The 960,000-nt window shown below is 40.4% G+C and overlaps 7 protein-coding genes, 3 non-coding genes and 2 pseudogenes across 15 annotated transcripts in view; 7 read left to right on the top strand and 5 right to left on the bottom strand.

The window, feature by feature from the left end:
* LOC110164226 (disks large homolog 1-like) overlaps positions 1-97,940 on the top strand; it is a 406,356-nt gene extending 308,416 nt beyond the window's left edge. For 2 of the 3 annotated variants that reach the window (XM_055165342.1, XM_055165340.1), the window contains 17 exons: positions 2,815-2,984; positions 5,373-5,509; positions 6,697-6,841; positions 10,678-10,813; positions 12,655-12,811; positions 14,681-14,783; positions 55,750-55,864; positions 68,003-68,185; positions 76,564-76,627; positions 80,276-80,291; positions 81,776-81,817; positions 87,269-87,316; positions 88,926-89,027; positions 89,737-89,909; positions 90,618-90,727; positions 93,655-93,746; positions 95,056-97,940. In XM_055165342.1, the coding sequence (XP_055021317.1) occupies positions 2,815-2,984; positions 5,373-5,509; positions 6,697-6,841; positions 10,678-10,813; positions 12,655-12,811; positions 14,681-14,783; positions 55,750-55,864; positions 68,003-68,185; positions 76,564-76,627; positions 80,276-80,291; positions 81,776-81,817; positions 87,269-87,316; positions 88,926-89,027; positions 89,737-89,909; positions 90,618-90,727; positions 93,655-93,746; positions 95,056-95,162 (1,900 nt within the window). In that variant the 3' untranslated portion in view covers positions 95,163-97,940. The remainder of the gene's footprint in view (positions 1-2,814; positions 2,985-5,372; positions 5,510-6,696; positions 6,842-10,677; positions 10,814-12,654; positions 12,812-14,680; positions 14,784-55,749; positions 55,865-68,002; positions 68,186-76,563; positions 76,628-80,275; positions 80,292-81,775; positions 81,818-87,268; positions 87,317-88,925; positions 89,028-89,736; positions 89,910-90,617; positions 90,728-93,654; positions 93,747-95,055) is intronic. The other variant, XM_055165341.1, reaches the window with a different exon arrangement.
* Positions 97,941-112,824: 14,884 nt separating this feature from the next.
* Positions 112,825-142,551, top strand: meltf (melanotransferrin). Its single transcript, XM_055164864.1, is given in 17 exon segments — positions 112,825-112,873; positions 113,646-113,800; positions 116,716-116,815; positions 118,075-118,260; positions 118,665-118,821; positions 120,577-120,644; positions 122,152-122,336; positions 124,134-124,299; positions 125,616-125,767; positions 127,894-127,990; positions 129,463-129,522; positions 129,525-129,656; positions 130,845-130,998; positions 133,276-133,343; positions 134,096-134,283; positions 136,728-136,920; positions 140,026-142,551. Coding segments are annotated over 17 exon segments (2,175 nt in total). The 3' UTR covers positions 140,091-142,551.
* A 653-nt stretch (positions 142,552-143,204) lies between these two features.
* ncbp2as2 (NCBP2 antisense 2 (head to head)) lies at positions 143,205-145,289 on the bottom strand. Of its 2 annotated transcripts, none has more exons than XM_020929263.2 (3): positions 145,183-145,289; positions 144,948-145,080; positions 143,205-143,612 (listed from the first exon to the last, which is right to left on the bottom strand). In XM_020929263.2, the coding sequence occupies exons 2-3, from the start codon at positions 144,987-144,989 to the stop codon at positions 143,349-143,351; spliced, it is 306 nt and encodes a 101-aa protein (XP_020784922.1). In that variant the 5' UTR covers positions 144,990-145,080; positions 145,183-145,289; the 3' UTR covers positions 143,205-143,348. The 2 variants fall into 2 exon arrangements, with proteins under 2 accessions (XP_020784922.1, XP_055020640.1); XM_055164665.1 differs by having other exon boundaries at positions 145,210-145,241.
* Positions 145,290-146,807: 1,518 nt separating this feature from the next.
* On the top strand, positions 146,808-190,566 carry LOC110164222 (complement factor H-like). Its single transcript, XM_055164757.1, has 23 exons — positions 146,808-146,953; positions 148,679-148,861; positions 151,400-151,505; positions 154,315-154,391; positions 154,744-154,926; positions 161,304-161,486; positions 162,557-162,760; positions 163,307-163,501; positions 163,955-164,128; positions 165,301-165,471; positions 166,017-166,187; positions 167,350-167,511; positions 169,205-169,402; positions 170,391-170,576; positions 175,297-175,434; positions 178,739-178,915; positions 179,619-179,724; positions 180,961-181,037; positions 182,847-183,038; positions 186,912-187,082; positions 187,325-187,504; positions 188,891-189,067; positions 189,989-190,566. The coding sequence occupies exons 1-23, from the start codon at positions 146,884-146,886 to the stop codon at positions 190,180-190,182; spliced, it is 3,675 nt and encodes a 1,224-aa protein (XP_055020732.1). The 5' UTR covers positions 146,808-146,883; the 3' UTR covers positions 190,183-190,566.
* Positions 190,567-196,886: 6,320 nt separating this feature from the next.
* LOC129412214 (5S ribosomal RNA) lies at positions 196,887-196,989 on the top strand (annotated as a pseudogene).
* A 3,920-nt stretch (positions 196,990-200,909) lies between these two features.
* On the top strand, positions 200,910-212,583 carry LOC110160238 (complement factor H-related protein 3-like). Of its 3 annotated transcripts, none has more exons than XM_055164572.1 (8): positions 200,910-201,008; positions 201,097-201,276; positions 202,302-202,496; positions 207,468-207,671; positions 208,219-208,419; positions 211,348-211,524; positions 212,040-212,244; positions 212,355-212,583. In XM_055164572.1, exons 1-7 carry the CDS (start codon positions 200,942-200,944, stop codon positions 212,231-212,233), a joined length of 1,218 nt encoding a protein of 405 aa, XP_055020547.1. In that variant the 5' UTR covers positions 200,910-200,941; the 3' UTR covers positions 212,234-212,244; positions 212,355-212,583. The 3 variants fall into 3 exon arrangements, with proteins under 3 accessions (XP_055020547.1, XP_055020548.1, XP_055020546.1); XM_055164573.1 differs by having other exon boundaries at positions 212,040-212,259; XM_055164571.1 differs by having other exon boundaries at positions 212,040-212,583.
* An 80-nt stretch (positions 212,584-212,663) lies between these two features.
* On the bottom strand, positions 212,664-251,422 carry LOC110160239 (assembly factor for spindle microtubules). Its single transcript, XM_055164570.1, is given in 28 exon segments — positions 212,664-212,883; positions 214,836-215,008; positions 216,406-216,582; positions 220,372-220,526; positions 221,328-221,520; positions 223,499-223,690; positions 224,250-224,399; positions 225,188-225,820; positions 225,822-229,811; positions 230,724-230,918; positions 232,392-232,520; positions 233,620-233,753; positions 234,447-234,651; positions 235,800-236,012; positions 236,411-236,496; positions 237,322-237,467; positions 238,136-238,311; positions 238,704-238,834; positions 239,354-239,495; positions 240,003-240,070; positions 241,120-241,353; positions 243,094-243,240; positions 243,583-243,672; positions 244,745-244,834; positions 246,713-248,117; positions 249,579-249,722; positions 251,023-251,079; positions 251,082-251,422. Coding segments are annotated over 28 exon segments (9,771 nt in total). The 5' UTR covers positions 251,295-251,422; the 3' UTR covers positions 212,664-212,780.
* Positions 251,423-252,317: 895 nt separating this feature from the next.
* trnah-gug (transfer RNA histidin (anticodon GUG)) lies at positions 252,318-252,389 on the top strand. Its single transcript has one exon. It is a non-coding gene; the product is annotated as a tRNA-His (tRNA).
* A 46,542-nt stretch (positions 252,390-298,931) lies between these two features.
* Positions 298,932-299,003, bottom strand: trnaa-ugc (transfer RNA alanine (anticodon UGC)). Its single transcript has one exon. It is a non-coding gene; the product is annotated as a tRNA-Ala (tRNA).
* Positions 299,004-299,408: 405 nt separating this feature from the next.
* Positions 299,409-299,490, bottom strand: trnas-uga (transfer RNA serine (anticodon UGA)). The gene has a single exon. It is a non-coding gene; the product is annotated as a tRNA-Ser (tRNA).
* A 12,014-nt stretch (positions 299,491-311,504) lies between these two features.
* Positions 311,505-360,023, bottom strand: LOC129412039 (uncharacterized). Its single transcript, XM_055164756.1, has 4 exons — positions 359,593-360,023; positions 358,885-359,141; positions 317,469-317,773; positions 311,505-311,621 (listed from the first exon to the last, which is right to left on the bottom strand). The coding sequence occupies exons 1-4, from the start codon at positions 359,889-359,891 to the stop codon at positions 311,505-311,507; spliced, it is 978 nt and encodes a 325-aa protein (XP_055020731.1). The 5' UTR covers positions 359,892-360,023.
* Positions 360,024-412,649: 52,626 nt separating this feature from the next.
* On the top strand, positions 412,650-925,682 carry LOC110160237 (contactin-associated protein-like 4; annotated as a pseudogene).
* Positions 925,683-960,000: the final 34,318 nt, after the last annotated feature.

The following is a 960,000-nucleotide window of genomic DNA, read 5'->3' as shown; positions in this document are numbered from 1 at the left end:
TCTTAATGTTATTTGGTAGGTGCCCATAGGGTCTTTGCCGGTCAGGGCCCCAGGTTCCCCTTTGCCTAGGGCCCCCAAATACCTTGAAACGGGCCTGCATGTTATAATGTACAGACAAGACGCTAGTGTCTCCACAGCTCAGAGGAGAATCTGACAGAGCTCCTCAAAGACACACTAGAGCAGGGGTGTCAAACATACGGCCCGGGGGCCAAATCTGGCCCTCCAAGACTTTTAATATGGCCCTCAGCTGATTTTCTACTAAAATATTTGAATTATATTTTCTATTAAAATATTGGTAATTTTCTGCGCCGCTTAGCATAGCAGTGTCTCCAACGCCTCTGTACGTGGCCCCTCCCACCAGAGCAGCATAAATGAAGTCTTGTCTCTTTCCAAACGCTCTTAAAGGACGATCGTTTTGACTGTTGACTGTGACACCCTCATCAACAAAATGTCCAACATGAGAAAAGTGGAGCCGAGTGCAGGATTTTACAACAAAAATGGACTTATTCCTATTTACAAACAAGTTCATGTTAAAACATTGTGTTGAAATTTTATTTTTCTTAAAGTTTCAGGTTGTTTTGTTTTGTAAAAAAAAAAAAAAAAGAGTTCATCAATTAAAAAAGATTTCTGTAATAGATTTGCGTTTCTCTGCACAAATATTTGAACTTATTGTTATTTTTGGGGTTTATATGCCAAGAGTTTTCTGATCCCCTGGACCAAAATGAGTTGGACACCTCTACACTAGAGCTTCAATGGTTCGATTGCTCAGATTCATGGCTCTACGCATAAATTAATAAATACAACATCTGATTGTGACAACAAAGGGTCTCACACCACAATTTACAAACATTTCACTGGCGCTACAGAACCTCAGCACTTTCAGTAATATTATCAAACAGTCATTATAGACCACTGTCAAACGTTTAAAAAGTGCATTTTTGACATCACTGGAGTGTAGCACTTATACAATGCCACCATAGGAGGTATAGTAGTAGTAGTAGTAATTATGGTAATAGTAATGGTAATAGGCTAGATTAGAAGACAGGGTTTGGCTCGGAGGGAAGTGAGGTGTTTAATGAAGACACTTACACACGATTGTAGTGCTTAGTTGTGGTGTTATTATATACAGTGTACCAACAGACAGTATTTACAATATTTACAGATGTGCACATTTATCTGATTAAGTTCAGAGTCTATGAGGGATTAAATGAGCTACAGTCCTTAGTCCAAGTGCTAATGAGCAGCAGCAAAAGTTAATATAATCCACACGAAGGTCATGTGAAAGGCAAAAAAAGAGAGAGTTCCGGAGATGGTTAGGGCAGTGGGTGTGCTAGTGTGTGTGTGTGTGTGGGGTTGAGCGGCTGCTACGCCTCCTACCACACCGGCAGATGCTTGCACTCTTAGTTTGATTCGGTCTCTAGGCCTTAGCTCGTCATCCAGTGTCTGAGAGTCCAGTTTCTGTAGAGTTCAGTTTCGGGAAAGTCCAGTTTCGGAACCTGGCCTGTGCAAAACAGGACCAGCAGTGAGTAATACAATTATTTAAGTAGGAACAAGTCACTATAAAACATTTTTCCAAACATCATAACAATTTTGTCATAATAAATCAGAACCATTATTCCATCCATTCATGTACATGTACCAGTATTAGTCAATATCAAGAGTACTCCATTGTAAAATATTTCCAACAACAGGTAATATGTCATTTTAAATTATTTAAGTTAACAATTTAACAGGGTCATATCAATCATTATTTGTTGTCAATATAAGCACAAAAAAGAAAGAGGCATCTAGGGAAGTTGATGGCATAAGTGTTACTTTAATATACTTTTAGAACGAAACAGTGAGTTTTTAGAGCAATAATCTTCTACCTGCAGCAGCTCAGTCACACCCAGCCCCGACACAACACATGAGTGAATGGTAGCAGGCGCGCAGCCATGTTGAAAGAGCTTGGTGCAATTAGTCTCACGATACGTGTGCGAAGTCTCGCGATATTTGAGAACAACGGCGCCCAAACTATTAGGTAGAGAGGCCCAGGAACAGAAAATACCTGGGTTACAGGAGCACATGGAGAACGTACAGACAAGCCATAAAGCCATGTCACTGGTGACATAATATTACATAGAAATGTCTCAACAGGCCATTTTCCGACTAAACTTATGAGTCTCAGAAAGAGATCGTGTATATCGAGAGTCACGGGTCTGTGTACGCGCACATTTGATTAAAGCCGATGTAAAGCCAAAAATGATTCTTAAGTATTTAAAAGTGAATATCTTTGTCATTCCTGGGTCTATCAATGTAAAGTAAAAAGTGACTGAAAGATAAAACCCTCCTCTGTTAGAATATTTCAACTGTAAGTCTCTGTGGAGCTGTTTCCTGCTGCATCTGAGGAGAACACCAAGAGAATTGTTTTCCTGTTGGACCAAAATACAAATAACACAGCGCACATGGAGACACGTGCATATCGACACGTGTATCAAATGAACACGTGTATCGAATATTGTTGCATCCCTAATTGATACTGCAAAAAAATCAGGACAGACATCTTCCCTGTCCACAAAACTCTCATAAAGCTCTTACCTTCTGCACATTTTCACAAACTAAATCGTCTGTATTGATGCTAAAATAAACTCAAGTACATATTGTCAGCGTCTCAATGTTTGTTTTGCTTCATTTGGGTGATTCATCTTTGGCTCGGTGCTGCTCTGTGATTGGCCAAGATGGATTCTCATGAGTTTGTGAACTTGCTGTGGAAAGTTATCAGTACATCTGTTTGTAAACCCTGCTCTGACGTTCACACTGTGTCACCCCCTGCAGGGTGAACGACTGTATCGTGCGAGTGAATGACACAGACGTGCGTGAGGTGACCCACAGTGGAGCGGTGGAGGCGCTGAAGGACGCGGGGGGCCTGGTCAGACTCTGTGTGAGACGCAGACGCAGCCTCAGCGACAGAGTCCTGGACATCAAACTGGTCAAGGGCCCTAAAGGTCAGAGAGTTTTCTGTTTGTTTAAGACAATATCAGACTGTGCAGACTTTTTTTACTCATCCAAACATATCTGTAGTTGTGTTTCTTTTAATTTGTGTTAAAAACTGGACAAACTAACACTCACTAGTTGTTTATAGTAAGGTGTAAGTTATTATTCATGTTCCACTGAACTACCCTAAGGTGTGAACACGGAGAACATCACTGACATCCTCCACCATCAGACCCAAACCAAAACAAGCAAAACAAAAGGGAACATTAACAGTTGCTAGATCAGGGGTCTTCAACGTTTTTCAGGCCAGGGACCCCTAAACTGATGGAGAGCTGGAGCAGGGGCCCCCTACTGTATATATGATATTCAGAGCCTAGAGTCATGTATAAACAGCTACTCTGTTATTAATCTGTGTATCATTCGTTCTTTCGTTTTTCAGTATAAATCCAAAAATAAGAAAATGAAAAAAACTACGGTTTTCTTCATTATTTGTCTCCAAAACCAAAATGAAAAAAATAGATAACGATTCTTCTTTTCAGTTTTCGATTTTGTGTTTAAATGAATAATGGAAAAAACTGATAACGGCCGTTTCTCTTTTACGTGACTTCTGTGACTGCGATGCCAGACTTTTGCACCGCATACGGACTGAACCAGGACTGATCCAGGTCCGAGACCAGAGTGGGACCAGAGCGGAGTCCGAGCTTTGACTCCAAGCCTCCGCGGGGTCCAAGCCTCAGCTTTGAGCTCTGGCCCTGCCGTGGGCTCTAAGAGCCTCCAGTCTGGTCCCGGTCTGGTCCCGGTCTCATTCTCGGTCTGGTTCCCGTATAGTCCCAGATAGGGATGGGCATGATTAGTTGATTAATCGATAATTGATCATTAAGAATTTCATCGATTACGTTAATTTTAATCAACAAACCGAATGTAGGTTGCTGTGCGTAGCGTGACCAAACAGGTCTGTACATGTGTCTCTGCACTCAGAAGGAGCGAGACACAAACATTCGGTCAGTCTGCAACGTACCGAAGCACAAATGCATATTTAACGATGACTTGTACAAGAAATTCCATGCTTTCCGTTGCGTTCGGGACAAGTGGGAGGCCATGTGCACAGTGAACAAAGCAGCACATATGTTTTGGTGTCCAGAGGGAACAAGCTTTGCCAGGTGAGAGTCGCTCAATGTCGATGACGAGTCTGACGAGACCTTTGCAGTGCAAAAGTCCGTCATCGCAGTCACGGGAGTCACATAAACGGGAAACGGGCTTTATCCTGTTTTTTCCATTCTTCAGCATTAGAACATGACCTAAAGCTCATAAGAGTCAATTTTGCGTAATATAAGAATTTAAGGGAAATATTTAGCTATGTAGATGTTTTGGATCGCAAAGGAAAGTGGAATTCTGTGAAATGAACAATAATAATGTCAACTAATATAAGCTAATTCAGTGTTAATGTAAGCTCTTGTGGCAGATGGCTCACATGTGTTCATTAAGTCAGTTAGAACTTGCTCCAAACACATATACTTTACATATTCATTTCACTGTACACTATCTGAAGATGGAATCCGTCGAATCGTTTACTTTTGCTTTAGTTTACACATTACGCATTTAGTTTATGCATATGACTTTTAAGACTACACATTTCATTAAAACAAAGTTGGCAGAATTATATTTAGGATGTTACAGATTTTTTTCTAGTGTTTCATTTAATTAAGTAATAGTATTTAAAGTAATTCCTAAACTGTTACTTAACAACTATAATTTTCCACTGGGGCAGGGATCTCCAACCTTTTTTTGGGGCAAATTTAAAATGCCAGAGAGTGACAAATTTTAGCGGTCGCAAGAAACTGAGTAAATATAAGAGCCACGACCTTAGATGAGGTACAGTCAGATGCCAATAAAACATAAACCTTTATCTTGCATGTATCATTTTGAGTTAGGCTTCAAAATGATACATGCACAATGGTAATAGGCATTTAATTAAACAAATTAAACTTACGCAGCATAATACGTGTAATTCAGAAATCCCTGGGCGAGCTATTTGGAAGGGGGTGGAGAGCTACCAGTGGCTCGGTTGGAGACCCCTGGACTCGGGTGACCGGATTTTCAATATCAAAAACTGGAACACCAACATTTGTGGCGGCTGATAATAATAAAACGACTTATTTACGACCAACATGTGAGTCAGTATAGTCACATTTTCTTTGTTTTGGTCGTTTTTAAGCAGCTTTTCTGTATTTGACATAAATGACTTAAATGAATGACTATTTTTACTGTTGGCAGGGGTACAATCTCACCAAACCAAGTCAGAATTAGAATTATTAAACTGTAACTTTGTCTCATTTATTTGTATTAGTAGTTATGGTACAGTTTTGTTTCTTTATAATAGTGTTTGTGTATGTTTGTAGGTCTGGGCTTCAGTATCGCAGGTGGAGTGGGAAACCAGCACGTTCCCGGTGACAACAGCATCTACGTGACCAAAGTGATCGAGGGAGGAGCAGCGCACAAAGACGGACGGCTACAGATAGGGGACAAACTTATTGCTGTGAGAAACTTACACTCACTCACACGACACTGACATGATTTTTAAATCAGCTACTCAAACAAATAAGAGCTTTAATGCGTCCATATTACACTGTTTTCTAACCTATGTGATAATGTTTCCTCATCACAAACAGACCTGGAGTTTTGCACTTGTGTTTTGTTTCATTCACACAAATCCTGATCCTATATTTAGGCTGAGTTTTTTGCTGAAAACACTCTTTTCCACCTTGTGATGTCATGTGGTATATAGCATATGATATAAGAAGTGCTCCACTGTGTTTTTTAACTCCATACACCTTGTTTTTTTAACTCCATACACCTTCACTAGAATCATTAGAATATTTTCAGCTCTGGAATTGCCAATCTCTACTGAACAAAAGGTAAAAGAAGCTGTGAAACTAACACTCCATGACATCACAAAGTGGAACAGAGCATTTTGAGTTTAAGATGTAGACAGATAATAATAAAGGTTTACTCAAACGTGTGAATGAAACAAAACAATACTCCAGATCTGTTTTTGAGGAGACAACAACATGTATAAGAAGGCTTAAAGCTCACAAGACATTTTGCGTAATATAGGAACATTTAAGTTATTATATTATAATTATACGTTTCATATTTAATTCAAAAAAATAACATTATACATGAGTATGTTGAGTATTGTGATAATGCAACTTTATGATAATGATACTTTAATAAATAATTTTATACATATAATATATGACATATTTAATTAAAGGGGACTTTTCTGGAGGAGGGCTCATTACCTGCTTGTCTCCATGACGATGTTTTTTAATTTAACAACTTTATTCATGGAGACACAAGCAGAAGGAAACACATTCATTTTAGACAATTTGAGGAAAAAAACTAAACAACAAAGTTTATTCTCTTTGGATGAACTCACACAAAATTGGTTCTAAACTGAGACTAAACCCAAGACTAAACCTGAACCTGATCACGAATAAACCAGGACAAAACCACTTTACCTTCTCTTTGTTTATGTTTGTCTCCTGATCTAAAGCGTCTTTGGATATCTTGAAAAGATGATTTATAGCAGTTTATACCACGGCCAAAACCTACATCAGAACAAAACTGGATTAAAAGCAGGACAAATGTAAACACACCCATAAACACAGGTTGTACTGTTATTGTGACCAAAGTCTGTATTGTATTGTGAACACTGTGCAGGTGAATGGGACGTGTCTGGAGGAGGTGAGCCATGAGGAGGCAGTAGCAGCTCTCAAGTCCACTCCAGACGTGGTTTATCTCAGAGTCTCCAAACACACTTCACTTTTCATCAACGACAACTTCCCCCCACCGGACGTCACCAACTGTAAGAAAACTACTGCACTTAAAACTTACTGTGTATTACTGTGTTTATGCATCTGAACTTCTCTTGTTTTGCTGGCCAATTGTTATATTACACAAACTTAGACTTAGACAAACTTTTCTGATCCACAAGGGAAATTATGTGGACACAGTAGCTCACACATCACAATATATTAACAAGGATAAAAATATAACAGAAAAGCAGAAATACCAGAATGAAACAATGTAGGGAGAGGTAAAGGGCATCTTAAAAGGGCCCATATGATGCTATTTTCTTATCTATTCTTCTTTTGTCAAACAGAAAACACAGTATTCCACATTGTAATGTCATGTGGTAATACAGGAAGTGCTCCAATGTGTACACCTTCACTCTATTCACCAGACTTGGGCATTGTACAGCCATGGATCTATTAAAATAACTGGAGGGTTTTGCTGCTTGTAGCTGCTTGCCTCCAATTGATGTAGTGACACTCACTGGTCATTCAGCGGGGAAAAAAGCCCTGGGCTGAGACAGGATTATTCTTAGTGATGGGCGAATGGAGCCTCGTGTTACGACCCAGCTCTGCTAGGGACAGGGGGAAGTAACAAAATAACCAAGATTGTAAAATGGTAAAACTAAAGTTGTGATTTATTTAACAGAATTGTAAGGTAAAACTAACAAAACAATGATTTTTTTCAAGAATTAACAAAAAGAGGCTCTAAACAGAGTGGCTAACAGTATAAGGAAAAGTAGGCTAACCAAACAGGGTACACTAAATGAAACAGAAAAACCAAAAAACATGTACCAACAACAACAATAATGATGATGATTTAAAATAATATGTAAATAAGAAAATAGGTGTTACCTTGTTAGGTGGAATTAGATCAAAGTGATCCCAAACCATGGATCGCTTTTTTCCACTTGTAGATGCCATCGAAAATGAAACAAATGCCAAAAGTCCCCAAAAGTCACCACTAACATCACACAATACTCCTCACTACCCAACATTTTTAACAAATATTGGTGCATCTTTTATACTGTAGCAGTTTAGCGCTTGTCAAACCACAGAAGTACACTGAACACTCTGAAACACTCTGAACCAATCACAGAGCAGAACATTCTCTGAGCCAATGAAACGCTTCGATACACTGAAGCGATTGACACGCAGAGTGAAGCAGTAGGAGGAGGGACCGACACTTCCACACTTTGGTCACGTGAGCGGCTGCTGTGAGACGAGCTCCGAGGCAGTGCTTCAGAGCAATTTGTTTCAGAAAGAACGAGACGTGCTCCAGAGCTCCGACTCATTTGCCCGTCACAAATTTTTCTCATAGAGCATAATGTAATCACAAACTGCTCGTGTTCGGCTGACAGGGACCTACAACTTTCAAAAATGTCAGATTTTGTGGCGATTTTCACCTATTTTTAGAGCATAAACTATTTCTCAGCTCAAAACCCTTCAGTTGTCTTAAAAAACGCTTTATAATCATTAGCCCCGGCTCCGCTCTGATTGGTCAAAGCGATCACATGATACACAAGACCGCGTTCTGTGCATGCACTCGTGTGCATTTGTGTGCACCAGTGGGAGCAAAGAGCACTACTGCACATGCTCAATCAGCCCACAGCCACTGGAAGTACCTCGCTGGGCTAAAGGCGAATCTGGAGTCATGCACCACTGAGCTTGGCCCACTGACTTGAATGGTCGGCCATTTTGAAAACCCAGGGCTTGTGTACAGCTCCAGGGCCACAAACGCCCTTTGGTTGACTCTAACTGGCTCAATTAGATAATTTGGAATTACAAAATAAACAGATTTTATCATGTGACCTCATGCATGGACTAAAGCTGCATTGCTTTTATTTTAGAAATGTTTTTTTAATGACATTTTTTGTAAGACAGCCTCACTTTTTCATTGCGTCGTCATAACAAACTCTTACCAGTCTGAGCAGCGAAAAGGAGCTGTTAACATGAAAACTACCGCTTCATGACATCACAAGGTGCAATAGAGTGTTTTGAGCTTTGGAGATGTACACAGCCCAATAATGCAGGGTTACTCAAACATGTGTGAATGTTGCAACCCAGTGCAATGAAAAAATAAAATAACAAAACAGACTAAAATATATATACAGAAAATAACCTAAACTAAGAAGTAAAACAACAGAATTACAGTTTTGTGCCATAAAATGGGTGACGCAGGCTTATACAAAAACGAGGTTAAACTGAGGGACACATAAAACTAAAACACAAGTTCCCCAAAGTAAAACCACATAAACCCACAAACAGAGTCAAGTGACAAAATTAAAAAAAGGCACCAAACAGAATTGAACTATTGTCTCAACAAAACCAACAAAGTCAGACACGTACTAGTACAACACAAGTGACTGACATGAACGAGAAAGACACAAACACAAAACAGCAGACTGGCCACCAAGACCAGCAACCCCCAACAGGTGCTGTAATCTTCTTAAACAGGGGGAGGAGGCTGGAGGTGAGGCAGGATTGGCCAGGTGAAGAAGTACTCCACCAGGGCTCCCACAGCAGGAATCCAGGCATGCCAGCAAAATCAATTAAAGCACACAAAACAAATTAGAACTGAAGGTCTGGGGCCGTAACAGTGAATGAAACAAAACACAGATCAGAGTATGTGTTTGAGGAGGTAACAGCAAGTTTTGAGCAATTTTATAATTTTGTCAAATTTGAGCTGCAACATCAACGCCGGACCTAACGAAAAATCTAATTTTTGGCTCTGTCATGTTTTGGGCCCAAACTGTCTTCAAATGATAAACTATCTATCTAATATTAACACGTCTTAAAGCTCACAAGAGTCTATTTTGTGTAATATACAACCTTTAAAGGGAATGCATTTGTTAACATTATGGCTTTAATTTATAAGGTCATACACTCCCTCGCACCACCACCACCATTAAAGGAGTACATCAAACCCAAAAGCATTTGAGAAAGAACCACTCGAGCCACCACCAGGGGAGACCTGGTCATACCCCACAGACGGACCACCTTTGGTCAGAATGTTTCATCTGTCCAAGTGTTAGTGGAACAGTCTTCCACTAACACTGATAAGAATGTCCTGCATACAGCTCATTTAAAGCTCAAATGAAAAACTGGTTATGGTCAAACCAAACATGTAGTCATGTAGAGCTGCATTATGATTTTAATTGATCTTCTATGGACACATATTTGCATTTACTGAATGTATCACCAAATTGGCTGCAAAATCATGAGAATTGTGCAATAACTGGACTGTGTAATGTTTTGGACTGTGCAATATTTTATAGTTTGACCCCCTGTGATCCCAGCCCCTTGGGACAACGGATGGAAATTAGCCTTAGTCTACAATCCGATCCATTAACATGCTCTGTCCCAATCAAATAAATAAATAAATAAATAAATGAACAGTTGGAAAAAGTATCTAATGCAATATAGATATAGAGAGAGAACTTTTCTGGAGTGCCCGTCACCTGCTTGTTTTCACAAAGATGCTGCTTTGCCTGGCATGTTTCACAGAACAGCATTAAATATTTCTTTAAACATTTCCATGGAAACAAGCAAGTAACACTGCCAAGTTGCAGGTCAGATCTGTGGAACGGCGACCCTTCTCACAGTGAAAATGCATGGTTCCTGTGGTACTTTTGAGCAATTATAACACTTGAAATTGAATAAATGCTAATTAGATGTGTTTAATGCCGAACTGCGGAACATTTAAAGCAACATAATCTCCACAAAGACAAAACAGAACAGACCCCGTACCAGAAAAGCTACACAGTGAACCTTTAAACACATGCGTGGAGTCATAGTAGTAGTATTTTTGTTACTGAACCTGTTTGTAATTTTGTGTTTTGTATTACAGCGTACTCTCCGCACCAGGACAATCACGTGCACAGTCCGTACATGAGCGGCAGTCAGTCCGTAAGCCCCGCCCCCCTGACCACGCCCAGATACTCCCCTCTGCCTCGCTCCGTGACCGCCGACGAAGACATCTCCAGGTAACAACACTCACTCTGGATGCTTTATTAATCCAAAACCCATGGATATTGGTATTGTTTATATTTTAATAGGAGATAAAACCACTTCTTTTTTGAGAACACTTGATTCCATGATTCCCTGATTCCCTGGTTTTCATGGTATTCCCTGGTCTTTCCTGGTTTGTGTTCGTGACCCTGGCCCTGAACATATTTTGCTCCCTTCTGGTTTGGTCGGAGAGGAGCAGAGGGACAGTGGATCGCAGATGGCCTCATGAATGTTCTGTACCGTGTAAACTGGGGTCACCATCGCGAGCGGCTCCTCCATCTGTAATCTACTTTAATGGAGGGATTACACAGACTTCCACGCCACTCGCAGCTCGCGTGGCGTCACCGCGTGTAACAGAGCGTGGTTAGCGTGCGCTGTCATGCGAGCTTTGTCCAATCCCTGCTCGACGATTATGAAAAGTCTCACGTAAATCCCGGTGTTTCCTTTGACGTTTGCTGTTCATTTCTCTCAATGAAACCAATCCACTGTCCCTCCCATGAGACTGTAATTTAATGTTGAAAATTACATTCTATTGTCTAAATAGAGAGTGTTTTTATTATCATTATGGCATCAGAATCAGCATCAAGTCTATTCCTTAATTGAATTTGACATTAACTGTGACAGATTTTGGGCAATCTTCCACCAGCATTGCGTTAATACTAAACTACAATGTCATATACCGTATTTTTTGGACTATATGTCGCTCCAGAGTATAAGTTACACCAGCCAAAAAATGCGTAATGAAGAAGAAAAAAACATATATAAGTCGCACTTTTTAGGGGAAATTTCTTTTATAAAATCAGAGACCAGGAACAGACATTTCTTCTTAAAAGTCAAGTTCTAGTAATAACAACAGAACAGAGAAGAACAGACTGTTAACGTCACATATGAACAGTTCTTCAGATAAACTATAACAGAAACAACAGAACAGAACAAGTTTACCAAACTGTGTCGCTGTCGTCAGACTCAGCATCAGTTCCAGTTAGAATTATTCCAGTCTTTCTAGATCCCGACAGGATGGTTTCGGTGTCACTGAAGTTCAGGCTTTGTCGATTCATCCAGTGACTTCCAGGAAAGTTGCATGGTGCACCCTCCCGGCTGCCGTGAAGCTGTGTTTTCCATCCCCACTTTCGTCAGTCCCTCACAAGTTTTTCACTCACTCCAAACTTTCTTTCTGCTGCTTGATTACCATTTTTGGCTGCAGATTTCACGACTTGCAGCAGGACAGCCATGTTTTCTGCAGAAGACATGCGCAGTAAAGGGTGGAATGACAGAGGTACAGGAGGAACAAGAGCAGCAGATACTGACACACACACAAATCTAGAGCCTCTCACAGCTGTCAGTGTGAACATTTTTATATATAAGTCGCAGGAAACACCCAAACCATGAAAACAAGTGCCACTTATAGTCTGAAAAACACTATATATATATATTAAAAAAAAAAAAAAAAAATGTGTTTCTCACCTTCCACGGTGGTTGGTCTCTCACCCTCATTGAGCTCGGGTCGTCTACCAGAGGCCTGGGAGCTTGAGAGTTCTGCGCAGTATCTTTGCTGTTCCCAGTACTGCACTTTTCTGGACTGAGATGTCCGTTGTTTTTCCCGGTATCTGTTGAAGCCACTCTTCCAGTGTATATATATTATATATATATATATATATATATATATATATATATATATATATATATATAATATATATTCAATGCACCTTTAAAGATATTACTTTCTGTTTGATTTGTATCTATATAATCCATGTATTCCAAAAGCAGTGAGTAAACCTGCTTGTATGTTGTCTGTGTGTCCTTGTGTCCCTCGCAGAGACCCTCGGCGTGTGGTTCTTCAGCGTGGCTCAACTGGTCTGGGCTTTAACATCGTGGGAGGAGAGGACGGGGAGGGCATCTTCATCTCCTTCATTCTGGCGGGAGGACCAGCCGACCTCTGTGGAGAACTGCGCAAAGGAGATCGCATCCTCTCAGTACGTCCACAACACAACCAGGACTGTGACCATGGACAAAAATTTAAGATCTTTCTATAACTATTGCAAGTTAAAGTGCCTATGACAGGTTGAACTACTCATTTACAGTTTAAAACACACTTAAAGTCATCAGACTGTCAATGTAAATGTCTGTGTTGATAGAATAATGTTTGAAATAAAACTAACCCTGCAACGCATGAATCATCGCATGTTGAGGGACTATTTTCTCAGCAGTTTGTTCTCTGTAAACAACAATACTGATAAAATAAATAAATAGATAAATGTACAAAACAGTTTAGAGAAGGCTGAAAGATCACATATGTTTGTTTCTCTCCATGTAGTGCATAATCGGAGATTTAATCTCATAAGATTCTCCTAGTGTGTGTGGTGTGCACTTTTTAAAATATTCCATCCAGTCCTTGTATTTGCAGAGGTCGCTGGTGCAAGGCTAGTGCATGTCAATGGCCATAGTTATCCTGCTACTAAAAACAGTCTTACACACTCCACAAAACACCCGAAGCAAATCTATTATTACACCAGACTGTCCATGTGAATGTCTGTGTCAAGAAAATAATTGTAGAAGTAAAACCAACCTTGCATTTGAAGGATTCATGTCTGAGCAGCCGCCAAGACCCAGGGTTTCAAAATGGCCGCGAGGTGCATCGAGTGGCTCTGGGCCGACTGAGTATGTGCAGTAATGATCTTTTCTCCCGTGGGCACACATCAAATCACACAAAGGCATGCACAGAGTTTCATGTATCACATGATCACTTTGACCAATCAGAGCGAGAGGAGCTAGAGTGGAGCAAAGCAGAGCCAGAACTAACGATTATAAATCGTTTAAGACAACTGAAGGATTTTGAGCTGGGAATAAGTTTATTATTTGAAAATAACTAAAAACCGCCACAAAATCTGACATTATTGAAAGTCATAGGTCCCTGTCAGCCGAACACAAGCAGTTTGTGATTACATTGTGCTCTATGAGAAAAATTCTGTCTCAGCCCAGGGCATTTTTTCACTGAAGTTCCAGTGAGTGTCACTGCATCAACTGGAGGCACAAGCAGCAACACCCCCCATTTATTTTAATAGATCCATGCAAATTTTACCAGCAAAGTAAAATTACGCTGCTGCTGAGAAAATAGTCCCTCAACATGCGACAATTCATACGACGCAAGGTTAGTTTTATTTCAAACATGATTCTATCAACACAGACATTCACATGGACAGTCTGGTGTAATAATAGATTTGTTTTGGGTGTTTTGTGGAGTGGGTAAGACTGTTTTTAGTAGCAGGATAACTATGGCCATTGACATGCACTAGCCTAGCACCAGTGACCTCTGCAAATACAAGGACTGGATGGAATATTTTAAAAAGTGTCTCCACACGTCTCCGACACTCTGGCTCACTAGGAAATGAGGTCCTATGTCCAAAATTCTGTCCCTTTAAAATTCATTTAATCACAGGTTTAAATTTACAAAATCAAAATCTTGTATCTATTTTCACTATTGAACCCTGATAATCCTGAATGAATCCTGTGAGCCTATATTCAATTTGGTGAACGTTAAAGGTGCAAAGGTGCAAAGCTTTTCTGAGGGATGCTTGGATGGGTCACGTGCTTGTCATGGAGATGTTATTAATTTGTCTGGAATGTTCCACAGTATGACATTAAACAGCTCTACCTTTCATTTATTCAATTACAGGTGGTTTTATAGCTCAAAATACCTCGAAAAAACTGGAATTCCGAAGATAGAAAGGTTTAATGCCATACTTTGAAACATTCCAGACAAAGCAATAACTGTGTTTCCATACCCTCTACCAGAAAAGTTACACAATGCACCTTTAAATGATACGCTGCCATTGTGTTTCCAGGTGAACGGCGTGGATCTGTCCAGTGCCACTCATGAACAGGCAGCTGCAGCTCTGAAGAACGCTGGGCACACGGTCACTATAGTGGCCCAGTACAAACCGGAGGGTAAGTACTCATATGCAGTACTACTATTTTTATGTATGTGTCTATGGATATGTGAGTCATTTTATAGGAAAGGGCAGAATTACGTGTTTCTTGGCTGGATTTGCAAGTTTTTGTGGCGAATTGAACTGAATGTAGAGGCTTGGATATCATTGTTTTTTTGGCGTCCAGTGGATTATTTGTTTAAACATTCTTGTATATATTTTTAGCAAATGGTTGTCTATTTTCTTCCCACATATAATTTGGGATTTTCATTTGATGATTGAGGCATTTTCAAGAGATCATTCAAGACATTGCTAGTATGAGATTTTTGTTTAATGACGATTCGCGATTATATACTGGGTCAGTCTGAAATCAGCTGTTTTCAAGGAATCTCCCCTATGAGCTGTCTCAGATTTCACTGAAAAAATTCTAAAAAATTTCTAAAACCACCAAATGAAAGAATCTCAAATTTTAGCTCAATCCCTTCAGTCGTTCCTGAGTTATGGCCTGTGGAAATTTTGGGACCATGCTCACTTTTTCAGAAGCCCTAATTTATAAGCATGTTTGAGAGACCAGAATTTTATAAAAAATACAGCTAGGAAGCTGAAAATTATTATTGTACTGTATTATTGTAGATTCTTGGTCATAGATTCTGAATCTGTCGTCAAATATTGGATATCTTTATTAAGAGGGGTGCTGTGTGCCCCCAAAATCTCACGTTTGGTTGCCGCAGAATTTTTTATTTTTTTGAGTCCAAGATCTATTTACCTGAATATTTGAGAGAATGACAATTTCTGACACAGATCTCACACTTTTCTGAGCTTTCGTGTGGATGGTGTAGCGTCCCAAATATGACCACAGACCAAATGTGATCTTTTTGGCCCCTTCTTTGGACCCTGGGTTCCCCATGTGGGCACAGTTAGATTTTTTTTTACCAGAGAAACTTTGGCATATTCTGATTAGTTTAAAGCAGGGGTGTCAAACTCATTTTGGTCCAGGGACCGTATCCAAACTACTTTGATCCCAAAGGGGCCGGATCAGAAAACTCATGGCATATAAACCCCAAAAATAACAATAAGTTCAAATATTTGTGCAGAGAAACACAAATCTGTTGCAGAAATCTTTTTTAATTGATGAACTCTTTCTTTTACAAAATATTATAATATTATGAACAACCTGAAACTTTAAGAAAAATACAATTTCAACACAATGTTTTAACATGAACTTGTTTACAAATAGGAAAAAGTCAATTTTTCTTGTAAAATCCTGCACTCGGCTCCACTTTTCTCATGTTGGACATTTTGTTGATGAGGGTGTCACGGTCAACAGTCAAAACGATCGTCCTTTAAGAGCGTTTGAAAAGAGGCAAGTCTTTATTTGTGCTGCTCTGGTGGGAGGGGCCACGTACAGAGACGCTGGAGACGCTGCTGTGATAAGCACTGCAGAAAATTACCAATATTTTAATAGAAAATATAATTAAAACATTTTAGTAGAAAATCTGCCGAGGGCCAGATTAAAAGTCTTGGAGGGCTGTATGTTTGACACCCGTGGTTTAAAGTAATAAAAACATCTACTATTAACATTAACAATATCATTTCAAACTGAATTTTTGAAAATGAGCTCTCATGGGTCATTTTTGGTGAAGCTTAGGTATTTTTCCACCTGCTAGAAAGGTTCAGTTACCTTTAACAGCCTTAAAAACTATTTGCTTGTTATAAGGGAAGACAGTTGGAAGTTATTCATCTTCCTAGCTCTATTTTTTATGAAGTTATGGTCTCTCAAACATGCTTATAAATTAAGGCTTCAGAAAAAGTGAGCATGGCCCCAAAATTTTCACTCAGGAACGACTTAAGGGATTGAGCTAAAATTTGAGATTATTTCATTTGGTCATTTTTGAATTTTTTTGAAAAATTTTCAGCCAAATCTGAGATGGCTCATAGGGGAGGGCGGCTGATTTCATATGGACTGACCCTACTAGTACAATTTCTTACCATATTTTCTTCACAGTTTGAAACTCTGCTTGGTACAAAGATATTCTATGTACATTGCTGCCACCTACTGTTGCAGACTCGTCATTGCAATTGAAAAGTGATTTTTTAAAATTTATTTATTTCTTACAGCATAGAAGTGGTTGTAGTTGCAGGGACAGTATCAGCTACACAGAAAAATTACTACCAACATTGATTCACAAATGTTTAAAGGTGCATTGTGTAACTTTTCTGGTGGAGGGTCCGTCAAATGCTTTTCTCCATGGTGACATTAAACCTTTCTATCTTCATGGAGACCAAACCAAACCAAGTAACAAGTTAGATCTGTAGTGAGGCGACCCCACTCACAGTCAGAATGTGTTTTTTTTGTTTGTATTGTTAAGTTTTTGTTTTAAGCTGTTTAACCACATGTAATTTAATAAATGTAAGGTAGAGAAGTTTAATGTCATACTGTGGAACATTTAAGACAGAGCAATGATGTAATGATGTAGAAAAACATTTGACGGACCCTGCACCAGAAAAGTTACATAATCCATCTTTAAAGCTGTCTGTAGTAGTAACAGTAATAGTTATAATCAAGCAGTTAAAGTTTTTGATGTATACGTGTTCATGTTTTGCACTCTCAAACTCTTAATGCCTCCGGGGTTAAATGAGCCAGAAAAAGCCTCATTAACAGGAACTTAAGTAATTGTGGTTTCAAAATGATTGTTATTGCAAATTTGTCCAGAAGAGGGCAGTGTCAGTGGCTCAGAAATCGACTTTAATCACTTCTGGGGTCTACCAACTCCTTGTCTCCATGGAGATAGTATTGTTTTTGTCTTTCCTGTGGGTGTGAAGCGAACTTAGATTTAGACTTAGATTTAGACAAACTTTATTGATCCATAAGGGAAATTACATGGACACAGGAGCTCACACATCACAATATATTATAATATCAAAGAGTAAAAAATAAAAATGTAATAATACATCCTAAGTAAGTGGGGGAAAAAAAGAAATAGCAAGAGGCAGGTGTGAAATAACACATAATTATATAAATGTACGTGTACAATTCTAAATAAAATAGAAAAACAAGTAATAAAAATCTCAGGGTCAGGGTGACTTGTTGTACAGTTGTAGGGAGTATTATCTGTTACATAAGGGTGAGTTGTTGTACAGTTGTAGGGAGTATTATCTGTTACATAAGGGTGAGTTGTTGTACAGTTGTAGGGAGTATTATCTGTGACATAAGGGTGAGTTGGTTGTTGTACAGTTGTAGGGAGTATTATCTGTTACATAAGGGTGAGTTGTTGTACAGTTGTAGGGAGTATTATCTGTTACATAAAGGTGAGTTGTTGTACAGTTGTAGGGAGTATTATCTGTTACATAAAGGTGAGTTGTTGTACAGTTGTAGGGAGTATTATCTGTGACATCAGGGTGAATGTTGTACAGTTGTAGGGAGTATTATCTGTGACATAAGGGTGAGTTGGTTGTTGTACAGTTGTAGGGAGTATTATCTGTTACATAAAGGTGAGTTGTTGTACAGTTGTAGGGAGTATTATCTGTGACATAAGGGTGAGTTGGTTGTTGTACAGTTGTAGGGAGTATTATCTGTTACATAAAGGTGAGTTGTTGTACAGTTGTAGGGAGTATTATATTTCATAAAGCTGAAGTGTTGTACAGTTGTAGGGAGTATTATCTGGTTTGTGCTGTTAAAAGGTCTCATGCGTAAAATGACAAGTGTATGCATCGTGTCGCTATGGTAACAGCTGAATATTCCAACAATAGAGATGGTATACTGCGTGTTTCTCCGATTCAGCACCATTTTCAGTACATCTCTCTCCACTCTCGCTGCCATATGTGTGTAGTGTTGCGTTTTGTGGTGAGTTTGTGGTGAGTTTGTGGACCTTCTGCCTTCTCAGCGCTCTGTCCTCCTCCTGCAGAGACCGGGGACTGTCCTGTCTGTTTACACAAAGCTTTTCCTGCCAAATAATATCACACCTCCAAAAATACACCCAACTCTCCTGGAGGCAACACGGAGGAGGACTTTAAGACTCATATGCAGATTTTTGGTTTAGTTTTGCATTCTTCTTTTAATAAGTTATTTAGTACGGATGTAGTAAATTGGTATTTCACAGTTTGTTCTCTGTAAACAACAATACAGATAAAATAAATAAATAAATAAATAAATGTACAAAACAGTTTAGAGAAGGCTGAAAGATCACATGTGTCTGTTTCTATCCATGTAGCACATAATTGAAGATTTAAAATCTCATAAGATTCTCCCAGTGTGTGTGGTGTGCACTTTTTGAAATATTCCATCCAGTCCTTGTATTTGCAGAGGTCGCTGGTGCTAGGCTAGTGCATGTCAATGGCCATAGTTATCCTGCCACTAAAAACAGTCTTACCCACTCCACAAAACATCTGAAGAAAATCTATTATTACACCAGACTGTCCATGTGAATGTCTGTATCAAGAGAATAATTGTAGAAGTAAAACCAACCTTGCATTTGAAGAATGCAAAGTTGCATGCAAGGGAAGACCCGGGGTTTCAAAATGACCGTGAGGTGCTTCGAGTGGCTCTGGGCCGATTGAGCACGTGCAGTATTGCTCTTTTCTCCCATGGGCACACATCAAAGCACACAAACGCACGCACAGAGCGCGGCCTCATGTATCACATGATCACTTTGACCAATCAGAGCGAGACGAGCTACAGCGGAGCAAAGCAGAGCCAGAACTAACGATTATAAAGTGTTTTTTAAGACAACTGAAGGGTTTTGAGCTGAGAATATGTTTATTATTTAAAAATAACAAAAAATCGCCACAAAATCCGACATTATTGAAAGTTGTAGGTCCCTGTCAGCTGAACACAAGCAGTTTGTGATTACATTACACTGTGAGAAAAATCCTGTCTCAGCCCAGAGGATTTTTTCACTGAAGTTCCAGTGAGTGTCACTACATCAACTGGAGGCGGAAGCAGCAACACCCTCCAGTTATTTTTAATAGATCCATGATGAGCAGCAGCAATGAGTTGTACTTCCTGATAGAAAGCTCGGCAGTGGCGGACTGATCTCACCTAACACCTGTCTTAACCAGCAAAGTAAAATTACACTGCTGCTGAGAAAATAGAAAAGGTTAGTTTCATTTCAAACATTATTCTATCAACACAGACATTCACATGGACAGTCTGGTGTAATAATAGATTTGTTTTGGGTGTTTTGTGGAGTGGGTAAGACTGTTTTTAGTGGCAGGATAACTATGGCCATTGACATGCACTAGTCTAGCACCAGTGACCTCTGCAAATACAAGGACTGGATGGAATATTTCAAAAAATGTCTCCACACGTCTCCAACACTCTGACTCACTAGGAAATGAGGCCCTATGTCCAAAACTCCAAACTACCCTGTAGTGTGTGGTGGCCTTAAAACAAACTTTTTGACCTACAAGGGAAATGACTTGGACACAGTAGCAGTAACACATTACAATATATTATAATACCAAAGAGCAACAATATAAACGGTAATAATACATTCAAAATAAGTAGGAAAAATAGCAAGAGGCTGGTGTCAAATAAGGTGTAATTATGTAAATCTAAATGTACAAAAAAAAACCAGACATAAATATAGTAATACAAATATGTGTCAGCAAATCCCATTTTAGCAATCCAAGTGATACACCTACGTATAATCCTGAGAAATAACAGAATCGTGTTGTTATTTCCCCCCAAACAAAAGTCAAAAGCCAGTCTAAAATAGAAGAGTAAAATAAAAGCGGGCTTCCTCTGTGAGTGTACAGTGTGAGTCAGCAGCACTTATAGATCCTATGGGCCACAGTGAGTTTGTGCAGATTATTTAAAGCGACAGGAGCAGATGGAGAGAGGGGACTTTTATCCACGGTGCCTGCTCCGTTCACTCGGCTCCAAACCTGAAAATATTAAACCGAGGTTGGAGCGTCTCCCAAATGTCCATATGGGAGAGAGGGAACCACATGGTAAAGGGATTAAAGACGGAAAACTCAACAAAACAAAGAGGAATTTTAGTAAACGGATTTGATTGTCAGGAGAAAGTTTTAGGTTTTTTTTTTGTTTGTTTGTTTGCTTTTTCACTTTTTTTTTTTTTCACTTTCTTTTTTTTTCACTGAGGGACACATGAAACAGACAAAACAGGTGACGCTACCAGGCCATGTTACTGGTCAGATCTCTGGAGAGTCGAGCCCATTTACAATAAAAAATGCATCTTTTACTGGGTACTTTTGGACAAACTGCAAGATATTCATGGGACCACTGCCATAGCAATTAATAATTCAAAACGAAATATTATGTTTTGAAGCATCAGAGGAACCTAAAATACGTGAATCTGTTTAATGCATCGATGCAAGAGTAAAAATATCTCCATGGACATAAGCAGGTGGCATTTTAAGTTGTTTCGGACTTGAATGGAAATAGAAAAAGGTAAAAAGTAACAGTGATCTGAATTTGTTATCTGTTGAGCAATTAATATCCCATAAAACACAAATCTGGAGTTGTGTTTTGTTTTATTCACACATGTTTAACACACAAATCCTGCATATTCAGGTTCTTTTTGACTGGTTTGTGAGTTCTTGTCTCAAACTGAAAACTGATTATTTCAGCCTTGGAATTTCTACTAAACTAAAGGTAAAAGGAGCTGTTAATTTGAAAATAGCCACGTTTACATGATGTATATGGAGAGTGGGTCATAATATTAGAACAATACTGCCTCTGTAGCGCTGGTTTATGTTTGTTGTTTTCTTACCATTGCTGGTTTGTGCTGTCAGTTACTTGTATTTGTTGTTTCTTACCATTGTCTGTATCCTTAACTTTACCATTGTTGGTACATTTATGTTACTACTATCAAATTATAACAGTGACTCTTTGTCTGCACTTGTAAATAGTTCATATAGTTTAATTCAAAATGTCTGAAACACGCAAAAAGAAGCTCATTGTGTTAGATTATGAAGAGTAGGGGTGGGATTAAATACATTTTCTTCTTCCCACTCCTTTTTGGGCAAAATAATAATAATAGTAGTAATTTTTTGTTGTTATTTTCATTTCTATTATGATTTTACATATGTCATATGTTCCATTGTATATGAATGGAAATCTTTACTTGCCCAAAATAAATGCATAAATAATAATAATAATAATACATTTTTTTAAATTCTGAATTAATTGTTCTGAATTAAAAAGTTCAGAATTAAAATTACATTTTTAATTAAAATTAAGAATGGCCAAGATGCATTCATCCAACCTACATGTTCAACAAATGAGAAATGTACACAAACATTCTTCTCATCATGCGAAAATTGTTAATGATCTCTGTGTTACTGTCGCTATCCCACCACTCTTGGCTACGTCTCCTCATCCACATGTTCCTTTCAACGGACTGTCGCACAAAACACCACGGCCAAAAACCTCGTCCTTCTCCTTCTCAATCTCCTCCTTAAAACAAGTAAGTTGTTCATGTTGTGGCTCCGGTACGAGAGGAACTTTAAAATCTCCAGGTGCTCAATGCTGCGTCCATGTTTGGACAACTTCTGTAAACACAGAGCACGCTCGCTGTGGTTGACATCATCGTGTCTCCAGTGTTCATGCTGGAAACTTTTGGGCCGTTTAAAGTTCACACTGGAGATCACATACAAGTCACATTTAATTGGATATGTGAATGACCTTGCAAAAACTTCGGATTTCACCAAAAAAATCCGAATTGAGCGTGAAGCCCTGCAGTCTGAACGTAGCCTCAGTTGTTCAGTTGTGTCTAGAAGTGGCACATTGCGCTCGCTTTTTCGGTTCGTTCCTCCGTTCCTCGTCGGTGTGGAGTGATGAGTGTGTCTGTGGGTTTTTTTCGCTGTGCGGTCGCTGTCTGCTCTGTGTGTGTTCTGCGGCTTTGTAGTTTACTGAAGTCGTGCTGGGACACCCGAGTGGATTTGTGTATAGGGTGCTCTGGATTGTGGGGCGTGCGGTCGTTTTTTGATGGGGTTGGAGGCTTAAGAGCGCGACCTATAGCCCAGAAAATACGGTACATGTATGAAATAACCGTAGTGGCTTCCCCGTTCTGTTGTCTGGTGTTTTTGTTGTAGTGAATTTCCCAAAGGAGAGGGGCAGATTTGTGGAGACGAAAAGCAGCAGTTGTGACCTTTCTCTGATTTGCTTGACTGCATTGGCTCCTGATTCATGAGGAGCCTGAGGTCTACTGTAGGATTAGTCACTGAAATACACTGTCACTCTCCCATACGGACCGGCCATATACTGTATACTGTTTGTATTCTGTCCACTGGAAGGGCACGCAAATTTAAAGACGCATTGTGTAACTTTTCTGGTGCAGTGTCCGTCAAATGCCTTTCTCCGTTTGTCTGGAATGTTTCACAGTATGGTATTAAACCTTTCTATCTTCACGGAGACCAAACCAGACCAAGGTACAGGTCAGATCTGTGGAGAGCTGTTTAAAGTCATACTGTGGAACATTCCAGACACATGACATCTCCATAGAAACAAGCAGGGGACGAATCTTACACCAGAAAAGTTCCACGATGCACCTTTAAATGTGATTCCACGTGACAAAAACGGGATTGAGTTCACAGTGCGCAATTTACCAGCCAGCTTCCCGTCTCCATGGTAACGTTATTGCTTTACCAAGAATGTTCCTCAGTACAGCATTTCATTTTAATCTATCTAGCCTTTTAAAAAAAATATTTAAACATGTTTTCATTGCCTTGAAAAACCTCTTCACAGATTTCACTTATGACTTTCACCACGCTTGTTTCCATGAAGATAAAGATGTTTAATGCCATATTGTGGAACCTTCCAGGCAAAGCAATGCTTTTTTTTTTTTGCAACAAGCCTGTGACATACTCTCCACCAGAAAAATTACTAGCACAGCTTTCAATTTGAATACATATAACTAAAAATGAAACCACTTCATGGAATTTTGGACAAATTCATTGAGAGCCAGCTGGGTGTAGAACAGCGCTCACCAGCCTTTTTGAAACTGAGAGCCACTTCATGAGTACTGAGTCATACGAAGGGCTACCAGTTTGATCCATTCTTCTAAAATAACAAATTTGCTCAGTTTGCCTTTAGTTATACATTATTAATAATGATTAATGATAGTCATCTATGTGAAGACTCTGATCATGTTCATGATTTCTCACAAGAATTATCAACAATGACAGCGAGGTGGGAAACCTTACCGGGGGTGGGAGGTGGGGTCTCGACATTGAGCTACAGTCATCCCTCTCTATATCGCGGTTCACCTTTCACGGGCTCGCTGTTTCGTGGATTTTTCTTTTTAAATTTTTTTGTGCCAATTTTGCATGTTTTTTGTGGCAATTTTGCATGTCCTGACCCACCCGTGTGTAAACCAGGTCTAAAACAGGACTAATCTTGGACTTAAGAGAGGGAACGCCGAGCAGTTTGTCTGCAAAGCGCAATCGGGCAATTGCCGCTTTTACCTCCATGAAGTGCGAAGCTCTCCGTTGGTCCTTTCTCCTGTGGTCACCTCCGAGCCCGTCCCAACAGTGAGTCCTGTTTCAGTTCTGGTGTAGTCCTGGTTTAGTCTTGGTTTAGTCCGTGGTGTATGCAGCGCAAAAGTTTGATATAATCTCTTGTGTCTGCTTACTCCTTCTGAGTCACAGAGAGCTACGAGAGACGCTCAGTTTAATGCTCCCAATGAAAACCCAGATATTTGCATCACTTAAAAAAAAACCCGGTCACCCAGGACAGGACGCAAAATATGGACATGTCCAGGGAAAAACGGACATTTGGTCACCCTATAAATGCACTATCCCGCTTTCTTGACATAATCTTACTAATGCAAGTGCTAAAATTATATATTTATTAAACCAGGAAAAATACAAACAACCATGAGCTTCTTTAGCAGAGGAAGCTCGGGAGGTTCCACAATCCACTGCACATATCCACGTTTCCAAACACTATTGTACAAGTTCTACACTGCAGCAGATTCTTCATTAAAATCTTCTGCATAAATAAACTCAACTTTACAACCTATAAACCAAAACCACTATACAGCCACATCAGCCCGTTTGAGATTATAATGTGTTTAATGCAGTTTTGCACACATTTGTTTACATTTTACAGAAACAAAACTTAAAACCACATGACTCATTTGCATAAAATGTAAGCACTAAAAAAAGAAAAGGCTCATTCATCTAAATGGCTTATCTAAACTTCATGTATAATGATCGTATTTTTAAGATATTGTCATTTAAATCTATATGAATGCAAAAGTGATTAAAAAGAATAGCAACAGAATATAATTTAATTTTAGATGCAGCGCACTAACGACTTGTGCTATTTTTAGAGCCAGCCTGCAGGCGACTCTTGTTGTCCTTGGGGGCTCCGTGTTGATGACCCCTGTTGTAGAAGGATGTAAATTGGTTTTCATACTGTACATACTAGTACTCTGCCACCTAACTGTCTCCATGGAGATGCTACAGCTTTGCCTGGAATGTTCCCCAGTATAGCATTAAACGTGTCTACTTTACGTTAAGTGAATTACAGATATTTGTATTGCTCAAAAACGCCTTAAAAACCTGCGTTCTCATCATCTGCGTCGTCGCCTCTCCGCAGATCTGACCTGCAACTTGGCCTTGTCACGTCATTCGCTTGCTTCTTTGGAAATAGATACGCTTAATACGCCGTGCTGTTAAACTCCACGCAAAACAAAGACATTTCCATAGAAACGAGCAGCCAGCTGACACTATATAAATATATTTCATTCGATTAAACCAGTGTTATCGTTTTCAGCTCCTTTCATTTCATTTCTTGTTATGAATGAATTGAAAGTGTTCCGACAAAAAGTTGATCTTGTTTTTTACTGCAGAAAAGTTACAACTCTTCATTTTCACAGATTGTCGCAGTGTTCACTTTGACTGTAGCGCCTCTCAGTGTTCTGGACTGGTTTTGTCATCACATCTCCTCGTTTGTGACAGTCTCCCCCCGGTGTCCCCTCTCTCTCGGTGACTCACTCCTCTGTGCGCTGTGTGCTTTCCACCGCTGCACGTTACCCAGACTCTTCCCTACCTGCAGCCCGGTGCCTCTTCACTGTCACCAGCCCAGCCTCATTAGCCTCCATAAAACACTGCATTTTTGACTCCTTAAAGCATCTACGACAGGTTTGACGTGATCATATGTAAGAATTTAAGAATGTTTATACTTTTATTTGATTTAAATTCTGGTGTTTTAGTTTATAATCTTACTTCCTGATTGGACATTGGCAGCAGATATGGCATACATAGAGGTAATTGCATCTGTTTCCTAGCAACCATAATGTTAAAGTGCATAAAAGATTAAAATACCCATTTCACTAAAACATTAACATAATCGTATTTTAAATTTGACAAAAAATCTTGCCTATTTTATGTTATTCCCTTAAAACACTGCATTTTTTACTCCTTAAAGCACCAAAGACAGGTTATTTAAGGTTTTACAAATGGTTAATTATACTTAAATAGACTTTTATTTTATTTATTTATTTTTTTGTTTTGATGAAGTTTATCATTTTATTTCCATTCCACTAGTATATAACTAGAGGTAAATCTGTTACCTAGCAACCATAATGTTAAAATGCTCATGAAAGTTTAGACTACTCGTTTCACTGAAACATTAACATATTTACATTTTTACAAAAAATCTTGCCTATTTTATTCATTTTATTGTTTTATTTTATTCTATTCCCATATAATATATAATTTAGCATTTTTTTCCCTTAAAGATCCAATGGCAGGTTAAATATTATGACAAATTTTACAAGATTTCACAAATGGTTAATTGTACTTATATAGACTTTTATTCATTTATTTATTTATTTTCACAAAGTTTATAATTTTACTTCCAGGTTGAACATGGGCAGTAGATATGACTGCTCTACTAGTATATATCGAGAGGTAATACTGTTACCTAGCAACCATAATGTTAAAGTGCTCACAAAAGGTTAGGCTACTCATTTCACTAAAACATTAACATAATCCTATCAGATTTTTTACAAAAAATCTTGACTGTTTTATTTAATTATTTATTTTTTAATTCTATTTAATTCCCATAAAATACATTTTTATTTTTTATTTTTTTTTATTCCTTAAAGATCCAATGACCAGTTAGCTATTATCATATTTAAGATTTTACAAATGGTTAATTATACTTATATAGACTTTTATTTTATTTATTTTATTATTATTTTTTTTGTTTTGTTGTTGTTTTGGTGAAGTTTATCATTTTACTTCCAGGTTGGACATGGGCAGTAGATATGACTACTCTACTAGTATATATCTAGATGTAATTCTGTTACCTAGCAACCATAATGTTAAAGTGATCACTAAAGGTTAGACTACTTGTTTCACAAAAAACATGAACATAATCATATTTTAAATTCTTAAAAAAAAATATTATATTATATTATATTTATTTTATTTTATTTACATATAATATAGCATTTTTTTTCTCCTTAAAGATCCAGTGACAGGTTAGATATTATCATATTTAAGATTTTACAAATACTTATATAGACATTTATTTATTTATTTATTTTTGTTTTGGTGAAGTTTATAATCTTTCTTCCATATTGGACATGGGCAGTAGATATGACAGCTATATTAGAATATATCTAGAGGTAATTCTGTTACCTAGCAACCATAATGTTAAAGTGCTCATGAAAGGTTAGACTACTCTTTTCACATTAACATAATCACATTTAAAGTTTCACAAAAACATTCTTGCCTGTTTTTTTGTCCAACTTTGTTATTTTATTAAATTTATTTTTATTAACTTTATCATTTGACTTCCTGGTTGGAACTAGACAAGGATGCCCTATTTCCCCAAACTTATTACCCCACAACTTCCACTTCTACAACATCCATGGCCATACTAGCAGCGTTAGTTTTTCCCAGTCAGTTTACATTTGGAGTTGGGATTAGGATTAGGATTAGAACAGTTAATTTGTTTGAGATTGGAACGTATAAAGACGGTTTAACTAACTGGTTGGAAAAACGACGCAGGCAGCAGATGTGGCATATATAGAGTTAACTCCACAACTGTTTCCTAGCAACCATAATGTTAACAAGGGCCAAACCGTGTCTAAATTACACAATAGTTATGTTTAGACTAATTAAAAATAGATGGCACACCTTTATTTTGTAAAATGAAGATTAAACTGCTAGAAAATTGGGTTGTTTGTGCATAAATTAGCCTTATATTTCTGTGTTGACATGCCTGTATTTTTGGCCTTTTCTTCTGAACCGATGTAAAACTATGATAAATATTGACCGAAGGAACTATCCACGAAACCAAATCATAATTATAAAAACATTAAAACCTGCCGTGCACTTTAACAGACCACAAAGTTGTGTTAAAAGCAGCCCTCCCCGCTGGTGCTGTGAAACCCGATCAGTGGGTCGATACAGAAATAGACATCTGTGGGCCTTTTATCAATTATAAATGAGTTCTTTTCTGCTGGAGTTATTTTTAGCTCTGCGTGATATTGACTACACCTACACGGAGGGAGCACCATTCACCAGGGGACTCCAGGAAAGAGCAGGAAAGGGTATAGCACAGGCTCTCAGGTAATGCAGGGTCAGACCGCTTGTTTCTGTCGATATGTCATTACTCTGCCTGGAATGTTCCACAGTGTGACATTAAACAGCTCTACCTTACATTTATTCAACTACAGATGGTTTTGTAGCTCAAAAATACCTACAAAAACAGGATTCTGACTGTGAGCGGTGTTGATTCTCCACAGATCTGACATGTAGCTTGGTCTGGTTTGGTCTCCATGAAGATAGAAATGTTTAACTTTCCCCCTGGACGCCCACTAGGAACAACCCATACATACATGACTAGAGCTGCCCTTAGAGCATAACTGCATAAAAGAAAACAGACTTCCACGAGTGATTATAAATGATTTTCACACTCATGAACTTTATTGAAACACAGACATATTTAGTCTCTCTGGAAACCTTAGACTCTGAACTCTTCATTTCTGGATGTTTAAATGTGATTCAACTCATTTACAGGTTTATAACAGCTCACTGCAAAATGAGAGTTTACCTGGTCAGGTGCAAAAATGAAAACAAAAAACCTACATTCAGCTTCTGATATCTGCATGTTCTGAGTACTATATTCATTAAAAAAAATATAATATATATATATATATATATATAATATATACTTTGTCAAAGTATTTAAACAGATTTCATATCACCAGATACCTGTTTTTACCTGTTGTACACCTGTGTGCACCTAATTCTTTTTTTCCATTTAACTTATTCAACTTATTTAATTAATTCAACTAATTTATCTTATTATAATATAATAATGTAATAATAAAACTCTTCCCCGTCAGTGGGTGTTCAGTATTTGTCATCTTGGTTACTTTCTCGTGTGCAGAGCTCCACATAAGCGTTTGTTTCTGTAGTGATTCTGTCATATATTGCATCTTGGAAAAAAAGACTGAAATATTTTAAAGGACTCGCCTGAGCAACATCCAGATTTCAGGGCAGTTTTGGTTCATAATCGAGTATAAAGTCCAGATAGTTTGTTTGGATATCGCAGGACTCCACACAGACGCATCAGCAGCATTCTCACCTTCGTAAGATTCACTCTCCGAAAGTGCTTCGCTATCACTGTTTTCCACTTTATAATCAACTTCATCATCACTTTGAAATCTATAAAAGTCACTTTCTCTAAACTTATCCATAAAATACATCCGCTCCTCATTATTTCTAAAACTGTGCGCCGCAGCGCCACGATCTTTCCATTGCTCGTGTTTCGTGTTGTGTTTTTTCCGGAAGCTACCATTGTCACTACTTCGATTAACTTCGGAAAAAATCAGCGAAAACATATCCTGGAATCCTATTGGTCAGTCTAGTGTGGGTTGTAGTGGCCCCCAACTATCACAGTCTGTTTACATGTGAAAAACCGAGCCGTTTCTAATGGTCGTCAAATCATGTCTTTAGTGAAACAGCGGAGGTGTTAAAAGACGTCATTAAGGAAACAAGGAGGTCGTCAAATGTCGTCTTCATGGGGGAAAGAGTTAATACCATACTGTGAAACATTCTAGATAAAGCAATAACATCTCCATGGAGACAAACATTTGACAGACCTAAGGGCGTAGGTTTGGTCTCAGCTTTGGTGATGCACACTGCAACAAACAAGCAAAAAACTGCACATGTTTATAAGAAAGGGTAAAATGGGATAAGAAGTTGTGTTTATGTTTTATGAATTCTTTCTGAGTCTGGGCAGGTCCAAAATAAGTGAGAGCTGGTTTCATTTTTCACTTCAAAATATACAGTTTGTGTGTTTCCCTTCTAAGATGATTGTTTAGTGGATAACAGTGATGTAGAAGTTTGTAGCAGATTTCCCTTTGTTTGTTGGTGGTGAGATATTTGTGAGGCCATGTCCAAACATTTTTCCATGGAATATTGTCAGTAGAGTCGGGGTCTCACAGTGCACGAGTAGGGCTCTGTTTGGGAGGTGCACTTGTGCTGATAGTCGCTCTTTTTCCACAGCGACTCATTATAAGACAAGTTTAAGTGAAGATGAAGCCAAGTAAGTTCCTTTTGAAAAGTTTGGCGTCTTCACATCTTCACATCTTTAGGTGTGGCCCTGTCCTGCCGCATCCCCAGTTCAGGCTCCTGGCTCCACTAATGACATCACTCTGTTGCAGCCAATGAAATAGCAGCAGGAGTAACCCTGTCGTCATATCACTGAATACATCTCAGAACATCTAATAAACAAAATGTGAACTAAAACCTGTTCAATTAATACTACTGAGTTTGGAAAAATACCAGAATAAATGTATATTTGTGTCTATTAAAATAGAATGACAAATATTTGTAGGGACTAATGTGTCTTCCCCAAATATTGGTTGTGACATGTCCCCACCTTCCCTATGCAAACCTACACCCATGGACAGACCGTCCAACAGAAAACCGAGTGTAGATATCTGGAGATTGTTTAAATTGCAAAAAAAGCATTATGAATAGCTCACTTAGTCGGATATAGGGAACATACAAATGCACTTTTTTACCACTCTAAGACTGCATTCAGACTGCAGCCTGAAGTGACCCAAATCCGACTTTTTGGCCTCTATGTGACCTGTATCTGATCTTTTAATGACAGTCTGAACCACACAGATCCGATTTTTTCAAATGTGACCAAGGCCACTTGGATCTGTGCTCCTGAAACCGATATTTATCTGATCGTTTGACATGTAACTTCAGTCTGAACGGCCAAAGTGCATTCATCCACCTACACGTTATCAACAAGCCACAAACGTCACTATTCTGCGCTGAAGTAGGTGAAAATAGTTAATGAACTCTGTGTCACTGAAGTGAAGCACATCACCACTCACCACTCTTGGCTCCGTCTCCACATCCACACGTTCCTTTCAACAGACATCGCTGCCGCTGCCCCACAAAACACCACGACCAAAAACCTCATCCTTCTCCTTCTCAATCTCCTCCTTAAAACAAGTAAGTTGTTCATGTTCTGGCTCCGGTACGAGAGGAACTTTAAAATCTCCAGGTGCTCAATGCTGCGTCCATGTTTGGACAACTTCTGTAAACACAGAGCACGCTCGCTGTGGTTGACGTCGTCGTGTCTCCAGTGTTCATGCGGGACACTTTTGTCCTGTTTACTGTTCAAACTGGAGTCACGTACAAGTAGCATTTAATTGGAAATGTGAACGACCTCACAAAAACATCAGATTTCACACAAAAATCGGAATTGAGCATTAAGCCCTGCAGTCTGAACGTAGCCAAAGATACTGAAATCTGAGGACCTGGTCAAATTTAAAACATGCCAAATCTTATTCAAAGCAAAACTCAACCTGCTCCCAGAAAACATTCAAAAACTGTTTTGCACAAATGAATTCAAAAACAACCTGACAGGTCAATGAAAATGAATTTTAAAAACATTTCTCTTGAACTACTCTCAAAAGCATGTGTGTTACAGACGTGGAGCAGACTTCTTGAAGAGTTTAGATGTCCATATCAAAGCTTGTACTAACTTGGTGCACTTCAAACAACAAGACAAAAAACAAATCTTACAGAAATACCTAGAAGACTTGATCCTCTGTCTTCACAAGTAAACCACAACAATTAACTAAACACATGCTCTTATTTAACATTTTCTTTAACAGTATCTTTTATTTTGATACAGTCATAAATGATACATTTTGTGCCTTCTTTATCATTATTATTAGTTTGTACGACCATAAACGAAAACAAAACTGGCATCTTTAAAAAATGAAGATGACTAGATGGTTTGCAAAACCCACCGGCCAATCAGCGAAGAGCTGTGAAGCCATAACGTCAAACTCAAGCTCCTGTCTGGGTCCCATTTGTGGAACAGCACAACAGTAAACAAAGCGTCGAGATGGATGTGGACGAAGACAGACATTCTGTGTTGGCAATGATTCCAGAAATCGAGGATTTAAAAGCTGAAACAAAGAGAATGTTTGGTGAATTTTATCAAGGGGAAAGACGTTATTGCACTTCTTCCTACAGGATTTGGTGCATGAATCAGGCTAATAGGCGCCTTTCTCGTTTACTTTCTCAGTTGTATTAGGAGTGATTTGTGCATATTTGAGTAATCTTTAACTATTTTTTAACTTATTTCAAGACGTCATCATGCCATGTCACCGCTGCACCTCCACTGAATCTGTGTATCATTCGTTTATTCATTTTTCAAAATAAAACCAAAATAAGAAAACGAAAAAACAACTGTTTTCTTCATTATTTGTCTCCAAAACCAAAATGAAAAAACATAACGATTCTGTTTTTCAGTTTTCAATTTTGTGTTTAAATGAATAATGGAAAAAAACTGATAATGGACTTTTGCACCACCTACGGACTGAACCAGGACTGAATCAGGACTAAAACAAGAGTAAACCAGGTCCAGGACCAGACCGGAACCAGGCCAGGACTGAAACCCTGACCAGACCAGAACTGAGACCAAGACTGAGACTGGGAACAGGACCAGGACTGGGACCGGGACTAGACTGGGACCAGACTGCGACTGATACTGGGACCAGACCAGAACTGGAACCGGTTTAGTCCTGATTCAGTCTTGTTTTAGTCCTGTTTTAGTTGTGGTTCAGTCCGGCAGTTTAAGTCACGGAAACAGGAAGCGACCGTTATCCGTTTTTTTCCATTCTTCATTTAAACACAAAATCCAAAACTGAAAAAAACAAATCGTTATCTGTTTTTTCATTTTGGTTTTGGAGACAAATAATGAAGAAAATAGTAGTTTTTAAAATTTTCTTATTTTTGGTTTTATTTTGAAAAACAAATGAGCGATTAATACATGGATTCCACTGCTTACTTCATTTTCCAATTTTATTTTATCAATCAGTGATACGTGTAGGATTTGGCAGCATTGTGCAGTCATTTTGGTACAATTATTTTTTTAATCCACTGCTCGTTGGTGTGATGTGCAGGTGTCCATAGGAGGCGCCGACAGCTGCACGGCTCTTTGTTGTGATGACGTTTACGGCGATGTCGGCTTCCATTGTGCTTGTTTCTTTTCTTAAGTTGGTTTAGATGAATATTGCGATTTAAAATGTGTAAATTATAACATGATGATTCACGGGTGTCATAGATCATAACTTCATAGCAGAAAGGAGCACAGTAGGTCTTCTTTAATCCCTTGAAAAGTGCATTGTGGGAGGAAGAAGTCTCCTTATGTTGCCTCTGCTTTGCGAAACATAAATATTGGTTGATTTCTCTGCGTCTAAAGCCGGTGAGGGCTCGAAAACAATACGTCTCCAGAGACCTCACCAACAGCTCCAGTCTGTAGTTCTACAATATTTATCTCTGTCAAACCTCACCCTCGGCCTGCTCTTCCTCCCCGTACCATCCTCCTCTTCCTCCTCCTACTCTTTTCCTCCTTTCCTCATTTTCCTCCCTCTCCTCCTCTCTTCCTCCTTTTTTGCAACTCACCTTCCTCTCCTCCCCCCTCCTCTAATCCTCCTCCTTTAATCCTTCTCCACCTCCTCCTTTTCTTTTCCTTCTCCTCCTCCTCTCCTCCTTTTCATTTCCTCCCCCTTCTCTCCTCGTCCTCTCCTCCTCCTCTTCCTTCTCTCCGTCTCCTTCTCCTCCATATCTTATCCATAGCTTATCCTCCCCCTCTTATTTCCTCCTCTATTCCTTCTCCTCCTCCTTCTCTCCTACTTTCCTCATCTCCTTCTCCTCCTAATCATCCTCCTCCTCACCTCCTCTCCTCCTCCCCCTCCTCATCTCTCCTCCTCTCCTCCTCTTTCTCTCCTTCTCTTTCTCTCCTCCTCTTTCTTTCTCCTCCTCTTCCTCCTTTGCTCCTTTTTAGCTCCTCTCATCCTCCAAGTCTCCCCCATTCTTCTCCTCTTCCTTCTCTCCTCCTCCTCCTTACCTCCTTTTATCCTCTCCTTCTCCTCCTTAGCTCCTCTCATCCTCCACCTCTCTACTTCTCATTCCTTCCTCCTCCAATTCTCCTTCCCCTACCTTCTTCTCTCCTGCTCCTCCTCTTCCTTCTCGTACTTCCTCCTCCTTACCTCCCCTCATTCTCTTCTTCTTAGCTCCTCTCATCCTCCATCTCTCCCTCTCATCTCCTTCTCCTCCTCCTCATCTTCCTCTCCCCCTTCTCTCCTACTCCCCTGCTCTCCTCCTCACCTCCTTACCTCTTCTCATCCTCTCCTTCTCCTCTTTAGCTCCTCTCATCCTCTTCTTCTCCTCAATACATCCTCTCGTCCTGCACCTCTTCCTCTCTCCTCTCCTCCTCCTCCTTCTTTCCTTCGCCTCTCCTCCTCTCTTTCTATTCCACTCCCCTTCCTCTCCTACTCTTTTCCTCCACTCCCCTCCCCTTTCTCTCCTCTTTCTCTCCTCCTCTTACTTCTTTCCTCCTCCTTAGTTCCTCTCATCCTCCACCTCTCACCCTCTCATCTCCTTCTCCTCCTCCTCTCATCCTCTCCTTCTTAGCTCCTCTCATCCCCCCCCTCTCATCTCCTCCTCCCCTCCTCTCCTCCTCCTTCTCCTCTTCCTTCTCTCCTTCTCCTCCTCCTTAGCTCCTCATCCTCTCCTTCTCCTCCATAGGTCCTCTCATCCTCTACCTCTTCCTCTCTCATCTCCTCCCTCTCCTCCTCTCTCCCTCCTTTTTTGCAACTCATCTTCCTCTCCTCCCCCCTCCTCTAATCCTCCTCCTTTAATCCTTCTCCACCTCCTCCTTTTCTTTTCCTTCTCCTCCTCCTCTCCTCCTTTTCATTTCCTCCTCCTTCTCTCCTCATCCTCTCCTCCTCCTTTTCCTCCTCTTTCTTCTCTTCTCCTCCTTAGTTCCTCTCATCTTCCACCTCTCACTCTCTCATTTCCTTCTCTGCCTCGTCCACCTCCTCGCCTCCTTCTCTCCTACTCCCTTCCTCTCCTTCTCCTCTTCCTTCTCTCCTTCTCCTTACCTCCTCTCATCTTCTTCTTCTCCTCCATAGGTCCTTTTATCATCCACCTCTCCCTCTCCCCATCCTCCTTCTTTCCTCCTCCTCTTTTCCTATTCCTCTTCCCTTCCTCTCCTCCTCTTTTCCTCCTCTCCTCCCACTATTTATCTCTGTCAACCTTCGCCCTCAGCCCGCTCTTCCTCCCTGTACATCCTCCTCCTCCTCCTCCTCTCCTCCTCCTCTCCACAGCTGATCCAATAAGGCGTGGCGTTAGGATGATTTGCGGCGACAGTGACACGGGCCTCTCCCTGTTTGTCCGTGGCTCACGTCAGAGCTCGCTCACCCTTTTAGCCCCGAGCCCTGATATATATTTTCATTAGCGCGGCCCATAAGCTGTCGCGCGGAGCTGTTGTCGCACTTAGCGGGAAGTGAAAAATGGCCGGCCTCCGTCTCATTACCGACCACAGCTCAGGTTTTATTGCAAATGTAGCTTTAACCAAATACTACGAGAAGGATGAAGCATGTGCGGGTCAATACAGGATCTGCTGAAAACGCACAAAGTACAGAAAATACACTATATGTACACGGAGGTTATACACGATGAAGGTTGGACTTGATAAGATGGGAGTTTGTAGTTTAAAGGTGTACTATGGAACTTATTCTGCCTTCTTGTATCCGTGGAGATGTTATTGTTTTACGTGGTCTTTTATTATGAGTGTGTTTACTTGCACATCAGTGTCCCGGTTATGATCAGGTTTTTGGTAACACTTTATAATAACTGCACCTTATTTAGCCTTAATAAAGCATGAACAAAGACTTAATTAATAATGATTCACACTTAGTAACTACTTAATTACTACCTGAATTAGCACTTAACTTGCACTTACACCTGTGCTGTAAATAGTTAGTATTTCTTACTTAATTACTCATGAACTAACCGTTTGCGTGTGCATTTGTAAATGTATATTTAAGTATAAATTTGAGCATTTATTAATGATTATTAAGCCATGAGAGAATGATTTACTAGTAATGCATTATTGTTTCTCTGGAATTTGACCAACCTTAACAAATGCTTAATAAACATAATTAGTCTTCACTTTAGAAAAGCTCTCAGAAAGACTTAACTAACAGATAACAGCTGCCTGAATGATCATTGTATTGTATCATTAGTAAATCATTCTCTTATAGCTTATTAATCATTAATAAATGCTCAAATGTGTACTTAAATTTGCATTTGTAAATATGCAAATGGTTAGTTCAAGAGTAATTAAGAAGTATTGAGTAACTATTTACAGCACAGGCCAATTAAGTGCAAGTTAAGTGCTAATTCAGGTAGTAGTTAAGTAGTTACTAAGCGTAAATCATTATTAATTAAGTCTTTGTTCATGCTTTATTAAGGCTAAATAAGGTGTAGTTATTATAAAGTGTTACTGGGTTTTTTTATATCCCGGTTTCGTCATAGTGCATGTAAACACAGTATCCCGGTTTCAGTATCCCGGATAAGGCAGTATCCTAGTCATGAGAAACCGGGATACTGTAGCTGGGATATTCCAGTAGTATCAGGATACTGTGGTAGGGCTGTCGCAATAACCGCAAAAATGAATCACCGCAGTACTAAGAGGCCCACTGCAGTGGATGTTGGGCCGCCATGATCACCACACATGACCACGTGACCCGACCCAGAGTCCTGCACGGGTCCATTTTTAGAGACCTGCACCCGCCCGGACCTGTTAACATTCCACCCTTTACTGCCTGTGCACGTGATAACCCAGGACTAAACCAGGACTAACCCAGGACTAACCCAGGACTAAACCAAGACTAACCCAGGACTAACCCAGGACTAAACCAAGACTAACCCAGGACTAACCCAGGACTGAACCAGGACTAACCCAGTACTAACCCAGGACTGAACCAAGACTAACCCAGGACTAACCCAGGACTAAACCAAGACTAAACCAAGACTAACCCAGGACTAACCCAGGACTAAACCAGGACTAACCCAGGACTAACCCAGGACTAAACCAAGACTAACCCAGGACTAACCCAGGACTAAACCAAGACTAACCCAGGACTAACCCAGGACTAAACCAAGACTAAACCAAGACTAACCCAGGACTAAACCAAGACTAACCCAGGATTAAACCAAGAGTAACCCAGGACTAAACCAAGACTAACGCAGGACTAACCCAGGACTAAACCAAGACTAAACCAGGACTAACCCAGAACTAACCCAGAACTAACCCAGGACTAACCCAGAACGAACCCAGGACTAACCCAGAACTAACCCAGGACTAACCCAGAACTAACCCAGGACTAACCCAGAAGTAAGGTGCGCCCACGGAGACCGTCTGGTGACCGCAGGCTACAGGACCGGCACAGAGCTCTGCGCCGCACGGAGTTAAGTGTGGCCGTTGCCCGATCACGCTTTGCGGACACCTGCTCCGCGTGCTCGTGCTAGGGGCTCTTTCTCTTGAGTCCACTAGTACCCAAGCCGGTCCAGGACTCTGACCCGAGCTGAAAGCTGGAGAAATGCAGCGGTCAAATGTTACTTCTCCCGCACTACACATGCTATATCCACACGACAACCAAGGTACATGTGCATCTGCAACAAGCACATCATCAGAGAGAGTTTTCAGAGCTGCTGGAAATATTATAACTCCGGGGGATGTGGGGTGGAGGAGGGGGTGTGATATCACTGCATATCGCGCTGTGGAGCCACTATACCGCACCACAGGAGAAATTTCCTAACTGCGACAGCCCTATACTGTGGTATGTATACACAGTATCCCGAAAACTGCAATATAAAGTTGAGTGCGGATGCGTCCAAAAGACAAACACTTCTCACTCTTTTCATCACAACAGTGGCCAATATAAATAAAGTGACCAACATAAATACAGTGACCATACATGAGTGACATGACTGTAAAATAAAGAGCTGCATTAAACCTGCACACGTACAATCTGCACTTGTATGACCTGCACACGTATGATCTCTGAAAAGTTTAACATGAATCATCTCAAAATTCTTGACATTCTTCACAGTCTTCATTTTACCTCTGATCGTATTTACTTCAGTGGGTTTGATCACAGTCGGTCGGCGAGTCCAGTGTCATGAACTACACCGGAAGTTGTCATCACATGTTTCCAAACGTCTTCCTGGTTTGTGTTGTAAGAATGAACAGAGTTTGTTGTATGTGCATCGCTCCACAGATGTGACCTTTTCTCGTGGAGAACCTGCCACTGTTTTGTCTTATTGCTTGATCTTGAGCTTATAGTTTTGCCTGGAATATTCCTCATTGTGGCATTAAACGTATTAAGCTGCATGGAGACAAGAAGCTGACACCATCAGTCCAAGCTACTTTTACAACCTGTGGAGAGGCAATTTCACTCAAAGAAATAATTCATGTTTTTCAATGTTTGTGGCAAGAAAAACAGAAGTTAAGTCTTTCCCCCTTGGATGCCTACATGGAACAACCCATACATATATGACATGGGCTCTACCCATAGAGCAGGGGTGGGCAAACTACGGCCCGGGGGCCCTCACGTGACCGAGGTTGAGTGAGGGATCGGGATTTTGCTTTGTTGGCGCTCCACATACAAAATGTTCACTGCAAACTCAGGATGATTTAGGCAGTCAAAGGTTTCCTTTATGGTCCTTTCTGTGGATCAGTTCTGCCCATCGCCTTCACCTTTCACTATTTTTCAATTCCGTTGGGAAGGGAAACAGTTTGAACAGAGGTTTGCAGTTACACACATCTGATTCTCTTTTGCATTTATGGAGCTCGCAAACAAATTTCTTCGAGCCTGTTTTCCGCTGTTAGGATCCAACAACCACACAATTACGATGTCCGAATCCCAAAACTAAAATATGACAATATCAGAACCAGAAACAAAAGCAATATGATTTAAAAGACTTGAAAAGATCGACTTTGTCAATAGACGCATCCCACTGGGAAAACAAACATGGCGGTTTGATGCTCACTTTTTTGGAAAATCCTTCCCAGTATGCATTGCGCAATGACCGGAAGTCCAAAATTCTTGATGTGTCTATTGGTCAGCCTAATATTGGTTGTAATGGCCCCCACCTATCGCAGTCTCTGTTTACATGTGAAAAACTGGAACTGTTTCTAATGGTCGTCAAATCACGTCTTTAGTGATACAGCGGAGGTGTCAAAAGACGTCATTAATGATTAACGTCATTAAGGAAACGAGGGGGGGGTCGTCAAATGTCCTCTTCATGGGGGAAAGAGTTAATGCAATAATCACCATGGACAGAATGACTAAAGAATGTGGTTTTCACTTTGCATTTATTTAAGTATGTGTGCTTTAATTAAATATCCAGACAATGCCGTAACATCTTTTTAGTTTACAAAAAGACACCCGAGCGTCAAACCTAAACCCAGCTAACCTTTCCGAACAGACTCCAGCGTGCAGGCCTGTGCGTGACAGATGGAGACTTTCCATTTTGATTTTAGTGCTTTGTAAAATATTAAATGAGCCCCTTAAATAAAACAAAATAAGGGGTTTGGTGTAAATGCTGCTTCTATTTTTAATGCTCTGTTTGCTTTGGCTGACATGCAGCACTTACTGACCTATTTTTTCAACAAAAAAATATAACGTCCATATAGCAAACTTTGAACAGAAATAATTGTCATATTGCTGAGCGTTATATTTTTGCTACTCTTTTATTTGCTGACACCATCATTTAAAACAAAAACTTTCATACAACTAGTCAAACTGTGTCAAAATAAAAGCGATAGATGAGTCGAGGTGAGTTTTATGCCATAATGTGGAAAATTATATCAAATGAAAAACGTGTCCATGGTAACAAGTCAAATAAGAGTCAGGTTTGTGGAGAGGCAAGCCCACTCACAGTAAAGATGCATGGTTTTTACTGCAATAAAAACAAACGGAGGGGGAAAAAAAACTGTACTGTACCTTAAAGCTACTCTGTGTAACTTTTTCGTTGAGTGTCCGTCACCTGCTTGTTTCTATTGAATATGTCATTGCTCTGCCTGGAATATTCCACAGTGTGACTTTAAACAGCTCTATCTTACATTTATTCAATTACAGGTAGTGTTGGGAAGGTGACTTTTAAAATGTATTCCCCTACAGATTACAGATTACATACCTCAAAATGTAGTTTCTAATGTAATCCATTAAATTACTTAAAGTGAGTAACGTAATCTGAATACTTTGGATTACTTGATATTGTCATGCTTTTTAAAACTACATGAATGTAGCAACCGCACCCTGAAAATTCTTGTTTGTTCTCTTCAAATTAAGCTCAAGTCTCCATGAACAGGCTTTTGTTTACTGTAGAGAAGCAAAGACTAGAATATGTTAACAGAAGATAGTTTGTCTATGTATGTATGTCAACAGGTGTAGTCAGGTCAGGTCCAGAGGTGTGGAAGCTCCATTATGGCCATGAATTGTTATACTAATTAGACCCCACACCCTGTAAAGGTCAATAGGCTGAACTAACTAACAGAAACTCTAAACAGGTAGATGTGTTAGTTTCAGAGTAGTTTCAGTGTAGTTAGCTCCTCCCTGCAGACAGATATAAGGAAGTGTCCACCAGCGTCTGACCAGAACTGAAGAAGCAGCTTGGATGAGCTGCAAAACATCTTCAACCAAAGTAACTTTTGTTCAGTCGACAAACTGACTTTTCTAATCGTCATAAGAACATGAATCTATAATAACAACTTTGTATTTTATTATAGTTCTACGCGCAACCTAACAGTAGATAAATAACAAGGTACTCTCGTTATTTATTGGTTAATGTTTAGCTGGCCCCACCTCATCCACAGTGGATGGATTTTCATTCTTTTTTTGTTTGGTTATCATAATTACGACAAGATCGCGGATCCAAGCACTCGAAATGAGTTTCCTCCGCAGGGTGGCTGGGCGCTCCCTTAGAGACAGGGTGAGGAGCTCAGTCACACGGGAGGAGCTCGGAGTAGAGCCGCTGCTCCTCCACATCGAGAGGAGCCAGCTGAGGTGGCTCGGGCATCTGTTCCGGATGCCTCCTGGGCGCCTCCCTCGGGAGGTGTTCTGGGCATGTCCCACCGGGAGGAGGCCCCGGGGAAGACCCAGGACACACTGGAGGGACTATGTCTCTGGGCTGGCCTGGGAACGCCTCGGGGTCCACCCGGAGGAGCTGGAGGACATGTCTGGGGTGAAGGAAGTCTGGGAGTCCCTGCTTAGACTGCTGCCCCCCGCGACCCGGCCCCGGATAAGCGGAAGAAAATGGATGGATGGATCATAATTACGAGGCCGGTGCATCTCTATAATGCTATTTTGAACAAACCAAAATCCTCAATACAACCTTTAAACTTTTATCTATTCATCTATCGAGTAAAACACACTTTCTTTTATAGATGCTTGAATTTATCCATGTTTCCTCTTCATCTTTCGTGTCATCTTTCATAGCATTTCTTTGTGTAGACGTTGACGTGTATAGGTTAAAATAGGGCAGGGAATCCACTGTATTCTCGCTCGACTGACCGTGAGGAGAGAGAGAGAGTGAGAGAGAGTGTGAGGGGGGCGGAGCTTGCAACGCAGCATCTCCCTGCTCCAGAGCTGAGCGAGCATCTGTCGTCCACACTCCATCTCCGCGCCGCATCTCATCTCTCTTATCCATCTAGCTCTCTGTCCATTCATTCACATTCTCCCGGCTGTGTTTGTGATTTTGGATAGTGATTTTCCCCCCCGTCGGAGCAGGTGAGTGCACAAAGACTCCACTGTTTTCAGACCTCTGCAGAGTGGAAGCAGTTTGGCTTGAGTGAGTATTTGTAAGTGAGTGGTTTGGGAGCTGAATTGCATGAATGGTGTCTCTATGTTGTTGTATACAGACGGTAGTTGGTTGGAAAGCAGCGTGAATTTACATTGGAGAAAAAAGCTTGGATTTATTAAGTGATCTGTGGAAGTTCAAACGGAACTCACTCGCAATAATGAACCGAAAACATTTGTGCAACCTGTTACAATATGTTTTACTATTATTATTATTATTTGCACATCTTTATTTAAAAGTTTTACATTGTGCAAAATTAGATACTTATAGAATAGACATGAATATTTTTAGAATGATCTTGAGCTGTATTAGAACAAGTATAAGAGAACATAGACTTGTATACGCCCATGGACTTGGTTTAGACCTGGTTTAGTCCTGGATTAGACCTGGTTTAGACCTGGTTTAGTCCTGGATTAGACCTGGATTAGACCTGGTTTAGACCTGGTTTAGTCCTGGTTTAGTCCTGGTTTAGTCCTGGTTTAGACCTGGTTTAGACCTGGACCACCATGGAATTGACCTGGACCACTGAGGGATTACACAGATACAAGACCACATCAGAAAAGAAAAGAAAGCACTATGATTTATTTATTTATTTATTTGAATAATCGTGGTTTCAGATTTAGTATTGAGTATTGAGTTTATTCCTTTGAGTTTGAAATGTTATTACCATGACAACCCTAGATGTGACTTTATTTTCTGAAAACGTAGATATTAAAGAATCCGTGTATCATTCGTTCATTCGTTTTTCAATATAAAACCAAAAATAAAAAAAACAAAAAAAACAACTGTTTTCTTCATTATTCTGTCTCCAAACCCAAAATGAAAAAACGGATTACGATTTGTTTTTTCAGTTTTCAATTTTGTGTTTAAATGAATAATGGAAAAAATGGATAATGGCCGTTTTCCATTTCTGTGACTTAAACCGTGATGCCGGACTTTTGCACCGCATATGGACTGAACCAGGACTGAACCAGGACTAAACTATTTTCTGTCCTGGTCTGGTTCCAGTCTCAGTCCTCGTCTCAGTCCCGGTCTAGTCCTGATCTGGTCCCAGTCTCAATCATAGTCTGGTCCTGGCCTAAATCCCGGTCTGGTTCCAGTCTGGTCCTGGACCTGGTTCAGTCCATATGCGGTGCAAAAGTCCGGCATCACGGTTTAAGTCACAGAAACGGGAAACACTCTTTATCCGTTTTTTCCATTCTTCATTTAAACACAAAATCGAAAACTGAAAAAACACATCGTTATCTGTTTTTTTCATTTTGGTTTTGGAGACAAATAATGAAGAAAACAGTTGTTCTTTTTGTTTTCTTATTTTTGGTTTTATATTGAGAAATGAATGATACATGGATTTTAAAGGTGTACTGTGTAACTTTTCTGGAGAGAGTTCGCAACCTTTTTGAAGAAGAAGGAGATGTAAATTTTTTGGTTTAAATTGTCCACAGTATTCAACTACAGCTGTTATTTATTGCTCAAAAATATCTTAAAAAACGTTAATTCTTACTGTGAGTGGATCTCCTCTCCATAAACCTAACCTGTAATTTGGCTTGCAAGTCTCCATGGAGATTCCTAAATTTATGGCTGTAATGTGGAACATTCTAGGCACATCTCCATGGAGACAAGCAGGCGACGGACCGTTTAGCAAAGTTGCACAGTGCACATTTAAGTGGGAAATGTGGGGAAATGTATTCAAAAGACAAGAGTTTGACCTCGTGTACCTTGTGTGTAGTTGCATTGTTTTGTGTTCATGTGTTGTGAAAGTGTTTCCATCGGCGTAACGTGGGTTTGATGTTCTCCATTTTGATCTTCAGTGATGCAGCAGTAACGCTCTGCTTGTTTGGCTGAAGCTGTGGAAACAGGAGCGCTGAGGGACACAGATCATGGCCAGGATTTCAGCGTGAGCTCAAGTCCTCTTAAAGAGAGTTATTCACGTTTTAAATTATTACTTTTTCACCCGCCGAGTCCCACTGAGACGAAAGATCTCACTGAAGTCCTGGTTTTGAAGAGGACCGGTTTTACATATTGTTGTGGTATGGGAAAGCAGAGCAAATGGAGGAAATGGAGACACAGGGAGAACATGCAAGCTCAAACAGAAATTCTCTCACTGCCTGGGAATTGAACCCAGAACCTTCTTGCTGTGAGACACCACAGCTAGAGAAATAGTATACCTGTATTCTCTTATTAAAATGAAAGCAGTATTAAGTGATTCAGTGATTAGAGCATTTTTTTTTTGCCACCTTTCTTACATATTCATGCAGACTTCACATCAAAATATAATAATAACAGAGAAAAAAATATATAAATGGTCATTGTAAATAAGGTATGATTATATAAATGTAAATGTTCAAGTAAAAATAAAATAGACAACAATAAAAATAAGACAAATAGCAGCAATATGTAAGAGGTCATAAATCTGCAGGGTGTGAGCGTGAGATGTTGGTGGTGGAGGGGCCTCATTTCCATCAGTCTGTCCCAGGGCAGCTGTGGCGACAGGTCTATTTTGGGAAATAAATAAGGAAATAACACATATACCGTATTTTCCGGACTCTGGAGTATAAGTCGCACCAGCCAAAAAATGCGCAATAAAGAAGAAAAAAACATATATAAGTCGCACAGGACTGTATGTCACACTTTTTGGGGAAATGTATTTTATAAAATCAGAGACCAGGAACCGACATTTCATCTTGAAAGGCAAGTTATAGTAATACCAATAGAATAGAGAACAACAGACTGAATAGGCGTTAATAGGTTAATGTCACATATTAACAGTTATTCAGATAATAATAGAATTAATAACAGAACGTAAGTTTAAAAAACTCACGATCTCACTCCAAATCACTAAATCCATTGAATTCTTGATCCTCAGTGTCACTTCTGAGCAACCTCCAGAGATAAACCATAGATCCATGATGTAAACAGAGCGCCGCTTCCTCTTCTGTGTAGCTGTCGTCAAACTCAGCATCAGTTCCAGTTAGAATTATTCGGGCCTTTCTGAATCCTGACAGGAGGATTTCGATTGTCATTGAAGTTCAGGCTTTGTTGATTCATCCAGTGATTTCAGGAAAGTGGCATGGTGCATCCTCCCAGTTACCATGAAGCTGTGTTCTCCCTCCTCGCCTTTCGTCAGTCCCTCACAAGTTTCTCGCTCACTCCAAACTTTCTTTCTGCTGCTCGATTACCATTTCCGGCTGCAGATTTCACTATTTGCAGCAGGACAGCGGCTTTTTCTACAGGAGACATGCGCAGTAGATTGCGAAGTGACAGTGGTACAGGAGTAATAGTAGCAGATACTGACACACAAGACTAGAACCTCTTACGGCTGTCAGTCTGAAAATTTTAATATATAAGTCACACCGGCGTATAAGTCACAGGAAACACCCAAACCATGAAGAAAAGTGCGACTTATAGACCGAAAAATACGTGATCAAAATACGTTATATCAAAGTAGTATCTTGTTGTGAGAAAAATGACGTGTCTCTTGATGATAAATAATTAATCCCTTTGCGAAGACTGATGAGTTTTTGGAATACAGACAAAGGTTTATTCTTGTGACAGCAGATATGGACTCCTCTCCCCAGCAGTATGTCCCTACTCCATTTGACCCGAGTCTCTGCCCCAAAGCGTCTGAGCTCTGAGTATTTATACAAAAATACAAGTTACATACATATCAAAGCAGAGTGACTTTTGTTTCACAGGCTGCTAACCAATTTAACACACATTTGAGGACAGCTAAGGCAGCACACAGTTTCAAATCACATTCATTTACACAAAAACAAACTGAGAGAAAACTTTCCACAATAAAAATTTCCATCACAGTCTCATTAAGTTGTGACAGAGATGATGAAAATGAATGTATAAGAGAAAAACCGATTGAGATTCTGTTTTAAATTTCACACTGCAAGAAAACTTTAACTACACAAAAAACTTCAGCTATCTTAGAAAACTGGGCCTAACCTGGACTCAACCTAGACTAAACTTGAAGTAAACCTGGATTAAACCTGGACTAAAATGAACTAAACCTGGATTTAACCTTGATTAAACCAGGACTAAACCTGAACCGAACCTGGACTAAACCTAGACTAAAGATGAATTAAACCTGGACTAAAATGAACTAAACCTGGATTTAACCTTGATTAAACCAGGACTAAACCTGTACTGAACCTGGACTAAACCTGAAGTAAACCTGGATTAAACCTGGACTAAAATAAACTAAACCTGGATTTAAACTTGATTAAACCAGGACTAAACGTGAACTGAACCTGGACTCAACCTAGACTAAATCTGAAGTAAACCTGGACTAAAATGAACTAAACCTGGATTTAACCTTGATTAAACCAGGACTAAACCTGAACCGAACCTGGATTAAACCTAGACTAAAGATGAATTAAACCTGGACTAAAATGAACTAAACCTGGATTTAACCTTGATTAAACCTGGACTAAACCTGTACTGAACCTGGAAAAAAAACTGAATTAAACCTGGATTAAACCTGGACTAAAATGAACTAAACCTGGATTTAACCTTCATTAAACCAGGACGAAACTTGTACTGAACCTGGACTAAACCTAGACTAAATCTGAGGTAAACCAGGATTAAACTTGGACTAAAATGATCTAATCCTGGATATAACCTTGATTAAACCAGGACTAAACTTGTAACCCCTCTCACAGTCAGAATGTTTGATTTGTAGGTATTTTTGAGCTCTAAAACCACCTGTAATTGAAAAAAAATACAAGGTAGAGCTATTTAATGTCATACTGTGGAACATTCCAGGCAGAGCAATGACATATATCCATAAATAAGCAGGTTTTCTTACTTACTTACTACAGGACCCCCAACAGAACGTTACATCATGCATATTGTCTGTGGAATAATAAAGAAAAGACTTATTTTTGTTAATATCGCCCGTCTCTTGTAGCCTCTATAAATTGCAAAAAATGATCTAAACATCTATTAGAAAATGAAGGTTAGAAGCAAAGAGGTGATGTTTTTCCCTGTGGAATCTATAGCGCCCTGGCCGTACCCTTGAGCTGTGAACATATCAGGTTTAAAAATGTCCATTCTGGGCCTTGGCTGGTCCTTGAACCGAGGAGAGGGTCAGTTCTATCAACCGCCCGCAATGTCAATGAAAAAAACACACTACTGCACTTCAACACAGAAAGCCTAACATTTGCAGTGGAAAGTACGCCACCTGCTTGTCTCCATAGAAATGTTATTGCTTTGTCTAGAATCTTCCACTGTATTAATTAAACCTATCACAAGCAATTCAGATCTGTGGAGAGGCGCCTCTATTCACTGAAGGAATGATTGTATTTTTGAGCAATAGAAACAGCTGTAAGGAATAAATGCTCTATGGAAAATGTTGTATCGCCAAGAGTATATTTTGACATATTTTACTGAAATATTTTGTTACAGCGCTACAGTTTTGTTGCTTATTTAGTGGAAGGAAAATTGTTTATGCGACAGATTTGACATTTTCACTGTTTTCATGATTAAAATGGGTGTGTTTTATTTGAACTTTGCACAAGAAGTGGTTTAACAAGGACTTTTAGTGTCACAGCCATGATTTAACCTTTATTTTTATTGAACCGTATCAAATTTGATTGATTTGAAATATATCGCATTGAATCGAAAGCTCACTGTATCGAGATATGTATTGTATCGTGGCCTATGTATCGAGGAATGTTTCGTATCGTAGCCTATATATTGAGGTATGTATCGTATCATGGCCTATGTATTGAGGGATGTATCGTATCGTGGCCTGCGTATTGAGGGATGTATCGTATCGTGGCCTCTGTATTGAGGGATGTATCGTATCGTGGCCTGCGTATTGAGGGATGTATCGTATCTATCGTGGTCTATGTATTGAGGAATGTATCGTATTGTGACCTGCGTATTGAGAGATGCATCGTATCGTGGCCTCTGTATCGAGGTATGTATAGTATCGTGGCCTATGTATCGAGGGATGTATCGTATCGTGGCCTATGTATTGAGGTATGTCTCATATCGTGGCCTATGTATCGAGGTATGTATCGTATCTTGGCCTATGTATTGAGGTATGTATCATATCGTGGCCTATGTATCGAGATATGTATCGTATCTTGGCCTATGTATTGAGGTATGTATCATATCGTGGCCTATGTATCGAGGTATGTATCGTATCATGACCTATGTATCGAGGTATGTATCGTATCATGACCTATGTATCGAGGTATGTATCGTATCGTGACCTATGTATCGAGGTATGTATCGTATCATGACCTATGTATCGAGGTATGTATCGTATGACCTATGTATCGAGGTATGTATCGTATCATGACCTATGTATCGAGGTATGTATCGTATGACCTATGTATCGAGGTATGTATCGTATCATGGACTATGTATCGAGGTATGTATCGTATTGTGGCCTACGTATCGAGGTATGTATTGTATCGACAACTTCTTAATGGCACCCAGCTAAGCAATAATATCTCCTATATTTTTATTTGTATTAAGCCAGTGCATCTGTATACAATTTAAGATACTTTCAGTTGCCTTTTTCTACATATTCCATGTTGTATTATTCTGAACATTTTCTTATATGAAAATAAACTCACTATTGCTGGTAGGAAGTGAAAGGACATGCTTATTTTTGGTGCTCAAGGGTGGAATGAATGAAACAAGCTCTCGCAAAGACGGGCTTTGGTTTGCTTTGTCTGGGTAAAGTGCTGAAATAAATGAAGATTATGTAGACTCTAAAAACATGGAGGAGCTCTGGATTACCATCAGATGACATCATGCAGTGGAACCAAGTATTATGAATTCTTTGGGGATAGTTACAGTACTGTACATTTCATTCACATGGTTAAAGGCCCTGGACCAGATTTTTTTTTCTCCATGTATTTGAGCAGAATGTGTCCTGCCCCAGTACAGATATTTTGTATAAGCAGCTCTTGAGGTCAGAAAAAGTCTGCTGCGTACTGCCTGAAACAAATGATAAAGCGTCCGATAATCAAAAAGTGTATGTTAGCATGCTAGTTGATGGTAAACTTCACTCTGGTCTCTTGACAGTTGTGTAAAGCTCTTATAAACTCATCACAGTGAATCATTAGCCCTGAAATGCCTTTGTATCATATTTGATACTCAACATTCTGAGACCTCTGCCCCACCCACATAATCAACATTTTTCCTGAAAAACAGTTATATACAATTAAATGCTTGTCAGCTGCCTCCTAGTGGGCTTTCGTGGTTTTCAGTAAATAACAGGCTCAGAGTAGACATTTTCAAAATGGTGGGGCCGGTGGCATTGGTGGGTTGACTCTCTGTTTTTGGAGGAACAATTTTGTAAATTTTGGAAAGGTTAGTGTAAGAATTGCCTAAATATTGTTAGTGATTCTTCAATATGAAAATTTACTTTCTTAGATTAATCTATGAAGTCGTCATATTTTTACATTATTATGTAGAAACAATTGATTATGTTTCAAATATATTTTATGATATCAAATTTGCAATACATGCAATTTTTAGTAACTAAGATGTACCTTAAGAAATACGTTTTGATTATTATTATTATTATTATTGTTGTTGTTATTGTTATTGTTATTATTATTGCATAATGGTGGAATTTGGATCTTTACATGACTTGTATATAAATGAAAGGTGCAATGGTCTATTTGGTAAAACTGTCCTGCCTCTTCAAATTTTACAGACAAAATAACTAATAATCTACATTTGACTGATTCAGAGGATACAGAGGATTCACTCATTTATTTATTACATATATTTATAATAATTTCACACATGTGTGCGGTGGTAAATATAATGTACATCTGTGCTTGAACAAGGACCCAAACTGTTTTCTTGCCATGTGGTAACATGGCAAAATTAAAAGCATCCTGTTCAAACATTTAACTGTTTCAAATGAAATAGTGCTGTTTTTCACATTTTAAGACTGTAAAAATCAGGTACAGTACCTTTTAAATACTTATATACAGTGAAGAAACTGGCCTTCACATGGACTTTTTCAATTCTCCTCTGTAACTGAATAACATGTCAGATTAGAGTTGTTTTCTCTGCACACAAACATCTGCTCTTGTATAAACCCGATTAAAGGAGCAGAGCTGGACCACTGCCTGAAAATCATTGGACTCCGAAGCACCAGGAGGAAGATACAATACAGATTTATCGTCAAGGAAACACAGCTTGCTTTCAAATGACTTGAGGAATTTTTTTAATTTTTTCACAGACAGGTATTACAACAAAGTATTTTTAGAATTGAATAAGCCTTTCACTTGAGGACATATTTTGCCAAATGGACTTTTCAGAGCTTTGAACCATGTTTCAGTTGTCTTCCCTTTTTATTTACCTATCGAAGTTGTATTTAGAACGATTCATGCATGTCTGAGTAATCTTTATTCTCCTGTATTCAAGACGTCATTACTCTGATCAACCTCCATTTTCATCATTTCCCTGAAACACAACTTCTGTGATGTACTTACTTCATTCTCCAATTTTATTTGCTTAATCAGTGACTGGACTTGACAGAGTTACATACCCATTTTAGCACCAATGAAAAAAGTTGTTCTAGATCAATATTAATAAAATAAATAAAATATAACATAAGAAGTAAGAGATTAGACAGGCGGAGACTGTCCTAAAAACACATCTTTTTTGTGCTTGTCTATCCTGTTTGTGTACAACACTTTGGCCAGCTGTAAAGTTTTTAAAGTGCTTTATAAATAAAGTTTGTATGATATGGTAAGTAATGTAGATAGCATCTAGTGGTGTTATGTGAGAATGCAACCGGGCCAGGACGGTCATTCCAATTACAGATGGTGACCTTCTAATCTTCATGTAAGTTTGATTGAGTTTTATTATATGTTTTTTGCTTTTTTGCATGCGTTCTTACTGCAAGTCAGCCTACATTTACACTGAAACGAATCACCATATCGGAAACTATTTGCATCCACACACGTTGTTTCTGTGTCTGCTAGTCTTCCCTATCCACACAGCTTTGAGCATATTTGTTTACGTTTTACAGAAACAAAACTTAAAACCACATGGCTCATTTGTTCTTTCTGTGACACAGGGGTGTTCTGCTGATGGTGAGCCTGTTCTGTGCTTCTATCACATTGGACATGGTTCATGTTAAGCTTTTTAGAGATTATACGTCTGCAGGTCATACACATAGACCGTATATATGAATGGATATATATTTTAGCCTCATAGCATTTTGGTGGTGAATTACTTTGCGCCGCATAGACCTATGCCAGCATATCAGTGTTTTCAGTCGCCCACACAGTGCCGGATCAGATTCGTACTCAAATGAATTCGTGGGAGCTGGCGGCACCACATCGTTCCATCTCTGGAGCTGTTTTCCATTGGATTAGTGTGGATGAACACTGCATCCACAACGAAAACAACTCTAATACGTACTAGTGTGGACAGGGCCTCAGATGTCATACTGTGGAACATTTCAAGACATAGCAATAACATCTCCAATTTAAGAGCCATATCCTCTACAGATCTGACCTAAACCTTGGCCTGGTGCTGTCATCTTTTTGTCTCCATGATGATAGATAAATTAAATGCCATACTGTGGAACATTCTAGGCAGCCCTCCGGCAGAAAAGTTACGTCATGCACCTTTATGTACAACAGTGAGGACTTCCCTTGTAGCCTGCTGTCCTTGGTGCATTTCCGTAAACTGTTCTCATTCATAATTAAAGAGGAGCTCTGACATTTTCACAGCCTCTTGTGAAATGGGTTTGAAGTGAACGCTGCACCAGAGGCAGACAAGAGCTCTCTACATCATCAGCTCGTACGCTTTATACTGTTGTCACTGACACCAACGAACAGCAGCACATCCTGTCTGCGGTTTACACTTTACACAACATACTTGTACTTTCTAATAGCAGCAGGAGGTTTAATTAAGTTGAAATTTTGTTAAAGGTGCATTGCATAACTTTTCAGGTGGAGGATCCATGACCTGCTTTTCTTCATGGTGATGTTATTGCTTTGTCTAGAATGTTCCACGGTAGAGATTAAAGCTATCTATCTCAAAGTTTACAATGGTGGAAGATGATTATACAGCACATATGTCAAATCCAGTGGATCTCAACAGGGTCAAATGTAAAAACCTAATGAGATCTTTTATTACACCAGTACAAAAGAGATACCAAGGAATAGGTGATACCTGCTGGAGATGTGGTAATGACGGTGCTAATCATTTCCATATTTTTAGGGAATGTGGGCTCATCCAAGAATACTGCTCAGAGATTCATCAACATCTGCTAAATGTTTTTTCATTTGTTTTCCCCCTATCATTTGAAACTTTAATTACTTTAAACTTAATATTAGACATACTTAAAAATACAAACAAGAGATTACTCCATATTCTAATGGCAGCGAGTAAAAAGGCAATAACAAGGAAGTGGCTTAAACCTGAGCGGCCAACAATTGAGAACTGGATTGACATTGTGCAAGAGATCTACACAATGGAAAAGGTTTCATTTTTACTGAAAGTGCAGCTGGACGTATTTTACAAGCTGTGGTCTAAATGGACAGAGCATATAAAGCCGGTGAGATCAGACTTCATATAAAACTACTTCATAGTTGCAATATTCTTTTAAATTGTGAAAGAGGTTCCCTGGTTCCCCAACCTGTTCTGAGTTTGTACATGTTTTAAAAATGTAAAAGCAGGAATGTGTGATTTCATTTTACACATTGCAAGGTGTAATCTGCTTTTTCAATAAAAAGTAAATCTGAAAAAAAAACAAAAAAAAACAAACTAAACTATAGGCTACATTACAGGTCAGATCTGTGGAGAGGCAATCCAATTCACAGGGAGAATTATCGTATTTTTGAGCAATAGAAACACCCATAATGAATAAATGTTAGATTGTAGGGATGTAACGATCACCGAAATATTGAGATATTGTATTGTCAGAAGTCTCACGTCTGAATTGCATGGTTTTACAGTGGCAACAGCTTCTGAACATCGGAAACTACATATCACATGATTCATTTCAGTGCAGACAACATGAAGAAATATGGTTTTTACTTGAATTCTTGGGATTATGACAGAAATAACTCCCACCAAAATCTTGTCAAGGTATTTTAAAAGCAGAAACGTCCTAGCCTCTTCAAAATATCACAATAAATATCGTACCGTGAAATGCATATCGTGATAATATTGTACAGAGAGATTTGGATATCGTTACATCCCTATTAGATAGATGTGTTTAATGTCATACCATGGAACATTCTAGGAAAAAACAAAAAGACAAGCCCTAATAGATGGCCCTGCTCAATGCACCTTTAAGTTCTGATTGTGTTTGGGCTTCGACTAATGGGTACTTTAAGAACATGGTGATGAGTTACACATTAAAAAGTTCTCAAATTTAACTTTCATTTTACCAGCGAACACATTAAAGGAGACATGTTGTGCAAAATTACTCTTCAGAGCTTTTAGCCATCTTATAATTGTTTCCGTTCTCATTTAGTCACTCAAAGTTGTGTTTCGAGTGATTCATGCATGTTTGAGGAGTCTGTATTGTCCTGCATTAAAGACGTCATCGCTCAGTTTGACCTCCATTTGTACCACTACCTGTACACGCCCACTGCTCTGTGCTTATTTCGTTCTCCCATTTTATTTTCTTAATCGGCGAAACGCGTAGGATTTCAGCAGAGTAGCGTGACCAATTTGGCACAGATGAAAAATGATCCGCTGCCTGTTAGATCTGCAGCTATCCATGAGTTTCAGAATGATGATAAATTGTGACCGTTGTCGTAGCGATGAGCAATTTAAAATGAAATATTATATCTTTTGAACGGGGGGAAAAAGACTTCAAAATGTTGTACCTGACAGGAAGCTGATCTGAACGTTGGCGGTTCCAATCTCGCTCTCGACGTAAATTGGTCAGATTAACTAGCCCACAGGTTGACAGTGCGATTCCAGCTCCCACAGATGAATGCTGTTGTTGTGTCCTTGGGCAAGACACTTAACCCACATCGCCCGCTAGGCTACGTTTACACTGAAACCAATCGCCGTATCAGAAATGATTTGCGTCCATACATGTCGTTTCTGTGTCCGCAAGCCTTCCCTATCCACACAGCTTTGCACATATTTGTTTATGTTTTACAGAAATTAAACTTAAAACCGTATGGCTAATTTGCATAAACTAAGTGCTCAAAAAACAGCTCGCTATTGTGCGCTGATGTGGTTCAGCTTCTGTTGGAATAAAGGACACGACTCAGTGGAATATGAGTGTTCTTTCTGTGACAGAGGGGTGTTCTGCTGATGGTGAGTCTGTTCTGTGCTTCTGTCACGTTGGAGATGGTTCATATTAAACTTTTCAGAGATTATACATCTGCAGGTCGTACACACAGACCGTATATATATGAATGGACATATATTCTAGCCTCTTAGCATTTTGGCGGTGAATTACTTTGCGGCACATTGACCTACACCAGTGTATGGACGTTTTCAGGCGTCCACACAGTGCCGGATCAGATCTGTACTCAGATGAATTCGTGGGAGCTTGCGGCACCAGGTCGTTCCGTCTTTGGAGCCGTTTTCAGTCGGATTAGTGTGGACGGACACTGCATCCACAACGAAAACGACTCAAATATGCACTAGTGTCTGTGTACACTTGTGTGTGAGTGCGCGTGTGAATGGGTGAATGGTTCTGTGATGTAAAGAGCTTTGAGTGCCGTGAATTGGAAAAGCGGCGTATAAAAGTATGACCATTTACCAACAACTTTGTTTTGGGTTTGGGTTGTATAGCAAAATATCTGAGTATTTCGGATTGGGATTAGAATACACTGCTTTACCCCCAGATGTTGTACAAGTAATTTTGACTCATGTAGCAAGAACCAATTACAGTTTAATATGTTTGTGTGACTTATCTCTCTTGTGGATTCTGTTTCTTCTGTTTATCTGTTGACAAATGAATAATTAAGTTCTAATAACTGTTTCAAATCAATTATGAATGAAAACAGCATGAAAACACCACAGCGCAGGTTATGGCTACAGAATAGTGTTCAAAAGTCACCCCTGCATTTGAGTGTCTTGTTTTGCGTGTAAATGCCTGTTGTAATAGTGTAAGTCTGATGTAAGGGTAGTTAGTATTCACATCAAACAGACTGCAGAACTATGGCTCAAAGCAGAGTGTTTGAACGGGGCTGTTTCTCAATTAAAAACATCAAATGAAAAACACAGCATTCAGATTTTTAACAGCTTTTGGAGTTGTGTGAATTGTCTTAATTGCCTCTTGTCTATAATTTTCCAACACAATCAACATTTTGGTACAATATTCATTCACTTCTCTGACTGCCACACTGAGGTGCCGAGCTATATTCTACTGCCACACTCGTCCTGGGGAAGTCAGTTTAAGGCGTGGGTGCCATTCTGTGCCTCTGGTCCACCACTAATTATACAGTAATGTTACATTTTCAAAGTAGGTTAAGTGTCTTGCCTAAGGACACAAAAACAGTGTGACAAAGAAGACCCGGGCTTACACTGCTATATACATTTTTACTGTTACCATGTAATACTTTATATGCTGTAAATATATGTATTTGTAGTGTGTTTTCATTGCATGTACAGCTGTGTAATACTACCAAAATACTACCTGACAAGTGAATTTCTCAGTGATATTTACCTGAATTTGGAACATAACATTCCAGTGACTTTCATGTGGGATGGTTTGTTATTGAAAAAAGACTGTACAAAATGTTTGTGTATTGAATAACTGGTATTGATTATTTTTTATAAAATATTAAAATAACATTTCTTATGTTGTTTTGTGTTCTGTGTTTTAGAGTACAGCCGGTTCGAGGCAAAGATCCATGACCTGAGGGAGCAGATGATGACGAGCAGCATCAGCTCCAGCTCCACGTCTCTGCGCTCCACTCAGAAACGCACTCTCTATGTCAGGTAACCACTGTTTATTTTACATCATCACTGTTTATTTTTACATTCTCATTCAGAAATGCACACTCTATGTCAGGTAACTACTGTTTATTTTACATCATCACTGTTTATTTTCACATTATCATTCAGAAACGCACACCCTGTGTCAGGTAACCACTCTTTATTTTACATTATAACTCAATAAACATATGCTCTGTGTCAGGTAACCGCTGTTTATTTTACATTATCACAGTTTATTTTATATTGTCACTCAATAAACACACCGTCTATGCCAGGTACGGCTCTCTCTATGGCAGATTAAGATCACTATTTTACATAGTCACAAATTATTTTTACATTAGCACTCAAATGCACCCTTTATTTATTTTACCACTCAGAAACACACCCTCTTTGTCAGGTAGTATCTGTTTATTTTACATTATCACTGTTTATGATTATGATTATTATTATTGTTATTATTATTATTATACATTATCATTGTCAGGTAATGCTCCCTCTATGGCAGATAAAGACACTATTTTACATTATCACAGATTGTTTTACATTATCATGAACAAACACACACTATGACAGGTAATATATATATATATATATAAAAAAATGTGTTTCTCACCTTCCATGGTGGTTGGTCTCTCTCACCCTCATTGAGCTCGGGTCCTCTACCAGAGGCCTGGGAGCTTGAGAGTTCTGCGCAGTATCTTTGCTGTTCCCAGTACTGCACTTTTCTGGACTGAGATGTCCGTTGTTTTTCCCGGTATCTGTTGTAGCCACTCTTCCAGTTTGGGGGTTACAGCCCCGAGTGTCCGATCACCACAGGCACCACTGATGCCTTTACTTTCCAGGCTCTCTCCAGCTCTTCCTTGAGCCCCTGGTATTTCTCTAGCTTCTCGTGTTCCTTTTTCCTGATATTACCATCGCTTGGTATTGCGATGTCCACCACCACGGCTCTGCTCTGTTTCTTATCCACCACCACTATGTCTGGTTGGTTCGCCATCACCATTCTGTCAGTCTGTATCTGGAAGTCCCACAGGATCTTGGCTCGGTCATTCTCCACAACCTTTGGAGGTGTTTCCCACCTTGATCCTGGGGTCTCCAGCCCGTACTCTGCACAGATGTTTCTGTACACTATGCCCGCCACTTGGTTATGTCGCTCCATGTATGCTTTCCCTGCCAGCATCTTACACCCCGCAGTTATGTGCTGGACTGTCTCAGGAGCCTCTTTGCACAGTCTACACCGTGGGTCTTGTCTGGTGTGGTAGCTCTGGGCCTCTATTGCTCGAGTGCCCAGGACCTGCTCCTGAGCAGCCAGGATCAGTGCCTCTGTGCTGTCCTTCAGACCAGCCCTCTCAAGCCATTGGTAGGATTTCTTGATATCAGCCACTTCAGTTATGTTCCGGTGGTACGCCCCATGTAGGGGTTTGTCCTGCCATGATGGTCCCTCCAGCACCTCTTCCTCTGGACCCCACTGTCTGAGACATTCTCTGAGCACCTCATCTGCCGGGGCCTTGTCCTTGATGTACTCAAGGAGCTTGGATGTTTCATCCTGGACAGTGGTTCCCACACTCACTAGTCCTCGGCCCCCTTCCTTCCGGCCTGCGTACAGTCTCAGGGTGCTGGATTTGGGATGGAACCCTCCATGCATGGTCAGGAGCTTTCGTGTCTTAACATCTGTGGTCTGTATCTCCTCCTTTGGCCAGCTTACAATCCCTGCAGGGTATCTGATCACTGGCAGGGCGTAGCTGTTGATTGCCTGCACCTTGTTCTTGCCATTGAGCTGGCTTCTAAGGACTTGACTTGCCTCACTCTTTGCAGGTATTTGGCCGTAGCCGCTTTCCTTGTTGCCTCTTCGAGGTTGCCACTTGCTTGTGGGATACCAAGGTACTTGTAACTGTCCTCAACATCTGCTATTGTTCCCTCTGGGAGTGACACCCCCTCTGTGTGGACTACCTTCCCTCTCTTTGTCACCATCCTGCTACATTTCTCAAGCCCAAATGACATCCCAATGTCTGTACTGTAGATCCTTGTGGTGTGGATCAGTGAGTCAATGTCTCGCTCACTCTTAGCGTACAGCTTGATGTCATCCATGTAGACTAGGTGACTGATGGTGGCCCCGTTTCTGAGTCGGTATCCATAGCCAGTGCGGTCGATTATTTGGCTGAGAGGGTTCAGGCCTATGCAGAACAGTAGTGGGGACAGTGAGTCTCCTTGGTATATGCCACATTTGATGGACACATGTGCAAGTGGCTTCCCCTTGGCTTCAAGGGTGGTTTTCCACAACCGCATCGAGTTCGCAATGAACGCCCTTAGAGTCCTGTTGATATTGTACAGCTTCAAGCACTCAGTGATCCATGTGTGTGGCATTGAATCGTAGGCTTTCTTGTAATCAATCCAGGTTGCACAGGTTGGTCTTACGGGTTCTGCAGTCGCGGGCGACTGTTCGGTCAACCAGGAGTTGGTGTTTGGCTCCCCTGGTGTTTTTGCCGATACCCTTCTGTTGCTGCACTCATGTATTGATTCATGTGCCCACTTATCTTAGCCGCAATGATGCCTGACATGAGCTTCCATGTTGTGGAGAGACAGGTTATTGGCCGATAGTTGGATGGGACTGCACCCTTTGAAGGATCCTTTAGGATCAGGATCGTACGCCCTTGGGTTAACCATTCAGGGTGAGTCCCATCCCTTAGCAGCTGGTTCTGGCAGTGAGCTTCTTTAGCCAGTACGCATGGATCATGTCCGGGCCCGGTGCGGTCCAGTTTTTCATACCTGAGACTCTTCCCTGGATGTCTGCCACTGTGATGGTGACTGGATTCTGTTCAGGGAGGTTGCTGTGGTCTTCTCTCAGATCCACCAGCCACTGTGCATCGGTGTTATGTGATGCCTCCCTTTCCCATATGCCTTTCCAGTACCTCTCAGTCTCCAGCCTTGGTGGGTATGCTCTGCTGTTATTACCCTGCCACTGAGCGTACACTTTCGCCGGTTGTGTTGCGAACAGCCGGTTTATTCGTCTGGCCTCGTTATCTCGTGTGTACCTCTTTAGGCGGCTGGCCAAGGCTTGGAGCCTTTGTTTGGCAGTTTCGAGTGCTTCAGGTATGGGCAACTGGTTGTACCTCTTGGGCACTTGCTTTTTCATTGCACCTTTCTGGGCCTCTGACAGTTGGCTCACTTCTCTCCGCACCTCCTTGATTTTAGCCTCTAACCGTCTTTGCCATGGTGGGTATTGTATCGCATGGCTCCCATGGTTGCTCTTATAGCCCAACACATGTAGGATCACTGCTGCTGAAGTGTATATCAGCTCATTGGTTTCAGTGATTGTTGTGGTAGGGATCACTGTCAGTGCTGCATTCACATCGTCTAGGAGACTTTCAGATGGTACTTCACATAGCCTCTGTAACCGGCATCGGGGTTGCCTTGTGTTCATTCGGGCCATGATCTTATCTTTCAGGTCAGTTGCTGCCTCGCTCAGCGTGATACTTATTGGGGTTTCGTACCCAATCTCTGGTTGGGGAGTTGGTGTCAACTCCCCTCTGACCTGGCACACTGGTTCCCCCTTGCCGTGGCATTTGTGTTGTACCTCATCAATCTCTAGTTGTGATAGCAGTTGCCGTTTGTGGATGTTGGAACACTGAGCTACTAGTTGTTTGGCCGTTAGCTTGGACTGTGGGTATCGTAATAACCATTTCTCCCACATCCTGTTCATGTAACCCCTCTGCCTAGGGTTACTGTAGTAGTAGCATTCCAACAGAGCCTTGTTCTCGCATCTCGCCCATTTCCGCCGTGTTTCAGTAGCCCATTTTTCATCAAGGTGCCCTGGTTCCCCAGCACCTGATGCAGACCTTGTTTGGCCGGGCGACATCTGAGCCGGCATGTCATACGTTTCTTTCTCTCTCATCATTGTATGAGGTGGGCAGTAGCACGAAGGGTCTTGCCCAAGGACCCACACTGGTTAGCTCATTGTCCCCCCTGCCCCGTCAGAGGGGGGATTTGAACCCGGGTCTCCCATGTGAAAGTCCAGTGACTTCCCAATTGAGCTAACCAGCTGCTCAATTTTTTATTATATATATATTATATATTTATATATATATATATATATATATATATATATATATATATATATATATATATATAATATATATAATATATATATATATATATATATATATATATATATATATATATATATATATTTATATTTATTTATATTTATTTATTTATTTATATATATATATATATATATTATTTATTTATTTATTTATTTATTTACATTATCACAGTTATTTTTATTTTTTTTATTTTTTTACATTATCACTCAAATGTACCCTTTATTTATGTTATTGCTCAGGATTGCACTCTCTATGTCAGGTAGCCTCTGTTTATTTTACATTAACATTCAGATATGCACCCTCTATGTCAGGTAATCACTTTTTTGCATTATCACTGAGAAACATGACATATTTTCATAATCAGAAACACAGACTTTATGTCACTAAAAGAGTTAACCAACATTATTTTACATTTACACTTTGAAACGCACCCTGGATGTTAGTTGCCTAGCTTTGTTACATTATCACTGACAAATATGGTATATGTATAATTTGTGTACATTCTCAATCAGGTTAGGTGACCACAGATTTTTTTATTTACATTATCACTTAAAGCAGCACACTCTGTCAGGTAATATGTTTTATTTTACATTATCAATCAGAAATGCACGCTTTATGTTAGGTAACCAGCTTTGTTACATTATTACTGAGAAACATGGCTTGCATATTTTTTTACATTATCAATCAGAAACTTGTGCTTTATGTCAGGTAACCACTGTTTATTCACATTTTCACTAGATATCAAATTCAATCCGTTTGCTTCCCTCGGCATATTTTTCTTTAACTAAATGTTTTGTGCATCTGTCAGCGTCGCCGTGTTTGCGAACGTGTGAAGTCAGCACGGCTCTGTTAGCGCCTCGTCTTTTTTATTGTGTTTCACGTGTCAGCCCTTTACCAAACATGCCCCTCTTATTGTAAAACTAACAAATATATTTTAAATCAGTGCTTGGCAGATGATGTATTTCATATAAGACGCTATAACTTGGGGTGTTGCATTAGAATAAGCAGAGCACGTGATCGCCCTGGGCCCCGTGCAGTAATGAGGCCTCTTAAGATTTATCTCAGACAGTATGTTTCATTAGTGTCTATGATTCATATGAGCGCATTAGCAGCATACACTGTACATACATATATCATTCTGAAGCCGTCCAGTCAAACAGCTGTGTTTTGTTACCTGTGTGTTTAATTGTTTATTTCTATTTTTTGTTCTGTTATATCTTGTGCGTTTTACAAGTTAATTTTAATACACACCCTCTGTATCAGGTAGCCTCTGTTTATTTTACATTATCACAGTTTACTTTTGCATTACCATTCAGAAATGCACACTCTTTGTCAGGTAATGACCCCTCAATGGCAGGTAAATATCACTATTTTACATGATTTTACGTTATCATTAAGAAACATACTTTATGTCAGGTTATACACTCTCTTAGGTCACATAAATACAGATTTTTAAAAATCATTATCATGGTTTATTTTACATTATCGCTCAAATGTACCCTTTATCTTGTGCTAAGTTAATTTTAAGTACCATATTTTTTGGACTATAAGAACACATAAAAGAAGAGCCTAAATATTCAAGGTTTGTGCGTTAGACATGTCTGAATAAAACAAAACACAACTCCAGATATGTTTTTGTAAATACAGTTTTTTTCGGACTATAAGGCGCACCGGATTATAAGGGGCAATATCAATAATGTTGAATTCTTTCGTCTATTTTCATACATAAGGCGCACTGGATTATAAGGCGCATTAAGTGAAACAAACAGATGACACTTAGCCCACGATCCATTGGCAGACCGTGGCATAACTCGCCCAGCGTTGCCTCCCTGTCTTGGTGAATGTGGATTATGAATGTGAATGTGGGGGGATAATTTATAGAAAGAAGTTTGTTGTTTTATTTCTTATGAGGACCACTCAAATATACATTGAGTAATAATGTGTTTACTGCAGCTTTGTGCACATTTGTTTACATTTTACAGAAACAAAACTTAAAACCACATGGCTCATTTGCATAAACTGTAAGCGCAGAAAAAAACTGCTTGCTCCTTGTGCGCTGATGTGGTTCAGCTTCTGTAGGACTAAAGGACACAACTCGGTGGAATATGTGCGTTCTTTTTGTGACAGAGGATGTGCAGCTGATGGTGAGTCTGTTCTGCACTTCTATCGTGTTGGAGATGGTTCACGTGAAACTTTTCAGAGATTATATAACTCCGTGAGATTTAAGCGATGAGGCTTCATAGTTTTGAAAAGTCGTACTAAAACATTTTGACAGATTTTTGAGCCGTGTACCACATAAAATCAGTTCGGAGTCAGTAAGCACAACCAGAATTAATACATAAAGCGCACCAGATTATAAGGCGCACTGTTGATTTTTGTGAAAATTAAAGGATTTTAAGTATAAAAAATATAGTAATGAATGAGCCTGAAAACAATAGCCTTAAAATCAACAGAATGAGGCTCTTGAATGGGGTGAGAATTTCAAAAACAATGAGCTGCACTTACTGGATTATCACTTAATGACATTACACAGCCTCACCATCCCTGGTGAGGGAGACAGACTAAATATAATGCAAGAAATATAAAACATGTGTGAATAGCTATAGGTTCTTATAAATAAAAACATTGTTAAAACATCAAAAATGGCTTAGCGTTGTGCTTAGTATTCTTGTTTTTCAATTTCTTATTATAGACGCCATTTTGAGAACACATTTTACTCAAACGATGTCTTGAATTGTTTACAGCTATGTCCACAGTGTTTTATTTTTAATCACTCTGAACCCTAGATAGGCCATTGAATGAATTATTAAAAATATTACACCCAAACCCCATCTCCAAAGCATACTAATTGCTAACATATACACAATCATACATAAATAAATCATTTTTGACCCTAAATGCTGTCCCAGATTTATCATATAGGCCTTATTATGTCTTGTATTGCAATGATAAAAGCCCTTTTGTGAGATTCATGTAAAACACTATGAGAAAAACACAGCTGTTCCCAAAGTACAGTGGATCATGTGTCACCTTGTTCGTGGACATCCCCACCGAGAGTACATCTCTTAATGCTTCAATGCTCTCCTCACCGACCAATCACACGCCTCCTCCTCTTCCATCGCGCGCTCTGATTGGTCACCCGGCGTGACAGCAGACCAGGGGACCTTCTCACACCACAGCGATTTATCATGTTTCTGTCATATAACCTTGAAATGGTGGATATGTGATTTTAACTAGGAGTGTCCCTCATTGAATGTAAAAGAGGAGGGGTGGGTCATGTATTTGTGGTATTTTGTTAAGAATGTTAAGTATAATAGGGCAACAAAATTTGAAAGAAAAAAAAAATTGGGATTTTAGTGATTAGTTTTGCTATTTGATGTGTTTAAATCAGGATTCAGTTCACAGTACACTTTTGAAATTCTTCACTTAAAACCCTTTAATTTTCTCAGAAATCGACAGTGCGCCTTATGCACCTTTTGCATTAATTCTGGTTGTGATTACTGATCTAGAACCGATTTTATGTGGTACACTGCGCTCAAAGATCTGTCAAAATGTTTTAGTACAATTTTGGTAAGCTACGAAGCCGCACTGCTTGATGGCTTATTGGAATATTACAGCTACTACAGTCAGGAGCCTCGCAGAGTTAGTCCAGCAAAAGTCCAACAGAAACTGACCACATCAGCGCACAAGGAACAAGCTGTTTTTTTTTCAGCACATAAAGTTTATGCAAATGAGCCATGTGGTTTTAAATTTCATTTCTGTAAAATGTAAACAAATGTGTTAAAGCTGCATTAAACACATTATTACTCAATGTATATTTGAGTCCTTCTCATAGGAAATAACAAAACAAACTTAAATTATTCACCCACATTCACATTCATAATCCACAATCACCAAGACAGGGAGGCAACGCCAGGCGAGCTACGCCACGATCTGCCAGTGGATCATGGACTCCTGAGCTAAGGATCAATCTCAAGTGTCGTCTGTTTCGCTAAATTACAAATGATTAGAGTTTTTAAGTTAACAACTACCTTTTATCTTTAGTTCATAAGACACAGGCAATTCCAAGACTAAAATCATGCAGGGTTTGTGCGTCAAACATGAAACAAAACACAGCTCCAGGTCTGTTCTTGATGAGGAAACTACATTATAACATTGATTAGAAAACAGTGTAATATGGACCCTTTATTTTTAATTTACCTGCGTGTGGTTGATTGAGTTTCATAAGAGGGCATACACTGTGTACACATACGCTCCTGTGCTGGACTAATTCCTGGGAGAAATGTAAGCGTTGTCAGGTAATATACGGGGGGTTGGGGGAGAGAGCCCAAGGGAAGACCAGATATAGATTCTACATTGTGTGAAATGCTGATCACACAGTCACTGCATCAAGTACAAGGAAATGAAATTAGCGCTTTCTAAGGTTATTTAATCAAACTGAGATTGGATAATTTGATTTCCCAGTATTTTGGAACATCTCACATTTTTACTTTCAAAAAACATTGGCAGAAAATGGATGTCAAATTCAGGTTAGTTAACGCTGGTAGAAACCCAACTTATAAAGATAATAAGTTGGCAACTGCAGGTTTCATGTTATTCTCTGTTAATGGTTAAATATGCACTACATATTTTTTTGGAGATGTTATTGCTTTTCCTAGAATATTCCACAGATTTATCGTATCTAAATAAATGACCAATCTGTGGAGACGAGACCACACTCAGCAGTAAGACCTCATCATTCACTGTATTCCTTTAACACAGACCTGGGCATTGTCCAGTTCCCGGGCCATATATGTCCCTTTGGTTGACTCTGACCAGCCAGTTTAAAGGGACAGTCCGGAATTTTGGACATAGCATCTCATTTCCTAGTGAGCCAGAGTGTTGGAGACGTGTGGAGACACTTTTTGAAATATTCCATCCAGTCCCTGTATTTGCAGAGGTCGCTGGTGCTAGGCTAGTGCATGTCAATGGCCATAGTTAGCCTGCTACTAATACAGGGTATCTGCGAGGTCTTAAAAGTCTTACAAAAGTCTTAAATTTCATGTTCCTAAATTAAGGCCTTAAAAAGTCTTAAATTATGTTGTCAAGTGTTATTTTTTCACAAAGGTTTTAAATTTCATTCGCCTCTTTTTTGTTTACTCAACCGGTCTGCAGTGCAATGTTAAATGGAAGGAGGGTAAAAAAAAACAACAACGTGAAATAACGTAACATGAATCAACATCTAATTATGGAGTATGTGCAAACAATACTTTGGTTATGGCATTGGCAGCAATGAGTAAACAATGTCTATGTCCAAAATTCCAGACTGTCCCTTTAAGCTCATTTGGAATTACAAATTAAATTAAGGTCTAAATCTGCATTACTTTTATTTTAAAGGTGATGACATTTTTCATTGCTTAGTCCTAACAGAAACTCTTACCAGTCTTACCAGCTCGTCAAAATGATGCTGTTTACTGCTTTTTATAATTAATTATTATAACAATGAATATTATGTTGAATTGAGATAACCATTTTGGCCCGGCCCTCCACAATATTTGCTGTTCCTCATGTTCCATGTGGGGAAAAAAAAACAAACAAACAAAAAAAAAACTGCCCACCCCTGCTTTAGCAATAAAACACCTATAACTGAATAAATGGAGAACAGAACAGAACATTTTAATGCTACACTGTGGAACATCTCCATGGAGACAAGCCGTAAGAGTCAGTCAAGAGCAGTGGGTCATCTCCAGAAGCTGAGCTCAGATCTTGGAGGATTATTATATTTTGAAGGGTGATGGAGGAAAAACAGGAGAAAAAAGGGAGAACCTGCAAAGTCAGTCCATTGGTTTCAGAATGAGGAAAAGTTAGGACAGTTACCATAGCAATTAACAATTCAAAACAAAATCTTTTGAATGGTCAGGCCTCAAAATGGCACCATATAACAGGAAGCTGAACAATGTTTAATGTTTATTTAACGAAAGTGAACCTATATTGAAAGTGCACTGTGTAACTTTTTGTTTGGGGGTCCATCACCTTCTTGTTTCCATGGATACGTCATTACTCTGCCTGGAATGTTCCACAATGTGACATTAAACAGCTCTACTTATTCAATTACAAATGGTTTTATAGCTCAGAAACACCTAGAAAAACAGACATTCTGACTGCCTCTCCACAGATCTGACCTGTAACTTGGTCTGGTTTGGCCTCCATGAAGATAAACGAGTTACACAATTGGGTTGGGTATGAGTCTGGACTTTTGATCTTGTTTTATAAATGAGAAGGTTTTAGCGTCGCGTTCACGTTTCTGTTTGTTTTATTGATGAAATGATGCGTTCAGGGACTTCAGGGAAATCATTACTTCAGCTCTATTTCCCCCACACACTCACCCAGGCTTGAATCGCTCTGAGGACCACATCCAATATTTAAACTAGTCTAGACCGTGATATTGTGATTTGTTTACATAATTTAACTCTCCTTAAAAGATATTTCGAACTCTTTACAGTTGTTTTATTTTTATGGCTTTGGAAAATGTTATTTGTAATTACATTTTACATTTATTTCAAACACACACTACAACTCCAATCACATTTGAACAATTCTAGTTCAGATTTAACATAGACAACATTATGGGAAAATTTTACTATATAAACCATGACAAGGCATTTGCTTTGTTACACTATTATGTTACTCTAAACTGACAACAAAAACACTCAAATGATTCCACTGAATGATGTCATTAGGTGTTAATCCAGAAAGTGCTCCTCCTTCCCATTGTGATCAAAATTCTATTCAGTTGTTTTAGCTTCCTGTTATAAACGCCATTATCCAACTTTTCTCTTGTAAATGAGTCATAGTGTGATTTAACATATAAAGTATACCATATTTTTCAGACTATAAGGCTAAATATCAAGAATGTTGAATTCTCTTGTCTATTTTCATACATAAATTGCACCGGATTATAAGACGCATAAAGAGAAACAAACGGACGGCACTTGAAACTGATCCTTAGCCCAGGTGTCCACGATCCATTTGCAGATCATGGCGTAACTCCGCCGGCGTTGCCTCCCTGTCTTGGTGAATGTGGATTATGAATGTGAATGTGGATGGATTTTTTTTTTTATTTCCTACGAGAAGGGCTCAAATATACACAGAGTAATAATGGGCCGTATCTTGCCCCAGTCTTAGTGCTTAGCGCAAGTGGGCGTGTCCAGGTGGGGCTGCACTTCGCTGCTGAAGCCTGGAGTAGGACAGTACAAGTACATGTCTGTGACGGCATCTGAGCCAGTCTGTGACCCGTGGTGTTTAAAAGTACTGCCCGTGTGGGTAAAGTCTGCAATCTTAACCTCATTACAGGCAGCAAAGAGGAGTGTGGGAAGAAGTTATGTATGTGACCATAAAACAGCTCCAGAACCCCGCGATGCAAGTACACACCAGCAGAGGCACCAGGAATATAGAATTTTGTATGTGCCATGACAGAACTGACTGGGTCTGTGCCCGTCTCATGCACACGCACCACTGTAATGTTCATTAGTATGTGCTGTCCCTTTACAAAGAAATACATACATTTAAGTTGTGTTTTGTTTCATTCACACTTGTTTAACACACACATCTTGCATATTTAGGCTGAGTTCTTTTCTCAAACTGAAAACACTCTGTTCCACCTTGTGTGGTAATACAGAAAGTGCTCCACTTTGTTTTTAAACTCCACACACCTTCACGAGAATCATTTGGATGATTTCAGTCCTGGAATTGCCCGTCTCTGTTGAATAAAAGGCCAGAGTTGGCTGTTACCTTGAAAACTACAACTTCATGACATCACAAGGGGGAACAGAACAGTTTTGGAGTTTTGGAGATATAGACAGACTAATAATAATAATAAAGGGTTACTCAAACATGAATGAAAACACAACTCCAGGTATGTTTTATGAGGTAAAAACATTCTCACATGGTTTAAAACTCAAAAGAGTCAATATGCTTAATACAGGAACTTTGAAGTGTAAAATGTGTAGTTTTGAATTGTTAATCGATGGTAATTTCTCACAGAGTCGTTGTTGTTCCACAGAGCGCTGTTTGATTTCGATGGTGCCGAGGGGGACTCCAGCGCCCCGGGCCAGGTTTTGGGCTTCCGATTCGGGGACATCCTCCACGTGAGCAGCGCCGGAGAGGAGGAGTGGTGGTCCGCACGGCACCTCAACCCCCCTCCCCCCAACTGCCCCGAGGTGGGGGTCATTCCCAGCCGCAGGAGGTCAGTACGCCGACATGTATACCAACAGGACTACAGTACTCATGTTACACTTAATGGTTGTGTCCGAGTGGCCGCTCTTGCCTGTATACCCTCAAACACTACACAGACCTGCACTCATTGTCACGCTGCAGGGAGGGGTTCTACATGTATGTCTATGTAGTGGAATGTTCAGCAGTTACCATGGAGACAGAGTGCACACATTATCAAACACACTCAATAACCACAGTAGCTCAGGTAGTAGAGAGTTTGTCCACTGATCTGAAGGTTGGCTGGTGTGATTCCAGCTCCTACAGATGAATGCTGCCGTTATGTCTTTAGGCAAGACACTTAACCTACCTCGCCCCTAGCGTGTGTGTACACTGGTGTGTGAATGTGTGAGTGGTTCCTTGTTGTAAAGTGCTTTGAGTGCCTTGAAGGTAGAAACGTGTTATATAAAAATTTGACCATTTACCAATACATTTTTTAGACTCTCTGAAAACTCAACAAAAATACAAAATGGATTTAAGCAACACATTTTCAGGAGCCTGAGATCAATATGAGCATCCATGAAAACCATGTTTAGATGTTTGATTTTCAACAAAAATGTGAGAGTGAGTAACTGAAAAACTACTGGTTAATGCTATCTAGCATGTGACTGTCATGTTATTTGAGAGGGACTTGTTTTACAGCACAAATCAGCTCACTTGTTGTACTTCCATCTAAGTCAATTCTGTCATGTCAGATTCATGTTTCATGTCGTAAAACTCAGATTTAATGCTGCATTCTATTAAATGTCGGTAGTGGATAAATCTGAGTCAGTTCTCCCGACATCTGTTGTAAATGTGTTTCATTCCAATTATCAGGAAAAATATGGAGGTCCAAGAAAGGTTAATGTAACGTCGCTAGCTCCTGCTAATAAATACAGTCTGTTAACTAATGTTAGCTGTTGGCAACTCAGTTATGGCACTTTGACTATTACATAGGGTGACCAAACGTCCGTTTTTCTCCGGACATGTCAGTTTTTTGTGTCCTGTCCTGGGCGTCCGGGTTGTTTTTTTTTAAGTGATGCAAATGTCCGGGTTTTCATTACCGTTCATTGAGGCCATTAAACTGAGTGTCTCTCGTAGCTCTGTGCAACTCAGAAGGAGCGAGCAGACACAAACAGTCGGTCAGTCTGCAACATGCCGAAATGCAAATGTGCATTTAACAATGACTTGTACAAGAAATTCTCTGTTTTTTGTTAGGGTCAGGACAAGTGGGAGGTCATGTGCACAGGTTGCAAAGTGAGAGTAGCTCAATGTCAAGGCTCCACCTCCCCATGGTCACCCTACTATTACATGTTCAGAAAAAAAAAACAACAACAACTTCTGTCTGCTGTCAAATGATGTGAAAGCACTTTCTCTCCACATAACCAACTTAACACATTAAAATGACTAAAAGACAAGTTGTGCTTTGTAACCCCGATTTGATCGAGGTGGAGGTTTTCCCTGAGTCCCGAGCAGAATAGAATGCAGCAAAAGTCTTCACTTGAGTAACAGAGCTCCAGACAGAGCAGTGTCTACAGTTAGCTTCACAGGTGAGCTGATTTGTGCTCTTAAACAAGTCTGTGTCAATCTCTCAGCTTTCTGTTGAAAATCAAATACCAAAACAGGACCATGAAATCTCGTATCGATCAGAGTCAGGTAAATGTACTGTTTGAATCCATTTTGTATTTTTTTCAGTATCTGCGATGAAATATAATACCAGTTTCAGATCGGCACACCCCTAGTGGAAACAGGGCTCGTACTTCACAATAAAAACATCCTACATTTCTCAATCTTCATTACTCCAACTTGTCCTGATATCAGTCTGTGAAGCCTGGGGTGTTTGGGAATCACTTTAAACCACTTCTGTCACTGCTGCGCTCAGACTGTGGCTCTGTCTACACTTATGTGGCAAATTTTACAGTCCATTTACGTTTCATGTGAGCTTTGAAACCCAACTGGCTCCTCTCAGTGTGGAGTAACAGCAACCCAACTCTGAGCTCTGAACTATGGAGCTGAAACATTATCTTCATAAAAGTAGAAGGCCCTAAAAACACAAGAAATGGACTGAGACACAAATGTTCATCAAAATCCAATTACACCAATGGTCTTAAAGGTTCTCATGTGGCCCTCCCTCTCTACTGATGGACACAGGAGATTAGACTATCGCCCCCTGGTGGTAACAACTTGTTTTTTAGTCCTACACTTACATATATAGTCTGTATAGTATTGTATAAAGTCTCACAAAATAACTCCCTTCCTTTTGTAACCTGCTTTTTTTCATCCGTCTAATCTTTATTTTGAATTCTTTACTCAATATTGTAATTCAAAACAGCAACTGCACTCTGTGATGTAAGATATAAACACTTAAATCTATCAGAAAATGACTTAGAAGTAGTGAAATTATCTGTCCATGCAGCAAGATCATTTGACTTGACAAGTTCTCTTAAAATAAATGACCTCTAGACTAGAATGAAGCAGACTGTGGTAAATGTTCATGGGCTGGAAAGTTTATGGAGGCTAAGTTTGAGATAAACATACCATATTTTCCAGACTATAAGTCGCTCCGGAGTATAAGTCACACCAGCCAAAAAATGCGCAATGAAGAAGAAAAAAACATATATAAATCGCACTTTTGGGGAAATGTATTTTTTTTAAATCAGAGACCAGGAAGCAACATTTCATCTTGAAAGACAAGTATAGTAATAACAACAGAACAGAGAACAACAGACTGAACAGGCGTTAATATGTTACTGTAACATATGAACAGTTCTTCAGATAATTATAGCATAAACAACATAACATAAGTTTACCAAACTCACGATCTCACTCCAAATCACTAAATCTATTGAATTCTTCATCCTCGGTGTCACTTCTGCGCGACCTCTGGAGATAAACCATAGATCCATGAGGTAAACAGAGCACCGCTTCCTCTTCTGTGTGGTTGTCGTCAGACTCAGCATCAGTTCCAGTTAGAATTATTCTGGCCTTTCTGAATCCCGACAGGATGGTTTCGGTTGTCAGTGAGGTTCAGGCTTTGTAAATTCATCCAGTGACTTCCAGGAAAGTTTCATGGTGCATCCTCCTGGTTGCCGTGAAGCTGTGTTCTCCATCCTCACTTTCTGTTGTTTCTTGCTCACTCCAAACTTTCTTTCTGCTGCTCCATTACCATTTTCGGCTGAATATTTCACTATTTGCAGCAAGACAGTGGCTTTTTCTGCAGGAGACATGCAGTAGAGTGTGAAGTGACAGTGGTACAGGAGTAATAGTAGTACTAGATACTGACACACAAGACTAGAGCCTCTCACGGCTGTCAGTGTGAAAATTTTAATATATAAATCGCACCGGAGTATAAGTTGCAGGAAACACCCAAACTATCAAAAAAAGTGCCACTTATAGTCTGAAAAATACGTTACTTGAGTATCGAGAAAATCTGTGTCACTGAATCTAAAAACTAACAGTTAAGTGTTATGGGGAAAACGGTCATAATTGTAAATGGATTGTAGTTTATTTTAAACATTTATTGCCTAAGTGTAAGATTTTTGACTAGTTCAGTCATTGAAGAAATATATATGACAATTTTTAAGATTATACAACCAATTCAGAACTAGTGAGTAGATCATAAATCTGAAAACAAGATGAATAACCTGATAAGTTTTAAAATCTTGGCCAGATCAGAGAAATTTGCAGTGTTATGTCTCCTACCTCTGGGTCCGGTCAAGCGGTAATGGAGGGAAACAGGGGCAGATTTTTGACATTCAAATGTCTCTTATTCAGAAACTAGAGGGACTATTGAAATAAGTAAAGTATCAGAATGTAGGAAAGATTTAACACTCCAACAGGGTCAAGTTAAACCTGTGATATTCTTTCAAGTTGTTGACAAAAAATTAAAAAACTCATGTCGGTAACGGAGGGAATGAAATATGCAGCACTTTTTGGGCAATAAACACAAACAGTGATAACTCTTGGTTCTCACTTACATATCCTTAACAAACTGGTTTGAATATTTGCTTCATATAGTTTTCTACCATATGGTACAAGATTAGGTTGAAAAACCTCTTACTTTTTGAGTCATGAGATTTTTTATTAAGAAAGGTCATGGTAACGGAGGAAAAGTAACGGAGGGAAAATTGTGCAAACAAGTAGAAGGTGCATGATTTTGCATAATTTGTCGCTTTTTTCTTCCAAAAACTTTAATATTACTTCAAAATGAAAGGAAACTATTTCTATAAAATATGTCAGTCCTTCCAAGCAAATTGTTATCATTTTAAATACATTTTTTTTTTAAATCATGTACCTTCATCAACAGTTCAAAGATGGAATAACACAAGATATGATGAAATACATCCATTTATTGACATGATTTGCAGGTCTTTGAAATTTGGGAAATAATTTTTGTTCCATGTTTCATACATGGTCTGTTTAAAACATATGGAACTTTAGAACCAAAAATGGTACAGAAAAAAGGTCAACAGTTTCATAAACTAGAGTACATATGTATCTGTTCAATACATTTTTATATCAGATGCATTAACTTGAAATTTTGGCCTTGTTGTTTACTTCTGCTCGACCGGGCCCCTCTACCATCTCAAACAAAAAATAAATAAATAAATAAATAAATAAATCTCATTATTTCATATTAGAGGGTTTCAGACGACCTTATTGTAATCAATACTTTACAGTTGATGTTACAAACTTTCCACTGCTCTGTCTGTGGCTCTGTTGCTCAAGTTAGACATTAAGCTTTGTTTTAATGCAGTCTGACCATAAAGAACTGATTTATCTGGAACTACAATAATAATGAGGTGGTGTTAAACAAGTCTCTCTCATTAATAACATTACAGTCATAATCTAGCTGATATTAAGCAGCAGTTTTTCAGTTAGTCACTAGCATTTACAGGAGCGAGTTTGGAGCCAAGTCCATATTAGGAACAGGGATTTATACACGTAAAAATTGCAAAAGAAAAACACCAGGATTGTGTTGATCGGGTCATACGGACATTTTAAGACCAAAATTACGATTGGCAACAATTTTACAATATAAAATGAAGTGGAGTCGATGGAGCCGGAACTGTGCCCAAGGTCACTTCCTATTTGGTGGGTTGGGTTTGGGTTACCTATGTCCGTTATATATATAAAGAGTCTATGATTGGTTCGAAATCACTTAAATCACTCAAAACCCTGCACAGTTGACCACTTAACACCCGTCTGTGTGGAAATCCCTGTTGTGTGGATTACGGTGAGTGGAGTTGTCAGAGCGGATTAGACTCCTCTGCTCCTGTTTAAGCTTCAGGCCTGGGTAGATTTGCATTTTTCTGTGTTACATTTGCATAGGGTTTAGTGGGTGGCTTCTTGTGGCATTAGCAAACTGAGAGCTATTGTTACAGCTAAATCTGAGTTTTCGACAATATTTTGGGCGATGCAAAATGTAAGGTTTGAAACGGAGATGGTTCCTAAGTCAGTACGCGCTCAGTATTTGGTATTTTTGATGACCTAAAAAAGTAATGGACGATGGACAAAAGGACAAATGTGTGATCCAGTTATAACAACATTAACTCTTTCCCCCTTGGACGCCCACTAGGAACAACCCGTACATATATGACTAGGGCTGCCCATAGAGCATAACTGCATAAAAGAAAACGGATGTGTGTTTTCACACTCATGAACTTTATTGTAACACAGACATATTTGGTCTCTCTGGAAACCTTAGACTCTGAACTCTTCATTTATGAATGTTTAAATATGATTCAACTCATTTACAGGTTTATAACAGCTCACTGAAAATGAGAGTTTACCTGGTCAGGTGCAAAATCAAAAACAAAACCTACATTCAGCATCTGATATCTGCATGTTCTGAGTACTATATTTATACAAAAAATTTAAAAATATATTTGTCAAAGTATTTAAACAGATTTCATATCACCAGATACAGTACAGCCAAGTGTTTTTACCTGTTGTACACCTGTGTGCACCTAATTTGTTTTTTTTTTTCATTTAATTTATTCAACTCATTTAGCTTATTATAATATAATAATATAATAATAAAACTCTTCCCTGTCAGTGGGTGTTCAGTATTTGTCATCTTTGTGACTTTCTCGTGCACAGAGCTCCTCTTAAGTGTTTGTTTCTGTAGTGATTCTGTCATACATCACATCTTGGAAAAAAAAACTGAAATATTTCAAAAGGACTCGCCTGAGCAACATCCAGATTTCAGTTTCAATTTTGGTTCATAATCGAGTATAAAGTCCTCGATAGTTTGTTTGGATATCGCAGGACTCCACACAGACGCATCAGCAGCATTCTCATCTTCGTAAGTTTCACTCTCTGAAAGTTCGTCACTATCGCTGTTTTCCACTTTATAATCAACTTCATCATCACTTTGAAATCTATAAAAGTCACTTTCTCTAAACTTATCCATAAAATACAACCGCTCCTCATTATTTTCTAAAACTGTGCGCACACAGCGCCGCGATCTTTCCATTGCACATGTTTTGTGTTGTGTTTTTTCTGGAAGCTACAATCGTCACTACTTTGATTAATTTTGGAAAAAACATATCCTTGAATTCTATTGGTCAGTCTAGTGTGGGTTGTAGTGGTCCCACCTATCACAGTCTCTGTTTACATGTGAAAAACAGGAACTGTTTCTAAATGGTCGTCAAATCACGTCTTTAGTGATATAACTGAGGAGTCAAAACACGTCATTAAGGAAACACGGGGGATCGTCAAATGTCGTCTTCATGGGGGAAAGAGTTAAATATAAACTTAAAAGGCTTATACTATGCAGTTTTCTGATCTGTTATAATGTTGTTTCCTCTGCAAAAACATACTTGGCTTTGTGTTTCATTTAATTTGTTCATGTTTAACAAATTATGTGTATGTATGAGTTCTTCTCTCAAACGGAAAGCACTGTATTCCACCTTGTGATGTCATGTGGTAATACAGGAAGTGCTACACTGTGTTTTTAAACTTCACACACCTTCAGTAGAGTCATTTGCATGATTTCAGCCTTGGAATTGCCAATCTCTACTGAACAAAACGTAAAAGATAGCTGTAACTTGAAAGCTACCACTTCAGGATATCACAAGGTGGAACAGAGCTTTGGAGATGTAGACTTGAGTGTGGATCGGGACAAATTTTTCTGTCCGAGCCCGATCTAGTGTATGACAGAGCAGTGATTGAAGCCAGCCCGAGCCGGATATCATGTTTTTGAGAAGGAAACAACATTATAACATGGTTAAAATCTCACAAGAATCAATTTTGCATAATATATGACCTTTAAATTTAAAATGTTCCTAGTTTGGTCCTGGTTTTGGCTGAGTTTACATACTAAAGTAGATTTGGTTTTGTCCCATTCTAGTCCTGATTGAGTCCCGGTTTAGTCTTGGTTTAGTCCTGGTTTAGACTTAGTTTAGTCCTGGTTTAGTTCTAGTTTAGTCCTGGTTTAGTCCTGGTTCAATCCTGGTTTAGTCCTGGTTCAGTCCTTGTTTAGTCCTCATTTAGTCCTAGTTTAGTCATAGTTTAGTCCTGGTTTAGTCCTGGTTTAGTCCTAGTTTAGTCCTGGTTTAGTCCTGGTTTAGTCCTTGTTTAGTCCTGGTATAGTCCTAGTTTAGTCCTGATTTAGTCCTGGTGTAGTCCTGATGCAGTCCTGGTGTAGTCCTAGTTTAGTCTTGGTTTAGTCCTGGTATTGTCCTTGTTTAGTCCTTGTTTAGTCCTAGTTTAGTCCTACTTTAGTCCTGGTTTAGTCCTGGTATATTTCTGGTTTAGTCCTGGTTTAGTCCTAGTTTAGTCCTGGTTTAGTCTTGGTTTAGTCCTGGTATTGTCCTTCTTTAGTCCTTGTTTAGTCCTAGTTTAGTCCTGGTCTAGTCCTAGTTTAGTCTTGGTTTAGTCCTGGTATTGTCCTTGTTTAGTCCTAGTTTAGTCCTACTTTAGTCCTGGTTTAGTCCTTATAGTCTATCTGGTTTAGTCCTGTCTAGTTTAGTCCTACTTTAGTCCTGGTTTAGTCCTGGTATAGTTCTGGTTTAGTCCTGGTTTAGTCCTGGTCTAGTCCTATTTTAGTCCTGGTTCAGTCCTTGTTTAGTCCTGGTATAATACTAGTTTAGTCCTGGGTTAGTCCTGGTTTATTCCAGGTTTAGTCCTTGTTTAGTCCTGGTTTAGTCCTGGTTTAGTGCCGTGTTTAGACCCAGTTTAGTCCCAGGTCTGATGTGGTGATTGTACAAGTGGAAATGAATTCAAGTGTGTGATTTTTTTTGTCATCTGAAAAACCCCTGGGTACCGTAGCAACAGCAACACCATAGTTCAATTATTGTCACTGTGTTTTATTCTTATAAAAGTTTTGTAATGCGTTTAAAACTTTAATTTTTTATATATTTTTTTCAGAGCTGAGAAGAAAGAGAGGTCGCGACTCAAGACGGTCAGAGTGAACAAGACTCAGGACAGATCTGTGAGTATCTCTAATTAGCATTTTACATGAATTAGAATCTGTAGAATTATGTTTAAACTGTGAAATCGTTTCTATCTACCTGTTTATCTTATGGAGAAGTTATTGTTTTACCTGGAATGTTCCGCTATATGGCATTAAACTTATATATGTGGCATTCGTTCAATTATAGGCAGTGTTGGGAAGGTTACTTTTAAAATGTAATCCCCTACAGATTACAGATTACACACCCCAAAATGTAGTTTGTAATGTAATCTATTAAATTACTTAAAATGAGTAACGTAATCTGAATACTTTGGATTACTTGATTTGCTGGTTTTGTCCTGGTTTAGACCTGGTTTTAGACCTGGTTTAGTCGTGGTTTAGTCCTGGTTTAGTCCTGGTTTAGTCCTGGTTTTAGACCTGGTGTTAGACCTGGCTCATACCTGGTTTTAGTCCTGGGTTATACCTGGTTTTAATCCTGTTTTAGTCCTGGTTTTAGTCCTGGTTTTAGTCCTGGTTTAGTCCTGGTTTAGTCCTGGTTTTAGTCCTGGTTTTAGTCCTGGTTTTAGTCCTGGTTTAGTCCTGGTTTAGTCCTGGTTTATACCTGGTTTTAGTCCTGGTTTAGTCCTGGTTTAGTCCTGGTTTTAGTCCTGGTTTTAGTCCTGGATTTAGACCTGGTTTTAGTCCTGGTTTTAGTCCTGGATTTAGACCTGGTTTCGACCTGGTTTATACCTGGTTTTAGTCCTGGTTTAGTCCTGGTTTTAGACCTGGTTTATACCTGGTTTTAGTTCTGGTTTAGTCCTGGTTTTAGACCTGGTTTTAGACCTGGTTTTAGACCTGGTTTTAGTCCTGGTTTAGTCTTGGTTTAGTCCTGGTTTAGTCGTGGTTTTAGACCTGGTTTATACCTGGTTTTAGTCTTGGTTTAGTCCTGGTTTAGTCCTGGTTTAGTCCTGGTTTTAGACCTGGTTTATACCTGGTTTTAGTCTTGGTTTAGTCCTGGTTTAGTCCTGGTTTTAGACCTGGTTTTAGACCTGGTTTAGTGTCCGGCAATGAGTGGAATTACGGGGAAAAAATATATAAAAGGGGGATATAGCCCAAAATGTGAAAACAGGAAAATCCCGCCGTGTAATCCATTTATTTCAACAAAGTAAGTGTAATCCAATTACCACTCACTGAAACAGTAACTGTAACTGAAAACAGTTACTCATAATTTGTACTCTGATTACATAACTCCGGTACATGTAATCTGTTACTCCCCAACACTGATTATAGGTGCATTGTGTAACTTTTCTAGTGGAGGTTCGTCAAATGCTTTTCTCCATGGAGATGTTTTTGCTTTTAAACCTTTCTATCTTCATGGAGATCAAACCAGGACAAGTTACAGGTCAGATCTGTGGAGAGGCGACCCCGCTCACAGTCTGAACGTCTGTTTTCCTAGGCATTTTTGAGCTATAAATCCACCTGGAATTGAATACATCGCAAAAATCCAAATCTACTCAAGTTAAGATGACTCGAATTAAGAAAGTTTTATCATGATTTGAGTAAACTTTCACTCGTCAGGTAAAATGATCTGCCAGTGGAATAAGACTTTTTGTAGTTAAAATATGAAAATACATCTTGCTACACTTAAAATAAGAAAAAACAACAAGTCTTTGCACTTATGATAAGAAATAAAATCAAATGTTGCTTGAATTAAGAAAAACACACTCCACTGGTAGATCATTTTACTTGTCAAGTTGAATCCACTCAAATAAAGTAAAAATATTCTTAATTTAAGTAGAAATTTTAACTTGAGCTGTTAAGTGTCATACTGTGGAACATTCCAGGCAGACCAATGACATCCACAGAAACAAGCAGGTGACGGACGCACAAGCAAAAAGTTACACAATGCACCTTTAAAACAAGCAGGTGACACCACTAATCATGTAGATGTATATCATTCGTTCATTTGTTTTTCAAAATAAAACCAAAAATAAGAAAATGAAAAAAGCAACTAACTTTAACAATTCATTTTTTCAGTTTTTTTATTTTATGTTTAAATGGATAATGGAAAAAACATAACGGCCGTTTCCAGTTTATGTGACTTAAACTGCGTTGCCGGACTTTTGCACCGCATACGGACTGAACCAGGACTGAACCAAGACTAAAACAGGACTAAACCAGGACTAAACCAGGACTAAACCAGGACTAAACCAGGGCTAAACCAGGGCTAAACCAGGACTGAGTGTTGGGTGGGCCCAGAGGTGCGCCCGCATAGACTGTCGGGGGATTGGGACTGAGACCAGGACTGAGACCGGTTTCGTCCTGGTTTAGTCCTGGTTCAGTCCTGGTTCAGTCCTGGTTCATTTCTGGTTTAGGCCTGGTTTAGTCCTGATTCAGTCCTGGTTTAGTTCTAGTTCATTCCTGGTTCAGTTCTGTTTTAGCAGTGTTTTAGTCCTGGTTTAGTTCTGTTTTAGTACTGGTTTAATCCTGTTTTAGTACAGTTTTATTCCTGGTTTAGACCTGGTTTAGTCTTGGTTCAGTCCTGGTTTAGTCCTGTTTTAGTCCTGGTTCAGTCCTAGTTTAGTCCTGGATTAGTCCTGGTTCAGTCCTGTTTTAGTATTGTTTAAGTCCTGGTTTAGACCTGGTTTAGTCTTGGTTCAGTCCTGGTTTAGTCCTGTTTTAGTCCTGGTTCAGTCCTAGTTTAGTCCTGGATTAGTCCTGGTTCAGTCCTGTTTTAGTATTGTTTAAGTCCTGGTTTAGACCTGGTTTAGTCTTGGTTCAGTCCTGGTTTAGTCCTGTTTTAGTCCTGGTTCAGTCCTAGTTTAGTCCTGGATTAGTCCTGGTTCAGTCCTGTTTTAGTATTGTTTAAGTCCTGGTTTAGACCTGGTTTAGTCTTGGTTCAGGCCTGGTTTAATCCTGTTTTCGTCCTGGTTCATCCTGGTTTAGTCCTGGTTTAGTCCTGGTTCAGTCCTGGTTTAGTTCTGGTTTAGTCCTGGTTTAGTCCTGGTTTAGTTCTGGTTTAGTCCTGGTTCAGTTTTTTCCATTATCCATTTAAACACAAAATTGAAAACTGGAAAAAAAAACACGAATTGTTATCTGTTTTTTTCATTTTGGTTTTGGAGATAAATAATGAAGAAAATAGTTGTTTTTTCATTTTCTTGAATGTTTCCATACTTTGAAAACATTCAAGGCGAAACAATACCAGCTCTATGAAGACAAAATCTTTAACAAAAACAATTGAAAACTAAACTTTCTATTTTATTTACATAATAGTGTGAGTGCAGAGCGGTGCAGCTGATCTCATGACTCCAGTCGCTCTTTGGGCTGCTGTTTGTTCACACGTCTGACTAAGTGACAAAACGCTCCCATAATAGAACATTACAAGCACCTTCTGAGATCACCTAAAGCTCTCAACTCCACGTTATAATAAAGTTTAGACCTGGCGTGTGAAGAACGGGGCGTGGTGGTATGTGGAGTAGAGTAGTAGAGTAGTTAGCACCATGCCTCACAACAAGAAGGTTCCAGGTTTCATTCAAGGAAAGGGGCTTATACCTGAAGGGACCAAAACATCTTATCAAGAAAACCAGGAGTGAGACAGTGTGCAGGAGTTTTTCTTGAAAACAGCTATTTTGTTGAATTAAAAACATTAATTCTGGGTCTAATGAGTATTTCCTTTTTGTTTTTCAGGACGGAGATGATAAAGGTATGTATCTCTACTGTCAGTGCCATCTGCTGGTCACTGCGTGTAACTACAGCGCTCACAAGTATTCACCATGTTGTGTATCATCAGTGTTGTGTAGACTGAAAGTGTCCATAGAAAATAACATGTTGTGTGTTGTTTGTCTATAAATGTGTGTATGTAATTTTATGTGTAGTTAAAGTTGCACTGCGTAACTTTTCTGGTTGCACGACACCACCTTGTTTGTTCATAAGGAGACGTTTTTGCCTTGCCGAGGGATGTTCCACTGTATAGCATGTTTCAATGAAAAGTAGCTGTCACCATGAGGCCAAGTTACAGGTCAGATCTGTGGTGAGGTGAGCCCACTTATAGAAAGACTGCGGATATTTTCTGACCAATAAAAACACCTACATTTAAATAAATGCTGACTAGAAATCAATCAATCAAACTTTATTTATAAAGCACTTTTCATACAAAAATGTAACACAAAGTGCTTTACAGAGATTAAAAACAATCCCACATTTCCACCCACCCACCAACCCCCACAGCTACAAACACACACACACGCACACACACACACACACACACACACACACACACACACACACACACACACACACGCGCTAACATAAAAATACATTAAACGACACATAGTAAAATGTGAGGCTGAATACAGGTGAACCAGTTGAGAAAGCACCATCAGAGGAGCCGTCTACATCAGGAGCAGAGAGACGTCCACCACCACCAGGAACCACCACAGGAGCCAGGGGAGAGATGAAGCCCAAAGCACCAACCCTCCACCAGGAGCCCACGGGACAGACCCGACAGCTACAGCCGACCTCTGCTCCTGATGCAGAGGCTCCTACAGAGGAAACACTGGATATCCTAAAAAATATGCCTAAAATAAATAAATATAATCAAATGTGTACAGTAGAAACAAGTAAAAAATATGATATTTCATTCAAAAGCTAAGCTAGAAAGGTGGGTCTTGAGCCTACTCTTAAAAACACAAACGTTCTCTTTGGCCCTGAGCTCCTCCGGCTGCAGGTCCATAAACAAGGGGCCGTAGAACTGGACAGACGCCTCCTCTCCGTGAGTGTGTGTCCTGACTTTGGGAATGACCAGGAGCTGCTGCTGGAGGAGCGCAGGGTCCACGAGGGTTCGTAGGGTAAAAGCAGTTCTGCAAGATAAGAAGGCCCAAGACCATTAAGACATTTAAAAACAGTAAAAGATCTTTAAAATTGATCCTGAAACTCACAGGAGCCAATGCAGTGATTTTAAAACCAGTGTAATGTGGTCCCGCCCTCTGGTCCTCGTCAGGACACGTGCTGCTGAATTTTGTAGTAATTGCAAACCTGATGTAATGAGGTTTGCAATGACAATGCAATGATGTACTGTGGAACCTTCCAGACAAAACGATAAGCAGAAAAGTTGCGTAGTGGATCTTTATGTTTGTGTACGTGATTGTCTGTGCAGTCTGTGTCTCACTCCTCTGTCTGTGCCTCCAGAGCTGGTCACCTCAGGGACCAGTGATAGTGAAAGTAGCTGCTGTAAGTCTCTCCCTGTCTTTGGACGACCTCTGACCTCATTACACAAGGTTTATGTTTAAAGTGCGCATGACAGGTTTTTCACAATCCTCTCTTTTCTACTTAAAGGTGCACTGGGTAACTTTTTGTTTGAGGGTCTGTCACCTGCTTGTTTCCATGGATATATCACATATAATATCATATAACATTAACAGCTCTATCTTACATTTATTCAATTACAGGTGGTTTTAGCGGGGTCGCCTCTCCACAGCTCTGACCTGTAACTTGAACTGGTTTGGTTTCCATGAAGATAGAAAGAAAGATTTAATGCCCTACTGTGAAACATTCCAGACAAAGCAATAGTATTTCCATAAAGAAAAGCATTTGATAGACTCTCAATGCAAAGCTGCAACCCAAGACCAAACCAGACCAAGTCACAGGTCAGATCTGTGGAGAGGCGACCTCGCTCACAGTCAGAATGTCTGTTTTTTTCCCGTAGAGCTGTTTAATGTCCCCGGCAATGACATATCCATAGAAACAATCAGGTGACAGACCCTCCACCAGAAAAACCTGTTGTAAATATAAATTATAGTTTTACACAAATCAAGAAGCAATTTGCGAAGAAAAGTTGCAAAATATGTTGATTATTACAGGAAGTAGAGAGTTCTATTTCCCACAGAAAGTCCTACCTCAGGGGACTCCTACCTTTTGTCTCCAGTGAGCTACCTTTACGAAACAAAAATGCCAGAGAGCTGCATATTCCAGCAATCGCAAAGAAACTGAGTAAATATAAGAGCTACAGCAAGCCTTAGATGAGGAACAGCTTGATGCTTATAAAACACAAACCATTATCCATTTATTGGTGCGCCGAGTTGGGAATCACAGTGAAACATTTACAATGCTAATTAATCAAATTTACTTATTATGCATAATACATAGAATTCCGAAACACCTTGGCGAGCTACTTGGAAGGAGGTGGAGAGCTGCTGGTAGCTCCTGAGCAGTGATGCCACTAATGCACTACTTAGTAACTCGTTACTGTAGTCTGATTACTTTTTTCAGTAACGAGTCGTCTAACGCAGTGCTATTTCCAAACCAGTAGTCAGATTTAATTTACTTATCTAATACACTGTGCGTTACTATTTTTGCGTTTTAGGGCGACATAGGTGATTTATTTTTATTTCTTTTCGACGTGGGTTATGTGACCCCAATGATCGTATAAATCGTGACACGTTTGCTATGATGTTACGTCATCTCAGCTCCTCCTCGAGTCAGATGTAAACAATGGAAGGAGAGAGGTTATGACTTTTGCAGCTGGAAATACAAACATTATTTAGATTTTATTTCAGCTAAGGATAAGCTGGCAACATAAAAGTTCGTTGTACCGTCTGTGCTGGCCACGAAGTGTTGTCTGCCTTCAAGAATGGGGTGGGGGATCAGACGCCTCTGAAAGTAACTAATTAAGTAACTTGTATTCTTACTTTTAAAAACAAGTAGTCAGTAACTTAACTAAGTTACTTTTTAAAGAAGTAATCAGTAGTCAGTAGTCAGATTACTATTTCAAAATAACTATGGCAACACTGCTTCTGAGCTACAGGTTGGAGACCCCTGTCCTACATTATAGACATCACACTGGGGAGAATTCTGTCCAAAAGTTTGGCATAATTTACACGAAATAAACACATTTTTTCTCATGCTTTAAACATTAATTTGTTAATTAATTAAAGGTGTTTTCTTATAGTTTTATTAGTCAAATAATAATTTCTGTGTACATTAGAGGAGTTTTGGCCCAGGAAGTAAAACTTGAAACCTAATAAATGGTCAAACTGGTGAAGAAAATGTCAAATTTGTGTTAAAATCTTAGTGTAACCTGTCACTTTAAATGGCCTAGAGACTCTACTCCTCACATGCACTTCTACAAGAATTCTAAATCTTTGCCTTGCCACAGTACACATACATTTTATAGCAGCTCTTGAGGTCAAAATAAGTCTGCTGTGTAAAGTCTGCATCTAATTATGAAGCATTATATTGTCAGAGAATCAGCAAGTGCACGGTTAACATGCTAGTTGTCGTTAACATTACCTTGGTGGCAAAATTTCTCCTCTGAAAGTAGTGAAAAGCTCTTATAAACTTATTACAGTGAGTAATTAGAATCTCAGAATGAATAAGGTAAATGAGGAATAACTTTGGACATCTGCAATCTGTTTTTCATTTTTTAAGACAGTAAATTATTTTAAAGCCACAGTAAAGTGTAATATCTCAGATCAACATCAGCCTGAAATGAGCTTTTGTGTTTTATTTTAAACTTTTCCTCCAGCTCGTGTTCTCACCTCAGGCAGAAGTGTAGAGCAGCTGGTAATGCGCCCATAACACCGTGTCGTCAGGAGGATATATTTAAATCAATGTGTAAAAACTTGAACAGTTTGACACAAGAAAGACATTTTATGACGTGTAAAGCAGTAAAGAAATGTCAATGACCAGAAAGTTTCCAGTTTGAATCTCACCTCAGCAAATACAGTAGGTCTCAGTTAGTGTCGTAGTAGTCGAGATGGGTCTTGGTCTTGAGACTGGCCTTGAGACAGCTTTTTTACAGTCTCGGACTCGAGCACATTTGGACTCAGTCTTATCTCAGTCTTGGTGGAGATTGGTCTCGGTCTTGTCTTGAACTTGAGCACATTTGGACTCAGTCTTATCTCAGTCTTAATGGTGCTTGGTGTTGGTCTTGTCTTGGACTCGAGCACATTTGGACTCGATCTTGTCTTGGACTTGAACACATTTGGACTCGATCTTGTCTGAGTCTTGATGGAGCTTGGTCTTGGTCTTTGTCTCGGACTCGAACGCATTTGGACTCGGTCTTGTCTCAGTCTTGATGGTGCTTGGTCTTGGTCTTGTCTTGGACTCGAGCACATTTGGACTCGATCTTGTCTCAGTTTTGATGGAGCTTGGTCTCAATCTTTTCTTGGACTCAAGCTTATTTGGACTCGGTCTTGTCTGAGTCTTGATGGAGCTTGGTCTCATTCTTGTCTCGGACTGGAGCACATTTGGACTTGGTCTTGTCTGAGTCTTGATGGAGCTTGGTCTCGGTCTTGTCTTGGACTCAAGCTTATTTGGACTCGGTCTTGTCTCAGTCTTGATGGTGCTTGGTCTCTGTCTTGTCTCAGATTCGAGCGCATTTGGACTCGATCTTGTCTCAGTCTTAATGGTGCTTGGTCTTGATCTTGTCTCGGATTAAAGCACATTTGGACTCAGTCTTGTCTCGAACTTGAGCTCATTTGGACTCGGTCTTGTCTGAGTCTTGATGGAGCTTGGTCTCGGTCTTGTCTTGGACTCAAGCTTATTTGGACTCGGTCTTGTCTCAGACTCGAGCGCATTTGGACTCGATCTTGTCTGAGTCTTGATGGTGCTTGGTCTCGGTCTTGTCTTGGACTCAAGCTTATTTGGACTCGGTCTTGTCTGAGTCTTGATGGAGCTTGGTCTCTGTCTTGTCTCAGACTCGAGCGCATTTGGACTCGATCTTGTCTGAGTCTTGATGGAGCTTGGTCTCGGTCTTGTCTTGGACTCAAGCTTATTTGGTCTCGGTCTTGTCTCAGACTCGAGCGCATTTGGACTCGATCTTGTCTGAGTCTTGATGGTGCTTGGTCTCGGTCTTGTCTTGGACTCAAGCTTATTTGGACTCGGTCTTGTCTGAGTCTTGATGGAGCTTGGTCTCTGTCTTGTCTCAGACTCGAGCGCATTTGGACTCGATCTTGTCTGAGTCTTGATGGAGCTTGGTCTTGGTCTTGTCTCAGACTCGAGCGCATTTGGACTCGATCTTGTCTCAGTCTTGATGGAGCTTGGTCTCGGTCTTGTCTCAGACTCGAGCGCATTTGGACTCGATCTTGTCTCAGTCTTGATGGAGCTTGGTCTCGGTCTTGTCTCAGACTCGAGCGCATTTGGACTCGATCTTGTCTCAGTCTTGATGGTGCTTGGTCTCGGCCTTGTCTCGCACTTGAGGTCTGACAGTTGATGAGTGTGATCATATTTCATTACAGACGTAAATGTGCAGAGACTAAATCACTACAAAACCAGTAAGAGAATGTAACTGTAAATGTTATGAACTTGAAAAACAAAACACTTGATTAACTTTGAAGTTGTTTTCTGTAAAGTACCAGTGGAGGCGGGATTAAAGAAAGGATTCTCAAGATGTGGATAAGGGGTGCAGAGTGTTTAAGTTCAGTGGAGTTTGCTTGGTTTATTTTAAGTCTACATAAACATTAACCAGATCAAATGGATAGACTTAAATAAAAAAAATATATATAAACAGTATATATGAGCCAAATTAACTGTAAAATACAAATAAATGTAGGAAATGACAAAGATGGTCTTGATTTGGTCTCAATGGGCTGTGGTCTCGGTCTTGTCTCGATCTCGACCTTTAAGGTCTTCGTCACGTCTTGGTCTCGACTCTCGGAGGTCTTGGTCTTGGGACTCTGTGGTCTCGGAATGGATTTGGTCTCGACCTTTAAAGTCTTGATCTCAACTCTCAGACGTCTTGGTCTTGGGACCCTGTGGTCTCGGACTGGTCTTGGTCTCAAATAGTGCGCTCTTGACTACAACACTAGTCTCAGTAATGTGTGTTGTTGATTACACTGCACTTTACAATGGAATACTGGAAAAGTAAATTCCCAAATATGACGCCTGATCATTTCTATTATTGACTCGACCCAAGACCTGCTGTATGACAACAAAAATCTGCAGTTGAACAATATTAATTTTACCTGCCCCCATCTGTATTCTGGCCTTTAGAACGTTCTGTTATCTGAAACCCAGCAATTGTTTCTGATTTTTTAGCTTTCTATGGAGTTATAACATTCCACTTTCACCAAAAACATGCCTGAAGACTTTCTAGATGTCATCCATGCATGTATGGGTCATTTAGTGATCTCTCCCGGGCCCTATTTAAACCCTTTTTACAGTTAACTTGAATATCTTGTCCAGTGCTCACAACAATTCTCCATAAATATACAAAAGCATGATACAAAACTGTACACAATAACTTCACAAACCTGATGCGATGTGCAGTTTTCTCATTAGCGGTGCTCTGAAGGGGGAGTGTTTTAGTGCAGGGAGTAAAGGGAAGGGAGACTCACAATAAATCCTAAATCTACAATAAAATATAGCATTTTCAAAAACATAAAAGGTAACAGTGATCTGAATTTGTTATGTGTTAGCAGTTAAAAAATAAGAAAACACATCATTTTGAGTTGTGTGTTATATATTTGTATACAAAATTAAATACCTTTTCAATTCAAACCTTGTGTAACATGGTCTCACTTACTTTTATATAGTTATAGCCAAACTTGTGTGTCTCTAGTGTTGCGTTTGTGTCTTTTGGCCATCCTCTTTGTGTAACCTTTGCCGTGGTGATGTGGTGCTTTGATTCATAAACACATAAACAGACCATTGAGTTAACTGTGTGTTTTTAATATTTTTCAGGCCAAGAAGAGTCGTACCTCACATACCAGCCCGTTATGCAACAAGAAGGTGAGAGACTAGTTTGGTTTTCTGATAAATAAACATGCAGTATTGTTATTGCTTTGTCTGGAATGGCATTAAACCAGACCAAGTTACAGGTCAGATCTGTGGAGAGGTGACCCCACTCACAGTCAGAATTTCTGTTTTTTTCGTTATAAAACCACCTGTAATGTAATAAATGTAAAGTTGAGCTGTTTAATGTCATACTGTGGAACATTCCAGGCAGAACAGTGACATAGTGCAGCTTTAAATAGTTGGTCTGTCATCAGTGTTGGGAAGGTTACTTTTAAAATGTAATCCCCTACAGATTACAGATTACATACCCCAAAATGTAGTTTGGAACATAATCCATTCAATTACTTAAAGTGAGCAATGTAATCTGAATACTTTGGATTACTTGATTTGCTGTAGAGAAGCAAAGATTTTGGTTTAGACCTGGTTTAGTCCTGGTTTAGACCTAGTTTAATCCTGGTTTAGTCCTGATTTAGACCTGGTTTTAGTCCTGGTTTAGTCCTGGTTTAGACCTGGTTGTAGTCCTAGTTTAATCCTGGTTTAGTCTTGGTTTAGTCTTGGTTTAGTCCTGGTTTAGACCTGGTTTTAGTCCTAGTTTAATCCTGGTTTAGTCTTGGTTTAGACCTAGTTTAGTCCTGATTTAGTCCTGGTTTAGTCCTGGTTTAGTCTTGGTTTAGTCCTGGTTTAGACCTGGTTTTAGTCCTAGTTTAATCCTGGTTTAGTCTTGGTTTAGTCCTGGTTTAGACCTGGTTTTAGTCCTGGTTTTGTCCTGTTTTAGTCTTGGTTTAGTCCTGGTTTAGACCTGGTTTGGACCTGGTTTTAGTCCTAGTTTAGTCCTGGTTTAGTCCTGGTGTGAAAACAGGAAAATACCACCATGTAATCCATTTATTTCAACAAAGTAACTGTAATCCAATTACCACTCACTGAAACAGTAACTGTAACTGAATACAGTTACTCATAATTTGTACTCTCATTACGCAACTCCGGTACATGTAATCTGTTACTCCCCAACACTGTCAGTCATAATAATTAATTTGAAGTGTGATATATTGGTACCAATGATAAATATAGATAATACTGAAACTAAATCAACCAAATATCTCCAGAAATATATTCTAAAAGTAGAAACCTTTTAAAAGAAACAGCTACAGTAAATACTCTTTTGTTGTCTTCAAATCCACTTCATTTATATTATGCATTTTACAAAGCAGTTTCCAAAGTGCTTCCCAGAGATCATAAAATGAAGACAACAAAAGTTAAATTGCAAAAAAATGCAATCATACCAGTTCTAAAACAATAAAACCAGCTCAAATTGTATCTTAGTGCAGTATCTTACTATTATGTTTCTCACTAGTGCAAAAATAAATATTGACTCCCCCCAAAAATATTGTTCCTTCTATATTTTTTTTGAAAGATTAATTGATAAAGTTGATATAGTTGTGCCCTAACAGCCAAAACTGTTCTAATATTAAAGAAAATGTGTCATTTCTTTGGGTAAAGTCAGAGATGTCACATTTGGATTCTGATATTGAAAGAAGCATTTATCATTTTTATTAGCGTGTATTTTTAAATGGTTGTTTTGTTAAATGTTGATTGTGTGTTGCAGTGAGCTACACGCGTCCTGTGATCATTCTGGGGCTGATGAAGGACCAAGTCAACGATGACCTCATCTCTGAGTTTCCAGACAAGTTTGGCTCCTGCGTCCCACGTGAGTCTCACCTTTTTACACACACCAGCACTGAGGTACAGGGCCCGGTTTAGTCCTGGTTTAGTCCTGGTTTAGTCCTGGTTTAGACCCGGTTTAGACCTGGTTTAGACCTGGTTCAGATTTGGTTTAGACCCAGTTTGGACGTGGTTTAGACATGGTTTAGACCTTGTATGGATCCGGTTTAGACCTGGTTTAGACTCAGTTTAGACCCAATTTAGACCCGGTTTAGGCCTGGTTTAGTTAGTTAGTGGTTTCAATCTGGTTTCAATCTGGTTTAGTCCTTAACTTCTTGAGTTCTTTTTAAAGAGAATAAAGTAGGAGATTGTTGTTGACATGTTATGGCATGACATGGCTGCAGCTGCATGAACAAAAGAAGACAAAATAAAAAAATATGGACTGTTTTAGTCCTGGTTTAGGTGTAGCGTAGACCTGGTTTTGTTCTGGTTTATTCCTGGACCCGGTTTACTTTTTTTTTTTTTTTATCTTGGTTTATAAATTGATTACTCCATAGTCCTTCACAAAAGGTGAAAATTCTTTTATATTTGTGGTTGTAAATAAGCCATACATGGGAGACACCAGACATTAAAAACATATTCAATTTCATATTTTAATAACATTAAATAATAGTGACAATTCATGCAGATGTTTTAAAATAACCAAATTTAGCTTAAACACAATTTCATTCATATATTGTACCCCCTCTCCGCAGACACGACCCGGCCGCGGCGGGACTATGAGGTGGACGGCCGGGACTATCACTTCATGGCGTCTCGGGAGCTGATGGAGCGAGAGATCCAGGAGCACAAGTTCATCGAGGCCGGACAGTACAACAACCACCTGTACGGCACCAGCATCCAGTCTGTGCGCCAGGTCGCAGAGAAGGTACGCACAGACAGGGGGCGCTACACTATCTATATGTGAATGTGTGTAATTCACAAAGACTAGCAAGAAGGTTCCGGGATTCTGTGTGGAGTTTGCATGTTCTCCCTGTGTCTGGGTGGGTTTCTTTCAGAATCTCTGGTTTCCTCCATCAACCCAAAACATGAACACTGGGTCAAATCATCCAGCAAAGGAAGTTCTGACCAACACTAGCTCAAGATGTGTTTCTCCAGCGACATAGAAAGATGGGTCAAATGCAGAGGATATATGAGAGGATGTAACAGTATTCTAACCACTATCTAATCACGATATTTTCACCATATGAATCTCACGGTGCGAAATGTATTAATCTATACATTTGGTGGAAGCTAACACAATTGTGAATATGCTGTTTTTCTGTCATAATCCAAATAAGATTTAAAAGTGCTCAATAAGAGTTATTTCAGCATGAAGATTGGACTGAAACAGAGCAAAGGATCATGATCTATGTAGTTCTTTCTGGTTCTGCACCATAACAATGAATTTAAGATAAGAAATTTAAACAGTATTTCAGTATATTGTGATGGCCCACGGTATTATCGTGAGACTTTTGACGATACGATATCATGATATTTCGGTTATTGTTACATCTCTACACGTTTCCCTACAGCGGCTTTATTAGTGTACTTTGGTCGTGTTTAGCTGTGTACTAAAGGCCCTTGTCTGTTCCAGGGTAAGCACTGTATCCTGGACGTGTCAGGGAACGCCATCAAGCGTCTGCAGCTGGCAGGACTCCACCCCATCGCCATCCTCATCAAACCCCGCAACATCGAAAACATCATGTGAGTCTGAAAACACAAAGCACTAGACTTGGGACTGAAATTTGGAATCACAACTATGAAATTTAACATTATGAATAAAGGTGCACTATGAAACTTTCCTAATAGAGGGTCCGCCACCTGCTTGACTCCATTAGATATTCTTGTTTATTTCCTGTAGTATGGTATTTAATTTCATCTCCATGGAGACCAGACCAAGTTATACGCCAAATCTGTGGACAGACAAGCCCGCTCACAGTTAGAATACCTGTTTTCATTTGTATTATTGTGCAAAGCATAAATGTGGACACAACAATCACTGACCACATCACCAGACCACGTTACAGGTCAGATCTGTGGAAGAAGTGGGCACACAGCGCGCAGGAATAATGCAAGTTGTTGTGGTAGTTTTGAGAAATAAAAACACCTGGAACTGAATAAATACAGAGCGCATTCACAAAACAATCTGTGTGCGTTTCATTAATAAAACTACTGCACATCGCATCAGGTTTGTGAAGTTGTAGTGTATTGTTTTGTATCATGCTTTTGTATATTTATGGAGAATTGTCGCATGGGAAAATGGATGATAACTGTAAGGTGGGTTCGAATAGGGCCCGGGAGAGATCACTAAAGCTGCGTTCAGACTGCAGCCTGAAGTGAACCAAATCCGATTTTTTGGCCTCTATGTGACCTGTATCTGATCTTTTAATGACTGAACGACACAGATCCGATTTTTTCAAATGCGACCCAGGTCACTTTGAAATGTGGTCCTGAAACCGATACATATCCGATCTTTTGACATGCGACTTCAGTGTGAACGGCCAAAGCGCATGAATCTAACCTACACGTTATCAACAAGCCACAAACGTCACTATTCTGCGCTGAAGTAGGTAAAAATTGTTAATGAACTCCATGTCACTGAAGTGAAGCACATCACCACTCACCACTCTTGGCTCCGTCTCCACATCCACACGTTCCTTTCAACAGACGTCGCTGCCGCTGCCCCACAAAACACCACGGCCAAAAACCTCGTCCTTCTCCTTCTCAATCTCCTCCTTAAAACAAGTAAGTTGTTCATGTTCTGGCTGCGGTACGAGAGGAACTTTAAAATCTCCAGGTGCTCAATGTTCGCCTCCATGTTTGGACAACTTCCGTAAACACAGAGACGCTCGCTGCGGTTGACGTCATCGTGTCTCCAGTGCACATGCGGGACACTTTCAAACCGTTTACCGTTCACACTGGAGTCACATACAAGTCACATTTAATTGGAAATGTGAACGACCTCGGAAAAACATCGGATTTCACACAAAAAATCGGAATTGAGCATTAAGCCCTGCAGTCTGAACGTAGCCTAAAATACTCACGATACGATGAATGACTAAAAAAAACTCTGCAGAGATGTTTTCGGGGCGGCAGTAGCTCAGTTGGTAGAGCATTCGCCCACTGATCTGAAGGTTGGTGGTTTGAATCCTGCTCTCAACATAAACATCATGGGTTGAGCGGTCAGATCCACTGACTCACAGGTTGGCCGGTGTGATTCCAGCTCCCACGGATGAATGCTGCCGTTGTGCCCTTGGGCAAGACACTTAACCCACCACCCATTTGCCATTTTGATGAGGGAACAACGTTATAACATGTTAGAAAGCTCTTTCAAATGTAAGAGAAATGATACTAAAGCTCCACAACATCCTGAGCCTGCACACACGAAGGTCCTGCTGAATTATGCTTTACACAATAATTAATATATCAACTTATCATTCAATAGCTGAAAAACTCCTAGGAAAACGGGTATTTTGACTGTGAATACCTATGTGCGTGGTTTAGAGTGTGGATCGGGATGCATTCAGTGACTAATTTCGACCCGAGTAAGATAAACATGAAGATATTTGTGTCTGAACCCTACACAATTAAAATCACATTATTTTCATAGGCCTACTAATGAAACACGTAGGATATTGTTTCTGTGGGCTCTAACGGACACAAAGATGCAAAATACAAACTCAGGATAGAGCAAAAATAATGAAAAGACTTTACATTTAAACTGCAGCGTCCCATACACATTATCCATAGAAACTGTCCTCTGTAAATAATGACATCCAGTCCACAAAACAGCACTGTTAATCCAGTTTGAAGTGTTCCTTAAAAGTAAAAAGGCGAAAGTAGTTCACGTGTGTCTGTTTACATCCACACAGCGCACGGATCAAGGTAAAGCTGCAGATTAGAGATAGTGACTCTACTTCCTGTGAACTTTATTGTCAATCTTTTATGCTTTAAAAATCACATATCTGAAGTTTTGCACATTTCACAAATAATAATAACACGGTTTTGACTTGTATCTGAACTAGAAGTGCAGAGCTTTGATCTTTTGAACACTTCAGAGTCTCAGAGGGAGTGGTTTTACTGTAGACAGGAAACAGCTGACGTGCTTATGTGTTTGAGTCCGAGCCAAGCCTTAACATAAGTTCTAAATATTTGTCTGAACCTGAACCCGTCTTTGGTCCATGCTCTAGTGTGGTTGTCTCTCCACAGATCTGACCTTGAACTTGATTTGGTCTCCATGAAGATAGAAAGTTTTAATACCATACTGTGAACCATTCCTGGCAAAGCAATAACATCTCCATGGAGAAAAGCGTTTGACGGACCCTCCACCAGAAAAGTGCACCTTTAATTATAATTTTGCGCTTAAGTACGTCCATTATTATCATCCTATATAAACTAGGGTGACAATCAACAAACAAATAAAACTGTGACCAAGTGTTACCGAGTTCAAACATTATGCGCTGTTTATTGAACGTTACACAAACTGCTTATATTACCTTATTCTTTATCACAAACAGCCGACTAACCATGTCATCTAGGTTCATCTGTAATAAAAGTCAGAAGTTTAGAATCAGGTGATGCTGTAAAAGTTATATTTTACTGTATGTTTACTCTGTTTCTTTCGTTCACAGGGAGATGAACAAGCGCCTAACGGAGGAGCAGGCCCGCAAGACCTTTGACCGAGCCATCAAACTAGAGCTGGAGTTTACAGAGTTTTTCACTGGTATGACTCCCATGTGTTCACATTAGAAATCATAGGCCAGATGAATGAAGAGCTGTGAATGCTTATATTTGTGATGACATCACAACAATAATATTTAATACAGATAAGGGACAGCAAAAATTAATATTGTGCAGTTTTTTTTGTAAAAACAAGGGTTCCTTGCCTGAGCAAACAGTTCCTTCTACATTCTGGGGTCTGGAACTGGAACCATAAGAGCCTCAAATCTCCATCCTAACTTGGAACAGTCGTGATCTCTCAAAAATTCTTGTATCATTTGGAACTATGTATAACTAGTTTTACCTGAGATGCATTATTCACTAGGGATGGACATGATTAGCCAACTAATCGATAATTGATCATTAAGAATTTCATTGATCATATTCATTTTTAGCTGACAAACTGAATGTATGTTGCTGTGCGTAGCGTAGTTTAAGAAGATGAGACTGCGTCTAACAGCACAAACACCGGAGTTGTGCCTCACAGTCCCACATTTCAGCTCTGGCTCTTGGAGATCACTGTAACACTCAGTGAGTGTGTTTACATGCACGTCAGTGTTCTCCCGACGATCGATTAAGAACATTTTATCGAATGCCCATCCCAATTACTCATTGTTCATCTCCACAGACTAGTAATGGGACTTTCAGCATCTTTGTGGAATCCATATCTTTTAAATCAGCTCTGAGTAGAATGTAAGGAATACCTTTATTTAAAACACTGCAATAACTGATATTTTGGACATGGCTTTTCAGATTCACAGATGAGACGTTTCAGTTTGTAGCTGTGGTATAAGTGTATTAAACAACTTGGAGCCATGCTTTATGCCGTTTTAAGGTTTTTCATGCTATGGTCTGATACCAGTCTCTTCTGGATTCTAAGGGTGCACTCCCACTAGCCCAAGTACGGACTGCCCCTAAAGTGCGGTACGTTAGCCCAGTGTGAGTGCTATTGAGCCGTGCGCAGAACGGATGGGACTTTGGCCTGATTGGACGAGGTGGGCCAAAGCACGGTGCAGTTGCTCATGTACGCACACGCAGGACTTTACTATACGAGCCCTGTGTGTGCGCTGATGTTACTCATAGGAGGAAAACAGTGAATAAAATCTCCAAAACACACGGCAAACCCGCGCTCACTTTCAATAATGACAGACAAAAATTTTGCTGCCTCTCGTCTCCAGCTGTTTTTATATCCATAAACTCACAGAGGAGCGTGTATCATAAAACAACGCACATGAGCCTCACGATTTAATAGATATTTCTGCCGCTAATAGATATTTTTTCCTCTAAAAAAAAAAACTGTTTGTCTGTTCCAGGGATCGTGCAGGGGTCCAGTCTGGAGGAGATCTACTCGCAGGTTAAACACATAATCGAGGAGCAGTCGGGACCGTACATCTGGATTCCCACAAAAGAACGTCTGTGAACGCAGCACCGCCTCCACAACCACCGCCCATTGTAATCTTATCAGCCTGCTTCCTCTGCTCCTCACTTCAACACAAATCTATATATTCATCTATCAAGCACATACTAGTACATGGACCTGGCTGGGACTATCTGGGAGGGGCTTAAGCATCCCAGCAGCCAACGGGAGGACCCCCTTTGCTCGGTTCCTTAATGTTTAAGGAAGTGGTGACCGCAACGAAGCATTGATATAATTATTGTTAAAACCTTTTTTTTTTCTTGCGTCAATTCTTGTGTTTTTTTTTTCATATTATCGAATGCATAACTCATGTGTATGGGGTTGACGAAGAGGAGCTGGACTTTTGCACGCCGTAGCTTTAAGAGCATGTTTATAATGGGGTATATGTTGACCTATGATCCCTGTCTCTCTCTCTCCTCAAAGCCATTGTTTCCCATTGGCCCATCCATCTATTATTATTAGTATTGTAGGAACTAAATACGAAATTGAACCCCCCTGACTGTGGCGTAGACTGCAGGATTAAACTCAACGAAACCAGGAATCCGTAGGTTGTGTTAATATGATGTTTACATATTTAAATTGGAAGGAAATGTGGTAGTTTTTGCTTTGTGTCTGAAATTTTGAGGCTTATCTACATACAACAATAAAAATTAAAATCCATGTATCCTCTTAAACTACTTTTTTTTTTTTTTTTTTTTGCTTTTGAAATCAGTGATATTCAGAATAGATCAACAGAGGTGGGTAAAAGCCAAACATTATACTTATTACTTAAAGCTTCACTCTGTAACTTTTCTGGTGGAGGATCTGCTACCTACATTTGTCCATGGAGATGTTATTGCTTTGTTTGGAATGTCCCATGGTATGACATTAAACATCCTTATAGCATATATTCATTACAGGTGTTTTTATTGCTCAAAAATACAGTAATTCCTTCTGTGAATAGGGGCGACTCTCCACAGATCTGAACTGTAATGTAGCACAGTGCTGTAACGGTCCAGTGGTCCCCAACCTTTTTTTTTTTTTTGTGCTCTTAGGGACAGTATTTTCACGGAAGGTGGCATGGGAGGAAGCGCGGTGCACAGTTCACACAGCATGATTTAGTCCTGGTTTGGACCTGGTTTAGTCCTGGATAAATCTTGTTTTAGTCCTAGTTTAGTCCTGGTTAAATATTGTTTTAGTCCTAGTTTAGTCCTGGTTTAGTCCTGGTTAAGACTAGTCAGGCTGGTAACACCTAGTGCTTCCACTTAATTTAATTTCTCTCCAGTGACTACATCAGGAATCAGAATACACTTGACAGTTCGCAAAACAGTCATGAGTTCGGGCACCAGCCAATCAGCGAAGAGCCATATATTCTGTATTGGCATCGATTCCTGAGATCAAGGATTTTGGAATGTTTGGTGAATTTTATCAAGGGGAAAGATGTTATTGCCCTCTTCCTACGGAATTTGGGAAAAGCTTAATATATCAGTTACATACACCACAACCAAATAGCAGCGATTGGTTAAATACAAAAGTACCCGCCTACTGTTGAGTGAACGAATCCTAACGCTGCGAGGTCAGACGGTTTCCACAAAGTGAAACCGGCTGATGAATCAGGCTAGGTTTAGTCCTGATTTAGACCTGGTTTAGACCTGGTTTAGACCTGGTTTAGACCTGGTTTAGACCTGGGGCGGTCTACATGGCGTACATGAAAAGACACGGCCCACGCGGCGTATAGGGGGGTTAGCACTTTTGCAGCCTGATACCAAAGGACTCACGGCCTGGTACTGGTTCATGGCCTGGGTGTTGGGGACCCCCTGCTGTAACCTGTTTGTTTTACTGTAGTCTACACTAGTTGTACTCTATATTGTGAAACATTCTGGACAAAGCACTAACATTTCCATGGAGACAAGCAGGTGGCACTAGAAACTAGAAAACGTGGTGCCCTTTTAAAGCTTCATTATGTAACTTTTCTGGTGGAAGGTCCTAGTCCCAGTTGGTTGTCTCAGTTAAGATGTTGCTTTCTCTGGAATGTTCCATAGTATGGCATTAAATCTATCTGGCATTCAGTCAGTTAAAGGTGTTTTTATTCCTGAAATGATTCCTGAAAAAAATGCTTTCTGACTGTCAGCAGGGTCAATGAGTCTCCACAGATCTGACCTGTAACTTGGTCTGGTGGCTTCACCTGCTTGTCTCCATGGAAACAGATAATGCCATATTAAATTATTCACTACCCACCTCTGTAACTTGACACAAAATCACTTCTATTTAAATAAAAAAGTATGCTATGAAAATGTATTATCTTTGAATGGAGAATGAATTTAACTGTATCAAAACTTTTTCATTTAAAGCTGCATTGTGTAACTTTTCTGGTGGGGGGTCCGTCACACGCTTTTCTCCATGGAGATGCTATTGTTATTTATCCAAAATGTTCCACAGTATTGAGCAAAACTATCAATCACGAGGGAGGCAAACAGGTTACAGCTCCTCCCCACTTACTCCCAGTGTCTCTTTCTACATTTCTATCACCATAGAAACCAAACCAGACCAAGTTACAGGTCAGATCTGCGAAGAGGCGACCCCGCTCAGTTAGAATGCCTGTTTTTCTAGGTATTTTTGAGCAATAAAACCATCTGTAATTGAAAAAAGCAGTGGCATATCCACAGAAACACGCAGGTGACTAACCTCCAACCAAAAAGTTACACAGTGCACCTTTAGGTTGATTCATATTGGCTCAAATCTAAGGGCTTTTCTCTGTAATGCCTTGGTCCCCCGTTTATCCCCCCACACGTATATTACTGTTGTATCATATTATATTATATTATATTATAAAGTCTTTTTTCACTTTTTAAATCATCCACATCTTTGACTCTTGGGTAACACTTTATAATAACTACACGTTATTTAGGCTTAATAAAACATGAACAAAGACTTAATTAATAATGATTCACGCTTAGTAACTACTTAATTACTACCTGAATTAGCACTTAACTTGCACTTAATTCATCTGTGCTGTAAATAGTTACTCAATACTTCTTAATTACTCATGAACTAACCATTTGCATATTTACAAATGTATATTTAAGTTCACATTTGAGCATTTATTAATGATTAATAAGCTATGAGAGAATGATTTACTAATAATACAATGTAATGATCATTCAGGCAGTTGTTATCTGTTAGTTAAGTCTTTCTGAGAGCTTTTCTAAAGTGAAGCTAATTATGTTTATTAAGCATTTGTTAAGGTTGGTCAAATTCCAGAGAAACAATAATGCATTACTAGTAAATCATTCTCTCATGGCTTATTAATCATTAATAAATGCACAAATTTATACTTAAATATACATTTACAAATGCACACACAAATGGTTAGTTCATGAGTAATTAAGTAAGAAATACTTATGAGTAACTATTTACAGCACAGGCAAATTAAGTGCAAGTTAAGTTCTAATTCAGGTAGTAATTAAGTAGTTACTAAGCATGAATCATTATTAATTAAGTCTTTGTTCATGCTTTATTAAGGCTAAATAAGGTGTAGTTATTATAAAGTGTTACTGACTCTTGCACTAAAGCAGGACCCACTTCCAAAAAGCTCTTCCACTCCAGCCAAATTCAGAATAAAAAGAAACCATCAAAAACAACCAGACTTAGATTTAAACACACTTTATTGATCCACAAGGGAAATGATTTGGACACAGTGGCTCATGCATCACTAGAGATGCACTGATACGACACTGGGATCTGATACCAGCGCCGATACTGAACATTTTGATGGACCGGATATCGGCTCCTTTCATATCCAATGGTGGAATGCAACAAAAGTACAAAAGTAAAAGTACAATACTCAATTACAAGTTTTAGGTATCTATACTTTACTCAAAATTGCATTGTGTAACTTTACCAATGGAGAGTTTGTTAAATGCTTTTTTTCATGGAGATGTTATTGCTTTGTCCGGAATGTCCCACAGTATGGCGTTAAACCTTTCTATCATCATGGAAACTAAACCAGACCAGCTACAGGTCAGATCTGCGGAGAGGCGATCCCGCTCACAGTCAGAATCAGTTTTTCTAGGTATTTTTGAGCTATAAAACCACCTGTAATTGAATAAATGTAAAGTAGAGCTGTTTAATGTCACACTGCGGAACATTCCAGGCAGAGCGACGACATCTCCATAGAAACAAGCAGGTGACGGACCGACGACCAAGTCACACAATGCACCTTTAAAGCCAAAATATCAACAACGGAAACAGAAAAAAGTTGGATCCATGTATCTCTACACATCACAATATAATATAACAGCAATGAGCAAAAATATAAATGGTGATTAAAAACAAATAAAAAAAACTCTAAACATGAATTAGAGTTGCTTTCTTCTCAAAAACATACCTCAAGATTTCTTTTGTTTCATTAAAAATTGTAAGTAATCCTTTCTAGTCTGATAAAATTGAATCAGTTTGGACTAAAGGTGAGAGATAGTGACAGAAATATACATCTTTCTTTGATTTCTTTTCTGTTTTTCATGCACAGTTGGTCAAATGCTTCCATCCCAGCTAAGTTAGTCCTGACCAAGACCAGCTCAGGATCTGAAGGTGGGTCACTGGGTCCTCTGCTCCTGACAGGTTTAACCCAGTGACACTGAAGGACGGGTCAAATGCAGAGGATGACTTTATCTTATGGGGACAATGTTATTATAATTTTTGCGATGCTAAAAGATGCTTGTGACAATATTGGATTCATTTTAACTATGACCTAAAAAGTGAACAGATTGTAAAATGAAGTGCTTTTTGTCATTTGCAACATTTTGAAGATTTTTTCCCATTTAGAAGTTGAATAATTGTTCATAATAATAATAATAATAATAATAATAATGCAACGGTTTTATATGGCGCTTCTTTGGACAATCAAAGACGCTTTACAGTTTATTATCCATTCACTCCGACCACCACCGTCACTCGCGCTTTCTTACTAGGCAATGTGGGTGAAGTGTCTTGCCCAAGGACACAACAACAGTTTTTGTGTCTGGTGCCCCCCCCGTGGTACCCGATTTTCCCATCCAAGAACTAGACGGGATCAGGCTTTGGCAAACTGGTATGGCCACGAATTGTTAATCACCATGGCAACAGTATTAACACCTCACCATAGCCTTATTTGGAAGATTACACCAAAACTGTGAGATTTCTTTTACGTTTTTGTCAACTTTTGGGTACATTTCTTCTCATTATTGTTAAAGGTGCACTGTGTACCTTTCAGGGCAGAGGGTTCATCGCTATGGAGATGTGGTTTTGCCTGGATTTTTTCACAGTGTGATATTAAACTTGTCTATTTCCGTGGAGACAAGCACCAAGCCAGTTTACAGGTCTGATCTGTGGAGAGGTGGGCCTTGCATATTATTCATGATATTATTTTATTGTATAGGCAAAAGCAATCTTCTTAGCATATCTCCATGGATACAACCAGGTCTTGGACTCTTAGCAGAAAAGTTACATAGTGAACGTTTAACATACTTAATATTCTTGAGCATCTAGCAAGTACATTATTTTAAATTAGCAAACCTTCATAGTTTAGTGAAGTTGAAAATGGCCGTGCTGTAAATCTTTCTTTACAAGTGACCAGCAGAGGGCGTCAGACGTAATTCATTCAAATGGAAAGCGAAGGAGCAAAGTTAGAAAATGCACCTCACAAATGTAAAATGTAGAACACAATTGCAAAAGTGTCCAAAACATTTTAAAAAGTCATTATAACACATAAAACGTACACTTTCTTAAACATAATTGTATCTGTGCATGACTATTATTTGAACAATGTTTATCTACAAATTTCATTGCAATTCAATATTTTAATTTGCCAGACTTAAATTGAAAAATGTATCACAAATGAATCACAATTGCAAAGGTGCCCAAAATTATTTTAAAAGTCACTACAATGGTTAAAGTGTCCCCTTTTTAATAAAAAAAATCTGTATTATTTGAACAATTTTACCTACAACCTGCAAATTAAATTCTTTTTCTTGACTTAGACTTAAAAAATAAAATAAAATGTCATAAAAGTCATAATTGCAAAGGTGCCCAAAACTATTTTAAAAAGTCACTATAATGCTTAAAATGTTTCCTTTCTTAATTCAATTTTTTTTCTGTATCTGGATATTATTTGAGCAATATTTATCTACAAATTTTATTGCAATTCAATATTTTAATTTGCCAGACTTTAGTTGTAGGTTTAAATTGAAAAAACTGATCCCAAATGAATCACAACTGCAAAGGTGTAAAGGTGCCCAAAACTATTTTAAAAGTCACTACAATGCTTAAAGTGTCCCCTTTTTTAATCAAAATTTTCCGTATTATTTGAACAATTTTACCTGCAACCTGCAAATTAAATTATTTTTCTTGACTTAGACTTTAAAAATAAAATAAAATGTAAAACATAATTGCAAAAGTGCCCAAAACTATTTTAAAAAAGTCATTATAAAACTTAAAATGTCTTCTTTCTTAATTCTATTTTTTTCTGTATATGGATTTTATTTGAACAATATTTATCTACACATTTTATTGCAAATTAAAACTTTTTTTTGACTTATAGTTATATTTTTTTAAATGTAAAACACAATTAAAAAGGTGCCCAAAACCACTACAATCCCTTTTTAAAATCTCAACTTTGTTCACATATGATAATTATTTAATAATTTAATAATTTTGATAATATTTCTGTAAAATTTCATTGCAAATCTAAATTTTAGTTTTCCTAGAATTCGGTGGAGCTGTTTTGCTTTATGGAGAAGAGCACCTGTTAATTTTGAACCTTACCAGCCACCTTACCTCCCATGAGTCTCCGAACGCGCGACTCGAAACAGAACAAAATAAAAAAAATACTCAGATTTGATCAAAATACAATTGAAATATTAAAAAAAGAGTTTATTTTTAGAAACAGTGAAGATTCTACAATTGAAATCACAGTTGTATTTCCTGCATTATTTTTGTCTGTTTCTTGTCGTGAGAAAATGGGGCGTCACTTCACTGTCTGTAAAAAGTTCTGATGCAAAGAGTGTGTTCAGATGAGTTTATATCACACATATTCTCATATTTATCCCAGTTCTAACACAGATAATAACTGCCTATTTTGGTACCAGATGAATACTACTAAGTCTGTGGAGAATTACTGAACCCTGTTTGCTCCACAGATCCTCCCTTTGAGTTGTGAATGATTGTGAATATTATAAATACTATGATATCTGTAAATACACGTCCTTTACTTTGACCTGGGCTTCGTCTCTCTCTTTCTTTCAGATTCAGCACGATACGTTGAGTTCACGTAACGTCATGAAATGATAGCGTCTCTTTAGTGTTCACTGACCTATACTACACTAAGAGGCATTAAAAACGCAACAGTCTAATTTTTCAATATTATTTCTCAATTTGAATGATATTGAACATGAAAAGACAAAACTAACAGTAGAAAAGGTAATTGAAAAAGAAAAAGAAAAATTCAGCCACAGATAACAAATGTCAATATCTTGTGTGTCCGCCGTTTGCACCCAATAACGCGGTAACACTTTATAATACACCTACACCTTATTTAGCCTTAATAAAGCATGAACAAAGACTTAATTAATAATGATTCACGCTTAGTAACTACTTAATTACTACCTGAATTAGCACTTAACTTAATTCGTCTGTGCTGTAAATAGTTACTCAATACTTCTTAATTACTCATGAACTACTCATTTGCATGTTTACAAATGCATATTTAAGTACAAATTTGAGCATTTATTAATGATTAATAAGCTATGAGAGAATGATTTACTAATAATACAATGCAATGATGATTCAGGCAGCTGTTATCTGTTAGTTAAGTCTTTCTGAGAGTTTTTCTAAAGTGAAGACTAATTATGTTTATTAAACATTTGTTAAGGTTGGTCAAATTCCAGAGAAACAATAATGCATTACTAGTAAATCATTCTTTCATGGCTTATTAATCATTAATAAATGCTCAAATTTGTACTTAAATATGCATTTGTAAATATGCAAATGGTTAGTTCATGAGTAATTAAGAAGTATTGAGTAACTATTTACAGCACAGGCGAATTAAGTGCAAGTTAAATTCTAATTCAGGTAGTAATTAAGTAGTTACTAAGCGTGAATCATTATTAATTAAGTCTTTGTTCATGCTTTATTAAGGCTAAATAAGGCGCAGTTGTTATAAAGTGTTACCAATAACGCTTGCTCTTGTCGTGGCATAGAAGTGATAGGCGCGTTGATTTCAGCCACCGGAATCGCGTCCCACTCTTCCAAGAGAGCAGTACGAAGATCCGCGACAGTTGCTGGAAGTGGGATACAACGGCGCACACGGCGATCCAGATTGTCCCAGAGGTGTTCTATTGGATTCATATCCAGAGAATAAGGCGGCCAGTCCATAACCTGCACGTTGCTTTCGACCAGACACTCCTGACAGATGCGTGCGATATGCGGACGCACATTCTCATTAGGGCTGGGTATCATTAAGAAGGTGCCGATACGATACATACCTCAACACAAGGCCACGATACGATACATACCTCGAAACACAGGCCACGATACGATACATACCTTGATACACAGGTCACGATACGATACATATCTCGATACACAGGCCACGATACGATACATATCTCGATACAGTGCACTTTTGATTTGATATGATATATTTCAAATCGTTTCAATACGGTTCAATAAAAAATAAAGGCTAAATCGTGGCTGTGATATCAAAAGTCTTTGTTAAACCACTTCTTGTGCAAAGTTCATATGAAACACAAACATTTTAATCCTCAAAACAGTGTCAAAATGTCAAATGTGTCGCATAAATGAGTTTCCTTTCACTCCACAAGCAACAAAACTGTAGCTGTAACAAAATAATTTAGTAAAACACACCTAAAAATATTCTTGGTGATATATCGATACAGTAGCCCACGATATCAATACTGTATCATCACATTAAACAATACAATATATCGATATTCCGATATTTTTGCACACCCCTAATTGTCATGCATGAAGGTCACTCCAGGATTTGCTGCTAAGAGTGGCATGATGACCGTGTGACGTCTTTCATTTTTCCTCTGGGTTTTTAAAGCCTTCACCAGCTGAGCTCAAATCATCAAAAGAACTCATCAAACAATGTCCTTACGACTCACACATTGAAAAGTAGGGATTGGCACCGTCATTTTGTTCTTTGGACTGAAAGGTGTGGCTCCATTGTTTCATAACCCACGACTGATCGTAAACAAAACAGCTTTCGTGTACGAAGTTTTTGTATTCAAAATAATTTGGCATTTAACTTTGTTGCGTTTTTAATGCCTCTTAGTGTATTTGTGCTTTCACTGTCAGATTGCAGATTTGTTGACCTGGTTTATGGTTAATATCTCTGTTGTGCATGGATGTCTATGGAAGAATGTTCAGCGGTTTCCCTGGTCACACACGCACACAAGTAAACCATAGAGAGTATATATAAATGGACATATTTCTACACGCTCTGGCCAGCTCTAACTCCAAACAGGAAGTGAACACGGAGGCGCTTCCAGTGTTCTGTCGAAATGAGCTCCCAGCAGTTTAAATCAATTCACGCTGCCCCGTTGAAATAAGATACCTCACGTTTTTCTGTTTACAGTTGTATAGATCCAGTAAATCCAAACCCGAACCTCCTCAGTTTGACAACATATTTCTTTGGATTAGAGACGCAGGTTTGATGCTGTTTGCACACTGTGATCACACTTTATACCTTAGATATTATGTACAATTTCAACTCATTTATATGAAAATGAATAGTTCATTTGGACAGTCGTATTCTGTTCCCTGACTAAAGGGAGCACATATCGACAGGACAATTTAACCATCGAATAATGCTCCCACTGTAGAATCATCTTTATTTACTCATTTATATGAATTTGGATAGAGCTCATTTTGACAGGCCGATATCTTCTATCAAATAAGACTCCATCGTATTTTATTTTGTTTCCATGTGTAGAAAACGTTGTAACTTTGTTTAGAAAGACGCAGTATAAATAAAATATCACTATATTATAATAGAAAATTCACACTGTAATCTATGATCTATAAAGATTTCAGTCCATCCATCCATCCATTTTCTTCCACTTACCTGCTTTCTGTGTCTGGGGTGAAGGAAGCCTGGGAGTCCCTGCTTTAGACTGCTGCTTCTGCAACCCATTCCCGGATAAGCGGAAGAAAATGGATGGATGGACTGAAATCTTTATATTTAACGCTAAATATCATAGATTACAGTATGAATTTCCTATTATAATATAGTGATATTTTATTGATACAGCACATTTCTAAACAAAGTTACAACATTTTCTACGCATGGAAACAAAACGAAATATGATGTAATGAAAATGATAATGATAAAATCAAATTATATTATATATATATTATATTAAATCCAAACTATTCAATCACCTAACGTAGGTATTCTGCTGCAAATCTAACACACACATGTCGATGCTTATACACTTGACTGGTCCAAACATACAATAAAACCAATACACTTTTAAAATGTGACTTGTTACTCCACTTCTTCCTCGAGAGTCATTTAAACTGGTACAGCGCTTGGGGGTCGTGGCCATGTGCAGTGGCTCTAGGTGGCTCAAATCAACAGAACCCTGGCTCCCATTGTCTTACACTGGAATATTGTGGCCCCTTTCTCTGTAACTGCTGCAGTGATGTACGTTTGGTCTTAAAATGTTCATATTGACCCATTATATATGATCCTGGGGTTTTTATTTCACTATTTTGTCTGTTTAAAAAATCCTATTCCTATTATAGAGCCTGGCTTCAACAATATCTGCAAGCCTCCATGAGCTTTATTTGACTGGAGCCAAATGCTATGGGTGACGTCACACTCACTTAGTCCACTTCCTTATACAGTCTACTACACCTTCGGGTGAATAAATGGTGAGGAATAATGATTAAAATGATTAAAAGCTCTGATATTGACATAAAAGCTCTGAAAGTTGAGTTGAGTTACAGAGCTTTAGACAGAACAGTGCTTCTAGTAAACTTTTCAGGCAAAACAACAACATATCCATGGAGAAAAGGTTTCAGATGCTCCACCTGAAAAACGTAAATAGTGCCCCTTCAAAAAAAACAACACAATATTAGCACAATCATTTTAAAGGTGCATTGCGCAACTTTTCTGGTGGAGGGTCCGTCAAATGCTTTTCTCCATGGACACGTTATTAATTCGTCTGGAATGTGTCACAGTATGGAATTAAACCTTTCTATCTTCATGGAGACCAAACCAGAGCTAGTTACAGGTCAGATCTGTGGAGAGGCGACCCCGCTCACAGTCAGAATGTCTGTTTTTCTAGGCATTTTTGAGCAATAAAACCACCTATAACTTAACAAATGTAAAGTAGAGCTGTTTAATGTCACACTGTGGAACATTCCAGGCAGAGCAATGACATTTTCACAGAAACAAGACGGTGACAGACCCCCCTCTTATTGTTCACAGGTAATCATGTGCCTCTAATTCACTTTATAATGTGAGTAAATCTTATCAGTGTGTGTTTATGGCCGGATCGTGCCCAGTGCATGTAAAGCAGGAGGGAGATAGTGCTGATTCTGTACAGTCCTGACACCGCGACCCAGCTTTATGAGCACACAGGAAGTCTTATAACCAGATTTCACTTACATTTCAAATCTGACACTGTTCGTTTATTGGTTCAGCTTCCTGTACTTTATTGATTAAACGTTCTGTATTCTGCAAAATAGACTCTTGTGAGCTTCAAGTCATGTTATAATGTTACTGAGAGTGTAACGATATCCAAGTCTCACAGTACGATATCTTCACGGTATGAACCTCACAGTACGATATTTATTGCGATATCGTGGGAAAGCTCATGATACGGTGGAGAGGCTCACGATTAGGGATGTAACAATATTCAAATCTCTGTATGATATAACAAAACAAAACTATGAATATGCGACTTTTTCCTCTTAAAATATCTTGACAAGACTTAAAAATGCGTAGAACTGTTATTTCTTCATGTAGTCTGCACTGAAATGGAGCAAAGGATCATGGTCTATGTAGTTCCCTTTGTCTTTTTTAGGTATTGCTGCACCATAACTCTTCATTTAAGCAGAAACTTGTAATTCAATATATTGTGACGGTCTATGATATCATTGTGAGAACTCTGACAATACGATATCACGAAATTTTGGTTACTGTTGCATCCCTAGTTGTTACCTCATCAGAAACCATACTGTATGTGGAGCTATGTTTTGTTTCATTCACACATGTTTGAGTAACTTTGCATTATTAGTTTGTCTACATCTCCAAAGCTCAAAATGTTCTGTTTCAACTTGTGATGTCATGAAGCGGTAGTTTTCATGTTAACAGTTTGTTTGAGCTTTAATTTAGTAGAGATTGGCAATTCCAGATCTGAAATCAGCCAAATAATTCTATTGAAAGGTGTGTGGAATTGAAAAACACGGTGGTGGACTTCCTGTATTACCACATGACATCACAAGGTGGAAGTGTTTTCTGTTTGAGAGAAGCATTCAGTCTAAATGTGCAGGGTTTGTGTGTTAAACATGTGTGAATGAAACAAAACACAACTCCAGGTCTGTTTGTGATGAAGAAATAACTTTATACAACTTTTCTGGTGGAGGGTCTGTCACCTGCTTAGGTTAGGTTGCTTTATTCGTATCTGTAGGTAAATTTGCTTTGCAGATTTGAGAGGCAGGTTCCACATTTCACATTTCATTTATCCACAAAACACGTATAAAAACACAGTTACAAAACAGAGTGTGACAGAGCTCCAGTGCAGAATGGTTTGTTCCATAAGCAGTTAGTTAAATTCATCCATCACGCTTGGCCAAAATCACAATAACTATTAAATATGTTAAAAACACACAATCTTAGATAAATAGATTACAATTGATTCATAAGTACGATAGCAGCCGGAACGAAGCTCCTTTTAAAACGATTTGTTCTAGATCTTGGGACTAAAAGTCTCTGACCAGAGGGAAGCAACTGAAACTCTGAGTTTAGTGGATGTTGCACGTCTTTTAAAATACTCTGGGACATCCTCTGTAAGTGTCTCGAGTACAGAGAGTCCAGCAGCTCTGAGGAAAGCCAGTCACCAAACTCGCCCATTTAACCGACTGATTCAGGGAGTTCTTGTTTTTAGCAGAAATGCTCCCAAACCATGAGACCAATATGCTTGTCTCCATGGAGATGTTAAGCATTGCCTGGAATGTTTCATGGTATGAAACACATCTATGAGTGTGTATACATGCACATCAGTATCCTGGTTCTTAGCCATATCTTGGTTCTGTGAGTATTCAGAATACCGTGTTTACATGCACGCTGAGAAACCAAGACACTCATACCCCTGTGTACATGATCAAATGGAGTATCCCGGTTTCTTGACATGATTTTATAAATGCACAAGCTCAAAATTTAACTATATTCAATATAATAAAGCAGGAAAAATACAAACAACCATGAGTTTCTTTAGCATAGGAAGTTCAGGAGGTTCTAACCAGTAGTAAGGAGCTCTGAGGTATCCCACAATCCACTGCACAGATCAAACCAAACACTGCAGCAGATTCTTCATTAAAATATTCTGCATAAATAAACTCAACTTTAAAACATAAAACCATAACCACTATAGAGCCACATCAGCCCATTTGATAAATATATAATAATAGCAGTTTTGCCACATTTGTTTACATTTTACAGAAACAAGACTTAAAACCTCATGGCTCATTTGCATAAACTATAAGTGCTGGAAAAAAACAGCTCGCTTCTTGTGCACTGATGTGATTCAGCTTCTGTTGGACTAAATGGACACGACTCAATGGAATATGTGCGTTCTTTTTGTGACAGAGGAGGTGCTCATGATGGTAAGTCTGTTCTGTGCGTATATCATAAAGGAGATGTTTAACTTTTCAGAGATCATATGTGCGCAGGTCGTACGAGTGCAGACTGTACATGCACACCTCTTTATTTTACAATCATCATTTCATTTTATTTATGTTTGTCACTTTATTTATGTTGGTCACTTTACTGTTGTGATGAAAAGACTGGAAAGTGTTTGTCTTTTGGACACATGTGCACTCAACTTTATGTTGCAGTAACCTGGATACTGTCTATACATGCCACAGTATCCCGCTTACTATCAGAATATACCAGCTACAGTATCCTGGTTTCTCATAACCAGGATACTACCTTATTTGGGATACTGAAAACGAGATACTGTGTATATATGTACCATGAAGAAACTGGGATATAACCTGATCATAACCTGGATACTGATGTGCATGTAAACACACTCTGTGTGGCATTTGTTCGTTCTATTGCTCAAAAATAGAATAATTCCTTCTATGAATAGGGATGTCTTTCCTCAGATCTGACCTGTAATTTTGTCTTTATTTTTTTATTTTTGCACTTTTTTTCTTCCATCTCGGCTCGGCAAAACTGTGACATCTGTGAGTTTGTTACCTGCAAGTTGTTCGTATATGTATATATTTGATCATTTGAAAAGAATAAAAGCAGTTTGATTAAAAAAAGCAAAACAAAAAAAAAAAAGCATTTGATGGACCCTCCACTAGAAAAGTTATACAATGCATAAATGAAACAAAACACAACTCCAGGTCTGTTTGTGATAAGAAATCAGCATTACAACATACAAGCAGATGTAGAAAATAGTGTAATATTGGCCCTTTACTTCATCCAGGTCACTCTGCAAAACAACATGACAAGTTATATTCCTGGAAACTTGAACGTGTGATTCCGGGTGGAGTTTTGGCCGCGTGCCGCGAGTGGAAAAGACCAGAGAGAAAGGGCCCTCTGTGCTTCCCTTACCTCTCATACCCTCATCAGCACTCTGCCTTTACAGCTCCCGCGCCATAAAACCCTTTATAAGGACTTTAGACCACGGAGATACTGCATTCTGGGCCCGTCTGGTACTTTTGTGAAGAAGTACCAGGGACGAGCAGCTGTGGTTATAATGGAGAAGGTAGTTGTGTTACTACTACTACCAATACTTCTACTGCAAAATGGTGAGTAATCTGTTTTAATTGTAATCGCTCAGTAATTGGTTAATGTAAAATACTTATAGACAGAAATCTATGGTGTAGTGGATCTAGTAGTAGTACTACTACTACTACTACTAATAGTAGTAGTAGTAGTAGTAGTAATTGTAGTAGTAGTGGTAGTAGTAGAGAATGATTGAATCTAAGTAGTAGTATAACAAGAGGTGGATACTATAGTCTAGTAGTTCAACTGGTAGTAGTAGTAGTAATCTAGTTAGTACTAGTAATAGCAGTAGTAGTAGTAGTAGTAGTAATGGGGAATGATTGAACTGAAGTAATGGTATAAGAATAGTGGGTACTATAGTCTAGAAGTAGTGGTAGTAGTAGTAGTAGTAGTAGTAGTAGTAGTAGTAGTAGTAGTAGTAGTAGTAGTAAGGAATGATAGGAGCCGTAGTATAGGGAGTAGTGGATACTGTAGTCTAGTAGTAGTACAGGTAGTGGTAGTAATAGTAGTAGTAGTAGTGGTAGTAGTAGCCTAGTTGTAATAGTAGTAGTTGTATTAGTAATCGGGAATCTTGGGAATATAGTATAGGGAGTAGTGAATGTTGTAGTCTAGTAGTAGTTATGGTAGTAGTAGTAGCAGCACTAGCTCTTTGTCCTGAGTAACCTAGGTATTACTTGGTATTAGAAGTAGTTCTTGTCATAATAGTGGAAGACCCAGCATTAGTAATAAAAGAATAGAGTAGAATTGTAGTGGTAGTATTAGTAGCCTCGTTTAGTAGTAGTAGTAGTAGTAGTAGTAGTAGTAGTAGTAGTAGTAATGGTAAAGAGGGGAATAGTAGTATAGGGAGTAGATGTTGTCATAGCAGTAGCCTAGTTGTAACAGTAGTAAATAAATAGTTGTAATAGTATTAGTTAGTAGTATTAATAATATAGAATGATGAGAGTAGTAGTATAGGGAATAGTAGTTGTAGTAGTAGTACTAGTAGTAGTAGTAGTAGTAGTAGTTGTGAGCGGAGGAAAAGTAAAAGAAATGTACTCAAATACAATTTTAGGTATTTAACCATTTTTTCAGTGGATTCATTATACTGCATTACATTTGAAAAGCTGTATTTTGTACTTTCTACCACTCCACTACATTTTCGAATCGGACTTCAAAGTAAAAAGTACTTTGCATTTGGTTTAACACTGCCTGGACCCAGCTTTGAGCAAATTATAAAATTCACTAGGAAAAAAAACAAAACAAATTGTTGCAGTAGTGATTGCAGTAGTACTAGTTTTTGTTGTATCAGTCATAGTAATAGTAGTAGTGTTAGTAGTACAGTAGTTCAGTAGTAATAGACATTTATTGTAGATGAGTATTACTGGTAAACATAGATTTAAATAGGACTTTCTTTATTTAAAATGGTGTAACTGAAATGTGTTTTATTAAAAGACTTTGTGAAAAATAAAGTTGTGTAAGTGACTCCAGTGGCCTTGGCTCGACCTTACCTGAACAATTTGTGCGTCTAATGAGCTGGACTTTGATCTGACGTTTGTAAAGGAGGCTCTTAAGGTGGAATTTAACCTGAAGTGTGTGAGGGAGGTTCTTAAGGTGGACTTTAATTTAGATTTTCATAGACGGAGAAATATTACAATTAGTTTCGAAGTTGAGACTCGTATTATTATTTTTAGTGGCGGCCATTTGAGCATTAGAATAAAACAAATGAATGTACCACCTGATGACATCATAAAGTGAAATAATTTAAGAGCAGGAGAGAAACACTGTGCCAGACTAACTGAGCATGAATGAATGAAAGTAGCCAAAAACTGCACTCAAGTAGTACTGTTACTTTAAAATAAGTATAAGTACAAAGTAGTGGTTCAAGAAATTACTCAAGTATAAGTATCCAGGGAAACTATACTCAAGTTAGAGTAATTGTACAGATATGACATTACTTTTATTTAATTTAAAGCTATTGTAACTGGAAGAACACATAAAATAATCCAACAAAATCTGGCGTTTTTAAAAGATAGACAAAAAAAAAATGACACGTTCAAATCATTTCACATTGTCAACATAAAACTTTTGTCACTTCTAGGTTTATTCACTTGTAGAGTTACCACAACTTTTACTTGAGTAAGAGTATTATTACAGTGTAAAATATATCACTCACGGAGGAGTATGGTGTCTGAAAAGTACCACAAGAAGTACAATTTCTTTAAAAAGTTATAAGTTAAGTAAAGGGTGATCAGATATTCTAAATTCAAAACTGGGACACACTTGGATTGGAATGGTTGGTATAAATAAAATTGTGAAAAGAGCGTGTAAGACTGTACATTCTCGTGTCAGTCATAATCTGAGTGACTTCTTACACTGCATTTATTTTGCTTTATGGTCATTTGCAAACATGGTTTTCTGTATTTTGGCTAAACAAATGACAATTTACGCTCCTCTTTACTGTTGGTGGAGATCAGATTAGTCAAAAATTGTGATAGTCCTGTTTTAGTCTTGGTTTAGATCTGATGTAGTTCTGGTTTAGTATTAGTTTAGTCCTGGTTTAGATCTGATGTAGTCCTGGTTTAATCTTAGTTTAGTCCTGGTTTAATCTTAGTTAAATCCTGGTTTAGATCTGATGTAGTCCTGGTTTAATCTTAGTTTAGTCCTGGTTTAGATTTGATGTAGTCCTGGTTTAATCTTAGTTTAGTCTTGGTTTAATCTTAGTTTAGTCCTGGTTTAGATCTGATGTAGTCCTTGTTTAATCTTAGTTTAGTCCTGGTTTAGACCTTTATAAAGTAAGCTTAGACACATATACATATAAGACTAATACAAATCCAATCTTTACTTTGCAAAAAAAGGCAATAAGAGCAATCGCATTATCAATTTATAATGAACTAACCAATGCATTATTTATAAACCTTCAAACTCTGAAATGTTATGATTTATTTGACCTTTACATTTGAAAATCTCTTGTCAAAATCATTACAGAATATGTTCAAAATCCGAAATAGCTCAGAGGTACAGCCATATTTATCAAAACACTTCAGCCTACACCTTTTCGGTCAGTGTATGTTAAATATGACTGTCTGTGGAATAAGGTCAGAATATACTGTACCTGTGACCCAAATAAATTAATCAGTCAGTCAATAGTTTAGACCTGGTTTAGATCAAACTGGTCAAAAACAGGGACACATGGGACATTTCTTGTATAAAACTGGGACAAATCTGTTGAAACAGAGGGACATAGGGTTCAAAACTGGGACTGTCCCAGGTAAATAGGGACGTCTGGTCACCCTGACACTATTCAAGAAGACTACCCATATATGGAAAATATAATATGGCTGAATGCTCAAAAGGTTGATTTGAATTGCATAAAATGAGCTCTTTGTTTTCATCAGAGAAGCAATGGAATTGGAGTAAAAACGGTTTAAAAACGTATTAGAACATATCAATGTAATAAGTGTCATGGGTGTAAAGTGCGCCCCCTGTCTGTGCTGCAGTGACCTGTCAGAGTACCATCTCCTGGTGCACGGTGTCGGAGCAGGAGCAGAGTAAATGTAACGCCATGTCTCAGAAGTTCTCCGAGGCGTCCATCCGCCCCACGCTCAAGTGCGTCTCCGGACAAAAGACGGACGTCTGCGTGAGCAAACTACAGGTACTGCGCACACACTTTACACAGTACAAAGGATGAGAAAGTATCTTTACCCTTACGAACATGAGGTTTAAAGGGCCCATACTAGGCTCTTCTTTGATTTATGTTATAATGTTTCCACATCACAAACAGACCCAAAGTTTTAACACAATAGGCACTCCAAATAAGAAAAAAAGAAAAAAGAAAAAGAAAAAATCGCATCGAGTAAAAGGCCTATATTTAAATGGCCAAAGCCAACATGTTTCGACCTTAACTGCTCTTCATCAGGTCTTAATTAAAAACCCAGAGCATGGGCGTGGACTTTAAGTAAAACACACCAACCAAGAGTAGACTGGAGTTGACTGGAGGCAGACAAAACAGGTGCAAGATCAGCAGCACAGGACATGGCACAGGCAAAAAACATATATATATATACACAATACCCATCTATAAATGTACAGAGGCATTCAGACAACAACAACAACATTATTATCATCATTACAATTAAAGTTTCTATTATTATTGTTATCATAAAATTATTATTTTTATAGTTATCATTTTTATAATTATTTGTAATACTATTGTATTAACAGCAACAACAACTACTATGATATTATTATGATTATTTATTTATTTGAGACAGGGACAGTGCACAGTTTTTACATTAACCTTTTTTACAGGAGAGAAGGATTGTACATTAGGTTGTAGCAACAGTGCTAATATTATTATTTTTATTATTATCACCATTATTATTTTTTATCATTATCACTATTATTTGTATCATCACCATCATCACCACCACCATCACCATCACCAGGCCTTTTACTATATTTTTCCTTCTTTGGGGTGCCTGGAGACCTGTTGTGTTTTAGTTTTGATCCTTTTTCCAAGAGCTCTACCTGCTCCCACTGATTGGAACACCTGCAAACAGCCAGACCCAAAGTTTTGTTTTGTTTCATTCACATGTTAAACACACAAACCTGACATATTTAAGCTGAGTTCTTCTGTTAAACACCTTCTGATATCATGTGGTGATACAAGAAGTGCTCCACCGTGTGCATAATCTCAAAAAACTTTCACTAGAATCATTTAGATTCTTTCAGGCTGTGTATTGCCGAAACTTGAGCTTCATGACATCACAAGGTGCAAGAGAGCATTTTGAGCTTTAGAGATGTAGCCAGACAGAAACACAACTCCAGGTACATTTTTGAGGCGGTAACTGCATTATAACACGGCTGACAGATGAAGGACCCTCTCTCTCTGCGTATTCCTTGGAAATATTCCACAGAATGGCATTATAGTCATACCATATTACTTTATGGGTGCTGTTTACGGGCTTTTGACCTGTAACTTGTCCTGGTCGCGCCAACTACTCGTTTCCATGGAGATAGATAGGCCTAAGTTTAATGCCATACTGTGAAACATTCCAGGCAAAGCAATAACACGTTCATAGAGATCAGCAGAGCAACATATAAAAATCTATATATTTCAGGATTTGGCCTATTAGATCAGGGGTGCTCAATACATCAATTGCGATCTACCAGTCGATCGCCAAGGTCGTGTGGGTAGATCGCCGTGTCTTGTCTCGGACTCTATCACGTTTGGACTTGGTCTTGTCTCTCACTCGAGGTCTAACACTCAACAACTGCGATCATATTATGGCCGCTGCTGTTGGCAATAAACTTGTACCGGGGTGCGGGAGCGTGCGGAGCGTCTCACTATAGCCTGTGCGCCATTTGGAACCCGCGGATACTGTGTGGCACATCACAATCACACACGCTCCCTGCGCGCGGCTTGTCCGCAACAGCGTTAGTCCTCGTGTACCAGCGTGTATCACAGGGCAGGTTAAACTTTTTTAAAACATCCTACCTGTCCATCTGCTCACGTCAGCGCACCGCTCCTCGCCTTTTCACGCTCTCGCTCTTTCCCGGGTAAAGCGCACAGGCTCCTGCCACAATGCGCACAGATTAGAAGGACAAGACAAAACGCGTAGCAAAAACTGATCTAAATGTATGTTAGAGTGTTGGCACAGAGGAGCCAACAGCACAGAGCAGACCTACCGCGACATGTGGCTAAAGTTTGCCTAATAAACGTGCACAAATACATCTGGGTTTGGTTTGGTAAATGTGCAGAGGCTAAATCCCACTGTAAAACTCGTACTAACCATGTAACTCCAGTTAGGAACTTGAAAAAACAGGTTTAAAAATCCTAATCACTGTCTTCACTTTTTTCAGTTTTCTGTTAAGTGCTATTGAATGTTCTCTTAAGTCCAGTACAGTTTACTTGACTTTGTAGTCGGTTGATCATTTTTGACTTGGACATTTTATAAGTAGCTCGCGTACTGAAAAAGTGTGGGCACCTCTGTTTGCCTGACAGTGCCTCCCTATATAATATATAAGGAACTGAAGGGCTGAGTGTGTCAGGAGAAGAGGAAGGTGAGGCATGGACTGATTTGCACTTGCTTAGTCAGTACAGGTCTGCGTAATTTCCAGGTAATCCTATCTTTTACAAAGCAGAAATAGTCCTTAGCATTGGGGTCAGCAGACACAGCCTTCAGATAAGACACACACAAGTCTGCACATGTTATCACAGAGCATTCTGGGTAAAGTGGGTTTATGGCTACCAGTGAACTGAAACTGAGGTTACCCACTGCTCACTAAAGTTCATATAGGACTGCACTTAATGGGATTTTAATGAGATAAAGATGGAGTAACTGCTTATAGTCCATGATCATCTTGGAGTTTTTGATGGAGCGAGCTACACTCAATCCTGTCAGTGAAAGCATGTGGACTGGAGCAACGTTCAGGGTTTGGAGGAAGAAATTGAACTTTGAGGTTGAAATGTTGTTGTTTATGCTCAGGAAAATAATCTAGTACCTTTTCTTGTTTTTCATTATTGATCATGTACTATATTTCTGAGTGAATGTTGTTTGTGAACAGAGTAAACAGGTGGATGCCCTGTCCATGGACGCAGCGGACATCTACAGACTGGGAAAGATCGCCTCCTTCAAGATGGCTGCCAGTGAGACCAAACAAGATGGTGAGGCTCATGTTCACAGCAGCAGCTCATCTGCTCATGTGCTTTAATCCAAAGGTTGGAAGTTTGAATCCTGCTCCCTGTATAAACATTGTTGATAGACTGGTCAGATCCCTTGGCCCATTGGTTGACAGTGAAATTCCATGATCACACAGAAGAATGTTGTTGAACTGTTGTTGTGTTCTTAGGCAAGACACTTAACCCTCCTGAGCTCCGATGTCTGTGTACACCACTGCACAATCTCATTTGTCTTATAACATTTTTTTGGGCATCACACAACATGAAGAATGAAGAATAATCATAATTCAATAATGGTACACACCACGTGGCTTCAGAAAAAGTTTGTCTGACAGAATACCAGGCTCCAGCTCCATGTAGTAATGTCTCTGTAGTTCCACAGGTTAGCTGAGGCCAGCACCACATGCCAGTGGTGTTTTTGCATTTGAAAAAGTGAAAAGTGTAAATAAAAGGGAATCAGTGAGAGGTGGTCGTGTTCACAGTGGAGCTCTTCTGAGGAGGCTTGTGTTTACTGTTGGTCATAAAGACTGATTGCAGACGCAGCAAGAGGAGGTCTCACTCTGCACTAAGACCCCAAAATATCAGACAGACCTGATCAGTTACAGCTTGTCTTTGATTGGATCACTGTCCTGGTCTCACTCTGACACCTACAACTCACAATTGTTACGACCCAGCTCAATGGGTTCAGGGAAGTAACAAAAATAACCATAGTGTAAAAATGGAATAAATGAAGTAATGTTTAATTAACAGGAATGTAAAGGTGAATTAACAAAACAGACTAAAATATACAGAACATACTCTAAACTAAGAAAAAAAACAACAATGAGTTTTGTGCCACAAAACGGGTCACACAGGCATACACAAAACGAGTGGTAAAACTAAGGGACGCACAAAACTAAAACACAAGTTCCCCAAATTAAACCACATAAGCCCATAAACAGAATCGAGTGACCAAATAAAAGAAGGCACAAAACAGAACTAAACTACAAAACTACACACACAAACACAAAATGGCAGACTGGCCACCAAGGCCAACAGCCCGGTGCAGCCAATCTTCTTAAACGGGGGGCGGTGGCTGCAGGTGAGGTGGGCGTAGACATGCCCCACCAATCACGAGCCAGGGCTCCCACAGCAGCAATCAAGCAACATTTTCTACCAAAATAATTTGAAATACACAAAACAAAATTACAATTTAAGGCCTGGGGCTGTAACACGATTGTAAAAGTTTACTGTGATGCGTTCAGGTACCGGTGCGGTGTATTACGCAGTAGCTGTGGTGAAGCGCTCTAACCCGGGGCTGACAGTGAACTCGCTGAAGGGGAAGAAGAGCTGTCACACGGGGAAGGGTCGGACCGCCGGTTGGACCATGCCCCTGGGCTTCCTCACAGACACAGGGCGCATGTCTGTCATGGGCTGCAACTTCGCAAATGGTGAGCACTCAAACACAAATGCACAACTGATACTCTGGGGGGGTTCTGCATGTATGTCTATGACAAAATGATCACAGTTACCATGATGACAGTGCACTACATTGGACAACACAGCCTGATAATCTTTTAGACTGTCTGAAAAATATAAAATGGATTTAAACACATTTGGGTCAGATCTGTGGAGAGGCAAAAGAAGTGTCTGTTCTGTTTTTTGAGCTATAAAAAACTGTAATTGAATAAATGTAAAGTAGAGCTACTGTGGAACATTCAGGCAGAGCAATGACATGTCCATAGAATCAAGCAGGCAACAAATATCCAACCAAAAAGTTACATAGTGCACCTTTTATGATTGTAATTATATCTGATATTATCTAATCTTATACCCGCTTCTGTGAATGTTCCAGGTTTGTCGGACTTCTTCAGTGCCAGTTGTGTCCCTGGAGCCAATGCACAGGGTGACCCTGAGTCTCTGTGCACACTGTGCCGCGGAAACGCTGATGGACTGTACAAGTGTGACCTGAGTGAACAAGAACGCTACTTCAGCTACAGCGGCGCCTTCAGGTCAGCTCCGGAACTGCAGCTGTCACACTGTTAGATTTAGACTAACCCCCAATTTACACCAAAGCGTAACAATGCGTAAGATCAGCAGCACAGCGTAAGAGTATGGCAAGCCAAACTGTTCACATTTACGCCTATTTTTAACAAATTGTCTATTTGGCGAATTTATATACATTATGATAATGATCTTCTCCCACTGATTTTCCCAGTCAATCAATTGAAAGTGCTTTCAGCCAATCACTGGCCAAGACAAAGAGTCCAGAACAGTCCAACACTTATCTCCCTATGCAAGACGAGGAATGGACAGTGATTCTTTTACATGTTGAGCTATTAGATTTTAATAAACCTGTTTATTTAAAGGATGTCACAATTGAGCATATTAGCATTTTTTTAAGGATTTTCATTGAAGGCCACATTACTGTATCACATGTTCACTGCTGGAGTTCTCTCTGGTGCTGTGGATAGGCCATCACAGATCAGCCTAACTGCTGTAGTGGAACAATGAAACTCTCAATAGAATGCAGTGCAGTGAGACAGCACAGATATGGTCCTTTCCACAAACCACTGATAACAATCATTACCAAAGGATGCCTTTGTAAAATCATGAGTGCAACTTCTAGTTTGATCTTCTCCCAGTCTGTGGCCAGCACCCTGTACTTGGCTGTGGTCTGCCGAGGGAGCACCACCAGTAAAAGGGACATTAATTTGAATTTGAATTTATTTGTTTGGAGGATAAGCCCCTTGAGATGTGTCACCATCTCATTTTCAAGGGGGTCCTCATTAGAGTAAAGAATGTGTATTAGGAGGTCGGTGTTGGATTGTTCTGGACTCTTTTCACGGACTAGGAAAACCAGTGTGAGGAGTTCATTATCACATCCATAACACATCAAATAAGAACTCAGATAAGCTTATAATACGTGTCAAAATAAGGTGTTAATGCTTTCAAAATAGGCGTAAATGTGAACAGTTTGGCTTGCCATATTCAAGGAGCATACGCGCAGGTATCGCTTTCCATTTTAACCTGTCTGACAATTTACACCAGCAAGGGAAAGACAGGAATAAGCATGTGGTGTCAAAATGAACTTCTGTTGCCCTTTCAAAATAGGTTCTCTAAAACCACTACAGTCCCGTAAACACCACGCGTCGCATCAGGAGCTCAGTGAATGACTCGTGATGGACTACAGAAAGTTTACAGCCGCGAAGGATAAAGATAAAACACTTTACGATATCAGACAAAAACTTTACAAGAACAACGTGAAAACCAAAGTGAAACAGTGAGTAGCTTCATTAACACAGCACCGCAGATATGGCTCGTTATCGGTGCAAAGCATCGTCTCTCTTGTTGCCAACTTTTGTTTTGTGATTTAAAACATAATTTATCCAAACAACAATGAATACGTAAGCAATGCAAAACGTGTTTAAAAGTGAGAATCCACAGAGGCTGAAGTCACAGGAGCTGCTCTGTGTCTCTGGTGTAAATTGAAGCTTTTAAAAGTACGTGCGTTTGCAGCTCTGCCTATGTTGATGCTCCTGGTGTAAATTCAGGGTTAGACAAACTTTATTGATCCACAAGAGAAATAACTTGGACAAAGTAGCTCACACATCAAAATATATTATAATAACAAAAGAGAACTGGTAATAATACATTCTAAATAAGTAGCGGGTGATGTCAAATAAGGTGTAATTACATAAATGTCTATGTATGTTAGCGGTGCGTTCAGGGGACTCACAGGATTTTGCTTCTCTGGTTTTGTGCAGGTGTCTGGTGGAGGATGCAGGAGAAGTAGCTTTTGTTACACATACTACAGTTACGGACAACACAGACAGTAAGATTTAATTTTAATTTTAATTTACATAACGTACCTTTAAAGGTTCTATATTACAAAAATGTGACTCTTGTGAGCTTTAAGTCATGTTAGAATTGTTGTTACCATACCTTGAGTTGTGTTTTGTTTCATTCACACAAAGGGTTGCCAACTCCCTGAAAAATATATAAGGGACACTTCAGTGGCAGGGCTGGTGTCCAGTTGATTTGAGCTACAGAGTTCCAGTTGAAATGCTGTTGATTTGAGCTGCAGAAGTGGAGTAACAAGTCACATTTACAAGTGTATTGGTTTTATTGTATGTTTTGACCAGTTAAGCATGTAAGCATGTGCGTGTTAGATTTGCAGCAGAATACCTACATTAGGCTGCTGGTAGCTCATATTGAAAGGATCGGCGCCACTGTCGTCCATGCTGCTTTGTTACAGAGGTGAACCCTCAGAGCCTTCAAGGTATTCAGTGAAGGCCCAAGAAAAATACTGAATACATTTTTGTACTTCTAATATATTTTTTCAATATTTTTTATACAGTGAGTAATAAACACAACACTAGTAATAATTTCTAGATCATTGTTGTAAACTTGGACTAATATTTCTTGGGAAACAAAGGGTTAATATAATCAAAATGTTTCTTCCAATGATATCTGGGTAAATCAGTGACTCCCCCTGCAGGCACGGACAGTTGTATCTTCCAGGCCATACTCTTGTGATAGCATAAATAAGCGAGACCGTAGCTTTACAAAACGCACTGGATGCATCTATTTGGACACCTTGGAGGCATCTGAAAGAAGAAGAAGGAGAAAGACCCGAGAACCTGAGCTCGGACCCCGCAGCTGAGCCGGAGCTCGGAGCCAAGGCTCGGAGCCCACGGTCGGGACGGAGCTCCGGGCTAAGCAGCCTCGACCAATGAGATCATGAGCAGGATGTCCGTGCACTGTCAGCTCATTGGTCACAAAGCAGGAGAGGCTGAGAATATGTTTACTGTAAATTTTCTTAAAAAGAGTCTTTCCAGTGACTACACACTATTTTTGATTCTCACAGTAATACTACATGGGACTCAATATGGAACGTGCGCTTTTGTTTCTGAATAAGGGACGATTCTGTTTTTCAAGGGACGGTTGGCAACCCTATTCACACATGTTTGAGTAAGCCTTTATTAGTCTGTCTACATCTCCAAAGCTCAAAATGCTCTGGTCTACCTTGTGATGTCATCAAGTGGCAGTTTTCAAGTTACATCTACCTTTTACCTTTTGTTCAGGGCTGTATTTATCCAAATGATCCTAGTGAAGGTGTGTGGAGTTTAAAAACACAGTGAAGTACCTCCTGTATTACCACATGACATCACAAGATGGAACATAGTATTTTCTGTTTGAGAGAAAAACGCAAACCCAAAACACAACTCCAGGTCTGTTTATGCTGAGGAAACCACATTATAACACAGATCAGAAAATAGTGTAATATGGGCCCTTTAAACATTGAGTATATTCCTAAAGCTGATCCTGCGGTTCTCCAGACAAAGGTCCAGAGTGGGCGGCAGGGCTGAAGTCTTCAGATTATCAGCTGCTGTGCCCGGATGGTCGCAGAGCTCTTGTGTCCGAGTGGAAGAGCTGTCACCTGGTCCGGGTTCCCTTCAGAGGTGTGGTGGTCCGTGATGATCTCGACCCCTCTATGGTCTACAACATGCTCCGTGAGGGGCTGGTACGTTCACATATCCTGGGCTAGACTGTAGGACACAGGGCAATATAGCAAAAAAAATAATAATAAAATAAAATAAAAAAATACCATCATTATCATTTTTTTCCCCTTATATCAGTGATGATTACAAACAGCCCAGACCTACTTTCTAATACTACATTTTACACCTCTTCTTCAGTGTTGGGGAGTAACAGATTACATGTACCGGAGTTACGTAATCAGAGTACAAATTATGAGTATCTGCATTCAGTTACAGTTACTGTTTCAGTGAGTGGTAATTGGATTACAGTTACTTTGTTGAATAAATGGATTACACGGTGATATTTTCCTGTTTTCACATTTCAGGCTATATCCCTTTTTTTTTTTTTTTTTTTTTTCGGTAATTCCACTCATTGCACTAAACCAGGTCTAAACCAGGTCTAAACCAGGTCTAAACCCAGGTCTAAACCAGGTTTAAACCAGATCTAAACCAGGTCTAAACCAGATCTAAACCAGGTCTAAACCAGATCTAAACCAGGACTAAACCAGGTCTAAACCAGGTCTAAACCATATCTAAACCAGGACTAAACTAGGTCTAAACCAGGACTTAACCAGGTCTAAACCAGATCTAAACCAGGTCTAAACCAGATCTCAACCAGGACTAAACCAGGTCTAAACCAGGGCTAAACCAGGTCTAAATCAGGTCTAAACCAGATCTAAACCAGGACTAAACCAGGTATAAAACAGGACTAGAACCAGGTCTAAACCAGGTCTAAAACAGGATTTAATTTTAATTTAACAGGACTAAATCATGCTGCATGGACTGTGTTTCCTCCTCTTCTATCGATAATATTTTTAATTTGGTTAAGTAAAGTCTGGGCTTTTTTATTGCTTTTACCAGACAAAACATCTTATGTGAAGATTTCCTAGTATTTGCTACTCTAGAGCAAACCAAGTAATCCAAAGTATTCAGATTACGTTGCTCACCTAAAATAACTTAAAGGGTTCCGTTACAAATTACATTTTGGGGTATGTAATCTGTAATCTGTAGGGGAATACATTTTAAAAGTCACCTTCCCAACACTGTTCTTAGTACATTCTTTTAAAGGGACAGTTTGGAATTTTGGACATAGGGCCTCATTTCCTAGTGAGCCAGAGTGTTGGAGACGTGTGGAGACACTTTTAAAATATTCCATCCAGTCCTTGTATTTACAGAGGTCGCTGGTGCTAGACTAGTGCATGTCAATGGCCATAGTTATCCTGCCACTAAAAACAGTCTTACCCACTCCACAAAACACCCAAAACAAATCTATTAATACACCAGACTGTCCATGTGAATGTCTGTGTCAAGAGAATAATTTTAGAAGTAAAACCATCCTTGCATTTGAAGGATTTCTGTCTGAGCAGCAGCAGCGAGTTGTACATCCTAATAGAAAGCTTGGCAACGGCGGACTGATATATGAGAAAATAGTGCCTCAACATGCGATAATTCATGCAATGCAGGGTTAGTTTTACTTCAAACATTATTCTATCAACACAGACATTTACATCGACAGTTTGTTGTAATAACAGATGTGCTTCGGGTGTTTTGTGGAGTGGGTAAGACTGTTTTTAGTGGCAGGATAACTATGGCCATTGACATGCACTAGCCTAGCACCAGTGACCTCTGCAAATACAAGGACTGGATGGAATATTTCAAAAAGTGTCTCCACACATTTCCAACACTCTGGCTCACTAGGAAATGAGGACCTATGTCCAAAATTCTGGACTGTCCCTTTAAAACTTTGAGAATGTGACTATAATTCCTGATTTTCTGTTTAGGAGAAGTCTGGTTTTGACTTGTTCTCCTCATCTGCATACGGAGGAGGGACTGTGCTGTTTTCTGACCAGACCACAGACCTGCTCCCTGCTCAGACTGAAGTGCCTGTGGCCTGGATGGGACTCTCGTACTACAACGCCATGAAGGCCATGGACTGCTCTTCCCCCGGTGAGTTATCCACGTCTATACACACACTTTGTTTACACGTTTGTATTGAGAAAATATTACGTATCTAATATTAAGAGTGACATACATAGTCCAATGAGGTTCATTCGGTCTTCCGATAGTTTATGTTGGTAGGTTCTTTTTTCAAACCAAGAGTTTGTTTTCATACCAGACAGATTGGACTGCTTACTAGCGGGCTTCCTCAGAGTGGTCACGTGATGCTGCTGTTACGTGTCCAAATTTGGCAAACAATATCAACACACCAGTGAACCTGTACAGAAAACTCAGGCATTCTACTCATCCATCCAAAAGATAAAATAGAACCGGAGCACAAATGTAACGTCATATATGAAATACCCTGCATGTTCTGCAATAAAACACACATCATGGAAACAGGGACAGCGTTCAAAACACAACAAAAGGAACATAGGACAGAATACGAGAAGGAAACAGCGAAGGTGAAACACAAGCAACAAAACAGAAAGCAGAACAGGAACTCAAATCGGCCATTTCTGTCCACTGTGAGAAGCACATTATGGACTGGGACTGGGAGGAAAATAAACATTGTTGATGGATTAAAGAGGACAACTGAAATACGGAAACAGCCCACGGGACTATGAACCGGGATGTGGGGGCTTTTTTACTCTCACACACCTGGGATACTGTCCAGAGGAAGTGGGACTGCAGATGGCGCTGTTTTCTTACCTCCCCCGGTAGGTAGACAGTGCCAAAACCTGTTTAAATCAGTTGACCGGACACGGCACAGCAACATCACGTGACCACTCTGAGGAAGAACGCTAGGAGGCAGTCCAAACTGTCAGGTATGAAAACAAACTCTTGGTCTGAAAAAAGAACCTGATAACATATAACATAGACATACAGTTTTATTTCAAGTTTTATAAGTAAAGAGGGGGTATTTTTTAACTGTAACACACAACATGTTTAGATCATCATTTTATTTTATTATAGCTTTAACATATTTTATAAGTTTCTCTTTTGTCACTCCTCCTTCAGAACGCTATCACAACACAATAACCGTGTATCCCGCGAATGAAACTACTGCACATCACATCAGGGTTGTCAAGTTGCTGTATTCAGTTTTATATTGTGCTTTTATTTATTTGTGGAGAACATGAGTGTTTCAATAGGATTCTACTGCAAACTGTAAGGAGAGTTTGGGATCCGAAATTTAGGGAGAGATCATTAAATTACTCAAACATGCTTGGTCCTTAGTGGAACTGCAAGGGGGGCCCAAAGTTTGTCCACAATACAAGAATAAAAGAAAATTGAGTTTGAAATGAGATAACATCATTTCCCGTATATTCCAGACCAGCTGAGGTGGTGTGTGCTTTCCGGCTCCGAGCAGCAGAAGTGTGCGGATATGGGAGCGGCTTTCATCGGGAAAAAACTGACCCCTCGTCTCACCTGTTTACATGGAAACTCACTCGACGACTGCATGAACAAGATCAAGGTCAGCCGCCTGTATTTCACATTAAAGGTCCTATGAAATTGACTCTTGTGAGGTTTAAAGCCATGTTATAATGTTACTTCCTCAAAAACGTACCTGGAGTTGTGTTTTATTCACACATGTTAGAGTAATCCTGTATTATTACTGTCTACGTTAGCCTGATTCATCAGCCGATTTCACTTCGTAAAAACCGTCTGACCTCGCAGCATTAGGATTCGTTCGCTCGACAGTAGGCGGGTAACTTTTTTTATTTAACCAATCACTGCTCATGACGTATGAAATGTGCCGTTAACGGGGTTAACTGGTATATTAAGCTTTTCCTAACTCCTGTAGGAAGAAGGACAATAAATTTATCCCCTTCATAAATTTCACTAAACATTCTCTTTGTTCCGGCTTTAAATTCTCGATCTCGGGAATCATTGCCAACACAGAATGTATGGCTCTTTACTGATTGGCTGGTGCCCCAACTCGCACTTCCGGGGTTCTTGCCGTCTAGTGTATTCTGATTCATGACCTAGTCGCTGGAGAGAAATTAAATTGAGTGGAGACACTAGGTGGTGCAAGCCTGGCTATGTCTACATCCCCAAAGCTCAAAATGCTGCGTTCCACCTTGTGATCATCAAGTTTTCAAGTTAACAGCTCCTTTTACGTTTAGTTCACTAGAGAGTAGCAATTCCAAGGCTGAAATTATCCATATGATTCTACTGAAAGTGTATGGAGTTTAAAATCACAGTGGAGCAATTCCTGTATTACCACTTAATGACATCACAAGTTGGAACAACAAAAACAACTAGGTGACTGTTTAGCTAAGACATATGCCCCTGTATTTCAACACCCTCCTTGCCTGGGATCCAGAATACACAAATTTGGCTGCTTACAAGGAAAATAAGAAATAAAAACATTGTAAGCCTGATGATGTGGGATGGCAGTAGTTCAGTTGGTAGAGCGTTTGTCCACTGATCTGAAGTTTGGTTTGAATTTTGCTCTTGACATAAAAACACTATTGGTTGAGTGGTCAGATCCATTGACTCACAGGTTGGCGGTGTGATTCCAGCTCCCACAGATGAATACTGTTGTTGTGTCAAGACACTTAACCCACCTCGCCCACAGTGTCTGCATACACTGGAGTATGAGTGTGTGTGTGTGAATGTGTGAGTGGTTCCTTGTTGTAAAAAGCCTCAAAGGTGGAAAAGTTCTGTATAAAAATGTGACCGTGATCAGATGTCATTTTGTTCAATATCATCAATAACAATGAGGTTCAATGCAAGGATCAGTCTGGATTCCAGACAACAGAACTACTGCGACTGTCATCTATTTTTATATTTTACATAACACTACACCAATATCAGAAAAGTAAATAAGACTAGGGTTGTAAATCAGATACTTAGGCAAGGCAAGATTATTTATATAGCACAATTTCGTACAAAAAGTAATTCAAAGTTCTTTATAGAATAAGAAGTACATTAAAGTCACAATAAAAACAAATCAAAACATAAATAATCATCATAAAATTAAAAAGAGAAAGAGATATTAAATTAGAGAGAAGACTGCAGAATGAAAAATGAAAACCTTTCAGTCATATGCACTGAAACAGAACTGTTTTGAACCAGGATTTAAATAGCATCCAAGTAGAGGTCTGTCTCACATCTTCAAGAAGACAGTTCCAGGTTTTAGCTTCATGAAACTGAAACACTGACTGCCCGTGTTTAGTCCTGACTCTGGACTCTCTAAACCAGGACTACAGCAGGAGGCCAGTCCCTAAGATCCACGGAGTGCGAGATGATTCACATTCATACAACACTATCGTTACTTATGGCGCTATCGTTTCTAAAAGATGATGATGTTGAGCTGTACCAGAATAAGTATAAGAGCACATAGACTAGTATACACCCATGGACCTACCAGGACTATGGAACCTACTGAGGGATAAGACCACATGGGAATAAAAGAAAGCACTATGATTTAATGTTGAAAATCACATTCTATTGTCTAAAGAAAGTTTATTGTCATCATGGTATCAGAGTCAGTACTTAGTATCGAGTCTATTACTTAGTATCGAAATCAAATTAGAAATGTTAGTATTGTGACGATACCATACCAGAGTATTCACGTTGTGTCTGTACTTGCAGAATAAAGAGGCAGATGCCATCACACTGGACGGAGGGCACGTCTACACTGCAGGAAAAGACTATGGACTGGTGCCTGCTACTGGAGAGACCTACTCAGGTAACACAGAGTTAACAGGGAGAGGACATGTTTTGTTCGGCTACATTCACACATGATATGCCATGGGCAGAGGGAGCTCCAGTGCTTAAAGGTGCACTATGTAATTTTTTGGGTGGGGTCCGTCACCTGCTTGTTTCTATAGATATGTCATAGCGCTGCCTGGAATGTTCCTCAGTATGACCTTACATTTATTCAATTACAGGTGGTTTTATAGCTTAAAAATACCTAAAAAAAAACTGAGTGGGGTCGCCTCTCCACAGATCTGACCTGTAACTGGGTCTGGTTTGGTCTCCATGAAGATAGAAAGGTGCAATAACATCTCCATGGAGAAAAACTTTTGATGGACCCTCCACCAGAAAAGTGACACAATGCACCTTTAAATACCTCATTGGTAGAGGTGTAGTCTATAAAGTGTGTTTCCACATGTGAAGGTGACAAAACACATGTTTAAAAAAAGTTTGATGGTTCTATATTACGCACAATTGACTCTTGTGAGCTCATAGGTGAGGATAGGAAGGTAGATTCACCAGTAAATCAGCCTATGGTCATGAGATTTGGGTAATGACTGAAAGAACAAGATCGCTGATACAAACGGTCAAAATGAGTTTCCTCCTTAGGGTGGCTGGGCGCTCCCTTAAAGATAGCGTAAAGAGCTCAGTCACACGAGGGGAGCTCAGAGTAGAGCCACTGCTCCTTCACCTCAAGAGGAGCAGCTGAGGTGGCTTGAGCATCTGTACCAGATGCCTCCTGGACGCCTCCCTCGGGAAGTGTTCCAGACATGTCCCACCGGAAGGAGGCCCCGGGGAAGACCCAGGACACACTGGAGGGACTATGTCTCTGGGCTGGCCTCGGGGTCCCCCTGGAGGAAGTGTGCGGGGTGAAGGAAGTCTGGGACTCCCTGCTTAGAGTGTTGCTCTGTGACCTGGCCCCAGATAAGCAGAAGAAAATGAATGGATGGACTCTTGTGAACTTTAAGCCATGTTATGTTGTTACCTCCTTAAAAACATCTGGAGGTGTGTTTTGTTTCATTCACACATGTTTGAGTAACTATTTATTACTGGTCTGTCTACATGTGATGTAGACATGTGATGTCATGAAGCAGTAGTTTTCAAGTTACCAGCTACCTTTTACATTTTGTTCAGTAGAGTTTGGCAATTCCAGGGCTGAAATTATCCAAATGAGTCTAGTGAAGGTGTGTGGAGTTTAAAAACACAGTGGAGCACTTCTTGTATTACCATGACATCTTAAGGTGTTTTCTTTTTGAGAGAAGAACTTAACCTAAATATGCAGCGTTTGTGTGTTAAACATGTGTGAATGAAACAAAACACAACTCAAGAAACAACATTATAACACAGAGCAGGAAATAACCTAAGTAGGACCTTTAAAAAAACACGTGAAATACTAATGGCAAGTTGAGCAAATGCATGTTTACAAGAGGACAGGAGTTTAATATATAAAATCTCTCTCTTCAGATGACACTGATGGGTCCATCTACTACGCCGTTGCCGTGGTGAAGAAGAGCAGCACTGACATTGTAACCTTGACGACCTGCGAAACCGGCGCTCCTGTCACACGGGATATGGACGTACGGCCGGCTGGAACATCCCTGTGTCTGCTCTGATAGAGAGAGGCCTCATCTCCGCTCAGCAGTGCCACATACCCCAAGGTAATGACAGGCAAAAAACAAGTGCAAAAAACTTTACATAACTTGGCCTGGTGGCTCCACCTGCCTGTCTCCAGGGAGATAGACACGCTTAAAGGGCCCATAATGCACTGTTTTCTGATCTGTGATAAAATGTTGTTTCCTTGTCACAAACATACCTGGAGGGGGTCTGCTGCATATTCTGACATTCCTTCAATATGACATGCCTCTATTTACATATGCCAGTATTACAACATGCATCTATTTAGACCCGGTTTAAACCGGCCGGTTTTCCAACACTTTTTAGTACTGCTATTCCGACACTTTTTAGTATCACTATTTCAACACATGCATATTCAAGCTGCTGTCCATGGTGCTGAATGCAGCAGCTCGATCGATAGACTTAAATTTTATTGATCTACAAGGGAAATTATTTGTACACAGTAGCTCATACATCATAATATAATATAATAACTGAGTAAAAAAATTATAAGTGGTAATAATAAACTCTAAATAAGTAGCAAAAAAGAGCAAGAGACAGGTTTGAAGTAAGTAAATATACAAGTCAAAATAAAAATTAAGATAAATAATAAAGTATAATAGATAGGTACTCGATAGATAGATGATAGATAGATGATAGATTTAATGTAACTGCTCCATCAGTTAGGTGTAAATGGAGATTTAGGCTGAGTTTTCAGAAAGAAAACACTCCACTTTGTGATGTCATGCAGTAATACAGGAAGTGCACTACTGAGTTTTTAAACTCCCTACACCTTCACTAGAATCATTTAGATAATTTCAGCCCTGAAATTGCCAATCTCTACTAAATAAAAGATAAAATGTAGCTGTTAACTTGAAAACTACCACTACATGACAACACAAGGTGGAGCAGAGCATTCTGACCTTTGGAGATGTAGACAGACTAATAAAGCAGGATTACTCAAAGATGTGAGAATGAAACAAAACACAACTCCAGGTCTGTTTTTGATGAGGAAACAATATTATAAGATGACTTAAAGCTCACAAGAGTCAATTTTGTGTAATATAGGACCTTAAGGCCACACTCTGGACCTTTACTTTTACCTTTTGGATATTTCTTGACCAAAGCACAGTGCAGTCAATAGGGAAAACCATCTCATCACAGAATAGAATCTAGAATCTGAAGACTGAACTATGATTACTTCAGCTCATGTGTTGTGTGTTCTTCTGTAGCGGTGAGTGATTTCTTCTCTAAGAGCTGTGTCCCAGGGGCCAATCAGAAGGGCCTCCCCAGCAGCCTGTGTGATCTGTGTGTGGGAGACCAGAGCGGCCACAACAAGTGTGAGAAGGGGAAAGACCTTTACGACGGATACGGCGGGGCGTTCAGGTACACACAAGAAAACCAGATCAATGAAAAAACAAACGTTAAACACGTGTTAATGGGATACTGTGGGATTTTGGCTTTAAATTTGATAAACATGACCTATCTGTGCCTCCAGCGAATGTATGGACGGATTCTCTGTTTGGCACATTGTCCATTCATATATATGGTCTATTGTTTGGCAACACAGCGGATACTGTGCGGTTACACATGGATCTAGAGTGAACATGAAGTTAATACACTAGCTAGTGATATTGTCAGCGCATTCAAATAGTTTATTGCCATGTGATAAACTAAGTTATGCTGCTAAATGAACATTAGTGAGGGGGGGTGTCTTACCCGTATGCGTAAATGACAAGAAACATCTCAAACTTCAGTATCCGAACATGCACTCATACCTGATTCATACACCTATCCCCGCCCCCGAGATAATCTGAAATCTGCTGAAATCATACAAGACACTGATATGATACAAACAGGACAGAGGCTCTTTCTGCAGGAGACATGTGCATTAGAGCACAGGCAGAGACAGGGGTCATGCGCTGAGGAAGATGCAGTTTGATTGTGTTTTGAACAGATATTTTGCACTTCATACTTTCTCCTCATGGAAAACACACGAAGAAATGCAGATGATGCAGCTTTTAAGTTAACGGCAATTGATCTGGTTGTCAAAGGAGGAAATCGAGCTGCTACACATGAACTCAGCATCAGTGAGTCGATGGTGAAATTTTGGCGATGGCAGCGTGATGAACTGACTCAACGCAAAAACACGACAAAAACTTTGCCCGAACTTGAAAACGTTCTTGAAGACTTGGACACCTGCGGCTTATATTCATGTTCAGCCTATTGTGGCGACACGAAGGGTTAACACTTGGGGAATGTTAAATTTTACAATAAATTGTTACAACAACGCCACCCCATATGTATAGAATAGAATCTAAATGTAAGGCACACAGGTAAGCATATCAATGAGGGAGAGAGCCAGGTTCCATCATTTGCACAATCTTTATTTTATTTTTTCCTATTTTAAAAGACAGTTTTAAGTTGTTTAAAAGTAGCTACATCCATAAAAATAGGCAAAACAGTAAAACCCGACAGTGGGAGAAATCGGTACAAAATGTTGAAAAAGAACAGAGCAAAACAGCAAAACCAGACACAAAACAGCACTGAAACAAAACAAAAGCAAAACAAAAGTAAAGCAAAAGTAACGCAAAGCAAAACTGGAGTAAAACAAAACAAAGCAAAAGTAAAACAAAACAGTGGAGCAAAACGGCAGAGGCGGTGTGTTCACGCCGCTGCAGGCCCCCGCCGACACCTAGAAAGTTAATTGCTGGAATTAAAATCTGAGCCTGCAGTACAAGATTCTGGCCTAAACACATACCCTGGTTGGAAGTGACAGTGCGCAATCCCAGGCTGAATCAAAGGCAACTTTAGGCAGAATTACTGCGTCCAGACGTGGTCCAAACAACGTGGACCGGCACACGCTATAAACATACCACAATTTAGAAAGGCTGGTTGGCACAGGTAGCACTTTGTAGCAGGGCTTTGTTACCTGCCGCTGTGGTTTAGGGGACACAGCGGCGCCCAGCCAAGCGCAATAGAACAAGGGACTCGCTGGGCTCACCTGTGGAACTAAGGAGACACACCGGTAAGAATTTGGGCGTGGATGAATGAGTGGAGGAGTATCGGGCATGCATTACCTTATTGGCAGAGATGAAAGCGCACACTAGATGCTCCGTGATTTGGCGGAGCGAGGGACTGATGCGGTGCAGAACAGCGGCCAAACAGCGGCACTAAAAGGAGACGTGATTGTAAATTTGGATATAACGTGCATGGGAGCGTACGAATGGAAGTTACCTGAGCTGAAGGACAGAGTGGCCACAAGGAGAGGCCCGGAAGAGCGTGTGAGCCAAAGGGGGAACAACTGAGAAGGGAGCGCTTAAATAGTCCACCAGCGCAGCGCCACGGAACGACAGGTAAGAGCACCTGCAGCCTAGACCTTCAAAGCCGGTCGTGTCACACTATATATGTACAGTTTTAAAATTTGGTTAAAATTTAGTTGACGGGGATTATATTCAGGTGCGCTCAATAGTCTGGATTTTACAGTAAACAGGTGATGGACCCCCAACCAAAAAAATTACACAGTGCACCTTTAAATATTACAAAAAAAGAAGAAGAAAAAGAAGGTAAAACAAGCCTCACATGAGTCTCTTTGGGTTGTCGGTTTTAAATGCAGAAAAAATAATGAAAATAATGATAATATTAATTTGTGTGCTTTCTCAGGTGTCTGGCGAAGGGAGACGGAGAAGTAGCTTTTGTTAAACACACAACAGTTTTCCAGTACACAGATGGTGGGTATTTTTCTAAATCAAAAATAATAATAAACCACAAATGTACTTTATGTCTCAGGTAATACAAATGATCTCTTTATTTTGTAATACAACCTGTAAAATAGATGTCTGTAACTTTCTGTAGTGCAAAAAAAAAAAAAAAAAGTAATCCAGTAAATTAGTGAATAATTCTTTAGTTTATTGCAATTTTTGTCTTTTTACATCAAACATACTCCACTTAAAACATGAACTTTAGCTTTTAGAGACTTGGCTAATTTCATTTATTAGCACCAGTGGTGGAAGAAGTACTCACCTTTGTTACTTAACTAAATGTACAGACACCAGAGCAAAGAAATACTCAAGTAAAAGTAAAAGTCACATGAAAAAATCTACTGAAGTACTGAAGTGTTAAAGTACCTGTTTAAAAATGTACTTAAAGAGAGTGTTTGGTCAAATTGTAAATGCTAAATATAACCCCTCAGCAGGTTTAAAACTGAAATAGAAAATACTTTAACTTTTCAGTCTTGCTCTAAAATGTAGTGCAGTAGAAAGTGCAGATACCTGCTCTCAAATGTAGTGAAGTAAAAGTTAAAAGTATCCAGTTTAAGGATAGATACCTAAAATGTATACTTACATGTACTTTACTACTTTTACTTAGTCCTTCCATCACTGTTAGTAACTCAGTTTTGGACGTTTTCATGGACAGGTATTCTTCACAGTCTGCTCTGAATATTCCCAGGCTAAATCCATATTTCTGTTCCTCTTTTCTTCAGGTAACTCCAATGAGTCTTGGGCCTCAGACCTGCGCTCCTCGGACTTCCAGCTGCTCTGCACTCAAAACACCAAAGCAGAAGTGACTCAGTTTAAATACTGCAACCTGGCCCGAGTCCCCTCCCACTCCGTGATGGTCCGACCTGACACCAGCGTGCACAGTGTTTATGGGCTGTTGGACTACGCTCAGGTACCAGCCTCTGCACACACACAACAGGCTCATGTGAGGAGATAGTTACCTAACCATCAAGGCCCTGTTTACACGAGAACATCAAAACGTCAGAATATTTTATCAGAAGTGCCTTTCGTTTAGATGGTGACGGCGTTTTAGGGGCTTAAAAACATAAAAATCTGAAAACACCCTCCAGAGTGGAAAAGTTGAATACGCTCTGCTGTAATGTTTCCGTCTACACTGCCCAAGATGTGACACTCTGGTCAGATCTGCTCACGTCATATACGCGTTCATGTCATATACATACAGTACACAGAAACAAACATGTCAGATCATTTTCAACTTACAAGAGGCTCCCAACAAATGTACAGAATCCGCAGAGATACTATTAGTGAACAGAGAAGGATCTGTAGTCACATCTGTCAAATTCCGGATGCACCAGGTCGTCACAGGCGAGTCAGACGGATATGGACGAGACCTGGAGAACCAGACGATGGGACAACTTTGTGGAAGGAGTAGCTGATGAAAATGCCTGGCGTGAAAACTTCCGTATGTCCAGAGACGCCCTTGTTGCTTTAAGTACAAACATACTCAGCTTTCCTCCCGAAAACTTGTCTAAACGCGGAATAAAAAGTGAAGACGCGACGCCACTTTTGCGTCTTCTGTTCAGACCGTCATATACCCAAACGTAGCCTCAGAACCACAGCCTTTGACAAAACTTTACAAATACGAGTGGCTCTGGAGCCGTGTCTCCCTGATTTCAGACCGTGTGATTGACAGACAAATTTACTAATCAGAGAGACGTATGCTTCTGTTCAAACATGGTTGACTCATTAAAAAGAAAAATCTTCATATTTAAAAAAGCGTTATATATTTTGCTCTGAATGTTATAAGAATTTTTGAGAGGAGATGTGCATTTGACAGACACGTGTTGTGGTTGGATCATCAAAAATTTGGATGAAGACTTTTTATTTTCTATGGTCTGGTCCCTTCTTGATTTGATCAGAATGTAGAAGGGACTGGCTGCTCAGGCAAAGGAGCTCAGTATATATAGCTCAGTTGGTAAAGGGTTCGGAGAGCATCCACTGCGCACAGGTTGGCGCTGCGATTTCAGCTCTCACAGATGAATGTTGTCGTTGTGTCCTTGGGCAAAACACTGAAACCACATTACCCCCAGTGTCTGCGTACATTGGTGTATGAATGTGTGTGTGAATGGGTGAGTGGCTCCTTGTTGTAAAGCGCTTTGAGACCCGTGAAGGAGGAAAAGCGCTGTATGAAATTGTGACCAGGAGCACTGCGCAACTTTTCCGTTACCTGCGTGTCTCCATGGAGATGTTATTGCTTTGCCTGGGATGTTCCATAGTATGACTTTAAACATACACAGCTTGCATTTATTCATCACGGGAGTTTCTGTTGCTTAAAAGTACCATAATTCCGTCTATGAATAGGGGCGACTCTCCACAGATCTGAAGTGTAATGTAGCGTAGTGCTGTAACCTGCATCCCTGAATAGGTGGAACATTCTAGACAAAGCAATAACCTTTCCATGGATACAAGCAAGTAACTAGAAATGTTACGCAGTGGACATTTAAGCTTCACAAAACATAAAGTGAGAAAATAAAATAATCATTGATCACTGTTGATTAAAGGAAAAATATAACTAAATAACTAAAGATATTTATTTATATTTCTTTAACTGGGACAGAGCATGTTCATGGACAGACGGGATACAATATGGATGTAAACAGACCAGATTATCGCCAAAGACTCATTTCCATCTGTTGTCCCGAAGGGTTGAGGTCACAAAAGGGGGAAAAATAAAACACTGCACACTCCACTCTTTGCACAGTTCTCATTTTTTCTTCATTTGGCCACACATTTAAGAAACTCTATACTCATCCCTTCATTATCAGCTCACACGTGCAAATATGTCTCCATAGAAAATGAGCAACATTTCTGGTGGAGGGTTCGTCACCCACCTGCTTGTCTTCGTGGAGATGTTATTACTTTGTTTAGAATGTTCCATGGTATAGGCTACATTACAGGGCAGATCTGTGGAGATGCAACGCAACTTCTTGAGCAATAGAAACGCCCATAATGAATAAACACTAGACAGATGTGTTTAATGTCATACCATGGAACATTCCAGGCAAAGCAATAACATCTCCATAAAAGTTGAGCGATGCACCTTTAAAATCGCAATACCACTATAAATGAGGGCATGTTTGGTTTGGCAAGTTTTTCATTTGAGTTTTAAAAGCACTTTACTGAAATAAACTAGTCCACAGATTCCACCTTGGACAGATGCATTCTGACCAAAGTCTGTGTGGTATGTCCAGGTGATAATTACAAATAGTAGCTTTAAATGAGTTTGGAAAGATACTGATGGAACTGAACTATTATATTTATAAGTAAGTTACTGCATCCCTGTACCCTGATGTGATCTTGCTTTGCTTTTCCTAGAAATACTTTGGCAGCGATACGAACCCCGATTTTAAGATGTTCGACTCAAAAGCCTACGGCTCCTCAGACCTGATGTTCAAAGACTCCACGGTACGTTTAGTGGCAGTGGGAGAAAGGAAAACCTACCAGGATTGGCTGGGACAGGAATATATGGACTCACTCCAAGACATGGAATGCAACTCCTCCAGTGCAGGTAACTAATGTACACAAATACAGCTTACACTTTTGCAAATATTCACATTATAGCGCCTGAAAATGTCAGGTTAGCCCAATATAGGACATTTAAAGGGCATATTTTATGCTATTTTCTGATCTACGTTGTGATGTTGTTTCCTCATCACAAACGTACGGAAGCCGAGAGGGGTCACAACAAACGCAAACGCTGCAACAAATACAAATGCGACAACACAACAAAAAGCCACAACACACCAAAAAAAGTCACAACGGAAATGACCGCGGGACTTTATTTTAATGCAAACACTGCAACAAATACAAATGCCACAACACAAATGCAAATGCCGCAACACATTAAAAAGCCACAACAGAAGTGACCGTTGACGTGAAGAACTACAATGTGAAAAGTAAAGGAGCGGAGAAGTTGGAAACGTAAGTAAAAGTAATTTATTGTTTTATCATTATTTGTTTCACGTTGTAATTCGTCTTCTTCACTTGCCGCTTGATCGGTCCGTTGGAAAATAGAGTCTCGCGGTCACTTCCGTTGTGGCTTTTTGATGTGTTGTGGCTTTTTAATATGTTGCAGCATTTGCGTTTGTGTTGTGGTGTTTGTATTTGTTGCATTAAAATAGAGTCCCAAGGTCATTTCCGTTGTGGCTTTTTTTGGTATGTTGTGGTTTTTTTTGGTTTGTTGTGGCTTTTTGTTGTGTTGTTGAATTTGTATTTTTTGTGGCATTTGCATTTGTTGTGACCCCTCTCGGCTTCCGTACAAACGTACACTACTAGTCCAAAGTTTTAAAACACCCTAATTATTCCAGTTATTTATTGCATGAAGAGCTTGAAATGGTACAAAGGTAAGAACGGAACAGCCAGAGGTAAAAGTTAAAAGTTAAAAGAACAAAACAAAAGTCCAAACTTTGCCAAAACTACCTCAGGAAAAAAGAACAAGATGGTAAAGCTTGAAAACATGGAGTGTCCAGCAGCACAGTGTCCAGACTTAAACCTCATCGAGCTGGTTTGGGATGAACTGGACAGAAGAGTGAAGCAACCTACAAGTGCCACACATTTATGGAAACTTCTGCAACAGACTTGGGAAGAACTTTCTGAACAATATTTGATTTCAGTTGTAAAAAGAACGAGCCACGAGTGTGTTCAGCTGTTATATCTACCAAAAGTGGACACTTTCATGAAAGTTTAGAATATGTTTTGGTCAACCAGAAAACAGTAAAAAACTGGAAAAAGTGTGGTGTTCTAAAACTTTTGACCAGGAGTGTATCCTTCCCTAATACATGATAGCTTATTTTGAAGTTTACCTTTTTGTCATATCTTCAAAACAATCTGTCCACCCACAGAATTAAAAGTTTTGGTCATTTTATAAATCAAAATCCAGTCATCCAATCACATATTACTATTAAAAAGTAAAAACATTACCAACACATTCTTGGGTGATCCATTTGCTGTTCTCACACGAGGCTACGTCTGAACAATATTTGATTTTAGTTGTAAAAAGAATGAGCCACGAGTGTGTTCAGCTGTTATATCTGGGGTTGTAACAATATCCAAGTCTCACAGTACGATATCGTCATGGTATGAACCTCACGGTACGATATTTATTGCGATATTGTGGGAAAGCTCATGATATGGTGGGGAGGCTCATGATTAGGGATCTAACAATATCCAAATCTCTTGGTACAATATTTTCACAATATACATCTCACGGCATGATATTTATTGAGATATTTTGAGGAGACTAACAAAACTGCCTCTGTCAATATTGTACTTTTTCCTCTTAAAATGCCTTGACAAGATTTAATCCAAAGAAATAAGACTTAAAATTGTTAGAACTGTTATTTCTTCTTGTAGTCTGCACTGATATGGAGCAAAGGATCATGGTCTATGTAGTTCCCTCTGTCTTTTGTTTAGCTATTGCTGCAACATAACTCTTCATTTAACCAAAGAGACTTGTCATTCAATATATTAAGATGGTCCACGGTATTATTCTAAGAACTTTGACAATACAATATCATGATATTTCGGTTAGTATTACATCCCGGCATACACATATCTGCAAAGGTGGACACTTTAATGAATCAAAAGTTTATAATACATTTTGGTCAACAGTAAATAGTAAAAAAATGTGTGCTGTTCTAAAACTTTTGTCCGGTAGTGTACCTGGAGTCGTGTATTGTTTCATTCACACATGTTTAACACACAAACCCTGCAGATTTAGACTCTTCTACTTAGACATCACAGTGTTTTTAAACTTCGTCCACCTTCACTAGAATCATTTGGATGATTTCAACCTTGGAATTATCGATCTCTACTTAACAAATGAACCTGAAAACTACCGCTTCATGACATCACATTGTGGAACAGAGTATTTTGAGCAGATTAACAATAAAATATTACTCAAACATGTGTGAATGAAACAAAACACACCTCTGGGTATGTTTTAAGGAGGTAACAATGATCTAACCTGACTTAAAGCTCACAAGAGTCAATTTTGTGTAATAAAGGACCTTTAAATGTCAAATCACATAAAAGGTAGATTCTCTGTAGTAAGTAAGCAGATTTACTAGAATTTAAACAAAGTGCTGGAGTCAAGGCGCAGTGCTGCACAGTGACCACTAGGGAGCACACTACTACAACTTAAAAACGTATTTAGCTACAGAATACTGCATTCCTGCTTTAAAATGTCAGAGTCAGAGTACAGCGTTCTTAAAGATGCATTGTGTAACTTTTCTGGCGGTGGGTCTGTCAAATGCTTTTCTCCATGGAGATGTTATTGCTTTGTCTGGAATGATTCATAGTATGGCATTAAACCTTTCTATCTTCATGGAAACCAAACCAGACCATGTTACAACACTGGTTCCATTAAATTAAATTTGTCTATCTTTCCTTTATTGAAACACCTTGAAAAACATGCATTCTTCTCTCTCTTCTGATCTGCACTGTTACATGGCCTTGTCGTGTCACCTTTTTGTCTTTGTCAAAATAGAGGTTTAATGCCATACTGTGGAACATTCCAGGCAAAGCAATTACATTTCCATGGAGACGAGAAAGTGGCTGACGTAAGAAAAGTCACATACAGCATCTTAAATATTTGTCTTTGTCTTTTTTGAAGCTATGTCGTCCGTGTGGCTGCTGCTGCTGGCTCTGCTCGTCACTGGAATCTGCAACAAGATGTAACCTTCGGAGATCCTCCTCAAATCTGCAACCACCGACATCTGTACCTCACCTCATCTTTAACTTCAAAATCATCAGAACACACAATAATTTTAATGATTCACAACGTTATCTGGCGTAATTTATTCTGATAAACAATGCAGTGTTTCCCTTTAATACAGGAGACTACGGTGGTCCTCCCATAGTCTAAAACGACAAATCTAAAAATGACAAATTATACTTTTTACTTGTTATATTATCAAAATCATACAAAAGTAACTTGAATTTATCTTATTATTATGTAGTATTTAACGTGACAGACCCAATTTTGTACTGTTTCCACAGAGCTGATTTGAGGTGAGCAAGCTTTCAAGCTTTTAAATTTGTTTTTCCGAAAGTCTATGGGAAAAACAAATGGGAATGAAGAGGTGGGCGATGACTGTTGAGCTTCACATTATTCAAATAACGGTTGTTTGTGCCACCATAATCTCAGTCCCTGGGAAACACTGCATTGTAAATAATTCCTGGTCGGTTTGGGTGAATTTGAAGTGGAGAGTTGTGGATTTTTTTTTGTTTACAGACAGCGGGCAGCCATATCAGTGCGTATGCTCCCGCTTGTTACATTTTCCTCACGTCCGCTTCAACTTAAACTGACTTCATAACCGGAATTAGTTTTATCCTACAGGTGCATTATGTAACTTCAAAGGTGGAGGGTCCGCTTCTTGCTTGTCTGGAATGTTCTCTCCAATTACAGGCGTTTTATAGCTCAAAATCCCCTTAAAAAACATGAATTCTTAACATGCATAGGCTTGCTTCTCCATAGATCTGACCGTTAACCTGTCTCCATTGAGATTACCAAGTTTATTTCCACACTATAGAATAATCATGGCAAAATGGTGGACCCTCCACCAGAAACGTTACACAGTCACCTTTAAAAATGCATCATAAAAAAATCCGTTTATGTAATACTAAGCTGCGTGCACAATGGCAGAGTGGTTAACCCTCCTCTACATTACTACGTTAGACCCCATCCACATTTTAAAGATCGCTTCTGATACTTTGCACCTCATGCCGTCAACATTCCTCGAGGGTGTGATGCTAACTGGTGGCACTGCTCTGTCTGAGGCTCTGTTACTCAAGTTAGACTTTAATCTGAGCTTTGTTTTGACACAGTCTGACCATAAAGAGCTGACTTGACTAGAACTACAGCAGGCGAGCTTATTTTGTGCTGTAAAACAAGTCCCTCTCAAATAACATCACAGTCGCAATCTAGCTTGCGTTTGCCAACAGTTTTTCAGTTAGTCACTCTTATCTTTTTGTTGAAAATCAAACTCCATGAACGCTCGTAGTGATCACAGGCTCCTGAAAATGTGCTCTTTAAATCCATTTGTTTTGTTGTTTTTTTCTTGAGTTTTCAGACTATCTTAAAACTTACAGCTCATAACTAATGTGAGCATTGTGTCACCATGGTAACAGATGAACATTCCACCATAGACATACATGCACTCCCCCTCAGTGTGATATCACTGCAAAGTATCAGTAATGCAGTTCTAGTAAAGCAATACCCTATCTTCTAACCTATTTTTCCACATTTGCCAAAAAACTTTAAAATCCAACCATTATTTCCTTCATAGAAAGTTGAGGTTCCAAGTATTACAGTTTCATAGTTTCTAATACAGTAGTGATTACAGTGTGGTGCTGGCTGGCCGACCACATTGGACATTACTACTCTTTAGAAACCATTTAAACCAAATTAACACATTTAAAACACAGCTTGTGCCAGAATTGTTCAGCGCGGAAGCCTACACATTTTCCAACCAGACATTCAGCTGAGATTTGAGGCGAATTCTTGTCATTTCTTTCAAAGAATCAATACGACGTTAATGTATTGTAATGCAGTTTTCTTATGATTTAAAGGTGCACTGTGTAACTTTTCTGGTGGAGGGTCTGCCACCTGCTTGTTTCTATGGAGCGGTCATTGCTCTGCCTGGAACGTTCCACAGTATGACATTAAACAACTCTACTTTACATTTATACAATAACAGAAAAACAGACATTCTGACTGTGAGTGGGTTCCCCTCTCCACAGATCTGATCTGTAACTTGGTCTAGTTTGATCTCCATGAAGATAGAAAGGTTTAATATTACACTGTGAAACATTATAAACAAAGCAATAACATTTTCATGGAGAAAAGCAGGTGACATTCCCTCCATCAGAAAAGATATTCAACGCATCTTTAAGTAACGTGAGTGATTTGACTTTAAAACTTGATTATGTGCATCTTTTCCATGTTAAGAGATACTATATTTTTATATGAAGTTCAGCTGCCATATCAGTGTATATGTACTGACTCATTCTGTCAGAGATCAATGCCTTCTCTGTTTCTTTTTTGAAATGATTTGATCTGACTAATATTTAGTTGCCAGGCCAGTGCGTCTGCAAAAGTATTATGGAAACTACTGTGAGCTCTTTGAAATAAATATATTGCAACTCATGTCTTGAGTCACTTGTTAGTTTCAAAAGTGATAAACAGTATGATACAATACATTAGTACATTAGTATCTCCCTTGGTTAATTTAACCTGATTAACTTCACATCAATATTCAACAGGTGAACAGGTGTAAGTGAACAAATAGTTTCAATGCTAATGTGCCATTTGATAGACAATCTAGATTTTAGTAAATGAATAATTTGGGCAAAAAGTATGAATAACCTAATACTTAAATTATACCAGCACATATTTTGATGGTATTGGTAGACCTAGTCTTGAACAACATAAAAAGATGCTTTCATATTTTTGAATTAAACAACAAATATAAAATGTATAGATCGGAAAAGGTAATTTACATGCTTGAGACCCTAGAGATTATGATCAGATACCAGGATAAGAATTATTTTTAGTTATTCCTCTCTCTTTGGACCATCAGAAATAGTAAAAAAAAAAAAAAAAACTAACACTAACCCTAACCCTAAAAAAAAAGGTTAAGACAACTTCATATCAGTATCACAGTAAAAATATAAAATAAGTCTATTTTATCAGCTAAACCCCATGTGAAAATACAATAGTTACATTTGAAATTAAGTTATAAAAATATAGTACCCTAATCTTACATGCAAAGAACAACAAGTACCATGAGACATGATTCCACCTTCCTTTATTAAAATTATAAATCTTTTATATAAATTAGTATCCCCCAAACAGTGAAACATAGATTTTGTTGTGTCCAGTCACACTGCCACAGGACAGCATGTAATCACAGTCACTTGTCCATATAGATCTCCTTATTTCTTGATGTGCCTGGAACCATCCTTTAGCCCCTCTTTCACCTCGTTTATGAACGTGTCTCCCACTCTCTTGAGACGGGAGCCCACCTGCCCAATGTCCCGTGGCACCTGACCGGCCTCCTGTCGCACCTGCTTCAGCGTCTCGGACCGGAGCACCCGCCTGGTCGCATCCTGCCCCGCGATCTGGGCTTTGGTGATGGCATAGGCCGTGATCTGAGCAGCTCTGCGAATGGGACGAGACTCTGCCAACTTTTCCACCACCTGCAGGTGTCACAATAACAAATGTAAGCTTTGCAGTTATTGTGAGGAAAAAAAATCACCACAATTCAATGATGATTCATGACCAAACAACAGTAAAATCCTTCATTTTCTTCATTTACATTATTGAATATGTTAAAGTATGCAGATGTGGATAATACTCAGTTATATTTACTATTTATTGAAGTAATAGTACTCTTACTTGAGTAAACAGTTGCCTTTTCTTTCTACTGTGAGTAAGTCTACAAGAGACAACATTTTTATGTTGACAATCTGAACATCTGTATTTCTTGCACAGCTCCTACCAGAAAATACCAGATTTTGCATGTTTTGTTGTTTGTCTTTCAAACTACATTAACTTCAAATTATAAATCATCAGATGTTACATCCCGACAGTTACTCTGAAAGTTATTCTTACTTGAGTAGTCATTTTTCTCAGTTTTTACTCTTTCTTGGACCACTACTGTGTACTTATACTTGAGTAATATGATTTTGAAGTGGCAAAGGAGAAATTCAGTTTGTCAACTGGGCAAAATTGATTTTGGTTGAATGTGTTTCGCAGCTCATCCAAGCTGCTTCCCAGAACTGAAGAAGCACTTTGGATGAGCTGCGAAACACATTCAAACAAAAAAAAACATTTGTCCAGTTGACAAACTGAATTTCTCCTTTGTCATGGATTCTACCTGGACGACTGAGGGATTTTACACATATTATTTTGAAGTAACATTACTCTTACTTCAGTACAATTTTTGGCTACTCTACCACCTCTTACAATATGAGCCCTGGTTTATGAAATCAAACTTTCTGAGCGATAAAGTTACATGACATAAACAACCAGATAAACAGCACTTTAAATGTGAAAAAAGTGTGTAATTAAGTACAATTTTATGCACTGGGTCCACTCATGACTAATACATGACTAAAATGTGAGTCAGTCTGTATATATATATATATATATATATATGTATATATGTATATATATAATATTGAAGTCAGTGCAACAGAGCACATTTTGTTTGTGTTCTGGTCATTTTCAAGCACATTTTCCTGGATTTAATCAAATGACAATGTATGCCCTCTTTACTATTGGCGGGGATCAAATTGGTCAATAGTAGGGACATCTGGGACAGTTTTTGGATAAATCTGCTGGGACGGGGAACACAGGAACACAGAGCTCACAACCAGGAGTGTCTGGAAATGTATTGAATGGAAAAGACTTCTGCAGTTTGTTTTGCCTCTATAACAGTCACGATCATTATTATTTTTTTGCTCTTACTATAATATTGTAGCCTGAAAAACAAGTATTCTCGATTAACCTACTAATCGTGACATTCCTACCTGGAGGTTGTTCAAGAGCGAGTAGAGCATACGACCCAGCATTGTTTACAGTCAAACTTAGCTCTGTTAGCTTGCGTGCTAGCTTAGTGGTTAGCTTTGCCAGTCAAACGTGAAGTCCTACAATGTTTTCCCGCTGAAAACACAAAGACAGACAAGACAACAAATTAATCAGTGATAGAACCGTTAATCAGACCACACTTGAATAATACAATAAGTTAAAATATCTCTTTTTTACCTCGGACAGGTCACTGTTAACTATTACCTAATGACATGAGCCTACTTCCGCTTGTTTCCTGAAGCATAGCGCCCCCTGCTTCCTTTTTGTATATTTACTATTTGGAAATGTAATGGCGCCATCTTCTGATGTACAACCCCAAAACATACAAACATTTTTAAAGTTTAGTTTAGTCATTGCTGGCTAATATTTGAGATGACAGAGATTCAAGTGAAACGAGAGGCTAGCCTGACATTTTTGTATCAAGTAAGTAAAGTGGGCTTTTGTGTACCTTTTAAGTCGAGTTCTAGCCAAATAAATCTGTTTAGCAAATGGAGTAATATATTCTCAATAATTACATATAGATATTATTATTTTCTTGATTTAATTATAGTGATGATGACAAAAAATTAATAAATAGATAAATAAATAAATAAAATCAATAATAATAATAACAATAATAATAATAATAATAATAATAATAATTTGCATGTTTTCCCAACCACTGCGGACATCAGGAATCAGGATCTTACATTTTAGTCTGGCAGACATTCCTCTGTAATTGGCTCTGTTTTTGTTTATTTTAGACTGGGGCATGTTTTTACACATTGCTTCATCGGATGTTATCTAACTGAGAATAACATGTACTGGAAATTAAGAGACTAGTGCATTTTGTGCTTTCAATATTGCATTATCTCCAGAGTTTTTTTTCTATATGTTTAAATGTGCACAAAGTATCTTTTCAGATGGAGAAGTGGGCCCACATGTAGTGAGAATGCATGTTTTTGAGATACTGTTTAGAAATAAAAACACTATGACTAGGCTAGGTGAATAAGTATAAGGTAAGTATGTTTGATGCTGCCACAGGTAGATAGTACTCAATTACTTTTACATGAGTAACTTTTTCAAGAAATTGCACTTTTCAAAGTACTTTTCTAGCAGCGTAGTTTTACTCCTACTTCAGTAATATATATTTTTAAGTATCACAGTTTTGGTTCCTCTTCCCACTGTGAGTAACTCTACAAGTAACAAAACCGTTATGTTGACATGAAGTTTGAACATTTGTGTTTCTTGCACTGCTCCTTCAGATATGATTTAGTTTTTCTCATTTTTATTTATCTTTGAAAATACCAAACTTTAATTAAATTAGCTTATAATAATTATAAATCAGATGTTACAGTAACTCTTTAAATTACTTACTTGAATATAAGTTTCCCTCAAATGCTTTTTTTTACTCCTATTTAGACCACTACTTGAGTAATATTAGTTTGAGTACTTGAGTACAATTTTGGCTACTCTACCCATCACTTTATCTCTGCGCAGATTTTAAAGTTCTGCAGTTTATTTATCTAATGGATTTTTGACAATCATTACTCGAACACAAACAAACCCTTACTGGAATAGTCGTCTGACTGTAGCTATTTCAAAACTATGCAAATATAGTTTTACATTTACGGTAATGCCTATCAAAATGCATTTAAGAAGCTACATTTTATTGAAAAAAAAAACTAAACCAAAATAAACCAAAAAATGAAGTTCTGCACTAACATCTCTGCTAATTCTGCTTTGGTCCACTTCTCTGCTTCCTGTCTATTTGAATGAGTGGAGCATTGCGTAAAAAAAAAAAATTGAGCAATTACCCATCCCTCGGTTTATTTTTGCAGAGTCCAGTCGAGGCGTCTGCTTTGAGACATTTCAGTCCTTGTTTTTGATGACGAGAAAATGCATGTGTTAAACCACGTCTGGGGGCTCCTGTTATGGATGTATTTACTGACCATTGTGTATGCTCAAGGTAAGACAAAAATAACTAATATTTGCTCTTTTTTATATGTCAGTAATATTTGAATAAGCCGATAACGGAGTGGGTAACACTTTATAATAACTACACCATCTATATACTTATTTATACTATTTATATACTTACAATGAAGAAAGACGACCGCCACTAAATACATATACAAAAGGCTCACCTGAAAAAAAAAGTGGCTCTCAAACTTTTCACACTAAGAAAATATTTAGTTTTCTGAGTGCCATGAGATCTAAACCAGGTCTAAAAGTGGACTGCATAATTTCCGCTGTAGTTCTAAACACACAAAGGACAGAAAAGTGGATAATATGAGCTGTAAATTAGGAAAACCCACAAACAGCAAACAGAAGAGCTGCCCAAGAACCACCTAAGGCTGCTCACTAGACGAAACACAGTTCTAAATAAACAATTAGTTCATTAAGATTTAAATCATTCTTCATGCTTTTTACCATGTAGTTGTTACAAAGTGTTACAGAGTAAACAAAATATTATTATTAAATATTGCCATAATTGTTAATGTTGGAATATTGCGTGTATAGTTTATAAATTTTCTCAAAATGCGTATGCTGTAAACTTCCAAATAAGGGTATAACTTGGCACATCACAGTATTGAATCATAAAAGTTATTTATTCAACTCTTTTCAGCTCAAATCTATCATAGTACAAAGAAAAAGTACCCAAGATGACCCCCAAAATTATGAATTATGATGAAGATGCTTTAAAATCTCCTGTTATCAGAATGTTCAAAACTTTAGAAAAGAGGCAACTGGAGGCAAAGTGAAGCAGACATAATGTATTTTCAAGGATTAACTGATTAACAGATGTAAATGTTAATGGTTTTGTAACATTAGAATAAAAAATAAACAACACTTTTGAATTTCCAAGCTACCCATATTTATGAATTTACTTCTCTTCATGGTGGTTTAACAGTGGTTTAAGCGTGGAGACAACTACAAATGTGTTTTTCCTTATGTTTTTAAATGGTACTTTAGTTTATTGTAGTATTTTTACACAATTCTACTTCTCTGAATCCTTTTCCAACACCATACTTTTACTACTTCTATGCACCATATTAATTAATTTACTTCTCTGTTAAGAAGGATGGAAAAATACTATTCTCTAACCTCAAAATGCTATTTGAGCTTCACAAAAACTGTAATTTAAGATGAAATGCATAAACTGTAGTGGGCTCAATTTTTCTGTGAGAATTTGTCCAGTAAAACCTATAAATCTGGAGTTTTCCAAATAACGTAAAACACAATTGACTGTAAAATGTTTTTAAACCAGGCTCTGACATTTTTATTCTCCAAATTTTCATTGACTTTTCATATTTTGCGATATTCTAAGGTTAATCCAGGTTTTCCCATCGAAATCCCATTACATTCCAGTTCACTTTTGCCTCCAGCTGCCTCCATTTCGTAAACTCTGAACAGAATCCTATTACTAAAACATACATTGCAAATCGTAATGTTTGGTAGAAAAATTACAAATCGAGCCAAGTCAAGCAAAATCTAAAGCAATCATTTGATTTTCGCACTCTTCTCTCTTCTCTTTTAATATGAATTTCATGATTATTTATGTTTTGATTTGTTTGTATTGTGATTTCAGTATTTTTCTTATTCTGTAAAACACTTTGAATTACTTTATGTTTGAATTGTTCTGTACAAATTTTCTAACCTTCCTTGCTTCGTCTTTGCCATTTACCTCTAGACTGTACAGTGGAGAATTTTAAACGACGTGATTATTTTGATGACAATTTTGACTTAAGTCGTTTGAAGCAGCGTTATGCCAAGGGAGACACCGTGAGAGTGCACTGTAAAGTTGGCTTCAGGGGCTTCTTCAAACTCATCTGCACCGAAGACGGGTGGCATAAGCATGGAGACAACTGCAGTCGTGAGTAGAAACATGTTGTGAAATCTATACTAGTATTTTATATGATTCCCTTTTCCTTAAGGGTCTATTGCAGTATTTTACTTTATTGCAGTATTTTACTCAAATACCCTATTCTACTTCTCTGAGTAATTTTCCAACACCATACTTTTACTACTTCTATACAACACCAGTCAGTTTGGACACAACCACTTTGTCAATGTATTTTTTTCTTCAAGCTTAGTGTTGGAGCCTTATTACATGTCTGTACCTCCTGCCACTGTGAGGCGCTATTTGTCATTTATGCAAGTACTTGCCCTATAAAAGGGGAGGAAAATGTGCACACAAGTGTTGCACCGTGAAGGTATACAGTCTTTTGAGCGTGATCTATTGAGTGCTGAATCTGTGTATTTTTGGATGGCTAGAAGGTACGCCAATAAATATTGAGGAACACAGTATTTGGACTCTTTTTATGGAAGACACGTCCGAGACACCACACACGCTGCAGCCATAGCAGACCTTGCACAGGGCAAGTTTTGGCTGCTACTCTTACCTCTCTCTATATTTTAGAAAGTGGTAAGCTTTTATAGAAAGTCGATTATAAGGTTACTATTTTTCTCCTTATAGTCCAAAAAAAGTAGTATTTTTCAGACTATAAGGTGCACTGGATTATAATGTGCAGTATCAATAATGTTGAATTCTCTTGTCTATTTTCATACATAAAGTGCACCAGATTATAAGGCACATTAAGTGAAACAAACAGACAACACTTGAGATTGATCCTTAGCCCAGGCGTCCGTGATCCATTGGCAGATTGTGGCGTAACTCGCCCGGCGTTGCCTCCCTGTCTTGGTGAACGTGTTATGAATGTGAATGTGGGTGGATCATATAAGTTTGTTTTTTATTTCCAACCAGGATGACTTAAATATACATTGAATAATAATGTGTTTAATGCAGCTTTGCCACATTTGTTTACGTTTTACAGAAACAAAACTTAAAAGCTAGCTGTGCTGTTCGACAATCCATCACTTCGTAGTTTACCAAAGAAGTACTAAAATATTTTGACAGATTTTTGAGCGCTGTGTACCACATAAAATCCGTTCGAGGTCAGTAAGCACAACCAGAATTAAGACATAAGGCGCACTGTCGATTTTTTAAGGATTTTAATTGTGACTTATAGTTCGAAAAATACAGTACATACAGAAAAAGAATACAGAGGAAGATTAAATATGATACAAGTTATATGGAATTATGTAGTGAAGAACAAAAGTTAAATGACTAAATGTTTTATTCAGTTTTATATTCAGACCCTCACAGTATCCACCCTTTGCTTTGTTGACAGCACTACAAACTCTTGACCTTCTCTCAGGGAATTTCTTGATGCCTGAAATGGTTTTCACTTCACAGCTGTGCCATGTCAGGGTCAAGAAATGCCGACAATAAACTGCACCCCGTGGTCAAAGCAAAGGGTGGCACTTGTAAAAATTGGGTTATTTTGAGTTTATTTTTTGTTTTACTACATTCCATCATAGCCTGTATAAAAAAGTGGACTAAGAGAGTGTGGAATCACCCATAGCGTTCAGCTCCAGTCAAATGAAGCTCACAGAGGCTAGCAGTTCCATATCAGGAGTAGGTATTTATTTACTGACAAAATAGTGAAATAAAAACACCAGGATCATGTAGAGTGTGACGTTTTTCACTGTAAAGTCAACTGGAGCCGATGGAGCCAGAAGCGTGCTCATTTCCTATTTGGAACTATGTCCATTTTAAAGTCACAAGTGACAAAAATAGTACGTTGGGAATATTTAATGATATGAACACTTGAGTTTCTTGCACTGCTCCATCAGATATTATTAACTTCATTCTTGTCCTGGTTTAATATAGATTTGGTTTGATCCCATTCTAGCCCTAGTTTAGTCCTACTTTGGTCCTGGTTTAATCCTGTTTTAGTCCTGGTTTAGTCCTACTTTAGTCCTACTTTAGTCCTGGTTTAGTCCTGGTTTAGTCATGGTTTAGTCCTGGTTTAGTCCTGGTTTAGTTCTGCTTTAGTTCTGCTTTGTCCTGCTTTAGTCCTACTTTAGTCCTGTTTTATTCCTGTTTTAGTCCTGGTTTAGTCCTACTTAGTTCTGGTTTATTCCTGTTTTAGTCCTGGTTTAGTCCTACTTTAGTTCTGGTTTAGTCCTACTTTAGTCCTGGCTTAGTTCTGGTTTAGTCCTGCTTTAGTCCTGGTTTAGTTCTGCTTTAGTCCTGGTTTAGTCCTGGTTTAGTTCTGCTTTAGTCCTGCTTTAGTCCTGATTTAGTCCTGCTTTAGTCCCAGTGCAGTCCCAGTTTTGATGTGGTCTTTGTTAAGTGAAACCACAGCCTTAGTTTTTCACATTTTTGAGCTTTATCCTTTTAGAAAATGTCAGATCTTGTCCATTAATGAATGTTCTGTGCTTTTAATTACATTTACCTCAAATCATAAATCATAAAGTGTGTCTACAAAGTCACTCTTTCTTTCTTTTACTTGAGTTTTACTAATTTTTGAAACCTTTAATGTGTTTTGTCTTTGTGTGTTTGAAGCGGTTTCCTGTGGCCATCCTGGTGACGTCCAGTTTGCCGATTTCTCACTGGTCTCAGGAGATGACTATGTTTTTGGATCCCAAGTTCAGTACACTTGCCACAGGGGGTAAGAACAAACTTTAGTGCACTTTTGGTCCAAGTCTAGAATGATATGGCCATTTTATCTATTTTTAATAGATTATTTTTTAGACCAAGGTTTAGGTCGTTTTCATCACAAACCAGGACCATTTAAACTCGCGGTCTTCCTCTGAGTCCTCACATGATATTATTATGATTTAAACTGGTTTTGGCACTGTCTTCCTACCGCTGCACTTCGATTGCTTCAGGACAGTATCCCAGGACTAAACCTGGACTAAACCAGGACTGAACCTGGACTAAACCAGGACTAAACCAGGACTGAACCTGGACTAAACCAGGACTAAACCAGGACTAAACCATGACTAAACCAAGACTAAACCACAACTGAATGGAGGACTAAACCAGGACTAACCTAGGACTAAACCAGGACTAACCCAGGACTAACCCAGGACTGAACCTGGACTAAACCAGGACTAAACCAGGACTGAACCAAGACTAAACCAAGACTAAACTACGACTGAACCAAGGACTAAACCAGGACTAAACCAAGACTAACCAAGACTAAACCAGGACTGAACCGAGGACTAAATCAGGACTAAACCAAGACTAACCAAGACTAAACCAGGACTGAACCGAGGACTAAATCAGGACTAAACCAGGACTGAACCAGGACTAACTCAGGACTAAACCAAGACTAAACCAGGACTAACATTATAATCATACCATACCAAACCAGAACTAAACCAGAACTAAAACAGGACTAAACCTGAATTGAACCAAGACTAAGCTAGGACTAAAATTAAAATCATACCATACCAAACCAGAACTGAACCAGGACTAAAACAGAATTAAACAAGGACATAATCAGGACTAAACCAGGACTAAATCACCACTGAACCAGGACTCAACCAGGTCTAAACCCAGGTGTGACAGAGTAAACCAGGACGATGGGACAGTTGCACTGACACACACCTGGGACACTGTCCTGAAGAATCACACGGTGGACACGTCACAATAACATCACGTGACCACTCTGATGGAGACCACTATGACCAGTCCAAACTGTCAGCTATGAGAACAAATGAAACGTTGGTCTAAATAAAGAATCTATGTAAATTAATTATCAGAATGTCAGATGAACCTCATTGGACAACCAGAGGGATCTTTCCGTCTGGTCCCCACGCCCTCCATCACGCATTGAGACAGATTTAAACAAATTTGTCCCTCCTCAGATAGTTTTATAGAGATAGTTAGTGATAATAAGCAATACTTTTCAGTCTCCTGAGATATTTTTATCCTTTTTTTTGTAAGTAGCCGTATTTGTTTGGATACAGACAGACAATGTATGCCTCTGATTGGCTAATCCACCTGTCAATCATGCCCACAGGTAGATTCACCACTGACCAGACTGAAAACCTTTTCAAGAAGACTCCCGCACACTGTCTCACTCTTGGTTTTCTTTTATTAACACAACATCTAGGTCCCTCTGACTTTCCTCAGGTATGAGGCCAGCCCCTTTCGCTCCCCTTATATAAGTTAAGGAACTGCCCCCTTGAGAATAATCATTCAATCACAGCAGTGGAAAACAATACACTAACAAAGAGACCCCAATATTATACATGATTAACTTTTCACCAATCTTATGAATTAAAATACATGGATCATAATTAGAAAAATACTAACATTATTATCAACATTAAAAAGTTAATAATTACATTTTATTATAGGCTACTAACAAATTTGAACCAAATACATTGCACATCACAGAGTTTACATTAACCTCCCTCATGGCTCAGAGGAATGGCAGGTATATGCACTCTTCATTACCACTGACTCACATCTGTGTGAAGTATTGGAGAAGTGTCTATTCTGGATCTTTTCTGGGCACTTATATATTATTATACTTATATATTTGATCGATTTTCACAGTACAGAATAACCTCATTCAGTACAGAATAACCTCATTCAGATAATATTTAATTCAGTGTATTTTTAGGCACCAAGATCATTGATTTAACCAACAGAAAGTTGGAAAATCAAACAGTGAAACAGACATTGGTCAATAACAAGACAAGCGGATTAACCAACATTCACAGGAAACAAGCAGCTAAACCAGGACTGGACCAGGATTCAAACAGGACTGAACCAGGATTCAAACGGGACTGAACCAGGACTGAACCAGGACTGAAACAGAACTGAACCAGGACTGAACCAGGACTGAACCAGGACTCAAACAGGACTCAAACAGGACTGAACCAGGACTGAACCAGGACTGAACAAGGACTGAAACAGGAATGAAACAGAACTGAACCAGGACTGAACCAGGACTGAACCAGGACTGAAACAGGACTCAAACAGGACTCAAACAGGACTCAAACAGGACTGAACCAGGACTGAACCAAATCTAAACTGGACAGGTTGTACCTGAACCATGAACCTGAACTAAGCCATAATTAAACCAGGACTAAAAATAAAATCATACCATACCAAACCAGGACTAACCTGGACTAAAACCAGGACTTAACCAAATCTAAACTGGACAGGTTGTAGATGTGTCCAGGACTGAACCAGGTTTGAACCAGGACTAAACCAGGACTTAATCAGGATTAAACAAGACTAAACCATGACTAAACCAGGACTAAAAATAAAATCATACCATACTGAACCAGGACAAAACAAGTACTAACAAAGGACTAAACCAGGGCAGATTTTTTTGTCAGTATTACCCACCCCTACTTTACAGGCTGCTGTTTTTTGTAACATTTGATTCCCATGAAGTTACACTGGTTGTGGGGTTGAAGTCCTTTACAGTTAAATTATGTGCTTGTCTTTCACAGTTACCAAATGACCAGTATAACAAGCACTCGTGACTGTCTTCAAGGAGGTTGGGACGGCCATCTACCAGTGTGTGAACGTAAGAGAAAAAACTAAAATACACAGTGCAAGGACAAAGTCTGGTAAAGTCTGGTAAACAAATGTACTTTAAATATTATGACTATTGGTAATGATTATGCTAAATCACAGGTGGTTTCATAAGCTCAAAAATACCTAGAAAAAGATCTGACCTGCAACTTGGTCTGGCTTTATTTCCCTGAAGATAGAAAGATTTAATACCACACTGTGAAACATTCCAGACAAAATATTAATATCTCCATGGAGAAAAGCATTTGACAGACCCTCCACCAGAAAAGTTACACATTGCACCTTTCAAAATGTATACTCAAATATAACCAGTAACCAAATTAAAGCACTTTTTTTTCTCTTAGCGATTTCGTGCCAGCCGTTGACTGTGTCTGACAATGTCATGGTTAATGGGGACATAGACCAGCCGACCACTGGCAGTGTGCTCCAGTTCAGCTGCAGAGACCGTTCATATATACTAGACGGTCCAGCTCAGATCTTCTGTGATGAAAGTGGACAATGGAGCGATAAAGAACCATCATGTAAAAGTGAGATATCAAAGGTCCTACATTACACAAAAAGTTGTGTTTTGTTTCATTCACACGTGTTTAATTAACACTGCATTTTTGCTATCCACATCTCACAATGTTCTGTTCCACCTTGAGACGTCATGTATTGGTAGTTTTCAAGTTAAAAGGACATTTGGAATTTTGGGCATAGGACCTCATTTCCTAGTGAGCCAGAGTGTTGGAGATTTGTGAAGACACTTTTTAAAATATTCCATCCAGTCCTTTGTATTGAGGTCGCTGGGGCTAGGCTAGTGCATGTCAATGGTCATAGTTATCCTGCCACTAAAACTACCCACTCCACAAAACACCCCAAGAAAAATTCTATTATTACACCAGACTGTCCATGTAAATGTCTTTGTTGATAGAATAATGTTTGAAATAAAACTAACCTTGCGTCACATGTTGAGGGACTATTTTCTCATATATCAGTCCGCCGCTGCCAAGCTTTCTAACAGGAAGTAAAACTTGGTGCTGCTCAGCATGGATCTATTAAAATAACTGGAAGGTGTTGCTGCTTGTAGGTGCATCCAGTTGGCGTAGTGACACTCACTGGTACTTCAGCGGAAAAAATGCTCTGGGCTGAGACAGGATTTTTCTCATAGAGCGCAATGTAATCACAAACTGCTCGTGTTCGGCTGACATGTCGGATTTTGTGGCAATGTTTAGTTATTTAAATCATAAACTTATTCTCAGCTCAAAACCCTTCAGTTGTCTTAAAAAACGCTTTAATCGTTAGTTCTGGCTTTGCTTTGCTTCACTCTGCTCCTCTTGCTCTGACTGGTCAAAGTGATAACGTGATACATGAGACCTCGCTCTGTGCATGCGCTCACGTGCATTCATGTGTGCCAGCAGGAGAAAAGAGCACTACTGCACATGCTCAATTGGCCGAGAGCCGCCGGAAGTACCTAGATGGGCTAAAGGCCAGTCTGGAATCTGGCGCCATTGAGCTCAGCCCATTGACTTGAATGCATGGCCATTTTGAAAGTCCAGGGCTTGCTGCTCAGACAAAAATCCTTCAAATGCAAGGTTTGTTTTACTTCTACAATTATTCTCTTGACATAAACATTTAGATGGACAGTCTGGTGTAATAATAGATTTGCTTTGGGTGTTTTGTGGAGTGGGTAAGACTGTTTTTAGTGGCAGGATAACTATGGCCATTGACACTAGCCTAGCACCAGCGACCTCTGCAAATACAAGGACTGGATAGGATATTTCAAAAAGTGTCTCCACATATCTCCAACACTGGCTCACTAGGAAATGAGATCCTATGTCCAAAAATCTGACAGTCCCTTTAACAACTCCTTTTTACTTTTAGTTCAGTAGTAATACCAGGGCTGAAATCATCCAAATGATTCTAGTGAAGGTGTATGGAGCACTTCCTGTGTCATGTGACATCACAATCAGAAATGATCAGAAAATATTGGCCCTTTAACACAGTATCCATAATCATTATTATATTGTTTATTCTGTAGTTTGTGTGTGTGTGTGTGTGTGTGTGTGTGTGTGTGTGTGTGTGTGTGTGTGTGTGTGTGTGTGTGTGTGTGTGTGTGTGCACGTGTGTGTGTAATTACTTTGCATATAACTTTTGGGGGTTTTCATATCTGTCTAATTTTGACCTGGTTTGGTACCCGTGGTAAATATTCATCATAGTTTTACATCAAATAGTAGGCGTTTGTGTACTAAAAAATACAGACAAATACAGGGGATAATTTAAAGCAGCTTTTGTCTCAAATAGCTGTGGAAATGAATAAGCTAAAAATATATATTATTTTATTATTATTTATTTTATTATTATCTGGAAATTGTAAAAGTCCCATACCAGTCCAAATAACCATAGCTAATACATATATTGATAGAGTTGAACAAAATGTGTTTTTGGGAGTTATAATAGATGAGTAAATGTAGTGGAAACCTAAATGCTAAATACTCGGCAGTGACAGTGAGGTACAGATTTGAGCCAGACAAAAGAATAGTTTTGAGGGGGGAGTTTAAAGAAGATATTTTGTTAAGAACGAGAATCCTTCTCAGACACTGTCTATCTCCTATTTACAGCTCCATCCTCCAACCTAAATCAAAACAAACAAGAGAACAATAGCCAGCCAGGTCAGGTCCAGAGGTGTGAAAACTCCATTAGGGCCCTGAATGATTCTGCTAATATGACCCCACACTCAGTGTATTTCAATAGGCCTAACTAACTAACAGAAACTCTAAACAAGTAGGTGTGTTCATTTCAGAGTAGTTTCACTGTAGTTAGCGCCTCCCTGCTGGCAGATATAATGAAGTACCCACCAGCATTCTGACCAGAAATGAAGAAGCAGCTTGGATGAACTGTGAAATGTATTCGACCAAATAAATTTTGTCCTGACAAATTGAATTTCTCCTTCGCTATTTAAAAGAGAAATAATGGAAAAAATACCTGGAGGAGAGACAGTGATGCCCTGAGTATTGTTACGTTGTTATGTGAATTGCATTTACATGTGCAGGTTTGAACTAACTAACTAACTAACAGAAAGTACCTCTACTCATACTCATTAACATTAACATTCCATCAACAAAGAAGACATTTTTCTGGAAGTCTAAACTTTGATTTATTTTTATTCTTATCATAACTATTGTGCAATTTTAAAAACAACAAAGCTAGGTAACACTTACTGAATTACCGCATGTCATATACGCTGACTGCTGCAGTGTCCAAACAGCAAGCAAAAAAATTAGCTTCATAAAAAAAAAAAAAGGAAGGTTTTTTTTTTTACTCCTCCTTGAACCGTCACCTTATCGTGGTGGAGGGGTTTGAGTGCCCGAATGATCCCGGGAGCTATGTTGTCGGGGGCTTCATGCCCCTGGTAGGGTCACCCAAGGCAAACAGGTCCGGGGGGACGGGTCAGACGAAGAACGGTTCAGAAGCCCTGTATGACAAGTGACGTGGGGCCGTCCTCACGTGGGCCCACCACCCGCGGGAGGATCCATATGGGGCCGGTGCAGAGAGATCTGGGCGGCAGTCGGCGACCGGATCTCCGGACATGGAGACTAGCTCTGGGGACATGTAATGTCACCTCGCTGGGGGGGAAGGAGCCTGAGCTTGTGCGGGAGGTTGAGCGTTACCGACTAGATATAGTCGGCCTCACCTCCACGCACAGTTTGGGCTCTGGAACCCAACTCCTTGAGAGGGGCTGGACTCTCCATTTCTCTGGCGTTGGCCGCGGGGAGCGGCGGCGGGCTGGTGTGGGCCTGCTCATTGCCCCACAGCTCAGTCGCTGTGTGTTGGAGTTCACCCCGGTGAACGAGAGGGTCGCGTCCCTGCGCCTTCGGGTCGGGGACAGGTCTCTCACTGTGGTGGCCTACGGGCCGAACAGCAGTGCAGAGTACCCGGCCTTCTTGGAGTCCTTGGAAGGGGTACTAGACAGTGCACCGACCGGGGACTCCGTTGTTCTCCTGGGGGACTTCAACGCTCACGTGGGCAACGACAGTGACAGTTGGAGAGGGGTGATTGGGAGGAACAGCCTCCCCGATCTGAACCCGAGCAGTGTTTTGTTATTGGACTTCTGTGCTAGTCACAGTTTGTCCATAACAAACACCATGTTCGAGCACAAGGGTGTCCATAAGTGCACGTGGCACCAGGACACTCTAGGTTGGAGGTCAATGATCGACTTTGTAGTCGTGTCATCTGATCTCCGGCCGCGTGTCTTGGACACTCGGGTGAAGAGAGGGGCTGAGCTGTCAACTGATCACCACCTGGTTGTGAGTTGGGTTCGCTGGCGGAGGAGGAAGCCGGAAAGACCTGGCAGGCCCAAGCGTGTAGTGAGGGTCTGTTGGGAACGTCTGGCGGAGCCCTCTGTCAGAGGGACTTTCAACTCGCACCTCCAGGAGGACTACTCCCGGATTCCGGGGGAGGCTGGAAATATGGAGTCCGAGTGGGCTTCATTCTCTGCCTCTATTGTTGATGCGGCTGCTCGGAGCTGTGGGCGTAAGGTCTGTGGTGCCTGTCGTGGCAGCAATCCCCGAACCCGCTGGTGGACACCGGAAGTAAGGGATGCTGTCAAGCTGAAGAAGGAGTCCTATCGGGCCTTTGCTGGCTCGGGGGACTCCTGAGGCAGCTGACGGGTACCGGCTGGCCAACCCTGCTGCAGCCCGTGCGGTTGCGGAGGCAAAAACTCGGAGCTGGGAGGAGTTCGGGGAGGCCATGGAGGAGGACTATCGGACGGCCTCGAAGAGATTCTGGCAAACCGTCCGGCGCCTCAGGAGGGGGAAGCAGTTCTTCACCAACACTGTTTACAGTGCGAGGGGAGAGCTGTTGACCTCAACTGGGGATGTTGTCCGGCGGTGGAAGGAATACTTTGAGGATCTCCTCAATCCCACCGTCATGTCTTCCGAGGAGGAAGCCGAGGATGGGGACTTGGAGACGGACTCATCCATCACCCTGGCTGAAGTCACTGAGGTGGTTGGCAAGCTCCTTGGTGGCAAGGCTCCGGGGTTGGATGAGATCCGTCCTGAGTACCTGAAGTCTCTGGATGTTGTGGGGCTGTCTTGGCTGACACGCCTCTTCAACATCGCGTGGCGGTCGGGGACAGTACCTCTGGACTGGCAAACCGGGGTGGTGGTCCCTCTGTATAAGAAGGAGGACCGGAGGGTGTGCTCCAACTATAGGGGGATCACACTCCTCAGCCTTCCCGGTAAGGTCTATGCCAGGGTACTCGAGAGGAGAATCCGGCCGAGAGTCGAACCTTGGATCCAGGAGGAGCAGTGTGGTTTTCGTCCTGGCCGTGGAACACTGGACCAGCTCTACACTCTCCATCGGGTGCTCGAGGGTTCATGGGAGTTTGCCCAACCGGTCCACATGTGCTTTGTGGATCTGGAGAAGGCATTCGACCGTGTCCCTCGTGGTGTCCTGTGGGGGGTGCTCTGGGAGTATGGGGTCCGGGGCCCTTTGCTAAGGGCTGTCCGGTCCCTGTATGACCGGAGCAGGAGCTGTGTTCAGCATTGCCGGCAGTAAGTCAGACCTGTTCCTGGTGCACGTTGGACTCCGCCAGGGCTGCCCTTTGTCACCGGTTCTGTTCATTATATTTATGGACAGAATTTCTAGGCGCAGTCAGGGGCCGGAGGGGGTCCGGTTTGGGGACCACAGGATTTCATCTCTGCTGTTTGCGGACGATGTTGTCCTGTTGGCTTCATCGATCCAGGACCTGCAACGTGCACTGGGGCGGTTTGCAGCCGAGTGTGAAGCGGTTGGGATGAGGATCAGCTCTTCTAAGTCCGAGGCCATGGTTCTCGAACGGAAAAAGGTGGCTTGCCCTCTCCGGGTGGGTGGGGAGTCTTTGCCTCAAGTGGAGGAGTTCAAGTATCTCAGGTTCTTGTTCACGAGTGAGGGGAGGACGGAACATGAGATTGACAGGCGGATTGGTGCAGCTTCGGCTGTGATGCGGTCGCTGTATCGGACCATTGTGGTGAAGCTCTCGATTTACCGGTCAGTCTTCGTTCCTACTCTCACCTATGGTCATGAGTTCTGGGTAGTGACCGAAAGGATGAGATCACGGATACAAGCGCTCGAAATGAGTTTCCTCCGCAGGGTGGCTGGGCGCTCCCTTAGAGATAGGGTGAGGAGCTCAGTCACACGGGAGGAGCTCGGAGTAGAGCCGCTGCTCCTCCACGTCGAGAGGAGCCAGTTGAGGTGGCTCGGGCATCTGTTCCGGAAGCCTCCTGGGCGCCTCCCTCGGGAGGTGTTCCGGGCATGTCCCGCCGGGAGGAGGCCCCGGGGAAGACCCAGGAGACGCTGGAGGGACTATGTCTCTCGGCTGGCCTGGGAACGTCTCGGGATTCCCCCGGAGGAGCTGGAGGATGTGTCTGGGGTGAGGGAAGTCTGGGAGTCCCTGCTTAGACTGCTGCCCCCGCAACCTGGCGGACGAAAATGGATGGATGGAGGTTTTTAGTAAAATCTTAAATAGTCCATATTTGCACTTTTTAACCTGATATTGGCTTTAAATCTCCAGCAGATCTTTTGTTTTGACCAACTTGCTGAGTAAAGAATGCACATAAAGCTCTATTTGAAGACTAGTCTAAAAAAATAACTACCCAAAACATGACTATATATTTCTCTTATAGGTTTGTGGTAAAAAAAAAAAAAAAGGTTTGTAGTGAATTGAAATCACAGAATTTAGGGGAAATAATCCAAACTGGGCTCAAATAGCGACCCCGGTTGCTTTTGATTCAAATAATTAGTATCGGCATGAAAAAAAACAAAAAACATCTGTAATTAGTCATTGTTTGGTGAAATGAGTGGCATATTAAGCATTTTCGTTTCCATTGTACTAAATACCTCTCTATAAATAACCTAAACATGTTGCTTTGGATTTGTTTTACAGTAATATCGTGTTCTGAGCCTCCGCTGAACCACTTCAGAATTACTAATAAGAAGGATGTGTACAGAGAAGGGGATGTGTTGAACTACATATGTGATGAAAACTATACAAAGAGGGACGGGAGACCTGCAAGGTGTGAGAAAACGGGCCAGTCAGCTCAGTGGGTCCCCACGCCTCAGTGTGAACGTGAGTCAACAAATTCAAAGGTTAATGCTAGAATGTAGGGTTGGGAGGGACGCCTGGCTGTGACTGGTTCTCTGAAGTGACCAAATTTATTTTTAAAGTTAGGAAACGAGTTATGGTTAAGGTTAGGAAAATGGTTAAGATTTGGGTTTGGTTAAGTTTAGGAACATGATTAGAAGCCTTATCTCAACTTAGACATAAAATAAAACATTAAAAACTTGACATTTTAGGCCTGATCACAGCAACAGAAGCTGACATATTACCATGACAACTGCCACTGCTCGATTTGGAAATGCAGATCATGGAAGTATAATAAGATCTGGAAGATGAACCCAACATGAACATAAGAATCCTACAAAATGTGACCTTTGTTAAAGCTGTCGTTGCCCTGTCAGTCGAACACAGGCAGTTTGATTTCACAAAATTGTATTGTGCTCTATGGTCAGATACACTAATCCTCTCATTGTGTTTTATGGGAGGATTCTTTCTGGGCCGGAGCTCCTGGGAGCTGCAGTACCTGGAGCGACCACTAGTCGATCTCACTTGGGGACAGAGGGGGAGTGTCGTATCTGGATTTTTTTTTAGATCCATACTGCACATGCTCAGATACAGATAATTTTTTTTTAGATTTGTTCAATCAAATTTACTCAGAATAACACTCACTAGTGTCTGAATATACTGGTGTATGAATGTGTGTGTGAATGGGTGAATGGTTCTTTGAAGCACATTTAGTGCCTTGAAAGTGGAAAAGAGCTTATAAAATGTGACTCACATTTACCATGTGACCATTTAAATCAGCTATTATGGTCAAATACAATTGTTTTTGTTTCTATTTCTAAGAATATATGCCATGAAATTTTTAATATTAATATATTGAAGCTTAGTAATACTTAACAGTGACAGAACAACTAATTACATAAAATTAAATTATAAAAGGTGCCAGATTGAGCAATGACAGCAACCAGAGCTACATTTTAATGTCCGTCCCTCCGGACCTGAATCTAGCACAAACCAAATAACTCATGTGTTAAACCAGATATCTTCAGTAATAACAGATTTCTGATTTCTTGTAGCTATAACATGTAAAGTCAGTGCTGACCCACCATCAGGCACTACTTACAATCCTCGGGACAGGATCATTTTCACCCCTGGAGAAAGTTTGACCGTCACGTGTGGAGAAAATAAGTGGGTGAAGAGCACCGAGCTTCAGACAGCTCAACTCGTTTGTAAAAACACAGGACGCACAGGAAGCTGGGACTTTAACCCTGTGTGCCAACGTATGCAACAACACACACTACACACACAAATATGTATTTAGAAATTGATACTTTGCAGTGACATCACGCTGGGGGTACTGCATGTATGTCTGTGGTGGAATGTTCAGCCGTTACCATGGTAACACAACGCACACATTAGCAAACAGATCCTGATAAGTTTTTACATACTAAACGGATTCAAACACATTTAAACAACACATTTTCAGGAGCCTGTGATGCTCCCATTTAGGTGTTTGATTTTCAACAAAAAGGGACAGAGACGAAGTGAAAAACTGTCGGCTAATGTATACTTCACACTTGTCTGACAGCACAAATCAGATCCCCCTTTGTAGTTCCAACTCAGTCAGGTTTTTCTGGTTAGTTTGTGTTAAAACAAAGCTCAAAGTTTAAAGATTAAAGTCTAAGTTAAGTAACACAGCTTCAGACAGATCAATGCCTCCAGTTAGCTTCACACTCCAGTGAATGTTGATGTCATCAGCTGCAAAGTATCAGTGTTAATCTTTAAATCTCTTTAATGTCCTTGTGTTGTTCTTGTGTTTACTTCAGCGGTCAAATGTCTCAAAGATGATTCACTTGTCTCCCGGTGGGAAGGAGGTAGTTATTATTCGTACCATTATCGGACCTCAGCCGACATTGATGAAATATTATGGTATGAGTGTCGTGGAGGTTTTGAGGCTGTGGACAGGGACAGCAGAGCCAGGTGCACCAGACGAGGCTGGGAGCCAAAACCTCTTTGTAAAGGTACTGTGGACTATTTTATATGTTATATTTACACACACATTTTTAGGATTCATCACTGTCACATTTACAGAGAATATACTGACAAATATGTATAAAACCATTACTCACTGTTACAAGTAAACATAACATAAATAAAAGCAATAAGTAAACGTTAAAGGCCCTGTACCTGAGAATTTCTAAGCATTTTTTACAACTTTCAGAGACCAGAGCGGAGTTTTGCATCAGCAATGCAAACAACTAGCATTCTAATACACTTCCTGATTACCACTTAATAAAAAGCTGTAAAGTTTAGATGCAGTACACAGTAGACTTATTCATGAGCTGCTCATACTGTATCTGTACTGGGGCAAGACAAAGTTTGCTCAAATACAAGTCAGGTGTAGGGCTTTTAAAGTTAGTTTTTCATTCAAAATGCTGTTCTTTGCTCTAATTTTCTAATTTCATGTTTTCCAGAAAGAGGCTGCACAAAACCTTCTTATAAAAATGCTGAGATTACTGATTATTATCAGTATGACAAATACAACACCAATGACAGAGTTTATTTTAAATGCACCTATGAACCCACCCGAACCTTTTCCGTTTACTGTCAAAGTGGAACTTGGAAAGGCTCAGTTGCAGAGTGTAAAGGTAAGCAGCATTTACAAACTGTAAATGACAGGTGTTCATGTTTTTGTAATGATGACTTGGTTTGGTGTATGTTATTTGTGGTAAATATTTATCATAGTTTTACATCAGTTAAGTGGCAGTTTGTGTAAAAAGACACAAGGACACAACTACACTACCAGTCAAAAGTTTGCACACACCATCGCAATCAGTGCTTGGTTTTCAAGTTTCAAAATTTTAGATACATACTGAAGACGTCAAACATGAAGCAATGATGTCCGTCAAATACTTTGTCTTGAATGTTTCACAGTATGATATTAAACCTTCCTATCTTCATGCGCATCAAACCAAACAAAGTTGCAGGTCAGGGTGTACAGAGGCATTTATAAAGCCTCTGTACGCATAAAATGAGGTCAGAAATGTGCGTACACACGTCAAAGTTGGTATTTATAAAGGAGGACGTTGTGTTTAGTGGAAGTTTAAACCTGTTTTAACTTTATTTTTCCAGAAAAAGACACAGAATGTAATTGAAGCGTTTGGGAAACATGCACAATATATTTGTGTATTGTAATTTTACAAAGCGTTGCAATTGTTAGAGGGAATAAAGATGTGTGCACATGGACGTTCATCTACGTGCACCAGAGCGCATTGGCACTTGCTGACACTGATGTTGGATGATCCCTGTAGCGTCACTGTGTCCATTTATGAGACAATCTCTGGACACACGTCTGACCATCTCTTACAGCTGACCCACAGAGGAAGCACGCTGCCAAAAGACAGTCAAAGTCACTGTGGTCATGCGCACGGCACCGCGATTCCACGAGGGAGTGCTGTGGAAGGTTTTACAAATCCCAGTATTTTTTCTGGTACATGAAATCTGCGTTTTGTCCGTACAAACTCTTTCATGTAGATTTTGAAGCAATCTTTTATAAGTAAGGCTCCAGATATGTGGAGAGGTGACCCCGCTCACAGTTATAATGCCTGTTTTCCTAAGTATTTTTGAGCTATAAAACCACCAGTAATTTAATACATGTAATGTATTAAATTGTAATGTAATGGAGATATTTAATATCATACTGTGGAACATTCCAGACAGAGCAAAGACATAACCATAGAAACAAGCAGGTGATGGACTCTCCACGAGAAAAGTTACACTATGCACCTTTAAATGAACTGTGTGTATTGTATTTCTGTAGGGCAGCGCTGTGAGACACCACCCATGGTTAAAAATGGAGAGATGCTTGACAGGTCCAGAAGAAACCCATATGAAGATGGTTCTTCTGTTTGGTTCAGATGCAATGGTGACACTGATCATTTCAAAGTGACCTGTGACTCTGGGCAGTGGAAGAAAGACAAATCATGTGAAAGTAAATATCTGAGTAGTATTTTTCATGTGTACTTTTACTTTTACTTAAGTACAATTTAGTACTGAGCAAAAGTAAAACTTATTTGAATACATGTTAATATGTGGGGACACCAGATTTATTTAATATTTAATTTTTAATTTTATATTTTATATTTAAGTTGTCCAGCACAGCCATTTCGACCCCTGTTCCCCGTGTCATTTATTCATTTATTTATTTATTTAAATATACAGATATTTTGTATAAGCAGCTGTTGAGCTCAAAATAAGTCCATTTTATTGTCCGAGAATCATCAGTGTGTGGTCAGCATGCTAGTTGTTAACATTACTATGACTACAAACACCACTCTGGCCTCTGAAAGCTGTGAAAAGCATGTACGAAGTAATTGTGGTGAATAATTAGGATGGTCTAAATGCATAAGGTAAGGAAAGAATTACTTTGGACCACTGCAAACAGTTAAACATGATCTAGCTGCTAGGTTTTTGTTTTGTTAATTTTTTTTAAATCTGACACAGCAACTTTAAATGTATGACTTTGTGCTGGTGTAGATGTCCCGTGCAGTCAACCACCAAATATCAGAAATGCAGAGATGGATACCCCCCCTGAGCAGCAGTATGCACATGGCCAGGAGGTCACTCTCAGCTGCAGCACTGGTCTAAAAGAAACGTTCCAAGTGAGCTGTCAGTCTGGAGAGTGGATCAACAACCACCAGTGTGAAGGTATGTACTAGTATGTATATAAATATATTTGATTCTGTTCGTGATTTTCAGATTCTAGAATGTGATGATTACAGCCATGTGTTTCTGATTCAAACACCTGCTGCAGGGGCGGAGTGTGAAGTGTGGATCCCTGTTAGACCAATGACGCTGTTCCTTATACCTCCCGACTCCGCCCCTCCTCCCCCTTCACTCTATCTTTTAGTGGGCGGAGTTTAAGTGTTTAGTCCTACTTTAATTCAGGGGGCAGCTGAAATAGGTATGAAAGTACAGTAATCACTAGAATGAACTGGCTCTTGCCTCCCCTCACACTGAACAAATCTGCCAGTATATAAAATAAAATAAGGGGTAACACTCTGTAATTATTGAAATAGCCTAAATAAAGATAGTTATTATTAATAGTTTATTAAGCGTGATTAGTTTTAGTAACTACTTAAGAAATACCCTAACTCCTTAATTAATAGTTACTAAGTGTGAATAATTTTTAATAAACTATTTGTTCATTATCAGTTAAGTTTTTCTTCATGCTCCTATGAGGCTATTTAAGATGTAGTTATTATTAAATGGTACCAAATAGATTTTATTAGGATATGCCTGAAGAATGAGAACTTCGCACATCAATTTCTTGAGATGGGTGCGTTGGAGGAGAGGGAGCAGCCCAAGAACATAAGAGAAAAAACAAAACACACATAGAAAGAAAAAAAAAAGAAAAATAAGAAAAATAATAACAAATCATTGAATAATAATAGAAAAATAAGAATATAAGAATATTTTTCTATTATTATTCAATGATTTTTCTGCAATGATTAATATTTAATTATTATTATGATTATACTGTATGTTGATTGTCTTTGTTTTATGAATGATGGTGTTTTGGGTACACTGTTTCTTTACGACCTGTCACCCTTGGGTGCTTGCCACATCCTATTTAAGATGGCCACCTGAGCTCTCGTTCTCAAAGGTCTAGTGCTGAAACATTGCAGGGTTTGTCCTAATAAATTTCACAATTTGCAAGTAAGATGGTGTGCAGGATTTTTCTCTATGTTATTAGAATGTGCTTAAAAAAGATAAGTGACAATTTGAAATAGTTTGATCCCATTGTCTTAACGTTTGTGTGTTTTTATTTCTGTCTTCAGCCATCACATTTAACATTGTCTTTTTCTAGTACCAACTGCATGTAGTGGATCTGATATCCCCAATGGGTATTCACATGAATACAATAACACGCTGTACTACACCTGTTTGCCTGAATATAAACTGCTCGGTAAAGGGTGGTGGGACGTAGCCTCGTGTGAGAACGGCAAATGGAACACCCAAGAATGTGTTGGTAATGTTTTTACTTTTTAATAGTAATATGTGATTGGATGACTGGATTTTGATTTATAAAATGACCAAAACTTTTAATTCTGTGGGTGGACAGATTGTTTTGAAGATATGACAAAAAGGTAAACTTCAAAATAAGCTATCATGTATTAGGGAAGGATACACTCCTGGTCAAAAGTTTTAGAACACCACACTTTTTCCAGTTTTTTACCATTTGCTGTTGACCAAAATGTATTCTAAACTTTCATGAAAGTGTCCACTTTTGGTAGATATAACAGCTGAACACACTCGTGGCTCGTTCTTTTTACAACAGAAATCAAATATTGTTGAGAAAGTTCTTCCCAAGTCTCTTGCAGAAGTTTCCATAAATGTGTGGCACTTGTTGGTCACTTCACTCTTCTGTCCAGTTCATCCCAAACCAGCTCCATGGGGTTTAAGTCTGGACACTGTGCTGCTGGACACTCCATGTTTTCAAGCTTTATCATCTTGTTCTTTTTTCCTGAGGTAGTTTTGGCAGAGCTTGGACTTTTGTTTTGTTCTTTTACCTTTATTTTTTAACCTCTGTCTGTTCAGTTCTTACCTTTGTACCATTTCAAGTTCTTCATTGGACTTGCACGACTTGAATTGCAATAAATAACTGGAAAAATTAGGGTGTTCTAAAACTTTGGACTGGTAGTGTATATTAAGTAGCACTTTAGTCCCTCCCTTCATCAGCTCAGTTACATATATTTTCCCACTAACTAAAAGGTTGGTGGTTTGCTCCTCACTACCAGTAGTGCATATTACTTTTATGTCATGATAACCACGTTACAGCAATGATCCAGGGTCTGCATGGAGTTTTAAATGGGTGGAGATGGTGAAGTACACATCATAGCCATTTGTCTAGAAAGACAGTCCACCTCTGAACAGAAATTAGGGTCTAAAGCACAACAACAGGGGGAATCAGAGTATGTTAATAGGATTTAGATCATCTGCTCGGGGCATGGAAAATATGTAAAATATGGTTCAGGTGACAGTTCACACCTCAGGGGATTTCAGTGGACTTAAGTAATAACAGATATCCATACTTGAAACAACTAGGGTGTGTTTGATTCAGTGTAGTCAGCTCATCTCTTTAGACAGATTATTTGATTTTTGATTGCTTTCTGATTGTTGGCACCTGTAGTGCGCTGTAGTAGCATTTGGTAACACAACCCACACATTAGCAAACACTGCCAGAAAGTTTTAAAACTGAAGAAAAAAAATACAAAATTAATTTAAGCAACACATTTTCAGGATCCTGTGATCAATACGAGCGTCCATTGTCCTAATTAGGTGCTTGATTTTCCACAAAAATGTGAGAGTGACTGAAAAACTGCTGGCTAATGTTTGCTGGCTTGTGACTTGTTTAACAGCAAAAACCATGTTACTGGTTGTAGTTTCAACTCTTTCTTCTTAGATTGTGATAAAATAAAGCTCTGATTAAAGTCTAACTTGAGTAACAGCGCTTCAGACAGAGCAGTGCATTAGTTAGCATTACACCCCCAGGGAATAGCTGCAAAGTAGCAATAAAAGAGAATTGGTCAAGAAGGATGAAATGAGATGGTGTCGGGTTATCTGATTGTTCTCGTTGTTTGGTTTTTACTGTCCATGCACATGTCCCCAGTGTCCCTCTCTTCTCAAATACTGTATTGTTTCTGTTTCATTTTGACCTGCAGCCAAAACAGACTGTGGCCCAGTTCCTGATATCCCAAATGTGAGTGTGATGTCTGAGAATCAGAGATTCCCAAATGGATTCAGAATCCAGATTGGGTGTGAGGCTGGATACAGACCACTCCTACAGGAGCTGACCTGCAGAGAAGGGAAATGGAGCGACAAAACAGAGGAAAAAGTGGACTTTAAGAGCATCTGTACACGTGAGTCACTCTGTGTTACATCATGTCTCAGAATCAGAAAAATATACGAACTCGGAACTTGCTTCGTTGGTATGGTGTGGCATTATTTTTTTCTGCTATACATACTAGTCCATCTCTAGACCATAAAATGTTGTGAAAACGTTCAATATTCTTTGTTATGAATTTCAGAAAGTCAAAACCATATATTATAAAGACTCACACAGCGAAGCTTTCACTTTATTTCTTGAAATTTGAATGATTATTGTTTACAGATAATGAAAACCCAAAATTCAGTGTGTCAGAAAGTTAGAATAGTGTGAAAAAGTTCAATACTGGACAGCTGTGGTGTCACACCTTAATTAGCTAATTAGCTCAAAACCCCTGCAAAGGTTTCCTGAGTCTCTCAGTCCAGGTCAGTGTCAGTGTCTCAGTCTGGGTTAGTCTCAATCCGGGTCACAGTCATCTTTTAGTTCTCATTGTGTATACTGTGACCTGTATAATGTAGATTATCGATTAACCTAAGTATATAAGTACGAGCACATGAGTCCTGTGCTCAGGTCTCTGCACTGCCCCCTGTGGCTCAGAGAATAGATTTTAAAGCGGCTCTGCTTGTGTACAAGTCTCTCCAGGGCCGAGCACCGTATCTCTGATATGTTTGTGCCATATGAACCATCTGCACTCTGAGGACCTCAGGGACCGGCCTCCTGTTAGTCCTGGTTTTACTCCCTGTTTAGTCCCAGTTTATTCCAGGTTCAGTCCTGGCCTTCTGTTGCCCAGAGTCAGAAAAGAGTCAGTGTTTCAGTTTTCAGCAGCTAAAACCTGCAGAAAAGACGTGTAGCCTTCCTGAAGATGTGGGACAGGTTCTGTTTAGCTGTGCATATGACTGAAAGTTTTCATTCTGCACTTTTCTCTTTTTATGTTAATTTTATGATGTTTTGGTTTGCTTATGTTGTATACAAATAAACTTGCCTGCCTGTCTAATCTTGACATGTCTACTTCTTTGTTTTAGCCATTGCTAAGTTGTGCCGCCCACCCACTAAAGTGAAGGATGCTTTAATTTTTGCTCCATTTGAGAAAGAGTACTTATCAGACACTGTGCTTGAATACAAGTGTCGGGATAATTACATCATGCAAGGAAATGGCACCATTGTGTGCAAAAATGGGAAGTGGCAACAGGAGAGCATCCGTTGTAATGGTTTGTATTTTCAAAGCTTATATTCTAAAGTTTTTTTTTTTGTTTTGTTTTACATATCCTGAAATGCAAATTGAATTGTCTGTTAAATTACATAATTATTTGTCTTTCAGAGCCAGAAGTAATAGAGACTGAAGTTGATTAATAAAGCATTTGTGATGTTGGTACAGTTTATTACAGATAAGCACAATTTTGTAAAGGAGTTACATTAAAGAACATACTACAGGTTTTCATGTGGTTCTAATTTCTATTGCTTCGTTTGGTGGGAATGTTCATATGAGAGACACTTCTTATAATAATAATAATAATACTATAATATTTATTATAATAATCTATCTATCTAAAATCAAGCTGTTTTCATATATTTTTATTTCTCAATTAATAAATGTTGAGTAGACCAGCTTTGGCCCTTGTTTAAAAAATGGTTGCTAGGCAACAGTTATGGAATTACCTCTACATATGTTGTATCTACTGCCCGTGTCCAACCAGGAAGTAAGATTATAAACATTGTTTTAAATAACACATTATGGTATTTCACTTTTTTAAGTTTAAGTTTTTAACTATGTTATATTGTTGTCCCCTCATCAAAAACACACCTGGAGAAGTATTTTGCTATATTCACCATTGTGACATTAATTCACTAATCCAAAGTTGTTGTCTTTGAGAGCTGAAAAATGCTCTGTTTGCATTTTGCCAGTTTTGTTGCATTGCACGTAAAAACCCAAATACCTAAAAGGGAGGCATTCTAACTGTGAGCGGGGGTCTCCACAGATGTTAGTTTGGAAGATAATAAGGTTCAATACATACACTGCAACAACAATCTCCACGGAGAAAAGCATTTGACAGACCCTCCACCAGAAAAGTTACAAAATGCATTTTTAAGCCCAAATGGTAAATGGTCACTTTTTCTATAGAACTTTTCCACCTTTAAGGCACCACTCACCTATTCACACTCCAGTGTACGCAGACACTGAGGGCAAGGTGGGTTAAGTGTTTTGCCCAAGGACACAATTACAGCATTTATCTGTAGGAGCTGGAATCACACCAGCCAACCTGTGGGTCAGTGGATCTGAGCGCTCAACCAATGATGTTTATGTCAAGAGCAGGATTTGAACCATCAACCTTCAAATGAGTGGACGAACACTCTTACCAACTGAGCTGCAAGATCTTACCCGCACCATTCTAAAATGTTACATGTTGATTAAAGACAAAAGTATTTGGATGATTTATGGCTTCTTTTTCTTTTTGTGACATACTCCAGTCTGCGCTCTGTACATCACATAAAATCTCATAATGACACATACTGTTGTCATAGTGATTAACAATGTAATAGGTACAAACATCACTAGAATGTTTCCTTTATACAAGTTATATCTCAGATGAGTCATTCCACGCCAAATCACTGAATGTCCCCGCTCAACCATCTCAGATTTGACTGAAAAAATTCTAGAAGGTTCACACACTTTCCAATATTAAAAGTCTCCTTATAGTTTTGTCATTACAAATATTTTGTCAACTCTGCCCTGAACTGTTTGGAGCAGGGTTTTCTGAGGAGCCACTTTCAGACTGCTGTATCTAAAAAAAACTATTTAAGGTTGGTCCCTCAATTTTTCAGGGGTTAAAATTTGTCAAATGTACTTGTAGAATCTGGACTTTTACACATGTGCTTTTGATTTATCACAGATTTCTAGGGCTTGAACTTGCTCGAAAATTCTACTAATCAAATATGACGGCATCTTTGAAGGACTGTGGAAAGTGCAATTTCAAAGACAGAGGTTTGATATTGAACATACACCTTTCCACACACATGCTGTGGACTTTGTATTTTAAAACTGAGCCTCTGTGATGAACGCTCTACAACAGGGGTGCTCACACTTTTTGAGCATGCGAACTACTTACAAAATGACCAAGTCATAAAGATCTACCTAATACAAAGCCAAACAAACTGCACTGAAACACTCTGTGCCCCTTTTTTGGACCCTCACCCACAGTTTGAGAACCTCTTCTTTAAGAGAACTTCCTCTGGCACTTTACACAAAACTGTGAAAAAAGTGAAGGAAGATTTTTAAACCTGTTTTTTTAAAGTTCCAAACTGGAGTTACATTCTTTTCTGGTTTTGCAGTGATATTTACCAGCCTCTGCACATTTACCAAACCAAACGCACATCGTGACAAACACAGATGCATTTGTGCACTTTTGTTAGACAAACTTCAGCCAAATGTGGCAGTAGGTCTGTTCTGTAGATCTGCTCTATGCTGTAGACCTGCTTTGTGCCAACACTGGAACACAAATTTAGACTCGTTTTTGCTTGACATTTGGTCTTGTTCTTCTAATCAGCCGCACTGTGGGAGGGGCTTGTGTTGGCTGTACGCAGGAAGGAGCGAGAGCGTGAAAAGGCGAGGGGCGGCGTGCTGACGTGAGGCAGATGGACAGGTAGGATGTTTAGGAAGTTGAACCTGCCCTGTGATGCACGCTGGTACACGAGGGCACACGCTGTTGCAGACGAGCCGTGCATAGGGAGCGTGTGTGTTTGTGATGTGCCGTAGAGTCTCCGCGGGTTTCAAATGAGCGCACAGGCTGCACTGAGACGCCCCACACGCTCCTGCACCCGCTACAAGTTTATTACCAACAGCAGCGGCCGTAATGAAATATGATCGCACTTGTTGAGTGTCAGACCTCGAGTGAGAGAAAAGACCGAGTCCAAACGCGAGTCCGAGATGAGACACGCCGATCTACCCACACGACCTTGGCGATCGACTGGTAGATCGCGATCGACGTATTGAGCACTCCTGATCTACAAGATATTAACTGTTAAAAATGGAAAAAATTTATTTGGTGCCACCTTTACCATGTTATACCAAAAAAATGACAGCAGTCATGAAATCATTGTTTTCTAAGCTTCTGAAAGTCCCTGCATAGTCCATGAATGCTCTGCATGTATGTGGACACCACATTTTCAAAAATTCATTTTGAGAAAATAAGGCAGAACACCATCACAAATTTTGGCTATGTTAAAAACAAACATCTAGTCTTTCTAAAACAGTCTGTTTTATGTTGGTGGGTGCTGTAATTTTTTATGGTATAACATGGTAAAGGTGGCACCAAATTATTTTTTTTAACACTTAATATCTTGTAGAGTATTCATCACAGAGGTTCAGTTTTAAAATACAAAGTCCACAGCATGTGTGTGGAAAGGTGTATGTTCAATATCAAACCTCTGTCTTTGAAATTGCACTTTCCACAGTCCTTCAAAGATGCCGTCATATTTGAATAGTAGAAATTTTTAGCAAATTCAAGCCCCAGAAATCTGTGATAAATCAAAAGCACATGTGTAAAAGTCCAGATTCTACAAGTACATTTGACAAATTTTAACCCCTGAAAATTTGAAGGATCTACCTTAAATAGTTTTTTAGATACAGCAGTCTGAAATTGGCTCCTCAGCAAACTCTGCTCCAAACAGTTCAGGGCAGAGTTGACAAAATATTTTTTAATGACAAAACTGTAAGGAGTTGGGAGCTAAAATTTGGGACTTTTCTTATTCCTTTTCCTAATCTGAGATGTTTGAGCCGGGGCATTCGGAGATTTGGCGTGAAATGACCCAGACGTTAAAATGCAATGCTGAGGTATATATTGTGAACCATTTTATTCTAAGCTGAGGTCCTATATATCATCTGTTTGAGTCATATTTTCCTGACTGAATGGGGCCAAGAATATCCCAAAAATAAGACAACGTATGATGGATCCAAATGCAGCTCAAAATAAAACTAAATGAAATTAAATAAATCCATTAGATGCAAGTTCATATAGTCAAACTTTATGAACCACCTTTGAGGACAGACTTTGGCATTCTTGACTCCTAACTTTAAGGAGAGGTTATTTCATTATAATTTCAATCAGATAAAATAGAAAAGTACAATTAGGCAATGTATGTTGTTTAGAATTTCCATCATGGCTTCCAGCTACCCACACAGCAGGTAGGTTTGTAACTTACAGGAACAGCCAGCCCTGAATTTTGTGCAAACACTACAATCAATTATTTTATTTACTTTATTTATTGGTTGTTTTGAGGAGTGATAACAGCTTTGGACTTTTCAAGGACGGTCCACATTTGACACACATTAGAAAAAAGCTTAAGTTGGTAAAAAAATGTTGTCACTTTTGTTTAACTGATGCCTAAATCTCAAATTCAGCCTCGGCCTATGTCATCAACACCAAAAATTCCATGGACAATTTACACACGTGTATATATGTCTATGGAGGAATGTTTAGCAGTTACTATGGTGACACGATGACCACATTAGCAAACACAGCCTGATAAGTTTTTAGATTATCTGACTAAACAAAATTGATTTAAACAACACTAACTCTAACTCAACACAAATCAGTTCACCTGTTGAAGTTCCAGCTAAATCAGGTTATAGTCAGATTGTGTTAAAACAAAACTCAGATTAAAGTCTAACTTGAGCAGCAGAGCTTCAGACAGAGCAGTGCCTCTAGTTAGATTCAAGAGTAAATCTGATTGAATAAATGTCAAACATGAGATTTGTCCTAAGCTGGTTACTATAGCAACTTCAACGCTGGGGCTGTATCTGAAGCACAGTTTGAAAACCAGCCCCAAATCAGGCAATGGCACCTTTGCTAGGAAAGTTACATAGTGCACCTTTAAATGACTTTAGACTGTGCTGTCTGCCCCTTTAAGAGCATTGAGACCTGGAGCTAATGTAAACCGCTCTCAGCTCAAACTTGTGTAAACTGGAGGGAGACGGTCGGACTGAGCTACAGTCCACCATTGGGTTCAACATGCACCTCTCTGTGTCCTTACTGCTGCTGCTGACGGGGAACGCCATCGTTTCAGCACAAAGTAAGAGCTTTTTAATCGATTAGTAAGAGCAACATCATTATTCCGCATTTATTTACTTAGAAATAACATTTATTCAGTTTTTTCTTGGCAAAGTAATGACCATCTCCACAAGAACTCTCCACCAAATTGTGCAGCTTTAAATAAACCCATTGTTTATTTTGTGACAGTAGTTGAACATTATGGCATTTGATCATATTTTTCGTTGCAGCATGCTAGCATAATTTCTACATTTTTGTCTGTAGGTATTCATTAATAATGCATGTTTATAGAATCAGCTTATTTGAAAAGCTTCTGTAACAGATCGAGTGGGTCCACTTGGCAGGAGGGCCTAAGCCAGTTTCCAAACAACAGAGACATGTTGTGTAACTTGCCAGGAACAGACTGGTTTTCTGTATCCAATCAAACAAGTCATTTCAATAAAGGGTCAGATTGAAAATACCTGTGATATTCAAAGACAAAACAATAACAAGTAGTAAAAGAGTTCAAGAGAGAATAGTGACAAAATGTTCTCACGTGATATTTTGAAAAGCTGTGGTTACCATGGTGATTGTCAGAGTCATAATTGATCTGACAAATCTTAAATGAAAGACGAGGCTGTTCTCTTTAAAATGAACCAAATACAAAAGTTTAAATCATTATCAAAAAATAGCTTAGATATAGAATTTTTCAAAAACTGATATGTCAAATTTTTGGGTCTGGTCCATGGATTAATAGACTAGATATTGCATTATTTTTGATCTATGTCATAAATAGTGCTGTGCATGTTACTCTGAAAAAGTCCATCCATCCATTTTCTTTGGCTTATCCGAGGCCAGGTCGCGGGGGCAGCAGTCTAAGCAGGGACTCCCAGACTTCCTCACCCCGGACACTTCCTCCAGCTCCTCCAGGGGGACCCTGAGGTGTTCTCAGTCCAGCCCTGAGACATAGTCCCTCCAGTGTGTCCTGGGTCTTCCCTGAGGCCTCCTCCTGGTGGGACATGCCTGGAACACCTCCTGAAGAAGGCACAAAGAAGGCATCCAGAACAGATGCCCGAGCCACCTCAGCTGGCTCCTCTCAACATAGAGGAGTGGTGGCTCTACTCCGAGCTCCTCTCGTGTGACTGAGCTCCTCACCCTATCTCGAAGAGAGCACCCAGCCACTCTGTGGCAGAAACTCATTTTGGCCGCTTGTATCCTCGATCTTGTCCTTTCGGTCATTACCCAGAACTCATGACCATTGGTGAGGGGAGGAACGTAGATTGATGGTAAATTGAGAGCTTTGCCTTTCAGCTCAGCTCCCTCTTCACCACAGCGGTCCGATACAGAGACTGCATCACTGCAGACGCTGCTCCGATCCACCTGTCAATCACCCACTTCATCCTCCCCTCACTCGTGAACAAGACCCCGAGATACTTGAACTCCTCCACTTGAGGCAGGAACTCTCCACCCACCCGGAGAGGGCAAGACGCCTTTTTCCAGTCGAGAACCATGGCCTTGGATTTGGAGGAATTGATCTTGATCCCAGCCGCTTCACACTTGTCTGCAAACCTCTCCAGTGCACTTTGAAAAAGTAATTAGTTATAGTTACTAGTTACTTCTCCCAAAAAGTAACTGAATTAGAGTTACTCCACTATTACTATTACTATTACTATTATAACTAACTATTGAGTAATTTTTAAAAGTTTTTTTTAAGGGTGCACTCACACTAGGACTTTTGAACTGGGCCTTGCTCAAGCACGATTGCTGTGGGTTTTATGGCTGCACTCACACCTGCATAAACAAACCGCGCTACGGCCCAATGACGTCATCACACAGCGTTGTTTGTTTACATGCAGCAGCAGAGCTAGAGCTTTAGTGGAGAAATAAGTCCAGCTGCAGAAATATCTATTAAATAGTGAGGCAGATACGAGTCCTGCTGCTATAGGCACTCCTCTGTAAGTTTATGTATAGAAAAGCAGCAGGAGGAGTGAGGACAGCCAGAGACGAGGCTGCTAAATTTTGTCTCTCTTTCCCTTTTACAGTCCTTATTGAAGGTAACCAAGGATTCACTGTGTGTTTTATTTACTGTTTTTATCATATAAGTGACATCAACACTCCTGAGAGGGTTCGTATAGTAAAGTCGTCCGTGTGCGTGTACATGAGCTCTGTGCCGTGCTTTGGCCCACCTCTTCTAACCAGGCCAAAGTCCCAATCAGTGGTGCCTGGTATCTGGTGTCTGTCATGATGCCTGGCACGGGTTAATTGCACTCACACTGGACAAACGTACAGCACTTTAGGGGCTATGGTTCTAAAGTCTAAGTGTGAGTGCACCCTCACACTACCTTAGCCAATCATCATTACTTAGACAGTTATCTCGCCCCTCCTCCCTCACCAAAGGGAAAAAAAACACACACACACATTCGCAGCTCCTGTGTCTGTGTGTGCCAAGTCAGATGACAACTTCAATGAGTAGCTTCAGCAGCGTGCAGTAACGGCGTGTTGGTAATGATAACAGCGTTGTAATGATAAGAAAAGTAATTAGTTAGAATACCCGTTAGTGACAAAAGTTATTTTAATGCCATTATTCCATGACTGGTCATGATGTTTTTTCCTCATCACAAACAGTTGTGTTTTGTTTCATTCAAACATATTTACACTGTGTTCCTTTCTCAACTGAAAACACAAAGGCTAAAACCAACATATTCAAAAATTAATTATGGTTATTCTAGAGTACTGTAGAGTAAAACAGTTCAACTGAGACTTAAAGTAAGTGTTAACTTTAAAAGTACCCATAAATGACATCACACGGTGGAATGAAGCATTGAGTTTTGGTGATACAGACAGCCTAATAATCCTTGATTATACATGTGTGAATGAAACAAAACACAGCTCCAGGTCTGTCTTTGATGAGATCACATTATAACACTTACAAAGCTCACAAGAGTCAGTTGTGTGTACTGTAGGACCTTTAATGTATATTGTGCACTGTCCCTGTCTAATTAATTAAACTCCTTTGTGTAAGCAGATAGGAGTTTCCCGTCTGCTCAGCCAAGCCTATTCTAAAACCTACTCTATGGAGATGTTTTTGCTTTGCCAGGATTGTTCCACTGTATGGCATTAAACCCATATTTCAATAGCATTCAATTTTAACACTTACTGTTTTTGCTTAAAACCTTATCACCTAGAGATAGTTTATTTCTTTACTATGGAACATTGTGGGCAAAGCAATGGACATCTCCACCAGCAACCTCCACCAAAAGTTACATAGTGAAGCTTTAAATAAATACTTAGCAATCCATTGTTGATTCTGTGATGCTAGTTTAACCGTGTTGCTGTGTTGCCGTCAGATTGCTTGGAGCAACCTCCCGAAGTTCCTCATGCCCAGTTGGTGAACCGTAAAGATGTGTACGAGAAGGGAGAAACTGTCATTTTCAACTGTGACACGGGCTACAGTTCTGGACGTCAGATCAAATACTTCTGCACTGATAATGGCTGGAAACCTGAACACCGAGGAATCTGCAGACGTGAGTTCAATCACTGTTATGTGGTTATGTTTACATGCACGGCAGAAATCTCATCATTATCAGATTTCTCGATTTACCAGATTATTCAAATATCTGTGACACTTAATAATAACTGCACTTATTCAGGCCTTTATAAAGCATGAACTAAAGACTTTTAGTTTATTGAGATTCAGGCTTTGTGAGAAAAATATGTGAAAAAATATAATTAATAATATGAATATAATTATTATATTATTTATATTATCATTAATATGTGAAGAGGAGTAGCTGAGAGGAGGACAGTAGTTCCAGATGCCTCCTGGATGTCTCCCTGTGGAGGTGTTCATGTTCCACTGGGAGAAGGCCCTGGGGAAGACCCAGGAGGGTGTGTGTGTGTGTGTGTGTGTGTGTGTGTGTGTGTGTGTGTGTGTGTGTGTGTGTGTGTGTGTGTGTGTGCGTGTGCGTGTGCGTGCGTGTGTGTGTGTGTGTGCGTGCGTGTGTTTGATCATCATTCATTTTTGTTCAGGCTTTATTAAGGGACAAACAAGTGTATGACGTGAATATAAAAAAAATGTAAAAATACAGCAAAGTACTGGGACAAAAAGTGAAAATGTTTAAAACTAAAACAGTTCTTACAGTTCATTTGTTTTTCAAATACAACAGTTATTCTGATTTTTACTGGCCATGTAAATTTACTCAGTGTTTAAACCTTTGGTCTTTTCAGTAAAACCGTGCATACTTCCGGACGACATTCTCAATGGATACTATCAGATCATCACTGGAGAGGATTTTGTATTTGGGACGACTATAAAGTATTCCTGTAATGAAGGGTACGTTAGACCAAGGAACTTCATGTTGGTTTTCTCTACATTAGTAGACAGGGTCATTTAAAGGGGGCATATTACGCAGATGTTTGATCTATGTTATAATGTTCTTTCCTCGTCACAAATAGACCTCACTTCACTACTGGCATTGGAATTGGCAAAAAAAAGTAGCTGTTCACTTGAAAACCACTGCTTTATGACATCATGAGGTGGAAGAGAGATTTGTTCATTTTGACTATTCAAATTGGGTAATTGATTTTGATTCGATTGTGGAATATGTTGGAGCCCTATCCTCTAGCTCAGACATGTCAGACTCTGGCTCGGGGCCAAATTTGGCCCACAATATAATTATATTTGGACCGCAAGATCATATCAAATATGTCTTAGAGCTGCCCGCCAGGTACAGACAGAGAGTTATTATTTTATATTATGCTTTCTTTGGATTCAATGTTTAAGCAAAACTATTATTTAACATTTATTTTAATAAGAAAAGGTTTAACATTACAAGAAAGAAGAGAAAATAGATGTTGTCACTATCAGCCTATGTATGTATGCCAGCATTGCTTGGGTTCGTTACCATGTGTGTTTGGATTCTTTGCCTTGTCATTGGTCATATCATTGATAAACAACAAGGTCTCAATGTCCATGGGGTCTGCCCACTGGTCCGACAGCCCATTAGTTCGAAAATCGACCGTCGAGTAGAGATCCCATTAGCCCGACATTATATTCATCAGAAAAAAAAGAGGATCATTGGTCCTACAGGCCATTAGTTCGACCATCACCATACACAGTGGAGATGGACATTCAGCACTACCTGCCCCGGTGTGGCTCTTTCCTCATTCTGGTGGCTCCCTGCCCCAGTGTGGCTCTTTCTTCGTGCTGGTGGCTTCCCACTCGGTGAGGCTCTTTTCTCGTTCTGGTGTTTGTAACTCCCGCCCCTCTAAACAAATGAGAATTCCACCCACACTCTAAATTTACAGTTCATCCTCAGCACATTATAAGTTATCCACGCATCTCTACTGTGTATAGTGATGGTCGAATTAATGGGCTGTCGGACCAATGACATGGAACCATTGTTGCTTGGATCGATCATTTTAGCACTTTATTATCGTACCATCTTTGTCAAATGTTTCACTCCCCTCAAAGCATTCAGAAGAAGTTAGAAAAATATGACATGTTTACTAACAAAAGTATTAGCAAAGCAATCTCCATTCTAATTATTGTTTTTACTCATTATTGCAGGTATCAAATGATCAGCAAAGAAGACACCCGGACCTGCTTACTCAATGGGTGGTCGAACCATTTACCCGTATGTGAACGTAAGTACAAGAAATGAGAGGTGAGTTTTCATCTTACAGCACAAAGCTAATGTAAACTTACAAGAGTCATGAGCCCAAAACATACAGAGATACATATAACAACAAACTTATTTGTAAGCACTGCTCTATCTGTTAGACTTTAATCTGATCTTTAATTTGACACCAGAAAGTGCTGGTGTAGGTGGAACTTCAACATGTGAGATGATGTGTGATCTTAAAAAATTCTCCCACACGTAAAATTAGCTGACAGTTTTTCAGTTAGTCACTCTAATCGTTCTGTTGAAAATCATACACCTCATGAGTTTTCAGACTGTTTGCTAATGTGTGTATTGTGTCTAACTGATGAACATTCTACCGTAGGGATACATACGGAAGCCGAGAGGAGTCACAACAAACGCAAACGGAGCAACAAATACAAATGTGACAACACAACAAAAAGCTACAACAAACCAAAAAAAGCCACAACGGAAATGACTGCGGGACTCTATTTTAATGCAAACGCCGCAACAAATACAAACGCCACAACACAAACGCAAACGCCGCAACACATTAAAAAGCCACAACACATTAAAAAGCTATAACGGAAGTGATCGCGGGACTCTATTTTCCAATGGATCGATCAAGCAGCAAGTGAAGAAGAAGAACTACAAAGTGAAACGAATAATGATAAAACAATAAATTACTTTTACTTACATTTCCAACTTCTGCGTTCTTTTACTTTTCATGTTGTAGTTCTTCTTCTTCACTTGCCGCTTGATCGGTCCGTCGGAAAATAGAGTCCCACGGTCACTTCCGCTGTGGTTTTTTGATGTGTTGTGGCTTTTTAATGTGTTGCAGCATTTGCATTTGTGTTGTGTTTTTTAAGACGGCCTAGGTTACATGGTGTGGACACCAATGTAATGCTAATGTTTTACAAAGCATGCATGGGATCTATTTTACGTTATGGCATGTCAGCGTGGTTTGGTAACCTGTCAGTCAAACTTAAATCACCGATTTTTACCTTGACTAAAAGAGCGGGTAAAATAATGGGTGTGGCCCAGAGCTCACTTCAGCAAATTTTTGAGGAGACTGTTAGGAAGCTCGGCAGGAAGGTAATCAATGACCCAACCCATGTTCTTCACAGTCAGTTTGAGTAAACTGTAAACTGAACAGATTCAAACATTCTTTTGTGCCACTAGTTGTTAATCTGCTAAACTCAGATAGTGCAGTTAAAAAATAATTATAAAAGGCTTAGGGAATGTGCAATCAAAACTGCACATAGGCTTAGGGAATGTGCAATTACTAATAGAATACAAGAATGCAAAGGGCTCGTATGTTAAGAATAATTTAAAGGTCCTGTTGGTGCATCACTCGTGGTCAGACTTAGTCTCATATTTATTTTGTTCTATGGTGTTTATGTGCTGCTTTGTGTTGTGTTGTCCTGTTTTTTGATAAAGCATGTTACCCCCTGTCCCAAGACAAATTTCACCCATGGGAGACAATAAAGGATTATCTTATCTTATCTTATCTTGTGGTGTTTGTATTTGTTGCGGCATTTGCATTAAAATAGAGTCCTGCGGTCATTTCCGTTGTGGCTTTTTTTGGTTTGTTGTGGCTTTTTGTTGTGTTGTCGTGTTTGTATTTGTTGCAGCATTTGTTGTGACCCCTAGATACATGAAGAACACCTCCAGCTTTATGTCACTGTAAAGTATCAATATTACCACTATGGGTGTCAACATTATTAGCAGGACACAAGCTCACTCACACTAGATATTCTACAGGTTTTCCAAAACAAGACCAGACCCTTCTCTAACCATTTACTTTTTTCAGCACTGAGTTGTGACGTCCCACCTCACATACCAGGGGTCACTGTCGAAGATTTACCCATTGAAGAGGGGCCCATCCTGCCAGACCGCTTCATCACCTTCAGCTGTAGTTCTCTGGGCTCCACTCTGAACGGCTCTGCTACTTTGGTCTGTGGCAGGGACGGACAGTGGGACAAACCTTTCCCCAACTGTGTGGGTAAATATCAGTGAGTCCGATGCACATACGTAAGTCCATTTTCTCTGTAGACTTCTTAAGTGATGACGTCACTTCTGGGTCCAACAAGAAAGTTCACAGTTAATTTGCAGCTTTGTTTTTGGGCGTATTCCATGAAGTAAGCTAAAGTGAAAGCCTGGCTTATGTGGGCTATCCAGGCTTGTCTAATCCTCAGTTCCACCAAAGTGATTAACCAGAGTTGGTGCAGTAACAAGCACCTGGGCAGAAACCTTGTTGGGACCAGGCTAACTGTCAAGATGATTTTATCAATGTCTCCAAGAAACAGTCAAAAGTTTCAGCACATGCATTCACACACCTGTGTCAGCGCACTTGTCTCTGTCTGATCCAGTTTAAAAAGTGACTTTTATAGTCAAGTGCCACTTGAGACTTTTACCAGCCGTATGCTCCTATGCACACGTGTCTGTGGACGCTGCATGTATTAAAAAGGCACATACTACAGTATGTAAAAGCCTAAAGCCATTATTACATTAAAATTACCTGCATGTGGCTGTTTTGAGGGGAAATGCAGCTTTTACACACACGCACAATGGTTTGAACTCTGAGGATGAACTGGTTTTCAGTGAGTTCTTTCTATGCACTCATCACATCTGTGTCTCTCTCCTCATTCCCCCGTCTCTCGCTCCCTGTCAAACTGAAAACACATTGGTGTGGATTTTTTGTTTCTTGTTCAGGTACATGTGAAGAGTTCTGCTCCAACTTTACTTTTACGTAGAGTGGAACTTAAGCTCCACATGAACTACCAAGCACCTGGAAGAGTCTGAGGCATTAACCAGGCTCCAGACTGGAGGGCGAGAGGAGAAGGGGAGAGTTGTGTCTTTCCTCTCACTCCTCAGATCAGAATGAGGAAAAGTTCCTTGTCAGCTTTAAATGACTGCTGTCTCTTTTAACGTGAGATGGTCATTTCAATTAACTGATGGACCAGGAAGTGTAGAGCTCGAGAGGGAACGTCAATAAACGACATGTTACCATCATGGATCTATTAAAATAACTGTCCAGAAAGGATTTTTCCTGTAGAGCGCAATGTAATCACAAACTGTTCGAGTTCGGCTGACAGGCCACTTAGTTTTTAAAAAGATTGCATTTTGTGGCGATTTTTACTTACTTTTAGATCATAAAATCTTCCTCAGCTTAAAATTCTTCAAATGACAATTTAAAACATTTTTAAAGTTCATATTGTAAAAATAAAAAATTTCCCTCTTTAAAATTACAAAATCTGACATTTGTGAAAGTTGTTGATGCCCTATCAGCCACGGGCAGTTTCAGTTCCCCAAATCATGCATGTGTGTCAAATGAGACAATTCTTTCTAGGCCGGAGCTCCCGGAGCTGCAGCACCAATGGAACAGCCACTAATCGATGATCAAATATTTTTATTTTGTAATTCTAAATGGGCCGATCAGAGTCATGCAAAGGGCTGTATGTGGCTCTGGAGCTGGACAGTGCCCTGGGGCCTCATTTATAAAGCTTGCTTATGCAAAAATCCGTGCGTGCACGCTTCCTACGCCAACCGCGGCATTTATAAAATTCGACTAAGGTGTGGCTCTTTGCTTAAATCTACGCCAACTCAGGATCTCCTGTAAGCTCTACGCAAAGTCTGGAGACACGGGGAAAAAGCGACACTCGTGGAGAGAAGCAGAAGTGAACAGAGTTTGAGAAAGAGTTTGATCAGAAAATCCACGTATACAGAAGAATTACCTTCAGATTTGCGCATTTAAGTGTTATTAAGTATTCCACTCATTATTCTCCACAATATTATACATTTGACACTCGTGCACGAGCGCGGCTACGTTCCTGGACACAGTGTCCACAGTCCACACCGTGACCATAGACTTCTATAGAACACAGTCTGTGACCAACACAGAGGACGAAATAATGACCCGACCTGAGAGAAAACTCTTCCCTTGGACGCAGCAGGAGCCAGGCTTTGATTTAATGAACGCAACTTTAACACTTTTACTTTAGTCTTTACGCACCGAGCGGCAGAGTGACCCGAGTCTGTGCACGACACGAAGACTACTGTCTGAACCTGACCCCAACCAAAATCTTCCCTACATTTTTGTGTAATGGGGAACTTTGCACACTGTATGAAGAACAGAATAATGCCCCTGCCCGTCCCGACCCAGACCCACACTCACAGAGGTCAGACCCAGACCCACACTCACAGAGGTCAGACCCAGACCCACACTCACAGGTGAGCAGTTTGGATGTTTCGTGTGGACTTTCATTGGCAGAATAACATCTGTATCTGATGTGTTTCATGCCAAATCTGTGTCCTCGTGTCCCTCCCTCGCTCCTTTCCCTCTCCAGGGGAGGGCATCTGAATCTCTCGCACGCGCTCATAATTTGACCATTCAGATCAGCGTGTGCACATATCTACGTGTATATGCATAAATATACAGGGCCAGTCCTCACACACTTCATAGACAGACTTAAAAATATAGTGATAAAATTCTTGAAACAGCGAAAAAACACGTGGGCTTTACTGCAAAGATGTGCTGCCTAAATATTATGAAATATGATTAAATGAACAGATGAGTCATTGTTGTCACTTTTAGTTTTGTATTTATTTATTAAACAAGGTTTAATAAAGTCTTTAATAAAGTCTTTGTCGTGATCACGTGGTGCTGCGTGGAGCGTCCTCCTCCCTCTGTCCCTCTGTGGCAGAGAGCCACCGGAAGTACCTAGCCAGGCTAGGCTAATCTGGATGGCTCAATGTGTCATTGACTTAAAGGTGTCCATGTTTAGACCCCGGGGCTCGGGTACCATGGACATGTTTGAAGTAAGTGTATAAAATGCCCCTAAAGATGTTTTACCAAATCTACTGCAATAAAAGAAAAAAGGACACAACCCCATAGAAGACTGTTGAATGAACGCTCAGTTTAATCAGTTTAGCATCTTAAAATCTTCATTACTTTGACATGAATGCTTCTGTCAGTGTGCCCCAGGGCAGCTGTGGCTACAACAGTAGCTTGCCATCACCAGGTATAGCATGAATGAATAATGCTGAATAATGCTCTGTAAAGCATCTTTGTGACAAAAAATGTCAGTGAAAAGCGCTATATAAATAAAGACTTACTTACTTACTCAGAATTCACAACTTTTATGGTGCAATGTTTGAATATTCAAAGCTAATCTAATCCTCCATCACGATGTGGTATGCCAGGCTCACAGCCATGTGAGTGGTGCAGAGCATTGTGGGTCTGCTGCTGAGAAGGTGACCATCTCTTCAGGAGGTGTATGAGCAGGTTGATTCACAGAGGACCCTTCTCACCCTGCACACGGAGTATTTGAACCACTCCCTCAGGCAGGAGGCTACGGTCTGTTTGGACAGAACTGGACTAGAACAGCTTCTTCCCCTCTGATGTTGGACTCATGAACACTTAAGAATACTTAAACATGCACTATGTAACTTTTTGGTTGGGGTTTGTCACTTGCTTGTTTTTATGGATATGTCACTGCTGTGCGTGGAATGTCCCACAGTATGACATTAAACAGCTCTACCTCACATTAATTCATTTATTTTATGGCTCAAAAATACCTAGAAAAACAGGAATCTTGACCTCTCCACAAATCTGTCCTGTAACTTGGTCTGGTTTGATCTCCATGAAGATAGAAATGTTTAAACATTCCAGACAAAGCAATAATATGTCCATAGAGAAAAGATTTTGACGGACCTTCCACCGGATTAGTTACACAATGCACCTTTAAGAGAGGGATAGGTGTCAGGGACTCTTGTTTTTCTTCTAAAGCGTCCAAAAGGTGGAGGATCAATGTTCTTTCTGAAAAAGAAACATAAATGTACAATTATTTCTATTATTATGATCTTTTGTTTTCAGGGGTGACGTGTCCCCTTCCTGAGCCTAACCCTAAGTGGCGCGTGATTGGAGTGCAGGGTGTGGTGACTGCTGGGGGCTCAGTTACAGTGCAGTGTGTGAGTGGAGGCTACTCCAAACAGCTGCAGTGTCTCCAGACCGGACGGTGGAGCTCCACTTTCCCCACCTGCCGCGGTCAGTCATACGATTCACACCTTTCACACTTGTCCTGGTTTAGTTCTGGTTTGACTCCAGTTTAGTCCTGGTGTCGACATGTTTTGGTCCTGGATTAGTCCTAGTCTAGTTCAGGTTTAGTCTCAGGTTTTGTCTCATGGTATTGATTAGATTGCTTTTTTTCACACCTTTTTTGTATATTTGTATTATTTGAGCTCATGTAATATTGTAGTTAAAACAGTTGTTTACTGTTTGTGTTGCAGACCACTGTGATGTGGTGGGTGTACCAGACAGTGTTTATTATAATCCCATACAGAGACAGCTCCCAATAAGAGGGAGTTTGACTTTTTACTGCAAAACAAGAGGACACATGCTCCGAGGACAGGCTCGGGTCACATGTTCAGAGGGCGGAGAGTGGACCCACCCTTTTCCTTCTTGTACTGGTGAGACTGTTACATTAAACACTATGTATACATTATCCATCTGTTTTCTACAGGGTGAGGGTAAGAATGTAGGTTGAGTGGTGAATCGAGAGCTCTGCTCAACTTCTTCTTTACCACACCAGACTGCTAGCCAGGCTGACACCACCTAGTGCCTCCGCTCAGTTTCATTTGTGACTAGGTCAGGAATCGGAATACACTAGATGGTTTGCAAGAACCCCGGAAGTGCGAGTCCTGGCACCAGCGAAGAGCCATACATTCTGTGTTGGTAAAGATTCAACAGGTCAAGGATTTAAAGCTGGAACAAAGAGAATGTTTGATGAATTTCATTAAGGGGAAAGATGTTATTGTCCTTCTTCCTATGAGATTTAGGAAAAGCTTAATTTACCATTTAGCCCCGTTAGCGGTGCATTACATATGTCATGACCAAATAGCAATGATTGGTTAAATAAAAAAGTATCCACCTACTGTCGAGCAAATGAATCCTAATGCTGCGAGGTCAGACGGTTTCCACGAAGTGAAAGTGGCTGATGAATCACTGCAGACACATGTTACATACATGTTATTTATAGGCTGTAAACACGCCAAATTGTAACCAGACAAACTTTCAGTCATTGTCCCACATTTCCTCTAAATGAGCATACATGGAAACTGGATTTAATTTAAGTTAACTTAAGTGTTGTTTGGGGACCCAGCAACAATGTGCTCTACATCCACTCCACTGTGGCGCCTGGTATTTTCAGAGGTCTCCTCTTCCAGCCAATCAACGCTTAGCTTCTGTGATCTGATGAATACACATTTGAGGGACACTTGTGCGTTGTTCTGTGGGTTGCTGGTGGAGGGTTGTGACTTGGCCTCATCTCTGCCCTTGGTAAATGTGCTGGTGTCCTGGTGCAGGAGGCTCTGTGCTCCTGGTGCAGGCGGCTCATCTGATGCTGTTTTCTCAGATAGTTTCTCTGTTTGTATAAATGGACATAGCTGGCCTGCTAGTCTCCATGTTCCAAATAGGAAATGAGCATGGGTGTGATTTGGCTCTGGCTCCATTTCACTTTCTATTAAAAAACGTTGGCCCCCTCTCTGTACCTGCCGCTGTGAGTCTCATCATTTTGGCCTTAAAATGTTCATATTAACCCTCTCTACGTGATCCTGATGTGTTTATTTCACTATTTTGTCTATAAATTAATATATTAATATTAATAACCGACCAATAAGGCACTTTCTTTGTCCCGATGATGCTCTTGTTAACGTTAGCAACAGGTTTGATTGACAGCCTGCTAAGTGTAGGCAGGACACCCTCACTTCTGATTGGCTTTTTTTGTTTGTTGATTGATTATTTGAGATCTGGACTTTTTCCAGTTGCTCCTTTAAGCAGGTCTGTTTCTCTTTCAGATCCTTACAGTTGTGGACCTCCACCTTCTTTGGATAATGGAGACTTCTTTGCCTCTGGTCAAACATTTAGCCATAATTCACGGGTTCAATACCAATGTCAAGACAAGTACGTAATGGAAGGAGGGCCACGCAAAACCTGTTTAAATGGAGTTTGGACCGGGGACATCAAATGTCTCAGTAAGACTCACATATTCACACTCCAACATCTACATTGTCATTTATAAGAGCTGTGATCTTTTTCTGTCTCTAATTGTCAATGGTGCATGGGTCACCAAAAATATGACTTCTGCATTTACTTTCTCATAAACATTTTAAAAAGTTTATGTTGTGAAAATAGAAAAGAATCCCTACAAAATCCGACCTTTGTGAAAATTGTGGATGTCCTGTTGTTTCTGGGCCCAAGCTCCTGAGAGCTGCAGTACCTGGAATAATAATAATCGTCAAAGCACCTTAAAGTGAGTTTTGTAAGAGTTAGCCTAGCCCCGCTCTGAGCCTGCGCTAGCTCTAGCAGTTCTCACCCTGATTTCTTTAGAACTGCACGTTTCTGATATCACACGTTTTGCAGCGCAAGACCAGTATTCAGGAAGTGATGCAGAAGTAAACATATTTCTTGGCGTGATGCACTAATGAGCACAGGCCACTGAAAACAATACGACGCCATCTTGGATTTATCTTCCAGTTTTGATTATAGTTCGATGGTTAAACCACTAATACTTTATTCCTCACAAGTTAACTTATTCTTGTAGATTTTCATTAAAAATAGCCTTTTAGAAGATTTATTTTTTGCTGTTGTATTGTAACAAGATTGAGTAAAACTGAGTAGCCATACACTATGGGACTGGTATCGGTTTCAGCGAGTACACCAGAGCCAAGTATCAATACTGGATCGGATCTCAAAAAAAAATGGTATCAGAACAACATTCATTTAAACCACATTTTTTATTTTTATAATTTAAAGAGAAAAAAAAAATTAACTGAAAATCTTTTATGATTATTAGGATGACAAAAATGATTGATTAAAATGTCTGATAAAGCATGAGTTGAACAATCACTTTATGATGGCAAAAAGATGATGGCTGTTTGTGTTCTCCCCAACAGAACCCTGCACAGTGAACCCAGACCTGATGCTACCAAATAAAATTAAATTCAGATATGGACGGAAACAAAAGCTGTATGCCCCCCATAATGATCACATCACATTTGACTGCATCAAAGGAGCTCACCCTATCGGCACACAGGAGATGAGAGTGATCTGTACCGATGGAGTGATGCTCCTCCCCACATGTGTTTAAGAAAGATCATGGTATATGTACAAAATGTATACATCCCTGTTAAATACAGTTTACAATACAGATTGATGCTGTTGAATAATTCAGGAAAATCACTGACAATTGAAATTTATTCTGTTTCCTTTAAAGATGCACTATGTAACATTTCTATTGACGGTTCCACCACCATGGAGATGTCTTTGCTTTGCCTAGCATGTTCACAAGTATAACATTCTCCATTTTGCATGTATTCAGTTAAAAATGTTTCATGCCCTCCCAAGAAAGCATGCATTCATATAATGGAGTCACCTCTCCACAGATCTGACCTGTAAACTGTTACTGTAAATTCCGGTCTATAACCTGCTACTTTTTTTCTCACACTTTGAACCCTGCAGCTAATAAAACATTGTGGCTAATATATGGAATGATTCTTTGTTTGGCAGATTGTCTGTTCATATAAACGGTGTGTGGTTTGGAAACACAGTGGATACACACAGCCTGAGTGCAGAAAACACCACTGTCTGTGCGATTACACATGGAACATGGGTTAACATGAAGGTGCAGCATTTGTTAGTGATGTTATCAGTGCACTAAAACAGTACGATAATATACGTTATGATGCCAAATGAACATTAGTGAGGGGGATACGTCTTACGTCCAATTCAGGTTGGGGTGCAAAAGACAAGAAGAAACAGGTCAGTAGCCACACATCCACTCATACCTGATCAACACAACTAGCCCCACCCCCGGGAGAATCTGAAATCTGCTGAAATCCTCCAAGACACTGACATGATACAAACAGGACAGAGACTCTTTCTGTAGGAGACATGTGAGTAGAGCACAGGGAGAGACGGGGATGATGAGCCGAGGAAGATGTTGTTTGATTGTGTTTTGAACAGTTATTTTGCACTTCCTGGGCTCGACATTAACGGTTGTCCGCTGGCCCGGGGCAACTAAAACTTTTGTCCGGGCAAGTACTCTCCTCTGCCTAGTTGCCCGAGCGGGCAAGTGAAAATAAAGCGAAACAAATCTAGTCCCCCAATAATAATAACTATTTATTTGGTTGATAAACAAAGCGACGGGTTGTCTGTTCATAACGCATTTTTTTCATTTCCGTGAAAGGAACAGATAAGTCCAACCTTTTGAACTGCCACGAAATACGGCCGCGGTGACAAGTGCTCACTTCATGCGCGCTGCTGTGCGCGTCACAGTCAATGTTTTGTCTTTCCCCCTGACTGTAGGCATCTTAAATAAAACAGACGTAGTATTACGCTGCCTCCTGCACCACAATCTTCGCCCAGTCAATCAAAAATGTCCCTTAGTGCGAACCGCGCCACTCCACCCCTTTTTTCTGTCTCTCATTCTACCGTCACATCTCACATATCTAGGAAACTTCATGACGTCGGAATGAAAAGCGAACTCAGGGTTAAACCAAACTCCAAAAATTTGCCATATATTTATCAAGCCTACTCACTAATCTCAGTAATTAGTTCAAATGCATAGGTTATTATCAGTGTTGGGAGTAACGCGTTATAAAAGTAACGATTTACAGGAAGGTAGAAGATACTCGCTGTAGCAGAGTCTTACACGGGTCGGGTACCCGCAAATAGTTGCTGAAATCAGGACCGTGAGCCCGCGGAGCACGGTGACCATAAAGCGCGATCGGGCGACAGCCGCTCTTACCTCCGTGAGGTGCGGAGCAGAGCCGCTCCTTTCTCCTGCGGTCACCTTCGAGCCCGTCCGGATATTGAGTCCTGTTTTAGTCCTAGTTCAGTTCTGGTTTAGTCTTGGTTTTGTTCTGGTTTTGTTCTGGTTTAGTCCTGTTTTAGTCCTAGTTCAGTTCTGGTTTAGTCCTCCTCTTCAGTCCTGGAATCAGTCCGAGGTTAGTCCTGTTATAGTCCTGGTTCAGTCTTGGTTCTGCTCTGGTTTAGTCTTGGTTTAGACCTGCTTTAGACCTGGTTCAGTCCATGTACGGCGCAAAAGTTCAGCATCTTCGCAGTTATTTTGGTGAGAGTAACTTAAAGTAATGCAATAGTAATGTAATGCCTTACATTTTAAATGCAGTAATATTGTAATGTAATGAATTACTTTGAAATGACAGTAATAAGTAATAAATAACGCATTACAGTTTTAAAGTAACTTGCCCAACAGTGGTTATTATTATAGCCCGTGCTTTTGGGAATAACATTCACTGGGGCGGTACCGGGGCGTCTCCATGCGATCCGTGCGCTCTGTGAGCGGGGCGTGTGTCACCGGAGGACCACGCGGCGTGACATTAAACCCGCTTCTCTACTTCAGTCCTCATGGAGCCCTGTACGTGCACACTCCCACATCGTACTGAGATCCATTCATAGAGAACAGTCCTGCCTGTGCGCCTCCAGTGCGTCGCTCCAGTGCCACGCGTGTAAATCCCGTGTTTTCTTAACCACTGTTGGGCAAGTTACTTTAAAACTGTAATGCGTTATTTATTACTTATTACTGTCATTTCAAAGTAATTCATTACATTACAATATTACTGCATTTAAAATGTAAGGCATTACATTACTATTGCATTACTTTAAGTTACTCCCTCCAAAATAACTGCGAAGATGCTGAACTTTTGCGCCGTACATGGACTGAACCAGGTCTAAACCAGGTCTAAACCAGGTCTAAACCAGGACTAAACCAGAGCAGAACCAGGACTGAACCAGGACTATAACAGGACTAACCTCGGACTGATTCCAGGACTGAAGAGGAGGACTAAACCAGGACTGAACTAGGACTAAAACAGGACTCAATATCCGGACGGGCTCGAAGGTGACCGCAGGAGAAAGGAGCGGCTCTGCTCCGCACCTCACGGAGGTAAGAGCGGCTGTCGCCCGATCGCGCTTTATGGTCACCGTGCTCCGCGGGCTCACGGTCCTGATTTCAGCAACTATTTGCGGGTACCCGACCCGTGTAAGACTCTGCTACAGCGAGTATCTTCTACCTTCCTTCAGCGTGTTCAGAAGTCCAACTTTTTGTGTGATGGTTGCATCTTCCTCTGCCTTTTGGGTGCGAGTGCAGGAGCCTTTGTCGGTGCAAAACATTTCATCGACATTGTGGATTTTGTCGGGGAGAAAACTTGCAAACATACAGCACTTCGGAGGACTGTAAACCAGGTCTAAACCAGAACTGACCCAGGTCTAAACCAGGTCTAAGCAGCGTATACTTCTGCGTCGGTCCTTTCCCCGCGGTTACCAAGGGTCTACACGGCCGCGTCTCTGGCGTTTCCCCGCTGCTGATATCGAGGTGATTTTAGCGAATTTGTATGAAGAAAAACCCACCACTTCAATCCAGGTTAAAAAAACCATTGTAACGCGCGTTACTCACATTTGTACCGAGTAAAATATTAATATTTTTTCCCCTGTAATGCCTTACATCACTGCGTTACAGCAAAAAAGCAATACATTACTGTAATTCGTTACTTTTATAACGTGTTACTCCCAACACTGTTCTTAACCCATTACGCAGCGACGAGAAGCGCGAACAAGGACCTAAATTTAAGCAGTCCAAACTAACTCCACAGTAGAGGGCCGAGATATGTAGTAGTTTTCTTCATAAGTGCGCAAAGGGTATAGTTACAATTTATGTTTTTATGCAAATTAATGGCCAATATTATTAAGAAAATACTTTTCAGTCATTGAATAACTTTATATATATGTTAATTCATATTTTAAAACAGAGTAGGCTACTATACACGGTTCAGGTATAACTCCAAATGCGCACGCAAATAAACGCACAGCTGATTGTCACGAAGACTGACCTACGCTTAAGTTTCTCTTTTGTTTCTTGTTTTCTGCACTTTATATAAAAGGCAGCGCATGGAGCATGCGCTCTTATTTTGATGAATAACTTTACGCTGTTACTACGCGGAGGAGGACGGAGGAGAATTATGGAGAAATTTACGCAGATTCATTTGGATACATCTTTACTTACTTACATCTTATATATTTACCAATGAGGAGCAGGGTTTTTGCGGAGTTTTGGTTCATATTATGTTTGGCTTAAATTTGACGCGGACACTGCAGGCAGTGACTGGATGTGGATTTATTATTACGCACTTTGGCTTTGAGACACTATAAACGCCCCGCACTGGAGACTGGGTGTTTTCGGGTGGATACAAGTTTCACGCTGCACCTTGTTTTTTCAGCTCTTCTGTTTTACCGGTAAAAGACACACTGCACTTAGTTTGGACACATGTAGGACATGCTCAACATGTTAAACATGAGCGCTGTTTGTGCAGTACATTTGCGCAGAGCGCAGTACTGACGCGTGAACACCTGCACTACTGATACATTGAAGTGAAATTAAAGTGTGTGTTGGCTTATTGACGCGGGCATTTAATGAAAGGGACCGAAAGTGGGCACCGAGCGAACTTTTTTTTGTTTTGTTTTTTTTATTACCAGTTTTTTAGTACTTACCAGTACTTACCGAAACAGAGTTTCGATACCCAACGCTATCTGCGCAGACTATAGGCTCGTGCATTTCCAGTTCTATGGTGTACTGGCACTAAAATATTTGAAATGTGCAAGTGAAAGTCGGTTTCTTAACCTGTGGGCGAGGGTCCAAGGGAAGGACTTATAAGGCTATATATTTGTGAAGCTCATGGAGCCAAAATTTACTTTAAACATACAGAAAGTAAATCAGATGTAATGCAAAGTAGTGTAACTCCATTACATATGTGGGGCAATACTGCATTACAAAATGTTACACTGCAAAAGGCAATATGTATCACAGTTTCAGATTAACTTGCTCATTGGTCCCAGCATTGGTCCCAGATGACAGCAACCAGGACTATAGATGTTCTGTCATATTTATCTATAATCACATTAGTTCTAGTTGTCACCAGCCCATATGGGTCTGACAACCTGAGACACGTTGAGGCACTCTTAGATCTCTGAGTGGATACAAGAGAGAACAATTTAATGAGAAGACCAATGATAATCGTTTTCATCTCGTATACATACAAATTTGGACACACTTTTTCATGTATGCTTCTTTTTTTCCCTCCATATTTACACTGTGGAGTGTAGTGTGAAATGATTTAAACTTGTTTTATAGATTTAAGATTCTGCCCCACTCTCTCAAACCATTTAGTCACTGTGGTCATGTTATGTTGGTATTCATATGAATAAAACGTTTTTATATGCCTGTGCTAGAGTTCTAGTCACGACTGCATTAATTGAGGCCAAGACCTTTTTGAGACCTCAGGGTCCTGAGACCAGGACAAGACCAAGACCTCTGAGGGTCGAGACCAAGACCACAGCCCATTGAGACCAAATCATCTTTGTAATTTTTGACATTTATTTGTATTTTACAGTTATTTTGGCACATATATATCAATATTTTTAGAAATCTATCTCCATTTTATCTGATAAATGTTAATTTAAGATTAAATTAAGACAAGCAAACTGTACTGCACTGAACACTGCCCTTTTTTGGACTCTCACTCACAGTTTGAGAACCCTCTCTTTAAGAAAACTTCCATTGGTATTTTACACAAAACTGCTTCAAAGTGAATAAAGTGGGTAGGATTTTTAAACCCGTTTTGTTTCTAACTGGCGTTACATTCACTTACTGGTTTTGCAGTGGGATTTACCACATTTACCAAACGCATGTCGTGACACAAACATTAGTATTATTTTTCTAATCTGTGGGCATTGAAGAGGGAGCCCGTTTGTGCTATATACAGGGAGGAGCGAGAGCGCGAAAAGAAGGAGCAGATGACGTGAGGCAGATGGGCAGGTAGAATGTTTTAAAAAGTTTATCCTGCCCTGTGATACATTCTGGTACGAGAGGGTACACGCTGTTGCGGACAAGGCACGGGCGCTGGGGGCGCTCCACACAAACGCACAGGCTGCAGCGAGACACCCCGCACGCCCCCGCACACCGGTACAACTTTATTGCCGAGAGCAGTGGCCGTAATGAAATATGATTGCACCTGTCTAAACTCAGACCTCGAGTCCGAGACAAGACCGAGTCCAAACGCCTTCAAGACCGAGTCCAAACGTGGTCGAGTCCTAGACGAGACCAATAACTCGCGTAACCTCGCGAAATCACAGCCGTGCGTCAACTCAAAGGCCGTACACGCACAGCTCTGGCTCTGTGTTTCTCAATGAGAAAGACGATCAAACTTGACTGGGCGCGTTTAGCCGCTTGTATCAGGTCTACAGTTAAACTAACAGCTGAACACACTTGTATTTACCTTCTGTACAGGCTGACCATGGCAAAAGCCACGATTTTAAAAAGTAAATTTTAAAGCTCTTATTAAGAGTCTTTCTGGACCTGGGCTCTTTTACATGATCTGCCCCAGGAGCACGTTGTCCTGACGGTAAAGGCACAAATACAACCAAAGATTCATGCTCTGTGTATTTTGATGGGGATACGCGTAGAGTGTCAAAAAATAGGATGGATCCTATTTTCTGAAATCTACGCGTGCAGGATGCGTTGCTCCATACGTGCGTCTAGCACCTGCAGTGAAGCCGTCCTCATTCACTTTCCATGCATTCTAAAAGTTAAATGTCAAAAAGTTGCAGTTTTTACACTCGCATAGAGCGAAATGTACGTGCAGTCAAGTCAGGCCCTAACAGCTGAACAGACTTGTATTCACCTTCTGTACAGGCTGACCAGGGCAAACGCGAGGATTTCAAAAGCAAATTTTAAAGCACTAATTAACAGTATTTCTGGACATGGGCTCTTTCACAGGACACTGTGGCCATACCGGCCTGTAAAAGCCTGATCCCGTCAGATCTCAGAAGTTAAGCAGGCTGGGCCTGGGTAGTACTTGGATGATTCCAGGTGCCACAGTGGGGCGCCAGTGGCAAAAAACTGTCATTGTGTCCTTAGGCAAGACACTTCACCCACATTGCCTAGTATGAAAGAGGTGTGTGTGTGAGTGATGGTGGTGGTCTGAGGGGCCGATGGCTCAGATTGGCAGCCTCGCTTCCGTCAGTCTGCCCCAGGGCAGCTGTGGCTACAGTAGTAGCTTACCACCACTGAGTGTGGAGTGACTGAATAATGAACTGTAAAGCACTTTGAGTATCTTGAAAGGCGCTATATAAATTCAATCAATCGACACAGATCTGCCCCAGGAGCATGTTGTGCTGAGCCAGGCCCTAAAAAATGGTCTAGAGTACTACGACACTAGCCTGTGCACATATTTAAAAATATATAATTAAGTGAGCACCATTTTGTTTTTCCCGGCAATTAAGTCTGGGTGTCGGGCAAGTAGAAAATTATAGCCACTTGCCCGGTCAAGTACTTGTAATTGCTTAATGTCAACCCCTGACTTCATACACACACCCTCCTTATGGAAAACACATGAAGAAATGCAGATGATGCAGCTTTTAAATTAAAGGCAAATGATCTGGCTTTGGAAGAAGGAAATCGAGCTACAGCACGTGAGCTCAACATCAGTGAGAGTTGAGAGGTGAGATTTTGACGATGGCAGCGTGACGAACTGACTCAATGCAAAAAGACGACAAAAACTTTCAGAGGAGATAAAAACAGACAGGCCCAACTTGAAAACGTTCTTGAAGATGTGGACACTTGCGGCTTATATTCAAGTGTGGCCTATATATGTACAATTTTAAAATGTTATTAAAATTAAATTCAGGTGTACTCAATAGTCTGGAAATGACAGTACATACTACATACTTGCTGTAGAACATTCAAGGCAAAGCAGTAACATCTCTATGGAGACCTTTCACCAGAGAAGTTACACGATGCATCCTTAAAAATCCCTTTTTATTTATTATATGCTTTATTTTTAACTGCTAAAGATCAGTTAAAAGAAAATCTTTATTTGTCTGGCTATGTGAAAATTTAATTGTTGCAACAATAAAGTACAAGAACAGATTTTTTTTCTCATTTTAATTCAGTTTCTTAATGTGCAGTGTTGTGTAGCGTTGAACAATGTTAATAATATAAAAAAAACTGATTTAGACCATTTCATTTTTCAGAGGTGTCCAAACTTTTTCACCGAGGGTCACATCTTTAAACATCTGAAGTGGAGGGCCACAGACTGGTGGCCAACACAGTGGATCATTCACATGGTGCATTTTACATAGTTTTGACAGTGTCACCATAGCTTTAATAAGGCTTGAAACATTCATTTTAGGTCTAAATCAAATTACAATTTGATATTATAGAGAATATAGTGGCAGAATGAATTACCTTTACTGTACATATGTCTCTCTATGATAAACTGGGCTAGTTTAGACACCCCTGCATTACATGTTCCATTGCCTTCATTATTTGTGGTATACAATATAAGTGTGTACAGTGAACACTGACCAAAACGAAAGATGCTACCAGATTATAGCAGGTACAATACTTTCCACCTGCCCGCCTTGGATAAATTGATGTAAAAATCTAAAAGTAGATGAAGACACATAAATGATAACACAGATGCACTCTTCATGGGAATGATACACTTGAAAATTGCCTCATGTTCTAATGAGGATGATTTGTTGAAATCTGTGATTTTGTTGTGATTTGAATGTTCTGGACGTCATTGCCACGATGAAGGTTAAAATAGTTAAAGATAAAGGTCTATCTATCTATAAACAGAAAACTCCGTGAAGGAATGATGACTCGGTCAGGGCACAGGAGGAGTGCTGGAGGATTGAGCACAAATGGCATCAAACGTCCAGGTTTGTCATGAGATTTACAAAGAAAAGAAAAACAACAGTATGAGTAGAAGAGAGAGGTACTTTTTAGACATAAGTGGAAACTGCAGTAACAGCTCCTGTCACGTATCCTGTTTGCAGCAAATGTAGTTAATATGATTAAGTGAGATTCAGGAGCAGGACCAGGCCTCAGCCGCCCTCTCCTCTCACCAGTGAACCACAACTCACCTCCACCACGCCTCGAATTTCCCAGAAGCCTATATGTAGCAGCCTTTCCCATCACCCCAGTTTGTGTCGGCGAACTCGACCCCACCCTCCCATTCTCTATTTTGTCTTTCAGTCATAAGACCCCTACAAGGGGGGTCCCGTTCCGGCTGGGCCAATTGCTGATTGAGACAGAGCCCCCACCCAGAGTCTCAACCCAGCCATCTCTGCCTCGCTTCGTACATTATCAATAAACTTCTTCGCACTATGTTGTTGTTGGTGTGGTCCTAGCTAGTGAATGAACAGATGAACAAACCCTCCAGCTCCACTGCAGTTACAACTAATTTCCACTTCTAAGTGAAATTAATTTGCAGTTTTCTTTCATGACAAGGTTCAGGGCATCAAAAATGCCATCAATTCTACTACGTAGAAAACAAATCCTGCAGCCACAGAGACACTAAGAGCTGAGTCACTTTGTACCTGTAACAAAACTGTCTGAGAGATCATCACGAGTTCATCTACATGCTGCCTCCATGTGTTACCCATTAGATTTCTAAAGTGCTGGAGATTGAGCAGGTTGCTCTCGCCACTCGCTCATATAGTTTAATTTCACTTCAATCTAGAATATTCTCAAGAGTTTAAAAACTGGTGTCATTAAGCCGTTCCTAAAGAAGAACAGTATTGATGCCACAGCAGTAAACAATTAGACACTCATTTCAAATTTGCTGTTTTAAGGCAAAGTCCTTGAAAAAGCTGCTTACCAACAGTCTAAAACCTGACTCCTGACATCAGGTTTTAGACTCCACCACAGCACTGAGACTGCTCTTCTCAAGGTGACAAATGACATCCACCTGAACACTGATGCAGGCAAAGTCTCAATGTTGATCTTGTTAGATCTGAGTGCTGCTTTGACACTGTCCATCATGACCGAGACTGGAGGACTGGATGGGCATCTCTGTTAGAAGGATGACAAGAAGTATTTAGCTGAAATTGGAAACTGTGACTCAGATCACATGGCCTTGACCTGTGGGGTGCCCCAGGGGTCGATCCTGGGACCTCTTTTGTTCACTCTCTGCATACCTCTATTAAAATGCAGCAGTAATGTCCTACCACAACTGGACTCACTCTGCCACTGCATCCAACAGATCAGTGTGTGGAGGCAAAACAACTTTCTCCAGCTAAACTCAAACAAGACACAAGTCATTGTTTTTGGCCCACAAACAAAGAGACAATGTCAGCAGTCACCTCCAGTCTCTCTCTCTCTGAAACCTTTAAATCAGGCTGGAAATATATGAGTAATAATGGATTTTAACTTCAACCACCACATCAAATAACATCTGCAGCTTTTTAACATATAAAAAACATAGCAAAAAACAGCAAAGCATCTTAAAACAACAAAAATCGAATATAATCTTCTAATATGAACCGTCTGCACTCTGGGCACCAGCAGGACGCCAGTCCCTGAGGTCCTCAGAGTCAGGAATCAACATGGGGAATCAGAGTTTCAGCATTTAAAGGGCCCATATTATACTATTATGTGATCTATGTGATAATGTTGTTTCCTCATCACAAACAGACCTTCAGTTGTGTTTTGTTTTATTCACGTATGTTTAACACACAAACCTTTCATATTTAGGCATGTCTGATCAGTCTGGACCCCACATAACAGCCCCTAGTGATTTTTTTTTTCTTAATATTCTCTAGACCATGTGTGCCCCTGATTGGCTAATCCACCTGTCAATCACACCCATCTGAAAAGTGGATATTCACATTTGTAAAGTATTGAAAAAGTGTGTATTCTGGATCGGACAAGCCATGAGGTTAGAATAAAGGTGCAATGGCCTTTACCAAGTATTGATTGGCTGGGTATTACACAAATACTGAACAGGACACGTAAACCTCTCCACAGTTTTCAGTCCAAAGCAGCAATGAAGCCCACAGTGATTTTTATGCTGTTTCTATGGAGACTTGTGGAGTTTACTTTAACACTAAATGGTACGGAGCATTTTAATCTGTCCACTTTTAAAACCAGATGTCTTTTTGAACATTCCTCACTCTCACTGTGGCTGGTATTGTCTCTTAGAGTGTTCAAAGCTGCCTTCAGTTCAACATGCATTTGTTTTGGATGAATACAAAAAGGCAGAGTACCAAAGGGGAGATGTGATTTACTTCTGCTGTGATCCTGGTTTCACGACTGGTCTGAACACCACCTACATCTGCACTGAGGACGGCTGGACAGCTGCCGCCATCGGCCAGTGTGTTGGTGAGATGTCATAATTAGAGATACTCTGATATATCGAGCTGATATTTGGACTTTTTAGCACATTGCCTCTCGGTCTTAAACCTTCAGCACATGCCGATACTTAGGTCGATCTGTTCCCACACAAAGCTACTGAACTGCTGATAATTGCTGAAAACACGGCTACACTGCTCTCATGACGGTTTGGTAAAAAAGGGCTGTGGGTGAGTTTGTAGTAAACTTAAATTGCATAATTTGGGGATGATAATCAAAGTCTGCCCTACATATCAAGCCAAAAATATTGGCAGAATTTTTTGAACATCAGTTTCTCTGAATCCTAAACAGTCAGTATCAGCATCAGCCATGAAAAAGGCATCTAGGTTGATCTCTAGTTATGGCACAACTGTTTCCCAAACAGGGGTACACAAACCCTTACCAAGGGTACTGGAAATGTAAAATTAGATTATAAAGAAGCTGGAAATGGAATAGAATTTCAGTATAAATGTTCACTGTAGTAACTTCTACAAGCTTAAAGGTCCTATATGGTCCTCTTGAGAGCTTTAAGCCATGTTAAAATATCGTTACCTCATCAAAAGCATTCCTGGAGTTGTGATTTGCTTCATTCACACATATTTAACAAACGCACTCTGCACGGTTCTTCTTTCAAACAGAAAACACCCTGTTCCACCTTGTGATATCATCTGGTAACACAGTAAGCACCCCAGAGTTTTTATACTGCATGCACATTCATAGATTCATTTGGATATTTGCAGATCTGGAACTGACAATCTCTAAACAAAAGGTAAAGGATAGATGTTAACTTGAAAACTACCACTCCATGACATCACAAGGTGGAACAGAGCAGTTAAGCTTTGGAGATGGAGACAGACTAATAATAAAGGATTACTCAAACATGTGTGAATGAAACAAATACAACTCCAGGTCTGTTTTTGAGGAGGTTCTAACATGGCTTGAAGCTCACAAGAGTCAACAGTGTGTAATATAGGACCTTTAAAGCACAGGCCTGATCTGTTGTTTTCTTGTCACAGAGAACTCGTTTCCTGTGCTTCTGGGCTGCACTCCCCCTCCACCGCTCACAAATGGATATTTGCTGGATAATACAACGTTAATCTATGGAAATGGTCAGATTGTCAGATTCGGATGTGATGATCACCACACTATGACTGGAGCATTGTTTAAAACCTGCACCAATGGACAATGGACAGGTGACATCCAGTGCATTCGTAAGTCAAACCTTAATGATGAAGCCTTAATGTATACATGAACAAATACCAGTACATACTTCTGATTTCTTGTAGCTGTAACATGTACTCAGTCTTCATATTTTTGGCCAGAAAAAACAACTTGTCCACGTTGTCTGCAAAAAAATGTCCCCATTGGCTGAAAATACACTTTCACTAGAGACAGAGGTCGTGGGTATGGAGAGGTATGGAAAGGTATGGAGGGGGGCGGAGATTGCATGCCAGCGAAAAGCGAAAGTGAGGACAACCGTAGTTTTGGGAGGATTCACGTGGTTCGGAGGGATGTAGTTATGGCAGGGGGTAATTGTTGTCAAGGCGGCCACCCTAACTATAAAGCACTGCGGAAACACTGCCCCAGTCACGGATGAGTTTCCTCTGAATATTAAAGAGCCAAGCCTCCGTGTAGCTGCACATGTAGTGGTGGAATGTAAACACACAAAATTGCGTGAATTCAATCGTGCCCAAACCGAACGTCGTGTACCAAAACTCTTCAGCACGAATATATATGTGCCGTTACACCCCTAATATTTACACACAAGTTTTTATGATTAATCACTATCACATTTACAGAGAATATACTGACAAATGGGCCCAGTCAAGCAGAACTAAACAGCAGGGCCAAAAATTCAAGTTAATGCATCTGATATAAAAATGTATTGAACAGATACATATGTACTCTAGTTTATGAAACTGTTGACCTTTTTTCTGTACCATTTTTGGTTCTAAAGTTCCATATGTTTTAAACAGACCATGTATGAAACATGGAACAAAAATTATTTCCCAAATTTCAAAGACCTGCAAATCATGTCAATAAATGGATGTATTTCATCATATCTTGTGTTATTCCATCTTTGAACTGTTGATGAAGGTACATGATTTAAAAAAAAAAAAAATTAAATGATAAAATTTGCTTGGAAGGACTGACATATTTTATAGTAATAGTTTCCTTTCATTTTGAAGTTATATTAAAGTATTCAGAAGAAAAAAGTTGACAAATGATGTAAAATCCTGCACCTTCTACTTGTTTACATAATTTTCCCTCCGTTACTTTTCCCTCCGTTACCATGACCTTTCTTAATAAAAAATCTCATGACTCAAAAAGTAAGAGGTTTTTCAACCTAATCTTGTACCATATGGTAGAAAACTATATGAAGCAAATATTCAAACCAGTTTGTTAAGGATATGTAAGTGAGAACCAAGAGTTATCACTGTTTGTGTTTATTGCCCAAAAAGTGCAGCATATTTCATTCCCTCCGTTACTGACATGAGTTTTTTAAATTTTTTGTCAACAACTTGAAAGAATATCACAGGTTTAACTTGACCCTGTTGGAGTGTTAAAGGTTGTATAGAGGATTTTCCAAGGAACGAGAAATCCAGTGACTGTTTGTCCTTTTTCAAATGTTGCGCATGCGTGAAACCACCCCCCCTCCCCTACAGCTCCTACGTAGAAACGCCTCCTCCCGCCTCCTCTTTACGCCAGAAACAGGTTTGTTTACAGCCAGTGCGCTGCACATGACTTGTAAACAACTAACTACAGTGTTGGTTAGGCAAGACGGAGAAGTGAGGAGCGGGGGGAGCGGGTGTGCGGACATTTCGTTCGCGGACGAGAAGTGAGGAGCAGGGAGAGAGGAGAGAGGAGAGAGGAGAGAGGAGAGAGAGGAGCGGTGCGCGGAGATTCCGTGCCCGGAGAAGTGAGGAGCAGGGGGAAGAGCGGATCGGGCAGCGGGGACAGGAGTAGGAAAGGGGTGCAGAGAAGAGTGCGCGGAGATTCAGTGCGAATGAACTAGCTACAACACGCAGCAGCAAGCGGACTCTTTCTTTGCCTTGAAAATTACGTTTTCAGACATAGGATATCGCTTTCGTGTCCTGAAAAACGTTTGACTAGCTCTTGGAAATAAAGTACGTTTTCATAATAAGCAGAAGTTTCCTGCCCAGGAGTAATTTGTGGACCAGTGCGTCAGTCTTTAGACCCTGCGTCTGCTTCAGTCGCGCCATCGCTGGAATGAATCTTCAAGAATCACCTTAGTTTGGCTTCGCTGCTTTTCCCCTTGTCTTCTTCTTTCAGCGACCTCAAAAACGGACTTTCTTTTGCGGCGAACTGCTCCTGGATTCTTGTCGCCATTGCAACAAACTTTGTGCTAACTGCGAGGAAGATATAGGTCAAAAAAAGCCGCTAAGAACTGTTGCGTTGGTGGAGTAAACAGCGTCTGTGCGGCTTGCGTCTGTGGACTGCGTGACAGACGTACGTAAACCACGTACCGGCGGCGCAGACAAGTCAGTTACACTAGAAACGTAGGGAGATTGATTGACAGCCTGTCAGCTAACAGATAACGAGGCAGTGTCGTTATCTATTGGCAAATGTTTAGCCCCACCACGTCCAGAGTTGATGAATTTTTGTTCTCTTTTTTTTGGTCATCATAATTACAAGGCTACTGCACCTCTATAATGCTATCATTGACAATTTGAAACAAAAAAAATCCTCCATACAACCTTTAACTCTTTCCTACATTCTGATACTTTACTTATTTCAATAGTCCCTCTAGTTTCTGAATAAGAGACATTTGAATGTAAAAAATCTGTCCATTTCCCTCCGTTACCGCTTGACCGGACCCATATATGATTCAAACCATTACTCATTGTTACAAGTAAACATAACATAAATAAAATAAAAGTTAAAGGCCCTGTACCTGATTTTTCTTAATGTGAAAAAGTTCATTTTAAAACGTTTGTGGTGCTCCAGAGTTATTCCTCACTTATGCAGTCAGAGCATTTCTAATTATTCACTGCACTGAGTTTATAAGCGTTTTTTAAGCGAAACCAGAGCAAATTATGCGAAGGTGAATATCTGAGTAGTATTTTTCATGTATACTTTTACTTTTATTTAAGCATAATTTTGGAAGCTGTGCTTGTAATTGCCATGTAACTACTTTTACTACAAATATGCAGTACTGTAATCTTTCCACCACTGAGCAAAAGTAAAACCTTATTTGAATATGTTTACTTAATATGTAATGACAACATGTAAGGGACAGTTATTTTGTTTTTGGCCCGAGCCAATAACAAAGTAACTGGTGAGGACTACTGACCCCCTGAACCTCAACGAAAAGTCTAACATGGAGATGTAGAATCGACCGGCCTGGTAAAAATTTTGATAACATGGGCATTGTGACAATGCCCGAAGTGACCCGACTCAACAGTGTCATCTAGAAGTGGACCGGTGATTGTGCCCATGGAAGTGTAATAAGATCTTATTGTAGACCCATGGTTGTATCTGATCAGATGATGAATATTGGCAGACCTTATCAGTTGCTCTTGAATCTAAATAATTGGTATCAACATTAAAAGTGAAAAAAAAAAAAAAAAAAACATCTGTAATTAGTCATTGTTTGGTGAAATAAGTGGTCTAACCTGTATTAAGCATTTTCGTTTCCATTGTACTAAATACCTCTCTATAAATAACCTAAACATGTTGCTTTGGATTTGTTTTACAGTAATATTGTGTCTCGAGCCTCCGCTGAACCACTTCAGAATTACTAATAAGAAGGATGTGTACACAGAAGGGGATGTGTTGAACTACATATGTGACGAAAACTATATAAAGAGGGACGGGAGACCTGCAACGTGTCAGAAAATAGGCCAGTCAGCTCAGTGGGTCCCCACGCCTCAGTGTGAACATGAGTCAACAAATTCAAAGGTTAATGCTAGAATGTAGGGTTGGGAGGGACGCCTGGCTGTGACTGGTTCTCTGAAGTGACCAAATTTAGGAACAGGGTTATTTTTAAATTTAGGAAATGAGTTATGGTTAAGGTTAGGAAAATGGTTAAAGTTTGGGTTTGGTTAAGTTTAGGAACAAGATTAGAAGCCTTATCTCAACTTAGACATAAAATAAAACATTAAAAACTTGACATTTTAGGCCTGATCACAGCAACAGAAGCTGACATATTACCATGACAACTGCCACTGCTCGATTTGGAAATGCAGATCATGGAAGTATAATAAGATCTGGAAGATGAACCCAACATGAACATAAGAATCCTACAAAAAAGCTGTCGTTGCCCTGTCAGTCGAACACAGGCAGTTTGATTTCACAAAATTGTATTGTGCTCTATGGTCAGATACACTAATCCTCTCATTGTGTTTTATGGGAGGATTCTTTCTGGGCCGGAGCTCCTGGGAGCTGCAGTACCTGGAGCGACCACTAGTCGATGTTTTTTAGATCCATACTGCACATGCTCAGATACTTCAGCGCAAGCACTGGAGTTGCTATAGTAACTGTACTTTAAACAAAAAACAAAAAAAAAAAGGATTTGTTCAATCAAATTTACTCTCAGAATAACACTCACTAGTGTCTGAATATACTGGTGTATGAATGTGTGTGTGAATGGGGGAATGGTTCCTTGAAGCACATTTAGTGCCTTGAAAATGGAAAAGAGCTGATAAAATGTGACCATTTAAATCAGATATTATGCTTATTATTAACTCACCTGAGTGCGAAACTGGGAAAAATGACTTCAGAGTTTCAAACCCATGGTTTCACGTATAGTTTTGGATGTTATGGTTGTCATATTTTCTCACGATATTTATTCACATGATAAAGGAGGTCACAAATTCCCCCAAAATGACATTAACTCGTTTTTGACCAGATATGATGTTATGGTGTTCTGCCTTTGTAGGGCAGTTTGGTCAAATACAATTATTTTTGTTTCTATTTCTAAGAATACACTCCATGAAATTGATTTTTAATATTAATATATTGAAGCTTAGTAATACTTAACAGTGACAGAACAACTAATTACATAAAATTAAATTATAAAAGGTGCCAGATTGAGCAATGACAGCAACCAGAGCTACATTTTAATGTCCGTCCCTCCGTCCCTGAATCTAGCACAAACCAAATAACTCATGTGTTAAACCAGATATCTTCAGTAATAACAGATTTCTGATTTCTTGTAGCTATAACATGTAAAGTCAGTGCTGACCCACCATCAGGCACTACTTACAATCCTCGGGACAGGATCATTTTCACCCCTGGAGAAAGTTTGACCGTCACGTGTGGAGAAAATAAGTGGGTGAAGAGCACCGAGCTTCAGACAGCTCAACTCGTTTGTAAAAACACAGGACGCACAGGAAGCTGGGACTTTAACCCTGTGTGCCAACGTATGCAACAACACACACTACACACACAAATATGTATTTAGAAATTGATACTTTGCAGTGACATCACGCTGGGGGTACTGCATGTATGTCTGTGGTGGAATGTTCAGCCGTTACCATGGTAACACAACGCACACATTAGCAAACAGATCCTGATAAGTTTTTTAGATACTAAACGGATTCAAACACATTTAAACAACACATTTTCAGGAGCCTGTGATGCTCCCATTTAGGTGTTTGATTTTCAACAAAAAGGGACAGAGACGAAGTGAAAAACTGTCGGCTAATGTATACTTCACACTTGTCTGACAGCACAAATCAGATCCCCCTTTGTAGTTCCAACTCAGTCAGGTTTTTCTGGTTAGTTTGTGTTAAAACAAAGCTCAAAGTTTAAAGATTAAAGTCTAAGTTAAGTAACAGAGCTTCAGACAGATCAATGCCTCCAGTTAGCTTCACACTCCAGTGAATGTTGATGTCATCAGCTGCAAAGTATCAGTGTTAATCTTTAAATCTCTTTAATGTCCTTGTGTTGTTCTTGTGTTTACTTCAGCGGTCAAATGTCTCAAAGATGATCCACTTGTCTACCAGTGGGAAAGCACTAGAGATCCTTATTATCCGTACTCTTATCGGACCTCAGCCGACATTGATGAAATATTATGGTATCAGTGTCGTGGAGGTTTTGAGGCTGTGGACAGGGACAGCAGAGCCAGGTGCACCAGACGAGGCTGGGAGCCAAAACCTCTTTGTAAAGGTACTGTGGACTACTTTTTATGTTATATTTACACACACATTTTTAGGATTCATCACTGTCACATTTACAGAGAATATACTGACAAATATGTATAAAACCATTACTCACTGTTACAAGTAAACATAACATAAATCAAAGAAATAAATAAACGTTAAAGGCCCTGTACCTGAGAATTTCTAAGCATTTTTTACAACTTTCAGAGACCAGAGCGGAGTTTTGCATCACAGCAATGCAAACAACTAGCATTCTAATACACTTCCTGATTACCACTTAATAAAAAGCTGTAAAGTTTAGATGCAGTACACAGTAGACTTATTCATGAGCTGCTCATATTGTATCTGTACTGGGGCAAGACAAAGTTTGCTCAAATACAAGTCAGGTGTAGGGCTTTTAAAGTTAGTTTTTCATTCAAAAGGTTGCAAATGCTGTTCTTTGCTCTAATTTTCTAATTTCAAGTTTTCCAGAACAAAGCTGCACAAAACCTTCTTATAAAAATGCTGAGATTACTGATTATTATCAGCATGACAAATACGAGACCAATGACAGAGTTTATTTTAAATGCACCTATGAACCCACCCGAACCTTTTCCGTTTACTGTCTAATTGGAGCTTGGAAAGGCTCAGTTGCAGAGTGTAAAGGTAAGCAGCATTTACAAACTGTAAATGACAGGTGTTCATGTTTTTGTAATGATGACTTGGTTTGGTGTATGTTATTTGTGGTAAATATTTATCATAGTTTTACATCAGTTAAGTGTCAGTTTGTGTAAAAAGACACAAGGACACAACTACACTACCAGTCAAAAGTTTGCACACACCATCGCAATCAGTGCTTGGTTTTTCTTTATTTTTACAATTTTCAAAATTTTTGATACATACTGAAGACGTCAAACATGAAGCAATGATGTCCGTCAAATACTTTGTCTGGAATGTTTCACAGTATGATATTAAACCTTCCTATCTTCGTGCGCATCAAACCAAACAAAGTTGCAGGTCAGGGTGTACAGAGGCATTTATAAAGCCTCTGTACGCATAAAATGAGGTCAGAAATGTGCGTACACACGTCAAAGTTGGTATTTATAAAGGAGGTCATTGTGTTTAGTGGAAGTTTAAACCTGTTTTAACTTTATTTTTCCAGAAAAAGACACAGAATGTAATTGAAGCGTTTGGGAAACATGCACAATATATTTGTGTATTGTAATTTTACAAAGCGTTGCAATTGTTAGAGGGAATAAAGATGTGTGCACATGGACGTTCATCTACGTGCACCAGAGCGCATTGGCACTTGCTGACACTGATGTTGGATGATCCCTGTAGCGTCACTGTGTCCATTTATGAGACAATCTCTGGACACACGTCTGACCGTCTCTTACAGCTGACCCACAGAGGAAGCACGCTGCCAAAAGACAGTCAAAGTCACTGTGGTCATGCACACGGCACCGCGATTCCACGAGGGAGTGCTGTGGAAGGTTTTACAAATCCCAGTATTTTTTCTTGTACATGAAATCTGCGTTTTGTCCGTACAAACTCTTTCATGTAGATTTTGAAGCAATCTTTTATAAGTAAGGCTCCAGATATGTGGAGAGGCGACTGCCTGTTTTCCTAAGTATTTTTGAGCTATAAAACCACCAGTAATTTAATACATGTAAGGTAATGTAATGGAGAAAACCTGGAGGAACCTGGGATTTTACCCCTTTCTGCCAACGTATGCAACAACACACACTACACACACAAATATGTATTTAGAAGTTACCATGGTGACACAACGCACACAGCAGCGAACACCTACGATACCTTTTTACATTGTCTGACTGAAGGAAAGATAATTAAGGGCTTTAAAGATTACACAGAGATTACATGTTAGTTCATCAGCGTAGTTTTCAAGTTAACAGCAAACTCTTACCTTTAGTTCAGTAAAAATCGACTGAGATTATCCAAATGATTGGTATTCCATCAAAATGGTTTATCAAATCCAGGTTTATCCTGAAATCCTGAGCTGAATCTAGCTCCATCTACAGCTGAAGTCTCAAGTCATTCCATGACAGAAATAGTTGGTTGAACCAAAGGTAATTCAGGCCTGAAGTTTAGAGCTCCGGTCATTCTGATCAGAGGAGCAAGAAGAAAGACAGTACTCCTCCCTCCTCTCCCGGTTAATACACCTGGGGAATGAATTTGCCTAACAAGAAACAATAAAATCTGTGCCGACGTGTTTGCAGTTTGACAGGGAGTGAGAGACGAGGGAATGAAGAGAGAGAGACAGACGTGATGAAGGAGTGAGACAGACAGAACCCACTGTCATCCTCAGAGTCCAAACCAGCATCTGTCTGTGTGGAAAAGTTGCTCTGCTCCTCACAACAGACACATGTGCAAGATCATGTGAATGAAATAATGACCATAGGCTTTTATATGGTTTGTGCCTTTTTGATGAGTGCAGCGTCCACACACATGTGGAGTGTATGGACTGTGAAAGTCTCAAGCAACACGCCACTATAAAAGTCACTTTTTCAACTGCTAAGAGATTGTGTTCTAACACCTGTTACACCTGTAACTGCACATGGTAAAACTTTTGACTAAACTGTTTTAGACATTCTTGGAGGTAGAGGTAAAATAATCTTGACAGTTTGTATCTGGGTGCTTGTTACTGCGGCAAATCAGCATCATCTCTGGTTATTCACTTTGGTGGAAGTGAACTGAAGTTTTGACAAACCTGGATAGGCCAAATAAGCTAGGCTTTTGCTTTAACTTGCTTCGTGGAATACAACCTGTAGTGAAGTTGTATGGATTTTAAAAATCAAATCAATATAACATTTTGAAATGCACCCATATGAAGTGCAGGTTACACAGCACAGGCATGATAAGCGCTCATCTCTTTTTGTCAGCGGACGAGCTGCAGTGTTCTGGACAAAACCAATGATGTCTGTTTCTTTTTCAGTTCCTCGGGGTTGTGGATCTCCACCATCCTTGGATAATGGAGACTTCTTGGCCCCCAGTGGAACATTTAGCCATAATTCACAGGTTGAATACCAATGTCAAGTCATGCACATAATGGAAGGAGGCCCATACAAAACCTGCCTCAACGGACTTTGGACCGGGGACATCAAATGTCTCAGTAAGACTCACATATTCACACTCCAACATCTACATTGTCATTTATAAGAGCTGTGATCTTTTCCTAACTGTCTCAACATTTTTATTATTTTGATTTAATGAGTCAAAATAAAATTGAACAGAAAATCTTGAGTGATCAATATGACGACAAAAATGATTGATTCCTTTACATTTTGCCTAGCCATATAATTATGAACATGCTTGAAAAAGCTTGGATCATGGAACAATCACTTAGATGGTAAAAAGATCTAGAGGGACATAAGTGATCATGTAGCTCTGGCTACCATGGTAACTAATTAGCTTCTGTTGTTATGAACAGGCCTAAAATGTTATAGTTTTGACTGTATGGTTTTTTTTTTAAACCATTTCCTTAATCCTAAACTTAACACCTTTCCTAAGTCCTAACTCTGTTCCTACACTTCATTTCTTCAAATGACCAATAATCACAGCAGACCGTCCCCCCCGACCCGACATTCTAGAATTAACTAAAGATGATCTCTGTTTTTTCCCCAACAGAACCCTGCACGGTGACCGACGACCTGATGCGATCAAATAAAATAAAATCCAGATATGGACGGGGACAAAAGCTGTATGCCCCCCATAATGATCACATCACATTTGACTGCATCGAAGGAGCTCATCCTATCGGCACACAGGAGATGAGAGTGATCTGTACCGATGGAGTGATGCTCCTCCCCACATGTGTTTAAGAAAGATCATGGTATATGTACAAAATGTATACATCCCTGTTAAATACAGTTTACAATACAGATTGATGCTGTTGAATAATTCAGGAAAATCACTGACAGATTTATTTTGTTTCCTTTAAAGATGCACTATGTAACATTTCTATTGACGGTTCCACCACCATGGAGATGTCTTTGCTTTGCCTAGCATGTTCACAAGTATAACATTCTCCATTTTGCATGTTTTCCATTCTGTATGGAATGTATTACAGTATTTTCTGTTTGAGAGAAGAAGTCAGCCTCAATGTGCAGGATTTGTGTGTTAAACATGTGTGAATGAAACAAAACACAACTCTGGGTATGTGTTTGATGAGGAAACAATAACAGATCTTATTAGTAGCAGACGTATTTATAAGTCTATAACACTTCTAGTTGCAATAAATCACACATGGAATTAAAAAACGGAACTGGTTTTATTCTGTACATGTAAAACATTCTATATACACAGTTAAACAACAGTACACACGTTTCTCTCTTAAAAAGGAGACGATTTGCGTCTAAAAATGTATATTTACAAAACAATGGACAATGTCTCTGCCACCATCTGAATGGCCCTCAGAGGATCCACCACGTCTTTGAGTTTGTCTTTTCTGAGAACCCACTCCGGTGCAAACCTAAAAACAACAACAGACAAGTTTAAACATGCAGACTCCAAAAATAATCATCTATTGATACTTTGCAGTTGATGTCATCAACATTCTCTGGGGGTGTGATGATAACCGTAGGCACTGCTCTGTCTTTAACTTTGTAACTCAAGTTAGATGTTCATTTTAGGTTTGTTTTATGATAATCTGAACTACAACAATTGGAACTATAACAGGTGAGCTCATTTGTGCAAGTTCCTCTCAAGTAACATCACAGTCATAAGCTTGATTATACATACGGCATTGGTAGATCAGAGCAACAAGGTCTTGAAAAGAGAAGGTTGAATATTATTCAAACTAGGGCCCGACCTGGATTTTGTTGTGGCCGATATGAAACTGATATAATGGGAGTTGGAGCTGCCGATATAATCGCTGATATATTTAGTGATGTAAAAAGTCACTGTAAATCTTGAATTGTTTAAAAAAACGTAGGTTTGGCTCTAGTGGATTCTAAATTGGGTTTATTTAGGCAACATTTATTGTTATTCTGACTCTTTACATCATATTTACAGACAGTAGGTCAGACTAATGGCATTTTTGCATCACATTCTAGCTAATAGTGATGGGTGTTCCAGTTCTTTTTAGAGAACCGGCTCTTTTGGCTCAGCTCACTAAAGCAACTGTCTCTTTCGGCTCCCAAGCGACTCTTCAGATTGTTTTGTTGCAAGCGGGTCTAAAGCAGAACTGAACCAGGACTGAAAAAGGACTAAACCAGGACTGAAACAGATCTAAACCATGTGTAAAACAGGACTAAACCACAACTGAACCAGGACTGAGTGTCGCCGTCTTTATCTCTCTCCATCTCTCGAGCCCAAGATTAGTCCTTGTTTATTTATTTTATGCTGAACAACAGACAAACATGCACATTTTTTCTATCCTATGCACACGCAGATTTCTGAAAGTTTCGTTTTCAGCCGCTGCCACTGTCAAACTACCAAGAGTCTGCACGCGGCGTGAAGAGAAAAAACGAGAGAGAAAGAGAAAACACGGCTCTTGCTGTTCGCTTCAAAGAGCCGTTCGCTTTTGTTCGCGACCGACCCATCACTACTAGCTAGTAAAGAAACTACCGCTATTAGCCTTTAGCCGTAAATGCTGCGCGCCGCAGTAATTCATTATATGCATAAATATGGATCATTCACATCTATTCACAGCTCATTTATATATCAGTGCAGGTCCTGTAACAAATATACAGCCAATGTAGTCAATCGACCAATAGAAAACAGCCTGTTTATGTGCGGGAGCTACAGCAGCTAATCGCTAACCAATAACAAATAACCAAAACTAGCTTCAAAGTCGACATATTTCCAACATTCACCGCTCATACAGGCTCCTCACATCACAAGTCTGCACTAATAAATGTCCTTTTAATCCAGACTCAAACCGATTGTCCGTAAAAAGAAAATAATCTCAGTGCTTGGATCTATGTCTGCGAGTGTAAACAAACACACTTGAGTGACGTGTGTTCAGGGACAGTACGGAAACACACACAGACAAATGACTCTGCAGATAAATACTGATGTGGAGCCACATATTAGGACATTTATCTGTCTGTAAATTGGATTAAATGAACATAATGTAGAGAGTCTAAGATTTATAACGAGGTATAACATGCCCACGTGAAATATCGGCCCCTATCAGCAAGCATATCGGCCGATAATATCCGTCAACTGATATATCGGTCGGGCTCTAATTGAAACATGCACAAATCACTCCAAATACAACTTCGAGATGGTAAATGAGAATGGAAAACAACCATGACATGACAGGAAGAATAGGTCCACTTGAAATGATCTGAACTTACTGTGCATATCAAAATACTGCAGTATCATCATCGTAATACAAAACAGTTAGAAAACGCCGAGGCTTTGGGGCATCAGATCTATTTGGACAACATTGTTTCTTACGGTTTCTTAAACACTTACTTTGGTGCGGGCCGAGTCTTGCGTGGCGTGGCTTGAATGAAAAAGCTTCCGTTTATGGATGCGTTCATCTTTTGCTTCGTGACGGTTCTTTCGGCGTCCATCTTGTGTTTGCGAGCTGTGAGTCTGTAGATGCTCTGAAGCCTGTCAACGGCTTTGGGCATTTTCATCACCTCCTGGAAACAACAGTCAATCATTACTATAGAGTGCTGAGAAAATGTCCGAAAGCCCAAAGCGGAGTTCATACGTCACATCACAACAACTGGCCAATGTTACTTCCTGGTTTGAGGTAAGAAGCTCTTGCAGCACATTTTTCTAATAAAAATGTGGTAAACATCAACTCTTTTGGCTGCCTGTTATTTAGACCAGATGCCCGTCTTGACACAACGGGTCACAAAATGCTGCACAAACTCTGGAGCAAGGCAATAAATCTAACTCAAAATGCAATGCTGACAGACAATGATCATCTTGAGGCTTTTTAACAGTGAGGTCTACAGCCAATTCTCTGTCAGTTAAAGCTGGTGGTTTGGAGCACAGTTCAGGAACAAATTTCACTAAACAGCTCTTGTTTTGAAAAGGAAAAAAAAAAAAAGAAAAAAATTGAGATCAATATGGAGGGTAAAAAAACTAATGAGTCAGAATACCTGTTTATCGAAGGTATTTTTTAATCAATAAAATCACTGGTAGAGCTGTTAATGGCCACAGTTACATGATGATTTTAATTAAATGTTCTGAATGACATACTTACTGAATTACATAGATAGAAACTATAATTTTACATTGAAAACATGTTAAATCGCCTTTAATTCCGCTCAATGTCTGGGAGTTGGGAAGAGTTCTGATTGGACAGGGACACGAATGTATTTACGTCAACCAGAAAAAAAACACACACTTCAGCTGCTACCGGGTTTTCTGTGATTTCGGTTTGTTGTTACGCCACGGACACAAACATGATCCAAATTTTTTCCGCAGTTGTCCCGATGATAATTGTGCAGCAGCTGAAGAATTCTATCAACAAGTTTTATGTCTGTCAGCTGAGGAGGAGAAGGGAAGAGTGTCGGAGAAGGGAGGAAGAAGACAAAGTGAGTGTGAGGCTGCTCTACCTCAGCCCACTCCCACATCTCGCTCACAAATCCAAAGAGACGTGGATGAAAGTCCGAAGCCAGGACTGGTGGAGCCGGATCGTGTCAGAAGGGCGACACAACGAGCATGTGCTTGAACAACCGGAAGATTTTTATGAAGAATAAACGTTTACATGATCGAGGAATAAATGAATTCAGCTTTAAAATTGGAATAAACTAACCACTTACTTTGGAATTAATTCTGTAGTAAGTGGGAATTAGGAATTACGTGCCTAATTTACATTTTTATTCAACATTAAATGATTTTTATTCAGAATTAAAGCTCCTATGTAAACCTGCCAGCAGTTACACAAACTGTTACACTTTTAACTCAATAGTCAGCAGAATTATATTCCGGAGAAAAGGAACTAATAACAATAGATGAAAAAAAGGGGTAGTGAAAAGAATAACATTTGTTTTATTCTTCTATTTGTGAGTGAAGTTCTCCATACCAGAGCGCGGTGTTTGTCCTGTAGGAGCAGAGCCAGGAGGAAACAGGCTTTGGTGAAGATGCTGCCTCCTTTTTCAGCCACTTTGTCCCCGGCCTTCTCTCTGTATCTTTGCAGCAGGTCGAGCAGAGTCTCCACCGAGCTCTCCACACTGTACACCGCCTCTATGGTCTTATGGTACTACGGGGAAAAAACACAAGGATTTAAAAAGGACCCGTATTCCTCTATTTTCTGATCAAATCATCACAAACATATCTGGAGTTGTGTTTTATTTCATTTCATTTAGGCTCAGAAAACACTCAGTTACTTGAACATGTGTGAATGAAACAAATCACGAGTCCAGGTTTGTTTTTAAGGAAGTAACAACTTTAACATTAGGGCTGGGTATCATTAATCAGTTGCCGATACGATACCTTGATACATAGGCTGCGATACGATACATATCTCCATACAGTGAGCTTTCTATTCTATACAATACATTTCTAATCGATTCGAGGCCCCTAACTCATGGCTGCGATACTAAAAATCTTTGTTAAACCACCTCTTGTGTAAAGTTAACATGAAACACAAACATTTTAAATCATCAAAAAAGTGAAAATGTCAAATGTGTTGAATAAAAAAAGTTTCCTTCCTTGAAACAAGCAACAAAACTTTATTGCTGTAACAAAATAATTTAGGCAAATATACCAAAAAAATACTTGTGGCGATATATCGATACAGCAGCATATCAATACTGTATCATCACATTAAAGAATACGATATATCAATATTTCAATATTTTTGCACACCCCTATTTAACATGCTCCCATTTTGCTTAATATTTAATAAATAAATGTTATAATAGTACCGTATTTTCTGCACTATTAGGCGCTGTGGATTATAAGGCGCACATTGCACTCGCTTTTTTGGTTCGTTCTTCCATTCCGTTGCTCGTCCGTGTGGAGTGATGAGTGTGATGCGGGTGGTGCGGCTTTGTAGTTTACTGAAGTCGTGCTGGGACACCCGAGTGGATCCGTGTATAGGGCGCTCTGGATTGTGGGTGCGCAGTCGTTTTTTTGATGGGGTTGGAGGCTTAAGAGTGCACCCTATAGCCCGGAAAATAAGGTAAATTACAAAGCCGCACCACCCACAGCCACACTCATCACTCCACGCTGACGAGGAACGGAGGAACGAACCAAAAAAGCGAGTGCAATGTGCCACTTCTAGACACAACTCAACAACTGAGTCACTGCGAACACGCCGACAATCCAGCGGTCCCAGACAGCACCCTCCCTACACGCCACAACTGAACAAAGCCCAAAGTCACCGTGAACGCACCAAACAAAGTCCCACTGACCCATCCAACTGTTGTGTTTCGTTTAAAGTCCAGTGCGGTTTATTTGTGAAAAAAGTTTGAAAATAGACCATTTAATGACAGTGCGCCTTATAATCCAGAGCACCCAATAGTGCAGAACATACGGTACTGAAGTCGTGCTGGGACACCCAAGTGGATTTGTGTATAGGATTGTCATTTTTTGATGGGGTTGGAGGCTGAAGAGCGCGCCCTATAGCCCGGAAAATACGGTAATATTAGCAAGGCAAATAATCAAGCTCAAAACTTAAATCATGCTCATATTTTGCCTCATTACCTCTTTTTTTAATATATACTCTTTTTAATTGTATTCTTTCTACAGTGACTTTGAGTGTTTAGAAAATATATAAATAAAATGCATTATAATTAAAATTCAGTGATGAGCTTGGCCATGTCTGCAGATTTGAGCTGACTGTGCACAGACACTTTTCTTATAAGGGGTCATGTTCTCCACACTTTCTCTTCCTCTTTTTTTTTTTTTTTTTTTTAAATCCTGTTTCAAAAGCGAACAGTGTTACAACATTCCAGGATTTTATTCATGAATAGACAAATTAAAAAGGGAAGTCACTGAACTACATCTAACATTTAAAGTAGACAAAGACAAAACAACTTCAGAGCTTCAATCCATTTTATAACTCTTTACCTTTGTCTTAAACGTTTAATTTGAGGTTTGTGTTTTCATGTACCTACAATTTCCACCCACATTAAAGGGTCCATATAATGCTATTTTATAATGCTATTTCTCATCAAATCATAGAGTTATATTTTGTTTCGTTCACACAAATCCTGCATATTTAGATGTTTTTTTTCTCTCTCAAACGGAAAACACCGGTCCACCTTGTAATGTCATGTGGTAATACAAGTGAATCTGTGTATCATTTGTTCATTTGTTTTTCAATATAAAACCAAAAATAAGAAAACGAAAAAAAAAAAAAAAACTGTTTTCTTCATTATTTTTCTCCAAATCAAAATGAAAAAACGGATGATGATACGCTTTTTCAGTTTTCAATTTTGTGTTTAAATGAATAAGGGAAAAAACGGATAACGGTTCCGTTTCTGTGACTTAAACTGTGATGCTGGACTTTTGTGCGACATACGGACTGAACCAGGACTGAACCAGGACTGAACCAGGACTGAACCAGGACTGAACCAGGACTGAACCAGGTCCGGGACCAGACAAGAACCAGACCAGAACCAGACAGGGACTAAGACCAGGACTGAGGCAAGGACCAGACTTAGACCGGGACTGACAGTGGGATCAGAGCAGGACTAAGACCGGGACTGAGACCCGGACCAGACCAGAAGTGAAAACGGTTTAGTCCTGGGTCAGTCCTGGTTCAGTCCTGGGTCAGTCTGTATGCGGCGCAAAAGTCCAGCATCGCAGTTTAAGTCAGAGAAACGGTCATTATCCGTTTTTTCCATTATTCATTTAAACACTAAATTGAAAACTGAAAAAACGAATCGTTATCTGTTTTTTTCATTTTGGTTTTGGAGACAAATAATAAAGAAAACTGTTGTTTTTTCATTTTCTTATTTTTGGTTTTATATTGAAAAACGAATGAACAAATGATACACAGATTCACTTGTATTACCACATGACATTACAAGGTGGACCAGTGTTTTCCGTTTGAGAGAGAAAAAAACAGTCTAAATATGCAGGATTTGTGTTCCACTGTGTTTTTCAACTCCATGCATCTTTACTAGAATTATTTGGATCGTTTCAGCACTGGATTTGCCAACCTCTACTATACAAAAGGTAAAAGGAGCTGTTCACTTGGAAACCTGACCTAATAATAATAATAATAATAATAATAAAGAGTTATTCAAACATGTGTGAATAAAACAACAACTTTGGGTATGATGAGGTAAGAACAGTAAATTTTTGCATAATAACAAACAACAATCAGTACAAAACAGGAAGTAGCACTGGATTTTATAAATTTTTGGAAAGGTGAATTCTAAAAAAAAACAGAATCCTTCTACCTATGTCATCAAAACTGAAAACACTTTTTTTTCTTTCTAATTGTAATTAATTTGTAATTAATTAATTTTTTATATAAGTTTTGGCCCTTGTCTACACTGTGCTTGCTAGGTAAAAGATATGGAAAAATAGAAAAAAATTTATTACATTCTTAAATATTATAGATGCATTTTAAGGCTAAGGCATATTATATATTATGATCTTAGACTCCAGATCATAATATAGTAAGACTGTCAAATAGAGGTCTCGGGCAAAGAATTGTAATTTTCAGTCCTGCTCCCACCCGCATCTGCGATACTTTGTCCCGTGTGCGCCCGCAAGTCCCGCAGGATGGGAAGCTTTGCTCTCTTAAGCTCTATCAAACACGGAGAAGTGAAAGGAATTGGGCTGCGTATGGGAGGAGGCGCGGTGGGCGGTCCGACGGCACGGTTAAGTCCTGGCTAAATCCTGTTTTAGTCCTGGTTTAGTGGTGTGTGGCGTACGGGACGGGGACGAGGCGAAGGTCTGCTGCTTCAAATGTTTTTATTAATGCCAAATAAAATATCCAGCACAAATTATGCATTGCACACTCATTTAGTTTGAGGGACTGCAGTTTATCATTATTGAAGTCACGTTTGCAGGATTAGTCTGGAGTTACCTTGGATAAATTGAGCAGGATCTGGATGGAGTAAGTGATGACTTCCATACAGGGGACGCTCCTGTTGCAGCAGCGAATCAGAGTGAAGATGACGTTTGTGGCTCCGCTCTCCACCAGGCGCTCACAGCACTCGGGGGACAGCCTGGTGGCTGTCTCTGGAATTGCACCGAGGGAAAGAGCCATGTAGTTGAAGACAGGACATAAAACGGTGCACTATGTAAATGGTCACATTTTTCTATAGCGCTTTTCCACCTTCAAGGCACTCAAAGCGCTTTACAACAAGGAACCACTCACCCATTCACACACACATTCACACACCAGTGTACGCAGACACTGGCAAGGTGGGTTAAGTGTCTTGCCCAAGGACACAATGGCAGCATTCATCTGTGGGAGCTGGAATCACACCAGCAAACCTGTGGGTCAGTGGATCTGACCACTCAACCTGTGATGTTTTTTTTATGTCGAGAGCTGGATTTGAACCACCAACCTTCAGATTAGTGGGCAAATGCTCTACAAACTGAGCTACAAACTCAGTACTGTCTCTCTCACTCCACATCTCTCACCCCACGTTTCTCTCTCTCTCTTTCTCTCACTCCCCGTCATCCCCATAACCCCACCCCTATGGCAAAAATCGGTTGGAAAATGTCAGATATCTGTTTAAAAGAAAAAAAAAAAAAGTATCTCCCCATGTGTCCATTCCAAATTCTACAGCAGTGTGAGTCAGTGTGAGTCAGTGTGAGTCAGTGTGAGCCAGTGTGAGCCAGTGTGAGCCAGTGTGAGCCAGTGTGAGCCAGTGTGAGCCAGTGTGAGCCAGTGTGAGCCAGTGTGAGTCAGTGTGAGTCAGTGTGAGCCAGTGTGAGCCAGTGTGAGCCAGTGTGAGTCAGTGTGAGTCAGTGTGAGCCAGTGTGAGCCAGTGTGAGCCAGTGTGAGCCAGTGTGAGCCAGTGTGAGCCTTACCCAGATTCTTCAGGGCCTCCAGTATGTAGGAGAAGTGCTTGTATCGTAGCAGGTAGTCCAGGGCGGTGGAGGTTTTATTGCAGAGCTTGTCCTCTTCTCTGGCATCTGCAGTCACTTTTCTTAGACGCTGCCTCAGCTTCACCACTTTGGCGTTATCGTTCAGACAGCGGGAGCGGTATCCTCTCCAAAGAGCCTGTACACACACACACACACACGGGTTAAGTTACACTCAGAAGAACGGGTCAAATGCACAGGATGAACTAGTGTCATGAGGGCAACCTTGGTCAGTGAAGATGTATGGAGTTTAAAAACACAGTGGAGCCAGTGTTTTCCTCAGCGCTTTATAGTTAGGGTGGCCGCCTTGACAACAAGTGGCCCTCCCCCCCTTGACGACGTCCCTCCGAAACACGTGAATCCTCGTAAAACCACCTGCTCTACCTGCTCCTCACTTTTTTGACAGAACAGACTTGCCTAACCAATTTTCTGTGGGAAACACTGGTGGAGCACTTCCTGTATCACCACATGACATCACAAGGTGGAACAGAGTGTTTTCAGTTAGAGAGAAGAACTCAGCCTAAATATGCAGGGTTTGTGTGCTAAAGTCCAATGAGGTTCGTTTGGTTTTCCGATAATTTAAGTTATTAGGTTTTTTTCTCCAACCAAGAGTTTGTTTTCATACCTGACAGTTTGGGCTGCTCTCTAGCGGTCTTCCTCAGAGTGATCACGTGATATTGCTGTGACGTGTCTGGTCAGCTGATTTATACATGTTTTTGGAGTGTCTTCCTACTAGTGGAGGCAGGATGACAGTGCATCTGCAGTCTGACTTCCTCAGGACAGTATCCCAGGCGCAGATGGCACTGTCATCCTGCCTCCACCACAACATCACGTGATCACTCTGAGGTAGAGCGCTAGTGAGCAGCTGAAACTGTCAGGTATGAAAACAAACTCTTGGTCTGAAACAAGAACCTAATAACATAAATTGTGTCAGAGAATTTAAGTAATTTATCTTCCACGTACATCTCTCAGTTTAACATTAACTCACAAAAGCTATATTTATACCAGGATCCTCTCTTGGCACACCATTGGTATATCATTATCTAAATTGTGGCATATTGCTGTTTAACCGGTGTCTACTGGCCTTCATAGTCTCACCACACTTGCTTTATAAACCTCCTCCTTTGGAAGCAGAGTCAAGGGGCAACACTCAAAGATCATACCATGTTCACTTTTGAAATCAGACTATGTTCACTCCTCAAGTCTCACCGGTCCCTATTCTTGATGGTAAATACTTTTCCTGCTTAAGATGTCCATTTGGTCTTTTACTTTCACCCTTTCTTGAACAAGGTGAAAACTTCAACAATACATTGTGTGTTGAAAGTGTGAATGAAGCAAAACACAACTCCAGGTATGTTTTTGATGAGGAAACGAAATTAAAACAAATCAGAAAATAACGTAATATAGGTCCTTTAATCATATCGCGAAGCCCTACCTCTCTACGTCAAAGTGCTGTTATCCTTTGTACAATTCAGCCTGAACTGATAAATTTCTGCAAAGTTTCATTCGTATTCACCTTATTCTGCCTCACCCACTTTTGTCTCTCTGTGCTCCAAAACTGCTTTCATATGGTGGCACTTCAGGTTAAATGGGAATCCCATTCATGCTAATGGCAAATTTGAGAAGTTCTGCTGATTAAATCTGACAATGTTGGTTTATTTATGTACAATATTCATTGTTCATGTGCATCAACAAATCACACTGTTGATTCTCTGGGGGGCTTAAAAATGGCTTTATAGTCAGTAATGAACTTATTTGCAGGTAGGATCAACCCATACAAAATAATACAACCGGAATAAGGTGAATAAGTTGCCTGAACAACCATTCTTTCTGAATCCAGAAGGGACTGGAACTGGACAAAAGAATGTGAAAATCCTCCTGCATTTGAGAGACACGTGATACAAATGAGCTGCGGTTGGATTGTCTCAAGTTTGGATGCAGACATCTCTTGAAACTAAGCATATGTCACGCTGATTGGTTAAGCCACCTGTCAATCACGACCTCTGAAATCGAGAAGACCAGATGTCACGATGTAAAGTTTAGTCAAAGCGTGTGGTTCTGGCTGGGTGAGTTCAGGTAAGTGAATAAGCCTCATGGTACAGAGCGGTGCGACGTACCTGAGCTTTGACGATGCCTTGGTGAACCCTCTTTTGGCGTCTGAGGAAGAGGAGCTTACGAGCGGCCTGCTGGAGGACACAGGCAGCTTTTTGACGCCGATCGAACCAGCGCTTCACCACTCTCTGAACTAGGACCACCTTCCTCCTGTCGTCATGGTAACGTCTCCTCTGAATCCAGACTCTTACCCAACGCTAGACAGAGAGAAAGATAATTCCATAGTTACAATGTGTTATGATTGCTACTGAAACTATAGGATAAAATTGATTAAATGGAAGATTATTTTTAAATTCCAATAATAGTAATACATTTTTTTACTCCATTATGAAAGTTTGGTGATTTTTTTTTTTTTTTTTTTTTTTAAACATATTCCCTATTTAGACAGTTTGTAAAATTTTAAACTGTAATAAATTCTGTGGTTGGAAACATCACTAGGGAATTCATAACTTACCTAGAAAAACTCCTTTAAAGTACACAGAAAGTATTATCTGACAATACAAATATAAGGAAACACCTTTATTTTGTTGAAATCATGTTTAAAGTATCAGAAAAATGTGTTTCTTAAGTGTAAAATGTTACATTTTGTACAGAATTATCCCTAGTGTGATGTCATCAGTGTGGACTTCCTGTAATTATCAACATATTATTCGACTTCTCTTCAAATTGCTTTTAAAACTGTAATTACTTTTAGCAGAGAATTCACAATCCGCAGTGTCCTCTATATCACCTGATTTACAGTTTGTGCAAGCTTACCTGGATGGTGATGACAGAGTAGATCTGTTTCTTAGCAGAGACCAGGGCCCAGTGGACTCTCAGAGCTCTCTGGATCTTTATGGCCTGGAGATGGTGGAAAACCGCAGCAGTAAAACGCAGTCTCCTCTCAGCCTGTGCAGCCTCCAGCTCCTGAAAGAGTAAAACATCACATCAATATGAGCTGCTGGGTTGAGATTATCCAGCAATGGTTGCCTAATAATAACTTGTAAGGGCAAAGCAAATTTTCTAATCCATGGTCCAAAGGAAATACCATTTAAAGGGATGTCTAAATCTCATGGTACAATATTAAAAGGTGCATTATGTATCTTTTCGGATGGAGGGTTGATTGTCTTTCCTTTGAAAATACTCTGACATTGCTACAGTCAGTGGGTTTAGTTCTGATAACGCTTCATATCTCCAATTTAATTTTGATAATGTACTTGCATGGAAATATTTTTATACACCATACACCATGACGACACACTGGCCTGCTTAAAATATTGAGAAACTTTTTTTTCTTTTTTTGGTAAAAAGTGGTTAAATGGCTCATATTTCTCTATATCTGATCTTTGTTTTAATGCAGTTTCCTTATCAAAAACATACCCAGAGCTGTGTTTTGATTCATTTGCACATGTTTAAACACACAAATCCTGCATATTTTGAGTTCTTCTCTCAAACAGGAAACACTCTGTTCCACCTAGTGATGTCATGTGGTAATACAGGATGTGCTTCCCTGGGTTTTTATAATCTCACTGGAATAATTTGGATAATTAATGTCTACCAAACGCAAGGTAAAAAACATTACCAATTTAAATTTTATATGGAGCATAAGTTGACATTTCTTTTGCGTCTAAAATTCTCAAAATGTTCTTATATTATGACCAGAATAATCACAATCAGAAATTAAGTAATCTGGGCATCCTTAACTGACACACTACCTGTTTTCTTATGATCCAGCTCCTCCAGTGCTTCTGAAGTGCGACGGCCGCCCGCTTCCATCTGCTGTAGTCATCGCGTTGTCTTCTGCCCATCTGCACTGCCCGAAGTCGGCTCTGCAGCTTCAAGACTGCCTCTTTTGTCTTCTGGAAGCGTTTTCTCTGGACGTAGCACCTCCACTGAGACTGGATGGCAACTGCAGCTTCATTTTTGCGAGCAAGATTTTTTCTGATTCTCCAACCTCTGTACGCAGCCTGAATGACAACTGTGGCGTGTTTGATTTTGAGAAACGAGCTTCGATCTTTTCTTTGTAGGACCCAGGAGCGGTAGTATCTTTGGATGATGATAGCTGACAGACGCACAGCTTTGTACGAAACTTCATTTTTGTGTCTTCTAAAAGCTGATTGGATAACTATAGCTGCTTTGTGCCAATTGGACACTTCCTTCCTGACTTGATATCCTCTGTATGTGGCCTGAATGCTCATTGCAGCTTTTCGCATTCTCTGAAATTGTTCCTTTTGCTTGTTGGCTGCTACTGTTGCGCGGTATTTTTTCTGAATAGTTATTACAGCAGATTTCAGAGCCAAATACTGCTTTCTTTGACAGTAAGCTTTGTATGCTTGCTGTACAACTCCTAGCAGCTTGGTGCATTTTCTTGACCCTTTGCCTTGCTTTCATCGCTCGATATCCGGCTTGCAGCACGACAACTGCTTCTTTTTGCTTCTGATAGTTTTGCATTTCAAATTTCATACGTCTCTGAGCTCTAAACTTCTGCTGAATCAAGCAAGCTGCCCGTCGCTGTTTTCTGAAGATTGACTGTTCCTTGTGCTTTCTGAAATTTGCTTGAATGACAGTTGCCGCTCTGTGCATTCTGGAGAGTCTCTTTCGGGCTTGGTGGCTTCTGAACGCTGCTTGGAGGACGATGGCACTTCGTTTGTACTGGATGAACTTTGACCTTTGCCGCTGCTGCAAAACCAAAGCTCGATAATGCCTTTGGATAATTACAGCTGCCAAACGTAACGCCTGGAATTTCATTTCTTCTCTGTACCTTCGGAAATTTGACTGGATCACGGTAGCAGCTTTATTCCGATTTGCGAGCTCTTTTCTCACTTGATGTCCTCGGAAAACTGCTTGCAGTAACATAACTGCTCTCCGTGTCTGTTGGTAGCATTGGATTTGTCTCTTTGCTGCTTTGGTCGCTCTGTACCTTCTCTGGATTGTCAATGTGGAGTTTTTCAGAGCTTGGTACCGCTTGCGTTCACAATGTGTTCTGTAACTTCTTTGGATTACACAAGCGGCACGATGCATTTGCTTGATGTGTTGCCTCGATCTCATTCCACGGTACGCTGCTTGTATGACGACCGAAGCCTTCTTTTGTTGTTGATAACACTGTAGCTCACGTTTCATTTGTTTTCGCGCTCTATACCTCTGCTGAAGAACACGCGCTGCCCATTGCCGTCTCTTAAAATCTGCTCTCCGCTTGTGCATTCTGAAGTTTGCTTGGATGACAGTAGCAGCTTTGCGCATTTTAGCAATGTTTTTCCGTGCGCAGTGGCCCCTAAACATCGCCTGAATCTTGACCACTGAACGCCTCAACTTCAAAAACTGGTTTCGCTTTTGTTTTTGAAGAACCCAGGAGCGGTAATGTCTTTGGATGATGATGGCTGAGAGACGCATCGCTTGGTATTTAACCTCCTCTTTATGTTTCCTGAAAGCTGACTGGATAACAGTAGCAGCCTGGTGCAAGTGAGCGACCTCCTTTCTAACTTTAAGACCTCTGTACGCAGATTGGATGACCACTGCAGCCTTTCGCATTTTCTGAAACTCATGCTTTTGCTTCCTGGCTTCTGCTGTTGCGCGATACCTTTTCTGAATTGTTAGTGCTGCGTTTTTAAGAGCCAAATACTGCTTTCGTTGACAGTAAGCTTTGTAGGCTTGCTGTACAACTCCAGCAGCTTGGTGCATGTGTTTGATACTTTGCCTTACTTTCAATCCTCTGTACGCAGCCTGCAGCACAATGACGGCTTTCTTTTGCTGCTGATAGCTCTGCACATCCAATCTCATTTGCTTTTGAGCTCTAAATCTTTTCTGCAAGACACAAGCTGCCCGTCGCTGCAGTTTGAAGCTTGACTGTTGCTTGTATCTCTTGAAATTAGCCTGAATGAGAGTTGCTGCTCGGTGCATTTTGGCGACGTTTTTTCGGACTTGAAAACCCCTGAAGTAACTCTGAATGACGATAGCTGACTGTCGTGTTTTCATAAAATGTGCTCTGTCTTGTTTTTTCAGAAGCCAGGAGCGGTAACGTCTCTGGATGATGACGGCCGACAAACGCATGGCTTGAAATTTTGCTTCTTCTCTGTGTTTCCTGAAAGCTGATTGGATAACAGTGGCAGCGTGGTTCCAACTGGCTACCTCCTTTCGAACTTGACACCCTCGGTACACTGCCTGAACAACCACGGCTGCATTTCTCATTTGCAGATATCGCGCACGTTCTTTTTTGGCTACAACTGAAGCCCTGTACCTCTCTTGGATTATAATCGCAGCCAGTTTCATCGCGAGAAAACGTCTACGCTGACTGTAGGTTTGGAAAGCTCTCTGAACCACAACTGCAGCCTCATCTCGTTTTTTCATTAACCTTCTTGCGAGCATTCCCCGAAAAGCAGCTTGTATGACGACAACGGCGTTTCTTTTGACTTTCAGAGCTAGCCTTTCCTGGTTCATTTTTTGATTGGCCCTAAAATGGTCTTGCAACACCTTGGCGGCCCATCTGAGCTTGCTGTAGCGGGCTTGTTGCTTGTATTTTCTGAAATGAGATTGGATAATAGTTGCGGCTGTGTGCTTTCTACGCAAATCCTTTCTGATCAAATGCCCTCGCCATGCGGACTGCAAGCAAACGGCAGATTTTCTCATCGTCAAATAGTCACAGCGCTGGTTTCTGGCCATTTTTACAGCTCTAAACCATCTTTGGCAAACTATAGCCGCTTTCTTCAAGGCCACAAATTGGCTCCTAGTGTGATACGCGCGAAATGCTCTCTGTATAACGACAGCAGCTTTTCGCATTTCACAAATGTGCTTCCTTGTTTTGTACCCACGATATGCTGCTTGGAGAGTTACTGCGGCGGATTTCATTGACCTGTACTTTTCAACTTGTTGGTCCCTCAGTCTTTTGGCTCTGTATCGTTCTTGAATGATAATCGCCGCGCATTTCGTTGCAAGAAACGCCATTCGAATTTGGTACATTCTGAAATGAGCTTGTATCACGGTAGCAGCGTCATGTTGTCGTTTTAAATCTCTCCTCACCAAATTTCCTCTAAAAACAGCCTGGACTTTTAGCGTAGCTTCCTTGAGCCGTCTATATTCGCTCTGTTTTTTTCTGCTGATAATCAAGGCCCTGTATCGGCTTTGGATGACGATGGCTGCGCTTTGGAGCAAATTGTATCTCTTTTGTTGCAAGAACATTTTAACGTAAGACTGTATGACGGTGGCTGCTCCGTGCATTTTCTTCATCTCCTTTCGGACCACCATGCCTCTGTATGCGGCTTGCAAAGAAATGGTGGCTGTGCGCGTATCTAAAAATGCTTTCCTTGCAATTTTCTGAGCCATATATGCTCTGAAATGTTGCTGGATTACGAGCGCTGATGTTTTGGTTGACTTGTATTGTTTTTGCGCAACATGTCTGCGAAACCAAGCTTGTATGATGGTAGCAGAGCGTGTCTGCTCATCCAGTTTCTTCCTAACCATTCTCCCTCTCCATGTTGCTTGAATTTTCAGTGTTGCGTTTCTGAGCGCGAGGTAAGAATCCTCCGTCTTCTTCGCCGTACGTGTGGCTCTGTATTTTCGCTGGATCAAAATGGCCGATGTCTTCATGAGACCATAGCGTTTCTGGACAGTATACCTTCTAAATGCAGCTTGAATTACCGTTGCAGAGTCGTGCTGTTTTCTCAAAGAGTCACGGACCAGTTTTCCACGGTACGCTGCTTGTAATGTAATTGCTGCACTTTTCATCATCAGAAACTCTTGTTGAACGGCATTTCTTTTGAGTAAAGATCTGAAGTGTTGCTGGATTACAACAGCTGCCATGGTCATTTTTGAGATTTCTTTTCGTACACGGTAGCCCCTGAATGCGCTTTGAATGACGGTAGCCGAGTAGTGTTCACGTTTTAGCATCTGGAAGCATTGCCGCTGTAGATAACCTCTGTACTGGGCTTGTATCAGCACAGCGCTAACTTTGATCTTTCTGTATTGGTGCAGACAGACTTGCATCCTGTACCAAGCTTGAATCTTCACAGCTGCCGCCACTTTTTGAGATGTTTTTTTCTCAAACCACTTCCTGAAGATGGTTTGTATGACTCTGGCAGCGTGGTTCTCCCTCTCCATTTTCCGAGTTTTCCAGAGTCTATAGGCTCTTTGGATCTTTACTGTCGCAGCCCGGAGACGCAAAAATGACTCCCGTTCCATCTTTGCCGTAGACCAAGCTCTGGTGTAGGTTTGGATCACAGACACTGCCCAGAGAGTGGTTCTATACGCAGACGCTGCCCTTTGCATCCTCCACTGTGCCTGGAGGACAATGGTGTGGTACCTGAGGCGTTGGTAGGACCTCATGGCATAAAACATTCTCCAGTTAGCCTGTAGGACAAAAAAGATATTTAGTTTATGCTTCTGCCACAATATGGAGGTTAACTTCTCATAAAATATTATTAAAGGTGCATTGTGCAACCTCACTGGTAGAGGGTCCACCACTTATTTGTCTTCATGGAGATGTTAATGCTTTGCGTGGAATGTTCCATGGTATGACATTAAACATATCTATCAAGCATTAATTGATTATGAGTGTTTCTATTGCTCAAAAATACAATAATTCTCTCTGTGAATAGTGTTCACACAGATCTGACCTGTTAAGTTGCCTATACTCGTTTTACTTCAGATAGAGATTAATATCTAACGTGTAACATTCTAGACAATGCAATAACAATTCCATGAAGACAAACACGTGACGGACCCTGCGCCAAAAACATTATGCAATTTTAACATTTAATATTAACACCAAAAAACACAACAAACTCATGTGTGTTTTACTGATCATTGACGTTCTAGAATACAGTGTCAATATTTCAGACAAGCACCATGAAACAGTGCAGCTCTTTGGATTTCATGGGCGTACCATCAGAATATTGACATTTCGTGGTACTTAATTTGGTGATACAGCTGTAGTGGAACATCTGTTTACCAAATACATTTTATATATTCACTTTGTTGATGGTCAAATTGGGTGTATTATTTCATAACAAAGAAATATTGATGTTAAAATGTATTGGTTTATATAAAAAAAAAGAAAACATTATACAATTGTGACCTGGTCGTATCATGAGCCGTATAATGTATCAACATGTAAGAAACGCTGTGATTCTTAGTCCCATCCCTGAACTGATCAGACATATTTAGCACTAGGACAAAATGATGTGATTATCTGTTAAATCTGGAGGAATTCATATCAACTATCTCAGGCATTGACACTTCAGTACATTTGAAGGTACACACCTGGATAACAGTTGCTGCTCTTGTTTGCAGAAGCCTGAGCTGGGCCTGTTTTAGTCTCCTGAGCTCTCGGCGGGCCACATACCCCCTCCACGCAGCCTGGAGGACTGCGGCCGCGTGGCTCTGTCTCACAGCTCTGCGACGCTGGAGGAACTTTCGGACCAAACACTGAATCTTTAAGGCAGCTGCGTTTCTCTCCTGTAAAATCAAGTTTATAAACATTTAGTCAGTTAATCAGTAGTGGTCCTTAGCTGAAAAGCAAAACAAAACCACAATCTCGAATTCTTTAAAGAGGCACTGTGTTTAACTTTTCTGATTGGATCTCTTTAGACAGAGCAATAACGTTTCCATGACAAGCAATAACGTTTAAACCAATTCCAACAAGCAAATCCTGTAGAGACAAGAGACAGCCGTAATCACACCGAGTTACAACTTTTTCAAGGTATTCAGCATAACAAATGACTTTTAATTATATAAATGAGAGGTCGGAGCGTTTAATTCCATACAGTAGGAAGGCAGCAGATGAAGAGTTACGTAGTGCATCTTTTTATCTATAAAGTGTAATTTCCTCATAGTGTGACAAATAATATATTATACACAATGTAACTTTTTGGTCGGGGTCGGTCACCTGCTTGTTTCTATGGATATACCATTGCTCTGCCTGGAATGTTCCACAGTATGACATTTATTGAATTACAGGTGGTTTTATAGCTCCAAAATAACAAAACAGGCTCTGGCTGTGAGCAAGATTAAGTTTCCACGGCTCTGACCTGTAACTTAAGCTACGTTCAGACTGCAGGGCTTAATGCTTAATTTGGATTTTTTTGCCAAATCCAATTTTTTTGCGAGGTCGTTCACATTTCCATTTAAATGCGACTTGTATGTGATCTCCAGTGTGAACTTTAAACGCCCCAAAAGTGTCCCAAATGCACACTGGAGACACGACGACGTCACTTGCAGCGAGCGTGCTCTGTGTTTACAGAAGTCGCCTAAACATGGACGCAGCACTGAGCACCTGGAGATTTTAAAGTTGCTGTCGTAGTGGACCCAGAACATGTACAGTTTATTTGTTTTAAAGGAGGAGATTGAGAAGGAGAAGGATGAAGTTTTTAGTCACAGTGTTTTGTGGAGCAGTGGCAGAAACGTCTGTTGAAAGGAACGTGTGTGTGCAGAGTCGCAGCCAAGAGTGGTGGGACTGCAATGTGCTTCTCTGCTTCACTCACAATTTCATACACAATTTTTGCATGACTAGAAGAACGTTTGTGTACATTTGTGAGCGACTACTTGTAGCATGCGAAGGTGGGATGAATGTGACCTGGCTGTTGAGACTGAAGTCACATGTCATAAGATAAGATATGTATCGGTTTTAGGAGCACAAGTGGTCTGAGTTGCAATTGAAAAAATCTGACCTGTGTCATTCAGACTGTCATTAAAAGATTAGATAAAGGTTAGGCTGCAGTCTGAACGTTGCCTTAGTCTGGTTTGATCTCCATGAAGATAGAAAGGTTTAATGCCACACTGTGAAACATTCCAGACAAAGCAATTTCATCTTCATAGAGAAAAGTGTTTGACAGACAATCACTTTTTTTTGCTCAACTATAACCTTTAAATGGACCATATTTACAGCGTACCTCTGGCTGGACATAGTGAGATGTTTATTCATATACACACCTGGTACAGTTGTAGATCTTTTGTCAGTCTGTATTTCCTCCACGCGGCCTGTATGACTCGAGCTGCTCTGGTCTCATTCCTCAGGTCCAAAAGTCGAGTGCACAGGAAAGACAGGTACGACATCACCACCTAAAAATACACATGGTTTATAGGTACTGAATACACTGTAACATCATCAATACGAAAAATGTCATTATTCTACCATTAGTGGGCAGAGCATGCATTTTGTATTCACTTACTAAGGCTGCACAAGTTTGGTAAAGAAATCTAACTTTCAGATTTTCTTTTGAAACATATGCTTTTATATTATTAGAATTCAGATCATTGTACACATTTTAAATATATCCAGGTGCATTAAGATTTTAAAGGTGTGTTATGTAACATTTCTGATGGAGGGTCTGTCAAGTGCTTTAGATCAGGGGAGGGCAATCATTTTTTCCATAGGACCACATGAAAAACAGAAAATACTGTGGAGGGCCAAAATGCATAACATTAATTGTATTTCTTTATTTAAAAAAAATAAAAAAATCAGTAAATATCATTTTGACGAGCTGGTCAGACTGGTAAGAGTAAATGTTATCACTAAGCAATGAAAAAGTGAGGCTGCCGAACAAAAAATGTCAATTAAAACTCACATCTAAAACAAAAGCAATGCAGCTTTAGTCCATGCATCAGGTAAAACTATAAAATATGTTTATTTTGTAATTCCAAATGAACCTAAACGGGCCAGTCAGAATCAACCAAATAAGAAAAAAATATCCTAAGTACCTTAAATTACCAAAATAATTGTGACCATGGAAGTTGTTATTAGATTGTGATAAGGTGCACATTATAAAAAATAAAAGCTCTCACATTTGAAACAGAAGAGTTTCACATCGTCAAACATTTCTGGTGGAGGGTCCGTCACCTGCTTGTTTCTATGGAGATGTCATTGCTCTATCTGGAATGTTCCACAGTATGACTTTAAACAGCTCTGCTTTATATTTATTCAATTACAGGGGGTTTTATAGCTGAAAAATACCTAGAAATACAGACATTCTCACTGTGAGCAGAGTTGCCTCTCCACAGTTCTGACCTGTAACTTGGTCTGATTTGGTTTCCATGAAGATAGACAAGTTTAATACCACACTGTGAAACATTCCAGACAAAGTATAAAACATTTCCATGGAGAAAATCTTTTGACGGACCCTCCACCAGAAAAATTACCCAGTGCACCTTTAAACCTCACCTTCTCATTGGGGATGGTGTTGGACATGTCAGCGACGTTGATCATAGCGGGAACTCCGCCCAGAAAAGACACAGCACTGTTGACCAGTCGGAAATTGTTTTTCTCATTTTCCAGCAGTTCTTTGAATGGGGAGTCTGAGGATAGGGAACAATATGACAAACATGGTTAAAATAGGCCATTACTGGACTTCGTTATTGAAGTCAAACTGCACCTGTATGTTGAGATAATGATTAAAGATCCTATATAAAATATAAAATTGACTCTTGTGAGCACTAAGACATGTTAGAATGTTGTTGCCTCCTCAAAAACATACCTGGAGCGGTTTTGTTTCATTTACATGTGTTTCAATAGTTCAATGTCTACATCTCCAAAGCTCAAAATGCTTTGTTCTACCCTGTGTCACGTCATGAAGTGGTAGATTTCAGATTAACAGCTACCCTTTACCTTTAGTTCAATAAACTGGCAATTGCAGGGCTGAAATGATCCCAATGATTCTAGTGAAGGTGTATGTTTAAAAACACAGTGGAGTATCATAAAGTGGAAAAGAGTTTTCAGTTTGAGAGAAGAACTTAGCCTAAATATGCATGGTTTATGTTAAACATGTGTGAATGAAACAAAACAAAACAACTCCAGGTCCATTTGTGATGAGAAAACAACATGAACCAGAGAATAGCGTAGTATGGGATCTTTAATTAAAAAAGGAACTGACACATTCTAAATCTTAAACAGCTGCATACCGAACTAGAAAGTGCTGAGAATTAATAAACACGATATGTGATAAATGTATGAACTCCTACAGATCAGTTCAGAGAGAGTGCAGTAAGTACCATTGGCTGCTGATGGGGAGGAGTCGAAGGAGCAGTCTGAGTCAGAGTTGGAGCAGTCCAGCTGGAGGCGTCCTCTGGGTGAGCTCTCCACTGTCTGGGTGGTGTTCTGGCTGATGGAGGTCACTGGCAACAGGCTCGGGTGGTAGTGGTGGATGAGGTAACACAGCACACGACCGTCCGAAAAAGAGACGGTAAAGTTCTCCACCTGTACAGACATGTCAATTGCTTAATTAAAGAGGACCTACTGTACTTGTATCTGCTACATGTTATAAACTATGACACCCATGGATGTTATAATTTAAACATTTTAAGTCACAATATTCAGTTTAAATGATTTAAAAGGTGCACTACGTAAACTTCTAAGATGGAGATGTCATTTCTTTGCATGGAAAATTCAAGATTATGGCATTAAACTTGGATGTCCTGTATGTATTCAGTTACACGGGGTTCCCATGATTTTTACTGACCATATTTCTAAACTTTTCCATGATTTTTCTTAACCTAAAGTGAATTTTCCATGACTTTACGACACCTATATGTGTAGAATTGATCAGACCTTTAGAGCTAAATATGAACTGTTAACCCTTTCCACTCACCTTATGGTTTGGTAATATAGTTTAACATTCAAAATCCTCTCAGTGCATTTATTGTCGTGTCTTTTAAACAAAAGGCGCAGACGTTCAGAAATAATCATAAAAGCCTAATGAGAACTTAACAGAACGCTGTAGTTGCGTGAGAGAGATACTAAAATTCCATGACTCTGAGAACCCTGGTTATAGGTGCTGTATAAGTGAAAAATACCTTGAAAAACTTGCACTGCAGCCTTGCTTCTCCATAGATCTGACCAGTAACTTATCTCCAATGTGATAATCAAGTTTATTTCCATACTGTTTAACATTCAAGGCAAAACTATTACATCTCTATACAGGCAAGCAGGTGGTGGACCCTCCACTAGAAAAGTTATGCAGTTCACATTTAATAAAAGAAAAAAGACCGTTGATTTCTGTGATGCCGGTGGGAGGTGATGTCGCTATAAACGGCATCACAACAAAGAGCCATGCAGCTGTCGGGACCACCCTTGGACAGCAAGAAAATATTTTTGGCTGAAAATGACTTGTTTCTTTAGAATGTATATATTTATATTTATATTATTGTGAAGTTGAGTATCAAGTCTATATGTAGTATCGAAATAGATTAGAGAAGTTTTAGCATTGTTAGAAACAGTACTAATGACCATTCTTGGCAAGCTCATTAGACTTGGAGATTGTATTTAAATGTACAAAATATTTAAAATAAAACAGGGTTTAAGATTGAAACTACAAAAGGGGAGTTTGAAACCTGATTCTGTCTCACCTTCACAGTGTAGAAGTCACACACAGCTCGCACCCAGTCCATGAGCAGTCTGATTTTGGAGCTGTTGTGTTCAAACAGAGTCCGGTCTTTAGCAGGACTTGGTTTGAGTCCACGGTCTGTTCTCAGGTACGCCAGGCGCCGCTTGGTCTTCAGAGTTTTCCTCAAGAAGCCGATCTCCTCCATCAGCTGGTCCTCATTCAAAATCACCTCCACCTTTAGGAGACACCAAAGCATTGAAATAAAAAAGTAATAAAATGTAAACCTTAAAATTTAAAAGGTACACTGCATAACATTTCTAGTGGAGGGTAGAAATGGAAATGTTATTGCTTTGTCTAAAATGTTCCACAGTATAAATTAAACCTCTAATCCATCATAAGGGAGACAAGCAGGTAGCAGCACTACACTCCCTTACAATTCAGCTCTGTGGAGAGTCGCCCCTTTTCACACAAGGACAGCGTAATGAATAAATGCTAGATAGATATGTTTAGTGTCATACCATGGAACATTCCAGGCAAAACAATAACATCTCCATGAAGACAAGCAGGTAGCGGGCCACCAGAAAAATTACACAGTGCACCTTTAAAGTCTTAAATTATCATCAGAAAACATACGTGAAAAGCAAACATGATTTTCCACAGGAGAGCAAGAGTCTTCTCTCTGTGGCCGTCCACAATGTCCCGGGAGTCGATCACAGATCCTGCAAACACACAAGACAAGAACAATTTTATTCACTTCATAGTTGTTGATGAGGACAACTGAAATCTGGATGGGGACTAATTCACTATATTGTAAAAAAAATAAAATCACCAAAAAAAGAACTAAAAATGTATCCAAAACTAATTTCTGAAAGTAAATAAAACTGTTAAGTTCTAGGCTTTCACTATTTAAATGTTTTATATAACAGCATTATGCTCAACTTCCACTGCGCCGGTTTTAAAAGCTTTTAGATGCTCGCGAAAAACACGTTATTCACAGAGCTACAACTAATAATTATTTTGTTACCCATTAGTGACTTTGTAGTAAATTATTAACCAAATAAAGGGTTGAAAGATGGAGACTGAAGGTTTCTAGAATATTTACATATAAGTTGTATTATTGATGAAAATGATGAATTGTTTATTCCTTGACATTTTGATTTAATAATTCCATCATCTTTGTTGTTGTAAAAAAGTTGTATGTGAGCGTGTATGTGTTTCAAAGTCTGTATTTTCCAGATAAGAGTTACAATTATCAAAATGAATGGAGAGATACTTTATTGATCCTGAAGGAAATTCATTTTCAAGCAGGAATAATGGAAGAAAATAATACAGCAGTAAATGATCATTTAAACATAAGTCTATGATTAAGAAATTTCACTGTGTTTAATAATTTTGAGGTTTAATACCTAGTTCTGATTAGCCTCCAATGTCCCTTTAAACTGTTTTGTTTCTTCCCATAGAAAATCTATCATCTAAAACTTCAACTCTAAAGGCCTTTGGTACCATTGAGCTCATTGTCATGTGCTTGTGACAGTTTGCATTACCGTGCTCGTCCTTGAGGTCCACACCCTTCTTCTTGAGTAGCTGCAGAGCCAGGTCCACGTTGTGCACCTTCTGAAGGCGGCTGATGGCCGGGAGGCGGAGCTTCAGAGACAGACTCCAGTCCTGCACCAGCAGCTCCATCACACGACTGGAACAAAACAGTGTAAAAGCAAGAATTACAAACTAAAGCATTAAATCCAGCTGCATGCATTGGTTTGTGACAGTAAACTAATACACACGTTTCTTTTAAAGAGCAAAAATTAGGAAAGAAATAAAGATGATTGTTAAAACTACAAACAAATGATAATCGTTTACCAGGAATTATGGGGCAACCACCAGTTTTTCCCAATGATTACATTGTACTCTGTGCATTTTTCTTTTGGATATTTTATAGCAAATGTTGGACCTGATCATTGCTACTAAAACCAAGAACTGCTTGCCTGACCAGCCAGTCCCTTCAATATTTTGTTAGAATCCAGGAGGGTCTGGACCATAGACCATGAAAAACCTCCAAATTTGACCACAGTCGCTAATTTGTATCACGTGTCTCCAAATGCAGAAGTCATCTCCTCTTGAAAATTCAGAACATTCAGAACAAAATATATTATTTTTTTCTACCTGAGATAAATAACTTTGGTGCTTCATTTGTTGATTCTGTGAAAATCCACACTGTTTGTCAGTCATTTATGTTATTTGTTCCCATTTGTCCCACGTGTAAGCACTCAGTTTGTTTTTGACAAAAATGGACCACCCGTCTATTGGTTATTCCGCCTCTCAGTCTGTGAAATCAGGGAGACAGGATACAGATTCACTCACACTAGACGGATGCCACACTTCAGGTCCACAGCCAAGTTCTTCACTGCGAAGTTGAACTCATCCAGAGGTTTCTGCTCGTGGGACACAGGGAGGCCCAGGTAGCCCAGATGTCTGGGGAGGATGCCCTCTCCACTCAGGAAGTCCCGAGAGAAGGCCAGCAGCAGGTCTTTACTCGTCTGACAGGACAGAAAAAACACTAATTTAATTAACTCCAACATTTTTTATTTAGTCAAGTTTGCATTTTCATTTTGTATGTGTCCACAATAGGGCTATATCCAACAACCTTTAATTTAATTTACCATTAATAAGTTGTAAAAGACCATTTCTGTTCTTTTTTTTTTCTTCCAGTTTGTGTTCAATATGTTTTTAAAAATGTAATATTTTGAGTTTTGGGGATAATATTGTCATGCCAAATTTTATTTTAAGAGCACCTTGAAAGAGAATTAAAAATTAGATCTATACATTTAGAATCAACACTGAAATGCATCTATATTAAAACATAAACGCTAAACCCACTGGTTTGGTTTTCTCATTAAAAATAAACACAATTCTGACAGTTTAACTGTACCTTGAACTCAGCGTCCATACAAAACAAACAGGGGTCATGTTCGATGAGGCGAGACTCTTTGGCTTTATCCAAGAAACAGACGAGCAGCAGCAGCTTCTTCAGAGTGAAGCGAGACAGCGCCTCCTCGTGGCCTGATCAGGAACATTACATAAGATCACATTCAAAAGCACAGGGAATGTGGCTGAGTAATTTAGTGTTAAATTCTTAAATTAAATCATGAACTGGGGCTAAGAAAATTGTGATATGAATAATTTAACAAATCTCACACTCCTAACTGGGAATTGATGTATCTATTAAAAATAAATGGAAGGCATTGTAATTTTGCATTGCTGCAAAGCATCGTCTCTCTTTTTGTCAACTCTTGTTTTGTGGTTTAAAACGTAATTCATCCAATCAACAATGAATATGTAGCAATACAAAAGAGTTCACTGTTTAAATGTGAGTTTCTAAAGAGGCTGGTGTCTCTGGGGCAGCTCTGTTGCCTTTGGTGTAAATTAATGCTTTTAAAAATACGCACAAATGCAGCTTTGCCTGCGTTATTCTGGGTAAAATGCAAATGGAACACAGGGGACTTATATTGATCTCACGAGCTGCTTATACAATATATTTGTTCTGAGGTAAGATCATTTTTGCTCATTGTACACACTCACCATCTCTGTACAGATGGGGCACTTTGGGATGCCTGAACTCAGCAGCAATGTCTGGGTTCCAAAGCAGCCGCTGCAGGATGAACATGGCCAGGCCTAAAGTGTCTCCATTGTTTTCCAATGAAATCAGCTCTCCAAAGATCGTCTAAAGAAGAAAGGAGTTTAAATTAGACCACACTCTACTGATACTTTACAGCTGATGTCAACAACATTCCCTGGCGGTGTGATGCTAACTGAAGGTACCACTCTGTCTGAAGCTCTGTTACTTAAGTTAGACTTTAGTCTGAGCTTGATTTTATCACAATCTGACCATAAAGAAGTGATATAGTTGGAGCTACAGCAGGTGAGCTGATTTTTGCTGTTTGTGCAAGTCTCTCACACATAAACATACAATCACAAGGTAGCCAACATTAGCCAACTGTCTTTCCAGTTAGTCACTCTCACCTTCTTGTATAAAACACTCATATGGATCACAGGCTCCTGAAAATGTGCATGTGTGTTCAAATCGTATTTTCGTAAATTGTATTTTCTGGTGAGTTTTCACCCTATCTTTGCTGAACATTCAACCATAGAGATACACACAGAACACCCCCAGCGTGATGTTACTGCACAATTCATAGTGAAGATTAAAAAGGTGGCCGTGTTCTTTTACCTCCAGCCCGATCCGTAACCACAGAGGGTTGTAAGACAGAAGCCAGTTGAGGACTTTTTGTCGTTCACCTAAAAACAAGCAAAGTGAAGATGTGGAGGCTCAGTCAGTTTCCCAAAATCGAATATGAAAAATTATACTTTCTCTTTTTAAATAATTAGCTGAGAAAACGTAATACCTGCTCATACTGGCTTTTTAAAATATAGACATAGAACGATAATGATTTCATGACATTAATGAGGCAAAAGCAGCCCAATTATTATCCAACTAAAAGGTCCACTATGTAAACTTTCTTTTTGGTCTCTATAATGCTTTGCTCTGAAATGTTCCACAGTATGGCATTAGGCTTATCCACATTCACACATCTGAAAAGGCTCCGAGGCTTTGGAATGCTCTCCCCGACCACCTGAGAGCCCCACAGTCTACTTCTGTTTTTAAACAAAATCTTAAAACATATCTTTTTACTAAAGCCTTTTGCTAATTGTTCTATTTTATTTTATTGGTTCTATGTTGTGCACTGTAATAGTTTTAGCTTGATGCTCTGTTATGCTGATGCACTTTTATTCACTGTTTTTACCTGTAGCACTTTGAGATTTATGTAAAGTGCATTATAAATAAAATGTATTACTGTTATTACTATTACTATTATTATTGTCATCATCATTATCATTATTAATAAAGGGTTATTCAAACATGTACTAAATGAAAGGAAACTCAATTCTTCCATAAGTTTTTGATGAGTTCACAGCATTATAACATGGCTAAAAGATGTTTTTGCTTTGTCTGGAATGTTCCTCAGTATGGCATTAAACAAATATTCATTAAGTTATAGAAGTTTTTATCTCTCAAAACTACCACAAACACATGTATTATTACTGTAAGTGAGCCCTCTTCTCCACAGATCTGACCTGTAACTTCGCCTGGTGATGTGGCTGCTTGTCTGAGATAGTTAAATTAAACGCCATAATGCAGAACATCGAAGGAAAAAAAAACAAAAAACATCTACATGGAGTTAAGCAGGTAGCGGAGCCTCTACCAGAAAAGTTACACAGTGCACCTTTAAAGCACAAAGAATCTATTTTGCGTAACACAGGATTGTTACTGTTACTCCGTGCATTACCTATGTCCTTCCACAGGTGGCGGTCTTTGCGCACCAGCAGCCTCTTGGCCTCCACCTCCAGCTCCAGCCTCTGAATGGCTTTGACCACAGGCTCAGAGGAGAACAGGAGGCAGGCTGAACGGCGAAGGCGGTTCAGTTTCCTCCTCGCCGTGTACGTGCTGAAAGACATCTCCTCTTTGGTCGGGGCTTTGGGGACGCTCACCTCGCTGCCCATCGCCACAGATAAAGCGCTCACTGTAAAAACAAGAGACGGTTTCACGGGAAAATGCATAGTAGTTTGTATTTATGCGGGCCAAGCAGTAGTTTACAGTTGGAATCTAGATCCTACTGAAATATTTACAAATTGATACTACAAAATCTCAAACTGAAAACAGGGCTGTAGAGGTATAAAGTCTACTAGTGTGGTACTGAATATCTAAATCACTATCAAAAAAACAATTATTAGTCTGTATCTTGTAGTATTTTTTTTTAGCTGTTGTAAATAACACGTATAATCTTTCAATTGTTGTGCAGGAGATACGCAAAATTTGAATACTGGGTACTTTGTGTAGGCGCACTTAAAAATCAAGTTTATTTCCCTTGATGTGCCTTATAATCCGATGTGCCTTATAGTCTGATAAATATGCTAATTAAAGCTATTAAAAATTACAAGAAAATGGTCTGATCAAGAAGAAAATTATAAAATAAACACACTTTTGTGTTTTTATTAAAAACACAATACATTTTTTGTAGGACACATTTACAAACATGTTTTAGTGAATTCTTGGTGCAAAATATCATCTTCATCATTAGTATTGTTTGAGTTGTAGACAAAAATGTATATATTTATATTATTTATATTTTTCCTCTATTGCCCACCCCTATATACCAAAGCAACAAAACTGTTTTATAAGACCTAGACCAGGGGTGTCAAACATATGGCCCGGGGGTCAGAGCCGGTCCTCCAAGACCTTTAATCTGGCCCTCGGCTGATTTTCTACAAAAAATTTTAATTATATTTTCTATTAAAATATTAGTAATTTTCTGCGCCGTTTAGCATAGCAGTATCTCCAGCGCCTCTGTGCGTGGCCCCTCCCACCAGAGCAGCACAAATGAAGACTTGTCTCTTTCCGCTTTTCGCCCTTAAAGGACGATTGTTTTGACTGTTGACCGTGACACCCTCATCAGCAAAATGTCAAAAATGAGAAAAGTGGAGCCAAGTGCAGGATTTTCCAAGAAAAACTGACTTATTCCTATTTGCAAACAAGTTCATGTTAAAACATTGTGTTGAAAATGCATTTTTCTTAAAGTTTCAGGTTGTTCATAATATAATATTTTGTAAAAGAAAGAGTTCATCAATTTAAAAAAAAAAGATTTCTGTAATAGATTTGTGTTTCTCTGCACAAATATTTGAATTTATTCCTATTTTTGGGGTTTATATGACATGAGTTTTCTGATCCGGCCCCTTGGGGATCAAAGTAGGTTGGATACGGCCCCCGGACCAAAATGAGTTTGACACCCCTGACCTTGAGCATAGTTTTGAGTGCTTTTTTGATTCTTGTTAACTTTAAGCCATGTTAAAATGCTGATACCTCAACTAAAACAGACCTGAAGTTGTGTTTTATTCCATTCACACATGTTTATCAATAGTCTTCCTACAACACTCAAAATGCTCTGTTCCACCTTGTGATGTCATGAAGCGGTAGTTTTCATATTAACTAATTAATAGTAGAGATTGGCAATTCTAGGGCTGAAATCATTCAAATGACTCTAGTGAAGTTGAGTGAGTTTACAAACACAGTGGAGCACTTCCTATATTACCACATGACATCACAAGGTGGAACAGCGTTTTATGTTTGAAAGAACTACTCTAAATATGTGTGTTAAATATGTGTGAAACAAAACACAACTCCAGTTTGTGATGAGGAAACAACATTATAACATAGATCAGAAAACGGTGGAATACGGGCCCTTTAAAAAAAAAACATAATGTACCTTTAGTGGATTCTGTGTTGACTTTAAAATCATCTGGAGTGAGGATGTAGTTTATCCACCAGGTGAAGCCTCGTTCCTGTTTTTCAATCCACCTCTCGTCAAAAAACATGTTCTTTGCAGCAAACGGCATTGGGTGTCTGGGTATGGCTGTACAAATGAAAAACAAAGCACTCTCAATGAAAAGACTCGTTAAAAGGTGCACTGTGTAACTTTTCTGGTAGAGGGTCAGCCAGTCGTTTGTTTCCATGGAGATGTTATTGCTTTGCCTGCAGTGTTCCAATCACAGTAAGAATGCAAGTTTTTAGGAATTTTTGAGCAATAAAAAGCAGTCATAATTGATAAATGCATCTTATACAAGTTTAATATCATACTGTGGAACATTACAGGCAAAGCAATAGTATCTCCATGGTGACGGACCTGCAATCTGAAAAATTACACAGAGCACCATTAAGAGAAAATTGAATTTCGAAATGTTGAATCATCTTTTACCTGTTTGAGCAGGTTTGATAAACGTGAGCTTTGACTGAGCAACTGCAACTATTTTTGATTTCTGTGCAGACGACTTCACAGATGGAGCACCTTTGAAAGAAAACGGAAATGAGATTTGCAAAGAATAAATTATAGATGGTAGCACAATGAAATCAATAACAATTTTATTAAAGATTGAATATTATTATTTATTATTATATTCTGGGGGCTGAGGACTGGAGAAGCTCTCAAAACTTTTATGCATCTGTATGTACCTGACATAAACAGCATTCAAAAGACTACTGTGAGAAAAAGGTATAGGAAACAATGTATTTATATAAAGACAAATTAAACGTCTTGGGTTTAATTTGCCTTTTTGCATATAAATACCAAAAATATTGGTTTGAAGGCTTATATGTAGTGATGGCGAGACAAAGCCTATTAAGAACTAAAGCGTTTCATCTATTTGCTCAACTCTTGAGCCGATGCTTAAGCTCAAGGTGCTTCATTTGCTCCACTGCGCCATCAAGTGGCCAAAAAATGTATAACAGTTAATGTATAACATACATTTTTGTACATTTGGATACATCGTTGTATCCAAGATGCTTGAAACACACCAAACACTTCACCTGATTTTTTTTTTTTTTTAAAGAAATATATTAGACCAGGGGAAAAATTTGAATATTTAGTAATATTGTTTATTTAATGATGTCATTATTACTATATACCTTATTAGGAAATATCAGCTCAAAATGTTCCCACACAGAGGAAAATATTCTTTTTCTTGCTGGCTCCATCGCAAAAAAAATAAAAATAAATAAAAAATAGAAGAATATACCAAACTCACAATAACCCAAAACCATAAAATGTGAGGAGGAATCCATTGAGTTTCATTGGCCCTTATGTTTTGAATCATGCGCCAAATCCACAAACCACTTCCTGAACCAGTCACGTGGTACGGGCAGTTCACGAGGCTTCGAACGTCACCCCACACATCACCGATACAAACCTTGATGCGTGCTTCACCAAAGCATTCCTGGATTACTCGGCACACGCTTCAAAGCCTCGACACGGAGCACACATCACTAATGATATGCGTTACTTGTCTGTTTATTTTAACCAATACTGAAAATCAGTGATGAGGAAGAAAAAGTACATTGTCAAAATATAAATCTGTACTCACGGCGTGCGGTGGATTTGGTGCTTTGAGTCTTTTGCTGAAGTGGAGCGGTTGACTTGACTGTTTTCAAAGAGGAAACTGAGTGAACAGAACCTGAAATTAGAATAACAAAGATATGCATTTGTTACAAGTATTCTCAAAATACATTAAGTAGGCTATCACGGAGTATATGTCATTCAACGTTACACAAAAAATTACAAAGGAATATTCAAAATGTATGCTTTGGTCATGTCATTTTCAACAGATTAATACGTTAGGGATGTAACAATAACCAGAATATTGTGATATTGTATTGCCAGATGTCTCACAATAATATCTTGGGCCATCACAGTATATTGAATCTCAAGTCTCTTTGCTTAAATTCTTTGTTTTGGTGCAGCAACAGCTAAAAAACTGACAACTACATGGACCATGATCCTTTGCTCTGTTTCAGTTCAATTTACATGCTGAAATAACTTGTAAGATCTTTTAAATCTTAATTATTTGGACTATGATGAGAGAAAAGTAGCGTATTCACAATTTTGTATTATTATTTTGTGGAGGCAAAAAATAATATCAATAAATATCGTACTGTGAGATGGATATCTTGAGAAATCGTATCGAGAGGGTTGGATATTGTTACATCCCTAACAGATATTATTCTGATTTAAATGTTGATATAAAAGTTGCGATTAATTATTTTCAATTTAATTCAATTTAAGGGTCCATATTACGCTATTTTCTGATATCTTGTAATGTTGTTTCCTCATCAAAAAAATACTCGAGTCGTGTTTAGTTTCATTCACACATTTTTAACGCATAAACCCTGCAGATTTTAGGCTCTTCTCTCAAAGTTCTCCTCTCAAACTGATAAGAGTGTAAAGACTAATAATAAAGGATTACTCAAACATGTATGAATGAAGCTAAACACAACTCCAGATATGTTTTTGATGAGGTAAAACATAACACGGCCTAAAGCTCACAAGAACAACTTTCCTGATTTACATATACCGTATTTTTCAGACTAAGTTGCACTTTTTTTTTTTCATGGTTTAGGTGTTTGCTGTGACTTATACTCCAGTGAGACTTACATATTAAAATGTTCAGACTGACAGCCACGAGAGGGCGCTCTAGGCTTGCGTGCTAGTATCTGCTACTCCTGTACCACTGTCACTTCACTCTACTGCGCATGCCTCCTGTAGAAAAAGCCACTGTTCTGCTGCAAGTAGTGAAATCTGCAGCCAAAAACGGAAATCGAGCAGAAAGAAAGTTTGGAGTGAGCGAGAAACTTGTGAGGGGGAAAGCGGGGATGGAGAACACGGCTTCACAGCAACTGGGCAGGTGCACCATGCAACTTTCCTGGAAGCCACTGGATAAATCGACAAAGCCTGAACTTCAGTGACACCGAAACCATCCTGTCGGGATTCAGAAAGACCGGAATAATTCTAACTGGAACTGATGCCGAGTCTGACGACAGCGACACAGAAGAGGAAGTGGCGCTCTGTTTACATCATGGATCTATGATTTATCTCCGGAGGTCACGCAGAAGTGACATAGAGAATGAAGAATTCAATGGATTTTACTGATTTAGAGTGAGATGGAGAGTCTATGTTGTTTATGCTATAATTATCTGAATAACTGTTATTAATATGTTTACATACTAGACTCCTATTCAGCCTGTTGTTATTACTAAAACTTGCCTTTCAACTTGCCGATGAAATGTCAGTTTCTGGTGTCTGATTTTATAATATACATTTCCCCAAAAAAGTGTGGCTTATGTTTTTTTCCTCTTAATTACGCATTTTTTCACTGGCGCGACTCATACTCCGGAGCGACTTATAGTCCAGAAAACACGGTAAGAGAATTTTAGAATAAAAATCAGTTAAGATTTTAATATAGGGCTGCGGTTTGGAGCACAGATCAGATTTCGGTGGTGGAAATTTGACACGCAACAATTAAAAGCCTGTCTTGTTTACCGTACATGTTCCATACCTGCTGGTTTGGCCTGTTGTCTCTGCACAGCTGGTCTCCTCTCTTTACTCGGTTCACATTTTACAGTTAGGACTCTGCTTCTTTTGACCCGCTCTGATTTCACAACATCCTTCGCGTTGGCCTTGACCGTTAGAAACTCTTCACTCTTCCTTTTCTTGCCTTTGCCCGGCACGTGGATTGGAAACAGCTCAGGAGAAGACGCTATAAACACGGGAGGCTGCACGGACATAATTGGAATCGTATCGCGTGTCGACTGAAGCACTTGTCTTGCCGTTAATGCCGTTTCTTTGGGAGGAGTAGTTACTGTAAATGCAGAAATTGGTTGCTCGTGTAAGGAATTTTTTGTAGACGAAATATGTTGATCTTCAGATTGGGGCGAAGTTATTAGAAAGGTCAGAGGACTTGGCGAAGCAGTTGGACTGGTACAGACTGGATGCTTGCTTGTCATTTCCTCATCGTCAACTCCTTCGCTCAGTTGTACGTTGACATTTTCATTGGAGTTCCCGTTTGCGGTATCGGCATCAATGACAGGAAGAGACGGTGTTCCAGAGCGAGATTCCCCCTGACTGCTGGAATCGCTCAGCTCCAAAGTCTTCTGCAAAAGTCTACGTCTTGATTTCTTTATTTTCCTTCCGCTCACAGGATTCTCCTCAACTGGCGCCTTGGATTTGGTCACCGTTGTGGAAGTGAACATTTTCAGATCTTGCACGACTACCTTTTTGCTAACAAAGAAAGTCAGCCTGGGTTCGTTGATTTCCGGAGTTTGTGGGTTTATTTTAGTCTCAAATTTTCCGCTTTTCAACTCCAGTGAATCTGAGAATTCGCAGCTGCTTTGGGGTGAGCTGTTGATAGGGCTTAAATCTGAGTCTATAAGGGCAAGTGCTTCCTTTATGGACAGAGTCGGTGTATTATTCAGTGCTTTTTCCGTAACAGGTGCTCTCAACAGTGGACTTTCTACTGGGTCTATTCGTGGCATCAGTTTTTTCAACCTGTCTGGCGTGCCGATGGGTGAAAGCGTTTTGTTTAGTATTTTCGTGAGGTCCTTATTTTGAGGCAAGTTCAAAAAATCCTGGCTGTTCCTTTTTTTAATTGGCATTTCCGGTACCATACAAACAAAAGGTGAATTTTCTTGCATGTTATAGACGTCATCCTGGGCAGTTCCAACCAAAAAGTGCGTTTTTTTTTCATTTGGGCTTTTTTGAGATAGGGAGCGCTCTCTTTTGGGCTTCTCCTGGTTGAGAGACGCCAGCGGGCTGCGAGGTTTGTCCCTTTTGTACTGCTGCTTCCTGGACACTTGGAAGGTCTTGTTAGCAGACATCTTTAAGGCTGGCTCCGCCCTCTTCATCCTGGGACCAGACACTTTCCCCATCGCGGGTTTGTTCTTGATAGAATCCCAAAGAGTTTTCTGGAAACAAAGAAAAGGTAGATCAATACTTGACTGACAAAATACCGTCCACAACTGCCCTAGTTATTTCAAAAACTCAAAGCTGGCTAGAACCATATAATAGAAGTCATTTAATTTTTAAATGTAATGCAATGTAAATTTAACTGTCCCCATTATCTACATCAATAATTAGTCCCAGTAAGACCGTCATATTCACACAGAAGCACCCAATGCCTCACTTTTTTTGTTCCCCAAATCTACAAAGTTGGGGCACAGATCATTTCAGTACAAGGCCTCTTCAGACTGGAATAGACACCCACACCCTTAAGAACTTACATATACATACATGCAACTAACATATTTCAATTCATTTTAGTCATCTTTGTTTTCATACCTCAAAACTCCTTGTTTATATTTTTAGTTTGTATTTTTAATTTTCAGTTTGTTCTATTATTATTTTTCTATTTGTTTATATCATTGTTATATAATGTGTATTTAAATTTTTTGAATTCAGGTACTGTTGCCGGGAAGAGGCCCTGGGAAAGACCCAGGACACTCTGGAGGGACTATGTCCTGTATGGTTGGCCTGGTAACGCCTTGGGGTTCCTTTCCTTTGGAGGAGCTGGAGCAAATGTCCAGGGTGAAGGAAGTCTGGGAGTCCCTGTTTAGACTGCTGCCCCTTTGACCCAACCCCGGATAAGCGGAAGAAAATGGATGGATGTACTGCTGCAAGAGTTGGGAGGAGGGCATGAGTCTGTCTGGGTCTGTCTGCGTGGGTCTGTCTGCGTGGGTCTGTCTGCGTGGGTCTGTCTGCGTGGGTCTGTCTGCGTGGGTCTGTCTGCGTGGGTCGTGGTCTGCGTGGGTCTGGCTGCGTGGGTCTGGCTGCGTGGGTCTGGCTGCGTGGGTCTGGTCTGCGTGGGTCTGTCTGCGTGGGTCTGTCTGCGTGGGTCTGTCTGCGTGGGTCTGTCTGCGTGGGTCTGTCTGCGTGGGTCTGTCTGCGTGGGTCTGGCTGCGTGGGTCTGTGCATGTTTTATAATCTAAACCTGTAAGCTTTGTATTCTGTTTATTGTATTATGCATTACTAATGCTCTGTGTTGTTGGACCCTCTTGAAAACAAGATGGCACATCTCAGGGGGTATTCCAGTAAAATAAATAAATGATAAAAATTAAAGAAAGAAATTCTTGGTCGACTAAAGACATGTCTAAAAAGGGGGTGAGGTAAAAGCTCTCAGGACAATGACGTTACCAATGTATCTGACCTAGATACTGCAAACTGTGCTCAAAAGTCAAAAGACATCAATTTATGCAGAAAAAAAACCCCAGCAAACAACGCATTTATACACAGAGTGTACATGTTAAGCTGCAATTTTTTTGATTCATTGGTTAAAATGAAAAGTAAGAAAATGTTTATCAAACTAAAATATAATAAACAGGTTATGATATTTGAAACAGCTTCTATGGAAATTTCATCGTTTGTTCTACCTTTTTCTTCTTGGGTGCCTCTGCTCGCCCCAGCAGCACCGCCTGATGTTTGACGACTCCATTGGCATTGAATATAATGAGCTCCCGAACGCCACCCTCTTCAACTGGAGTCCATGTTATAGTCAAAGTGAACGATCCGTCACCCTGAAAAATAAACAGAATGTATTATTTATTTAGTACAGTGTTTCTCATTTAAAGAGGGGATTATGGTACATTCCTATATTCTATACTCAGTCATTAAGCTCATTTTTATCCAACACCTTATTGTTGCAAGCCTTCATTTTATTTTACAATAGATTATATTTACTGGTGTTGTCATGATGCTAAACTTGATTTGAAATAAAGTGATTTTCAACATTAAATCATCGTACTGTCTTTTATATTCCCATCTGAATTTATATCTCTGTAATCCCTCAGTGGTCCAGGTACTTTCCATAGTGGTCCATGGGCGTATACTAGTCTATGTGCACTTATAATTGTTCTGATACAGCTCAATATCATCCTAAAGCTATTCAAGAAAATAATAAATTTCTGTCCTATGCTTTTTAGTATCGATACCTGCTCAAAGGAGTATTTAGTTTAAGAGTTTTAGTATCGATTAGTATCTGATTTTTGATACTTGTTACAGCCCTAATACTTATTATTAGCATTTGTTACACCATATCACCAAAGCAAATTCCTAAATTGTGTTTGCTGACAATAGAAATAGAACTTACTGACTCTGAAAAACAAGCTTTACTATGAACACACTTTGCTGCCCATGGTATCATCACAAGCATTTAAAAGTAAGTAGAAAAAGACTTTTTAAAGATTAAATATAGGCAATAAGCAGCATTTAAACTGCACAATTTATGAGATTCAGTTATTCACATGAAAATCATTTGTGCAAAGTCTGTGGGGAAATGGTAACGCCCAGTATTCAGTCATCAGATTACAAATAACAGAATTTTTATTGTGCATTGGATCTCTCATCACATTTGAACTGCAAATTTAGGAAGAACTTACAGTGGTGTAAACAACAATATATATTATTATGTGAAAGACTAAAAAGGTGCATTAATAGTGAGACAATAAAGGCGTGTGTATAAGGACAGCAGCAACATTATAACTTGATTTTTAATTGTGTAACTTTTTGGTTGAGGGTCCTTCACCTGCTTGTTTCTATGGATATGTCATTGCTCTGCTAGGAAAGTTCCACAGTATGACATTAAACAGCTCTATGTTCCATTTATTCAGTTACAGGTGGTTTAATAGCTCAAAAATACCCACAAGTTGTCAGATCCTTCACTAGAAAAGTTACACAATGCACATCTAAAAGTTCTGCAAGGAATAACATTAAAACAACGAGGATTAACACTAAGCAGGACAACTTTACACATTATTTGAATAGAATTTTAGCCGTAGGTAACGATCCTGGTAAACTACTGAGCTTCTTGCAACTTACCTCTATAGTAAACCTGTTATGATCCACAGAAAACCCTTTACTTGATGCTATTTTTTCTCAACTACCACCTCCGCTTCGACATCTTCATTTGGGTTTTCAATGCGTAAAACTGCAGATTTGGACGTCCCGAGCTTCACTGCCCCAAAACTCACAAAAGGAGCCTTGGAAAATTGTATCAGGTTCAAAACAGGAGTATCGTTTTCTTTATCCGCTTCGTCTTTTCGTATCGGGCTAATGTCCCAAAATCCTTTCCCGGTCGTGGTGGTCATCATGAACGGCTAGGATAAACGCAAGATCATTTCGATGAGATAAAAAACGTTAAAATCCGTAAAGTCCGTAGCTAGCGTGCAGGAGAAAGCATGATTTCCTTCATCACGATGTTGTATGAGTGTGAAGCCAGTTTGAAATTGAACCGAGGTGAACAGACAGCCAATCAGAAGAGACGTTAGACACGCGCTGACCAATCACAGAGCAGTATGAGCACAATCCGTATGAATACAGCGAAAACAGCCAATCGCAGGCTGAATCCGGTTTAAACTGCCTCACAAGCCCCTCCCTGAATATGATCGTTACAAGACAGGTGACGCTCGCTTTATTTATATTTTCTAAAAGGGGAAACAACATTAAATTGTCTTCTTTTGGATCCATGAACCATTCGTACTTTTGAATTTCAATTAAGAACGAAAAAAAATAAAATGGGTAAAATGTTATTGCATTATTCCGTTTTAGTGTCAAAAAACAAATAAGTAAAAATTTAAAAAACAGTTATCGTGCCACACATCATATTTCAGTTTTGATATTTTATTCTCTTCTAGCAGCATAACTTCCGAGGCATATAAACCAAAGAGATTTTTTTTAAATTTTGTATTTATTTATTTATTTTTATTTATTTTTTTTTGCTTTTATTATTATTATTTATTTATTTATTTTTTTTGGACACTAAAGCGGCATAATGAAATCACAAACTATTTTCCCATTTTACTTTTTGTTCTTCATTGAAATTCAACAGAACGAATGGTACTCGGACCTCTCTTACCCCCAAATTCGCAATTATAATATGAATAGTTAAACTTACAGCAGCCCACTAAATAAGTGCGTCCACATTTATTCCCAAAAATGTTCAGTTAGAACCTCGTCTCGATACGCTTTCCACGCTGTCTGGATTCCTGCGCCGCACCATTCTGTATGATCTGTTTGTCAGACCTCATCAGTCCATGCCAGAGACCGTATTTATATGACTTTAGCGTACATTTGTGTCATTTGATCTCACGCACATTCACGCCCCAGGGTAGCTCGCCGTGATCGTATAGTGGTTAGTACTCTGCGTTGTGGCCGCAGCAACCCCGGTTCGAATCCGGGTCACGGCAGAATTTTGACACACAATTTATGGACATATTTCCGTGAAAGTGAAGCTACTTTCCGAAATCTATTCTGAACGACGGAATATACATCAGAAAACAGGGCCATAATTGGGTGAAGGTGGATGCAAATCTACTGATCTTCAAATACTACTATATCGGGTTTGTAACTATAACTATATAAGAAACCGATAAAATGCTGATGTTAAAATTCTATTAACATTTTTACACCTAGTATCACCCATTCATTCATTCATTCATTTAAGATTTTATTGTCACTGTTATAGAAAAACAACTGGACTTAGACTTAAACAAACGTTATTGATCTACAAGGGAGATTATTTGGACACAGTTGCTCACACATCACATAATATGGTATGATATAATATGATATAATATAATAACAAAGAGTAAAAAATATATAAGTGGTAATAATAACTTATAAATAAGTAGCAAAAAGATAGCAAGAGACAGGTTTGAAATAAAACATAATTATATAAAAGTAAATGTACAAGTCAAAATAAATAGAAAAATGATTAATAAAATATAAAATCCCAGCTATATAAAAGAGGTTGTTAAGGAAGAGAGTGCAACAATGATATGATGATTGACAGGACATAATGTTATCTGTTACATAAGGGTGTGTTGTTGTACAATTGTAGGGAGTATTATCTGTTACATAAGGGTGAGTTGTACAGTTGTATGGAGTATTATTTGTTACACCGTTACATAAAGGTGAGTTGTTGTACAATTGTAGGGAGTATTATCTGTTACATAAGGGTGAGTTGTGGTACAGTTGTAGGGAGTATTATTTATTACACTGTTACATAAAGGTGAGTTGTTGTACAGTTGTAGGGAGTATTATCTGTTACATAAGGGTGAGTTGTACAGTTGTAGGGAGTATTATCTGTTACATAAGGGTGAGTTGTGGTACAGTTGTAGGGAGTATTATCTGTTACATAAGGGTGAGTTGTACAGTTGTATGGAGTATTATTTGTTACACTGTTACATAAAGGTGAGTTGTTGTACAGTTGTAGGGAGTATTATCTGTTACATAAGGGTGAGTTGTGGTACAGTTGTAGGGAGTATTATCTGTTACATAAGGGTGAGTTGTGGTACAGTTGTAGGGAGTATTATCTGTTACATAAGGGTGAGTTGTGGTACAGTTGTAGGGAGTATTATCTGTTACATAAGGGTGAGTTGTGGTACAGTTGTAGGGAGTATTATCTGTTACATAAGGGTGAGTTGTGGTACAGTTGTAGGGAGTATGGTATGAATGTAGTACTGTATTTTTCACAAAATTGTGTTTAGAGGGTCAAACACTACATAGTTCTTAAGTAATGTGTAATATCCTACCAAAGGTGCAAGTGTCCATGACTCATGAAAATGTGTTTTTTTAAAAGTCCCATTTGCTCGACATAAGATTGACCCTGGGCCTGTCCTGGATCTGAGACGACAATCATCACAACCTCTAGAAGAAGATCAGTGAGTCTGTGTGACCTGCTGCAGCAACCATGTAGTAAAACAACCTTTTCCTCTCGTGTTCGTTTCTGCTTAGATTAAAAAAAACAAACAAAAAACACTTGAAACAGAAATAATAAAGTCCAGATGATTTACTTATTCTACTATTAGAAAGCCATACTTGTACAAGGAGTCTGTGCCGACATTCCTGTGCAGAGACTCAGTGTTTATGCCTATACAATGACTTTTATACACAAACTACAGAGGGAGGCGACCGTGGTTTAGACTTATTGCCTCTTCGTTGGTGCATGGGTCAGCCAGGCCTCTTGGCACGTCGCACAGTCCAATCAGACTCCATCTGGGGTGTTATCTGTCTAACAAGTCCTGACATCATCCCTATCAGCAGTTCTTGTCATATTTAATCAGTTTGCTATTAGATACATTGGAATATCATGCATTTGTCTTGACATGTATGTATGAGTCTCATGGCTGTTATCTTCAAATGACCTCGGTACAATAATGAACTATACAAGCGATTATACAAAATAGCTAAGCCTAGTTATTTATCCTAACAGTATGACTATATCATGTGGATAGGCCACTTAAACATCTGATAATATGATCGGCCTATTCCATTAGATCTATAAATGCTTATGGCGTGTTTGTCCTTTATTTGAATTTACAGGCCAGAGACTGTATGTATACAATAATGAAAAGAACAAAAAGCCCACTGCTGCGCACACTGCAGAAAGTCTTTGATAGAGGTCAGAAAAGGGATTTAGACAAACCACCTAGTGTAGAGGTGGGCAAACCTTTTGACTCGTGGGCCACAAAGGGTTCTAAAATTTGACAGAAGGGTCGGACCAGGTAGCCGGGCTGGCGCCACATAGTGCCTCCACTCAATTTCATTTCTCTCCAGCGGCTAGGTCAGGAATCAGAATACAGTAGATGTTTCGCAAAAACCCCGGAAGTGAGAGTCCAGACACCAGCCAGTCAACGAAGAGCCATACTTTCAGTGTTGGTAACGATTCCGGAGATCGAGGATTTAAAGCCGGAACAAGATCAATGATATAAAGCTGGAACAAAGAGAATGTTACGGTGAATATCAAGGGGAAAGATGTTATTGTTACTTCTTCCTACGGGATTTGGCGCATTACATATGACACGACCAAATAGCAGCGATTGGTTAAATGATAAAAAGTACCCACCTACCGTCGAGCGATCGAATCCTAACGCTGCTAGGTCAGAGGGTTTCTACGAAGTGAAACCGGTTGATGAATCAGGCTACGGACCAGGAGCAGGTGGATGGAGTTTTTTGGTAATCCACCTCACAAGAGAGAAAAAAATATCCGATGTTATTGAAATGTCCCATAATTGTAAATCATTACAAAGCATTAGAACAAAAATCATTTTTTCATGTCCCACAGTATTTACTATTTATTGAAATGACTTTTAAAACACTGAAAATTATCATCGTTATTATTATTCAAGTGCGGAGGGCCGGATTAAAAAGATTAAAAGGCCGTATATGGCTCCTGGGCCTTAGTTTGCCCACCCCTGACCTAGTGTACTCTTTTTTGTTCACCTGTATAAGCAAACATTTTATTTTTTGTTTGTGTCTTGTCTTGAAGCAAACAGATTCTAAGTTTATAATAGAGGAACAAAATGTCCACAAGATGGCAGCAGCTTATTAAGAATGGCGACACAAACCAGCTCACTTCAAGAAATATAAAAGAACATCAGCTCATTAACACTCAAACAAGAAAGACTCGACTAATAGAAAAAAGCAAAACTTATTTCCATTCATAAATAACACGAGCGAAGTGAAGGAGGGCGAATGAATAATGCAGTGCAATCGGATTTTACAACCTACTATTAAAAGAAACACATCTGGTGCATTAGTTCGGGTGTATTTTAATAACATTAACACTCAGATCTGAATAAATACACAAACTGTGAGAGACTAACTGTTATATTGTTTTGTTGCAAGATGTTTCTGCAGATAAACTGGACACGTACCACCGCGGGCACTTTGACACAATAGAAAAAAATATAATGGGGGATGTCAAAAGTCTTGCGGGAGGATGGAGATTCTGAATATTTGTGGAGCTGTCGATACGAGCCCGTCTGCGGTGAAATGCAAAACAAAAGGTCATTATGTAAATCCGAAAAACAACACATTTGCTAATACAATTTTGAAGAACATGCAAATCTGCCTCTAGCTGTTTATGATCCTAATGGTGTTGTCTAAATATTTTAAAAGAGCAGACTGATTGACATCTCTCGGGAAATAGAAGGTAAAAACATCCGATTTTTGTTTTAAATGTGCATTGTGTAACTTTTCTGGTGGAGGGTTCGTCACTTGCTTGTTTCTGTAGATATACTGTATCATTACTCTGCTTGGAATGTTCCAGAGTGTGACATTAAACAGCTCTAACCTACATTTATTCAGTTACAGGTGGTTTTATAGTTCAAAAATATCTAGAAAAGCAGGCATTCTGAGTGTAAGTGGAGTCGCCTATCCACAGATCTGACCTGTAACTGGGTCTGGCTTGGTCTCCATGTAGATAAAAAGCTGTGAAACATTACAAACAACCTTTCATTTTTACAACCATTACAGAACTGCGTTAATTCCCACAATCTAATAGATCAGTGTTGATGTGTCTGTCCATCTTAAAGGTCGTATATTGGCTCTTGTGAGCTTTAAGTCATGTTATAAAGCTGTTACCTCCTCAAAAATACAGTATACCTGGAGTTTTCTTTCATTCACACATGTTTAAGTAATCCTTTATTATTAGTTTCTCTCTATTTCCAAAGGTCAAAATGCTCCGTTGCACTAATTTTGACCTTTTGTTAAGAAGAGATTCTAGTGAAGGTGTGTGGAGTTTAAAAACACAGTGGAGCACTTCCTGTATTACAGCACATGACATCACAAGGTGGAACAGGGTGTTTTCTGTTTGAGAGAAGAATTCAGCCTAAATCTGCAGGTTTGTGTGTTAAACATGTCCAAGTCTGTTTGTGATGAGGAAACAATATTACAGCACAGATCAGAAAATAGTGTCATATGGGCCTTTTAAAAATGTCTTTTATTAAGCTTAGTTTGGAATCAAGTAGGAAATTGAGACTGTTCAATATAAGGGCCTGTTTTCATGAGAACGTTCGTGGGCAAAAACGACAAAATATTTTATCTGAATTGCCTTTTGTTTAGATGGTGACGGTGTTTTTGGGGCTTAAAAATGCAAAAATTTGAACCCGCCCTCCTCCCTCTGGTCAGAGCTGCTCAGGTCGCGTACACATTTAGGTCACATACATCACCACCGAGCTGCCTGACATGCATACACAATCCAATTCCACACACTTTTGCATTACCGTATGCATGCAGATTTCCTCCCGAAAATACTCGTCTAAAGGCGGAATAAAAAGTGAAGATGTGACGCCACTTTTGCGTCTTCTGTCAAAGAGTGAAAAAAGATATACTGTAAGCAAAAAGGGGCCTTATGTTTATGTTGACAGGTAAAAAGGAGAACATACAGAATAAACCTATAATGAACATGTAAACTCAACATAAAAGATCCAAAACTCACCAAAAAACCTCACTTTGAGTACAGTCTTAAAATGGACTTTGATGGCAGCTTAGTGCAGTCTCATGCGTTTACACTTGCACATATAGAGCACACTGAAACTGGGACAAAACCCAGAACTAAACCTGGACTAGACCGGAACTAAACCAAAACTAGAACAGGACCAAGCTCAGTCTACATCTGGACTAAACTGGGCTTAAACCAATAAGTCAAGACCAGTGTGATCTAGGCTGCACAATTTATAGTGAAAATATCAGGATCACAATAATGGCTAACAACACAATAACCAACATTACAAGAAAATAAATATACACATCAAAACAAACTTCTCCATTTTGCAGAAGGCTTGAGTTGGTCATTTACAGTTTCTTAGAAGCCCTATTGTGCTTCAATCTGATCCATCGTTTTAGGCTATGTTCAGACTGGAGGGCTTAATGCTCAATTCAGATTTTCTTGTGAAATACGATTTTTTTGCGAGGTCGTTCACATTTCCAATTAAATGCGACTTATATTTGATCTCCAGTGTGAACTATAAATGCCCCAAAAGTGTCCAGCATGTGCATTGGACGACAGAACGACGTCACGGAAACAGTCTAAATGCTGAGCTTGTCTCCAAAAATATGATCCAGGTCTTGGTAAAATGGACAGGTTACACATCCAAGGCTGTTTAGTTTCTTTGAGTCTTTAGCCTCCTTGTATTTAGCTCTTTATTTTTTGTTGACATTGGAGCCAGGACCAACTGTTCTTTGGCAATCAATTCAAAAACTTGACTTGACACCGAGTCTGACGTGTAGGTGGGATGAATGTGACCTGGCCGTTCAGACTAAAGTCGCATGTCAAAAGATCACATATGTATCAGTTTTAGGAGCACATATCCAAGTGGCCTGGGTCACATTTGAAAAAAATCTAATCTGTATCGTTCAGACTGTCATTAAAAGATCAGATACAGGAACATAGGTGTGAAAAAATCAGATTTGGTCACTTCAAGCTGCAGTCTGAACGTAGCCATAATCTATCAGTGGGTCATTATGTTATCATTTGCATATTTTAAATCACAATATTCATCTAAACCATCTTAATAAAAGAAACTGTTGACTTCCACACTGTAAAACTGTGGGAGCTGACGTCGCAGTTAACAGCATCACAACAAAGTGCGGTGAAGTTATTGGCACCTCCGATGGATATCTGCAAACCCCACTGGCCGGCAGCAATTTTTTTTTTTTTCATTTGTTCCAAAATGATTATGTGCCGAATCTTACACGTATCACCGCTTAAGAAAATGAAATTGAATGAAGTAAGTACAGAGTGGTGGTGGTGTACTGGCAGCGGTAAAAACGGGAGTCAATCGCCGAAATGGCATTTTGAAAATAAGTGATTTCTCAAACATGCACAAATCACGCCAAATACAACTGCGGGTGAGTAAATGGTGAAGAGGGAGCAAATATGACATGGTTTAAAGCTCTGAAACGTAAATTTAGGTTTGTATTTTGACCCAGTTTGACTAGTAAGTGAAGGCGTTTGCATTTTCTGCTTTACAGTTAACAGATCTTATTGTGCCAAATTGTGTATTATAATATCATAATTATGTTGTCATCCGAATAGAAAACATTGAAATTGAATCTTGTGTTTTCTTCTCATTTTGTGCGGCTCTAGTGTGAAGGCACCCTTAGTGTCTGGATGGCGTGTCTTTCAGTCTCTACATGATGTGTCTGTCATGGAGAATGGGTGAAATGCCCGGGATAATCTCACGGCTCAGTGCCCCCGGAGGCTGCGGCATGGAGGGGGGGGGCGGGTACACGTGTTCTCTCGGCTCCATCAGCAGATCAGTGTCAGACCGCCACACTCTCTGCTCACACCAGGCATTTCAAACTGATCTTATAATGATGCATGAACAAAACGCTGTCAGAACATGCAACGGCTACAGAGCTGTCCAACACGCAGGATAATTGAGACGTTGATAGTCTGCAGTTGATGTCTTCAACATTCCACGAGGGTTTAAAGTTCCTAAATTACTGTATTTTTAAGACTTTGGAGTATAAGCTGCACCAGCCAAAAAATGCATAATGAAGAAGAAAAAAATATATAAGTCACTCTTTTTCTGGGAAATATATTTTATAAAATCAGAGACCAGGAACCAACATTTCATCTTGAAAGTCAAGTTCTAGTAATAACAATAGAAGAGAGAACAACAGACTGTTAACCTCACATATGAACAGTTCTTCAGATAATTATAACATAAACAACAGAACAGAACAAGTTTACCAAACTCTCCATCTCACTCCAAATCACTAAATCCATTCAATTCTTCATCCTCGGAGTCACTTCTGAGCAACTCCGTGACCTCCGGAGGTAAACAGAGCGCCGCTTCCTCTTCTGTGTCGCTGTCGTCAGACTCAGCATCAGTTCCAGTTAGAAGTGAATGGTTTTGGTGTCACTGAAGTTCAGACTTTGTCCATCCATCCAGTGACTTCAGGAAAGTTTCATGGTGCATCCTCCCGGTGTCACAAGTTTCTCGCTCACTCCAAACTTTCTTTCTGCTGCTCGATTAGTGTTTTCAGCAGCAGATTTCATGACTTGCAGCTTGTAATCTGCAAAATATGATTTTCTACTGACAGGCGAATGGAGCCTCATGAAGCATTGACACCTCAGTCGCAATATTGTCTCAAATGGTTGGACGTGTCTGAGGCCTTGGAGAAACACTGACCTCTAGTGGACAAATTTAACCATTGGCACACAGGTGTCTCAGTATCGATGAAGTATTGTTAGTGTAAGACAATACTTGTGTGCAGAGCGACACCGTACCAACAACAACAATAATAATGATGATTTAAAATATTATGTAAAGAGCAACAAAATAATATGAAAAGAGCAGCGTAAATAAAAAAATAGGTGTTACCTTGTTAGGTGGAATTAGATCAAAGTGATCCCAAACCATGGATCACTTTTTTCCACTTGTAGATGCCATCGAAAATGAAACAAAAGTCACCAAAATCACCACTAACGTCACACAATACTCCTCACTACCCAACATTTATGAAATATTGGTGCATCTTTTATACTGTAGCAGTTTAGTGCTCGTCAAACCACAGAAGTGCGCTTAACACTCTGAACACTCTGAACCAATCGCAGAGCGGAACATTCACTGAGCCAATGAAACGCTTCGATACACTGAAGCGATTGACACGCAGAGCGAAGCAGTAGATCCATGGAAGGGACCGACACTTCCACACTTTGGTCACGTGTGCGGCTGCTGCGAGACGAGCTCCGAGGCAGTGCTTCAGAGCAATTTGTTTCAGAAAGAACGAGACGTGCTCCAGAGCTCCGACTCATTTGACCATGACTATGATTTTCATTTTGAGGACATTTGTGTTCAGTCTTCTCAGTCGTCTTTATAAGTTTGTTTTTATGTTAAATTTTCAGTGATACAGAAGTAATGGTGCAAACGACTGACATGATACAGACAGGACAGAGGCTCTTTCTGCAGGAGACATGTGCAGTAGAGTGAAGTGACAGTGGTACAGGAGGAACAGGAGCAGCAGATACTCACACACAAGACTAGCGGCTCTCTCATGGCTTCAGTGTGAAAATTTTAATATATAAGTCACACCGGAGTATAAGTTGCAGGAAACACCCAAACTTATATAGCAACTTATAGCCCAAAAAATACAATACGCAAAATTGACTCTTCTGAGTGTTATAACGTCGTTACCTCCTCAAAAATATACCTGGACTTGTTTTCTATTTGTTTCACACATGTTTGAGTAGTCCCATTATTACTCTATCGACATCTCAAAAGTTCAAAATGCTCTGTTCCACCTTGTGATGTCATGTAGTTGTAGTTTTTAGTTTACAACATCTACCTTTTACCTTTATTTCAGTAAAGATTGAACATTTAAGCGCTGAAATTGTCCAAATGATTCTAGTGAAGATGTACAGACATAAAAAACACAGTGGAGCACTTCCTGTATTACCACATGACCTGTGATGTCATGTGGTAATACATTTAGTCAAAATACTGTAATCTGCATATATGAAGTCAGTTGAGTTGAATATTGGCACCACTTTTTGAAGCTACTGTGAAAAGAAAAAAATTATACTGACAGAGAAGACCTTAAACTTTGTGCCAGTTTTTGTTTGATGTGGATAGGCCCAGTAATTACAGATATGAACCATAAACCAGCTCAACAAACCTGCATCTGACAGTCAAACAGCAAATTCTACATAGAAAACTGACCCGTCATTCACCTCAGTTCTAAACTACAGGGATTCAAAACGCAGAAGGCATCTCCTCTTGAATATTCCCACATCATTGAATATAACTTTTGTGCTTTGACGTTTGGTGCTTTGATTGTTGATTCTGCAGAAATGTGTGCTGTTTCTCACTCTTCTGCGTTATATCTTTCTTCTTTAAAGGTGCACTGTGTAACATTTCTGGAGGACGATCTGTCTCCTGCTTGTCTTCATGAAAATATGTTATTGCTTCTATTAAATATATCTATCTAGCGTTTAACATTGCCCAAAAATACAATAATTCTCTCTGTGAACAGAGTTGCCACTCCATAGATCTGACCTGTAATGTAGCCTATACTTGACTTCCTTTCTTAAATGTAGAGTCCATCACCTGCTTTAGCTAGACACTGCCTAGAATGTTCCATAATATGGCATTACTTATTAATCTCAACAGAAACAGCAGCCACAAGACCAAGTTACATGCCACATTTGTGGAGAGGCGAGCCCACTCACAGTAAAGGCCACCACACACTACAGGATTTTTCGATCTTTAACGATTTTTAAACGTGCGACAAAAAGCGGACACCACACACACGAGGAGAATCTTATGAGATTTTAAATCTCCGATCGCAAAGAAAACAGTGAGATCTGTCTGCGGATCACAGGATATAAAGTTGTGAGCGCAATCGCATCAGCTGTTTCCTGTCTACAGTAAAACCACTCACTTTGAGACTCTTAAGTGTTCAAAAGATCAGAGCTCTGCACTTTAGATACAAGTCAAAACTGTGTTATTATTATTTGTGAAATGTGCAAAACTTCAGACACATGATTTTTAAAGCATAAAAGATTGGAGATAAAGTCCACAGGAAGTAGAGTCACTATCTCTAACCTGCAGCTTCAGCTCGATGCGTGCGCTGTGTGGATGTAAACAGACACACATGAGGAACTACTCTTGCCTTTTTACCTTTAAATAACACTTCAAACTGGATAAACAGCCTGGTTTTTGTGGACTGGGGGTCATTAATTGCGGAGGACAATTTCTCTGAGTAATGTAGATGAGATGACTTTAAATTTAACATTTTACGAGAGGTGAGGAATAAAGTCTTCCTTATTTTTGTAATTTCCCAAGTTTGTATCTTGAGCCTGAGTGTCCGTCACTCCTCTGCCCCTGACGCTCTGTTTTATTGGCTTTTGCCATAGCGTTACTGATGTTTGGTGGTTATGATCTGATGGAGCAATATTGTTAAGAAATTAATATCGTGCACATAGCATCGTTTTCAGAAAAGTTTTTGTTTACATCGACCCACATAAATACGCCATTGTGCATCGTCATAACTACACCAAGCCTCTGGGCGGCACCTGTGTTAGATTCAAACCTGTAGCATTTATTTCTTTACAGATGTAAGTTTTACTCACAAATACCTTGAAACATGCATTACTGAGCGGGCTCGCCTCTCCACAGATCTGTTAAAGAAGTGTCAAAATTGCTGACCTCTGAGCTCATTCGTCTCTTCTCATGGATATGATCCATCAGCTGTGTGTGCAAATGCAAACACATGAAAAGTGTTTGCATCAGAAGAAATGCAACTGCTGCTCTGATGCTTCGTCATCATCATCATCATCATCAGAGCAAAAGGGAAACACTGGTTGCAAATTTGCAGTTTGCATGTAAAAGATGTGTACAAACAAAGGGTCTGTTTTAAAAAATACCCATGCACGTGTAAACAGGGCCTCAGAGTCACACTGACACCAAACAACTTCATAATCACACACAAACACACAAAGTCAGGTCACACCTCCTCGACCTCGGGGAGAAGCAAATTGCAGTCAAAATCAGGTAAATTCTCTTGCAGTGTGTGGTGACCTTAAGAATGTTTTTAGGCCAATAAAACTCATATTATTGTGTAAATGCAAAATGGCCAGACATTCCAGACAAGGCAATAACATCTCCATGGAGTTAAGCAGAAAAGTTACTCGATGCACCTTTAAACTGTTTGTTTTGACGCAAACAGACCATGTGTATCTCTGATTGGTCAATCGGCCTGGAAATTCGGGGAGACACATTTCCAGACTGCTACTTCTTTTTTAGTAAAGAGAAAGTAAAAATGTGTAATCTTGGTCACTAGTCATATTTTCTGCATAACGTTTGAAGCCTTTTGTGTGTAAATCTGACCTGGCCTTTATGTTTGGTTCACAGTACAACAAAAGGGGGAAAAAAATCTCTCATGACCTATTGCTCTTGTGCTCTTTCTGAATAAAAAGGAAACTAAATCATTAAAGTGTCCATCTGCGGAGACAGAGCTGGAACAGAGCTCTGTCTGTGAAAGGAACTGTCTTAAAGCTGCATTATGTATGCCATGGAGATGTTATTGCTTTGTCTGAGATGTTTCACAGTACGGCATTAAACCTTTCAATCTTCATGGAAATCAAACAAGACAAAGCTACAAGTCAAATCTGTGGAGAGGCGACCCCCGCTCACAGTCAGAATGCCTGTTTTTGATAGGTATTTTTGAGATAAAACCACCTGTAATTGATGTTATTATACATCCATGACACACACACTCTCTCTCTCATCGTGCAGTGACACACACACACACACACACACATAAGCACACACACACACCCCCGCACACTCTCTCATGGTGCAGTGACACACACTCCCATACACACTCTCTCATGGTGCAGTGACACACACACACACATACACACACACACACACACAACACACACACACACCCCCGCACACACTCTCTCATGGTGCAGTGACACACACATAAGCACACATAAGCACACACACACACACACACTCTCATGATGCAGTGACAAACACATACACACACAAACACATGCACACACACACTCTCTCATGGTGCAGTGACACACACACACAAGCGCATACACACCCTCACACACTCATAAGCACACACATAAGCACACACACACACACACACACACTCTCTCTCATGGTGCAGTGACACACACACACCCTCATGATGTACTGACACACACACACGCACACACATCTCTCTCTCTCTCTCTCTCTCTCTCTCATGATGTAGTGACACACACACATACACATTAGCACACACACACTCTCTCATTGTGCAGTGACACACACACAAGCACACACATAAGCACACACACACATAAGCACATGCATACACTCTTTCATGGTGCAGTAACACACACGCACACAGACACACTCAAGATCCAGTGACAAAAACGCACACACAAACACACACACGCACACTCACTCTCACGGTGCGGTGGCAGATACACACGCGTGCAGACACAGACACACACAGAAACACAAACACACACACAAGCACACACACACAAAGGCAAACACAGGGGAAAATTTGGGAATAAATGGGTTAATGTCATACTGTGGAATATTCCGGGCAGAGCAGTGACGTCTCCATGGAAACAAGCAGGTGACAAACCCAAAGCCCCAACCCTAAAGTTACACAGTGCACCTTTCCCAGTGGAGAGAAAGAAAACTTTTCAAAGTGTCAAGGTAGATTCCACACTTCTCGATGGAGCCAGTATTTTTCTGGGGAAATTGCCTTTGTGGTTTGGCCATTTGTGTTTCTGAAATTCTGGCCTTCAAGAACAAAAACATGTGTTCCTATTCAGTTATTCACCAAAATGTCAAGTTTTAGGCAAGAAATAAGGGTAGGAAAATTGAAAAGAGAAGTAAAAAGGGGCTTCAAGATGAAATTTATTCAATAGACGATTTCGAAAATGTCAGCAATTTGGACATGAATGAGAAAATGATTTGAAAGAGAGGAGATTTGCAGCGTACGTACTTCTTCACCAATCCAACCATTTCAGAGCCTATGAATTAATACCAATATCGATTTGGGTTTTGAGAATCTGCAGATACAAAATGCAGAGACTTTCTTAAAAATAAATGGTAAAACTGATGGAAATACGGTACAATATTTTTTCAGTAAGTCAGCAACAGCATTAGAAAGAAGTAAGGCTACGCTGAATCTATTTGAATCCAGATGTGGACTTGGTTTGGTACTGTCCTAGATGTCGTTGAGTTCTGATCTAATCTAGGTTTAGTTCTGGTTTAGTCCCAGTTTTGAGAAAGTGAATGTTCAAGTGTGAATGCACCCAGTTATGAAACATTCAGCATCTACTGTACAGTGATCAGTTATCAGTCTTTTTTAACTTACACATATACAGATCTGTACATATGTACCATGTTTGACAGAAGCTTTTTGCTATTTGAATTATCCTATTTTTTGGACTATAAATCACACTTTTTTTCATGGTTTGGGTGTTTTCTGCGACTTATACTCCAGTGTGACCTTTATATTAAAATGTTCACACAGAAGCCATGGGAGGCTCTAGTCTTGTGTGTCAGTATCTGCTGCTCCTACTACTCCTGTACCACTGTCATTTCACTCATATATATATATATATATATATATATATATATATATATATGTATGTATGTATGTATATATATATATAAATGACAGTATGTTTTTTTAAATCAATCTCAATTTGATCTGGTCAATGTTCATTTAGGCCTAAAATAAGCCAAGCAAACTGCTGCACTTAAACACTCTGTGCCCCTTTTCTGGACCCTCGCTGAGAGTTTGAGAACCTTTTCTTTAAGAGAACTTCTACTGGCACTTTACACAAAACTGTGAAGAAAGTGAAGAAAGTGGGTAGGATTTATAAACCTGTTCCATTCTCTTATTGGTTTTGCAGTGGGATTTACCTCTGCACATTTACCAAATGCAAGTTATGACAAATAAATACAGATGCATTTGTGCACTTTTGTTTGACAAACTTCAACCAAATGTCAGGTAAGAAGTTTATTGCTGACAGCACCGGACGCAATGAAACATGATCTCTCTGGTCGAGTGTCAGAGTCCAAGACAAGACTGAGTCCAAGAGCCTTCAAGTCCGAGACAAGACCGAGTCCAAGTGCCTTCAAGTCCGAGACAAGACCGAGTCCAAACATGCTCAAGGCCGATCTCGAGACCAAGACCTGTCTCGACTACCACGACACTACTGGACAGTATGCAATTAAACAGCTCTACTTTACATTTATTCAATTAGGTGGTTTTATAGCTCAAAAATACTTAGAAAAACAGACATTCTGACTGTGAGCGGGGTCGCCTCTCCATAGATCTGACCTATAACTTGGTCTGGTTTGGTCTCAGTGAAGATAGAAAGGTTTAATACCATACTGTGGAACAATCCAGATAAAGCAATAACATCTCCATGAAGAAAAGCATTTGATGAAACTTCCACCAGAAAAGCTACACAGTGCACCATTAAGTAAGCTATAATTTATAATGACATGAAATAAAACGATAAAATAAAATGATAAAATGAATAGAACTTGGACAAAAAAGGAGCAGATCTTTATATACGCACGTTCAAAGCTCCAGATTTTGAGCAGTGTAAAATCTCGGGCTCACCCAGTCACCAGTGAGCTCTTAATTACAGGTCTATCAGAGGAGAGGCTGCTGACAGTGCTGCCTCTGCCGGGGTCAGGGGTCGTCTCTCCTCCTGTAGCACCTCAGGGAGATGTCGGGGCCACTCTCCCTTTGACAAATGAGCCTTGTTAGGTGGCACTGTGTCACCCATGGGTGCCCCCCGCGCTGTCAGCCTCCATCTGTGCTGTATTCACCTGCAGCAGAGGAGCAGTGGAGGAGCATCAGTCTGGGTGACACTGTGGGGGAGAGCTGTTATTGGCTTTGTGCAGCTCCAGTCACACTCAGGCCCATTCGTCCTCTGCTCTGTGTGGACAGTTTGAAGATAGAGGAAGACAGAGACAGAGGCTTTTTAAAGTTGGGCTGATTTCAAAGTTTGCTAATGTGGAATTGACTTTAGTGATTAAACTCTGGGCAGCCGGAACAATCCTGGAACCATGAAACAGACGGTTAGAGCGTCCCCTGGAGACCCACGCACATGTAGCTTATTGCAGCGTCTACTCCAGGTCAAAAAGGCAAGGCAAGTTTATTTGTACAGCACAATTTGTACCCAAAGTAATTCAAAGTGCTTTACAGAATAAGAAATACATTAAAATCACAATAAAAACAAATCAAAACATAAACATTCATCACAAAATTAACCCATTTTGACATTCAAGAGTAGTAAAAATACTCTAAGCATCATTTTTTGATCCTGAAATTTGATGACTTTTCCTAAATTTTGTCAAAATACACAAAAATTTTAATATTTTGACATTTTTGGACACTGAGGCTGGTTCAGGTCTAACCCAATTGAGATGGATTTTAGATCTATCAGTGTGGCTCAAATGAAAGAAAATTGAAGTTTTAGGGAATCTTGAAAGTGTGAAACTGCACCGTGACCATGTTTGTGTGGATTTGTTTATGGGACAGTGGTGTCAGAGTTCAAGAGTTCACTGTGTTGAGATTCCCCCATGTGCCAGGTCCCCAGAGTCAGACACTTGTTTTTTTTTGAAGAGTCAAAGGGGAATCTTCAAACAGTGAAAGGAGTGATCATCCTGTTTATTTTATTTATTTATTTTCAATATTTGACCAGGCAAGTCAGTTGAGAACACCTTCTCATTAGCAATGACGACCTGGCCAAGAGGCAATATAAAACAAAAGCACAAACAGAAAACACTCACACAGCAACTATAACATGAAACAGTGAATAGAAATATAAGACAGTAAAACATTTGCAGATTAAAGATATGAAAGTGTTAAAAACGTGCAATTATCCTGTAAAATACTCTGGATGGAGTGTTTAAAAGTCGACAAAGGTAAAAACAAACTAAGGCTACGTTCAGACTGCAGGGCTTAACGCTCAATTTGGATTTTTTTGTGAAATCCGATGTTTTTGTGAGGTCGTTCACATTTCCAATTAAATGCGACTTCTATGTGATCTGCAGTGTGAACGTTAAATGGCCTGAAAGTGTCCCGCATGTGCACTGGAGACACGACGACGTCAACCACAGTGAGCGTGCTCTGTGTTTACGGAAGTTGTCCAAACATGGATGTGAGCATTGAGCACCTGGAGATTTTAAAGTTTCTCTTGTACCAGAGCCAGAACATGAACAACATATTTATTTTAAGGAGGAGATTGAGAAGAAGAAGGACGAGGTTTTTGGCCGTGGTGTTTTGTGGGACAGTGGCAGCGACGTCTGTTGAAAGGAACGTGTGGATGTGGAGACGGAGCCAAGAGTGGTGAGTGGTGATGTGCTTCACTTCAGTGACACAGAGTTCATTAACAATTTTCACCTACTTCAGCGCAGAATAGTGACGTTTGTGTCTTGTTGATAACGTGTAGGTCGAATGAATGCACTTTGACCGTTCAGACTGAAGTCGCATGTCAAAAGATCAGATATGTATCAGTTTTAGGAGCACATATGCAAGTGTCCTGGGTCTCATTTGAAAAAATCTGATCTGTGTCGTTCAGTCTGTCATTAAAAGATCAGATACAGGAACATAGGGGCCAAAAAATCAGATTTAGGTCACTTTAGGCTGCAGTCTGAACGCAGCCTTAGTTTTAAAGTGCATATAAGGAGTAAGTCAATCAATATATATATATATATATATATATATATATATATATATATATATATATATATATATATATATATATATATATATATATACACACACACATACATACATTACACATATTTATTAATGTGGGATAGTCTCTTTAGACATTTTAAATAAATCTCTAGATCAAAATTTTGTATAGACACTTACTATGAGGGAATTCTTGGTCTGGGTAAAATTTAACTTGAACTATACCGTGAAGGCTTCAGAAAAGAACAATTTGTAAAGGTTAAAAAGAAAGAGAGACATTAAATTAGAGAGAAGAGTGCGGAATGTAAACCTTTCATTCAGACGCAGCTTAACAGGACTGTTTTGAGAGAGTCAAAGTAGAGTCTGTCTCACATCTTCAGGACTGTTCCAGGTTTTAGCTGCATGAATCTGAAACTCTTACTCCCTGTGTTTAGTCCCTGAGGTCCACAGAGTGCCCAAAACATACTACATAGGTCTCCTGGAAGAACAGTTGATAGCTAAGGTCAAGTAAACACAATCAATCAATGAACCTGCCCAGAGACGACAGCTGGAAATGAACACTGGTACTACAACTTGGTACAACCATCTCTCTTGTTAAGGTTAATGTAGATTGTGCACTGTCCCTGTCTCATTAAATAAATAAATAAATAAATAAATAAATAAATAAATGGTTCACATGGCACACATCTCCTACAGGATCAGAGGCTACAGAGTCTGATTTTAAAATCATTATAAGGTATAAGGTATAAGGCTGGGGTCTTTTATTGGCCTTCAGTTCTTCTACTAAACCTGCCCAAATTATCATAAGAAGTATTATTTTCGGTAAATGTAAGTAACTCTACCATTAGGTCCGGTCAAGTGGTAACAGAGGAAACAGGGGCAGATTTTTTACATTCAAATGTCTCTTATTCAGAAACTAGAGGGACTATTGAAATAAGTAAAGTATCAGAATGTAGGAAAGAGTTACACTCCAACAGGGTCAAGTTAAACCTGTGATATTCTTTCAACTTGTTGACAAAAACTTTAAAAACTCATGTCGGTAACGGAGGGAATGAAATATGCAGCACTTTTTGGTCAATAAATCCAAACAGTGATAACTCTTGGTTCTCACTTACATATCCTTAACAAACTGGTTTGAATATTTGCTTCATATAGTTTTCTACCATATGGTACAAGATTAGGTTGAAAAACCTCTTTTTTATTAAGAAAGATCATGGTAACAGAAGGAAAAGTAACAGAGGGAAAATTGTGCAAACAAGTAGAAGGTGCAGGATTTTTCATAATTTGTTGCTTTTTTCTTCCGAATACTTTAATATTACTTCAAAATTAAACTTAACTATTTCTATAAAATATGTCAGTCCTTCCAAGCTAATTTTTATCATTTTAAATATATTTTAAAAAAGATAAAAATCATGTCCCTTCATCAACAGTTCAAAGATGGAATAACACAAGATATGATGAAATACATCCATTTATTGACATGATTTTTGGGTCTTTGAAATATGGGAAATAATTTTTGTTCCATGTTTCATACATGGTCTGTTTAAAACGTATGGAACTTTAGAACCAAAAATGGTACAGAAAAAAGGTCAACAGTTTCATAAACTAGAGTACATATGTATCTGTTCAATACATTTTTATATCAGATGCATTAACTTGAATTTTTGGCCCTGCTGTTTACTTCTGCTTGACCGGGCCCTATTACAACCTCACGTTGCACTGTGATAGACCTTATATGTTCTTAGTCTTATTAAAGCTCTGGTGGCTCTGTTAGAACTGTGTGAAATTCACCTCTCTGTATTGATCACTGGTCTGTGGTCCTCTGCTTCAAATACGTTTCAGTACTTGGCCTTGTGTAAAAAGTTTGGACCCCCTGGCATAAGGTATAAGATATAAAGTATAAGGTATATACTGTTTCCTCCAGTCCCCTGAGAGGGAGATTCACTCTCCATATTTTGCCCATCCAAACATGTGCCACTGGGGCAGACTGTCAGGAGCAGCTACAGCGCTCAGGGACCCATGTCCAGGACTGGAGCAGGGCTCGGTCAGGACTACCAATGATGCATGTTTTGGTATTCTAATACGATTTTGCAAATGTGCCTTCTTGAGGCTTTAATTGACATGTGAACAGGCTTTTGGTCACCATAGTGTTTCATGTGTGAGTCTGTATCATGTAAAAACACGTAAACTTCCATTTACAGCACTGTAATGTTGGAGCATCCTCTGCCGACTGCTAAGAGAAATGTTCAGAACAAGACTTAAAAATGTAAGAGACGTCTGGATTTCTAACTGTGACGCAACAATCTGGGAAACATTGCATAAGTTTTGAGGCTCAGAGCAAAACAACCTCGCAAACATGATTTTTGACGAGGGAACAACATTAAAACACGGTTAAAATTTCAATGATGTGCCTCTTCACAGATCTGACCTGTAACTTTTTGTGCTGTCATCTTTGGTCTCCATGGAGATGCACTCCAGGCAAAACAATAACATCCTCCTGGAGACGAGCAGTTGGCAAACTCTGCACTGGAAAAGTTTCATAGTTTACACCAAGAAAACATTTTCAAAAGAGGGCTGTACTTTCTGCATTATCATCTGCTCCCATTCATCACTGCCATTTTATACGTATTTTTGGTATAATCTCTCCTCCTCACCTTTGTTTTCTGTGACTTTTTGAACTTGGACACTACTTTCATGGAGGAGATACTAAAGAATACCGGTAAACAAAATAGAGTAGTCTTCTTCAAACTTCGTCAGGACCTTGTAGTTACATTACTTTTAAAGACACAAGAGAGACAATCTTTGAAATGAATAAATAAAATGCATTATTAAATCTGCTTTTGGAGGAACTTCAGGCTCCGGTCACATTGTGGGCTCATACCTCTGCGGCCGTGAGAAGTGTAAGTAGCTCAGGAGACATGAATGCATAATGAAACTAAGGCATGTTTCTGATTCTTTTTTGGTGCATATTTCTGCAGTGGAATGACCTGTCGACGCGCAGAGAATCCACCAGCAGATGTGCAGAGCAGAGACGAGCTGGGCGCATTGATCACTCAGCTCTCTCCATTTGGTTTGCAAACTAACACAGAGAGGAGGGGAGAGAGAGAGGATGAGAGAGTGGAGAGAGGAGGGGAGAGAAAATGGGAGACGAGAAGGGAGAGGGGGAATGAGAGAGGATGGGAAAGAGGATTGGTGAGACCCTGGAGCTCAGGCCTCGCTGCAGACCACAGCAGGTCAGGTCTGTGTATCAGAGTTCATGGTTAATTCTATTCCCTATGATTTGGTTGAAATGAGACGCTCCTGCGACTGCTGCAAAAGGCTGTGATCATATTCTCATGGTTTTAGCACAAAATGTGCTTAAACATTTTATCAGACAATGTGATGCAACTTTTAGAGATTCTTACCACATCAAAACCTGCGTAAACTGAGTTTTTTTAAATACTGTGAAAGCTGCAGTTTGTGCCAGAATCAGACCTCTGTTTCCACCTGCATGAAGGAAAGATTCTTTGCCATGTTAATATGCACACTGGCGTCAGTGTTAACAGTGATAACTCCAGACTGACACGTGCTGCTGTCTGATCTGAGTTCAACAAAAGAGTTTGTGAAATCACAAATATTGTGAGAATTCATCTTGCTGCACAAGGTTATTACAGGTCCCCTGGTTCACTTTGCTGTTTAGAGCTGTGTGTGAGGCCAAGAATGTGAATGGAAGCTGTGCGCTGAAGGCTTGTGTAGTAATGCTGAGTTAAAGTCAGTAAAAGTCATCTTAAATACTTCCTCCTTTCACAGTTTGGTAGAACGTGCGCCTGTTACTTGTCTGCACTGAGATGTTATTGCTTTACCTGCAATATTCTTCTTTTATTGCTAAGTATGTCATGAATCTGTTCAGTCTCCATAGAAACAAGCAGGAGACACAACCAGACCAATTTACAGGTGAGATCTGTGAAGCAATGAACCCCCCTCATAGTAAGAACGCACGTTTCGTAAAAGGTATGTATGTTTTGCAATAAAAACATAGTCTGTTTCATCAGCCAGTTTCACTTCATAGAAACCGTCTGACCTCGCAGTGTTATGATTTGTTCGCTCGACGGTAGGTTGGTACTTTTTATCATTTAACCAATCGCTGCTATTTGGTCGTGCCCTATGTAATGCACCTCTAACAGGGATAATTGGTATATTAAGCTTTTCCCAAATCCCATAGGAAGAAGGACAATAACGTCTTTCCCTTTGATAAAATTCACCATTCTCTTTGTTCCTACTTTAAATCCTCGATCTGGGGAATCGCTGCCAACACAGAATATATGGCTCTTCACTGATTGGCTGGTGCCTGAACTTGCACTTCCAGGGTTTTTGTGAACCGTCGAGTGTCTTCTGATTCCTGACCTAGTTGATGGAGAAAAATGAAATTGAGTGGAGGCACTTGGTGCCACCGGTCTGGCTAATAAATACACCCATAATCAAATAAATGCACCGTATAGAAGTTTAATACCATATTGTGGAACATTACAGGCAGTGTAGGGAAGGTTACTTTTAAACTGTATTCCCCTACAGATTACAGATTACATACCCCAAAATGTAGTTTGTAACAGAATCCATTAAATTACTTAAAGTGAGTAATGTAATCTGAATACTTTGGATTACTTGATTTGCTGTAGAGAAGCAAAGACGAGGATATCGTAACATAAGATGTTTTATCTGCTAAAAGAAAATAAAAAGTCCAGACATTACTGAACCAAATTAAAAATATTATTGATAGAAGACGAGGAGACACGTCCACACAGCAGGATTTAGTCCTGTTAAATCCTGTTTTAGACCTGGTTTAGATCTAGTTTAGATCTAGTTTAGGCCTGGTTTTAGTCCTGGTTCAGTCCTGGTTTAGATCTAGTTTAGACCTGGTTTTAGTCCTTGTTTTTTAGACCTGGTTTAGATCTAGTTTAGATCTAGTTTAGACCTGGTTTTAGTCCTGGTTTAGTCCTGGTTTTAGGCCTGGTTTAGACCTGGTTTAGATCTAGTTTAGATCTAGTTTAGCTAGTTTAGACCTGGTTTTAGTCCTGGTTCAGTCTTGGTTTAGATCTAGTTTAGACCTGGTTTTAGTCCTTGTTTAGACCTGGTTTAGACCTGGTTTAGATCTAGTTTAGATCTAGTTTAGACCTGGTTTTAGTCCTTGTTTAGACCTGGTTTAGACCTGGTTTAGATCTAGTTTAGTCCTGGTTTTAGTCTTGGTTTAGACCTAGTTTAGACCTGGTTTCAGTCCTGGTTTAGACCTGGTTTCAGTCCAGGTTTAGATCTAGTTTAGACCTGGTTTTAGTCCTGGTTTAGACCTGGTTTAGATCTACTTTATACCTGGTTTAGATCTAGTTTAGACCTGGTTTAGATCTAGTTTGGACCTGGTTAAGTTTCCAGCAATGAGTGGAATTACCGAAAAAAAAATGGGGTGGGGATATAGCCCAAAATGAGAAAACAGAAAAATACTTCTGTGTAATCCATTTATTTCAACAAAGTAACTGTAATCCAATTACCACTTACTCAAACAGTAACTGTAACTGAATACAGTTACTCATAATTTGTATTCTGATTACGTTACTCCGGTACATGTAATCTATTACTCCCCAACACTGATTACAGGCAAAGCATCTCCATGGAAGCGGACTGCAACGTGAAAAGTTACACAGTGCACATTTCACTGCAAACGTCTGTTTAATAAGTAAGTTCTGCTTTTACAGCCCTTTTGAAAAACACACATTGTATCACATCCAAAACTAATCCACATTCCCTTCTAACAGACAGAGCAAGAATACTTTTTAAAGTTATGGAGCATTCCTTTCTTCTCCTGTACCTTCAGAAGAACATTATTATGCCTGAAAACGCTCCAAACTGCTGAGAACAACTTTTAATTTTATCAGCGAAACATGCTTTTCCACACAGTTTGCAGTATTTTTCCTCACATTTGATTTGGATGAGTAATAATCGTCTCCATTTATTATCTGAACTCTACGCACAGGCGCTCTCCCCGCTATCTCTGCAGCTTCGTCGCAGGCTCTTCCCCAGCTTTAGCATGTGCACATTACGATATAATCATTGAATTAAGATAAGGTTACTTAAACACACAGTGGACTTATTACACCTAAGAGAAGCACGTTTAACTGTCCTTCCTCTATTTGCACTGGGAACGTCCAATTATGGCCCACGTCTGGTCACTCTCATGATATGAAATTACATCAGCGCTATCAGCCAAGGTCAGCCGTAAAAGAGACTCAGGTGGAATAAGCTCCGTTCTGCGCCAATATTTACCCAGAATGCCTCTGTATCCAGGAAGTGTTCTCTGTAGTGTTTCAGAGCGGTGGAGTCCTTATTCTTAACTTAGGAGGTGACTGGTGTGCAGTGGTGGAAGAACTTCATTTTGTTGGTTAAAGGAGCATTGTGTAACATTTCTAGTGGAAGGTCGGCCACCTGATGTCTCCATGGAAATGTTAAACGCTTTGTCTAGAATGTTCCACAGCATAGATTAAACCTCCCAATGAGGGTCCATCAGAGCATGGTAAAAATAAAGTTTCAGATGACCTCGATTAGAACCTTGCATTAGGCATTTGGTGCCTAAATGATGATTTAGGAAGAAATCTGAAGAAAAAGGAGATGTTTTAGAGGTCGCTCAAGCTCCATGAAGTTTCTGCATGAAGTTTTGGTTGAATGATTTGTTTTTCCTTAAGAAGCTGTCACAGTCTGAACATTCAGTTGTGAAGAAAGCACCTTAACAGCTTTGGGCTGACATTTTTGGTACTTGAGTGAAGAAATAGTTGGCCTGGAATTCTTTGACTCCAGTGTGACAGAAGAACAGAAGACGCTGATGGTTCACAACATTATGGAAAAGAAACGTTCAGAGGTTCCACCAAAGTGACATGATGCCCTTAATCAAGCAGATTATGAAGGGAAACCACCAGCACGCTGTGTTTCTTCGAAACTCTTGATCTGCCAAAAACATTTTGAACAATTCCCCAGCAGCAGACTGGGCCAATGATGCAGACTTTCAGAAGCTGCTGAAATTATGTATTCCAGGGAAATTGTCAATGATGTCGCTGAAAGGAGGTGAAGTTTATTCATGATTTTAACTGTAGCCGAACAAAGAATGAAAATCAGAAACAGGATCTACTGCAGGTGTCACAGACACAGACACATCTTTAGTGACGCCAACAAAGACACAGTGGAGCTGGACTTTCTAAATAACTTTTTTGGACTTTCTAAGTCATTTTTATACAAGTTTCAGTTTGTGTTTGCAGAAGTAAAGTAAAAGTATTCAAATATGCCTTATTTATTTAGTTTGATGTTATAGTATCGGCCCTATATAAATATTAATTAATTTACATAAAATTTAAACATATTTTAGCCAGATATGGAACCAAATATAGGATTCTTATCTAGAGAATCTAAACACATGCAATGAAAAAAATGCTAGATGGATGTGTTTAAAGTCATACCATGGAACATTCCAGGCAAAGCAATAACATCTCCATGGAGATGAGCAGGTGGCGGACCCTTCACCAAACAAGTTGCGCAATGCTTCTTAAAGCAAAAGCACAGATACAACAGCAGAAAAATGGTCAAGTAAAAGTATCACATGAAAAAGTATTTTAGATAGATTTTGAAATCTAATAAAGCTTCAAATGTGGTGATTTTGATACAGATTTGTGCTGAATTTTGTTCAACAGAAACAATTTAATCATTTTTTTTCTTTCTGACTTTAGCCTGCCTTTATAGCTGCCTTTATATAATAAACTTTTCTCTTCCATTTTCCTCTTTTTTTTCATTTCATATTCATTTAATATTATTCACAAATGTAATACAATGTGGAGTAGAAAGTACAGATACATGTTCTCAAATGTAGTGAAGTAAAAGTATCCACTGTAAAATGTGCTCAAGTAAAGTACAGATACCTTTCATTTTTGACTTAGGTACAGTACTTTTACTTTGTTACATTCCACTACTGCTGGTGTAAAATGCAAATAAGGCTAAGACTATCTGTGATTCAACGGGAGAAAAAGCGATAATTAAAATGGACTCCGCCTCTGCCTCTCTGTCCATTATGGAAGCAGATTTTATACAAAAGCGCTGGTCGGCCTTGTGCACAAAAATACACGTGTTTTGTTATTATTCTGTCTGGCAAAACATTTTATTAACTGACAATTGTTACACAGATTTCAATGTTTTTGTGTCTGTACCAAAATTCACAGCTTATGCCCTGTCCTTCAACTGGTCTCTTTGGGTAGAGTCATGAGATGAAAAAAGGTTGATAACAATACCACAATGATAATTAAAAAACTTAATAATAATCACAAAATAATCGTGATTTCTAAAAAATGTGGTGTTGTCATTACATTATACATTGTGGCCGCGCTCTTTGCTGTGAGCCTTGTCATTTTGGTCTTAAATGTTCATATTAACTCAATCTATTTGATACCGGTGTTTTTATTTCTCTATTTTGTCTGTAAATATTTCCTATTCCCAGTATGAACCAGGCTTCAAACCAGGCTCTTATATCTGCAGCCTCAGTGAGCTTCATTTGACTGGAGCTGAACGCTGTGGGTGACGTCCACTTCTCTGTACACTCTGTGGGTGTTCTAGTTCTCACATTGCCTGGGATCCAGAATACACACTTCTTCAATATTTTATGAAGATGTGACTCTGCGACTCTGTGACTCTCTCCCTGAGTTCATCTGTGATTGACAGGTGCATTAGCCAGTCAGGGACAAGCACGGTCCGGCCGTACTGAAAAGAAATAAAGGAAAGAAATAACACAGGGGGCTGGAAAAACATGTCCGAGTTCTGCAGAATTAATGAGTGAAGCACTAAACTCTGTTGATCTGAGGTGAGAGAAATAAACCAGTGGGTTCATTTGTTTCACAAACATCATTGAAAAAACTAATCTGATTGGACAATCACTTTTGGCGTGAGACTGAGCAGAGGGCGTGTGGACCACACTGATAATGATCTGCCTAAAAATTTACAGAGAGATTATTCTGGATTTCCAGGCAAGTTCTCATCAAGACCTTATATTAAAACTATGCTGGAACTGTTCCAGTTCTGGATATTGATACTTGGCAAAAGGAGAAATTCAATTTATCAACTGGACAAAAGTTTATTTTGGTGGAATATGTTTCACAGCTCATCCAACTTTTGTCCAATTGACAAATTTAATTTTTCCTTTTGTCATGGATTCTACTTGGACGACTCAGGGATTTTACACGCAGTATTGATACTTGTTAAAGTGAGTTTTGACTCTGGTTTTAGTATTGAATAGTGTGTGTGTGATTGATTAGTGTGTGTGTGTGTGATTGATTAGTGTGTTTGATTAGCTGATGCATGGCCATACTGGCTTGTCAAAGCCTGATCCCGTCTCAGGAGCTCATCAGGACTGGGCCTAGTCAGTACTTGGAAGGGAGATACTGGGAAAATCAGGTGCCACAGTGGTGGTCGGAGGGGCTGATGACACAGACTGGCAGCCTCCCTTCCGTCAATCTGCCCCAGGGCAGCTGTGGTTACAATAGTATCTTACCACCACCAAGTGTGGAGTGAATGAATAATGATCTGTAGATTGTCTTTGAGTGACCAAAAAAGTGCTTTATAAACTGATGCATTATTATTATTTAGTCTTTTTGTATTGATTTTGAAACTGCTACACCAGGAGCAATTATCCAAACATAAAACAGAATGACTCTCATTTGTGTTGCCACTTTCACTGCTTAATTCCAATTGGTTCAAACCTAAAATGTCTTTCTGATCTGATGGTCTCTACCTAAACCCCGGCCCCTGCAGCAGATCCTGAGTCAGTGCTAGTGCAGCCACTGCAGCTCAGGGAGGGAATTCTGGAGGTTCTGAGCTTTAACATGAGACCTGTCCATAAACTGAGAATGAGACACACTTGTATCCTCTATCTTCAGGTTAAGGCACATGTTTATTAATTAAATAACTGAAACTCTCCTGCCTCAAAAAGAATTCTGAAAAATAAGAGCGATTCGCTCTTATTTTTCAGAATTCTTTCACACTTGAAAGTGCTTGTTTTGATGGCTGTATTTTTTCGACTTTTCTGCACAAAACAAGGCCTTCCAGTCTCGTGCTTGTTTATCCGCGTGTTAGCCGTGGTTAGCCTTCGTTAGCATACAGCTCCCACCGGTCTCAGCGGAGGCTCCAGAAATAATTGCCTCATTTATCCAGGCTTCGTCTTCATTTAAAATCAGTCCCTCGCATTAGCATGTAAACAGATGTGTGCTAACCTCTCCGTGCCATCGCACACATGCACGCGCACGCACGCGCGCACACGCACGTACACACACACGTACACACACGTACACACACACGTACACACACACGTACACACACATAAACACACGTGGTTTGCATGCTTCTGGGGGTATTCCATTGACTTCCATTCATTTCCTTGAGATTGATCCTAACATTATTCACAGTCTCTACTTGCTTTGTCTTAAAAAACCCTAACCCCCCGTAAGTGAGACAGGTTCATGATGTGAGTGTCTATACAGATCTTAGAACCATTAATGTGCTCCCTTTTTATTCAATCTCCACATACTGCTGCTAGGCCTGTCAATACTCAGCAGTGATGTGTCCTACCACAACTACACACACGACGTCTCACTGCAGCAGGAGAACGTGCAGCAGTGGACTCACTCTGCCACTGCGTCCAACAGATCAGTGTGTGGACGCAAAACAACTTTCTCCAGCTAAACTCAGACAAGACACAAGTCATCCTCTTTGGTCCACAAACAAAATATCAGCATTTTGAGTCACCTTGTCACGATCTGCATGTCGGTCTGCAATAGAGGCTTTGCACCGTCACGTGTCCCCCATGGCAACGGTACCTACACCGCCATGACACCGGGCACACTATACCATTGACTTCAGCAGCATCTCAGAAACATGGGCAGGTTTTGTTGTGTATTTGGTTGTTCTAGACCAGGGGTCTCAGACTCATGGCCCGGGGGCCAACTGCGGCCCGCGGAAGGATTTTTTGCGGCCCTTCACTTAATTCCAAAGAATAATGTCAGTGCGGCCCGCGGTAGATGTACGCACAATCCCACCCCTCTACCGCGAGCCGCACTGACAGATGAAGCTGGAATCGGTGCCCATGCAGATTCACAACAACAGATTATTAACACAGTTTACATCCCAAAACTCAGTTTACAGCAGTTGTGAAACAATGAGTCTATGTGGATCTGTTAATACGAGTACACGTGCACATACACGTGCACATACGGCGTCACCGAAGAACCAAAACAAACCACACATGGTGGTACACGTGTGCGCACTTCACTTTATGCTCCCACAACCACAGTATCAAAGCAGAGGAGGCGTTGACAGAATTCCCCTGTTCATAAGTATGGGACCTTTATCGGAGGGGCTAATAAGAAATAAAAAGACATTGTCAGTCTGTTTACCTGCTCAACACTCCGTGCGTAACTTGCTGGCAACTCGATGACCAAGCTCCACATATGTGTCGCCGAAATCCATGCGCACTCAGTGGCAAACACAGCTGTCCCATCAATATGCAAGCACCACAAAACTGCAGTGATCTATTCCAGAGGCTTGGCGACATGTTAGCAAAAAGTACGAGGCAAAAACAAGCGTCTTCCATCCATGTTTGACATACGAGAAGCAGATACACTCCAGTGTGGCGCTTTCACACCGGCAAACAAACTAAAACTGGTCCGATTAACGAGCCTCTATATCCCGGTAGAACAGTGATATCTCCAGTAACCAATACTGATGTTCCCTGTTAATACCGCGAGCCGTCCTCATCTTATCACCATGAACTCATAAAACAGCAACATAGAACTTTGTACAAACTCACCGCATCAGCCCAGAGTTCGGGAAACAGCAGCAGCCAACAGCGTTCACCGTAGCGCGCGGCTCCTCATGATAGCGCTGGGGTCTGGTCCTTGGTCTTCTGTCGTCCTACAAGCGCGTTGGTCAGATGGTCCGGAGGCTCCATCCTCCATGTGCTGGTTCCAGACGGTGGCGAGCAAGACCAGTGCGCAATGACTGGGTCTGAGCGGGTATGTTCCGCCGTTTGCGCGCTGGTTCTGTGCGGGGAAAGTGAGAATGTTCTGTGGACTATACCTACAGGTCTGTGCTGCTCCTGTCCTCCGCGCTCAAGAACCGCGGCTGGTTCCGAGGTGGTGCAAAGCATCCGGACAGAACGTGAATCCAGTTTAGTTGGTGTCCGCATTTGGTTCTTCCCGGGAAAAGCGCTTTTCACTCCCCGCTCCACGTCATCTGAGCCCGGACAGAACCGGAGCTGCTCCTGCTGGTTCGGGACTCCGGTTTGGATCTAGTCCGACTGTATTTCTCACACTAGACTAAAAGCAGGACATTTTTTAAAGGTGAATCAATTGAATGGGCGATTGCCTATTGCCATAAAATTATTTGGTTAATTAGCCTAAAATAACAAATGCTGGTTCCTACATGATCACGGGGAACACCGGGACCTCTGTGCAGGTCCTGAACAGAAGTACACACCCCCATTTTTGACTCACTCTGGAGTCACACGTTCGCACGTTCTTGCTCTGATCTTTGTGTGTTACATTCTCTTTATTGGCCATTGTTGGTAAAATAATTCGAAAATGAATCGCGGCTGCGTCTGGACAACAATCTGTTACTGCGCTGGAGTCGTACAGCGTCATTTCAGGCAAAGGAGATGCGTTTCTCCCATGATGCATCTAGAATAGTTCGTTTGGACCTGCTGTCTATGGTCTATCTTTTCATGTTCTGAACTGTTATTAAAGATTAAGAAAGTGTTGCATGTTGTTCTTTCTCTCTCTTTTTTCCCCGTGCAACCACTATTTATCAAATACTCAATGCAGCCCAGCCTCACTCAGACTTTATCTAATGTGGCCCCCAGGTAATTTGAGTTTGAGACCCCTGTTCTAGACGCTCTGAAAAAACTGATAAAACGATTCGTTTCTTCACTGTTCCTCTGGGAATTACTCATGAGGGAGCTCAAACAAGGGAATTATCGAAAATTTCCTATGGTACCATCAAGACACACTCACGTCACTTTCATCAAGGTATTTGCTATTTAAATTGTTTCATAGCTTATTTAATGAGAGAAGCACATTTACTGAACTAAAATGTAAAAAGAAAACATTTGCAGTGTGAGTGGCAGTAGAAACTGTATCTTCCAACGCACATATAAATTAAATTTATTGTCTTGTTTATCCACAACTATGTCTTCTAGAATTAATCTCTTTTTGTGAGTGGATCTTTCTAACGTTCGTGAGGATCTTTTCATGGCCGATTCTTTCGAGGTTCGGCTCACAGACTCTTCAACTCGTGCACCATGTTGATCATAGGAGCCCAGTGTGGGTTCATTGAATCGTAAACTAGTGCGGGTTTTCCTGGATAAATTAATGAAATTTTAGTTCAGTAAATGTGCTTCTTTCATTAAATAAGCTATGAAACGATTTAAATAGCAAATACCTTGATGAAACTTCGGGTGTCTTGATGGTACAATAGGAAATCTCTTTGCGGTTTATGTTCTCTAGCCATAATCTGTGTCTTTTTTTTGGATAATTCCCTTGTTTGAGCTCCTAATGAGTCATTTCCAGAGGAACAGTGAAGAAACGATTAATTTTATCCCTTTCAGAGCGTCTAGAACAACCAAATACACAACAAAACCTGCCCATGTTTCTCCGATGCTGCTGAAGTCAATGACATAGTGTGCCCGGTGTCATGGCAGCGTAGTTACCGTTGCCATGGGGGATATGTGACGGTGCAAAGCCTCTATATACAGTTCTGCCTATACGTCTGATATACATGTTGCGCTCTTCTCCTTCACCTCGGACTTGAACGTGCTACAAAACACAGACAGGCCCACCTATTACATTAGAAATGTTGAAATGTTAAGACATGTTTTGTATCATTTCTAATCTTTTTGTAATTATTTATTGACTATTTTGCTCCAGTATTCCTGGTTCAATTGAATGTTGAAAAGAAAAAGAAATGGGCTACATTTAATGTCCAAATAGGCGACTTATGGATATTATTGCTTAATAATTGTATTACTTTTACAGTAATTCACTGTAATTATTTTCACAGCAGTTTACTGTATTTATTTCACAGTTTACAGTAAGTCCCCAGCTAATTACGACTACATCATGGTAATTCCTTGGGCATGGCAACCATGAATTTACAGTAAAGTATTGTTGTTTTATTGTAAATTACTGTGAAATAATTACAGTAAAATGCTGTGAATGAATTACAGTAAATTTACAGCAATTTGCTGTTAAAGTAATGCAATTATTAACCAATCATTTACCATAATTTCACAGTAAATATTCTTACAGTGTACCTTTTATTGCTGGTTCAGTGACTGTTCATTGAGTAATACTTATTGGTCAGAGATCACTTACTCAGTGATAAAATATCCTCATTATTGTTGTAATAATGGTCACATCCACCTTTATTTTATGATTTATGAATAATGCGAGGCGGGTGGTGTATATGCGGGTGAGGCGGGTGGTGTATATGCGGGTGAGGCGGGTGGTGTATATGCGGGTGAGGCGGGTGGTGTATATGTGGGTGAGGCGGGTGGTGTATATGCGGGTGAGGCGGGTGGTGTATATGGTGGGTGAGGCGGGTGGTGTATATGCGGGTGAGGCGGGTGGTGTATATGGGTGAGGCGGGTGGGTATATGAGGCGGGTGTGTATATGCGGGTGAGGCGGGTGGTGTATATGGGTGAGGCGGGTGGTGTATATGGGTGAGGCGGGTGGTGTATATGCGGGTGAGGCGGGTGGTGTATATGCGGGTGAGGCGGGTGGTGTATATGCGGGTGAGGCGGGTGGTGTATATCGGGTGAGGCGGGTGGTGTATATGTGGGTGAGGCGGGTGTGTATATGGGTTAGGCGGGTGGTGTATATGCGAGTGTGGTACATACGGGTGGTGTATACGCGGGCGAGGCGGTCGGTGTATGTGCCGTTGAGGCAGTTGGTGTATATGGGGGTGAGGCGGGTGGTGTATATGCGAGTGGTGTACATACGGGTGGTGTATATGAGGGTGAGGTGGGTGAAGTATATGTGGGTGAGGTGGGTGGTGTATATGTGGGTGGTGTATATGAGGGTGAGGTGGGTTGGTGGTATGTGGGTAGGTGGTTGTGTATGTGGGTGGTGTATATGTGGGTGGTGTATATGAGGGTGAGGTGGGTGAAGTATATGTGGGTGAGGTGGTGTGTATATGTGGGTGGTGTATATGTGGGTGGTGTATATGTGGGTGGTGTATATGAGGGTGAGGTGGGTGGATGTTCTCAGTGGTTCCTTTGTAGAATGTGTCATGATGGTGGTGAGACACTTGCCGCTTGAGTTTCAGCAGGAAGTCGAGGTTCTGCTGGTCTTTCTTCATCAGTGGTGCCGTGTTGGTCCAGGAGACGTCCTCACTGATGCACCTCCAGGAGTTTACTGCTACTCGCTCTCTCCACAGCAGCACTGTCGACGGTCAGTGGCGGGTGTTGGGTGTAGCGTCTCTGGAAGTCGACAACAATCTCCTTAGTCTTGCTTGAAGCTCACAAGAGTCAATTTTGCGAATATAGCACCTTTGCATGATCAAACACTCCAACACACACACACACACACACAGCTTCTATACTTTTCATTCACGCTTACACGAACAGGCAGTTTTCCAAGCAGACATAATTAGCAGCAGATTCGTTAGCTTCACTCCCATTTTGACCTTCACTTTAATAAAAAGAAAATTTGAAATAAATGAGTGCGTTAGATAATCTGATTTAATGCCATGGCAACATCAGTGGAGCGTTCAGAAGAGCATGGGATGGTTTTGGTTCCAAGATTCAAAACATGTCAGTGCGTATGACAGGTTAGACTATATACTCCACTAAAGAGAGTTAAAGGTCTTATACTGTATTACACTACACTGTCTCATGTGAGATTTAAGTTATGCTATAATGTTTCCTTATCACAAACAGACCTAGAGTTGTGTTTTGTTTCATTCACACATGTTTAATCTGCAGTGATGCTGTCTCTGTATCGGACCGTTGTGATGAAGAGGGAGATGAGCCCAAAGGTAAAGCTTTTGATTTACCATCAATCTACATTCCTACCCTCACCCATGAGCTCTGGGTAATGACCGAAAGGACGAGATCGCAGATACAAGCGGGTGAAATGAGTTTCCTCCGCAGGGTGGCTGGGCGCTCCCTTAGAGATAGGGTGAGGAGCTCAGTCACACGGGAGGAGATCGGAGATCGGAGTGGGGCTGCTGCTCCTCCATGTCAAGAGGAGCAGCTGAGGTGTCTTGGGAATCTGTTCTGGATGCCTCCTGGACGCCTCCCTCAGGAGGTGTTTGGGCACGTCCCACAGGGAGGAGGCCCTGGGGAAGACCCAGGACCCTTTAGGGACTATGTCTCTGGGCTGGCCTGGGAACACCTCGGGCTCCCCCCAGAGGAGCTGAAGGAAGTGTCTGGGGTGAAGGAAGCCTGGGAGTCCCTGCTTAGACTGATGCCCCTGCAGCCCGGCCCTGGATAAGCAGAAGAAAATGGATGGATGTTCAACACAAAAAAACTACATATTTAGGCTGAGTTCTTCTTGGAACAGCAAGCACTCCTTGTGATGTCATGTGGCAATACAGGAAGAGCTCTACTGTGTTTTTGAACTCCATATAACTTTACTAGAATCATTTCCATACTTTCAGCCCTGGATTTGCCAATCTGTTAACTGGAAAACTACCGCTTCATGACATTCATGACATCACAAGGTGGAACAGAGCATTTTGAAGTCAAATTATCTTTGCAAATAAATAGAACTAAAAGCTAAATAATTCATTCTATACTATTAGTTCATTATGAATTGAGTTCATGCTTTACTAAATCCTCATTGTGTAACTTTTATCCAAAAAAGACAAAAAAAACACGTTTCTTTTCTTTTTTTCATTTCCATTTAGATGTGTTCATTGCAGTTGAATAAAAACTAAATTTGAAATAAATGAGTGCGTTGAATAATTTGATTTATTACTACGGCAACATCAATGGAGCGAGGTGGAAGAGTGAAGAGTGAAGTTGTCTTCGCTGGAAGTGACTTGTCTGGCTTTATTGTAGAATGGGTTTATTTTCCAATGTTACGTCCATTTTGTGATAAGGCCACAAATCAAGTCGAGCAATAGCGGTGATGGAGCCCAGTGTTGTGGTGTTAGCGGAGGAGCCAGTGGTGGTGATGGGAGGCTGTGTTCTGTGCCGCGTCCTCCAGCACAAGTGTGGCGGTGCAGATAAAGTGGAAATTGAAGTGACAATAGACGAGAGATAGAGCCATTGCAAAGGTGTAAGGTGCGTTCGCTGGCCGCAGATGAGACGAGCGCTGGCTCATGTCGAGTAAACAAGCGCTCGGACAGACTGGGGGCTATAAGCTGATGTGATAGGAGGCGAGATAAACGGAGGCCGAGAGCGCTGTGAAGGACCGGGCAAAAAAGTCAACGTGAAAATGTTTTACTTAAAGGTGCATTGTGTAACCTTTTTGCTGGAGGGTCCGTCAAACACTTTTCTCTGTGAAGATGTTATTACTTTGGCTGGAATGTTTCACAGTATGGTATTAAATGTTTCTATTTTCAGCAAGATCAAACCAGGCCAAGTTACAGGTCAGATCAGTGGAGATGCGATAAAACCACCTGTAATTGAATAAATGTAAAGTAGAGCTGTTCAATGTGAAAATGACTAACATTCCAGACAGAGCAATGGCATATTCATAGAAACAATCAGGTGACCGACCCCCAACCAGAAAAGTGCGCCTTTAAAGTGTAACTGGATGTTTAGCAGGGACTAGATTTTTTTCCTATCCGCCTGTGCCTCGCTGTGCATGACTCCTGGCATCACTGAGTACCAATTAGAGAAGGGTGCACATGCCGTAGGGTGGCAGGCGGGGTTTTGGTGGCTAGTGAAGGCGGCGCATGTAAGTAGCAGGAGTTGTTTCTCTCTCACTGTTTTTAGAACTTGCCTGATGTTGGTGACTGTGTTTAAAGGTGTTGTCTGGAGTAGGTGGTGGTGACACTCCAGGCTTCATGTAGGGTGCACGTATTTGAGTTGTTTTCGTAGTGGATGCAGTGTTTGTCCACACTAATCCGATGGAAAATGGCTCCAGAGACAGAACGATCTGGTGCCACCAGCTCCAACAAATTCATCTGAGTAGACATCTGAGATCTGATCCGGCACTGTGTGGACGCCTGAAAACGTTGATACGCTGATGTAGGAGCTCTAGTTTTGTCCTTATTGGACCACATCACTGTGACTTGTGCCTTCCTGATTCACTGGGTTTGTGACATTGGTCATGTAACACTATTGCGGAAAACAGTTTAAACAAACCAGAGACAAACGGGAAACAGTGTAGCTAGAACTACTTACTAGTACACAGAAAGACTGTTTTCACACTCGGTCTATGTGTATGACCTGCAGACTTTAACATGAACCATCTCTAACATGATAGAAGCAAAGAACAGACTCACCATCAGCAGAACACCTCTCATGTCCTTTAGTCCGACAAAAGCTGACCACATCAGTGACACAAGGAGAGAGCTGTTTTTGATCGTTCAGTTTATATAAATTAGTTGTCATGGTCAAATGAGTCGGAGCTCTGGAGCACAGCTCGTTCTTTCTGAAACAAATTGCTCTGAAGCACTGCCTCGGAGCTCGTCTCGCAGCAGCCGCTCACATGACCAAAGTGTGGAAGTGTCGGTCCCTCCCCCTACTGCTTCACTCTGCGTGTCAATCGCTTCAGTGTATCGAAGCGTTTCATTGGCTCAGCAAATGTTCTGCTCTGTGATTGGTTCAGAGTGTTTCAGAGTGTTCAGTGTACTTCTGTGGTTTGACAAGCGCTAAACTGCTACAGTATAAAAGATGCACCAATATTTGTTAAAAATGTTGGGTAGTGAGGAGTATTGTGTGACGTTAGTGGTGACTTTTGGCGACTTTTGGCATTTGTTTCATTTTCGATGGCATCTACAAGTGGAAAAAAGTGATCCATGATTTGGGATCACTTTGATCTAATTCCACCTAACAAGGTAACACCTATTTTCTTATTTACAGCAGCTATTTATGTTGCTCTTTAAATATTATTTAAATCATCATTATTATTGTTGTTAGGTACGGTGTCGCTCTGCACACAAGTATTGTCTTACACTAACAATACTTCATCGATGCTGAGACACCTGTGTGCCAATGGTTAAATTTGTCCACTAGAGGTCAGTGTTTCTCCGAGGCCTCAGACACGTCGAACCATTTGAGACAATATTAAGACTGAGGTGTCGATGCTTCACGAGGCTCCATTCGCTCATCACTACAAATTAGCCATGTGGTTTTAAGTTTCTGTAAAACGTAAACAAATATGCTCAAAGCTGTGTGGATAGGGAAGGCTTGCGGACACAGAAAGGACGTGTCTGGACGCAAATCATTTCTGATACGGTGACCCGTTGATTTGTTTCAGTGTAAACATAACCTAGGTGTTGTATATTTGGGATGGCGGCGTCTGATGGCGTTTGATGGCGTTAGATGGCGGTAACCTGTGTATTTTTATGTGGCAGATTACGCTGCTGCTGTTTTTTTCTGCTCTCAAATTCTCTCAGATCCTCTTAAATCCTCTTGAATTCTTTCTCATAGTCCGATCTCAAAGTTCGCCCATACGTTCCTTTATCTGTGTAGTTAGTGAAGTTGTTACAGTGTGTATATATGTAATGGTGGGGTAGTTTGTGCAATAGAGGACAGTGCAGTGCCACTTTGCACTTTAAATATCTAATATCTCAGAGCACTTTAAGACCACACACTTTACATCTAAAAAGAAAAAAACAAAAACTACTATAGCACCTTTTTATATTTGCATTCAACTGGTTGTTTGGGTTAGATTAATCTTTGATGTTTGCATTATTAATTTAGTTTTAATTTGCGTGTTTTAGTTTAGTTGAAAGAACACCAAACTGAATATTTTAATTCCAGATTGTTGTGTTGAATTTGTACTTTCAAATGCGTAAAATGAACTACAAAAGGTTACGATCCTTCTTGATTTAGATGTTCCTTTTAATATTTCAGTTGGTGTTCTTTAAAAAATACATAGCCATTTTGTAGGATATAAACTGACAACATGAATATTAAATGTAGCTTTGCTTTACAACCATAATTTGTATTTGTGGAGCCTGAGCACACCCTGTTGTATTCTGACTTGCCCCCTGCCCCCGTGTCAACACAAACACTGGAGACATTCTGCTGAATTCAAATGATCTTAGCAAATAAATAGAACTAAAAGCATAATCATTCATAACCAACACTCTAACCATTTCCCCATAGTTAAGGATTAAATCTAAATCATTCTTAATTAACTATTAGTTCATTATCAATGGAGTTCATGCTTTATTAAAACACTTTGTTTTTTTCATTTTTAGATGTGTTTATTGCTCTGAAAAATATTTGTCCTTATGTTGAGAAAAATATTCTTCTCCTTTCGTGTTCGTTAGTTTCTGCTTAGATAAAATAAATAAATAAATAAATAAAAAACACTTGAAACAGAAATAAAGTCCAGATGATTTACTTATTCCACTATTAGAAAGCCATACTTGTACAAGGAGTCTGTGCCGACATTCCTGTGCAGAGACTCAGTGTTTACGCCTATACAGTGACTTTTATACACAAACTACAGAGGGAGATGACTTTGGTTTAGACTTATTGCCTCTTCATTGGTGCACGGGTCAGCAAGGCCTCTTGACACGTTGCACAGTCCAATCAGACTCCATCCGGGGTGTTACTTGGCTAACAAGTCCTGACATCCTCGCTATCAGCAGTTCTTGTACTGTTTAGTCAGTTTGCTAGATACATTGGAATATTCTGCATTTGTCTTGATATATATGTATGACCCCCAATTCACATCGAAGTGTAACAGCGTGTAAGTGCAGCAGCACAGCACACGAGCAGCAGACGCGCAGGTTTAGCTTTCTATTTATCCACTTTGACAATCCACACCGGCAGTGTCATACGCGCGTCCAACTACCGTCTGATGCTGACGCGCTGCTCAAGATAAAGGTTGGAGTCCTAATTTTACAGATTTTTAGCATAGGAAAGACAGGAAATAAATATGCAGTGTCAAAATAAACTTCCGATGCCCTTTCAAAACAAGTTAACTAAAGTCGAGACAATGACATAAACAACACGCACTGCATCCAAGGCAGAGTCCTGCACCGGGTCAGGTACCCGCGGGTCACCCGACAGTCTACACAGACCTCCGAGCCCATCCCAACAGTGAGTCCTGGTATTAGTCCTGGTATTAGTCCTGGTTCAGTCCATGGCGTGTTTCTTCTGCTAATGCCTGTGAAGTGATGACAGTCGAGTCGCATCTGTGAATTCATATTTGCAATGAAGAAAGTGTAAATTCTTGAAGTCGTAACTTTTCAATACTTATCCTGATGGATCCTTCAATTAGAATGCTTTTAATCTGTGTGTGATTTACCACGGGCACAGGGTGAGGGTGTGGGTTTAACTTTGATTCCATCTCGGGTCAGTGGGTGGGTGGTTGCTGTACTGTGCGGGTGTGGGCAAGTGCAGGTCTCCAAAATTGGACCCATGCAGGACTCTGGTACTCACACATGTTGAGAACAAAAAGCAAGTACAGAATGCAGGAGCGTCTCTGATGCTGTGGTGTGAATTCAGGTGAGTCTTACAGCTGTGATCAGAGCCTTTCTCTTCAAATGACCTCACTACAATAACGAACTACACAAGTGATTATAATAAGATAATATCATAATATAATAATATTCCTCAATTTGGCATAAAACTCTTGTATCTCCATGGGGAATGTTCCAAAGTATAGTTTATTTTCTATTGAATCATGCAGGTGATTCAATAGAAGGTGTAGTTATGATAAATGTGGTAATAATGTTAATCATGTTTTCAGATGATGTCACTGCTGCACTCCACAGTCCCATGATTCCTGTTGTGTACAAGATAATCCAGGCCCCCCTGTCTCCCCCCTGTCTCCCCCCTGTCTCCCCCTGTCCCCCCCTCTGTCCTCCCCTCTGTCTCCCCTCTGTCTCCCCCCTGTCTGTCTCCCCTCTGTCTCCCCCTGTCTCCCCCCTGTCTCCCCCTGTCTCCCCCTGTCTCCCCTCTGTCTCCCCTCTGTCTCCCCCTCTGTCTGTCTCCCCCTGTCTCCCCCCTGTCTCCCCCTGTCTCCCCTGTCTCCCCTCTGTCTCCCCCTGTCTCCCCTCTGTCTCCCCTCTGTCTCCCCCTGTCTCCCCTCTGTCTCTCCCTCTGTCCCTCTGTCTCCCCCTGTCTCCCCCTGTCTCCCCCTGTCTCCCCCTGTCTCCCCTCTGTCTCCCCCCTGTCTCCCCTCTGTCTCCCCTCTGTCTCCCTCTGTCTCCCTCTGTCTCCCCCTCTGCCCCTCTCGCCCCCTCTGTCCCCCCTCTCGTCCCCCTCTGTCTCCCCACACTCGGGTCACTGTTCCTGGGGACATTTCCAGCCCGTGCCCCTGTGCCAGGACGAGCCACGACTCCAGAAAAGAGTGACCGGGTTTCATGAGGCGAGCAGTTGGCAGATCAGCGGGGAAATGGAAACCAACGCTTGTTATAGTTCATCTGGAGGATACAGCGAAGAGAGAGAGAGAGAAAGGGGGATAAAGAAGAGAGAGAGAGGGGGATAGAGAAGGGGAGTGAGGGGGAAAGGGAGAGAGAGGGTAATAGAGTGAGAAAGAGGAGTCAAAAGAGGAAGAGATGGATGTAGAAAAGAGAGAGAGGGAGAGATGGAGAAAAAGAGGGATGGAGATAGGAAAGAGAGAGAGAGATGGAGAAAAAAAAGGGGTCAGTGTAGGAGAGAGAGAGAGGAAGAGATGGAGAAAAAGAGGAGTCAAGAAGTCAAGAGAGAAGAAGAGACAGAGAAAGAGGAAGAAGAAGAGATGGAGAAAAAGTGGAGTCGAGAGAGAGGAAGAGATGGAGAAAAAGGGGATGATGTAGAGGAGAGAGAGATGAAGAGATGGAGAAAAGAGGGGTTGAAAAAGAGGAGGAGATGGAGAAAAAGAGGAGTCAAGAGAGAGGAAGAGATGAAGACAGAAGGGTCGATGTAGGAGAGAGAGAGAGAAAGGAAGAGACAGAGAAAGAGGAGTCAAGATGGAGAAAAAGAGGAGTAAAGAGAGGAAGAGATAGAGAAAGACGAGTCAATATGGAGGAAAAGAGGAGTCGATTTAAGAGAGAGAGAGAGAGAGAGAGGGGAAGAGATGAAGAAAAAGAGGAGTCGATGTAGGAGAGAGAGAGGAAGAGATGGAGAAAAAGAGGAGTCAAGAGAGAGGAAGAGATGAAGAAAACGAGGAGTCAAGAGAGAGGAAGAGATGAAGAAAGAAGGGTCGATGTAGGAGAGAGAGAGAGAAAGGAAGAGACAGAGAAAGAGGAGTCAAGATGGAGAAAAAGAGGAGTCGATTTAAGAGAGAGAGAGAGAGAGGGGAAGAGATGAAGAAAAAGAGGAGTCGATGTAGGAGAGAGAGAGGAAGAGATGGAGAAAAAGAGGAGTCAAGAGAGAGGAAGAGATGGAGAAAAAGAGGAGTCAAGAGAGAGGAAGAGATGAAGAAAAAGAGGAGTCAAGAGAGAGGAAGAGATGAAGAAAAAGAGGAGTCAAAAGAGAGGAAGAGATGGAGAAAACGAGGAGTCAAGAGAGAGGAAGAGATGAAGAAAGAAGGGTCGATGTGAGAAAGAGGAGTCAAGATGGAGAAAAAGAGGAGTCGATTTAAGAGAGAGAGAGGGGAAGAGATGAAGAAAAAGAGGAGTCGATGTAGGAGAGAGAGAGGAAGAGATGGAGAAAAAGAGGGGTGGATGTAGAGGAGAGAGAGAGGAAGAGTGCTGGATGTCTCCAAACACGTCTCTTTGCACCTGTGACTTTGTGCATATGTAAATCACCCGGAAAATCTCCTTCATTTCTCAGGTTGGAGCAGGACTTCCATTTTCCCAACGCTCCGAGCCCTCCACACAACACACACACACACACACACACACACACACACACATCCATACACATATCCATACACAAACACACACGTCCGTACACATCGACGTGAAATGATTGGGCCTGGTGTCAGACAGGACCTCTCCCTCTTCTGGGTCACCACCGAAAATTGCACCAGCGCCGAGTGTGTGATTTGAATATTGATTTGAGGGACGTTTTAAACTTTCTTTCTTGGCGCAACTTCCTCTGTTTATGCAGCTTTTGGGTTGACGTGCATTATACCGCCGCCCCGCCGAGACGAGCAGGTGCCAATAGCGGGTCGTCACAGGTCAGGTCTGTGGAGAGGTGACCCCGCTCTCGGGAAAAAAAAAAAAAAAAGCAGGTAAGAAAGTATTTTGGAGAAACCGAAACACCTGTAGTGGGATAAAACCAAGATGAAAACGTGTAAAGGTCCTGGACTTCTTAGCCTGATTCATCAGCCAGTTTCTAACCTCGCAGCGTTAGGATCTGTACTTTTTTTAATTTAACCAATCACTGATATTTGACCGTGGTGTATGTAATTCGCCAAATCTCGTAGGAAGAAGGACAATAACGTTTAAAATTCACCAAACATTCTCTTTGTTCCGGCTTTAAATCCTTGATCTCGGGAATCGTTGCCGAAGAAAGTATGGCTTCATCTACATCCATCTCGACGCTTTGTTTACTGCTGTGCTGTTCCACAAAAGGGACACAGACAGGTGCTACGAGTTTCACGTCATGGCTTCACAACCAATTGGCCGTTGTGTGGTCTACAACTTCCGAAAATCTTCCGAACTTCCGAAATATCAATGCCATTTGTGTTGAGCAAGTAGGGCCGGTGGACCTGGACAAAATACACTTGGAATCTTGGTTCTATCAGGTTTGTTTCATCATTTCAAGCATTTTCATTTTTTATGTATTTATTATGATTATGATTATTATCAGTGTTGGGAAGGTGACTTTTAAAATGTAATCCCCTACAGATTACAGATTACACACCCCAAAATGTAGTTTGTAACATAATCCATTAAATTACTTAAAGTGAGTAACGTAATCTGATTACTTTGGATTACTTGATATTGTCATGTTTTTTTAAACGACATGAATGTAACAACCACATCCTGAAAATTCTTGTTTGTTTTCTTCAAATTGTCTGAGTCCAAGTCTCCATGAATAAGCAACTGTTTACTGTAGAGAAACAAAGACCACGACATCTTAATATAAGAGGTTTTGTCTGTTAAAAGACAGAAACAAGATCAGCCTTTCCTTCACCAGATTAAAAAATATTATTGATAGAGAAATTATTTTTTTATATGAGATCACCTTAAATTATGTCAACCTACTGTTAGGTGTCATGTTGTTTAGACCTGGTTTAGTCCTGGTTTAGTCCTGATTTTTAGACCTGGTTTAGACCAGGTCTAGACCAGGTCTAGATCAGTCTTTAGTCTGGTTTAGTCCTGGTTTAGTCCTGGTTTAGTCTACTGGTTTAGTCCTGGTTTAGTCCTGGTTTAGTCCTGGTTTAGTCCTGGTTTAGTCCTGGTGTTAGTCCTGTTTAGTCCTGGTTTAGTCCTGGTTTAGTCCTGGTTAGTCCTGGTTAGTCCTGGTTTAGTCCTGGTTTAGTCCTGGTTTATCTGGTTTAGTCCTGGGTTAGTCCTGGTTTAGTCCTGGTGTTAGTTCTGGTTTAGAGGTGCACAGGAGGAACGAGGTTTACGCGAGAAAACACGGTCCACACGCGGCGCACGAGACGTCGGTGTCCACGCAGTAACTACGGAAGGAGACGTGGTCCGCGGGTTCTCAGGTTGATGACGATGATGAAGGTGTGTGTGTTTGTGTGTTTGTGTGTGTTTGTGTGTTGTGTGTGTGTGTGTTTGTGTATATGACAGTAGTGCAGATATTATGAGTCTATGCAGGTTGTTTTCACCAGTGCCAGTAGCTCCTGTTTCACATTTAAGTTGTAGGCGATTTTATATTTGTTTTTTTTGTTTTTTTTTTATATATCTCACATCGGCGTTTGATGACGTTTTCATCGCTCTTACTGTCGCGTTCTGTTTGGGTTTCCAGCAATGAGTGGAATTACCGAAATAAAAAAATAAATAAATGGGATGTAGCACAAAATGTGAAAACAGGAAAATATCGCCTTGTAATCCACTTATTTCAGCAACGTAACTGTAATCCAATTACCACTCATTGAAACAGTAACTGTAACGGAATACAGTTACTCATAATTTGTACTCTGATTACGTAACGGCGGTACATGTAATCTGTTACTCCCCAACACTGATTATTATATTCTACTCCGCTTGTAGTCAGCTGTGTCCTGTCTGAATCTAATTATATTGTATTGTCCCAGAATCAGAAAGTGTGTGGTTAGCATGCTATTTGTTGTTCGCATTAGTCTCTGAGAGTAGAGAAAAGCGCTTATAAACTCAGCGCAGTGAATCATTTGGTGCTCAGGATGCACAAGGTAAATGAGGAATAACTGCAGACTAGTTCTGTTTTTCACATTTATAACACAATCAAAATCAGCTACAGTGCATTTAATGCCATACTGTGAACATTTCAGACAAGGAAATATCATCTTAATACCTTTAACACGTTCTCTGGTTCTAGTATTATTATTATTATTTTCTATTCCAAAATGACCAGGAGGGGGCAGTGTTCAATTCTGCTTGGATTTTTCAAATATGTATATATAAAAAAAAACATAAATGAAGACTATAATAACTACAAACGGTGGAATTATGTGCCAAATTGAGGAATAATTCAAATGTGTAATCTTCAGAGTGTATTAAAACAATAGCGAATCATCAAATTACGGGCCTTTATCTGGTTCAAATGACGAGCTAATTAAAAAAAGCTATAATGAATTCCTCAGATATTTCCCGCGTTTCATCGTTAGTGTTTAAGTGTTCCTCGTGAGCTTTTGGCTGAATCTGTAGTTTCAGTTCAGAGATGATGCTTCACAGTGTGGCATTAAACCTTTCTATCTTCATGGAGACCAAACCAGATCAAGTTACAGGTCAGATCGGTGGAGAGGCGACCCCGCTCACAGTCAGAATGTTGTTTTTCTTGATATTTTTGAGCTATAAAACCACATGTAATTGAATAAATGTAAAGTAGAGATGTTTAATGTCACACTGTGGAACATTCCCGGCAGAGCAAAGACGTATCCATAGAAACAAGCAGGTGATGAAGCCTCAAACCAAAAAGTGCAGCTTTAATGTGTGACTGCGAGTGTATTATAATGTCAGATTAAAGATGAAATATTCTTGTGAGTTTTAAGTCACCTTAGAATGTTGTTACCTTATCCAAAACAGACCTGGAGTTGGGTTTTCTTTGGAAGACTGAGACAAACTTTATTGATCCACAAGGGAAAGTATTTGGACACTGTATTTCACGCGTCACAATATACATATAGGATGTCCTAAAAAAAATCTGACATCATTTTGCAGTCCAATCATTTCGGGAATTCCTTTTGAAATAACCTCACATTTTCACTGAATGTATAGAAACAGATCAAGATTTTATATGTAATTAATGTTTAACTTTTGTTCTGTTTTCAGGTTGAGCCGTTCACTCCTAAGGAGAGATCATTTTCTGTCTTGGAATCTGCTGCGCACACTCACCCATGACTGTGCAGTGTGTCTTCAACGCAACATTTGGAAGGATCTTGTCAACCATCATCAACATCAGAAGAGAAGGTTGAGGAAGTTCATGAAAAACTCTTTTCAAACCCCAAGAAGTCCAAAAGGAGAACAAGATTGGAAACCCAGATTCCTCAAATGATGGTTTGGCGTAACTAGATCCTTTAACCCTGCATAGACAGCCAAACTCTTTACATTTTTGGTACCAAGTCCAAATTTTCTGTTTGTCCCCTGAGGAAAGCCATAGGCTGAAACGCGTTGGGACTTTGTGACTAAGTTGTCCATTAAGATATGCCATAAATTAATAAAGGCATTTTATTTTAACGAGTGAGTGCCTTGGGTTTTTTGCATCTTCAAATTGACTTCCTTCCCCAAAGAGCACCACTGTGTTCTGTCCGCTGTGTATTATCCTCTGGAGGTAGCGCTCTCCTTTTGAAACTTTTTATACCAAGGCCAGATTTGTTTGCCAGGTGGTGAAGTTTTTCCAAATTTTACATTGAAGGCTGCACAGTCTTGGGTGAGTTTGTGCAGCAGATTTCAAGACAACATGACATGGGAGTGAACGGCTCAACCTGAAAACCAAACCAAACCAAAACATTAAATATAACATATCCTCTGTTTCTATACATTCTGTGAAAATTGTAGGTTATATCAACAAGAATTGGGGAAATTATTGGCCTGTGAAATGATGTCAAATTTTTTGGAACACCCTTTATTATAATAACAAACAGCAACAATATAAACGGTAATAATACATTCAAAGTAAGAAGCAAAAATAGCAAGAGACTGGTGTCAAATAAGGTATAATTATGTAAATGTAAATGTACAAATAAAAAGAAAATATAGAAATATAGTAAAGCAAATATATCTCAGCTAAGTGTAAACAAGAATAACTTCTGCCTCTCTCAGGTGCTCAGGTCAGTGTTTCATTCACACACTTTTGAGTAACTCTTTATTATTAGTCTGTCTGCGTCTCCAAAGCTGAAAATGCACAGTTCCACTCAAGTTAACAGTTATATTTTACCTTTAGTTCAGTAGAGATCAGCAGTCAGGGCTGAAATGATCCAAATGATTCTAGTGAAGGCATATGGAAGTTGTATTACCACATGACATCACAAGGTGGAACAGAGTGTTTTCAGTTTGAGAGAAGAACTCAGCCGAAATAACACATACACATGTAAAAAGTTGAAGTTAACCCAGTGACAAATTGAGCCCACATGGCTGACTGTGGTTGATTGTTTGAAAGTCAATATTTCTCTATGCACTTCTAGTTAGTGACGGGCAAATGAGTCGGAGCTCCAGAGCACGTCTCGTTCTTTCTGAAACAAATCGCTCTGAAGCACTGCCTCGGAGCTCGTCTCGCAGCAGCCGCTCACGTGACCAAAGTGTCCAAGTGTCGGTCCCTTCCATGGATCTGCTGCTTCGCTCTGCGTGTCAATCGCTTCAGTGTATCGAAACGTTTCATTGGCTCAGCGAATGTTCCGCTCTGCGATTGGTTCAGAGTGTTTCAGAGTGTTCAGCGCACTTCTGTGGTTTGACGAGCGCTAAACTGCTACAGTATAAAAGATGCACCAATATTTGTTAAAAATGTTGGGTAGTGAGGAGTATTGTGTGACGTTAGTGGTGATTTTGGCATTTGTTTTATTTTCGATGGCATCTACAATTGGAAAAAAGTAATCCATGGTTTAGGATCACTTTGATCTAATTCCACCTAACAAGATCACCTATTTTCTTATTTACAGCAGCTATTTATGTTGCTCTTTACATATTATTTTAAATCATCATTATTATTGTTGTTGTTGGTATGGTGTCGCTCTGCATACAAGTATTGTCTTACACTAACAATACTTCATCGATGCTGAGACACCTGTGTGCCAATGGTTAAATTTGTCCACTAGAGGTCAGTGTTTCTCCGAGGCCTCAGACACGTCCAACCATTTGAGACAATATTGCGACTGAGGTGTCAATGCTTCACGAGGCTCCATTCGCCCATGGCTACTTCTAGTCTGTCGCCTCAACCACATGCCCATTACAAGATGACGTCTTTGGACAAATGCAGTGAAAATGTGAGACTGACAATGGCAGGCAATGCAGAACAGTTTATGATTCTATAAAGACAATCTGGAGATGCTGGGGATTGAACCCAGGACATCTTACATGCAAAGCAAGCGCTCTACCACTGAGCTACATCCCCTGTCTCTCCACACTTGTACACTAGGTTCAAGCAATGTCAATATTCAAAGGGTGCTGTTTATAAAATGATACATGGAGATAGAACAGTGAACTTAATACCTGCTAATCATATGCTGCAGCGCTGATCTTCATACCCTAAACCTGCACTGAACGAACTTACCAAGGAATGCAACTTTTGCTTCTCCAGATTATGCGCTGGTAAATGTGCCCTAAAAGCTCTGCTGAGTGGAGATGCTGAGGATTTGAGCCAGGACCTCGTACATGTGAAGCATGCGCCCGACCACTGAGCTACAACCTCTATGATCTACAGTGATTATTACAGCAAATACTTTTCTGGTTAACTGATTGAAAAGACAGCCAAGAAGACCAGAGTGCAATCAACAAAACCTTACTTCTCTTAAACAGACGTTGCTGGCAGGATTCGAACCTGCGCGGGAACATCCCAATGGATTTCAAGTCCATCGCCTTAACCTCTCGGCCACAGCAACAACAAAGCAAGCAGCCAGTTTCGCAGTAACCTCCCAGACCAAACCAATGGAAGCACCACATCTGTATTTTCTTTAGGATAAACCCTCAGAGGAGCACAGTCAAATTAGGGCCTCTGCCTTCCTCCTCTGTCCTGATCCCCCCCTCCTGTCACTCACTGGTACAGCACGTCTCTCTCTCCCCATTCAAAAGCATTCGGTGTAAATAAACTTTCAAAATGGCCAAATCCATTCACCCCTGTAAATGTTTAGAAAGGCTATTCAGTCTGTGCAAAATCTGAAATGAAATATAGAGTGAAAGAGAGATCTGAACGGGCCTACAAAAACACCAACACCACCAACATACAGACAGGAAATATGAGGTGTGTTTGGCCAGCAGAGATAAGAGTAACGTTACTTCAAATTACATGTAATATGACTCAAGAAGAAGTACAAAGCAGTAAACTAGCCCAAACAGTTCAAAAATAGTATTTACAGTGAGCAAAATATCTAAAATGTATTTACAACAAAAAATAACAGCTTGAGATCCATGGCGAGGAGAAAATTCAGTTTGTCGACTGGACAAAAGTTAGTTTAGTTGAAGACGTTTCGCAGCTCATCCAAGCTGCTTCTTCAGTTCTGGTCAGACACTGGTGGACACTTCCTTATATCTGTCTGCAGGGAATACACTGAAACTAACACACACACACTGAAACTAACACACACACTTGTTTAGAGTTTCTGTTTGTTAGTTCGGCCTATTGACCTGTACTGGATGTTGGGTGTAATTAGCATAACAATTCATAGCCAAAATGGAGCTTCCACAAAAACACGAACGCCAAATCCTATCTTACCCCCCTCCCCAGTGCTGTGGCATTGAAGTACTTAGCAGCATATAGACTTCAACGCAGGTCTATCAATCAAAAATGATGGCGACAAGGCGACGCCAGCAGTGTGCACTGACTCCATGCAGAACTATAAATTCACAAAAAGGCATATGTGATAGTGCATATGGTGCATATGGATGAAACAGCGGGAGTGAACTGGTGTGTGTGAGATGAATGAGCGTGTGTGCGCAGACGTAGACGTCGCACTTACATTTAACGGGAAAACTCCGCCTAGAACCATAATGGACTGGCTCTGTAAATGTAACTGGGTACTGCACGCCTCTGTTGGCTAGTTTGATAAAAATACACTTATCCGTTGGAATAAGAATTTAATTTGATGTATTTTTGGAGGGGGCAATAAAATACCCATAAGGGAATAAATGCTTGATAGAAGTGTTTAATGCCACAGTGTGGGACATAGGCACTAACATCTACATGTATAAACACGCATGGGACCTTCTCCAGAAAGGTTATCAATAGATATGCATACTTAAAGTACCCCATTCAGTTTTTCAGGCTCCATGGATACAAGCAGATGATTCCACCAGGGCAAGTAATGTGTCAGATCTGTGGAGAGGTGAATAAATGCACTGTAACAAAACAGTTTTTTGAAGTATGTTGGAACAATGGAAACATCACCTATTGAATAAATGCCAAACACATCCATTTAATGAGATACTGTTTAACATTTCAAGCAAAGCAATAACATCTCCACAGAGACAAGCACATGACGGACTCCCAACTGGAAAAGTTGCGTCATGTATCTTTAACACAATTGATACTGTGACTGTAAAGCTCACTTTACGACTGAACCATATGTGAGACCTTAAAGGTTGTATAGAGGATTTACCAAGGAAAGAGAAATACAGCGACTGTTTGTCCTTTTTCAACCCCTGCTCCCGCCTCCTTCTTACTCTAGAAATCATGCTTGTTTACAGCCGCTGCGTGTTCAGAATTGCTGAACGAATTGCTGTTGAAGTTTCCTGTCCAGAAGTAATTTAGCGAACAACGCGTCAGTCTTTAGACTCTTCGTCTGCTTCAGTGCACGCCATCGCTGGAAGGAATCTCCAAGAATCACCTTAGTTTGATTTTACTCCTTTTCTCCTTCTCTTCTTCTTTTAGCGACCTCAAAAACTGACTTTCTTTCGCGGCTAATGCCACATACACTGCGATATTTTCAATTGTTTCACTCAGCTCTAGTTCAAACTGTACGACCAAATCGCAGGGTTTAAAAGTTCACAGCTCTTATAACTATTTCAACAGTGCGAAACCCTCACAAGAGGCGACTGGATTTCAGACAGCTTTGATATTCTTGCGACTCACTGTATGGCTGCGTTCAGACTGCAAGCTGAAGTGACCCAAATCCGATTTTTTGGCCCCTATGTGACCTGTATCTGATCTTTTAATGACAGTCTGAACAACACAGATCAGATTTTTTCAAATGCGACCGAGGCCACTTCGATATGTGCTCCTGAAACCGATACATATCTGAATCTTTTGACATGCGACTTCAGTGTGAACGACCAAAGCGCATTCATGCGACCTACACGTTATCAACAAGCCACAAACATCACTATTCTGCGCTGAAGTAGGTGAAAATTGTTAATGAACTCCGTGTCACTGAAGTGAAGCACATCACCACTCACCACTCTTGGCTCCGTCTCCACATCCACACGTTCCTTTCAACTGATATTGCTGCCACTGCCCCACAAAACACCATGGCCAAAAACCTCATCCTTCTCCTTCTCAATCTCCTCCTTAAAACAAATAAGTTGTTCATGTTCTGGCTCCGGTACGAGAGGAACTTTAAAATCTCCAGGTGCTCAATGCTCGGGTCCAAGTTTGGACAACTTCTGTAAACACAGAGCACGCTCACTGCGGTTGACGTCATCGTGTCTCCAGTGCACATGCTGGACACTTTTGGGCCATTTAATGTTCACACTGGAGTCACATACAACTTGCATTTAATTGGAAATGTGAACGACCTTGCAAAAACATCGAATTTTACAAAAAAATCTGAATTGAGCATTAAGCCCTGCAGTCTGAATGTAGCCTTTAATTGCCGATTGGGAGCTGGTCGTGAAGTATTAACCGGGTCCCATTTCCCCATGTTTGCTACACGAAGCATGACACGATTAAGCCAAAACCCGGCCCGATGCCAAAAAATGTTGCACAAGTGAAATCTCAGCCATAGAGGGGCCAAAAATCGCACAGTGTACAACCGACTTAACTGATTTTTTTTTTTTTTTCTTCACGGATTCTTGTCTGCAGCAAACTTTGTGCTAACTGCGAGGAAGCTACAGTTGGAAAAAGCCACTAAGAACCGCTGCGTTGGTTGAGTCAAGTCAAGTCAATTATGCTAGAAACGTAGGGAGTTTGATTAACAGCCAATAGATAATGAGGTATAGATAATGAGGCCCCACCACGTTCACAGTTGATGGATTTTCATTATGATTATTTTTTTGGTTATCGTAATTACAAGGCTGCTGCATCTCTGTAATGCTATTTTGAACTTTTATTGACAACGTGAAACAAAAAAAAATGTCCTCCATACAACCTTTAAAGCCTAGAATAATTCTCTGTTTCCCATCATATGCAATGTAGGTCCAAATTGAAGCATGTGAGACATATACACAATCAATATTCTACTGGGATATTGATTTGTGTTGTATGGGGCTTATCACAGCAGGAGTGGTCTACACAACACGATTCGCCCTACACTGAAATAAACATTATCTTTGAAAGAGCTCAGAGGTGAACATCTGCCTTCATAATCCACCTCCATCAAACTAATATAGAAGTGTTATTGACCATTCCCATGCTTCATATGATATACTCTATATATTCATTCATTGTTTCGATCCACTATGAGGTTGATGTTAAAGGTTCTGTATTAAATAAAATTGTCTCTTGTGAGCTTTAAAGGTGCATTGTGTAACTTTTCTGGTGGAGGGTCTGTCAAATGCTTTTCACTGTGAAGATATTATTGATTTGTCTTGAAGGTTTCACAGAGACCACGTTTACATGATATTTTTCAGTTCCAAATTAACTGTTCTGAATTAAAGGGAAATAGGGCCTCATTTCCTAGTGAGCCAGAGTGTTGCAAATGTGTGGAAAAACTTTTTGAAATAATCCATCCAGTGCTTGTATTTGCAGAGGTCACAGGTGCTAGGCTAGTGCATGTCAATGGCCATAGTTATCCTGCCACTAAAAACAGTCTTACCCACTCCACAAAACACCCGAAGCAAATCTATTATTACACCAGACTGTCCATGTGAATATTTGTGTTGATACAATAATTTTAGAAGTAAAACCAACCTTGCATTTGAAGGATTTATGTCTGAGCAGCAGCAGTGAGTTGTACTTCCTGATAGAAAGTTCGGCAGCGGCGGACTGATATCACCGAGCGCCAACTGGCTCTGTAATAGTTTGTTTACCTGCAGCTGCCATAGCGACACATAAAGCACATGAAGAAGCCTGTTCCCATTTTAGCCACGTTCATATCATCACAACTAACTAGAGCAGAGTAAAATTCCGCTGCTGCTGAGAAAATAGTCCCTCAATGCACGACTATTCATGCAATACAAGGTTAGTTTTACTTCTAAAATTATTCCATTGACACAGACATTCACATGGACAATCTGGTGTAATAATAGATTTGCTTCGGGTGTTTTGTGGAGTGGGTAAGACTGTTTTTAGTGGCAGGAGAACTATGGCCATTGACATGCACTAGCCTAGCACCAGCGACCTCTGCAAATACAAGGACTGGAGGGATTATTTCAAAAAGTGTCTCCACATATCTACAGTAGTCTGGCTCATTAGGAAATGAGACCCAATGTCAAAAATTCTGAACTGTCCCTTTAAATAGTTTGGAATTAAAATATTCTCCTTCGAGTTTACATGAAAACAATAATTCCAAATTGAGGTTTACATGGAAAACATGTTAAATCGCCTTTATTTAATTCCGCTCAACATCTACGGGTGGGGAAGAGTTCTGATTGCACAGGGACATGAACGTATTTACGTCAACCGGAAGAAAACACACACTTCTGCTGCTACCGGCTTTTCTGTCATCTCAGTTTGTCGTTACGCCACGGACACAAACATGATCCAAACTTTTTCGCAGTTATTCCGATGATACGACTGGAATTATTCTTTAAAAGAATAAACATTTACATGTTCAAGGAATAAATTAGTTTGGCTTTAAAATCAGGATAGACCACCTGCTTACTTCGGAATTAAGTTTAATCATATTCATTAGGAAGTGTTTACATGGTCTTTTTAAAGGAGAATTCATTTTTATTCAGAATTAAATCATTTTTATCCGAAATTAAGCCCTGTTATAATGTTGTTACCTTGTCAAAAACAGACCAAGAGAAACAAAACTAAACTCCAGGTATATTTCTGATGACATAACATGGATAAAAGCTCACAAGGATCAATTTTGCATAATGTAAAACCTTTAAAGACATGAAGGAAACCAAGCACAGTATCAAAGCCTATATAATCTCACAGGCCACTGCAGTACACCAAAGTCCTTGACAAGCTCCATTGAATTTCCCCTTTTCTCACAATCCTTATAATTGACTTATTTTGGCACTTTGAAATTATCTAAGCACACACTTGTGAGAGGCAGACCTTCACAGCATGTGCCCTCTCAAAAGACCAACACGATGTCCAATACTGAGACCCAAACTGGACATAACCTTGTATTCAAAGCAGCAATGGCCACTATCTACCTGTGCTGGACAAAAGGCTATTGATACTCTGCAGTGACATCATGCTGGGGGTGTTCTTCTTGTATGTGTATGGTGAAATGTTACCATAGTGACATACTGCACACGTTAGCAAACACAGACAAAACAGAATTTCAGAAGTCTGTGATTGAAACAAACGTACAGGGTTGTGTCATAGTACTCAAGATCAGTCTTGGTCTTGAGAAAGGCTTCAAGAACATTTTTTTGCAGTTTTGGTCTTGTCTCGGTCTTGAAGGAGCTTGGACTCGGTCTTGTCTCGGTCTTGAAGGAGCTTGGTCTTGCTCTTGTCTCCGTCTTGAAGGTGCTTGGACTCGGTCTTGTCTCGGTCTTGAAGGTGCTTGATCTCGGTCTTGTCTCAGTTGAAGGTGCTTGGACTAGTTCTTATCTCAGTTGAAGGCACTTGAACTAGGTCTTAGTCTTGAAGGTGCTTAGACTCGGTCTTGTCTCAGTTAAAGGCGCTTGGACTCGGTCTTGTCTTGGTCTTGGAGGTGCTTTGTCTCGGTCTTTTTTCAGTTGAAGGTGCTTGGACTCGGTCTTATCTCAGTTGAAAGCACTTAAACTAGGTCTCGTCTTAGTCCTGAAGGTGCTTGGTCTTGGTCTTGTCTCAGTTGAATGCATTAGACTCAGTCTTGTCTCAGTTGAATGCATTGGACTCGGTCTTATCTCAGTTGAAGGCACTTGAACTAGGTCTTGTCTCAGCCTGGAAGGTGCTTGGACTCGGTCTTCTCTCGGTCTTTAAGGCGCTTGGACTTGGTCTTGTCTTGGTCTCGAGGTCTGAAACTCGACGAGTGATTAAATGGAGAGAGATTTATAAAAACACTGATGTTTAGTATGTGCCAAAATAATTGTAAAATACAAATAAATGTTGAAAATGACAAAGATGGTCTCAATTTGGTCTCAGTGGGCCATGATATTGTTTTTTTCTCTGTCTCAACCTTCAAAAGTCTTAGTCTTGTCTTGGTCTAGGGACTGTGGGACTCCCTGTGGTCTCGGACAGGTCTTGGTCTCGATTAGTCCACTCTTGATCACAACATTAGTTCATGATCTTGTTTAGGTGGTTGTTAGTCTTTAATTTGAACTTTATTTTAACACAATGGAACCATAAAGAGCAGATTGGACAGTTACAAGCCAACGAGCACCTAAACAGTACCGTTAACGCTCGTATTGATCACAAGCTCCTGAAAATGTGGTGACTTTCCACCGTAGAAACACATGTAGTACACCCGCACTGGAGTATCAGTTATGTCATTTGAATTTACAACATCATGAAAAAAACATTTGCACATTTGCACTAAAATAGAAACAGTGTAAATCAATGTTTGCTGGCAATGACATTAAAGCTGATTCAAATTCTTGTTTACCTGCTTTATTGATAAAAATCTGCATTATAATGAACCCGAAACATTTCAGTTCATTCTCTGGGTCCTGGAAAGATAAGTGAAATGCAAACTTACGTCAGGTATTTTGTTTCATTAATTAAAGCTGTATTACTCCAGGTCTTGAGTCAGGATTTTGGGCTATGTTCACACTGCAGCCTGAAGTGACCCAAATCTGATTTTTTGGCTTCTATGTGACTTGTATCTGATCTTTTAATGACAGTCTGAACGACACATATCCGATTTTTTCAAATGCGACCCAGGACACTTGGATATGTGCTCCTCAATCTGATACATATTCGATCTTTTGACATGCGACTTCAGTCTGAACGGCCAAGGCGCATTCATCCGACCTACACGTTATCAACAAGTGACAAATGTACACAAATGTTCTTCCCATCATACATTTTGAACTCCATGTCACTGAAGAGAAGCACATCGCTATCCCACCACTCTTGGCTACGTCTCCGCATCCACACGTTCCTTTCAACGGACTGTCCCTCAAAACGCCACAGCCAAAAACCTCGTCCTTCTCCTTCTCAATCTCCTCCTTAAAACAAGTAAGTTGTTCATGTTCGGGCTCCGGTACGAGAGGAACTTTAAAATCTCCAGGTGCTCAATGCTCGCATCCATGTTTGGACAACTTCCGCTGCGGTTGACGTCGTCGTGTCTCCAGTGCACATGCGGGACACTTTTGGGCCGTTTAATGTTCACACTGGAGTCACATACAAGTCGCATTTAATTGGAAATGTGAACGACCTCGCAAAAACATCGGATTTCACAAAAAACAAAAAAAAATTGAGCATTAAGCCCTGCAGTCTGAACATAGCCTTGGTCTGGACTCAGGAGAACCACAGCTGGAGGACAGAGCTTGTGAAGTCAGTCCAAAAACTGAACACACGTTGATTTGGTTCAAAATAGTGTCAGCCAATGACCAAACCTGACCGGGCCAATCCAGCCTGAAATCTCTCGGTAGATTTTATACACATTGACATCAGTCTGGTCTCCATATAAATAAAAAAAGTGCTCAAAAAGTGCCTGTTGGGTGAACTGTGCACGAACCACTGACACCATTTTGGAGCAAATCCGACTCTTCATCGGTCTCCTCTTCACACAGATGAATGAAAGAACGTCCAGCTGTGTCGACACACCGTCTATTTGTGAGATTCCAGCGAAGTGCTCCATTTAAGATGATTTTCTCTGGGCTCTTCTCTCCCTCCCTCTTTTCTTCTCTATCACGCTTCACCTCTCTCCCTGTCCTCCCATCCTCCATCACTTTACCTCTGTCTCTCCCTCTCTACATTTCTCAGTCTCTATCCCTCTCTCCCTCCCCCTTTTTAACTCTCTCCCCTCCTTTTTCCCTCCCTCTCCTCCTCTCTCTCCCTTTCTCTGTCTCTACCTCTCTTTCCCTTTCTTTCCCCCTCTCCTCCCGTCTCCCCCTCTCTTTCCCTCGCTCTCTCCCTTCCTCCCTTTCTCACTCTCTGTCTCTTTCCCTCTCTACCTCTTTTTCCCTCTCTACCTACCCCTCTTTCACTCTCTCTCCCCTCCTTTTCCCCTCCCTCTCCTCCCCTCTCTCCCTTTCTCTACCTCTGTCCCTCTACCTTTCTTCCCCTCTTTCCCTCTCTCTCCTCCCTTCCCTCCCTCTCTCTCCTCCCCTCTCTCCGTCTCTTTCCCTCTGTCTCTCCCTCTCTACGTTTCTCAATCTCCGTCTCTTTCCCTCTCTACCTCTCTTCCCCTCTCCCTCCCTCTCTTTCACTCTCTCTCCCCTCTTTTTTCCCTCCCTCTCCTCCCCTCTGTCCCTTTCTCTACCTCTGTCCCTCTACCTTTCTTCCCCTCTTTCCCTCTCTCTCCTCCCTCCCTTCCTCTCCTCCTTTCCTCTCCTCCCTTCTCCCCCTCTCTTTCCCTCTGTCTCTCCCTCTCACCGTCTCTGTCTCTTTCCCTCTCTCCCCCTCCCTCCCTTTTTCTCCCTCTGTCTCTCTCTCTCTGTCTCTCTCTTTCTCTCTCTCTGTCTTTTGAGAAAGAGTAAGTGAGTTTTTATTTATATAGCACTTTTTCACAGACATTTGTCACAGAGTCTGTCACGCCAATCGATGCCAACGGTCCCTCTGACCACCACTCACGCACCCTCCAATTTCATACCAGGCAATGTGGGTGAAGTGTCTTGCCTAAGGACACAACAACAGTGTTTGTGACTGGCGCCCCCCAGTGGCACATGATTTTCCCAGTGGCCTCCAGTCCAAGTACTAACCAGACCCGGCCCTGCTGAGCTTCTGACATCAGGCTTTGACAAACTGGTGTGACCACAAGGTTCAGAGAGCTACAGTTGTGTTGCTTGTTTGGAGAAAGTTCACTTGTTTATGTGATACGCTTGATATTTTACTGTTTTGAGTAAAATAGGTATTTTTCATATTCATTTAGTGGTTTAATAAAGACTTTTAGTATCAGAGCCATGATTTAGCCTTTGTTTTTTACTGAACTGTATTGAACTGTTTTAAAATATTTATCGTATTAAATATTATTATATAATACATAACATTATATTGATATTAAATATCTATAAATTCAAGTTGTTATATAAACATATGGTCTGGTCACAGTATGTGGAGAGTGGGTCATAATATTAGAACAATACTGCCTCTGTAGCGCTGGTTTATGTTTGTTGTTTTCTTACCATTGCTGGTTTGTGCTGTCAGTTACTTGTATTTGTTGTTTCTTACCATTGTCTGTATCCTTAACTTTACCATTGTTGGTACATTTATGTTACTACTATCAAACTATAACAGTGACTCTTTGTCTGCACTTGTAAATAGTTCATATAGTTTAATTCAAAATGTCTGCAACATGCAAAAAGAAGCTCATTGTGTTAGATTATAAAGAGTAGGGGTGGGATTAAATACATTTTCGTCTTCCCACTCCTTTTTTGGCAAAATAATAATAATAATAGTACATTTTTTGTTGTTATTTTCATTTCTATTATGATTTCAGTTATGTTATATGTTCCATTGTATATGAATGGAAATCTTTACTTGCCCAAAATAAATGCATAAATAATAAATAGTATTGAATCGAAAGTGCACTGTATCGCAGAAATGAGACCAAGTCATGGTTTTACAAGTCTCAAGTAAGTCTCGAGTCTTTGACCTCAAGTCCAAGTCAAGTTCCAAGTCAAATACAGACAAGTCCAAGTCAAGTCCTGAGTCACTGGCCCATAAGTCCAAGTCAAGTCCAAGTCGTCTGCTTTGAGCTTCAAGTCATTTCAAGTCTTTAAACCAAAGTACCAAATATAGCTTAGATTTTAGCAGCACTTATAAACTAAATTGTACTTAAAAAGTTATGGTATATTTATATATGAGTATTTATATAAGGGTTGTAGAAATGCAAATTTTTCCTTTTTAAACGTCTTGACAAAAGAGCAAATTATTATGGTCAGAATATAAAGAATTCAGATTTAAAAGTGCTTAATAACAGTTATTTTGTCATGTAGTTTGCACTGAAATCGAAGACTCATGTTCTAATACAGTTCCCTTGGTTTTACTGTATTGTACTGTATATTACTATAGTATATTTGAGGATACCACATCACACTACTTCAGTTACATCCAAAGTACCACAGAAGTGGGAGCGACATGTTCCAGTTTGTTCCTGTAAAAGTAAACGCCACATTTATCAACTGTAAAGAGAAAAGCATTTTATAAAAACTTATATTTTTTTAGGAGAAGCATCAAGTCTTCTCAAGTCACAGGCCTCAAGTCTGAGTCAAGTTCCAAGTCACTGACCTTCAAGTCCAAGTCAAGTCTTAGGCTACGTTCAGATCGCAGGGCTTAATGCTCAGTTCCGATTTTTTGGTGAAATCCGATGTTGTTCACATTTCCAATTAAATGTGACTTGTATGTGACTCCAGTGTGAACGGTGAACGGCCCGAAAGTGTCCCGCATGTGCACTGGAGACACGATGACGTCAACCGCATGCGTCAACCGCAGTGAGCGTGCTCTGTGTTTACGGAAATTGTCCAAACATGGATGTGAGCATTGAGCACCTGGAGATTTTAAAGTTCCTCTCGTACCGGAGCCAGAACATGAACAACTTACTTGTTTTAAGGAGGAGATTGAGAAGGAGAAGGACGAGGTTTTTAGTCGTGGCGTTTTGTGGGACAGTCCGTTGAAAGGAACGTGTGGATGTGGAGACGGAGCCAAGAGTGGTGAGTGGTGATGTGCTTCGCTTCAGTGACATGGAGTTCATTAATTAATTTTCGCCTACTTCAGGCCAGAATAATGACGTTTGTGGCTTGTTGATAACGTGTAGGTGGATGAATGCACTTTGACCGTTCAGACTGAAGTCGCGTGTGAAAAGATCGGATATGTATCGGTTTCAGGACCACATATTGAAGTGGCCTCGGTCACATTTGAAAAAATCGGATCTGTGTTGTTCAGACTGTCATTAAAAGATCAGATACAGGTCACATAGGGGCCAAAAAATCGGATTTGGGTCACTTCAGGCTGCAGTCTGAACGTAGCCTTAGTCTATTTTATCAAGTCAAGTCTCAAATCCTAAAAATAGTAATTCAAGTCTCACTCGAGTCCATATCACGACTTCCATTTGATACGTCCCCACCTCTGCTGTATCGTATCGTAGCTTATGTATCGAGGTATGTATCATATCAGCAACTTTTTAAAAATACCCAGCCCTAGTGACCACTCTGGGGAAGACCGCCAGTGATCAGTCAAAACTGTCAGTTCTGAAAAACAAACTCTTGGTCTCAAAAAAGAAGCTAATAACACAGTATAGGTATTTATTTAAAAAAAAAAAAAACAGTCAGACATTATTTTTTCCGACAGTAATTCATCATCTCACTTACTCCCATTGTGTTCGGGTGCTGAAGAATGGCTATAGTAATGCCGGGCTTTGATTAGGTACAGTCTGGACCGCAGAGGATACAAAAGATTTAAAAAGGTATTAAACCGTTTTTGCAGCTTATTTTCATTTCACATCAGTCCACGGATCAGAAACACAAATGCTCTTTATGTGGTTACCATGACGGCGGTTCTGGTTTCTGGTTCAGAGCTGTCACTTTCAAAGCCGCACTCGCAGGCATAAACAAAGTCCACGCTGAACATGTCCGTGACTCGTTTGCAGGACTGGAAAGTAAAAGTAAATGTGTTGAAAATACATATACAAATGTTAAAGGTGCATGGTGTAACTTTTCTGGTGGAGGCTCCGTGTTGTTGCTTTGTCTGGAATGTTTCACAGTATGGCGTTAAACCTTTCTATCTTTATGGAGACCAAACTGGACCGAATTACAAATCAGATCTGTGGAGAGGCGACCCCGCTCACAGTCACAATGTCTTTGTTTTTCTAGGCATTTTTGAACTATAAAATGACTTGTAATTTGAATAAAAGTAAAGTAGAACTGTCTAAAGTCATACTGTGGAACATCCCAGGCAGAGCAATGACATCTCCATAGAAACAAGTAACCAAAAAGCTCCATAGGCGGACTAAAGACATGTCCTTTCAATCGATTAGTCGACTAAAAAGACTAAAAGCTCCCAAAACTATGACTTATCTTTGTGTATCTGACCCAAACTGCACTCACAAGACTTACACCAGCAGGGGGAGTTCATGCAAAAATTACTACTGTATTTTTCGGACTATAAGGCTGAGTTCAGACTGCAGCCCGAAGTGACCCAAATCCGATTTTTTGGCCTCTATGTGACCTGTATCTGATCTTTTAATGACAGTCTGAACGACACAGATCCGATTTTTTCAAATGCGACCGAGGCCACTTCAATATGTGGTCCTGAAACTGATACATATCTGATCTTTTGACATGTGACTTCAGTCTGAACGGCCAAAGTGCATTCATCCAACCTACACGTTATCAACAAGCCACAAACGTCACTATTCTGGCCTGAAGTAGGTGAAAATTGTTAATGAACTCCGTGTCACTGAAGCGAAGCACATCACCACTCACCACTCTTGGCTCCGTCTCCACATCCACACGTTCCTTTCAACAGACGTCGCTGCCGCTGTCCCACAAAACACCAAGGCCAAAAACCTCGTCCTTCTCCTTCTCAATCTCCTCCTTAAAACAAGTAAGTTGTTCATGTTCTGGCTCCGGTACGAGAGGAACTTTAAAATCTCCAGGTGCTCGATGCTGCGTCCATGTTTGGACAACTTCCGTAAACACAGAGCACGCTCACTGCGGTTGACGTCATCATGTCTCCAGTGCACATGCGGGACACTTTCAGGCCGTTTAACGTTCACACAGGAGATCACATACAAGTCGCATTTAATTGGAAATGTGAACGACCTCGCAAAAACATCGGATTTCACAAAAAAATCGGAATTGAGCGTTAAGCCCTGCAGTCTGAACGTAGTTTTCATGATTTGGGTGTTTCCTGCAACTTATACTCCGGTGCGACTTATATATTACAATGAGAGGCTCTAGTCTTGTGTGTCAGTATCTGCTGCTCCTGTTCGTCCTGTGCCACTGTCACTTCACTCTACTGCACATGTCTCCTGCAGAAAGAGCCTCTGTCCTGTCAGTATCATGTTAGTCGACCGCACCATTACTTCTGTACCACTGAAAATGTTAAATTTAACCAAAAACTGTAATCGAGCAGCAGAAAGAAAGTTTGGAGTGAGTGAGAAACTTGTGACACCAGGAGGATGCACCATGAAACATTCCTGAAGTCACTGGATGGATGGACAAAGCCTGGACTTCAGTGACAGTGCCCTGCCCCTAGCCCTACGTGAGGCAGACTCGATAGACTCTTTTAAAAAGCAGCTCAAGACACTGCTATTTACACAGGCTTTTAGCTGACTGTGTCCCTAATTCCTCTGTTCTTGTTTATGTTGTTTTTTGCTCTGTAAAGCAGTTTGTGATTTTTTATCTGTGAAAGGTGCTATTTAAATAAAGATTTACTTACTTACTTACTTTACACCGAAACCATCCTGTCAGGATTCAGAAAGGCCAGAATAATTCTAACTGGAACTGATGCTGAGTCTGACGACAGCGACACAGAAGAGGAAGCGTCGCTCTGTTTACCTCCGGAGGTCGTGGAGTTGTTCAGAAGTGACACGAGGATGAAGAATTGAATGGATTTAGTGATTTGGAGTGAGATGGAGAGTTTGGTAAACTTGTTCTGTTCTGTTGTTTATGTTATAGTTTATCTGAAGAACTGTTCATATGTGACGTTAACAGTCTGTTGTTCTCTGTTCTAGTGTTATTTCCAGTGTTGGGGAGTAACAGATTACATGTACTGGAGTTACGTAATCAGAGTACAAATTATGAGCAACTGTATTCAGTTACAGTTACTGTTTCAGTGAGTGGTAATTGGATTACAGTTACTTGGTTGAAATAAGTGGATTACACAGCGGTATTTTCCTGTTCTTTAAATTTTGGGCTATACCCCCCCCCTTTTTTTTGGTCTGTAATTCCACTCATTGCCAGACACTAAACCAGGTTTAAACCAGGTCTAAACCAGGTCTAAACCAGGTCTAAACCAGGTCTAAACAGGTCTAAACCAGGTCTAAAACCAGGTCTAAACCAGGTCTAAAACCAGGTCTAAAACCAGGTCTAGGTCTAAACCAGGTCTAAACCAGGTCTAAACCAGGTCTAAACCAGGTCTAAACCAGGTCTAAACCAGGTCTAAACCAGGTCTAAACCATGCCACGCGGACCGTGTCTCCTCTTCTTCTATCAATAATATTTTTAATATGGTTCAGTAAAATCTGGGCTTTTTATTTTCTTTTAGCAGACAAAACATCTTATGTGAAGATTTCCTCGTCTTTGCTTCTCTACAGCAAATCAAGTAATCCAAAGTATTCAGATTACATTACTCACTTTAAGTAATTTAATGGATTATGTTACAAACTACATTTTGGGATATGTAATCTGTAATCGGTAGGGGACATTTTAAAAGTCACCTTCCCAACACTGGTTATTACTAGAACTTGACTTTCAAGATGAAATGTCTGTTCCTGGTCTCTGATTTTATAAAATAAATTTCCCCCAAAAACTGCGACTTAAATATGTTTTTCTTCTTCATTACGCATTCGTTGACTGGTGCGATTTATACTCCAGAGTGACTTATAGTGTGAAAAATACTGTATTTATGCAGAAAAAGTACTAGGAAACAATGCATTTATATAAAGATTAAACTTGTGAATCACAAATATGAGAATTATAAGTATAGTAAATGCTCCAGACACAGTAGGCCCTGTGCTGTCTGATTGTGATTTCCATGCTTTTTAATGTACCCACCTTTTTACTGATTGATTCAAGGCACTGTATCTGATTTTTATTGTTTTAAAAATGTAAAAAACAGAACTATTTCATTTGTAACAGTTTGCAGTGATCCAGAGTTACTCCTCACTTATTTTATGCACTCAGAACATCCTAATTATTCACCACGATGAGTTTATAAGTGCTTTTCACAACTCTCAGAGACAAGAGCGGAGTTTTGTCATGAAAGTAAAGTAGCAACAACTAGCATGCTAATGTGCACTTCTTGATTGTCTGAAAATAAAAAATGTTTCTGAAACACGTGGGTGATAATAAAATCAGGCACAGGACTTTACAGATGCATTGCACAACTTTTGCTATTGTTATTTCTTTGTCTAGAATGTTCCACAGTATAAATGAAACTTATCTATCACAAGGTTACAGCACTACGCTACATTACAGGTCAGATCTGTGGAGAGTCGCCCCTATTCACTGAGGGAATTCCTGTATTTCGTGTATTAAATATGAAATATGAAAATGAAATGTATGTGTTTAATGTCATACACGGAACATTCAGGCAAAGCAGTAACATCTCCATGGAGACAAGTAGGTAAGGGACCCTTCACCAGAAAAGTTGTGCAGTGCACCTTTAAAATGATATATGAATTATGTGATTAAATAAATACAAACAATAAAATAAAGAAATAATACAGTGAAATATAATCCATTCTGCATAATATTAACAGAATTTCTTTATTAAAAGCAGGAAATGTCTTTGTTTGTTGTTTTGATGAGCTGGTCAGACTGGTGAGAGTTTCTGTTATGACTAAGCAATGAAAAAGTGAAGCTGCCGAACAAAAAATGCATTTAAAAAACACCTCTAAAATAAAAGTAATGCAGCTTTAGTCCCTGCATGAGGTCAAATGATAAAATCAGTTTACTTTGTTATTCAAATGAACTTAAACGGGTCGGTCAGAGTCAAACAAAGGGTCATACGTGGCCGGGGAGCTGCATAATGCCCAGGTCTGATTTATACTCATCTTTTGTGTATTTTATGAAACTAGTGAAATTGGCTGCTAAATGTTCCACTGAGACAACAAACTTGTTAGAATTTCATACCAGATTGCAGCCTGATTCATCAGATGGTTTCACTTCGTAGAAACCGTCTGACCTCGCAGCATTAGGATTCGTTCGCTCGACAGTAGGGGGTACTTTTTTTTCATTTAACCAATCTCTGCCATTTGATCATGACATATGAAATGCACCAAATCATGGAGGAAGAAGGACAATAACGTCTTTCCCCTTGAAATATCACCAAACATTCTCTTTGTTCCAGCTTTAAATCCTCGATCTCGGGAATCGTTGCAAACACAGTATATATGGTTCTTCGCTGATTGGCTGGTGCCCGAACTCTCACTTCCGGGGTTTTTACAAACCGTCTAGTGTATTCTGATTCCTGAACTAGTCGCTGGAGAGAAATGAAATTGAGCAGATGTAACCGCGCTGAACTTAGCTGTGCAAAAGCCCAGCTTGGTTGCAGGAATAACCCGTCTGTTCGTCTTTTATTCGTTGTTCATCTTTTATTTGTCGTATAGTTTATCTGCGTTGTGTTGTGAACAAATGGCCAGGACATGGTGCTGTCTTTTGTGGTTTTAATCTGCATGAAACAAAATATGTACTGGTCAGGATACCTCGACTCAACACGGTGAGCAGCTCTACAAGGATAGTACATTAGCTTCTAAAAGTTTGCTTCTGTCACGACATGTGCAAAAGTAAATTACTGTGTAATAACTCATACACTGTACAAAATATTAGCTCGCAAATGTTCCGAAGGACATAAATAAGTTGTACAATTAGACTAAAATCAGTGACCCACCTCGTGCCCGTCTCTCATGAACTGACAACGTGCTCTCGGCGCCACGGGCACTTACCACTACTGGTCACCACAAGAGGGCGTTACTCAAACAAACTATATAAGTATATATATAATAGTATAAGTATAAGTCCAATAAATATAATGACAAGTGGAATAAAATACTATGTAACCACCTTTACACAGAGGCACTAGGTGGCACCAGCCTGGCTACTAGATCGTGGCCACACCAGCTTGTCAAAGCCTGAACCCTGTCAGATTTCAGGAGTTGAGCAGGGTCCAGTCTGGTCAGGACTTGGATGGGAGACACTGGGAAACACAGGAGCCACAGGGGGGCACCAGTCACAAAAACTGTTGCTGTTGTGTCCTTAAGGCAAGGCACTTCACCCATATTGCCTAGTGTCAAAGTGGAGTGTGTGTGAGAGACGGTGGTCGGAGGAGCCGGTGGCGCAGATTGGCAGCACTGCTTCCGTCAGTCTGCCTCAGGGCAACTTGGCTACACTAGTACTTTACCACCACAGAATAATGATCTGTAAAACGTCTTTAAGTGTAGAGAAAAGCTCTATATAAAACTGATGCATTATTATTATTATTATTATTTTCCAGAGTCCACTCCGTTGAAAAGTTTCAGCGCTTTAAATGAAGGTGACAGTCTAATTTAATTTACTGGACAGTGGACCACGCGTCCCCTCCCCGTGTACAATGGGGGGGGGGGGGGGGGGGGTCCCAGCGGTGGAAAGGGGGCGTGGCTCCTCTAAGACAGTCCCTCCTCTCCTCTCGCTCTCCTCGCCACTTCACCGTAGCTCAGCGTAGCGCGAGCATCTCTTCTCCTCTCCTCTTCCTCTCCTCTCCGCACGCACTCCTTCTCCTCTCCACGGGACCTTACCGTACGATCCACCACGCGCACGGAGCACAGGATAGGCACGTGGATATTTCCCTTCTTTTCTGTTTTTTTCGGACGCCCTCCTCCCCGTGCATCATGTCCGCGCTCTGGACCCGCCGGACTACCACGGGGGCTCGGTTTGGATCCGTGCGTAATTGGACTGGCCGTGTGTTCCTCCGGCTGCCGCTGGTGCCACTTCTCCTGACGCTCTCCGCCGGCGCGCGTGCACACTCCGGAGCAGGTGAGTGAGCTCGTGCACGGGGGGCAGGGGTGCAGGGGGTCGCGGAGGGTGCGGTGGGGAGGTTTGCCTCGAGTGGTCCCCGGAGCGTTGTAGAGTCAAGTTTAGGGCAAGCGGAATATTCAATTAAAAGTGGTTCACGGAGGAAGACGGTGCGTTTCCAGTGACTGAAAACGAACAAAACCCGAGTTATAACAGTCATATAAACACGAGAATATAATTAATTCCAGCAGTTTACATTTTAATACATCTCAACTATGAACAAGGACTTTAACATCTATTTACTCCAACCTATATTTACATTATAGCCCGTAAATTAAAAAAAACAAAACAAAAAACTTTGCTTTTTGTGGAGTAATGGTCATATCTCCAAAACCATACTACCTTCTAATATTTTGTGTGTTGTGTACTTTTCTGTAGGCTACACTAGATGATATTAGTATAGTACTGCAGCTGGATCAGCTTGTAGTAAATATCTGGGTGGGTAGAAAAAGAAAAAAGTACTGAAGTAATCACTACAACATAATTATTTGAGTAATTACATACAAAGTAGTAGTACTGTAACTGTTTGAAGAGTGGACTAGACCAGGACTGAACCAGGATTAGAGTGGGACTAAAGCAGGACTGAACCAGGACTGAACAAGGACTGAACCGGGACTTAACCAGGACTAAACCAGGACTGAACCAGGACTGAACTGTGACTAGACCAGGACTAAATCAGGACTGGACCAGAATTAGACCAGGACTAAACCAGGACTAAACCAGGACTAAACAAGGACTGAACCGGGACTAGACCAGGACTGAACCTAAATCTAAACTGTATGGTAAAGGCGGACTTTACTTTACAAGCGATGACGAACAAAAAAATATTGCATGGAAGAAAAATTGTAAACTGTGGGAAGCATTAAAATAAGATACTTTTAACTTTAAATGTTTTTTTTTTTCTTTCTTTTTTTCATTAAATGTATGTTTTGAATGACAGATATAGCGCCTATATGTTGTCCTTTTTACATTTTAAAACATTCAAATAAAGTAACTGTAACTCTAAGGTATTTGAGGAAACTACTCTTCATGTCAGAGTAATTGTTTAAAGTATTTAGGCGCATTATCTAATTTCTAATTTAAAGTTAATATTACTGGAAGATCAAAATATTAAAGGTCCTATATTACGCAAATTTGACTCTTGTGAGCTTTTAGTCGTGTTAAAATGTTGTTGCCTCATGGAAAACAGACCTGGAGTTGAGTTTTATTTCATTCACATGTTTAAGTAACTCTGCATTATTAGTTTGTCTACTTCTCCAAAGCTCAAAACGCCCAGTTCCACCTTGTGATGTCATGAAGTGGTAGTTTTCAAGCTATTTTTTACCCTTTATTCAGAAGAGATGAGCAATTCGAGGACTAAAATGTTCCAAATGATTCTCAACAATACAATGTTTTTGGCGAATATAACATTTTCAGAACAATAAAAGGTAACACGGTGATCTAAATATGACATCTTAGCAGTTAATACCCCGTAAAAGTAAAACACCCTCTCTTTAAATACAGCAAATTGTGTCAGAAAATAAATTATAACACAACGCAACTCACAGTACGTTGTCAGTTCAGACTAAAAAAAAAAAAAAAAAAAGCAAGTTTCGTAATTGTATACATTTCATTTCAGTGCTGTCTTTCAAGATACTAAAAGTGCGTTAAATTACTTTATTGATTCAGTTCTCAGTCACACTTGCCGTACTGGTTCTGGTTTTAATTATCAGTAAACTCCAGTTGGAAATCGCACCGATGAAGAGAGAAAAAGTGATGTTAAAGCGCTCATATTTTCTGATCCACACTATAATATTTCCTCGTCACAAACAGACCTGGAGTTGTGTTTTGGTTCATTCACACATTTAACGCACAAACCCTGCACATTTAGGTCACCTTCCACCTTGTGATGTCAATTTTAGTACATTTGTTCTCGCCTGCATTTTGTTCTTAATGTTGCTATTAAAACTCCCCCTTCTACCCCAATGAAGTGTTTTTTTTTTTTTTTTTCAGTTATTTCCCAATCTGCTGCTGTAGTTGTGTCATATGGCTGTAATAAAATCTACAGGACCAGAAATACACATGAAAAAAAGGAAAATAAAATTCACTTTTTCGTACAAAACACACAGTAAACATGTATAAACAACTTTTTGGAAATAAAAAAATGTTTAACTTAGGCTCTTGGCTAAGGATGGGTATGATTAGTCGATTAATCGATAATTGATCATTAAGAATTTCATCAATTACGTTAGTTTTAATTGACAAACCGAATGTAGGTTGCTGTGAGTAGCGTGACCAAACGGAGGTCCGTACATGTGTCTCTGCACTCAGAAGGAGCGAGACACAAACAGTCAGTCAGTCTGCAACATGCCGAAGTACAAATGTATATTTAACGATGACTTGTACAAGAAATTCCACACTTTCCGTTGCGTTCGGGACAAGTGTGAGTCCATGTGCACAGTGTACAAAGCAGCACATATGTTTCAGTGTCCAGTGGGAAAAAGCTTTACCAGGTGAGAGTCGCTCAATGTCGATGTCGAGTCCCCACCTCCCTCCCCCCGTACGGTGTCCTGGTTTTGACAAACACAAATCTGGTCACACTAACCTGTATTCACCTGAGTCGTGTCTTTTAATCCGACAGAAATTGAACCGCATCAGCGACACAAGAGCTGTAGTTTTATCTTCGCTTAGTTTATGCAAATTAGTGATGCGGTTTTAAGTTTCGTTGCGTTTTCATGCGCAAAACTGAATTAAACACATTATAATAAATGGGCTGATGTGGCTCTAGAGTGGTTACGGTTTATTTGTCGTAAAGTTGAATTTACTTATGCAGATTAGTAGTGCAGATAGTAATAATAATGATGATCATTTTAATATAAAAACGTTAATGATTAATCGATAATCGATTGTTTATTCTTCCGACGATCGATTAAGAAAATTTCATCGAATGCCCATCCCTAGTCTTGGCTGTAAAAGTGCAAAATATCAAGCATGTAAGTAAACTAAAAATATACTTATTGCCGCAAAACAAAACAAAAAAAGTGCAATGGCCTCATGACTTTCCTGGTGTCAGTCATGGAAACAGCTGGTGTCAGGTCCAGGACACAGAACCACAGCACTTCCTGCATTTCCATGGGCGTTATTACATTTGGATTTGGACATTTGGACTGAAATAAACCTGAAAATAAAAATAGCAAGGGATGTGCAATTACACAGACCAAGCTGTGTAATTTTCCATTTATTTGAGAAATAAGTGCACTTAGAGCGGCTTTTTCAATTGTTACAAACACAGACACTCAGAGCAGCGACCATTTTGACTCACTACACTCTTTGGCAAAGTTTGGCCCAATCAAAATGGACGGAGCGCATGAGTTTGGCAGAAAACAAAGTTCCTATTGGACACTTGTTTACGTCTACGTCATTAAGCAGCATGTGTGTGACATAGGATAATGCTGGAATATGCTCAGAAAGCCACAACTGTCGCTTTTCAAGGGGAAAAAAAGTAAGTTTCTATCTATTATGGTTGGAAAGTTATGCACGGTTATATAAAACATGTCCGACGTTTGGAAAGGGTTAACACAAGGTAGCCGTTAACTTGAAAACTACTGCTTCATGACATCACAAGGTGGAACCAAGCATTCTGAGCTTTGAAGATAGGCCTGTAACGATAATCAATACATCAGTAAAACGCATGATAACTTTTAACCAGCTCGATAACTTTGCCGGTCCTGATCATTTCTGCTTGTTTCTTTTCCTCGTTTCTCTCTGAATGACTGAATGTTAAAAGGTTCTGTCGCTCTCTACTGACTCCTCCAGTTTCCTTAACGTAATGACGCTTGAACGAACATGGTAATTAGGGGACTTGCCTGCATAGACTGTATAAAAAGTGGACTAAGCAATTGTGATGTCACCTATTGTGTTCAGCTCCACTCAATTGAAGCTCTCAACTTAATAATACTAATTTTATTTATCGTTTTGATTGTGTTTGGTTCAGCAATGGTTTATTCAAGTGCATTTTTTGTTAACAAGTCAATTTTATTTAGGCCTATTGTTTTTGGTTGTCTTGCAGTTCCTGTGTTAAATGTTCTTTAGAAAGTAAAGTTGATTGTTCTTTGAAAGGGTGTATTTGCATTTTTATTCCATGGCCATTATATTAATTGAAAATGGTCTCGGGCGCCTCCCTCAGGAGATTATTCTGAGCATGTCCCACCGGGAGGAGGCCCCAGGAAAGAACCAGGACACGCTGGAGGGACTATGTCTCTCGGCTGGTCTGGGGACGCCTCGGGGTCCCCCCCGGAGGAGCTGGAGGAAGTGTCCCTGCTTAGACTGCTGCCCCCGCGACCCGGTCCTGGATAACTGGAAGAAAATGGATGGATGGTCTCAAAATGTCAGTATTATCATTTATCGCAATAATTTCTTGGTCAATTAATTGTCCAGCAAAATCTGTTCGTTACAAACCTAGTTGAAGAGACAGACTAATAATAGAGGGTTCTTCAAACGTTCAAATGTAAAAATGAAACAAAACACAACTCTAGGTCTGTTTTTGAGGAGGATCAAAAGAGACAGAAAACACACACCAACATTCTTGTAGAGGTGCAAATGCAAGGAGTAGCCAGACAGAAGTGAACAGCACAGTGCTGTGGTCCAAAGCAAGAAAAATATCTGATGAAGGCTTTTTTTTGCCGAAACGTTATTTTGAAAATAAAAAAAAAGCTTTTGGACATCGGCCGTCTGAGTGTGCTATGCATTTTTTCACTTTTGTCTGTTTTTGAGGAGGAACATTATAACATGGCTCACAACAGTAAATTCTGCATAATATAGGACTTTAAAAACGACTTTAGTTGGTTCTTATACTGGGTTGTGTTGGTTTTAAGCTCCAAAGTGTGTATGGAATCTTAAATGTAGTTCTGAGGTCAGATGGAGCGAGGTGGGGAACACTGCTATGAGTTGGTGGGTAATTTTATACATCAGAACAAGTTGTTGTTCCTTGAGAATTTTCCGTTCTAAATTCTAAGATATTGAAGCATAGTTGTTACGCTGCTTTTTGCATTATAGTCAGAAATTAGTTTTTATAATATATTGTGGATCAATAAAGTTTGTGTAAGTCTAAGTCAAGTTACAAAATACACTGTCTAGTGTGGTTCATCAAAGTGTGGTCAAAAAGAAAGTTTCAGATAACCGATTAGAACCCTGCATTAGGTTTTAGCACCAAAAGATGATTTAGGATGAAATTTGGAAGAAAAAGGAGATGTGTAGAGGTTGCTCAAGCTCCATGAAGTTTCTGCATGAAGTTTTGAAGTTCCTGCAGATGATTTGTTTTTCCTTAAGAAGTTGTCACAGTCTGAAAATCCAGTTGTGAAGAAAGCACCTTAACAGCTTCGGACTGACATTTTTGGTACTTGAGTGAAGAAATATTTGGCCTGGCGTTCTTTCACTCCAGTGTGACAGAAGAACACAAGAAGCTGATGGTTCACAACATTATGGAAAAGGAAGGTTCAGAGGTTCCACCAAAGTGACATGACGCCCTTAATCAAGCAGATTTTGAAGGGAAACCACCATCGCATTTCTTCGAAGTTCTTAATCTACCAAAAACAATTCCCCAGCAGCAGACTGGGCTGATGATGTGACTTTCAGAAGGTGATAAAACTGTGCATTCCAGGGAAGTTGTCAATGATGTTACTGAAAGGGGGTGAAGCTTATTCAAGATTTTAACTGAAGCCAAACAAAGAATGAAGATCAGAAACAGGATCTACTGCAGGTGTCAAAGAGCACAGGAGCATCTTTAGTGAAAGACACAGTGGAGCTGGATTTTAGTCACATTTTAAGGACTTATTAGTGTTTTTATTATGTAAATTAGAGTTTGTGTTTGCAGAATAAAATGACAAATTATTCAAATATGCCTTATTTATTTGGTTCTATGTTGTAGTTTAGGCTCTAGGGCAATTTTGAAGTGTCTTGAGCAGCCTCTAAATATTAACTAATTTCCTTAAAATTTGGAACCAATTTGGCCAGATATGGAACCAAATGCAGGGTTATGATCTAGAGAAGTGGTGCACAATACGTTGATCCCGATCTACCTGTCGATCGCCAAGGTCCTGTGGGTAGATCGCCATGTCTTAGCACTCGTCTCTGATTCGATCGCATTTGGACTTGGTCTTGTCTCTCACTCGAGGTCTGACACTCAACAAGTGCGATCATATTTCATTACGGCCACTATTGTCAGCAATAAAATTGTACAGGTGTGCGAGAGCGTGTGGGGCGTCTCAGTGCAGCCTGTGCGCTCATTTGAAACCCGCGGAGACTCTACGGCACATCACAAACACACACGCTCCCTATGCACGGCTCGTCTGCAACAGCGTGTGCCCTCGTGTACCAGCGTGCATCACAGGGCAGGTTCAACTTCCTAATCATCCTACCTGTCCATCTGCCTCACGTCAGCACGCCGCCCCTCGCCTTTTCACGCTCTCGCTCCTTCCTGCGTACAGCCAACACAAGCCCCTCCCACAGTGCGGCTGATTAGAAGAACAAGACCAAACGTGAAGCAAAAACAAGTCTAAATTTGTGTTACAGTGTTGGCACAAAGCAGGTCTACAGCATAGAGCAGATCTACAGAACAGACCTACTGCCACATTTGGCTGAAGTTTGTCTAACAAAAGTGCACAAATGCATCTGTGTTTGTCACGATGTGTATTTGGTTTGGTAAATGTGCAGAGGCTGGTAAATATCACTGCAAAACCAGAAAAGAATGAAACTCCAGTTTGGAACAGGTTTAAAAATCTTAAAAACCTACTTCCTTCACATTTGTCACTTTTGTGTAAAGTGCCAGAGGAAGTTTTCTTAAAGAAGGGGTTCTCAAACTGTAGGTGAGGGTCCGAAAAAGGGCACAGAGTGTTTCAGTGCAGTTTGCTTGGCTTTGTATTAGGAAGATCATTTTGACTCGGTCATTTTATAAGTAGCTCACATGCTGAAAAAGTGTGACCACCCCTGATGTAGAGTCTAAAAAAATATTTTGGACCACCCTAACGCTGCCCTTCTTCGAACTGTTTTAGTTTTACACTTGTATCGTGATCTCAGGTAGTAGCGTAATATTAAAAGTGTAGTAATCATAGCTGTCCTGGGGCTGAGTGATATAAAAAGTGTCTGCCAATTTGTGCCAAGGAACTCAGCTTTTTCAGTTTAAACTCCTGTATAGACGTGAGAGATAAATTTCAAAAGTGTTATCTCTGCACTTCTCATTTTACACTCCGATCATTTTTTTGTATGATATTTGAACCTTACTCAAGAGATTGTATGAATTTTGTAATAGGAATAAAAAGAAATCAAGCTTTTCCTTTTTGCAGATATTGGCCTTCTTCACTCCTGCTTTCCAATGTTTTAATGCTGATTTAATTACGATTCTGTTCAAAGTTCACGTTTTGAACAGACCCAGAAGAACTGACAAAAAGACCGAAATATGAACTGACAAACTAATACAAGAATCACATTTCAGAGCATGTTTGTGCAGATCTGAACTACAGGGTGAGAGATTTTTATGCAGGAAAAGACTTTTGTTATGTTTTGATGTTTGTGGAGGAGATGATGGTACTTCAAAATTCTCAGGCTTTGCGATTTTCCACTTGCGTTCATTGAAATTGCTTTGATTCATCTCGCTGCCTGTGTAGATGTGACGAGCTTTAAGTCTCCAGAGGGTTTAATCATCATGGTCCACACTGAGGACTCTTATGAGGACACACTGAAAAGTCTGTATGTTGTGATGGAAACAAGCTCCTCTCTAATGTGGAGGATGGAGACTGATCCAACGTACACACTTTGTACACTACTTCTATTGATTTTTTCATGTTGGCTGCGAACATAAGATATGGATGTTGTAGATTTACTAGTAGATGACGGCTGTAAGAGGCAAGGGCACTTTTAAGTGTTGTACTTTCCAAATATTATGACTAAAGTCAGATGTTAAAGGAAGGCGATAAAACTCCTCTCACAAAGTTGTCAAAAAGTTACAGGGAGACCTTTCCAACCGTGTTAAATGAGCTGGGACAGCAGCTCGGGGTCCAACCACTGCACACTGTTATTGTGTCCTTGGGCAAGACATTTCACCCTTTGCCTTGTGTGTGCAGGAACCTGCAGATAACAGTTTTAACCATGTCAGGCCAGAGTAATCTATTTACATGTTTATTTTGTATGAAAAATAAAATGAAATGATGATGGTGGTGTGATCCATGGCGCAGATGGGCAGCCTCACTTCGGTCAGTTGCCCTGAGGCAGCTGTGGCTGTTTACCTCCACTGAATGATAGAAAAATGCATGAAACTGCAACAGGACTGAGTCTCTGGAGTGCAATATAAGACAAATACATTATTCATAATATTATTATTCTTTGCTTCTTTATTTTGGTTTAACTCTGTTTGTGAATTTGTTCCTTAAAGCTGCAGGGCACTAGCCAGGCTGGTGCCACCAAGTGCCTCCACTCAGTTTCATTTCTCTCCAGTGACTAGGTCAGGAATCAGAATACACTAGACAGTTTGCAAGAATGCCGGAAGTGCCAGTTCAGGCACCAGCCAATCAGCGAAGAGTCATACATTCTGTGTTGGCAACAATTCCCGAGATCGAGGATTTAAAGCTGAATTTTATCAAGAAGAAAGATGTTATTGTCCTTCTTTCTACGGGTTTTGAGAAAAGCTTAATATACCAATTAGCCCTGTTAACAGAGCCTTACATACGACACGACCAAATAGAGGTGAATAAATAATATAATATGGTTAAATAAAAAAAGTACCTGTCTACCGTCGAGTGAACAAATCCTAATGCTGCAAGGTCAGACAGTTTCTACGAAGTGAAACTGGCTGATGAATCAGGCTAGCAGGGCATACATGATTTTCAAACTGTGAAAAGACCCATTAGATTTAAACTCTAACTTAACTCTCACAAACCCTTTTGCCGTTTGTTAGTGTTCACTTTAGTGAACGCGAGTGTAACCTGGCAGTCAGACAGCTCTATGAGGGAATTAATGCCGAGGGCGGGTGCGTTTGATTAAATAGCTTTCCATGTGTGTTTTTTAAACCATTTGTAAAATTATCTGAATCATTGATCATTTATACAGTTACACCCGATCTTTATATCTATGTGGATAGAGTTTCAAAACACTTCAATACATTTCTTTCTGTCGTTCTGTCGATTTGGGTGTATTATAAACGGTGCTTTCATCCTCTCATCTGTGGACATCTGTACATGATTAAAAAAGCATCACTTTACAGGAGATAGGCCTAGCGGGTGCACACGCATTATGACGGATTTGATGTGAGATAAAATAAAAATGGGTGAAGCTAAAATTGTGAAGAAAGAAAGAAACAAAGCAAAGTATGGGACAAGGTTGGACAAGTTCATTGACATCGACAGTAAAAGGACAAAGGAGAAGGCCAAACAAGAAAAGCAGCTCTCTGTGATGTTATTAACAAAGTACTTAAAAACAGGACAGATGGGCAGATGTATTTAAGGTTACTTTTACACTGAAATGTACCACCGCATCACAGTATCGGAAATGATTTGCTTCCAGACACGCCATTTCTGTGTCCGCAAACCTTCCCTATCCACACAGCTTTGCACATATTTGTTTATGTTTTACAGAAATGAAACTTTAAACCACATGGCTGATTTGCATAAACTAAGCACTCAAAAAACAGCTCACTCCTGATGCAGTTCAGCTTCTGTCGGACTAAAGGACAGGACTCAGTGGAATATCTGTGTTCTTTCTGTGACAGAGGGGTGTTCTGTTAACCACGTCTAAAGTTGTAGCAGTCGATTTCGAGCTGAGGAAGATGGCAAGCGTGAAAACAGTCTTTTCGCGGACCATGTACGAGCATAGTAGTTCTATCTATGCTGTTTCCCGTTTATCTATTTTTTGTTTTACCTTTTTCCGCAGTAGCATCACATGACCGATGTCACAAACCCAGTGAATCAGGAAGGCACAGGCCTTTTTTTTTTTTTTTTAATTAAACACAGCTCAGTGCATAAACTTGATACAACAAACATGGTTGTGAGTCGTCAGCAGTTACAGGTCAGAATGAGGGAGCATATTGAACGGTAACAATATAATACAACAGTAATAAAACAACAGTTCTCAAAAAAAAATTAGGAAGAGAAAAGGATAATAGCAAGGGGAGTACAATTCAGTCAGCCTGAGTTTATAAAGTCCAGGGGAATTTCACACATGTAGGAATTAGAGATGCGTGGTTGGGCTATTTTTTCATCCGCAACCGCGACACAAAACTCATCATCCGCCCGCTGTCCATTTTGCACCGAAGGTTTTCAAAACCGCACCCGCCCGCCATCCGCTGATTGATTTTAGATTTTAGAACAATCATACAGCAAACAAACTAAGGAGCCTCGATAAAAATGCAAACTCTATAGCTCATTCATTCCAAAATTCGCTCAGCGTGTATGTTCGCATTCTTAATTGTCCGTAACAACCCCAGACTTACCTGGTTTTCTTGCGCAGCTAATTAATTGACAATGTTTTCCGACAAGTTTTTCTTCTTGCCTTCGTGTTGGATGTTGTTACATTCTGAACATTCTGCCATTGCCCAATGTTATTTCAAAGTCATAGCCTCACTCCATCGGTCTTTCTTTAAGTTTTAAATCCCCCGAGTGGCAGTTTACACTATAATGTCTGCGTGTTTTAAAATATAACTGATATCGAAAGAAAATAGACAGATCATCTCATCCAGATGAACCTTTATTGAAATCAGGCAATGCCCTCTTTATATTCCAATTGAAATAGGCAAGAAAAAATATGCATAACTAAATAAATATGGCCCTATAGCCACTTATGTGTTGGTAAACAGCTGAAATAAATTAGAAATAATAATATAAACTGCATATAATATGTGCCTCGTAAACCTTAGGCATCAATAACCCTGACACAACCTTGAACCTTCAGAACATAAAAACGAGGTCAAATGGGCTAATTAAGGACATGACGTACACTTCATACTACAAGCATAAACAATGACACTCGTCATTTCAGATGTACATAACAATAACAAACAATATTTTTTTTTTTTTTTTTTGTAGTTAAACCGCCACCTGCCCGAATTTAATTAAAATATAATTTTTCGTCACGTCATCCGCCTGACCCGCGGATTAACCGCGGATACCGCGGTTGTAACCGCAATCCGCGCATCTCTAGTAGGAATACACTTCTTGAGCTTTAGGTCCATTCATTTATTTCAGAGCTTTTATATATCATTTGAGTTCATTTTTAAAACAAGCAAAATTAGGGGGACACTTCTGAATTTTACATTTGTGGATGTAAAATTTTGCAAGACATAGTATTAAGTTTACACAGAGTTCTTCTTTTTTATTTTGTAGTACTACACCAAAAATGAAAACATCTCTGTAGGAAGGCACAAGTCACAGTGACGTGGTCCAGTAAGGACGCAACTAGAGCTCCTACATCAACGTTTTCAGGCGTCCACACGGTGCCGGATCAGATCCATACACAGATGAATTCGTGGAAGCTGGCAGCACCAGATCGTTTTGTTTCTGGAGCCGTTTTCTATCAGATTAGTGTGAACACTGCATCCACAACGAAAACTCAAATACATACTAGTGTGGACGGGGCCTAAGATGCACCTTTATTCAAGCATAAAGGTACACTGTGTAACTTTTCTAGTGGAGGGTCTGCTCGTTCCCATGGTGATATTATTGCTATTGGATTCCTGGGATGTTCCTTAGTATGACATTAAACAAATCTATCTTACATTTATTCAATTATAGGTGCTTTTATGTATCTCAAAACTACCACAAAATCATGCGTTCTTACCGTGAGTGGGCCCACTTCTCTACAGATCTGACCTGTAACTTGACCCCGTGATGCGGCTGCTCGTCTCCGTGGAGACAGCTCAATTAAATGTCACATTGTAGAAAGTTCCAGGTGTCAAGCAGGTGGCAGATCCTCTACCAGGGAGCCGCGTTATCTCGACACCGGAGTTTGACGGCGATGAGAAAATAACGGGCGCAAACAAAAACATGCACGATCAGATAAGTAAGGAATTAACTGATATTTTCTCCTCTAATCAGCTTCTTTCAAGAGTTGTTTTTGTCACAGACCAAGGTCCCAACATCTTAAAATGCATTTGAGGACAGAAATGCGTCAGTTTTCATGGTCTTGGCATATAGCTAAATTTAGAAAAGCAAAGTCTTAGTAACCTATCGTAAGAAGTTTGGCAGCACACTCACACTTCTGCACGCTGTTCTGCAAGAGTGTGAGAAGCTGGAGTGATAACAAGAACAGCGTACGGAGGAGATCCAGGTGGAGAGTTTCTGTTGATCTTCAAAGATGCATTTAACGAGCTACCGACTATCTACAACTGCAACTGTGTGTTCCTTTGGTTTAACACGCTCAAAGCCACCAAGTACAAACTCAACACTTTTCTCACATGAAGGTTCACTGCAAAAACTAGAATCAAGTTGGGATGATTTGAATTAAGACAATTTGACCATGATTTGAGTGAATTTCACGTGACAAATAAAATGATCTACCAATGGAACAAGACGTTTTGTAGTTAAAATATGAAAATACATCTTGCTACTCCTAAAGGTGCATTGTTTAAATTTACTGGTGGAGGGTCCGTCAAATGCTTTTCTCCATGGTATTAAACCTTTCTATCTTCATGGAGACCAAGTTACAGGTCAGATCTATGGAGAGGTGACCCTGTCAGAATGTTTTTCTAGGTATTTTTGAGCTATAAAACTAATTTGTAATTGAATAAATGTAATGTTGTTTAATGTAATAACTGTCATGTTACATGAGAGCTTTAATTCAGAATAACAATAATTTAATTCTGAATAAAAGTGAAGTGTTTACATGGTCTTTCTAAAGTGTAATTAATTTGTAATGAAAATGATTATTTGGAATTAAAGTTAATTCTGAAGTAAGTGGGTGGTTTATTTCGATTTTAAAGTTGAATTGATTTATTCCTCGATCATGTAAACCAGGGCTGTCCAAACTTTTTTGATCAAGGGCCACATCTCTAAACACAGATGAAGCAGAGGGCTGATCGAGGGCCGTATACTCAGTACAGTGAATAATTGAAATATGTGCACGTTTAACATGTTAGAATGAGCCATCAGTCTTTATTCATGCAAAGATCCTTAAAACCAGACAGTAAATATTAAATATTCACTTTATCAAGGTAGATTTAAAAACAAAAAAATTGCAATAAAACATTAATTTTTAAATGATGCAAGGTAATTTGGACCAATTCACCTGGAAGCCTGAGGGCCAAGAAAAAATTGTCTGAGGGCCGCATTTGGGCCACGGGCCATAATTTGGACATTCCTGATGTAAACATTTATTCTTCTTAAAATAATTCTGACCAGAGTTTTGCATCTTTGGCTACGGTGGAGTGTATTAAACTTTTCCACTCTGGAGGATGGTTTCAGATGTTTGCATTTCTAAGCCCCCAAAATGCCGTCACTGTCTAAAGCCTTAGTCACAATAACCCAGAGGGGCAGTTCACCGGTGATTTTTGGCCATGTCCGTACGGGGCTCGCAAGTGGCTCGTACAAGATTCCAAGCTGGTAGATCGCCCGGTGAGCCCGTAGGGAGGAAATATTCATGCTAATTTTTTCCTGCGAGCAGCTTGTAGCAAGCACATATCTCACACTTACGGGAGAAGTATGGGTCAAATACGCGTCACGCCGGGGTGTCGTACAGGTTTTTCCATTTTCTCAAGCCCCGAATTCCTGCGGCCCACTCACGGGTCCTGGACGGGCCAATTGCGTCGTTCCTACAGGTCACGTGCATGCCTCGTACGAGCTACCAGGGTCATGCAACCTGTATAAAAGCTGATGCGGTGCCTGTGCGGGCACACACGAGTCATAGCAGCCGTACTGTACACACCAAGTTTTCGCTGACGAGATGCCACCCAAAGGGAAGGCAAAGGGCAAGAGGACGGGGAAGGGCCGTGACACTGAGGGCCCGGAGACTACATCAGGAGCAGGGGCAGCCACAGCAGCCACAGCAGGTCCCCAGGCAGAGGAGCAGGCAGTCAGAGAGCAAGGCACTAGTGGGGAAGTGTTGTAAGAGCCATCGTGGCATCGCCATGGTCGAATGATGGATGAGTACGATGTGATGAAGTGGTGATGACGAGCTCAGTATTATACAGCACAGACCGAGTTACAGGTCAGATCTATGGAGAGGCGACCCTGTTCACCGTCAGAATTCTGTTTTGATAGGTATTTTTGAGCAGTAAAAGCACCTGTAATTGTAGAAAGGTAAAGTAGACGTGCTTAAGGTCATGCTGTGGAACATTCCAAGCAGAGCAATAACCAAAAAGTTACATTGTGCACTTTTAAACAATGAAATAAAACAAACTGTGCAGATATATGAAAAACTAAAGTGAAGCAGGGACCACAAAGTGCAGCTCTCGTCCCAAAGAGAGTTGTGCATCGATACACGCTGTACAAACAAACCTGGACAGTGTGGAACAGTCTGAGTCGGTCAGGAAGTGCTTCTTTTACAGTACACTTTATGGGGAAAACAGAATGTGCTCATTTAAAGAGAAAAGTTGGGTGAGGCGTCTTAAATGTGCAAGTGAACTGTTTTTGTTGGTTCATTAGTTGTAAGAGCCTGTAACTGTAGTCTGCAGCTTACACCACAAAAAGCTTTTCTTTCACTCCTTTTGTCATTTGTGCTTTTGTGCTTCACATTTTGTTTGCGTGGTGGCTGCTCGTGACTTTTGTAGATAAATAGTTTGATAGACAGTTGCTTTATTAATCCATAAAAGGTGAAATTCAGGTGTAAGTCTTCTTGTCTAATTTGATTCTAAAGGTGCATTGCGTAACCTTTCTGGTGGAAGGTTCGTCAAACGTTTTTCTCCATGGCTTTGTCGGGAATCTTTGCGGTAAGGTATAAGCTGTATTCACGTTTACGTCACAAACCAGGAAGACGTTTGGAAAGATGTGATGACTTTCATTGTACCGACCCACCGATCAAACCCACTGAAGTAAATGTGATCAGCGGTAAAATGAAGACTGCAGATGTATGTGCGGTTTGGAATCAACTTGAATTTGGCGCCTCATCACTTCTAATCGCATGTACTCAGTGCACTCAGAGTAGTGTGTCAGTGTGGAAATGATGAAAACTGAGGTGTGGTTGTAATTATTGATTAGTCGAACATAACGGAACGCTACGATGACGTGGAGATGAAGAAAACTGGGACATTTTCTCATTTTTCCTAAATTTTGTCAGGTGTTCAGACAGAGCCTGCCGGAAGTTGTCATCGCAGGTTTCCAAATGTCTTCCTGGTGAATAGAGCCTATAAACATTTCTATCTTCATGGAGACCAAACCAGACCAAGTTACAGTCAGATCTCAGTCAGAATGCCTGTTTTTCGAGGTATTTTTCAGCTATTAAACCACCTGTAATTTAATAAATGTAAGGTAGAGCTGCTTAATGTCATACTGTGGAACATTCCAGACAGAGCGATCACAATCATGATGGATCCCAAACCGAACAATTACATAGTGCACCTTTTAAAGAGGGGGGATTTTACATTACTAACACATTACATATTTAGATCACCTGTTACCTTTTTGATGCTCTGAGTCCTCCCGCCATTTACTCTCCACTTTAAGTCACTCCCCCTACAGAGCACTAGCACAATACAATCAACTCACATCAAACCTGGGCACTGGGCAACACAGAGCCCTTTGTTTGACTCTGACCGGCCCGTTTAAGATAATTTGGAATCACGAAATAAACATATTTTATCATTTTACCTCATGCATGTACTAAAGCTGACATTTTTTGTAAGGTTGGTGCCACCTAGTGCCTCTACTCTACTTAATTTCTTTCCAGCGACTAGGTCAGGAATCGGAAAACACTAGATGGTTTGCAAGAGTCCCGGAAGTTGTAGACTACGCACCGACCAATCAGTGAAGAGCTGTGAAGCCATGACGTCAAACTCGTCGCGTCTGTCTGGTCCCTTTTATGGAACAACACAACAGTAGTGACGGGCAAATGAGTCGGAGCTCCGGAGCACGTCTCCTTCTTTCTGAAACAAGCACTGCCTCGGAGCTCGTCTCGCAGCAGCCGCTCACGTGACCAAAGTGTGGAAGTGTCGGTCCCTCCCCCGACTGCTTCACTCTGCGTGTCAGTCGCTTCAGTGTATCGAAGCGTTTCATTGGCTCAGTGAATGTTCCGCTCTGCGATTGGTTCAGAGTGTTTCAGAGTGTTCAGAGCACTTCTGTGGTTTGAAGCGCTAAACTGCTACAGTATAAAAGATGCACCAATATTTCTTAAAAATGTTGGGTAGTGAGGAGTATTGTGTGACGTTAGTGGTGACTTTTGGCGACTTTTGGCATTTGTTTCATTTTCGATGGCATCTACAAGTGGAAAAAAGCGACCCATGGTTTAGGATCACTTTGATCTAATTCCACCTAACAAGGTAACACCTATTTTCTTATTTACAGCATGTTATTTATGTTGCTCTTTACATATTATTTTTAATCATCATTATTATTGTTGTTGTTAGGTACGGTGTCGCTCTGCACACAACTATTGTCTTATTGTTAAATTTTGTCCACTAGAGGTCAGTGTTTCTCCAAGGCGTCAGACACGTTGAACCATTTGAGACAATATTGCGACTCCATTTGCCCATCACCACATAACAGTAAACAAAGCGGTCGAGACGAATGTAGATGAAGACAGACATATTGTGTTGGCAACGATTCCCGAGATCGAGGATTTAAAGCCGGAACAAAGAGAATGTTTGGTGAATTTTATCAAGGGGAAAGACGTTATTGCCCTTCTTCCTACTGGATTTGGCGCATTACATACATCACAACCAAATAGCAGCGATTGGTGAAATAAAAAGAAGTACCCATCTACTGTCGAGCGAATGAATCTTAATGCTGTGAGGTCAGACGGTTTCCACGAAGTAAAACCGGTTGATGAATCTAGACTAACTTTTTCATCGCTTAGTCATAACATAAACTCTTACCAGTCTGAGCAGCTCATCAAAAACAATGATATTTACTGCTTTTTATAATGAAATACAATTAGTATTACGCAGAACTGAGTTAAGCATTTTGGCCCTCCAGAATATTTTCTGTTTCTCATGTGGAAAAAATAATTACCCACTCGACTCCTGCACTAATGAAACTACTGCAAATCCCATCAGGTTTGTCAAGTAGCTGTGTAGTTTTGTATCATGTTTTTTGTATATTTACGGAGAATTGGGTGACATAGGCTTGTGCGCAGAATCTTACAGCTAATAGTCAGGAGGGTTCGAATAAGGCCTCGTAAGAGATCGCTAAATTACTCAAACATGCATGGGTGGCATCTAAAACCTCGTCCTGCATGTTTTTAATGATGGAACAACATTAAAACATGGCAGAAAGCTCAGGGAGAGTGTGGTGTAGCCTTGTTAACATATTTTTATTTGTGCATTCATACCTTGTCTTGTTTGTGTGTGAGCTCAGTCTATGCTTTTCTATAAATTGCTTTGGAAAAATGGTACAACAAATATAAAAATGTGCTCTTTCCACATGGTAGTTTTAGTGCATTGTCTTTTCTTCCCCTGCCTGATGCCACACTGACATAACACAAACTGAAGAGCTCTTGTCAGCGCCTCGATTGGAGCCTGTTATTACGCCCCTACACCAAACCGAGCTCCACGCCGCCTTCAAGGACCTTCCCTCGGCGTGACCTCAGAGCGGCGGCGGTGGTGCGTTCGAGTGCCTGCTCATCCTGTGACTTCTGAGTGACTTTTGGGGCTGTGATGAGTTCACAGTCGGGGGCGAGTGTGGGAGATTTGACTTGTCCTCTGGGGGATAAGGGCCTGTCCTGCTCCGAAGCTCAATCCCACGAGCTGCTGTCTCCAATTTTAGCTCGTGCCCCTCACAAACAGGCTCAGCGAGGAGAGATGGAGGGACACGAAAACAAGAGAGGAGTTAGAAGGGAAGTGGAGGACAGTGTCTGCAAACTTTTGGAATACAAAGAAGACCATGTGCTACATTCAAGTACTGTCAAAAGTAACCAAGAACAGAAACTAATCGATACGAAAACTAGCATCCAAACTACTGTAGATAATCTGTGTATCATTCGTTCATTCGTTTTTCAATACAAAACCAAAAATAAGAAAATTATAAAATAATTGTTTTTTCATTATTTGGCTCCAAAACCAAAATGAAAAAAACAGTAACAATTCATTTTTTTAGTTTTCGATTTTGTGTTTCAATGAATAATGGAAACGGACTGAACCAGGACTGAATCAGGACTAAACTGTTTTCAGTCCTGGTCTAGTCCCAGACTGGTCCCGGTCTCAGCCCCGGACTGGTCCCAATCTCAATTACTGTCTGAATCACGGCCTGGACCTGGTCTGGTCCCGGCCTTAGTCCTGGTCTCAGTCCTAGATAGTCCCGGTCTAGTCCTAGTCTAAGTCCTGGTGTTGTTCCTGGTCTCAGTCCTGGTCCTGGTCCAGGCCTCAGTCCTGATCTCAGTCCCGGTCTCAGTTCTGGTCTCAGTCCTGGTCTGGTCCCGGTCTCAGTTTTGGCCTCAATCCCGGTCTGGTTCCGGTCTGGTCGGACCTGATTTAGTCCCGGTTCAGTCCGTACGCAGCGTAAAAGTCCGGCATCGCAGTTTAAGTCACATAAACGGGAAGGTCCTTTCTCCTGCGGTCACCTCCGTGCCTGTCCTGACAGTGAGTCCTGTTTCAATTCTGGTTTAGTCTTGGTTTAGTCCTCCTCTTCAGTCCTGGAATCAGTCCTAGGTTAGTCCTGGGTTAGTCCTGGTTTAGTCTTAGTTCAGTCCATGGCGCAGGCAGCGCAAAAGTTGATATAATCTCGGGTTAATGGGCAGGTGCTGTGTTGTACTTTGCAGGTGCGGCACTGTAAAATATAAAGTTGACTACTTCGCGGATTTCACCTATTGCGGGTTATTTTTAGAACGTGACCCCCACGATGAACGACGGAGCACTGTAATCACTTTGAGAACCAAAACACCAAATTATAACATAAACAACTTAAGCATCATGCCCAGTGTTTTTATGACTAAGGATAAATCAATACAATTACAGTGTCAGACAATATTTGATTTGAACACATCTACCTTTTACCTGGAGACACAGTTAGGTCAGTTGGCGCGGTGGCTGAGTGGTTAGCACTCATGCCTCACAGGTTTTGCGATCGATGTCCGGGCCTTACTGTGTGGAGTTTGCATGTTTCTCCTCGTGTCTGGATGGGTTTCCTCCGGGTGCTCCGGTTTCCCTCATCAACCCAAAACGTGCACAACAGCTCTCCAGGAAGAACAGTTGAGAGCTAAGGTCAATTAAATACAATCAATCAAGTAACCTGCCCAGGGACGACAGGTGGAAATTAACACTGGTGCTACAACCTGGTAGAAACATCTCTCCTGTTAAGGTTCGTGTAGATCAGGGGTGGGCAAACTACGGCCCGGGGGCTGTATGCGGCCCTTTAATCTGGCCCGCCGAACTTAAATAAATTTACAATAATAAACCTTGTTGATGTTTAATTTTTCCTTCTTTTCCGGCGTTTCCCAGTAGATGGCTCACTATATATACATTGAGGTGCGGCGTATTATGTTGGCCGCAGTGACAGGAGTCATTTTCGGGGGGTGTATTCGGACCATGAGTGAGGTAGAAGTGTTCAAGACATAAGGCTGCACTGTTTCCATTTTGAGTGGATTTAAAGCAAAGTCGAAACACTTACAGATGCTGTGTTACAACTTTTAACACATGGAATCTCTTACGGGTCTGGTTGTGCTGCACTGTAAGTGTTTACACTAGGGGTGTGCAAAAATATCAAAATATCAATATATCATATCATTTAAAGTGATGATACAGTATCGATATCGTGGGCTGCTGTATCGATATATCACCAAGAGTATTTTTTGGTATATTTTACTAAATTATTTTGTTAAAGCTACAGTTTTGTTGCTTGTTTAGAGGAAGAAAACTTGTTTATGTGACACATTTGCAGTGTTGGGGAGTAACAGATTACATGTATCAGAGTTACGTAATCAGAGTACAAATTATGAGTAACTGTATTCAGTTACAGTTACTGTTTCAGTGAGTGGTAATTGGATTACAGTTACTTGTTTTCACATTTTGGGCTATATCCCCCCCCCACTCATTGCCGGAAACTAAACCAGGTCTAAACTAGATCTAAACCAGGTCTAAACCAGGACTAAAACCAGGACTAAAACCAGGTCTAAACTAGATCTAAACTAGACCTAAACCAGGATTAAAACAGGACTAAAACAGGACTAAAACTGGATTTTACAGGATTTAACAGGACTAAACCAGGTCTAAACCAGGATTTAACAGGACTAAATCCTGCTGTGTGGACGTGTCTCTTTGTTTTCTATCAATAATATTTTTAATTTGGTTCAGTAAAGTCTGGACTTTTTATTTTCTTTTATCAGACAAAACATCTTATGTTACGATATCCTGGTCTTTGCTTCTCTACAGCAAATCAAGTAATCCAAAGTATTCAGATTACGTTACTCACCTTCAGTAATTTAATGGATTACATTACAAACTACTTTTTGGTGTATGTAATCTGTAATCTGTAGGGGAATACATTTTAAAAGTAACCTTCCCAACACTGCACATTTGACATTTTCACTGTTTTGATGATTAAAATATTTGTGTTTCATATGAACTTTGCACAAGAAGTGGTTTAGCAAAGACTTTTAGTATCACAGTCAAGATTTAGCCTTTATTTTTTATTCAACCGTATGGAATTGATTTGAAACATATCGTATCGAATCAAAAGTGCACTGTATCGGGATATGTATCTTATTGTGGCCTATGTATCGAGGTATGTATCGTATCAGCAGCTACTTAATGATACCCAGCCCTAGTTTACACACGTATCCTCGTGGCTTGGGCTCTGCTTCTCGACGTGATCTAAGCGCTCATTCACGCTTGCCTGTGGTGTGTGGTGTAGCGGACCTCATTCACTTTACATTTATTCTGAAACTTGCGCGTCCAAAAGTTGCAGTGCGTAGTGCAGAACACGTTCTACATGAGCGCAAACAGGAGTGCTTACATGTCATGTCCTGTCTCCTGGTCCGGCCCTTCAGTCAAATTTTAGAACCCTATGTGGCCCCCGAGCCAAAAAGTTTGCCAAACCTTCATGTAGATTGTGCACTGTCCCTGTCTCATTAAATAAACAAACTGTTATAAATGTTTATGGAATTTTAAATCAGAATCTTACATTTACATTTGAGGTTAAAATATGAAATATGATCTGTTGACTTACACAAGAATCCGATGCATTTCAGAACATGTTTGTAGAGATCTAAAGAAAGTGAGCTATTTATTCCCATAGAAGACGATCGTATACTGTATAGTGTACTGTATACTGAAGTCTTTTGATTTTATTGTGCAGCCAGCAACTCAAGAATATTCCATCTGTAAGTGACTCCCAGAAAATGTTAATTACTCGCTTTGTTCAAGTTCAGAGTTCAAAGACGACTTATTTGTGTTTGTGGATGTGTTTTGAAGTGAGATAGATGCAATACGATGCCTCACACGTCCAGATATTACACACACTCACTACATTTATGACCAAGGCTGGGTATAATTAAGAAGCTGCTGATACGATACATACCTCGATACATAGGCCATGATACGATACATATCTCAATACAGTGAGCTTTGGATTCGATACAATATATTTCAAATCAATTTAAAATGGTGCAATAAAAATAAAGGCTAAATTACGGCTGTGATACTAAAAGTCTTTGTTAAACCACTTCTGGTGCAAAGTTCATATGAAACACAAACAGTGAAAATTTAGTTTCCTTCCATTAAACAAGCAACAAAACTGTAGCTCTGTAACAAAATAATTGATTAAAACATACCAAAAAATACTCTTAGTGATATATCGATACAGCAGCCCACGATATCGATACTGTATCATCACATTAAATGTTACGATACAGCGATATTTCAATATTTTTGCACACCCCTATTTGTGAAGCGCTCAAAAAGTGCTCTGGAAAAGTGGACTCACACCAGTACAATGAGAGAACATGTAAGAGAAAGCACTTTTGGTCCCCGAACCACCGTTTGAGAACCACTTGACTGATATTTTATTTTAAGGAGTATAGTGTTTGTGACTATAGAACTTACTGTAAAGGCCCTGTCAACATTTTTTTCTATATGGTTGAACAGAATTTGTCTTGCCTCAGTGCAGATGTATTGTAGAAGCAGCTCTTGAGGTCAACATACGTCTGCTGAGTAATGAACACTGTTGGACTTGTTACTGTCATTTCAGAGTAATTTGTTACATTACAATATTACTGCATTTAAAATGGAAGGTATTGCATTACTATTGCATTATTTTTAAGTTACTTTCACTCTAACGGTGAAGATGCTGAACTTTTGCGTCGTATATGGACTGAACCAGGACTAAACAAGGACAAAAACAAAGCTGAACCAGGATTGAACCAGGATTAAACCAGGTCTAAACTAGGTCTGAACCGAGGACCGAACCAGGACTGAACCAGGACTAAACCAGGATTGAACCAGGATTAAACCAGGTCTAAACTAGGTCTGAACCGAGGACCGAACCAGGACTGAACCAGGACTAAACCAGGATTAAACCAGGATTAAACCAGGTCTAAACCAGGACTGAACCAGGACTAAATCAGGATTAAATTAGGTCTAAACCAGGATTAAACCAGGACTAAACCAGAGCTGAACCAGGACTGAACCAGGTCAGAGTGGAGTTCTGCGTCGGTCTTTATCTCGCAGTCACCCGATAAGTCTACACAGGTGCTTCTCCAGCGTTTGTGGTGATTTTAGCAAATTTGTATGAAGAAAAAGCCACCACTTCAGTCCAGGTTAAAAAAGCATTGTAACACGCGTTACTGACATTTGTACCGAGTAAAATATTACAATTTTTTCCCTGTCATGCCGAACATTACTGTGTTACAGCAAAAAGCAACGCATTACAGTAATTGGTTACTTTTATAATGCATTACTCCCAACACTGGTGATCAAGAGTGCGTTTTTGCATGCTATTCGGTTTTAGTTTGTATGTTTGGTTGTTTTTGCTCCGCTCTGACTTTTGAAAGTTGTGGAAAGCACTTATAAACTCATCGTGGTGAATAATTCGGATGCTCTGAACGCATAAAGGAAGTGAGGAGTAACTTTGGACCACTGCAATCAGTTTTTTTTACATTTTTAAGACAGCAAAAATCAGGTAACTTTAACCTTCAGAACTTTTTAAACTTTTATAGTTTTCGTTTTTATTTACTTTTATCTTACTCTAAAAATGGTCTTTGTCTTCCTCACCATTAAAACCCCTCACTCTCTTTCCTGAATATATTTCTAGTATTTGACTTTTTATTGAAAAGCTGATGTCCAAGGGCATACGCTCTGCAGACAGTTGTGAATATTGGATTTTATTCATTAAAGACTTTCTATGTATTGAATCTCTTTAATCCAAACCAATCCTGGATGGTGCCCGGACAGCTTTTTAGTCGAACTTTTACAGTCGCATTTTAAACCACCTTTGAAACAGGTGAAGACCAGAAAGTACAGAAGCATGAGACTGTGTCCTTTTGAACAAGACAAAAGCAGCAGGATACTTTAAAGGGCCCATATTACTCGATTTTATAGTTTTCTCATCAAAAACAGACCTGGAGTTGTGTTTTTTTGTTTCATTCACACATATTTAACACACAAACCCTGCAGATTTAGGCTGAGTTTTTCTCTCAAACAGAAAACTTGTGATTGTCATGTGGAAATACAAGGACGTACTGTGTTTTTAAACTCCATACACCTTCACTAGAATCACTTGGATAATTTCAGCCTTGGAACTGTCAATCTCTACTGAACTAAAGACGAAAAAGTAGCTGTTAATTTGAAAGAGCTTTGGAGATGTAGACAGACTAAAATGAAGTGTTACCCAAACATGTGAATTTAATTGAAACTTTTATCTGTCTTAACTTAAATTATTATTATTATTATATTTATTTATTCTAAATTAAATTATCATTACTGTTTTACTTTGTCTCCATTTTGATTTTTATAATAACCTTTAGGAGTTTTATGTTTTTGTTTTTATGTTTATGTTTAAATTGTTGTATATATGGATGAAACAAAGGGATGGGATGGGGGGTTGCTCTTGATTTTAATTATTGTATTGTAATTTTTCTGTTGCATGTGAAGCACTTTGTGCTACATTTTAAATGTATGAAAAGTGCTATACAAATAAAGTTTGATTGATTGATTGATTGATTGATTAAACAAAACACAACTCCAGGTCTGTTTTTGAGGAGGTAACAACATTAAAACATCATTAAAAGCTCACGAGAGTCAATTTTGCACAATATAGGACTTTTAAGTGCGCTGGTTTGGTGCCTGTATTTTTTTCATAGTTTTACTTCATAAGAAAAGATCAAGTGGTCAATTATTTTTTAATAGTCAAATCATAACCAGTGAGTAATTTATACATGTTTGTTCCTTGTTAATATTCTGGTTGTTAGGTAACAGTCAGGGCATTACCTCTACACCTCACCTGCTGCTGCCCATGTCCATCCAGGAAGTAAAAGTATGAGTTTGTAGTTTTTCAAGATGGAAGAACTAGAAATAAAATCTAGGCAAGATTCTTGTAAAAATGTTTTATAACTTATATAGTGGTGTTACCCTTCCAGACACACAGGATCGTAAACGATACTGTTTATATAACTGCGCATAACTTTCCAACCATAAATGATATAAACCTTTTTTTTTTTCCTTAAAAAGCTGAGACGCCACTTATTGCCTCCGCTCAATTTAATTTCTCTCCAGCGACTAGGTCAGGAATCAGAATACTCTAGACGGCTTGCAGGAACCCAGGAAGTGCAAGTTCGAGCACCAGCCAATCAGTGAAGAGACAGACATTCTGTGTTGGCAACGATTCCCGAGATCGAGGATTTAAAGCCGCAACAAAGAGAATGTTTGTTGAATTTCATCAAGGGGAAAGACGTTATTGTCCTTCTTCCTATGAGATTTGGGAAAAGCTTAATATACCAGTTACCCCCGTTAGCGACGCATTACATACGTCATGACCAAATACCAGCGATTGGTTAAATAAAAAAAGTACACGCCTACCATCAAACAAACGAATCCTATTGCTGTGAGGTCAGACGATTTCCATGAAGTGAAACCAGCTGATGAATCAGGCTAGAGACTTGTTGCTTTCCGAGCATATTTCTGGCATTATCCTCTGTCACACACACGCTGTGAGATGACGTAATGAAAATGAGTGTTCAATAGGAACTTTGTTTTCTGCCAAACACATGCTCTCCGTCCATTTTGATTGGGCCAAACTTCGCCAAAGAGTGTAGTGAGTCAAAATGGTCGATGCTCCGAGCGTCCGTGTTTGTAACAATTGAAAAAGCCGCTCTAAGTGCACTTATTTCTCAAATAAGCGGCAAATTACGCATCTTCATCTGCGTAATTGCGCATCCTTTGATATTTTTATTTGAAAGGTTTAGTTCAGTCCAAGTGTACAAATAAAAATGTAATAAACACCATGGAAATGCAAGAAGAGATGTGGCTCTGTGTCCTGGACCTGACACCAGCTGTTTCCACAACTGACACCAGGAAAGTCATGAGGCCAGTGCACTTTTTTGTTTGGTTTTGATTCAATAAGTTTATTTTTAGTGTAGGTCCTAAGCATTTTTTATGTCCAAAAAGTTGTTTATCCATGTTTGCTGTGTGTTTTGTTTGAAAGAGTATGAATTTATTTTATTTTTTATTTTTTCATTTGTGTTTCTGGTCTTGTAGTTTTTCTTACAGCCATATGACACAACTTCAGCAGCAGATTGTGAAATAATAGGTAGAGGTCTGCCCGCCCGTTCATGCAAAGAATTGTAATTTTCAATCCCGCTCCCGCCCGCATCTGCGATATTTTGTCCCGCACACACCCGCAAGTCCCGCAGGATGGGAACCTTTGCTTTCTTAAACTATCAAACACGGAGAAGCGAAAGGAATTGGGCTGTGTATGAGAGGAGGTGCAGTGGGCGATCCAGCGGCATGGTTATGTCCTGGCTAAATCCTGTTTTAGTCCTGGTTTTAGACCCGTTTTTAGACCTGGTTTAGTTCTGGTTTCGTTGCGCAGGCCACACGACGTAAGGAAGGAGGGACTGTTCGCGTGGCATACAGGACGGGTGGGTCAGTCTGCGCGGCGTACGGGAAGGGGGACGGTCTGCTGCTTAAAATGTTTTTATTAACGCTAAATAAAATCTCCAGCACAAATTATGCATGCTATGTTTACATTTATCTTTTGTATATTTTACTTTACACTCATATTTAGTTTGCGGGACTGCAGTTTATCATCCCTCCCGCCAGCTCCCGCGTTGTTTAGCCCCACTCCCGCCCGCGACCGCAGCGAGCTTTCAAAATGTGTCACGCGTCGCAATGGTTTGCGTTGGGTCCCGCAGGTTGTAATGAAAAAAAAAGGATGTGTAACTCTTCATTAAGGGGTAAAAGTGGGAGTTTTAATAGCAAAATTAAGAACAAAATCCAGGCGAGGACAAATGTACTACAATTTCCCTTAGGTCTTAACTTTGATTTAGTGAAATTAACCGAGCACTTTCATGCTTGGGAATACTTATTTTTGCTTGTCTGACCAGCCAGTCCATTGCTTCAAAACTGACGTCCTTCAAAATTGAGATAATCCAACCGCAGCTGCTAATTTATGCCAAGTGTCCCTCAAATGTGGAAAACATCTCTTGAAAATTCTCAGAAGACTCAAAACAATATATAACTTCTTTTACCGGAGATAAGTCATAGTTTGGTGCTTCTATTGTCGATTCTGAGAAAAAATTTGCGCTGTTGGTTAATCCACCTGTCAATCACATTCCCTGAAATCAAGGCGACAGGACACGGCTCCACATCCACTCGTGTTTGTAAAGTTTTGTCAAAGCGTGCGGTTCCGGCTCTTCAGGTAATATACTCTCAAATTGCCGTAATATAAACTGCAAAATTCCTTTATAAACACGACCACTCTACCACCTGTCGCCCAAAACTAAATTACAGTTTTATCTGATCTCCACTGTTGTCCGTGTTTATTTTTGCCTTCACGTCTCATTGGCCGCGTGTCTGCTGCTGCTGCTGCCCCACGACGCGTACAATCCGATGAGCTCCGGGGTTAATTAAAGGATCCCTATAACGTGTTTCTTTAAATAGCCCCTGTCTGCGTCCTGAGTCCAGAGCGCATCACTAACCGGGCTGTAACGAGGCGCTCTCATGCAGCGGAGACTCGCGCGATCAATGTCAGGGCACATGGACACATGGACAGATGGACGGGCGGATGGAGCAGAGAGGAGCGAGGTTTAAGGGCTACGCTGCGGTTTAGGATTGTAATGATGTGTAAGACCGATTCACTAATGACAGAGCTGAAGTTAAGATATAAAAAAAAATGGTTAAAAACATTAAAACCGAACTGGAGTTGTGTTTTGTTTCATTCACACAAACCCTGCAGATTTAGGCTGAGTTCTTCTCTTGAACTGAAAACACTCTTGTTCCAACTTGTGATGTCATGTGGTAAAAGCAAAGTGCTCCACTGTGTTTTTAAACTCCATATGCCTTCACTGGAATTGCCAATCTCTACTGAACTAAAGGTAAAAGGAGCTTCATGACATCACAAGGTGGAAAAGAGCAGTTTGAGGTTTGGAGGTGTAGACAGACTTATATATAATAATATATAATAAAGAGTTACTCAAACATATGTGTCTGAAAGAAAACACAACTCCAGGTTAGGGTCGTCCCGATCCGATCACGTGATTGGAAATCAGCGCCGATCAAGTGACTCCGGACTCGGTCTGGTATTGGATAAATTATATATATAAAAAAAATAAAATGTGTTTCTCACCTTCCACGGTGGTTGGTCTCTCACCCTCATTGAGCTCGGGTCGTCTACCAGAGGCCTGGGAGCTTGAGAGTTCTGCGCAGTATCTTTGCTGTTCCCAGTACTGCACTTTTCTGGACTGAGATGTCCATTGTTTTTCCCGGTATCTGTTGTAGCCACTCTTCCAGTTTGGGGGTTACAGCCCCGAGTGTCCGATCACCACAGGCACCACTGATGCCTTTACTTTCCAGGCTCTCTCCAGCTCTTCCTTGAGCCCCTGGTATTTCTCTAGCTTCTCGTGTTCCTTCTTCCTGATATTACCATCACTTGGTATTGCGATGTCAACCACCACGGCTCTGCTCTATATATATATATATATATATATATGTATGTATATATATACATATATATACACACAGCACACAAATTTTTTTTTTTTTTAACTGAGGTGCAGGATTTGCTCAGTGACGTCCAGTTAGTGTGGTTATCTGTCCCAGTGCCTGTTGTACTAGAGGTGCACTTACGCTGGGACTTTTGGGCTGTGTCGTGCTCGGGCGCTGTTACCTGTGGCCCGTGTTCACATCTGTGATGTTTCCGATGGCGATCGTCGCACAGCGCTGTTTGTTTGCATGTTGCGCAACGAAGTTGGTGCTTTTGAAGTGTCTATTGAGCGGTGGGACCGATGTTGCGGTGCGTGCTCCTCTGTGGGTTTGTGGATGTGGTGGTGCAGGGGAGTGGGGGCAGCCAGGGGACAGAGGCTGTGGGGCTTCTCTCATCTAGTTTTTATTTGGTAAGATTTTGTATTATTTGGATTTCATAGACGAGCCTAAATGTTTCAAATATAATGCACATGCAAACATATAATATCAAATCTACAAAGTGTAGATTGTACAGAGTCGAGTCTCAGGTCTGATCTGATTCTGGTCTGGTTCTTGTTTTGTTCAGTTCATTAAGTTTACTAAGTTACATATTCCAAGACCAGACTGTGAAAAATCTAGATTTTTAACAATGATGGTTCATGGTTAGAAAAGTTAATAAAATTTAAGTTTTGGACATCTGATTTTTCACACTAAGTTCAGCCCAAATACTACCCATGAAATCAACACAATCTGATCTCTGCACACATCCTGGATCTTATTCTTTGCTCTTAGTTCATTTCATAATGTTTTATAGAAGTATCGGATCAGGACTCGGTATCGACAGATACTTAAAATCAAATGACTCAGACTCAGGGGCAAAAAAATGTGATCGGGACGTCCCTACTTCAGGTCTGTTTTTGATGAAAGAACAACATTATGTCCTTTTTTACCAATGAAGCAGAGGTTTTTAAGTTAACAGCTCTGTTGTGGAATGAGACTCGGTTTGTAGACACTGATGAATGTTGAAGCAAAGACAAAGAGTTTATTTCGAGCGAGAAATAGGTCCAACAGAACAATCAGCAGCATGTCTACCGAATGTCAGACCCCGAATGATACAAAGCACCAAGTTTATATCCACTGAGAAGACCAGAGGACATATTGTATTTTTCTGACTACAAATTAACTTTTTTCATAGTTTGGGTGTTTCCTGCGATTTATACTCTGGTGTGACTTATATATTAAAATGTTCACACTGAAGCGGTGAGAGGCTCTAGTCTTATGTGTCAGTATCTGCTGCTCCTGTTCCTCCTGTACCACTGTCACTTCACTCTACTGCACATGTCTCCTGCAGAAAGAGCCTCTGTCCTGTCTGTATCATGTCAGTCGATCACACCATTACTTCTGCACCACTGAACAATTTAACATTTAAACAAACTTATAAAAACGACTGAGAAGACTGAACACAAAAGAAAATCATATTTTGCAGATTACAAGCTGCAAGTCATGAAATCTGCAGCTGAAAACGGTAATCAAACAGCAGAAAGAAAGTTTGGCGTGACGAGAAACTTGTGACACCAGAAGGATGAAACATGAAACTTTCCTGAAGTCACTGGATGGATGGACAAAGTCTGGACTTCAGTGACACTGAAACCATCCTGTCGGGATTCAGGAAGACCAGAATAATTCTAACTGGAACTGATGCTGAGTCTGACGACAGCGACACAGAAGAGGAAGCGTCGCTCTGTTTACCTCCGGAGGTCGTGGAGTTGCTCAGAAGTGACACCGAGGATGAAGAATTGAATGGATTTAGTGATTTGGAGTGAGATGGAGAGTTTGGTAAACTTGTTCTGTTCTGTTGTTTATGTTATAGTTTATCTGAAGAACTGTTCATATGTGACGTTAACAGTCTGTTGTTCTCTCTTCTATTGTTTTTACTAGAACTTGACTTACAAGATGAAATGTCGGTTCCTGGTCTCTGATTTAATAAAATAAATTTGCCCCAAAAAGTGTCACTTAGGCTGCGTTCAGACTGCAGCCTGAAGTGACCCAAATCCGATTTTTTGGCCTCTGTGTGACTTGTATCTGATCTTTTAATGACAGTCTGAACAACACAGATCTGATTTTTCAAATGTGACCGAGGCCACTTGCATATGTGTTCCTAAAACTGATACATATCTGATCTTTTGACATGCAACTTCAGTCTGAACGGTCAAAGTACATTCATCCAACCTACACGTTATCAACAAGCCACAAACGTCACTATTCTGCGTTGAAGTAGGTGATAATTGTTAATGAACTCCGTGTCATTGTAGTGAAGCACATCACCACTCACCACTCTTGGCTCCGTCTCCACATCCACACGTTCCTTTCAACGGACGTCGCTGCCGCTGTCCCACAAAACACCACGGCCAAAAACCTCGTCCTTCTCCTTCTCAATCTCCTCCTTAAAACAAGTAAGTTGTTCATGTTCTGGCTCCGGTACGAGAGGAACTTTAAAATCTCCAGGTGCTCAATGCCCACATCCATGTTTGGACAACTTCCGTAAACACAGAGCACGCTCGCTGAGGTTGACGTCGTCGTGTCTCCAGTGCACATGCGGGACACTTTCGGGCCATTTTCTGTTCACACTGTAGTTCACATACAAGTCGCATTTAATTGGAAATGTGAACGACCTCGGAAAAACATCGGATTTCACAAAAAAACTGGAATTGAGCGTTAAGCCCTGCAGTCTGAACGTAGCCTTATAGTCTGGAGCGACTTATAGCTGGTTCACCTCAGAATGTGGAGTTAAAACAAAAAAAGGTGTGGTGTATTTCAAAGAAGAGAGACCTGAAAACCAACTTCCCTTCCTGACAAGAGGAGCGAACAAAAGTGTTTACATTGAAGAGTCTTTCTAACTCTGTGTTTAACCAAATGAGTTGTAATTACAAGACCAAATGTGTTTCTCAAAGATAAAATAATCGCACGATATTTACATTTCCTTAACAGCTCCTTTTTACATTTAGTTCGGTAGAGATCGGCAATTTCAGAGCAGAAAAGATCCAAATGATTCTAGTCAAGGTGCGTGGAGTTCAAAAACACAGCGGGGCACTTCCTAAAAAATGAAGCCTTTAAGTCAAAATCATTTATAACACCTCTAATTTCCATCGCGGTAGTGAAAAAACGACCCGTGAGCGTTTTTTTTTTTTACCTGAGCCGGAGCAGGTTTTTCAGCTTTATTTCACTCCGGCCCTGTCTCGCATCGGGCGGTCCTTTTAAAACTCCGCCCTCCTCCTATGCGAAGCCGGAGGGCGAGACTGTAGCTTAAAAATGTTCCTCCGCCGGAATGAGGTGATTTAAATTTTGGCCCCGGCTCCCTGCTTCATATGCGAACGCCTCTTCTCTCATCACAATTTATTACTTTCCGATGGGCTGCTGGTTTGCGCTGAAAGAACATAAAACTCGGGAATAAAAAATCAATTTGGTCGGTATGTGTCTCGCGAACGTCCGCCGTGCTCCCCCCCCCGCCGCACGAACCGTCTCGGGCCGCCGAACGGGAAGTAGATGGATCGCGATGTCTTTTTTAGTGCGTTATGAAAACGCGTTTAGTCAAAGCGGAGGCCATGAAGAGCTCCTGATTAAGTCAAGGTTGCATAAAAGAGGCGTTTAAAGGAGGAGCAGGCGGCGGGCGCGATTTATGGAGGAGGGGATAAGTGGCCGGATGATAAAAGAGAGACAGTCTGCCGGCTTTGTGACCCGAGAGGTGTAGTGTTTGCCCAAGGCTGATGGAAGAGGAGAGGAGAGGGGGAGAGGAGAGGGGAGAGAGGGGGGAGAAAGAGGGGAAAGGGGAGAGGGAGATAGAGAGGAGAGGAAAGAGAAGAGGAGAGACCAGACAGGTGCAGTGTTTGTCCAAGGCTGATAGAAGAGGAGAGGAAAGGACAGAGAGGGAGAGAAGGGGAGAAAGCGAGAAGAGGGAGAGGAGAAAGAGGGAGGGGGGAGAGAGGGAAAGAGGAGAGGAGAGAGAAGAGGAGAGACCATAGAGGGAAAGAGAAGAGGGAGAGAGAGAGAGGAGAAGGGGAAAGGAGATATGGAGAGAGGGAGATAGAGAGGAGAGGAGAAAGAAGAGAGGTGTGGTGTTTGCCCAGGGCTGATGGAAGAGGAGAGGAGAGAGGGAGAGGAGAGGGAGAGGGGAGAGAGAGGAGAAAGAGGGGACAGGGGACAGGGGAGAGGGAGAGGAAAGAGAAGAGGAGAGACCAGACAGGTGCAGTGTTTGTCCAAGGCTGATAGAAGAGGAGAGGAGGAGAGAAGGAAAGAAAAGAGGAGAGCAGAGGGGGGAGAGGGAAAGAGGAGAGAAAGAGAGAGAGAGAGGGGGAGAGGAGAGAGAAGGGGAGGGGAGAGGGAGATAGCGATAGACAGGGGAGGGAGGAGAGGAAAGTGAAGAGGAGAGACCAGACAGGTGTAGCACTTGCCCAAGGCTGATAGAAGAGGAGAGGAGAGAGGGAAAGAGAGGGAGAGAAGAGGGAGAGAGAGAAGAGAGGAGAAAGGGAGAGAGGGAGAGGAGAGAAGAGAAGGGAGAAGAGGAGAGACCAGAGAGGTGTAGTGTTTGTCCAAGGCTGATAGAAGAGGAGAGGAGAGAGGGAGAAGGAAAGAGAAGAGGGAGAAAGTGGAGAGATGGAGAGAAGGAGATAGAGAGAGAGGGGGAGAGAGGGAAAGACATGAGGAGAGAGAAGAGGAGAGACCAGACAGGTGCAGTGTTTGCCCAAGGCTGATAGAAGAGGAGAGGAGGAGAGGAGAGAGGGATAGAGAAGAGAGAGAGAGGGAGAGAAGGGGAGGGAGCGAGAAGAGGGGGAGGAGAAAGAGGGAGAAAGAGAGTAGAGGGGGGAAGAAAAGAGGGAGAGGGGGAGAGAGGGATAGAAAAGAGAGAGAGGATAGAGGAGAGGGGGAGAGAGGGAAAGAGAAGAGGGAGAGAGAGAGAGGAGAAGGGGAAAGGAGAGATGGAGAGAGAAGAGAGGTGTGGTGTTTGCCCAAGACTGATAAAAGAGGAGAGAAGAGAGGGGAAGAGGAGAGGGAGTGAAAGAGAGGAGAGGGGGAAAGGGAGAGAGGGAGAGGAGAGAAGAGAGGAGAGGAGAGACCAGAGAGGTGTAGTGTTTGGCCAAAACTGACGGAAGAGAAGAGAAGAGAGGGAAAGAGGAGAGGGGGAGAGAAGAAGGAGAGGAGAGGGGGAGAGAGGGAAAGAGAAGAGGAAGAGAGAGGAGAGATGGAGAGAGGGAGATAGCGATAGAGAGGGGAGAGGGAGAGGAGAGGAGAGGAGAGACAGGTGCAGTGTTTGGCCAAGGCTGATAGAAGAGGAGAGGAAAGGGGGAGAAGGAAAGAAAAGAGAGAGAGGAGAGGGGGAGAGAGGGAAAGACATGAGGAGAGAGAAGAAGAGAGACCAGACAGGTGCAGTGTTTGTCCAAGGCTGATGGAAGACAAGAGGAGGAGAGGAGAGAGGGATAGAGAAGGGGAGAAAGCGAGAAGAGGGGGAGGAGAGAGAAAAGAGGGGAAGAGGAGAGCAGAGGGGGAGAGAGAGAAGGGGAGAAACCAGACAGCTGCAGTGTTTGTCCAAGGGTGATAGAAGAGGAGAGGAGAGAGGGAGAGGGGAGAGGGAGAGAGAGAAGAAGGGGAGAGACGGAGAGAAATGAGGGAGAGGAGAGAGAAAAGGAAAGACCAGAGGGGTGCAGTGTTTGCCCAACGTTGACAGAAGAGAAGAGAAGAGGGGTAGAGAGGGACAGAGAGAGGAGAGGGGGAGAGAGGGAGAGGAGAGAGAAGAGGAGAGACCAGAGAGATGTAGAGTTTGTCCAAGGTTGATAGAAGAGGGGAGGAGAGAGGGGGAGGGAAGGAAGGAGGGAGAGCGAAGATGGGGGGAGATGGAGAGAAGAGAGAGAGAGGACAGGGAGGAGGAGATGAGAGAGGAGAAAGGGGGAAGAGAGAAGAGGGGGGAGGAGAGAGATGAGGAGAGAGAAGAAGAGAGACACGAGAGGCTGATAGAAGAGGAGAGAGAGGAAGAGAGAAGAGGGTCGAGAAGGAGAGAGGAGAGGAGAGACAGGAGAGGTGTCGTGCACTTCGCTCACAGAATAGGACCGCGGGAGGGAGAGAGAGAGTACGGGAGAGAGAGAGAGCAGAGGGTTGCAAGAGGAGAGGAGAGAGACGGAGAGATAGAGAGTAAAGGAGAGCGGAAGAGCGAGAGAGTGAGTGTCATTATTTTCGATCAGACGTTTTTGTGCCAAGAACGACGGTGGTTTGTGCTGAGGCGGTGACTCTGCCGCTCCACAAGTCTCAGTCTGAGGCCAAAGCTCTGATCACGCTGTTACTTAGACCTGAAGAGAGAAGGAGAGAAGAAGAGAGAAGAAGAGAGAGAGATGTGTGTTTATCTACTGTCAGGAAACATCCACCTTTTATCTTCTTTCTGGTTGTCTTTATATATACTTTTTCTTCGTGCACAATAGAATTAATAGTTTGACTAGAGGACGACCTGCAGCTGCACACACACAGACCGATGTGTGTATGGAGTTGGACACGTCGGCTGTAATGACTCTCTGAAACTGATCGGGGAAAGCCGGAGCGGTCAAACAAATACTCCGTGCTGATTGGTCGAAACTAGGGACGGGCATTCGATGGAATTTTCTTAATCGATCGTCAGAAGAATTAACGATCGATTATCGATTAATCGTTAACGTTTTTATATTAAAATTATCATCATTATTATTACTATCTGCATTACTAATCTGCATAAATAAATTCAACTTTACGACATATAAACCGTAACGACTCTAGAGCCACATCAGCCCGTTTGACATTATAATGTGTTTAATTCAGTTTTGTTGCAACTCTCACAGAAACAAAACTTAAAACCACATCACTAATTTGCATAAACTAAGTGAAGATAAAACTACAGCTCTTGTGTCGCTGATGTGGTTCAACTTCTGTCGGATTAAAAGACATGACTCAGGTGAATACAGGTTAGTGTGACCAGATTTGTGTTTGTCAAAACCAGGACACCGTACGGGGGGAGGGAGGTTGGGACTCGTCATCCACATTGAGCGACTCTCACCTGGTAAAACTTTTTCCCACTGGACACTGAAACATATGTGCTGCTTTGTACACTGTAAACATGGACTCACACTTGTCCTGAACGCAACGGAAAGTGTGGAATGTCTTGTACAAATCATCGTTAAATACACATTTGTGCTTCGGTACGTTGCAGACTGACCCACTGTTTGTGTCTCGCTCCTTCTGAGTGCAGAGACACATGTACACACCTGTTTAGTCACGTTACACACAGCAACCTACATTCTGTTTGTCGATTAAAATTAACGTAATCGATGAAATTCTTAATGATCAATTATCGATTAATCGATTAATCATGCCCATCCCTACATCATCACATCACAACAGCAGAACGAGACGAGACAAAAAGCACAAAGCTCTTCCCTCTGCACGTTTCTCACAGACTGAATACTCCGTGTTTCTGCTAAAACACACTCAAGTACGTCTATGGTTCGTTCAGACGCTTCACTTTTGGCTTCTGCCCAAATGCTGCGCCGTGATTGGTCGATTGTTTAATCACTGCGTTTATACAGCGCCTTTCAGGACACTCAGAGACTCTTTATAGATCATTATTCATTCACTCCACACTCAGCGGTGTAAGCTACTGTTGTGGCCACAGATGCCCTGGGGCAGACTGACAAAAGTGAGGCTGTCAGTCTGCACCATCGGCACCTCCAACAACTACCAACACTCACACACACTCCACGTTCATACTAGGCAATGTAAGTGTCTTGTTTAAGGACACATTGACAGTTTATTGTGACAGGTGCCCCCCTGCTGCACCTGATTTTCCCAGTGTCTCCCATCCAAGTTCTGAACAGACCCAGTCTTCTGAGCGTCTGACATCTGACAGGATCAGACTCTGACAAACAGGTGTGGTCATGTTTGAACCTCGACAGCGAGGGCTGGTCCAGATGCATTCATGTGAGTTTGTGAACTCAGAAATATTGCGAGAACTCATCTTTCTGTGTAAGGTTCAAAGGTCCATTACATGAAATTGACTCTTGTAAGTTTTAAATCATGTTATAATCAGTGTTGGAGAGTAACAGATTACCAGAGTTACGTAATCAGAGTACAAATTATGAGTAATTGTATTCAGTTACAGTTACAATTTCAATGAGTGGTAATTGGATTACAGTTACTTTGTTGAAATAAATAGATTACATGGCGGTATTTTCCTGTTTTTTTTCTCAGTAATTCCACTCATTGCCGGACACTAAACCAAGTCTAAACCAGGTCTAAAACCAGGTCTAAACCAGGTCTAAACCAGGACTAAACCAGGACTAAAACCAGGTTTAAACTAGGTCTAAACCAGGTCTAAAACCAGGACTAAATCAAGACTAAACCAGGATTAAAACCAGGTCTAAACCAGGTCTAAAACAGGACTTAACAGGACTAAATCATGCTGCGTGGACTGTGTCTCCTCCTCTTCTATCAATAATATTTTTAATCTGGTTAAGAAAAGTCTGGGCTTGTCTTTTAGCAAACAAAAATTCATATGTTACGATATACTGGTCTCTCAGCAAATCAAGTAATCTAAAGTATTCAGATTACATTACTCACCTTAAGCAATTTAATAGATTATGTTACAAACTACATTTTGGGGTATGTAATCTGTAATCTGTAGGGGAATACATTTTAAAGTAACCTTCCCAACACTGTTCATAATGTTGTTACCTCCTCTAGAACAGACCTGGAGCTGTATTTTGTTTCACACATTTGAATAATCCTTTATTATTAGTCTGTCTACATCTCCAAAGGTCAACCTGCTCTGTTCCAATTTGTGATGTCATGAAGTGGTTGTTTTTATGTTACCAGATACCTTTTACAGTTAGTTCAGTAGAGATTGGCGAAAATCAAAAAGTTTATTTTCAATTTTCATATGAAACATGAACATCTGAAACTGTGTTCCTCACTCCCAATCTTCTAAATAAATAAATAATAATAATAATAATAATAATAATAATAATAATAATAATAATAATAATAATAATAATAATAAATGGAAAAGTGTAGGAGAAAATTCAGTTTGTCGACTGGACAAAAGTTAATTTAGTTGAAGACGTTTCGCAGCTCATCCAAGCTGCTTCTTCAGTTCTGCTTCAGCTTGGATGAGCTGCGAAACGCCTTCAACCAAAGTAATTTTTGTCCAGTCGACAAACTGAATTTTCTCCTACATGGATTCTACCTGGACGACTGAGGGATTCTTCACAAATAAATGGAAAAGTGCAAGTGTTCTTTGGGGAGACACAGATTCCTGCTTCCTGTCCGCCTGTTGGGTAGAGAGGGGACAGAGTTCAGCATCCTAACAGCCTGGTGGATGAAGTTAGTGTTGTGTTGTTGTGTTGTTGTACTGTTAGTGAGTCTGGCGGTGCAGGGACAGAGGCTCCTGTAGCTCCTCCTGGAGGGCAGGAGGCTGAACAGGTTGTATGTGGGGTGACTTGCATCACTCACAGTACCAGAGTTGAAATGATCAAAATTATTCTAGTGAATTTCTATGGTGTTTAAAGACACACTTGCTGTATTACCACATGACATCACAAGGTGGAACAGAATATATATGTTTTTTTTATTTTGAGAGAAGAACTCAGCCTAAATATGCATATGGTTTGTGTGTTAAACGTGTGTGAGTGAAACAAAACACAACTCCAGGTCTGTTTGTGCTGAGGAAACTACATTAGAACATAGATCAGAAATACCCCGGGCTGTCACAGTTGACGTCACCAGAGCAGTCGTGGTGACAGTAGGTTTCCTCACTCACTGTGAGGCTGGATGAATCGTGGCCACTGTACTGCTGAGACTCTTGTCAGTGTCTGTACAGACCAACACAATCCAGGGTCATTATTTTTATTATGAAGCTTTTTTTCTTACTGTAAACATTTGAAGAGTCAGAGTGCGTGACCCTCGTCTTTTTAGAACACTTCTGTGGACTGTGGGGCCGTGTAGGGCGTCACGTTTCACAGCTCTTATTGTGACGTTCAGTCCGCAGACAGGTCCAGTGAAAGCCCAGCGCACACTGTCCGCTTTATACTGCGGCCTTCAGACCATCAGAGACAAAGAGACTCTCACAAAGACTCAGACGGGAGACTGAGGAGGAAACTCTACTCCAGCTTCATTGTGTCCCACAGACCAGAGACGAGCAGAGAGAGGAGGAGAGGAGGAGGGAGAGTAAAGAAGAGAGGAGGAGAGGAGGGAGAGAGGAGCGAGGAGACGGGAGAGCGAGGAGGAAACTCTACTCCAGTTTCTTTGTGATGAGCAGAGAGAGGAGGAGAGGAAGAGGGAGAAAAGAGAGGAAGAGAGGAGAAGGGAGAGAGGAGAGGAGACAGGGAGCAGAAGAGGAAACTGTACTCTAGCTTCATTGTGTCCCAGAGACGAGCGAAGAGAGGAGGAGAGGAGGAGGGAGAGTAAAGAAGAGAGAGGAGGAGAGGAGCAGAGGAAGAGGGGGAGAGGGGTGGAGAGGGAGAGGAAATGAGAGGAGGAGAGGAGGGAGAGAGGAGACAGGAGGCCGAGGAGGAAACTCTACTCCAGCTTCATTGTGTCCCAGAGACACGAGTCGAGCAGAATGAGGGGAAGAGAGGAGGTGCGAGAGGAAAGGAGAGAGGAGGAGAGGAAAGAGGAGAGAGGAAACCAGAGAGGAGAGAGCAAGGGAGAGAGGAGACAGGAGGCCGAGGAAGAAACTCTACTCCAGCTTTATTGTGTCCCAGAGACAAGAGACGAGCAGAGAGAGAAGGAGGGAGAGCAAAGAAGAGAGGAGGAGAGGAGGGAGGAAGAGGGGGAGAGGGAGAGGAAACAAGAGAGGAGGAGGGGGAGGGAGAGAGGAGGAGAGGAGAGAACAAGGTAGAGAGGAGACAGGAGGCCGAGGAGGAAACTACTCCAGCTTCATTGTGTCCCAGAGACAAGAGACGAGCAGAATGAGGGGAAGAGAGGAGGAGGGAGAGGAAAGGAGAGAGGAGGAGAGGAAAGAAGAGAGAGGAAGCAGAAAGGAGAGAGAGAGAGTAAATGAGAGAGAAAGAGAGAGGAGAGACAGGAGGCTGAAAAGGAAACGTTTCCAGCTTCACTGTGTCCCAGAGACAAGAGACGAGCAGAGAGAGGGGAAGAGAGAAGGAGGGAGAGGAAAGGAGAGTGGAGGTAAGGAGGGGGAGAGGAGAGAGGAGAGGAAAGGGGAAAGGAGAGAGGAGAGGAGACAAGAGGCCGAGAAGGAAACTGTGCTGCAGTGACAAGAGACGAGCAGAGAGAGGAGAAGAGATAAGGGGAGGGGACAGAGAGGAGGAGGAGGAGGAAGAGGTGGAGAGAAGCAAGGAGAGGAGAGGAGGAGGGAGGAGAGGAGAAGGGATAGTGTAGCAGTGGAAGAGGGAGAGGACCAGAGCTGCACCGAGGAAAGGTGAGGAGAGGAGTTAATGAACTTCTCTCGGTGTGAGCTGAGTCTCCATGTGGAACAGTGAGAAGATGCTCACCACAGTTTGAAAAGTTTCAGTATTTTCATGCATGGACTCTTCTATTATTCTCCCTGGGTCTCACATAAAGGCATAAAAACAGTGCGCCGTGCTCCACTTATTCCTCTTTTACCTGATGCATTTCCAGCCGTCCAATTATTCACTGCAATGAGTTTATGCTGTTACGCTTTTCAGAACTCTCGGCGGCCAGAGGGGAGTTTTGATCATGTACAAATGTGGGGCAAATCACTCTTAAATGTGTTTATTTTGGGCAAGTAATAAGTGTACATTCTTTTACAATGGGAAATATAACATGAGTGAAATTGTAAGAGAAATAACAACAACACATTTGCCCAAAAAGGAGTGGGAAGAGAAGAAAAAAACTTATTTAATCTCACCCCCCTCTTCTAATCTAACACAATGAGCTTTCCTTTGCATTTTTCACTTTTTACATTAAAGGGACAGTGCAGGATTTTGGACATAGGACCTAATCTCCTAGTGAGCCAGAGTGCCGGAGACGTGTGGAGACACTTTTTGAAATATTCCATCCAGTTCTTGTATTTACAGAGGTCGCTGGTGCTAGGCTAGTGCATGTCAATGGCCATAGTTAGCCTGCCACTAAAAACAGTTTTATCCACTCCACAAAACACCCGAAACAAATCTATTATTACACCAGACTGTCCATGTGAATGTCTGTGTTGATAGAATAATTTTAGAAGTAAAACCAACCTTGCATTTGAAGGATTTCCCTGTGTTCGATTATCTTCCGACTCCCACTTAAATCATTGTAATATGGTGCATGATTATGCTAAATGACCGAAGAAAATTAACTAACTAACTAACTTGGACCTGGGATTTGACTAGGGCTGGGTATCATTAACCCTTCCAGACCTAAGGGCATTTTTGGTACATTTGTCCTCGCCTGGATTTTTTTCCTAATTTTGCTTTTAAAACTCCCCCTTTTATCCCCTAATGAAGTGCTATACATCCTTTTTTTCAGTACAACCTGTTCTTTCACAATCTGAATGCTGTAGTTGTGTCATATGGCTGTAATAAAAGCTATAGAACTAGAAATACAAAGGAAAAAAAAAAAAAGGAAAATAATATTCACACTCCTTTATTCAAAACACACAGCAAACATGTATAAACAACTTTTTAGACATAATAAATACTTAGTTTAGGGTCTTAGCTACAAAAGTGCAAAATATGAAGTTTGTAGGTATTCTAAAAATGTCATTTTTGCCCTCAAAACAAAAAAAAAGTGCACTCGTCCAAGTCCTTCACTAGTGCCAATCATGGAAGCAGTTCCTATCAGGCACCAGGCATAGTGCCACATCACAGGCCTTGCATTTCCATGCAGTACACTGCCTCTTCCCCTGTGTTTGTCAGCAGTGCACACATGACAGCCTCCCATATGATCCTTGCCTGCTGCGGTCTTCCTGGTGTGTGTGGTTAGTAAGTGTGGTGATGGAGATGAAGTACTGAGGAGTGGAGATCTGGATCTTCCATGTCCTCCATCCCTGCCCCTCCTCCTGCTCTCAGAGGAGATCGTAGGTGTTGAAGGTGTTGATGGTTCTGGACGGGTGGCTGGGGTTGTAGACACTGATGAAGCTGGGGAGACACCTGAAGTGAATGGCACAGGGGAATCTGGAGGAGCCTGAGGAACATCCTCTGACTCAGCACTAAACAAAAGAAAAGGAAAAAATGTTAGTTTGTGCTTGTGTAAAACTTGTGTATTACATATGGACTACAACAAGTCTAAGTCTAGTGCAGCAGGGGCAAACACAAAGCACAACCCCATCCCCCACCCAAATGGTGTCAACAGATTATGACCTCACTAATTAGGACATCCACACATCCCAAACCACTTCATCCACTTTACACATGTAGTTTGTAGCTCGTTATTTAAAACAACATACATGTCATAAGTCTAGTGCAACACAGGTAAACAGTTGTCTGAAGTTCACAATCTCATCCCCCACCTAAATGATTATACCCCTCACGCATCAAATAAAACTGTATCCAAACTACGTAAATAGGCATTACGCATGCTACTATTATGTATTTACGCCCGTTTACTACAAGTGTTGCATGATGTTTGCTCCAAATAACTATGAAATATTTGCTACTTACTCTTCAATAGGGTCCAGATCCTCCAGGTAATCCAACTCTTCATCTGTATAAAAAGTGTCCACATCGGACTCGGCGTCACTGCCAGGCTCCGTTACCATTGCCACTGCTTCCAGCAAGGAAAGTGACGCTTTGCGTGCCATTTCTGTTCGTTCTTTCTTTCTTTCTTTCTTTCTTCTGATAGACTTCCCGGAGCTCTTTATCCTCTGTGCGCAAAACAACAAATGCCTTGGCACACAAATGTGTGTACGCCAAGCGCGCATCTGCGCGCACCTGCTCACACCCGCGCGCATCCGATTCATTGCTCGGCACTAGGCTGTTTACGTCCTGTTGGGTGTATTATGTATCATTTGCAAGTAAAAAAAAACTTTTCAAATAAAAATAGTAAGGGATGCGCAATTACGCACACCGAGATGCGTAATTTGCCATTTACTTGAGAAATAATGGTACTTAGGCCTGCTGTATCAAATGCTATGAGCACAGACGCTCAGAGGAGTAACTATCTTGACTTAAAACAATCTTTGGCAAAGTTTGGGCCAATGAAAATGGATGGAGCGCGTCACGCGCCGAAGAGCGAAGTTCCTATTGGACACCTGTTTTCACTACGTCACCACGCAGCGTGCGTGTGACGTAGGATGATGCCGGAAAGATGCTGGCAAAGCCACGGGTCTTATCTATACAAGGGGGAAAAAAATTAAGTCTCTATCTTTTATGGTTAAAAAGTTATGCATGGTTATGTAAAACATGTCCGCCGGTATCGTATACGATACCGTTGGTCTGGAAGGGTTAAGAAGTTGCCGATACAGTACATACCTCGATACACAGGCCACGTTACGATACATATCTCGATACAGTGCACTTTTGATTCGATATGATAATTTCAAATTGATTCGATATGGTTCAATAAAAAATAAAGGCTAAATTGTGGCTGTGATATTAAAAGTCTTTGTTAAACCACTTCTTGTGCAAAGTTCATATGAAACACAAACATTTTAATCATCAAAACCGTAAAAATGTCAAATGTGTCGCATAAATGAGTTTCCTTTCACTCAACAAGCAACAAAACTGTAGCTCTGTAACAAAATAATTTAGTAAAACACACCTAAAAATACTCTTGGTGATATATCGATACAGTAACCCACGATATCGATATTGTATCATCACATTAAATGATACGATATATCGATATTCCGATATTTTTGCACACCCCTAGATTTGACGTCACGTGCGAGCTTGAAGCATATTATTGTGTTTGGCGTGTCAGACTACGTGGATTATGATTATGACTGTTCTCTCATCTTATGAAAACACTGCCACTTTAATTTATTAGATTTTTGAAATTTGCACTTCATTTTATATTATGATTTTCTCTTCTGTCACAACCTTAGGAACGTTAACACCCGTTAAATGAAGTATTTGTTCAGTATTGACAGGGTTTATGTGTGAGCAGCTGAAGTTGTACTTCCTGATTGAAAGCTCGGCAGAGGCGGACTGATATCACCGAGCACCTGTCTTACCAGCAAAGTAAAATTCCGCTGCTGCTGAGAAAACAATAAATTATTAAAATATACTGAAAAAGCAGAAGTTTGTGACACAGTTTATAACACTACAGTCTGTCTTCATCTAAATATAAAACACATCATCTTAAGAAAGAGCCCTTTGAGTCACTATATGACTCTTTGGGGTGAGTGGCTGTTCTTTGTGATCCCTGTTTCTCTAAAGCTGCACATACACTCTACTGTAGTGTCCTGTCACAGGTTATTGATCCCACTTTTAAAAGCCCTATACTCATTTTTCCATCTATTTGAACAAAATCTATTTTACCCCAGTACAGATATATTGTATAAGCAGCTCTTGAGGACAAAATATCTCTGCTGTTTTATTTTCTGACAATCAGGAAGTGCATGTTGGCATGCTGGTTATTCTTAGCTTTACTTTGATGGCAAAACTACCCTCTGGTTTCTGAGAGTTGTGTCATAAAGCCCTAGTTTTGAAGTGAACAGCTCCTTTTACCTTTAGTTCAATAGAGATCGGCAATTCCAGGGCTGAAATGATCCAAATGATTCTAGTGAAGGAGTGTGGAGTTATGGAGCACTTCTTGTATGACATCATAAGGTGAATCAAGGTGGAGTGTGTACCATTTGGGAGAAGAACTACACCTAATTACGCAGGGTTTGTGTGATAAATGTGTGAATGAGGAAACATGAGAACACGGAGCAGAAAACAGATTAACATGGACCCTTTAAATCAGAGGTCTCCAACCTGTTGCTCTGGAGCATTCATGTAGCTCGCCAAAGGATTTCTGAAGTATACATATTGCACTGAATGGCTCAAATTTGATGAACTACTATTGTAAATGTATAATTTTGATGCCTGACTTTGTATAGAGTGACCAGACTTTGATATTTACCCGGGACAGTCCCAGTTTTGTGCTCATTGTCCCCTGTCCCAGCACATTTATCCCAGATTTATACAGAAAGTGTCCCAGGTGTCCCTATTTTTGACCAATCTTATCCCTGCCAACAATAAATAGAAGGATACTGTAAGGTCCAAACATTTGTGAAGCCATAGTTTAGTTGAAGCTTTGCGCACCTTTTTTCCACCTTTTAAAAATGCCTCAAAAATTAAAGAATCCAAAAAAGGGGAACATTAACGTATAGGTGACAGGAGGTCAAAAAACTCCACTCCACCCTCTCCTGGCGCACCTGCACACGTCTTAAATAAGGAGCCATAGACCACAAAATAATACATGAAATTAAACGTTACTTAAGTAAACTTATGATTAACATTAGCAATAATTATTTGAAAGAAAAATGTAAATAGATCAAATAATTTTGTAACAAATAATCAACAAATGTTAACCATAAAGAATTACCAAAATGCCAAAAATTATACATTTTAAGTAAATATTAAATCAAACAAAATGAGAATAATTATCTCAATAATGAAAAAACTACCAAACTGGGTTTGTCATTTGTTCAGGTAAAATACAGTAAAGCTGCTTAAAAACTACCAAAACACAAAGAAAATGTGACTATAGGCGAGTTTCATTGTTGACAAAAGCGCGCGTTGCATGCTGGGAATTATTTTGGTCAGCGGCAAGAAATACTAATTCAACATGACGGACGGAGCGAGAAAGCACGTAAAGGGTATTGATCCCGGTTATTTATCCACTCTAACGGCAGAGGACCCAAGACCATTTGACCAGAAATTAGTCATAAGCATCGATGGAGCCAAATCACCCTTTTCAACCTCTACAAAGCCTGGAACAAACCAAATTTCTGGTCTGAATCACCAACTACCTGGACAAATATTCACTTGGGCGATATCCACAATGACTTGGTGGAAACTCCTGGGCCATTCACAGCAGAAAAGATGAAAACCTCCAAGAGTCTCGATGTGTTGTTGAACTTGTTGGGGTCCACGGTTTGTTAGGATCTTCTACGTTTGCTCTGCGAATGTTTGAAAGCCGTTTAATTCACCGTTAGTGGTTCTTTTCACTCGGAATACAAAAAAGACATTTTCCTTCTTCCGTGCTTCTATTTGTGCATCCGATAATGCAGCAGGAATTGACCATTATCGGGGATAAATACGCGAGGTTACGCACTGTGTTTGACGCTACTGTGTTTCTTGCCTCCGACCAAAATATCCCAGCATGCAACGCGGGCTTTTAATAACAATGACGTCAGCTGAAACTCGCCTAAACTGACTCACATGTGAGTCATGAATTAGCCGGGCTGGCGCCACCTAGTGCCTCTTCTCCATTTCCTTTCTCTCCAGTGACTAGGTCAGGAATCGGAATACACTAGACCAGGGGTTTCAGACTCGCGGCCCGGAGGCCAACTGCGGCCCTCGAAAGGATTTTTTGCAGCCCGCCACTTAATTCCAAAGAATAATGTCAGTGCGGCCCGCGGTAGATGTACCCTCTACCGCGGGCCGCACTGACAGATGAAGCTGCAATCGGTGCCCATGCAGATTCACAACAACAGATTATTAACACAGTTTACATCCCAAAACTCAGTTTACAGCAGTTGTGAAGCAACGAGTCTAAGTGGATCTGGTAATACAAGTACACGTGCACATACGGCGTCTCCGAAGAACCAAAACAAACCACACATGGTGGTACACGTGTGCGCACTTCACTTTACGCTCCCACAACCACAGCATCAGAGCAGAGGAGGCGCTGACAGAATTCCCCTGTTCATAAGTATGGGACCTTTATCGGAGGGGCTAATAAGAAATAAAAAGACATTGATAGTCTGTTTACCTGCTCAACACTCGGTGCGTAATTTGCTGGCAACTCGATGACCAAGCTCCACCTGTGCGTCGCCGAAATCCACGCGCACTCAGTGGCAAACACAGCTGTCCCATCAATATGCAAGCACCACAAAACTGCAGCGATCTATTCCAGAGGCTTGGCGACATGTTAGCAAAAAGTACGAGGCAAAAACAAACGTGTTCCATCCATGTTTGACATAAGAGAAGCGTGAGGGAAAGACGACGTAATTGAAAGAATCCGGTCATTTTTCAAAATAAAACATTGTTCATTCCCTAATAAAAATAAATAAAATATAATGTATAACACAAGTTATTTAATATATTTCATATGGACCTATTATCAAATGTCGGAAGCAGGGCAACGTTGATTTATTTATTTATATATTTTTTCCTTAAATCAGCTCCCTCGGGCTCGTAACTGCTTCCGGTGGTATTTGCAGAGAAATTAGCCAAACTAAAACTGTGAATTAACAGCGTTAGCTGAATGAAAAGTGACTTCGAAGTGAAATCTAGTCTAGTGGAAAGAAAATAAATTCTGTCATCCAGTGAAAGGTACAAAAGAAGTAGGAATATTATATTCTTATGTTTTAATACATGTAACTAAATATGTAATGTTGCTTTTTTCCACCCAGACCGAGTCATGTCTTTCTCAAAACCTGCTGTGAAAAGAAAGATTAGCGATGAGCACAGGCAATTTCAAGAAAAGTGGGAGATGGAATATTTTTTTGTTGAGCACAGGGGCAATGCAACGTGTCTTATATGCACAGAGAAAGTTGCAGTGTACAAAGAATATAATATCAAACGTCATTACTCAACTAGACACGCTGAAGTGTATGCAAAATACCTGGGAAAGGAAAGGGAGGACCGAGTTGCCAATCTTAAAACATGTACATGTTACAGAAGCAACAATTTTTTTCAAGAAAGCTTGCAAAGACAATGATGCAGCAGTTGAAGTCAGCTACGTAGTGAGTGAGATGACTGCAAAGGCAGAAAAGCCATTCACAGAAGGCGAGTTTATAAAAAAATGCATGTTGCAGGCTGCAGATAGAGTCTGTCCAGAAAAGAAGGGCCAGTTTGGCAACATCAGTCTTTCAGCAAAAACAGTGGCAGAACGCATTACTGAAATGTCAGGTGACATATACAATCAACTATGTGAGAAAGCCAAACATTTCCGTGCATACTCAGTCGCTCTTGATGAGAGCACAGACATCACTGACACTGCACAGCTTGCAGTGTACATTCGTGGTGTGTTTTTTGATTTGAGGGTGGAAGTGAAAACCTTCATGGAAAGTGATGGAAAGGCTGTTCCTGAGCTCAGTGATCCAAAATGGCTCATGGATTTAGCTTTTCTTGTTGATATTACAAAGGAACTCAATGTACTTAACAAGAAGTTACAAGGCCAAGGGCAGCTTGTGAATGCTGCTTATGACAATGTTGATGTGCAAGATGCCCCCCCGTGCTTCAAATGGAGCTAATTGACTTACAATGCAATTCTGAACTTAAGGCTAAATGTAGAGAGGTCTGTGGAAAAGCAGAGGGGCTTGGACAATTTTTGAGGGAATTACCACCCAACTTCCCTGAGCTTTCAAGGATGTTCAGGCGGACCATGTGCCTTTTTGGAAGCACATATCTGTGTGAAAAGCTCTTCTTCGCCATAAAATTGAATAAGTCAAAATACAGGTCAAGGCTCACTGATGAGCATCTTCAGTCTATCCTGAGGATCTCTTGTGCTTCCTCCTGCAAGCCAAATATCTCTCAGCTGTGCAAGCTGAAGCGTAGCCTGGTTTCAACCAGCAAGGACTAGGCACAAGAAGTACAGTAGACGTATTATTTTCAACTTACATTTTGAATACATTTTGATGTTCTGAACTGTTATTAAAGATTAAGAAAGTGTGTTGCATGTTGTTCTTTCTCTCTTTTTTTCGTGCAACCGCTATTTATCGAATACTCAATGCGGCCCAGCCTCACTCAGACTTTAATCTAATGTGGCCCCCAGGTAATTTGAGTTAGAGACCCCTGCACTAGACGGTTTGCGAGAACCTCAGAAGTGCGAGTTCGGACTTCAGTCAATCAAAGAAGAGCCATACATTCTGTGTTGTCAACGATTCCCAAGATCAAGGATTTAAAGCCGGAACAAAGAGAATGTTTGGTGAATTTTATCAAGGGGAAAGACGTTATTGCCCTTCTTCCAACGGGATTTTCAAAAAGCGTAATATACCAGTTAGCCCTGTCATAACCAAATTGAAGCGATTGGTTAAATAAAAAAAGTACCCGCCTACCGTGGAGTAAACAAATCCTAATGCTGTGAGGTCAGACGAAGTGAAACCGGCTGATGAATCAGGCTACACGTTAATGGTCTCTGCAAAACAACTGCACTCGTTTCAAGATTTTATTTTGAAAATCTGGTCACCCTAAACTTTGTGCACTAATAAATGGACAAAGGTTTATGTTTTATAGGGATCTAAGGCTTTATATGCTCAATTTATTGCGACCGCTAAAATAAGTAGCTCTTTTCTTTGTGTAAAAAAAACAAAAAAACTAACTTTCAGACCCCTGCTTTAAATATAGTCCTGTTAGAATGTTATGGCATCACATATACACATAACAATGGTGCACTTTCTCCTCTAAACTGTGTGGCTGTAGGACCCAGGAGCAGGGGAGGGTCCCGGTGCCTTGGCCAGAGCGAGGGGAGGCACTGAGGGGTGAAATGAGAGAAGAGGGAGCTCTGGACCGAAGCCCCACTCCTCCTGATGTAGCGTCTTATTTATCCTGTCTCCTCCTCACGCCAGTCAATAAACTCACCTCATCACGAGCATAAGGGCTTTTCACTTTGGGTTTGTTTGTCATTTTACTTTTATTAGTTTTGGAAAACAGTTAAAGGGTTCATATTAGGCTATTTTCAGATCTCTGTTATAATGTTGTTCCCTCATCACATCACTTCACAAACTAGGAGCTGGGCCCGGTCAAACAGAAGTAAACAGCAAGGCCAAAAATTCAAGTTAATGCATCTGATATAAAAATGTATTCAACAGATACATATGTACTCTAGTTTATGAAACTGTTGACCTTTTTTCTGTACCATTTTTGGTTCTAAAGTTACATACGTTTTAAACAGACCATGTATGAAACATGGAACAAAAATTATTTCCCAAATTTTTCCCAACGGACAGATTTTTGACATTCAAATAGTTCTTATTCAGAAACTAGAGGGACTATTGAAATAAGTAAAGTATCAGAATGTAGGAAAGAGTTACACTCCAACAGGGTCAAGTTAAACCTGTGATATTCTTTCAAGTTGTTGACAAAAAATTTAAAAACTCATGTCGGTAACAGAGGGAATGAAATATGCAGCACTTTTTGGGCAATAAATCCAAACAGTGATAACTCTTGGTTCTCACTTCCATATCCTTAACAAACTGGTTTGAATATTTGCTTCATATAGTTTTCTACCATATGGTACAAGATTAGGTTGAAAAACCTCTTACTTTTTGAGTAATGAGATTTTTTTATTAAGAAAGGTCATGGTAAGGGGAAAGTAACGGAGGGAAAATTGTACAATCAAGTAGAAGCTGCAGGATTTTACATAATTTGTCGCTTTTTTCTTCCGAATATTTTAATATTACTTCAAAATGAAAGGAAACTATTTCTATAAAATATATCAGTCCTTCCAAGCTAATTTTTTATCATTTTAAATACGTTTTTTTTTTTTTTTTTCTGTACCTTCATCAACAGTTCAAAGATGGAATAACACAAGATATGATGAAATACATCCATTTATTGACATGATTTGCAGGTCTTTGAAATTTGGGAAATAATTTTTGTTCCATGTTTCATACATGGTCTGTTTAAAACATATGGAACTTTAGAACCAAAAATGGTACAGAAAAAAGGTCAACAGTTTCATAAACTAGAGTACATATGTATCTGTTCAATACATTTTTATATCAGATGCATTAACTTGAATTTTTGGCCTTGTTGTTTACTTCTGCTTGACCGGGCATATATATAATAATAATAATAATAATAATATAATAATATAATAATAATAATAATAATAATAATAATAATAAAATCTAAAACATTTTAAATCCATAATGGCCCATGTCTCACCATCACTTCATTAACTTCATTCAGTTTGACCACATCGATCTATTTTTTTACATTCCGAGTATTTTTGGTGGACTTTTTCTCAGCGTGTCCGTGCGGTGCCGTCATTAAAACCCGAAGTGAAAAGAACACTGAGACCTTGAGTTCATTATTCACTTCAGCGCAAGACACGGTCCACTCACAGAAGTCAACGCTCATGAATACAATACAATACATTATAAAGGTTTCATTTGGTTCTCAAGGTTATCCGTCCGAGGAGGCTTCTGATCGGTCAGTAATGATACACGGATATTATAAATGAAAAGAAACCGATTTGAAGTGTTGATACAGACCTTTCTTGAATAGTTTTAGAATGGCCATCAGATTTATCACAGGCACGAATGCAGAAAGGACTGTTAGATGAGGACAGTGTGAGTGTTTCTAATATTCAAAATCTCTATTTAGCTATTTTGTTTTTGGTTGAAGTGTCTTGCCCAAGGACAGAATGAGAGAACTTCGTCCGAGGGTCCGTGTTATGCGGTTTTCTGATGAATGTTATATTGTTTCCTCGTCACGAACAGACCTGGAGTTGTGTTAGGTTTCGTTCACATGTTTAACACACAAACCCTGCACATTTAGGCTGAGTTCTTCTCTCAAACACACTCTGGTTCACCTTGTGATGTCATGTGGTAATGCAGTTTTTAAACTCCATACATCTTCACTAGAATCACTGGAATTGCCAATCTCTTCTGAACTAAAGGTAAACAGTAGCTGATAGCTTGTAAACTACTGCTTCATGACATCACAAGGTGCAACAGGGCATTTTGAGCTTTGGGGATATGTGTGAATGAAACTAAAAGCTCAAAGCTCACACATATTTTTCTAAATATAAGTCGCTCCGGAGTATAAGTCGCACCATCCAAAAAATGCAAAATGCATAGAAAAAAAAAACATATATAAGTCGCAGTCGCAGTTTGGGGGAAATTTATTTTGTTAAATCAGAGAACAGGAAGTGACATTTAACCTCGAAAGTCATGTTCTAGTAATAACAATAGAAGAGAGAACAAAACACTGTTAACGTCACATATGAACAGTTCTTCAGATAAACTATAACATAAACAACAGAACAGAACAAGTTTACCAAACTCTCCATCTCACTCCAAATCACTAAATCCATTCAATTCTTCATCCTCGGTGTCACTTCTGAACAACTCCACGACCTCCGGAGGTAAACAGAGCGACGCTTCCTCTTCTGTGTCGCTGTCGTCAGACTCAGCATCAGTTCCAGTTAGAATTATTCGGGTCTTTCTGAATCCCGACAGGATGGTTTCAGTGTCTTTGTCCATCCATCCAGTGACTTCAGGAAAGTTTCATGGTGCATCCTCCTGGTGTCACAAGTTTCTCTCTCACTCCAAACTTTCTTTCTGTTGCTCGATTACCGTTTTCAGCTGCAGATTTCACGACTTGCAGTTTAAAATCTGCAAAATATGATTTTCTTTTTGGGGACATTTGTGTTCAGTCTTCTCAGTCGTCTTTATAAGTTTGTTTAAATGTTAAATAGTTCAGTGGTACAAAGACAGGACAGAGGCTCTTTCTGCAGGAGACATGTGCAGTAGAGTGAAGTGACAGTGGTACAGGAGGAACAGGAGCAGCAGATACTGACACACAAGCTCTCACTGTGTGAAAATTTTAATAAATAAGTTGCACCTGAGTATAAGTCACAGGAAACACCCAAACCATGAATAAAGTGCCACTTATAATCCGAAAAATACAGTGATATAGGATTGTTCACCTGGCGCCCCCTGGAGGCTGCTGTGACGCTGCAGGACACAGAGCAGGGAAACTTTTGGCTCTTCTTCTCCTCAGACTGCCCTGACACAGATCTACTGACCCACCCTGACCAGTCCTCCTTAAACTGACCTGAGAGCTTTGATTGAGACACAAAGCTCACGCAACTGCAACACTCTGCTGCAGCAAAACTTGAATGTTATGATGTAAATGGCAGCGTGTGCAGACGTAGATGCCTCTCGCTCTCAAAGTCGTTGTCTACGCATGGGATAGAGAGAAACATCATTTCAATTCCTCTGTATGTCTAGTACATGTGAAGAAATTGACAATAAGGCTAACTCTGAACTTTAAAAACTATTGTAGCCACAGCTGGAATTGGGTTTCCCAATCTGCCCCCAATGACTCAGGCAAACTCCACATTCATACTAAGCAATGTGGGTGAAGGACACAACAGGAGAACTTGGTCCGAGCGAGAATCGAGGAAAAACTTGGGAAGTGCAGTTTCAAGAAAAGGTTAGGTAGTGGAAAAAAAAGTGAAAAGATGCACAGATGGCACGTTATATTGGGCCTACTTGATAAATGATGTGGTATTTTTAAAGGTGCACTGTACAACGTTTCTGGTGGAGGGTCTGCTCACTTCCTGTCTCCGTGGAGATGTTAATGCTTTGGTTTAAAGGTTCAGTATGTAGCTTTCTGGTTGGGGGTCCGTCACCTGCTTGTTTCTATGGAGATGTCATCGCTTGGAATCGTCCACCATGTGACAATAAACACATTTACCTCACCTTTATTAAATTACTAATAAAACTATATTCTGACTGAGTGGGGTCACCTCTCCACAGATCTGACGTATAACTTGGGTCTGGTTTTGTAGATAGATAGATGATAGACATGGATCGACAACCCACGGCTCCAGAGCTCTTACATCCTTATGTTGTGGCTCCCTGTGACTTTGGAAAATAAATAATGAATATTTAATTACAGCGTATTTTTATTTTAGTTTGTTCATTTTTAAATGTAATGTTTTTAATATTTTTGTCGTTCAAAATATGTGTCAGAGCCGCTGATGTGCGACACTCGGCACAAATCTGCAGCCTGGACATTCCGGCACCCACACCAGCAGCATGATTTATTGAGCTTTTCGACCCCTGGTAGGTAAATGATGGATAAATCCAAGGAAGAAAAAAAAAAGTTTCTGAAAAAACAGAACGTTTAATGCTGTGTGGGCAGATTCATTTGCTTTCACAGCTGATGAGACTGAGGCACTCGATAAAATTATGCTGGAGCACAGAAGCAGACTCATTTTTGGTTTGCTGCAGGTGGATAATTTAAGTTTAGATTTTTATTTCCTGTGAGGAGGTCTCAAAATATACATTGAGTAATAATGTGTGTTTAATGCAGCTTTGAGCACATTTGTTTACATTTTACAGAAACGAAACTTAAAACAACACTCATTTGCATAAACTATAAGTGCTGGGAAAAAAACAGCTCACTCCTTGTGCTGCTGATGCGGTTCAGCTTCTGTCGGACTAAAGGACACGACTCAGTGGAATATGAGTGTTCTTTCTGTGACAGAGGATGTGCTGCTGATGGTGAGTCTGTTCGGTGCTGCTATCACGTTGGAGATGGTTCACGTTAAACTTCAGAGATTATAAATCTGCAGGTCATACGTATAAACCATGTACATGAATGGACATATACAGTATTCTCTGTAGCATTTCATTGATTTTGTAATTGCAGTACACTATAGTCTTTTATACAGAGCACACAGGTAAAAAAAAAAAAAAAAAAGATGCAGTGTTCTCCTTATTTTTGATGTTTTGTGGCTCTGGCTGTTTTCTTTTCTGTGGGAGACAGTCCAAATGGCTCTTTGAGTATTTAAGGTTGCCGACCCCTGTTCTAGACAAACAACAACAACAACAACTCCATGGCGAAAAGCTTTTGATGGACCCACCATCAGAAAAGGTACACAATGAACCTTAAATTGCCCAGAGTATGTTCTTAACTCTTTCCCCCCTGGACGCCCACTAGGAACAACCCTTGCATATATTCCTAGAGCTGCCCTTAGAGCATAATTGCATAAAAGAAAACAGACTTCCACGAGTGATTATAAATTATTTTCACACTCATGAACTTAATTGTAACACAGACATATTTAGTGATTCAACTCATTTACAGGTTTATAACAGCTCACTGAAAATGAGAGTTTACCTGGTCAGGTGCAAAATCGAAAACAAAAAAACTACATTCAGCATCTGATATCTGCATGTTCTGAGTACTATACTCATAAAAAAAATGTAAAAAATATATTTGGCAAAGTATTTAAACAGATTTCATATCACCAGATACAGTATAGCCAAGTGTTTTGTGTTTTTACCTGTTGTACACCTGTGTGCACCTAATTAGTTTTTTCCATTTAATTTATTCAACTCATTTAGCTTATTATAATATAATAATGTAATAATAAAACTATTCTCCATCAGTGGGTGTCCAGTATTTGTCATCTTGATTACTTTCTCGTGCACAGAGCTCCACATAAGGACTCGCATGAGCAACATCCAGATTTCGGGGCAATTTTGGTTCATAATCGAGTATAAAGTCCAGATAGTTTGTTTGGATGTCGCAGGACTCCACACAGACGCATCAGCAGCATTCTCATCTTTGTAAGATTCACTCTCTGAAAGTTCGTCACTGTGGCTGTTTTCCACTTTATAATCAACTTCATCATCACTTTGAAATCTATAAAAGTCACTTTCTCTAAACTTATCCATAAAATACGTCCGCTTCTCACTATTTCTAAAACTCTGCGCCGCAATCTTTCCATTGCTCGTGTTTCGTGTTGTGTTTTTTCCCGAAGCTACAATCGTCACCACTTCGATTAACTTTGGAAAAAATCAGCGAAAACATATCCTGGAATTCTATTGGTCAGTCTAGTGTGGGCTGTAGTGGCCCCCACCGATCACAGTCTCTGTTTACATGTGAAAAACCGAGCCATTTCTAATGGTCGTCAAATCACGTCTTTAGTGAAACAGCGGAGGGGTCAAAACACGTCATTAAGGGTACGGGGGGGGTCGTCAAATGTCGTCTTCATGGGGGAAAGAGTTAAACTAATCTGACTTTATTTTATTTTATTTAACTACAGGTGTTAAAGTGCTCAAAAATATTGTACAAAAATATTCATTCTTACCATGAGTGGGGTCACCTCTCCACAAATCTAACCTGTAATTTGGTTTGCAAGTCTCCATCGAGATTCATAAGTTTATGGCCATACTGTGGAACATTCTCGGCACCTCTCCATGGACACAGGCAAGGTGACGGACACTCTAGCAGACAAGTTACACAGCGCAACTTTAACAGAAAAGAATCAGAGAAAAACATGCTACCTTTTTTTTGTTTTAAATCCTTTTGAAATCATATTCTCAGCGCCGTTCTATACAGAAATACTCAGAGTGGAAACAAAAGCAAGCTGCATGGCGCTGTATGAAACAATTATAAGATCAACCATAAGTGACACATGAAAGCGTTTGGGATTTGAATGCGTCTGTTTCACATCACATTATAAAAAGAGAGAGCTGAGGACACGGCCACAAATCTATAAGAGGATTAATTATACTTTGACGTTCATAATATCCCATTGCTTTGTTTTTCTGTCACTGCCAAAACTCCCTTTGTGCCGAAGGGAAAGCGTACAGAATTGTATACAATAATAACAGCTCTTTAATAACAATAATAATAAGGATAATGTATTCAGAGCTGTTGTCTGATGATTATAAAACTATACTTATTTAACTCAAAGGATGAAGTGCAGCTGTATTGTGCTTCCTTTATCAAACTTTTTGTAGGATGCCATGAGAAGTGATACAAACTCCACTTCTTTATAGACTACTAGAGACATTAACTTTTTCACTTACTGGAAGACGTTTGGAGACATGTGTAGTTACCGACACTGGGCATGTGATAAAACCATGCAGCAGCGGTCTACACAACCAGCCAAAGACAGCTGGTTATAACAGCTGAACTCTACAATGACATCTTTTAGAGAGTTCCAATAAATGAATAGGCAATTTATAAAAGGAAAAAAAGAAAGAATTCAATAACATCTACAACCCCCCAGAAGTCATCATTCGCATGTTTCCAAACGTCTTCCAGCTTTGTGACGTAAGCGTGACGAGAACCCATAAACTCGTGAATCAGTGTTTACAGTTCACACTGCAGCATTTGGGCCCCCAGTGGGTTTTAGCTACTGACCAATCGTGTTTTGAGTGAGAACCAAAGGGAAAGCTCCTCAACACACCGAAACAAACATCCCAACACTGATGAAATTTTGCGTTTTGTGTAATGAGCTTTTGGATGGGGAAGATATCATTTCTTTTGTCTGAAAAGGTTTGAGCGAACAGAGTGACCTGACAAAATAATACAAGAATCACATTTCTGAACATGTTTGTACAAAAGTAAACTACAGGGGTGGCAGTTTATATGCAAAATAAGACAGGATATTTTTGTTTGTGGAGGAAATGATGGTACTTCAAAAATGGCAGTTTTTGCCATTTGCAGATAATGTCCATATACTACAGGATCTTGTGTTACAAGATCTCGAGACAAAAGATTGTGCAGACATACTAAAAATGATCTTGTGAATTTTTTTCCTCATGTTTTTACATTTGGATTGAAAAAAATAGAGTACTTGCAAGTAGCATTTTTTGAGAATACATAGTCTAAAAAAGCAGAGCTACAATGACAGCAGAAATATTAATGGCGAGGAGAAAATTCAGTTTGTCAACTGGACAAAAGTTACTTTGGTTGAAGACGTTTCGCAGATCATCCAAGCTGCTTCTTCAGTTCAGGTCAGACGCTGGTGGACACTTCCTTATATCTGCAGGGAGGAGCTAACTACACTGAAACTTGAGGATGGAGTTGTAAATAGGATAGAAATGGAAGCCTCAGACACCATCTATCTCCTATTCACAACTCCATCCTCCTAAACCTAAATCAAAACAAAGAAGAGAACAACAGGTGGAGCCAGGTCAGGTCCAGAGATGAGGAAGCTCCATTATGACCATGAATTGTTATGCTAATTAGAGCCCACACCCCGTACAGGTCAATAGGCCGAACTAACAAACAGAAACTGTAAACAAGTAGTTGTGTTAGTTTCAGAGTAGTTTCAGTGTAGTTAGCTCTTCCCTGCAGACAGATATAAGGAAGTGTCCACCAGCGTCTGACCAGAACCGAAGCAGCAGCTTGGATGAGCTGCGAAACGTCTTCAACCAAACTAACTTTTGTCCAGTCGACAAACTGAATTTTCTCCTCGCCATGGATTTTACCTGGACGACTGAGGGATTCTTCACAGCATAAATATTAAATAAATTAAATCAAAAATGGTGAGACTACAACTGGGAACAGAATTGCACAGTGTATTTATTATTGCCTAAATGTCAAAATCTCGTGTCTCGTCTTGTGAAAATTGTATGTCATCCCAAACCCTAATTCGCCTAATTCATCAGTTGGTTTCACTACGTGGAAACCGTCTGATCTCGCAGCATTAGGATTCGTTCGCTCGAAGGAAGGCGGGTACTTTTTTAATTTAACCAATCGCTGCTGTTTGGTCGTGAGGTATGTAATGCACCACTAATGGGGCTAACTGGTATATTAAGATTTTCCCAAATCCCGTAGGAAGAAGGACAATAACGTCTTTACCCTTGATAAAATTCAGCAAACATTCTCTTTGTTCTGGCTTTAAATCCTCGATCTCAGGAATCGTTGCCAACACAGAAGATATAACTCTTCACTGATTGGCTGCACTTCTGGGATTCTTGCAAACCGTCTAGTGTATTCTGATTCCTGACCTAGTTGCTGGAGAAAAATGAAATTGAGTGGAGGCACTAGGTGGCGCCAGCCTAATGTCCATGGTACAGAATCTCACAAGACAAAATTGCCACAAGCTCGTGCACACATGACAAAAATGATCTCATGAGATTTTTTCCCTGAGTGTTTCCATTTGGATTGGACAAAAAAGGGTTATGACAGGCTTGTCCAAACTGTGGACCGTGGGCCAAATGCGGCCCTCAGACAAATTCTTCTTGGCCCTCAGGCTTTCAGGTGAATTGGTCCAAATTACCTTGCATCAATTAAAAATTGAACATTTTACTGCAAGTTTTTTTAAAATCTCCCTTGGTAAAGTTAATATTTTATATTTAGTGTGTGGTTTTAAGGATCTTAGCATGAATAAAGACTGATGGTTCATTCTAACATGTTTAAACATGCACATATTTCAGTTATTCACTGTATTGAGCACCAGTCTACGGCTCTTGATCAGCCCTCTGCTTCATCTGTGTTTAGATATGTGGCCCTTGATGAAAAAAGTTTGGACACCCCTGGGTTATGAGATGGTGAGTTACATCTCTTACAGTTCCAAAAAGCAGTCCTAGAATGGAAACAAAAATATGAAATCAGATAAATAAGAAATTGTGAGGAAAGTGAATCGTGAAATTTATATATTAGGAATTATGTTAAAATCTTGTCTTGTCTCGTTCTCGTGGACTCGTATCTCGTCTCCTCTTGGAAACTGTGCCTATGATCCACTCTTCGCCCAATCATCTTCAGCGTCATCAGTATTTGTCTGAACTTTCCACCTTTTATCAACCTGGCTTCTCCTCGCAACTTTAAACATTATAACTTTGTGGAAACTCTTGTTGAAAATGCGTAATCCATCGTCTTTAAATCCACGGAGTTGCTTTAATCTTATCTTTCATCCAAGGCTGTGGATAAATTAAACCATAAATAAATCAGAAGGTCTTAAGGATAATCTAGTCTTTACCCCATCCGTCTAACTCCAGGTCTCGTCACCTTGGTGTCTTTTCAGATAACCATAAAACGCATTTGCATGTGTTTTGTAAGTCAACAAGGCTGTATTAAAAGTTTGTGGGGACGACCTTTGACCTCCGGCTTCCTCCTAATGCTGAGGCGCCGTGTTTTGTCTTGACCTTGGTGGGGGTTTGTAGTTTTTAATGGCGCTCTCCTCTCTCCGTGCGCTCTACGGGAGAGAGGGATGAATTGTTTTAGCCTTCAGAACTTTATCTGGCTCTAAATCTGGTGTGAAATCTGTCCTCCGCTCCTGTAACGGCCCTCAGCGCAGGGCTAAGGCTTTTGAGATAGCAGAGGAGAGGATAGCGAGGAGTTGTGGGGAAGTTTTGGAGGAAGTTTTATTACTTGTAATTTTGCTAATCGTTAAAGGTGCACTGCATAAATTTTCTAGTACAGGGTCTGCTACCTGCTTGTCTCCATGGAGATTGGCGTTGTTTCGATTCAACTGTTTTGGGATCCGATACCGATACTTGTCATTGTTGTACTCGCCGATACCAGTCCGAGTGTGAAGAAGTACACAAAGGCTACTCAGGTTTGTTACAGTACAGAAGCAAAAAATAAAATCTTCAGAATAATACAAGAATCACATTTCTGAACATGTTTGTACAAAACTAAACTACAGGGGCAGCAGTTTATATGCAAAATAAGCAGTGTTGGGCAGTAACAGATTACATGTACCAGAGTTACGTAATCAGAGTACAAATTATGAGTGGATTACAGTTACTTTGTTGAAATAAATGGATTACATGGCGTTTTTTTCCTGTTTTCACATTTTGGGCTATTTCCTTTTTTTTTTTTTTTTTTTTTTATTATTCCACTCATTTGCCAGAGCAGCTACAATGACAGCAGTAATATTAAATAAAGTAAATCAAAAATGGTGAGGCTAAAACTGGGAACAGAATTGCACAATGTATTTATTATTGCCTAAATGTCAAAATCTCGCGTGTCTCGTCTTGTGGAAACTGTATGTCATCCCAAACCCTAATTCACCTAATTCATCAGTTGGTTTCACTACGTGGAAACCGTCTGATCTCGCAGCATTAGGATTCGTTCGCTCGATGGCAGGCGGGTACTTTTTTAATTTAACCAATCGCTGCTGTTTGGTCGTGATGTATGTAATGCGCCGCTAATGGGCGAACTGGTATTTTAATCTTTTCCCAAATCCTGTAGGAAGAAGAGCAATTGTCTTTCTCCTTGATAAAAATCACCAAACATTCTCTTTGTTCTGGCTTTAAATCCTCGATCTCGGGATCAGATACTGATACTTGACATTGTTGTACTCGCCGATACCAGTCCCAGTGTGAAGAAGTACACTAAGACTACTCAGTTTTGTTACAGTACAGAAGCAAAAAATAAAATCTTCAAGAATAAATGAGATTTTGAGGGCTATAAGTGTTAGTCAGATGTATAATGAGCTTCCTAATGAGTTGAGCTAATTTCGGCACTTTTACTTTTCTACCACAGTGAGGATAAAAACAACACTTGTCACATTTACATGAGAGCTTTAATTCCAAATAAAAAAATAATTTAATTCTGAATAAAAATGAATTCCGCTTTAAAAAAGACCAAGTAAACACATTAGATTATTAATGAAAATGATTATTCGGAATTAAACTTCATTCCAAAGCAAGTGGGTGGTTTATTCTGATTTTAAAGCCGAATTCATTTATTCCTTGATCATGTAAACATTTATTCTTCTCACAGTTCATGCTCGTTGTGTCGCCCTTCTGACGCGATCTGGTTGATCCGGCTCCACCGGTCCTGGCTTTGGACTTTCATCCACGTCTCTTTGGATTTGTGAGTGGGCTGAGGTAGAGCAGCCTCAGACTCAGTTTGTCTTCTTCCTCCTTCTCCGACAATCTTCCCTTCTCCTCCTCACCTGACAGACGTAAAGTGTGATGAGAGAATTCTCCAGCTGCTGCGCAATTATCATCGGAACCACTGCGGAAAAAGTTTGGATCATGTTTGTGTCTGTGGCGTAACGACAAACTGAGATGACAGAAAAGCCGGTAGCAGCTGAAGTGTGTGTTTTCTTCCGGTCAACGTAAATACATTGGTGTCTTTGTCCAATCAGAACCTTCCCCCACCCCAGACGTTGAGCGGAATTAAACAAAGGCGATTTAACATGTTTTAAACTCAAAGGAGAATATTTTAATACAAAACTATTTAATTCAGAACAATTAATTTGGAACTAAAAAACATTATGTAAACGTGGCCAGTGAGGCCAGTAAAAAGGCACTCATCCTCGTTGCACATGGCTAATTATGCAGAGTAAACAAAGTCTGTGTTAGTGCTGTTGTTGGCCTCACACTTCATAACGTGTCTTAGTCATTCTACCAAGTTCAGCGTTCAGCATTCAAACCAAAACCTAAATGAAGGTATCAAAGAGGTAACACAAGTGTCTTTTGTTATTATCAGCGTGTTTTAAGTGTCGGTCTGCATACTCATCTATAAATTACCTGAAAAATGTGTCGTATTGGAGCTTTTGCAGATACCAGTATTTGTATCGGAACAACCCCAATGGAGATGTTATTACTTTCTCTGGAATGTTCCATAGTATGACATTATACATATACATCTAGCATTATTCATTACGAGTGTTTTTATTGCTCAAAAATACAATAATCGCTTCTGTGAGTAGGGGCGAATGCTTTAATCTTTAATCGCTTATTTTCAAAATGCCATTTTGCCGATTAACTCTTGTTTTCACTGCCACTGGTGCACGCCGACTGCTCATTTTCCAGTTTCAATTTTCTAAATCAATGATATGCATAGGATTCAGCTGCTTTACATAGTTACTTTGGTACAAATGAAAAAAACTGGAGCTTACACTGTTCTTTGTAGTGATGATGTTTACGGTGACGTCATCTTCTGTTGGACACCACAGTTTTCTAACGCAGAAGTCAATGCAAAGGTTTCAGACTCATGTAGGTGATGTGCAGGATTAAGTTGCATAGCGTAGGCACTTTGGTACAAATGAAAATGAAAAAAAATACGGTACGTACCTCGGGTTTGAGGTCAAGCTTCAGTTCATTTTCGGTGCAGTATGGGAACAAAATGTAAAACCATTTACTTGTTTATTTGTGTGTTTATTAAACCTACCTATTTTAACATTATACAAATGGGAAAATAAAATAAATGCAAAGTTCTGCTTGGTAATACTAAGTTAAATAAAATATTCTCAAATAGAAAACAAATGTATGAAATACTTAAAAAAATGTATTCCTTGTAAACAGTAAACCAAACATTTCAAAAAGTAAAGCGCAGCATGGACACTTCCAGCATGAAGTTTTACTCAATCTTCAGATTTTTGATAAAAAACAACTTGTCCACATTGTCTGCAGTAAGTGCAGATCTGCTGCAGCTACAACGTCCCCAGACAGAGGTTGTGGGTGGGGGGTGGCGAAAGGCGAAAGTGAAGACGGTGTGACGATCATAGTTTTGCGAGGATTCTCGTGTTCAGAGGGACGTCGCCAAGGCATTTGTTGTCAAGGTGGCCACCCTAACTATAAAGTGCTGCAGAAACTCTACCACCCCCCAGTCACAAGTTCCCCTTGTGAATATTAAAGAGCTGAGCCTCTGTGTATCTGCACATGTAGTGGCTGGATATAAAACACACACAAATTGCATGAATTCACTGGTGCACAGCCCTACACCGAACCAAACGCCCCGTACCGAAACAGTTCAGCACGAATACACGTACCGTTACATTGGAGCTGCACATTTCTTTTTAGTGAGGATGTTTACGGTGATGTTATCTCCCACTGGGCACCAAAGTTTTCTAATGCAGGAGTCAGCGCACTTGTTTCAGCATCATGTGGGTAATACAGGATTCAGCAGATTCAGCGCAGTAGTCATTTTGGTACAAACTCTCAAAAACATTTATGGTGACATCAGTTTCCGTTGAGCACCACAGTTTTCTATCGCAGAAGTCAGCGCGTGGTTTCGGAGTCCTGTAGGCGATACGTAGGATTCAGTAGCATTGCGTTGTCATTCTGGTACAAAGTTTGAAAAAACATTTATGGCGACGTCAGCTCCCATTGGCACCACAGTTTTGTAACGCAGGAGTCAGCGGGCCGGGTTCACAGTGGTGGGGCTGTGATGGGTTTGGGTCTCTGTAGACTCAGTGTAGCACAGATGTAATTACTGCTGGATTAGTGCAGGTCGTGCACATTACGAGCTCCTGGTCTGTTTGTGTTTTCAGACCTGCACTCGTTTTATGAGCCTTAAAGCTGCACGGTGGAACTTTTTGGTTGGGGCCCATCACCTGCTTGTTTCTATGGATTTGTCATTGCTCTGCCTAGAATGTTCCAGAGTATGACATTAATTAATGCCATGGTATGTTGTCAACATACTTGGATTCAACATGCTAATGTTTTGGGAGATTTTGTTTGTGTTTTTTAACTATCACGTGTCTTGGGCAGTGTTGGGGAGTAACAGATTACATGTACCGGAGTTATGTAATCAGAGTACAAATGATGAGTAACTGTATTCAGTTACAGTTACTGTTTCAGTGAGCGGTAATTAGATTACAGTTACTTTGTAAAAATAAATGGATTACAGGGCGGTATTTTCCTGTTTTACATTTTGGGCTAAACCAGGACTAAAACCAGGACTAAAACCAGGACTAAAACCAGAACTAAAACCAGGACTAAACCAGGACTAAACCAGGACTAAACCAGGACTAAACCAGGACTAAACCAGGACTACAACCACGACTAAACCAGGACTACAACCAGGACTAAACCAGGACTAAACCAGGACTAAAACCAGGACTACAACCAGGACTACAACCAGGACTAAACCAGGATTAAACCAGGACTAAACTAGGACTAAAACCAGGACTAAAACACAACTAAACTAGGACTAAACGAAGACTAAAACCAGGACTAAAACCAGGACTAAATCAGGACTAAAGCCAGGACTAAACCAGGACTAAACCAGAACTAAAACCAGGACTAAACTAATACAATATGACACTAACAGTAGGATGGACATAATTTAAGGCAGCAGTGACCTCATATCAAAATAATTTCTCTATCAGTAATATTTTTAATATGGTCAAGTAAAGACTGAACAAACGAGAATTTTCAGGATGTCGTTGCTTCATTCATGAAGTTTTAAAAAGCATGACAATATCAAGTAATCCAAAGTACTCAGATTACGTTACTCACTTTAAGTAATCCAAAGTAATGGATTACGTTACAAACTACATTTTGAGGTGTGTAATCTGTAATCTGTAGGGGATTACATTTTAAAAGTCACCTTCCCAACACTGGTCTTGGGTCACAGCCCCTATAAATGGTCACACCTGCTGCTTACTCAGTCAGCCCTGATGAAGACTAAGTAGTCGAAACACGTTGGCGTGACTATTAATAAATTCACCGCAAATCAGAGTGCCTCTTCCATCCTTTTTCTACTTTACGAGAGTCTAAACCCTCCGGTTTGATGAGCACCTGTATGTGTACGTTTTTGATCCAGTGTAGCGCTCCAATTTTGTTATTTTTATTTTTTAGGTTTAATGCCATATTGTGAAACATTCAAGACAAAGCAACTACGTCTCCATGGAGAAAAGCATTTGACAGATCCACCACCAGAAAAGTTACACAATGCACCTTTAGCTTCACACAGAGAAGTGCGTGCTGCAGCGTTTGTGTTTAACTCAAATGTGATGTCTCTCTCAGGAAGCAGTTCTGCTATTTGTAAGCGTTTTTCACCGTTATAAAAGTTTTAGAGGAACACTTTGTAACTCCCCTGAGTGTCCTGTCTCCATGGAGATGTTATTGCCTTGCTTGGAATGTTCTACAGAATAACGTTAAAGGTGCATTGTGTAACTTTTCTGGTGGAGGGTCCAGCAAATGCTTTTCTCCATAGAGCTCGTATTGCTTCGTTTAGAACGTTTCACAGTATGGTATTAAGGCTTTCTATAGTCATGGAGACCAAAGCAGATCAAGTTACAGGTCAGATCTGTGGAGAGGCAACCCCGCCCACAGTCAGAATGTCTGTTTTTCTAGATATGTTTGAGCTATAAAACCACCTGTAATTAAATAAATGCAAAGTAGAGCCATTTAATGTCATACTGTAGAACATTCCTAGCTTGATTCATCAGCCAGTTTCACTTCGTAGAAACCGTCTGACCTTGCAGCATTAGAATTCGTTCACTCGAATTTAACCAATCGCTGCTATTTGGTCGTAATGTATGTAATGCACCTCTAATGGGGCTAACTGATATTTTAAGCTTTTCCCAAATCCTGTAGGTAGAAGGGCAATAACGTCTTTCCCCTTGATAAAATTAATCAAACATTCTCTTTCTTACGGCTTTAAATCCTCAATTTCAGGAATCGTTGCTAACACTGAATGTATGGCTCTTCACTGATTGGCTGGTGCCCGAGCTCGCACTTCTGGGGGTTTTTGCGAACCGTCTAGTGTATTCTAATTCCTGACCTAGTTGCTGGAGAGAAATGAAATCGAGCGGAGGCACTAGGTGACGCCAGCCTGACTAGAACATTCCAGGCAGAGCATTGACATCTCCATAGAAACAAACAGATGATGGAGTACACCTTTAAGTGGGATCACTTCTCCAAAGATATACGGAACTTTGAATGTTTTTGAATTTTTATTTGTTTGGAGGATAAGCCCCTTGAGATGTCTCACTATCTCATTTTCGAGGGGGGCTACTTTGCCTGGTAGCTTCACCTGCTTGTCTCCATGGAGATCGACAAGTTTAATGCCAGACTGTGGAGCATTCTGGACAAAGCAGTTACATCTCTATTATGACAAACATGCAGCAGAGCCTCAATTAGAAAAGTTAAGTATCTTGCATCTTTAAATAACAAAGTAAAAGTAATTTAAAAAAAAAAAATGCAATTGCGCTGGTGAGTTCAACACAATGCTGATTTTGGTTTCTCTGATAAAACGTTTTAACTTTGTGATCACTTCTTTACATAATTACATGTGAAAGTGAAAGTGAAAGTTTGGTCGTGCATTATGAATGTTACTTAACTTGAACTTTATTTGATTTTTTGGTTAACTCAAATGTATTCATCTGTCTATTTGAATAAAAGCTATATTTCTGACTCTAAGTGGTAGAAAGTCACGGACGCCTTCAGGAATATATTACTTGAATTTGCTTCTGACTTGACTAAAATGTTTTGTATTTCAACTTCTCCATTTTGCTTGATTAGTTAAAAGTCTTGGAAATTAAAATGGAGGAGGCACTGCGGGGGTCTAAAAGCGCTCCGGGGAACGCAGAGAGGAGCGGAATAATTTCTCGAAGATAAATCTTTTTTGTTTCTTAAAAGTGGGAGAGTGGGAGAGAGCTGGAAAGTGCTGGGTCCATTTTCCTCGTGATGATTTTCGAAATGCAAATCAGAACGCTCGTAATGAGGACTGACTGTACGTTCGTATGTTTCCTCCGGTGTCCATTAAAGAGAAATGATGCAACCTCCAGCGAGACAAGACCCAACCAACTTTCCCTCAGAGACATAGGAACTTTGTCCAATCTAAAACAGTGCAGCTAATATATAGACGGATTCTTTGTTTGGCACATTGTCCGTTCATATATGTGGTCTGTGGTTTGGCAACACAGCGGATACACAGTGTTGGGAAGGTGACTTTTCAAATGTATTCCCCTACAGATTACAGATGACATACCCCAAAATGTAGTTTGTAATGTAATCTATTAAATTACTTACTAGTGAGTAACGTAATCTGAATACTTTAGATTACTTGCTTTGATGTAGAGTAGCAAAGACAAGGAAATCTTCACATAAGTCTGCTAAAAGACGATAAAAAAGCTCAGTCCTTACTTAACTGTATTCAAAATATTATTGATAGAAGAGGAGGAGACATGGTCCACGCAGCATGGTTTAGTCCTGTTAAATCCTGTTTTAGTCCTGGTTTAGTCTTGGTTTAGTCCTGGTTTAGTCCTGTTAAATCCTGGTTTAGTCCTGGTTTAGTCCTGTTAAATCCTGTTTTAGACCTGGTTTAGTCTTGGTTTAGTCCTGGTTAGACCTAGTTTAGTCTTGGTTTAGTCCTGGTTTAGTCCTGGTTTAGTCTTGGTTTAGTCCTGGTTTAGTCCTGTTAAATCCTGTTTTAGACCTGGTTTAGTCTTGGTTTAGACCTAGTTTAGTCTTGGTTTAGTCCTGGTTTAGTCCTGGTTTAGTCTTGGTTTAGTCCTGGTTTAGTCCTGTTAAATCCTGTTTTAGACCTGGTTTAGTCTTGGTTTAGACCTAGTTTAGTCCTGGTTTAGTCCTGTTAAATCCTGTTTTAGTCCTGGTTTAGTCCTGTTAAATCCTGTTTTAGTCCTGGTTTAGTCTTGGTTTAGACCTGGTTTAGTCTTGGTTTAGTCCTGGTTTAGTCCTAGTTTAGTCTTGGTTTAGTCCTGGTTTAGTCCTGTTTAAATCCTGTTTTAGACCTGGTTTAGTCTTGGTTTAGTCCTGGTTTAGTCCTGGTTTAGTCTTGGTTTAGTCCTGGTTTAGTCCTGGTTTAGACCTAGTTTAGTCTTGGTTTAGTCTTGGTTTAGTCCTGGTTTAGACCTGGTTTAGTCTTGGTTTAGTCCTGGTTTAGTCCGGGCTTAGACCTAGTTTAGACCTGGTTTAGACTTGGTTTAGAGGAAAATACCACTGTGTAATCCATTTATTTCAACAAAGTAACTGTAATCTAATTACCACTCATTCAAACAGTAACTGTAACTGAATACAGTTACTCATAATTAGTACTCTGATTACGTAACTCCAGTACATGTAATCTGTTACTCCCCAACACTGTATTTAACACGTTTAACATCTTATTTGATGCGTATTACAAGCTTATTTGATGCATCAATTTGTTATTTGACGCGTCACATTATTCTTATTTAATGGTTCAAATTATTGTACATATGATAATGATCCTCCCACTGTTTTTCCCAGTCAATGAATTTAAAGTGCTTTCAGCCAATCACTGACCAAGACAAAGAGTCCAGAACAGTCCAACACCAGCAGGCTGAGTTTGTGTGTTTCATATTGTCCTCCTTTGACAATTGTAGACAGACAATTAAATAACCAGTTGCTTAATGAGCGACATACTGAAAAGATAAGTACGCTGAGGTGCACGACAACTGTTTTAAATTTGATAGATGACAACTGACACAGTGTAAGGTTTATTTTGTAAGAGTAAAGATTGTGTATAGGGACATCGGTGTTGGACTGTTCTGGACTCTTTGTCTTGGTCAGTGATTGGCTGAAAGCACTTTAAATTCATTGACTGGGAAAAACAGTGGAAGGATCATTATCATATGTAGAATAATTTGACGTGTTAAATAAGAATAATCCGACACGTCAAATAACAACAATTTTTAAAACCCCGATCGTAACCGGGATAGTGGATAGTGATGTGCATGTAAACGTACTCATTATGAACAATGCACACCAGATCAAATATAACACGTTGCTCGCAGACTGGCACGCTGACACTGTTCTGTCCTTGTGTTGGTCGTTGTTGAGTTTTAGCACTGGGGACGCACATTGAACAGAAGTACATCTGCATCTTCTATTGTTTTTGAAATAAAGACAGTCAGGAGGAGAGTGATGATGATAATATCCTGAAGGAGAACAGAACTTTCAGTGCTTTTAAATAGTAACTGTTAGTAATTTAAAAAAAAATATTTGATTAATTTAACTTTCAGTGTTTTAGAGAGACAGATATTTTGTTGTGATGCTTTGTAGTGACTTTCAATTGAAATTCAAGCTCAGGTTTTCTACATATCTCATGTTATTTTTTTTTTTGTCTCCACTCCATCCATCTGCTCCTGGTCCGGCCCTTCCCTCAAATTTTAGAACCCTGTGTGGCCCCCGAGCCAAAAAGTTTGCTCACCCCTGGGTTAAAAAGATCTGGTTATATTTTGAGGAGCCCCCAACTTCTTATAATCCCAACACAAACCAATTCAAATTACTTGAAAGATATAGAAAAAATGCAATTATTTCATTTTTTTTTTTCATGCACATAATTTGATACTTTTACTGTCAAAAATGGCATTTAAGGGGTTTAAATTCCTAAATATAATATATATTTTTTTGTGTGTATGATTAAAGCAGAAGTAAATGAAGACACTGATATAAAAAAGTTGAGCAAAAATCCATATTGCATAAAAATATTGTGGTATTGTACATTTTTGTCATGAAGAAACACAAGGGTTAAATGTTAAATACTGGCCCTGTCAACACAACATAAAAACTGTAGTGATCCTGACACCGTTTTTTTTTTTTTTTTTTTTTTATGCCTGAAGTCCACATGTCATATGTCTTTAATAAGATAGAAGAAAAAAATTGTCATCCTTTTTTTCTCCATATCGCCCAGTCCCAGTGGAGAAACAAACGCTCACGGTCAGAATGCCTGAGGTATTCTGGAGCAATAAAACCACCTGTAATTGAATAACTGTAAGGCAGACCTGTTTAATGACATACCGTGGAACATTTCAGCCAGAGCAATGACATCTCCATAGAAACAAACAGGTGACGGACCCCCAACCAAAAAGCTATAGTGCATCTTTAATCAGAAATATTCAACTTCAAAATTTGTAACCATGACAGGTCTATTTATTTACCACGTGCGCTTTTTAGTCGACCAATCATTCGGCGGGTCTTTTGTCGACCGAGAGTTCCTTTAGTCGACTACAGCGCTGGTCTGTAAGAGTTCATTATGTTGTATTACCTCCGTGGTTCACTGATTGCGTCATCTCAGCGGAGGTCGTTATCTGTGTTTGCTGCAGGCTGAACCGGGCGCCTTCTCGTTCAGTGGTACAGTAGTTTCCCTCTGCACACTGCAAAAACACAAATCCAGCCAAGTGAAAAATGACTTGAATTAAGAAAGTTTCATCATGAATTGAGTAAATGTATCTACCATTAGAATAAGACTTTTTGATCTTAAAAGGTGCCCTGTGCGGCTTTTTGGTTGGGGGTCTGTCACCACCCACGTTTCTATGGAGATGTCATTGTTGTGCCCGGAATGTTCCGCAGAAATACGCTAAACAGTTCTACTTTACATTTATTCAATTACAGGTGGTTTTATAGCTCAAAAATACAGAGAAAAACAGACATCTGATCTACAAATAGTCATTGGTTAGTACATTTGTTTTGATATCCACAAATGCAAATTTAATATTTGTAACTTGTATTTTGGTCTTTACAAATAGATGTGTATTTGTAAATGTATCTTTTTTCATTTGCAAAAAATAATTTCATTTGTAAAAGTGAACATTTTGTTTGTAAAATGTAATTTGCATTTGTGGATCACGAATTTACTGATTTCCGGTATAATGTAATTTTGAGACACTCATTTTGAGAAATCCACAAACTCAGACAGATCCACAAACTCAGTCAGATCCACAAACTCAGACAGATCCACAAACTCAGACAGATCCACAAACTCAGTCAGATCCACAAACTCAGACAGATCCACAAAACTCGGGCAGATCCACAAACTCAGTCAGACAAACTCAGTCAGATCCACAAACTCAGTCAGATCCACAAACTCAGACAGACAAACTCAGGCAGATCCACAAACTCAGATCCACAAACCCAGATCCACAAACTCAGACAGATCCACAAACTCGGGCAGATCCACAAACTCGGGCAGATCCACAAACTCAGACAGATCCACAAACTCAGACAGATCCACAAACTCAGACAGATCCACAAACTCAGACAGATCCACAAACTCAGTCAGATCCACAAACTCAGACAGATCCACAAACTCAGACAGATCCACAAACTCAGTCAGATCCACAAACTCAGGCAGATCCACAAACTCAGACAGATCCACAAACTCAGACAGATCCACAAACTCAGACAGATCCACAAACTCAGACAGATCCACAAACTCACAGATCCACAAACTCAGACAGATCCACAAACTCAGACAGATCCACAAACTCAGATCCACAAACTCAGACAGATCCACAAACTCAACAGATCCACAAACTCAGACAGATCCACAAACTCAGACAGATCCACAAACTCAGACAGATCCACAAACTCAGACAGATCCACAAACTCAGACAGATCCACAAACTCGGGCAGATCCACAAACTCAGACAGATCCACAAACTCAGACAGATCCACAAACTCAGACAGATCCACAAACTCAGACAGATCCACAAACTCAGACAGATCCACAAACTCGGACAGATCCACAAACTCGACACGTACTTGACCAGCAGGGGGCAGCACTTGGCACACGAAACATTTGACACTGCCGAAATGGAAGCGTCTGTTGGATGGTCTGTAACGTGAATGAATTGTCTACAATCCTGATTCCTTACTGATTATTAATTATGATCAGTATTGTTACTAAATGATTATATTTGTTCGCAAACCTCATAGTCTCTTGCCAACTTAACGTCTGGTAACGTCACTTAGGTTAATGTTTACCACATTATCAAATGCCTCAACAGCTGAGGACTAAACCAGAACTGAACCAGGACTGACCTAGGACTAAAACAGGACTAAACCAAGACTGATCCAGGACTGAACTAGGACTAAACCAGGACTGAACTAGGACTGAACGAGGACTGAACTAGGACTAAAACAGGACTAAACCAAGACTGAACTAGGACTAAAACAGGACTAAACCAGGACTGAACTAGGACTAGGACTGAACTAGGACTAAAACAGGACTAAACCAAGACTGAACTAGGACTAGGACTAAAACTAGGACTAAAACAGGACTAAACCAAGACTGATCCAGGACTGAACTAGGACTAAAACAGGACTAAACCAAGACTGAATCCAGGACTGAACGAGGACTAAACCAAGACTGAACTAGGACTGAACGAGGACTGAACTAGGACTAAAACAGGACTAAACCAAGACTGAACTAGGACTAAAACAGGACTAAACCAAGACTGATCCAGGACTGAACTAGGACTAAACAGGACTGAACTAGGACTAAAACAGGACTAAACCAGGACTGAACTAGGACTAAAACAGGACTAAACCAGGACTGAACTAGGACTAAAACAGGACTAAACTAGAAAAGCAGTCAGAGAGCGCAGACCTCCGCCAAGGACTACCCCCATTTTTTATATAAATTGCGATAAAATCAGTCTTCTGGATCAGATCCGGATCAGCCTTTGGAATATGAAAGAGGATCCCATTGTCCATCCCTGAGTCAAATTTCATGGGGTTTGGTCAATAATTAACCGAGATATTGAGAAACAAAATATTTGGCCCCATTTACCACAATGTTAACTAAAATTTCAAAGTGATCCAGAATCCAGGATTTCTTCTGGATCACCCCCAAAATGAAATCAGTTCTTCCTTTTCACATTTCCAACAAATCCTGAAAATTTCATCAAAATCGGTCCATAACTTTTTGAGTTATGTTGCTAACAGACAAACAAAGACAAACAGACAAAAACATAACCTCCTTGGTGGAGGTAACTAGGACTAAACCAGGACTGAACAAGGACTAAAATAGAACTAAACCATAAATGAACCAGGACTGAGTGTCTGAATGACTGAAACATACAAAACATTCTAGACATGTCAATAACTCTCTGTCTCCTTGGAGAAAAGCATTCGCTGGATTCTCCACCAGAAAAGTTACACCATGCCCCTTTAAAATGTGAAAATACATCTTTCTACACTTAAGATAAGAAAAAAAAAACAACTCTTTGCAAGAAACTAAATGGAATATTGCTTGAATTAAGAAAAACACACTTATCCCATTGGTAGATCATTTTACTTGTCAACTTGAATCTACTCAAATCAAGTCAAATGCTCTTAATTTCAGTCTTTTTTAACGTACCTAGCTGTTGCTTTTTGCAGTGCACCAGGAGCTCATTATGGAGTGTGTGTACAGGACTGTCCCTCTCTCAGATGGATGCCTCCTCTCTGTATTCTCAGCCCCACTCAGACCTGTCAACACCAGGCTAAATGTCCTGGCAGATGGATGGGCTGCTGGGGCTGTGTCCTAGGGTTTGCTGTAAGAAAATAAAAAGACTGTATCAAATTGAAGCAATGGTTAAAGGCCATGCACCTGATTTTCTCCCGTGTTTTTCAGCAGAATGTGTCTTGCCTCAGTACAGATATACAGTATGAGCCGCTCTTTGAGGTTCTGTATTACTCAAAATTGACTCATGAGCTTTAAATCATGTTGCTGGATGATTAATTGACCAAAATATTATTGAGATAAATGATACTATTGACATTTTGAGACCATTTTCAACTAATATAATGACAATGGAATAAAAATGCAAATACACCTCTTCAAAGATAAATCAACTTGACTTTCTAAAGAACATTTAACACAAAAAATGCAAGACAACCAAAAACAATAGGCCTAAATAAAATAGACTTGTTAACATAAGAATATTGTAATGTAAGTCTGCCTTGTTAACAAAAAATGCAGTTGAATAAACCATTGTTGAACCAAACACAACCAAATCAATAAATAAAATGGATTATTAAGTCTCAACTATCTTGTGACTTTCTACTCCTTGTGATGTTCTCTGCTAAGTGGTTGTATGAGATCATGTGAGCGGGAAGCATAGACTGTATACAATCGTCTCTCTAAACCAGGTCTAAACCAGGACTAAACCAGGTCTAAACCAGGTCTAAACCAGGTCTAAACCAGGACTAAACCCAAAACCAGGTCTAAACCAGGACTAAACTAGGTCTAAACCAGGTCTAAACCAGGACTAAACCAGGACTAAACCAGGTCTAAACCAGGTCTAAACCAGGACTAAAACCTGATTAAAACAGGACTAAAACAGGACTAAACCAGGATTTAACAGGACTAAATCCTGCTGTGTGGACCGTGTCTCCTCCTCTTCTATCAATAATATTTTTAATTTGGTTCAGTAAAGTCTGGACCTTTTATTTTTCTTTTAGCAGATAAAACATCTTATGTTATGATTTCCTCGTCTTTGCTTCTCTACAACAAATCAAGTAATCCAAAGTATTCAGATTACACTACTCACTTTAAGTAACTTAATGGATTCTGTTACAAACTACATTTTGGGGTCGGTAATCTGTAATTTGTAGGGGAATACATTTTAAAAGTCACCTTCCCAACACTGACTGTAGACCATTGTCAATCAATCTCCTCCGTGCCGTGTCTCCTGTACAGTACAGACTATGTTCAGATTGCAATATTTACATAAATGTTGTATCTCTAGCAGTGTGATTCTGAAGTGCTGTATGTTGGCAAGTTTTCTCGCCGACTAAACCCAAAATGTTGACGAAACGTTCTGCACCGACAAAGGCTCCTGCGCTCGCACCCAAAAGACAGAGGACGATCTAACCATCGCAAAAAAAGTTGGACTTCTGGACATACTGAAGGAAGGTAGAAGTTAAGCGCCTGTAGCAGAGTCCTGCACAAAAGGACGACAGCAGAAATATGTTTTTAGAATTGTAATAGAAAGGGTTGTGTATAAAGTTTGTGGTAAGGAGTTTTACAGCTTTAAAACAGATATAACTGAGGGACCACTGTATATATAATGTCTTTGATGTGACACTTAGTTAAACCATTGAAGAAGAACCACAGAAGAAGTTTTGAAGTTTAATTTTCCTCTTCAGATGGTGAAAACTGTAACATACAACAACGTTGCTCATAGAATCTGAGCTGAATGTAACACAAAAACAAAGTGCATTCATCTTATCTAAGACACCATATATTCACTCAATAATACAAAAAATATAAATGTTTAGGGACTTATAAACGCTTAAAGTAACTCATAAAGCATAAAGTAACTCACGGCATTACCTGCTTTGAGCTCCAAGGTGGATTAACATTGATGAGACCAGCCTGGCAGACTCCACATGCAGCCTGTCTATCATGGAAACCAAAAAATTGCAAACCGGAAGTGCCCCATTCTGCTTATTTTTTCTTAATTTAAATCATAAATACAATGAAATACCTCTTAAAAATACTTCTAAACGATCATGTAACCCATCTGAGATGTTTGATAAATGTTTAAACATGAAATGAATTAACTTATTTATTGATTGGAACACTATGGAAGGACCTTAAGGGCAACACAGTATATATAAATGGACACAGCTAACATGCCAGCCACCATGTTCCAAATAGAAAGTTCACATGAGGCTCTTCCAGCTTCTTCTGACTCTGGCTCCCGTTGACTTACATTGGAATATTGTGGTCCCTCTCTCTGTGACTTCTCTTGTGAGCCTCGTCATTTTGGACTGAAAATGTTCATACTAGCCCCCTCCACATGATGCTGTTTTACTATTTTGTCTGTCAAAAATACTATTCATAATATAGAGAATGGCTCCAAACTGGCTCCTGTAACCGGGCTTCATTTGAGTGGCGCTCAGTGCTTTTGGTTACTTCATACTCACTTAGTCCACTGTTTTATTCAGTCTCTCAGGCAAGTAGCCTAACTGACAGGTTCGTTCAAGCGTCATTACTCTAAGGCAGTGCTTCTCAATTATTTTCTGTCACGCCCCCCTTAGGAAGAGGAAAACATTTCATGCCCCTCCACTCCACAGAACCACGACCAAATGTGGGCTAATCGCACCCTCGCCTTCAGTCGCCGACATACGAGAGCAAATGTTTTAGTCGTGTCTCCAAAGCGACTCCTGGGACACACGCAGCATGTGTCCATCTGGATTCCACGCTGCACTCACCTGTGTCATGAGGCAGTTCGCTCCTGTGTCCTTTAAAGATCATGTCCATGTTATAGTTCAGTGCACTTGCATCGTCCAGCGTGACAGAAACCATGTCTAATGCTGCAGCAGTATCAACTCCTCTGCTGTTTGGTACACACCTTATATGATACTAACAGAACTCACTAATTTACATTCATAAAGCAGGATGATTGTTGGTGATATTTGGTGCATTTTCAATGAAAAAACTCAAGCACCTTATCAGCATTATTGGGGTTTAATGTCTTTAAGTGACACCTTAATTTGTTTGGCTTTATGGTGTCTGCTGTAACATTTTTAGACACAGTAAACACATCAGTCTTTCCTCATTTCCCATCATAGTCAAAGTGAATCCGAGTGCTACATACACTTTATATACAGTTTGTTCACTGCACTTCATATCTCCTGCTCTGTGTTGTGTGTTTTTGCTCAGTGCAAAAAAACATAATAATTATAGTGCTAATACTCCCTGTGCACACTCTGACAATGAGAGCGCCACTGCCAACTACTGTAGTGGATGTGCAATTACACTTTATTCTAGTACGGCAAAAAACACCCCACTATTTGAGAAGGACTACTCTAAGGCAGAGTCCAGCACAGGTCCATTTATGGAGACCCGCACCTGCCTGCACCGGCACAGTACAGCACCACACCCGCCCGTTAACCCATGATATTATCAAAGTTGAACCCCCACCCACGCGGACCTGTTAACATTCCACCTGTTACCCACTCGTGCCTGTGATGAATCACACACACATTAAAAGCATTTTAACTGAAGAATCCATCAGGATAAGAATTGAAAATATATGACTTCAAGAATTACAATCACGAAATGAAATGAAACGGTTACGCTTTCTTTAGTATGAATATGAATTCACAGATGCGACTCGACTGTCATGAGCAGAACAAACATTGATCATTGACCACTGATGCCGGACTTTTGCACCGCACACGCCATGGACTGAGCCAGGACTAAACCAGAATTGAACCAGGACTCACTGTCAGGGCGGGCTTGAAGGTGTGCCTGTGTAGACTGTTGGGTGACCTCAGGCAAAAGGACTGGCGTAGATCTCTGCGCCGCACGGAAGGAAGTGCAGCTGTCGCCCAATCGCGCTTTACAGACACCTGCTCCATGGATCGGGGTTTTCCCTCTCTCTCTCAAGTCCAAAATTAGTCCTGGTTTAGTCCCGATTTAGTCCTGACCCGCCCCTGTGTAATCACTACCCGCCCATAAAATTCTAAAACGTTAAAACTTGCCTGTTTCAGCAGCTATTTGCCCTTACCCGTCAGGTATCCAACCCAGTGCAGGACTCTGCTCTAAGGAAACGACAGGAGTCAGTAGAGAGCAATAGAAGCCTTCTGACATTGTCGAGAGACGAGGAAAACAAACAAGCATATAAATAGAAATTATTGCGTCTGGAAAAGTTATCGAGCTCATTAAAAGTTATCATGCGATTATTAGATTTATTGATTATCATTACAGGCCAACGCCAGGTCTGTTTGTGATGAGGAAACAACACTATAACAGATCCGAAAATAGCGTCATATTGGCCCTTTGAGGTCAAAATAAGTTCACTGTGTTCTGTCTGCATCTAATTAGAAAGCATTTTATTATCTGATAGACAGGAGGTGAGCAGTTAGCTTGCTAGTTATTGTTAGCTTTACTGTTCTGGTCTCTGAGGGTTGTGAAAAGCGTTTATAAAGTCATCGTGGTGAATAATTCGGATGCTCTGAATGGATAAGGTAAGTGATAAAGAACACTGCAAACTGTTTACAATGAACTAATTCTATTTTTCTCGTTTTTAAGACAGTAAAAATCAGATACAGCACCTCCAAATCCACATATTGGCTTGTATCCTGCAGTTTTAGTCTCTCTTGTGCTCAAATCTCTCTATTTCTTCACACATCATTTGGGAGGCAGTGGCTCGGTGGGTAGAATCCTACGATCTGAAGGTTGGTCGGTGGTTCAAATCGTGCTAATGATATAATTGTAGATGATAAAGTGAATTCTGTGGTGGAATTTTCTGTTCAACTGTCAGACTGCAGATTTATTGACCTGGCGGAAAGTTCAACGTCTTCTCCGTCGTATAAATAAAGAAGTGAAACTCCTTTTCCATGATAGCTTCAGCGTGGTGTCATTATTCAACCCCAAACAAGTTTTTATGAGAATTTTGTGGACTCCTGACAAATCATAGGTCAACTTTTGTAGATCTTAAAGGTGCACTGCGTAACTTGGTAGGCTGGGGTCCGGCACCATGGAGATGTTGTTGCTTTGCCTGTAATGTTCCACAGTATGGTATTAAACTGTTTTTATTGCTCAAAAATGCTTTTAAAAACATGCATTCTGACTGACACTATTTCCACTCTGTTCCACCTTGTGATGTCATGTGGTAATACAGGAAGTGCTCCATTGTGTTTTTAAACTCCATGCACCTTAATCCGTATTTGATTCATTTGTTTTTCAATATAAAACCAAAAATAAGAAAACGAAAAAACAAAACAAAACGAAAAAACAGATAAACAGAAAACAGATAAAGGACTAAAACAGGACTAAACCGTTTTCGGTCCTGGTCTGGTCCCGGTCTCAGTCCTAGTCTCAGTTCTGGTATAGTCATAGTCTCAGGCCTGGTCTCAGTCCTGGTCCACTTCCCGGTGTCAGTCCCGGTCTCAGTCCTGGTCCTGTTCCCAGTGTTAGTCCCGATCTCAGTCCTGGTCCTGTTCCCAATCTCAGTCCTAGTCTCAGTTCTGGTATGGTCCTGGTCTCAGGCCTGGTCTCAGTCTCGATCTAAGTCCTGGTTTCAGTCCCGGTCTGGTTCCGGACCTGGTTTAGTCCTGGTTCAGTCCTGGTTCAGTCTGGCATTGCAGTTGAGCTCACGTAAACGGGAAACGGCCGTTATCTGTTTTTTCCATTATCAATTTAAACACAAAATTGAAAACTGAAAAAAAATAAAAAAAACTAATAATCATCTGATTAATGAAGAAGACAGTTGTTTTTTTTCTTTTTTTTTTTTTTTTTTTTTTTTTTACATTAAAAAACGAATGAACGAATGATACACGGATTCACCTTCACTAGAATCATTTGGATAATTTCAACCCTGGAAATACCAACTTCTACTGATCTAAAGGTAAAATGTAGCTTTTATGTAACTTGATAACTACCACTACATGACATCACAAGGTGCAACAGAGCATTTTGAGCTTTGGAGATGTAGACAGTAATAATAAATGATGACTCAAACATGTGAATGAAACAAAACACAACTCCAGCTATGTTTTTGAGGAGGTAACAACATTATAACATGACTTAAAGCTCACAAGAGTTAATTTTGCGTAACATTGGACCTTTAAAAAACTGCAACCTTCACCATTTCCTGACTACGTCCATTCAAAAAGTCTGTTGCGATGAATACTGCAGCCATGATGCCTTGATGTGACTGGGCTTTGATTTCAGTATCAGACAGACTCATTACTTATGATCAGAGCCCCCACTGTGATCACACCACACCAGCGGCCCTCAAAGCAGGCTCCGGGCACTTTATATTACACCTATGACTTCATGGTTTTATAACTCAATAAGCAGTGATTGGGTTTGGAGGAAAACTTCACAAAGCTGATAATGGTTCAAGGTGGAATTGGAATTATGTTTTGAGTAAATTCAGAGATCTACAGTTATTTCCAGACTATAAGCTGCTACTTTTTTCTCACTCTTTGAACTGTGTGGCTTATACAACGATGCGGCTAATGTATGGACGCCCTTGGACGGATTATTATTAGTTTATCAACACAGAGGATGAGCACAGCCTGAGTGCAGAAAGCGCCGCTGTCTGTGCACTTAACATCAAATAGTAACACTAGATAGAGATGTTGTCAGCACTAAAACAGTTTATCAGTGTGTGATATAAAATAGAATATATTAGAATAGAATAGAATATAAAGCCTTTATTGTCATTATACAAAAGTGTAATGAACTTCAGAGCCGCTCCGTCAAAGTGCAAGAATTAATAATAAATAAAACAAATTAACTGTTCTCATCCAGTACAGTGACAGCCTGGGGAAGAAGCTGTTCCTGATTCTGTTGGTCTTAGCTGGAATTGACCTGAAGCACCTGCCAGAAAACCACAGGTTGAAGAGGTGGAATCCAGGCTGTGTATTGTCATTAATTATTTTCCTCACTCACTGAGACAGAGGGAGTTGTATATAAAATAAGTTATAATGCTAAATGAACATTAGTGAGTGGAATACGTCTGAATGACCCGTATGTGTTAAATGCAGGTGAGTGTGTAAATGACGAGAAGAAATGTCTCAAATTTCAGTAGCTGGACATCCCCTCTTACCTGATCAGTACACCTATCTCCGCCCCAAGGAGAGTCTGAAATCTGCGGAAATCCTCCAAGACATTGTTATAATACCAGACAGGACAGAGACTCTTTCTGCAGGAGACATACACAGTAGAGCGCCAAGTGACATAGTCTGATAACCCCTCTATAGATTTTTATGGGCTAAGGTCTCCGGGGGGCAGTGCAAGAGTGAGACAGACAGGTAAAAGAGATGATGAGCCGAGGAAGATGCTCGTTTGATTGTGTTTTGAACAGTTATTTTGCGCTTCATGCACTCACCCTCCTCAAGGAAAACACACGAAGAAATGCAGACGATGCAGCTTTTATGTTAAAAAGTAACTGATGTGACTGTAGAAGAAGGAAATCGAGCTGCTGCACGTGAGCTCGGCACCGGTGAGTCGATGGTGAGATGTTGGTGAGATGTTGGTGATGACACGGGGCGGAAGGAGCTCAGCTGGTAGAGAGTTGGTCCACTGATCTGAAGGTTGGTGGTTTGAATCCCACTCTCGACATTAAAAACATGGGTTGAGTGGTCAAATCCACTGACCCACAGGTTGGCTTCAGCTCCCACAGATGAATGCTGTTGGTGTGTCCTTGTGCCATTGGGCAAGACACTTAACCCACCTAATCCCCAGTGTCTGTGTACACTGGTGTGTGTGTGTGTGTGTGTGCGTGCGTGCGTGTGTGTGAATGGGTGAGTGGTTACTTGTTGTAAAGTGCTTTGAGTGCCTTGAAAGTGGAAAAATGTTGTTTGACCATTTACAGCTCATTGCAAAAAGACGACAAAATCTTTGAGGCAATAAAAGCAGACGTTGAAAACATTCTTGAAGACGTGGACATCTACATCTTATAGACAAGTGTAGCCTACGTATGTATGTATGTATGTATGTTTATATGTAAAAAAAAAAAATCTTTTAAAATGTAGTTGATTATATTCAGGTGCACTCAATAGTTAAATAAATAAATTGAGGTACTTGAATTTAGCCTCCAAGACAAACTAGGGAAAAGACAGACAGGTTATAATCAATGGGAAGTACAATGGGTTTATGAAATGGTCAGTTTTTTTCCTTCTCAAATAAGAGAATATCATAAAATGTTTTCAGTTTCTTTGCTGATTATGGTGTGATGCCATGACTTTTCAGTATTCAGCTTTTTGAGAGTATGCTCAAGCCCATCGCACACTACAGGAGAATTTGCTCGACTTTGGCTGCGATCTGCTTCTCCCTGAGTTTGAGGAGGCATGAACCGACTTTGGCTACGTTCAGACTGCAGCCTGAAGTGACCCAAATCCAATTTTTTGGCCCCTATGTGACCTGTATCTGATCTTTTAATGACAGTCTGAACGACACAGATCCAATCCAGGCCACTTCGATATGTGCTCCTAAAACTGATACATATCTGATCTTTTGACACGCAACTTCAGTCTGAACGGCCAAAGTGCATTCATCCACCTACACGTTATCAACAAGACACAAATGTCACTATTCTGCGCTGAAGTAGACGAAAATTGTTAATGAACTCCGTGTCACTGAAGTGAAGCACATCACCACTCACCACTCTTGGCTCCGTCTCCACATCCACACGTTCCTTTCAACGGACGTCGCTGCCACTGCCCCACAAAACACCACGGCCAAAAACCTCGTCCTTCTCCTTCTCAATCTCCTCCTTAAAACAAGTAAGTTTTTCATGTTCTGGCTCTGGTACGAGAGGAACTTTAAAATCTCCAGGTGCTCGATGTTCGCCTCCATGTTTGTACAACTTCCGTAAACACAGAGCACGCTCGTCATGTCCTCCATTGCGCTTGCGGGACACTTTCGGGCCGTTTAATGTTCACACTGGAGTCACATACAAGTCGCATTTAATTGGAAATGTGGACGACCTCGCAAAAACATCAGATTTCACAAAAACATCGGAATTGAGCGTTAAGCCCTGCAGTCTGAACGTAGTCTTTGTGTCTTCATGTGTGATTTTGTAGTGTCAGCGTGACTCTGAGCTGCTCTTTCAGATCATAACCACCAAACATCAGCAACGCTACGGTAACATCCAATAAAAAAGAGCGTGAGGGGCAGAGGAGTGACGGACACAGAGACGCAACATACAAACTCAGGAAATAGCGACAATAATTATTACTCACCTCTCGTTAAGTTGTAAATTTAAATTGCCGCATCTCATCCACATTGTTCGTAAAATTTGTCAATCACGCCCAGATCCAGTCGTCTTTGTAAAGTTTTGGCAAATCGTGTATTTCTGGCTGGATAGGTAATGTCTGCTGAGGACTTTCATCATCTGATTCTAAAGCTTTTTCTTGTCCGAGGATCAGGAAGTGTGCAGTACTAGTAGCATGCTAGTTGCCATTAAAACTCACTCTGGTCTCTGAAAGTTGTGAAAAGCTCTTTTAAACTCATCACGGTGAAGAATTAGGACGCTCTGAATGCATAAGATAAGTGAGGAATAACTTTGGACATCTGCAAACAGTTTTAAACGAACTACCTCTGTTTTTCACGTTTTTTAAGACAGTCAAAATCAGGTCCAGCTCCTTTAAGATTTGTCGTTACAGTGAGATACGGGTTTTGAAGATTGATTCAGCATTTACAGTCACTGCTTTGCAAAAGGCATTATGCAGTTTATTTATCGCCGCAATAAAGCACGGCCAACGGTCTGAGCCTGTACTCAGACGTGATCAATGAAGCTAAGAGAAAAACGCTCTTTTAAAAACATGGATCTTTTGTCTTTTGCTTAAGAACCATAAAATAATTTCATTTGCATAAAATATACATACGGAGACATGGTGAAATAATAATAATAATAAGTCTGTGCCGTGTTGTAATCCCTTAATAATTCACATGAACAAAACATTCATATATTTGAAGAAAGTTTTTTACAATCTCTCAATTTCTTTCTCTTTTTTATTATTTTCTTTTTATATATAAGTAAACCACTGCACTTTCATATGGATAGTTCTAGTGGCTCAAACCTAATACTACTACTACTCCTACTAGTACTACTCCTACTACTACTATTACTATTACTACTACAACTCCTACTATTCCTCCTGCTACTGCAACTACTACTGCTACTAATACTCCTTCTACTACTACTGCTACTGCTACTCCTACTACTACTATTATTACTACCACTACTACTGCTACTGCAACTGCTACTACTACTACTCCTTTTACTACTACTGCTACTACTACTACTACTACTACTACTGCTACTACTCCTTCTACTACTGCTACTACTACTACTACTTCTACTGTTACTGCTACTATTACTGCACTTACTCCTACTATTCCTTCTCCTCCTCCTACCCAAACTACTACTACTGCTACTACTACTACTCTTTCTACTACTCTTACTACTACTCGTCGTCCTACCACTACTACTATTACTACTACTCCTATTACTATTACGACTACCACTACTACTACTCCTACTACTACTCTACTACTACTACTGCTGCTACTACGACTACTCTGCTCCTCCTACTACTACTTCTCCTCCTACCAGTACTACTACCGCTACTACTACTACTGCTCTTCCTACTACTACTACTACTACTACTTCTACTACTATTACTACTACTATATTCCTCTTCCTACTACTCCTGCTTCTACTCCTACTACTACTACTACTATTCCTCCTACTACTACTACTACTACTCCTACTACTTCTACTCCTACTCCTACTACTACTGCTAATGCTACTACTACTTTTATCACTACTACTACTATTACTTTACCACTATCACTACTACTACTACAGCTACTACTATTTGGGTCATGATATAACGGTGTTCCCTCATCTTTATCTTGCTTGATTGGGGTCAGGAGTTAGAGGTTGGAGTTGAGGATTGGGGTTAGGGTTAGAGTTAATTGTTAGTAATTGTATTGTGATCTATTTATTTGACTTTGTGTAATCTCGTATTGTGCTGCATTTGAGCCTTGAGTACTCAGATAAAATATCAGTTTTCACCTACCCCCTATCTCCACCTGCTTCTCTGTATTTACTAAGACAAACTTTGCTGATCCACAAGGGAAATTACATGGACACAGTGGCTCACAGTGGCACTTGTTTCCACATGGTACTCCTTCAGTAACATTTCAGATTGGATAAAATTGCCTGTCCTTGGCAGCTGCTTCCTTATTAAAAAAATACCTTCAGAATTGCACGGGAAGTCATTTTTTCCCCAAACTTGGCTGTAATCATGGCCGTCCTGTGTGATTTCAGGCAGTACTCGAAATTGTAGAGGCCGTTGGAGGCAGCAGACACGCAAATTTACCTAGTTTACACAAAAATTTGAGAAAAAAATGACAAGGAAAAGTTGATAAAAGCTATCTATCTATCTATCTACTGAGTGGTTCGAATCCCGCTCTCGACATAAACGCCATTGGTTGAGCGGTCAGATCCACTGATTCACAGGTTGACGGCACGATTCCAGCTCCCACAGATGAATGCCGTCGTTGTGTCCTTGGGCAAGACACTTAACCTACCTCACCCCCAGTGTGTGTATTGAAGAGTACTATCACTCAGGCTTAAGAACTGTACAGGTGTTGGCTCGGATTGTGATATTCGCCCTGGAGCGCCGGTCAGGACACAAGAGACACGATGCAGATGGCGAATTTAGGAGGTTTAATGAAGCTCGGGCATCATCACAGAACATTATTGGTAGTGTGGTCTATAAAGAAAAAGAATAAACAAATAAAGTTACTGTACTACAGTGATAAAGTAAAAGGTGTACTGCTAAACATATAACAAACATAAATAGTAAACATGGAGGTTTTATACGTCCTTTATTGTTTTACTCATGTCAGGATGTGATGTTCATGTTCCTATAACACGTGTATAGAGGCTTTGCACCGTCACGTGACCCCTATAGCAACGGTACCTACGCCTGCCATGACACTGGGCACACTATGTCATTGACTTCAGCAGCATCGGAGAAACATGGGCAGGTTTTGTTGTGTATTTGGTTGTTCTAGACGCTCTGATCGGGATAAAACTAATTGTTTCTTCACTGTTCCTCTGGAAATGACTCATCAGGAGCTCAAACAAGGGAATTATCAAAAAAAAAGACACGGATTATAGCTAGCAAAAATAAACCGCAAAGAGATTTCCTATTGTACCATCAAGACACCCGAAGTTTCATCAAGGTATTTGCTATTTAAATTGTTTCATAGCTTATTTAATGAAAGAAGCACATTTACTGAACTAAAATTTCATTAATTTATCTAGGAAAACCTGCACTAGTTTATGGTTCAACAAACCCACACTGGGCTCCTATGATCAACATGGTGCACGAGTCAAAGAGTCTGTGAGCCGAACCTCGAAAGAATCGGCCATGAAAAAATCCTCGCAAACGTTAGAAAGATCCACTCACAAAAACTGATTAATTCTAGAAGACATAGTTGTGGATAAGCAAGACAATAAAGAAAACATTGGTCCTACGACGAGTGACATGTTTATATGTGCGCTGGAAGATACAGTTTCTACTGCCACTCACACTGCAAATGTTTTCTTTTTAAATTTTAGTTCAGTAAATGTGCTTCTCTCATTAAATAAGATATGAAACAATTTAAAAAGCAAATACCTTGATGAAAGTGACGTGAGTGTGTCTTGATGGTACCATAGGAAATCTCTTCACGGTTTATGTTCTCTAGCCATAATTCCTTTTTTTTCTGATAATTCCCTTGTTTGAGCTCCTGATGAGTAATTTCCAGAGGAACAGTGAAGAAACAAATCGTTTTATCCCTTTCAGAGCATCTAGAACAACCATATACACAACAAAACCTGCCCATGTTTCTCTGATGCTGCTGAAGTCAATGACATAGCGTGTCCGGTGTCATGGCGGCGTAGGTACCGTTGCTATAGGGGTCACGTGACGGTGCAAAGCCTCTATACACGTATTATAGGAACATGAACGTCACATCCTGACATGAGTAAAACAATAACAAAGGACTTATAAACGTCCATACAGCCCCGAATGCCATAAACTTACTTTTTGTCAACAACACACAACTTGAGCTGACGATAGGTGTCTGCACGCCCGAGCCTCATGAACTAATTAAGACAGCGGTGCCGTGCGCTCTGAACTAAAGCATGCATTAACTCACAGCACCTCTAATGGGCGCTCCTTACAAACCTACTGCCTTTCTAACAGTGTGCGTACACTGGTGTGTGAATGGGTGAGTGGTTCATTGTTGTAAAGCGCGTTGAGTTCCTTGAAACTGGAAAAGCGCTGTATAAAAATGTGGCCATTTACCATTTTACCATAATAATCTCTACTCACGCTTACGTCACAAACCAGGAAGATGTTTGGAAATGTGATAGTGTAGTTCCCGACACTGGACTCACCGACCGACTGTGATCAAACCCACTGACATAAATGTGATCAGTGGTAAAATGAAGACTGCAGACGTACATGCTGCTTGGAATCATCTGGAATGCAACGCTCTCATCTCTTCTAATCGCATGTACCCAGTGTGCTCGGAACTGTGTGAGTGGAGAAATGATGAAAGCTGAGGTATGGTTGGAACTGCTGATTATCTGACCATAACGGAACACTACAGTGACATGGAGATGAAGAAAACTGGGACATTTTCAAAATTTTCCTCGATTTTTTCATAGATTTTTCTCTGGTTTTTGATGTAAGCGTGAAAAGAGCCTATTCCGTGGGTAGATAATTTTAGTTGTCAAGTGAAATGTACTCAAATCATGATAAAACTTTTTTAATTCAAATAATCCTAACTTAGCAAAATTTGAGTGTTTGCAGTGTGTGGGCTTCCTTTCATTCCCTAACACTCGTTTCAGCGCAAAATGAAATCAGAATAGATGTTTCTTTAAATCTTTGGGCGTCCCTGCTATGTACTGTACATTAGTCTTACTTTTCTTATTTTTCTAGAACAGTCCGGACTTTGAGAACTCAGTGTGAAATGAACCTTTTGAACGACTTCGTGGATGTGACTCGTTGTAATTGCTCAAATCTTCTCTCTAATTGTCTGTCATCACATAGTCATTTCTGAGTGACACATAATTTACTTCAGACACAATCATTTACTTGAGTCTCTGTGTGATCACCGGCGTAAATGTCAAAGATTCTCCTCTCTCTGTGGATCCCAAATCTGATGAATTTTGCATTTCATTTCTCTTTGTCTTTAAAGGTCCTATATTACACAATATTGAGTCTTATGAGCTTTAAGCCATGTTATAATCAAAAACATAATCAGAGTTGCATTTTGTTTCAATCATACATGTTTAAGTTGCGCCTGAATCCATGTATCGTTCGTTCATTAGTTTTTCAATATAAAACCAAAAATAAGAGAATGAAAAAACAACAGTTTTCTTCATTATTTGTCTCCAAAACCAAAATGAAAAAACAGACAATGATTCATTTTTTTAGTTTTCGATTTTGTGTTTAAATGAAGAATGGAAAAAACGGATTACGTGACTTCCGTGACTGCGATGCTGGACTTTTGCCCCGAATACAAACTGAAAACCAGGACTGAACCAGAGCTGGTCCCGCTCTGGTTCAGTCCTGGTCTGGTCTCGGTCTCAGTCCCGCTCTGGTCCCCTGGTCTGGTCCCGGACCTGGATCAGTCCTGGTTCAGTCCGTATGCAGCGCAAAGTCCGACATCGCAGTCACGGGAGTCACGTAAACGGGGAACGGTCGTTATCCGTTTTTCCATTCTTCATTTAAACACAAAATCGAAAACTGAAAAAACTAATTTTTTTTCTGTTTTTTCATTTTGGTTTTGGAGACAAATAATGAAGAAAACTGTTGTTTTTTCATTTTCTTATTTTTGGTTTTATATTGAAAAAATGAATGAACGAATGATACACGGATTTGCTAACATTATAAGTCTGTCTACATCTCCAAAACTCAAAATGCTCTGTTCCACCTTGTGATGTCATGAAGCAGAGGTTTTGGTAAATGGTCACATTTTTATACGGCGCTTTTCCACCTTCAAGACACTCAAAGCTTTTAACAACAAGGAACCACTCACACACACAATCATACACCAGTGTATATGGACACGAGGGGCGAGGTGGGTTAAGTGTGTTGCCAAAGGACACAACAACAACATTCATCTGTGGGAGCCGCTCAACCAATGATGTTTATTAATTCAAGTTGAGAGTGCGAGTTGAACCTCCATCCTTTGGATCAGTGGACAAAAGCTCTGAGCTACTGTCACCCAACTGAGCTTCTGCCAGACCTTGCTAGTTAACAGTTAGCTTATACCTTTAGTTCGGTAGAGATTGTCAGTTTCAGGGCTAAAATGATGCAGATGATTCTAGTGAAGTATGGGGTTTAAAAACACAGTGGAGCATGCTGCACAAGTTTTCAGCTTATCCAAGAAAGGGTGGAAGTAAAAGGCTGGAGACCAACTGGACGTCTTAAGCAGGAGAAGTTTATTTACCATCAATAATACTGGGCCAGGGGGAACTGAGAAGTCAACATAGTCTGATTTCAAAAGTGATCATAGTGTGATCTTTGAGTGTCCAAGCCCCTTGACTCTGCTTCCACAGGAGGAGGTTTATAAAGCAAATGTGGTGAGACTATGAAGGTAAATAGACACCGGTTAAACAGAAATATGCCACAATTTAGATAATGGTGCCAGTGGTGTGCCAAAGGAAGATGATGGTGTTACTATAGCTCCTGTGAGTCAATGTTAAACCGAGAGATGTACATGGAGGATAAATTACTTACATTCTCTTACAGAGCACTTCCTGTTTTCTGTTTGAGAAAATAACTCAGCCTAAACGCAGGGTTTGTGTGTTAAACATGTGTGAATGAAACAGAACACAACTGCAGGTGTGTTTGTGATGAAGAAACATTTTATAAAACTCACGAGTCAATGTCGTGTAATATAAGACTTACAAAGACCTGCAGAATCCTCTAAACTCAGAGTTTCAGACGCTTCCTTCTGGTCAGAGATTTTCACTCCCATAATCTGAAACAAATCATTTTAAGAAAAGACGTTCCAACTATTTTATTAATGAATAAATTGTAATCTAAGTATTTATTGGTTTTATATCCTTGCAAAGCCCCTTTAATGTGTTTATCTAATACTTATCGTGACCCTTTGCCTGCCAGGATTAATATTTTGTGGAACTTAAACCATCTCACACTGTAGCACTCTGTAACACTATATTCTAATGTTTTTATATATTTGTCTATAATGGCAGAAATAAATAAAGCAACCAAAGCGTAGGCAATAAGGCAAGTTTATTTGTATAGCACACTTCAAACACAAAGTAATTCAAAGTGTTTTACAGAATAAGAAAAACGCGACAGTACTTGGAGCTGGTACATAGGATGTAATCATAGATGTCCTGGTTTGGTCCTGGTTTGAACTCAGTTTAGGCCTGGTGTAGACTTGGTTTGGTTCTGATCTAGTCCTGGTTTAGTTCTGGTCTAGTCCAGATAAGGCTGTAGTGCTTTACTTGTGGGTTGATTGTGTCTTAGTCGACCAAAATGTATTATAGTCAACTCCATCCATCCATTTTCTTCCGCTTATTCGGGGCCTGATCACGGGGGCAGCAGTCTAAGCAGGGACCCCCAGACTTCCTTCACCCCAGACATTTCCTCGAGCTCCTCTGCGGGGACCTCACGGCGTTCCCAGACCAGCCGAGAGACGTTGTCCCTCTTCCCTAGGGCCTCCTTAGTCAACTAATCATTGTATTTAGATTATAAGGATTTATATGGGACCACGACAGTGAGTGAGTGAATGTTCTATTCACACTTATGTCACAAAACCGGAAGACATTTGGACACATGCGGATGATGACTTCCGGTGGGCTCTGTTGGCGATAGAATCTCTGACAAGATCTGGGAAAACTGAGACAATGGCTCGGTTTTCTTCATCTAGGCGTCACTGTATTCTTTCTTTTTTCCTTTTATAAATTGCCTGTTAATTTATTATAATTTGTCTAACTTAATAAAAAAAAAAAAAAAAAGCTGCCTGTAAATGACATCGAAAATGCGATTAGTGTCCTGTCCCACATGGAAACCTTTGGCAGGTTGTGAAAACGCTGCTCCTGAATCCACGGTTTTATCACTTGCCCAGTGTCAGGAACTACACCAGAAGTCGTCATCCATGTGTTTCCAAAAATCTTCCTGTAAGTGTAAATAGAGTCTATTAGATGAAGATTTGATATTTTTTTATATTTCTATGTAAAATTTCAGCTTAAATTTATGATTCACAAACTTGATCTGTCTTTATAGACTGTAAGTAAATTGTTTTCTAGTACTCTTTCTGCATAAATATTATCTTTTGCATGAACTTCCCCTGCAGGTGTAGTCTTTTGAGTGCAGTTTGGGTCAGATACACAGAGATACAGTACATCATAGTTTTTAGACCTTTTTCGTTCCTTACTTTATTTCTTTAAAGGGCCCATCTCATGCAAAATAACTCTTTTCACATTGTATCTTCTGCACATTTACAAGCACAATTTGGGTTTTGGAACATCCATTACACAATAGTTCTGAAATCTTACTGATTTCTTGGAGACAGTCACAGACAAGGAACTATGAAAGGTCGACTATTGCTCCTCCCCCACCCGTCCTGAGAAAGCACAGGCTCCGCCCTCCAAACGTGACGTAGGCTCTGAGTGAGCCGCCCTTCCTCCGCCCATCTCAGGGAGGGAGGGGGAGACAGACGTGCTCCCTGATAGTGGCAGGAATAAACTTTTATTCATCATGGAGATACAGCGCGTTCAGCCACATGTGTTGGACCCAGAATCAGAGGAGGACTTTGAGGAGCACGAAGCTCAAGCACCGTATCGACATCAGCTGAACATTACTGATTGGTAAAATATTAATAAACACTAGTAGATCAACTTATTATATCGTGTTCACCGCAGTGTAGAACAATGAGCTTATGCGGTCGCTTTTGTTTACGTGTTCATGTGGGAATTGTCAGACAATGCGCGGTGGAGGCGGGGCGGAGGCGCTGGAGCGGGGCAGGGGGGGCGGGTGCGAAGGGCTTTCTGCTCCGTCAAATGTGTCATAGGTGTAGCTGCTACGTCATCGTTGTAGCAGCTTTAGTTCATTGTCATGTGGGAGGGTGGCAGAAATACGCTTGTTTAAAAAAACACCAATTCAATCTAAAAACCACTTCGGTGACAAATACAAGGCCCACACATCACTCTTAGAAGATAGAAAGCTCTGAAAAGTTGATTTTGCATGAGATGGTCCCTTTAAAGGTGCATTGTTTAACTTTTCACAGTATGTTATTAAACCTTTCTATCTTCATGTAGAACAAATCAGACCAAGTTACAGGTCAGATCTGTGGAGAAGCAACCTCGCTCACAGTCAGAATGTCTGTTTTTCTAGATATTTTTGAGCTATAAAACCATCCGTAACTGAAACATTTAAGGTTTGTTTAAGGTCTGTTTAATGCCACTGTGGGATATTCCAGGCAGAGCAATGACATCTCCATAGAAACAAGCCGGTTACATAGTGCACCTTTAAGTCCAGGTTAAGTTCTGTGTTCAGTTTCAGTTTAAGACTTTTAGATTCCAAGATTTTAAGACAGATGAAATGAGGCGATAAAATATAAGCAGTGGTTTATGACAAAGTACTGAGCTGGTGCAATTTTGTGATTCTGTTTACACTGCACATTTTAATCATATCCACAAACATTTGAGAGAAGACTGAAATATGAACTGACAAACTAATCCAAGAGTCCCATGTATTTCAGAAAATGTTGGTAGAGCTGTATTCTGCAGGGCTAGCAGTAAGCATGTAGTTGTTTATTTGTCCTTTGTAGCCTTTATGATTTCAGAATTTTGACTTTTCAAATCTTTTCTTCCAGTAAGATTAGCAATTCTGCAGTTTAAACGCAAAAGAATAGATGAAAATACTGAAATATGAACTGACAAACTAATACAAGAAACACATTTCAGAACATATTTGTTAATAGTAAATGAGGGGGCTGGGCAAAAATTAAAACAATTTCAATCGCATTAATTGCATGAGTTTGAGTGTGATTAATCACGATGTTTGCATGTTATACGCAAAACCAATTAATGAATTAAAAAGTAGAGTATAGTGCACTTTTATTGGAAATGTAAATGAAAGAGCCATACATTTGTTGTGCAAACAGCATTTCTTTAAGAGGGAAACCCTCAGAGTCTTCAAGGTGTTCAGTGAAGGCTCAAGAAAAAATATTGGTAACACTTTATAATAACTACACCTTACTTAGCCTTAATAAATGCTTCATGCTTAGTAAATGCTTAATAAAGCATAATTTGTCTTCACTTTAGAAAAGCTCTCAAAAAGACTTAACTAACAGATAACAGCTGCCTGAATTATTACTGCATTGTATTATTAGTAAATCATTCTCTCATAGTTTACTAATGATTAATAAATGCTCAAATGGTTAGTTCATGAGTAATTAAGTATGAAATAATTGAGAGTAACTATTTACAGCACAGGCAAATTAAGTGCAAGTTAAGTGCTAATTCAGGTAGTAATTAAGTAGTTACTAAGCGTGAATCATTATTAATTAAGTCTTTGTTCATGCTTTATTAAGGCTAAATAAGGTGTAGTTATGTACTACTAATGTATTTTTTCAATATTTTTTATTCAGTGAGTAATAAACACGACACTAGTAATAATTTCTAGATCACTGTTATAAACTTGGACTGATATTTCTTGGGAAACAAAGGGTTAATATAAATGAATGGAAATGGACCCATCACAATTTTTCTTCCAATGGTATCTGGGTAAATCAGTGACTCCTCCTGCAGTGCTGAACTAAAGAAACACCTGGTGGCTGGGATGAAGTTTGAGATTGACAGTTGTCTGAGCCAATCATATTTCATTGAGTTATGGGCGGGATCATATCACAAAATCTTCGGAGCCTTCGTGAATATCCTGTAATAGCATAATGTAAGTGAGACCACAGCGACGAAAACACTTCTATTTGCACGGAGAAGAACGAGAAAGATCCTTGAACCGGAGCCCGCGGAAGCTCAGAGCCCGTGGCCGAGCCCACAGCCCACGGAGCCTCAGACACGTTGCATCTCACGTGGTTAGAAAAAAGTGAAAAAAGTGTAAAGAAAAGACATCAGACTTAAAGAAACTCTGGACTAGACTGGTGGAGCCAGTGAGAAACAGATGTTTACAATAAAAAAATAAAAGAAATTATAAAAACTGCGTTAAAATAATGATAATTAATTAATTAGTTAACGCAAAATTAACGTGTTTACGTACCCAGCCCTAAATTTTGTATAATGCTTTTCCACATTCACGGCTCTCAAAGGGCTTTACAACAAGGAACCACTCACACATTCACAGACACATTCATACACCAGTATACACAGACACTGGGGATGAGGCGGGTGTCTTGCCCAAGGACACAACGACAACATTCATTTGTGGGAGCTGGAATGGCACAGCCAACATTCAGATCAGTGGACAAACGCTGTACAGATCTAAACTACAGGGTCAGAAGTTTTTATGCAGGATAAAACTGAATATTTTTTTGTTTGTGGAGGAAATTCCTGTACTCCAAAAATTGCAGCCTTTGTTATTTGAAAATTGCGCTCATACAAATGGCTATAAACCACTTTGAAGGTTTTATATTACGCAAAATTTACTCTTGTGAGCTTTAAGTCTTGTTATAATGTTATCTTTTCAAAAACAGACCTGGAGTTGTGTTTTGTTCCATTCACACGTTTGAGTAATTATTAGTCTGTCTGCATCTCCAAAAGTCAAAATGAAGTGGTAGTTTTGAAGTTAGCTACTTTAACCTTTTTTTTTAAAGTAAAGATTGGCAATTCCAGAGTTGAAATCATCCAAATGATTCTAGTGAAGTTGTATGGATACCAGTTTATCAAACCTTGATCTCGTCAGATCTCAGAAGCTCAGCAGGGTCGGGTCTGGTTTGTACTTGGATGGGAGACTGCTGGGAAAATCAGGTACCACAGGGGGGCGCCAGTCGCTAAAACTGTTGTTATGTCCTTAGGCAAGGCACTTCACACATTGCCTAGTATGAAAGTGCTGCTTGCAGAGCTGTTTTAAGCCAGTGTGGTGCCTCTGAACATTATACCTCACAGGTGCCCCCCCCTCCCACACACACAAACACACACACACATACACACACCTTACCCGTCTGACCCCTGACACATAAACAAAGACATTTCTCATATATAATGGGGAATGAATGGTCATGTAATCTTAACTTGTTCAGTATTATCGTTATTATTATTGTTGTTATTATGAAATTAGTGTTAATGATGAGCTATGTATGGCCATTTAACATCTTCAAGAGAATAACATACAAATTTACGAAAAACATTTTTAAAGTTGTGTGATGTGGTAGCCAGACTCCACTCAATTTAAGTTCTCTTCAGGGACTAGGTCAGGAATCAGAATACACTAGACGGTTTGCAAGAGCCCCGGAGGTTGTAGACCGCGCACCGGCCAATCAGAGAAGAGCTGTGAAACCATGACGTCAAACTCAATGGTTAACAAAGTGGTCGAGATGGATGTAGACGAAGACAGACATTCTGTGTTGGCAATGATTCCCGAGATCGAGGATTTAAAGCCGGAACAAAGAGTTTGGTGAATTTTATCAAGAGGAAAGATGTTATTGTTCTTCTTCATGAGATTTGGCGCATATGTCACGACCAAATAGCAGCGACTGGTTAAATAAAAAACTACCTGCCTACTGTCGAGCGAACGAATCCTAATGCTGTGAGGTCACACGGTTTCTACGAAGTGAAACCAGCTGATGAATCAGGCTAGTCATGTGGTGCCCTCCCCACTGGTTGTGAATGGTTGGTACCACTGGCCCATATGGATAATCCGACCTTGGGTGTGAGTGCCGATGGTGGTCAGAGAGGCCAATGGTGCAGATTGACAATTGACAGCCTCGCTTCTGTCAGTCTGCCCCAGGACAGCTGTGACTACAATAGTAGTTTACCACCGAGTGCGGAGTGAATGAATAATGCTCTGTAAAGCATCTCTGAGTGTCCAGAAAAGCACTATATGAAACTGATGCATTGTTATGGAGTTTGAAACACAGGTCCTTGTTGAACCTTATATATTTTTTTGTTTGTGTTTACAGAGGTGTGTGACAGCCCCCTAGTGGCCGCTCTGCCCGCCGCGTCCTTCAGAAGCTCCTCTCAGCTAAGCCCCAGCCATGGACCGGTGTATGCCAAGGTCAACCGCAGAGAAGGTCAGACCCCGCTGCAAACCTTTCACTTTCTGACCTCTGCACCTGTGACTGTTGCTTTTCAGGTTCCTTCTTTCTCACCACACCAACTGTTCAAGCTGTAAATCTCACTTCTGATTTCTCTCATTTTGAAAACATGCCAAAAAAGTGTCAAATATTTACACATAGCAAAAGCTGTGAGTGTTGCCAAGCTGTTAGGTGTTGTTAGGTGAGTGTTAAATGTAAAAATAAACAGCTCTTTTACGTGAAATAACAGGAGCACTCTGTAACTTTTCTGTTTGAGGTTCTTGCGCACACTTGTCTCCATGGAGATGACACTGCTTTGCCTGGAATGTTTCACAGTATGGCATTAAATGTATCTATCTTGTATTCACTCACGTACAGGTATTTCTACTGTTAAAAGTGTTTTCAAGACACATCGTCAGCAGGGTTGCCTTTCCGCAGATCTGGCCTGATATAGAGAGTATAGAGAGCCATACTGTGCAGTTCCATAGGCAATGCAATTCCAACTCCTTGGAAACAAGTTGCTGACAGATCTTCTACCATAAAAGTTACGTAATTCACCTTTAAAATAGATCTTCTTGATCCATGTATCCCTGATCCCAATTTTCCCGTTGTTTTCCTGAATTTGATTATAAAGTGATTTTAAGGGTGTAAAAGTTTTTATGTCACAATTTATGGCATCTCCTGTTCAGTTGTGATTGTAGTTTAATGAGGTTCATTTGGTCTGACAATTTGGACTGATCACTAGCGGTCTACCTCACAGTGGTCATGTGATGTTGCTGTGACGTGTTGCTCAGTTGATTTAAACAGCTTTTAGCACTGTCTTCTTACCAGTGGAGGCAGGACGACAGCGCCATCTGCAGTCTGACTTCCTCAGGACAGTATCCCAGGTGTGTGAAAGTAAAAAAGCCCCTCGTCCCGGTTTATAGTCCCGTGGGCACGCTGGTGTTTCCAGTGAAGGCGTACACACGAGGACACTGTCGATATGAGGAACTCGGACTGCAGATGGCGCTGTCCTGCCTCCACCAGTAGGAAGACAGCGCCAAAACTTGTTTAAATCAGCTGAACAAACACGTCACAGCAACATCATGTGACCACTGTGAGGAAGAGCGCAGGGAGCAGTCCAAACTGTCAGGCAGTTGTGACTGTACTTGCCTAAGGACACAAACTGTCATTGTGTCCTTAGGCATGTCCACATTGCCTAGTATGAAAGTGATGTGTGCATGGGTGATGGTGATGGTGGTCTGAGGGGCCAATGGCGCATATTGGCAGCTGTGATTCCATCAGTCTGCCCCAGGGCAGCTGTAGCTACAATAGTATCTTACCAGCACTGAGTGTGGAGTGAATGAATAGTGATTTGTCAAGCGTCTTTGTGACATATGTCTGTGAAAAAGCGATAAATAAATAAAAAACTTACTTACTTAGTGCTGTTTTGAAATCAGTTGAAGCTTTTAGAGATATTTAGGCCTATCACAGTCATTTCTGTAGTGACTTATCCTTCAGTACATGACAAATGGAACAATTTTTGGGAGTCAATATTTAGTCACTTTTTCCCTTTTCTTTTGCGCTAGTGGGGAACTTTTTGGTATTTTTCTGTACTATGAAAAGATTAGAGGTGTGGGGTGATGGATACATAACACCTATGACTCATTATAATGACTAATTATTAGTCATTATTGATTAAAATAACTACTTAAGTGTTTACTGAAAGGTGCATTGTGTTGCTTTTCTCCGTGGACATGTTATTGCTTTGTCTGAAATGTTTCACAGTATCTATGACATTAAAGCTTTCTATTTTCATGGAGACCAAACCAGACCAAGTTACAGGTCAGATCTGTGGCAAGGCGACAGTCAGAATGCCTGTTTTTGAAGTATGTTTGAGCTATAAATCCACCTGTAATTGAATAAATGTAAAGTAGAGCTGTTTAACCCATTGACGCCGGATGCTGCGCAGCGCAGCGCTGAGTCCCCTGTCCGGATTGTCTGGTGATCAGCATAACTGGTAAAGGCGGAGCCACATCTGGAAGCATGGGGGGCGTGTCCTCTCGCTTCCATTCACTCCCATAGAGAGACACAACTGTATTGTCGCGTTAAACCTTTATTGTGGCATATTGTTTCCTCATTGAAAAATAATCCAAATGTATCCCGCACATTTTCCCATCAAGACCTGGTTTGAAGTAACAAACGTTGCTCTTTACTGCCAGCGCATGAACACGTTCAACCACTTGATCTGTTCGCTGTTCCAGACGCTCCTATAACAGGTGCCATATTGCTATGTCGTGTAACAAATGAACATGGTCAAACACAAATGTTGTCCGTGTCTTCACTGTCATTGTCACTGTCAGCATTTTTGTGTTTGACCATGTTTATTTGTTACACGACATAGCGATATGGCACCTGTTATAGGAGCGTCTGGAACAGCGAACAGATCAAGTGTCCTTTTACCAGTTACGCTGATCACCAGACAATCCGGACAGGGGACTCAGCGCTGCGCTGCGCAGCATCCGGCGTCAATGGGTTAATGTCATACTGTGGAACATTCCAGGCAGAGCACTGACATATCCATAGAAAGGTGAAGGTGACGGACCCCCAACCAAAAAGTTACATAGTGCACCTTTAATTCTGATATTTATTTAGTGCAGTTAGTTTTTTCTTTGAAGATATACTGTACATATAGAATCATTTTTGAGGATAATCCTGCTTCATGGTTATTGTTGTTTATGTATATTAGTTATTAACAATAACCGAAATATCATGATATTGTATCGTCAGAGTTCTCACAATAATATCATGGACCATCACAATATATCGAATCACAAGCCTCTTTGCTTAAATTAAGAGTTATGGTGCAGTAATAGCTAAAAAAAGACAGAGGGAACTACATAGACCATGATCCTTTGCTCCATTTCAGAGTCGAGAATAAGAAGAAATAACTGTTCTAAGCACTTTTAAGTTTTAGTTCTTTGGGTTAAGTCTTGTCAAGGCATTTTAAGAGAAAAAAAGTTGCATATGCACAGTTTTATTTACAAGCCTCCACAAAATATCGCAATAAATATCGTACCGTGAAATGAATATCGTACCGAGAGATTTGGATATTGTTACATCCTTAATCGTGAGCTTTCCCACAATTTCGAGAGAGAGAGATATGCCTTTATTAGTCCCACAGTGGGGAAATTCCAGTGTTGCAACGCGCAATTCAAGAACAGCAGGAAAATGGTAACATGCAGCAAAACAGATAATAGATAAAAGCTTAAAAATAATTTTAAAATAGACTTAAAAATAGACTCTAGACTCTTAAAAATAACTCTTTCGTGAGCTTTCCCACGATATCGCCAAAAAAGATCATACTATGAGGTTCATACCGTGAAGATATCGTATCGTGAGACTTGAATATCGTTACATCATTAATGTATATACTGTATTTTCTTCAACAATATATTGTACTTCAACTGTAATTATTAGAAACCATTACAAAAAGTGAGACAAAGTAAATTCTTAAAGAGTCCATATTATACTAATACATTTTCTGATCTATGTTCTAATGTAGTTTCCAGACCTGGAGTTGTGTTTTGTTTCATTCACACATGTTTAACACACAGACCCTGCACATTTACGCTGAGATCTTCTCTGAAACTGAAAACACTGTGTTCCACCTTGTGATGTCATGTGGTAATACAGAAAGTTCTCCACTGTGTTCTTAAACTCCACACTTCTTGACTTGAATCATGTGGATGATTTCAGACCTCTCTACTGAGCAAAAGATAAAAGGAGCTGAGAACCAGAACGCTTTGAGGTTTGGAGATGTAGAGACAGGTCACTCAGCATGTGTGAATGAAACAAAACACAACTCTGGGTCTGTTTTTGAGGAGGAAACAGCATTCTAACAAAGCTCACAAGAGTCAATTTTGTGTAATATTGGACCTTTAACTGAATTACCAGACAAGACTCCAAAAAACTAGAAAAAGTGAAATCTTAACATGAGCAGGTTTCGTCTCCTCTGCGGCTGGTGGGACTTGGCACAGCGGACGTGAGGCCCAAACACATTTGAATATGAATATGGACCATTCACAACTATACAAAACACCCCCCCGCTGTGTAATGTATTCAGCCCGAGAATGCAAAAAACTTCTACTATGACCACCGCCACTCTGAGCCTCTGTGGTAAATAAAACGTGTGCATTTAATCCGCATTACCTTATTTCCACACTTAAATAGGAGGAAGTAGGTATTTAAATCTATATAGCTTATCTTTGGTTGTCACTGGTTTCAAGCTGAGTTCAGACTCTGAGGAGGAAATTTGACTATTTTTTGTGTGGTGCTGATTAAAAGTTTGGTTTGTTTATATTCATGAAATCAAAACTGAAATCCATTTGTGTTTTGCTTTTGAAACGTAAAAAAATCAAACTGAAAATGAAGACCAAAGATTCATTTCTTTTACTATAATTTCGCCCAGTTTTATTACACAGAATTTACACCAGGAGCGTCAGCAGCATGTAATGTCGGCAAAGCTGCAAACGCGCATACTTTTAAAAGCTTCAATTTACACCAGAGACACAGATCTGCTCCTGTGACTCCAGCCTCTGTGCATTCTCACGTTTAAACACTAACCTTTTTACATTGCTCATGTATTCGTTGTTGTTTGGATGAATTATGTTTTAAATCACAAAACAAACATTGACAACAACATAGATGATGTTTTGCAGTGATAACGAATCATATCTGCAGTGCTGTGTTAATGAAACTACTCACTGTTTCAGTTTGGTCCTCTGCACCACGCTGGCCAGGCTGCCACCACCTAGTGCCTCTGCTGTTTCATTTCTCTCCAGCATCTACGTCAGGAATCAGAATACACTAGATGGTTTGTACAAAAACCTCAAAAGTTGAAGACCACGCACCGGACAATTCTGTGTTGTCAACGATTCCCGATATCAAGGATTTAAAGCCGGAACAAAGAGAATGTTTGGAGAATTTTATTAAGGGGAAAAGCTTAATATACCAGTTAGCCCCGATAGAGGTGCATTACATATATCATGACCAAATACCATATTTTCCGGGCTATTAGGCATTCTGGATTATAAGACGCCATTAAATGGTCTATTTTCAAACTTTTTTCACAAATAAACCGCACCAGACTTTAAACGAAACACAACAGTGTGATGGGTCAGTGGTTTTGTTTGTTTGGTGCGTTCACGGTGACTCTGGGCTTTGTTCAGTTGTGGTGTGTAGGGAGGGTGCTGTCTGGGACCAACGGATTGTCAGCGTGTTCACAGTGACTCAGTTGTTCAGTTGTGGCTCAGAGTGGCACATTCGCTTTTTCGGTTTGTTGATCCGTTCCGTTCCTCGTCGGTGTGGAGTGATGAGTTTGGCTGTGGGTGTTTTTCTTTGTGTGGTCGCTGTCTGCTCCATGTGTGTTTGTGTGCGCTGTGGGTGGTGTGGCTTTGTAGTTTACTGAAGTCGTGCTGGGACACCTGAGTGGATTCGTGTATGAGGCACTCTGCATTGCGGGGGGCACAGTCGTTTTTTGATGCGGTTAGAGGCTTAAGAGCGTGCCCAATAGCCCGGAAAATACGGTAGCAGAGATTGGTTAAATAAAAAAGTACCCACCTACCATCGAGCGAATGAATTCTAATGCTGCGAGGTCAGACAATTTCCACGGAAGTGAAACCAGCTAATGAATGCACCTTTTTCTTCAGAAGTTGTTCTTGTAAAGTTTCTGTCTGATGTCGTTAAGTGTATATTCATCCTCGGCAGCTATAAACTTTCTGTAGTTCATCACGAGTCATTCCCTGAGCTCCTGATGCGACACACGGTGTTTACACAACTGTAGTGGTTTTAGAGAACAGATTTTGAAAGAGCATCGGAAGTTTATTTTGACACCACATGCTTATTTCCCCTGCTAAAAATCCTGGAGACGCTCCGTTGATGCTGCAAAATCAGAACTCCAACTTAATTTGAGCAGCGTGTAGCGTAATGAAAGCCTCTGTAAATTGTCCGACCGGTTAAAATGGAAAGCGATACCTGCGCGTCTGATTTTGTATGCTGTGCTGCTGCTCTTACACGCTGTTACTGCTTTGGTGTAAATTGGAGGTTAGAGACGACAGTCCGAGCCACCTGGTGAAAACTTTGTAGTAACTTTTTACACCTTACTTACTTACTAAGACTTTTTCTTCAGACTTGACTTGTGAGCTTTAAGTCATGTTATAATGTTGTTACCTCCTCAAAAACAAACCTGGAGTTGTGTTTTGTTTCATTCACACATTTTTTTAAATTATTAGTCTGTCTAAACATCTCCAAAGCTCAAAATGTTCTGATCTACCTTACTTTTCAAATTAACAGCTCCTTTTACCTTTTGTTCAGTAGAGATTGGCAAAAGCTGGGTTTCACGTGACGTCATCAGATGGAGGGCAGGAAGTGAACTGACCGGAGGAAGCTAGTGAAAAACTATTGCGTCTTTGTCTGGAAAATGCCAATGTGTTGTGTAGTTTACGGCTGTGCCAATCGTTCTAACCGAGACAAGGAAAAGCGATTTTTTAGAGTACTGAAGATAGTCGTCCACAAAGGTCAGAAAAGGGGAAAAGCTGACAGAACAACACCGTAAAAAGTGGATTACAAGCCTACGTCTGCGGTTGGGAGGAGCAGAATCCACAAATACTCGTGTCTGCAGTGACCACTTTGTCAAAGGTTTGTTACAAAGCTAAATAGTTTTTTTTTGGTTTACCTAAACATAAACGAATCATTAACGACAAACCACTAACATACTTGCCGACACTGCAGTATTTAGCGACCATATTACATTTGTGAAAACCCGGACACCTTACCGGGGGTGGGAAGTGGGGCCTCGACATTGAGCTACAGTCATCCCTCGATATATCATGGTTCACCTTTCACAGTCTCGCCGTTTCTTGGATTTTTAAATTTTTTTTTACGGGTGGGTCAGGACTAAACCAGGTCTAAACCAGGAGTAATCTTGGACTTAAGAGAGAGAACGCCGAGCAGTTTGTCCACAAAGTGCGATCGGGCAATTGCTTTGGGACAGAGGACAGAGCTCCGCACCTCACCTCTGTCCTTTCTTCTGCGGTCACCTCCGAGCCCGTCCCGACAGTGAGTCCTGTTTGGTTTAGTCCTGGTTTAGTCCTGGTTTAGTACTGGATTAGTCCTCCTCTTCAGTCCTGGAAACAGTCCTAGATTAGTCCTGGGTTAGTCCTGGGTTAGTCTTAGTTCAGTTCGTGGCATAGGCAGCTCAAATGTTTGATATAATTTCACGAGTGCGGTGTTGTACTGCGAGTCTCCAAAAATTGAGCCGTGCAGGACTCTGTGCTGCAGGCTCCATTACGTAATAAATGAATCTTCAGGTCGTTACATAAAGAAGGAGGAAAATGACATAAGGACAACAGCAGCAATAAGTTTTAAGAAGGATGCAAAAAGGATTGCACCTCTCCTGTGTGAAAAAAGTGTATAAAGTGTGTGGTGAGGGGTTTTACAGACTTAAAACAGATATATCATTGTAAAATATAAAGTTGACTACTTTATGGATTTCACCTATTGCGGGTTATTTTTAGAACGTAACACCTGCGATAAACGAGGGAACACTGCACTCTCACTTCGCAACCTGTGCACGTGGCCTCCCACTTGTCCCGACCGGGATGGAAAACGGAGAATTTCTTGTACAAGTCATTGTTAAATGCACATTTGCACTTCAAGCATGTTGCAGACTGACTGACTGTGTCTGCTTGCTCCTTCTGAGTCACAGACGCTACGAGAGACGCTCAGTTTCATGCCCCCAATGAACGGTACTGAAAACCTGGACATTTGCATCACTTAAAAAAAAACAAAAAAAAACGGATCCCCAATACAGGACGCAAAAAACTGACATGTCCAGGAAAAATAGATGTTTGGTCACCCCGCATATACACATAAAATAAGAGAAACCCTCACTCTGGCGAAGACCAAACGATAATGATCACGTAGGTGTTTTGCACCAAGGTTGAGGACCCATCCACTGACAAATAAAGTTCTATGCCTCCAAACGTTTGTACGCCTTCATCTGTTGTCTGGTGTAGAATGATGTCTGGAGAACTAGGTAGTTTGGGATATCCACTGCCTCGATTGTCAGCAAATCTTTAACTTCGGTTGAAAATTCACTCATTTTCATAAGATAGGGGTCACGTCCAATATATTTGTCGACTAACTGCTCATACTTTTGCCTCTAAATCCTGACAATAAGAACTCTTCTCTGTATCTGTGTTCTCCAGAGCCGTGTTTGTCGTGTTTGTCTTCACTTCCTGCCTTCCACCTGAAATTCGTGCGTCATCGTGATCACGTGACTGAAACCCTCCTATTCCAGGGCTGAAATCATCCCAGTGATTCTAGTGAAGATGTATGTAGTTTAGATATGCGGGCTTTGTGTGTTAAACATGTGTAAATGAAACAAAACACGACTCCAGGTCTGTGATGTGACGTGATGAGGAAACAGCGTAGATCAGGGAATAGCGTTATAATGGGCCTTTTAACTCCGTGTACTTTCTTTGCTTCTGTGCGTAATAAAGAATGATTGAACACTTTCACAGAGCGCAGTCAAACCAGCTTCGTGCCATTTCCTCGTAGTAATTTAGGGCTGTGAGTATCTGCTTTAATTGAATTGCTCTGAGAGACTTTGTTAGATTTCCGTCTTATTTGAAGGTTGACTGCCCATATTACCCCGGACTCATCAGACGCCGTAACATTAGCGCTGAAAGGGCTCATTTTAAAGGCGTTGAGGAGACGAGTTGTACAAAGTTATGACATCTGATTATTTCTGCTGGTTTGGGCTCAACGTCGCGCGCACGAATCGACTCATTGGAGCTGTTTGATTGGCCTATTAAAGAGCAGGGTCCATTAACAATATGCATTCTTTTTTGGCTAATAATGTTCTATACTTCTTGAACTTCTACTGCTACTACTATTCTATAACTACTTCTACTACTTACACTAGTAATTCTGCCACTCCTCATACTGATAGTACTGATAGTAATAGTCCATAATACGGTATTTTCTGATCTGTGTTATAATGTTGTTTCCTTATCACAAACAGACCTGGAGTTGTGTTTTGTTTCATTCTCACATGTGTAACACACAAACCTGCACATTTAGTTCTTCTCTTAAACTGAAAACACTCTGTTCCACCTCGTGATGTCATGTGGTGATAAAGGAAGTGCTCCACTGTGTTTTAAAACTCCATACACCTTCACTAGAATCGTTTAGTTGATTTCAGCTCTGGAATAACCAATCTCTTCTGAACAAAAGGTTAAAAAAAAAAAAAAAAAGCTTCGTGGCATCAGAAAGTGGGACAGAGCATTTTGAGATATTAATGCAGGTGTTTTGAGGAAGTGACAACATTCTAACAAAGCTTAAAGCTCACAAGAGTCAAATTTGTGTAATAAACTACTTCTACTACTTACACTAGTACTTCTGCCACTCCTGATACTGATAGTACTGATAGTAACATTATTAAAGGTTCCATATTAGGGCTTGACCGATATGGATTTTTTTGTGGCCGATATCATACTGATAAAATAAGAGTTGGCGGTTCCATAGCCGAGAGAAAAACCGATATATTTAGTGATGTAAATGTTCAACTGATTATAAAACTTAGGTTTAACTGTAATGGATTTTAAATAGGGTTTATTTAGGTTACATTTACTGTTATTCTGCCTCTTTACAGTCATATTTAAAGACAGTATTCTTAGTCAACCTAATGGCATTTTTGCATGACATTCTAGTCAGTAAAGAAAGTAAGTAAACTACTGCTGTCAGCCTCTAGCGCTAAATGTGTGTGCGCCACAGTAATTAATCATGTGTAAATGCCAATCATTCACACCACTATTCACAGCTCGTTTACATATCAATGCACGTCCAGTAACATGTGCAGACACTATAGACACTTTACACTGGGCCAGTGTCAGAGAAAACAGGCTGTTTATGTGTGGGAGCTACAGCAGCTAAGAGCTAACCAATAACAAAGAACGAAAAGTAACTTCAAAACCCACACATTTACAAAACTCACCGCTCACACAGACATCTCTCAGATCATAAGTCTTCACAAATAAGTGTCCTTTTAATCCTGACTCAAAACGATAGACTGTCGACATGCTGGATTATAATTCTTTTTACAGACAATGTCCTCCGTCTGTGGGACAGTCTCTTCTCTGCATTCGCACTTTGATAAAAACAACAGTAGTTTTGTTTCTGTCCTAAACTGTGCTGAAGTTCACTTTTATTTATCATTAATATCGTGGATCAGACACAAGAGCATTTAAAACAGCACCTCAATGTTGTGCACGTGGATCTATGGCTGTGCACGGGTGTAAACAAGCGCACGAGTGTCGTGACTCTGAGGGTGCATTCAGGGACAGTACACTGTCACAGACACAGACAAATTACTCCTCTGATAAATATTGATGCTGCATCACATGTTAGGACATTCATCTATAGTAAATTGGATTAAATGGACATAATAAAGAGAGTCTAAGCTTTATAACGAGTTGTAACATGCCGACATGGACTATTGGCCCATATCGGCAAGATTTAGGCCGATATGTCTCCAGGTGCGCATATCAGCCAATAATATTGGCCATATATCGGTCACGCCCTTGTTCATAATACGGTATTTTCTGATCTATGTCATAATGTTGTTTCCTCATCACAAACTGACCTGGAGTTGTGTTTTGTTTCATTCTCACACGTTTAACACACAAACCTGCACATTTAGTTGTTCTCTTAACCTGAAAACACTCTGTTCCACCTCGTGATATAATACAGGAAGTGTCCACTGGGTTTTAAAACTCCATACACCTTCACTTGAATCATTTAGTTGATTTCAGCCCTGGAATTACCAATCTCTTCTGAACAAAAGGTTAGAAAAATAAGTTAACTTGAAAACTACAGCTTCATGGCATCAGAAAGTGGAACAGAGCATTTTGAGATAATAAAGCAGGTGTTTTTGAGGAAGTGACAACATTCTAACATGGCTTAAAGCTCACAAGAGTCAAATTTGTGTAATATAGGACATTTTTTATTCAAATAGACGTTAAATAGATGGATTTAAGAGCGTTTCCTAGAGACATGTGTGGAGGTTTTGTGTGTGGATGAGCCTGCGGCGAGAGGAGTCCTGAGTCTGGTTTGGGGAGTGAAGCGTAGTAAAGAAGTTTCATCTGAGAACAAAAGACTGCAGTATTTTCTCCAGTCACATTGTGAGCGGGAGAATATGGAGGATCATTTATAACAAGCTGCGAGAAACTGCCACTGACTGCGCTTCAGGTGGGGTCATTAGGCACTGTGCAAACGGGGAGAAGCAAAGGGTTTATACAATGTGTTTCTCCATTAGAAGGTTTAGTCGTGAAAATAACACATTTCACACTTGTTTTTAAAGGGTGGGTATTGTGCAAATCTTTTTTTTTTTTTTTTTTGCTTTCTACTATGTTTTAATGTTGTTTCCTCATCAAAACATGTCTGACCAGGTTTTAGATGTTATCCATAGGGGTGTCAAATTATCGCGTTAATTGCGATTAATTAATTACAGTCATATTTAGCGCGTTATGTTTTTTAATCGCGTTAATCTCATTTTTATTCTCTAACTTTACTGTTTCTGTATGCGAGTTGCTTTATTATAAAACCTGTTTTTATGTGTTGTTGGGACAACAACACACACACACACACACACAAAAAACACATTTATAATTTTTTTATATTTCGGTAATTCCACTCATTGCCGGAAACCCACACAAAACGCGCGCAGTAAGAGCGATGTAAACATTATGTTCACGCTGGCGGCGTCAGTCGCACAATGGACGAAGCAGTGCACAGGTAAAAACACATTCGTGCCTTGGAAATTATTCTCCCGAAGTGAAATATAAAATTGCCTACAACTTAAATGTCACTGGTGAAAACAACCTGCATAGACTCACGTCCTATAGTGACCTGCCACATGAGGGGACACGCACACAAACACACACAAACACACACAAACACACACCTTCATCATCGTCATTAACCTGAGAACGCGCGGACCACGTTTCCTTCCGTAGACACTGCGCGGACACCGACGTGCTCCCGTGAGCCGCGTGTGGATCGTGTTTTCTCGCGTACGCGGCGTAAACCGCGCTTCCTCCTGTGAGCCTCTAAACCAGAACTAACACCAAGACTAAAACCAGGACTTATCCAGTCCAGGACTAAACCAGGTCTAAACCAGGACTAAACCAGTCCAGGACTAAACCAGAACTAAAACCAGAACTAAAACCAGAACTAAAACCAGGTCTAAACCAGGTCTAAACCAGAACTAAAACCAGGTCTAAACCAGAACTAAAACCAGAACTAAAACCAGGTCTAAACCAGGTCTAAACCAGGACTAAACCAGAACTAACACCAGGACTAAAACAGGATTAATCCATTCCAGGACTAAACTAGGACTAAAGCAGGTCTAAACCAGGTCTAAACCAGGACTAAAACCAGTGATTTCATATATAAAGCATTTCTCTATCAATAATATTTTTCATATGGTTAAGGAAAGACTGGACTTTTTATTGTCTTTAAGTCGACAAAAGTTATTATGTTCAGATTTCCTCGTCTTTGCTACTTTACAGCAAACAGTTTCTTATTCATGGAGACTTGGGCTCAACAGACAATTTGGAGAGATTTGTTAAACAATAAATGACTTTATAAAGTCACTTTTTTTAATCTATATCAGTCTTTTGATCTGCCACAATAATGTAATAATGAATTTAAATGAAAATACCTCAAATTGAAGGCTTTTCTCAGCAATTTTTAGGTGAGATTAAAATGAGATTAATTAGATTAATTAATTACAGATCATAATTAATTAATCTCTCAATTTTTTTAATCGCATGACAGCACTAGTTATCCATGCACATTGCTCCACCCACAAGAATACGTCACATGTCACACGTCACTCATGCTCCCACACGACAATTCTGCATTAATGCACAAAAACATGATACAAAACTGTACACAGCAACTTGACAAACCTGATGCCACGTGCAGTAGTTTCATTCGCTGGAAGTACGCTGATTGTGTTCTGATAGTGCTCTGAAGGGGGAGGGATTTAGCATGGAGAGCAAAGGTAGGGGAGACTCAGAGCAACAAAAACGAAAATGAAACTTTAAGTATGTTTGATTTGATGCCTTTTTTTTTTTCTTTGTCCAAATGTTATCAATTCAGCATTAGCATTACATACAGACGGATTATTTGTTTTATCGAGCAGATGCATGTTAAACAGAATCAGCGCACTAAACAGTTTATTGTTTTTATGTGTGATAAAATAAGTTATGAGGCTAAATGAACATTAGTGGTGGGATGTGTTAAATGCAGGTGAGAGCGTAAATGACAAGAAGAAACGTCTCAAACTTCAGCAGTCGGAAGAGGTGTAATGATACATGTATTTGTGCTGAAATGTTTCGGTACGGGACGTTTGGGTTGGTGCAGAGCTGTGCATGAGTGAATTCACACAATTTGTGTGTTTACGGCCACTACATGTGCAGCTACACATAGGCTCAGCTCTTTAATATACACAATTGAACTCGTCCATGATTGGGACTGTGTTTCCTGCAGTGCTTTATAGTTAGGATGGCCACCTTGACAACAGTTGCCCCCCGCCTTGACGACGTCCCTTCGAACCATGTGAATCCTCCCAAAACTATGGTTGTCATGCCCCGGTCCTCACTTTCATCCTTCAACTGCTGGGGACATTGTAACTGCAGCAGATCTGCATTTACTGCAGACAGTGTGGACTGTGAACTATACAAATCTGAAGATTAAGGAAAACTTGATGCTGGAACTGTTAGTGCTGCTCTTTACTTTTTGAAAAGTTTGGTTTACTGTTTACAAGGAATTTATTTTTTTAAATACTATTTCATACATTTGTTGCTTATATGAGAATATTTTATTAAACTTATTTGTATTACCAAGCAGCACTTTGCATTTATTTTATATTCCAATTTGTATAATGTTGAACAAACTGATGGTTTAATAAACACACAAATAAACAATCTGCAAATGATTTTGCCTTTTGTTTCCATACTGCACAATGAACTGAATCATGACCTCAAAACTGAGGTACGTACAGGACCGTGATTTTTGTACCGTTATACCCCAGTAGCCAGACATCCACTCATACCTGATTGATACACCTATCCCCGCCCCCTGAAATCTGCTGAAATCCTATAAGACACTGACGTGATGCAGACAGGATAGCGGCTCTATTTGCAGGACACATGCACAGTAGAGTGACGTAGTCTGATAATCCCTCTATAGATACTTTGCAGTGACACAACTCTAAGGCAGAGCTTCTCAATTATTTTCTGTCGCCCCCCCCCCCCTAGGAAGAAGAAAACATTTCGCGCCTCTCCACTCTCCGCTGCGTCTATAAATAGTATGATTTGTATTCACAAAGTGGGATGATTGTTGGTAATATTCAGCACGTTTTCACTGAAAAAAACTCAAGCGGCTTATCTATGTGATTAGGGTGTTATGTCTTTAGGCAATGCATTAATGTATTTGGCTTCGTGCTGTCCGCTGCCAACATTTTTAAACACTGTAAACACACCGGTCTTTACTTGTTTCCCACCGTAGTCACAGTGAAGCCGAGCACTACATACGCTTTGTCATATTTCCTCGTCATTTGTTCACTATCTCCGCCTTTCTTTTCATAAATATTTTTCCATGGTGTCTCTTGTTTGTTCACTGCACTTCATATCTCCTGCTCTGTGTTGTGTGTGTTGTGTATGTTGTGTGTGTGCATATGCTTGGTGCAAAAAAAACAACACTATACTGCCAACTACTGTAGTAGATGTGCAATTACACTTTATTCTAGTACAGCAAAACTATTTTAGAAGGACTGTGCTAAAGGGTGTCCTACCTGTATCTGCATTGGTGGAATATTAATGAGTTACCATGGCGACACAATGTGCACTTTAAACATTGTCAAAAAAAAGTTTTAAGATTGTCTGAAAACTCAAGTAAAAATACAAAATGCTCTTTGTGATTGTCTAATTATTGGAATTAAAGACTAATTTGAGCTTCAAACAGATAATAACAGAGACTTCATTGACACTGACAGAGTATTGAAAAGTGGAGTGTTCGTGGAGTCTTTTCTCACGTTCTTTTTTACATTAGCATACACGGCGTAGGTTTGTAGTCAGGATCGGGTTTTGGTGGCTTTGCCTGAGGCGAGGGAAGGACAAATGGGAGCGTGTCTCTTTTGGAGATAGTTTGGGAGCAGAGCGTTTTTTATCTGCGCGCGATGCAAAACTGAACCTGCTCCACGGAATCACACAAAACATCAAACCAAAGCTCACACAGGCCTCCACCAAAATAGACACACGAGAGGAGAATCTGACTACTTTATATTTGGTTTTGTTAAGTTGAAAGAAATATTGTAGGCGTTAGCAGTGAGTGGTTTGAATATGAACTTCCAAGAGTGTACTGTGCTTTTTGAGAAGGTTGTCCCTTGAAATGTCTCTCATTACGGGTTTGGCAAAGTTTTAACTGTATGTGTCTTCATGGATGGTAGCTCCTGAAAGCAGACTACACGTGTAACTTTTCAGGTGGGAGTTCTGCTACCTGTTGTCTCCAACTCCAAGAAGTTATTGCTTTGCTTAGAATATTCCACTGTGGCCACGTTTACATGATGTTTTTTTAATTCTGAATTAATTGTTCGGAATTAAATTGTTCGAAATTAAAATATTCTCCTTCAAGTTTACATGGAAAACACTTTATTTTTATTTGCGTTTTTATTAAACCAACAATTTGTTTGAACATTACACAAACAGGGAAATAAAATAAATGCAAAGTGCTGCTTGATAAAACTAATAAGTTAAATCAAATATTCTCAAATAAGCAACAAATGTATGAAATATAAAAACAAAAAATAAATTAAGTACAAACACTAAATGAAACTTTTCAAAAAGTGAAGTGCAGCACTAACAGTTCCGATATGAAGTTTTACTCAATCTTCAGATTTTTGGCCAGAAAAAACAACTTGTCCACATTATCTCCAGTAAGAGCAGATCTGCTGCGATGACCATAGTTTTGTGAGGATTTTCAAAACTAAAACACTTTAAATCACCTTTATTTAAGTGTCTGGGGGTTAGGAAGGTTCTGTTTGGACAGAGACACAAACATATTTACATCGACCGGAAGAAAACACACACTTCAGCTGCTACCGGCTTTTCTGTCATCTCGGTTTGTCGTTACTCCACGGACACAAACATGATCCAAACTTTTTTTGCAGTCATTCCAATGATAATTGCTAGTGATGGGCGAATGGAGCCTCGTGAAGCATTGACACCTCAGTTGCAATATTGTCTCAAATGGTTGGACGTGTCTGAGGCCTTGGAGAAACACTGACCTCTAGTGGACAAATTTAACCATTGACACACAGGTGTCTCAGCATCGATGAAATATTGTTAGTGTAAGACAAAACTTGTGTGCAGAGCGACACCGTACCAACAACAACAATAATAATGATGATTTAAAATAATATTTAAAGAGCAACATAAATAACATGCTGTAAATAAGAAAATAGGTGTTACCTTGTTAGGTGGAATTAGATCAAAGTGATCCCAAACCATGGATCGTTTTTTTCCACTTGTAGATGCCATCGAAAATGAAACACATGCCAAAAGTCGCCAAAATCACCACTAACGTCACACAATACTCCTCACTACCCAACATTTTTTAAGAAATATTGGCGCATCTTTTATACTGTAGCAGATTAGCGCTCGTCAAACCACAGAAGTGCGCTGAACACTGAACAGAGCGGAACATTCGCTGAGCCAATGAAACGCTTCGATACACTGAAGCGATTGACACGCAGAGTGAAGCAGTAGGGGGAGGGGCCAACACTTCCACGACGAGCTCCAAGGCAGTGCTTCAGAGCAATTTGTTTCAGAAAGAACAAGATGCTCCAGAGTTCCGTCTCATTTGACCATCACTAATAATTGCGCATTGGCTGGAGAATTCCCTCATCACCCTTTACGTCTGTCAGCTGAGGAGGATAAGGGAAGAGTGTCGGAGAAGGAAGGAAGAAGACAAACTGAGTCAACGGCTGCTCTACCTCAGCCCACTCCCACATCCCGCTCACAAATCCAAAGAGACGTGGATGAAAGTCCGAAACCAGGACTGGTGGAGGACCCAGAAGGGCGACCCAACGAGCATGAACTGAACGACCAACATTATTTTTAAGAAGCATAAACTTTTACATGATCAAGGAATAAATTAATTTGGCTTTAAAATCAGAATAAACCACCCACTTACTTCAGCATTAATTTTATTTCTGAATAATCATTTTCATTAGGAAGTGCTTACATGGTGTTTTCAAAGCGGAATTCATTTTTATTCAGAATTAAATCATTTTTATTTGGAATTATAACTCTCATGTAAACGTTGCAAGTATGACATTAAACTTTCCATCTTGAATTTATGTAATTCATCTTATGTAATCTTGATATTGCTGAAAAAAAAAAAAAAAAAACTTGAAAAACATTCAGTCTTACCTCTCCAACTGACCTGATCCGTACCTTGGCCTGGTTACATCACCTACTTGTTTCCATGGAGTTCGACAAGTTCAACTCAAGCGTTCGTCCACTGACCCACAGGTTGGCGGTGCGATTCCAGCTCCCGAGGATGAATGCTGTCATTGAATCCTTCGGCAAGACACTTAACCCACCTCGCCCCCAGTCTCTGCGTACGCTGGTGTATGAGTGTCTGTGTGTGTGTGAATGGCTGAGTGGTTCCTTGATGTAAAGAGCTTCGAGAGCCGTGAAGGTGGAAAAGCGCTGTATAAAAATGTGACCATTTCCCATCTCCGTAGAGACAAACAGGAGGCAGACTCTCCACCAGAAAAGTTGCACAGTGGACCATTAACTCTTCTATTCTTCGATCCACGTATTATGTAGACTTTATTGTTCTTTTAGGGACCCTGCATTGGACCCATTAGCAATCGTCTGGATCATTGAACAGCGAGTGCCTATAGAAAGTGGGAACCGTAGACTGTAAATGGACATAACTAACCTGCAAGCTGCTGCGGTCCAAATAAGAAGTAAACATGGGGGGGCTTCTGGTTCTATCGAGTCTGTTTCCTCTCTCTCTCTGTAACTGCTGCTGTCAGGCTCCTGATTTGTGTGTTCGTTTAACCCTCTCTATGCGATCCTGGTGTTTTTATGTTTTTTTTAATGTTTTTATGTTTTCTATTTTGTCCGTAAATACATTCCTAATCCTAATATGAAACTCAGTTCCAAATTCACTCCTATAACTGCTAGCCGCGGGAGCTTCATTTGACTGACCGAACGCTATAGGTGTGTCATCTTACCCCTGTAGGCAACCTGAACAGTCTTAAAAAAGAGTCTGGGAGTTAAAGTAGTGCACACACATGTCTCTCTATAGGCAAGTTTCAGCTGACGTCATTGTTATTAAAAGCCCGCGTTGCATGCTGGGAAATATTTTGGTCGTAGGCAAGAAACACGGTAGCGGTCAAACACAGTGCGTAACCTCGTGTATTTATCCCCGATAATGGTAAATTCCTGCTGCATTATTGGATGCACAAATAGAAGCACGGAAGAAGGAAAATGTCTTTTTCGTATTCTGAGTGAAAAGAACCACTAACGGTGAATTAAATGGCTTTCAAACATTCGCAGAGCAAACGTAGAAGATCCTAACAAACCGTGGACTCCAACAAGTTCAACAACACATCGAGACTCTTGGAGGTTTTCATCTTTTCTGCTGTGAATGGCCCAGGAGTTTCCACCAAGTCATTGTGGATATCGCCCAAGTGAATATTTGTCCAGGTAGTTGGTGATTCTGACCAGAAATTTGGTTTGGTCCACCTTTTGTCGGGGTTGAAAAGGGTCATTTGGCTCCATCGATGCTTATGACCAATTTCTGGTCAAATCATCTTCAGTCCTCTGCCGTTAGAGTGGATAAATAACTGGGATCAATACCCTTTACGTGCTTTCTCGCTCCGTCCGTCATGTTGAATTAGTGTTTATTGCCGCCGACCAAAATAATTCCCAGCATGCAACGCGCGCTTTTGTCAACAATGAAACTGGTTCAAAACAGGCACAGGTCTCCGATTCAAGTTGATTTACATGATTCAGCCACACGGCATCTCTTCACATCGCCCCTCTACAACGTCCCCACACAGAAAACAGGTGCATTTATAATAGCCATCTGACAAATATTAACTGACTGCATAACTTGTTGATTTAGCATATTCATAAACATACACAGCAAGTTTGACCCAGCAAGTGTTTATCATAGATTGGCGTATGCTAAAGGTTTCAGACCCACCCCTTAGCTGTCACATATACAGCCCAAAGTCCATACTACATCATATCCCAACACATTGCACTACTTCTACATTGCATGGTGAATTAACATGAATGAAACATTAAAAACATAGAGAATGATTCCCACAGGTGCCACACACTAGAGGATTCTTTGGTCTTTAACAATCTTTAAACGTGCATCAAAAAGCGCACACCACAGACACGAGGAGAATTTCATGAGACTTAAAATCTCCGATCGCAAAGACTACAGCAGGATCTGTCTGCGGATCATAGGTTATAAAGTCCGTTGTTTCCTGTGTTCAAAAGATCAGAGCTCTGCACTTCTAGTTTGGATACAAGTTACAACTGCGTTATGATTACTTGTGAAATGTGGTGCAAAACTTCAGATACCTGATTTTTAAAGCATACAAGTTTGGAGTTAACATCCACAGGAAGTAGAGTCACTATCGCTAATCTGCAGTTTCAGCTCGATCCCTGCGCTGTGTGGATGTAAACAGACACACGTGAGGCTTCTAAATCGCACACGAAGACAAAAAGTCAGGTCACACCACCTTGAACTCGGGGAGAAGCAAATCGCATCCAAAATCGGGCAAATTCTCCTGTAGTGTGTGGCAGCCTTTAGTCTATGGCACTGTTTCCCAAAGAATGGGACTCAACCCTCAGGTGGGTTGCCTTGTTTTGGAAATATTTTATTGAGTATTTTGTTCCAATATTGCTGGTTCATTTAAATGTTGAAAAGAAAAAGAAATGGTCTACATTTAACGTCCAAATAGGTAACTTGTGGATCCTTTTATTGCTGCTTCAATGACTCTTTTTCATTGTTTAAAACTTGAGTAATACTAATTGTTCAGAGACACGATCACTCAGTCAACAATAAAATATCCTCATTAATGTTCAATAATGGTCAAATCCATCTTTATTTTGTGATTTATAAATAATGTCTTGGGTCACGAATGTTTGTGACTTTTAAAATATGAGTCCCCAGAAAAAAGTTTGTGAACCGCTGATCTGTGTTACCGTTTTTAGAGCTTGGGCCGCCTAAAGTGCCATATTATCCGGGCTATTATGCGCGCTCTTAAGCCTCTAACCCTATCAAAAAACGACTGCGAGCTCCACAATCCAGAGTGCCCTGTACACGAATCCACTCGGGTGTCCCAGCACGACTTCAGTAAACTACAAAGCCGCAAACACATGGAGCAGACAGCGACCGCACAGCGAAACACACCTGCAGCCACACTCATCACTCCACACCGACGAGGAAAGGAACGGACGAACCAACCAAAAGAGCGAGTGCAACGTGCCGCTTCCAGACACAGCTGAACAACTGAGTCACTGCGAACACGCCGACAATCCGTTGGTCCCAGACACACCCTCCCTACACGCCACAACTGAACAAAGCCCAGAGTCACCGTGAACGCCACAAACAAACAAAACCACTCACCCATCCAACTGTTGTGTTTCCTTTAAAGTCCGGTGCGGTTTATTTGTGAAAGAAGTTTGAAAATAGACCATTTAATGACAGTGCGTCTTATAATCCAGAGCGACTAATAGTGTGGAAAATACGTGTCACCTGCTTGTTTCCATGGAGAGAGATCATTTTTACACCATACTGTGGAACATTCCAAGCAAAGCAGTAACAGAGACATGCACTTACTATACCTTTCGACCAGGAAAAGTTATATGGTGCGTCTTTAATTCTTTTATTTTCTTCACTGTAAATATAAGTATGACCTCTTCTTTGAGCATTGTCCTTCGCGCTCCTCCTCCCCCCGCCGCGTTCCCAGTGCAGTGACAGACCCAACTGCTCTGGATCCAGCTCTACGACAAAGCTTTGGACTTATATTAGCGGCGTACATCATCTTACGGTACATCTGAGCTATAGACCGAGCTACAGATTTACTAAGACAATAAAAAGCGAGTGGGGAGAGCTGTCTGCTGGAGTGGGCTTTCTGAGCAGTTCTGGCCCCGGCTGCGGCTCTACAATACAAAAGAATCATTTTTTTTTTTTCTCCGTTGCTCCGTTGTTTTATTGCAATGCCAAAGCTAAGGCACGTCAGGGAGAGAGGGACTTCAGCGGTGTTTGTGCAAGAGGAGTAAGAGGAGTACAGGCTCGCATTCCTGGCTTTGGGATTCCTTTTATGCGCTGCCATTTCGAGGGCCACTGAGGCTGACCGTTCAAAAGATATTATATTTTGTTTGGAATTGTTAATTATTATGGCGACAGTCCTGACTTTTCGTCGTTCTGGACCTGCGGATACAAGCTGGGAGTGGGTTTGAAAAGGCCAGTTGCTGCAAAAAATTGTATCTGTGAAGAGCTGGGGCCATTTTAATACAGAAAGTTGCCTGTAAATTCATTAGTGAAGTGTCATGAATAAGGATTTGCTAATATACAAATTTGACTGTATATTTTGACTTCATTAAAAAGGAAGTGCACAATTTTTTCATGTTAGAAAGTTCATTGTATCTTTCTCCAGTACAGACATATTGTAAAAGCAGCTCTTAAAGGGCCCATCTCATGCAAAATCAAGTTTTCAGAGCTTTCTACCTTCTAAGAGTGATGTGTGGGCCTTGTATATGTCACTGAAGTGGTTTTTAGATTGATTTGGCTTTTTTTTTTTTAACAAATTGCAGCGTATTTCTGCCACCCTCCCACGTGACAACGAACTAAAGCTGCTACAATGATGACGCGGCAGATAAACCTATGACGCGTTTGACGTAGCAGAAAGCGCTACACACCCGCCCCCCTCCACCGCCTCCACTGCACATCGTCTGACAACTCCCACGTGAACACCTAAACAAAAGCGACAGCATAAGCTCATTGTTCTACACTGCAGTTACACAATATAATAAGTTTATCTACTAGTGTTTATTAATACTTTACCAATCAGTAATGTTCAGCTGATGTGGACGCGGTGCTTGAGCTTCGTGCTCCTCAAAGTCCTCGTCTGATTCCGGGTCCAACACATGCAGCTGAACGCGCTGTATCTCCATGATGAATAAAAGTTTATTCCTACAGCTATCAGGGTGCACACCTGTCTCCCCCTCCCTCCCTGAGATGGGCGGAGGAAGGGCGGCTCACTCAGAGCCTACTTCATGTTTGGAGGGCGGAGCCTGTGCTTTCTCAGGACGGGTGGGGGGATGAGTAATAGTCGGACTTTCACAGTTCCTGGTCTGTGATTGACTCCAAGAAATCTGTAAGATTTCAGAACTATTGTGTAATGGATGTTCCAAAACCCAAATTGTGCTTGTTTATGTGCAGAAGATACAATGTGAAAAGAGTTATTTTGCATGAGATGGGCCCTTAAAGGTCAAAATGGGGCCGTTGTGTACCATTTATAAAGCTTTTTTTAATCTTCAGCGAACCAGGAAGTAATGATGGTGTGCTATTAGCATGCTAGTTGTTATTAACATAATAGCAAAATTCTGCTGAAGCCCCTGAAAGTTATGAAACACTATGGATGGCAATGCATAAGGAAAGCGAGAAACAACCCACCACGACCAACTATATGAGAAACTACACAGTTAGAATGTGCACTCTAGCATGCTAGTTGACTCTAGCATGCCACTTCACTCTTTTATGAAAGGCACTTGATGTTTTTTAATTGTGAATGAACTGTTCTGAATTAAACAGTTCTGAATTATAATATTCTGCTTTGCGTTTATGTGGAAATAATTCTGAATTGAGAAAACACATTAAATTGTCTATTTAATTCCACTTAATGTCTGGTCTCAAAGTCTTGTTCTGAATTAAATAGTGGGGAATTAAAATATTCTCCGTTGACATAATAATTCCAAATTGAGGTTTACTTGGAAAACTAATAATTTAATTTCGCTCAGTGTCTGGGGGTGGGGAAGGTTCTGATTGGACAGAGACACTAACGTATTTACGTCGACCGGAAAAAAACACACACTTCAGCTGCTACCGGCTTTTCTGTCATCTCGGTTTGTCGTTACACCACAGACACAAACATGATCCAAACTTTTTCCTCCGTTGTTCCGATGATAATTGTGCAGCAGCTGGAGAATTGTCTCATCACACTTTACGTCTGTCAGCTGAGGAGGAGAAGGGAAGAGTGTCGGAGAAGGAGGAAGAAGACAAAGTGAGTGTGAGGCTGCTCTACCTCAGCCCACTCCCACATCCAACTCACAAATCCAAAGAGAAGTGGATGAAAGTCTGGAGAAGGGTCGTCGATTGTGGCTGAAGGGTTACATGACGAGCATGTGCTGAACGACTGCAATTATTTTTAAGAAGAATAAAAGTTTACATAATCCAGGAGTAATTAATTTGACTTTTAAATAAGAATAAACCACAGACTTACCGTATTTTCCGGGCTATTAGACGCGCTCTTAAGCTTTTATCCGCATCAAAAAATGACCACGTGCCCTGCAATCCAGAGCGCCCTATACACGAATCTACTCAGGTGTCCCAGCACGACTTCAGTAAACTACAAAGCCGCACCACCCACAGCGCACGCAAACACACACGGAGCAGACAGCAACCGCACAGCGAAACACACCCACAGCGACATTCTTCACTCCACGCCGACGAGGAACGGAACAGAGGAACGAACTCTGAGCCACAACTGAACAACGCCCAGAGTCACTGTGAACACACCAAAGAAAGTCCCACTGACCCATCCAACTGTTGTGTTTCCTTTAAAGTCCGGTGCAGATTATTTGTGAAAAAAGTTTGAAAATAGACCATTTAAAGGTTGTATGGAGGATTTTTTTTGTTTCAAATTGTCAATGATAGCATTATAGAGGTGCAGTAGCCTTGTAATTATGATGACCAAAAAAAAGAGAATAAAAATTCATCAACTCTGGACGTGGTGGGGCTAAACATTTGCCAATAGATAACAACACTGCCTCGTTATCTGTTAGCTGACAGGCTGTCAATCAATCTCCATACGTTTCTAGCGTAACTGACTTGCCTGCGCCGCCGTTACGTGGTTTGCGTACGACTGTCACGCAGTCCACCAGACGCTGTTTACTCCACCAACGCAACAGTTCTTAGCGGCTTTTTTTGACCTATATCTTCCTCGCAGTTCGCACAAAGTTTGTTGCAATGGCGACAAGAATCCAGGAGCAGTTAGCCGCAAAAGAAAGTCAGTTTTTGAGATTGCTGAAAGAAGAAGACAAGGGGAAAAGCAGCGAAGCCAAACTAAGGTGATTCTTGTAGATTCATTCCAGCGATGGCGCGAAGCAGCAGACGAAGGGTCTAAAGACTGACGCACTAGTCGCCAAATGACTTCTGGACAGGAAACTTCTGCTTATTATGAAAACACACTTTATTTCCAAGAGCTAGACAAACGTTCAAGACACGAATGTGATATCCTATGTCTGAAAACGTCATTTTCAATGCAAAGAAAGAGTCCGCTTGCTGCTGCATGTTGTAGTAGTAGCTTCATTCGCACTGAATCTCCGCGCACTCTTCTCTGCACCCCTTACTGCTCCTCTCCCCGCTGCCCGTTTTACTCTTCCCCCTGCTCCTCACTTCTCCGAGCACGGAATCTCCGCGCACCGCTCCCCTCTCCTCTCTCCTCTCTCCCTGCTCCGCTCTTCCTGCTGCTCCTCCCTTCTTTTCCGCGCACGAAATGTCCGCGCACCCGCTCCCCCCGCTCCTCACTTCTCCGTCTTGCCTAACCAACACTGTAATTAGTTGTTTACCAGTCATGTGCAGCGATGAGTACTTGTTTTCTAGAAACAAACCTGTTTCTGGCGTAAGGAGGAGGCGAGAGGAGGCGTTTCTACGTAGGAGCTGTAGGGGAGGGGGGGTGGTTTCACGCATGCGCAACATTTGAAAAAGGACAAACAGTCGCTGGATTTCTCGTTCCTTGGAAAATCCTCTATACAACCTTTAATGACAGTGCGCCTAATAATCCAGAGCGCCTAATAGTCTGGAAAATACGGTACTTAATAATAATCATTTTTTACAAGGGTTTACATGATCTTTTTTAAAGTGGAATTCATTTTTACTCAGAATTAAATCATTTTTATTCAGATTTAAAAGCTTTCATGTAAACGTGGCAATTGTGGTGAATAATGAAGACGTTCTGAATGCAAAAGGTAATTGAGAAATATGTTTGAACGACTGCAAACATGATTAGAAACAACATAATCTTAGAATTTGGGTTAGTTACTTTTTATTTGACTTGATTGAACTTCTCTAAATGAAGCATTGTTTGGCTAATAAAGTATTTTTTTAAAGTTATCTAAATTTCAAGACTCTGCACTCAATTTTTCCATGTATTAGAGTACAATTTGTTCCACTCCAGTACAGATTTATTGTATACTGTCTGCATCTGAAAGCATTTTATTATCTGAAACTTTAGTAAGAGTGTGTTAGCATGCTAGTTGTTTTAGTTTTATGGTCCAACATAACTCCGTCCCACTCCTCGGTGTTGTGAAAAGCATTTATAAACTCACGCTGAATAATTAGGATGGATCTGAACGCATAAGGTATGTGAAGAATCACTTTGGACCACTGCAAAAATAAATGTTCAAAAGGAACTAATTCTGTTTTTCACATTTTTAAGAGCGTAAAATACCTCAGGAGCAGCGTTGAAACGTTTGGTCGCAGATATCTGACCTAAAACCATCAGATCTTTCTTGTTTATTCTCACCTGATCAATGTTGCCACACAAAGAATAAATTTGAGGATTGGTCTAATACAGATGTGCACTCCTCCTGGAGCCCGCCACACTGTAATTCAGACTTATGGATTTTCTCCGGACTCAACCTTAATATAGAAGACAAAGGCCCAGATCGAAGGTAATTTTGGGGGAGGAAACTGTAAATGGATGGAGTTTATGGATAGTTAGTGTCTATGGGAAACACCATAAGCATTTTCTTTTGTCACATTCTGAGGCCGAATACAATCAAAGGTTTATAACAAGCTGCAAAGGGACTGTCAGCAGCGTCTACGTCTACTGATTTGATGTGTTACAAATTAAAAAAGCCCCTATTACTCTGTTTTCTGATGTTCTAATGTTGTTTCCTCATCACAAACAGACCTGGAGTTGTGTTTTGTTTTGTTTCATTCACACGTTTAACACACAAACGCTTCATTTTAAGCTGTTGTTTGTCACTTACCTCAAATGCAAAATAATCTGTTCCACATTGTGATGTCATGTGGTGATACAGAATGTGCTCCACTGTGTTTTTATTGAAGGTAAAAAGTAGAGGTTGTTGTACGGTTGTAGGGAGTATTATCTGTTACATAAGGGTGACTTGTTGTACAGTTGTAGGGAGTATTATCTGTTACATAAGGGTGAGTTGTTGTACAGTTGTAGGGAGTATTATCTGTTATATAAGGTAGAGTTGTTGTACAGTTGTAGGGAGTATTATCTGTTATATAAGGGTGAGATGTACAGTTGTAGGGAGTATTATCTGTTACATAAGGGTAAGTTGTTGTACAGTTGTAGGGAGTATTATCTGTTCCATAAGTGTGAGTTGTTGTACAGTTGTAGGGAGTATTATCTGTTACATAAGGGTGAGTTGTTGTACAGTTGTAGGGAGTATTATCTGTTACATAAGGGTGAGTTGTTGTGCAGTTGTAGGGAGTATTATCTGTTACATAAAGGTGAGTGTTGTACAGTTGTAGGGAGTATTATCTGTTTACAGTTGTAAGTGTGAGTTGTACAGTTGTAGGGAGTATTATCTGTTACATAAGGTGAGTTGTTGTGTACAGTTGTAGGGAGTATTATCTGTTACATAAGGGTGAGTTGTTGTACAGTTGTAGGGAGTATTATCTGTTACATAAGGGTGAGTTGTTGTACAGTTGTAGGGAGTATTATCTGTATTACTGTTACATAAGGTGAGTGTGTTGTACAGTTGTAGGGAGTATTATCTGTTACATAAGGGTGAGTTGTTGTACAGTTGTAGGGAGTATTATCTGTTACATAAGGTGTGAGTTGTTGTACAGTTGTAGGGAGTATTATCTGTTACATAAGGGTGAGTTGTTGTACAGTTGTAGGGAGTATTATCTGTTACATAAGTGTGAGTTGTACAGTTGTAGGGAGTATTATCTGTTACATAAGGGTGAGTTGTTGTACAGTGTCCCTTTTCCTGGAGCTGCTCCCCCAGCAGACCACAGACCAGTACAGGGCACTGGTCTCCACACACTGGTAGAAGATCTCCAGGAAGCTGCTGCACCATTGAACCATCTAAGATTTCTCAGAAAGTCTACTCATGTCCTTCTTGTACACAGCATTACAGTCTGTCGTTCACCTGGACACCCTGGGACTTGTAGCAGTCCACTATTTCCACGTCATGGCCCTGGATGGTGATGGGCTCCATTGGTGTTCTCTTTCTCTTAAAGTCAATCACCAGTTCCTTGGTCTTGTTAATGTTCAGGAGCAGGTGGTTTTCCTGGGACCACTCCATCAAATTTGCAATCACAAGGTGGAACAGAGCATTTTGATCTTTGGAGATGTAGACCGACTAATAAAGTCTTACTCAAACATGTGTGAATGAACCAAAACAACTCCAGGTGTATTTTTGAGGAGGTAACAATCTGAAAGCTCACAAGAGTCAATTTAGTGTAATATAGGATCTTTAAACAGTAGTAAGAAGTTAGTAATTTATTTAAAGGTACGTTATGTAACTTGTTGGTTCTGCTGGTCTCCATGGAGAAGCTATTACTTTGACTGAAATGGCTTTAAAATGATCTTTCTCCTTATCATCGAAGGGTGACACCACTAAGCCAAGTTACAGCTCAGATCTGTGGAAAGGCAGCCCCACTCACATCAACAATGCACAGTGTTGGGAAGGTGACTTTTAAAATGTATTCCCCTACAGATTACAGATTACATACCCCAAAATGTTTGTAACGTAATCCACTAAATGACTTAAAGTGAGTAATGTAATCTGAATACTTTGGATTACTTGATATTGTCATGTTTTTTAAAACTACATGAATGTACCAAACACATCCTGAAAACTCATGTTTGTTCTTTTCAAATTGGCTGAGTCCAAGTCTCCATGAACAGACTTTTGTTTTACTGTAGAGAAGAAAAGTCCAGGATCTTAACATTAGATGTTTTATCTGCTAAAAAAAAAAAAAAAAACAGACTTTACTTAATCAGATTAAAAATATTATTGATAGAGAAATTATTTTTATATGAGATCACTGCTGCCTGGTTTAGTCCTGCTTTTTTAGTCCTGGTTCAGACCGGGTTTAGTCCTGGTTTAGTCCTGGTTTAGTCCTGGTTTAGACCTGGGTTTAGTCCTGGTTTTAGTCCTGGTTTAGACCTGGTTTAGTCCTGGTTTAGTCCTGGTTTTAGTCCTGGTTTAGTCCTGGTTTTAGTCTTGGTTTAGTCCTGGTTTTAGTCCTGGTTTTAGTCCTGGTTTAGTCCTGGTTTTAGTCCTGGTTTAGTCCTGGTTTAGTCCTGGTTTTAGTCCTGGTTTAGTCCTGGTTTTAGTCTGGTTTAGTCCTGTTTAGTCCTGGTTTTAGTCCTGGTTTTAGTCTGGTTTAGTCTGGTTTTAGTCCTGGTTTTAGTCCTGGTTTAGTCCTGGTTTTTAGTTTCTGGTTTAGTCCTGGTTTAGTCCTTGGTTTAGTCCTGGTTTAGTCCTGGTTTAGTTTAGTCCTGGTTTTAGTCCTGGTTTAGTCCTGTTTTAGTGGTTTAGTCCTGGTTTTAGTCCTGGTTTAGTCCTGGTTTTAGTCCTGGTTTTAGTCCTGGTTTAGTCCTGGTTTTAGTCCTGGTTTTAGTCCTGGTTTAGTCCTGGTTTAGTCCTGGTTTAGACTGGGTTTAGTCCTGCTTTAGTCCTGGTTTTAGTCCTGGTTTAGTCCTGGTTTAGTCCTGGTTTTAGTCCTGGTTTAGTCCTGGTTTAGTCCTGGTTTTAGTCCTGGTTTTCGTCCTGGTTTAGTCCAAAATGTGAAAGCAGTAAAATACCACAGTGTAATCCATTTATTTCAACAAAGTAACTGTAATCCAATTACCACTCATGGAAACAGTAACTGTAACTGAATACAGTTACTCATAATTTGTACTCTGATGACGTAACTCCGGTACATGTAATCTGTTACTCCCCCACACTGCCAATACATGATTTACAAGTTCTGTTTTACCAGTAGAACGTGCTCTTGTATAATGTGATACACATTGTGAGTGCTTTTAATTCATCTGAACGTTGACATTTCAAACCCTGATACCAGCTCTGCCTTAAGTCCTCAGAAAAGACACTTCCCTTTGTCTTTCTAGAAACAAAAGCACTTTTTTCTTTTCTTTTCTTTCTCTTTAATGTAAATAAGGCAGCATAATCGCATACAATACCACAGAACAATGCCAGATATAAGAAATACACGCTTTTTACCATCACAGGGCTAAACTTGAATAAGTGACATTTAACAAGGTGAAAAGGCTTCTCTGTTGCTTTAATAAGGGAAATACAACAGGATTCAGTTTGTTATAGGGCCCATAATAGCACAGATTTGTTTAATAGGCAATTATCTGTATCCTCTGAGCTACAGTTGGCCAAAACTTTAATGACTATAGTTTTAGCTTCAGCCCAGTGATTTCAGTATCAGTGGATTCTCACATTTTTCACACACAGTTAACAAGCATGCACCACTAATAATAGACATGGCTTTTGAATGCGCCTCTCTCGTCTCATCTGAAATAATTAACTGTAATTTCTCTTTTGGCGTTTTCTTATTTGCACAATTTTGAATCCCAGGCTTGTTTTTTTAGCGTCGTTACTTGTTCTCCGCGCCGCTGCCGTGACATTTACATTTATAAGTGATTAAGTTCTGTTCGTTTTCTATTCATCGTCACTGTTGATTCTAGCGAGAGTATATTCGACGACTGAAATTGAAAGGGTTGTAGAAAAACATGTATTCAGACTGTGAGTGGGGTTGTCTCTCCACAGATCTGACTTGTAACTTGGCCTAGTGGTGTCAGTTGTGCTACTCGGTCCAGTACAGTGTGTTGAAGAACTTCAATCAAGATTAAAGGTTCTCAGTGTTGGGAAGGTGACTTTTAAAATGTATTCCCCTACGGATTACAGATTACAGATTACATACCTCAAAATGTAGTTTGTAACGGAATCCATTAAATGACTTAAAGTGAGTATCGTAATCTGAATACTTTGGATTACTTGATTATTGACTTGAAAGACTAGGATATTGTAACATAAGATGTTTTGTCTACTAAAAGAAAATAAAAAAAGCTCAGTCTTTACTTAACCAAATTAAAAATATTATTGATAGAAGAGGAGACACATCCACGCAGCATGATTTAGTCCTGTTTTAGCCCTGGTTTAGTCCTGGTTTAGTCCTGGTTTTAGACCTGTTTTAGACCTGTTTTTGATCTAGTTTTGACCTGGTTTAGTCCTGGTTTAGATCTAGTTTAGACCTGGTTTAGTTTCCGGCAATGAGTGGAATTACCAAAAAAAAACAACAACAAAAAAACAAAAGGGGGGATATAGCCCAAAATGTGAAAACAGGAAAATACCGCTGTGTAATCCATTTATTTCAACAAAGTAACTGTAATCCAATTACTACTCATGGAAACAGTAACTGTAACTTAATACAGTTACTCATAATTTGTACTCTGATTACGTAACTCCGGTACATGTAATCTGTTACTCCCCAACACTGAAGGATCTATATTACACAAAATGAATTCTTGTGAGAATGAATCCATGTTATCATGTTCTCTCCTCAAAAACAGACCTGGAGTTGTGTTTTGTTTCATTCACACATGCTTTGTTCCACCTTGTGATGTCATGTAGTGATAGTTTTCAAGTTAACAGCTCCTTTTACCTTAACAGCTCCTTTTAGATTGACAGTTACAGACTTAACTAACAGATAACAGCTGCCTGAATGATCATTACATTGTATTATTAGTAAATCATTCTCTCATAGCTTATTAATCATTAATAAATGCTCAAATGTGAACTTAAATATACATTTGTAAACATGCAAATGGTTAGTTCATGAGTAATTAAGAAGTATTGAGTAACTATTTACAGCACAGGTGAATTAAGTGCAAGTTAAGTGCTAATTCAGGTAGTAATTAAGTAGTTACTAAGCGTGAATCATTATTAATTAAGTCTTTGTTCATGCTTTATTAAGGCTAAATAAGGTGTAGTTATTATAAAGTGTTACCATATATTGTATAAAGTGTTGAGAAGTGTTTTTATGTGTCAGTTTGTATTCAGACATATGAATAATACTGGCTGAGTGAATCATCTGTTACTGAGTTGTTTAGGCAGATCATTAACCTAAAGAAATAAATACACAGACTGAAACATTTTCAGATAGGTTAAATGTATTCCCAACCCCCTTCTTTAAGAGATTTTACTGCATTTGTCCTGATTTGAATTCATTTGATTTGATAACAGCAATGCAGCAATGTGGCTAAAAGAGCAAAATATTTATGAATGATTTTATTAATATTTTATTAAACCCAGTGCACAGCCAGTGAGAACTTGAGTTGTCGCTGGTTAAACTTCCCCGTGGTGTCATGTGATCTGTGATGTCATGTGACCCTTGCTGTCATGTGATCTGTAGTGTCCAAAAGTTTATATTTAAACTATATCAGTCATTTTACCAGATCATTTTTTGTCCTAACATCACAAACTTGGCACTGCACACACTCTCGCCGTTTGACATCAGTTCGATGAGCAGTTCAAGAGTTACGAGTGGAACAGACAAACAAATAAACAAACAAACCAACAGGAGGAGACGCAGACAGACGTTCCTTGCGTTAATAGACAGATGCATTTTACTGCTTAAATAAAGTTAGTAAAAAATAAAGTTGTGGTGCATTGTGGGCAATTTGTAGCGCTCTGAGGTGGCCAATGATCCACAGGTGCATCGTTGGTAAAAGAGCCAAACAGAGGAGTGGAGCGCGGAGGGCGTGAGGGCTTTAGGGGGAACGGGAACAGCACTTGGCGGAGCTCTGATGATGTGGATCTCTCCGAAGTGATTCAGAAATCACTGATCCTGACAATTGGGAAACAGCCAGACAGTGTTTTGGGTTTGAGAGAAGAACCCCGCCTAACTATGCCAGGTTTGTGTGTTAACTCTTTCCCCCATGAAGACGACATTTGACGACCTCCTTGTTTCCTTAATGACGTGTTTTGACACCTCAGCTGTTTCACTAAAGACGTGATTTGACGACCATTAGAAACAGCTCGGTTTTTCACATGTAAACAGAGACTGTGATAGGTGGGGCCACTACAACCCACACTAGACTGACCAGTAGGATTCCAGGATAGGTTTTCGTAGATTTTTTTCCAAAGTTAATCGAAGTAGAGATGATTGTAGCTTCTGTAAAAAAAACACAACATGAAACACATGCAATGGAAAGATTGTGGCGCACAGTTTTAGAAATAATGAGGAGCGGACGTATTTTATGGATAAGTTTAGAGAAAGTGACTTTTATAGATTTCAAAGTGATGATGAAGTTGATTATAAAGTGGAAAACAGCGATAGTGACGAACTTTCAGAGAATGAATCTTACGAAGGTGAGAATGCTGCTGATGCGTCTGTGTGGAGTCCTGCGACATCCAAACAAACTATCTGGACTTTATACTCGATTAAGAACCAAAATAGCCCTGAAATCTGGATGTTGCCCAGGTGAGTCCTTTAAAATATTTCAGTCTTTTTTTCCAAGATGCAATGTATGACAGAATCACTACAGAAACAAACGCTTATGTGGAGCTCTGCACACGAGAAAGTAACCAAGATGACAAATACTGAACACACACTGACGAGGAAGAGTTTTATTATTATTACATTATTATATTATAATAAGATAAATTAGCTGAATAAGTTAAATGGAAAAAAACTAATTAGGTGCACACAGGTGTACAACAGGTAAAAACACTTGGCTGTACTGTATCTGGTGATATGAAATCTGTTTAAATACTTTGACAAATATATTTTTACATTTTTTTATGAGTATAGTACTCAGAACATGCAGATATCAGATGCTGAATGTAGTTTTTTGTTTTCGATTTTGCACCTGACCAGGTAAACTCTCATTTGCAGTGAGCTGTTATAAACCTGTAAATGAGTTGAATCACATTTAAACATCCAGAAATGAAGAGTTCAGAGTCTAAGGTTTCCAGAGATACTAAATATGTCTGTGTTTCAATAAAGTTCATGAGTGTGAAAATCATTTATAATCACTCGTGGAAGTCTGTTTTCTTTTATGCAGTTATGCTCTAAGGGCAGCTCTAGTCATGTATGTATGGGTTGTTCCTAGTGGGCGTCCAGGGGGGAAAGAGTTAAACATGTGAATGAAACAAAACAAAACACAACTCCGGGTCTGTTTGTGACGAAGAAACAACATTAGAACACAGATCAGAAAATAGAGTAATATAGACAGTGTTGGGGAGTAACAGATTACATGTACCGGAGTTATGTAATCAGAGTACAAATTATGAGTAACTGTATTCAGTTACAGTTACTGTTTCAGTGAGTGGTAATTGGATTACAGTTACTTTGTTGAAATAAATTAATTACACGATGGGATTTTCCTGTTTTCACATTTGGGGCTATATCCCTCTTTTTTTTTTTTTTTCCCCTCGGTAATTCCACTCATTGCCGGACACTAAACCAGGACTAAACCAGGATTAAACCAGGACTAAACCAGAACTAAAACCAGGACTAAACCAGCACTAAACCAGGATTTAACAGGATTTAACAGGACTAAACCATGCTGCGTGGACCGTGTCCCCTCCTCTTCTATTAATAATGTTTTTAAAGACTCGGCCTTTTCATTCTCTTTTAGCAAACAAAACATCTAATGTGAAGATTTCCTCGTCTTTGCTTCTCTACAGCAAATCAAGTAATCCAAAGTATTCAGATTACGTTACTCACTTTAAGTAATTTAATGGATTCTGTTACATTCTGGGGTCTGTAATCTGTAATCTGTAGGAGAATACATTTTAAAAGTCACCTTCCCAACACTGAATATAGACTCTTTAACGGCGTAAAAATCAGGTAGAGCGCCTTTAACAGCTGTCCAAGATAATTACCAAAGGTCCAGAAGTGATGATACCTCCATTAACCTGAAAATGTAAACTGGGCTAAATATATGGAGCAGTCGTGACCCTTTTAAATGCAGAATGTGATCACCCAACATGCTCTTTTCTTCTACGGTCAATATTACAAGAATGAGCACAGCCGAGTCTTAAAACGCGACATAAAACCAGCCCCCAAGTCAAGAGGTCCCCCGTAAACACGCTCGCCCGATCAATAACTGATTTTATATTTGACCTTTTTCTCGCTAGCCCCTCCCCCCTCCGCCCCTGACCCCGCCCCCCTCGCCGCAGTCTGTCCCTGTGAGATGATTACAGTGCTTTGATAAAATGCAGCGCCGCTATAATTACATTCGTTTTAATGGGCAATTATGAGCACGGAGAAGCGCCGGTCGTTTCCGTGTTAAATGCAGTCATTAACATTTAGATAGAAATGTTAAACTGTGATTCACATGTGCGGGTGAGACAGACCGGAGCTGTCTTAATGTTTTCTCGGCAGTTTTTCACAGTTGCCAAGTTCATTATAGTGACTTTGAGATTCTGTTTTCATGTTTTATAAGTATCATTTTTGACACTTATAAAACTCTCTGTGGCTAAGCAGTAATCCCTTACTTTACTTAGTTACCCTCGATTACTTTTTATGTTACTACTGTTATTACTTTGGTGACTTTTTGTTAGTAAATTGTATCTAAGGCTAAAAACCGGAACCAGACTATCGACAAGAACTGTAAGGGAAAGTTGAAAAGGTGAAGGTGGCACGACGCTCCGGCTAGATTTTGTCAGAGTTATTACCACGAACAGAGCCTGTCGGAAATGATCATCGCCTGGTTTCAGACGTCTTCCTGGTTTGTGACGTAAGCGTGAATAAAGCCTATTACGGTCACTGTCGATGCAGGGCGTGAGTTCTGCAGTTTTGAACATAAACTCTTTAATTGTTCTGTTTCAATTAAGAAGTTATTTAAGATCACTGCTGTGATCTAAAAAAAAAAAACAGTGTACTACGAAATAATAGTGTAAATGCAGAAACTAAGGCTACGTTCAGACTGCAGGGCTTAACGCTCAATTCCGATTTTTTTGTGAAATCCGATGTTTTTGCGAGGTCGTTCACATTTCCAATTAAATGCAACTTGTATGTGACTCCAGTGTGAACAGTAAATGGCCCAAAAGTGTCCCGCATGTGCACTGGAGACATGATGATGTCAACCGCAGTGAGCGTGTGCTCTGTGTTTATGGAAGTTGTCCAAATATGGACGCAGCATTGAGCACCTGGAGATTTTAAAGTTCCTCTCGTACCGGAGCCAGAACATGAACAACTTACTTGTTTTAAGGAGGAGATTGAGAAGGAGAAGGACGAGGTTTTTGGCCGTGGTGTTTTGTGGAGCAGCGGCAGTGACGTCCGTTGAAAGGAACGTGTGGATGTGGAGACGGAGCCAAGAGTGGTGAGTGGTGATGTGCTTCACTTCAGTGACATGGAGTTCATTAACAATTTTCACCTACTTCAGCGCAGAATAGTGACGTTTGTGGCTTGTTGATAATGTGTAGGTCGAATGAATGCACTTTGGCCGTTCAGACTGAAGTTGCATGTCAAACTATCAGATATGTGTCAGTTTCAGGAGCACATATCCAAGTGTCCTGGGTCACATTTGAAAAAAATCTGATCTGTGTTGTTCAGACTGTCATTAAAAGATCAGATACAGGTCACACAGAGGCCAAAAAATCGGATTTGGGTCACTTCAGGCTGCAGTCTGAACGCAGCCTAAGTGGCACATATAGTGATAAAGGGACTTTTTGACTTTGTAACCATGTTTTACTGTCTATACTGACATCAGAAGGTGGAACAGAGAGTTTTCTGTTTGAGAGATAAATTGAGCCTAAATATGCAGAATTTGTGTGAATGAAAAAAAAAACCAAAACACAACTACAGGTATGTGCATGATGAGGAAACAACTTTATAACAGATCAGATAACAGCACATTATAGCCCCTTTAAAGATGCATTGTGTAACTTTTCTGGTGGAGAGTCTGTCAATCTACGTTCCTCCCCTCACCTACGGTCATGAGCTCTGGGTAATGACTGAAAACACAAGATCGCGCATACAAGCAGTCGAAATGAGTTTCCTCCTCAGGGTGGCTGGGCGCTCCCTTAGAGACAGGGTGAGGAGCTCAGTCACACGGGAGGAGCTCAGAGTGCAGCCGCTGCTCCTCCACGTCGAGAGGAGCAGTTGAGGTGGCTCAGGCATCTGTTCTGGATGTCTCCTGGGCGCCTCCCTGGGCATTTCCCACCGGAAGGAGGCCCCGAGGAAGACCCAGGACACGCTGGAGGGAGGGACCATGTCTCTGGGCTGACCTGGGAACACCTCAGGGGGAGCTGGAGGAAGTGTCCGGGATGAAGGAAGCCTGGGAGTCCCTGCTTAGACTAGTGCCTCCATGACCCGGCCACGGATAAGAGGAAGAAAATGGAGCAATGACATATCCTTGTTTCTATGGACAGTGTTGGGAAGGTGACTTTTAAAATGTATTCCCCTACAGATTACAGATTACATACCCCAAAATGTAGTTTGTAACAGAATCCATTAAATTACTTAAAGTGAGTAACGTAATCTGAATACTTTGGATTACTTGCTTTGCTGTAGAGAAGCAAAGACGAGGAAATCTTCATGTCTTCAAGTCTGCTAAAAGACGATAAAAAGCCCAGTCTTTACTTAACTTATTAAAAATATTATTGATAGAAAAGGAGGAGACACAGTCCACACATCATGATATAGTCCTGTTAAATCCTGTTTTAGACCTGGTTTAGTCCTGGTTTAGTACTGGTTTAGTCCTAGTTTAGACCTGGTTTAGACCTGGTTTAGACCTGGTTTTCGACCTGGTTTGGACTTGGTTTAAACCTGGTTTTAGTCCTGGTTTAGTGTCTGGCTACGAGTGGAAATTACTGAAAAAAAAAAAAAAAGGGGGAATACCCCGAAATGTGAAAACAGGAAAATACCGCTGTGTATTTTATTTCAACAAAGTAACTGTAATCCACTTACCACTCACTGAAACAGTAACTGTAACTGAATACATTTGTACTCTGATTACATAACTCCGGTACATGTAATCTGTTACTCCCCAACACTGTCTATGGATATGTCATTCCTCTGTCTGGAATGTTCCACAGTGTGACATTAAACATCTCTACTTTACATTTATTCAATTACAGTTGGTTTTATTGCCCAACAATACCAAGAAAAACAGCATTATTACTGTGAGCGGGGTCGCCTCTCCTCAGATCTGACCTGTAACTTGGTCTGATTTGGCTTTAATTGTTTTTTGTTTTTTTTTATTTATTTATTTTTATTATTATTATACAAAGCGATAACATCTCCACAAAGAAAAACATTTGACGGACCCTCCGGCAGAAAAGTAACACAGTGCACCTTTAAGGCTTGTTTACTCAGAAACAGGATCACGTTCTCCTCTTCCTCCTCTTTTTCCAGCTGTTTAAAAACTGCTCAGGTTTCTCCCTCTCTTCTCTCTGTCTCATTTAACGCTGCTCTAGACAACAGTTCACATTATTCCCTGTTTTTTAAAGTGGACCTGACCACACAGACAGGCTCACGCGCTGCACCATTACCAACGCTTCCTCCTCTGAAAACCTCTGCCCGTCTGCTCCACATCACAGCAGCACACGGACCTGACTCCCCCCGGGTCACTGCTGTTCTCCCTGTACCTGCAGAAACTCTCATCTAGCCAAGTTGAGATGATGAGATGTAACTTTATTACAATATTTCTGTATTTTATTTTTACATATACATTTAGACTACGTTCAGACTGCAAGGGCTTAATGCTCAATTATTACTAATTGACTAAATTGACTAAAACAGGACTAAACCAGGACTAAGCCAGGACTAAAACAAGACTGATCCCACTGTCACCCGATTGCACTTTGTGGACACCGCGCTCTGCAGGCTCTCAAGTCTAAGATGAGTCCTCGTTTAGACCTGGTTTAGTCCTTGTTTAGTCCTGATTTAAACCTGTTTTAGTCCTTATGTAGTCCTGGTTTAGACTTAGTTTAGTCCTTGCTTAGTCCTGATTTAGACCTGGTTTAGACCTGGTTTAGTCCTGTTTTAGTCCTGGTTAAGTCCTGGTTTAGACCTGTTTTAGACCTGGTTTAGTCCTTGTTTAGTCCTGATTTAGACCTGGTTTAGTCCTGGTTAGTTTAGTCCTGGTTTAGTCCTTGTTTAGTCCCGATTTAGACCTGGTTTAGTCCTGGTTTAGTCCCAGATTTAGACCTGGTTTAGTCCTGGTTTAGTCCTGGTTTACCTGGTTTAGTCCTGGTTTAGACCTGGTTTAGTCCTGGTTTAGTCCTGGTTTAGACCTGGTTTAGACCTGGTTTAGTCCTGGTTTAGTCCTGGTTTAGTCCTGTTATAGTCCTGGTTCTGGTTATCACATCGATGATGTGTTTACCCCCACTTAAAAAAATTCCCACTACATCACTGGATCTGCCACCTGCTCAACTTCATTGACTTCTTTTTTTTTTTTTTTTTTTCCTTAAATGTTTTATGACATTTAATTTAACTATCTCCATGGAGACAAGCAGTCCACATCGCCAGGCCAAGTTACAGGTCACATCTGTGGAGAAATAAGGCCCAGTTTTGAACTAAACACACCTGTAATTGAATAAACACAAGACATATTTGTTTAATGCCATACTGTGGAACATCCCAGGCAAAGCAGAAAAGTACACAGTGCGCCTCAAGCAGGTTTAACTTACTTCGATGCTGCTCTTTGCCGCGCTGAAGTGCTCTGCCCATCTGCTCCAGTTAACAGCGGCACAGGGGCCAGGGTGAGTTTCTGTCAGTGCACTTGTGCATGTATGTGCTGTGGGAGCAACTGAGCTGAGCAAATGTCAAACACTTTATATGTAGGTTAACTTAAACTCTGCTCAACTCTCTTCATCTCCTGAGCCCCGAACGATCCCACACACACGAAACACAGGGTGACTTCTGGAGGATCTTTCAGTAGTGACATATTCAGAACAGCTGTAAACACATATACACATTTTACCACATTTATTTTATTTAAAGGGCCCATATTACGTTATTTTCTCATTTATGTTTTAATGTTGTTTCCTCATCACAAACAGAACTGGGGCCTCATTTATAAAAACTGCGCAGGAGTTGTCGTAAGTTAGTGCGTACGCCTGTAGCTACGACAAAGGCGTGCGCCACGCAAACTCCATATTTAGAAAACCCACCACACGCACCAAACCACGCAATCTGTGCTTTATAAATCCCACCTGCAACTACAATTTGCATCCCATGTCACGTCACGCCCTCTCCACACCTCCACCTCACCATAAAAGGAGCATGTAAAGTGACTCGTGAATGAGATTTCCCTAAACATTAGCCAATAATCAGTGGGTTTGACCGAGACACGCGGGACAGAGGGAGGGAGACTGCGCTACACCGGGTCCGGGAATTTGGCCGTGCTCGTCCATGAGTTTCAAATGTATAATTTTGTGGAGAATAATGAGTGGAATAAACAGCCCTGCTCCGTGTTTTGGCGAACCAAACACTTAAATGTGCAAATCAGAAGGTAATTCTTCTATATATGTGGATTTTCTGATCAAACTCTTCCTCAAACTCTGTTCACTTCTGCTCTGCTCCTCTCCACGAGTGTCGCTTTTCCCCCGTGTCTCCAGACTTTGCGTAGAGCTTACAGGAGGTCCCGAGTTGGCGTAGAGTTAAGCAAAGCGCCACGCCTTAGTAGTGCTTCATAAATACCTCGGTTGGCGTAGAGAGCGCATAAGCAAGCTTTATAAATGAGGCCCCTGGAGTTGTGTTTCGTTTCGTTCACACGTTTAACACACATATCCTGCAAATTTAAACTGAGGCCCCGTCCACACTAGTTCGTATTCGAGTCATTTTCGTTGTGGATACAGTGTTTCATCCACAATAATCTGATGGAAAACAGCTCCAGAGATGGAACGATCTGGTGCCTCCAGCTCCCACGAATTCATCTGAGTACAGATCTGATCCGGCACTGTGTGGACGCCTGAAAACGCTGATACTCTGATGTAGTTCTATGCGCTGCAAAGTAATTCACTGACAAAACACTAAGAGGCTAGAATATATGTCCATTCATACATACGGTCTGTGTGTACGACCTGCAGATGTATAATCTCTGAAAAGTTTAATATGAACCATGTCCAACGTGACAGAAGCACAGAACAGACTCACCATCAGCAGAACACCCCTCTGTCACAGAAAGAACACTCATATTCCACTGAGTCGTGTCCTTTAGTCCGACAGAAGCTGAACAGCATCAGCACACAACAGCGAGCTGTTTTTTGAGCTCTCAGTTTATGCAAATGATCCATGTGGTTTTAAGTTTTATTTCTGTAAAACGTAAACAAATATGTGCAAAGCTGGGTGGATAGGGAAGACTTGCGGACACAGAAACGACGTGTCTGGACGCAGATCGTTTCTGATACGATGATACGGTGATTCGTTTCAGTGTAAACGTAGTCTGAGCTCTTCTTTCAAACAGAAAACACTCTGTTCCACATTGTGATGTCATGTGGATTTAGCAGCCCAATCTAAATCATATCTGAAGGAGAGCCGTAAGAAACACAAACGTCCACATAAAGACTTACATTGTCAACAGGGATGTAACAGTAACCGAAATATTGTGATATCGTATCATCAGAAGTCTCACAATAATATCGTGGACTGTCACAATATATTGAAATACAAGTTCCTGTGCTTAAATAAAAAGTTTTATAGTAGCAACAGCTTATACACATCAGAAACTACATATCCCATGATCAGTGTTGGGAAGGTGACTTTTAAAATGTATTCCCCTACAGATTACAGATTACATACACCAAATGTAGTTTATAATCTATTAAGGTACTTAAAGTGAGTAACGTAATCTGAATACTTTGGATTACTTGATTTGCTGTAGAGAAGCAAAGACCAGGATATTTTCACATAAGAAGTTTTGTCTGCTTAAAGACAATAAAAAGACCAGACTTTCCTTAACCAAATTAAAAAATATTATTGATAGAAGAGGAGGAAATACTGGTCGTTTAGCTGGTTTAGCTGGGCATGGTTTAGTTTCCTGGTTTAAATCCTGTTTTAGACCTGGTTTAGACCCTGGTTTAGGACCTGGTTTAGACCTGGTTTAGACCTGGTTTAGCCTGGTTTAGACCTGGTTTAGGACCTGGTTTAGACCTGGTTTTAGACCTGGTTTAGACCTGGTTTAGACCTGGTTTTAGGCCTGGTTTAGACCTGGTTTAGACCTGGTTTAGACCTGGTTTAGACCTGGTTTAGACCTGGTTTAAACCTGGTTTAGACCTGGTTTAGTGTCCGGCAATGAGTGGAATTTCAGGAAAAAATAAAAGGGGGGGTTTAGCCCAAAATGTAAAAACGGGAAAATATTGCCCTGTAATCCACTTATTTCAACAAAGTAACTGTAATCCAATTACCACTCACTGAAACAGTAACTGTAACTGAACAGTTACTCATAATTTGTACTCTGATTACATAACTCTGGTACATGTAATCTGTTACTCCCCAACACTGCCCATGATTCATTTCAGCTCAAACAACATAAAGAAAGATGTTTTTAAATTGAGTTCTTGAGATTATGATGAAAATAATTCACACCAAAATCTTGTCAAGGTATTTTAAAAGCAATAAAGTGTCTCATCTACATTTATATAAACCTCTTCAAAATATCGCAGTAAATATCGTACCGTTAGATGCATATCGTGATAATATCGTACCGTGAGATTTGGATATCGTTACATCTCTAGTTGTCAATAGACATTTTCACAGTGGGAACCAAAAGTAATTTTACTTAAATAAAAATACTCAAATTCACTAATTAAAATATGTGGTGTTTGACAAAATAACACAAAAATGTCAGTGTCAAAGTTCTATACCGACATAACCCTGGAAGTTCTCCTCTACTTTATTAATGCTCTAATAGTCGAGTCAGTGCATCACCTTAAGGCCTTTGCAGCTATTGTTGTCAGCCTCATTTAAACTGTGTGATTATTATTCCGAGCGCTCTGTTGACATTCTGTATCAGGCCTGAAATATGTGTTTTTAATTGACAAATTTAAGCCATAATTTAAGAAATATCAATGGTGCACAAACGCAGCTCCAACAGCCCGAGTACTGCATAATATATGACCTTTCATTTCCATCCAGATTATTGCATTTCTCACAAAGTAATTAACAGAAAACATGTCTGCTTCTGAAAAGGTAGTTTCATTTGTTAAAGGGACTGTGCCCGATGCTTTTTTCTTCCATTCATGAAAAAGACTGACATTTTCCCCAGTACACATCTGTTGTATGGACATGGAGAAAAGTTATACTGTAGAATATTAAAGCCAAAAGATGAACATTTCCATTGAGACAGCAGCAAAAAATAAAAATAAAAACAAAAGAAAAGAAAAATGTCTTTTTAAAATCAATTGTTTTGGCAAAGATTTTACATTCTTTGGCTTTAAAACAAAAACTAAAGCAAACTTTCTCTTGTGGATCAATAAAGTTTGTCAAAGTAAAAGTAAAATATGAAAATACATCTTGTTACACAGAAAAATAAGGTGCACTGTGTAACTTTTCTGGTGGAGTCTGTCTGTCAAATGCCTTTCTCTATGGAGATGTTATTGACTTGTCTGGAATGTTCCACAGTATGGCGTTGACCTAGGGCAGTGCTTCTCAAATAGTGGGGCGGGCCCCCCTGGGGGGGCGCGAGGCTCCGTCAAGGGGGGCGCGTTTGACCTCGGGGAACATACTTTTTTATTTTGATTTTTTTTTTACTGTCCTAGAATAAAGTGCAATTGCACTTCCACTACATTAGGGGGCAGTGGCGCTCTCATTGGCAGAGTGTGCGCAGGGAGCATTCGCTCGGTGGTGTAGGAGTTTTGTTTGCACTGAGCATGCGCGCTTTGCACACAGCACAGAGTTTGAGTATGAAGTGTAGACATGAAGTGTAGCAGACCCTCAAGTGACACCATGAAAAAATATTTAACAGGGATGAGAAGACAGACGGAGAGAGACGGAGATAAAGAGACAAACGAAAATCTCCCGAAAGCTAAGACGAGGAAATATGACGAAGCGTATGTAGCGCTTGGCTTCACTGTGACTACGGTGGGAGACGAGGAAAGACCAGTGTGCTTACTGCGTCTAAAAATGTTGGCAGCGGACAGCATGAAGCCCAATAAATTAAGGTGTCACTTAAATACATTACACCCCAATCACTCTGATAAGCCGCTTGAGATTTTTCAGCGAAAACGTGCAGAATATTGCCAACAATCATCCCGCTTTGTGACTGCTACTTCAGAACTTTTATTCTCTTATACGTTAATAAGGATACAGTGTTATGCAGAGGTGTACTTATAACAGTTTTATAGACAAATGATACTATTTATAGTCACACGGGGGGGCGCGAGATGTTTTATTCTTCCTAGGGGGGCATGACAGAAAATAATTGAGAAGCACTGACCTAGGGTGACCATATTTCCATTTGTGAAAACCCGGACACGTTACCGGGGGTGGGAGGTGGGGCCTCGACATTGAGCTACAGTCGTCCCTCGATATATCGCGGTTCACTTTTCTTGGTCTCGCCGTTTCACAGATTTTAAAATTTTTTTTACACAGGGGTGGGTCAGGACTAAACCAGGTCTAAACCAGGACTAATCTTGGACTTAAGAGCGAGAATGCTGAGCAGTTTGCCCACAAAGCGTGATCAGGCAATTGCTGCGTTTACCTCTGGGAGGTGTGGAGCTCTGCTGCAGTCACCTCCGAGCCCGTCCTAACAGTGAGTCCTGTTTCAGTCCTGGTTTAGTCCTGGTTTAGTCCTGGTTTAGTCCTCGTTCAGTCCTGGTTTAGTCCTGGTTTAGTCCTGGTTCAGTCCTGGATTAGTCCTGGATTAGTCTTGGTTCAGTCCGTGGTGTAGGCAGCACAAAAGTTTGATTTCTCGGGTTAACGGACAGGTGCATTGTTGTACTGCGCGGGTGCGGTGTTATTCACCTATCGCGGGTTATTTTTAGAACGTAACCCTCGTGATAAACGAGGGAACACTGTACTCTCACTTCACAGCCTGTGCAATGGTCTCCCACTTGTCCTGACCGGGATGGAAAACAGAGAATTTCTTGTACAAGTCATTGTTAAATGCACATTTGTGCTTCGGCATGTTGCAGACTGACCGACTGTTTGTGTCTCGCTCCTTCTGAGTCACAGAGAAGTACGAGAGACGCTCAGTTTAATGCCCTCAGTGAACGGTAAATGAAAACCCAGACGTTTGCATCACTTAAAAAAAAAAAAACCCGGACACCCCGGACAGGATGCAAAATACGGTTTGGTCACCCTACATTAACCCTTCCAGACCGACGGTGTTGTATACGAATGTTTTATATAACCACGCATAACTTTCCAAACATTAAAGATAGAAACTTACTTTTTTTACCTTTGAAAGACAAGACTTTAGACATGCATGATTCCTTCAAACACATGCACTCTGTCCATTTTGATTGGGCCCAAACTTTGCCAAAGAGTGTAGTGAGTCAAAATGGTCTGGAGCTCTGTCTGTGTTTGTAACAACTGAAAAAGTCGCTTTAAGTGCACTTAATTCTCAAATAAATGGCAAATTACACATCCTGATCTGCATAATTGCTCATCTCTTGCTATTTTTATTTTCAGGTTTATTTCAGTCCAAATGTACAAATCCGAACGAAAATTTAGGAAGTGATGTGGCTCTGTATCCTGGCCCTGACACCAGCTGTTTCCATGACTGACACCAGGAAAGTCATGAGGCCGTTGCACTTTTTTTTGTTTGTTTTGAGGCAATAAGTATATTTTTAGTTTAGTTGCAGACTTGATATTTTGCACTTTTGTAGCTAAGGCCGTAAATTAAGCATTTTTTAAGTCCAAAAAGTTGTGCATACATGTTTGCTGTATGTTTTGAATGAAAGACTGTGAATTTTATTTTCTGTTTTCTTTTGTCATTTGTATTTCTGGTCCTGTAGCTTTTATTACATCCATATGACACAACTACAGCAGCAGATTGTGAAATAACAGGTTGTACTGAAAAAAAGGATGTATATCACTTCATTAGGGGGTAAAATTGGGAGTTTTAATAGCAAAAATAAGAACAAAATCCAGACGAGGACAAATGCACTAAAAATGCGCATAGGTCTGGACGGGTTAAACCTTTCTATCTTCATGGAGACCAAACCAGACAAAGTTTTCTTTCAAATACAGCTATAAAGTGTTATTCTGAGTCAATTTTGCAGTCCGTTCAGTTTTGTAAAATTTAAGCCGCAACAAAGACGAGTTTTAGCACATCCGGTGTTTCGTCACAGTTGAAATTTGCCCTGGCGACACAGAAAAGTGACGCAGTGCACCTTTAAACATCAGCTAAACGTTGTCAGGGTTGAAATGGTGTTTTTAAGTCCCATATTACCCCTTCTTTGTCCAACAGCTCCAGGTAATGCTGCCCTATCACTGTAAAGCTACTTCCTCCACAGTCTGATGCCCTGCCACACACCTCACACACACACACACATACACACGTCACACACACATATCACACACACGTCACACACCAGAGCCACAGACCAGAGCTGCAGACCAGAGCCACAGCTACGCTCAGCCACTCAAGCACTAAATTAAAGATCTTTAACACTAAGTCCACTCTATACACTTCTACTATTACACCTTCTATAACAGGGAGCACTAAAGAGCACGTTCAGGCTGCTCACTAAGGCGCGTCTGGCCACGGGCAGCTGCAGAACTCTCTAAAGAGGCACTAAGTAACTTTTATTAAAGGCCCCATATTACGCAAAATTAACTCTTGTGACATTTAAGTCGTGTTATAATGTTGTTACCTCCTCAAAAACAAACCTGGAGTTGTGTTTTGTTTCATTCACACATTTGAGGACAGTATTTTTCAGACTATAAAGTGCACCGGATTATATGGCACAATATCAATAATGTTGAATTCTCTCATTTGTTTTCATACATAAATTGCACTGGATTATAAATAGGGCTGTCAAATTGATCACGTTAATTGTGATTAATTAATTAATCACAGTCATATTTAGCGCGTTATGTTTTTTAATCGCGTTAATCTTATTTTTAATCTCTAACTTTACTGTTTCTGTATGCGAGTTGCCTTATTATAAAATCTGTTTTTATGTGTTGTTAGGACACAGTCCTGCACTGTGCAGTCCTGCTCCGCTCGCTCCCGCAAAGAATTGTAATTTTCATTCCCATTCTCGCCGCATCTGCGATAAACCTGCACACGTCTGATCTCTGAAAACATCGTGACACAGACACAGAACAGACTCACCTTCATCATCATCATCCCTCTGTCACAGAGAGAACATCTATATTCCACTGAATCATGTCCTTTAGTCCAACAGAAGCTGAACCACATCAGCGCACGAGAGCGTTGGTTTTTTTTTTTTCTTTTCTCCGCTTAGTTTATGCAAATGAGCCATGTGGTTTTAAGTTTTGTTTCTGTGAGACTTGCGCAAAGCTGCATTAAACACATTCTAATGTCAAACGGGCTGATGTGGCTCTAGAGTGGTGATGTTTATATGTTGTAAAGTTGAGTTTATTTATACAGATTAGTAACAGTAATAATGATGATACTAATATAAAAACATTAATGATAGTATGAAAATAATGTAATAATGAATTCAAATGAAAATACCTCAAGTTGAAGCTTTTCTCAGCAATTTTTAGGTGAGATTAAAAAAGAGATGAATTAGATTAATTAATTACAGATCATAATTAATTAATCTCAATTTTTTTTAAATCGCTTGACAGCACTAATTATAAAGCACATTAAAAGAAACAAATGGACGACACTTGAGACTGATCCTTAGTCCAGGCTTCCACGATCCATTGGCAGATCGTGGCGTAATTCTCCTGGTATTGCCTCCATGTCTTGGTGAATGTGGATTATGAATGTGAATGTGGCTGGATCATTTAAGTTTGTTTTTTTATTTCCTACGAGGACGACTCAAATATACACTGAGTAATAATGTGTTGAATGCAACTTTGACACATTTGTTTACGTGTTACATAAATTACACTTAAAACCACATGGCTCATTTGCATAAACTATAAGCGCTGAAAAAACACCTTGCTTCTTGTGTGCTGATGCGGTTCAGCTTCTGTCGGACTAAAGAACATGACTCAGTGGAATATGTGTGAAAATAGGTTCAAAGTCAGTAAGCACAACCAGAATTAATACATAAGACGCAGGATTATAAGAGATATAAGGGGCACTGTTGTTTTTTTGAGAAAATTACAGGATCTTAACTGCAACTTTATAGTCCAAATAATACGGTAATCTTTTATTAGTCTGTCTATATTTCCAAAATTCTGAATGCTTCCATCTTGTGATGTCACGTAGTGGTAGTTTTACCTTTATGTTAAGTAGAGATCGGCAATTCCAAGGCTGAAATTAAACAAATAATCCCAGTGCAGTTATGTGGAGTTTAAAAACACAGTGGAGCACTTCTTGTATTACCACATGCACTGCAAAAAAGCTTGGCCAAAATTTAAGACATAAACACTTAAATCTATCAGAAAATGACTTAAAAGCAGTGAAGTTATCTGTCCAGGCAGCAGGATCATTTAACTTGACAAGTTCTCTTAAAATAAATGACCTCTAGACTAGAATGAAGCATCTCTGAACTAGTAAGTCGATAATAAAGGAAACAACATTATAACATAGATCAGAAAATGGCCTAATACATATTTAATGACACATGTTACTGCGTACAAGGGCCCGGTCCCACACGTGAGCAGCAGAGTGGCAGTTCCTCTCGGTCTTTATCTGTGTGCAGGGAGTCCACAGTGTTCTCCGTGAGCCTCCCTTTTATCACTGAAATATGAGAACATAGAGGAACCTGAGACTGTTCAGAGGGATGCGACACTAAAGCCTCATTCACCCAACTCATTCACACAGCGCTCTTAAAGTCTGCTCAACAGTCCTTTCACCTGTCCTGTTTTGTTCCACCTGCTTTTTAAACACTGACCACGTTTACATGATGTTTTTTAATTCCGAATTAATTGTTCTGAATCAAATACAATATTCTCCTTCGAGTTTACATGGAAATAATAATTCTGAATTGAGGTTTACATGGAAAACACGTTAAATCATCTTTATTTAATTCCACTCATCATCTGGGGGTTGGGAAGGTTCTGATTGGACAGAGACACAAATTACGTCGGCCGGAAGAAAACACACACTTCTGCTGCTACTGGCTTTTCTGTCATCTTCGTTTGTCGCTACGCTACGGACACAAACATGATCCAAACTTTTTCCGCAGTGGTTCCGATGATAATTGCGCAGCAGCTGGAGAATTCTCTCATCACACTTTACGTCTGTCAGCTGAGGAGGAGAAGGGAAGAGTGTCGGAGAAGGAGGAAGAAGACAAACTGAGTGTGATGCTGCTCTACCTCAGCCCACTCCCACATCCCGCTCACAAATCCAAAGAGACATGGATGAAAATCCGAAGCCAGGACTGGTGGAGCCGGATCGTCCAGATCACATCAGAAAGGCGACACAACGAGTATGCGCTGAACGACTGACATAATTTTTAAGAAGAATAAAAGTTTATGTGATCGAGGAGTAAATTAATTTGGCTTTAAAATCAGAATAAACCACCCACTTACTTCGGAATTAAGTTTAATTCCGAATAATCATTTTCATTAGAACCCTGTTTGAACAGGGTTTTCATTCATAAACCCTGTTTATTCCTAATGAAATGTTATTCTCCTTTTCCATGACTTTTTTTAGCCTAATTCATCGGCCAGTTTCACTTTGTAGAAACCGTCTGACCTCGCAGCATTAGAATTTGTTCGCTCAATGATAGGCAGGTACTTTTTCATCATTTAACCAATTGCTGCTATTTGGTCTTGACATATGTAATGCGCTGCTAACTGGTATATTAAGCTTTTCCCAAATCCCGTAGGAAGAAGTAACGTTTTTCCCCTTGATGAAATTCACCAAACACTCTTTGGTGATTGGCTGGTGCCCGAACTCGCACTTCCAGGGTTTTGAGAATGATCTAGTGTATTTTGATTCCTGACCTAGTCGCTGGAGAGAAATGAAATTGAGGGAAGGAGCACTAATGGCACCAGCCTGGCTAGACTTTTTAATGACCTAAAGTTGAATTTTCCATGACTTTACAGCACCTACATGTGTAGAATTGATCAGACTTTTAGAGCTAAATATGAAACGTTAACTCTTTCCACTCACCTTATGGTTTGGGATTATAGGTTTTTAGCAATTCAAAATACTGTCAGTGCATTTATTTTAAACAAAAGGTGCAGATGTTGAGAAATAATCATAATAGCCTCATGAGAACTTAACAGAACGCTGGAGTTGCGTGAAAGAGATACTAAAATCCCATGACTTTTCCAAAACTTTTCATTGAATTAACAAATTTCCATTCTTTTCCAGGATTTCCATGACTGCGGGAACCCTGAATTAAGTATTTACATGTTCTTTTTAAAGCAGAATTAATTTTATTCAGAAATTAACACTTTCATATAAACGTGGTAAATGTCATGGGATAATTATTTGGATCATTTGCATGAGTGGACTGAGCATTTGATTTAGGTTTCAAGATTTCTCTGGGACAAAAGCAGAAAGGAGAAGGCAGGGAACATTTAATCAGCCTTTTTCCATATAAATTCATTCATAAATAGTAGTTTTTGCTTGAGCTCCCCCTGCAGGTGTAAGTCTCGTGAGTGCAGTTTGAGTCAAAAACACAGAGATACGTCATCGTTTTGTGAGTCTGCAGGATGTGTCTTTAGACGACCAAGAATTTCTCTCGTCGACTCCAGCCCTGGTGATAATATAATCATTTCACTTAGTGTCGTGAAGCTCTCTGTGACTCCTTTGTCTGCGCTGTATGAATAAACTTTCCTTGTTAATGCCTCTTCCTTCTTTCAAACCCTCCAACTAAATCTTGTCCAAGTTGTCCTGAAAATATTCTCTGGACAAAAAAGACTTGAGGGCTGAACAGTTAAAGCTGTTACTTTGGTTTCAAAATGTAGGTCTACAGTTACAAAAATACAAAAATGAAATGCAGAAATGTTGGACCAAAACTGCAAATGGGATCACACATTTTTTAAATTACAGATCATGTGAAAATCTTGTTTTCTCGCAATTTTGTGGACCTAATCCCATGTGCCAGTGCTGGTCTGTCACATGAATTTCAAAAGTTCAAAGTTCGCTTTATTGTTAATTTCTTCACATGTACTAGACATACAACGGAATCAAAGTTATGTTTCTCTCTATCCCGTGCGTAGACAACGACTGGAAGAGGTTGCCGTTCAAATCATAACACCATTCAAGTTTTGCTGCAGCAGAGTGTTGTAGTTGCGTGACCTTTGTGTCTCAGTCAAAAGGTCTCAGGTCAGTTTGGTCAGGGAGGGTCAGCAGATCTGTGTCAGGTCAGTCTGAAGAGAGGAAGAGCCAAAAGTGTCCCTCCTCTGTGTCCTGCAGCGTCACAGCAGCCTCCAGGGGGCGCCAGGTGAACACAACAGGAAAGATCTCATTCTCTCTCTCTGGTGTTTTGTTTGGTAATAAAATGCCACATATGGTGTAAATATGGTGGTGTAAAGCTGCACTATATAACTTTTTGGTCACCTGTTTCGATGGATATGTCATTGCTGTAGCTGAAATGTTCCACAGTGTGACATTAAACAGCTCTACCTCACATTTCTTTAATTACAAGAGGCTTTATAGCTCCAAAAATACCTAGAAAAACAGACATTCTGACTGTGAGCGGACTCGCCTCTCCACAGATCTGACCTGTAACTTGGTCTGGTTTGGTCTCCATGAAGATAGAAAGTTTTAATGTCATACGGTGAAACATTCCGACAAAGCAATAACATCTCCATGGAGAAAAGCATTTGACGATTACGCATAAATACCGTATTTTCTGGACTATAAGTTGCTCCGAAGTAAAAGTCGCACCAACCAAAAATACATAATGCAGAAGAAAAAAACATATATAAGTCACATTTTTGGGGGGAAATTAATTTTATAAAATCAGAGACCAGGAACTGACATTTCATGTTGAAAGTCAAGTTCTAGTAATAACAATAGAAGAGAGAACAACAGACTGTTAAAAAGGGCTGGGTATCATTAAGAAGTTGCCGATACGATACATACCTCTATACATAGGCCATGATATGATACATACCTTGATACGTAGGCCATGATAACGATACATACCTTGATACGTAGGCCACGATACGATACATACCTCGATACAGTGCACTTTTGGTTTCCATACGATATATTTCAAATTGATTCAATACAGTTCAATAAAAAAATTATGGTTAAATCATGTATCATGTATGAATCTTGTACAAAGTTCATATGAAACACCCATTTTAATGATCAAAACAGGGAATATGTCAAATGTGTTGCCTAAAAGAGTTTCCTCCAAACAAGCAAAAAAACTGTAGCACTGTCACAAAATAATTCAGTAAAATACACCAAAAAGTACTCTTGGTGATATATCGATACAGCAGCCCACTATACTGATACTGTATCACCACATTGAACGATGTGATATATCGAGATTTCTATACTTTTGCACAACCCTACTGTTAATGTCACATATGAACAGTTCTTCAGATAAACTATAACATAAACAACAGAGCAGAACAAGTTTACCAAACTCTCCATCTCACTCCAAATCACTAAATCCATTCAATTCTTCATCCTCGGTGTCACTTCTGAACAACTCTGCCAACTTGAGCTAAATCTACAGTAGCTTTTAGGCTGTGATGAGCTTTTGTTGTTTTCTTCATTGCAGTTAGAGTATCCTCCACTTTTCCCAGTGCCTCACAAGTTTCTGCCTTACTCCAAACTTTTTTCTGCTGCTCGATTAACATTTTCGGCTGCAGATTTCACATCTTGCATCTTGTTATCTGCAGAAAAAGATAAACATCTTACCCGTATGCGTTCAATGCAGGTGATTGCGAAAATGAAGAAGAATGAAGAAGAAACGTCTCAAACTTCAGTAGCCGGACATCCACTCATACCTGATCCATACACCTGTGAGAACCTGAAATCTGCTGAAATTCTCCAAGACACTGAATGATACAGACAGGACAGAGGCTCTTTCTGCAGGAGACATGCGCCGTAGAGCGTCAAGTGCAGATACTGACACACAAGACTAGAGCCTCTTGCCACTGTCAGTGTGGAAATAATGAATGTGAATGTGAATAATGAATGAATAATGAACTGAAACCCCACACCCAGTCTAAACGAACTCACGTCTTCACTTAAAACCCAGTCCGTAGGGTTTGGAGATCATTATCTTGATGCATATGTACATCTTTGCTGCGTCCGTTCTTCTACACGGTCCAGTTTTCAGCATCAGTTCCAGTTAGAATTAACTAACTGGAACTGATCAGTTAATCCTGGTGTCACAAGTTTCTCTCTCACTCCAAACTTTCTTTCTGCTGCTCGATTACTGGTTTCAGCTGTAGATTTCGCTATTTGCACCTTGTAATTTGCAAAATATGATTTTTTGGGGGGGGGGACATTTGTGTTCAGTCTTTTACATTTTTAAGTAAATTTTCAGTGGTACCAAAGTAATGGTGTGATCGACTGACATGATACAGACAGGACAGAGGCTCTTTCTGCAGGAGACATGTGCAGTAGAGTGAAGTGACAGTGGTGCAGGAGGAACAGGAGCAGCAGATACTGACACAAAGAGATTAGAGCCTCTTGCTTCAGTGTGAAAATAATAAATGTAAATGTGAATAATGGATGAATAATGAACTGAAACCCCAAACCCAGTCTAAATGAGCTCCCGTCTTCACCTCAGACCCAGTCTGTAGGGTTTGGAGCACGACATCTTGACGCACATTCACGTCTTTGCCGCGTCCGTTCTTCTACACGGTCCGGTTTTGCTCCCCATTAGAGCGGCCGTAATGACGATGACTCTATATCTGTTTTTCTTACCTAATCTTTTCCAAACACACAGCGCTCATATTACCCTAATCCTCCCAGTTTGTTTTCTCCAAAGTCCTGTTTTATTACGAGCTTTAGTGCGATTTTCATTTCACTTCAACTGATCCCAATGTTCTTCACTGTCTTTGAAAATTGATTAGGGCTTAGAAATCTGCGTGTGTGCATGTGTCTGAGTCCATATCTGTGTGTGTATCTGCGAGTGTGTGTGTGTGCGCCAGGCTTAAGGCAGAATTTATAAAAATATTAAAAGTCTCCAGACATTGATTTTCTCCCCCCCCTCTTTTTTTTAATCTGTCCTAGTTCTGCATTTGCAAAACACTATCTGTTCCACTTAAGTTCACTGTTAAGAAACTTGGTTGAAAGTTGTGTTATTATGAGTCTGAATTATGGATGTCCCCGTGGTGCTCTGAGCCTCGGCACATTTGGACAAACGGGCTCTTCTGCTATTGTGGTGTTTGGTTTGAGAACTCTTTGGCGACTCCACAAAGGTTAAGATCCACATTTAAAGAGACATATTATGCAAAATTGACTTTTAAAAGTTTTTAACCGTTCTGTGAAATTCACCCACTCAGAGTTGTACTTCGAGTGATTCACGCATGTTTGACTTAAATCTTTATTCTTTTGTATTCGGTGGCAATGAAAATCCCCGTTTCCCCCCACCCCCTATGCACTTCTGGTAAACTGTGCGGAGATCTTTGACTGAGACACAAAGGCGAATGAGAAGCGCAGTGTAAATGTTGCAGCAAAACCTGAATTTCCCTTGGGATGAATAAAGCATCTTTTTATCTCTCTCTTCCCTTTTTTTTAAAACAGAGAAACTAAAGCGTATGTATTATTTATATGTATATGTATATAGTTTGCTGTCTTTTGGCATCTAGTGTTAAATGTGCGTAATTTCTCTGGTTGGGGTTTGCCATTTCTCCATGTAGATACCATATTTTTCACAATAAAAGTCGCTCTGGAGTATAAGTCACAGCAGCCGAAAAATGCATAATGAAGAAAAAAAACATATTTAAGTCGTGCTTTTTGGGGGAAATTTATTTGATTGATAGTAATAACAATAGAACAGAGAACAACAGACTGTTAATGTCACATATGAACAGTTCTTCAGATAAACTATAACATAAACAACAGAACAAGTTTACCAAACTCTTCATCTCACTCCAAATCACTAAATCTATTCAATTCTTCATCTTCGGTGTCACTTCTGAGCAACTCCGCCAACTCGAGCTAAATCTACAGTAGGTTTTAGGCTGCGGTGAGCTTTTGTTGTTTTCTTCATTGCAGTTCGAGTCTCCTCCACTTTTCGTCAGTCCCTCACAAGTTTCTCGCTCACTCCAAACTTTCTTTCTGCTGCTCGATTAACATTTTGGGCTGCAGATTTCACAACTTGCATCTTGTAATCTGCAGAATGTGATGAACAGTTTATCCGTACGCGTTAAATGCAGGTGATTGCGCAAATGACGAGAAGAAACGTCTCAAACTTCAGTAGCCGGACATTCACTCAAACCTGATCGACACACCTATCCCCACCCTGCCTGAAATCTGCTGAAATCCTACAAGACACTGACATGATACAGACAGGACAGAGGCTCTTTCTGCAGGAGACATGCGCCATAGAGCGTAAAGTGCAGATACTCACACACAAGACTAGAGCCTCTCGCCGCTGTCAGTGTGAAAATAACAAATGTGAACGTCAATAACGAATGAATAATGAACTGAAACCCCAAACTCAGTCTAAATGAGCTCACATCTTCACTTCAAACCCATTCCGTAGGGTTTGGAGAACGATATCCTGACGCATATTCACGTCTTTGCTGTGTCCGTTCTTCTACATGGTTCAGTTTTGAGCGCCGCTTCCTCTTCTGTGTAGCTGTTCTCAGCATCAGTTCCAGTTAGAATTATTCCGGCCTTTCTGAATCCCGACAGGAAAGTTGCATGGTGCATCCTCCCGGTGTCACAAGTTTCTCGCTCACTCCAAACTTTCTTTCTGTTGCTTGATTATCGTTTTCAGCTGCAGATTTCACGACTTGCACCTTGTAATCTGCAAAATATGATTTACAAGTACATTTTCAGTGGTGCAGAAGAAATGGTGCGATCGACATGATACAGACAGAACAGCGGCTCTTTCTGCAGGAGACATGTGCAGTAGAGTGAAGTGACAGTGGTACAGGAGGAAGAGGAGCAGCAGATACTGACACACAAGACTAGAGCCTCTCATGGCGCACTGAAGTATAAGTCACAGAAAACACCCAAACCACATGAAAAAAAGTGCCACTTATAGTCTGAAAAATACGGTACTTTGCTTTACCTGGAGAGTTCCACAGTATGGCATTTCACTCACATCTATTCTGGCATTTTATAGCTCAGAAATATCTTTAAAACTGTAACTGTTAAAACACTGTGACATCCCTGGTTTGTGGTGGTTGGTAATAATAAAATTGTGAAAGGAGTGTATAATTAAGGAAAACTGTCATGCACTTAGCACTAATGTGAGTCAGTATAGTCACAATTTTTTTTGTTTTGGTCGTTTTTAAGCCGCTTTTCTGCATGTATTTAACGAAACAAATGACAATTTCTGCCTCTCTTTACTGTTGGCAGAGATCAAATTGGTCAAACATAGAGACACCTGTGACATTTCTTGCATAAAACTGGGACAAATCAGTGGTTTTGGATAAATCTGATGGGACAGGGAACACAGGGCTCAAAACGGACTGTCCCGGGTAAATAAGAGATGTCTGGTCACCTTATGCTTGCCTCTCCACAGATCTGAACGTGGTCTTCTCATTTCCTTGAGGGAAAGATGGCTACTTTAATGCCATACTGTGAAACATTCCAGTAACTAGCAGTAACATCTCCATGGTGAAAAGCAAGTGCTATACTCTCCATCAAAATATTCCATCTGTTCACCTTTAAATGGATAAATAATAAAACAAATCAAACTTGCATATCTATTAAAAGGTGTTTCTTTTGTGGTCAGTTTTACAATCCATTCATATTTTGGGATATTTAAACCTGAACAAAAACAGTTACAGACCTAAATGGAAAATTACTATCTAAAAAAAACATAACAAAGCCACCGTATGTAACTTTTAATCCAAAATGAAGCTGGTTGTAATGTTAAAGCTCCACTATCACACTCCCACAGAGCGCTCTCCCCTCACATCTGTCTTTTTGAGTCATTTTCAGTTCAGTAAAAGCTCCTCAGTCTTCACCCGTAGCTCTGTGTAGTGTATATAAGCAGAGTAGAGAGCACCTGTGCACTGTGAGGAGCCCCTCTGCTCTGAGTCTGACCCGAAAAACCTCCTCCCATAGATCCTAAAGCGGCGCTTCCATGTCCTTGGCCTGTTTCCTCGAGTGCTGCCTCCGCACTGTTAAAAATAATCTGACAATACGAACTACACAGCACAAACATGCAAGAACCGGCAACGCTAAGGAGCCGTGTGGACTGTGGAGTGCAGAGTCTGGGTTCTTACTGTTTTATAAATGGTGCAATCACAACTAGACATAGGTTACCCATTGCCTTCATACCTTCTATTTACCTTGTTTTCCCCACTATAGGGTGCACTGAAAAGCCTTTAACTTCATCAAAAAACAACTGTGTGCCTTATAATCCAGAGCGCATTATATATGAATTTACTGGGGTGTCTTAGTACGACTTTAGTGAACTACAAAGCCGCACCACTTGCAGCATTACAGCTCCCATAGTCAGGAGCATCAGGAGTAATACATATTAATATCAAAATGCCACGTGTCAAGAGACACGCTCACAACGGCCACTTTAAACTCAAGACTATTATAAAGTGAAAGTGTGAGCTGCGTGGGAGCAGTGGATGAGAGAAGGAGAACACACATTCACCAAGACAGAGAGACAGCGCCGAGCGACTTACGCCACGATCTGCCAACGGTAGTATCAACTATGGTCTGAGCTTTCACCAAGACAGAGATCATCACTGAACTGCCAGGGAACAGTAACCACACTGACTCGGATCATGGCGAGAGGGATGTGGGTGTGCTGGACGGCAGCATCACCCAACTGTTTGAACAATTATGACTTATTGTGAATACTCTAACAATCTCAGACAGTATTTTTTTACTCATTACAACTGAACAAAGTTGAGAGTTATTGTGAAAATACAGTTTGACTGACTTATCTAACTGTTGTGTTTCGTTTAAGGCACCTTATAGTCTGTTTATATGTGAAAAAAGTTTGAAAATAGACCATTCAATGACAGTGTGCCTTATAATCCAGAGTCCCTATAGTGTGGAAAATACGGTAAATGCAGAAGGGACTAGAACTGGTCAAAAGAGCTTAAAAATCCTCCGTCCAAACTTAAAACGGTCCCACCACATAACATATCTCCAATCTATAGATATATAAAACCACTGTTATAACATTCAGAACAAAATATATAACTTCTTATACCTGAAATAAGTAATAGTTTGGTATTTCGATTGTTGATTCTGTAAAAATCTACGTGGTCCTCTCAGTGCTTTATGTTACTTTTTCTCTTTTTAATCTGTAAGCAGCCACGTTTGTTTTTGACGCGATCGGCACATGTGTCTCTCTGATTGGTTAACCCGCCTGTCAATCACGTCCTCTGACATCAGGGAGACAGGACACAGCTCCAGATCTACTCGTCTTTGTGAAGTTTTGTCAGAGACAGGTAAGGTTGAAAGTGTCTTAACCTGCAGATAGAGACACATACAAGTGTCTCTCGTTCTCAGTATATGGACAGACCATGTCTCATGTGAAACTCCGAACCTCCAGAATTCCGTATCATGTCAGTCGATAGCACCATTACTTCTGCACCATTGAAAATAATAAAAAAAAAAAACATATAAAGACGACTGAGAAGACTGAACGCAAATGCCCCCCAAAAAAATTACAAGCTGCATGTAGTGAAAATCTGCAGCTGAAAACATGAATCCAGGCTGCACTAGCACTGATTCAGGACTGGCAGCAGGTTCCGGGCTTTAGACAGTGACCATTCACATCAGAGAGAGACATTTTAGGTTTAAACCAACTGGATTTAAACATTGAAACTGGCAACACAAATGGGAGTCATGTGAGGCTTATTCTGCTTTCTTATTAGATAACTGTCTTGAGAACCAAAACATCAAATTCATAACATTAACAACTTGAGCATAACGTCCAATGCTTTTGTAATTGAAAATAAATCAACATTACAGTAGTTTTCTGTAAGCGCAGCATTTAATTTGAACACGTCTACCTCATATCTGGGGATGCAGAAAGATCATTTTATGGCATTTTAAATCAAAATCTTACAATGTTATTAGGTCCTTTTTTCAGACCAAAAGTTTGTTTTCATAGCTGACATTTTCAACTGATCACTAGCGTTCTTCCTCAGTCATGTGATATTGCTGATAAGTCCGGTCAGCTGATTTAAACTGGTTTTGGTGCTTTCTTCCTGCTGGTGGAGGCAGGACGACAGCAGGGCCCGGTCAAGCAGAAGTAAACAGCAAGGCCAAAAATTCAAGTTAATGCATCTGATATAAAAATGTATTGAACATTTGTATTGATACATATGTACTCTAGTTTATGAAACTGTTGACCTTTTTTCTGTACCATTTTTGGTTCTAAAGTTCCATATGTTTTAAACAGACCATGTATGAAACATGGAACAAAAATTATTTCCCAAATTTCAAAGACCTGCAAATCATGTCAATAAATGGATGTATTTCATCATATCTTGTGTTATTCCATCTTTGAACTGTTGATGAAGGTACATGATTTAAAAAAAAAAAAAAAAGTACTTAAAATGATAAAAATTTGCTTGGAAGGACTGACATATTTTATAGAAATAGTTTCTTTCATTTTGAAGTAATATTAAAGTTTTTGGAAGAAAAAAGCGACAAATGATGTAAAATCCTGCACCTTCTACTTGTTTGCACAATTTTCCCTCCGTTACTTTTCCCTCCGTTACCATGACCTTTCTTAATAAAAAATCTCATGACTCAAAAAGTAAGAGGTTTTTCAACCTAATCTTGTACCATATGGTAGAAAACTATATGAAGCAAATATTCAAACCAGTTTGTTAAGGATATGGAAGTGAGAACCAAGAGTTATCACTGTTTGTGTTTATTGCCCAAAAAGTGCTGCATATTTCATTCCCTCCGTTACCGACATGAGTTTTAAAATTTTTTGTCAACAACTTGAAAGAATATCACAGGTTTAACTTGACCCTGTTGGAGTGTAACTCTTTCCTACATTCTGATACTTTACTTATTTCAATAGTCCCTCTAGTTTCTGAATAAGAGACATTTGAATGTCAAAAATCTGCCCCTGTTTCCCTCTGTTACCACTTGACCAGACCCAGCACCATTTACTCAGAACAATATCCCAGGTGTATGAGAGTAAAAAAGCCCCTCGTCTCGGTTTATAGTCTGTCTATATACTGTCCTGAGGAAGTAGGACTGCAGATGGCGCTGTCGTCCTGCCTCCACCGGTAGGAAGATGCTAGTGAGTGTTCCAAACTGTCAGGTATGAAAACAAACTCTTGGTCTGAAAAAAGAACCCAATAACATAAATTATCAGAAAACCAAATTAACTTCATTGGACCAAAATCTTACTATTTCTTTAAAAGCTCCGAAAGCTTTCATTGTGCTTGTTGCAGAAGTTTTCAGCTTTTCTAAGAAACGGTAGAAGTAAAAGACTAGAGACCAACTGTATGTTTTAAGCAGGAGAAGTTTATTTACCATCAATAATACGGGCCCGGGCAGACTTGAGGAGTGAACATAGTCTGATTTCAAAAGTGAACATAGTATGATCTTTGAGTGTTCAAGCCCCTTGACTCTGCTTCCAAATGAGGAGGTTTATAAAGCAAGTGTGGCAAGACGAAGAGATGAAGGCCAGTAGACGCCGGTTAGTCAGAAATATGCCACAGTTTAGAAAATAATATGCCAGTGGTGTGCCAAGAGAAGATGACGGTGTTACTATAGCTCCTGTGAGTCAATGTTAAACTGAGAGATGTATGTGGAGAATAAATTACTTAAATGCTCTTACAGTGCTTTACGTAATCAAAAAAACAAAATCACACTAACTGAGCAGTGCAGTTTAGTTTTTTTCACCCCCTGACCCTGAACACGGGAAACAGACTGGCCCGTTGGTCATGTTTTATTTCACCGAACGACCACAGCCTCAGAAAACAGTGTAAATATTTATAATGTATGAAGACCGTGATCAGGGTGGACAGAGCGAGATCTGAAGGTGGGTTTGGGGCTTCTGAGGCGCTCGGATCTTGGGCTTTTATATAACTCTCATGTGAAGGATAGAAGGAATGGAAGATAGGAAAAAGGAGGGGGCTAAACAAGGCAATGAGGAAGTCAGCAGGTGTATAAATAGAGAAGAAGAGGAGTAAGTGAGGTGTGGTCCTGCTCCTGAACTTAAAGATGGGGGATTTTACATCTATGGGGTATTAACTGCTAAAACTTAACATGTTTAGGTCATTATGTTACCTTTTATTCTTTTGAAAATGCTATATTTTCAAAACAAAGTTGTATTTTTTGGACTAAAAGTTGCACTTTTTTTCATGGTTTGGGTGTTTCTTATACTTATATATTAAAATGTTCACACTGAAGCGTCGAGAGGCTCTAGTCTTGTGTGTGAGTATCTGCTGCTCCTGTTCCTCCTGTACCACTGTCACTTCACTCTACTGCACATGTCTCCTGCAGAAAGAGCCTCTGTCCTGTCTGTATCATGTCAGTCGATCGCACCATTACTTCTGTACCACTGAACAATTTAAACAAACTTATAAAGACGACTGAGAAGACTGAACACAAATGCTCCCAAAAAGAAAATCATATTTTGCAGATTACAAACTGCAAGTCGTGAAATCTGCAGCTGAAAACGGTAATCGAGCAGCAGAAAGAAAGTTTGGAGTGAAAGAGAAACTTGTGACACCAGGAGGATGAAACATGAAACTTTCCTGAAGTCACTGGATGGATGGACAAAGTCTGGACTTCAGTGACACTGAAACCATCCTGTCAGGATTCAGAAAGTGACACCGAGGATGAAGAATTGAATGGGTTGAGTGATTTGGAGTGAGATGGAGAGTATAATATGTGATGTTAACAGTCTGTTGTTCTCTGTTCTATTGTTATTACTATGGCTGCGTTCAGACTGCAGCCTGAAGTGACCCAAATCAGATTTTTTGGCCTCTATGTGACCTGTATCTGATCTTTTAATGACAGTCTGAACGACACAGATCCGATTTTTTCAAATGTGACCCAGGACACTTGGATATGTGCTCCTGAAACCGATACATATCTGATCTTTTGACATGCGACTTCACTGTGAACAGTCAAAGTGCATTCATCCACCTACATGTTATCAACAAGACACAAACGTCACTATTCTGCGCTGAAGTAGGCGAAAATTGTTAATGAACTCTGTGTGACTGAAGCGAAGCACATCACCACTCACCACTCTTGGCTCCGTCTCCACATCCACACGTTCCTTTCAATGGACGTCACTGCCATTGTCCCACAAAACACCACGGCCAAAAACCTCGCCCTTTTCCTTCTCAATCTCCTCCTTAAAACAAGTAAGTTGTTCATATTCTGGCTCTGGTACAAGAGGAACTTTAAAATCTCCAGGTGCTCAATGCTGCGTCCATGTTTGGACAACTTCCATAAACACAGAGCACGCTCGCTGAGGTTGACGTCATCATGTCTCCAGTGCACATGCGGGATACTTTCGGCCCGTTTACCGTTCATACTGGAGTTCACATACAAGTCACATTTAATTGGAAATGTGAACGACCTCGCAAAAACATCAGATTTCACAAAAAAATCGGAATTGAGCATTAAGCCCTGCAGTCTGAACGTAGCTTATAACTTGCCATTCAAGATGAAATGTAGGCTCCTGGTTTCTGGTTTTATAAAAATTAATTTCCCCAAAAAAGTGTGACTTATAGTCCGATGCGACTTGTATATCTTTTAATTCTTCTTCATTATGCATTTTTGGCTGGTGTCTTATAACTTAACTTATCCTCTGGAGTGACTTATAATCCAAAAAATGAGGTATTAACATGTTTTTTAAGTTTTGCTCCACCCCCTTCAGAGCACTATCACAAAAACAATCAGCATGCATCCCGCTAATGAAACTAGAGCACATCGCATCAGGTTTGTGAAGTCGCAGTGTATTGTTTTGTATCCTGCTTCTGTATATTTGCAGAAAATTGTCTTGTGGGCTGAAGATTGGGCAGAATTGTTCTGCTAAATGGCTTCTAGCACAAAACAGGAGTGCTCGAATAGGGCCCAGAGAGATTATATCCATCTTTCTATTTATTGATTAGAAAATGTGTGAAGTTTTGACTGACCAGAAAACCAGAGCTGTGCTTTTTGAGAACATTCTTTTCATCCGATTTTACAGTTTCTACAATCAATGCTTTTGTGACCGACTGAACCGCAGCTGCCATCCTGCACCTACAGCCTTTTTAATCATCACCTTCTTCGCTGTAAAATATTCATGTCTTGCCCAAGGACACAAAGGCAGGATGCAATATGGCAACGGGGTTCCTAAGCTTCAGCTTTTCTCCATTTCTCTGTCTGCAGCTTTAGGAGATAGTGTTTATTATAGAATACAGCTGGCATTTGCAAAACCTGTACTTAGTTCTTATATTTCTTATATGCGTAGGTGGGCTGCTTGCTATAAACATTACAGAACATTTTGTTATTTACAGTTCACATTCTATGACTGAAATAATCGCAAGCTTTGCAATTTGAGCCGGTACAGTTGTCAAGTCACATTATATTGACATCACATCGCACGCAAAGCATTATGGGATACTACCTTAGACAAAGAAGCACTAAATTAAAGCTGGTATGTCCTAATCCATCAAAAACACCTCCTCATTATGTAATATCGATTTTCATACACAATTTCATTTTTCAGGTCCTATATTAATCAAATCTGACTTGTGTGAGCTTTAAGTCATGTTGTAATGTTGTTATCTCCTCAAAAACAGGCCTGGAGTTGTGTTTTGTTTCATTTACACATGTATGAGTAAAACTTTATTATTAGTCTGTCTACTACTCAGGCTGGTGCCGCCTAGTGCCTCTGCTCAATTTCATTTGTCTCCAGGTCTTGAATCAGAATACACTAGACAGTTTGTAAGAACCCCGGAGGTTGTAGACTGCACACCGGCCAATCAGCTGTGAGCTGTGAAGACATGACATCAAACTCGTCGTGTCTGTCTGTGTCCCTTTTGTGGTACAACACAACAGTAAATAAAGCGTTGAGATGGATGTAGACAGAGACAGACATTCTGTGTTGGTAACGATTCCCGAGATCGAGAATTTAAAGCTGGAACAAAGAGAATGTTTGGTGAATTTTATCAAGGGTAAAGATGTTATTGCCCGAAGAAGGGCTACGGGATTTGGTGCATTACATACATCAAGACCAAATAGCAGCGATTGGTTAAATGATAATTTTTTTTAAAAAAGTACCCGCCTACTGTCGAGCGAACGAGTCCTATTGCTGCGAGGTCAGACAGTTTCCACAAAGTGAGACCGGCTGATGAATCAGGCTGTCTACATCTCCAAAGCTCAAAATGCTCTGCTCCACCTTGTGATGTCATGGTAGTTTGATTTATTTTTCACTGAATAACCTTAAGTTGTTGCTTTTATTTTTGAATATTTTCTTTAACCTTTTGCACAGTTGAGATAGTCAGTAGAAAGTCTCTCGTGCCTGACAGTGCACAGAGGAGTGAAGCCGTTTCAATCAGGCTAAAACAACAGCCACTTCAGAGTCATTAAACTAAGAACTGACATTATCCAAGTGATTCTAGTGAAGGTGAATGAAGTTTAAGAACACAGTGGAGCACTTCCAAGGTGGAATAAAGTGTTTTCAGTTAGAGAAAAGGACATGATGACTTTGCAGGGTTTGTGTGTTAAACATGTGTGAATGAAACAAAACTCAACTCCAGGTCTGTTTGTGATGACGAAAAACATGAGAACATAGATCAGAAAATACCCTAATGTGGACACAAGGGTTTTGTTCACGAGTGAGGGGAGGACGGAGCGTGAGATTGACAGGCAGATCAGTGCATTGTCGGCAGTGATGCGGTCGCTGTATCAGACCATTGTGGTGAGGAGAGAGCAGAGCTGAAAGTCAAAGATCTCGATTTTCTATGTTCCTTCCCTCAACTATGATCATGAGCTCTGGGTAATGACCGAAAGGACGAGATCGCAGATACAAGTGGGCAAAATGAGTTTCCTCTGCAGGGTGACTGGGTGCTCCCTTAGAGACGGGTGAGGAGCTCGTCACATGGGAGGAGCTCGGAGTAGAGCCACTGCTCCTCCACGTCGAGAGGAGCAGTTGAGGTGGCTCGGGCATCTGTTCCGGATGCCTCCGGGCATGTCCCACTGGGAGGAGGCCCCGGGGAAGACCCAGGACACACTGGGGGGACTATGTCTCTGGGCTGGCCTGGGAACACCTTGGGGTCCCCCCGGAGGAGCTGGAGGACGTGTCCGGGGTGAAGGAAGTCTGCTTAGACTGCTGCCCCCACGACCACGCCCTGAATTAGCAGAAGAAAATGGATGGATTTTACACTTTGAAAATGCACTTTGTACCTTTTTGGTTGAGGGTCAGTCACCTGTTTGTTGCTGTGGATATGTCGTTGCCATTGTCTCTGCCTGGAATGTTCCATATTATGACTTTAAACAGTTTTACTTTACATTTATTAAATTACAGGTGGTTTTATAGCTCAAAAATCCCTAGAAAAACAGACATTCTGACTGGAAGTGGGGTCGCCTCTCCACAGATCTGACATGTAACTTGGTCTGGCTTGGACTTCATGAAGATAGAAAGGTTTAATGCCATACTGTGGAACATTCCAGAGAAAGCATTAACATCTCCTGGAGAAAAACATTTGATGGCCCCTCCACCAGAAAAGTTACACAATGCATCTAAAGTTGTGACACCGGTTGTAAAACGGCTCCTGTGATATATACAGTGCTCCTTCTGTTTAGTGCAGTTGTTTTCTCTGCTCGTACACTTGAGAGTGGTGTAAAAATCGTAATTTTCAAAGTGAAGTGCTGTTTTTCACACTTTTCACAATATTTTCAAATGTCACCTGCATCAGAGCACACACCAGACCAGACAGCCCCATTAGACTCATATTTGTTCTGCTGCTTCGGCGTGCGCTCTGTTTTTCTCTCCTGACCAATCTCCAAATTTGCAATTTAATGAATTCAATTGAACGAGCGGCAAGTGTGCGTTCTTTCTGCTGGTTTGAAAGAAAGGAAATTATAATTGTGTGACAGGAAGAAAAACAAATGCAAAAAACATCTTGGATTTTGGACATGTTTTTGTAGCAACAACTCAAATTAGATCTGAAATTTTGTGAAATTGTTATAAATGCAAATTTTTTCTTCCTTTTGTTAAAATTTCTGCTACTTTAATATTTTTCACTTTGAGAGGAATGTTATTTATCAGGAATTCTGTTATTGTAGTGTGAGATCAAGCTGTGTTTCTAATGGTGCACGCCAGTACTGAACAAACAAACCGAAGAGAGACAAAACTGTTTTACATACACCAAGACTAGCCTGAATCACATGCCTGCTATTGCTTGGAATGTTCCGCAGTATGGCATTACACTTGTTTATCTCTATGGAGACAGCAGGTTATGCTATAGGGCCTAGTGACATGTCAGATCTGTGGAGAGGCGACCCCGCTCACAGTCAGAATGTCTGTTTTTCTAGGTGTTTGTGAGCAATAAAATCATCTGTAATTGAATGAACGTAAAATAGAGCTGTTTAATGTTACACTGTGGAACATTCCAGACATATCCATAGAAACCAGCAGGTGAAGGATCCCCAACCAAAAACTTACACCTCATATTATAATCTCATTAACAGTGCACTGTGTAACTTCTAGCTACGAAGATATTGCCTGGAATGTTCCACAGTACGACATTACACGTGTTAATCTCTACGGAGACAACAGGTGATGCCACAGGGCCAAGGTAGCTGTCAGATCTGTGAAAAGGTGAGCGCACTTACAGTAAGAATGCAAGTTTTTGAGTCAATACATAAAAATAAAAAAAAAGAGTAACATCTCCATGGAGACAAGCAGGTGGTGGATCCTCTGAAACTTTTCTGGTGGAGGGTTCATCAAATGCTTTTCTCTATGGAGATGTTCTTGCTTTATCTGGAATATTCCACACTTTCCTATCTTCGTGGAGACCAAACCAGACCAAGATACAGGTCAGATTGTGGAGAGGCGACCCCGCTCAGTCAGAATGTCTGTTTTTCTACATATTTTTGAGCTACAAAACCACCTGTAATTGAATAAATGTAAAGTAGATCTGTTTAATGTCACACTGTGGAACATTCCAGGCAGAGCAATGACATCTCCATAGAAACAAGCAGGCAAAAAGTTACACAGTGCACCTTTAACCAGTCCAGACCAACTGTATGTATACAATACCTGGAAATATGTTTTATAGAACCGTGCAGAACTGTCCAACCTTTCATATTTCCAGCATTATCCTACGTCAAGTGTCAAGAAAACAAGTGTCCAATTGGAACTTTGTTTTCCACCAAACTCATGCTCTCCGTCCATTTTGATTGGGCCAAACTTTGCCAAAGAGTGTAGTGAGTCAAATGGTCGATGCTCTGAGCGTCTGTGTTCGTAACAATTGAAAAAGTCACTCTAAGTGCAGTTTTTTCTCAAATACATGGCAAATTACACATCTTGATCTGCGTAATTGCACATCTCTTGTTATTTTTATTTGAAAGTATCGTGGTTTTCATTTTCTAATTCCCAATGGATCTGCTCACCTGACTGTGATGCCTCCTGCGTTGGTGTCTAGTGTTTAGAGAAGAATCCAAAAACAAACTCTGATAGTGTGGTGTTATTTATTAAAAAAACTGAGTAAAAAGCCTAATTACAGACAAAGGTCCGGGCGAGCTCCAAATCAGATATTCTCAGATTTTATAGTTTCTAAAAGTCATCCCCTTTCGCAACCTGATCACGTATTGTCCAAAGTTTTAAGCATTTCCAGATGTTGCTTACATGTTTATCTTACAGTTCTTGGAATATGGGACTCCCTGAACTTAATTCCTCCATATATTAAGACCTTATATGGGGCTATGAGGCTCACAGGCCTCAAATGGAGAATATCAGACACCACAAAAGCTTTATTTTAGTCCAAATGTACAAATCAAATATAATAAATCCCATGGAAATGCAGGAAGTGATGCGGCTCTGTGTCCTGGACCTGACACCAACTGTTTCCATGACTGACACCAGGAAAGTCATGAGGCCATTGCACTTTTTTTTTGTTTTGAGGCAATAAGGATATTTTTAGTTTACTTACAGACTTGCTATTTTGCATTTTTGTAGCTAAGGCCCTAAATTAATCATTTTTTATGACCAAAAAGTTGTTAATACATGTTTGCTGTGTGTTTTGTATGAAAGAGTATGAATTTTATTTTATTTTTTTTTTTTTTCCATTTGTATTTCTGGTCCTTTAGCTTTTATTACAGCAAAATAACCCAACAGATTGTGAAATAACAGGTTGTACTGAAAAAAGGATATATATCACTTCATTAGGGGGTAAAAGGGGAAGTTTTAATCACAAAATGAAGGAAAAAAATCCAGAAATCCAGGCGAGGACAAATGTACTAAAGGATTTAATGTAACACTGAGGAACATTCCAGGCAGATTAATAACATCTCCATAGAAACAAGCAGGTGACAGACAGTGTTGGAGAGTAACAGATTACACGTACCAACATTACGTAATCAGAGTACAAATTATGAGTAACTGTATTCAGTTACAGTTACTGTTTCAGTGAGTGGTGATTGGATTAGTTACTTTGTTGAAATAAATGGATTAAATGGCGGTATTTTGCTGTTTTCACATTTTGGGCTAAACCAGGACTAAACCAGGTCTAAACTAGAACTAAATTAGGAGTAAAACCAGGACTAAACCAGGACTAAAACCAGCTCTAAACCAGGACTAAACTAAAACTAAACTAGGACTAAAACCAGGACTAAACCAAGACTAAACTATAAATAAACTAGACCAGGACTAAACCAGGTGAAAAACAGGTCTAAAACCAGGACTAAACTAGGACTAAACCCGGACTAAACTAGGACTAAAACTAGGACTAAACTAATACAATATTACACTAACAGTAGGTGGACATAATTGTGATTTCATATAAAAATAATTTCTCTATCAATAATATTTTTTATATGGTCAAGTAAAGACTGAACAAAGAAGAATTTTCAGGATGTGTTTGTTAAATTCATGTAGTTTTAAAAAACATGACAATATATATTTTATTAATTTATTTATTAAACGACAAATGGTAATATTTAAAACAAAGTGAAAAAGCAATGACAATTTCAAGTAATCCAAAGTATTCAGACGTAATCCATTAAATTACTTAATGGATTACGTTACAAACTACATTCTGGGGTATGTAATCTGTAATCTGTAGGGGAATACATTTTAAAAGTTACCTTCCCAACACTGGTGACAGATCCCTAATCAAAAAGCTCCATAGTGCACCTTTAAGTGGCTTTGAGTTTAATTTGTTTTTGTCATTACCAATCTGGTCCTGACGTGGGCTAAAGAGCTCGGGTGTTGGTATGTCCCGGTGGTCCGGAGTGACACGAGCAGCATCTGGATGGGCTTTAATGGAGGTTAAAGTCAGGTCAGAATCTGCACGGCGCCGCTCTGCTGGACATTAGCATCGACTGCATGTGCGTGATGAATGGACCAATCGGAGAGCCGCTCCCGGGGTCAGCGGACACAAGTAGCCAAATACGTTAGCACGCGAGGACGGGGAAGGTCAGGAGTCGGGAGACAGTGAAAAATACCCAATGAATAAATCTCCGAGTGGTCCTTGAACTACACACTTGACTCAGACCCGAATGCTCAGAAGTGCAGCCCTGAAGTCAACGCCCATGATGCAACAGGAAAAAAGACCAAGGAGATGAATAAATAAGATTAGAATTTACTTCAAAGTCTCCTAATATGTCATCTTTGTCTCAAGAAATTTAAGAGCAATTTTAGTACATTTGTCCTCACCTGGATTCTTTTTTTATTAATTTTGTTATTAAAACTCCCCCTTTTACCCCCTAATGAAGCGTTATACATCCTTTTTTTTTTCAGTACAACCTGTTATTTCATAATCTGCTGCTGGAGTTGTGTCATATCCTCCTAGACCCGAAGAAAAAAGGTTTATTGCAATATTTATATCTGGAGGTAAATGGACAGTTTAGCATTTAGATGTTAGTTTTATTCATCATTTTGTAACATGTCCTCAGTAATGGACGCCGGGGACATTTTTGTGTTAAATCCAACCCAACGAAACAACTGTTTTGATGACAAACATCTCTGACAAGCTACTACTGTCACCTCAAAACGTTTTTAGACTCAATTTTAATTTCTGTGTTTGAAAGCATTCCCTATCCACACAGCTTTGAGCACATTTGTTTACGTTTTATAGAAACAAAACTTTAAACCACATGGCTCATTTGCATAAACTAAACTCTCCAAAAACAGCTCGCTGTTGTGTCGCTGATGTGTTCAGCTTCTGTCGGACTAAAGGACATGACTCAGTGGAATATGAGTGTTCTTTCTGTGACAGAGGGGTGTTCTGCTGATGGTGAGTCTGTTCTGTGTTTCTATCGTGTTAGAGGTGGTTCATGTTAATCTTTTCAGAGATTATACATCTGCATATCAAATCAAAATCAAATCAAACTTTATTTATAAAGCGCTTTTCATACAAAACTGTAACACGAAGTGCTTTACAGTGATTAAAAACAATCCCACATTTCCACCCACCCACCAACCCAATACCCACACCTCCCCGACCCCACACAACCAGACAACCCACACACGCACACACTCACACACACACACTCACACACACACTAACACACAAACACACACGAACATGGTAAAATACATAAAACGACGCATAGTAAGATGTGAGGCTGAATACAGGTGAACCAGTTGAGAAAGCATATGTATGAATATATTCTATGAATATATTCTAGCCTTTTAGTGTTTTGGCAGTGGAATCCTTCGCGGCATATAAACCTACATCAGCATATCAGCGTTTTTAGGCGTCCACACAGTGCTGGATCAGATTTGTACTCAAATGAATTCATGGGTGCTGGTGGCACCAGATCGTTCCGTCTCTGGAGCCATTTTCAGTCAGATTAGTGTGAACGAACACTGCATCCACAATGAAAACTACTCTAATACGTACTAGTGTGGGCGGGGCCTTTGTCTTAACACGCCTAAGGGAAATTTTAGTACATTTGTCCTCACCTGGATTTTGTTTTTAATAGTTCTGTCAAGTGCTTAAAAAAATTGAGAGATTAATAAATTATGATTTGTAATTAATTAATCTAATTAATCTCTTTTTTAATCTCACCTAAAAAATGCTGAGAAAAGCTTCAACTTGAGGTATTTTCATTTGAATTCATTATTACATTATTTTCATGCTATCATTAATGTTTTTATATTAGTATCATCATTATTACTGTTACTAATCTGTATAAATAAACTCAACTTTACAACATATAAACATCACCAGTCTAGAGCCACATCAACCTGTTTGACATTAGAATGTGTTTAATGCAGCTTTGTGCAAGACTCACAGAAACAAAACTTAAAACCACATGGCTCATTTGCATAAACTAAGCGAAGAAGAAGAAAAAAAAACGCTCTCGTGCGCTGATGCGGTTCAGCTTCTACTAAAGGACATGACTCAGTGGAATATAGATGTTCTCTCTGTGACAGAGGGATGTTGATGATGAAGGTGAGTCTGTTCTGTGTCGTGATGTTTTCAGAGATCAGACGTGTGCAGGTTTATCACAGATACGGATGAGAACGGGAATGAAAATTAGGCTACAATTCTTTGCGGGAGCGAGCGGAGCAGGACTGCACAGTGCAGGACTGTGTCCTAACAACACATAAAAACAGATTTTATAATAAGGCACCTCGCATACAGAAACAGAAAAGTTAGAGATTAAAAATAAGATTAACACGATTAAAAAACATAACGTGCTAAATATGACTGTAATTAATTAATCGCCATTAACAGGATAATTTGACACCCCCAATTATAACTTCCCCTTTTACCCTCTAATGAAGTGTTGTACATCCTTTTTTCAGTACAACCTGTTCCACAATCTGCTGCTGTAGTTGTGTCATATGGCTGTAATAAAAGCTACAAATGAAAAAAGAAAACGGAAAATAAATTTCAAAAAATAAATTTTACAAAACACACTGCAAACATGTTTAAACAACTTTTTGGACATAAAACATGCTTAATCTGAGCCTTATTTGAACACAATCTGACCAGAAAGAGCTGATTTTGCTGGAACTATTTGTGCTGTTAAAAAAGTCTTTCTCACATAAAAATCCAGTCAGGAGCTAGTTAGTATCAGCCAACACTTTTTCAGTTAGTCATTTTCACCTTTTTGTTGAAAATCAAACTCCTAAACAGGACCATGAATGCTCGTATTGATCACAGGCTTCTGAAAGTGTGCTTTTTAAATCCATTTTGTAGTTTTTTTCTTGAGTTTTCAGACTTAAATCTTAAATGTTTTTTGTGAGTATTTGCTATCATGCACATTGTGTCGCCATGGTTACTGCTACATACATCTCTAATGGTGTTCAGAAGAGTGTTTCTACTCCAATTTTGGGCAATTTTACAGCCAACTAGGTAAATTAGCAACTTTCTGGTCACTGTGCTGCTTCCACTGGCCTCTGCACTTTCAAGTACTACGTGACATCACAAAAGACTACCCCGATCACAACCACGGGTTTCTGATACAAACACCTGGCTGTAGGGGCGGAGTTTGAAGCGTGGATCCCTTTTCGACCAATCACACTGCTCCTTATACCTCCAGACTCCGCCCCCCTCCCTCTCTCTCCCCCCTTTAGTCCTTCAGTTTAAGGCCTCTGCTTGAAACGTGGTTGTGGGAGAAGTTTAGGTGTTTAGTCCCACTTTAAATTGGAGCTTAATAACTGCCTCAAAGGTCTGATATGAAATTCAGGACTTGTTTTTTTTTTAATATAATTTATGGATTTTTCAGTAATCCTTCAAATCCTCCACTGAAGTCATAACACTCGTCTATGACTCATATGAGGATGGCAGCTGAAATATTGATCATATAGTGAACGCAGTTTGGAAAGTATTTTACTAATGAGTATCTTGTTTATAATGAAAAAAGTTGCAAAAACCCTGATTAAAGCCACAGTATGTCACTTTTAGCCCCCCAAAAAAGGAAATAAAGGTACTTTTTTGAAATTTTGTTTGTGTTAATACACTGATAATCCAAGAAAAAACAAGTGCCCTTACTCTGAGTCTGCTTGGATCTCCACAAACCTGACTCATGACTCTTATCTGGCTTCAAGTATGTCCTCCTCCTGCTTGTTTCCATGGAAATGCTGTTCCTCTGGCCACAGTATGGCATAAAACTATCTATCCCCAAGGACAGGGGCGGGCAGTTATTTTTTGCCACATGAGAAGCAGAAAATATTGTGGAGGCCAAAATGTTTAACTCAGATCTGCAGAATATTAATTGTATTTCTTTATCAAAAGCAGTAAATATAATTGTTTTGACAAGCTGGTCTGACTGGTAAGAGTTTATATTATGACGAAGAAATGAAAAAGTGAGGTTTCTTTACAAAAATGTCATTTAAAACAACATCTCTAAAAGAAAAGCAATGCAGCTTTAGTCCATGCATGAGGTTGAATTATAAAATTTCTTTATTTTGTAATTCCAAATGAGCTTAAACGGGCCAGTCAGAGTCAACCAAAGGGCTGTATGTGGGCTTGGAGCTGGACAGTGCCCAGGCAGACTCCTGCACGGGTCCATTTCTGGAGACCCGCACCCACCCGCAACCGCACAGTACAGCACCACACCCGCCCGTCAACCCATCAGAGTTAAATACCTGTTCATATTCCACCCCTGCCCATGTGCATCACCAACTGTCATGCTATAACCATGAATGCTGCTGGGGAAAACTGCAGCAGTCATTGTTAAGTAACATAGGCAATATTGTACCCCACACTGAACACACTGTGATGTATATATATGTATATATATATATATATATATATAGTATAGTATAGTATATTAAGGACACAACTACAGTGTTTAGTGGTCAGAGCAGCTGTTGTCCACCTTTCACAACGACTCAAATCAGGATTCTGGATTCAAGTCATTTTATGTCTAGAATTAAAGTACAGATTCCGGCTTTGACACTGATATTACTAAACTATAGTTCTAAAAACATACTTATATTTAAGAATTTGTGAAAGAAAGAAAGTCGTAATAGCACGAGCGACACAGGAGAAAATGTATTTACCATCAGTACAAGACCCAAGACCAGTGTTGGGAAAGTTACTTTAAAAGAGTAGTGTTTGGTCATTACTCCTTTAAAAGTAATCCCTTACTTTACTTATGTACACTCTACGGAAAGTAACTATTATAGCTCCATAGCGGCATGAGACTGATAGTCGACAAGAACCTTAAGGGAAAGTTGAAAACTTTGTAGGGAGAGTAAACGGGTGGGGTCCACGAGGTCTGCCTGGGGATTCAACTCCAAGGGCGAGAGACGGCCACTCGGTGCGAGAGGATCCCCTCGAGGGACCTCTCTCTGGGCCCCACTGAGTGCACTATGTCCGAGGTGGTGCGCCGCGACTGGCTCTGAGTTGGCCGGGAAAGGCTTGAGGTGAGGTGGTACGACGCTCTGGCTGCACCTGGACCCCGGACTTCCTGGGGCCGTGGGATCAGTGCCTGCAGCGCCCCCTCCCCACGAATACAGAAAAGTAATGTAGTGCCAAATTGAAAAAGGAACTATGTTTAGTAGTTACATTACTGCATTACCATTTAATTCTATTCTATTTCATTTTTTTTTCTTCATCATATTATTTCATTTTGTTAGCGCCATTTTTGGAAAACATTCAAACCACATAAACATCCTACAAATCCCAACAAATCTGAGCATGCCTCGTTATAATTGGCCTGAACAAAAGGAAGAGCAGCAGACACACCTCCGTCCCCCCTCCCTCCCTCTCGCCTCCATGTTGAGTCTGTATCCCGGTTCTCCCTGCTACAGTTTTGCACTTGTTTCTCATCGTACAAAGGTCAGCGTGCCCGCTCCGTCCCGCCGTGAGCTGTCTGCGCCGCTCTGGCCGTTAGCGCTGGCCTTTAGCTGCTACGCTAACGAGCACGCGCCACTTGAAGCTAACGGCGGTGAGAGAGGCTGACCTTAACAAAGAGCTGTGCTGGACAAGACCGACTCTGACAACGAAAAGAGCACTGCAGTGTTCAAATACATGAGATAGTTTTACTGTAGGCTACATCTGCTGTCACTGGATAGGCCAATTCAACACGAGATTTTAAAGGCTGGCATACTCGGCTTTGTTCAAGGCTTTTGGACAATTTAAGACTCTTATTTCACATTTAACTTAACAATTTTTAAGGTTAAACTGAGTCAAAAGGGCTCATATTATGCTATGTTCTAATGTTGTTTCCTCATTAAAAACAAACCTGGAGTTGTGTTTTGTTTCATTCAAACATGTTCAACACACAAACTCTGCACATTTAGGCTGAGTTCGTTCAAACGGGAAACACTCTGTAATACAGGAAGGGCTCCACTGTGTTTTTAAACTCCATACACCTTCACTAGAATCATTACGACGATTTCAGCCCTGGAATCTCTACTGAACTAAACGTAAAAAGAGCTGTTAACTTGAATTGCAAAATTATAACTACAGATTGTTGTGTTTTGAAGTACAAATGCCAGCTTTGACACCAATATAGTAATAAAAACATAATTATATTTAAGAATTAGTGAAAGAAAGAAAATGACTTTTATAGAAGAAGTTGTAATAGTCTGAGAGTTAAAGAGAAGAGGAGTGACACATGCGCTGTAAATAAGGGTATAAGTGATATTTTGGCACAGGAGAAATGTATTTACCATCAGTACAAGACCCAAGACCAGTGTTGGGGAAGTTACTTTGAAAGAGTAGTGTTTGCTCATTACTCGTTACTTCTTTAAACAGTAAAGTTACCCTTTATGAAAAGTAACTTTATACATTACTTAACTAACTTTTTGGTGGTAAACTCCATCTAAAGCACGAGACCAATAGTCGACAAAAACCGTAAGGGAAAAGAACTTTGAAGAGAGAGTTCAAGAGGACGTGAAACCGTTATGGGTGGGGTCTGTGCAGTCTGCTTGGGGGATTCAACATCCCCTCGAGGGACCTCTCCCCATGTATCGCCGGCCACTACCGAGCGCACTTCCTCAGAGGCGGTGCGCTGTAACCGGCTCTGGGTCGGCTGGGAAAGGCTCGGGGCTGTGGGATCAGTGCCCCCCTTCCCCCTCTCCGGCGTACACAGAAAAAAATGTTCCGCCGAATTGGAAAAGAAACTACGTCTATTACCAAATTGTTACCAAATTTTCAGTAGTTGCGTGCTGCACTGTTTTTACCCAAAAAAAGTAGTTAAAAGTATTACAGTAACACGTTACACCCAACTACACCCAACACTGCCTGAGACCCAGAGACATGAAGACCCAAGACATTGTGATAGTCCACTCTAGTACAGCCCAGTCTGGCTATACTTACACTGTAGGGAGTATTATACCTCTGATCCCTCATTTGACAGTTTTAGAGAAGTGTGTATTTCACTTGTTGGGTGGATGTGGCCAGTGGATGTGACGTAAGTAGAAGCAATTCAACTGTGTAAACAAGGGCCAAAGTTCATCTAACTTACACAGTAGCTGTTATTTGACCAAACAAAAAAAAAAAAAGAATAGAAAACACCGTGAGTTTGTTCAACGAATGTTCACATTGTCTGAAAATGGTCTTCCTTGCTTGTACATTGTCTCTTTATTTTGTAGTGATCGTGTAGTGTGCGTTGATGATAGTAAAGGTGTTTTGTATCTTGCATGTTTTCAATCCTTTTAATTGTACAGTAGTTCTTGTTCTTTAGCGTTGCAACACTGAAACATCACCATCATGGGACAAATAAATGTTCTTAAATGCGAAAAGAGAAAATGGAAGATTACACTGATCAATCCTGGCAGGGTCTGAGTGTGTGACCGTGTGGAGGGAGTTACAGATTGAGACGGTGCTGTTTGAAGTGAGCTTTAAAGGAGAGATGTGCTCTGTCAGGCCTTTACACTCGAGCTGTGGCAATAGAACCATCTGCAGCTGAGTCAGCGCTTTCCCTCCGAAACGTGCACTCTTCTCCCTCGCGTGCACGCTCCCCGCGCCCGTGCACGCTCCCCACGCTCGCGCACGCCCCCTCCTCAGCGTGTTTGTCCGTAGACATTCAAAAACGTGAAATCTCGACCACTTGGCTTCACTTCAACTCTGACTTTGTATATAAATGGACAATGCAAAGTCACTGGATGCCATGTTCCAAATAGGAAGTGAGCATGGGTGCACGTCCGGCTCCATCGACTCTGGCTCCAGTTCACTTTATATTGAGAAAAAAACAAAAACAAAACAATAATCTCTGCTTCGTAAAATCAAGATATGAACATTAATAACAAACAAATCAGGCGCCTTCTTTTCCCATTGCTCCCGCTAGTTAGGGTTAGGTTAGGTTAGGTTGCTTTATCGTACCTGTAGGTAAATTTGCTTTGCAGATTTGAGAGGCAGGTTCCACATTTCACATTTCATTCATCCACAAAACATGTATAAAAACACAATTATAAAATAAAGTGTTACAGAGCTCCAGTGCAGAATGCTTTGTTCCATAAACAATTAGTTACATTCATCCATTACGCTTGGCTAAAATCACAATAAATATAAAAAATAAATTAAAACACACAATCTTAGATAAATAGATTACAGTTTATTCATAAGTACCATAGAAGCCGGAACGAAGCTCCTTTTGAAACGATTTGTTCTAGATCTTGAGACTAAAAGTCTCTGACCAGAGGGAAGCAACTGAAACTCTGTGTTTAGTGGATGTTGCACGTCTTTTAAAATACTCTGGGACATCCTCAAGTACAGAGAGTCCAGCAGCTCTGAGGATAGCCTATCACCAAACTTGCCCATTTAACCGACTGATTCAGGGAGTTCTTGTTTTTGACAGAAATGCTCCCAAACCATGAGACCAAAGAAAACGTTAAAACTGATCCCATAAATGTTTTATAAAACAGTGTCATCATGGTTCTCTCTACACGGTAAAAGGACAACTTTCTCAGACAGTGAAGGCACTGGTGGCCTCTTTTACACACAGCAGAACAATTATCGTCAAAACTCAATTTTGAATCAATGAGTGTTCCAACAGTGTTCACAACAGGTTTGATTGACAGCGTTTCTAAGTGCCCACTCAATGCTAAACCAATGGTACAGGTGAGAAAGGACATCCATCAACAGCCTTTCTTCTGATTGGCTCTTTGGTTGCTATGATACTAGCAGTTGGAATTCCTAATATTGATTATAATCTAATATAGTCACAACATTTAGTATCATAAGCTTCCAAAATAAAATCTGTAACCTATAAAAGTTCTGCATCTTCGCTCGCTGATACAGTGAAAAACGTTGCCTTAGACCGTGGAACCCCAAGATGCCAAGATGGCGCTGGTATTAACACATGCCAAGAGAGTGAACGTGAGATCTACCGTTCTATATTTATGAAGTGTGATGAATGATTTAAATATTTGTGGAAAACCGTTTTGCATTGGGGCACTGTAACGTTTTATTGTAATTGTGTTTATTGCGTAAAGTGTGAATGAATGAAATGTGAAACGTGGGACCAGCCTCTCAAATCTGCAAAACAAATGAACCTTCAGTCAGTGTTACAGGGAGTAACACGTTAAAAAGTATTAAACAAATTACTGTATTGCATTGCTTTTTGCTGTAACGCAGTAATGTAAGGCATCACAGGGAAAAATGTCAATATTTTACTCGGTGCAAATGTCAGTAATGCGCGTCACAATGCTTTTTTTAACCTGGGTTGAAGGGGTAGGTTTTTCATTTTTCCTTCATACATATTCGCTAAAATCACCGTGATATTAGCAGTGGTGAAAAGCCAGAGGTGCGCCCGCGTAGACCGTCGGGTGACCGTGGGTGAAAGGGCCGACGCAGAACTCCACGCTCCATGGGGCTAAGTGCAGCTGACGCCCGATCGCGCTTTGCGGCCACCCTGCTCCACGGGCTCGGTGTTCTCTCAGAGGCGGTCCTAGATTCCAAGTCCTAGTCCAAGATTAGTCCTGGTTTAGACCTAGTTTAGACCTGGTTTAGCCCTGGTTTAGTCCTGGTTTGGACCTGGTTTAGTCCTGGTTCAGTCCTAGCTTAGACCTGGTTTAGACCTGCTTTAGACCTGGTTTAGTCCTGGTTTGGTTCTGGAAAAGTTCAGCATCTTTGCACAGTTATTTTGGTGAGAGTAACTTAAAGTGCTGCATTAGTCGTGTAATGTTTAACATTTTAAATGCAGTAATATTGTAATGTAACAAATTACTTTGAAATGACACTAACAAGTCATAAATAATAACACATTACAGTTTTGAAGTAACTTGCCCAACATTGCCTTCAGGTACAAATAAAGCAACCTAACTTCATTTGCTTCTGTTAATGGTTATTGCTGGTTTCAGATGATATCTTTGCATTTATAGGACAATATTAATGAATATAGACGAGGAGCAGCTAAAAGTAAAATTGTTAAAATGCAAAATTATGTTGTAATACAGTGAGTTCTTGGGTTTAGTTGATAATTGAAAATATCAGGCTCAACATTTGTGAATTTACCTTTCAGATATTTCATGACCAAGTACAGTGCAATCAACAGGATAATCTGCCCCTCTAGAAACCACCAATAGCAAATAATATGTATACTAATAATATGTCTATGTGCACACTCTTCCCCACATGTGCACATCCCCTCCCCGCTCCCCTGTCCACGTGCACACTCTTACCCACAATTCAAAGTGTCGTTATCTCCTGTGTCGACTCCTCCATCTCCCCAGTGTTTCCTCGAAACTGCTTCTCTGGCTTTCCTCTTTTGTTTTTGGACTTTTAAAGACTTACAGTCTGGAGCTTCATCGTATTGAAAGCAGAATACCATTAAAGCACGACTAAGGAACTTTTAAAGTAAAGGGCTTTGTGTGCACACAGAGTCAAGCGGTTTTCCACTAATACTGTCTCACCCGATAAACGAACGAGAAACAGGAATTGATTTTTTACACCAGCGGTCCCCAACCTTTTTTTGCTCCACGGACCGGTTTAATGTCAGATAATATTTTCAGGGACCGGCCTTTAAGGTGTGGTGGGTAAAAACGTCAAAATAAGATGATACGACCAACACAAAAACTGTGGTATTTTGTAGCAATAACTGAAATATCGTGATATTGTATCGTCAAAGTTCTCACAATAATGTCATGGACCATTACAATATATCAAATCACAAGTGTCTTTGCTTAAATGAAGAGTTATGGTGCAGCAATAGACAGAGGGAACTATGTAGACTACATGAAGAAATAACAGTTCTAAGCACTTTTAAATCTTAGTTCTTTGGATTAAGTGTTGTCAAGGCATTTTAAGAGGAAAAAGTCACATATTCACAGTTTTGTTTAGCCTCCACAAAATATCACAATAAATATTGTACCGTGAGGTTCGTACCGCGACGCAGAGATGGGACCAAGTCATTGTTTTGCAAGTCTCAAGTAAGTCTGAAGTCCCAAGTCAAAGACCGACAAGTCCAAGTCGAGTCTCGAGTCACTGGCCCATAAGTCCAAGTCAAGTCCAAGTCGTCTGCTTTGAGCTTCAAGTCATTTCAAGTCAGTAATCCAAAGTACCAAATATAGGTTAGATTTTTGCAATTTATATGAATTTTTAACTAAACTGTACTTACAAAATCACTGTATATTTATATATGAGTATTTATATAAGAGTTGTAAAAATGCAAATTTTTCCTTTTTCAATGTCTTGAGTGCTAAATATTACAGTCAGAATAGAAAGAATTGAGATTTAAAAGTGCTAAAGACAGTTATTTTGTCCTCACTGAAATGAAAGGATCATGTTCTATGTAGTTCCCTCTGTTTTACTGCATTGTACTGTATATTACTGTAGTACATTTGATGATACCATCTCACAGTACTTTTCATCTAAAGTACCAAACAGAAGTGGGAGGGACATGATTGTAAAGAGAAAAGTATTTTATAAAAAACATATTTTTTCAGGAGAAACACCAAGTCTTCTCAAGTCATTGGCCTCAAGTCCAAGTTAAGTTCCAAGTCATTCAGCTTCAAGTCCAAGTCGAGTGCCAAGCCCTTGTCTATTTTATCAAGTCTCAAGTCCTAAAAATAGCAACTCAAGTCTAACTCGAATCCAAGTCACAACTTGCAAGTCTCCACGTCTGCCGTGACGATATCATATCATGAGACTTGGATATCGTTACACCCCTAGTATTTTGTATAATAATATATATATAATAATAAACGTTTCCAAAGATGGCTGTTTTTTACTCATTTTGCAGCTTGTGGGTTTAATATTAACGTTAATGTTTCATGTGACCGAGACAAACATCTTCACATGCATCAAGAGTGAGTTATAGACAGATGCAACGGAGAAAATTTTCAAAATAAAATACTGTTCAGATTCAGATAATAAATAAAACCGAAATAATGTTAAGTTATTTATTCTTCCTCTGTGGCGCGGTACCAAATGACCCATGGACCGGTACTGGGGTTGGGGACCAGCTGCTCTGTGTAACTTTTTTAGAGGATGGTCTGTTACTGTTTACACCTGCTTCTCCACAGAGACGAGCAGGAGACCCCAGTAAGATTAAAATTACAGTTCAGATCTATGGGGATGTGACCCCGCTCAGAGTAAGCATGTTTTTAAAGGTTTAAAAAGCTCCTGTTAATAAAAAAAAAAACAACACTTTGTATATTAGTTCAATGTCATACTGTGGAAAATTCCTAGCAAAAAATAAAATAAAAACACAATAAATAAAATAAAATTAAAAAAAATCTCCATGGAGTTGGAAGAACCTCAACCCAAAAAGTTGCATAATGCACTTTTAAACCTCCCCACTCTCCACACCTGCCGTAACTGTGAACTCTGCAACCAACAAACTAAATTCAGTACGGAAGATAAAACCGTTTTAAAGCCTCCAGAGAATCAATGCCAGTGTGACTTGTTGTTGCACATGAACACTGAACATTTTTACACAAATCAACCGGCTTTATGTCATTTTTAAGATGCAAAACGTTTCCCAGATTCTCCATTGACATGAATGGGATCCCCGTTTAGGGTGATGGGGGGTCAGGGGGGTGATGGGGGTGTTGAGTCCAGGCTCAGGGCTGTGGCAGAGGCCCATATGGAGGCACTGGGGCTGGGACAGACTGGAGAAAGTCTGTTTGACCCAATAGACTCACACTCTATAAAACGCCTCATAAATGTTAGTGGATCACAGAGTCATATGTTTGTAGGAAATTATTTAAGAAAACACACACTACTGGTCAAAAGTTTTAGAACACCTTCATTTTCCCAGTTATTTATCACAATTCAAGTCGTGCAAATCAAACGAGCTTGAAATGGTACAAAGGTAAGAACTAAGGATGTCCCGATCATATTTTTTTTCCCCCGAGTCCGAGTCATTTGATTTTGAGTATCTGCCTATACCGAGTCCCGATACGGTACTTCTATAAAAATTATGAAATGAACTAAGAGCAAAGAATAAGATCCAGGATGTATGCAGGATCAGATTGTATTGATTTCAATGTGTAGTATTTGGGCTGAACTTAGAGTGAAAAATCAAATGTCCAAAACTTTAAATTTTATTAACGTTTCTAACCATGCACCATCATTGCTGAAAATCTTCACTTTTACCACAGTCTGATCTTGGAATGTGTAACATAGGCTATGTTCAGACTGCAGCCTGAAGTGACCCAAATCTGATTTTTTGGCCCCTATGTGACCTGTATCTGATCTTTTAATGACAGTCTGAACGACACAGATCCAATTTTTTCAAATGCGACCCAGGACACTTGGATATGTGCTCCTGAAACCGATACATATCTGATCTTTTGACATGTGACTTCAGTCTGAACGGCCAAAGCGCATTCACTATTCTGCGCTGAAATCATGGCGAAAATTGTTAATGAACTCCGTGTCACTGAAGTGAAGCACATCACCACTCACCACTCTTGGCTACATCTCCACATCCACACGTTCCTTTCAACAGACGTCGCTGCCGCTGCCCCACAAAACACCACGACCAAAAACCTCGTCCTTCTCCTTCTCAATCTTCTCTTTAAAACAAGTAAGTTGTTCAAGTTCTGGCTCTGGTACAAGAAGAACTTTAAAATCTCCAGGTGCTCAATGCTCGCATCCATGTTTGGACAACTTCCTGTAAACACAGAGCACGCTCGCTGCGGTTAATGTCATCGTGTCTCCAGTGCACATGTGGGACACTTTCGGGCCGTTTAACTGTTCACACTGGAGTCACATACAAGTCACATTTAATTGGAAATTGTGAACGACCTCGCAAAAACATCGGATTTCACAAAAAAATCGGAATTGAGCATTAAGACCTGCAGTCTGAACGTAGCCTTAGTAAACTTAATGAACTGGACAAAACAGGAACCAGACTAGAATCAGATCAGACCTGAGACTCGACTCTGCACAATCTACAGTTTGTATATTTGATATTATATGGAAGCCTGTACATTACATTTAAAACATTTAGACTCGTCTATGATTTCCAAATAATACACCGCCCAAAAGTCCCAGCGTAAGTGCTTCGCTGGTACAGGAAGCGCTGGGACAGACAGTCACGCTAAATGGACGTCCCTGAGCAAATCCCGCGCCTCAGTTAAAAAAACAAATTAAAAAATCTGTTGTGCGCTGTGTGTCCTGTGTGCGCTGTGTTTTATATACATATATTATTTATCCGATATCTGAAAACGGCCAAGTCCAGATTGAGTCCGCAGTCAAGTGATCAGCGCCGATTTCCAACCACGTGATCAGATCGGGACAACCCTAGTAAGAACTGAACAGACAGAGGTAAAAAAAAAAAGAAGATAAAAACACAAGTCCAAACTCTGCCAAACTGACCTCAGGAAAAAAGAACAAGATGATAAAGCTTGAAAACATGGAGTGTCCAGCAGCAGCACAGTGTCCAGACTTAAACCCCATGGAGCTGGTTTGGGATGAACTGGACAGAAGAGTGAAGCAACCTAGGCAAGGCAAGGCAAGTTTATTTGTATAGCACAATTCGTACACAAAGTAATTCAAAGTGCTTTACAGAATAAGAAATACATTAAAATCATAATAAAAACAAATCAAAACATAAATAATCATGAAGATTAAAATTAAAAAAGAGAGACATAAATTGGAGAGAAGAGTGCGGAATGAAAACCTTTCAGTCATATGCACAGTTAAACAGAAATGTTTTGAGCCTGGATTTAAACAGCGTCACAGAAGAGGCCTGTCTCACATGTTCAGGAAGAATGTTCCAGGTTTTAGCTGCATGAACCTGAAACGCTGACTCCCCTTGTTTAGTTCTGACTCTGGGCACCAGCAGGAGGCCGGTCCCTGAGCTCCTCAGAGTGCGAGATGGTTCATATGACACTAACATGTCACAGATGTACTTTGGTGCTCGGCCATGGAGAGACTTGTACACAAGCAGAGCTGCTTTAAAGTCTCTGAGGCACAGGAGCCAGTGCAGAGACCTGAGCACAGGACTTATGTGCTCGTACTTCCTAGTTCGAGTAAGGACCCGAGCTGCAGCATTCTGGATGTTCTGCAGCTTCTCACAGCTCGTTTGGAGAGACCAGTGAGCAGACCATTACAGTAGTCTAACCTACTGGAGACAAATGCATGGATAAGTTTCTCCAAGTCTGCTTTAGACAGTAAACCTTTGATTTTTGCTATGTTTTTTAGATGGTAAAAGGCTGCAGATGTTATTGATTTTATGTGACTGTTAAAGTTCAAGTCTGAGTCCATTATTACCCCTAGATTTCTTGCCTGATTTGAAGGTTTTAGAGCGAGAGACTGGAGGTGACTGCTGACACTGTCCCTTTGTTTCTGTGGACCAAACACTATGACTTCAGTCTTGTCAGAGTTTAGCTGGAGAAAGTTGTTTTGCATCCACACACTGATCTGTTGGATGCAGTGACCAAGTGACTCCACTGGTCCATAGTCTCCTGCTGCCAGAGAGACGTAGATCTGAGTGTCGTCTGCATAATTGTGGTACGACACGTTATTGCTGCTTATTAACTGGCCTAATGGCAGCATGTAGAGATTGACCAACAGGGGGCCCAGGATTGACCCCTGAGGCACCCCACAGGTCAGGGCCATGTCATCTGAGACACAGTTTCCAATTTCAACAAAATACTTCCTGTCTTCTAGATAGGACTTGAACCAGTTTAACAGTACCAGAGATGCCCACCCAGTCCTCTAGTCTCTGTAAGAGGATCCATGATCGACAGTGTCAAAGCAGCACTCAGATCTAACAGGATCAAGACTGAGACTTTGCCTGCATCAGTGTTCAGGCGGATGTCATTTGTCACCTTGATAAGAGCAGTCTCAGTGCTGTGGTGGGCTCTAAAACCTGACTGGAAAACATCAAAGGAGTTGTTCATTTGGAGAAAGTTCGTAAGCTGTTGGTAAACAGCTTTTTCAAGGACTTTGCCAAAAACGGCAGATTTGAGATGGGTCGGAAATTGTTCAGTACTGTGGCATCAAGACTGCTCTTCTTTAGGAGAGGCTTAATGACCGCAGTTTTCAATGCGTTTGGGAATGTTCCAGATTGAAGTGACATGTTAACTATGTGAGTGAGTGGTGAAAGTAAACTGTTGAGGACAGACTTTAGAAATCTAGTGGGTAACATGTCCAGGCAGCAGGTAGATGAACTACAAGTGCCACACATTTATGGAAACTTCTGCAACAGACTTGGGAAGAACTTTCTGAACAATATTTGATTTTTATTGTAAAAACGAACGAGCCACAAGTGTGTTCAACTGTTATATCTGTCAAAGATGGACACTTTTATGAATCAAAAGTTTAATATATGTTTTGGTCAACAGTAAACAGTAATAAAATAGAAAAAGTGTGGCGTTCTAAAACTTTTGACCTGTATTGTATAACTTCAAATCATGGAGGAATTAAATTTATGGTACAATATCAGAGTAATAATATTCTAAAACTGTAGAATTTTTGTTCTTATGAGTGCTTCTGACTGTTCGTAGGATTTGCTCTTCCAGAAGAACATTTTCAGTTAAGATAAAGTTTTATGAATGCCAAAAATGTTTGTAAGAAGGCCTAACGTACACATTTGTTCATAAGAATGTTTTAAATGAATGAGGCTCAATATTGATAAATGCAGTATACAAGTCTTGGGTCCAGTCACTAATAGAAAATCCGAAATCGGATTCAACATTTGTGAGCTTATTTTTCATGATAATCAATAGGGAAAGCCTGTCTCTTGGCCCTCATCTGGGAGTATGACATCATCACGTTGTAGAATCTGAAAAACCCTATTTACAGGGTTTCACGTGTCGTCCCAACATTCTATAGGCCAATGTTATTTAATACACATGGAAGGCAGCTGAAACTAATATCACAGAAATATCGATTTTATTTAAAATATGGCAAATTCTAGTCACCAGCTGAAATGATCTAAAAAAAAAAAAGAGCTGAAACCAGGCTCAACATGTATGGATTTTTATTTTTATATTTCTTAAAGGTGCATTGTGTAACTTTTCTGGTGGAGATGGTCAGATGCTTTTCTCCATGACAGTGTAATTGGTTTGTAAGTATGGCATTAAACCAAGCCAGACAATGTTACAGGTCAGATCTGTGGAGAGGCGACCAAGCTCACAGTCAGAGTGTTTGTTTTTCTACGTATTTTTGAGCAATAAAACATCCTGTAAATGAATAAATGTAAAGCAGAGATGTTTAAAGTCACACTGTGGAACATTCCTGGCAAAATAATAACATATCCATAGAAACAAGCAGGTGAGGGACCCCCAACCAAAAAGTTACATAGCGCACCTTTAGAATCAGAAAAAAAAAAAAAAGAATTACTTTTTTCACTCTCACTAATTCTGTATTCCACTGGCCTTTCCAGCCGCTTTTAGAATCCAATTTAAAAACGCACTGTGCAACTTTTCTGTTGGAGGGTTCGCTACCTGCTTGTCTCCGTGGTGATGTTATTGCTTTGCATGGAATGTTTATGAAATCCTTCAGGCCCCGTCCACAATAGTATGTTCTCTGGTCGTTTTCGTTGCGGATGCAGTGTTCGTTCACTAATCCAATTGAAAACGGCTCCAGAGACGTGCCATCAGCTCCCACGAATTCATCTGAGTACAGATCTGATCCGGCACTGTGTGAATGCCTGAAAACACTGATGAAGGTCTATGCACCGCGAAGTAATTCACCGCCAAAACACTAAGAGGCTGGAATATATGTCCATTCATATATACGGTCTATGTATATGACCTGCAGACATATAATTTCTGAAAAGTTTAACATGAACCATCTCCAATGTGATAGAAGCACAGAACAGACTCACCATCAGCAGAACACCCCTCTGTCACAGAAAGAACACTCATATTCCACTGAGTAGTGTCTTTTAGTCCGACAGAAGCAGAACCACATCAGCGCACAACAGTGAGCTGTTTTTTGAGCTGCTCAGTTTATGCAAATTAGCCATACAGTTTTAAGTTTCATTTCTGTAAAACGTAAACAAATGTGCACAAAGCTGTGTGGATAGGAAACGCTTGCGGACACAGAAACGACGTGTCTGGATGCAAATCGTTTCTGATACGGTGATTCGGTTGTAAAGACCGCTTACTATTCACTCAGTTGGGTGAAATGCTTTTTTGGTAACAGTATCTATTGTGTATGGTCCTTTACATGTATGTGGCATTATTATTTAGGCCATATCAGATTGTTTGTTGCGCCTTCTCCGGACGCACGGGGATTTAAGGGGAGAGGGACACGCGCACGGACACGCACAGAGGGTGTGACGTCACACGCCAACGTGGACACATGCCAGGAGCTGCCAGGGCCATGGAGCTCACGCTATTTGGAATATATCACTTCCTTGTGGAATATTGCGTTTCCATACGTGTCGGATTGTATTACTGTACGGGAGCTGCTGGACTGTGGGACAAAAGTGGAGCGCAGGTGGCGTGAGTAACACCACAAACTCTACAGACTCACGTCACGCTGCCGCGCAGTGGGAGAGGGAACTTTGGGGGACAACTAAAGTTTGCTCGGGACAATTACGGTTAAGATGGTGGACTTGGATGAACTGCTCTTTATTGTTTTATTGCACTGTGGGTTGGGTTTTGTGTTTGGGTTTTGGAAATTGGGTGAGGGGTGGTGGCTAATATTATTAGTTAATGTGGCTGTTCTCGCATGTATCTGGCGACGCCAATAAAAGCCGGATAGGCAGCACTTAATTTTTTTGCGTGTCTTTGTTTCACCCCGCTGACATGAATAGATCCTCCACCGTCCTAAAAATTGCGTTGTAGCTCTTCGTTTGTCAAGAACAGGTGAATTGTTACACAGTAATATGGTAATTTGTGTCAGTGTCAAAGTAGCCTCAGTCATCCAGGTAGGAGAAATTCAACTCTGTGAGCTGGACAAACATTTTTTGAGCGAAGAAAGTTATTCGATCTTTACCTGGAATGTTCCATGGCGTGACTTTAAGCACATACATCTACCATTCAATCATTACGGGTGTTTCTATTGCTCAAAAATACAATTATTCTTTCTGTTAATAGGGGCGACTCTCTGCAGATCTGAATTCTAACAGACACAAGCAGGTAACAAAATAACTGTGATATTTTTAAATAGTTGTTAGTAGTGCTTGGCATGAAGGAGCGGAAAATAACAAACTGAGGCTGTTAATTAAAAAGTGATTATGTTCTGAATCTGCCTGGGAAAGCTACTTAGTGAGTCAGCCGCCCCAAAACCTCCCCTCAAACTCCGAACCATGAACTGAACCAGCAGTGCCAACGTAAGCACAGGGCATATTGTAGACATATTTTCAGTATTAGTAAAACATGAGATAAATACCCGAGATTTATGAGAAATACTGGAATATTCATATTAGCCTACGGTGTCTGATTTCTCTCTAATAGTGTTGAGATTGGAGCTCACGTGCTTCACCTATGTTACCAGGGTTCACTCTGAGTTCAGCTCTCATCCAAACATCCATAATTCAAGATTTAGGAAAAACTGTGAATCAAAATGACCTGCAGAAAATGGATATTAAAGTTGTGTGAATGCGTTTCTGCATAGTGTGTCCATTGTGGCCTTCAAAAAAAACCAAAAACTAAACAAAATTGTGTAACTTTTCAGGTGAAGTTCCGTCATATCTGTGGAGACATTATTGTTTTCTCTGGAATGTTTCACAGTATGCTATAGGCGAGTTTCAGCTGACGTCATTGTTATTAAAAGCCCGCGTTGCATGCTGGGAAATATTTTGGTTGGAGGCAAGAAACACGGTAGCGGTCAAACACAGTGCATAACCTCGCGTATTTATCCCCGATAATGGTAAATTCCTGCTGCATTATCGGATGCACAAATAGAAGCACGGAAGAAGGAAAATGTCTTTTTCATATTCTGAGTGAAAAGAACCGCTAACAGCGAATTAAATGACTTTCAAACATTCGCAGAGCAAACGTAGAAGATCCTAACAAACCATGGACTCCAACAAGTTCAACAACACATCGAGACTCTTGGAGGTTTTCATCTTTTCTGCTGTGAATGGTCCAGGAGTTTCCACCAAGTCATTGTGGATATCGCCAAAGTGAATATTTGTCCAGGTAGTTGGCGATTCTGACCAGAGGTTTGGTTTGGTCCAGGCTCTGTCGGGGTTGAAAAGGGTGATTTGGCTCCATCGATGCTTATGACCAATTTCTGGTCAAATTGTCTTATAAATAACCAGGATCAATACCCTTTACGTGCTTTCTCGGTCCGTCCGTCATGTTGAATTAGTATTTCTTGCCGCCGACCAAAATAATTCCCAGCATGCAACGCGCGCTTTTGTCAACAATGAAACTCGCCTATTAAATTCTATTTTCTGGAAGACCAAACCAGATCACGTTATAAGTCAGATCTGTGGAGAGGCGACCCATATTTGAATCGAGGAATGAGGTGGGGAGCTGGATCCTTCATGCGTAAACACTCATAAGCACATTTCTGTCAAATATAGGCTACTATCTATGACCAATAATCAGAGACGGACTGGGACAAAAAAAAAGCCCTCGACTTTTCCCCCACAAATAGGCCTACCATTGGGCCTACAATAAGAATAAAGAATTTCAATAAATCAATAATGAAATAACTAAAGAAAACACACAAAGATTAACTACTTTTAATTGTTTATGAACAAAAACACCTACATTTCTAAGGCTTCATTCAGACTGCAGAGCTTAATGCTCAATTTGGAATTTTTTGCCAGGTCCTTTACATTTCCAATTTAATTAAATGTGACTTGCATGTGATCTCCAGTGTGAACTTTAAATGGCCCTAAAGTGTCCCATATGCACATTGGAGGACATGACGACATCACACAGAGTGAGCGTGCTCAGTGTTTACGAAAGTCGCCTAAACATGGACGCAGCATTGAGCACCTGGAGATTTTAAAGTTGCTGTCGTACCGGAGCAAGAACACGTACAGATGATTTGTTTTAAGGAGGAGATTGAGAAGGATGAGGTTTTTGGCCACAAGATTTTCATACACAATTTTTGTCTGACGAGAAAAACGTTTGTGTACATGTCTGACGTGTATGTGGATGAATGTGACCTGGCTGTTCAGACTGAAGTCGCATGTCAAAAGATCAGATATGTATCGGTTTCAGGAGCACATATCCAAGTGTCCTGGGTTGCATTTGAAAAAATTGGATCTGTGTCATTCAGACTGTCATTAAAAGATCAGATACAGGTCACATAGGGCGAAAAAATCAGATTTAGGTTTAGCCTTTTCTTATCCACCTTTCTCCGTTTCTGTTCAACATCTTTGATGTGTGTTGAAACCAAAAAGTGACCCACTCTTCTTTGTTGCTTTTTAAGCCTATGCAATTTATGTTGACAAATGACAAATTACCGTACTAGCGCCCTCTGCTGTTAGACTGGACGGCCATTCTAGATATTTCCAGATTGCCAGTCCGCCCCAGCCGATAATAATTATTACCAAAACTTGCCCGGTTGTGCTCTTGAGTGTGACTAGTGTGGCTGAAAGATAAATCGAAAATCAAATCAAAATCACATTTTGAATGGACGCAAAAACAGACGCAAATCGCAAAGGCTTGATTTCTGAATTTCCCCCACAAACAAAATCTCCTCTTATTCTTGTATTTGTTTATCAGTTCAGATTTGAATGTTTTTGTCAATTCTCCTGGACGTGTTTAAAACTTTGAACAGAATCTTATTATAAAACTTCAAGGTGCACTATGTACACTTTTTGGTTGTGGGTCCGTCACGCTTTTTTCTACGGATATGCCACTGCTTTGCCTGGAATGTTCCACAGTATGACATTAAACAGCTCTACTTTACATTTATTCAGTTACAGGTGTTTTTTTAGCTCAAAATTACTGACTGTAAGCAGGTCACCTCTCCACAGATCTGACTCATAACATGGTCTGGTTTGATCTCTATGATGATAGAAGGTTTAATGCCATACAATGCACTTTAAATTACTATACTTATCAGAAAAATTGCAATTTGAGTTCATGGGTTCATAATTAGAGTATATTTAAACCCGCCTGAGAGCACAGACTGTTTTTGTGTCCCTGAGCAAACACACTTGAACAGTTTATTTCATTAGCTGTTTATTTTGGATTGCCCTTTGAGAGGCGTGATCTCTGTTTCAAGGGGGTCCTCAGCCACGCTCTCTGTATTATCATTATTAACAGCGAGTCTTCAGCAGAGAGGAGTTTTGTTGATTTAATTCACAGGAACATTTGCAAACTAAACAGCCCGGCCGTGGATTCAGCGGAGGGTATTTTCTTTCATTTCCATGTCAACCGACCATCAAAACAACTCACATGACACGTTTTCATTATTGATGCGTCTTTCGTGGCGGGTTTCTGAAAGTGGGGTAAGCCCGAGCACACAGAGGAGCAGCCGTTTCCCTGTCCTCTCGCATTTTGCATCATTTCTTTCTCCAGGATCACGTCTGTCTTCGCGAAACTTCAAGGACTTTCAAGGACGATTCTGCACTTCACAACATGACACTCAGACGCTGATATTAGAGATGTGCTGTGAGAATATTATATCAGATTCTTTTTTGTTCAGCTTATATACATTTACAGTGGAATGTCAGCGTTTCTGTTACTGCTACTTACTACTACTACTACTACTATTCCTGGAAGAGAATCGGCCATCTTTTTGCCTTTATGAAGAAGTTGTACTCATACCTCCTTGTAAAACCCTGGTCTTGTCAGATCTCACAAGTTTTACACCAACGGAGAAGCAGTTTGCGAAGAAAAGTTGAAAAATATGTTGAAAATTACAAGAAGTGGAGAGTTTTATTTTAGAGAGTCCCATCAGCCTGGGAGAATTCTCTTACAAACACATTTTTCTGATACTTTAAACATGATTTCAACAAACTGTAGGTGTTTTTTTTTTTATTTTTAATCATTTTATTTGTCAAATAATAATCTCTGTGTACATTAGAGGAGTTTTGGCCCACTCTACAGCGTGGTTGCTAGGTAACAGTTATGGAATTCCCTAGTGTGATGCCATGATGTCCAGCCAGGAAGTCAAATTTGAAACCTAAAAAATGTCCAGAGGGGGAAAGAAAGTGAAAAATGTTTTGTAAAATGATAAATATAACAACTTAAAACTTAAGTGTGTTTTAGTAAAATGTGTCCAGTCTGTCATAGGCACTTTAAGCAGAGCTGAGAACACCATGTGCCACAGTGGGGCACAAAACAGTTCACCCACATTGCCTGGTATGAATGTGGTGTATGTGTGTGAGTGATGGTGGTGGTTGGAGTATCTGATGGTGCAGATTGACAGCCTCGCTTCCAGTTCGTGTCCCAGGGCAGCTGTGACTACAACAGTAGTTTACTGTCACAGAGTGAATGAACAATAATAATAATAATGCATCAGTTTTATGTAGTACTTTTCTGGACACTTAAAGGTACCTTACAGTTCATTCTTCATTTACTCCACACTTGGTGGTGGTAAACTTCTATTATAGCTACAGCTGCCCTGGGGCAGACTGACGGAAGCGCGGCTGCCAATCTGCACCACCGGCCCCTCTGACCACCACTATGATTCACACACACACCACTTTCATACTAGGCAATATGGGTAAAGTGTCTTGCCCAAGGACACAACAACAGTTTTTGTGACTGACGCCCCCCTGTGGCACCTACATTTTCCAGTGGTCGCCCATCCAAGTACTAACCAGGCTTTGACAAGCTGGTATAATGCACAAAATTGTACAATAGACGGATCATTTGTTTATGAACACAGCGGATGCACGCACAACCTGAGTGCAGAACGCGCCGCTGTCTGCCCAGTTAACATGAAATTGTAGCACCAGTTAAAGCTGTTGTCAGCACTAAACCAGTTGTCAAACTTTTCAACAGTGTCTCAAACTTCAGTATCTGGACGTCCACTCACACCTGATCAATACACCTACCCCTGTCCCCAAATCCTCCAAGACACTGACATGATCCCAGACAGGACAGCAGCAAAGTGACGTCGTCTGATAATCCCTCTATATAAGACTAGTGCATATTATATTATTATTTGGTGTTATTGCTTTGTCTGAAATCTTCCACAATTTGGCATTAAACATATCTGTTTTGCATTTGAACTCCCATGCAGGTGTAGTCTTGTGAGTACAGTTTGCGTCAAATACACACAGATTCCCAATGAGATAGTCCAATGAAGTTCATTTGGTCTTCTGATAATTTATGTTATTAGGTTCTTTTTAAGTTTGTTTTCTTACCTGACACTCTGGACTGCTCCCTGTGTGTCCGGTCAGCTGATTTATACAGGTTTTCATCTGCAGTCCCACTTCCTCAGGACAGTCTCCCAGGTGTGTGAGAGTAAAAAAGCCCCTCATCTCGGTTTATAGTCCCGTGGGCACATTTCCGTATTTTGATTGCCTCTTTAATCCAGTGACGATGTTTGTTTTCCTCTGTCCCAGTGATGTTTGCTCCGTCTCAGTCCATAATGTGCTTCTCTCTTTTGGTCTCTAGTGGTCAGAAATGGCCGATTTGAGTTGTTCGTGCTCTGCTTTGTGTTTTAAAAAGCCAAACCTGTATAAATCATTTGACCGGACACGTCACTGGAACATCACCTGACCACTCTGAGAAAACTGTCAGGTATGAAAACAAACTCTTGGTCTGAAAAAAGAACCTAATAACATCCATAGAGATACATAATAGTTTTGAACGCTTTTTATTTGACTTCTCTGTCATGTCTTTAGTCCACCAAGACTTTCTTCAGTCCATTACAGCTCTAGTATTTTGGAAGTTTTTCAAAGCCAATTAAAAGTTCACCTAAAACTTCAAGGAGAGCAGACCATCTTCTCCGCCGACCTTCCAGTTTCATTACCAATTTAGCTAATGAATTTATGAACGGATGATTTAAACATTTGGAAATTAGATGAAAAGTCAAAACCCTGATGGATGGGAGACTGCAGATGGAGACGGATGAGGACAAGGCGCTGACCTGAACTCGAGGTAGAGCTCGCCGTCGGTGGGCTGTTGTTTTTGGACAAACACGGCGCACGCTCTGGGGACAATAACTTTTTATCATTTGCGGTGTGATGATGAGACGCCTCTATGGAAGTCTGCTCCATCTGGTCCAACATCTGCCCAGCACAGCCCAGTGAGCAGAGGGGGGAGGAGACCGCGAGCAGAGGAGGGGGGAGTGTAAACAAAAGTTAGCAAATCACGTCAGAGCTGAAGAGTTATTACGGCTTTAAAACAAGGGAGATGAGGGGTGTTTGCTAATTGTTGGGTTTCGGATGACATCATGACATTCTATAGACCAATGTTATTTAATGCAGAGTGGGGGTTGAAGCTAACTAGAGGCACTGCTCTGTCTGAAGCTCTGTTATTCAAGTTAGACTTAATCTGAGCTTCGTTTTAATGCAAAACTCAATTTAACTGGAATTACAACAAGTGAGGTGATTTTATACTGTTTGTACTGTAAGTCTCCATGTTCTGCCTTTTCATTTTAATACATATACTTTTATTTTGAAATTTGTGCTTGTATTTTGGTACTCCACATCAGTTTGCAGTGTTGGGGAGTAACAGATTACATGTACCGGAGTTACGTAATCAGAGTACAAATTATGAGTAACTGTATTCAGTTACAGTTACTGTTTGAATGAGTGGTAATTGGATTACAGTTGCTTTTTTTTTTTTTTTCAGTAATTCCACTCATAGCTGGACACTAAACCAGGTCTAAACCAGGTTTAAACCAAGTCCAAACCAGGTCTAAAACCAGGTCTAAAACCAGGTCTAAAACCAGGTCTAAACCAGGTCTAAACCAGGTCTAAACCAAGTCCAAACCAAGTCCAAACCAGGTCTAAAACCAGATCTAAAACCAGGTCCAAACCAGGTCTAAAACCAGGTCTAAATCAGGTCTAAACCAAGTCCAAACCATGTCTAAACCAGGTCTTAAACCAGGTCTAAAACAGGTCTAAACCAGGACTAAACCAGGACTAAAACCAGGTCTAAACTAGGTTTAAACCAGGATTTAACAGGACTAAATCATGCTGCGTGGATTTGTCTCCTCCTCTTCTATAAATAATATTTTGAATACAGTTAAGTAAAGACTGGGCTTAATTAATTTTCTTTTAGCAAACTTATGTTACGATTTCCTCGTCTTTGCTTCTCTACAGCAAATCAAGTAATCCAAAGTATTCAGATTACGTTACTCACTTTAAGTAATTTAATGGATTACGTTACAAACTACATGTTGGGGTATGTAATCTGTAATCGGTAGAGGGATACATTTTAAAAGTCACCTTCCCAACGCTGTCAGTTTGTGGAACCACAAGCTTGAAAAATAAGCGAGAGTTGGGAACACAAGTTGGTAAAGAGGCTATAAAAACAGACTCATACCACTAAAAATCAAACTTAGTGCAACTTCTACAAAAGCAAAACCTGTATGTATATGTTTGTACATTTAATATGGGTAAGTTTATGGGTTTATAAATTGCTTAAAATTACAGTTATTATTGTACAGTTAGGGTCTGTTTACACGAAAACATTTGCGGGAAAAAACTGCAAAATATTTTATCGGAAGTGCCTTTCGTTTAAACAGTGACGGGGTTTTTGGAGCTTAAAAATGCAAAAATCTGAACCCATCCTCCAGAGCGGAAAAGTTGAATATGCTCCGCCGTAGTGTTTCCGTCTACACTGCCCAAGACGCAAAACTTTGGTCAGATCTGCTCACGTCGTGCACACGTTTACATCAAACACATAAAGTACACAGAAACAAACATGGCATGCATACCCAATCGAATTCCACGCACTTTTGCATCACTGTATGCACGCAGATTTCCTCCCGAAAACGCTTGTCTAAATGCAAAATAAAAAGTGAAGACGCGACGCCACTTTTGCGTCTTCTGTTCAGACCGTCATCAAATAAACATAGCCTTAAGAAAGATGTTATTATTATAGAAATCAGCCACTTTATTTGTTTCAACGGTACTTAGGCTATGTTCAGACTGCAGGGCTTAACGCTCAATTCCGATTTTTTTGTGTGAAATCCAACGTTTTTGCGAGGTCGTTCACATTTCCAGTTAAATGTGACTTGTATGTGATCTCCAGTGTGAACAGTAAACGGCCCGAAAGTGTCCCGCATGTGCACTGGAGACACGACGACGTCAACCGCAGTGAGCGTCTCTGTGTTTATGGAAGTTGTCCAAACATGGATGCAGCATTGAGCACCTGGAGATTTTAAAGTTCCTCTCGTACCGGAGCCAGAACATGAACAACTTACTTGTTTTAAGGAGGAGATTGAGAAGGAGAAGGACGAGGTTTTTGGTCGTGGTGTTTTGTGGGACAGCGGCAGCGACGTTTGTTGAAAGGAACGTGTGGATGTGGAGACGGAGCCAAGAGTGGTGAGTGGTGATGTGCTTCACTTCAGTGACATGGAGTTCATTAACAATTTTCGCCTACTTCAGCGCAGAATAGTGACGTTTGTGGCTTGTTGATAACGTGTAGGTTGGATGAATGCTCACACTGAAGTCGCATGTCTAAAGATCGGATGTATCGGTTTCAGGACCAAATATCGAAGTGGCCTGGGTCACATTTGAAAAAAATCATTAAAAGCTCAGATACAGGTCACATAGGGGCTAAAAAATCGGATTTGGGTCACTTCAGGCTGCAGTGTGAACGCAGCCTTAGTTGTGTTATGCATCCTCATAATATGCTAATGATAAATACAGATCTGTGATAAATTCATTCATTCATTTTCATGTTAAAATAAGCCACCTTTATGGACATTTTGTTGTACCTGCTTTACTACAAGTGACTGATGTACTGGAATGTGAAGTGATCGCTGATTGTATTTTTGTGTTTTTCTCTTGTAGTTTCACTCTGCGTTCATAAGACGAGCATTAAATCTGAAAACTACAACAACTGTCTCATCACTGAAACAGAGGTTTTTGTTGAGAATGACACCATTGCGCTCTATAGACCAATATTATTGAATGCAGATGGGGCCTGTTAAAATAAATATTATTAAAATGCATGATTTTTGTTGTAACACAGTGAGTCCTTGAGTCTAGGCTCTAACAGAAATGATCAGATTCAACATTAGTGCAATTGCCTTTTGGATATGTCATGGGAAAATATAATGTGATCAATTAGGAAAATCTGTCTCTAGAATCTTAAAACCACCACATGAGACTCTGCAGATGGTTAACATTCCCTGGATGTGGTTCTAACTGTAGGCACTGCTCTGTCTGAAGCTGAAGTTAGACATTAAATTAGACATTAATTCAATTCAATTAAAGAGTTCGGCTTTAAATCAGAGGTCGTCAACAGGGGGGTCGCGAGTCTTAGGGTGGGTACTTTTAAAATGTATTCCCCTACAGATTACAGATTACATACCCAAGAATGTAGTTTGTAACATAATCCATTAAATTACTTAAAGTGAGTAATGTAATCTGAATACTTTGGATTACTTGATTTGCTGTGGAGAAGCAAAGACGAGGCAATCGTTAACATAAGATGTTTTATCTGCTAAAAGAAAATTTTTAAAAAGCCCAGACTTTACTGAACCAAATTAAAAATATTATTGATAGTTTAGTCCTGTTAAATCCTGTTAAATCCTGGTTTAGTCCTGGTTTAGACCTGTTTGAGACCTGGTTTAGACCTGGTTTATACCTGGTTTATACCTGGTTTTAGTCCAGTTTGAGACCTGGTTTAGATCTAGTTTAGACCTCGTTTTAGTCCTGGTTAAGTCCCGGTTTAGTCCTGGTTTTAGACCTGGTTTAGATCTAGTTTAGACCTTGTTTTAGTCCTGGGTTAGACCACTTTTAGACCTGGTTTAGACCTGGTTTAGACCTGGTTTTAGACCTGTTTGACCTGGTTTAGATCTACTTTAGACCTTTTTTAGTCCTGGTTTAGTCCTGCTTTAGTCCTGGTTTAAACCTGTTTTAGATCTAGTTTAGATCTGGTTTTAGTCCTGGTTTAGTCCTGGTTTTAGACCTGTTTTAGACCTGGTTTAGACCTGTTCTAGCTCTAGTTTAGCTCTAGTTTAGACGTGGTTTAGTTTCCGGCAATGAGTGGAATTACTGAGGAAAAAAAAAATCCCAAAATGTGAAAACAGTAAAATACCACCATGTAATCCATTTATTTAAACAAAGTAACTGTAATCCAATTACCACTCACTGAAACAGTAACTGTAACTGAATACAGTTACTCATAATTTGTACTCTGATTACATAACTCAGGTACATGTAATCTGTTACTCCACAACACTGAGGGGGGGTCATGAAATCTTTGGTTAATTAGATTGATTTATTAACCAGGCTTCGCACTCCGCAGCCCGACTCCTCGCTGTCCACGGAGCGACCGAGAAAGGATTTGGAACGAACTGGAGAGGAGGGGGAGTCGTGTCTTGTGTCTTTCCTCTCGCTCCTCAGATCAGAATACCCAGAAAAGTTTCGTGGCCCAAATCAGACTCTTGTCCGTGTGCGCTGTGGCTCCTCTCTCGTTTAGTCTGACCATTAAAAAGAGTCACACTTTGAGCTTTGAGATTTTCCGTGATGGAGATAGAGCGAGTTTCAGCTCCGGATTTCAGGATAAGCTTGGACTTTTTAAGTGACTAATACTCCCCTAGTATTGAATGCACAATAACAAAGTTGCTGTTTATACATGACACTAAGCCCAATTTAATATAAAACACAATAGGAGGGTTTGAGTCACGTGATCACGATGATGTGCGAATTTCAGGTGGAGGGCAGGAAGTGAAGACAAACATGACAAACACGGCTCTGGAGAACACAGATATGGAGAAGAGTTTCTTATTGTCAGGATTTAGAGCCAGTAGCAAGACAAAAGTACGAGCAGTTAGTCGACAAATATATCGGGCGTGACCCTGATCTTATTGAAAATGAGAGAATTTTCAACTGACCGACAATCGAGGCAGAGGAGATCACGAACTATTTAGCTCTTCAGACATCGTTTTACACCAGACAACAGATGAAGACGTACAAAAGTTTGGAGGCATAGAACTTTTTTTGTCAGTGGATGGGTCCTCAACCTTGGTGCAAAACGCCTAAATGATGATTATCGTTTGGTCTTGTGAGTGTTTCTCTTATTTTATGTGTATAAACTGTTATGGGAAAAACTGCAGTGTATCAGCAGTGACCTCGATCTGAACTATGTAATGTCAACAAACGTTGTTAGCCGTTAGTCGTTAATGATTCATTTATGTTTAGGTAAACCACAAAAAACAGTTTAGCTTTGTAACAAACCTTTGACGAAGTGTCACTGCAGACATGAGCATCAGCGAATTCTGCTCCTCCCGACCGCAAACAGGTTTGTAATCCACTTTTTACGGCGTTGTTCTGTCACTTTTTCCCATTTCTGACCTTTGTGGACGACTATATTCGGTACTCTAAAAAAATCGCTTTTCCTTCTCTGGGTTAAAACGATTGGCACAGCCGTAAACGACACAACACATCGGCATTTTCCTCCAGTCAGTTCACTTCCTGCCCTCCATCTGATGTTGCGTGCTGACAAACGTAGCCCTGTGACGTCACGTGAAACCCACCTATTGTATGCCATATATATAGTCCCTGCGTCAGCTCTCCATCAGTTTTGGGGTCTCTGGCTTGAAAAACATTAAAGACTTTAAATGGAATCTGACCATAAAGAACTCACTTTATTGGAACTAAAACAGGTGAGACGTTTAGTGGTCTTAAACAAGTCTCTCTCAAATAACATTACAGACAAAACAACTCTTTTTCAGTTAGTCACTCGCACCTTTTTGTTGAAAATCAAACACCTAAACAGGACCATGAACTCCTGTATTGATCACAGACGTCTTAAAATGTTGTTTGATTCCATTTTGTATTGTAATTGCACAAACTTGACTCTTTTAAGTTATGTTATAATACTACCTCCTCAAAAACAAACCTGAGATGTGTTTTGTTTCATTCACACATTTGAGTAACACTTTATTTTTAGTCTGTCTACGTGTCCAAAGATCAAAATGCTCTGTTCCTTCTAGTGATATTCTGAAGTGGTAGTTTTCAAGTGAACAGCTCCTTTTACCTTTTGTTCTGTAGTGATTGGCAATTACAGTGCTGAAATTATCCAAATGAGTTTAATGAAGGCGTGCGGAGTTTAAAAACACAGTGGGGCGCCACCTGTATTACCACATGACATCACAAAGGTGGATGGTTTTCTGTTAGAGAGAAGAACTCTCTGAGGGCCTGTTTACATGAGAACGTTTGCGAGTAAAAACGACAAAATATTTGATCGGAAGTGCCTTTCGTTTAGACGGTGACGGCATATTTGGGGCTTAAAAATGCAAAAATCTGAAACCATCCTTCAGAGTGGAAAAGTTGAATATGCTCTGCCGTAGTGTTTGCGTCTACACTGCCCAAGGCGCAAAACTCTGTTCAGATCTGCTCATGTCACATACACATTTACATCACATACATACAGTACACAGAAATAAACACGTCGGATCATTTTCATGCTTCAGACCTTCAAGATTCTCTGGCAGCTCTAATACACTTAGGAGGCATTCCAACAAATGTACAGAATCTGCAGTGAAACTATTAAGCCCCGTTTACATGTACATGGGTATTTAAAAAAACAGAGACATTTCCCTTCGTTTGTACCCATCTTTTACATGAAAACGGCAAATTTGCCTCTGAAAACGAATCTTTCTAAAAAACTCCGGCTAGAGTGGAGATTCTGGAAAACTCCGGTTTCACGTTTCCATGTAAAGTGAGATAAACTGAGTTTTATGAGCTGATGCGCCTTAAGTGCAACCAATGTTTCCCTTTTGCTATAATGATGACAGTGTATGAAATACAGGGGGTACGGGGTTCCAACATACATATATATATATATATGTGTGTGCGTGTGTATATGTATGTATATATATATATATATATATATATATATATATATTATATATATATATATATATATAATATATATATATATATACACACACACACACACACACACATACATATATATATATATATACATAGATATAGGTAGATAGATAGATATAGATATAGATATATGTATAGTCCAGACGCCATCCCATATGGACCTGGACAGGGTCAGACCGATGTTCCCAGTGTGCATGCAGATTTCCGCTCGTCTAAACGGGGAATAAAAAGTGAAGACGCGGTGCCACTTTTGCGTCTTCTGTTCAAACCGTCATCATATAAACGCAGCCTAAAGATGCAGGTTTGTGTGTTAAACAGTGTTGTGGAGTAACAGATTACATGTACCGGAGTTACGTAATCAGAGTACAAATTATGAGTAACTGTATTCAGTTACAGTTGTACATTACAGAGTGGTAATTGGATTACAGTTACTTGGTTGAAATAAATGGATTACACAGAGGTATTTTCCTGTTTTCACATTTTGGGCTATATCCCTCTTCTTTTTTTTTTTTTTTGATAATTCCACTCATTGCCAGACACTAAACCAGGTCAAAACCAGGTCTAAACCAGGTCCAAACCAGGTCTCAACCAGGCCTAAAGCAGGTCAAAACCAGGTCTAAACCCAGGTCTAAACCCAGGTCTAAACCAGGACTAAAACAGGTCTAAACCAGGACTAAAACAGGTCTAAACCAAGACTAAAACCAGATCTAACCCAGGACCAAACCAGACCTAAACACAGTCTAAACCAGGTCTAAAAACAGGTCTAAACCAGGTCTAAATGAGGACTAAACCAGGACTTAACCAGGTCTAAACCAGGACTAAACCAGGACTAAACCAGGTCTAAACCAGGACTTAAACCAGGTCTTAACCAGCACTAAACCAGGACTAAACCAGGACTAAACCAGGTCTAAACCAGCACTAAACCAGGACTAAACCAGGACTAAACCAGGTCTAAACCAGGTCTTAAACCAGGACTAAACCAGGACTAAAGAAGGACTAAACCAGGTCTAAACCAGGACTAAACAATGTCTAAAACAGGTCTAAAAACAGGACTAAACAAAGTCTAAACCAGGTCTAAATCAGGCCTAAACCAAGACTAAACCAGGTCTAAAACAAGATTTAACAGGACTAAACCATGCTGCATGGACCATGTCTCCTCCTCTTCTGTCAATAATATTTTTAATACGGTTCAGTAAAGTCTGGGCTTTTCATTTTCTTTTAAGCAGACAAAACATCTTAGGTTATGATTTCCTCGTCTTTGCTTCTCTACAGCAAATCAAGTAATCCAAAGTATTCAGATTACATTACTCACCTTTAAGTAATTTAATGGATTCTGTTACAAACTACATTTTGGGGTATGTAATCTGTAATCTGTAGGGAATACATTTTAAAAGTCACCTTCCCAACACTGGTGTTAAACATGTGTGAATGAAACAAACCACAACTCCAGATCTGTTTTTGTTGAGGAAAATATTTTAACACAGATCAGAAAATAGCGTAATACGTGCCCTTTTAAATCTTCAAGCAATAATCTGTGATAATCTACGAGCGTGGGAGAGCAGGGGAGCGCAGGGAGAGGAGGGGGGTAAACAAAAGTTAGCAAATCACGTCAGCTCTGAGGAGTTATTACGGCTTTAAAACTGGCGAGATGAGGGGAGTATGCTAATGTTAGGTAAGCAACGCCAACTGAATTCTCAATCAGTTTCACCAAAGCGCCAACGGCTGTGTTACAAAAATAAGGAATCTGTGGTTTGGATTGGAGCGCACGCTGTTGTTGCTTCCACGGCAAGATGCTTTACCCATAATGCCGAGTTTGACACGAAGGGCATCTGATAAGTGATGACGCCATAACTTCAGGTCCAGGTCTTGTGGAACTCATGCCTCATAAACTATAATGGGGATTCATCGTTCAGGGTTTTATACGTATTTTTTATGAAACCTTTAGAGGGTTGCTCCAGCCATAACAGCTTTAATAATATTGACCTATTGTTCATTAAATTACAGATAAAGGATATTTTGGGAGGCTCAGTATTCTCATTATCTTTGCATTAAATGGAAACATATTTTTAATTAACTAAACACAGGTGCAGTACGTAACAGTTTCAGTTTCAAAATGTGTTAAAACTGCAGAACTGAAAGTGCATATGGTCCAATGAGGTTCATTTGGTCTTCCCATATTTTATGTTATTAGGTTCTTTTTTCAGACCTAGAGTTTTGTTTCATACCTGACAGTTTCGACTGCTCACTAGGGGTCTTCCTCAGAGTGGTCACGTGATGTCGCTGTGACGTGTCTGGTTTTGGCGCTGCCTTCCTACCGGTGGAGGCAGAACGACAGCGTAATCTGCAGTCCCACTTCTTCAGGACAGTATCCCAGGTGTGTGAGGTAGGAAGGCAGCGCCAAAACCAGACACGTCACAGCAACATCACGAGACTCTGAGGAAGAGCGCTAGTGAGCAGTCGAAACAGGAATGAAACAAAACTCTAGGTCTGAAAAAAGAACCTAATAACATGGAAGTGCATATGACTTTTTTTTGGTTTTGGTGATTCTCTAATTTTGACTTTGGTGGGATAATACCTGATGTTAATTAATTAATCATTGTATTTATATAGCGCCTTTTAAGATTCCCAAAGCACTTTACAGTTCATTGTTCATTCACTCAACACTCAGTAGTGATATGATGACTGACGGAAGCAAGGCTGCCAATCTGCGCCATCAGCCCCTCCGACCACCACTATCACTCACACAAACACACATTCATACTAGGCAATGTGGGTGAAGTGTCTTGCCTAAGGACACAATGACAGTTTTTGCCACTGGCGCCCCCCTGTGGCACCTGGAATTCCCCAGTGTCTCTCATCCAAGTCCTGACCAGGCGCGGTCCTGCTGAGCTTCTGAGACCTGACGGGATCAGACTTTGACAAGCCGGTATGACCACAATACCAACTTGTTATACTGTCAATATAAATGATTGTTTTACACTAACCAAGAAACAATTTGTAAAGAGAAGTTGAAAAATGTATGAAAGTAACAAAAGTTTGGCACAGTTTATACGCAAGAAACATTTTTTTTTCTGACAGTTTAAACATTATTTCAACAAAATAAATACGTTTTCTCATATTTTTATTTGTCAAATAATAATTTCTGTGTGCAGTAGAGGGGTTTTGGTGTGGTCTGCTACGAGATAACAGTTATGGAATTCCCTTGTGTGATTTCCGCTGAGCCCCCTTATCTACAGCAATTCACAAAATATATTTTTCAGGTTAAACTATAACACCCATGAATTACAACGATTGATGGTTTTCTTTTATAGGCTACTATTTGGATGTATAGAGTCAGCTGGCCAAGGAGAAATTCAATTTGTAATCTGGACAAAAATTGTATTTCATCCAAGCTGCTTCTTCAGTTCTGGTCAGACTCTGGTGGACACTGATTTATATATGTCTGCAGGGAGGAGCTAACTACAATGAAACTACTCTGAAACTAACACATCTACTTGTTTACAGTTTCTGTTTGTTAGTTAGGCCTATTGAACTGTACTCAGTTTTGGGGTCCGAAACTACTCTGAAACTAAGCAGAATCGCTCAGTATGGACAATTCTGCTTAGTTTCAGAGTAGTTTCGGTGTAGTTAGCTCCTCCCTTCAAGAAGATATAAAGAAGTACCCACCAGCGTTTGACCAGAACTAAAGAAGCAGCTTGGTTGAGTTGTGAAATGTTTTCAACCTAAATAAACGTTTGTCCAATTGGCAAATTGAATTTCTCCTTGGCCATGGATACTACACATATACAGTCAGCTACTCATGCCTCTAATTTATTTAAATTTCCAGCATTTTTAATAGAATTCCATAATTCTGAACAAATATCTTCATGAGGATGGCAAAACATCCAGAAGAAAGACATACTCTCAGTTATATCAAGCTAATTTTGACATAAAACAAAACAAAATCCACTTACTTGAGGAACCACATGTGTTGTCAATATGGCTGCCGTGAGGAGAATGGGAAACCCCGAACATTTTCCAACTGAGCATGTTCGCAAATTATGTTTGAGATTTCAACTAGAGTATTAAGATAACAAGTTCTCTCAACTTCATTCAGCATCATTCATCCACTGAAAAACACAGCAGTACAGCAGAACTGAATAGCTATTGAGCATTGACTCAACTTTCAGCAGGTTAAAATTGCAGAAAGTAAAATTTTAAACCTAGTAAATGGCCAAACTGGGGAAGAAAAGTCTGTTTTAGTAAAATGAATCATGTGACCTGCTGTATGCACTTTAAACTCTGTACAGTTTGGACTTGTGACGTCACTCCAGCAGGGACATGTAACATCTTTAATACAATAACTACATAACAACTTTATTCTCAGATATTCTCAGACAGTTCTCCAGTTCTAGTTTGAATAAATCAATCAGAGCCACACAGTTTTAAGAGTGTATGTCCCACTTTTGTATTGTGGGTGTAATCAGGTTCTATTCTCTGTCTGAATGAACGCCGCGAGAGAGAGATCGAGCTCATGTACTTTAAAACAAAAGACACAAAGGCAACTATCGTGTCATTTTCACATCTAAAGTTCAAATGATAAAGGGGCATTGTGTAACTTTTTGTGAAGATGCTATTGCTTTCCCTGTAATGTTTCACAGTACGGTATTAAACCTGCCTCTTCACAGATCTCACCTGTAAACTGGCCTGGTAGCATTTCCTGTTTGTTTATATGAAGACTGAAAAGTTTAATGCCATACTCTGGAATATTGGAGGTAAAGCAATAACATCTCCATAGACACAAGTAACTGTCAAGCCCTCTCCCAGAAAATGTACACAATGCACCTTTAAATCCAGCCAATGATGTTCATTTTGTCTTCTTATATACTTTAACTTCTTGGGTTCTTTTTAAAGACAATGCAGTAAAGTGTATTTACCTTGTTGACATGTTTCGGCTGCTGCTGCATCTTCAGAATTGTCACCGGTGTTGGTGGTGACATGTCGTATATCAGCTGTTGTTACTTCCTGTGGGCGTGGTCAACCTGATGGACCTGGCAGGTCGCTCAGACTGACCACGCCTCCCGTCGCCCGGTGTCTCTGGAGGAGGGTGTCCCAGGTGTGTGAAAGGAGGAACGCTCCGTCATCACGGTTAATGCTGTCCGTGCCTCGTTTTCTGATTTTCTGATTCAATGGCCTCCTTAATCCAGCGTTTAAACTTGTTGTTTTCCGATCCAATGACCCGAGCCCCGTCCCAATCCAGAATGTGGTTGTTCCTTTTACACTGGTATATATATATGGCGGATTTTAGCTTTTCCTGTTCTGCTTTGTCTTTTTGTGTTCTGGTGAGTCTCCCTGATGTTTCCTTTTCGCATTCCTTTTGGTGTTCCTTTCTTTGGCTCAGAGTCAAAGCTTGGATATATATATATATATATATATATATATATATATATATATATATATATAATATATATGCTATTCTGCCTCTTAACAGACATATTTCAAAACAGTAGGTCGGCCTAATGGCATTTTCACATGACATTCTAGTCAGTAAAGAAAGTAAATTACAGCCATCAACCTTTAGCGGTAAATGCATGCACGCTGTGGTAATTAATTATATGCATAAATGTGGACAATTCACAGGTCTATTCACAGCACATGTACATATAATATCAGTGCAGGTCCACTAACACGTGTACAGACACTATAGTCACAGTCACAATGTCAGAGAAAACAGGCTGTTTAGTTTACAGCAATTAATTGATAACCAATGAGAAAGAACCAAAAGTGTCTCCAAAACTGACACATTTACAACACTCACCGCTCACACAGGCTCCTCTCAGATCACAAGTCTTCATAAATAAGAGTCCTTTTAATTCTGACTCAAAACTATCGTCTGTGAAAAGAATACGATCCAGCATGTTGACAGCAGCTGTGTGTGTCCTCTGTCTGTGGGACGGTTTCTCTCTTCTCCGCATTCGCATTTTGATAAAAAAACAGTAGTAGTTTTGTGTCTGTGTACACTGGTGTGTGACTGTGTGTGTGAGTGGGTGAGTGGTTCCATGATGTAAAGCTCTTCGAGTGGCTTGAAGGAAAAAAAAGCTAGATAAAATGTGAACGTTTACCATAAAATTTCTATTTTTCATATGTTCATATGGAAGTTTGACAATAAACTTTTGAATTGAATTGAAATATACAAAAGCATGATACAAAACTAGGGTGACCAGATTTTAAATATTCTAAACTGGGACACACCCGGATTGGTATAAATAACTGTGAAAGAATTGTGAAATTGTGAAAAGTGTGTGTAACGTTGTGCATTCTCTTGTTAATCTGAGGGACTTCGCAAACATGGTTTTCAGTATTTTGGCAAAACTAATGACAATTCATGCTCCTCTTTACTGCTGGCAGTGATCAGATTAGTCAAAAATTGTGATAGTCTTGTTTTAGTCCTGGTTTAGACCTGACGTAGTCCTGGTTTAGTCTTAGTTTAGACCTGGTTTAGATCAAATTGGTCAAAAATAGGGACACCAGGGACATTTGTTGTATAAAACTGGGACAAATGGCGGTGGTTTTGTATAAATCTGCTGGGACAGGGGACACAGGCTCAAAACTGGGACTATCCCGAGTAAACAGGGATGTCTGGTCACACTATAAAAAACTGTACACAAAAACTACACAAACCTAATGATGTGCAGTAGTTTGATTAGTGAGATGTGCACTGATTGTTTTGTGAAGAGGAGTGTAATTGTACAAAAAGAGAAGCTTAATATCATATTGTGTGATATTCTAGACCAGGGGTGTTCACACTTTTTCAGCATGCGAGCTACTTACAAAATGACCAAGTCAAAATGATCTACCTAATACAAAGCCAAGCAAACTGCACTGAAACACTCTGTGCCCCTTTTTTGGACCCTCACCTACAGTTTGAGAACCTCTTCTTTAAGAGAACTTCCTCTGACACTTTACACAAAACTAAGAAAAAAGTGAAGGAAGATTTTTAAACCTGTTTTTTAAAGTTCCAAACTGGAGTTTCATTCTTTTCTGGTTTTGCAGTGATATTTACCAGCCTCTGCACATTTACCAAACCAAACGCACATTGTGACAAACACAGATGCATTTGTGCACTTTTGTTAGACAAACTTCAGCCAGATGTGGCAGTAGGTCTGTTCTGTAGATCTGCTCTATGCTGTAGACCTGCTTTGTGCCAACACTGGAACACACAATTAGACTGTTTTTTGCTTCACGTTTGGTCTTGTTCTTCTAATCAGCGCACTGTGGGAGGGGCTTGTGTTCGCTGTACGCAGGAAGGAGCGAGAGCGTGAAAAGGCGAGGGGCGGCGTGCTGACGTGAGGCAGATGGACAGGTAGGATGTTTAGGAAGTTGAACCTGCCCTGTGATGCACGCTGGTACACGAGGGCACACGCTGTTGCAGACGAGCCGTGCATAGGGAGCGTGTGTGTTTGTGATGTGCCGTAGAGTCTCCGCGGGTTTCAAATGAGCGCACAGGCTGCACTGAGACGCCCCACACGCTCCTGCACCCGCTACAAGTTTATTACCAACAGCAGCGGCCGTAATGAAATACGATCACACTTGTTGAGTGTCAGACCTCGAGTGAGAGACAAGAGTCCAAACGCGAGTCCGAGACGAGACACGGCGATCTACCCACACGACCTTGGCGATCGACTGGTAGATCACGATCGACGTATTGAGCACCCCTGCTCTAGGTAATCCTCCTCCAGAAAAGTTACATACTGCACCTTTATGTGTGACGCTGGAACTACAAGAAGAGAGACAATTTTTCCCGTTAAACAAGTCCCCCTCAAATAAAACGACACTCACAATGTGCTAGTGAGTCAACAGTTTTTCAGTTAGTCACTCTCACCTTTTTGTTCAAAATCAAACTCTTAAACAGGACTATTGATCACAGGCTCCTGGAAATGTGCTCTCGAAATCCATTTTTTATTTTTATTTTCTTGAGTTTCAGACATTTTTAAAACTTTTTTGGCTGTGTTTGCTCACGTGTGCTTTGTGTCACCATGGAAACTGCTGAACATTCTTCCATATACATACACATAGAACCCCCCCAAGCAAGATGTCACTGCAAAGTATCAACAGACTGATCAGCTCTCTCTCTTTCTCTCTGTCTCTTTTTCTCTGTCAGTGTAAATAGTTTGTTTATGTGATGTACTTGAGTTAAATGAAGTGTGGATCAAATTTAATGCAAATATTTTTGACGGGCGCAAGAAAGGACTGAAGAAACTCTTTCTCTCTTTCCCTTTCTCTCACTCTCTTCTCTCCTTTTCTCTCACTCTCTCTTTAACTCCTTTTGTCTCACACTCTCTCTTTCTCTCACACTCTCTCTTTCTCACTCACTTTCTTTCTCTTCTTTTCTCTCTCACTCTCACTTTCTCTACTTTTCTCTCCTTTTCTCTATTTCACTCCTTTTTTCTCTCACTCTCTCTTTCTTTCCTTTTCTCTCTTTTCTCCCCTGTCCCTCTCTCTTTCTCTCTTTCTCTCTCTCTCCTTTTCTCTCTTTTCTCCCCTGTCCCTCTCTCTTTCTCTCTCTCTTTCCTTTTCTCTCTTTTCTCCCCTGTCCCTCTCTCTTTCTCTCTCTCTTTCCTTTTCTCTCTTTTCTCCCCTGTCCCTCTCTCTTTCTCTCTTTCTCTCTCTTTCCTTTTCTCTCTTTTCTCCCCTGTCCCTCTCTCTTTCTCTCTCTCTTTCCTTTTCTCTCTTTTCTCCCCTGTCCCTCTCTCTCTTTCTCTCTCTCTCTCCTTTTCTCTCTTTTCTCCCCTGTCCCTCTCTCTTTCTCTCTCTCTTTCCTTTTCTCTCTTTTCTCCCTGTCCCTCTCTCTTTCTCTCTCTCTTTCCTTTTCTCTCTTTTCTCCCCTGTCCCTCTCTCTTTCTCTCCCTCTCTCCTTTTCTCTCTTTTCTCTCTCTCTCTCCTTCCCTGTCTGTGTGTGCAGGAGCCGGGGGTTGGTCTCCTCTGCTGTCGGACTCGTACCAGTGGCTGGACGTGGATTTGGGGAAGCGCACGTCCGTCAGCGCCGTGGCGACGCAGGGCAGGTACGGCAGCTCTGATTGGCTCACGGCTTACCTGCTCATGTTCAGTGACACGGGGCACAACTGGAGGCAGCACCGGCAGGAGGACAGCCTGGGGGTACGTATCCCACAACGCACCTGGAGGGATCAAGGGCTGCTGGGTCAGATGTGACGGGAATGCTGTATGCTCCGCTCGGCTGGCGAGAGGGTCCGGAGTGTTTTTCCATTTTCTCTTCAGTGATTTCTGCTGTAATGTGATCGCGGTGTGTTTTTGGTCAAAGTGAAAAGAAAATATTAACGGGTGAAAATAAACAGTTAGAACAAGAAAAAGTCTCTATATATGAGTGTGTTTACATGCACACGAGTATTCTGGTTATTAATCTTATCCTGAATGAGATGTTGTACAGTTGTAGGGAGTATTATCTGATACATAAGGTTGAGTTGTTGTACAGTTGTAGGGAGTATTATCTGTTACATAAGAGTGAGTTGTTGTACAGTTGTAGGGAGTATTATCTGTTACATAAGGGTGAGTTGTTGTACAGTTGTAGGGAGTATTATCTGTACATAAGAGTGAGTTGTTGTGCAGTTGTAGGGAGTATTATCTGTTACATAAGGGTGAGTTGTTGTGCAGTTGTAGGGAGTATTATCTGTTACATAAGGGTGAGTTGTTGTACAGTTGTAGGGAGTATTATCTGTTACATAAGGGTGAGTTGTACAGTTGTAGGGAGTATTATCTGATACATAAGGTTGAGTTGTTGTACAGTTGTAGGGAGTATTATCTGTTACATAAGAGTGAGTTGTTGTACAGTTGTAGGGAGTATTATCTGATACATAAGGTTGAGTTGTTGTACAGTTGTAGGGAGTATTATCTGTTACATAAGAGTGAGTTGTTGTACAGTTGTAGGGAGTATTATCTGTTACATAAGGGTGAGTTGTTGTACAGTTGTAGGGAGTATTATCTGTTACATAAGAGTGAGTTGTTGTGCAGTTGTAGGGAGTATTATCTGTTACATAAGGGTGAGTTGTTGTGCAGTTGTAGGGAGTATTATCTGTTACATAAGGGTGAGTTGTTGTGCAGTTGTAGGGAGTATTATCTGTTACATAAGGGTGAGTTGTAGTACAGTTGTAGGGAGTATTATCTGTTACATAAGGCTCAGTTGTTGTACAGCTGTAGGGAGTATTATCTGTTACATAAGGGTGAGTGGTACAGTTGTAGGGAGTATTATCTGTTACATAAGGGTGAGTTGTAGTACAGTTGTAGGGAGTATTATCTGTTACATAAGGGTGAGTTGTTGTGCAGTTGCAGGGAGTATTATCTGTTACATAAGAGTGAGTTGTTGTACAGTTGTAGGGAGTATTATCTGTTACATAAGGGTGAGTTGTTGTACAGTTGTAGGGAGTATTATCTGTTCCATAAGAGTGAGTTGTTGTACAGTTGTAGGGAGTATTATCTGTTACATAAGGTTGAGTTGTTGTACAGTTGTAGGGAGTATTATCTGTTACATAAGAGTGAGTTGTTGTACAGTTGTAGGGAGTATTATCTGTTACATAAGGGTGAGTTGTTGTACAGTTGTAGGGAGTATTATCTGTTACATAAGAGTGAGTTGTTGTGCAGTTGTAGGGAGTATTATCTGTTACATAAGGGTGAGTTGTTGTGCAGTTGTAGGGAGTATTATCTGTTACATAAGGGTGAGTTGCTGTGCAGTTGTAGGGAGTATTATCTGTTACATAAGGGTGAGTTGTAGTACAGTTGTAGGGAGTATTATCTGTTACATAAGGCTCAGTTGTTGTACAGTTGTAGGGAGTATTATCTGTTACATAAGGGTGAGTGGTACAGTTGTAGGGAGTATTATCTGTTACATAAGGGTGAGTTGTAGTACAGTTGTAGGGAGTATTATCAGTTACATAAGGGTGAGTTGTTGTGCAGTTGCAGGGAGTATTATCTGTTACATAAGAGTGAGTTGTTGTACAGTTGTAGGGAGTATTATCTGTTACATAAAGTGAGTTGTTGTACAGTTGTAGGAGTATTATCTGTTACATAAGAGTGAGTTGTTGTACAGTTGTAGGGAGTATTATCTGTTACATAAGAGTGAGTTGTTGTGCAGTTGTAGGGAGTATTATCTGTTACATAAGGGTGAGTTGTTGTGCAGTTGCAGGGAGTATTATCTGTTACATAAGGGTGAGTTGTAGTACAGTTGTAGGGAGTATTATCTGTTACATAAGGGTGAGTTCTTGTACAGTTGTAGGGAGTATTATCTGTTACATAAGGGTGAGTTGTAGTACAGTTGTAGGGAGTATTATCTGTTACATAAGAGTGAATTGTACAGTTGTAGGGAGTATTATCTGTTACATAAGGGTGAGTTGTTGTACAGTTGTAGGGAGTATTATCTGTTACATAAGAGTGAATTGTACAGTTGTAGGGAGTATTATCTGTTACATAAGGGTGAGTTGTTGTACAGTTGTAGGGAGTATTATAACATGTTTTAACATTTTGGGCTATATCCCTTTCTTTTTTTAAATGTATTTAGATAATTCCACTTAAACAGAACGTGCACAATAAGAGAGACGTAAACATCTTGTTAACGTTGGTGGCGTCAGTCGTACAATGATTTTTACTGGGCTGGCACCTTTATGTTTGTACTGAAAGTGATTTTTATTTTTATTTTTAATAAACAGTATGACACCTAACAGTAGGTGGACATATTTTAAGGCAGCAGTGATCTCATATAGAAATCATTTCTCTATCAATAATCTTTTTAATATGTTTAAGTAAAGTCTGGGCTTTTTATTTTCTTTTAGCACATAAAACATTACATTACCGTTCAAAAGTTTGGGGTCACATAGAAATTTCCTTATTTTTGAAAGAAAAGCACTGTTTTTTTCAATGAAGATAACTTTAAACTAATCAGAAATACACTCTATACATCACTAATGTGGTAAATCACTATTCTAGTTGCTAATAGGGCTGGGTATCATTAAGAAGTTGCCAATACGATACATATCTTGATACATAGGCCACGATACGATACATATCTCAATACAGTGATCTTACGATTTGATACGATATATTTCAAATCGATTGAGTATAGTTCAATAAAGACAACACACACCACAAACTTCATATGAAACAAACATTTTACTCCTCAAAACAGTGAAAATGTGAAATGTGCTGCATACACAAGTTTCCTTCCACTAAACAAACAACAAATCTGTGGCGCTGTCACAAAATAAATTAAAAAAATATAGCAAAAAATACTCTTAGTGATATATCGATACAGCAGCCCATAATATCAATACTATATCATCACATTAAACAGTACGATATATCGATATTTTGATATTTTTGCACACCCCTAGTTGCTAATGTCTGGTTTTTGATGCATTATCTACATAGGTGTATAGAGGCCCATTTCCAGCAACTGTCACTCCAGTGTTGTAATGTCCAGTGGTACAATGTGTTTGCTCATTGTGTCAGAAGGCTAATGGATGATTAGAAAACCTTTGTGCAATCATGTTCGAACAGCTGAAAACAGTTTAGCTGGTTAGAGATGCTATAAAACTGACCTTTCTTTGAGCAGGTTGAGTATCTGGAGCATCACATTTGTGGGGCCGATTAAACGCTCAAAATGGCCAGAAAGAGAACTTTCATGTGAAACTCGACAGTCTATTCTTGTTATTAGAAATGAAAGCTATTCTGTGTGAGATATTACCAAGAAACTGAAGATTTCCTACAACAGTGTGTACTACTCCCTTCTTAGAACAGCACAAACAGGCTCTAACCAGAGTAGAAAGAGAAGTGGAAGGCCCCGCCACACAACTGAACAGAAAGATAAGTACATTTAGAGTCTATAGTTTGAGAAATAGACGCCTCACAGATCCTCAACTGGCAGCTTCATTAAATAGTACCTGCAAAATGCCAGTGTCAACATCTACAGTGAAGAGGCGGCTCCGGGATGCTGGTCTTCAGGGCAGAGTGGCAAAGAAAAAGTCATATCTGAGACTGGCCAATAAAAGAAAAAGATTAATATGGGGAAAAGAACACAGACATTGGACAGGGGAAGATTGGAAAAAAGTGTTATGGACGGACAAATCGAAGTTTGAGGTGTTTGGATCACACAGAAGAACATTTGTGAGACGCAGAACAACTGAAAAGATGCTGGAAGAGTGTCTGACTCCATCTGTCATGGTGGGGGTAATGTGATGGTCTGGGGTTGCTTTGGTGCTGGTAAGGTGGGAGTTTTGTTCAGGGCAAAAGGGGATTTTGAATGAGTATCACTCCATTTTGCAACACCATGCCAGACCCTGTGGACAGTTCTTGATTGGAGCCAATTTCATCCTCCAACAGGACAATGACCCAAAGCCCACCTCCAAATTGTGCAAGAACTATTTAGTTGCAGTCATCAGATCTAAACCCCATTGAGCTGTTGTGGGAGCAGCTTGAAGAAGTGCCCATCCAGTCAATCCAACTTGTGGGACGGGCTTCTAGAAGCATGGGGAGAAATTTCTCCAGATTACCTCAACAAATGAACAGCTAGAATGCCAAAGATCTGCAATGCTGCAAATGCTGCAAATGGAGGATTCTTTGACAAAAGCAAAGTCTGAAGGAAAAAAAAAAAATTCAAATACAAATAATTATTTCTAACCTTGTCAATGTCGTCACTATATGTTCTATTAATTTTACAACTCATGGTGGTTTATAAGTGTGACTTTTCATGGAAAACGCAAAATTGTGTGGGTAACCCCAAACTTTTGAAAGGGTAGTGTGTTTGTTAAGATCCTCATCTTTGCTTCTCTACAGTAAAACAAAAGTCTGTTCATGGAGACTTGGACTCAACAGACAATTTGAAGAGAACAAACAAGAATTTTCTGGATGTGGTTGGTACAATCATGTAGTTTTAAAAAACACGACAATATCAAGTAATCCAAAGTATTTAGATTACATTACTCACTTTAAGTCATTTAATGGATTCCGTTACAAACTACATTTTGGGGTATGTAATCTGTAATCTGTAGGGGAATACATTTTAAAAGTCACCTTCCCAACACTGATTAGAAGTGAAGTCCATTGATTTACCCTAAGGTGTGAACTGTTCCTGAGTCATGTTTTATATGAAAGGGCTCATATTACACTATTCTCTGATCTATTTTATAATGTTATTTCCTTATCACAAATAGACCTGGAGCAACTTGTGACGTCATGTGGCAATACCCAAAGTGCTCCACTGTGTTTTTATACTCCACACGCCTCCACTAGAATCTTTTGGATACATTTTCAGCCGTGGAATTGCATATCTCTACTAAAAGTAAAAGGAGGTGTTCACTGTTCAAACTCCAGCGTCATGACATTTGCATAAGGTAAATGAAGAAGAACTTTGGGCCACTGCAAACAGTTTAAAATGAATTAGTTCTGTATTTCACTTTCTTAACATTTTCAAATAAAAATCAGGTACAATATATTAATAATTTGTTTAAAAAATAAAATAAAATAAAAAGTGCTGATGTACTTTTTCCAGGCTCCAGTCTCTTTCTCAGATCTCAGATACAGAAATGACTTGGTGGGGGTCTGAGCTTCTCCTCTCCTCAGAAAAGCCTGTTCTAAATTCAGTTTGAGATCACATGAGAGGAGGATGAGGAGGATGAGGAGGATGAGGAGGATGAGGAGGATGAGGAGGATGAAGAGGATGAGGAGGATGAGGAGGATGAGGAGGATGATGAGGAGGATGAGGAGGATGAGGAGGATGAGGAGGATGAGGAGGATGAAGAGGATGAGGAGGATGAGGAGGAGGAGGATGAAGAGGATGTGAGGAGGATGAGGAGGATGAGGAGGATGAGGAGGATGAGGAGGATGAGGAGGATGAGGAGGATGAGGAGGATGAGGAGGATGAGAGGATGAGGATGAGGAGGATGATGAGGAGGATGAGGAGGGATGAGGATGAGGAGGATGAAGAGGAGGATGAGGAGGATGTGAGGAGGATGAAGAGGATGTTAGGAGGATGAGGAGGATGTGAGGAGGATGAGGAGGATGAGGAGGATGAAGAGGATGTGAGGAGGATGAAGAGGATGTTAGGAGGATGAGGAGGATGTGAGGAGGATGAGGAGGATGAAGAGGATGTGAGGAGGATGGAGGATGAGGAGGATGTGAGGAGGATGAGGAGGATGAGGAGGAGGATGAGGAGGATGATGAGGATGTGAGGAGGAGGATGAGGAGGATGTGAGGAGGATGAGGAGGATGAGGAGGATGTGAGGAGGATGAGGAGGATGAGGAGGATGAGGAGGATGAGGAGGATGAGGAGGATGAAGAGGAGGACGAGTGAGGAGGATGTGAGGAGGATGAGGAGGACGTGAGGAGGAGGATGAGGAGGAGGATGAGGAGGATGAGGAGGATGAGAGGAGGAAGGAGGATGAGGAGGATGTGAGAGGAGAGAGGATGATGAGGAGGATGTGAGGAGGATGTGAGGAGGATGTGAGGAGGATGAGGAGGAGGATGAGGAGGATGTGAGGAGGATGAGAGGAGGACGAGGATGAGGAGGAGGATGAGGAGATGAGGAGGATGAGGAGGAGGGATGAGGAGGATGAGGAGGATGAGGAGGATGAGGAGGAGGAGGAGGATGAGGAGGATGAGGAGGATGAGGAGGATGAGGAGGATGAGGAGGATGATGATGAGGAGGATGAGGAGGATGAGGAGGATGAGGAGGATGAGGAGGAGGATGAGGAGGATGAGGAGGAGGATGAGGAGGATGTGAGGAGGATGAGGAGGAGGATGAGGAGGATGATGAGGAGGATGTTGAGGAGGATGAGGAGGATGGAGGATGTGAGGAGATGAGGAGGATGAGGAGGATGGATGAGGAGGATGAGGAGGATGTGAGGAGGATGAGGAGGAGATGAGGATGAGGAGGATGAGGAGGAGGATGAGGAGGATGAGGAGGATGAGGAGGATGAGGAGGATGTGAGGAGGATGAGGAGGATGTGAGGAGGATGTGAGGAGGATGAGGAGGAGGATGAGGAGGATGAGGAGGATGATGAGGAGGATGTGAGGAGGAGGATGTGGGTTTAAGGTTCTGTCTGTGTGTTGTGGCTCCTGTGTGTTTGGCCTCACTGTCGCTGCTGTAAAGTCCATGATCAGCTGGGACTGGTATGGCCCCGAGCAAAACCCCCCACTCTGCTCTCCTCCTCCTCCTCTTCCTCCTCCTCCTCCTTTATCCCTCCAACCTGCTCTTTCGCTTTCTCTCTCTCTCTGTTTGTCTCTTTCTTTAGGTCTCTTTCCCTCTTTTTGTCTCTCTTTCCCTCTCATTGTCTCTCTCTTTGTCTGTCTTTCCCTCTCTTTATCTCTCGTTCCTTCTTGTTGTCTCTCTCTCTTTATATCTCTTTGTCTCTCTTTCCCTACCCTTGTCTCTCTCACTATCTCTCTTTCCCTTTTGTTATCTCTCGCTCCCTCTGTTTGTCTCTCTGCTTGTCTCTCTCTTTATCTCTCGTTCCCTCTCTTTGTCTCTCTCATTATCTCTCTTTCACTCTTATTATCTCTCTCTCCCTCTGTTTGTCTCTGCTGTTCCCTCTCTTTGTCTCTCTCATTATCTCTCTCCCTGTCTTTGTCTCTCTTTCCCTCTCATTGTTTCTTTCTTTTTCTCTCTTTCCCTCTTGTTGTCTCTCTCTTTATCTCTCTTTCCCTCTAGTTGTCTCTCTCGCTCTCTTCGACCTCTCCTCTCTTTCACACCCTCCCTCTCTATCTCTTGCTCCCTCACGCCTTCTCTCTCTCCCTCTTCCTCCTCGTCCTCCTCGTCCTCCTCGTCCTCGTCTCTCGTCTTACAGATGAATATTGTATGTGAGCGATGAGAGCGCGGTGGACAGAGCTCTGCTGCTGCTGCTGCTGCTGTTCTTCGAGCCTGTCAAACAGTTTAGCCCCAGCTGACGGAGGGAGGAAGAGGAGGAGGAGGAGGAAGACGAGAGGAAGAGGAGGAAGAGGGAGAGATGGAAGAGGAGGAGGAGGAGGAAGATGAGCTGGACGAGGAGGGAGGAGGATCGAGAGAAGGGAGTGGGTGTGAAGAGGAGGAGAGAAAAGAGAAGAGAGAGGAGCGGGATGAATAGGAGGATGAAGACGAGCTGGAGGAGGAGAGGGATGAGGAATAGGAGGGGAGGAGGATCAAGGGGAGGATGAAGAGAGAGAAAAGGTGGAAGAGGCGGAGGAGAGAGAGGAAGAGGATGGAGAGGAGGAAAGAAAGGAGGAGAGAGAGGAAGGGGAGGAAGGATGGAGAGGAGGAAAGAAAGGAGGAGAGAGAGGAAGGGGAGGAAGAGGAGGAAAAGAAAGGAGGAGAGAGAGAAAGGGGATGAAGAAGAGGAAAGAAAGGAGGAGAGACAGGAAGGGGAGGAAGAGGAGGTGAAGGAGGAAAGAAAGGAGGAGAGAGAGGATGGGGAGGAAGAGGAGGAAAGAAAGGAGGAGGGGGAGGAAGAGGAGGTAAAGGAGGAAAGAAAGGAGGAGCGAGAGGAAAGGGAGGAAGAGGACGTAAAGGAGGAAAGAAAGGAGGAGAGACAGGAAGAGGAGGAAGAGGATGAAGAGGAGGAGAGAGAGGAAGAGAAGGTAAAGGAGGAAAGAAAGGAGGAGCGAGAAGAGGGGGAGGAAGAGGATGAAGAGGAGGAAAGAAAGGAGGAGAGAGAGGAAGAGGAGGTGAAGGAGGAAAGACAGGAGGAGAGAGAGGAGGGGGAGGTAAAGGAGGAAAATGAGGAAGATGAGGAGGAAAGAGGAAAAGGAGGAGGGGAATGAAAGAGAGGAAAGAGGAGCAGGGTGAGGAGGATGAAGAGGTGGAGGAGGTGAAAGAAGAGGAGAAAGGAAAGGATGAGGAGGAGGAGGTAAACATAGACCTAGAGCAGAGACGTGAGCTTCAGTTCTGGTGTTGTCTCCATTGAACATGTGTCCATCACAAACCTCAAGGCGGGCGTCACCTGTCAATCAAACCAGCAGGGGGCGCTGACAGCAGAGCTTTTGTTACTGTGGAGAGTGTGAGGTCGAGTGACAAACACAAGATCATACATGGATTTGATATAGATGATTCTGTGTGCATTTGTTTCACTTTATAACTGAACATCGTATCGTACAATGATTTAAAATAAGAAAGAGTGTACTGTATTTTTCAGACTAAAAGTTGCACTTTTTGGGGGAAATTTATTTGATAAAATCAGAGACTAGGAACCAACATTTCATGTTGAAAGTAGGCCTGTAACGATAACACATTTTCCTGGACGATTAATTGACCAAGAATTTATTGTGATAAATGATAATATTGACATTTTGAGACCAATTTCAACTAATATAATGACCATGGAATAAAAATGCAAACACATCCTCTCAATGATCAATAAACTTGACTTTCTAAAGAACATTTAACACAGGAACTGCAAGACAACCAAAAACAACAGGCCTAAATAAAACAGACTTGTTAACACAGGACTAGACTAATGTGTCTGGCTGACAGCAAGGACTTGTTCACAAAAATGCCCTTGAATAAACCACTGTTGAACCAAACACAACCAAAGCAATAAATAAAATGAATTATTAACTAAATTGTCCTCAAAAGTTAATAGTCACTGACTTACATTGGAATATTGTGTCTTGTCTCTCTGTGGCTGCTGCTGTGAGACTCGGCATTTTGGTCTTGAAGTGTTCGTATGAACCTGCGACACAGGATGTTATTTCTCTATGAAGGAGCCTCTGTCATGTCTGGTGTCGTGTCGGTTCGGTTTCAGGATTTCGGCCTCTCCCGGGGGCGGGGCTAGTTGTGTCGCTCGGGTTTGGGTTTATGTCGGCTGTTGGGGTTTGAGACATTTCTTCTCGTCGTTTGTGCGCTCACTGCATTTGACGCACGTGACTGTTGAGACGTGTCCCACTCACCACTGTTGATTTGGCATCGTATCTTGTTTTGGCGCTCGGAGATGAACTGTTTTGTTTCTGACAGCGGAGCTAGCTTGTGTTGCTAGCGCACCGCACAGTCAGCGGTGACTCCATCCAGTGACTTCTCGCATGTCACTCGCCAAAACTTTCGATTACCGTTTTCAGCTGCAGATTTCATGACTTGCAGTTTGTAATCAGCAAAATATGATGTTCTTTTTTGGGGACATTTGTGTTCAGTCTTCTCAGTCGTCTTTATAAGTTTGTTTAAATGTTAAATTGTTCAGTGGTGCAGAAGTAATGGTGCGATCGACTGACATGATACAGACAGGACAGAGGCTCTTTCTGCAGGAGACATGTGCAGTAGAGTGAAGTGACAGTGGTACAGGAGGAACAGGAGCAGCAGATACTCACACACAAGACTAGCGGCTCTTGACGCTTCAGTGTGAACATTTTAATTAATTTATTTATTTAACCTTTATTTTACCAGGGAAAACATTAAGAACAAATTCTTATTTACAATAAATAAATAAATAAATACTTATTTAATATATAAGTCACACCAGAGTATAAATCGCAGGAAACACCAAAACATGAGAAAAAAATTTGACTTTTAGTCCAAAAAATACGGTATAATGTAATTCAACAATTTTTCGCAAGAAATTCACCTTGAATTTACATAAAAAATAAAGCCACAGAAAAAAGGACCGTTCAGGTATCAGTATCGAAAATCAGGTATCATTCATACAAATCCAACAGTACACAGCCCTACCCACATTAAAGCATCACACTTATCTTCCGTTCGTTTATATGTGGACAATTTTAAGTTTTCGGTAAATTTTGTTCATTTCTGTGATCTCTCAAATGTTCTTTATGCTCCTGAGATTTGAATCTGGAGTTGAAAGGTACACGCTATTTAACCTTTTGGTCTGCCATCTACTTATTTCAGTGCAGATGTCATTGCTCTGCCTGGAATGTTCCACAGTGTGACATTAAACAGTTCTACTTTACATTTATTCAATTACAGGTGGTTTTAAAGCTCAAAAATATCTACAAAAACAGACATTCTGACTGTGAGCGGGGTCGCCTCTCCACAGATCTGATCTGTAACCTGGTCTGGTTTGGTCTCCATAAAGATAGAGATGTTTAATGCCATACCCAGTGTTGGGAAGGTGACTTTTCAAATGTAATCCCCTACAGATTACAGATTACATATCCCAAAATGTAGTTTGTAACATAATCCATTAAATTACTTAAAATGAGTAATGTAATCTGAATACTTTGGATTACTTGATTTGCTGTAGAGAAGCAAAGACGAGGAAATCGTAACATAAGATGTTTTATCTGCTAAAAGAAAATAAAAAAAAACCAGACTTGATTTACACAAATTAAAAATATTATTGATAGAAGACGAGGAGACACGGTCCACACAGCATGGTTTAGTTCTGTTAAATCCTGTTTTTAGTTTTAGTCCTGGTTTAGACCTAGTTTAGACCTGGTTTAGACCTGGTTTTAGACCTGGTTTAGACCTGGGTTTAGTCCTGGTTTAGACCTGGTTTTGACCTGGTTTAGTCTTGGTTTAGACCTGGTTTAGGCCTGGTTTAGACCTAGTTTAGACCTGGTTTAGACCTGGTTTTAGTCCTGGTTTAGACCTAGTTTAGACCTGGTTAGCATTAGAGCCTGGTTTAGACCTGGGTTTAGGTCCTGGTTTAGACCTGGTTTAGACCTGGTTTATTCTTGGTTTAGACCTGGTTTAGACCTGGGTTTAGTCCTGGTTTAGACCTGTTTAGTTTTAGACCTGGTTTAGACCTGGTTTAGACCTGGGTTTAGTCCTGGTTTAGACCTGGTTTAGACCTGGTTTAGACCTGGGTTTAGACCTGGTTTAGACCTGGTTTAGACCTGGTTTAGACCTGGGTTTAGTCCTGGTTTAGACCTGGTTTAGACCTGGTTTAGTCCTGGTTTAGACCTGGTTTAGACCTGGTTTAGACCTGGTTTAGACCTGGTTTAGACCTGGTTTAGACCTGGTTTAGACCTGGTTTAGTCCTGGTTTAGACCTGGTTTAGACCTGGTTTAGACCTGGTTTAGTCCTGGTTTAGACCTGGTTTAGTCCTGGTTTAGACCTGGTTTAGAGTTGGTTTAGTCCTGGTTTAGACCTGGTTTAGTCCTGGTTTAGGTTTAGACCTGGTTTAGACCTGGTTTAGACCTGGTTTAGTCCTGGTTTAGTCCTGGTTTAGTCCTGGTTTAGACCTGGTTTAGACCTGGTTTAAGACCTGGTTTAGTCCTGGTTTAGACCTGGTTTAGACCTGGTTTAGTCTGGTTTAGACCTGGTTTAGACCTGGTTTAGTCCTGGTTTAGACCTGGACCTGTTTAGACCTGGTTTAGACCTGGTTTAGTCCTGGTTTAGACCTGGTTTAGACCTGGTTTTAGTCCTGGTTTAGACCTGGGTTTAGTCCTGGTTTAGTCCTGGTTTAGACCTGGTTTAGACCTGGTTTAGACCTGGTTTAGTCCTGGTTTAGACCTGGTTTAGACCTGGTTTAGTCCTGGTTTAGTGTGAGTGGAATTACCAAAAAAAAAAAAAGAAAATAAAAAAGGGATTTAGCCCATAATGTAAAAACAGGAAAATACCGCTGTGTAATCAATGTATTTCAACCAAGTAACTGTAATCCAATTACCACTCACTGAAACAGTAACTGTAACTGAATACAGTTACTCATCATTTGTACTCTGATTACATAACTCTGGTACATGTAATCTGTTACTCCCCAACACTGGCCATACTGTGGAACATTCCAGACAATATTCAAGCAATGACATCTCCATGAAGAAAAGCATTTGACGGACACTCCACCGGAAAAGTTACACAGTGTACTTTTAAAACACAATGCTGGTCTGAAAAATCCCATTTTTTCCCCTAATCATTCATACAATCAAACTTCAAAATGATCAAAAATATTAGCAGTGTTATGAAAAACCATATTGTTATAGTTTTTTCATAATCCGATGCATTATTCATAAACTCTCCTCTGTCTCGTTTGCACTTTTATTTTGGAGACGGAGCCAGAGCAGAGTAAACATTGTGTCCTGATTGGTTAGCGCAGCTGTCAATCAAACCTCCGTCTTGTTTATGTGCTGGCGGGCGGGATGTGGAGGCCGAGCCCGTTTAATCAGCTTTTGTGTTTACTGATGTTTAAGGCCAAACGGAGAGCAAAGAAACACAGAGCATGTCAAAAACGATTCAGACAAACCAAACAGGCCCACAGCAACTCACCCTTATGGAACAGATAATACTCCCTACAACTATACAGCAACTCACCCTTATGGAACAGATAATACTCCCTACAACTATACAACAACTCACCCTTATGGAACAGATAATACTCCCTACAACTATACAACAACTCACCCTTATGGAACAGATAATACTCCCTACAACTATACAACAACTCACCCTTATGGAACAGATAATACTCCCTACAACTATACAACAACTCACCCTTATGGAACAGATAATACTCCCTACAACTATACAGCAACTCACCCTTATGGAACAGATAATACTACCTACAACTTACAACAATGAACAGATAATACTCCTACACTATACAACAATCACCCTTATGGAACAGATAATACTCCCTACAACTATACAACAACTCACCCTTATGGAACAGATAATACTCCCTACAAACTATACAACAACTACACCTTATGGAACAGATAATACTCCCTACAACTATACACAACTCACCCTTATGGAACAGATATACTCCCTACTGCACAACAACTACTGATGGAACAACTGTACAACTCACCCTTATGGAACAGATAATACTCCCTACAACTGTACAACAACTGACTTATGGAACAGATAATACTCCCTACAACTGTACAACAACTCCCTTATGGAACAGATAATACTCCCTACGACTGTACAACAACTGAGCTTTATGGAACAGATAATACTCCCTACGACTGTACAACTCACCCTTATGGAACAGATAATACTCCCTACAACTGCACAACAACTCACTCTGATGGAACAGATAATACTCCCTACAACTGCACTACAACTCACTCTGATGGAACAGATAATACTCCCTACAACTGTACAACAACCTACTTATGAACTTATGGAACAATAATACTCCCTACAACTGTACAACAACTACCTTATGGAACAGATAATACTTAATACGACTACAACTAATACTGTACAACTCACCCTTATGGAACAGATAATACTCCTACAACTGTACAACTCACCCTTATGGAACAGATAATACTCCCTACTGTACAACTCACCCTTATGTAACAGATAATACTCCCTACAACTGTACAACTCACCCTTATGGAACAGATAATACTCCCTACAACTATACAACAACTCACCCTTATGGAACAGATAATACTCCCTACAACTGTACAACTCACCCTTATGGAACAGATAATACTCCCTACAACTGTACAACTCACCCTTATGGAACAGATAATACTCCCTACAACTGTACAACTCACCCTTATGGAACAGATAATACTCCCTACAACTGTACAACTCACCCTTATGGAACAGATAATACTCCCTACAACTGTACAACTCACCCTTATGGAACAGATAATACTCCCTACAACTGTACAACTCACCCTTATGGAACAGATAATACTCCCTACAACTGTACAACTCACCCTTATGGAACAGATAATACTCCCTACAACTGTACAACTCACCCTTATGGAACAGATAATACTCCCTACAACTGTACAACTCACCCTTATGGAACAGATAATACTCCCTACAACTGTACAACTCACCCTTATGGAACAGATAATACTCCCTACAACTGTACAACTCACCCTTATGGAACAGATAATACTCCCTACAACTGTACAACTCACCCTTATGGAACAGATAATACTCCTACAACTGTACAACTCAACGTATGGAACAGATAATACTCCCTACAACTGTACAACTCACCCGTATGGAACAGATAATACTCCCTACAACTGTACAACTCACCCGTATGGAACAGATAATACTCCCTACAACTGTACAACTCACCCGTATGGAACAGATAATACTCCCTACAACTGTACAACTCACCCGTATGGAACAGATAACCCTATGTCCTGTCAATCTTCCTGTGACCTCTTGAATAAAACTGAGATTTTATATTTTATGACTTATTTTTCTATTTTATTTTGACTATCAATTATCAAATAATTTCCCTTGTGGATAAATAAAGTTTGTCTAAGTCTACAATAAAATAATAAAAATAATTATAAAATTAAAAAAATAAAATGAAAGCATGTCTCTGTTGCACTTGACAAACCTGCATTCTTACCATGAACAGGCTTGCATCTCCACAAACCTGGCTCTTATTTGGCCTGATATGGTTTAATAAGATAACATAAAGTAAAAATTGATGAACAATTTTTTTAAAATTATAATTTTTTGCCATATCACTCAAAACTTCAGAGCAACCTGTGAACTTTACAGAGTCCATATTATGTTATTTTCTGAGCTGTTATAATCTAGTTTCCTCGTCACAAACAGACCTGGAATTGTGTTTTATTCCGTTCACACATGTTTAACACACTAATCCTGCAAATTTAAGCTGAGTTCTCTCAAACAGAAAACACTCTGTTCCACCTTGTGATGTCATGTGATAATACAGGAAGTGCTCCACTTTATTTTTAAATTCAGTACATCTTCACTAGAATCATTTGGATGATTCTACTTGTTGCAACTGCTGATCTCCACTGAACGTGGAAAGTACTCGTGACATCACAAAAGGAGAAATTCAATTTGTCAAGTGGACAAAAGTTTATTTTGGTTGAATATATTTCATAGCTCATCCAAGCTGCTTTAGTTCTGTCTGTTATATAAACTGAAGAAATGAAGAAAGAATGAACTAAAGAAGCAGCTTGGATGAGCTGTGAAATATATTCAACCAAAATAAACTTTTGTCCACTTGACAAATTGAATTTCTCCTTTTGTCAAAGATTCTCCCTGGACAGTTGAGGGATCTTACATACATACTCATGACATCACAAGGTGGAACAGCATGTTGAGTTTTGGAGATGTAGACAGACTAATAAATGATTACTCAAACATGTGTGAATGAAACAAACACAACCTGAGGAGGTATCAACGTTCCAACCTGACTTAAAGCTCACAAGAGTCAGTTGAGTGTAATTATTGAACCTTAAGAACCTCGACTCTGTATGGAGACACAGAAGAGGAAATCACAGCTCCAAGATAAAAGTGTAACAAATCACCAGGAGGCAACTAAACATCTCCTAATGGAACCTCCCAGTGTGACAAGTCCTGGATCAGACCTGACACTAAACTCCTGAACACTGCACAGACGAGAGAGGAGAGAGAGGAGAGAGAGGAGAGAGAAGAGAGGAGAGAGAGGAGAGAGGAGAGAGAAGAGAGAGGAGAGAGGATGAGACAAGACAGGAGAGGAGAGGAGAGGAGAGAGAGGAGAATGGACAAGAGGAGAGAGGATGAGACAAGACAGGAGAGGAGAGGAGAGATGAGGAGAGGATGAGAGGAGATGAGAGAGGAGAGGAGATAGAAGAGGAGAGGAGGAAAGGAGAGAGAAGATAGGAGTGAAAGAGAGAGGAGAGAGGGGGAGAAAGGATGAGAGGAGAGATGAGGTGAGAGGAGGAGAAGTGATGAGAGGAGAAAGGATGAGAGAGGAAAGGAGAGAGAAGAGAGAAGATAAAGGAGAAGAGAGAGGAGGAGAGGGGAGAGAGAGGAGAGGAAAAAGGAGAGAGAAGATAGGAGAGGAGAAAGGAGGAGAGGGGAGAGGAAGAGAGAGAATGAGTGAGGAGAGAGGATGAGAGAGGAAAGGGAGAGAGAGGAGAAAGGAGAGGCGAGAGGAGGAGAAGGGATGAGAGGAGAGAGGAAAGGAGAGAGAGGAGAGAGAGGATAGAAGAAAAGAGAAGAGAGAGAGGAAGAGAATAAGGAGAGAGGAGAGGAGCAAAGAAGAGAGAGAGAAGGAGCTGGGAGCATAGAGGACAAGTGAGAGGATGAGAGAGAAGAAAAGAGAGGAGGAGAGGAGATAGAGAGGAGAGAGGGAAGGAGAGGAGGAGAAGATAGCATGAGATAGGAGAAGAGAGCATGGGAGAAGAGGAGAGGAGAGGAGAGAGGAGATTAGATGTGAGGAGAGGAGAGGAGAAAGCGAAGAGATGACAGGAGAAGAAAGAAAAGAGCGAGGGGGCACTTCTGGAGCTTAAATATGTGTTTCTTTGACAGAGCTAAATCCAATGAACTCCTGGTGAGTTTTTTTTTTTTTTTTTTTTTTTTTTTAAGCGGAGGGAGCATGAGTCAGAGGAGCTTTAGCATCACAGCTGTATCCACCCAGTGTCGACCAAATTACACCGTTATCTGACGTTTTGACAAATCCCCGGCTGCCTGTACCGGTGGGCAGGACGGCACCAGACCTATATTTACCAGTGAGGCATTATGCTCAAGTCTCTGTTATGAGCTGTTCTGAAGTTGCTTTCTTGTCCAAACCGTTCCTGCGGGAGTTGGGTTTTGTTCGAGCGGTGGCGTTTTTTTTAAGACCTCAAACGCCTCGCCGAACCGTAGAGGGAAGTACGGAGTTATTCTAAAGAGCGACAGTTGTAGCTCCGTCGGTAGCTCAGAGCGTTTGTCCACTGAGCCGAAGGTTGTCCGAACTTCAAATTCCACTCTTGACGTAAGTGTAATAAATAAAGCGGTCAGATCCACTAATTCCGACACACACGGATTAAAGCTACGTTTAGACTGCAGCCTGAAGCGACCCAAATATGGAAGATCATTTGTTCCATCAAATATTAACATTTAAATACCGCAGAATTTCTCACTTTGAATTTTGTAAATCTGAAAAAATAATTTAGTTAAGGCTCAGTTGACTGTTGACTGGGCAGCTGCAACTGAGCCCAGTGTTGGTTTTGGCCATCGAAATAAAAGCCTTTTAACTGTATTTTTCCTCATGCTATTTTTACTTCTTTGGAGTCAATTTTATTGCTACTGGGTCAGTCCATGTGAAATCAGCCGCTCTCCCCTATGAGCCATCTCAGATTTGCCTGAAAAAATTTCAAAAAATTTCTAAAATGCCAAATGAAAGAATCTCAAATTTTAGCTCAGTCCCTTGAGTCGTTAGGGCCCATTGAAATTTTGGAAATTTTGCTCACTTTTTCTGATGCCTTAATTTATAAACATGTTTGAGAGACCATAGCTTCATAAAAAATAGAGCTATGAATCTTCTTGGTCATAGATTCTGAATCTTTTGTCAAATATTTGGTGTCTTTATTAAGGGGGGCGCTGTGGGCCCCCAAAATCTCACATTTGTTTGCTGCTTTTTTTTTTGTTTTGTTTGTTTTTTCAATTTTTGAGGTCCAAGATCTATTTACTCCAAGCAGATATTTACAAACTAACTGTTGAACCAGAATATTTGAGAGAATGACCATTTCTGACACAAATCTCACACTTTTCTGAGCTTTCATGTGGATGGTATAAAGTCCCAAATATGGTCACAGACCAAATGTGACCTTTTTGACCCCTTCTTCGGACCCTCAGTTCCCCATGTGGGCAGATAGATATTGATAAATTTTTTACCAAAGAAACTTTGGCATATTAAAGTAATAAAAACATCTACTATTAACTTCCTTCATTTCAAATGGAATTTTTGAAAATGAGCTCTCATGGATCATTTTTGGTGGAGTTTAGGTACTTTCCCACCGGCTAGAAAAGTTCAGTTACCTGAAATTTTCAGCTTCCTAGCTCTATTTTTTATGAAGTTATTATCTCTCAAACATGCTTATAAATTAAGGCTTCAGAAAAAGTGAGTATGGCCCCAAACTTTCAACGGGTCATCACTCAGGAACGACTCAAGGGATTGAGCTAAAATTTCAGATTCTTTCATTTGGTCATTTTAGAAATGTTTTGATTTTTTTTTCAGCTAAATCTGAGATGGCTCATAGGGGAGATTCCTTGAAAACGGCTGATTTCATATGGACTGACCCTGCTTTTAAACTTCTTAACCCACCGCACACAGAGAGTCCTGGTGAATGGGGAAATGTCCAACCTAGTGACGGGCAAATGAGTCGGAGCTCCGGAGCACGTCTCGTTCTTTCTGAAACAAATTGCTCTGAAGCACTGCCTCGGAGCTCGTCTCGCAGCAGCCGCTCACGTGACCAAAGTGTGGAAGTGTTGGTCCCTCCCCCTACTGCTTCGCTCTGCGTCTTCAGTGTATTGAAGCATTTCATTGGCTCGGCGAATGTTCCGCTCTGCGATTGGTTCAGAGTGTTTCAGAGTGTTCAGCGCACTTCTGTGGTTTGACAAGCGCTAAACTGCTACAGTATAAAGATGCACCAATATTTCTTAAAAATGTTGGGTAGTGAGGAGTATTGTGTGATGTTAGTGGTGATTTTGGCAACTTTGGGCATTTGTTTCATTTTGGATGGCATCTACAAGTGGAAAAAAGTGATCCATGGTTTAGGATCATTTTGATCTAATTCCACCTAACAAGGTAACACCTCTTTTCTTATTTACAGCAGCTATTTATGTTCCTCTTTACATATTATTTTAAATCATCATTATTGACGATGATGATGATGATGATGATTATGAGCCAAAAGTTAGTTTGGTTGAAGACGTTTGGTTGAAGCTGCTTCTTCAGTTCTGGTCAGATGCTGGTGGACACTTCCTTATATCTGCAGGAAGGAGCTAACTACACTGAAACTACTCTGAAACTAACACATCTACTTGTTTACAGTTTCTGTTAGTTAGTTTGGCCTATTGACCTGCACTGGATGTGGGGTCTAATTAGCAGAACAATTCATGGTCATAATGGAGCTTCCACACCTCTGGACCTGACCTGGCTACACCTGTTGTTCTCTTGTTTGTTTTAAATTAGATTTGAGGATGGAGTTGTAAATAGGAGATAGATGGTGTCTGAGGTCTCTATTTCTGTTTAGAGAAGGATTCTCTTTCTTAACAAAAATGGCTTCTTTCACTCCCCTCTCAAACCAATTCTTTTCTCTGGCTAAAATCTGTTCCTCGCTGTCCTCAAATGAGTGGCCTGTGGCTTTTAAATTTACCACTTTACAAGAGCGAGTAAGTCTTCATTATTTTCGCTCTATCCCGAGTTTGTATTTTGCGTCTCTGTGTCCGTCACTCCTCTGATCCTGACGCTCTGTTTTATTGGCTGCTGCCGTGCTGTTGCTGATGTTTGATGGTTACAATCTTGACACTAACACCACACACGGGGAGTGCAACATCTTCAAAATCGCACACGAAGACGAAAAGTCGGGTCACGCCTTCCTGAACTCGAAGAAATCACAGTCAAAATCGGGCAAATTCTCCTGTAGTGTGTGGCGGCCTTTAAAAAGCAAGAAAATGTGTCTAAAAGTACGCTTAAAGTATCGATAAAAGAAACCCTCCCCCTGACACACTTGTGGATTACAGACTTGCTGCATAATCTGAAGTTTGATTGGAGAAGTTTTAAGCTTGAGATGAGCAGCGGCGTAGACTGACTTTGTGGTTCATTTCGGTAAAACTGCAGCCAACAGGAGAAGTCAGAGCAGGTATTGTTGTTATCATAGTACGTTTCAGTGGTACATTGTGAGAGCAGAGGTCTGTGTGAAATACTGCATGTGTCCTGAGCCCTGACCCGCAGAGACCCTCATCTATCAAAGCTCCACACACACACTACTGCACAGATACTACTGCTACTACTGCTTCTACTCTACAGGACTGTGCCTTAACCTTTGTAATTGTACTTTTGGAGTAGTAGTTTGTAGCCTGCTCGTAATTAGGCCTGTCATGATGAGTTTACAAGCACAGTCGTGGCCTATTGTTGCAGAGAAATGTTGCAATAAAGCAGGATAATTCTAGTGAACCATTTAAAAATACACAATATCGTTAAAAGGCCTGAGCCGCAACAAATAAATAACAGAATGCACCAATAATTAGCCATGGAAGTTATTTATTCAACACTCTACAGCTCAAAATGGCTAAAATCTCAGCACTATTGCAAAGAAATTCTCCACATGATACACACTGAACCCCGAAATATAGTATATTGTCCCAGTTTATATACGGAACAATAAGTCTGTACAATTATTACACTGTAAAATGTAATAAGTCGACTTTACTTGAAAAAATCTAGGAAACTCATTGCCTTGAAAAATCTGACTAAAGTGCACTGTGAATCTAAAGTTTACAAGTAAATCTGTGGAGTCTTCAGTAAATTAGTCTGATTTATCAGCCGGTTTCACTTTGTGGAAACAGGTTGACCTCGCAGCATTAGGATTCGTTCGCTCGATGGCAGGCGGGTACTTTTTTTTATTTAACCAATAGGCAAGGCAAGTTTATTTGTATAGCACAATTCGTACACAAAGTAATTCAAAGTGCTTTACAGAATAAGAAATAAATTAAAATCATAATAATAACAAAGCAAAACATAAATAATCATAAAGATTAAAATTTAAAAAGAGAGACATAATTAAAGAGAAGAGTGTGGAATGAAAACCTTTCAGTTATATGCACAGTTAAACAGAAAAGTTTAGAGTCTGGATTTAAACAGTGTCACAGAAGAGTCTGTCTCACATGTTCAGACTGTTCCAGGTTTTAGCTGCATGAACCTGAAACTCTGACTCCCCTTGTTTAGTCGTGACTCTGGGCACCAGCAGGAGGCCGCTCCCTGAGCTCCTCAGAGTGCGAGATGGTTCATATGGCACAAACATGTCATCAATCGCTGTTATTTGGTAGTGACGTATGTAATGCGCCAAATCCCGTAGGAAGAAGGGCAATAACGTCTTTCCCCTTGATAAAATTCACCAAACATTCTCTTTGTTCCGGCTTTAAATCCTCAATCTCGGGAATCGTTGCCGACACAGAATGTCTGTCTTCATCTACATCCATCTCGACGTTTTGTTTACTGTTGTGTTGTTCCACAAAAGGGACACAGACAGACGCGATGAGTTTGACGTCATGGCTTCACAGCTTTTCACTGATTGGCCAGTGTGCAGTCTACAACTTCTGGGGTTCTTGCAAACTGTCTAGTGTATTTTGATTCCTGACCTAGTCACTGGAGAGAAATGAAATTGAGTGGAGGCTCTAGGTGGCGCCAGCCTGACTGCAGATAATTAGCCATTGACGTTATTTATTCAACCATCTAGAGCTCAAATTGAATCGTATTGCATACAAATTGTTACAATATCCCCACTAATGTAAAGAAATTCTCCACATGATAAACACTGAACCCAAAGAAACAGCCGAAGTTTATATATTGAACAATAAGTCTGTATATTAATACACTTTAAAATCTAATAAGTAGACTTTACTTGAAAAAAATCGAAGAAACTGATTGCCTTGAAAAATCTGACTAAAGTGACTGAATCTAAATCTGAGTTTACAAGTAATTCCTCAGTAATCTCCTTTCATCAAACTCGGCACAGCAAGGGAAGTGAACTTTAGTTTTCATTCACAGAACTCATGTTGTGAAGCTGTGACAATCAATCAGTCAGTTCCTCAAATCTGAAATCTGTAGTAACTTTTACTTTAAGAGTAACTTGGTAAACTCATAGAAACCGATTGTCTTGAATTGAGCAAGTAAATGTTACTTCTGTACACAGTTAGAGTAAAAACAGGATCTATTCTACAATAATGTCATTTAGATCTGCACCAGGTACAAGGATTTGAATATTTATTAGTCTTATTAGGCTTCAGTTCACATCGTAACATGGGTAATAATAAAATAATAAAGTTCGGTCATTCCATGTCAACTCAACCAAGACCCACGAACTTAGGGCTCAAAAAAAAAAAAAAAAAAAACAAGAAAGAAGGAACAAAACAGGTGAACAGGTGTAATCTGCACAGACTCAATGAACAGAGGAGGATATAGAGATGCTCTGGGAGGATCAGGGAGTGAGTGGCGGCTGTAGGAAAAACAGGGAGGAAGCAAAAGGAGGAGCGGAACAGACTGGGAAATGGATCTGGACTCTCTTAGCAATAACACGTCACTGTTGAAGTTACTCGTCTCATTCAAGTCGACCTGAGTCTAACTGTTGAGTAATGTGCTTTTTTCACCCTGAAAGTCACTGTTACTTTACCACAATCATTAACATCCACTAATTCATCGCTGTGAGTAAAGTAAAACGAGCTGAATGCAAATGAACCCTAGCGTTAGATTTTAATATCCAAATCTTGGCACAATATTATCACGATTTATGCGATATTTTGGAGAGGATATGATACTTACTGCTTTTAAAATCCCTTGACAAGACTTTAGTGTGAATCATTACTGTCATAATCCCAAAAAGGAAAGTAAAAACCATATTTCTTCATGTTTTCTGCACTGAAATGAATCATGGGATATGTAGTTTTATATGTTTATGAGCTGTTACTACTATAAAACCATGCAGTTAAGCAAAGTAACTTGTAATTCAATATATTGTGACAGGTCATGATATTATTGAGAGACCTCTGACGATACGATATCACGATATTTCAGTCATTTTTACATCCCTAATAGTTATTATCACGACAGGCCTATGAGTCTGGTGATACAAAACAATGTCAGTGTAATGGTTCTTTTGTACAAGTTTTAAAAGTGAAATCCAGGATGGGAAGTAATATTTACAAATACTCAGTTCCTTATTAATCTTTCAATTTGTCTTATGTACAGCACTGAAAATATGACAGAGCATTGGCCGTAGACCTCTCCATTCAAAAGCCCCAAGTTGATTATTGACGATTTGAACAGATCTGACCTCGATTTGACCTCGATTCTATTAAATTTCAGTCGTTTCACAGCTACAGCCGTACTATACATTATCCAGCGTACTCTCTCTCTAACAGCGCATCTTCTTCTGTGACATATGACTCCCCCTTACCTCATAATCCTCCCCTCTCTCTCCTGCACCTCCATATTTCACTGTTGTGTGGATACATCACGCCTGTCTCTCGTCGTCTTCCTCCTCTGCAGGAAACAGAGCCGTATGTTGAGGCTTAACGCTCCGCTGCCTCGGCCTCTCAGCTGCTCAGATCAACATTAAGCAGAGTCTATGGGGAGGGCTCGGTGATAGACCTGTGGATGTAACCAAGACTCATACATAGACTACAGAAGTGCTGGGGTGGTGGGCTGTCTAGACCTGGAGATGTTCAGGTGTAATTGGGAAAACTATTTAGCAGAGGTGTAAAGGTACATGTATTTGTGCCGAACGTTTCGGTATGGGAAGTGCAGGGCTGTGCACCAAATCAAGTGAATTTGCGCAATTTGCATGTGTTTACATTCCACCACTTCATGTGCAGCTACATGGAAGACTCAGTTCTTTAATATTCAGAGAGAACTCATCTGTCAATGGGGTGACAGTGTGTCCTGCAGTGCTTTATAGTTAGGATGGCCGCCTCGACAAGAGTTGCCTCCCACCTTGACGATGTCCCTCCAAACCACATGAATCTTTGCAAAACTACTGTTGTCGCACCCCAGTCCTCACATTCGCCTTTTGTCAGCATGTCATTTCTGCCCACGACAGGCACATTGTAACTGCAGCAGATCTGCACTTACTCCAGACAATGTGGACATGTTGGTATTTCTGGCCAAAAATATAAAACTTGATGCTGGAATTATTAGTGCTGCACTTTACTTTTTGAAGTTTTGTTTTCTGTTTACAAGGATTTTTAAAATTTATTTTTATAATATTTCATACATTTGTTGCTTATTTGAGAATATTACATTTAACTTATTAGTATTACCAAGCTGCACTTTGCATTTATTTTATTTTCCAGTTTGCATAATGTTAAAACAAATTGTTGGTTTAATAAAAACTCCAACGACGTGCAAATGGTTTTGCATTTTGTTCCTAAACTGTACAGAAAGTGAACCGAACTGTGACCTCAAAACCGAGGTACGTACCCAACCATGATTTCTGTGTATCGTTACACTCTACTACTTAGTTTAGTTTAGTTTATTTATTTAGAGACAGGGACAGTGCACATTATACATAAACCGTAACAGGAGAGATGTGTTGTACCAGGTTGTAGCACTAGAGCTCAATTACACCTGTCGTCCCTGCGCAGGTTGATGTTCTAATTCATAAAATCAAACACACAAAGAGAATGTCTTTATAATGACTGGATCATAACAATTCTGTATCCTCTCAGCACTTTAAAATCATCATCTCTTATCAACATCATCATTCAGTTCATTCACTCCAGAGCATCACACTCTCTCCACACACTCGTCAGTCACATTATGGGTGCAGGTTTGGTTTGAAAGGAGCCACTGTTTCACCAGGTGTGAGAACGTGCTGAAGTTTGTCCATGTGATCAGTTCTGTTGGTGACATGTTCCACTGATGGATGACCAAACATGAAATACCAAACATCATCCTGCGTTTGTGGATCCTGGACTGACCGCTCACAGTGGATCAAGAGGCTCAGGAGGTGGCTTCAGAGCTCAGAGAAACAAACTGTTTCAGCGGAGGAGCAGCAGAATCATGAATGATCTTATACAGCGGGCAAATGTTTGCCTACAATATCAGATTTTCAAAACTTAAAATGCTGTTTCACAAGAATATGACAGTGGTGGATGTTAGTTGTCGTGACATACAGTTCACGTTGTATTCTCTTTCTGTGTGGTTACCCCGTTCCCCACAGACACACACTTCACTTTATTCACAGGTGAAGGCCATTCATAATGTTGTGCCTCACGTGATCTTCTTTTCTTTTCACATGCCATTGGGCAAAACACAAGTCTACTATAATAGATACAAATAATAAAATGAGAGCACAACACAACTCATATTTGAAAAAAAAATACATTCATATACAAACACAATCAGGCCTGTACACCTATAACGTTTATAGTGCACCAAACATAAATGTTTAAAATTTAACCACTTAAGTTTGGTTGCTGGTTTTGTCATTATATCTGCAACCATCTGATTGGTTCAGGATCAGGCTGATCCTGCCATCAGTTAACATGGACCTCACAAAATGGTATTTTATATCCACATGTTTACAGCGTTGCCTTTGTACAGGATTCTTTGCCAGAGCTATAGCTCCCTGGTTGTCCTCATAGATTTTGCAAGAATATTTACAACCATCAAAACACTCCATAAATTGTTTTAAGTACATACACTTCTGTATGGCTGTGGCTAAAGGCATATACTCAGCCTCACAGGTGGATAGAGCTACAGTAGGCTGTCTTTTAGACTGCGTTCAGACTGCAGCCTGAAGTGATCCAAATCCAATTTTTTGGCCTCTGTGTGACCTGTATCTGATCTTTTAATGACAGTCTGAACGACACAGATCAGATTTTTTCAAATGTGACCCAGGACACTTGGATATGTGCTCCTGAAACTGATACATATCTGATCTTTTGACATGTGACTTCAGTCTGAACGGCCAAAGTGCATTCATCCACCTACACGTTATCAACAAGCCACAAACGTCACTATTCTGCGCTGAAGTAGGTAAAAATTGTTAATGAACTCCATGTCAATGAAGTGAAGCACATCACCACTCACCACTCTTGGCTCCGTCTCCACATCCACACGTTCCTTTCAACGGACGTCTCTGCCGCTGCCCCACAAAACACCACGACCAAAAACCTCGTCCTTCTCCTTCTTGACTTCCTTAAAACAAGTAAGTTGTTCATGTTCTGGCTCCGGTACGAGAGGAACTTTAAAATCTCCAGGTGCTCAATGCTGCGTCCATGTTTGGACAACTTCCGTAAACACAGAGCACGCTCACTGCGGTTGACGTCATCGTGTCTCCAGTGTGCATGCGGGACACTTTCGGGCCATTTACTGTTCACACTGGAGTCACATAGAAGTCGCATTTAATTGGAAATGTGAACAATCTCGCAAAAACATCGGATTTCACAAAAAAATTGGAATTGAGCGTTAAGCCCTGCAGTCTGAACGTAGCCTTAGTCTTCCATGAGACTACTGGTCCATCCATGTTTAGACTGATACAATAACCTGTTGTGCTTTTTCGATCACTCACATCAGCCGCCCAGTTTGCGTCACTGTAAGCATACAATTTACTTACATCTGTGTGTTTCATAAAACATAAGACTTTGTTTTGCCGACTTTTCTTATCCAGGTCTTGAGAACACTTTATAATTATATATTATATATATTATTATATTATATTGGTTCTAGAGGCCTCGGAGCTGATGTACAACCCTGGCCAGCTTGTTATGCAGTAAAAAAAAAAAAAAAAAAAACAACTCCAGGTATGATTTTGACGAGGAAACAACATTATAACACAGATCAGAAAAACATCTTAACATGGGCACTTCAGGTCCAAGTACCATTTGTTCTTTTGAATTTCAATTAAGAACGAAAAGCAATAAAATGGGAAACAGTTTGTTATTTCATTATTCTGTTTTAGTGTCAAACAAACAAACAAATAAAAAACAGATTTTGACCTCCATTTCCAATATTTTATCTAAAGTTTATTTCAAATTACACCAATCAATAAACAGTCTTTGTGCCTATTTCAATTCTGATATTTTATTTTATTCTCTCTGGTTTATTTGCCCGGGAAGTTATGCAACTTATCTTGCTGCGTCTGAATTCAGTGTCAACCGAACAAAGAAGAGTTTCTATTTACTTTACAATGACTTTCTAAGACGCCAAAGTAAACACGTCGCTATAAAAGAAGTGTTTGTCCGCAAAATTGCAACGACTTTTTCCTTCTAGCAGCAGAACTTCTGGGGCAAATAAACCAGAGACGACAAAATATCAAAACTGAAATACTGTAATGAGTGTTTTTTGATTTGAAATACATTTTAAATTAAATATTGGAAATAGAGGGCGAAGTCTGTTTTTTTGTTTGACACTAAAACAGAATAATGAAATAACCAGTGTTGGGAAGTTTACTTTTAAAATGTTCCCCTACAGATTACAGATTACATACCTTAAAATGTAGTTTGTAACGTAATCCATTAAATTACTTAAAGTGAGTAATGTAATCTGAATACTTTGGATTACTTGATTTGCTGTAGAGAAGCAAAGACGAGGATATTTTCACATAAGATGTTTTGTCTGCTAAAAGAAAATGAAAAGCCCAGACTTTACTGAACCAAATTAAAAATATTATTGATAGAAGAAGAGGAGGAGACACGGTCCACACGGCATGGTTTAGTCCTGTTAAATCCTGGTTTAGACCTGGTTTAGACCTGGTTTAGACCTGGTTTAGACCTGTTAAATCCTGGTTTAGACCTGGTTTAGACCTGGTTTAGACCTGGTTTAGACCTGTTAAATCCTGGTTTAGACCTGGTTTAGACCTGGTTTTAGTCCTGATTTAGACCTGGTTTTAGAACTGGTTTAGTTCTGGTTTAGACCTGGTTTAGATCTAGTTTAGACCTGGTTTTAGTCCTGGTTTAGACTTGGGTTCAGTCCTGGGTCAATCCTGAATTAGTCCTTTTTTAGACTTGGTTAAAAACAAAAAAAGGGGGAAAAAATAAGAAAAAATAAGGATATAGTCCAAAATGTGAAAACGGGAAAATACCACCATGTAATCCCATGTATTTCAACAAAGTAACTGTAATCCAGTTACCACTCACTGAAACAGTAACTGTAACTGAATACATTACTCATAATTTGTACTCTGATTACATAACTCTGGTACATGTAATCTGTTACTCCCCAACACTGGAAATAACAAACTGTTTCCCATTTTATTGTTTTTGTTCTTAATTGAAATTCAAAAGAACAAATGGTGCATGGATCACTTTGACTAATCTTCTCGCTTATACCCACTCACTAATCACACACATCCTAACCCCACCCAGCCGCATTTGCCTTGGTAATGATTTCTTGTATAACAGAGAGAGCGCTTGTAGTAGTGGCTGAGCTAATGTCCTGATTGTCTCTCAGTTTGATCTCCACTGGCATCTGATTGTGCAAGAGAAAAGCATTAGCCTCTGTGCTGGAGTCTGAACAGGTCTGAGCCATTGATTATAGACACAGGGAGAGCCGAACATTACCATCACTGACAATCAATGCCCCCTGCAGTCCCCCACTCCGAACACGCACAAGAGTCACGCTGTGGGGAAGTTTACTCAGTTTTCTGACGTGCAAAATTGCTACAGATTAACTGAGGCCAATAGTTCTAGTGGAAGAGTTTCTTTGTATATTTTCATGGGTCTTCTGTTGCTCAAAATGGACTCTCATGAGCTTTAAGACATGTTAGAATGTAGAATGTTGTTACCTCCTCAAAAACACACCTGGAGTTGTGGTTTGTTTCATTTTGTTCTGTAGAGATCAGTAACTCCAGGGCTGAGATTCTTACCTCACTGCCAGACAGTGTTGGGGAGGAACAGATTACATGTACTGGAGTTATGTAATCAGAGTACAAATTATAAGTAACTATATTCAGTTACAGTTACTGTTTCAGTGAGTGGTAATTGGATTACAGTTACTTTGTTGAAATAAATGGATTATATGGCGGTATTTTACTGTTTTCACATTTTGGGCTAAACCAGGACTAAAACCAGGACTAAACCAGGACTAAACCAGGACTAAAACCAGGACTAAAGCAGGACTAAACCAGGACTAAACCAGGTCTAAACCAGGACTAAACCAGGTCTAAACCAGGACTAAACCAGGTCTAAACCAGGACTAAACCAGGACTAAACCAGGTCTAAACCAGGACTAAACCAGGACTAAACCAGGTCTAAACCAGGTCTAAACCAGGACTAAACCAGGACTAAACCACAAATAAACCAGGACTAAACCAGGACTAAACCAGGTCTAAACCAGGTCTAAACCAGGTCTAAACCAGGACTAAACCAGGACTAAACCTCGACTAAACCAGGTCTAAACCAGGTCTAAACCAGGACTAAACCACAACTAAACGAGGACGAAACCAGGACTAAACCACAAATAAACCAGGTCTAAACCAGGATTTAACAGGACTAAATCCTGCTGTGTGGACCGTGTCTCCTCCTCTTCTGTCAATAATATTTTTAATTTGGTTCAGTAAAGTCTGGGCTTTTCATTTTCTTTTAGCAAACAAAACATCTTATGTTACAATTTCTTCGTCTTTGCTTCTCTACAGCAAATCAAGTAATCCAAAGTATTCAGATTACATTACTCACTTTATGTAATTTAGTGGATTACGTTGCAAACTACATTTTGAGGTATGTAATCTGTAATCTGTAGGGGAATACATTTTAAAAGTCACCTTCCCAACACTGCTGCCAGAAGGTCTCAGGTTCGACTCCCAGACCTCACAGAACCTTTCTTAGTGGAGTTTGCATGTTATTGTGCATGTAAATTCACTGCACATTTCTCTGATCTGGCCAAGATTTTAAAACTTATATCAGGTTATTCATCTTGTTTTCAGATTTATTCTCTACTTACTAGTTCTGAATTGGTTGTATAATCTTAAAATTGTCACATTTATTTCTTCCATGAACTAGTCAAAAAAATCTTAAATCTAGCCTATAAATATAAAAAAAAAAACTACAATCCATTTACCAGAGTTTTCCCCCATAACACTTAGGCTGCGTTCAGACTGCAGCCTGAAGTGACCCAAATCCGATTTTTTGGCCTCTATGTGACCTGTATCTGATCTTTTAATGACAGTCTGAACAACACAGATCCGATTTTTTTCAAATGTGACCCAGGACATTTGGATATGTGCTCCTGAAACTGATACATATCTGATCTTTTGACATGTGACTTCAGTGTGAACGGCCAAAGTGCATTCATCCACCTACATGTTTTCAACAAGACACAAACGTCACTATTCTGCGCTGAAGTCGGCGAAAAATTGTTAATGAACTCCTGTGTGACTGAAGTGAAGCACATCACCACTCACCACTCTTGGCTCCGTCTCCACATCCACATGTTCCTTTCAACGGACGTCGCTGCCGCTGTCCCACAAAACACCACGACCAAAAACCTCGTCCTTCTTCTTCTCAATCTCATCCTTAAAACAAGTAAGTTGTTCATGTTCTGGCTCCGGTACGAGAAACACAGAGCACGCTCGCTGCGGTTGACGTCATCGTGTCTCCAGTGTTCATGCTGGACACTTTCGGGCTGTTTAATGTTCACACAGGGAATCACATGCAAGTCACATTTAACTGGAAATGTGAACGACCTCGCAAAAGCATCGGATTTCACAAAAAAAAACGGAATTGAGCGTTAAGCCCTGCAGTCTGAACGTAGCCTTATTCTTAGATTCAGTGATTCAGTTTGCTTGATACAAGACTGACGCCATAAAAGTTTTATTCAAAAGTAAGAAACACAACCTGAACAGGATTGATTTTCACAGGTTTCACAACAGGTTTAAGTAAAAAAAAAAGAAAAAACAAATACAATGATATCATGAAGCGCCATGGCCATTATGTCACTAAGATTATATTTTATTGGAACAAAAACATATTCTTTGAAAGTAACAGAGAAATATGAGGTATGATCAATAAGCTCATGAACTGGTTGTGTTGCCTCGGCAAGAGCTGGAATTGTCACTTTGTTTGCGCACAAATCTTTGTCTAACGATGGCAGAGATTCAAAAAGTTACAAAAGAGGAATTCACCATAAAAATGCCCTTCACTAATCCAAACATAATCAGTGTTGGGGAGTAAGATTACATGTACTGGAGTTATGTAATCAGAGTACAAATTATGAGTAACTGTATTCAGTTACAGTTACTGTTTCAGTGAGTGGAAATTGGATTACAGTTACTTTGTTGAAATAAATGGATTACACAGAGGGATTTTCCTGTTTTTCACATTTTGGGCTAAACCAGGACTAAACCATGACTAAACCAGGTCCTAAACCTAAACCAGGACTAAACCAGGACTAAACCAGGTCTAAACCAGGACTAAAACCAGGTCTAAACCAGGTCTAAACCAGGACTAAAACCAGGACTAAACCAGGACTAAACCAGGTCTAAACCAGGACTAAAACCAGGACTAAACCAGGACTAAACCAGGAATAAACCAGGACTAAACCAGGTCTAAACCAGGACTAAAACCAGGACTAAACCAGGTCTAAACCAGGTCTAAAACCAGGACTAAACCAGGACTAAACCAGGACTAAACCAGGGTCTAAACCAGGAACTAAACCAGGACTAAACCAGGTCTAAACCAGGTCTAAACCAGGACTAAAACCAGGACTAAACCAGGTCTAAACCAGGTCTAAACCAGGACTAAAACCAGGACTAAACCAGGTCTAAACCAGGTCTAAACCAGGACTAAACCAGGACTAAACCAGGTCTAAACCAGGTCTAAACCAGGACTAAACCAGGTCTAAACCAGGACTAAAACCAGGACTAAACCAGGAATAAACCAGGACTAAACCAGGTCTAAACCAGGACTAAACCAGGACTAAACCAGGTCTAAACAACATGACACTAACAGTAGGTGGACATAATTGAAGGCAGCAGTGATCTCATATAAAAATCTTTTCTCTATCAATAATATTTTTAATTTGGTTAAGGAAAGACTGGACTTTTTATTGTGTTTTATCAGAAAGCATGACAATATCAAGTAATCCAAAGTATTCAGATTACGTTACTCACGTTAAGTAATTTAACGGATTCTGTTACAAACTACATTTTGGGGTATGTAATCTGTAATCTGTAGGGGAATACATTTTAAAAATAACCTTCCCAACACTGAATATAAATAAACTATCTTCTATGTGAGAAATAATCAAAGACTTCTCACTTATATATTTATTTCCATTAAGGATGAACCATTTCACAGACACAGTGTCCATGTTCAGAGAGTCTGTACATTTAGCCTGAATATCCTGTATATTTCTCACCATTGAGACAGGCCCCGATTCTGTCTCGTGCAGAAATCTGATGCTCTCATCCAGTTTCACCCTGACAACACTCCAGGAATTAATTGTGTTTAGCTAGTGACTTACAAACATTTTTAAAATTCAATTTTGAAGCCCACTGCTTAAAATAACTGTGCTTTGCTTCAAATCGCACGCACATGCATCTCATCAAGGGACCAAGGGATTTGATTTGACTTGGTAAATGCAACATATAATTTAGCTTAGGTATTATATTACTCTCAGGAAAAAAACATAAAAAGTAAACACAAGAGTCCTTCTATGTATTTTGAGCCGTGATATTGTTTGTAAAGTAATTACTGGAGCATGTTCTATCTGTACTATATTTATTATATTTATTAATGAACTAAACACACTCACTGTCCACATCTGTCAGAAGAAAAGGTCGTATTTTAAAAAGTATTAACATCTGACTACATGATTCTTTCAGTTTATTGTCATTAGTACTCAGTGTTGGGGAGTAACAGATTACATGTACCAGAGTTACATAATCAGAGTACAAATTATGAGTAACTGTATTCGGTTACAGTTACTGTTTCCATGAGTGGTAACTGGATTACAGTTACTTTGTTGAAATAATTGGGATTACATGGTGGTTTTTCCTGTTTTCACATTTTGGACTATATCCCTTTTTTTTCTCCTTTTTTTGTTTTTTAACCAAGTCTAAACCAGAACTAATTCAGGATTTAACCAGGATTTAACCAGGATTTAACCAGGACTAAACCAGGTCTAAACTAGATCTAAACTAGATCTAAACCAGGACTAAACCAGGTCTAAACTAGATCTAAACTAGATCTAAACCAGGTCTAAACCAGGACTAATTCAGGATTTAACCAGGATTTAACCAGGTCTAAACCAGGACTAAACCAGGACTCAAACCAGGTCTAAAATAGGATTTAACAGGACTAAACCATGCCGTGTGGACCGTGTCTCCTCCTCTTCTATCAATAATATTTTTAATACAGTTCAGTAAAGTCTGGACTTTTTATTGTCTTTTATCAGATAAAATATCTTATGTGAAGATTTCCTCGTCTTTGTTTCTCTACAGCAAATCAACTAATCCAAAGTATTCAGATTACGTTACTCACTTTAAGTAACTTTATGGATTACGTTACAAACTACATTTTGGTGTATGTAATCTGTAATTTGTAGGGGAATACATTTTAAAAGTCACCTTCCCAACACTGTTAGCACTTAGACTCAAGTGCATTGCTACTTACTGAGATGGTGACAGGCTCTAATTTGAAAGTGTCCGCCTCAATGTGTTTGTTGGCTTTTTTGTTTGTTTGTTTGTTTCATGCAAAATTCTCTTGTAGGGACATGTTGTTAAAATATCTTGATTGCAATTTTATTCATTTTATTTTAAAGTAGGTGACTGTACAAAATATTGCTGGATTATTTGTTATCGTTTGGTCTGTCCACCTCAACTTCCACATGAAAGCAAAGTGACTCAAAGTGAAATCTTGGTGACACTTTATAATAACTACACCTTATTTAGCCTTAATAAAGCATGAACAAAGACTTAATTAATAATAATTCACGCTTAGTAACTACTTAATTACTACCTGAATCAGCACTTAACTTGCACTTAATTCACCTGTGCTGTAAATAGTTACTCATAAGTATTTCTTACTTAATTACTCATGAACTAACCATTTTGTGTGTCCATTTGTAAATGTATATTTAAGTACAAATTGGAGCATTTATTAAATGATTATTAAACCATGAGAGAATGATTTACTAGTAATGCATTATTTTTTCTCTGGAATTTGACCAACCTTAACAAATGCTTAATAAACATAATTAGTCTTCACTTTAGAAAAGCTCTCAGAAAGATTTAACTAATAGATAACAGCTGCCTGCATGATCATTGTATTGTATTATTAGTAAATCATTCTCTCATAGCTTATTAATCATTAATAAATGCTCAAATGTGTACTTAAATATACATTTGTAAATATGCAAATGGTTAGTTCATGAGTAATTAAGAAGTATTGAGTAACTATTTACAGCACAGGTGAATTAAGTGCAAGTTAAGTGCTGATTCAGGTAGTAATTAAGTAGTTACTAAGCGTGAATTATTATTAATTAAGTCTTTGTTCATGCTTTATTAAGGCTAAATAAGGTGTAGTTATTATAAAGTGTTACCGAAATCTTTAGTTTTATATGTTTAGGCCTTACACACTGATTGACTTTTCAACATTGTACACTAAACTAAAAATTAAAGCAAAAACATGTTGACTGTTAATCCTGGTTTGTGGTGCCTGATCACACAGCACAAGTTTACATCTCACAGTTGGTCTGGATTGGTTTCCCCTGTGATGTTACTACTCTGTGTGTTTGGAAATGAATTCTTTGACATGTACATGGCCTTTCTTCCTGGTGTACTGCCTTTTTATTTTAAGAAGAGGCAACTTGTTTTCAGTCACTACTAACTACAATCATGTAAGACTGATCTCAGGTACTTATATCAAGAATGTATTTATTTATTATCAGGCCATGCATACTCATCATGAACAGGCTTCAAGAATGTTTGTCTAGGATTGAGCAGAATTTAAAGCATTTTATTTTGAATTTGGCATCTGAGAATTAATTATCAGGCCATGCACACTAAAGTATAAAGTAGTTTTAAGTGTGTTTATCTCAAACTTGGCATCCATAAACTTATTTCCAGCCCATGAACATTTACCACAGACTGCTTCATTCTAGTCTGGAGGTCGTTTATTTTACGAGAACTTGTCAAGTAAAATGATCTTGCTGCTTGAACAGATCATTTCACTACTTTTAAGTCATTTTCTGAGAGATTTAAGTGTTTATATCTTACATTTTGGCCAAACTTTTTTGCAGTGTTGTCCCCAAAGAAAAAAAAAAGTGTCCATCCTTAAACTCCAACAATAGGTCAATCCTTCAGCGAGTTACTCCCGATTCAAAATGGATCCCTATTGAGACTTTGCAGCTGATGTCATCAATATTCTCTAGTGGTGTGATGCTAACTAAAGGCACTTCTCTGTCTGAGGCTCTGTTACTGAAGTTAGAACTTTATTTTAAAAGTTCAATTTCACTGTAAAGAAGTGACGTAGCTGGAACTACAGCAGGTGAGCTCATGTGTCAATCCATTTCAATCCATTTTGTGTTTCCAGACTTTGCCATACACATAAATGCAGAACCCCCTCGGCGGGATATCACTGCAGAGTATCACTAGGCCACGCTCTGTGATTGCCCAGTGCCCTCTCCAGGTTGAATGAAACAGATTAAATGAAACCGATTCACGCTCATAGACTATAATTACCTCGTGAGTGATTTTTTTTTCTCTTTTTTTTTTTTGTCTCTTGTCGCAGGCTCTTCCTGGAAACACGAACGCAGACTCGGTGGTGCAGTTTAAGCTGGAGCAGCCTGTGATCTCGCGCTTCCTCCGCCTCATCCCTCTGGGCTGGAACCCCACGGGACGCATCGGACTGAGGCTGGAGGTGTACGGCTGCCCCTACAGTAAGCCTCTGTCATCACTTACATGGATCTGTTATATGTGTTATTGTTTAAAGGGACTGTACCTGATCTTTTCCCTGTATTTGAGCAGAATATGTCTTGCCCCTGCACAAATATATTCTATAAACAGCTCACACTCACACCACGTTCATACGAAGCAATGTGGGTGAAGTGTCTTGCCTAAGGACGATGGTGTAACGATATCCAAGTCTCACGATACCATATCGTGACGGTATGAACTTCACGGTACGATATTTATTGGCCGTGTTGGGGAGTAACAGATTACATGTACCGGAGTTACGTAATCAGAGTACAAATCATGAGTAACTGGCCTAACCAGGCCTAAAACCAGGTTTAAACCAGGTCTAAACCAAGTCCAAACCTGGTCTAAACCAGGTCTAAACCAGGTCCAAACCAGGTCTAAAACCAGGTCTAAACCAGGACTAAACCAGGTCCAAACCTGGTCTAAATCCAGGTCTAAACCAGGTCCAAACCAGGTCTAAAACCAGGTCTAAAACCAGGTCTAAACTAGGTTTAAACCAGGTCTAAACCAGGTCTAAACCAGGACTAAACCGGGACTAAAACCAGGTCTAAACCAAGTCCAAACCTGGTCTAAAACCAGGTCTAAACCAGGTCCAAACCAGGTCTAAAACCAGGTCTAAACCAGGTCCAAACCAGGTCTAAAACCAGGTCTAAACCAAGTCTAAACCAGGACTAAAACCAGGTCTAAAGCAGGACTAAACCAGGTCTAAAACCAGGACAAAAAACTGGTCTAAACCAGGTCCAAACCACGTCCAAACCAGGTCTAAACCAGGTCCAAACCAGGTCTAAAACCAGGACTAAACCAAGACTAAACCAGGTCTAAAACAGGATTTAACAGGCCTAAACCATGCTGCTCCTCTTCCATAAATAATATTTTTAATACGGTTAAGTAAAGACTGGGCTTTTTTTATTTTCTTTTAGCAGACTTATGTCTTTGCTATTCTACACCAAAACAAGTAATCCAAAGTATTCAAAGGATCATGGTCTACGTAGTTCCCTCTGTCTTTTTTTTTTTAGCTATTGCTGCACCATAACTCTTCATTTAACTCTGACGATACGATACCACCATATTTTGGTTATTGTTACATTCCTACTAAGGACACAATGACACTTTTTACCACTGGTGCAACATTGTGGCACCTGATATTCCCAGTGGTCCCCATCCAAATACTGACCAGACCCGACCTTGAGTAGAATCTGAGACTTTCACAAGGGTACGGATGCAACAATATAGTTTTTCTATGATTCAATGCAAATCTCAATACAAGGGTCACAATATCGATGCAACTGATATGTTTCAAGACATGAAAAAAAAAAAATCTCACGTAATATTTTCTGCTGATGTTTATAATACAATAGCACTATGATATTAATGAAACAGTACATTACAGCACAATTACTGTACAGCGGGAGTTTATTCAGTGAAAATAAGAACAGAGCTTTCTCAGACTATTTGAAATGTTATAATAGAGCCTACTCTTAATAAAGACTGCTAGGAGAGTTCAATTATAAGACTTTTCCTGTCTCAAATGTCTCATCAAACCATTTTCTGAGTAAAACTTATGAGATAGAGTCTGAGAAAAACATTTTATAAATCGCGTGTGGCGTCGCAGGTGCATATACGAGCACATTTGATTAAAGTCGACGTGAAGCCAAAAGTGATTCTAAAATATTTAAAAGTGAATATCTATGTCATTCCCGGGTCTATCAACGTAAAATAAAAAGACTGACTGAAAGATAAAATCCTCCTCTGTTAGAATATGTCAGCTGTAAGTCTCTGTGGAGCTGTTTTCTGCTGCATCCAAGGAAGACACTGTGATAACTATGTTCCTTTCGGACCAAAATACAAATAACACAGCACGTACACGGAGGAACACTTGCAAATCGACTGAACACGTGTATCAAATTGTGACACTAGTATTGAACGATTTGATATTATATCGAATATCATTGCATCCACAGACAAATCAGTATGTCCATGTAGTAAATAAATTTGGACTTTATACAAGAAATAGTGACTGAAACATCTGTAAAAGGGCGGCAGTAGCTCAGTTGGTAGAGCATTCTCCCACTGATCTGAAGGTTGGCGGTTTGAATCCAGCTCTCAACATAAACATCACAGGTTGAGTGGTCAGATCCACTGACCCACAGGTTGGCTGGTGTGATTCCAGCTCCCACAGATGAATGCTGTCGTTGTGTCCTTGGGCAAGACACTTAACCCACCTTGCCCACAGTGTCTGTGTACACTGGTGTGTGAATGGGTGAGTGGTTCCTTGTTGTAAAGAGCTTTGAGTGCCTTGAAGGTGGAAAAGCGCTGTAGAAAAATGTGACCATTAACCATTTTACCATTTAAAACAAGTTGTACTATAATTTCTGGACTTTAGACTGTGTCTGGACAGTTGTCTGAAGTGTTTTATGGTCTGTTTCCAGGACTATTTAAAATGTACACAGTTAATTAACAAAAACGAAAAGGACATTTGTGCTAAACTGGATTCTAGCTCTAAACCATGATTATAAAACATGCAGTATTTTCATTGTTTATACTCGTACAGTTCTAGCAAACCCAACAAACCTTTATTTTCTCTGAGAAGTCTACTGAAATACAGCTGGATAAAACCATCACAGTGAAAACATTATAATTCCAGCTCATGTTTTATGGAGTCAACATCCCACTGCCCCAAACCACACAATACAAATAATGCATCTGTGTGTTTTGCTCCTTAACATGCAGTACCAAGAGCCCTTTTTGCATCACTCCACTGTTTACACCACCTCCTATAGACCGTATATGGACCTGACCCCTGCCATAGCTCCACTGTCAGATCATGTATTCCCTTTGTGCATGTGTGAGCCCGCCCGTGTGTGTGTGGGGGTGTGTGTGTGTGTGTGTGTGTGTGTGTGTGAGTGTGAATGGGGGTCATTGCCGGGTTTGTTTTTAATCACCTGGGAGTCAAACCTACAGCGTCGCTACCCACTGTGCCTATTGATACCTCGCGGTGAAATCACGGCGGGGGTGTTTTACATGCATGAGTGTGCTGGAATGTTCAGCGGTTACCACGGAGACACGATGCACACGTTAGCAAATGGTAAACAGGAAAAAAAAAAAACCCTCAAGACTTCATTTAAACAGCACATTTTCAGAAGCCTGTGATCAAGAAGCAGGAGTAGTTCAAGCAAAGTCAGTTCTTTTTGGTCAGATTGTGTTAAAGTAAAGATCAGACTAAAGCCGCACGGTGTAACTTTTTGCTTGGGGGTCCGTCACCTGCTCTGTCTGGAATGTTACAGGTGGTTTTATAGCTCAAAAATACCTAGAAAAACTCAACTTTGAGGAAACTCAACCTTATTTCTCGAGCACTTTAAAAACAACACAATGCAGTCGACCAAAGTGCTGGACACAAACAGATAACAAAGAGTGACAAATACAGTGACAGGTACAAGTAAATATAACACAATACAAATACAGATAAAAAGAAGACATTTTGGACATAGGACTTAATTTCCTAGTAAGCCAGAGTGTTGGAGACGTGTGGAGACACTTTTTAAAATATTCCATCCAGTCCTTGTATTTGCAGAGGTCACTGGTGCTAGGCTAGTGCATGTCAATGGCCATAGTTATCCTGCCACTAAAAACAGTCTTACCCACTCCACAAAACACCCGAAACAAATCTATTATTACACCAGACTGTCCATGTGAATGTCTGTGTTGATAGAATAATGTTTGAAATAAAACTAACCTTGCATCACATGAATCGTCGCATGTTGAGGGACTATTTTCTCATATATCAGTCCGCTGCTGCCAAACCTTCTGCTCAGACATAAATCCTAAAAGGTTGGTTTTACTGCTAAAATTAGGGGATTTTTTCATCTGAAGTTCCAGTGAGTGTCACTACATCTACTGGAGGCAGTTACAAGCAGCAACACCCTCCAGTTATTTTAATAGATCCATGTTGAGATCCCCCAAGTGGTGGGTGAAGGCATTACTAATCACCAAAACAAAGGATCCCAGGCTCAGCAGTCGATCACAGATATGATTATAGTTTCCTTGAACGAAATTACAGGAATGTTACTGAAAAATAAAATAGAATAAACATTTTAGTGAACTTTAAATTGTATTTAACTGTTTTTAAGGCTTATGTAAATGAATATTAATTGGAAACCTTTGTACCGGTTTTAACCTCTTAACATGAAATCACATTATGAACCACATCAGTGCAAACAGGCTCAGAGCATAGCACTAGGGGCATACAGCACCATTCTAACCTGTCACACATTCTGGACTTTCTGCACTCGCTGTAGAAGGGACAGTGGTTTTACTGAGTCGAGTGTAAAGTGAGTTACACTGGACTCAGTAAACGAGAGGTCATAAAAGAATAGATTAAAATTTCAAAGTTGTGATGAGATAAAATCAGTTTCACGTTGGCCAGTTGCCTCAAGTGAAAAAAACTGGTCTTCACCACAGAATTAATTTAGGCATCAAGTTTAAAACCACAAGCATTCTCACTGTGAGGGGTATTGCCTCTCCACAGATCTGACCTGTAACTTGCTCTGGTTTGGTCTCCGTGAAGATGGAAAGGTTAAAAAACTACCATACTGTGAAACATTCCAGGCAAAGCAAGAACATCTCCATTAGGGCTGTACAAAAATATCAAAATATCAATATATCGTATCGTTTAATGCAGAAGTGCCCCTTTTTCATCGAGGGCCACATATCTAAACACAGACGAAGCAGAGGGCAGATCGAGGGCCACAGACTGGTGCTCAGTACAGTGAATAACTGAAATATGTGAATGTTTAACACGTTAGAATGAACCATTAGTCTTTATTCTTGGTAAGATCCTTAAAACCACACACTAAATATTAAACATTTGCTTTATCAAGTTAGATTTAAAAAAAACTTGAAGTAAAAAGTTAATTTTTAATTATTGCAAGGTAATTTGGTCCAATTCACCTGGAAGCCTGAGGGCCAAGAAAAATTTATCTGAGGGCCGCATTTGGCCCATGGGACATAGTTTGGATATACCTGGTTTAATGTGATGGTACAGTATCATGGGCTTCTGTATCGATATATCCCCAAGAGTATTTTTGGTATACTTTACGAAATTATTTTGTTACAGCTACAGTTTTGTTGCTTGTTTAGTGGAAGGAAACTCGTTTATGCGACACATTTGACATCTTCACAGTTTTTATGATTTAAAATGTTTTTTTAAAATGTGTTTCAAATGAACTTTGCACAAGAAGTGTTTTAACAAAGACTTTTAGTATCACAGCCATGATTTAGCTTTTATTTTCATTGATCCGTCGAATCGATTTGAAATATATCGTATGGAATTGAAAGCTCACTGTATTCCAATATGTATTGTATCATGGCCTTTATATCGAGTTATGTATCGTATCGGCAACTTGTTAATGACCCCCAGCCCTAATCTCCACGGATAAAAGCGTTTGATGGACCCTCCACTTGAAAATTTACACAATGAACCTTTAAAGTCTAACAAAGCCTCAGACAGAGCATGCACACAGTTAGCATCACACCCCAGGGGAATGCTGATGACGTACAGACCTGAGTGACCCCTGCCATAGCTCCACTGTCAGATCATGTATTCCCTTTGTGCATGCGTACCAAACTCTCCCTTTGAGCGTTGTGTTTTGTTTTGTTTTGTTGCAGCGTCTGATGTGGCTCACTTTGATGGAGGGAGCGCGCTGGTGTACAGACTGACCGCCAGACCCCGCTCCACAGACACACAGAGCGTCTCCTTCAAGTTCAAGTCCCTCCAGAACTCAGGGACCCTGCTGCACGCCGAGGGCCCCGGGGAACACAGCCTCACCCTGATCCTGGACAGGGGCAGGCTCATGCTCTACCACCAACAAGGTACACACGAGGAGCGGGCGCTACATGTGTGGGGCGGAGATACACCTCTTTTCATTTTTTATGTGTTGCTGATAAATTAATCACAGTTAAATCAAAATTTGAAGATCCAAAATTTACTCTTGTGAGGTTTTAGTCATTTTATAATGTAACAGAGCTGGAGTTGTGTTTTTTTTCATTCACACATGTTTGAGTAACTCTTTATTATTAGTCTGTCCAATCCGTGTATCATTCGTTCATTCGTTTTTCAATATAAAACCAAAAATAAGAAAACGAAAAAACTACTGTTTTCTTCATTATTTGTCTCCAAAACCAAAATGAAAAAACAGATAATGATTAATTTTTTCAGTTTTCGATTTTGTGTTTAAATGAAAAATGGAAAAAACGGATAATGACTGTTTCCTGTTTACGTGACTTCTGTGATTGTGATGCCGGATTTTTGCGCTGCATACGGACTGAACCAGGACTGATCCAGGTCCGGGACCAGACCAGGACCAGACCGGGACCAGAGCGGGACTGAGACTGAGACCAGACTGGGACCAGAGGGGACTCCGAGCTTTGACTGCGAGCCTCCGCGGGGTCCGAGCTTCAGCTTTGAGCTCCGGCCCTGCCGTGGGCTCTGAGCCTCCGGTCTGGTCTCGGTCTGGTCCTGGTCTGGTCTCGGTCTCAGTCCTGCTCTGGTCTCGGTCTGGTCCCGGTCTGGTCCTGGTCTGGTCTCAGCCTCAGCCTGGTCTCGGTCTGGTCCCGCTCTGGTTCCGGTCTCAGTCCCGGTCTGGTCCCGGACCTGGATCAGTCCTGATTCAGTCCATGTGCAGTGCAAAAGTCCGGCATCGCAGTCACAGAAGTCACGTAAAAGGGAAACGGACGTTATCCATTTTTTCCATTCTTCATTTAAACACAAAATCGAAAACTGAAAAAATTAATCATTATCTGTTTTTTCATTTTGGTTTTGGAGACAAATAATGAAGAAAACGGTTGTTTTTTCATTTTCTTATCTTTGGTTTTATATTGAAAAACGAATGAACGAATGATACACAGATTCTGTCCACATCTCCAAGGTTCAAACTGCTCTGTTCCACCTTGAGATGTCATGAAGTGCAGTAGTTTTAACTTAACACCTCCCCTTGTCTTTAGTTCAGTAGAGATTGGCAATTCCAGGGCTGAAAACATCCAAATGATTCTAGTGAAGGTGTATGGAGTTTAGAACCACAGCTGAACACTTCCTGCATTACCACATGACATCACAAGGTGGAACAGAGTGTGTGTTTGAGAGAAGAACAGGATTTATTATGATTTGTTATGAAACAAAACACATCTCCAGGTCTGTTTGTGATGAGGAAACAGCATTACAACACAGATCAGAAAATATGGACACTTTAAGCCATGTTCTGTGTTGTGACCTCATTAAAAAAATACCTGGACTTGTGTTTTAAATATCTGTTCTCAGTATGGCTTTGAATATGACATCAAGTACAATGCTCTGAAAAATTACATGATGATTGTTAAAACAAAAGAGGACAAAAAGCTATCCATTCCTGTTTTCTTTCTGTGCGGGAGTGCCCTCCAACTCACAGATGAGGTCAAATATCGTGGGCATTATATCAGCAGTGACCTCTCAGATGATAAAGACACGTATAGGCAGCAGTGTGAGCTTTACAGTCAGGCTAATATGCTCGTCCGTAAGTTCTCCCTGTGCAACAGTCATGTCAAAATTGCACTTTTAAATGTTTCTGCTCCCTCTTGTATACTGCGTGTCTTTGGCGCAACTACAAGAAAAAGAGTTTGCAGAGTTTGACAGTGGTCTATAACGACTCTTTGAGAATATGACTGAAAGTGCGGTTGTGAGGTTCTGTAGCGCCAGTGAAATGTTTGTAAATTGGGATGTGAGACCCTGTGCTGTCACAATCAGGTGTTGTATTTACTCATTTATGTGTAGAGCCGTGAATCTGAGCAATCGAGTCATTGAAGCTCTAGTGTGTCTTTGAGGAGCTCTGTCAGATTCACCTCTGAGCTGTGGAGACACCGGCACTCTTGTCTGTACATTATAACATGCACTGTACTAACTTTTTTATTCATACTATTTTCTTTTTAATACTATGAACCACATATTATGTGTTCTTAATAAAGATTGAATTAAAGTTATTTCATTCACACTTGCAGTCTGACCCGAGAATTTACCTACATTTTTCCAGATCAAAATCATTTGTGAACAAAAAGGGTGGGGGTGGGGCCTCGACATTGAGCTACTCTCACCTTGCAAAGATGTGCCTGCAGTGTACACTGTGCACATGGCCTCCCACTTGCCGGAAAGCATGGAATTTCTTGTGCAAGTCATCGTTAAATGCGCATTTGCACTTCAGCATGTTGCAGACTGACAGAATCTGTGTATCATTAGTTTTTCAATAAAAAACAAAAATAAGAAAATGAAAACACAACAGTTTTCTTCATTATTTGTCTCCAAAACCAAAATGAAAAAACAGATAACGATTCATTTTTTTCAGTTTTTGATTTTGTGTTTAAATGAAGAATGAAAAAAACGGATAATGGCCATTTCCCGTTTACGTGACTTCCGTGACTGCAATGCCAGACTTTTGCACTGCACACGGACTGAACCAGGACTGATCCAGGTCCGGGACCACACCAGGACCAGACCGGGACCAGACCGGAGGCTCAGAACCCACGGCAGGTCCGGAACTCAAAGTTGAGGCTGGAACCCGGTGGAGGCTCTGGTCCTGCTCTGGTCCCAGTCTGTTCCTGGTCTGGTCTCAGTCTCAGTCCCGCTCTGGTCCTGGGCCCGGATCAGTCCTGGTTCAGTCTGTATGCAGTGCAAAAGGCCGACATCACAGTCACGGAAGTCACTTAAACAGCCGTTATTCTTCATTTAAACACAAAATAGAAAACTGAGAAAAAAAAAACAACTAATCGTCTGTTTTTTTCATTTTGGTTTTGGAGACAAATAATGAAGAAAACTGTTTTTTTTCATTTTCTTATTTTTGGTTTTATATTGAAAAACGAATGAACGAATGATACACAGATTTGACCTTCTGTCTGTGTCTGCTCGCTCCTTCTGAGTGTACAGAAAGCTACGAGAGCCGCTCAATTTAATGGCCTAAATGAAAACCTGGACATTTCCATCACTTAAAAAAAACAAAAAAACAAAAACGGACAGCCAGGACAGGACGTGAAAAATGGACATGTCCAGGGAAAAATGGATGTTTGGTCACCCTACAGCAGTGCGTTGCTATGTGAGAACATGGAGATCCAAATGTAGGTTAAGTGTGAACAGAGAGGAACCTGACATGCTCTGGGACTGGTGCACGTGTGAATGGAGTTGACGGCTTCCTGTCAGGAGCAGGGGGTTCCAGGGACCAGATTTTGAGCTTGGTTTGGGCCGGAGAAGATTGCTTATTGTGCGTGTTTAGGATGATCAGATTTCCAAAATTAAAAACTGGAACACCCCCGCTTTGAGGTGGTTAGTAATAATAAAACTGTGATAAGAACTTTATTAGTGGTCCATTCTCAACTCACTTGTGAATCATTTAATAACATGAGAGACTTAGACTTCATTACAGCTCAGTGCACTTTCTGGTCTTATTTTCAAGCACAGTTTTCTGTAAACATTAGATTGTACATTCCTCTCTCTACTATAGACCTAGTGCCGTGATGTAGGGTAAACGCAGTGTTGGGGAGTAACAGATTACATGTACCGGTGTTACGTAATCAGAGTACAAATGATGAGTAACTGTATTCAGTTACAGTTACTGTTTCAGTGAGTGGTAATTGGATTACAGTTAATTTGCTGAAATAAATGGATTACACGGCGGGATTTTCCTGTTTTCACATTTTGTGATACATCCCATTTATTTATTTTTTTTTTATTTTTTTTCGGCAATTCCACTCATTGGCGAACCAACACCAAGCCTAAAATCAGAACTAACCCAGTTCAGGACTAAACCAGGACTAAACCAGGACTAAACCAGGACTAAACCAGGAGCAAAACCAGGTCTGAACAGTATGACACTAACAGTAGGTTGGACATAATTTAAGGTGATCTCATATAGAAATCATTTCTCTATCAATAATATTTTTAATATGGTTAAGTAAAGTCTGGGCTTTTTATTGTCTTTTACTTTTACAAAACTTGTTATGTTAAGATTTCCTCGTCTTTGCTTCTCTACAGCAAACAGTTGCTTATTCATGGAGACTTGGGCTCAACAGACAATTTGAAGAGAACAAACAAGAATTTTCAGGATGCGGTTGCAATATTCATGCAGTTTTAAAAAACATGACAATATCAAGTAATCCAAAGTATTCAGATTATGTTACTCACTTTAAATGATTTAATTTATTATGTTACAAACTACATTTTGGGGTGTGTAATCTGTAATCTGCAGGGGAATACATTTTAAAAGTCACCTTCCCAACACTGGGTAAACGTCACTTACATTAATGCTTTTCTATGGCAAAATGTGTGTTGTATTCTCCAGCAGCTTCATAAATCTGCCCCATCACCAAATCGTCAACCAACAAGCTCCACAAAGAATAAACATTCTAACATGAAGAATTTATCCACAACTATCAAGGGAAGAAAGACGAAAACGTAAAGGAAAACAACGACGACGCATTAGTGAACTACTGAGCAAAATATGTTCATGAATAAAACATAAGTAATAAGTAATTCATTAAAACACTTGTTCACTCAGACTGATTCTAGAATTCAAATAAAAAATCGATCGATAGACAGATTTGTGTTTTGTTTGAATACTACAGATGTTCACAGATTACATTTCTTACATTCAAACTGCGCAAATCTATCTGTCTATGCTAATATCAACATCATGAAACTGATTTTTTATTTTAATTCTACAATCAGTCTGAGTGAACAAGTTACTTCTGTTTTATTCATGATCATAACATTAGTTTCGTTCTGTAGTTCTGTTGTAGGCTTCGTTGTTTCCTTTAAGTTTTCGTCTTTCTTCCCTTGATAGTTGTGGATAAATTCTTCATGTTAGAATGTTTATCCTTTGTGGACCTTGTTGGACGAAGATTTGGTGATGGGGCAGATTTATGAAGCTGGTGAAAAAATACGTGAAACATTTCCGCAGATATTTTGCCACAGAAAAGCATTAACGTTTACGCTGCATCGCGGCACTTCCGGACGTTGTGAAAAAGGTCTATTGCCGTGGATCAGACAGGTCAAAAATTTGAAACTCTAGGACATTTTTTGCTTAAGAATGGGACAAATCACTGGTTTTGGCTAAATCAGCTGGGATGGGGGATACAGGGCCCAAACCTGGAGCTAGGGATGCACCGATCCAGCTTTTTAAGTTCCAATACTGATTCTGATACCGTCGCTTTAAGGATCTGCCAATATCCGGTTACTAGAGACAGAAAACAGCTTTTATTTCCTTTAAACCCAACTAAAACAAGATAAAACTGATCCAAACGTGTTATAGACCTGTACAAAGTTGTTCAGTAGTTACTTGAGTGATAAATAACAATAAAAAATCAAACATTATGAGACTTTATAGGCCGACTACAATCAGAAAACGGTCTTATTACATCAGTTTATATGTCTAACCCCGATATCTGCTGAACTAGTGTTTGGAAGTCAATATCCGATACCAGTACTGGATCGGTGCATCACTACCTGGGACTATCCCGGGTAAACAGGGACATCTGGTCGCCCTGTGCATGTTTGAAGTTGATTACAGAAAGTGCACATGTCGTCTGAGAGTCAAACCTACAACCTGCTCATGATATTAAACGAATGAGACATTACCAGGCCAGGTGTGCTCAGGAAAAAAAAGAAAAAAATCAGTTACTTGATTCACAGAGTAATTACTTGGCATTATTTGAAGTTTCCTTGGCCAACTTTTAAACCAGAAAAGAAATCAAACTGTCCAAAGTGAAAAAGCAGAATAGTCTTGTTGTCAAAAGTGGGGAAGTTGGGGATGACTGTTTGGCTGTGACGGCTACATTCAAACCAGCGGTAATTTGCTTTCTCTAATCAAAGTTGTTCAATCAAGTTTGTTTTGTCAGGAGTCCTTGTCTGGAGCCATGAATGTGCAATCAAAGCTGGAGTGGAGCAGAAGAGACAGAAGATAACAGTGAGCGTGTTCAAATCAAAACTGACATAATCCTCATAGTAGTGGTGATACAGGAGGAGGAAGAGGAGGAAGAGGAGAAGAGGAGGAAGAGGAATCTGGTGGACTGTAGCTGGTTTTAGAGTTTAGAGTTGTCTGGTTGAGGTGCAGGTTGTAACAATATGATATTGATAACAATTTTTAGGCGTGATCGTGATGATCCAAGAGAAATGTGTTTAACACTTTAAATAATAATGCATTATATAATACTTTTCCAGAAGCTCAGAGTTGTTTACAGTGTGTCCCATACTTGGTGGTAGTAAGGTATTACTGCAGTCACAGCTGCCCTGGGGCAGACTAACAGAAGTGAGGCTGCCCGTCTGCACCATGGGCCCTGCTTAGTTTCTGAGATCCGATGAGACGAGGCTTTGACTAGGAGGTTTCTGTTAGCTGAAGGTTTCAGACAAGTCTGAAACTAATTAATGCACACTGCTTTCTCTATCCATCCATTTTTTTCCACTTATCCAGGACTCCATAGTCCCTCCAGTGTGTCCTGGGTCTTCCCCAGGTTCCCTTCCGGTGGGACATGCCTGGAACACATCCAGGCATCCAGGAGGCATCTGGAACAGATGCTGGAGCTTCAGCTGCTCCTCTCCACATGGAGGAGCAGCGGCTCTACTCCGAACTCCTCCTGTGTGACTGAGCTCCTCACCCTATCTCTAAGGGAGCGCCCAGCCACCCTGCAGAGGAAACTCATTTCACCTGCTTGTATCCGCGATCTTGTCCTTTCGGTCATTACCCAAAACCCAAAAGCTTTCTACCTTTATTTGGACATTTTTAAAGATTTTTTAAATTTTATTAAATTTCTTTTTTCTTTTTTTTTTTTTTTAAGGCTACAACAGAAACTCACCAGCACAGAGTCTGAAGTGAATGAATAATGCAGTGTAAAAGTAAAGCGCTTAAGGTGTCATGAAAGGTGCTCTGTAAATCCAGCGCATTATACATCACAAACCAACAGTGATCTTCTCCTGATCTCACTATGAGTCGGAAATGTAGCGACTGAATCAATAAACAGTTAGACACTCTGAGTATTTCAGCAGCGGCCTCACTGATATTTGAGACCCTGAGCGTAACGACTGACCAGAGTCTCACATTCAGAGTCTCTTCCAGTGGTTCTTATGTCACTGGGTCCAACCACATAAAGCCTGTGTATTTCCTGCATGTGTCCGATCACTAATGTCACTCTCGGTTATTGATGCCACTTAAAGCTCTGGCTCTCCGGCTCTCCTTCTGTGCTCATCTTAAATCAGTGTCACATGTGGCGTGGAGTGGGTCCCTGTGGGTCACCCTATTACCACCCTCACGGCTTCATGAGTAACATAAAAACACACCGAGAAATACAGCAGCCATTGCACCGCATATAGGGCATAAACAGGTATTGTATTTTATCTTGACGAGTCCAAACCGAACACAGAGCGCTCCCTCATTTACAAAGAAATGGACCAGTGCAGCCCCGAATGACTAATGCATGGAAATAGAATATATTTTCAGTCCTCTTGAGTTCTATGGCTGTGGATAAGTTGCAATGAGCTGTACGTACACAGTCTGTTCTAGTGTAGTGTTAGCCGTAAACAAATATACACTTTAAGTTTGAGAGCCAAAAAATGAAAAAAAAAAAAAAAAAATGCTGGGTTTACAGTTGCAACTTCCCAACACTGAAGATGTTTTTGTCAATGTTTTTTCTTCTTCTTTGTTTAAAGATGCACTGTGTAATAGGGGTGTAACAATATCCAAGTCTCACTATATGATATCGTCACGGTATGAACCTCACGGTACGATATTTATTGCAATATCATGGGAAAGCTCATGATATGGTGGGGAGGCTCACGATATTATGATATTATACATAATAACAAGAGTGACATTATAAAATGCTTTGTCATTTAGTACAACATTTGTTGTCATATTCATATCAGTGACATTTTGAACAGCTTGAAAAGCCTTTGACAATGAAGTGCAAAATTCAAGCAACTAAACAATTGTAATAAAACTCTGGGTCACTCTTGAATGTCTGACAGAAGATGACCACATCAGTACACAAGGAGCGAGCTGTTTGTTTCAGAGCTTATGCAAATGAGCCATGTGGTTTTAAATTTCATTTCTGTAAAACATAAATAAATGTGTGCAAAGCTGCATTAAACACATTATTACTCAATGTATTTGAGTCCTCCTCATAGAAAAAAACAAAACAAAAAAAAACTTAAATGTGATGATATTTTATATTTCGGCTCCAGTTTAGGCACCAACCTTTTAAACCCAACACTGTCCACTGTGGAAAATGGATGCAAATCACTCACTATGTATTCTGCGATGGATTTCGTTATTTCTTGGACTGAAAACAACAGCGCTGTTTTTTGTCGCAACTTGATTTTCTGAACACAATCTTGAACATTTTCGGCATGTTGGCTTATCAAGTGACTTCTCACGTTGCTAGTATTTCCCGAGGTGAACTGCACGGTACGTTGGCAGTGTCTGCACACTGCACATTTCACCTCTTCTCCTTTCTCGTTTCGTGTCACAACAAGCACAAAATGCTTCTAGACCTTAGACTTAAAGCCGCTGGTGCTGCTACAACAGGAGCACAGGCCGATGACGCGGCCACAAAGGATTATGGTCCATGTAGTTTATTGTGCCCCACAGCAGCGGACTCAAAATTCTTATTTTTGCGTAAAGACAAGGTTTAATACTGTGATGAGACAACGACAACATCGCTGCAATTTTACTAGGACAATATTGTAATATTACCAGTATTATAACACCCCTACTGTGTAACTTTTTGGTTGGGGGTCCGTCACCTCCTTGTTTCTATGGAGATGTCCATGCCTAGAATGTTCCACAGTATGATTTTAAACAGCTTTACCTCACATTTATTCAATTACAGGTGTGAAAAAAGGCATTCTGATTGTGAGCGGGGTTGCCTCTCCACAGATCTGACCTGTAACTTGATCTGGTTTGGTCTCCATGAAGATAAAAAGGTTTAATGCCACACTGTGGAACATTCCAGACAAAGCAATGGAGAAAAGTGTTTGACTTACCCTCTACCAGAAAAGTTACACAATACACCTTTAATATTTATATAAAAAATCATTCATATTTGATATTTGATTATTCAAACTTTGAGGTCCATAGAGATTCCTGATGGGACTTTCAGCTCTTTTGTGAGATCCAAATCTTTTGGATCTGTTCACTTCAAAGAGCTGTTCAAAAGACTGGCTCTGCTTATATTTATTTATGACAGAAGCCAATGTGGGAACTCATTTAATCCACAAACTCATCACGGAGAGAAGTGACCAAGGCTCAGATGAGTGGGAGTGTGTTTACCCAGAGAATGATGCCTGAGCTTAAAAAAGTTGCTCTGAAAAGTTGTTCTGAGCTGATTCTTTTTTTTTTTTTTTTTTTTTGTTCTGCGTTAATCAGTAAAAATGCATAAAAATGAGAGACAAAAATTCAGTCCTTTTTAAAAGATGAGATTTGGTTCCAGCTGCTCACGTTAGGGAATGTTTATCAGACCTAAACTATAATTATACTAAAAATAAAAGTTGTGTCTGTATACAAGGTTTTGTCATGAGAGTGATTCTCATATCTGACAAATATTCATGCACGTGAACACTGGCCTGCGACCATAGGGTTTGTGAGAACTACAAACTAAATATCCACTTCCATAACATCAGGGCACTTGATCTGAGAGACATTTTCTTCCTTTTTAATGAACATTTATGTAAACATCTGATGAAAAAAGCTGATGTTTTGTAAAAGGCATGCAAATATTAACTAACGTGATTGTGTCAACACTATAATAAAAAGTAAGTTTTTTTTTTATTTATATAATACTTTTCACAGACATATGTCACAAAGGCTGCGCTCAGACTGCAGCCTGAAGTGACCCAAATCAGATTTTTTGGCCTCTATGTTCCTGTATCTGATCTTTTAATGACAGTCTGAACGACACAGATCCGATTTTTTCAAATGTGACCCAGGACACTTGGATATGTGCTCCTGAAACTGATACATATCTGATCTTCTGACATGTGACTTCAGTGTGAACGGCCAAAGTGCATTCATCCACCTACACGTTATCAACAAGACACAAACGTCACTATTCTGCGCTGAAGTAGGCGAAAATTGTTATTGAACTCCGTGTGACTGAAGTGAAGCACATCACCACTCACCACTCTTGGCTCCGTCTCCACATCCACACAACACAAAACACCACGACCAAAAACCTCGTCCTTCTCCTTCTCAATCTCCTCCTTAAAACAAGTAAGTTGTTCATGTTCTGGCTCCGGTACGAGAGGAACTTTAAAATCTCCAGGTGCTCAATGCTGCGTCCATGTTTGGACAACTTCCATAAACACAGAGCACGCTCACTGAGGTTGACGTCGTCATGTCTCCAGTCTGCATGTGGGACACTTTCAGGCCTATGTCCACTCATATATAAGGTCTATGTTGTCACAGTACACTTTTACCACAGTTGTTGCCAGACCATGTATTGATCACTCTGTTTGACATGAGCCTCACACCTGTCGTCCAGCACCAGTCTATAAAACTGTGTGTTCCTGATGCGGACTCTCTCTGTCGTTTGTCGTTGCGTGTCGGCAGTAGAGCAGAGCTGTGTGTGTGTTTTTGTGTTAAACCTTCTGAACACGCTTTTGTAGTCCTCACCTCTTTTCTCATACGCCAACCAGAAACTCATGATATCATTCACAGAAGCAATGATTGTATTTTTGAATAGTAAAAACACCTGTAATGAATCAATACTAGATGGATATGTTTAATGCCATACCATGGAACATTTCAGGTAAAGTAATAACATCTCCAGTAGTTAGCAGACCCTCCACACAGCAAAAAGTGAAGTGTTAAAATTGACACTCAGAGAATTAATTTTAACATTTTCTCAGAGTTTATGAGTCCAATCTGTTCTAGAGTTAATGTTACGTTTTTGGAAATGTTAATTAATTAACACTGGACCAAAGTTCCTGTTTAACCCCGAAATCAAGAATTATATTAACACTGTGAGAGTAAATGGATAACACTTTGTAGGGTTATCCTGATTTAAATAAACAACACACAGAGTTATTTTATGTTTACACTTTATTTTAGTTAATTTAAGATTCAATTATGTGCAAAACTGGTTTAAACTAGTCTTCTCTCGTGGGAGTTTGAAGTGGTGAGTGGGAGGAGCCAAATTAGCACTAAGGGAAGTTGAATGAACACTGGGGGAGTTGCATGAACACTAGAGGAAGCTGAATTAACACTAGGGTAAGTTGAATGACAACTAGCGGAAGTTGAACGAACAATAAGGGAAGTTGAATGGACACTAGAGTAAGAGAAAATTGGATTAACACTGGAGGAAATTGAATGAACACTAGGGGAAGTTGAATAAACGCTAGCGAAAATTGGATTAACAATAGAGGAAGTTGAATTAACACTGGGGTGAGTTGAATGAACACTAGAGGAAGTTGAATTAACACTAAGGGAAACTGAACACTGGAGAAGTTGAATGAACCCTAGAGGAAGTTGGATTAACATTAGGGAAAGTTGAATGAACACCGGGGATAAGTTGAATAAACACTAGCGGAAATTGGATTAACAATAGAGAAAGTTGAATGAACACTGGGGGAAGTAGAATGAACACTAGAGGAACTTGAATTAATACTAGAGGAAGTTGAATGAACACTAGAGGAAGTTGAATTAACTCTAAGGGAAACTGAACACTGGAGAAGTTGAATGAACACTAGAGGAAGTTGAATTAACACTAGAGGAAGTTGGATTAACACTAGAGGAAGTTGAATGAAACACTAGAGGAAGTTGAATTAACACTAGGGGAAGTTGAATGAACACTAGGGGAAGTTGAATAAACGCTAGCGAAAATTGGATTAACAATAGAGGAAGTTGAATTAACACTGGGGTGAGTTGAATGAACACTAGAGGAAGTTGAATTAACACTAAGGGAAACTGAACACTGGAGAAGTTGAATGAACCCTAGAGGAAGTTGGATTAACATTAGGGAAAGTTGAATGAACACCGGGGATAAGATGAATAAACACTAGCGGAAATTGGATTAACAATAGAGAAAGTTAAATGAACACTGGGGGAAGTAGAATGAACACTAGAGGAACTTGAATTAACACTACAGGAAGTTGAATTAACACTAGAGGAAGTTGAATGAACACTAGAGGAAGTTGAATTAACTCTAAGGGAAACTGAACACTGGAGAAGTTGAATGAACACTAGAGGAAGTTGAATTAACACTAGAGGAAGTTGGATTAACACTAGAGGAAGTTGGATTAACACTAGAGGAAGTTGAATGAACACTAGAGGAAGTTGGATTAACACTAGAGGAAGTTGAATGAACACTAGAGGAAGCTGGATTAACACTAGAGGAAGTTGGATTAACACTAGAGGAAGTTGAATGAACACTAGAGGAAGTTGGATTAACATTAGGGGAAGTTGAATTAACACGAGGTGAAGTTGAATGAATGCTAATGGAAGCTGAATTAACCCTAGAGGAAGTTGAAGGAACAGTAGGGGGAAGTTGGACCATATCAACTCAAATAACCCAAACCTGAACCCCCATTTAACTTTCAAATAGTTAAAATAACACTTTTTTTGGGTGTTGAAAACAACTCTGCATTTTTTCACCCTAATTTTTAACCCTCCAGTTTTTGTTGTGGACCAGAAAAGTTGCGCAGTGCAGCTTTAAGAGGCTTCAGAAGTCAAAGAAATATAAGTCATTCAAATGCACTAAACAACACGAGGAAACTCTGTGTTCCTTTTACTTGTAATTTGTGTTCTCGGCTGTGAGCTCATCCCGCTTTTTTACACGGATTAAAAAATAAATTGCTTGTGTGAACTTTTAATACCCTACATCCCGCGCAGGCTCCTGTTTAGCTTTCACCACGGGTTGCTAGTTGAACGCCTCCCTCCCTCTCTCTCCGCACTCTCTTATTACCGCGAGTAAATGTCATGCTAAACGGCAGCGCATACGATGTAATTACTCACTCGCTCGGCTGCCTCCTCTCCTCGCGAGAAATTAAGCGGCTCAGATTTGTGTGCGCCGTATCGCGAAACAAGCGCTCCCATCGACCTGTGTCCATCTGCGCCCTCTCCTCGCTGACAGTCATAAAAAAAAAAAAACGCTCGTCCAATTTGCGTACGCCCGCCGGAATTACCCCGCTGGCTGCTTGTGCTGATTAGCCGAGCGCGCCGTGTTTGTACATGCACACAACTCAAACACGACGGCCTGCCAGAGCGCATCAATGCCGCGGCGAAAGATAGCATTAGCGTTAGCGTCATTAGCATTTCTGGCTCTTCTCCACGTCGCCGCGTACGGGGGGAGGGTTAGTCCGGATAACCTTGAGATGTGATTGTAATTGCGCGTCGGGTTGTGTCAGGAGTTTTTACAGCGGCGTCGAGTAAAAGGGGGGGGGGGGGGGTGGGGGGGCTGTTGTTGGGTCCTTGAGCAAATGGAGTGTGCAAGTGTATACGTTTTTATTGGTGTTTATAGAAGCCATCTGTGAGTCTGATCTACCACGCATGTGTTATTATTAGGGGTGTGCAAAAATATTGAAATATCTCGTATCGTAGGTAACACTTTATAATAACTACACCTTATTTAGCCTTAATAAAGCATGAACAAAGACTTAATTAATAATGAACAAAGACTTAATTAACAATGATTTATGCTTAGTAACTACTTAATTTCTACCTTAATTTGCACTTGCACTTAATTTGCCTGTGCTGTAAATAGTTACTCATAATTATTTCATACTTAATTACTCATGAACTAACCATTTGAGCATTTATTAATCATTAGTAAACTATGAGAGAATGATTTACTAATAATGCAATACAATGATGATTATGGCAGCTGTTATCTGTTAGTTAAGTCTTTTTGAGAGCTTTTCTTAAGTGAAGAAAAATTATGCTTTATTAAGCATTTACTAAGCGTGAATCATTATTAATTAAGTCTTTGTTCATTATTATTAAGTCTTTGTTCATGCTTTATTAAGGCTAAGTAAGGTGTAGTTATTATAAAGTGTTACCGTATCATTTAATATGATGATACAGTATCGGTATTGTGGGCTGCTGTATCGATATATTTCCAAGAGTATTTTTTGCTATATTTTACAGAATTATTTTGTTACAGCTACAGTTTTGTTGTTTGGAAACTTGAAAGGAGATTTGTTTATGCGACAAATTTACCATTTTCACTGTTTTGATGAGTAAAATGTGTGTTTCGTATTCATTTTGCACAAGAAGTGGTTTAACAAACACTTTTAGTACCACATCCAACATTTTGTCATTATTTTTTTGTTGAACCGTATCGTGTCGAATCGATTTGAAATATATCATATCGAACTGAAAGTGCACTGTATTGAGATATGTATTGTATCGTGGCCTGTGTATCGAGGTATGTATCGTATCGGCAACTTCTTAATGATACCCAGCCCTAGTTATTATTTGTGTTATTGTGAAATTGTAGAGTTATGTTGTTCTTAAAGCCACAACTTTTTAGACTTTTTTTTTTAAAAATTTGGTTTGTTTTATTGCTCTCAAAACATAATCATGTTCATTGAGGTTCATTTGGTCTTTTGATAATTTATGTTATTAGGTTCTTTTTTCAGACCAAGAGTTTGTTTTCATATTTTCATCATTCAATCGATAATTGATCATTAAGAATTTCATCTATTACGTTCATTTTAATCGACAATCCGAATGTAGGTTGCTGTGCGGAGCGTGACCAAACAGGTCTGTACATGTAGCTCTCTGCACTCAGAAGGAGCGAGACGGAAACAGTCAGTCAGTCTGCAATGTGCCGAAGCGGAAATGCGTATTTAACGGTGACTTGTACAAGAAATTCCACGCTTTCGGTTCTGGTCGGGACAAGTGTGAGGCCATGTGCACAATGAAGCACACGTTTCGGTGTCCAGTGGGAAAAAGTTTTGCCAGGTGAGAGTAGCACAATGTCGATGACGAGTCCCCACCTCCCACCCCCTGTACGGTGTCCTGGTTTTGACAAACGCAAATATGGTCACACTAACCTGTATTCCACTGAGTCATGTCTTTTAATCCAACAGACGTTGAACTGCATCAGCGACACAAGAGCTGTATTTTTATCTTCGCTTAGTTTATGCAAATGAGCCATGTGGTTTTAAGTTTCATTTCTGTGAACCTTGCGCAAAACTGAATTAAACACATTATATTGTCAAACAGATTGATGTGGCTCTAGAGTGGTTATGGTTTATATGTCGTACAGTTGAATTTATTTATGCAGATTAGTAGTGCAGATAGTAATAATAATGATGATCATTTTAATATAAAAACGTTAATGATTAATCGATTGTTAATTCTTCCGACGATCGATTAAGAAAATTTCATCGAATGCCCATCCCTAGTTTGGACTGATCACTAGCGCTCCTCCTCAGAGTGGTCACGTCATGTTGCTGTGACATGTCCGGTCAGCTGATTTATACATGTTTTGGTGCTGTCTTCTGTTCGGAGGAGATAACTTTTCTTCCCTTATCTGACTCCTTTAATTTGACATTTGTTTTTGACCTCTAATTAGGACAGTACTAAGTATTTTCTACCTTCTGTAAGAGCAGTACTTAAGTTCCACCTCTGTTTAAAGACAGTACGATACCTTTCCACTTTGCCCAATAGCAGTACCTTCAACTCTTTCCTCCGAGTGCTTACTGATGGAGAAGGATTCACAGACAAGAATAGTTCAATTCACTTTTATTTATTGAATACACTTCAGAATATTGAATAACAAAGCAGTAGAGTTCAACTACGTGTCCCTGATCTAATACAAAACCTGGGATCGAGATGGGTGCACCGCTCTCGTCTCTCCTTTCTAACCCTCAACCCCTTTATATAGTCTTTTTCTTCCTAAAATTGTGGTTTCTAGCCTTTTTTGGTTGCATTGTCTTCTTGTTGGTCCACACAGTTCCCCATTGTGATTTCCAAGATCCGCAGACTTGCTTTCTCCTCACACCATCTTTTCACCTTTCACCCAGTCTGTACTGTCTGTCACACACACTAGAGGAAAAAACAGAGGAAGTAGCATCACATTGGCCTTTATCTGACTCAATTTTTGCAACTTTGAACTGTTTACTCGACTGTCTAGTTTCTGTTCCTTTCTGACTGCATGCGCATATTATTTGATTAACACCTTTTAAACAATAAGCAAGTCATAAAGTAGTTTTAAACCACCCTTACACAGTAATAATCAGACACATAATATTTAACACAAGGGGTGCCCAATACATCGATCCCGATCTACCAGTCGATCATCAAGGTCGTGTGGGTAGATCGCCGTGTCTCGTCTCAGACTCGCGTTTGGACTCGGTCTTGTCTCTCACTCGAGGTCTGACACTCATAAACTTGTATCGGGGTGCAGGAGTGTGTGGGGCGTCTCAGTGCAGCCTGTGCGCTCATTTGAAACCCGCGGAGACTCTACGGCACATCACAAACACACACGCTCCCTATGCACGGCTCGTCTGCGACAGCGTGTGCCCTCGTGTACCAGCGTGCATCACAGGGCAGGTTCAACTTCCTAAACATCCTACCTGTCCATCTGCCTCACGTCAGCACGCCGCCCCTCGCCTTTTCACGCTCTCGCTCCTTCCTGCGTACAGCCAACACAAGCCCCTCCCACAGTGCGGCTGATTAGAAGAAGCAAGACCAAACGTGAAGCAAAAACGAGTCTAAATTTTGTGTTCCAGTGTTGGCACAAAGCAGGTCTACAGCATAGAGCAGATCTACAGAACAGACCTACTGCCACATTTGGCTGAAGTTTGTCTAACAAAAGTGCACAAATGCATCTGTGTTTGTCACGATGTGCGTTTGGTTTGGTAAATGTGCAGAGGCTGGTAAATATCACTGCAAAACCAGAAAAGAATGAAACTCCAGTTTGGAACTTTAAAAAACAGGTTTAAAAATCTTACCTTACTTCCTTCACTTTTTTCACAGTTTTGTGTAAAGTGCCAGAGGAAGTTCTCTTAAAGAAGGGCTTCTCAAACTGTGGGTGAGGGTCCAAAAAAGGGGCACAGAGTGTTTCAGTGCAGTTTGCTTGACTTTGTATTAGGAAGATCATTTTGACTTGGTCATTTTGTAAGTAGCTCACATGCTGAAAAAGTGTGAGCACCCCTGATATAACACTTTCTACCGGTTGAGACAGGATGGCAGCACAATCTACAGTCCAGCTTCCTCAGGACAGTATCCCAGGTGTGTGAGAGTAAAAAAGCCCCCTCATCCCGGTTCATAGTCTTTATAAACCTGTATAGATCAGCTGACCAAACACGTCACAGCAACAGCACGTGACCACTAGTGAGCAGCAAACTGTGAGGTCTGAAAACAAACTCTTGGTGAGAAAAAGAACCTAATAACCTAATATAGTCATGTGTTTTTATTGATGGTTATACAAGGAGAAGCCATCTGTGAGTCTGTTCTATGATGTATGTGTTATTATTTGTGTTATTGTGTGCAAGTAATGCCATATTGTTTCTTACATTGTAAATTTGTTGCCTTTAAAGCTGCATTACGTAACATTTTGACTTTTTAAAAAACATTTGGTTCTTTTTATTGCTCTCAAAAACGAGGAAAATCATGCTGTGAGCGAGCTTGCATTTCCACAAACCTCACTCTTATTTGCCCTCGAACTGTCTCCATGGAGAATGTTTCGTGGTACTGTATGTTTTCACTTTCTGTTTATGAAATAGAATGATGCAGATGACGCGCCAACTCCAGAAAGTTACATAGTGTTGCTTTAAAGAAAATTGACTCTTTCAAGCTTTCAGTCATGTTATATAGTAGTTGTGTCCAGAGCTGTAGTTTTATCTTCGCTTAGTTTATGCAAATTAGCGATGCGGTTTTAAGTTTTGTTTCTGTGAGAGTTGCGCAAAACTGAATTAAACACATTATAATGTCAAACAGGCTGATGTGGCTCTAGAGTGGTTACGGTTTATATGTCGTAAAGTTGAATTTATTTATGCAGATTAGTAGTGCAGATAGTAATAATAATGATGATCATTTTAATATAAAAACGTTAATGATTAATCGATAATCGATCGTTTATTCTTCCGACGATCAGTTAAGAAAATTTCATCGAATGCCCATCCCTAGTCTTGACTATATTTTCTATTCATTTTACAACTCATAGTGGTAAATACGTTTGACTTTTCATGGAAAACACAAAATTGTCTGGGTGACCCCAAACTTTTGAACGGTAGTGTATAAAACATGCTATACAAATACAGTGGATTGGATTGAAAATGTTCATCTGTGCGTCATGTTGTGGCATGTGAAGAATCACTTGAACCTGACTGACGAAGGGCCCCACGTCACATTTCTCTCCAGATCCCCTGCAGGTTAGATCCGGCTGTGCATCGTGCGCCTTTAAGCACCATTTTTGCATATACACTTAAACGCGAGTGTGCTATTTATACACAATACTTGGAATGAGAGATGATGTGCTTCTTTTCCGGGAAACATCAAGGAAACGTGTGTTGATGGATGCAGAGTCGGGGTCCGGGGGGATGTGGCTGCAGTTTAACGAGGAGGAGTCTAATGCAGATGGAGCATTGATGAAGAAGATGCCATATGCTGAGAGACTGTACAGACCTACACACACATACACACACACAGAGAGGACGCACATCTGTGGAAATGCAGGCTAAATCTGTATCTCACACTGGAACATATGCATCAGCCCCGTGGATATTCAGCCTAATTTAATGGAAAACAAAAGGGTAACGCTAATTGATAAACCCTCTCTCTCCTCACAGCTGAAATGTAACTGGAACATGGCTGCACAGTATGAGAACTAAATCAAAAGCAATGGTGAATCCGAGTCATAATAAATGTGCACTATGGAAATTTTGTGGCGGAGGTTCCAACACCTGCTTGTCTCCATGTACGCAGTAAAAACTGGAGGGTTAAAATTTCAGGGTAAAATATTTCAGAGTTGTTTGGAAGTTAAATGGGGGTTGGAGTTGGGGTTATTTGCCAGAGTTGATACGGTTAAAGTAAATTCACTTTCCCTTAGTGTTAATTTGGCTCCTTCCGCCCACCACTTCAAACTCCTGCGAGACAAGACCAGTTTGAACCAGTTTTGTACATAATTTCATCTTCAGTTAACAAAAATAAAGTGTAATAAAGTGTAAAAATAAAACTCCTCTGTGTGCTGTTTAGCTAAAGGGTCCGGTCAAGTGGTAACGGAGGGAAACAGGGGCAGATTTTTGACATTCAAATGTCTCTTATTCAGAAACTAGAGGAACTATTGAAATAAGTAAAGTATCAGAATGTAGGAAAGAGTTACACTCCAACAGGGTCAAGTTAAACCTGTGATATTCTTTCAAGTTGTTGACAAAAAATTTAAAAACTCATGTCGGTAACAGAGGGAATGAAATATGCAGCACTTTTTGGGCAATAAATCCAAACAGTGATAACTCTTGGTTCTCACTTCCATATCCTTAACAAACTGGTTTGAATATTTGCTTCATATAGTTTTCTACCATATGGTACAAGATTAGGTTGAAAAACCTCTTACTTTTTGAGTCATGAGATTTTTTATTAAGAAAGGTCATGGTAACGGAGGGAAAAGTAACGGAGGGAAAATTGTGCAAACAAGTAGAAGGTGCAGGATTTTACATCATTTGTCGCTTTTTTCTTCTGAATACTTTAATATTACTTCAAAATTAAAGGAAACTATTACTATAAAATATGTCAGTCCTTCCAAGCAAATTTTTATCATTTTAAATACATTTAAAAAAAAAAATCATGTTCCTTCATCAACAGTTCAAAGATGGAATAACACAAGATATGATGAAATACATCCATTTATTGACATGATTTGCAGGTCTTTGAAATTTGGGAAATAATTTTTGTTCCATGTTTCATACATGGTCTGTTTAAAACATATGGAACTTTAGAACCAAAAATGGTACAGAAAAAAGGTCAACAGTTTCATAAGCTAGAGTACATATGTATCTGTTCAATACATTTTTATATCAGATGCATTAACTTTTTGTTTTGGCCCTGCTGTTTACTTCTGCTTGACCGGGCCCATCTGTCTGAAGGGAGGAGCTAACTACACTGAAAAAGCCTCTAAGAACCACTGCATAAACCACATAATCCCCGCGCGCCGGCGAGTCAGTTACACTAGAAACATAGGAAGTTTGATTGACAACCTAACAGCCAATAGAAAATGAGGCAGCCTATTGGCTGATGTTTATCTGGCCTCACTATGTCTACAGTTGATGGATTTTCATTCTTTTTTTTTTTTTTTTTGATCATCATAATTACAAGGCTGCTGCGTCTCTGTAATGGTATTTTAAACTTTCATTGACAATTTGAAACAAAAAAAATCCTCCATACAACCTTTAAGACGAGACTTACACTTCTCCGCTGTGGGGGCTGTGGGGGCTGTGGGGGTTAGGGCTGATTAGAGCTTTAGAATTCATTTGCTCAACGGTAGCTGGGTTCTTTTTTAATTTAACCAATCACTGCTATTTGGTCTTAACGTATGTAATGTGCCGCTAAAGGGGCTAACTGGTATATTAAGCTTTTCCCAAATCCCGTAGGAAGAAAGGCAATAACGTCTTTTCCCCTTGATGAAATTCACCAAACATTCTCTTTGTTCCGGCTTTAAATCCTCCCCTGGTCTTACTGGCTGAACTATCAGAGCGCAACACTCAGCCAAGCGCAAACTTTACGTAGCAGCGCAACCTGATCCACCGCTCACTGCCAGCCCCAACAACGCTCCTACAGCGCACGGCAGAACAACCGAAGCAGCTCCAACACCCATGAGCTCATTTATGCACTATTTACCTGTTAGACTCCGTCCTCAGACTTAACCAAAACTAATGAAAACCAGCGTCTTACCTTCTCCAGAGACTGAAGCAGAGTGTTTCCTCTATCCACTGTCCCACTGGTTCTGTCTCCAAAAGTCTATTGTCCAATATAAAGAGATGAAACTTGTCCAAATCCTGGTCCAGTCAGGTCCGTGATGAGAAACTAAAACTAGAAAACTAGTCTTAATCCCACTTCCCACTTAAATCTGAAAGTTACGCCAGTCCATATCAGCACTAGGACCAGGTGGACTTAAAGGTTGTATGGAGGATTTATTTATTTTTTTTGTTTCAAATTGTCAATGAAAGTTTAAAATATCATTACAGAAACACAGCAACCTTTTAATTATGATGATCAAAAAAAAAAAGAATGAAAATCTATCAACTGTGGACATAGTGAGGCCAGATAAACATCAGCCAATAGAAAACGAGGCTCCCTCATTATCTATTGGCTGTTAGGTTGGCAATCAAACTCCCTACGTTTCTAGTGTAACTGACTCGCCAGCGCGCAGGGATTATGTGGTTTATGCAGCGTTTCTTAGAGGCTTTTTCAAACTGTTGCTTCCTCGCAGTTTGCACAAAGTTTGTTGCGATGACGGACGAGAATCCATGACCAGTTTGCCGCAAAAGAAAGTCAATTTTTGAGGTTGTTGAAAGAAGAAGAGAAGGAGAAAAGGAGCAAAGCCAAACTGAGGTGATTCTTGGAGATCTCTTCCAGCGATGGCGCGACTGAAGCAGACGAAAGGTCTAAAAACTGACACGTCTGTTGCTAAATTATTTCTAGACAAGTCGCTTCAGCAGTAATTCTGAATGCACACTGGCTGTAAACAAGCGTGATTTCTAGAGTAAAGAGGCGGGAGGAGATGTTTCTACTGAGGAGCTGTACAGGAGGAAGGTGGTGTCACGCATGCACAACATTTGAAAACTGTCGCTGTATTTCTTTTCCCTTAAAAAAATCCTCTATACAACCTTTAAGCCTTCTGCGCTACACCCAGGTCAAACTTTTACACCGAGAAACAAGCGGGCAGAGGCGGATTTTTGAGTCAAGAGATTTTTAATTTTTCTTAATAAAAAATCAGTAATGGAGGGAAAAGTAACGGAGGGAAAATTGTGCAAACAAGTAGAAGGTGCAGGATTTTACATAATTTGTCGCTTTTTTCTTCCAAATACTTTAATATTACTTCAAAATGAAAGGAAACTATTACTATAAAATATGTCAGTCCTTCCAAGCTAATTTTTATCATTTTAAATACTTTTTTTTTTTTTTAAATCATGTACCTTCATCAACAGTTCAAAGATGGAATAACACAAGATATGATGAAATACATCCATTTATTGACATGATTTGCAGGTCTTTGAAATTTGGGAAATAATTTTTGTTCCATGTTTCATACATGGTCTGTTTAAAACATATGGAACTTTAGAACCAAAAATGGTACAGAAAAAAGGTCAACAGTTTCATAAACTAGAGTACATATGTATCTGTTCAATACATTTTTATATCAGATGTATTAACTTGAATTTTTGGCCTTGTTGTTTACTTCTGCTTGACTGGGCCCATAAATAAATGCAACTTTACAACATATAAACATCACCACTCTAGAGCCACATCAGCCCGTTTGACATTAGAATGTGTTTAATGCAGTTTTGCACAAGTCTCACAGAAACAAAACTTAAAACCACATGGCTCATTTGCATAAACTAAGCGAAGAAAAGAAAAAAAAAATGCTCTTGTTCAATGATGTGGACACGACTCAGTGGAATATAGATGTTCTCTTTGTGACAGAGAGATGTTGATGGTGAAGGTGAGTCTGTTCTGTGTCTGTGTCACAATGTTTTCAGAGATCAGACGTGCAGGTTTATCGCAGATGCGGCGAGAACGAGAATGAAAATTACAATTCTTTGCAGGAGCGAGGGGAGCAGGACTGCACAGTGCGGGACTGTGTCCTAACAACACATAAAAACAGATTTTATAATAAGGCAACTCACATACAGAAACAGTAAAGTTAGAGATTAAAAATAAGATTAATGCGACTAAAAAACATAACGTGCTAAATATGACTGTATTGACTGCGATAATTTGACACCCCTAATCATGACAACACAACTAACAGATCACGGCTAGTTTCCTTAGTGATTACATTGTACTTTGCCATGAAATATCCAAAAGGTAATTTCACAAATGTTTTTATGAGTGACTAGACCCTTCAACTCGCTGTATTACAAAACAATTCTGCATTTTAACAACATTCATTTGAGCTGCCAGCCTGCCCCCCTCCCCCCTCCTCCCCCCTTTTCTATTAAATGTTATTGACCTATAAAATGCAGTGATGTCATCTGAAACACAGCAACACGGCCGTAGAGGAACTGCGACTGCAATCTGAACAGAGACAATTAACAAAGGCAGCAGTTTCTGAAGCGTCATAATTTCCTCTACAAACAACGTCCTGTCTTATTCTGCATAAAAACTTCTGACCCTGTAGTTTAGATCTAAAATGTGGTCAATTCTTCAGATTTTCTGGACAATGTTACAGTTTCTTCATCACAAACAGACCTACAGTTGTGTTTTGTTTCATTCACACATGTTTAACACACATGTACGTTTACATTCTTTATGCTGAGTTCTTCTCTCAAACAGAAAACACTCCACTCCACCTTGTGATGTGTGACATTTGGTATTACAGGAAGTGATTCTGTGTATTGTTCGTTCATTCGTTTTTCAATATCTAAAACCAAAAATAAGAAAATGAAAAAAACTCTTTTCTTCATTATTTGTCTCCAAAACCAAAATGGAAAAAAAAAGGGTTAACAGACTTAAACTGCGATGCCGGACTCTTACGCTGGACTTTTGCATATGGACTGATCCAGGACTGGACCAGGACTGAACCTGGACTGAGACTGAGACCAGACTGGGACCAGACCAGGACTGACACCGGGATCTGGTTTAGTCCTGGTTCAACTCTGGTTTAAACCTGGTTTAGTCCTGGTTCAGTCCTGGTTTAGTCCTGTTTTATTCCTGGGATCATTCCTGGTTTAGTCCTAGTACTGGCCCCGGTCTGGTCCTGGTCTCAGTCCCTGTTTCAGTCCTGGTCTGGTCCCGGTCTCAGTCCTGGTCTGGTCCCGGTCTGGTCCCGGTCTGGTCCTGGTCTGGTCCCAACACTCGTGGTTTATTCCTGGTTTAGTTCTGGTTTAGTCCTGGTTTAGTCCTGGTTTAGTCCTGGTTCAGTCCTGGTTCAGTCCGTATGCAGCGCAGAAGTCCAACATTGCAGTTTAAGTCCGAAACAGGAAACAGTCATCATCTGTTTTTTTTTTTTCCTTTATTAATTTAAACACAAAATTGAAAACTGAAAAAAACTAAACTAAACTAAACTATCAGTTTTTTCGTTTTGATGTGGGAGACAAATAATGAAGAAAATTGTTGTTTTTTCATCTTTTTATTTTTGGTTTTATTTTGAAATACGAATGAATGAATGATACACGAATTGAAGTGCTCCACTGTTTTTAAACTCCACACACTTTCATTACATTCATTTGGATGATTTCAACCCTGGAATTTCCAATCTCTACTCATCTAAAAGTAGGTTAGCTGCTGTTAACTTGAAAACTTGAAAACTACACCTCAACACCTCAGTGCCAGGACCTTTAAAATTAAACCGCAATTTGATATTTCTTCTATTTTGTTTCCAAGTTGTTAGTCCTAATGCACAATGTGAAGTTGTGTGCAGAGCCTGGTTTCGTTTCCATATTTTGGCACTTTCGATGGTGTACAGTGGTGTCATTTTATAACAGATACTTTACAGTCCCCCAGGGGAAATTTGTCCTCTATTTGGCCCATCCTTCAGTGCCTCTGGGTAACCTGTCAGGAGAAGTGGAAAAGAGCAGGTCTTGAGCTTCATGGGCAAAACCAATTCTTAAAGGTCGTGTATTACATAAAATTGGCTCTTGTGAGTTTTAAGCCATGTTAGAATGTTGTTACCTCATCAAAAACAGAGCTTGAGTTGTGTTTTGTTCACTCACATATTTCAGTACCGTATTTTCGGGCTATTAGGCGCTCTGGATTATAATTAAATGGTGTATTTTCAAACTTTTTTCACAAATAAACCGCACTGGACTTTAAACGAAACACAACAGTTGGATGGGTCAGTTGGACTTTGTGGCGTTCACGGTGACTCTGGGCTTTCTTCAATTGTGGTGTGTAGGGAGGGTGCTGTCTGGGACCTCTGGATCGGTCGTGATGACTCAGTTGTTCAGTTGTGACTCAGATTGGCACATTGGACTCGTTTTTGCGGTTCGTTCCTCTGTTCCGTTCCTCATCGGCGTGGAGTGATGAGTGTGTCTGTGGGTGTGTTTCGCTGTGTGGTCGCTGTCTGCTCCGTGTGTGTTTGCGTGCTCTGCGGGTGGTGCGGCTTTGTAGTTTACTGAAGTCGTGCTGGGACACCCGAGTGGATTCATGTATGGGGCGCTCTGGATTGTGGGCGCGGGTGGTTTTTTGATGCGGTTAGAGGCTTAAGTGCGTGTCTAATGGCCCGGAAAATACAGTAATACTATATTATTATTAGTCTGTCTACATCTCCAAAGCTCAAAATGCTCTGTTCCACCTTGTGATGTCATGAAGTATTAGTTTTCAAGTGAACAGCTATGTTTTACCTTTAGGTTATCTTTACACTGAAATGAATCACTGTATCACTGTATTGGAAGCGATTTGCGTCCAGACACGTCGTTTCTGTGTCCACAATTAAAGCCTTCCCTATCCACACAGTAACGTGAAACCACCTGAAACCCTAGTCACATGACTAGGCTGGCCTCACATTGTCACAATGTCACGTGGGAGGTAAAAACAAGGAAGTGGAGCACCGCATCTGAAGTTGCAGAAGCCGATTTCGAGCCGAGGAAGATGGCAAGAGTGAAAACAGTCTTTTCGTGGACCGACGATGAGGTTCACTTGTTACTGAACGTAACACTGGATTTTAGGATGAGCATAGTAGTTCTAGCTACGCTGTTTCCTGTTTGTCTATGGTTTGTTTTCCGCAATAGCGTCACATGACCTATGTCACGAACCCAGCGAATCAGGAAGGAGCGAGTCACAGTGACGTGGTTGAATAAGGACTCAACTAGAGCTCCTACGTCAGTGTATCAGTGTTTTTAGGTGTCCACACAGTGCCGGATCAGATCTGTACTCAGATGAATTCGTGGGAGCTGGAGGCACCAGATCGTTCCGTCTTTGGAGCCGTTTTCCATCTGATTAGTGTGAACGAACACTGCACCCACAACGAAAACAACTCGAATACATACGAGTGTGGATGGGGCCTTAGTTCAGTAGAGATCGGAAATTCCAGAACGAAATCAAACAAATGATTCTAGTAAAGATGTATGGAGTTTAAAAACACAGTGGAGCACTTACTCTATTGACATGACATCACAAGTTGGAACAGAGTGTTTTCAGTTTAAGAGAAAAAACTCAGTGTAAATGTGCAGGGTTTGTGTGTTAAACGTGTGAATAAAACAAAACACAACTCCAGCTCTGTTTGTGATGAGGAAACATTATAACACACATAAAAAAACAGCAGAATATGAACCCTTTAACAAGTAATCATAACATTTCATATTTGTGGATTTCTATTGTGGATAATTCTTTAAAGTCTCCAGCCCAACATCTGAGAGTGAATACTATAACGTGAACACAACCTTTTAAGTACGAGACGTTCTTGCTGTGAGGCCAGAATTAACTCCAGAGTCATCAGAAGCTTCAGTAAAGTAAATGTTTTAGTTACCATTTTTGTTGTTGCAGCAGAAGGATAAAGTAATTACTTCTATATGTTACCAGCATTTCTTGTAGTAAAAGTGTGGCTCTTCGAAATCCGCAATTTAAAGGTGGAGTGTTTAATTTTTCAGGTAGAGGGTTTGTCAAATGAGTTTTTTCCATAGAGATTTTATTATATTATTATATTATATTATATTACATTTATATTATATTATATTATATTATATTGTCTGGAATGTTTAGCGGTATGGTATTGAGCATTTCTATTGTCATGGAGACCAACCAGACCAAGTTACAGGTCAGATCTGTGGAGAGGCGACCCCGCACACAGTCAGAATGTCTGTTTTTGTAGGTATTTCTGAGCTTTAAATCACCTGTAATTGAATAAATATAAAGTTTAAGTTGTTTAATGTCATATTATGGAACATTCCAAGCAGAGAAATGACATCTCCATAAAAACAAGCAGGTGGCGGACCCCCAATCGAAACGTTACATAGTGCACCTTTAAGGAAATGTGTTCATACAAATTACGTTGTGAGGTGGGCTACGGCTGCACGGTGGAGTCTAATGAAGATTTCCATTTTTATTAAAACTGTAGTTGTTCAATCGCAAAAAAGAAAATTGAAATCAGTCAACTGGACAAAAGTTGGCAAGAGGCTTCTTCAGGTCTGACAGGGCTCTGGTGGGTCACTGTCTCACTGTATATCTGTCCGAAAGAAGGAGCTAACTACACTGAAACTAAACTAAAACACCCTAGTAGTTTACAGTACCTATAGAGTATCTGTTATTAGTAAAGACCATTGAACTACCTTAAGGTGTGAACTGTCACTTGAGCCATTTTTTTTTAAATGCTTCTAACGGATGATCTAACTAAGGGATCATCAACCTGAAGCTCGGGAAGTACCAGTAGCTCTCCACCCCTTTCTAAGAAGCTTGTCAAAGTATTTCGGAATGATTTGTATTGCGGTGAATAACTAAAAACAGATGAATTACCACTGTAACTGTGTCATTTTGATGCCTAACTTGTGCATTAATGGTGTAACGATATCCAAGTCTCACGGTATGAACCTCACGGCATGATATTTATTGTGATATCATAGGAAATCTCTTGATATGGTGGGGAGGCTCACGATTAGGGATGTAACAATCTCCAAATCTTTCTGTACAAAATTTTTTACTATACGATATTTATTGCGATATTTTGCTTACAAACAAAACTGTTAATATGCTACTTTTTCTTCTTAAAATGCCTGGACAAGACTTAATCCAAAGAACTAAAACTTAAAAGTGCTTAGAGCTGTTATTTCTCCATGTAGTCTGCACTGAAATGGAGCAAAGGATCATGGTCTATGTAGTTCCCTCTGTCTTTTTTAGCTATTGCTGCACCATAACTCTTCATTTAAGCAAAGAGACTTATAATTTGATATATTATGATGGTCCAAGATATTTTGGTTATTGTTACATCCCTGTTGTGCACTACTGAATGGGTAATGACTTATGTTTAATAGGCATCTAACTGTAGCCAGGCTGGTGCCAAGTAATCAAGTAGTAGCCTCCACTCAATTTCATTTCTCTCCAGTGACTAGGTCAGGAATCAGTATACACTAGACAGTTTGCAAGAACCCCAGAAGTTGTAGATCACACACCGGTCAATCCACGAGGACCTGAACTAACCCAAGTTGCGATAGCAGACTGCATATCCTCCTTTGGACTTCTTTTGTCAAATACAAACTTTGCATTTTTTAATTGCACCTTTAATTCGCAAGTTTATCCCACAGAAAGGACAATGATCGTTGACAGACATGTTCACACTTTTGTTTGCTGTTGTGCCGGCAGTTACTTGGACACCACTGAGCGTGTACATACGTCACGACCAGATAGCAGCGATTGGTTAAATAAAAAAGTGCCCACCTACCTTCGAGCGAACGAATCCTAATGCTGCGAGGTCAGACGGTTTCCAAGAAGTGAAACCGGCTGATGAATCTAACTAATCTAACTGTACCCCGTCTACAACTTGCCATAGCTCTTCTACTTTCTCAGTTTCTTGGGTTTGCTAAAATGAGTCTCTCTCTGGCATTTTCTTTTCATAAAGGCAGTTCAACAGAGAACAAAGTTTGGAGTCCCCTGATCAAACTCCTATTAGCATACCTTGATTAACCCTGTTGTATTTGTTTTGTTTTGTGTCTGAGGATGGAGTTGTAAATAGGGGACAGGTTATATCTTAGACATTTCACTTCAGAGATGGACTGTCTTTCCTAACTCCCCTCTCAGACCACCTCGGCTGCGTTCAGACTGCAGCCTGAAGTGACCCAAATCCGATTTTTTGGCTTCTATGTGACCTGTATCCGAACTTTTAATGACAGTCTGAACGGCAGAGATACGAATTTTTCAAATGCGACCCAGGCCACTTGGATATGTGGTCCTGAATCCGATACATATCTGATCTTTTCACATGCGACTTCAGTCTGAACGGCCAAAGCGCATCCATCCGACCTACACGTTATCAACAAGCGACAAACGTCACTATTCTGCGCTGAAGCAGGCGGAAACCAGAACTGTAAAATCGCCAGGTGCTCAATGCTCGCGACCATATTTGGACAACTTCCGTAAACACAGAGCACGCACGCTGAGGTTGACGCATGGGGTTGACGTCGTCGTGTCTCCAGTGCGCATGCGGGACACTTTCGGGCTGTTTACCGTTCACACTGAAGTCACAGACAAGTCGCATTTAATTGGAAATGTGAACGACCTCGCAAAAACATCGGATTTCACAAAAAAATCGGAATTAAGCATTAAGCCCTGCAGTCTGAACGTATCCCTCTTCTCCTTCACCAGGATCTGTACCTCACTATGTTCAAAGGAGTGAATAGTGGCTTTGAGATGGAGATGTAGCTCTCCCAAGCAGCTCTCAAGATCTAATTGTTCACACCTTAGGGTAATTCAATGGACATAACTAACGACAGATACTCCTTGTTGTGAACAATAAGGAGTGGTAGTTTCAGTGCAGTTAAATCCTCTTCTTTCAAATAGATATAAGGCAGGAACTTGTCAAAAATAGGAAGTGAGCATGGGGGCGCTTCTGACTCCTCTAACTCTAATTTACTTTGTATTGAAAAACTTTGCTGCTTTCTTCATAACTCCTTCTGTGAGCCTCGTCATTTTCATCTTAAAATGTTCATATTAACCTGCTCTACGTGATCCTGGGTTTTTTATTTCTTTATTTTGACAGTTAATTCCTATTCTTAATATTCAACTTGACTCCAAATTTGCTCCATAACGGTTAGCCTCGGTGAGCTTCATTTGACTGGAGCCGAAAGCTGTGAGCGATGTCACACTCCCTTGTAGTCCACTTCTTTATCCAATCTCTGGACAGAACTGAACCTTTATTATTAATCTGTCAACTCATTTCATTCCTGTTTTTTTAAATGTGTTTCGTTCATGAAAGATGAAAACAAAATAATGATGTTTCATGCATCAGTGTGAATGAAAAGGAGCAGAAAGAAGAACAGACTTGTAATATCTGCCCCCTTTTCACACAAAGTCAAACATTTCAAACACTTCAACAATCCCAACGACATTTATGAGCGACTTATTTACGTGACATACACAATATTAAATACTTGTTCGTTAACACAAAAGGACAGTTCCTACTTCCTACTTTTTTAGCATATCATGTTTGACATCTGTCTATTAATACAAAGAACGTCTGTCTGTGTCTCCTCCTGTTGGTTGGTTTGTTTGTCTGTTCCACTCATAACTCTCAAACCATTCAACTCATCTCAGATTTGGAGGGTGTCATCTTAATGGTGCGGGTGTGTGCAGATCTGGGAAAATGACTGATATATTTTAAATAGAAAAAGCTTTTGCATCACCTTGCGTCACATGACATCACAAATCACATGACATCACGAATTATGACACCACGGGTCACATGACATGACCGGTCACATGACATCACGGGTCATATGACATCACGAATTATGACACCACGGGTCACATGACATGACCGGTCACATGGCATTACGGGTCACATGGCACATGGGTCACATGACATAACTGGTCACATGGCACACGGGTCACATGACAGGACCGGTCACATGGCACATGGGTCACATGACATGACCGGTAACATGACATCATGGGTCACATGACAGGATCAGTCACATGGCATCATGGGTCACATGACATAACTGGTCACATGGCACACGGGTCACATGACAGGACCGGTCACATGGCATCACGGGTCACATGACATAACTGGTCACATGGCACATGGGTCACATGACATGACCGGTCACATGACATCATGGGTCACATGACATCACAGTTATTGCGTGCTACACTTGGAATCTGTGAGTCTTCTACAGGCTGTGCACTAGTTTCTTTTAAACACTTAAATAGATTTTGAAGCATTGAGTTTTTCATTCAGACTTCAGACAGGCTCACACCTTTGACTTTTTTTTTTTTTTTTTAAGATTTCAATTCCTTTCTGATTATAGTAACTTTCTCTTTGTAAATTTTCTTTGTAGATTGTTGGGCAAGATCTGCTGAGTTGCTTTATACATAATATTTTAATATGAAGTTCTACCAGTTCATTGAATTCCAGCATCTTTAACTGTATAAATATTGGGCTTGTTGAATCTCTGTATACTCTGTCTACTCCAATGCTCAAAGTTCTTTCTTACACCTTGTGATGTCATGAAGTGATAGTTTTCAAGTTAACAGCTACGTTTTGACTTTGGTTCAGAAGAGATTGGCAATTCCAGGGTTTGGAGTACCTCCTGTATTACCACGTGACATCACAAGGTGGAACAGAGTGTTTTCGGTTTGAGAGTAAAAACTCAGCATAAATAGTTGCAGGGTTTGTGCGTTAAACGTGTGAATGAAACAAAACACAACTCCAGGTCTGTTTGCGATAAAGAAACATTATAATATAGATCAGAAATAGTGTAATATGTAGTATGCTTTAAGTGCTTTTAAAAGTCCATTATCAGGTTTTTTACTTTGGGTTTATGGCGGACGGTGACTCCTGACCAGACCACTTTGTCTCAGTCTAAACTCTCTTTAAACGTCAGGCTTTCCACTCTCAATCTCAACCCGTAAAAACAATTTCCTGGCAATAACAATACGACAGCATGTACCAACACAGCAAACACCCACATTTCAGATTCCCCATCAATATTTATAAGTGAAATGAAAAAGGCAGAGGAGTCGCAGTGGGCCGCTGTAATCTGTTTGTTTGCTCGTTTCCTGGATCTATACCCCATTACGAGTCTGCTCTATTTTTGGGCGATGGCGAGCAGAGGCAGCCGCGTGTCACACAAGACTGACAGCTCTCCCAAATGACACCCGAGATTCACAACACGGAGCAGACAGAAAACACCTCCTCTGGGAATTAGCGCGGCGCTTCCCCGGCCCCCCCGAGAGGAGTTTGGACAGCTCGCGTTAAAGAGGAGACGGGAGGAGAAGTGACAACATTGTGCGGTGACAGCGGGGGGAGAGGTGGAGGGGTGTGGTAACAGTTGATTGGAATAAACGTGCACATATCAGTGAACATACCTGCATTATTAGAGTTAACGTAAATGCTGCTGATGTCAAGTTTTTATATTTCAAGTAAACATACGGTATTGTGGCTGAAATTAAACGACTTCTACTGTTAATTTAACTCAAGGTGCACTATCAATCAATCAATCAATCAAACTTTATTTATAAAGCACTTTTCATACAAAAACGTAACACAAAGTGCTTTACAGTGATTAAAAACAATCCCACATTTCCATCCACCCACCCACTTATCCAACCCCACACCTGCCCAACTCCACACAACCAAACAACCCAGACACACACACCCACTCGCACACAAACGCACACACACAAGCACACACGCACGCGCACACACACACACACACACACACACACACGCGCGCACACACACCCTAAGATAGTAAAATACATAAAATCCCCTATAGTAAAATGTGAGGCTGAGTACAGGCGAACCAGTTGAGAAAGCACCATCAGAGGAGCCGTCTACACCAGGAGCAGAGAGACGTCCACCACCACCAGGAACCACCACCGGAGCCAGGGGAGAGATGAAGCCCAAGCTCCAACTCTCCACCAGGAGCCCACGGGACAGAACCCGGCAGCCACAGCCGACCTCCGCTCCCGATGCAGAGGCTCCTACAGAGGAAACACTGGAAATCCTAAAAAATATGCCTAAAATAAATAAATATACTAAAATGTGTAGAATAGAAACAGGTAAAAGTATAAGAATTTAATCAAAAGCTAAGCTAAAAAGTGGGTCTTGAGCCTGCTCTTAAAAACATGAACGTTCTCTGCAGCCCTGAGCTCCTCCGGCAGGCAGTTCCATAGACGGGGACCATAATACTGAAAAGACGCCTCTCCGTGAGTGTGTGTCCTGACTTTGGGAATGAGCAGGAGCCTGCTGCCGGAGGAGCGCAGGGTCCGCGAGGGTTCGTAGGGTAAAAGCAGTTCTGAAAGATAAGAAGGCCCAAGACCATTAAGACATTTAAAAACCAGTAAAAGAACTTTAAAATCGATCCTGAAACTCACAGGGAGCCAATGCAGTGATTTTAAAACCGGTGTAATGTGGTCCCGCCTCTGGTCCTCGTCAGGACACGTGCTGCTGAATTTTGTAATAATTGCAAACCCGAAATACTCTTTTTGGGAAGACCAGAGAGCAGGGCATTACAGTAGTCTATTCGACTGGTGATAAAAGTCTCTGTGTTGGCCAGAGAGAGAATGGGGCGGACTCTGGCTATGTTTTTTAGGTGATAGAAACCAATTTTTGTAATGTTCTTAATGTGTGGAATAAAAGTCAGCTCAGAGTCAAAAATGACGCCCAGGTTTTTCACTTGAGGTGAAGGGTTAAAAGACTGTGCTTGTAGTTTGGGTAAAAGCTTCTCTCTCTGGGCCTCAGGACCAATGACTAAAACCTCAGTTTTGTCCTGGTTAAGCTGGAGAAAGTTTTCTATGGCTATGTTCGGACTGCAGCCTGACGTGACTCAAATCGCCTCTTTGCTCCTGTATCTGAACTTTCTGAACGACACAGATCTGATTTTGTCAAATGCAACCCAGGCCACTTGGATATGTGGTCCTAAAACCGATACATATCCGATCTTTTGACATGCTACTTCAGTCTGAACGGCCAGGTCACATTCATCCCACCTACACGCCAGAGTCCTGCACCGGGTCGGGCAAATAGTTGAAACAGGCAGGTTTTAATGTTCTAGAATTGTACGGGCGGGTATGCGGGTGGGTAGTGATCACACACGGGTGGGTCAGGACTAAACCAGGACTACACCAGGTCTAAACCAGGACTAATTTTTGGCTTGAGAGAGAGAGAAACCCGAGCCCGTGGAGCAGGATGTCCGCAAAGCGCGATCTGGCGACGACTGCGCTTACCGCCATGGCATACGGAGCTCTGAGCCGGTTCTTTCGCCTGTGGTCACCCGACAGTCTACACGGGATCGACTCCGAGCTCGTCCTGACAGTGAGTCCTGGTTCAGTTCTGGTTTAGTCCTGGTTTAGTCCTGGCTTAGTCCTGGTTTTGTCCTGGTTTAGTCCTGGTTCAGTCCTTGAATCAGTCCTAGGTTAGTCCTGAGTTAGTTTTGGGTTGACGTGTTTGTTCTGCTCAGTAAATAAAGCCTGTGAAGTGATGACAGTCGAGTCGCATCTGTGAATTCGTATTTGTACTGAAGAAAGCGTAATCATCTCATTTCATTTCTTGATTGTAATTCTTGAAGTCGTAACTTTTCAATTTGCATTCTGATGGATGCTTCAGTTGGAATGCTTTTAATTTGAGTTTGAGTGTTATCACAGGTCGGGCAGGTGCAGGTTTAACGTTGATATAATCACGGGTTAACGGGCGGATGAGGGTCTCCAAAAATGGACCCATGCAGGACTCTGCTACATGCTCACAAATGAACACAAACGTTCTTCTCGTCATACGAAAATTATGTATGAATTCCATGTCAGTGAAGCAGCGAAGCACAGATCAATCCCACCACTTTTATCTATGACTTTGCATCCACACGTTCCTTTCTACGGTGTTGTTGCGACTGCACCATAAAACACCTTAACCAAAAACCTCATCCTTCTCAATCTCCTCCTTAAAACAAATAAACTGTACATGTTCTGGCTCCGGTACAAGAGCAACTTTAAAATCTCCAGGTGCTCAATGCAGCACCTATGTTTAGGTTTCCCTGTATGACATCAGTGTGTCCTCCAGTGCACATGTGGGACACTTTTGGGGCATTTAAAGTTCACACTGGAGATCATATACAAGTAGCTTTTAATTAGGAATGTGAACGACCTCGCCAAAAAATTAGATTTCACAAAAAAAAAGCTTCTGCTGCTTGTCTCCATGGAGATGTTATTGCTTATATTACAGCATTAATCTTGCCATGCTGCTGTTACCAGGCCAAGTTAGATGTCAATTTTGTGGAGAGGTCCTGTTTAAATGCAGAAGGGTCCGGAATAGATGAAAAACCTCCATCCTTAAGCCCAATTTATGTCCGTGCGTCAAATCGTCTGCATCGCTGAAGGCCCTCGGCAGAGTGTCTTCGTCGAGCGACGTGCACCTCCGAAATTTTCTAACTACACGTCGAACTGTTCCAGAGAGCAAGGGGAAAAGACGCCGACAATAAGGGCTGTGACTGGTCCTCTCTTCCACCGCTTTACATACATTTTCAGTACTTCGTGTTCCCGCTTCATTTTGTAGACAATTAAAAAAAAATTTAAAATAGAGCAACAAGGTGACGGCGACAGTGTGCGTTGAGTCGGCGCTGAACTATAAATCGGCCTTCACTTGGGGCAGTCTAATTTGTAGCACTTGTCTGTCAAATGTGGAAGAAATCTCCTCTCAAAAAATTCTTTCTCTCGTGTCATATCATTCAGAACAAAATATGATGAAGATGATGAATAAGAGTTCGGTGCTTCGAGTGTTGCTTCTGCAGGAATATTATGCTGCAAACAGATTGGTCTCTGATTGGTAAATGTGCCTGTCAATTATGTCATCTGGAGCTGTATTTTATTTAAAACAGACCTATTATGTAAAACTGACTTTTCAGAGCTTTTAACAATGTTATAGTTGTTTCCCCTCACGATTTAGCCTCTAGATCAGGGGTGAGCAATTACTGTTTCCATGAGGCCACATGAGAAACAGAAAATATTGTGGAGGCCAAAATGCTTAACTCAGGTCTGCATAATATTAATTGTATTTCTTTATAAATGGCAGTAAATATCATTGTTTTGATGAGCTGGTCAGACTGGGAAGATTTTATGTTCTGACTAAACAATGAAAAAGTGAAGTTGCCTTACAAAACATGTCATTTAAAAAACACCTCTAAAATAAAAGCAATGCAGCTTTAGTCCCTGCACAGTGTTGGGAAGGTGACTTTTAAAATGTGTTCCCCTACAGATTACAGATTACAGACCCCAGAATGTAGTTTGTAACGGAATCCAGTAACGTAATCTGAATACTTTGGATTACTTGATTTGCTGTAGAGAAGCAAAGACGAGAAAATCTTCACATAACATGTTTTGTTTGCTAAAAGAGAATGAAAAGGCAGAGTCTTTAAAAATATTATTAATAGAAGAGGAGGAAACACGGTCCACGCAGCATGATTTAGTCCTGTTAAATTCTGGTTTAGTCCTGGTTTAGTCCTGGTTTTAGTCCTGGTTTAGTCCTGGTTTAGTCCTGGTTTTAGTCCTGGTTTAGTCCTGGTTTTAGTCCTGTTAAATTCTGGTTTAGTCCTGGTTTAGTCCTGGTTTTAGTCCTGGTTTAGTCCTGGTTTAGTCCTGGTTTTAGTCCTGGTTTAGTCCTGGTTTAGTCCTGGTTTTCATCCTGGTTTTAGTCCTAGTTTATTCCTGGTTTAGACCTAGATTAGACCTGGTTTTAGACCTGGTTTAATTACCACTCAGTGAAACAGTAACTGTAACTGAATACAGTTACTCATAATTTGTACTCTGATTATGTAACTCTGCTACATGTAATCTGTTACTCCCCAACACTGTCCATGCATGAGGTAGAATTATAAAACATGTTTATTTTGAAATTCTAAATTAATTTAAAGGGGCCAGTCAGAGCCAAACAAAGGGCCATGTGTGGCCCTGGAACTGTACAATGCCCAGGTCTTCTCTAGATGTTTGAGGGAACTTTAATTGCATATTTTCATTTGCCATATTGTTGTTCGACCCCCGTTTTCACCGCAACGAGACATGCCCACTGCTCTCTACTTCTTAATCAATCATACACGTACATTACGGCAGCATTACTCAGTCATTTGATACTTTGTTTTAGATCAGGGGTGTCAAACTCATTTTGGTCCGGGGGCCGTATCCAACCTACTTTGATCCCAAAGGGGCCGGATCAGAAAACTCATGTCATATAAACCCCAAAAATAATAATAAATAAGTTCAAATATTTGTGCAGGGAAACGCAAATCTATTAGAAATCTTTTTTTAATTGACAAATTCTTTGTTTTACAAAATATTATAATATTATGAACAACTTCAAACTTTAAGAAAAATACAATTTCAACACAATGTTTTACCATTAACTTGTATGTAAATAAGAATAAGTCAATTTTTCTTGGAAAATCCTGCACTCAGCTCCACTTTTCTCATGTTGGACATTTTTCTGATGAGGGTGTCACGGTCAACAGTCAAAACGATCGTCCTTTAAGAGCGTTTGGAAAGAGACAAGTCTTCATTTGTGCTGCTCTGGTGGGAGGGGCCACGTACAGAGACGCTGGAGACGCTGCTGTGATAAACACCACAGAAAATTAACAATATTTTAATAGAAAATGTAATTAAAATATGTTAGAATATGTTAAAATATGTAGAAAATCAGCCAAGGGCCACATTAAAGTCTTGGAGGGCCGTACGTTTAACCCCCTGTTTTAGATAAATATTGGCCATATTAAAATGTCCAAAACACATAATGATCCGCAGGTGTCACAGGTTCTAACTGTACAGCAAACACGAGCACAATGTGTCGTCTGTAACATACGGCCACCACCATCCAGCTCCCATCCACCTCTCTGCCTGACCCCCCTCTCCCCTGCTCACCCTGCACACCTCCTCTTCATTAGCCCTCTTAGCCCCGGTGTGGTTCTCTTGTTTTGGCTCCTGGAGCGACATGCATCAGTGCTAAACAGGAGCCCGGACTGACAGGATCTCGCTGCCAAATGGGCGAGATAAGTGTAACAAGCCCCAGAGAGCCGCAGATAATACCTCCACATGGGCCCCGCTTTATCAGAGCCTCTCCCCAGCTCCCAGCCCTGAACTGGGGTCTAACTCCAGGGCTGGCTCCTAACTATCCATCTAAATTATGCTGTCTGCACAACGCTGGAATAGGGAGCAGGGCAGGGAGACAAAGGCAATTGGGTAGGAATGGCTGCGAGGGAGAAAATACAGACTGAAACAAGGTGTGAGATACAGAAACTGAACACAAAATAATGTTACACCATTAGTTAGAGTGCATGTTACTTAAAGGTGCACTGTGTAACTTTTCTAGTGGAGGGTCGGCCACCTGCTTGGATCCGTGGAGATGTTTTTACTTTGACTAGAACAGTGTTTATGTAAATGTGGCACGTGTATCACAAGCTGTTCTAGGTGGTGACACTTCTTCAGTTTGTGGGTTTATCGTCCTTGAATAATTTCTTGTTTAGAACTACTGAGGGAAAGATTTAGTCCATTTTTAGACCTCGATTAGACCTGGTTTAGTCCTAGATTAGACCTGGTATAGTCCTGTTATACCTGGTGTAGATCTGATGCTACTCAGGAAGCCAAATCTTTTCTTTGGTGGTACTCTTGAGTGAAAGATTTGGAATCCACTGGTCTAGAAAGTTCCATATTATAGATTAGGGGTTTTTAAATTGGGTGAAAGCGAGCCTCCCCTTAGAGTCGGTAAAGACACCTGAGCCCCCCCCCCTGCCCAAAATCCCATCTGCCTGCCCTACCCCACACGCAGACCTTTGAAGTCAACGCATCTTTTGTGTTCCTCCAATGATGAGTTTCAATAATTGATTCATTAATTGAATTTTCATATATTAAAAAAAAGAAAAGAAAAGTGCATTAGGTCACCAGAACTAAACCAGAACTAAAACAGGTCTAAACCAGGACTAAACCAGGACTAAACCAGGTCTAAACCAGGACTAAACCAGGACTAAACCAGGTCTAAACCAGGACTAAACCAGGTCTAAACCAGGACTAAACCAAGACTAAACCAAGACTGAACCAGGTCTAAAGGAGGACTAAACCAGGACTAAAACAGGTCTAAACCAGGACTAAACCAAGACTGAACCAGGACTAAACCAGGTCTAAACCAGGTCTAAACCAAGACTGAACCAGGTCTAAACCAGGTCTAAACCAAGGACTGAACCAGGTCTAAACCAGGTCTAAACCAAGACTGAACCAGGACTAAACCAGGTCTAAACCAGGACTGAAACCAGGTCTAAACCAGGTCTAAACCAGGTCTAAACCAAGACTAAACCAGGACTGAACCAGGTCTAAACCAGGACTGAACCAGTCTAAACCAGGTCTAAAGCAGGACTAAACCAGGTCTAAACCAGGACTAAACCAGGTCTAAACCAGGACTAAACCAGGACTAAACCAGGACTAATTCTAATTTTGGATGTGAAAGAGAGAGAGGGAGAACCCCGAGCAAAATCGGACAAGAAAGAACTCAAAACAACAAATTAAAAGAAAAAGGACAAACGTTCACCCTCCATGATGTCCCTGAGACGCCGGGCAATGTCTGCAAAGCGCAATCGGGCAACAGCTGCGCTTAGCCCCGTGAGGCGCGGAGCTCTGCACCGGTCCTTTCAGCCGCAGTCACCAGACGGTCTACGCAGGCACACTTTTGGGCCTGGTTCAGTCCTGATTTAGTCCTGGTTTTGTTCTTTTTTGTTCTAGTTCACTCCTGGTTGAGTCCTGGTTCAGTCCGCCTCATCTATTGAGAACCGCTGCTATAGAATGAACTGCATCAATACAGCTGAGTTACAGGTCAGGTCTGTGAATAGGCCTCCATGCTCACAACCAAAATGCTATGTTTTCAGGGCATTTTTAGCAATATAAATGCATAAATATGAATCCAATATAGATATTTTTAATGCCATACTGTGGAACATTCACTAATAACATCTCCATGAGGACAAGTGGGTAGCTGGCCTTCATAGTATGTCAGGTCTTGATAGTATGTCATTACCAGCAGTAGAAAATACATAGTTTCTGCATGTGGTGTTATGGAGTGAAGTGTTGATCACATAAAAACTAATAAAGAATCCACATTTCTTTTTTCAGTTTTGTTTTAAATTGAAAATGTACTGAACAACCATTACACTGATTAATTTGTTAAACTTGCTTTCCACACCAAAACATTAAGTAAAAATTTGCACATTTTAAATCACAATATTAATTTATAATGACTTAGTAAAAGAAACAAATCCGTAACTTTTCTGGTGGAAGGTCCGTCACCTGCTTGTTTCTTTGGATACGTCATTGCTCTGCTTGGAATGTTCCACAGTGTGACATTAAACAGCTCGACCTTTACATTTATTCAGTTGCAGGTGGTTTCACAGTTCAAAAACACCCAGAAAAACAGACATTCTGACTGTGAGCGGGGTCGCCTCTCCACAGATCTGACCTGTTTCTCAGTCTGGTTTGGTCTCCTTGAAGGTAGAAAGGTTTAATACACTACTGTGAAACATTTCAGACAAACAATAATATCTCCATGGGGAAAAGTGTTTGATGGACTCTCCACCAGAAAAGTTACACAATGCACCTTAAAGAGTTAAATCTAAGGGTGGGACTTGGTTCAAAAAATAATCTAATCACTTACAGACTTTGTAATGATTTAATCTCAATTAATCACATAACAACATCTGCCCCAAAAGCAACATTTATTTTATGTAAATGAACTTTAGTGGATAATTTCATCAGATAATACACACAGATGTGACTTTTCAACTCCAGCTCTTTTAATGTCTGGAAAAATGTCTTGAAAAAATAAATCGCATTTCATTTCAACATAGCAGACAAAGATAAGGTCCAAAATTGAAGAGACTTAAGTTAAAGTGCCATTTGACTTGGTCACCTTCAGAACATATTTCTGTGCGCACTGTCACATGTTTTGCATTTAAAAGGTGTCGTAGGGTTGAGGTGCTTCTGTCATATGCAAACTCTTCTCTGCACAGTTTGCAATAAACGACGCCTTTGTCAGTACTTCCATCAGGTAATATGTTTAATAGAAATCTACCGTCCAGCAGACCCAGAGCACATTCCTGCGGCATTGTTGTAGTTGGAACTGTGTGGGTCAGTATAATTGGCATTCCATGATGATGTTCCGCGTTGTTCGGCATGCAAACTGTGATAAAATGCATTACCATATTTTCAGACTATAAGGTGCACCAGATTTTAAGGTGCAGTATGAATAATGTTGAATTCTCTCATCTGTTTTCATACATAAGGGTCCGGTCAAGCAGTAACAGAGGGAAACAGGGGCAGATTTTTGACATTCAAATGTCTCTTATTCAGAAACTAGAGGGACTATTGAAATAAGTAAAGTATCAGAATGTAGGAAAGAGTTACACTCCAACAGGGTCAAGTTAAACCTGTGATATTCTTTCAAGTTGGTGACAAAAAATTAAAAAACTCATGTCGGTAACGGAGGGAATGAAATATGCAGCACTTTTTGGGCAATAAATCCAAACAGTGATAACTCTTGGTTCTCACTTCCATATCCTTAACAAACTGGTTTGAATATTTGCTTCATATAGTTTTCTACCATATGGTACAAGATTAGGTTGAAAAACCTCTTACTTTTTGAGTCATGAGATTTTTTATTAAGAAAGGTCATGGTAACGGAGGGAAAAGTAACGGAGGGAAAATTGTGCAAACAAGTAGAAGGTGCAGGATTTTACATCATTTGTCGCTTTTTTCTTCTGAAAACTTTAATATTACTTCAAAATGAAAGGAAACTATTTCTATAAAATATGTCAGTCCTTCCAAGCAAATTTTTTATCATTTTAAATACTGTTTTTTTTTTTTTTTTTTTTAAATCATGTACCTTCATCAACAGTTCAAAGATGGAATAACACAAGATATGATGAAATACATCCATTTATTGACATGATTTGCAGGTCTTTGAAATTTGGGAAATAATTTTTGTTCCATGTTTCATACATGGTCTGTTTAAAACATATGGAACTTTAGAACCAAAAATGGTACAGAAAAAAGGTCAACAGTTTCATAAACTAGAGTACATATGTATCTGTTCAATACATTTTTATATCAGATGCATTAACTTGAATTTTTGGCCTTGTTGTTTACTTCTGCTTGACCGGGCCCATAAAATGCACTGGATTATAAGTGAAACAAACGGACGACACTTGAGACTGATCCTTAGTCCAGGCGTCCACGATCCATTGGCAGATCGTGGTGTAATTCGCGCAGTGTTGCCTCCCTGTCTTGGTGAAAGTGGATTATGAACGTAAATGTGGGTGGATCATTTAAGTTTGTTTTTTTTATTTCCTACGAGGATGACTCAAATATACATTGAGTAATAATGTGCTTAATGCAGCTTTGCCACATTTGTTTACCTTTTACTGAAATTAAACTTAAAACCACATGGCTCATTTGCATAAACTATAAGCGCTGAAAAAAACAACTGTGGTTCAGCTTCTGTCGGACTAAAGGAAACGACTCAGTGGAATATGAGTGTTCTTGCAATGACAGAGGATGTGCTGCTGATGGTGAGTCTGTTCTATGCTTCTGTCGCGTTGGAGATGATTCATGTGAAACTTTGAGAAACGAGAATATAAGTCTGCAGGTCATAAGTATAGGCCATATATATGAATGGACATATATTCTCTGTAGCATTTCATTGACTTCATAAATGCTGATGCAGAACTATACTTCGCCCTTTACTCTGCGAGGCTTCTAACTACGTTAGCCATAATTCTTCGATAATCCATCAAGCGGTGTGGCTTCGTAGCTTACCAGAATCATACTAAACATTTTGACAGATTTTTGAGCGCCGTGTACCACATAAAATCAGTTCGAGGTCAGTCAGCACAACTAGAATTAATACATAAGGCGCACTGTCGTTTTTTGAGAAAATTAAAGGATTTTAAGTGCGCCTTTTAGTCTGAAAAATACGGTAATATATTGATGCATTATTTTCTTTGTAATTAAATCATCTAAATTAATGTGTTAATGTCCCACCCCTAAAACACAAACATTTGAGCAGCTCTATTGGTGGTAGGTTTTCATCAAGTTTTCTTACTGATCAGAGGATACAGGTTTATAAGATCCATTTCCAGCACAGTGAAGATTGCGGTCAGAAATCATTTGATACTGCACCTGCTTCTGTTTGAAACGACTTGGACACTCTTTCACATTATTTATTTAAGAGCCTTATATTTATCTAACGCGCTCTGAGGAGACTGTGAGGCGTTCAAGGACCAGCGGAAAATGACAGAAGCAGAACAAATATTTACAGAGATTAAAGGTGTGTTTTTTTCCTGACTGCCGCTTTCCTCTGATCCGAGCTGAGCGTTCCAGAGGGAGGAAGACATATTTAGAATCACTCAAAGATTCAAACGTGTACTTACTTGTTCTTTAACTGTCATAATCACTGTCTCTTTATTTGTTTAAAAAAGAAAGACTGTTATTTAATACAATGTTCGCTCACTCTTAAAAGGCTAATATTACACTATTTTCTGATCTACATTAGAATGTTTTCTCATCATAAACAGACCTGAAACACTTTGTGGAACATTTCAGGCAAAGCAACAAGACTTCAATGAGACAAGTTGGTGGCAGACACGACTAGGAAAGTTACACAAGAGTCTATTTAGCTTAATATAGGACCTTTAAAGGGATACTGTGTAACTTTTCTAGTTGTCTCACTGAAGTCTTGTTGCTTTGCCTTAAATGTTCCACATTATGGCATTAATGTTGTACCCAATTAAACTACTGTGTTTTTATTCAGTTCCAGGTGGTTTTGTTGAGTGTGTTTACATGCACATCAGTGTCCCGGTTATGATCAGATTTTTTGAGTATCCTGGTTTCGTCATGGTGCATGTAAACGCAGTATCCCAGTTTCAGTATCCCAAATAAGGCAGTATCCTGTTTATGAGAAACTGGGATACTGTAGATCAGGGGTGTCAAACTCATTTTGGTCTGGGGGCTGTATCCAACCTACTTTGATCCCAAAGGGGCCGGATCAGAAAACTCATGTCATATAAACCCCAAAAATAACAATAACTCCAAATATTTGTGCAGAGAAACACAAATCTATTACAGAAATCTTTTTTAACTGATGAACTCTTTCTTATTATAATATTATAATATTATGAACAACCTGAAACTTGAAGAAAAATTCAATTTCAACACAATGTTTTAATAATAACTTGTTATGCAAACACGAATAAGTCAATTTTTCTTGGAAAATCCTGCACTCGGCTCCACTTTTCTCATGTTGGACATTTTTCTGATGAGGGTGTCACGGTCAACAGTCAAAACGATCGTCCTTTAAGAGCGTTTGGAAAGAGACAAGTCTTCATTTGTGCTGCTCTGGTGGGAGGGGCCACGTACAGAGACGCTGGAGACGCTGCTGTGATAAACACCACAGAAAATTTACAAGATTTTAATAGAAAATATAATTTAAATATTTTAGTAGAAAATCACCCAAGGGCCACATTAAAGGTCTTGGAGGGCCGGATCTGGCTCCCGGGCCTTATGTTTGAAACCTATATTCCACTAGTAGGTCTCCAAGAACAGTTGATAGTCAAGGTCAGTTAAATACAAGCAGTTCAATCAGGCAAGACACTTCACCCACATTGCCTAGTATGAAAGTGGTGTGTGTGTGAGTGATGGTGGTGGTCGGAGGGACTGATGGCGCCGATTGGCATGGCAGCCGCTTCTGTCAGTCTGCCCCAGGGCAGCTGTGGCTACAATAGTAGCTTACCATCACCAGGTATAGAGCGAATGAATAATGCTGAATGAATAATCCTGAATAATGCTCTGTAAAGCGTCTTTAGGGACAAAAAAATGTCTGTGAAAAGCACTACATAAATAAAGACTTACTTAGTAACCAGGATACTGTGGCATGTACACGCAGGATCCCGAATACTGCAACATAAAGTTGAGTGCACATGCGTCCAAAAGACAAACACTTTCCAGTCTTTTCACCACAACAGTAGTGACATAAATAAATTGATCAACATAAATAAAGTGACCAACATAAATAAAGTGACCATACACGAGTGAAATGACTGCACTAAACCTGCACATATACAATCTGCACTCGTATGACCCGCGCTTGTATGATCGCTGAAAAGTTAAACATGAACCATCTCCACATGGATACACACACAGAACAAACTCACCATCATCAGCATCTCTGTTACAGAAAAAATACTCATAATCTACTGAGTCATGTTCTTTAGTCTGACAGAAGCTGAACCGTATCAGCGTACAAGGAGCGAGCTGTTTTTATACATGCTTACAGTTTGTGTAAATGAGCGTTGCGGTTTAAGTTTCTATGGAGTAAGAAAGCTTTCAGAAATCCGTGCATATTTGGGAAATTCGTGCATATTTGGCTGTAGTAAAATATAGAATAAATATTCGTGAACTCTCAAATGAGTCCAGTTGTACATAAAATATACTGTGTGTATTTTATCCATCAGAATAGAAATTGAAAAGTTACGACGCCATGAAAATTTACGGTTACGTTTTCATCAGTACGAATATGAATTCACAGACGAGACTTTACTGTCCAAAAATACTTCATCACTTCACAGACATTATTTATCGAGCAGAAGAAACATCCATCAAAATCAAGACTGCGCATGCTTAAGTTTGTAGCAGAGGTTCAAAACGGAGTAATGGCACAACAAGGAGCTACAACAGCGACCAAAAAGTGGGTTCATTCAAATTTATTGTATTTATTGTAGTTTACGAATATTTATTTTATGCGCAACTACAGCCAAATATGCATGGATTTCCCAAATACGCACAGATTTCTATTCTATGCACACAAATATTTCTGGAAGCTTTCTTATGCCATAAGTCTTGTTTCTTTAAAACGTAAACCAATATGTGCAAAGCTGAATTATATTGTCAAACGGGTTCTATAGTTGTTATGGTTTATGTGTTGTAAAGCTGAGTTTAATTATGCAGAAGATTTTAATTAAGAATCTGCTATTTGGAAATGTTTGGTTTGATGCTCAGTGGATTGTGGGATACCTCATAGCTCCTTAGTGCTGGTTAGGAACCTGCCGTGCTTCCTATGCTGAAGGAGCTCATGGTTTATTGAATTAAATTAAGTTAATTTTTGCGCTTGTGCATTTGTAAGATCATGTCAAGAAACCGGGATACTCCATTTGATCATGTACACGGGCAGTGTTAGGGAGTAACAGATTACATGTACTGGAGTTACATAATCAGAGTACAAATTATGAGTAACTGTATTTGGTTATAGTTACTGTTTCAGTGAGTGGTAATTGGATTACAGTTACTTTGTTGAAATAAATCAATTACATCGTGGTATTTTCCTGTTTTCACATTTTGGGCCAAACCAGGACTAAAACCAGGTCTAAACCAGGACTAAACCAGGACTAAACCAGGACTAAACCAGGTCTAAACCAGGTCTAAACCAGGACTAAAACAGGACTAAACCAGGTCTAAACCAGGTCTAAACCAGGACTAAAACAGGACTAAAACAGGATTTAAGAGGATTAAACCATGCCGCGCGGACCGTGTCTCCTCCTCTTCTATCAATAATATTTTTAATTTGGTTCAGTAAAGTCTGGGCTTTTCATTATCTTTTAGCAAACAAAACATCTTATGTGAAAATATCCTTAGTCTTTGCTTCTCTACAGCAAATCAAGTAATCCAAAGTATTCAGATTACATTACTCACTTTAAGTAATTTAATGGATTATGTTACAAACTACATTTTCGGGTATGTAATCTGTAATCTGTAGGGGAATACATTTGAAAAGTCACCTTCCCAACACTGTACACAGGGATATGGTTAATAACCGGGATACTGATGTGCCTGTATACACACTCAATGTTAAAAAATAAATCAATAAAAATGCACTCATACTGTAAGTAGAGTCGCCTTTGCATAGCTCTGACTTTTAACAACATCTAATGGCATCTTCTGCTTGAGATAGTTTAATGTTGGAGTGCGGAACATTCCAGGTAAAACCATAACATCTCCATGGAGACAAGAAAGTGAAAAGTTATTTAGTGCCATTTTAAATCCGACAAATGTACCTGAAGAAAACAACTATGATTACTGATGATTTATACTCATTTTTGAAGGGTTCTGAGAAACTGTATTTTCTTTTAATGTGTTTCAAAATTATACTAAATTGAATCTGAAAGTGAAATACCTCTTTATTTTTATGTTAAATTATTTTCTGTTTAAATCAACGGACCAAAACAGATTGAAGCACTTACAATCCAGCAGCATTTGACAGACCTGACATCTCTTTTCTCCTCTTCATAAAGAAGTCAGTGTGGATCCTCGGCTCCCCTGAGTTCCAGTGCTCAGGACAGTGATAGGTGGATTAACCAATCAAAACAAATGCAAACTTGACTCAGTGTCAGAAGCAGCTCATGCAAGAGTGAGGAAATATTTGAAGACACAATGTTAATAAACGGTGAGACGAGTTATAAAGTCATACTTCCTTGTCAAAGCCTGATCTCGTCAGGTCTCAGAAGCGAAGAATGGGCCCGGTGAGGACTCGGATGGGAGAGCGCAGGGAATACCAGGTGCCACAGTGGGGCGCAAGAGGCAAAAAAAAGTTTTGGTTTCATAATTTATTGTTCCTGTTTAAGAAAAGAGGCAAAGGCCAGAGAATGCTTATCACCACAGAGTGTGAATGTGAATGAATAAATCACTAAAAACAATAAATGTTAAAGCACTTTGGGCGTTCCAGCACATTCTGATTTTTATTATACTAGTAAAGTCCTCTCTCTGTGACACAGGGACATTTCAGAGGACATGTCGTCCACATTTGCGTCGTGTGCTGCAGAAAGACGTTTGTTTATTGATCGTGCACAAACTTGAGGAAGCATTGATCTGCTGTGAGTCTGGCCCAGACACTTCCTGCCTTCAAAACACACAGAGGGCCATTATAAGACCACATTAAAGTCTTTCTTTGCTTTTTTCATCTTTTTCAACCTTAAATAACAAAGACATTTCCAACTTTAAAGCAACACTGTGTAACTTTCTGGAGGTGGTGTGTGACCTGCATGATTCCAAGAAAATAGAAAGTTAAAATCATACTTCAAAACATTCTCCATGGAGATTGGTTTATGCAATGATTCATCAGCTGGTTTCACTTTGTAGAAACCGTCTGACCTCACAGTGTTAGAATGTGTTTGCTCGACAGTAGGCAGGTACTTTTTTATCATTTAACCAATTGCTGCGGGGGGCTAACTGGTATATTAAGCTTTTCCGAAATCCCGTAGGAAGAAGGGCAATAACATCTTTCCCCGTTGATGAAATTCACCAAACATTCTTTTGTTCTGGCTTTAAATGCTCGGTCTTGGGAATCGTTGCCAACACAGAATATATGGCTTTTCTCTGATTGGCTGGTGCCCGAACTCGCACTTCCGGGGGTTTTGCGAAGCGTCTAGTGCAGGGGTGTCCAAACTTTTTTCATCAAGGGCCATATATCTAAACACAGATGAAGCAGATGGCCGATCGACGGCCGTAGATTGATGCTCAGTACAGGGAATCATTGAAATATGTGCATGTTTAACATGTTAGAATGAGCCATCAGTCTTTAATCATGCTAAGATCCTTAAAACCTCACACTAAATATTAAATAATAGCTTCATCAAGGTAGATTTTCAAAAAACTTGCAGGAAAAAATATTTTTTTTATTGATGCAGGGTAATTTCGGCCAAGTCACCTGGAAGCCTGAGGGCTAAGAAAAATTTGTCTGAAGGACGCATTGGGCCCCCGGGCCATAGTTTGGACATGCCTGGTCTAGTGCATTAAAATAAATGTTCAATAATAATTTTGCTTAAAGGGCCCATCTCATGCAAAATCAACTTTTCAGAGCTTTCTACCTTCTAAGAGTGATGTGTGGGCTTTGTATATGTCGCCGAAGTGGTTTTCAGATTGATTTGGCTTTTTTTTTTTTAACAAATTGCAGCGTATTTCTACCACCATCCCACGTGACAACGAACTAAAGCTGCTACAACAATGACGCGGCAGCTACACCTATGATGCGTTTGACGTAGCAGAAAGCGCTACTAAGATTTCAGAACTATTGTGTAATGGATGTTCCAAAACCCTTGTATATGCTTGTATATGTGCATAAGATACAATGTGAAAAGAGTTATTTTGCATGATGGGCCCTTATAAAGTTGAATCTAGGACAAGCAAAATATAAAATAATAGCAAAATTTTAAATAAATAATGCTCTAATACATATTGGATATGATCTTGCAGGCCAGATATAATTATATTGCAGGCTAAATTTGGCCTGAGTTTGACATGTCTGGTCTAGTGTATTCTGATTCCTGACCTAGTTGCTGGAGACAAATGAAATTGAGCGGAGGCACTAGGTGGCACCAGCCTGGCTAGAAGATTACAGCCAGAGAAAAAACATTGATTTTATTCCTCATTGCCTTATGAAGATACTGAGATATATTGCTTTGCCTGGAAAGTCCCACAATATGGCATTTACTTTAGGTGACGAGCTACAGTCAGATCTGTAGAGTGTTTTTCAATATTCTTACAGCAATATAAACGCTTGTAATTAAATAAATGCAAGATAGATATGTTTAATACCATACTGTGGAACATTCTAGACAAGTCAGTAAGATGTCTGTGGAGACCAGCAGGTGTCAGACCCTTCACCAGAAGAGTAACACAGTGTACACAGTGTACTTCAAGCACAAGCCTATATACTGTATATGCGGTGCACTTAAAGTTTAGCAGTTTTCTGACAAACTTGTGAAAAAGTTCCAATCACTCACCTGTACACCACAGAAATAAAATGGAGCTGCTGTGTTGTTATAGCGTCAGAATGATTTCCATCCTATAGGCGACTTGGAAACGGAAGGCTCTCAATGTTGTGGCGAATGTAAAAACCCTCCACTCAGCCTGACATTGCTAAGTGCGCTCCACTTTGCAGTAATAAGAATGTACCGCTGCTGTCGTGCCTTAAAGCAAAACATTTTCTAGGTTCTGATACAACGCCACCGAGAAATACCGTCACCAATCGACTTTCTTGCTAAATGGCCCAAAACACCATAAAAGGATGCGGTGTGTTAAAGATAAAAACATTGATTCAGTATTGTTTTAGTGTTTTGAGTTTCCTCTGGGCTTTCAGGCTTATTCCTTTAACCTCTTTAATGCATTAATTCTCCACCTACGCACATTATTCTGCTCTTGACATGTTTAAAAGTGCACTGTGTAACTTTTTGGTTGTTTGTTTCTATGAATATGTCATTTCTCTGATTGGAATGTTCCACAGTGTGACATGAAACACCTCTACTTTACCATTTATTCGATTGCAGGTGGTTTTATAGCTCAAAAATACCTTGAAAAAGAGGCATTCTGACTGTGAGAATGGTTGCCTCTCCACAGATCTGACCTGTAACTTGGTCTGGTTTGATAACCGTGAAGATAGAAAGCTTAAAAACCACACTGGCCACGTTTACATGATGCTTTTTTAATTCAGAATTGATTGTTCTGAATTAAAATGTTCTGAATGTAAATATTCTGCTTTGAGTTTTCATGGAAATAATAATTCCGAATTGAGGTTCACATGGAAAACACGTTAAATTAAATAAATTTAATTCAGCTCAACGTCTGGGGGTGGAGAAGGAACACCAACGTATTTACGTCGACCAGAAGAAAACACGCAGCTGCACACTTCAGCTGCTACCGGCTTTTCTGTCATCTCGGTTTGTCGTTACACCACGGACACAAACATGATCCAAACTTTTCCACAGTGGTTCCGATGATAATTGGGCAGCAGTTGGAGAATTCTCTCATCACACTTTACGTCTGTGAGCTGAGGAGGAGAAGGGAAGAGTGTCGGAGAAGGAGGAAGAAGACAAAGTGAGTGTGAGGCTGCTCTACCTCAGCCCACTCCCACATCCCGCTCACAAATCCAAAGAGACGTGGATGAAAGTCTGAAGCCAGGACTGGTGGAGCCGGATCATCTGGATCGTGTTAGAAGGGCAACACAACAAATGACCAGAATTATTTTTAAGAAAAATAAACGGTAACAGTTTATAATAACTATACCTTATTTAGCCTTAATAAAGCATGAACAAAGAATTAATTAATAATGATTCACGCTTAGTAACTACTTAATTTCTACCTTAATTAGCACTTGCACTGAATTTGCCTGTGCTGTAAATAGTTACTCATAATTATTTCATACTTAATTACTCATGGACTAACCATGTGAGCATTTATTAATCATTAGTAAGCCATGAGAGAATGATTTACTAATAATGCAATGCAATGATCATTCAGCAGCTGTTATCTGTTAGTTAAGTCTTTTTGAGAGCTTTTCGAAAGTGAAGACTTACGCTTTATTAAGAATTTACTAAGCATGAATCATTATTAATTAAATCTTTGTTCATTATTAATTAAGTCTTTGTTCATTATTAATTAAGTCTTTGTTCATGCTTTATCAAGGCTAAGTAAGGTGTAGTTATTATATATACAGTGTTACCGAATAAACATTTACATGATGGAGGAATAAATTAATTCATTTTTATTCAGAATTAAATAACTTTTATTCGGAATTAAAGCTCTCATGTAAACGTGGCACAGACAAAGCAATAATATCTCCATAGAGAAAAGCGTTTTGGCAAACCGTCCAGCACAAAAATTACACAATGTATCTTTAAATGATGGATCAAATGCAAAACACATTTTCCACAGAAGGAAGAACTCAGCCTAAATATATATTGTGTGTTTAACATGTGTGAATGAAACAACATTTATAACATAAATCAGAACTTAGTGTCATATGGGCCCTTTAAGTTTGCTCATTCCTTTAGTTTAGGCGCACAGTTAAACCATCAGTTGGTCCCAGCTGGTAATTTGCCATTTCCAGTCCTCATAACATTTATCTGACAAACTCCAAAGCAAACAGCGTCTCGTTCTGTCTCCTGGTTCATTGTTTTGTGGAGAGAAAATATCAGGCCTAAACACAGACAGATGTTGTGAATGCCACGCTCCATCCAGTCTGACAAAACATTCAGGCGGCACTGGTCCCGCTCTGGTCCAACTTTGAACCACGTTAACAGGATTGTCAGATTTTCAGAGGACAATAAGCGATCAAGACAATCAACAAAAACAAAACAAAAAATCACAAAACAAGAGCCCTGAGTCAGCCCCAAAATGAAGCAATTAGTTTAAGAGCTATAATACGCAATTTTCCGATCTATGTTCTAATGTTGTTTCCTCATCACAAACAGACCTGGAGTTGTATTTTGTTTCATTCACACAATCACACAAACCCTGCAGATTTAGGTGAGAAGGTGTTATTCTCTCTAACAAAACACTTAGGGCCTGTCCACACGACAATGTTTTTTTGGTTGAAACGGTGAAGTTTGTATTAGTTTTGGTCTTTCATTCACATGGAGCCGGCGTTTCGTGAGCGAAAACCGTGTTTTTGAGAACGGATTCCAGAGTGGATAAATCTGAGAACGCCAGTGTTTCGTTGTCATGTGGACGAGCAAGGCACAGATTTTGGAAAACGATGACGTTGCACCCTGTCATCACCAGGGTCCTCCAAGTACAGCCCTGCAGTCCCGTGGGCATCCCGATATGTAAGCATATCATGCACAGTTTGTGCTGGGGATTTTATTTGGCATTAATAAAAACATTTTAGGCAGCAGACGGTCCCCCTTCCCGTACGCCGTGTAGACTGACCCCCCTGTCCCTTATGCCGCATGAACAGTTCCCCCGCGACCCTTATGCCACGCAGACAGTCCTTCCTTCCGTACGATACGCAGACAGTCCCGCCATGTACGCCACTCGGGCAGTCCTTCCTTCCATACAGCGCGTGAACAGTCCTTCCTTCCGTACGTCGTGCTGCCTGCGCAACAAAACCAGAACTCAACCAGGTCTAAAAACAGCTCTAAAACCAGGACTAAAACAGGATTTAGCCAGGACTTAACCATGCCGCTGGATCACCCACCGCGCCTCCTCTCATACGCAGCCCAATTTCTTTCGCTTCTCTGTGTTTGATAGAGTTTAAGAAGCAAAGGTTCCCATCCTGTGGGACTTGCGGGCAGATGCGGGACAAAATATTGCAGATGTGGGCTGGAGCAGGACTGAAAATTACAATTCTTTGCGGGAGCGGGCGTGCGCGAGACTCTACAGTGCAGGAGCGGGCCTCAAAATTCTGTCCCGTGCAGACTTCTACCTCCAAGTCAGTGAAGACTGCAGCCCTGGAACTGGCTTCCACGGACCGCAAGAGCGTGGCTGTAATGGGACAGGTGCAGCCTACGGAGCCGCTTCTGTCGCCCAACAACCGAGACACGCCCTAATGCTAACAACACACACCATTCAGATTATGCACAAGTAAACTGTTGGATTTTGAGACCAAGTTATTCTAATAATTCTCATCCAAATCTTATGGCTAAAATCGAAAACTTATGTTTAACGTTTGCAAAACAAAACAGCTATATTTCTGGAATACATCTAAAATTGGCTAAATGACCTTAAAGTAAAAAAAAACAAAAACAAAACAAAGGCGATGAGATCTGCATTATTAAATATTATTATCATTGTTAACAGCACCACATACAGGTGTGGCATGTTATTACATCATTTTCACTCAGTGCTCTGTTGTCGTCTGGACGTGAATATTTATTGATTCGACACGTGTAGATGCAAATTTTTTTTCAGCCCACAAAAAAAATAAAAATAATCAAGGAGCGTTGTCAGGTGGACGTAGTTTCAGTTCCATCTTGTGATATCATGTTTTAATACAGGAAGTGCTCCACTGTGTTCTTCTTTCTTGGCTATACCAGTTTATCAAAGCCTGATCCAAAAACTGATGACAAAACCTGTCATTGTGTCCTTAGGCAAGACACATCACCCACATTGCCTAGTATGAAAGTGGAGTGTGTGTGAATGAAGTGATCTGCAAAGCGTCTTTGAGTGTCCAGAAAAGCACTATATAAAAGTGATCCATTATTATTATTCTTATTATAATAAACTCCATACACCTTCGCTAGAATCATTTGGATCATTTCAGCCCTGGAACTGCCCATCTCTACTGAACTAAACGTAAATGACAGGTGTTAACTTGAAAACTACTGCTGCTACTGAATGGCAGACAATAATTGGCCCGAACTGAAAAGTAAAGGCAATATAATGAGACTGTTTTTCTTTTTTTTTCTTCTTTTTTTTTTATGATAATGCAGACTAGATGTTCTGTGTGATTCTCTGTTATCACAAAGAAAAAAAAAAAGTCCTATTTGGAACGAGGCGGCTGGCGTGTTAGGTGGAACAGAGCATTTTGAGCATTTCATAATTCATGTTATCAACTGGTTGTATTTCAATCATGAGTCTATTAACGTGAAACCACTGAGAAATTCACTTTGTACGCTGTTTGAAATGTTAAACTGACATTTTGATTAGCTCTTTTTCTATTTAAAGGACATATTACGCAAAACTGACTGACACTTGTGAGCTTTTAGTCATGTTATAACATTGTTCTCTCATCTAAAACATGCATGTTTTTGGCAATCTTCTGTAAACAAAAAAGTTCTTTTCCTTCAAACTTCACAGAATTCACAGTTTGAATTTTCCCAGGATTGTGGCGTCACAAGTAGAAACCCCATGCAATCATCACCAGACTTGAGTGTTAACTCTTTCCCCCCTGGACGCCCACTAGGAACAACCCATACATACATGACTAGAGCTGCCCTTAGAGCATAACTGCATCAAAGAAAACAGACTTCCACGAGTGATTATAAATGATTTTCACACTCATGAACTTTAATTGAAACACAGACATATTTAGTATCTCTGGAAACCTTAGACTCTGAACTCTTCATTTCTGGATGTTTAAATGTGATTCAACTCATTTACAGGTTTATAACAGCTCACTGAAAATGAGAGTTTACCTGGTCAGGTGCAAAATCGAAAACAAAACCTACATTCAGCATCTGATATCTGCATGTTCTGAGTACTATATTCATTAAAAAAAAAATTAAATATACTTTATCAAAATATTTAAACAGATTTCATATCACCAGATACAGTACAGCCAAGTGTTCACCTGTTTTTACCTGTTGTACACCTGTGTGCACCTAATTCATTTTCCATTTAACTTATTCAACTCATTTAGCTTATTATAATATAATAATATAATAATAAAACTCTTCCTCGTCAGTGGGTGTCCAGTATTTGTCATCTTGGATACTTTCTCTTGTGCAGAGCTCCACATAAGCGTTTGATTCTGTTATACATCACATCTTGGAAAAAAAAACTGAAATATTTTAAAGAATGAGCCTGAGCAACATTCAGATTTCAGGGCAATTTTGGTTCATAATCGAGTATAAAGTCCAGATAGTTTGTTTGGATGTCGCAGGACTCCACACAGACGCATCAGCAGCATTCTCATCTTCGTAAGATTCACTCTCTGAAAGTTTGTCACTATCGCTGTTTTCCACTTTATAATCAACTTCATCATCACTTTGAAATCTATAAAAGTCACTTTCTCTAAACTTATCCTTAAAATACGTCCGCTCCTCATTAGTTTTAAAACTGTGCACCGCGGGGCTGCGATCTTTCCATTGCACGTGTTTCATGTTGTGTTTTTTCCGGAAGCTACCATCGTCACTACTTCGATTAACATCGGAAAAAATCCGCAAAAACATATCCTGGAATCCTATTGGTCAGTCTAGTGTGGGTTGTAGCGGCCCCCACCTATCACAGCCTCTGTTTACATGTGAAAAACCGAGCTGTTTGTAATGGTCGTCAAATCATGTCTTTAGTGAAACAGCGGAGGGGGCAAAACACGTCATTAAGGAAACAAGGAGGTCGTCAAATGTCATCTTCATGGGGGAAAGAGTTAAACCTGTGTGAGTGAAACTATACACAACTCCAGGTCTGTTTATGATGAGGAAACTACATTAGAACATGGACCCTTTACTGGAACATTTGCCATGTTTACATGAGAGCTTTAATTCCGAATAAAAAATATTTAATTCTTCTTTAAAAAGACCATGTAAACACTTAATTCCTAATGAAAATGATTACTTGGAATTAAACTTAATGATTTTAAAGCCGACTTAAATTATTTCTGGATCATGTAAACGTTTATTCTTTTTAAAAAATTATTCCGATCATTCAGCGCATGTTCGTCGTGTTGCCCTTCTGACATGATCCGGACGATCCGGCTCCACCAGTCCTGTCTTTGGACTTTCCTCCACGTCTCTTTGGATTTGTGAGTTGGATGTGGGAGTGGGCTGAGGTAGACCAGCCAGTTTGTCTTCTTCCTCCTTCTCCGACACTCTTCCCTTCTCCTCCTCATGCTGACAGATGTAAAGCGTGTTGATAGAATTCCCCAGCTGCTGCACAATTCTCATCTCAAAAAGTTTGGATCATGTTTGTGTCTGTGGCGTAACGACAAACCGAGTTGATAAAAAAGTCAGTAGCAGCTGAAGTGTGTGTTTTCTTCTGGTCGTATCACTGTCCAATCAGAACCCTTCTCCACCCCCAGACGTTGAGCGGAATTAAATAAAGACAATTTAACGTGTTTTCCATGTAAACCTCAATTCAGAATTATTATATCCATGTAAACTCGAAGGAGAATATTTTATTTGATTCAGAACAAATCATTCGGAATTAAAAAAACATCATGTAAACTTCAATATTGTGTAACTTTTCTGGTGGAGGCTCCGTCAAATGCTTTTCTCCGTTTGTCTGGAACGTGTCACAGTATGGTATTTAACCTTTCTGTAACCATGGAGACCAAACCGGACCAAGTTACAGGTCAGATCTGTGGAGAGGCGACCCTGCTCACAGTCAGGATCTGTTTTTCGAGGTATTTTTGAGCCACTTGTAATTGAATAAATGTAAGGTAGAGCTTTTTAATGTCATACTCTAATATCATTCGCAAATCTAGGCATTTTTCCAACATATCTGCCGCCTTTTTTCCACTCACATACATCCAGCTCCCCCCCCCCCCCGCTAGGGTCGTGACGCTGTTATTTAAGTGGAGCCGGACTTTCTCTCGGTGTTTATCTGTGTGTCTATAAGCGGCTGTAAACACGGGGCTGCACACTGAGCCGTCCTGGTCCAGTGCGCCGCTTTCAACTGCTGCTGGCTAAATGAGCTGGTGTCACAAACATGCCAGCGCTCCCCCTCTCTCTCCTCTCTCCTCTCTCCTCTCTCTCTCTCTCTCTCTCTCTCTCTCTCCTCTCTCTCTCTCCTCTCTCTCCTCTCTCTCTCTCTCTCTCTCCTCTCTCTCCTCCTCACTGCTCTTAATTCTCTGTAATGAGGATGAGCCGCCGTGTTGTGTTCAAGGGCCCGAGGAGCGCAGGATATTCAGGCGCTATAGACGCAATAACAGTGGACAGATGAATAAGGAGGGAATGATGTAATGGGTTATAAAAGTATCCTTCATTAGTTACTTTGTTGCGACCACTAGTACTACTACTGCTACAACAACTACTACTACTACTACTACTACTACTACTACTACTACTACTACTAATACAACACAACAACAACAACAACTACAACTACTGCTACTATTACTACTACTACTAATACAACAACAACTACTACTACTAGTACTGCTACTGCTATCATATGCTACCATAGTTACTGCTACCACTACTACTACTACTACTACAACAATTACTACTACTACTACACGACAGCAACAACTGCTACCAGTAGTAGTACTATTGATACCACTATTGTACCATTAATGCTGCTGATGTTACTACAACAACTACTACTACTACTACTACTACTACTACTACTACTACTATAACGACTACTGCCACCACTATTGCTACCATAGTTACTGCTACCACTAGTACTACATCAACAACTACAACTACTACTACCATAGTTACTGCTACCGCTATTGCACTATTAATACTACTACTACTACTACTACTACTACTACCACTACTTCTGCTACTTCTACTACTACTATAACGACTACTGCCACCACTATTGCTACCATAGTTACTGCTACCACTAGTACTACATCAACAACTACAACTACTCCCTCCATAGTTACTGCTGCCACAATTGCACTACTACTATCAGAGTGCTACATTTTCCAAAGAGCTGTTTAATCACATTTTAATTGTGTTAATGACTTAATTACAAATAAAGATAATTACTAAACTAAACTAAATTTTTTAATCTTGAGTAAATCTAAAAAGCAAATCAGTACACATGAGCAGACTGAGATCCTGTCAAACTGCATATACATTATATATATATATATATATATATATATATATATATATATATATATATATATATATAATATATATATATATATATATATATATACATACATACATACATACACACACACATATATACATAAAAACAAACAAAAAAACATAAAAGCAGCTGCAACCAAACCAAGTTCCAGGTCAGATCTGTGGAGAGGCAACTCTGTTCACAGTCAGAATGTCTGTTTTTCTAGGTGTTTTTGAGCTATAAAACCACCTGTAAACTGTGGAACATTCCAGGTAGAGCAATAATGTATCCATAGAAACAAGCAGGTAAAAGTTACACAATACACCTTTAAATACTGTACTTACTCTGCTCTGTATTAAACATTTCCTCATGTTTTGTACTGAGTCTATTTCATATTTTTGGCACATTGTCAAAGAGCCACTTGAAAATCCACTCACGCGCAACTGGACACTTCTTTGAAAACCCAGCAAACAGAAACACAAAATAAACAATCATAATTTCGTAAAACGCTTTCAAGTGGTTACCTGATAGCATTGTAGACCTCAAAACCTTTTGTGTGAACACGTGAAAAGAAGAAAAGAGACACGAGCAGATATCGCAGGGCCGTGTTTGCGTCTGTAACCCAAATGATGTGTGTGGTTCATTATGTGGGCAATATTGATGGGGCTTTTCTTTCTTCGTTTGACCTCTTCATTCAAACCAGTCAGAACAGGGCACTTCAGTTATAACGGGCTTTTCAAACGCTCCTCTGTAATGGTCTTGAGTGTGTTTTAGCTGTTTAAAAACTACTTTTATCACACAAAATCGATCTGTTTTTATGTGCGGAGTAAATTGGCTGATTCATTTATTATTGACCAGATATTTTCAATGCAGTCAGTGTTGTGGTGTTGTTTACATGCGTGTACAAGTCAAGTACAAATTTGAACTTTCTTTTATTTTCATTTTTGTAATAGTTTGAGGTCCTTAAAGAAAAAAAATTTACACTATTTTCTGAGCGATGTTATAATGTTGTTTCATCATCACAAACAGACCTGGAGTTGTGTTTTGTTTCATTCACATGTTTAACACACAAACCCTGCACATTTAGGTTGCGTTTACACTGAAACTAATTGCCATATCATCGTATCGGAAAAGATTTGCATCCAGACGTGATCCACACAGTAACGTGAAACGCTGGTCACATGACTAGGCTGGCGTCACAATGTCACAAAACAAGGAAGTAGAGCATCTTGTCTGAAGTTGCAGCAACCGATTTCAAACCCAGCGAATCAGGAAGGCAAAAGTCACAGTGACATGGTCCAATAAGGACACAACTAGAGCTCCTACATCAGTGTATCAGCATTTTCATGCGTCCACACAGTGCCGGATCAGATCTGTGCTTAGATGAATTTGTGGGAGTTGGCGGCATCTGGAGCATCTAGAATGTTTCACACTGGCCACATTTACATGATGATTTTTTTAAATTCAGAATTACTTGTTCTGAATTAAATAGTTTGGAATAAAAAAATTCTCCTTCATGTTTACATGGAAATAATAATTCCAAATTGAGGTTTACATGGAAAACACGTTAAATCACCTTTATTTTATTCCGCTCAGCGTCTGGTGGTGAGGAAGGTTCTGAATGGACAGAGACACAAATGTATTTACATCGACCGGAAGAAAACACACACTTCAGCTGCTACCAGCTTTTCTGTCATCTCGGTTTGTCGTTATGCCACAGACACAAACATGATCCAAACTATTTCTGCAGTCGTCACGAATGATAATGAAGCAGCAGCTGAAGAATTACGTCTGTCGGCTGAGGAGGAGAAGGGAAGAGTGTCGGAGAAGGAGGAAGAAGACAAACTGAGTCTGAGGCTGCTCTACCTCAGCCCACTCCCACATCCCGCTCACAAATCCAAAGAGACGTGGATGAAAGTCCGAAGTCAGGACTGGTGGAGCCGGATCATCTGGATCGCGTCAGGAGGACGACACAACGAGCATGAACTGAATGATCGGAATTATTTTTAAGCAGAATAAACATTTACATGATCTAGGAATAAATGAATTTGGTTTTAAAATCGGAATAAACCACCCACTTACTTCGGAATTAAGTTTAATTCCCAATAATCATTTTCACTCGGAATTAAGTGTTTACATCTTTTTTAAAGCAGAATTTATTTTTATTCAGAATTAAATTAATTTTATTCTGAATTAAAGCTCTCATGTAAACATGGCAAGTATGGTGTTAAAGGTTGTATGGAGGATTTTTTTTGTTTCAAATTGTCAGTGATAGCATTATAGAGATGCAGTAGCCTTGTAATTATGATGACCAAAAAAAAGAGAATAAAAATTCATCAACTCTGGACGTGGTGAGGCTAAACATTTGCCAATAGATAACGACACTGCCTCGTTATCTGTGAGCTGACAGGCTGTCAATCAAACTCCCTACGTTTCTAGTGTAACTGACTTGCCTGCGCGCCGCCGGTACGTGGTTTACGTACGTCTGTCACGCAGTCCACAGACGCAAGACGCACAGACGCTGTTTACTCCACCAACGCAACAGTTCTTAGCGGCTTTTTTTGACCTATATCTTCCTCGCAGTTCACACAAAGTTTGTTGCAATGGCGACAAGAATCCAGGAGCAGTTAGCTGCAAAAGAAAGTCCGTTTTTGAGGTCGCTGAAAGAAGAAGACAAGGGGAAAAGCAGCAGCGAAGCCAAACTAAGGTGATTCTTGAAGATTCATTCCAGCGATGGCGCAACTGAAGCAGACGCAGGGTCTAAAGACTGACGCACTGGTCCACAAATTACTCCTGGACAGGTCACTTCTGCTTATTATGAAAACGTACTTTATTTCCAAGAGCTAGTCAAACGTTTTTCAGGACACGAAAGCGATATCCTATGTCTGAAAACGTCATTTTCAAGGCAAAGAAAGAGTCCGCTTGCTGCTGCGTGTTGTAGCTAGTTCATTCGCACTGAATCTCCGCGCACTCTTCTCTGCACCCCTTTCCTGCTCCTGTCCCCGCTGCCCGATCCGCTCTTCCCCCTGCTCCTCACTTCTCCAGGCACGGAATCTCCGCTCACCGCTCCCCTCTCCTCTCTCCTCTCCTCTCTCCTCTCCTCTCCCTGCTCCGCTCTTCCCCCTGCTCCTCACTTCTCGTCCGCGCACGAAATGTCCGCACACCCCCTCCCCCTGCTCCTCACTTCTCCGTCTTGCCTAACCAACACTGTAGTTAGTTGTTTACAAGTCATGTGCAGCGCACTGGCTGTAAACAAACCTGTTTCTGGCGTAAGGAGGAGGCGGGAGGAGGCGTTTCTACGTAGGAGCTGTAGGGGAGGGGGGTGGTTTCATGCATGCGCAACATTTGAAAAAGGTCAAACAGTCGCTGGATTTCTCGTTCCTTGGAAAATCCTCTATACAACCTTTAAACCTTTTTATCTTCATGGTGATCAAACCAGAACAAGTTACAGGTCAGATCTGTGGAGAGGCGAGTCAGAATGCTTGTTTTTCTAGGTATTTTTGAGGAATAAAACCACCTGTAATTAAATAAATATAACATAGAGCTGTTAATGTCATACTGTGGAACATTCCAGACAGAACAATGACATCTCCATAGAAACAAGCAGGTGACAGACCAACCAAAAAGTTACATAAACTCCTTACACTTTCACTAGAATCATTTGGATAATTTTACTGCAGAAGAAAAAAACAACAAAGATAAACATGTAGAGTAATTAGAGTGACCCGTCCTCACACTCACACACAGAAGGACTCTCTAGTGAACACGAGCTGTTTTAAAAGTGTTTGTGCAGATCTGTGGAGCGGCGCAGGATCTGTCAAACGGCACAGTTTAATATGTGAGAGTGACGGAGAGAAGGCTCCTCCTGCGTCTGTGTCAGAGAAAGACTGATAACTGTTTGGTTTTATTAGCTTTTGTGCTCTCACTTTCAAATGCATCAAAACTTACGCATAGATCTGTGTGAAACAAGAAACAGATGCAGACGTATGGTAAAGGTTTGTGTACCGCAGCCATTAATGATGCAACTGAAAAGATCAATAACGTCACAACATTTACAGCAGAAGGTTAGATTCTAGTTTGATTGTGGTGTGTGAGTGTTTGTGGTGTCATTCATAACATATAAAAAGATATGAACAGTGTCCTAACATTGGATATACAAAACATTTATGAAAAGGAGCAAAAAGAAAAGCCATTTTATGTTATTTGCCCCCCTTTCCACCCAATACATTAACACGGATGTTACTTTAAAACAGTCCTTCTTGGGCACGATCTTCAGAGAACATGCTTTTTTTTTGCCGTATGAGAGTAAATTGTAACATCCACTACAGTAGTTGGCAGTGACACTCTCATTGTCAGAGTGTGCACAGGGAGTATGTACGCATCAAGAATCTCTGACTTCCGGTCATTGCGCAATGCATACTGGGAAGGATTTTCTGAAAACGCGAGCATCAAACCGCCATGTTTGTTTTCCCAGTGGGATGTGTCTATAGGAGGGTTTCAGTCACGTGATCACGATGATGCGCGAATTTCAGGTGGAGGGCAGGAAGTGAAGACAAACACGACAAACACGGCTCTGGAGAACACAGATATGGAGAAGATTAGAGCCAGTAGCAAGACAAAAGTACGAGCAGTTAGTCGACAAATATATTGAGCGTGACCCTGATCTTATTGAAAATGAGAGAATTTTCAACTGAAGTAAAATATTTGCCGACAATCGAGGCAGACTATTTAGCTCTTCAGACATCGTTCTACACCAGACAACAGATGAAGGTGTACAAAAGTTTGGAGGCATAGAACTTTTTTTGTCAGTGGATGGGTCCTCAACCTTGGTGCAAAACGCCTAAATGATGATTATGGTTTGGTCTTGGCCGGGGTGAGTGTTTCTCTTATTTTATGTGTATAAACTGTTATGGGAAAACCTGCAGTGTATCGGCAGTAACCTCTATCCCAACTATTTAATGTCAACAAACGTCGTTAGTCGTTAATGATTCGTTTATGTTTAGGTAAACCACAAAAAACAATTTAGCTTTGTAACAAACCTTTTGACGAAGTGTTCACTGCAGACACGAGCATTATCGAATTCTGCTCCTCCCGACCGCAAACAGGTTTGTAATCCACTTTTTATGGCATTGTTCTGTCACTTTTTCCCATTTCTGACCTTTGTGGACCAATATATTCGGTACTCTAAAAAAAATCGCTTTTCCTTCTCTGGGTTAGAACGATTGGCACAGCCGTAAACTACACAACACATTGGCATTTTCCTCCAGTCAGTTCACTTCCTGCCCTCCATCTGATTTTGCGTGCTGACAAACGTAGCCCTGTGACGTCACGTGAAACCCACCTATTGACAAAGCCGATCTTTTTGCTTCTGTTTCTGGTTCTGATATTGTCATATTTTAGTTTTGGGATTCGGATATCGTAATTGTGTGGTTGTTGGATCCTAACAACGGAAAACGGCTCGAAATTTGTTTGCGAACTCCATAAATGCAAAAGGGAATCAGATGTGTGTGACTGGAAAGATGAAAAAGGAAACCTTTGACTGCCTAAATCATCCTGAGTTTGCAGCGAATATTTTGTATGTGGAGCGTCAACAAAGCAAAATCCCGATCCTTTGGTTACAAATTTAAACCGGAAGTCCGATATTCTTGATGCGTCTATTAGCGATATAGTGACGGGGTTTTTTTGCACCGAGCAAACGCACACACAGCACAGAGCAGGAGATATGAAGAGCAGAAAACAAACTCTATGGAAAGTGTCTGTAGCGCTCGGCTTCACTGTGACTACGACGGGAAACGAGGAAAGACTGGTGTGTTTACTGTGTCTAAAAATGTTGGCAGCAGACAACATGAAGACAAATAAATTACAACGTCGCCTAAAGACATTAAACGCCAATCACGTTGAGCAGACGGTTGAGTTTTTTCACCTAAAACGTGCCGAATATATCGCCAAAAATCATCCTGCTTTGTGAATGTTACTTCAGTAAACTAGTGAGTTCTGTTAGTATCGTGTAAGGTGATGTACCAAATAGTAGAGGAGCTGATACTGCTGCAGCATTAGACATGGTTTCTGTCACGCTGGACGACGCAAGTGCACTGAACTATAACACGGACATGACCTTTAAAGACGCGGAGGACACAGGAGTGGACCGCCTCATGACGCAGGTGAGCACAGTGTGGAATACAGACAGACACATGCTGCGTGTCCCAGGAGTCACTTTGGAGACGCGACTATAATTGCTCTCGTATGTCTGCGATTGAAGGTGAGGGTGCGATTAGTCCATGTTTGGTAGTGGTTCTGTGGAGTGGAGGGGCGCGAAATGTTTTCTTCATCCTGGGAGAGGCGTGACATTTCATTTCAGTCATATTATTTCCTATGAATCATTTGCAACAGACATCTTCACTTTTCATACATACACACTGCACTGGATTTTATGTATTTTTTAAATGTTGTTATTGTGCTTGATCCTTGGAGTTTTTTGTCACGACTATTCCATAAGTTAACTCCTTTCACAGCGGTGCTTTGTTCCATAACCTTGGTTCTGAATCTGAGTTTTTTTTTTTTTTTTTTTCTTTCTTTTTTTTTAAACATGTTGTAAACATCCATTTAAACTGTAGTGACTTGTTCTTGTCTCAAACAGTCTTTGAATAGTAGTTTACCACCACAGAGTGTGGAGTGAATGAATACTGACCACAGTGTAGTTCTCTGGCAGGTTTCAAAGTCTGTAATGCACATTACAACAGCAGCCTAAACATGAGTTAAGTTTATGTCAGTTATAAGTGAATGTGTCTGTGTTTTACAACAGAATTTTGGAGAGGAGTAAGATCTGTCTGAGTAGACGTCTGCATTTGTCTGTGATTTTACATTTACTTTTGGCCAGAACTAAATAAGTCTCACAAAATTAACAATAAGAAAAATCTGTACTGTGCGAGCCCCACACTGCCAGCTCAGTCCTGGGTCAGCAGAGGTATAAAGGTCAATATAATGGCAGCCTAACCAGACTGGAGTACACTAGACTGGAATGGACAACGTTTTCACAACGGGCCTCATCCATCCAATCTTTTCTTTTAAAAATTCATTACTTCCACTTTAATAAAAAGCTGAGAGAACTCTGCGGCACATTCACAAAGTGTTCTTACAAAGACAAATTCCTTCTTAAGTGACAGTTGTGCCGTATTTACCAACACGAGCTACGAAGAGAAAATGAATATGTCTTTGGTAAGAAACACCCTCTGAACTTCCAAATATGGTCAATATGGATTTGACATTATGATGTGTGAAAGTGTGAGGGAGAGAGTGATGAGGAGGTCAGGTGGAACATCTACAGACTACGACTGTTTTACAGCTTCAGAGGTGATTTCAAATGTCCGAACTCACATGAACACATTCAGGGAGGAAGGACAGAGGTCCATATGGAGGCACTGGGGTTGGGACAGACTGAGGCTCACTGCAGCCTGGAGAAAGTCTGTCAGACCCAAACAGACACATGCTCGAGAAAACTCCTCATAAATGTTATTGGATCACACAGTCATAGGTTTATAGGAACTAATTTAAGAAAATATATAACTGACAATCATGGAGGAATTAGAATTTTTTGTTGCATTATCAGAGTAAAAATATTCTAAAACAGTAGAATGTATTTATTTATTTGATTGGGACAGAGCATGTTAATGAACAAACATGACAGCATGAATGTAAACACACCGGATTTGTTCTTACGAGTGCTTCTTTTTGTAGGATTTAGTCCTTATCTCCCATATGATTCTCTCAGAAATGTGTCAGATGTTGCATAATGCTGCATATTTGTTCTTTTAAAATATTTATCACACCTTTCACTTTAATTTTTTTTTTATGTATCTGAACAAAATGTGACTAAATATACTGTATAAGCAGCGCTTGTCATCAAACTAAGTCAGCTGTGTACTGTATGATTACAAAGCATGTTACTGGATGATAATTAAGAAGTGTATTGTTAGCATGCTAGTTGTTGCTAGCTTTACAATGACGGCCAAACCCTGTTCTGGGGAAAAAATGCTTGTAAACTCATTTTGTGGTGAATTATTAGGATGCTCTGAATGCATAAGGGTCCGGTCAAGTGGTAACGGAGGAAACAGGGGCAGATTTTTGACATTCAAATGTCTCTTATTCAGAAACTAGAGGGACTATTGAAATAAGTAAAGTATCAGAATGTAGGAAAGAGTTACACTCCAACAGGGTCAAGTTAAACCTGTGATATTCTTTCAAGTTGTTGACAAAAAAATTTAAAAACTCATGTTGGTAACGGAGGGAATGAAATATGCAGCACTTTTTGGGCAATAAATCCAAACAGTGATAACTCTTGGTTCTCACTTCCATATCCTTAACAAACTGGTTTGAATATTTGCTTCATATAGTTTTCTACCATATGGTACAAGATTAGGTTGAAAAACCTCTTACTTTTTGAGTAATGAGATTTTTTATTAAGAAAGGTCATGGTAACGGAGGGAAAATTGTTCAAACAAGTAGAAGGTGCATGATTTTACATAATTTGTCGCTTTTTTCTTCCAAATACTTTAATATTACTTCAAAATGAAAGGAAACTATTTCTATAAAATATGTCAGTCCTTCCAAGCAAATTTTTATCATTTTAAATACTTTTTTTTTTTTAAATCATGTACCTTCATCAACAGTTCAAAGATGGAATAACACAAGATATGATGAAATACATCCATTTATTTACATGATTTGCAGGTCTTTGAAATTTGGGAAATAATTTTTGTTCCATGTTTCATACATGGTCTGTTTAAAACATATGGAACTTTAGAACCAAAAATGGTACAGAAAAAAACAGTTTCATAAACTAGAGTACATATGTATCTGTTCAATACATTTTTATATCAGATGCATTAACTTGAATTTTTGGCCTTGCTGTTTACTTCTGCTTGACCGGGTCCATAAGGCAAGTGAGGTTTAACTTTGAAACACTGCAAACTGTTTAAACCCAATTCGTTCTGTTTTTCACCGTTTTAAGACAATAAAAATCAAATACAGCAGTTTTAAATTCTAAAACAGAAGAGCCATGTTTAACATTGTCATTTTCTCTGCATGTGTTGAACTGTACAGGAGCTCGCTATATAATTCACCTTTTATTCGAACAAAACGCCGCTGTGCTCTCAAAGCGTTTTCAACACAAGACAAAAGCTCTTCCTCGTGTTTTTTTCCGAGTTATTCCCACATACCAAGAAGAAAGAAGAGGCCAGCTGGCACAGGCATCTCTGCTCTGAATTGTGAGGTGATTACGGGAGCATTTGCGTTTTGGATTTCGCTGTTGTCGGTCGTGATTTACGGCGAAGATTGGGCAGAGACTTACTGGCGTGGCCTCTCTCCCCCGCCGCTTCCGTACACTGTTACCTCAGCCCCCTCATCGTCTCAAACAAGCCTCCACAGGGCTGCAAATAAAGAGATGGGAGCTGGGGATAATAGCGGCGCCGCGGGCCTGTAAAAACTGCCAGGCCCTTTTGCATTCAGAGAGAGACCTACACGAGATTTGTGGAGTGAAGGATCGCGCTGGTGAATGATTGGAACTGTCACTGAGGCTGGTTTTTGCACCTTGTTTTGTGCAGTGATCGGGTTTGGCCATAGATCTGAAGGTTGATGGTTTGAGTCCCGCTCCAGCCAGTTCATTTGGGTTTCCATCGTTCTTGGGGACAGTTCATTGAGTGTGTTTACATGCAGATCAGTATCCCGGTTATGATCGGGTTTTTTGAGTATCCCGGTTTCTTCATAGTGCATGTAGACGCAGTATCCCGGTTTCAGTATTCCGGTTATGGCAGTATCCTGGTTATTAGAAACCGGGATACTAATAGCTGGTATATTCCGATAGTAACCTGGATACTGTGGCATGTAAACGCAGTATCCCGGTTACTGCAATGTAAAGTTGAGTGCGCATGCGTCCAAAAGACACTTTCCAGTCTTTTCACCTCAACATTAGCGACATAAATAAAGTGACCAACATAAATAAAGTGACCACACGAGTGAAATGACTGTAAAATAAAGAGCTGCGCTAAACCTGCACTCGTGTGTTCGCTGAAAAGCTAAAACATGAACTATCTCCTATACGATATACAGTAAGTATACACAGAACAGACTCACCATCATCAGCACCTCCTCTGTCACAAAAACAACACACATAATCTACTGAGTCATGTCTTTTAGTCCGAAAGAATCTGAATCGCATCAGCGGCACAAGGAGCGAGCTGTTTTTATCACCACTAACAGTTTATGTAAATGAGCCATGAGTTTTAAGTTTTGTTTCTGTAAAATGTAAACAAATGTGATCAGAGCTGAATGATATGATCAAACGAGCTGATGTGGCTCTACAGTGGTTCTGGTTTATATGTTGTAAAGTTGAGTTTATTTAAGCAGAAGATTTTAGTGAAGAATCTGTTGGGTTTGATGTGTGCAGTGGATTGTGGGATATCTCATAGCTCCTCACCGCTGGTTAAACCTCCCAAGCTTCTGACACTAAAGGAGCTCATGGTTTGTATTTTTCCTGGTTTATTAATTTAAATTAAGTTAATTTTTGCGCTTGTGCATTTGTAAGATGATGTCAAGAAACCGGGATACTCCATTTGTTCATGTATACAGGGATATGAGTGTCCAGGTTTCTCAGAGAGCATGTAAACGCAGTATCACGAATACTGACATAACCGGGATATGGATAATAACCGGGATACTGATGTGCATCTATACACACTCACTGACTTAAATTCATTTCGTAGTGGCCAATCCTACCATTAAAAACTGTTACTACTAGACTCACCATATATTTATAATAAACAAAAAAAAAAGAACCCAAGAAGTTAAAGTATATAAGAAGACAAAATGAACATCTTTGGCTTAATAAAAAAAATACTTTCAAAACCATATCTACATTTGACATATGTTATTACATATACATTACTGGTCCAAAGCTTTAGAACACCCTAATTTTTCCAGTTATTTATTGCAATTCAAGTCGTGCAAGTCCAGAGAAGAGATTGAAATGGTACAAAGGTAAAAACTGAACAGACAGAAGTTTAAAAAAAAAGATAAAAGATCAAAACACAAGTCCAAGCTCTGCCAAAACTACCTCAGGAAAAAAGAACAAGGTGGTGAGTTAGAAAACATGGAGTGCCCAGACTTAAGCAAGTGAAAGAGTGAAAGCCAAGAACGTTTATGAGAACTTTTGCGACAGACTCAGGAAGAACTTTCTGAAGAATATTTGATTTCTGTTGTAAAAAGAACATGCCACGAGTGTGTTCAGCTGTTCTATCTGCCAAAGGTGGACACACACATGAATCAAAAGGTTAGAATACGGTTTGCTCTATAAATTGATTCCATGATTTCTTTTTCAACTCACATTGCTTATTTGTTCTGTGCTTTGGTTTCAGAGTGTGATGACACAATAAACTGGGTAATTCTCAGGCAAAAACTGGAAACAGTGTGATCTAAAACTTTGGATCTGTAGTGTACGTCAAATGTAGGGATGGGCATGATTAGTCGGTTAATCGATAATTGATCATTAAGAATTTCATCAATTACGTTCATTTTAATCGACAAATCGAATGTAGGTTGCTGTTCGTAGCGTAGGGTGACCAAACGTCCATGTCCGGGGACAGACGGGTCTGTACATGTGTCTCTGCACTCAGAAGGAGCGAGACACAAACAGTGGGTCAGTCTGCAACGTACCGAAGAGCAAATGCGTGTTTAACGATGACTTGTTCAAGAAATTCCACACTTTCTGTTGCGGTTGGGACAAGTGTGAGTCCATGTGCACAGTGTATAAAGCAGCACATATGTTTCAGTGTCCAGTGGGAAAAAGTTTTGCCAGGTGAGAGTCGCACAATGTTGATGACGAGGTCCCCCCTCTCCCCCGTACCCTGGTTTTGACAAACGCAAATATAGTCACCCCTGTCCACGGTCATGTCCAGAAGTTGAAGCATCAGCGACACAAGAGCTGTTTTTTTCTTTTTCTTTTTCGCTTAGTTTATGCAAATTAGCGATGCAGTTTTAAGTTTTGTTTCTGTGAGAGTTGCACATAACTGAATTAAACACATTATAATGTCAAACGGGCTGATGTGGCTCTAGAGTGGTTACGGTTTATATGTCGTAAAGTTGAATTTATTGATTAGTAGTGTAGATAGTAATAATAATGATGATAATTTTAATATAAAAACATGAATGATTAATCAATAATCGATCGTTAATTCCCCCGACGTTCGATTAAGAAAATTTAATCGAATGCCCATCCCTAGTCAAATGTTACATTTTTCGTCCAATGAGATTCATCTATTCTTCCGATAATTTTGTTATTAGGTTCTTTTTTCAGACCAAGTGTTTGTTTTCATACCTGAGAGTTTCGATTGCTCAGAGTGGAAGAGCGCTAGTGAGCAGTCGAAACTGTCCAGTATGAAAACAAACTCTTGGTCTGAAAAAAAACCCTAATAACATATGTTTCAGCTTTCGTATTTGCTCTTTATTTTTATTCTGTGAACGCTACATTGGAGAAACTAAACAGCTACTTCACAAGAGAATGTACCAACACAGACGAGAGAGCAGCAGTGGACCTCAGTCTGCTGAACATCTCCACTTAAAAGCCATGGGCCACTCATTTGAGGACAGAGAGGTACAGATTTTAGCCAGAGAAAAGGTTTGAGAGGAGAGTGAAAGAAGCCATTTTTATTAAGAAAGAGAATCCTTCTCTAAACTGAAATAGAGACCTCAGACACCATTTATCCCCTATTTACAACTCCATCCTCAAACCTAAATCAAAACAAACAAGAGAACAACAGGTGTATCCAGGTCAGGTCCAGAGGTGTGGAAGCTCCATTATGGCCATGAACTGTTATACTAATTAGACCCCACACCCTGTACAGGTCAATAGGCCGAACTAACAAACAGAAACTGCAAACAAGTGTGTGTGTTAGTTTCAGTGTAGTTCGCTCCTCTCTACAGACAGATATAAGGAAGTGTCCACCAGCGTCTGACCAGAACTGAAGAAGCAGCTTGGATGAGCTGCGAAACATCTTCAACCAAACTAACTTTTGTCCAGTCGATGAACTGAATTTTCACCTCATGGATTCTACCTGGACGACTGAGGGATTCTTCACACTTTATTTTTATTTATTTTTACCTTAATGCATTAGTCTTTTACAGCACTTTTCCAGATGCTCAGACTCATTTGACTCATTATTTATTCACTTCACACTCTGTGGTGGTACGCTCCAGCCACAACAGCCCATTGAGCAGCACCATCAGGACACTACTAGTCCTCCCAGTTTGTCTTCTCTGTCTCTCGGTGCCAACTGAGCTGGGAAAATCTGCCTTTTCCTACACAGCACCATGGTCTTGGAATCATTTACAGAAAGATCTTAAATTGGAATCTATGGTGTCACTTGATAAGTGAATTGTAAAAAGTGCAGTGACTGAGATGTGTATGTTTTTCTTGCTGCAAATGGTTTATAATGTGATATTTTGTGATTTTACTGTTTTGTATTGATTGTGTTGCTGCTGCCTTGGCCAGGTCTCTCTTGTAAAAGGGATTCTGAATCTCAATAGGACCTCATGGCTCAATAAAGGTAAAAAATAAAATTAAAAAAAAGCTATAGGTCTTTCTTTGGGCCATGTTGACCTTGGTGTATAGCCCATAAACACCTTTGGTTGTAAACTATAGTTGGATAGATTCCTGGGGGAGTGATACATCTTTGTGCAAGTAAAAAAAAAGGTTGGACAGGTACACAATAGCATAATATGTCCTTTAAATCATGTTGTTGGTCTAATAATAAAGGTTTTACATCATAGGGACCTGAGTTTTGTCCCTTTTAGAGAGGCAGGTCCCCGTGATGTGAGTTTGTGTTCAGATTTGAGTCTCCACAGTGCGATAAATCCCTGCCCACACTAATGCTGCGTCCTTGGACTTCAGTCACTCTCCTGGCCCGAGTGTGAACGTGCGGCGCCGCTGATGGTCTTCGGGGGGGTTGACGGCGGCAGATGGGCAGCCTTGTTTACGCCAGTCTACCTCAGGGCAGCTGTGACTCCAGATGTATCACCTCAGAGCGTGGAGTGAATAATGACAATAGAAGTTTCACTAGACAACAGAGATGAATAGTTGTTTGAATGAAGGTTTGGGCCCTTCATTCTCTCTGCAGTCTGACTCTCTCAACATGTGTTTTATTTTGAAAAAGGACTAATTATCACAGCCTGTCAGATCTACACAAGCATTAGTAATTATTATCATTTAACTCAAACAGGGAATGAAAAAAATACAATTGCATTTGTTGTTTTTGACAAACAAAATCCCCAGGAGTCACTTCGATCCATGTACGAGTAGGAAACTTTATTATAATAAGTTCTCTTAAGCTGGACGTATATTGTGCTATTTTTGACCCTTTTTGAGACGATTTTTCACTCGTGCGACGGGGATCGGGCCCAGTTTTGGCTTCATCGTGTGTCGTGCTTCGTGCTTTCGCTCCTGAAGGATCAATGACGATTTTAATCTTAGCATCTTTTTGTAGACATTAGTTTACATCATTAGGACTCTCGTTTTGGGTGGGCTGTATATGGGCTACAGCTTAAGATTCATTGTGTATATATATAGATGTGTATATGGCACGACAACATTATTTTATAGTTGGGTGAATGTATATTATGTCTATATGTATCCATATATTCTTCTTTTCTAATATTATTCTATGATTGTTATATGATGATTTCATTATTATTATTTGTATTATTATTACACTATATGTTGACTGTCTTTGTTTTTTGAATTATGGGGTTTTGTGTGCACTGTTTCTTTATGACCTGTCACCCTTGGGTGCTTGCCACACCCTATTTAAGATGGCCACCTGAGCTCTCATTCTGTTTGCCTGACGAAGGCCTAGTGCCGAAACGTTGCACGGTTTGTCCTAATAAATTTCACAATTTGCAAGTAAGACGGTGTGCGGGATTTTTCTGTATGTGCTTCGTGTAGTAAACATGGGGTAAAAAAAAGAAAAAGATTAATACCTCACGACCAGCTCCCAATCGACATTCATAGGTTGCAAGAATATCAAACTTGTTTGAAATCCAGTCGCCTCTCGTGAGGGTTTCGCTCTGTTGAATCAATCAGAATCAAAATGTATTTGTCATTTCAGTATAAAAAATACACAGAAACGAAACACTGCACTCAGGTCCAGGTCAACAGCAGCATAGATAATAATAAGAATAAATAGTTAAAAATATTGTATGTCAAATACAGTCTTTAAAAAAACACAGCCCCCACCCGCCCCTGTTTTCTAAAGTGCGTTCCAAGTCAGTGCTGTTTTGTAAGGTGCATTAGTGTCTGGGCTTTCCGACAGAATTAATCTGTCTCACGGCATCAGGATAAAAACTGTTCCATAGTCTGGTGGTCCTGGCCTGTAGGTGGCGCAATCTTCTGCCTGATGGGAGAGCTGTAAAAAGTTCATGTGCTGGATGGGTGGAGTCTTGAATGATGCTGTGGGCTTTTGTCCTGCACCTGCTGATGTAAATATCTTCAATGCAGGGCAGATACAGCCGCAGATGTGCTCCGCAGCTCTAACTATCCTCTGCAGAGTTTTCCTCTCTGCCGCGGTGCTGCTGCTGCTGAACCACACAGTCATGTTGGAGGTGTGATGCTCTCCACCGCACACCTGTAAAAGGCCTTCAGGACAGAGGGGCCCGCACCTGCTGAAGTCATTCCACGAGCCGATTTACCAGAATCTGTCAGACTGAGCTTGTGTGGACAGGGAAGCAGAAGCAGGATATGAGGTTGTGGAGGACGATGGCGCCGGCGAGTGTTTTGGACACAGGACACAGGACATGGAGGCGCAGCTAATCCAGCAACACAGAACACAAGTTTGGTGAAAAACTTGATGCTCCTTACCTCCAGTTCCTTCTGAAGAACTAACAACCCATACTGCCCACGTCTGCCCAGCCATTTTGTTGACCAGATTCGTCGTTTCTTCTTTTTGGGCTTGTCTGCGCAGAGAATGGGACAAATGGCCAAGGCAACGCTTCTGTTTTTTGCCTGGATCAGCGTTGTGGCATTGGTTTTCTAATTTTGTGGTTTTCTTCTTGATGGTTTTCTACTTCTGGAACAACAACTCCGGTCGTTATGTGAACATACAGTGTGCGCAGGCTGGTCACATCCAAGCATCAGTTCGTACAGTGTGAGAATATGATTCGTGAGCTGTGAACTTTTAAACCCTGTGATTTGCTCGTACAGTTTAATCTGGGGCTGAGTGAAACGACCGAAAATATCGCACAGTGTACACCCGGCATTAACTACACATTCTAAGATTATGGAATGCACACTGTGGTCTCAAATATTCATCACAACCATAGACTGTAGACAGTGTTCGGCTCCAGTCAAATGAAGCTCATCGAGGCTGTCAGTTCCATATTAGGAATACAAATGTACTTATGCACAAAATAGATAAATAAAAACAGCAGGATCATATAGAGCGGGTTAATACGAACATTTTAAGACCAAAATGAGGAGCCTGACAGCAGCAGTTACAGAGAGAGAGGCGACAGTCTTTCAGTATAAAGTCATTTGGAAGTCGATGGAGCTGAAAGTGCACCCATGCTCACTTCGTATTTGAAACGTACACAGCAAAAATTGGAGTGTTAAAAGTGTTGACTCTCACAGAAAACATTTTAACGTTTTCTCAGGGTTTATATGAGTCCAATCTGTTCAAGAGTTAATTTAATATTTTTGGAAATGTTCATTAAGTAACACTGGACCAAAGTTCCTTTTTAATCTTAGACTTAGACAAACTTCACAAGGGAAACTATTTGGACGCGATCAGTCAAGAGTTATATTAACGTTTTGAGAGTAAACGGATAACCCCGCAAAGTGTTTTAGCTAAACAACACACAGCGATGTTTTATTTTTACACTTTATTTTAGTTAATTTAAGATGAAATTATGTACAAACCTGGTTCACACTGTTCTTGTCGCGTAGGAGTTTGAAGTGGTGGGTGAAAGGAGCCAAATTAACACTAAGGGAAGTTGAATGAACACTAGTGAAAGTTGAATTAACTTCAACCATATCAACTCTGACAAATAAGTCCAACTCCAACCCCCATTTAACTTTCAAATAGTTAAAATAACACTTTTTGCACTGAAAAACAACCCAACAACAACCTTGAAATTTTAATCCTCTAGTTTTTGGTGTACAGTGGCATGTCCAATTATATATCCAGTTTATAATCACAACATACAACTAAATCTTTTGTCTTTTTAAATCTCAATATTCTCAATTAATAATCTAAATGGGCCCGGTCAAGCAGAAGTAAACAGCAAGGCCAAAAATTCAAGTTAATGCATCTGATATAAAAATGTATTGAACAGATACATATGTACTCTAGTTTATGAAACTGTTGACCTTTTTTCTGTACCATTTTTGGTTCTAAAGTTCCATATGTTTTAAACAGACCATGTATGAAACATGGAACAAAAATTATTTCCCAAATTTCAAAGACCTGCAAATCATGTCAATAAATGGATGTATTTCATCATATCTTGTGTTATTCCATCTTTGAACTGTTGATGAAGGGACATGATTTAAAAAAAAAACTGTATTTAAAATGATAAAAATTTGCTTGGAAGGACTGACATATTTTATAGAAATAGTTTCCTTTCATTTTGAAGTAATATTAAAGTATTTGGAAGAAAAAAGCGACAAATAATGTAAAATCATGCACCTTCTACTTGTTTGCACAATTTTCCCTCCGTTACCATGACCTTTCTTAATAAAAAATCTCATGAGTCAAAAAGTAAGAGGTTTTTCAACCTAATCTTGTACCATATGGTAGAAAACTATATGAAGCAAATATTCAAACCAGTTTGTTAAGGATATGTAAGTGAGAACCAAGAGTTATCACTGTTTGTGTTTATTGCCCAAAAAGTGCTGCATATTTCATTCCCTCTGTTACCGACATGAGTTTTTAAATTTTTTGTCAACAACTTGAAAGAATATCACAGGTTTAACTTGACCCTGTTGGAGTGTAACTCTTTCCTACATTCTGATACTTTACTTATTTCAATAGTCCCTCTAGTTTCTGAATAAGAACTATTTGAATGTCAAAAATCTGCCCCTGTTTCCTCCGTTACCACTTGACCGGACCCTCCTGTATTCTGCAGCCATTCATCTCTCAGTAAAAGCATGTGGTTTGAAGGAATTCATTGGAAACAAGTAATATATAAGTAAATATGGCTTATTATAACGATAATATGAATTAGTTAACACCCAAACTCCGCTCCTGCAGTCAGGTGTTTGTCATCAGGGCAGTGCTGTGTGATGTCACGTAGTACTTGACATCTCAGTCGCACCGGGGAAAGTGCATACTCAACTGTTATTGCACTAAACGTTTGCAGTAAAATCACCAGAAAATGAACTAGAAATAACAGACAAGGCAATTTAAACACCGCAAAGTTTAATAGCGTGTTTAGTTCCACTTTAATTAAAAAAACAAAACTCGAGATTGATCAATACAAGGAAAGTAACTGTGATTATAATTTTCTCCTGACCGCCCAGCCCTACATGGCTCTTTTGTCTTCTCCCACCACAGTTCCTGATGTTGTTTTGGGCTCTTAAGTGCCAGACTGTAAGCTGGTTTGACAAATGACAGCTGGGTGGGCTATGGCTCATATCTATTTTTTCCTTATTAATTCCCCCGGTGAAAGGAAAATGGCTTTCATAATCATAGCGTTATATTTTCTGCCTGTGTTGTCAGCTGCAGCTCTCAGCACAGTCCTCTGCATTACAAAGATGGATGCACTTCTTTAGACGGAGTGCGCTGGATTTGTCATTAATTACGTCTCCGTCTCATTGTTGGTGTGTTTGTCCACCGGCTGCAGACAGATTTGAGATGAGACAAATAACTGACCCATGCACTCCTCCACGCGAGCATAAAGATAAAATACAGCGGAGTGGCCATATTTTCCATCTGGGTTCAACATCAAACGTGAACCCAGCGTTTTTATTTACCTGCGCACAGACGAGCCTTGATGGAGAAACGCATTATACGGTTCTAAAGTGGAGAGAGTCTGTTCAAAGTTCTTTATGGAAAAGTTTGAGAATATATTTAAGTATGAGCTACTCACAAACTTTCGGCTAATTATATAGTGAGTGCATTAGACTTATACATAGAGCTTTTCCAGACAAATTTGCATTCATTCACCCCGCACTAGTGTTGTCATGACATTTCAAACTCGAGTTCGATAATAAAAAAAAAAAATCAGACTATTTGAGTGAAGGTAAAACAATTGACCATGTGGAAAAGCGCGTTGGAAAGGGAAGAGGATGAAAGTATTTGATTTCCAGTAATTTTGACAACTCTGCTTCATTGTACTTTGTTGACACATCTGTCCTGAGGTAGAATCATGGAAACAAAGCTGACAATCTGCGCAATTGGCTCGTCAGACCTCCACCAATCAGGACGCAACAGCTATGGTCATGAAAAACTACTAGTATTTCTGGAGACAGGCACAATCTGGGACACGATTTGTTTGGATCATGTTGACCTCAGTTTATACTAAACAATTATTTACTCCAAAATTTAGTTATATATAGATTTGTATATCCTTAATATATGTATTAACAAATTATTAACAAATATTTTCTTCATTATTTGTCTCTAAAAAAAAAAAAAAAAAAAAGGGATAACAATTCCTTTTTTTTTTTTTTTTTCAGTTTTTGATTTTGTGTTTAAATAAATAATGGGGGGAAAAAAACGGATAAGGGTTTCCCGTTTCTGTGATTTAAACTGTGATGCCAGACTGAACAGGACTGAACCAGGACTGAACCAGGACTGAACCAGGACTGAACCAGGACTGAACCAGGACTGAACCAGCAGTAAACCATTTTCAGTCCTGGTCTGGTCCCAGCCTCAGTCCCAGTCTCAGTCCCGGTCTCAGTCCTGGTCTGGTCCTGGTCTGGTTCCGGTCTCAGTCCTGGTCTGGTCCTGGTCTGGTCCCTGGTCTAGTCCCAGTCTCAGTCTCAGTCTGGTCCTCGTCCGGTCCCAGCCTCAGTCCTGGTCTCAGTCCCGGTCTGGACCTGGTCTCAGTCCTGGTCCTGTTCCCGGTCTCAGTCCTGGTCTCAGTTCTGTTCTGGTCCTGGTCTCAGTCCTGGTCTTGTTCCCAGTCTCAGTCCTGGTCTCGGATCCTGGTCTGGTTCCGGTCTGGTCCCGGACCTGGTTCAGTTCTGGTTCAGTCCTGGTTCAGTCTGTATGTGGCGCAAAAGTCCGGCATCACAGTTTAAATCTCGAAAACGGGAAAAGGTCATTATCTGTTTTTTCCCATTATTCACTTAAACACAAAATCGAAAACGGAACAAGACAAATCGCTATATGTTTTTTTTTTTTTTTTTCATTTTTGTTTTGGAGACAAATAATGAAGAACAGTTGTTTTTTTCATTTTCTTATTTTTGGTTTTATATTGAAAAACGAATGAATGAATGGTACATGGATTGTCCTTGTCCACTGGTCATATTTTTATACAGCGCTTTTCCACCTTCAAGGCTCTCAAAGCTCTTTTAGAACAAGGCACCACTCAACCATTCACACACACAATCATACTCCAGAGTTTAGGTGTCTTGCCTAAAAGACACAACGAGAGCATTCACCTGTGGGAGCTGGAATCGCACTGTCAACCTGTAGATCAGTGGATCTGACCAGTGTTGGGAAGGTCACTTTTAAAATGTATTCCCCTACAGATTACAGATTACACACCCCAAAATGTAGTTTGTAACGTAATCCATTAAATTACTTAAAGTGAGTAACGTAATCTGATTACTTTGGATTACTTGATATTGTCATGTTTTTTTTAAATGACATGAATGTAGCAACCACATCCTGAAAATTCTTGTTTGTTGTCTTCAAATTGTCTGAGCCCAAGTCTCCATGAATAAACAACTGTTTACTGTAGAGAAACAAAGACCAGGACATCTTAATATAAGAGGTTTTGTCTGTTAAAAGACAGAAACAAGATCAGCCTTTCCTTCACCAGATTAAAAAATATTATTGATAGAGAAATTATTTTTTATATGAGATCACCTTAAATTATGTCAACCTACTGTTAGGTGTCATGTTGTTTAGACCTGGTTTAGTCCTGGTTTTAGTCCTGATTTTTAGACCTGGTTTACTCCTGATTTTAGACCTGGTTTAGACCAGGTCTTTAGTTCTGGATTAGTCGTGGTTTAGTCCTAGTTTATACCTGGTTCAGTCCTGCTTTAGTCCTGGTTTAGTCCTGGTTTAGTCCTGGTGTTAGTCCTGGTTTAGTCCTGGTTTAGTCCTGGTGTTAGTCCTGGTTTAGTCCTGGTGTTAGTCCTGGTTTAGTCCTGGTGTTAGTTCTGGTTTAGAGGCGCACAGGAGGAAGTGCGGTTTACGCGAGAAAACACGGTCCACACGCGGCGCACGAGACGTCGGTGTCCACGCAGTAACTACGGAAGGAGACGTGGTCCGCGGGTTCTCAGGTTGATGATGATGATGAGTGTGTGTGAAGTGTGTGTTTGTGTGTGTTTGTGTGTGTGTTTGTTTGTGTTTGTGTGTGTTTGTGTGTGTTGTGTGTGTGTGTGTGTGTGTGTGTGTGTGTGTGTGTTGTGTGTGTGTGTGTGTGTGTGTGTGTTGTGTGTGTGTGTGTGTGTGTGTGTGTTTGTGTATAGGACAGTAGTGCAGATATTATGAGTCTATGCAGGTTGTTTTCACCAGTGCCAGTAGCTCCTGTTTCACATTTAAGTTGTAGGCGATTTTATATTTGTTTTTTTTATATTTATCTCACATCGGGAGAAGAATTTCCAAGACACAAATGTGTTTTTACCAATGCACTGCTGCTTCCACTGTGTGACTGACACCGCCAACTTTAACATGACGTTTACATCGCTCTTACTGTCGCGTTCTGTTTGGGTTTCCGGCAATGAGTGGAATTACCAAAATAAAAAAATAAATAAATGGGATGTAGCACAAAATGTGAAAACAGGAAAATACCGCCTTGTAATCCACTTATTTCAGCAAAGTAACTGTAATCCAATTACCACTCATTGAAACAGTAACTGTAACGGAATACAGTTACTCATAATTTGTACTCTGATTACGTAACGGCGGTACATGTAATCTGTTACTCCCCAACACTGGATCTGACTAATGCTCAACCAATGATGTTTATGTTGAGAGCAGAGTTTGAACCGTCAACTTTCGGATCAGAGCACAAACGCTCGACCATCTGAGCTGCTGAAGACCCAAAGCTTTGATTTTGTGGTTGTTTGAATTGCCTCAGGGAACTAAGAAAGTTTGGATATGGAATCAATTTTGAGTCATATAGTTCAAGGAATGCTTTTAAAACATCAAGCAAAATAAATAATAAATCAAAATACCAAAAAAAAATAATAATAATAATAAAATAAAGTTAAAAAGATTGCAATCAAATTATTTGTGTAATTGTATAAAATATCTTGTCTTTGCCTCTTTTACTTTTGTTCTACTTGTTTCTCAGTTTTTTTTGATGGCATTTTTATTTTGGTTCTGATTCCAGTCTTCTCGTTTGCACTCCCTGACTTTTTGGTTGCACTTTTGGCACAGATGTGACAGGTGGGTGGGATTTCCATGGGTGCATTCCTATTGGCTAACTTATGTCTGATGGGCAGCAAAACTTGGCACCTGCTCTGAAAGCTGTTGTGGACGTTTCCTGTAGAAGTTTTGGTGCTCTGAGCTTTTCAAATATTCAACATTCTCTGGTGGACGCTTCTTCTGGAACAACATTATTCTATACAGTGTAAGTACTGGACAAACATGTTGTCTGTGTTGCAGTGATCCACCAAAACTCCAGCAGGAAATGTCTACAACAGCTTCCAGAGCTCCAAACTTAGCTGTCCGCCAGTTAGCCAATGGGAATGCACCCATGAAAATCCCACCCACCTGTCACATTTGTTCCAAAAGTGCAACCAAAAATCAGGGAGCGCCAACGAGAAGTCTGGAATCGTAACCAAAGAAAACAGCATCAAAGAAATCTTAGAAAGATGCAGAACAAAAACAAAATGTTTCCAAAGAGGCTAAGGCAGATATTCTATTTGACCATATATGACTAAAATGTTACACACTTTATTGATTTCAACAGCATATCTTCTCATAAAACACATTAATGACATTGGACCTGTTTGTGTGTTTGTTTGTGTGTTTGTTTGTTTGTTGCAGAGGTGAGCTCCCTGTCCGCTGGTAAACTCCTGGCCTCTGGGGGCAGTCTGCTGGACGATGAGCACTGGCACTACGTGAGGCTGGAGCGAGTGAAGAACCACCTGAACATGACGGTGGACGGCTCCACTCAGACTGTGAACCTGCCCCCTGAACTCAGCTACTGGGACATACACCAGGTAACACACACACTGAGACACACACCAGGTAACAAACACACACTGAGACACACACCAGGTAACGAACAACACACACTGAGACACACACCAGGTAACAAACACACACTGAGACACACACCAGGTAACGAACACACACTGAGACATACACCAGGTAACAAACACACACTGAGACACACACCAGGTAACAAACACACACTGAGACACACACCAGGTAACAAACACACACTGAGACACACACCAGGTAACAAACACACACTGAGACACACACCAGGTAACACACACTGAGACACACACCAGGTAACAAACACACACTGAGACACACACCAGGTAACGAACACACACTGAGACACATACACCAGGTAACAAACACACACTGAGACACACACCAGGTAACACAACACACACTGAGACACAACACACACCAGGTAACAAACACACACTGAGACACACACCAGGTAACAAACACACACTGAGACACACACCAGGTAACAAACACACACTGAGACACACACCAGGTAACAAACACACACTGAGACACACACCAGGTAACAAACACACACTGAGACACACACCAGGTAACGAACACACACTGAGACACACACAGGTACACACGAACACACACAGGTGAGACACACACCAGGTAACGAAACACACACTGAGACATACACCAGGTAACAAAACACACAGTGAGACACACACCGGGTAACAAACACACACTGAGACACACAGGTAACACACACTACACCAGGTAACAAACACACACTGAGACACACACCAGGTAACAAACACACACTGAGACATACACCAGGTAACACACACACACTGAGACACACACCAGGTAACACACACTGAGACACACACCAGGTAACAAACACACACTGAGACATACACCAGGTAACAAACACACACTGAGACACACACCAGGTAACAAACACACACACTGAGACACACACCAGGTAACACACACTGAGACACACACAGGTCACACACACACACACACACACACTGAGACATACACCAGGTAACAAACACACACTGAGACATACACCAGGTAACAAACACACACAGGACACTGAGACACACCAGGTAACACACACTGAGACACACACCAGGTAACAAACACACACTGAGACATACACCAGGTAACAAACACACACTGAGACACACACCAGGTAACAAACACACACTGAGACACACACCAGGTACACACAAACACACACTGAGCACACACACACACAGGTAACAAAACACACACTGAGACACACACCAGGTACACACAAACACACACTTGAGACACACACACACACAGGTAACAACACACACTGAGACACACACACACCAGGTAACAAACACACACTGAGACACACACAGGTACAAACAAACACACACTGAGACACACACACACACAGGTACACACAGGTAACACACACACTGAGACATACACCAGGTAACAAACACACACTGAGACATACACCAGGTAACAAACACACACTGAGACACACACCAGGTAACAAACACACACTGAGACACACACCAGGTAACAAACACACACTGAGACACACACCAGGTAACAAACACACACTGAGACATACACCAGGTAACAAACACACACTGAGACATACACCAGGTAACAAACACACACTAAGACATACACCAGGTAACACACACACTGAGACACACACCAGGTAAGGCACACACCAGGTAACGCACACTGAGACACACAGCAGAATTAATAAATAATGCACCGGATTATAAGGGGCACTGTCAATTTTTGAGAAAATAAAAGGATTTTAAGTGCGCCTTATAGTCCAAAAAATACGATAATATTATACAGTAATTAGGAAATCTGCCCTTTGACCCGTCCTTCAGTGTGAGTTAAACCTCTCAGGTGCAGTGTGACCCATCTCCAGATCCTGATCTCGTCTTGGTCAGAACTACCTTAACTTAAGCACTTTAGCTCAGACAGCCCTTCGTTTGTTAAAAGTGAGAAACAGAAAAGTCGATGGAGACATGATGGATTTGTGGATCAGCGCGTTCTTGTTTAGCTCTGAGGCTGCTCATGGGTTTAAACAGGGAATGGGAAGCTGCAGTTTGGCTTTCGGTCACTTGGGGCAACAAAGTCAGTGTAGTGTGTCTTCTTTAAAACTTATTGTACAAATATTTTCATTTCTTGGTGAGCAAAGGGCCAGCCAAAAGTTTATCCATATCTCACTGTTTTCTACTTTTGGCACAGGGAACTTTCTTTGACAAGACTCACAACAGGGATCAAAACAGGACTTAACCAGGACCTAACTTGGACTAAATCAAGATCTCCATCAAAAACACCTAATAACATGTATCAGTTAATCCATGTTTTTTTGGGGGTAACTGTTGTATTTGAAACATTTCTCATCTTTCATTTTTATTTTTGCAGGTTTTAGCATTATTCTCATTGTCAAAACCTGCACAGATGTGAACAATCAGAAAGAAATCAGATTCCCCACATCAGATCTAACTGTTTATGACATTTCAGTAATCTGACAACTCCAGAAATCAGATACTGATCAGAGCTTTGGAGTATATGTGAACATAAAAGGTAAAGAATGCAGAGCACACTCAGATGGGCGATGTCCAAAACATCTTATATTTTATTTTAGATTACATTTCGGCAAAAAGCCTTCATTAGATTCTTGCTTTGCTCCTTGCACTTGCACCTCTAAGAGAACTTTGGAATGCGTTTTCTGTTTCATTTGTACATGTGAACGTCGCCATTGGAGCTAGGGTGTAAAACTGTCTTTGGTTTATTTCCAGCTTCATTACAATGTTTTAACTTTTATTATTTATTCTTTGTAGTTAAGTGTGGGTTCGGCGCAGACTCCCGGACTCCAGAGACCCGTCCTGTCCAACAGAAACCTGAGCGGCTGTTTGGAGAATCTGATCTACAACAACCTGAACCTGATCGAGCTCGCCAAGAAGAGCAACCACCAGGTCTCCATGCTCGTGAGTACAGCTGCACATCTGGACAGGTTTAAGGTTAAAGGGGCTGTGCTTGATTTCCTCATGTATTTGAGCTAAATGTGTCTGACCCATTACAGATATATTGTATAAACAGCTCTCTATCAAAATAAAACAGCTGCATGCTCCATCCATCCATCCATCCATGTTCTTCTGCATTACCCGGGGCTGGGTCATGGGGGGCAGCAGTCTAAGCGGGGACTCCCAGATTTCCCCCTCCATATACACTTCCTCCAGCTCCAGCCCGAGCCACCTCAGCTGCTCCTCTCGACATGGAGGAGCAGAGGCTCTACTCCAAGCTCCTCCCCTGTAACCGAGCTCCTCATCCTATCTCTAAGGGAGCGCCCAGCCACCCTGTGGAGGAAACTCATTTTGGCCACTTTTATCTGCGATCTTGTTCTTGCGGTCATTACCCAGAGCTCATGATCATGGGTGAGGGGAGGAACGAAGGTTGAGGTGTAAAACTGCTGCATGCTGTGGCATCTAATTTTAAAGTGTTTTATCATCCGAGATCCAGGACCTGTTTAATGTTAAAGGGGCTGTGCTTGATTTTTCTCCATGTATTTGAGCTAAATGTGTCTGACCCCAGTTTAATGTGAATATCATAAAGCATTTTATTGTCCAAGAACCAGGAAGTAGCACTATTAGTCTACTCGTGAGTACAGCTACACATAAATCTGCCATGTACTGTCTGCATTTAATTAGATTGTCCGATAATAAAGGAGTAGCAGTGTTTGCATGCTAGTTGTTGTTAATATTACATAAAGACAAAACTGTACTCTGGCCTCTAAAGGTTGTGAAAAACACTTATAAACTCATCCTGGTGAATCATTAGGATGCTCTGAACACAGAAGATAAGTGAGGAATAACTCAAGACCAGTGCAAACTACTGCTGTTTTTCACATTTTTAAGACAGTCGCTGTCGCTACAGGACTTTAATAAAAGACGACGTGCTATATTCATTTATAAAAGGGTTTTTGAAGCCCTACAAATTCACTATTGACCAGAGTCCTGCACCGGGTACCCGTGGGTGGGTTTTAATGTTCTGGAATTTTACGATTGGATATGCAGGTGGGTAGTGATTACACACGGGTGGATCAGGACTAAATTAGGACTGAACCAGGACTAAACCAGGACTACATCAGGACTACATCAGGACTAATCTTGGACTCAAGAGAGAGGGAGAACCCCGAGCCCTCGGTGCAGGATGTAAGCAAAGCGCGATTGGGTGACGACTGCACTTACCTCCGTGCGCCGTGGAGCTCTGCGCCGGTCCTTTCGCCCGTGGTCACTCGACAGTCTACGCTGGTGCACCTCTGAGAGGCCGAGCCCATCCCAACAGTGAGTCCTGGTTCAGTTCTGGTTTAGTTCTCCAGGTTCAGTCCTGGAATCAGTCCTAGGTTAGTCCTGGGTTAGTCCTGGTTAGTCCTGGTTCAGTCTGTGGCATGTGCGGTGCAAAAGTCCGGCATTTCGATCAGTGTTTGTTCTGCTCAGTAAATAAAGCCTGTGAAGTGATGACAGTCGAGTCGCATCTGTGAATTCGTATTCATCCTGAAGAAAGCGTAATTGTTTAATTTCATTTCGTGACTGTTATTCTTGAAGTCGTAACTTTTCAATTCTTATCCTTCTTATCCTTCAGTTAAAACGCTTTTAATCTGTGTGTGATTTATCAAGGGCGCAGGTGGGTAACAGGTGGAATGTTAACGGATCCAGGCGAGGTTTAACTTTGATATAATCATGGATTAACAGGCAGGTGAGGTGTTGTACGCCGCAGGTCCAGGCGGCTGCGGGTCTCCAAAAATGGACCCGTGCAGGACTCTGCTATAGACCCCAGGTTTACCTCTTCACAATAAAACATCATTTAGCATCAGTGACACAAGTCCTGCTGATGATTTTAGATTTCAAAATGCTTCCCAATAGGTCACCCATCTTACGAGAATTTTCACAAGACAAATTATCGTCTGTGGTTGGATCATCTCAGGTTTTGATTGATTTGCTGCCAAAAAATATAACAGCAAATCGACCAAAACCAAATATATGCTAAAAAGTTCACATATCCACTCACCTCCAGTAGATACCAATAAGCATTTCTAGGTTGCACCAAGATTCATGTTTAAATTTGGCTGTCTCCAACCTAAAGGCCATTTCCCATTCCCGTCCAATGCACTTTTACTTTTCCACAGCCCATATTGTAAGAAAATGTCAGAGAATATTTAATAGAAAAGTTGTTTGGCCTTCAAATGAGCCAATTTTGTTGTTGTCCGTCCTCACCCTGCTCACAGCCTGTTTCTGACATTGGAAAGTATAGAGTAAATCATATGGGGGGATAATAGGACTCAGAACAGACTGTGTGAATGCAGGCGTGTGATCATCTGCGGAGGAGGAGGCAGATTCAAGGCAATTTCATGCTTTTGGATCAATACAGAGGAGTAGCCACAACAAAGAGCTGCTAAAAATACTGTTCTACTACGACTCCCCCTCCCCAGCCCCGAGCCGCCCGTTTACAGTTACAGAATCAGAGCCGTGCAAATCTGTAGGCGAAGGATCAGAGGAGCGAGATCGTGCGCTGACCTTGAAGAGAATAAAAGAATCGTACGCTTGAGTTAGAAATGTATATAAAGTGTTTGTTTTTAAAGCGCTGTACCTGATGTTTACCGTTAATTTGAAACAGTTTGCAGTGGTCCAAAGTTGTTCCTCACTTACCTCATGCATTTAGGGCGTCCTGATGATTCCCCTTAACCGCCACGTTTACATGAAAGCTTTAATTCTGAATAAAAATCATTTAACGTTTCTTATTTTCCTCTTCTGCAATAAAATCACCCAAATGATTCTAGTGAAAGTGTATGGAGTTTATGTAACTTTTTGGTGGGTCAGGCACTTGTTTGTTTCTATGGATATGTCATTCCTCTGTCTGGAATGTCAAGGGTTCGTCCGAAATAAATGTAAGGAAATGATAGCTCAGTCAAAAAAACTTGACTAAAGTGGGTTTTTATTCACACCACAGCTCCAAGTGCAGAGTGGAATATTGACAGTGAAAAAAAATGAGGTGGTAGAGTCCAACAAAAAGAAGTATTTACAACAGTATTTATAGTAATCACACTTACAGTAGCCAGCATCCACGTAGTCAGGCCAAAAACAGACCACTCAAATGACTGGAACTCCCTCCTTATATACCCCTTAGCCCCTCCCCCTGGGCTAAACCAATTAATGAAAAATGGGGAAAAATGGGGTTCTAAAGGAATTAACACGAGCAAAACTGTACTGATGAACACAAATCAACTTGGAAATAAACATAATAAAACATAATAAACATAATAAAAATAACTTAAAGAACCTCTCATATGGTTATCTTAAATTCAATTAAATAACTTAAAAAAACCAAAATAACACCCCAAATAGACCCAACAGTCGAGTCCGAGATCACAAGTCCACCTTGAGCGCACCACTATGCGTTCTACTATACTACTATAGGTATAGAACTATAGGTTCTGGGTTCGATCCCCAGGTCGCCCAGGCCTTTCTGTGAGGAGTTTGCATGTTTCTCCCCGTGTCTGGATGGGTTTGCTCCGGGTGCTCCGGTTTCCCCCATCAAACCCAGAACATGCTACAGGGTCTCCAGGAAGAACAGTTGAGAGTCAAGGTCAATTAAACACAATCAATCAATGAACCTGCCCAGAGACGACAGGTGGAAATTAACACTGGTGCTAGTGGCAGTAACTGTGTCCTTAGGCAAGACACTTCACCCACATTGTCATCTAGTATGAAAGTGTGTGTGTGTGTGTGTGTGTGTGTGAGTGTGAGTGTGAGTGTGGTGGTGGCACCAATTGGCATGGCAGCCGTGCCTTCTGTCAGTCTGCCCCAGGGCAGCTGTGGCTACAACAGTAGTTTACCATCATCAGGTATAGAGTGAATGAATAATATGCTGAATGTAATGCTCTGTAAAGTGTCTCTGTGACAAAAATGTCTGTGAAAAGCGCAATATAAAAAAAACGACTTACTTTAAAAAGATCACTTAGCTCGTAATGAAAATGATTGTTCGGAATTAATCTTAATTCCCAAATAAGTGGATGGTTTATTCCGATTTTAAAGACAAATTCATGTATTCCTTGATCATGTAAACGTTTATTCTTCTTAAAAATAATTGCAGTCATTCAGCGCATGTTCATTGTGTCGTCCTTCTGACGTGATCCAGATGATCCGGCTCCACCAGTCCTGTCTTCAGACTTTCATCCACGTCTCTTTGGATTTGTGAGCGGGATGTGGGAGTGGGCTGAGGTAGAGCAGACTCACACTCACTTTGTCTTCTTCCTACCTTAAAGTGTGGGACAATTCTCCAGATGCTGCACAATTATCATCAGAACCACTGCGGAAAAAAGTTTGGATCATGTTTGTGTCCGTGGAGTAACGACAAACCGAGATGACAGAAAAGCCGGTAGCAGTTGAAGTGTCTGTTTTCTTCCGGTCGATGTAAATATGTTGTGATAGCAGAATTAAATAAAGACGATTTAACGTGTTTTCCATGTAAACCTCAATTCAGAATTATTATTTCCATGTAAACTTAATTCAATTAATTTGGAATTAAAAAAAAAAATAAAAAAAAAAACATCCAACGGCCAAAAGATTTTCCAATACTTTCAGATGCCAGTGGAGTTTTGCCATCATAATAATTCTAACAACAACTAGCATGCAAACAGCGCACCAGCATTATTTAGGTTTACAGATGGCACACTGCACAATGTTAAATAACCTTACCCCACCTAAATTAAAGCCACAGTATTGTTTTTTGTATTTCTTTTTTGGATGTTTTCATTGCACTGAAATAAATGTAGAAAAGTGTCCTTACTGTGAGTGAGGCTTGCATCTCCGCAAACCTGACTCATATCTTGGCCTCCTCCCGCTTGTTTCTATGTAAATGTTGTTCTTCAGGCTATAATCTTCCACAGTATGACATACAATCTCCATGGAAATGTTCTCAAGTTTAGTTTGAACTTTGTTTCAGGTGACGTGCCACCTCCACAAAGTGACATGCTGAGTCTTTAATTGTAAAAACCTGCAGTCGCCCAGAACCTAAATGTGAAAACAATAGTTTAAAGTGGAACTAAACATGAAATCAACTTGGGTTTCAGCTTCGTTTATAGAGAACAATTTGAGGACTATTTTACATATATGTAAAATCCCTCAGTCGTCCAGGTAGAATCCAGGAGGAATTTAATTTATCAACTGGACAAACCTTTTGTCCACATACATCACAACAGGTATTTTGGTTTAGGTTGTGTTTTTTATCATTTTATTTTTTTATTAAACCTGAGCATGGAGACATGGCAGTCTGAAATAACTTTTGCTACTAACTGTGCAAGCAGTTTTAGTACAAACGAGTTACATTTGCAGCTTTGGTCAAAAAGTGTGTGCTGCCTCTAGTGGCCACTGCACTTTCAAGTACGACGTGACATCACATATGACTGCCCTGATTACAACCAGGTGTTTCTGATACAAAAACCTGGCTGCAGGGGTGGAGTTTGAAGAGTGGATCCCTGTTAGTCCAATCACAGGGCTCCTTATACCTCCAGACTCCGCCTCCTCCTCCCCTCTCAATCCACAAGTTCTGCCCAGTTCAGACCAGCAGCGTCTGGCCACACTCGGCCCATTGGTTGAATTTGACCGGCCCCTTTAAACTCATTTGGAATGACAAAATAAACATGTTTGACCTCATGCATGGACTAAAGCTGCATTGTTTTTAGTTTAGAGGTGTTTAAACCAGAACTAAACCAGGTCTAAACCAGGTCTAAACCAGAACTAAACCAGAACTAAACAAGGTCAAAACCAGAACTAAACCAGGTCTAAACCACAATTAAACCAGAACTAAACCAGGTCTAAACCAGGTCTAAACCAGAACTAAACCAGAACTAAACAAGGTCAAAACCAGAACTAAACCAGGTCTAAATCAGAACTAAACCAGGTCTAAACCAGGTCTAAAACCAGGTCTAAAACCAGGTCTAAAACCAGAACTAAACCAGAACTAAACAAGGTCAAAACTAGAACTAAACCAGGTCTAAATCAGAACTAAACCAGGTCTAAACCAGGACTAAACCAGGTCTAAACTAGGTCTAAGCCAGAACTAAACCAGTACTAAACCAGGTCTAAACCAGAACTAAACCAGGTCTAAACCAGGTCTAAACCAGGACTAAACCAGGACTAAACCAGGTCTAAACCAGGACTAAACCAGGTCTAAACCAGGACTAAACCAGAACTAAACCAGAACTAAAAAAAGGTCTAAACCAGGTCTAAACCAGAACTAAACCAGGACTAAACCAGGACTAAACCAGGTCTAAACCAGAACTAAACCAGGTCTAAACCAGGTCTAAACCAGGACTAAACCAGAACTAAACCAGGTCTAAACTAAGAGCAAACGGGTTTAGTGATTTACTACTTTTTATAAAGAAACACAATTAATATTCTGCAGAATTAAGTGAAGCATTTTGTCCTCCAAAGTATTTTCTGTTTCTTATGTGGAAAAACAGAATTGCCCACCCTCGTCACACTTTCACTTGTTTAGTTGTGGGTGAAGTTTAACTGCATTAAAAGTAGGGTAGTCTCTATTCACACTTACATCACAAACCAGGAAGACATTTGGAAACATGAGATGACAACTTCCGGTGGGCTCCATTTGTGGCCGTAAGTCTGACAAAATGTAGGAAAAACGAGAAAATGTTTGTTATTGTAGTGTTCCGTTACGTTCGTCTCATCAACAATTACGACCATACTTCAGTTTTGTGATGAGAAGGAAGTCGTCATCGCATGTTTCCAGACGTCTTCCTGGTGTGAGTAGAGTTTCTTCTGGACTGAGTGATCTCCTAAAATGTTGGATATAAAAGTGCAGATTTGTGCGTGTGTGTGTGTGTTTTTTAATGTGTGGTTTATGCTGATGGTGGTAATAAGAGTTTGAGGCAGAATCATCCTGGAGTCGTTTGGACGAGTGTTCTCATCAGTGTCACGACCCGCTCCATAAACCTGAGTCAAACCTCATCCAGCCAGACAAGGAGAAGCGAAGAGAAGAGGAAGGAGAGAGGGGGGAGAGAGAGAAGAGAGAGGAGTGAGGGGGAGAGAGGGACAGGAGGAGAGAGGAAGAGGAGAGGGGGAGAAGATTAGAAGAGCGTGCAGGAGGGAGAGAGAGGAGAGAGAGATGAGGAGGGGATGAGAGGAGGAGAGAGAGAGAAAGGAAGAGGAAGGAGAGGAAGAGGAAGAGAGGAGAGAGGGAAGAGAGGAGGAGAAGGGAGAGGGGAGAGAGGAGAAGAAGAGAGGAGAGAAGAGAAGAAGGAGAGGAGAGAGAAAGAGAAAGAGAGGAGGGAAGAGGAGGAGGAGAGGGAGGAGAGAGGAGGAGAGAGGAGGAGAGAGGAAGAGAGGAGGAGAGAAGGGAGAAGAAGAGAGAAGGAGGGAAGAGGAGAGAGAGGAGAGAGGAGAGAGAGGAGAGAGAGAGGAGAGAGAGGGAAGAGAGAGAGAGAGAGAGAGAGAGAGAGAAGGAGAGAGAAGAGAGAGAGAGGAGAAGAGGAGGAGAGGAGGGAGAGAGGGGGAGAGAGAGAGAGAGGAGAGGATGAGAGGGGGAGGAAAGAGAAGGAGAGGAGGAGAGAGGGAAGAGAAGGAAGAGAGAGAGAGAGGAGGAAGAGAGGGGAAGAGAGGAGAGGAGGAGAGGAGAGAGAGGGAGAGAGAGGAGGAAAGAGAGAGAAGAGAGTGGTGTGAGGATGAGAGGAAGAGAGAGGGGAAGAAGGAGAGAAGAGTGTGGGGTGAGGATGAGAGGGGGAGAGAGGGAGAAGCAAAGAGAGGAGGAGAGAGGGACAGGAGGAGGAAGAGGGGGAGAGAGAGAAGAGAGCGGAGTGAGGGGGAGAGAGGGAGAAGCAAAGAGAGGAGGAGAAAGGGAGGGAGAGGAGGAAAGAGAGAGAGAAGACTGTGGCGTGAGGATGAGAGGGGGAGAGAAGTCGAAGCGAAGAGAGAAAGAAAGAGGCTGACAGAGGAGAGAGGGGAAGGGAGAGGGGAAGAGAGGGAGAGAGAGGAGAGGAGGAGGGAGAGAGGGAGAAGTGAAGAGAGGAGGAGAAAGGGAGGGAGATGGGGAGAAGGTTAGAAGAGCATGGGGTGAGGATGAGAGGGGGAGAGAGGAGAGAGAGGAGAGAGGAGGAGAGAGGAGGAGAGAGAAGAGAGTGAGGTGAGGGTGAGAGAGGGAGAAGCAAAGAGAGGAGGATAGAAGGACAGGAGGAGAGAGGAAGAGGAGGAGAGAGAGAGGGAGAGAAGAGAGTGGTGAGGATGAGAGAGGGAGAGAAGTAGAAACGAAGAGAAGGAGGAAAGAGGCTGAGAGAGGAGGAGAGAGGGAAAGGAGAAGAGAGGGAGGGGGAGAGGAAGAAGCAAAGAGAGGAGAAGAGAGGGAGAGGAGGAAGAGGAAGAGGAGGAGAGAGGGAGGGAGAGGGGAAGAAGGAGAGAAGAGATGGGTGGGGATGAGAGGGGGAGAGAGGGAGAAGCAAAGAGAGGAGGAGAGAGGAAAGGAGAGGAGGCAGAAGGAGAGAAGAGAGGGGTGAGGATGAGAGGGGGAGAGGAGATGGGCGGAGAAGAGGCGTAGGAGGACAGAGAGGAAAGACGAGAGGAAAACGACGAGAGGAGGAGGAGGGAGAGCAAGAGGGAGGTGGAGAGGTGGAGATGGAGAGAAGAGAACTGGGTGAGGATTAGAGGGAGAGGAGAAGGAGAAGAGGAGGAGGAAAAGGAGGAGAGGTGAGGGTGAGAGGAAGTAGAGGAAGCGAGAGAGTGGAGTGAAGGGTGACAGTAAAAACAGAGGAGGAGGAGAGAAGGAAGAAGAGGAATGAAGAAGAGGACAGAAAAGCGTCAGAGAAGAAAACGACAAGGAAGGACAGAGGAAAAGATAGAGTGAAGAGAGATGGAGAGGGAGGAGGAAAGGACGGAGAAAAACTGAGATGGGAAGAGTCAAGGAGGGATAAAGGAGAAGAAAGAGAAGAGACAGGGGAGGAGAGAAGGCAGATAGACGTGACAAAAAGGATAAGAAAGAAGGGAACGGGAGGAGGATGAAGAGGAGGAGAGGGATTAAACGGCGAGGAAGGGAGCGGTGACAGATTAGATGAAAGGGGGGGAGGAGGAGGAAGAGAGAAGACGGAGGGAGTAGAGGAGTCGTTGAAGGAGAGAAGGAAGGATGAGACAGATTAGACAGAAGGGGGAGAGGAAAAGGAGGAGAGGAAGAAGAAGAGGAGAGAAAAGAGGAGAGAATGAGTGGTGTGAGGGGGAGAGAAGTAGAAGCGAAGAGAGAGGGAGAGAGAGTAGAGGAGGAGAGGGAGGGGAGAGGGAGAAGCAAAGAGAGGAGAAGAGAGGGAGAGGAGGAAGAGGAGGAGAGAGGGAGGGAAAGGGGAAGAGAGAGAGGAGATGGGTGAGGATGAGAGGAGGAGAGAGGGAGAAGAGAAGAGAGGAGGGAGTGAGAAGGAGATGCAAAAAGAGGCGGAGAGAGAGAGAGGTGAGGGAGAGAGGGGGAGAGGAGAAGCAAAGAGAGGAGGAGAGGAGGAGGAGAGCGGGAAGGAGAGGGGGAGAAGGAGAGAAGAGAGGGGTGAGGAGGAGAGGAGGAGAGAAGACGGAGGGAGTAGAGGAGTCGTCGAAGGAGAGAAGGAGAGAGGGAAGGATGAGATAGAGAGGAGACAGAAGGGGAAGAGGAAAAGGAGGAGAGGAAGAAGAAGAGGAGAGAAAAGAGGAGAGAATGAGGGTAGGAGGAGAAAGAAAAGAGATGTGACAAAGCGGCAGAAGGGAGGGAACAGAGGAGGAGATGAGGAGGAGGAGATGAAGAGGAGGAAGAGAGGGATTAGACAACGAGGAAAGGAGCGGTGACAGATTAGACGAAAGGGGGAGGAGGAGGAGGAGAGGAGAGAAGGAGAGAGGAGACAGAAAGAGCGGGAGAAGAAAAGGAAATGGCAAAGGAGGAGAGGAAAAGGAGGAGAGGAAAAGGAGGAGAGGAAAGGGAACAGAACGAGGGTAAGAGGAGAAAGAAGAAAGATGTGACAAAGCGGCAGAAAGGAGGGAACAGAGGAGGAGATGAAGAGGAGGAAGAGAGCCGTGACAAACAGACGAGACGAAGGGGGGAAGACGAGGAGGAGGAGAGAAAAAAGAGTGGGAGGAGAAAGAGGGGAAGAGGGGAAGAGGAGTGACGGGGACAGAGCGCGGGCAGGGGAGGATGTGCTAATACCATTTCTTTTTGGTTCAGCAACATTTTGAGCTCATGATTTTGTGATTACCGCAGGCGAAAAGGGAGTTTGGGGTTAGATTTTTGCCTGAGGATCATTTCATTTCCCTGAGTTCAGATGAAACAAAAAACGGAGAGAAAAAATAAAAATAAAAAATGACATTATTAAGTGCACACTGAGCTTTAAATGTGGGACGAAGTTTTAGTTCAAAAAAAGTCCAAAAGTGATCCTTACTTTAGAGCTTAAGAACAAACTGGCAAAATCAGCGTCTTTCTACTCGAACAAACAGGAACATTTCATATTTTGGAACAGCAGTCCTGGTTTAGTCCTGGTTTAGTCCTGGTTTAAAACTGGTTTAAAACTGGTTTTAGACCTGGTTTTAGACCTGGTTTAGTCCTGGTTTAGTCCTGGTTTTAGACCTGGTTTAGTCCTGGTTTAGACCTGGTTTAGTCCTGGTTTAGACCTGGTTTAGTCCTGGTTTTAGACCTGGTTTAGTCCTGGTTTTAGACCTGGTTTAGTCCTGGTTTTAGACCTGGTTTAGTCCTGGTTTAGACCTGGTTTAGTGTCCGGCACTGAATGGAAATACTAAAAAAAAAAAAAGCCTGAAATGTGAAAATCAGGAAAATACCTCCGTGTAATCCATTTATTTCAACAAAGTAACTGTAATCCAGTTACCACTCACTGAAACAGTAACTGTAACTGAATACAGTTACTCATAATTTGTACTCTGATTATGTAATGCTGGTACATGTAATCTGTTACTCCCCAACACTGCCTGTAGAAACTTCTTCTTCTTCTCTAAGTCAGTTCTTTGTGGCTCAGGTGAAAGTCTAACAGAGCGTCAGACAGAGCAGTGCCTACAGTTAGCATCACACCCCCGGGGAGCGTTGGTGACATCAGCTGTAAAGTATCAATACAATGTTGTGATGCCATTTGAAACCCTCTAATGGAATAAACGTAACTTCAGTCTAATGCATTATTATGATGATGATGATTATAGCTGTGGTGAAATGTGTCCCTTGGCTCTGCTCTGCGCTCGCCCGGGCTCTTTCCTCATCCTCCAGCTTTGAGAAAGATGCAAATGAACAAAACAGCTTTTCCTCTGGGGCGGATCAAATCTACACATTTAAATACACTGGAAACGATACGACCTGGATGTGTACTTTTAAAGAGGCGTTGTGTAACTTTTCTGGTGGAGGGTCCTTCAAGTGCTTTTCTTCATGGAGAGTAAGGTTCCCACTTTTTTTCACTGACAAAATTTAAAAATTTTTCCATGATTATTTCATGAGCTAAAGTGTCGTTTCCATGATTTTACGGCAGCTACATGTGTAGAACTGATCAGAATCTTAGGACTAAATCTGAAATGTTCACTCTTTCCACGCACCTTATGGTTTGGGATTATAGTTTTTAACATTCAAAATCCTGTCAGTGCAATTACTGTCGTCTCTTTAAAAAAAAAAAAAACATAAATAAGATTGGAAATAATCACAATAGCCTAATGAGAACTTGCGTGAATGAGATTCTAAAATTCCATGACTTTTCCAAAATTTTCACTGAATTTATAAAGTTTCATGACAATGACGTTTTCAATTTCCATGACCTTTCCAGGTTTTCACTGACCGTGGGAACCTTGTTAAATTATTATTCTGTCTGGAATGTTTCAGTTTGCTACCCTTCCAGACCTAAGAGTAATTTTTATTAGTACATTTGTCTTCACTTGGATTTTGTTCTTAATTTTGCTATTAAAACTCCCCCTTTAAGCGCCAAATGAAGTGTTATAAATCCCTTTTTTTTTTTTTTTTTTCAATATAACAATTAATATTTCACAATCTGCTGCTGTGGTTGTGTCACATGGCTGTAATAAAAAACTATAGGAACAGAAATCCAAAAAAAAAAAAAAAAAGGAAAAGAAAATTCATACTCTTTCATACAAAGCACACAGCAAACCACAGCAAACATGTTTAAACAACTTTTTTGAAAAAAAAAAAAAAAAAAAAAAAAAAAATTTAGGGCAGGCGCATGCCTGCCCTAAATTAAGCTGGTGAAATTTTTCTTGGCCCCCAGACTTCCAGGTGAATAGGCCCAAATTACCTTGCATCAATTAAAAAAATATTTTCAACTGCAAGTTCTTCCTTGATAAAGCAAATATTTAATATTTAGTGTGTGGTTTTAAGGATCTTAGCATGATTAAAGACTGATGGCTCATTCTAACATGTTAAACATGCACATATTTCAATGATTCCCTGTACTGAGCTCCAGTCTGTGGCCCTCGATCAGCCCTCTGCTTCATCTGTGTTTACATATGTGGCCCTCGATGAAAAAAGTTTGGGCACTCCTGATTTAGGACCTTAGCTACAAAAGGGCAAAATATCAAGTCTAAGTAAGCAAAAAATATTTTTATTGCCTGAAAACAAAAAAAAAAAACACAAAAACAAAAAACAAAAAAAAAAAGAGAAAAGTGCAACAGCCTCATGACTTTCCTGGTGTCAGTCGTGGAAACAGCTGGTGTCACATCACCTCCTGCATTTCCATGGAGTTTATTACATTTGGATTTGGACATTTTTGACTGAACTAAACCTTTCAAATAAAAATAACAAGGGATGCACAATTACACAGACCAAGATAAATAAATAAGTGCTGTGAGCTTTTCGGAAGAATTCAGTGCGTGTCCTTCCTAGGAAAAAGCACAAGAGATGGAAGGATCTGAGCACAGGCCACTTTATTATTAGCATTTGCAGGTCACAGAGATTCCAGTTGATCACAAAGTACAACTGTCACCCCGGGACGACGTCTCTGACAAAACCCAGAAAGTGAGGTAGCTTTATACTAGTCATCTGACAGAACATTAACTTGTTGATTTAACATATACAGCAAGAAAATGTACAATAATGCTGACCTGGTACTCTTTATAATGGGTGGGTACATGCCACGGGGTCCACATCCGTCAGTTTTCTGCTTTGTAGCATTTCAAAGTACAGAATAACATGTCTTTTTATTGAACCAGAGATAGACAGCATGTTTTCTTCCCTGTTGTCATTCCAAGGTACAAAATATTGGGTGAATCAGCATGATCAACACAGAATAATTGTCACAGTGCACTTAGAGTGACTTTTTCAATTGTTACGAACACAGACGCTCAGAGCATCGACCATTTTGACTCACTACACTCTTTGGCAAAGTTTGGCCCAATCAAAATGGACGGAGCGAATGAGTTTGGAGGAAAACAAAGTTATTGGACACTCGTTTTCCCGATGTCATCTCGAAGCGTGTGACGTAGGATAATGCTCGGAATATTCTTGGAAAGCCTCAACTGTCAGAAAGTAAAAGTAAGTTTCTGTCTTTTATGGTTAAAGCTATGCGCAGTTATATAAAACATATTCTCATCCATCGGGCTTGAAGAGTTAAACTTTTCTGTCATCATGGAGACAAAACCAGATCAAGTCAGATCTGTGGAGAGGCGACCCCGTTCACAGTCAGAATGTTTGTTTTTCTAGGTATTTGTAACGCAAATGTGTTAGGGCTACGGGCAGATTACGGCCACAAAGGCTGCATCAGAAGAATGTTCTTTTAGGAGCCTGAGTGTGAATGAAGAGACGACAGAAATTTGAAGTTGGGTGAAGTATATTGAAAGAAATGTTTTTACAGAGCACAACAATAACAAAAACAAAATGAAAAAATGAAAAACAGTCCAGTTTATTGGTATTCTGATTCAAGTTAATCTAAGTTCAGGGTTTGGGTAAGATCGCCATCATTCACTTTCTAGTTGAGATGAGAGTTTCTGCGAAGCTGGAGTTCAGTCAGTCCATAGAAAAAAAACCTGACCTAAAAGGCCAAAAAAACACAAATGAATATCATTTAAATAATACATTAATAGGTCTTCTGTATGCATAAACATACAAGCATAAGTGAATCAAGACATTCAAAATATCAGTCAGTTAATTCATTAATCAAAATACACAATAACAATAAATAAATAAATCAAATGTAGTCAGACTAATGACCCAAAAAGTCCATAAGGATTAATGGTTTCAACAATTAATTAATTACAATTAATATTCAATTCATGAATGAATGAATTCAGTGTCAGTAAGTGAAAAAAATCAATATCAATTCAATTCAATAAGTCATTAAGTAAGTTAATAATGATTAAGTCAATAAGTAAAATAAATTCAGTAAGTTGATCATAATTAAGTGCACTTAAATCAAAGAATTAGCAAACATGCCCAAGCAGAGGCCGATAAACTCAAATATTGCGCAATATCAATATGTTTCAAACTAAAGTGCGTAGCTACCCTCAATTCAAATAGACGAACTCCACCGGAGTTTTCGCAAATACGGAAAAACACGCTAAAACTGCACAAATTAATCAAAGTCGCGAAGATAAACTTAGCGACTAAATTAATCAATCCTTTACCTTCATTTCGGCTTTCTTATTATTACAAAAGGAAAATCAGGTACCTTTGAATTTCTCTTTGTGATCTTCTCTCCAAACACGGCCCAGTTTGTACAAATCTATATGGAGGCTCTATGAGAATCGGAGATGTGGCATTAGCGATTTTTACAGAATTAAGTAGTTTAGCGGAATTCTTGAGAGTGATTATGAAATCGGCAGTGTTCTAATAATGTGGCGAAACACTCACCTAATTGTGGATGTTGTAGGATTCATAGTTTAAAAGTTTATTGGGATTGTTTGCCGAGGCCCAGACCACGTCACAGCCACAGCGGAGCGGAGGAGGAAGTGACACGGTGACCCTGCAACTTAAAGGAAGTGGGGGAGATAACCACCTGTAATTGAATAAATGTAAAGGAGAGCTGTTTAATGTCACACTGTGGAATATTCTAGCCAGAGCAATGGCATATATCCATAGAAACAAGTAGGTGACACAAAAAAGTGACACAGCGCACCTTTAATCCTTCACATTTTCACCAGAGCTGCTTAAAAACGTATTAAAAATCCAACACCATTTTCAGTGACACTTGCGCCTAAAATGGATCTGTCATCATCTCCTAAATGTAATATAACTTTCCTTTCCAAGTACCTCATCAAGCCCAAATGTCCAACCACCTCTTTAACTTTGAGCGCTTTCAGTGGGATTAAACCCTGGCTGACCCTGGGGTGCTGGAGCTCCCATGGGTGTCACCGTCTCTCCTCGTCTCCCCCGTCATCAGTATGGTAATGCATTTTTACAGGTGTCCTTTTGGTACTAGACCTCCCTGACACCTCTGAGTCAGCCCATAGACTGATCCATATTCATGCGCCATCGTCCCATCCGCTCGGAGAAAGGGGGACACGCGGAAAATGACTCGGATTAAAAGTTGAAGGATGATTTTTTTTTTTATCCAAACTATCTGCTGAAGTGCACCTCTGTTTTTAAATTCTTTCTTAAAAAATATCTATTTGTAATTTTGTGGTGCTTGTGATTGAGAGTTTATATTAGACTGGTCCATCAAAACATGGTAAAAATAAAGTTTCAGATAACCTCCATTAGAACCCTGCATTAGGTTTTAGTACTAAAAGAGGATTTACGAAGAATTTTGGAAGAAAAAGGAGATGTTTTAGAGGTCGCTCAAGCTGCCTGAAGTTTCCTGGTAATTTTGTGTTTTCAGCAGTGTTGGGCACGTTACTTTGAAAAAGGAATTAGTTACAGTTACTAGTTACTTCTCCCAAAAAATAACTGAGTTTGTAACTGAGTTACTCCACTATAAAAGTAACTAGTTACCAGGGAAAGTAACTATTGTGTTATTTTTCTTTTTAAGGACACACTCACACTAGACTTTAGCACTGTGCCGTGCTCAGGCACGATTGCCTCAGGTTCTATGGCCACACTCACACCTGCACAACCATGATGTTACTGAAAGGAGGTGAAGATTATTTTAACTGTAGCCAAACCAAGAATGAAGATCAGAAACAGGGTCTACTGCAGGTGTCAAAGATGCAGACACATCTTTAGTGACGCCAACAAACACACAACCAAGTCATTTTTATGCAAGTTTCAGTTTATGTTTGCAGAATAAAATAACAAATGATTTGAATATTTGATTTTATTTATGTGATTCTATGTTATAGTAAAGGTCCTACAGGGCAGTTTTCAAATGTCTTGAGCAACCTCTAAATATTAATTAATTTGCATAAAATGTGAACATATTTTGACCAGATGTGGAACCAAATTCTAATCAAGAGAATCTTAAAAAAAAAAAAAAGCCAATTACAGCCAACCTTTCGACCACCTTAGTATATATATGACTTAATAATAGGAAACTGTTCAAATTTCACAGGAGAACTGACAAAAAGACAGAAATATGAAGTGACAAATGAATACAAGAATCACATTTCAGAACATGTTTGTACAGATCTTAACTACATTGTGATTGCATTTAATCTTGCAGCTCTAGACTTCATTAAAAAACTGTTTTTGGTTTTAGCAACAATGGCATTTAATATTCACTTAGATATAAAGTAGATAAGATATAGATAAATAGCTCCTTCAGATTCATCATAAAAGAAAACAAGGTTTAACTGCTCTTCTCACTCGCCTTTCTGTCTCAGGCAACAGTCTCAGTATGCACTTCTTAGTTGATCAAAATCCAACAGTATCATGTTAAAAACTGAGCTTAGAAGAACAAAAAAAAAATTTCAAGAAACTGCTCAGTGTGTCAGTTGTGTAGCCACAGGAGCAGCCATTCATGTTGTTGCCATGGGAACGATGATATGTCTGGAAAACTGACATTTAAGACTAACCACATTATTATTAAAAACAACAAAAATCTACATTTTACTAATATTTATTTTAACTAACCCCATCTGTAAATATTATTATTGGTCTGTTGTTACTTTGCCTTGACATCATGATGGGGGTGTTCTACGTGTATATTTATGGAGGAATGTTCATCAGTTACCATAAGAAAATATCAAATTGTAATTTTTTGATGCTTATGATTGTGATTAGATTTCCAATTTCTGACTTAATGAAAGGATACTGTTCAAATTTCACTGGAGAAATGACAAAAAGACTGAAATCTGAACTGACAAATACAAGAATAAATTTTTCAGAACAGTACATTTCAGAACAGTTTGTACATCAAAAACTGCAGCCTTTGCAATTTGCTAATTGTGTCCATTCAAATTATAATTTGATTCAACAGGGATTCATCTTGCTGCCCTAAACTTCATTAAAAATGCTTTGTTTGATGATGCAATGACGGTTTTAGGAACAATGCCGTTTAATATTCACAGAAGGATGATTTTATTTAACTATTAAGCCTCATAATTACTGTTTTTTTCGGACTATAAGTCGCTCCGGACTATAAATCGCACCAGCCAAAAAATGCATAATGAAGAAGAAAAAACATATATAAGTCGCACTTTTTGGGGGAAATTAATTTAATAAAATCAGAGACCAAGAAACAGACATTTCATGTTGAAAGTCAAGTTCTAGTAATAACAATAGAAGAGAGAACAACAGACTTAACGTCACATATGAACTAGGGATGGGCATGATTAGTCGATTAATCGATAATTGATCATTAAGAATTTCATCGATTACGTTCATTTTATCGACAAGCCGAATGTAGGTTGCTGTGCGTAGTGTGACCAAACAGGTCTGTACATGTGTCTCTGCACTCAGAAGGAGCGAGACATAAACAGTGGGTCAGTCTGCAACGTGCCGAAGTGCAAATGCGAACAATGTGCAACAATGACTTGTACAAGAAATTCCATCCTTTCCGTTGCGTTCAGGACAAGTGTGAGTCCATGTGCACAGTGAACAATATGTTTCGGTGTCCAGTGGGAAAAAGTTTTACCAGGTGAGAGTCGCTCATTGTCGATGACGAGTCCCCACCTCCCTCCCCCCGTACGCTGTCCTGGTTTTGACAAACACAAATCTGGTCACACTGACCTGTATTCACCTGATTCATGTCTTTTAATCCGACAGAAGTTGAACCACAGCAGCGACACAAGAGCTGTAGTTTTTATCTTCACTTAGTTTATGCAAATTAGCGATGCAGTTTTAAGTTTTGTTTCTGTGAGAGTTGAACAAAACTGAATTAAACACATTATAATGTCAAACGGGCTGATGTGGCTCTAGAGTCGTTACGGTTTATATGTCGTAAAGTTGAATTTATTTATGCAGATTAGTAGTGCAGATAGTAATAATAATGATGATCATTTTAATATAAAAATGTTAATGATTAATCGATCGTTAATTCTTTCGACGATCGATTAAGAAAATTTCATCGAATGCCCATCCCTAATATGAACAGCTCTTCAGATAAACTATAACATAAACAACAGAACAGAACAAGTTTACCAAACTCTCCATCTCACTCCAAATCACTAAATTCATTCAATTCTTCATCCTCGGTGTCACTTCTGAGCAACTCCTCGACCTCCGGAGGTAAACAGAGCGACGCTTCCTCTTCTGTGTCGCTGTCGTCAGACTCAGCATCAGTTCCAGTTAGAATTATTCGGGTCTTTCTGAATCCTGACAGGATGGTTTCAGTGTCACTGAAGTCCAGACTTTGTCCATCCATCCAGTGACTTCAGGAAAGTTTCATGGTGCATCCTCCCTGGTGTCACAAGTTTCTCGCTCACTCCAAACTTTCTTTCTGCTGCTCGATTACTGTTTTCAGCTGCAGATTTCACGACTTGCAGTTTATAATCTGCAAAATATGATTTTCTTTTTGGGGACATTTGTGTTCAGTCTTCTCAGTCGTCTTTATAAGTTTGTTTAAATTTTCAGTGTTAAAGAAGTAATGGTGCGATCGACTGACATGATACAGACAGGACAGAGGCTCTTTGTGCAGGAGACATGCGCAGTAGAATGAAGTGACAGTGGTATTTTTCCATGAAATGCGACATGTCATTATATCATCATCTTACTCAGAGCTGTATTGTGAGTGATTCATGCATGTTTGTGGAATCATTTGATACTTCAGTGCCCAGAAAAATGTCTGTTCTCACCTACCCCTTATCCCCGCCCACAGCCCTGTACATATGTTGGAAATCTTTGACTCCATGCACATAGGGTTACAAAATGTGCCACTGTTATATATATTAAAAAAAAGGAATGTGGATCTGCTTCTATTACCAAGTTGTTTTAGTTGCTTTTTATAATGAGAATTTTGTAAATAATTCATATCTTTGTATGTGATAAATATCCACAGAAAAAATACTGAGCTAACTGTGCCTAAGGTAGGATTAGATAAACTTCTGAATTAATTATAACTCATTTCTCCTTCTTCAGGGCAATGTCACCTTCTCGTGCTCTGAGCCGACCTCCGTTGCCGTGACGTTCAGCGACCCGCTCAGCTTCCTGTCTCTGTCGTTGCCGCGGGCGGGGTCAGGGCCGGTTACCGTGGAGATGCAGATGCGGACGTGGAACAGGGCGGGGCTCCTGGTGACCTTTGCCCTCTCGGAGCTGGGGGGCGCTGCGTGGCTGTACGTGAGCGAGGCCAGACTGAAGCTCCTGGTGCAGAGACAGCAGAGGAGCCTGGTGGAGCTGAGCGCAGGTGGGACGTATAAAGATGTAACCAGTGTGTGAGGTCTTTTATTATGAAAAAGTGACTCTGGTGAACTTTAAATCCATGTTAAAATGTTGTTAAGTCCGCAAAAACAAACCAGGAGTCATGTTTTGTTTCATTCACACTTGTTTGAGTAATTCTTTATCATAATGTGTACATCTCCAAAGCTCAAAATACTATGTTCCACCTTGTGATGTCATGAAGCATCTTAACAGTTCCTTCTAGCTGTAGATCAGGAGAGATTGGCATTTCCAGGGCTGAAATCATCCAAATGATTCTAGTAAAAGCACTTCCTGTATTACCACATGACATCACAAGGTGGAACAGGGCTTTGAGAAAAGACCTCAGCCTAAATCTGCAGGGTTTGTGAACAAAACACAACTCCAGGTTTATGATGAGCAAACGACATTATAACAAAAACATCAGAAAATAGTGTAATATGGACCCTTTAAATACTCAAATAATTACAGTATTTAAAGGTGCACTGTGTAACTTTCCTGGTAGAGGGTTCGCCTGCTTGTCTCCATGGAGATATTATTGTTTTGGACAGACCTTTATGTCAGTGACCTCCTGTTAATACTTGGATGGGACACAGCTGGGAATACCAGGGGCTGGAAGAAACTGTTGTGTCCTTAGGCAAGACACTTTACCCAATACACTTTACCGAGTATAAGTAAGTAAGTAAGTAAGTTTATTTTTATATAGCGCTTTTCCAACAGATATGCCACAAAGACACTTGACAGAGCATTATTCATTCACTCCACACTTGGTGGTGGTAAACTACTATTGTAGCCACAGCTGCCCTGGGACAGACTGATGGAAGTGAGGCTGCCAATCTGTGCCATCGACCCCTCTGACCACCACCATCACTCACACACACACCACTTTCATACTAGGCAATGGGGGTGAAGTGTCTTGCCTAAGGACACAACAACAGTTTTTGTGACTGGCGCCTCCTGTGGCTCCTGATTTTCCCAGTGTCTCCATCCAAGTCCAGACCAGATCCAGATCTGCTGAGCTTCTGAGATCTGATAGGATCAGACTTTGACAAACTCGTATGGCCACAAATAAATGTGGTGTGTGCGTCTTGAAGGGGGCAGGACTGGCTGCTGGCATTAATTGGCAGCCTGACTTCTTTCAGTGAGGGAATGAGTGACATCTCCATGGAGATGAGGAGGTGGCAACCCCTCCACCAGAAATGTTACATAGAGCAGCTTTAAGATGAATATTCACTTTGTTCACTAAAGATTGTGTTCGTTAGAGCTACACAATCTTTAGACTTAACACTCCATGGTGCATTGTGTGACTTTTCTGGTAGAGGGTCCGTCACCTGCTTGTCTCCATGGAGATGCAATTGCTTTGTTTGGAACATTCCACACTATGACATTAAACAGCTCTATGTTACATTTATTCAATTACGGGTGCTTTTATAGCTCAAAAATATCAAGAAAAACAGATATTCTGACTGTGAGCAGGGTCGCCTCACCACAGATCTGATTTATAACTTGGTCTGGTTTGGTCTCCATGAAGACAGACCTTGCATTCCATTGCACTTTTGCACTGTGTAACTTTTCTGGTAAAGGGTCCGTCAAATGCTTTTCTCCATGGAGATGTTATTGCTTTGTCTGGAATGTTTCACAGTATGGCATTAAATATTTTGGAAACATTTATTATAACTACACCTTATTTAGCCTTCATAAAGCATGAACAAAGACTTAATTAATAATGATTCATACTTAGTAACTACTTAATTACTACCTGAATTAGCACTTAACTTACACTTAATTCACCTGTGCTGTAAATAGTTACTCATAAGTATTTCTTACTTAATTACTCATGAACTAACCATTTGTGTGTGCATTTGTAAATGTATATTTAAGTACAAATTGGAGCATTTATTAATGATTATTAAACCATGAGAGAATGATTTACTAGTAATGCATTATTGTTTCTCTGGAATTTGACCAACCTTAACAAATGTTTAATAAACATAATTAGTCTTCACTTTAGAAAAACTCTCAGAAAGACTTAACTAACAGATAACAGCTGCCTGAATGATCATTACATTGTATTATTAGTAAATCATTCTCTCATAACTTACTGATCATTAATAAATGTTCAAATGTGTACTTAAATATACATTTGTAAACATGCAAATGGTTAGTTCATGAGTAATTAAGAAGTATTGAGTAACTATTTACAACAGAGGTCAATTGCAAGTGCAAGTTAAGTGCTGATTCAGGTAGTAATTAAGTAGTTACTAAGCGTGAACAGTGTTGGGAAGGTGACTTTTAAAATGTATTCCCCTACAGATTACAGATTACATACCTCAAAATGTAGTTTGTAACGTAATTCATTAAATTACTTAAAGTGAGTAATGTAATCTGAATACTTTGGATTACTTGATATTATCATGTTTTTTTTTAAAACTACATGAATGTATCAACCACATCCTGAAAATTCATGTTTGTTCTCTTCAAACTGTTGAGCCCAAGTCTCCATGAACAGACTTTTGTTTACTGTAAAGTAACAAAGACTAGAATCTTCACATAAAATGTTTAATCTGATAAAACACAATAAAAAGTCCAGTCTTTCCTTAACCAAATTAAAAAATATTATTGATAGAGAAAAGATTTTTATATGAGATCACTGCTGCCTTCAATTATGTCCACCTACTGTTAGTGTCATGTTGTTTAGACCTGGTTTATTCCTGGTTTAGTCCTGGTTTAGTCCTGGTTTAGCCCAAAATGTGAAAACAGGAAAATCCCACCTTGTAATCCATTTATTTCAACAAAGTAACTGTAATCCAATTACTCATAATTTGTACTCTGATTACATAACTCTGGTACATGTAATCTGTTACTCCCCAACATTGAGCGTGAATCATTATTAATTAAATCTTTGTTCATGCTTTATTAAGGCTAAATAAGGTGTAGTTATTATAAAATGTTATCAATATTTTTTATCTTCATGGAGACCAAACCAGAGCAAGTTACAGGTCAGATCTGTGGAGAGGCGATCCCGCTCAGTCAGAATACCAGTTTTTCTAGGTACTTTTGAACTGTAAAACCACCTGTAATTGAATAAATGTAAAGTAGAGCTGTTTAATGTCACACTTTCTAACATTCCAGAAGGAACAATTACGACTCCATCTCCAGAAAAGTTGAACAATGCACCTTTCAAGTTTCATTATTGCCTTTATCAGTTCAGTCTCTACTTTTACTGTGTCATACTCCATGTTTCACTTTACCCTCCTTCCTCATCCCTCTCCTCTCTTCTTCTTCTTCTTCTTCTTCTCTTGTCTTGTGTTCAGGTTCTGGTCTGAGTGACGGACAGTGGCACTCGGTGGTTCTGAGCCTGACTTTGGACTCTGTCAGCGTGTACGTGGATCAGAACACCGGAGCTACGGCCGCCCTCACCGCGCCTCTGTCTCTACACGCCAACACTCAGCTCTACTTTGGAGGTAACGGACTAAACGCGCTAAGAATATCGACCGTTTAGCAGCGCGTTACAGCCCGTCTAATGTTATTATCTTTTCGATCGCTGGTCAATTTCTGTATCTGAGAGGAGCAGTCATTTTGGTTTCAGAACAAAAGCCAATTACAGCCAACCTTTCGACAAAAATGCGCTTAATTTGCACTTCGTTCACGGTGAAACGACGTGGCTGAAAAGTTAAATTCGCTTTAAACAGGACCTTTAAAGGAGACATTTTCAGCACTTTTAAGCATGCGATAATTGTTCCTTTTCTCATTTACCCTTTTGAATTTAGAGTGATTCATGCAAGTTTGAGAAATCTTTATTCTCCTGTATTCAAGGCATTGAGTCTCCTCTCTCGGTGCTAAGTGACTCCACTTTCAGTGCGCTATCACAACACAATCAGCTAATAAAAACCTGCTAATGAAACTACAAAGGTCCCTCGTTTATCGCAAGGGTTACGTTCTAAAAAAAATAACCTGCAATAGGCGAAATCCGCGAAGTATCAGCTTTATATTTTACAATTATTCTATCTGTTTTAAGTCTGTAAACCAACCACCACACACTTTTCTCAGACAGAACAGGTACAACCCTTTTGCATCCTTCTTAAAACTTATTGCTGCTGTCGTCCTTTTGTTATTTTCCTCCTTCTTTATGTAACAAACCGAAGATTTATTTATTCTGTAATGGCGCCTACAGCTGTGTAACGTCTACCTTCCTTCAGCGTGTCCAGAAGTCCAACTTTTTTTGTGATGGTTACATCTTCCTCTGCCTTTTGGGTGCCAAATGTTTCGTCGACATTGTGGGTTTTGTCGGGGAGAAAACTTGCAAACATTCAACACTTCAGAACTACTTCACTTCAGAACACACTGCTACAGATCCAACATTTATGTAAATCTGACAAACTGAACACATTCTGTACTGTACAGGAGACATAACACAGAGGAGAGTGATTGGCAATAGGCGAGTTTCATTGTTGACAAAAGCGCGCGTTGCATGCTGGGAATTATTTTGGTTCGGCGGCAAGAAAAACTAATTCAACATGACAGACGGAGTGAGAAAACACGTAAAGGGTATTGATCCCAGTTATTTATCCACTCTAACGGCAGAGGACCCAAGACCATTTGACCAGAAATTGGTCATAAGCATCGATGGAGCCAAATCACCCTTTTCAACCCCGACAAAAGGTGGACCAAACCAAATTTCTGGTCAGAATTGCCAACTACCTGGACAAATATTCACTTGGGCGATATCCACAATGACTTGGTGGAAACTCCTGGGCCATTCACAGCAGAAAAGATGAAAACCTCCAAGAGTCTCGATGTGTTGTTGAACTTGTTGGAGTCCATGGTTTGTTAGGATCTTCTACGTTTGCTCTGCGAATGTTTGAAAGTCGTTTAATTCACCGTTAGTGGTTTTTTTCACTCAGAATATGAAAAAGACATTTTCCTTCTTCCATGCTTCTATTTGTGCATCCGATTATGCAGCAGGAATTTACCATTATCGGGGAGAAATACGCAAGGTTACGCACTGTGTTTGACGCTACCGTGTTTCTTACGTCTGACCACAATATTTCCCAGCATGCAACGCGGGCTTTTAATAACAATGACGTCAGCTGAAACTCGCCTATTGTCTACAGTCTCTTAGCCAATCAGGACGCAGGGGGAGGAACACAATGCACATTCATACCCTGTAAAAAAACAACAACAACACAAAAACATGCAAAACAGCGAGGCCGCGAAAGGTGAACCGCGTCATAGTGAGGGACGACTGTACTGCACGTCGCATCAGGTTTGTCAAGTTGTTGTGTACAGTTTTGTATCATGTTTTTGTACATTTATGAAGAATTGTCATGTGGGAGCTTGTACAAATCTTAAAGTGTGAATTGGGTCTGGGAGAGATCGCTAAATGACTCAAACATGCATGGATGACTCTATCTAAAACCTCTCCAGGCATGTTTTTGATGAGGGAACAATATTATAACTAGGGCTGTGCAAAAATATTGAAATATTGATATATTGTATTGTTTAATTTGATGATACAGTATCGATATCATGGGCTGCTGTATCGATATATCATCAAGACTTGACTTCAGGTATATTTTAATAAATAATTTTGTGTAAGAGCTACAATAGTGTTGACATTTTCACAGTTTTGAGTAAAATGGGTGTTTTTCATATTCACTTTTCACAAATTTTGCTCAAAAACTTGCTTTTTAATATCACAGCCTTTATTTATTTATTTATTTGATTGTTTTTCACGGAACCATATTGAATCGATTTGATATACATTGTATCAAATCGTACTGAATCGAAAGTGCACTGTATCGAAAAACGTATTGTGGCCTATATATCGAGGTCTGTATCATATCGGCGACTTCTTAATGATACCCAACCCTAGTTATAACATGGTAGAAAACTCAAAAAAATCGATTTTGGAGAATACACCTTCTTTAAATGATCCAATTAGATTTTCTGTCCACTACAAACTTGATTTTAACTTCACGTTTTCAAGTGAAATCTGAAAATCTGTATGTACTGTACTGTAAAAAAAAGACAGCTTTACCATTTCACACACAATACAGTTCAGTTCAAGTTCGTATCAATAATTAAATCATATTTCATAAAAACTTCCCGAATCTGAGAAAGAGAAAAAAGTGTCGTCACAAAGGTAAAAGTGTGAGCGATGTGAAGAGAAGACAGGCTCAGATCTGAAGAGGCTCCTGAGGCTCACAGCTCCTCACCTGAAGCTGTCAGAGATGTCTCCAACCAAAGCTCCTCCTGTCAGGGCTTCAAACTCAACCTGGAATCATGGGAGGGGCTGATGGGGCTTTCAAGTACAGTTTACTGAATATTCATCAGAATAATAGCAATTTATACAGCGCTTTTATGGTCACAGTTTTATACGGCGCTTTTCCACTTTCAAGACACTCATACTCCAGAGTACACAGATACTGAGGTTTTATATCGAGAGTGGGATTCGAACTGCCAACCTTCAGATCACTGGATAAACGCTGTACCTACACTTAACTTTTGTTCAGTCTGGCTTCCCCCCATGTTTCCCTACATTGTTTTCTACAGTGTTGCTTCATATGTGCAGTGTTGGGGAGTAACAGATTACATGTACCAGCGTTAAGTAATCAGAGTACAAATTATGAGTAACTGTATTCAGTTACAGTTACTGTTTCAGTGAGTGGTAATTGGATTACAGTTACTTTGTTGAAATAAATGGATTACACAGCAGGATTTTGCTGTTTTTTTTTTTTTGGTAATTCCACTCATTGCCAGACACTAAACCAGGTCTAAACCTGGTCTAAAACCAGGTCTAAACCTGGTCTAAAACCAGGTCTAAACCAGGTCTAAACCAGGTCTAAAACCAGGTCTAAACCAGGACTAAACCAGGACTAAACCAGGACTAAAACCAGGTCTAAACCAGGACTAAACCAGGACTAAACCAGGTCTAAACCAGGTCTAAACCAGGTCTAAAACCAGGTCTAAACCAGGTCTAAACCAGGTCTAAACCAGGTCTAAACCAGGACTAAACCAGGACTAAACCAGGTCTAAACCAGGACTAAACCAGGACTAAACCAGGTCTAAAACCAGGTCTAAACCAGGACTAAACCAGGTCTAAACCCAGGTCTAAACCAGGACTAAACCAGGACTAAACCAGGTCTAAACCAGGTCTAAACCAGGTCCAAACCAGGTCCAAACCAGGACTAAACCAGGACTAAACCAGGTCTAAAACCAGGACTAAACCAGGATTTAACAGGACTAAACCAGGACTAAACCAAATCTAAACCAGATCCAAACCAGGTCTAAACGAGGTCTAAAACAGGATTTAACAGGATTAAATCCTGCTGTGTGGACCATGTCTCCTTCTCTTTTATCAATAATATTTTTAATATGGTTCAGTAAAGTCTGGGTTTTTTATTGTCTAATCTAAAGTATTCAGATTACATTACTCACTTTAAGTAATTTAATTCCATTACAAACTACATTTTGGGGTATGTAATCTGTAATCTGTAGGGGAATACATTTTAAAAGTCACCTTCCCAACACTGCTTATGTGTTTGTAAAGCGTCTTTGAGTGTCTTAAAAAGTAAAATATAAATCCAGTGCATAATTATTTATTATTTTACCAGCTGAGTTACTGTCGCCCATCGTGTTTTCTTATCGAGTGTGTTTACATCAGAGCTGGGACTCGAGTCAGACTTGAGTCACTATTTTTAGGGCTTCAGACTTGAATTGATAAAATGGACTAAGACTTGGGACTTGACTTGGAGGCCTGTGACTTGAGAAGACTTGAGAAGCACTTTTAAATTTGAATTCTTTTTATTCTGACCGTAATGATCGTGTCAAGACATTTAAAAAGGAAATATTAACTAAATTAATTTCGGCAACTCTTATATACTTTAGAAATACTCTTATATAAATATACTATGACTTTAGTATAAGTACAGTTTATCTTAAAATTCATATAAATTGGAAAAATCTAAGCTATATTTGGAACTTTGGTTTAAAGACTTGAAATGACTTGAAGCTCAAAGCAGACGACTCGGACTTGACTTGGACTTATGAGCGAATGACTCGAGACTCGACTTGGACTTACTTGTATTTGACTTGGGACTTGACTCGGACTTGCGGTCAAAGACTTGAGACTTGCAAAACAACAACTTGGTCCCACCTCTGGTTTACATACACATCAGTGTCCCGGTTCTGATTGTTTTTTTAATATCTCGGTTTCGTCATGGTGCATGTAAACACAGTATCCAGGTTTCAGTATCCCGAATAACGCAGTATCCTGTTTATGTGAAACTGGGATACTGTAGCTGGGATATTCCGATAGTAGCCGGGAATACTGTGGCATATATACACAGTATCCAGGTTACTGCAACATAAAGTTGAATGAGCATGCGTCCAAAAGACAAACACTTTCCAGTCTTTTCATCACAACGGTAGCGACATAAATTACGTGACCAACATGAATAAAATGACCAGCATAAATTCAGTACTATACATGAGTGAAATGAGTGTAAAATAAAGAGCTGCACTAAACCTGCACACACTGAAGAAGGCCCCTCACTCTAAGGCTACGTCCACGCGACAACACTCCTGGATTTTTTTCTTTGGGGGTTGAAAAAAATCGCGTCCACACACATGCTGGATCAGTAAATATTCACGTTTACACGACAATGGAGCACTGAGTGAAAATGATGTAATACATCTGTTAAAGTTAAACATAAGTCACAGAAAGAACTTGTTTCCGCTGCGTAAGCTGCGGTTTGCTCGTCCACACGACAACACGACGCCGGCGTTCTCAGATTTCTCCACTCTGGAACCTGTTCTCAAAAAACTCAGTTTTCGCCCACCCAAAACGCCGGCTCCCTGTGGATGAAAGGCCAAAACAAATACAAACTTCTTCGTTTTAACCAAAAAATGTTGTTGTGTGGACGGCCCCTAAGACTGTGCAATTAATTGAAATTTGATCACAATTTAGATTTTTGTGTCAAATGATCTCCAAGCTCAGTCAAAGTTTTATTTTGGGATATTTTTTATATAAATCAGTATATTTATTTTTCTATTTGTAATTTTTGTTTAAATATAGAGATTGTAGGACAGCTGGATATATAGTTTACTTTGGATACATTGATGTTTTTCTATGCCTTATTTCATTTTCAAAGTTTATTTTATTCATTTTATGTTTTATACATCGCAAAACTCCTCTAAGGTTCATATTTGTACACAGCAAAAAGTGGAGTGTTAAAATTGACTCTCACAGAATCAATTTGAACATTTTCTCAGAGTTTATATGAGTCCAATCTGTTCTAGAGTTAATTTAACATTTTTGGAAATGTTAATGAAGTAAGACTGGACCAAAGTTTCTGTTTAACCCCAAAATCCAGAGTTATATTCACGTTTTGAGAGTAAACAGATAACACTTTGTAGAGTTATCCTGATTTAGCGAAACAACACACAGAGGCGTATAGAGAGATAGAGACCGAGTCCCGACACTCAGTCCTGGTTCAGTTCTGGTTTAGTCCTGTTTTACACATGGTTTAGATCTGTTTCAGTCCTGGTTTAGTCCTTTTTCAGTCCTGGTTCCGTTCTGCTTTAGACCCGCTTGCAACAAAACAATCTGAAGAGTCGCTTGGGAGCCGAAAGAGCCAGTTGCTTTAGTGAGCCGAGTCAAAAGAGCCGGTTCTCCAAAAAAAAACTGGAACACCCATCACTAGTAGCTAGAATGTGATGCAAAAAGATGCAAAAATGCCATTAGGCCAATCTACTGTCTGTAAATATGACGTAAAGAGGCAGAATAACAATAAATGTTGCCTAAATAAACCCAATTTAGAATCCACCAGAGCCAAACCTACGTTCTTTAAACAATTCAGGATTTACTGTGAATTTTTACATCACTAAATATATCAGCGATTATATCGGCAGCTCCAGCCCCCATTATATCAGTTTCATATCGGCCACAACAAAATCCATATCGGTCGGGCTCTACTCCAACCCCCATTTTACCTTCAAATATTTAAAATAACACTTTTGGTGTTTAAAAACAACTCTGAAATATTTGACCCTAAAATTTTAACCCTCCAGTTTTTGCTGTGTAGCCTATATTTAGTTTTATGAATTTGAAAGTTTTGCATAAATGATCAATAACAAAGTGTTTTTTGAGAGAGAAATACTGAATAAATTCATCGTGTAACTAAAAAAATAATTGTTTAAATAATCATGATTTCAATATTGACCAAAATAATTGTGATGATGAGGATGTTTTCCGTCGTGGAGCGGCTCTGTCTCTCTCACTCACATGCTCGTACAGAGGCGATGTGAGTGAAGTGTCTTGCCCAAGGGCTCAATTACGGCGTCCCCTGGTTGCAGCTGGAATCCAACTGTAAACATTTGGGTTGTTGAGCGAACATAAATGAATAAATGAACAAGCGAGAAAATAAAAACGCAAGCTCATCTGCATCACAATAAAGAGCGAAGAGGCAGACGAGCGCGGGTGCGGGTGCGGAGCGAGTGCGGGTGCGAGCGCATCCTTCGCCGTTTCGCAGCACGTTTGAGGAAGTGTCGATTAATTACGGCGTTGGCGGTGCGGCGCGAGCTCTCGTCTCAGCAGAATCTCCCCCGCGCGACGCTGAAAGTGAAGCTGGATCTGAGCTCTGTCATCTCTGCAGCTCGGCTCTCAGCTGGAGGCGCCGCTCGCACCTCGCTGTAATTGGAGCAACCAGACCCCGCCAGCTACACAACCCAGATACTCTCCCTCTACACTCTCCTCCTCTCCTCCTCCTCCTCCTCTCCTCCTCCTCCTGCTCCACCGCCGCCGCCGCCGCCAGCGACACCACCGCCACCTCTCCATCCCTCTCTCTTCATCATCCTCTCTCCTCTCCATCCCTCTCTCCTCATCCTCCTCTCTCTTCTCCATCCCTCTCTCCTCTCCATCCCTCTCTCTTCATCATCCCTCTCTCCTCTCCATCCCTCTCTCCTCATCCTCCCTCTCTACTCCATCCCTCTCTCCTCTCCATCCCTCTCTCCTCTTCATCCCTTTCATCTCTCCCTCCCTCTCTCTCTCAATCAGAACCTCTCCCTCCCTCTCTCCTCTCCATCCCTCTCTCCTCATCATCCCTCTCTCCTCTCCGTCCCTTTCTCCTCTCCCTCTCTCTCTCTCAGAACCTCTCCCTCCATCTCTCCTCTCCATCCCTCTCTCCTCCTCATCATCCCTCTCTCTACTCCATCCCTCTCTCCTCATCATCCCTCTCTCCTTTTCCCTCTCTCTCTGTCAGAACTTCTCCATCCATCTCTCCTCTCCAGCCCTTTCTCTTCTCCCTCTCTCTGTCAGAACCTCTCCTCTCCATCCCTCTTTCTCTCTCCGTCAGAACCTGTCCATCCCTCTCCCCTCTTCATCCCTTTCTTCTCTCCCCCTCCCGCTCTCTCTCCCTCTCTATCAGAATCTCTCCATCCCTCCCCCCTCTCCATCCCTCTCTCCTTTTCATCCCTTTCTCCTCTCCCTCCTTCTCTCTCTCTCTCTCTATCAGAACCTCTCCATCCCTCTCCCCTTTTCAACCCCCCCTACTCTCCCTCCCTCTTTCCATCAAAACCTCTCCTCTTCATCCTCCCTCTCTCCTCTCCATCCCTTTCTCCTCTCCTTCCCTCTCTCTATCTATCAGAACCTCTCCTCTACATCCCTCTCTCTCCATCAGAATCTGTCCATCCATCTCTCCTCTCCATCCCTTTCTCCTCTCTCCCTCTCTCTCTCTTTCCCTCACTATCAGAACCTGTCCATCCCTCTCTCCTCTCTCCATCAGAGCCTCCCCTCTTCATCGCCCTCTCCTCTCCCTCCCTCCCTCTCTCCGTCAGAACCTCTCCTCTCTCCATCCCTCTCTCCTCTTCATCTCTTTCTCCTCTCCCTCCTTCTCTCTCTCTATCAGAACCTCTCCATCCCTCTCCCCTCTTCATCCCTCTCTCCTCTCCCTCCCTCCTTCCCTCCCGCTCTCCATCAAAATCTCTCCTCTCTCCATCCCTCTCTCCTCTTTATCCTTTTTTCTCTCCCTCCCTCTCTCTATCAGAACCTCTTCATCCCTCTCTCCTCTCTCCGTCAGAGCCTCTCCTCTTCATCCCTCTCTCCTCTCCTTCCCTCCCTCTCCATCAAAACCTCTTCTCTTCATCCTCCCTCTCTCCTCTCCATCCCTCTCTCCTCTTCATCCCTTTCTCCTCCACCTCCCTCTCTCTTTCTCTCTGTCAGAACCTCTCCTCTACTTCCCTCTCTACTCTTCATCCCTCTCTCCTCTCTCCTCCCTCTCTCCATCAGAACCGCTCCTCTCTCCATGCCTCTCTTCGTCAGAGCCTCTCCTCTCCATCCCTCTCTCCTCTTCATCCCTTTCTCCTTTCCCTCCCTCTTTCCATCAAAACCTCTCCTCTTCATCCTCCCTCTCTCCTCTTCATCCCTTTCTCCTCTACCTCCCTCTCTCTCTCTGTTAGAACCTCTCCATCCATCTCTCCTCTTCATCCCTCTCTCCTCTCTCCCTCCCTCTCTCCATCAGAGACTCCCCTCTTCATTCCCCCTCCTCTCCCTCCCTCCCTCTTTCCATCAGAACCTCTCTTTATCCTCCCTCTCTCCTCTTCATCCCTTTCTCCTCTGGCTCCCTCTCTCTCTCTCTATCAGAACCTCTCCGTCCCTCTCCCCTCTTCATCTCTCTCTCTATCGGAGCCTCTCCCTCTCTCCTCTCCCTCCCTCTCTCCTCTTCATTCCTTTTTCCATCACAGCCCTCCGTCTTCATCCCTCTTTCCTCTCTCTCCCTCTCCCTCCCGCTCTTCATCAGAGCCTCCCCTCTTCATCCCTCTCTCCTCTTCACCCCCCTCTCCTCTCCATCCCTCTCTCCATCAGAACCTCTTTTCTCTCTATCCCTCTCTCCATCAGGGCCTCCCCGCTTTATCCATCTCTCCTCTCCCTCTCTCTCTCTGTCAAAACCTCTCCTCTTCATCCCTCTGTCCTCTCTCCTCGCCTCTCTCCATCACAGCCTCTCCTCTTCGGGCCGGTCCTGGCTGTGTGCTGGTGGCAGAGAGAGGGATGAAGAGGAGAGAGGGATGGAGAGGAGAGGTTCTGACAGAGAGAAAGAGAGAGGGAGGTGGAGGAGAAAGGGATGAAGAGGAGAGAGGGATGGAGAGGAGAGGTTCTGACAGAGAGAAAGAGAGAGAGAGAGAGGATGAGAGGATGAGAGGAGAGAGGGATGAGAGAGGAGAGAGGGATGGAGAGGAGAGAGGGATGGAGAGGAGAGAGGGATGGAGAGGAGAGAGAGATGGAGAGGAGAGAGGGATGGAGAGGAGAGAGGGATGGAGAGGAGAGAGGGATGGAGAGGAGAGAGGGATGATGAGGAGAGAGGGATGATGAGGAGAGAGGGATGATGAGGAGAGAGGGATGAGAGAGGAGAGAGGGATGATGAGGAGAGAGGGATGATGAGGAGAGAGGGATGCAGGAAAAGGAGAGAGAAAGCCACAGTCAGCATCAGAGCAGCGGGGAAACAGCCCTATGGTGCAACAAACTGTCTGTTAGACTTACAATAGAGGGCAATTAAAACCTCCCCCCGAGCACACGCACACACCGTGTGCACAGTGCAGTGTGTGCACAGGAGCAGTGTGCAGAGGAACAGAGTGCAGAGGAGCAGTGTGCACAGGAGCAGAGTGCAGAGGAGCAGTGTGCACAGGAGCAGTGTGCACAGGAGCAGAGTGCAGAGGAGCAGTGTGCACAGGAGCAGAGTGCAGAGGAGCAGTGTGCAGAGGAGCAGTGTGCACAGGAGCAGAGTGCAGAGGAGCAGTGTGCAGAGATGTAGAGGAGCAGTGTGTGCAAAGGAACAGTGTCCAGAGTGCAGAGTTGCAGTGTGCAGAGGGGCAGTGTGCAGAGGAGCAGTGTGCACAGGAGCAGAGTGCAGAGGAGCAGTGTGCAGAGATGTAGAGGAGCAGTGTGTGCAAAGGAACAGTGTCCAGAGTGCAGAGTTGCAGTGTGCAGAGGGGCAGTGTGCAAACGAGCAGTGTGCAGAGGAGCAGAGGTGCAGAGGGGCAGTGTGCAAACGAGCAGTGTGCAGAGGAGCAGTGTGCAGAGGAACAGAGCGCAGAGGAGCAGTGTGCACAGGAGCAGAGTGCAGAGGAGCAGTGTGCAGAGGAGCAGTGTGCACAGGAGCAGAGTGCAGAGGAGCAGTGTGCAGAGATGTAGAGGAGCAGTGTGTGCAAAGGAACAGTGTCCAGAGTGCAGAGTTGCAGTGTGCAGAGGGGCAGTGTGCAAACGAGCAGTGTGCAGAGGAGCAGAGTGCAGAGGGGCAGTGTGCAAACGAGCAGTGTGCAGAGGGGCAGTGTGCAGAGGAGCAGAGTGCAGAGGAGCAGTGTGCAGAGGTGCAGAGGTGCAGAGGGGCAGTGTGCAAATGAGCAGTGTGCAGAGGGGCAGTGTGCAGAGGAGCAGAGTGCAGAGGAGCAGTGTGCAGAGGAGCAGTGTGCAGAGGAGCAGAGGAGCAGTGTGCAAAGGAACAGTGGCCAGAGTGCAGAGGTGCAGTGTGCAGAGGAGTAGAAGGGTAATGTGCATAGGGGCAATGTGCAGAGGTGCAGTGTGCAGAGGGGCAATGTGCAGAGGTGCAGTGTGCAGAAATGAGGTGTACAGAGGTGCAGTGTGCAGAGGAGCAGTGTGCAGAGGAGCTTGGTGCAGTGGTCCAAGTAGTACAAGGACTTTAAAGGAGCACTAAGGAACTTTTCTGATAAGCTGCAGAACACAAACCTGCCTCACACACACACACACACACATTAATATGTATATCAGTCTGAATGGACTTTTACACATTTCTTAATCTAACCTCGTTCTAAAAGTGAACGGTTTGTTTTTGAATCCTTCAGGCTGACTGTCGTGCTCTGGGCTTCCAGACATTATGGTTGAGAAGAACTGACTCATAGAAGTTTCATAACATCAGGATTCTCCATGTTACATCTTTGACAAGACAAACAGACAAAAGAGAGCATCAGCACTTATAGTTTCTGATAATAAGTAGAATGGACGTGTAACTATTGGTACACGGAACATACAAATAAATCAGAAGTACATATACGTAAATAAAACAAGGAGCACTAAATGTCATTTCTATATCACTTAACAAAATCATAAACTCTGGAAACTCGATCATTTTTGCAAATTTAACGCACATCTCGATCATGACAGCATTTTATACTTAGAGCTGAAATCCAGTCCCGTGTGATCTTTTTTTCCTTTTCTATTCCTTGTAATGAACCATATTTGTTTTGACTCAGACGGACCATGCCTGCCCCTGATTGGTTAATCCACCTGTCAATCACAACCATCTGAAAACGTGCCGATTCACCAGTGTCCAGACTCACAGCTTTGTAAAGTATCGGAGAAAGTGTGTATTCTGGAAACAAAATGAAAACATTCGGTTTAGTTAAATCCATGTGAGAGAAAAGCGCCGACGCCTCCACAAATGCACAAACCACTTCCCTCCGCATGTTTTCAAATCATCAAAATAATCAGTATTTTCGCTCAAATAGGCTGAAGTACATCTGCTGGTATCACCGTGTTTATTTTGGCTCATTCATTTTTGGATTCTGATTTCGAGTGTATTGCAAAAAAGCTCGGCCAAAATTTAAGATGTAAACATTTAAATCTATCAGAAAATGACTTAAAAGTAGTGAAATTATCTGTCCGTGCAGCGAGATCATTTTACTTGACAAGTTCTCTTAAAATAAACTGCATAAGACTAGAAAGAAGCAGTCTGTGGTAAATGTTCATGGGCTGGAAATAAGTTTATAGATGCTAAGTTTTAGATAAACAGACTTGAGTATGAAGGAAATCTGTTTCACTGAATCTAAAAACAAATGAAGTGTTGCAGGGAAAACTCTGGTAAATGGACTGTAGCTTCTTTTAAACATTTATTTCCTAATTTAAGATTTTCTGACTACTTGAGCCATGGAAGAATTATCTGTGACAGTTTTTAAGATTATACAGCTACACTGCAAAAAACTAAATCTAGACAAGTTAAGATGACTTGAATTAAGAAAGTTTTATCATGATTTGAGTAAATTTCACTTGACAAGTAAAATGATCTTGTCAGAGTGGTTCCCGCTAGTATCTCCGCTCAATTAAATTTTTCTCCAGCGACTAGATCACGAATCAGAATACAATAGACCAGGGGTGGGCAAACTTTTTGGCTACGTTCAGACTGCAGCCTGAAGTGACCCAAATCCGATTTTTTGGCCCCTATGTGACCTGTATCTGATCTTTTAATGTGTCTGAATGACACAGATCCAATTTTTTCAAATATGACCCAGGCCACTTGAAACAGATACATATCTGATCTTTTGACATGTGACTTCAGTGTGAACGGCCAAAGTGCATTCATCCACCTACACGTTATCAACAAGCCACAAACGTCACTATTCTGCACTGAAGTAGGCGAAAACTGTTAATGAACTCTGTGTCACTGAAGTGAAGCACATCACCACTCACCACTCTTGGCTCCGTCTCCACATCCACACGTTCCTTTCAACGGACGTCACTGCCGCTGCTCCACAAAACACCACGGCCAAAAACCTCGTCCTTCTCCTTCTCAATCTCCTCCTTAAAACAAGTAAGTTGTTCATGTTCTGTCTCCGGTACGAGAGGAACTTTAAAATCTCCAGGTGCTCAATGCTTGGGTCCATGTTTTGGACAACTTCCGTAAACACAGAGCACGCTCGCTGTGGTTGACGTCGTCGTGTCTCCAGTGCACATGCGGGACACTTTTGGGCCGTTTACTGTTCACACTGTAGTTCACATACAAGTCACATTTAATTGGAAATGTGAACGACCTCGCAAAAACATCGGATTTCACGAAAAAATCGTAATTGAGCGTTAAGCCCTGCAGTCTGAACGTAGCCTTTGAGTCGTGGGCCACAAAGGGTTCTAAAATTTGACGGAAGGGCCGGACCAGGAGCAGATGGATGGAGTTTTTTGGTAATCCACCTCATAAGAGAAAATAATAAAATGGGATATGTAAAAAAAAATCCCATTTTATTGAAATATCCCATAATTGAAAATCATAACAAAGCATTACAACCACATATCTGTCTTTCAACTCTCATGGTATTTACTGAAATGACTTTTAAAACACTGGAAATTATTATTATTATTATTTTTATTCAAGTTTGGCGGGCAAGATTAAAAAAAATTTAAAGGGCCGCATATGGTCCCCAGGCCGTAGTTTGCTCACCCCTGCACTAGACGGTTTGCAAGAACCCCGGAAGTTGTAGACCGCACACCGGCCAATCAGCTGTGAAGCCATGACGTCAAACTCGTCACGTCTGTCTGTGTCCCTTTTGTGGAACAGCACAACAGTAAACAAAACGTCGACGTGGATGTAGACGAAGACAGACATTCTGTGTTGGCAACGATTCCCGAGATCGAGGATTTAAAGCCGGAACAAAGAGTTTGGTGAATTTTATCAAGTGGAAAGACGTTATTGCCCTTCTTCCTACGGGATTTGGCGCATTACATACGTCATGACCAAACAGCAGCGATTGGTTAAATAAAAAAGCACTTTTTCGGAAAATCCTTCCCAGTATGCATTGCGCAATGACCAGAAGTCCGAGATTCTTGATGTGTCTATGCTGCGAGGTCAGACGATGAATGATGAATCAGGCTAAACATGATCTACCAATGGAACAAGACTTTTTGTAGTTAAAATATGAAAATACATCTTGCTACACTTAAAAGAAACCAAATCGAATGTTGCTTAAATTAAGAAAACCACACTTAATCCTATTGGTGGATCATTTTACTTTTCAACCGAATTTATAATATAATTTAAGTCATTTTAACTTTCCTAGATATTTTTTTTTTTCCCAGTGTAGTTAATAAATCTGAAATCAAGATGAATAACCTGGTATAAGTTAAAATCTTGGCCAGATCAGAGAAATTTGCTGTGAGTAAAATGTAAAATTATGATCTATGTATGTTATAGTTTAATGCAAAACACTCAAAAAGTTTTCCAGATCTTTCAAAAGTCAGCTCGTGATGTTTTGTAGTTTCCTTCAGCCCCCTCCTCTGCCTCTGCTCTCTGTGCTAACCGCTCCGCAGCAGATGCCAGAGTTGGACCTGTCAAACTGCAGGCGGGTTCCAGAGGCTCCTGTTGGCTCCGAGCTGCTCATTGTGCAGAAACACAGACATAAGGCAGCGGTGTCTGTGCTGAGGCTGTGGACACGAGGCCCATTCACGCTGAGCTGTTTGAGGCTTTTATCACAAGAAGAAAACTCCTCACTGTGAGAAGAGCTCTGCCCCAGCTCAACAGAGAACATAAAGAGAACTCGTGAAGCTCCGCTGTGTGTTTGGGATCATCTTCAAATCTCTACCGTGGCCAAACTCATCCCGGTCAGACCCCGTAGTTATGACGAGATTATGAACCACATTTATTTGAAGTTTAAAGGGCCCATCATAAGCTATTTTCTGATCTATGTTCTAATGTTGTTTCCTCGTCACAAACAGACCTGGAGTTGTGTTTTGTTTCATTCACATGTTCAATACACAAATCCTGCACATTTAGGCTATGTTCAGACTGCAGCCAAATCTGATTTTTTGGCTTCTATGTGACCTGTATCTGATCTTTTAATGACAGTCTGAACAACACAGATCCGATTTTTTCAAATACGACCCAGGACACTTGGATATGTGCTCCTAAAACTGATACATATCTGATCTTTTGACATGCGACTTCAGTGTGAACAGCCAAAGTGCATTCATCCACCTACACGTTATCAACAATCCACAAACGTCACTATTCTGCGCTGAAGTAGGTGAAAATTGTTAATGAACTCCATGTCACTGAAGCGAAGCACATCACCACTCACCACTCTTGGTTCTGTCTCCACATCCACACGTTCCTTTCAACGGACGTCGCTGCCGCTGTCCCACAAAACCTTGTCCTTCTCAATCTCCTCCTTAAAACAAGTAAGTTGTTCATGTTCTGGCTCCGGTACAAGAGGAACTTTAAAATCTCCAGGTGCTCAATTCTCGCGTCCATGTTTTGGACAACTTCCGTAAACACAGAGCACGCTCGCTGCGGTTGACGTCGTCGTGTCTCCAGTGCACATGCGGGACACTTTTGAGCTATTTAAAGTTCACACAGGAGATCACATACAAGTCGCATTTAATTGGAAATGTGAACGACCTCACAAAAACATCGGATTTCACAAAAAATCCGAATTGAGCATCAAGCCCTGCAGTCTGAATGTAGCCTTAGACTGAGCTCTTCTCTCAGACTGAAAACACTGTGTTTTTAAACTCCATACACTCTCACTAGAATCATCTGGATGATTTCAGCACTGGAATTGCCAATTTCTACTGAACAAAAGTTAAAAGGAGCTGTTAACGCTTCATGACATCACAAGGTGGATCAGAGCATTTTGAGCTTTGGAGATGTAGACACACTAATAATAAAGAATTACTCAAACATGTGTGATTTGCCACGTTTACATGAGAGCTTTAATTCTGAATAAAAATGTATTCTTCTTTAAAAAGACCATTCAGAATTAAACTTAATTCCGAAGTAAGTGGGTGCTTAATTCCAATTTTAAAGCTAAATTAATGTATTCCTAAATCATGTAAACGTTTATTCTTCTTAAAAATAATGTCGGTGGTTCAGTTCATGCTCATTGTGTCGCCCTTCTGACGCGATCCGGACGATCCGGCTCCACCAGTCCTCACTTTGGACTTTCATCCACGTCTCTTTGGATTTGTGAGCGGGATGTGGGAGTGGGCTGAGGTAGAGCAGCCTCACACTCACTTTGTCTTCTTCCTCCTTCTCCGACACTCTTCCCTTCTCCTTCTCAGCTGACAGACATAAAGTGTGCTGAGAGAATTCTCCAACTGCTGCACAATTATCATCGGAACCTCTGCGGAAAAAGTTTGGATCGTGTTTGTGTCCGTGGCGTAGCGACAAAACGAGATGACAAAAAAGCCCGTAGCAGCTGAAGTGTGTGTTTTCGTCTGGTCGATGTAACTACGTTTGTGTCTCTGTCCAATCAGAACCTTCCCCCACCCCCAGACACTGAGAGGAATTAAATAAAGATGATTTAATGTGTTTTCCATGTAAACCTCATTTCAGAATTATTATTTCCATGTGAACTCGAAGGAAAATATTTTAATTCCAAACTATTTAATTCAGAACAATTGATTTGGAATAAAAAATAAAAAAACATCATGTAAACGTGGCCAATGAAACAGAACTCCAGGTATGTTTTTGATGAGATAACAACATTATGACATGACTTAAAGCTCACAAGAGTCAATGTTCCCTAATACAGAACTTTGAGATCAAGGTTCGCCCTTCGTGTCCTTTCAGGGAAATTCATTCTCTGCATTTGACCCATCCTTCAATGTCACTGAGGCAACCTGTTAGGAACAGTTAGACCCATCTCATCTCCATATGTTGAGCTGGTCTTGGTCCGGACTAGCCAGGCTGGTGCTACCTAGTGCCTCCACTCAATTTCATTTCTCTCCAGTGACTAGGTCAGGAATCAGAATACACTAGTCAGTTTGCAAAAAACCCCGAAGTTGTAGCCTGCACACCGACCAATCAGCGAAGAGCTGAACTAACCTGAGTTGTGATAGCAGACTGCAGACGCTATCCTCCTTTGGACTTCCTTTGTCAAATACAAACTTTGTAACTTTTATTGCACCTTTTAATTTGTAAGTTCATCTCACAGAAACGACAATGATCGTTGACAGATATGTTCACTCTCTGCTTTTTTTGCTGTTGTGCCAGCAATTACGTGGACACCACTGAGCGTTCAGGCGCATTATAAAAGTCACAACTAAATAACAGCGATTGGTTAAATTAAAAAAAAACACCCGCCTACTGTCGAGCGAACAAATCGTAATGCGGTGAGGTCAGACGGTTTCAACGAAGTGAACCCGGCTGATGAATCAGGCAAGGTCAGGACTACCTTAACTGGAGGATTTTAGTTCTTGTTTTGGATTGATGGCAAAAACCAGAGTGCCCACTTAGACACAGGGAGAACATGTAAACTCCACATAGAACAACATTGGCAACATGGGAATCAAACATAGAACCTTGATGAAACTGAAGCCAGAAACATAATCCGACAGTGTGGCTTCAGTCCATGTTTATATGTTTATGTGTAAGTGTGTGTGTTGTTTGTGTGCAGGTTGCCCATCGGAGGAGAACGCCCCTGAGTGTTCAAACCCCTTCGGCACGTTCCAGGGCTGCATGCGTCTGCTCGCGGTGAACGAACAGCCCGTCGACCTCATCAAGGTGCAGCAAAGGATTCTGGGAAACTACAGCCACCTGCAGATCGACATGTGTGGGATCATTGACCGGTGAGTCGGACCAAATAATGTTACTCCAATACAACTAATGGGCAAAGACACTCAAGAAAGAGAGAAAATAAAAAGATTTGGGGAAACCACTAATTAAAAGTACTTGTAAGATGATTTGACTTACAATTTTGAAGTTAATTACACTAAAATGAGTCAAAAGTCACAGTGTTAGGACCATTAACTAGGGATGTAACAGTACAAAACTCTCACAATAATATCATGTGTCACAATGTACTGTATTGCGTGTTGTTTTTTTTGGTTAAAAGTACTGAAAAAGAGGGAAATGCAAAGGCCATGATACTTCATTTACTACACAATAGAATAACTGTTATAAAGCACTTTTAAATCTTATTTTTTTGAAGTAAGTCAGTATTGTCAGTATTGATTCACACTGAAAACTGCTCAAGGTATTTAAAAAGGAAAAATTTGCATATGTACAATTTTGTTAATCTTTCCAAAATATCAAAATGTAATCGCAATAATATTGTACGATATGTTAATCCTCTTAGGTATCTTCAAAAAACCATTAAGCGTGTTTTCTTAAAAATAACCACTGGAATCGATCGATTAAAATCAAAAAGAATTTATTCCCTATTCAATACAATTCTAATACAGAGCTCTGGGTCAGATCATTGTCCCTAACTGCCCATGGCTACAGAGGTCTTAAATCAGACAATCTGACTGCCTCTGAACTAACTTAACCCAGATTTTTATAGACATCCATATGAATATGCAAATAATATGTTGAACAGATAAGGCCTTAAATCTTCCTTGGAGTTTCTCTGCAGTCCTTTAGGTTCAGGGGGGTTGACAGCAGCCAAGTGGTAGTTTAGTTTAGTTTAGTTTAGTTTAGTTTAGTTTAGTTTACTTATTTAGTGTCATCCACCATTTAGTTGATGCCCAGTCTGCATGGACTTATAAGACACATAAAACAAGAAGCAGACAGATCATACATCAAACATAAAGTGTCCTCTTACAGAGGTCCCAGACGTTTAACACAAACTGAGCCAACTTAAAAACATTACATTTAAACAAATACTTCAGTCTCTCATGAAGGTCATGATACAAAGGACAGTAAAACAGAAAATGCATTTAATTTTCAATGTCCTTTAAGTCACACAGAACACAAGTGCTCCTCCTCTGGGGCTGAGTGGAAGCGTCCGTCTCCAAGGCCAGAGACAGAGTCCCACACCTCAACTGGGGCACATACTGACCTCTGACCTCTGCTCAGGTTCAGGGTGACATATGGTTCAGGTCCAAAACAGTCTGTAATTAAGATATATGTTCTTAATTTTGGTTTACAGAAGATGTGATTGTGCCACTTTTGTTTATACTTATCAAAGTAAATGTTCCTCACTTGTCGAACACTACAGATTAACTTATTTCTGTAAATAAACTGGAGATCTGCAATCTCAAAAATCTCTCTACTCCAGGACGATTTATGTAACAGACTCCAGTTAAATACATGTTTGGTTAATCTTGTGTCTGGCAACCAACCTGTTCCATAACTGCACAATATCACAAATGTGTCTCACTTCACATGGTTCCAGCCCAGATCTCCACACAGAGCAAGTTTAGGTGCCTTTTTGTGCACGCCTAAAAAGTACCTCACTGAACTTTTTCACTGTGGGTGTGTTTACAGTGACCCCAGACTCCAGTGCCACAGTCTAGAACAGGACAGACACAGGCCCTGGACAGTTCAGTGTAGGTGTTGTAGCCTAGGTTACGACATGCTTTAACTTTGTTTATCAGTGCTCCTAAGGCTCGACCTGCTGACTCTGACAGAGCTTTGATTCCTTCATCAAATGTAAGATGTTCATCCAAAACAAGTCCCAGATATTTGTACTTTTTAGTTAAGGACAAGGAAGTGGCACCAAAATGGAATTAAAAGATTGTCAATTTAATGTATATCACCAGTTTGTTTGGTTTCATACCAGGCCAACCCATCTCCACTGCTGCTGCTCTGCAATGAATTTCGTTAAAAGGACACAACCTGTATATCTGCAGAAGATTACCTTAAAAACATACATGTTTCACACAGTGGTACCTTTAAACATACATAAGATTTCAGTGGTTAAACAACTCAGTGTGTAATAGTCAAACAAATATATAAATTCAATGTTTAATATGCACATGTGATGCACTCAAGAAACTTCACCACTTGGTACAGCCTTCATTCCCTACCACTGTCTTAAATGTGCACTGTGTAACTTGTTTTTCCATAGAGATAAGCAGGTGATGCTCCAGGGCCAAGATTTTTCTTTTGCAATGAAATCTTCTCTTACAGGTGAGAACTGTTTTCTCCCAACAACCCCACACATCCTGACCAAGCCTCACTTCAAGGCCCCATCTCATGCAAAATCAACTTTTCAGAGCTTTCTACTAGGGGTGTGCAAAATCGGGATATCGATATATCGTATTGTTTAATGTGATGATACAGTATCGATATCGAATCGAAAGTGCACTGTATCGTGATATGTATCATATCATGGCCTGTGTATCGAAGTATGTATCGTATCAGCAACTTCTTAATGATACCCAGTCCTACTTTTTACCTTCTAAGAGTGATGTGTGGGCCTTGTATATGTCACCAAAGTGGTTTTTAGATTGATTTGGAGTTTTTTTTTTTAGCAAATTGCAGCGTATTTCTGCCACCCTCCCACGTGACAATGAACACGAGCCTGCTACAGTGATGGCGTAGGCAGCTACAGCTATCTCGCGTTTGACGTAGCAGAGAGCGCTTCACACCCGCACCCTCTCCCCCGCTCCACTGTCTCCACCACCTCCACCACACCTCTACCACGCCTTCACCCACTCACACACCGTCCTGCGTCTGCACCATACAGGTCTGCTGTTCTGCATTATTTATCTTTATTTTTTGCTTCGTCATAAAGATGAATACCTAAACAAAAGTGACAGCATGAGCTCATTGTTCTACACTGCAGTGAACATGATATAATAAGTTGATCTACTAGTGTTTATTAATACTTTACCAATCAGTAATGTTCAGCTGATGTGGATGTGGTGTTTGAGCTTCATGCTCCTCAAAGTCCTCGTCTGATTCTGGGTCCAACACATGTGGCTGAACGCGCTGTATCTCCATGATGAATAAAAGTTTATTCCTGCCACTATCAGGGTTCACGTCTGTCTCCCCCTCCCTCCCTGAGATGGGCGGAGGAAGGGCGGCTCACTCGTCACCTAAGTCACGTTTGGAGGGCGGAGCCTGTGCTTTCTCAGGACGGGCGGGCGGGGGGAGGAGCAATAGTCGGACTTTCATAGTTCCTGGTCTGTGACTGTCTCCAAGAAATCAGTAAGATTTCAGAACTATTGTGTAACGGATGTTCCAAAACCCAAATTGTGGTTGTTTATGTGCAGAAGATACAATGTGAAAAGAGTTATTTTGCATGAGATGGGCCTTTAAAGGTGCATTGTGTAACTTTGATGCCATGAGAAGTGCTTTGTGTTGCTTTTTTTGAAAAGTGCTCTATAAATTAAGTTTGATTGATTGATTGATTGAGATGAGATGCCATTGCTTTACCTGGAATGTTTCACAGTTTGGTATTACACCTTTCTTCATGAAGTCCAAACCAGACCAAGTTATAGGTCAGATCTGTGGAGAGACTACTCTACTCACAGTCAGAATACCTGTTTTTCAACGTGTTTTTGAACTATAAAACCACCTGTAATTGAATAAATATAAGGTAATGCTGTTTAATGTCATACTGTGGAACATTCCAGCCAGAACAGTGCAGCTGATGGATCCCTAACCAAAAAGTTACATGGTGCACCTTTCAAGATCTGAAGATGGATTCCCCACTGGTGTTGACCGGTTGAAGGATGGGTCAAATGCAGAGGATACATTTTGCTTTGGGGAATATGAACAGTGTTGGGAAGGTGACTTTTAAAATGTATTCCCCTACAGATTACAGATTACATACCCCAAAATGTAGTTTGTAACGTAATCCATTAAATTACTTAAAGTGAGTAATGTAATCTGAGTACTTTGGATTACTTGATATTGTCATGCTTTTTAAAACTACATGAATGTAACAACCACATCCTGAAAATTCTCGTTGGTTCTCTTCAAATTCTCTGTTGAGCCCAAGTCTCCATGAACAGACTTTTGTTTTACTGTAGAGAAGCAAAGACGAGGATATTTTAACATAAGATAAGTTTGCTTAAAGTTTTTACTTAACCGTATTAAAATATTATTGATAGAGAAATTATTTTAATATGAGATCACTGCTGCCTTCACCCACCCTACTGTTAGTGTCATATTGTTTAGTCCTGGTTTAAGTCCTGGTTTAGCCCAAAATGTGAAAGGAAAATACCACCATGTAATCCATTTATTTTAACAAAGTAACTGTAATCCAATTACCACTCACTGAAACAGTAACTGTAACTGAATACAGTTACTCATAATTTGTACTCTGATTACATAACTCCGGTACATGTAATCTGTTACTCCCCAACACTGAATATGAAGTATACTTTTCTAAGCAAAGCATTAACATCTCCATGACAACAAGCAGGTGTTGGTTCCTCCACCAGAAAAAATACAAAGTGTAGCTTTAAAGGGCCCATGTAAAAAAAAAAAAAAAAAAAAAAAAAAAAAATCTGATCTTTGTTTTGTTTCATTCACTCATGTTTAATACACAATACACAACTGAAAACACTTGTGATGTCCACCTTGTGATGTCATGTGGTAATACAGGAAGTGCTCCACTGTGTTTTTAAACTTTTTAAACATTCACCTTCACTAGAATCATTGGCATTTCAGTCTTGGAATGGACGCTATTCACGCTTACGTCACAAAACCAGAAGACATATGGAAACATATGGATGATGACTTCCTTTGGGTTCTGTTCACAATAGCAACTCTGACAACATCTGGGAAAACTGAGAAAATGGCCCAGTTTTCTTCTAGATGTCATTGTCTTTTATCTTTTCTTCCTTTTATAAGTTGTCTATTAATGCGTGTCTTATAACCTAATTTAAAAAAGAAAAAAAAAAAAGATGCCATTATTCCAAGTGTGAAGATGTGATTAAAATAGCTTTGGCAGGTTGTGAAAACCACTGCTGCTGAATCCACAGTTTCAGCACATGCCCAGTGTCCGTAACTACACCTGAAGTCGTCATCCACATGTTAGTGCCAGAGGTGGAGTGGGTGTGGTATGTGGGGGTACATCATCCACCCACTTGTCCCCATGCGAGATAAAAAAATATCACAAATGTATATTCACAAATACACAAATATATCACCAGTGTTGGGAAGGTGACTTTTAAAATGTATTCCCCTACAGATTACAGATTACATACACCAACATGTAGTTTGTAACGGAATCCATTAAATTACTTCAGGTGAGTAATGTAATCTGAATACTTTGGATTACTTGATTTGCTGTAGAGAAACAACCACTCGGAAATTATAACGTAAGATGTTTTGTTTGCTAAAAGAAAATAAAAAGCCCAGATTTTACTGAACCATATTAAAAATATTATTGATAGAAGAGGAGGAGACACGGTCTGCACAACATGGTTTAGTCCTGTTAAATCCTGTTTTAGACCTGTTTTAATCCTGGTTTAGACCTGTTTAGACCTGTTTTAGACCTGGTTTAGACCTGGTTTAGTAATGGTTTAGTCCTGGTTTAGTCCTGGTTTAGCCCAAAATGTGAAAACAGGAAAATACCGCCGTGTAATCCATTTATTCCAAAAAAGTAACTGTAATCCAATTACCACTCACTGAAACAGTAACTGTAACTGAATACAGTTACTCATAATTTGTACTCTGATTATTTAATGCCAGTACATGTAATCTGTTACTCCCCAACATTGTATATCACAAATATAACCTAAAGGTAAATGGAGCTGTTAAGTTGAGCTTTGGAAATGTATTCATACTGATAATACAGGTGGTCAAACATGTGTGAACGAAACAAAACACAACTCCAGGTCTGTTTTTGAGAAGGCAACAGCGCCCAGACCCTGTGTCTTAAAGCTCACAGGGGTCAGTTTCGTGTTATATTACTGTGAGACCTTTAACATGATAACAACGTTTTAAACATGAATTTCATATCTAGGACAATTTGACACTGACTTTAATCAAGTCAACAAGGACAAAACTCTGATGGATTACTCAGACTCTCTTTATACACTTGAAGCCCGTTGTCATGGAGATAGGTTTTAGATATTCATGAGCAGGTTTTCCATAGCTCAAAGTCCATATTTGATGATAGCGTTTGACCCTTGACTGAGTCTCCACTAATGCGCTGGCGTCTGTCTCTTTCTTCTGCTTTAATGTCACCGCTCCACATGGGCTAATGCCAGAAACTCAGACTGCACAGGCCCGGACACCGCAAATTACACTCACAGATCTGAAACGGCGACAGAGTGAAGCTACCACACACAGTACATCACTCTGAATTTTCTCCATCTTCTTTATTTACACGTTATTTGCAGTGTTGGGAGTAATGTGTTATAAAAGTAATGCAAATGCATTTCTTTTTGCTGTAACACAGTAATGTTTGGCATTACAGGAAAAAATAGTCATATTTTACATGGTACAAATGTCAGTAATGCGTGTTACAATGCTTTTTAACCTGGATTGAAGTGGTGGGTTTTTCTTCACGCAAATTTGCTAAAATCACCGCGATATCAGCAGCGATGAAACGCCTGAGACCTGTTCGTGTAGACCGTCAGGTGACGCAGAACTCCACACTCCACGGGGTTAACCACAGCTGATGCCCAATCGGGGCTTTCAAGTTCTAGTCTAAGATTAGTCCTGGTTTGGTCCTGGTTTAGACCTGGTTTAGTTTTGATTTAGATCTAGTTTAGTCCTCTGTTCAGTCCTGGTTTAGACCTAGTCCTGGTTCAGTCCTGGTTCAGTCCTGGTTTAGTCCTGGTTTAGTCCTGGTTCAGTCCTGGTTAGTCCTGGTTCAGCTCTGGTTTAGTCCTGGTTTAGTCCTGGTTCAGTTCTGGTTTAGACCTAGTTTAGTTCTGGTTCAGTCCTGGTTTAGTTCTGGGTTAGTCCTGGTTCAGTTCTGGTTTAGTCTGGTTAGTCCTGGTTCAGTCTGGTTTCTGGTTAGTCTGGTTTAGTCCTGGTTCAGTTCTGGTTTAGACCTAGTTTAGTTCTGGTTCAGTCCTGGTTTAGTTCTGGGTTAGTCATGGGTCAGTTCTGGTTTAGTTTTGGTTTAGTCCTGGTTCAGTCCTGGTTCAGTTCTTGTTTAGACCTAGTTTAGTTCTGGTTCAGTCCTGGTTTAGTTCTGGGTTAGTCCTGGTTTAGTTCTGGGTTAGTCCTGGTTCAGTTCTGGTTTAGACCTGGTTCAGTTCTGGTTTAGACCTAGTTTAGTTCTGGTTCAGTCCTGGTTTAGTTCTGGGTTAGACCTGGTTTAGTCCTGGTTCAGTTCTGAGTTAGACCTAGTTTAGTTCTGGTTCAGTTCTGGGTTAGACCTGGTTTAGTTCTGGTTCAGACCGGGTTCAGCTCTGGTTCAGTTTTGGTTCAGTCCTGGTTTAGTCCTGGTTCAGTCCATATACGGCGCAAAAGTTCAGCAGTTCTTTTGTTGAGAGTAACTTAAAAGTGCTGCAGTATATAATGTTTTACATGTTTTACATGTTAAATGCAGTAATATTGTAATGTAACTAATGACTTTGAAATGACAGTAACAAGTCATAAATAACACGTTACAATTTTAAAATAAACTTGCCCAACAGTGATTATTTGTCAGGGATAATGTACAGATTCATTAAACATGCACTGTGGAGGGTCCATCACCTGCTTGTTTCTATGGAGATGTCATTGCTGTGCCTGAAATGTTCCACAGTATGACATTAAACAACTCGACCTTAAAAATACCTAGAAAAACAGACATTCTGACTGTGAGCGGGGGTCGCCTCTCCACAGATCTGACCTGTAACTTGGTTTGATTTGGTCTCCATGATATAAGAAAAAAAAAAGAAGCTGATTTGTAGTAGATTTAGCTGCTGCTGCGTTTTATCTGCAGTCTGTGGGCAGGTGAACACAGTAAAAATACACATTTCATTACAATTACATCATAAAACTAATTTAGTTCAGCATTAACAATTAATACAATAAAAGTCACTATTAAAATCCTACTTTTGGTTTATTCAGTATTAATAAAACAATTGTCACATACAGAGCAGCTCTGTCTGTTTTACTATGTTTAAAGATTAATAAAATTCAAATAAATGCATGAAGTATTTAACAGCTATAAAGAGTTCAAGAGAAAAGCAGACGACAAGAAATACTGTATTCAGAACTAAGGATTTGGGCTACGTTTATATGATGACGGGCTGAACAGAAGACGCAAAAGTGGCATCGCGTTTTCACGTTTAGACGAGTTTTCAAGAGGAAATCTACGTGCATACTGTGACGCAAAAGTGTGGAATTCGATTGGTTATACATGCCAGATTTCTATGTACTGTGTGTATGTGACGTAAATGTGTAGACGATGTGAGCAGGTCTGACCAGAGTTTTGCGTCTTGGGCAGTGTAGACGGAAACAATGCGGTCGAGCGTATTCAACTTTTCCACTCTGGAGGGTGTTTTCAGATTTTTGCGTTTTTAAGCCCCAAAAACACCAGCACCATCTAAACCAGGGGTGTCCAAACATTTTTCATCAAGGGCCACTTATCTAAACACAGATGAAGCAGAGGGCTGATCAAGAGCCGTAGACTGGGGCTCAACACAGTGAATAATTAAAATATGTGCATGTTTAACACGTTACAATGATCCATTGGTCTTTATTCATGCTAAGATCCTTAAAACCAAACACTAACTATTAAATATTGACTTTATCAAGTTAGATTTTCAAAAAACTTGCAGTAAAAAATTTTTTTTAATTGATGCAAGGTAATTTGGGCCAATTCACCTGGAAGTCTGAGGGCTAAGAAAAATGTGTCTGAGGGCCACATTTGGCCATATAGTTTGGTCATGCTTGATCTAAACGAAAGGCACTTCCAATAGGATATTTTGTCGTTTTTACCCGCAAGCTCTTGTGTAAATTATCATGTGCAATTATTAACAGAATACAAAATTGCAAGGGCTTGCCTGTAAAGAGCGACTTAAAGGTCCTGTTGGTGCATCACTCATGGTCATACTTGGTCTCATATCTATTTCTGTTCTATGTTGGTGTTTGTGTGGTGTTTTGTGTTGTCCTGTTTTTGATAAAGCATATGATCCCCTGTGCCAAGACAAATTCCTCCCATATGAGACAATAAAGGATGATCTTATCTAAACAGGCCCTTGGTGTCTGCAACCTGCTAGTATCTCTTCAGAACTTATTGCTTTGATCAAAATGTTCCATAATATGGAATTAAATGTATCAGTGTTGCATTAATTCAATTGCAGTTGGTTTTATCACAAAGAAACACCTCGAAAAACATACTTTCTACTGTAAGTGGGCATGCCTGTCCACAGACCTGATTTGTAATTGCGCCACCTGCTTGTCGCCATGGAGATACATACGTTTAATGCCTTACTGTGTAAAATTCCAAGCAAAACAATTACCCTCACTATGGAGACAAGCAGATGGCAGAGCTTCCAAAAGAAAAGTTACACAATGCACCACAATTTTAATCAAAATTCTTGAATAACCGAGCTTAGAAATGTGTGTTTTGAATGTGTGTGTTTTTTTGTTTTTGTTTTGTTTAGTTTTTTTTAAAGATGTATAGTAGTTTCAAGAGATGGTATAATCCAAATCAAGTTTGTTGAGCTTTCTTCCATGTTATAACGTTTTTCCTTCATCAAAAACATGAAGAGGTTTTAGATGTCACACATGCATGTTTGAGTAATCTAGTGATCTCTCTCAGGCCCTATTGCTGAGGTTTTACACACAAACGGCAGTTGACGTCACAGGAGCTGACACACAAAAAGTGAGACCAGTGTTTCCCTTTTGCTCTGATGATGATGATGATGATGGAGCATTCAGAGCAGCATTCGCATTTCTTCTGGTGGATCATATCCATGTGATGAATGAGGGTTCGGAGGTCAGCAATTTTGCTGCTTCTCCTTCCTATTCAAAAAGACCCAGTCGCTGTCACCACCAACACCGTCGGCTTTGGGTCTGAACTTGGATCCGACTGACGCTCGATGGCATATTTATGCGAGGTGATAGACTGCGTTCAGACTGCAGCCTGAAGTGACCCAAATCCAATTTTTTGGCTTCAATGTGACATGTATCTGATCTTTTATGACAGTCTGAACCACACAGATCCGATTTTTTCAAATGTGACCCAGGACACTTGGATATGTGCTCCTGAAACCGATACATATCTGATCTTTTGACATGTGACTTCAGTGTGAACGGCCAAAGTGCATTCATTCGACCTACACATTATCAACAAGCCACAAACGTCACTATTCTGCGCTGAAGTAGGCGAAAATTGTTAATGCGAAGCACATCACCACTCACCACTCTTGGCTACGTCTCTACATCCACACGTTCTTTTCAACAGACGTCGTTGACACTGTCCCACAAAATGCCACGGCCAAAAACCTCATCCTTCTCCTTCTCAATGTCCTCTTTAAAACAAAAAAGTTGTTCATGTTCTGGCTCCGGTACGAGAGGAACTTTAAGATCTACGGGTGCTCAGTGCTCGCCTCCATGTTTGGACAACTAAACACAGAGCACGCTCGCTGAAATTGACGTCGTCGTGTCTCCAGTGCACATGCGGGACACTTTCAGGCCGTTTAAAGTTCACACTGGAGTCACATACAAGTCACATTTAATTGGAAATGTGAAAGACCTCGCAAAAACATCGGATTTCACAAAAAAATCGGAATTGAGCATTAAGCCCTGCAGTCTGAATGTAGCCGTAAACTAAAATTTAGCTATTTGCTACATGAAAACAATGCTATTTGCACAATGTTATTTTGGAAGACGGAGGGAGGGAAATATTCGTTTCTCAACATACCCGGCTAAAGACTGCTTTTGTATTATTTTACACAATTAGATCAATTAAATTAAATGATACATACTTATATATTTCACGATAAGGTAACATAGGATAAATATGCATATTCAGCATGATTTGATCAAATTTCATCAACATGACAAAGTAATGTTCATGTTCTGCGAAATGTGTAGAGGGGATCGAAATGAGTTTCAAAGCCTAAACATAATTTTATTGCATGCAACCGCTTTCCATAACTTTTTTATGCAAATCCAGCAACCTTTTTCTTTCAGTGTATGTATAAATGTAGAGTGAGTTTCTCTTCTGATCCAGAGGTGGGTGCTTTTAAATCCTGCTCTTGACGTAAACATCACTGGTTGAGCAGTCAGATCCACTGACGTGCAGGTCGGCTGGTGCGATTTCAGGTCCCACAGATGCTGTCGTTGTGTCTTTGGGCAAGACACTTAACCCACCTCGCCCCTATTGTCTGCATACACTGGAGTGTGTGTTTGTGCGTGAATCACCCATTCACACACAAACACACACAGACCCGTGAAGGTGAAAAAGCATTGTTTAAAAATGTGACCATTTACGGTTCTCCGCAATGCTCCGCCCACAAGCCCACGTCTCCCATACTCCCACGTGATAATTCTCCATAAATATAGGTGAGTTTCATTGTTGACAAAAGCGCACGTTGCATGCTGGGAATTATTTTGGTCAGCGGCAAGAAACACTAATTCAACATGACGGACGGAGCGAGAAAGCACGTAAAGGGTATTGATCCCGGTTATTTATCCACTCTAACGGCAGAGGACCCAAGACCATTTGACCAGAAATTGGTCATAAGCATCGATGGAGCCAAATCACCCTTTTCAACCCGACAAAGCCTGGACCAAATCAAATTTCTGTTCAGAATCACCAACTACCTGGACAAATATTCACTTGGGCGATATCCACAATGACTTGGTGGAAACTCCTGGGCCATTCACAGCAGAAAAGATGAAAACCTCCAAGAGTCTCGATGTGTTGTTGAACTTGTTGGAGTCCACGGTTTGTTAGGATCTTCTACGTTTGCTCTGCGAATGTTTGAAAGCCGTTTAATTCACCGTTAGCGGTTCTTTTCACTCAGAATATGAAAAAGACATTTTCCTTCTTCCGTGCTTCTATTTGTGCATCCGATAATGCAGCAGGAATTTACCATTATCGGGGATAAATATGGCGAGGTTACGCACTGTGTTTGACCACTACCGTGTTTCTTGCCTCCGACCAAAATATTTCCCAGCATGCAACGCTTTTAATAACAATGACGTCAGCTGAAACTCACCTATACAAAAACATGACATAAAACTTCACAACAACTTGACAAACGTGATACGATGTGTGGTAGTTTCATTAGCAGGATACACACTGATTGTATTGTGACAGTGCTCTGAAAGGGGAGTGACTCAGCACGGAAAGCAATGGGAGGGGGAGAGTCAGAGCATCAACAACGTATAAAACATGTTAATATGTTGTTTTTGATGAATATAACAGTTTGAAAACAATAAAAGGAACATGGTGATCTAAATATGTTACGTGTTAGCAGGTAATACCCCATAAGAGTAAAATCTCCTCTTTATTGAAACTTCGGAGACAAATTGAGACATTGAAAAGCTAATCCGCTGTCTTTTGTTACATAATAAAACTAAAGCTAGCTTCGGGTTTGGTTTAATTCTTTGTTTACGATGAAAACAGAGATGCTGCTGCAGACGGATCCTCGCTGTAGGCCCCAGATCAGCTTTTGAAATATGAACGTTATATTTTAATCTCAACTTCACCTGAACATGGGCCCTAAAAGGCACAGCGCGGGGCCATAACGAAAGGGATTAATTAACACTGAGAGGCATTCATTTCATCTCTCTCCTCTTAAAGTGATTATCCCACCCAGAAAGGAAACCAGGCCCTCCCCAAGTCCTCTAAATATACAGGGCAAGAGCGAGGACTGCCAACAGACACCAACTAGAACGGTGAGGTTTTCTGGGTTTAACTGGATATTTTAAAGTGTTATTTATATTCTGAGAGAGTAGAAGGTACTTTTGGAGTTAGAAATGTTTATTCTGTGTTGGGAAAAGTATCTAATGAAATAATATTACGTACAAATTCTACATTACACTTTCAAAGGACGTTGCTGTTGGTGGTTTAGTCCAATAACTTGCGACAGTTATCCAATAAACCAAGAATGATTCTGCTTAAAGGTCCAGTATTACACCAAATTGATTCTTGTGAGCTTTAAGACATGTTTGAGTAATGCTATATTATTAGTCTGTCTGCATCTCCAAAGCTCAAAATGCCCTGATCCACCTTCTGATGTCATGTAGTGGTAGTTTTCAACTTAAAGGGACAGTCTTTTGGACGTAGGACCTTATTTCCTAGTGATCCAGAGTGTTGGAGAGGTGTGGAGACACTTTTTGAAATATTCCATCCAGTCCTTGTGTTTGCAGAGGTCACTGGTGCTAGGCTAGTGCATGTCAGTGGTCATAGGCTACATTCAGACTGCAGCCTGAAGTGACCCAAATCCGATTTTTTGGCTTCTATGTGACCTGTATCTGATCTTTTAATGAACGACACAGATCCAATTTTTCAAATGTGACCCAGGCCACTTGGATATGTGCTCCTGAAACCGATACATATTCGATCTTTTGACATGTGACTTCAGTCTGAACGGCCAAAGCGCATTCATCCGACCTACACGTTATAAACAAGCCACAAACGTCACAATTCTGCATTGAAGTAGCCGAAAATTGTTAATGAACTCCGTGTCACTGAAGTGAAGCACATCACCACTCACCACTCTTGGCTCCGTCTCCACATCCACATGTTCCTTTCAACGGACGTCGCTGCTGCTGCCCCACAAAACACCACGACCAAAAACCTCGTCTTTCTCCTCCTTAAAGCAAGTAAGTTGTTCATGTTCTGGCTCCGGTACAAGAGGAACTTTAAAATCTCCAGGTGCTCAATGCTCGCGTCCATGTTTGAACAACTTCCGTAAACACAGAGCACGCTCGCTGTGGTTGACGTCGTCATGTCTCCAGTGCACATGTGGACACTTTTGGGCCATTTAATGTTCACACTGGAGATAACATACAAGTCACATTTAATTGGAAATGTGAACAACCTCGCAAAACAATCGGATTTCACAAAAAAATCCGAATTAAACCCTGCAGTCTGAACGTAGCCTTAGTTATCCTGTCACTAAAAACAGTCTTACCCACTCCACAAAACACCCAAAAGAAAATCTATTATTACACCAGACTGTCCATGTAAATGTCTGTGTCGATAGAATAATGTTTAAAATAACCCTAACCTTGTATCGCATGTATCATTGGTGCCTACTTCTGCTCAATTTCATTTCTTTCCAGTGACTAGGTCAGGAATCAGAATACACTAGACGGTTTGCAAGAACCGCTGAAGTTGTAGACCACGCACCGGCCAATCAGCGAAGAGCTGAACCAACCCGAGTTGCGAAAGCAGACTGCATATCCTCCTTTGAACTTCCTTTGTCAAATACAAACTTCACCTTTTTAATTGCACCTTTAATTCACAAGTTCACCTTGCAGAAACGACAATGATTGTTGACAGACATGTTCACGCTTTGTTTGCTATTGTGCTAGTAATTACTTGGACACCACTGAGCGTTCCGGCACATTACATACGTCACGACCAAATATCAACGATTGGTTAAATAAAAAAAGTACCCGCCTACCGTCAAGGGAACGAATTCTAATGTTGCGAGGTCAGACGATTTCCACGAAGTAAAACCCGATGATGAATCAGGCTAATGAATCATTGCATGTTGAGGGACTATTTTCTCAGCAGCAGCGGAATTATACTTTGCCGGTAAGACAGGTGCTAGGTGATATCAGTCCGCCTCTGCCAAGCTTTCTATCAGGAAGTACAACTCACTACTGCTGCTCAGACATAAATACTTCAAATGCAAGGTTGGTTTTACTTCTAAAATTATTCTATTGACACAGACATTCACATGGACAGTCTGGTGTAATAATAGATTTGTTTCGGGTGTTTTATGGAATGGATAAGACTGTTTTTAGTGTCAGGATAACTATGGCCATTGACATGCACTAGCCTAGCACCAGCGACCTCTGCAAATACAAGGACTGGATGGAATATTTTAAAAAGTGTCTCCACACGTCTCCAACACTCTGGCTCACTAGGAAATAAGGCCCTTTGTCCAAAATTCCAGACTGTCAATTTAATAGTTACTTTTTACTTTGAGCTCAGGAAAGAAATGATCCAAACGATTCCAGTGAAGGTGTATAGAATTTAAAAACACAGTGGAGCACTTCCTGTATTACTGCATGACATTACAGGGTGAAACTCAGCCTAAATGTGCAGGGTTTGTGTGTTAAACATGTGTGAATGAAACAAAACACAACTCCAGGTCTGTTTTTTGATGAGAAAACAACATTATAACACATCAGAAAACAGAATAATGTGAACTCTTTAACTGTGGCTTGTCTTATTTGACGTTCAGTGAGCAGTGAGAAGTTCTGACAGACTGAATCACACTCAATAGTTCAGAACCTAAGCATTTAAAAAGAGGTTTTACATGTCTATACTGGTCAAAGTGTGGCAGTTAGCATAGAGCACACATATAATAAAGGTGCTTTGAAATCAATTAGAATTACTCCTAATCACAGTGATTTTAGAAGAAATGAAACAGCTCCAATTCTGATGCGAGACATTTTTTTATGAAAACTCTGGGAAATAAATGACACGTACTACTGTATTAAACCCGCTGGAGGTAAGAGTCTGGTATTGATACTTTGCAGCTGATGTCATCAACATTCTCTGGGGGTGTGATGCTAACTTAGGCACTGCTCTGTCTGACGCTTTATTAGACTTTACTCTGCTTTATTTTAACATAATTTGACCACAAACTACTGACTTAGCTGGAACTACAATAGGTGAGAGGATTGGTCTTTGTTAATGTGTCTCCATAACTCCTAAACATTCCAATGAAACAGAAAACACGCATCAAAGTTTCTGCAGAGGTGTAAATGCAAGGAACAGTCATCCAAAAGAGAGAAAAACTGCATAGTGCACTCAGATGTCCAGTTTCCAAAAGCTTAAAAATCCTTCATCAGTTCATTTTTCTTGCTTTGGACCACAGTATACAAAATGGTTGTCGGCTCAGGGGCTCATATCCCCACTGACCGACGGGAGGTCCCGAAATGAGGTCACCCACTGAGATCAACGCCCTCTACAAAACAAAAACAACAACAACAACAACAAAAAGATATTTACATAAAAAACATTCTCATAAAATACAAAAATAGTTTGACCATATCACAAAAAGCATCTTAGATCAAACTCTACATTAGGTCCATGAGGGGCAAGAGTCTTAAGTTGGTGGATCCAGAAGTGCTCTCTTTGTGTTAAGAGCATTTCCAGATTCCAGATTACACTTCACTGCCAATACACAGTATCTTAAAGAAGAGATAGGACAGTTGAATGTGTTGTTATATGTTTTTACATCTGATGGGACGTGTTTTTTAAAGCCCTGCTTGTTTTACCCACATAGGCTTTACCACAGGAGCAGGTGACAGAGTCCTAGACCGGGTTGGGTACCCGCAAATAGTTGCTGAAACAAGCGGGTTTTAATGTTCTGGAATTTTACGGGCGTGTAGTGATTGACATATGGGCCGGTCAGGTGACTCAAATGAACGACGAATGGGAGAAAAATACTTATCGCGCATCCAGGATGTCCGTTGCCCTGGAAACAAGTGTCATTTCCTGCCTTTTCCTGGAAAGATGGACCAGGCTGAGAGAGACTTAAGTGTTTTTATCACATAAAACCATCAGAGGAGGTGATGGGCTCAGCGGCTGCACTCTCGGTTTAGTCATGGTTTAGTCGCGGTTCAGTCCTAGTTTAGACCTGGTTTAGTTGTGGTTCAGTCTTGGTTTAGACCTGGTTAAGTCCTGATTTAGACCTGGTTTAGTTGTGGTTAAGTCCTGATTTAGACCTGGTCCAGTCCCGGTGCAGTCCTGGCGATCGGCCCTGCGGTTGCGGCGTGTATGTATTCTTAATTCTCTAATGACACGGCGTAGGTTCAGTCCTAGTTTAGTTCTGGTTTAGTCCTGGACTACTGTGCTGTCGGACTAATAGACTGACCCCGATTTATCTCCGGGCACGGGTGGGAGCTGATTTAACTTTGATATAATCACAGATTAACGGGCGGGTGTGGTTCTGAACTGCGTGGGTGCGGGTTAGTGCTCGTCTCCAAAAATGGACCCGTGCAGGACTCTGACAGGTGATCAAATGAATGACAGATTTCGTATTTCATTTTCTTAAACATTCCACTATTAGAGATCCCCCCCCCCCCCCGCTATGTACACTGCCTTTGTGCTCTAGGGCAAGACACTTCACCAAGCTTGTCTGTACAAATGCACTATAATTTGAGTGATCGTCCAGGCCGTACTTCCACATTTACAGCACAAACGTTCTTTTATAGTCTCTCTATCCCCCTCCTCCTCCTCCTCCTCCGCTCTCTCTTCTCAGCTCGAGCTTTTCACCACCACGTTTTTTAGCGTTTGCGATAGTCCAAGCTGTCAGGAGCCTGTAATTCTGACCTCTTTGCTTCTGTCAGCTCCTTGACAAGTTAATAATACACGTTGTCAAAGTCTGTGCACACGCCCGCTCCCCAGACCCGCGAAGAAGAAAACCCGGGGTCACCGAGAGGTCAGACGCCATGTTCAGATGTCAACACAAGCCGTCCTCTCCACGAATACAACCCACTGTTTCTAACCCGCACCAAAAAGAGAAGAGAAAAGTCAAAAAATATTGGGCTCCTTGCTTGTTCTGTGAGATTGAGTTAGTGCTTTGAGTGAAATGTTCCTCAGTATGGCCTTAAAAAGTATCTATCTTGCTCAAAAAACCCAGAACAACTTTGAGTAACAGGGATTCTACTGTGACCGGGCTTGCCACTCCACATATCTGACCTGTAAATGGTCACATTTTTCTATAGCACTTTTCCACCTTCAAGGCACTCAAAACTTTTTACAACAAGGAACCACTCACCCATTCACCCATTCACACACACATTCACACACACATTCACACACACATTCACTCACACATTCATACACAAGAACAAGGACACAACGACAGCATTCATCTGTGGGAGCTGGAATCACACCAGCCAACCTGTGGGTCAGTGGATCTGACCACTCAACCTGTGATGTTTATGTCGAGAGCTGGAATCGAACCACCAACCTTCAGATCAGTGGGCGAATGCTCTAGAAACTGGACTACTGCCGCCCCATTATACATAAATTAGCCTTAGTTGTTGTCTCCATGGAGACACACACTGTTGGGGAGTAACAGATTACATGTACCGCAGTTACGTAATCAGAGTACAAATTATGAGTAACTGTATTCAGTTACAGTTACTGTTTCAGTGAGTGGTAATTGGATTACAGTTACTTTGTTGAAATAAATTAATTACACGGTGGGATTTTCCCGTTTTCACATTGGGGCTATATCCCTTTTCTTTTTTTTTTCTCGGTAATTCTACTCATTGCTGGACACTAAACCAGGACTAAACCAGGTCTAAAACCAGGTCTAAACAAGGACTAAATCAGGACTAAACCAGAGCTAAAACCAGGAATAAACCAGGACTAAACCAGGTCTAAAACCAGGACTAAACCAGGGCTAAAACGGGGACTAAACCAGGACTAACCCAGGACTAAAGCAGGACTAAAACCAGGGCTAAAACCAGGACTAAACCAGGACTAAACCAAGACTAAAGCAGGATTAAAACCAGGACTAAAACCAGGTCTAAACCAGGACTAAACCAGGTCTAAAACCAGGTCTAAAACCAGGACTAAACCAGGTCTAAACTAGGTCTAAACCAGGTCTAAACCAGCAAATCAAGTAATCCAGTATTCAGATTACGTTACTCACCTTAAGTAACTTCATGGATTCCGTTACAAACTACATTTTGGGGTATGTAATCTGTAATCTGTAGGGGAATACATTTTAAAAGTCACCTTCCCAACCCTGGAGCTACATACATTTAAAGCCATACTGTGGAAAACTACAGGCAAAGCAATAACCTCATCATGGAGAAAAGAATCTGAAGGACTCTCCATCAGAAAAGTTACACAGTGCATTTCATTTCAACTATAATTCTTAAAGCTTTGAATTTTGTGAATTATACGCTAAAGGTGCATTGTGTCAAATGCTTTTCTCCATGGAAATGTTGTTGTTTTGTCTGGAATTAAACCTTTCTGTCTTCTGTTATGGATTTTCTGAAGTATAAAGAATAAAAGTGAGAAGTTGTCTTAAATCAGAGAGTCTGATTTATCACAGCAATTGTGCGCACAATCATGAAACTGACTTTTCCCTCACAGACGAGTCTGTCTCTAATCTTGTGTTTATGACAAAATGTACACAGTGTTTATACCGTATGTTTCCGATTATAAGGTGCACTTAAAAATCGACAGCGCGCCTTATAACCTGGTGCACCTTATGTATTAAATCTGGTTGTGTTTATTGACCTCGAACCGATTTTATGTGGTAAACGGTGCTTAAAAATCAGTCAAAATATTTTAGTACGACTTTGGTAAACTACGAAGCCACACCGCTTGATGGATTGTCGGTGCATTATTTCTATTGTAATCAAGAGCTTCGCGGAGTAAAGGACAAAGTATAGTTCTGCGCCAATAATTATAACATTGATGAAATGCAAAAGAGAATATATGTCTGTTTTTATGCCAAAGATGTTCATTTTGTCTTCTTATATACTTTAGCTTCTTGGGTTCTTTTTAAAGACAGTGCAGTAAAGTGTATTTACCTTGTTGACATGTTGCCATCTTCAGAACTGTTGGTGGTGACGTGTCGTATATCAGCTGTTGTTACTTCCTGTAGGTGTAGGTCTGTTTTTGTATAGGCGAGTTTCATTGTTGACAAAAGCGCCCGTTGCATGCTGGGAATTATTTTGGTCGGCGGCAAGAAACACTAATTCAACATGACGGAGCGAGAAAGCACGTAAAGGGTATTGATCCCGGTTATTTATCCACTCTAACGGCAGAGGACCCAAGACCATTTGACCAGAAATTGGTCATAAGCATCGACGGACGCCACATCACCCTTTTCAACCCCGACAAAAGGTTGGACCAAACCAAATTTCTGGTCAGAATCGCCAACTACCTGGACAAATATTCACTTCGGCGATATCCACAATGACTTGGTGGAAACTCCTGGGCCATTCACAGCAGAAAAGATGAAAGCCTCCAAGAGTCTCGATGCGTTGTTGAACTTGTTGGAGTCCATGGTTTGTTAGGATCTTCTACGTTTGCTCTGCGGATGTTTGAAAGTCGTTTAATTCACCGTTAGTGGTTCTTTTCACTCGGAATACAGCAGGAATTTACCATTATCGGGGATAAATACGTGAGGTTACGCACTGTGTTTGACGCTACCGTGTTTCTTGCCTCCTACCAAAATATTTCCCAGCATGCAACGCGGGCTTTTAATAACAATGACGTCAGCTGAAACTCGCCTATACAATCTATGTGTATGAACTGTAAATTTATAATCTCTGAAAAGTTGCACATGAATCATCTCCAATGTGATTGAAGCACAGAACAGACTCACCATCAGCAGCACATCCTCTGTCATAGAAAGATCACTCATATTGCACTGAGTCGTGTTCTTTAGTCTGACAGAAGCTGAACCGCATCACCGCACAAGGAGGCAGCTGCTTTTTCCAGCACATATAGTTTATGCAAATTAACTATGTGGTTTTAAGTTTCATTTCTGTAAAATGTAAACAAATGTGTGCAAAGCTGCATTAAACACATTATTAGTCATTAATATGCTCAATGTATATTTGAGTCATCCTCGTAGGAAATAAAAAATCAAACTTAAATGATCCAGCCACATTCACATTCATAATTCACATTCACCAAGTCAGGGAGCCAACGCAGAGCGAGTTACGCCACAATCTGACAATGGATCGTGATCACCTGGGCTAAGGGATCAGTCTCAAGTGTCGTATGTTTGTTTGACTTAATGCTCCTTATAATCCGGTGCCTCTTATGTATGAAAATAGACGAAAGAATTCAACATTATTGATAATGCGCTTATAATCCCGTGCGCTTTATAGTCTGAAAAATATGATACTTTTCAGGGGGCTTAGGGCACGTGGATATATGCCAAAATTCACATGCAGGTGCTCAGTTCTCAGGGCGTCAAGGACAGGTCAGGCACAACACTGAATCATTTAGAAGACAAAATACATGTGAGAAAAACAACCTAGATCCAGTGAAGCAGACATAATATAAATATGAAGAGATATTATGGCGAGGTCGTCTGCTGTAGCTCAAGGGTCATCCACGAACGCCCATGTATGAATAAAAATCACAACACTAACTTATGCACTACTACCATTTCTACATATGGAAACCAAACCAGATCAACTTACAGGTCAGATCTGTACAGTCAGAATGTCTGTATTTCTAGGTCCACCTGTAATTGGATAAATGTAAAGTAGAGCTTTTTAATGTCAGACTGAGGAACATTCCAGGCAGAGCAATGACATCTCCATAGAAACAAGAAGGTGACAGACTGACTGAAACACCTGCACCTTTAATTCATTTATTTATTTAGAATAATTTGAAGGAAGGATAAGTAAAAATGCAACTGAACCTCTCCGCTTCCATAAAGATGTTATTGTTTCAGTAAAAATGTTCCGGAGTACGGCATTAACCTTATGTATCTTGATGGAGACAAGCAAATGATGCCACCAGGTTAAGTTACAGGTCAGATCTATGGAGAGGCGACCCCGCTCACAGTCAGAACACCTGTTTTTCTAGGTATTTTTGAGCTATAAAACCACTTGTAATTGAATAAATGTAAAGTAGAGCTTTTTAATGTCACACTGTGGAACATTCCAGACAAAGCAATGACATCTCCATAGAAACAAGAACGTGACGGACCAACTGAAACACCTGCACTTTTAATTCATTTATTTATTTAGAATAATTTGAAGGAAGGATAAGTAAAAATGCAACTGAACCTCTCCGCTTCTATAAAGATGTTACTGCTTCGGTAAGAATGTTACAGAGTACGGCATTAACCTTGTGTATCTTGATGGAGACAAGCAAGTCAAGTTACAGGTCAAGTTACAGGTCGGATCTGTGGAGAGGCGACCCCACTCAGTGTTTTTTAAATGTATTATTTAGCAGAAACACATGAACAAGCAGGTGACGGACTCCCAACCAAAAAGTTACATCGTAAACCTTTAACAATGTTTTAAAAAAGCTATGTAAGACTTTTCTTCCATGTTGTAAGGTTGTTTCCTCATCAATGTCTTCCACGCATGTTTGAATAATCACCCAAAAAGTTTTAAAAAGTAAAAATATCGGGCTCCTTTGTGCTCTGTGCTCTTTGGTTGTATTTGATGTCTTTGTAGGGGATTGGGGGCCAGCCGTACTGTAGACCTATTCATTTTTCACCTGATGTTAGCTCAGGGCGGTTTCTGGAGTGAATACGATTAGCACTTCAAAAAGTTTAGTCCAAAGTTGGAGATAGGAGGAATAATGCGTCCCTGTTAAAATGGAGCCTTCGAAGGATTTGCTGAACAGAGGAACAGAGAAGGAACGGACACTGTGCCAGAGGGGAGTGAATGTGAAAATCAGCTTTTGTTTCACTGTCATGTTTTAAAGGTGCACTAGCAAACTTTGAGGCTGGGTGGTCTGGCATCTGCTGGTATCTACGGAGATGTTGTTGCTTTGCTTGTTTGTTTGACAGTGTGGCATTAAACTTATCCAACTTGCACTTATTCAGTTCGATTACAGTTAATGTTCTATAACCAACACTGAAGATGTAAACATTTTTTGCTGTACTAGAAACAATTCTGATCCTAAAAAAACATGAATTCTTACTTTGAGCCGACTTGCCTCTCCACACATCTGACCTATAACTTGGTCTAGTGACAGCTGTTTGCATAGATATGTTTAATACCTTACTGTGGGACATCTAAACCAGTGGTCTCCAACCGTTTTCTTCCAGTGAGCGATCTTTACAAAAAGAAAATGCCAAAGAGCTACATTTTAGCGGTCACAAGAAATTGAGCTTATAAAGTCTTAGATGGGAACAGTTAGATTCCTATAAAACATAAACCTTTATCCATTTATTGGTCACTTGAGTTAAGCATCAAAATGATACTTTTACAACGGTAGTTCATCAAACTGAGTCATTCAGCTCTGGGGCTGGGTCATTAAGAAGTTGCCGATATGATATACTTCAATACATAGATCACGATACGATACATATGTGGATACAGTGAGCTATCAGTACGATACGATATATTTCATATTGATTCAATGTAGTTCAGTTAAAAATAAAGGCTAAATCATGATTGTGTCACTAAAAGTCTTTGTGTTTCATATGAACTTTGCACAAGAAGTGGGTTAACAAACATTTTAATCATCAAAATGAAATGTCAGATGAATGAAATGTCAGATGTGTTGCATTCCTTCCACTAAACAAGCAACAAAACTGTAGTATAACAAAATAATTTAGTAAAATATACCAAAAAATACACGATACACAACAACAATACTGTATCATCACTTTAAATGATACGATATTTTTCAATATTGTCAATCAGCACAGGATGTGTAATTCAGAAATCCTCTGATGAGTTACTTGGAGGGGGGTGGAGAGCTGCTGGTAGCAGCCGAGCTACAGGTTGGAGACCCCTGAAATAAAGCAAAACAATAAAATATCCATGGATACAAGCAGGTGACCAACTTTTCACCAGATAAGCTACAAAGTTCATCTTTAATGTTCCACATTATTGCATTGAGCTTATTTTGTGAACGGTCTTCTATTGCAATGAAAATACCTTGAACTTCTTCTTGAGAGTTGGGTTGTTTCTCCACAGATCTGGCGTGTGACTTGTCCTTTATGTCCTCATGAAGACAGATTAATGCCATACTGTGAAAGCAAAAACATCTTCACACAAACAAGAAGATGTCAGATCCTGTACCAGAAATGTTCCATATTGCACTTTATACATTTCTAAATCCTTCTTAGCGATCCTGTATCTGTGGCGTTATCTGTACCCAGCTCTGTACCCCTGTGCTCTCTGTGCCCTCTGTGCCCCCTGTGTCCTTTGTGCCCCCTGTACCCAGTATGCCCTCTGTGCCCTCTATACCCTCTGTGCCCTCTGTGTTCTCTGTGCCCTCTGTGCCCTCTGTGCTCTCTGTGGGCACAGGTGCGAGCCTCAGAGCAGAGTTATAAACCCATCTGTGAGTGTGCCAGACTCATTAGTGCGCTGGCTCTGCTCCTCTGACTCTGTTACTCTCTCACACCGAACACTCACCTTTAAACGAGCGACTCTTCAGTGAGACGTGAGAGAGACGGAGAGGAAATGTCCATCCTGTGTTCACTCAGACCAGGCTGAGGGAGCGCTCTGTGATCTGATCCTGAACTCTATGGGCTCTCAAGTCTGCTTTTACTCTCCTCTAATCTGGTGGATCAGTTTGTGGTGTATGTATGAAGTGACAATTCCTGACCTGGACACCATTCAATACATAGTCCATTACATTAATGTGCAGAGCTAGAAAACCAAATGCCCACTATAATTATAATAAAACAAAACTAATACAGTATTTTGCGCACTATTAGGTGCTCTGGATTATAAGGTGCACTGTCATTGAATGGTCTATTTTCAGACTTTTTTCACAAATAAACTGCACCAGACTTTAAACAAAACACAACAGTGTGATGGGTCAGTGGGATTTTGTTTGTGGCGTTCACGGTGACTCTGGGCTTTGTTCAGTTGTGGCGTGTAGGGAGGGTGCTGTCTGGGACCAACGGATTGTCGGCGTGTTTGCAGTGACTCTGTTGTTCAGCTGTGGCTCTAGAAGTGGCACATTGCGCTCACTTTTTTCGGTTCGTTCCTCCGTTCCGTTCCTCGTCAGCGTGGAGTGATGAGTGTGTCTGTGGGTGTGTTTCGCTGTGCGGTCGCTGTCTGCTCCGTGTGTGTTTGCGTGCGCTGCAGGTGGTGTGGCTTTGTAGTTTACTGAAGTCGTGCTGGGACACCCGACTGGATTCGTGTATAGGGCGCTCTGGATTGTGGGGCTCGCAGTCGTGTTTTGATGGGGTTGGAGGCTTATGAGTGCGCCGTATAGTGCGGAAACATCACAATATTTTAACAATTAAAGTGGGACTAAGCAGCTAAGTCCGAAAAGAGGGAAGCGGAGGTCTTGAAGTATTAGAAAACAGTGTGATTGGTCAAACAGGTATCCACACTTCAAACTCTGCCCCTGTGATAATCATGGATAGAATCATGGATAGTCATGTGTAATGTTACATAGTACTTGAAATTGCAGTGGCCACTTGATGGCAGCACGCACGAGTGTTTTGCACAAAAATTTCGAAAAACAGTAGACAATGCTGTAAAGACACTATATACAGTAAGGAGTTGTCGATACGATACAGATCTCGATACATAGGCCACGATACAATACATATCTCCATACAGTCCGCTTTCTGATTCAATACGATGTATTTCAGATTAATTTGATATGGTTAAAAAAAAAAAAAAAAAACTAAATCATGTCTGTGATACTAAAAGTCTTTGTTAAATAAGAAACATCAACATTTTAATCATCAAAGTGAAAATGTCAAATGTGTCATATAAACGAGTTTCCTTCCACTAAACAAGCAACAATACTGTAGCTCTGTAACAAAATAATTTAATAAAATATACCAAAAACTATTCTTGGCGATATATCGATATAGCAGCCCACGATATCAATACTTGTTCCAGCTTTAAATCCTAGATCTTGGGAATCATTGACAACACAGAATTTGTGGCTCTTCGCTGATTTCCTGGTATCCGAACTCACATTTCAAGAGTTCTTCGGTCTAGTGTATTCTGATTCCTGATCTAGTTGCTGGAGAGAAATAAAATTGAGCGGAGGCACTAGCCTGGCTAAATATACACAGAAGTTGCGAAAAAATTCAACATTTTTTTAACATTAAAGGTCCTATATTATGCAATTGACTCTTATGAGTTTTAAGCCATAATAATAATAATAATAATAATAATAATAATATAATACTCCCTACAACTGTACAACAACTCAGCCTTATGTAACGAATAACCCTATGTCCTGTCAATCATCATATTATTGTTGCACTGTTTTCCTATGACCTTTTGTATAAAGCTGTGTGTGTTATATTTTATTACTTATTTTTTCAGTATTATTTTGATTTGTACATATTCATTTATTACAGTTGACTCTTTGTTATTATATTATATTGTGATACGTGAGCAACTGTGTCCAAATAATTTCTCTTGTGGATCAATAATGTTTGTTGAAGTCTAAGTCGTGTTATAATGTTGTTTTACTTCCTCAATAACAGACCTGGAACTACATTTTGTTTCATTCACACTTACTTCAAAATATTTAGTTCCACCTTGTGATGTCATGAACACCGTTTACCTTTTTGTTTAGTAGAGAATGGGAAGTCCATGGCCTAAATTATCCAAATGATTCTAGCGAAGGTGTATGGAGTTTAAAAACACAACGGACCATTTCAAGTAATACCGCATGACATCACAAGGTGGAATGGAGTGTTTTCTGTTTGAGAGAAGAACAAAACATGCAGGATTAGTGTTGAAACAAAACTCCAGGTGCGTTTTTGATGAGGAAACACCATTATAATTAGGGGTGTCAAATTATCGTGTTAATTGCGATTAATTAATTACAGTCATATTTAGCGCGTTATGTTTTTTAATCGCGTTAATCTCATTTTTAATCTCTAACTTTACTGTTTCTGTATGCGAGTTGCTTTATTATAAAACCTGTTTTTATGTGTTGTTGGGACAACACACACACACACACAAAAAACACATTTATAATTTTTTTTTTTTTTTTTAAAAATTCCACTCATTGCCGGAAACCCCCACAAAACGCGCGCAGTAAGAGCGATGTAAACGTCTGTCGCACAATGGACGAAGTCGAAGAGCCAGTAGAACAGAGGCAGCAGTGCACAGGTAAAAACACATTCGTGTCTTGGAAATTATTCTCCCGACGTGAAATATAAAAGAAAATAACAAATATAAAATCGCCTACAACTTAAATGTCACTGGTGAAAACAACCTGCATAGACTCATGATGTCTGCACTACTGTCCTATAGTGACCTGCCACATGAGGGGACACGCACACACACACACAACACACACACACACACACACAACACACACAAACACACACAAACACAAACACACCTTCATCATCGTCATTAACCTGAGAACGCGCGGACCACGTTTCCTTCCGTAGTTACTGCGTGGACACCGACGTGCTCCCGTGAGCCGCGTGTGGATCGTGTTTTCTCGCGTACGCGGCGTAAACCGCGCTTCCTCCTGTGAACCTCTAAACCAGAACTAACACCAAGACTAAAACCAGGACTAAAACCAGGACTAAACCAGGACTAAACCAGGACTAAAAACAGGTCTAAACCAGGTCTAAACCAGGACTAAACCAGGACTAAACCAGGACTAAACCAGAACTAAAACCAGAACTAAAACCAGAACTAAAACCAGGTCTAAACCAGGACTAAACCAGGAATAAACCAGGACTAAACCAGAACTAAAACCAGAACTAAAACCAGGTCTAAACCAAGTCTAAACCAGGACTAAACCAGAACTAACACCAGGACTAAAACAGGATTAATCCATTCCAGGACTAAACTAGGACTAAAGCAGGTCTAAACCAGGACTAAAACCAGGACTAAAACCAGTGATCTCATATATAAAGCATTTCTCTATCAATAATATTTTTAATATGGTTAAGGAAAGACTGGACTTTTTATTGTCTTTAAGTAGACAAAAGTTATTATGTTCAGATTTCCTCGTCTTTGCTACTTTACAGCAAACAGTTTCTTATTCATGGAGACTTGGGCTCAACAGACAATTTGGAGAGATTTGTTAAACAATAAATGACTTTATAAAGTCACTTTTTTTAATCTATATCAGCAATTTTTAGGTGAGATTAAAATGAGATTAATTACATTAATTAATTACAGATCATAATTAATTAATCTCTCAATTTTTTTAATCGCATGACAGCACTAATTATAACAGATCTGAAAATAACGTTCACAGATCAGTGTGTGGCTGCGTAGGATCAGAGGGACTAACCCGCTAGACTGTGAGTGAGGATCCGCGACACCTGATAAAAAATGTATTAAAGGAAAAACAGGAAGAACAAAAACAGAAGCGAAAATGAAAGTTCAGACTCGTCACATCAGTCCAGGAAATAGGAAACAAGAACACAGTGATCGATGAGGGAGCGACAGAGAAAAAATGAAAAAGAAGAAAACAATGAGATGAAGAGGAGATCAAATGTGTTTTGGTTAATGTTAACTCTTCGCTGGCTGCCTGATCACAGCAAAGATGGTACATTTTGCTAATAATGCTCCATCAGTGTTCACATGCACACAAAAATCTGATCATAATCTGATTTCTGGAGATTTAAGATTATTTCATTGATGTGTAAACTCCATAATCTGATCTTTTGGACTATAAGGCTACGTTCAGACTGCAGCCTGAAGTGACCCAAATCCAATTTTTTGGCCCCTATGTGACCTGTATCTGATCTTTTAATGACAGTCTGAATGACACAGATCCGATTTTTTTCAAATGTGACCCAGGCCACTTGGATATGTGCTCCTGAAACCGACACATATCTGATCTTTTGACATGCGACTTCAGTCTGAACGGCCAAAGTGCATTCATCCACCTACACGTTATCAACAAGACACAAATGTCACTATTCTGTGCTGAAGTCGGCGAAAATTGTTAATGAACTGAAGTGAAGCACATCACCACTCACCACTCTTGGCTCCATCTCCACATCCACACGTTCCTTTCAATGGACGTTGCTGCCGCTGTCCCGCAAAACACCACGGCCAAAAACCTCGTCCTTCTCCTTCTCAATCTCCTCCTTAAAACAAGTAAGTTTTTCATGTTCTGGCTCCGGTACGAGAGGAACTTTAAAATCTCCAGGTGCTCAATGCTCGCGTCCATGTTTAGACAGCTTTTGTAAACACAGAGCACGTTCGCTGAGATTGACGTCATCGTGTCTCCAGTGCACATGCGGGACACTTTCGGGCCGTTTAATGTTCACACTGGAGTCACATGCAAGTCACATTTAATTGGAAATGTGAACGACCTCGCAAAAACATCGGATTTCACAAAAAAATCGGAATTGAGCGTTAAGCCCTGCAGTCTGAATGTAGTCTAAGTAGCTCTGGAGTATAAGTCGCACCAACCAAAAAATTCATAATGAAGAAGAAAAAAACATATATAAGTCGCACTTTTTTGGGGAAATGTATTTTATAAAATCAGAGACCAGAAACATACATTTCATGCTGAAAGTCAAGTTCTAGTAATAACAATAGAAGAGAGAACAACAGACTGTTAACGTCACATATGAACAGTTCTTCAGATAAACTATAACATAAACAACAGAACAGAACAAGTTTACCAAACTCTCCATCTCACTCCAAATCACTAAATCCATTCAATTCTTCATCCTCGGTGTCACTTCTGAGCAACTCCACGACCTCCGGAGGTAAACAGAGCGACGCTTCCTCTTCTGTGTCGCTGTCGTCAGACTCAGCATCAGTTCCAGTTAGAATTATTCTGGTCTTTCTGAATCCTGACAGGATGGTTTCAGTGTCACTGAAGTCCAGGCTTTGTCCATCCATCCAGTGACTTCAGGAAAGTTTCATGGTGCATCCTCCCGGTTACCATGAAGCTGTGTTCTCCATCCCCGCTTTCCGCCAGTCCCTTAAAAGTTTGTTGCTCACTCCAAACTTTCTTTCTGCTGCTTGAATACTGTTTTCAGCTGCACATTTCATGACTTGCAGAAGGACAGAGGCTCTTCCTGCAGGAGACATGTGCAGTAGAGTGAAGTGACAGAGGAACAGGAGGAACAGGAGCAGCAGATACTGACACACAAGACTAGAGTGCCTTCTCGTAGCTGTCGGTGTGAAAATTTTACTATATATGTCGCACTGTAGTATAAGTCGCAGGTCCACCCAAACCATGAAAAAAAGTGCGATTTATAGTCCGAAAAAATATGGTACTATCAGCTGTTCACATGTTCACATTTAAAAGGTTCCAAATTCAACAAAACGGACTCTTGTGAGCTTTAAGCCATCAAAAACAGACCTGGGATTGTTTTATTTCATTCACACATGTTTGAGTAACCCTTTATTATAAGTCTGTTTACATCTCCAAAGCTCAAAATGCTCTGTTCCACCCTGTGATGTCATGAAGTGGTAGTTTTCAAGTGAACAGCTCCGTTTAATCGAGTATAGATTGGTAACTGCAAGGCTGAAATTATCCAGTTGATTCTAGTGAAGGTGTGAGGAGTTTAAAAACACAGTGGAGCACTTCCTGTATCACCACATGACATCACAAGGTGGAACAGAGTGTTTTCAGATTAAGAGAAGAACTCTGTCTAAATATGCAGTGTTTGTGTGTTAAACATGTGTGAATGAAACAAAATAAAACACAACTCTTTTTTTAAAAATGAAGAAACAAACAGAAAATAGCGTAATATGGGCGTTTTAATAATTTAATCATTTATCAGTCTGATAATAATAACATTTTGAGTTCACATGTAACCACAGAAAATGATGTTCAGTCCTGAAATCTTTAAAGAGTAGTTTAAAATTCTAGAGCTGGTTAATGCGGATTTTACTTTGAGGACTTCTCCATTAACACAGATTATTTGGATTGAGCTATAGTCACGATTACGCAAACATCATTGAAAGTCCTTGTTCTGTCCTTCCTCATCTTGAAACTTCAGACTCTTAAATGTGAAAGTGCTGTGTGCTAATGCGATCTACACTGGACCCTCACAGCTGGGACTTTGTAACCATTTTTCCCCATGTACTTGAGCAAAACTTAATTTACCTCATTACAGAGAGATTATACAGGGCGTCCCAAAAATGTTTGACATAATTTCGCAGGTCAATCCTTTTAGCCATTCTTGGATTTTTAAAGGTGGATTGTGTAACTTTTTGGTCACTTAGATTTACACAAACTGTATTGATCCACAAGAGAAATGATTAGGACTTAAACAGTTTGCAGTGGTCCAGAGAGGTTAATCCTCACTTACATTATGGATTCTGAGCGTCGTAATTAGTGAGGGGTTTTGCCGTCACAGTAAAGGTAACAGCAACTAGCATGCTAAAGTGCACTTCTTAAATATCAAGCAATAAAATACTTTACAATTAGATGCAGACAGTACACAGACTTAAGCGGGGGGTACACTGTGCAGTTTTTGACCCTTTTTGAGCTGACGTTTCACTCGTGCGACTGTTTTGGGGATTGGGCCGAGTTTTGGATTCATCGTGTGTCGTGCTTCATGTAGTAAACATCGGGTAAAGAGAACAGATTAATACCTCACGACCAGCTCCTGATCGACATTCGTAGGTTGCAAGAAAATCAAACTTGTTTGAAATCCAGTCGCCTCTCGTGAGGGTTTCGCTCTGTTGAAGTCGTTCCATGAGCTGATTTGCCTGAATCTGTCAGACTGAGCTTGTGTGGACACAGAAGCAGAAGCAGGATATGAGGTTGTGGAGGACGAAGGCGCCAGCGAATGTTTTGGACACAGGACACAGGACATGGAGGCGCAGCTAATCAAACAACACAGAACAGAAGTTTGGTGAAAAACTTGATGCTACTTACCTCCAGTTCCCTCTGAAAAACTGACAACCCGTACTCCCCTCATCTGCTCATGTCTGCCCACGTCTGCCCAGACATTTCTTTGACCAGATTTGTCATCTCTTCTTTTTGGGTTTTTCTGCACAGAGAATGGGACAAATTGCCAAGGCAGTGCGTCTGTTTTTTGCCTGTATCTGCATTGTGTCTGTGGTTTTCTACTTCCAGAAAAACAACTCCAGTCGTTATGTGAACGTACAGTGTGCGCAGGCTGGTCGCATTCGAGCATTGGTTCGTATAGTGTGAGAACACTATATGTGAGCTGTGAAATTTTAAACCCTGCGATTTGGTCGCACAGTTTAAGTTGGGGCTGAGTGACACGACCGAAAATATCACACAGTGTACGCCCGGCATTAGTTTGACCTCAAGAGCTGCTTATACAGGGTGTCCCAGAAAATTTGCATGCCAATAATTTTGGCAGTTCTTATTGAAATAACCTCAAATTTTCACAGAATGTATAGAAACAGATCGAGTGTTTTCAGGTTGAGCCATTCACTCCCAAAGAAAGTAATTTTGTGTTTTGGAATCTGCTCACACACACTCACCCAAGACTGTGCAAACTGTGCAAAATTTGGAAAAACATCACCAACTGGCAAACAAATTTAGACTTGGTACCAAAAATGTAAAGAGTTCAGCTGTTTATGCAGGGCTAAAGGATCTGGTACGATCAGCAACATCAGAAGAGAAACTCGAGGAAGTTTGTGAAAAACTCTTGAAGAAGCCGCAAGAAGTTTGTAAGGAGAACAAGTTTGAAAACCCAGATTCCTTGAATGACGTGTGGCGTACCAAATCCTTTAGCCCTGCATCAACAGCCAGACTCTTTACATTTTTGGTACCAAGTCCAAATTTGTTTGCCAGTTGGTAAGTTTTGCACTGAAGGCTGCACAGTCTTGGGTGAGTGTGTGTGAGCAGATTCCAAGACACAAAATGACTTCTCTTTGGAAGTGAACGGCATGGCACAACCTGAAAACAGAACAAAAATAAAACATGAAATATTAAATCTTGATCTGTTCCTATACATTCTGTGAAAATTAGAGGTTATTTCAACAAGAACTGCCAAAATTACTGTCCTGTGAAATGCTTTAATTTTTCTAAGGTCAAAATAAGTCTGTGTACTGTTTCCATCTCATTGTAAAGTGTTTTATTGTTCGATAATTAAGAAGTGCACTTTAGCATGCTAGTTGCTGTTACTTTTACTGTAACGGCAAAACCCCTCACTAATTACGACGCTCAGAATGCATAATGTAAGTGAGGATTAACCTCTTTGGGCCGCTGCAAACTGTGAGTCCAAATAGTTTCCCTTGTGGATCGATAAAGTCTGTGTAAGCCTAAGTGACCAAAAAGTTACACAATGCACCTTTACAATTGGCAAAGACAGTGAAAATCAGCTAGAGCGCCTTGAAAAGTTTGCCTGTAACTTTTCTTAGGGACAGACCTGGGTGGAGGGAAGAGCCCGGTGGATTTATCTCCCTGTCCACGTTCACAATGAAGACAAAGTGTAGCATAAATAGAAGTGTGCCTGAGCCCAGCTAAAGAAGCAGCCTCGCCATTGTCCATTTACACAAATATCAGGCAGCGCTGTCAACCGTGAGTTTAATAAAGATGTATATGTAGGAAAAGTTCAGGTGGATACGTTTGCATTCCAGGAAACCTTGTGCGGCTTTTAAAATACGTTTGGCATATGCAAGATCCAGGCTTAAAGGAGTTTTTTGGCGGAGGAAGAGGCTGTGTTCTTATATTCTGGGGGTAGATCCCTATATATAACTCTACGGGAAATGCACTGTTTAAAAACAATATAAGAAATATCTTCACTAGAATCATCTGGATAATTTCTGGAATCACTAATCTCTACTGAACAAAAGGTAAAATGAGCTGTGAATTTGAAAACTAGTGCTTCATGACATCACAAGGTGGAAAAGAGCGTTTTGAGCTTTGTAGCCAGACTAACAGTGTTGGGGAGTAACAGATTACATGTACCAAAGTTACGTAATCAGAGTACAAATGATGAGTAACTGTATTCAGTTACCGTTACTGTTTCAGTGAGTGGTAATTGGATTACAGTTACTTTGTTGAAATAAATGGATTACAGGGCGGTAATTTTCAGTTTTCACATTTTGGGCTAAACCAGGGACTAAACTAGGACTAAAACCACAACTAAACTAGGACTAAAACTAAAACTAAACTAGGACTAAACCAGGACTAAAACCAGAACTAAACTAGGACTAAAACTAAAACTAAACTAGGACTAAACCAGGACTAAAACCAGAACTAAACTAGGACTAAACTAGGACTAAACCAGGACAAAAACTAAAACTAAACTAGGACTAAACCAGGACTAAAACCAGAACTAAACTAGGACTAAACCAGGACTAAAAGCAGAACTAAACTAAAAAGCATGACAATATCAAGTAATCCAAAGTATTCAGATTACATTACAAACTACATTTTGGGGTGTGTAATCTGTAATCTGTAGGGGAATACATTTTAAAAGTCACCTTCCCAACACTGCAGACTAATAATAAAGAGTTACTCAAAAGTGTGAATGAAACAAAACACAACTCCAGGTCTGTTGTATCTCGCTAATGAAACTACTGCACGTGTCATCAGGTTTGTGAAGTTGTAGTGTGTTGTTACCTGGTCCCTGAAGGGTTGACCAGGTTTTGTATTCACCCTGTTTGTCTGTGTGTCTGCGTCTGTGTGTCTGTCCACCCACGATAATTTCACCATTTATGGACTGATTCACCTAATTTGGAATGTGGGTCAAGCCCTCATGCCCGATGCCGCAAAAAAACAAAAGATTGGTGACCATCCGAGGTCATTTGAGGTCACACGGGTCAATTGAGAGGTCACGTCATTATAAAGGATTGGCAATGTAGGCAATTTCTGAACCACCTGCGACCTAAAATATTCACCCAATCATCACACAAGTTGGCACACACATAACCGGGGCACACTGGATGTTACAGGTTGAAACCTGTAACATCCAGTTAAGGTCAAGGTAACCAAGGTCAAATATGTGTTTTTGGTCATAACTCCGCGAAGGATCGAGCTCAAGCAACGGGAGTGTCTCAAAATCTCAGAAAAAATATGATCTATAATTCTATGCATTTCTTTAGTAAAATATTCATAGTTTTCAAGATAATCACTAATTATAAGAGTTCCTTTCTGTTTCAGTGTAGCTGTTAAAATTCTAATTGGAGCAAAAATAATTTCCATTTCTTGTTTTTCTGGTGATACACAACACACTGATCTACAGTCACACAACTAACAAACACAACTCATGAAAAATGATATTTTCATTACACACTAGTAAACACAGACCTTCTCATGTGTGACCAATATCACACAAATGTTCATGGGTCTGTACAGATTAGAGGTAAGATCTTAAGACCGAGCCCAATCGGGTCGGGTCTAAAATGTCAATCATTACTTCGGGTCGGGTCGGGCTCGGGCTTCAAATAAATATATGTTTATAAAATGTATGCTAAAACGATGTGTGGATACTAAACTAAGGAATACTTGTTATAAAATAAATAATATGGATAAAACAGAGAAGTAATGTAATGTAATTGCTATTTAACTACTAAACAGGATCCGCAGAGCCAGAGCTCTGCGCACGTGAACGCCCCCTCTTAATTTAATAATCTTCCCCTCCGCAAGTCTGCATCTATTTTGACCTGGTGTCCCCAATATGGAGGAGCAAGAAGTTAAACTAAAGGCAGGAGAACTGAAAAGACAAACACGCACCGGTAAGAGTGAGGTGTGGAAAAGCTTCAAATTGATTGTTGAAAATGCTACAGAAACTTGCGTTGGCTTCGCTGAATGTCGTCAATGTGGCGCTTTGTTTTCATACGAGAGCAAAAAGACTGGCACCTCGACGCTGAGCACTGCTCCTCCTCCCGAGTCCTCACAAATAAAATATGACATTTCGGGTTTGCTTCGGGCTCGGGCCTGCAAATCAAGTTAATTGGTCGGGCTCGGGCCGGGTCGGGTTTTAATACCCGCGGGCCGGGTCGGGTCGGGCTGGATTTTTTAGGCCCGATCTCACCTCTAGTACAGATACACACATTGTATTGTGGATATAATGATCATGTGATATGGGCTGGACTCCTCATAAACTGCTTCTGTGGTGATGAACTGACCCACCGACGCCTCATGGGACCAGGTTGATATCTCTGATTGTGCTTGTTTTGTGCCCTGCTTTTCTAAATTTATGGAAAATTACTGAGCTATGATAGAATTGTAGTGCCAACCATAACAAAGGTTCAAATAGTGGGAGAGATCACTAGATTACTCAAACATGCATGGATGACATCTAAAATCTCTTCTTTTTTTGATGGGGGAATAACATTATAACATGGTATAAACATGGCTCCAAACTGTCGGTTTTGCATAATAGCCCTTTTCTTTACACGAGGGAATCCTGTTATGATGCCATGTGAACTACGAGGGCTATATCTTTCCCTTGTGAATTTCCCTTGTGGTAACTTTATGTGCCTCTGCACCGTGGTGTGTGGTGTGTGTGGTTCAGCTCAGAGGCCCATAATAATACATGTACATTGGGGATGTATTTGAAAAAGATCTATATAAACCACAGCCAGGCCCAAGTGACATACACGTGCATGTGCAGGTGTAGTGTGATGTAGTTTTACACACGACTTACGAGGATATATTATTAAGATCCTCGAGTGAGTAACACATAAAGCTCGAACACACACAGTAAATCCCCACAGAGGCGCCTGCAGGGGGCGCCTGTACATGGAGGAGTGCTACTGTGATTATTGACCAAACTGTTCACCAAACCCATGGTTAAGCAGGTTAACCGAGAACTTTTGTATCTGCATGTGTTACCTGCACTAGGAGAACAACTTATGCAATTATCGCCCAATGAAAACAGCTAGACGAGAAAAAGGTGGCATCCTGTGCGCACAAAGCCGACACATGAAGAGTTTTATAACTACACATTGAAACTTCCGTATATTATTTTTTCTCACACTTTGAACCCTGTGGCTAATAAAACGATGTGGTGAATATATGGACGGATTCTTTGTTTGGCACATTGTTCATTCATATATACTGTTTATGGTTTGGCAACACAGTGGATACACACAACCAAAAAAATTAAGTGCAGAAAACACCACTGTCTGTGCGGTTACACATGGATCTAGTGTTCACATGCAGTTGCTACACAAGCTCGTGATATTGTCAGTGCATCACCATGTGATAAAATAAGTTATGATGCCAAATGAACATTAGTGAGGGGGATACGTCTTACGTAAATTGTTAAATGCAGGTAGGGACATAAATGACAAGAAGAAACATCTCAAACGTCAGTAGATAGAACTAGCCCCACTCCCAGGAGAGTCTGAAATCTGCTGAAATCCTCCAAGACACTGAATGATACAAACAGGACAGAGACTCTTTCTGCAGGAGACCAGAATTTACAGTACACAAGAAATGCTCCAGTGTGAACGTGACAGGTGACGAATCATACACAACACAGTGCAAAGACAAAGCTCCTCACCTGGACAGAGACATCCAGAGCACGTACACGCTGCATCAGGTGCTCCTCACTCCATGATCCAGGTGCTTTACTCTCAAACACTTAAAGCTTCTATGTGCGCTATGTCCAATGAGCCATTTCAAACACATCCTAAACAGTGCACTTTAGGGTAAATAGTAAAACAAAAGGTGACTTTAACACATTACACAAACAAAACGGTGTGTTCACAAAGTGCGCCCCTGCAGATACCACGACCAGCTGCAATAGAGCCACACATCATTTTTAATGTGCACAGGTTCGGGTTGGGTCCCAGTATTTGAACCCATTTGCTCAGAGCCACGTAAACATTATTGGGTTCACAGTAGAATAATAAAATTCTGCGGGGCATGTGGGTAGAGCCTCATTAAAATGCAAAATGCAGTTACGGCGGTCACCTGAACCCTCGGGTGGTGTGATTGATCATATTGTGGTATTGCAATATTGCAGTTACCACGACAACCCTCACGTGAACCCAACCTGGCTGTCTACCATCTTATAATGTTGTTCCTTCATCAAAAACATAACTGAAGAGGTTTTAGGTGTCATCCATGCATGTTTGAGTAATTTAGTGATCTCTTTCGGGCCATATTCGAAACTTCCTTAGTGTTAGCTGTAAGATTCTGTCCAAAGCTCTGCCCATAAGCCTATGACAACCATGCCAGAGTCCTGCACGGGTCCATTTTTGGAGAACTGCTCCCACCTGCACTCGCGCAGTACAGCACCACTCCCGCCCGTTAACCCATGATTATATCAAAGTTAAACCCACAATCGCCCGGATCCATTAACATTTCAACTGTTACCCGCCAGTACCTGTGATAACTCACACTCAGATTAAAAGGTTTCTAACTGAAGCATCCATCAGAATAAGGACTGAAAAGTTAAGACTTCAAGAATTACAATCACGAAATGAAATGAAACGGTTACACTTTCTTCAGTACGAATACAAATTCACAGATGCGTCTCGACTGTCATCACTTCACAGACTTTATTTACTGAGCAGAACAAACATTGATCGAGATGCCACGGACTGAACCAGGACTAACCCAGGACAAACCTAGGGCTGATTCCAAGACTAAACCAGGACTGAACTAGAACTAACCCGGGACTGATTCCCAGACTGTACCAAGACTAAACCAGGACTGAACTAGGACTAAAACAGGACTGAACCAGGACTAAACCAGAACTGAACCAGGACTCACTGTCGGGATAGGTCCGGAGGTGCGCCCGCGTAGACAGTCTACCGCAGACAAAAGGACGGGCGCAGAGATATGCGCCCCACGGAGGTAAACACTGCACTTTGCGGACACCTTCTCCACGGGCTCAGGGTCTCTCTCTCTTAATTCCAAGATTAGTCCTGCTTTAGTCCTAGTTTAGTCCTGATTTAGTCCTGATTTAGTCCTCACCCGCCCGTGTGTGATCACTACCCGCCCACATACCCGCCCGTAAAATTCCAGAACGTTAAAACCCGCCCGTTTCAGCAACTATTTGCCTGACCTGCTGATACCCACTGGTAGCCGACCTGGTGCAGGACTCTGACCCATGCTCCCATATGACAATTCTCCAAAAATATACCAAAACATGACACAAAACTGTATTATGCAACTTCAAAACCTGACGCGATGTGCGGTACTTTCATGAGCAGAGGGCACGCTACTTGTCTTCTGATAGGGCTGTGAAGGGGGAGTGACTCAGCACAGAGAGCAAAGGGTGGGAATGTCGAAAGGGAAACTTATAAAACATGTTAATATGTTGTTTTTGGCAAATATAGCATTTTCAAAACAATACAGGTAACATGGTGATGTAAATATGTCATGTTTGAAGAGTTAATACGCCATAGAAGGAAAATATCTCCTTTTAACAAATTGCAATGGCATTTATTTGTATCTCTTCACTGTTTAGAAATAAATAAATTAAAAAAGCAGGTAATATTGGTGCAAACTTTTAATGAACCATGGAAAGTTGTCAAATGAGTAGGCTGGCTTTAGTATAGAGACTGTTCCCTTTTAAATACACCACATAGGTCATATAATGTCCCTGTGCTGGAAGTCATTAAACAAGTCTGTGCATTGATTCCACTGTACGCGCTCCCTGTTTAATATAGGATCAATTGCTGTTGTGCTCCGGAATCTTAAATGTCATACGTGCCCTTGAGCAACGCAGCTTGTTCAATTTGCGGCTGTACAGTGTAGTGGAGGATTCTGGGAGATGCGGTTGTTGTGGGCGTGAGGTGAAAAGGGATTTGAAAAAGCGTTAAGTGAACAAGAGGGAGTCACATTTAGAAGTTTAGTGGCGGTAATGGACTGACACAGAGAAAGTATTAAACCAAACGGACGAGGAAACGGAAGGTAGTGTACTTTTTGTTTGGAGTTTGATAAAGTAATGTATGTAGTTATGTAATTATGTGACAGATAATACTCCCTACGATTTTACAACAACTCACCTTTATGTAATAGATAATACTCCCTACGACTGTACAACAACTTACCCTTCTGTGACAGATAATACTCCCTACAATTGTACAACTCACACTTATCTAACAGATAATGCTCCCTACGACTGTAAAACAACCCACCTTTATGTAACAGATAATACTCCCTACAACTGTACAACTGTACAACAACTTACACTTATGTAACAAATAATACTTCCTACAACTGTACAACAACTCACTCTTATGTAACAGATAATACTCCCTACAACTGTACAACTCACCCTCAGTACAAACAACTCACCCTTATGTATCAGATAATACTCCCTACCTGTACAAACTGTACAACAAACTCACCCTTATGTATCAGATAATACTCCCTACAACTGTACAACAACTCACCCTTATGTATCAGATAATACTCCCTACAACTGTACAACAACTCACCCTTATGTATCAGTATAGATAATACTCCCTACAACTGTACACTGTACAACAACTCACCCTTACAACTGTATGTATCAGATAATACTCCCTACAACTGTACAACAACTCACCCTTATGTATCAGATAATACTCCCTACAACTGACACCCTTATGTATCAGATAAACTACAACTCACCCTTATGTATCAGATAATACTCCCTACAACTGTACAACAACTCACCCTTATGTATCAGATAATACTCCCTACAACTGTACAACAACTCACCCTTATGTATCAGATAACCCTATGTCCTGTCAGTCATTTATTTCATATTTGCACTGTTTGGTCTTACAACCTCTTGTATATAGCTAATATATATTTGTACTACTATATTTTAGTTTTTTGTTTTTTCCTTGTACTTATATAATTATCCATTCTTTGACACAAGTCTCTTGTTATCTTTTTGCTACTTATTTAGAATTTATTATTACCATTTATATTGTTTCTCTTTGTTCTTATAATATATTCTGATGCGAGCTACTGTGTCCAAGTCGTTTCATTGCTTTTTGTCTGAGGTGTGAAAATATTCGCACTAGCACCACTAACACTAGACTTAGACTTAAACTTTAGACTTCCACAAGGGAAATTATTTGTTCTAGAATGAGAAGGGTCACTAGATGTCTCTGTTTACCCGGGACAGTCCCTGTTTTGAGCCTGTGTCCCCTGTCCCAGCAGATTTATACAAAACCACTGATTTGTCCCAGTTTTATAAAAAAAAAAGTCTTAAGTGTCCATATTTTTGACCAATTTGATCCCAATCGACAGTAAAGAGAGGCAGAAAGTGTCATTTATTTAAGTAAAATATAGAAAAGCTGCTTAAAAATGGAATAAAATGTGAATATACTGACTCACATGTTGGCCACGAATGGTCTCTACAGAACAATTTTCGTTAATTAAGCCCTCGTTTCACAATTTTATTATGAACAACCACCAAAAAATTAAATTAAATAAGATGGGGATGTCCCAGTATTTTATTTTGAAATTCTGGTCACACTGTTTAAGAGAGTTTTATTCATAAACATGCATCAACAGAGCCCTAACCCAGAGCTTTTACCTGTTTCATTCAGTCATTTGAATGTGTCCAGTCAAACACCTTTTGCTGTACACTGTTATTTTCCCAACTTTCTCGATTGTGGACCGCTCTAGTGACCATCGATGCCTATTACTTTTCAAGGTGCATTGTGGGAAATTCTGAGTTCACCTACTTTTTCACCAACTGGACATTCGGACATCCCTAAAAATGGTGTGATTCCTAAAGAGAGCCCAAATTATGGAACATGGACACTAGAACACAGCCCAAGTCTAATATGAAGTGTCACCACTGTAACTTGCGTCTCGTGTTGTCTTTCTTGTGTTGTGTCCAGGTGCTCTCCCAGTCTGTGTGAACACGGCTCCGTCTGCACTCAGTCCTGGAACAGCTTCCACTGCAACTGCTCCGACAGCGGCTACACCGGCGCCACCTGCCACAGCTGTGAGGAACTGCACCACACATGCACCACACATGGAATAGTACAGTAATGTCTCTTTCCAGAGCCGACACCAGATAGTCTGAGCATGAAAACCCTTTGAATGTGCACTATGTAACTTTTTGGTTGGGATCCGTTACCTGCTTCTTTCTATGGATATGTCGTTCCTTTGCCTGGAATGTTCCAAAGTATGGCATTAAATAGCTCTACCTTACATTACATTACATAGCTCAGAAATACCTAGGAAATAAAAAAAAAACAGGACACTGACTGTGAACAGAGGTTCCTTTCTACATAATGCCTTGAAGGTGGAAAAGCGCTATATAAAAATGTGACCACAGACCTGACCTACAAATTGGTCTGGTTTGGTCCCGGTTATTAGCCATATCCCGGTTATGTACAAATACGCAAGCACAAAAATGATGTATTTAATAAACCAAGAAAAATTCAAACAACCATGAGCAACCATGACTGAACATTTCCAAACACCATTGTACAAGTTCTACACTGCAGCAGTCTGAATTTAAATCCTCTGCATAAATAAACTCAACTTTACAACATATAAACTATAACCAATATAGAACCACATCAGTCAGTTTGATAATATCATTCACATGCTACAGTATCCTGGTTATCAGAGGTGGGGACTTGGACTCGAGTCAGACTTGAGTCACTATTTTTAGGACTTGAGACTTGAATTGATAAAATGGACTAAGACTTGGGACTTGACTTGGACTTGAGGCCTGTGACTTGAAGACTTGAGAAGCACTTTTAAATCTGAATTCTTTCTATTTTGACCATAATGATTCACACTAAGACTTTGTCAAAACATTTAAAAAGGAAAAAATAACTAAATTAATTTCTACAACTCTTATATACTCTATAAATACTCATATATAAATATACTCAGATTTTTAAAGTACAATTTATCTGAAAATTCATATAAACTGCAAAAATCTCAGCCATATTTGGTATGTTGTTTTAATGACAACTTTAACTTGAAGCTCAAAGAAGATGCCTTGGACTTGACCAGTGACTCGACGCTTAACTTGGACTTGCCTTTATTTGACTTTGGACTTGACTCTGACTTGAGGTCAAAGACTTGTGACTTACTTGAGACTTGCAAAACGGCGACTTGGTCCCACCTCTGCCGGTTACTATCGGGAAATCCCATCTACAGTACAGTGGTCCCTCGTTTATCGCGGGGGTTACGTTCTAAAAATAACCTGCAATAGGTGAAATCCGCGAAGTAGTCAATTTTATATTTTACAATTATCTTTTTTTTTTTTTCAGGGCTGTAAAACTCCTCACCACACACTTTATACACTTTTCTCACACAGAACAGATACAACCCTTTTTACATCCTTCTTAAAACTTATTGTTGCTGTCATCCTTTTGTTATTTTCCTCCTTCTTTATGTAACAAACCCAAGATTCATTTATTCCGTAATGGAGCCTACAGCACAGAGTCCTGCACGGGTCCATTTTTGGAGACCCGCTCCCTCGCAGTACAGCATTGCACCTGCCCGGTAACCCAAGATCATATCCAATTTTAGCGCAGCATGCGCCATGGACCGAACCAAGACTAAACCAGGACTAACCCAGGACTAACCTAGGACTGATTCCAGGACTGAAGAGGAGGACTAAACCAGGACTGAACTAGGATTAAAACAGGACTAAAATAGGACTAAACCAGATCTGAACCAGGACTCACTTTCGGGACAGGCTCAGAGGTGACATCGCAGGAGAAAGGACCGATGGAGACCTCCACACCTCTCGGAGGAAAACGCAGCAATCGCTCGATCGTGCAGCACTTTGGAATCACACTGGTAGCAAATGAACATTTATGTAAATTTGGCAGCTGAACACATTCTGTACTGTACTGGAGACACGGCACAGAGGAGATTAATTGACAATGGTCTACAATCTCTTAGCCAATCAGGGCCAGGAACACAATATGCGTTTATACACTGTAAAAAAAAAAATTTAAATGTAAAAAAAAAAATGCGAAACAGCGAGACCACGAAAGGTGAACTGCGATATAGTTTCTCCTAACTACTGGATACTGCCTTATTCGGGATACTGAAACCAGGATACTGTGTTTACATGCACCATGATGAAACTGGGATATAAATAAACCCGATCATCACGGGGATTCTAATGTGCATGTAAACACACTCCATGAAAATAGAAAGGTTTAATACCATACGATGAAACAGTCCACACAAAGCAATAACATCTCCATGCTCCAAAGCTTTTGACGGACCTTCCACCAGAAAAGCTACACAATGTGCCTTGAACAAACTCCTGCCATGTTCGTCAGCCTTGAATGAGTCATAGTCGTATCATTATAGAAGTATAAAAGTATGTGTATAATAGAAGAGGACAGAGGAAGTGTGACGTTACCCATAGAAACCACATGAAACCAGTCAAGGCTAGCAGTTTTAGTGGTTAATCTGAAACCAGTTGCCATATTTGGAAATCAAGCGTGAAACCAAAGAGGCTGTTGAAGTTACACGCCCCCTTCCATCTGCACCGCTGGTTTGGCGATCTAAACAACCCCGGATCGGTCAGTCGGCAATGATCGCGACTTCATTTATGAGAAAAATTGTGAAATTAAAGCGGCGGGATGAAGTAGAGAAGGTTAAAATAAACATCTTAAGACGAGAATGATGAGTCTGACAGCAGCAGTTACAGAGAGAAAGACGATGATTTTTCTATAGAAGTCAGTTGCAACCAGAGCCACGTCCTTTTATATATTATATATATATATATATATATATATATGCATTCTAATAATACCCCTGTCAATAAGTGTCATGTTGATTCTAAATTGCTCATGTCTTTTTTTTTTTTTTTCCAACATGAAGTTTACATGAAGTGCAAGAGAAAAAGGAACATTAAGTGAATATAAAAAAGTGCAAAAGTGAGGGAAATATGGAGCGCTAGACAAAGGCTCATTGTAAAGTACTTTTCAAGGAGGAAACGTAATAATAGAGACAATAATGAAAAAAAAAAAAAAAGTACTCATAATAGTAAACACGCACACAAGAATACGCCGTAGATGTAGGAAGAACAGAAAAATAGTGAGTAATTTATAATTGCTGACGCTAACTAGAACCAAGTCCCCCTTAATACTGGTGTTGTTCCGATACCATTTCTTTGGGATCCGATCCGATACTTTGCTTTTATGTACTCGCCAATACCGATACCACTCCCATACTGCATAGTATGAAATATGGCTACCCGTACAAGAGCAAAAGCTTAGAGTTATGGAGTTTTATGCTCCAGTGCAAAGACTAAATGGTTCTGAAATTCTTTTGTGCCCTCTGCTATTAAATTGCTTAATTCTAAGGGAACAGTTTTCTGAATGTTTTGCACTGTAATATGTTAGGGTGACCATATTTCCTTTTGTGAAAACCCGGACACCTTACCGAGGGAGGGAGGTGGGGCCTCGTCATTGAGCTACAGTCGTCCCTCAATATATCGCGGTTCACTTTTCAAGATTTTGTGTGTGTGTCTCAGTTTTGCATGTTTTTTTTGGTTTTTTTTTTACACACGGGTGGGTCAGGACTAAACCAGGTCTAAACCAGGACTAATCTTGGACTTAAGAGAGAGAAGGCCAAGCGGTTTGTCTGCAAACCACGATCGGGCAATTGCTGCGTTTACCTCCATGAGGTGTGGTCCTTTCTTCTGCGGTCACCTCCGAGCCCGTCCTGACAGTGAGTCCTGTTTCGGTTCTGGTTTAATCCTGGTTTAGTCCTGGTTTAGTCCTGGATTAATCTTCCTCTTCAGTCCTGGAATCAGTCCTAGGGTTAGTCCTGGTTTAGTCTTGGTTCTGTCCGTGGTGTATGCAGAGCAAAAGTTTGATATAATCTCGGGTTAATGGGCGGGTGCGGTGCTGTACTGGGGCTCTCCAAAAATGGAGTCATGCAGGACTCTGCGCTGTTGGGCTCCATTACGGAATAAATGAATCTTCAGTTTGTTACTGTTGTTAAGAAGGCAGTAAAAAAGTTTGCACCTGTCCTGTCTGAGAAAAGTGTATAAAGTTTGTGGTGAGGGGTTTTACAGACTTAAAACAGATAGGATAATTGTAAAATATAAAGTTGACTACTTCACGGATTTCACCTATCGTGGGTTATTTTTAGAACATAACCCCTGCGATAAACGAGGGAACACTGTACTCTCACTCATAACCTGTGCACGTGGCCTCCCACTTGTCCCGACCGGGATGGAAAACTGAGAATTTCTTGTACAAGTCATTGTTAAATGTGCATTTGCACTTCGGCATGTTGCAGACTGACTGACTGTTTGTGTCTCGCTCCTTCTGAGTCACAGATGCTACGAGAGACGCTCAGTTTAATGCCCCGATGAACAGTAATGAAAACCTGGACATTTGCATCACTTTAAAAAAAAAAACTTGGACGCCCCGGACAGGACGCAAAATACGGACATGTCCGGGGAAAACCAGATGTTTGGTCACCCTGTAATATGTATATATTGTCTTTGAGTGGTCTGTAATGGACTGAAAACTGTGTGTCTGTGTACATGTGAGAAGTGAGAACTGCTATGAGAATGTTGCAAATGAACTGCCCTGTGGGATCAGTAAAGTTTTCTGAATCTGAATCAAAAAGTGAATCTTCTTTAAAAAAAAAAAAAAAAAAAAAAAAGAAAATATACAAGAATAAATGAGATTTTGGGGATGTATTTTGAGGAAGTATTAGTGAAATGTATAATGCTCTTGACCATAAGTAGTGCTGATTTAAGTACTTTTACTTTTCTACTTCGTCACTATACCACAGTGAGGATAAAAACAACAGTGAGACCTGTAAAAAGAGCTCATTTTCAGAGCACATGGCTAATTATGCAGAGTAAACAAAGTCCCAGTTAGCGCTGTTGACGCTGCACTCTCCGTAAGTCTAATTATTTTACCAAGTCATTATTAGCGTGAAGTGTCTGCAGATCCTCCACAGTCTACATTTAATGTCCCTATGTACCCGGGACAGTTCCAGTTTTGTGCCCTGTGTCCTCTGTCCCACCAGGTTTATCTAAAACCACTGATTTGTCCCAGTTTTATACAAGAAATGTCCCAGGTGTCCCTATTTTTGACCAATCTGATCCCTGCCAACAGTAAAGAGAGGCATAAACTGTCATTTGTTTAGGTAAAATACAGAAAAGCTGCTTAAAAATTACCAAAACACAAAGAAAATGTGACTCATTCACATTAGTGCAGCGTGCAGAACAGTTTCCCTTAATTACACACTCATTTCACAATTTTATTATTACCAACCACCACAAACCAGAGATGTTCTGGTTTTTTTTTTTGGTTTTTTTTTTATATATTGAAAATCTGGTCACCCAACGCAGACATCAACAGCGGCTGCTCACACCTACGAGTCCTCGTCCAGGAAAATACAAAGTAGTATCTGATTGGTGATTTGGTCTGAGTACTCTCCGATACAATACCTCAAAAATGTGTGGTATTGTAAGATGTGTGGTATTAGAGCTTTTACCAGTATCGGTATTGGAACAACCCTATTTACTACACAATTCCTCAGGTCTTGTCAGACGTATAGGGTTTCATGCTGCTATTGTGACATGTCGCTATTTAGACATTGACGTCTAATTGTCAGAGTAGTGTCCCACTTCTTCAAGATTTTTTTTAATCATTGTCAGAATAGCAGCGCTTTACTATTTTTCAAACATTATGCTTTTCCGACATGAATAATATTAATGTGATAGCCTTTTATACTTTGCGCTTCCATAGATCATAAGATGCTTGGGCCGGTGCAAAGAGCAGAGAACAGGATATCAGACAGTGGGAGAAAAGTCCTAACTGGTTGCCATGAGAAACAATCCTGCATTTTAAAAAAGAGCATAGGCCAGCCTTCGGGAAAATATCTCATCTAAAATGTAAACTGCATGGACCCTTTGTGCTTCATTCACTTGGTCATGTAGGTGATCTGTGGAGGACACCATACAGCCTAAATAAATGATGCCAGCTCTATGAGACGACACTCTCACAGCCCAAAACACACATATGACATGTCGGAATAGCAATATTAAAAAGTGCTGGAAAACTGGCACGTTTAAAAAGAGGCATGTCGTAATATCAGCATGTCTAAGTCCCCATCCACACTAGTACATATTTGATTGTTTTGGTTGTGATGCAGTGTTCGTCCACACTAAACTGATGAAAAATGGCTCCAGAGACGGAACAATCTGGTGCCTCCAGCTCCCACAAATTCATCTGAGTACAAATCTGATCCGGCACTGTGTGGACGCCTGAAAACACTGATACTCTGATGTGGGAGCTCTAATTGTCACTGTGACATGAGCCTTCCTGATTCACTGGGTTTGTGACATCGGTCATGTGACGCTATTGTGGAAAACAGTTTAAACAAACCAGATACAAACTGTACCTTGTTGTCAGTCCATGTAAAGACTGTTTTCACACCATTTGCCATCTTCCTTGGCTCAACATCGGCTGCTGCAACTTCAGAGACGGTGCTCCACTTCCTTGTTTCTACCGCCCACATGACGTTGTGACGCCAGCCCGGTCATGTGACTAGTATTTCGCGTTACTGTGTGGACAGGGAAGGCCTTGATTGTGAACACAGAAACGACGTGTTTGGACACAAATCGTTTCCGATACGGTGATTCATTTCAGCGTAAGAATAACCTAAACAGAGGGATGTCGTAATGAAGGGATGTCGGAACAGGCGGCGGACCCCAGGTTATAGTTGCAGACTGCAGATTTTCACGTAATATGGTGATTTCTAGGATCTACCGTATTTTCGGACTATAAGGCACATGTAAAATCCCTTAATTTTCAAAAAAAAATTGTCAGTGCGCCTTATAATCTGGTACACCTTATGTATTACGGTATTTTCCAGGCTATAAGACGCACTCTTAAGCCTCCAACCACATCCAAAAACGACCGCGAGAATCACCCGCAGACACACGAGGAACGGAACGGAGGAACGAACCGAAAAAGCGAGTGCAACGTGTCATTTCTAGACACAACTGAACAACTGAGTCACTGCGAACACGCCAACAATCCGTTGGTCCCAGACAGCACCCTCCCTACACGCCACAACTGAACAAAGCCCAGAGTCACCGTGAACGCCACAAACAAACAAAACCACTCACCCATCACACTGTTGGGTTTCCTTTAAAGTCTGATGCGGTTTATTTGTGAAAAAAGTTCGAAAATAGACCATTTAATGACAGTGCGCCTTATAATCCAGAGCGACTAATAGCCCGGAAAATATGGTAATTCTGGTCGTGCTTACTGACCTCGAACCAATATTCACGTAATATTCCACTGAGTCGTGTCCTTTAGTCCTACAGAAGCTGAACCACATCAGCGCATAAGGAACGAGCTGTTTTTTCAGCACTTATAGTTTATGCAAATGAGCCATGTGGTTTTAAGTTTGTTTCTGTAATGTAAACAAATGTGGCACATTATTACTCAATGTATATTTGAGTCATCCTCGTAGGAAATAAAAAAAAAAAAAAACAGAAATGATCCACCCACATTCACATTCATAATCCACATTCATCAAGACAGGGAGGCAACGTCGGGCGATTTACACCACGATCTGCTGATGGACCGTGGACGCCTGGGCTAAGGATCAGTCTCAAGTGTCGTCCGTTTGATTCCCTTATAATCCGGTGCTCCTTATGCATGGAAACAAACGAGAGAATTCAACATGATTGATATTGCACTTCATAATCCGGTGCGCCTCGTAGTCCGAAAAATATGGTAATTAAGTAAATGATCGAGTTCAATAATTGTGAATATATCTTGGACATTTCTTATGAGAACATCATGTCATCAATAAGGAAAATTGTCCTTAGAGTGACATCACCACCGCCCATTGCCACAAATCAGTCTGGAAAATGGACTTTAATTTCCCATTCTCCTTAGTGTGTGCAAATCATAATATTAATAATGTACTTTTAATGAATCGCACTCGTTTTAATACACTATTTCATTGTGTCTTATTAACACTACGTCCAGGTCCCCGCAGCTCCTTCCCATTGTTTCAAAACTTTAATTAGCAGTGCTCATTCGGGACTGCCTCCAACTGACTGCTGCTGCTTTATTACAGACTAAATTACCTCCATTTCATTTCAAACTTATTAAAAGCGTTTATTTTTGGCTCCGTGACACCTGCACATGACCTGCTATTCCGAGAAGTGTTAATTTTTCGGCTGCACCCATAAGTAATCAAGTATTATCCGTGTGAAATATTGCCGTGCAAATGGGCCGCTGCTCTAATGAAAGTACTGTAAAAGTTGGCTAATTAAAGGGATATATGAGGGAGCATTTGCATGAAGAATCGCGAGTGTATTTTAGCGCATTGTAATGAGACTGTGAAATTTCCAGCACTAAAGTCTAGGTATTTATTGCGCTGAGAAAACTGGAGGGTCATGGTGGAATGATCCATTGATTTTAACAGACCTCTAACTCCGGGAGGTTGGATAAAGCGGTTTGGAGGATTTGAAGTCTTAATTGTCTTTCAAAATGCATCTCCCGAATACACAGGTCCAATGTCAAAATGTTTTCGCAGTAATTTCATAGCCGTAGGGGTAATTCTGTGTGGAGTTTGCGTGTTCTGCCTGTGTGTGGGACTGTAGAAAGAAGTGGACTAAAGGTGACTAGAGTGTGATGCCGCCCATAAGAATGACTGCTTTTATTCAGTTTTTCTTATACATTTTTTGCATACTTCTGGTGTTAGCATGATCCGTGGAAAATGATGACTGGAACTGATCGATTGAAATCACAAAAGTTTATTCCCTATTCAATACAATTCTAATACAGCGCTCTGGGTCAGATCACTGTCCCTGATGCCTACAGCTACACAGGACTTACAATCAGGTAATCTGACCCAGTAATCTCCATTCACAGAAATATGCAAATGATATGTTGATCAGGTTCACACCTCTGATCCTCCCTGAAGCCTCTCCGTTTATGGGAATGACTGAATCTATAGGTTTGGTGCCAGCCAGGATGTCCCTTGTCAGCTGCTCTGTACAGAATTTCCTTAAAAAGATACAACCTACACACAGTGTTGGGGAGTAACAGATTACATGTACCGGCGTTACGTAATCAGAGTACAAATTATGAGTAACTGTATTCAGTTACAGTTACTGTTTCAATGAGTTTTAAACCAGGACTAAACCAGGTCTAAACCAGGTCTAAACCAGATCTAATCTAGGACTAAACCAGGTCTAAAACCGGGACTAAACCAGGTTTAAACCAGGTCTAAACTAGGACTAAAACCAGGACCAAAACCAGGATTTACCAGGCCTAAACCAGGACTAAACCAGGTCTGAAAGCAGGACTAAATCCAGGACTAAACTAGGACTAAAACCAGGATTAAACTAGGACTAAAACCAGGACCAAAACCAGGACTAAACCAGGTCTAAATCAGGACTAAACCAGGTCTAAAAGCAGAACTAAACAGGAACTAAACTAGGAGTAAAACCAGGTCTAAACAACCTGACACTAACAGTAGGTGGACGTAATTGAAGGCAGCAGTGATCTCATATAAAAATAATTTCTCTATCAATATTTTTAATCTGATTAAGGAAAGACTTGACTTTTTATTTTCTTTTAGCGCATAAAACATCTCATGTTAAGATTTCCTAGTCTTTGCTTCTGTACAGAAAACAAAAGTCTGTTCATGGAGACTTGGGCTCAACAGACAATTTGAAAAGAACAAACAAGAATTTTCAGGATGTGGTTGATACATTCATGTAGTTTAAAAAAGCATGACAATATCAAGTAATCCAAAGTATTCAGATTACATTACTCACTTTAAGTAATTTAATGGATTATGTTACAAACTACATTTTGGGGTATGTAATCTGTAATCTGTAGGGGATTACATTTGAAAAGTCACCTTTCCAACACTGGTCCTGCATTACACAAAACTGACTCTTGTGAGATTTAAGTCATGTTATAATGTTGTTCCCTTCTCAAAAACAGACCTGGAGTTGTGTTTTGTTTCATTCACACATGTTTGAGTAAGTAGAGTAGTTTTCAAGTTAACAGATCATTTTACCTTTCATTCCGTAGAGTTTGGCAACTCCAGGGCTGAAACACAAATGATTCTAGTGAAAGTGTCTGGCATTTTAAAACACAGTGGAGTAGTTCCTGTATGCACGCATGTATACATGACATCACAAGGTGGAGGAGAGCGTTTTCAGTTTGAGAGAAGAACTCTGTCTAAACATGAAACAAAACATAAGTCCAGTAACATTTGTGATAAGCAAACAACATGTTAACATACATTAGATCTGAAAATAGTAAAATAGTGAAAATATGAGTCATACAGAGACAGAAGTGGTGATTTTTCAATTGGAGCCAATGTTAATGGAGCCAAAAGTGCCCTGTACTCACTCCATATGTACAGCTAGAAGGTTATGTCCATATCATGTCCATTTATAATATAGACAGTGTTGGGGAGTAACAGATTACATGTACCAGAGTTACATAATCAGAGAATTATGAGTAACTGTATTCAGTTACAGTTACTGTTTCAGTGAGTGGTAATTGGATTACAGTTACTTTGTTGAAATAAATGGATTACACGGCGGTATTTTCCTGTTTTCACATTTTGGGCTATATCCCCAGGTCTAAACCAGGTCTAAACCAGGACTAAACAGGACTAAAACCAGGACTAAACCAGGTCCACACCAGGTCTAAACCAGGACTAAACCAGGTCTAAACCAGGTCTAAACCAGGACTAAACCAGGACTAAACCAGGTCTAAACCAGGTCTAAACCAGGACTAAACAGGACTAAACCAGGAAACCAGGACTAAACCAGGACTAAACCAGGACTAAACCAGGTCTAAACCAGGTCTAAACCAGGACCAGGACTAAACCAGGACTAAACCAGGAGGTCTAAACCAGGACTAAACCAGGACTAAACCAGGTCTAAACCAGGTCTAAACCAGGTCTAACCAGGACTAAACAGGACTAAACCAGGACTAACCAGGTCTAAACCAGGACTAAACCAGGTCTAAACCAGGTCTAAACCAGGTCTAAACCAGGTCTAAACCAGGACTAAACCAGGACTAAACCAGGACTAAACCAGGTAACCAGGTCTAAACCAGGACTAAACCAGACTAAACCAGACTAAACCAAACCAGGTCTAAACCAGGACTAAACCAGACTAAACCAGGACTAAACCAGGTCTAAACCAGGTACCAGTCTAAACCAGGACTAAACCAGGTCTAAACCAGGTCTAAACCAGGTCTAAACCAGGTCTAAACCTAAACCAGGACTAAACCAGGTCTAAACCAGGTCTAAACCAGGTCTAAACCAGGACTAAACCAGGACTAAACCAGGTCTAAACCAGGTCTAAAACAGGTCTAAACCAGGACTAAACCAGGACTAAACAATATGACACTTAACAGTAAGTGGACATACTTTAAGGCAGCAGTAATCTCAAGTAAAAATAATTTCTCTATCAATAATATTTTTAATTTCATTAAGGAAAGACAGGACTTTTTATTTTCTTTTAGCACATAAAACATCGTATGTTCTTTACAACAAACAAAAGTCTGTTCATGGAGACTTGGGCTCAGCCAATTTGAAAAGAACAAACATGAATTTTCAGGATGTGGTTGGTACATTCATGTAGTTTTAAAAAACATGACAATATCAAGTAATCCAAAGTATTCAGATTACATTACTCACTTTAAGTCATTTAATGGATTACGTTACAAACTACATTTTGGGCTATGTAATCTGTAATCTGTAGGGGAATACATTTTAAAAGTCACCTTCCCAACACTGAATATTATATACCCGCCTTTTTCCTCTGGTGAGCTCCTTTACAAAACAAAAATGCCACAGAGCTACTCATTTTAATGACCGCAACAAATTGAGACGATTGTAAGAAAAAGAGTGAGCGTTTGGGCGCAGTTAGACGCCTATAAAACATAAACCATTATCCATTTATTAGTGGACAAAGTTGGCTTGAAAATGATACATTAGAATGGTAATAGGCATGTAATTAACCGTGTTTTTGTTATTCAGCACAATGGTATAATTCTGAAATCCTTTGGCGAGCTCCTTGGATGGGGGTGGAGAGATGGTAGCAGCTCCCGAGCTACAGATTGAAGACCCCTGTTTTATAGGCATCTAACTGTACCCCAAGGCTCGCCCTCTTTCTTATAATCATCTCAATTTCTTGCAGCCTCTAAAATGAGCAGCTTTCTGGCATTTTTGTTTTGTGAAAGAGCTCACCGGAGGAAAAAGGTTGGAGAATCCTGATTTATGGACACAATAGTGAAATAAAAACACCAGGATCATGCAGAGCGACTTAATACAAACATTTTAAAAGGTCCTACATTACACAAAACGGACTCTTGAGAGATTTAAGTCATGTTATAATGTTGTTACCTACTAAAAAACAGAACTGGAGTTGTGTCACACGTTTGAGTAATCCTTTATTATTAGTCTTAGCTCAAAAGTGTTTTCAGTTTGAGAGAAGAACTCGGTCTAAATATGCAGGATTTGTGTGTTTGTGTGAACGAAACAAAACATAAGTCCAGGAATACTTGGGATGAGCAAATATTTTAACATAGGTCAGAAAATAATGTAATATGGACCCTTTAAGACCAGGACTGATCCAGATCAGGGACCAGACCGGGACCAGACTGGGACCAGAGAGGGACTGAGACCAAGACCAGACCAGGACCAGGCCGGGACCAGAGTGGACTCCGAGCTCTGACTCCGAACCTCGAGCCTCAGCTTCGAGCTCCAGCCCTGCCGTGGGCTCTGAGCCTCCATTCTGGTCCCGGCCTGGTCCCAGCCTAGTCTTGGTCTCAGTCCCGGTCTCAGTCTCGGTCTCAGTCTCAGTCTGGTCCCGGTCTCACTTCTGATCTCAGTCTCGGTCTGGTCCCGGTCTGGTCTCGGTCTGGTCTCAGTCTCAGTCCCGCTCTGGTCCTGCGCTGGTCCTGCTCTGGTCCTGCTCTGGTCCCGCTCTGGTCCCGGACCTGGATCAGTCCTGGTTCAGTCCGTATGCGGTGCAAAAGTTCAGCATCACAGTCACGGAAGTCACGTAAATGGGAAACGGTTGTTATTCTGTTTTTTCCATTTTTCATTTAAGCACAAAATTGAAAACTGAAAAAATGAATCATCTGTTTTTTCATTTTGTTTTTGGAAACAAATAATGAAGAAAACTGTTGTTTTTTTCATTTTCTTATTTTTGGTTTTATATTGAAAAACAAATGAACGAATGATACATGGATTCAGAAGCACACAGTACACACACAAATGCTTGCATGTAACATTTAGTGAATTTTATCAAGGGGACAGATGTTATTGCCCTTCTTCCTACGGGATTTGGGAAAAGCCTAATGCACCAGTTACATATGTCACAACCAAATAGCAGCGATTGGTTAAATAAAAAGTACCCTCCTACCATCAAGTGAATGAATCCTAATGTTGGGAGGTCAGACGTTTTTTTACAAAGTGAAACCGGCCGATGAATCCGGCTACTGGTTTCTCAACACAAAACTCACACAATAAGTCAAATCATCCAGCTGAGGCAGTCCTGACCAAGACTAACTCAAGATCTGGAAATGGACCCCCTGGGCACTGTACCCAATTCTGTTCCACGTATTTGAGCAGAATGAGATCTGGTCTGCATCTAATTATGAACCATTTTATTGTCAGTGAACCAGGAAATGTGCTGTTGGCATTTTAATTGTTGTTAGATTCACTGTGGCGGCAAAGCTCTGGCCTCTGAAAGTTGTGAACAGTCCTGATAAACTCATCATGGTGGATAATTAAGAAGCTAGGAAAGTGAGGAATAATTTTTGGACCACTGCACACTTTCTAAAATCAGCTAGTTTCACTTTGCTCATCTTGAACTGCCAACATCGGGTACAGCGCCTTTAATTTGAGCATACTTGCCTTAATTTGAGACAATTCTAGTTTCTGGTTGGGTAACCGAAGAAACAAAAGACAAATTGTGTTACCAGTAAAAACAACTATTGTATTACTGTGATTTCTTTTGTTTGTTTTTGTTTTGTTCTGTCTTACATTGCCTTTCAACACTGTTGTTAAAGGTGCATCATGTAACTTTTCTGGTGGAGTTTCCATTAACTGCTTGTCTCCATGGTGAAGTCATTGTTTTTCATAGAATGTTCCACAGTATGGAATTAAAGGAGCACTGTATAACTTCGCTGGTGGAGGGTCTGCCACTCTCTTACCTCCATGGAATATTATTATTTGCCTGGAATGTTCAACAGTATGGCGTTAAGTTTATCTATCTCCATGGAAACAAGCCAAGTTACACCTCAAATCTGAGGAGGTTTTGGAGAAATAAAACAAAATAAAAATAAATGCAAAATGGATGAGTTTGAAGTGACATTCCGACATTTTGGACATAGGGCCTCATTTCCTAGTGAGCCAGAGTGTTGGAGACGTGTGGAGACACTTTTTAAAAAATATTCCATCCAGTCCTTGTATTTGCAGAGGTCACTGGTGCTAGACTAGTGCATGTCAATGGCCATAGTTATCCTGCCACTAAAAACAGTCTTACCCACTCCACAAAACACCCGAAGTAAATCTATTATTACACCAGACTGTCCATGTGAATGTCTGCGTCGATAGAATAATGTTTGAAATAAAACAAACCTTGCATCACATGAATCGTCGCATGTTGAGGGACTATTTTCTTAGCAGCAGCATCGTAATTTTACTTTACCGGTAAGAACGGTGATATCAGTCCGCCGCTGCCAAACTTTCTATCAGGAAATACAACTCGCTGCTGCTGCTCAGACAGAAATCCTTCAGATGCAAGGTTCTTCTAAAATTATTCTATCAACACAGACATTCACATGGACAGTCTGATGTAAGAATAGATTTGTTTGGGGTGTTTTGTGGAGTGGGTAAGACTGTTTTTAGTAGCAGGATAACTATGGCCATTGACATGCACTAGCCTAGCACCAGCGACCTCTGCAAATACAAGGGCTGGATGGAATATTAAAAAAAAAAAAGTGTCTCCACACGTCTCCAACACTCTGACTCACTAGGAAATGAGCTCCTATGTCCCAAATTCCAGACTGTCCCCTTAATGCCATCCTCTGGAACAGTCCAAAGCAAAACTATGCAGGTTCTATATAGGCAAGCAGGTAGTGAACACTCCACCTGAAAGTTACATATAGTGCACTTAGTAAGAATACATGTCTTACAACAAATATTGACATATCGCATCGCTTAATGTGATGATACAGTATTGATATCGGAGGCTGCTGTATCCATATATCGCCACGGTATATTTTACTAAATTATTTTGTTACAGCTACAGTTTCGCTGCTTGTTCAGAGGAAGGAAACTCGTTTAGGTGACACATTTGACATATTCACTAACACAAAACACAAACATTAAAATGGGTGTGTTTCATATAAAATTTGCACAAGAAGTGGTTTAACAAAGACTTAGCATCACAGCCATGGTTTAGCCTTTATTTTTTATTCAGCCTTATCACATCGTTTTGAAATATATCGTATTGAATCTAAAGTTCACTATTTCGAGATATATATTGTATCGTGGCCTATGTATCAAGATATGTATTGTATCGTGGCCTATGTATCAAGATATGTATCGTAATGTGGCCGATGTATCGAGATATGTATTGTATCGTGGCCTGTGTATCAAGATATGTATCGTATTGTGGCTTATGTATCAAGTTATATATCGTATGGTCGTATATGTATGTGGCCTATGTATTGATATATGTATGTGGCCTATATGTATCGTATGTATGATATATATCGTATTGTGGCCTATGTATTGAGATATGTATCGTATAGTGGCCTATTTATCGAGGTATGTATCGTATCGTGGCCTATGTATCACGATATATATCGTATTGTGGCCTATGTATTGAGATATGTATCATATCATGGCCTATGTATCGAGATATGTATCGTATAGTGGCCTTTTTATCGAGGCATGTATCGTAACGTGGCCTATATATCAAAATATGTATCGTATCATGGCTTATGTATCGAGGTATGTATCGTATCATGGCCTGTGTATTGAGATATGTATCGTAACGTGGCCTATGTATAGAGATATATATAGTATCGTGGCCTATGTATTGATATATGTATCGTATCGTGGCCTATTTATTGAGATATGTATCGTAACGTGGCCTATGTATCGAGATATGTATCGTATCGTGGCCAATGTATCCAGATATGTATCGTATTGTGCTCTATGTATCGAGATATGTATCGTATCGTGCCCTGTGTATCAAGGTATCTATCGTATCGACAACTTCTTAATGATACCCAGACCTAATATAGAGTAATACAAATGTGTAATTAATTAAACAAATGCTCTGCTAAGTTAATGCCGTACTGTGGAACATTACAGAGTGCGCAATAACATCTTCATAGAGGTAGCGGACCCCTATCCGAAAAGTTCCGCAGTGCTGCTTTGAAGTTTCTGGAAACAACAGAAGTGTGCACAGTTGGCCGCTCCCACTGTAAACCCCCATTAAAAATCAATGCATATTCACGGTTTGGAAAAGACACAAAATGCAATATTAAAATGCAGATTTATGGAAACCTGCTGACAAAATCAAAGCCCCAAAATGCAAATGGTCTAATTAAACAAATGTTACAGTGATGTGTGGGGCCAGTGTGTCAGAGGGAAGAGCAGGTATGACTTGTGTTCATCGTAATAGTCTAGAATCTGTATAGTTTAAACTGAGCTGGAGGTTGAGGTCCGATTTCTCAGGTGGAATTTACTGTTTATCTGTCAGACTGAAGATTTGTTGACCTGGTTTATGGTTCATATTTCTGTAATTACTGCATCTACATATTTTCTGTCAGCATTTGTGGGTCATAAGTTTGGATATTTCTTCCAAAACTGTAAATTTTCCATTGATACTTTGGAGTGACGTCACGCTGGGGGTGTTCTACGTGCGTCTCTATGTCAGGAGGTTCAGCAGTCGCCGTGGTAACACAATGCACACATTATAGCAAACTGCTGAAATTGCTTGTAGATAACCTGAAAACTACAAAAAATTTCTGCTGCCGTTATTTACTAGTATTGACTTTGCATCACTCTGGGGGGTGTTCTGCATGTATGTCTCTGAAGGAATGTTCAGCAAGTACCATGGTGACGCTATACAGACTTAGTAGAAGCTAAATAAGTTTTTATATTGTCTGGAAACTCAAGAAAAGATACAAAAGGGATTTAAACAACACATCAGCTCATCTGTTGTAGTTCCAGCTATTGTATTTTTCGGACTGAAAGTCGTACTGTTTTTCATGGTTTGGGTGTTTCCTGTGACTTGTACTCAGGTGCGACTTATATACCGTATTTTCCGGGCTATTAGTTGCTCTGGATTATAAGACGCACTGTCATTAAATGGTCTATTTTCAAACTTTTTTCACAAATAAACTGCTCCGGACTTTAAAGGAAACCCAACAGTGTGATGGGTGAGTGGTTTTGTTTTGTTTGTTCGTTCACGGTGACTCTGGGCTTTGTTCAGTTGTGGCGTGTAGGGAGGGTGCTGTCTGGGACCAACGGATTGTCGGCGTGTTCGCAGTGACTCAGTTGTTCAGTCGTGTCTAGAAGTGGCACATTGCACTCGCTTTTTCGGTTCGTTCCTCCGTTCCGTTCCTCGTCGACGTGGAGTGATGAGTGTGGCTGCGGATGTGTTTCGCTGTGCGGTCGCTGTCTGCTCCGTGTGTGTTTGTGTGCACTGCGGGTGGTGCGGCTTTGTAGTTTACTGAAGTCGTGCTGGGACACCCGTGTGGATTCATGTATAGGCTGCTCTGGATTACGGGGCGCGCAGTCGTTTTTTGATGCTGTTAGAGGCTTAAGAGCGCACCCAATAGCCCGGAAAATACGATATTAAAATATATCATTTTACATGTTTATTATTTTCACACTGACAGCTGTGAGAACCTCTAGTCTTGTGTGTGAGTATCTGCTGCTCCTGTTCCTCCTGTACCACTGTCACTTCACTCTACTGCACATGTCTCCTGCAGAAAGAGCCTCTGTCCTGTCTGTATCATGTCAGTGTCTTGTAGGGTTTCAGGCTCTCCCGGGGATGGGGACAGTTGTGTCAAAGGTACAAGTGGATGTGCAGCTACTGAAGTTTGAGACATTTCTTCTCGTCATTTATGCACTCACCTGCATTTAACACATACAGATCATTAAGATGTATCCCACTCACTAATGTTCATTTAGCTTCATAACTTATTTTATCACACGGCGATAAACTTTTAATCATATTCTGCAGATTACAAGCTGCAAGTAGTGAAATGTGCAGCTGAAAACGGTAATTGAGCAGCAGAAAGAAAGTTTGGAGTAAGCAAGAAACTTGTGAGGGACTGGGAAAAGCAGAAGAAAACAGAAAAAGCTAATTGCAGGCTAAACGCTACTGTAGATTTTGCTAAAGTTGGCGGAGTTGCTCAGAAGTGACACAGAGGATGAAGAATTGAATGGATTTATTGATTTGGAGTGAGATGGAGAGTTTGGTAAACTTGTTCTGTTCTGTTTATGTTATAGTTTATCGGAAGAACTGTTCATATGTGACAACAGTCTGTTGTTCTCTCTCTATTATTATTATTACTATGACTTGCCTTTCAAGATGAAATGTCTGTTGTATAAAATAAATTTACCCCGAAAAATGTGACTTATAGTCCAGTGTGACTTATATATGTTTTTTCTTCTTTATTATACTGGTGTGACTTATACTCTGGAGCGACTAAGGCTACGTTCAGACTGCAGCCTGAAGTGACTCAAATCTGATTTTTTGGCCTCTATGTGACCTGTATCTGATCTTTTAATGACGACACAGATCTGATTTTTTCAAATGTGACCCAGGCCACTTGGATATGTGCTCCTGAAACTGATACATATCTGATCTTTTGACATGCGACTTCAGTGTGAACGGTCAAAGCGCATTCATCCACCTACACGTTATCAACAAGACACAAACGTCACTATTCTGCACTGAAGTAGGTGAAAATTGTTAATGAACTCCTGTGTCACTGAAGTGAAGCACATCACCACTCACCACTCTTGGCTACGTCTCCACATCCACACGTTCCTTTCAACGGACGTCGCTGAAACTGCCCCACAAAACACCACGGCCAAAAACCTCGTCCTTCTCCTTCTCAATCTCCTCCTTAAAACAAGTAAGTTGTTCATGTTCTGGCTCCGGTACGAGAGGAACTTTAAAATCTCCAGGTGCTCAATGCTCGCGTCCATGTTTGGACAACTTCCGTAAACACAGAGCACGCTCACTGCGGTTGACGTCATCGTGTCTCCAGTGCACATGCGGGACACTTTTGGGCCGTTTAATGTTCACACTGGAGTCACATACAAGTCGCATTTAACTGGAAATGTGAACGACCTCGCAAAAACATCGGATTTCACAAAAAAATCCGAATTGAGCATTAAGCCCTGCAGTCTGAACGTAGCCTTAAAGTCCGGAAAAAAATGCTAAATCAGTTGTTTAGGGTCAGATTATGTTAAAACAAACCTTAGATTAAAGTCTTAAAACATGATTAACAGAGCTTCAGACAGAACGTTGCCTCCATTTAGCATCATACCCCCGGGGAACATTGACAACAGCTGCAAAGTATCAATAGAGTTAAATAGGCCCCTGCCCTCTATCTGAAACTGTGACGTCATCAAATAGTAGAGCGTGAATGGAGCCTGTTCCTCAGAGCAGTGAGCCGGTCTGCAGTCACTGAGAAACTCAATCACCCCAGGCTGCTGTAATCAAAGACTGGACCTCTTCAGATTCTCATTTCGCTAAAAATCTGTTGGCTGCAGTGAAATTCTAACCCAGCCTGGACCCTGCACCGACTGTCTCCTTTCTCCCAATCACAATTTTGCATTAATAATAGAAAACGTTGAGAAGGTGCTTAGTTTTGACCATTACCATTATTTTTCTCCAGGATTTCTAGTATTAAAATGTGCTGGAGCTGATTTTTACTGGCTGAAAAAAACAGTTCGCAGTGGTCCAAAGTTGGTCCTCACTTTTGTAACACATTCCTAGAATCCTAATTATTAACCCAATTTGGTTTCTAATTATTTTTTACAACTTGTAGAGGTGAGAGTTTTGCCATCACTGTAATGCTGATAGCAACTAGCATGCCAACGGCACACCAGTTTTGTCTTCTGGTTTGTGGCTGATTGAAAGACTTGGTATAAAATGTGATTTGATTTTTTGGTGATGTGTTGTTGTTGTTTTTTTTTTTCAGATTTTACAATTTTTTTAATGACCTGACCTTGTGACAAATCAAATGCTCTTAGAATCTGCTGCAAACTCTGCTGTAAATTGGGAAAGTATGAATTAGGGACGTCCCACATTTTTTGCCCCCGAGTCTGAGTCCGCGTCATTTGATTTTGAGTATCTGCCAATACGAGTCCCGATCCGATACTTCTATAAAACATTATGAAATGAACCAGGAGCAAAGAATAAGATCCAGGCTGTGTGGAGGATCAGATTGTATTGATTTCAAAGTGTAGTATTTAACTGAACTTGTGAAAAATCAGATGTCCAAAACTTAAATGTTAACTTTTCTAACCATGAACCATCATTGTTAAAAATCTTGACTTTTCACAGTCTGGTCTTAGAATATGTAACTTAGTATATTTAATGAAAACAAAACAGGAACCAGACCAGAATCAGATCAGACCTGAGACTCGACTCTGTACAATCTACACTTTGTAGATTTGATATTATATGTTTGCATGTGCATTACATTTGAAACATTTAGGCTCGTCTATGAAATCCAAATAATACAAAATCTTACCAAATAAAAACGAGATGACAGAAGCCCCACAGTCTCTCCCCCGCACCACCACCACATCCACAAACCCACAGAGGAGCGCACACTGCAACATCGGTCCCAGCGCTCAATAGACACTTCATACCGCTGGACGGATCCTCACCGTCAAAAGCTCCAACTTCGTTGCGCAACATGCAAACAAACAGCGCCGTGTGATGATGCCATCAGGGACATCGCAGGTGTGAACACGGCCACAGAACCTCAGGTAACAGCGCCCGAGCACGACACGACCCAAAAGTCCCAGCGTAAGTGCACCTCTAGTACAACAGGCGCTGGGACAGATAACCACACTAACTGGACGTCACTGAGCAAATCCTGGACCTCAGTTAAAAAAATAAAATAAAAAGTTGTGTGCTGTGTATAGTATATATATATATATATATATAAGTACATTATTTATCCGATACCTGACTGGACCTTAACGGCCGAGTTCGGATTGAGTCCACAGTCACATGATCAGCGCTGATTTCCAATCACATGATCAAATCAGGTCAACCCAAGTATGAATCACAAAAAAAAAACACTATATGCTAATCCTCTGGCTGGTCATGGAAAATTTCGATAGCTTCCATAGCGTTTAATAAATCCAAACCAATCATTTCATTTCATTTTGAATTGTCAAAACTCAACCAAATGCTGCATATACCATGAAGCAAACACCCACGAATAAGCACTTAACATTACAGACTGTTATTTTGTCCAGATGTGATAAGTTCAGGGACAATGTTAAACTTTGTCATTAAAATCAAACTGACAATTTTTGCTTTAATAAGAGTAATGTTTTAAATATCACCTGTGCTTTGGCTGACACAAAAGAAGGAACAGACTTAACCTTTAAAACATGTCACCCACTCCCAATCTGACCTTATCCACTGCACTTGCACTTTTGGCAATAGTTTTAAATCACATGAAGTGACGTTTGATAGATTTTATCACTATACTTAAAATACATATACATTTTTGCCAAATATATGATTATATTCACTGAAAATGAGAGTTTACCTGGTCAAGTGCAAAATAAAAAAAAAAAAAACAACTACATTCAGCTTCTGATATGTGCATGTTCTGAGTTCTATATTCATAAAAAAAAAATAATAAAAATATATTTGTCAAACACCTGTGTGCACCTAATTCGTTTTTTCCATTTAATTTATTCAACTCATTTATCTTATTCAGCAATTTTAGATTATTATAATATAATAAGAAAACTCTTCCCCGTCAGTGGGTGTTCAGAGGAACAGGCTCCATTCACGCTCTACTATTTGATGACGTCACAGTTTCAGATAGAGGGCAGGGGCCTATTTAACTCCATTGATACTTTGCAGCTGATGTTGTCAATGTTCCCCGGGGGTATGATGCTAAATGGAGGCAACGTTCTGTCTGAAGCTCTGTTAATCATGTTTTAAGACTTTAATCTAAAGTTTGTTTTAACATAATCTGACCCTAAACAACTGATTTAGCGTATTTTCCGGACAATAAATCTTGGTTACTTGCAGTACTGTCATACATCGCTTCTTCAAAAAAAGACTGAAATATTTCAAAGGACTCGCCTGAGCAACATCCAGATTTCAGGGCAATTTTGGTTCATAATCGAGTATAAAGTCCTGGATAGTTTGTTTGGATGTCGCAGGACTCCACACAGACGCATCAGCAGCATTCTCATCTTCGTAAGTTTCACCCTCCGAAAGTCACTATCGCTGTTTTCCTCTTTATAATCAACTTCATCATCACTTTGAAATCTATAAAAGTCACTTTCTCTAAACTTATCCATAAAATACATCCGCTCCTCATTATTTCTACAACTGTGCGCCACAGCACCGCGATCTTTCCATTGTACGTGTTTCGTGTTGTGTTTTTTTTAGCTACAATTGTCACTACTTTGATTCACTTCGGAAAAAATCTGCGAAAACATATCCTGGAATCCTATTGGTCAGTCTAGTGTGGGTTGTAGTGGCCCCGACCTATCACAGCCTCTGTTTACATGTAAAAAACAGGAACTGTTTCTAATGGTCGTCAAATTATGTCTTTAGTGATATAACGGAGGTGTCAAAACACGTCATTAAGGAAACAAGGGGGGTCATCAAATGTCGTCTTCATGGGGGAAAGAGATAAAATGGTGGGTGATAAATTTAGATTATTTCTCTTGGTTTGAACAACAGCATACAAAACAATGATTTGAGTAAGGCTTTTTGCCAAAACGTAATTTCAAAATAAAAAAGCTATTGGACATCAGAGTGCTGTGCATTTTTTTCACTTTTAGTTGCTGTTCCTTGCATTTGCACCTCTACAAGACCTTTGGTGTGCATTTTCTGTTTCATTTGGTAAATTTAAAACCCCCGTATGACCAAAAACCTTGATATGAAGTCTGTCTGATATTTTAAAGTCTTGCTGCAGAGTGAGACTTCCTCTCGCTGCCTCTACAATTTACAATTTTGTGGCCAACAGAAAACAGCAGAAGAGCTGCACCATAAACAGAACCATCCCTCACCGCTTCCCTTTCATTTACTCACTTTTACAACCGCAAAAACACCGCTGGTTTGTAGTGTGATGACAACGACTCATCTCTTAATTTAATCATATTTCAGAATATTTAGGCCGTGCATCAGATAAAGCTGAATTATTTTCTCGCTGTTCCAAGAGTTTTATCGCTAATTTTTTAAGTGTGCCTGCTTGTGCGTGGATTGGATTGGCAAATATACTAGTAGACACGAACATGTGGGGGTCTGAATGGTCAAAGGACGGGGCTATGAGCGCATGCCAGAGATTCAGATGCCTTCCCCGGGAGAGCGAAAGGAGCGAGGGAGGGATACGTGGATCAGCAGGGGACAAACGCTTCGGCAGACAGAACACAGACTTGGCATGAAACACATCAGATACAGATCAGGCGCTGTTATTCTGCCAATAAAAGTCCACACGAAGCATCCAAACTCTGCTTACCTCTGTGAACGTGTGGGGCTGGGTCGGGACAGGCACAGGCATATTACTGTATTTTAGTAGTTATTAGATGCGCTCTTAAGCCTCCAACCCCATCAAAAAACGACTGCACACCCACAATCCAGAGCGCCCCATACACAAATCCACTCGGGTGTCCCAGCACGACATCAGCTTCAGACTTCAACTACAAAGCCGCAGAACATCCGCAGCGCACTCAAGTACACAGGGAGCAGACAGCGACCACACAGCAAAAAACACCCACAGACACACTCATCACTCCACGCCGACGATGAACGGAACGGAGGAACAAACCGAAAAAGCGAGCGCAACGTGCCACTTCTAGACACGACTGAACAACTGAGTCACTGCGAACACGCCGACAATCCGTTGGTCCCAGACACACCCTCCCTACACGCCACAACTGAACAAAGCCCAGAGTCACCGTGAACGAACAAACAAACAAAACCACTGACACATCACACTGCTGTGTTTCCTTTAAAGTCCCACGCGGGTTATTTGTAAAAAAAAGTTGAAAAATAGACCATTTAATGACAGTGCGTTTTATAATCCAGAGTTTGTATGTGAAGCACTTTGGTCAGCTGAAGTTGTTTTAAATGTGCTATATAAATAAACTTGAATTAAATTGAATTTATACAGACAGAGAGTAAGATTTCATTTGCAAGAGCTCCACGTTACACAAACACACAGGGAATATTTTGGGTTCGGGTCAGGTTCGGTCAGTATGCCGTCGCGTGTGGACTCGGGCCACTCCTCTCCACGAGTGTCGCCTTTTCTCTGTGTCTCCAGACTTTGCACAGAGCGTACGGCAGGGTCCTGGCTGGAGGAGTTTCATAAATCCCACGGTTGGCGTAAAAAAGCGCCTACGCAAGACTTAGTACATAAGCAAGCTTTATAAATGAGGCCCCTGATGATGTTAGATGTTCCAGTGTCCAAACTAAAAATGAAAGGGGACGGGGCTTTTGATGTAGCTGGTCCCAGACTTTCTCTGGGTATTAAAAAAGCCCCATCTTTAATTTTTTGTACATTTTTGCTGAAAACTCATTTGTATGCACTAACTTTTAACACAAGTGCATTTGTTTTGTATTTTGTAACTGTTTTTGTGTGAGTTACATTGTACTTTGGATTACCTTTGTACAGCACTTTGGGCAGCTGTGGTTGTTGTACTTGACTTGACCAAGACAGAAAAAAAATGTGCAGTGGACTCAAGGCTTTAGTCTCATCTCTTCTTTCTGATAATCAGCCAAAAAGTAGTGCCAGTTCCAGGTAACTACAGTAATCAGTAATTAGGTCAGATTTTTAGTGTTTTTTCATTCTCATTATAGTTTATTTTGCACGATCATAAACGATGAACTTTTACGCCTTCATTGACATTATTATTAGTCTGTACGACCATAAACAAAAAACAAAAAGTCCTTACATTCTTTCATTCTCGTTGTAGTTTATTTCGCACGATCATGAACGATAAACTTTTGTCCCTTTGTTAACATTATTATTAGTTTGCACGACCATAAATGGGGGAAAAAAAAAAATAAATAAATAAATAAAATAAAATAAAACGAGGAAGAAAAATTTCTGGTAGAGATTTTGGTTTGTAAAATATTCGGCGCAATGACTTTAAACAGTTCAACGCTGTAGAAACCTTTTAAAAAGAGTATAGACTGTTGCGTTTTGGAAAATATGGAGCTCTGGAGTTGATAAATTATGCACTGAGTTTTGTTTGTTTTAATTAATGTTTTGTTTATTTATATGTCCAGTGAGTGGAGTTGTGATGCAGACTTGTTGTGCATGCGTTTGGTACCTTTTGTTTCAGCTCGGACTCTTCCTGTCATGACCCATGATCAGTGTTGGGAAGGTCACTTGTTATGTTTTGTTTTTGTTTGCCGCAAATGATCCAAAAAAAAAACAAACAGATTTTCAGTGTTTACAGCACAAGAGAAACCTCATTCTGGACTTGTGACAGTTAATCAATGGATTTTTAGAGTAACTGTTGTATTTTTAAGACAAAGTACAATGAATTTTAAAAGTCTTCTCAGTCTTTAACATTAACTATTCATTCGGCTCCACTCACTTGTGTCTAATTACGCCTCTTGTGATTGGATTTATATTTATTTAAAGGTGTACTATGTAACTTTTATGGTGAAGGGTCCGCTTGTCTCGATGGGGATGTTGCTTTGCCTGGAATGTGACACAGTATGACCAGTGTTGGGAAGGTGACTTTTAAAATGTATTCCCCTACAGATTACAGATTACATACACCAAAATTTTGTTTGTAACGGAATCCATTAAATTATTTAAGGTGAGTAACGTAATCTGAATACTTTGGATTACTTGATATTATCACGTTTTTTTAAAACTACATGAATGTACCAAACACATCCTGAAAATTCATGTTTGTTCTCTTCAAATTGTCTGTTGAGCCCAAGTCTCCATGAACAGACTTTTTTTTGCTGTAGCGAAGTAAAGCCTAAAATATCTTAACATGAGATGTTTTGTTTTCTCTGCTAAAAGACAATATAAAACTCTTTCCTCAAACAGATTAAAAATATTATTGATAGAGAAATGATTTCTATATGAGATCACTGCTGCCTTCACTTATGTCCACCTACTGTTAGTGTCATGTTGTTTAGACCTGGTTTAGTCCTGGTTAAGTCCTGTTTTTAGTCCTGCTTTTAGACCTGGTTTAGTCGTAGTTTAGTCCTGGTTTTAGATCTGGTTTTAGTCCTAGTTTAGTCCCGAATTTGTCCTGGTTAAGTCCTGCCTTTAGACCTGGTTTAGTCCTAGTTTAGTCGTGTTTTAGTCCTGCTTTTAGACCTGATTTAGTCCTAGTTTAGTCCTAGTTTAGTCCTGGTTTAGTCCTGCTTTTAGACCAGGTTTAGTCCTAGTTTAGTCCTGGTTTAGCCCAAAATGTGAAAACTGGAAAATACCTCCATGTAATCCATTTATCTCAACAAAGTAACTGTAATCCAATTACTACTCACTGTAACAGTAACTGTAACTGAATACAGTTACTCGTAATTTGTACTCTGATTACTTAATGCCGGTACATATAATCTGTTACTCCCCAACACAGAGTATGACATTACATGGACACATTTATTCAATTACAGGAGTTTTATTGCTCAAAAATACATTGAAAAACCTGTATTTTACTGTGAGCTGATTTGCCTTTCCGCAGATGTGGCGTGTAAATTGGCATACGTTAAATGTTTAAGGCCAAACTTTAAAAATATTCCAGGAAAAAACCTATAACTCTCCATGGAGACGGACCCACCCCACCAGAAAAGTTCCAGAGAGCACCTTTTAAATCCTGATTTGTCCCAGTGAGCGCCCCCTCGCTGCACTGACAGACTGGTTTCTCTGAAGTGGAAAATCCTGTGAAAATTGCAGCTTTCATCTTTAGCCAAACACACCTCTTTGTTCCCTCACTTATTTTTACTCCAGTTTTATAAATGACTGTGTTTTTTCGAAGTCTCCTTGAAAAATAAAATAACCTCAAAAGAGACAGCGAGGCCTATCTAAAGCAATAAGAAACACTTACTGCTAACAAATGTGTGGTTTGAAAGAAATTGTGGAAACAGTACAATTCCTGGTATTCAATTTTCAGTTTTAAAGTGACATTTTCAGGATTTTTCATTGTTCTTTAAGGTGTATTGTGTAATTTTTTTTCTACTGGAGGGTCCATTACCTGCTTGTTTCTATGGTAACGTCATTGCTCTACCTGGAATGTTCCACAGTGTGACATTAAACAGCTCTGCCTTACATTTATTCAATTACAGGTGGTTTTATAGCTCAAAAATGACTCTGAGCAGGGTTGTCGCTCCTCAGATCTGACCTGTAACTTTAGTCTCCATGAAGATAGAAAGACTTAATGTTATACTGTGAAACATTAGCCAGACTGGCACCACCTAGTGCCTCCACTCAATTTCATTTCTCTCCAGCGACTAGATCAGGAATCAAAATACACTAGACGGTTTGCAAGAAGCCCGGAAGTTGTAGACGACCAATCAGCTGTGAGCTGTGAGGCCACGACATCAAACTCGTGGCGTCTGTCTGTGTCCCTTTTGTGGAACAGCACAAGAGTAAACAAAGCATCGACATGGATGTAGACGAAGACAGACATTCTGTGTTGGCGACGATTCCCGAGATCGAGGATTTAAAGCCAGAACAAAGAGAATGTTTGGTGAATTTTATCAAGGGACAGTGTTGGGAAGGTAACTTTAAAAATGTATTCCCCTACAGATTACAGATTACATACCCCAAAATGTAGTTTGTAACGTAATCTATTAAATTACTTTAGGTGAGTAATGTAATCCTGAATACTTTGGATTACTTGAGTTGCTGTAGAGAAACAAAGACAAGGACATCGTAACATAAGATGTTTTATCTGCTAAAAGAAAATAAAAAAGCCCAGACTTTACTGAACCGTATGAAAAATATTATTGATAGAAGAAGAGACACGTCCACACAGCATGATTTAGTCCTGGTTTAGTCCTGGTTTAGACCTGGTTTGGTTCTGGTTTAGACCTGGTTTAGTTCTAGTTCAGACCTGGTTTATTTTCTGGCAATGAGTAGAATTACCGAAAAAAAAAGGGATACAGCCCAAAATGTGAAAACAGGAAAATATCGTCCTGTAATCTATTTATTTCAACAAAGTAACTGTAATCCAATTACCACTCACTGAAACAGTAACTGTAACTGAATACAGTTACTCATAATTTGTACTCTGATTACGTAACTCCGGTACATGTAATCTGTTACTCCCCAACACTGTCAAGGGTAAAGGCTTTATTGCCCTTCTTCCTATAGGATTTGGTACATTACATACGTCACGACCAACAAGGAGCGATTGGTTAAATAAAAAAGCAACCCGGTTACCATCGAGCGAATGAATCCTAATTCTGTAAGGTCAGACAGTTTCTACGAAGTGAAACCGGCTGATGAATCAGGCTAGTGAAACATTTAGATAAATCAATCACATTTCCATAGAGAAAAACATCTGACATACTCTCCACCAGAAAAGTTACTCAATGCACCTTTAAGATATTTTTTATAGCTAATTGTTATGGCAACAGTTCTATTTTTCCATCATTCTGAACCCAGTTTCAATCTGGTTTCAGGTCTGCACAGAAACTGCTCTTTTAAACATGTTAATCATCTTTTAATAGTGGATTTTGCCAGCTTTGTTTGTCCTTTTTTCATCTATTCAATCCTTTATTTAACAAGGACAAAAAAGAGTTTTTTGTTGTTGTTTTCTTTTTTTTTTTTTTCCAAGAGGGTCCTGGCCAAATGGCAACAGCACAAATACAAAACACTCAACCCCATTTTCACAAACACAGTATTAGACCATGATTACCAGGAATAATAAAACCAGTGACAAACAGACAGTCTCTCAGCTTTCACAGTCTTTCAGGAAGACTTTCAAATAGTGCAATGAAATAAGCCCTTTATTTTCCTTCTAAAGAAAAGGCCTTTTTTTTTTCGAGGTCAGTGCCAACCTTAGGCTCGGTCACTAAGAACCAGTGAGCGCAGATGCCTTTAGATCTAACTGCTGCTTTTGACACTGGCACATCAAACTTTACTAACACGTCTTGACTCGACTGTGGGGATAAAAGACACAGCGCTGAAATGTTTCGAATCATATCTGACAGACATGACAAGTATTTCACTCTTAACCTTGGCGTCTTCACAGAAAGCGCTGTTAACCTTTGGGGTGCCACAAGGTTCAGTCTTAGGACTAATTCTTTTTTTCTTTATTTGATTTGATAGATTAATTTATTGACACAGACAGTCATATCTAATATACACAGATCGAAAAGGTGTAGGCTGAAGCTCGAGCCTATTATGCCTTTACCTTTTATTTCTTTGTCATAGCATCATCTTGACACCAGTTCATCAGTCAGAAGTTTGGACACACCATCATATTCACTGTTACATTTCTGACCAATTTCTGCACTTTATATACATACAGAGAACATCACATATATGAAGTAACACAAAATAAAGTCAAGTCAAGTTCAAAACTACTAATATTTTAGTAGCCACCCATTGCTTTGTCAAAAAAAATATTTAGTTATTTGTAGGAATAGGACAAGACACAATTTCCACAAGAACGAGACAAGACGAGATTTTAACATAATTTCTAATATATACATTTCATGATTCAGTTAACAATTTTGGCCTCACAATTTTGTATTTATTTGATTTCATATTTTTGTTTCCATTGTCTTACTGCTTTTTGGAACTGTAAGTCAGTGTTTCCTAAACTTTTTTTTCTGGGGACCTATATTTTAAAAGTCACAAATCTTTGCGACCCAAGTCAATAAACATTATTCATAAAACACAAAATAAATACGTGACCATTATTGAACATTTAATGAGGATATTATTTTGTTGACTGAGTGATCATTTCTCTCTGAACAATTAGTATTACCGTATTTTTTGGATTATTAGGCGCATTATCAATAATGTTGAATTAACTCGTCTATTTTCATACATAAGGCTCAGCAGATTATAAGGTGCATTAAGTGAAAAAAACGGATGACTTTTTTTATTTTCTACAAGAAGGACTCAAATATACATTGAGTAATAATGTGTTTAATGCAGTTTTGTGCACATTTGTTTACGTTTTACAGAAACAAAACTTAAAACCACATGACTCTTTTGCATAAACTATACGCATAAAAAACCCAAAACAAACAAACAAACAAAAAAAAAAAAAAAACAGCTCGCTCTTGTGCGCTTGTCAGTTTTTGTCGGACTAAAGGGCACGACTCAGTGGAGTATGTGTGAAAATCGGTTCGAGGTCAGTAAGCACGACCAGAATGAATACATATGGTGCACCAGATTAAAAGACGCACTGCTGATTTTTCAGAAAATTAAGGGATTTTAAGTGCACCTTATAGTCCGAAAAATACTGTACTCAAGTTTTAAACAAGGATAAACAGTAATCAGTATTTCCACCAGAAAACTGGTTAAGCAAAAGGCGGTGCTGCCAAAAAAGTAAGGAGTGGGAGGGGGTGCACAGAGAAGTGAGGAGCAGCGGAGATGTATGTGTATGTATATTGCAAACCTACATCCAGATCGTGACAAGGCGACCCAAAAAAAAAATCTCTTGCGACCCATCTTTGGGAAACAATGCTGTAAGGAGATGTAAATAACAAATGCTGGTTCCTACAGGATCATGGGGAACACCGGGACCTCTCTGTGCGTGCAGGTCCTGAACAGACGTACACACCCCCAATTTTGACTCACTCTGGAACCACACGTTGACACATTGGTTCTTGCTCTGATCTTCCTGTGTTACATTCTCTGTATTGGCCATTGTTGGTAAAATAATTCAAAAATGAATCGCGGCTGCGTCTGGACAACAATCTGTTACTGCGCTGGAGTCGTACGGCGCGACATTTCAGGCAAAGGAGACACGTGTCCCTCCCATGATGCATCTAAAATAGTCCGTTTGGACCTACTGTCTATGGCTTGGACCCGGGTTTGCGTTCACACCAGAGGAACCGCACCAAAGTTGGTCATTTGGTGCAAATTGAAGCGAACAGAGACCACCTCTTTTTTGCGGTCTCGGTCCGCTTAATTTGGTTCGGGTCCAAGTCCGATTGACGCTTTCACACCAACGCAAACAAACTAACCACGTTTGGTTCGAATGGACCATTTGGTGCGCACCAAATACTGTCGGTGTGAAAGCACCCTTACTCACCAACACATGACCATTTTTAGTTCAGTCCCAATGTAAACAAAAAAAAAAATCTCTTGAAATCATTTTTTTCCTGTGTCCACGATCTTGAGGCAATTTTGTCTCATGAGATCTTGTACCATTTAACATTTTTTCCTTTACTACATGTTTCCGTATCTCATATAACATATATTTGATGTGTTTCATATGTATGTAAAATGTAGAAAGTAGTAAACTGAATGAGATGGTGTGTGCAAACTTTTGCCTGGTAGTGTACTTTCAGAACACTAAAACGGTCTCATTTGATATTCGATTGAAACGTCTACAGGAAGTCAAACAGTGTATGTCTCGAAACTTTCTCCACTTTAATGAGAGCCAAACGGAGCCGGTTGTGTTGTTGCTGAGCCCGGTCTCTCCGGTTTAAACAGCACAGTTGGCCTTCTTATGTCCAATTCCTGTTCTTCTGCTTAAAGTCGTGGCGTTTTTATTGACAGCTCTTTTAAACCTGAAACACCAATCAATTCGGCGGTTAAAACTTCTTTCAGCTAAAGCTTCTTGGTAAAGTGAAATGTTACTTGGCCACAAACCGTTTTGAAAAGGTTTGCGTGCACTTTTCACCGCCCATTCCAAATGCCGTAATTCTCTGTATTTTGGTGTAAACACTCCTCAGTACGCTTCTTACAAATGGTCCAAACTGCAGCTGCACGCCTGCTTTCTGGAGCCGGTCGATATCACCACATCCCTCCTGTATTGGCTTCTCTTCGCTGGCTGCCTGTTGTTTTCAGAATTGATTTCAAATTTGTATCGCTGGTTTTCCGATGAATTCATGGACTGGCAACACCTTATTTATCAGAAACGCTGTCTTTGCTTTGCTCTGCAGTTCGATAATTTGGTGATAATTTCTCAGAATTTGGGAGATTTTCTGTTTTTTGAAAGAAATATCCAAAATTACGATCCACAAATGTTGAGTCTTATCTTTATTTGTTCGGGGTTGTCATATTATACGGCTTAACATTATTTTAACTGGCAACAATCCCGACTTTAGGGCTGAATAATAGCTGTGCTTTCCGAAACTACTGTGAAAAAATGATTTCACTTTTATTTATTTATAGCGACAGAGAAGACGTTGAACTTTGTGTCAGTTTGTTTCATGTGAATAGGCTCAGTAATTACAAAGATATGAACCATAAACCAGGTCAACAAATCTGCATCTGACAGTTAAACAGCAAATTCCACTATAAAATTATTTGGCACGGTAGTCTCTCTTCTGTGTGTGGGTTAAAGATGGATTATGTAACTTTTTTTTAATGGTGAGGAGTCTGTCACCCGCTTGTCTCCATGGAGATGTTATTGCTTTTTGCCTAGAATGTTCCACAGTATGTCATTCAGCTTGCCTGTCTTGCCTTCATTCAGCAAGTTTTTCTAAATAATACCCTGAAAAACGCGCCTTCATCGAGCAGGGGGTTGAGAGAAATGTTACTTATTGCAACTTTAAAGGGCCCATATTAGGCTAATTAGGGATGCAAGGATATTCAGTATAATATTGAACCGTTGGATATAGGGATGGGCATGATTAGTCAATTAATCGATAATTGATCATTAAGAATTTCATCGATTACGTTCATTTTAATCGACAAACCGAATGTAGGTTGCTGTGCGTAGGGTAGGGTGACTCTAGAGTGGTTACGGTTTATATGTCATAAAGTTGAATTTATTTATGCAGATTAGTAGTGCAGATAGTAATAATAATGAGGATAATTTTTATATAAAAACGTTAATGATTAATCGATAATCGATCGTTAATTCTCTCGACGATCGATTAAGAACATTTATGCCCATCCCTAGTTGGATACCAGTGTCACGATTCGGTCCACATGTTTGGTTGATATGTACGTGTCCCTCCATGTGCTGTCCTTTATTTTGGTCTGAAAGGAAAACAGTTATCGCAGCGTCCTTCACAGATGCAGCAGAAAGCAGCTCCATATGGACTTACAGCTGAAATATTCTAACAGAAGAGGATTTTATTTTTCAGTCACTTTGTATTTTACGTTGATAGACCCAGGAATGACAAAGATATTCACTTTTAAAGAATTTAGAATTTTAGAATCACTTTTGGCTTCACATCGGCTTTAATCAAATGTGCTTGTGTACACACCTGCGATGTGACTCGCAGTATACTATTTCTTAGGCTCTGTCTCATAAGTTTTCCTAAGAAACCAGTCTGCTGAGACATTTCTATAACCGATTTAATGTTCAGAAAGAGGATGTTAGAGTGTGGTGAGTGTAAAAAGAGCAGGGCAGTGTGGGAGGAGCTGCTGTCTGTCTCTGCTGCTGCTGGAGACGAGGCAGAGCAGCACCGACAGGAGAGTGTGTGAACGCAGCGAGAACAGAGACACACTCAGGAGGAAACATGTCAAACTCAGGCCCGGGGGCCAAATTTAGCCCACAATATAATTATATTTGATTCGCGAGATCATATCAAATATGTATTAGAGCTGCCTGCCGGCTATGGACTATAGAGACATTATTTATTTAAAATGTTGTTATTATTTTATATTATGCTTGTTCTGGATTCAATGTTTAAGCAAAACTATTATTAAATATTTATTTTAATAAGAAAAGGTTTAACATTACATATCTCGATAGAAGAGAAAACATGCAGATGTTGTTGAAATTTTTCAATAAATATTTCGTTTGGCCCACGACTTAGTTCCAGTTTAAATTTTGTCCCTCTGTGAATTTGAGTCTCACACTCCTGCTCAGGAGGAAAAGAAAAGAAATCATCAAAACATCATCAAAAAAGGAAATCTAGTGTGGCTGATAGTGTAACTCCTTACAGTCTATATGAAGAGTAGACTATATTATAAAATATAAAACAGCCTGACAAAGCTCTGTTCTTATTTTCACTGAGTATAAATTCTGAACTGTAAATCATTGACCCAAATGAACTAAACACTTGACATCTGTACAGCTGTACAGTGTTTGTGCTGTAATGTACTGTGTGAAATGTATGTAATGTTTTATTATTATCATAGTGGTATTATATTATAAACATTACCAGAAAATATTACGTGAGATTTTATATATATATATTTTTTCGCATCTTAAAACTTATGGAAATCAAATCGATATCATGACCCGTCCTTCGAGATATGTATCGAATAGTGGGAAAACTGTATCGTCCCGACTTATAATGTTTCCTCATCACAAACAGACCTGGACTTGTGTTTTTTTTTTTTCATTCACACAAACCCTGCAGATTTATGCTTTTTTTCCTCTCAAACTGACAATACTCCATTCCACCTTGTGATGTCATGTAGTAATGGAGAAACTGCTCCACTGTAGAATCATTTGGTTAATTTCAGTCCTGGAACTGCCAAACTCTACTGAACAAACAGTAAAGGGAGTTAACTTGAAAACCCCTGCTTCATGACATCACAAGGTGGAACAGGGCATTTTGAGCTTTGGAAATGTAGACAGACTAATAATAAAGGATTACTTAAACATGTGTGAATGAATTAAAACACAAGTCCAGGTTTGTTTTGGATGAAGTAACAGGATTATAACATGACGAAACACTCACGAGAGTCAGTTTTGTGTACTATTGAACCTTTAATCACCTGAAAAAACCCACCCAGATGAAGAAAGCAGTTAGGTGAGCAAACGTATCTAAAGTTTGTAATAAATAAATGATATTAAGAAAAGTGTGCATGTTTTTTTTCCCCCCAAACCTCTCCTGATGCATTAAACATGAGGCTAACCTGACATTAAACCTGCTGGCTGTTTGAAACTCTCTAATTAGCTCATTATGATTCTGTAATGAGACTGATGTGTGAAAAAACAAGACCTTATCTGGGCTCCATTATCAAATATGTTTAATAATTGAAAAAGTTCAGCTCGTGACAAAAATACAGAGGGAACCATCTTCTGCTGATTGGACCACATCATGGCCACCTCCTGCACATTTATACTTTTAATTCTATCAAGTTAGTCATTTCCAAAAATCTATGATTCTGGACTGGGTTTTAAAGGTGCACTGCACTGTGTAACTTCTCTGGTGAAGGTTCCATCAGGTTGTCTCCATGGAGATGTTATGTCTTTGCGTGGAATGTTTCATAGTATATACTATAGTATCAGACCTGTATATCCTGCATTTAATCTATTACAAATGCTTTTAAAAGTACCTTGAAAAACATTTTACCATGAGCTGGATTGCCTCTCCATAGGCCTAAGCTGTAATTTGGACTAGTGATGTTACCTGCTTATCTCCATGTGTTTTGTTTTTGCTGTAACGCAGTAATGTTCGGCATTACAGGGACAAAAACAGTAATATTTTACTCTGTACAAATGTCAGTAATGCGTGTCACAATGCTTTTTTAACCTTGATTAAAGTGGTGATTTTTTCATTTTTCTTCATACATATTAGCTAAATTCCCTGCGATACCAGTGGTGTTGAAATGCCATTGTTACGGTTCCGAATGTCTTGGCGGGTCTGGAGGTGCACCCGTGTAGACCGTTGGGTGACTGCGGGCTAAAGGACCAGCGCAGAGCTCCACGGGGCGAAGAGCAGCCGACGCCCAATCACACTTTGGGGACACCTGCTCCACGGGCTCGGGGTTCTCTCAGGGGTTCTCCTAGATTCCAAGTCTTAGTCCAAGATTAGTCCTGGTTCAGTCCTGGTTCAGTCCATATACAACGGAAAAGTTCATAATTTTCCCTCACTGATTGTTATTTGATGATCAGCGACAGTTATTTTGGTGAGAGTAACACTAGAAAAGTCCTGCAATAGTCGTGTAATGTTTTACATTTTAAACACAGTAATATTGTAATGTAACTAATTACTTTGAAATGACAGTAACAAGTCATAAATTAAACATTACAGTTTTGAAGTCGCTTGCCGAACAGTGTCCATGAAGACAGATAACTTTCAGGCAGTACTGTGGAACCTTCCAGACAAAGCAGTAGCATCTCCATGGAGACTGTGGACCTTTTAAGCCTTTTGACTTTTTCACAGCACCACAACATTTGTTTAGTCTAACAAAACACGAACAGCAGATCAACAATGTCTTAGCTCTGATATTTAATTTCCTGTACCTGACTTTTATTCCTTCTAGTTCAGAAAAGATCCCTTTAGTCCACACAGTGTCAAAACAGCTCTTTGTGAAAAACTTAAACTGAATATTTTCCACACCAACCTCTCCTAAAGCTTGCACCATCACGGCCCTATTTTGATCTTACAATCTGAGCACTTTATTCTCAATATGTAATGTTTGTTCCCTGAGATTGATACATTTCACACAAGACTGTTGTCTTCACATGTCATGTATGTCAACATAAATTACAATCCACAATGTAAACAGACAGCTTTTACTGATAACAGCCGCAATGCTGATTTATTCTTATTACAAGAACAAAAACACTGGACTTGATGCCCACTTTGTTTCACCAGTTGGTTTCAGTTTTGGGGGAGTCACTTTAAAAAAGTAGTGTTTGCTCATTACTTGTTACTTTTTAAAAAAGTAATCACGTACTTTACTTAGTTACCTTCTATAGAAAGTAACTTTTTACATTATGTTGGTAACTTTTTGGTGGTAAACTTCATTTAAGGCTGAATACCGGCATGAGACTGATAGTCCACAAGAACCGTAAGAGAAAGTTGAAAAGAACTTTGAAGAGAGAGATAAACAGGTGGCAGTCTGCCTGGGATTCAACTCAGTGGGCAGGGGATGGCCGCTCGGTGCCGGAGGATCCCCTCGAGGGACCACTCCTCGGGTACTGCCGGCCCCCACTGAGCACACTGGGCTCGAGGTGAAGGTGGTGGTATGACGCTCTGACTGGGTGCGTAACAGATCCTCCCGTCCAGACCTTGCTGCTGGCCATGGGTGCCCATTGCCCCCCCCAGAAGTGGTGGCACTTCCGGGTAAACAGGGATCCCATTTATGTCAATGGAGAATTTGGGAAATGTTTTCCATTTTAAATATGAGTAATATTGTGTAAAACAACCAACAAGTCAACACTGGGGCTTTAAAACGGCTTCATCTGAACTTATTTGCTGTAAAGAGCAGCAGCCTCATACAAAACTATACAACCCAAATAATGTTGGCGTCGCCCACAGTAACATCCGGAATAAGTTAAATAAAAACACATACAATTACTTTAAGAACTACCGATTTTGTAATATGAACAAATGATCCATATTTTCCCATGTCTCTCTACTTACACACTTTCTTCATCTGTTCTCCATCTGTATTAAACCTTTTTATTATAGTTTAATGCAGCAGCAGTATATCCAGAAGTGATTACAAAAATAATAATAATGCTTTATATTTGTGCACATGAGCAGAAAACTGTGTGTCCCTCACTTTTATGATGCATTTAATTAAATATTGATTGGCTTCTTATGCAACAATAAACCTATCCTCCAGAGAGCCTGTTCATTTAGACTCCATATTTATTTGAGATTACAGCTGTTCACTGAATAGAAAGTCATTATTATCTGTATTATAATTTCTGTACAATGTGTGAGATGTATGTGTCTTGTCTCCGCAGCGTCGTTTGAGCAGTCGTGTGAGGCCTACAAACACCGAGGGAACACTACGGGACATTACTACGTGGACCTGGACGGCAGCGGACCCATCAGCCCCCTGCTGGTCTTCTGCAACATGACAGGTCAGATACTACGACTTTATTTAACGACTTTGCGTCACTCTGTTGGTGTACTGCATGTATGTCTTTGAAGGAATGTTCAGCGGTTACCATGGTGAAACAATGCAGATATTAACAAACACTGCCAAGTAAGATTTTATATTGTCTGGAAACTCAAGAAAAAACACAAAATGGATTTAAACAACACATTTTCAGGAGCCTGTGATCGGTTGTAGTGATCAGTTGTAGTTTCAGCTCAGTCGGGTCATTCTGGTAAAAAAAAAGATCAAATTAAAGTCTTCAGCTTCAGACGGAGCAGTGCTTAAAGTTAGAATCACACCCTTAGGGAATGTTGATGACATCAGCTACAAAATAGCAATAGACTGGACAGGAATTATGGAATTGTGTGGTTGAAATTTGAAGGAAATAACTGTTGTAAACCACAGTAGATGAATGATTATGGACTGAGTTTTAAAGGTTCACAAGGTAACATTTCTGGTGGAGGGTCCATCAGGTTAGTCTGATTCCTGATTCTGACCTTGTTTTTATTTAACCAGTCACTACTGTTTGGACGTGACGTATGTAATGCGCCGGAACGTTGTGTCCAAGTGACTGCCGGCACAACAGTAAACAAAGCAGAGAGTGAACATGTCTGTCAACGATCATTGCTGTTTCTGTGAGGTGAACTTGCGAATTAAAGGTGCTATAAAAAATGCAACGTTTTTATTTGACAAAGGAAGTCCAAAGCAGGAGAGTGTATGCAGTCTGCTGTCACAACTCAGGTTGATATAGCTCTTTGCTGATTGGCCGGTGTTCGATCCACAACTTCAGGGGTTCTTGCAAAAATTCTGATTCCTGACCTAGTCGCTGGAGAGAAATTAAATTGAGTGAAGGCACTAGGTGGTGTCAGCCTGGCTACCATTAGGTTGTCTCCATGGAGCTGTTACTGTTACTGCTTTGCCTGGAATATTCCACAATGCAGTATCAAATCTGTATATCCTGCATTTAATCAATTACAAATGCTTAAAAATACATTGAAATACATTTTACCATGAGCTGGGTTACTTTTCCATAGACCTAAGCTGTAATTTGGACTAGTGTGATGTTACCTGCTGGTTTCCATGAAGACAGATAATTGTAATGCAGTATTGTGGAACCTTCAAAGAAATAACATCTCCATGGAGACAGTTAGGTGGCAGACCCTCCATCTGAGAAGTGTGGGTTCTTACTGTGAGCAGGGTCTTCATAGATTTGAGTTGAAATAAACACTGTAAACAGCAGAGGTGGGACTTGCAAGCCGTGACTTGGACTCAAGTCAGACTTGAGTCACTATTTTTACATCTTAAGACTTAACTTGATAAAATGGACTAAGACATGGGACTTGAGGTCTGTGACTTGAGAAGACTTGAGAAGCACTTTTAAATCTGAATTCTTTCTATTTTGACCATAATGACTCACACTAAGATCTTATGAAGACATTTAAAAGGGAACTAAATTAATTTTGACAACTCTTATACACTCAAAATACTATATATATATATATATATATATATATATATATATATACCATGACTTTTTAAGCACAGTTGAATTTAAGTCATATAAATCGCAAAAATCTAAGCTATATTATATTTGGTACTTTGGTTTAAAAACTTTAAATGACTTGAAGCTCAAAGCAGACGACTTGGACTTGACTTGGACTTATGGGCCAGTGACTCAAGACTCGACTTGGACTTGCCTGTATTTGACTTGGGACTTGAGGTCAAAGACTTGAGACTTATTGAATCTCACTGGGTTCACAAACTCATCTACTTATTTATCTAAATTATGTATTTGATATTTTGTATAAACCACATTTGTTGTTATTTGAAAAACAGTGCAGCACCCATAAAGCTATGTATTTATTTATTTATATTACATTTATTAAGTTCAAAAGTTCAGAAGTTCTAAAAAGTGTATTGCCAATTCTTCATACGAAACATATGAAGAATCAAAATAGTGTTTCTCGCTCCCAAGCGTATAAATAAATAATAATAAATGAAAAAATCCAAGCGTTGTTTGGGACATAAGGACATTTCTTTTGGGAGTTTTCAACACCAAAATATAAAACACATGCGCAGAAACAGACAAGACACATTAGTTACATACAGATACAGCATTATTACATTTTCAGTGAGTGCATTTTTGGTTGGAAACTTACAATAATTTTAATTTACTTGTAAATTTGTTGCTATTGGTTTCCAATTTTAAATCAGCTGATAAGCAATTCCATAGTCTGGCGCCTTTGGCAGAGAAACAGACTGACCGAGAGTCCTGTACAAACACAATTACCACTAGAAGCATTATTTATTTCTATATTTGTTTAATAGAGTGCTGAATTTCTGTGTTCTCTTACCTAATTTTGGGAACAGGCAGAACAGTACTGGTTAAGAATAATTGTGAATGTCAAAAAAATGTCCTGAGAAGACCTTAAGTACAACTCAGTGGATTGTTTCCCAAAGACTCAGGTGGGTCGCAAGAGATTTTTTTGGGGGTCGCCTTGTCACAATCTGCATGTAGGTCTGCAATATACATATACATACATCTCCATGCACTCCCCCACTCCTCACATTTACTCCATGCACAGAAGCACCCCGTTCCTCACTTTTTTTCGGCAGCACCGCCTTGTCTAACCGATTTTCTATAGGAAACACTGATTACTGTTTTTCCTTGTTTAAAACTTGAGTACCATATTTTTCAGACTATAGGCGAGTTTCAGCTGACGTCATTGTTATTAAAAGCCCGCGTTGCATGCTGGGAAATATTTTGGTCGGAGGCAAGAAACACGATAGCGTCAAACACAGTGCGTAACCTCGCGTATTTATCCCCGATAATGGTAAATTCCTGCTGCATTATCGGATGCACAAATAGAAGCACGGAAGAAGGAAAATGTCTTTTTCGTATTCTGAGTGAAAAGAACCACTAACGGTGAATTAAACGACTTTCAAACATTCGCAGAGCAAACGTAGAAGATCCTAACAAACCGTGGACTCCAACAAGTTCAACAACACATCGAGACTCTTGGAGGTTTTCATCTTTTCTGCTGTGAATGGCCCAGGAGTTTCCACCAAGTCATTGTGGATATCGTCGAAATGAATATTTGTCCAGGTAGTTGGCGATTCTGACCAGAAATTTGGTTTGGTTCACCTTTTGTCGGGGTTGAAAAGGGTGATTTGGCTCCATCGATGCTTATGACCAATTTCTGGTCAAATGGTCTTGGGTCCTCTGTCGTTAGAGTGGATAAATAACCAGGATCAATACCCTTTACGTGCTTTCTCGCTCTGTCCGTCATGTTGAATTTGTGTTTTTTGCCGCCGACCAAAATAATTCCCGGCATGCAACGCGCGCTTTTGTCAACAATGAAACTCTCCTATAAGGCGCACTTAAAATCCCTTAATTTTCTGCACCTTGTGTATTAATTATGGTTGCGCTTACTGACTCTAACCGATTTTCACACATATTCCACTGAGTCATGTCCTTTAGTCCGACAGAAACAACTACATAAGTGCACAAGGAGCGATCTGCTTTTTAAAAAAAAATGTAATCGCTTATAGTTTATGCAAATGGTTTTAAGTTTCATTTTTGTAAAACTTAACAAATGTGGCAAAGGTGCATTAAACACATTATTACTCAATCTATATTTGAGTCGTCTTCTTAGGAAATAAAAAAGTCTCAAGTGTCGTCCGTTTGTTTCACTTAATGCTCCTTATAGTCCAAAAAATACGGTAATACTAATTGTTCAGAGAGACACAATCACTCAGTCAACAATAAAATATCCTCATTAATGTTCAGTAATGGTCACACATTTATTTTGTGGTTTATGAATAATGTCTGTTGACTTGGGTTGCAAAGATTTGTGACTTTTATAATATGGGTCCCCAGAAAATAAAAATAAAAAAGTTTGGGAAACACTGATTTAGTGCAGAAACTTCAACAACTGCAGTTATCAAATATGTTCTACCAAATGATGCGCTGGAGGTTAAATCTGTCTTCCTGTTTTTACTGTCAGCAGAGGACAGAGCCTGGATGGTGGTTCAACACAACAACACAGAGCTGACCCGCGTGAACCCGTCTCCGTGGGAACCGCAGCACTCCGCCCACTTCGACTACGGCGCGGAGGAGGAGCAGCTCATGGGCGTCATCAACCAATCAGAGCACTGCGAACAGGAACTGTCCTACTACTGCAGGAAGTCCCGCCTCCTCAACACCCCAGGTACTCCAACCTCTCACAAAAATCTATATTTGACAGACACTTTATGAGTTAGGAGGAGTGAGGAGAGGAGCTGGAGACGCTGATGTTTCTGGTGATGCGGTAGAGATGGACGAAGGTTTCACCACACCCACTTGGTCACAGGATTTGTATTAATGGTTTGAGAGGCAACAGAAGCAGAGTTTGATAAGCTCGTTGACATGAGGTGGGACCAACATTATGAAGTCTGTTGGTTGGTGCCCTATAGAGTCAGGGACAGTAGCTCAGTTGGTAGAGCATTCACTGAGCTAAAGGTTCTCGCTCTCGACATAAACATCAGTGATTGAGTGTTGGTCAGATCCCACAGGTTGGCGGTGTGATTCCAGGTCCCCTAGAAAAATGCTGTTGTTGCATCCTTCGGCAAGACACTTGACCCCCCTCACCTCCAGTGTCTGAATGTGTAAAAACTACACAGGAAGTGTGAAGTTTCGTCTGTGATGCAACTAAACAGGCAAAATGTGAAAGGAGCATTTTGGAATAATGGAACAAATGTGAATGAAGAAAAAATACAACTCCAGGTATGTTTTTGATCATGGGATATTAATATAACATGGTTTAAAGCAGAGGTATTCAACAGGGAGGGTTAACCCCACCTCATCACGTCTGTCTCTCTCTTCATTCCCTCATCTCTCACTCCCTGCTAAACTGCAAAGATTTTATTGTTTCTTGTTAGGCTACAAGCGAACAGTTCCGTTACAGCTTTACTTTTACGCAGCAGATCTTAAGCTCCAGATGTTCTACTGCGCACTGAGAAGGGGTCAGGCAACTTCATTCACCGGGCATATTAACCAGGCTCCACACTCCACGACCTCCACTCAGACCGAGGAGGAGGGGGACTCGTGTCTTTCCTTTCACTCCTCAGATTAGAATGTCTGGAAAAGTTCTGTATCCCATATCAAAGTCTGTGCGTGCTGTGGCTCCTCTCTCGTTTAATCAGAGCATTAAAAAAGTCAGACTTTGAGCCCATTTTCCGTGATGCCGTTGCTCCATTGCTCTGGTCTTCTCAGAGTCACCGTGAGCGCACACAGAGAGCAGCTTATACTTCAGGCCTGAGTGGCTTTGATCAGACTCAGGCTTATTTCTGTCATGGAACGACTTGAGGCTTAAACTGGAGATGGAGATTTAGCTCAGGATTTCAGGATAAGCCTTGTTGGACTTGTTAAGTGACTTCGATGGAATACCCCCCTAGTACTGAATGTACAATAAAAGAGCAGCTGTTTGTATATGACACTAGGCCCAGTTTAATATAAAACACAATTGTATGCCACATATTTAGTAGGGGGGTCTGTGCTCCAGTTCTCCATCAGTTTGGGGAGCCCTGATCTGAAAAACGTTGAAGACCCCTGATTTAAAGTAGAGGTCTGCGCGGGACAGAATTTTCAGTCCCGCTCCCGCCCGCGCCTGCAAAGAATTGTCATTTTCATTCCCACACATTCTGTCCACATCTGAGACATTTTGTCCCACTCCGGCCTGCAAATCCCGCATAGATGGGGACGTTCGCTCTATCAAACACAGAGAAGCGGAAAGGAATTGTCTAAAATGTGCACGAGATTAGACCACGTCCACAAGTTTAGGCTGCTGAAAATGTTTTTTTTAATGCCAAATAAAAGATCCAGCACAAATTATATATAATAGGCATGCATTAATCATTTGTATATTACTTTAGACCAGGGGTGGGCAAACTACGGCCCAGGGACCATATACGGCCCTTTAAACCTTTTAATTCGGCCCGCCAAACTTGAATAAATTCTAGTAATAAACCTTGTTAATGTGTTATTTTTCCTGCATTTCTGGCTTTTCCCAGTAGATAGCGCACTACACATACACTGAGGTGCAGGTTATTATGTTGGCCGCAATGCTTTATGGGAAAAGTGTTCTTTGGGACTAGCTAATAACAAGAGTCACTCTCGGTTGGTGTATTCGGACCATGAGTGAGGTAGAAGTTTTCAAGACACTGCACTGTTTCCATTCTGAATAGGGTGAAAGAAAAGTTGAAAAACCTGTAGACCATATATGAGGAAGTCTTCACGTACACAGCATTATAACATTTGAAGGGAGCAGAAAGTGTCATACATTAAAGATTTAGATGAGTCTAGGCTCGTACTGGAGAATACTGGAGAAATGTAAGTGTAGGGAGGTGTACTAAAGAAGATATGTTGACGGCTCCAACTAGATGGCGCCCAGAAAGTATTTCAGAAGTATTGGTCTTTTGGGCGCATCCACACTCAACCTTACATTGCAGTAATCGGGTTAGTGCGTAAACATGCATCATGACTCAAAAAACCCGATTGTAACCGGGATAGTGATGTGCATGTAAACGTACTCATTATGAACAATGCACACCAGATCAAATATAACACGTTGCTCGCAGACTGGCACGCTGACACTGTTCCGTCCTTGTGTTGGTCGTTGTTGAGTTTTAGCACTTTGGGGACGCACATTGAACAGAAGTACATCTGCATCTTCTATTGTTTTTGAAATAAAGACAGTCAGGAGGAGAGTGATGATGATCATATCCTGAAGGAGAACAGAACTTTCAGTGCTTTTAAATAGTAACTGTTAGTAATTTAAAAAAAAAAAAAAAAGTTTTTTATTTTATTAATTTAACTTTCAGTGTTTTAGAAAGACAGATATTTTGTTGTGATGCTTTGTAGTGACTTTCAATTGAAATTCAAGCTCAGGTTTTCTACATATCTCATGTTATTTTTTTTTTTTGTCTCCACTCCATCCATCTGCTCCTGGTCCGGCCCTTCCCTCAAATTTTAGAACCCTGTGTGGCCCCCGAGCCAAAAAGTTTGCCCACCCCTGCTTTAGACTCATATTTATTTGGGGGGACTGCAGTTTATCATCCCACCCACCGGCACCCGCAAATGAGCTTTCAGAATGTGTCCTGCATCGCACTGTTTTGTGTCGGACCCCGCGGGAGTGCAGGGCTCTGATTTAATGTTCAAAAAAGTCTATTTTCCTTTGAGTTGCGCTCACAGACCTGTACCAAACTGCCCTGATGAAGACTCAAGTAATGCATCCACATAAAGCTCTTAATAAATATTGATTTTCAGCTATCAGACGTGACTCGGACATCTTCTACTTCAACCACAGACTTGTTTGATAAAAGTAAACAGCAGAGTTAGCTTTGCATAAGATAGGGTGACCAAATGTCCGTTTATCCCCGGACATGTCCGTATTTAAAAAAACAAGACGTCCTGGGAGTCCGGGTTGTGTTTTTTTAAAGTGATGGAAATGTCCGGGTTTTCATTACCGTTCATTAGGGGCACTAAACTCTTGTAGTTCTCTGTGACTCAGAAGGAGTGAGCAGACACAAACTGTCGGTCAGTCTTCAACATGCTACAACACAAATGTGCATTTAACAATGACTTGTACAAGAAATTCTCAGTTTTCCATCCCAGTCGGGACAAGTGAGAGGCCATGTGCACAGGTTGTGAGGTGAGAGTACAGTTTTCCCTCATTTATCGCGAGGGTTACGTTCTAAAAATAACCCACGATAGGTGAAATCCACAAAGTATTCAACTTTATATTTTACAATTATTATATCTGTTTTAAGTCTGTAAAACCGCTCAGCACAAACTTGATACACTTTTCTCACACAGAACAGTTACAACCCTTTTTCCATCCTTCTTAAAACTTATTGCTGCTGTTGTCCTTTTGTTATTTTCCTCCTTCTTTATGTAACGAACCCAAGATTCATTTATTCCGTAATGGAGCCTACAGCGCAGAGTCCTGCACTGGTCCATTTTTGGAGACCCCCAGTACAGGACCGCACCTGCCCGTTAACCCAAGATTATATCAAGCTTTTGCGCTGCCTACGCCACGGACTGAACCAAGACTAAACCAGGACTGAACCAGGACTAAAACAGGACCAAACCAGGACTAAACCAGAACTTAAACAGGACTCACTGTCGGGACGGGCTCGGAGGTGACCACAGGAGAAAGGACTGGCCCAGAGCTCCGCACCTCACGGAGGTAAACCCGGCAATTGCCCGATCGCACTTTGCAGACAAACTGCTCAGTCCTGCTAGTCCTGCTAGTCCTGCTAGTCCTGCTAGTCCTGCTAGTCCTGCTAGTCCGGGTTTAGACCTGGTTTAGTCCTGACCCACATGTGTGTAAAAAAAAAAAAAAAAAAAAAAATGCAAAATTGACAAAAAAACTGAAAAAAAAAAAATATAATCAGCGAAACGGCGAGACCGCGAAAGGTGAACCGTGATATATCGAGGGACGACTGTAGCTCAATGTCGAGGCCCCACCTCCCACCTCCTGTAAGGTGCCCGGGTTTTCACAAATGGAAATATGGTCACCCTATTCCAACTCCAAAAGTCTTACTGGGACACTTTAAACTCCAGGATATCAGATGTTGGAGTGGACTTTATGTGGATTCCTCGTCTGGGCTCCTCCCTTGCCCCTGCTCTGTCTTTATCACTGTGCTGCAGATGAACTGTTCCACTGCATTTACTCTGAAACCGTCCAGTCTACACCACAGTTTAACACACAACTCTCCCCCGCCGACCCTGCAAAACCGCCCAAAGAGATGACATATTAAACGTGACAAATCAGGGACATTTGAATATTTCCTCATCCCAGTTTTGTGATTACATCCAGGCAGGAGAGCGGCACCCATTTGGGATGAATCTGCGCTCAGCTCCCAGCACTAGAGGGCTCTATATTGCGCAGACTAAGAAGAAAATGGTGAATTGCTGATTTAGTTAATTTAGTCACTAATTAAAACATCAATTACGTTTATATTATAGAGTTTGTTTCGTTTCGCCAGTAGCTCAGAGCCGACGTGCGTAACTTAATTTGCGGAGTGAAGTCTTCGCCAGTCCAACATCTGCCTGTGTTTGTGGGGCTGCCATTGTGCGTTTAATACAGAGCTTAACAATGCCTCACAGCTGAAGATTTACTCCAAAATGGCTGCCATCCTTCCCCAAAGAAAAACAATAGTCAACAATCTGTTCTATTATGTTTTACTAATTTAATCTGAAAGGTAAATTGCAATCTGGAGCGTTTTCAGGCTGTGAGCGATCATTGAGTCTGTTCTGTCCAACTGTGGAACGAGATCGAAATCAGCGTTGCCAGAAAAGCAGCAGAATTGTTATTAGAATGACGATTAAACTTAAAGCTTCAGAGAGAGGAGGAGGTGACATCGCCTGAACAAGTTACAGGTCGGAACTGTGGAGTTTCGACCTGCTCACAGTAATAAGGGATGCTTTGAGGTTTTTTTTTTACACATTATATATTTATTTTATTTTCAAAGTGCTGCACAGACAAATGAAAACAATAAAAGACATCCATCCATTTTCTTCAGCTTTATCTGGGGCCGGGTCACGGAGGCAGCAGTTTAAGCAGGGACTCTCAGACTTCCCTTTCCACACATACGTCCTCCAGCTCCTTCAGGGGATCCCAAGGTGTTCTTACTGCAGCCCAGAGACATAGTCCCTCCAGCGTGTCCTGGGTCTTCCCCTGGGCCTCCTCCCACTGGGACATATGCCCAGAACATCTCCCGAGGGAGGTGCCCAGGAGGCATCCGGAGCAGATGCCCGAGCGGGAGGAGCAGCGGCTCTACTCCGAGCACCTCCCATGTGACTGAGCTCCTCACCCTGTCTCTAAGGGAGCGCCCACCCACCCTGCGGAGGAAACTCATTTCAGCCGCTTGTATCCACGATCTCGTCCTTTTGGTCATTACCCAGAGCTCATGACCATAGGTGGCGGGAGGAACGTAGACTGACAATAAATCGAGAGCTTTGCCTTTCGGCCCAGTGCCCTCTTCTCCATCCGATGCAGCGACTGCAGACGCTGCACTGATCCGCCTGTCAATCTCACTCAATCATGAACAAGACCCCGAGATACTTGAACTCCTCCACTTGAGGCAATTAAAGACAGTAAATCATAAATAAAAACAGTAAATAAGACGTGTTAAACTCTGTCAAGCTGAAAATGATAAGAAATCGTGCCTCCAAGAAATCAGTAAGATTTCAGAACTATTGTGTAATGGATGTTCCAAAACCCAAATTGTGCTTGTTTATGTGCAGAAGATACAATGTGAAAAGAGTTATTTTGCATGAGATGGGCCCTTTAACAATATGGCAGCAGTAGTTCAGTTGGTAGAGCATTCGCCCACTGATCTGAAGGTTGGTGGTTCGATTCCAGCTCTTGACATAAACATCTCAGATCCACTAACCCACAGGTTGTGTCCTTGGGCAAGACACTTAACCCACCTTGCCCACAGTGTCTGCGCACACTGGTGTGTGAATGGGTGAGTGGTTCCTTGTTGTAAAGTGCTTTGAGTGCCTTGAAGGTGGAAAAGTGCTATAGAAAAATGTGACCATTTACCATATGACAAATTAAACTATAGCATAATGTAAGTATAGATTTTGAGTCCAGAATTTTACTTTTTTTTTTTTTTTTATAATACCAAGAGATGTCGAGCTCCTACGTGAGCGTATCAATGTTTTCAGGCGTCCACACAGTGCCGGCTCGGCTCCATGCTCAGATGAATTCGTGGGAGCTGGCGGCATCAGATCGTTCAGTCTCTGGAACCATTTTCCATCGGATTAGTGTGGACGAACACTGCATCCACAACAAAATGAAATGAATATGCTCTAATGTGAATCCTGAGTCCTGGTTTAGTTCTGGTTTAGTTCTGGTTTAGTCCTGGTTTAGTCTGGTTTAGTCCTGGTTTAGTTCTGGTTTAGTCCTGGTTTAGTCCTGGTTTAGTTTAGTCTGTTTATTCTGGTTTAGTTCTGGTTTAGTCCTGGTTTAGTCTGGTTTAGTCCTGGTTTAGTTCTGGTTTAGTCCTGGTTTAGAACTACGTTTGTACGCTCATCTTTGGTCATGAACTTTGGAAAATGCCTGAAAGATCGAACAAGAGAATATTCTGTACTTTATATTTCTCGTCTCACACATTTCGAGTAGGGTTGTCAAAATAATGTTGAAAATCGCATTCTACTTTCTAATTAAATTGTGTTTTTATCATCATCATGGTATTGGAAACAGTATGGAGTGTCGAGTCAGTTCCTTAGCATCGAAGTTTAAAGCCAGAGTTTGAAATCTGAATGCAGTATTGGATCTTTGTGGGAGTATTGAGGGAGTCGAATCCATACGTGTGCGGGTTATACAAAGGTGAGTATAGTGTAATATTCTAGAGCCTGTTACAGCATCACAGGAGCAGAGCCTGTCTCCTCCAGCTCAACACTCACCATGATTCATTTATGTGCAGACAGGCCGTGTAGGTTTAAGTCCATTCAGTGTGGCAGGTGTCTCCGTTTCTAACAAATTTTCACCTTGTCCTTGTTTCTTTGCACCGGTGTCAATGGTGCTCAGGAGGTTTATTTAAAGACGTGTGATGTAACTTTTCTAGCGGACTGTCCGTCATCTGCCCGTCTCTATGAAGAATGTATTATTGCTAAGCTTGAAATATTGCACAGGATGGCATTTAAATGGTCTGTCTCCATGCACACGAGCAAGTGACATCAGTAGGCAGAGTTACAGGTCAGATCTTGTTTTTTTTATTTTTTATGGTATTATTATTTGCAATTTAATGTTATACAGCAAATTAAATTGAAATAAGATCTAATTTAGTCCTAGTTCAGGTTTAAATCAGTAGTTCTGGTTTAGTTCTGGTTTTGTCCTGAAATAGTCTGAATTCTGACCTGGTTTAGTGCTGGTTCTTTGGTTCTTTGGAATGAGTCAGTCCAGTCCACTTTATTTCTACAGCGTGCTGCACAAATACATAGTAATAAGAATAATAATACTATGATAAAATAAATGCTCAGATTTAATCATTCTAGTCTTAAGAGAATAAAACCAGTAAAATAAAATACATTAAATTAAATTAAATTAAAAATGAATAAAAGACAGAGTTTGTCTATAAAATGGATATGTCACTTTTCTAGTGGACTGTCTGTCATCCACCTGCCTCTATGAACATGAAGAAAATCTAGTTTAGGTTTAGTCCTAGTCCTAGTTTAGGTTTAAATCAGTAGTTCTAGTTTAGTTCTGGTTTTGTTCTGAAATAGTCTGAATTCTGACCTGGTTTAGTGCTGGTTCTTTGGTTTAAACAGTGCTAAAGGGTTCAAAAAGTTTGTGAATGAGTCCATCTGTAGAATGGATATGTCACTTTTCTAGCGGACTGTCTGTCATCTGCCTGCCTCTATGAAGAATGTATTATTGCTAAGCTTGAAATATTGCACAGTGTGGCATTAAAATGGTCTGTCTCCATGCAGATGAGCAAGTGACGTCAGTAGGCAGAGTTACAGGTCAGATCTGTGGAGAGGGAACCCCGCTCACTTGTTTTTCATGGTTTTATTACTTGTAATTAAATGCAGGGAGGATATTTTAAATGTCATATTAATGTGTGTAGGGCAGGGGTCCCCAACCTTTTTCCTCCGGTGAGCTACTTTTACAAAACCAAAATGCCACAGAGCTACTAGTTTTAATGGACACAAGAAATTGAGCAAATATAAGAGCCACGGCGTCGGCGAGCCTTAGATGAGGTGCAATTAGATGCCTATAAAACATAAACCATTATCCATTTATTAGTGTGCAAAATTAGCTATATCTCTTGGGGTCTGGAGGAAGTGTCCAGGGTGAAGGAAGTCTGGGAGTCTCTGCTTATACCACTGCCCCTGCGACCTGGCGCCGGATCAATGGAAGAAAATGGATGCATGGATAAAGTCAGGCATCAAAATGACACATGTACAATGGTAAAAGGCATTTAGTTAATCAAATTTTACTTATTCAGCACAATGTGTAATTCAGAAATCCCTGGGTGAGCAGTGTTGGGAAGGTGACTTTTCAAATGTATTCCCCTACAGATTACAGATTACATACCCCAAAATGTAGTTTGTAACATAATCCATTTAATTACTTAAGGTGAGTAATGTAATCTGAATACTTTGGATTACTTGATTTGCTGTAGAGAAGCAAAGACGAGGAAATCGTAACATAAGATGTTTTATCTGCTAAAAGAAAATAAAAAGCCCAGACTTTACTGAAACAAATTAAAAATATTATTGATAGAAGAGGAGACACAGTCCACACAGCAGGATTTAGTCTTGTTAAATCCTGTTTGAGACATAGTTTATTCCTGGTTTTGACCTGGTTTAGTGTCGGCAATGAGTAGAATTACAGAAAAAAAAAAAAAAAGGGATATAGCCCAAAATGTGAAAACAGGAAAATACCGCTGTGTAATCAATTTATTTCAGCCAAGTAACTGTAATCCAATTACCAGTCTCTGAAACAGTAACTGTAACTGAATACAGTTACTCATAATTTGTACTCTGATTATGTAACTCTGGTACATGTAATCTGTTACTCCCCAACACTGTTGGCGAGCTACTTGGAAGAGGACGGAGAGCTACTGGTAGCTCCCGAGCCACAGGTTGGAGACCCCTGGTGTAGAGTGTCTGTACAGTGCATATTATTCAGCAAATTAAATTGAAATAAGATCTAGTTTAGTCGTAGTTTAGGTTTAAATCAGTAGTTCTAGTTTAGTTCTGGTTTTGTTCTGCAATAGTCTGCATTCTGACCTGGTTTAGTGCTGGTTCTTTGGTTCTTTAAGCCAACTATTTTAAGCAGTGCTGTAGGGTTCAAAAAGTTTGTGAGTGAGTCTCTGTAAAATGGATATGTCACTTTTCTAGTGGACTGTCCGTCATCTGCCTGCCTCTATGAAGAAGTTATTGCATAGCTTGAAATGCTGCAAAGTACAGCATTAAAATGGTCTGTCTCCCTGCAGACAAGCAAGTGACAGGTCACATCTGTGGAAAGGCAACCCTGCTCACTTGTTTTGCATTGTATTTTGAGTTATAATTAAATGCAGAGAGGATATTTTAAATGCCTATGCACATACTAACGTGTCATGTAGAAACAGAGGGAGGACCCAAAATGCAGGACTGCTTCAAAGTATTTAATGACAAATCCAAAAAATCCAAAACTCAAAATTAAAATGCCATGACATGAGACAAGAAGAAACTCTGACAGAGACAATGGACCAACAAAGGGCAGAGCAGGACACAGGGTATAAATGCACACAGACACAGGTGAAACACATTATGGCGGGGCAAACTATCAAGACAGGAAGTAAAACTCAAAATTACAAGAAGACACAACAAACGTCAAAATAAAAACACCAAAATGAGCAAATACAACCACTACAAACATGAACCATGACACTAATGTGTGCAGAGTGTCTATACTGTGCATATTATACAGCAAATTAAATTTAAAGAACATCTAGTTTATTCCTAGTTTGGGTTTAAATCAGTAGTTCTAGTTTCGTTCTGGTTTTGTCCTGAAATAGTCTGAATTTTGACCTGGTTTAGAGCTGGTTCTTTGGGTCTTTAAGCCAAATATTTTCAAGCAGTGCTGTAGGGTTCAAAAAGTTTGTGAATTTATAAAATGGATATGTCACTTTTCTAGTGGACTGTCCGTCATCTGCCTGTCTTTATGAACATGTTATTGCTTAGCTTCAAATATTGTACAGTATGGCATTAAAATGGACTATCTCCATGGAAACAAGCAGGTGTTACAGGTCAGATCTGTGGAGAGGAAACCCCGTTCACAGTGAGAATTGACTTTATTTGCACCTGAGTTGAACATTTTACAAACAACATTGAGTTCATAACAGAACTTAAAGGTGCAGTGATGTTATTTCTTTGTCTGGAATGTTCCACAGTATGGTATTAAACCTTTCTATCTTCATGGAGACCAAACTAGACCAAGTTACAAGTCAGATCCGTGGAGAGGCGACCCCACTCTCAGTCAGAATGTCTGTTTTTCTAGGTATTTTTGAGCTGTAAAACCACTTTAATTGAATAAATGTAAAGTAGAGCTGTTTAATACGGAGCCCACCTGATGACATGCGTTAAAAAATATACTAAATCATTGCCTCAAATTACAATTTCATTCCCACAACATGTCATTTGTTCCCACATTTTACCTAAATCTTTCCCACACTTTGGCCAATTTTTACCCACAAATTAAGAAATTGCCACCAATTAAATAAAGACACAAATAAAGGTAAAATATATGATCATTTATGTTTTTTTCCATTTTGATTTTTACTGTTCCCTACTCAAATAAATGCTTATGTAAATGTAGGCCTATATAAAATCCAGATGGGTGTAGTAGTGTGCACGAATTGGCTAAAACGTGAGAACGAATTACATATCGTGAGAACAAAATAGTAATTTGAGGCTGCAATTTAGTATCTTTTTTCATACATGTCATCAGTTGGGCTCCGTACTTTAATGTCAAATTGTAGAACATTCCAGGCAGGGCAATAAGCATTTGGTGGAAGTAACATTGTGCATCTTTAAATGTATGTTTTTCGTGATATTTTAAGCAAACAAAACACTTATAATTGAATGCAGAGTGGAAAAGTACATGTCATACTTTATCTGGTACAGGGGAACAGTGTGTACAGTACATATTATACAGCAAAAGTTTTTAATGACATTTTAAGAATACAATTTACAGCACATCTAGTTCCGTTTACTTCTGGTTTAAATCAATAGTTCCGGCTTAGTTCTTGTTTTGCCCTTTTTCATTTAGACCTAGTTCAGAACTGGTTTCGTACATTGGTTCTTTAAGCCAGCTGTTTTTAAGGGGCGCAATAGGGTTTAAAAAGTTTGTGAATGAGTCTAGAAAGAAATTGATTTGGAGGCTTTATGTCCCAGGGTCAAGGCGTGAGAGAACAGCTGCTCTCTTTGCCTTAGGCGCTCCCAGCACCCGACCACATCCTCCCAGCACCCAGCACCCTGCTCATGTAGAATGCAAGGTTGGATTTAATATATGTTGTTTTGTAAAGCCAACAGGTTAGTTTAAAGGTAACCTGTTTCCATGGAGATGTTATTGCTTTGCCTGGAATGTTCCATGGTATGACATTTATTCATTACAGGTGTTTCTGTTGTTCAAAAATACAATAATTCTTTCTGTGAAGAGGGGCACCTCTCCACAGATCTGACCTGTAATGAAGTGTAGTGCTGTAACCTGCTTGTCTCCCTTGTGATAGATACTGCAGGTTTAATCTATATTGTGGAACATTTTAGACAAAGCAATAACATTTGTAAGGAGACAAGCTGCTGGAAGACCCTCCACTAGAAATGTTACATGGTGCAGCTTTAGTGTTTGACCTGATTCTGTATTTTCCTAGTGTACTTTTGGATTAGTTTTGCAGTAATCCCAGTCTGGTTGGAAGTTTATTGGAACTTGTCCATTTTGTTGTACTTGTTAAGAGAGGATACTAGGGCCCGACCGATATATCGGTTTGCCGATATGGGCACTTAGAGACATATCAGCTATTAAATCTTGCCGATATGGGCCGATAGTGCACGTGGGCATGTTACAACTTGTTATAAATCTTAGACTCTCTTTATTATGTCCATTTTATCCAATTTACAGACAGATAAATGTCCTCACATGTGGCGCTGCATCAGTATTTATCTGCAGAGTCATTTGTCTGTGTCTGTGACGTCGTACTGTCCCTGAACACACCCACAGAGTCACGTCACTCACATGCGCTTGTTAAAACCGTCATAGATCCACGTGCACCAAGAGCTGCATTAAATGCTCTTGTGTCTGATTCACAATACTGACGATAAATAAAAATGAACTTCAGCGCAGTTTAGGTCAGAAACAAAACTACTGCTGTTTTTGCAGAGAAGAGAGGACAGTGCAGACAGAGAACAGTCCCACAGACAGGACAGTCCCACAGACAGAGGACAGTCCCACAGAAGAGGACAGTCCCGCAGACAGAGGACGGTCCCACAGAAGAGGACAGTCCCGCAGACAGAGAACAGTCCCGCAGACAGAGAACAGTCCCGCAGACAGAGGACAGTCCCACAGAAGAGGACAGTCCCACAGACAGAGGACAGTCCCACAGACAGAGGACAGTCCCACAGACAGAGGACAGTCCCACAGAAGAGGACAGTCCCGCAGACAGAGGACAGTCCCACAGACAGAGGACAGTCCCACAGACAGAGGACAGTCCCACAGACGAGGACAGTCCCGCAGACAGAGGACAGTCCCACAGAAGAGGACAGTCCCGCAGACAGAGGACAGTCCCACAGAGACAGAGACAGTCCCACAGACAGAGGACAGTCCCACAGACAGAGGACAGTCCCACAGACAGAGGACAGTCCCACAGACAGAGTACAGTCCCACAGACAGAGGACAGTCCCACAGACAGAGGACAGTCCCACAGAAGAGGACAGTCCCGCAGACAGAGGACAGTCCCGCAGACAGAGGACAGTCCCGCAGACAGAGGACAGTCCCGCAGACAGAGGACAGTCCCGCAGACAGAGAACAGTCCCGCAGACAGAGGACAGTCCCGCAGACAGAGGACAGTCCCACAGCTATTGTCAACAGCAGCTGTATGGATTATATTATTTTTACAGGCAATTTTTAGTCAGGAGTTTGAGTTATTTTTACAGGCAATTAAAATCAGGATTAAAATTACACTTATTAGTGCAAACTTGTGGTCTGAGAGGTGCTTGTGTGAGCGGTCAATACTGCAAATGTGCTCCAAAAATGTGTTGCTTTGGAGTTTGTTCTTTCTCATTGGTTAGTGCTGAGCTGCTGTAAGCTCTCACTCATAAACAGCCTGTTTTCTTACATTGGCCAACTGCAGAATGACTAAAATGGCTGTACACATGTTACTGGACATGCAGCGATAAGTAAATGAGCTGTGACTAGAGGTGTGAATGATTGGCATTTACGCATATAATGAAGTGTGTGCATGCATTTATGATAACCACTAACAGCTAATAATGGTAGTTTTGACTTTTTTGACTAGACTAGAATGTCATGCAAACAAATCCCATTATGCCGACCTACTGTTTTTAAATATGACCTAAAGAGGCAGAATAATAGTAAATGTTGCCTAACCAAACCCTACATCAAAATCTAATCTAACTTTTATAATAGTTGAAGATTCAGTCAAGCCCTAGAAGATACTGCAAAAAAATGCTCTCTCTTTCCCCTCCTTCATCGTAACACTTCCATGACCCTCCTCAGCCTCTTCATCTCATTTGTGTTTTGTTTAGTTATTTCCGTCCTGAACAGCCAATCTCCCATTTCTCCATCTGAAATTATGTCTTCAGCTTCACGTTTTTTGCAACTTTTCCCATTCAAAAGCTAAAATATTTAGTTAGTTTTAAATTGTTGTGCACTTTTTCCTGAAACTCACGCGTAAACTATTCCTCACTCCTTTGTCACTTGCCTCTCTAAATCTCCCCGTTATTTCGATCTGAGAAGTGTTGATGAGTTGCTAAACAGAGGTACGGCAGAGGGAGGAGGCGGGGCTCGTTTTTTGTATTTGTATTTGTGATTGGCGGTTGGCTCTCCTCCCCGCGTCGCTGTCTCCGCTCTGCACCTTTGTTGTGAGAAGTGATTGTTCTGGCGCGGTGAGGGATTGTGTTGTGACAGCGCTCAGTGTCGGCTCGGGTTTCTTCTCTTCTTCGCCGTGTGTGTCTTTATGTCAGGCGAGAGACGGACGAGAGAAGGAGGGAAGGAGGGAAGGAGGGAGGACCGCACTCTCTCCTCTTCATGTAAATAAGATGGAAATGGAAATGTAAGCGATGCAGCTGCAGTGGTCGCAAATGAGAAAACGCCACAGTGTCCAGAGCGGCAGATGGCTCATGAGCTCTGCCAGTGTTTGGGGCTAAAAGGCTGATTCGGATCATTTTACTCAAATTATACCATATAAAGTGCTGTTTCTGCAGTGCGCGACTGTTGTGGGGAAGAGATGAGTGCAAAGGCTAAGATCTCAATTTAACGCTCAATCTACGTTCATACTCTCACTCCTGGTCCCTGGTTTAGTACTAGCTTTGTCCTGGTTTAGTTCTGGTTGAGTTCTGGCTTAATTCTGGTTTAGAGCTATGTTCATACTCTCACTCCTGGTCCCTGGTTTAGTCCTATCTTAGTCCTGGTTTAGTCCTGGTTGAGTTCTGGCTTAATTCTGGTTTAGAGCTATGTTCATACTCTCACTCCTGGTCCCTGGTTTAGTCCTATCTTAGTCCTGGTTTAGTCCTGGTTGAGTTCTGGCTTAATTCTGGTTTAGAGCTATGTTCATACTCTCACTCATGGTCTCTGGTTTAGTCCTGGTTTAGTTCTAGCTTAGTTCTGGTTTAGTTCTGGTTTAGAGCTATGTTCATACTCTCACTCATGGCCCCGGTTTAGACCCAGTTTAGTCCTGGTGTAGTCCTGGATTAGTTTTAACTTAGTTCTGCTTTAGTTCTTGTTTAGAGCTATGTTCATACTCTCACTGATGGCCTCTGATTTAGTCCTAGTTTAGTCCTGGTTTAGTTCTAGCTCAGTTCTGGTTTAGAGCTACTTTCATACTCACTCCTGGTCCCTGGTTTAGTCCTAGCTTAGTCCTGGTTTAGTCCTGGTTTAGTTTTGGTTTAGTTCTGGTCAGAGCTATGGTCATACTCTCACTTATGGTCATGATCTTTGGAAAATGCCTGAAAGATCCGGCAAAAGCAATCAATAAGTTTCAAGGGAGGAGCTCAGAGTAGAACCGCTGCTCCTGCACGTGGAGAGGAGCAGCTGAGGGGAGGGCATCTGTTCCAGACGCCTCTTGGACGACTCCCTGAGGAGGTGTTTGTGTTCCATCGGGAGGAGGCCCCACGGAAGACTGGAGGCATGAAAATCTCTCACCTTTCAGCCAAATTTGCTGCTTTGAAGCCAGAACAGATGACCTACATGAACCGTGTAGATTCAGTGAGAAAAGTTTTAGGGGGGTGCAAACGTATTTCATCATGGCCACTGCTGTCGGCAATAAACTTGTAGTGGTGCCTGTGTGCTTGTCTGGAGTCCTCGGACACTGCATGGCACCACCTGCGTGCAGCTTTCCACAAGAGTATGCACCCTCGTGTGTCAGTGTGTATCACAGGGCAGGTTAAACTTTTTAAGACATCCTATCTGTCCATCCGCCTCAAGTCAGTGTACCACTCCTTGTCTTTTCATGCTCCTCCCTGTGTATAGTGTACATGGGCTTGGTCCTTAGTTCACACTGTTTAGAAGAGCAAGATGAAACACGAAGCAAAAATCTAAATTTATGCTACAGTGTTGGCACAGAGCAGACCTACAGCACAGACCTACAGCACAGACCTACAGCACAGAGCAGACCTACTGTGATATGTAGCTGAAGTTTGCCTAATAAAATGCCAAATAAATCTGTGTTTGTCACGTGTGCGTTTGGTTTGGTAAATGTGCAGAGGCTGGTAAATGCCACTGTAAAAGTAAGACAGTAAGAGAATGTAACTCCAGTCAAGAATGTGAAAAAACAGGTTTAAAAATGCTACCCACTTTCTTTCTTTCATTTCTTCACAGTTTTGTGTAAAGTGCCAGTGGAAAGTATCTTACAGAAGGGGTTCTCAAACTGTGGGTGAGCATCCAAAAAAAGGGGCACCTGCTCAGGATAAGTTTGAGGAGCTGGAGGGAGTGTGTGTGCAGAGGGAAGTCTGGGCCTCTGCTCAGACTTCTGCCTCCCTGACCCGGCCCTGGATAAGCAGAAGAAAATGGATGGACATAGATTCCGTTAGTGTCTACAGTAAAGTGCATTAGAAACAATATTATAGATGTTTCCTAACAAACTTTCAGACAGAGCTTCAGGTATTGACATAAAAAAGACTTAAAAAGAGAGCAGTCTCATCTGTCTCTCTTTTTTTTAATCAATTTTAACAAATCAGAGCTGCATGGTGATGTTGTCTGGATGGGTCCCAATTTAAGCCTAAAAACATTGAATCAATAGGACAAGACACTCTTCAAATGTTCTACAACTTATTAAACTCACTAATAACTCCCTCTTTCTCTCTTTTTCTCTGTCTCTCCCCCGTCTCTCTCTTTCAGATGGCTCTCCGTTCAGCTGGTGGGTGGGCGGACCCGGAGCCGGACAGGAGCAGTTGTTTTGGGGCGGGGCGTTGCCCGGGAGCCGACAGTGTTCATGTGGACTCCATCAGACCTGCCTGGACCCCGCCCACTACTGCAACTGCGACGCCGACCGGGACCACTGGTACTGCACCCCCGCTTTCCATCTCTACATCTATACATCCAGAGAACGCACAACTCGTCTTTGTTTACTCTTTCAGGAACTTTTTTTTTGATCCACAGGGGAAATTACTTAGGTACAAAAGCTCACAAATAAAGAATAGTTCCTAATAACAAAGCAGAGCACCTCCTGTTTACAGAGGTTATACACCGACATCATTTACATTCCAAAAACACCGCTCAACATTCAGGCTGAGTGGGCAGCAGCGCTCGCAAAATGTATTTCTTCCCTTTTTAGCCTTGTTTTGTCTGTGGAGCTATTGTCCTGAAACTAGAAGTAGATTCTGTTTCAGACTATCTAGTTTGCTTGCGAGACTGTGGCATGTTTTAGATGTTGTTTTAGCGCTTACAGGGAGAACTTTATTAATTACCACTCAGACAACTTTACCGCTCAACGTTTGGGGGGAGGGAGGGGTATAAGACATTACACCTCACACTGGATCAACACTTCTGAAATCGGTCTGTAGTATGACTTAACACTCCACAGTTATTTATAGGCTCCACAAAGTCATTCTAACTTTGAATATTTTAGAAGTATGCATCCAAAACTTTGCTTGTACGTGTGTGGCATGAATGTAAACCCAACTATTTACATATGTGAAATTGGTGTCATAGTACATCCATACATATATTACATCAGGTCTTGGTTTTGTCTCGGACTCGGACTCTTGTTGACTGTTTTGGACTCTTGTTGAGTGTTTCGGACTCTTGTTGAGTGTCTCGGACTCGTGTTGAATGTCTCGGACTCTTGTTGAGTGTCTCGTACTCGTGTTGAATGTCTCGGACATTCACACTCTTGTTGAGTTTGTCGGACTCTTGTTGAGTGTCATGGACTCTTGTTGAGTGTGTCGGACTCTTGTTGAGTGTGTTCGGACTCTTGTTGAGTGTGTCGGACTCTTGTTGAGTGTGTCGGACTCTTGTTGAGTGTTTCGGACTCTTGTTGAGTGTTTCGGACTCTTGTTGAGTGTGTCGGACTCTTGTTGAGTGTGTCGGACTCTTGTTGAGTGTGTCGGACTCTTGTTGAGTGTGTCGGACTCTTGTTGAGTGTGTCGGACTCTTGTTGAGTGTCACGGACTCTTGTTGAGTGTCTTGGACTCTTGTTGACCTGGCTGGGCTTTTCTCTGCAGCCTGTGCTCATCTGCAGCCAGAGAAACTGAGTCACCACACACTCCCTAGCGTGTGGCTTGTTCACAACAGCTTGTCTTGGTCTTTAAATGGATTGGCCTTGTCTCGGTCTTGACTCTCAGAGGTCTTGGTCTTATTTTGTTCTTGTCCTGGTCTACAACTACATCACTGTGTGGAGTCATGACCATGCTCCAGTACTGAAGCTATCTGTTCCAAACTAGTTTATGGTTAAGGTTCACTTTTGTCCTCTGCATTTACACTTAGACTTAGTTGTACAGTTGTAGGGAGTATTATCTGTTACATAAGGGTGAGTTGTTTGCAGTTGTAGGGAGTTTGTTGTACAGCTGTAGGGAGTATTATCTGTTACATAAAGGTAAGTTGTTGTACAGTTGTAGAGAGTTTGTTGTACAGTTTTAGGGAGTATTATCTGTTACATAAGGGTGAGTTGTACAGTTATAGGGAGTATTATCTGTTCCAAAAGGCTGAGTTGTTGTACAGTTGTAGGGAGTATTGTTATTATTATTATTATTATTATTTAACTCATTTTAGGAGTCACGACACACATTTTAGCAAACACTGTCAAAAACATTTTAAGATGTCAATAAAACTCAATAAAACGCACATTTTCAGGAGCGCGTGATCTCCACACTCCTGTTTTCGAAGTTTGATTTTCAACAAAAAAGGTGAGAAACTGACAAACTGTTGACTAATGCTTGCTCGGCGGTGACTGTAATTTTATGCGTGAGGGACTTGTTTAACATCACAAATCAGCTCACCTGTCGGAGTTCCAGCTGAATCAGATCTCTATGGTTTATGTTCAAATAAATATCACATTAAAGTCTAACAAGCCGCAGACAAAGCAGTGCCTTTAGTTAACAGCACACCCCAGGGGAATGTTGATGACATCAGCCGCAATGTATCTTATCGCCGAATAATGAAGTGAATGAATAATGCAAAGTAAGACGCTTTGAGGATCTTGAAAGACTCTATAAATATATACAAGACATTAAAAATACCTATCTCTCTGACACGACTGCAGCTACTGACTATTCAAAATGCACTCAGAAGACCATAGAGAATATGTTCCATCAAAAATAATGCTGATAAAACTTTTGGAACTTTTTATTTTGATTTAGTAAAGTGTGAAAAAATAACTCTTTTTCCCCCAAGAGTTAAAAGGAATTGTTCTATGTTTAAATCACTGTTCCAATACATCTGATGAGTCATAGATATAAACTGTATAAAGAAGTGGACTAAGGCAGTGTTCAGCTCCAGTCAAATGAAGCTCACTGAGGCTGGAAGTTATAGGAATTTGGTGACAAAATGTACAGACAAAATAGCTAAATAAAAATACCAGAATCAAGTAGAGCAGGTTAATACAAACATTTTAATTCTTTCCCCCTTGGACGCTGACTAGGAAAAACCATACATATATGACAGGACTACCCATAGAGCATAACTGCATAAAAGAAAACAGACTTCCACGAGTGATTATAAATGATTTTCACACTCATGAACTTTATTGAAACACAGACATATTTAGTATCTCTGGAAACCTTAGACTCTGAACTCTTCATTTCTGGATGTTTAAATGTGATTCAACTCATTTACAGGTTTATAACAGCTCACTGCAAATGAGAGTTTACCTGGTCAGGTGCAAAATCGAAAACAAAAAACTACATTCAGTATCTGATATATACATGTTCTGAGTACTATATTCATAATTTTTTTTTAAAATATATTTGTCAAAGTATTTAAACAGATTTCATATCACCAGATACAGTATAGCCAAGTGTTTTTACCTGTTGTACACCTGTGTGCACCTAATTTGTTTTTTCCATTTAACTTATTCAACTCATTTATCTTATTATAATATAATAATTAGGGGTGTCAAATTATCGCGTTAATTGCGATTAATTAATTACAGTCATATTTAGCGCGTTATGTTTTTTAATCGCGTTAATCTCATTTTTTATCTCTAACTTTACTGTTTCTGTATGCGAGTTGCTTTATTATAAAACCTGTTTTTATGTGTTGTTGGGACAACAACACACACACACACACACAAAAAAAACACATTTTATTTTTTTTAATTTTGGTAATTCCACTCATTGCCGGAAACCCACACAAAACGCGTGCAGTAAGAGCGATGTAAACGTCATGTTAACGCTGGCGGCGTCAGTCGCACAATGGACGAGGTGGAAGAGCCAGTAGAACAGAGGCAGCAGTGCACAGGGAAAAACACATTTGTGTCTTGAAAATTATTCTCCTGACGTGAAATAAAAGAAAATAACTAATATAAAATCGCCTACAACTTAAATGTCACTGGTGAAAACAACCTGCATAGACTCATGATGTCTGCACTACTGTCCTATAGTGACCTGCCACATGAGGGGACACGCACACAAACACACACAAACACAAACACAAATACACACAAACACACACACACACACACAAACAAACACAAACACACACAAATACACACAAACACACACAAACACACACACAAACACACACCTTCATCATCGTCATTAACCTGAGAACCCGCGGACCACGTTTCTTCTTCTTTGTCCTCCCGTGCGCCGCGTACGTTTTCTCGCGTACGCTGCATAAACCGCGCTTCCTCCTGTGAGCCTCTAAACCAGAACTAACACCAAGACTAAAACCAGGACTAACCCAGTCCAGGACTAAACCAGGACTAAACCAGGTCTAAACCAGGACTAAAACCAGGTCTAAACCAGGATTAAAACCAGGTCTAAACCAGGTCTGTTAAAGTTTGTTAAAAAATAAATGACTTTATAAAGTCACTTTTTTTTGTTCTATATCAGTCTTTTGATCTGCCACAATAATGTAATAATGAATTTAAATGAAAATACCTCAAATTGAAGGCTTTTCTCAGCAATTTTTAGGTGAGATTAAAAAGAGATTAATTTGATTAATTAATTACAGATCATAATTAATTAATCTCTCAATTTTTTTACATCGCATGACAGCACTAATAATAATATAATCATAAAATTCTTCCCCATCATTGGGTGTTCAGTATTTGTCATCTTGGTTACTTTCTCGTGCACAGAGCTCCACATAAGTGTTTGTTTCTGTAGCGATTCTATTATACATCACATCTTGAAAAAAAGACTGAAATATTTTAAAGGACTCACCTGAGCAACATCCAGATTTTCAGGGCAATTTTGGTTCATAATCGAGTATAAAGTCCAGATAGTTTGTTTGGATGTCGCAGGACTCCACACAGACGCATCAGCAGCATTCTCATCTTCGTAAGATTCACTCTCTGAAAGTTTGTCACTATTGCTGTTTTCCACTTTATAATCAACTTCATCATCACTTTGAAATCTATAAAAGTCACTTTCTCTAAACTCATCCATAAAATACATCCCCTCCTCATTATTCCTAAAATTGCGCCGCAGCACCGCGATCTTTCCATTGCACGTGTTTCATGTTGTGTATTTTTACGGAAGCTACAATCGTCACTACTTCAATTAACTTTGGAAAAAATCGGTGAAAACATATCCTGGAATCCTATTGGTCAGTCTAGTGTGGGTTGTAGTGGCCCCCAACTATCACAGTCTCTGTTTACATGTGAAAAACTGAGCCGTTTCTAATGGTCGTCAAATCACGTCTTTAGTGAAACAGCGGAGGGGGCAAAACACGTCATTAAGGAAACAAGGAGGTCGTCAAATGTCGTCTTCATGGGGGAAAGAGTTAAGACCAAAATGTTGAGGCTCACTGCTGCAGTTACAGGGAGAGGGGCGACAGTTTTTCAATGTAAAGTCAATTGGAGCCAGAGTCGATGGAGCCTGAAATGTCCCCATACTCACTTCCTATTTGGAATGCAACAGCTAGCATGTTAGCGAGTTAGCTCTGTCCATTTATATCCTAGAACTATAATCAAATCTGAAGGTGAACCCAAGATGGCGTCGTATTGTTTTCAGGGGTCTGTGCTCATTGGCGCATGAGCCCAAAAATAATTTTCTATTCTGCATTTACCATATTTTTTTGGATTATAAGGCACAATATCAGTAAAGTTGAATTCTCTCATTTATTTTCATACATAAGGCGCACCAGATTATAAGGCGCATTAAGCGAAACAAAGGGACAACACTTGAGACTTGAGACTTTTTTAAATTTCCTACGAAGAGAACTCAAATCTACATTGAGTAATAAAATGTTTAATGCAGCTTTGTACACATTTGTTTACATTTTACAGACATGGCAAAAGGGGAAATTAAATTTGTCAACTGGACAAAAGTTTATTTGGTCGAATACATTTCACAGCTCATCTTCTTCAGCTCAACTCAGCTTCTCAGTTCAGTTCTGGTCAGACGCTGGTGGACACTTGCTTATATCCAGTGTTGGGGAGTAACAGATTACATGTACCAGAGTTACGTAATCAGAGTACAAATTATGAGTAAATGTATTCGGTTACAGTTACCGTTTCAGTGAGTGGTAACTGGATTACAGTTACTTTGTTAAAATAAATGGATTACATGGTGGTATTTTCCTGTTTTCACATTTTAGGCTAAATCCCACATCTCCTTCTGTCCTGTGCAGACACCACCGGTCTCCTGTGCACCTCCAAACCAGAACTAACACCAGGACTAAAACCAGGACTAAACCAGGTCTAAACTAAGACTAAAACCAGGTCTAAACCAGGTGTAAAACCAGGACTAAACCAGGTCTAAACTAAGACTAAAACCAGGTCTAAACTAAATGGTCACATTTTTCTATAGCGCTTTTCCACCTTCAAGGCACTCAAAGCTCTTTACAACAAGGAACCACTCACCCATTCACACAGACACTGTGGGCAAGGTGGGTTAAGTGTCTTGCCCAAGGACACAACAGCAGCATTCATCTGTGGGAGCTGAAATCATATCAGCCAACCTGTAGGTCAGTGGATCTGACCACTCAACCTGTGATGTTTTTTTCTTTTTTAATGTCAAGACCAGGATTCAAACCACCAACCTTCAGATGAGTGGGCAAATGCTCTACCAACTGAGCTACTGCCGCCCAACTAAGACTAAAACCAGGTCTACACCAGGACTAAAACCAGGACCTAAAACATCTTATTAAGACATTTTATTAAATCTTATTCAGATTTCCTCGTCTTTGCTACTTTACAATGAACCGTTGTTTATTCATGGTGTTTTGGGCTCAACAGACAATTTGAAGAGAACAAACAAGAATTTTCAGGATGTGGTTTGGTACATTCATGTAGTTTTAAAAAAGCACGACAATATCAAGTAATCCAAAGTATTCAGATTACATTACTCACTTTAAGTAATTTACTGGATTATGTTACAAACTACATTTTGGGGTATGTAATCTGTAATCTGTAGGGGAATACATTTTAAAAGTCACCTTCCCAACACTGCTTCTATCTGCCTGAAGGGAGGAGCTAACTACACTGAAACTACTCTGAAACTAACACACTTACCTGTTTACAGTTTCTGTTTGTTAGTTAGGCCTGTTGAACTGTACTGAGTGTGAGATCATATTGGCATGTTCATTCAGGGCCAAAAAAGGGGTGAAAGCTTCACATTTTTTGACACCTTTATTGATTTATTTTTGAGGATGGAGCTGTAAATAGGAGATAGATGGTGTCTGAGTCCTCTCTTTCTTATTCTCTTTCTTAACAAAAATAGCTTCTTTAACTCCCCTCTGCTATAGTTTCAGAGTAGTTTCAGTGTAGTTAGCTCCTCTCTTCAGGCAGATATAAGGAAGTGTCCACCAACATTTTGACCAGAACTGAAAAAGCAGCTTGGATGAGTTGCAAACTGTATTCAACCAAATAAACTTTTCTCCAGCTGAATTTCTCCTTTTGCTATAAGAGCCATGGCAAAACGTAGATGGGGAACAGTTTGTCTATAAAACATAAACCATTATCCAGTTATCAGTGCACAATATTATCAAAACAATAGATTTTTTGATTGATTATTTATTTCGGTCACATGTATATTTTGACATTAATTCACAGACAGTCATATTTAACATACACAGACCGAAAAGGTGCAGGCTTAAGCTTATTCTGCCTTTACCCTTTATTCCTTTGTCAGAGCATCGTCTTAACACCAGTTCATCTTCATAAATACAACAAGAGGAAACGAACAAATCAGAAACAATACAACAAAGTACTACAGCACAAACTAAGTATCATAATTCATGTATCTGTCCAGAGTTAAACATTTAAACTTCTTTATAAAGTGAAAGAGACTGGTGCACAATTTTAGGTTTTCTGTACAGTTGTTCCAGAGCTCCACCCCTTTAACAGATACACAAAATTTCATGTTTATTTTCATTTTCTTTTTGATGAACATGGCTGTGCCTCTGAGCTCATATTGGCTCTTTCAGATTTTGAACATGGGTCCGGTCAAGTGGTAACGGAGGAAACAGGGGCAGATTTTTGACATTCAAATGTCTCTTATTCAGAAACTAGAGGGACTATTGAAATAAGTAAAGTATCAGAATGTAGGAAAGAGTTACACTCCAACAGGGTCAAGTTAAACCTGTGAGATTCTTTCAAGTTGTGACAAAAAATTAAAAAACTAATGTCGGTAACGGAGGGAATGAAATATGCAGCACTTTTTGGGCAATAAATCCAAACAGTGATAACTCTTGGTTCTCACTTCCATATCCTTAACAAACTGGTTTGAATATTTGCTTCATATAGTTTTCTACCATATGGTACAAGATTAGGTTGAAAAACCTCTTACTTTTTGACTCATGAGATTTTTTATTAAGAAAGGTCATGATAACGGAGGGAAAATTGTGCAAACAAGTAGAAGGTGCAGGATTTTACATCATTTGTCGCTTTTTTTCTTCTGAATACTTTAATATTACTTCAAAATGAAAGGAAACTATTTCTATAAAATATGTCAGTCCTTCCAAGCAAATTTTTATCATTTTAAATACATAAAAAAAAATAAAAATCATGTCCCTTCATCAACAGTTCAAAGATGGAATAACACAAGATATGATGAAATACATCCATTTATTTACATGATTTTCAGATCTTTGAAAGTTGGGGAATAATTTTTGTTCCATGTTTCATACATGGTCTGTTTTAAAATGTATGGAACTTTAGAACCAAAAATGGTACAGAAAAAAGGTCAACAGTTTCATAAACTAGAGTACATATGTATCTGTTCAATACATTTTTATATCAGATGCATTAACTTGAATTTTTGGTCTTGCTGTTTGCTTCTGCTTGACTGGGCCCACATGTTCTGTAAAAAAATTGACAGGAGATTGTTGTTTAGTTTGAACATGATTTTCAGAGTATAAAAGTCGACTAAATCATAAAATTTTCAGAGGTTGAAGGTTTTTACAATGGAAACAGCCATTTAATCAATCAAATATGAGTTATTTTATTATTATGTCATACTTCCAGATGGGGGCAAGAGCCATTTTTTTTTTTCTTCTATTGATTACACTGTTCACCATTAAATAACAGAAAGGTGACTTCCCAAATATGAAACCTGATCATTTCTATTATTAACTAGACCCAAGACCGTGCTATGTTTCAATAAAACTCTGCAATATTAATTTCAGCTGCCCCCTATCCCCTGTATGAAATAATATTGGCCTATAGAATATTATGTAATCTGAAACCCGGCACACAGTCTGGGATCATAGCAGGCCCACTCCCCGCACATCCCTCTTCTGCGTCTAGAAAATTGCGGTCTGGGCTCAAATCTCCCGAGACTCTGTGGACTTGTTATAGAATATAGCCTACATCATAATAACTACGAGCACAAAAGCGAAGCCCACAGGAGGACTCACACTTTCATTTTCACTTTAATTAGAAAAAGCTAATATCCCTCCATATCTCTGCTGCGTACCGGCTCTGGGGACTGTTAGCACGTTTGGCGCACTCCTCCTCACCACACATGGGTAATTACCACAAACTAAACAAGATTTCAATTAGCCACTTTGTTTTTGAGCACATCTCGGAGAAGGCGTATTGTTTTTGTGGATAATTCATCATAAAACCCGTGTCTCTGCTCCACTCCGTTCTTCGGTGTGTTTACTCAGATCGGATTTGGGTCACGTTTCTCCAGATTTCCGCGCGCTGTAGCTGTTTTTAGTTCCCCGTGTGTGTGTTTTGTCGGGTTTACCGCTCTCATTGTCTCATTCTTGGCTGTTATTGTAAAAACAGAAAGGTGAAGTCAGGCCAAATGTGCAGCCAAAACTGTTGATGTTTCATAATTTATCATTAAAAAGTGACTGAAATGCAAAGTGTTACTCGAGTTTGACAGCTATAGTTTCTGTTATTAAAGGTGCACTATGTAACTTTTCGGTTGGGGGTCTGTCACCTGCTTGTTTCTATGGATTTGCCTCAGTTCTACCTGGAATGTTCCACGGTATGACATTAAACAGCTCTACTTTACATGTATTCAAGGTAGGGATGAGCATGATTAGTCCATTAATCGATAATTGATCATTAAGAATTTCGTCGATTACGTTCATTTTTAATTGACAAACCAAATGTAGGTTGGCAAGCGTCCGTTTTTTTCCCGGACATGTCCGTTTTCTACATCTTGTCCTGGCCGTACAGTTTTGTTTTGTTTTTTTTATATAGTGATGCAAATGTTCAGGTTTTCATTTCCTTTCATTGGGCCATTAAACTGAGTGTCTCTCGTAGCTCTCTGTGACTCAGAAGAAGCAAGCAGACACAAACAGTTGGTCAGCCTGCAACATGCCGAAGCACAAATGCACATTTAACGATGACTTGTACCAGAAATTCCCCGCTTTTCGTCCCGGTCGAGACAAGTGTGAGGCCATGTGCACAGTGTACAAAGCAGCACATATGTTTTGGTGTCCAGTGGGGGTGTCAGGGACCTCAAAGCACCAGGACACCGAAAAACATTCAAAAGCTTTGCCAGGTGAGAGTAGCTCAAGACGAGGCCCCATGTCTCACCCCCCGTATGGAGTCGTGGTTTTGACAAACGCAAATCTGGTCACATTAACCTGTATTCCACTGAGTCATGTCTTTTAATCCCACAGAAGTTGAACCGCATCAGCGCACAAGAGCTGTTTTGTTCTTCGCTTAGTTTATGCAAATGAGCCATGAGGTTTTAAGTTTTGTTTCTGTGAGACTTGCACAAATCTGCATTAAAGGTTGTATGGAGGATTTTTTTTTTGTTTCAAGTTGTCAATTGTTGTCAATGATAGCATTATAGAGGTGCAGTAGCCTTGTAATTATGATGACCAAAAAAAAAGAGAATAAAAATTCATCAACTCTGGACGTGGTGGGGCTAAACATTTGCCAATAGATAACGACACTGCCTCGTTATCTGTTAGCTGACAGGCTGTCAATCAAATCTCCCTACGTTTCTAGCGTAACTGACTTGCCTGCGCCGCCGGTACGTGGTTTACGTACGTCTGTCACGCAGTCCACAGACGCAAGACGCACAGACGCTGTTTACTCCACCAACGCAACAGTTCTTAGCGGCTTTTTTTTTACCTATATCTTCCTCGCAGTTCGCACAAAGTTTGTTGCAATGGCAGACAAGAATCCAGGAGCAGTTCGCCGCAAAAGAAAGTCCGTTTTTGAGGTCGCTGAAAGAAGAAGACAAGGGGAAAAGCAGGAAGCCAAACTAAGGTGATTCTTGAAGATTCATTCCAGCGATGGCGCAACTGAAGCAGACGCAGGGTCTAAAGACTGACGCACTGGTCCACAAATTACTCCTGGACAGGTCACTTCTGCTTATTATGAAAACGTACTTTATTTCCAAGAGTTAGACAAACGTTTTTCAGGACACGAAAGCGATATCCTATGTCTGAAAACGTAATTTTCAAGGCAAAGAAAGAGTCTGCTTGCTGCTGCGTGTTGTAGCTAGTTCATTCGCACTGAATCTCCGCGCACTCTTCTCTGCACCCCTTTCCTGCTCCTGTCCCCGCTGCCCGATCCGCTCTTCCCCCTGCTCCTCACTTCTCCCGGGCACGGAATCTCCACGCACCGCTCCCCTCTCCTCTCTCCCCTCTCCTCTCTTCCTCTCTCCCTGCTCCACTCTTCTCCTGCTCCTCACTTCTCGTCCGCGAACGAAATGTCCGCGCCCCCGCTCCTCACTTCTCCGTCTTGCCTAACCAACACTGTAGTTAGTTGTTTACAAGTCATGTGCAGCTCACTGGCTGTAAACAAACCTGTTTCTGGCGTAAAGAGGAGGCGGGAGGAGACGTTTTCTATGTAGGGAGCTGTAGGGAGGGGAGGTGGTTTCACGCATGCGCAACATTTGAAAAAGGACAAACAGTCGCTGGATTTCTCGTTCCTTGGAAAATCCTCTATACAATCTTTAAACACATTATAATGTCAAACGGGCTGATGTGGCTCTAGAGTGTTTATGTTTATATGTTGTAAAGTTGAGTTTATTTATGCAGATTAGTAGTGCAGATAGTAATAATGATGATCATTTTAATATAAAATCATTAATAATTAATCCATAATCGATCGTTAATTCTCCCGACGATCGATTATTGAAATTTCATCAAATGCCCATCTCTAATTCAAGGTGGTTTTATAGCTCAAATATGTTAACAAAAACAGGCCTTCTGACTAGAGCTGGGTATCATTAAGAAGTTGCCGGTACGATACATACCTCGATACATAGACCACGATACGATACATATTTCAATACAGTGCACTTTCGATTCCACACTATATATTTAAAATTGATTCTATATGGTTCAATAAAAATACAGGCTAAATCATGGCTGTGACACTAAAAGTCTTTGTTGGCCCCTTTAGCCAGCGTATGCCGAAGTGTGAAAAATTTGGCAAATACGCTGGCGTACGTCAGATAAGTTCTGAGCACGCTGAAGCACGCTGGCATACGGCGACATACGGGAAGGTCGTTGAAGAATTTTGAGCATGCTGAAAATTTCTCAACGTATCTCAGCGTGCGCTTATACGTCCTGCATACGTGAGCCATAAGTTGTAGGTAAGTTATGTGATCGTTGACACACGTTAATTGTAAGTTACTCATAAATCCAAATATGTTGAAATAATGTCTAGTGTATCCAATATCTCCAACGCATATTGACATTTGCAGATGTATTTGACATGCTCCAGACGACCACAGAACTTACTGAACGTGTTTCTAACTTATAATTACTGTATAATGTCGTGGGAAACAGTCATTTGCATTTTAAAAAAAGCTCATTATGTAAGCTATCTGCGGAGAACATCATAGAGCTAAATAAATGACCAATCAATTCATTGAACCAGCTCAATAAGAAGACTTTAGTACAATATTATCCACAGAATTTGTCTTCCGCAAATACTGACATCCAGTCCACAAAACCGTATTATTAATCCATTTGAGTGGTTCTTTGAAAGTAAAAAGGCGAGAGTCGCATGTGTGTTTGTTTACGTCCAGCGTGTGTGTAGCTGCAGATCAGAGACAATGACTCTACTTCCTGTGGACTTCATTTCCAATCATTTCTGCTTTAAAAATCATGAAGTTTTGCACCACATCTCACAAATAATAACAACACAGTTTTGACTTGTATCTAAACTAGAAGTGCAGAGCTCTGATCTTTTAAACACTTAAGAGTCTCAGAGCGAGTGGTTTTACTGTAGACAGGAAACAGCTGATGCGATCGTGCTCACAACTTTATATCCTGTGGTCTGCAGACAGATCCCGCTGCTCTATACCTGCCTATAGTCGAGCTGCTACATTCAGCACCATGGACAGCGAAAGACGTAAAATATGATGTGTTGGAATAGCAATTTCAAAAAGTGTCAGAAAACCGGCATGTCTAAATAGAGGCATGTCATAATATCACGTTGTCTAGAGATGTGGGAATGAAGGGATGTCGGAACAGGCGAAAACGCATTGTACCAGAGCCAATAGAACCAGGAGTTGTCTTCGGCATGACGCTGATTATAATGTTGCTACTGTGGTGTCTAGTGCAGTTATGATTTAAATCATTGAGCGGCAGCGTTTTTTATTGGCGGTGACATGTGATCGTTGGTGATACGCTGCCGTGCGCTGTGCATAAATTAGACGTTGGGCATAAGTTGAGGACACCGGCAACATGCTAAACATTAGTTGGTATACATTATCTATAAGTTAAACTTTCTATACAAGTTACTAATGCATTATGTATATGTCCAACTCGTTATGAATACACCCAAAATTTAAAAAACTAAACAAAAAGCAACAAAAAACACTGATACTTCAGCATATGCCAGCATTTTAGAGAAATTCTGGCATGTCGGCATACGCTGGCTAAATTGTCAAGGTGTGGCAGGGCCTTAAACCACGTCTTGTCCAAAGTGAAGAAGAAACACACCCATTTTAATCATCAAAAAAAATGTCAAAATGTGTCGCATAAACGAGTTTCCTTCCACTAAACAAGGAACAAAACTGTAGCTGTAACAACATAATTTAGTAAAAATATACCAAAATACACAATATATTGATACAGCAACCAACGATATCAATACTGTATCATCACATTAAACAATATGATATGTCAGTATTTCAATATTTTTACACACACCCCTAATTCTGACTGAGCCTCTCCACAGATCTGACCTGTACCTTGGTCAGGTTTGGTTTCCATAAAAAAATAGAAAGGTTTAATGCCACACTGTGAAACATTCCAGACAAAGAAATAACGTTTCATCATTAAGAAAAATGTTTGACAGACTCTTCACCAGAAAAGTTACACAGTGCACCTTTAAGCTGTTAGGATGGGGATTTTTTTTAGGCAGTACTGATGTCTGATCTTTATCTTCCTGTTGTGGTTGATAATTCACATTTGGCAATATTAAGATTTAAAAATTAAATTATGTTAAAGGTGCATTGTGTAATTTTTCTGGTGGAGGGTCTGTCAAACATTTTTCTTAGAGATGCTAAAGCTTTGTCTGGAATGTTTCACAGTATAATATTAAACCTTTCTATCTACATGGAGACCAAACCAGTCTAAGTTGCAGGTCAGATCTGTGGAGAGGCGACCCCGCTCACAGTCACAATGTCTGTTTTTCTAAGTATTTTTGAGCTTATTAAACCACCTGAAAATGAAGAAATGTAAGGTAGAGCTCCATAAAAATAAACAGGTGACGGACCCTTCACTAGAAAAGTTATACCATGCACCTTTAAGTTCTACATATATTATAGTTTCATTATAGGCGAGTTTCATTGTTGACAAAAGCGCTAATTCAACATGACAGACGGAATGAGAAAGCACGTAAAGGGTTTTGATCCTGGTTATTTATCCACTCTAACGGCAGAGGACCCAAGACCATTTGACCAGAAATTGGTCATAAGCATCGATGGAGCCAAATCACCCTTTTCAACCTCGACAAAAGGCCTGGACCAAACCAAACTTCTGGTCAGAATCGCCAACTACCTGGACAAATATTCACTTGGGCGATATCCACAATGACTTGGTGGAAACTCCTGGGCCATTCACAGCAGAAAAGATGAAAACCTCCAAGAGTCTCGATGTGTTGTTGAACTTGTTGGGGTCCACGGTTTGTTAGGATCTTCTACGTTTGCTCTGCGAATGTTTGAAAGTCGTTTAATTCACCGTTAGCGGTTCTTTTCACTCAGAATATGAAAAAGACATTTTCCTTCTTCTGTGCTTCTATTTGTGCATCCGATAATGCAGCAGGAATTTACCATTATCGGGGATAAATACACGAGGTTACGCACTGTGTTTGACGCTATCGTGTTTCTTGATTCCGACCAAAATATTTCCCAGCATGCAACGTGGGCTTTTAATAACAATGACGTCAGCTGAAACTCACCTATAGTCGTCAACATTCTCTGGGGGTGTGAAACTAACTAAAAGCACTGCTCTGTCTGAAGCTCTGTTAGTCCAGTTCGACTTACTCTGAGCTTTATTTTGACACAATCTGACGAGAAGCAGCTGATTTTGCTGGAACTACAACAGGAGATTATTTGTGCTGTTAAACAAGTCTTTCACACATAAAATTACAGTCAAAAGATAGTTAGTATCATCCCACAGTTTTTCAGTTAGTCACTCTCACGTTTTAGTTGAAAATCAAACACATAAACAAGACCATGAATGTTCACAGGCTCCTGGAAACGTGCTGTTTATATCCATTTTGAATTTTGTCCTGAGTTTTCAGACAATTTTAACACTTTTTTGCCCAGTTTTTGCTAATATAAGCATTGTGTCGCCATGCAGTAACTCCTAAACATTCTGCCAATAGACATACATGTAGAACACCCCCAGCAAGATGTAACCGCAAACTGTCAATACCTAGAAACAAGACCAGGATTGAAACGTTTAGTGAGAGCTTTAATTCCGAATAAATATAATTTAATTCTGAATAAAAATTTATTTGGCTTTAAAAAGACCATGTAAACACTTCCTAATGAAAATAATGATATGGAATTAAACTTACCGTATTTTCCGAGCTATTAGATGTGCTCTTAAACCTCCAGCCCCATCAAAAAATGACTGCACGCCCACAATCCAGAGCGCCTATACACGAATCCACTCAGGTGTCCCAGCATGACTTCAGTAAACTACAAAGCCACACCACCCACAGACACACAAACACACACGGAGCAGACAGCGACCGCACAGCGAAACACATCCACAGACACACTCATTACTCCACGTCGACGAGGAACGGAACGGAGGAACGAACCGAAAAAGCGAGTGTAATGTGCCACTTCTAGACACAACTGAACAACTGAGTCACTGTGAACACACCAACAATCCGTTGGTCCCAGACAGCACCCTCCCTACACGCCACAACTGAACAAAGCCCAGAGTCACCGTGAACGCCACAAACAAACAAAACCACTCACCCATCACACTGTTGTGTTTCCTTTAAAGTCCGGTGCAGTTTATTGGTGAAAAAAGTTTAACCATTTAATGACAGTGCGTCTTATAATCCAGAGCGCCTAATAGTCCGGAAAATACGGTAATTCTAAAGTAAGCGAGTGGTTTATTCCGATTGTAAAGCTGAATGAATTTAATCCTCAATCATGTAAATGTTTATTCTTAAAAATAATGTCGGTGGTTCAGTTCATGCTTGTTGTGTCGCCTTTCTGACGCGATCTGGACGATCCGGCTCCACCAGTCCTGGCTTCGGACTTTCCTCCACGTCTCTTTGGATTTGTGAGCGGGATGTGGGAGTGGGCTGAGGTAGAGCAGCCGGTGACTCAGTTTGTCTTCTTCCTCTCTTCTCCTCCTCAGCCGACAGACGTAAAGCCTGATGAGACAATTCTCCAGCTGGAATTATCATCGGAACCACTGCGAAAAAAGTTTGGATGGTGTTTGTGTCCCTGGAGTAACGACAAACGGAGATGACAGAAAAGCCGGTAGCAGCTGAAGTGTGTGTTTTCTTCCGGTCGATGTAGTTAGTTAGTAGTTTATTTTCTTCGGTCAATTAACATAATCATGCATCATATAACAATTATTTAACAAAACAAAAAAACACAAAAAACACAAACAAAACATATTATGCAGTTAGTGCATATAAATAAAGTTATTCTGTAGACCGAAGGGGTTTAGGCTGAAGTTTAACACTTGTTTTGCCAAACCCTATTAACACATAGAATAGGATACAAGATGGCAGAACTATTTACAGAAAACAACAACAAAAATCCTCTTTTATGAGAGCAGGAAAGAAAATGTCCTCAATGTTATAGTGCACACATACACAATATCGAACACAATCCAAATATATGTTAATGTTCACACACACACACACACGCACACGCACACACACACACACTGACCCTGTACATGTACATTTTTATACCTATTGGTTTATATTATACTCTTAAATATATAAATATAATTGGGGGTTACAGTTAATCTGTAGGTTTGATGGGGTAAAATATGATTTATTGTATTTCTCTATAATTTTATTTATTTATTTATTTTTAAAATGTGTTAATTGTTTTGGAGCCTTTTAAAGTTTCATCGAGACTATTCCACAGATGAACTCCTCTGATGGAGACACAGCGACTTTTCAGGCTGGTCCGATCCTCTCAGACTGTCCTCACTCTCTCTGGGTTTGAACATCTCTTGGATACTCTGAGGGAGCAGATTGTTATGTGCCTTAAACATGACAACTGCAGTATTTAGATCAACGAGATCATGTAATTTTAATGTATTTACTTTAATAAACAGAGCATTTGTTGCGGCAATGATGTAAATACATTTGTGTCTCTGTCCAATCAGAACCTTCCCCACCCCCAGACACTGAGCGGAATTAAATAAAGGATGATTTAACGAGTTTTCCAAGTAAACCTCAAGTCAGAATTATTATTTCCATGTAAACTCGAGGAGAATATTTGAATTCTGAACTATTTAATTCAGAGCATTTAATTCGTAATTAAAAAACATCATGTAAACGCGGTCACTGTCCTCTTAAAGGGTTTTTGATCTGTTTTGGTCCACATGTTTACCGAGTGCATATAGGCCCGTGTGCATGTGTTCTGAGGGAGAGTGTTGGTAATGATTTCACTGTAAACATGATCAGTCACAGAGCTCAGAGCCACGGAGTCTGATCGATCTTCTTCACACCACTGCACCACTGCTCCCTCCACCACCCGAGCACATACTGAGACATGTTCACCACCCCGACAGACAGTTTATGGGGCCACAAATAAAGATGTTTTAGAAAATAATAAGTAAAAAAAAAAAAAAAAAAAAAAAAGCTCAAGGGTAGCAAATTTTATCAATAAACCAAAAACAGGATTAAAGCAGTTTAAAAATATGTCATAGTAAAAGAACCACCAGTTTCCATGAAGATAGAAAGGTTTAATGACATACTGTGAAACATTCCAGACAAAGCAGTAACATCTCCATTAAGGGCACCTTCACACTGCTAGTTCCATTATTTGGTCTGCACCAGGCAATGAAATTGTTATTATAGTAGTAGCACATAGACTCCAGTGTTTTCCTTTCACACCGGCAAACCAACCAAAATTGGTCCGATTGACAAATATCCAAAGCTCCTGCACACAGCAGTTTCAGCTGCACGTGGATCAGCAACACTGAGGCTCTCCCGCATGGAAGACCTCCCAGTGGCCTTTCCACAGAGCCCCTCAGCGGGGTACGGTCAGCGCAGGCCAGTCCCAACCCCCCCCCCAAGCAGAACACGGTCTCCGGCTCTAAAGCAAAAAAAAAAAAGAAGCAGCCCAAAATGAGGTCAGTTGTTTGTGGACCCGGTCAAGCAGAAGTAAACAGCAAGGCCAAAAATTCAAGTTAATGCATCTGATATAAAAATGTATTGAACAGATACATATGTACTCTAGTTTATGAAACTGTTGACCTTTTTTCTGTACCATTTTTGGTTCTAAACTTCCATACGTTTTAAACAGACCATGTATGAAACATGGAACAAAAATTATTTCCCAAATTTCAAAGACCTGCAAATCATGTTAATAAATGGATGTATTTCATCATATCTTGTGTTATTCCAATCTTTGAACTGCTGATGAAGGTACAGGATTTTTTTTTTTTTTTATGTATTTAAAATGATAAAAATTTGCTTGGAAGGACTGACATATTTTATAGAAATAGTTTCCTTTCATTTTGAAGTAATATTAAAGTATTCAGAAGAAAAAAGTGACAAATGATGTAAAATCCTGCACCTTCTACTTGTTTGCACAATTTTCCCTCCGTTACTTTTCCCTCCGTTACCATGACCTTTCTTAATAAAAAATCTCATGACTCAAAAAGTAAGAGGTTTTTCAACCTAATCTTGTACCATATGGTAGAAAACTATATGAAGCAAATATTCAAACCAGTTTGTTAAGGATATGGAAGTGAGAACCAAGAGTTATCACTGTTTGGATTTATTGCCCAAAAAGTGCTGCATATTTCATTCCCTCTGTTACCGACATGAGTTTTTAAATTTTTTTGTCAACAACTTGAAAGAATCTCACAGGTTTAACTTGACCCTGTTGGAGTGTAACTCTTTCCTACATTCTGATACTTTACTTATTTCAATAGTCCCTCTAGTTTCTGAATAAGAGACATTTGAATGTCAAAAATCTGCCCCTGTTTCCCTCCGTTACCACTTGACCGGACCCTTGTGCTTCGTTTGTGCTGTTTTGTGTTGCAAAACGTTTTGGTTGTGTTACTATGACTGCAGAAAAGTCTGTCTTATTATATAAAATATGATTCAAGTTTTCTACAGCCTGAGATCATTTATTGTCACTAGTTTTGCTGAGTATTGCTAAAACCGCTGCCTCCAGCTGAGCAGAAAAGACGTCATATAATTTTCACAAAAATAATAATGAATAAATATTAGAAATATAGAAGCACAAATGAAAACCGTCACAGCACAAAACAGTACAATACAAGTACAAGAAATACAAATGTTTTGTTTAATTTTCTGCCTGTTGTGATGCTATTTGACATTTTGAGGAGCTGGATGACATCATTAGCTGAAGATAAAACTGTTAATAGCTTAAGAACCAGAATTGCACAAACTAAACTTTTTGCACAAAACAGTACAAACGAAGCACAAACGATTGACACCATTTTGGGCCGTTTTAGAACATTTTGAAGCTTCCTGGGCTCTGGCTGACCCTAACTTGACCTATAAAATAATTATTAATATCTCCAAAACTAAAGCAGCACAAACTAATCTTTTGGCAGCACAAACAGCACAAACGGAGCACAAACGATAGACATAGTTTTTGTGTAGATGTGCGTTTGATGGGGGCCAACTTCACAGAGGTGATGATCAGGAGGATGTTGAAGTTGATGCGTTGTTGGATGGGAAGCCTGTGGAGTTGTTTTGGGGCGGGGGTGGTATGGTCTCGGTGTGGGTGTGGGAGAGGAGGCCGGCGGAACAACAACATAAATATAAGGTCATAAAGGAAATGGGCTAAACTTAAATAATTGAAAACTGTTGTTGTTTTTCTTTGCACATACAAACGCTTCTCTAAATTATTAAAGTGATCAGGCACAGTGTATGCAAAACCTGGAGACGCATTTAAATATATAGATGGTGTTGCAACAGGGAAATCAAAGTGCAAATAGAAATGGAACCTTCTGGGACACAACACACATGCACACGAGGGGACCACACATTCAAGTTCGAGGTTAAGGGAGACTTTTTGGTCCCCATAACAAAGTTTGTCCTCTGTATTTGACCCCAACCTGTCAGGAGCAGTGGAAATCTCCAGATCTTGAGCTAGTCTTGGTCAGGACTATCTTAGCTGGAGGATTATAATGATTGTCCATGTTTTGGGTTGATGGGAGAAATTAGTGCATGTAATAAAACCATCCACACACAGGGCAAAACATGCAAACTACAAGTACACTTTTTGCTTTGGAGAAAGAGTGTTAGCTGCTCCACCACTGTACTGCAACTTAAATGAGAGGATAGACAGTATAAGATGGGGTGGGTATCGATATCTCGATATTTAAAAAATATTGAGATATTTTTAAAACTCAATATGGATTTTGCCATATCTTATATATCGATATAATGCTTATATATTCTGATTTTGTCGCTTTGTTTATTTGCTCTTACCCGCGCGCCTCCATCTCCTCGCTTTTGTTCCCCCTCCTCTCTCATGCTCCCCTCACGTGTGTCTCATTCAACACGACGGTGCCCAAAACCAGCCTGGAGGATACAGAACTCGTCTCAAAAAAGGACAACTGGCTCCATTATACGGAGATATTTCGATTTTAAGGTGTTGGACGAACAGCAGACACGTGTCGACTGCCGTGAACGCCCAAAGTTACTAGCAGCATGTACCTTTTCCATCGACAAGGTCAACAGCAGCACATCCTCTGTCACAGAGAGAATCATAGATCCATGGAGAGAACACTCATATTCCACTGAGTCGTGTCCTTTAGTCCGACAAAAGCTGAACGGTGTCAGTGACACGAGGAGCGAGCTGCTTTTTTCCGGTGCTACAGTTTATGCAAATGAACCATGCAGTTTTAAGTTTTGTTTCTGTAAAATGTAAACAAATGTGTGCAAAGTTGCATTAAACACATTATAACGGGCTCAAACGGGCTGATGTGGCTCTATAGTAATGCTTTATATGTTGTAAAGTTTAGTCATGAAAAGTTTATTTATGTAGAAGATTTAAATGAAAAATCTGTTGAAGTGTAACTTGTAAAAGGTTGGGTTTGATTTGTGCAGTGGATTGTGGGAAACCTCAGAGCTCCTTATGCTGGAACATGGATCTATTAAAATAAGTATTCTCCCAAACTTCCTCTGCTAAAGGAGCTCATTGGTTATCGTACGTTTAACACAGTTAATACAAAGATGAGTTTGAGTTGTGTTGAGTTGTTTTAATTTTGAATGAATAGGCAATGTGTACACAGAGATGTTTTTATTAATGTCACAGAAGCACTTTGTTCCTAAATGAACATTGTGGAATTTATTTTTAGAGTGGATTTGGGGGGTTATTTTTCCTCTACATATATCGAGATCTATATCGTATAGATATATTTTTTGCTCCATATCACCCAGTCCTAGTATAAGAGCATGTTTGTGTAATCCCTCTGTCGTCCAGATAAGTTCCAACACAAAAGAAAATGGAAATCTGACAACTGGTCAAAAGCTGAGGTGAATACATTTTGCTCTGTGATTGGTGATTGGAAAACATGGAGCAACATGATGAATATTTGAATCTGTTTGGTCGAAGCGTCACAAGTGCAGAACAAAGCTCTTACCTTCTGAGTGTTTTTCATAAACTAGTCTGTACTGATGCTAAAAGAGTTAGGGTTAGTAGTGTGTCTGAGGCGTTGCGCTGCTTGTTTTGGTTCATTTGGACGCTTTGCTTTTGGCTTCTTCACAAACCTCAGTGCTGCTCTGTGATTGGTCTACACTTTTCACTACAATTGCAACTCATCTACGTAGTGTCACATTTGGCTCAGTCTTGTCTCGGTCTTGAAGGCTCTTGGACTCGGTCTTATCTCGGACTCGAGGTCTGACACTAAACGAGTGTGATCATATTTCATTACGGCCACTGGCGTCGGCAATAAACCTGGACCTGTGTGGAAGCGTGCGGGGCATCTCTCTGCAGCCTGTGCGTTCGTTTGGAGCCCGCGGACACTGTGCGACACGTCATCACACGCTCCCCGAGAGCACATGACCTGTCCACAACCAGTGTTGGGGAGTAACAGATTACATGTACCACAGTTATGTAATCAGAGTACAAATTATGAGTAACTGTATTCGGTTACAGTTACTGTTTCAGTGAGTGGTAATTGGATTACAGTTACTTGGTTGAAATAAATGGATTACACAGAGGTATTTTCCTGTTTTCACATTTTGGGCTATATCCCTTTTTTTTTTTCTTTTTTTTTGGTAATTCCACTCATTGCCGGACATTAAACCAGGTCTAAACCAGGTCTAAACCAGGTCTAAACCAGGTCTAAACCAGGTCTAAACCAGGTCTAAACCAGGTCAAAACCAGGTCAAAACCAGGTCAAAACCAGGTCAAAACCAGGACTAAACTATGTCTCAAACAGGATTTAGCAGGACTAATCCATGTTGTGTGGACCGTGTCTCCTCCTCTTCTATCAATAATAATTTTAATTTGGTTCAGTAAAGTCTGGGCTTTTTATTTTCTTTTAGCAAACAAAACATCTTATGTTACGATTTCCTCGTCTTTGCTTCTCTACAGCAAATCAAGTAATCCAAAGTATTCAGATTACATTACTCATTTTAAGTAATTTAATGGATTCCATTACAAACTACATTTTTGGGGTATGTAATCTGTAATCTGTAGGGGAATACATTTTAAAAGTAATCTTCCCAACACTGTCCACAACAGCGCGTACCCTCGTGTACCAGCATGTATCAGGGCAGGTTAAACTTTTTAAACCATCCTACCTGTCCATCTGCTTCATATCAGCACGCAACTCCTCATCTTTTCACGCTCTCTCTCCTCCCTCACGTATAGCACAAAAGCTCCGTCCTCAATGCACTGATTAGAAAAGTAAGATGCAAAGCAAAAATGAATCCAAATTCATATTACAGCACAGAGCAGACCTGAAATTTGTGCACAAATGTGCACAAATGCATCTGTATTTGTCACTATGTGCGTTTGGTAAATGTGCAGAGGTAAATCCCACCGCAAAACCAATAAGAGAATGTGGTAACACTTTATAATAACTACACCTTATTTAGCCTTCATAAAGCATGAACAAAGACTTAATTAATAATGATTCACACTTAGTAACTACTTAATTACTACCTGAATTAGCACTTAACTTGCACTTAATTTGCCTGTGCTGTAAATAGTTACTCATAAGTATTTCTTACTTAATTACTCATGAACTAACCATTTGTGTGTCCATTTGTAAATGTATATTTAAGTACAAATTGGAGCATTTATTAATGATTATTAAGCCATGAAAGAATGATTTACTAGTAATGCATTATTGTTTCTCTGGAATTTGACCAACCTTAACAAATGTTTAATAAACATAATTAGTCTTCACTTTAGAAAAACTCTCAGAAAGACTTAACTAACAGATAACATCTGCCTGAATGATCATTACATTGTATTATTAGTAAATCATTCTCTCATAGCTTATTAATCATTAATAAATGCTCAAATGTGTACTTAAATATACATTTGTAAATATGCAAATGGTTAGTTCATGAGTAATTAAGAAGTATTGAGTAACTATTTACAGCACAGGCGAATTAAGTGCAAGTTAAGTGCTAATTCAGGTAGTAATTAAGTAGTTACTAAGTGTGAATCATTATTAATTAAGTCTTTGTTCATGCTTTATTAAGGCTAAGGCAAGTGTAGTTATTATAAAGTGTAACTCCAGTTAGAAACTTGAAAAAACAGGTTTAAAAATCCTACCCCCTTTCTTCACTTTCTTCAGTTTTCTGTAAAGTGCCAGAGGAAGTTCTGTTGAAGAAGAGGTTCTCAAACTGTGGGTGGGTTTCAGAAAGATAGAAGAGTTATTTTTGGTTTGTTTGGAGACTGCAGTGTCGTTGTCTCTTCCCTTCAGACAGACAGGCGGTGACAGTGGTACGCTGTCAGAGCACTTATTCTCTCAAACTTTTGTCCCTTTGACAAAAATTCAATTTACCTTTGATATACAAAAAAATATGAATCTTTTTTTTTTTTTCTTTTCCAGGACAAACGACTCTGGTGTTTTGACTCAGAAGGACACTCTCCCCGTGCGCTCGCTGCTCATCGGAGACGTGCAGAGGGCGGAGTCTGAGGCCGCGTACATGGTGGGACCCCTGCGCTGCCATGGCGACCGTGAGTACAAAAACTAAGGATAATTTGGAGAGTTTGTTTAATCAAAGTTACCTGGCAGTGGTATAAAACTCAAGGACAGCTCATTTTATCAGTAGTCCAGAAACAGGATAAAAACTGTTTCTGTTTTTCTACGGAAAAGTGTCATAGTTATTTCTTTTGAATAACTATGACACATTTGACTATGATTTAATTATCCAAGTTTTCAGACCAAGGAAGTAAAAATATCTGGTCTTCTGAGATCCACCAGAACTAAACCAGGTCTGAAACAGAACGAGATCTAGACTGAAAACAGCTATTACGAGTTCTGAACAAGGACTGACCCAAAGGAGGACAAACATGGACATTAAACTCTAAATTAAGTAAATATTTACTTTAACTGTAATGTTCCATAGGGGGACATTAAACTTATCTGCATAGCGACAAGAAGGGTAACGCCACCAGTCAAGAGTTCCAGGTCAGAGCTGTGTAGAGGCGAGCCCACTCACAGTAAGATTTTTCAAGGTACTTCTAAGACATCTGTAATGAAAAAAAACTGATACCAGACAGATCATTTAATACCACACTCTGAAACATTCCAAACAAACTAACTGCAACTCCATGGAGGTGAGCATATGGCGGATCCTAACAGAAAAGTTACCCAGTACAGCTTTAAAAATAGCTCTGTCTTGTTTTGTATTTTCCTTATTTGTGTCTAAAAATTAAAAATTAAAAATTAGTCTCTAAATTAAATTAATATTTGCTTTAACTGTAATGTCTCATAGTAGGACATTAAACCTATCACCATAAAAACAAGAAGGTAACGCCATCAGTCAAAGTCCCAGGCCAGAGCTGTGAAGAGGCAAGTCCACTCCCAGTAAGACTGCAGATTTTTAAGGTACTTCTAAGACACTTGTAATGAAAAAAACTAATACCAGACAGATCAGTTTAATGCCATACGGTGTCCCCTCGTTTATCGCGGGGGTTATGTTCTAAAAATAACCTACGATAGGTAATCAACTTTATATTTTACAATGATCATATCTGTTTTAAGTTTGTAAAACTCCTCCCCACACACTTTATACACTTTTCTCACACAGGACAGTTACAACCTTTTTACATCCTTCTTCAAACTTATTGCTGCTGTCGTCCTTTTGTTATTTTCCTCCTTCTTTATGTAACAAACTGAAGATTCATTTATTCCGTAATGGAGCCTACAGCGCAGAGTCCTGCACCTGCGCAGTACAACACTGCAGTACAGCACCGCACCCGCGCAGTACAACACCGCACACCGCAGTACAACAACGCAGTACAACCGCGCAGTACACACCGCACCCGCGCAGTACAGCACCGCACCGCGCAGTACAACACCGCACCGCGCAGTACAACACCGCAGTACAGCACGCACCGCGCAGTACAGCACCGCACCCGCACAGTACACACCGCACAGTACGCACCGCACCCACCGCAGTACAACACCGCAGTACAGCACCGCACCCGCGCAGTACAGCACCGCACCCGCGCAGTACACACACCCGCAGTACAGCACCGCACCCGCGCAGTACAGCACCGCACCCGCGCAGTACAACACCGCAGTACAGCACCGCACCCGCGCAGTACAGCACCGCACCCGCAGTACAACACCGCAGTACAGCACCGCAGTACGACAACGCAGTACAGCACCGCACCCGCGCAGTACAACACCGCAGCCGCGCAGTACAGCACCGCACCCGCGCAGTACAACTCCACAACTGCACAGTAGCCACCCATTAACCCGAGATTATATCAAACATTTGCCCTGCCTACACCACGGACTGAACCAAGACTAAACCAGGACTAACCCAGGACTGATTCCAGGACTGAAGAGGAGGACTAAACCAGGACTGAACTAGGACTAAAACAGGACTAAACCAGAACTGAAACACCCCCACAGAGCTCCACACCTCATGGAGGTAAGAGCGGAAAAACTGCTCGGCGTTCTTTCTCTTAAGTCCAAGATTAGTCCTGGTTTAGACCTGGTTTAGTCCTGACCCACCCGTGTGTAATTACTACCCGCCCGTAATACACAATACGCGTTCATAGGCTGTAAAAAAAAAAACATCCAAAATTGCACACACACAAAAAAATCCGCGAAACAGCGAGACCATGAAAAGTGAACCACGATATAGCGAGGGACGACTGTACTCTGAAACATTCCAAACAAACTAACTGCAACTCCATGGAGACGAGCAACTGACAGAAAAGTTACACAGTGTAGCTTTAAAAATAGTTACGGCATTAAACATATCTCCATAGCGACAAGAAGGTAACACCACCAGTCAAAGTTCCAGGTCAGAGCTGCGTAGAGGCGATCCCACTCCCAGTAAGAACGCAGGTTTCTCAAGGTACTTTTAACTTCACGGAGACGAGTAAATGGCGAACCCCCGACGGAAAAGTTACAGAGTGCAGCTTTAAAAATAGTTCTGTCTTGTTATGCATTTTCCTTATTTGTGTCTAAACTCCGTCCCATGAGCTTGTCTTTTTAATAAAGTGTGTTCAAAGACAGTGGAGGCAGCAGGTCCGGGCGGCTCCGCGCTGTATTGATTCAGTGAGTCTGGTTTAGCGTTCAGAGCAGCTCTTCATTATAAACGTCTGCGAAATCCTCCAAGAACCAGGCACCGATCCTGAAACACATCAAGGAAATCTACCACTAAAGACCACTTTTATTGTTCAAAGCCTGTTTTCTGTTTAAAAATACGAACGGCGGAAAGGTGGGATCTGTGAACGCGGAGTTAAAGGTGATGGAGCTGATTTTTATATATAGTTCATTATTAAGTTGCGTTGTGTAAGGATCTGTCAAATGATTTTCTCCTTGGAAATGTTATTGCTTTGTCTGGAATGTTTCGCAGTATGGCATTAAACCTTTCTATCTTCATGGAGCTCGAGATCTGTGGAGAGGCGACCCCGCTCACGGTCATAATGTCTGTTTTTCAAAGTATTTTTACATTTCCATAGAAACAAGCACCCTCTGCCAAAAAAGTTACACAGTGCAGCTTTAAACAGTTTGCAGCGGTCCAAAGTCGTTCCTCACTTTCCTTGTGCATTCAGAGCATCGTTAATTTTCACTTCAATTACTTTTTCGCAATTTTTAAAGACCTGAGCAGTGGATAACGACAACCCGCATGCTAACAGTGCACCTCCTGATTATCGGACAATAAAACGCTGTCTTATGAGATGTAGACAGAACACATTCTACATTTCATTTTACAAGAAAGCACAATATATGACAATTGTCTCGGGTTGAAGTTGTCTGTCCGAGCTCCGACAGAACGGTGATCGAATCCGACCCGATCCCGATAGGCATGAAGATATTTGTATCCGAACCCGAACAAACCCAACACAGATCAAATCACACTATTTTCATAAGCCTACTAATGACACACATAGGATATTGTTTGTGTGGCCTTTAATGGACATAAAGATGCAAAATACAAACTTGGGATATAGCGAAAATAATGAAAAGACTTTATTACTCACCTCTCGTTCGTAAAGTGGTAAATTTGAAGCGCAGCATCTCATCCCATGGATCTATTAAAATTAAAAATCCCCTGAGTCTCACAGACAATCACAAACTGCTCATGTTCAGCTGACAGGGACCTACAGTGTTGGATTTTGTGGCAATTTTTTACCCATTTTTAGATCATAAACTTTTTCTCAGCTCAAAATCTTTCAATTGTCTTAAAAACACTTTATAATCATTAGCTCCGACTCCTGCTCCGCTCTAGCTCCTCTTGTTCTGATTAGTCAAAGCCATCACATGATTCAGGAGACTGCGCTCTGTGCCTGTGCTCCGGTGCGTTCGTGCGGCACTCGTGTGAAAAGAGCACTACTGCACATGCTCGGTCAGCCCACAGCCACTGGAAGAACCTCTCTGGGCAAGACTAATCTGGGATCAGGCACCATTGACCCCGGGGCTTGTCTCATCCACATTATCCATAGAAATAGTCCTTCGCAAATAATGACATCCAGTTTACAAACCTGTGGTATGAATCCAGTTTGAGACGTTCTTTAAAAGTAAAAAGGTGAGAGTAGTTCCTCACGTGTGTCTGTTTACATCCACACAGAGCACAGATCGAGGTGAAGCTGCAGATTAGTGATAGTGACTCTACTTCCAGTGGACTTTATCTCCAATCTTCTATGCTTTAAAAATCATGTATCTGAAGTATTGCACTTTTCACAAATAATAATAGCACAGTTTTGACTTGTATCTAAACTAGATGTGCAGAACTCTGATTTTTGAACACTTAAGAGTCTCAAAGTGACTCATTTTACTGTAGACAGGAAACAGCTGACGGGCTCATGTGTTCGAGTCCAACCCGAGCCAAATATAAGTTCTAAATATTTGTCCAAACTCGTCGGTCGGGTTTCTGTGCTCTAGTCCAGTGTTTCCCAAACTTATTTTCTGGGGACCCATATTTTAAAAGTCACAAACCTTTGCGACCCAAGTCAATAGACATTATTTGTAAATCACAAAATGAAGGTGGATTTGAGCATTATTGAACATTAAAGAGGATATTTTATTGTTGACTGAGTTTTAAACAATGAAAAACAGTCATTGAAGCAGCAATAAAAAGATCCAGAAGTCGCCTATTTGGACGTTAAATGTAGCCCCTTTTTTTTTCTTTTTAACATTCATTTGAACCAGCAACACTGAAACAAAATAGTCAATAAAACAATTACAAAAAGATTAGAAATTACACAAAACATGTCTTAACATTTCAGCCTACATGCAGATCGTGACAAAGCGACCTAAAAAAATCTTTTATGACCCACCTGAGAGTCACGACCCAGTCTTTTGGAAACAATACTCTAGTCTCCATAGAGATCTAACTGCTTTGCCTGAAATGTTCCGCAGTATGGCATTAAACTTGTATATCCCCATGGAGACAAGCACGCCAACTTACACGTTCGGATCTGTGGAAAGGCGATCCCATGGTGTCTTTTGGAGCAATAAAAACACATGCAATGAAATTACTAAAGTACCATATTACGGAACTTTCCAGGCAAATCAATAACCTATGAGTAGGTTCATTCATTTTTTTGTCCCCAAGTCCGAGTCATTTGATTTTAAGTATCTGTCGATACCGAGTCCCGATCCGATACTTCTATAAAACATTATGAAATGAACTAAGAGCAAAGAATAAGATCCAGGATGTGTGCAGAGATCAGATTGTGTTGATTTCATGTGTAGTATTTCACTGAACTTGTGAAAAATCAAATGTCTAAAACTTTAATTTTATTAACTTTTCTAACCATGAACCATCATTGTTGAAAATCTTGACTTTTACCACAGTCTGGTCTTGGAATGTGTAACTTAGTAAACTTAATGAACTGAACAAAACAGGAACCAGACCAGAATCAGATCAGACCTGAGACTCGACTCTGTACAATCTACACTTTGTAGATTTGATATTATATGTTTGCATGTGCATTACATTTGAAACATTTAAGCTCGTCTATGAAATCCAAATAATACAAAATCTTACCAAATATAAACTAGATGACAGAAGCCCCACAGCCTCTCCCCCGCACCACCACCACATCCACAAACCGCAATATCGGTCCCACCTCTCAAAAGACACTTCATGCAGCTGGACGGACCCTCACCGTCAAAAGTGCCAGCTCCGTTGCGCAACATGCAAACAAACAGCGCCGTGCGACAATCACCATCAGAGACATCGCAGGTGTGAACACGGGCCAAAGAACCACAGGTAACGGCACCCGAGCACGACACGACCCAAAAGTCCCAGTGTAAGTGCACCTGTAGTACAACAGGCACTGGGGCAAGTAACTGCGCTAACTGGACGTCACTGAGCAAATCTGGCACCTCAGTTAAAACAAACTTAAAATAAAAATGTTGTGTGCTGTGTATATTGTTATGTTCCCTATGTCCAACAAGGAACACAACGTGTATAAAACAATCCTTGAGGCAAAGTCGGTTTGGCAAACTTTTTATTTTTCGGCCAAACATTCACCAAAGTGCACAAAAACAAACAAAAGGTTGGTGGGAGGAGGCGTGGGCCAGTTGTGCCAAATCAACAAACAAAAAGGTATAACAAAACAGGCCCTAACTGAAAACTAAGCTACAAAAAGGAAAGAAATCAAAAAGCCTAGCCTACCTGATCTAAAAAAGAGAATCTGGAAAACTCAAAACAACAAGGGTGGCAACAACTGATAACTAATGTGTCTAACAACAAAAATCTACATGATGTGAAATGTACAGGGGTCCCCAAACTTACCTAACCAATCCTCCCAACCAAACAAACAGCTCCAGTTCAGGTCCCACCCACAGCACCTGAACACACAGGGCAGAGGAGAGAGCAAGAACACAAACTAAACAAATGCTTGCATGTAACAACATTATATATACGTATATTATTTATCTGATACCTGCTCGGACCATAACAGCCGAGTCCAGATCGAGTCCACAGTCACGTGATTGGTGCCAATTTCTGAACACGTGATCAGATCGGGACAACCCTACATATGAGACAAGCAGATGGCAGACCCTTCAGCAGAAAAGTTCCACGGTGTGCCTTTAACTTTTGTTCTACCCTGCATTCAAACAATCATCAGCAAAGGAGAAAAGGAGAGTACTGAAAAACAGATTGAAAAATTGCATAATGATAACTTTAATAATCTGTTTTTCCGTTAAACTTAAACATTTCAAAGTGCCCCATGGAGCTTTAGTGTAAAACTCCTATCACTGCTCGTCTAATTTGCATTCTGTGACTTCCTCTAATTAGAAGCAGCTTGGCAAAATGAAACCGTGCCCTTTATGATCTTTAATAAGTTCTAACCAAACCGAATAGAATAAACTCCATCAGAGATACAGCCCGAGCTCGTATAATTGCTGCTAATTGCTGCTTTCACTTTTTGAATTAATTATTGGCCAGTGGAGATGAATCACAACAACAATCTCCTTTATGTCTCTGTACGGAAATTAGCTGCTCCCTGCATCCATTTGTTTACCACATTATTTCCATTATAATGAGTTTTATTCTGATACGCGTTCCTTCAAAGTGAACTAAAATATACGTGTTTGATTTAGGGGGAAAAAGAGGAAGAAGAGGAAACAGACTGTGCAGGAAATCAAGTCGAGATAGAAATCTGAATTGCACTGGCTGGACTTATTTAGTAAAACAGTTACATATTAATACACGTCCAGCACAAAGACATAAATCTGTGGTCTCCACGGGGTCTTAAGCGTAAAACCTGATAACCTGTTAAAACCTGTGCAAACATGTTCTGAATCACTTAATTTAATGTCATGGAAAATTGACTGTTTCCATGGAAATGTTGCTCCTTTGGCTATAACCTTCCACAGTATCTATCTCCATGGAGAATGTTCCGAAGTCTAGTTTATTTACATGGAATCATACAGTTGACTTTCCACCTCACAAAAGTTACCTCCTTGTTACTCAAAGTTGTATTTCGATGATATGATTCATACATGTTCGAGTAATCCTGTTTTGAGGCTTGAGTACTGATGTTTGTTTTCACTTACCCCCTGTCTCTGCCCACTGCTCTGTACTGGAGTAATACATGTAGAGTTAAGAAATGCCACATTGACATTTTCAATTATAAAAACAGGTAGATGAAAATTCACTATTTGAACTAAAAGTCAAGAAACTGATTTCTGTAGTTAGATCAATGTGTTTACAATCACAGTTACACCGCAAATTCCACCAGAGAGTTCTGACCTGACCTCCAGTTCACTTTAAACTAGAGGGATTCTAAATCTTTTTCATGACTTGCTCACAGCACACACAGTGTGAAGCCTATTGTAATGTTTGTGTTTTGTTCCAGAAAACTTTTGGAACGCTGCGTACTTTGACAAAGAGACATCGTATCTTCACTTCCCCACATTTCATGGAGAGTTGAACGCAGACATCTCCTTCTTCTTCAAAACCACTGCTGCCTCCGGAGTCTTCCTGGAAAACCTGGGAATAAAGGACTTCATCCGGATTGAGCTCAGATGTAAGTCAAACCTATGACATCTTGTGACTACTGTTACTACTTGAGGAGGGTAACATCCCTCAGAACAAAAGTGTCCCTCCTCTCTGTTCTGAAGTGAACTCTGGACACACAACAGTAACACATCAGCCTGACCCAGGGCAGCTGTGGCTACAATATTACTTCACTTCCAGTATCTTATAGAGTGAGTGGATAATGCAAAGTTTGGGTTTCTTAAATGTCCCTGTATAAATCCATATCAATCCAGTATTTGTGAGAAGAATCCCTCAGTCGTCCAGGTAGAATCCATGAGGTGAAAATTCAGTTTATCGACTGGACAAAAGTTAGTTTAGTTGAAGACGTTTCGCAGCTCATCCAAGCTGCTTCTTCAGTTCTGGTCAGACGCTGGTGGACACTTCCTTATATCTGTCTGTAGAGAGGAGCGAACTACACTGAAACTAACACACACACTTGTTTAGAGTTTCTGTTTGTTAGTTCAGCCTATTGACCTGTACAGGGGGTGGGGTCTAATTAGCAGAACAATTCATGGTCATAATGGAGCTTCCACACCTCTGGACCTGACCTGGATACACCTACTGTTCTCTTGTTTGTTTTGAATTAGGTTTGAGGATGGAGTCTATCTCCTATTTACAACTCCATCCTCAAACCTAATGATCTAACCTAAAACTGAAATTTTCTCCTCATCATCCAGTATTATTATAGTAAATGAAAACTGCAACATGAAGAAGTGCTACATACAGTAACATCACAGTATTAGAAAATACCACCATAAAAAAGTCCAATATAAAACAAACACATTCACATTTTTCTCCTTTACCTTGCATTAAAGAACACATATTATGCATTTGAGGGACTTTAATTCTCTTTTAAACTTTTGGCCACCTTAGGATGAGTATCACATTTTCAAACTTCTGAGTCTGGAGATGATCTTAAGACCTTAGGAGAAGTCCAGAGTTGTATCTATGACACGACTACACGGTGAATATGAGAACAGAGCATTTTTGAGTCGACTTCGGATTGACGAAAAACAAAAACAAGTCCAGGTACATTTTGATGAGGTGACCTGTTCAACTTGTAATACGGTTAAAAGCTCAGAAAAGTCACATTTGCATAATATGTGTTCTTTTTGTTTCTGTAACTGTAAATGTTGCAGTTTTCCCCTCTCATTTTCGCTTCAGGAGGCGGTAATCTGTCTCTGAACTTGATATTTCAGTCAAGAATGGATTTTCCCTCCATCACAATCTCCGTCCCCAAAAACCCTCTTATTTCCAGCCTCTCATCCTTCCTCCTCTCTCCTCCAGATTACCCAGCCCCTAAAACATCTCACTGTGCAGAAATAAGTTGCGCTCGCTCCCATTGGCTCTGACGTTCCCTCCCCCAGCCCAGTTTAAGTATGACATCTCCAACCCTCCCTCCCCAGTTCGCAGTGCAGCTATCGCGCTTTTCCAGATGATGACAAATGTGTGTGGAGCTCCTTTGGGGAAACACATCTCTGTAGGAGCCAAACCGGCGCTTGTCTCGGAGTCTCTGGCGAATTGCAGACAGCTGCTGCTCAAATGGCTCCTTCTTTTTATTATCTCTGTTAACAAGAGCATATCTGCACCATGTAATGTCTGCTAAATTAAGTCGAGCCTGTGGGAGTTTACGGTTTACAACTTCTGGCGCAGTTCTCGGTATTTTCTTATCATTTAAACGGACCGTGTTGCGCCGCTTTCTGATCTGTGTTTTAATGTAGACAGACTAATAATAAATACATATTTTACATCTTTATAGTCGGCTGTTCAATCTGAGTCTTGAACTGGAACTGCTATTTTTGTGTCCTTGTGCAAGACACTTAACATCACCTATACAAGTCCATCTGCTTTACAAATTTCAGATGCCCCCATTTGTATTAAAGGTTGCACAGAGGATTTTTTTTTTTTAGTTTCAAATTGTCAATGAAAGTTTAAAATACCATTACAGAGACGCAGCAGCCTTGTAATTATGATGACCAAAAAAAAAAAGAATGAAAATCTATCAACTGTGAACGTAGTGAGGCCAGATAAAAATCAGCCAATAGAAAACAAGGCTACCTCATTTTCTATTGGCTGTTACATTGTCAATCAAACTCCCTACATTTCTAGTTTAACTGACTCGGGGATTACGTGGTTTACTCGGAGGTTTTTAGATGCTTTTTCAAACTGTCGTTTCCTCGCAGTTCGCACAAAGTTTGTTGAGATGGCGGACGAGAACCCAGGACAGGTTCGCAGCAAAAGAAAGTCAGTTTTTGACGTCGCTGAAAGAAGAAGAGAAACTGACAAACTGAGGTGATTCTTGGAGATTCTTTCCAGCGATGGCGCGACTGAAGCAGATGGAGGGTCTAAAAACTGACGCGTCAGTCACTAAGTTATTTCTAGACAGGAAACTTCAAGAATAATTGTGAACGCGCACTGGCTATAAACGTGATTTCTAGAGTAAGGAGGCGGGAGGAGATGTTTCTACTGAGGGAGGAGGAAGGTGGTGTCACGCATGCACATTTGAAAAAGGACTGTCGCTGTATTTCTCTTTCCTTAAAAAATCCTCTATACAACCTTTAAAAACCCATCAAGATCCTTTAGTACTTTTGTCCTCGCCTGGATTTTTTTTTCTTAATTTTGTCATTAAAACTCCCCCTTTTACCCTCTAATGAAGCGTTATACATCCTTTTTTTCAGTACAACCTGTTATTTAACAATCTGCTGCTGTAGCTGTGTCATATGGCTGTAATAAAAGCTATAGAACCAGAAATATAGAAATATGGAAAATAAAATTCACGCTTTCAAAACAAAACACACAGCAAACACGTATAAACAACTTTCTGTACTTAAAAAATGCTTGATTTAGGGCCTTAACTACAAAAATGCAAAATATCAAGTCTGTAAAATCTGTAAGTAAACTAAAAAATATACTTATTGTTGTCAAAACAAGCCAAAAAAAAAAAAAAAGTGCAATGGCCTCATGACTTTCCTGGTCATGAAAACAGCTGGTGTCAGGTTCAGGACACAGAGCCACATCACTTCTTGCATTTCCATGGGGTTTTCTAAATTTGGATTTGCACATTTTGACTGAAATAAAAAATTCAAATAAAAATAGCAAGGGATGCGCAATTACGCAGAACAAGATGCGTAATGTTCCATTTATTTGAGAAATAACTGCACTTAGAGCGACTTTTTCAGTTGTTTTAACGAACACAGACGCTCGGAGCATCGACCATCTTGGCTCACTACACTCTTTGGCAAAGTTTGGCCCAATCAAAATGGACAGAGAGCATGAGTTTGGCAGAAATCAAAGTTCTTATTGAACACTAATTTTCCCTATATCATCACGCAGCATGTGTGTGACGAAGGATAATGCTGGAAATATGCTCGAAAAGCCACAAGTCTCTAGCCTGATTTATCAGCAGGTTTCACTTCGTAGAAACTGTGTGACCTTTCAGCATTAGGATTCATTTACTCAACAGTAGGCAGGTACTTTTTTTATTTAACCAATCACTGCTATTTGGTTATGACGTATGTAGTGCACCACTATGGGAGCTAACTGGTATATTAAGCTTTTCCCAAATCCTGTAGGAAGAACATCTTTCCCCTTGATAAAATTCACCAAAAATTCTTTGTTCCGGCTTTAAATCCTCGATCTCAGGAATCGTTGCCAACACAGATTGTCTGGCTCTTCGCTGATTGGCTGGTGCCCGAACTCGCAATTCTGGGGTTGTTGCAAACCGTCTAGTGTATTTTGATTCCTGACCTAGTTGATTGAGAGAAATTAAATTGAGTGGAGGTCTCAGCTTTTCAAAGAAAAAAAAAGTAAAACACAACGGACTCCAGGCACTCCAAAACAGTAGAAAAAGTTAACACATCACACGAGGAAAAATATAGTTAAAAGGCCTTTTAACTATATTTTTCCTCGTGCGATGTGTTAACTTTTTCTACTGTTTTGGAGTGCCTGGAATCCGTTGTGTTTGAGTTTTGATCCGTTTTTCCAAGAGCACCCTGTACTTGCTCCTACTGATTGGAACACCTGCAGCCACATTTTTGTTCTTTCTCCAAAAAAAAAAGTAAGTTTCTATCTTTTTGTGGTTGTAAAGTTATCAGCAGTTATATAAAACATATTCCCAGGTATCATATACGGTGCCGTCGTTCTGGAAGGGTTAAATATTATCAACCTATAGAATGTTGAGATGTCGTCGGAAACTCGGCAGTACAGATTTTAGCCCCACAGTGTGACACGTACCCGCTCTCACAGCTCGTAGTGACGCTGTGGCCTTGAGCGCTGGTATTTTTAACACCGCGTGACCTCACACAGAAGATGAATGAGCTACATGAAAAACTCACTGAGGTCACGCAGCTGGTTATGAGGCTAACACCGGGACAAAACTCCACGGACTGGACCCGGACCCGCTCATTATGTAACAGCACAACAACAACAGGGCAGGTCAGGGCGGGGCACACTTTCACCGAGACCACAGCCAAACTGGGACTCAAATCTGAAGTAAGCCTAGACTAGAGCAGAACTTAAACCAGGACAACACCAAACCAAGTCTATATCTGGGCTCATACCAGGACCCGACAAGGACAAGCGTAAACGTATTCTAAAATGTGAATATGTCCTCAAGGATGTGGAAAATAAGAATTGCTTGGGTTTATGTACAGATATTCAAGGTCCAAAGCACTTACACTGGATTATTCAGATATTTTGTAAGCATGTTTGCCTCTATAGAATGACAGTACAAGAGGACCCAAATACACAAAGAACTCCAAATGCAACTCCAACTAAAGTCGCTCTCAGGTCAAACTACATTATGCAGAATGACTCATGGGTTTCCAGAGCCTTAACCTGCAGATAAAGGACACAAACAATTGCACAAATAAATACACATACACATACAACAGTCAGTATATGGACAGGCCTCATGTGAAAGCTCAGAACCTCCAGAATTCCTTCCCTGAGCTGCAGAGGTTGCACTAGCGCTGGTTCATGATTGTCTGCAGACGCTGGGGTTTAGGTAGAGACCTTTCAGATCAGAGAGAGACATATTAAGCAGCCAAAACAAGACTCTTTTGAGGCACGTTCTGTTTTCTGATCTGATAATCATCTTGAGAAGCAAAACACCAAATTATACCGTAAACAACAAGGCCATGTCCAGTGTTTTTGTGGTTAAGGCTACGTTTAAATGATGACGGTCTGAACAGAAAATGCAAAAGTGGCATCGCGTCTTTACTTTTTATTCTGCGTTTAGACGAGCGTTTTCGGGAGGAAATCTGCGTGCATACGATGAACCAAAAGTCTCTGGAATCGGATTGGGTATGCAAGCCAGGCGACCGGGTGGTGGTGCATGTGACGTAAATGTGTATGTGACGTGAGCAGATCTGACCAGAGTTTTGTGTCTTGGGCAGTGTAGATGGAAACGCTGCAGCGGAGCGTATTCAGCTTTTCCACTCTGGAGGGTGGTTTCAGATTTTTTCATTTTTAAGCCCGAAAAACGTCGTTACCGTCTAAACAAAAGGCACTTCCGATTAAATATTTTGTCAGTTTTACCCACAAGCGTTCTCGTGTAAACAGGCCCTAAGAATTAATCAACTCTGTTTTGAATATGACTTGTATCTGGGGACATACTGTAGTTTATTTCACATTTGAAATAAAATTCTACATATCCTCCATTTTAATTGATTTCTAAAACTTTAAATGCACAAAATTTACTCTTGTGATCTTTTAGCCATGTTATAAAGTTGCTACGTTCTCAAAAACAGACCTGTAGTTATGGTTTGTTCCTTTCACTTATGTTTGAGTAATTATTAGTCTTTCTACTAGCCTAATTCATCAGCCAGTTTCACTTTGTGGAAACCATCTGACCTCGCAGCATTAGGACTCGTTCGCTCAGTAGGCAGATACTTTTTTTTACTTTAAACAATCGCTGCTTTGTTCATGACATATGTAATGTGCCACTAACGGGGCTAACTGGTATATTAGGCTTTTCCCAAATCCTGTAGTAAGAAGGGCAATAACTAGGGGTGTAACGATATCGAAGTCTCACAATACAATATCATTACAGTATGAACCTCACGGTACGATATTTATTGCGATATCGTGGGAAAGCTCACTGTGTAGTGGGGAGGCTCACGATTAGGGATGTAACAATGTCCAAATTTCTCGGTATGATATTTCACGATATACATATCATGGTACGATATTTATTGCGATATTTTGTGGAGACTGCAAACAAAACTGTTAATATGCTACTTTTTTTTCTTAAAATGCCTTGACAAGACTTAATCCAAAGAACTAAGGCTTATAAGTGCTTAGAAATGTTATTTCTTCTTTTAGTCTGCAATGAAATGGAGCAAAGGATCATGGTCTATGTAGTTCCCTCTGTCTTTTTTTTTAGCTATTTCTGCACCATAACTCTTCATTTAAGCAAAGAGGCTTGTGATTCGATATATTGTGATGGTCCATGATATTTTTGTGAGAACTTTGACGATACGATATCACAATAATTCGGTTATTGTTACATCCCTAGCAATAACGTCTTTCCCCTTGATAAAATTTACCAAACATTCTCTTTGTTCCGGCTTTAAATCCTCGATCTCGGGACTCGTTGCCAACACAGAATATATGGCTTTTCGCTGATTGGCTGGTGCTCAGACTCACATTTCTGGGGTTCTCACAAACCATCTAGTGTATTCTGATTCCTGACCTAGTCACTGGAGAGAAATTAATTTGAGCGGAGGCTGTAGGTGGCACCAGCCTGACTATCTGTCTACATCTCCAAAGCTCCAATTGCTCTCTTGGGCCCAGTCAAGCAGAAGTAAACAACAAGGCCAAAAATTCAAGTTAATGCATCTGATATAAAAATGTATTGAACAGATACATATGTACTCTAGTTTATGAAACTGTTGACCTTTTTTCTGTACCATTTTTGGTTCTAAAGTTCCATATGTTTTAAACAGACCATGTATGAAACATGGAACAAAAATTATTTCCCAAATTTCAAAGACCCAAAAATCATGTAAATAAATGGATGTATTTCATCATATCTTGTGTTATTCCATCTTTGAACTGTTGATGAAGGTACAGGATTTTTCAAAAAAAAAAAAAAAAAAGTATTTAAAATGATAAAAATTTGCTTGGAAGGACTGACATATTTTATAGAAATAGTTTCTTTCATTTTGAAATAATATTAATGTATTCGGAAGAAAAAAGCGACAAATGATGTAAAATCCTGCACCTTCTACTTGTTTGCACAATTTTCCCTCCGTTACTTTTCCCTCCGTTACCATGACCTTTCTTAATAAAAAAAATCTCATGAGTCAAAAAGTAAGAGGTTTTTCAACCTAATCTTGTACCATATGGTAGAAAACTATATGAAGCAAATATTCAAACCAGTTTGTTAAGGATATGGAAGTGAGAACCAAGAGTTATCACTGTTTGGATTTATTGCCCAAAAAGTGCTGCATATTTATTCCCTCTGTTACCGACATGAGTTTTTAAATTTTTTGTCAACAACTTGAAAGAATATCACAGGTTTAACTTGACCCTGTTGGAGTGTAACTCTTTCCTACATTCTGATACTTTACTTATTTCAATAGTCCCTCTAGTTTCTGAATAAGAGAACATTTGAATGTCAAAAATCTGCCCCGTTTCCCCCTGTTACTGCTTGACCGGACCCTCTTCCACCTTGTGATGTCACTTCTACTTTTTGTTTAACAGAGATCGGCAATTCTAGGGCTGAAATTGTTCAAATGATTCTAGTGAAGATGTATGGAGTTTAAAAACACAATGGAGCATTTCCCTTATTACCACATGACATCACAAAATGAAACAGAGTGTTTTATTTCTGAGAGAAGAACTCATCCTAAATCTGTAGGTTTGTGCGTTAAACATGTGTGAATGAAACAAAACACAACTCCAGGTCTGATTTTGACGAAGAAACTTTATAATAAAGACACAAAAACAGCATAATATAGGACATTTTAATTCTTCTTTTCTTCATGCTACATCCCGTTGTAATGACATACTATTACTTATATGTTCTTTATAACAGACTTAATAGCACCCTGCAGTGTTACATAGGACGGAGCTTTGTGTGAACGAGGTGGGGGCGTTCACACATGTGCTTATATTAGACTTGTCCATGTAGAGCAGTGAAAGCTCTACCCAGTCTGTCCTCTGCACAATGACTTCATTAAAGAGGAGCCTTCAGCGCTCATTTCACTTTCACTCAAATCTCTGCACAGGAATTAGAATCGTTTTATGCAAAATACAGCCATTCTCAGGGACACAGAATGATGGACAGAGCGCTTCAAATGGTACAATTTATTTAGTATTTTCAAGGAACACTCACTCTGCTTTCTAGGTCTGAAAAAAAAACATAGCTGGTCGAAATAACTGTCAAAAAAATCAAGTGATAAGCGAGAAAAAATAGTTTGAATTTTGAAGGGTCAAACGCAGAGGACACATTTTTCTACGGGGACAATAAAGTGACCCTTAACCTTAATAAAAATTGATGTAGTGCGATTCAAGACACCCACAGCACTTTACAGAGCGTTATTCATTCTCTCCACACTCACTGGGGGTAAGATGCTATTGAAGCCACAGCCGCCATGGGACAGACTGACGGAGGCGAGGCTGCCAATCTGCGGCATCCCCCCCTCCAGCCACCATCAACACTCACGCACACACCACTTTCATACTAGGCAATGTGGGTGAAGTGTCTTGCCTAAGGACACATTGGCACCCCGCTGTGCCACCTGAGTCTTCCAGTCATCTCCCACCACTACTAACCAGCCCTGGCCCTGCTCAGCTTCTGAGATCTGACCAACTCTGGCTTTGACAAGATGGTTTGACCACAACCTTAAGCCTCATGTTCAGGTGCAGTGTGGGGAGTTCTCAGGTAACGATTGTAAAGTTAAAGTATGTTCAAAGGTTCAAAGTCAGCTTTCTTGTAAATTTTTTTCACATGTACTGGACATATAAAGGAATTGAAATTATGATCATCTTTGTCCCATGTGCACAGACACAACAAATAACATCATGTCTACATCATGTCAGTAACCATCGATACATAAATGAAGCTAAAAACACTCATGTACAGTACAGTGCAGTTAAATCAAATAATAAAAACAGCAGATGGTTTAGTGCACAACACAAAGCACTTTCTTATGTGATTCTAGTGCAAATGGTAAATGGTGCAAAAGGCAAATAGTACAAGCCACAAGACAGTGCAGTTTTGGGAGAATTGGGAGGGTCTGAGTCCAAGTGTTCATTGGGGAGATGTAGATCCTAACAGCCTGGTGGATGAAGCTGTTAGTGAGTCTGGTGGTGCGGGAACGGAGGGTCCTGTACTGCCTCTTGGAGGGCAGGAGGCTGAACAGGTTGTGTGTGGAGTGACTTGCAGCACTCACAGTTGTGATGGCTTTGCGGGTAAGGCGGGTGGTGTATGTGCGGGTGAGGTGGGTGGTGTATATAAGGGTGAGGCAGGTGATGTATATGAGGGTGACGCTGGTGATGTATATGCTCCTGGTGTAGACGGCTCCTCTGATGGTGCTTTCTCAACTGGGTCACCTGTATTCAGCCTCACATCTTACTATGTGTGGTTTTATGTTTTTTACCATGTTTGTGTGCATGTTTGTGTGTGTGTGTGAGTGCGTGTGCGTGTGTGTGCGTGTTTGGGTTGTCTGGTTGTGTGGGGTCGGGCAGGTGTGGGTATTGGGTTGGTGGGTGGGTGGATGGGTGGGATTGTTTTTAATCACTGTAAAGCACTTCGTGTTACAGTTTTGTATGAAAAGCACTTTATAAATAAAGTTTGATTTGATTTTGATTTGATATGAGGGTGAGGTGGGTGGTGTATATGCAGGTGAGGTGTATATGCAGGCGGGTGGTGTATGTGCGGGTGGTGTACATGTGGTTAAGATGGGCGGAGCTTCCTGTCGTCACTTGAGTAACTTAATAAAAAGAAAAACATTGTCCTGATTAGTTCGAGCTCTTTACAGTTTCTGTTTCCTAAAAGCCTGACTCAAACAGCCCCAGTTCAAAGGAAGGTGTGTGTTCTGTGCAGTTAGTGCTCGCATTAGTATTAGCATGTAGTGTTTTAAATGTCTTCTTCAGCTCATTATCACCTCAGACCTGGTGAGGACGGCAGCCAATGTTTTTTTTTTTTTCTTCAACATACAACATGCACACAGACAATAGACGGACAGGACAATACACGGAGTACAATACGGAACAATACAATACAAACGCTTACACCGCGACAGCAGACAAGGTGTAAAGTGTGCATGTGTGTATGTGTGTGTGTGTGTGTGTGTGTGACTGTGTATATGTGTAAACGTACATCCCTAATGTGTAGCTTTGTGAAGAGTATTAAAACCAGTGTGGTGCAGAGATTTGGGTGTATGAGAATTGGGAAAGGTCCTTGTTTTGCCAAATTTGGTTTAGATTTTATTTTTTTATTGATTTATTATTGTTTTTATTTGATGATTGATTGACTTTAATTATCTCTTATTATTTTTAATTTATTATTTATATATGTATATATATATATATATATATATATATATATATATATATATATATATATTTGTAATTCATTTATTTTATTTATGCAGTTTAGGTTTATTAATATTCCTGATCCCACCCCATCAGCTCCCCAAGACCAACAAATCCCCATGGACTTATAAGTTATATGTATGTGAGAAAAAAGAAAAAAAAAGAAAAAAAAAAAAGGAAGTTTATAGAGATGTAACAATATCCAAATCTCATGCTGCAATATTTTCACGGTACGGTATTTATTGCAATATTTTGTGGAGGCTAACGTGATTGTGAATATGCGACTTTTTCCTCTTAAAATGCCTTGACAAGACTTAATTCAAAGAAATAAGATTTAAAAGTGCTTAGAACTGTTATTTCTTCATGTAGTTTGCACCAAAACGGAGCAAAGGATCATGGTCTATGTAGTTCCTTCTGCTTTTTAGCTATTGCTGCACCATAACAATGAATTTAAGCAAAGAAACTTGTGATTGAATATATTATATATGATATATATATATATTACTGAGAGACTTTTGATGATACGATATCTCTCCTGCAGCCCCCTCAGAGGTGGTGTTCTCGCTGGACGTGGGGAACGGTCCACTGGAGGTCCTGGTTACCACGGCGACGCCCCTGAACGACGACCGCTGGCACCGCGTCCGAGCTGAGAGGAACGTGAAGGAGGCCTCGCTCAGGGTGGACCTGCACCCACAGAGCACCCACAGGGCACCCACAGACGGGCACCTACACCTGCAGCTCAACAGCCAGCTCTTCATAGGTCAGACTCTAACTATGGCCGTGTGAATGGGGGATGCAAACAACGTGGTAGATAAGTTTAAAGACAGACTGTGCAACATTTTTAGCAAAGCAACAACATCTCTATGATCACCAATGATGGAGAAAAGCACTTGGCAGATCCCTCCATCAGAACACCGACGACCACAATACTGACCACGACGACACCGACCACTGTGACACAACCACCGCACCACCGTGACACCCACCACCGCGACACCCACCACCGCGAGACCCACCACCGCGACACCCACCACCACCGCGACACCCGACCACCGCGACACCGACCACCGCGACACCACCACCGCGACACCCACCACCGCGACCGCGACACCCACCACCGCGACACCCACCACCGCGACACCCACCACAGCGACACCCACCACCAGCGACACCCACCACCGCGACCACCCGACCACCGCGACACCGACCACCGACACCACCACCGACACACCGACCACCGCGACACCCACCACCGCGAGACCACCACGCGACACCACCACCGCGACACCACCACCGCGACACCCACCACGCGACACCCACACCACCCACACGCGACACCACCACCGACACCGACCACCGCGCCGACCACCGCGACACCCACCACCGCGACACCCGACCACCCGACACCACCACGCGACACCCACCCGCGACACCACCACCGCGACACCCACCACCACCGCGACACCGCCACCGCGACCGACCACAGCGACACCCACACACCACAGCGACACCCACCACAGCGACACCCACCACAGCAACACCCACCACCACTTTCCACAGGCAGAGATACAGACACAGTAAGATACCGCCGTAATACGGACACAGTAAAGTATTGCAGTAATACAAACACAGTAATGTATTTTAGTAATACGGATGCACTGCAGTAATAACGCAGTAATTGCAGTAATGCAGTAGAGGTATTGCAGTAATACAGTAAGCAGTAAGCAGTAAGTATTGCAGTAATTGCAGTAATACAGACGCGCAGTAAGTAAGGTAGTTACAGACGCTGCAGTAATACAGATTGCAGTAATACAGACGCAGTAGTAAGTATTGCAGTAATACAGACGCAGTAGATATTGCAGTAATACAGACGCAGTAAGGTATTGCAATGATACGAGTGATTAAAATTGTCATTTAAACAATCAAAGCTCCAAACACAATGAAAACACTTCCTACTTAAAAGTGACACTGGGCGCAGTCATTTTGGACTCTATCTTGGAATCTTTGCTCGGTGTCCTCTGAGTTCTTCCAAGTTCCGAGTTCCTCCGTCTGAGGAAAAGGGGTGTGTCAGTGCGTGTCGCTAGGCAACGTCCTCAGACCTCCAATCGGATGGATAATCAAAAGCACCAATAATCAGGTTCAACATTCAAACAAACATCATCATCACATCCTGGAATCTGAAAACCTCCAGTATTACGTGACACACCGTCAGGCTAAGTTACAGGTCAGATCTGTGGAAAGGCAAGTCCGCTCACAGTAAGAATGCATGTTTTTCATGGTAATTTTGGACAGAAGCAGGTAGCGTTTAGGAATACACTTGGGGGCAGGACAATAGAAGGGGCGGACAAAGTAAGTTGTCCCGGGGTCTAGGGTTTTAGGAGCTCAGGATTAGACCCTCTTCCTGGGGGGGGGGCATGTGAGTCAAAAGTCAAAATGATCTACCTAATACAAAGCCAAACAAACTGCACTGAAACACTCTGTGCCCCTTTTTTGGACCCCCCCCCACAGTTTGAGAACCTCTTCTTTAAGAGAACTTCCTCTGGCACTTTACACAAAACTGTGAAAAAAGTGAAGGAAGATTTTTAAACCTGTTTTTTAAAGTTCCAAACTGGAGTTTCATTCTTTTCTGGTTTTGCAGTGATATTTACCAGCCTCTGCACATTTACCAAACCAAACGCACATCGTGACAAACACAGATGCATTTGTGCACTTTTGTTAGACAAACTTCAGGCAAATGTGGCAGTAGGTCTGTTCTGTAGATCTGCTCTATGCTGTAGACCTGCTTTGTGCCAACACTGGAACACAAATTTAGACTCATTTTTTGCTTCATGTTTGGTCTTGTTCTTCTAATCAGCCGCACTGTGGGAGGGGCTTGTTTTCGAAAAGGCGAGGGGCGGCGTGCTGACGTGAGGCACATGGACAGGTAGGATGTTTAGGAAGTTGAACCTGCCCTGTGATGCACGCTGGTACACGAGGGCACACGCTGTCGCAGACGAGCCGTGCATAGGGAGCGTGTGTGTTTTGTGATGTGCCGTAGAGTCTCCGCGGGTTTCAAATGAGCGCACAGGCTGCACTGAGACGCCCCACACGCTCCTGCACCCGCTACAAGTTTATTACCAACAGCAGCGGCCGTAATGAAATATGATCGCACTTGTTGAGTGTCAGACCTCGAGTGAGAGACAAGACCGAGACGAGACACGGCGATCTACCCACACGACCTTGGCGATCGACTGGTAGATCGCGATCGACGTACTTAGCACCCCTGTTGTAGAGTATTCCAATTCCTGATCCTAGTCGCTGGAGAGAAATGAAATTGAGATGGTACCAGCCTGGCTACAGCATGGGAGATTTCTTGTATAAAACTGGGACAAATCACTGGTTTTGTTTAAATCTGCTGGGACAGGGGACACAGACTCAAAACTGGGAATGTCCCGGGTAAACAGGAACGTCTGGTTACCCTACCCAGGCCCCTAAATTTCAATGGGCCTGGTGGGAGAAATACTGTATGTACTCGAGCACAAGTGTCAAACATAAGGCCCGGGGGCCAGATCCGGCCCTCCAAGACCTTTAATCTGGCCCTTGGCTGATTTTCTACTAAAATATTTTAATTATATTTTCTATTAAAACAGTGGTAATTTTCTGCGGTGCTTATCATAACAGCGTCTCCAGCGTCTCTGTACGTGGCCCCTCCCAGCAGAGCAGCACAAATGAAGACTTGTCTCTTTCCAAACGCTCTTAAAGGACGATTGTTTTGACTGTTGACCGTGACACCCTCATCAGAAAAATGTCCAACATGAGAAAAGTGGAGCCGAGTGCAGGATTTTTCAAGAAAAATTGACTTATTCCTATTTACATACAAGTTAAAGTTAAAACATTGTGTTGAAATTGCATTTTTCTTAAAGTTTCAGGTTGTTCATAATATTATAATATTTTGTAAAAGAAAGAGTTCATCACTAAAAAAAAAGATTTCTGTAATAGATTTGTGTTTCTCTGCTCAAATATTTAAACTTATTGTTATTTTGGGGGTTTATATGCCATGAGTTTTCCGGCCCCTTCGGGATTAAAGTCAGTTGGATATGGCCTTTGGACCAAAATGAGTTTGACACCCCTTTTACTAGAGTTTACATATTTTCTCTTCTAAACTCCTACACCGATTTTGAAACCACAACGTGTAGTGAGAAACATTATTTTCTTAAACAAGTGAATAGTTTACAACCCAGAATAATAGCTGGTTAATTTCTCTCATAATGCCGTGTGGTCTTATGCGGCCTTCTTTGTAGAGTCTGGAATACAAATAAATTACAGCTCACCCTGAAGGCAAAACTGACCAGAGAAAAAGGAGACAGAGAAGAGCCCGATCTCTGAGCACTCTGAATACTAGAAATCAGGTGCATTACAATAATAAAGCGCCGTTCTCATTATGGGTCATGTGTTTTTAAAAGATCTGTTTCTGTTCTGATGGTTTTGCAAATGACCTGATTAAAAACAGTGTGAGATCTGACAGAATGATTATTTAGTAACACTCATGACAGGAAGTGCGTGTTCGGTGTCGTTAGCGTGTAGTGTTTTAAATGGAAGTGTTCCTCGCCTCATTATCGCCTCAGACCTGGTGAGGATGGGGGTTGCTAAAGTAGATGTCAGTTATAAAAGTGGTGGATAGACTGTGAAAACAAAGTACGCACGAGGTGCTGAACTGCCAAATGGCAAAACAAGTTCAATAGGAAAGAGTGTTAACTTTAAAAAAAAGAATTTATGCTTCTATATTGTACAGGAAACATCAGGGGGGGAAAAAAATAAAAGACTTATCACACTAGTATTACAATAAATATTCTTAAACTCACAAATGAGTCCAGTTGTACATAAAATGTGTTGTGTGTATTTTATCTATCAGAATATGAACTGACAATTTATGATTACGCTTACGTACTTTCTTCAGTACAAATACGAATTCACAGACGCCACCAGTTCAGTCCTGGTTCAGTTCTGGTTTAGTCCTGGTTTAGTTTTGGTTTAGTCCTGGTTCAGTCCTGGTTTAGTCCTGGTTTAGTTTTGGTTTAGTCCTGGTTCAGTCCTGGTTTAGTCCTGGTTTAGTTTTGGTTTAGTCCTGGTTCAGTCCTGGTTTAGTCCTGGTTTAGTTTTGGTTCAGTCCTGGTTCAGTCCTGGTTCACTCCTGGTTTAGTCCTGGGATCAGTCCTGGTTCACTCCTAGTTTAGTCTTGGTTTAGTCCTGGTTTAGTCCTGGTTCAGTCCTGGGATCAGTCCTGGGATCAGTCCTGGTTTAGTCCTGGTTCAGTCCTGGTTTAGTCCTGGTTCAGTCCTGGTTTAGTCCTGGTTTAGTCCTGGTTCAGTCCTGGTTTAGTCCTGGGTTCAGTCCTGGTTTAGTCCTGGTTTAGTACTGGTTCTTATGGGATCAGTCCTGGTTTAGTCCTAGTTTAGTCCTGGTTCAGTCCTGGTTCAGTCCTAGTTTAGTCCTGGTTCAGTCCTGGTTCAGTCCTGTTTAATCCTGGTTCAGTCCATACGCGGTGCAAAAGTCCAGCATCTCGATCAATGTTTCTTCCGCCGAATAAGTAATGACGCATTTTTGACAGCAAAGTCTCGTCTGTGAATTCCTATTCATTCTGAAGTGAGCGTAATCATAAATTTTCATTTCATGATTGTAATTCTTGATGTTATAACTTTTCAATTCGTATTCTGATGGATAAAATACACACAAATATATTTTATGTACGACTGGACTGGATTCGAGAGTTTACAAATATTTATTATATGCTCAACTACAGACAAATATGCAAGGGTTTCTATCTTATGCACAGAAATATTTCTCAAAGCTTTCTTATTCCACACATTCACAGGACAGAAATGAAGTGTTGCTGAATGTCTTTAGAATGATCTTGACCTGTATCAGAACAAGTATAAGCACATAGACTAGTATACGCTCATGGACCACTATGGAACCTACCTGGGATTACACAAGACCACATGGGAATAGAAAAATCACAAATCACATTCTACTGTCTGTTAGTATTGCGTATCGAGTGTATTCCTTAGTATCAAAATATTAATATGATGACATCTCAGTGAACATTCAGATCAGACAGAGCTGTTTAAGTTTAAATGAACTGGCTTTCAGCGCCGTATAAAGAAGTGGACTAAGTGAGTGTCACCCACAGCGCTCGGCTCCACTCAAATGAATCTCGTGATACTAGTGGTTACAGGGCAGATTTGGAGCCCGACTCTATATCATGGTAGAATTTTGTAACGGAGAAAATAGCAGAACCAAAATGAGAAGGCTCACAGCAGCCGCATTCTATTGAATGTCGGCAGTTTACAGTATTACATGTTCAGAAAAAACTTGTGTCGACTGTCAAATCATGTGAAAGAAAGTCTAAGGCTACGTTCAGACTGCAGGGCTTAACGCTCAATTCAGATTTTTTTGTGAAATCCGATGTTTTTGCGAGGTCGTTCACATTTCCAATTAAATGCGAAATGTATGTGTCTCCAGTGTGAACATTAAACAGCCCGAAAGTGTCCCGCATGTGCACTGGAGACACAACGACATCAACTGCAGCGAGCGTCATCTGTGTTTACGGAAGTTGTCCAAACATGGACGCGAGCATTGAGCACTTGGAGATTTTAAAGTTCCTCTCGTACTGGAGCCAGAACATGAACGACTTACTTGTTTTAAGGAGGAGATTGAGAAGGAGAAGGACGAGGTTTTTGGTCGTGGTGTTTTGTGGGGCAGTGGCAGCGACGTCCGTTGAAAGGAACGTGTGGATGTGGAGACGGAGCCAAGAGTGGTGAGTGGTGATGTGCAGTTCATTAACAATTTTCACCTACTTCAGCGCAGAATAGTGACGTTTGTGGTTTGTTGATAACGTGTAGGACGGATGAATGCACTTTGGTCATTCAGACTGAAGTCACATGTCAAAAGATTAGATATGTACAGAGTTTTTAGAAACACTTTCTCCACACATACACAACTTAATATATCAAAATGACCAAAAGACAGTTCTCCCTGTTTACTGTGTGCACCAACATTTTTGCTGTGACGTAAATCCAACCGATTCAGTCTGCACTGAACAAGCCCGAGTTTGTATTTCAGAACCCCAGTTTGATTATTTGCTTGGCCGTTCCATTGCACTTTCTCGAGGTGGAGGTCAGTTTTCCCTGAGCGGTAGAGATTGTGGTATTACAGAGAGAGGGGCGACAGTATTCCAATGTCAAAGTCCGTGGGAGCCAGGGTCAAAAGGAGCCAGAAGAGCCATATGTGAACTTTCTGGAGCGCGACAGCTAGCCCCTTAGCTATGTCCATTCACAGTCTACGGATGAAACCAGTGGGGACACAGATCATTATTTTACTTATTAATTTGAGGAGCACTATAACCCAATTAAATAACATGCATAGCTGAACTGGCAGGGTGAGGGAGGGTGTTAACACTTCAAGACCTAATGGCAATTTCAGTACATTTGTTCTCGCCTGGATTCTTTTTCTTAATTTAGCTAATAAAACTCCCATTTTACCCCCTTAATGATATAATGATATAATATACATCGTTTTATCAGTATAGCCTGTTATTTCACAATCTGCTGCTGTAGTTTTGTCACACAGCTGTAGTGAAAGCTATAGGAGCAGAAATGAAAACAAAACTAAACTAAACAAACTAACTAACTAACTAAAATTCACACAGCAAACATGTATAAACAAAGTTTGGACATAAAAAAAATGCTTACTGTATTTTCCGGACTATAAGTCACTCTCGAGTATAAGTCACACCAGCCAAAAAATGTGCAATGAAGAAAAAAAACATATAAGTTGCACTGGACTATAAGTCACACTTTTTGGGGAAATGTATTTTATAAAATCAGAGACCAGGAAGCGACATTTCATCTTGAAAGACAAGTTCTAGTAAAAACAACAGAACAGAGAACAGACTGAATAGGTGTTAATATGTTCATGTAACATATGAACAGTTATTCAGATAATTATAGCGTAAACAACAGAACAAGTTTACCAAACTCAGGATCTCACTCTAAATCACTAAATCCATTGAATTCTTCATTCTCGGTCTCACTTCTGCGCGACCTCTGGAGATAAACCATAGATCCATGATGTAAACAGAGCGCCGCTTCTTCTGTGTCGCTGTCGTCAGACTCAGCATCAGTTCCAGTTAGAATTATTCCGGCCTTTCTGGACAGGACGGTTTCTGTGTCACTGAAGTTCAGGCTTTGTCGATTCATCCAGTGACTTCCATGAAGGTTTCATGGTGCATCCCGGAGGCTGTACTCTTCATCCTCTCTTTCTGCCAGTCCCTCACAAGTTTCTCAGTCACTCCAAACTTTCTTTCTACTGCTCGATTACCATTTTCAGCTGCAGATTTCACTATTTGCAGAAAGACAACAGCTTTTTCAACAGGAGACATGCGTAGGAGTAATAGTAGTACTAGACACTGACAGACAAGACTAGAGCCTCTCGCGGCTGTCTGTCTGAAAATGTTAATATATAAGTCGCACCAGAGTATAAGTCACAGAAAACACACCATGAAAACCATGAAAAAAATGCATGTATGTAATTTAGGACCTTAGCTCCAGTCTGTAAGTAAACTAAAAATATTCTTATTGCCTCAAAACAAAAAAAAGTGCAATGGACTTTCATGGTGTCAGTCATGAAAACAGCTGATGTCAGGTCCAGGACACAGAGCCACATCACTTCCTGCATTTTCATGGGATTTATTACATTTTTATTTGTACATTTGGGCTGAAATAAAGCTTTCAAATAAAAATAAGGGATGAGCAATAACACAGATCAAGATGTGTAATTTGCCATTATTTGAGAAATAACTGCACTTAGAGTGACTTTTTCAATTGTTATGAACACAGACGCTCAGAGCATCGACCATTTTGACTCACTACACTCTTTGGCAAAGTTTGGCCCAATCAAAATGGACGGAGTGAATGAGATTGGGGGAAAACAAAGTTCGTTTTCCCTGTGTCTTCATGTAGCGTGCGTGTGACGTAGGATAATACGCTCGGAAAATCTCGGAAAGAAAAAAAGTAAAGTAAAGTTTCGATCTTTTTTTCTTTCTGGAAGGGTTCATTTGGATTCCTTGAGATGCGATTCGCTGAGGAACAAAGATAGCAGATTGTGATTGGTTAGACAATTACCAAAAGAACTGAAATGGACAAAATTCTCTTTGCCATAGAGAACGTTTCACCTTTATAAAAATAGATATTCATGGCGCCGTGCTGATTTAGTTGTATCTGTGTTGTATTTTTGCAGAGTGTAGACGGCTCACGTAAAATACAACAGTGAAAAGTCCAGTATATGTCTGTGGTGTTCTGTTTGGGGCAGATGAAGGCTGTTCTCAGAAAACCCACTGGAGAAAACTCTGACCCATCTCTTCATCGAGCTCCTCTCCTCTCACAGCTCCAGTCTGATGGACCCAACACAAATCTTAAGACTTAACTGAACACAAAAACTCTTATTGCTTCTACTGAAATTCATCTGTATTTGCAATGAGCTAATTCATACATTCTCCCAGTATGAATGAACTCTCTACTTCCTGTAAATAAAAAAAAATAAAAAAACTTTTCACTAATCACTTTTCTATGCTAATTGCTTCTTGATTGGTGTAAAACAAGTTAAAATTTGAAAATGGGTAACACTTTATAATAACTACACCTTATTTAGCCTTAATAAAGCATGAACAAAGACTTAATTAATAATGATTCACACTTAGTAACTACTTAATTACTACCTGAATTAGCACTTAACTTGCACTTAATTCACCTGTGCTGTAAATAGTTACTCATAAGTATTTCTTACTTAATTACTCATGAACTAACCATTTGTGTGTGCATTTGTAAATGTATATTTAAGTACAAATTGGAGCATTTATTAATGATTATTAAACCATGAGAGAATGATTTACTAGTAATGCATTATTGTTTCTCTGGTATTTGACCAACCTTAACAAATGCTTAATAAACATAATTAGTCTTCACTTTAGAAAAACTCTCAGAAAGACTTAACTAACAGATAACATGCTGCCTGAATGATCATTGTATTGTATTATTAGTAAATCATTCTCTCATGGCTTATTAATCATTAATAAATGCTCAAATGTGTACTTAAATATACATTTGTAAATATGCAAATGGTTAGTTCATGAGTAATTAAGAAGTATTGAGTAACTATTTACAGCACAGGTGAATTAAGTGCAAGTTAAGTGCTGATTCAGGTAGTAATTAAGTAGTTACTAAGTGTGAATCATTATTAATTAAGTCTTTGTTCATGCTTTATTAAGGCTAAATAAGGTGTAGTTATTATAAAGTGTTACCTGAAAAGGATAAAAAGCACACTTTAGATGTTCCATATTACTCTTATTTTCTGATCTGCATGAAGTTGGCCCCTCACCAAACGCACACCTACACAAAGGCTCTGTCTATCGTTTGTGCTGCAAAAAGTTTTGTTTGTGCTGCTTTACCTTTTGAGATATTGCCGATTATTTTATAGGTCAAATTTGAGTCAGCCAGTCCCCAGGAAGCTTCAAAATGCTCTACAATGACCCAAAATGGCGTCAATCATTCGTGTGCTTCATTTGTGCTGTTTTGTGCTGCAAAAAAGTTTAGTTTGTGCTCTTACAGTTCTTTTATGGTTAAGAAGTTAGTTTTATTTTTTGAGACATGTGAGATGTGGAGATGTGGACAGACTAATAGGGCCGGGTATCATTAAGAAGTTCCCAATATGATACATACCTCGATACTTGGGCCACGATACAATACATAACTCAATACAGTGAGCTTTTGATTTGATATGATATATTTCAAGGCTAAATCAAGTCTAAATCAGCAGTTTTCAATAGGTGAGGCCCAACTCCCCTGGGAGGCGCCAAAGAGCCACTGGGGCGCAACACAGGTGGACTGAACCAGTACTGAAGCCAGGAAGATTAAACCAGGATTGAACTAGGACTAAAACAGGACTAAAAGAGGACTAAACCAGAACTGAACCAGGACTGAGTGTCGGGTGACCACAAGAGAAAGGACCGGTGCAGAGCTCCACACCCAGGGGACTTAGTGCAGCCGTCGCCGTTTGTGCTTTGCTGACACCCTGCTCCACGGGCTTGGGGTTCTCTCTCTCTCAAGTCCAAGATTAGTCCTGGTATAGTCCTGGTTTAGTCCTGGTTTAGTCCTGGTTTAGTCCTGGTTTAGTCCTGGTTTAGTGCTGGTGACCTTCTGATGTTCAGTGATGTTAAAAGTAGCCCTCGGCTGTCTTTACCTACTCTAAGGAGAGGCTCACATTCACCCACTTTGAAAACCCCTGGTTTAAACCACTTCTTGTGCAAAGTTCATATGAAACGCCCCAGTTTTAATCATCAAAACAGTGAAAATGTCAAATGTGTTGCACAAACAAGTTTCCTTCCTCTGAACAAGCAACAAAACTGTAGCTGTAACGACATAATTTTCTAAAATACACCAAAAAATACTCATAATAATCACTACAGCAGTCCCTGATATTGATATTGTATCATCACATTAAACAATAAGATATATTGATATTTCAGTATTTTTACAAACCCCTTCTGCAGGAGTGTCAAACTCATTTTGGTCCGGGGGCCTGTATCCAACCTACTTTGATCCTAAAGGGGCCGGATCAGAAAACTCATGTCATATAAACCTCCAAAAATAACAATAAGTTCAAATATTTGTGCAGAGAAACACAAATCTGTTACAGAAATCTTTTTTAACTGATGAACTCTTTCTTTTGCAAAATAATATAATATTATGAACAACCTGAAACTTTAAGAAAAATGCAATTTCAACACAATGTTTTAACGTTAACTTGTATGCAAAAAGGAAAAAGTCAACTTTTCTTGGAAAATCCTGCACTCGGCTCCACTTTTCTCATGTTGGACATTTTTCTGATGAGGGTGTCACGGTCAACAGTCAAAACGATCGTCCTTTAAGAGCGTTTGGAAAGAGACAAGTCTTCATTTGTGCTGCTCTGGTGGGAGGGGCCACGTACAGAGACGCTGGAGACGCTGCTGTGATAAACACCACAGAAAATTAACAAGATTTTAATAGAAAATATAATTAAAATATTTTAGTAGAAAATCAGCCGAGGGCCAGATTAAAGGTCTTGGAGGGCCGGATCTGGCCCCCAGGCCTTATGTTTGACACCCCTGCCCTACAGACTAATGTTAAAGAGTTACTCAAACATAAGTGAATGAAACAAAACACAACTTCAGGTCTGTTTTTGACGAGGTAACAACATTATAACATATAATGTTGTTAAAATATAATATAGGACTTTCAAAACTATAGTTTGAGGTGGAGGAGGGAAAGTTTTTAAGACCCAAACAAACAAAATCACAACCTATCACTTCCACTCTGCTGAAAAGGCGAAACATCTCCACATAAAGTCGCGTGTTTGAAATGCAGTAAAGTGTCAGCATTAGCATCACTTCATTAGCAGCTCGGCGCCATGAAAATCCAAGACATATGTTCTCATTATGAAACCTGCGCTCCTTTGCTGTAGTTACACCTCTGCAACGTGTTAATACTAATATTTAACACTGCCTCTGTCCTCTGAAGCTTCTGTTTGGAGTCTGATCTCACACAGGTGTTTCTGCAGAGCATTTCTCACATTTTTCCTCGTCTTCCCCAGTGAACAATAATACAGGTTTGTTGTGGAAATGGAGAGTGTGGGTGTTAAGAAAATGTATGCCCTATTCCTCCTGGATATATTTAGTTTACTTTCAAATCACAAACTGTAAAAATGGATGGAGATAAACGTGCATTGTGTAACTTTTCAGGTGAGGGCTCTGCATCCTGCTTGTTCTTAGATGTGGAATGTTCCTCACTATGGCATTAAAATGTTCTATCTCACATTTATTAGACTCTTGTGAGCTTTAAGTCGTGTTATAATGTTACCTCATTAAAAACAGACCTGGAGTTGTGTTTTGTTTCATTCACACATGTTTGAGTAAAACTTTATTATAAGTCTGTCTACATCTCCAAAGCTCAGAATGATCTGTTCCATCTTGTGATGTCATGAAGTGGTAGTTTTCAAGGTAACAGCTACAGGTACCAACCTTTTGTTCAGCAGAGACTGACTGAAATGATCCAAATTCAATTCATCTTTATTCCAAACTCATGGTCCATTTTTAGACAAGTACAGTGACTGTACAGTGACTGGGGATCATTAAGAAGTTGCCGATGCGATACATACCTCGATACATATCGAGGACAATACACGATACAGTACATATCTTGATACAGTGAACTTTTGATTTGATATATTTCAAAAATGATTTGATATGGTTCAATAAAAAAACAATTGCTAAATCATGTCTGTGACACTAAACTATGTCTGTGACCATATTGGCCTGTAAAAGCCTGATCCCGTCAGATCCCAGAGGCTCAACAGGGCTGGGCCTGGTCAGGACTTGGATGGGAGAACACTGGGAAAATCAGGTGCCACAGTGGGGCGCCAGTGGAAATAACTGTCGTTGTGTCCTTAGGCAAGACACTTCACCCACACAGCTTAGTATGAAAGTGGTGTGTGTGTGTGTGTGAGTGATGGTGGTGGTCGGAGGGACTGTTGACGCCGATTGACATGGCAGCTGCGCTTCTGTCAGTCTGTCCCAGGGCAGCTGTGGCTCCAGCAGTAGTTTACCATCACCAGGTATAGAGTGAATGAATAATGCTGAATAATGCTCTGTAAAGTGTCTTTGTGACAAAAAATGTCTGTGAAAAGCGCTACATAAATAAAGCCTTACTTACTTAAAAGTCTTTGTTAAACCACTTCTTGTGCAAAGTGAAAATGAAACACAAACATTTTAAACATTAAAAAGGTGAAAATGTCAAATAAATGAGTTTCCTTTCTCTAAACAAGCAACAAAACTGTAGCTGTAACAAAATAATTGAGTAAAATATACAAAAAAATACTCTTGGTGATATATCGATACAGCAGCCCATGATATCGATACTGTGTCATAGCATTAAATGACACAATATATCGACATTTTGATATTTTTGCACATCCATAATCATATTGCTCTGAATCTCATATTGGTGATTGACATTATTATTTCAATGTCCAATTTGTTCTGCAAATAAACCTGTACATTAAAGTTGTTAGTCGAGTTGTTAGTGTTCAGTCGTGCAGTAACAAACATCTCAGTCGCACTCGTCCATCGTGGCCTCCTCAAAAACACCACAAAGCGTCACTGTAGACGCCTGCAGTCTTTGTAAACTGGCTTTTGTGTAATTAATCCAGACGTGGGCAGTGTACAATATGATTTAAACACTAACAACTTTACATCATTTGTACAAGAACCAAACTTATGTGTAAGAGTATTTGCCGGAGCATAGAGTGTCCTACACTGTCTATACATACTGTATTATTATGATACTAATGACTCTAGTGAAGGTGCGTGGACATTAAAAACACAGTGGAGCACTTCTTGTATTACCACATCACATCACAAGGTGGAACAGAGTGTTTTTTGTTAAATTCGGTTGTAATCTCTGTCCTGTAGATGATTTGACACCAACCTGCCGAGGGACTGAAGATGGAAATTAGCCGCGCTGGCAATAATCTTTACGTATTTATCATTTTAAATGTTCATTAACATGTGCTGTCCCTTTACAAATAAATAAATAAGAAGTAAGAAAATAAGAGAGAAGAACTTTGTGCACTGCAAAATCACTAGGATTCACTTGTATTCAGCTCGTTTACTTTACTCACAGCTACGAATTAGTGGATCTTAATGATTGTGATAAAGTTACAGTGACTTTCAGGGTGAAAAAAGCACATGACTTGACTAGACTCAGGTCAACTTGAATGAGACGAGGAACTTTAACAGTGACATGTTGTTACTAAGAGTCCAGCTCCATTTCCCAGTCTGTTCCAGTCCTCGTTTTGCATCCTCCCTGTTTTTCCTACAGCCGCCACTCACTCCCTCATCCTCCCAGAGCGTCTCTGTATCCTCCTCTGTTCATCCAGTCTCTATATCCTCCCTCTGTTCATCCAGTCTCGATATCCTCCTCTGTTCACTCAATAATAAATAATAATAATGCATCAGTTTTATGTAGCACTTTTTTGGTCACTCAAAGTTGCTTTACAGAGCATTATTCATTCACTCCATACCCGGTGGTGGTAAGATACTACTGTAGCCAATACAATGTGTGGGACTGATGGAAGTGCGGCTGCCAATCTCCAACCACCACCATCACTCACACACACACACACACTACTTTCATACTAGGCAACGTGGGTGAAGTGTCTTGCCTAAGGACACAACAACTTAACAACTGGCATCCCACTGTGGCACCTGATTTTCCCAGTGGTCTCTCATCCAAGTAGTAACCAGGTCCAGCCCTGCTGAGCTTCTGAGATCTGACGAGATCAGGCTTTGACGAGCCAGAATGGCCATTCAGTCTCTATATCCTCCCTCTGTTCATTCAGTCTCTATATCCTCCTCTGTTCTTTCAGTCTCTATATCCTCCTCTGTTCTTTCAGTCTCTATATCCTCCCTCTGTTCTTTCAGTCTCTATATCCTCCCTCTGTTCTTTCAGTCTCTATATCCTCCTCTGTTCTTTCAGTCTCTATATCCTCCTCTGTTCTTTCAGTCTCTATATCCTCCTCTGTTCTTTCAGTCTCTATATCCTCCTCTCAGTCTCTATATCTCTCTGTTCTTCAGTCTCTATATCCTCCTCTGTTCTTTCTCTATATCCTCCTCTGTTCTTTCAGTCTCTATATCTCCTCTGTTCTTTCAGTCTCTATATCCTCCCTCTGTTCTTTCAGTCTCTATATCCTCCTCTGTTCTTTCAGTCTCTATATCCTCCTCTGTTCTTTCAGTCTATCCCTCTTTCAGTCTCTATATCCTCCTCTGTTCTTTCAGTCTCTATATCCTCCTCTGTTCTTTCAGTCTCTATATCCTCCTCTGTTCTTTCAGTCTCTATATCCTCCTCTGTTCTCAGTCTCTATATCTCCTCTTCAGTCTCTATATCCTCCCTCTGTTCTTTCAGTCTCTATATCCTCCCTCTGTTCTTTCAGTCTATATCCTCTCTCTTTCAGTCTCTATATCCTCCTCTCTCAGTCTCTATCCTCCTCTGTTCTTTCAGTCTCTCTATGCTCCCTCTGTTCTTTCAGTCTCTATATCCTCTGTTCTTTCAGTCTCTATATCCTCCTCTGTTCTTTCAGTCTCTATATCCTCCTCTCTTTCAGTCTCTATATCCTCTGTTCTTTCAGTCTCTATATCCTCCTCTCTGTCTCTCCTCTGTTCTTTCAGTCTCTATATCCTCCTCTGTTCTCAGTCTCTATATCCTCCTCTGTTCTTTCAGTCTCTATTCCTCCCTTCTTTCAGTCTCTATATCCTCCTCTGTTCTTTCAGTCTCTATATCCTCCCTCTGTTCTTTCAGTCTCTATATCCTCCCTCTGTTCATTCAGTCAGTGCTAGATTACACCTGTTCTCCTGTTTGGTTTCTTCCACCATTTTGGAATGACCGAGCTTTATTATTTTATTGTTACACATGTTACGATGTGTTTTGAACTTAAGCTGAACAAAAGTTTAGCTGCGTTTTTTTCAAAGACTAATAAATATTCAAGTCCTGTGTGTGTGTGTGCGTGTGAATGTATGAACATGTACATATATATCAGGGAGGGGGAGCATTCAGACCAGGAGGTGGTTCATCGGGGGGCTGGCCGGCCTGGTCGACGGGCGGCCGCATGCGGGGCCCTGGGGGGGGGCCCGCACCCATCATGGGGGGTGTGGGTGTGGCTCGGCCTGCTCCCACTTGAGTGGGGATCTGAGGCAAAACTCCAACACACACTTAACACATTTTCAGTACTCAAATTAAATAGTAATAATACAGGTCAACAGTAAATCATCCGCATAGCCTGTCTATCCCCCCACACACATACGCATATGCACACACACACACAGACACACGTATACACGCACGTACACACACACACACACATGCACGCATATACACACACAGACACACACATAAGGTTAACACTGTCACCAGCCCCTGTCATCTTTGTCCCTATTTGTATGTAATCTTTAATCGTAGTGTCTGTCTTGTATCCTGTATGTTGTTTGGTTCCTATTTGTTGTAATCTATGGAGTTTGCAAAAAAAAAAAAATAATTATTATAATAATCCTTGTACCTGGTGCAGATCTAAATGACATTATTGTAGAATAGATCCTGTTTTTACTCTAACTTGTGTATAGAAGGAACATTTACTTGTTCAGTTTAAGACAATCGTTTTCCATGGTTTTACCAAGTTACTGTTAAAGTAAAACTTACTACAGATTTCAGATTTGAGGAACTGACTGATTCATTGTCACAGCTTCACAACATGAGTTCAATGAATGCAAACTAAAATTCACTTCACTTGCTGTGCCAAGTTAGATGAAAGAAAAATTTGCTGAACTTTACACTGAGGAATTACTTGTAAGCTCAGTTTTAAATTAATAATCCACCTTAGTTAAATTTTTCAAGGCAATCAGTTTCCTAGAGTTATTAAGTTTAACTTATTAGATTTTGCAGAGTGTGTTTAACATGTGTGGAAGAAAAAAAAAAGAAAAACAACTCCAGGTTTGTTTATGATGAAGAAAAAACATTATAACAGATCAGAAAATAGTGTAAAACTGTATGAAGCCTTTAAAAGAAACACACTATTCTCTGCCATTTCAATAGGCCGTGTATTATATAGGCATTGATACAGCTGCTAATGTTTTCTAATGGAAATGCATCTACAAAGCCCACCTCTTTCCCTTTGAGAAAGTACTTTTGTTGAATCTTCTTCTTCTAAACCTGATTTAGTCCGTCCATAACTCTCTCCCTCCTCCGTATCTGCTTGAGTACATGCAAATCCTGCTGTTTTTGTGAATTCCCATCCTTGCGTAAATATTTGAGGCGTTTCTAATCACGCATTTCCATGGACAAACAGACTGTGGGAAGAACTGATTGTCTTTCCACTAATAATCACGCGTGTGTACAAACTGACCACCGGCAGCTCCCTCCCTGTTTACCCACAATGCAACGGGGGGCCTCTCGGAAAAGCACTGGATTACAGAACAGACGGATTTGTGTGTTTATTCTCGGAGAAGAGATGATGTGAGAAATGAATAAGAACAAGCCTGGAGAACGTGTGAAGGCTAATCTATAACGTTAGCGGCGAAACGAGTGTGAAATCGAAATTAATTAGAAAACACAGATGCACGAACACAAAATGGAGTGGTCTCTTTTTAATTATTAATACGACATGAAGGAAGTGGTGAGTGCTTTTGTATTGAGTAGAACTGTACAATGCATCAAAACAAGATTCTTCATTGAATCCTTTCAGAAAACTGGAGCTAAATGATTATAGTTAAATGCTGTTGCGTGCCGTGACTTTTATGGGTCGGCATAAAGACTTGGGGTGAACATTAATATGTAGCCGATAACAATTTAATAACACCACTTTATATACAAACAACATTGCAAATGAGTATTTATTTTACTGACATATTAAATGCATATATACTGAGCGTGTAAACGGTGTACAGAGTCAAATTAGACTTTATTAATATTTGTATTTGACACCATCTTTGTACAAACAGGGCTATTTGTGGTCTGTTTGTTTCTTCACATATTTATCCTGTTAATACACCTTATTTATCCAGCTGTGCCTTCACTACTGTTGTTGTCTATGTAATTATTATTATTATGCATCTAGAAACCACATGAATGACATGACAGCTCTACACAAGTGTAACGCGCTACACAAAATGTACATTCATGAAGAGATACTAACAACAGCACTGCACTGGTCAGACAGGTGCACTTATAACACCAACTCACTTATAACTCACTTATAACACACTTATAACACACTTATAACACACTTATAACACCAACTCACTTATAACACACTTATAACACACTTATAACACACTTATAACACACTTATAACACACTTATAACACACTTATAACTCACTTATAACACACTTATAACACACTTATAACACACTTATAACTCACTTATAACTCACTTATAACACACTTATAACACACTTATAACACACTTATAAGTGAGTTATAAGTGTGTTATAAGTGAGTTGGTGTTATACGTGTGTTACACGTGTGTTATAAGTGTGTTATAAGTGAGTTATAAGTGTGTTATAAGTGTGTTATAAGTGTGTTATAAGTGAGTCTGTGTTATACGTATGTTATAACACACTTATAACACAGACTCACTTATAACACACTTATAACACACTTATAACACAATTAACTTATAACACAGTTATAACACACTTATAACACACTTATAACACCAACTCACTTATAACACACTTACAACACACTTATAAACACACTTATAACACACTTATAACACCAACTCACTTATAACACACTTATAACACACTTATAACACCAATTAACTTATAACACATTTATAACACACTTATAACACAGAGTCACTTATAATACAGACTCATCCCGTCACGTTAGAACAGCTTGTTATCACTCACCTTTCACTGATGCCGAACTACGTCTTTCCTGAAGAAGCCTCCTGTCTTTCCCTGACGTGGAGCATGTCCAGGACTCACACATGTTCCTCCACACGTGTGTAATGTGCTGTTATTCCACTGACACTGTCGCTCCTTTCATAAACACACAGATGAGGTGGAATCCTGACTGCAACAGCCGCTCACGTCACTGCTCCATCTGGATCCTCTATTTCACACAAACTTGCCCTGAAAGTAGCTCACTGTTTCATTAAACGATGGCCTGTATTTCTAACTAACATCCGCTGCTGTTGTCATGACACCCATGTGGAATCAGCACACATCTCCAGTTCCTGTGAATGATGGTACAGGTTTATTCAGCACTGTTTGAGCCGACTGTGGTCTTCAGTACACATGCACAAACCTCTAAAACAACCGGCTGGCCTCTCCAGTTGTCAGAGCACATGTAGAAAGCTGCATTCTTAACATGTGCCTCACCTGTCCCCTCCCCTTTATTCATCTGTGCTCTCATTTCTCTTCCTTCTTCTTTATTCCTCTCCTCAATCCTCCATTTTTCTGCTGTCAGTCAAATGTGTCATGTTGAGTGGTGTCCCAAAGAAAACCTCAGTGAAAGAGTGAACCTGCGGGAGGCTTCAGGAGCAGACATCAGAGAAAAGAATCAAACTTTATCGGTCTCAGTTTAGATCCTCTCTCTTCACTGTGTCTCCTCTGTGGGCGGGACTTTCTTACCCATTTCATACATAATCCAGGAGAGGAATAAGGAGAAGGAAGTGAGGAAACAGAAATAAGATGCAGCCCTGGTCTTCTTCTGTCAGGTCAAAGCTGGAACACTATCAGAGTGCAGTAAAGTAGATAGCATCTAGTATATTATAGGATATATTTTATTTTGAAGTAACGTTACTTGAGTCATTTCTGCTCAGTCCACCATCCTTAAACCTTGACTGTTTAACTTTTACTTAATTTTACTCCAAAAATCTGATTTGAGTACCCATGTAACTGTGGCCACTGTTCTCTCAACTTTAAACATTGTTGTATGTCATAAATTGTCATGAATCTTCTGTGGATGTTGTATTAACTCAGCACTTTTCTCATACTTATACTTTGTCTTCCCTCAGGAGGTACAGCGTCTCGTCAGAAGGGCTTCCTGGGCTGTCTTCGAGCTCTTCAGTTGAACGGACAGACTCTGGACCTGGAGCAGAGGGCCAGGGTGACCCCCGGGGTGAGAGCTGGGTGTCCCGGTCACTGCAGCACCTACGGGTCCCTCTGCCAGAACCACGGCCAGTGTGTGGAGAGGGACAGAGGCTTCTACTGCCAGTGTGGAGCCTCTGCCTACACTGGAGCCTTCTGCCACCAAGGTAAGACTGACTGGATTATGGAAACAAAAATTAGATTTAAAGGTGCAGGACTCTCTGTTTGGGGGTCCGTCTTCTGCGTCTGACATTAGGCATTAGGATTTGTTTCCTCAGTGGTACTTTTTTATTTAACCAATTGCTGCTATTTGGTCGTAAAGTATGTAATGCACCGCTAACGGGGCTAACTGGTATATTAAGCTTTTCCCCTTGATAAAATTCACCAAACATTCTCTTTGTTCTGGTTTCAAATCCTTGATCTCGGGAATCGTTGCTGACACAGTCTGTCTTCGTCTACATCCATCTCGACGCTTTGTTTACTGTTGTGTTGTTCCACAAAAGGGACACAGACAGACGCGACGAGTTTGACGTCACGGCTTCACAGCTCTTCTCCGATTGGCCGGTGCACGGTCTACAACTTCCGTGGTTCTTGCAAACCATCTAGTGTATTCTGATTCCTGACCTAGTCACTGGAGAGAAATGAAATTGAGTGGAGGCACTAGGTGGCGCCAGCCTGGATAGGTAGAATCCATGACAAAAGGAGAAATTCAATTTGTCAATTGGACAAAAGTTTATTTTGGTCTAATGCGTTTTGCAGCTCATCCAAGTCGAACTGAAGAAGCAGCTTCAATGAGCTGCAAAATGTGTTTGACAAAATAAACTTGTCCAGTTGACAAATATAATTTATCTTTTTGCCATAAACAGTTCTACTTTACATTTATTCAATTATAGGTGGTTTTACAGCTCAAAAACACCTAGAAAAACAGACATTCTGAGTGTGAGTGAGGTCGTCTCTCCACAGATCTGACCTGTAACTTGGTCTGGTTTGGTCTCCATGAAGATAAAAAGGTTTAATACCATACTGTGAAACATTCCAGAGGAAGCAAGAACATATTTATGGAAAAAAGTGCACCTTATAACTGAAATTAATGAGGTTTTTTGGATAGAGAGAAGGTAGGGCATCAGTGCACCTAGAATATAGAAAACAAACGTGGTGATGTGTCTTGTAGAAATAGACTGTTGTAAATGTACATCACAAGTAGAAAGATATAATACATAATCAAACTCCCCAATCAAGGAAACACATGAGTGGACATTGAACAGTTTCACATTGAACAGAGAATCTGGTTTAGAAAACTGCCAGATCCTCATGGAATTAGTTAACTGTGGCAACCTCCCCCCCCCAAAAAAAAAAAAAAAATGTGGATGTGTTGGTCAGTTCACTTTCATTTTTTGTGGTTTATTTGTGAGGTGGTGCATCAGCGGTTCATCTTGGAAAAACATGGATCATAGCACCATCCGTGGTTATGAATGTTTATAATAGTTTCTTATTTCATATTCATGCCAACTACGCCGTAATATTGAGAAGACAGACCTTGAGATTCTGGCTTTTTGTTCAGATTTTCCACTGAACCAAAAGTTCGTATCTCAAGGTCTGTCTGACAGTAGGGCTGTGCGTTGATGCTCCACAATGGCCTAAAATGATTTATTTTATTCTTTTTGTTAAAATCAAGCACAGCGAAAACTGAATATTCTGCTGTGAACTTTAAAAGGCAGAATAATATTTTTGTTCTTCTCTCAAGGGAAGTGGATTAAAATAAACACCTAATCACCATCATGAAATCTGTCCAAAAACTCTAATACTATTACTTTCCAAAACCTGGAGTTGTGTTTTGTTTCATTCACACATGTTTAACACACAAGTTCTTCGCTCAAATTTAAAACACTCTGTTCCAACTTGTGTTAATATAAGAAGTGCTCCACTGTGTTTCTAAACTCTATACATCATCACTGGAATCATTTGGATCATTTCAGCCTCAGAAATGCCAACCTCTGCTGAACTAAAGGTAAAAGGCAGATGTTGAAACTTGAGAACTACCACTACTTAGACTTAGACAAACTTTATTGATCCACAAGGTAATTTTGTAACGTAATCCATAAAGTTACTTGAGGTGAGTAACGTAATTCTTTGGATTACTTAATTTGCCGTAGAGCAGCAAAGATGAGGAAATCTTCACATAAGATGTTTTGTTTGCTAAAAGAAAATAAAAAGCCCAAACTTTACTCAACCAAATAAAAAATATTATTGATAGAAGAGAAGAAGACATGTTCTGCACAGCATGATTTAGTCCTGTTAAATTCTGTTTTAGTCCTGGTTTAGACCTGATTTTATTCTTGGTTTAGTCCTGGTTTGGACCTGGTTTAGTCCTGGTTTTAGACCTGGTTTAGTCCTGGTTTGGACCTGGTTTAGTCCTGATTTTAGTCCTGGTTTAGTTCTGGTTTAGATCTAGTTTAGACCTGGTTTTAGTCCTGGTTTAGACCTGATTTGGACCTGGTTTGGACCTGGGTTTAGACCTGGTTTAGACCTGGTTTTGTGTCCTGGCAATGAGTGGAATTACCGGAAAAAAAAAAAAAAAAAAGGATTATAGCCCAAAATGTGAAAACAGGAAAAAAAATGCCATGTAATCCATTTATTTCAACAAAGTAACTGTAATCCAATTACCACTCACTGAAACAGTAACTGTAACCGAATACAGTTACTCATCATTTGTACTCTGATTACGTAACTCTGGTACATGTAATCTGTTACTCCCCAACACTGTTTGTAGTTTACTGAGGTCGTGCTGGGACACCCAAGTGGATTCGTGTATGGGGCGCTCTGGACTGTGGGCGCGCAGTCGTTTTTTTATGAGGTTAGAGGCTTAAGAGCGCATCTAATAACCCGGAAAATACGGTATATATTTATAATCCGCTAATGACATGACATAGGTTCAGTCCTGGTTTAGTCCTGGAGAGTCTCCACACGTCTCCAACACTCTGGTTCACTAGGAAATTAGGCCTTATGTCCAGAATTCCAGACTGTCCCTTTAAGCTGCTGTGGTGGGGTTCTTCCAGAAAACTCAGGCTTAGTCAGGAAATGCTTTTAGGTGATTTATTGTGCTCTCCAACGGTGCAAAAAGGTGCCAAATGTGAGTAGTAAAATATTTACAGTGGTTGCGTGAAAAAAAACAAAAAAAGTTAAAGTTCGAGACAAACTAACAAAATGAGTTTTTGTTGGACTTCCCCTTTAAGTCCCACAGCGTTTGCTCTCTCGCTCTCTCGGTCGCTCGTTCGCTCTGGCTCTCTTCACACTAGGGCTGGTATCATTAAGAAGTTGCCGATACGATAAATACCTCGATACACAGGCCACAATACGATACATACCTCGATACAGTGCACTTTCGATTCGATATGATATATTTCAAATCGATTTGATACAGTTCAATAAGAAATAAAGGCTAAATCATGGCTGTGATACTGAAAGTGTTTGTTAAACCACCAACGTTCATATGAAACACAAACATTTTAATCCTCAAATCAGAGTCAAAATGTCAAATGTGTCGCATAAATGAGTTTCCTTTCACTCCACAAGCAACAAAACTGTAGCTGTAACAAAATAATTTAGTAAAGCACACGTAAAAATACTCTTGGTGATATATCGATACAGTAGCCCATGATATCGATACTGTATCATCACATTAAACGATACGATATATCGATATTCCAATATTTTTGCACACCCCTATTCCACACACGTTACCTCCACTGTAACCTGGTCGCAACTGCTGGCAGAGCTGGAGATCGCACCTTTATACCCCCGTTTGCCCCTCCCACATTACATAATTCCCCCAATAACTGTGATTTGTGCCGTTTCTACTACTCAACGGCCTACGTTCCACATATCGATCGTTATACACCTGTAATACCTTTCACCCAGAATGAACAGGTCTCGTATATAATTTCCGAGAGACAGACAATCCGTTTAATTGACCATGCAAATGAATCTTAGCTCACATGATCCCCTGAACCCGCGCAACGGAAGGATTTATGCTCCCAGCGCGAATGTGTCCGGGTTTGCCAGAACGCACCACGGAAGGAGGGCGAAGGCGGCGGCGCGAGGGTAAGTGACTGTCTGGTTTAGCGTGATTCTGATGGACCGAACAAGCGCTTCTAAGGCTACGTCCAGACTGCAGGGCTTAACGCTCAATTACGATTTTTTTGTGAAATACGATGTTTTTGCGAGGTTGTTCACATTTCCAATTAGATGTGACTTGTATGTGACTCCAGTGTGTAAACGGCCCGAAAGTGTCCCGCATGTGCACTGGAGACACGATGACGTCAACCGCAGCGAGCGTGATCTGTCTCTCGTACCGGAGCCAGAACATGAACAACTTACTTGTTTTAAGGAGGAGATTGAGAAGGAGAAGGACGAGGTTTTGTGGGACAGCGGCAGCGACGTCTGTTAAAAGGAACGTGTGGATGTGGAGACGTAGCCAAGAGTGGTGAGTGGTGATGTGCTTCGCTTCAGTGACACGGAGTTCATTAACAATTTTCACCTACTTCAGCGCAAAATAGTGACGTTTGTGTCTTGTTGGTAACATGTAGGTCAGATGAATGCGCTTTGACCGTTCACACTGAAGTCACATGTCAAAAGATCAGATATGTATCAGTTTCAGGAGCACATATCCAAGTGTCCTGGGTCACATTTGAAAAAATCAGATCTGTGTCGTTCAAACTGTCATTAAAAGATCAGATACAGGAACATAGAGGCCAAAAAATCTGATTTGGGTCACTTCAGGCTGCAGTCTGAACGCAGCCTAAGTGTGCACCCTTAGTCGCGGCAAGACACTCAGGAGGTGTTGGGAAAATGTATTTTAATAAGTGGTTTTGGTAAGAAACGGTACGGCGAGCGGTGAGCACTGAATACGAAAACGGGCGCGCGCGTCTTCACGTGCTCTCCCCAGGGACGGCGTTCTTAGGGACGAGCCTGCTCCGTCACACCTGCATACAGACCAGTTATTCTCATTCTCTTTATATGGATGGGCCATACTGAGCAATGAATGACTGCAGGTTCTGGGGTTTAGGTTGTGAACATTCAGATCAGAGAGAGGTATTTTAGGTTTAAACCAGCTGGATTCAGAGATTGGAACTGGCAATCCAAATCCAAAACTAAACATTTTCTACATGCTGCAATTTTCTCGTTAAATTTGAATACGAAGAACCCTTTTGACCACTCAGCGTCCGCCTCAGTCCATATATATTTTTAAAAACATGAAATTATAATATGTGCAGACATCTCTTCCATTTGCCGCTCAAGGCTGGACTCATTTCACTCTGCACCTCCGCTGTGGCTCTGCTCTTTATTGTACACAGTCATTACAGATTTCACAGGGGCTTTTCAGAGCGCGCTGAGCAGACATCTTTGTTCAGGGACTAACCTTTCTATCTGTGGTCAAAGCGTCCATTCACCGGCCAGACCCTGCTCCATACAGCGCCGAGCGGCCGGCTCCGCTCTCTCCAGGGTCAAGATGGGGGATTTGTGTGAGTGCACTTGTCCTGTCGGCAGTACAAAGAGATAGAGTTTGTTTAAAGCCAACACAGTGTCAAACGATCCAGACGGAGAAGTGGCCGTGTTGAGAGGAGAAGTCAGGAGTCTCGAAGCAAACTCCAAGGATCCTCTGAAATAATGGCACCCGAGGATGAGAGAATTAAAAGGTTTTACATTACACAAAACTGACTCTCTAGGGCTTTTAGTTTTAGTTATAATGATTTTCCCTCATCTATCCCTCACCGTATTTTTTGGGCTATGAGTCACACTTTTTTTCATGTTTGGGTGTTTCCTGCAACTTCAGGGCAACTTATGGGTCCGGTCAATTGTTAACGGAGGGAAACAGAGGCAGATTTTTGACATTCAAATGTCTCTTATTCAGAAACTAGAGGGACTATTGAAATAAGTAAAGTATCAGAATGTAGGAAAGAGTTACACTCCAACAGGGTCAAGTTAAACCTGTGATATTCTTTCAAGTTGTTGACAAAAAATTTAAAAAACTCATGTCGGTAACGGAGGGAATGAAATATGCAGCACTTTTTGGGCAATAAATACAAACAGTGATAACTCTTGGTTCTCACTTCCATATCCTTAACAAACTGGTTTGAATATTTGCTTCATATAGTTTTCTACCATATGGTACAAGATTAGGTTGAAAAACCTCTTACTTTTTGAGATTTTTTATTAAGAAAGGTCATGGTAACAAAAGTAACAGAGGGAAAATTGTGCAAACAAGTAGAAGGTGCAGGATTTTACATAATTTGTCAGATTTTTTCTTCTGAATACTTTAATATTACTTCAAAATGAAAGGAAACTATTTCTATAAAATATGTCAGTCCTTCCAAGCAAATTTTTATCATTTTAAATAAATTTTTTTTTGAAAAATCATGTACCTTCATCAACAGTTCAAAGATGGAATAACACAAGATATGATGAAATACATCAATTTATTGACATGATTTGCAGGTCTTTGAAATTTGGGAAATAATTTTTGTTCCATGTTTCATACATGGTCTGTTTAAAATGTATGGAACTTTAGAACCAAAAATGGTACAGAAAAAAGGTCAACAGCTTCATAAACTAGAGTACATATGTATCTGTTCAATACATTTTTATATCAGATGAATTAACTTGAATTTTTGGCCCTGCTGTTTACTTCTGCTTGACCGGGCCCATATATATTAAAATTTTCACACTGGCAGCCGACAGAGGGCGCTCTAGTCTTGTGTGTCAGTATCTGTTGTTCTTGTTCCTCCTGTATCACTGTCACTTCACTCTACTGCACATGTCTCCTGCAGAAAGAGCCTCTGTTCTGTCTGTATCATGTCAGTCGATCGCACCATTACTTCTGCACCACTGAACAATTTAACATTTAAACAAACTTATAAAGACGACTGAGAAAACTGAACACAAATGTCCCCAAAAAAGAACATCATATTTTGCTGATTACAAACTGCAAGTCGTGAAATCTGCAGCTGAAAACAGTAATCAAGCAGCCGAAAGAAAGTTTGGCGTGACGAGAAACTTGTGACACTGGGAGGATTCACCATGAAACTTTCCTGAAGTCACTGGATGGATGGACAAAGTCTGAACTTCAGTGACACTGAAACCATCCTGTCAGGATTCAGAAAGACCAGAATAATTCTAACTGGAACTGATGCTGAGTCTGACGACAGCGACACAGAAGAGGAAGCGTCGCTCTGTTTACCTCCGGAGGTCGTGGAGTTGTTCAGAAGTGACACAGAGGATGAAGAATTGAATGGATTTAGTGATTTGGAGTGAGATGGAGAGTTTGGTAAACTTGTTCTGTTGTTTATGTTATAGTTTATCTGAAGAACTGTTCATATGTGACGTTAACAGTCTGATGTTCTCGCTTCTATTGTTTTTACTAGAACTTGACTTTACACATGAAATGTCAGTTCCTGGTCTCTGATTTTATAAAATACATTTTCCCCAAATAATGCAAATTATATATGTCTTTTTCTTCCTCATTGCTTATTTTTTGGCAGGTGTGACTTATATTCTGCAGCGACTTATAGTCAGAGTTGTGTTGTGTCCTGGAGGATAGATTTGAAAGTTCTTTTATTAGTTTATAAAGCTCTTAATGGTCTTAGTCCTATTTATTTATCTGATCTGCTTTTATCATATGAGCCTCTCGGACTCTCAGGTCCTCAGGTAGTCTTCTTTTAACTGTCCCAAGAGTCCAAACTAAAACTCACGGTGAGGCGTCATTCAGCTTTTACGGCCCCCGTTTGTGGAACAGTCGACCTGAGGATCTGAGGTCCGCTGCGAGTGTTCAGATTTTTAAAAGTAAACTCAAAACGTATCTTTTTAATTTAGCTTTTAAATATATTTATTTATTCTAAATTAAATTATCATTACTGTTTTACTTTGTCTCCATTTGATTTTTCTCCATTTTGATTTTTATGATAACCTTTAGGAGTTTTATGTTTTTGTTTTTATGTTTATGTTTAAATGGTTGTATATATGGATGAAACAAAGGGATGGGGTGGGGGAGTTGCTCTTGATTTTAATTATTGTATTGTAATTTTTCTGTTGCATGTGAAGCACTTCGTGCTACATTTCAAATGTATGAAAAGTGCTATACAAATAAAGTTTGATTGATTGATTGATGGAGTTGTGTTTTGTGTTGTGTTTTGTGTTGTGTTTTTCGTTCACACATGTTTGAGCAACTCTTTATTAATTGTATATTTTATTAATAGTCTGTCTACATCACCAAAGCTCAAAACCCTCAGTTCCAGATTTTCATGTAGTGGTAGTTTTCAGTTAACAGCTACTTTTTAACTTTTGTTCAACAGAAATTGGCTATTCCATGGCTGAAATGTTTCTAGTGATGGCGTATGGAGTTTAAAAACACAGTGGAGCACTTCCTGTATCACCACATGACATCACAAGGTGGAACTGAGTGTTTTCAGTTCAGTTCAGAGAGAAGAAGTCAGTCTAAATCTGCAAGGTTCTTGTGTTAAACATGTGTGAATGAAACAAAACACAACTCCAGGTCTGTTTGTGATGAAGAAACAAGATTATAACACAGATTAGAAAATAGTAAAATACATCTTTAAAGATCAGGCCATGATAATTACTGTTTTGACTCATCATCTCAAAAGTAACTAAGAATATTCACTTGGCAGATTTATTGGTAGGAGTATTTTCAGTATTATTTGAGTTTGGAGAGGGATAAAAAGCAACTAGCTACAGGGTGAGGATTCTTGTTTTCAGTTAAATATAGAGTAATAACTGTATTGAGTTATTGTTTCTGTGTTTTACAAAGAACAGAATATCCTCTTTTTATTGAGAATCGTGCTGTCCCTGTAGTTTAGAGCTCTACAAACATGTTCTGAAATGCATGGGATTCTTGTCTTCGTTTATCAGTGCAGATGTGAATCTTCTCTCAAATGTCAGTGCTCCTGGAGTTGTTTACAATGTGCACTGAACAGAATCCTACTTTTTAAATATTGCAGTACTTCTCAGAATAAAAACGCAACTCATGTTTTGTTTTGTTTTAATAAAATGGTGCAGCCCTAAAAATAGTATTAAAAAGCAAAATACAGCATAGGTTTTATACATTTTTCAGTACAAATGTTTGAATCTGATCTAGTTGAACTCTTTCACACTGGAAACACAGACCAGTTCAAATCATATAAGAGCCCTGCACTCCTGTGGGCCCGACGTAAAACAGTACATTTTGAAAACTCATTGTGGGCAGCAAGCGGGAGCAGGACTACACAACGCAGGAGCGGGCGGGCGGGATGATTAACTGCAGTCCCGCAAACTAACGCGTACGCTCGCCGTCCCCCGTCCCGTACGTTGTGCAGAATGCCCCTCCCGTATGTCGCGCAGGCTCCGCCACTAAACCAGAACTAAAACAGGCCTAGAACAGGTCTAAAAACAGGACTAAAACAGGACTAAAAACAGGACTAAAAAAGGATTAAACACAGGTCTGAAACAGGACTAAAAACAGGACTAAAAACAGGACTAAAAAGGACTAAACACAGGTCTGAAACAGGACTAAAAACAGGTCTAAAAACAGGACTAAAAAGGACTAAACACAGGTCTGAAACAGGACTAAAACAGGTCTAAAAACAGGCCTAAAACAGGTCTAAAACAGGACTAAAAAAGGACTAAAAACAGGTCTGAAACAGGACTAAAAACAGGACTAAAAACAGGTCTAAAAACAGGTCTAAAACAGGACTAAAACAGGACTAAAAAGGACTAAGCACAGGTCTGAAACAGGACTAAAACAGGTCTAAAACAGGTCTAAAAACAGGCCTAAAACAGGTCTAAAACAGGTCTAAAAACAGGCCTAAAACAGGTCTAAACCAGGACTAAAAACAGGTCTAAAAACAGGTCTAAACCAGGACTAAAAACAGGTCTAAAACAGGTCTGAAACAGTACTAAAAACAGGACTAAAACAGGATTTAGCCAGGACTTAACTGCCCACCGTGCCTCTTCTCATACTCAGCCAACCCCCCAACTCCATCCAATCCACAAAATATTGACTGATATAAAACCGGTCCGAGGTGCAAAAAAGGTTGGGGACTACTGCTTTAAACGATTCCTTTCCGCTTCTCCGTGTTTGATTGAGCTTAAGAAGGCGAACGTTCCCATCTTGTGGGATTTGCGGGCAGGAGTGAAACTGCACAGTACGGGTGAGGGCGGGAGCGGGACTGAAAATTCTCTCGTTCAAATCAATTGTGCAATTTAAGATTTGTTGCTAAGGAAACGAAAGGCTCTTTGTTGAGTGTGTATACATGTGTAATAAATATGAGTATGAGTAATCCTTTATTATTAGTCTGTCTACATTTCCACTCCTCAAAAGGCTCTGTTCCACCTTCAGTTTTGTCATGGGGCGGTAGTTTTCAAGTGAACAGCTTCTTTTACATTTATGTCAGTAGTAATTGGCAACACTAGGGCTAAAATTATCCAAATGATTCTTGTGAATGTGTGTGGGGTTTAGAAACACATACGTGACATCACAAGGTGGAACTAAGTGTTTTTAGTTTGATCAGAAAGTGAAAAATGAAGTATGGACCTTTTATATTACCGACAATATTATCCTGTTTTATCAAAATGAAAGTTCCGGGCCATTTTCCACTTTAACCTTGCTTTTATTGTCACTATTTGTGCCATCATTTGCCAATCAAATTTTGAAACTGAAAGAAATAATGAGAAATGTGTGTTTGAGAAAGTGCCATTTCCATTGTGGAGGTAGTTTGGTGTTTTTGTTTCGTCAATAAAGACATTCATTTGAAACAGAAGCGCATTATTATTCTGGGCTGTGAGTGCTGCAATTAAAACTCCATTTGAAGTGAACAACAGAAAGTCTAGTATTACACAGTATTTTGATAAATGTGACCAGTTTTAAACATTGAAATGATCCTAAACAAAAGAACCAAAATGCAATCTTTGGAAGTTTGAGTATCGTACTGCGTTTTGTTCATGTAGTGAAATTAGTTTTACATCAGCACCGTCGATTATAAAAGGAGCTCTTGGTCAAAATCAGATCGCAGTGTGTTTGCATTTCCATTTAAATTGGAAATACTGCACATTCTCCTATCTTAAATTGTTTTTGTGTTTTGGTTCTCCTGCTGTTAGTGCTTCTGCTTTTCTAACTTAAAGGTGCACTGTGTAACTGTGTAGTGGGGAGTCCGACACCACATGTTATTGCTTTGTCTAGAATGTTCCACAGTATAGATTAAACCTACCGTATCTATGAAGAGGGAGACAAGCAGGTTACAGCACTACGCATTACACTTCAGATCTGTGGAGAGTCGCTCCTGTTTACAGAAGGAATTATTGTATTTTTGAGCAACAGAAAGACACGTAATGAATAAATGCTAGATGGATACCTTTAATTAGACAGGCAGCCTCCGCTCAGTTTCATTTCTTTCCAGCGACTAGGAAGGTCAGGAATCGGAATAAACTAGGCAGAAGGATGAGTTCGGGCACCGGCCAATCAGCGAAGAGACATACATTCTGTGTTGGCAATGATTCTGGTTCTGGTTCTGTAGGAGCGGGGAGTGGTCCTGGCTCTGGTTCTGGAGGAGCATGGAGTTTTTCCTGGATAGTAGTGGGGGGGTGGTTCGGGCTCTGGCTCTGGTTCTGGACGAATGGTGGGTGGTCTGGGCTCTGGTTCTGTAGGAGCGGGGGGTGGTCCGGTCTTTGGTTCTGGAGGAGCGGGGTTGGTTCGGGCTCAGTCTCTGGTTCTGGAGAGCTTGGGGGGTGGTGGTCCGGTCTCTGGATCTGGAGAAGCGGGGGTGGTCCAGGCTCTGGTTCTGGTTCTGAAGGAGCGGGGGGGGTGGTCCGGGCTCTGGTTCTGGAGGAGCATGGAGTTTTTCCTGGATAGTAGTGGGGGGTGGTCCGGGGGCTCTGGTTTTGGTTCTGGACGAATGGTGGGTGGTCCGGTCTTTGGTTCTGTAGGAGCGGGGGGTGTGGTCTGTAGGAGCGGGGGTCCGGTCTTTGGTTCTGAATTTTATCAAGGAGGAAGACGTTATTGTCCTTCTTCCTACGGGTTTTGGGAAAATCTTAATATACCAGTTAGCCCCGTTAGCGGTGCATTACATACATCATGACCAAATAGCAGCGATTGGTTAAATAAAAAAGTAACCGCCTACCATCGAGCGAATACCAGACAGGGTGTCTGCAAAGCGCAATTGGGCGTCAGGTGCGGTTAGCCCCGTGATGCGCGGAGTTCTGCGCCGGTCCGTTCACCCACGGTTACCTCACAGTCTAAGCGGGCGCGTCTCCGGCGCTTGACCGCTGCTGATATCGCGGTGATTTTAGCGAATTTGCATGAAGAAAAACAAAAATCCCACCACTTCAATCCAGGTTAAAAAAACATTGTAACGCGCGTTACTGACATTTGTACCGAGTAAAATATTAACATTTTTTTCCCTCGGTAATGCCACACATTACTGCGTTACAGCAAAAAAACAATGCATTACAGTAATTTGTTACTTTTATAACGCGTTACTCCCAACACTGTCAGCGCACACACACACACACACACACACACACACATAAAAAACTACAGTGACGTAAGGTCCGCAGAATTAAAATACATACAGCTGGCTCTTCCAAACTGTCCAGATGTTAGGGTAATATCGGGTGTCACTTTCCTTAATATCAGTCAAGCACATTATAATTTCATTTCTTGATTCATTTAACCTACACATATATTTATTCATGAGGTTCCTCATTAGAGCCTGGAATGTGGGAATATTTACAATCACAAACAAAGCACTAGCACCTTCCCACCTTGGAGTCTTTAGCAGAATTCTGAGAGCATCATTATCTGCCACCTTAATCTTATTCATCTTTGCTTTGCTGTAATGACACCGTTGAGCTGCATACAGTGGGGCACAGTATGATCTAAAAAGAGTAATTTTGACATTGTTTGTACACATGTGGAATTTGCGTGCCAGCATATTCGCTTGTGGATACAGTTTGCAGCACTGACGCTGGAAGTCATCATGATCACAGGAGTCATTTCTAATAATACATAGTTCACCTTTAAATCAGGATTAATTACCAGGTTAAAAACAAAAAAAAAGAACTGATGCTGGATGACTGCTTTTACAGTAAAAAAAAAAAATAAATAAATAAGGTAGAGCTGTTTTAATATAACTTCTTCTCTTGTCCTTTTCGTTGCAGAGGTGTCGGGCCGTCTTCCAGCCCTCCTCCTCGGTGATCTACTCCGTCAGAGACCCCTTCGACTGGGGCAGTGAGTCTGAGGAGCAGAACTCACCCGGAGAAAACATGTCTCTGAGCTTCAGGACCAGCCACAGCCCAAACATGCTGCTCTACGTCACCTCCTACAGGCAGCACATTGCACTGCTCATCAACACGCAGGGTAAACACACACTGTGGCCTCAAAGGGTTGGTTTAAAGATTCTAGGATGTGATGACGTCCTCTGCTCAGATAGAGGGGCAAGAGACAGTTTTCCCTATACGAACATACAATTTAATGCAATCATGTACTTTTTGGCATTTTTGAGAATGATATTGTTGCAAAAAATATATATGTGTGGCACCTAATACTAATCCTTTTAAAATATCAAATCCATTGCGTTGAGTTCTTTAATAATCGCACAAATCCAAAAGCCTTGAAAACAAAAGAACTATGTATAGAACTTGAACTATAAAATATACTTGTAAATGTATTTATTTTTTCGACATTTGTATGAGTAATGCATCAACAAGCACTATCTTTCTTTCAAAATAAAAACCAATGCAAACAGCAAAAAAAAAAAAAAAAAAAAAAAAAAGTTTTCCCTATTGACATTGTTTGATTCATTCACTCATTTTTATTTTGAGTTTGTGCCAAGAGAGAAACAATGATCATGTATACTACATATACATTGTAAACAACAGAAAAGAAAGAAGAAAAACTTAAATGAACCCACTCCATGACATGACATAGGCTGCGTTCAGACTGCAGCCTGAAGTGACCCAAATATGATTTTTTGGCTTCTATGTGACCTGTATCTGATCTTTTAATGACAGTCTGAACGACACAGATCCGATTTTTTCAAATGTGACCCAGGACACTTGGATATGTGCTCCTGAAACCGATACATATCTGATCTTTTGACATGCGACTTCAGTCTGAACGGCCAAAGCGCATTCATTCGATCTACACGTTATCAACAAGCCACAAACGTCACTATTCTGCACTGAAGTAGGAGAAAATTGTTAATGAACTCCGTGTGACTGAAGTGAAGCACATCACCACTCACCACTCTTGGCTCCGTCTCCACATCCACACGTTCCTTTCAACGGACGTCGCTGCCTGCTGCCCACACAAAACACCACGGACCAAAAACCTCGTCCTTCTTCTTCTCAATCTCTCCTTAAAAACAAGTAAGTTGTTCATGTTCTGGCTCCGGTACGAGAGGAACTTTAAATCTCCAGGTGCTCAATGCTGCGTCCATGTTTGGACAACTTCCGTAAACACAGAGCACGCTCTCTGCGGTTGACGTCGTCGTGTCCTCCAGTGTGCATACGGGACACTTTAGGGCTGTTTACTGTTCACACTGGAGTCACATACAAGTCACATGTAATTGGAAATGTAAACGACCTCGCAAAAAAATCGGAATTGAGCGTTAAGCCCTGCAGTCTGAACGTAGCCAAAAAGTTACATAGTGCACATTTACTACTATATTGTGGAACATTCTAAAAGAAAAGTTACATAGCGCCCATTAATGCAATTTTCAGGCAGCAGTCATTTCTCTCCATGAGCTTTAGTGTGATGCAAAATAGTTCCTGTAGAGATTGACAATTGACAAAAAAACAAAATAGTTCTCAAAATGGCAGTCATAAACAGGAAACAGAAACCCACGAATTTCCAGTAAATTGTCAAACAGGATTCCATTGTGTGGGTTAAACTGACAATACCCAGCCCGAGCTCTTCTTTTCTTTTTGTAGCTTTATGACAGAAAACCGATCACAGCTTGATTTTGTGCCAGCCGTCCTCTTCTCTCCATGAGCTCATTAAACCCATAGAGATATTAATGTTCCAACCCCCCAAAAAAAACAATGGAAAAAAACAACATCTCCTCCTCCTCCTCATTCAGAAACACTTCCACATTTACAACTCTCCCCAGCTGCGTCTATGTTAATGAAGCATAGTTATTAGCAAAAGCAACAAATGTGAGACGTTAAAGGGATTGTACTGCATTTTTCTCCATGTACTGTCTTACTCCAGTACAGATATTTTGTATAAGTGGCTCCTGAGGTTAAAATATGTGTACTGTATCTGCATCTAATTATCAAAGATGCACTGTGTAACTTTTTTGTTACAGCTCTACCATACATTTATTCAATTATCATATTTTTTCGGACTATAAGGTGCACTAAAAATCCTTAAATTTTCTCAAAATTCAACAGTGTGCCTTATGTATTCATTTTGGTTCGTTTGACTGACCTGAAACCGATTTTATGTGGTACATGGTGCTTAAAAATCTGTCAAAATGTTTTAGTACGACTTTGGTAAACTAAGAAGCCGCACCGCTTGATGGATTGTCGGAGCATTATGGCTACCACAGTCAAAAGCCTCGCGGATTCTGAAAAGTTTCACGTTAACCATCTCCGACGCGATAGAAGCAGAGAACAGACTCACCATCAGCAGCATATCCTCTGTCACAGAAAGAACACTCATATTCCACTGACTCATGTCCTTTAGTCCGACAGAAGCTGAACCGCATCAGCGCACAAGGAACGAGCTGTTTATTCAGAGCTTATAGTTTATGCAAATGAGCCATGTGGTTTTAAGTTTAGTTTCTGTAAAATGTAAACAAATGTGCACAGAGCTGCATTAAACACATTATTACTTAATGTATATTTGAGTCACCATCGTAGGAAATAAAAAAAATAAAAATTTAATGATCCAGCCACATTCACATTTATAATCCACATTTACCAAGACAGGGAGGCGACGCCGAGCGAATTACACGACGATCTGCCAATGGATCGTGGACGACTGGACTAAGGATCAGTCTCAAGTGTCATCTGTTTGTTTCGTTTAATGCACCTTATAATCCGGTGCAATTTATGTATGAAAATAGACGAGAGAATTCAACATTATTGATATTGAGCCTCATAATCCGGTCCGTTTTATAGTCCGAAAATACAATACAATACCATGAAGTTAGAAAGGTTTAATGCCACACTGTGAAACAATCTAGACAACGCAAAAACTCTCCATGGAGAAAAGCATTTGATGGGCCCTCCACCAGAAAAGTTACACAATGCACCTTTAAGTATTACACCGTCAGAGATTCAGGAAGTGCGCATTAGCATCTAAAGACCTATTTGCATGGGTAAGTACAACCTGGGGACGTCTGGTAATTTGCAAATTACCGCCCCAGCTCTGTGTTACATTCACACGGGATAAACAAAATCCGTAAATGACTCTGTTGTACTGACATTGACAGAGATTGAAAGAGAAAAGATCGAGGAAAGGAAAAAAAAAAGGACATAAAAAAGGTGCGATTACAACAACAAACACTGAAATACAGCTTTGCACGGGACTAGTGTTATCAACGGACATCTGTGTTTGGTGAAATAGTAGGTATTTTGTAGGTAATAGTAGGTCATTTGCGGCAGAATTACAGACCTTGCACATTCTCACTGGATTAAGATCTGAGTCATCCTCCGCAATAACAAATCACCAAAGGTCCACAGGTAATACCTGTCCGAACAGGGCAATAGACTCTATACTAGGGTGCATCATTTGCCCAACATTTTGAAAATTCTTGAAAATCAATCTTGTACCTAGTATAAAGTTTTTTACACTTGCCAAAGTAAAGTTCCATAAGAAATTTCATGAAATTCTCTTGATGTCTACTGGGTCCACCAAGCCTCTGAAGTTTAGTGTCTGCAGAAGCCTTCAATCTGAGATGAAACATAATTTTTTCTTAAATAACATCCTTATTCTTTCTGTAAACTTGGGTTTACCAAACTCTGAGCCGTTCCTGTCATCTGGTGGCATCACACTCACTTACTCCACTTTTTTATATTTTTTTAGTCTCTGATCACTACAGAAAAAAACAAATTTTATGTCTCTCATTTCATCTTTGGCCTTTGTGGACTTTGGATAATTATGAAAAAACACTCAAAATCTTGATAAAATTGTCACATCTTAGAAAGTTATGAAGACAGAGATATAAAATTACTAAAAGCTACACAGTAGATGCACAACAGCAACATTTATATTCAACTTTCATTGGCACCATGGCTCTAAATGGATTATTTTTAAAGTTATTTGAGAAAAACAGATTTTTCTGCCAGAGCCTTATGGACACAGTTAGGATGGAACTTAAGAGTCTTGGACGACCCAGTGGATATTTTTCAATTGAGCAAATATTCCACAGATTTTCTTTTAATTGGTATTGTCACATTTTAAAATTGGGGCAAATGATGCACGCTACTGTATACATCATCCATAGCGTTCGGTTCCAGTCAAATGAAGCTCACAAGGCCAGCGGTTATAAGGGTTTTCTATTTCTATTTCTATTTATATAACTGGACATACATAACCCGCTAACCGCTGCTTTCCAAATAGGAAGTCAACATGGACGTGCTTCCGGCTCCATCAGCTCTGGCTCCAGTTCACTTACTATTGAAAAACTCCTCTCTCTGTACCTTCTGCTGTGAGGCTCATCATTTTGGCCTTAAAAGTTTCATATTAACCCGCCCTACATAATCCCGGCGTTTATATTTTTCTATTTTGTCCATAAATCAAAGGGGCTCCAAATGTGCCCCTAAAACAGCTACCCTCAGTGAGCTTCATTTGACTGTTGCTGAACACTGTGGGTGACGTCATACTCACTTAGCTACAGACAGCAGGGGTGGCCACATGAGAAACAGAAAATAGAATATTGTGGAGGGTCAAAATACTTAACTTAATTCAGCATAATATGAATTGTATTTCTTTATAAAAAGCAGCGGTAACACTTTATAATAACTACACAGTATTTAGCCTTAATAAAGCATGAACAAAGACTTAATTAATAATGAACAAAGACTTAATTAATAATGAACAAAGACTTAATTAATAATGATTCACGCTTAGTAAATGCTTCATAAAGCATAATTCATCTTCACTTTAGAAAAGCTCTCAAAAAGACTTAACTAACAGATAACATCTGCCTGAATGATCATTACATTGTATTATTAGTAAATCATTCTCTCATGGCTTATTAATCATTAATAAATGCTCACATGGTTAGTCCATGAGTAATTAAGTATGAAATAATTATGAGTAACTATTTACAGCACAGGCAAATTAAGTGCAAGTGCTAATTAAGCAGTGTTGGGGAGTAACAGATTACATGTAGCAGAGTTATGTAATCAGAGTACAAATTATGAGTAACTGTATTCAGTTACAGTTGCTGTTTCAGTGAGTGGTAATTGGATTACAGTTACTTTGTTGAAATAAATGGATTACACGGCAATATTTTCCTGTTTTCACATTTTGGACTAAATCTTTTTTTTTTTTTTTTTTTTGGTATTTCCACTCATTGCTGGACACTAAACCAGGTCTAACCCTGGTCTAAAACCAGGACTAAACCAGGATTAAACAGGACTCAAACCAGGACTAAAACCAGAACTAAACCAGGACTAAACCAGGACTAAACAGGACTCAAACCAGGACTAAAACCAGAACTAAACCAGGACTAAAACAGAACTAAAACAGGATTTAACAGGACTAAACCAGGTCTAAACCAGGATTAAACAGGACTCAAACCAGGACTAAAACCAGGACTAAACCAGGACTAAAACAGAACTAAAACAGGATTTAACAGGACTAAATCATGCTGTGTGGACCGTGTCTCCTACTCCTCCTCTTCTATCAATAATATTTTTAATATGTTTAAGTAAAGTCTGGGCTTTTTATTTTCTTTTAGCAAACAAAACATCTTATGTTACGATATCCTCGTCTTTGCTTCTCTACAGCAAATCAAGTAATCCAAAGTATTCAGATTACATTACTCACTTTAAGTAATTTAATGGATTACATTACAAACCTACATTTTGGGGTATGTAATCTGTAATCTGTAGGGGAATACATTTTAAAAGTCACCTTCTCAACACTGTAATTAAGGCAGTAAATAAGTAGTTACTAAGCGTGAATCATTATTAAGTAAGTCTTTGTTCATTATTAATTAAGTCTTTGTTCATGCTTTATTAAGGCTAAATAAGGTGCAGTTATTATAAAGTGTTCACCAAAGCAGTAAATATCATTGTTTTGATGAGCTGCCCAGACCGGTAAGAGTTTATGTTATGACTAAACAATGAAAAAGTGAGTCTGCCTTCCAAAAAATGTCATTTAAAAGAACATCTCTAAAATAAAAACAATGCAGCGCAGCTTTAGTCCATGCATAAGGTCAAATGATCAAAATATGTTTATTCTGTAATTACGAATTATCTTAAACGGGCCTGTCAGAGTCGACCATCGGGCCCTGGAGCTGTACACTGCCCAGGTCTGATATACAGTCTGTGAATACTAAATAATGTGTATGTACTGTGTTTGTGTGTGTGTGTGTTCAGAGGAGCTGGAGGTGTGGTACAGTGTGGACAGCAGCAGAGAGCCAGAGGTGTGGAGGAGCTCCGGAGCAGGTCTGTGTGACGGACGCCTGCACCATGTGACCGTGAACAGGAGCATGGACACGGTCTTCATCCAGGTAACAACAACCTCACCGTGTGCATCTGCGAAGTCGAGATAAAGGTCCTACATTACACGAAAATGACTCCTGTGAGCTGTAAGCCATGTTAGAATGTTGTTACCTCATCAGTGTTCTATTTTATTTCATTCACACATGTTTGAGTAACCCTTTATTATTAGTGTCTACATTTCCAAAGCTCAAAATGCTCTGTGCCACCTTGTGATGTCATGAAGCCATAGTTTTCAAGTCAACAGCTCAATTTTTTTACTGATCCAAAACCAGTTTATAACTGAAATTGTACAGAATCAATAGAGCTCAATGCTTTTTGGTGCATAAAAAATTAAAATAAATCACACAGAACTGAAAAGCTTGCAGAGGTACATGTATCTGAAATGAATTTGTAGTTGTTTCTCACACAGATGCAGATTGTAAAAAATCAATAAGAGATTGCCACACTTTCTTAAATGACATTAGTTTATCCAGTAACAAATATCGTTTTCTCTCTAGATGTAAAGTATTAGCGAGGTCCCATAGCCACATTTTAGAGCTCCTAGCCTGATTCACTTCGCGGAAAACCGTCTGGCCTCACAGCATTAGGATTTGTTCGCTTGATGGTAGGCGGGTACTTTTCTTATTTAACCAATCACAGTTATTTGGTCATGATGTATGTAATGCGCCAAATCCTATAGGAAGAAGAACAATAACGTCTTTCTCCTTGATAAAATTCACCAAACATTCTCTTTGTTCCGGCTTTAAATCCTCAGTCTTGGGAATTGTTGCCAACACAGAATGTCTGTCTTTGTCTACATCCATCTCAACTCTTTGTTTACTGTTGTGTTGTTCCACAAAAGGGACACAGACAGACGCGACGAGTTTGACGTCATGGCTTCACAGCTCACAAGCACTCTACAACTTCTGGGGTTCTTGCAAACCGTCTAGTACAGGCATGTCCAAACTATGGCCCGGGAGCCAAATGCGGCCCTCAGACAAATTTTTCTTAGCCCTCAGACTTCCAGATGAATTGGCCCAAATTACCTTGCATCAATTAAAAAAATAAAAATAAAGATTTACTGCAAGTTTTTTGAAAATCTACCTTGATAAAGCTAATATTTAATGTTTAGTGTTTGGTTTTAACGATCTTGGCATGAATAAAGATCGTTGGCTCATTGTAACGTATTAAACATGCACATATTTCAATTATTCCCTGTACTGAGCACCAGTCTATGGCCCTCGATCGACCCTCTGCTTCGTCTATGTTTAGATATGTGGCCCTTGATGAAAAAAGTTTAGACACCCCTGGTCTAGTGTATTCTGATTCCTGACCTAGTCACTGGAGAGAAATGAAATTGAGCAGCAGCATTAGGTGGCACCAGCCTGGGTGTGACAGTCCCTTCCATGACATAGTTTCTTTGCAATAATAAGACAATAGGAAATTGGAAATAGGAAAACTGTTTTTGGGCTGATGTCAAATTATTAAATATTTCTGATGTACCAAGAATAATTAACAAGGGTTCTGTCAATAATGTCATTTTAACAATCTGCAATATCAAATTAAACACATCAGACCAACACGCTTCTACTTTTGGACAAGAGACAAATGCACAGTAATGCCGGCTGTACACTGTGCGATATTTCCCCCCGTTTCATTCAGCTCCAGCTCAAACTGTACAACCAAATTACAGGGTTAAAAAGTTCACAGCTCAAGATTCATGTTTCACACTATACGAACGACTTCAATGGTGCGAAATCGTCACGAGAGGTGACTGGATTTCAAACAGGGTTGATAATTTCCTGACTTGCGATTGCCGATTGGGAGGTGGTCTTGAGGTATTAATCAGTTCTTGTTACCTCATGTTTACTTCACTATACAAGCACAACACACGATTAAACCAAAACTCGGTCTGATCCGAAAAAAAGTAGCATGAGTGAAAAAGTGGCTCAAAAACGGTCAGAAATCGCACAGTGTACGTCAAGCTTAAAGCATTGTGTATCAAAGGACTGACATTTATCACCAAGCCAAGGAGACGTTGGGAAAAATAAGTTAACAGCTCCTTTTACCTTTAGTTGAGTAGAGATGGGCCATTCCAGGGCTGAAATGATCAAAATGAATTTACTGAAGGTAGTTTAAAAAAGCTTCCTGTATTACCACATAATATCACAAGGTGGAACAGAGTGTTTTCTGTTTGAGCGAAGAACTCAGCCTGAACACAGGATTAAACATGTGAATTAAACCAAAAACAACTCCAGGTCTGTTTGTGATGAGGAAACGACATTAGAACATGGATCAGGGTTCTTTAAATACAAGAATTCAAAGGTTCAGTGCAGTTTCATAGAAGATCTGTCTGCTGGTCCTGGGAAATTAAAGCACTCACTTCTCAATAGGGATGTAACTAGGGCTGGGTATCATTAAGAAGATGCCGATACGATACATACCTTCGATACAAAGGCCACGATACGATACATATTTCGATACAGTGAACTTACAATTCGATACGATATATTTCAAATTGATTTGATACCATTCAATGAAAATAAAGGCTAAATCGTGGCTGTGATACTAAAAGTCTTTGTTAAACCACGTCTTGTGCAAAGTTCATGTGAAACAAAAACATTTTAATTATCAAAACTATGAAAATGTCAAATGTGTCGCATGCACTGCAAAAAAATTAAATCCAGCCAAGTTAAGATGACTTGAATTAAGAAAGTTTTATTATGATTTGAGTAAATTCCACTTGACAAGTTAAATTTTCTATCAGCGGAATTCGAATTTTTGTTCTTAAAATATGAAAATACAACTTGCTACACTTAAAAAAAGAACCACAATAACAAGAACAACAACCCTTAAAATAAGAAATGAAATTGAAGGTCGCTTGAATTTAGAAAAACACTTATTCCATGGTTAGAGTCGACTCACATAAAGTCAAATGTTCTTAATTTTCATTTTAACGAACCTTTTTGCTGTGAATGAGTTTCCTTCCACTAAACAAACAACAAAACTGTAGCGCATTATTTGTAACAAAATAATTTAGTAAAATACACAAAAAATACTCAATACGCGATATATCGATACAGCAGCCCACGATATCGATACTGTATAATTACATTCAACGATACGATATATTGATATTTCAATATTTTTGCACACCCCTAGATGTAACTAATAATTATTTGAGTAGTTGACTGGTCAGCAATACATTTCTCAATTAACTGGTCAAACAAAAGGTTATTTCTATTGTATATTGCGGCTTCAAATGCATTTTCAGCCAAATAAAGGTCAAAATGTGGTAAACGCAGATATTATTATGATTTTTTTACAAATAAAGTGAATGGCTGAAAATAATTTGGTGACATTTTCGTTTCATAATGTCACTGTCTTTGTTGTAAGAAGGTCTTGTCAATTGGGGTTTTGAGTCTGTTTTGTTTTGTGCAGAAAATAATTACGATCAGCAAAATATGATTAATGGTTGCAACCTTTTGTATTCCAAATTACACCTTTTTGTTGAAAATCAAACTCTTAAACAGGACCACGAATGCTCGTAATGATCACAGGCTCCGGAAAATGTGGTTTGCTCATGTGTGTCACCATGGTAACTGCTGAACATTCTACCAATAGAGATACACAAAGAAAGCCCCCACCATGATGTCACTGCAAAGTATCATTAGCCACAATTCTGAGAATCGTATTTTCCAGTCTATAAGTCGCACATAAGAAATACAAGTCACACCAGCCAAAAATGCAAAATGAAGAAGAAAAAAACATATATAAATCGCACTTTGCGGGGAAATTAACGTCACATATGAACAGTTCTTCAGATAAAGTATAACATAAACAACAGTGTTGGGGAGTAACAGATTACATGTACCAGGGTTATGTAATCAGAGTACAAATTATGAGTAACTGTATTCGGTTACAGTTACTCTTTCAATTAGAGGTAATTGGATTACAGTTACTTTGCTGAAATAAATGGATTACATAGCGGCATTTTCCTGTTTTCACATTTCGGGGTATTCCCTTTTTTTTCCAGTAATTCCACTCATAGCCGAACACTAAACCAGGTCTAAAACCAGGTCTAAAACCAGGTCTAAACCAGGACCAAACCAGGACTAAAGTAGGACTAAAACCAGGACTAAAATCAGGTCTAAACCAGGTCTAAACCAGGTCTAAACCAGGACTAAAACCAGGTCTAAACCAGGGACTAAACCAAGATTAAACCAGGACTCAACCAAGACTAAACCAGGTCTAAAACAGGATTTAACAGGACTAAATCATGGTGCATGGACCATGTCTCCTTCTCTTCTATCAATAATATTTTTAATACGGTTAAGTAAAGACTGGGCTTTTTTATCGTCTTTTAGCAGACAAAACTTCTTATGTGAAGATTTCCTGGTCTTTGCTTCTCTACAGCAAATCAAGTAATCCAAAGTATTCAGATTACGTTACTCACTTTAAGTAATTTAATGGATTACGTTACAAACTACTTTTTGGGGTATGTAATCTGTAATCTGTAGGGGAATACATTTTAAAAGTAACACTCCCAACACTGACAACAGAACAGAACAAGTTTACCAAACTCTCCATCTCACTCCAAATCACTAAATCCATTCAATTCTTCATCCTCGGTGTCACTTCTGAGCAACTCTGCCAACTCGAGCTAAATCTACAGTAGCTTTTAGGCCGTGATGAGCTTTTGTTGTTTTCCTCATAGCAGTTAGATTATCCTCCAATTTTCGTCAGTCCCTCACAAGTTTCTCACTCACTCCAAACTTTCTTTCTGCTGCTCGATGACCGTTTTTGGCTACAGAATTCACAACTTGCAGCTTGTAATCTGCAGAATATGATTAAAAGTTTAATGCAGGTTAGTGCGTAAATGACGAGAAGAAAAGTCTCAAACTTCAGTAGCCAGACATTCAGTCATACTTGATCGACACAACAATCCCTGACCCCAGAGAGTCTCAAATTTGCTGAAAACCTACAGGACACTGACATGATACAGACAGGACAGAGGCTCTTTCTGCAGGAGACATGTGCAGTAGAGTGAAGTGACAGTGGTACAGGAGGAACAGGAGCAGCAGATACTCACACACAAGACTAGAACCTCTCGTAGCTTCAGTGTGAAAATAATAAACATGTGAAATTATATATTTTATTATATAAGTCGCAGGAAACACCCAAACCATGAAAAAAGTGTGACTTAAGCTACGTTCAGACTGCAGCCTGAAGTGACCCAAATCCGATTTTTTGGCCCCAATGTGACCTGTATCTGATCTTTTAATGACAGTCTGAACGACACAGATCCGATTTTTACCTCCGCCAAGGAGGTTATGTTTTTGCCGGTGTTTGTTTGTTTGTTTGTTTGTTTGTTTGTTAGCAACATAACTCAAAAAGTTATGGACCGATTTTGATGAAATTTTCAGGATTTGTTGGAAATGTGAAAAGGAAGAACTGATTTCATTTTGGGGGTGATCCGGAAAAATCCTGGATTCTGGATCACTTTGAAATTTTAGTTAACATTGTGGTAAATGGGGCCAAAAATTTTGTTTCTCAATATCTGGGTTAATTATTGACCAAACCCCATGAAATTTGACTCAGGGATGGACAATGGGATCCTCTTTCATATTCCAAAGGCTGATCCGGATCTGATCCAGAAGACTGATTTTATCGCAATTTATATAAAAAATGGGGGTAGTCCTTGGCGGAGGTCTGCGCTCTCTGAGTGCTTTTCTAGTTTCAAATGTGACCCAGGCCACTTGGATATGTGCTCCTGAAACCGATACATATCTGATCTTTTGACATGCGACTTCAGTCTGAACGGCCAAAGTGCATTCATCTACCTACACGTTATCAACAAGCCACAAACGTCACTATTCTGCGCTGAAGTCGGCGAAAATTGTTAATGAACTCTGTGTCAATGAAGTGAAGCACATCACCACTCACCACTCTTGGCTCCGTCTCCACATCCACACGTTCCTTTCAACGAACTGTCCCACAAAACATCACGGCCAAAAACCTCGTCCTTCTCCTTCTCAATCTCCTCCTTAAAACAAGTAAGTTGTTCATGTTCTGGCTCCGGTACGAGAGGAACTTTAAAATCTCCAGGTGCTCGATGCTCGCATCCATGTTTGGACAACTTCCGTAAACACAGAGACGCTCGCTGCGGTCGACGTCGTTGTGTCTCCAGTGCACATGTGGGACACTTTTGGGCCTTTTAACATTCACACTGGAGATCACATACAAGTCACATTTAATTGGAAATGTGAAAACATCGGATTTCACAAAAAAATCCAAATTGAGCGTTAAGCCCTGCAGTCTGAACGTAGCCTTATAGCCCCAAAAATACTGTACTTTTCACCACCACCTTTTAAAGATAGTTTTGAATTGTTAATTGCTGTAGTAACTTGTAATTCTTCATCACTCTGAAACTTTTACTTGAATTCATGAAATAGATCAGTCTAAAGGTGCATTGTGTAACTTTTTGGTTGTGGGTCCATCACCTCCTTGTTTCTATGGATACGTCATTGCTCTGCTTGGAATGTTCCACAGTATGACATTAAACAGCTCTATTTTACATTTATTCAATTACAGGTGGTTTTTATTGCTCAAAAAATACCAAAAAACAGACATTCTGACTGTGAGCGGTGTCGCCTCTCCACAGATCTGACCTGTAACTTGGTCTGGTTTTCTCTGCATGAAGATAGAAAGGTTTAATGCCATACTGTGAAATATTCCAGACAAAGCAACAAAGCGTTTGACGGGCATTCCACCAGAAAAGTTACATAATGTGCCTTCGAGTTCATTTTTCATTGGATTCTTTCCCATTGAATCTTTTTTAAATGTGAGTACACAAAGTCCCCAGAGCACTTTTGTAGTGACTTTACCGAAAGCCTGGAATAACCTACACATTCTTCTGAACCCTTTAGGCTGAAATCGTCGCTTTTTGCGGATCGTCTTGAAAAGTGTAAACTGTGTTATAGACTTGTTTACATCAGAGAAAATTAAAAATCATATTACATTTCATTACCACCTTGAGTACCCTTTTTTATTAGTCGAGCTATAAAAAGTCTGAGGGGAACAGAATTAATTGCCAATAGTTACAGTAGAGTTGAGTCGGGAGCAGGCAAAATCACCGCTGTTATTTGCTGACTTCTGTGCCATTAAAGATGCACTGTGTAATATTTCTACCGTGTTTCTGCAAACCTCCATGGAGATGTTTTTCCTTTGCATGAAATATTCCACAGTATGGCATTAAACTGGCTTATCTGTCTCCACACTCACCGTAGATAAGCATGTCTTTGCAGGTATCTTGAGCAACGACAAACCTTAATGTCATACTGTGGAACATTCCAGGCTGAGCTGTAGCATCTGCATGGAAACAAACAAGTGGCAGATCCTCCACTAGAAAATGAATGGATGAAGAGCTTAATTACTGATGGTTCTACATGTATCTCTAATGGTGGAATGTTTAGGAGTTACCATGGTGACACAAGGCACACATTTGCAAACACTGCCAAAAGAAACTTTTAAGCTTGAAGAAAAAAATACAAAATGGATTTAAACAACACATTTTCAGGAGCCTCTCGTCGAGTGTTAATGCTCCTGTTTAGGTGTTTCATTTTCAACAGAAAGGTGAGAGTGACTAACTGAAAAACTGTTGGATAATGTGAGCCAGCTCGTGATTGTAATGTTATTTGAGAGCACAAATTATCTCACCTTGGATTTTCAACTAAGTCTGTTTTTTATGGACAGAATGTGTTCAAATGAAGCTCAGACTAAAGTCTAACTTCAGTAACAGAGCTTCAGACAGGGGGTCAGCCCTATGTCCCACAGCTCTATGTTCCCACAGTCCTATGTTTCCACAGCTCTATGTTCTCACAGCTCTATATCCCCACAACTCTATGTTTCTCAGCTCTATGTTCCCACAGTCCTATGTTTCCACAGCTCTATGTTCCCACAGTCCCATGTTCCCTCAGCTCTATGTTCCCACAGCTCTATGTTCCCACAACTCTATGTCCCTGCAGCTCTATATTCCCACAGATCTATGTTCCCACAGTCCCATGTTCCTACAGCTCTATGTTCCCTCAACTCTATGTTCCCTCAGCTCTATGTTGCTACAGCTCTATGTTCCCTCAGCTCTATGTTGCTACAGCTCTATGTTCCCACAGCTCTATGTTCTCACAGATCTATATTCCCACAGATCTATGCTCCCACAGTCCCATGTTTACAGAGCTCTGGAACATAGAGCTGTGGGAACATAGAGCTGTGGAACATAGAGCTGAGGGAAGATGGAGCTTTGGAAACATAGGGCCTAATTTTCTAAACTGAACAAAAAATCTTAAAAATGAGGGAACATAGAGCTCTTGGAACATAGGATTGAGGGAATATAGAGCTGAGGGAACATAGGATTTAGAGGGAACAAAGGGAAATCTTGAACTGAGGGAACATAGATGAGGGAAAGGAACTTGAGGGAAATGAGGGAACATAGAGCTGTGGGAACATAGAGCTGAGGGAACATAGAGGAACATAGAGGGAACATAGAGCTGTGGGAACATAGAGCTGAGGAACATAGAGCTGTGGGAACATAGAGCTGTGGGAACATAGAGCTGTGGGAACATAGAGCTGAGGGAACATAGAGCTGAGGGAACATAGAGCTGTGGGAACATAGAGCTGTGGGAACATAGAGCTGAGGGAACATAGAGCTGAGGGAACATAGAGCTGTGGGAACATAGAGCTGAACATAGAGCTGTGGGAACATAGAGCTGAGGGAACATAGAGCTGAGGGAACATAGAGCTGAGGGAACATAGAGCTGAGGGAACATAGAGTTGTGAGAACATGGGGCCGAGGAAACTTTTTTTTTTACCATGTTATACTCCTCATCAAAACATGAAGTTGTATTTTTTGCTTCATTCACGCTTGTTTCATTAATCCAAAGTTGTCTTCTCTGAGCACTGAAAATTCTCCATTCACATTTTGCCAGTTTTGTTGTATCATAGATAAAACTCTGGTCTTCTCCGGTGCGGTTTAAAGTCTATAAACATCAGCTCAGTCTGCGGTCGAACTGTGTACACAACAAACTCATGTCTCTGTTAGTTCATGAGGGATGTGTTTACCTTCACATTTTTATCGTTAATGTCTGAACGCCTCATTGGACACAGAGACGAAGTTAATGAAAGTGTATTCTCCAAACGCAGACAATATTTTAAGTTGGAAAATGTCTTATCCCAAGGTGACCACGAACATGTTTAAAAGGGAAATAAAGACCCATGAAGACAGAATATTTGTTCGTTAAAGGTTCTATATTAACCAAAATGTACTTCTGTGAGCTTTTTAACCAATGTCAGAATGTTACCTCATCAAAAACAGACCTGGAGTTGTGTTTTGTTTCATTCACACATGTTTCAGTAACTCTTTATTATTAGTCTGTCTACATCTCCAAAGTTCAAAATGCTCTGTTCCACCTTGTGATGTCATTACGAGGGTGTTTTCAAGTGAATAGCTCCTTTGACCTTTTGTTCAGAAGAAGTTGTCAACTCCAGGGTTGAAATCATCGAAATGATTCTAGTGAAGGTGAATGGAGTTTAAAAACATAGTAGCACTTCCTGTATTAACACATGACATCACAAGGTGAGACAGTGGGTTTTTTGATTAAGAGAAGAACTCAGCCTAAATCTGCATGTTTTTTTGTTAAAAAATGTGTGAATGAAACAAAACACAAGCTCCAGGTATGTTTAGGTTTAGGTTTAGTTTTAGGTTAGGTTGCTTTATTCGTACCCGAAGGTAAATTTGTTTTGCAGATTTGAGAGACTGGTCCCACATTTCACATTTCATTGAGTGTGTTTACATGCACATCAGTATCCCGGTTATGATCAGGTTTTTTGAGTATCCCGGTTTCTTCATGGTGCATGTGTACCCAGTATCCTGGTTATGGCACTATCCCGGTTATGAGAAACTGGGATATATTTAAAGATTTACACAGGTTTGGCGCTATCTTCCTACCAGTGGTGGCAGGCCATTGGACTGCCCCCGCTCGAGATGGTGGAAATTACCACACAGGCCTAAATGTGATCAGATTGCCACTGCGAGCCTGGACGGAGGGCAACAAAAATCATTGTAGCTGGTATATTCCGATAGTAAGAGGGATACTGTGGCATGTAGACGCAGTATCCCGGTTACTGCGACATAAAGTTGATTGCACATGCGTCCAAAAGACAAACACTTTTCAGTATTTTCACTGCAACATAAATAAAGTGATCAACATAAATAAAGTGACCACACATGAGTGAAATGAGTGTAAAATAAAGAACTGCGTTAAACCTGCACACGTACAATCTGCACTTGTATGATCGCTGAAAAGCTAAACACTCCTATGATATAAGCAAAGAACACACTTACCATCATTAGCTCCTCTTCTGTCACAAAAAGAACACACATAATCCACTGAGTCGTGTCCTTTAGTCCGACAGAAGCAGAACCGCATCAGCAGCACAAGTAGCGAGCAGTTTTTATTGGCGCTTACAGTTTATGCAAATGAGCCATGTGGATTTAAGTTTTGTTTCTGTAAAACGTAAACAGATGTGATCAAAGCTGAATGATATGATCAAACGGGCTGATGTGGCTCTACAGTGGTTATGGTTTATATGTTTTAAATTTAGGTTTATTTATGCAGAAGTTTTTAGTGAAGAATCTGTTGGGTTTGATCTACGCAGTGAATTGTGGGATATCTCACAGCTCCTCACCGCTGGTTAAACCTCCCGAGCTTCCTCTGCTAAAGGAGCTCATGGTTTTTATTCTTCCTGGTTTATTAATTTAAATTAAGTTCATTTTTGCACTTGCGCATTTGTAAGATTATGTCAAGAAACCGGGATACTCCATTTGATCATGTATACAAATATGAGTATCCCGATTTCTCAGCGCGCATGTAAACGCAGTATCCCAAATACTGACAGATCCAGGATATGACTAATAAGCGGGATACTGATGTGCATGTATACACACTCACTCATCCAAAATCTACACAATAAACACATAAAAATGCAATTAAATGTAAAGTGTTACAGAGCTCCAGTGCAGAATGATTTTGTTCCATAAATAATTCATGCATTCATCACGCTTGGCTAAAAGTCACAAGACATATATAATATATTAAAACTAAAACACGGTACTAAAATCGATAAATAAATAGATTACAATTCGTTCATTAGTGCAATAGCAGCTGGAACGAAGCTCCTTTTAAAACGATTCATTCTAGATCTTGGAGCTAAAAGCCTGTGACCAGACGGAAGCAGCTGAAAGTCTGAGTTTAGAGGAAGCTGCTTAGAATCCTCTGGGACACCCGCTGTAAGTGTCCTGAGTACAGGGAGTTCAGGCTGCTTGCACATTTAACCAACTGATTAAGGGAGTTCTTGTTTTTGGAACAGATGCTCCCAAACCATGAGACCAGTGAAAAAGCTTGAACTGATTCCATAAACGTTTTATAGAACAGTGTCATCACGGTTCTATGTACGCGGTAGAAGGACTATTTCCTCAGACAGTGTAGGTGCTGGTGGCTGTATGTTTGTGATGAGGAAACAGCAAAAAGGGTAATGTGGCCTCTTTAGTATAATTACTCATAACAACATTTAAAATCATGGAAATCTGGGACTAACTTCTATATAAAATGCAGCTTTTCTATCTCATTTTAAACAGCTCGTCATCTGAACCAATTATGTGTCATTTTCTTCCTTGTAACCCTTGAGCCTGACATTTACAGTACATGTGGGCGCAGCTATAGTCACTGTGCATTCTCCATTAACATTTAACACACGCCTCTGCTTCTCCTGATGCAGATAGACCAGGAACCCACCGAGATCTTCAACCTCACACCTGGAGCTGAGCTGAGCGGTGCAGAGAGTATAGTGCTGGGCAGAGTTCATGGTAAGTTATAAAATGTTGTGATTTTAATGCAAAAAGTTTAATAAAATGTGTCAACCAGATCAGATATAGTTATTTCTGCTACTTATTTAGAATTGATTATACAATTTCTTATTGTTATTATAATATGCTGAGCTACTGTGTCCAAATCATTTCCGTTGTGGTTCAATAAAGTTTGTTCAAGTCTAAGGCTGTGTTCAGATATCAGCCTGAAGTGACCCAAATCTGATTTTTTGGCCCCTATGTGACCTGTATCCGATCTTTTAATGACAGTCTGAACGACACAGATATGATTTTTTCAAATGGCCACTTGGATATGTGCTCCTAAAAACAATACATATCCGATCTTTTGACATGCTACTTCAGTCTGAACGGCCAAGGCGCATTCATCCGACCTACATCACCAAGTGACAAATGTACACAAACGTTCTTGTCACACAAAAATTGTTAATGAACCATGAAAACCATGAAAAAAGTGTGACTTAGGCTGCGTTCAGACTGCAGCCTGAAGTGACCCAAATCTGATTTTTGGGCTTCTATGTGACCTGTATCTGATCTTTTAATGACAGTCTGAACAACACAGATCTGATTTTTTCAAATGCGATCCAAGCGACATCAATATATGGTCCTGAAACCGATACATATCTGATATTTTGACATGTGACTTCAGTCTGAACGGCCAAAGCGCATTCATCCGACCTACACGTTATCAACAAGCCACAAACATCACTATTCTGCGCTGAAGTCGGCAAAAATTGTTAATGAACTCTGTGTCACTGAAGTGAAGCACATCTCCACTCACCACTCTTGGCTCCGTCTCCACATCCACACGTTCCTTTCAACGGACGTCGCTGCCGCTGTCCCACAAAACACCACGGCCAAAAACCTCGTCCTTCTCCTTCTCAATCTCCTCCTTAAAACAAGTAAGTTGTTCATGTTCTGGCTCCGGTACGAGAGGAACTTCAAAATCTCCAGGTGCTCAATGCTCGCTTCCATGTTTGGACAACTTCCATTTTTTTAATTGAGGCCCTGCAGTCTGAACATAGTCTAATATATGAGGTAAACACAGTCCAGTGAGGTTCATTTGGTCTTCCGATAATTTATGTTATTAGGTTCTTTTTTAAGACCAAGAGTTTGTTTTCATACCTGACAATTTGGATTGCTTCCTGTGATCTTCGTCAGAGTCACATGATGTTGCAGTGATGTGTCTGGTCAGCTGATTTATACATGTTTTGGCACTGTCTTCCTACCAGTGGAGGCAGGTCATTGGACCACTTTCACTCAAGAGGGTGGAAATTGCGGGACAGGCTCAAATGAGGTCTGATTACCACTGCGAGCCTGGACGGAGGGCAACAAAAATTGTTGCTGGATTAAAGAGGTAATAGGCTCTATTCACGCTTACATCACAAACCAGAAAAACATTTGGAAAGATGCGAGTACAACTTCCCAGGCCCAGTTTTCTTCATCTCCATGTCATTGTAGTGTTCCGTTATGTTCGGCTAATCAACAATTCCAACCATACCTCAGTTTTCATCATTTCCCCACTGATACACAACTCCGAGTGCACATGCGATTAGAAGAGATGAGGCGCCAAATTCCAGATGATGCACCTTGTTTTCAACAAAAAAATGTCAGCGAGGATGAGAAAAATCCTCTTTATGTGTGTTCCAAAGTGTATAAATACCTACCAGACATACTTGATTCTGACACCAGTGGGTAAAACTATTGGGTGTTACCTTACAAAAAAAACCCCGCAAACTTGTGTATATGCAACTGAGGGATCACTAATGGCAATCATTTTAGTTTGGAAAGGTCAGAACAAGAGCAATTTTACAAAAAACGGCCTGGAATTTTGAAGGGGTTAATAGATCCATGTTAGTCGAGCCCAATGTCGGAAACTACCGTATTTTCCGGGCTATTAGGCGCTCTGGGTATAAGGCGCACTGTCATTAAATGGTCTATTTTCAAACTTTTTTCACAAATAAACCGCGTGGGACTTTAAACAAAACACAACAGTTGTGATGGGTGAGTGGTTTTGTTTGTTTGTGGCGTTCACGGTGACTCTGGGCTTTGTTCAGTTGTGGTGTGTAGGGAGGGTGTCTGGGACCGCTGGATTGTCGGCGTGTTCGCAGTGACTCAGTTGTTCAGTTGTGTCTAGAAGTGGCACATTGCACTCGCTTTTTTGGTTCATTCCTTCGTTCCGTTCATCGTCGGCGTGGAGTGATGAGTGTGTCTGCAGGTGTGTTTTGCTGTGTGGTCGCTGTCTGCTCCGTGTGTGTTTGTGTGTTCTACGGGTGGTGCAGCTTTGTAGTTTACTGAAGTCATGCTGGGACACCCGAGTGGATTCGTGTATAGGGCGCTCTGGATTGTGGGGCATGCAGTCCTTTTTTGATGGGGTTAGTGGCTTAAGAGCGCATCTAATAGCCTGGAAAATATGGTACATGTTCCAAATGTTTTCAGGTTTGTGACATAAGCATGAACAGAACCTACCAGAATACAGAAACGTGCACACGGGACTATAAACCGGGACGAGGGGGCATTTTTACTCTCACACACCTGGGATACTGTCCTGAGGAAGTGGGACTGCAGATGGCGATGGAGGCAGGACGACAAAACCTGATAAATCAACTGACCGGACACATCACAGCAGTATCACTCTGAGGAACACCGCTAGTGATCAAAACTGTCACCTATGCAAACAAACTCTTGGTCTGAAAAAAGAACCTAATAACATATGAGGTAAACATTCAAATCAAATGTTGTTTTTACTTGTTGCCGTGTTGATTTGAAGGGTGTACAACAGTTTTGATTTTGATTTTGATTATGATTCTAAAAAATTGACTTAATTTAGCGAGATAATACTTAGTGTAATATAAATTATAGTTTTATGCCAATCAAGAAGAAATTTGTGAATAAAAGTTGAAAAATATGTTGAAAATTGCAGGAAGTAGATAATTCTATTTATGAGAGATGTTTGACAAATAAAATGAAAAGAAAACACCTTTATTTTGTTGGAAGAAAACTGTGTTTGGATAGAATTTTGGATAGAATTCTACCTAATGTGAAGTCATTAATATACTCAGTTTACTTCCTGGAATTTTCACTCTCATTCATAGTTTTTTTTTTTTTAAATATGTTTTTCTATATGTACTACTTTCTACATTGTGTATACATAGCAAAAAAAAAAAAAGTATAAATTTGTATTATTTTTTTTAAATCCTCTTTCGTTCTTTACTAAATAATTCTGTAGAAAGTGATAAAACAGAGAAAGTGGTAAAAATTTAAACAAACAAACCAAAAAAACTATTAACTGGTGTAGAAGTATTATATATATATTTACAAAAGATATTATCCCGCCAAATTAAGTCAAAATGAGAGAAAAATAAAACACTTTAAACCACTTCGTCAGCGACACAAACAGGTATAATTCTAAATTCAAGTCCTTTAACTTTGGTCAGGTTTAATTAGAACTTTTGTGAGATTGTAGGTCCTTTGGGGGTAATTGTCTGCTGTTTCATATTCTGTAGAACAAGTTTCGTTTTGGGATTTATTCTAGCCGGATCGTACATTTTCAATTTGAAAAGTATTCCCCGCTCACCTTTCTGTCAGGAAACTTCTGCATAATATATTAAAACTCTCTCCTCTTTTCAAACTTTGCATGTTTTTGCAGTTTTTCTAACTTTGCTAATGCGATTTCTCAAAGCAGCATCATTAGACAATATAGGCCAACTTTAAAGACACACTATGGAACTTTTCTGGTCTCTGTAACCTGCTTGTTGCTGTGGCTAAGGTACTGCTTTGCCTGGAATGGTCAAAATGACACAAAAGTTATCTTGATGTTTTTTGTTTTGGTTTTTCAGTTTGGAAAACCTGCTTTCTTACTTTGAGCTGGCTTGCCTTACCACAGATCTGACCTGTAACTTAGCTTGTGTCCATGGAAATAGATCATCTTAATGCCATATTATGTTGCATTTGTGTGACATTGGAACATTTTAGAATTCTTATTGTTTAAAACTGAGGAGGACAGGTCAGGATCCTCAGGTTAATTTGCTGTTTCACAGTCAGTTGTAGATTTGTTGACCTGGTTTATGCTTCATGTCTCTGACATTACTGGGCCTGTCCACATGAAACTAAAACTGACACAAAGTTCAAGGTTTTCTCTGTCAGGATGTCCATCCATCCATTTTCTTCCACTTATCCGGGGCCAGGTCGCAGGGGCAGCAGTCTAAGCAGAGACTCTCAGACTTCCTCACCCCAGACACTTCCTCCAGCTCCTCCAGAGGGAACCCGAAGTGTTCCCAGGTCAGCCCAGAGACATAGTCCCTCCAGTGTGTCCTGGGTCTTCCTCGGGGCCTCCTTCCCGTGGGAAATGTCTGGAACACCTCCCGACGGAGGTGCCCAGGAGGGATCAGAACAGAAGCCTCAGCCTCAGCTGCTCCTCTCGACGTGGAGGAGCAGTGGCTCTACTCCGAGCTCCTCCTGTGTGGCTGAGTTCTGTCAGGATAAATAAAAGAAATATGTTGTCAGTAGTTTCAGAAAGTGTTGCCATTATTCAACACCAAAGACGTGTTGTCAGCTGAAAGGACTTTAAGCCATAAGATGAATATGACAAGTGTGTGGAGCTGATCCCAAACAAATGATAAGCTTCAACATTTGTGCATCTAAGTTTCTGTAACTCTCCCATAAAGTTATATTGATACTCATCAACATTCCCTGGGGTTGATGCCAGCTGTAGGCACTGCTCTGTCTGAAGCTCTGTTACTCAAGTTAGACTTCAGTCTGAGTTTTGTTTTAACACAATCTGATCATGAAGAGCTGATTTAGTCAGAACTACAACATGTGAGCTGAGTTGCTCTGTTCTCTCTCACATAAATAATAATTACAGTCTCAAGCTTGTTAGCATTTCACTCTCTCATCAAACTCCTAAACAGAACCATGAGCGCTCGATCTGATCACAGGCTTCACACTAAATAATTAACTACAACTATAAACTTAATCAAAGTGTCAAGAAGGCAAATACGTATAATACAGAAAATAAAGTGATAATAAAGTAACCTTAACCAAATAGACAAACAAACTTAGTAAAACAAACCAAATAATGCTCCCCCTTTGTTCAGCGTGGATGGTCTCTGCCTCGGCACCTCCACCCAGCCATTCAAACAAAGAAAAACAACAAAAAAACAAGTGTAAGTAAATAATTCAGACTTAACTAAAATGTGTGCACCCAAATTAGAATATAAGTCTAAATAAAAAAATAAATTAAATTATGTGTGCTGTAATTAACTTAATGTCAATGAAATGAAATAATACAAACATTGTGGTGTCAAAGGTGTCCACCACAGAAGTTTTATTACCCTTTTTTTTAGGGCCGGGCACACTCTTTGCGTTAACTAATTAAGTCATTAACGCCAACAATTATTTTAACGCCGTTAATGCAGTTTTTATTATTTATTTATTTATTTTATTGTAAACGTCTGTTTTTCACTGGCTTTTATTTTGAAAAAGTCCACCACGACGATTTCTTTAAGTTTGACATCTTTTCTTTACACTTTTTTCACTTTTTTCTGACCACGTGAGATGCAACGTGTCCGAGCCTCCGCGAGCCGCGGGCCCGGCCACAGTTTCGGCTGCAGGTTCCGGCTCTGGCCGGACCAGCCGTGCGCTCTGAGCTGAGCTTGTTTCTTTAGTTCAGTGCTGGAGTCACTGATTTACCCAGATACCACTGGAAGAAAAAATGTGATTGGTCCATTTCCATTTCATTATATTAACCCTTTGTTTCCCAAGAAATGTCAGTCCAAGTTTATAACACTGATCTAGAAATTATTACTAGTGTCGTGTTTATTACTCACTGAATAAAAAATATTCAATAAATATATTTGTAGTACAAAAGTCCATTCAGTATTTTTTCTTGAGCCTTCACTGAACACCTTGAAGACTCTGAGGTTTCCCTGTGAAAGAAATGCTGTTTGCACAACAAATGTATGGCTCTTTCATTTACATTTCCAATAAAAGTGCACTATACTCTACTTTTTAATTCATTCGTTGGTTTTGCGTATAACATGCGATTAATTGCTTGAACTCATGCAATTAATTGCTATAAATTTTTTAAAATTTTTGCCCAGCCCTACATTTTTTATCATTTTACTCTTTGTTATTGTAATAAAATGTAATGTATAAGCTACTGCTCCAAGTAATTTCCCATGGGATCAGTAAAGTTTGTCTAAATCTTTTTTTTTTTTTTTTTTAATGATCAGATTGTGTTAAAACAAAACTCATACAGAGCAGTGCCTACAGTTAGCATCACACCCCCATGTACTGTTGATGACATAAGCTGCAAAATATCTGTAAGTCCAGTCCACTGCAGCTGATAAGTTTTCTCTCTATGTGATGAAAACATTATTTAATCAAGCTGAAATGGTTTTGTCATAATTCAGTGTATCACTAATTCTTTTTTGCATTTAAACCCGACTACATTTTTGTCAACTTATTTTATCAAACTGCAATAACGCCTCATAATTCTAACAGACTTCCCCGCCGGTGGCATTTATGTGTTTCATTATAGCTCCATTTGCAGCTATAAAATTATTTAGAGCATCTTTAATGTCAAGGTACAAGATTACGTGTAGAAAATTATCCACTCGCCCACCCGAATGACATTTTTATGACATTAGATGCATTGAGAGAGTGTATAGGAGCTGCTTATATCTGTACCGAGCGTTGCTGTTTCACTAATGAAGAAGTCGACTGTTTTCCTTGCTCAAACTAACAGGTAATAACTTCGAAAAGGTCCCGGAGTTTCTATGCAAATCAGATTACGTATAAAAAAAAAAAAAAGCCTAATTACCTTTCAGATTGAAGTCAGCACCTTTAGTTTCTTAAAACCAGGAAGAAATCATATCAGAGTGGGCGGGGTCAGTTCCAAACCAGGAAGCGTTTAACCTCTGAATACACAAAAGAATCAGCCCATCATTTTCGAGGCCCGAGGTGGACCATTGCTCTAATAGACTGTGCCGGAGTCCCCTGTCGTATTAATACTGAATTAAATATGGAACAGTTCAGATTTGTAACAGAGGAAAAGGCTGAACTGCAGCTGAACCACAGATTGTTAATTAAAGATAAGACCTGGGATATTAGAGGTGCGATGGCGCGGTGTGTTAGATTAAAATCAGAGTTTGTGTGATATGTGAGCTGTGAAATGTGGAGCTCATAATAGAGACATTTTAGGATTTTGATCAAATGAAAGTTGCTCTACAGTCGTACACAGTTTATAGGATTTTAAAGGTGTTGATTTTGGTCAACTGGGGGAGTACACAGTCAGACCAGTGAAGTGTGCCCTTTGGCAAGACACTATAAAGGATGAAGGTTAGTGGAAAGTGTCTGAGTGTGTTTCCTCCAGGCTCTAGTTTCCCCCCTCAACCCAAACCACCAAAATGTGGCCAAGCCTTCTGAACTCCTCAGATCAGAAGCTAAGCAGCCTGGGCCTGGTTAGTACTTGGATGCACCAGTGAAAACTGTCATTATGCCCTTAGGCAAGACACTTCACCCACAGTGCCTAGTGCAGTCCTTCTCAAATGGGGTGATGCCGGGGAGGGTGTGATATTGGAGAACATGTTTTTATTTGCTGTACTAGAATAGTGTAATTGCACATCCACTACAGTAGTTGGCAGTGACGGTCTCATTGTCAGAGTGTGCACAGGGAGTATTAGCGCTGTAGTGTCGGGGTTTTTACGCAAAGACACGCAACAGAGCAGGAGATATGAAGTGCAGTGAACAAACTGTATTCACTGCTTCACTGTGACTACGGTGGGAAACGAGGATAGGCCGCTGTGTTTACTGTGTCTAAAAAAGTTGGGAGTGCACAGCATGAAGACAAATAAACTACAGTGTCACTTAAAGGGATAGTTCAGGATTTTTGACATGAATCTGTATGTCATCCCCGTCATCAGTGTTGTGCATCCACACTGACTTACCCCCGAAAGCGTCCGGTGAGCCGAGATCGTGACCGGTTTTGGTGCTGAGGAAAGTAGTTCGGCAAGTTGTGTGGGGACTGTTTACTAAAGCGTTCTTTCTCTCTCTTAGCTCTCTCGTTAGCTCTCTCGTTAGCTCTCTCGTTAGCTCTCTCGCGTGGCGGCGTCTGCGCATGTAAACACTGCCGAACAACTGAAGAAAGTGATGGATCGGTGCGCGGCTGTCACCTGGCGGCCGCGCGCAGTGGTACGTACGGAGAGAAAATAGCGCCAAGCGATTATGAGATCTGACTTTTTTGGCGACGATGGTTTTGTGATGCAAATGTATCACTCTTTTGAACACATATTGCTTTGAGAAGAAAAACGCTTTAGTAAACAGTCCCCACACAACTTGCCGAACTACTTTCCTCAGCACCAAAACGGGCCAGTATCTCGGCTCACCGGACGCTTTCGGGGGGTAAGTCGGTGTGGATGCACAACACTGATGACGGGGATGACATACAGATTTATGTCAAAAATCCTGAACTATCCCTTTAAAGACACTACACCCCAATCACGCTGATAAACTGTGACGGAAAATAATTGAGAAGCACTGGCCTAGTGTGAACTTGGAGTGTGAGTGTTGGTTGCAGGGGCTGATGCTGCAGACTGGCACTCTCACTTCCATCAGTCTGACCCAGGGCAGCTGTGGCTACAGGAGAAGCTTCCCACCAGTGAATGTGGAGTGAATAAATAAGGCCTGAAATCATATTGCAACTTGGAACATCTGAAAAAGCACGGCATACGAAGACGTGGTTTCCCTCACAAGTCTCCCAAGGGCAAAGAAGGAACAATACGGTTGTAAAGTGAACCATAATCTTAAACTTAACCTGGAGATGATTTTAGTAGTGTCGCACTACTCAAGACCAGTCTTGGTCTCGAGACTGGCTTTGAGACAGTTTTTTTGACTGTCTTGGTCTCATCTTGGACTCGAGCGCATTTGGACTCGGTCTTGTCATAGACTCGAGGTCTGTGCGCTCGTTTGGAGCTGGCCGACACTGTACGCCACATCACCACACGTCCCCAACAGCGTGTGCCCTCGTCTCAAGGCAGATTTTTAAAAACATGATCCTACCTGTCCATCTGCCTCACATCAGTGCACTGCTACTCACCTTTTTGCAGACAGGCTCCCTCCTCAATGCGCTGATTAGAAGGGCAAGACAAATACGCAAAGCAAAAACTACTCCACATATGCTAGTGTCCATGTAAAAATGTGGGCTGAGGTTTACCTAATAAAAGTGCACAGATCCATTTGTATTTGTCACGATGGGCTTTGGGTTTTGTAAATGCGGTAAATAGTCCACCACCACAAAACCTGTAAAAGAAAGTGACTTCAATTAAGAACTTGTAAAAACGGGTTTAAAAATTCTACTCACTTTTCTCACTTTGAAGCAGTTTCTGTAAAGTGCCAGTGGAAGTTCTCTTAAAGAAGAAGTGCTCAAACTGTGGGTCGGGTTCCAAAAAAAGTGTGTTTAAGTGCAGTACAGTTTGCTTGTCTTATTTTAAGCCTAAATAAACATAAATTAGATCAAATGGAGGTAGATCTATAAAAAAAACAACAACATTGATATATATGTACCAACACCAAAATCACTGTTAAATACAAATACATGTAAGAAATGACAAAAGTGGTCTTGATTTGGTCTTGATGGGCCATAGTCTCAATCTTGTCTTGATCTTGACCTTTAAAAGTCTTGGTCTTGTGTCGGTCTCGACCCTCAGAGGTCTTGGTCTTGTCCTGGTCTCTGGACCCTGTGCTCTCGGGCTGGTCTTGGTCTCAACTAGTGCGGTCTTGACTACAACACTGGAGTTCAGGATATTATTATTAATTATATTATTACACTACTTTTTAATTCTGTACAAAAGCGTAAGATAGAAAAGGCGTATACACAATTGATTGTAGTTTCCTGGTCTGTGTTTCAGCTTGAGAAATGCTTTTATGAGTTTCTACATGAATGCAACATAATTGTACCAGAGTTTTACTGGAGTCTGTTGCTACCGGCTCACTTTGTCATCAGCATTTTTGTTCTTTACTTAATACCAAATGTAAGGACTTCTGCTGACATATGAGGTTAATTTTATGAGGACATTTCACACCTGAATGCATCACTGTTTCTTATAGTGATAAATATGAAACATAACGTATGGATCTGAGGGACTCTGCAGGTTGTAAAGAAAGTGCTACTAAACTTTTTAAGGGTTAGCTTGTGGTGAAGAGGCAGCTTTGGTGCTGTTCAGACTTTTATGTTTTTCCCCAAGACGGTAATGAGCCCTATCACTTAAGTTTCAAAAGTACTGTGGAGATTCTGTAGTTTTATGCTGTTAATTAGGAGAGAGACTTTTTCAAATAATGAGAAAGCAGAGTGGAAAGTTCTACTAGTATGTTTTTCTCTTTATTCTTACCTCACCTGTTTAAAGGTCCTGTATTATGCAAATGGACTTTTATGAGCTTTAAACAGTGTTGGGAAGGTGACTTTTAAAATGTATTCCCCTACAGATTACAGATTACACACCCCAAAATGTGGTTTGTAACAGAATCCATTCAATTACTTAAGGTGAGTAATGTAATCTGAATACTTTGGATTACTTGATTTGCTGTAGAGAAGCAAAGACGAGGAAATCGTAACATAAGAAATTTTGAAATAAAAAGCCCAGACTTTACTGAACCAAATAAAAAATATTATTGATAGAAGAGGAGGAGACATGGTCCACACAGCATGATTTAGTCCTGTTAAATCCTGTTTGAGACATAGTTTAGACCTGGTTTAGACCTGGTTTAGACCTGGTTTAGACCTGGTTTTAGACCTGGTTTTAGACCTGGTTTTAGACCTGGTTTAGTGTCGGCAATGAGTGGAATTACCGAAAAAAAAAAAAAAAAAAAAAGGGGATATAGCCCAAAATGTGGAAACAGGAAAATACCTCTGTGTAATCAAGTTTATTTCAACCAAGTAACTGTAATCCAATTACCACTCACTTAAACAGTAACGGTAACTGAATACAGTTACTCATAATTTGTACTCTGATTATGTCTGGTACATGTAATCTGTTACTCCCCAACACTGACTTTAAACCATGTTATAATATTGTTCCCTCTTCAAAAACCTGGAGTTGTGTTTTGTTTCATTCATGTTTGAGTAACTCTTTATTATTAGTCTGTCTACATCTCCAAAGCTCAAAATGCTCTATTCCACCTTGTGATGTCATAGAGTGGTAGTTTTCAAGTTAAAAGCTACACTTTACCTTCAGTTCAGTAAAGATTCAGTAGTAATTCCAGGGCTGAAATCACCCAAATGATTCTAGTGAAGGTGCAGAGTTTAAAAACACTTTGGCGCACTTCATGACACTTCATCAGAAGGTGGAACAGAGCGTTTTTAGTTTGAGAGAAGAACTTAGCCTAAATTGCAGTGTTTGTGTGTTAAACATGTGTGAATGAAATGAAACAAAACACAACTCCAGGTCTGTTTGTGATGAGGAAACAGGTCCGTGTACGATTTGTTCTTTTGAATTTCAATTAAGAATGACAAAGAATAAAATGGGAAACAGTTAGTTATTTCATTATTCTGTTTTAGTGTCAAACAAAAAAAAAAAAGTCAACCTCTATTTCCAATATTTAATTTAAAGTTTATTTTAAATAACACCAATCAAAGAACAATCATTTCAGTTTTGATATTTTATTCTCTCTGGTTTATTTGCCCCGGACGTTCTGCTGCTCAGCTGCTTAGTGTGTATTTTTAAGTTTTTGGATGAATCAGTCTGTGTCAGTCAGTGTTGGGGAGTAACAGATTACATGTATCAGAGTTACGTAATCAGAGTACAAATCATGAGTAACTGTATTCAGTTACAGTTACTGTTTCAGTGAGTGGTAATTGGATTACAGTTACTTTGTTGAAATAAATGGATTACACAGCGATATTTTCCTGTTTTCACATTTTGGGCTAAACCAGGACTAAACCAGGACTAAACCAGGTCTAAACCAGGTCTAAACCAGGTCTAAACCAGGTCTAAACCAGGATTTAACCAGGATTTAACAGGACTAAATCATGCCGCGCAGTAAAGTCTGGGCTTTTTATTTTCTTTTAGCAGACAAAACATTTCATGTGAAGATTTCCTCCTGTTTGCTTCTCTACAGCAAATCAAGTAATTCAAAGTATTCAGATTACATTACTCACTTTAAGTAATTTAATGGATTACATTACAAACTACATTTTGGTGTATGTAATCTGTAATCTGTAGGGGAATTACATTTTAAAAGTCACCTTCCCAACACTGGTATCAGTGGATGTTATAGGCCATCGCTGCCATCAAAATCCACGTTAAATACATTAGAGTTGTTTGGACCAGGTTCGACAAAGGCGGATATTTCCGCCACACTGTTGCAAAATGGAATTAAGATATGCTCTGCAACGAGTATTTGAAGATTTTGTGAAAAACACAACCTAAGACGTAAAGGACTGGTTACCGATTCAGAGTTGAAAAGAGCTGCAGTGGGCTCATTTTTTGGACAAACATGTCTTTTCTTTTATAGCGACACAAAAGTAACTGTTGATCTCCATGACGCAGCGAGGAGATAAACTTTGTTCAGTGGACAATTAATTCACATTAATTCTATTTTTTTGTGTTTGTCCCTAAAATAGAATAATAAAATAAGAAACTGTTTTCCCATTTTATTGTTTTTTTGTTCTCAACTAAAATTCAGAAGAACAAATGGTACAGACTGAAACAACATTATATCATAGATCAGAACACCATGTAATATGGGCCCTTTAATGTGAAAATGTCTGGAAATTGTCTTTGAGGAACAAAAGTTGAGTCCAGACTGCCGAGCGTCACTGCCAGTTTCTACCATAAGTCTATTAAAAGCACATTGATACTGCAGCTCATACAGTAGAGTGACAGATGTTAGTATTTTCAGTCTGACCCCGTTGTCTCCTCCTCACAGCGTGCCCACCACACCTGCTCCCCCCCGGGTACTCTGCCACCCGGACCCACCACAGCCATCCATCAGCGAGGCTAATGGAGCAGGAGGCAGCGCAGTGGAGCCGAGCCCAGACCGAGACACACGGAGAGGGGGGAGAGGGGGGAGAGGGGGGCTGCAGTGGAGCGGGGGGTGGGGACAAGGTGGAACTATTACCGGTGTTTGCAAAGAGCCCCAAGTTGAATCTATTGTACAAAGTAGTAGAGAATCGCCAAGGTGATACACAAAGGACGGTGCAGTAGCCAAAAATGTACTGGAATACAGAGGATGGGTACTTTAAAACCGTGCTGGAAGTTAACAAAGTACTAAAGTAAATGTACAATACTTAAAGGTGCATTGTGTAGCTTTTCTGCTCGTTTCTATGGATATGTCATTGCACTGTCTGGAATGTTCCACAGTATGGCATTAACCAGCTTTATCTTACATTCAATTACAGGTGGTTTTATAGCTCAAAAATACTTACAAAAACAGGCGCTGTGACTGTGGGCTGGGTTGCCTCTCCAGTCTCTGAATATCTGACCTGTAACTTGGTCTGGTTTGGTCTTCATGAAGATAGAAAGGTTTAAAGGGATAGTTCGGGATTTTTGACATGAATCTGTATGTCATCCCCGTCAGCAGTGTCGTGCATCAACACTGACTTACCCCCGACAGCGTCCGGTGAGCTGAGATACTGGCCATTTTCGGTGTTGACGAAAGTAGTCCAGCAAGTTGGCTGGGGACATTAAAATAAAGCATTTTTCTTCTCAAAACAATCTGTGTTCCAAAGAGTGATACATTTGCATCACAAAACCATGTCTGATGTCTGATTACGACACCGACAATAAAGACTTTGCCTTTACCACAAAGACAAGGGGAGATCTTTGTGAACGAATATACTGATGCCGAAATTCACCAGATGGAGTTAGAACGAGCAGAGAGAGAAGAGAGACAGAGAAATGGTACAAGTTGAAGCTGGAGCCGTGAGAGACCGAGTGAGCGACAATCACCATTCACGTCATTTATAAACTTGTATACAGTGAACATAGAGCCTCCACTGTGACTGAAGCATGGACGACTAATAGAAACATAGAATCATCCACACGTCCACGTAGCTGCTGCCAACAGTGTACGAGACATTTACAATAGTAATAACAGTCGACTTATAAAGTTACGTTTTGTAGAAGCTTCACTGGTGATATGACACTGAGTGATTTACTGCACACAGAGTTACAGCTGATTCTTGAGTCTGTTCTCTTGTAAACATAGCAGCACTTCTTCGTTCTTACCTGGTTTGGTTTCCACCTTGAAGCCTAAGGCAAGAAGCCAAAGTTTCCTCAGCGCAAAGTCTGTGACAGGAAAACGGTGACATGTGTGTGGAGATTCAGACAGATTTTTGTTGTTACAGCCTGGAGAATCAAGAGTTCGCACCATTTTTTAGATATAATCTTATGTATCTTATACAAGCTTATATACTTATCACTCTAGCTCTCATGTTAGCTCTCTCACGTCGCGGCGGTCTGCGCATGTAAACATTGCCGAACAACTGCACAAAGTGATGGATCCGTGTGCGACTGTCATCTGGCGGCAGCGCGCAGTGATACGAACGGGAAAAAAATAGTGCCAAGCAATTATGAGGTCTGACGTTTTTGAGGACGATGGTTTGTGATGCAAATGTATCACTCTTTTGAACACATATTGTTTTGAGAAGAAAAATGTTTTATTTTAATGTCCCCAGTCAACTTGACAGACTACTTTCGTCAACACCGAAAATGGCCAGTATCTCGGCTCACCGGACGCTGTCGGGGGTAAGTCAGTGTTGATGCATGACACTGCTCACGGGGATGCCATACAGATTCATGTCAAAATCCCAAACTATCCCTTTAACGCCATACTGTGAAACATCCAGACAAAGCAAAAACATCTCCATGGACAAAAGCGTTTGACAGACCCTCCAAAAAAGTTACAAAATCCACAATGATGTGGTTAGTTCAAGTTAGAGATCGTCAATTCCATGTCTGAAATCACCCAAATGACTCTACAGAAGGTGAATGGAGTTTAAAAACACAATGGAGCACTTCCCGAATTACCACATGACATCACAAGAAGGAACAGTTTTCTTTTTAAGAGAAGAACTCAGCCTAAATGTGCGTTAAACATGAAACAAAACACAACTGGGTCTGTTTGTGATGAGGAAACTACATTATAACATAGATCAGAAAATAGTGTAACATGGGCATAGATTAGGACCCATGTCTAGTTCAATGTAACATGGTTAAAGGTTCATAAAAGTCCATGTCACAAAATCTGTCCCCTTTAAAACTTGTATGAATTCAGCTGAGTTGACCGACATTGCTATAGTACAAAAGGCCGTTAATTGTGAATGCATTGGCAACTCAGTGAGCAAATATGGAAGTGCTCAAAATGGATCTCTTGTTTACAGATGCGAGGACAAACTCTGCATGTTAATTGGAAAATACAGACTCCAGAGAAAAGCTGAAAGTCTGAGGAAATAATGCAAATTGTGTTTTGTATTGTTTCTCCAATTAAAGCTTTTGAAAGGCTCCTGCTGCTGCGCTGGTGGTGGTGCTGGTGGCGGTGGTGATGTTGCTAGTGGTGGTAATGGTGCTGACGGTGGCGGTACTGGTGGTGCTGGCAGTGGTGGTGCTGGTGGTGCTGGCGGTGGTGGTGCTGGTGGTGCTGTTGCAAGCAGTGGTGCTGGCGGTGGTGGTGATGATGATGGCGGTGCTGGTGGTGATGGTGGTGATGATGGTGGTGGTGGTAATGGTGGTGTTGACGGTGGTGGTACTGGTGGTGCTGGCAGTGGTGGTGCTGGTGGTGCTGTTGCAAACGGTGGTGCTGGCAGTGGTGGTGCTGGTGGTGCTGTTGCCAGCGGTGGTGGTAATGATGATGGCGGTGCTGGTGGTGATGGTGGTGATGTTGGTGGTGGTGGTAATGGTGGTGCTGACGGTGGTGGTACTGGTGGTGCTGTTGCTGGCGATGGTGCTGGCGATGGTGCTGTTGGTGGTGGCGATGGTGCTGATGGTGGTGGCGGTGCAGGCGGTGGTGCTGTTGCAGGCAGTGGTGCTGGCGGTGGTGGCGGTGGTGGTAATGGTGGTGATGGTGGTGACGGTGCTGGCAATGGTGCAGGCGGTGGTGCTGGCAGTGGTGGTGCTGGTGGTGTGCAAGCGGTGGTGGTGTGATGGCGGTGCTGGTGGTGATGGTGGTGATGTGGCGGTGGTGGTAATGGTGGTGCTGACGGTGGTGGTACTGGTGGGTGCTGTTGGCTGGCGATGGTGCGGTGGTGCTGTTGGTGGTGGCGATGGTGTGATGGCGGTGGTGCAGGCGGTGGTGCTGGTGCAGGCAGTGGTGCTGGCGGTGGTGGTGATGGTGGCAATGGTGCTGGAGGTGGTGGTGATGGTGGTGACGGTGCTGGCAATGGTGCCTGCGATGGTGTTGACGGCGGTGACGGCGGTGACGGCGGTGACGGCGGTGACGGCGGTGCAGGCAGTGATGCTGGCGGTGAACTGGTGGTGGTGGCGATGATGGTGATGGCGGTGCAGGCGGTGGTGCTGGAGGTGAGCTGGCCGTGGTGCTGGCGGTGGTGGTTGCTGGTGGCGGTGCTGGCGATGGTGGAGGTGCCGGTGGTGATGCTGGCGGTGGTGGTGCTGGTGGTGGCAGTGCTGGCGATGGTGGTGGTGACGGCGGTGCTAGCGGTGGTGCCGGTGGTGATGCTGGCAGTGGTGGTGCTGGTGGTGGCAGTGCTGGCGATGGTGGTGGTGACGGCGGTGCTAGCGGTGGTGCCGGTGGTGATGCTGGCAATGGTGATGCTGGCGGTGGTGGTGCAGGCGGTGGTTCTGGTGGTGGTGGTGACGGCGGTGCAGGCAGTGATGCTGGCGGTGAGCTGGTGGTGGTGGCGGTGCTGGAAAAGGTGCAGGCGGTGGTTCTGGTGGTGGTGGTGACGGCGGTGCAGGCGGTGATGCTGGAGGTGAGCTGGCCGTGGTGCTGGCGGTGGTGGTGCTGGTGGCGGTGCTGGCGATGGTAGTGGTGCCGGTGGTGATGCTGGCGGTGGTGGTGCTGGTGGTGGCAGTGCTGGCGATGGTGGTGGTGACGGCGGTGCTAGCGGTGGTGCTGGTGGTGATGCTGGCAGTGGTGGTGCTGGCGGTGGTGGTGCCTACGTCTCCCATGCTCCCACACAACAATTCTCCATAAATATACAGAAACATGACACAAAACAATAGACTGCATCTTCACAAACCTGATGCGATGTGCAGGAGTTTCATTAATTAACAAATGCTCACTGATTGCCTTGTGATAGTGCGCTGAAGGGAGAGTGATTTAGCATGGAGAGCAAAGGGGAGGAGGACTCAGAGTGAATATATAACATATTAAACATGTTAATAAATTCAAAACAACAAAAGTTAACATGGTGATCTAAGTGTTAAGTGTTATCAGAAGTGTAACAGATCCTATTTAAGGCTAATTAGAAGTACTTATTATAAAATGTTGCGCAGAGTTGATGAGTTGTCCTTGAGCAAGACACCCCAGCCACTCTCCCAGCCCGAGTGTTTGTGTTGCTGACAGTGGCCAGAGGGGCTATCTGCGGTTGTCCATTTCTGAATCAGCGGGAGAATGATAAAAATTGCTTTTGTAACAGTTGGTTCGTGTCTTAAGTGTTTGAACATGGGGTGCAGTTCAAATTGTGCCCAAGATTGTTTTAGAAAGAGAAAGAAAAGCATAATACAGCCAATTTAAAGGTCCTCCACCCAATTTCTACCATTCTCGCATCGGCAGGGGAGCTGGTTACATTTGTACTATTAGCACTGCACCAACTCCATTTCAGCTTTCACGCACACTTTTCTAAATTCTTTGTGCGCATGAAATTTAAGGTGCACTATGTAACTTTTGAGAAGGAGTCTACACCAGCTGCTTGTCGCCATGAAGATATTAATACTTTGCCTAGAATGTTCCACACTACTGTACGTCATTGAAGTTACAGGTCAGATCTTTGGAGAGGCAAGCACACTCAGAGTAAGAATACATGTATAGCTTGCATTGTATTGCTTAAAAATACAAGTTTAATGGAGTATTCCAGACAAAACAATAATATAAACTATAATATCTCCATTGTGACGAGCGGTAATGCTGGGTGACACTGTACGATATTTTCGATCGTTTCACTCATCCCAGCTCAAATTGTACGGCCAAAATGCAGGGTTTCAAAGTTCACAGCTCATGATTCATGTTCTCACACTACCCGAACTACTTCAACAGAGCGAAACCCTCACGAGAGGCAGCTGGATTTCAAAGGTTTCAAAGGTTTAAAGATATTCTTGCGACCTACGATCGCCCATCGGGAGCTGGTCATGAGGTATTAAAGGTTGTATGGAGGATTTTTTTTTTTTTTTTTTTCAAATTGTCAATGATAGCATTATAGAGATGCAGTAGCCTTGTAATTATGATGACCAAAAAAAAGAGAATAAAAATTCATCAACTCTGGACGTGGTGGGGCTAAACATTTGCCAATAGATAACGACACTGCCTCGTTATCTGTTAGCTGACAGGCTGTCAATCAATCTCCCTAAGTTTCTAGCATAACTGACTTGTCTGCGCCGCCGGTACGTGGTTTACGTACGCCTGTCACGCAGTCCACAGACGCAAGCCGCACAGACGCTGTTTACTCCACCAACGCAACAGTTCTTAGCGGCTTTTTTTGACCTATATCTTCCTCGCAGTTCGCACAAAGTTTGTTGCAATGGCGACAAGAATCCAGGAGCAGTTAGCCGCAAAAGAAAGTCTGTTTTTGAGGTCGCTGAAAGAAGAAGACAAGGGGAAAAGCAGCGAAGCCAAACTAAGGTGATTCTTGAAGATTCATTCCAGCGATGGCGCGACTGAAGCAGACGCAGGGTCTAAAGACTGACGCACTGGTCCACAAATTACTCCTGGACAGGAAACTTCTGCTTATTATGAAAACGTACTTTATTTCCAAGAGCTAAACAAACGTTTTTCAGGACACGAAAGTGATATCCTATGTCTGAAAACGTAATTTTCAAGGCAAAGAAAGAGTCCGCTTGCTGCTGCGTGTTGTAGCTAGTTCATTCGCACTGAATCTCCGCGCAACCTTCTCTGCACCCCTTTCCTGCTCCTGTCTCCGCTGCCCGTTCCGCTCTTCCCTCTGCTCCTTACTTCTCCGGGCACGGAATCTCCTCTCTCCTCTCTCCTCTCTCCCTGCTCCGCTCTTCTCCCTGCTCCTCACTTCTCGTCCGCGAACGAAATGTCCGCACACCCGCTCCCCCCGCTCCTCACTTCTCCGTCTTGCCTAACCAACACTGTAGTTAGTTGTTTACAAGTCATGTGCAGCGCACCGGCTGTAAACAAACCTGTTTCTGGCGTAAGGAGGAGGCGGGAGGAGGCGTTTCTATGTAGGGAGCTGTAGGGGAGGGGGGGTGGTTACACGCATGCGCAACATTTGAAAAAGGACAAACAGTCGCTGGATTTCTCGTTCCTTGGAAAATCCTCTATACAACCTTTAATCGGTTCTCGTTACCCCATGCATACTAAACGAAGCACGACACATGATTGAGCCAAAAAACAGCCGCACAAGTGAAAAATCCCCTACCAGAAATGATTTTTAACTAACTAAGAAAGATACCCCCATCCAGAGCAGAAGGATGGGAAGGATTGACAACTCCAACTATTGCAAAAGAAAAATTCAGTTCTGTCAACTGGACAAAGGTTTTTGAGTGAATATATTTTTTCCAGTTCACTTAAACTGCTTCTTCAGTTCTGGTCAGACGTTGGTGGACACTGCCTTATATCTGCCTGAAGAGAGGAGCTAACTACTCTGAAACTACTATCAAACTATGCTCGGGAAATATATCCACCCCCAAAAAAACGTTTGTCCAGTTGACAGAACTGAATCTTTTTTTTGCTATGGATCTTACCTGGATGACTGAGAGATTGTATAGACATACACCGAAACTAACACAACTATTTGTTTACAGTTGGTTAGCCTGATCTATTGAAGGCAAACGAGAAATTCAATTCTGTCAACTGGACACTTTTTTTTTTTTTTTTGATCAAATATGTTTCACAGCTCATCCACTCTGCTTCTTCAGTTCTGGTCAGATGCTGGTAGTCTAATTCATCAGCCGGTTTCACTTCTTAGAAACCGTCTGACCTCGCAGCATTAGGATTCGCTTGCTCGACAGTAGGCAGGTACTTTTTTAATTTAACCAATCGCTGCTGTTTGATCGTGACGTATGTAATGCGCCACTAACGGGGCTAACTGGTATATTAAGCTTTTCCCCAAATCCTGTAGGAAGAAGGACAATAACTTTCCCCTTGATAAAATTCACCAAACATTCTCTTTGTTTCAGCTTTAAATCCTAAATCTCTGGAATTGTTGCCAACACACAATGTAGGGCACTTCTATATGTGTATGTGTATTCTGATTCCTGACCTAGTCACTAGAAAGAAATGAAATTGAACGGAGGCACTAGATAGCACCAGCCTGACTAAGACGCTGGTGGACACTGTCTTTTATCTGCCTGAAGGGACGAGCTAACTACATTTAAACTACTCTGAAACTAACACACCTACTTGTTTACAGTTTGTGTTTGTTAGCTTGTTTGTTAGCACTGTTGGACAAGTTACTTTAAAACTGTAATGTGTTATTTATGATTTATTACTGTCGTTTCAAAGTAATTCGTTACATTACAATATTACTGTATTTAAAATGTAAAACATTACATTACTATTGCATTACTTTAAGTTACTCTCACCAAAATAACTGCGAAGATGCTGAACTTTTGCACCGTATATGGACTGAACCAGGACTAAACCAGAGCTGAACCAGGACTGAACCAGGACTATAACAGGACTAACCTCGGACTGATTCCAGGACTGAAGAGGAGGACTAAACCAGGACTGAACTAGGACTAAAACAGAACTAAATCAGAACTAAATCAGAACTAAACCAGGACTAAACCAGAACTGAACTAGGATTAAACCAGGACCCACTGTCGGGATGGGCTCGAAGGTGACTCTGCTACAGCGCATAACTTCTACCTTCCTTCAGCGTGTCCAGAAGTCCAACCTTTTGTGCGATGGTTTGCATCGTCCTCTGCCTTTTGGGTGCGAGCGCAGGAGCCTTTGTTGGTGCAGAACGTTTCGTTGACGTTGTGGGTTTTGTCGGGGAGAAAACTTGCAAACATACAGCACTTCAGAATCACACTGCTAGAGATTGAAAATGTATTTAAATTTGGCAGCTGAACACATTCTGTACTGTACCGTACAGGAGACAGGAGTCCCTTAGCCGATCAGGATGCAGCAGGAGGAATGCAATACGCGTTCATACACTGTAAAAACAAAAGGCATGCAAAATTGCACAAAAAAAAAAATCTGCGAAACAGCGAGACCATGAAAAGTGAACCGCGATAGAGCGAGGGACGACTGTAAACCAGGTCTAAACCAAAACTGACCCAGGTCTAAACCAGGTCTAAACAGCATGGAGTTCTGTGTCGGTCCTTTCGCCCGCGGTTACCTGAAGGTCTATGCGGGCGCGTCTCCAGAGTTTCACCGCTACTATTTTAGTGAATTTGTATGAAGAAAAAAACACCACTTTAATCCATGTTAAAAAAAGCATTGTAATGCGTGTTACTCACATTTGTACCAAGTAAAATATTACTATTTTTTTCCCTGTAATGTCACATTACTGCGTTACAGCAAAAAGCAATGCATTACAGTAATTCGTTACTTTTATAAACACGTTACTCCCAACACTGTTTGTTAGGTCTAGTGAACAGCACTGTTTGGGGATTGTGCCTGAGTCATATTAGCAGAATCATTCAGACCTCTGAGCGTACAGGCGATCACTGTTGTTTTCTTTGTTTTGGTTTAGGTCTGAGGATGGAGTTGTAAATGGGAGAAAGATGATGTCTGAGCCCTCCATTTCTGTTCAAAGATGGATTGCCTTGGTCTGTTGAACTCCACTATAATTTCAGTTGTTCACGGCTCTAGTGGGTCTCAGCCTATTAGCATACTGTTGTAGAATGTCCCACACTAACTACAAGACTCGAACTTTTGTCCAGTTGTCAGAATAGAGATTTTCTTTTGCTATGGATCATACAACTGTAGCTACTCCAGCAAATGTGTTCTTCTCAAATTTCTGCTTGTAGAATACTCTCTATGGGCAAAAGGGAATTTAATCTTGTACAAGGACAATATAAGCACAGTCTTAAGTACGCAACGCCATTCTAAAGACTGGTTTAGAAGGACACAAAAATACATTATGCTCCTTTAAAGATTTATGTAAATGTGTGCATCAGGTTGCTCTGGTACTTCTCAAATACTGTCAGGATTAGATATGAGGCTCCGTCATCTCCGCCCCCCGCCTGCCGCTCGTGTAGTAATGTGTCTCTGTAATCAAACCGCTCGGCTGCACACTCCCCATCATCACAGCACCTGCCACTGTCACCGCGGCAACGACAGGTGATCTGCTCCTGTCAGGCGAGCGCGCAGGGGAGGCAGCGCAACAAAATCAGCTCAACAGCCACTCAGCGCTCCAGGGTTATGGGGTATCATGTTTACTGTGTCAGGGAACGGAGAGCGATAAAAGCTTACAAGATTGCACACACTGGTCTTTATTGCCAGTGTCATTCAATATTTACTTGTGTTTGGCTCAGTGGTTAGAGCAGTGGGCCCCCAACCAGGAGGTCTGAGGACTGATTCCCGCTCGGACCAAGTTCTGTTGTTGAGTCCTTAGGCAAGAACCTTCATCTTAATATGAATGTAGAGCAAGTATGTGGGTGACTGAGTGGTGGTCGTTGGAGTGGTGCAGATTGGCAATATTGCTTATTTTTATTATCATTTTATTAACATTGACTTGAATTTTATTAATAAATAGTAGAATAGGCTAATTCAGATAGGGTCTATATAACTCTAAAGGGAGATTCACTGTTTTTCAAATAAATATCCAGGGTTCCCATGGGTTCCCGTTATGAGAGTCCTAGAAAAGTCATGGAAATTGAAAATATTATTTTCCATGGCCCGGAAAAGTCATGGAATTTTAGTATCTCTTTCACGCAAATACAGCGTTCTGTTAAGTTCTCATGAGGCTATTATGATTATTTCCGAACATCTGCACCTTTTGTTTTAAAGAGGCGACAATAAATGCACTGACAGGATTTTGAATGTTCAAAAACTATAATCCCAAACCATAAGGTGAGTGGAAAGGGTTAGATTTAGCACTAAAAGTCTGATCAATTCTACACATGTATGTGCCATAAAGTCATGGAAAATTCACTTTAGGTCATGATAATGTCATGGAAAGGTTCTGAAATGTTGTCAGTCACAAAGAGTGGGAACCTTGTTATGCAATGATCCACACAGAGTTCTGCATGGGTGCATTTTTGGAGACCCACACAGCCCGCACCCGCCCGTGCCCATGATAAATCACACACAAATTAAAAACATTCTAACTGAAGCATCCATCAGAATATGATTTGAAAAGTTATGACTTCAAGAATTACAATCACGAAATAAAATGAAACGGTTACACTTTTTTCATTACGAATATGAACAGACGCAACTTTACTGTCAAAAATACATAATCATTTCACAGGTTGTATTTATTGAGCAGAAGAAACACGCCAAGGACTAAACCAGGACTAACCTAGGACTGATTCCAGGACTGAACCAGGAGGACTAAACCATGACTGAACTAGGACTAAACCAGAAATTAATCAGAACTCACTGTTGGAATGGGCTTGGAGGTGCACCCGCGTAGACCATTGGGCGACTGCAGGCGAAAGGACCGGTGCAGAGCTCCATGCCTCACGGAGTTGAGGGCAGCCGCCGCCCGATTGCGCTTTGCAGACACCCTGCTCCACTGACTCGGGGTTCTCTCACTCTGAAGTCCAAGATTAGTCCTGGTTTAGTCCTGGTGTAGTCCTGGTTTAGACTTGATTTAGTCCTGACCCGCCCATGTGTAATCACTACCCTCCCACAAACCCACCCGTAAAAATCCAGAACGTTAAAACAACTATTTGCTCGTATCCGGTGCTAGACTCTGGATCCACAAATGTTGAACCTTATCATTATTTGTTTTTGTTTGGGATTAGGTTCATTAACTTTCCATTATAATGTTATGGCTTAAAGGAAGTGTAGATTTCGATTTTAAATTCCATAAACATGACCTGACTGTGTCTCAGATGAGGTAAACAGAGCTTTTACTGATTACTGAACAACTGTAATGCTGATTAATTCTTAATTACAAAAACATTGGCCAAGTTGTTTATGTTATAATTTGGTGTTTTGGTTCTCAAGATGATTATCCAATCAGAAATGCTTCTCTCTGATCTCATACGTCACTAACTAAACCCAACACCTGCAGCCAAAAATGAATCACAGCTCAGGGAGAGAATTCTGGAGGTTCTGAGCTTACACATGAAGTATGACCTGTCCAGATACTGAGGATGAGTGGTCAGCACCTACACCTCACAGCAAGAAGGTTCACAGAAGAAGAGGTGCATGTTTCTCTTTATGTCTTTGTGTGTTTCCTCTGGGCACTCTGGTTTTCCCCATCAACCCAAAACATGCACCATAACTCAAATCCTCCAGCTAAAATAGTCCTGACCAATGTTTTTCAGGTTTTCAGACCAAGAGTTTGTTTCTATACCTGACAGTTTCAACTGCCCCGGTTTATAGTCTCGTGGGCACCTTTCCATATTTAAATTGCCTCTTAAATTGTTGGATTAAATTTGGCATTTGAAAGACGGAACGTGCCCACAGGACTATAAACCGGGACGAGGGGGCTTTTACTCTCACACACCTGGGATACTGTCGTGAGGAAGTGGGACTGCAGATGGCGGTGTCGTCCTGCCTCCATTGGTAGGAACACAGCACAAAAACCTGTATAAATCAGCTGAATGACACGTCACAGCAACATCACGTGACTCTGAGAAAGACCGTGAGTGAGCAGTTGAAACTGTCAGGTATGAAACCAAACTCTTGGTCTGAAAAAAGAATCTAATAACATACATTATCGGAAGACCAAATGAACCCCATAGGACTAGTCCTGACCAAGAATATCAATGATAGATAGATATATATATATATATATAATATAAAGTGGTTTCACCTGCTGATGTGTCCTCTATCTGCATGTGAAGGCAGGTTCAGTTGTGATTCTAATACCGTTTTTAAGAGTGCAGCCTATGTACTGTTCTATTAAAGTCCTTTCAACTGACAACAATCACCTCTTTGAATACTGGCACCATTTTCTGAAGCTTTTGTTTATTTGTGCTGTCAGAAAAGATTGAAAATAACATCTGAGTGACAACTGAATCATCTCAAGTTCAAAAACAGTGTCCAAATGACTAACTTGAAAACTTCACTGCCACTGAACACTTCTCGACGATGAATTGATTACACCGACTCAGTGTACATAAGTTAATAGGTGCACTGACATTTCGGTTGGGGGTCCGTCACCTTCTTGTTTCTATGGAGATGTCATTGCTCTGCCTGGAATGTTCCGCAGTGTGACATTAAACAGCTCTAACTTACATTTATTCAATTACAGGTGGTTTTATCCCATCCAAAATTAAACTCTATTTACTGCACTAGTCCTCATTCAGATAGTAAAACTAGTCAAATCTAATAAGAGCAAAAACACCAATAAATAAATAATAAAAAGGTAAAAAACATAAAAATAAATAAAAAGGCACAAATTGACTCACACGGTGTTAAAAGCAAGAGAGTAAAAGTGGGTTTTAAGACGAAGCTTGAAACTCTCCTCTGTGGGGGCTGTTTTGGACGTGGGGGGGGTAGAATGTTCCAGAGCTTCGGGTCGGTGTTCTGTCGAAATGAGCTACCTGCAGCCTAAATCGACAGTGACGTCTATAGAGTCACGCTACCCCCTCGAAATAAGCGACTTTGCGTTTTTCCGTGTACAGATCCAAAAACGCCAAACCCGGACCTTTCCAGTTTTACAACACATTTCTGTGGATTAGAGCTGCAGGTTTGATGCTGTTTGCACACAGGGATCACACTTTATACCTTAGTTATGTAAAACTTCCACTCATTTATATGAATATGAATAGGTAGTTCATTTTGTATTCTGCTCAAATAGGCTCTGACTAAAGGGAGCACATATCCACAGGACAATTTATCCATTGAATAAAGCTCCCACTGTTGAATCACAATTATTCACTCATTTATATGAATTTGGGCAGAGCTCATTTCCACAGGCCGATATCTTCTATCAAATAAGACTCCCACTATAGAAAAGGAAGAAATGACTGGAAACACTGAAATCTTTATATTAAATAAATATCACAGGCTACAGTGAATTTCCTATTATAATACAGTGATATTTTATTTATACAGCGCCTTTCTAAATAAAGTTACCTTTTCTACACATGGAAACAAAATAAAGTATGATGTAATGAAAATAATTATAAAATCAGATATTAAATCCAAACTATTCAATCATCTAACATAGGTATTCTACCATAAATCTGACACACACGTCGATGTTTAACTGGTCAAAACAGACAATGAAACCTAAACACTAAATGTGACTTGTTACTCTACTTCTGCCTCAGGAGCTCAAATCGACGGCATTTAAACTGTAACAGCGCTTGGGGGTCGTGCGCATATGCAGTAGTGTGAGGGAGCTCAAATCGACGAGCAGCTCAAATCAACAGAGAAGGCCCTGTCCCTGGTTTTAAGTCTCGTCTTAGGCTCCACGAGCTGGAGCTCACACTTCAGAGCGCCAGTCCATTAAAGCTAAAAAAAAAAAAACACACAAAATAAAATCTTAAAATCTATTCTAAAACGAACTGGAAGCCAGTGCAATGACACTAAAATCAGGGTAATGTGCTCTGGTTTTTTTGCTTCCAGTTAAAAGTCATGCAGCAGAATTTTGGACTAACTATAAGCGGTAAAGTGCACGGAGGCTGATGCCAGAAAAAAATTTAAAAGTGCATTACAGTCGTCTAAATGAGAGGAGCTCAGAAATACCTTGAAAAAGAGACATTCTGACTTAGCGGCAGAGGTCAGAGTCAGAGTTGAGTCACTAGTTTTAGGACTCAAGATTTGACTTAATAAAAGAGACAAAGACTTGGGACTTGACTTGGACTTGAAGGTCAGTGACTTAGGACTTGTGACTTGAGAAGACTTGATGCTTCTCCAAAAATATATGTTTTTAGAAAATACTTTTCTCTTTATTAATCTGCTTAATTCTACATGAACAAACTGGAACATGTCACTCCCACTTCTGTTTGTTACTTTGGATGTGACTGAAGTACTGTGATGTAGTATCCTCAAATATACTATAATAATATACAGTACAGTACAGTAAAACCGAGGAAAATACATAGAACATGATGCTTCCATTTCAGCGCAGACTACACGGCAAAAAAAATGTTATTTAGCACTTTTAAATCTGAATTATTTCTGTTCTGACCATAATAATTCACACTAAAGTGTCACGTAGAAACAGAGGGAGGACCCAAAATGCAGGACTGCTTCAAAGTATTTAATGAAAAATCCAAAAAATCCAAAACTCAAAACTAAACAGCCATGATACGAGACAAGATGAAGCTCTGACAGTGACAATAGACAAACAAAGGGCAGAGGAGAACACAGGGTATAAACACACACAGACACAGGTGAAACACATTAGGGCAGGGCAAACAATCAAGACAGGAAGTAAAACTCAAAACTACAAGCTGACACGACAAATGTCAAAATAAAACACTAAAGGCACACTACACTACAGGAAAAAGATATCAAAATAAGCAAAAACAACGACTACAAAACATGAACCATGACATAAAGTCTTGTTAAGACATTAAAAACTCTTATATAAATACTCATATATAGATGTACCATGAATTTTTAAGTACAATTTAGTTTAAAGTTATATAAATATCAAAAATCTAAGCTATATTTGGTATGGTGTTTTAAAGATTTGAAATGAGTTGAAGCTCAAAGCAGGTGACTTGGACTTGACTTGGACTTATGGGTCAGTGACTCAAGACTCGACTTGGACTTGCCTGTTGTTGACTTGGGACTTGACTCGGACTTGAGGTCAAAGACTTGAGACTTGCAAAACAACCAGTCCCACCACTGGTTAGCGGGGTCGCCTCTCCACAGTTTTGGTCTCCATAAAGGTAGAAAGGTTTAATGTCATACTGTGAAACATTCAAGACAAAGCAATAACGTCTCCATGGAGAAAAGCATTTGACAAACCTTCCACCAGAAAATTTACACGATGCACCTTTTAAAATATCTTCATAAAGAATTCCTCACTGTTGTTGTTTCTGTTTTCAGACGTGGAGGACTTGGAGCCTGACTTGGCCGCTGTTGCCTCTCGGGGTTTCAGTGGGTGTCTCTCTGCTGTGCGCTTTAACTCCATCACCCCCCTGAAGGCTGCCCTGATGACCTCTGACCCTGCCGTCACCGTCAGCGGCCCATTGGTCCATTCGAACTGCGCCTCCGCCTCCTCGGCCAATCCCTACGCAGCAGAGACCACCCACTCCTTATCTGGTAATGTATCCTTTTTTTAGTTACATTTGACTTGCCCCAGCACAGATACTTAGTATAAGCAGCTCTTGAGGTCAAAATAAGTCCACTGTGTACTATCTGCATCTAATTATAAAGTGTTTTACGTTTCAATAATCAGAAGAGAAGCAGTTTGCATGCTAGTTGTCCTTAGCATTAAGTTAAAACTCTGCACTGGTCTCTGAAAGTTGAGAAAAGCACTTATAAACTCATCAGCGTGAAGAATTAGGATGCTCTAAATGTATAAGGTCAGTGAGGAATAATTTTGGATCACTGCAAACCATTTGGAACTAGTTTTGTTTCTCATATTTTTAAGACAGTAAAAATCAGACAGAGCACATTTAAAGGGCCCATATTACAAAGCAAAGGTCGAAAGCAAGAAAGAAATTATGTGAAGAACGACTTTTTTGCCTAAACGTTATCTAAAAATAAAAATAAAAGTTTTGGACATCGGCCTTTTGAGTGTGATATGCATTATTTCACGTTATGCCGGACATAAACTGTGTGATAATTTGAATGGTTTCACTCAGCTCCAGCTCGAACTGTACGACCAAATCGCAGAGTTTAAAAGTTCACAGCTCATGATTCATGTTCTCACACTATACGAACGACTTCAACAGTGCAAAACCCTCAGGAGACTGAATTTCAAGCAGGTTTGATAATTTGTGACCTGCGATTGCCGATAGCACCTGCCCCTCTCCACCGCCTCCACCCCGCATCAGATGACAATTCCCACATGAACACCTAAACAAAAGCGACAGCATGAGCTAATACACACATCAAGAATCTCGGACTTCCGGTCATTGCACAATTCATACTGGGAAGAATTTTCCGAAAAAGTGAGCATCAAACCGCCATGTTTGTTTTCCCAGTGGGATGTGTCTATTGTCAAAGTGGATCTTTTCAAATCTTTTGAAACATATCACTTTTGTTTCTGGTTCTGATATTGTCATACTTTAGTTTTGGGATTCAGACATTGTTAATTGTGTGGTTGTTGGATCCTAACAGCGGAAAATGGCTCGAGAAATTTGTTTGCGAACTCCATAAATGCAAAAGTGAATCAGATGTGTGTGACTGTAAACCTCTGTTCAAACTGTTTCTCTTCCCAACGGAATTGAAAAATAGTGACAGGTGAAGGTGATGGGCAGGATTGATCCACAGGAAGAACCAAAAAAGAAACCTTTGACTGCCTAAGAAATCATCCTGAGTTTGCAGCAAACAATTTGTATGTGGAGCGACAACAATTCTGTTTGTTAAGTGAGAGGTGCAGAAGACAAACAGACTGAGCTCACACTTTCTTGTTCTTGTGGTTTTACAGCAACATCACGTCTTGGTCAATTTGCAGTGGAAGGTGTTTCTTGGTGAACAGCTGGTGCCTTTCGCTTTGGCGTTGACTTTTTAAATTCGTAACCAAGGTTGAGTTAGGGATCGGGGTTTTGCTTTGTTGGCGCTCCACATACAAATTGTTTGCTGCAAACTCGGGATGATTTAGACAGTCAAATGTTTCCTTTTTGGTTCTTCCTGTGTATCAGTTCTGCCCATCGCCTTCACCTTTCACTATTTTTCAATTCCGTTGGGAAGGGAAACAGTTTGAACAGAGGTTTGAGTCACACACATCTGATTCACTTTTGCATTTATGAAGTTCACAAACAAATTTCTTGAGCTGTTTTCTGCTGTTAGGATCCAACAACCACACAATTAACGATGTCCGAATCCTAAAACTAAAATATGACAATATCAGAACCAGAAACAAAAGTGATATGGTTCAAAAGACTTGAAAAGATCCACTTTGACAATAGACACATCCCACTGGGAAAACAAACATGGAGGTTTGATGCTCACTTTTTCGGAAAATTCTTCCCAGTGTGAATTGTGCAATGACCGGAAGTCGAGATTCTTGATGTGTGTATTAGCTCATGCTGTCGCTTTTGTTTAGGTGTTCATGCGGGAATTGTCATCTGATGCGGGGTGGAGGCGGTGGAGAGGGGCAGGTGCAAAGCGCTTTCTGCTATGTCAAACGCGTCATTGTTGTAGCAGCTTTAGTTCGTTGTCACGTGGGAGGGTGGCAGAAATACGCTGCAATTTGTTAAAAAAAAAAACACCGAACCAATCTAAGAAACCACTTCGGCGACATATACAAGGCCCACACTTCACTCTTAGAAGGTAGAAAGCTCTGAAAAGTTGATTTTGCGTGACATGGGCCATTTAAACCTCGAGTTAAAGTCCATTTTGTGTCATTTGTGTTTGGGAGCTGTAAATCTTTGTTCAGGCATCACTGTGGCTAATCAGGTGTAGTTATTTGAAAGCCCTCCCGCTGTGAAACCATGTCTTACAGCTCTACATGTGTTAACCTGCTGTCGCTCTGTTCATTACATGGGAGGCCTCATTAAACAAGGGCTGAGCGGCACATGACATTAGCGCCTGACAGCAGAGCGCCCCCCGGAGGATCACAGCTGTCAGTCTGAGTGATGGCACAGGAGCGGTTCATTTCTCACATACACGTTCTCCTTTAAACAACTGCACAGTATTCACTACTCTCTGTTTTGTGTCATTCATGTGGCTGTTTATTCACTGTTGGAGCGAGGGGCTGATCACTGTTTTCAGTTTGCAAGAAAATGAAAAATACAAAAAAAAAATGTGATAAAAATGTTTGGGTGAATGTGGGGGTTTGTTCAGAATTGCACTTGTATTCATACTTTGCATTGACTTCACGCTGGGGGTGTTCTACATGTATGTGTGTGGCAGAATGTTCAGCAGTTATCAAGGATGAGACAATGCACATATCAGCAAACACTGCCAAAAATGTTTAAAGATAGTCTGAAAACCCAAGAAGAAATACAAAATGGATTTAAACGGCCCATTTTCACGAGTCCATGATCAGTACGAGGGTTCATGGTCCTGATTCGGCGTTTAATTTTCAACAAAAAGGTGAGAGTGACAGAAAAACTGTTGACTAGCTTGTGACTGTAATTTTAGAGAGGGACGTTTAATAGTAAAAATCAGCTCACCTGTTGTAGTTCCAAATGTCCGTTCTGTTTGGTCAGATTGTGTTAAATTAAAGCTCAGATTGAAATTTAACAAAGCCATAGGCTGCGTTCAGACTGCAGCCTGAAGTGACCCAAATCCGATTTTTTGGCTTCTATGTGACCTGTATCTGATCTTTTAATAACAGTCTGAACGACACAGATCTGATTTTTTCAAAAGCGACCCAGGACACTTGGATATGTGCTCCTAAAACTGATACATATCAGAAGGGCCAAAGCGCATTTATTCGACCTACACATGTAATCAACAAGCCACAAAGATCACTATTTTGCACTGAAGTAGGCGAAAATTGTTAATGAACTCCGTGTCACTGAAGTGAAGCACATCACCACTCACCACTCTTGGCTCCGTCTCCACATCCACACGTTCCTTTCAACAGACGTCGCTGCCGCTGCCTTTGCCCCACAAAACACCACGGCCAAAAACCTCGTCCTTCTCCTTCTCAATCTCCTCCTTAAAACAAGTCAGTTGTTCATTTTCTGGCTCCAGTACGAGAGGAGCTTTAAAATCTCCAGGTGCTCAATGCTGCGTCCATGTTCGGACAACTTCCGTAAACACAGAGCACGCTCACTGTGGTTGACGTCGGTGTGTCTCCAGTGCACATGTGGGACACTTTTGGGCCGTTTAACGTTCACACAGGGGATCACATGCAAGTCACATTTAATTGGAAATGTGAACGACCTCGCAAAAACATCGGATTTCACAAAAAAATCTGAATTGAGCGTTAAGCCCTGCAGTCTGAACGTAGCCTAAGGACTTGGGACTTGCACTTGAGGCCTGTGACTTGAGAAGACTTGATGCTTCTCCTAAAAAACTAATGTTTTTATAAAATATTGATGCATGAGGAGCAGTTTACAGGAACAAACTGGACCATGTCACTCCCACATCTCTATTTGTTATTTTGGATGTAACTGAAGTACTGTGATGTGGTATCCTCAAATGTACTACAGTAATAAACAATACAATACAATACAGTACAACACAGTAAAACAGAGGGAACAACACGGGACCATTTCCATTTCAGTGCAGAGTACATGACAAAATAACTGTAAGTGTAACTGTTGCACTTTTAAATCTGAATTCCTTCTGTTCTGACCGTAATAATTCACACTCAGATCTTAACAAGACATTTAAGAAGGAAATGTGCATTTCTTCAACTCTTATATAAATACTCACATATAAATACCATGACTTTTAAAGCTTAAAAATCATATAAATTGTAAAAAACAAAGCTATATTTGGTATTTTGGTTTAAAGTAGTGCTGTCAAGTACTAAAGAAAAATTGAGAGATTAATTAATTATGATCTGTAATTAATTAATCTAATTCATCTCCTTTTTAATCTCACCTAAAAATTGCTGAGAAAAGCTTCAACTTGAGGTATTTTCATTTGAATTCATTATTACATTATTTTCATACTATCATTAATGTTTTTATATTAGTATCATCATTATTACTGTTACTAATCTGTATAAATAAACTCAACTTTACAACATATAAACATCACCAGTCTAGAGCCACATCAGCCCTGTTTGACATTAGAATGTGTTTAATGCAGCTGTGTGCAAGACTCACAGAAACAAAACTTAAAACCACATGGCTCATTTGCATAAACTAAGTGGAGAAAAGAAAAAAAAGATGCTCTTGTGCGCTAATGTGGTTCAACTTCTACTAAAGGTCACGATTCAGTGGAATATAGATGTTCTCTCTGTGACAGAGGGATGATGATGCTGAAGGTGAGTCTGTTCTGTGTCTGTGATCAGACGTGTGCAGGTTTATCACAGATGCGGCGAGAACGACAATGAAAATTACAATTCTTTGCAGGAGCGAGCGGAGCAGGACTGCACAGTGCAGGACTGTGTCCTAACAACACATAAAAACAGATTTTATAATAAGGCACCTCGCATACAGAAACAGTAAAGTTAGAGATTAAAAATAAGATTAAAAGGATTAAAAAACATAATGCACTAAATATGACTGTGATTAATTAATCGCAATTAACATGATAATTTGACACCCCTAATTTAAAGACTTGAAATGACTTGAAGCTCAAAGTAGATGACTTGGACTTGACTTAGACTTGATTTAGATTTATGGGCCAGTGACTGGAGACTCGACTTGGACTTGCCTTTATTTGACTTGGGACTCGGGCTTAAGGTCAAAGACTTGAGACTTACTTGAGACTCATGAAACAACGACTTGGTCCCAGCTCTTCCACACCCCAGGGAATGTTGATGACTTCAGCTGCAGAGCATCTAAACTGGGAATGAACCTAAACCAGGACATGAAACCAGTCTAACCTTTATTTATTTCTTTTTTTCAATTAATTTGTGTTACGCAGCAGTGGAGGGAGTGAGATCTGGTTCTTTGACTAAACAGTTTAACTCTTTCCCCCTTGGATACCTACTTGGAACAACCCATACATATATTAGTATGTGTGCGTTGTAGTGGCCCCCACCTATCACAGCCTCTGTTTACATGTGAAAAACCGAGCTATTTGTAATGGTCGTCAAATAACATCTTTAGTGATACAGCTTAAGTTTTGGAGGGCTTAATGTTTGAATAATGGAATTGTGTTGTCTCTGATTTGAAAAGTAGAGCTATTATATATATGTGTGTGTGTATATATATATATATGTGTGTGTGTGTGTATATATGGGTGTATGCATGTATGGGGATATATATATATGTATGTATATGTGCAAATGTATGTATGTATGTATATGTTTATTTATGTGCATCAATTGTTTATGATCATTTGTATATTTTGTTATCTGTTGTTACCTTTCATTGTTAGTACAAATGTGATGCATGTACATCCTGTTTTCCTGTAGAAAAAGGAATTTATAGAATGTTACTGACCCCAGGAAGAAAAGTTGTTGTTCTTCAGTAGCTAATGGGGATCTAAATAAAAAACAAACAAACAAACAAGCGGAAGTGTCAAAAGACGTCATTTAGGAAACAAGGGAGGGTCGTCAAATGTAGTCTTCATGGGGGAAAGAGTTAAAGTGGAGATAAACACCTTAACTCCGCCCACGAACACATTTCAAACAGAACTGAAGAGGAGGGGTGGAGTCTCGAGGTATAAGGAACAGTGCGATTATTCTAACAGGCATCCACACTTTAAACTCCACCCCTACAGCCAGGTGCTTGTATCAGAAACTCCTGGCTGTTATCAGAGCAGTCATTTGTGATGTCACCAGCTACTTGAAATCGCAGAGGTCACTGGAGGCAGCACACACTTAAGATATCAGCATTTTTTTAACAGAAAGCTGCAAATGGAATGACTAGGAATAGTAGATAATGCTATTAAAACACAATAAGCATAGTTTAGTAGCGAAAAAACAAACAACAAACACAAACAAACATGAATTTAGTGTTTAATTCCACTTTAAGCTCAAGTAATATCTTCTGCAAAAACATTCAAGGAGCATTCAGTTCTCTGACTTTGAACAGTTTCTCCCTCTAAGTATTATTTTGGTGGTAAAAAGATCCATTTGTGTGTGTGTGTTTCAGACCAGCCCAGCTCAGTGGATCCTGGCCAGCCTTTAGTCAACACCATCAGAAGTGACTCTGCTCTCATCGGAGGTAACTGAGAGGCTCTGTTCAGGGCTTCTGTGCAGCAGGATTCATTCCAGATTTAAAGGATTTGTATAAATAAACGGAAATCTCTAGCCACAGTGTTCCAAATAGGAAGTGAGCATGGGTGGACACGCAATGGTTTCATGCAAGTCTGGTTCCAACTTAGCCAGGCTGGTGCCACATATTGTCTCTGCTCAATTTCATTTCTCTCCAGAGACTAGGCCAGGAATCAGAATACACTAGACGATTTGCAAGAACCGCTGAAGTTGTAGACCACACACCATCCAATCAGCAAAGAGCTGTGAAGCCATGACATTAAAATCGTCGCTTCTGTCTGTGTCCCTTTTGTGGAACAGCACAAGAGTAAACAAAGCGTCGAGATGGATGTAGACGAAGACAGACATTCTGTGTTTACAACGATTCCTGATATTGAGGATTTAAAGCCGGAACAAAGAGAATGTTTGGTGAATTTTATCAAGGAGAAGGAGTTATTGCCCTTCTTCCTACGGGATTTGGCACATTACATACGTCACGACTAGGGATGGGCATTCGCTTAAATTTTCTTAATCGATTGTTGGGAGAATTAATGATTGATTATCGATTAATCATTAACGTTTTTATTTTAAAATGATCATCATTATTATTACTATCTGAAAAATAAATAAATTCCACTGTACGACATATAAACCGTAACCACTCTAGAGCCACATCAGCCCGTTTGACATTAGAATGTGTTTAATGCAGCTTTGCGCAACTCTCACAGAAACAAAACTTAAAACCGCATCGCTAATTTGCATAAACTAAGTGAAGAAAAAAAAAAACAGCTCTTGTGCAGTGATGCGGTTCAACTTCTGTCGGATTAAAAGACATGACTCAGTGGAATACAGGTTAGTGTGACCAGATTTGCGTTGGGGGGAGGGAGGTGGGGACTCGTCATCGACATTGAGCGACTCTCACCTGGCAAAACTTTTTCCCACTGGACACTGAAACATATGTGCTGCTTTGTACACTGTGCACATGGACTCACACTTGTCCCGAACGCAACGGAAAGCGTGGAATTTCTTGTACAAGTCATCGTTAAATACACATTTGTGCTTCAGCACGTTGCAGACTGACCCACTGTTTGTGTCTGTTCGCTCCTTCTGATGTAGAGACACATGTACGGACCCACGTTTGTCCCCGGACATGGATGTTTGGTCACCCTACACTACACACAACAACCTACATTCGGTTTGTCGATTAAAATGAACGTAATCAATGAAATTCTTAATGATCAATTATTGATTAATTGACTAATCATGCCCATCCCTAGTCACGACCAAATAACGGCGATTGGTTAAATAAAAAAAAGTTTCACAACATGAAGCTGGCTGATGAATGAGGCTAGTTTTAACTCACTTCTATTGAAAAATGGTCACCCCCCTCTGCACCTGCTGCTGTCAGGCTACTCGTTCTGACCTTAAAATGTCTGATAGAACCTGTTCTACATCCTGGGGTTTTATTTTGCAATTTTGTTCAAAAATCAAGATGTGAAGATTAATCAGGAACCTTCTTTCCTCATTGCCAAGTCCCAACCTCCTGCCCATCCAGCAGTGTGGTGGGGAATTTTTTTGTCATTTCAGTATAAAAATACACAGAAATGAACCCCTGCACTTAGGTCCAGGTCAACAGCAGAATAAATAATAATAGGAATAAATAGTTTAAAATATCACATGTCAAATAGAGTCTTTAAAAACAGCCCCCACACGCCCCCATTTTCTAAAGTGCTTTCCAAGTCAGTGCTATTTTGTAAGGTGCATTAGTGTCCAGGCTTTCTGACAGAATTGATCTTGAACGGCATCAGGGTAAAAACTGTTCTGGAGTCTGGTGGTCCTGGCCTGTAGGTGGCGCAGTCTTCGGCTGATGGGAGAGGTGTCGAGCTGTCCATGTGCTGCATGAGTGGAGTCCTCGTGATGCTCTAGGCTTTTTTCCTACACCTGTTGATGTAAACGTCTTCAGTGCAGGTCAGATGCACTTAGCTCGCCTGATTCATCAGCCAGTTTCACTTCATAGAAACCGTCTGACCTTGCAGCGTTAGAATTCGTTCAATCGACAGTAGGCGGGTATTTTTTTTATTTAACCAATCACTGCTATTTGGTCATGATGTATGTAATGCTCCACTAACAGGGCTAACTGATATATTAAGTTTTTCCCAAATCTAGTAGGAAAACAGGCAATAACGTCTTTCCCCTTGATGAAATTCACCACACATTTGTTTTATTCCGGCTTTAAATCCTCGATCTCGGGAATCGTTCCCAACACAGAATGTATGGCTCTTCGCTGATTGGCTGGTGCCTGAACTCGCACTTCCGGGGTTTTGCGAATCATCTAGTGTATTCTGATTCCTGAACTAGTCACTGGAGAGAAATGAAATTGAGAGAAGGCACCAGCCTGGCTAGCACTCAACAGCTCTCACTACCCTCTGTACTTGTACTTTCAATAGGCAAGGCAAGTTTATTTGTATAGCACAATTCGTACACAAAGTAATTCAAAGTGCTTTACAGAATAAGAAATACATTAAAATCATAATAAAAACAAATCAAAACATAAATAATCATGAAGATTAAAATTTAAAAAGAGAGACATAAATTGGAGAGAAGAGTGCGGAATGAAAACCTTTCAGTTATATGCACAGTTAAACAGAAAAGTTTTGAGCCTGGATTTAAACAGCGTCACAGAAGAGTCTGTCTCACATGTTCAGACTGTTCCAGGTTTTAGCTGCATGAACCTGAAACTCTGACTCCCCTTGTTTAGTCGTGACTCTGGGCACCAGCAGGAGGCCGGTCCCTGAGCTCCTCAGAGTGTGAGATGGTTCATATGACACTAACATGTCACAGATGGACTTTGGTGCTCGGCCATGGAGACACTTGTACAAGCAGAGCTGCTTTAAAGTCTATTCTCTGAGGCACAGGAGCCAGTGCACAGACCTGAGCACAGGACTTATGTGCTCATACTTCCTAGTTCGAGTAAGGACCCGAGCTGCAGCGTTCTGGATGTTCAATAATAACCTCACTCCTGATTGGCTCTTTGATTGCTCACCTGGATGACCAAATACAGTCCCTGGTTGCAGATTAGCTGCTTTAACTGCTAGCCTCGCGTATCTTCATGGCTGCAACTGAATGCCCTCGGTGACCGCACACTCCCTCAGATCACTTCTGTATACAATCTCTGGTCTTTATAGCAACAACACAAACATTTGAATGGAAAAAGGTCACTAAATCCTTCAAATCAAAAAAGAATCCTGTGCCTGAACCTATGAATTTAATGTCAAGTTTGAGTCTCCAGAAAGTGCCAGTAACACAGTTTTCTTTTGTTCCCAGGAGTTATCGCGGTGGTGATCTTCATTACCGTGGCGGCGTTGGTCGTCATGGCGCGTTTCGTCTGTAGCCGTAAAGAAACGTACCGAACCCAACAAGTGAAGTCCTCTCAGTCAGAAGACGGACACGAGTTCCCCTTCAGAAGCAGCCAGGCCGACTCCCAGAACGCCACCAACGAAAACCCCAACGAGTGCTTCATCTAGCACCCACCCAGCACCTATGGGTGGGACCGAGCGGACAGTAAGGACACAAGGGTGCTCACAGCCCGGTGCGCCAATGTAAAGGGACTTGGGGTTTGTGGATAACTTTGCACAATCTGTAAAATGATGGACAAACACTGGAGATGTAAATATTGACTATTGTAAATGGTGAAACGTGTGATCTACAATATACTTCCATAAAGAACAGAAATTATTATTCTCAATATTTGGAGACGCTTTGTGTCAAGGTACTTTGAGTTAAGCTCGTAATATTTGAGTTTTCCAGTCATTCTATAACAGTGGTCACCAACCTGTAGATCGCGATCAACAGTTCGGTCTTTGCTGTGTCCCTGGTAGATCTCCAGCTTAATTCAACAATTTGTGATATTAGATGTGCATTGAAAGTGAGTGCTTACTTTTGTTTAACTTATCTGAAATGAAAATCATCAAATCCAAGCACAGAAACAGTCTGACTGATAGGCACCTCACAGATTGTCTCAGTTTTGCTGTCTGCAACTATAAACCAAACTTCAAAACACTATCCAAGGAAATTCAGACTCAGCCATCACCCTGAGTTTGATAATAATAGAATTTCTCTCATTAACACTTCAATATACTGTTAATGCTGTTTAGTGGTCAAATTTGCACTATTTTGATTGTTTCACTGCATTTTGTTTGCATTTTGTTTGTATTGCAGTTGCACATTTTTTCTTGCAGAGAGTGTTTTAGTCCCTATTCTGTAATGAGTGTTCCTTAAGTTACAAGATTGCAAAAATAAAGCTGTCTGGAACTATAAACATGATCACTTTTTTTGTTGTTATTTACGTTCATGTTGGTAGATCCTGCTCCTTTCTCAGACCAAGCATGTAGATCTTTGTCTGAAAAAGGTTGGTGACCACTGTTTTATAACCTGCATTGTGTTCTGTCATGGCCGATATCTGTACTGATATTTTAGAATCCAGACATCTGGTAAGCTCTGCTGATTTTTTGAGACCAATTTTGAAATGTTCCCTTAAATGTATTGTTTGAAATGACTACAATTTCAGTTAGCAGCTACACTGTGCTCTGCTCTGCATAATACAGAAAGTATAATAAGGAAAATGTTTTTCTCCTCGGCTGTATTGGGGCAGTGTAATCACATTCTGTGCTGTGCCCTTTTGCACTTGAGTGTTAAAATAACTATTTGGAGCATTTGGTCACTTCAGACTAAATATCGGCCAATGCTGGAGATTGAAGGTTGATGGATACTACAGTAAACATGCAAATATCGGCCTGATATATCGGTTTATTTCTACTTTTAATTACATCAGTAGTACTTTTTTATTTTTCAGCTCTTAAATAGCCATATACCATTACAGCTCTCTGAACAGTTTTTGGACATCTTAGTCGTGTTTTTTCATGTTGGACTGCGCTGTAAATGTTCCTGAAGGTGAAATGTTCCACAATATGGCATTAAACATATCTATGTTGTTGTATATGCACGTGTAAAAAGCACTCACGCCTCAGTATGCAGGGGTGTTTGGTTTCTTTGCTGAGAGCGATGGATCTTGATGAGAGTTTGTTTTTGTATTTATTTTCTGTGTCACCTGTTTGAGGTGCGGCAGAATCATTACATTTTCAGTTTTGTAAAAGTCATGACTTTGCCTGGTTAAATCGTACCTTAATACAAAGCGTCTCACTACTTTGATTCAGTGTAATGAGTGAACCGCATCTGTTCCAGTTCAATACAGTTTGTGTGTCTTTATAAAACATGCACTTTTTTACAATGCAACTGCAGTGAGACGCTAAAGCCAAACACCCGCATCCCCTCCTATATACGCATCAGGACCCAGTCTATGGAGTAATGCACAGACGGGAGTTTCTCTATGTATGACCACCATGGTTTTCTGTTGATTTCTAGTTTTTGCTCTTTTTCTTTTGAGTTTGTGATCGATATAAAGTTTTACAATTAAATGCAGAAAGTGTGAAGCAGTCTGATTTTGTTCCAAAGTGCTGGTTTTACAAAATACTCTATGGGCTGAAATGGAATTGACTCATTTACAATAAAAAAGAGAGAAGAGCAGCTTTAACTTATCAAAACTGCTCAAACTATTCTCTGCAAACTCCAACAAGTCGAAATACAAAGGAAGTGCAAAGTCTTTCTTACAAAATAACGCACAACTCTATAATAACTACACCTTAATTAACATTCATGAGTTAATTTGTTTATTTAGAATGATATAAAGAGATAAAATGTGCATTGTGCAACTTTTTTGATGGAATGTCCGTCAAATACTTTTTTCCATGGAGATGTTGTTTCATCTAGAACTTTTTCACAGTATGGCATTAAACCTTTCTATCTTAATGGAAACAAAACCAAATCAAGTGACAGGTCAGATCTGTGGAGAGGCGAGCCCGCTCACAGTCAGAATACCTGTTTTTTTTAGGTATTTCAGAGCTATAAAACCACTGTACTTGTAATTGAATAAGTGTAAAGTAGAGCTGTTTAATGTCATACTGTGGAACATTCCAGACATGACAATGACATTGCCGTAGAAACAAGCAGGTGACAAAAAAGTTACATATTACTCCTGTAAAAAAAGGAAAAAGTTTTCAAGTGTGTGCCCTCAAATGCAAAGGCGCATAAATAGAAGTGTTAAACTCAAGAAAAGTTCAATAAAAAACACAAAATAAACTTAGATAACAGTTTTTCAGGAGCCTGTGATCAGTCTGAGCGTTCATGGTCCAGTTTGATTTTCAACAAAAATGTGAGAGACTGTGTGGGTGTGAGGTGACCAGATGTCCCCATTTTCCCAGGACAGTCCCAGTTTTGAGCCCTGTGTCCCCTGTCCCAGCCGATTTATATAAAACCAGTAATTTGTCCCAGTTTTTTACAAGAAATGTCCCAGGTGCAGAGGCGGCACTACCATTAGGCAAAAGGAGGTGGCTGCTGAGGGGCCCCAAACCTGCAGGGGCCCCCAACCAATTGTCCTCAGAGCTGATTCCTCAGAACAATTAGATTTTCTCTCAATAATTAAACAATAATTACAAGAATATAATCATGAAATGGATGTAAAGAAAAATGTAATTGTACCGGCAAAAAAAATTAAAACTACTTTCAGCTCTGGTTTTCTAGTAGGCAACCGAACTAATAAGACAAGTTTCCAATCCACCATAATTAAAATAAATACAGATGTGCATGTCTCAAGAACAATGGGGAAAAACAATGTAAACACACAATAAATATATATATATATAAAAAATAACAAAATGAAACAAAAAAACGGTGCATTATAGTGAGACCCCCAAACTCAAGTTCACCCTCAAATTGCTAACGCCGCCACTGCCCAGGTGTCCCTATTTTTGACCAATCTGATCCCTGCCAACAGTAAAGAGAGACATAAAATTTGTTCAGGTAAAATACAGAAAAGCTGCTTAAAAACGCCCAAAACACAAAGAAAATGTGACTATACTGACTCACATGGGCCGAGTGCAGAACCATTTTCCTTAATTGTGCACTCCTTTCACAATTTTATTATTACCAACCACTTCAAACCGGGAGTGTGCCAGTTTTTGATTTGAAATTCTAGTCACACTAGACTAACTAGAAAAAACTGTTGGATAATGCTAGTGTACTTAAGACTGTAATTTGATGTGTGAGAGACTTGTTTAACAGCACTAATCAGCTCACGTAGATCCATCTAAGGCTACGTTCAGACTGCAGCCTGAAGTGACCCAAATCAGATTTTTTTGGCCCCTGTGTGACCTGTATCTGATCTTTTAATGACAGTCTGAACGACACAGATCCGATTTTTTCAAATGTGACCCAGGCCACTTCGATATGTGCTCCTAAAACCGATACATATCTGATCTTTTGACATGCTTTGGCTGTTCAGTCTGAACAGCCAAAGCGCATCTGTTCGACCTACACGTTATCAACAAGCCACAAACGTCTTTATTCTGCACTGAAGTAGGCGAAAATTGTTAATGAACTCCGTGTTACTGAAGCGAAGCACATCACCACTCACCACTCTTGGCTCCGTCTCCACATCCACACGTTCCTTTCAACAGACGTCGCTGCCACTGTCCCACAAAACACCACGGTCAAAAACCTCGTCCTTCTCCTTCTCAATCTCCTCCTTAAAACAAGTAAGTTGTTCATGTTCTGGCTCCAGTACGAGAGAAACTTTAAAATCTCCAGGTGCTCAATGCTCGCGTCCATGATCGTACGTTCAGACTGCAGGGCTTAACGCTCAGTTTGGATTTTTTTGTGAAATCCGATGTTTTTGCGAGGTCGTTTACATTTCCAATTAAATGTGACTTGTATGTGATCTCCAGTGTGAACGTTAAACGGCCCAAAAGTGTCCCGCATGCGCACTGGAGGACACAATGATGTCAGCCGCAGCGAACGGAAGTTGTCCAAACATGGAGGCGAAGCATTGAGCACCTGGAGATTTTAAAGTTCATTAACAATTTTCGCCTACTTCAGCGCAGAATAGTGAGTTTGTCTCTTGTTGATAACGTGTAGGTGGATGAATGCACTTTGGCCGTTCACACTGAAGTCACATGTCAAAAGATCAGATATGTATCGGTTTCAGGAGCACATATCCAAGTGTCCTGGGTCACATTTGAAAAAATCGGATCTGCATCATTAAAAGATCAGATACAGGTCACATAGGGGCCAAAAAATCGGATTTGGGTCACTTCGGGCTGCAGTCTGAACGTAGCCTAAGGCAGCCTTTTACGGTCAGATCCTGTTTAAATAAGACAGAGCAGTGCCTCCAGTTAGCTTCGACCTCCACTCAGCGTTGACGACATCAGCTGCAAAGTATCATCTGCCTTTTCTATCACAATATTCATACCAACTGTCCCGTCTCTTCTCACAGGCCCATGCGTTTCTCGTTATTACATTACTCCGGTGCTTCTCCGTTATCAGGAGTGACGTCCAGACTCCGAGGTGATAACAGTTTATTCCTTCTTTATTTGGGTTTTGGCGTTCCCTCGGCGCCCGGACCATCTCTGGGCGGTAAATCCTGACGCGGCGAGCCCTGTAAAAGCCCGAATCTGTCAAACGCTTCATTTCTCTGAGGGTTAATACACTTTTACACAGATGAGCTAAACATGGGTCTGACGGCTCGTGAACGGATCATGTGATTGGAAATAGAGCCGAGACGAGAGAGGCAGACACGGGCGTAAATGAATCTATGGGGCTATTGATAGGGGATTTCTGCAGATGAGGTCGGAGATTGGAGGAACAGCAGGAGCGGTTCATAATGGAAAGTAGAATGTGCAGTTTAAAGCAAGACTCAGTAACTTTTTGCCTTACGCTGCAAAAATGAGAGTAGGAATATCTGAAACAATTTCAACACAATATCTGCCAGTGGGGTAAAAAATATGGCATTTCATGTGATTTTTATAACTTTATTCAGGGATTTCGTTTTTGTATTTCAAACTATAATATCTTGACTGCAGTTCCCCAAGAGTTTCAGACACAGACAGCATCAAGAAGTGCACTGAAGCTCATTGAGGCCAGCGGTTGTAGGTAAGGCTGTCGCAATAATCGCAAACATGAATCACCGCAGTATTAAGAGGCCCACATGTGACCAACGTGACCCGAGCCAGAGTCCTGCACGGGTCCATTTTTACAGACCCGCCCCCGCCCGGACCCGTTAACATTCCTCCCGTTACTGCCCGTGCCCGTGATAACCCAGGACTAAACCAAGACTAAACCAAGACTAACCCAGGACAAAACCAAGATTAACACAGGACTAAACCAAGACTAACCCAGGACTAAACCAGGACTAACCCAGGACTAAACCAAGATTAATACAGGACTAAACCAGGACTAACCCAGGACTAAACCAAGATTAATACAGGACTAAACCAGGACTAACCCAGGACTAACCCAGGACTTAACCAGGACTAACCCAGGGACTAAACCAGTACAGGACTAAACCCAGGACTAAACCAGGACTAACCCAGGACTAAACCCAGGACTAAACCAGGACAAACCCAGGGACTAAACCAGGACAAAACCAAGATTAACTAACAGGACTAAAACAAGATTAACCCACAGGACTAACCAGGACTAAACCAGGACTAACCCAGGACTAAACCCAGGACTAAACCAGGATTAAACAGGACTAAACCAGGACTAAACCAGGACTAACCAGGAAGGATTAACCAAGAACCAGGACTAAACCAGGACTAAACCAGGACTAACCCAGGACTAACCCAGGACTAAACCAGAACTAAACCAGGACTAAACCAGGACTAAACCAGGACTAACCAGGACTAAACCAGGACTAAGGACCAGAACTAACCCAGGACTAAACCAGGACTAACCCAGGACTAAACCAATATTAACCCAGGACTAAACCAGGACTAAACCAGGACTAACACCAGACTAAAGCAAGAGTAATGCAGGACTAAGGTGTGCCCGTGTAGAACATCAGGTGACTGCAGGCGAAAGGTCCACCTCAGAGCTCCATGCTCCATGGAGTTAAGTGCGGCCGTTGCCTGATTACACTTCACGGACACCTGCTCTGCGTGCTCGTGCTCGGGGCTCTCTCTCTCTTAAGTCCTCGGGCACCTGACTTGGTGCAGGACTCTGACCAGAGCTGCCTGGAGAGATGCAGCGCCACTTGTTCCAAAGCCAAATGTTACTTCTCCCACTACACACACTATATCCACACGACAATCAAGGTACATGTGCATCTACACAACAAGAGCATAATCGGAGAGAGTTTTCAGAGCTGCTGGAACTATTATGTCTCCAGGGATGTGGGGTGTGGGGTGCGGTATAATCGCATATCACGCTGTTGAGCCGCTATACCGCTCCGCAGGAGAAATTCCCTAACCACGACAGCCCTAGTAGTAGGAGAGAATTTGGAGTCAAGTCCATATTTGGAATACCGTCATATCATAACCAAAGAGCCAATCAGGGGCGAGGCTGTTGAAGATAACGCCCCATCCCACCCACAGCACTGGGTTAACAGGAAGCAGCCTCAGAACTATAAGATCTGGAAGATAAATCTAAGATGAAGTCCTATGGTTTTCAATGGTCAGTGCTCATTGAAAAAAAAAAAAAAAAAAAGATGTTTACTTCTGCATTACTTCCTGAATGTGTCCAAAATGTGAGACGTCAGAAACCTACAGTTCCGACCAATGAGAGCGCTAGCTGCTGGCTCAGAGCGGGGCTAGGCTGACGCTTACAAAGATGACTTTTAGGTTCTTTTTTTTTTTTTTTTTACTTTTTTTTTAAGTTCATATTGTAAAAAATACAGAAGAATCCCTACAAAATCCAACCTTTGTAAAAGCTGTGAACGCCCTGTCAGCCGAACACGGGCTGTTTGGGAGAATTCTTCCTGGGACGGAGCAGCACTAATCAATCTCGCTGGCGGACAGAGGGGGCGTGTCTTATCCAGTTCTTATTGTAGATCCATGAAGCGGGCACTTAGCAACGCTGTCAATCAATTGATTTGTTAACAAAATAGCCAAATAAAAACCCCAGGACACGGACTTTTTAAGAGCAAAATGACAAATCTGACAGCAGTAGGTACAGAGTGACAGTTTGTCAGTACAATGAACCGGAGCCAAAGCCGATGACTCTGACCCTCGCTCTTATTGACTTTATATTAGAATATTGTGGCTCCTCTCTCTGTAACTGCTTCTGTGAGCCTCGACATTTTGCTCTTAACATGTTCATATTAACCTGCTCTTCATGACCCTGGTGTTTTTTGGGGTTTTTTTTTTGCTATTTTGTCTGTCAAAAAAACCTATTCATAATATAAAGCCTGGCTCCAAATCCGCCCCTGTAACCACGAGCATTGTGAGCTTCATCTGAGCGGCTCTGAACACTGTGGGTGACGTTACCCATATGGAAAAGGTATAGACAAATCATACACCATTTTAACATGTTTCATATGAATCCTAAAAGATTTGTAAATGACAGTGAAAACAGTTACAAGATCTTTAGTAAATATGTGCAGCATGAAACATATAAAACTTTATAACCTGCAAGAGCTGAATATGACACTAATCCCACACACAATGTCCTCACAAGTGTTGGACAAAGGTCATTTATTTCATACAAAAACGTGTGTGTGTGTGTGTGTGTGTGTGTGTGTGTGTGTGTGCATGGGGGTGTGTGTGCAGGGGTGTGTCTGTGTGTGTGTTTGTGTGTGGGGGTGCATGTGGTTGGTGTGTGTGGGTGGTGTGTGATGTGTGTGTGTGGTGTGTGTGTGGTGTGTGTGTGTGTGGGGGGGGGGTGCGTGTGTGTGGGGGTGTGTGTGTGGTGGGGGGGTGTGTGTGTGGTGTGTGGGGGGGGTGCGTGTGTGTGTGTGTGTGTGTGTGTGTGTGGGGTGGTGTGTGTGGGTGTGTGTGTGTGGGGGGGTGCGTGTGTGTGTGTGTGTGTGTGTGGGGTGTGTGTGTGTGTGTGTGTGGGGGGGTGCGTGTGTGTGGGTGTGTGTGTGTGTGTGGGGGGGGTGCGTGTGTGTGTGTGTGGGGGTGTGTGTGTGGGGGGGTGCGTGTGTGTGTGTGTGTGTGTGTGTGTGGTGTGTGTGGGTCGTGTGTGTGTGGGGTGTGTGGGTGTGTGTGTGTGTGTGGTGGGGGGGGGGTGTGTGTGGGTGGGTGGGGGGGGGGGGGTGTATGTGTGTGGGGGGTAAACACAGTAATGCAAATCTTGCATTAGAACCTTACAAAACATCTTCCACTGATCTCACAGTGAACAAACATCAGGCTGTAAAAAGATTTTTACTCTGCAAAATCCTGATTATTACAAAGGTTTATACTGACTTGTAATATTCCAAAAAGCAGCTATACACTTCTGTTTTTTTCACGTCTCAATTGACAAGACGTCATATCAGTTACAAATACCAAGGTACTTGTACTTGTCCTCAATATCTGCTGTTGTTCCCTCTGGAATCAGCAGCTGGTTTGCTCAATTGGTGAGTCACTGGATCCACATGGTAGATCTGGGTTCAAATCCCCCTTTAGATTCTGACTGTTTTTTTCTGCAACATATAATTAAAGAATACAAACATTACATGGAACATACAAAGAAAATGTAGTTTATCATGCACATCACCTGTAAATGTCATGCAAAATGTTCATTTTATCTTTACTAGTTTTTCATAATGTAGTTGTATGAGAAAAATGCAAAAGGGGGACACTTTCATTAGTAAACCACACATGACACATATTAACCTTATATAAAGATTTACTACAAAGACAGTGGTCAATTCTTATATTTTATTTCCAGTTTTTTTCCATATAGGTACACTCCCATAATCCACTGTTTTATCCAGTCTGTGATTTATCCAGTCTGTGGTTTCAGAGCACTGTTGCAGTAGGATTTCTAAAAACACAATTTTCCATCTTTTGAATGATCAAATGTTCTCAAACTATAAACTGGAAATCTGGCTGATGCAGTTGAATCCATTCGCGGATGCAGAGCAATAATCGTTAAAAAGGGAGCAAGGGTAAAAAAAAAAAAAAAAAAAAAAAACTCTACAATGCTACACATTCATTTAGCCCAAATCCATATTGTTCTGATTTCAAAACATTGGCTTGTGTGTTGGCTCAGACTCCGCTGGGAGTTCCTCCACATCACAGAGCTCACCTAATTAGTGCTATAATATCAGTTTGGCTTTTGCCGGGTTACACAAATATAACAAGTCAAATAGTTAGTGCCTGTACAGAAACAAATCGTCTTGTACCTCATGTTCGGAGGTTTAAAGTCTTCTTCTGCAGATTTCAGTCTCTCACGAACCCTTAGCATACGTCCAGTGTTCAGATACATGGATTTTGGGGGCGTGCGCAGCTTTAGAGCAGCTTGGTTAGTCCTCACCCCGATACACAGAGTTTGAGATCGATAAGATGTTGTGCCATTAACGATCCTATAGCTGTAAGCCATGTTGGAATGTTGTTACCTCCTCAAAAACAGACCTGGGGCCTCATTTATAAAAAACTGTGTAAGAGTTGTCGTGAGCTAGTGCGTACACCTAGTAGATTCAGATGCCCTCCCCTGGACAGCGAAAGGATCGAGGGAGGGATACGAGGATACGTGGACACAGATTTAACACGTAACACATCAAATACAGATCAGGTGCTGTGATTCTGCCAATAAAAGTCCACACGAAACATCCAAACTGCTTACCTGTGTGAGTGTGCGGGGCTGAGTCGGGATGGGCACAGACATTATTTTGTTCTTGTCAGAGAGCAGCTCTCATGTGCAAGAGCTCCCATTACACAAAAATGTAGGGAAGATTTAGGGTTCGGGTCAGGTTCTGACAGTCGGCTTCGTGTCGTGTGCAGACTCTGGTCACTCTGGCGCTCGTTGGGCAAAGATTAAAGTAAAAGTGTTAAAGTTGCGTTCAGTCCCAGTGCTTCATTAAACCAGAAAAGCTCCTGTGCTCCATCCGAGAGAAGAGTTTTTGTCTCAGTTCGGGTCATCATTTCGTCCTCTGTGTTGGTCACAGTCTGTGTTCTATAGGAGTCTATGGTCGCGGTGTGGACTGTGGGAGACCGTGGCTGCGCTCATGCTCGAGTTTCAAATGTATAATATTGTGGAGAATAATAAGTGTGATAAATAGGGCTGGGTATCATTAAGAAGTTGCCGATACGATACATACCTCGATACACAGGCCATGATATGATACATATCTCGATACAGTGCACTTTCGATTCGATATATCTTCAATAAAAAATAAAGGCTAAATCATGGCTGTGATACTAAAAAGTCTTTGTTAAACCACTTCTTGTCCAAAGTTCATATAAAACACAAACATTTTAATCAACAAAACTGTAAAAATGTCAAATGTGTTGCATAAATGTGTTTCCTTTCACTCCACAAGCAACAAAACTTTAGCTGTAACAAAATAATTTGGTAAAACACACCTAAAAATACTCTTGGTGATATATCGATACAGTAGCCCATGATATCGATACTGTATCATCACATTAAACGATACGATATATCGATATTCCGATATTTTTGCACACCCCTAGCGATAAACAGCCCTTCTCTGTGTTTTGGCGAACCAAATACTTAAATGCACAAATCTGAAGGTAATACTTTTATATACGAGGATTTTCTGATGAATTCCTGATCAGACTCTTCCTCAAACTGTCTTCACTTCTGCTTCTCTCCATGAGTGTCGTTTTTTTCCCATGTCTCCAGACTTTGCGTAGAGCTTACAGGAGGTCCCGAGTTGGCGTGGAGTTAAGTAAAGTGCCACGCTTTAGTCAAGTTTCATAAATACTGCAGTTGGCGTAGAGAGCGCGTACGCAAGGATTTGTGTGTAAGAAAGCTTTATAAATGAGGCCCCTGGAGCTGTGTTTTGTTTCCTTCACACATGTTTGAGTAATTAATTATTATTAGTAGTATTAATCTGCCAACATATCCATCTTAAAATGTTCCAACTTTTGATGTCATGTAGCAGTAGTTTTCAAGTTTTCCCTTTAGACTACATTTACACTGAAACAAATCACTGTATCACTGTATTGGAAAAGATCTGCATCTAGACACGTTGTTTCTGTGTCCGCAAACCTTCCCTATCCACACAGCTTTGAGTGCATTTGTTTACATTTTACAGAAACAAAACTTACAACCACATGGCTCATTTGCATAAACAGAGTGCTCCAAAAACAGCTCACTGATGCGGTTCAGCTTCTGTCGGACTAAATGACATGACTCAGTGGAATATGAGTGTTCTTTCTGTGACAGAGGGGTGTTCTGCTGATGGTGAGTCTGTTCTGTGTTTCTATCGCGTTGGAGATGGTTCATGTTAAACTTTTCAGAGATTATACGTCTGCAGGTCGTACACACAGACTATATATATGAATGGACATATATTCTAGCCTCTTAGTGTTTTGGCGGTGAATTACTTCGCGGCGCACAGACCTACGTCAGAGTATCAGTGTCTTCATGTGTCCACTGCACTGTAGCCAGCGAATCCATAAGTTTTCTATGGGCTGTGCATGAACATGTGTGAATGAAACAAAACACAACTCCAGGCCTGTTTGTGATGAAGAACCATTATAACTGGGGTCATCAAACTTTGTCAACATTATGGCTCCTGACTGTGATGGGGGCCGGGGTCGGGTCGGTCGTATAACAGAATAGTTTGACCCTGATGACGCAAATTGTTTTTTGAAAAACTCCACACTTTCTTTACATATCAGACAAATTGCACGCTCCTCACACTGAACAAGAAAATAATCGGTCGTCCTCTGTTCTTTGAAAACTCAACACTCTCTGTCAACTTTCCGTTCTTTAACACTTTAACTGTCCTTAACTACACTACAGTACTCTGCACTACAGTACTCTGCACTACAGTACTCTGCACTACAGTACTCTGCTCTACAGTACTCTGCTCTACAGTACTCTGCACTACAGTACTCTGCTCTACAGTACTCTGCTCTACAGTACTCTGCACTACAGTACTCTGCTCTACAGTACTCTGCACTACAGTACTCTGCTCTACAGTACTCTGCACTACAGTACTCTGCACTACAGTACTCTGCTCTACAGTACTCTGCACTACAGTACTCTGCTCTACAGTACTCTGCTACAGTACTCTGCTACAGTACTCTGCACTACAGTACTCTGCTCTACAGTACTACAGTACTCTGCACTACAGTACTCTGCACTCTACAGTACTCTGCACTACAGTACTCTGCACTACAGTACTCTGCACTACAGTACTCTGCTCTACAGTACTCTGCTCTACAGTACTACAGTACTCTGCACTACAGTACTCTGCTCTACAGTACTCTGCTCTACAGTACTCTGCACTACAGTACTCTGCTCTACAGTACTCTGCTCTACAGTACTCTGCACTACAGTACTCTGCACTACAGTACTCTGCTCTACAGTACTCTGCACTACAGTACTCTGCTCTACAGTACTCTGCACTACAGTACTCTGCACTACAGTACTCTGCGTGTGCTTTGACTGTCACTGTTTCACCTTGAGTTTGTCAGGTGACGAAAATTCAGCGGAAAATGTAAATACATCATATAATTATTTAAATATACTTCATATAAATATAATTTTTAAATTGAAAAAAAATCTACAAAATACAAGATGCAGTCGTGTTATTATTTATTATTAATTTTAAAAATAGGCCATGACACTTGTGAGGATTGCCTCATCGGGGCAGTTCAAGTGGTGGGGGGCACCACCACCATAGAGTAGTATAATATAAAGTGGTAGCTGCAGCCTTGATTTGCTCCTAACAGTGACAGAGCCTTAGCACAGGGCTCGTGTTCAGATATATGGATTTTTGGGGCCTGTGCAGCTGGAGAACAGTTTTGTCGACCTCCCTCACACACTCAGCGCTCGCACCATTACAGAGAGTCTGTGATCGATAAAATGTTTTGCCATTAACTGCAGACATAGGCGACCACAAGGTGAGACTTCTGCATATACACACAACATTTTATCTGTTCAAATTATTCAAGCCAGTGTCTGCCATTTTAATACTAAAGTCTTTGGAGATAAAGACAAAAATATAATGAATGTTATAATAACCATAATAACCAAACAATAATAATCTGTTTTATACAGTGCTTTCTTGGACACTCAAAGACATTTTACAGAGCATTATTCATTCACTCCACACCCAGTGGTGGTAAACTACCATAGAAACCACAGCTGCCCTGGGACAGACTGACAAAAGCAAGGCTGCCAATCTGCTCCATGGCCCAGTCTGACCACCCCCAACACTTTCAGCACAAAAAGTTTATAGTCAAATTTCCATATGAATGAAACATTTAAATGATGTTCTTACTCTCAATCTTCTACATTAAATAATAATAAAATAATACAAAAAATAAATATCACTCACACACACTCCACTTTCATACTAGGCAATGTGGGTGAAGTGTCTTGCCTAAGGGCACAAGTCAGTTTTTGTGACCTGCGCCCCCTTGTGGCTCCTGATTTTCTCAGTGTCTCCCATCCTAAGTCCTGACCAGACCCAGACCTGCTGAACTTTCTGAGATCTGACGGGATCAGACTTTGACAAACTGATGTGACCACAAATAATAAAATCTGTTTGGAGGCGGGAACAACTTTGTAACATGACCTGAAGTTCACACGGGTCAGTTTTGTGTCATATGGGACCTTCATTGTTGGGAAGGTGACTTTTAAAATGTAATCCCCTACAGATTACAGATTACATACCCCAAAATGTAGTTTGTAACGGAATCCATTATATTACTTAAGGTGAGTAATGTAATCTGAATACTTTGGATTTGCTGTAGAGAAGCAAAGACCAGGAAATCGTAACATAAGACGTTTTGTCTGCTAAAAGAAAATAAAAAGCCCAGACTTTTCTTAAACATATTAAAAATATTATTGATAGAAGACGAGGAGACACGTCTGCACAGCATGATTTAGTCCTGGTTTAGTCCTGGTTTAGTCCTGGTTTAGTCCTGGTTTAGTCCTGTTTTAGACCTGGTTTAGTTTCCAGAAATAAGTGGAATTACTGGGGAAAAAAAAAAAAAAAAGGGATATAGCCCAAAATGTGAAAAGAGGAAAATATCACATGTAATCCATTTATTTCAACAAAGTAACTGTAATCCAATTACCACTCACTGAAACAGTAACTGTAACTGAATACAGTTACTCATCATTTGTACTCTGATTACATAACTCCAGTACATGTAATCTGTTACTCCCCAACACTGGGGACCTTTCATGATAGATTCCAATAGTCACATGTGCCATGTGTTCTATATTTACCCTTCCGTGGTTTTCCATTAAAATAATATAAAATGTTTTGCCATTAAACCCAGACAGAGCAGGTCTGATGTTGCTGTTTTCACAAAGTGACTCATTTACAACAGAAAGACGATCACTGCAGCTGTATCTTGTCAAAACTACATTCTCTTCTACAAACAGTGTCTGCTTTTTCATTAATACGTCTCCAAAACTACAGCAAAGTCATTTTCCTGAAAACATTTATCAGGGGAACAGAATTAATCGTGCTCATGTTATTTACACAAAATGTTTAATTATTATCTCCATACTGACCTGCTTCATCTGTCCTTTCACTGTCAACGTTTTCTCTCTCCTTTTCTCCTCTCTCTGTCTCTCTTTTTTTCCCTTTTTTCTCAGATTTTTTCACCCACTTTTCTATCTCCTTCTCCCTCTCTGTTTCCTTCTCTCCTTTCTGTCTATCTCTCTCCTTCTCTTAGTTTTTTGTCTCTTTCTCTGTTTCTCTTTCACCTCCCTCCTTTTTCCTCTCTCTCTTTCTCTTTCCATCTCCCCTATTTCTCTGTCCTTTTCTCCCTCTCTCCTTCTAACTCCTCCTTTCTCAATCTCTTCTCCCTCTCCACCTGCTCTCTTTCTTCCTCTCTGTTTGTCTCTTTGTATCTTCTTTAAATCTTTTTCGCTCTCCTTCTTTTCTCTCTTGCTCCTTCTCCATCCCTTTCCCTCTCTCTCCCATTCTTTTTTCTTTCTCTCTTTCTTTTTTTCTCTCTGTTTTCTATCTCCTCCTCTCTCTCTCTCTCATTGTCTCTCCTCTTTCTCTCTTTCTCTCTCTCTCTCTCTCACTCACTGGTATCTCTCTTCTTTCTTTCTCATCTCTTACTGTTATCACTCTCATTTTCTCTCCTCTGTCCTGTCCCTCCCCTCTCTTTCTCCTTCCACCTATCTCTCTCTCTCAGTCTCTCTCCCTTCTCCTCTCGCGCTCTCTCCTTCCCTCTCTGTCTTTCTTCCTCCTCCTCTCTTTCTCTCTACTTCCCTTTCTGTCTCTCTCTTTCTCTCTCCTCCCCCCCTCTCTCTCTCCTATCCTCATCTCTCTGCTCTTTCTCTCTCTCTTTTTCTCTGTTCTCCTCCCTCTCTCCTCCTTTCTCCCTCCTTTGCTCTCTCTCTCTCTGTATCTCTCTCCTTCCTTCTCCCTTTCTCTCTCTTTTTCTTCCTTCTCTCTTTCTTTCTCTCTCCTTCCCTCTCTATCTTTCTTTCTCTCTCTGTCTCCTCTCTCTCTGGCTCTCTCCCTCCTCCTCTCTTTCTCTCTCCTTTCCCATTTCTCTGTCTCTTTCCCTCCTTCTTTCTCCCTCCTTCGCTCTCTCTCCTTTCCTCTCTCTCTCTGTCTCTCTCCCTCCTCCTCTTTCTCCTTCCTTTGCTCTTCTTTGCTCTCTCTCTCTCTCTCTCCTTTCATCTCTCTTTCTCTCTCTCTCCTTCCCACCCTCCTCCTCTTTCTCTCTCCTTCCTTCTTTCTCTTTGTCTCTGTCTCTCTCCCTCCTCCTTTCTTTCTCTCTCCTTCCTTCACTCTCTCTGCCCTCCTGTCTTTCTCTCACATTCCCTCTCTATCTGTCCCCCCCCGAGTCTCCCTCCCTCCTTTTATCTGCCCCTCCTCTCTCCTTTTCTGTCTCTCTGTCTCTCAACCTCCTATATTTCTCTTTCCCCGTCTCCTCCTCATCTCCTCGTCCGTCAGAGCAGAATGTCTGTGTGTGTGTGTGTGTGTGCGTGCGTGTGTGTGTGTGTCCGTGTGTGTGTGTGTGTGTGTGTGCGTGCGTGTGTGTGTGTTGACTCAGAGCGTGTCTTCATAATCCAGTGTCGGTGCATGTAATTGCTTCATAATGTTGTGTCAACAGCAGGACTGGAGCTGGAGTTTACCCAACACCTCTGAGCAAACACAGCACTGGATTAAAGCACGCGCTGACACACTCCACACACAGGGGGCGCTACACGACTCAATCATGTCACTACTGTGTGTGTGGAGAGTAAAGAAACAACTGGATTAAACCACACACTGACACACACTGCAGACAGGGGGCGCTAGACGACTCAGTCATGGCCACGTTTGCATGATGCCACTTAATTCTGAATAAAATAGTTTGGAATTCAAATATTTTCCTTCGAGTTTACATGGAAATAATAATTCTGAATTGAGGTTTACATGGAAAACACGTTCAATCGTCTGGAGGTTGGGGAAGGTTCTGATTGGACAGAGACACCAACGTATTTACGTCGACCGGAAGAAAACACACACTTCAGCTGCTCCCGGCTTTTCTGTCATCTCGGTTTGTCGTTACACCACGGACACAAACATGATCCAAACTTTTTCCACAGTGGTTCTGATGATAATTGTGCAGCAGCTGGAGAATTGTCTCATCACACTTTACGTCTGTGAGCTGAGGAGGAGAAGGGAAGAGTGTCGGAGAAGAAGAAGACAAAGTGAGTGTGAGGCTGCTCTACCTCAGCCCACTCCCACATCCCGCTCACAAATCCAAAGAGACGTGGATGACAGATCACGTGAGAAGGACGACACAACGAGCATGAACTGAACCACCGACATTATTTTTAACAAGAATGAAAGTTTACATGATCCAGGAATAAATTCAGTCGTCTTTAAAATTGGAATAAACCAACCACTTGCTTTGGAATTAAGTTTAATTCTGAATAATCATTAGGAATTATTTGTTTACATGGTCTTTTTAAAGCAGAATACATTTTTATTCTGAAAAAAATATTTTCATTTGGAATTAAAGCTCTTATGTAAACGTGTGTGTGTGTGTGTGTGTGTGTGTGTGTGTGTGTGTGTGTGTGTGTGTGTGTGTGTGTGTGTGTGTGTGTGTGTGTGTGTGTGTGTGTGTGTATAGCGTAAAGAAAGCACTGGATTAAACTGTACACTGACACACTCCACAACCGGGGGGCGCTAAATGGCTCAATCATGTCGCTACAATGTGTGTGTGTGCGGGGGGGGGGCATAATGCTGCAGGTGTTCTACAGGTACACACGCACACACCCACACACACAGATACTTTATTGATCCCGAGTGAAATTCAAGTTCTGCTGAAACATTTCCACTGTGCGTCTCAGTGGTGTTTTGGTTGATGGTGAAAGTATTTCCTCTGAAGGCAGCAGGAATTTACCATTATTGAGGATAAATACGCGAGGTTACGCACTGTGTTTGACGCTACCGTGTTTCTTGCCTCCGACCAAAATATTTCCCAGCAGCAACGCGGGCTTTTAATAACAATGACGTCAGCTGAAACTCGCCTATATTGGAATAAGTAAATTATCTGGACTTTATTTCTGTTTCAAGTGTAATTTTTTGTCTAAACAGAAACTAACAAACACGTGACGAAAAAGGTTGTTTTCCTCACCACCACACAGCAAAACAAAACAAAAAGTTGTAAAAATTGAATGTATGTGCTATAATTAACAACAATTATAAAAGGCTGCAAAAAGTGTAACGTGTAATCGTTCAAATAAGCCTAATCATAACGACATTTATATAATTGACTTCATTTGAGTCTATCCACGTTTTGTCTGATACGTGAATCTTACCCATGACATTTTAGATTTATAATTACGGTCAATGTCCTCACTTTAATTTAGTCTTGATGTTGCTTTCGTTTGGTCCTGGTCTAGTCCTGGTCCAGATTTAATCCCAGATTTAGTTCAAATTCTCAAACTCAAATGAAAACACACAGAATATGTTATTTTGCGCTGAACTTCTTGCGAGCGGTTTGGTATCGCGCTCGGAGCTGTCACGAGCACCAGCTGTGTACAGTGAGAGGAGTTAATTGGGCAGATTGCACTTGCTGTTTACATCGCTTTAGATTTCTTAACATTTAATTCTGCGTTTAACAAAACAGATGAGCCAGTACTACAGCGACTTGAATTCATTTAGTGTCTTTTATCTGTATATATTTTGGGATTCCACTTCTTTAAAAGCCCTATATTTCACAAACTTGACTCCTGTGAGCTTTAAATCATGTTCTAATGTGTTACGTCCTCAAAAACACACCTGGAGTTGTGTTTCATTTCATTCACACATGTTTGAGTAATTCTTTATACTAACATTAATGCTCTGTTCCACCTTTGTGATCTTTTAATGACGATCTGAACCATACAGATCCGACTTGTTCAAATGCGACTTGGATCTCTTCTCCTAATACTGATACATTTCTGATCTTTTGACATGCGACTTCAGACTCAGAGTCTAGTTAACGGAGGGAAAGCAAGTTTTTTTTATTTTTATGAGTTTATTAAAGGTTGTATGGAGGATTTTTTATTTTTTATTTTTTTGTTTCAAATTGTCAATGATAGCATTATAGAGGTGCAGTAGCCTTGTAATTATGATGACCAAAAAAAAGAGAATAAAAATTCATCAACTCTGGATGTGGTGGGGCTAAACATTTGCCAATAGATAACGACACTGCCTCGTTATCTGTTAGCTGACAGGCTGTCAATCAATCTCCCTACGTTTCTAGCGTAACTGACCTGCCTGCGCGCTGCCGGTACGTGGTTTACGTACGACTGTCACACAGTCCACAGACGCAAGACGCACAGACGCTGTTTACTCCACCAACGCAACAGTTCTTAGCGGCTTTTTTTGACCTATATCTTCCTCGCAGTTAGTACAAAGTTTGTTGCAATGGCGACGAGAATCCAGGAGCAGTTAGCCACAAAAGAAAGTCCGTTTTTGAGGTCGCTGAAAGAAGAAGACAAGGGGAAAAGCAGCGAAGCCAAACTAAGGTGATTCTTGAAGATTCATTCCAGCGATGGCGCGACTGAAGCAGACGCAGGGTCTAAAGACTGACGCACTGGTCCACAAATTACTCCTGGACAGGAAACTTCTGCTTATTATGAAAACTTACTTTATTTCCAAGAGCGAGACAAACGTTTTTCAGGACACGAAAGCGATATCCTATGTCTGAAAACGTAATTTTCAAGGCAAAGAAAGAGTCCGCTTGCTGCTGCGTGTTGTAGCTAGTTCATTCGCACGGAATCTCCGCGCACTCTTCTCTGCACCCCTTTCCTACTCCTGTCCCCGCTGCCCGATCCGCTCTTCCCCCTGCTCCTCACTTCTCCGAGCACGGAATCTCCGCTCACCGCTCCCCTCTCCTCTCTCCTCTCTCCTCTCTCCTCTCTCCTCTCTCCTCTCCTCTCTCCTCTCTCCTCTCCCTGCTCCCTGCTCCGCTCTTCTCCCTGCTCCTCACTTCTCGTCCGCGCACGAATTATCCACGCACCCCCTCCCCCCGCTCCTCACTTCTCCGCCTTGCCTAACCAACACTGTAGTTAGTTGTTTACAAGTCATGTGCAGCGCACCGGCTGTAAACAAACCTGTTTCTGGCGTAAAGAGGAGGCGGGAGGAGGCGTTTCTACGTAGGGAGCTGTAGGAGAGGGGAGGTGGTTTCACGCATGTGCAACATTTGAAAAAGGACAAACAGTCGCTGGATTTCTCGTTCCTTGGAAAATCCTCTATACAACCTTTAACATTTGAGGGGATCATTGTATTCAGGCCAAATTGGAGGGGTGTATGAAATAACTGCCCAAGAAAAGGCAGGTGAATCTGTGTATCATTTGTTCATTTGTTTTTCAAGCTAAAACCAAAAATAAGAAAATGAAAAAACAACTATTTTCGTCATTATTTGTGTCCAAAACCACTTTTTGGACTGTTGCACCGCATACGGACTGAACCAGGACTAAAACAGGGCTAAACCAGGACTGAACCAAGACTGAACCAGGACTGAGTGTCGGAAGGGACCCAGGCAAGATAAGGACTGAGACCAGGACCAGGATCAGGACTGAAACCAGGACTTAGACCGGAACTGAGGCCGGACCACACAGATCAAGATCAAGATCAGGACTGAGACTGGGACCAGACCAGGACTGAGTGCTGGTTTAGTCCTGTTTCAGTCCTGGTTCAGTCCGTATGTGACGCAAAAGTCTGGCATCGCAGTTTAAGTCAGGAAATGGCTGTTATCCTTTTTTTTTTTTGTGAGTTAGTTTGTTTCCATTATTACTTTAAATACAAAATGAAAAAGTGTAAAAAACAATTTTTTTTTAAATTTTTTTGTCATTTTGGTTTTGCAGACAAATAATGAAGAAAATGGTTGTTTAAACATTTTCTTATTTTTGGTTTTATTTAGAAAACGAATGAACAAAAGATACACAGATTGAGGCGGTCCTGGCTCCAATGTCAACAAAAAATAAAAAGATTGCAAAACAAATACAATGAGGCTAAAGACTCAAACAAACGAAGCGGCCGTGGACGTGTAACCTGTCCATTTTACAAAAGAAGTGGCCATATTTTGGGAGACGAGCCCAGTGTTTAGACGACTTCCCTAAACCACTGAGACGCTCGCTGTTTGTGACTTCGTCGTGTCCTTCAATACTCATGCAGGACACTTTTGAGGTTCACAGTGGAGATCACATACAAGTCGACCTCGCAAATAAAATGAATTTCACAAAAAAAATCCAACTTGAGCATTAAGCCCTGCAGTTTGAACATAGCCTAAGTTACATGTACCTTTTACCTTTTGTTCAGTAGAGATTGACAATTGAACATAGATCAGAAATAGTGTAATATGAGCTCTTTAAAGCAGAGCCAATTAGATCTTGTGCCATACTGAGTTTTGGTTCACGGTTCATGTTTTTGACTCATCATCCAAACGGCTGTCTAAATGTAAACTGTGACGGAGTGCCCGTGTTGCCCCGTCATCGCCCGACCGACCGGCACGTCTTCATCTGGCCCAAGAACGCGCGGACTGTTTCTACTGTTTCCCCGTCATCTGGACGGTTTTCCCGGCTAGTGCGTTCGAGGGTGCGCACTCGACGCCTACGCCCATGCACTCTTACCTGCAGCAGTCTCCGTGCCGTTCTCTGGTTCGGGGGCCAAACCGAGGCACTTCCTGGTTGTGCTTTAAATAGAACATCGTGCTAAAGGTGGACATGTGGTCTCGGACTCGACCGTTGTGGTCTATTTGGGGTGTTATTTTGTTTTTTTTAAGTTATTTAATTGAATTTAAGATAACCATTTGAGGGGTTCTTTAACTCTTTCCCCCCTGGACGCCTACTAGGAACAACCCATACATATGTTACTAGGGCTAAACATAGAGCATAATTGCATAAAAGAAAACAGACTTCCACGAGTGATTTCAGGGCAATTTTGGTTCATAATCGAGTATAAAGCCCGGATAGTTTGTTTGGATATTGCAGGACTCCACACAGACGCATCAGCAGCATTCTCATCTTCGTAAGATTCACTCTCTGTAAGTCCGTCGCTGTCACTGTTTTCCACTTTATAATCAACTTCATCATCACTTTGAAATCTATAAAAGTCACTTTCTCTAAACTTATCCATAAAATACGTCCACTCCTTATTATTATTTCTAAAACTGTGCACCGCAGCGCCACGATCTTTCCATTACACGTGTTTCGTGTTGTGTTTTTTCCGGAAGCTACCATCATCACTACTTCGATTAACTTCGGAAAAAATCGGCGAAAACATATCCTGAAATCCTAATGGTCAGTCTAGTGTGGGTTGTAGTGGCCCCCACCTATCGCAGTCTCTGTTTAAATGTGAAAAACCGAGCCATTTCTAAAGGTCGTCAAATCTCGTCTTTAGTGATACAGCAGAGGAGTCAAAAGTCGTCATTAAGGGTTCATGGGGGGTCGTCAAATGTCGTCTTCATGGGGGAAAGAGTTAAGTTGTTAAGTTATTTTTATAATGTTTATTTCCAAGTTGATTTGTGTTCATCAGTACAGTTTTGCTCGTGTTTATTCTTTTAGAACCTAATTTTTCGTTAATTGGTTTAGCCCAGGGGGAGGGGCTAAGGGGTATATAAGGAGGGAGCTCCAGTCATTTGAGCAGTCCCACGGTACCAAAAGAAATATGGCTATATCTGAGGGAAAAATAAAGGAAATAAGTAACACAAGAGACTGCAAAAAATAGCAGATTTTTATAGAATCAGTGAGCAAAGCCCAAAATGCTATTAATCTGAGCTGAGAGAAGTTTAATCGTGCAATGGAGGGAGTGGTGGTCCCTCTATATAAAAAATACAAAAAGATATTCTGGAATGTGGATTTGTGAGGCAATCGAATCATAGCAATAAAAAACTGAAACGAATGTTCAGCCATAGAAAAAATGAAGATGAAAGGATGAAACTAGAGAGAAACTAATGTTTTTGGCCTGACTACGTGGATGCTGGCTACTGTAAGTGTGATTACTCTAAATGGCGTTGTAAATACTTCTTTTTTTTAGACTCTAGCACCTAATTTTTCACCGTAAATATTCCACTCTGCACATTGAGCTGTGGTGTGAATAAAAACACGCTTAAGTAAAGTTTTTTTTCAACTGAGCCAGCATTTCTTTAGGTTTTTTTTAGGACAAACCCTTGACATAAACTCACACTTATTGATTACATCTGGTTTTGAGCTTTACAAAAATAAATTGAAATTGAATCTCCACTCTCACTCCCACTGAAGTTACCAGACCGAATCAGACCTTCTTTTCTGTGTGAAGTTTGCATGTTCTCCCTGTGCAAGCACGAGCCAATCATCTTAATACTTGCACGAAAGGCACTCACCAGCAGCACCGAGACGAGACTTTAAACCAAATGGATTCCGAGGAGCTTTTAACCAATTCTCTTTCTCATTTACCCACTCGGAGTTGTATTTAGAGTGATTCGTGCATGTTGGAGTAATCTTTATTCTCCTGCTCTCCCCCCGAACACGCCCACAGCTCCTAACTTGAATTGTTCTTGTTGTCGTTGTTAAATCTGTGGGACACGAAGGATCCACCAGTGTTGTGGCCATTTTGGTACAAATGAAAAAAATCCACTGGGAGCTTTAGAGAGCTGAGGTCAGATGTTGTTGTAATGACATTTATGGAGATGCAGCAAAAAGCAGTGGCACAAACAGAGGTGACTATTTATTTATTTATTTATTTATTTTTTTATGTTATTTTAGACCAATATTGCAGTTTAAAATGCTGATCCTCAGGTGTCATAGGTAACAGCAGACAAAACATGTCTTCTTGGACTCGGTCTTGTCTCAGTCTCGAAGGTGCTTGGACTCGGTCTTGTCTCGGTCTCGAAGGCGCGTGGACTCGATCTTGTCTCAGTCTCGAAGGTGCTTGGACTTGGTCTTGTCTTGGTTTCGAAGGCGCTTGGACACGGTCTTGTCTCGGTCTCGAAGGCGCGTGGACTCGATCTTGTCTCGGTCTTGAAGGCACTTGGACTCCGTTGTGTCTCGATCTTGTAGGCACTTGGACTCAGTCTTCTCTCGGTCTCAAAGGCGCTTGGACTTGGTCTAGTCTCGGTCTTGAAGGCACTTGGACTCGCTCGTGTCTCGGTCTCGAAAGCGCTTGGACTCGGTTGTGTCTTGGTCTTGAAGGTGCTTGGACTCAGTTTTGTATCAGTCTCGAAGGCACTTGGACTCGGTCGTGTCTCGGTCTCGAAGGCACTTGGACACGGTCTTGTCTCGGTCTCGAAGGCGCTTGGACTCGGTCTCGAAGGCATTTGGACACGGTCTTGTCTCGGTCTCGAAGGCGTTTGGACTCGGTCTTGTCTCGGTCTCGAAGGCGTTTGGACACGGTCTTGTCTCGGTCTCGAAGGCGTTTGGACACGGTCTTGTCTCGGTCTCGAAGGCGTTTGGACACGGTCTTGTCTCGGTCTCGAAGGCGTTTGGACACGGTCTTGTCTCGGTCTCGAAGGCGTTTGGACTCGGTCTTGTCTCGGTCTCGAAGGCGTTTGGACACGGTCTTGTCTCGGTCTCGAAGGCGTTTGGACACGGTCTTGTCTCGGTCTCGAAGGCGTTTGGACACGGTCTTGTCTCGGTCTCGAAGGCGTTTGGACACGGTCTTGTCTCGGTCTCGAAGGCGTTTGGACTCGGTCTTGTCTCGGTCTCGAAGGCGTTTGGACACGGTCTTGTCTCGGTCTCGAAGGCGTTTGGACACGGTCTTGTATTGGTCTGGAAGGTGCTTGGACTTGGTCTTGTCTCGGTCTCGAAAGCGATTGGACTCGGTCTTGTCTAGATCTTGAAGGCGTTTGGACTCAGTTTTGTCACAGACTCGAGGTTTGACACTTGACGAGTGTGATCATATTTCATTACAGCTGCTGCCGTCGGAAATAAGCTTGTACCGGGCGTCTCTGTGAGCTCGTCTGGAGCCCACAGGCAATGTGCGTCACGTCACCACACATGCCCCCAGTGCACAGCTCTTTGCAACAGCGTGTACTCTTGTATCACAGTGCAGGTTAAACTTTTTGAAACATCCTGCCTGTACATCTGTCTCACATCAGCGCACCAGTCCTCGCCTTTTCACGCTCTCTCCTCCCCTGCATACAGCGCACACAGGCTCCCTCCTCACTGCACTCTGATTAGAAGGGCAAGATGAAATGTGAAGGAAAAACAAATCCAAATTTATGTTACAGCACAGAGCAGATCTACAGCACAGACCTACAGCACAAAGCAGGCCCATTGTGATATGTGGTTGAAGTTTGCCTTATAAAAGTGCATTAATGCATCTGTATTTGTTTTGACTTGCATTTGGTAAAAATCCAACCCACTTTCTTCACACAGTTTTGTGTAAAGTCCCAGTGGAAGTTCTCTTAAAGAAGGGGTTCTCAAACTGTGGGTGAGGGTCCAAAAAAGTGGTGCAGGGTGCAAAGAGTGTTTCAGTGCAGTTTGCTTGGCTTTGTGGTAGGTCGATCATTTTGACTTGGTCATTTTATAAGTAACTTGCATGCTGAAAAAGTGTGGGCACCCCTGGTCTAATTGGAGCAGAAACTGATCCACCACTCTACATTCACCTGTGCAAAAACTTTTAACACTTTTAGCAAACTTTTCCAGTAAAACATCCTCCTTTCTTCAAGATAATTCATCAAAGGCTCCTGAGAATTTTTAGTATAAATCAATTTCATATTTTCATTTATGAGTTTACAGACTCCTTAAACTTTTTCTATGTTTGCTAATATGTGCATTATGTCACCATAGTAACTGCTGAACATTCTGCTAATAGAGATCCATGTAGAACTCCCCTGGCATGATGTCACTGCAAAGTATCAATAAAGCAGTTTTAAAATGTCAAAATATGAAATTGATGATCCAAAAGATGAGCCGTAACAAGTTTTACACCTGATGCCCTTCTTGACTTGTAATTTGATCTAAATGGTGAAGAAACTGAGATCTACCGCTCCACGTAGATTCACCTGCATCAAAGCGTCAAACTTTTCTAACAAAACATCTTCCTTTCTTCAAGACAACTCCTAATTCCGACTCCCATTTTTCACTCGTCCTCGGCTGTAGTTGAATACCTGGCATAATTTCAGAAGCGGCGATAGAACCTTTGAGTCTTTCTGAGGCAGCTGCTCCATTGTCTCGCTGCTAAATGGGCCTGAAACGCGTCTCTCTCTTCTCCGCGCACAGCTAATTGAATTAACATAAATTTACATCGCAGATTGTTGTGCTAAAGTTTGGAGCCGGAGTTGTGTTTTGGGCACCACGCGACGTTATTGATGGCTCTGCTAATGTGCGTCTGTGGGAGCAGTGGAGACGAGCTGGAGGAAGTGCCTCTGTCATGATTTTAACTCCACACAAACTGATTTTGTCGTGACTCATGCAATCCTCCTCTGACAAAACTGATCGAGGATTTAGTGCTTCAGTGTTAATAAGCAACATAAAATTCCTCTTTGGATGTATGTGATTGTATGAATGTGTTCAGGGTAGGGATGGACATCGTCGGGAGAATTAACAATCCGTTTTTGACTAATCATTAACGTTTTGCATTAAAAGAATTGTCTTTATTACTAATCTGCATAAATAAACTCAACTTTACAACATATAAACTATAACCACTCTAGAGCCACATCAGCCTGTTTGATAATATAATGTGTTTAATGCAGCTTTGTGCATGTCTTACAGAAAAGAAACTTAAAACTGCATTGCTCATTTGCATAAACTACGCAACTGCTCTTGTGCGATGATGTGGTTCCAGCGTCTGTCGGACTAAAGGACACAACTCAGAGGAATATAGGTGTTCTTTCTGTGACAAAGGATGTTGATGTTGATGATGATGAGTTCAACATGTCCCTATTATCCAAGTATTTACTATCTTTTCTAGCGTTTTCTAGTTTTTTTTTTTTAATAATTCTGTTGAACAACAATTCAAAAACAGTGTCTGATTTACATTGGTAATTTGTCAAGAAAATTGTATTCATTATTGCTTATCTCAGTTTCAAGTTATGTCAGTGACCATTGTTGATTTTTCTTTCATTATAAGAGGGGTACCAACAATTTTGTCCACGACTGTACATGCACCTTGACGAAATCGGGACATTGATGTGCACTGAGTGGTACCAGTGTCTCCAAGGAGAAGCCAGAGCCGAAACGTGGGACTGTGAGGCCGTAACTCCAGTGTTTTCGCTGTCAGACGCAGCTTCGTCTCTACGCACAGCAACCTGAATTCTGTTTGTCGATTAAAAAATGAACGTAATCGACGAAATTCTTAATGATCAATTATCGATTAGTCGACTAATCATGTCCATCCCTAGTGCAGGGTGTAGTGGGCGTGGTACGCGGGGGTATGCCATGTATCCATTTCTACTGACGGGAGGTATAAAAAAGAACAAATAATAAAAAATAGCTAAAACTTAATGTCGAAGGGGAGCTATTGACAATGGTGAAAACAAACTGCATAGGCTCATGATATCTGCAGGACAGTCTTATAGTGACCTGAGACATGAGGGACCAGGACTGAACCAGGACTGAGCCAAGACTAAATCAGGACTGAACAAGGACTAAACCAGACCTGAACCAGAACTGAGGGTTGGGACGGGCCCAGAGGTGCGTCCGCATAGACCGTTGGGTGACCGCAGGAGAAAGGACCGGCGCAGAACTCCACATCCCACGGAGGAAAGCACAGCAGTTGCCCGATCGTTCTTTGCGGACACCTTGTGCCACGGGCTCAGGGTTCTCTCTTGACCTTAAGTCCAAGATTAGTCCTGGTTTGGACCTTGTTTAGACCTGGTTCAGTCCTGGTTCTGTCCTCGTTTAGACCTGAGTTAGTCCTGGTTTAGTCCTGGTTTAGTCCTGGTTCAGTCCTGGTTTAGTCCTGGTTTAGTCCTGGTTTAGTCCTGGTTTAGTCCTGGTTCAGTCCTGGTTTAGTCCTGGTTCAGTCCTGGTTTAGTCCTGGTTTAGTCCTGGTTCAGTCCTGGTTTAGTCCTGGTTCAGTCCTGGTTTAGTCCTGGTTTAGTCCTGGTTCAGTCCTGGTTTAGTCCTGGTTCAGTCCTGGTTCAGTCCTGGTTTAGTCCTGGTTTAGTCCTGGTTCAGTCCTGGTTTAGTCTTGGTTTAGTCCTGGTTTAGTCCTGGTTTAGACCTTGTTTAGACCTAGTTCAGTCCTGGTTCTGTCCTCGTTTAGTCCTGGTTTAGTCCTGGTTCAGTCCTGGTTCAGTCCTGGTTTAGTCCTGGTTTAGTTCTGGTTCAGTCCTGGTTTAGTCCTGGTTCAGTCCTGGTTTAGTCCTGGTTTAGTTCTGGTTCAGTCCTGGTTTAGTCCTGGTTTAGTCCTGGTTCATGTGTTGTAGTCTGTGATTTATGTTCTGTAGTTGACTATAAACGGCGTTAAAGTTAATAACATGATTCTGCATCATTTTGAGTAAAAAGAAACCATCAAATATTACAAATTGTACTGGACTGGTGCCTTTACGTTTGTACGGAAAGTGAGTTTTTGTACCTGTAAGTATTTCAGCGTGTCAGGTTGAGTGTATGGCTTTTGGGGTGGATGATGTCACAAATCATGTACCATCACTTAAAAAATCCCCACTACACCACTGAATGTGTGTGTGTGTGCGTATGTGTGTGTGTGAGCGTGTGTGTGTGTGTGTGTGTGTGTGTGGGTGGGTGAGTGGTTCCTGTTGTAAAGTGCTTTGAGCCTTGAAGGTGGAAAAGTGCTGTATAAAAATGTGACATTTACCGTTGGCGCACACAAGGTTACCTATTCAAATGTACAGTGAGCTCGTAGGCAGATCAAGACCTCCACCAAGGCACTGATCTACACTGAACACACTGTAAGCTGTGGGGAGAGCTGCAGTAGTTGTGGAGTAACAACTGTTGTGACCATCAGGAAGCATCAGTACGAATGCACGATGAGAGATAATGAAGTTTTATTGAAAATGTTGAACTTTGCGTGTGTGTGAGTGTGTGTGTGTGTGTGTGTGTGATCAGTGGACACAACACAGGACAGAGACTACACTCTGTGTGTGTGTGTGTGTGTGTGTGTGTGCGCGTGTGTGTGTGATCAGTGGACACAACACAGGACAGTGTGTTTGTGTGTTTGTGAGGAAACAGAACAAGTTAAAGGTTGTATAGAGGATTTTCCAAGGAACGAGAAATCCAGCGACTGTTTGTCCTTTTTCAAATGTTGCGCATGCGTGAAACCCCCCCCTCCCCTACAGCTCCTACGTAGAAACGCCTCCTCCCGCCTCCTCTTTACGCCAGAAACAGGTTTGTTTACAGCCGGTGCGCTGCACATGACTTGTAAACAACTAACTACAGTGTTGGTTAGGCAAGACGGAGAAGTGAGGAGCGGGGGGAGGGAGAGGAGAGAGGAGAGAGGAGAGAGGAGCGGTGAGTGGAGATTCCGTGCCCGGAGAAGTGTGGAGCAGGGGGAAGAGCGGAACGGGCAGCGGGGACAGGAGCAGGAAAGGGGTGCAGAGAAGGTTGCGCGGAGATTCAGTGCGAATGAACTAGCTACAACACGCAGCAGCAAGCGGACTCTTTCTTTGCCTTGAAAATTATGTTTTCAGACATAGGATATCGCTTTCGTGTCCTGAAAAACGTTTGTTTAGCTCTTGGAAATAAAGTAAGTTTTCATAATAAGCAGAAGTTTCCTGTCCAGGAGTAATTTGTGGACCAGTGTGTCAGTCTTTAGACCCTGCGTCTGCTTCAGTCACGCCATCGCTGGAATGAATCTTCAAGAATCACCTTAGTTTGGCTTCGCTGCTTTTCCCCTTGTCTTCTTCTTTCAGCGACCTCAAAAACTGACTTTCTTTTGCGGCGAACTGCTCCTGGATTCTTGTCGCCACTGCAACAAACTTTGTGCGAACTGCGAGGAAGATATAGGTAAAAAAAAGCCGCTAAGAACTGTTGCGTTGGTGGAGTAAACAGCGTCTGTGCGTCTTGCGTCTGTGGACTGCGTGACAGGCGTACGTAAACCACGTACCGGCGGCGCAGGCAAGTCAGTTATGCTAGAAACGTAGGGAGATTGATTGACAGCCTGTTAGCTAACAGATAACGAGGCAGTGTCGTTATCTATTGGCAAATGTTTAGCCCCACCACGTCCAGAGTTGATGAATTTTTATTCTCTTTTTTTTGGTCATCATAATTACAAGGCTACTGCACCTCTATAATGCTATCATTGACAACTTGAAACAAAAAAAATCCTCCATACAACCTTTAATATAAAACAGTTTTGAACTTCATCCTAATAATTCACATCATTTTATACATTTATAAGTGCTTGTCACAACTTTCAGAGACCAGAGGGGAGTGTTGCCGTGGTGGCAAAGCTAACAACGACTAGTATGCTAACATGCACTTCCTGCTTATATAATATGTGTGTACTAGGGCAAGGCACATTTTGCTCAAATATGGGAAAAAATCATGTACAGATCTAACAACATGCTTTGTAATTCCTGATTTAGTTTGCTTTAGTTCTGGTTTAGTTCTGGTTTAGTTCTGGTTTAGTCCTGGTATAGTCCTGGTTCAGAGTAGCTCCAGGTTGGTGTGTGTCTGAACAGAGTTCTTCTCGTGTACGTATGTGAGCTTCTTGATCAGCAGAAGGTGAAACAACAGGACAGATATTTGAATGTGATGGTCTGAAGCGTCTCAGCGGCCGCAGGAGCTCAGCTGGTTGTGTGTTTGTCACGGATCTGAAAGTTGCTGGTTCGAATCCCACTCTTGACATGAACTGTTCAAGACGTGAGACCTTCTGACCCACAGGCTGCCGGCGCCATTTCAGCTCCACAGACAAACACTGTCGTACAAAGAGTTTCCCAGTGTGTTCTTCAGGCTGTGTGTGTGTGCGCGTGTGTCACTGTGTCTGTTTTGGTTCACACACTAATGGTAACACAAATCTGCTCTCGTCACATGTGCGGAGGTGAAGGCTGGTTGGTCATGACGCCCACAGTCTCACGTGTCTGTATATGAGAGAGTGTGTTTGAGAGTTTACAGAGTGTGTGTCTCTGTGTTATGGCGTGTGTGTGGGTGTGTGTGTGTGTGTGCGTGTGAGTTTATATGTGAGTGTGTATACATACAGTGGTTTATGTTTTAGAGGCGTCTAACTGTTCCTCATCTAAGGCTCGTTGTGGCTCCTATTTACTCCATTTCTTGGTAGTTAATTATTTATTTATTTATTTCCAACCTGCACATACAATTCACATAACAACAGAACAATAAAGACACGGATACAGAACAACACTTCAGTTATACATGTACAATATACATGACAAGACAAAACAAACATTTAGACCAGGAGTGTCAGACTCATTTTGGTCCGGGGGCTGTATCCAACCTACTTTGATCCCAAAGGGGCCGGATCAGAAAACTCATGACATATAAACCCCAAAAATAACAATAAGTTCAAATATTTGTGCAGAGAAACACAAATCTATTACAGAAATCTTTTTTAATTGATGAACTCTTTCTTTTGCAAAATAATATAATATTATAATAAATAATATTATGAACAATTTGAAAGAAAATTTTTATTTCAACACAATGTTTTAACATGAACTTGTTTGCAAACAGGAATAAGTCAATTTTTCTTGTAAAATCCTGCACTCGGCTCCACTTTTCTCATGTTGGACATTTTTCTGATGAGGGTGTCACAGTCAACAGTCAAAACGATCGTCCTTTAAGAGCGTTTGGAAAGAGACAAGTCTTCATTTGTGCTGCTCTGGTGGGAGGGGCCACGTACAGAGACGCTGGAGACGCTGCTGTGATAAACACCACAGAAAATTAACAAGATTTTAATAGAAAATATAATTAAAATATTTTAGTAGAAAATCAGCCGAGGGCCAGATTAAAGGTCTTGGAGGGCCGGCTCTGGCCCCTGGGCCGAAAGTTTGACACCCCTGATATATACACTCATGCAGACACACACTCTGACCAACACCTCCCTACCCCTGACCTCAGCTCTGACCTCAGCTCTGTGCTCAGGTCTCTCATCCAGGTATTTTTTCATTGTTTCTCTTATAAATAGGCTCCTACACTTTTAGTTATTCTGATAATCTGTTCCACAGATGAACTCCACACACTGAGACGCACACTGACCTTACAGTAGATCTACATTTTAGCTAATAACATAATCATTAAAACTAGTTGCTCTCTGGCATTTTCGTTTTGTACAGGAACTGACTGGAGGAAAAAGACTGGAGACCCCTGACCTAATAGAACATTATAACATTAAAGGTTCTATTTTTGGAAAAAAGTACTTCTTTTAACCATGACTGTTACCTCCTCAAAAACATATCTGGAGTTGTTCAAAAACACAGAGGAAGTGAGAGCTTCAGGGTGTGTTCGTAGAAGTCCACAACAGATACTCTTCAAGCACAAGGCTCCAAAGCTAACAGATCCTGAAGATGACCACCTTTGTAATGTAAAAACTTACTGTGATGAAGTCAAAGCATTCAAAAAGTCCAAGGTAGGGTGACCATATTTCCATTTGTGAAAACCTGGACACCTTACCGGAGGTGGGAGGTGAGGCCTCGACAATGAGCTACAGTCGTAACTCGCTATATCACATTTCACAGTCTCTTTTTCTTTTCTTTCTTTTTTTTTTCATGTCAATTTTGCATGTTTTTTTTAGGTTTTTTTTACACATGGGTGGGTCAGGACTAAACCAGGTCTAAACCAGGACTAATCTTGGACTTAAGAGAGAGAACGCCGAGCAGTTTGTACACAAAGCTCGATCGGGCAACTGCTGCGTTTACTTCCGTGAGTTGTGGAGCCCTCCATCGGTCCTTCTCCTGCATTCAGCCCGTCCTGACAGTGAGTCCTGTTTCAGTTCTGCTTTAGTCCTGGTTTAGTCCTGGTTTACTCCTGTTTTAGTCCTAGTTCAGTCCTGGATTAGTCCTCTTCAGTCCTGGAATCATTCCTAGGTTAGTCCTGGTTTAGTTCAGTCTGTGGCATATGCAGCGCAATAGTTTGATATCATTTTGGGTTAACGGGCAGGTGTGGTCCTGTACTGCGTGGGTGCAGTCCTGTACTGGGGGTCTCCAAAAATGGAGCCGTGCAGGACTCTGCGCTGTAGGACTCTATTATGGAATAAATGAATCTTGGGTTCGTTACATAAAGAAGGAGGAAAATAGCAAAAGGACGACAGCAGCAATAAGTTTTAAGAAGGATGGAAAAAGGGTTGCACCTGTCCTGTCTGAGAAAAGTGTATAAACTTTGTGCTGAGGGGTTTTACAAACTTAAAACTGATAGAATAATTGTAAAATATAAAGTTGACTACTTTGCGGATTTCACCTCTCATGGGTTATTTTTAGAACATAACCTCCGCGATAAACGAAAGAACACTGTACTCTCACCTCACAACCTGTGCACATGACCTCACACTTGTCCCGACCGGGATGGAAAATGGAGAATTTCTTGTTCAAGTCATTGTTAAATGAGCATTTACACTTCGGCATGTTGCAGACTGACCGACTGTTTGTGTCTCGCTCCTTCTGAGTCACAGACGCTACGAGAGACGCTCAGTTTAATGCCCCCATTGAAAGATAATGAAAACCTGGACATTTGCATCACTTAAAAAAAAAACTTGGACGCCCAGAACAGGACGCAAAATATGGACATGTCCGGGGAAAAACGGATGTTTGGTCACCCTAGTCCAAAGGCATATGATACAGAATGCCCTGACAAAGACTTCACATTTGCCGAGATGCATTGGCTTTTCCCATGTAACCATTAAAGGACTTTTATTCTTACTCCAACAGAGCGCCTCGGACTTTTTGACAGTTCTTTACTTCACCACAGTAAGTTTTGACATCACAAGCCTGGTCCTCTTCACTTTCTACCTGCACCTGTGTTTGGTTAGACTCATCCTGGACCTTGTATTATGTACGATTAACTTTGAGAGCGTGGAAAGTCAAGTGAATGATTCCACGCAAATAGAACGTTAAATCCATAGTTTGGAACATTCTCCATGGAGTTAGATACATTTTATGCCACACTACTTTTTCTGTTTTTCAGCACAAAAAAAAACCATTCATTATTCAAGTTTATTTTATGTCAGAAAGGTTCCATACTGGGGCTTTAAATGCAGCCTCTGGTGTTATGTGTTGTGTGTGTAGTGTTAAAGTGTCACATTAGTGTGCTCTGAGCCTGCAGCTGTCTAATTGCACTTTCCCTTTGTCTATGCTAATGCTGATGCTAGTGCTACATCTTTGTTGCTCTGTGGACAAAGACTCTTCACTCACAGGACACATCTATACTTTATTTAAAATGCAAAGAGATTTACAATATATTATTCAAATAAGATCCAATTCACAGGTCACAGGGTGTGTGTGGGGGTGGGAGCAGAGGTGATGAATGTCC

Source organism: Boleophthalmus pectinirostris, unplaced genomic scaffold, assembly GCF_026225935.1.
Source record: "Boleophthalmus pectinirostris isolate CB_2022bp ecotype Guang Dong unplaced genomic scaffold, ASM2622593v1 HiC_scaffold_7, whole genome shotgun sequence".
NCBI classification, from domain to species: Eukaryota; Metazoa; Chordata; class Actinopteri; order Gobiiformes; family Gobiidae; genus Boleophthalmus; species Boleophthalmus pectinirostris.
The sequence above is the reverse complement of the archived record's forward strand: the minus strand, read 5'-3'. Positions and strand labels throughout refer to the sequence as shown.

Bases quoted from the DNA above. Each gene is read 5' to 3' on its own strand.
- ncbp2as2 (XM_020929263.2), bottom strand. From the start codon at position 144,989: ATGCTGGGTCGTATGCTCTACTCGCTCTTGAACAACCTCCAG. The intron at 143,613-144,947 runs GTAGGAATGTCA...TGACACCTGCAG, and splicing joins CGCTCTTGAACAACCTCCAG to GTGGTGGAAAAGTTGGCAGA.
- LOC129412039 (XM_055164756.1), bottom strand. From the start codon at position 359,891: ATGAATCGGATGCGCGCGGGTGTGAGCAGGTGCGCGCAGATGCGCGCT. The intron at 317,774-358,884 runs GCAAGGATCATA...GGACCACTCGAG, and splicing joins CACCAGGAAGACCGCAGCAG to GCAAACCTCCCCACCGCACC. The intron at 311,622-317,468 runs GTAAGGTCCCGT...TTTACTTTCCAG, and splicing joins TGCGCGTGGTGGATCGTACG to TCCTGCAAACGAGTCACGGA.
- LOC110164222 (XM_055164757.1), top strand. From the start codon at position 146,884: ATGCATGTGTTAAACCACGTCTGGGGGCTCCTGTTATGGATGTATTTA. The intron at 167,512-169,204 runs GTAATGTTTTTA...TTTGACCTGCAG, and splicing joins GAACACCCAAGAATGTGTTG to CCAAAACAGACTGTGGCCCA. The intron at 189,068-189,988 runs GTAAGACTCACA...TCTCCCCAACAG, and splicing joins CGGGGACATCAAATGTCTCA to AACCCTGCACAGTGAACCCA.
- LOC110160238 (XM_055164572.1), top strand. From the start codon at position 200,942: ATGAAGCCCACAGTGATTTTTATGCTGTTTCTATGGAGACTTGTGGAG. The intron at 202,497-207,467 runs GTAAGTCAAACC...GATTTCTTGTAG, and splicing joins AGGTGACATCCAGTGCATTC to CTATAACATGTAAAGTCAGT. The intron at 208,420-211,347 runs GTACTGTGGACT...TTTCTTTTTCAG, and splicing joins GCCAAAACCTCTTTGTAAAG to TTCCTCGGGGTTGTGGATCT.